Genomic DNA, 1,153,433 nt, shown 5'->3' on the forward strand with positions numbered 1-1,153,433 from the left:
AGCTGATCTTTTACGGACACAAGAATCCGAGAGGAACTGGAACCGGCTAGAGCGTTTTTTCCAAGGCCTCGGAAGGAATCCAGATGAGGAAGCGCGCAGCTTTGGACAAGCCCCTTCAAACAGGTGGGCAAGTTGGTGATGCTTGTTCTTTATTTAACGTTAAAAAACGTAGGGAACTAGCAGTTCTTGAGTCAGTCACAGGTGATAAGGTCTGTTGTCATTGTAAATTTGCGAGTTCACAGGGACAGGTATCCCCTAAAGCAGATACGGTTGCAGCTAAGGTACATGTTTCAATTTCGCAAGAAGAAAAGGATACCAAAGACAAAGGTACAGGTTTAAAGAGGTTGCCTTATATGGGGTTGTCCATGCCCCTGGGGTCACATTTAACTAAACATACTAAAGAAAAGATTTGGAGCGGGGAGTTTGTAGACGTTTTTAAACTACTACATCGGGAGCTTTAATCTAAAGAGGGTTCGAAGGAGGAGGCATGGGAGCTAGCGAGAAGACCCAGGGTTCCCACTAATATTGATTCCTGGACCTCTGCCTTTTTAATTTTCGGAAGCGTTTATTGTGAAAAGTTTCCGGACCGTTCGGTCTCTCTTTTAAAATATTTGGATACTATTAGAAAGGCGCATGCAGAATTTGGGGGCTTCGCATGGTTACACTATGATGAGGAGTTTCGAGCTTGTTTAGTGTTAATTCCAGAAAAACCCTGGGGTGAGGTAGATAACGAGTTGTGGGTCCAGTGGATGTATCCCCAAAGGCCTCCTCCTGCATTACATACAGCAAGCGGTTTGGCGATTACCCCACAGCCCTTTCTTAATAGACCCACTCTGGGACGGGTAGGATCATGGGCTAAGAACACAGCTTTCACCACGGGTATTTGCTGGTATTTCAACAGGGGTTTCTGTCAAAAGTATCCATGCAAATTAGGCACGAATGTTCAAAGTGTGGCGGTAAGCATGCCATGTTGCAATGTTTTAGTGAACAAAACTCCAGCTTCTATACAGGTCAGGGCAGAGGGAGAGGCGTCCCTGTCCAGCCTCCTTTCAACAGCGGTTACGCCAATTGACATTCCCAACTTATGCAAATGGCTAAAATGTTACCCTCTCAGGCAGAAAGCTTTAAAGTTAGAGTGGGGGTTTAAGGAAGGTTTCAAACTCGGTTATCAAGGTCCTAGGCAACGTAGGTTTGCACAAAATTTAAAATCTGCAAAGCAGTTTCCTCAAGTTATTGCTATCAAATTAGACTCTGAAATTGCTGAAGGTAGGATAGCCGGCCCCTTCTTTTCCTGGCCCCTTCCCAATCTTATTATTTCTCCTTTAGGAGTGGTTCCCAAGAAAACGGAGGGAGAATTCCGTATGATTCAACATTTGTCTTGGCCTCAAGGACTGTCAGTAAATGATTTTATAGCTAAAGAGGATACTGTAGTGCAGTTTTCTTCTGTGGACGTAGCTCTGGATTTAGTTGAAAAGGTCGGCTCAGGAGCGGAGTTGGCAAAGTGTGATAATAAGTCAGCTTTCAGATTGCTTCCAGTGCATCCTCAAGATTTTGAGTTGCTAGGTATTCATTTTCAAGGTCAATTCTTTGTTGACAAAGTGTTACCTGTGGGATGTGCAGTTTCCTGCCAACTTTTTGAAGATTTCAGTTCGTTCCTACAATAGCTTTTTTCATTCAGGTCCGGCTACATGCAAGTGTCGCATTATTTGAATGATTTTATTTTTGTGGTTGAAAAGGGCTCTCGTTCATGTGGCAAGGCCCTCCAATTTTTCCAATCTGTGATGCGGAAATTTGGTGTTCCTTTGGCGGCAGAAAAAACAGAGGGACCAGAGACTTGTCTAATATTTCTAGGCATAGAAATTGATACTGAAAAGATGGAAGCTAGGTTACCACAAGACAAGAGGCAAGAAATGGTACAGTTGCTCAATTTTGCTAAGGCGGCGCAAAAACTGACTCTATTTGAGATGCAACGGTTGTTGGGTCATTTGAATTTTGCCTGCAGAGTAGTAAAAGCCGGGAGATCATTCTGTAGGAGGTTGGGTTTTGCTATGGTGGGTGTGTCATTACCTCATCATAGGGTCAGGGTATCTCTTCACATGAGAGCAGACTTTGAGGTCTGGTTGATTTTCCTGGACAGTTTTAATGGTGTTCCTATTAGGTCCATGGACGACCACTTTTTATGGTCTATACAGATATTTTCCAATGCTTCAGGATCTAACGGTTTTGGACTTTTCTGGGATGGAAAATGGTGTGCTGAACAGTGGCCTCCGCACTGGATTATTGAGAAGCGCAGTATCGCGTTTTTTGAATTTTTTCCCTTGACAGTAGCACTGTCAGTCTGGGGTAAGTTTCTAGCTCACAAATCTGTTCTCTTTCATGTCGATAACAGGACCGTGGTCGATCTGGTCAGTGGTCAGAAAGCAAGGGATAAACGCCTGCTTCAGTTATAGCAGAATTTCATGCTGAGTTGCTTAATGTTGAATATAACTTTTAGAGTGAAGCATATTCCTGGAATGGACAATACTATAGCTGATACGTTATCTCGTTCCCAGTGGCGGAGATTCCATGGTTTGGCACCCACAGCGGATGCAGAAAAGACTCCAATTCATCAGGAGCTATGGCTGCTAGCGGACTGACGATTAGGATGTTGGTGGAGCAATCTCTGGCTATCAGCACACGCTTAGCATACAGGAGGGCATGGGCGGAATTTCTACAGTCAGGTGCGGCTTGTAATAACAATGATCATACCGGCCTTTTACTACGCAATGATGACATTCTCCGTTTTGTGTTGAGCAATATTGATAAGGGCATTACAGCTGCTACCATTGCAGGAAAGCTATCAGGAATATCCTTTTACGGAAAATGTTTTTGGGGTTATGACCCGTGTTTGGGAGAGTTGGGTAGAAGGATTTTGTCAGGATGGTCCAAGGTTAAGAAACGTGGTACAGTACAGCGCAAGCCTATATCTCTAAATGTATTGGAAAGGATTATAACAACGTTGCCTACACTTTGCTTTTCCATGTTTGAAGCGGCGCTCTTTACACTTTGCATGTTAGGGCTATTTTTTGGTGCCTTTAGAGTATCTGAACTTTTGGGTAAACCTTTTATTCAGGTCTCAGATATTCAAATGTCTCTATGTCTGCAGATTCACTAAACATTTATTTAGAGTCATCCAAAACAGATCAAAGAGGAAAGGGGGCTCCTGTGGTATTGTGGAAACTTAGCGGTCCGCTATGCCCATAGTTTGCCTGGTTAAAATTTCAAGAATTTCCTCATTATCCTAACAGCAGCTGCATTTTTCAACACCTGGATGGCTCTCAGCTGACTGCTTCTCAGCTTTTGGCCGTACTGAGGAAATCTTTGTTGTCATTAGGGTTAAACCCGTGTGACTTTGGAACGCATTCATTTCGTACAGGAGCTGCTTCAGAGGCTGCCAGAAGGGGCTTCTCTTTACAACAGCTGCGTAGGCTAGGCCGTTGGTCATCTAATTGTTGTTTGAAATATGTTAGAGATTTTAATGAATGTTAAACATCCATTTCGCTGTTGCTAATATGTATCTCTTTCTAGGTCACCACTTACCTTCATCAACCTCCATGGCGAATGTGTGGATTGTAGGACACTCTTTCGTCAGATGGGCAGCCAAACAAGCAGACTGGAGCCACTATGGTGTAAATTTAGGCTTTAGTTTTGAAGATACGGACATTCTATGGTTTGGTAAGAGGGGAATGAAATGGCGTCAACTGTTGCCCAGTTTAAATGAGTTGGCTTCTTCCAAGCCGCCACCTAAGGTGTTATTAATTCATTTGGGTGAAAATGATTTAGTACAGTTGTCTGGCCTGGGACTCCTTTTGGAGGTGAAAGCTGATTTAGCTAAGATGTGCTTTCATGGCCTAATACAAAAATTGTTTTTACTGCACTGGTGCCAAGGAGGGTTAGGAGAGGCGCTGAGAAGTTTTCTGCCATCGACAGGGCTCGGCGTAAATTTAACAGAGGGACCAGAGACTTGTCTAATATTTCTAGGCATAGAAATTGATACTGAAAAGATGGAAGCTAGGTTACCACAAGACAAGAGGCAAGAAATGGTACAGTTGCTCAATTATGCTAAGGCGGCGCAAAAACGGACTCTATTTGAGATGCAACGGTTGTTGGGTCATTTGAATTTTGCCTGCAGAGTAGTAAAAGCCGGGAGATCATTCTGTAGGAGGTTGGGTTTTGCTATGGTGGGTGTGTCATTACCTCATCATAGGGTCAGGGTATCTCTTCACATGAGAGCAGACTTTGAGGTCTGGTTGATTTTCCTGGACAGTTTTAATGGTGTTCCTATTAGGTCCATGGACGACCACTTTTTATTGTCTATACAGATATTTTCCAATGCTTCAGGATCTAACGGTTTTGGACTTTTCTGGGATGGAAAATGGTGTGCTGAACAGTGGCCTCCGCACTGGATTATTGAGAAGCGCAGTATCGCGTTTTTTGATTTTTTTCCCTTGATAGTAGCACTGTCAGTCTGGGGTAAGTTTCTAGCTCACAAATCTGTTCTCTTTCATGTCGATAACAGGACCGTGGTCGATCTGGTCAGTGGTCAGAAAGCAAGGGACAAACGCCTGCTTCAGTTATTGCAGAATTTCATGCTTAGTTGCTTGTTGTTGAATATAACTTTTAGAGTGAAGCATATTCCCGGAATGGACAATACTATAGCTGATGCGTTATCTCGTTCCCAGTGGCGGAGATTCCATGGTTTGGCACCCACAGCGGATGCAGAAAAGACTCCAATTCATCAGGAGCTATGGCTGCTAGCGGACTGACGATTAGGATGTTGGTGGAGCAATCTCTGGCTATCAGCACACGCTTAGCGTACAGGAGGGCATGGGCGGAATTTCTACAGTCAGGTGCGGCTTGTAATAACAATGATCATACAGGCCTTTTACTACGCAATGATTACATTCTCCGTTTTGTGTTGAGCAACATTGATAAGGGCATTACAGCTGCTACCATTGCAGGAAAGCTATCAGGAATATCCTTTTACGGAAAATGTTTTTGGGGTTATGACCCGTGTTTGGGAGAGTTGGGTAGAAGGATTTTGTCAGGATGGTCCAAGGTTAAGAAACGTGGTACAGTACAGCGCAAGCCTATATCTCTAAATGTATTGGAAAGGATTATAACAATGTTGCCTACACTTTGCTTTTCCATGTTTGAAGCGGCGCTCTTTACACTTTGCATGTTAGGGCTATTTAGAGTATCTGAACTTTTGGGTAAACCTTTTATTCAGGTCTCAGATATTCAAATGTCTCTATGTCTGCAGATTCACTAAACATTTATTTAGAGTCATCCAAAACAGATCAAAGAGGAAAGGGGGCTACTGTGGTATTGTGGAAACTTAGCGGTCCGCTATGCCCATGGTTTGCCTGGTTAAAATTTCAAGAATTTCCTCATTATCCTAACAGCAGCTGCATTTTTCAACACCAGGATGGCTCTCAGCTGACTGCTTCTCAGCTTTTGGCCGTACTGAGGAAATCTTTGTTGTCATTAGGGTTAAACCCGTGTGACTTTGGAACGCATTCATTTCGTACAGGAGCTGCTTCAGAGGCTGCCAGAAGGGGCTTCTCTTTACAACAGCTGCGTAGGCTAGGCCGTTGGTCATCTAATTGTTGTTTGAAATATGTTAGAGATTTTAATGAATGTTAAACATCCATTTTGCTGTTGCTAATATGTATCTCTTTCTAGGTCACCACTTACCTTCATCACCCCCCATGGCGAATGTGTGGATTGTAGGACACTCTTTCGTCAGATGGGCAGCCAAACAAGCAGACAGGAGCCACTATGGTGTAAATTTAGGCTTTAGTTTTGAAGATACGGACATTCTATGGTTTGGTAAGAGGGGAATGAAATGGGGTCAACTGTTGCCCAGTTTAAATGAGTTGGCTTCTTCAAAGCTGCCACCTAAGGTGTTATTAATTCATTTGGGCGAAAATGATTTAGTACAGTTGTCTGGCCTGGGACTCCTTTTGGAGGTGAAAGCTGATTTAGCTAAGATGTGCTTTCATGGCCTAATACAAAAATTGTTTTTACTGCACTGGTGCCAAGGAGGGTTTGGAGAGGCGCTGAGAAGTTTTCTGCCATCGACAGGGCTCGGCGTAAATTTAACAGGGAACTACGCCAGTTTTGTCTCATCAATGACATTTCTTGGTTGGCACATGAGGACATCAGTAAAGATGGCTTTCATTTTTTCAGAGCGGATGGTGTACATCTAACGTTCATTGCAAATGAATTGTACATTGTAAATATTAAAGATAAGTTATCTTATATTTTGGGATTGCATCCGTGGGATTGAAGTTTGCAGTAGCGGCTTTCCTTCTTGTTTGGGAAACATATTTCATATTAAACAATTTCTGGTTATTCTTGCAATGGTGATTTCCATCATTTGGGGAATGCATTAAGCACAATATCTGATTCTCAATTCATGGGGAAAATCTCTTGGGGGATCGATATGGGGGAAATTTCATTGGGGGATCGATATGGGGTAAATTTTATTTGGGGGATCGATATGGGGAAATTTCATTGGGGGATCGGTTTGGGGATTTTTCTTGGGGGATCATTGAGGGGTGGCGGGGGCGGGGTAATTTTGCATTGAAAGTCATTGTTTGGCATTATGATTATTTTGGTATGTTGCCAAATAAAAGCGGCCTTTTAACCCCCATTGGCCTGCGATGTGATTCATTGCCCGAATGACACAGTGCTGGAGTGTGTCTGTTTTCAGACACACTCCAGCACTGCACCATTTTTGCACTTACTGATGTATCTGTAAATCCTTGAGACATGGAGCATGATAAAGTAAATACGGTGCATCCATGGTGTCATCAGGATGGCGTAATGAAAAGTGTTACATCGTTGTTTTCCCACAGCGATGCAACACTTTTCATAAATGATGCCCAAACTCTTAAGCTCTTCAGTAGTACCACCATCCCATTTGGGGCCCATTCCAGCTCTAGCTCACCATGAAAATTCACTTACTCCTCCTCTTTGCTGTTGTACGCTTGGATGCAGGTTGGTAACAAACAAAAACATTTTTTGCAGATCCACTAGCTTGTGAGTTTGTGGGCATTTCATCCAATTTGTTTGGTGAGCCCTGCTTCAATTACCAAATCATATCAGTAATCCTATGCTTGGGGATTAAGCAAGTCTGCCAAGAAGGCACCATTCGTCATCCAGAGGACTTAGGAATTACTAAGACAAAATATGAGTACTCCAGGTTCTTTGTATCAGGGATATATTTCTTTGCGATAATAAAGTAACATTTTTGTGTAGCAAAGTGGAATGTAGGTCAGTGGTGGCCCTTCCATTAGGGCAGAGGTGCGTGGCACACCTGCCACTACCCGCAAATAAAACGATAATAAAATGGGTTTCTAACCTGTTTTGTTTTCACTTTATTTTAATCCCCCTGAACCCACCCCAGGACTCTGACCAGTCTTGGCGGCGGGTCCAGGGGGATGACACTGTGGTGGGGGAGTGGTAGTGCACTCCCCTGACCCTTCACTGCACATGAGGTGTGTGGCTGTCCGTTTCAGGCCAGCCAAACATCTCATTCACAGTGAAGCTTTCTGTAGCCCCAGCTGCGTTGCTGAGGTTGGAGAAAGCAGGCACAGGCTCCCAGTGTGCCTTGGAGCGCAAAGTCATAGCGCTCTGGCCAATCCTGACGCTGCTTTCCTGCAGCATCATGATCGGCCGCAGTGCAGTCTGGGAGCCTGTCCCAGAAGCAGGAAGGGCGCGATGGAGTGGGCGGTGGAGGCGACAGTGATCAAGTAGGTTACATTTATTTATTTTATTTTTTTATTTTGACCCCAGAACTCCCCAGAACTCCCCTGACCACCACCACCCCAGCTCCCTCCTCCGGCCCACCCCGCCACTTTGGCTGAGGACAGGCCACGACTGAATAAACCTGAGCTCAAACCCCCGGTAGCTATGACACAGAGCAGACAGGCTTATCTTAGGGCAATGGGTAAACTATTTTTGCACTAAAAATCCCAAACTGAATTAGAAAAATAGAGTTAAATTGAATAAAAAAATGGCAGCAACATTTTAGACCAAATACGATGTAACAAAGTCATAACGTTGAAGAAAGTTTCAAAGTCCTGATTCAAAAAGGTACTTTGTCATTTTTTTAAACAAAAAACTGTCTCCATGCAGGACAAATCTAAATTTGCAACCAGTGCCATGGAACTGTTGGTAGGATACCCATGTCAAGCTGGTCCAGCTAAGGCTCTGGAATTTTTGAGCAGTTGCTTGAAAAAGGTTTTAAGTCCCAAAACATAAAGGAGCCTTTTAGGGGGACAAATCTGAGATTCAATGCAGCACCACAGAACTGCCAGTTGGGTTCTTTTATCAATAAGTGCACTTAGTTTTAGAGCTCCTGAGCAAAGGATTCCAAACATTTTCCTGGTGCTCAAGCAACCACAAGAGTTCACTTCTAAGCCCAACAGGACCTCTGGAGTGGCACTTAGAGACTGTCAGGAAGCCAAGCAGAGGCTAGTAGCATAGTTCAAGTCAAGTTTCAGTTGCTACTGGTCTGCTGAAAATTAAAGGGCACATGTCTTTTGCATCCCTTTGTATCCCTATGGCCACATCAGAGGCCAGCCAACTGGCCTTAGAGTACACTTTTCTGCCATTGCTAGAAGGTGGTGCACATCCAGGCCTTCACAGCACCTCCCATGTCACAGGCAGCAGAACCAGTTCTCTCCTTTTATCCAACAGGTGCAGAAAGTGTTCTGAAGATGGTGCCTTAGGGTTCCACATTTATGCCTGGCAGCAGCTAGTGGGTGGGGATGGCTCCTGTCTCTTCCCTTGCCAAATGGGTAAATATTTCCCTGGGAAACCCTACCCACTTTTACAACAGTCCCTGTTTGCCCTTGCCCTTGGGCTAACAATCCCACAGAGTACTTTAGTCCCAAAATCAGAGACGGGTTACCCTTCTCCCCTTTGTGCGAGGTCGTTTTGACCACCTAGAGTGTGGTCATTCAAAACTGGTTCTGCGGGTAGCTTTATTTCCACTGACTTTTGTGCCAGTCTGACTATATAAACAAAGACTGAGCCTCAATCTGTTACCTGACATTTACTTGTGTCATGACAGTTACCTTTGAAGTTAATTAAGTTCCTGGTCCCACCGGAATTGGTCTTTCTGCTAGTAGAAGAAAACCACCTCCTCACTCCCAAGGCATCATCCTTGCCTGAGAGCAGTATTCACACCTCATAAAGGCCAAGACCCTGACTGCCAACTGCTGGAGAGCTAATGTAAATTAGCTTCCAGGAGTGTCAGGTAGGGAAGAGATGACTTTCTAACAGTTACGTTTCCTAAATATTTATGAAAAGCCAAACTTCAACGTTAAATTGGGATTTTAATAAATATTAAAATGAGTGGTTGAATTAATTTTTTAGCTGGTCCCAAACCCGGGATTCAGAATTAATGCTTTAAACTGCACTTTAGTGTTCCTGATAAGATAGCCAAATCCTTCCACAATGAAAACAGCTTTTGGGGGCTTGTGTCCGCAGAGACATGGTATCATAAAACGTCTACATGTCCTACTTTTAAATACCATACCTCATGGGTTTCAAGGCCTACATAGAGGCCCTTTATAAGTATTTAAAAGGAAGGTTTTGTCCTGTCAAAAGGGTTATGTTTACAGGTCGGGCAGCAGCCATGTTTCTCACACAATTGGATGGCGCAATAATTGCTGCAGTCTATAAGTGACATTTAACTTTCTATGCCATTGGTTTGTTTCATGTACCCTGTAACATGGCATTATAAAAAAGGTAAATAAGACAATCAGAGTTTAGCCAATTTCTATATATTTTAGGGGTCAGAACAATGGACAAAAATTTGTACAGTTCTGGGTAGGGCTCAGATTACTATCTTAAGCAATTGCGTCCTGGCAGTTCAGAAAAAAGCACTAACTTATTGGAGTACAAGCCCTCACCCAACAAAATGTTGCATGCTTTATCATTGGACTGTGCTCTTCGTTGGTCTGACGCTATAACGCCCAATGGGTCTCTCATGGGGGCTCTTTGCCTGAGATCTTTTGTAAAATTCTGCTCTTGGAGTTGGAATTTGGGTGTGTACACACTGAAGGGGGGCCCGAGGAGATTTTTAAGACTTGCGAGGGCGAACTTCCTGATTCTAACAACAAAACACACAAGAACCCTCGGGTCTATCAAGAGATAAGGGGGGACAAAGAAGGCTGACTAGGAAGAAGGCGTCCCTTTAAAGGATGGTTTCCCTCACCCACCAGAGGTGGCATGCTTCTTCATTGGTAATCCTCCTCGCATCATGAAACCTAGTCATGATGCAGCTTAGAACTCCCTCGCTGTGAGGGAAGAGCTCAGGGATGTTTTTTGTGTAGGAGAGATTGTTAACAAAAAACCAATGTGAGCTAACAGAGTGTTGTGAAGTGTGCAGTGCTGGTAGTGAAGTGGTTTAAAACTAGCTACAGGGTTTCCCACATAACTTTTATTCTGGCTATCTTGTGCTAAGATTAAAAACAGGAGGTACAACAGAAACCATTAGATCCTATCGTACTTAACTCAGATCGACATGTTTCAGCCAATGACCTAGAGAGTGTCATTTCTTTCTTCAGGATCTTAAGTAAGCTATTGTTGTGAGAGGTAAATCTAAGAGAAAAAAGGTTTTCAAAAATTATACATCAAGGCTTTAATCCGGTATATTGGATTTGGTACAAAACCAGTGACCCAAGGAAAGCAAGATGGTGGATTCACTGGTGGTACCTGTAAGGGGACATAAATAATGTAGCAAGAACTGTATGAATTGATACCAAATTTAAACAGTAAATCCAAATTGTCAATTTGCAATTCACACAGATTATCAAGTCTTACACAAACATGTGTTTAACAAAGGAAAGGAATTCCCAAATAACACACCCAGAGGGCCCTGTCATAAAGGGTGTTGCACAGTTCTTAGGAAATAATATGACACCATGAAAGGTTGTCTTAGATAAGAAGCACTCACCTGCAGACGTCAGGCATAGTGCCCCACTGTCCTTTGCATAGGTGCTTAAGGTGCAAACGCATCTCCAACCTGTCTGAAAAAGGTTATGGCGTTAATGTCAAAATTAGATACAAATTTGTAGCAACAAGCTTAATAAAAGCAGAGACCAAGTTATCTCAAATGTATGATAAAAACATCGTAAGTAAAGATAGGCAATCCAACCTCTGTGTGCATTTTACTGCAGACAGAGAAAGTATGCCTAAGTGTGTCTAATATTAATGATGCAGAGTATAATAAAGTTTTCTTGAAAAGAGCTGTAATCCTGCCAATAGGAGTTATGAATTATTCTTAGAATTTGGAATACTCTGTGCTCTTCACCAAAGAGTGGAAGATTCAGCCTAGGTACTTGCAATGTAACCCTATAGCAGCATGATGGTATGGCTTAAACAAGTGACTACATAAGCCATGGTCTTAGTACTGAGAAAAGAGTGTTCATGATTTCCGAAGACTCACCCAAGTAGTAGGATGGAGGTGATATCCATATTGTTGTGCTAAAAGGTGCTGCCAAAAAATGGTGTGTGTCATGTGCTGTCATATTTGAGTGCCGGCACCACAACAAAGAGCATGGGACTCATTTTGAAGAAACAAAGGTTGCAGGGACGTTATAGTTAGGCTAAGATTCCACTTGCGCAAAACCATAGAAATTCAGCAGTTATAGTAACCTGAACAAACTATCATATTACTCCCCCATATTGCAATGCTTGTGACCTCACATATTACATCACTCATGTCAATGACATCACTGATGAGAACTCAAATGGCAACACCTACCTCTGACCTGATAGTAACCATATCCAAATTTGGTTGGAACCTATATGTTGCCTGTTTCGATAGGGGATGGTACTGGTTGGTGAGCAATTTTTCTATTATTTTTAATTCTTTAAATGGCCTGCAAGTGGCAATATTTGTCAAGGTCACCTGGGTTTAGAGTAGCTTTTGTGAGGAGTCATTGATCAGGGGATTTTAAATGAGATAGGAAATATGTTGTTGATGAATCCTTTCAAGTGTGTAGCCAGAGTTTCCGCATAAATCAATGCAATTTGAACTGGTTAGGGGTCACAGAATGTAACTGTTCAGCTGGAAAGGGATGTGCTGCTCTTAGCATGTGCAAAGTCAATGAATTAAAAATTCAGAGATAGCATTGTGTCTGATCTGGGGGATTGAATGATAATGGGGATAGGGAGTGATATTATAATGTATAATGCTTGTTTAAATCATTTATACTTTATGTTAAAAGAAGTGATCTACAGTCCCACATAGTTCTTATATCCTCTGTGTTGTTGCTGTGGTATCTTGATGGGTTTTACATTGACAAACCCATTTCAAGAGCTCACATTGCACTTTGGATGTCCCACATTTTTGTCCTATTAAATGTTCTTTTTTCAAAGAATATGGCCTGTGGTAGGGGATCCTTCTATGAGGGACAGGTAAGAAGATAAATAAGACTATCAGTGACAGGAATGATTCTTAGATAAGGCATCATATTTGTGGTTGTTTCAGTACTTTGGAACAGAGTTGTTAAGGGTAATAGTAGTGCCTTGATATCACAGAGATGAGAACAATACATTTATGATGTTATGACTATAGTTGATCAGTGTTTTATTAGCTTGAAACATATGAGGCCATATAGTTCTTTATGGTATTATTTATGGGGTATACTATCTCCTCACATATGTTATAAGCATAGTGCAAGCCCCTGAGGAGTTCCATAACCATAACTAAGCAATATGGCCACTGAGCATGTGCCTTTAAAGGTCACTGAACTCTGAGGTGACTTGCAATAGACTTAATAATGTAAAGTAAACAGGTATTTTTTTTAAATATAACATATGTGCCTGCCAGAAGGCCCAATGTCATGCAACTGTTGGAAATTAGGTTGACTGGGGTATGAGCCCTAGTCAAGCAGCAACCCCACTCCTAGTCAGGGTAAGAAGAAGGCAAACCCTGAATTAATCTGTTCTTACCCTCTGTTAGCTCAGCACAGAGCAGTCGGGCTTAACTTAGAGGTAATGTGTAATGTATAGGTGCAACACTTCAAACAGTAAAACAGAGAAAACACCACACAAAAAGATTCAAAACCAGGTTAGATGTATAAAACTTAATCAATAAAACATGACTAAAAATGACAAAAAACCCAATAAGTAGAGCTTGAGATATGAATTTTTAAAGAATAAACTGTAAAATAGTGCTTAGAAGCAGTAAGAGCATACTAGAGATATCTGGTTGTGCAGGACTGGGAGAAATGTAAAAAGTTCAGGCTGACTGTGATAGACCTTGGGCCAGGTACAGGGAACCAGTAAAGCCCACTGAACAAAAATACCTTGATCCTGGCTGCGTCGACAATGAGGATGTGGGGTGCAGCCGAAGCAATGCACCAGTGTCGATCTACGCAACAGGGGTGATAAATCTCCTCTGATGAGCGAAGAACTGTGGAGATTTAGTGTCGTCGGCAAGGATGCATTTGATAGAGATGCATAGACCTTGTGTAGTGGTGTTTCCAAAGACAATGTGTTGGGGCTGATCTGCACAGTAGAAGCAATGCGCTGGTTCTGATCACGCAACAGAAGCGATGTACTAGCTATGATCCTCACAAGAGGAGCGGTGCACCAGTACCGATCCATGCAACAGGGGTGATACACCGGTTGTAATCCATGCAATGGAATAAATGAGCCAGTTCAACAGAGGATGCGTGGGTTTTGATGAAGCAAGAGCTTTAGGCCTCAAGCGAGTGGGTGGATCATTTTCTTACACAGATGCGTTCTCACGTACTCATCTGTCATAAGGAAACAAATATCAGTAATTATAAATGTTCTCCCATATATTATAAAGAATTAGCAAACATTAATAAATATGAGACATTAACTGTCTTCTAGAGTGACTCAGTTGCAAGTCATAAAGGAAAAATGAGAATGAATTCTGAAAATAGGAAATGGGGCAGATAGTGAAAAATGTGGGCTTGATTCAGAAAGGTACACTTAACTGTTTGTGTAAGATTATGCTTTTTCAGTATTCACAAAAATGCATTTTAATAGTAAGTTTATGAGTGCTGACACTCAACTCTGACTGCAGTAAATTAGTAATGAAATGCAGTTTTGTGAATACAGAAAAAGCTTAAACTTACACAAACATGTAAGTTTACCTTTGTGAATCACGCCCTAAGACTCTAAAACTTACATTCAGCAGAGGCAGCCAAGAATAAATCATGACACACCAGACAAGTTGCTGAAATGACATAAACATTGCACTCAAGGAGCAATCTGACGATTCTCAGACTGACAATTCTGAAGTCTATATCACTCAGCCAAGGAACGGAATGCAGTCTGGTCCCGGTACCAAACAAAAACTGAACAAGATCCTACCATGTACATCTCTATAAACCTCTTACAGTTTGCAATGGTGCCATTTCTGCAATGTATTTAGCAGTTTGACAGGGATAAAAAAAAACTTATGAGCCAGGATTAGCAGTTTGCATGTTTTACAAACATATGGCTTAAACATAATGTTATAACTTGTAATGAATATCCATGTCATTTAATTAGAATCATGTCATTTTAATTAAAAGGGGTGTATCATTTTCATTTCATAATTAACCTCAAGACACTATTCATCCAATTTGCATTATAAATGCAAATTATTGTTTACTGAAAAATTAAACCGCACATTTTCAATTAAAAGTATTGCAATCTAAGGATACTAAAGGGCTTTAGGGAATAGGAGATGAACGCTTGTCATATTGTGCTAAATAGGTGTGGTGATGAAGGAAATTGGGTATTTACAATTCAAGAAATGTCAGGCTATGAGAAGTGCCCTGCCCTTTCTATGTGTGTTCTAGTCTCATTTATAGTGAGTTGAAATATGCATTTGTAAAACTATCACATACATAATACTACTATATGCATTTGTAAAACTATCACATACATTCTACTACCCTTGAGCAAAAGGTAGACTTTCTATGCCAGATAAATTTCCATATACTCTTTAAAAAACTTTGCATTAGATCGTAGTAACGGTGAAGTATTAATATGTTTTGTGAATATTATTTTGTATTCTACCACTCACGGTGTAAAGATGTATTGTTTCTACGCCTGCTGCATGACCATGTTTTCTAGAAAGGTACCACTTGGTGTACAGCTTTGACTTAACTACTCAGCCGTCATTACAAGTGGTCGTTGTAAACGTTTTGGTAACTCCCGCCCCCTGGTGTTACTGATAATAAGGGTATTAGTAACTCTGGAGGGCCAGTGATACCCAGGATTTACAACTGAGCCTGAGAGTCCCCTTAGAAATAAGGAATTCCTGGAAAAATTGGTAACACACAGTCAGATATCCTTGATATTTTTTTCTTCTCACTGGACTTTCACACATTTATTTTGGCTGCCTTCAGCAGATGAAATATCCTAGGAAAAATAAATAGATCTGCCAAATTCCCATGGAATTCCCAGTGCTGATGGACTGGTTGCTGTTGTTGCAGGTGAAAGGGCTGTGCCTATTAGTCTAGGCCTGTTCTAGAGTCACACTACAGTGGTTCTTTTGCACAGCATGTGATCATAAAGGAGAGAAAAGTCATTATGAAATAGTCAAATAGCTAATAACTCTCCTTGATACATAATAACTCATAGACTACTACTAAAGGTTAGTTAGTTTATTACAAAGCCAAAAATAACTAAACATAGAGATATCTCAACACAAGGGTATAGAAATACAACGGAATTAGCATGATGCCAAATCAGTGCATCCAATTTAGAAGGTGCAGCATAAGCAAGACAATTGATTCAAGAATAAGGATAAAGAAAATCAGGAAGCATGAGTCCAAATTTCCCTGCATTGAGGGTTGATGAGTAAAAAGCATTACATCTAGCCCAGCTCTAGCTCTAAGGTGACATCCCTATTTAAGCATTTTCAGTGTACAGGAAGAAAGGTGTCAGTGAGTGGAGTCTTCCTAAAAAGTCTCTCCACCATCAATGGGTCAAGTAGCATAAAGCCACTCTCCTTGGAGCTTGTTCTGAGAGGCTCTCTCTCTGAAGGCAAGAAATAAGTGGGCCTTTCCTTAATTCCAGCAACCAGTTTTCCACAGGTAGAGTTCCCATAATGCAAGGTGCTCACACCATCCACTCAGGGCACGGTCCTGAATGTATTTTTCCATGATGTCACCAGTGTACCTTCCTTCAACAATTTATCCTTGATTCCCAGGCCTTCTCCTGTGTGAATCGTAATGGCTTTCTTTTATCGACTCAAGTCACACAATTTTACCTTGTCTAGCAAGTAAAACAAAGATATTACTTTTTTTAAAGAATGCTTCTCCACCTGCAATGGTAACATGAGAAAGAACAGAATCTACTGTGCACACGAAATTCAACTATTAATCCTAAAGCAAGAGATTTCAGGGACTTGCATTTCGGGCCTATGATTTTAGCTAATATAAGAATGCATCATGTAAGCTTTAAGAATTCACATAAACATTAATGAAATTTCAACGAATGCATTTACCTACGTATGAAATGTCATTATTAATAAACACATTTAGTATATGAGTATTTGTCAGTTTCACAACACAAGTTCTCCATGTTAATGTTTCTGTTAATTATATTTATATTCCACATTAATTCTCATGCTACTTGCCAATAGCCTAACATATGTCATATATTTATGTTAATACATACCAAAACCTAACACATAATGTTTACATATTTTTGCAAGATTATGTGCGGATTCATTCTACACATGATCATAATGCACCCCTACAAATAAAATTAATTTTCTGCTTCATCACAAGCCTAATAGGAATTAAGAGGCCACTTGAAATGAGGTCCTCAGCAATCAATCCCAGCTTATTTCATAAATGTGTGAAGCAAGTAAGAAGTAAGCCCTTCTTTTCTTAGCAAGATTATATATCACAATCTGGGCCGATATTGAAATGGTGGGCAGCCAACCCCTCCGCTAGGGTGTCAGAGGCCATTACCTCCAAGACCATTGAGTTCTACCTCATGCATTATGAAGAGCCTACGATCGGCCCAGGGTGATGTCTGTGTTTTCAGGGGAACCACTGTTCTAGCAGTTCCCATGAAGACACTGCAAGTGTAAGAGTAAGAGTAAACAAACACTGTCTTTCAGAGGGCTGCACACCAAACATTGTAGTTTGTCCAAAACAAGCTCCTAAAGTGGGATTTTAATTTCAGAAAACAGAAAAATGAATGGCCCCCGCAAGGTGGCGGGTAATTTTTCTTTTTTTCTGTCTGGTACTATCAAGATTTCCTGCTAGTGACAGACAGAAAAAAATACATCATACCATCTGTTCTAGACTCATATCCTGCACCAAAGGGCCCCACTCCATCAGTCTGTGGGAGCAAGCTTTTTGTTTGCAGAGCCAGTGGGGGCAGCCCTGTGAGAAATGTGACAGTCTGTAGGATTCATTATAGAGTAGGCGGACCAAGGATTTCATGTACAGGGCAGTCCACTGCATTTGTGTTGGAATACCATTAGCCGAACATTAAATAACCAGGCTTGGTCTTTATCTTTTCTGATCTTTCTAAAAAATAAAATTTGAAATACCCAATTTAGCGTACTTATGATTATGAAATCTGTGGCCGAACAATTCATAAAGTGATATCGCGGCACATGATCATTTTGGTCTTTTATGGAGGGAGGTGTTTCAACTTCCTTTCCCTCTCTCACCTCATGTTAATCGCCCCTTGCATTTATGTGATGGAAGAAGCACTCAAATTCCCCTCACTGTTTTTCATTTACTCTCTTGTTCCCTAATTCTTTAATCTCTATAACCCCCCTGTTAGACCTGGCTTATCTTGGCTTGTTTCCCCAGTCTTTTTGTTTTCTGACCTCCAGGGTTTGACTCTGTTTTTGCTGGTTTAGTGTCTCTGCGCACTTTCTCACTGCTGTTCAGTGTTAAAGTGCAAGTGCGTCTGTTGTAAACTGTTATTATGGATCGGTGTCTCCATGATTGGCATAATTGATTTACTGGTAAGCCCCTAGTAAAGTGCACTGAGTGTGTCAGTGCCTGTAAATCAAATGCTACTAGTGGGCCTGCAGCACTGATTGTGCCACTCACATGAGTAGCCCTGAAAAGGTATCTCAGATCTGCTACTGCAGGGTCTGTGAGCAGTTAGTAACTGCCAAGTCAACCTGGCAAGTGCACCCACTTTCCAGGCCCCAATCTTCCCTTTTCTTACATATAAGTCACCCCTAAGATAGGCCCAAGGTACCCCTGTGGGCAGGGGGCTGTGTATATTAAAGGTAGGACATGTACTGATGTGTATGGCATGTCCTGGTAGTGAATTACAGTGCATTTGGTTTTTCACTATAGAAAAGCTATTAGTTTCATAGTATAGAACGGGAGTTTTACTCATAACATCTTATAAGCATAACTTTCCATTGGGGCAAGATGGGAAATGGAGTTTAGTATGCCTGGACTCAGATTGTAAAAATGCCTCTTTTAAAAACACTAGGTTTTATGTTCTGTGTTTGAAAATACCACTTTTAGAAAGTAGGTATTTTCTTGCTTAGCCACCCTGAGTGTCTCTCCTGGGTTTGTGGATTGACTGTCTGGCGTTGGAGTGACAGGGACTGGGGATGTGCATTTTCTTCAGACAGCCACTGGGGGGTCAAGGTGTGTCCTGCCTTTCCTGGATGAGTCAGGGCTGGGCTGAGTAGACCTGCGCTGTATTTAGATCAGTGGAAGGACCTTTACTGGCACCTGATTGGGCCTGGTCTGCCTTGAACAATGCTGTCTCCACCCCCTGCCAGGAAGATTGCCCAAACACGACAAAACTGGTTTGGACTAAGCACGGAAACTCTCTGTCTGAGAGAACAAAGGAATATGGAGTATAAATATTGGGGCCCAGGCACCAGAACTTTAGATCTTGCTGGAATCAAGGAACCTGCAAAGAAACAGAGCTGGAAGAGCTGCCATGAGGAGTACTGCCCCTTTGCTGTGCTGTTGCTTTGTTGGGTTGGGTTGGCCTGCAGTTGCTGCTTCTGCCTTGGGCAGTGAAAGGACTAGACCAAACTTTCTTTACTTGGGCTGAGTATCTCCAAGGACTTAAAGTAGAGCTTACCTCCTGTTATGAAATCTCAGGGACTGCAAAGACTTCACAAACCTCTGGATACTGGTTATGGAACTTGTGTTTCAGTTGCCACAGAGAAGGGGAAAGCAACCAACTCCATCCCTGGCCCATGTCCTGAAGGCACTGCAGAGGGCACTGCGTGCACGGCAGAGGGCACCGCGGCATCTCGAACCACAACCCTGGTCTCATCGACGACCAATGTCACCAAGCCGCTGCTTGCACCGTGACCTCTGGGTACCGCACTCTGCACCAACATGCTTCACTTCACCGCCCTGGTCTCACCCAAGCCATCCTTGCCTGCTGACTTCGACACCCGTGACCACATCATGACTGAGGGCACCACTCTTAAGATTCACAACTCACCTCCTCGTCCTACATCGCAGTCTGGACCGACTGACACCAGCTCCCGCTAACCGGCTCTTTCGCTTGCACCGCAATCTGCCAGTACCGAATCGGACACTGCCTCACCCTGCACTGAAAGCCTTGGTCTCACTGATGCCATCCGGACGATCGTCTCCGAGCCACTGCCTGCACCACATCAAACAAACAAAGGTACTGTACAGGAGTCTGTCAAACCTTTAGCTGACCTGTACTGACAAGGTCAGCTGGAACTCTCAGACTCTGTTGTTTTCAGCATCGCAGTCACCCCCAGACAGAGCTACCAACTCGGAAGAACTGTGTTTTTGAGATATTTCTGTGATTTAAAAGATATCTTGCAAAGTATATATTTTTAAGTACTGTATGTTGGATTCCTATTGTGTTGGTCTTGTTTTGGATATATAAAAATATTGGATAATTTTCTAAACGGGTATGGTGTCCTTTTGTAGTGTTTTCACTGTATTACTGAACAATATCTTGTCTTTCTCTTATATCTCAGAATGTAAGTACAAGGAAAAGAACGGGATGGCTTGTGGGCTTGTGGCTTGAAGAACATATCAGATACGTATAAGCAAATAAGTTATGGTTTGTAACAGACCAGGCGCTAAGCGCTTTACCACCTTAGTACACTTGATTCTTTAAATGTCTTGTCCTTTGTGTTTTGCAGGGAGATTCAGCAATAGAACCAGGAGTGGAGCTCTAGCTCTAAGGTGACATCCCTATTTAAGCATTTTCAGTGTACAGGAAGAAAGGTGTCAGTGAGTGGAGTTATCCTAAGAAGTCTCTCCACCATTGATGGGTCAAGTAGCATAAAGCCACTATCCTTAGAGCGTGTTCTGAGAAGCTGTCTCTCTGAAGGCAAGAAATAAGTGGGCCTTTCTCTAATTCCAACAACCAGTTATCCACAGGTAGAGTTCCCATAATGCCCCATGCTCACACCATCCACTCAGGGTACGGTGCTGAATGTATTTTTCCATGATGTCACCAGTGTACCTTCCTTGCAAAAATGTATCCTTGATTCTCAGACCTTCTCCTATGTGAATCGTAATGGCCTTCTTTTATTAAGTCACACAATTGTGCCTTGCCTAGCTAGTAAAACAAAGATATTACTTTTTCTAAAGAATGCTTCTCCACCTGCAATGCAAACATGAGAAAGAAAAGAATCTGCAGTGCACATGAAATTCAACTATTAATCCTAAAGCGAAAGTTTTCAGGGACTTGCATTACAGGCCTATGATTTTAGCTAACCTAAGAATGCCTCATGTAAGCTTCAAGAATTCACATAAACATTAATGATATTTCAACTAATGCATTTACCTACGTATGAAATGTCATTATTAATAAACACATTTAGTATATGAGTATTTGTCAGTTTCACAACACGAGTTCTCCATGTTAATGTTTCTGTTAGTTATATTTATATTCCACGTTAATTCTCCAAGCTACTTGCCAATGGCCTAACATATGTCATGTATTCATTCTAATATTTATCAAAAAAGATTCCTTTCTGTGTATTACTCTTTTAGTTGGTGACCATGAGGCCTACACATTTAGATCAATAACCTTTGATTTTTGACTGTGACACTGGACAAATATTATTACTCCAGACTAGAATATACTTTTTGTTACTCTCGAAATTTATTTTTCATAGTAAAACACTTATATTCAATAAAATCATATTTTAAAATTGCATTCAATATATACTCTGATTGGGTGCTCTGGTACAATCTTATATATGCTATCTAACAATTCCGTATTACGTACCTGCTTTAAGACACCATTGAACATGTGTCAACGTTACTTTTTAAAAAATTCTATGACTCCACTGACTATGATGCAAGTGGTCTAAAATCACAAAAGTTGAGAGGTGATAAAGTCGTCCTGAACACCCACAGAAGGACTTCAACCCCTACACTTAAAAAAGAAGAACAAAACTTTGGTTTTAAATTCTCGTCCGTCCTGAGGAAGGTGCTACTATTGTAACCTAAGCACCGAAACGCGTCGACAGTGGGACTTTTTAAAGCATATGAAATGTATTTGTGTAGTATTTAATTTGCAATTTTGAAAGTACATGATTTGAACTGTGTGTGACTCTGAGATAGATACCGTAATACGGAATTGTTAGATAGCATATATAAGATTGTACCAGAGCACCCAATCAGAGTATATATTGAATGCAATTTTAAAATATGATTTTATTGAATATAAGTGTTTTCCTATGAAAAATAAATTTTGAGAGTAACAAAAAGTATATTCTAGTCTGGAGTAATAATATTTGTCCAGTGTCACAGTCAAAAATCAAAGGTTATTGATCTAAATGTGTAGGCCTCATGGTCACCAACTAAAAGAGTAATACACAGAAAGGAATCTTTTTTGATAAATATCTGACACCCAGTCCTTTCTGGTCCCTGGGAAACTCTCTTTTTTTTGAGAATGTATTCATTCTAATACATTCCAAAATCTAACACTTAGGAGCAGATTCCGATTCCGGCCGCAAAACGTACCGACCGACACAGACCCGGACCGGATTCCGATCGACACGGACCAGTGCCGTACGACCCGTGCAGTACGATGCAACGCGTGTGAATTACAACCGACACGTACGGAATACAAGCCGTACGACCGAGCCGTAGGGAAAAGTGATCCGGCCAGAAAACCGACGCGAAATTCACCGACCGACACAACCCCGGAATGAACCCGACCAACCCATACCCACGATGGCCGATCCGCGCAGTACGATGCAATGCATGAAAACTCAGACCGACTCGCACGGAGACCAAGCCGCACGACCGACACGCACAGAAAACCGGGCCCACAAGCAATAGAGACCTTCGCGAACGACGCGTATGAAACACAGAAGATAGGCAGCGTGAACGAGGGGCACGAGACAACATCAGCGACCGTATCCGTCAGAAGAACGTCTCCTTCATGCCTACAAAACCCAAAGGAAAAAAGACAAAAAAAGGCCAAACAAGCAATGACAAAGCCAATAAATACCAAATAAAAAAAACATGGGACAAAGACACACCCACAACTCCAAATATATAAAGGACTCCAATCACTACCATCATCCCTTGCAGACAGGAGACACAGCCAGCAGCAAACATCATTACACAGCAACCACAGACACACTCACAACTCACCCATCACACAACTCACACACCATCAGCACCTCATCCAACATCACACACATATACAGCCAGCAAAACCAACACCAACCCACCCTCACTTTCACCCTCACACGCACATCCCTCACCACCACCACCCATCACCATGCCCCCAAAGAAGAATCCAAAGTTTACAGATAGTGAGTTAGGAGTGCTGGTAGACGAGATCATCAGAGTAGAGCCATATTTGTTTGGTACATTGGTCCAAAGGACCCCCATGTCACAGAAAACAAAGATGTGGGCGAGGATTGTGGACAAGGTGAACGCACAAGCACCAGCAAGGTGCACAAAGGACGATATCCAGAACAGGTGGTATGACGTGCGCAGGAGGGTTTGGAAACTCATTGAAAAAGATCACGCCCTGAGTCAGTGCACCGGCGGTGGCCCTCCTGCCAAACCAGTCTACTTCAGGACCTGGGAGGAGAAGGTGCGGGACATCCTACCACCAGAGAGCGTCCATGGGCTAACAGACATACCAGAGCCTGGTGAGTACACAAACAGCATACCCGAGATTGTGTGGCAAGGGGACAGTGAAACCATGCACCGCAAGCAAAGCTACACTAACCAATAGATAATCAACCCAAGATGTATGCCAGTCAGACAAACACAATACCAGCCATCTCATAGTGACTTGGAACTGTGTCATGACATGCACCAACCTACAAACAACAAATGCTCCCCCTCAAAATTGGCCAATCAAGACCTCCCTGAAACATGCCCATATCACAGGGAGTGGAAAATGACTGACAAGATGGCTGACACTGGGTCCTGCTGTGGGGAGCACAAGGCCCTGCTAGGGCATGTGCGCAAATCAGAAGCAGGACACCACTGACTGACATCCTGAAAGACAACTTGCACGCCCTACAATGGAAGCATGTTTCAGAGTGGGATGTTTGGCTGGGTGGGAAGGAGAACTGACAGCTCTCACCATACTTACCAGCATTTGGAGACACACACCCACCTCAACACAAACTCCACACAACTCACCGGGTAGAATGCATTGAATCACACCTCTGTGAAACATCATCAAAAGACACCCCGTACTGGGTGCAGCTGTGTGAAGCACAGGGGCTCTCTTTGGACTTGTAGTCAAACAAACACCAGGATTTACCAGTCAGCCATCTTGCCATTGCTGTCACACCCCCTCACAGGGAAGCAGAGTCAAGAGGGAGGAAGTATGGGCATGCTGGGAAGGGGGGTGTAGCCAAGAGCATGATGAGAGTCGCAGTCACAGAGAACCTACACCCACCCACATGACCCAGCAAGATCAAACTGAACCATACTTGCCTCACAGGGAGTAGGTAGGGACTGACAAGATGTCTGACACTGGGCTCTGTTGTGGGGAGCACAATGCCCTGCTGGGAACTGGGCAACAACAAACACCAGGACTTCACAGTCAGCCATCTTGCCATTGCTGTCACACCCCCTCACAGGGAAGCAGAGTCAAGAGGGAGGAAGTATGGGTATGCTGGGAAGGGGGTGTAGCCAAGAGCATGATGGGAGTCACAGTCACAGACAATCTACACCCACCCACATGGCCCAGCAAGCATACACTGTACCATGCTTGCCTCACAGGGAGTGGGAAGGGACTGGCACGATCTCTGACACTGGGCTCTGTTGTGGGGAGCACAAGGCCCAGCTGGGAAATGGGCAACAACAAACCACAGGACTTCACAGTCAGCCATCTTGCCATTGCTGTCACACCCCCTAACAGGGAAGCAGAGTCAAGAGGGTGGAAGTATGGGAATGCTGGGAAGGGGGGTGTAGCCAAGAGCATGATGGGAGTCACAATCACAGACAATCAACACCCACCCACATAGCCCAGCAAGAATACACTGAACACTGAACCATGCTCGCCTCACAGGGAGTGGGAAGGGACTGACAAGATGTCTGACACTGGGCTCTGTTGTGGGGAGCACAAGCCCCTGCTGGGAAATGGGCAACAACAATCTCAAACTCTGTCCGTGACAACCTGGAAAAAAGCAGTGTACAGGCAGGCATCAGTTCGTACAGTAGAAAATGTAATGTTTGTGAACCATTGATGCCTGTAGAAACATAACTCACATTATGTTTCTCTTCCAAACACAGGTGGTGCTGGGGACCCAGCACCAAATGAAGAGGATTCCCAGACTCTGGTGGACACTGAGCTCTCTGGTTTGACTCTGTCTCTGTACTCTTCGGATGACAACGACCAACCTGGCCCCTTCGGTATGAGTCATCATGCAGCACCAGCAGCATCAACATCTGCACCCCCTGTACCCATGCCTCCAGCATCTGGACACCGATAGGGCACCCCCGCCAACATGGACAGACCAAGGCCACTGAACACCCACAGCACAGGGACACAGGACCCCCCAGATGCTACAGCAAACACCACCAGCAACACCACCCAAGGGGTCCCAGTGTCACCTGTGCGTCCCGCCACTGGTCCTGCCCGTGTGGATAGGGGTGCTGGGAGGGGTGGGAGGCAGAGGGCACGCCTTGCCGAGGGGTCTGGACTGCATGATGACCCCCCAACTGGCACGCATCATAGATGCGTACCAGGATAGCACCGGAGGATTTGGCCTGGTAGTGGGGATCCTCAAGGACATGCAACAGGAGCAGGCTGCCCACTCTGCCTGCATAGAGGCCAAGTGGGATGCCCTTACTGTGGTGCATCGTGACATACTCCAATGCCTCCGCCAGATCAACACAAACCTGTCCACACCTCCCTGTGTGGCCACAACATCTGTTGCAACACTATCTGCCAGCGCCACAGGGAGGGAGGAGGACTCTGGCGGAGAGTCCCCTGCACCGCAGATGCCTGCACCTGAGGATTCCCCCCCCAGGAAGAAGAGGGGTCGTCCGAAGAAGGACATGTGAGAGGCAGATGTCCCAGCACATCCCCCAGGGCCTCTAAACCTGTTCTGGACAATGTTCTTTGTGCACAACCCGTTCACCTTGTCCAATCGCACACAACTTGCCCACATGACATGGAGGGTTCATGTTGGGCCAATGTAGCAGATGACTGTGGACTTCACTCTGGACATTTCATCTACCAGCACTTCCAACTCTAATGTGAACTTTGGATTCCAAAAACAATGTACAGCACCCACCATCCTGTGCACTTTCCACACACATGTTCGAAAATAAACTCACCAGTACACCATACTTGCCGCTGTTGTGATTCCAAATTGTCATGTGTCATGGAGATGTCGATCTGCTACACAACACAGTGCATACCAAATACTGCAACAATGTGACCAACGTCAGGTGAGTCATGGTGACGTGACACATGTGAGGGAGACACACCACTATGGCAACACAACACATACTCACCATGGCCATGTTACTCATCACACACAATGATGGTGACCTGAAACACATAGGTATGCACAACCTATCCACAGTCAGTGGTAACAAGTCCACAGGTGAGGTAAGCAAATGTCAGTCAGATGTGGGAAGACAGACAACACACCTAACAAAGCATAGCACAGGTTCATTACACATCAGCAACATGTTTATTCCACAATAGTTGCAAGGCAATTGTACGTTACGGTGGATACACGGTCACAGAGTGTCTGAGAATTTTAGTCCAGGGGTGTGTGGCACATCACTTGATGTCAATTGACTACTCCCACACTGGTGTCAGATTCTGGGTTCTGGGGGCCAGTGTTGAACAAACAGCAGGCAAATTACCCTGTGAAGGACAGACACAAGACACAGTCAAAAGCACAGCAAAACAGGAGAGAAATGCAATACACATGCACCAAACATGTCGCAATAAACCTACACAAAAAACAAGTTAGCAGTACTACCCTATTGTGGAGTACACACCACCTGAATGGACACATCACTGCATGCATCCAGTCAAGTGGCACACAGACACACTCAGACAGCAACAGAGCAGCCACAACACATTCCAGGCTAACTCCATACATTGACATAACAACCCTGGAAACACACATTCAGGTGAAGAAGTTGTTGATGAGCTGTGAGGGACGCCACCCTCATCCTCATCACCACTGGCATCTTGGCTCAGGCCAGGATCCTCCACAGGTGCCTGTGGTTAGTCATCGTGATCGTCATCCTGGATGGGAGGCACCTTCTTCTGCACTGCTATGTTGTGGAGCATGCAGCATACAAGGATTATTTTGAACACCTTTGCAGGTTCATATGGGAGGGTCCCTCCGGCTTTTCAGGAGGCCGAATGTCCGCTCAATCGCCCTCCTGCTCTGACCATGTGCCTCATTGTAGCGCATCTCGGCTGGTGTCACAGGGTTCCTGAGGGGTGTCAGCAGCCACGGCATATTGGAGTATCCGGAGTCACCTACACACACAAAAATGAACAAGTAGCTGAGTTTTGTAGGAGTGCGGAATACAACATTGACAAAGACACACAATGATAAACAGTCAGTACACACCGACAAGCCAGGCATGCTGAGCTGGCATCTGTAACATCAGCGTTGCAATGCGACTACTCCTCATTATGTAGGCATCGTGCGCAAAACCAGGGAACCGTGCACACACATGTGTGATAGACATGTCTGCAAGACATACCACCAGAGCATTGATTGAGTGGAAATGTTTCCTGTTCCGGTATTCCTGGTCATGTGCCTGTGGTGGTATCAGGGCCACATGTGTCCCACCAATAGTTTCGATGACGTTCGGCATCCTCCCCAGTGTATAAAAGGCATCCTTTATTTCCGGGAGTTCAGCTGGGGCTCGGGAACTTGATGTACAGGCCTAGGAATTGCAACATCCCCTCCAAGATATCGCGTAGCACCCGACTAAACATAGTTTGCGACATCCCACCAGCAGTAGCCGCAGTGTACTGGAAGGTACCAGAAGCAAAGAAGTGCAGGGCTGCCATCACCTTCACCTCTGGGGTCAGTGCTGTAGGGTATGTCCAGCCAGGTAGCAGATGTGGCACCAACTGCTCCGCCAACTCCTCAATCAGTGGCCTGGTGAAGCGGTACCGTCGGATGCAGTCGCGTTCCTCAATGGTTGCAAGGTCTGGGAATGGTCGATGGACAGCTGGTGCCCTGCAGAACAGAGATGAACAAAGGAAGATTGTCGGTTCATCCACCCATGTGGCCATGACCAGGCTCAATATCACATGATAGATCATGACATTACACAATGTACTGAGGTGGGTGCTGTTGGGCATGGACACATTTGTCACCTACATGACCATCACCTCACATCTCAATTCCACATGTCCACATGAGTCCCATGTAGTGCAATGGCCAATCATCTGGCTGTGTCACCCGACCTATGTACTGCTGTGACGTTACAAACACACACCACAGTGACAAGTGAGGCCTGATGTCTCCCAGGCATCACAGATCTTTGCCATGCAGAAACCCAGGGTCCCTGTATTGCCACATCGACACTGGTTAGGGACATAGAGTATCACGTACACATCACAAGGCAAGCGTGAGTCCCACAGGTAGTGGCCACTGTTGTCCCTGCAGGCCCTACATGTACGTCTCTTAGACACATACACCATCAAGGTTGATGCATCTACCACATGGATGTGGAGACTGTCACCCATTGGGCACATTTGATCAGACACATCTGAGACACAACATGCACACAGACTGTGGGTGCACATCAGTATTGTGACTACAGGTCTCACTGTGACATACATACCATCACCCCCAGGACTCAGGGTGTATGTGACATGGCCCAAACATATCCAACATGAAACTGTGTCCGTGACTCATGTCCATTACTGTACATTTGCACATCACAGTGGTAATGTGCACGACACACAAAGGAATCTGCCCCCATGTACACGTGCACAGCCTGGGAGTGGCTGCACAAAAGTGCCACCAAAATAAACCAAATGTGCCCCCCCAAAACACCCAGAGAATGCAGACTTACATGCCATGGGACACTGTGTGGCCAATTCTGTAGTGTGGTAGGTGTGCACAGGTGTCCCTGGCAAGTAATTGTGTGTTGAATCCGTCGAATAGTCACACCAATGAGGTCCGACGCCGGTGACAATGCGTAAGCATTGCACGGTTCATAACCGAGCCGTGCGTACGCTTTCCCATTGACTGCAATGAGGTCCGACGCGAGTGACAATGCGTACGCATTGCACGGTTCTTGACCGAGCTGTATATGCGCTTTGCCATTGACTGCAATGAGGTCCTACGCGGGTGACAATGCGTACGCATTGCACGGTTCATGACTGAGCCGTGCGTGCGCTTTGCCATTGACTGCAATGAGGTCCGACGCGGGTGACAATGCATACGCATTGCACGGTTCATGACCGAGCCGTGCGTGCGCTTTGCCATTGACTGCAATGAGGTCTGACGCGGGTGACAATGCGTATGCATTGCACGGTTCATGACCGAGCCGTGCGTACACTTTGCCATTGACTGCAATGAGGTCCGACGCGGGTGACTATCATGCATACGCGTCGGGCAGGCATGGTCTGAGAGAGGCGTACGCCTTGGCCATTGAATCGTATGGAGATGTGTGTGTGTGTATTTTCAAAATACGCGTTGTACAGTCAGTTGACCGAGCCGGGCACACCCATTGGCTCTGGACTGCCATGGAGACGGATGTGGATTCAAAACTTGTACGAGTTGGGCGTTGGAAATTCAGTTGGATGCCTACTACAATGTTGCAATTTCAAGTGTTTCATGAAGGTGAAGATTTGAACTATGCGGAAGGCGTGTACAAGTCGTACATTTCCATGGATTGACCAGATTCATAGAATGCAACTGTGTTGGACCTATCACTTGGGACACATGGCACAGATTCTGCCTCTGCAGCTCAGATATAAGGCTGGCTGGCCCCCAGGGAGCTCACTTTCCTGCACTACATGCTCCTGGACCACATCCCTGCCACCACTGCTGCTGTCTCTGCATCCTCTGGCTCCTGCTATGGCACGTACTCTAGAGAGGGCCCCAGCCTTCACTAAGGAGGAGAACCAGGCCCTGCTGGATGGGCTCCTTCCACAGTACAGCAAGCTCTATGGGAAACCAGTGGAGCAGGTGAATGTGCAGTCCACTGCCTTCCTAATTATGCATGTTGTCTGACTAGCCGTACTACCAGTGTGTACACCAGTGGCAAGCATTCTCATTGATTACTTTCATCACCCAAAGTGTGTAGGTACATATAATGAACAGGTGTCCTGCTGCTAAAGTGCATTAGAGCAAGCTTAAACTACCCAGGCATTGTTACCATGTCAGACATGCAGGTGATTTGTCCTTCTCCATGGTTGCACTACCTGTGTAACTCATTTCCTTTTGTGATGATGACATGTATCTCCAAATGTGTGCAGCACAAATATGGGGCATGTGTGTTAATGTACTTTTAACTTTGTCATCCTCACAGGTTGAGGCCCACCAGAAGCAGGAGATATGGCTGACCATCGCCCGGGCAGTTCATTCGGTGGGGGTCTACAAGCGCCGAAGCCACAACTGCCAGAAGAGGTGGCAGGACTTTTGGGGCTGGACCCGGAGGATAGCTAGAGTCCAGCTGAAGCTGTCACCTCCATGCAGGAGGGGCGGACACCAGACCCTGACCCCCCACATGCTCCGGATCCTGGCGGTGGTCTTCCCGGACCTGGATAGGCAGCTGAAGGCCAGACAGCAACAGGAAGGTGGTAAGTCCATGCCTAATCTGTCTACTATGTCTGACATGCTAATTACGGTCTTTTGGCCTGGTCACACTTCCACATTAATGTTCAAAAATAGGGACCCCCTGCAGAGATTAATAATAATCCTAGGGCAGGGTAAATAACATTGTAAAGTAAACACCTAGGCAATCTAAACGCAACACAATCTAATATTCAATAGAAAGACATAAATGATATAGAAGGAGACACAACATACAAGATATTATAAAAAATATATATAGACTTTATTATATTTAAATATAGCAATGATAAAGGTAAATTGATAATGAAGGACTGTATGATTTGGAAATGTGATTCAAAATAGAAATTGGATGAAATAGACAAAGCATAATACAGTATGCAGCAAATCACATTTGTAGTCGATCAGATAACAAAATATAAGTACAGAAACATAAAAATAAGAGTGGCTGTCTCCTTCTATATCATTTATGTCTTTCTATTGAATATTAGATTGTGTTGCGTTTAGATTGCCTAGGTGTTTACTTTACAATGCACACTTCCACATTACGTAGGTCTTGTAGTCCAATACTCAGGTCCCTCAATTGTGTGATACACCCTCATCATCTGTTCCACAGTTGTGGCCCCTACAGTCTGTTGCTTGTGTCACTAGGGCACTGTGTCCCTGCAGTCAGCTACGCTTCAGCTACTGGACAGCATCTGTTCCCGTGACTCTGTTGTGTGTTTCATGGGCGATTCAATTGTTTGCCCAATGCCTGAGATATGACATGTGATCTGTGTGTGCCCTTGAGATGTGTTCCAGTTGCTGGTCTGATTCGCCACATGTGGCTGGGGTATTCCAAACAAACCCATGCAGCAGGGGACTCCAATTTTGGGGCCTCAGGAGTATGTATATTAAGTATGTCATACTTGCTTAGCCACCTGACTACTGTCCAGGGCCAAACACTGTTTCATGTAGACCTGGGCAGTCATGCCTCCTCAAGGGCATTTAGAAACACTCTGTAATCCCACTGCTGTGTATCAAATTACAGGTTGTGCTTAGTGACATGTGCCTTCAGGTGTCTGCCTCTTTGTCATTATGGTGTGGCTTGTTGTTACGTACAACTGGGGTGTCCATGATTCAGAGGGTCAGCAGGACATCTGAGATGTGACTGTGAGAGACAAGACCTGTGTGACATATAGGTGTGTGATCATCTGACAGCGCACAATGGTATATGCAACTATGTCCTTCAGGCAGCTGGGTTACATGCATGGCAGACTGTGATGTGTTAATGTACAGGGAGTTGTGTTTGCAGAGACTCCTATGTCTGGTTTGCATGATGTGGGGTCTTCTGGGTCCTGCATATGTTGTTTGCAGGGGATGGGCACGTGCACCGGTCATCTGCAGAGTTAACTTTACCCCTGAGCTATGATTTTGAGACAGTGCATACTGTTGTTGTCTGGATGCCCTGCCCCTGTGACAGGAGACAGTGTTGACTGACTTTCCAGGCATGCCAGGGCCATGGCATTTAACTTGCCATGAGTGATCCTGCATTGTGTTCAAGTGTGCACCATGCACCCCATTGTGGCATTGCCCATCAGGACATGAGAACATCATAGTGTGTGTTGCTGGCATGCATCACAAGCATGTGAAATGAGTCTCTGCCCATCCCTTCATCTGGACACCTGTACTGAGTCAGTAGCAAGAGATGTGCTGTGTGTATAGTGACATACTCCTACATGTTCACTTGCATGTACAACTAATGTATGGGTAGTGCATGTCGGGCCATTGGGGTATTAGCATCCAACATGCAACAGACATATGTGTGCCAAGGTTGATGTTGAGAATGACAATTGGCTTATTCTAAACAGTGTTGACACTTTGAGCTGTGTTCAGCTGATGATGCCAGGGCTTGCCCTGTGATGTGATGTACTCACTGTGGTGTGTGCAGTCAGTGCAGGTGACTGATGTTGTTCTCTTACTTCCTATTCCTATCCAGATACATCCACGGCCACAGGAGGGGACAGCTCCACAGACCAGGAGGAGCCACAGAGCCTGACAGGGACAGAAGGAGAGGAGTCGGGGGGACCCAGTGGCACTGAGGGCGAGTGGAGCCACACAGAGGAGCCGTCAGCACCATCCCCCCAGCAGAGGGCCACAGCAGCTCTGAGGATGACTCCCTTGTGGAGGCGGGTGTCAGCAGCCACCAAACCCCAGCTAGTGAGGCATCACCACCCTCCCATTGGCTCCCATCCCAGAGGTCCCTGTAGGCTCCCATGTTTGGGAGCATGTCTCCTTTGTACCAGGCACCACACCCCCTACCCCTGTGTCCCCTGCTTGCCTGAGTGAGAAGTTTGTGGACTTACTTAGACAGATCCATGTAGGGCAGACGTCGATGCTGAAGGTCCTCCATGCACACACAAGTCTGTTGACGCAACTGGTGTCGTTCATGGAGGGCATTTCCTCGGGCATGTCTGCCCTACAGAGGACCAATCAATCCATGGCCTCCTCCCTGATGGCAGCATTGTCCCTCCTCCAACAGTCCCACACCCCTCCTACCCCTGCACTACCCATGATTCCTAGCAGCCTACCTGTCCCAAGCACACACACACCTGCACATTCTCACAAAGCCACAGACATGGGCAGCACACAAACACCCAAACCAAGGGCTAGACGTGCACACAAGCAAGCACAGGGGACTGATACCACACTCACAGGGGATGGTTTGCAGGCACACACACAGTCATCCACAACCACTCCACAGTCCTCCAAAACCTCTCCCTCCCAGCCCCCTACCCTTGCCTTGCCTGCAACCCATCTCCACAGACGCTCTTCCTCTGTGACCTTGGCCTCTTCCCCACAGACCCAGTAGGTCCTGATTACAAGGGGAAGTCGCCACACACAGAGGGGAGTGCCCCTCACACCCGGACACCCTCCCCCAGGCACAGTCAGACTGAGACCCCACCCGCAAGTCCCCCCAGAGCCGGAAGAGCAAGACCCCACCGCCACCACGCAGCTCCAAGGCAAAGTCTCCATCCTACATCCCCCAGGCCACCACTCCAGAGGTTCCCCCGCCACTCCCTGCCCCAGGTTCCCCCACCCACAGATACACCATCCCCAAAATGCTGAGGCCCTCCCCCCACCACTTGCTCCTCCACACCTGGGCAGACGGTTAGTGCCACTGATGTGGGGACCGTGTCCCCCCTCTGTCCTACCGACCTCACCTGCACCCCATTCCGGTCACATGGATTTAGGCAATCTACTCCATCTGACCTGCTCACTGGAGTTGTGCCGGCACCCACCCCATCTGACTTGCGCCCCACAGTTGTGACTGCACCCACCACTTCAGTCAGCTCCACTGCAGTTGCAAGTGTCTCGCCTGCATCCACCACCTCTTCACTGCCTCCTTCTGCTGCGCCCTGATCCTGTCCCTGCGGTGCCTAGCCTGCCCCCATGTATGCCCCTCCGAGGGGATGTCCCCTGTCCTTAGCAGTGCAGGCAAGCGATGTGTGACAGTTGTCACTCTAGTTCACTCCTTGGCATTTGGAAATGGACTGGCCATTGGCCTTTTGTTTGAACGGACGTTTAACTTTTAATATGCTGAATAAAGCTTTTTTCTTTATCCATGTGAACTTGATTTAGCTGTTCTTTATGTTGATGATGTTTAACATGCCCTTGCAACTGTAATGCTTGGTTTCCAATGTTGAATACTGATGTGTTGATGTGAGGTACTCCATGTGGTCCATGCGATATGTGTCCTATTCTGGTGGGTATCCACGTCATCTTTTGCAGCTACCTGGGTGTGTCATGATCAACTATTTGTGGACATCTCTGTGAAAATTTCATTTGCATGGTCACATCTCTGGCTTGTACCCATGCACATATGATGTGCTTCCCATTGTCCAATTTGTCAATTTCACAGACTGTGTGCGCATCACCACTGGACCTACAGGTGTGGGCATCATTGGTATAGGAGCAACTGGGTCCTCTGTGCAACTTGCTGTACATATGTTTTGAGTATGTGCAGATGACTTAGCGGAGACTCCCGAACCCAGGCTGTTGTGACCAGAGCCTTCATTGTGTGGTAACTGATGGCTGACTGACCATATTTTCTGCTGACATGAGTGAGATGTGCTGTGAATACGTTTGGCACAGATGGGCTTCCACAGGAGTTGGGTCCCATCAAGTAAGTGTGTTGTCCCGTGACATAGCCTGGGCCAATGGTGTGTGTTGTATGAGCATGTGTGTGTGTCCTCATCCATTTTCACAGTGTTCCCTTGATATGTTCCTGTTGTTGATGCTTGCTGAGTGGTACTGTGTTCATCACACTACTTTGCCATGGGCTACCAGATGTGTGGGTGCATGACACACTACTGTTAATTTGTGTTTCATCATTGGGATTTGTCAGTTCTGAGTGGTGATGATGTTGGCAGACACAAATGGGACACACCCAGGGTTCCCCAAGGCACTTGTTTATTCACAATATCATGTAGTTGTCCCTAGGTGGTACCTTTCAGTGATTGAGACATGTGTATGTGTGTGTGTGACTGCTCCCACTTGTCGGGTTCAGGGCTGCAATGTTGGCAGGTGTCAACATGTGTGCCTTGTGGTTCTCCTTGGCCTCTGCATTGTCCTGTGACTGTCGCAGGTATTCTGAAGGTTACATGAGCTTTGACGTCATGGCCATGTACCGCATACTGTGCAGTATGTCTGTCATTCACCAGGGTTGTAGACTGTCCTTGTGTGATGAGTCTGTGCACCTTAGTTCCTCCCAACATTCCTGTGTTTGTAATGGGTGCATGTGCAATGTCACCTGTCCATGGGGGCTTCACAGATGCACATTGTTGCAGTTCAGGGTGTGTGGTGTTGAGGGTGGACTGATGTAAATGTTTGCATGGATGGGGCCCTAACTCCTGTTTCACAGTTTGTACGACATCTACCTTTGTCATCACAGTGGAGGTGTCATGCATGCTTGTGTCACCCCAATGTCTGGTCCCTGGGGGTAGTGCTGTTGTGTGTCAGTCTCTTGCTGTGTTAGTTTGTGTTCATTCCAGCTTGTGTCACATATGTCTGTTGTGCTCCCTCTCATCTCACAATGCCTGATTGCCCACTAAGGGTGTCCCAATGACGGTTTACTTCTGTATGGCACTGTGTCCACATCTGTGTCACTCTGGTTCAGCCCCCTCATGTGTTGTGTAGTTGCAGGGGATACTGACACACACACACACATGTTGTGTCACATGTGCAGTGTGAGGTTGCCTGTTTGTGTTTGTGCATCTGCATCAGTGCATTGGTATTGCTGGTGTGGGCCTTTGTCTGGATGCTGTTTCTGTGATTTTGCCTGCTGTCCCTGTGAGTCATATCACATCATTGTGCACATTAATCCTGGTTGTTAGGTGCCATTGCTGGCATGGAATGGGAGTTTGTGAGCTGACACCTACAGTCTCCACAGATTGTTTTGATTAGTGTGTCTATTTTTTAGATGTGTGTATGCTTTGTGATGGGCACTTCTGCTCTTGTGTCATTGTACACTGTATGCATTGTCAGCCCCCATGACTGGTGCTTGTCTGCACATGGCCGAGAGTGTGTTAGGTTTTCACAGCACTGTTAGCCTCACCACATCTCTGTGGGTATGGGACACAACCACTAGTTTGTCCCAGAAGTGTTTAATGTGTTGGGAGCAGGGATCATACATGCTGTTTGTTATTTGCAGCTTTGACCATGATGACAGTTACCTTTTGGTCACTGTGATGATGGGGGTTTAGACCCCATCACCATAATGCTCAACATCTGCTGCCGTTTGGAACCCCACACTTAACTTTTGTTCTACATAGTGAGGGGGTGTTCTTTTTACTTTGACACAGTGCTATAGTGATGCTTGCCTTGTGTAGGGCACACTCATTTGTTGGTCACACATGTGCTGATATTTACATTGTATGTTCGAAGTCATAATCACTGTTGTGGGCATTTGTCACAGACTACACACTGTTGTCATGATGTTAGTGGGAATGTATTTTGCTGATATACCTAATGTTGGAGTATGATGGATGTGTGGCGCATCACCTGTCCTATGAGTGGGGGTGGCGGGGTGATGGGCAACAGGTCCCCTATGGCTGGGGGTGGCAGGGGTGATTGGCAACATGTGCCCTATGAGTGGGGGTGGCAGGGGTGATGGGCAACAGGTCCCCTATGGGTGTGGGTGGCAGGGCGGATGGGCAACAGGTCCCCTATGGCTGGGGGTGGCAGGGGGGATGGCCAGCATATGCCCTATCAGTGGGGGTGGCAGGGGTGATGGGCAACAGGTCCCCTATGGCTGGGGGTGGCAGGGGGGATGGGCAACATGTCCTCTATGAGTGGGGGTGGCAGGGGTGATGGGCAACAGATCCCCTATGTCTGGAGGTGGCAGGGGGATGGGCAACAGAAGCCCTATGGGTGGGGGTGGCAGGGGTGATGGGCAACAGGTCCCCTATGTCTGGGGATGGCAGGTGGGATGGGCAACCTAAGCCCTATGGGTGGGGGGGCAGGGGTGATAGGCAACAGGTCCCCTATGGCTGGGGGTGGTGGGGGGATGGGCAACATAAGCCCTATGGGTGGGGGTGGCAGGGGTGATGGGCAACAGGTCCCCTATGGCTGGGGGTGGCAGGGGGGATGGGCAACATAAACCCTATGGCTGGGGGTGGCAGCGGTGATGGGCAACATATGCCCTATGAGTGGGAGTGGCTGGGGTGATGGGCAACAGGTCCCCTAATGGGTGGGGGCAGGGGGAATGGGTAACAGGTCCCCTATGGCTGGGGGTGGCAGGGGTGATGGGCAACAGATCCCCTATGTCTGGAGGTGGCAGGGAGATGGGCAACATAAGCCCTATCGGTGGGGGGGCAGGGGTGATAGGCAACAGGTCCCCTATGGCTGGGGGTGGTGGGGGGATGGGCAACATAAGCCCTATGGGTGGGGGTGGCAGGGGTGATGGGCAACAGGTCCCCTATGGCTGGGGGTGGCAGGGGGGATGGGCAACATAAACCCTATGGCTGGGGGTGGCAGCGGTGATGGGCAACATATGCCCTATGAGTGGGAGTGGCTGGGGTGATGGGCAACAGGTCCCCTAATGGGTGGGGGCAGGGGGAATGGGTAACAGGTCCCCTATGGCTGGGGGTGGCAGGGGTGATGGGCAACATATGCCCTATGAGTGGGGGTGGCAGGGGTGATGGGCAACAGGTCCCTTATGGCTGGGGGTGGCAGGGGTGATGGGCAACATATGCCCTATGAGTGGGGGTGGCAGGGGTGATGGGCAAAAGGTCCCCTATGGCTAGGGGTGGCAGGGGGGATGGGCAACAGGTTCCCTATGGCTGGGGGTGGCAGGGGTGATGGGCAACATAAGCCCTATGAGTGGGGGTGGTAGTGGTGCTGGGCAACAGGTCCCCTATGGGTGGGGGTGGCAGGGGGGATGGGCAACATAAGCCCTATGGATGGGGGTGGTAGTGGTGCTGGGCAACATGTCCCCTATGGGTGGGGGTGGCAGGGGTGATGGGCAACATAAGCCCTATGGGTGGGGGTTGTAGTGGTGCTGGCCATGCAACCCCTATGGTGGCCTGTTGTTAGTGGCCAGGATGTGGGTCCCCTGTTTGTGTGTGTACCATTTTGCAGGTATGTGTCGTTTGTTTGTGTGGTAGGTGTCTGACTTACTGTCTGCGCCGTCGGCGTTAGTTCCTGATCCGGTCACAGATGTAGAGTACTGGTATGACCTGCACGATGGGATTCATGATGTGTTTGTGTCGTACACACTGCTTGTTGCTCTGTCTCGTACCCGCTGCAAGTTGCTCCGTCTCGTAGCCGTGGATTGAGTTGTGCCGCGAATCGTAGCTGATATGCTTGTTTTCCGGATGCTGTGACGTGCCGTACGTGGCGACCCGTCTGGTGCGTAGGAAGTACGCATTGTACTTGTCAGGGTGGAAACTGCTGTGGATACTGCTTCCGGCCGACTCGGTTCGGCGTTCGGAGTTACGGCTCGGACGGAGAATGAAGCTTGAATCACAGCCTACATGTCGGTCATGTTTTTGGCAGTTATGCGCATCGTACTTCATCTACAGGACGGACCGGCTACGGGTACATGTCGGTCACACGGTAAGGCTACGGACAGCTCTCGGAGAGCTGTCCGACCCGGATCCAAATCGACCCCTTAACATTTACATATTTTTCAAGATTATGTGCGGATGCGTTCTACACATGATGATAATGCACCCCTAAAAATCAAATAAATGTTCTGCTTCACCACAAGCCTATTAGGAATTAAGAGGCCACTTGAAATGAGGTCCTCAGCAATCACTCCCAGTTTATTTAAATAATGTGTGAAGCAAGTAAGAAATAAGCCCTTCTTTTCTTAGCAAGATTAGATATCACAATCTGGGACAATATAGAAATGGTGGGCAGCCAACCCCTCCGCTAGTGTGTCAGAGGTCATTACCTCCAAGACCATTGAGTTCTACCTCATGCATTATGAAGAGCCCACATTCGGCCCAGGGGCAGTGCCTGTGTTTTGAGGGGAACCACTGTTCCAGCAGTTCCCCTGAAGACACTGCAAGTGTAGTAAACAAATACTGTCTTTCAGATAGCTGCACACCAAACATTGTAGTTTGTCCAAAACAAGCTCCTAAAGTGGAATTTTATTTTTGGAAAACAGAAAAACAAATGGCCCCGACAAGGTGTGGGGTAATTTTTCATTTCTTCGATCTGGTACTGTCAAGATTTCCTGCTAGTGACAGACAGAAAAAAAATACATCAGACAATCTGTTCTAGACTCATATCCTGCACCAAAGGGCCCCACTCAATCAACCTGTGGGAGCAAGCTTTTTGTTCGCAGAGCCAGTGTGGGCACCCCTGTGAGAAATAGGCCAGTCTGTCGATTTCATTATAGAGTGGGTGGACCAAGGTTTTCATGTACAGGGCAGTCCACCACATTTGTGACGGAAGACCATTAGCTGAACATTAAATCGCCAAGGTTGGTCTTTATGTTTTGTGATCTTTCTAAAAAAAGAAATTTGAAATACCCAATTCTAGAGTACTCATTGTGAGAAGTTGGCCTGGTATATGCTGTCTACTAGTTATAGTGGGCACCATGCACCAGTCCAAACAACCCCTTAGAGGTGATAGGTTAAAGTCAACCTTATTTGAAAGCTATCCTAGTGGTAGCTATGGAGAGCAGCCTTCAGGCTAAGTCTTGGATGAATGTAAAGCAGCTTGTTTTACCAGTGTATAATCTCTTGAATGACCAAATGAAAGGAGAACCACACCAGGTATATATTTAAAATATATGGGGCAGATTTATGTTGCACTTGCGGCACTTTTGCGCCGCCGTTGCGTCACTTTTGTGACGCAGCAGCGGCGCAAATCCTGCGCCATGGTGCGGGGCATTTACAAACGTGACGCATCTCCCAGATGCGTCATGTTGTAAAGCCCTGCGCCACATGTAGGCGTTCCAGGGCAGGTGGGGGCGTTCCGGCGCAGGAACGCCTCCTAAAAGTGGCTGAGTGAAATCTACAAGATTTCACTCAGTCACTTTTAGGCCCATGCTGCGTCAAAACCATGCGCCTGCTTGAAGCAGGCGTAAGGATTGACGCAGCATTGTACAGATAGGGCCCCCCAGATCATTGCTGGAGCTGCGTCGCGCTTGCGACGCAACTCCAGCAATGCGCCACTTTGCGGCACAGATGCGTCACGCATCTGTGCCGTTTTTGCCCCATGGTGCGCCGCATTATAAATGCGGCGCATCCATGGTGGCGTAGCTGTGGCGCATAATAACTGGCGCATCCCTGCTGATATGCAGGGATGCGCCAGTCGTCATAAATCTGCCCCTATGTATTTATTACTAAACACACCCTACTAGTCTCTTTATGAGGCTTGAGGTCAAAGCACATATGTTACACTTAATATATCACAGTAAATTAGCACAATATACAATAGGCCATAGGGGCGAACAAAACCATATATTAAGAAAGTGGTATAAGAACCACAACTTGACTAGACACAAGGCCTAGAGCCTGTAGAATTGCTGGGACCCCAAGGAACCATCCAAGGTAGTGACACAGGGGACCCACGGGGGACGTGTGCAGTATGAGAACACAGCCGCGAGCTCCGTTAGCTTCTATGGGGAAAGTTGCGGTTGGAATTTTAAATTTTAAGGACACTTAGATGTGGACTAGGAGCAAACCCTTTTGAACTCAGATGGTTCTAGGGCCAACACCCACGGGAGCACCAGAGTACTCGTGTTCCCTCACCCAGGGAAGCAGGATGCATAGGTGTCAAATGGTGTCGGATCGCCTCGTCGTTTCCAATAGCGAGATGCTGCAAAGTGCTGCATGCTGGGAAGAGGAGAAGTGTCCGAAGAGATCCAAGCCTGGATCAAAGATGGGAAGAACCTGAAAGCAGAGGGGACAGAGTCTGGGTCACTAGCCAGTGACCAGGGGCACGATAGACGAATGCCCACCGATGTCAGGAGCTTGACTCTTCAGCCACGAGGACCAGCAGGTGTCGATGATAACCAGGAGCTGGATTTGAGTTTCCTACAAAGGATGTTGAGTGCTGCAGCATCGGTGCCCAGATCGGACACAACAAGACTTGGCAACGGCAACCCACGCTGGAAGAGAAAAGATGCTCCGGTTCAGACCAGCAAGGTCCTGGGTGCTCCCCAAACAATGGAGAGTCGGGGCACATCTGGAGCATCCAGGGAAGCCCAATTAAAGTGAAAGTTTCCTTCACAGGGACCCACCAGTCAACGGACCAGGGATCGCGAAGGTACCTCGAGCAAAAATACAAAGGGCCAGCTCACGGAACACTCGTGAAGTGTAGGCCAGCAATCTTCAGTGGAAAAGGTGCTCGGGGTCTGGGCTACAAGTAATCCAATGCACAGCCTCAAAGGACGTCAAGAAGCGAATGTGCACGGTGTCCAGGCGTTCCGGTTCCACGGTACCTACGAGGGCTATGGGTCTCAGCTTTACTGGGGACTCGGGTCAGCCTCTGGGAAGTCTGGAAACCCACCTCCTGTGTTGCAAATACTTTGGAGTCTGGCGGGAACTTCAGAGATGCAAACCGGTCAGATGCGTCTTTGGTGCCTGCCTTGCAGGGGAGTAACTCCTTTACTCCAAGGGAGATTCTTCAGTCATCTAGTTGTGTAGGTCATCGAAGTTCCAGATTTCTGTATCAGAGTTTCATCCAGGTGTAGTTCGAAATCCTGTAGCCAGTGGTTCCTTTCTTATACCCAAGGAAGGGGTTGGACTAACTCAGGGGACCCACATATAGGGTTTGGAAAGAGGGGTGGCAACACCCATTTCCTTTGTCCAGTTTCACGCTAGAACAGAGGCTGGTAGCTCCTGCAACCGGTTTGAGCTGGACTATGCACAGGGACACCAAATGTGCCCCCAGTGCAGACTTCAAAGCACTCTTGGAGTGCACCCACCCAGCCCCAATCCACTAAAGCCTGTCTGGGAGGTGATAACACATCCCTGTGACAGGAAACCTTTTGTCCAGGCCTCCCCTGCCGGAGTTTCGGTCAGCAGCAGGAGGCCAGACTTGTGTCTGTGGCTGGCAGCATCCATTTTGTGATGCCAGGGCTCTGTTAGCTGGTACCGGGTATACCGGTGCTGTCATGTCTCTCCCTCTAGAAGGGTGGTATCATACTCCCACACTAGTTACTGTTGTGGGGGTATGATTCCAAGGTGTTTGACAACAAACACAACACGTTTCCGTGCAACCATCCCAAAGTTAGCATTTACCGCGAGGTTATAATGCACTTAAGAGTATGTGGTCAGGCTGCATCACAGACAACCCTGGAGAATAGATTCCGAAGGCAGCAGAGGGGCTCTGCTCATGTATGGGCACCCTTTCACCGAAAACCAAGCACCCTGCCTTCAGGATTGAGAAGGCCTGCCATAGGTGTGACTTATACGTTTATAGGTGCAGTGATAGGGTGAGATATAGTGAACCTATATGTCAGTAAGGGGTGCATGCACCACCTCACTCAGGCTGCAGTAGCAGTCCTGTGGTGTCATTTTGGAAGGCTTCCCAGGGGTGGCATAATACATGCTGCAGCCCCTGGTAGGCCTCTGGGGTACATAGTATACCATATACTAGGTACTTATAAGGGTACCCCAGAATCCAATCTGGAGTGTACCTAAAGAACTGGGAATCATTTAAAGGGAGAAAGCAGATAGGCTGGGGCCCTGAATAGAAGGATCCCAGCCAAACTAAGTCGAAAACCAGCAAAACACCAGGAAAAAAGTGGGGGCAACCATGTAGTCAGATTTCACCTTCCTACACTCATGATTATGAAATCTGTGGCCGAACAAGTCATAAAGTGATACCGTGGCACATGGTCCTTTTGGTCTTTTATGGAAAAGGCATGTCAACTTCCTTTCCCTCTCTCACCTCCTGTTAATCACCACTTGAATTTATGTGATGGAAGTAGCACTCAAATTCCCCTCTCTGCTTTTCATTCACTCTCTTGTTCCCTAATTCTTTAATCTCTATAACCCCGCTGTAAGACCTGGCATCTTTTGGCTTGTTTCCCCTGTCTTTTTGTTTTCTGACCTCCCGGTTTTGACCCTGTTTTTGCTGGTTTAGTGTCTCTGCACAATTTCTCACTTCTGTTCAGTGTTAAAGTGCAAGTGCTTCTGTTGTAAATTGTTATTATGGATTGGTGTTTCTATGATTGGTTTATTTGATTTACCGGTGAGCCCTTAGTAAAGTGCACCGAGTATGCCAGGGCCTGTAAATCATATGCTACTAGTGGGCCTGCATCACTGATTGTGCCATCCACATGAGTAGCCCTGAAAAGGTATCTCAGACCTGCCACTGCAAGGTTTGTGCACATTTGTGACTGCATGTTGACGTGGCAAGTGCAACCACTTGCCAGGCCCTAATCTTCGCTCTTCTTACATATACGTCACTCCTAAGGTAGACCCAAGGTACGCCTGTGGGCAGGTGCTGTGTATGTTAAAGGCAGGACCTGTTCTGGTGTGTATGGCATGTCCTGGTAGTGAATTACAGTGCATTTCCTTTTTCACTATGGAAAGGCGGTTGGTTCCATAGGATAGAATTGGAGTTTTACTTATAACATCTTATAAGCATAACTTCCCATTGGGACAAGATAGGGAAATGGAGTTTAGTATGCCTGGACTCAGAATGCATCTTTTAATAAAGCTGGTTTTTATATTCTGTGTGTGAAAATACCACTTTTAGAAAGTAGGAATTTTCTTGCTTAGCCATCCTGTGTGCCTCTCCTGGGTTTGTGGATTGACTGTCTGGCTTTGGAGTGAAAGGGGCTGGGGATATGCATTCTCTTCAGACAGCCGCCCTGGGGGGTCAAGGTGTGTCCTGCCTTGCCTGGATGAGTCAGGGATGGGCTGGATAGTCCTGGGCTGCATTTAGAGTAGTGGGAGGAGATTTCCTTGCACGTAAATGGGCCTGGTCTGTCTTGAACAATGCTGTCTCCACCCCCTGCAAGGAAGCTGGACCTGAGAGGACAGAACTGGTTTCGACTAAGCACAGACACTCTCTGTCTGAGAGAACAAAGGAATTTGGAGTATAAATATTGGGGCCCAGGCCCCGGGACTTTAGATCTTGCTGGAATCAAGGAACCTGCCAAGAAGAAGAGCTGGAAGAGCTGCCATGTGGAGCGCTGCCCCTTTGCTGTGTTGTTGCTTTGTTGGGTTGGGTTGGCATGCAGTTGTTGCTTCTGCCTCGGGCAGTGAAAGGACTGGACTGAACTTTCTTTACTTGGGCTTGAAGTAGAGCTTGCCTCCTGTTATGAAGTCTCAGGGACTGCAAAGACTTCACCAACCTCTGGGTACTATTTCTGGAACTTGTGTTTCAGTTGCCACAGAGTAGGGAGAAGCAACCAACTCCATCGCTCGCTCCGTGACCTGAAGGCACCGGAGAGGGAACCACACAGGGCACCGCAGCATCTCGCAACACAATGCTGGTCTCACCGATGATGACGACCAATGCCACCAAGCCGCTGCTTGCACCATAACCTCTGGGTACCACACTCTGCACCACCTCGCTTCCCTTTGCTGCCCTGGTCTCACCAAAGCCAACCCTGTTTGCTGACTTCGACACCTGTGACGCACCTCCTTGTCCTACACAGCAGTCTGGACCGACTGACACCAGCTCCCGCTAACCGTCTGTGTCACTGCCAGTACCGCCTAGGGCACCACCTCGCCTGGCACTGAAAGCCTTGGTCTCAATGACACCGAGCCGCTGCCTGCACCGCATCCAACAACAATGGTACTGCCCAGGAGTCTGTCAATGCTTTAGCTGGCCCGTACTGACACGGTCAGCTGGAACTATAAGACTCTGTTTTTTTCCGTATCGCTGTAGCACCCAGATGAAGCTACCAACTTGGAAGATCTGTATTTCTGAAACATTTCTGAGATTTAAAGGATATCTTGCAAAGTATATATTTTAAAGTACTGTATGTTGGATTCATAGTGTTTTAATCTTGTTTTGGATATATACAAATATTGGATAATTCTCTAAACAGATGTGGTGTCATTTTGTACTGTTTGCACTGTATTACTGCGGTTATGTGCAAATGCTTCTGAGATAAGCCTGACTGCTCGTACCAAGGTACCAAGGAGGTGAACATTTTAGGAGTGTAACTCCCTTATCCTGACTAGAAGGAATGGTCCCTACTTGGATAAAGGTGCAAACCATTGCCAATTAGAGACCCCCATTTCCAACACCCCCTTCCCATTCTCTTCACTAATGCCTTCTTTCCAGTACTTTACTCCCAATCTCCCATGGGTCTTTGCCTGTATGCAAATTTTCCAATTCCTTATCTCGTGTCCCTTCATGTTCCTCTTCTTGAACATGTCGGGGCATACATAATAGACAGGTTATTGTGAGATGTGTTGTGTTTTATTGTGTTGACAGACTCACTTCCTGAATAGTTTTTAGAAAAAATAGAATATTCTAACTATTCCACATAATTTAGGGAGTGTAAATATGTTTGTGTTTCATATTGGGATGCTCAGTCAAGTAAAATCTTAACATTATTTAAAACGTTTTGTGTCAAAATGGTCTTTCTAACAATTGTTTTTTGTTTTATTTAATCTAATACTTAGAATTTACCAAGTTTGATATTTATCAGCTAGACACTGCCAAATATGTCATATCATTTCAAATATGAATGTTGAAATGTATTCTGAAAATAAAATACAAATTAATTTAAAGAAATTCCTAAAAATTAATGGCATTCATTATATTGTCAAATCCAACATATTAAATGCTGTTCATCTACTTCTACATTTTATTGTGCCTTCTTCAGGAATAAGAATGATCAACATACACAGTTTGCTTGATGTGGCGTACTCTAATAATTTCTAAAAGAAACATTTGAAAGTATCATCATTGTCTAGAAAGTCAGTGTCATAGAGACTCTTACTAACTTCATAAATGTAACCTGGTTAGGTCTCAGTCAAAACTCGGGGAACCACTGCTAGTAGCCATGCACAAGCAGCTGGTAATTCCCCAGAGATAACTGAGTTAAGTGCAAGCAGCATCACGAATGTTGAATTGAAGAAAACAACAAAATAAAATTTCCAGTACAACACAGAAATATAGACAGAAATCTAATAAGCAAAAATACATCAACTCCATTAAAAGGTGAACAGGAGATATGAAATTTCATAGTTGTAAGGCAAAAATCACCTAAAAAAGGCAAACAATTGAGACATAACCAGTGCCTAGAGGAGTACTCATCACCAAACCCTAAATCAGACCCTTAATCCCTTTGAAGTTCTTTAAATACTTTAGCAGGGAAAGGTTTGAAGATGTAGACATTCAGTGTCAATTCTCACCTGTATTTCCGCAGTAGTGAAATGAATATAGTAAAGCAAGATCCCAACTTCTTTCCACCACCAATACTGCCAAACACTGTCAAAGCTAGTCGAGGTTGAACTGGGAAAAGGGAAAGGGAAGAGAAACAACTCAAGGTCCCACGGAACCAGCGCAGAAAAGTGCATGATACCCGGGGAGTCTCTATGTGTCTCCTGCATACAAAGAAGAGAATAGTGACATCAGTGGATGTGCCAAGCCTTGCTTCAAGAAATCAGCAGTGCTAACAGTGATTTATATATTTGTGTAGGTGTATAGAAATACCCGTAACAATCCCCTCTTCTGAAACTCAAGTATGTAACTGCCTACGCTGGAGTGGTATACCAATCCTAAAAATAAAAAGAGAGGAATTAGGTATGAGGAGTGCAACAGGTTATCTATCATTTATGTAGAAAGGTCAGAACATACAAATATACCTAAAAGCTTTCTGTACTCAGCATTAACATAAGGCCCAAACAGCGATTTAGCCTGTCTTTATGTATGCCCCGACCTGTTCAAGAAGGGGAATGTGAAGGGACACAAGATAAAGAATTGTAACAGACCAAACCAGACCAGACGCTAAGCGCCTTAACACCTTAGTGCACTTTATTCTTTAAATGTCTAGTCCTTTGTATTTTGCAGGGAGATTCAGTCACAGAACCAGGAGTGGAGCCGAAGTGAAGGAGATGCCAAGCAAGATCAAAGAGTGCCTCCGAACAGCAGCCCGCTGGAGACGTTGTGGCGTATGGTGACCCCGGAAGCAGAAATGTTAAGTGAGCGAGTGAGTGTGGAAGAATTGCACAAACGACAACTGGAACCCAAAGCGATCTTCCACTCAGGAAGGCAGGCTTTATGGCTTCAATGCTCCACCCCTGCGCAAGTCAATCCGTGAGCGTAGTAGGCCCCAAATACCCTTTTTAGTGTGGCAAAAAGAATCCAAGATGGACAAACCTGGTTTTTGAAAGCTTTAGCATTTTGCCCCAATTTTCACCTTCTGCTGGGATGGTTCTTTTTAATCAATCCTGCCACCCCTAGGGCCGCAAAGCAGGCATATATGCACACGATTTCTCTCCAGCCAGAGCTCCTGTAAGGTCCAGTTCTCTCTGGCCAACAGGTGTCAAGTACCTGTTAAAATTTTTGCTCGGGAGCAGAAGAGTAGCACTCAACCCTCACCACCAATAACAGTGACTGAAGTCTAGATTCAGTATCTGGAATGGACTGGAGGGAAAGGGGAAAGGAATATGAAGAGAGACTCCTCGAATCAGGTACCTCTGCTTTGCAATAAGACAAAATTGTGATCACAGCTGTTCTATGAAGCAATGTCTACAAAACATGTGGAGAGAATTAATAGGGACACTCTATTGTACTTATCTCGATTTGAGCTCTAAAACACAAATCTCAAAGGCATATACCTAACTGTCTCTCAAATCTTTACCTGAATTATTTTGAGGAAATGCCTCTCTCTGATATTGATGTATAGTGTATATTATTAAGGTTGAGGAAGAATAGGCTTTACGCTGATTAGATTGGTGAATTAAGCTGTGTACAGTTGCTATATATATATATTTTTTTTGTTGTATTACTCTTGAATATTATCTTTTCTTTGACAGAGATTTCTTAATCAAGTTGGTAAATTAAATCACAACTTGTCTGTTCTCTCGTGGATTCTTTTAAGCATTGTCTCAGAAATCAAGTTCCAACTGACTCTTCTTATGAACACTCTCTGTAATTCCAAGTAAGTATGCTTTCAATTAGTTCAACAGTACTTCAATCAACGTGCCATGTATGGACAAACACTGCCAGATCCTTTACAACATCTGCACTATTTTACTCAGCCAGCAGCCTCTGTGTGCACATGTAGCAAACCTAAGGGCATCATCACTTGTAGAAATCTTATCAGCCCATCAGCGAACACAGCTTCATCACTTGTGGAAATCTTTTCAGCACATCTGGGCATGTAGCTTCACCACTTGTGGAAATCTTTTCAGACTTGCTGATATCAGTTCATGAAGGTCATAAATGACAAGTAGGTCAAACGCCCCAGGCTGCATGCTGTCCATGTGATGAGGGAAACTGGTGGGACTGACCAGGGCGTTGCTTTTCCTTCAAGTTTCAGTTTGATTAGTTCCAGTTTCTTCAGTAGATTCCTTTGTTCCATTTTCCTCAGCAGGTTCATAAACAGTCTACCTTCCCCAACACATAGGTTCTTTCCTCAAATCTTCACCATTGTAATAACGGTAAAAGACCCAACCTCATCACCATTGTTACTATCCAAATGATGTCCAGAGGTAGCCATGAAGTAGGTTATACGTAAGAGGTTTATTATGCTTAGTTACAGGATGGTAAGTAGGATAATAAGTTAAACCCCACCAGGAGCAGCATCCTTGCTGCTCAGCCCACACACTCCAATTGTCTCTCTCTCCCTTCCACCAGGCACTCCAGCATTCCGCTACCTCATCAAGCATTCTAACATTCCACACACATCACATTCATACTGGCTGAGTAGCAGGGAATAGGTAACCAGGGGAATGGATGCATTATAGGAATTCAAGTTACTACAACCATGTTGGCTACTATCATGGTGCTAATTAAGGGAAGCCTATATCAAATTACTGTTGATACTGTTAGTAGCTAAAGTTGTCCCCCACTTCTCATGTGCCAATTGTTAAAGACTACATTTGGTCACCCAGCACTATAGGTAGGAAGTGATGGAGCAGGATTTCACAAAAACCTAACCTGCTTGGAGCAACACCCCCATAATACGTACTAACAGTAAGTAGAAATGGAAGTTAACATGCGCCTTACACACTCACGTGGGAAATATCTTTGCGCATATATGCACTAATGTGAAATAATATTTGAAAAGACTAAAACCTATAATTAGATGAGATTTGAAAGATAAGAGAAAGATGCATGTTTAGGCTGCATGTGCAATTCATAGTTGCATGTCGCATTTTGCTTCAGAATAATAAATAATTCCGCTTTTCCGCTTAAAGCTTATGCTAGGTAATGTTAACTGGGAATAGTGCACCGGAAGACGGTGAAAACTACATTGTCATATAATTAATAAATGTTTATTTGCATTTACTGTAGTATGCTGGACGCAAACTCCATCTGGGTTAAAGATGTCCCGAGTGGGATGGGGAGAGATGAGGAGTACATCAGAGCTGACAGAAGCAAGACAGACATGCTGTGCTCTGCAGAAAGAGTGCTTGAGTTGAAGGACACAAGTCCTGGAATGTTTGGCAGTGTCCCAAAGAACATGGTCGACCGTGGGATTGAATGTCTCTTCCGCCGAAGATGCTAAAATATTGAATTAACTTTATCAAAGTGTATCATTTGAATGTAATAGGACTAAAGAACCAGAAAAACTGTGGGAACGGAAATTAGAACAATGAAATGCCTAATGTTTTGGGGTGAAGTCACTGTAGGGTGATAGAACCACCTACTGAAACGGCCTATCAGCTGTTAGAATATGTGAGTTGTTGCAATTTAGGTGGGATGGATATGGAGATTTTAGGGTATAATTGGGGTGCCTTTAGGGGTGTGGTTTAGCCTTACAGGGAGGAAGAGAAGAAGGGTGGATGCATTGTGGATCGTCGGTTTGCAGAGAGGCCTAGCCGTTTCCTGTCCTTAACCTGTTCTCAGGTTCTGTTACCTTTGTTCCATGATCCTATCTCGGGGGACCCTCACCATTCCCTAGGGCAGGGGTGTGGTTTTCCTACAGACCTACTAGGTTTGTATATTCATACACGCAAATTTATTTTTCTGAAATCATAATATTGTTTCTTGTATAATATTTGCTGAAACGTATGTCTCTTAGTCTATCTCCTCCATTAAATGGTTACTGTACATGTTGATGTGAGGAAAGACTGTGCTTTAATTGCATTAAATGACAACTTCTCTTTTTTGTTGAATTCATTGTTTGTATTTGTGCCACCGTGCATATGAGCATTACAATATTATGAACAAAAATCGAGATAAACTATATTAACCTTACCGAGAGTCTGTTGTTTATTCAAATAAGCTGAATAAATAAGTTAGATGTGTCATATCATTGCCTTCAACTCTTCAACTAATTGGTCCATCGACCAAGTGGAAGGAAAGTTGATATATAGGTTAGAAATATATACTAGAGATGTTGACTATGAATCAGTAACTGACATTGAAAACTGAAATCACAAAACAAAATTGACCCCAGCTCATCAGGGATACGGGTGACTGTGCATTGGCCATTGTCTGAGATATTTGTAGGTATTGATCCCTGATCAGATATTGGTTTTGCTCTGGATCAGTAGTAAGCATATTATATATCATCCTCAAGCACACTCAACAACTAAGGTGCTTGTACCAATTCATTATCTTAAGTTGGGACCATATCAATGCGCACTGGATAAACCCTGTTACCATTACTAATTGTTCAGAGAGCCAACTGAATTACACATCCAAACCAAATGTGACACTTATCAGTAAATTGAGGCAATAAAGCAAAAGGGTGCGAGGAAGGAACAAATAAAGAGCAGTAAAATACGATCAGTTCAATCGAGCCAGTGTCAAAACACAGTTTACAAATGGCCCTTTTCGCCCTCACACAGGGCGTTAAGGATAGCCTGGGGACCGTCAGCCCAGTCTTAAGTGAGTAAAGGACCACCTGTCCTCTGAGTTGTGACTAAGCATCAGAAAGAAGGCACTTAGTGAGCTTTAGATGGGGTCCCGGAGGGATTATTATAGCCCAGTAAACTGACGCAAAATGCCTTTCAGCTGCCGTGTGGACAGGCAGCTTGAAGGTGAGAACAATCACTGCATAATTAACAAACGACCACAGGGGGCTCGTCAAGAGTTTCAACAATGCTAACCAAGGGTGCACAGAGCCTCTGTGGATGGGCTCAAGGGGGCTGGCACTGCCCCGGCTCTTCCTAGCAATCATGGGACTGCCCTTGGCCCAAGCTGCATCCGGGCATGGCCGGCGCGCCTCCCATTCCGCAGGGCTCACCAATGCACTATATTGTGCATGCTGGAGTTAGGTGTGGGTAATTATGCAGGACCACTTCCCGGGGCCCTGGTACTGCTGGGCTCTGTAGTCCCACAAACTGCTGCCAGAACCTCCCATGCCGCTGAGCTCACCGATGTGCTAGATAGAGTTTCCTAAAGCCAGGTGTGTGTGATTAAGCAGGACCACCTCCTGCGGTCCTGGCAATGATGGGCACTGTAGTGCCACAAACTGCTGCCAGAATCTCCTGTGCTGCGGGGCTCACCAACGTGCTATATAGCTCTTGCTGAAGTCAGGTGTGGGTGATTAACAGTGGTTAATTTGAGCCAGTGGTTTCTGGGGCTCAGCACCGGCACTCAATCATCAACACCCGTGCTTGAGCACCACTTAAGGACACATTCATTTTTGGTAGACACAGGGAGATTAAGTGATTAGTCTAGAATCACAGGATGTTGAGCCGATGCCGAGATTAAAGCCTGGTTCCCCAGCTCAGAATTTGGCAGCTCTGGCCATTAGGCCACATGCCCTCCCCCTTGCAGGGTTTGTTGGTTTTGTGTTAGGCAGTGCATACAGGAGAAATTAGCTGGTCAAAGCTGCCTCCTGATGAGAGCCACTGCACGTATTTATTTTTTTGTTTCAAAAGAATATTTATTGGGAATACAATAAAATGTATCATCAGATAAAAAGTGATATTACATCAAAAGGAAATATTATTTAACATACTAACATTGGCATCAAGGCAAATAAATACATAAGATAAAAAAGATCTATGGTAAAGACAACGGGAGTAATAATTGAAAATGAATAAGCATGTAAAATAAAACAAGGTTACATTTGAATAAATTAAGATTACATTTGAATACATCAAGGTGGTTGAGTAACTTCCTGAATAGATGGTATTGGAGCAAAGGAGCTTTTAGCACTATTATCTAAGAACATCGTAAAAGGGAACCATAAAAGTAATCATTTTTGCTTCAAGGACATGGGAAAAACAAAAGTTGTGTCAAGTCTATGATTATGGCAGACAGAGTACCACCAAGCCAAGTACAAAAGTTTGGAGGAATCCTTCTAATTTGTTGTTATCTGTTGAAACGCAGTGGCAATTAGCAGATCAATGATTTGCGTTTGTGATTTCGGTTTATTCCAGCAATTAGCAAGGCTACACAGAAAAAAATTAGCGAATGTCAGGGAGGCGTTAGTTTTAAAGATGGTATTGATTTGGGACCAGACTGTTTTCCAAAACTGAAAAACTTGTGGGCATGAAAAAAGTAAATGTTGAAGATCAGCTTGTGGGAGTGAACAAGACCAACAAGTGTCAGGAATGTCAAAATGCATTTTGTGTAACGAAACAGGTGTTAGTAGCAATCTATTGTAAATAAAAAAAAAGAGTTTGTGTAGTACTGGCTGCCCTGGAAGATTTCCTAATTTTTGTCCAAATCTTATTCCAAATAAACTTGGGCCATTGTATGCTTAGATCAATTTCCCAGGAAAGTTCAACCTTAGTTTTGGATTTCCGTATGAGCGGGGACAATAAACAAGAGTAAAGGATGGAGGCTTTTGATGATCTGGAAATGATATTTAGCCAGGCGTGGTCTAATGGTGTAGGGGCAAGAGGCAAGGAGTGAAAGTGTGTATAGGAATTTAGTATGGCAGAGCGTAAGGCTAGAAATTTGTGTAAGAATGATAATGGTAAGCGATATAGGGAGCATGTTTTTGAAAAAGTAAGAAAAGAATTGTTTTCAAATTACTGATGTACCCACAAGATGCCCTTATCTCTCCAGGTTTTCCAATAAACTGATTTTCCTTTGATACAAATGAGTTTATTATGTCATATGGAAGAGTTGAGAAATGTATGTAAATCATGTGGCTCAACATGAAGAAGTTTATTCAAGCAATTACATGAATAATTAATAATAGGTGTATGTAAGTTTTGCGGTTTCCTCATAAAAGGTAGATTTTCTTGAAAAGAAAACGGGGAAAGGAAGAAGCTCTCCAAATCTACCCAGAGAGGGAGATCAGGCGATGGAGTCGACAACCATTTAGATAAATGTTTCAATAAGAATGCCTTGTGGTACTTAGGAAAATCAGGAAATCGAACACCCCCTTCAGATTTTGGATATGACAATTTTAATAAGGACATTCTGGGTTTTTTATTCACCCACAAAAAAGAAATAAGAATGGAATTGATTTTATGAAACCATTTTGTGGGGATGGTCATTAGTATATTAAAAAGGAGATAAAGAATAATAGGTGTCAACATCATTTTAATGGTATCAAGGCGACCCCACCATGAGAGATATAGAGGCTGCCATTTGGTCATGAGGGAAGTACATTTATTAAAATTAAACAGAATTGATGATTTAAGGGAAGACGTAAACCATATACCAAGGTATTTTATATGAAGGGGGCTCCAAGTAAAATTAGACAAGGAAAAATCTTCTTTAAAAGTGTATTTGGAGAGGGGCAAAATTTCACATTTGTCATTATTTAGCTTGTAGCCTGAAACTAAGGAGTATGATTTAACTTCATTCAAAAAGGTTGGCATGGAAGTATGGGGTTGGGAGAGAAATAGAAGAACATCATCGGCATAAACAGCTAATTTGACCTGTAAAGATTTAGAGGAGTATCCTCTGTCGTATTTTAGACAAGAAAGTTTTATGGGCTAAATTAAAAAGGAAAGGAGATAAAGGACAACCTTGTCTCACACCCCTATGTAGAGTAAAATAAGGAGCTGTAAGACCATTGGCAAAGATGGCGGCCTTATGGTTGGAATACAGCAAAGAGATCATGGAGATTTTTTTGGGGCCAAAACCAAACCATTTTAATGTCTGAAAAATGAAAGGCTAATAGACTCTATCAATAGCTTTCTCTACATCTAAGGCTATGGCAGCGAGGGGTTCTGTAAGATTTGGCGACTTAGGGATGATATTAAAAAAAACCGAGTATTATCATTAATAAATCGACCTTTAACAAAATACGATTGTTCTTTACCTAAGAGTTGGGACAAAAAGGATTCCAATCTGAGAGCTAATGATTTCGAAACGATTTTGTAATCTATGTTGATTAGGGAGATGGGTCTATAATTTTCGCAATAATGTAGGTCCTTCCCCTCTTTGGGGATAAAACAGATTAAGGCTTCTAGAAAAGTCCCAGAGGAATCACCAGAAGAAAGAAAAGAGGAAATTAAAGAATGAAGCTTAGGGATGATTATTTGGGCAAAGTGTAAGAAGAATTCAACAGTAAAACCGTCTGGACCGGGGGCCTTCTCTTTTTTAAGGAATTTGAGAACAGTAAGTAGATCAGTCGAGGTCAAGTCCATTTCTAGGAAATCAAAATGTGGAAAAGGAGTTGGACTTTTGTGGATTGAAGAGAGATATAGGGAGATATCATCCTCAGAGGGGTAAATTTCAGGGGTATAGTGTTGCTCATAGAATTGAGCAAATTAGTGTAGAATGTCAGCGTCTTTGTACTTAGAAGTGTTTGTGTCCGATATTATGGATTCAATATGTAATTTATTTTGTTTAGTCTTCAGATAAATAGCTTACCGGATTTATTTTGTCCTCCATAGAATATAGCACTAGTTTTTAACAGAAACAAAGAGGCAGCGTCGGTTGTGTCTTTATTATATTGGATTTTGGCATTAATGAGATCTGTTAAGCATTGCTTTGATTTGGAAGTGTAATAAGTATGTTCCAATTTCTTTATCGTCGAGAGGAGTTCATTGTTTAAAGCCCGGGCTGTTTTCCGTTTATTAGAAGTGTATCGAATAATAAAGTCCCGAGCAGAAGCCTTGAAAGCGTCCCAAATTATATGAAAGGGCATAGTGTTGTCAATATTAAAGAGGAAATATTCATGAAAAAAATAAAGAAAGAAAGAATTAAAATGAGGGTCCAATAGCAAAGTATTGTTGAATCTCCATCTCCTGGGATATGGTGAAGGAGGCAGTAAGTCTAACAAGATGGAGACAGGAGCATGATCGGAGATAGGGATGGGACCTATATCAGCAGAAATTAGTGATTGAGAGATATTATGTGATGTAAAAACATAATCAATTATTGATTGGGTTTGATGAGGTGCGGAGTAAAAAGTAAATTCCTGCAAAAACGGAATACATAGTCCCAAAGTGTCAGTTAAATGTGAGTGTTTAATAACTTGTGTGAAAGTTGTGTGTGCTTTGGAAGGGACGAAGGGTACTGTGGATTTCCGATCTAAAAAAGGATCGAAAACTTGATTACAATCGCCAGCTAATATAACATTACTAGAAAAAATTTGGGAAATCAGTTGCTGTAAGTGGGACCAAATGGGGGCAACGCCAGAAGTGGGGGCGTAAACATTGAAAAGAGAGAGCAAAACACCATCAATCTCTAACCTGGTAAATAACCATCTACCTTCATCATCTCTTTCTTGTGCAACAAAGGAAGTCCACAAGGATTTGTGAATTAAAGTAATACACTATTTCATTTGCCGTCCCCAGGGGAAAAAAAGAGCTCACCAACCCAACTCTTTTTGAGCTTTAGAGATTCAGACTCCGTAAGATGAGTTTCCTGCAGCAAAACGATTTTAGCGTTCAATTTAGATAAATAAGATAAAACCCGTTGTCTTTTAATAGGGGAATTCAAACCTTTAACATTCCAAGTAATGATTTTTAAAACCATTAATCAGGGAGAGAACATGAATATTAAGATGAACCAACCATAATGCATATACCATTCACATATAAATAAGATGCCAGTAATAGCGTACACAATTTGAAACTTAATAAAATGAAGAAAGAGAAAAGAGAGAGGGGAAAAAGGGAGTGAATAAGTTGAAGAGGTCATTCAAAGAGAATATGAAGGAATAACAAAACAGTTTAGGAAAGAACTAATGGGATGAAGGAAAAGAGGGGCGAGAAAAAGAGAAAGAAGAGGGTAGAGAAAAAGAAATAGTACGCAACACAATAGAGAAGACACAAAGAACATACTTACAAATAATCCAAGACACATATAAGGTGGGGGGAAATGGAGCCACATGGAAGAGTGATGACTCCAGACTTCAAGCGGGAAGGGGCAAGAAACGACGGGCGGTACAACATATGGGGAAATACATCTAAGGAGCGGAACCTGCAATAAGAGAAAGAAGATTTATAAGCAAATGAACATAAACCAGAAAACGGGAGCATTGACTACAATCAAACAGGAACAAATAGAACCTCAACAGTAATTATGAAAAAACTCAATACAAAAATAAGTGTTCAATCAAAACAGAGCAACAACAATGTAAACATATCAACATAAACCAGAAAATGGGATCCATGACTACAATCAAACATGAACAAATAAAAACATCAACAGTAATTTATGAAAAAACTCAGCATTTAAATAGGAACGCAGTCAAAACAGAACAGCGCCAACTCTTTGTTAGTCGATGAGGAAGATGCAGATGTATCCATAGACTCCGCATGACAGAAGTTGAGAAAGCTTTTCAATTTTGCAGGATCTTCATATGTGGTGGTCTTGTTATTGAAAGTTACTTCGAAGAGGCATGGGTGAAAAAGGCCATAGCGAGCACCAATAGATCGAAGTTGAGGTCTCATCGCTAAAAAGTCTCTTCGTTGGTCAGCAGTGGGTTTTGAATAATCCTGAGAAAAAAACAAAGCATATCCTGGCCAAGAAACACGGTTAGCTGCTCTCGCTGCTGATAGAACTTTAAGTCAGTGTACTCTAGGAAATACAAGATAACACCTCTTGGTTTCTTCATATTGGCTGAAGACCATGCAGGTGCAGGACCCAAACGATGAGCTCATTGGATGTTTAGCTGGGTGTCTTGAGGCAAATTAAGTACTTTTGGTAAGAATGACTTGAAACAATTGATAGGATCAGAGCCCTCCGAATTTTCTGATAATACATAAATACAGGGATTATTCCGTCTATTTCTATCTTCCAAGTTTTCGACTTGTTTTAGAAGAGACAGCACATGAGAATGAAGGGCATCAGTCTTGCTACTGGCAGAAGTCAAGGATTCGAGGGACTGTTCTACTGTAGTGACTCTGTCCTCCAAGCTTGACCATCTTTCCATTAGACTTTGCATTTGAGAATTTGTCTCCTCAACAAATGGACGAAGAGTTCTAATTTCCTCAAGTAATAAGTCCAAAGAGACCGAAGACATTTGTTTGGGAGGAGAAGGAGGGTGCTTCTTTAGACGTTTACTTGGTGTTTTATTTGTGCCGGCGGCAGTTGTAATATTGGTGGCTTTTACGCACTTAGATGAAGTGTTCGACGAGTCCTCCATGGTATCACAATCTAAATGAGATTTAGAACGGGTTGAAAAATTGCACACCTGAGACGATGAAAGTGAAGCAACTTTCAGTATTTTGCCCATTCAGGTAAAGCAGGTTAGAGGAGCTAGGACGAATAGCCTCATATATTGTAAACACTATAAATATTTATATCATCGCCTACGGTGAAGATAGAAGATGAGATTCATAAACAATATTCAAAGCAACACACCGTAAGCGACTCCTTTTGACAACCTCATCCAAAAGTGAAGTTAAAGTAGGCCAGTAAGATAGCATATCCAGTATAATTAGCAATGACCCACAATTACAACGAATGAGATATAATCAGGATGAAAGAAGAGTAGCACGCAGGCACCTGAGGGAGTAATTGAGAGCTTTGAAATAGAGAAATATATTACAGCATTGCAGGTTATTTTTCCCCAAAAATAAGTAAATTGAAGCTTTCAGCACATTTCAGTATTTCTTGAGAGACGTATTTCCAAAAATGCCTTCATGGAATGTAGAACACAAATGGCGGCCACATCAGTGCAGAGGGTGCTTCATTCTTTTAACAAATACAAACATATGAGGAGAAAAGAACCTCAAAACATCTTTTAATTCCTTCTGCGGCAGTTCAAGGGCATATAAATCATCCCGACAACAATGCTGGTGAAAGTGCTGGAATTTTAATGAGATGCATAGGGAGAATTGTGGCGAGCGAGCAGAACGGACAAAATGGCGGCAGAGTCCGTGTGAGAAGCGCTCCGGGTGTAAAATACAAAATACCTTCTCTGGTAATCGTTTGTGGGAGTTCAAAAGGGTACTGTTCAGCTCCACAACATTTCCGATGGCAAAGCTGGAAGTTTCAAATGCTGTGCAACGGATTCGCTGCCCGTCGAGACCGAAATCCACTCCGCCTTCCCAGGAGTGTCAAGCGCCATCAGCCATCCTCCTCAGGCACTTATGTTTTTTAACAAATTACCACTGGTGATTATGCAGGACCGCCTCCTGGGGCTCTGGTAATGCTGGTCTCTTTAATCCCACAAACTGCTGCCAGAATCTCCTATTCATTTTTTTGCTTTTATTCCAGTTCCTCTATAGAGTCATGTGTGTTAGAGATAGCAGAACCCCTCTGGTCCCTGGCGGACTCTGTAGAATAATGACATAAGTGATTGGGTTTGGTTAAGAAAATTCATGGCGTAGTTCATTCAGTTAACAATTGAAGAATAAAGACATGTAATACCGAGCTCCGTGTATGGCATGATCATTTAAATGCAATAGGTCTGGGGAGGACACAACATCCCTGTTTTTTCAACCTTGACATTATACCACTGCCTGCTCTCAGTGCTCCCTCAGCAATAGTTGAGTGAATTATTTCTCTAGGCCATCTCTCCTGTTTATATACAGAATTACCAACAATATGTTCTCCACCTTCCCAGGTATTTCAGTGTGTGATATGCACAGTACTTAACTTGTAAAAGAAAGAGTGCCGGTGCACAGAGTTCTGCCCAAAAGCTCTCAACTGGTGCAATTGAATGTCCGCGCACTGAATACTAGCGTTATGTAGTTCTAAATGCACTCATGCCTCTTTAATCCACGACCAGACCGCCCCCCCTTCGTTTATGCCTCTCTTCCAGCTTCCTGCTTGTCCTTTCGTAATAGTTTTTCCGTCTTTCTCTTCCTCCGTCTTCCATTTCGTCTGTTTTTCCCTCTCTTCCTCCCCTAAATGTCTGATGCTTTAAAATATGCTCAGGTCCCCCAAAAATGAGCCACATTAAGCACGGCTTTCACTTACTTTGTGTAGGTATTATCTTTTGTTCCAAATAGTGACTCTTTTACCATGGTAAACAACAATATATATATTGGTAATATACGTAAGGAATTAAGTGGGTTAATGCCCATTAAAATGTGCATATGTATAACTCGTACACCTTGTGTGTGATCACATGCATATTTGCTGTGATTAAACTCCAGGGGGCTTATTTACAAGCCCCTTGCACCACCCGTAAGTCACTTTTCCCATGTTCAAAATGACTCAAAAGTGGAGCAATAAGCCCCCAGGTGAGGAAATACTACGTACCATTGCCTCTACATGGCTGCCATTGTGGAGTAATCTCCTTGCATGAGCTTTAGAGAGCACAAGTTGGAAACAGAAAGAGGTAATCAAGACCCACTGTCTTTATTTCATGCAATAATTCGGAGAATAATATGTATTAACTTTAGACACCTCAAAAGCAAAGAAACAGGAGCTCTCCTCTGCCTTGATCCAGCGCAGTGCAGCTCTTCATGATTACGACCACAGTCTCACCTACAGCACTAAAGAGTGTGCAATATGGGTTGATTTTGCAAAGTGAATTTCAGTTTTCAGAGCTGCAGTTCTATGCTTCTCACCGGAAATTCCTGCCTATGAACCCCATAAATTCATTGCATATATATTGGTGCAGCACCTTTCTTGCTCTCACTTACAACAGTCCTAGGTGCACTTTATAGGCTAATTGGGGTATTGTCAACTCAATTCTAAATTTGGGGAGCAGCAAATGCAAGTGTTGCACCTATGCCGCTCACTGGTTGAATCCCTCATATTGATGGGGTACAGTTTTTTACCATAGGAGAGTCCCCTCCAAGGTGACTCATGGATGAATCTTATAGACATAGGGGTAAAGTCAAATGCACTTTTTAAAAGCCGATTCTCCAATTATGGCCTAGTGAAATCCCTACTTCCTTCACTGGGCCTCCACTGACACTTCCAATTCTTCACCCGTTCCCTCATTTCTCTCTTCTGTCTCTCTTGGTTCACCTCCTCCCATCTGCCACCTTAACCTTATCTTGTTTCCTGCTTGTCTCTCAACAACCTCTGTCCCCGGAGAAATGCAACAACTATTTCTAAAAAACATTACTACTGTAGTAAGGACTCCCTTAATACGTACATACATTGTTAAGTTAGCATAACCACGTTAGAAGTTAGAAAGCCATCTTGCTGCTTTTGCACACGACACTGCGTTCACATGTTATTGCTTAAACGAACTGCTGACTCGAGTTTTGCCTCACACGAGAGCAATCTGTTGTTACCATCCCGAGCTCTGCGAAGCGACCTTGGTCTGCACACGATGTGACAAACAGTCTGAGTTGTTAGACAATGCATGTTTTCCACTCTAGGTTGATCGACCCACTATTTAGTCATAACACACGAGCAGCTGCACATACCTGAAAGTTGGTGCTTTTAATATCACAGACATCATGTTTATTATTCAGACCGAAGACGAGCCTTCCTGCGAGAGGACTCCTGATGCTCCTGTGATGTGATTTCACTAAGCTGATCTTTGAGGTATGGGGTCCCCTATTCAAGCCTAAGAGACCTTCTGTTAGTCTAATAATAATATTAGCCTCTTAGTAAAGGGAAAGTGGTAGAATCCACTGTCATTATAACATGATCACCCCTTTTATATTCTATGGAATTGTAACTATGTTAATGGTTTTGATTTTAATCATTTGTCTGCTTGTATTAGCCAAAGTACTGCATATTAGGACACGTGGTCCATAAAAATAAACTCTTTTTATTTTCACCGTGTCTCTGTTGATTCTTGTTGTGGACTGATGTGAGAATAATATACGAACAGGTATTTCCGATTCCCACCATTCCTGAGTATGTACTGAGTCGCGTGTTCTGGGTTGTCTTTTCATTGGGACCGCCGAGCTAAATCTCGGATAACGAATGGGACACTTATGCTAGCCGGATACTGGGTTCTGGGTTCTGAGGTGAGTTTCTGGTACACCACAACTCACTGAGGTCCTGGGGTTCTACGCATAGTTCTGTGTATAAGCAGAATCCCTGCAACATGGCGCCCAACGTGGGGCGCCATGTTGCTGTGTATAAGCAGGGATTCTGCTTATACACAGAACTATGCGTAGAACCCCAGGACCTCAGTGAGTTGTGGTGTACCAGAAACTCACCTCAGAACCCAGAACCCAGTATCCGGCTAGCATAAGTGTCCCATTCGTTATCCGAGATTTAGCTCGGTGGTCCCAATGAAAAGACAACCCAGAACACGCGACTCAGTACATACTCAGGAATGGTGGGAATCGGAAATACCTGTTCGTATATTATTCTCACATCAGTCCACAACAAGAATCAACAGAGACACGGTGAAAATAAAAAGAGTTTATTTTTATGGACCACGTGTCCTAATATGCAGTACTTTGGCTAATACAAGCAGACAAATGATTAAAATCAAAACCATTAACATAGTTACAATTCCATAGAATATAAAAGGGGTGATCATGTTATAATGACAGTGGATACTACCACTTTCCCTTTACTAAGAGGCTAATATTATTATTAGACTAACAGAAGGTCTCTTAGGCTTGAATAGGGGACCCCATACCTCAAAGATCAGCTTAGTGAAATCACATCACAGGAGCATCAGGAGTCCTCTCGCAGGAAGGCTCGTCTTCGGTCTGAATAATAAACATGATGTCTGTGATATTAAAAGCACCAACTTTCAGGTATGTGCAGCTGCTCGTGTGTTATGACTAAATAGTGGGTCGATCAACCTAGAGTGGAAAACATGCATTGTCTAACAACTCAGACTGTTTGTCACATCGTGTGCAGACCAAGGTCGCTTCGCAGAGCTCGGGATGGTAACAACAGATTGCTCTCGTGTGAGGCAAAACTCGAGTCAGCAGTTCGTTTAAGCAATAACATGTGAACGCAGTGTCGTGTGCAAAAGCAGCAAGATGGCTTTCTAACTTCTAACGTGGTTATGCTAACTTAACAATGTATGTACGTATTAAGGGAGTCCTTACTACACTACCTAGATAGGGGCATGTTTATGTAATTGTAATGCAGTGCAGTGCAGCAAGTCACCTTGATGTGCTGCGCTGCATTACAGGGAAAGGGCAGGAACGTGCTGTATTTTATACAATACAGATCCGTTGTGTCCTTTCCCCAGCACTTGTGCACAATGGGCTGACCAGCCCCAATCCAGGTACCCTTGCATATTGGTGCAACTGGGCCTGCGTTGCATGCAGGATTATTTTTGGTAGGAAGGGGCATATTTCTGCACAAAAACAATCCTAATAGGCATAATCATCTTTCTATGGGTGCTGCAGAATGCAACACACATCGAACAAGGAAGTAAGGAGGATAAAAAAGGGCTAAAAAAAATATTTCTCCTCGTTACTCTTCCCCTGAGAAGGCATACCTTTTTGGCGCATTGCCAGGTCTACCAGTCATGGTAAATCTGGCGTCAAAATCCATGGGAGTTGCATGGGAACACCCACGCAAGAGTAAAGCAATGCAGCGATTTGCTCTACGTTGCCTTACTTCAGATTTATGAAGCCTTGCGTTGCGTCATACATCGCATTTTGGAGGTGCATCACACATGCACCACGTTGCGGGCTGCAAGAGTGATGCAACTGCTGTCATAAATATGCCCCATAATCTTTGCATTGAATATTACCTTTAACTACCCCAAGAAATGGCTTGAGAACGCATATGTCCCAACTATTCACGAAGCAATACGTTCATCCTTCAGAAATGCCTGAGAAGCTGGAGGGGTTTCCATCATTCATAAATACAAAGCTTCAGGGCTTGATCACAAAAATATCAGAAACTTATTCTCATAGGTTTCCACCCATGCTTGGATTAAATTGGACTCTATAACTGAGTTCTGGACCAAGTAAGGAAAAGCGCGACAGGATTTTAGATTATGCATATCTATTGTCACGTGTCTGAATGTACATAGTTCACTTTTACTCACATGTAAAAGACAAGCCATAACGTGATGGCACTTAAATGTTGTCCTTCTTTTTCTCTACTCATTTTTTTCCAATGGAGAAATTCTTTCTTTTTCCCGCTATCACATTTTGGGTTGATGCGCCCTTGGAATATCTTCATCAAATGAAAGCTTGCTAGTGTATATCCGCGTTTTGAGAATCACAAGGATGAATACAACGCTAGTAAATCAAGCTACTTTCACAGATGAAATAAACGTTGGTGGACAAATGGCCTTGTGGAAAAAAAAATTTGCTTGTCATTTTCCTGGCACATAGCACATTGGGGTGAATTCTGCCTCTTAATATGCAGCTTTCCCTCCACTTCAGGTTCTTCTTCATGCCAATACACCAACCCCTGTCTAACCCTACTTTTCTTGACTCTTTCTGTGACTTTATTTCATCAGTGGTGCTTCATCGTGCCTAACTGACCACAGCGGTATAAGTTCTGTTCTGTTCGCTCTTAAATGCCTTGACCTCAATCAATGTGCCTGTGCCTAGGCACACAGTGGGGCACAGCCTAAATGCAATCTCCTCCAAGCTTAAACAAATGAAAAGAAATAGATGCATATCAGTCTTACCCATTCATATCTGCTGTCCATAACGGCTTATTTATTCCATCCTGAAATCTTCAGAAAGATTCTAGCCACCAGTAATTCCAGCCTCTTCCGTTACAGGAGCAGTCTGGTGCACTACAGGCTACAACACATCCTTACACGTCAGCAGCACAACAGCAAGCACTTGCTCCAAAAGGACTGACAGGCTCAGTCTAACTGGTGGCTCTCAGACACCCTCAACAACTCTCTATCGCTCAAACTGTCTCCACTGTCGAAGCCCTAGATCCAAACATGTCTTTGTGACCAAATCAAAGATCACACAATAGAATATCACTGGCAGAAAAGTGCTGATCTGGACCACCAAATATATTAACATTGACTATTCACTCTACACAGAAAAATGAGGCAAAAAAGCTATGAAGTATTATGCAAACCATCTGACTGTTTGCTGTTTTTTGGCGAGAAACATTTGAAGTTATATCTAAATTAAATAAACTAGAGGCAGGAACAAAATCTCATTAGATATATTGCAAACAATGCACGCTCTCCAACTACCTATATCCCAAACTGCCATTAGACTTCAGGCACTACAAGAATAACTGGCTCTCAAGGATACAGAACAATGGGTAAACAGTCTTCAGGACTATTTTCCAAAGAATAGGACGTTTTAAAAATAGGTAAATCGCCAAATAGCAATTTAATACCTCCTAATGCAGATCTAATTTATATAATGAGTTCCTTGGAGCTTTATGTTGGATATTTCCATTCCTGTAGCATATATAATCTAAAGCTAATATTTAACAGGTCCTCAACTATCTGGGGCCTCCACACAGCTAAAGGTAAGCTGAATTAATTTAGCATTTGGAGTCTTAGCCAGTATGGAATAGGAACCAGCTACACCACACCAGCACTATCCAAGAGGTCATATTTATAGTTGCCTGGTTGTGTGATAGACCAAAATTACTTATTTTTTTACAAATGTATCGAATTAACATGTAAAGTACTAACTTCGATGTCAAAATAACACGAACACAGGAAACAAAGAAATTGTAGTATGTAATCATATTTAGGCATTGTAGGCAATCACTCAAATTAATATGTTGTAATAAATTAAGTTAGCCTACCTGAGTATGTCAATTTAAATGTTGACTTTACATGTTATGGCTAACAGGCCTTTTTTATGTTGAAAGTGTTGACTTGCATAAGATGTTTTGCATTTTCTTCCCACTGCAGATGCTGTAATTGTCAATAAACTTTCTGTTAGCTATTGAATATTCATTTATGTATTAGACAACTGATAGTGAGGTTCTCACCAGAAGGAGAGGAGATGTCAGGAAAGGTGATACCTGGAAAGAACTGTCTGAACCACAAGATCTGTTCAAAGTTACAAACCAAGGACATGGCTGCATAACCTATTGTGAAGATGTGAGAATCTGGGGAGTTTACTTTCTCCCAAAGTTTGCTGAAGACTGATTGGCTTACAAGAGTGGGAAATGAGGCAATTGTTGCCATTAATGTTTTGATTGAATTATGTTAACATGTTTTCCTTAAAGTGAGCGAGACCTTGATGAGCTTACGGCAGAATTTAGGAGGTAGATCTTAGAGATGGCTGCTTTAAGCAGAGTATACTCTTCCAACCTCTTCTGGTCTTTACTGCTTGGGCATTAAGACTTCATGCCTAAGCATTCATATTCTCTCATCATTTGGGTTACGGAACTGACACATTAACCTTACTGAAGATAATTGCCCTTTATGCCCAAAACTACAATAATTTAGACTATGTATTTACCTTTATGGAACATACCATATGTATTTGTTAAGCACACATTCACCCAAGGGCCTCTTGATGCGGAGTAACAGATGTTTATGGTTATCCAACTCAATGGTACTCATTTTATCGGCCTCAAAAGAATGAAACAAGGGAAAAATTGGAAATCAACCAAGTATAAGGTTAAAGGTATTATAACTTGACCTATAGAACAAATATGCAAACCTCTATTCCAGAAATTCAGAGAGGTAAACGGTCTGACCAATCAGAAAACGGTTGCTCGAAATCAAAAATGGTAGAGGAAATAGATGTACTGTTGACGTTTCGGTCTGTGTTGGCAATGAGACCGTCAGACCATCTTCCGGACGTAAAGGGGATTGTACAGCCAAATGTATCCTTCTACAATTTCTTTGAAGGAAGTAGGCTCAATAGAGTCAAGGCGATAAGGGAAGAAAAACCATTGTCCTTTTTCTGTGTTTAAATCACAAGTTCATCACTGACTAGGATGAACAAAAACTGGTTATGTTATTAACAAATATTTAATTACGATTGTGAACAAAATCCCTTGTAGGCACTTCTCTATTAACTTTTGATTTCATTGCCCAAGCCTCCAAGGATTTATTGGGTTTGCCCACTTTTTCACTATCAAAAGAATGAAAGGCTGAGTGGGCCCCCTGGGATGTGAAACTGTGACCATGAGGTCAAACACAGGCCTCTAGAGTCCTAGCATTAGTCAACTATGCCACCAGACGCAGCAATACCCTTGCTGCTTTTTCTCTATCCTATTAGTAATTCCAACCAATGTGGCATTCTAGCTTTTCTTGAAATATCAAGTAATAGATTATATGAATTTGCACTAATGATGAACACATTTGAATACTCACTATATCATACTTCATTTTGAATTAATCTGTTAATAAACCCTTTAAACTCACAGTAGATCTCTGTGTTGACTTTAAAGAGCAAAGGGCTACTTGAGAGGCTGATAAGTGCTGCAGGCCAACTAGTAGCATTAATTTACATGCCCTGGGAAGATGTAATACTACTTAATAGCGACTTATTAATTCATTGAATGTGCTAATCAGTTGTAGGCCAATTATGCCAAGTTTAAGGAGTGAGCACACTCACAGTAGCACTTGTTAGCAGTGGTAAAGTGCACAGTCTTAAAGCCAAATAAACAAATTCAGAAAACAGGAGGGGTGGAGGAAAAGGGTTTGGGGGTGAACCTGTATAAAATGCAACGTCCAACACTCATGCTAGAACATGTGATGGCTCCACTGGCAGTAAGACCTTCTGTACCACTCTAGACTGGGCCACTATGAAGAAGATGACAACGAAGATCCATGTGACATTTTTTGTCAGAAAATGGGTAATCTACCATTTCTTCATGGCCACTACTACGACTTACCATTACTACGCATTTTTTACTTAGCGGAATCTTTTATTTTGCATGCTTTAAGTTTGCATGCTTCTACTTCGCATATACCGTTACTTAGCAAAGTCAATTACTTTGCTGACTATTCACATTGTTGTTTGGAAAAGGAGGCGCTTCCGTTTCCAAACAACGGCGTGCAGCTCTGACGACGCCTGAAACAGGAGAAGAGATGAAACACGGTGAAGCGAAGGACCACGAGGAGAGAGGGGTAAGTGGGGCAGTGTAGTTTTTTGAGGTCGGGCAGGGAGTTGAATTTTAGGTTTTAGGGTTGTGTTTATGTAGTATAGAGTAGTGTATGTGGGTTCAGGGTAGTGGTCGTGCAGGAGGTTGTCTTTTAGGTTTTGGGGTTGTGTTCATGTAGTGTAGAGTAGTGTATTTGGGTTTAGGATGGTGGTCATGCAGGGGGTTGTCTTTTAGGTTTTAGGGTTGTGTTTATGTAGTGTAGAATAGTGTATTTGGGATAAGGGTAGTGTTGTGGTGTTTGTGTAGTGTAGTGTAGTGTTTTAGGGTAGTGTAGTGGTGTTTGGGTAGTGTAGGGTAATGTCGTGTATGAGGTAAGGGTAAAAGAGTAAAAAATGTGTAGAAGTTGTATACTTAGTAATATACTGCGAAGTAAATGCATATTTAGTACTTTTAAATGCATTTGCAAACGAAAAGCATGCACAGTAAAATCTTGCGTAGTAAGGGTATTTGCGATGTAAAAACATTGTAGTAAAATCTTGCGAAGTAATGGTCTGTTAAGTAACACCATATATTCCAGAAAATGTATTCATCCATCCCACATATCCATGGAATCATATATCTGCATTAGTGAAACCTCTGATATGCTGAGGCAAGTTAATTTACAACAGATCATGCAACACATTTTATTTATATTACTGAATACATGATTTATAAATAACTTAATCCCAAAACAAGTTTATAATTTTTAATAATACAATATTTTTCATCATCTTTCTTATTTTATATGAGCGGTTCCTTTTTGGTTTCAATGTTTTCTAAACATTTTTAGAGGTAGAGGGATAAAAACCTTTAGCTCTAGCTCATATTCAACTATTTCATTGTATATTGCAGACTGCTGTCCTCAAAATGTATTAAAAGTCAGAACCAAGCACACAATCTGTGTTGTTATATTTGCTGTATAATAATCAGGCTTTTGATATTTTTCAGATTTTAATTCAAAATGTATTTTTTTTTTTATTTGAAAGGTATTTTATTGTTTTACTCTCACTGTGAAAGGTTTATAAAAAAGCATGTAGGTCCACACACTCTAAAATCCATCAAGTACTAAATGAAAATCTACAGTGGTGCTTTGTGTGAAAAGTAATAAAATTGTGCAGCACTCAATTAAGAAATAGTTGGATTTGCGAACCATTGTTAAAAAATATTGTATCTGAAAGTAGATTTTTTAAATATTTTATTATTTTGATATTACTTATTTTATTAGTAATATTTATTTCTTCTTGCATCATGTTATGTTTTTAGTTTTGTATTTTCAGTTGAGATGGCCTGTTATTAAATCTAGATTATGTTCTTCTGAGGGGAAGAGGAAAAGTGTGTGTCTTTCTTGTTCGAAGCCAATGTTTTACAATTAGGTATTCATTGTGGTTTTTTCATTGTGCAGTTTTGTCTTTGAAATATATATCAGCTCTTTCAAGGAATCTCTAAGGGTTTGCTGTTTGATATCTGTTTAATTATATTTCAACTTCGGGTTATTTCTAGTATTTGTGTTGATGAGATTTGATTCCCTCGCAGTCACTTGGTGAAATGGTGCCATAAATCCAGACAGCAGCTATCAGTCTCCAGTTTGAGGCTATTCCTTGGCTCCAACCCCATGTTTTGCCCTGTTGTGTCCTACTTTGTTGGGTGGCTTTTTATAACTGACCTCATGCTATGCCCTTGAGGTAACAGGGGTCCTTAATAGACACCCAGCTCGGAGGTTGCTCAGTCGACACATGCATCAGGTGCGTATATGTCATGCTCCAAATGTGCTAACCTGCATTACACTTATAAAATTCTAATGCTCAGGATAAATGCTTTTCAAAATGTGTACTTTCCCCAATTTTCCTTATCACCCCGTGTCAAAACTACAGCTTACTTTCCACAATTTCCATAATTCATCTTCAGATACATTCTGGATTACACCAAGTTTGCCATGTATGGTGACACCTGATTAGACAATCCTAATCATGAGGCATAATGTCTTCTTGAGGCTTTTTCCACTCTTGGGGGCATATTGACAATCTTGATAAATTTACCTCCCCATTCACAAGCTGGCGCTAACAGCCCATATCACCAGTTTACCTGCGATAGCAGCTGCAAAAAACATCTCTACAGAGAACCCCCGCAACTATCGCTAATGAGATGCAGAGTGGGTGTTCCCGTGCCAAAAGCCGCAACAACATCACACCTCAACATTCTCAATGACCAGACAGATCAGTGATAAAAACACAAAAGAGGCGATAAGCTGTGTAAGCAGCAGGAATTCTACACCTGCTTTGACCTGGTGTAAAGTCGGACGGCAGCCAGTACCACAAAAGGGAGACCAGCCCAGGGCCACATCGGAAGGGTAACAGATGCCATGGAGCCACCCATCATGTGGTCCGGACACCCAAGAGGCCAACAACACCCACCACCACCATCCCAGGACCCCCCCGGACCACCACAGATGCAGCGCAGACAAAGACAGCAGACCCCCAGGAAGCGTACCAGCCGCACAGACCCAACATCTGACAATGTCACTGCCCACCACAGGCTGAAAGGGACAACCATCCTACGCATCCTGACCATCATCGCCTAACAGGCCTACAGCACAAACACAGCGGACAACCAACATCCCACCTCACACCAAGCTGCTAGCTCGGATGCACCTGTTGGTCCCTGGCACCCCCCAACCAACAACCACCAGAGTCGAAGGAGTCTCACAGCCAGCCAGATCCAAGTCCCCCACACCTGTCCTGGACATCACCATCACCCTGGTACCCCAGTCCCCATACATCCAATACAATGCGCAGGTCACGCTGGAGACCAAGCAAGAACGAAATGCCCTAGCAGGATGCATGTACGTGTTGGGGGCAACCCACAGCACACATGTCCTACTGTGCCCCCTGGTGACACAGCACACAATCACATCAACAGAAAGCACACGTCCCACCCCAATGTGCAGGCAACAACAGAACACCCTGGAACCTCCAACAAGGTTGCCTTCAAATACACAGCCAGTGTGCATGATTCCTTCATCCTCCAACCGTTCATCATCAACCAGCGTACCCAGGATTGGCAACAAGGGAAATGCACAGCCCCTTGGCAAGTTCCAAATGAACACCCCACTCACCTCAACTCCAACACCATGTAAATCACAACTCTGGCAATGCACATGTCACAAAATCACAACCAATATGCACAACAACATGCCCACCCACCAGCCACGACAAAACAACCCACAATGGTTACCTGGCCAAGCCGTGAACATGAGCCATCAATGGCATGGCACCTCAGCCACACAACAGCCGAATGTGGAGAGAGGTGGCAACCAGACATGTGTGAAGGATGCAGTAGTACCATGATTGGGAAAGTACACAATGCCAAGAGTGGCGGAGATGTGATGGACATACCGCAGTATGCAGCAGACACTCATTTCCATGGCTACATACACCTCCGGTGTATGGAGTGTAGTGGACACAACCATGTCACCACAGCCAGTGGGGGACCTCGTGGAAATCTTGCCTGTTACACCCCCCCAAGCATGACTGGAGTGGGATGGCCCGGCTTACGCCACAACAGCATAGGGGTGTGAATAAAAAGCACGTAGCCCTGGGCGTGGACCTCTTCTGGAAATCCCAATGTCTTTGCCAGGGCGGCGCCTCTCACCCCGCCACGAGGCCGACGCCGTCCTCTTGAGCGGAGTTGCCTGCAACGCTGTGCGCCTGTCGGACCCCGGCACGCTGGACCAAGAACCCGTCAGGCCCGCCTCTGCGCATCCAGGCTTCACTGATCACCTGCCGACACCGGCGTGTATCAAGGAGGACCCACCACGTTCTGACACAAGCTCCAAGCCCGTGTTCTGCGACCATGGCAGCCTTCTCAGACCATCACGGCCTCCACGACACCGGCACGCTTTACTCCTTTTTCGTTGACGTACTCTACTGCCACCTCAGGCCTACTCTTCCGCCCAGTAGGTCCCATATGTGAAACTGTGTCCTGAGTCATGAATGGCAGTGACCCCAAATCCAGGCCAGCGGCAACAGCACAAGGCCCCACCCGATCAGTGAGGCATAGTTCCATATGGGCTACTTGTGACACGTGGTGCCACTAACCCTGTCAACCCCAGCCTGCTACACATGGTGCCACTAACTGTTCAGCGCCAGCCTGCGACACGTGGTGCCAGTAACCCTGTTCAATGCCAGCCTGTGGCACGTGGTGCCACTAACCCTGTTCAACGCCAGCAGGCTACACATGGATGAGGGACCAGGACAACCCTGCAGACAAGTAGGTCCCTAGGCCTACTAGGCGCAAATAATGAATGGCAGAGTCCACACCAGTGGTCGCACGGAGAGGAGTAAGAGGAAGATGCGGCTCAGTCCAGAGGGAAGAAGATCATCGTTACGGAAGTGATCGAACACGACCGACAACTGCCCTTGTGTCATTAACTCTGTGCCTCGCCAGCCAACGACACATGGCTGTGGGCTATTGCTGACCGCTGCCTCCGGCCTACACTGCAGTCCAGTAGGTCACAGTCTTGATTTGGCAATGCTGGAGTTCATGTCAGTGTACCGGCATCATCGCAGACAGCATCCCCACTCAGCACCTGTGCCACTAAGTCTGTTCCCCGACATTCATGGACACTCCATGGTCATACATTGGTGTCATTTGAGTCTATGGACTAGGGGCCAGTTTTCATCCTCATGTAGCTGATACCGATTTAGTGGTGGCAATGAGGCTGTCGTATTCCACTCCTCCATTTGCTGCTTCTGTATAAAATCAAACCTTTCGGCGTCTTGCCCTGGAGGACACCTTCTACTGTCCCCCGAAACACTCTGCAACGTACACCTTGGACATTGATGGGGACCCACCCATGTTGCATGGCCCATCTCACTGCACCGCAAGTCACCTTCTCATGGCTGGGTGGCTTTGCCGGCCACAGTGCATCCGGGGCAACTAACTCTGTGCTGTTCAGGTCTGGGACCCCTTCTTCTGATATATTGGATGACCTCTGTGACGGTGGTCTTGGGGTCATCAATGCCATGTGTCTGTGGCCCTCCACTGTCCGCAGCCTCTGACCTCAACTGCGGGCCACCAGGGCCCACACATAGATTCGGGTCCTGACCGGCCTGGACGTCGCATCACCGCAGGAGACACACGCCACCACCACAAGGACCACCTCCGACCGCCATCTGCCAGAGTTGAACAGGTGGTCCTGACAGACCTACGGAGTTGCTCAGACCTGTCGTGGATGCCTTCATCGGCCTGATACCCTGCTCAGCACTCCAGGTGCCAGTGACTCAGTGCACCACAAGCCATTATCCGTTAGTGATTGAGTTTTGTGCAGTGGAGATGTTGCGCAGCAATGTCACCTCATGCAGTGGGGAAGACCTGGGACGTTGATGAGGAAGTTGATTCAGGTGTAACACACCCCTCTGCATCAGGACTAACCCGAAGGGACACAATCCTAGCAATTCCTTTACATGAGCGCGCTCATCTCTAGTGCCCCTACCTCAGTGCACTGCAACTCATGGAACCTTCTGACTGAATATTGGGTGACCTCTGTCCTTACTCCGGCTCCCTCCATGTTGCTGTGCAGTTGACTCTGTTATGCGTGTGTTTGCTGTTTCTGTTGCACTAGTGTCCAATGTTCAAGTTGTTGCCAGCACCATGCATTCCATGCGGACTGGCTTACACTCACCCCACACACATCCAGCACAGGAGTCACTTTACATGTGGCCCTGCCAATAAAGGTGCCGGGCGCACGTCTCCGTAGCCAGTTCAACATAACATCTATGTGTGTCCCTGTGATCTTGTTGTATGCATGAGGGCTCTGAGCCCTAGGACATTACAGTGTACTGTGTACATCTGATGCAGACATGTCACCGCAGGCAGCGGGTTGGAGCTTGGACATGTAGATTTGTTGTCACCCACTCAATTGGTAAGGAGAGTGGCCAGAGCCATCGTATGCCGTGCCAACATGGGTGTGTGACTGCTATTTGCATGCCCCTGGGTGTGGTTCTGTACTGTGAATGCGCATCTGCATGTGTCTCTATGGAAGTGTGGGTCTCCTGTGTGGGTGGTCCCTGAGGGTGATCAACACCAACGTATGTGTTCTAGCTCGCCTTGCATGGGTTCGGCAACAACCCGCACCTGTTGGGCCACCTCCTTTTGGAGTCATGACACATGGCATTGGGGTGCCATGTGTGGGTGGGTAAAGTGTCGTGAGACAGCTGTGCTTGCGGGTGCTTCCTGCTGTGTGGACTGTTGCAGGGGCTGTGTTCTCCTCTGAGTAGCTTGTCTGCCCTGGTCCTGGGGAGAGGGTTGTGTGGGATATCCATGTGCTGTTGTAGGATGTCGGTGTCGATGGTGTGGTGGTCCTCTCTGGCATCACAGATGTGTTGTCTTCGGTGCTCTGCTGGTGGTGTTGTGTGCCCCTGTGCAATGTGAAGGGGAGATGTATGTTGACATTGTGTTGACATGTATGTTGGCGCATTGTTCTGTTTCCATTTCACAGTTTCCAACTCTGTCAGATGTAGTAGGCATGTTTCTGTGCATGTGCAGAGCCAGTTGTGTCCTCTGTTCTGCAGTGTCGGCTATGCACATTGTACCACGTTGTCGTCGATGTGGGTGTGCTATTTGTGCAATTTGTGTGTTCTGCAGTGTGCCAAGGGGATCTGGGCCATGGACCTGGGTGATTGTGGGTGTGCAGTGTGCTACACCTCGTTGTGCATGTATGCCATTGTGCCCACTCCCACCGTCCCCCCAGTCCCTGTTCATTGCACTCCCTTTTAATGTTGTGTCAGGTCCTCTCGAGCTATGCCCGTACTCGCTACTCCTTGCACCGTCTCCACACTGATGACAGTGGCCTGGTTTCCTTTAGCTCTTCCAGTGGTGCTGGACTGCCACCTCCTGTCGCTGTTGCTGCCTTCCTGTTGGCTGCGGGTTTGTACCTGGTTTAGGTAGTCACGTAATGCCGGCACCTATTGGCCTCCTGTATTGGCCTACTCGCCACTATGCCTGCAATCTAGGTGGTCTGCTTGTGGGTCAGTTGCTGGTAGTGTTCTGTCACCTCCACGATGCTGGTCTTGTTTTCCTGCGGTCTTCACCCCGTCTTCCTCTCCCTTTTCTCCTTGGCCTTCGCCGGACCTGTTGTTCCTTGCTGGTGGTCTGTGGGGGTTGTGGGGTTCAAGTTGACCTCTGCGCTGGGTCAGGGTGCATCCATGTTGCAAAGTGCTTTGGCTTGTTTCTGGTGTGTTGTTTCTGTGGTTTTTGTAGTGCATTGTTCCGCCAGATGCATGGGATTTCCAGGCCTGTGCTGGTCTTCGCTGATTTCTGTCCCGCAATTGGCCTCATCGCATGAATTTTTGAGTTCGCGTATCGCATTTTTGCGGTGTGGCATTGATTTTGACGCTGACATTTGGCACGTTATCTGGTGACTATCGCATGCTACCGCCTTGTTGTGAATTCCACGTTGTCACAGGGTTGTTTTCCCGTGATGGGCTGCGATATTGAAAGTTGCGTTACGCTACTCTTGCGGTACTTATAAAACATTCCTGTGAATATACCCCTTGGTCTTAATTAATGCATTATTCTGTAAAGAGCAAGGTTCTTGTTAGACCGAATGTTTTCCTCAATTAACTCCCTCCTCTATACCTTCTTTTTCTCTAATCGATCATTTAGGTGTTCTCCTCTCTCCCATTGGCTGTACTCAAAATCTTTTTCCTGCCCCTTTGTAACTAATGCTTACAGAACATGGGCAAACAATTATTCGCCTAAATGTATCAATATCTTGTTTCCAGCTATTCTCTACTGGCGGACATCAATGATGTTAAGAATAAAACCCCCTCCTATGATGGGAGGATAAAGCCTTCTCTCTGTGCGATCTCTTCAGCTAAACCATCCCTTCCCTGATGACGCATTCTATGTGTTGCCTTGTACATGGAGGGATTGGCTAAAGGAAAATGCCTGTGTAAAAATGAGAGAATTTGCAGAAGTAGTTTTGATAAGTCTGTTACAATCCTCTTTACTGGCAATCTTAAAACCTATGAAGTGCTCATTAAAAATACCCTTCACTAGCACAGTGCATAACTGATTGAAGCTGCTAACATCCCCCATGTGAGCTTTTCACTTTAGACAAATAGAGCCACATGTATGAAACAATTTTGCGTTCGCAAAATGTGCGAATTGCAAAATTCGTCCGTTTGCAAATGCAAAATGGCCTTACCGAATGCATGAAAAGCATTCGCAGGCCCCACAGAAATTTACAAGAACTGAGAATCCTTATTCTGTGATTACCTATTTACAAATAGCAAATTGCGGATTCGCAAATTGATAATCTCAGACATGTATGACCCATTCACAACTTGCGAATGAGTTAGCAATCGCTATTTTACACATGCAAATCACCACCAAATCCAATCAGGCAGTAACCAGGCACAAACTATTTACACAGGCCCAGAGGGCCGCAGAATTTTTCACAAAGGCAGTGCTGTAAGTCAGAGCGAGGAGGATGAGGATAAAAGCAGGAGCTCAGAGAAGGAGGAGACAAGGACAATCTTTCAGAGCACGCTTTGCATTGTTTGGGCAGACACAGGAAGCAATCTATAATAAATACAGATTAAATTCAGCTTTAATCGTAGATCTTATAGCTGAACTGCTTCTACAACAGCGTCAGAGTTGCAGGACCAACCCCATTCCCACACATGTTCATGTCCTATGTTCACTGCACCTCCTAGCTACAGGGAGCTACCAGGGTGTAATAGGTCTCCCGAAGTGCGCTGTTGCATTTTTTCAAAGCGTTCCTGGATGCTATGTTGCAGAGGATGCACCAGTACATAAGATTTCCCTAAAGACCACAAGAATTGCAGAAAACTAAATGCGATTTTTACCAGCTAGCCCATTTTCCCTAGTAATTTGGCGAAGTATACCTGCTAGGTAAATGTCTGTAACTCAGTCTGGCAGACTGGTTTAACGAGAAACATTACATTGAGTAACCTACTGCCTTTTCCCCTGTAGGTGAAAACACATATGCTGTGCGCTCCTTCACACTCACCACAACCCTAAATCCGACTACTCCAAATGAACAGCGATATAATTCTGCGCACAAATCTACACGCAACGTGATAGAGAGGACCTTTCGATTACTGAAGAGTAGGTTCTGCTGCCTACATAAATGTGGAGGAGTACTGCAGTACATGCCTGAGATAATCTGCAAAAATGTGTCAACTTGTGCCATGTTGTACAGCATTGCAACTTCCAGAGGCCTACACTTGGACCTTACAGATACAGATTTAGATGAAGACGATGAGCAATGTCAACCTCACCAAGCAGCAGACGGTTCAACAGCAGCAGAAGGCAGACAGAGACGTGCAGAAATAACAGAGATTTTGTTTTAAGGTGGGTAATGATGAGACAATACACTACATGGTTTCACTGCTAATGTGATTTATTATTCCCAGAACACAGGTATTCTACATGCACACATTCAAAGTAAAAGAATTGTAGTGAAAAAGAAATAGTACAACAAAAGAATATTGCCATAGTACTCGACTGTCAGCCCTGACAACTGAATGCTACAGGTTATGTCACCAAATGGCATTTCAGGGCTCAAGGCCACACTATTTTCTGCAGCCACGCACTCCTGTGACCTGGCCTGTGTGCTCTATGCCCTCCCTTGATGAGGCCTCTGAGGCAGAAGCATGGCTGGAACTGTGCCTTCTGCATTCAGTCACTGGTGCTATGATGCTACAAAGGCCAGAAGCCTCCTCACTAACCCCCCCCCCCACTTAGTACATCACTACCACCTACTGTAGGAGTTTGCAAGTGCTCAACAGCCTTGATGACCTGAGTCAAACCTCAGGCCACATCATTGCTATAACGGGCCATTTCTACCTGCATGGACACAGCGGGTCGACACAGGAGAGCTGTAGTGTTACTCAGGTGGTTGATGGCCTTATGTAGCCATCTAAATGGTTAAGTAATTGGTGGTGCCGTCTGCGGTGGGACACATGGTTTTCCTTAATTACAATGCTTCATGTTCCTGAAGTTGTCCGATGTTTCCCTCTGTCCTTCTTCCACTGCTATATTGAGCTTCATGATGCTGCCCTTCATCTCCACTATATTGTGGTCTAGGGAAAAAAGCTTTGCCTGCATTCAACGCATGTGTTTGCATTGCAGGCGCTGCACCTTCAACATAGCTGTCTCCAGGGGCCACTGAAGACAGGTGTGGCGTCGCCTTCTTCAGCTTGCCTATGTGCCATTTACCTGTGCCTCCTGATGGAAATGTTGTGGCTTCCATGTGGACCTGGGCTCTTCGGTTTGGTGTATACTCAGCCTGTGTTCTGGGCAGGTCAAGTTGTCTCTCCTCTACTTCCATTTCAAACTCAGGTAGTGGTGCCACTGGGGTCCTGCGTCTTGTAGGTGCAGGTGTTGGGAGAGATGGGGCCACTGTGCTGTCATTTCCTGACTGTGCCTGAGTCTCCACAGGGTCATGGGATTCGCTTTGGTCTGGCTTTTGTGCAGCTGTATCTGTGACATTAAACACAACTCGTTCAGTTCACATTCTTTTACATATATGTCACATATTGCATTATTTTGTCAATAAATGTGTTTAGCATCACACACTGTGTGTGTAAATGTCACTTGCTTGTTTATACTTAAATGCACCTATGCTGCTTGAATTTTCCTCCTTGCCTTCCCTCTTGTGGTTTCTGACTACTACTCCCATAATGCATTGGTAAGTAGCATGTAAAATGATGACTGGAGTGGTATTTTCACCTTTCTGCCTGATCTTTCTAAATGGGGATTTCATTACATTTACCATGCATATATTCATTTGCATGTATCTTACCTTGGGTGGTACTGGGCAGCACTAAGGTGTCTATATGCATCACCCCAATGACGGATTCAGACTAAAGGGTAGACACCACCAAGTCCTCTAAGGGTGTAGACGCGGATTCCGTGGATAGTCCTCCACCAGTCTTCTTCGCCTCTGCAAGCCTTGCAAAACCCTGTTCCTTCACCCTGCTCCACGGATTACACCACCCCTTATGTAGCTCCTCAATGGAACGCTGCGTGAGCCCCTCTTGCATTGATTTTTGTTTGTATATCTTGCCATATGTTTCTTTTTTCACACTCCGGGACATAGAGTGAGTTTTTTAAAAACAATTTCTCATGGCTCTTCACCACTTCCTCAATTAGGACTTCCAACTCTTTCTCACTAAATTTGAGCTTTCTCTTGCGCAGTGCTGCCTCCTTCCCACTGCCTTCAGACGCCATGCTGGTTTTAATACACAGGCTCAGCTCTCCAAACAGGCTCCCCGGTGCTGTGCTCCTGCAGTCTGCCTCTTCCTCTCACTCAGTACACAGGTATCAGCACCGCATGCCTTACTTCCTGGTTGTGAGGTCATCCTGCTGCAATGAAATGCGAAATTTGAGAATCGCAATTAAGTAATTGCAATGTTTTTGCGATTTTGGATATACATCGAATTTTGCGATTACTAAATAGCGATTCAGTAAAAATCACTATTATGTAACATCAAATTTGGTTTTTTATACATGTGGCCCATAGTTCTCAGAACCTAAAGCCTGTGCTAACATGATTGCCCCATCTGAGTTACTCTAGTTCTCTTTATATCGGGATTTCCCTGAAAAATTGATAACATTCAATTATGCATGCCAGAGACTATCTCTGGCATATTTCTGGTATATGTAGAGCTTTCTAAACTAAGGCTAGTTGTTCATCAAAGCAGACAGAAACAGAAGAACCCCTGTTAAAACATATAATTAATATTGCACAAATTCCTTTTAAAGTACCTGCCTCAGGTTTTCTGAAAATCTTAAAACATGAAACAGCCAGCTTTTTTGTCAATTCAATTTGTTTATGATACCGATCTGCAAAGAGATTCACTTTACAAAATATACAGAATACTTTGTCAATACATAACTAAATAAACATGTTTAAAAAGTGTCATTTCAAAACACATAATTTTATTCATTGCTTTAAGTAATCATTGTAGTGCTTCTTTTGACGAATAAACTTCATATTTCAGAAACAGTGCTTTTAACAGGCAAATATGATTCATATGCAGCTTTTTTGTCCGAAATAGGTAACCACCTTAGATGCAGTCCAGATCAGAAAAACACAGCAAAACTCAAAACCTAAAGGCAAAGTATATCTGTGCTTGGTGTAGCCTGGGGCGTAGGGGGGCGTTGAAGGGAGTGTTGCTAGGCAACACATTATTTGATGGAATAAATTGAACCAATTTCAAGTTTCAACTGCGTACTGTCCCTGGTAAGCAGCGTGGAGCACAGTGTGTTAATTCACAGACAGAAGATAGAATCTGCTCTATTTTCTAACAGGAAAAAAGGTGAAGCCTTTGCAACCTGAGGTTGTAAGGGTCGTACCATGGGGTAGCAATTGACAATATTGGGACGCAGCTGCGTCCCCAGGCAACCCGTAAATGACGTCCATGCAAAAGCAGAAGAAACAGTTGATGTTGGAACATTTTTTTCCCCATCCAATCAGCAAGGGAAAAATTGATAACGTCATATAATGAAAGTAGATCCTCTGTGATGCACATTTCTAGGTAGCACTGTGTACATGTAGTATATGCCATTTTGAGGGTTGTTTGTAAAATATCACCTGGTACATTCAGCATGCACGTTCATGACATCGTTCATGATGTTTCACATGGGTTGAACATATAAGGGCTTATTTATGAGCAGAGTTGCATCGCACTTACACTATGTTCACAGGTTATGGGATACTACATATATTTGTGCTTTCTGTAGGCAATATTTGTGGTAATCTCAGAGAAATCAACAGTAAAAACCGACCCACCAGACCATAAATCAAGCACATAAACAGCTTGAATGTGTGATAAAGCCTTCAATCAGAAAATTCATTCCTATGGTGCGTTTCATCATGGAAAGCAAAGCTAAAAAATGTGGGCAAATGCAAACAGGAAATCTACATGATGAATTTGTGTCTTTGGTAGTTAATTTTCATTCATTGGGTGACAATATGAATGAAATTTTGGCTTCTATACAAATGTTAAAGCCAGCTAAGAGGCATGCTTTGCTACACTTGGAGACTTGGAGGATAGCTAAGTGTTAAATTTAAATTAGAAGCTGAAGAAGGGTGTCAGTGTATGACTGACAGGGCCGGTCCTAGGACTTTTATCTCCTGGAGCTCATAGGCATGGTCTAGCACTGTGAGGCCATCGTAGGGAGGCCAATTTCCCATTTTCATTTCAAAGGACACTTTGGGCATCATTATGATGCCAGTCGGACTCTCGTCCGACCTGCACCGTAGAGGAAGTGGGACTGCCCAACAAGGAGTTGCCGGTCCCCTTGCCCTTATTAAAATGAGACTGTCTTTATGGCGGTCGCAAAGTGTACATTTTCTATTGTGGCTTGTGGAAGGGGGGCCTGCTAGGGGTCCCCAAAGTTACTTTCAGCCCGCATAAAAGGGCAGGTGGTAAGGGACATTGTAATCACTACGGCGTGCATGAGAAGGCACCACCCATATAGTAGGGATTACTGACCCTCCGACGGTCTGAAGGGTTCCTAGAGCCCGTTGGAAAGCATTAGACTATCCCTCCTCCGCTGCCTATGACCGCACGCATTGCAATGCGTCGGTCAGACCGCAGCAGCAGATGGTGGTCGGAACGCATCAAATGAGCCATCAGATGGGGTCCAACAGCCATCAGAATTATCCCCTTTGTGCCTTTTGAGACAGATCGGAAGAAGTTTCGTGGGAAGCAGAGGAACTTCAAGTCACATAGAAGATTTTTGGAACTTCATTTTAAATCTCTGCCTCTGACACAGACCATCTTAAAATAATGCAGCTGGAGATTGAGTTTTTTGATTGCGATTGCTATTCATACTATATTTGAGTTCTGATCCTGTTCCCACGTCCTGGAGTAAGCCTTAACCATTTACCCTTGCAAACTTTGAGTGACAAGTTTAGAAAATGAACTCTGGTATTCAAATGGAATGGAATACTTAAGCTTCTAAACACCAGTACTAAATATCAGTTTCTAGGAGGCCTACTGTCCAGTAAATAACCACTGCCACAGGACCTTGTTCAGTGGGAATGTTTTAGCAAGGAAACTGTTATATTTGACATCTGATCTCAGCTTTTGAGGGCAACCCCATGCCACGTAAACTTGCTTCTCCCTAATCATTCACAAATCTACTTCTTTTTTCCATGTTGCCACCAATGGAAGGGTTCCCGCCTTCTAGAGGTACACCACATCCTTCTTGGTCAATGCGAGACCCATCCAAAAAAGTATTATACCATATTGAGATAGTTCTAAATCCTCAGTTATCTTTGGTCTTTGGGGTATTGACCAAGGCAGGACAAACTCCATGCAGTTCTGGATACCCTCCCAAAATGAATGGAGAATTTGGGATTCCCACATGGTGTGCAAAAGGTCTCCGACCTGACTGTGACAATACAAGCTCAGGGATAAGGTAAACACCCCATGCGATTGAGCTTGTAGCAAGCAAGGTAGGTCCTATGTAAGTCATTTAATTGGATAGGACAAAGTCACCCAGATATCACCGAGCCCCTCGGTGAGGCACAGGCCTCCACCCAGTCATCATTGGACAGTGAACCCAGGTCGGGAAGGCCCCTGGTACATATCAGGCATGTGTCAGATCAAGAAACGGTTAACTTTGTAATACTTTTTGGTCACCCAGATCAACCTTTAGCATTTTAGCCTCTAGCAGGTGGAAGTCAGGTAGTTAATTCATACTGGTAAGATAGGGCAGGAGGGCAATGCCTCAGCTGTAAATAGTGGAAAAACTGTCTACGAAGAAGGGTATATTCATCCTGCAAGGTGTGATGGGATTGAAATGTCACCCCTTCTAATACATCCCCGATTGTGGAGATCCTGATCATGTCCCAGCCATGCAATCCCAATAGCCAAGTCACTTGTATTAACATGGTGCCCTCTGATAGGATTAGAGGTCCTCATTTACCACAAAATGATGAAGTGCAGCACTGCAAGCCATTTTGTTGTGCTGAGCTGTGGCATTTTAAAAACACAGGGATGTGTTGTACTAAGAACAATACGATGCATCTGTCTGCTTTCCCCTGTGCTGATGCACAATTGGCTGCCAAGCGCCAGTGCAGGCACCCTTGTGTCATGTTGCAGAGGTATCTGCAATGCACGGATGATTGTTTTTGTACAGAAAGGGACACCTTCTTGCACAAAAACAATCATTGATTGCATTTTTCTCTTTTAATGCATGTCACAGATTGCAGCAATAATAGAAAGAGGAAAAAAGTAGAAGAAATAAAAATATTTCTCCTCATTGTGCCACTTCTATGCCATGGGGAGGCTAGAATTCTGAAGCATTCCCAGCTTTACAAAACTTTGTAAATCTGGGAATGTGTCAGGTTCCATAGATGTTGCATGGGAACACCCACAGCAAAACCAATGGAACACCCCTTTCATCCAGAGTAATGCATGAAAGGGGCCCATATTTACAAGGCCATGAAAAGTCATACAGGGGAATTTTACAAGGCCTTGTAAATATGGACAGGAACACTGTGCCACCGGTGCGTCAAAAAAAGTGATGCCCGGTGGTACCCTGTCCAAGCAGGAATCATAAGACCAGTTAAGGTTAGTCAGATACACACCCTAAATTAACCTGTGCTCACCATCTGGTAGCTTGGCACAGAGCAGGCAGTCTTAACTTAAGAGGAAATGTGTAAAGTATTTGTGCAACACTTCAAATAGTAACACTGTGGAAATACCACCAAAAGATGCACACCAGTATAAAAAATAGATTATGCTGTTATAAATAAAACAAGACCATAACAACAAAAATCTAATAAGAAGAATTCAAGATAGGTATTTTTAACGATTAAATGCAAAAATAGAGCTAAGAAGCAGTAGGTGCCTACAGAATTAATTGGTTGCACTGGACCAGAACAAAGTCAAGAGTTCAGGCTGACCACGATGGAGCGTGGACCGAAAGCAGGTCCCACACAGACCCTGCTGAGCAAAAGTACCTTAAGCCTGGTTGCAAACAATGAGATGCAGGGTGTAGAAGAGCGATGTGTCGGTTTTGATCCCGCAATTGAGGCAATGTGTTGGTTTTCTCCACGCAACTAAGGTGATGTGCAGGTTCTGAACACAAAGCACTGGTTCTGAGAAGCATTGTTTCTAAAGCCGATGCACCTGGTTTCTCCACAGAGTGGAAGGTATGCGTCGATCATCCATCTGCAGAGGCACCAATGCAGTGTTTCTGATGTGACAGTTCCAATGGCTATATGCTGGCTCCAAGTGCGATGCACCAGTTTTGTTCCCACAACACCGGTGATGTGTTGATTCAGCTCTCGCAGCAGAGCGTGCATTGGTTCCGCTGGAGGAAGCACCTGGGTCTACTTCCAATGAACCATGCCCAGAAGCAGGTTGAAAGACTTTGATATCACTGAGTCTCCTAAAAACAGGAGGCTAGTCAGCTTGCCCTTGGAGTCACACTGGGTCAAGTGATAAAGGACCAGTCAGAGAGAGCAGTGGGCAGCATGGCAGCAAGGTAGCAGCCTAGTCTTCTAGAGCAGTAATCCAGTTGCGTGGCAAATCAAGCATTTTTGCTAAAAGATGTTCTGTTTCTTTAATATTCCCCTAGTCTTGATTTTATTTACTATTCCTGGGTCTTGCTTTCCTCAGTGGGTTCTTGGATTACCTTTTAGACTCAGCACCTTGATCCCTTCAGGTTTAGTGTGCTTACTTAATTTGATTTAATTTAAATTAATTTAATTTCACTTAGCACATCAGTTCTTCCTATTGGAAAGTTGGTTTCATGTCCAGAAGTGCACTGAGTTGGTAGGGTCAGAGGATCAGTACTTAAACCAAGGAGTGCCTTTGAAGTGGGAGTGACTTCAAAGAAGGGTCTTTGAAGTGCACAGAGGTCCTTTCATCCTACCCTGTCTCCAGGCTCACTACAGGGGGGTATGCAGCCATTTGTGTGTGGACAAGGCCCAGCATATTCAGCTGAAACCTTGAGGCTGTGCCTAGCTCTTCCCTCCCTTCCTTCCAGGAAGATGCATGCAGTCTAGAGGGAATGCACAAAGTGAACTGTCACCCAGTCCAAAAAGTGATCACAGACAGGCAGCAGACACCAAATAGCTAGAAGCAGTAAAGTTACTAACTTTCTAAAAGTAGCATTTTCAGAGTAGTCATGACAAATCCAACTTTACCATTAAAGAGGATTTATCATTACCATTCCATAGGCACTAAACAAGACAACTGTACCTTCTCTCAATTAGGAATTAAAGCTTAACATTTTTTAATAAAGAGCCCCCAATGTTAACTTAGGAGAGGGGTAAGCCTCGCAGTAGTGAAAAATACACTTGGGGGTTTTCCACTACCAGGACATGTCCTACCTCTTGATTACACAGCACTCTGCCTCAGGGGCTACCTAGGGCCTACCTTAGGGGTGACTCATATGTAATGAAAGGGGAGTGTAAGGCTTTGTAAGGGGTTGTAAATGCCAAGTCAACATAGCAGTGTAAACTACACCCAGGGTCTGCAGTGGCAGGTCTGAGACATGTTTTAGGGCTACTTGAGTGGGTGTCAAAGCAGTGCTGAAGTCCCAGTAGTGGCATTTAATTTACAGGCTCTGGGCATATGTAGTACACTGTAAACTAAACAAAAAACTCTACTAGGAACTTAAAGGTAAATTAAATGTGCCAATTTTGGATAAGGCAATCAAACCATGTTTAGGTGGGAGAGCACATGGACTTAACACTGGCTAGCAGTGATAAATTGTTCAATGTCATGAATGCCAACAAAAAGAAATCATCAAAAATATGAGGCAAGCAAGCAACAGGTTTTGGGAAGACCATCCTAGAGGATTAAGTTCTAACACCCATCCACGGGGGAGTTTGGCCCGTCAGCCTCTTGTCCCATGCTAAAGCCTTTAGCGTCCATCATCAAGTCAAGATCACAGCCTTAGTTGATGGGAGGGGAGCCAGCGGGAGGTCCCCTTCATACAGGAGATGGGATTTGGTTGTGTCTCCTAGTGTCTATTTTTCAGAAGCGTAAGCTGGGTCCTTCTGAGTATCCGACCACCATTCATTGACAATTACAAGGTGAGAGGCCCTATAATAACTTTTCACATCCACCACTTCAATACCATAGTAACAGGTGGCCCTAAAGCATTTAGTGCTATGCGGCATAGCAGGGAATGAAGGTGAGAAATAAGGGATTTAGTTAAGGCATAGGGGTAATTTTGCATTTCATATAAAGGATGGGGGAGTCTTACCATCTTAAAGATGTTGGACCGTCCCAAGAGGGACACTGGGAGGGCGGCCACATCTTCATCTTTGCTTGTAACATTTCCAACATCAGCTGCAAGCTCCTCACCCAAGCCAATGCATTGTCAGATGTCATAAACACCATTATTATTTGGAGTTTTATATCCAGCATCCCAGCGCTATCCATAGATCAACCACCGCCCAACACATGACACATTAGGCTGGGAACAGATGAGTTTTTAATAGTTTGCGAAAGCGCAGAGTGCTGATCTCTGCCCGCAGCACGAGTGGAAGCGAGTTCCAAGCGGAAGCCGTATTCACTGAGAACCTTCTCCCTCCGGTGCGGGCTCGCCTTACTCTAGAAGACTGGAGGAGGAATTTATGATCTGAACGGAGAGCCCTTGCTGCTTTATAGGGTTGGATCATGTTCCTCAGGATCGCTGGACCCTTCCCCTGCAGACTCTTCTGTGCCATGCAGAGTGCTTTAAAGGTTACTCTTTCCCGCACCGGGAGCCAGTGCAGCGCCTTCAGTGCCGGTTTGGCGGACTGCCTTCTGGGAACATTGGTCAGCAGTCTGGCCGCTGCATTTTGCACCTGCTGCAACTTCTTAAATGTGGATTCCGGCGCGCCCAAGAAGAGTGCATTGCTGTAGTCCAGCCTCGAAATGATGAGCCCCTGTATAAGCAGCTTACGGGAGGTCTCAGGGAGGAGTGACAGAATCCTGCGGGCTGACCGGAGCATACCAAAACATACACCCGCGGTCTTTTTGGCGTGTGTTCTAAACGTCAAGTCCTGCTCCAGCCACACCCCCAGGCTCTTAATCTCCTTCTTCGGGCTGGGAGGATCTCCCATGCAGTCGGGCCAGCCACTGGGGGACAGGGAGAAGGAAGATTGACCTAAGATCATAAGCTCGGTCTTTGAGCCATTCAGTTTAAGGGATGAATTACACATCCACCCAAACACTTCCTCCAGGCAGGAATGAAGCCCCGCTGGTTGCTTCTCTAACTGAGAGAGCCCCACCACCATCTGCGTATCATCCGCATAGCTGATGATGTTAAAGCCAAACGGAGACACCACATCCTCCAGGGGGGCCATATATACATTAAATAATGTAGGGCTCAACGACGAGCCCTGGGGAACCCCACACTGGAGGGCAAAGGGGGGCGACTTCTCGTTTCCTTCCCAAACTTCAAATGACCGTCCTCCTAAAAAGGAGGCAAGCCATCCCAGAGCCATCCCTGTGACACCCAGCCCTTCCAGCCGCTGGAGTAGTACCTGATGATTCACGGTATCAAAAGCCGCACTCAGGTCCAGGAGGATCACTGCCACTGACCCTCCTGCATCCAGAATGCACCTGGCTTCCTCCACCACGGCCAGAAGGGCGGTGTCTGTGCCCTGTCCAGGACGGAATCCCGTCTGGGAATCCCGTAACCGGCCATTGGCCTCCAAGAAATTCGAGAGTTGGTAGTTGACCAGTCTTTCAGCCACCTTGCTCACGCCTGGGAGCAGGGAAATCGGCCTAAAATTAGCCAGGTCAGTGGGGTCAAGGCTCGGCTTCTTCAGGAGGGCCTTCACGACCGCTCCTTTCCATCCAGGTGGCACCACCCCCTGCGATAGCGACAGGTTAATCAGCTCGGTCACTGGGGCCACGATGGTCGGCGCAACCTGTTTTAAATATCGCATCGGGACAGGGTCCTTGGGAGAGCCACTCTTCAGTTTCCCAAGCACATTCAACACTTCCTCCGCAGTCACAGGGCCAAAAAGGTCCAGCTCAGCTACTCCTACCCTTTGCTGAGCAGTTGGCTCTGCCACTGCAGTTAGCTGAGGGAGTGAGCGTAGGATGGTCTCAATTTTGGAATTGAAGTAAGTAGCCAGCTCCAGGCATTTCCCTTGGGGATTGTCGTGAATAACCGGTGGGTCGGGGGTTTTTAGCAACTCCTTCATCACTTTGAAGGACTCTCTCGAGGAACAAGTGGCTTTACAAATTCTTTCATCAAAGTATTTGATCTTAGCCTCCCTTATCGCGTTCTTGTACGATCTCATGGCTGAGCGATAATTGTTCCTACTTGTTATCCCCCAATCCTTCCTCCACCCCCGGTCTAGCCTTTTGCAGCTCTTTCTCAGTGCCCTCAGCTCAGGAGAGTACCATGGGGCCGAGCCCGCTCTCTTATCCCTGATGAGCATCTTTTTCTTTGGGAGAATAGCGTCTAGGGAGCTACTCAACCAGCTCTCCAGGCTGGCGTCCACATCCACCGGGTCAGACCCCCCTTGGGGGCATGTTGACTCCAAGTGGGCCGCCCATTTATCCATAGGGAGCCTCGACCAAGCTCTATCCGTCCTAAATGTCCTGGGTGTGGGGAGATCCCAACCCGCAGGAGCCCAGCTGACTAAGACCAAAAAATGGTCTGTCCACGGTAGGGCAAGGGGAGGTAGGGCGGTTAGTTGCTCCATATTTGAGAAAATTGGGTCAAGCAGATGACCCTTTTCATGGGTCGCACCTGAATTAATTCGTCTCATCTGCATAGCGCCCAGGTCACACTGCAGGTCAGTAGCCGGCAGGTCCATTGAATCCTCAAAATGGAGGTTCAGGTCTCCTAACACGACAAAATTCGTAGTAGAGGAAGCTAGGTAGGTAACAGATTCCATTAGTGAATCAATGAAACCGGCCACTGCCCCAGGGGGGCGATAGACAAGGAGACCTGAAATGGCGACCGTGGGGGACAGCCGGAGGGAGAATTGACAGCTTTCGCAGTCCTTAACCCCGGCCTCCTGCGCTTTACAACTGAGCGTATCCCTGTACAGAATAGCCATACCCCCTCCCCGCCCTATGGGTCTGTCGAGATGGAAAATCACAAATCCCGGCGGGAGGGCTCGGACGATATCTGGGCCGGATGTGGACGTGATCCATGTCTCCGTTAAAAATAAGACATCAAGATCATAGTCCAGAATTAATGAGTTAATTTCTGTGGAGTGACAGGGAAGTGACCTACAGTTCAACAGACCAAATTCTAACTTTTTTCTAGCCTTATGGGCCCCAAGCCCTGAGCTACACACCTTACAACTTACAAAAGGTTGCCAATCCTTCACAATGAACCCACATGTATCCGATTTAGGGGGTCGCAATGACAAGAGATCAATCGTGGCATACCTGATGAAACTACCCTGCAAAGATGTAACAACGGGCATAATGGCAGGCCCTAGGCCCGTCTGGGCCCGGACGGGCACAGACGGGCTTTCCTCTGGCGCTCCTCCGGCGCCCCGCTGCGCGCATTCGCTGTGCGCCTGCATTCTAGGAAAAATAAATAGGAAGTGGCAGGGGATACGAGCCAAGGACTAGACCGCAAAGCACCCAATCGTGGTGTCCGCGTGTCTAGCCCTCACAAGATGGCGGGCGGAAGTATTCCGGCGAGAATAGCCCAGCTAGCCTGTAAATTTGAGGGTTAGCAGGTAAGCAATCAAAAAGTATAATCACGAGTGATGGCTTAATAAATTAGCACTCTAATCACACAGATTAATTAAAATGTACACGAGCATACAAAACAATTTTAAAACTATCTAAAAAGCGGAGCTAGCCTCCAGCAGCCTAGGTAAAGTGCAGTGTGTCAATAGCAGCAGCAGTGTGTCAGTAAATAGGTCTGACACACTGACACATGAGGCGGCCACCAGTATATAACCGGTATATAAGCTGCTCACCAGAAATCTGGTGGTGGAGCACTGATCGGAAAAACAGTGGACATGGGATTTATTTAGTATAAGGCCAGGTGTTTCTCCAAATATTCACAATATTTGCAGTATCCGAGGGCTCGAAGTCTCAGGTTGCATAAAGGAGATTACTGTATTATCTGCATACCAGGCAATGTGGTTTGACAATGTCAGATTCCATTAAAATCCCAACACCTGTGCATCAATTCATAGCAACTCCTCAAATGGCTCTATTGCTCTGGACTGTTCCCATGAGACACAGGGTCAAGACTGATTTGCATATGGCTGGGTCCAAACTGGGGTGGCGTAGTGGGCAAAAGAACGATCGATTGAACCCAGATCTCTTGACTGCGGGAGAATGTCTGAATCATTCAGCATTCTGTCCATCATTTCTTGCAGTTACACTTTTCGCCCTAAGTGGGATGGGTATGTCCAGACATGGGTCCCTTGCTCACTGTGCCATTGGATTCAAGCTAGCCTGGCTGATGAAGGGTGACATACCCTGAAACCGGTCCCAGGATGCTTGTTTCTGGTCCAGGGAGAACCTGGCTTGGCAGTTCGGTCTGGACTGTTCCCATGATGCACAGGGTCAAGACTGATTTGCAAGGGGCTGGGTCCAAACTGAGGTGGCATAGTGCGCAAAAGAACGATGGATTTAACCCAGATCTCTTGACTGGGTGACAATGTCTGAATCATTCAGCATTCGGTCCATCATTTGTTGAAGTTACACTTTTCGCCCTAAGTGGGATGGATATGCCAAGACGTGGGTCCCTTGCTCACTTCACTACTGGATTCAAGCTAGCCTGGCTGATGAAGGGTGACATACCCTGAAACCGGTCCCAGGATGCCTATTTCCGGTCCGGGGAGGACCTGGCTTGGCAGTTCGGTCTGGACTGTTCCCATGAGGCACAGGGTCAAGACTGATTTGCATATGGCTGGGTCCAAACTGGGGTGGCATAGTGGGCAAAAGAACAATGGATTTAACCCAGATCTGTTGACTGGGGGAGAATGTCTGAATCATTCAGCATTCTGTCCATCATTTGTTGCAGTTAGACTATTGCTATTGCAAACAGCAAGGGCGATAAAGGGCAGCCCTGCCTGCCGTGAGTCGGAAACCGATGTGCCCACCTGAACATGTGCCATCAAGTCAGTGTTAAGAAGGCAGACATAGGCGATGAACCTGGGACCAAAGTTGAGCCACCGCAAGAGGGCAAACAAGTAGGTCCAGTAACATAATCAAATGCTTTTTGCATGTCTGTGAGAAGAATGGCCGCCAAGCAGGCGAGTTGGGCCTCCAGGGCTATAGCATAATAAACCCTGAAAATATTTTGTCTAGTGGCCTGCCTGGGCATGAAACCTTCCTGGTCTGGGTGCCCCAAAGAGGGGATGACTCCAATTAATTCATCTGCCAGTGTCTTAGCCAGGATTGTTACCTCCACATTGAGACTGAGGCGGGAGATAGGCTCATAAGAAGCGCATTGGTCTGGGGGTTTTCCAGCTTTTGGAATCAGCACAATCTCAGCCTTGCGAAAGGCCGGAAGCAACCTGCCACAGTCAACCACCTCTTCCATCACTCCCACAAAATCCTTGATCAGTTAGTGCATAAAAGATTTGTAAAACTCACTGGGAAATCCTGTATATCCTGGCATCTTACTGGTGCGGAGTTGGGCCAAGGCCATTGTCAGTTTCTCTCTGGTCAGCTCACCCTCCAGTGATCACTGCTCAACTGCCGTGAGAGCACAGAGAGGCAAATCCATTACAAACTGCAAAATTAGCGGCTCCAACTGGGTGTTGCTACACCCCTGGAGCGCTGCGTACTATTGTGCAAATAGTTTTGCTATCTCCTCCTCTCTGATTAATTTGTTCCTGAGCCCGTCACAAACCTATGATGGTGCAGGAGTTTACTCGCTTTGTCACCCCACTGGTCTACGGGTACAGGCTCGACTGCTCTGTAAGCCACATCAGTTTAGCATCAACCATCAATATGCCACAGAGCCGCTCTTGCAACATGTCTATGTTCTCCCTCTTCGTGTGGTAAGGGTTGGCCATGCACTGCCAAGAGACAGAACTGCAGCTCGAGGTTCCATACCTCCTGCTATTTCTTGCGTTTCTTGTCCTTCAAATACCTTGTGATTTCACCCCAGAGGATTGCCAGCATTGTTTCCCAGAGGATTCCAGGTGAGGACACTGTGCCTTTGTTCTCTTCAAGGTAGTGTTCCAGTGAGTCTCCAGCATGGGAAATGAGTTCAAAGTCATGAAGGGACCACGCTGATAAATTCCAGCGCAAGGGTGTCAAGCCATGGCCAGACTGCAGTGTGAACAAGGTCAGCAAATGGTTGAAGAGGCATCTAGGAAGTAGCTGCACATCTACAATGTCTTGGGAGAGCATCTTAGTTATAAAGAAGTAGTCCAGACTTGATAATGTGTTGTGCGCCCTAGAATAAAAATTATACATCTGCTCTCCCGGGTGAAACATCTGCCAGGGATCAGCAAGGGCCAGCACTGATAGAAAGGGATATAGCAGGGATCGGGTGACTCTCCCACCCCACGTCCCACGAAGATGATCAATGATCCACCACCCCAATCCAGTCACCTCTGAGTATCACTGGGCACAAATGAAGCTTCCCAAGGAGGTGTGTGATTGCCTCTAAAGAGGAAGAAGACAGTGCCGGTGGGGCATAGATATTAATAAGTGTCAGTGGTTGATCTTGTAGGTGTCCTTTAAACACCTGTGAATGGTCATATTAGGCTAAAAAGGGAGTCTTGTTACTCAAAAGTTGAGTTTCCTGAAGGAAAGAAGCATCAGTATGTAGCAGTTTTGCCGCCTGGATCACATCAGTATGCTTGATCTTATCCAGGAGGTCATTGACATTCTAGTATAGCAAGTCAATCTGTGCTGTCAAGGCTGCATTATCTATTTGGGTAATCTAAGGGGATAAGGCCACAGGGATGGAACCTGCAGCCTCCGCAGCCCAAAGCACACATCATGCCCCCATAACAGTTCACAACTTAAGCAAAAATAAAAAACAAAGCTCACCCAATGTCCCCACCCCACATGAAACGTCTTTCGTGGGGCAAGACTTCCAGCCACACCAATGGGGCACAGACAGCAGCAGGCCCCAATGAAACCCTCTCCAACATTCAACTATGTTAACCAGCTTCAACCCAGGCGCCGGCCACACAGAATCCCTGTGTCTCCAGCAACTAAGAGAGGTGTGTCACCCTACCATGAGGTCTGCCCTCTTCCCACTGAGCTATCAAGGAGAGTGTATGCCCCATTACCTGCATAAAAGAAGATGAATGTATGCAGCCCTGGGGCGACCCAAGCAGGGAATTAATTCCAATGGTCCACACAGGGCCCAGAGAAATTGTGACTTGGTTCAGCACAGGGTTGGGACAGATTCCCCTGCATATTCTTCTGGCAACTCCTCCACAGTCTCCAAGCCTCCATTCCCCAATGGATCAGCAGCAGACACTTGTCGGTCTCTCCAGGATGAGGGAGAGCGATTTCTACATGTGCCACAAGTATCAAGGTGACCCTGAGGGAATCGCCTTAGCCTCTGATCTGGGGAGGCCATGGCCCTGGGTGGTGGAGTGTGGGGATGAGAAGTGAGTCTTTCATTGGACCAGTGAAGAGCTTCCACAGGGGTATCAAAGAAACGGGTCTTATCCTGGTAGATAACCGTAAGTTTGGCTGGATAAAGCAACACGTAGTGGATCCCCGAGTCTCTCAATCTCTGTTTAGCAGCCAGATAGGTTTGTCACTGGTCCTGAACAAGCTTGGTGTAATCAAGGAAGATCTGGAATTTCTGGGACTGATACGATAACGTCTCACTAGTACAAACATGTTGTGGAATGGCAGCACGGTCCACATAATTCAGTATCTGGCCAATCATTGGATGAGAGGGGGCCCTGGGCAGAGGACTTTGAGCTAGGGCCTGATGTGCCCTCCCTATGACAAAGCAAGATGACAGAGACCACAGTGGGAGGAGGGATCTCAGCCATTGATGCAGGAATGAACCCCTCGCATCCCTAAGGAGTTCCCATGAAGCGCAGGTTGTTCCTCCTCACTTGCACTTTATGATCCTCCATTCTAGCTGCCAGCTCTTTAGGCATAGTGAGGAAGCAATTGATAAATCACTGCATATCAGTGACATTGTCCTATATGTACAAGAAGGGGACCTCGGCAGCCTTTATCCTGTCCACCACCATGCGTATATCTTGCCTGAGCAGCATAACATTTGTGCCCATCACCCCTGTTTTTCCCTCTAAAGCATCACAGGATTGGGCAATAGCCAGCAGGAGGATGTAAGTGTCAGGCCCTGGGGGGTTGGGCCCACCCCCTCCTAAGGGGTGCTGTGAGCCTTCTTGGCAGCCTGTGCAAATTTCTCCAGCGTGCCCTGTTAAGAGGGAGGTGGTTCATCTTTGGCCATGATAAGGCTATGGTGTGCAGATCAGCGAGTCATTGCAGCTTGGGCCTGACAGCCCTCCAGAGCCCACAGAGGTGGCACATGCAACCCAGCCTTTTCCAAGCTGTGCCATGCAGTAACCACTCACATAGAAGGCATCTCAGAAGGTGCTTCCATGACTGTGTTAGGGGGCATCAACTTGGCACCTGTGCCCTGGTCACTCCCTCAATGTGTGGGGTCTGCACACTGCTCTGCCCAGTCTCCGGCATGTGTTGATCTCAGATGGGGTGTGCATGGTCTCACCCTCGCCACCTCCAGCCCACTACCACAATATCATATGCTTCTCCTCAGAGGCGGCTGTTGGATAGCTGTAGGCCTCCGACCCTTGCAGCGCACCTCACCCTGCCTCAAGACTCAGGGGGTCGCCAGAATCCCCAGATCACCTGCTGGTAGCAGCAGTGAAATCCCGCTTTTACAGGATAATAGACAGAGGCCTCCAGGCCTCAAAGCAGCAAAAGGGAAAGAAGCGGGAAAAGTTAATCCGAGGGGGGCCATCAATCCCTTATCTCCAGTCCAAAAAGTCTTGGTGGAGCCCCCACGGGCCCCTCTTCTCTGCGAATGTAGTCTCAAATCAAGGCAGCCACGGCATCTGAATTCTCAGGTGAGCCACAGCTTTCTCAGCTGTCCTGTTGGCCCTTGCCATAACTCACAGCACTGCAGCAGCCCTCTCAGCACTAGAAGAGACTCACTGAAGTCGACCTATCCCTTTGAACCAGAGGAGTGCCCAAGCAGCGGGTGAGCATTCCAGATGACAGGTGTGTAGTTCTCCCGACCGCGACAGGATGCTCCTACCTGCTCATCTAGCCCAGCACTGCCCAGGCCCCACTGCCTCGCCCCTGGGTCCGCAGCAGGCCCCAGGCCCTACCGTCATGCTTGGGGCTCTTTCAGGGTATGGAGCAATAGGATAATTAAGGAATCACAGCGGAAGGGGTGGAGCCTCTTGAGCCCATGTCCCCATCTTGCAAGGTCTGACCATGCCTCATTGTATTTAATTTTTTATCATTATCTATATTTTATTATTCTTCAAAAATGGCACCTATAAACAATATGCTGAAATGAACTAAAATATAGTGGTTTGAACTCAAACAATTTATTCAGTTCAAGGCTAAAATAGCTTTAAATCTTGGTACATATAATCTTAAGAAAGTCCGCAGCATCATCCCGTATTTTATTTTATTTTTATAATAAACCCCTAGAGCTGGATACAGGAAAAATAGGGGTTTTGAATGGGGAGGTGTATTAAAACGTGGTTATTCTAAATTAATACATCAGTAATACAATTTATACTCGAGTACTAAAATGAATACTCGCTTATAATATTTATAAAATACGAACATGACAATTATATAATTTTATCAAAAAAATTCTAAAACATGCAATTTTATTACACGATATTTTAGACAATTGCCCCAAATCAAAATTAATGCTCGAGTAATAAAATTAATACTCAAGTACTTTTTTAAACCAATGAAATAACATTTTTTTAAAATATAATTTTACTAAACATTACCCAAATATATAAAACCCATATACAATAAATATAAACTTCATGTAAAAATTAAATATTTTACATAACATATTTTGAGTCGAAGGGACAGGATGCACACCTAATATTTATATTTTTCTTCATTTGGTTTATCCTATTTGCATGCAGATTGCTTTTTAAGTGCCATGCCCAGCAGGCACTGTTAACACACGTTTCATGATGGGGCGTACATCTCACCTACCCAATCGCACAGCTAAATTGCGCCATCTTGGCGATAATAATCCTCCACAGTAATCCAAGTAATCCTGGTTACCCCTTGTATGCATAACGTGCCACCTTAAACTCAAATGTTCACTTAATCTTAACCCTGTTTCATTAGATGCTTCTACAATCCTCAACTGTATCAGCTTCCCATTATTGTACAAGCCATGCATTTTCATTAGCTTTTCCTTGTTCCTCCCGTTTCTACCCTCTTTACTCGCCTGACTGACCATCAGTTTCTACTTGATTTCCATGAACTATACTCGATATTTCTTAATTCACATTTTTGTTACATATTTCTCTACTTGTGAATATACTAGTTTTTCTCCTGGCATTTAACCCTCTTTAAACCATGCATTCACGTGTCATCCTTAAAAGGTGAGGTACCTCACTTGTAACCTTCCCTGATATTATTCCATTCTCATACCCTCTTTTAATCACTATATTCTCACTGATTTACTCCCCTTTATAGCCTATCTGAATCGTACACTCACCTTTCACCCCCCAAAAAACACAACCCACTCTTCCAAAACACTTAAAAAAGCATCATCTTCAGCCAGCCATCCGTGAAAGCAGTTAACTCACCATAGTCCCTCTCACTTTTAACCCATCCCTCTAACTTCCCAATTGGCCCGCTCGATTCAATTTTCCCACCATCTCGGCACCGCTATTACTTTGCATAACATGTATCTGTGTGAAGAAACTACATCTCCCATGATACCATGCGTCGGAGTTCAATTATAAGAAATGGATCACATTCTTAATCAAAAGTACATCTCACTATGTGAAACATATAGTAATCATTAATGTATTTAAATTTGAATGTTGAATTTAAAACTCGTCCCCTTTGTTTGTTTCAACGCCTTCTTTGATAAAACACAATGTTATCCCGACCGTGTGGATTCATACATTCTCCATTGATCCTTCTATTTATTCCAATTATAACAAACAGATGCTATCCCGGTTCTGGGCACCAGTTATAAATCATCAGTCGAAGGGACAGGATGCACACCTAATATTTATATTTTTCTTCATTTGATTTATCCTATTTCTCCATAAGTGCATGCAGACTGGTTTTTAAGTGTCATGCCCAGTAGGCACTGAGTAAGTTAACACTTTTGATGATGGGGCGTACATCTCGCCCTACCCAATCGCACTGCTAAATTGCGCTATCTTGGCGATAATAATCCTCCACAGTAATCCAAGTACTCCTCATGTTTCAACCTATTTGCTCATAATAATTTATCAATTTTTCATCAACTTTTTATCCTTCACAGTAATCCAAGTAATCCTCATGTTTCAACCTATTTGCTCATAACAATTTATCAATTTTTCATCAACTGTTTATCAGAATCCACAAGTGGAGTGTAAATGCCATTTCCCAGATTTCTAATGTTCCAGCCGTGTCCATCCGGACCTCTTGAAAGAACACGAGTTGTGCAAAATTCAATTTGTTTATTCAATAAAATACCAAATGCATTTCAGGCAAAGATATCATACAAGGGGAAACTAGTTTCTTTGAAAAGGGGTTCAGGGCAGGAAAAGTGTTTGGATTACAATGCATCTCAGTAATTTTATGTATAATGTAGAAACCAGTGATGTTGAAAGATAAAGAGCAAATGGTGATTATGTGTTCTCTGATTATTTACAGTGACCCCTGAAGAAGGGCATGTTTGCCAGAAATGCATTGGGTATTTTATTGAATAAACACTGCCTTTTATGAATTTTGCACAACTCGTGTTCTTTCAAGAGGTCCGGATGGACATGGCTGGAACATTAGAAAACTGGGAAATGGCATTTACACTCCACATGTGGATTCCTGATAAACAGATGATGAAAAATTGATAAATTGTTATGAGCAAATAGGTTGAAACATGAGGATTACTTGGATTACTGTGGAGGATTATTATCGCCAAGATGGCGCAATTTAGCTGTGCGATTGGGTGGGGCGAGATGTACGCCCCATCATCAAAAGTGTTAGCAAACCATATTTTACCATTATATACATTTAACTGACAATTTCAAAATTTTCCAATATAAACACAAAACAAATAAACAAACATTAATACACTTAATTTCACAAAATAAACTGCCATTAATAATTTGTAAATTTTCACGTAAGAAAAACACAATAACACAAAACTAATACAAACACAAACAAGTAAACCACCATTTTTAAATGCACGAAAACAAAAGTCCTGCAACTCTTTCATTGAAATTACTTTGAACCGGAAATAGCCAAAACCGATGTTATAACATACCAAAATAAAAAGTTACGAACACTAACATAACAAAATAATTATTTACATTCTCACACAGCATTAAAAACACAATGGAAAAACATGCACAAAACAAATTTTCATTTCAAATAACGTTCAACACAACAAAACGTATCAAAGTGGCTATCTACCATTTAAAAAATTGTAGTTACCTGATTACCAGAGACTAAACGCGTGTTTTCTTACTCAAAACTATAAACCTCAGAGCGAGCCATCTAAAACACCAAGGGGTATATTCACAAGAACGTGTGATAACTACCGTAAGAGTGGCTTAAAGCAACTCTCAACATCGCAGCCTATCGCGGGAAAAATACGCCGTGCCAACCAAGTATTCACAGCGCGGCTGTAGCATGCGATAGTCACCAGATAACGTGTCAAATGGCCGTGCAAAAATCAACGCCACTCCGCAAAAATGCGAAACACGAAATGCCAAAAAAGCTGTGATGAGGCTAATCGCGATACAAAAAGCCGTGAAAACCAGCGGAAGGCCAGTAAATCCCACACGTCTGGCGGAAAAATGCACTACCAAAACAACAAAAACAACACACCAGAAAGAATCCAAAGTGCGTAGCAACATGGATACACCCTGACCCAGCTCAGAGGCCAACGTGAACCCCACAAGCCCCACAGACCACCAGCAAGGAACAACGGGGTCAGGGAAGGCCAAGGAGAAGAGGGAGAGGAAGACTGAGTGCAGACCGCAGAAAAACAAGACCAGCGTCACGGAGGTGGCAGAACACTACCAGCAACTGACTCACAATCATACTATCTGGAATGCAGACGGAGTGTCGAGGAGGCCAAGAGGAGCTGGCATGACGTGGAAACCTAAACCATGCACAAAAACCGCTGCCAACTGGAAGGCAGCAACGGCAACAGGAGGTGTGAGTCCTGCGCCACAGGAGGAGCTGGAGGAAATGGAGGCCAGTCATCAGAGTGGAGACGGTGCAAGGAGTTGGGAGTCCCGACACAGCTCGATAGGACCTGACACAACAATAACAGGCTGAGGATCCAAAAGGGACTGGGGGGACGGGGGGAGATGGGCACAATGGCACACATGCGCAACGATGTGTAGCACACTGCACAACCACAAATACCCAGGGACATGTCCCCCATCCCCGTGACACACTGAAGCACACACACATAGCAATCACAGCACATCCCATGACAATGTGGCACAAAGTGCAACATCGACACTGCGGAACAGGGGACACAACTGGGTCCGCCCATGCGCAGAAACAGGCTAATCACATTGGACAGAGCAGGGAACTGTGAGATGCATATGTACGGGTACAACCTCACATCAGTCATCCAGTCCAAATGTCCACTGTCCCAACTCAAATTGCCAGCACCACCCAAACAGTCATGATGTACATTGTCACACAGTCTGCATGTCCACAAGAACAATGCACCAACATAAATGTCAACACAGTGCATCTCCCCTTCACATTGCAGAGGGACAAACAACACCTCCAGCAGGTCACACCAGACAACCCATCAATGTTGTAGGAGACAACCACCACACCTTCAACACTGACACCCTACAACAGCCCATGGACATCCCACGCAACCCACCACCAGGGCAGAAAACCCACTTAGAGGAGAACCCAGCCCCTGCAACAGACCACACAGCATGAAGCACCCGCAAGCACGGCTGGCACACAACACTTCACCGACCCACACATGGCACACCAATGCCAGGTGTCAGAACGCCAAAAGGAGGTGGCCCAAAAGGTACGGGTGTGGTACGAACCCATGGAAGGTGTAACAGAACACATACATCGGTGTCCTTTACCCTTCACAGACCATCTACACCCCACATAGGAGACTCACACTGCCATAGAGACACATGTAGATGCACATTCCAAGTACAGAACCATGCCCAGGGGCATGCACATATCAGTCACACACCCATGCTGGCTCTGCATACAACGGCACAGTCCACTTCCCTTACGAATTGAGTGGGTGACGACAAAGCTACATGTCCAAGCTCTAACCCGCTGCCTGCGGTGACATGTCTGCGTCCACTGTACACAGCACAATATAATGTCGTAGGGCCCTGGGCCCTCATGCATACAACAAGACCACTGTGACACACACAGATATTATGTCAAACTGGCTATGGGCACGTGCACCCAGCCCCTTTATTGGCAGGGCCACATGTACAGTGATGCCTGTGCTGGATGTGTGTGGGCTGGGTGCAAGCCAGCACTCAGGGAGTTGTTGATGCTGGCAACAAATACAAGAGTTAACACAATGAATATGGAAACAGACAACACCATCAATACAGGGACAACTGCGGAGCATCATAGAGGTAGCCTGAGCAAGTCCAGAGGGCACACTATGAGCAAACAGACGTGTCCGTGAGTTGCAGTGTGCTGAGTCTGGGGCACCAGAGCTGAGCGCGCTCATGTGAAGAGAATGTCTAGGATTCTTTCCCTTTGGGACCTACATGATGCAGCTGCAGTGGGGGTTGTCGCACCTGCATCATCTTCCTCACCGTCCTCCTAGGTCTCCCAGACCGCCTGAGGTGACATTGCTGCATGAACCCACCACAGTACATAACCAAGACAGTAATGGACGATGATTCGTGGTGCACTGAGTCAGTGGTATCTGGAGTGCTGAGCAGAGGATCAGGCAGAAGATGGTATCCACGACATGTGGAGGCAACTCCATCAGTCTGCCAGTATGACCATTTCGACACAGGCATTTTGCGGTTGGAGTCGGTCCTGGCGGTGGTGGCATGTGCCTCCTGAGGTGATGCAATGTCCAGGCCGGTCAGGACTGGATTTGACATGTGAGCCCTGGTGGGCCGCATTTGAGGCCGGAGGCAGCGGACAGCGCAGGGCTACAGACACATGGCATTGATGACCCCAAGGCTATTGCTTCAGAGGCCATCCAATATCTCAGAAGAAGGGGTCCCGGACATGACCAGCACAGAGTTAGTGACCCCGGATGCACTGCGGCCGGCACAGGCACCCAGCCACGGGACAGTGACTTGCGGTGCAGTCGGATGGGCCATGTGACCTGAGCGGGTCCTCATCAATGTACGAGGTGTGTGTTGCGGAGGATTGCGGGGGACAGTGGAAGGTGTCCTCCAGGGCATGATGCAGAGGGTGGAAGCTGTCCGGAAGCAGCAAATGGAGGGGTGGAATGCCTTGGCCTCGTTTTCGCCACAAAGTCAGTATCACCGCCGTGATGGGGATGACAACCCCAAGTCCATGGACTAAGTCGCCACCAAAGTCTAACCAGAAAGTGTCCATGGGTCTCGGGGAATAGACATAGTGGCACATGGGCTGAAAGGGGATGCAGTCTGCGTTGAGGCCTGTACAATGACATCAAGTCAGCCATAAATGAATCAAGGCTGAATTCAAAATTGTGTGTGACCTATTCGACCGCAGTGTAGGCCGGGGGCAACAGTCAGCAAGGGCCCAAAGCCACGTGTCGTTGAGATGCTATGCACATGGTTGCTGCCACCTGACCGAAGGAAGTACAGTGAAGTAGAATCTTCCTTATTGTGCATACACGGACAATGTATGATCAAGACTCAGTTCCAAATGTGTTACCTACTTGACCGTGGTGTAGGCCGGAGGCGGCAGTAGAGTACGTAAACGAGAAAGGACTAAAGCGGGCCTGTGTCGTGGAGGCCGTGATGGTCTGAGCAGGCTGCCAAGGTCGCGGGCCTCAGGCTTGGAGCTTGCGCAGGCACGTGGTGGTCCCTCCTTGACACACGCTGGTGTCGGAAGGTGATCAGTGTGGCCTGGCTGTGTAGGGATGGGCCTGACGTGTTCGGGGTCCAGCGGGCAGGGGTACGGCAGGCGCACAGGATCCCAGGCAACTCTGCTCATGAGGAGGGCATCGGACTCGTGGAGTGGTGAGAGGCGCTGCCCTGGCAGAGACATTGGGCTTTCCGGAAGAGGACCTCCCCAGGGCTACGTGCTTTTTATTTACACCCCTACGCTGGTGTGGCGTACGCCGGGCCATCCCACTCCTCTCATGCTTACGGGGGGACATAACAGGCAACATTTCCGCGAACTCCCCCACTGGCTGGCGTGACATGGTTGTGTCCACTATCCACAACACTCCATACACCAGAGGTGTATGTTGCCATGGATGTGGGTGTGTTCTGCATACTGCAGTCTGTCCAGCACATCTCTGCCACTCTTGGCATTGTGTACTTTCCCAATCATGGTTCTCCTGCATCCTTCACACATGCCTGGTTGCCAACTGTCCCCACATTCGGCTAGTGTGTGGCTGAGGTGCCATGCCTTGATGGCTCATGTTCACGGCTTGCCCAGGTTACCATTGTGAGTTGTTCTGTCATGTCTGGTTGGTGGGCATGTTGTTTTGTATGTTGGTTGTGATTTTGGGATGTGTGCATTGTCAGAGTTGTGAGTTGCATGGTTTTGGAGTTGAGGTGAGTGGGGTGTACATTTGGATCTTGCCAAGGGGAAGTGCATTTCCCTTGGTACCATCCTGGGAACGTTGTTTGCTGATGGACTGTTGGAGGATGAAAGAATCATGCACACTGGCTGGGTATTTGGAGGTGACATTGGCGGAGGTTCCATGGTGTTCGGATGTTGCCTGCACATTGATGTGAGACGTGTGCTTTATGTTGCGGTGATTGTGTGCTGTGTCACCAGGGGGCACAGGTATGATGTGTGCTGTGGATTGCCCCCAACACGTGCGTGCATCCAGCTACGGTGTATGGTCCTTGCTTGGTCTCCAGCGGATCCAGCACATTGTGTTGGATGTGTAGGGACTGGGGTACCTGGCTGATGGTGATGTCCAGGACAGGTGTGAGGGACTTGGATGTGGCTGGCTGTGAGACTTCTCTGACTCTGGCAGGTGTTGGTTGGGGGTACCAGGGGCCAACAGGTGCAGCACTGCCAGCAGCTTTGTGTGGGGTGGGATGATGGTTGTCCGCTGTGTTGGTGCCGTCGGCCTGTTGGGCGATGATGGTCAGGATGCATACGATGGTTGTCCTTTATGAGCCTGTAGTGGGCAATGACTTTGTCAGGTGTTGGGTCTGTGAGGCTGGTGCGTTTCTTGGGGGTCCGCTGTCTTTGTCTGCGCTGCCTCTGTGGTGGTCCGGGGATGGGTTACGGGTGGGGTTTGGGGTCCTGGGGTGGTTGCGGTGGGTGTTGTGGCACTCTTCGGTGTCCGGCCACAACACCGCACCGGCCAGTGACTCCATGACATCTGTTGCCCTTCCGATGTGGCTTAGGACTGGGCTACCTTTTGTGGTGCAGGTTGTTGTCCGACTTTGCACCAGGTCTGAGCAGGTGTTAGTTTCTGGGTGCTAACGTGCCTTATCGCCTGTTTTGTTTTCTTATCGCCGATCTGGCTGGTGTTGAAAATTTTGAGGTGTGTTGTTGTCCCGGCTTTTCGCACGGGAACGCCTACTCTGCATCTCATTAGCGATAGTAGCGGGGGTCATCTGTGGCAATGTTTTTTGCGGCTGCTATCACGGGTATACTGGTGCTGTGGGCTGTTAACACCAGCTAGTGATTGGGACGATACGTTTATCGCAACTTTGGCTACGATAAAGTGCCATTAACTCGGAGATAGATCCTTGTGAATATGCCCCCAAGTAAGTACAAACTGTAGAAAGTTTTAACTATTTAACAATTTTTCGATACGCAAATATACTAAAATAAAGCATATTACCTTTTTTATAGTTTGTTTGAAAACTTTTCAAACTTCTACAAAACATTGCAAAATTCTCTATTTTGGACAATATATATAAAGTAAGTGAATAAAACTATATACATATTTGTTTACCGCTTTAAAAAAAATGTATAGTGGTGGCTTTATAAAACATATTCCAGATAGAAAGGATACTTCCTCAAGGAAAATAATAAATAGAATTAAGTTTAAAAATTGTATTCCAAATACAAATACTGATTACCTTACAAAAATGTTAAAAAGTACAACTTTAGATTACTATTCCAACTCCAAAAGGTGCTTGCCTCAGGGAAGGTGCAGGATAGTGGTATATTAAAATTACTATTCCTACTCCAAAGGGTGCTTGCCTCAGGGAAAATTCTGGATAGTCGTGGGGTTAAAATTACTATTCCAACCCCAAAAGATACTTGCCTCAGGGAAGGTGCAGGATAGTGGTATGTTAAAATTACTATTCCTACACCAAAGTGTGCTTGCCTCAGTTAAATGATGGATAGTGATAGTATACAATTTACTATTCCAACTCCAAGGTGTGCTTACCTCAGAGAAAGTGTAGGATAGTCTTTTAGTTACAATTACTATTCCTAATCCAAAGGGTGCTTACCTAAAAAAAATGCTGGATAGTGGTGGGATTAAAATTACTATTCCAACTTCAAAAGGTGCTTAGGTCAGATAAAGTACAGCATAGTGGTATGTTAAAATTACTATTCCTACTCCAAAGGGTGCTTGTCACAGAGAAAATGCTGGATAGAGCTGGTGTTCAAATTACTATTCCAACTCCAAAGGGTGCTTGCCTCAGGGACGGTGCAGGATAGTGGTATTTTAAAATTACTAATCCTGCACCAAAGGGTGATTGCCTCAGGGAAAGTGCTGGATAGTGATAGTATTAAAATTACTATTCAAACTCTAAAAGGTGCTTACCTCAGAGAATGTGCAAGATAGTCTTTTAGTTACAATTACTATTCCTAATCCAGTTGCTTGCCTCAGGAAAAATGCTGGACAGTGGTGGGATTAAAATTACTATTCCAAATCCAAAAGGTGCTTGCCTCAGGTAAAGTGCAGGATAGTGGTATGTTAAAATTACTATTCCTACTCCAAAGGGTGCTTGTCTCAGATAAAATGATAGATAGTGATAGTATTTAATTTACTTTTCAATCTCCAAAAACTGCTTACATCAGACAAGGTGCAGGATAGTCTTGCTGTTAAAATTACTATTCCTACTCTAAAGTGTACTTGCCTCAGGGAAAATGATCTATAGTGGTGGGGTTAAAATTACTATTCCAACTCCAAAAGGTGCTTACCTCAATGAAGCTGCAGGATAGTGATGTATTAAAACTACTATTCCTATACCAAAGGGTGATTGCCTCAGAAAAAATGCTGGATAGTGATAATATTAAAGTTACTATTCCAACTCCGAAAAGTGCTTGCCTCAGGGAAGATGCAGGATAGTAGTGTGTTAACATTACTATTCCTACTCCAAAGAATGCTTACCTCAGAGAAAGTGCATGATAGTGGTGGGGTTAAAATTACTGTCCCAACAACAAAGGATGCTTGCCTCATGGAAAATGCAGGATAGTGGTGGGGTTAAAATTACTTATCCAACTCAAAAAGATGCTTACCTCAGAGAAGGTGCAACAGAGTGATGGAATAAAAATTACTATTCCTACTCCAAAAGAAAAGATGCATACTTCAAAAATAAATGCTGGATAGTGAATTTGTTCAAATTGCTATTCCTACCCCAAGGGATGCACGCCTCAAAAATAGTACTAAATAGTAGTACAAATAAAACTATTATTCCTACTACAAAGTATGCTGTATATTGATAAAAACAAAATTACTAATCCTACTGAAACATTAACTTATCTCAGTAAAACATGCATTCTATTTTTAACTACCTGATAAATGTTATCACAAACTAAATATATTTATTCCCCTTTTTTATATATCAACAGATTACTACTACATCCAATGACAAAATACGAACAATATTTGGACTGAAAATATATATATATCCACAAAACGTTGTGAAAAGCATATTGCAAGGTAATTCCCTAAAATATATACAACAACAAACTAGTAAACAAATGATATGGTATGCAAATACAAATGAAACAAATTAAAAAACATCATCATTACAAGTTATAAACAATGTTCAAATAAGTTTTCTTTCAGCTTTCAAGACTTTCAACGAACATAAAAAAGAAAAACATAACAGGGTAATTTTCACATCAATAAATTATTGCAATAAAGGTTTTACATCTATTATTATAAATAAATGCAATTGTTTTATCCAAAAGAAAATAACATTTAGCAGGTAAATACATTTTTTAAACTTAACTAAGAAATATAGGCAAATAAGCACAAATGTATCTCTTCGAAGACAAATAAAAAAGTTTTGTACAATTATAAAATATTGACCTGTTGTTCCTTACCCAAAAATATACTATTCTATTTCAAATAAATAATTAAAAATATTTTCAATATCCTAACAAAAACTTTCTTTCAACTTTTTCACACCACAATACAACTCAAACTCATATACCAAAGAAAAGAACAACCTAAATAATTTTGTAAAGGTAAGATTTCAAAAACAAAAGCCAAACCAAAAACTTAACTATGTTTTTCTCCCTAGAAAACGTTTTAAAAAGTTATATATATGTAATAAAACACATTAAACATTTTTCATTTCAGAGCCACCGAATAAATAAATCAATTTTCCAAAGAAAAATAATCAAGCAACATCTAACTCAAAGGTAAGAAAAATTCAATAAAACATAATAACTTTTTCTTTTCCCAATAAAGCATGATGGTGTTTGTAAAAAGCCAACAAACATAGAAATACAAAACACTAAAAACATTAAACAGAAGTTGAAAACGCATAAATTGTAAACTGTTAAATTGATTACATAAAATATACTATTATTTTCCCCCTAAACAAGTATAGAGTACAATTTGTTTGAAAAATAACATTCTTTTTAATCTTTTTTCTCTTTTTAGAACAGAAAATGTCTACCCCATCCAAAGAAGCCAAATACATTATTTCAAAACAAGGGAACAGACTACTGAACCTTAGTGGGTATGTTTATTGTAAAGAGAGACTATCTGAGCCCAGGTGTCATTGGAGGTGTGTGCAATACGACTCAACCCATTGCACAGGCAGAGCGGTTACTCTTGGTGACACAATTTTAAGAAGCACAGATAATAGCCACTCTGCCTCTGCAATAGAGATTTAAGTTCGAGAACGAATGAATGAAATTAAATATATTGCATCCACCTCCAATGAACCCTGTGGTGCAGTTTTAAGGGAGGTATCTCAACACATTCCCCCACATGTTGCAAGTAGTATGCCCACCATACCTAATTTGCGAATAATTATTCAACGTCAAAAACAGACAAGTAACCCACAAAGAGTAACACCCCAAACCTACTCTGATATAATAATTCCACCTGAACTCTCTGTTACTGTTTCTAATGAAGGTCTATAATGGTGGTATGCAGTTCCTAAGTGTAAAAACTACAGGTTGTGTGTGATCATTGGCTCCACAAGGTGATGTAGAGTCAAACAGAGGTAGAGAAGAGTCTTCTCCTTGTCGGAAAAAGACCCTCACACACCCAGCCAGCTAGGTGTCTTGCTTCATCATCGGGTCTGCTCCTTATCGGGTCGGCGCTGCAATACCCGATCGGCACCCGAAGCGGGGCCTCCCTGGCAGAGATCTTTTTTCCTTTTGCCGGTGGGTGAAGTGTGTGTGAGGGCCCTATGTGAGTGTAGGTGATAGTAGTGTGTAAGATGGTGGGTTAAAATAGAGGAGGCGGTCCACCCAAAACAATTTTTAATGAGACGTGGCCCCTACCCTAATTAAAAGAGAAACGGCGTGTGTTTTCACTCTAAGGATGTGAAATTAAAGCGCCTGTCAAAAAAGGTCAACATGTTTCTTGCCCCTTATTACAATGAATGGCAATTCGTCAGGACCAGTAGGGTCATCCTACACTTATTGGTGATGGTCAATCAGTGGTGTGGAGTGAGAATTTGACCACCATTACAGCACCCAAATAAGTGGTACCTGTTAATCTAAAAACACAACCTGTAATTAAAACAAATGAACAACATTAATGATAAAAGTCACGAAGTTCAAACAATGAGGTAAAGGTATATACCACAAAGTGTTCATGGTGCAGTAACGGCATGCTACACATAAGTGAATGGTGGCATGCGTGGAGTGGGTACAAAATAATGACTCACAGTAGCAGCAATATTGCAAAGAACACTGCGTAGCAAACGGGAGAGCTCCAAGACATAACTCACCCCATTAGGGTCAAGAAAGTGCCGCATCAGTCCCGGCTTGTGTCTACACTCAAATGTAGTGTTCTAGATAATGAAACACAAGGTGAATAAGAATAAAAATTAATGGTAAAAATGTACACCATGAGACACGTGACCCAAAAATCAGGGTCAGAAGGATCGGTGTCCAAGCTAATTAGAGAGACTGCTGATCATCAAGACCTGTGCCCTGCTCTCCAGAACATACAGGCCAGTGCCCCGCTCGAAATCAAAACCATAATCTGGTATGAGGCTGAGGGAAGCAGTGCACCATGATGGACCCAAGAAGGAGAGCGGGATCGCCACCCCAACACTCAAATGGTGAATGTAGGGTTGTGTCCCGCACCCCCGTTGAGCCTTAAAGTCAGAGACACCAGGCTACCCCACAATCCCCATAGACACAGACCCCGTAATGAGGGGGCATAACCGCGGGTCAGTCACCAGCGGTTACGGATACCAAATCCACCATCACGAGTGGTCAAAAGTCCCGTGTAGAAAAAACCGCCACGCTTACGGGGCTATCCGTCACCACACGGGAAGGAGGTGGAGAAGAGCGAGGCCTCACCCGTAAGTCCGGGTGAGCGGTGGCCAAACAAGGTACTCAGATGAGGTTACTTACAGTTCCTCTGGAACGGGTTGATGGAGGTCCTACCCTAACACAGCCAGTCTGGGCAGTGGCGTACCTAATGGAGCAGCCAACTAAAAACCGGTGTACAGTACTGTGTGGGCGGAGCTTCCCTTGCGTCCAAGGGACGTTGCGTGTGGGAAACTAGACTACCCAAATAATAAATGGGCACCATGATGGAAAGTAAAAATACATCGTAACTGACCGGCTCGGCTCATTCCGGTAAGGGGATGTCTCCAAGTTGATTGGTTTGTTGGTCAAAGAGTAAAAATAGGAAGTCCAACTCGCTTGGTGTAGTAATAACAGCACTATGACGCATGTGTCATAGTGAGAGGTTTGATGTGTAGTGGAATTACTGTAATGGGTGTCAAGCCAAGGTTATCTAACACTGTGACGCTAAGAGAACAAACCAAATTGTTTGATGGGGATGGTAGAGCAGGCATATTAATTCTGCAATTATTAGCATGGCTAATTATTATGATGAAGTGTAAACTGGTCGGCCGAGGTAAAGGAAAAGGAAAACCCTGGTATTAAAGGTAGGGTCTAAAAGGGCCTCGTCCCACGAAAGAGATCATGTAAGTAGGCTCCAAGGGTTATTCTCATTGAGCCCTGAGCTATCAGTAGCCAGTCGGAGGACCCACCGTTGTTCAATGCGAAAGAGCGCATTCTTTGACATACCAGGGTGTGCCTCCAGAACGCTCCATTGAAATGAGTCACATGGATGTTGTGCTTCCTTAAAATGGGTGGTCATTTTAGTATTGGTCTGTTGACACCTGAAATAGCTTCTGTGTTCCGTTATCCGGATTTTAACTGGTCTAGTAGTCATACCGATGTATTGTAGGTTGCACCGGCACTTCAACATGTAAAAGCAGTTAGAAGTATTGCAATTAATATGTGTGGTCATTTTCCAAATAACTCCATTATGAAATCTTAGTTCTTTGGTAACTTGTGTGAGGGGACAAACGGAGCAAGAGCCGCATGGGTAATGCCCCATAACTGGGGGGAGATCCCATAGTGTTTTTTGTACACAGTTCTGTTGTTTTTTGGGTCTCGTATGGATAAGCATATCCTTGAGATTGTGAGTTTGTTTGAAAGCAAACCTGGGTATAGGAAAGGTGAGTGTTCCTGTATTGAGGATATCCCAATGTTTGCGGATTATTTTCCTCATCCTATTGGAGTCAGATGTGTAATTGGTAACACAGGTGATGGTCTTGTGAGGTTCCCTGACCCTGTCAATCAAGAGGTTCTCACGGTTATTGTTCATAGCTCTCTTACATGCTGTGTCAACAACCTGTTTGGGGTACTCCCTCCGGAGTAGGTCTTTTTTCAGTGTGCGTGACTCTCTTTTATAATCAGTTAAAGTACTATAGTTCCTCCTGATACGTAGGAACTGTCCAAAGGGTAAGTTTTGTCTCAAGGCCCTTTGATGGTGACTGCTGAATAGTAGGAGACTGTTCCTATCAGTTGGTTTGCGATAGAGGGAGGTGGAGATATTATCTCCCTCTTTCCTGATCAGTAAGCCGAGGAAAGGAATCTCAGTGGCTGAGATGGTGCTAGTGATCTTAAGGTAAGGTAATGAACCTTTCCTTTTGCATGACAACCAAAACCCTCAAAGGAGAATACTAATCTTTAGCACACCCCATAATCTAGAAAGGTTAGAAAACAGTGCTTTTGGATGATGGATGGAAGGTTTAAAAGCACACCCCATCTATTCAGCCAAATATACACTATTCACGCACGCATTAACAATACATTAGTTACCTTAGTTTACAGTTTACTCCCTGATAAACAATTCTCAAAATACACTGAATTATTGTCAGTAATACAATCTAAAACATCCAACAAAAGTCAGAGAAAAGTAATAATTGACTTTGAATTAACTATGATTAATACAATAACCAAAACATGCCCAGATACCGAAATTCAAGGATGTTTCTTTCACTTTTCTCGGGCATATTGGCGAAAACTTCAAAAAACAACCTTAATTGAGGATTATATATATCAGATACCAAACTACAGTTTGATCTAAAAAAAACGAACTGCCCTTTGCTTTGTTCCTCCTGACAGTGTAGACGAGTACTACACTTCAATTACAGAATCAGCATATTTTACAACAAATGAAGAAAAATTGGCACCTATACTAAATTATTTTGAAGACACATGGATTGGCCATCTAAGCAAGTCGGGTCACAGGAGGAGACCACGTTTCCATATGGAGAAGTGCAACTGTTACTCGACCTGCTTAGAGGGAGGAGCAAAAACAAACAATGTCATAGAGGGATGGCACAACTCCTTCAACAAATCAATTGGCAAACCTCATCCTAATTTCTATAATTTCTTGGAAATTGTGAAGAAGGAGCAAAGTTTCCAAGAAATGAGAATGTCGCAATCATTAACAGGTAGTTTGAACCCACATATTTCTACCAAAACTAAGGAAATGTCTGAAAGACTACTGGGCGTAATTCAACAGTTTACGTTGACAGTGGCTTCAGACTACCTTGATAATCTTGCCATCATCCTGCATTTCTAACACACACAATTTTTTTAATTGTCTGTTTTGCCCTAAAACAACTACTACTAATTCAATTGATTTTTTCAAAGCATTTTTAAATTAATAATAAAAGTCGGGTCTCCTTACCTTTAGATGTTTCCCTTCTTCAACTCTTGGAGGCCGATTCCGATGGCCGGTCGGACAGCTGTCCGTAGCCTTTCCCTGCGACTGACACGTACCCGGAGCCGGTCCGTCCTGTAGAGTAAGTACGATGTGCATAACTGCCAAAAACACGACCGACACGTAGGCTGTGAATCAAGCCCCATTCTCCGTATGAGCCGTAACTTCTAAAGAGGAACCGATTTGCCCGAAAGCAGTATTCATAGCAGTTTCCGACATGACAAGTACGATGAGTACTTCCTACGCGCCGGAAGGGTCGTCACGTACGGCACGTCACAACATCCGGAAAACAAGCATATCAGCTACGATTCGCACCACAACTCAATACACGGCTATGAGATGGACCAGCTGGCAGCGGGTACGAGACGGAGCAACAAGCAGCGTGTACGACACAAACACATCATGAATCCCATCGCGCAGGTCATACCAGTACTCTACATCTATGACCGGATCAAGGACCGATGCCGATGGCGCAGACAGTAAGTCAGACACCTACAACACAGACAAACGACACGTACACGCAAAATGGCACACACACACAGGGGATCCGCATCCTGGCCACTAACAACAGCCCACCATAGGGGTTGCATGGCCAGCACCACATAGGGGGCCTGTTGCCCATCACCCCTGCCACCCCCACTCACAGGGCTCATGTTGCCCATCACCCCTGCCACCCCCACTCACAGGGGACCTGTTGCCCATCACCACTGCCACCCCCACTCACAGGGGACCTGTTGCCTATCACCCCTGCCACCCCCAGTCATAGGGCTTATGTTGCCCATCACCCCTGCCACCCCCAGCCATAGGGACTTTGTTGCCCATCACCGCTGCCACCCCCAATCACAGGGGACCTGTTGCCCATCACCCCTGCCACCCTGACTCACAGGGGACATGTTGCCCATCACCCCTGCCACCCCCACTCATAGGGAATATGTTGCCCAGCACCACTGACACCCCCACTCACAGGGGACCTGTTGCCCATCACCCCTGCCACCCCCAGCCATAGGGCTTATGTTGCCCATCAGCCCTGCCACCCCCACTCACAGGGGACCTGTTGCCCATCACCCCTGCCACCCCCACTCATAGGGAATATGTTGCCCAGCACCACTGCCACCCCCACTCACAGGTGACCTGTTGCCCATCACCCCTGCCACCCCCAGCCATAGGACTTATGTTGCCCATCACCCCTGCCACCCCCAGCCATAGGGCTTATGTTGCCCATCACCCCTGCCACCACCAGCCATAGGGACTTTGTTGCCCATCACCCCTACCACCCCACTCACAGGGGACCTGTTGCCCATCACCCCTGCCACCCCCACTCACAGGGGACCCGTTGCCCATCACCCCTGCCACCCCCACTCATAGGGAATATGTTGCCCAGCACCACTGCCACCCCCACTCACAGGGGACCTATTGCCCATCACCCCTGCCACCCCCAGCCATAGGGCGTATGTTGCCCATCACCCCTGCCACCCCCACTCACAGGGGACCTATTGCCCATCACCCCTGCCACCCCCAGCCATAGGGCGTATGTTGCCCATCACCCCTGCCACCCCCACTCATAGGGAATATGTTGCCCAGCACCACTGCCACCCCCACTCACAGGGGACCTGTTGCCCATCACCCCTGCCACCCCCAGCCATAGGGCTTATGTTGCCCATCACCCCTGCCATCCCCACTCACAGGGCTTATGTTGCCCATCAACCCTGCCACCCTCAGCCATAGGGACTGTGTTGCCCATCACCCCTGCCACCCCCACTCACAGGGGACCTGTTGCCCATCACCCCTGCCACCCCCACTCATAGGGAATATGTTGCCCAGCACCACTGCCACCCCCACTCACAGGGGACCTATTGCCCATCACCGCTGCCACCCCCACTCACAGGGCTTATGTTGCCCATCACCCCTGCCACCCCCACTCATAGGGAATATGTTGCCCAGCACCACTGCCTCCCCCACTCACAGGGGACCTGTTGCCCATCACCCCTGCCACCCCCAGCCATAGGGCTTATGTTGCCCATCACCCCTGCCACCCCCACTCACAGGGCTTATGTTGCCCATCACCCCTGCCAACCCCAGCCATAGGGACTTTGTTGCCCATCACCCCTGCCACCCCCACTCACAGGGGACCTGTTGCCCATCACCCCTGCCACCCCCACTCACAGGGGACCTGTTGCCCATCACCCCTGCCACCCCCACTCATAGGGAATATGTTGCCCAGCACCCCTGCCAACCCCACTCACAGGGGACCTGTTGCCCATCACCCCTGCCACCCCCAGCCATAGGGCTTATGTTGCCCAGCACTACTGCCACCTACACCCATAGTGCTTATGTTGCCCATCACCCCTGCCACCCCCAGCCATAGGATGGGTGATGCGCAACACATCCAGCATACGCAACCATCAGGTATGTCTGCAAAATACATCCCCCATGACATCATGACAACAGTGTGTAGTCTGTGACAAATGCCCACAGCAGTGATTATGGCTACGAGCATACAATGTAAGTAAAAGCACATGTGTGACCAACACATGGGTGTGACATACACAAGGCAAGCATCACCATAGCACTGTGGCAATGTAAAAAGAACACCCCCTCAATGTGTAGAACAGAAGTTAAGTGGGGGCTTCCAAAATGCAGCAGATGTGGAGCATTGTGGTGATGGGGACTAAACCCCTTCTCATCACAGTGACCAAAAGGTAAGTGTCATCATGGTCAAAGCTGCAAATAACAAACAGCATGTATGATCGCTGCTCCCAACACATCAACCACTTCTGGGACAAACTAGTAGGTGTGTCCCATACACACAGAGATGTGGTGAGGCTAACAGTGCTGTGAAAACATAACACTCTCGGCAATGTGCAAACAAGCACCACACATGGGGGCTGACAATGCACATAGCGTACAATGACACAACAGCAGAAGTGAGCATCACCAAGCATGCACACATCTCGAAAATAGACACACCAATCAAAACAACATGTGTAGACTGTAGGTGTCAGCTCATAAACTCACATTCCATGCCAGCAATGGCACCCAACAACCAGGATGAATGTGCACAATGATGTGAAATGACTCACAGGGACAGCATGCAAAATCACAGAAACAGCATCCAGACCAAGGCCCACAACAGCAATATCAATGCACTGGTGCAGATGCAGAAACAGGCAAACTCACACTGCACATCGGACACAACATGTGTGTGTGTGTGTCACAGTATCCCCAGGCAACTACACAACACATGAGGGGGGCTGAACCACAGTGACACAGATGTGGACACAGTGCCATACAAAAGTAAACCATCATTGGGACACCCTCAGTGGGCAATCAGGCATTGGGAGATAAAAGGAAACACAACAGGCACATGTGCCACAAGCTGGAATGAACACCAACTAACACAGCAAGAGACTGACACACAACACCACTACCCCCAGGGACCAGACAGTGGGGTGACACAAGCATGCATGACACCTCCACTGTGATGACAAAGGCAGATGTCGTACAAACTGGGAAACCCAGACATGCGTCCTGTGCCACAAATGTATATCACACATACACAAACACAAATCACTCAGCATGGCCCCTCATCCATGGACAAACAGGAGCTAGGGGACCATCCATGCAAACATTCACATCAGTCCACCATCAACACCACACACCTGAAGTGCAACAATGTGAATCTGTGAAGTACACATGGACAGGTGACATTGCACATGCACCCATGCCAAACACAGGAATGTTCAGGAACTAAGGTGCACACACACATCACACAAGGACTGTTTACAACCCTGGGGAATGACAGACACACTGCACAGTATGCGGTACATGACCATTACCTCAAAGGTCATGTAACCTTCAGAATCCCTGCCACAGTCCCAGGACTATGCAGATGCCAAGGAGAAACACAAGGCACCCATGCTGACACCTGCCAGCATCGCAGCCGTGAACCTGACAAGTGGGAGCAGTCACACACACATACAAATGTCTCAATCACTAAAAAATACCACCTAGGGACAACTACATTATATTGCAAACAAACAAGTGCCTTGAGGAACCCTGACTGTGTCCCATATGTGTCTGACAACATCATCACCACTCAGAACTGACAAATCCCAATGATGATACACCAATTAACAGTAGTGTGTCATGCACCCACACATCTGGTATCCCATTGGAAAAGTAGTGGGATGAACACAGTACCACTCAGCAAGCATCAACAACAGGAACATAACAAGGGAACACTGTCTGTGTATGAACAGGAATGTGGACACACACACATGCACATATAACACACACCATGGGCCCAGGCCATGTCACTGGACAACACACCAACTTCAGGGGACACAACACCTGTGGGAGCCCAGCTGTGCTAAACATATTCACCGCAAGTCCCACTCATGTCTGCAGAACACTTGGTCAGTCAGCCATGAGTTACCACACAATGAAGGCTCTGGTCACAGATGTGACCACGCCAATGAAATGCTCACAGAGAGATGCACACAAATAGTTGATCCAGACACACCCAGGTAGCTGCAAAGGATGACATGGAGACCCACCAGAATAGGATACATATCTCATGGACCACAGGGAGTACCTCACATCAATACATCAGTATGCAACATTGCAACCCAAGCATTACAGGTGCAAGGGCATATAAAACAACATCACATGATGTACAGCTAAATCAAGTTCACAGGGACAAAGAAAAAAGCTTTATTCAACATATGAAAAGTGAAACATCTGTTCCAACAAAAGGCCAATGGCCAGTCCATGTCCAAATGGCAAGGATTGAACTAGAGTGACAAATTCAGTATATGAAATGCTAAACGTCTGTGCAACCAAAAGGCCAATGGCCAGTCCATGTCAAAATGCCAAGGACTGAACTAGAGTGACAACTGTCACACCTTGCTTGCCTGCACTGCTAAGGACCGGGGTCATCCCCTCGGAGGGGCATACATGAGGGCAGACCAGGCACAGCAGGGACAGGATCAGGGCGCAGCAGAAGGAGGCAGTGAAGAGGTGGGGGATGCAGGCGAGACACTTGCAACTGCAGTGGAGCTGACTGAAGTGGTGGGTGCTGTCACAACTGTGGGGCACAAGTCAGATGGGGTGGGTGCCGGCACAACTCCAGTGGGCAGGTCAGATGGAGTGGATTGGCTCACCACTGCAGTGCCCAAGTCAGACGGGGTGGTCGTGGACTCCAAAGCAGTGCCTACATCCATGGGAGCGGAATGGGGGACAGGAGAGGTCGGCAGGACAGGGGGGGGGACACAGTGCCCACATCAGTGGCACCAACTGTCTGACCAGGTGTGGAGGAGCAAGTGTTAGTGGGGTATGGCCTTAGTATTTTGGGGATGGTGTATCTGTGTGTGGGGGAACCCGGGGCAGGAAGTGGCAGGGGAACCTCTGGAGTGGTGGCCTGGGGGATGGAGGATGGAGACTTTGACTTGGAGCTGCGTGGTGGCGGGGGGCTTGCTCTTCTTGCGCCGGGGGACTTGTAGGTGGGCGTCTCGGTCTGACTGCACCTGGGGGAGGGTGGACGGGTGTGAGGGGCACTCCCTTCTGTGTGTGGGGACTTCCTCTTCCCCTTGTAATCAGGATCTGCTGGGTCATTGGGGAAGAGGCCAAGGTCACAGAGGAAGAGCTTCTGGGGGAATGGGGTCGCAGGTGAGGCAAGGGAATGGGGCTGGGAGGGAGAGGTCTCAGAGGACTGTGGAGTGGTTGTGGATGACTGCGTGTGTGTCAGCAAACCAGCCCCTGTGAGTGTGGAATCAGTCCCCTGCGCTTGCTTGTGTGCAGATCTAGCCCTTGGTTTGGGGATTTCTGTGCTTGGGACAGGTAGGGTGAAAGGAATCATGGGTGGTGCAGGGGTAGGAGGGGTGCAGGACTGTTGGAGGAGGGACACTGCTGCCGTCAGGGAGGAGGCCACGGACGGATTGGTCCTCTGTAGGGCAGACATGCCCAAGGAAATGCCCTCCATGAATGACACCAGTTGTGTCAACAGAAATGTGTGTGCATGGAGGACCTTCAGCATCGACGTCTGCCCTACATGGATCTGTCTAAGTAAGTCCACAGACTCCTCACTCAGGGCAGCAGAGGACACAGGGGCAGGGGGTGCGGTGCCTGGCACAAAGGAGACATGCTCACAAACACGGGAGCCCACAGGCACCTCTGGGATGGGGACCGATGGGAGGGGGGTGGTGGTGGTGGTGGCGGTGGCGGAGACAGCCTCACTAGCTGGTGTTTAGTGGCTGCTGACACCCGCCTCCACAGTGGAGTCATCCTCAGAGCTGCTGTGGCCTTCGGCTGGGGGGGATGGTGCTGACGACTCCTCTGTGTGGCTCAACTCGCCCTCTGTGCCACTGGGTCCACCTGACTCCTCTCCTTCTGTCCCTGTAAGGCTCTGTGGCTCCTCCTGTTCCGTGGAGCTGTCCCCTTCTGTGGCCGTGGATGTATCTGGATAGGAATAGGAAGTAACAGAACTACATCAGTCACCTGCACCGACTGCACACACCGCAGTGAGTACATCACATCACAGGGCAAGCCCTGGTATCATCAGCTGAACACAGCTCAAAGTGCCAACACTGTTTAGGATGAGACAAATGTCATTCTCAACATCAACCATGGCACACATATCCCTCCTTGACTTTCACACATATGTCCGTTGCATGTTGGATGCTAACACACCAATGTGCCAACATGCACCACCCACACATTAGTTGTACATGAAGTGAACATGTAGCAGTATGTCACTAGACACACAGCACATCTCTTGCGACTGACTCAGTACAGGTGTCCGGATGAAGGGATGGGCAGAGACACATTTCACATGCTTGGGATACATGCCAGCAACACACACTATGATGTACTCATGTCCTGATGGGCAAGGCCACAATGGGGTACTTGCTGCACACTTGAACACAACGCAGGCTCACTCATAGCAAGCTCAATGCCATGGCACTGCGATGCCCTGAAAGTCAGTCAACACTGTCTCCTGTCACAGGGGCAGGGCATCCAGACAACAACAATATGCACTGACTCACAATCCTAGCTCAGGGGTAAATCTGACTCTGCAGATGACCGACGCACTTGTCCATCCCATGCAAACAACATATCCAGGACCCAGAAGACCCCACATCATGCAAATCATTCATATGAGTCTCAGCAAACACAAATCCATGTACATTAACACATCACAGTCTGCCATGCATATATAACCCAGCTGCATGAGGGACACAGTTGCAAACACCATTGTGCGCTGTCAGATGATCACACACCTATATGTCACACAGGTCTTGTCTCCCACAGTCACATTGCAGATGTAATGCTGACCCTCTGAATCATGGACACCCCAGTTGTACGTAGCAACAAGTCACACCCTAATGACACAGAGGCAGACACCTGAGGGCACATGTCACTAAGCACAACCTGCAATTTCATACACAGGAGTGGGATAACAGAGTGTTTCTGAATGCCCCTGAGGGGGCATGACTGGGCAGGACTAAGTGAAACAGAGTTTTGTCCCGGACAGTAGTCAGGTGGCTAAGCAAGTGTGACATACTTGATATACATACTCCTGATGCCCAAATATTGGAGTCCCCTGCTGCATGGTTTTGTTTTGAATAACCCAGAAACATGTTGTGTGAGTCAGACCAGCAATTGGTACACATCTCAAGGTCACACACAGTTCACATGTCAGATCTCAGGCATTGTGTAAACAATTGAACCACCCATGAAAAGCACAACAGAGTCACGGGAACTGATGCTGACTGGTACCTGAAGCATAGCTGACTGCTTGTAGACCCCCAGAGAACGAACAGCCCGGGCGATGGTCAGCCAGATCTCCTGCTTCTGGTGGGCATCAACCTGTGAGGATGACAAAGTGAAAAGTACATTAACACACATGCCCCAGATTTGTGCAGCACACTATTGGATATACATATCATCATCACAAAGGGAAATAAATTACACAGGTAGTGCAACCATGGGGAATGAAAACTCACATGCATGTCTGACATGTTAATACTGCCTGGATAGTTTAAGCTTGCAATAATGCACTTTAGCAGCAGGAAAACTATTTATTACATGTACCTACACACTTTGGTGGATGAAAGTAGTCAGTGAGAATGCTTGCCACTGGTGTACACACTGCTAGTACTGCTAGTCAGACAACATGCATAATTAGGAAGGCAGTGGACAGCACACTCACCTGCTCCCCTGGTGTCCCATAGAGCTTTCTGTACTCTGGAAGGAGCCCGTCCAGCAGGGCCTGGTTCTCCTCCTCAGTGAAGGATGGGGCCCTCTCCAGTGTACATGCCATAGCAGGAGCCAGAGGATGCATAGACAGCAGCAGTGGTAGCAGGGATGTGGTCCAGTAGCATGTAGTGCAGGCAAGTGAGCTCCCTGGGGGCCATCCAGCCTCATATCTGTGCTGCAGAGGCAGACTCTGTGCCATGTGTCCCAAGTGATAGGTCCAACACGGTTGCATCCTATGAATCTGGCCAATCCATTCAAAAGTACGACTCGTACACGCCTTCCGCATCGTTCAAATCTTCACCTTCATGGAACACTTGAAATTGCAACATTGTTGTAGGCATCCAACTGAATTTCCAGTGCACAACTCGTCCAAGTTTTGAATCTGCATCCATCTCCATGACAGTCCTGAGCCAATGGGTGCACCCGGCTCGTTCAACTGACTGTACAATGCGTATTTTGAATATACACATGCACCCGTCTCCATACGATTCAATGGCCAATCTGCCTGTCTCGGACCATGCCTATCCGACGCATATGCATGATAGTAACCCGCGTCGGACCTCATTGGGTTCAATGACAAGGCGTACGCACGGCTCGGTCATGAACCGTGCCATGCGTATGCATTGTCACCCGCGTCAGACCTCATTGTATGCAATGACAAGGCGTACACACGGCTCGGTCATGACTTGTGCAATGCGTACACATTGTCATCCGCGTCGGACCTCATTGGATTTAATGACAAGGCGTACGCACGGCTCGGTCATGACCTGTGCAATGCGTAAGCATTGTCACCCGCGTCGGACCTCATTGTATGCAATGACAAGGTGTACGCACGGCTCGGTCATGACCCGTGCAATGCCTACGCATTGTCACCCGCGTCGGACCTCATTGGATTCAATAACAAGGCGTACGCACGGCTCGGTCATGACCCGTGCAATGCGTACGCATTGTCACCCGCATCGGACCTCATTAGTGTGACTATTAGATTGATGTAACACACATATACTGGCCATGGACACCTGCACACACCTGCCACACTATAGCATTGGCCACACAGTGTCACATGGCATGTGAGGCTGCATTCCCTGGGTGTTTGAGGGGACCACAGCTGTTTTTTTGTCTGGCACTTTGTGCAGCCACTCCCAGGCTGTGCACGTGTACATGGGAGCAGAGTCCTTTGTGTGTTGTGCACATTAGCACTGTGATGTGAAATTTGACAGTAATGGGCATGAGTGAAGGCCACCGTGTCAGATTGGATATGTTTAAGACATGTCACATACACCCTGAGTCCTGGGGGTGATGTCATTTACGTCACAGTGATACATGTAGCCCCAATACTGATGTGCACCCACAGTCTGTGTGCATGTTGTGTCTCAGATGTGTCTGATCACATGTTACCAATGGGTGACAGTCTCCACATCCATGTGGTATATGCATCAACCTTCATGGGGTGTGTGTCTAAGAGACATACATGTAGGGCCGGCAGGAACAACAGTTGCCACTACTTGTGGGACTTACGCTTGCCTTGTGGTGTGTACGTGCTACGCCATGTCCATTGCTGTGTTGATGTGGCAATACAGGGAGCCTGGGTTTCTGCATTGGCAAAGATATGTGATGCCTGGGGGACATGAGTCCTCATTTGTCACATGGGTGGGTATTTTGAACGTTGCAGCAGCACATAGGTTGGGTGACACAGCCAGATGATTAGCCCATTGCACTACATGGCACTCATGTGGACATGTGGAATTGAGATGTGAGGTGGTGGTCTTGTAGGTGACATATGTGTCCATGCCCAACAGCACACACCTCAGTACATTGTGTAATGTCATGAACTAGCATGTGATAGTGATCTTGGTCATGGCTACATGGGTGGATGTACTGACAATCTTCCTTTGTGCATCTCTGTACTGCAGGGCACCAGCTGTCCATCGGCCGTTCCCAGACCTTGCAACCATGCAGGAACGCGACAGCATCAGACGGTACCGCTTCACCAGGCCACTGATTGAGGAGTTGGCGGAGCAGTTGGTGCCACATCTGCTACCTGGCCGGACATACCCTACAGCACTGACCCCAGTGGTGAAGGTGATGGCAGCCTTGCACTTCTTTGCTACCGGTACCTTCCAGTACACTGTGGCTACTGTTGGTGGTATGTCGCAAACAATGTTTATTCGGGTGCTACGCGATGTCCTGGAGGGGATATTGCAATTCCTCGACCTGTATATCAAGTTCCCGAGCCAAGATGAACTCCCTGAAATTAAGGATGCCTTTTATACACTGGGGAGGATGCCAAACGTCATTGGATCCATTGACGGGACACATGTTGCCCTGATACCACCAAAGGCACATGAGCAGGCATACCGGAACAGGAAGCACTACCATTCGATCAATGCTCTGGTGGTCTGTCTTGGTGATATGTTGATCACACATGTGTGTGCACGGTTCCCTGGTTCAGCGCACGATGCCTACATTATGAGGAGTAGTCACATTACAACGCTGATGTCACAGATACCAGCTCAGCGTGCCTGGTGTGTACTGACTGTTTCTCATTGTGTGTTTGTCAGTGTTGTATTCCGCACTCCTACAAAACTCAGCTACTTGTTCATTTTTGTGTGTGTAGGTGACTCTGGATACCCCAACATGCCGTGGTTGCTGACACCCCTCAGGAACCCTGTGACACCAGCCGAGCTGCGCTACAATGAGGCACATGGTCGGAGCAGGAGGGTGATTGAGCAGACATTCGGCCTCCTGAAAAGCCGCTTTCGCTGCCTGGACAAGACCGGAGGGGCCCTCCCATATGAGCCTGCAAAGGTGTGCAAAATAATACTGGTCTGCTGCATGCTACACAACATGGCGGTGCGGAAGGAGGTGCCTCTCATCCAGTATGATGATGAAGACAACCAACGTCCGGCACCTGTGGAGGATCCTGGCCTGGGCAAAGATGCCAGTGATGATGAAGATGATGGTGACGTCCGCTCCCAGCTCATCAACAACTTCTACACCTGAATGTGAGTTTCCAGGGTTGTTATGTCAATGTATGGAGGTAGCCTGGAATGTGTTTAGTCAGCTCTGTTGCTGTGATGTGTCCATTCAGGTGGTGTGTACTCCACAATAGGGTAGTCCTGCTAGTGATTGTGTAGGTGTTTTGCAATATGTTTTGTGCATGTGTATTGCATTTCGCTCCTGTTCGTCTGTGCATTTGACCGTATCTTGTCTGTCCTTCCCAGGGTCCTTTGCCTGTTGTGTGGTCAACACTGACCCCCAGCACCGACAAGTCAACACCAGTGTGGAAGTTGACAATTCCCATCAACTGATGTACCACTCATCCCTGGACTTCCATTCTCCAACACATTGTGAGCGTGTGTCCACTGTGACGTAAAATTACCGTGCAACTAGTGTGGAATAAACGTGTTGCTGATGTGTAATGAACCTGTGCTATGCTTTGTTATGTGCGTTGTCTGTCTTCCCACATCTGACTGACATCTGCTTACCTCACCTGTGGACTTGTTGACACTGACTGTGCTTGGTGTTGTGTCTGTGCATGCCAATGTGTTTCAGGTAAACATCATTGTGTGGGATGAGTAACATGGCCATGGTGAGTATGTTTTGTGTTGCCATAGTGGTGTGTCTCCCTCACATGTGTCACATCCTAATTACTCACCTTACGTTGGTCACATTGTTGCAGTATTTGGCATGCACTGTGTTGTGTAGCAGATCGACTTCGCCCTGAACATGACAAGTTGGAATCACAACAGAGGCAAGTATGGTGTACTGGTGAGTTTATTTACAAACATGTGTGAGTGAAGTGCACAGGATGGTGGGTGCTGTACAGTGGTTTTGGAATCCAAAGTTCACATTGGAGTTCGAAGTGCTGGTAAATGAAATGTCCAGAGTAAAGTCCACAGTCATCTGCTACATTGGCCCAACATGAACCCTCCATGTAATGTGGGCGAGTTGTGTGCGATTGGACAAGGTGAACTGGTTTCGTACAAAGAACATTGTTCAGAACAGGTTTGGAGGCCCTGGGGGATGTGCTGGGACATCTGCCTCTCACATGTCCTTCTTCAGACGACCCCTCTTCTTCCGGGGGGGGTCCTCATGTGCAGGCCTCTGCCGTGCAGGGGACTCTCTGCCAGAGTCCTCCTCCCTCCCTGTGGTGCTGGCAGATGGAGTTGCAACAGATTTTGTGGGCACACAGGGGGGTGTGGACAGGTTGGTGTTGATCTGGCGGAGGCATTGTAGTATGTCCCGATGCACCGCAGTAAGTGCATCCCACTTTGCCTCCATGCGGGCATGGTGGGTGACCTGCTCCTGTTGCATGTCCTTGAGGATCCCCACTACCTGGCCAAATCCTCCGGTGCTGTCCTGGTATGCATCTAAGATGAGTGCCAGTTGGGGGTCATCATGCAGTCCAGACCCCTCTGCGAAGCGTGCCCTGTGCCTCCCACCCCTCCGAGCACCCCTATCCACACGGGCAGGACCAGCGGCGGTACGCACAGGTGACACTGGGACCCCTTGGGTGGTGTTGCTGGTGGTGTTGGCTGTAGCTTCCGGGGGTCCTGTGTCCCTTTGCTGTGGGTGTTGATTGTCCTTGGTCTGTCCGTGTTGGCGGGGGTGCCCTGTCGGTGTCCAGATGCTGGAGGCGTGGGTACAGGGGGGGCAGATGTTGCTGCTGGCCCGGCGGTGGTGATCCACCTGCCATGGTAATAGGCCCCTAAGTTGTAATTAATTAGACAAAAATTTATAGAAAACATTTTTTTTAATTCTATTTTAAAGGTTTTTAATACTCAGGTATTAATTTTGTTATTACATAGTTAATATTTATAATAATAATAATTATTATTATTTTATGGAATAGGTATATGTTTTGTAAATTAAAACCCAGGTATTAACATTAATTGTAAGCTGTTATTTATTAGGTAAACATTCAAAGAAAATATTATTTCGATTTTTAAAATAAAATGTAATACTCCGGTATTAATATTTATGTTACAACTTTTAATTATTACATGAAAAGTTTATATTTATGATTTCATATTTAATATAATTATTTCATATTTCATATTATTATTTTATATTTAATATGTAATGGAAATTGTTTGTTATTGTGTCATTTAATTTTTAAGTAAATATTTAATTTCTGCTAATGTATGAGGAAATGATGTTATTTTAAAATGTTATACTCAGGTAATATAATTAATATTTAAATATCAAATGTATTATAAACCTAAATAATTAGTAATGAAAAAATAAGTATTTTCATGTTTAAATATTATGATGGTTAAGAATTTAATGAGGGACAGTTATAAATATAATCTAATGTAAAGTAGACATAAATTAATAATTATTAATGTTTAAAAAATATAAAATATATACATTTAAATGTGTAAATTGCCCCCCCAAAAATTTGGATTTATATATTTTTGGGGACATAAATAAACATGTATGAGCAAATACAAGACGTGATGTATTGATAAAAAATTTGTATTAATACATTTACATATTTTAAATTATTGAAAAAAATTAGAAAAAAATTCCAAAAAATAGAGTAGACATATACATATTTTATAAAAATATATTTGTATTTTATTATGTACAGTAACATTTTATAACACATTTTTGTAAACTTTTCTCATGCTTTTCCATTGTAATCAATAAGAGAAAATTTCCTTTTTCTATCTTTACAAAAAGAAATGATGTCGACGCGTTAACGTAATTTTTTCTTCATTACAGAGATCATCGCTGGAGAGAACAGAAGCAAGGGAGAGCTGCGGTAAGGTAAAACAAATTTACATTATTAAAATACATAGTGTAGTGATAATGTTTATGTAAGGAGAGACGAGGAAGGCAGAAAGATGTAGTAAATGTGTTTTAGGTACTTTTGATGTGTGTTTACCAACTAATTTCTGCCATTACATGTTGCAGTAGTGGGCCCACGTCGGGTCTCTTTCATTCCCAAACTATTTTTGTTTCATAAAGTGCTTAGTGATATATATATTAAACACTTTATGAAACAAAAGTGGTTTGAAAGGTGTACTTTTTTAGTTTAGTGACATGCTTTTAAAAAAAATATATACTTTTATCGTCACACACCTCATTGAAATATCAGCAAAAGATCCCCGTACTGGCTGCTGCTGTGTGAAGCACAGGGGCTCACTTGGGACTTGTAGCCAAACAAACACCAGGATTTCACAGTCAGCCATCTTGCCATTGATGTCACACATCCTCACAGGGAAGCAGAGTGAAGAGGGAGGAAGCATGGGCATGCTGGGAAAGGGGTGTAGCCCAGAGTAAGATGGGACTTGCAGTCATAGACAACCTACACCCACCCACATGGCCCAGTAAGATCAAACTGAACCATACTCGCCCCACAGGGAGTGGGTAGGGACTGACACGATGTCTGACACTGGGCTGTGTTGTGGGGAGCACAAGACCATGCTGGGAAATGGCCAACAACAAGATCAAACTCTGTCCGTGACAAGCTGGGAAAAAGCAGTGTACAGGCAGGCATCTGTTTAAAAAGTAGAAAAAGTCATGTTTGTGAACCAACGATGCATGTAGAAACATAAATCACATTGTGTGTCTCTTCGAAACACAGGTGGTGCCTGGCACCCAGCACCAAATGATGAGGATACCCAGTCCCAGACTCTGGTGGACACTGAGCTCTCTGGTCTGACTCTCTCACTGTCCTCTTCGGATGAAGACGACCAACTTGGCCCCTCCAGTGTGAGCCATCATGCAGCACCAGCAGCATCAACATCTGCCCCCCCTGTACCCACACCTCCAGCATCTGGACACCATCAGGGCACCCCGCCAACACGGACAGACCAAGGCCAATCAACAACCACAGCACAGGGACACATGACCCCCCGGAAGCTACAGCCAACACCACCAGCAACACCACCCAAGGGGTCCCAGGGTCTCCTGTGCGTCCCGCCGTTGGTCCTGCCGGTTTGGAGAGGGGTGCTGGGAGGGGCGGGAGTCACAGGGCTTGCCCTGCAGAGGTGACCCCCACGGATCTTAGATGCGTACTAGGATAGCACCGGAGGATTTGACCAGGTAGTGGGGATCCTCAAGGACATGCAACACGAGCAGGTCGCCCATCATGCCCGCATGGAGGCCAAGTGGGATGACATTACTGCGGTGCATCGTGACATACTACAATGCCTCCACCATATCAACACCAACCTGTCCACACCCCCCTGTGTGCCCACAACATCTGTCGCAACACCATCTGCCAGCACCACAGGGAGGGAGGAGGACTCTGGCGGAGAGTCCCCTGCACCGCAGAGGCCTGCACATGAGGATCCCCCCTGGAAGAAGAGGGTTCATCCGAAGAAGGACATGTGAGAGGCAGATGTCCCAGCACATCCCCCAGGGCCTCTAAACCTGTGCTGGATAATGTTCTTTGTGCGCAAAACGATCACCTTGTCCAATCGCACACAAGTCGTTCACATGACATGGAGGATTCATGTTGGGCCAATGTATCAGATGACTGTGAACTTTACTCTGGACATTACATCTACCAGCACTTCCAACTCCAATGTTAAATTTGGATTCCCAAACCACTGTACAGCACCCACCATCCTGTGCACTTCCCTCACACATGTTTGTAAATAAACTCACCAGTACACCATACTTGCCTCTGTTGTGATTCCAACTTGTCATGTTCAGGGAGATGTTGATCTGCTACACAACACAGTGCATGCCAAATACTGCAACAATGTGACCAACGTAAGGTGAGTCATGGGGATGTGACACATGTGAGGGAGATACACCACTATGGCAACACAAAACATGCTCACCATGGCCATGTTACTCATCACACACAATGATGTTGACCTGGAACGCATTGGCATGCACAGACACAACACCATCCCCTGTCAGTGGTAACAAGTCCACAGGTGAGGTAAGCAGATGTCACTCAGATGTGGGAAGACAGACAACGCACAAAACAAAGCGTATCACTGGTTCATTACACATCAGCAACACGTTTATTCCACACCAGTTGCACGATAATACTACGTAACAGTGGACACACGCTCTCAAAGTGTTGGAGAATGGAAGTCCAGGGATGTGTGGTATATCAGTTGATGGGAATTGTCAACTTCCACACTGGTGTTGGCTTCTGGGTGTTGGGGGTCAGTGTTGACCACACAACAGGCAAAGTACCCTGGGAAGGACAGACAAAATAGAGTCAAAAAGCACAGAAGAACAGGAGAGAAATGCAATACACATGCACAAAACATGTTGCAAGACACCTACACAAACACTAGTCAGCAGTACTACCCTATAGTGGAGTACACACCACCTGAATCGACACATCACAGCACGCATCCAGTCAAGTGGCACACAGACATACTCAGACAGCAACAGAGCTGGCACAGCACATTCCAGGCTACCTCCATACATTCACATAACAACCATGGAAACTCACATTCAGTTGAAGAAGTTGTTGATGAGCTGTGAGCGGACGTCACCATCATCTTCATCATGACTGGCATCTTGGGCCAGGCCGGGATCCTCCACAGGTGCCGAACGTTGGTCATCGTCATCATCATCCTGGATGAGAGGCACCTCTTCGCATGGCCATGTTTTGTAGCATGCAGCAGACAAGCATTATTTTGCACACCTTTGCAGGTGTTGTTCAGGCAGCGAAAGCGGCTTTTCAGGAGGCCAAATGTCCGCTCAATCACCCTCCTACTCTGACCATGTGCCTCATTGTAGCGCAGCTTGGCTGGTGTCACAAGGTTCCTGAGGGGTGTCAGCAACCACGGCATGTTGGGGTATCCGGAGTCACCTACACACACAAAAATGAACAAGTAGCTGAGTTTTGTAGGAGTGTGGAATACAACATTGACAAACACACACAATGAGTAACAGTCAGTACACACCGACAAGCCAGGTATGCTGAGATGGCATCTGTGACATCAGCGTTGCAATGCGACTACTCCTCATAATGTAGGCATCCTGCGCAGAACCAGGGAACCGTGCACACACATGTGTGATTGACAGGTCAGCAAGACAGACTACCAAAGCATTGATCGAATGGTAGTGCTTCCTGTTACAGTATGCCTGCTCATGTGCCTGTGGTGGTATCAGGGCAACATGTGTCCCATCAATAGATCCAATGACGTTCGGCATCCTCCCCAGTGTATAAAAGGCATCCTTTATTTCAGGAAGTTCAGCTGGGCTTGGGAACTTGATATACAGGTCGAGGAATTGCAACATCCCCTCCAAGACATCGCGTAGCACCCGACTAAACATCGTTTGCGACATCCTACCAGCAGTAGCCACAGAGTACTGGAAGGTACCAGTAGCAAAGAAGTGCAGGGCTGCCATCACCTTCACCTCTGGGGTCAGTGCTGTAGGCTATGTCCGGCCAGGTAGCAGATGTGGCACCAACTGATCCGCCAACTCCGCAATCAGTGGCCTGGTGAAGCGCTACCGCCTGATGCAGTCGTGTTCCTGCATGGTTGCAAGGTCTTGGAACGGCCGATGGACAGCTGGTGCCCTGCAGTACAGAGATGCACAAAGGCAGATTGTCAGTTCATCCACCCATGTGGCCATGACCATGATCAATATCACATGCTATTTCATGACATTACACAATGTACTGAGGTGTGTGCTGTTGGTCATGGACATGTATGTCACCCACAAGACCACCACCTCACATCTCAATTCCACATGTCCACATGATTCCCATGTAGTGTAATGGCCAATCACCTGGCTGTGTCACCCAACCTATGTGCTGCTGCAACATTCCAGACACACACCACAGTGACAATTGAGACCTCAGGTCTCCCAGGCATCACAGATCTTTGCCATGCAGAAACATAGTCTCCCTGTATTGCCACATCAACACAGCAATGGACATGGCGTAGCACGTACACACCACAAGGCAAGCGTAAGTCCCACAGGTAGTGGCCACTGTTGTTCCTGCCGGCCCTACATGTACGTCTCTTAGACACACACCCCATCAAGGTTGATGCATATACCACATGGATGTGGAGACTGTCACCCATTGGGAACATTTAATCAGAAACATCTGAGACACAACATGCACACAGACTGTGGGTGCACATCGGTATTGTGGCTACAGGTATCACTGTGACGTACATGCCATCACGCCCAGGACTCAGGGTGTATGTGACCTGTCCTAAACATATCCAACCTGACACTGTGTCCATGACTCATGCCCATTACTGTCCAATTGCACATCACAGTGGTAATGTGCACAACACACAGAAGATTCTGCCCCCATGTACACGTGCACAGCCTGGGAGTGGCTGCCCAAAGTGCCAGCCAAAAAAACAGATGTGCCCCCCCAACACCCAGGGAATGCAGCATTACATACCATGGGACACTGTGTGGCCAATGCTGTAGTGTGGTAGGTGAGCACAGGAGTCCCTGGCCAGTATATGTGTGTTGCATCCGCATAATAGTCACACTAATGAGGTCCGATGCAGGTGACAATGTGTACGCATTGCACGTGTCATGTTCGAGCCGTGCGTACGCTTTATCATTGAATGCAATGAGGTCCGACGTGGGTGACAATGCGTATGCATTGAACGGGTCATGTCCAAGCTGTGCGTACGCTTTGTCATTGAACGCAATGAGGTCCGACGCAGCTGACAATGCGTACGTATTGCATGGGTCATGTCCGTGCTGTGCGTACCCTTTGTCAATGAATGCAATGAGGTCCGACGCGGGTGACAATGCGTACGCATTGCACGGGTCATGTCCGAGCTGTAAGTACACTTTGTCATTGAATGCAATGAGGTCCGATGCGGGTGACTATCATGCATACTCGTCGGACAGGCATGGTCCGAGACAGGTGTACGCCTTGGCCATTGAATTGTATGGAGACGGGTGCATGTGTATATTCAAAATACGCGTTGTACAGTCAGTTGAACGAGCCGGGCGCACCCATTGGCTCCGGACTGTCATGGAGACAGATACGGATTCAAAACGTGTACGAGTTGTGCACTGGAAATTCAGTTGGATGCCTACAACAATGTTGCAATTTCAAGTGTTCCATGAAGGTTAAGATTTGAACGATGCGGAAGGCGTGTACGAGTCGCACTTTTAAATGGATTGGCCAGATTCATAGAATGCAACCGTGTTGGACCTATCACTTGGGACACATGGCACAGATTCTGCCTCTCCAGCACAGATATAAGGTTGGCTGGCCCCCAGGAAGCTCACTTGCCTGCACTACATGCTACTGGACCACATCCCTGCTACCACTGCTGCTGTCTCTGCATCCTCTGACTCCTGCTATGGCACGTACTCTGGAGAGGGCCCCAGCCTTCACTGAGGAGGAGAACCAGGCCCTGCTGGACGGGCTCCTTCCAGAGTAAAACAAGCTCTATGGGAAACCAGGGGAGCACGTGAGTTTGCAGTCCACTGCCTTCCTAATTATGCATGTTGTCTGACTAGCAGTACTAGCAGTGTGTACACCAGTGGCAAGCATTCTCACTGACTACTTTCATCCCCCAAAGTGTATAGGTACACGTAATGAATAGTTTTCCTGCTGCTAAAGTACATTATTGCAAGCTTAAACTATCCAGGCATTGTTAACATGTCAGACATGCAGGTGATTTTTCCTTCCCCATGGTTGCACTACCTGTGTAATTCATTTCCCTTTGTGATGATGACATGTATATCCAAATGTGTGCTGCACAAATCTGGGGCATGTGTGTTAATGTACTTTTCACTTTGTCATCCTAACAGGTTAATGCCCAGCAGAAGCAGGAGATCTGTTGACCATCGCCCGGGCTGTTCGTTCTGTGGGGTCTACAATCGCCGCATCCGCAACTGCCAAAAGAGGTGGCAGGACATTCAGGGCTGGACCCGGAGGATAGCTAGAGTCCAGCTGAAGCTGTCACCTCCACGCAGGAGGGGCGGACACCGGACCCTGACTCCCCACATGCTCCGTATCCTGGCGGTGGTCTTCCTAGACCGGGATAGGCAGCTGAAGGCCAGACAGCAGCAGGAAGGGGGTAAGTCCATGCCTGATCTGTGTACTGTGTCTGACATGCTAATAGCAGTCTTTTGGCCTGGTCACACTTCCACATTACTTAGGTCTTGTAGTCCAATACTCGGGTCCCTCAATTGTGTGATGCACCCTCCTCATCTGTTCCACAAGTGTGGCCCCTCCAGTCTGTTGCTTGTGTCACTAGGGCACTGTGTCCCTGCAGTCAGCTATGCTTCAGCTACCAGTCAGCAACTATTCCTGTGACTCTGTTGTGTGTTTCATGGGTGGGTCAATTGTTTACACAATGCCTGAGATCTGACATGTGATCTGTGTGTGCCCTTGAGATGGGTACAAATAGCTGGTCTGACTCACAACATGTGGCTGGGGTATTCCAAACAAACCCATGCAGCAGGGGACTCCAATTTTTGGGCCTCAGGAGTATGTATATCAAGTATGTCACACTTGCTTAGCCACCTGACTACTGTCCAGGGTCAAACACTGTTTCACGTAGACCTGGGCAGTCATGCCTTCTCAAGGGCATTTAGAAACCCTCTGTAATCCCACTCATGTGTATGTTATGTTATGTTATGTTATCCGGATTTATAAAGCGCACAGCTGTCCCAGCAAAGGGGCGTCCCGGCGCTATAAACGACAATATACCGGACACAAGTAATACCAAAGACAAAAACACAGCAGCGCTAAGAATCCAGAGGAAAAAGGAAGGTTTTAACAGCCTTCCTAAAGGCAAAAAGTTCATTAATTGCGTGGACATGGACAGGAAGAGAGTTCCAGAGCCCGGCAGCAAGTACTCTAAAGGAGCGGCCGCCGGACCTAGCTCTCTTAAAGCGCGGGACTGTGACCAAGTGAAGACCCGAGGATCTTAGAGAGCGCGAGGGAACATAAGGCAGAATAAAATGTTCCAGAATCTGAGGAGAAGAGTGCTTCAGAATTTTAAACACAAGGCACAGAGATTTAAACTTAATCCTCAGCAACAGGGAGCCAATGAAGTTTGACAATGGTATTTTTGGCCGAGCAAAATCGCAGTAAGCCCACCAGAGCCCTGGCGGCAGCATTTTGAACGCGTTGAAGTCTAGAAAGTTCGGCCAAATTAGCCCCCAACAAAAGAGAACTCGCATAGTCCAACCTAGACAAAATCGTAGCTTGAACAATAAGCTGTCTGGTTGGAGCATCAAAGAATTTAAAGATAGGTCTGAGCCTACGTAGAATCCCAAAACACGTGGCAGCGGTTTTCTTAGTATGACAGGCAAAACTGAGCTTGTAGTCCAACCAGACCCCAAGGTTCTTAACCTCGGTGACAGGAAGAGGAGTTGAACCAAGCTCGGGTGGCCACCAATGATCACCCCAGAGATGACTCTGCTTGTCGACAATGAGCATTTCGTTTTTTTTAGCGTTCAATTGCAGGCAATTATCTGTCATCAAACGGGCCACTGAGCTCAGTCCCTCGCGGAACTTAGCAGCCTCGAGGTCAGACGCCCCACTTAATGCAACCGCCAGCTGCGTGTCGTCAGCATAGGACACCATAGTCAGGTTCCAACGCTTGGCGACAGCAGCCAGCGGCTGCACATAGAGATTGAAAAGTGTGGGGCTCAGAGCTGACCCTTGCGGCACACCCTGAGTGATAGGATAGGGTTTAGACTGAAAAGGAGGAGTCACAACCCTAAACGTACGACCAGATAAAAACGATCGAAACCACTCAAGTGCCACGTTATCGACACCAGCCTCACCCAGACGCTGTATTAGAATGGCGTGGGAGACGGTGTCGAAGGCGGCACTGAGATCGAGAAGCACCAGTGCCGCCGTTTGACCCGAGTCGACCAGAGTACGCAGGTGCTCAACCATAAAGAGCAACGCAGTCTCAGTACTATGGCCGGGTCGAAAGCCATTCTGCGAGGGATCCAAAATGTGAGCGCAATGAAGATGATTAGATAAAATGGCATTAACATGGACCTCAGTCAGTTTTGCGAACCATGGGAGCAGGGATATAGGGCGGTAGTTCTCCAGCTTTAATGGATCCAAGGCAGGTTTTTTTTAAATATGCCTCACCTGAGCTTGTTTCCAGCTAGCAGGGACAGAACCAGACGTCAAAGATAAATTGACAAGATCACGCAGGGGAGGAAAACAAAGTAACGCTGAATCTCTAAATTGGGCAGGCCGAAGAGGATCACTAGGAGAGCCAGATTTGACTTTCGCCACAATTTTATTAAACTCCTCCATCGAAAGCTCTGGGAAAGAGCACAAAGACATAGTAGTCATTGGGCAAGGTTCCAACTTTCCCACAGAGACGGATGGAACAGAAAAGGAACGATAGATGGCCTCAACCTTTTCCACAAAAAAGGTAGCCAAGTCCTCACAGTGCGAGGCAGAACAGATCTCAGCGACTGGAGCTCTACTGGCTGTAAGATCCTTAAGCACCTTAAATACTAATTTAGTAGGATTGGTGCTGGTGTTGAATTCGCGAGAATAATAGGCAGCCCGAGCTTTATTAACCGCTCTATGATATTTCTTCGTCCTGGCACGGTAGATCGCTTTCATGCCTGGCAAATAAGACTTACGCCAGGCTCTTTCAGCTTGTTTGCATGCTTTCCTAAGGATCCGAAGCGAATCGTCATAGATCCTGATTACAAGGGGAAGAGGAAGTCCCCACACACAGAGGGGAGTGCCCCTCACACCCGGACACCCTCCCCCAGGCACAGTCAGAGAGAGACCCCCACCCGCAAGTCCCCCCGGCACCTGAAGAGCAAGACTCCCGGACCCCAACCACGCAGCTCCAAGGCAAAGTCTCCATCCTCCATCCCCCAGGCCACCACTGCAGAGGTTCCCCCGCCACTAGGATCAGCACGACGGCGTTTACTCTCCGCGATTGGGATCAGGCAGTCCAAGGCTCCAGTCAGCCAATTGCAAAACAGGTCATATCCTGACTCAACATCCAAGAAAGGGCAAAGAGGATATTGACCAAGAAGCCGATGAAAATCAGCTAATTTCAGCTTTCTCCATGGACGCCTAAGAGGCATAGATGAAATTACTCTGTGAGGAAGGTCCTTAATTACAAGGTGCAGCTCTATAAGATGGTGATCAGTCCAGGCCATAGACCTGGGAAGCAGCACTTTAGCCACAGATAGATTGGTAAAAATAGGGTCCAGAATATGTCCACCAACATGAGTACAATGGTTGACCAGCTGAAATAGCTGGAGAGCTTCCAGATCTGCAAGAGCACTACTAACAGCAGGGGAAAGGGGAGTATCAAAATGAAGATTTAAATCGCCAATGATACTAAAGTTAGCAGTCCTTAAAGCTAAAGTACTGACAGCTTCAGGAAGGGCTGACCTGAAAGCGGCGTCCGGGCCCGGAGGCCGATAGATAAGTAGGCCAGAGAAAGTAAAATGGGGATTAACCCAGATGCGAAAGTAAGCACTTTCGCAGCCGGCTATATCCATAGCTTTCCATACGCATGAGTAGCAGGATTTGATAACGGCCACAATGCCGCCTCCTCTCGAGTTACGATTATGAGTAAAAATCATGTAATGAAATTGTAGGTTGTGCTTAGTGACATGTGCCCTCAGGTGTCTGCCTCTGTGTCATTAGGGTGTGGCTTGTTGTTACGTACAACTGGGGTGTCCATGATTCAGAGGGTCAGCATGACATCTGCGATGTGACTGTGAGAGACAAGACCTGTGTGACATATAGGTGTGTGATCATCTGACAGCGCACAATGGTGTATGCAACTGTGTCCTTCATGCAGCTGGGTTACATGCATGGCAAACTGTGATGTGTTAATGTACAGGGATTTGTGTTTGCAGACACTCATATGTATGATTTGCATAATGTGGGGTCTTCTGAGTCCAGGATATGTTGCTTGCATGGGATGGGCAAGTGCGCCGGTCATCTGCAGAGTTAGCTTTACCCCTGAGCTAGGATTGTGAGTCAGTGCATATTGTTGTTGTCTGGATGCCCTGCCCCTGTGACAGGAGACAGTGTTGACTGACTTTCAGGGCATCCCAGTGCCATGGCATTTAACTTGCTATGAGTGATCCTGCATTGTGTTCAAGTGTGCACCATGCACCCCATTGTGGCATTGCCCATCAGGACATGAGTACATCATAGTGTGTGTTGCTGGCATGCATCCCAAGCATGTGAAATGAGTCTCTGCCCATCCCTTCATCCGGACACCTGTACTGAGTCAGTAGCAAGTGATGTGCTGGGTGTATAGTGACATACTCCTACATGTTCACTTGCATGTACAACTAATGTGTGGGTGGTGCATGTTGGCACATTGGGGTGTTAGCATCCAACATGTCAGTGACATATGTGTGAAAGTCAAGGAGGGATATGCGTGCCATGGTTGATGTTGCGAATGACAATTGTCTTATCCTCAACAGTGTTGGCACTTTGAGCTGTGTTCAGCTGATGATGCCAGGACTTGCCCTGTGATGTGATGTACTCACTGTGGTGTGTGCAGTCAGTGCAGGTGACTGATGTTGTTCTTTTACTTCCTATTCCTATCCAGATACATCCACGGCCAGAAGAGGGGACAGCTCCACGGACCAGGAGGAGCCACAGAGCCTTACAGGGACAGAAGGAGAGGAGTCGGGTGGACCCAGTGGCATGGAGGGCGAGTGGAGCCACACAGAGGAGTCTATCACCCCCACCATCCCCAGCTGAGGGCCACGGCAGCTCTGAGGATGGCTCCCTTGTGGAGGAGGGTGTCAGCAGCCACCAAACCCCAGCTAGTGAGGCTGTCCCCGCCACCGCCACCACCACCACCACCCCCCTCCCATCGGCTCCCATCCCAGAGGTCCCTGTGGGCTCCCATGTTCGTGAGCATGTCTCCTTTGTACCAGGCACCGCACCCCCTGCCCCTGTGTCCCCTGCTGCCCTGAGTGAGGAGTCTGTGGACTTTCTTCGACAGATCCATGTAGGGCAGACATCGATGCTGAAGGTCCTCCATGCACACACAGGTCTGTTGACACAACTGGTGTCATTCATGGAGGGCATTTCCTTGGGCATGTCTGCCCTACAGAGGACCAATCAGTCCGTGGCCTCCTCCCTGACGGCAGCAGTGTCCCTCCTCCAACAGTCCCACACCCCTCCTACCCCTGCACCACCCACGATTACTAGAACCCTACCTGTCCCAAGCACAGAAGTCCCCAAACCGAGGTCTAGACGTGCACACAAGCAAGCGCAGGGGACTGATTCCACACTCACAGGGGCTGGTTTGCAGACACACACACAGTCATCCACAACCACTCCGCAGTCCTCCGAGACCTCTCCCTCCCAGCCCCCTTCCCTTGCCTCACCTGCAACCCCGTCCCCCCAGAAGCTCTTCCTCTGTGACCTTGGCCTCTTCCTAACCGACCCTGCAGATCCTGATTACAAGGGGAAGAAGAAGTCCCCACACACAGAGGGGAGTGCCCCTCACACCCGGACACCCTCCCCCAGGCACAGTCAGAGAGAGACCCCCACCTGCAAGTCCCCCCGGCACCTGAAGAGCAAGACTCCCCCGCCACCACGCAGCTCCAAGGCAAAGTCTCCATCCTCCATCCCCCAGGCCACCACTGCAGAGTTTCCCCCGCCACTCCCTGCCCCGGGTTCCCCCACCCACAGATACACCATCCCCAAAATGCTAAGGCCATCCCCCCTAGCACTTGCTCCTCCACACCTGGTCAGACAGTTAGTGCCACTGATGTGGGGACCCCTGCACTGCCGAACTCACCTGTCCCCCATTCCGCTCCCATGGATGTAGGCACTGCTTTGGAGTCCACGACTACCCCGTCTGACTTGGGCACTGAAGTGGTGAGCCAGTCCACTCCATCTGACCTGCCCACTGGAGTTGTGCCGTCACCCACCCCATCTGACTTGTGCCCCACAGTTGTGACAGCACCCACCACTTCAGTCAGCTCCACTGCAGTTGCAAGTGTCTCGCCTGCATCCCCCACCTCTTCACTGCCTCCTTCTGCTGTGCCCTGATCCTGTCCCTGCAGTGCCTGGCCTGCCCCCATGTATGCCCCTCCGAGGGGATGACCCGGTCCTTAGAAGTGCAGGCAAGCAAGGTGTGACAGTTGTCACTCTAATTCACTCCTTGGCATTTGGACATGGACTGGTCATTGGCCTTTTGTTTGCACAGACGTTTAACTTTTAAAATGCTGAATAAAGCTTTTTTCTTTCTCCCTGTGAACTAGATTTAGCTGTACATTATGTTGATGGGGTTTAACATGCCCTTGCACCTGTGATGCTTTGTTTACAATGTTGAATACTGATGTGTTGCTGTGAGGTACTCCCTGTGTTCCATGAGATATGTAGCCTATTCTGGTGGGTATCCATGTCATTCTTTGCAGCTACCTGGGTGTGTCAGGATCAACTATTTGTGGACATCTCTCTGTGAGCATTTCCTTTGCATGGTCACATCTCTGGCTTGCACCCATGCACATTTGATGTGCTTCCCATTGTCCAATGTGTCACTTCCACATACTTTGTGCTCATCAACACTGGACCTACAGGTGTGGGCATCATTGTAATAGGAGCAACTGGGTCTTCTGTGCTACTTGCTAGACATATGTTTTGGGTATGTGCAGATGACCTAGGGGAGACTCAGGTACCCAAGCTGTTATGACCAGAGCCTTCATTGTGTGGTAACTGATGTCTGACTGACCAATTGTTCTGCAGACATGAGTGTGACTTGCGGTGAATATGTTTGGCACAGCTTGGCTTCCACAGGAGTTGGGTACCCTCAAGTAAGTGTTTTGTCCAGTGACATGGCCTGGGCCCATGGTGTGTGTTGTATGAGCATGTGTGTGTGTCCACATCCCTGTTCATACACAGACAGTGTTCCCTTGATATGTTCCTGTTGTTGATGCTTGCTGAGTGGTACTGGGTTCATCCCACTACTTTTCCAATGGGCTACCATATGTGTGGGTGCATGACACACTACTGTTAATTGGTGTATCATCATTGGGATTTGTCAGTTCTGAGTGGTGATGATGTTGTCAGACACAGATGGGACACAGTCAGGGTTCCTCAATGCACCTGTTTATTTCCTAAATCATGTAGTTGTCCCTAGGTGGTAGTTTTCAGTGATTGAGACATTTGTATGTGTGTGTGACTGCTCCCACTTGTCGGGTTCATGGCTGCGATGCTGGCAGGTGTCAGCATTGGTGCCTTGTGGGTCTCCTTGGCTTCTGCATTGTCCTGGGACTATGGCAGGGATTCTGGAGGTTACGTCAGCTTTGAGGTCATGGCCATGTACCGCATACTGTGCAGTATGTCTGTCATTCTCCAGGGTTGTAAACTGTCCTTGTGTGATGTGTCTGTGCACCTTAGTTCCTCCCAACATTCCTGTGTTTGTCATGGGTGCATGTGCAATGTCACCTGTCTATGTGGGCTTCACAGATACACATTGTTGCAGTTCAGGGTTTGTGGTGTTGAGGGTAGACTGATGTGAATGTTTGCATGGATGATCCCCTGGCTCCCGTTTGTCCATGGATGAGGGGCCATGCTGAGTGATTTGTGTTTGTGTATGTGTGATGTACGTTTGTGGAACAGGACACATGTATGGGTTTCCCAGTTTGTACGACATCTGCCTTTGTCATCACAGTGGAGGTGTCATGCATGCTTGTGTCCCCCGAATGTTTGGTCCCTGGGGGTAGTGCTGTTGTGTGTCAGTCTCTTGCTGTGTTAGTTGGTGTTCATTCCAGCTTGTGTCACATGTGTCTGTTGTGCTCCCTCTCATCTCCCAATGCCTGATTGCCCACTGAGGGTGTCCCAATGATGGTTTACTTTTGTATGGCACTGTGTCCACATCTGTGTCACTGTGGTTCTGCCCCCCTCATGTGTTGTGTAGTTGCCTGTGGATACTGTGACACACACACACACATGCTGTGTCAGATGTGCAGTGTGAGTTTGCTTGTTTGTGTTTGTGCATCTGCACCAGTGCATTGGTATTGCTGTTGTGGGCCTTTGTCTGGATGCTGTTTCTGTGATTTTGCCTGCTGTCCCTGTGAGTCATATCACATCATTGTGCACATTCATCCTGGTTGTTAGGTGCCATTGCTGGCATGGAATGTGAGTTTCTGAGCTGACACCTAGAGTCTACACATGTTTTTTTGATTGGTGTGTCTATTTTTCGAGATGTGTGCATGCTTGTTGATGGTCACTTCTGCTCTTGTGTCATTGTACACTGTCAGCCCCCATGTGTGTTGCTTGTCTGAACATGGACTGGAGTGTGTTATGTTTTCACAGCACTGTTAGCCTCACCATATCTCTGTGTATACAGGACACAACCACTAGTTTGTCCCAGAAGTGTTTAATGTGTTGGGAGCAGGGATCATACATGCTGTTTGTTATTTGCAGCTTTGACCATGATGACACTTACCTTTTGGTCATTGTGATGAGGGGGGGTTAGTCCCCATCACCACAATGCTCAACATCTGCTGCATTTTGGAAGCCCACACTTAACTTCTGTTCTACACAGTGAGGGGGGTTCTTTTTACATTGCCACAGTGCTATGGTGATGCTTGCCTTGTGTATGTCACACTCATGTGTTGGTCAACCATGTGCTGTTACTCACATTGTATGTGCATGGCCATAATCACTGTTGTGGGCATTTGCCACAGACTACACCCTGTTGACATGATGTTAGGGGGGATGTATTTTGCGGACATACCTGATGTTGGAGTATGCTGGATGTGTTGCGCATCACCCATCCTATGGGTGGGGGTGGCAGGGGTGATGGGCAACAGGTCCCCTATGGGTGGGGTGGCAATAGTGATGGGCAACTGGTCCCCTATGGGTAGGGGTGGCAGTAGTGATGGGCAACATAGTCCCTATGGCTGGGGGTGGCAGTAGTGATGGGCAACAGGTTCCCTGTGAGTGGGGGTGGCAGGGGTGATGGGCAACATAGGCCCTATGGGTGGGGTGGCAAGGGTGATGGGCAACAGGTCCCCTGTGAGTGGGGGTGGCAGTTGTGCTGGGCAACATAAGCCCTATGGCTGGGAGTGGCAGTAGTGTTGGGCAACATAAGCCCTATGGCTGGGGGTGGCAGGGGTGATGGGCAACAGGTCCCCTATGGGTGGGGGTGGCAGTAGTGATGGGCAACTGGTCCCCTATGGGTGGGGGTGGCAGTAGTGATGGGCAACATAGTCCCTATGGCTAGGGGTGGCTGTAGTGATGGGAAACAGGTCCCCTGTCAGTGGGGGTGGCAGGGGTGATGGGCAACATAGGCCCTATGGGTAGGAGTGGCAGGGGTGATGGGCAACAGGTCCCCTGTGAGTGGGGGTGGCAGTAGTGCTGGGCAACATAAGCCCTATGGCTGGGGGTGGCAGTAGTGCTGGGCAACATAAGCCCTATGGCTGGGGGTGGCATGGGTGATGGGCAACAGGTCCCCTATGGGTGGGGGTGGCAGTAGTGATGGGCAACAGGTCCCCTGTGAGTGGGGGCGGCAGGGGTGATGAGCAATATAAGCCCTATGGCTGGGGTGGCAGTAGTGTTGGGCAACATAAGCCCTATGGCTGGGGGTGGCAGTGGTGCTGGGCAACATAAGCCCTATGGCTGGGGGTGGGCAGGGGTGATGGGCAACAGGTCCCCTATGGGTGGGGGTGGCAGTAATGATGGGCAACTGGTCCCCTATGGGTGGGGTGGCAGTAGTGATGGGCAACATAGTCCGTATGGCTGGGAGTGGCAGTAGTGATGGGCAACAGGTCCCCTGTGAGTGCGGGTGGCAGGGGTGATATGCAACAGGTCCCCTGTGAGTGGGGGTGGCAGGGGTGATGGGCAACAGGTCCCCTGTGAGTGGGGGTGGAAGTAGTGATGGGCAACATAAGCCCTATGGACGGGGGTGGCAGGGGTGATGGGCAACATAAGCCCTATGGCTGGGGGTGGCAGTAGTGATGGGCAACATAGGCCCTATGGCGGGGGGTGGCAGTGGTGATGGGCAACATAAGCCCTATGGGTGGGGGTGGCAGTAGTGATGGGCAACAGGTCCCCTATGGGTGGGGGTGTTAGTGGTGCTGGCCATGCAACCCCTATGGTGGGCTGTTGTTAGTGGCCAGGATGTGATCCCCTGTGTGTGTGTGCCATTTTGCGGGTATGTGTTGTTTCTTTATGTGGTAGGTGTCTGACTTACTGCCGTCGACGTCGGTTCTTAAGCCGGTCATAGATGTAGAGTACTGGTATGACCTGCGTGATGGGATTCATGATGTTTTCGTGTCGTACACGCTGCTTGTTGCTCCGTCTCATACCCACTGCAAGCTGGTCCGTCTCGTAGCCATGTATTGATTTGTGGCGTGAATCGTAGCTTACATGCTTGTTTTCCGGATGCTGTGGCGTCCCGTACGTGGCGACCCGTCCGGCGAGTAGGAAGTACGCATCGTATTTGTCATACCGGAAACTGCTATGGATACTGCTTCCGGGCAACTCGATTCAGCGTTCGGAGTTACGGCTCGGACGGAGAATGGAGCTTTAATCACAGCCTACGTGTCGGTCGTGTTTTTGGCAGTTATGTGCATCATACTTACTCTACAGGACAGACCGGTTCCGGGTACGTGTCAGTCGCACGGTACGGCTACGGACAGCTGTCCGACTGGCTATCGGAATCTGCCCCAATATGGTGGCGGTGTCTGCAAGACACCGCCATTCATATTATGATGTGAATGGAAATTGTCCTTTCAATGGCGGCGATACCGTCATGAAAAGGCATGCGGTCCTCGATGTTGGGGGCCCGTTGGGGGTGCACATGGGGGTACCTATGGTACCCCCCTCATTGCAATGCACTACGTGGCAGGCACCACGTGGTGTCTGCCATGTTGTGCATGGCAATGCTGTGCACAATCCTTTTACATTGTGGGCGGGGCTGCAGCCAGCAGATCCACCCGTAATGTAAAAGGCCCAGGATGCGCCCGCCAGTGTGGGGAGCGCATCATAATTTGCATTGCGGCAACATACGCGGTCGGTCCCGTGCTCTGTTGCGGTGGCGGGCTGACTTTGTCTATCCACCAACGTAATCGACCTCTTAGTTTTAATATAAATACCTGAGTATTATTTTACCCAAAAATATACCTATTCCATAAAATAATTAGTATTATTATTATCATAAATATTAACTATTTAATAACATTATTGATACCTAAGTGTTAATACAAATATTTTTATTTCGTAATTAATATTTGTTAGATTATTAAACATACATTATCAAAAATGAAAACAAACACTTACCATACAATACTTACCAATGCGTTGTAAAAGCATGCGTTGCACTTGTATATGCGTTGTAATGGCATGCATTGTAAAATCATGCAATGCAAGTGTATCTGCGTTGTAATGGTTGCGTGGTAAAGGCATTCCGTTGCAATGTCTGAGTTGTAAAAGATGTCTCCTGTTGGTGAGTGTCAATAACCGTAGAGTAGATTCAGGCTGTCTGAAGAAGGTGTATCTAGAGTAGATCAACCTTGAACCAATAGCTATGATTGATCGTGTCTAATCCTCATGTATAAATACAAAAGGTTTCTCCTACTGCTGACCAACCAAACCATGTTGCCTCCAATTAGAAAACTGTTATCTGATCAAGTAAATACTAACTGGAGTTATTCTTGGGAAATTCAATCTAAGTGTCAAAAAGTCTACCTTTGAAGGAGCAAAACCCCTTTTCTTACTTTTGAACCAGGAATGCTGGGAATTTAGCATTGGGGCGCGATTTGCTCTGCAGAAATGTCAACAGTAAGGATTTCCACATTGATGCATCTAGCACTTAGAGCACAAGTACATGGACTCAGCGGTGGGTTCAATTAAAGGATGATGAACATCCACCATGAACTTATAAGTGTGTGTGTGTGTGTGCACATGTAGACATGCATGTGTTTGTGTTTATATGCATAACATGTGTTTGTGTACAATTTGCAGGTCATTGCCCATCATACAATTTCTCATACATTTATGCCTTTCAAGTGCAGGAACAAAGTATTTGATACAACAGCTTTTACACATAATGTCTACTTTTAAGCCGATGTTCCTAGGTGCATTTCATGACAATGATTTCATGCACTCCTTTTTTATGGCCTTATTAGTACTGAAACATGGATTGACCCTAGTCTAAGCATGGAACTTTAGCCTCCTGATTGCTTTTGTTATGTGAAGCACAGTAATAATTATTTTGTAGTGGACCCCCCAGGTTACACGACACCATTGCTACTGCACCTTCTGCACCATTGATAGCTATGTCCCAGCAACATGGCATCTTTCATACTCTGTTCCAAACAAGTGGCTGTTTAGGTAGACCCATAGTCAGAGTTCAATATGCTTAGATATAATGAATACAATAGAAGGGAGTGTGAAGAAGTAAAACAGATTATAGAATTGAAAGAAACATAGATGTAAACCTTTCACAGCTCACAGACAGACACATTAGAGTTTGCATAGGCTTAAAACTGCAATTTTTTAATCCTTAGAAAACATTTGATTTGAACCATTCACTGTATACCGAGAAATACTCCAGAGCTTGTAGCACTTTCACAACTTGGAAGCTCTTGAATTACTATTTGAACCAAGAAATACATATTTAGTGGAATCATAGTTTTGAAACAGTCTGGTGGTCAATCTCTCCTGAGTTTAAAGTGAGTTTGCTTATGTCTCAGGGTTGGGTTTAATTTGTTCCAGGCTTCAAGTCCCTAGAATTATAGGATGCGCTCTGAAAATCCCTTTTTAATCAAATTTACCTGAGTAATCCTGTTGCTTAGACCTGATCCCAGGTTGTAGATTGGCTTGTAATGGTGTATTTGATTTTCGCAGCAAGACCTGTAGGCAGTTTGGGTTAAGTAAAGCAACTTAAAAGTAGCATGTTGTTACACAGATTGTCAGTGTAAGTCCTGAGAATGTGATATTCCAATCTCCTCATACTGAGGACCAGATTGGCAATGGATTTTGTAGAATATGAAATACCTTAAGTACATTCTTGAAGGCATGGTAGAACCAAGGCATGGATTATGTCCACTGTATTACAAAAGTTAAACATTGATAAGATTTTACACAACATCACAGCACTGACTAGAGAAGGGATATACACATTTTACATGAAATGTATATTTCCTTTGGATCCTGGATACTGGACTTGGTAGGACACCCTACTGTGGAGATCAGAAGTGAAGTATATTATTTGTTTCTGTTTTCAACTTCTAGAAGCATGGGCTATTGCTTTTCATCTCTTCCAGTATGTGGAGGGGTATCTGTGTTGTCTGAACAACTTGATTTTAATTCAACCTATATAAACAGTGATTTGTAGAAGTTATGGAATATGTGCAAGTGAAGACTGACTGCTACAGAGAGATGGTAAGACACAGACACCAGGTTCAACATGATTTGAAGTTTTACTTTCAGGCTTAGTCTCTGGAATGAAAGTCAAATATCCAAGGCAGCTGGATGGATGAGGCCTCAGTGAAGCCCTTGACTTTAGGTGGGAAAGCTCCAGGGAAAATATGAATTTCACTCCCAAAGTAACTCCCTTACGCCCGTATACTATTCATGCCTTTGACTGATGAAGAGTTCTACCTTCGGACTCAGTCATCTTTGTGGAGCTTGGATCCTTCCAGTGCAGCAGCACTGCATGCTATAGTAATAAGAGCCCTTGATACTAGAAGAAACAGGAGCTTTTGAATAGGTCCAGCACACATACTCCCTAATAGCAGAAGTTTAAATATGAGGGTGTGCAGTTCCTAAGAGAGGTGGTGGTGGTCAGGTCTATGGAATAACGTCCTAATGGAGGATATGCCCTCACACACCCCAAAAGGTGTCATGCTTCATCATTTGGGCGTGCTCCTCGTCGGGCTGCTGATGCAATGCCTGACGGGCACCGTCAAAGGGGCTCTTTGCCGGAGTTAATTTCAATAAAGCTGATAGGTGAGTGAGGGTTTGTGGGCCGTGGTGATTAGTGTAGTGAAATGGTAAAAGTGACTCAAAATAGGTTTAGGAAAGTATTGTTTACTAAACATTATTAATGTGGCTTGCTAACCTAAGTAAAAACAGTGTAGCTCAATTCGGAAATAATGGTCCTATAGAGCATCCATGCTATTAAACTTGGTCAACATGTTTCTTGCATCATTCAGCCCCTAAGGGGTCTATTGGCAATTAGTCAGGACCAAGCAGAGAAAACTTTCTAATTGTCTTACACTACTGCAAGGCTGGTGCATTCAATTTTACAGACGGATCAAGTTATAAGCTGTGCTATGTCGTACAAGGTTATGTTTTATCTTGTATCATTGAGAGACCCCACATTGAGTAGGTCTACAGCTGACAGGAATTGTTTCAGAGCAAGTCACTCACTCATTAGGAGGATATTCCATAGACCTGACCAACACCACCTCTCATAGTAATAAGGGCTCCAGGAGCTCAGAAACCTTCTCCATGAGCGTACTGTGGAATTGGAGTTGCTGTTGCAGGGAAGAACATAGCAGGGCTACAGAGATCTTTGGCCCAGAAGAAATGCACCTTTGTTGGATCAGCTTGACACTTTGGCCTCCGTTCCTTGTTGGTTCTCAGGAGAAAAGTTAGGAAAACATTCCAAATAACAGTTTTTAGCATTTCCTAGGAGGAGTAAACTTTTACACCTGCCAAATGCCAGGACCTTGGGGACAGCACTTGGGGGAAAAGACTCACTCCAGCAGAGGCCAGAAGCAAGGTACAGGATGGATCCAGTTGGAATTGGAGGGATGGGAATGTATGACAAATGGCCTCTAGAAGCTTGTTGTGTCTCTGCAGCTCTGTCAAGAGGTCAGCCTTATGACCCTTGGAGATCACTTCCATGTCCTAGGTACAAGAGAGAGTATGTATAGTGTTCATGAGTCTTCTTGGGTCACAGTCAGCAGGTCCAGTTCTCTTCTGTTCTTCCACAGATCTGGCAATATTTCTGTGGAAAGTACTGGGGCCAGCCTGTGGGAGAGGGTAGCATTGCCACTCCCCAACCAATGAGGTACAAGTTCCCTGGGGTGACTCTACCCAGTTTTACAGTGCTTCCTGTGTGCCCTACTGCAAACAATCCAACAGTGTCACTCGCTGCTCAAACCCATATCTCCGAACCGTCCTTCCCTATTCATAGCTCTTGCGCCCACTCCAGTGGTATGGCCAGGGAAATGAGCGTTTCCTCCCCTAGATAACTCTCAACCAGTTCTGGGGGCTGCTCCCCTTCCACTGGGCCTGGTCCCTGACTGGCTAGGGGGACAAAGGAATGGGGCAGGCCTGGATGTTAACTACATCTGCCTGTAACAGGACAGGCGTCTTTGAAGTCAGTTATGCTCCTTGGAATGACTCAGATGGTCAGCCTGACAGATGAACAGAACATCTATCCCCCACCAAAGGCCTTTGTCTAATCTCTGGGACCAAGACCACACCTCATCAAAGGTGTGACTCAGCTCCTGGAGGATGGCTGTAAGTTAAAGCAAAGGAGCTTCTAAAGACTTTAGGCAGGTAACTGGCACCTTTCTAAAAGTATATTATTACAAATCCAACTTCACCAATTGGGCTTGTAATAAATCATTAGATGATTTTTAGAATAAACTTTGTAGTGTTTCTTAAGCAGAAATTACATGATCTAATTGTATTTATGATATCCCAGTGCTGTTTTATGGAACATTCAACCCCGCTACAGAGAAAATAGTTTTGAGGACTTTTTCACTATAAGGACATATTTAACATTAAACTTTTACATGTTCAGCTTTTTAAGTACCTTTCACCCTGCCCGAGGCATTCAGTCTATGTTTGCATTGTCACTGCAGTGCGTGGCACAATAAGTGCCCACAGGTGAGATTTAACTTACACACTCTGGGTACAGTTTGGGCAGCACTTACCAGGGTCTTATAGGTAAGTTAAATATGACAATTAGAGGTATGCTATTTACATCATGTTAAAAGGGGGATCACGGAACTTTGCCACTGGTCGGCAGGATAATAATAAAAATCAGGGGGCACACCACACAAAAGATGGTCAAATTCAACAGTCAATAAGTATTTGCATGTTGAATTTAAATTTGGAAGAGAAGAATGCAGGTTGATTATCTGCCAATTTTCAACAGAGGACGACCAATTTTTTTAACCAGATCTGGTATTCATATTGTTTCAAAATTTCCCAAAGATTCACCAATTTTGTTGTCAGCCTCCTAACATCATAAGTTGAATTTCACTTTACTGAAGCAGTACCACTTTTTGATATCTTATTTTAATGGCTCTGCACAATGGTTCATATTTCCTAGCCTAAAATTGTAAGAAAGTGAGTTATTAGTTGTGCAGGATGTGAGCTCTCCTTAAGTAATATGTGTACAATCGTCTCCTTACTGGAACCAAGTACCCCATTGTAGTGCTTAACTCTCTGAGGGTAGCAAAGCAGAGCAGTTTAATGCATAATCAGTGGAGGTGTTGTGTGCTAATAATCTTCATCAACAGGCACGCAATAATAACACTCAATGATTGTTTAGTCAGTGATTTTTCTTTGAAAAAGAGAAAGTGCATTTATTACATACACAATACTAAACAATATGCATTAATTTACAAATGTAGATATCAGGCAGACGAAATACCATTGGTGACATTTTCAAACCATATTTGATCCCTAGTGGGTCATAACCCCTATAATCAAAATACCCCCCACCTAGACCAGATATAATAGTGTATGGGACTGTCATTTTAAATAAAGCAAGACTATTGCCTTTGTCGCGGGGTCACCATAGCAAATATATAAGGCAAACCTATTGACTTTGTCAAGGGGTCAGCACATTAGAATACATGGCTAGCCTATTGGCTCGGTCAAGGAATCACCAGTTGTAGAAGGGAGGCCTATTGAATTAGTCAAACAGGCACTCCGATATTAAAGGCAATAATCACATATTAAAGACAGTCAGTAAAATAAATGCATAGCAAAGTTCATCAAAATTCATTTGCATCAATATACCTTGAATAAAGCACTGAAATCAAAATGATCATATATCAAAATCTTTCTTTACAGTCATCAGACGAGATAATGCAGGCAAAGGACAAAAACACTAGGGGTCCTTGGACTCCTAAGCTGTAGAGTAAAACCTCCAGCTCTGGGAATGTTTGAAATAAAGATGAATAGCCTCTCTATGTGATGTGTTGGACCTATGTGGGAAGGGTATGCCCAGACGTGGGTCCCGTGCTCACTACGCCACTGAAGTCAAGCTATCCTGGCTGAAATGGGGTGAAACTCCGAAACCGGTCCTAGGATGCTTGATTCCCGTCCAGGAAAGACATGGCTTGGCAGTTCGAGCTGGCCTGTTCCCATGAGGCACAGGGTCAAGACTGATTTGCATATGGCCATGTCTGAACTGGGGTGGCATGGTGAGCAAAATAACGATGGATTATACCCAGATCTGTGACTGGGGGTGAATGTTCTGCCAATGTGCAACATTCCGTCCATCATCTTGTGTGTTTTGCTGTTTGCCCTATATGGGAAGGGTATGCCCAGACGTGGGTCCCGTGCTCACTACGCCACTGGAGTCAAGCTATCCTGGTTGAAGAGGGGTGAAACTCTGAAATCGGTCCTAGGATGCTTGATTCCGGTCCAGGAAAGACATGACTTGGCAGTTCGGGCTGGACTGTTCCCATGAGGCACAGGGTCAAAACTGATTTGCATATGGCCATGTCTGAACTGGGGTGGCGTGGTGAGCAAAATAACAATGGATTAAACCCAGATCTGTGACTGGGGGTGAATGTTCTGCCAATGTGCAAGATTCCGTCCATCATGTACCCAGCCCCACGTACATTTCAAATGACTTTATCCACAGCTCACACAAACTAACCTGACACAAGGCCTGCCCTGCCTTTTCTCACCCCCAGACAGTTTGGAGCCTTGACAAGCAGATGGAGAAAATCTTTTCAGAAACAGATGTGTGGGTAGGAGAGAGAATACCACCAACAGAGGCAGGCACCCGGTATAAATATTGGACCTTTAGAGCCACTCATCAGAAGACTCCTGGACCTGTTGATGTTCCAGAAGAAGAACTGCTCTGCTGTCAGACGACTGCTCTATTGGTTGAAGGGCTGCCTTGCTGTCTGAGAAAGAAGGACTGGACCTGATTGCCTTCATTCCAGGTTAACCAGAGTGACTCCAAGAGTTGATTGGCTGACCTCATGTGTGAGCTGCAGGGACAGAACGAGCTTCAGAGGCCTTCAGAGGCCTTCCTGTAATTTTCCAGATGACATGCTGTATCTGGACCTGCAGAGACCTGCATGAGCCCTGCTGACATCTGCTGGAGTGTACTCCTGAAATAAAAGTGAACATTCAGAGGTTTGGGCTCCTCCTAATCGCAAACGGGCCTGTTTGTGTGGAAACTCTCCTGCCTGGGAAGACCACCAATGCGATGGTCTGAGGAACTTCGATTTTCGATTGTGATTGTATCGACCCGCCATTTTGTGCTCCGCCGCCATCTTGTATTGCCCTCACTCAGGCAGCACGACGATCAAAGTCTTTTTCTGCTTTTTCTGCAGCTACGTGTCAAAATAAGTCTTCTGCCTCTATTTGCAAAGCTGGTGTTAGGATTGGCCGAGTACACTAATCCCTGTCTGGTTTTTCTAATCCTCGTCTCAACTATCTGTTGGTTCACACTATCCTCCTCTGACTTTATCTTATCATCTGGCCTTCGCTGTCCTCTGCTAGCATTCTCTCGTTTCACAACTGTCCTCCAACACACACAAACGTGTCTCGCCACCTGCAAGTTAGTTGTGGATCTGTTAATGAATTAGTTTGAGGGAGGGGTGACAAACACAGTTGGAGGAGAGGTTTCTTCGAGTCATCTGATACTTTGTTTTCAAACCTTTCCTATTGGTGCTGTCCTGTTTTCCAACTTTTCTTATTGGCTCTTTTCTATATGTTCTGGGTGTGTATTTAGTTAATGTATATTTTGCATATGTGGTATATAAGATTGTGCGCCACAGAGTAAAGTGGCAGTCTCCTGAGAACCTACCTCGTGTACTTCTGGGACAACTGTACTAGCTGCAGCTAATAAATCTGATCTTTTACACCGACAGAGTGTCCCCGTGTCTCTGTGTAGCTAAGCAGGAGAACCCAGGAGATAAAGGCGTAACCTGCGCCGCCAGGCCCAAAAGGTTCTGGTTCTTCAGGTCCAGTGACTGGCAACAGGAGACCTGCACTTTGCTCCACAGCAACAACAGCCCGCAACTGCTGCCAACGCACATCTACATCAATGACCATTCGATACGCTCACCCTGTTCATCCACCCTCCTCTAGTAATAACAAAAATTCTTACATCATGCATCCTAAAATATGGGTGACATGGGTTAAATTCCTGAAGATATGATGGGGGCTCATTGTAACTCCTGCAGCCCCCACAATGCTCCAGAGGTATGAGGGTGGTGCCCTTGATCCTACATGGGCACCACAAGAAAAACAGTAGGTAAATAAGCCTTTTGAGGGCATTATGGAGCACTCCAGTTGGAGAAGTGAATATTTTAGCAGCGGGCTCTCCTGCTGTGTTGTTTCGTACAGCATGTTTCCTTTTTGCTTTCTCTTTTATCCTGGATGCCCACTGGGAAGTGCATCCAGGTGCTGGTGTAGACACTGGAGGAAGCACTGGAAGCCTACCCCCGGATGCCTGGCTACCTCGTGCAGCTCGATGCAGTGCAAAGGAGCCAGTAATTCTGCTGTTGCTCCCTCCGTGTGTGAGCACTTTTCTTCCTCTGTTCCCCAATTGAGGAACAGTTCTCCACTTGCTCTCCTGTTCATATCAGCCGCTTCCAGGTGGAGTGAGCGCGATGTTCTCGAATTAGGGTCCTGATACCCATTATTATTAAGCTTGTCCAAGAGATGAGTTCCCTTAGCCTATGAAGATGTTCTCAAACCTGGTTTCAGTGGTGCGGGCACTCCTTGATTCCTCAGTATATTCTTTGTCTAACCATCTACTATGTTCAAACTGTTTTGCTTGCTACACAGTATTAGGAAATAATGTAATGTTACTCATAATATGCATACATTTCCACAGATTTGCATCATTGAGTTTGTCCCAATTGAAGATAGTCACACATAAGACTCCGTTGTGGCAGTAAGTACGCAGTTGAGCACATGATAACCAGTGATGGTTGAGTAATGATAGAATGAGTCACAGTGGTGTTTTTGTTAATTTGAGAATCCCCGTAAACCACGTATTTGGTGTGTAATAGCTTGCTTGGACATTTGTAAATAGCATGGGGTGTCGAGTTCGCCCTCAATAAGCAATGAACCACAAGGTTAAGATGGTGGAGTGATGTTGCAAGGGACCCACGGGGTTGTAGGAAGGCGATGGTAGGGGTTGAAAGTTTATATAATCATAATGATGATGTTGGTTGTAATTTCATTATTTCAGAGGCCCCAGAAGAAAGGACTATTTTGTCCCAAAATGCAGAGGGCAATGCAAGGACAAGGGGAAGTTATACCTAAGAAGATTTTGTCCACCATCAATATAATTTTGTTTTGTTACAAAAAACTGTTTTTGACTTTATGTTCAAATGAATGATGTGTGTTTTCCCTATAAACAGGTATTTGATGCAACAACAACGAATACAATTTGTTTCATGATCCTCTGGTTGTAATGTGTGTAATATTATGTAAAGTTCAAGGAAAAGCTATTTAGATACACACTGCTGTGCACACAGTTATTCAGGTACACGTTGACATGAACACTAATTCTATTAAGGTGTTCACCATGTGCCAACCTCAATTTGGCCATTATTTAAATTTGCAGCGCAGCCCCACCCACCCTGTTCTTTTCACATAGGTGAAATGTCAAAATATGTAAACAGTAATATCTTGGGGCCTGTTAGGCTGATTTCCACAATATTTGGCTTATTTTACACATAATAGTGAACTATAGCCACCAGGAGCAGTTCCAACAGGCCTTCAAAGGGTGCACTTGAAGAGGAGCTGGCTTTACTGACTCCCTGCACCAGTCTTCTCCTCTCCTTGTGCTCCTCTCCTACTGGTGGGGCATCCTGAGCTGCATCTCTGTTGCCAGACAGCAGCACACCCTTGAGACCACAATGCCTAGTCCCAAAGACTCATTGCTGTCTAGCAGGCCACTTGGGGCAGAGTACTCCAGAGTTCCCCCCTTCTGGTCTTCAGGGGGCATGATTCCACCTCCAGCACTTGAGAGTCCTTTCCAGTCTTAGGAGTCAGCTGGAGACCAACACCTTGGATTATATATTGGCAGTAAGCACACCCTGTTGTAACAGCGTTGGAGTATCCTTACTGCAATATAATGGTTCACCCCTAAACTAATATGTGGGTGGATCATAACTTTGCAATGGCAGAGACTACTGCATCTTTACTGTGGCTAGATTGCTCTGACGGTCCACTCCTTACACAATTTTAATGGGCAGACATAAAGCTGTTTTTTTAACTGCCCATCTTTACTAAGAAAACTCTGGGGGTAATATGCAGTAAAATCTAAAGCTGACCCCCTCTCCATGGGAGATGACTCCCACGTCAAGGGAGGCCTTACTTTTTTTTATTTTAAAAAACAAAAACCCATTTAGGGTTTTGTTTTAGAAGATTAAAAGCGTTTAAAAAATGCACCATTCGGCTCCGTCATGTTTGACAGAGCTGTATGGCAAAGTTGCAATATGTTTGCAACTACCACCCTGATGGCAGTTCCTGTGAATGGTAGACATGTCCTTCGGACACTTTTAAATTTGGTAGGCAGGTAATGCATCAGGTAATTTACTCCATCACCCTGATGGAGTACAAGCTTTCCTTTAAATATAAACTTAGCCACTAAATCCTTAGCAGGGCATCAAGTGGCTTATCCTTTCAGCTGTCCATTAATCTGGTGTTGTTGCTGTCCACATCCAGAGTCTTGCCCTCTGTCTCTCCCTTGTACATGGGTTCATAAGTGTGGGTGGAAAGTTATTGATGCCAGGCATCCCTGGTAAATCTTAGGATGCCACATCATTTCTTCACCCCATCCCAACCATCCTACACAGCATTCTGGGGAAATCTAATATGGTAGAACCAATCCTCCCTTGTGGAGCTCCTATGCTCACCCAGGGGGGTGGCTAAAATAATAAGTAAGCCCTCCCTTTTAGTCATTCCAACCCGATTCTGGAATAACTCTCCCTCCCACTAGTTTTGGCGCCAACTGGGCAAGTGCGACAAAGCAGGGAGACAATCCTGGTGCCAGGTTCATCTGTAAGAGACAGGGAAGGCTCCTCTCAAGTGTAACTAATCCTTGGACACAGCCCTGAGGCCATCCTGTAACGAGAAGGCCAGCATCTGCCCAAGCCCTTTGTCCTCTGTCTGGGAACAATGCACATCTCACCACAGGGGAGCCAGCCAGCTGCTAGCTGAAAGTTGAATGCTTACAAGCTGTCAGCAGAAAATATTTACATTTTTAAAGGTCCTTTTGCTAACTGGGCAGAGTAAATTGTATTTCGCCATTAACTTGGATTTTGAATAATTATTAAAAAAAGTCCTTGAATTATTTCTCTTGCTGCTACTAATCTGGCTTTAGTATTTAGTAAACTAAAAAATGTAGGCTAGTGTTTCCCTATGCAAGCAGCCAGCCTTGCTTCAGTGAAAAGAACTTGTGGAGATAATTCAACATTAAGGACAGGTTCAACATTCATTTCTGCATGTACTACTTTTAAATATCCTGCACTCTGCCTTTTTGTGGAATAAGGCCTACTTAGAGGTGACATTAATGTTTAAAAGAAAGGCTGAGGCCTGGTAGAAGGGGTTATTTTGACAGGTCGAAATTACCATTCACAAATGTCACAGGCATGTTACATGTGTGCATTTACCAGGCTGCTCACATCAGTAGTCTCTCGCGTCTGCTGCGTGGTAAATGTGCACATGATTCCATGTGAAACCAGTCAAGTGCCCCTTACACTAGCTGTCCTAGGGTAAGGACTTATTCTAAAAGGAAGAAACCGACGGTAATCATGCTCTGTCCAATTACAAGGAAATTACCATTGAGTGAGACTCACCCAAGATAAAGACCCAAAAACCAGGTGATCAAAAGCAAAACATCCTGGCAAACTAAATAGACTGAACCCATTTGCAACATAAATATATGCCAAAAAAGTTTTCCTTTGTTTCTTTTCAGGTTTTCCAGTACCATGTATTTGTTGCTTATGTTCAGGTTTTATTTTCCATTCCTTCAGTGGGGCCACTGCATCCAATGTTCTTGCCAGCTTAAAGTAAACATTATTTTGGTTCTTTGTTATAAAAGTCATATCAGAAATGATGGTGAGTACCTAACTAGATAAGCAGTTAAGTGATCTTTGAATACCACATCAAATAGCTGGTAGTAATTCTGTTCAGTTTAACATCCCAAGTGTGGGTGTTGGCAGGTGTTAAAGACAGGGTCTATCACAAATGGAGATGATGCACATGTGCTTTGACTTCAAACCAATGTGGAGATTTGCATTACCACTGCAGCCTTATATTTGTGTGGCTTGTGTAATATTTGCACTAAGCCTCATGTGAGAAAGTTGGCTATAAGGGCTAGTGTCAGTTTGGATCATGATATTGTTTCTTATGGTATCTTTAGAAATTCATGCAGACATTTTTAATTAGAGCCTGCAGGGCGGAATATCATTAGCACAGTTTTGAAGGTGTTACTTTCCACTTTACATCAAGGTTTAGAGTGACATAATTGAAAACTTCAGTATTACTCTTGATGTCTCCTTCGTGTACCTCGAAAAATCTTGGTGAATAAAATCAAACTTACCCATTTTAAAATGTGAACATCTCCAAATAAGTTGTCTATAGATGCACCAACCTAAAAAAACATTTGTTAAGGGTAGCTGTTGTGTCTGTGTTTGAACAAGAAGAAAATGGACCTAGGGAAGTAGACCTTGTTGGACAGTCTTTCCTCCTCTAGGGCGATGGACTTTGCTGCCCTGAATGAGGTGCCCTCATAACATTTTGAAATGTCTGTCTGTCCAGCAGAAATGCAAAATGGACAGGAGCTGCCTTCAAGGTGGTTCCTGGCAATACATTGTATCTTTGCCAGACGGCTTCATCAGACATGATGGAGGGGAAACAGACTTAACCAAGAATCATGAACCACGCGGGGCTGAACCACGCAGGTGGTACCACTCACGTCTAAACCACGAATATGCCTTAGCCACGCATATGCGTGGTTAAGGCAAATGAGCAGTCCAGTTGCTGCTGCTGCTGGGCGCGAGAGCAGGAAGAGGAAGGATGAACTCCGTCGCCATTGCGACGGAGTTCCCTGCGCCCAGTTTTTAAATCGGGCACCTCGTCATTAAATAGGTATGTTTTTATACGCTTCCTGAAGCCTAACACTGATGATTTACATTTACATTTTTTTTTTTTTATATAGCGCAAACTTGACCTGGAATCGGGTATCAGAGCACTTTACATAGCACCAGTTGCGTTACATGAGGACACATTCATTTTTGTTAGGCACGGAGAGATTACGTGATTTTCCCAGAATCACAGGATGTTCAGCGTCATTGCCGAGAATCGAACCCGGTTCCCCAGATTCGAGGTCGACTGCCCTAGCTGTTAGGCAAACTCCTCTCCCCTTGACATAATCTTATGGAGACTTCCAAACGGGTTTAGTACCCCAATCCTTCTGAACTCCATCCAATGCATTCGAGTCCTATGGGTTTTCTAAAGCATTTGACTACTCGATCTTAAATGTCACTCTGGAACATAACTGACAAGTCAATCCTGAAGTTAAAAACGGCTACATAAGAAGCAAAGTTTACACTCAAATGAGAATGGCGGCCAGTGGAATTGACAAATATGACAGGAAGGTTAAGAATGAGGAGGAAGAGAAAACGAACACATGCGCTAGTGTTGTTCATGGTCTGAAGTAAAGTTGTAAAAAAATTAACCAAGTCCACATATACAGATGAAGAATAATCTGAAACGATATAAGAAGAGCATTTTCATAAGTAATTTTAGAGATCAGAAAGAAATAATCTGCTTAATTTTACTGATGTGAAAGAGGTGATATCAAAAAGATTTATAACAGCAGCAATACGAAGTGCAACCTGAAGGGCAGAACAGAATATCAAGCGTGCTAAATTATGGAAGAATAAAAAAGAGAGATGGGAGAAAAAAATGGTGCGTTGAACAGGATGAAACAGAAAAATTATACAGTGGGAATCTCTGATAAGAATAGCTTATTCTAAATTTACAGAAATCTGTTCCTCTAAATCGTAACCTATATCACCAGTGAAAACACAAGCAATAAATTCGACCTGCCAAAAATAGCCCCTTTGTGTCCAATTTTCTCCTCTTCCTAAAAAGTATGCTATACCCCTCATAGAGTCCCAGCTACAGGTTAAAATTAAACCAGTTGCCCTAAAAATTAGATGAAAGTTGTTCAACATGTTCAATCTGTATTGTGCAGAGTATGCTTGATCACCTAAATGTATAACAAGCAGGTCTAAGGTCTACTTGACATTTTTTACCAAGACCACAGTCAATATTGTTCCATTACAACAAGTAGTAAAACTGAGCTGTTTTTGACCTTTTCTAAATCAAAATAGTTTTCAAGATAGAAAACTTTATTATTTTCAGTCAGAGCTGAGACATATCCTACATGTGTCGGTGTGGTACGGCCTTGACAACTATTGTGCACTTTTCTAGGGTAGTTATGGAACGACGAATAGCATACATTACATTAAAAGCAAGAATTACCAGCCCCAAATTGAGTGACCAAACACTGGAGGTTGTTCCCCCATGCAGGTGTATTGTATTAATTCAAATAGAAATTCATTGCTACTGTACAAACACGGTGTGAATGATGGTGTCCCAGCGGTTTACAATAAACAAAACCTAATATTCAGTTTATAGAAGTGGATTATACAGTCTACAGCGGTGGAGAGATACAGTATATACATTAACTGATATGATCAGGTGTTAAATTCAAGGCTTCAGCAGAGGCAGATATCAGACCCCAGGGGCATCATTTAGCATTTTCTCCATGTAGCAAACAGAGGCGTTGTAGATTATCGAAGGGGTCCAGTGCAGTTTTTCAAGATAAGTGTGAGACAAATGGAAAGGGTGATCAATAGCAGGTGTAGGAGAGAAAACAGAGGGCCACCATTCATGAGGCTGATGGAGACTAGATGTAGGATGCGCCATACGCGAATCTAGATTTTCTTTGAACGAAGGGAACAATGGGACTAGTCCGATCTAATCTACATTCTGGATAAAAAATCTGAAAAAGGGTAAATTGAATTGTATGGGTTCACACATCCGGTCAGTATTAGACCATGCCAGTTGGAGCTGCAGCTATTTCTCAATGCTTTACTGAATTTTGGGGTTTTTACTGAAGAATACTGAGTATATTCATTTTTATGGCTTTTAAAATTATAAAGGCTGACCTAAAAATATGCTCTTTAACTTCACGTCATTTGAGTTGTGCTAGTGTAGAAGATAGAAATTATTATTTTGCTGTAATAGATATCAATCTGGCTTTTGCATAAAGTACCACCTTTATGAGAGTTGTGAGAGAGACAGGTGTAATTTTGCACCAATATTTTTGCATTGCATAGATTGCACTGACAACAGGCACATTGTGCACTTACCTGTGCATTACCAGTCGAGGGCAAAAGTGAAAATTACTATCACGTGACACTTGGAAAATACCACAGCAGCACCAGTCGGTCAAATCAACGCTCATTTAAAAAGTGTGCCCAAAACTACACCAGTGTCGGTGGCATCTAGATAATGTAGACCTTGGTGCACATTTTCAGAACTTGCTGGTACTCCAAAACAATTGAGAATCGTCAAAGGTAGAAAAAAAAGGAAAATATGGTGTGAGGTGGTGCAGCTGCACTCACAGGGCAAAGAGCAGCAATAGAGGCAGGTAAGATATTCAGAACTAAGGGGCATATTATCAAGGACGGCATTAAAATTATCGCCGGTTTAGCGGCAGAAAACTGCCGCTAAAGCAACGATAATGGGCTCGATAATATGCCCTGGAGAATTCCAATAGAAGCCCATGTTCTGGTGTCAACATGATTTTTAACAGTGTCCTTGATAATATGCCCCTAAGAAAGCTGAAATTGAACAGAACAAGAAGGTTCCGAATGCATTAGCATGAAGGAATTAAGGGGCATATCATCAAGGGCCGGCAATAATTATCGCTAAGCGCACTTAGCGCTAGGATAATTATCGCAGGCTAACGTGGATTTTTATCGCTGAGATAGCGTGTTATTAGCAACGCTTATCTCAAAAGCGATAATAATCCTAGAGCCAACTGCCAAACATGAGATTATCTAACGAAGTTTGGCGTTAGGGCAAGGCAAATTTAGCCATGATATCTACCTTCCATAGGATATCATGGCTAAGTCAGTCCTGAAGCAGGCATAAGGAAAGTAGCGGTAACAGGGGTTATCGCCACTTTTCTTGCCTCTATGCTTCATAGCGTGGGGCTTGATGATAGGAGAAATGTCGCTTAGCGACATTTCTCCAGTCACGTCAGGGCAGGAACACCCACTTTGCATCTCATTAGAAATGCAAAGCTGGATATTCAGGATTCAGGCGCTAATGCAAGGTTTCACACAATAGCGTGACCTTGCTGATTAGGTGATAAAATTATCGCCGCTTTTCGCCGGAAAACACGGACGCAAAAGTGGCGATAATTTTTTATCGCCTCGTTGCTGATATGCCCTGTATTTATGTATAGGAATACTGGAGACGGAGATAAGAGTAAGCATGCACTATAGAGAAACAAAATGGATGCTTGGCATTCTCTTTAGGGTTCACAGGTGTCCTTCCTGAAGTGGACATCGAAACATAAACAAAACATTTGGTCGAATAATACAAAAATTGAATTCAGAAATTCATGTTTAGTAAGACTTGAGAATGCTAGAAATCTGTATGTTACACAAAGCGCTCTGCAATTTTTGATGCTTTTGACAGTGTCAAGCCTTTCCGTGATTTAAGAGATTTCACACAGTTTTATGTCTAGTATCCTGTGTGCAACATGTCTTTTTTTGTCCTGAAAAAAAGATAAGGTGCACAAGTAAAAGCAGACTATACACACAAGGGGGCAGATTTATGTTCCCTGGCGCATCCCTGCAAATCAGCATGGATGCGCCAGGGAAGATGCGTCACGCAAGTTTGCCCTTGCGCCACCGCCGATGCGCCGCATTTACAATGCGGTGCATTGTGGCGCAAGGACAAGCAGATGAGTGACGTATCTGCCGGCGTAAGGTTGGCGCAGTGCTGAAGTTGCGTCGCAAGCGCAACGCAACTCCAGCACTGTTCCAACCTACCCTATCCCTAACATGGTGCGTCAAGCCTTACGCCTGCTTCAAGCAGGCGCAGGGTTTTGACGCATCAGCGTTGGGAAAGTGACTCAGTGAAATCTTATAGATTTCACTGAGTCACTTTTCAGGGGCGTTCCTGCGACGGAACGCCCCCCCCGGTGTCGCAACGCCCACATGAATCCTGACGCAGGTTTCACGTGGCGCAAGGGCTTTACACCGTGACGCATCTCCATAGATGCGTCACGATGTAAATCGGGCGCAACGTGGCACAGGGTTTACACAGCCGCTGCGTCACAAAAGTGACGCAACGGCGGCGTAAAAGGGGCGCAAGTCCCACATAAATCTGCCCCAAGGAGTAAAACAAAATTGGGAGATTGATAAATATTGTCGACATTAAAGCCAATATGTAAGCAAGTCTCACTCCTGATATTCATGACTCTGTCATACCTAAGCCATAGGAAAAAAATGCTCGCCAAAAATACTTGGCAAATCAAGCTTGAATTCAGGTAGTATGCAGTTGCGATAGGTATAAGATACAACTACTTCTAGAAAAATCTCTGTGAATCGGACCCAAGGTGCTGCTACTTCTTCAAACTGCAGTCTTTCATTACATCAATCAAAATGCACCACAATACCAGGTGCTCTTGCATCAAAATACATGCAAATCCTGTCAACCACAGACAGCAATTTATTTATGCGCTTCAGGGGATTCTGCGGGAAAAGGAGTTAAGAGATTAGGCACCCAGCCAAATCTGAACACATGTGGCATGCTGATATGCTCAGTAACATAATTATATGAGCACCTGAATAAAGTTTGTCAAACACAATTTATATCTTTTGCTACTTATTTGTAATTTTCTTTACATGATATGTAAGGCAAATTTTAGGAAGTGGCCCCTTCTCATAGCTACTGAGGTTCACACCTTGGGCCGCTCACAAATCATTTTTGGCAGGTGAGATGTCATGTCCATAGTGGTAAGTTAAGGCAGGGTTTCCTCCAAACATGTTTAACCTCTACTTTATGATAACCGGATTCTGGAGGTGGTACAGTATGGCAATAACATGTGTGCACATTTATTTTGAGGCATTTTGTTCAGGCAGTGATGTGTGCTGTTGTTTTGAATACTGCTATGGTTTGTGCAGCATCATTGTAAAGTAACTTTCCTGTGTTGAACTGCAGCTGTTGTTTTGTGTTCTGTTGTGACTGTTTTGTTGTGATGTGACCTGTTATGTTTAACTTGTATTGTTATGTTACTTTGCGTATGTTATTGTGTTATGTTACGTTGTTTACTTAAGTATGTCAATAAACCATGTTACTTTTTTAGCAAAAGCAACACATGCTTTTAGGGTTCCTTCGACAAATAGCCCTTTACAGATGTCTTAGGAGTAAAATACCTACTGCAGCTCATCAACTAATTAAGACACTAGTCAGTCCAAAAGAATGGCAGAAACTGTATTAACATAGGACTCCGAGTGCTCATTTTAATTATATGTATATTAAGCTTTCGCTCCACTTTTCTTGTGTGGGAACATTTTGAAAGGAAACAAAATGAACAGCGACCACTTTTTCAGTCGATTTAATCAATACATTTTTTGGGGATATTTTTTCTTTAACTCATGGTGTATTTACACGGCTTAATTTCAACAAATAACACGAATTAATAACTGTACATATATAGACAAACTTATTTACATACTACATACATTACAAAACATTCGTATCTACATTCACTCCCATACCAAACTGGACAGTCCAGAAACAAACATACACTCTACTAACAGATTCAATGATTTCTTCAAAAGACATAAATTTGAATCAGGCCACAGAACAATATTAAACTCCGTGAAAAATATAATGTTTTTTAGGTGATTTTCGGAGTCCTTTAGGCCAAAGGTCTAGGGTCGACGCGTTTCATGCCCCTTGTATAACCGGGGCTCTCATCAGGACCTGGGAGCTGAAAACAGAACACAAGGGGGGGGTCTTACTAGGCTGTCTCCTCCTTTATAATTGCAAAAGCGTAATTCATATTAAAAAAATACCTGTAGTTGGTGCTCAATGGGTCATCCACAAGACCTCTTGATGTCTATGATCTAAACAACGATATAAACCAAAATCCAATTTCAACTACACCATAATTAAATCTTAAAAATGGAAGACACCCATTCATACTGGTGACATTCTTCTTGTATGCTTAAGTGCAGAAATGGCGGGGTGGAATGAATCTGAAAAGTGAATGGAAGAGTATAAGCCACGGAGTTTCTGATTTCTTCGCGATGCAAAGAAAATTACATTGTTTTTGTCTGAGCACTCGCCGATTAATTAGTCGAATAGAAATAAAGAGTATTTAGCTGAATTCAGGAGGAGGCGCGCATTGTCGAGTTGGATTAAGCCAGCGCGCGTGCTGATCAGTTTAAATTCCATTACTTATGAGTACCTTGGGCGGGTGTAAGCTTGCCTACCTTTGATCGTGTTGTTTTTCTCTTCTTATATTGCAACTTCAAGGTATCAGCTGATCCGACGTGAATAAATCACTGTGGGGTGAAAGGAGAAACGTCAAAAGCGTTTTCTCACCGCGAAGGCGGATGTATTTTGGTTTTGGGCTGCGTGTCTTCTTCGTACCTGTGTTTGCTGGTTTCCTCTCATCAAACTCGGAGAGAGTGGACTTCCGCGTTGTTCTCTCACTTCACGTGAGATTATAGCCATCTCAGGAACCCGTCATGCCTTCTGGGTAGTGTAGTTCCTAGCGTTTTTTTTAATGGAAAAAACCAAAGTAGGTGTATGGATACCGAGTCCTTTTCTCGTGATTCAAAGGTCTCAAGATGTACTTTTCTGCGACTTAAAAAGTGCACCCCTGTTCAACATTCTTTAAATTTGTCGCGGATGGTGGATTACAATATCAATTCATAGTGTATCATTGTTTTGAATTTGGAAACTTTATTGTTCGGCTTTAATTTGGCCAGTCTATCTGCCATGGTACAATTAGGATACTGCACAGAGGGGGAGCGGTTCGGTGTTGCGCTGTGTCATTCAATTTGGATTCAGCCTGTGTCTCCACTGAGCTTCAGTTGGAATTGCGTACAGGAGATTTGAATTCAGCCTGTTAGCGCACAGGAGAGAATCTAATTATAATGTGTATCTAATGCTAGGAGAGATTGGCGGTGTAAAGGCAGCAGAGTGTCTTATCCAAGGTTATAAATCTCTGATAATTCATTCAAGCCATCCATAGCTGTGTTGAATTTTACTATAAGCATGGCTTCGCGCCTTGAGAGTTGTCGTTCCAAATCACCTCCTCTTGAGTCAGATTCAATTTTGGAGATAACCGTCCATTTTAAATCTGTTGTTTGGTGGTTGTGTGTTTTCCAATGTTGGACTAATGGAGCGTTTTGTACATTTTTATTGATCCGTGATTTATGTTGGGAGATTCGGACTCTGATTTCCTGGCTGGTTTTACCTATGTACATCTGTCCACAAGGACAACGGATTGCATAAATCACATTTTTGCTTTTGCAGTTTGTGAAGCACTCATGTTTCCAATAGATTGAATTGTGTACAAACAGAGCCCCTTCTTCAGTAGACGGACAGCAGGCACATGTGCCACATTTATGGTGGCCAGTGGTTGGTGGCAGGCCAACGTAATCTCTTAGTGATTTTTTGATTGTTGATGGCATGGAGGCACGCACTATTTGATTAGCAATACTGCGATCTTTCTTAAAGGCAAAAAGTGGATTGTCGCTTAAAGTGGGATCTAAGTTCTTAACTAAATGCCAATTCTGGCAAATAATCTTCTTTAATGAATTGGAGTTTGGACAAAATGTTGAGACACACACGATCTTCTTCAGAGGGGATTTGACTTTTTGTACTAGGAGTTCTTCACGTGGTGTCCACCACGCTCTTTTCATAGCTTTTTTTAGTAATTTTTTCGGATAACCTCTCTTTTTTAAGTTTTCCAGCAGATTTGTTGCATGTAGAAAATATTCGTCCTTATAAAAGCAATTTCTTCTGATCCTCAGAAATTGCCCGAAGGGCAAGTTCTCTCTTAGATTTCTGGGATGACTGCTTATGAAGTGTAATGCTTTATTGCGATCTGTTGGTTTTTTAAATAGTGTGGTCACTAGTCCATTGTTTGCTGGATATACCTCCACATCCAAAAAAGGTATCTTGGTCATTGAGTGGTTCAAACTGAATTTGATATCTTCCGTTCGGTTGTTAAGCCAGTCATGGAACAGGTCTAGATTATGTTCAGTATCGGTCCAAATCATAAAAACATCGTCTATGTAGCGGACCCATTTCCCAATGTGTTGGGAGAATGGGTTGGCATTGTAGACAAATTTTTCTTCATATTTTGCCATGAAGAGGACTGCCAGTTCAGGAGCGAATGGACAACCCATTGCTACTCCTCTTGTTTGGTAATAAAAGTCTCCTTTGAAATTAAAATAGTTCTTCTTCAGGGCGAAACTGGCTAGGTCCATAATGAATTCCGTAGGAACCCTCATTGGTCTTGGTCTACTCTCCAAATACAAGTTTATCACTGACAGTCCTTCATCCTGTGGTATTTGAGTGTACAACGAGACAACGTCCAAGGTGACTAGATGATGTCTGTTTTGCTCAAAAACTGATTGTTCCAAATGATTGATGAAGTCGGTCGTGTCACGTATGAATGAGGGTACTTCTTGAATAAATGGTTTTAGAAAGAAATCTACAAATTTTGATATTGGTTCCAAAAGGGATTCGCAACCGGAGACTATCGGTCTTCCAGGTGGTGTTGAAGCATTTTTGTGTACTTTTGGCAGTACATAGAATAGGGGAATCCTTGGATTTTTATTCTGAAGGAACTCAAATTCTTTTTTGTTTAGAAATCCTTGTTGTAAGCCGCTTTCGAGTATGGGAAAAAGTAAATTTTGAAGCTCTATTGTTGGGTCATTCCTAATTTTCCTGTAGCAATTATTGTCTTGTAGTTGCCTCAACACCTCCTCTGTGTAATCTAAGGTGTCCCAAACAACAATTGAGCCACCTTTATCAGCCTGCTTTATTATAATGGATGAGTCTTTTTGTAGATTTAGAAGTGCTTGTGTCTGGGATTTGGAAGTATTGAATTTCACCCATCTTTTTTTCTTTTCCATTTCAGTAATTGCTGATAGGATTGTTTTTTCAAAAGTGACCACTTCTTTTGGGATTTTGCTTGTGGGGGGACAAAAAGACGATTTTCTCTTTAGGCCGGTGTTTTCTGTCAGTTCCATACATGGGTTCTGGGCAAAAAAGGTTTTTAACCGTATTTTCCGACAAAATTCTATAGCTTCCATTTTTAGTCGTACGAAGTTTGTATTTTTGGCGGGGACAAATGATAACCCTTTTTCCAAAATGCTCTGTTCGTCTTGAGTCAAAGTCTTTTTAGAAAGATTGTACACTAATGATGGCTCTAGTTTTTGTAGTTTTGTCGTCGAGTGGACATTTCCCATGGTTGGGAATTGAATCTGACTCTTCCTCGCGGTTTCTGCTGGCCCCTGCCTAAAAAAGGCGTCTGTTGTTGTTGTTGTTGCTGTTGGAAGTTACCTCGTCTGCTATTATTCCTATATTCTTCGCTTGTCTCTCCTTCACTGCCACTTGAGGAGGATGAAGTATTGGAAAAGGTGATGAAATTTTTAGATGACCTGCCTTGATATTCTGAGAGATTCAACAACAGACGCCTTTTTTAGGCAGGGGCCAGCAGAAACCGCGAGGAAGAGTCAGATTCAATTCCCAACCATGGGAAATGTCCACTCGACGACAAAACTACAAAAACTAGAGCCATCATTAGTGTACAATCTTTCTAAAAAGACTTTGACTCAAGACGAACAGAGCATTTTGGAAAAAGGGTTATCATTTGTCCCCGCCAAAAATACAAACTTCGTACGACTAAAAATGGAAGCTATAGAATTTTGTCGGAAAATAAGGTTAAAAACCTTTTTTGCCCAGAACCCATGTATGGAACTGACAGAAAACACCGGCCTAAAGAGAAAATCGTCTTTTTGTCCCCCCACAAGCAAAATCCCAAAAGAAGTGGTCACTTTTGAAAAAACAATCCTATCAGCAATTACTGAAATGGAAAAGAAAAAAAGATGGGTGAAATTCAATACTTCCAAATCCCAGACACAAGCACTTCTAAATCTACAAAAAGACTCATCCATTATAATAAAGCAGGCTGATAAAGGTGGCTCAATTGTTGTTTGGGACACCTTAGATTACACAGAGGAGGTGTTGAGGCAACTACAAGACAATAATTGCTACAGGAAAATTAGGAATGACCCAACAATAGAGCTTCAAAATTTACTTTTTCCAATACTCGAAAGCGGCTTACAACAAGGATTTCTAAACAAAAAAGAATTTGAGTTCCTTCAGAATAAAAATCCAAGGATTCCCCTATTCTATGTACTGCCAAAAGTACACAAAAATGCTTCAACACCACCTGGAAGACCGATAGTCTCCGGTTGCGAATCCCTTTTGGAACCAATATCAAAATTTGTAGATTTCTTTCTAAAACCATTTATTCAAGAAGTACCCTCATTCATACGTGACACGACCGACTTCATCAATCATTTGGAACAATCAGTTTTTGAGCAAAACAGACATCATCTAGTCACCTTGGACGTTGTCTCGTTGTACACTCAAATACCACAGGATGAAGGACTGTCAGTGATAAACTTGTATTTGGAGAGTAGACCAAGACCAATGAGGGTTCCTACGGAATTCATTATGGACCTAGCCAGTTTCGCCCTGAAGAAGAACTATTTTAATTTCAAAGGAGACTTTTATTACCAAACAAGAGGAGTAGCAATGGGTTGTCCATTCGCTCCTGAACTGGCAGTCCTCTTCATGGCAAAATATGAAGAAAAATTTGTCTACAATGACAACCCATTCTCCCAACACATTGGGAAATGGGTCCGCTACATAGACGATGTTTTTATGATTTGGACCGATACTGAACATAATCTAGACCTGTTCCATGACTGGCTTAACAACCGAACGGAAGATATCAAATTCAGTTTGAACCACTCAATGACCAAGATACCTTTTTTGGATGTGGAGGTATATCCAGCAAACAATGGACTAGTGACCACACTATTTAAAAAACCAACAGATCGCAATAAAGCATTACACTTCACAAGCAGTCATCCCAGAAATCTAAGAGAGAACTTGCCCTTCGGGCAATTTCTGAGGATCAGAAGAAATTGCTTTTATAAGGACGAATATTTTCTACATGCAACAAATCTGCTGGAAAACTTAAAAAAGAGAGGTTATCCGAAAAAATTACTAAAAAAAGCTATGAAAAGAGCGTGGTGGACACCACGTGAAGAACTCCTAGTACAAAAAGTCAAATCCCCTCTGAAGAAGATCGTGTGTGTCTCAACATTTTGTCCAAACTCCAATTCATTAAAGAAGATTATTTGCCAGAATTGGCATTTAGTTAAGAACTTAGATCCCACTTTAAGCGACAATCCACTTTTTGCCTTTAAGAAAGATCGCAGTATTGCTAATCAAATAGTGCGTGCCTCCATGCCATCAACAATCAAAAAATCACTAAGAGATTACGTTGGCCTGCCACCAATCACTGGCCACCATAAATGTGGCACATGTGCCTGCTGTCCGTCTACTGAAGAAGGGGCTCTGTTTGTACACAATTCAATCTATTGGAAACATGAGTGCTTCACAAACTGCAAAAGCAAAAATGTGATTTATGCAATCCGTTGTCCTTGTGGACAGATGTACATAGGTAAAACCAGCCAGGAAATCAGAGTCCGAATCTCCCAACATAAATCACGGATCAATAAAAATGTACAAAACGCTCCATTAGTCCAACATTGGAAAACACACAACCACCAAACAACAGATTTAAAATGGACGGTTATCTCCAAAATTGAATCTGACTCAAGAGGAGGTGATTTGGAACGACAACTCTCAAGGCGCGAAGCCATGCTTATAGTAAAATTCAACACAGCTATGGATGGCTTGAATGAATTATCAGAGATTTATAACCTTGGATAAGACACTCTGCTGCCTTTACACCGCCAATCTCTCCTAGCATTAGATACACATTATAATTAGATTCTCTCCTGTGCGCTAACAGGCTGAATTCAAATCTCCTGTACGCAATTCCAACTGAAGCTCAGTGGAGACACAGGCTGAATCCAAATTGAATGACACAGCGCAACACCGAACCGCTCCCCCTCTGTGCAGTATCCTAATTGTACCATGGCAGATAGACTGGCCAAATTAAAGCCGAACAATAAAGTTTCCAAATTCAAAACAATGATACACTATGAATTGATATTTAAATCCACCATCCGCGATAAATTTAAAGAATGTTGAACAGGGGTGCACTTTTTAAGTCGCAGAAAAGTACATCTTGAGACCTTTGAATCACGAGAAAAGGACTCGGTATCCATACACCTACTTTGGTTTTTTCCGTTAAAAAAAACGCTAGGAACTACACTACCCAGAAGGCATGAAGGGTTCCTGAGATGGCTATAATCTCACGTGAAGTGAGAGAACAACGCGGAAGTCCACTCTCTCCGAGTTTGATGAGAGGAAACCAGCAAACACAGGTACGAAGAAGACACGCAGCCCAAAACCAAAATACATCCGCCTTCGCGGTGAGAAAACGCTTTTGACGTTTCTCCTTTCACCCCACAGTGATTTATTCACGTCGGATCAGCTGATACCTTGAAGTTGCAATATAAGAAGAGAAAAACAACACGATCAAAGGTAGGCAAGCTTACACCCGCCCAAGGTACTCATAAGTAATGGAATTTAAACTGATCAGCACGCGCGCTGGCTCAATCCAACTCGACAATGCGCGCCTCCTCCTGAATTCAGCTAAATACTCTTTATTTCTATTCGACTAATTAATCGGCGAGTGCTCAGACAAAAACAATGTAATTTTCTTTGCATCGCGAAGAAATCAGAAACTCCGTGGCTTATACTCTTCCATTCACTTTTCAGATTCATTCCACCCCGCCATTTCTGCACGTAAGCATACAAGAAGAATGTCACCAGTATGAATGGGTGTCTTCCATTTTTAAGATTTAATTATGGTGTAGTTGAAATTGGATTTTGGTTTATATCGTTGTTTAGATCATAGACATCAAGAGGTCTTGTGGATGACCCATTGAGCACCAACTACAGGTATTTTTTTAATATGAATTACGCTTTTGCAATTATAAAGGAGGAGACAGCCTAGTAAGACCCCCCCCTTGTGTTCTGTTTTCAGCTCCCAGGTCCTGATAAGAGCCCCGGTTATACAAGGGGCTTGAAACGCGTCGACCCTAGACCTTTGGCCTAAAGGACTCCGAAAATCACCTAAAAAACATTATATTTTTCACGGAGTTTAATATTGTTCTGTGGCCTGATTCAAATTTATGTCTTTTGAAGAAATCATTGAATCTGTTAGTAGAGTGTATGTTTGTTTCTGGACTGTCCAGTTTGGTATGGGAGTGAATGTAGATACGAATGTTTTGTAATGTATGTAGTATGTAAATAAGTTTGTCTATATATGTACAGTTATTAATTCGTGTTATTTGTTGAAATTAAGCCGTGTAAATACACCATGAGTTAAAGAAAAAATATCCCCAAAAAATGTATTGATTAAATCGACTGAAAAAGTGGTCGCTGTTCATTTTGTTTCCTTTCAAAATGTTCCCACACAAGAAAAGTGGAGCGAAAGCTTAATATCAGTACTGGTATTCTTGTTGTTACTTATGATATGAGGCGTGGCCTTACTGATCAAAGCCTAAACCCTGTTTATGCTCAATCATTTTAATTATATGGCATCAGCTGATAAAGAATAGTTTTTTGTAAATTTCAAGTAGATGGCAAAAAGATGTACCCCTGGTAGCCCACCCTTAAAAACGGAACATATATTGATTCATTTTGCACATTTTACTACTATTATTAAGCCCTTGATTACTTAGGAATAGGCCAACTATGAAGACAGATGTAGGAGACTCTGCGACCTGACATTCTTTTTGCCTTCATTCCTCTGGTTCTGTTGAGTTTGTGTTCATTGGCTTTAGGATTCTCTGCACTTTACCACTTCTAACCAGTGCTAAAGTGCATTTACTCTCTCCTTCAAATGACACATTCCTAATTCACAAATTTAATTTGCTTCTACGTCCCTAGTAAATGGTATTACATCTACACAGGGCTTGTAAATTAAATGCTGCTAGTGGACCTGCAGCATTCATTGGGTCATCCACTAAAGTAGCCTCAGGAATGACACTGTAACCTTTAGTGTACTTTTTTAAATTGCCATTTTGACCTGTCTAAATACACTTTTTTGCCAGGCCTAGTCCTTCCTTTCTTAATACAAATGCATTACCTCTAAGGTAGGCCCTAATGACTCATAGGACAGGGTGCATTGCATTAAATAAGCAGGACATGTGTGCTTAAGTTTTACATGTCCTAGCAGCGAAAACCTCCTAAAGTGTCTTTTTACTGTTGTGAGGACTATCTCTGAGTTACCTTATTGCATTTAATAAGTGTTAATTTTGGATTGGGAGATCATAGAAATATACCGTTTACACTCAAATGAATTGTAATTGAAAATCCTTTTTAATGGTAAGGTCAGAATTAACTCACATTTCTTAAAAGAATGCCACTTTTAGAAATTTGTAATTTTCTTGTCCCAACCATTTGTGTCTCCTGCCAGTGTCCTAGGTCACATGACAGTGAATGGCTCTACTCATGAGGTTATTGTATTGCTTACAGACAGTGACAAAAAGGGTGCTTATGTGTGGACAGGATGGGCAATCCTGGCAGGATGACTGGGAAGAGCTGTACCCATCCCCACTTACACTTCAAAGGGCTTTGCCTCCTGCACACACAAAGCAAACTGACACCAAGCTTGCTCTGCCTTTTGTCACCTCCCTTCAGTTTGGAGCCTTGAGAGGGGAAGGAGAAGAACTTTTCAGAACCAGATGTGAGTAGGACGAGGAATCCCCCCACATTAAAGGCTAGCACCAGATATACAAATTGGACCTCCAGAGGCACTCTTTAGAATGCTCCTGGACCTGTGGAAGTTACAGAAGAAGGACTGCCCTGTTGCCAGTAGATTGCCCTGCTGCTTGAAGAACTGTCTGCCTCGCTGTCTGATGGGTGAGACTGGACCTGCTTGCCTTCATTCCGGGCTAAGCAGAATGACTCCAGGGTCCGTTTGCCGACCTCCTGTGTGAGCTACTGGAACAAAACAAGCTTCCGTGGCCTCCCTTTAAATGCCCAGCTAACTTGCTGCAACTGCCCCTACCTGGACCTGCCTGTGCCCAGCTGGAGTGTGTTCCTGATCCCCAGGATGTGCCTTCTCAGGTCCTGTACCCTTGTCTGTCATCAGAGTGTAATCTTTCTCAAGACCATTAAAGTGAAGTTCTGCTGAGGTGTGCTCTTCGTGATGACAGCGACAGCCAATGATGATCGGCATCATAAGATCGGCACAGCAATGACAGCCTGCAATGGCCACCAATGCAAATCTACAGCAATGACCATCACAAGGCTTGATCAGCTCTTTGTGCTGCGGCACAGATTATTCATGATGCCTCACCATCTCTACGCACTACAGTGATGACTGTCCATGGAGTCACCTCCTCTAATGCAAATGCAACTCTTTGCATCAGACTTAGAAGGTAACTTTTCAGCAGGACTAACCTGGCTTGAACTTCATGGTGATTGGCCTGAACTTGTGACTTTCCTGCAGTCTAGCTTGACCAGATGACAGTGAGTGGCACTTTGTTCATTGAGGCATTATTTTCACTTGAAAGCTTTATAATTGAATATTTCCAGTTCTAGTGATTGGATTTTAACCATTCTGTTGTGATTTTATTAAGTGATATTTAATCTATTTCTCTAAATCGGTTTGGAAATGTTCTTGTGTTGTGTTTTCACTGCATTGCTCTGCTTTAAAAATACTTTAGACATTGCCTCTGGTTTAAGCCTCACTGCTTTGTGCCATGCAATCAGAGGGTTAAGCTCAGTTACATTTAATTACTTTTGTAGTTAACTCTGACATGGATTGTGGTTGTTGCCTGAGCAGGGTTTCCACCCCCTTCAACCAATAACCCGATATCCTACAGAGATGCATTGGAGAAAGTTTCTTAAAACTTGTAAAGTTTACACTGTCTAGGTTCTTGTTTATATTGTATTTCCCAGGTCACTGCTTTGACATGCATTTCAAATGCTCACCGGTCATGTTGGATTAAAACTAAATGTGTGTTTTGAACACGGGGCATGGTCAGCCCAGGCAAGATGGCAGACGTATCCTAAAACTGCTCCAGTCAGATGACCCACGATCCGACATAGAACTCAGCCATTCTTGCCATAATAGCCTCGGCCGAGGAGTATCCAGTGGGGAGAGACGAGCCACATCTGTAAAGACGCTTCTCAAGTGGCTACGAGACTCTTGGGGTGGCGAGGAGGCCGATGTTGACTCATGGCCATGCAGCTAAATGAAGCGGAGGAGGGCAAGGAGGACTGCTGCATTTGCTGCGGTCGCTGCATCCCATGTCGCCAGCGCTCAGTGATTGGGTGACAGCAGAGTGGAGAAATTCCCCATCGGCGACCTGTCCCGGCTGCTGGAACTTACCACTGAGTCTCGTGTTATTGAGAGGATAGCGACAGCATCTCACACACTTTGCCTCTGTGTAGGCCCCTTTTTGACCTTGTGGCATCGGGTTGTGAGAACCCTTGTCTCGAGGGTCGGGCACAGAAAGGGAAGCTCAGGAGGACTTTACTTTTGCAGTGTCGGCTGCACTGTTTTGAGGATGTACCCTTGCCGCCAGATAATAGCAGCATACTGCTCACTGTTGAGGCCGGAGGCCAGCCAACAGATATAAACGGTAAGCCCTGATAAGAGATGCAATTCATGGTGGCCACAATGCACATAATTGACTGCGGGCCCCCCTAAGTGACATTGATTTGTAGGGTCATTCTTATCCCCACTCCCCCTCCATATCACTGGCTGGTGGAAGGCCGGATTGGCGGCCTACCTTGGCCAGGCTGGGGAGTGTGGTGGCCAGGGGTGACCGTCTTACAGCTAAAAATGACTGGGGTGGCCCCCCCAGAGAGAACTCACCACAGTTGGACTGCTCGTGCCCCTCTCATTTTGATGTGACAGGGCTGGAGTGGCTTGGGGTTGTGCTTAAAGAAGCAGAATGTGAACCTCATGAACATGTGGGTTGACTCTCTCAGGGACCGTGAGGCTGGGGTTGCTGCATTGGTGCCGGAGCATTAATTTCAGAGATCCGGAGTTGGGACCATGGATTCCACCCTTTAGACACTGCTTTCATTGCCTGTGTGGTCCTAAACCAAAGATTTCTGACAGTTACCCCATCGGAGCCCTAGACTGCACGTGCTGCTCTGACTTGGGAGCCCTTTGGTGGGAATCAAGGAACGGTGAGCCATGAGAAGCTGATGATTGTGCTCGGCTGTGGTCTTACCTCCACTTTTTATTGAGCCTGCACCGCTGTGGTTTTGCTGTAACCGTTACAGGGAAATAGAGTGTGCGGCCTCGACATGGGGCACCAGGGGCGACTAGTAGCTGGAGCGCAAGGAGCCCAAGACCATCCATCCAGCTGACCTGACAACATCACAGTGGAGCAAATGTCAGTGTTGGCGGATGCCAAACTGGACCAAATCCTTGCCACCATTGTGGAGACAAGATCTGAGGGCAGAGTGGGTGGTGTGGCAATGGAGCTAAGAGGGCTGCAGGATGACAAGAGGAAGCTCATTATCTGAGTAACGCAGGCTGAGAGCATACTCAAAACACTCAGACCCATGGTGACCGATCTAGAGGTACAGGTCAAGAGCCTCACGGCAAAGGTCCATGAGCTTGAGAACAGAGCGGAAGACTCTTAATGACAAATGTGCCAAAATAATCTGTGAATCATTGGATTTCCTGAGGGTTTGGGGAGCCCAGACACGGTGGCGTTCTTTGAAGCCTGGTTGGGGTGCACTGTGGCACCTGAAAAACCGTCACTGCATTATCTGGCAGAATGAGCCCCCCGTGTGCCGGGGAGGCAGCCACCGCCATTAGCACCCGCTAGGCCAACTGTGACCAGACTGATGAACTTTAGGGATAAGGTGGCCATCCTCTGTACAGTTCACATCACTTGGCCCACTGTGCAAGAGAATGCACATGTTTTTGAATTTCTGGACGACATCTTAACTTACAACAGGGTAGAGCCTAATTTCTGGGAGTGAAGAAGCACCTGCAATTGTCAGGCTTGACCTACTTGCTAATATTCCTGGCTAAATTGAAGGTTGTTGTAAGCAGATCAAGCAATTTCTTCACCAAGCTGGCAGATGCTTGGGACTGGGTGGAGCACCAGCGGTACAAATCTCTACCACTGAGCACACTGACCATGCGAATGTCATCAGACGCAACACAACAGGGTCATGGACCCCAAGGATGTGGAAATGATGGAGCAGGAGTCAGTGGCACCCCCATCCCAGCCCAGGGCCATGAGGAGCAAGTTTTGGCATTATCAATGGCTACTAACTTATGGACTGAGAGACAATCCCTGTCAGCTCAGACTCTTGATGACATGCTCTCCAAAGTGGGATCTAGTACCTCAGTTATCAAGCCAGGGGTCACACTGCAGACTGCAGAAAATATAGTTTGAGATTGCTGGAGGTAGGAAGAGGGGGGCTATGTTCGAGGGTCACCTGCTGGATTGATGAGGTGAGAACACAGGTGCCTTCTTGCATCCCTGATGTTGGAAGCTGTACTTGGCGGCTCATCCCTCTTTGTGCCAGGTTGATGCCTGGGCAGACGTGGCACTACACAGAGTCTGGTTATGCTCTTCCAGGCGATTTTTGGTCCTAATTGATTACGAAGCATTGGATCACTAGGATCATTTCTCACCCCTCCTCTTTTTCTTATCTGTTTCTATATTACAGCCTGATTTTCTCAGATGTTGAGTTTGTTTGCCATTGTAGACTGGCCACCCTGGATGCTTTTCTTGTGGGAAGTGCTGGGTACCAACATATGACTCGGTGCTTCCCACCAACTGGACTGGTGCTTGATTGGGCAGTTGGAGGTTGATCAACCACCCTGGGATGGAGGTTGGGACTTCTGTTTTTTCTATTTATACAGCCATGCTATTTGACTACAGCCTACCCGGCTTGCTGCCTACCCTCTGTGTTGGTGTCCTGGAGAGGAGTGTGTTTGCAGCTCTCAGCCATCTTCCTGATAGCGAGTACATCATAGTTAGGTTGGGCTTCCTAAAATGGACCATCCAGTACAGAGGAAGAGCGTGTAAAAGACAGCCAGTTCAGCAATACATTAGGAGATGGGATGCCCAGGTTGCATTTCTTTAGGAAACCCACATATCTAAATAGGAAGATAAACACTTACTGAAGTATTGGCATGGTCTATGTTACAGCACAACATATGCTGGCTTTGCCAAAGGGGCCCTTATATGTGTTAGGCTTTCAGTACCCTTTTACTGTGTATCCACTGAGTTAGTCCCCTAGGGAAGTTATGTCCTAGTGTAGGGTCACCTGGAGGGCTGACCCCTCCTGCTTAGGAGTATATATGCCCCTAAGGTGGTACAACAGTCCTAACTGGTTCACCTCTCTGCTCTCCTGATACTCTGGGCACATATCCCTTGGATTATCCAGGGAGACGTTAATTGCATATTACACTTGCAGTTGGACAGATCGTACCCTCCTCTGCCAACCTCTCATGTGATGCCTGCAGCTGCCTGCCTGTGTCAGTGGCTCACACATTGCTCCCAGTTGGATAGTCGGTGAGCTTTGAATCCAAAAGCCAGGGACTACCCTTATTATTCACCCCTACTTGATTTACATGTCCGTTTAGATCGCATCCTCTTCCATCACACCACACAACTGCAAGCGGTGAGTGGTGAATATCCAGGGAAGACACCGTCAGATCTTAATCGCTCCAGTACACTTAATGTGGGGGGTGACATATCCACCAGTCTTTACTTGGCACCTGCAACCTACCATGTTAGAGTACCAGGTGTTTGAGGATTCAATGAGCACAGCACTTTGTAACTACCTGGCAGAAAATTGGGACACTGCCACTTCACAACTAGTGGAGTCAGAGGTAATGAAGGTGGTTCTCAGGGCCATTGCATACAGGTGGTAGTGGGTGTAAGGTCTGTCATACACTGAAATATCATTCGGGTGTAGGCTACTTCAGGTGACCTGAAGGCAGCCGCTTGGGATGCTATAGATGGGAATCTGCTGTGAGCAACAGCACAGGACTGGCACACTCAGCTGCTTGAGCAGCTGTGATGTTTGGACTGTAGAGCATATCAGGTCAAAATGAACAACAAGGGTGACAAATCAGGCCCGTAGCATGACTTCTGTAATGCGCTGTGCCAACTGCCCCCATCACCAATGATCCAAGTGACCCCAACCCACCTAGTCACCACTCAGGAGGACATCCATGGGGCATTCACTGCTCATTATAGTGTCCTCTATGAACCCCCTCCATGGATTGTCGGCCCAAGATCCTGGACTTCCTCAGTGAGGTTACCTTACCTGACATTGAGCTACCGGACGGGGAAGAATTAAATACTTCCAAAACAGGAGATTTGTGAGCCTATTCAGGGTGCAGCCACCTGTAAGACCCAGGGTTTGGACAGACTGCTCATTAAATTTTACAAAGTATGGCAAGACCTCCTGGTCCTCAAGCTAATAGAATTGTAGAAGCCTCCTTGAAGGAGGGTAGGTTTCCATCAATGCTTCAGTAGGTGCTGTTGCTCTCCCTTCTGAACCCTGGTAGAGACCCACTGGAGCTGTTGTCGTACAGCCCCTTGTCCATGCTTGGGATGGATTATAAAATTCTAAGTAAAATCATGGCAGCACAGCTACTGAACACCTCCCCTGCTTGTTCCACCCAGATCAAAACGGCTTTATCCCAGGCAGATCTACCACCTTTGACATACAGAGGCTCCATGGACTTCTGAAGGTAACTCCCACACATAGGCCATATGTGGCCTGTATAGATTTGGACTTAGAAAAAGCATTCAACGCTGTCGACTGCGACTGGACATTCTTGATGCTAGCTTCCATGGGCATAGATGGTAGGCTGCAGCCACTCATCAGACTCTTTGAATCAACCCCCACAGCCCAGATGAAGATAGGGCATTGTGTCTCAGCCCCTTTCTTTGTGAGCCTGGGCATGACCCAGGGGTGACTTCTCTCCACACTTACCTTCACTCTGGCGATAAAGCCACTGTCACAGAGGCTTAGGCAGTGAGGCCAGCTGTGGGGCATACCATTGAAGGGAGTGACACAAGTTGTCTTTCTCTACTCAGATAACCACCTGATTGTCTGCAATATTCGAGAGGGCATAACGGGTATAATGAGTGCATTATAAGAATTCTGAGATGTCAAGGGGTTGGGGTGAATTGCCTAAAAACCTGTCTATTTCCAGTACACTCGGACTGACCGCTGCAGTGATCTGTAGTGGAAATTATCCTACTCAGCTGGTAGCCGCACACCTTCAATAAATTAGGGATTAACATATATCATAACCCTGAGATCTCATTGACGGTAACCTGATGAGAGCCATTCCTCCCTCCATCCCCAGTTGTTGGCCTCGTGCACCCTTCTGCTCACAGTGCAAGGCAGGGTGTCACTGTCGAAGATAGTGATACTCTCCCGTCTGTTATATTATTTGCAAAACCATCCAGTGAGCATACCTCAGTGCACATTCCGCACCTTGCATGCCATGTAGGGGCGGTTCCTCTGGAACAAGGGCAGGCACCGTATGACTCTGTACAAGATGCCACTGCCAGTGGAGCAATAGGGCCTTGGAGCCCCCAACCTCGAACACTACTATCTGGTGGCACAATTGCAGTGGCCTGCTCGCTGGCTGGCAGGGTGGTTGGTAGAGAAACCGGGTGCACCTGCAGGGGAGCAAAGGCAGTGTATAGTGTGAGTGGCATTTCTGCTGTGGGGGAGATACCTCGGGGGGCAGCAGCCTCCTATGAGTGGCATATAACAACCTGCTTTGAGGCCTGCGCATCATGCAGTCTATTCCCCTGTACATGCCTGAGATTCAGCTGGACTTCTGCTGACAATTTAGAAAACTGGTTGGGAGGGACGGCTTGGGGACGTGGGAGGCAGCTGGCTTTGGTACACTGAGCGCCTTATTCTGGGATGGAGTGCTCATTCTCTTTGAGCAACTGCAAACTGATAATGACCTTTGGGCAGGCCACTTCTTGGCTCATGGCCGATTAGTGGCCAAACTCACATGGCTGTGGTGAATCCCTGTCACTAAACCTGAGCAGCACCCTCTAGTACATACATTGCATACCATAATTGACAGCCACTGCTTGATCAAGTGGCTCACTCGTGCAGTATTGTACACTTCAAGTGACCCCTTGCCGCTACTTTGTAGGACCTGAGAGAGAAACACAGGCCACAACTTGGTGCAGAAAGAGTACTATAGGATGCCTCTTCAGCCGTGCAAAGTTACATAGAGTTTATCTTACCCCATCAATACTTCACAGAATATTTGGATCTCCCTCAAGCTGTCCGCAATGTCAAGCTCCAGATGCTGACATGGCACACATGTTTTGCCTTTGTCCCGTGGATGCGGACTTGTGGCATGAGGTAAAAAACACATTAACTGGTGTAACGGAGAAAGTTAACCTTTACACCATAGTGAGTGGTCTCTTGGGATTGTTTAGGTGTAGGAAAGTGTAAAACACTGCAAATCACTTTTTGGATTTATTAATGATAATGGTGCAAAGGTTAATCACCATAATTAGAATGCTGCCGAGCTACCTGCCCTGGAACACTTATGTGGGGTAGGTGGGATTGTGACTGTAAGATATGTGGTGATTGCATAAGAAACCAATTGCAGCTGATTGGGAGGGCTTGTTGGATGAGATACAGATGCCCTGGATGTGAGAGAAGCATCCAGCTGGCTATTTACAGGGTAACACCCTCTGGGACATTACCTATCCTCCACACCTTTCTGCGATTGTTGGGCCAGTGGTGGGAGACAATATGTTAGTGGGTTATGGGGGTGAGATCGCACTCCTTCTGCATACAGATCCCTGAGTGATATGGTGGATGTCTGAAGGTGGTGGTTGTTGAAGTGGGTACGGGTACAGATGTAGTTGTCAAGGTTTAATGGGCCTAATTTACAAGAACGAGCCGCAGCGCGGCACCACAAGCCCTTTGGCTGTGCCACGCTGCGGCACTTTCAAAGCACAGGGATGCATCTTATCTACAAGGATATGATGGATACATTTGCTCTCCCTAGCGCTGGCATACAATTAGCTGGCATGCGCCAATGCAAGCACAAGGACACCTGCATCACGGGGATGATTGTTTAATGTGCGGGAAGGTCTCCCTTCCTGCACATAAACAATCTAAAATGGTGTTTTTCAACTTCTACGTGTGCTGTATTAGTACACATAGAACTGTAAACGTGATTAAAAAAAAAAATTGTTTATGTACAGGAAGGAACACCTTCCTGCACATAAACAATCATTTGAGGTGATTTCCTCGTTCTATGTGTGTAGCAGAATGTATTAATTTCAAGGTGCCTTGTAACATTCGGACGCATTTGCAGGTTTACGATTTCTCATAAATCTGGAAATGGGTCAGGTTCTATGGGTGTTATGTGGGAACACCCACAGCAACATCAATGGAATGCCCCTTTCAAGCAAAATGCTGTATGTAAAGGGGTAGTATTTACAAGAACAAGAAAAGCCACGCAGGGTGACTTTTTATGTCCTTGTAAAAATAGGGCAGCAAAAATCGCCACTGGTGCATCACCAAAAGTGACACACAGACGGCGCAAGGGGCTTGTAAATAAGCCCCATTGTTTCTATGTTCAGTTTATTTGATCATCCCTTAATGAACCATTGACTCCTGCTAATCCTGATGCCACCTGACAAATGCATAGCGCTTATAGTGGGATCATGTTATAGTGATATGTAAAAAATGTATGCATAAAATTACACTGTGCTGTAACAAATTTTAATAAAGATGGTCCAAAAGCAAAAATGTTTATTTCGGACACCTAAAATGTTCACCCTATGACAATGCAGATAACCATCTCTTCTCTGCAAGTATACCGGCCTTTTGTTGGGCTAATTCTCTCACTGATTATCATCCCTTATGAGGTCAAAGAAGCCAAGTCACTGGGCATCCTCCTTGACATGTAATATCTACTTTACTGTCACTGCAACAACAGAGCCAGAAAAGTAGACTCAGGCGGAGTTCGAGGAGTGCGCTATGCAGAACTCTGCAAAGTCACAAAAAAGCTCCACAGCGCTCTGCAGAGTTCCGCTTGCGGGCGGAGTTTGCTGGCAAGCCTGTTCGTGTTGCAATGGGAACGACCCCATGCTGTTCTCATATGTGTCCTCGTGTTCTAAATCAATGCGAACTGCACCACTCGATTCACATGGGCTGGGCCATCTTGTTTTTCTGCTGGGCCTAAATATTAATCCCTCTATAATCTCTTTAGTCCTCTCCCTTTAAAATGTATCAACACCTCATTTTATTTCTTACATTAGTGTGTGTCTTTGTGTTTGTGTAGTTTATGTTTTTGGGAAATGTATTGGTGTTTTTCATTAATTTTTCCAGTTACATCCTTATTCCTTCTTTTCTTTCCCTTCTTTTTCCTTCTTATGTAACTCACTCAGTGCAATGGCAGAGGTACGCCTTTTTTGCAGGCGGCACCGATCTTTAATGAGGAGGAAATGGCAGTACTCATTTTTTGTGCAGTGCCACCTCCTCTCCATGTTGGTAGCACGTGGCAAGCCTGGCAGCACATTCTCCCTGCAGGAGCGTTGGTTGCACTGGGGGAGGGTGCACCAGTGCGTGCGGTGCACTAGCCATGTTCGGCGCACTGTCCAGCAGCTGATTCACCACTGGGCGGATATCTTGGACCACAAACATGACCTGCTCGACTTGCTAAGCGTCGAGATTCCGGGGTCTTGTTTAGTATTTATCCTTTGTTGTGCTTGTGTTCTACAATGCTAACCTTTTTTTCCAAAAAGCATGCTGCTCACACTCAGAGGTAAGTTAAGTTTAGTTTACGTTGGATTATTATTATGTGATCCAGTTTTTAGTTTCTGCTCGGCAGATGTTCAGAAGGGTTACCTAATCATACTCCTCATTGGCGATTTCTGTTGGCTGATTAATTATGAAGCCATTGCAGACTGTCCTCCTGTCACCATAGTAAATCAGTGATAGCAGTGAGTTAGTGTTCTCTCTGTGACTTTATTTATGTAGCTCGCACAGTCCCAAGCTAACAGTGATGTCTTGTATTCATCCATGCATTGCAAAAAAATACAACTGAGTTGGTCCACCAAGGGGGTTTTTGTTAAGGAAATTTGGAATAGGGATTTGTAAAATTAGAATGGGCAACTCAACAATAGTTGATAGACTCAAAACCAGTACTATAGGTTACCTGTTAAAGAGAAGTACAATTATGTGACTGTTTTTGACTGTCATAATAATTTTGTGGAGATTAAGTGAATCACTCATCTTTTTTATCTTCTTCATTTCTCACATCACCACCCAAGGACAAGAAAAGGAATGCTGTTGAGGGTCTGGGAGAAGCTGGTCAGGAGGCGCCGACCAACAGCGCTGCTGGGCAGGGCTCTGCTAGCCCAAGTAAGTCCTATTATTTATTATTATTTTCCTAATGTTGGGTTTAATTATGATTGTTGTGGGTTTAGGGTAGAATCTTGAGGTTTTGGAATGTTGATTCTGGGTTCCAGGATAGGAGTTGTTCCCTGGAGGCTGGTTTTGCTGGTATGAAATAAAGTTTCTCTGACACCTTTACCTGCCATCGTCCTTCTACGTGGCGGCAAGGACGCAATACGAAACCACTCGTGCCAAGCACAATGGATACATTTTTGGTGTCATTCCTTTTTTACCTGCATTATCTTTTTTTCTTATATTATATTGTTTTATTTTTTGGTAGCTGACATTTTCCAGTCTCTAGTCTCTAGTTCACTTATTTTCTGCTTTGTTGGTAATCTTTCCCTCTCCCTTATATATCTTGTGTTATTGTAAGAGTAAGACTGGATATTGAATGGATGGATAATGGATTGTACATTTTTGGTGAAAGACTGGATGAGAGAATTTAAGAAAAGCTTAATCACAGCGCCTGTGGGTGAGTTAGAATGAAAGGATGAATTAATATTTGGATTGTTTAGATGAATTAGCAAGGCAGCTTTTCTCATGAGGAGCATGCTCCTCACCTACTTTGCTTACTTTGTTTTAAATAGGGTTATCAAAGCTATAGTTCAAAGTGTGGGGTGTTTTTTAATTTTTGTTCTACTCCCTTGACTCAATGTATTTGTTAAGTGAGCTAGATCTATCCCAGCCATCATTCATCACCCCCTCCCTACCCCAGGCATTTTGCCACCTATGACCGAAGTGCAGTATAGTTCAATTCAATTTGGGACTGCAATGTTGGCTGTGCAATATTCGTCCGCTTCAGTTAATGCAGAATTTACAATGTTTTCAATGCACTGCAAACCAAACACACAAGGTGTGTTGTTTCCCTTCGCCCTCTCAGTCACCTCATAGTACTTCACTCCATTATTTTTTCCTAAGGTCATCCATTCCAGCCTACCAAAAAATTGAAAAATCGATTTTTGGCATGTGCCCCATTTGATTTTATAACCATGTGATGTGATTCCAGAATATATTTCATGGTTTTCCCATAACAGATTTAATTTACACCTGTTCAGATTTCTCCATTTTTACTTCTGTTGAATAACACAGTGACTGAATAAGCCAACGATGATCAATCGTGATCAGTGTAGTGACCCCTCTATTCTATATCAAAAAAGCTCTAACCTACCTGTCTAATCTCTCTACCCTACCCTGCAGTAGAGTAAGTCAAGTTCCCTTTCCCTAATTTGCTGCAAATAAATAATATGTGGCAGTGGGTGAGGCCAGTGAATAAGGTGGGAGTAAGTGCCTGATTTGATGTCAAGTTTGGAGTATGGGATACACTGTGACAAATACGCCTAATACAATCTATATAGCCCATTCTTTTCCCTGAAATGCAGTCAATCATTTTCCCCAATGTCTACTTATGACAGGCACTATAATATCCACATTGTATATGTCAAGTGTGTGAAGTAGTATCTTATTTAGTATTCATCTGCCTCTTTGGATTTAGGGTAGAAAGAGAAATGCATTTGGAGAAGAGCAGGGCCATTGGAATTAAAAATAGATAGTTGTCAACTACAGCAGCCCCAGCTGCAGACAGTATCAAAATACCCGATGTGCTGGCTAGCAAATCAGCACGGTTCCATTATTTTAGCATTACTTCCAACCTGTATTCCATTGTGCATAATACCGTACTCATTAATGAGAGGTAATTTATTTTTCCACTGAAAGTATCTGTTTATAGTTACTTGAAAAGCCTTTAGAAAAGAACAAAATCAAATCACTGTTTTTCGAATTCAGTGTTATTCTGCCTCAATACTTTTCTGCCACACAGTCAGTACTCTTTATGCAAAGCATGTATGGATAAAACATAAATTGGCCTTGTGAGTTTCCTAATCATATCACATCAAATTCAAATGGCCCAAGGGGACCAGCAACTTGCTGCTATATTGCCACCCAGTAATTTAAAACAATTGTTTGCACTGAGCATTGTTTACAATTTGTCTTTTTTATTTTGGTTTTTCTCAATATAGCTGCTCCTGCTGGTCCACCTGCGCGATCGGACAGGCAGGAGAAGGTAGCCCGTCTGTGACGGCAGATACTGGAGTGTATCCAACAAGAAAACTGGTTGTCCTGGGAGAGGAGGAGGAAATTAATGCCTCTCTGCCAGACCCCAGTGCAGCCGGTCGCCCTAAGCCTCCAGCCTCCCGGCCATCCCATTGCCAGCACCGGTGCCAGCTTATATAATCAATTGCTGCCATCCCCTCACACACTGACAACACCAGGCCATTACTGCACCACATCAGCTGAACACCATCGAGACCTGGCTCACCTTGATGGTGCAGAGCCTGGATCAGCTTCAGACCGACACCCACAATGCCAATTTCTAGCCTTTTTAAAAAAAAATTGCTTTGGTTGGAGGGACTTGTTTGCTGTGGCTGGGTGAAGAGGGTGGGAAGGGAGTTGGCCCAGTTTTCACTTTCTTTGGCCATTTTGAATTTTTGGACATTGGGGCTTCGGTCAGTTTGTTTAGGGAGAGGGGTGGGCACGTTGTGTGGGTGGAGAGGGTGGGTTTCTTTGTAAAGAAAAAGAAAGGGGAAACTATTTAATATTATTGAAATATATGCCTGAAGTAGTTTTTAAATGTTTACTTTGAACTGCTGCCTTCAGCTTTTACGTGGCCTGTTTATGTGCTTGTTAGAAAGAGTGCAGCGTTTAGTTATATAGTTATACCACTCTAACTATCTTGACCATTAGGGGGCATGGTGCCATGACCTATACTGTCTACAACATCTAGATAAACGATAGTAGCAGTTAGTTACTTACTTACTAAGTTAGGTAGTTCACTTCAGTCCATATTTGACTTACCTGAGTTCTGATGAAGCAATAACAGGGAAGGCATCACAACTTCTCAAGCGAGGTCCCACTTCCAGTTCCACCCTGGTGAACGCCAACTGTAGGATTAATCTGAATAATTGATTAACGATCGTAGGCAACTAAATGGAGATAAAAGACTGAGTTAGTGGGTGATATCAAAGCTTTACAAAGAATTGACACCAGAATACTACATGATGACTAGGGGTGGGCGGAATTTGCGTAATCGCGTTACGCAAATCTCCGCGAAATGGTAAAAAATCTCCGCGAACACGCAGAAATTCCGCGAACACGCGGAATTGCTTGTTCGCGATACTTTTTTCCTGTTCGCGATCGCTGTTTGCGTGCTCGGGGTGAAATATCTCGCGAACACGCATATTGAGAACGCGAACAAGCAAAACATTTCGCGAAGTCGCGGAACGCAGATTTTTGGGCAATTTCGCGTTCTCCGCGGAACGCGAAATTACCCAAATTCCGCAAATTCCGCGAACGGAACGGAATTTACCGCCCAGGCCTAATGATGACACAGCAAGAATTCCTGATAGTGACAAAATACACAAAATAGCAATAGAAGTATTTTTTGTCCAATAGGGAGCTAGGAGTAACTTATTCAATCCTTGAGTCCATGTTTTATGACTCAAGGATTGAATAAGTTACTCCTAGCTCCCTATTGGACAAAAAATACTTCTATTGCTATTATGTGGGCAAGCTTAGGTAAGGTGTTTATGGTTATGCAACACAAGCCCTCAATAATGATGCTGATGACTGATATTCTTCATTCTATATCTAAAAAATGTATCACTTTTCATGGGCGGGTGAGTAAATGGAGCATGTATGGGGCTATTGCTTAGAAGATTCTGCAGTAAGTTGGTGTTGCTTTCACCACATCTGCCCCACCAAGTGTGTGATCCATTGATAGTGTAAATTACAACACACCTCTATAAATCACATAGTCTGGGGGAGGAGGGTTAGGGGTTTTGTTGTATGGATGGGAACTAGGATTCGGGTAAAGGTTTGACAAAGACAAACACTACACAAGGACAACATTCATCTGGGCAAGGAGTAGCACATCATTCTTAATCAATCTGTTATGGAAGGATACGAAGGAATGAATATGACAGAGTAAAGTTGAATGTAAATGCAAACACTCTTACGGCCCCCGAGACCCAAGTTATCAGATAAGTTATCTAGATGTTCTCTCTTCTAGTTTGGAAGTGAACCCACCCTCCCAGTTTTCCAAATATGTCCTTCACTCTTGGGTGCGTGTCTGGACTTGTCTGGTAGGTAAGCAGGTGTGTTCAGCTCATCTTTTGCCTTTCTTTCATGCAGGAGACTAAAAGACCTGCAGATAATAAAACAGAAACTGTATGTTAGAGTCAAAGAGAAAGACAGAAGGAAGGTAAGCTTAATGTGAAGTGTATCAAGAAGACTCAGAGGCAGAGCAAAAAAACAAGACAGGGACTCAGTATTTCACTTTTGCCACAAGTTCAACACACACACACAAAAAGCAGCATTTCACAAATAAACACACCTCTCTTCATTCAACAAAGCTGAGTACTAGGCCTCGGACTCTTGGTTTACCTTTGAACTGACGTTGATAACTTATTGCTTGTTGATGGGGTAGTCTCACAGCTTCCATCCTGAGTTCTTTCATCCTTCTCCTGACATTTCGCCTTACCGGAGCTTCTTCCCCCCCTCCCCCAGCGCCTTTAGACCCTCACTGGTGAGTAACATGCTTAGAATTTCCCTGATTGATTGATTGAACTCTGTGTAACTCCATCACAGACCAGTCATCATGACAACCCGGGCAGGATAGACATGTGTGATGCATTACTGTTGAAAAACAAGTAGAGATACAGAGTTGCAGTATTTTGCATAGTTTTTTGTTTGTTTACTAAATTGACTGTTCTGGCCTCTGAAGAATCTGAAACAGAGAGAGGACCCTGCAAATAAATCTGGCTATGTGTGAAAGGGCCAATAACCTCCAGGGAAAAAAGTAATCATTTATCACTCAGGCCCCAAACATTGCACATCAACCATCTCAAGAAAGTGCCCACATTACAGTTCAACACACCCTCCTTCACTGTCAGCCACCACATGAATCATCAATCATCACTCACAATCAATCTATAATCAGATCACTCATTGGTGCAACAGTTACTTGTTGCAATTCAAGCATAGTGGTAGGTAGGAACACTATCTTCCCTTTGATGCAAGGAACAGATTGAAATTTGTCAGTCTTGTAAATCAAACAATTGTCTGGGGCAACCATCCTACATTATGAAAAGAAAACAAAAGGATCATGAGAGTGTACCATACAGGGTAACTCATTTTCACTAAGTAAGTTTGTAAAGGTCAATCACCTCCATGGAAAGTTCCCGCATTACAGTTCAACACACAACGTCCCTCACTATCAGTCACCACATGATGAATCATCTATCATCATCACTCACACAATCATTCACTCACCATTGCAGCAGTTGTAGTTATCTCTTCAAATCCAAGCATGGGTAGTTTAGGATAGGGGTGGGCGGAATTAGCAAAATTCACTTTCGCAAATTATCGCGAAAATGTTAAAAATCTCCGCAAACACGCGGAAATATCGCGAAGATGCAGAAGTTTTCTTCCCGCCCGTTTGCGGTATTTTCTGCGTGGTCGCGGCTCGCCACCTTACCTATGCGGTTGCTCACGGACGCGGGCATCTTATTTTCACTTGTCTCGCGGTGCATGATCGTGAGAAGAAGGACGTGATCGCGCGACGAATAACGTTACTGCGGGCGCGAACTGTCACAAGACAGCGCAAATGGCTACCAACAATCCAACATCTCGTGGAGAATGCGACCGGATCGGGAAAACTTGTCGGCGAACGCGGGGATTCAGGTAAGGCGATCGCGCGCACGCGAGAATGTATTATTTTACAGCGCGAGCAAGCAAACATTTTTCGGTAAAATGCCGATTGCGGAAATTTTGACATTTTCGCGCTCTCCGCGGAACGCGAAAATGTCAAATTATCGCAATTTCCGCGAGCGTAACGGAATTTTAGCCCAGGCCTAGTTTGGGAATTACGTATTCATCTTTGATGCAGGCAACACATTGGAATTTGGTATTGGCAGGCACTCTTGTAAATCCGCAATCTTCTGGGGCAGACCTGCTAGTGATGCAAAACGGAATAGGCATGCAAGGGGGCAGGTATTGTCCCCAATGTCATGAAGGAATTGTGGAGTCTTCTTCAATGCACACTGGTCCAACTGCAATCCAGCAATTTATGTGACTAAAAAATGGTGGTGCAGCATACATCTCGCACAAAAAGTACAATGTTCCACTAGCTACTTTTTTTGCGAAGATAGAAGTTCAAAGCAAAATAATTAAAAAGTTCTATAGGGGCATTGGTTGGCATAATGCGTCCAGGATGAAGAGTTTGTCCTCAAACTCAGATGGTTCACCCAGAAGTTGATCAGATAACACTTAATTCTGACCAATCAGCCTCCTCCTCCTGTGCTGTTTCAGGAAAGGTGTAATTGTGAGTTATAAAATGTTGGTTCATTTTGATCATAGTCAATCTCTCCACTTTCTGAGGTGAGAGACTGGTCCTTCTCACTGTAACAACCACACTAGCTGCATTGAACAAATGCTCAGTAGACAACGTGGCTACAGGACAAGCCAGATACTTTATTTCCAGCCTGCTGAGCTCAGGCCATTGGGACATCTTCCCATTCCAATATTTCATGTGTATATTTAGTGTATAATGTCCAAGCTTCCTGCTGAATCATTTCTATAGCAACCAAATAACACAGCTCCCAATTTCTTGCAGGAGCTGCTATGCTGGAATCAGTGTCCCAATGAAACAGAGACAAAAAGGAATTAGCAATATGTGCTAAAGTGAAAATTACTCAGGCACCATGAACTTCCTAAATGTAAAACCTAAGGACTCCTATCATAGGAGAAAGACTTACCGTCAAACTACAAATGTCGCTTAGTGAGCCTGTAAAAACAGCGAGTGTGCCAACAGTTCCGCCTGCTTTGCATTGCAGCATAGAACGCAACCTGTTTCAGAAATGTAAGCCTGCTTTAGCAAGTCTTACTATATAAGAAAATTGACTTCTGGGATGCGGAGATGCTGCTCTCTTGTGAGAACTGTGATCAAGAAGACTTGGACTCGGAGTAAAGAAGATTACAGGTAAGTAACTGAGCTATTATTAACTCTGAGGTGTATATCTATATCCAGGTGTAAAATTCGGAACTCACGTGATTCTTAAAGAATGTTCTTGGAATAGTCAGTCTGGGTGCAGCTCTGACAAATATATATGCATGCAGCAGAGGTGAGTTCTGTGCATAATCAATGCAGATTTTTAGTTCCACGGCTGACACTTCATGACTGATGTGTTCATTTGTGGAAAAATTCCCTTTTTCCCAACCTGGCTGCCCGAAACCGAAAACAACCCTTCCCAGGTGCTATCTTGGCAAATTCTGATAACACATTTAATGAATTATTGCAGTCAAATAAAACATACACATGCATTTTATTATTTATGTGATTTATTATTTTTGTTTGGCGTTGCTCAATAACCAGATTCTCCAAATGTCTAAAATGCCCAATTCAGTCTCATGCGAATAGCATTTACAAATGTTTCTTATGTACGTATGTATTTATTACATTCACATTTATTTCTATTTATTTAATATGTTTTTCTCTAATTATATATAAATGTACCTTTCTCTCCAACCAAGTGTTTAATTTTAGCAAGGAGCTGGTTCCTGCATGATGATAATCATACAGATGGCTATGCAACATTGTGTCTGGAATAAAATATATTATTATTATTTACTCCTATAGAAGGCTCATAGTTAACACAAAATTATAAAATACATGAATACGAACTTAGTTAGGTGTGATATTTTTCAAACTGTATATTTACAAAAGTTTTCAATTAAGCAAGGCTAACAAATAATCACTTATTTAGGGAATCTGTGACTTGGAAACACTATATCCTAATTATTCAGCCTAGAATCTTCCTCGAAGAAGGGTTGCGCCATGACTCCTTTGCATGGTGAGAATTAGAAAGGGGTGCATAGTTATTATTCATGAAGTGACTAGCTTTGACCTCTGCCTTGAAACCTGAAACCCAGTGGGTGGTAATTTAATCTGCTCTGAATAACCTTTACTCTGATGCAGCATGAAATCTAAACAGAGAGGAAGAGAGGTCGTGACCAAAGGTAAAGACCTGCCCAACCAAATCTTACAGCATATTGACCTGTGAGTGTATAACAAATGATGATATAGAGGCAATTAGGAACATGCTACGATTGGTGCCATTATCAAGAGTTAAGGTCACCAGTAGTATGAGGCTCTTTCCCATGTACAGTCCAAGCAGTGCCCACTTGTTAGACATGCCAGCCTTAAGGTGGTCTTCCTCCAAACCTTTTGCCTTCACCCCTCATATTCTTGCTAACCTAATTTGTATTTTGTTGACCTTAGGACTCTGTGCACTTTAGTACTGCTAACCAGTGCTAAAGTGCTTGTGTTCTGTCCTCTACATATAGTAGGATTGACTTATGCCCAATTTGCATATTTAATTCACTTGCAAGTCCCTAGTAAAGTGGTACCACAGGTACCCAGGCCCTGTAAATTAAATGTTACTGGTGGGCCTGCTGCACATATTGTGTCACCAGCTGAAGCAGCCCTGCAAACATGTCTTGTGCCAGCCATTGAAACTTGTGTTTGCAGTTTTAAATCTCAACCTGGCAAAACAACCTTCCTTTTTAATGCATATAGGTCAAACATAAGGTAGGCCTTGAACAGCACAGAGTGCAAGGTGCAGTGTATTTAAAAAGTGGAGCACGTACTCTTCAGTTTTATATGTCCTAGTAGTGACAAACTGCTACATTTGTTACATTTAATAAGTGATAACATTCAATTGGGAGCAGGTAGACACATCGAGTTTGGTGTCTAAAGAATTTGTAATTGAAAGACCTTTTTAATTGTAAAGTTAGATTTGTAGTCACAATTCTGAAAATGCCACTTTTAGAAACTTGGTTTATAATTGTCCAAGTCAATTGGTGTCTGCTGTCAAATGACTAGGGGTAGTTGGCAATTGGTCTTTGTGTATTGCTCCCAGACAGTGAGACACAGAGAAGGTAGTTGTTGAAAGGATGAGCCACACTGAGTTAGTGAGGGGGAGGAGCTGTCACCTACCATATGTGCACATCACAAAGTCCTCGCATGGGCACTCTCACAAAGGGTTCATCACTTATTGTGACCTCAGACCATTTGGGTTAGGGCTGGGAGGCAGGATCTTCTAAGCACTTCTTCTGGGTGGAAACTGATCAAAGCTTCTCCTTTTACAAAGTGGACGCCAGATATACATTTTGGACCACAGACCTCAACTCTTCAGTATGAATCTGGACCTGTGGAAACTTCAGAAGTACTGCTGTGCTGCGCTGCATCAAGAAATACTGCATGTACACAGAAAACCCGCTCCACTGCGAGGTCCGAGAATGCGACGATTAACTCGTCCCGGAATTGCAGAAGAGTGAATTATCATCGGGTTTCTACCGTTAACCCTCGTATTAACCCTGTAAAATACGTGTTGGGAACTGACCAATAGTTCCGCAATTCTGCTGTTCCTGTGTCTATTCTCCCCCTTCGTTATCTGGCATTTTTCCACACCTCCAGGATACACCGAAGAAATAGATGCCCTGTGCTGAACTGTCCCCAGAAACGCTGTCCTAAAGAGACCCTGTATCTAGAGAGGGTCGAAACGTCGTCGACACTAACAAAAGAGAGAGCCTGAATGATTCATTATCCATTATATATAGCTCTTCCATTTGATGTTTACCAATAACCTGTTTCCCTGTTTTTTCACATGTTTTCACTTAGTACTCACCAAGATAGGTTAAGGTCACTTCACTGGGGCTCACAATTCACTCCTAATGTGCAACTAATACAAACCTTCTAATTCATCCATGTATAAGTGGTAAAAATTGTGATTGCAGAATAAAATCCACTTACTTCGGCTGAAGTAAGCACTATCTTGACTAATTGTTGTGTTGGGCTTTTTAAAGAATTCTCATAAAGTATTATGTATAGATACTCTCAGGTATTTTTACCATAACCTAATTCAGAAGGTTGTAATTGGATATTTATGATTAAGATTAAATCTAGGCAAGTTACTTTAGCTTGCACATATTATATTGCTTTGATAAATGAGTTCCTTGTGAACATTGTGTTTTTTGCATAAGTGCAAACCCAGCTCACAAGGACGTATGGGTCGCTCTTGTTTTTTTGAAGTATCAAGTAATACACCATCTCTGCTGCCCTGCTGTGCTGACCTGTTGCCCTCCTGCCTGAGTGAAGGACTGGACTTGAATCATGAACCCAGGCCCACCAGAGTAATACCATGGGCTACTTGGCTGGCCTCCTGATCAAAAGCCTTGGGGACAGAACAACCTTCCTCCGTCTTCTACCCAGAATCTGTACTCTGCCACATGTGAGTCCTACCATCCCAAGTGGTGCCACTCCAGTCATGGACCCTTGGAAGTGGGCCCAGCAGGACTGACGCATCGGAGCAGCAATGCAATGCATCGCCAGCCAGAAACTCTGCATTGGAGCCACTGAGCAATACATCACCTCGCCAAATTTCACGTTGGGACCGCTGCGTGGTTTGACTCTGGTGCAGGACTTCATATCACCACTTGCAGCCTTCCAGGATCCGCTACTATGAGAGGAATCCTGGATACAGACGATCGCATCTCGAGCCCCTCGTAGATGGCATCCTCAACGACGACACTGCACTCTTCATCACAAACCCCGCAGCTTTTTTGGAACCAGTTGGTACACAATGTATCTCATTACAAGACTTTGCATTACATGTGCCTCATCAACAGCATCCTTGACAACAATGCAGCACCTTGCATCTCAGCTTTGCAGCTCATAGGAATCACCACTGCGCGAAGCACCGCCGAAGCAGGACCCTGCATCACGCCTCAACCAGTGTTTAAGGTACTCTTGTTCAGTGGCCTAACTGGGTTCCTGTAGCTCGTGCTCCTTTGGGTCAGTCTGAACATTTGACTTTCTCATGTTCCAGCGTAAGCAGATCTCCACAGTTAGCGCTTTGTGCTTTCTGGCACTTTTTTTACTTACATTTTTACAAATGCAGAGATCTTGTTCAACTAATTGGATTTTTGCCACTGTGGTCTTAAATTATTTATTACATTTTACTCTATTCTTCGAAATTGGTGTGGAATTATTTTGTGATGTGTTTTCATTTATTACTGTTTGAAGTGTTGCATAAACACTTTACACTTTGCCTCTAAGTTAAGCATGACTGCTTTTGTGCCAAGCTACCAGAGGGTTAATACAGCTTAATTTAGGGTTTAGTTGTGACTTTACAGTGACAAGAATTGTGGTTGCTGCTTGAGTAGGGTTTCACCCATCTCAAACAGTGACCCAATTTCTTAGACCATTGAACCTTGAAATTGTAACGGGGCTCTGGAACCAATTAGTTCAGGGTTACATTTTGCTGTATCATAAATCAACTGGCATGACGTTTCTTGCCTTATGTTTAAGATTGAAAGGCTGCAACCTCAATGCTTGTGCAATTCATGGGAGAAATCTGGGTAAGAGGGTACTAGTTCAATCAGAATTTTCAGTGCCCCAAAGGTAACAACTGTGGTCGTTCTCTTCTCTTGTCTTGGGGCCCCTGTACTGTGGACACAAAACTGGGAACCATGTACTCATTTTAGCAATTAAAACTCTTAAGGTAACAAGGCAGATTAGTCTGAGGCATTTTCAAAAGTACTACACAAAAAACAAAATACTAAACTAAATACTATACATAAAATTATAACTGTACTTTGAGTCAGGTGACAATAGTAAATGGACTCTTTCTAAATCCAGACTGGACCCTCTGTGCCGGAGGAACCTTTAATGGTCTGTGCCCCATTAGAAACTAATTGCTAAAATTACAATACCCCCATATGTATCTCAAGCAAACATACAATATGTTTTTAAAAAGTCAGGCTTAATGGGTTTGTCAAGGGTGTCACCATACAGTAACCAGCAAGATATAAGCACTTTAATAATAATAAATTATTACAGCTTTTACTCACTTGAAACAGTAAACAGCATAAAATGTATGAAAATGTCAATAAGGGTCCCAATTCTACTTTCAAACAGGTCACATATCACTGCCTTGCAATACCTTGTGCCAGGTAGGCATTACATGGGTGGTGCATGAGTGTTCCTGTGCATCCAACCATGTATTTTGATGTAATTCATATTTACAAAGAGATATAGACATAGGTTTGCATTAAAATGGTATGTCTGCCTCAGGTGAGCATTATGAGGAGAGATTTATGTCTCCTTGTTATGATCTCTGTCCATGTGTGCTGCATTCTGCAACACATATACAAATGGGAAGAATCCCCTTCCTGCACAAAGCCTATCCTGACCACAAGGCAGAGGACCTTGTACTATGGCACAATCGTGCCTGCATTAGCAACAGCTAGCACAAAGTGCACCAGCCAATGCATGGAGAGAGAACTGTGCTATTTATTTGTACATATAGTGCAGTTCTGCTTTCTCCAGTTCACGCATTTCAGCACTACCCAGTGCAGTGCAACAGCTTTTCTTGCTGTGCTTTGTTGCGTGAACTCCTAGCAAATATGCCCCTTAGTCTGGGAGGGCCCGATTCACAGAATTAATTTAAGACAAAATCCTAAACTTACTACTTTTGGTATTCACAGAATGCACTTACTACTTTTGGTATTCACAGAATGGATTTACGACTACTAACTTTACGTCCGCACTCGGGCCGGAGATTCCGGCCCAGAGGCAGAGCTTCCGGCCCGGAGGCGGAGCTTCTGGCCTGGAGGTGGGGATTCCAGCCAGTGGCGGAGATTTAGCCATGGCCGAAATCTCCACCTCTGGGCCAGAAGCTCCGCCTCTGGGCCGGAAGCTGTGCCTCCGGGCTGGAAGCTCTGCCTCCGGGACAGAATTTCCGGCCCCAATGCGGACGTAAAGTTAGTAGTCGTAACTCCATTCTGTGAATACCAAAAGTAGTAAGTGCATTCTGTGAATACCAAAAGTAGTAAGTGCATTCTGTGAATCCCAAAAGTAGTAAGTTTAGGATTTTGTCTCAAGTTAATTCTGTTTATCGGGCCCGGAGTGTTTGAAATATTTGAAAACTTTTGAGGTCACTCTTTCTCACTCCCAAGAGATTTAGGGATATAAAATGTGTCATTTGCTTCTGTGTGCTTTTTTGTGAGGAGTTTCACACATTCCTGGCAGTCACCAATACCTCCGTGAACACTTCAGGTCTTATCTCTTTACTTCTGTGGCGCCATTAAGCATAATATGCAATTTTTCTGTTTACAGTGGTTGACTTATGGAGCACTCCTTTCTTCCCACAAGGCCAAATGTTATTTGTTTTTATCAAATTTAAACATTCTGCCTTGGTGAAAGAGGACAAATGGGGGTACTCTCTGCAAGTGCACCTGCTTTTCTGTGGGACACACATAAACCAACAAGCTTGCTCCATGCCTGCTTTAGCACTTCTTCCCCTGGTTCCAAGTAAGGGAACTGGTGTCTCCACTGCTCCTGTCTGCTTGCTTTCTCTTCATTTCCTCCAAACAGGGGCACAGCAAGCAGAGGCACAGGCAGCGGGTGATGAGAGCACATCAATGCTATGGAGACCCTGCAATCCCCTACCTCCTCGCATTGACACCAGAGCCAGGTCAGAGGGCAACCTTAGAAAATGTAATACCTGGGCAAAAAGCAAACCTCTCGCAATACCCCAACATCCAAGAAAGCCTTTCTTTGCTGAAAGTGTGACATGTCCAATAAGCTTTTGATCCCCTGGGAGAGCCCCTCCTGCTTGCGGGCTCCCACGGGGTACTTTCAGATCCTGATCAGTATCAACAATATGGAGCAGTGCCACCAATCCAGTCTAAGACATACAAATCCAGAGTCCTTCAACTCCAAACAAGGGCTCATGGTCACACTGATCCATCCCTATTTCTCTATAGCTCCTCCTGTGCAGGATGTGAGAAACTGGATTATTATTTGGGGGTGTTATAGCATGTTTGGGGCGGATTGCATGTTAGTTTTCTAGTTTATATAAACAAACAAAATACAGTAAATGAAACAGATTTTTTTTTAAAGTGTATGTAGATACAGTGGACACACCAGGAAAAATAGACTTTAAAGCTTCCATGAAGAAACCACTCTTGTCTTGATTACCTCAAGGGATAATCATAAACCTTGTCAAGGTGAACCCTTAAATTGAGTTATATAACCTGAGGACAATCACCTTATATCTATGGGCCAGAGCAGACAGGCTTAACTTCAGTCAATTTGTAAAATATTTATGAAGTACCAAAACGGCAATAAAATAATATTGTCAAGCAATAATAGATTTAAGTGAAAAAAGTGGCAAAAAGAGCAAAGTGCCTACCATAGTAAAGAATTGAAGTAGACCTAGTCATGATTTGAGGTCCACTGTAATGGAACCCTGGTAGGATACACTAAGTTCCCGATTACGAGTTTGAATGTTCGGCGGTGGGACCGCCCAGCCAGCACACCTCCAAATGTGTGTGAGAACCACCCATCATGTTCTGACTTTTTGAGCCCGATTCCGAGTTTGACGGTGCAGCAGTGGGACCGCCCGCTGCCGCATCCCCAAACCCGCGTGAGAACCACCCTACATATTATGACTTTTTTTTCATTGACAGGAGAATATTTGGCATTCCCCCAGCAGTGCATATAAAATAGGCACTGCAATGGGAACTCAAAGGAAGTTCCAGCATGGCATGGACTGTGGAGTCCATGCCATGCTGGAATGGGGGGTGAATACACCCCTGTGTGCATCCACATGAAGTGCGGCCTGAGGAGGCCCTGTAGGGCCCCCTTTCTTTCTTCTCTGCCACTGTTTTCATGGAGGTCTTTCCTCAGTGGCGGTGAGGAAAAGTTGAAATATGCTTGGCGGGACCACCGGGGTCCCACCAAGCAGACTGATGCTTATTGACTGGTGCACAACCACCAGGGAACGGTGGTTCCTTGACAGAGCAGGCGGTCCCAGGGTGGCACAACCGGCAAGGTTGTAATGTGCCGGTCGGAAGACTGCCACCGCTGCCCCACCACAAGAAATTAGGCCCTCAGAGGATTAGCCGCTATGAAAGTCAAAAAGTTAAAAAAAATGTCAAGTCAAGGTACCTTGTCATTTAAAGAAAAAAGAAATCTGTGTCCCCTCAGGACGCATTTGTAATTATAGTCACTGCTGGGAAACTGCCAGTCAGATACCGGCCGCAGGGTGGTTCTGCTACGGCTCTGAGGCTTTTGCACTTTTGAGGTTTTTGCTTTAAAAAGTTTCTAAGTGCCACAACTGAGACTGACTTTGTTGTTTTTTCAGTGATGCTGGAGCATTTCAGGGGCGGCAAATCTGGAGCTCTGGAGCAAATATTTACTGTAGTTTCCAAACTCTCCTCTACTGTCCAAGTAACCATAGGAGTACACTTCTAATCTTCCCAGGACTTAAATGGGAGGACCCAGAGACTCTCAGGGTGCTCAGGTGATAGATATAGACCACCTGCAAAGTCCAGTCTGATTTCCAGTTGACAGTGATCAACTGGGAATTGTAAAAAAAAAGTATCTTGCCACTCTTATTGTTTCTGCAGCCACAAGTAGGCCAGCCAATTGGCCATTGATTGAAGTCCACTTCTTTGTCCTGGGTAGAAGAAGGAGCAGGTTCAGTCCTTCAGAGCTCATCACGAGTCAGTTCTCTTGAATTCTTCTGCAGGTACAGAAAGTGTTCTGTCCAGGTACCTTTGAGTGCCACATTCATGCCTGGCTCATTTTGGGTGAGGGTGAATCCTGGGCACTACCTAGTCAATTGGATTTACTATGCAACTATGCAAGCGCCTGAGTGAAGCTGGAGAAAGGTCTTCGCTATTATTGAGAAAACTAAATATAGAGAAGCCATTAAAGCCTACAAGCCAGAAATTAGAACTGCCCAATCTGAGTACTATGAAAAGAAGATTATCTCAGACCTCCAACTCCCCCCGTGAAATTTTTAAAATTGCGAAATCCCTCCTTAAGCCTCCTGAGCCTCCCTTGCCTTCAGATGACACCTTAGGACGCTCTAATAAGTTGGTACACTTCTTTTGTAAGAAAATTGAAGATATCTACTCTACCTTTCCCCACTATCAGTTTCTGTAAATAAACCCCCTTGCAGACGCTCAATCCTGATTGCTGGATCCTCCCATTGAGTCAATTTCCCTCACGGATATGAAATCTTTAAAAATGTACTTCGACCGCCTGAAATCCAGCTCCCCAAGTGATGTTGTACCCCCATCATTCTCAATCAGGTCTTCGATTCTGTCGCTCCAGTTATTCTGGACCTCACCAACATTTCATGATCCTCTGGGATCGTTCCCTCCTCATGGAAACAGGCCATGGTCAGAGCTCTTCTGAAGAAACCTACCCTTGACTCTGAAGAATTTGCTAACTACCGGCGGATCTCGCTCCTGCCAGGAATTGCTAAAATAAGTGAAAAGTATGTCAATTCCATTCTCTCTGCATTTTTGGAGGAGAATGAACGCCTTCACCCCTCTCAAACGGGTTTTAGACCCCAACAAGGCACGGAGACGGCCTTATTAGCGGTGGTTGAAGAATCCAGAAAAATTCTGGATGTTGGCGGGTACGCTGCTATTGTATTGCTCGACCTCAGCGCGGCCTTCGACATGGTCAATCACCAATTACTGATTGCAAGACTCAGAGAGATTGGAGTTACAGGAATCTTACTCAAATGGCTTGAGTCTTTCCTGGTAGATAGGTCATTCTTGGTCTTTGAGGACAATTTCATCTCCAAAAGGATGCCTTTGCGATGTGGGATGCCTCAGGGCTCCTCCCTGAGCCCCACGCTTTTAAATGTTTATTTGCGCCCTCTGGCCGAGGTGGTCAAGCCCTTTGGGGTTAGGATCATCTCGTACGCTGATGACACTTAGCTGATTGTGTCCCTGAATCATTTGGACAATACTAAGATCAATCTGGCCAACTGCTTGGAAAGGATCTACGCGTGGCTGGATGGCTCTTTCCTAAAGCTGAATGCAGCCAAAACCGAGCTGCTGTTTTTGGGTAAGACTACTAACCTTGATACCAGCGTACTTTGGCCTAAATGTCTAGGTGTTATGCTCCCCCCCAAAGATTAAATAAAAAGTTTTAGGGTGTGGCTGGACCACAACCTGAAGTTTAAGGAGCAGGCGCGTATGGTGGCAGGTACCTGTTATGGTATCCTGAAAATGATTAGGAAAATTCTACCCTTTCTGCCCTTTAATGCTAGGAAACTATTGGTGCAAGCCTTGATTCTCTCGCGGCTTGACTACGCCAATGTGCTTTACCTAAGTTCTTCTTACTCTACCATTAAAAAATTGCAAGCGGTCCAAAATTGTGCTGCGCGACTCCTCATGCAGGCTCATAATCGGGAATCTGCAAAACCTCATATCATCTCTTTGGACTGGCTGCCGGTGGCCGAAAGAATCCCGTTCAAGGCTCTGTACATTGCCCATAAGTCACTCTCAGCTAGGGCCCCACCGATTCTTCAATCTATCATTTCCCCATACCTCCCAAAACGATCACTGCATTCCGAGAAGAAATATCTAGCAGCCGTTTCCAGAGTAAACCGAGTTCGGAGCGGTGGACGTCTGTTTTCCTTCATTGCGGCGAAATGCTGGAATCAGTTACCAGACCATATTCGGCTTGAGGCCAATTATCTTTCCTTCCACAAGCTCCTGAAGACTCTGCTGTTCCCTTGAATCCTTTGCTACATATCAGTTGATGGCTCTGTCTCTAGCGCTGGGAGGCCTTGGGTAGCCATGCGCCTTATAAGTGTATATTCATTCATTTATTTAACTTGCCAGTGGAAACCCTACCAACATTTGCAGCAGTTCCAAATGCCATATGTCAGGGCATTTTCAAGATGCCAAAAAAACCTTTAGGATACTGAGCATGGGCTCTAATGGTTGTGGTGCATAGAGGAGTACACTATGTTATTCACTAGTGTCCTACCACATCTAACACTAAAATATAGTTTGAGGCAGGCATTGTACTGGGAGTTTGTTAAAGTGCTTAGAAAAACTTGTATGCCTAGGCCATGACCTTTTTAGTGATGGTTAAACAAATGATACTTTAAATCAAATTAAAGTTCTAAAAATTGTTAGAAATGTATAGAAGAAGGAAGAATATTATAGTATAGGCACTAGAAGAAGAAAAGATTGATGTTGAACGATTCCATATTATTGGACGTTGAGGTAAAGGGTTGTGGAATATTCCCGAATCCATCATAGGGAAGAGACATAGAAATCCATTTCTCATCATGAAAACAACATTGAATGTATATTTTGAGAGAAGTGAAAAAAGCTAAACAAATAAAAAAAATGATTTTTTTGATATTACAGTTTTCTTCTGTGGATTCTTCAGACATTTTAGAAAAGCGTTTTGCTGATCTCTAACAAACTTTTCACCAGATGTGATTTCATATTGTACACATTGTCCACATTGTCGATCTTAAAACACAATTTTGTAGACATGCAAGATTTTCTACCATTCAATCCTAGATATTCCGTTCCAGATTTCGGAACATGTTAATCACAGAAATTTTGTTAGAAGCATTCCTGAGTCTAGATAGAGATATTTCCATATGAATAAAATTGGAAAGTGTAAATGTCGATTGACTTATGAGTACTTTTGAAACTCTGTTAAACACTGCCAATGGTCATTCCACTTCATACATGAAAAAAATATATAATTATTGAAATGATTGACTTTGTTGTTACACCTCTCCAAAAAGCAGATTTGGCCCATGTCGTGTAGGTGAATGGGTTGGTTGGTGTTCTTCTGTGCTTGGATGAGAGCTTAATTATTATGATTTAACTTGAAATAACAGTTTATTAAAAATGTTTAAAGTTTCAATAAAGGTCTAGGTGTTGTTGCAGCTGCTATTCTTACTTATGAAAACAATTTATATGCACAGATATGTTCTAAGCTGCTACTAGTTGAGCTTATGGGGAATTACATTCTTTTTGCTGAGATCTGCCAGACCACCTTATTGTTTTCAGAACTGAATTTGAAAATGATTTGCAAGTGTGTTAAAAGTCGACATTCCTTAATGATATGCAGTATAATGTGCATTTCAGGAACATTATAAGGGACATATTACCTTGTATTATGTTCTAAGGGGTTTGAAACACTACTTCATTTGGAGAACCTGTGGATATTTAGTTCACACCACTGATCATCATGTCCCTCGTTAAAGAGTTGAGCCGAGGTCCTTGGGACACAAGAGGACCTCATCGATCCACCAGCAGTGGGGCAAGTGGCACGTTTGCAGGGTGGTGTAAAAAGGGGCGTGACCTCGGACCACCTCTCTGCAATCCAGCTGTGTGGTGCTTACTGGAGGTACCTGGTGGGCTAGTTGGACCACAGGGACCCTCAGTATTCAAGGGGACTTAATTCCCCAGGGGGTGCGTTTGCAGAGTGGTGCAGGGAGGGGGCAGGGCCTCCGACGAGATTTTGGCTTTTTAAAAAATATATTTTTAGAAGGGGGCTGTGTGGCCCCCCTTCTTTTAGTATTGTTGGGGCTCAGGGGACGCCATCCCCCAAGGCCTGACCCTTTTTTTAAAAGAAAACGGGAAGAAGGCCGTGCAGCCCCCCCTCCCAAGGCCAATTTTGGCACCGGGGACCCTATCCCCTGGAGCATGGGCTCTTTTTTAAAATATATTTATAGGGAAGGGGGGCCATGTAGCCCCCATTCCCTGGGCCACTTTTGGCCCCGGGGACCCCATCCCCCTGGGCATGGCCTCTTTTATAAAAATATATTTATAGTGCCCCCCTTCCCAGGGTCACTATTGGCCCCGGGAACCCCATCCCCCGGGGCTTGGCCATTACATATATATATATTCACAGAAAAAACCATAGGTTTCAGGCACGTTATAGTTAGGAATTAGCATTTAAAAAAACTCAGAAATTCACAGAAAAAACCATAGGTTTCAGGGGTGTTATAGTTAGCTGGACTTTTCACTTGTACAAAACCATTGAAATTCCCCCGTTATAGTTAGTTCAGCTAACTATAACTCGCGCGCCCGCAATGCACTGCTGATGACGTCACATATTATATCACTCATGACATGGTCAGTGACATCACTCATGACATCACTGATGACATCTCGAATGCACCGCGCGCCCACTTTACGCAGTTAGTGCCGTGCACGCACGGTGGGCACGCGGTGCGCTACGCGCACCGCGTGCCCACGTTACGCTAGATGGGCCATGTACACACGATGCACTTCGCGGCGTGCGCGCCCATTCGTGGCGTGCGCGCCCACTTAACGCAGTTCGTTCCGTGCGTGCACGGTGCGCTTCGCGCACCGTGCGCGCACAGTGAGCCCACTTTACGCAGTTAGTGCCGTGCACGCACGGTGGGCATGCGGTGCGCTATGCGCACCGCGTGCCCACGTTACGCTAGATGGGCCATGTACGCACGATGCGCTTCGCGCACCGTGCGCACATGGAGGACATATGATGCGCTTCGTTGTGAAAGGTAATATTTTAATTTTTCACTGAGGTGATATGCCATGAACAAATGGTGCCCTTCGGGCACCATTTGCACATGGGGTGGGGAGAGTAGGGATAATTTTTTAAAAAAAAAATTTTTTTTAGCGTACGCGTACGGTAAGCGTAATCGGCGAAATTATCGAAAAAATTAAAATTCCGTTTTTGGCCTTGGGGGATCTTTGGGGACTCCCCCAACATGGCTAGGTGCTTAGGAGCTGTCTAAACAGCCCCTTTACATGTTTTGGTCCTTTGTTTTTTAATCGCCACTCAGAGTGCGAGAGAGAAAATGGCGGCCGCCGCTTCCTGGTTTCAACCGATTCGAATGTTTACTAAGATCTAACAGCCAATCAGAATCGCGCTCGCGCACGTCACCGTACGCGTACGGTAAGCGCACGGTAAGCGCACCGTAAGCTGGCTCAGATATATATATTGATTTAAAGGCTATTTTCTCAGAATCTACTGAACAGATTTACACCAAACCTACAAAAGGCACTTCCTTGACCTGTAGACTACCTCTCTGCCAAATTTCAAGGAACTCTGTTCAGCCGTTCGGGCTGTAGCTGTGTCTAAAGGTCCTATGGAAAAATGCATGGGAAAAACGCGTTTTGGGACCCCCCTTTTATCTCAGCCCCCGCTTGACAAATCCCCCCGAGACTTTCAGGGTAGGAGCGGAGCGCAGCGCCCCACCTATTTTGAAAATTTTGCGAGGATTCGTCGACCGGCGCCAAAGTTATTCAAAATAGAATGTTGCGGTTTTCCTATGGAAACAGGGTCCTAACTATAACTACCTACTGGCGACCGCCAGTAGGTAATATATATATATATATATATATATATATATATATATATATATATATATATATATGTAGATATATATATTATCTACTGGCGGTCGCCAGTAGATAGTTATAGTTAGGACCGAGTTCCCATAGGAAATCTGAAAATTCTATTTTGAATAACTTTGGCGCCGGTTAACGAATCTTCGTGACATTTTCAAAACTAATGGGGCGCTCCGCTCAGCTCCTACCCTGAAAGTCTCGGGGTGATTCGTCAAGCAGGGGCTGAGAAAAAAGGGGAGTCCCAAAACACGTTTTCCCCATGCATTTTCCCATAGGACCTTTAGTCGAAGGTACAGCCCGAACGGCTGAACAGAATTACTTGAACTTTGGCAAAGAGGTAGTCCTCAGGTCAGGGATGTGCCTTTTGCATATATGGTGTCAATCTGTTCAGTAGTTTCTGAGAAAATTGCAGTTAAAAGTACCTAAATATCTATAGGCGCGCACCGTGCGCGCACCGTGCGCGCACGGTGCCGTGCGCGAGCGTAATTCTGATTGGTGGTTAGATGTCAGTCAACATTCGAATCGGTCGAAATCAGGAAGTGTCGGATGCCATTTTGTGTGTGGCAGTGAAAAACAAAGGTGGAGAACGTGAAAAGGGGGCAGGGTAGAGAGTTCCTGGCCCCCTAGCCTTTGTCAGGGGGTCCCTGAAGGACCCCGAAGGGTGAAAAAAACATTTTATTTTTTTTTCAAAAAATCGCGGGGGCGCGCACAGCGTGCACGGCGGCAAAAAATTCATTAAAAAAATAGAATTAAAAATCAAGTTTAAGTGTTTAGATGTTTGTTGGCTCTAAAAAGAGCCGTTGTGTTCATTGAGTGTTTTTTGGTACCTATAAGTAAGTACCGATGCAGAGTCTTTAGTTCAAGAGGAAGACTCTGTTCCCTTCATCTGTGAAATGTACACCGTGTCCTCTATAAATGCCTTGCCGCTCCCCTCACTATTTCTTCTTATTTCCTGGGAAAAGGAGCTGAACAGGTATCAATTTTACTTGAAAATGGCAGAACAGCAGTCTACTTCAGGGAGTGAGGAGGAGATCTGGATGCACTCAGAAGCATTGGTTCATAGTAGTTTCTGTTCCAGAATATTCAAACACCACACCCACTCCCCTCACTATTTCTTCTTATTTCCTGGGACAAGGAGCTGAACAGCTATCAATTTTACTTGAAAATGGCAGAACAGCAGTCTACTTCAGGGAGTGAGGAGGAGACCTGGATGCACTCAGAAGGTGTCTTTCAGTAGAATGGCAATATGAAAAGAAAGATAGTTGTAAAATGGAGGCTTACATACTTTTTTTTTAATAAAAAGAACTCATTGGCTGTTTCAGACCATTCAACACTAAAAACTAGGCTGTATGTTTACATTTTTAAAAGCATGTTTTGTATTGGTTCAGAAAAATGTGTTCCCACAGAACATTACTTTGGATTTGCTGTTAGGTTTGAAAAGTCAAGCAATCTTGCTCTTTGGATTAGAAACATTGTGTGCTGAACTTCTGACCTCTCTGCTCACACCTGTGTTCCATGATCTGTTGCTATGCTAGCAGGCAGAAGTCATGTTGGGGGTAGGAATCATTTGGAAAGGGTTGAAATTTGCAAGCAATAGAAATGTGTGTTTCCAATTAAAAGAAAGGTGGAGAACGTGAAAAGGGGGCAGGGTAGAGAGTTCCTGACCCTCTAGCCTTTGTCAGGGGGTCTCTGAAGGATCCCGAAGGGTGAAAAAAACCTTTAATTTTTTTTCAAAAATTCGCGGGGTGCACGCGGCAAAAAATTCGTAAAAAAAATAGAATTACAAATCAAGTGTTAGAGTTTAGGTGTTGGTTGGCTCTAAAAAGAGCCGTTGTGTTCATTGAGTGTTTTTTGGTACCTACAAGTAAGTACCGATGCACAGTCTAAATTTCAGGAATCATTTGGAAAGGGTTGAAATTTGCAACCAATAGAAATGTGTGTTTCCATTTGAAAAAATGTGGGAAGCGATGTGATTTGAAGTTAACATGTATATGGGTGAAAAAAGAGAGGGAAAGTTTGCCATTTACTGGTTCTGGTGAGAGGTGTACAGCTCAGAGATTCTGGCTCTGATAATCTGCTGTGTGAGTGCCACATTTCTTTCTCAACTAACTACTTTTAAAGGTGAGTTATGAATTTGAGAGGGGATGCATGTGGTGCATTTTGATATAAATAATAGAAATGTGTTTCTTCTTTTAAAGTTGTGTTTTGGAAGATATTTAACTGCCTTGAACTTGAAAGATATTATGGAGTATGTCTTCACCATAAGTTAAGGTGTACTGGTATCACTCAGGAATACTGTTTTGTACTGTGATGGTTAGCATTCAGCACAAATCACTATCTCACAAATGAGAGGCAAATGCTAACACATTTGAAATCAAAATGTTAGATTTTCCTTCCACTCCTGCAATGGGTGAGGTAGTTCCTACATGTTCAAAACTCCAATTAACCCTTACCACACATGTACTCTTACATACATCTCTGCAGTCTTCATGCAGTTGTGCAAGCGTCCATGCAGATCTCTCTTGCACCTGACAATACACAGTCTCCAGAAGCACACTCTTAGCACACAGGCAGCTGATTTTCCTGCACTCCCATGCTTACTATTCAGCACTGAATGGTATTTCAGATAGCAGTGTGTAATGCTAACACATTCAACGTCACCAAGGCTCATTTCCTTTGCTCTAGTCTAATCACTCACCCAGGTTCCACATGCTCATGGTCTCAAGTAGCTGTTAGGACATGTGCTCTTTTCTGCCTCTCTAAACTATAAGGAAAATGTGTCAGGCTGTTACAGTAATTATCACTTGCCCTACCACAGTAGTAAATGTGCTTTGAAATTGCCAATCAAATATCGTTTTCTGCCTAGAATCACACCATGAGTCTGTCTGCCCACAGGAATTGTTGTCAGAGATTTAATTTGTGTTGCTCTTGTTCTGTAAGACTTGCACTCGCAGGAAAGGGGCAACTTGTTTTCTTGAACTGTGATGGTTAGCATTCAGCACAAATCACTATCTCAGAAATGAGAGGCAAATGCTAACACATTTGAAATCAACATGTTAGATTTTCCTTCCACTCCTGCAATGGGTGAGGTAGTTCCTACATGTTCAAAACTCCAATTAACCCTTACCACACATGTACTCTTACATACATCTCTGCAGTCTTCATGCAGTTGTGCAAGCGTCCATGCAGATCTCTCTTGCACCTGACAATACACAGTCTCCAGAAGCACACTCTTAGCACACAGGCAGCTGATTTTCCTGCACTCCCATGCTTACTATTCAGCACTGTGTGGTATTTCAGATAGCAGTGTGTAACGCTAACACATTCAACGTCACCAAGGCTCATTTCCTTTGCTCTAGTCTAATCACTCATCCAGGTTCCACATGCTCATGGTGTCAAGTAGCTGTTAGGACATGTGCTCTTTTCTGCCTCTCTAAACTATAAGGAAAATGTGTCAGGCTGTACCAGTAATTATGCAAAATCAACAATTGATGGACAGAATGCAGAACAATGTCATACATTCACCCCAGTACAGAGATCTGGGCCTAAATCCATCATTTTTTTGCTCACCATGCCATTCCAGTTTAAACCCAGCCATATGCAAATCAGTCTTGACCCTGTGCCCCATGGGAACAGTCCAGCCCGAACTGCCAAGCCAGGTCCTCCCTGGACTGGAAACTAATCACTCACCCAGGTTCCACATGCGCATGGTCTCAAGTAGCTGTTAGGACATGTGCTCTTTTCTGCCTCTCTAAACTATAAGGAAAATGTGTCAGGCTGTTACAGTAATTATCACTTGCTCTACCACAGTAGTAAATGTGCTTTGAAATTGCCAATCAAATATCGTTTTCTGCCTAGAATCACACCATGAGTCTGTGTGCACACAGGAATTGTTGTCAGAGATTTAATTTGTGTTGCTCTTGTTGTGTAAGACTTGCACTCGCAGGAAAGGGGCAGCTTGTTTTCTTAAGCTGTGATGGTTTGCATTCAGCACAAATCACTATCTCACAGATATGACAGCTCAAATGATAGGATTTGAAAAGCTCAAAAAAATATAGTAATATATTTAAATTACATAAAGGTATTCTTTTTTTAGTTTCTTTTAGGTATTGGTGAACAACACTGAAATAAATTAAACATGCCTATAAAATCAAGAAAGAGAAAAGAACAGCAAAAACATCTATATTTGAAGACAACTGGACAACACAAATTAGTTGAAGAACCTCATGTTGGAAAAAAGAAAAAAGTCTTCTGGTAAGCAGACTAAATTTTTTAAAAAAAATATCCTCAAACATAGAAAAAATGTAAAAAATATATCCACTGCATATAGTGTTTCAAGAAGAAAACAACAAGACAATAGAAAGAAAATAGTAAATGCTAATGTACCATCAGAAGCAAGAAAGAATGACTTAAAAAGAAAAACGGAATTTCAAAACATTCGTAGAAACATGTTTCAGAGAAGAGTGATGTTCAATTTGCTAAAGGATGTGAAAAAATATAGGAAGAAAGCAAAATTTTATAAGAAAAAGAAACATATTGAATCAATTGTTGCAAAGGCTTTGGAATTAAAAAGAAAACTATTCATTTTAATTTTGAACAGGATCCGTACATTAGATAAAATAGTCAATGTAATGAAGTCAAAAAGCAAAAGGAAAAGAGTAATGAAAAAAAATAACTTTTGTAAAGTGTTCTTAGTAGAATGGAAGCATAGTTCAAGTACTGAACCATTTTTTAATAAAGAGAGTTATCTTCAAAGTAATAGTTTGCTGCATGCAGTTGACACCAGTGGTCGAGCTTATGAAGTTAAAGATGGTTGTGTAATGGAAAAGGAGAAAAGGGTTCCAAGAAATGAGGAAGAAGTGTTAGCTGATGAGGTTATGGGGAAACGTCCTAAAGCCCCAGTGTACACTTGGAATTGTAGTAGTATTTGTACTGTATGACATGAATCTATTGATAAATTACGTGACTTTCTAAGAGAATATAGTAAAAAAAGTGTTAAACAGAAGATTAAGGTGCTTAAAAGACTAGATCCATGCAGAGTGAGAAAGAATACTGGTTTGCAAGGACATTCTCTGGCTTGTCTTTCTAGGAAAGTTTGTCAAAGTGTTTTTCACTATTTTAGCATGCTGGCAGTGCATCATACTGAAATGAGAAAGTTTGTGAGAAGATTGTATTTTGCTAACAGTCCAGCACTAAAGTTAAATGAGTTGAATAGTGCTCTGTTCCGTGGATCTGTATCAGATGTAGAGAAGGTTACTGATGATATTCAGTTTTGTTACTTTGGTCCAGAGCAAGAAAGTGCAGGAATTGACACAGTTATTGAGGAAAATGTGGAAGAGAATGTAGAACCCACTGTTAGTAAAAGTTTTGAAGATCAAATGACAAAATTTACTATCATCTCTAATGAAAGACCAAATATTACTTGTATTTGTTGCCGGAGAAGACATTATAAAACTCAAACAAGGAATGTTGATCTCTATAAAAAAAGTGAAAAAGAAAATAATTATGAGTGGAAGGATTTTGCTACATATTTATTTCTGGAAAATTGTTTTGATTTGGGTGAAGATCAGCGTACTTGTAAATACTGTTATAACAATTTAGAAGAAAATAAAATGCCAGCTAGAGCTGTACATAATAATTTAGAATTGGTTGATATTCCTGCAGAACTTAGTGATTTAAATACGTATGAGTCTATACTCATTCAATGTGTCCATCCGTTTCAGACTATAGTTCGTATGGAGCCCAAAACAGGTAAATTACCTCCTTCAGATTTACAAAGAGGTTTAAAAGGAAGAGTTGTCTATTTGCCATTAGATTTGAAAAAAATATTGAAACAATTGATGCAGATAGTTTGGAAACTGAACCATTAGTTATTCTGGTTAATGGTGTAACTACAAAGAATAAGAAAATTTGGCAGGAGCTAGTAGATTTACGAAAAGTACAAAGAGCAAATTTATATTTGAAAAGAAATAATAAGTACTATGAATCAATTTATATGGATGAAGATGAAGAAGTTTTACTACCAGACACAGGAATACCAACTGGGCAAATTGAAAAAGTGGATAAGTCAAAAGAAGAAGAAATTTATGAACATTTCAGCATACATCCTCTTCATTCTAAAGAAATTATGGGAAACACTATTGATCTGTTTCAGATGAAAAAAGCCAAAGGAACTCCCGTGAGTGTATGGGAGGAGAGCTTGGAAGCTCGTTGTTTTCCCCAGCTTTTTCCTACAGGAAAAGGTGGATTATATGATGAAAGTCCAGTACAGATTCCTGCTTCTGAGTATCGGACTACAAGATTATATGCAGAAGATCCAAGATTTCGTCAAAGTATTCCTTATTTGTTCCATCTTTTATTTGAAAGTGACTTGTCTGCACTATCTTATGCAGTAAATCATATTTTAAAAACTGGAGTACATCTACATAATGTGTCTGCAAAGGATTTTATGAACAAAGTGCACCAGCGAGATGATCATTTGGAATCTCAATTGATTAATCTGATGGCTTGTCAGCGTGGAACTAATGAATATTGGTACCGACGCCATGGTGAATTGAAATGTATGTTACGGAATTTAGGAACTCCTACATGGTTCCTTACCCTAAGCTGTGCTGAGTACGCTTGGGATGATTTACTGGATTTTCTTCGAGAGGCAAATTCAAATATTGAAAACATCCAATACAAGACAGCAGGAGAATTGTGCTCATTGGATCCGGTTAATGTTAGCAGATATTTCAATCATAGATTTGAGGCTATGATGTCCTATATCTGCAATAAAAAAATCCACCTCTTGAAGAAGTTGTGGATTTCTTTTGGAGAAAAGAGTACCAAGCAAGAGGTGCTCCTCATATTCATATGCTATTGTGGATCAAGAATGCCCCAAAATTTGGAACAGATTCTGATGATGCAGTTTTATCTTTCATTGAAGAATATGCAACATGTGCTATACCTAAAAGCACAGAAGAAAAAAACTTAAAAGAGCAAGTTTTACGTTTCCAAAGTCATCGGTGTGGAAAATACTGTCGACGAAAGTACAAGAGTAAAGATAAATTCTAAACAAAATGTCGATTTGGATTTCCACGACCTGTTCTTTCAAAAGGAAGAGTAAACAGTTTTATGTCAGCTGTGCGACATACAATTACAAGAAAATCTCCGAAAAATACCTACAACCTAAGAAGAAAAGAAGAATCAAAATATATAAATGACTACAACCCAGTCATTTTATCCATGCGGAATGCTAACATGGATATTCAGTATGTAGCTGACAATTCTATTGCTGTTGCTCGGTATGTCACATCTTACATCACTAAATCTGAGAAAACGGAATTGAAAGAAATGTGGGAAGAGATTTCTCACGTGAAGACTGTCAGTAAAAAGCTATACAGTTTCAGTTTAAAGATGTTATCGCATCGAGAAATTGGGTCATATGAATGGTCAGATAGTTTATCATCTGCAAGTCTGTACTCCAAATCCAGAAGAATAATTTGGGTAAGTTTGCAGGAATGCGAAATCGGGTACTTAAATCTAGTCGAGAAATTGAATGTTTAGCAGAGAACGAACCAGAAAGTACAGACATTTTGAAAACAAACATGTTGGACACATATTACCCAAACAGAAGTCCTCATCTTGAGAACATGTGTCTCTATGAAGTGCTGCAGAACTACATTTATAAACGGAATTCCACAGAAGACATCAACAATGGAAAATATAAAGTCATTGGTGAGGAAGGATGTTTGGTGAAACAAACAAAAGGAAGTTTGATTAATCACAGGAAGCTGAGTTGCGACACTACTGACAAAAAGTAATTTTACTACTTAGCACTTTTACAGCTGTTTAAACCATGGCGTTCAGAGGATGAATTACTTGGAGATTTTCAGAGCCATGAAGATTCCTTTAATGCATGCAAAGATAACATAGAATGCAGTACTTTCTCAAATTATGTACAAATGTTAAATGAAGAAATTGAACAAGAAGCTACAATTGCAGCTGAAGTAGCTAGAGACAGTTCTCAAGACAGTCAAAGTTCTGGTACGCTCAGTCAGGATCCCCTAGGACAACCAATCGTAGAAAATGAAGCTGCAATAGCCATGATTGAAGTGGAAACAGCTATGAATCAAGCTCAGGAAGATTTAATAGACTTACCAAATTTGGAACAACAACTGAATGATGAACAACAACAAATTTATGAAGAAGTCACAAAACAAATTGATCATGGATTACTACATGAAAATAAAGAGTGCTTATGCACATCATTTGAACCAATCAGAATGTATGTGAGTGGACAAGCTGGAACTGGAAAAAGTTTCTTATTTAAAGTAATTAGAAGCTACCTACAGAAAAAAACTGATTCAACTTTGTCTTGTGTTGTTACTGCTCCAACTGGGTTAGCAGCATATAACATAAACGGAATTACCTTACATCGTTTGCTAATGTTACCAGTAGAGCATAAGAACAAAATAGAATACCACAAGCTCACAGGAGAAGCATGTTTTGAAGTTTCAAGAGTGTTGAAGAAAATGAAAGTTCTCATTATTGATGAGGTAAGCATGGTATCAAACTTAACGCTTGCCTTTGTGCATTTAAGAATGCAGCAAATTCTAAAGACAGACTATGACATGTTATTTGGAGGAAAACATGTTATAGTTTTTGGGGATCTACTGCAGCTCACTCCAGTTAAAGGACAACCAGTATTTAATACTCTTACACATGAAGACACGAAAAAGTCATTAGGAAGTATAGGTAATGTGAATATTTGGTCATACTTTGAGTATAAAGAACTAATTACCAATATGCGACAAGCAAATGATGATTATTATGCAAGTATTCTCAAAGATATCAGAATTGGACTACTCACAGAAAATGTCAGAAAAGCTTTACAGAGTCAATTGCTATGTAATTTGTTTCCAACAGAACAAATAGTTCCAGAGAAAATATACAAGAAAATTGCAGAAAAAAATACTGTAATCTGCTTAATGCCAACACTACATGAATGCTCTATATTCAATGAAGAACTTTTGAAATTGGAAAATGAAGAGATTATGAAAATGGAAGCCGTGGATAAAATACAGCATGAAGGAATAACTATTACATTGACAGGCAAATTGAAAACTAAATTGGATTCTCTAGAAAAAAATATGTCGAAAACAGCTAGTTTAGAAAAGAATCTTTATGTATGTATGAGCTGTCGAGTAATTTTAAGACGTAATTTGAATGTAGAAAAAGGTTTAGTGAATGGAGCTATGGGTAAAGTTGTGGGTTTTGTTAACTACCAGAAAAAAGATGGAATTGAATTTTTAAAAATAAAATTTGATCAGATTGAAGAGGTTAAAGACATTAGTCGTTGTTCAGTTCGTTTTTTGCTTGTGAAAGACTCATATGTACGTAGGATGCAGTTTCCGTTTTCTCTAGCATATGCTGTAACTATTCACAAATCTCAAGGATTAACTGTAGACAGTGCTTTTGTAAACATTGGATCTAGTGTGTTTAAAGAAGGTATGGCATATGTTGCTTTGTCACGAGTGAAAAAATTATCTGGTTTATTCATGATAGACTTTGATGACTCAAAAGTTAGTGCTGATGCAAATTGTGTAAAGGAGTATAATAGAATAAGACGAAGCTATGCTCCTCATTTAGGTAAGTATCCTGTGTTTGAAAAACGTGTTGTTTGTCGGAAAAGGAGAATTGAGAATATCTGTAATGAGGATGTACAGAAGAGAAAACAAAAAGAGAGTGATGTGATTGCAAGCAAAAAGAAAAAGGACAATGTTGAAGAGGTTGTTGGTTGTCATTTTGAAAATAGCTCTGGTGTCAACTGCTACGCTAATGTAGTGCTGAATGTTGTATTTTATCTTGAAAGTTTGCAAGAGCAGATAATACTAAATCATTAAAAAAAATGTTGTTCTCTGCTGAGTTTCCTTTAGGAGAAGCTGAGTAATGATAAAACTAAAATAGAAAGTGCTTCTGATGTTAGAAATCTTTTAGATGTATGTTCTGGATGTAACAGTTTACTGAAAATGTCCAGCAAGATGCACAGGAATTTTTAATGTATATGCTTATGGTACTGGAAGATGAATGGGTAGAAATAGAAAATATGTTTGGTCTCTCTTATAAATGGGAAAATTGTTGTGAAAACTGTATGAACACATGCAGCACTAATGTTGATTCTGAAAGGTTCATACATTTAACATTACCAGAGAATAAATCAGTGACTTTTAGTAAATTAGTTAAAGATGCAAATAACAACATGGAATGTTCTCAATGTAAATCAGAAATGTTATCAACGTTATTTTTAAAGAAATATGGACAGTATATAATTTTAATGATGCAACGTTGTAGAGCTGATGGAACAAAATTGGACACTTTAATCAAGAAGTTTATAGGAAATCAAATATCAATATCAGGAAAGACTTTTGTTGCAGTTGCAATAATTTTCCATGATGGACCTTCTATAACTTCTGGTCATTACACAGTTTATCTAAAATGTGAAAAAGGCTGGACACTGTATAATGATTCTCAATTGATTTTCAAGCAAAGTTTGCCTGCAGAATTACCAATTTCCTACTTAATTTTTCTAAAACCAAAATTTTAGATACAAATTGCAGCATCTGAAGAAACCATTATTTCGATTTTATAGGATTACCATTGGATATTTCACCTAAAAAGGGTTTAAAAATTACCATTTGGCCTCATGGAAAGGTAAATATTTTTATTGTGGACTTCTTTGACAGATATTATTTTGGTGTATGTGCTTAAGCAACAAGATTTACAGACGTTATTTATTGCAAATAGTTATTGTTCTTAGAAGATATTTTTAATATATATGTTACATTTCTATCAAGGTATGTTTTACTGAGGATAGATTCAGGGCTTTTTTAAACAATCTTTCAGATTGTTTATTTTTTTGCCCGCTGTTAAGTAATGAATGCAATTGATATCCCTATTTTCAGTGAAATTCAATATATTCTGAAAATAGCAAAAAAAGGGCAAAAAATTACTTTGTTAAATATGAAAATATGTATACTGTATTCTAAAATGTATTGTTAAATATTACTACTTTTTTTCTTTTTTTTCAGATCGAGAAAGAAAATTTAGGAAATTGAATCCTTTTTTCTTGCAATTAAAAAAAAACCATTTATTTCTAATTAAGTTATTTTGTCGGTCAGGTAAGTTTAAACTATCTGTATTTCTCACCCCTTCACTTTCATGCTCCCTTTTGTTCACTTCTCCTCACTCTGCTTTTCTCATTCCCCTTATCTCTCTTTTCTTCCTTTACTGCTCTTTCGTAACTCCCTCACTCCTTCTCTACTACTCCCCTAGGTTTACTGCCTCCATCACTATTTTTTCAACCATGTTTCTCTCCCTGTCTCCATATGTCTCAGTCATTCTAACTGCCTTACTGCTTCTCAGTTCCTTGCTCTCTGTCTCTGTTTCTGTCTCTCTCCCTTTGTCTGTCTTACCCTTAATTTCCTTAACATCTCTGGGGCAGATTTACAAACCCCCTGCGCCACCACTACGTCACTTTTCATGACGTACTGGTGGCGCAGGGGGCTCCTCCATATTTACAAGGAGAGGAAAAGCCACCCTGCGTGACTTTTCCTCTCCTCGTAAATACAGCCACTTCACACGCAGCACTGTGCGTTGAAGGGGCATTAAATGGGTGTTGTTGTGGTTGTTCCCACGCAACACCCATAGAACTAGACACATCTCCAGATTTACGAGAAATCGTAACTCTGGAGATGCGTGTGAATGCTACGCCACCCTAGAGGTGGCGTAGCGAGGCACAACGAGGAGAAATGTTTTCATTTCTCCTAGTTTTTTCCTCTTTCAGTGCGTGCTGCATGCTACAGCACGCATTGAAAGAGGAAAAAGCCTCTTGTGATTGTTTTTGTGCAGGAAGGTGTCCCTTCCTGCTGAAGAACAATCTCCCCACCACGCAGGCATCCTTGCAGCATGGTGCAAAGGAGCCTGCGCCGGCGCATGGCTGCAGTTTGTGCACCAGCGCAGGAGAAGCATAGAGATGCGACATATTCTTGTAAATATGTTGCATCTCTGTGCTTCGAAACTAACGCAGCACGGCGCAGCAAAATTACTTGCTGCACCGTGCTACGTTAGTTTGTTATAAATCTGCCCCTCTGTTTCTACCACTCCTCCTCTCTCCATCACTCATTTTCCATCTATGTTAATTTTTTAACCTTCTCCGTTATTCTCCTTCCCTCACCTTCCCTAACTGTCACTATCCTTTACTCATAGTCACTCCTATTCTCCTACTTCACTTCCTCCTGTCTGTATTACACCCCTTCACCTTTTCGCATTCTTTCCTTCACTCTCCCTCACTCTGCTTTGCTTATTGAAATCCTGACTCCCTTTCTCTCACTCCAGTTTCCTAAATCCCTCCATCCCCTCACTCCCCATCTCTCACTTTCTCTTACCCCCTTTTTTAATCCTCATACCTGTTATCTCACCATCACTCCACTTCTCTTACTTTCAATCCCTTTACCCTGCTGTACTTCATCCGCTTCGACTGTTACTCACTTTTCCTATCTCCGTCCCTTACTCCCCTTTTCTCACTCCCCCCTCCCTCTCTCTCCATTACTCACTGCCATTCCCTTACTCATTCACTCTTCTTACCTGCATCCTCTACCCTTAGTCCTTTTGTTGCAGTCAGTCTTTCACTTCCCTTTCATGACTGATTATACTTTCCTTTTCTCACTCATTCTGTCAGTCCTTTTCTCCTCTTCACTTAGTCATTTCAATCATTTCAATCATTCATGTATACACTACACATTCATTCAATAAAATTACAACACAGTATATTAGGAATATAGCTCTTCTTGGAGAAGTGACGTGAGTTCTAAAAAGAACTGTTTTTTTTGTCTTTTTTGTTTTGTATTTTTTTTTTTAGTTTTTTAAGAATTTTGTATTTTTGGGGGATTTTTTAAAGCAGCAAAAAAAACAGGGAATGAAAAACTGTTCAACAGGAACAAAACAAAAATGGGAAAAATTATAAGGTGGAGCATGTGTGCTGCGGTATTTTGTTCTCTATTAGGTTGATGCTGCTCTCACCATAACAGAGAACAACATTGCACACATTGCACCGTATATGAACCTTCTGGAACAGAGGGTGGATAGCCAGAGGTCTGGAAACAGGTGAATCTGTGGCCGCAGATGATGTGCTCGGCTGAGCTCCTGGAGGGTTGTCTCTCATGGCACTTGTAGATTCACGGGCATAAGCCACAGGATGCACTTTTTGGAAATGCCTCATCATAGAATAAATACTAAAGGAGTATTTTTTGGGGGGGATCTCCTCTAGAAAGGACAACTCCACAAACAGTGCAAGTGACTTTTGGGGCATTCACCTTCTTCTGCCCCTCTGGAAAAGTAAAGAACTTCCATATAAATGAGTCCTTTAGTTTCCTCTGGGTTGGTGGCACAAAGGTCTCCTCTTCACTCTCTGTAGAAGTTTGCTGTTCTGCCATTCTCACGTAGTGGAAAAGCTATCCAGCTCCTTCTCCCAGGAAATATGAAGAAATAATGAGGGGAGTGGGTGTGGTGTTTGAAGATTCTGGAACTGAAACTACTATGAACCAATGAAAAGTGTTGTTTCGTAATCACATGACTTGCCGTGCGCGCACCGTGCGCGCACCGTGCGTGCACGGAGCACGCATGCATGCACACACGGAGCACGCACGGAGCACGCACGCATGCGCGCATGGAGCATGCACGCATGTGCACATGGGGCACGCACGGAGCACGCACGCAGGTGCACACGGAGACGGTGCGCGCACGGTGCGCGCACGGTGCACGCACCATGAAAAACCCTAAAAAAAAATAAAAACTGTTTATAAGTTTATGGAAGATATTAACTATGCTGTTCAACTTTATCCAAATTAAAAATAAAAGAGCTGAGCCATTCTATATTACAGGATCCAGTCAATCTATAACTATATATATAGGTAGTTTATTGTAAAATAAATATTTAAAAAGTATAATAATACATACATAAATTAGCATTTAAAAAAACTTGCAAATTCAGTAAAAAAACCATAGGTTTCACACACGTAATAGTTAGGAATTAGCATTTTAAAAACCTTTGAAATTCACTGAAAAAAACATAGGTTTCACACACGTTATAGTTAGGAATTAGCATTTAAAAAACCTTGAAAATTCACTGAAAAAACCATAGGTTTCACACATGTTATAGTTAGCTGGACATTTCACTCGTACAAAACCATTGAAATTTCCCCGTTATAGTTAGTTCAGCTAACTATAACTCGCGCGCCCGCAATCCACTGCTGATGACGTCACATATTACATCACTCATGACATGGTCAGTGACATCACTCATGACATCACTCTCCCCGAACCCCCCCGAGCACGAGCTGAATGCTAATTGGCTGCCAACACTGTGAATCAGGAAGTGTTGGCAGCCATCTTGTGCCTCGGTAGAGCCGAGGCACAAGAAAGCACAAAAACAAAGACGCAAAACGTGAGAAATCGCGGGATGCGCATAGGGTCCCTGCATCCCGCTAATGAAAAAAAATGTTTTTATTTAGCCCCCGGGGGGCCAAGTCCCGTGGGCAATGTGTTTATCATGAAGGGGGGCCCAGAGGGGCCCCCCAGCCCCGGGGACCACCACCCCCCGGGGCTTAACTGAATGTATGCGAGGGGGGGACTCAAGCCCCCCCCCACATGCCCCGGGGACCACCACCTCCCCAGGGCACTAAATATTTAAATAGGGGGTCCGTTGGGGAACCCAAGCCCCGGGGACCACCACCCCTGGGCTTAAAATTAAGTGGGAGGGGGGCCGCGCGGCCTCCCTCCTGGAGCCTTGTCGTGGCCCTGGGGACCACCACCCCCCCAGGGCCGGCTCCTGCAGTGTCCCAGGGTGCCCACCCCCGGGACACTGCTGTTTGCTATGGCAGGGTGGGAGCCTCGCAGCTCCCATCCTGCCATTGCAAACTGCTTTGGTATTTGGAAGAGAGAGCAGGGAACCTGCTCTCTCTTCCAAATACCAAAGACGATTGCTTTTCCACAGAGGGAGCAGCATGTTAGCTGCTCCCCATGTGGAAAAGCAATGCCGGCTCCCGCAGGAAGCGGGGAGCCGGCGGGACTGTGGGGTAATTGGGGACCCCCCACAGCCCCCAACAGATGCCAGGCCCCAGGGGATGGGGTCCCCGGGGCCAGTAGTGGCCCGGGAGGGGGGCCACACGGCCCCCCTCCCCAAAATAAATAAAAAATATTTTTTTTTAAAACGGCCCCGGGGGATGTGGTCCCCGGGGCCAAAATGGGCCACAGGAGGGGGGCTACACAGCCCCCCTCCATAAAAAAAATATAAATAAAAAGGGCCATGCCCCGGGGGATGGTGTCCCCGGGGCAAATTATGGCCTCGGGAGGGGGGCCACGCGGCCCCCTTCCCGATTTTGTTTTTTTTAAATAAAAAAAACAAATTGGGGGCAGGCCCTGGGGGATGGGGTCCCCAGGGCCAAAAAATAGGAAAAAGAAGGGGGGCTACACAGCCCCCCTTCTTAAAAAGGAGAAAAAAAAAACGGGATCGGGAGGACGCCACGTCCCCTCCTTTCATCACTGCGGGGGCGCGTTTGCAGAGGGGGAACGAATTCCCCTTCAATACTGGGGGTCCCTGGGGGCCAACTAGCCCACCACGAACCTCCAGTATGCACCAGGGGGCTGCATTGCAGAGAGGTGTAATGAGGCCACGCCCCTTTTTACATCTCTGCAACGCGGCTCCCTGGCGCTTACTGGAGGTATCTGGTGGGCTAGTTGGCCGCCAGGGGACCTCAGGATTCAAGGGGACTTAATCTCGCAACTTAAAACGCGCCACGGGGCGTGTTTGCACAGTGGTGAAGGTAGGGGGCGGGGCCTGAGGTGATACTGTGCAAACACACCCTGTGGCACGTTGTAAGTTAGCCGATTCATTCCTCTTCAATCCAGAGGTCCCCTAGGGGACAATTAGCCCATCAGGTACCTCCACTAAGCGCCACGGAGCTGCGTTGCAGAATGTTGTAAAAAGGGGTGTGGCCTCTGAACACCTCTCTGCAACACAGCTCCCTGGCACATACTGGAGGTACTTGGTGGGCTAGTTGGCCGGCCAGGGGACCTCAGGATTCAAGGGGACTTAATCCCCCAACTTAAAACACCCCACGGGGCGCGTTTGCACAGTGATGAAGGTAGGGGGCGGGGTCTGAGGTAAGATCTGTGCAAACATGCACTGTGGCACGTTTTAAGTTGGGGAATTAATTCCTCTTCAATCCTGAGGGTCCCTGGGAACCAACTAGCCCACCAGGTACCTCCAGTAAGCGCCACGGAGCTGTGTTGCAGAGTGTTGTAAAAAGTTGCGTGGCCTCTGAATACCTCTCTGCAATGCAGCTCCCTGGCGCATTCTGGAGGTACCTGGTGGGCTAGTTGGCCCCCAGGGGACCACAGGATTGAAGAGGAATTAATTCCCCAACTTAAAACGCGCCACAGGGCGTGTTTGCACAGGTCACCTCAGGCCCCTCCCCCTTCCTTCACCATTGTACAAATATTCCTCTAAAATCAGCCGAACTACGAATTCCGATTTACTCACCTGTCATCAAGAGAGAACCCAGTGCTGCATCTTTTAGCCCAGCACTGACCCTGAAAAGTAATTCTAAGCGTACTTACAAGTAACTTGTATTTCCTTCCGTAGGAATCCATTGTGTGGTTTTCACCAGAAAATGTTCAGTGTCCATTTTTTAAACGTACAAATATTCCTCTAAAATCAGCCAAACTACGAATTCCAATTTACTCACCTGTTATCAGGAGAGAACCCAGGGCTGCATCTTTTAACCCGGCACTGACCCTGAAAAGTAATTTTAAGCGTATTTTCCAGTAACTTGTATTTCCTTCCATAGGAATCCATTGTGTGGTTTTCAGCAGAAATTTTTCTGTGTCCATTTATGAAACCTACAAATATTCCTCTAAAATCAGCCGAACTACGAATTCCGATTTACTCACCTGTTATAAGGAGAGAACCCAGGGCTGCATCTTTTAGCCCAGCACTGACCCTGAAAAGTAATTTTAAGCATATTTTCCAGTAACTTGTATTTCCTTCCATAGGAATCCATTGTGTGGTTTTCAGCAGAAAATTTTCTAAGTGTCCATTTATGAAACGTACAAATATTTGTATAAAATCAGCCGAACTACGAATTCCGATTTACTCACCTGTAATCAGGAGAGAACCCAGTGCTGCATCTTTTAGCCCAGCACTGACCCTGAAAAGTAATTTTAAGCGTACTTACCAGTAACTTGTATTTCCTTCAATAGGAATCCATTGTGTGGTTTTCACCAAAAAAGTTTCTAAGTGTCTATTTTCACAAACTAAAAATATTCCTAAAAAATCGTCTGTATGACTTAAACACATTCTTTCAACTGTTTACAGGAGGTTGGCCAGTGCTGGATCCAGGATCCACCACTGAGTAAGAAAAAGTGACGATAACACTACTTACCTGCTAAGTGAATTTTCTGCCATAGGATAACATTGGTGATTCTATGGGAAAAAGTTTCTAAGTGTCAACTTTTAAAATACAATAATATTCCTTAAAATCTACTACTGTAACCAAAGCGCTTTTACTCAACTGTTTACAGGAGATGTCCAAGGACTGAATCTAGGGTCCAGTCCTGTGGTTAGAAAAGTAATCCATGAAGTAACTAATTGCATTTAAGTAGAAATTCACATTGAGCTCAATGTTGCTTTGTGTTTGAAATTGTGTTGCTCATTGCAACAACTGTAACTACTGTACTTAATGGTATGTTGCCTATTTGCCAAGTATTTAAACTAAAGTAATTCATTCTGAGAAAGTATATTTTGTATTGTAATGTATAATGTAATTATAATGTAATTAAAAAAATATATCTAAAAAAAGTTTTAAAAATGTAGTAAATCAGTATCAAAAAAATCAGTATAACAATTAATACATTCAAAATTGTCATTTACAAAACCTTTGAAATTCACTGAAAAAACCATAGGTTTCAGGCCTGATGTAGTTAGGAATTAGCATTTAAAAAACCTTTGAAATTCACTGAAAAAACCATAGGTTTCAATGCACTGCTGAGGACGTCACATATTCCATCACTCATGACATGGTCAGTGACATCACTGATGACATCACTGATGACATCTAAAATGACATCACTGATGACATCACTGATGACGTCATCCATGTGATAAATTAGTGCACCTTCTCACACCCTTTGATATTCTCAATCAAAATTTCAGACGTCCATTCTCAAAACCATAGATACTCCAATACAAATAACTACATACCCACTCATTGACTCTTAGATCTACACACACATCCACTCACTCACCTGTACAGTCACTCATACTTACAGTCACTCAGTACAGGACTATTATATGCATTTATACACCTACATAGACACTCACACACCACCAATCATCCATAGAGGTACTCTCACACTTAGTCAGTCATGCAAATAATTAATCACACTCCCATTTACTCACCTATGCAGTTATACACACACAAGTTCACTTACTCATAAAAATAGTACCACATTCTTACGCTCTTATACAATCACTGATACAAGCACACACTCATCCATACAGCCACTCTCACAATCACACACTCTCACATATACCCACTTATATACTCTTACACACATATATACTGCCTTTCACATATGTAGTTACTCACACATGTACCACTGAGATATACATTCAATCACTAACACACCCATACATACACTCACCCAACCATACAGTCCATCACAGATGCACTCTTAAAACCATGCACCCATAGAGTCACCCACTCACGCATGTATGCACAGTCACACACACCCCACCCACACAAACACTCAAGCACCCAAACAGATACTCAGACAACCAATCAATAACCCATAGAGACACTCATATAGCTATTCACAAAACCATGCAGCTGCTTATACACCAACAGACAGACAGATACAGACATTCACACAGTTTAGTCACTAGTCTGCAGTAAGATACGTTTAATGACTCACTTATAGAGTCAGTCACGCACCTACTAAATCATCCATTCACACACTTATACACCCACTCATTCTTCCATATGTTCTTCCCTATATATATATATTAAACATATTTAAAATTTATGGAAACACAAACTCACTGGATGACGTCATCAGTGACGTCATCAGTGATGTCACTGACCATGTCATGAGTGATGTAATATGTGACGTCATCAGCAGTGCATTGCGGGGGCGCGAGTTATAGTTAGCTGAACTAACTATAACAGGGGAATTTCAAGGGTTTTGTATGAGGGAAATGTCCAGCTAACTATAACGCCCCTGAAACCAATGGTTTTTTCAGTGAATATATATATATATATATATATATATATATATATATATATATATATATATATATATATCCAGGCTGATTTCAGCCCCGGGGACCCCATCCCCCAGGGCCCTGTCATTTATTATTTTTAAAATAAAGGGAGGGGGCAGCGTGGCCCCCCACCTGGGCTACTTCTGGCCTGGGGACCCCATCCCCCTGGGCTGGCCCCCAGTGTTGGGGACCGTGGGGGAAGCCCCAATACCTCCATGGTCCCAGCCGGCTCCCCACCTCCTGCAGGAGCCGGCATTGCTTTTGGACAAGGGGAGCTGGTGACATGCAGCTCCCCTTGCCCAAAAGCAATTCTGCTTTGCTTCCTTTCCTGCTCTCACTTCAACAAAGCATAGCAGTGTTTGCTATGGCAGGGGTGGAGCAGTGCTGAATGGAATTACACCGTGTCCTATAGAAATTAACATGGGGAAAACGCATTTTGGGACCCCCCTTTTTTCTCGGCCCTGCTTGACGAACCACCCTGAAACTTTTAGGACATGAGCTGAACTGAGTGAACCTTTAGTTTTGAAAATTTCGCAAAGATTCGTCAAATGGCGCCAAAGATATTGGCAAAAGAAAAAATGCTTCTTGAATAGAAACAAGGTCCTAACTATAACTACCTACTAGCGACTGCCAGTAGGTAATATATATGTATATATATATATATTATAGGCATTTGATAAAGGTAATCTACCGAAACGCGTCATGCCTCTGCCACATTAAAGATCCTTCCTGGTATCCCCGCTGTGTCCCCTTGATTGCTTCATCAGAAGAGATCGTTTTTTTCATATATATATATATATATATATATTCCAAACGCTGTGTGATGAACAGGACGCCCTTCCTTTCGGGCCGGGGCCTGTTTGGGAGCATATGCACGAGTCTTAATCATATGCAAATAAGGGGATGGTCATTGATTTTTATTTAACCTTAAAATACATCAACACTGAGAAGGGACACATGATTCTGTGAGCTGAATGCTTAAAACGGTACTTGTGGTGAAAATGTCATAGTCTCAATGGATAATTTATACAGATCTAAAATGAAACCAGTGAGTATTACCAACGTTTGATGCACTCAGTATGTTGAAAATTAAAACAGCGATATGATTAAGCATTCACTAAAGACATGAATTCCCCTTCCTTGGACCAAGTTTCTCTCCTTATGTTGACTAATGTCTGGACTCCATTTTGTCCACGTGCTCAGCATGAGAAGAGTCCTATCTTCGTGTCAGTTGCTCTTGTAATCTGCCTAGTAACAGTCTATAAATAGCTCCTTTGTCCGTCTGGCGCATGCCCAGACTTGACCACATCTGTTATCAGTTAGTCCTTGCTTGACCATGTTTCCGCGGGCTTAGGAGTGTGCTAACTCCGCCCACATATTGATTCTGTATCGAAAATGACCATAAAAGGTAATGAATGCTGCTTCATATTGTATCCACCCACTAATGAGCCCCTCTGTTGTGTATAAAAGGGGACTGTGTACGCAAGTTCTGTGTGCTACTCTATGCAATACTGAAGAGTGTTGTATGGGTTGTAGGACCACCCTTAAGGGTTAATAAACTCTGTCTTTGTATTTTGCAGTTTCCGTGCCAACTTCCTTCTAGCTTTTGTTACAGAAGAGCGAACCCTTGTATTCTGCGGGCCTAGCTGGGGCCTGTATTCATCAATTGGCGCCCGTCACGTGGGGCTCATCGGCGACTCGGATGCTCGAAGGATTGGTCGTGACGAAGGTGAGGAATTTTGCCGGGGATGGGATCACTGCCAGTGGCGTTTTAGTCCTGGCATCCCGAGGTTTTCTTCCTTCCCTTCCGAACTGACCTTCTGGGTGGCGCCGGTCTTCGACTGAGACCTCTTCTGTCAGTTTGCCGTGACAGCCGTTTGGGCGAATTTTGGAACTTGGCAGTTGGAATCTGGACACTCTTGATTGGTAAGAACCGTTGTACGGTACTTGCTCCGAGTTTTAGCCTGGGTTGGCTATTTGAGTTTGATTTCTGATGACCGGTCATATCTTGTATTGCTTACTGTGAGAATATATGCGTTGCAACACATATAGGCAGGTAATGTGGAGATATTTCTCCGGAGTTGTGTAAATTTGAACGGCGCAAAGTTTAAGTGCCATTTTTTTTATAATACTGCATATTTTGCATTATTTTTGAGCATGCCTGCTTTTAGCGCACTCCGTAAGTGGTGCTGCTGCTTTGGAAACCGGTTGAACCTCGAGGAATCTGCTCCAGCCCCCCCAGAGGGGACTCCTAATAGGGATATGTATGTGAAGCATGGTCTTTCTTCTATAATGTACAGCACAGTATGGAGGAAATACACTAAAAAGGATCCTGAGTTGCGCTGGCCTATGTATGGATCGTTTGATATGCGTAAGATTGAGTATGTGGAACAGTGTATGTGTAAACGGCGTGCTCGACAAGACATGTTTGAATGTGTACGGTTATGGGTGAAGGAAGTGCGTGAGCGAGAGAAACGTGAGAAAGCCCTGTTTGATAAAGAGCAACGGAAAAATGATCATGTGCGAGCACAGGAAGCGAAGCGTCGGGAGGAAAGAGAACTGGCGGAGAGACAAGAGAAAGAGCGTAGGTTGCAAGTCTCGGGCCAATATGCTGTCCGCCAGCCACTTTATCCTGTCCTTACTAATCTTGAAGATGATTTTTATTTATTAGATCGTTCTCCGCCCCCTTATGTTGGCGCGTCTGCCCCGAGATCACAGGAGTCTGGATTGGTTTCGGATAAGGTAGACACGCGGTCTATGTTATCAGTTGAGCGTATGGGTGAGCTTCGGAAAATTTCTTTTCGTGCACTTAAGGGCAAATTATCCCTTGCTGAATTGTTGGACTCTTTGGAAAAGTGGCGGGATAGAGAGAAGTTGTATTTTCTTGAAACCTTTTCTGATGAAGTGATTACTGCCTTTCGGAAATATTCAGACGTTTTTGAGCCTGATGATGTAGTATTAGATGCTAAAGCATTACGTAACGGTGTTTTTTCTCCCTCTAAGGCACCTGATGCGGTCCGGCGACTGTTTGCATTGCGGGACGCGGCGAGTGATCTTAAAGAGAGAGCGCGCCTAAAGGCAGGGGAGGAGGAGCAGTCGGATCCACGTATCGGCGATGACCAATCATCTACCTCCCACTCAGATAAGACCGAACTAGTGCATGCTAAACCGATGCGAGAGGCGGTACCTTTGTATGTTCCTCCTAAAGGAGCGGGAACTAGTTCGGATATTACTTCCGCCGATGCTAAGGGATATTTTGTGTATAATTGGGTCTATACTCCCTGGCATAGGGCTGATGTTATGGCATTAAAGAATGCATTGCCTGACCCCCGCAAGAATCCAGCGGCCTTTTATGAAGAGGTCGAAGGGGCCTTGAATTCTTGTACTGTGACTTTAGCATATATAGATTTGTTCTTTGGGCTCATATTACCACCGGATATGTGGAGATCTGTTCGGAAGGTGGATGATGTTCCCGCTTTTAAGGCTAGGTAGTCCGAGATTGAGGATGAGGATAGGGAGAGAAAACCCGCGCAAAAACCACCGCGGATTATTTTAGATCTTCCTGCTGCTATCTTGACCAAGTTGAAAACGATTATTCCCCCTAAAAAGATTGATTGGAATATGTTAGCATCGTGTAAACAGAAGGTTGATGAATCAGTCTCAGATTTCTTTACACGCTTTGAGGAGACATTTCATGATTTCAGTGGTCAGTCACTTACGGATGATACGGGTCGACATCTTTTTGTGGATAAATATATGGCGAATTTATTACCGGGAATAGCAGCTCGTTTAAAAGCGAGTGAAAGTTCTTGGTCCACCTCGTCTCCGGCATCCCTCCTGACTATGGCTCAGTATTATGAGCGTCAGGAACATGAAGCGAAGGGGAATGAGGAGAAGAAATCAAAAGATTTGAAAACTAAGGTGATGTTGGCACAAGTATATGGTCCGCCTCGTCGGGGTGTAGAACGAGGTAGAGGAGGATTCTATGGTCCCCCTTCGGGTCGGTCAGATGTAAATAGAAATCAATGTGCGTATTGCAAGCAGTCGGGTCATTGGGCCAGAGATTGTCCGGTGTTGTATGCATCTCGTCAGGGAAGTGGTCAGGGACCACCGAGAGGTAGAGGGGGCTTTTCGAATTATAGAGGGAACTCTAATGATCGTACTCGATTTGAGTCTAGCGTACAGCAACGGGATAGGCCTAATGTGTTTGATAGGCAACACCAGTATCAAATGTCTGGGAACGACCGTTCTGGGTATCATGACTCACAGCATGCATAGGATTGCATCGGATGGGGGTTAGAATCAGTTGAAGTGCCGGTTGATCAGAAGGGTCCTTATGTTTCAGCAAATGTTTTGGGTTCTACTGATCGGTTCCTAGTTGATACATGAGCTACCCGCAGTGCGCTGTCCAAGCAATTGGTTCCGAGGGCTCCCCCATCTGGCTTAATGGTTACATCGGTAGGGTTTGATGGTACACTCTCTCGAAGCCCTCTTTCCCGACCCCTTGCATTCCATGTTGACCACTTTTCTGCGCCCTGTCCGTTTCTGCTTGCCCCGAACACGCCTTTCAACATTATGGGTCTTGATATGCTCAAGCATTTCAGAGCTACGATCCGCTGTTCCCCCGCTGGAGTACGTGTGATATTAAACGATAATCACCCGATGACAGAGCAGATGTGTGTGGTTGCGGAGGATACTGCATTAGCTTCCCTCCCTCGTTCTTTGTGGGCCACTTCGGATACTGATGTGGGACAGATGGTGATTCCGCCTGTCCACATTAGTGTCCAGGAAGGTGCGGTGTTACCACGCCTCCCTCAGTATCGTATTTCCCAGGAGGGGGAGGAGGCACTCATACAGATTGTGCAGGATTTGATTAAGGTGGGGTAGTGGAAGAAGTTCCCTATAATGTTTGCAACAGTCCTATCTTGCCCATTTTGAAGAAGGATACAGATACCAGGGTTTATCGGTTTATTATTGATTTAAGGGAAGTGAATAAGATATTGATACCTCAGTATCCAGTGGTTTCTGATATCACGACGTTACTCACTTTGGTCCCGCCAACGGCGACCACGTTTTCAGTTATTGATTTGAAAAATGCCTTCTTTTCGATTCCTATTCACCCTGATAGCCGATACCTTTTCGGTTTTACTCTGAATAACAGGTCTTATAGATTTTGTAGGGTTCCCCAGGGCTATACAGAAAGCCCTAGCATTTACAGTCAAGCATTGAAACGACAATTGGATTCCTTTGTTCTGCCCGAGGGTGTCGCCCTTATACAATATGTCGATGACATCTTGTTGGCGGCCGACACTCCAGAGCTGTGTGAGAAGAGTACGTTATCCTTGCTTTCCTTTTTGGCATCTCACAATCACAAAGTGTCGAAGAAGAAATTGCAATTCTGTAGACCAAAGGTGACTTATTTGGGTCACCTTTTGTCTAAGGAGGGGCGTGCACTCACACCAGATCGTATTCAAGCAATTTTGGACACGCCAGTGCCTTTCACACAGAAGGACGTGCGTGCATTTTTGGGTCTTGCTTCTTTTTGTAGGCAATGGATATTGGGGTTTTCACACATAGCTAAGCCATTGTTAGCACTTTTGACAAAAGACACACCAATTCCTCTTCCCTGGTCAAATGAGTGTGAAATTGCCTTCCAGCAATTGCGACAGGCCCTTTGTTCAGCACCAGTGTTAGGTACCCCTGATTATACGAAGCCCTTTTCACTGTATGTGCATGAGAAAGATGGATGTGCATTATCAGTTTTAGTGCAGATGCACGGCGACAAGCAGCGCCCTTGTGCATATTTTTCGGCTGTACTTGATCCTGTTGCCCGAGCATTGCCTGGTTGTTTTCGCTCGGTTGCGGCGACAGCTGTGTCAATACGCCAAAGCGAGGGAATTGTGTTATCTCATAAGCTGTTGGTATTAGTCCCCCATGCTGTTGATGCCCTGCTTAATCAGACAAAGACGCAACATTTGACCAGTGCCCGTTTAACGGGATATGAGTTAACGCTTTTGGCTCCTCATATTACGTTAAAGAGGTGTGCAACGTTAAATCCAGCCACATTGTTGCCGTTCCCGGAAACTCAGTCTGAAGCACGAAAAGCACATGATTGTATTCTTGTGACTGAGGAACAGACAAAGGGTCGTATTGATCTCCAGGATACGCCCTTTACAGATGTAGATGGAGAACTGTGGGTGGACGGATCATGCCTGAGGCTACCAGATGGTACGACTTCAGCAGCGTATGCAATTACCACAGTACAAACAATAGTGGAGACTGCACGCATACCGCAGAAATCAGCTCAAGCAGCGGAACTGATAGCATTAACACGAGCATGTGAGCTCAGTGCAGGATTGTGTGTGAATGTTTATACAGATAGCCGCTATGCCTTCGGAGTAGCGCACAATTTCGGCCTACTCTGGAAGGAGAGAGGCTTTCTAACGTCACATGGAGCACAGATAATGTACAGGGAGTTAGTTCACAACCTTTTGACTGCATTAACATACCCAAAGAAGATTGCTATAATTAAATGTAGTGCCCATAAGAAAGTGGTTGATAAAGTTGGAGAAGGGAATGCTTTAGCAGACCGGGTGGCACGAGAGACTGCAATGCAGCCTGGTGCTACTGCAATGTATGTTGTGAAGTCACAGGCAGAAAGATGGCACGATGCTAGGAGAGAAGTGCTGGAAATACAGAGGACCGCTTCCGATAAGGAACGGGAGCAATGGTCCAATGATGGAGAATTGGATGATGAAGGGTGTTGGAGAAGTAAGCAGATGGATAAGTGGAAGTTACCCACTGCCTTCGTGCAACCTATGGTTCAGATGGCACATGGACTAGCGCATGTTGGAGCTTCCGCAATTGTTAAATTACTCACACAAGTTTGGGAGCATCCGGAGATCGCTAGTACGGCAAAGAGGGTAGTGCAGACCTGCATGATTTGCCTGAGGTATAACCCGGGAAAGGGTACACGAACTCCAGCAGGAGGATTTGCGACACCTACCGCACCCTTTGAGGTTTTGCAGATGGATTACATTCAGCTCGAGCGCTGTAACAATCTGAAGTATGTTCTAGTAGTGGTTTGTGCCTTCAGCAAATGGGTTGAGGCATACCCTAAGAAAGATAATACTGCAATGACTACAGCCAAGATGCTATTGAAGGAGTTTTTCCCTCGATATGGTGTTTGCAGATTGTTGTGGAGTGATAACGGACCTCATTTTATAGCAGACGTTATCAAGTATGTCCTGAAAGGCCTGGGAATTACCCAAAAATTTCATGCAGTGTTTCACCCTCAGTCTGCGGGATTGGTCGAGAAATATAATGGTACTCTGAAGCTTAAGATCGCGAAGATTCAAGCTTCGACTTCTTTGACTTGGCCAGACGCTTTACCGCTGGCATTATTGTCAATTAGATCAATACCGCATTCTCGGACCGGTCTCACACCTTACGAGATCGTGTTTGGACGCCCAATGAATATTTGGGGTCCACCAAAACCGAGGTCAGTTTATGATGTACCTTGTGTAATGATGAATGATTATCTGGCACAGTTAACGGATAATTTGGTTTCTATTCATCAACAGGTTCGAGAAGCGCTCCCTGATCGGTCCACAGGTGAAGGTCATAATCTCCGACCTGGAGATCAGGTGATGCTGAAAGTCTTCGAAAGGACGAACAGTCTGGAGCCGAGATGGGTTGGTCCTGAGCAAGTCTTGCTCGCGACGAGGACAGCTGTGCGGGTTTCTAATCGGAATAACTGGATCCACTCCTTGCACTGTCGTAAAGTGCCACCTGGATTGGTGGAGCCTGCTGTGGCGACTGACCATCGAGAAATCCTGACTGCAGAGAAAGGCCGTGCTGTGGAACCGAACGACCCTGAGGAGCTCTTCCCGGACCAAGCGATTCCTGGAGGAAGAAGATATCATCTCCGACCGAGGAAGTGATTTTTTTGCATCCAAAGACGTTGTCAGAACGGCCCTTGGGTTAGTGAAACGGAGAGCCAATGAGGCAAGGGGGGGGGATCAGCCCTGCATTAGTGTAGTGACACCCGTCTTGGCCCGCTGGTGAAGAAATCAACGGCTGCCTAAGGGGAAGAGTTCTGACAACCTTTTTAGTTTCAGGAAGATATTGACTTTTTGCTACAAGATGGAGAAGAAGAAGATTCTTTGTGCGACAAGTTTTATTATCATTGTGGCTATTGTTGGTATAACCACATGGTTTGTTGAGGATGTGACTCCTGCCCATAAGTTGTTTGTTTTGACCACTCCAGTGCCTGAGGAGCACTATTTCTATACCCTTCCGTATCAAGAATTGAAGCATCGTCAGTCTTATTTGAATAACACTTTCATCCAGATGTTGCATCATACCCATGTTGCTACAAATGCTACGAACTGTTGGATATGTGGTATGATGCCAGCTCATCAGAAGAAAGGAGGAACGCCATTCATACCTCTTCCCTTTTCTCATAATGGCTCTTGTAGAGCATGGTATACTTTGCTTTTTGCCACACGGAAACCTACCGTGGGACGACTACTTTTCAGACTCAATAAGGAATGTCATCAAGATAAAGATGGTTATCCACAAGCGAATGGGACAATATGGGAATGGGAAGAATATCGCCCAGACAATGAATCGATCCCCTACATTTTCACGAACACCAGAGACACTACAAGGAATGAACACTTTGTGATTCAAGTGGCACAAGCTCAAGCGGACCTGTGTGTCCAGAGTGTGGGTTATATTCCTGTTGGTGTTAGTGATTGCATTATTGTATTGAACATAGACAGGTTGAATAATAGTACTTTCTTAGCCTCCTATAACACATACTTCGTATGTGGGAATAAGGGTTATTATTGTTTGCCCGCTGGCTGGTCCGGAGTATGTTATGTAGCATTCTTATTACCTCCTGTATTCTTGGCACCTGCATCTTATCACAAAGATTTGAAGTTGTTGAATAATGTGACTGTAAATAGGTATAAACGTACTCTATCTATTGATGATGTTGACCAAACTGATACTAGCTTGCAGCAGTATATTGATTTTAACTTAGGATTGTTTTTCTTTGTTGGAGCTGCCCTAAATAGTAGGAAAGTTCGAAGATTAACAAGAGTTGTAGAGGCTGTGACAAATCAAGCTGCTGCTGCTCTTGGGAATCTTACGGAAGAATTACAAATTACTAGAATTGTTGCATTACAGAATCGTATAGTATTAGATGTTATGTTAGCTGACCGAGGTGGAGCATGTAAAATTATCGGAAGTAGTTGTTGTGTGTTTATTCCTGACCATACGCCATCAGTTTATAATGCTATCAACAAATTGCATAAAATTGCAGCAGAAATCCATACAGAAAATGGTACTTGGACCTTTTCTGGATGGTTTTGGGCATTGATCACTACATGGGGATGGAAGGTTTTAACTGGTCTCTGCATTATTGTAGCAATTCTGTTTTCTTGTTGCATTTGTGTCCAGTGTGGCCCTTTACTCTGTTCTCTATGTGTTTCATTTTGTATTCCTGATAAGAAAGCTATTGCCAATGTCACCTATCAGAAACATTTAACTAAAGAGGTAGAAGAGATGCTGAAAATTGACATATATGATGATTATCCTAATAAGCCGGATGTCTTCAGTAAATGCTGAAAGGGTCGTCTGTTGAAAATTAAAACAGCGATATGATTAAGCATTCACTAAAGACATGAATTCCCCTTCCTTGGACCAAGTTTCTCTCCTTATGTTGACTAATGTCTGGACTCCATTTTGTCCACGTGCTCAGCACGAGAAGAGTCCTATCTTCGTGTCAGTTGCTCTTGTAATCTGCCTAGTAACAGTCTATAAATAGCTCCTTTGTCCGTCTGGCGCATGCCCAGACTTGACCACATCTGTTATCAGTTAGTCCTTGCTTGACCATGTTTCCGCGGGCTTAGGAGTGTGCTAACTCCGCCCACATATTGATTCTGTATCGAAAATGACCATAAAAGGTAATGAATGCTGCTTCATATTGTATCCACCCACTAATGAGCCCCTCTGTTGTGTATAAAAGGGGACTGTGTACGCAAGTTCTGTGTGCTACTCTATGCAATACTGAAGAGTGTTGTATGGGTTGTAGGACCACCCTTAAGGGTTAATAAACTCTGTCTTTGTATTTTGCAGTTTCCGTGCCAACTTCCTTCTAGCTTTTGTTACAGAAGAGCGAACCCTTGTATTCTGCGGGCCTAGCTGGGGCCTGTATTCATCACAGTATTCAATTAATTTTTATCTATATTTTGCATCCTCAATTTTGAGTCAGTGATGAAAGTTTGTCATTTAACAGACCACATTAACCATAATGCTTTGTTCTTGCAGATTACAAATAATATCCTTTCACATCAATAGTTGTTTTATATTCAATGCTTCGGAATGTCACAAATAACATTCTACTTCCATACTGCCTTTAAAGGAGCAAAGTCCATGTCTGGCTGGGTAGTGTATGTTATTGCAACAAACTCCAGAGTCATGCCACTCCCTTCATCCTCTTCCAACCTCACTGCCTAATTCTTCTATTATGTTGGTAGAGTGGGAAAGGTTGGAAGTGGGAAGAGTGGAGGAGCTGAGCTCCCCAATTCTCTTACCACCTCCCTCAGAAAAAAAGTTTATTGAGTTGGTGGGCATCACCAACAGTGGGTTAAGCTAGAGGCCAGGCTGGCATGTTCAGCAGGAAAGGAAATAATTTCAAAAAAGTTGTATATAATACCATCAAAAGCCTCAGAAATATACTAAACAGTAAGAGTTAGGATTGGGTGTAACACCTTAACATATGTTTAAAAATCTAAAAAATTTGTGCAAAAACACAGTTAAGATGAAGCTATGGTTACAAAATAAACCTAAAAATGCAGCAAAGCTATATATATATATATATATATTACCTACTGGCGGTCGCCAGTAGGTAGTTATAGTTAGGACCCTGTTTCCATAGGAAATCCGCAACATTCTATTTTGAATAACTTTGGCGCCGGTCGACGAATCCTCGCGAATTTTTCAAAATAGGTGGGGCGCTACGCTCCGCTCCTACCCTGAAAGTCTCGGGGGGATTTGTCAAGCGGGGGCTGAGATAAAAGGGGGGTCCCAAAACGCGTTTTTCCCATGCATTTTTCCATAGGACCTTTAGACACAGCTACAGCCCGAACGGCTGAACAGAATTACTTGAAATTTGGCAGAGAGCTAGTCCTCAGGTCAAGGAAGTGCCTTTTGTAGGTTTGGTGTAAATCTGTTCAGTAGATTCTGAGAAAATAGCCTTTAAATCAATATATATATCTGAGCCAGCTTACGGTGCGCTTACGGTGCGCTTACCGTACGCGTACGGTGGCGTGCGCGAGCGCGATTCTGATTGGCTCTTAGATCTTAGTAAACATTCGAATCGGTCGAAACCAGGAAGCGGCGGCCGCCATTTTCTCTCTCGCTCTCTGAGTTGGGCAGCAAAAACGAAGCCAAAAAATGGCTAAAGAGGCAGTTTCGTCACATCCTAACCACCCAGCATTGATATAGGGGTCCCCAAACAACCCTCAAGCCCAAAAAAAAAAATTTTTTTTTTCCGGAAATTCGCCGATTACGCTTACCGTACGCGTACGGTAAAAATTATAAAAAAAAAAAATTATCCACATTCTCCCCACCCCGTGTGCAAATGGTGCCCGAAAGGCACCATTTGTGCATGGCATATTACACATATCAAATTAACAAAGAATACATTTCAAAAAGGTGCGCATAATATGTCCCCCATGTGCGCACGGTGCCACCCCGTGTGCAAATGGTGCCCGAAGGGCACCATTTGTGCATGGCATATAACAACAATAAAATTAACAAAGAATACATTTCAAAAAGATGCGCATAATATGTCCCCCATGTGCGCACGGTGCGCGAAGCTCATCGTGCGTACATGGCCCATCCCGCATAATGTGGGCACGCGGTGCGCGCAGCGCACCGCGTGACCACCGTGTGTGCATGGCGAAGCGCACCGCGTGCTTACTGTGCGCGCACGGTGCGCGAAACGCACCGTGCATGCACGGAACGAACTGCGTTAACTGGGCGCGCAACGCCACGAATGGCGTAAAGTAACTTAGCATTTAAAAAACCGTACAAATTCACTGAAAAAACCATAGGTTTCACACACGTTATAGTTAGGAATTAGCATTTAAAAAACCTTGCAAATTCACTGAAAAAACCATAGGTTTCACACATGTTATAGTTAGCTGGACATTTTACTGATAAAAAAACAATGAAATTCCCCCGTTATAGTTAGTGCAGGCAACTATAACTCACGCGACCGCAATCTTCTGCTGATTACATATGTGTCTTTATGAAAAAAAAATATTTGTAATATATGTATAGCTAAAAATTAATGGAAGAAGACATGGGCAAATAAGTGTCTAAATACAGTATTAGCATCAGCAGAGGATTGCGGTCGCGTGAGTTATAGTTGCCTGCACTAACTATAACGGGGGAATTTCATTGGTTTTTTATCAGTAAAATGTCCAGCTAACTATAACATGTGTGAAACCTATGGTTTTTTCAGTGAATATATATATACACACCAGCTGTTGCTCCACAGAGAACATGTCACATTAGTGTAATGAAGTGAATGTACTTTAATGTGGTTTGCGGATCCTACACATTTTGACACCCTTAGTTAGTCTTTCTCACAGTGGTTGCCTTGTTTGACAAACATGAATATATACACATATAGTGCCTAGTGAAAATATATTTCAATAATCTCTAATATACCAAGTCAAAGCAGAATTTATTGAGTTAGATGGAGTCTGTGCCTTAATCTCTGAGAAATGCCGAAATTACTTTTTTGTCCTGTTTCCAGGATTTCCCAAATTTTAGACAAAATTGGTTAGACCATTGCCGCTTTTAGTCTCAGAAAATTATGTGGTATAGTCTGAAATTATGTCATAAAATCATGTGAAATAAAGTCTGAAAGTGTTCTACTGCAAATTTCCAACTGCGTTCTAATGAACAACTAAATAACCAGCATTCTGTAGGTGTACTGCAGCAAGCCTAATGCTACCCTGATGTAATTAAAGCTGTAAAACCTAAAGCATTTCCTTTCAAAATGAGGGCGTTCTTTTTGTCAAAGAAAGTATGATTGGTGCCTGGTAAAGCAAAAATGAGGACACATATCCTGTACATTCTCAAGTATCTTCCTAATTAATAATTAACATTATTTTGCTGAAGTTTTAAAATTAAAAATAAAGTTCCCACATAAAAAATGACTATGCATAATTATTAAAAGTGATGTATAATAATAAATGTATATGTAATTCTTTTTTTATTAATATTGAATGTTCCATTATTTTTTACATTTAAAACGATTGTTTACATATTTTCTAATTAGGTAATACATTTGTAATATTTGTCTTAAAATTCACTTAAATCAATTTATATTTGTAACTATTCTAAATTATTTAGTTTGATTTAACATTATTTCCTCTGGCATTTTAATTTAAGTCTCTATCTCCAATATTTTCTATGAGAGAGTGTTGCATTACCCGTGCCTACCCATGTTTCGTTCTGAGCTGGAGTAATTTACAACTGTTTTGGGCCCCTTTTTGCCTCTATTAACTTTAGAAGTGCAGTTTATGAATAGCAATGGCCTTACTCTTTTAATGGCTTCAGTTTAGTAGTAAATATTCTCGATTTCCAGCTACTCCCCTCTGTCTCTCCAACTGTTACTACTAAAAAGTATACTTATGTGTGTGGAGACTCTGCAGTCCGGTGGAGATCTCTGAACAGACAAAGATAGGAGAGGCTCAGCACAAACTTTATTGAATAATATTTTTCAGCACATTTGTAGTCCTACTTAATACTACTAAACTCACTACAAAATGCAGTTTGTGGATAGGTTGACAAGTACGCATTAGCTAAAAAATACAGAGCCATAGCTCCATTCATTTAACCAAACTGGTACTCTTTGCACTTGCCCTGAGCAAACTGGACTATTGCAACACCATACTGGTTTGCCTTCATAAATAATTGTTCCGTCCAGTGGACATAATTGCAAATTTTGCAACAAGGACTCTCTAAAACCTTCCTATCAGCACTTCTACATCCTACTAATACCGTAAAATTGGCTGCACACAGGGCAACGTCCAAATTGTGAATTCTTGTCTTTAAATCTATCAACGATCTGTTCCCTAACTATCCATCTGAAATGCTGACACAATAATCTCCATCCTGCAAACTTTCCCTACCTTTGGACGCGACTGAACGAGTAACTACGCTGTCTACCCTCTCTTCCGGCTTTAAAAACAGCACTAAAGTCTCATTTAGATTCCTAACTACCTATTCTTGTTCTGCTCTACCCTTATACCAAACTCCAATGTTAATGTGCATCTAGGTATATACAGGAAGCACTAGTGTAAGCGCTTGCCTGGTCAGTTTGGATACTACATACACATTTTGACTCCTCTAGTGACTTTTTCTCACAGTAGTCGCCATCTTGTTTTAACAGACGTGTTCATATACGCGTATAGGGCGCATATTAACAAGGGCTTTATATCCACTTTTTTGGCTTAAAAAGCCAAAAAAGAGGAGATAAATCTATTGCCCTATTTACAAGAGGGTGATAACATGCATAATCGCATGTTAGCACCCTTTTTCCCGATGGCTCCCTTTGCATCTCTCATGAGATGCAAAGTGGGCGTCACTGGGCGTACCCCAATGGACTACCTTGAAAAATATCGCTGATGTTCACATCGCGATATTTACAAGGCAGCCCACAGGATTTCAGCAGACGTTAGATTTTGGCGAAAACTGCGGTTTTCGCAAAAATCTAACGTATGCTAAAATCCTGACTTAGCTATCCCTAACATAGGGGGTGGATTATGTTGATGCGACCACAGGGTCGTATCAGCAAGGTCATCGCCGTTTTGCAGGGAACATCGCTGGAAAACCAGCGATGTTCCCTGCACAACGGTGATTTCCCCGCTATCGCAGGAATTTTTAGCACCTTGGAGATACGCGGTGCTAATAACGCAATATCTTCGTGATAAAAACCTGCGTTAAAAAAATGAGCGCTAAGGGCACTTTGCAGTAGTTATCGCAAAGCGTTGCTAATATGCTCCATAGTGCCTAGTGAAATTATATTTCATTAATATACCTAGTCATAGCAGATAATTTTGTGTTAGATGGAGCCATTGCCTTAATCTCAGGAGATGCCAAAAATACTTTTTTGTCCTGCTTCCAGGATTTCCCAATCTTTAGACAAAATTGGTTAGACCACTGCCGCTTGTAGTCTGAGAAAAGAATGTGGTGTAGTCTCAAACAACCGTCACCTTGCAGCGTATCGAGCTGTTACCAGCCAAACAACACAGTAGTTATTTTGTCATATTCATCACTTCGTATTGAAATGCTACTTTACCCTGTTCAAATAACAACATATGAAAAGGTTACATTTAAAAAAAAAATGTTTTACAATTACTAAAAATATATAAAATCAGTTATTGCCGCTAACGTAAACAAGCTTTATTGAGAAGAAATATTAGGAGAGTATATTGAATTAAAGACATTTTGTAATCACAAAAAATGTAACAGCAAGTGAGCTTATTACTCGCCACAAGAAACACATCTGCTCTTCTTCAGAATGTATGAATACATGAATAACAGAATAATGTAGTAATTAATATTCCTGACAGAGTTCATGACAGGGCAGCCTTTGACTCCTCTGTCAGCCAAAACTGCTTCACATTATATTGTACCAATAAGAGAAAAATGCTATGTTAACACCCGCATTAATTTGCTGTCAGAATTCAAAGCTGGAACCGTAGCCTTTGACCCCGAAGTATTTAAGGTGAATGTATGGTTAGTTAAAATGCAGGAACGCCCGGCGTATTATCTTTATTATCAGATGTGTAATTATAAATGTTCGGCACGTCTCGCGAGATTATCTAGAGGGCGCGTAACGTCTACAGGCTCTTGAAGGCAGTCTACTTCGAAATGATGGAGTAAGTTCGGTAGCAACGATGTGTAAGTAAGCACTTTAAGTCACACAGGATCACCTTGACAGGGTCTCATTTGTGCTTTTTGATAGTAAAATTAGCACTACTTAAAAGATAAAAACACTGCAATTATATTTGACACCACAAGAAAAATCCACGTAGATGCTAATGCTGCATTTTGGGTTGTCAAAAAGGGTCCTTCGCTGACGGTAAAAAAAATATAATCACTACTGTTCTTAATTGTATGTGCTGAACAGGGGCTGTAATATGAATCCATCACAAACCCATTTCCACAGGCTCAAAATGATGTGTGCCAATTTCTTCATGTAATTAAAACAGATGTAATAATTTGTTGATTCTGAGAATTAAGGCAGGCAGTAAAGACAGCACACTTCAGAAAAATGCAGTGATGGTTACAGCTCCGTTTTCTAGTTTAGTCTAGTCTGGAGTTTTTATATAGCGCGTGGCTACCCGGGGGGCCTCCCAACGCTGCAATATGCATTGCAGGTCATCAGAAGCTGTAGGGAGAATTAGTAACTGAACAGCCAGGGCTTGTCTGTAGACATCACAATTTCAGAAAATGTGGCCCATGCCTCTTTATGCACATGTGCAGTGGTAGCTCAGTACCTTGAGATGTGCTTGGATATGGGGATACCAGGTTTTTGCACTGAAAAAACCCTGGCAGATTAATCATAGTACAAAGTATGCTTTGAAAAAAAAAACTACTTCCTGGTGCTGTAAAATAGTACATTGGTTATTTCAATGTAGTTCACAAAATGTGGCGTATATGGCAAGACACGGTTCCCATCTCTGCTGAGCCACAGAACTCAAATAGCATCTGTCTGATGAGTCTCAAAAAGTCTGAAACTGGTCTGGGGTTTCTTGTGTTACCTTCTAGAGGTATCCAACCTGGCAAATCAGACACGTTGCTTAATTTGAGCTGGTGGTTTCCAGTGCTGGACACCGTCACTAAATTGTCAACACCAGAGCTTGTGGCAGTCTGCCACAAGGTGGCACTTTCTTAGATGACCACAACAACAGTCAATTATTAATGCATTAAACATTAAAAATGACTATTAACTGCCCCCCAAACCATTCTTATAACTCTTTGGGGGGCTGGAATAGTCCGAATTGTCACACTTGTAGGATTGTGAAGGTTAGAAGTTGTGTTGTTACTACTAGTGGCAGCATGGCAGCACCAATATGTGGTGCAAGCTGCAGTGACCTCCTGACAAGCGCCCTGGCACTGTTTTTTTTACAAATTTAGCACTGATTAGAATGGACTGTTCCTATAGAAGCAGGACCAATATTCATTTGCACATGACTGGTCCCTGTCTAGGGTGGTAAAGTGGATGAATTATGATTAGCTGAAACGTTGCCTTGGACAATGTCTTGAGGTCCGACCTTTGCAAGCATTCCAGGCATCAACTTTGTCATTTGGTGTTCTGCCCTAATTGCGATGATCATATCCAGATGTGGGTCCCATCCTCGATGAGCCTCAGGATTCAGTGTGCACATCAGTGAAGGATAAACGGCCTATACCAAGCAATGCCTATACCACACAGCCTTTACCATGCAGGTAAGTACCACACAGGTGTTTGCACCTTGTCCATGGATGCCATTAGCATGCTGGTAAGGTTTTTGTTTATAAATTAGTGATTGGTGGGGTGGTACACCCCCAAAAACTAGAAATGAAGTTATTTAAAAATTTGAAACTATACACACTTACCTCACATATACCTAAAATGGGGGATAAAGGCATGGTAAAGGCTTGTGTGGTAAAGGCATGCTTGATAAAGGCATCTGCATGGTAAAGAGAGCATGGAAATGGTGTGCATCATGACTGCATGCGTTGTAACATCATATATTCTCAGTGAAGAGGGGCGACAAGGGTGAACCCAGCCTGGTGTTGCTTGTGGCACTGGCTAGAGTGCACCTGGCTTGGCAGTTAAGACTAGACTGCATCCAGCACTGGTCTCCATATCACCAGCTAGACCTGACCCTAGCCTGCTTTGGATTTGCACCCCTATACTCACCACTCCTCCAAATGCTTCATCTTTGAACTCCAGCCCTCTTGCTACCCAAAATACAGAACTTAAAAGAGTAACCTGCTCAAAGCCATCTGCCAAATTAATGAAGACTTACGAGATCTCATTCTCTATGCAACACAGGAGAAGCATGTGCAGTGCGATGAACAATCTATTTTACCTCCACCACTTGAAGGGGATGGGGGATTCCCTCCTCGCAGCTCTGAGGAAATGGGCGAACACCTTGGGGTGTTATCTGGAGAAATTCAGGCACATCTTAAAAGCAGAACTTGCTCCCTTACTTGCCCGCCTTGACCTGGAGGAACAAAACTGGAGGTTTTGCAAAAAGATTTGTTGCTACCAACTACTACGGTTTCATAAACAAGATGTGCTCACTGTCAAGCTGAATGACAGCTCTTCCCCTAGGGCAATTCTACATGCCAGCCCTCCTCACCAAAAGACCTATGGACTTGTCTGTGACTACTAATAAAACTTTTGATCCAATTTATAATTCTGGCCAGCAGCTCTTCAATATCCTCACCCAGAACTCTTTTGAAGTGCTCTCTCCCTTGGATGATCAAGATTGACAGGGATTGAACTCTGCAACCATCGCCACAGGAAAATCATTGAAGGTTGTATTGTAGAGCAGCAGGTCAATCCATGCAGGTCACTGGGCATCTGCCCCCACCAGGGACCTTTCTAGTGTGCATGGTTCTGCCCAAAAGGAACTGATCTCATTGGCGAACAAGTGTTTCAGCTCGCCAGAATCAGATCCAGGTTGTCATCTTGGGGGGAGGCAAAAACAGGACAATACTTTTGGTTGTTTTAACATTTTATCATGCGACATTTCTGGACTAAAGCCAAAAGTAGTGACCCATGACAGGCTAGAGTACATTGCCCAATTTGATCTATTCATGTTTCAGAAAACGTGGTTAACCCAGCCAATATACATATCTGGTTACATCCCTTTTTATGTCAATGCAATCCCGTCCACAAGTGACAGGCCTTCTGGGGGTCTATTAGCATGGGTTAAATTCAGTCTAAATCTTTGCATAGAACAACTGAGTATTGGCTCACATAATTTACCAAGGATAAAAGTCAAACTCCCGGAAGGAATTAGCCTATATTCTGTTAATGGTTATCTTAGGCCTACACCCAGGAATTTGGACTCCCATACCTTATCTACTCTGAGGCATTTAATTAGCTCAATCAAGTCCAAATACATGATACTTATTGTGTGAGACACAAACTTTTGAGCCAATTTATGGACTAGACTAGGTCACTGAAGAGGAAGATGAGAGTTGGGGTATAACCTCCCTTAGCTCTAATGCAGATGTCCCGTGTACAACAGCAGCATCTCAGCTTGCCTATTGTGATATCTCAAATGGACTATGGGCATGCAATGGTAGGCCCATATCTCACAAAACAGTCTGCCAACATTTAGGAGATGGCCTACCAGATTTAAAATAGACTATACATTGATTTCTGTTTCTATGTAGGACAAACTGGCTGGTAGAATTCACTCTGGATGACAGGGACGACAGCGATGTAAATGTAATGTAATGTAAATGTAATTTATAGAGCGCAACTCATACCATCACTACCCCTTACACCTAACGCTTCAGGGAAGTCAATCAATGGTTGCTGCACTCCCACAATTCAAGCCAAGTGGCCTACCCGGCAATAACTGTAAGTCTATTATATGACCATCGATCCTAGGGAATATTGAGACTTTACTAGAGATATATAAAATATTTCCTGTGGCTTTATCGCCTCATTCTTATCTTTCTCCTTCTCAGATTCCAATTGTTGATATCCAGAGTAAAGTGGCTGACTCACTAAAAATGATCTTGTCAAAGCCCCCCAGGAGGAACACCCCTTTAAATAAAAACTATGGCTCAGGCTTCAATGCCTAATGAACTAGGGATTGTAGTAAGGCCAAGAAAGCTATTCTGAATGCACTCAAATCCAAAGTCCCAGCTGCGGTCCGAAAAGCTAAAATCCAGTCTAAGAAAACACTAATGCAAGCGCAAAGGAAAATGGATGACTTCAATCAGAGTGACCTAGTAGTGGCAGCCAGGTCTGTCGAAAATAGACTATTTTGGAAAATCAAATCCCACTGGAGTGCACTCTCAGAACCACAGATCGACTGTTACTTATATCACGCAGTCTGGGAGGACCCCTTGTTCCTAGATCATGCCCCTGGAGGTTTACAATTTACCCTTGTGGAGACCAAGGCCGCTATAGTTGCAGTAAAACTAGGAAAGGCACCCGTGCTTGACAAAATACGGCGGAATCGCTGTCTCACGATCTATCAGTGTGGGTCCCCTATGTCAACTGTCTCTGTAATTCTATATTCTCAGGCGCTCCGATCCCAGACAGCTGGGTAGGCGAGGAGATAATCTTCATATATAAAAATGGGGTTTGCACAAACCCAACCAATTACAGACCAATAAGCCTCCTAGACATTGTGCAGAAGGTTTTTCCAAGACAAATACTTAATAAACTTTGTGACTGGATTAATGACACAGAGATCCTGACCCTCTACCAGGCAGGATTTAGAGCAAAAGTCAGCACTTTGGACCAAGCCCTAAGGCGTTCATTAATCATCTGGAAATACAATAAACTTTGAAATAGCTACCTATACATAGCCTTTGTCGATTGTAGGGCGCTTTGGACCAGGTCCCCAGGGGGTTGTTATGGACCTCTCTTAAGAGTCTGGAGTTTCCTGATGCTCTGCTCACTCAGTTGATACAACTACTTCAGGACACTTATACTCAAGTTTGCCTGGGTCCACAGGGGCAACTCAACAACAGCATCCTGATCTGCAGAGGGGCGAGGCAGGGGTGCATCTTTGAAGTTTCATTTGGTACCCTGGAAGCAGGGTCCTTTACATATCTGTGGCTTGCAGGAAGGCCAACAGTGTCTACTGATTAATGCCAATGTGCCCCTTAATCCTCTAAGGAAAATATTAGACAAGTGTTGTTCTTCTGTCATGCTTATGCAAACCCAAGAGCCAAGTGGATCCAACCATTATGCATCCGGATTAGTGTCAGATGCTTTGGGGCTAGTGAGAAAGCAGAAGGATCTAAAGTTCTAGTCCTAAAGAAGAAAGGAATGAAGGGAAAAAAAGAAAAAGTAACATTTCAGTCTGGCTGTGCTCTACTGTTTAATGTTCCAGATTTAAACAGCATTCTCTTAGCAACTCAACATTCCTAATATTGTTCCTAATTTTTGTCGAATAACCACAAATGTTAATGTCATCAGTGTTATAGCATGCAGATTGTTGCCAAATATCCACAAATGATAATAACATTGGCGCCATATTGTGCAGATTTTGTAATTGCTCTTAAATTTTACACATTTTGTAAGCTCTTTTATCGTCTATTTAACAGTGATTTTATGGACTGCACTAGAACACGATCAAGGATAGTCATGCTTTATAAAAGAAAAAGAGGGAAAAAAGACCACATTTTTTATTTATTTATTTGGTCTTTGTATCTACCCCTCGTTTTATTTTCCTCAAGTCTTCTTAATGATCCTACCCTAATTGTGGATGCATTTTAGCTCATCTAATTTTGACTCCAATGCTGCTACATAATCATACATTTTTGGAGCTTTTAGTGCCATATCAGGCTTGCTACCAGTTTTCCTAAACATATTCTATATCATGGATTGCAGTAGTACCATTTCTTTTACACTATGGACCAAAAAATTGCAAAATCCCAGGTTCTTATGACATATTGCTTAACTTTGACGAATATGTAATGTATTTTAATGTTATTTTTGTAAATGTTTGAAGGTTTTTATAAATTCACTATATTGTATTATGTATTGCCTGTTTTAGGTAATGAAACCTCCGAAATATATATTTCTGACAAACTAGACTATTCCTAATAGAGGAGGACCGATATGTTTGGTTGCTTAAGTCCCTGAACCAAATTCTAGGCCCAGGGCCAACAACAATGGAGAGAGCCTTTAACAACCGGTGTGGCTGGAGGCACAAGCGTTATAAGACTACGAGAACATTGCACCACAGAGAATAGGATGTTCTAAATTAAAAAGGAGAAACTGCAAAACAAGCATTGAAATGTTAGAGCAGAAGGCTTATACCAGTCATTATTAACCCTGTGTCATTTCTTTGTCTTAATTGGAGCTCCCACTATTCCAATGTACTAAAAGGTATTAATATATTCTGCCCATAAGGACCTGGTAACCTAAGTTAGAAAACAAAGGAGGTGATTTAGGGTTTGGCAAAAGTGACAGAGTGCCTTCTCTGTCAAAACTTTTGTTCTCTTACCTCATCCAAAGTGAGAATATTTTTAAATGTTACTCTAAGCATAGTATTTTGAACTGAGATGGTACTCTTCCAGTACAAAACCTATGCTCATCATCATGTAACACATCACAGCAACTGTGACTGCTGCACTGTATTGCATGTTTTAAGGAACAGCGGTCCCTAACAGAAAAACATGTGTGGATATTTCTATATATAGAAATGCAATTATATATATGTTTGTCTGTCCAACTGGACATAATCATTTAATGCAAAGAGTTAAAGGAAACATACAAATGGGAACATATATAACATTAAAATGAGAAGAACTGAGGCATTACAAAAGGCGTGGCCAGAAAACAATTAGGCCAGCAAAGAATAGATTGGAGCACCCTAGAACATACTAATAAGAAGTTTAGGGTTATGTCAGAGTGCAAGAAGCCAACGACGTTTAGATCCCTTTAACGTAATGCTGAGTTAATCTCTCTTTTCTTTTCTCTTCTTTCAGAACCTCGTCTGACATGCATTTGTCTCAGGCACTATTTGTCTTGTCCTGAAGATGATCCTAGCATCACGTTAAAAGGATCAAAACGTCGTCGACTTCTTGCACTCTGACATAACCCTATACTTCTTATAAGTATGTACTAGGATGCTCCAATGTATTCTTTGCTAGCCTGATGGTAGTATTTTTTCTGGGCACACCTTTTCTCAGTTCCCAGGCATACCTGCAGACAAGAGGAACCCCATATCCGGAGGCTCCGATTTGACTAATGATTATCTGTGAAATCAGCAATTAGAATTGAATTTAGTCCTTCCATCTGCATCACAACAAATCTAACTCGGAAAAAATAGAAAGTGACATCTAGTCATCTACAGACATCACTGAACTTCCTTGCCTGTCCAGGCGACGCATTATTTTCAACTACTGTCCATCAGACAACAGTATATCATTATTGAAATCACAAGAGGACATTGTTTTGTACATTCCACTGTGTATTATCAGCGTTCCATCGTCATGTGCATTTGAGATCATTTTTGAAATATCGCATGTCCTTCATTGATTTTTCATCATTATAGGTCTCCTATCCATATTAAAAATTCATCAATTGTCTTTACTGTGGCCCTCTTCCTGAAAAAGGCACCTTGGCTGTGCCGACACGCACGTAGAATTCCACCAGTCATTTGAATCTGTGCCACTCTATTCTCAATTGACAATTTTATTTATATATTGTGTTGACTTGCCAATCCATGACAATGTGTTACCATTTCAACAATGTTTTTAATTCATTTTTAGTATGGTTGTGAGTTCGTTTGATGGATATGAAAGTGAATGAATGATTTTCCAATCCTTTCCATTGTGTAAAACATTTAATAAATGCTAATTTTTGTATTTTTGATAAATTTATCGTTGTCTTTTGGTTGTTTCTGATAACTATTATATATGTAGGAGCATCAATTATGGTCTACATTTTGGTTTCCTTAAATCTGTACGTTTATTGACTTTTTCCCTACTTTAAGGAACCTTATTCGAAACTGTAGGGGGGTTTTTCTTTGCACGCTTTTGTAATGCCTGAGGTCTTCTCGTTTTAATGTTATATATGTTCCCACTTGTATGTTTCTTTTTACTCTTTGAATTAAATTATGATGTCCAGTTGGGCAGCCAAATATAGAAACCACTGCATTTCTATATTTATATACACCTCTGCAAAAAAAATTCTGTTAGGGACCACTGTTCCCTAAAACGTTCTGTACCCAAGCTCCCTGTACACCAGTTGGGTTCCCATGTCTTTGTAGCACTGTATTGCATGGCTTCTTTGTAAATCTGCTACTTTGAGTCTGTGGTCTATTACGCAATACACACTAACCTGATTAGTATCCAAATGATACCTGATCAGTAAGGGGAGAGATAATTATTTTGGCATATAGGATACTGTCTCCCTATTCACATCAAATCACACCAACATATATCATTTAAACAAGAGTCTTCACTAACTGTGGACATTCATGTCAATGGTTACAGTTTGACCCACTTGAAAAATCAGAAGGGTTTGTTTAAAGATCCTCACCCACTCTCTTAGTGGTACGCTTCGTCATCGGATCTCATCCTTGTTCCTAAAAACCAGGATGGGCTTGACCATATTCCAGGGAGCACCTTAAGATTTTGTTACCTGCTGGGGTCATATATAAAAATACCTTGGGCCACCCAGGTATCCATTTGTAATATATAGTGTATAATTAAAAGAAAGGTCTGGGTGTACATGGAATACAATAACCCTACACCATAACTTCTTATTGACAGGTTTTAGCCTTAGTTGAAGAGTCCAAGGCATTTTTTAGGACAGTAATACTAAGCGCCCCGCGATTTACATGAATGTCATCAGTCTTTTTTTTCCATTTTCTTTTTCTAGCAAGAGCAAGTTCAAGATCGTGGATTTGTCCACCATTCTGTCGCCTGTGTGGGGGGAAACTGATACACATGATCTAGCTATACGAAGCCTGGCAGACACTATGAGTATGGTCAAAAGCTTTCCCGTCCCCACATTAGGCTCCATTCTGTATCCTAGGATAACTTCCTTGGAAGTTAGTTGTAGCTCGTATCCTACTCCGACTGATATTATCCTTCCTACTTCTTCACAAAATTACATTAAAACAGGGCAAAAATACAGGATTTGTAAGGTATCTGATGATTGTAACCTACATTTAGGGCATCTAGTTTTGTCCCCATTCATATTTCCCATCCGCCTCAGTAATTTATCAGGTGTATAGTATAACATACACTTTTAAGTTGTTGTAGTTTAAGCTTCACAGAGTGGACAACCCCCTCAACTGTTTCGACTGCCTTAAATTTTTCAGATGGTAACACTTCCTGAAAGAGTACTCTACTCCATTTAGCAGGTAAGTGCATACTGTTGCCCTGTCTATGCTCACACAACCCCTGATATACAGTACTAATCAATGATTTCAGTTCTGCCTTTAAAACATTATGCAGAGCAATAGGCATTTTCAACTCCATTAATGCCTTTCCATCATTAAAAAAACGTATCCCTTAGCTGCAGGTATCTCAAAAAGAGATGCAGAGGAAGATTATAAACATTTAGGGACATATTTACAAGGCGGCGATGAAAAATTATCGCTGCTTTTGCGGCTGTTTTTTCGGGCGAAAAGCGGCGATAATTTTATCGCCTAATTAGCAAGGTCACACTAACGCGTGAAACCTTGCTTTAGCGCACCTATTCTTAACGCCCAGCTTTGCATCTCTAATGAGATGCAAACTGGGCGTTCCTGACCTGACATGACAGGAGAAATGTCGCTAAGCAACATTTCTCCTATCATCAAGCCCCACGCTATGAAGCATAGCGGCAGGAAATGTAGCGATAACCCCTGTTATCGCTACTTTCCTTACGCCTGCTTCAGGACTGACTTCCTATGGAAGGTGGATATCATGGCTAAGTTTGTGAGTCCCTATCAACAAGCTAACGCCACATTTCGTGAGATTATCGCTGGGTTTCAAGCGATAATCTCATGTTAGGCAGTTAGCGCTAGGATTTTTATTGCTTTTGAGATAAGCGTTGTTAATAGCACGCTATCTCAGCGATAAAAATCCACGTTAGCTGGCGATAATTATCCGAGGGCTAAGTGCGCTTAGCGATAATTATCGCCGGTTGTTGTTGATATGCCCCTTAGTAATTAAATGAAGGTGCATAGCCTGCTTCTATCAAACAGCTGCCCCACCCTCGATATGCCATGTCTCTGCCAAACTTTAAAGGCCGACTCATGAAACACCCCCGGAAATGCAGGATTGCCCCAGAGCGGCGTATCCCTGTGAATTGATTTTTAGAGTTTTCTGCAAAAATCTCTTGCCAAATGATAGCAATATCCTTTAGTCTTAAGCCTGATTCATTTGTAATAGTTACGATCAGTTACTCTGTATAAAAAGATACTTCTCTCATCACGCAATGCCAAATAATAAATAGATTAATCTAAATCTGATTCTACTGTGGCCAGCATGGTGTGCAGCTGACCTGCAAAGGCTGCCTAAAAGTATAACTTAAAATCCAGGAACTGCAAACCCCTGTGTCGAAATGGTAATTTCAATAAGCTTAATGAAAGTCTTGCCCATCTATTCCTCCATCTCGAGCCCTCTCTAGTTTCTTTAAAAACACATTTGGGACTCTCAGTGGAATTGCCCAAAAAAGATACGTAAACTTTGGAAGGACATTCATTTTTATTATGTTGCACCAACGTATAATACTCATTGGTAGTTTACCCCAAGATTGTAATTTTGTAATCAACATATTTTAGCAACGATTCATAATTTAATTTAAAAATCCTCTCTATCCTAGCACTTAATTTGAGACCTACATAAGTTGCATGCTTACAACACCTGGTATTGGTACTTCTAAGTCAAAATTCAGCATCAGCTAAGTTTTGGCTATATTCAGTTTATAACTGGATACTGCCCCAAATTTAGCAGGTCCTCTCCTATCGCCTGTATAGCTTTTCCAGGATCGTCTGAATATATTGCTGCATCACCCACATAGGCACTGATCTTTAATTCATCATAACCAGATACCATTGGGCTAATCCCATCATTTCTAATTAAAGCCTGAAGGTAGGGTTCTACATATAGTACACATGATGAATCTCCAGCTGTTTCATAAAAGGTGTTGGAGAATACATGTCTGCATATACCAAATTGGACAGGGGAGATTCATACATAACGTGTACCCATTTACAAAATCGAGAACCAAATCCAAAGTCCTCCATAGTCTTCTATAAGAATACCCATATGACCCAATCAAAAGCCTTTTTTGCATCCACTAGATTAGTTGCAGCCCCCCCCACTCCTAGCTGCTAAGTCAAATGCCACCATTGCTGCATTTATATGACTAGTTGTGTCCTTACCTGGTATAAAACCATGTTTTTGCTTAGATACTATATCTGGTATGATCAGGGCAAGCCGCATAGCCAAAACCTTAGCAAAGATCTTTGCATCAGCATTAATCAGAGAGAGAATGGCCTATATGACTCCAACACATCTGGCAGTTCGTCTTTTATTTTACAAATGTTGTTATCCTACTCATTCTCCAGGTGTAGTTTGCCAACTTTGTCCATTTTTTTAATTACCTTAAGTAGCGGTGTGATAGAGGGATTGAGTTATTTCCTGCAGCCTTCATTGAAGACAGTGTACTAATAAGCAACTGTAGCTCCTCAGCCAATATATCTCTACCCAGAAACTCTGCCTGTGATTCTTCTATCATTAGAAGCTTGCCCACATTAAATACACCACTATTTCCACCATGCCAGGCCTTGAAGATTGACAATATAGTTTTTGATAGAATATTGAGCATTGTTTAATATTAACTTAGGATAGAGTATGAATTATGCTGTCAATGCCTTTAATGCTCTGCATCCAACTTCTAGCCTTCTTGTCAGAAATATGATGGGCCAGTACACGGCCCACCTGGTCACCATATTCATACTGAAGGTCCTTATTTTTGGCATAGGTAGTTGCAGTTTTATTCCTAAAATAATGACTAAGTTTAGATCGCTTATTAATAATCTGCATGTGTAAAGACCGCTCACCCACGTGCCCCGTCTTAATAACTGTGGCATGGGATATTTCTAGCTGTAGGATCTCCTGGGTCAACACATGAGTACTGGTTCGAATATCCCTGTTCTGTGAGTATATAAATTGTGTAGTAATACCCCTAATATAAGCCTTGAGTGTATCCAAAACTACCAGAGGCAATGCTGTCTCAAGATTTATGTCCAAAACATCACTTAGGGAGCCCCTCACCATCTTACAGTACTCTAAGTTACTAAGTAGATATCTTGGGAATATAAACTGGTGATGGCAGCAACCTCCCCCTTCTAGATTGGAAGCTAAAATAATAGGATTATGAGCCAATGACATATTTGGACAAATCCCCATCTCCATATCCCCCAGAAACTCTCATCTACCATATATCATATCAATCCGGGAATAGTGCTTGTGGAGGAATGAATGATGTGTATAACCTGGAATTGCCTTTATTTCGTTATCTTCACATGCGTTGAAACATCTTCAGCAGAACTTGCAGCCAACGTGTGTTTCATCACACAGTAAATCAACCTTTGACTTCATCAGGGCATAAAATATCTTGTAGTTATCAACGTAGTTGTAATGTAAGCCATACATACCTGGGAGTACTCTCCTTTGTTTGCGGTTTCACTATAGGTGACCATGAACTTAAATTGGAAGTTTATTTAAAGGGGATAAGTTGACAACTACAAGATATTTTTGGCCCTTTGGATGTCACAGGTTGATTTACTGCGTGATGAAACACGTGTTGGCTACATGTTCTGCTGAAGATGTTTCAATGCATTTGAAGATAAAGAAATAAAGTGAAAAGAAAAAATACCATCTTTGGTTGACTTTTGATTTTGGACACTGATAGTGCTCAGGAGACTCTTTGACAGGCTTCTTGAGCCTACTCTATTGGATGGATGTGTAAGTCCATACACCAGCAAGAAGTGGAGATTTGCTATCCCATTTAAAGCACTTTATATTTATTCTTTTTAGATGAATCCCAGGTTTTTGTCAGGCAGAACCAGTGGCATACCATATAGTGATATATACCCGCATTGACTGGTCCCACGAGTGGAAAATCACTACTCCTTAACTTTTGTACAAGAGTCCAGATAAAGATAAAAGAGTAAAGGTGGGAGATATAGTTTTTTCCTGAGGAAGATGGTTGAGAAACTAATGAATCCACCGAAACACGTCAATGCTATGAGAATCTATACACAAGATCACCTAAACATTTGATTGAACTAAGGATTAGGAATAGAAGAACCTCATTTTGTATAAGAATTTGGTGCAATCAATTATTATATATGTGATTGGTGTTCTTTTAATGACAAAATCAATTGTCTAATATATTCTCCTGATACGTTTTAATGCTGTATTGATGAATGTTTTCAATGTTTTTGTCCTTCTGACTGGTTTTTATGTATTTAAGAAATGATTACTCTAATGTTTCTTGGATGTTAAATATGCTTGTGACAGTATAACATTGCATATATTTTGTTTTAATCATGTAATACAAATCTTTTTATAGAAATAAATAGCAGTTTATATACACACTGTAGGTTTTTATTTTTGGTGATATTGATTGGTCCTTGGGATGGATGTTTAAAAGTTGGTCTGTGAGTTTACCCACGGGTAAATAATTTCTTTCACTTACTGTCGGGTTGGTGCTCTGCCCCGTTGGGATTAGAGGGCCCCTCTCTACTTGTTTGAGTCTATCTTTATAGGCCAAGTGCATCTCTAACAGTGCTATACCATGTGGGTTATACAGCTTGAGCTCCTCTCTTATCAAATTGTCCTTTGATGGAGAGATAAACCGGACACGTTCCAACACATAAGTCTTAGCCTAGTCATTGTATATTAATCCTATTCTCTTATCAGCCCAACCTGCCCTGAGATCCACCTGTTCTGTGTACTCCATTCCTTGTATTAGTTTTCCTTGACTAAACTGACTATTTTTCAGCCATCTCCCAAACCTCTAACCACACCAAAAGCAAATATTTTTTTTAAAAGCATCCTTTACATGTTCCTCCCCACCCCAGCCCAGCCCAGCCTCTGTTGTCCACACGACCCACCCTTGTGTCTGGCTTGGAGACGCTCCCCCATCTTGGGCTGTGGATGGATGTCAGAGCCCTTGGAGTGGCCAACCACCTCACCACCCCAAGCTTTTGCCTTATAATTCATAAATCTTTATAGAAAGATAACGGAAGAAAAGAAGATGCAAAAAGACGAAAACATGCTCTAACCCAACCAATTGCAACTCAACAATTTTAGCATCCCATTGTTGCTGTGTTTATCCCAAGGAGTTTTAATACTCAGATGTCCCTTTAATATTACGAAGAGACATTTGGTGTTGTCTTCTGTGGTGCACATCAATATCTGTTGCTTATGCATGACTTTCAAGCCTTGCTGGTTCCTGAAAGAAAGACAAGAGCCGCAACTGCTTTGAGGGGATCGATTATTTGATCCAGGTTCCATCGCTTGTCCATTGTGGATTTACTGAGGACCGAGCCAACAAATATTGATATACCATCAACTGCCATAGGTAACTCCGGCCGGCCTTCAAGGATATTGCTTGCCTAAGTAGAAAATTGCCTACGTAAATCAGCATTGGGTGTGGATAGGCAGAGCAAGAATTAGAGGGAGCCCTATTGCTATCCCGGGCTTGGGTAGTCTATGAGTGTCTTTCATAGTTGCAGCAGCACATTCTGCCTGGGGCCACCCCCTTCCTTCCCTTCCAGGATGTCAAACATGCAAGTTATTCCTTCTTTGATGGTTTTTTAGCTCTTCTACCTTTAGGTGTAACATGGTCAACCGCCAATCATGCTGCATAGTGCATTTAGCTGATCCAATTTCTTCCAAATTAGCCACTCGCTGTTGTAATTCCCTCATTTCTTTTGATAAAGCTGTCACCTTTCTGGTGACCTCTGCTATTGATTGCTAAATTGCCATATTGTAAGCCCCTACTTGTTTGTAGTGCAGCTGTACCTCTGTTCACTGAGTATGTAAAACCTGTAGAATCGCCTTAAGAGACGGCTTCTGAGTTTCATCCATTTCATCGCCCTCTGTAGCATCTTCTAGTTTCCTTATGGGGGAGTTGGGAAAAGGCTGCAACCAGAATCAGAATGTATGCCGGGGGGGCGGTGATGTCTAATGCAAACCTATCTAATATGTACTTTGAGGTTTCATTAATTAAGCTGGCATTTGGGCCCCCATGTTAGCTGTAAATAAGCGTGTCACAAGTGCTTTGACCTCTCCCTTAGACATCAGCCAGTTTCATGATGGGCTGCCTTAATAGCCACTACTGAAAGTGGGGTTCTTCATTTGTGCCATTTTGTTCCTGCCGACCTACTGCCCTTTCGTAACTTCACTCTATTTTTTAGCATCACCTCTGCTAGGGAGTGTCAGCCGCCTAACTGATGGCTCCTCATCCGCCTCCTCATCCTGACTTGTCTCAGCCCCAAGTTCCCTCTCCTCTTCTGTTATGGAGTGATCTGCCCTAATTGATGATGCTGAAGATGCAGCAGAAGGTAGAGGGGTGTCGCTCATTATATTGTTTATAGCTGTGAGCAGCAGGGCAGATGTATTGTTCGATGTTGCCATTGTTACTTCCCCTGACCCACAACCTCCCCCCAGCAGTACAGACACATTTCTAGAGGTACTCACATCCTCCTGCTGCCTGATTTCTTCCCTTCTGTCAGCTGGTACATTAAGCTCTGTGGTTGCACTGAGCTTTAATTCAGAATTATCTTAAGTCTTCTTCTCCTCGCCCAGCAATATCAAGCTGCTACAATGTTGTACCTCCATGATTCCTGTAGCCTTTGGCACACAAGCTGCTACTGTGTTGCTCTCCTCTTGCTACTACTCCCGCTGCTTCAAACTAGCCGCTGCTGATGGTGTAGAATTACTCAAGAGGGAGCCACAATCATGTATAGCCTCCTTACTAAACGCTTGCAGGAGGCTGGCTGCTGTGCTACCTCCCAACAGCTTCAATATCTACAGCCTGACTTGGGAAGCGGTGTCCGAGGCTCTTCCCTGTATTTTACCAGCATCTTCCAGCTGGCTGGTTTTAGCCCACCGTTCAGGGAGTCCCACTGGCTCCACACCCTCCACACGTGCTGGTGCAAGACAGCGCCATAAAACGCCAGGCACAAGTCTAAAGCCGGTAAGTGCCAAACGGCCTTATGTTAGTATCAACGGTAGCCCCAAGCACAAGTGTTTTGAGAGTTACACAAGTTGAGTTTGTTCTCTTACCTTAGAGAATTGCATTATGAGACATAAGAGAAGAGTGGTACATGGATCCTGTGCCAGTTATAAAGTAATTGGCTCATAGCAAATAGTCGGAGGTAACAAAAGGGAGACACAAGATCCAAGAAAGGCTATGCAAACTGATACTGGAGAGTCTAGTGTCATCCCCTCAATTTGTAGTCGAAATCAAGGTTATACAAACGTCATCGAGAATAACATGTCTTATGCCAACAACTATTTATTACCCCGATCTCTACTTGTCTGGTCCTCAGAAAGGGTGTATTTAGGCCCAGTAGTCTACACTGCCTGGTGTCATGCCACATGTCATTGCAGAGTTGGGTCACTGTGTGAAGCGTGATGCCCAGTTTCTCATCTATGAATCGTTTTATAGAAACCACATGGCAGCGTGATCATGCCCTAATGCCATGCTGGGCTACTACAACACTGAGGAAGTTGCAAAACCATTACATAATACTTTCATCACTGAAAAGGTTCCTAGTGTAACTTCTGTGCACCTCATTATCAAATAAAAAATACATTTTCAAGAGCCTCCTGGTGAAATAATAAATTACATTTATGTTCAAAAGCAACTTACTAAAAGTATTCATACAGAAGAGTTCCACAGCATGGGATAGCCGTTTTGTCTTCCTCTAGAGTTTTTCATTTCTAAAGTAATTAAAAGATACACTTTTAACAATAATTGACTATTTTCACATTGTAATTCACAATCACTGATTTCAGCATATGCACATTGAATATATTTCCTCTTCTGTAGGTGAAGTTGTTAATAATTTTTGTTCTGTATCCAGAAAAATACAAAATACATTATACAAACAGGCATACAAAATTAGCTACTTCCACATTCAGTATATTTCTCAGAATTGCTAACATAGGAAAAACTGTAATTATTATCAAAGGTTTTTACACTGTCATACAAATGTCTAAAACATTTATTAGCTGCTTAGTAAAACGTCACAAATCTTATAATCAAATCAAGTTTTATATATGTTTTCTTTTGTTCTAGGTTTGTGCTATTTCCATTTGTGGACTGTTTCACCATGTGTGAGTACCTATACATATTCACCACTCCTAACAGTTCAAAGAAATGTTTGCTCTCATGGAGCTATGGGCAAAACCCCTTATGATTGTAAAATTCCTATAAAAGCTGCACGTTAGTATGTCAACTGTAAAGAGCAGATATCACTTCATGGTAGGCATCATTTTCTCTGCAACATTACTCAACTACTACTTAGTGAAAGGAGAGGACATATAGATACTGCCCTAAACTACTAGTAAACAGTAACTCACCTCTATGTCAATAATATTTACAAGCCTATAATGCTCGTCACCCTTCTCGGGCTAAATGACGATGTACGTTCAAGACATTAGCTAAATCTATATCTCCAAAGCTAGCTGTAATACATTAGATGTGGTTTTTTTCTAGAACTTTGGTTCCAGAAATAATAAATAGGAAATAAATGTTCTTGGCAACCACTCTTTGAAAGTTAGACAAGTGTCTTTAAATTCAGACCACCATGACCAATTTTGGAAACGGGCTGTCTTTTATAAAAATATGATGTTGACAGTATTTTAAGGTTTTCTATAGGCTGATATCTTGCCATATTTAGGTTTGGTATGTCAATGTTTACTCTATTGCCATCTGGACTATATCTATGTATCATTGGGGTGACACATTTTCTAACAAGCAGACTTGCCAGTATATCTGTCTTCAGTTTGTACATGTGTTAACTGCAGAGAACAGTTCAAGGCACTCTGCATCACACATTGGGCAAAATGCAAAGAGCGGCCCCAGGTCCTGTAGCAGCTGATCAGCCTCCACTTGGTCAATAGAGCTCTGAGATTCAATAACTGGGGCCTTAACACTGTTTCCAGGGTAAGAAGAGCTAGTAGTGGAGGCAGCTCCTTCTCTCTTCTTTGCCCATCAATTATTTGAGATTGGAAGAGCATTTCCTGAGCTTTAGAAAACAATAAAAAACAACTATTTTCCCTTAGGTACAAAGCTCGTCCAAACCATGCTGGGAAGTCCTGGTAGAGCAGTCATGCACTTTATAAATCTACTAAATGAGACTAATTTGCAATTTGATATGCTTAAATACACAAATCACTCTGAGTCAATGTCATTTCTGGAAGAACGGGTGACAATTCACAGATTCATGTTCCCAGGCATAGCTAATTCCAAAGAATTCATAAATTGGATTAAAATAATTTTCTAGGAATACTAGAATGGCCATGAGAAATTTCTGGGCATATCATTGAGAGTTTAAAGTAAACTATTATCTTACCTTACACAAGTCAACCATATTTTAAAACCCCATCACTGAGTGAAAAACACATTTATTTCATTGCAGTGCCCTTATTAGAGTTGATAGCGCCCTTTATAGAGCCTTATCAGTGTTCTCCTGGATTTTGTGAAGAAGTGGAGTTAAAACTGAAAAATAGAATTTACTATTACATCACAGTAGTAGTGTACTCCAGATTCATTAGAAAATTAAGATCCTACCAATGATTTACTTCAATCAACTTTACTTTTTGTGCTGATGCTGCCATACCTCTTTCCCTTTGTAGGAATTGCATTTAAGCCAAATGAGCAGCATACAATCACTTCATTCCATTGTCTTCTCTAATACATGCAAGGTCTGCATGTACTTTGCTCTAATCAAAATCAAGAAAGTACATTCCAGAAAGTAGACTGACTTGGACTGTGCAACATAAGGCTTTTCTTCTTTAAAATGCTTTTTGGCTACATCTATCACTGCTTCATCCAGCTAACCCTTGTGATCTATGTACATACTCTCCCTTTTTCAATTTGGATTCCAACCAAAACTCGGAACCAACAAACAATGTCTGAATCTGGCTCTGACAATCTCTAAACACACTAAAGCAAAGCATTTCCCCTTCTATTTAGTTATCATGGACCTATTCACTGCCTTTGACTCAGTGAACAGAACCAAACTCTGGTTAATGTTGCTAGACCAAGGCGTGGACCCCCCTTTGATGAATTTCCTGTGCTGCCTGCACTCAGACCTTTCAGCTTTGTTTGTTTTGATTGCCATGGGGAGCTTTCTTCTAAATTCCCCCCTGAAGAGTGGAGTAAGGCAGGGTTGTATATTGGGACCTTTATTATTTATTTTATATATCAATGGATTAACAGCCCATTTATCTACTTCCCACACAGATATAACCAGAATTGCAGGCTCCCCAGTCCCCGCTTTACTGTATGCTGATGACGCGGTAATATTAGCCCTCACTCCAAAAGCACTGAGACATCAGGTGAACTGTTTATTCCTTTATGCACAACTGAATCTAAATACTAATTTTTCGAAGTCGCATGTCATGTCCTGTGGCCCGGGCAAAATAAGGCAAAATAAAACTAATATTAAAGGGCATGTTTTGAAGACTGTAGCGGACTCATGTTAGCTCAGGCCTGTGTTAAATTAAATAGAACCGCGGGTACAGTCTGCAACCTCATTAGACCGCAATTAGGGGAACTGTGTTTCCACCACTGAAAGATTACAATTGGCAGTGCATCAGTGTAACCATGTTTGGCACTGGAGTATGGGGTTTCAGTAAATGGTGTTCTTTTCTGGCAGAGAAAAAACGCTTTTTGTGACAGTTGCTAAGTACACTGCCTTCCACTCTCAGTCTCCTTACCCCCTTTGAGTTAAATCAGGGTTTTATTGAGGATAAGATTCAGCTGGTGCCACTTTTATTATGTGTTAGTATTTGGTTGAACCCAGCTGCTAAAGTCTGTAAGTACATTATATCTGACTGCCTGATGCTGGATAACGCTCGCTCCATACCATGGATGAGTTATATATGGCATACTCTTGGTTTCCTTGGTGTATCCTGGTGGTTTACCGAACCCAGTCGTATGCCCCAAAAATGCCAAGATGGAAGTGAAAACATTATATAAGGACCACTGTGTAAATATCAGGCTGAAACAAGAGTTATCCAAACCCTTGGTGCTCCATTACTATAGTCTTTTATACACTGCTGATCCCCCTTTATATCTATTGCTCGAGCTGCCAAGATTAGAGCCGTCACTTATTTTCCGCCTCAACTTTTTAGACCCAGAGGGGAGCATAGTCTCCTCCTGCCCCTGTGATAATCATTCTGGACAATCACTATTACACTTTATGTTCCTCTGTAAATTGTACAGCCTAGCACAAAAGCACTTTCTGAGGCCCTTGTTACGGATGCTAGGCCTCCGCCGCTGTAGACCAGCTCTCCTCCACTTACAATCTCTGTGTTCACCCAAAACTGTTTTCATCGTCTGTGCCTTTTTGAAAGCAACACTTAGGGTTAGACACACCATGATGGGCTAGTCTGTCAGAATTTTATGTGCAGTGTGTCTTAGTATATAGAGTTGGCAGAGATGTTGGGTTTACTCCTGGGGGATAGTAGGAGCGCATGGTGTACCCTACTTGAGGTTTTTGTCCCCTCTCTATGTCCTCCTCATGCTCTTTTAACTGCATCTACTGACTATAATACTGTAATGAAGCACTGAAATCTGACTTCAACTTGCACTTTTCTGCTCATTTCAAGAATGGTGTTTTAACGTATTATTTGGTGTGTTGTTGAACCTTAGAAGTCCTTTATGTATTCATATTTGTACTGTTTTTAATGTACAATCATTTTTTTATTTTTATTTGTGATTATAGCTATGTGCAATATTTCCATTTACTTTTATGGCCTATTGTTTTGAGACCTGATAAAGTTATATTGATTGATTGATTTATTAGGTGTCGAAGTGAATGTATTGGTGAGTGACTGGTTGTGTGATTGTCTGTATCAGTCTGTCAGTTGGTGTCTCAGTGGCTGTATGGGTGTGTGAGTGGGTATGTGACTGGCTGTATGGGTGAGTGATTGGTTGCTTGAGTACTGGTTGGGTTGTCTGTCTGTGTGAGTGGGTGAGGGGGTATGTGACAGCCTGTAAGGATGAGTGAATAGGTGTATCAGTGACTATTTGTGTTAGTGAGTGCATGTGTGAGGGGCTGTATGGGTGAGTCAGTGTGTGTATGACTGGTTGAGTGAGTTTATATGCCAGTGGTATATGGGTAAGTAACAGGGTATGTGAAAGATAGTATAGGTGAGTGATGGAGTACATAAGTGACTATTTGAGTGAGTGAGTGAATGTCAGGGTAGCTGTATTTGTGTCAGTAACTGTATAGGTAAGTGATTACATTTTAATATCTGTATGAGTAGGTGAGTGTGTGTGTGTATCTGTATGGGTGAGTAAGTGGCTGTGTGATTGACTATGGGTGAGCGACTAGGTGTGTGAGTAGCTCTGTGCGTGAATGGCTCAGTGTGTGAGTGGCTGTGTGGGTGTATGAGAGGATATGTCAGTCGCTGTATTAGTGAGTGAGTAGATGTATGAGTGGCTGTATGGGTGAGTGAGTGAATGTGTGTATAGATCTATGTATCAGTGAATGGGTGTAGGTGTGTAAGTACTGGCAAGGGTCCATAAATAGTTGTATGGGAGTGGGAGTGCATGTACGAAAGGTTCTATGGGGTATCTGTGGGTGCATCAGTGATTATGTGGATCGTGTCTTCAGTGGTGTCATTTGAGATATCATCAGTGATGTCATGAGTGATGTCACTGACCATGTCATGAGTGATGTAATATATTAGGTCATAAGCAGTACATTGTGGGGGCACAAGTTATAGTTAGCCCAGCTAACTATAACTGCTGAATTTCACAGGTTTTGTATGAGTGAAACCTGAGCCTAACTATAATGTCCCTGTATCCTTTCTTTTTTACAGTGAATTTTTAAGTTTTCCTTTATTCCATTTCCTAACTATAATGACCCTCTAACCTTTGTTTTTTAAAGTGAATTTCCAAGGCTTTTCAAATTCTGTTTCCTAACTATAGCACCCTGTAACCTTTGGTCTTTTAGTGAATTCCTTTTTTGTTTTAACTATTAGTCACATTTGCAGTCACGTTTTTCTGGCCCCCAAAAACCCGCAACATCCAAGAGGACTACATCCCCCAATCAGCAATACAACAGGATGTGCATTTGCTGAATGGTGGAGAAAGGGGTATGGCCTCTCAGCAAGCGCCCTCTGTGGAACTTACTGCAGGTAACAGGAAGGCTAGTTGGCCCATAATGACACTTTGGGGTGATGGGACCTTATTCCCCTACAAGCAGTGTGCCAGGAGGCATGTTTGCAGAGTGATGGAGAAAGGGGGTGTTGTCGCTGAAGACCTATCTCAGCAATCCCAGTGTGTGTGACATACTGGAGGTAACAAGAGGGCTTGCGTGTTTGCAGAGTGGTGAAGAAAGGGGGCATCGCCACCGAAGATCTCTCAGCAACCCTGCTATGTGGGACTTACTGGAGTTAACCCCTTCGCTGCTAGGCCTTTCCCCCATGTGCTAAGCCTTTTTTGGCTATTTGGGGTAGTGCCCCTGTAACTTTTTGACCACATAAGGTATCCACGCCAAATTTGTGTCCTTTTCTTCCAACATCATGAGGATGTTTTTTAAAAAAAAAAATGGGAAAAAAGGTCTGCAAATGAAAGCGTCTGGGTTATTCCCTGCAAATGTTACCAAAAAAGGGGTTGAGGGGCTGAAATCACCATTTTCCCAGCTTTTAGGGAATGACAGACTTTTGTCAGAAAACCAACACTTTTCACACAGTTTTGGCATTTTTCTGGGACATAGCCTATTTTTGCTATTTTTTGTGCTTTCAACCTCCTTCCAGTTAATGGTAGAAATGGGTGTAAAAGTAATAATGGATCCTGGAAAGCTATACATTTTAGGAAAGAAGACAAAATTCTGAATTCAGCAAAGGGTCACTTGTGTAGATCCATCAAGGTTTCTTTAGAGAAACTAACAGTTAAATATAGGACAAATTTAAAATTAGTTAAAAAAACAGCCTTTTGTGTCAACGTTTTCACCTTTAGCTTCTTCTAATTATGGCAGCTCTTTAAAAGCAATATACCGTTACATCCGCTGGACCTTCCTAGTTGTGGGGATATATATGGACTTGTAGGTTCACCAAGAACCCGACGTACCCAGATTCAAAAACTGAGCAGCAATTTGCAATGGTTTTTTATTATGTTCTGGGTATATAGCAATTCTTGTGGGAAAATGTATACATGGAAATATCGGTATGAAAGACACCTATGTATTTCTGAAATGGGAACAAATTATAGAGTTTAGAAACAGTACATATTTGCACATGTTCGAAGTTGGGAATACTCATACTAGCATGAGAATTATCGGTCATTTTTCAAAATGACTTCTTTTTTACACAATGTCTTTCATTTGGAAGGCAGAAATGCATCAAAAATCAATAGGTAATAACAATTGCTTTACAAATCTGAAATACCCCAAGTCTCCCGATAAAAATGGTACCTCACTTGTGTGGGTAGGCATAGTGCCCACAATAGGAAATGGCTCAAAACCCAACGTGAACACACCATATTTTCACAATGAAAATGTACCCTTTTTTGGCGAAGTGTCTGGCTGTAGTTTTTGAACACTAGCTCTGCCGGCACCTAGGGAAACCTAGCAAACCTATACATTTTTGAAAACTAGACACCCAGGGGAATTCAGGATGGGGACATTTGACTGCCTCCCACCATGTTCTGTTACCCAAAATCCCTTGCAAACCTAAATAATTGTCAAAAAAAAATTTTCCCCACAATTCTGTGGTGGAAAGTTCTGGAATCTGCGTGGATCCACAATTTTCCACCCACCCCGTGTTCCCCAAAGTCTTCTGAGAAAATGGTACCTCACTTGTGTGGGTCGGCCTAGTGCCCACGACAGGAAATGGCGCAAAACGCAACGTAGTCACACCTCAATTTCGCAGTGAAAAATGACCCTTTTTTGGCAAAGTGCCTAGTTGTAGTTTTTTAACCCTAGCTCTGCCGTAATCTAGGGAAACCTAGTAATCCTATACATTTTTTAAAACTAGACACCCAGGGGAATCCAGGATGGTGTGACTTGACTGCCCTTCACCAGGGTCTGTTACCTAGAATCCCTTGCAAACCTAAAAAATTGTCCAAATAAACACATTTCCCCCACATTTCTGTGGTGGAAAGTTCTGGAATCTGTGTGGATCCATAAATTTCCACCCACCCCGCATTCACCAAAGTCTTGTGAGAAAAATGGTACCTCATTTGTGTGGGTCGGCCTAGTGCCCATGACAGGAAATGGCACAAAACGCAACGTAGTCACACCTCAATTTTGCAGTGAAAAATGACCTTTTTTTGGCAAAGTGCCTAGCTGTAGTTTTTGAACCCTAGCTCTGCCGGCACCTAGGGAAACTTAGCAAACCTATACATTTTTTAAAACTAGACACCCAGGGAAATCCAGGATGGGGTAACTTGACTGCCTCCCACCAGGTCCTGTTACCCAGAATGCCTTGCAAACCTAAAAAAGTGTCCAAAAAAACAAATTTTCCCCACATTTCTGTGGTGGAAAGCTCTGGAATCTGCATGGATCCACAAATTTCCACCCACCCCACGTTTCCCAAAGTCTTATGAGAAAAATGGTACCTCACTTGTGTGGGTCGGCCTAGTGCCCGTGACAGGAAATGGCACAAAACGCAACGTAGTCACACCTCAATTTTGCAGTGAAAAATGACCCTTTTTTTGGCAAAGTGCCTAGCTGTAGTTTTTTAACCCTAGGTCTGCCGGCACCTAGGGAAACCTAGAAAACCTATACATTTTTTAAAACTAGACACGCAGGGGAATCCAGGATGGGGTGACTTGACTGCCTCCCACCAGGTTCTGTTACCCAGAATCCCTTGCAAACCTAAAAATATTATCAAGAGAACAACATTTTCCCCACATTGCTGTGGTGAAAAGTTGTGGAATCTGCGTGGATCCACAAATTTCCACCCACCCGCGTTCCCCAAAGTCTTACAAGAAAAATGGTGCCTCACTTGTGTGGGTCATCCTAGTGCCCACGACAGGAAACGGTGCAAAACGCAACGTGGCCACACCTCAATTTCGCAGTGAAAAATGACCCTTTTTTGTCAAAGTGCCTGGCTGTCGTTTTTTAACCATAGGTCTGCCGGCACCTAGGAAAACATAGCAAACCTATACATTTTTTAAAACTAGACACCCAGGGGAATCCAGGATGGGGTGACTGAGCAGCTTCCCACCAGCTTCTGTTACCCAGAATCCCTTGCAAACCTAAAAAATTGACAAAAAAAACACATTTTCCCCACATTTTTGTGGTGGAAAGGTTTGATATCTGCGTGGGTCCACAAATTTCCACCCGCCCCGCGTTCCCCAAAGTCTTACGGGAAAAATGGTACTTCACTTGTGTGGGTTGGCCTAGTGCCCGCGACAGGAAACGGCGCAAAAAGCAACTTGGTCACACCTCAATTTTGCAGTGAAAAATTACCCTTTTTTGGCAAAGTGCCTAGCTGTAGTTTTTTAACCCTAGCTCTGCCGGCACCTAGGGAAACCTAGAAAACCTATAAATGTTTTAAAACTAGACACCCAGGGGAATCCAGGATGGGGTGACTTGACTGCCTCCCACCAGGTTCTGTTACCTAGAATCCCTTGCAAACCTAAAAAATTGTCAAAAAAACACATTTTCCAAACATATCTGTGGCGGAAAGTTCTGGAATCTGCGTGGATCCACAAATTCCCACACACCCCGCGGTCTTCAAAGTCTTACGAGAAAAATGGTACCTCACTTGTGTGGGTCGGCCTAGTGCCCGTGACAGGAAATGGCACAAAACGCAACGTAGTCACACCTCAATTTTGCAGTGAAAAATGACCCTTTTTTTGGCAAAGTGCCTAGCTGTAGTTTTTTAACCCTAGCTCTGCCGGCACCTAGGGAAACGTAGCAAACCTATACATTTTTTAAAACTAGACACCCAGGGGAATCCAGGATGGGGTAACTTGACTGCCTCCCACCAGGTCCTGTTACCCAGAATGCCTTGCAAACCTAAAAAAGTGTCCAAAAAAACAAATTTTCCCCACATTTCTGTGGTGGAAAGCTCTGAAATCTGCATGGATCCACAAATTTCCACCCACCCCACGTTTCCCAAAGTCTTATGAGAAAAATGGTACCTCACTTGTGTGGGTCGGCCTAGTGCCCGTGACAGGAAATGGCACAAAACGCAACGTAGTCACACCTCAATTTTGCACTGAAAAATGACCCTTTTTTTGACAAAGTGCCTAGCTGTAGTTTTTTAACCCTAGCTCTGCCGGCACCTGGGGAAACCTAGCAAACCTATACATTTTTTAAAACTAGACACCCAGGGGAATCCAGGATGGGGTAACTTGACTGCCTCCCATCAGGTCCTGTTACCCAGAATACCTTGCAAACCTAAAAAAGTGTCCAAAAAAACAAATTTTCCCCACATTTCTGTGGTGGAAAGCTCTGGAATCTGCATGGATCCACAAATTTCCACCCACCCCACATTTCCCAAAGTCTTATGAGAAAAATGGTACCTCACTTGTGTGGGTCGGCCTAGTGCCCGTGACAGGAAATGGCACAAAACGCAACGTAGTCACACCTCAATTTTGCAGTGAAAAATGACCCTTTTTTTGGCAAAGTGCCTAGCTGTAGTTTTTTAACCCTAGCTCTGCCGGCACCTAGGGAAACCTAGCAAACCTATACATTTTTTAAAACTAGACACCCAGGGGAATCCAGGATGGGGTAACTTGACTGCCTCCCACCAGGTTCTGTTACCCAGAATCCCTTGCAAACCTAAAAATATTATCAAGAGAACAACATTTTCCCCACATTGCTGTGGTGAAAAGTTGTGGAATCTGCGTGGATCCACAAATTTCCACCCACCCGCGTTCCCTAAAGTCTTACAAGAAAAATGGTGCCTCACTTGTGTGGGTCAGCCTAGTGCCCGCGACAGGAAATGGCGCAAAACGCAACGTGGCCACACCTCAATTTCGCAGTGAAAAATGACCCTTTTTTGTCAAAGTGCCTAGCTGTCGTTTTTGAACCATAGGTCTGCCGGCACCTAGGAAAACATAGCAAACCTATACATTTTTTAAAACTAGACACCCAGGGGAATCCAGGATGGGGTGACTTATCAGCTTCCCACCAGCTTCTGTTACCCAGAATCCCTTGCAAACCTAAAAAATTGTCAAAAAAACACATTTTCCAAACATATCTGTGGCGGAAAGTTCTGGAATCTGCGTGGATCCACAAATTCCCACACACCCCGCGGTCTTCAAAGTCTTACAAGAAAAATGGTGCCTCACTTGTGTGGGTCAGCCTAGTGCCCGCGACAGGAAATGGCGCAAAACGCAACGTGGCCACACCTCAATTTCGCAGTGAAAAATGACCCTTTTTTGTCAAAGTGCCTAGCTGTCGTTTTTGAACCATAGGTCTGCCGGCACCTAGGAAAACATAGCAAACCTATACATTTTTTAAAACTAGACACCCAGGGGAATCCAGGATGGGGTGACTTATCAGCTTCCCACCAGCTTCTGTTACCCAGAATCCCTTGCAAACCTAAATAATTGTCAAAAGAACACATTTTCCCCACATTTTTGTGGTGGAAAGTTCTGATATCTGCGTGGGTCCACAAATTTCCACCCGCCCCGTGTTCCCCAAAGTCTTACGGGAAAAATGGTACTTCACTTGTGTGGGTTGGCCTAGTGCCCGCGGCAGGAAATGGCACAAAAAGCAACTTGGTCACACCTCAATTTCGCAGTGAAAAATGACCCTTTTTTTGGCAAAGTGCCTAGCTGTAGTTTTTTAACCCTAGCTCTGCCGGCACCTAGGGAAACCTAGAAAACCTATAAATGTTTTAAAACTAGACACCCAGGGGAATCCAGGATGAGGTGACTTGACTGCCTCCCACCAGGTTCTGTTACCTAGAATCCCTTGCAAACCTAAAAAATTGTCAAAAAAACCACATTTTCCAAACATATCTGTGGCGGAAAGTTCTTGAATCTGTGTGGATCCACAAATTTCCACCCACTCCGCGGTCTTCAAAGTCTTACGAGAAAAATGGTACCTCACTTGTGTGGGTCGGCCTAGTGCCCGTGACAGGAAATGGCACAAAACGCAATATAGTCACACCTCAATTTTGCAGTGAAAAATGACCCTTTTTTTGGCAAAGTGCCTAGCTGTAGTTTTTTAACCCTAACTCTGCCGGCACCTAGGGAAACTTAGCAAACCTATCCATTTTTTAAAACTAGACACCCAGGGGAATCCAGGATGGGGTAACTTGACTGCCTCCCATCAGGTCCTGTTACCCAGAATACCTTGCAAACCTAAAAAAGTGTCCAAAAAAACAAATTTTCCCCACATTTCTGTGGTGGAAAGCTCTGGAATCTGCATGGATCCACAAATTTCCACCCACCCCACATTTCCCAAAGTCTTATGAGAAAAATGGTACCTCACTTGTGTGGGTCGGCCTAGTGCCCATGACAGGAAATGGCACAAAACGCAACGTAGTCACACCTCAATTTTGCAGTGAAAAATGACCCTTTTTTTGGCAAAGTGCCTAGCTGTAGTTTTTTAACCCTAGCTCTGCCGGCACCTAGGGAAACCTAGCAAACCTATACATTTTTTAAAACTAGACACCCAGGGGAATCTAGGATGGGGTAACTTGACTGCTCCCACCAGGTTCTGTTACCCAGAATCCCTTGCAAACCTAAAAATATTATCAAGAGAACAACATTTTCCCCACATTGCTGTGGTGAAAAGTTGTGGAATCTGTGTGGATCCACAAATTTCCACCCACCCGCGTTCCCTAAAGTCTTACAAGAAAAATGGTGCCTCACTTGTGTGGGTCAGCCTAGTGCCCGCAACAGGAAATGGCGCAAAACGCAACGTGGCCACACCTCAATTTCGCAGTGAAAAATGACCCTTTTTTGTCAAAGTGCCTAGCTGTCGTTTTTGAACTATAGGTCTGCCGGCACCTAGGAAAACATAGCAAACCTATACATTTTTTAAAACTAGACACCCAGGGGAATCCAGGATGGGGTAACTTGACTGCCTCCCATCAGGTCCTGTTACCCAGAATACCTTGCAAACCTAAAAAAGTGTCCAAAAAAACAAATTTTCCCCACATTTCTGTGGTGGAAAGCTCTGGAATCTGCATGGATCCACAAATTTCCACCCACCCCACATTTCCCAAAGTCTTATGAGAAAAATGGTACCTCACTTGTGTGGGTCGGCCTAGTGCCCGTGACAGGAAATGGCACAAAACGCAACGTAGTCACACCTCAATTTTGCAGTGAAAAATGACCCTTTTTTTGGCAAAGTGCCTAGCTGTAGTTTTTTAACCCTAGCTCTGCCGGCACCTAGGGAAACCTAGCAAACCTATACATTTTTTAAAACTAGACACCCAGGGGAATCCAGGATGGGGTAACTTGACTGCCTCCCACCAGGTTCTGTTACCCAGAATCCCTTGCAAACCTAAAAATATTATCAAGAGAACAACATTTTCCCCACATTGCTGTGGTGAAAAGTTGTGGGATCTGCGTGGATCCACAAATTTCCACCCACCCGCGTTCCCTAAAGTCTTACAAGAAAAATGGTGCCTCACTTGTGTGGGTCAGCCTAGTGCCCGCGACAGGAAATGGCGCAAAACGCAACGTGGCCACACCTCAATTTCGCAGTGAAAAATGACCCTTTTTTGTCAAAGTGCCTAGCTGTCGTTTTTGAACCATAGGTCTGCCGGCACCTAGGAAAACATAGCAAACCTATACATTTTTTAAAACTAGACACCCAGGGAAATCCAGGATGGGGTGACTTATCAGCTTCCCACCAGCTTCTGTTACCCAGAATCCCTTGCAAACCTAAAAAATTGTCAAAAGAACACATTTTCCCCACATTTTTGTGGTGGAAAGTTCTGATATCTGCGTGGGTCCACAAATTTCCACCCGCCCCGTGTTCCCCAAAGTCTTACGGGAAAAATGGTACTTCACTTGTGTGGGTTGGCCTAGTGCCCGCGGCAGGAAACGGCGCAAAAAGCAACTTGGTCACACCTCAATTTCGCAGTGAAAAATGACCCTTTTTTTGGCAAAGTGCCTAGCTGTAGTTTTTTAACCCTAGCTCTGCCGGCACCTAGGGAAACCTAGAAAACCTATAAATGTTTTAAAACTAGACACCCAGGGGAATCCAGGATGAGGTGACTTGACTGCCTCCCACCAGGTTCTGTTACCTAGAATCCCTTGCAAACCTAAAAAATTGTCAAAAAAAACACATTTTCCAAACATATCTGTGGCGGAAAGTTCTTGAATCTGTGTGGATCCACAAATTTCCACCCACTCCGCGGTCTTCAAAGTCTTACGAGAAAAATGGTACCTCACTTGTGTGGGTCGGCCTAGTGCCCGTGACAGGAAATGGCACAAAACGCAACATAGTCACACCTCAATTTTGCAGTGAAAAATGACCCTTTTTTTGGCAAAGTGCCTAGCTGTAGTTTTTTAACCCTAACTCTGCCGGCACCTAGGGAAACTTAGCAAACCTATCCATTTTTTAAAACTAGACACCCAGGGGAATCCAGGATGGGGTAACTTGACTGCCTCCCATCAGGTCCTGTTACCCAGAATACCTTGCAAACCTAAAAAAGTGTCCAAAAAAACAAATTTTCCCCACATTTCTGTGGTGGAAAGCTCTGGAATCTGCATGGATCCACAAATTTCCACCCACCCCACATTTCCCAAAGTCTTATGAGAAAAATGGTACCTCACTTGTGTGGGTCGGCCTAGTGCCCATGACAGGAAATGGCACAAAACGCAACGTAGTCACACCTCAATTTTGCAGTGAAAAATGACCCTTTTTTTGGCAAAGTGCCTAGCTGTAGTTTTTTAACCCTAGCTCTGCCGGCACCTAGGGAAACCTAGCAAACCTATACATTTTTTAAAACTAGACACCCAGGGGAATCTAGGATGGGGTAACTTGACTGCTCCCACCAGGTTCTGTTACCCAGAATCCCTTGCAAACCTAAAAATATTATCAAGAGAACAACATTTTCCCCACATTGCTGTGGTGAAAAGTTGTGGAATCTGTGTGGATCCACAAATTTCCACCCACCCGCGTTCCCTAAAGTCTTACAAGAAAAATGGTGCCTCACTTGTGTGGGTCAGCCTAGTGCCCGCGACAGGAAATGGCGCAAAACGCAACGTGGCCACACCTCAATTTCGCAGTGAAAAATGACCCTTTTTTGTCAAAGTGCCTAGCTGTCGTTTTTGAACCATAGGTCTGCCGGCACCTAGGAAAACATAGCAAACCTATACATTTTTTAAAACTAGACACCCAGGGGAATCCAGGATGGGGTAACTTGACTGCCTCCCATCAGGTCCTGTTACCCAGAATACCTTGCAAACCTAAAAAAGTGTCCAAAAAAACAAATTTTCCCCACATTTCTGTGGTGGAAAGCTCTGGAATCTGCATGGATCCACAAATTTCCACCCACCCCACATTTCCCAAAGTCTTATGAGAAAAATGGTACCTCACTTGTGTGGGTCGGCCTAGTGCCCGTGACAGGAAATGGCACAAAACGCAACGTAGTCACACCTCAATTTTGCAGTGAAAAATGACCCTTTTTTTGGCAAAGTGCCTAGCTGTAGTTTTTTAACCCTAGCTCTGCCGGCACCTAGGGAAACCTAGCAAACCTATACATTTTTTAAAACTAGACACCCAGGGGAATCCAGGATGGGGTAACTTGACTGCCTCCCACCAGGTTCTGTTACCCAGAATCCCTTGCAAACCTAAAAATATTATCAAGAGAACAACATTTTCCCCACATTGCTGTGGTGAAAAGTTGTGGAATCTGCGTGGATCCACAAATTTCCACCCACCCGCGTTCCCTAAAGTCTTACAAGAAAAATGGTGCCTCACTTGTGTGGGTCAGCCTAGTGCCCGCGACAGGAAATGGCGCAAAACGCAACGTGGCCACACCTCAATTTCGCAGTGAAAAATGACCCTTTTTAGTCAAAGTGCCTAGCTGTCGTTTTTGAACCATAGGTCTGCCGGCACCTAGGAAAACATAGCAAACCTATACATTTTTTAAAACTAGACACCCAGGGGAATCCAGGATGGGGTGACTTATCAGCTTCCCACCAGCTTCTGTTACCCAGAATCCCTTGCAAACCTAAAAAATTGTCAAAAGAACACATTTTCCCCACATTTTTGTGGTGGAAAGTTCTGATATCTGCGTGGGTCCACAAATTTCCACCCGCCCCGTGTTCCCCAAAGTCTTACGGGAAAAATGGTACTTCACTTGTGTGGGTTGGCCTAGTGCCCGCGGCAGGAAACGGCGCAAAAAGCAACTTGGTCACACCTCAATTTCGCAGTGAAAAATGACCCTTTTTTTGGCAAAGTGCCTAGCTGTAGTTTTTTAACCCTAGCTCTGCCGGCACCTAGGGAAACCTAGAAAACCTATAAATGTTTTAAAACTAGACACCCAGGGGAATCCAGGATGAGGTGACTTGACTGCCTCCCACCAGGTTCTGTTACCTAGAATCCCTTGCAAACCTAAAAAATTGTCAAAAAAAACACATTTTCCAAACATATCTGTGGCGGAAAGTTCTTGAATCTGTGTGGATCCACAAATTTCCACCCACTCCGCGGTCTTCAAAGTCTTACGAGAAAAATGGTACCTCACTTGTGTGGGTCGGCCTAGTGCCCGTGACAGGAAATGGCACAAAACGCAACATAGTCACACCTCAATTTTGCAGTGAAAAATGACCCTTTTTTTGGCAAAGTGCCTAGCTGTAGTTTTTTAACCCTAACTCTGCCGGCACCTAGGGAAACTTAGCAAACCTATCCCTTTTTTAAAACTAGACACCCAGGGGAATCCAGGATGGGGTAACTTGACTGCCTCCCATCAGGTCCTGTTACCCAGAATACCTTGCAAACCTAAAAAAGTGTCCAAAAAAACTAACTTTCCCCACATTTCTGTGGTGGAAAGCTCTGGAATCTGCATGGATCCACAAATTTCCACCCACCCCACATTTCCCAAAGTCTTATGAGAAAAATGGTACCTCACTTGTGTGGGTCGGCCTAGTGCCCGTGACAGGAAATGGCACAAAACGCAACGTAGTCACACCTCAATTTTGCAGTGAAAAATGACCCTTTTTTTGGCAAAGTGCCTAGCTGTAGTTTTTTAACCCTAGCTCTGCCGGCACCTAGGGAAACCTAGCAAACCTATACATTTTTTTAAACTAGACACCCAGGGGAATCTAGGATGGGGTAACTTGACTGCTCCCACCAGGTTCTGTTACCCAGAATCCCTTGCAAACCTAAAAATATTATCAAGAGAACAACATTTTCCCCACATTGCTGTGGTGAAAAGTTGTGGAATCTGTGTGGATCCACAAATTTCCACCCACCCGCGTTCCCTAAAGTCTTACAAGAAAAATGGTGCCTCACTTGTGTGGGTCAGCCTAGTGCCCGCGACAGGAAATGGCGCAAAACGCAACGTGGCCACACCTCAATTTCGCAGTGAAAAATGACCCTTTTTTGTCAAAGTGCCCAGCTGTCGTTTTTGAACCATAGGTCTGCCGGCACCTAGGAAAACATAGCAAACCTATACATTTTTTAAAACTAGACACCCAGGGGAATCCAGGATGGGGTGACTTAGCAGCTTCCCACCAGCTTCTGTTACCCAGAAACCCTTGCAAACCTAAAAAATTGTCAAAAAAAACACATTTTCCCCACATTTTTGTGGTGGAAAGTTCTGATATCTGCGTGGGTCCACAAATTTCCACCCGCCCCGCGTTCCCCAAAGTCTTACGGGAAAAATGGTACTTCACTTGTGTGGGTTGGCCTAGTGCCCGCAACAGGAAATGGCTCAAAAAGCAACTTGGTCACACCTCAATTTCGCAGTGAAAAATTACCCTTTTTTGGCAAAGTGCCTAGCTGTAGTTTTTTAACCCTAGCTCTGCCGGCACCTAGGGAAACCTAGAAAACCTATCAAATGTTTTAAAACTAGACACCAACGGGAATCCAGGATGGGGTGACTTGACTGCCTCCCACCAGGTTCTGTTACCTAGAATCCCTTGCAAATCTAAAAAATTGTCAAAAAAACACATTTTCCAAACATATCTGTGGCGGAAAGTTCTGGAATCTGCGTGGATCCACAAATTCCCACCCACCCCGCGGTCTTCAAAGTCTTACGAGAAAAATGGCACCTCACTTGTGTGGGTTGGCCTAGTGCCCGCGACAGGAAACGGCGCAAAACGCAACGTGGTCACACCTCAATTTCGCAGTGAAAAATGACCTTTTTTTGTCAAAGTGCCTAGCTGTAGTTTGTGAACCCTAGCTCTGCCGTCACCTAGGGAAACCTACCAAACCCACACATTTCTGAAAACTAGACACCTGGGGGCTTCCAGGGAGCTATGGCTTGCGTGGATCCCCCTGAAAATTGATCTACAAAGTGATCAAGAATAGGCTGAATCTTAAAAAGACGGTCACAGTCAGGGTGAGCTCGTGGCAACGCCACAGTATTATCAACAAAAGGCAGCATCCGAACGAAAAGTAAATACCGATCACGGGTCATAATCGCAGGAAATATGGCTGTTGCCATCAAGGGAATGCTAGACCAATATGAAGCCATGGACGGCTTCCTTATCAAGCCCATCAAAAAAGTCAAACCCAAAAACTTCTTCATCTCATCCAGATTTGTGGGAGTCTACCGGGTAGCTCTAGACTGGGGCTTAAGTGTGGCACTGTGGTCCCTCAAAAACTGTTCAGAATACAAATTAGTCTGCTCAACAATCTCAGCCAAAAAGACATCGTCCATAAATAACTGAAAGAACTGTATAGGCAAAAAAAGTTTGCAATCCACTCTGCATCCACACTAAAGGCAGGCAACACCGGCTGCACCATGTTTGGATCAACCCAGAGTCCCGCACTTCCAGTAGGAAGCCTTGCAGACTCAGGCTGCAATACCGATGTCTCTTGCTGCACCATCAGCACATCAGTGTCCCCCTCTAAAACAGGCACTTCATCCGCACTGGGGGTAGCTTCATCCGCACTGAGAGTATCTTCATCATCCGATGATTCATGTGGGGAGAAAACTCACTGCCTGAATCTTCCCCTCCCTCCTCTCCCTCAGACGCACTGTCAGTCTCATAATCCTGCTCAGAGGAAGATTCAAGCAGCATACCAACAAAATGCTGGGCAGTCATTCTACGGCTAGCCATAATCCTTACTAATAAAGGTAACTTGTCAAACAAGTCAACACCAAACACTTTGAAAAATAAGTAATAAACAAAATGCCTCTTTATCAGAAAGACCTATATACTCCAAAATTATACCAGTCACTTGCCAGAAGCAGCTAGACTCACCACCACCTACTCTGCACAGACACAGTAAGGATCAACAATATTCCACTAAAAAGGAAAAAGAAAAGAAAATTACACATAAGACAATGCAAAACACATCACAAAGAATTACATGCTCAAAACACTAAGAAAATATGCTGCCATTACGAAACCACTTACAAAACAATTCATTCATGCATAACAATAATACTCATTTGCAGTAAATACAACAAAAAATGTTTTTCTTACTAATAAAAGTCAACTACGCAAAACTGCAGAACAAACACTGCCGAAACTGCAAACAGGAATCAAAAGCTTTACACTAGAAAAAAAAGGGAAAAAAACATTACAATCACATATGCAAATAATGCACTAGTCCACAAATTAACCACCAGCCAAGCAAAGCGGGTAGGTGGGCCTAAAAGCATAAGGGCGATCTGCCCCCACTGGGAGCAGAAACAGCCCAAAAATTCACCCTCAAAGGGGGAGCGACCCTTGCCCAAGGGGTCACTCCCCAACACCAACATGTAAAAAGCCCTGGTGTCTACTGGCTTCTGCCCCCCTAGGGGACAGATGTGCCTGAAAACATATGGCCGATTGTCCCTCAAAGGGGCAGAAACAATCACAATAAATATCCCATAAAGGGGAGCGACCCTTGCCCAAGGGGCCGCTCCCAACAACAAAAAAACAATCCCTGGTGGCCAAGTGGGCATACAATAAAATGAATTGTTAATCTGCCCTTCCAAGGGGTCAGAAACAGCCCAAATAAAGGCTCCCCAGAGGGGAGCGACCCTTGCCGAAGGGGCCTCTCCCCAAAAACATATTGCTCCCCCAAGGGGAGCAACCCTTGCCTAAGGGGCCGTTCCCCAAGAACACTAAATCAATCTCTGGTGTCAATTGGCTTCTGCCTCCCTTGGGGACAGATGGGCCTAGACACACAAGGGTGATCTGCCCCCAAGGGGGGGACAGAAACGGCCAAAATAAATGATCCCTAAAGGGGAGCGACCCTTGCCTAAGGGAACGCTTCCCAAAAACATAATTTAATTAAAATAAATTCCCTGGTGGCCTAGTGGGCACAGGGGGCAGAACCACCTAAACAAATTGCTCCCCCAAAGGGAGTGACCCTTGCTCAAAGGGCCACTACCCAACAAAAAAGGGCATTTACAACAAAAAAAAACATCCTGGTGGCCTAGTGGGCACACACCTACTTATTTTTTTTAAATCAGATCTGCCCCCCAAAGGGGGGCAGACCCAATTAAACAAATTGCTCCCCCAATGGGAGCGACCCTTGCCCAAGGGGCCGCTCCCCAACACACAAAGGGCATTTACAAAAAAAAAACACATCTCTGGTGGCCCAGTGAGCGTCACATATATATATTTTTTTAATGATCCAATCTGCCCCCCACAAGTGGGGCAGAACCAACTACACATTTCTCCGACATGAGGAGCGACCCTTGCCCAATGGGCCGCTCCCCAAAACAGATAGGGCATTAAAAAAAAAATTAGAAAACATACTGGCCCAGTGGGGCCCCACACACCATTTTTAAAAAAAATAACATGGATCTGCCCCCACCAAGGGGGGCACACCCAACTGTACAACTTTCCCTCCAAGGGTAGCGACCCTTGCCCAAGGGGCCGCTCCCCGACACAAATTGGTCCATCAAAAAAAAAAACAAGTATTCCTGCTGCACGATCGTGCTGGAAGCAATTGGCTTCCAGCGTGTTGGGAAACTAAGGGAAACCTCCAATGACATCAGTGCACCTCGCGCGCTGACGTCATTGATGACGTGGAGGGGGGCAGGGGGAGGCAGGGGAAGGGCTTCCCCTGCCTCCCCCGGTAAAGCCAACAAAATCGGTTTCCCACAGGTGAGTGCCAGCGCTTCCCCTGTGGGTGGGTGTCACACGCCAACTGTGTGCCATGACGGCTCCCAGCCATCGTGAGCACCAAAGGGGTTAACAGGAGGGCTTGGTGGCTCTCTGGAGCCTAACCGGAAGTGCGCCAGGAGTGCATTTGCAGAGTGGTGGAGAATTGGGTATGGCCTCTGTAGTCTTCCAGGCCATTATGTCCTGTAGGACTTACTGCAGGTAACAGAAGGGCTAGAAGGCACTCAAGGGTCCTCTACAGACAAGGGGACTACATCCCCAAATCAGTTGTGCACCAGGAGGTGCATTTGCAGAGTGGTGCAGAAAGGAGGCAGGTCCTCTGGTGACTTGCTGGTCCCTTTATTTCTTTTATTTTTTTATTTTTATAAAAGGAGAGGGGCTGCATGACCTCTCTTCCCTGGGTACATTTTGGCCCCAGGGACCCCATCCCCGGTGCCCAGCCTTTTTCAAATAAAAAAGAAATACAAGGGTGCCATCGCACCCGAACTACAATGCACCATCAACACCACCTTCAAAACAGGTACCTTCCCATATGACTGGAAGCGCACAGAAGTCAGACCCCTGCTCAAGAAGCCCAGAGCTGACCCCACAAACTTCAAGAACTATCTGCCCATCTCGCTCCTCCCCTTCGCAGCCTAAGTTGCAGAGAAAACAGTCAACAGGAAACTGATATGATTCATTGAAGAGAACGCAGTCCTCGACCCGTCCTAATCTGGATTCCGAAGCAACCACAGCACAGAGACTGCCCTACTCGCTGCTACAGATGACATCCGTACCCTCCTGGACCAAGACCACTCCGCAACCCTCATCCTACTTGACTTATCAGTGGCCTTCGACACCATCTCCTACTGCACACTAGTCGCCAGACTACACAACGCAGGCATACAAGGAACAGCCCTGGACTGGATCCTATCATTCATCACCGGAAGAAGCCAAAGCATCAGACTCCCACCCTTCCTCTCCTACCCCACGAAAATCACCTGTGGAGTCCCACAGTGTTCATCACTGAGCCCCACCCTCTTCAACATCTACATGGCCATCCTTGCAGCCATCGTCCGACAACACGGCCTCAACATCATATCCTACGCCGACAATACCCAGCTCATCCTCTCCCTCACCAAAGACCCCACCACTGCCAAACCCAACTTCCAGAAAGAAATGCAAGACATCGCAGTCTGGATGACCAACAGTTGCCTGAAGCTCAACACTGAGAAGACAGAAGTCCTTGTCCTCAGTACCACCCCTTCTACATGGACAGCACATGGTGGCTGACCACCCTCAGAAACCCACCTACCAACTCAGACCACGCCAAGAACCTCGGCATCGTACTCGACTCATCACTCACCATGAACCGACAGGTAAACGCCATCGCCTCCAGCTGCTTCAACACCCTCCGCATCCTCCGCAAGACCTTCAAGTGGATCCCCCTGAGTCAAGAAAGACAGTCACCCAAGCACTCATCACCAGCGGACTGGACTATAGAAATGCACTCTACATCGGCATCAACAAGTCCCTACTTCTCAAACTCCAGACAATACAGAACACCGTGTCAGACTCGTCCTCGGCATCCCCTGACACGAACACATCAGCCAACACCTACGAAGTCTCCACTGGCTCCCTGTGGAGAGAAGAGTCGCTTTCAAAATCCTTACTCACACCTACAAATGCCTACACAAAAACGGACCCAAATACCTCAATGACAGAATCAACTTCCACGTACCCAAAAGAAAACTCCGATCTTCCAACCTCATACTGGCCAAAACCCCACGCATCCACAGAGCCAGAGCAGGTGGAAGATCCTTCTAAGACATTGCAGCTAAGATCTGGATCGAGCTACTGGCAGAGATTAGACACGCCCCCTCCCTGCCCACCTTCAGGAAGACCCTCAAGACCTGGCTCTTCGGCTAAACAGATCTGCGGACCCCCCCTCAGCACCTTGAGACCCTCACAGGTGATTAGCGTGCTTACAATTCCCTGATTGATTGATTGATTGATTGAGGGTAGGGTAACTGCACGACCCATCTCCTTGGCATTGCTTTTCGACAGAGGGAGCTGCTGAACATGGAGCTCCCGCTATCCAAAAGCAAGGCTGCTCCGCTTTCAGCAAGCAAGAGCAGGGCTGCTTTTGAGAGAGGTGGTCAGAGGCCACACCCCTTTTTACACCACTCTGCAATGCAGCTCTGTGGCACTTACTGGAGGTACCTGGTGGACTAGTTGGCCCCCAGGGACCCTCAGTATTCAAGGGGACTTAATCACTCAACTTTAAATGTGCCATGGGGCACGTTTGCACAGTGGTGAAGGCAGGGGCAGGGCCTGATGTGACAAGTGTGCAAACACGCTCCGTGGCACGTTTTAAGTTGAGGGATTAAGTCCCCTTGAATCCTGAGGGTCCCTGGGGGCCAACTAGCCCACCAGGTACCTCCAGTAAGTGCCACCGAGCTGCATTTAAAATACCTTTGAAATTCACTAAAAAGAACCATAGGTTTCAGGGAAGTTATAGTTAGAAATGAGCATTTTAAAAACCTTTCAAATTTACTGAAAAAACAATAGGTTTCAGGGACGTTATAGTTAGCTGGACATTTCACTTGTACAAAACCAGAGAAATTCTGCCGCTATAGTTAGTTCAGCTAACTATAACTCGCACCCCCGCAATGCACTGCTGATGACATCACATATTACATCATTCATGACATGGTCAGTGACATCACTGATGTCATCACTGATGACACCCTCCACGTGGAAATCTGATTCACCTCCTCACACCCTAATATAAACTTTGATACACCCATTCTAAAATACAGACTACCATTTTCGAAACCATAGACACACCAATACTAGTTACTACATATGCACTCATTGATTCCTAGGTCTACACACACATCCACTCATTTACCCATACAGTCACTCATACATGCAGTCACTTTTCAATACAACACTATCATATGCACTCATACACATATACAGACACTCACACACTGCCACTCATCCAGAGTTACTCACACACCTAGTCAGTCATGCAAAGAATCAATCACACTTCCATTTACTTACCTTTACAGTTATACACACACCACCTCACTTATTCATAGAGATACTAATGCATACTGACTCTCTTATACAATCACTTATACAAGTACACACTCATCCATACAGCCACTCTCACAATCACTCACTTTCACATATAGTTAGTTATATACATCATCACTCACATTTACGGCCTTTTTCCATATGTAGTTACTCGCACATGTACCACTGAGACATTCATTTACTCAACAACACACCCATACACATACTCCCACCCATACATCTGTTTCCACATGCACGCTTGAACCCATACACCCAGTGAATCAACCACTCACACATCTATGCAAAGAGTCACACACCTCCCACCCAACCACACACACACTCAGGCACCCATACAAATACTCAGGCAACCAATCAATACCCATATAGACACTCATGTAGCTACTCACCAACCCATGCAGCAGCTTACACAACGACAGACAGACTGATAGAGATATTCACACAGTTTAGTCACTGACCTATGCATTCAGTAAGACACATTTAGTCACTCACTAATACAGTCAGTCACGCACCTACTAAATCCTCCATCCAGACAATTATACACCCACTCATTCTTCAATACACCTTGGCATATATTTTTAAAACATATTTAAACTTTATAGAAACACACAGTCACTCGATGATGTCATCAGTGATGTCATCAGTGATGTCATTTGAGATGTCATCAGTGATGTCACTGACCATGTCATGAATGATGTAATATGTGACGTCATCAGCAGTGCATTGCAGGGGCGCGAGTTATAGTTAGCTGAAGTAACTATGACGGCGGAATTTCTCTGGTTCTGTACTAGGGAAATGTCCAACTAACTATAATGTCCCTGAAACCTATGGTTTTTTCATTCATATATATATATATATATATATATATATGTATATATATATATATATATATATATATATATATATATATATATATATATATATATATGTATTCCCTACTGGCGGTCGCCAGTAGGTAGTTATAGTTACTTCCTATTTTCCATAGGAAAAGCATTTTTGGATTTGCTAATAACTTTGGCGTCGATTGATGAATCTTCACGAAATTGCCCCCCTGAAAAAGTCTATCCATGTCAACTCCTATCCTGAAAGTTTGGGGGTGATTCATCAAGCAGGGCTGAGAAAAAAGGGGGTCCCAAAAAGCGTTTTCTCCATGTTAATTTCTATAGGAAATTTTGCGACGATCTACTGCCTGAACTGCTGAATAGAATTATCCCAAATTTGGCAGAAAGGTAGAGCTTGGTTCAGAAAGCCACCTTTTGTTTTAAATGGTGTAAATCCTTTCAGTAGTTTTAGAGAAATTCACAAAATAAGAGTCAAAAAATCAATTTCCCATAGGAAACTTTGTGCAAGGCTACAGCTGAAACTATTGAACGGAATTACCCCAAATTTGGCAGAGAGGTAGAGCTTGGTTCAGATAGTGACCTTATTTTTAAATGGTATAAATCCATTCAGTAGTTGCTGAGAAATTAGAAAAATAAAAGTTTCGATATCTGGGCGGAGCCTAAGTCCCGTGCACGAGCTTCACTGTGAGTGGCTGCCAACACTCCAAACCAGGAAGTGTTGGCAGCCATCTTGTGGCTCGGTAGACGCGACTCGAAAACAGAGAAACAAAAGTATAAAACAAGAAAAAATGGCAGGGTAGAAACACCCTGACCCCCTAGGCCTGCTCAGGGGGTCCAAGAAGGACCGCAGGGCCCAATAAAGCATTAAAAAAAAAATTGCCGCAATTCGTGCAGGGGGGTGATGGGTACCCGCGTTTTATTTTAATGAGGCCCCCAGGTGGGCTAGGTCCCGGGGGCATTTCTTAAAACATAATAGCGGGTGCTCCCTGGGGCTGCGGGGACCCACTGGGATCCCCGCAGCCCTGGGGCTTCACTCAAGTTGGGAGGGGGGTTGCGCGGCCCCTCTTCTGGAGCCCTCCATGTGTTTATAACTTTGGAGTTGTTTGAGGAATCTTTACGAAATTTTCCAAAAAGTTTCTCTTTTTCAATCAGCTCCTATCTTGAAACTTTGGGGGTGATTGGTCAAGGGGGGCTGAGAAAAAAAGGGAGTCCCAAATGTGTTTTCTCAATGCATTTTCCATAGGAAACTTTAGAGAAGGCTACAGGTCAAACTGCTGAATGGAATTACGTCAAATTTGGCAGGGAGAAATGTTGTGGTTCAGAAAGCGTGCTTTTGTTGAAATGGTGTACATCCATTCAGTAGTTTTTGAGAAATATCACATTTTACAGATATCGATATTTGAGAATTCTGACATCTGAGTGGCTGAGGGGTTACGAGCACAAGCTGTGAACAGTTGAAAATAGGAAGTGTTGGCAGGCATTTTGTGACTTAGTCCGTCAGCTCGCATCTCTCCGCGTAGAAGCCATCGGGTGTGTAGTTTTACCTCTGCGAGGCAACACTGGCATCTGTGTCTGTGTGAGATACCCAATTCACGCTGCCTCTACCAACATCACCAGGTTGCGGCTATGCTTTTAGAAGCCAGTCAGTTGGCTCAGAGCTCTGTCAGTCAGTCTGTCGGCACAACCCTCTACACTACCCAAACACCACTGCACTACCTAACTAAACACTAAACCACTACTGTTAGCACGAACTCCTACACTACAGAAACACCACTGTACTACCTTAACCCCTTCCATGCTGCGCAGATTCCGCCGCTGTGCTGACGGAATCTTGCACGGGCGTGGTCATGACGGAACGGTTCCGTCATGAGCACAGCTCAACCGTGGCTCATGACGGAACCGTTCCGTCATGAGCACCGAAGGGGTTAAACCCTAAAATACTAACCCCAGCACAACCCCCTACACTTCACAAACACCACTGCACTACCCTAAAACCCTAAAACACTACCCCCAGCACAACCCCCTACACTACCCAAACACCACTGCACTACCCTAAAACCTAAAACATTACCCCCAACATGACTTCCTACACTACCGAAACACCACTGCACTACCCTAAACCCTAAAACACTACCCCCAGCACGACTCCCTACACTACACAATCACCACTGCACTACCCTAAACCCTAAATCTACCCCCAGCATGACTCCCTACACTACCCAAACATTACTACACTATCGTAAACCCTAAATCTACCCCATCACTACCCTAAACTGTAAAACGCTACCCCCAGCACGACCCCCTACACTACCCAAATACCACTGTATTACCCTAGACCCTAAAACACTATCGCCAGCACGACTCCCTACACTACCCAAACACCACAGCACTACCCTAAATCCTAAAACACTACCAAAGCACGACTCCCTACTCTACCCAAACACCACTACATTACCCTAAGCCCTAAAAACAACCCCCTACACTACACAAACACCACTGCACTACCCTAAACCCTACATCTACACCAGCATGACTTCCTACACTACCCAAGCATCACTACACTATTGTAAACCCTAAATCTACCCCAGCACTGCCCTAAACTGTAAAACGCTACCCCCAGCATGACCCCCTACACTACGCAAATACCACTGTACTACCCTAAACCATAAACATAAAATGCTACCAGTCCGTTGGCTCACAGCTCTGTGTTTGCGAGCTGATGGCCCGTAGCTCTCTCTGTGTGAGCCGAGCCCAGGGACTGCAGCTCTCCCTCTGCGAGGCTGCTCAATGGCCCGCAGGTCTCCGTGTGCTAGCCGGATTGCAGCTGTCACTCTGCGAACCGATATTGGGAATATAAGGCAGCTCTAAAAAGAGCCTTTGTGTTTATTAGTTGGAGTTACATATAGGTGCGGAAGCACAGTTTCAGGTTATTCAGAAAAACTTGATTTCCCTGATCTGTGAAGTGTACTCCATCACTTCTGTAGATATCAGCCATATCAAAACGTATGTTATTGTTGTAGATTGACCCCATTCTATGGTCTTTGAGGTATGCAGACACAGCTTTGTTGACATTTTTCCTAGACTTTTCAATTTGGTTTGACCATTTCCACTTCTGTCTTTGGCATATATTGGAATATACAAAGACAGTTTGAGGCAAAAGCAACATCACTTGTCTAAAGGTGTCCTTCATTAGGATTTCCAAACCTACCCCAGTCAATGTGCCTAGGTCATTACCACCACAGTGCACAATCATGAGGTCAGGGTGTTGGAGATGCAAACAGGGTTTAACCCCTTCCATGCGGGGCGGATTCCCCCGCTGTGCTGAGCGCTGCTTGCGCGGGCGTGGTCATGACGGAACGGTTCCGTCATGAGCACAGCTCAACCGACGCTCATGACGGAACCGTTCCGTCATGAGCGTCGAAGGGGTTAACCGAAGAGAGCACTTGGTGCCACTTCAATCCTCTCTGTCCAAACCATTTAATGTCCACATTTTGTAAACCTAGGTCTAAGTCAATATGTCTCTGTTCTGCATAACTCTTGCACCAGAAAACATAGCTGTGTCCTACGATCCACACTAGCATTTTGAAGGTTTAGCTGGAAGATATGGATAGATGTTTGTAGCTCATGCAGTCTGTTCGTAGAATAAGAGATATGTTTAAAGATGGGGAACAACATTTTTTCTCATATAAAACGATAACTGATTGGGAGATGAAAAGCATTGTTTACTTAAAAGTCGGGTTCATATTAGTTTGTCGAAAAGCATCTTTGTCATTTGTTAATAATAAGCAGTTTGAACGTGGAGTACATATGATAGGATAACATTTTCTCAGTTCAACCACACCTGCTACTTGAATTCGGAAGGCACTGTTCAAACTTAAAACAATGGTGAACTTTTAACCTGCATGTGTCGTAGAATGTTCTAGAAAGTGTGTTGCTAGAATACGTTGAACTTCTCACCTGTATGTGTTCTTAAATTGTTTTTAAACTGTTTAAATGGAAAGTTCAAAAATAACCAATAGAGAGAAGTTTTGCAATTTGAAAAAATCAAGGAACTATTCTGATTTGTTCTTTACATGTGTTTATGTGTGGAGCAATTGTGCCATTACTGGTTCCATTCTTGATGAGAGCGGTGCATTGCATGTACTGTGTGACAAAGAAAGAATTGTGACATTTGGAATCTGTATACCAACTACGAACGTACGTTAAATTATGCTTAGTGTGTACATAGTGGGGAAGGGGTAAGAGTAGAAAATTCATGTGTTATTAACTTAATAGAGATGGAACAAAAAACAGAAATGTTATGTGGACAATTTGTGGTATTTTTTATAGTGAGAGGTAGATTTCAATATCAGTGAAGACTGGTGTGTTACTGGGAGGCTTTGGATTTTGGTGCTGTTATCAAATGGAATTTGTTGGAGAGCGTTTCTTCAGAAGACATTTTTTTGTAAATATGTGAGAGATAAAAAATAAATGAAAATGTTCCGTGTATATTTTCTGTACGATTTTGTTCACAGTGGTAAAGTAAATGTGATTATTAGTGAAGGTAATTGTCAGAGTGTGTTTGTCTGCTGAATATCCCCAGGCCTTTAAGCGATCCGGATCTTGTTGATACTGAGCTCCGCCACCCGTTTAAGGCATTTGCCAAATTTTTCATTCCACTTAAAGCTGTTAATATATGTATAGTAAAGGGATGATACATAAAAAGTTTGGGAATTACACCATTATTTACTCTGTACAGCTCTCACCACCATTTTGTGCCCCCAGCGGTACTGTTTATAAAAATAATCTAATACAGCTCTTTGTATTATAAAAATAGCACTTCTAAGTTTATTGCCATATTGGTAGGGTATGTACTATATAGAGAATGGTGCAATCAGTTTCATTTGTATAAAACTGCACTGTGTTATGTTGGAAATATTACATATTCATTGGTTGTGATGTTATATTTTACATTGTGAGGTATATAAGTGAAGACAGGTGTTATACTGCGAACCTGTTGAAAACGTGCACAGATTACATGGAGAGTAAACGTACATGTTGCTTTCTGTATGTATGCATAGTTAGAATCATTTGATGATGTTTTAAGATATAATCTAAATAGTGTTTGTGCTTTACAATTGGGTATACTGCACTGTGTTAGTAGTTAGAGACTAAATGCTGCTAAAGGGATTATTTATTGCTCGTTCTTATGAAATAAAGGTGGAGAGGGGCGTTTCTTTACAAGAGATATTTTATCAATGTGTGAGAGATAAAAAAGAAAAAAAAAATTTTTTTAGTAAATTTTCTGTAGGATTTTTTCACACTAGTAAAGTAACTGTTATTATAAGTCAGGAAAATTGTTAGGTTGTGTCTCTGTGCTGAATATATGCAGGCCTTTAAGTGGACCGGATTTTACCGGTGCTGAACACTGCTACCGGTTTTACACAACCGTCATTTTTTTATCCCATTGAAACCTTTGAATATACGTATATTAAAGGAAAGGTGTAATTAAAGTTTAGAAATTACACCACCGTTTACTCTCCTCATCTCATATTCTTTATTTTGTGCACCCTATAGTAGTGTTTATTAAAATTAAGTTATAGAGCTTCATCTAGTATAAAAATAGCACTTATACTTTTTTTGGCATGTTCGTGGGATCTGTAGTGTATAGAGAAGGTGGTTCTCAGTTTCAATGGTAGGAAGCGGATGTGCCATATGTTTGAAAGATTACGTGGTTTTAGGAATTAGCTCTCGCCCTGCGAGTTTTCGAGCCGCAGTTGTACCTCTGAAAGCCAACACTAGAAATATACCGCAGCTCTTTCTCTGCGAGATACCCCATTCACGCTCCTTCTCCCTACATAACCGTCCTGCAGCTATCCCTTTGCAAATCGACAGCCCGCAGCTCTCCCTATATTACTCTTCCCGCAGCTCTTCCTCTGTGAGCCGGGCCGCAGCTCTCCCTCTATGAGCCAGTGTTCTGCTTGGGTTTTCGGATCAGATAGAACCCGCTCATCAGAGCCTCACTAACCCAGCCAGAACGTTACCCCCTCCCCCTCCCTAGGGCCTATTTACAATAGGTAACCACATATATCCACCACCTAAGGACAGGGAATTCCTACTATACATACCAAGACCTCTTATAATCGGCGGCCTCGCGATCCCATACGGATCCAGACCTCTCTACCCAGACGGCAGTCTCAGCACAAGTGGCGGCCTCGCGATCCCATACGAATCCAGACCTCTCTACCCAGACGGCAGTCTCAGCACAAGTGGCGGCCTCACGATCCCATACGAATCCAGACCTCTCTACCCAGACGGCAGTCTCAGCACAAGTGGCGGCCTCGCGATCCCATACGAATCCAGACCTCTCTACCCAGACGGCAGTCTCAGCACAAGTGGCGGCCTCGCGATCCCATACGAATCCAGACCTCTCTACCCAGACGGCAGTCTCAGCACAAGTGGCGGCCTCGCGATCCCATACGAATCCAGACCTCTCTACCCAGACGGCAGTCTCAGCACAAGTGGCGGCCTCGCGATCCCATACGAATCCAGACCTCTCTACCCAGACGGCAGTCTCAGCACAAGTGGCGGCCTCGCGATCCCATACGAATCCAGACCTCTCTACCCAGACGGCAGTTCATACGACAGTTCATCCCATGATCACCATAACATACAAAAAGGGAATCAGTCTCACTATTCATCAGATCACACAAGGACTGCCAGTTCGAGCATAGCCTGTTCTCCGGTTCGAGGGGCTCCTCTCTCCCTTATTCAGTTATCACTTACCTGATCAGGGTTAACATCTGTTCATGTAGCCGCAGCTGACTAGAAGAATAGGCTACCCTCTCATACAAGAACACGCAGCACATGTTGGTTCACTACAAACTGGGTACTTTATTACTCATTACATACGCAATCACATAACATTACAATATAACACATAACCTACAAAGAAAAGTGAAAGATTAAGTTGTGCACTCTAATAAGAAAGGGTCGACATCACCTTAGTAGTGTGTAGCCTGCACTCAGTGGTCATCTAGGTTCCCTTCTCGTCTGTGCCTCGGCTCGCCTGGAAGTCACACCTCCGCAGTCACGGATACACGTCTGCACCACTATGCGCTGTTCCCTTCACCCTTCTCCGAGTCATTGGGACCTCTTCCTTATCGGCTACTCTCTCCTCTCTGTCTATTCTGCTAGGAGAGTATCTGTCTCTCGGTTTTTCTCCGCCTCCAAGATGGCGTCTGTCTTCCCTGGAATAAGTAGTAGCTTTACTGCTAACGGCTAGATGCCGCCTACGGACTGAACATGTAACTGCCTCAGACTTTCACTAATATAGAGGTGCGTTTCCTCATGGAAAATTCCGGCCCGTAACCTGCCGGCCACCAAATTCTTGTACCTCCCCGTACCAAGGACACGTTCCCAGCCGGCCGGCCTGATGTAGTGTCTTCGGCATGAAGAAAAATACAATCCTTCGATAAGGGCCGGCCTGAACCGGTTCTCTCCAAGCGAATAACACCTCATAACTAAAACATTACATTTGACCTAGAAGCATCCCAAGCTGCCGGAGCAGAAAGAAAGATGGAGTCTCTCCCGTTTGAGGCCTACTAGGCCTGAATTCAGCACGGCTCCATGAAATACCCTCACTACAGGACAGGTTATCCCTAATACTAACGAATCTATCCCCTAGGCTATGTGTGCAAGCCCTGATCTATGGGGAAGAGCACAGGATCATGTCGAAGTGCCTAGTAAATAGGCTCCATTCACTACTCTAACCCTTAGACTTGAATGGTAAGAGACTGAAGTCACATTCAATCACCTTTCCTCACAAGAAGGCCGGGAAAATCGAGCAGAACATTTCACCCTTGACTTCAGTCTATTATACATTCATTAAACAGAACTAATATCTGTGGAAGAATAATATGAAACAAAACTAACTGATCTATGTCTAGTACCAGGTGTGCAGAATTGAAGTAGTGAAGGAATACACTGAATAAAGCAACAGATAGAAATCAAAATGCCGATAGTAACCAGAATACCTCCTAATATCTGACGTAACATATGCAAATCAGGTAACCAATTAAAGAGCCAGTCAAACCAGCCCTGGTCAATGTGTTTTCTAACTGCTTCTGTCAAGTCATGTACTTTATCAATGTGAGCTTGAATGGATTTTGTATGATCAGACAAGTTAAAACAAGAAAGACCCTCAAAATCAGAACAATCGTGTCCATGTTTAAGCAAAAGATAATCAATGGCCGCTCGATTTTGCAAGATAGCTCTACGTTCACCCTGGGCGTCTAATAGCATGTCAGACAGGACTGTAGAAGTATGATTAATGGATTTTACCATCCAGCAGGCCATTTTCCCAATAGATTTGGCATTATAAACTGCCAAAGCAGGAACACCAACAAATTGAAATAGCCAGGCTAAGGTATTCAGACTTGGAATATAAATGCAAAGATGAGTCACAATCCTCCTGTAACCTCACTGTATCTCGAATCACACGAGAGTTGGCATTCGGATGTGATGAAAACATTAACAAGCTCAGTCTAGTAATGGCACAAGGGCCTCCAGAAATATTTGCGGGGATATATGGCCAGGAAGTATTACCACATGAGAAAAGCCATCCGGCAGGTAGTAACATCGTGCGATAATGACTGGGGGTAACTACCAAACTCTTGCAAGTCATGTTATTCTGAACAGAAGTACATGTTTTCGGTGTCCTTTGAAGGCACAAAGTTCGTTCATGAGCGGTGAATGAAGTGGCACCTTTCAATCTTAAACGCATACATTCAGAAATTGCACTAGGATCACAAGTAAGGAAAAAACACAAATCACCCTGTGTGATATTATAGGTAACTATTTGGGACTGGATGGGGGGTATCGGGTCTGACAATACAGTACACAAGGGGCAATACTCATGGGTAGCAAAATCGCCCAGAAGAACATTGGGGCGAGCATTCGATATATTGAAAATATGAGTCAAAGTCTCCAATGAAGCAGGGACAGCAACTAAACAAGTCGCTAGAATGTCAGTCACCGATCTCATCGGTGTCAAGCAGAAATGAGGGGCTTTAGTCACTCGTTTGGCTAACGTAGTCCAAAAGTTCGACGACGAATCCCACGCAGCGAAGGAACGCGACACTCGGGTTCTCAACTCAGCCCGGGTTGATGGGATCCCTCCTCTCTCGTCGTACCAGCCCAAAAGGAGTCCAACGCCGACACATCCTGCAGCAACAGTCCAAAGAATGATCTGAAAGAGAATCAAATACAGGCATTATTCATTCTCGTAAGTAACATTTGTCAGCCGGGACTGCTTCCCAGCTATCTTTCCCTGGTCTCATAACTAAAATGGTGTTGTCTTGACCGGTTGCAATGACCTCTGCTTGTTCAGGGGGATTCTTAGGCGACTGCACCCAAACTCTGGCCCCAGGATTATCTGTGGAGCCAAAACCTTTCTGGCCTCGTACAGTTAGCAACGTTGGGGCAGTGCCTTTTGTGATCTCACCACTGAAAACAGGCATTATTAGCAATTGAGCCACTCGGTCAGTTTGATGTATCAGTAAGTCAACCTCACTGCTATTCAGCAGGAGCACCTTAATCTCTCCCTGATAATCACTGTCAATGATTCCTCCAAGCACCTGAACGCCTTGTACAGCCAGCCCCGATCTAGGGGCGATTAATCCGAAATTCCCAGTTGGTATATGAACACCAACACCAGTTTCAATGATGACTTGATTCTTACTTTTTATAACGGTGTCATCCATGGCATGCAAGTCTAAACCTGCCGACCCTGGGGTCGCTCTACATGGAGCCAAAGCTCCGGGAGTAATTTCCCAGTACATCACAGTCTCTCTGATTTCATTGGGCTTAGCATCAACATTCGGAGGAAACAAACGCATAAGTGGGGATTCAGCATTTAGAAAAGGACGGTTATTCAAAATCAATAGCGCTTGAGGCAAAAAGTCTCGCCAATTCTTATACTTGTCATCTGTTAATTTACGTAACTGATCTTTCAGCAGGCCATTCAACCTCTCCACAAGACCCGAGGCCTGTGGATAATATGGTATATGAAATTCCCATTCAATATTGTTTTCCACACAGAATTCCTGTACCAATCTTCCACGAAAATGGGATGCATTATCAGATTGAATTTGGAATGGCACACCATAATACATCATAATCAATTCCAATGTTTTAATAGTATTCAATTGGGTAGCTTGCTTACAGGGAAGGGCCACCAGCAGGCCACTGTATGTATCAACAATAGTGCAAACATATTGACAATTCCTACTCATAGGAAGTGGACCGATGTAATCAATCTGCCAAATTTGAGCGGGCAATTTCCCGCGATGTAAATGACCTTTAACAATTTGGGGCACTTTGCGCTGCCTGATATGCTGACAAATGGGACAATGTAGAATAACATTTTTGATTAAATCTAGGGGAATATAAATTCCTTGATCAGCAGCCCACCTGCTAGTGGCTTTCTCTCCAAAGTGTCCTGCTTTCTGGTGGGCCCATTTCGCCAATCCCGCAATATCAGAATCTTGCCTGTCCACCACTGCCTCAGCAATTTTAGATTTCTCATCTGCAATGTTATGAAAGAATTTGTCAAGAGAGTCTATCGGGGTATGAGCATCCACATGGAAGACTGTAACAGTACTCTGTGGGAGCATTTCCCAAATCTCCTGCCATAATTCTTTTCCCCACAGTTCTTTTGAATGCAATTTCCAACTATGGGAATGCCAAGTCGGTAACCAAACTGCCAGTCCATTGGCAGTAGACCAAGAATCGGTGAAAATATGACATGTGCCAGGTAACTCCTGTTTCAGAACTTGATAAACAGCATAGAGTTCAGCAAATTGACTGCTCTTACCCTCACCAGTTGTACTCAGCAATTTTTGTGTGATCGGATTATAGGACACCGCCTTCCAATGCCGTTTCGTCCCTATGAACCTTGCTGAACCATCCGTAAACCAGACATGGTTTCTGTCCTCCGCGGACAAATCATCAAAAGGTCTACCCCACTTAACAGGAGACTCCTGTACTAAAGGTACGGAACATTCACTCTCAGTCTCAGTCGATGGCGCCCGCGCCACCTGCTCATGCAAAGATGCAACTCCTTTTTGTCCCACACGTGCCCTGTCTTGCATATACCATTTCCATTTAATCACACTCGCCTCTTGAGCGTGTCCAATTCGGTGAGTTTTCGGCGAACTCATAACCCACTGCATGATAGGAATTTCAGGTCGCAAAACTATATCATGTCCCAAAGTCAATTGCTCGGTATCCACCAGAGCCCAATAACATGCAAGTAACTGTTTCTCAAAAGGTGTATAACGCTCACCAGCATCAGGTAACTTTTTGGTCCAGAAACCTAACGGTACTCTACTCTTGCCTTGTTTCTGCCACAAACTCCAATTCGCATAAAGGCCCTGTACAGACACATTCAAATCCACATCACCATCACATACAGGCCATAAATCCAGAGCATGCTGAATTGCTTCTTTTGCCAGACTGAACGCATCTTGCTGTGGTTTATCCCATTCAAATGCATTCTTTTTACGAGTGACATGGTACAAAGGGGCCAATATTTGACTCAAATGAGGAATATGCTGGCGCCAAAAACCAAACAAACCAATGAAGCTTTGGGCTTCTTTCCTATTCCTCGGAACTGCAAAATCAAGAATTTTCTGTTTAACCTGAGGGATCACTTCTCGGTGCCCCTCATGCCAATTAAAACCCAAAAATTTCACAGCCTGGGACGGACCTTGTAATTTATCCGGGTTGATTTCCCAACCTTTCTCACGTAGGCACTCAATGACTCTGTCCAATTGGGTCTGAACTTCCTCTTGTGTTTCGCCTTGGATCAAAATATCATCAATATAGTGACATATCTGAATTTGCGGATGAACCGGTACCTCAGCCAAATGCTCTGCCACCAGCCGGTGACATATCGTAGGACTATGCACATAGCCCTGGGGAAGACTTCTAAACGTCATCTGACGCCCGTTCCACGTAAAACTGAATTGTTCCTGACACTCAGGGGCAATCGGAATCGAAAAGAAAGCATTAGCAATATCAATGGACGCATACCATGTACCTGGATGTTTTTGGATTCTTTCAATTAGGGTAATAACATCCGGTACTGCAACAGTCAAAGAGGGTGTGTGTCTATTCAATTCTCGATAATCAACAGTCATGCGCCAAGAATTATCACTCTTACGTACAGGCCAAACAGGATTATTCCAAGCAGAAGTAACTGGGGTTATAACTCCTGCATCCACCAACTCCTGAATAGTGGTACTAATCTCTTCATGACCACCTGGAATACGATACTGCTTCTGACAAACCACACACCTGAACTGCAACAATGTGTATCTGTGAAGCCCACATGGACAGGTGACATTTCACATGCCCACATGACAAACACAGGAATGTTGGCAGGAACTAAGGTGAACACACACATCACACAAGGACTGTTTAAAACCCTGGGGAATGACAGACACACTGCACAGTATGCGGTACATGGCCATGACCTCAAAGCTCATGTGACCTTCACAATCCCTGCCACTGTCCCAGGACTATGCAGATGCCAAGGAGGAACACAAGGCACCCATGCTGACACCTGCCAGCATCGCTGCCATGAACCCGACAAGTGGGAGCAGTCACACACACATACAAATGTCTCAATCACTGAAAACTACCACCTAGGGACAACTACATGATATTGCGAACACACAAGTGCTTTGAGAAACCCTCACTGTGTCCCATCTGTGTCTGACAACATCATCAACACTCAGAACTGACAAATCACAATGATGATACACCAATTAACAGTAGTGAGTCATGCACCCACACATCTGGTAGCCAATTGCAAAAGTATCAACAACATGAACATATCAAGGGAACACTGTCTGTGTATGAACAGGGATGTGGACACACACACATGCACATACAACACACACCATGGGCCCAGGCCATGTCACTGGACAACACACTAACTTGAGGGGACACAACTCCTGTGGGAGCCCAGCTGTGCCAAACATATTCACCGCAAGTCCCACTCATGTCTGCAGAACACTTGGTCAGTCAGCCATCAGTTACCGCACAATGAAGGCTCTGGTCACAACAGCCTGGGTACGTGAGTCTCCCTTAAGTCATCTGCACATACTCAATACATATGTACAGCAAGTTGCACAGAGGACCCAGTTGCTCCTATACCAATGATGCCCACACCTGTAAGGCCAGTAGTGATGAGCACAAAGTATGTGGAAGTGACAATTTGGACAATGGAAGGCACATCATATGTGCAGGGGTGCAAGCCACAGATGTGACCATGGCAATTAAATGCTCACAGAGAGATGTACACAAATGGTTGATCCAGACACACCCAAGTAGCTGCAAAGGATGACATGGATACCCACCAGAATAGGATACATATCTCATGGACCACAGGGAGTACCTCACATCAACACATCAGTATGCAACATTGTAAACCAAGCATTACAGGTGCAAGGGCATCTAAAACAACCTCAACATGATGTACATCTAAATCAAGTTCACAGGGACAAAGTTAAAAGCTTTATTCAGCATATGAAAAGTGAAACGTCTGTTCCAACAAAAGGCCAATGGCCAGTCCATGTCCAAAGGGCAAGGAGTGAACTAGAGTCACAAATTCAGTATATGAAATTCGAAACGTCTGTGCAACCAAAAGGCCAATGGCCAGCCCATGTCAAATTGCCAAGGAGTGAACTAGAGTGACAACTGTCACACCTTGCTTGCCTGCACTGCTACGGACCGGGGTCATCCCCTCGGAGGGGCATACATGGGGGTAGGCCAGGCACCGCAGGGACAGGATCAGGGCGCAGCAGAAGGAGGCAGTGAAGAGGTGGGGGATGCAGGCGAGACACTTGCAACTGCAGTAGAGATGACTGAAGTGGTGGGTGCTGTCACAACTGTGGGGCACAAGTCAGATGGGGTGGGTGCCGGCACAACTCCAGTGGGCAGGTCAGATGGAGTGGATTGGCTCACCACTGCAGTGCCCAAGTCAGACGGGGTGGGTGTGGACTCCAAAGCAGTGTGTGCATCAATGGGAGCGGAATGGGGGACAGGTGAGGTCTGCAGGGCAGGGGGTGGTGACACAGTCCCCACATCAGTGGCAGCAACTGTCTGACCAGGTGTGGAGGAGCAAGTGCTAGGGGGGGGATGGCCTTTGCATTTTGGGGATTGTGTATCTGTGTGTGGAGGAACCCAGGGCAGGGAGTGGCAGGGGAACCTCTGGATTGGTAGCCTGGGGGATGGAGGACGGAGACTTTGCCCTGGAGCTGCATGCTGGCGGGGGGGTTTTGCTCTTCTTGTGCCGGGGGGACTTGCGGGTGGGCGTCTCGGTCTGGGTGCGCCTGGGGGAGGGGGTCCGGGTGTGAGGGGTACTCCCTTCTGTGGGACTTCCTCTTCCCCTTGTAATCAGGATCGGCTGGGTCGGTGGGGAAGAGGCCATGGTCACAGAGGAAGAGCTTCTGGGGGCATGGGGTTGCAGGTGAGGCACGGGAAGGGGGCTGGGAGGGAGAGGTCTCAGAGGACTGTGGACTGGTTGTGGATGACTGTGTGTGTGTCAGCAAACCAGCCCCTGTGAGTGTGGAATCAGTCCCCTGCGCTTGCTTGTGTGCATGTCTAGCCCTTGGTTTGGGGGTTTCTGTGCTTTGGACAGGTAGTGTGCTAGGAATTGTGGGTGCTGCAGGGGTAGGAGGGGAGTGGGACTGTTGGAGGAGGGACACTGCTGCCGTCAGGGAGGAGGCCACGGACTGGTTGGTCCTCTGTAGGGCAGACATGACTGAGGAAATGCCCTCCATGAATGACACCAGTTGTGTCAACAGACCTGTGTGTGCATGGAGGACCTTCAGCATCGACATCTGCCCCACATGCATCTGTCTAAGTAAGTCCACCGACTCCTCACTCAGGGCAGCAGGGGACACAGGGGCAGGGGGTGAGGTGCCTGGCACAAAGATGACAAGCTCACGAACACGGGAGCCCACAGGGACCTCTGGGATGGGAGCCGATGGGAGGGGGGTGGTGGTGGTGGTGGTGGCGGTGGCGGAGACAGCCTCACTAGCTGGGGTTTGGTGGCTGCTGACACCCGCCTCCACAAGGGAGTCATCCTCAGAGCTGCTGTGGCCTTCAGCTGGGGGGGTGGTGCTGACGACTCCTCTGTGTGGCTGAAATCGCCCTCCGTGCCACTGGGTCCACCTGACTCCTCTCCTTCTGTCCCTGTAAGGCTCTGTGGCTCCTCCTGTTCCATGGAGCTGTCCCCTCCTGTGGCCGTGGATGTATCTGGATAGGAATAGGCATAACAGAACAACATCAGTCACCTGCACCGACTGCACACACCACAGTAAGTACATCACATCACAGGGCAAGCCCTGGCATCATCAGCTGAACACAGCTCAAAGTGCCAACACTGTTTAGAATAAGACAATTGTCATTTCCAACATCAACCATGGCACACATATCCCTTCTTGACTTGCACACTTATGTCTGTTGCATGTTGGATACTAATACCCCAATGTGCCAACATGCACCACCCACACATTAGTTGTACATGCAAGTGAACATGTAGGAGTATGTCACTAGACCCACAGCACATCTCTTGCGACTGACTCAGCACAGGTGTCCGGATGAAGGGACAGGCAGACTCATTTCACATGCTTGGGAGGCATGCCAGCAACACACACTATGATGTACTCATGTCCTGATGGGCAAGGCCACAATGGGGTGCATGGTGCACACTTGAACACAACGCAGGCTCACTCATAGCAAGTTCAATGCCATGGCACTGGGATGCCCTGTAAGTCAGTCAACACTGTCTCCTGTCACAGGGGCAGGGCATCCAGACAACAACAATATGCACTGACTCACAATCCTAGCTCAGGGGAAAATCTGACTCTGCAGATGATCGGCGCACTTGCCCATCCCATGCAAACAACATATCCAGGACCCAGAAGACCCCACATCATGAAAATCAGACATATGAGTCTCAGCAAACACGAATCCATGTACATTAACACATCACAGTCTGCCATGCATATAACCCAGCTGCATGAGGGACAGAGTTGCATACACCATTGTGCGCTGTCAGATGCTCACACACCTATATGTCACACAGGTCTTGTCTCCCACAGTCACATTGCAGATGTCATGCTGACCCTCGGAATCATGGACACCCCAGTTGTACGTAGCAACAAGCCACACCCTAATGACACAGAGGCACACACCTGAGGGCACATGTCACGAAGCACAACCTGCAATTTCACACACAGGAGTGGGATTACAGAGTGTTTCTGAATGCCCTTGAGGGGGTAGGACTGGGCAGGACTAAGTGAAACAGTGTTTTGCCCCAGACAGTAGTCAGGTGGCTAAGCAATTGTGGCATACTTGCCATACCTACTCCTGATGCCCAAAAATTGGAGTACCCTGCTGCATGGTTTTGTATTGAATACCCCAGAAACATGTTGCGAGTCAGACCAGCAATTGGTACACATCTCAAGGGCACACACAGTTCACATGTCAGATCTCAGGCATTGTTTAAACAATTGACCCACCCATGACACACACAACAGAGTCACGGGAACTGATGCTGACTGGTACCTGATACATAGCTGACTGCAGGGACACAGTGCCCTAGTGACACAATCCAAAGACTGTAGGGGCCACACCTGTGGAACAGATGAGGAGGGTGCATCACACAGATGAGGGACCTGATTTAGGAACTACAAGACCTACGTAATGTGGAAGTGTGACCCGGACAAAAGACTGCTATTTGCATGTCAGACATAGTACTCAGATCAGGCATGGACTTACCCCCTTCCTGCTGCTGTCTGGCCTTCAGCTGCCTATCCAGGTCTGGGAAGACCACCGCCAGTATCCGGAGCATGTGGGGTGTCAGGGTCCGGTGTCCGCCCCTCCTGCGTGGAGGTGACAGCTTCAGCTGGACTCTAGCTATCCTCCGGGTACAGCCCCGAAGGTCCTGCCACCTCTTCTGGCAATTGTGAATCCGGCGCTTGTAGATGCCCACAGAACGAACAGCCCGGGCGATGGTCAGCCAGATCTCCTGCTTCTGGTGGGCATCAACCTGTGAGGAGGACAACGTGAAAAGTACATTAACACACATGACCCAGATTTGTGCAGCACACAATTAGATATACATGTCATCATCACAAAGGGAAAATAATTACACAAGTAGTGCAACACTGGGGAATGAAAATTCACATTCATGTCTGACATGTTAACAATGCATGGAAAGTTTAAGCTGGCAAAAAAGCACTTTAGTAGCAGGAAAATTATTCAGTACATGTCCCTACACACTTTGGGGGATGAAAGTGGTCAGTGATAATGCTTGCCACTGCAGTACACACTGCTAGTACTGCTAGTCAGACAACATGCTTAATTAGGAAGGCAGTGGACAGCACACTCCCCTACTCCCCTGGTGTCCCATAGAGCTTTCTGTACTCTGGAAGGAGCCCGTCTAGTAGGGCCTGGTTCTCCTCTTCAGTGAAGGCTGGGGTCCTCTCCAGTGTATGTGCCATAGCAGGAGCCAGAGGGTGCATAGACAGCAGCAGTGGTAGCAGGGATGTGGTCCAGTAGCATGTAGTGCAGGCAAGTGAGCTCCCTGGGGTCCAGCCAGCCTTATATCTGTGCTGCAGAGGCAGACTCTGTGCATGTGTCCAAAGTGATAGGTCCAACATGGTTGCATTCTATGAATCTGGCCAATCCATTTAAAAGTACGACTCGTACACGCCTTCTGCATCGTTGAAATCTTCTCCTTCATGGAACCCTTGAAATTGCAACATTGTTGTAGGCATCCAACTGAATTTCCAGTGCACAACTCGTACAAGTTTTGAATCCGCATCCGTCTCCATGACAGTCCTGAGCCAATGGGTGCGCCCGGCTCGTTCAACTGATTGTGCAACACGTATTTTGAATGTACACATGTACCCGTCTCCATACTGTGGTAAATATTTCGTTACCGGTACTATTTTTTATGCGGTAAAGTCTATTAAGAACAACTCAGTAAAATGAGAGGCAGAATCCGTGGTATTAGAGGTTTTAAAAAGGCTTTATTCCTATACAAAGGAATACAATTCGAATTGTAGGCATTCTATTCCATCACCACGAAAGTTCAGGAAGGAAGGGCATACATTATTGACAGATAAGCAGTTTTATAGAAAATACATTACAGTGAAACAGATGCAAGAGGCGTAACAGCTGATAAAAGGTGCATACGTAGCTAATAGAGGGCGTAAATTAAGAAACGTCATTATACATGATGTCACAAGTGGGTGGATCCATAAGAGAATCCTGCAATGTCAGCAGAAATATTTGGCAGAGATGCGCGCGCAGCCGCATGACGTGTGATTGACGTACAACTAGAGGGTGAAGGGGACTTGACATTTAGCTCTACATGTGGAGACAGAAGTCTGAGGTTATGTCAACCTAATTCCAGATCATATCTAATATCCTATGTTTAAAGAACTGTGTTATCCAAAAAGAGAGAGGTCTCTTAGGATAGAATCTTATTCTATACTGACTATACTGACTGTTAGTGCGTGTACAAGCGTCTAAGTGTCTACACTAGATGCGAGGGGGTAGGAATATTCCATGGTAACAGGGCTATGAATTACTTGCATGAGGACAGCGAGGCCTGGCCCTTTGCACGGTAGCTGGAGGAATGTTTACCTAAACTGCTAGACAGGAATGCATCGGATGAGGGGCGGAGGAGATAATCTTGAAGGTGAAATACAGTTTTTGGCAGGCGACGGGCTGGATCAGGCACCGTTAGCCGCGCAGGGAGTAAGACAAAGTTCATGGACACAGATACAGGCTCAGACTGGAGCTTTCAGAGGCAGAAGGCAGAAAAGGCTTGATGACAGAATTTGGGCCTACTCGCCTGAATCTGTAAAAATGTGGAAAGTGAACCACATAAAGTCGGTGGCCTTTCATACTTAGGAATGGAATATCTGACCCATTCATGGTGGATCTGAAAGAGGACATGTTGACGGTGGACGCACATATATTTGCGTCTTCAGAACTGGTACAGGAGGGAACATACATGTACTTATAGCATGTACATGGAGCCGTTGGGGTCTACGATAGGGGACATAACTGATCACAAAATTCATATTTCCTCATTCCCTCCTTGTCCCCTTCGGACCCTTAGGAGATATCAATCTTCATCAATCCATCGATCTGTTCATATAGCATCATTTGTTCTTCTTTCTTCTTCCGGGATCTCGAACGAAAACTTGGATGTGGGATACACGAGGTGGCACACAGACCACAAATCGCTGGCCCACATTGTAGACATAAGCAGCAACTGAATAGTATGAGAAAGCCAATACCTAGGAAGGATAGGATTCTCCATCCCCAGGCTGACAACACGCTCCAAAACCAACCGGACCAAGTCCAGGTGCCTGGATTCTGGTGTATCTGGCTTACAATCTTATGAAGGCGAGTTATAGCTTTATATACAGATGGCGAATTTTCTGGGATGAATACGCAGCAACTTGATCCGATGACCCTACAAGCTCCGCCCCTATCGGCCAGGATGACGTCAAGGACAAGACGATTTTGAAGCACAACAATCCGCATAGCAGACTGCTCTTCTGTTCAATTGCCTAAGGCGGAAATAGTTTCGTTCACTACTGCTTCAAGGGTTCTGGTTAATCTACGTATCAGCTTACTATTAGTGACTGTACCTATATAGGGAAAGAAACCTTTATTGAAATCTGTGTATTTTTCCCATGCTGTTTCAGTGTAATCGACAATTGGGAGATCTCTCTGCTGTCTATTGTGTACTAAATGAGTATTTCTATGATAATCAGGAGGGGCTAGGAAAACAGGTGGTAGAAGGAATGCTATGTAACAGGTACCATCCCAATCTAGAGGTAGACGTATATATGCGGTCTGGCCACATATAAAGTAGGAATGACGAGAAGCTCTAAATGTAGACTTGCCTTGATCACTGAATTTTATTACAGTGGTGCATTTACTATGGCCCATGTGTATGGAGCCATTCTTTCTTACACATAATTCCCCTTTTACTGGGAATACTGACATGGCGGGCAAGATTGGTGTAGCCTCTGATTCAACGTTCAGGATCATGAGGTTAAGTGTAAAATTACCTAATCCATATACTTCATTTTCTAGATCAGTTCCTGTTCTTTTGGGAAGTCCCTCCTTGTTAGGGTAGCAGACTTTAAGCAAAACTAAGTTCAGGTTTCCCCATACCCAGTTGTCTTGATAAACTGCGGAATTCGAATCTAGGGAATTAATCAAACTAAACCATGCTCCACAGGAGCCATTGTGTGTGAACGGATAGGGAAAGAGGGGCAAAACTCCCTTATAGTTCTGATAGGGAGGGAGTCGGCCACATATCCAACAATTCGTGGCATTGCTGGTTTGATGGGAATGATGTAACATACTAATGAATGTGTTGTTGCGCAGCGCAAATCTATAAGACAATTCATGTGGAGGTAATTCACTAAAAGAATGTTCTGCAGTTATATTGTAAGCGCGCTTAGGAATAGGGTAATACATGTGCAATAGGATGCTGACAATGATGATCAGAAGACTTAGAAAAAACAAAATTAATAATGTTACTGTGCAGTGACTACGAAATGATTTACAATACGCATGCTTCTTGAGCAGCATCTGATGATTTCTTTCTCTATTCCGGTCTAGAGGATACATGTCAGAGACAAATTCAACCGATTCACCTTGGAGAGGACTTAAACAATCAAATTGTCTGACTTACTAGACCTCAATTTTAGTTTATAAAGTTCTGGTTTTGTTAATTCAGCCAAGGGAAGCTTTGAGTCTGTCTGTGAGGGAATACAGGGTTGAGTATCTACACTGGATGGTAGTCCATAAAATTTCTTGATATGACTCGAGTGCAACCACCCTTTCCTTCCCTCGATCTTCACAGCTGTCTTTGTGGTGAGTAGAACCAACTTCGGTGACTTCCACCTAGGATCCAGTTGGGTCTTCCGGTCAAAATTCCTGACCAGCACCAGGTCCCCAGGAACCACGTCATGGGGCTTCACCTCAGTATTGTCGGGGAAAAGCTGCGGATACCTGTGAACGACAAGATTGTAGTGCAGACATCAAGGAAGCCAGGTAATCTGTCAGCATATTACAGTCAACATCAGTGATTTTACGAGGTATAGGCGTCCCCCACATATTTGGTGGTCTACCGAAGACCACCTCGTACGGGGATAGCCCTGTTCGAGAATGTGCTACCATTCTCATGTAAAAGAGCGCAACTGGTAATGCTACTATCCAATCAACTCCTTTTTCTCTACATATTTTGGACAATCTAATTTTCAGAGTTTGATTATGACGTTCCACGAGACCTGCCGCCTCGGGATGTCGGACACAGTGGAATTTCCATTGGTAGCCTAATAGAAGGGAAACGTGTTTCATTAGTTCGGATGAGAACGGCTGGCCGTTATCTGAGTAGACAACACGTGGTAAACCGTACCGTGGGAAGAATTCTCGAACTAACTGTTTGGCAGTAGTCGGGGCAGTGTAATCTGAAACCGGGTATGCTTCTGTCCAACGGGACAGAGCACAGACAACTACGAGAACATATTTGAATCCTCGACATCGTTCCATCTGGATATAATCCATCTGGAGGACTTCAAAAGCATGATCGGGAGTTTGAAATCCACCCTGTTCTACGGGAATACTTTTACCTGGGTTAAACTGACAACATATCATACAGGTACGAACTTTTTGTTTAGCTGCGGCTCGCAAGTGTTTGTTGAACCAGATGTGTTGAATGCTGTCTAGCATAGCTTTTTCTCCTAGGTGCGCTGGACTATGTATAGTGTTAATGACGACTTGGACCATTGAGTCGGGAAGAAACCATATAGATTTTTCCTTCGTCATCCATCCTTGATCCGTTTGGATCCCTCCTAATTCAGTCCATTTCTTTATTTCTTCTGGTGTAGCATGTGTCTGTATGTCAATTACATCAAGGGCGGGATCCTTAACTGTCATGCAATGTGTTGGTGTCGGAACTATTGTCTTTGTCGTGTCAGTTGTATGAGTCTGATTCTGAGCAGTCTGTTTAGCTGTTCTGTCAGCTAGGTCATTACCCTGAGAAATGATATCGGTAACTTTTGTGTGGGCTTTGCATTTCATAATCGATATTGCAGTAGGTAGATGAATCGCGTCTAATAGGGCTTGAATGAGGGGTCCGTGTTGGATGTGGGCACCGTGAGAAGTTAAATAACCTCTCTCTCGCCACAGTACGCCGAAGTCATGGACGACTCCGAATGCATAACGTGAATCTGTGTATATGTTGACTTTTTTATTTGTGGCTTGAATACAGGCTTGTGTCAGAGCGGTGAGCTCTGCTGCTTGAGCTGACAAAGTGTTAATACAATTTGTTTCAATGACTTCAGTGTCTGTTGTGACTGCGTAAGCGGCCACTAACTCTCCTGTACTTGTTCTCATACATGACCCATCTACATATAATGTCAAGTCTGGATCTGACAAAGGAATATCTGTCAAGTCTTGTCTGGGTTTCGTCGTGATAGTAATGACTTCGACACAATCATGTGCCAATGGATCTGTTCCGCCTACTGGTAACAGTGTGGCAGGATTTAACGTATTACAACGTCTGATTTCTATGTGTGGCTGAAACAATGTCAATTCGTAACCGGTGAGTCTCGCTATAGTCAAGTGTTGTGTCTGTGTGCGGTTCAAAAGAACCTCTTCTGCGTGTGGTACTTGTACTGTCAATTGGTGTCCTAACACTATGGCATCGCTTTGTCTGATTGCTAAAGCTGTTGCTGCCACTGATTTCAGGCACGCTGGGAGAGCCTGAGCTACTGGATCTAATGTACTAGAGAAATAAGCACATGGTTTGTGTGATCCTGCTTGTTCCTGAGTGAGTACTGACAAGGCAGTACCTTCGCGTTCTGTAACAAAGAGTGTAAACTGTTTACTGTAACATGGTGTTGCTAGGACAGGTGCTTGGCATAAAGCTTTCTTTAAGCTTTCAAAGGCATGTGTATGTTCTGGAGTCCAAGGGAGGACAGTCGATGTGGCTGCCTCCTGTGTTGTCAACTGGATGAGTGGTTTTGCTAGAAATGCATATTGAGGGATCCACTGCCTACAGTATTAAGTGAGGCCTATAAAAGCCCGCACCTCCTTTTGTGTCTTGGGTGGTGGCATGTTAGCAATTAACTGGATGCGGTCAGGTGTAAGCTGCCTTCCCTCCTTGGACAGCGAGTGCCCAAGGTAAACAACTCGCTGGACACAGAATTGCAGCTTAGAAGGGGACACCTTGTGCCCCTTGTCAGCCAGAAATTTCATAACCGTCAGTGACGCTATCTCACATTCATGTTCGCTTCGAGCGGTGATCAGCAGATCATCGACATATTGAAGCAAGGCAGTGTTAACTGGCATGTGGATACTGTCAAGTTCTCGTTTCAGTGCTTGGCTATAGATGCTGGGGCTCTCTGTAAATCCTTGAGGTGCGCGTGTGAATTTAAAACTTCGTCCATTTAAACTAAAACCGAACAAATATTGACTTTCCGGATCGATTGGGACACTAAAGAAAGCATTCTTGAGACCAATTACAGTGAAAAACGTTGCTTCTGAGTCAATAGCTGTGAGTAATGAAGAGATATCTGGGACCACAGGGTATTGTGGTACAATACATTTATTTAATTCGCGCAGATCAATAACTAATCGATATACTGGTGGTGCTTTTGGATCCGTTCTTTTAAGAATCGGAATTATCGGGGAATTACATACATTGGAGTCGGTTTCGACGACCACTCCTTGTGCAATGAGCTCGTCAATGATTTGCAGTAAAGCCACTACAGCATCTGGTGGTAACTTGTATTGTCGTATTCGTGGTAGTACTATTCCTGTTTTCAGTGTAACTCGATATGGTGTAATGTTCATGCAACCAACATCAGTGGGGCCTTGTGCCCATAAATGTGTAGGTAAATTCTGCAGTCGGTGATCCATGTCTCTGGACACGTAGTGACCTTTAAAGTCACGTAAAAATAGTCGTACTCCTTCCGGAGAACAACATATTATGGCTCCTAGAGCTTTCAATGTTTTTATGCCTAACAAGTTTTCTGGACATGATTTAGTAAGCAATAAATCTGTAGTACGTGTCAATGGACCGACTGTAAGTGGAAGAGGTTGTGTTACGTCATTTATTATAGGTTTTCCTGAGAATCCAAGGGAAATATTCTGTGAGCCTGAGAGGGGTGCCCCTGGAACTTCACTGCGTCTTATAGTTGTTCTGCTTGCCCCTGTATCAAGTAAAAACTTTCTGTCTTCCCCTAATAGTTCACTATGTACATAAGGTCCCTCTTGGTCTACAGGAACCTCAATAAGGGGTAAGCCAACTTCCCTCTCTAGGCTATCTCATGAGTATCGTTGATAATCGGGATAATCTGTTTGAGCATACTGATACATCTGTTGTGTTGTTGCTTGAGTTGCAGCAATAGGCTGCGCTTGTGGTGGTGCTACGATCTGTTGTGGAGCTGCCTGTTGCGGAGCTAGTTGTTGCGGAGCTAACCTAGGTTGTGCATGCTGAGGGATTTGTTGTTGATTCTGATCCTGTCTAGGTGGACGTGGTCTCTCATGTGTTCTACCTGTGGCTATATTATGTTTCAGGACTGGACAATCGTGTATATAATGACCTGGTTGTTTACAATAGTTGCATGTCCCTTTCGCAGGACCTGCGGAATCACCCTTTTGATGACTATCGGCTGGAACTGATTGTGCAACAAGCATTTTCATTTTTGTATCTTTCATACGTCTTTGTTCGTGTTCTTGTTCTTCTCTAATTCTATTGTGGTGGTATTGTAACATCTGTAGCATCTGTGATGGGGTATTACCTTGCCAGGTACTTTCGAATTTCAATACTCTATTCTTGACTTGCAGCAGAGAATTTTCAACTAATTTTGTCACAAACAGATGTGGATATGACTCACTACTTGCTTTTATGCCACTATTTATACTAAAACATTTTTCAAATCGGGAATAGAAATCACTAGTGTCTTCATCTGGTTTTTGTTTACAGGCTGAGATTGCACCCCAGTCTTCCTTTTTCGTAGTTAATAAACGTGGCAGTACCTGTATTAGTAATCCTGCTAGTGCTGTAGTCTTTCCCCCAAGCCCTGCTCCTGCAGCTCGGGCCTTTTCTTCGTTTTCTAATGCTGTCCAATCTATCTTTTGGTCTCCCACCTCCCATTCCTTTTCTTTAAGTTTCTCATAAACACCGGCCGGTAATAGGACTTTTAATATTTTCATAATATCGGGGTAGGTATACTCTCCCATGAGTAACATGTCTTTTATCTCACGGTGGAAACCTGCTGGATCCTTGTCATGACTGGGTACTACTTTCTTCATTTCTAATAATTCCAATTTAGTTATAGGCGTGTACACAAACACGCGTGTAAAATTATCTCCGGCACCTCTAATTGGGTGCACTTCGCGTAACGGGTTCTGTCTATCTATGTGATACATTTTTCTTCCCATGATGGGAACTGGAACGTGTTCTGGGCATACGAAATTTAAATACTGGTTTCGGGATTCTAGAATTTCCTTAATCAAATCAGTACCTGACCCTCTCCATATATTCGTGAGTAGTTCTGTCAATATGTCAGGTAAGGGTCCTGGATCGGAGTGTTGGCTTTTATATAATATAAGGAGGTGATGAATCATGTATATACTAGCTAAACACTGTTCATATGGGTCTAGATTCAGAAACGTGTGTGCAAGTACATCATCATTGTATTCGCCGGGACTGTCAGCCCATTGTACTGCTGACCTGGCTAATTCTTGTTCGTCCATGGAATCGAGCACGTGGTACCCCCTTCGATCTCGGAGTAATTTATCAGCGGCTTGGAATAAGTGTTCAGGGGATTTTGTATTTAGCATAGGGTTTGGAAGATGTCTATTATATTCTGGACGTATTGGACGTATTGGGTCGTTAAAACCTCTGGTATTATTATGGGGTCTTCCTCTACCTACATAAGCTATTGTATCTAATTGCTCTGATTCTCGCTCCTCCTCCTCTCTATTTAGGTCAGTGGCGTCTACCTCTAATCTTTCTTCGTGTATTCGTTCTACTTCTTTGCGGATCTTTCGGTACATAGCTACTATACATAACTGTTTATCATGTCTCCCTTCTGATATATTCTGGCCCCAAGTGACAAGTTTTTGCATTTCTTCCGGATTTACCCCAGGTCGGTCTTGATTTCTGATTACACAGTTTATGAGGAAACGTAACAGTTGTCCCTGTACCTCCGCTTTCTGGTACTCCATGGCTCTGCTAATACTTTCAGGACCTCGCCCTGACTGGACAAAGTGATATATATTTTCTCTTCTTCTACTCTCATGATGCAATCTGCATCCCAGGTCCCCGCTGCGGGCCATCTCTGACTCTCTGGTAACTCTTTGGTGTAGTCCACCCATAAATCAAGAAATAATACGGCATCTAGGCCATGTTTATGATACATGAAGTACCCTGGAGTGTCCCTAGGTGGGATGGGAACAGCTTCTTCGAGTACTCCTTTTCTAGTTTTGATCTGTCTTAGTTTCGAGAAGAGCGGCATTTTTAGACCTTCTTACTAGAACACACTTTATATAAGAAAACACAATAATGAACAGTCATTCACACCACAATATATAGAACGTATTTAAAACATTTAACACTTAACAGTTTTACGAACAATGATAACTAATAGAAAACTAGTTACTGACATTATACTGACACTAGATAATACTTCTTTATACTTATTTATATGCAAAACATACTATATATACTGCTAAACAGTACAGATACACTGCTGAAACAGTGCAGACCGGATTTGTGTACCCAAACCCGTCTTGACCGGCACAGACTATGTGCACGTTAAATGCCTCCCCGGTAATGGTACTCACCGGGTAGCTCGGAACGGAAGGCCTCGGAACGGAACTGAAACTGGACCGGACTGGACTCGACTCGACTGGACTCGGAACTTCGGAACCTGGCGGGTCTCTGTATACCTCGGATCTTGCTCTCTCAGCTAGGCTCTGGTCGGGATACTTCGCACTTCTCACCGCCTCGTCTGGGTGTTGATCGCAGCCTCAGTCGTCCCCGCTTGGCCGGAGGGAGATACAGGAAATCCTGCAGGTACGCGTTTTTGTCCGTTCAGCTGTGGCAGGAGACCGGGCCTGCAACGCACCGCCGGCGCGTGAGATGAGAAAGTGTCCCTGTTCGGGCACCAATTTATGTGGTAAATATTTCGTTACCGGTACTATTTTTTATGCGGTAAAGTCTATTAAGAACAACTCAGTAAAATGAGAGGCAGAATCCGTGGTATTAGAGGTTTTAAAAATGCTTTATTCCTATACAAAGGAATACAATTCGAATTGTAGGCATTCTATTCCATCACCACGAAAGTTCAGGAAGGAAGGGCATACATTATTGACAGATAAGCAGTTTTATAGAAAATACATTACAGTGAAACAGATGCAAGAGGCGTAACAGCTGATAAAAGGTGCATACGTAGCTAATAGAGGGCGTAAATTAAGAAACGTCATTATACATGATGTCACAAGTGGGTGGATCCATAAGAGAATCCTGCAATGTCAGCAGAAATATTTGGCAGAGATGCGCGCGCAGCCGCATGACGTGTGATTGACGTACAACTAGAGGGTGAAGGGGACTTGACATTTAGCTCTACATGTGGAGACAGAAGTCTGAGGTTATGTCAACCTAATTCCAGATCATATCTAATATCCTATGTTTAAAGAACTGTGTTATCCAAAAAGAGAGAGGTCTCTTAGGATAGAATCTTATTCTATACTGACTATACTGACTGTTAGTGCGTGTACAAGCGTCTAAGTGTCTACACTAGATGCGAGGGGGTAGGAATATTCCATGGTAACAGGGCTATGAATTACTTGCATGAGGACAGCGAGGCCTGGCCCTTTGCACGGTAGCTGGAGGAATGTTTACCTAAACTGCTAGACAGGAATGCATCGGATGAGGGGCGGAGGAGATAATCTTGAAGGTGAAATACAGTTTTTGGCAGGCGACGGGCTGGATCAGGCACCGTTAGCCGCGCAGGGAGTAAGACAAAGTTCATGGACACAGATACAGGCTCAGACTGGAGCTTTCAGAGGCAGAAGGCAGAAAAGGCTTGATGACAGAATTCGGGCCTACTCGCCTGAATCTGTAAAAATGTGGAAAGTGAACCACATAAAGTCGGTGGCCTTTCATACTTAGGAATGGAATATCTGACCCATTCATGGTGGATCTGAAAGAGGACATGTTGACGGTGGACGCACATATATTTGCGTCTTCAGAACTGGTACAGGAGGGAACATACATGTACTTATAGCATGTACATGGAGCCGTTGGGGTCTACGATAGGGGACATAACTGATCACAAAATTCATATTTCCTCAATACGATTCAATTGCCAAGGCGTACGCACGGTTCGGACATGACCCGTGCAATGCGTACGCATTGTAACCTGCGTCGGACCTCATTGCATCAATGACCGGCCGGCATGGACAATAGTGGCCACTACGTGTGGGACTTACGCTTACCTTGTGGTGTGTACGTGCTACGCCATGTCCATTGCTGTGTTGATGTGGCCTGGGTTTCTGCATGGCAAAGATCTGTGATGCCTGGGAGACATGAGTCCTCATTAGTGACTGGGGTGTGTTTTTTGAATGTTGCAGCAGCACATAGGTTGGGTGACACAGCCAGATGATTAGCCCATTGCACTACATGGGACTCATGTGGACATGTGGAATTGAGATGTGAGGTGCTGGTCTTGTAGGTGACATATGTGTCCATGACCAACAGCACACACCTCAGTTCATTGTATAATGTCATGAACCAGCATGTGAGAGTAATCGTGGTCATGGCCACATGGGGGGATGTACTGACAATCTTCCTTTGTGCATCTCTGTACTGAAGGGCACCAGCTGTGCATCGTCCGTTCCCAGACCTGTCAACCATGCAGGAACGCAACAGCATCAGACGGTACCGCTTCACCAGGCCGCTGATTGAGGAGTTGGCGGAGCAGTTGGTGCCACATCTGCTACCTGGCCGGACATACATTACAGCACTGACCCCAGAGGTGAAGGTGATGGCAGCCCTGCACTTCTTTGCTACTGGTACCTTCCAGTACACTGTGGCTACTGCTGGTGGAATGTCGCAAACTATGTTTAGTCGGGTGCTACGCGATGTCTTGGAGGGGATGTTGCAATTCCTCGACCTGTATATCAAGTTCCCGTGCCAAGATGAACTCCCTGAAATTAAGGATGCCTTTTATACACTGGTGAGGATGCCAAACATCATTGGATCCATTGACGGGACACATATTGCCCTGATACCACCACAGGCACATGAGCCGGCATACCGTAACAGGAAGCACTACCATTCAGTCAATGCTCTGGTGGTCTGTCTTGCTGACATGTTGATCACACATGTGTGTGCACGGTTCCCTGGTTCGGCGCACGATGCCTACATAATGAGGAGTAGTCACATTGCAACGCTGATGTCACAGATGCCAGCTCAGCGTGCCTGGCTTGTCGGTGTGTACTGACTGTTTCTCATTGTGTGTGTTTGTCATTGTTGTATTCCACACTCCTACCAAACTCATCTACTTGTTCATTTTTGTGTATGTAGGTGACTCTGGATACCCCAACATGCTGACACCCCTCAGGAACCCTGTGACACCAGCCGAGCTGCGCTACAATGAGGCACATGGTCGGAGCAGGAGGGTGATTGAGCAGACATTCGGCCTCCTGAAAAGCCGCTTTTGCTGCCTGGACAAGACCAGACGGGCCCTCCCATACGAGCCTGCAAAGGTGTGCAAAATAATACTGGTCTGCTGCATGCTACACAACATGGCGGTGCAGAAGGAGGTGCCTCTCATCCTGGATGAGGATGACGACGACCAACGTCCGGCACCTGTGGAGGATCCCGGCCTGGGCCAGGATGCCGCTCTCAGCTCATCAACAACTTCTTCACCTGAAAGTGAGTTTCCAGGGTTGTTATGTGAATGTATGGAGGTAGCCAGGAATGTGTTGAGCCAGCTCTGTTGCTGTCTGAGTGTGTCTGTGTGCCACTTGACTGGATGCGTGCTGTGATGTGTCCATTCAGGTGGTGTTTACTCCACAATAGGGTAGTACTGCTAACTTGTGTTTGTGTAGGTGTTTTGCAACATGTTTTGTGCATGTGTATTGCATTTCTCTCCTGTTCGTCTGTGCTTTTGACTGTATCTTGTCTGTCCTTTCCAAGGTCCTTTGCCTATTGTGTGGTCAACACTGACCCCCAACACCCAGAAGCCAAAACCAGCGTGGAAGTTGAGAATTCCCATCAACTGATGTACCACACATCCCTGGTATTCCATTCTCCAAAACATTGTGAGCGTGTGTGTATGTAGAATTACTGTGCAGCTATTGTGGAATAAACGTGTTGCTGGTGTGTAATGAACCTGTGCTACACTTTGTGATGTGCGTTCTCTGTCTTCCCACATCTGAGTGATATCTGCTTACCTCACCTGTGGACTTGTTACCACTGACTGTGCTTGGTGTTGTGTCTGTGTATGCCAATGTGTTTCAGGTCAACCTCATTGTGTGTGATGAGTCACATGGCCATGGTTAGTATGTTTTGTGTTGCCATAGTGGTGTGTCTCCCTCACATGTTTCACATCCCCATGATTGACCTTACATTGGTCACATTGTTGCAGTATTTGGCATGCACTGTGTTGTGTAGCAGATCAACTTCGCCCTGAACATGGCAAGTTTGAATCATAACAGAGGCAAGTATGGTGTACTGGTGAGTTTATTTACAAACATGTGTGAGTGAGGTGCACAGGATGTTGGGTGCTGTACAGTGGTTTGGGAATCCAAAGTTCACATTTGAGTTGGATGTGCTGGTAGATGAAATGTCCAGAGTAAAGTCCACAGTCATCTGATACATTGGCCCAACATGAACCCTCTATGTCATGTGGGCGAGTTGTGTGCGATTGGACAAGGTGAATGGGTTGCGCACAAAGAACATTGTCCAGAACAGGTTTAGAGGCCCTGGGGGATGTGCTGGGACATCTGCCTCTGACATGTCCTTCTTCGGTAGACCCCTCTTCTTCCGGGGGGGATCCTCATGTGCAGGCAACTGCGGTGCAGGGGACTCTCCGCCAGAGTCCTCCTTTTCCATTCCTGTGGCGCTGGCAGATGGTGTTGCGACAGATGTTGTGGGCACACAAGGGGGTGGGGACAGGTTGATGATGATCTGGCGGAGGCATTGTAGTATGTCCCGATGCACCGCAGTAAGGGCATCCCACTTTGCCTCCATGTGGGCATGGTGGGCGACCTGCTCCTGTTTTATGTCCTTGAGGATCCCCACTACCTGGCCAAATCCTCCGGTGCTATCCTGGTACGCATCTATGATGCGTGCCAGTTGGGGGTCATCATGCAGTCCAGACCCCCCTGCAAGGCGGGCCCTGTGCCTCCCACCCCTCCCAGCACCCCTCTCCACACGGGCAGGACCAGCGGTGGTACGCACAGGTGACCCTGGGACCCCTTGGGTGGTGTTGCTGGTGGTGTTGGCTGTAGCTTCCGGGGGGTCCTGTATCCCTGTGCTGTGGGTGTTGATTGTCCTTGGTCTGTCCGTGTTGGCGGGGCTGCCCTGTCGGTGTCCAGATGGTAGAGGAGTGGGTACGGGGGGGCAGATGTTGCTGCTGCTGGTGCTGCATGATGGCTCACACCGGAGGGGACAGGTTGGTCTTCGTCATCCGAAGAGGACAGTGAGAGAGTCAGACCAGAGAGCTCAGTGTCCAACAGAGTCTGGGACTGGGTATCCTCATCATTTGTCAGTGGCTGCCCAGTACGACCTGTGTTTGGAAGAGACACACAATGTGATTTATGTTCCTACATGCATTGTTGGTTCACAAACATGACATTTTCTACTTTTATAACAGACGCCTGCCTGTACACTGCTTTTTCCCAGATTGTCACAGACAGAGTTTAATCTTGTTGTTGGCCATTTGCCAGCATGGCCTTGTGCTCCCCACAACAGAGCCCAGTGTCAGACATCTTGTCGGTCCCTTCCTCTTGACTCTGCTTCCCTGTGAGGGGGTATGACAGCAATGGCAAGATGGCTGGCTGTGGAATCCTGGTGTTTGTTTGGCTAGCAGTCCCAGCATGGCCTTGTGCACCCCACAACAGAGCCCAGTGTCAGACATCTTGTCAGTCCCTTCCCACTCCCTGTGAGGCCAGTATGGTTCAGGTTGATCTTGCTGGGCCATGAGGGTGGGTGTAGGTTGTCTGTGACTGCGAGTCCCATCATACTCTTGGCTACACCCCCTTACCAGCATGCCCATGCTTCCTTCCTCTTGACTCTGCTTCCCTGTGAGGGGGTGTGACAGCAATGGCAAGATGGCTGACTGTGGAATCCTGGTGTTTGTTTGGCTAGCAGTCCCAGCATGGCCTTGTGCTCTCCACAACAGAGCCCAGTGTCAAACATCTTGTCGGTCCCTTCCCACTCCCTGTGAGGTGAGTATGGTTCAGGTTGATCTTGCTGGGCCATGTGGGTGGGTGTAGGTTGTCTGTGACTGCGAGTCTTATCATACTCTTGGCTACACCCCCCATCCCAGCATGCCCATGCTTCCTCCCTCTTGACTCTGCTTCCCTGTGAGGGGGTGTGACAGCAATGGCAAGATGGCTGACAGTGAAATCCTGGTGTTTGTTTGGCTACAAGTCCCAAGTGAGACCCTGTGCTTCACACAGCAGCAGCCAGTACGGGGGATCTTTTGCTGATATTTCAATGAGGTGTGTGTCAAAGCATTGTACCCGGTGAGTTGTGTGGAGTTTGTGTTGGGGGGTGTCTCCCCATGCTGATTAGTATGGTCAGGGCTGTCAGTGCTCCTTCCCATCATGACACATGCTTCCATTGTAGGGCGTGCAAGTTGTCTTTCAGGATGTCAGTCAGTGGTGTCCTGCTTCTGATTTGCGCACATGCCCTTGCAGGGCCTTGTGCTCCCCACAGCAGGACCCAGTGTCAGCCATCTTGTCAGTCATTTTCCACTCCCTGTGATGTGGGCATGTTTCAGAGAGGTCTTGATGGGCCAATCAGGAGGGGAAGTATTATCTGTGACTACAGGCCCCATCATGCTTTTTGGCTACACTCACTTCACCTGCATCCCCACTATTTCATCCTGACAGTCAGCTGCACTGTGAGGTGGTGTGTTTGTGCTGGCAAACTGTTTTGCTGGATGTATTTGGCTTAGTGCCAGTGGCTTGCTCTATTTGTTTGTAGGTTGGTGCATGTCATGACACAGTCCCCAGTCGCTATGAGATGGCAGGTATTGTGTTTGTATGACTGGCATACACATCTTGGGTTGATTATCTATTGGTTAGTGTAGGTTTGCTTGGGGTGCATGGTATCACTGTCCCCTTGCCACACAATCTTGGGTGTGTTGTTTGTGTACTCACCAGTCTCTGAGATGTCTGTTAGGCCATGGATGCTCTCTGGCGGTAGGATGTCCTGCACCTTCTCCTCCCAGGTCCTGAAGTAGACTGGTTTGGCAGGAGGGCCACCGCCGGTGCGCTGACTCAAGGCGTGATCTTTCTCGATGAGTTTCTTGACCCTCCTGCGCATGTCATACCACCTGTTCTGGATATCGTCCTTTGTGCGCAATGTTGGTGCTTGTGCGTTCACCTTGTCCACAATCCTCGCCCACATCTTGGTTTTCTGTGAGATGGGGGTCCTTTGAACCAATGTACCAAACAAATGTGGCTCTACTCTGATGATCTTGTCTACCAGCACTTCTAACTCACTATCTGTGAACTTTGGATTCTTCTTCGGAGGCATGGTGATGGGTGGTGGTGGTGAGGGATGTGTGTGTGAGGGTGCAAGTGATGTTGGTTTGGTGTTGGTTTTGCTGTATGTATGTGTGTGTGCTTTTGAATGAGATGCTGATGGTGTGTGTGTTGTGTGATGGGTGAGTTGTGAGTGTGTCTGTGGTTGCTGTGTACTGGTGTTTGCTGCTGGCTGTGTCTCCTGTTTGCAAGGGATGATGGTAGTGATTGTAGTCCTTTACATAGTTGTAGTTGTGGGTGTGTCTTTGTCCAAATAATTTGTGTTGGTTATTTATTGGCTTATACCAATCAAGGGGAGGGAAATAGAAGAAGCTGTGATCCATTCGGCTTCCAGCTAGTTAGTAATAATCAAAGGGAATGGATCACTTGTAGCTGGCACCAGGGTTCGGATAGTTGTTTCCGATATTTGGTAAAAAACCCTCAATCACGTAAGGCAGTTCGTGGGAGGTATATCTTGATTCTCCGCCTTGATATTTAAATACGTGACAGCATCATCATAGGGTTTTTCCCATGCTTCCTCCAACCCGGAGGGAACCACTGGATGTTCCAGTAGTGATCAGGGAAAAAAAGGGGAATTACAAAAAAAGGTGAGAAGTGCTCAAGTGTTGTGATTAGTTAAAAAATTCCTCTAGCTACCTATATTCAATTTTATTCCATTAGGTGCAGGGGAAAAAAGGATAAAAAACAGCTAGTTGCAGAATGGACATGTAATGAATCCGCTGCAGTTTTAGTCTGAGTGGTCGGTCGACATGTTTCAGCCCCTAGTGTGCCCAGAAGGGTCGGGGGGCTTTCTTCAGGACCTCAGGTGAAAGTAAAGTGGGATTTGGATAGTATCCAATGTCAGGTGGAAGTTCCAATATGAATCACATGAACTTCTTTAAGGTTAGTACCTATGTATGGGGGGGAAGGGGGACGGGGGAGGAGGAAAGGTAGACAGAAGCGTCCTTAGTTATTACAAGGAGGACGAGGTTGTCAATTGGTCTAGCTGAAATCGCAATACATAAGCAAATATAAATGGCAAATCTTTAGATACATACTGGTGTACATCTTGAAGAGCAAGTGGAGATTCGAACCGTCTATATTGTAAAAAGGTGAGTTACAAAACAGGTAAGTTAGGTGTGGTTAAAATTAGCACAGATAGTAATGGGAACGTGGGTGTACACTTGTTAAAGCCAGAATGGCGGCGAGTAATGGTGTTGTTAGTTCTAGCATTAGATGCACCTGGGTAATGGTCATGTTAGACCCAGGTCATTATCGAGCATAGGTTAGTGCAAATGTGGTGAAATAACTATAGGTATTGAGGTAAATGGAGAGACCCGCCTCTGTTGAGGAGAGCTCTTGGTAAATGTTACGTGATGCAAGGCAAAAAGATATAAGTTAGTCAAAGTCTTTTTTGAGCCTTGGTTAGTGCAAACAATATAAATTAAAAATTAAAATCAGGTAACGAAGCACAGAGAGACCTGCCTCTACTGAAAGGAGTTGTTACCCATATGCTACGATATGCAACGTAAGCAAAATAAATACCTCGGGGGTTCCAATTCAGAACTCCATAGGGCGAAGCAGGCAGCGGTATTACTGTTAGAAGGAAACAGGAAAACAAGTACAGACAATGTAGAAATCGTCAAGATACTGAATAACACTACGTGTCTTCTGGTGAGGCTAAGGGACGTTCCCCATACCGCGGCTCTGGTGCAGTCACGACTTGTGCTGACACTGATTTCCTGTTTATGTGGAGCGCCCGGGAGGCGGGATTAAGTACTGGGTTAAGCGCCACAGAAGAGAGACTGTTCGTGTTGTGATGGTATCAAGAAACTTTATTGAGATAATGGTTGTCGTTTGTAGACGCGAGTATTAAGATTAGAGATAATAAAACTTGAAGCGAGAGTCAATGCCAAAATTTTAAAAGCCAAAATTTGAGTTTTCTGTTGATATACGGGCAGTTGTCATAAAAAGTTTGTCTGAATAAGGCAGTGTTGGTATTATATATGAGAGATAGAGTGCTCATGTATATTTTATACTGACGTCTTTGTGCCTCAAAATACATATAGCCCATGGTTGGCATGTTCAGAGGGGAATATGTTCGTCCATGTTCTGACCTCCTGGTTCTTTAAGATATCCTGCTCAAATACGAAAGGGGGGTGTTCGTGTGTATTCACGGTCATGTTGTTCAGACATCTATTTACACTTATACACTCAGCCAAGGGATGTCGTCGTTCAATCCTTGTAAGTTGGTCTTCAGACGATGGACCCATCTTTGTTCCTTCTCAAAAAGCAATTTTTCTGCATTGAATGTTTTGGAAGTAAGGGTTTCAAGTATTATCCATCTGAGATCATTCACTGTGTGTGGATGGTCAAAATAATGACTGCTCATTTTCGTTGTTCCTCGTCTACACTTAACATTATTTCTATGCTCGCAAATTCTCTGTTTGACTTTGCGGCAGGTAATCCCGATATATCTGAGGTTGCACGGGCAGGTAATCATGTAGATGGCATGGGTCGTGTTGCAGTTTGTATGTTGTCTCATTGACCAGGTCATTTGTGGTGACAGTTCTATGGTTTTGACAGCTTCTGTTAGATGGCATACGGAACAATTTCCACATGGGAAGTGGCCAGTCACTGGAGGTAGGGTCCACAGGGTATTTTGGGTCAGACTCGGCCTAAGATCTGGTGGACGTGTATGCACCAAAATGTCTTTGTAATTCCTTGTTCGTCTGTTAGCGAACATAGGTTTGGGTCAATTCAGGGTACCTGAAGTGAGAATGTGCCTCCGGGTTGGAGGAAGCATAGGAAAAACCCTATGATGATGCTGTCACGTATTTAAATATCAAGGCGGAGAATCAAGATATACCGCCCACGAACTGCCTTACGTGATTGAGGGTTTTTTACCAAATATCGGAAACAACTATCAGAACCCTGGTGCCAGCTACAAGTGATCCATTCCCTTTGATTATTACTATTTATTGGCTTAGTCATTGCTTGTTTGGACATTTTTTTGTGTTTTTTCCTTTGTGTTTTGTAGGCATGAAGGAGACGTTCATGTGACGGAAACAGACGCTGCTGTTGACTTGTGCGGGCTTCTCCGCCTCGTTCACGCTGCCTGTCTTCTGTGTTTGGTAGGCGTCGTTCGCGGCGGTCTCTATTGCTTGTGTGCCGGGTTGTCTGTGCATGTCGGTCGTGCGGCTTGGTCTCCATGCGAGTCGGTCTGGTTTTACACGCATTGCATCTTACTGCGCTAATCGTACATCGCGGGTACGGTTCGGTCGGGTTGATTCCGGGTTCGTGTCGGTCGGTGAAAATCGTGTCGGTTTTGCGGCCGGATCACTATTTTCCCTCCGGCTCTGTCGTACGGCTTGTATTCCGTACGTGTCGGTTGCAATTCACTCGCGTTGCATCGTTCTGCACGGGTCGTACGGCGCTGGTCCGTGTCGGTCGGTATTCGGTCCGGGTCCGTGTCGGTCGGTTCGTTTTGCGGCCGGAATCGGAATCAGCCCCTTAGTATTGGTACACTTCTCTAAATATCCAGTTAGTACTTATGCAGTGTAGGAATCCTCCTGTCAGTCCTATGCACTTCTCCAATCACCCATCCAGCACTATCTACTTATCACTCCACTAATACCTAAGCACTTATAGATGCACTCAGGCACTCTCCTTGTAGTATTGTAATCTTTTAGTCACTAGCCATGTATTCATGGAATGATACAGGTTGTAACATGCAGTTCTACAATTAGATGTGTACTACTAATGCTGTGCTCTAGTATCTTTCACACTACTCATACACTACTACAATTATGCAGGTAGCACTGTTCCATTGCTGAAATTATTGATCTAGTTTCTTTGTATGTATTTTTATAGATATACATGTGAATATTTATATATAATTATTTTAATTATATTAAATTGTTTTCAAAACTTTTCCTATTTTACAGATAGTTTGCATAATTATTAAGAAAGAGCACACATGACAAGAAAAGAGCAAAGAAAAAGCATGGATCTTTAAAGAAAAAGTGTTCTGGTAAGAGAAGTAAGGATTTTTTTTAAAAAACTTGCAAAAACAGTTTCCAATTTTAAAAATAAAGAACAGACAAACACAACAAGGACAGTGAAACAAAAGGAAAAGAAAAATGTACAAAAAAGTGGAAAATTGGATTATCAGAAAAATAATTATGTTGGAAGCAGGAAGAAACAATTTTCAGAAATTCGAAAAAGAATCTATAAAAGTAGAGTACTCATAAATTTACTTAAAAAATGTAAAATATATAAAAGGAGATCAGCATTTTACAGACAAAAAAAGGAGATTCTAAGAGTAATTGCAAATGCATTTGAATTGAAAAGAAAATTGTTTATCTTAATTTCAAAAAGATTGAAGACTTTAAATACAATAATGCAGCGTATGAAGGACAAATGTAAAAAAAAGATTTGTAAATAGAACTCATTTTTGTAAAATATTTTCCGGGTAATGGAAGCATACTTCTAGTACAGAACCTTTTTTTAATGAAGAAAGGTATTTTCAGCAAAATAGATTACTGCATGCAGTTGATACCTGTGGTCGTTGTTATGAAGTGAAAAATGGTTGTCCAATTGAAAAAGAAAAGATAGTTCCTAGAAATGTTGAAGAAGTAATAGCTGAGGAAGTTCAAGGGAAACATACACAGGCTCCCGTGTTTACATGGGAGTGCAGTAGTATTTGTAGTATACGTCAACAATCTATTGATATTTTACAAAATTTCTTAAGAGAATATGGAAGAAAAACTGTGAAACAGAAGATTAAGATATTATAAGGACTGCATCCATGCAAAGTGGGAAAAAAAACAGGGTTGCAAGGTCATTCTCTGGCTTGTCTTTCGAGGAAAGTGTGTTAAAGTCGTTTTCACCATAAGAATGTTAGCAGTACATCATTCCGAAATGCAGAAGTTAGTTAGAAGATTATACTACGTGAAAAGTTCTGCATTATGTCTAAATGAAATTAATACAGCTCTTTTGCATGGTTCAGTGTTGGATGTAAAAAAAAAATTGTGATGATATAGAGTTACGTTTCTTTGCTGGTCAAGAGGAGTTTAGAGAAAGTGAGAGTTTGATAACTGTAGGTGTTGAAGAAGAGATGAAAGATACTACTGATGTGAAGTTTGAAAAAGAAATAACAAAGTTTAAAGTAGTTTCTGGTGAAAATCCCAACTATGTTTGTATTTGTTGCCGACGTACTCACTATAAAATTCAAACTAGGAATGTGGACCTTAGAGTTGCCTCACGCTACGTTTTAAAAAAACGAACCCATTGCTCTGTTTTAGTGAACCATTTTATCTTAGAATTGCATACTCGCAAATTTGACTAAGGGAAACTGTTTTCCTGTTTTGCACAGGGGTTACCAGACTTTGACTCACGAGTAGTCCCTCTTTAGTGTTGGGGGCTTTGAGGTTGGCGGTCTAGTCGCCAGGCTCAGGCGGCCACTCAATCGAGCCTGATGCAAGCACGCAGCGCGCACGCCGATGGTGCGCTGGAGGTGCGCCAGAGGCAAGCCCGTCTGCGCCCGTCAGTGCCAGTCAAATGCCAGGAGCCAGGGATGCTGCTGGTCGTGCCCCATGGAGACTACCCTTAACTGCTGCTTTTATTCGTTCATTAAGGAAAGCTAGCCTTGGGTGCTCTGCTCAGGGGTTAGCTATTTGCGAAGGTCCATTTAGCTGTCGGAACTGTAAGTTTTCTTCTCTATATGGTCAGCATAGAGATGAGTTGATGGGTCCTGGTAAGTCTGTTCAGACTGGGGAGGAAAAGAATTTGGTGATTCTTTCCCTCAATTGCCGCTCTATGGTTAGGCATTTTGAGGATATTTATGTCATCTTGGAAGATCATCAGCCAGATGTCTGCTTTCTCACTGAGGCATGGCTCACGACCGATTCAATGACAATAGCACTGCTAGCACTTCCAGATGGCTATAAAATCTTGACCATGAATAGAGATCCAAGAGGGGGTGGGCTAGCAGTGATTTTTAGAGCAAACTATATTTGCAAAATTGAACAACAGGAACTAGAGGGAAGTGAATGCACCAGTTTCAATGTTTTAATCTCTCAGAAATTTACATTTTCTGGCTTATTAATATATAGGCCGCCTGGTACGTCAAAAGCTTTTAAATTAGCTTGTGTGGAATTGGTGAGTAGGCTCGCTATAGGTTGGGCCAACTTCACTTTGGTGGGAGACCTAAACCTCCATCTTGAGAATCTGGAAGAGCCAGATATAGTCAACTTTCTGGCAGACTTAGGGGCGTGTCAACTTGCGCAATTGGTGCAAGGACCCACTCATGTGGCGGGTCATCTTTTGGACCCAGTTTTTTCAAATTTAAATACACTGGTGGTGCTTGCCCCTGATGAACTATTGTGGACAGATCATTATTTGATCAAGATGAACCTGCGGATTGAACAGCCTAGTGTTAGAGGCTCTCATCAATATTTATTTAAACGTGCCTGGCATAAGCTCAACTGGGAGGATCTCACTAATGAGCTTCAGGTATCGGTCCCTATGTTAGACAAAGACCCTACGGAGGGTTATGATGAGTTTGTATCATGGATTAGCCTACCTTTAGATCACCTAGTTCCTCAAAAATGGACACCTGTTCACAAAGCTAAGGGTAGCCGCTGGTATAATGCAGAGATGGCTTCCCTTAGGAAACATTGCAAAAGGTTGGAGCATATCTGGAGGCGAGACTACGATTTACTGGCCAAAAACCAATATAGGTCAGCTATAAAGGAGTACCAGAGAAGGATCCAGGTAGTTTGTGCCTCCTTTTATGCAGAACAATTGAAAAACACCGAAAATAAGGCAAAGTGTATCTTTTCATTGGTCGCCTCATTGACGGAGGCCACTAGTGAGTCAGCTATTCAGTCCAATAAACAATGCGATGATTTGGCTGAACACTTCATCGCTAAGGTGGATAAGATATACAAAGCCTTTCCGGTGTTAGTATATTCATCAGAGCAGGTACGATCGTCCACTATTCCACAGATTACTAACTCAGAAGTGGAAGCTCTTTGCATAAAAATAAAATCTGGGTCTCCGTTGGATCCCCTGAAGCCAGCTCATTTTCTTAAATTGCTGCCGGTCCTTTTACAGGCATTGGGGCAAGTACTGAACGCGTCTCTTGCCTCATGTTCTGTCCCCAACTCCTGGAAACAGGCTAAGGTTCTACCACTGCTAAAGAAACCTAATTTAGACCCTGCAAGTGTTGAGAATTATAGACCTATTTCAAGACTCCCTTGGGCAGCAAAAATTTTGGAGGCACATGTCAAAGCCACTCTTTCCGAATTCCTTTCTATCAATAATATCCTTGGCTCCTCGCAAAATGGATTTCGCCCTGGTCATAGTACGGAGTCCGCACTGTTGGCGGTGACTGAACATCTATGGGCCGCCCTCGATGGCGGCACTACATCTGCACTTTTATTACTTGATTTGAGTGCAGCTTTCGAATTCTATTCTTTTGCGACGGCTGGAGGAAGTGGGGATCCGGGGCTTGGCGATGAGTTGGCTGACCTCTTTCTTGGAGGAGCGGACATTTCAAGTGGATGAGCCCCCATTCTCCTCTAATACCTTCAAGGTCAGTCAAGGTGTGCAGCAGGGCTCTTCTCTGAGTCCCCTGCTTTTTAATATTTACATTTTGCCGCTGGATTTGCTAGCAAGGAGCAGAGATTTGACCTTGGTTTCGTATGCAGATGATACGCAGCTGGTGGTAGCTCTTTCCAGCACTAATAGCTGTGACACTGCCCCAGCTGCAGCGGATTTTCAAAACAGCTTGGCTTCTGTGGTGGACTGGTTGTCCACAAATTGTCTGCAGTTAAACGCATCCAAAACCGAGGTCCTGATAGTAGGTAACGATAAGGGCTCCTGGAGTGATCGTTGGTGGCCTACTAATCTTGGCGCCGCACCTACCCCTAGGACTGTGGTGAAGAATTTAGGGGTTTGGATGGACGAGGCTCTCAATTTTCAACTTCAAACAAAGAAAGTGGCAGGAACCTGCTTTGGGCTATTGCGGAAGCTTAAGCCCACTTTCAGATTTTTTGATGCTCCTACGCGTCAAATCATTGTCCAGGCGACAAATTTGTCTCGCCTGGACTATGGCTCGGTTCTGTATTTGGGAGCCAATAAGTCAGAGATCAATCGGCTCCAGAGGGTTCAGAACCTGGCGGCTAAAATACTTTTAAGACAGCAGATATCAAGTACAGCCAGGACTGCTCTATGGCGTCTACACTGCCTACCCATGCAGAGGCGCATTGAGTTCAAGGCCCTCTGTATGGTTTTTAAAGCATGGAGGCTGACTTCACCAGAGATTCTGAAAGATCTAGTCACGCCCTATTAGCCTATGCGCCAACTTCGTTCCTCTGGCCAAAATTTGTTGTTGGTTCCCCGGATAAAGAAAATCATGGCGGGAGTTAGAGCTTTTAGATTGAAGGCTGCCAGACTTTGGAATTCTCTGCCATCTCATATTCGAAGTATCAGCAGCTACCTACACTTTAGGAAGGCAATCAAGACATACCTTTTCCCTAGGGATTAGGCCGTAAGCTGTTCCACCTGGTAGCGGTTCCTTTAACTCTTTAGGTAAGCGCCGGGAGACCCCCGTGCTGGGGTAGCTGTAGCGCTATATAAATTGTTTAACATAACATAACATAACATAACATAGATGTGTTTTTAAAAAGTGAAAAGGAAAACAATGATAAATGGAGAGAATTTGCTGCTTATCTGTTTTTGGAAGGTCGTTTTGATTTAAGTACTGTACAATGTATTTGTAAATATTGTTACAATAAATTAGAAGAGAACAAAATGCCAGCTAAGGCTGTCCATAATGACTTAGAATTAGTAGCTAGAACTCCTGAACTTAAAGATTTAAATACATGTGAGGCCATCCTTATACAATCTGTGCACCCTTTTCAGGCTTTAATTCGTATGGAGCCTAAAACAGGTAAGCTGCCTCCAACAGATCTACAAAGAGGTTTAAAAGGAAGAGTTATGGATTTACCTTTAGATTTTAAGAAAAATGTTGAAACTGTTGGTGTAGAAAGAGAGTATACTAAACCTGTAGTCATTCTTGTTAATGGTGTACCCACAAAGAGTCGGAAAATATGGCAAGAGTTAGTAGATGTCACGAAAGTCCAAAAGGCTACATCATATCTGGTGCAAAACAATATTTACTATAAACGTGTAAATGGAGAAGAAGAAATGACTTTAGAAGATGAAACAAATATTTCAAGTGCACATATAGAAAAAGTGGAGAAATCCAGAAAAGAAGAAATTTATGAACATTATACTATACACCCTCTACATTCAAAAGAACGGATAAGAGATACTATTGAATTGTTCCAAATGAAAAAAGCAAAAGGAACTCCCGTGAGTGTGGGAAAAAACTTTGAAAGCTCGTTGTTTTCCACAGCTGTTCCTTACTGGAAAAGGTGGATGATATGATGAACGACCAGTTCAGATTCCAGCTTCAGAATATCGTACTTTACGACTGTACTCAGAAGAACCAAGATTTCATCAGTGTATTCCATATTTGTTTCATCTTTTATTTGAGAGTGATCTCTCTGCACTTTCATATGCAGTCAACCGTATATTAAAAACTGGATCGCATCTTTCACATGTTTCTGCAAAGGAATTTATGGACAAAGTTGAAGAAAGAGACATACATTTAGAATCACAGTTAAATAATTTGATGGCATGTCAATATATTGGTATCAACATCATGGGGAACTAAAATGTATGTTAAGAAACTCAGGAACCCCTACGTGGTTTGTTACACTTATCTGTGCTGAGTACACATGGGATGTTTTACTTGATTTTCTACGAGAAGCAAATTCAAATATAGAAAATACTGAATTGAAGACACCTGGAGAACTGTGTTCCCTAGATCCTGTAAATGTCTGCAGATATTTTAATCATAGATTTGAAGCTATGATGTCTTTCATTTGTAAAAAAAAAAATCCACCTATTGGCGCAGTTATTGATTTTTTGGGGAGAAAATAATAACAAGCTAGAGGTGCTCCTCATATACATATGCTTTAATGGATCAAAAATGCACCCAAATTTGGAACTGATTTGGATGAGACTGTTTTATCTTTTATTGAAGAGTATCTTACCTGTGCAATTCCGAAAACAGAAGGAGAAAACATCTCAAGACAGCAAGTTTAACGGTTTCAGAGTCATCGATGTAGAAAATAATGCCGACGGAAATATAAGTCAAAGGATACATTTTACACAAAATGTCAATTTGGCATTCCACGTCCAGTAATTTCCAAAGAAAGAGTGAACAGTTTTATGTCAGCAGTGAGGAATACTATCACTGGAAAATCACCCAAAAATACTTATAATATAAAAAGAACAGAAGAATCGAAGTACATTAATGATTACAATCCAGTGATTTTAAAGATGTGGAATGCAAATATGGACATTCAATATTGTGCAGATAACTCAATTGCTGTTGCTCGCTATGTCACGTCATATATTACCAAGTCTGGGAAGACAGAATTGAAAGTAATGTGGGAGGAAATTTCACAGTAGAAGACACTTAGAAAAAATATTGTACAGCTTCAGCTTGAAGATGATTTCACATCGAGAAATTGGATCCTACGAATGTTTGGATCGATTGACATCTGCAAGTTTATATTCAAAGTCAAGAGGAATCATCTGGATAAGTCTAGCACACAAGGTTACCAGCCTTTATTGAAGAGGTACGGGCAGGTACAGCAGCTGGTAAAATGAAGCACACACCTCTCGTTGGGAGCCTTTGAGAAAGAAGAAATTCGAAACGCGTCAGGCAACACGAGAGGCTGCTTCATTTTACCAGCTGCTGTACCTGCCCGTACCTGTTTAATAAAGGCTGGTAACCTTGTGTGCTTCTCGTGTGCTTCTCGAGTGAGTTACCAGTGTTTTGCCAAATGTAAGCGGTTGCTCAGCCACTGAGGATGCACCACCCCACAATGCTCAGGGGGCCGCGTGGTAAGGATTCACCTACCTCATATGCGGGGAAACACAGCAGGATTGAGGACTCGAACAACGGCAGGGGCCCAATCTAGGGCCCTATCAGGCAGTAATTTGTGCGCAATATTAAAAGGACAAGAGACACTCTAACTCCCATAATGCCACAAGATGACGAGTAGCTCCAATGTAGGGCGGAACTATATAAATGTGTTGGGAGGAGGAGACCGAGCACACACCTCTCGTTGGGAGCCTTTGAGAAAGAAGAAATTCGAAACGCGTCAGGCAGCACGAGAGGCTGCTTCATTTTACCACCTGCTGTACCTGTCCGTACCTCTTCAATAAAGGCTGGTAACCTTGTGTGCTTCTCGTGTGCTTCTCGAGAGAGTTACCAGTGTTTTGCCAAATGTAAGCGGTTGCTCAGCCGCTGAGGATGCACCACCCCACAATGCTCAGGGGGCCGCGTGGTAAGGATTCACCTACCTCATATGCGGGGAAACACAGCAGGATTGAGGACTCGAACAGCGGCAGGGGCCCAATCTAGGGCTCTATCAGGCAGTAATTTGTGTGCAATATTAAAAGGACAAGAGACACTCTAACTCCCATAATGCCACAAGATGACGAGTAGCTCCAATGTAGGGCGGGACTATATAAATGCGTTGGGAGGAGGAGACCGAGCAGACACCTCTCGTTGGGAGCCTTTGAGAAAGAAGAAATTCGAAACGCGTCAGGCAGCACGAGAGGCTGCTTCATTTTACCAGCTGCTGTACCTGCCCGTACCTCTTCAATAAAGGCTGGTAACCTTGTGTGCTTCTTGTGTGCTTCTCGAGTGAGTTACCAGTGTTTTGCCAAATGTAAGCGGTTGCTCAGCCGCTGAGGATGCACCACCCCACAATGCTCAGGGGGCCGCGTGGTAAGGATTCACCTACCTCATATGCGGGGAAACACAGCAGGATTGAGGACTCGAACAGCGGCAGGGGCCCAATCTAGGGCTCTATCAGGCAGTAATTTGTGCGCAATATTAAAAGGACAAGAGACACTCTAACTCCCATAATGCCACAAGATGACGAGTAGCTCCAATGTAGGGCGGGACTATATAAATGCGTTGGGAGGAGGAGACCGAGCACACACCTCTCATTGGGAGCCTTTGAGAAAGAAGAAATTTGAAACGCGTCAGGCAGCACAAGAGGCTGCTTCATTTTACCAGCTGCTGTACCTGCCCGTACCTCTTCAATAAAGGTTGGTAACCTTGTGTGCTTCTCGTGTGCTTCTCGAGTGAGTTACCAGTGTTTTGACAAATGTAAGCGGTTGCTCAGCCGCTGAGGATGCACCACCCCACAATGCTCAGGGGGCCGCGTGGTAAGGATTCACCTACCTCATATGCGGGGAAACACAGCAGGATTGAGGACTCGAACAGCGGCAGGGACCCAATCTAGGGCTCTATCAGGCGGTAATTTGTGCGCAATATTAAAAGGACAATAGACACTCTAACTCCCATAATGCCACAAGATGACGAGTAGCTCCAATGTAGGGAGGGACTATATAAATGCGTTGGGAGGAGAAGACCGAGCACACACCTCTCGTTGGGAGCCTTTGAGAAAGAAGAAATTCAAAACGCGTCAGGCAGCACGAGAGGCTGCTTCATTTTACCAGCTGCTGTACCTGCCCGCACCTCTTCAATAAAGGCTGGTAACCTTGTGTGCTTCTCGTGTGCTTCTCGAGTGAGTTACCAGTGTTTTGCCAAATGTAAGCGGTTGCTCAGCCGCTGAGGATGCACCACCCCACAATGCTCAGGGGGCCGCGTGGTAAGGATTCACCTACCTCATATGCGGGGAAACACAGCAGGATTGAGGACTCGAACAGCGGCAGGGGCCCAATCTAGGGCTCTATCAGGCAGTAATTTGTGCGCAATATTAAAAGGACAAGAGACCCTCTAACTCCCATAATGCCACAAGATGACGTGTAGCTCCAATGTAGGGCGGGACAATATAAATGCGTTGGGAGGAGGAGACCGAGCACACACCTCTTGTTGGGAGCCTTTGAGAAAGAAGAAATTCGAAACGCGTCAGGCAGCACGAGAGGCTGCTTCATTTTACCAGCTGCTGTACCTGCCCGTACCTCTTCAATAAAGGCTGGTAACCTTGTGTGCTTCTCAAGTGAGTTACCAGTGTTTTGCCATATATATATATATATATATATACATACATACATACATACATACATGCATACATACATACATACATACATTCATACATACATACATTCATTCAATTCTTTATTTCGGTTATAATAACCATAAAAGAGTACCGTACAATATAAAAACAATCATTATGACAAAATGCAGCATTTCTAATGGGTACAAATAATCCATACATAAATAAAATATACAATATAAAAAGTTTTAAATATTAATTTGTACACAATATTGGTTTATCAACCATTTAAAATAAGAGTAAAAAATTTAAGAACCAGGGATAATGATAGTACCATTACATTTTTTGACCATTCCTTTTCCTAATTATCGCAACATTAAATAAAAAACGACTCAGGCTGAATACTATGCTCTGTGATGTGTCGCCCTTAAATATTCTTTCCCCATCCTGGACACGCCGAAGACCCAAGTTTAAGCAGATAGGTTTGATCCATTTTATCCTTGCCCGCATATATGCAGGGCATATAAATAGGACATGGGTCTCATCCTCCTTTGCGTCCATATCGCACAATTTGCACAGGTCAAACTTATTATTATTATTGGTGGGCGCCCACTTCGATGTTCTAAAATTAAGTTGCAAAATGCCATAGCGATACTTTAAATACAGTGATTTAGCCAAGGGGGGTTCAATTTCATCCATAAAATATTCGAATTTACTTCCACATTTAAAATTTAAAAATGTAAGGGTCAATGATCCAAGTTTGGGGTTATGTAATACAGAATTATAAATATAGTCCCAATATGTGTCCTTCAGCAATTTTTTGGAAGAATTGGTAAGAGAATCAGGATCTGTCCAAAAGTTGCGTAAGCCCAACTTTGTGAACCAGTTTTCAATATATGCTAACCAAACCAGCCGAGTAGCATTCTTTATTTGAATTATTTCCTTCAATGCATCTCTGTAGTCTGCAAGCTCATCGGTTGACCACAGGCGCACCCAGTACAGTAATGGGCGTAAATGGGCTTGATCGTCCAAACGACGTATATTCAAATCCCAAAATAACGGGACAAGAGGGGTGCAGCCCGGGATCACTAAAAGTTGCCTAAAAAAACTGTTTTCTTGGGATGAGAAAGAATCTCGTGATACATAGCCCCATAGTTCTGCCCCGTATAGGGTAGCTGATTGGACTTTATATTTAAAAAGTTCAATAGCAGGTGATATTGCTTTAGTAGGGCTACTTTTAAACTTCCTGATTATAGGGGCTTGGTTTTGTATTAATGTTAACCTCGATTTTTCTATTTGCGGTTTCCAGTTCATTTTAGTATCGAGGGTAATACCCAGATATTTAAAATTATTCACCTGTTCAATCTTTTCCTTATTTACATCGAAGACTTTATTAAACCCTCTATGGGGTTAATCGTCATAACTTTAGTTTTGGAAGCATTAATTTCAAGGTTTTTATCCAGACAGTAGGCCCGAAATTTGTTCAGGAGATTTTGTAGTCCATTAGGCGTCTGGGAGATTAAAATCGTATCATCCGCAAATAATAAGGCCGGAACGGCTTGACCACACAACTTGGGAGAGTCATGCTCGCAGCCCAAGAGGGTGTCAGGGATGTCATTTACATAAAGAGAGAAAAGGGTTGGTGCCAAAACGCAACCTTGTCGGACACCTCTCTTTATATTTATTCTCTCCGATAGCTCTCCGTTAGGGCCCCACCTCACTCTTGCATAATTACCCTCGTGTAGCCTAATCAATTGTTGACAGATGTCCCCAGGGGCGCCCATATCCCTCAGGCTTTTCCATAACTGCCCCCTGGGAACCAAATCGAAGGCCGCTTTAAGGTCCACAAAGGCTACGTATAGATGGGATTTCCTTATATTAATATATTTCCATATTAAACATGAAAATCTAAAAACCTGGTCTACTGTACTAATTCTGGCTCTAAAACCTGCCTGGTATTTGGTAAAAATAGATTGACCCTCAATCCACATATTCAATTTATTGAGAAGTTGGCGCGCATAAATTTTTTGCAAGACATCTATCAAACTGATAGGTCTATAGTTTGATGGGTTGGATCTATCCCCCTTCTTAAAAATGGTCACAATTTCTGCACCCTGCCAGGTTTCTGGAATTGGGGCACCTCTTGCAATATCATTGCTAAGTAAATTAATATAGGGGGCCCACAAGTTGTTCTCGTGTTTCCAGAGGTCCCCAGGAATTTTGTCTGGTCCTGGGGCTTTACCTTGTTTAACTGAATTAATGGCTAGTATGGTGTCTGCCAGGCTAAATGTTAACGTTGTATCACAAGTGTTTTGCCCTAGGTATTCATTTGTTTTTCCTTCCTCCTCCCCTTCGCATGAGTACAATGTGGAGAAGTGTTTGACCCAGACTTTTTCTTCTAGAAACCTATCTCTGGATTGCACACCTTCTTTGGTGCCCTTTGCTATAAGGTTCCAGAACAACGTTTGGTCTTTTAATTTACAAGCTTGGAGTAGATCTGCCCAAACTTGTTCGTCCCATAATCTTTTTGCTAATAAAATAGTATTTTTATAAAATGTTCTCTTTTCTCTCAGGATATTTATTTGCTTCCCTTTTATAGCCTTTATTAGTTCTAATTTAGCCTGCCGGCAGGCTTTGTTATACCAAGGTCCCTCCTTAGGCCGGTTAGTCCGACAGGGTTGACCTTTGTTGACCTCTTTTGAAAGGATTTTTCTAAGTTGCTGCATCAAATTCCTATGTACTAATGTTACCGAGTGTTCCTCAGTATTGATGTTGACTAAGGGCGACATAAGTTTTACATAAAGTACATAGATTTCTCTAATTGTACCAACATTACCCATTACAGCAGGCCATTTTAGAGACCTGCAATTGTTGGACTCTAAGGGGTCATGAATGGAATTGTAATCACTAGGTATCAATACCTTAGGGAACATGAACAATGAGCCAGTGATAGTCAAAGAAAGAGGGAAGTGGTCACTTTCAATACGGTTATCCACATTCAGATCTATGAGCATTGGCCATAAATTCAAGGAGACCAATATGTAATCGAGATGGCTAGAAGAACAACCTCTTTCAAAGGTCGGTTTGCTTGGGCAATCAGAAGGGAGTCGACCATTACAAGAGCGTAGGCCATGTTCCATAATCAATCTTAGCATCTGCAATGAACCATTTGTGCAAGGTATTATATGATTTGCGTCAATGCTAGGGATGTTATAGGCCTTGTCTTCTTCTCCATGGATATCATCTAACCCCGTGATGGGTTCAAAACTCCTATTAAGATCTCCTCCTATAATCAACATAGTTTTATAATCTAAACTACGAATGAAACCATCTAGTTGGACTATTGTGTCTGATTCTTTGTTTGACGGATGGGGTCTGTTTTAAATATTGATAATACAGATTGCCCGTCCTTTAGTGTCATTAAATTTTATAGTCAAAATATCAGGGCTATTAGAATCCACTTGTGTAAAGTCAATGCCCAGTGTAATTCTTGCCCAAATTATCAGACGACCAGATGGTCTACCTTTGTTTAAATGTGATGCTGCTATATGAAAAGACCTATAGCCTACTTTAAAAAAGTTTTCTACTCCCCATGTTTCTTGGAACAAAATGAGATCCGCATTGCTGATGTAATTATGCCATGCAGGATCAGACATGTTTTTCTTTATACCAGCAATATTCCAAGAAATTAGTTTGACCACAACTTCCTTGGTACTATCAAGTTGGCTCAAGTTGTCAGGCCCCCACGGCATAGCTTCGTATGCCGTGTTTGCCCGGCGTTTATATGTACGGATAGCCTTCTCACTATAAAAATAATTAAGATTTTTAATTCTAATGGGGCCCTTGTCGTTATAATATTCGTCATTACAAACTAGTGCCACTACATTCCTATCCCTGAAATTAACTATAATCGTGTCTCCTTGTATGTCTTTTACCTTCCTACCTATCCAGCCAACCCTTCTGACAAACAATATCTCTCCATTTAAATATCTAGGGATCGGCCTGTTCGTGTTCAACCAGAATAGTACTTTATTCTTTAACTCTTGGTATGATTCTGATTTCCCATTCTTCAATTTAGGGACGCCAGTAAGTGCAATTGCATAGGGTAGTGAATCTGGTGGTAGGTCAATTGTTACCAAAGGAGTTTTTATGCTTCCTTCATGCTTATGTGTTATTTTTTCTGTGCTTTGTGGTATGACAGCTCTTTCCTTCATAAACTTCCCTGCACTAGATGTTGGACTTTTAGCACGTTTTTCTAACTTTTGTTTATTACAATTCAGACCTTTACAATTTAGTACCTTTGTTGGTTGTACTATCGATACCGCACTTACAGCACTTCCAGCCCTTATGGTGTTTGCAGAATCAGCATTAGATGTTGATAACTTCTCTGGTCTCCCTCTAACTTCTACCTTTATCAGGTTTTTTAGGGAAATAAAATTATCCAGAGATAACTGTTCCAATTTCTCCAACTTTTCATCTACCAATTTAATCCTTTCAAGGACTGGCAAAATCATTGACCTAACAATGTGCTCTATATGTGCCAGTGACCCATAGACACCCTCAGTAGAAGCAGGAGTTATGGTTCCAGTAGGGCTGCCTGTAGTGATTTGAGTAGATCGCCCTTGATTATCATTAGGCCTTACAGGTATCCTTTTTGTGGGAGGTCTTTGCTTAGGGATTTCCAAATCTTGGGTTTTAAGTAATTTTGGTTCCCTCCCTTTTTGTACCGCTTCTATTATTTTCCTCTTCGAAGCCCCACCAGTTCTTACTCCATTAGCAATACGTCTATTGATCGTTTTAGGCAGTGGGGTTTTGGTCATTAAGGGTGACTCTTTATATGGCCTCATGTCATTGTGATTTGGGTGACTGATGTTCCCATTTACTAGCAAGGGTGGGGACCTATCTAAAACAGTAAGGCTCCCACTCTTGTTCAATGACGCCCAGGGGGAGAGGGCCAGGTCCTCCGTGGCCGCTGGTTCAGTTGCTATACCATGTGTCTCTACAAATGTATCCTGGTGCTGTGCAATTGATATATGTGGCGCACTAGTTACACTTGTTGCAGAAAGAGACATTACGGGAGAAGGATTTTTTAAGAATGGGATATTGTGGCTTCCCTCAACTCCTGGAAGCCCTACATAAGAGTCCAGAAATGTGGATCCAGGTGAAACTATTGACTGTTCATTAGAGGTAGGATTTAGCGAAGCAAGGCGCATGTTGGGGGGGAGTGATAAACGTCTCTCTGTGCTCTCTATAGCAGTTACAACAACACCTATAGTTTTCTGCAACATCCTATCGATCGCAGTCAGACTCGGCAAGGGGACCTTAGTATTTTTGGTCTGCAGATCCATAGATCGTTTCTTCGTGATGATTTTTTTCCCCATAATTCAAGTGCCGGGTCGGCCTCCTAGACGGAACAACAGTAATACCTTGTCGATAGGATACAGGGTGAGCAAGGGAGCGCCTCGATAGACCTTAGGGAGTGGGCCCCAGCCCAGCCTCCTCCGGCCCCGGACGGCCACAGATGGTCCCGCCCTTGTCCCGGGCTTCTCCCGGCGCTACCCGCGCGCGATCCCGCGACGCGGGAGCAGCGCCGTGATTTTAAGCGCCTCCTGGCGCGCAGCGCTCGGTCACGTGATTCGTGACCGCTAGGGCACCTGGGTCTTGTGGTCTTGTGGTCCGGTCTCCCCACTGCGGCCGCGCGAGATGGAGATGAGGCGGCGGGAGACCGGAACGGCTTCAGGCAACAGGGAAGCAGTGGCAGACAGCGGGATCCACGGATTTTCCTCAGGGCCAAATATTTCAGCTTGCCAAGTAGGTGGAGACAGAAACAGGGAACCCATACATACATACATACATATATTTACCTACTGGCAGTTGCCAGTAGGTAGTTATAGTTAGGACCTATTTTCCATAGGAAATCCGCAACATTCTATTTGGAATAACGTTGGTGCTGATTGACGAATCTTCGCGACATTTTCCAAACTTTTGGCCAGCTCCGGTCCGCTCCTATCCTGAACATTTCACGGTGATTCGTCAAGCGGGGGCCGAGTAAAAAGGGGGGTCCCAAAACACGTTTTCCCCATGCATTTTCCCATAGGGCCTGTTGACGCAGCTACAGCCCGATCTGCTGAACGGAATTACACCAAATTTGGCAAAGAGGTAGCCCTCAGTTCAGACTCGTGCCTTTTGCTTAAATGGTGTAAATCCGATCAGTAGTTCCTGAGAAAATTAGAGTTAAAAAGCTAGATATATCTGGGTGGAGCCTAACCACACATCTCATCGTGAGATCTGATTGGCTGTCAGTACTTCATCCAATAAGTATTGGCAGCCATCTTGGGACCAATATACATGATAGCACCTCATTAAAAAGCATTGCAGTTAATAGAAGGTTTTAAGACTTTAGTTACATTATAAATCATTTGTTGATGGTACCATACTCATTTTAGGAATTTTGGTGCGTTCTAAGGTGATTTTACCATGTGAAAAAGCCTTCTGCTGTGATATCTTGAATCATGTTTGAGAGAAAACTATTTTCTCATGCTTTTCCCACAGAGGTTTGGAAGGTAATCTATAAGCTAAACTGAGAGCATATTTTCTGTAAATTCACATTATCTTTCTCAGTCATATGAGAATGAAGTCTGACATTCTCAGTAAAACATGTACATCCAACAAGGGCAGAGACTGTCAGTTGATTCCTTTGTGTTCTACTGCAGCTTCCCAGAGTGTTCTAAAGAACAACTAGAGCACTAACAGTCCTTCTTATGACAAACGTATTGCACACCTGAAGCCATCTTGATTGGAATAAAGTGGTAACTCTTAAAACATTTAATTTAAAAAGGAACAAAATGAGGGGGGTCATTTTGCCATAGAAAGTATGATTAGTGCTGCAGAAAGAAAAATTAGGGCACATTTTGAGTGACTTCCTAAATCCTCTTCTATTTCATAAAAAAATTCTGACATGCAGACTGAAACATGCCCTTTGAATACCAGCAGCAGACTTCCCTGGTGAGCAGTAGCTTTACTACAGTGATCTAATGAGCAAATAGAGTGCTAACATTCAGAATTTATGGCAAATGTGTGACACATCTAAATGCCTTCTTGATGGAATCAAAGTAAAAAACTGAAAGTATTTCCTACTGAGGAGACTGCAGTAAATTAGGAAATTAGGAAACTTCATAACAAATAAATCTCCCAAGATGGCGACCAGACACAAAAGAGCCCAAATGTAGCCCAAATATCACCCAGATGTAGCCCAATTATAGCCCAATGACAGAATGTCCCAGAGTGTTCTTAAGGACAACTAGAGCGCTTACTGTCTTACTTATGACAAAAGTATGACACACCTGAAGCCATCTTGATTGGAATAAACTGGTAACACTTAAAACATTTAATTTACAAAGGAACACAATAAGGGGGTTCATTTTGCCATAGAAATTATGATTAGTGCTGAAGAAAGAAAAATTAGGGCACATTTTGAGTGACTTCTCAAATCCTCTTCTATTTCATTAAAAAATTCTGATATGCAGACGGAAACATGCACTTTTAATACCAGCAGCAGACTTCCGTGGTGAGCAGTAGCTTTATTACAGTGATCTAATGAGCAACTAGAGTGCTAACATTCAGAATTTATGGCAAGTGTCAGACATATCTGAATACCTTCTTGATGGAATCAAAGTAAAAAACTGAAAGCATTTCCTACTGAGGGGACTGCAGTAAATGAGGAAATTAGGAAACTTCATAACAATCTCCCAAGATGGCCACCAGAGACAAAAGAGCCCAAATGCAGCACAAATTTCACCCAGATGTAGCCCACATGTAGCCCAATGACAAAAGTGTGCATAACACTTATTTTTTGTATATATGCAGTTTTATATAGTGCAGACTTGTCAGATATTGGAGTGCCTTACATGAGTATTGGTTACATCACACAAGATCAAATTCATTTTGGTTGTAGACATGGGGAGATTAAATGATTTGACCAGAATCACAGAATGTTGAGCTGAAGCAGAAACTCCAACCTGGTTCCCCAGTTGCAAAGTCTGCAGCTCTGGAAGTAACACCACATCCTCTCCCCTAGGTGCAACATTTAATCAAGTAGTCAACTGGATAAAAAAACATAAAGATTACAAATAATTTAAAAGTTCTTTGTCGCTATTTGAAAACTCAGAAAATATGTCCTCATTTTAGATTTTTAGAGCACTAACCATAATTTTGATGCAAATAAGACCCTCTCATATATGTAATTTCTAAAGAAAATGCTCTAGGTATTACAGTTTTGATTACACCAAGATGACGTCAGGCGTTCCACACTTTTGTAATAAATATAGAATGTTAGCAATCTAGTTGTTCATTGGGATACTGTTGAGAATGGACTCTGAAAATTGAAGGCAGGTAGGAGAGTGCAGAGGCACAATTTGACCACACTGGGAAGGGCAGTGGCAGCACAACAGACTATGAAGGGCAGTGGAAAGGGGGGCAGGGGCAACAAACCAACAATACAGGACTGGCAAGAGAGGCTGTGGCCATATAATAGACCATTGTGGGCAGAAGGAAGAGGCAGTGGTAGTACAACCATACATGCCAACAGACCCGTTTCAGCCAGGAAACGTCCAATGTTTTTAAGCTCAAATGTGCTTTATTTGATCTGTCTCCTGTCTACAATCTCCTCTTTTTCAATGTAACTCAAAGGGGAAAACCAATACTCCATTTTTTTTTCAAAATCTCCCTCTTACCAAGTTCAAAATGTTCGCAAGTATGGTACATTGGATCATGGTAGGCAGGAGGAATTGGGGTAGGGACATGGACTCAGATAACAGAGGACAGGAGGGACATGGAGAGGTGCACCAAACTGACCCTACAGGGCAGGCATCAGGGTTTGCAGCAGCACAATACACCACACAGGGCATGCGGGACGGGAGTGCAGCACAACAATCCATAGAAAGCAATAGGGAGGGGACAGGACCATGCACATGGAGAAACAGAGAACAGAGGGGAAAGAGGCAATGGTAGCTAGCTGACCATAATGGACAGACAGGAGAGAAAGCTGCAGTATAACAGGCCATAAAGGGCAGGAGGGATGGATCAGGGCCATTACAATGGAACAGACAAGCCAGGAGGGAGGGAGTAGGGGTCTGCACATGGAAACAGATGGCTGGGGGCAAGGGGGCAGGGCAGGAGCAGCAAGATAACCACGGAGGTCAGGCAGGATGGGCACTAGAAACAAGACACACCATGGAGAGCAACAATGAGACTATGATGGCATACACACAGACCATGGATGGAAGGTGGGAGGGGGTCAGGGGCAGCTAGCTGACCACACAGGGAAGGTGGGAGGGGCCATGGCAGCACAGAAGACCATGCATGGCAAGCGGAAGGGTTAGTGGCAGCACAATGGCTATGATGGGCAAGAAGGAGGGTACAGGGGCATGCACAAAGGACCATGGAGGATAGAAGGGAGGGACAGGACCTGGGCACAGATAAGAGAGTTCAGGGGAAGGGGCCTCACAACAGACCACGCAGGGCAGGCAGGAGGATCAGTTGCAGCACAACAGACCAGGGAGGGCAGAAGGGTGTGGCAGTAAAATGGACCATGGAGGACAGCGGGAAGGGGAAAGGGGCATGGCACGTGGACAGGCAGGGTGGAGGTGGCAGGGACAGGTTACAGTCATCTGACAATGATAGGCAGGTGGGAGGGGAGTGGCAGCTCAACAGAATACTCAGATTAGATAGGAGTAGCAGGTCCATGGAGCATGGTGGGCAAAAAGGATGGAGCAGGGGCATGCACAAAGACATTGGAGGGCAGGGGGAAGGAGAATAGGGGCAGCAAGCTAAGCACAGAGGCTAAGCAGGAGGTCAATGATAGGCCATAGAATTGGGCAATGGAGGGCAGGAGGAGTGGACTGGTACATCATGCTAAATGGAGGACAGTGGCAGCACATCAGACCATGCATGGCAGGAGGGAGGAGGCTAGTCCATGGATTCAGACAACAGAGGATAGGGAGGAGGTGGATGGGGCAGCAAGCTAACTGTTCAAAGAAGGTGGGTATTAGGAACTTTATTGTTTTTAAAATGTGTGTCTGTGCGAACTACTTAAAATATGAACAAGTATGCAGCAGAATCTCACTTTTATTCAGGAAGAAAAGGACTTTTGTGACTGTGACTCCGGCTCACTTGGCAGAAACACACCCTGACCCTCCACCCCCATCGCAAAATGTAATGCCCGTGAAAAGGGTAGGTGGACGCAGTGTTATATAGAACATAGTCCTGAGAGCACGATTGAAAATGAAAACTAGATATAGTATATGGTATAAACTATGCACCAAAAAGGGTGATATAAGATGAACCGGGCGTGAAATATAATATGCAATACATTGTGCGCAATGACAGATTCATTGGAGAGCGCGAGATAGCGCAGGCACTAGCGCGTGCTATGCGATATGACACTCTCTAGCCCATGTGCACTGTAACACCACCCCGTGAATATGTCATGCCACACTTGTCTTCACACGGGTTATATTGCCCCATTTAACGTGCCTTCCTCGATGCCTATGTTATAACGCACAGTGCTATGCCATACATATTACAATCTGGGATCCATATCTTTGTCACAGTGCATATGCAACGTTACACTCCCCAGCACATATTTTATATTACAACTTTAGAGACTAGTTAGGTTACACAACACTGCCCTGTGCATATTACACTCCATGGCGCATATCGCATAGCACGCGCCAGTGCCTGTGCTATCTCGCGCTCTCCAATGAATCTGTCATTGCGCACAATGTGTTGCATATTATATTTCACGCCCGGTTCATCCTACATCACACTTTTTGGTGCATAGTTTATACCATACACTATATCTAGTTTTCATTTTCAATCGTGCTCTCAGGACTATGTTCTATATAACACTGTGTTCACCTACCCTTTTCACGGGCATTACATTTTGCGATAGGGGGTGGAGGGTCAGGGGGTGTTTCTGCCAAGTGAGCCCAGAGTCACAGTCACAAACGTCCTCTTCTTCCTGAATAAAAGTGAGATTATGCTGCGTACTTGTTCATATTTTAAGTAGTTCAAACAGACACACGTTTTAAAAACAATAAAGTTCCTCATACCCGCCTTCTCTGAACAGTTAGCTTGCTGCCCCATCCCCCTCCTCCCTATCCTCTGTTGTGTGAATCCATGGACTAGCCTCCTCCCTCCTGCCATGCATGGTTGATGTGCTGCCACTGCCCTCAATTTAGTATGATGTACCAGTCCACTCCTCCTGCCCTCCATTGCCCAATTCTATGCCCCATCATTGACCTCCTGCTTAAACTCTGTGCTTAGCTTGCTGCCCCTATTCTCCTTCCCCCTGCCCACTGATGTCTTTGTGCATGCCCCTGCTCCATCCGTTTTGCCCACCATGTTCCATGGACCTGCCACTCCTATCTACTCTGAGTGTTCTGTTGAGCTGCCACTCCCATCCCACCTCCCTAGTATTGTCAGATGACTGTAACCTGTCCCTGTCACCTCCACCCTGCCTGTCCACATGCCATGCCCCTATCCTCTTCCTCCTGTCCTACATGGTCCATTGTACTGCCACACCCTTCTGCCCTCCCTGGTCTGTTGTGCTGCAACTGCTCCTCCTGCCTGCCCCGTGCGGTCTGTTGTGAGGCTCCTTCTCCTGAACTTTCTTGTCTGTGCACAGGTTCTGACCCTCCCTTCTATACTCCATCGTCCTTTGTGCATGCCCCTGCACTGTCCTTCTTGCCCATCATAGCCATTGTGCTGCCACTAACCCTCCCACTTGCCATGCATGGTCTTCTGTGCTGCCATGGCCCCTCCCACCTTCCCTGTGTGGTCAGTTAGCTGCCCCTGACCCCCTCCCACCTTCCCTCCATGGTCTGTGTGTATGCCATCACAGTCTCACTGTTGCTCTTCATGGTGTGTCTTGCTTCTAGTGCCCATCCTGCCTGACCTCCATGGCTATCTTGCTGCTCCTGCCCTCCCCCCTTGCCCCCAGCCCTCTGTTTACATGTGCAGACCCCTACTCCCTCCCTCCTGGCTTGTTTGTTCCATTGTAATGCCCCTGATCCGTCCCTCCTGCCCTTTATGGTCTGTTATGCTGCAGCTTTCTCTCCATTCTGTCCATTATGGTCAGCTAGCTACCATTGCCTCTTGCCCCTCTGTTCTCTGTTGTCCATGTGCATGGTCCTGTCCCCTCCCTCTTGCTTTCTATGGATTGTTGTGCTGCACTCCCGTCCCGCATGCCCTGTGTGGTGTATTGTGCTGCTGCAAACCCTGATGCCTGCCCTGCAGGGTCAGTTTGGTGCACCTCTCCATGTCCCTCCTGTCCTCTGTTATCCAAGTCCATGTCCTTACCCCATTTCCTTCCATGATCCAATGTACCATACTTGCGAACATTTTGAACTTGGTAAGAGGGAGATTTTGAAAAAAAATGGGGTATTGATTTTCCCCTTTGAGTTACATTGAAAAAGAGGAGATTGTAGACAGGAGCTTAAAAACATTGGACGTTTCTCTCTGAATCGGGTCTTCTGCCCACAATGGTCTATTACATTGCCACAGCCTCTCTTGCAAGTCCTGTATTGTTGGTTTGTTGCCCCTGCCCCCCTTTCCACTGCCCTCCATAGTCTGTTGTGCTGCCACGGCCCTTCCTGCCTGCTCAGTGTGGTTAAATTGTTGCCTTTGCACCCTCCTACCTGCCTTCAATTTTCAGAGTCCGTGCCCCTGGCCTCTGCCTCTCAACAGTATCCTAATGAACAACTAGATTGCTAACATTCTATATTTATTACAAAAGTGTGGAACGCCTGACGTCATCTTGATGTAATCAAAACTGTAATACCTAGAGCATTTCCTTTAGAAATTACATATATGAGAGGGTCTTATTGGCATCAAAATTATGGTTAGTGCTCTAAAAGACTAAAATAAGGACATATTTTCTGAGTTTTCAAATAGCGACAAAGCACTTTTAAAATATTTGTTATCTTTATGTTTTTTTAACCAGTTGACCACTTGATTAAATGTTGCACTTAGGAGAGAGGATGTGGTGTTACTTCCAGAACTGCAGACTTTGCAACTGGGGAACCAGGTTGGAGTTTCTGCTTCAGCTCGACATTCTGTGATTCTGGTCAAATCACTTAGTCTCCCCATGTCTACAACCAAAATGAATTTGTTCTTGTGTGATGTAACCAATGCTCATGTAAAGCACTCCAATACCTGGCAAGTCTGCACTATATAACACTGCAAAAACACAAAATATGTTTTGCACACTTTTGTCATTGGGCTATATTTGGGCTACATTTGGGCTCTTTTGTCTCCGGTGGCCATCTTGGGAGATTTATTTGTTATGAAGTTTCCTAATTTCCTCATGTACTGCAGTCTCCTCAGTAGGAAATGCTTTCATTTTTTTACTTTGATTCCATCATGAAGGTATTCAGATATGTCACACATTTGCCATAAATTCTGAATGTTAGCACTCTAGTTGCTCATTAGATCACTGTAGTAAAACTACTGTTCACCATGGAAGTCTGCTCCTGGTATTAAAAGTGCATGTTTCAGTCTGCATGTCAGAATTTTTTAATAAAATAGAAGAGGATTTGAGAAGTCACTCAAAATGTGCCCTCATTTTCTTTCTTCAGCATTAATCATAATTTCTATGGCTAAATTAACCCCCTCATTGTGTTCCTTTTTAAATTAAATGTTTTACGTGTTACCAGTTTATTCCAATCAAGATGGCTTCAGGTGTGCCATACTTTTGTCATAATGAAGACAGTAAGCGCTCTAGTTATTTTTAAGAACACTCTGGGACATTCTGTCATTGGGCTATACTTGGGCTACATCTGGGTGATATTTGGGCTACATTTGGGCTCTTTTGTCTCTGGTGGCCATCTTTGGAGACTTATTTGTTATGAAGTTTCCTAATTTCCTCCTTTACTGCAGTCTCCTCAGTAGGAAATACTTTCAGTTTTTTACTTTGATTCCATCAAGAAGGCATTCAGATGTGTCACACATTTGCCATAAATTCAGAATGTTAGCACTCTTTTTGCTCATTAGATCACTGTAGTAAAGCTACTGCTCACCAGGGAAAACTGCTGCTGGTATTGAAAGTGCATGTTTCAGTCTGCATGTCAGAATTTTTTAATGAAATAGAAGAGGATTTGAGAAGTCATTCAAAATGTGCCCTAATTTTTCTTTCTGCAGCACTAATCATACTTTTTATGGAAAAATGAACCCCCTCATTTTGTTCCTTTTTAAATTAAATGTTTTAAGAGTTACCACTTTAATCCAAGCAAGATGGCTTCAGGTGTGCCATACGTTTATCATAAGTAGGACTGTTAGCGCTCTAGTTGTTCTTTGGAACACTCTGGGAAGCTGCAGTAGAACACAAAGGAATCAACTGACAGTCTCTGCCCTTGTTGGATGTACATGTTTTACTGAGAATGTCAGACTTCATTCTCACATGACTGAGAAAGATAATGTGAATTTACAGAAAATAAGGTCTCAGTTTAGCTTATAGATCACCTTCAAAACCTCTGTGGGAAAAGCATGAGAAAATATTTTTCTCTCAATCATGATATCCCAGCAGAAGGCTTTTTCACATGGTGAAATCACCTTAGAACATACCACAATTCCTAAAATGAGTATGGTACCATCAACAAATGATTTATAATGTAACTAAAGTCTTAAAACCTTCTATTAACTGCAATGCTTTTTAATGAGGTGCTATCATGTATATTGGTCCCAAGATGGCTGCCAACACTTCTTGGATGAAGTGCTGACAGCCAATCAGATCTCAGGATGAGATGTGTGGTTAGGCTCCGCCCACATATATATATGATTTTACTTTTGATTTTCTCAGGAACTACTGAACAGATTGACACCAGACCTGCAAAAGGCACTTCCCTGACCTGAGGACTACCACTCTGCCAAATTTCAAGTAATTCTGTTCAGCCATTCGGGCTGTACCTTGGACTAAAGGTCCCTATGGAAAATTGCATGGGGAAAACACGTTTTGGGACCCCCCTTTTTTCTCAGCCCCCGCTTGACGAATCCCCCCGAGACTTTCAGGGTTGGAGCGGAGCGGAGCGCCTCACCTATTTTGAAAATTTCGCGAGGATTCGTCAACCGGCGCCAAAGTTATTCCAATTAGAATGTTGCGGATTTCCTATGGAAACACGGTCCTAACTATAACTATCTACTGGCGACCGCCAGTAGATTATATATATCTATATATTTGTCACAAATGCTGAATAAAGAAACCTTTCTACTCACCCTTGCAGTGGCCTCTACTCTCCTTTTGGAGCAGCTTGTTGGAATTGTTACGCGCATGCCAGAGGCGCGGTACGGAGGCTCCCGCATTTGATGTTGGCCTTGGTTTCCTGGCGTCTGCTGCGGCGGACATTCTTTGTGATTCCAGGGTACTGGTTCAACCAAGGCCCGCCGCTGAGGTCCGGAGGAGATGGAGCGGTGCTGGAGTCATTGACTCCACCTTGGGCGAGATGGATTTCCAGGCTTGCCCCCGCTGGATGGTAATCTGGGGCTCGGTGGCTGATGCGGTTTAGGGATTTGGAAGGTGACTGCAGTTCAAGCGAGACACAGGAGATGTTGCAGACGACATCGTGGAGGCAAAACAATCCGCATAAACATCGATCCTCTCCCATAGCATCCACCAGGACTAACATTGCATTCTGGGACTTGCAGTGCATCAGCACCAGTTGTCCTACAGAAGAGGTGATTGGAAAATCAGCGTGTGGGTGGAGCGGGCCAGAACCAACAGTTCTGTGGTATGAACCTTTTTAAACACGATGACGCCCACATCCCCTGAAAGACTCTTGGCGCTGAGGAAGGCATACTACATGCCGAAATGCATTCGCCATATTTTGTCACAAATGCTGAATAAAGAAACCTTTCTACTCACCCTTGCAGTGGCCTCTACTCTCCTTTTGGAGCAGCTTGTTGGAATTGTTACGCGCATGCCATAGGCGCGGTACGGAGGCTCCCGCATTTGATGTTGGCCTTGGTTTGCTGGCGTCTGCTGCGGCGGACATTCTTTGTGATTCCAGGGTACTGGTTCAACCAAGGCCCGCCGCTGAGGTCCGGAGGAGATGGAGCGGTGCTGGAGTCATTGACTCCACCTTGGGCGAGATGGATTTCCAGGCTTGCCCCCGCTGGATGGTAATCTGGGGCTCGGTGGCTGATGCGGTTTAGGGATTTGGAAGGTGACTGCAGTTCAAGCGAGACACAGGAGATGTTGCAGACGACATCGTGGAGGCAAAACAATCCGCATAAACATCGATCCTCTCCCATAGCATCCACCAGGACTAACATTGCATTCTGGGACTTGCAGTGCATCAGCACCAGTTGTCCTACAGAAGAGGTGATTGGAAAATCAGCGTGTGGGTGGAGCGGGCCAGAACCAACAGTTCTGTGGTATGAACCTTTTTAAACACGATGACGCCCACATCCCCTGAAAGACTCTTGGCGCTGAGGAAGGCATACTACATGCCGAAATGCATTCGCCATATTTTGTCACAAATGCTGAATAAAGAAACCTTTCTACTCACCCTTGCAGTGGCCTCTACTCTCCTTTTGGAGCAGCTTGTTGGAATTGTTACGCGCATGCCATAGGCGCGGTACGGAGGCTCCCGCATTTGATGTTGGCCTTGGTTTGCTGGCGTCTGCTGCGGCGGACATTCTTTGTGATTCCAGGGTACTGGTTCAACCAAGGCCCGCCGCTGAGGTCCGGAGGAGATGGAGCGGTGCTGGAGTCATTGACTCCACCTTGGGCGAGATGGATTTCCAGGCTTGCCCCCGCTGGATGGTAATCTGGGGCTCGGTGGCTGATGCGGTTTAGGGATTTGGAAGGTGACTGCAGTTCAAGCGAGACACAGGAGATGTTGCAGACGACATCGTGGAGGCAAAACAATCCGCATAAACATCGATCCTCTCCCATAGCATCCACCAGGACTAACATTGCATTCTGGGACTTGCAGTGCATCAGCACCAGTTGTCCTACAGAAGAGGTGATTGGACAATCAGCGTGTGGGTGGAGCGGGCCAGAACCAACAGTTCTGTGGTATGAACCTTTTTAAACACGATGACGCCCACATCCCCTGAAAGACTCTTGGCGCTGAGGAAGGCATACTACATGCCGAAATGCATTCGCCATATTTTGTCACAAATGCTGAATAAAGAAACCTTTCTACTCACCCTTGCAGTGGCCTCTACTCTCCTTTTGGAGCAGCTTGTTGGAATATATATATATATATATATATATATATATATATATATATATATATATATATATATATATATATATATATATATATATTACCTACTGGTGGTCGCCAGTGGGTAGTTATAGTTAGAACCTAGTTTTCATAGGAAAAGCATTTTTTGATTTGCTAATAACTTTGGCGTCTGATGAATGTTCGCGAAATTCTCCAAAAAAAGGTCTATCCAGGTCAGCTCCTATCCTGAAAGTTTGGGGGTGATTCGTCAAGTGGGGCTGAGAAAAAAGGAGGGTCCCAAAAAGTGTTTTCCCCATGTTAATTTCCATAGGAAATTTTATTAGAGGCTACAGCCCGAACTGCTGATCGGAATTAATACAAATTTAGCAAAAAAGTTAGAGCTTGGTTCAGAAAGCGACCTTTTTTTTAAATGGTGTAAATCCGTTCAGTGGTTGCTGAGAAATTCCAAAAATCAAAAAATCAATTTCTCATAGGAAACTTTAGCCACGGCTACAGCCCGAACTGCTGAACGGAATTACACAAAATTTGGTAAAAAAGTAGTGCTTGATTCAGAAAGCGACTTTTTTTTAAATGGTGTAAATCTGTTCAGCAGTTGCTGACAAATTCAAAAAATAAAAGTTGCGATATCTGGGGCAGTGGTGGGTTTGTATACCCTCCAGACCACGCGCTTCACTATAATCGGCTGCCACGACCACCGAGGTTCTCTGTGATTGGCTGCCAACACTCCAAACCAGGAAGTGTTCACAGCCATCTTGTGACTCGGTAGAACCGAGTCACAAGAAAACAGTTGAAAAAAGATTAAAAAAAGAAGAAAAGGGGGCAGGGTAGAAGTACCATCACACCCTAGGCCTGCTCAGACAATCCCAAAAGGATCCCCAGGCAAATTTTTATTTTATTTTTTAAACGTCGGAATGTGCGCTGGGTGCGCGAATCCAGATTAAATTTGTTTTTTAAAAATATGACAGGGGGTCCCCCACTTCATTTAAATGAGCCCCCGGGTGGGCCGGAATCCAGGGGCAATCTTATAATTATATTGCGGGATTGCTTTTGGACAAGAGGAGCTGTATATTAGCAGCTCCTCTTGCCCAAAAGCATTGCTGGCTCCCGCAGGAGGCGGGGACTGGCTGGTACCGTGGGGGCATTGGGGCTCCCCCCACGGTCCCCAACGAAGAGGTCAGGCCCCTTGGGATGGGGTCCCCGGGGCCAGAAGAGGACAAGGGAACGGGGACCACGTGGCCTAATGATTCATAAATACATTCCAGAATAGGGCAAGCCCCGGGGGATGGGGTCCTCCAGGCGAATATAAATTAATAGAAGTGGACTTTTTTTTCTTAAGTTTGGAGTGGCGATCATAATGTGGCTTTCAGCGTGACCCTCTAGTGTGAACGCGCTGGGTGCGTAACTCTCAGCGCAGCACCCGAGTAATTCACAGGTCTTTAAAAGACCATTTACCTGTAAATGAGGCTTTGTGGTGATTTCACCTTTTCTTAGAGCCCCTCCATCTCCACTCTGCCTATGACTGGAAGAATTAGCCCCCCCCGCCCCCCCCCGAAATTTTTATCAGCCTTCCCCGAAATTTGGCTCTAGTTGTGCCCCTGACTGGCATACGCTGGCTCTGCCCACTCCGCTTACGCTCACAGAATTCCGTAGATTCTATCTGCCTTATGTCAATGTTCCAGCTGTGGGGCTGGGAATATCTTGCAGACAGGATTCTGGGCTTTTCCCGAGGCTTGGTTTGCAATCCTGACACTCCGCCGGGGTTGCCACTGGTTGGCAGCCAATTAGAGCCAAGCTTGTGCTGGGGGTTAGGCTCTGCCAACATATGTACTTATCCAATCACTCCGCCAATCCCCAAACACTTATAAATCATGTACTCATAGAATGACCCAGACAAAGTTACATAACCGAGGTCTTCCCCACTGCCAGAGGTAACATGGTTGCGTGCGCAGTCAACAGCACAATGTAATGTGGTAGGGAACAGAGCCATCATGCATACATAATGAACACACAGACACAGTTAGACAGATAGTGGAACCGGCTAACGGCACGTGCGCTTGGCCCCTTTTTATTACCAGGGTCACATGTCCAGTGACATCTGTGCTGGATGCATGTGGTATGAGTGTAAGCCAGCCCTCAGGGAATGGTTGGTGCTGGCAACAACTACAACAGTGATAATCGGATCACGCAGAGATTCAATCATAAAGGGCCCATCACCTGTGGTGAACTAAGGTGGGGGTACCAGATCTCAAATCACACAGAAAAGATTGTATCGTAAAGGGTCCATGACCTGTGGTGCACTGAGGTAGGGGCACCAGAGATGAGGGTACTGATGTGAAGAAATTGTTAATGTCCATTTGGGATATTCCTGCTGCATGAGGTAACATTGTTGCGTCTGGTGTCTACAGCATGATAGTCAAACATAAAGGGTCCAGGAGTTGTGATGCACAGAGTTAGTAGCACCTGAAGAGCTCAGCATGTGTGCAGCCAGCGATGATGGCGTGTCCTTGCAGGACAGGATTGGATTGGATATGTGTGAGACCTGCTGACCGCAGTGTATGCCAGAGGCAGCGGTCAGCAGGGGCCTACAACCAAGTGGTGTTGACTTGTGGTGCACTGAGTTAGTGGCAACAGTGGCGGTCAGTGTGTGCGCAGCCAGCGATGATATGTAGTTCGGGCGGGCCACACTGGGAGCAATGTCTTTTGCCCTATGAATTCTGCATCAATAAGGCCACGTGGCAGTGACTTGTGGTGCTTTGAGTTAGTGGCATCAGAAGCATTCAGCTTGTGCGCAGCCAGTGCTGAGGTGTGGTGTGGGAAGGCCGCATTGGGAGTAATGTCTGTTGCCTACTGGACTGCGTCATCTGCAATCGCGACTTGATCTGAATTGTGAGTCCTGCTGCTGCAGTGTAGGTGTAAGGCAGTACTCAGCACAGACATCGAGGAATGCTTTTTGTCACTTTCTCTTGACAAAATCCGAGGACATAGAGTACAATTCTCTCTATAATTAATAAATCAAGACTCAATTCAAATTGTGAGCTCTGCTGACCGCAGTGTAGGCGTATGGAAAAAAAGATTAAATATGTATGGAATACATTGTCGAAATGTGCAGGTTTCAGGGACGTTATAGTTAGTTGCCTACTGGACTCTGAAATTAATAAATCAAGACTGAATTTGAATTGTGAGCCCTGCTGACCGTAGTGTAGTCCAGAGGCAGTGGTCAGCAAGGGCCCACAGGCACGTGGCATAGAGTTGAGCTGTACAGTTAGTGGCACAAGAAGCACTCAGCTTGTGCACGGCCAGCAATGATGCGTGGTCCGGCCGGGCCGCACTGGGAGAAAAGTCTGTTACCTACTGGACTCTGTAATTAATGAATCAAGACTCTATTTTAATTGTGAGCCCTGCTGTTCATGGCTGTCAGCAAAGGCCCACAGCCATGTGACGTTTACTTGAGCTACACAGATTGGAAGCATTTGGTCTTCTTAACCAATTATACTCTCTTACACAATTTGCATTGGCACTAATCTTGAATTGTGAGCCCTGCTGAGCGCAGTGTAGACCAGAGGCAGTGGTCAGCAAGGGCCCACAGCCACGTGGCATTGACTTGAGCTACACAGAGTTAGTGGTAACTGAAGCACTCAGCGTGTGCGTAGCCAGCGATGATGCGTGGTTGGGCGGGCCGCACTGGATGCAATGTTCGTTGCCTACTGGACTGCGTCATCTGCAATCGCAACTCTATCTGAATTGTCAGCACTGCTAACCGCAGTGTAGGCTGGAGCCAACAGCCACGTGGCATTCACTTGAGCTGCACTGAGTTAGTGGCAACTGAAGTATTCAGAGTGTGCGCAGCCTGCGATGATGTATGGTCCGGGCGGGCAGCACTGGTAGCAATGTCTTTTGCCTAATGAATTCTGCCTTAATAGGGCTACGTGTTAAAGATGTATGGTGCACTGAGTTAGTGGCACCTGAAGCATACAGCTTGTGCGCAGCCTGTGATGATGCGTGGTCCCGGTGGGCCGCACTGGTAGCCATGTCTTTTGCCTAATGAATTCTGCCTTAATAAGGCTACGTGGCGATGACTTGTGGTGCACTGAGGTATTGGCACCTGCAGCACTCAGTGTGTGCGCAGCCAGCGATGATGCGTGGTCCGGGCGGGCCGCACTGGTAGCAATGTCTTTTATCTAATGAATTCTGCCTTAATAAGCCTACGTGGCGATGACTTGTGGCGCACTGAGTTAGTGGCACCTGGAGCACTCAGCGTGTGTGCAGCCTGCGATGATGCATGGTCTGGGCGGGCCGCACTCACAGCAATGTCTTTTGACTACTGGAGTGCGTAATCTGCAATCACGACTTGATCTGAATTGTAAACCCCTGCTGTCCGCAGTGTGCATCGAAGGCAGTAGTCTGTACAGACATAACTCTGCGGTGCTGTGCCGCTGGGTTCGCAGGGGGCCTGTGTTGTGGAGGCCGGCGGTCACGGCAGCGGCCTCATGGCAGGGTGAGGGCCGCCGCTCTGGCAGACACATTGGCCTCCCCAGAAGAGAACCACGCACAGAGCCCCGGCCTATTTATTCATACTCCTACGCTGGAGTGGCGTGCGTTGGACCAGCCCACTCCACTTCCGGTTCCACTTACAGGGGGGGACAGCTACATGACCGAGATCTTCCCCACTGCCTGAGGTAACATGGTTGCGTCCACTGTCCACAACAGTACAAGCACCAGGAGTATATGTGCACATGGAGAGGTCTGTGCTCTGCATAGTGAGATCTGCCCAGCACCTTACTGCTACACTTGGAATTGTTTGCATTGTTATTGATGGGTGACTTGCCTCCTTCACACAAACTTGGTTCCCACGTCTCCCAACATTCAGCTATTGTGTGGCTGAGGGGCCATGACATTTTAGGAAGTCCCGCTGTTCTGTGCTGCCTCGGTGGTTTTAGGGGGGGGTGGTCCGAGGGGGTGATCCTGGGCGTGGTGGCAGTGGGTGTTGTGGTCTTCTTGGGTGTCGGAGCTGCATTGTCAGTAGCTCTATGACATGTGTTGGTCTTCAGATGTGGTTGTGGGCTGGGCTCCCTTTCATACTGTAGGTAGTCATCTTGATTTACACCAGTAAAAGGCAGGTGTTAAATTCTTATAGCTAACGCGGCAGATTTCGTTGCTTGTTGAAAATATCGCAAAGTGGTGTTTTCTTGGGTTTTTTTGCAAGGGAATGCCTATTCTGCGTATCATTAGCGTTAGTTGTCACTCTCATTGGTGGTGATGTTTTTTTGAGGAAGCTATCATTGGAAATCTGCCGATATCTGGCAGTTTTCACCAGGTTGAGATTGGGATGATAATTATTTTGCTGCGGTAAAGTGCCGATAACTGAAAATACACCCCATCGTTTTTTTTTATTTTTTCATCCGGGTTTGTGTACCCAGCCGCTTTAAAAAAAAAAAAACAATAGGATTAATTTTTGGGCCCTGGGGCTTTTTGTGGGATCCCCTGAGCAGGACTAGTGGGTCAGGGTGTTTGTACCCTGTCCACTTTCCTTGTTTTTTATCTTTTTGATTCGCATGTAGCTACAACAAAGTCCTATTAAACACCAGAGCTTATTTTAGAGTCACCCTATAACCCTACAGTTGGGACTTATCGCCGAGTTATCAGTAGTTTAGCACAGCAAAAATGGTGAAAGAATAATCGCCCCATTCTCAAGTTGGTACACACTACCACATTGCCCACAGGCTGACGGTACCAACACAGCGGACAATCAACATTGTTACGCAGAGAAAGCTGCTGGATGTGCTGCACCTGTTGGCCTCTGGTATCTTCCAACTAACAACTGCGAGAGTCGGAGGAGTTTCACAGCCAACCCTATTAAACTTCCTCACACGTCTTGGATGCATGTTTACAAAAGCAACTTAGGGCCCCTGCATCTGCACCACCCGCTCGTCCAAATTCGTAGTATTCCTGCACAACCAACCCCAACCCCAGCCGTTGCTTGAAGCCTCTGTGCTCCAGATCCAAGATTGCAGTCACTGAAATGGGGGTGCGCCAGGTCATGAAGTCTAGTAGTCAACAGTAGTGGAAAAACAGTACTTTATTAGAAAAACAAAAATTAACAACACAAAAAAATCAAATGAGTGACATTGCCAACGGGGAACATCAACTTGTGGGTCGAAATAACTGTATATCATCTTGGAAATCCCAAAAGTCCGTATTCAGAAATCTGTTGGATAAATGAAGATAATGGTCAAGTGTTAGTATGGTCCCAAACGTAATATGGTACAATGTATTGCACTTGGACAAACCGGAATGCTTACAGGTATGATCAGTCCTGCACAAAAAAACCTTAACAGAAGCTTGTGTGGTGGTAACCGCTGTAGGAAAAAAAGGAATGTTACAACCACACGACCTTCTGTTATTGTCTCATTATGCAAGATTTATCACACCTGTAAGCATCAGGGTTCGTTTCAGCTTGATACACATGCAAGTTCACTTCACCTAAACTTCGCAGAAACAACTGGAGACCAAGCAAGGGAACCACGCCATAGCAGCCTTCCTGCACTTGTTGGGGGCAACTGACTGCACACATGTACTATTTGTGCCCCCTGCCGACACTGCACTTAATCACCGCAATAGAAACCACATGCATTCCAACAATGTGCAGGCAAAACTGGACAACCGGGGCCTGTACACTAATGTTGTTGCAAACTTCTCAGGCAGTGTGCATGATTCTTACATCTTTCGCAAGCATCCTAACCCTGGTCCCCAGACCAGTCCACCGCCAAGCGATGACTGCCTGACCCTCCGCACCTAGACCTCAATGCTCACCTGCCTCCACCGGCGCGTCTCCAAGAGGGCCCAACACGTGCTGGAGCAACCTCCTCAGTCGTCGCTGGATTCACAGGCCCCCAGCGCATCCTGCTGCACCGCGCCAAGGAGTCATGTCTGTAAAGTCAGCTGCCTTTGGTGTACACGCGGTCCAGCCGAGCTCACAATTCAAATCGGGTCTTGATTGCCAGGATAGCGTATCAAGGCCATGCCGCATCGCAGACTGCACACCCGCTCAGCTCTGGTGGCACTAACTCAGTGCAGCTCAAGTCATCGCCACGTGACGGGAGGCCCGTGCTGGCCAAAATGCCTCTGCTGCCACCAACTCTGTGCACTTCAAGTTATCGTCACATGGCAGGAGGCCAGTGTCCGGCAAAGTGCTTTGGCTGCCACCATCTCTGCGCATCTCAACTCATCGCGACGTTGCAGGAGGCCCGTGTCGATCAAAGTGCCTCGGCTGCCACCAATATAATAAGCACACAGATACACCCAGATAGAGAGTGGAAATGGCATCGAGCACGTGCGCCCGGACCTTTTTATTGGGAGGGTCACGTGTCTTGTGACGCCTGTGCTGCATGGGTGTTGTGTAGGTGTAAAGCAGCCATGAGGCAGTGGCAGTGGCATGCTGACAACTAGACCTGTGATCAGCAGCTCACTACAGGGAAGACCTGGGACATGTAGCGTTGCAATTCCCTCTCTGTAAGCGTAAGCGGAGTAGTCTGGCTGAAATGCGCATCCTTCACGACTTTACCAATATGGCCGTTTGAATCCACACACCCAGCGAGATAGGTACATGATAGGTGCGGGACTCCACTTGGTTTTTTCAGTGAATATATATATATATATATATATATATATATATATATATATATTCACTGAAAAACCCATAGGTTTCAGGGGTATTATAGTTAGCTGGACTTTTCACTTGTACAAAACCATTGAAATTCCCCTGTTATAGTTAGTTCAGCTAACTATAACTCGCGCGCCCGCAATGCACTGCTGATGACGTCACATATTACATCACTCATGACATGGTCAGTGACATCACTCATGACATCACTGATGACATCTCAAATGACATCACTGATGACATCACTGATGACATCATCCAGTGAATGTGTGTTTTTCTGAACATTAAATATGTTTTATATATGTATATCTCAAGGTCGATGGAAGAATACATGGGTATATAAGTGTCTAAATGGATGATTTGTTTTTGAAAAATTGATTGTGTAACTGACTGATTAAGTGTATCATAGTGAATACATGGCTTAGTGAGTAATGTTTAAATATGTAAATATCTATATCAGTCTCTCACTTTGTGTATAAGTGGCTGCATGGGTTGGTGAGTAGCTACATGGGTGTCTATATAGGTTATTAGTTGGTTTTTTGAGTATCAGTCTGAGTGTCTGCATGGTTCGGTGGGGGGTATTACGTAGTGCATAGGTGCATGAATGAGTGACTCACTGTTTGTATGTGTTGAACACAGCATGTGTGCAGGACTGTATGGGTGGATGAGTGTGTGTATGGGTGTGTTAGTGAGTGAATGACTGTCTCAATAGTGTCTTTATGAGTAACTACATATGTTTTAAACTAGTATATGTGACTATTGGTGTATATATGTGAGTATATGTGAGAGTGAGAGATTGAAAGAGTTCCTGTATGAATAAGTATGTGTTTCTATAAGTGATTGTTTAAAAGACTAAGTATGTGTAAGTTTCCGTAGAAGTAAGTGTGGTGGTGTGTGTATAACTGTATATGCAAGTAAATGTATGTTTGATTCTTTATTAGCATGAGTGACTATGTGTGTGAGTAACTCTATGGATGAGTGGCATTGTGTAACAGGATGTATAGGTGTATGAGTACATATGATGAGTGAGTACATGTATGAGTGACTGTATAGGACTGTTGGTGAATGAGTGGATGTGCATGTGGATCTTAGAATTACTGAAGAGGTTGTTGTAACTGGTATTGGTATGTCCATTGTTTTGAAAATTTTAGTCTCTATTTTTGAATGTGTGTATCAAAGGTTATATTAGGGTGAGAGGAGGTCTGCCACTCTATCACAAGGATGATGTCATCAGTGATGTCATCAGTGATGTCATTTGAGATGTCATCAGTGATGTCATGAGTGATGTCACTGACCATGTCATGAGTGATGTAATATGTGACGTCATCAGCAGTGCATTGCGGGCGCGCGAGTTATAGTTAGCTGAACTAACTATAACGGGGGAATTTCAATGGTTTTGTACAAGTGAAAAGTCCAGCTAACTATAATACCCCTGAAACCTATGGTTTTTTCAGTGAATTTCTGAGGTTTTTTAAATGCTAATTCCTAACTATAACGTGCCTGAAACCTATGGTTTTTTCTGTGAATTTCAAAGGTTTTTTAAATGCTAATTTCTAACTATGCCTACAGAGATAGGACATGTGAAGAAAGAAGAAAAAATGCACAGAAAGAAACAAAAGAAGTGCAGAAAGAAGCAACAGAAGTCCTCAAATACGAAGATAAGTGCAGGAAGAAGGATAACGTGCAGAAAGAACAAAAAGAAGAGCAGAAAGAAGCCTTGTTGCAAAATCATCCTGTACCCTCAACTTTTTCAGACGGATACTGGTGGTAACTGAGTCTGACTAACCAGTCCTAGAGCCAGTGCTATGTCAAAAGACACTTAGAATACAGTGAAAACACCTACATACACTAGGGAACATTATGCGTTGGGGTCCCCCTGTGATTAGCATGACCTCCTCTGTAAGCCCCTAGTGTATAATAGGGCATGGGGATTAAAACTACCTCTTAAAACAGGCCACAGGGCGTTTTTGCATACGTTAACTCAGGCCCCGTCCCCTCCCTTCACCACTGTGTAAACACGCCCTGTGTCCATTTTTAGTTGGTAGATTAAGTTCATTTGAATGCTGAGGGTCCCTAGGGTCCAACTAGCCCACTAGGTACCTCCAGTAAGTGCCACAGAGCTGCGTTGCAGAGAGGTGTAAAAAGTGGCACGGCCTGGACCACCTCTCTGCAATGCAGCTCAGTGGCGCTTACTGGAAGCACTTGGTGGGCTAGTTAGCCCCCAGGGGCCCTCAGTATTGAAGGGAAATTATATCCCCAATTTAAAACGTGCCATAGTGCGTGTTTGCACACGTCACCTCAGGCCCCGTCCCCTCCCTTCACCACTGTGTAAACGCGCCCTGTGGCTGTTCTAAGTTGAGAGATTAAGTCCCCCTGAATCCTAAGGGTCCCTAGGGTCAAACTAGACCACTAGGTACCTCCAGTAAGCACCACAGAGCTGCGTTGCAGAGAGGTGTAAAAAGGGGCTTGGCCTCAGAACACCTGGCTGCAGCGCAGCTCCCTGGCGCATACTGGAGATGCCTGTTGGGGGCGCATTTGCAGAGTGCTGCACGGAGGGGGCATGGCCTCCGGCACGATGCCAGTCTTTTATTTATTTTAGTTTTTTAAGAAGGGGGGCTGTTTGGTTCCCCTTCTTATTCTAATTTATTGGCCCTGATGACCCCATCCCCCAGGGCCAGTCTCCTAATTATATTTTTTGGACCCCAATCCCCAGGGCCGGCCACTGTTTTTTATTATTTTTAAAAAATATATATTTATAGACACACCTAGGACATGCTGGACAAACCGTACGTACCTATCACCATGACGATTTGCGTGATATTCATTAAAAGGCGACTATGCATGCAATGAATCCACGTGGAATGTATTTACACCACTAGTGAAGCTCTGACATGTCTGATGCCCTACCGTGCCTAATCCTGGTAGACACCCTTGTCGTTTATTTATACAAACATGGGTAGCTATTGACGGGCACATTTAATACACATGCACACCAAGCCATTCAAAGGGGATTCGACAAAAATTCGACCAAAACTATGCAAGAAACCCCCCTCACGGTTAATAAAACACACATCCACTGCCGGATGTGTAATACTTTTTATTTTACTCTCTGGAAAGGGGACGAACATCACTTGAGAGTCACAGCGTGCTCCTGACAGAGCCCAATGCTGTGTTACACCCACCATTGCCTGCCGAGTGCCACACACCTCTGTGTTGTATTCCACTAGCTAGTGCATATGCTATGACACTCTCTAGCCCATGTGCACTGTAACACCACCCCGTGAATATGTCATGCCACACTTGTCTTCGCACGGGTTATATTGCCCCATCTAACGTGCCTTTCTCGATGCCTATGTTATAACGCACAGTGCTATGCCATACATATTACAATCTGGGATCCATATCTTTGTCACAGTGCATATGCAACGTTACACTCCCCAGCACATATTTTATATTACAACTTTAGAGACTAGTTAGGTTACACAACACTGCCCTGTGCATATTACACTCCAAGGCGCATATCGCATAGCACGCGCTAGTGCCTGTGCTTTCTCGCGCTCTCCAATGAATCTGTCATTGCACACAATGTATTGCATATTATATTTCACGCCCGGTTCATCTTATATCACACTTTTTGGTGCATAGTTTATACCATACACTATATCTAGTTTTCATTTTCAATCGTGCTCTCAGGACTATGTTCTATATAACACTGTGTTCACCTACCCTTTTCACGGGCATTACATTTTGCGATAGGGGGTGGAGGGTCAGGGGGTGTTTCTGCCAAGTGAGCCCGGAGTCACAGTCACAAACGTCCTCTTCTTCCTGAATAAAAGTGAGATTATGCTGCATACTTGTTCATATTTTAAGTAGTTCGCACAGACACAATGTTTTAAAAACAATAAAGTTCCTAATACCCACCTTCTCTGAACAGTTAGCTTGCTGCCCCATCCCCTTCCTCCCTATCCTCTGTTGTGTTAATCCATGGACTAGCCTCCTCCCTCCTGCCATGCATGGTCTGATGTGCTGCCACTGCCCTCAATTTAGTATGATGTACCAGTCCACTCCTCCTGCCCTCCATTGCCCAATTCTATGCCCCATCATTGACCTCCTGCTTAAACTCTGTGCTTAGCTTGCTGCCCCTATTCTCCTTCCCCCTGCCCTCTGATGTCTTTGTGCATGCCCCTGCTCCATCCTTTTTGCCCACCATGTCCCATGGACCTGCCACTCCTATCTACTCTGAGTGTTCTGTTGAGCTGCCACTCCCCTCCCACCTGCCTAGCATTGTCAGATGACTGTAACCTGTCCCTGCCACCTCCACCCTGCCTGTCCACATGCCATGCCCCTATCCTCTTCCTCCTGTCCTACATGGTCCATTGTACTGCCACACCCTTCTGCCCTCCCTGGTCTGTTGTGCTGCAACTGCTCCTCCTGCCTGCCCCGTGTGGTCTGTTGTGAGGTCCCTTCCCCTGAACTTTCTTGTCTGTGCACAGGTCCTGACCCTCCCTTCTATCCTCCATCGTCCTTTGTGCATGCCCCTCCACCCTCCTTCTTGCCCATCATAGCCATTGTGCTGCCACTAACCCTCCCACTTGCCATGCATGGTCTTCTGTGCTGCCATGGCCCCTCCCACCTTCCCTGTGTGGTCAGTTAGCTGCCCCTGACCCCATCCCACCTTCCCTCCATGGTCTGTGTGTATGCCATCACAGTCTCACTGTTGCTCTTCATGGTGTGTCTTGCTTCTAGTGCCCATCCTGCCTGACCTCCATGGCTATCTTGCTGCTCCTGCCCTGCCCCCTTGCCCCCAGCCCTACTCCCTCCCTCCTGGCTTGTCTGTTCCATTGTAATGCCCCTGATCCGTCCCTCCTGCCCTTTATGGTCTGTTATGCTGCAGCTTTCTCTCCTGTCTGTCCATTATGGTCAGCTAGCTACCATTGCCTCTTGCCCCTCTGTTCTCTGTTGTCCATGTGCATGGTCCTGTCCCCTCCCTCTTGCTTTCTATGGATTGTTGTGCTGCACTCCCATCCTGCATGCCCTGTGTGGTGTATTGTGCTGCTGCAAACCCTGATGCCTGCCCTGCAGGGTCAGTTTGGTGCACCTCTCCATGTCCCTCCTGTCCTCTGTTATCCAAGTCCATGTCCCTATCCCATTTCCTTCCATGATCCAATGTACCATACTTGCGAACATTTTGAACTTGGTAAGAGGGAGATTTTGAAAAAAAACTGGGGTATTGATTTTCCCCTTTGAGTTACATTGAAAAAGAGGATATTGTAGACAGGAGACAGATCAAATAAAGCCCATTTGAGCTTAAAAACATTGGACGTTTCCTGGCTGAATCGGGTCTGTTGGCATGTATGGTTGTACTACCATTGCCTCTTCCTTCTGCCCACAATGGTCTATTACATTGCCACAGCCTTGAAGGAGGGTAGATTTTGTATCACAGGGGGTCCCTGGCCCTTTCTGTCCACACCTGAAGTATGAGACCCTTGTCCTTGCCCTGCCAGCTGCATTTGTAGGCCGTATTAAATTGACCAGCGGGTCCTGTGTTGCTATATAATTATCCTGAGACATCCTTACCACTCAGCCAGCATAAAACCCCTGTGTAGGCCCTTCTGTTCAATATGTAGGCCTCTTTGTTAAATTGACCATAGCTCTGCAATTTTAGTGTATAGCAGTCTGAAGGCAGGTCTGCGAGGCCTTCTGATCCAAACTAGTAGCCCCCACCCTACCCGAGTGCTCCGTGCTCGGTATCAAAGTTCAACATCCCCCTGAAGCTGTCGACATACAGTAGGCTGCATCCTGGACTGGTACTTGCTTCCTGGGCAGGTTTCCCGCTTTTAAGGAAGTGGCAACCGCAGAGCGTCAAGTTAGGAGAACTGAGGAGATTTTATACATGAATATATTGAATTCCCGTACAATACCCATTATTTTCTGCTTGCTCTATGGAACTTACGATAAGCGATTGGCCTGAGAGACTGACCTTTTCACCCAGTCCATTGTCAGCATTAAGTGGGTAAATGACGAAATGTCTGGTAAAATCTGCAGACGAAGCTTTTGGGTAGCATACGTAGGTAGATATAGCGTGCAAAGGAGCCCACAAAATGATATAAAAAGGGAGCACCCACAGATATCGACGGACTACCTCGCCGTCTGTATGTAGGTTAACAGGCAGTGCAGGTTTTCCCCAAGAGCTGGGAGCTCTTGTCTTCCTTTGCTTAAAATGTCTTGCTCTGCTTTGCTTGAAGTATCTTATTCTATTTTACCTATATGAAATGTCATGTTATGTTTAACCATTGTTCTCTTTACTTTTGCATTTAAAAGATTTTGTATTGTAATTGCAGGAATGCTTGCTCTAAGAGTAAACGTGAGTGTTCCTAGGTAACATTTTCCTTGGTGTAACTTGTTTCTCATGATGCATTTATAGATGTGTTTTCTCTCTCTCTCTGTCAGTACATTAATTGAGATACAGAGAATATTATGACAGCTGTATGATTATCTGGATTCTGTATTTTGTACTTTATGTCTCTATTCTGCGGTTTCTTTGAAGTTGCATCTTCTCATTAAACTGCCATTGTATTCTGCCTCCAATTCCATGTCTCATATGTCTGTTTAATTCATTTTTGGAGCAAGCGTTCCTAGGCACCCCGGCTCAAATTAAGGTGCCCTTTTTGTCCCTGACTCACTCTCCTGCTCAGTTCTGTGGTGGCTCCCGGGGATCTGGGGACCGCCCCTAGCTTCCTTGACCCGTAATAGATCTTCCCTCCAACAGCCTCTCTTGCAAGTCCTGTATTGTTGGTTTGTTGCCCCTGCCCCCCTTTCCACTGCCCTCCATAGTCTGTTGTGCTTCCACGGCCCTTCCTGCCTGCTCACTGTGGTTAAATTGTTGCCTTTGCACCCTCCTACCTGCCTTCAATTTTCAGAGTCCGTGCACCTGGCCTCTGCCTCTCAACAGTATCCTAATGAACAACTAGATTGCTAACATTCTATATTTATTACAAAAGTGTGGAACGCCTGACATCATCTTGATGTATTCAAAACTGTAATACCTAGAGCATTTCCTTTAGAAATTACATATATGAGAGGGTCTTATTGGCATCAAAATTATGGTTAGTGCTCTAAAAGACTAAAATAAGGACATATTTTCTGAGTTTTCAAATAGCGACAAAGCACTTTTAAATTATTTGTTATCTTTATGTTTTTTTATCCAGTTGACCACTTGATTAAATGTTGCACTTAGGGGAGAGGATGTGGTGTTACTTCCAGAACTGCAGACTTTGCAACTGGGGAACCAGGTTGAAGTTTCTGCTTCAGCTCGACATTCTGTGATTCTGGTCAAATCACTTAGTCTCCCCATGTCTACAACCAAAATGAATTTGTTCTTGTGTGATGTAACCAATGCACATGTAAAGCACTCCAATACCTGACAAGTCTGCACTATATAACACTGCAAAAACACAAAATAATAAGTATTTTGCACACTTCTGTCATTGGGCTATATTTGGGCTACATCTGGGTGATTTTGGGCTACATTTGGGCTCTTTTGTCTCCGGGGGCCATCTTGGGAGATTTATTTGTTATGAAGTTTCCTAATTTCCTCATGTACTGCAGTCTCCTCAGTAGGAAATGCTTTCAGTTTTTTACTTTGATTCCATCATGAAGGTATTCAGATATGTCACACATTTGCCATAAATTCTGAATGTTAGCACTCTAGTTGCTCATTAGATCACTGTAGTAAAACTACTGCACCATGGAAGTCTGCTCCTGGTATTAAAAGTGCATGTTTCAGTCTGCATGTCAGAATTTTTTAATGAAATAGAAGAGGATTTGAGAAGTCACTCAAAATGTGCCCTCATTTTCTTTCTTCAGCATTAATCATAATTTCTATGGCAAAATGAACCTCCTCATTGTGTTCCTTTTTAAATTAAATGTTTTAAGTGTTACCAGTTTATTCCAATCAAGATGGCTTCAGGTGTGCCATACTTTTGTCATAATGAAGACAGTAAGCGCTCTAGTTGTTTTTAAGAACATTCTGGGACATTCTGTCATTGGGCTATACTTGGGCTACATCTGGGTGATATTTGGGCTACATTTGGGCTCTTTTGTCTCTGGTGGCCATCTTGGGAGACTTATTTGTTATGAAGTTTCCTAATTTCCTCTTTTACTGCAGTCTCCTCAGTAGGAAATACTTTCAGTTTTTTACTTTGATTCCATCAAGAAGGCATTCAGATGTGTCACACATTTGCCATAAATTCAGAATGTTAGCACTCTTTTTGCTCATTAGATCACTGTAGTAAAGCTACTGCTCACCAGGGAAAACTGCTGCTGGTATTGAAAGTGCATGTTTCAGTCTGCATGTCAGAATTTTTTAATGAAATAGAAGAGGATTTGAGAAGTCACTCAAAATGTGCCCTAAGTTTTCTTTCTGCAGCACTAATCATACTTTTTATGGAAAAATTAACCCCCTCATTTTGTTCCTTTTTAAATTAAATGTTTTAAGAGTTACCACTTTAATCCAAGCAAGATGGCTTCAGGTGTGCCATACGTTTATCATAAGTAGGACTGTTAGCGCTCTAGTAGTTCTTTGGAACACTCTGGGAAGCTGCAGTAGAACACAAAGGAATCAACTGACAGTCTCTGCCCTTGTTGGATGTACATGTTTTACTGAGAATGTCAGACTTCATTCTCACATGACTGAGAAAGATAATGTGAATTTATAGAAAATAAGCTCTCAGTTTAGCCTATAGATCACCTTCCAAACCTCTGTGGTAAAAGCATGAGAAAATATTTTTCTCTCAATCATGATATCCCAGCAGAAGGCTTTTTCACATGGTGAAATCACCTTAGAACATACCACAATTCCTAAAATGAGTATGGTACCATCAACAAATGATTTATAATGTAACTAAAGTCTTAAAACATTCTATTAACTGCAATGCTTTTTAATGAGGTGCTATCATGTATATTGGTCCCAAGATGGCTGCCAACACTTCTTGGATGAAGTGCTGACAGCCAATCAGATCTCAGGATGAGATGTGTGGTTAGGCTCCGCCCACATATATATATGCTTTTAAATGCTATTTTCTCAGGAAATACTGAACTGATTTACACCAGACCTGCAAAAGGCACTTCCTTGACCTTATGGCTACCTCTCTGCCAAATTTCAAGTAATTCTGTTCAGCCGTTCGGGCTGTAGCTGTGTCTAAAGGTCCTATGGAAAAATGCATGGGGAAAACGCGTTTTGGGACCCCCCTTTTTTCTCGGCCCCTGCTTGACGACTCTCCCCGAGACTTTCAGGGTAGGAGCGGAGCGTAGCGCCTCACCTATTTTGAAAATTTCGCGAGGATTCGTCGACCGGCGCCAAAGTTATTCCAAATAGAATGTTGCGGATTTCCTATGGAAACAGGGTCCTAACTATAACTACCTACTGGCGACCGCCAGTAGGTAATATATATATATATATATATATATATATATATATGCCACAAATTTTCACAAAGGAGAGTCGACGCCGTGTCGTTCAGTTAATCCACTTTAATGTCAGCTGATAGTGTCAGACGCGTTTCGCCTGCCCAGCAGGTTATATATATATATATAACCTACTGGCGGTCGCCAGTAGGTAGTTATAGTTAGAACCTAGTTTCCATAGGAAAAGCATTTTTTGATTTGCTAATAACTTTGGTGTCGTGTGACGAATCTTTCTGAAATTCTCCCAAAATAAAGTCTATCCAGGTCAACTCCTATCCTGGGGGTGATTCGTCAAGCGGGGGCTGAGAAAAAAGGAGGGGCCCAAAATTAGTTTTCCCCATGCTAATTTCTATAGGAAATTCTGCGACGAGCTACAGCCCGAACTGCTGAACGGAATTACCCCAGATTTGGCAGAAAGGTAGAGCTTGGTTCAGAAAGCGACCTTATTTTATATGGTGTAAATCCGTTCTGTAGTTTTTGAGAAATTCAAAAAATAAGAGTCAAAAAATAATTTTCCCATAGGAAACTTTGTGCAAGGCTACAGCTGAAACTGCTGAATGGAATTTCCCCAAATTTGGCAGAAAGGTAGTGCTTGGATCAGAAAGCGATCTGTTTTAAAAATGGTGTAAATCCGTACAGTAATTGCTGAGAAATTAGAAAAATAAAAGTTTCGATATCTGGGCAGAGCCTAAGTCGCGTGCGCGATCTTCACTGTGATTGGCTGCTAGTAGTCCAAACCAGGAAGTGTTGGCAGCCATCTTGTGGCTCGGTAGAAGCAAGTCACCCGAAAATGGAGAAACAAAGTTATAAAACAAGAGAAGGGTGCAGGGTAGAAAAACCCTGACCCCCTAGGCCTGCTCAGGGGGTCACAGAAGGACCCCGAGGGCCAAAAAAATCATATTTTTTTTAAATAAAAAATCGGCGCAAATCGCGCTGGGGTCGCGGGCTCCCACATTTTATTTTAATGAGGCCCTTGGGTTGGCTAGGTTCCGGGGGCATTTCTTAAATAATAACAGGGGCTCGCAGGGATTGCGGGGGCCCGCTGGGGTCCACGCAGCCCCAGGGCTTCACTTATGTTGTGAAGGGGGTTGCGCGGCCCCCCTCCTGTAGCCCTCTATGTGCTTATAACTTTGGCATCATTTGATGAATCTTTATGAAATTATCCAAAAAGTTTCTCTTTTTTAGAATAGCTCCTATATTGAAAGTTTGGGGGTGAATGGTGCAGGAGGGGCTGAGAAAAAAGGGGGTCCCAAAACGTGTTTTCGCCATGCAATTGCCATACGAAAATTTACAGAAGACTACAGGTGAAACTGCTCAACGGAATTACGCCAAATTTGGCAGGGAGAAAGGTGATGATCCAGAAAGCACGTTTTTGTTTAAATGGTGTAAATCCGTTCAGTAGTTTTTGAGAAATATCAAATTTTACGATATCGATATTTGAGAATTCTGACATCTGATTGGCTGAGGGGTTACGAGCATGAGCTTGAGGCTCATTGGCTGTGAACGGTTGAAACCAGGAAGTGTTGGCAGCCATTATGTGATTTACTCAGTCAGCTTGCATCTCTCCGTGTAGAAGCCATCGGGTTCGTAGTTTTACCTCTGCGAGGCAACACTGGCATCTGTGTCTGTGTGAGATATGCCTTTCACGCTGCCTCTCCTCCTATCACAAGGTCGCGGCTATGCCTTTAGAAGCCCGTCCGTCGGCTGGGAGCTCTGTGAGTTAGTCTACACTACCCAAAGACTACCCAAACACCACTGCACTGTTGTAAGCTCTAAAACACTACCCCAGCACGATCTCCTACACTACCTAAACACCACTGCACTACCCTAAACCCTAAATCTAAACCCAGCATGACCCCCTACCCAAACACCACTGCACTACCCTAACTCCTAAAATACTACCCCAGCACAACCCCCCTATACTACCCAAACACCACTGCAGTGTCGTAAACTCTAAAACGCTACCCCCAGCACGATCTCCTACACTACCCAAACACCACTGCATTGTCGTAAACCCTAAAACACTACCCCTAGCAGGACCCCCAACACTATGCAAAAACCACTGCAGTGCCCTAAACCCTAAAACACTATCCCCAGCATGACCCGTACAGTACCAAACCACCACTGCACTACCCTAAACCTTAAAACACCATCCCCAGCACGACCCCATACACTACACAAACAACACTGCACTACCCTAAACCCTTTAACCCTACTACCAGCATGACCCCTACACTACCAAAACACCACTGCAGTACCGTAAACACTAAAACACTACTGTGAGGACGACCCCATACACTACATAAACACCACTGTACTACCCTAAATCCCAAAACACTACTCCCAGCATGACCCCTTACACTACCCAAACACCACTGCATTGTCGTAAACTCTAAAACACTACCTCCAGCATGATTCTTACACTACCCAAACACCACTGCACTACCTTAAACCCTAAAACGCTACCCCAGAACGAACCCCCAAACACTATACAAACACCACTGCACTACTTAAGTCCTAAAACAGTACTCCCTCTATGACTTCCTACACTACACAGACACCACTGTGCTACCCTAAATCCTAAAACACTACTCTCAGCACGACCCCCTACACTACACTAACACCACTGCATTGCTATAAACCCTAAAACACTACTCCCAGCATGACCCCCTACACTACCCAAACACTACTGCATTGTCGCAAACTCTAAAACACTACCCCAGAAGGACACCTACACTACAAAAACACCACTGCACTACCTTAAACCCTAAAACACTACCCCCACCACGACCCCTTACAGTACCCAAACACCACTGTACTACCCTAAACCCTAAATCACTACCCCAGCATGACCCCCTGCACTACACAAACACCACTGTGCTACTCTAAATCCCAAAACACTACTCTCAGCATGACCTCCTACACTACACAAACACCACTGCACTATTCTACACCCTAAAACACTATTCCCAGCACGAACCTCCAAACACTACACAAACACACTGAACTACTCTAAATTCCAAAACAGTACCCGCAGCACAACCCCTTACAGTACACAAACACCACTGTACTACCGTAAAGCATAAACAGTACCAGTCCGTCGGCTTGCAGGCCTGCGTCTGCGAGCCATCGTGTCCCTAGCTGTACATGTGCGAGCCAGTCCGTTAGGTGATAGGTGTGTCTCTGCTAGCAGGGCCGTTGGTGTCCCTTTGCGTGTTAGACCCGAGCTCTCCCTCTGCGAGCCAGAACGTTGGTGTGTGCTTGCGAGCCGATGGCCCGTAGCTCTCCCTGTGCGAGCCATGCCCACGGGCTGCATCTCTCCGTCTGCGAGCCTGCCTGACGGTCAGCAGGTCTCCCTGTGCTATCCAGATCGCAGCTGTCACTCTGCGAACCGATACTGGGAATATAAGGCGGCTCTAAAAAGAGCCCTTGTGTTTATTAGCTGGAGCTACATATAAGTGCAGATGCACAGCTTCAGGTTATTCAGAAAAACTCGATTTCCCTGATCTGTGAAGTGTACTCCATCACTTCTGTAGATATCAGCTATATGAAAACGTATGTTGTTGTTGTAGATGGATCCCATTCTATGGTCTCCGAGGTATGCAGAGACAGTTTTGTTGAGATTCTTCCTAGATTTTTCAATCTGAGGGCAAAATTGGTTTGACCAATTCCACTTCTGTCTTTGGCATATATTGGAATATACAAAGACAGATTGAGGCAAAGTAACATCAATTGTCTAAAGGTGTCCTTTATTAGCATTTCCAAATCTACCCCAGTCAATGTGCCTGGGTCGTTACCACCACAGTGCACAATCATGAGGTCAGGGTGTTGGAGATCCAAACAGGTTTTAACCAAAGGGAGCAATTGGTGCCACTTCAATCCTCTCTGGCCAAACCATTTAATGTCCACATTTTGTAAACCTAGGTCTATGTCAATACGTCTCTGTTCTGCAAACCTCTTGCACCAGAAAACATAGCTATGTCCTACGATCCACACTAGCTTTTTGAAGGTATAGCTGGAATATATGGATAGATGTCTGTAGCTCATGCCATCCGTTCATAGAATAAGAGACATGTTTAAAAATGCGGAGCTAGTTTTTAGTCTCATACAAAAGGATAACTGATTGGGTGATGAAAAGCATTGTTTACTAAAAAGTAGGGTGCATGTTAGTTTGTTGAAAAGCATCTTTGTCATTGGTTAATAAAAAGCAGTTCCAATGTGGAGTACATATGATAGGATAAAATTTGCTCAGTTCAACCACATCTGCTACTTGCATTTGGAAGGCACTGTTCGAACTTAAAACAATGGTGAACTTTTAATCTGCAGGTGCGTTAAATGTTCGAGAAAATGTTTTAAAAAAATATTGGTAGTTTGAAAAAATGAGGAACTTTTTAACCTGCACGTGCCGTAGAATGTTCTAGAAAGTGTTGATAGAATACGTTGAACTTCTCACCTGTATGTGTCCTTAGATTTTTTTAAAAATGATTATATGGGAAGTTCAAAAATAACCAATAGAGAGAAGTTTTGCAATTTGAAAAAAATCAAGGAACTATTCTGATTTGTTATTTACATGTATTTATTTGAGGAGCAACAGGGAAATTGTGCCATTACTGGTTCCATTCTTGACGAGAGCGGTGCATTATATGTACTGTGTGACAAAGAAAGAAGTGCATACGTTTGTGACATTTGGAATCTGCATACCAACTACGAACGTAAGTTAGAAATTAAGAAGGTGTGCTATGTGTTGTGGAGTAGTGGTTAATATTTGAGGTGTTATTTTTAACTTTGAAAGTATTTTTTATTTCTAAGTAACAGTGTTAGTGAAGTGTGGTGTTTCACATTAGTTCTAAAAGATGTATAAAGTGTGACTAATTGTTAAAGAATTACTTTATATATGTTTAGAAGTTTTTCAGATAAAAAATTTAACTTATCTACTGTAAAAGACTGTATGGTTTTAAAAATGTTATGTAGCGTTTATTTGGATTTGTATATGTATTGCGATGAGATAAACAGAATGTCACACGTTTCCAAATTATTCTTAGTCTGAAAATAGTGGGAAAGGGGTTATAGTAGAAAATGTATATGTTATTAACTTAACAGAGATGGAACAAAAACCAGAAATGTTATGTGGACAATTTGTGGTCTCATTTTTTACATAAAGAGGTAGATTTCAATATCAGTTAAGACTGGTGTGTTACTGGGAGGCTCTGGATGTTGGTGTTGTTATGAAATGCAAGTTCTTGAGGAGCGTTTCTTCAGAAGACATTTTTTATAAATAAGTGAGAGATAAAAAATAAATGAAAATGTTTTATGTATATTTTCCGCATGATTTTGTTGACAATGATAAAGTAAATGTGATTATTAGTGAAGGTAATTGTCTGGGTGTGTTTGTCTGCTGAATATACGTAGGCCTTTAAGTGGTCCAGGTCTTGTCATTACTGAGCGCCATCATCCGTTTGACACAGTTGCCAAATATATAATCCCAGTAAAGATGTTAATATAAGTATAGTAAAGGGATGATACATAAAATTTTGGGAATTACACCTTTATTTACTCTGTCTAGCTCTCACCACCATTTTGTGCCTCCAGCGGTACTGTTTATAAAAAATTCTAATACAGTTCTTTGTATTATAAAAATAGCACTTCTAAATGTATTGCTATATTGGTAGGGTTTGTACTATATCGACAATGATGCAATCAGTTTCATTTTGGTTGTGATGTTATATTTTACACTGTGAGGTACATTTGAATATAAGTGAAGACAGGTGTTATACTGCAAACCCGTTGAAAAAGTGCACAGATTACATGGAGAGTGAATGGACAAAGTAAACGTACATGTTGTTTTCTGTATGTATGCATGATCAGAATCATTTGATGATGCTTTAAGATATAAACTAAATAGTGTTTGTGCTTTACAACAGGGTATACTGCACCATTTTAGTAGTTAGTGACTAGATACTGCTATGAAATAAAGGTGGAGAGGGGCGTTTCTTTACAAGAGATATTATCAATGTGTGAGAGATAAAAAAGAACAAAAGGGTTTTGGTACATTTTCTGTAAGATTTGTTCACAGTAGGAAAGTAACTGTTATTATAAGTGATGTGATGGAAATTGTTGGGTTTTGTCTCTGTGCTGAACATACGCAGGTGTTTAAAGTGGGCCAGGTCCTACCAGTGATGAATACTTCTACCGCTTTCAGACAATCGTCATTTTTTTATCCCACTTAAAGCCCTGAATATATGTATATTAAAGGAATAGTACAATTAAAGTTTAGGAATTACACCTCTGTTTACTCTTCTCATCTCACATTCTCCATGTTGTGCACTCAACAGTAGTGTTTATAAAAATTAGGTTATAGAGCTTTATATAGTATAAAAATAGAACTTATACTTTTATTGGGGTGTTGGTGGGATCTGTAGTGTACAGAGAAGGTCGTAATGAGTTTGAATGGTACAAAAGGAACGTGACACATGTTTAAAACATTACATGGTTTTCGGAATAAGCTGTCCCTCTGTGAGTCCTTGGGCCCACAGTTGTACCTCTGCAAGCGAACACTTGAAATATACCGCAGCTCTCTCTCTATGAGATAGCTACTTCACGTTCCCTCTCCCCACATCACCGTCCTGCACCTATCCCTTTCAAAGTGGACGGCCCGCACCTCTCCCTATACTAGTCGGCCCCGGCTGTTCCTGTGTAAGGCAGCCCGCAGCTGTCTGTCTACATACCAGCCAGTCGGCTCGCAGGTTTTCCTGTACGAGCAAGTCCTATCACACCAGATCATGGGCTTCTATTGGAATTCACAAGGACATATTATCAAGCCCATTATCTCCGCTTTAGCAGCAGTTTCCTGCCGCTAAAGCGGCGATAATTTTAACGCCGTTCTTGATAATATGCCCCGTATGCCTTTGCAAGCTGACGTCCCACACCTTTCCCTATAGTAGTCGGCTCGCAGGTCTTCCTCTACGAGCCAGCCCGCCGGCTTGTAGTTGTTCATCTGCGAGCCAAGTCACTGTTGTATCTCTGCAAGCGAACACTAGAAATATACCGCAGCTCTCTCTTTATGAGATACCCACTTCACATTCACTCTCCCCACATCACCGTGCAGCAGCTATTCCTTTAGAAGTGGACGAGCATCACCTCTCATTATAATAGTCGGCTCGCAGCTCTCCCTTTTAGAGCTGACGGGTCGTAACTCTCCCTGTAGGAGCCAGCCAATCGACTCAGAGGTCTTTCTCTACGAGCGAGCCCACCGGTCCGCAGCTCTCCCTCTGCAAATGACCGGTCGGCTCTCTGCTTTTTTCCTGTGAGCCGTCGGGCCCGCAGTTGCACCTCTGCAAGCTAATACTGGAAATATACCACAGCTCTCTCTGCAAGATACCCCCTTCACGCTCCCTCTCCCGACATCACTGTCCCGCACCTATGCCTTTGGAAGCCGATGGCCAGCAGCCTTACTTATAATAGTCGGCCCGCAACTGTTTGTGTGTGAGTAGGCCGGCAGCTCTCCTTCTATGAGCCAGGCAGACGGCTCGCAGGTCTCTCTCTATGAGCCAGCCCACCGCCCCGCAACTGTTCATCTGTGAACCAGCCCACTGCTCTCTCTGTACGAGCCAGCGAGTTGGCTCTCAGTTTTTCCTGTACGAGCCAGCCCGCCGGACCGCAAATGTTCCTCTGTGATCCGGCTTGTAGCTCTCTCTGTACGAGCCAGCTAGTCAACTTGCACATGTTCCTCTAGGAGCCAGCCCGCTGGCTTGTATCTCTCTCTCTGGGAACCACTGGTGGGCTCTCAACTCTTTCTCTGCCAGATAATCCGCAGTGATACTTCTGGAAGGCAATACTGGAGGATCCGGGCGACCAGAGGCAAGATGGTGACCAACTGACATCATCGAGAAGGAGATCCGCTGTGTCTCTCCTAATGAAGCAGTTCGAAATTTTGTAGATCACGCTTCGCATCGCAATATGTGTCAGGAAAGAAAATAACGTATTGGCCCCTAACGGTAAAAGGAAAATCTGGAAGGCAAAGATGTTACCGGAGCCTGAGATCGGGCAAAACCTACCTGTGTTGTTCGTTTTTGCTATCGCGGCGGCAGCAAGGAAGCTCGGAGTTCATGGATTAACGCTGGGCTACGTGATTTTCTTCCGGCACAGCTGGATGGTGGAAGGCGGGCAGTTAAATGAACAGAATGCAATGTGTGGAGGAGACTGCATTACACTTTCTGGAATAAAGGCGGCTACGGGCAAAGGAATAAAAGCTGTGTGGAGCTACATTGTTTCATCAAGTATACCAAAAATATCTTTCGGCAATCTGCGCAAGCTAGGATGACTGGTAAGGGGGCACGAGGTGGCAAGGGAAAAGCTGGACAGCCAAAGGAGGGGGTGAAAAGGGCGATGCACGGAGTAAAGGCATGCAGGAAAAGGACTCAGCTTCTAGCTCTTCGGGGTGGAGAAGCAACCTGCTTTTACTTAAAGAAGCTGACGGCTCACAAGCCCTAATCTCAAGTAGCTTTGCAGTAGCAAGTGAAGGTGTGCTAAACGATTCAGGCGGCGCTCTTGGTGATCGACATATGAGAGAGGTGATGGCCTCAAAATCTCTTGCACCTGATGTTCCATATAAAACCCTTGCTACCACCATAGCGGCAGATGACAACCTCAATACTAATGTCTTTATGACTGACAATCATATTTGCCCCCTTACTTTGTCAAATAATTGTAATAGCTTGATTACCACTACCGGTGTTATTATCGGTGCCAAAGATAGTGATGCTACTCCTATATCTGCAACACTCAATACCTGTGCACTTATAGATCCAATTAAAAAAACACCAGATAATCAGGATAAATTCTACTCGCTGACGGACGATTCTGAAATATCCGACATCAGCATTTCACTGTCAAGTGGAGAAGAAGGCAAGAAGTGGTATAGCAGCCCTAACACTGATGTCCAGAGAACTAAAATAGTCGCTAAAAAACTATTTAAAAAGAGAGGTAAAAATCAGGTACAAAGATATGACGACTTCTCGGAGAATGAGAGTGTGCGAGATTTGAAATGGGATTATAACAATACGCCTCTTACATTAGCCGCAAAATCCTCCACAATTACTGGGCCCACTTCAACCCACAACAACCTAACTACCTGTGGCAGTGGCAGCAGCAAAACGGGGGATCACGGAGATCACGGGGCTCCCAGTAATGAACCCGCTTTGGCAGTTATTTTGCAGTCGATCAAAGGTTTTCAGGATGAAGTCAAGGTTGATAATCGAAGATCCCGCATGGCTGCCAAAAAACTTCAAGGGGCAGTGAGAAAGGTTGGTAAAACCTGTTCCGATATAGCGGATCGGATGACTATGGTGGAGGGAAGAACTGAACAGCTTGAAAAAGATGTGGCGACACTACAGACACAGCATAATGAACAACATGGGGTAGTAAAGGATCTGATGTGGAAGATGGAGCAACAGGAAAACCGGCAGAGACGTAACAACCTCCGCTTTTTAGGAATTCCGGAGGGAATTGAAAAGGATGTCCCTAGAAAATTCGTGATCAACCTCCTAAAAGGGGCACTCCCAGAAATACAGTCATGGGACTTGGAGCGGAAAATACGAAGAGCCCATAGATTTCCCCTGTCTCTCGGTAAACATACATCAACGGCACAACACCCACGTGCTATACTTGTATTCTTTGGAAACTTTCTGCTCCGCCAAACCCTTTTTGATCTGGCTAGACCAACCAAGAGACAAGCTTTCGAGGGAGGAACTTTTTTCACCAGGCCCGATTTCGCTCATGCCACAGTGGAGCGCAGGTGGAGACTCCGGCAACTCTTTGATCCATTTCAGAAATTGGGGGCAGAGGTGTATTTCCAGAATCCTGCTAGACTGAAGATAATTTTCAAGGGGGCCACCCGTAGCTTCATCTCTGAAATTCAGGCGCAAAAATATCTTGAGGAACTTTCAGAACATAAATAATATAAAGTAAACATGTAAAGCTTATCAGGGGTCGCTCTGCTAAAAATGTCAAGTCTGTACCTGGTAGATGAAGATATTCAGGATGATATAGTTAGGAACGCGGTTAAGGACACCAGTTGGGCTTAACAAGTGGCTGGGGGGTGTTCTCTGTAGGGTTTTTGGTAAACGCTGCGCTGCTTGGGCTTGGGGAGTTGACCTGGGTCTTCCGTCTGGGCTGCTCTGGCACTATATATTTTTTTCCTTTTTCTTTTTCTAAATTTTTTATATTAAGTCTTTGCTTTTTGGTTGTTTGGGTTACTAGGGCTCACTGTTATTTTGGGCTGGGCTAGCTCCTTTTTTTTTTTGTTGTTTTTTTTGTTGTTGTAAAAGTGTGATCATAGTTGAAGGTGGGAGAGACCCAGCGGGCGTGCGGGACTCTGTTTGTCGGATGTCACATCCCTGGCTTGGCCAGGTAACCTCCAGAAATGGTGGGGGGAGGGTGGGGGGGAGACAGGCATGGCCAGACAGGGTTTCAATAATAAAAATAAAAGTAAAACAAAAAGAGAGGGGCAAAAGGGGGGGAAAAAATTGTGCATATGTATGTGTATGGTGCACATTAGTATTTTAGGATGGGTCTGTTAAGAATATTATCTATGAATATCTGTGGCCTAAATGATATTAAGAAAAGACAGGCAGTTACGGATGGACTGCAAGCTTGGGGCACCAATATTGTTTGTCTACAAGAGACACATATCGAGGGGTCACAAATTCATATTTTAAAAACGCTGGTGTATCGGTTGATATGTGCTACTTCACTAGGAGCTAGGGTCAGGGGGTGGCTATCCTAGCTAAGGGAAATGGGCTCAATTTTAGTCATTCCAAGGTAGATAAATCCGGTTGTTGGGCAATCATAGAATGTCAGTATGGGAGTGGACAAAGGATGACCCTATGTGCTATATACGGCAGCAATGGCGATTAAGCAGCCGTGTTTGATGAGATCTCTAATGAATTGATGCATTGGCCACTACCTCTATTGATTTGTGGGGATCTTAACATCAATCTCCCATGTAATTGGTCCCTAAATGAGGAATGGCACTACACTGGCCGTAAGCCCAAAGTGTTTAAAGCACTGAGGCAAATGTGTTGTATTCATGGTCTAGTGGGTGGTTGGCAGACTTTAAAACCGGATGATTGTGGGTTTACATATTTTTCTAACCCGCATCTCACTCATGCAAAACTGGATTATTTTTTAATTTCCAACATAATTAAATCAAAGTGCCGATTAATGAAATTACCCCGGATCTTTTCGGATCATAATCCTCTTATCTGTGCTTGAGAAGTAGATAACCGAAACCGTATACCCAATTCATGGACTTTCGAGAAAGCGCTTCTATTAGATGAGAATTACTGCACCCACATGAGGGAATGGATCGCTAAATTTTTATCCGACAATCTGGGAAGCGCTTCGATTGAAGTAGTATGTGTCACCCTAAAATCAGGGATACGTGGGGAGACTTTGCAATTTTCCCTAAAAACTAATAAAAAAGCTAGGGCAAAGATGCAGGGGCTACAAGACAACTTGAGAATCAAGGGGGAGGGATTAATAAGTGCTACAATGGGCGACAGTCTAGCTACAAAGGAGATGGTTGAAAAAGCGCAGAATCAAGTGTTGATTGCTAAAGCCCAGATCTTGAATGTCTTTACGGTTAAAGCAATCAATAAAGCGCTGGCCCAGAAGGAGAGAGTATATGAACTAAACAAACAAATTAGACACCAGTTAGCAGTTTGTATGAGACAACAAGCTACTTCAAATATAATCCGCGAAATCCAGGGCCCCTTGGGGAACCGTGTAGTGGACCCTATTCTCATGAAAGACGCCTTCTGGCGGTTCTACCAAGATCTATATTCTGAAACTGGGGCGGGTGATCAGGTTAGTGTAGAGGACTATCTAGATAGGTCTTGTCTTGGAAAATTCGAAGATGAGGATATAAATAGTATAGAGGAAATTCCTATGCTGGATGAAATTATAGGTGTAGTTAAAAATCTACCCCCAGGGAAAGCTACAGGGTTAGACGGTATTCCATCAGAATGTTATGCCCTTTTTATAGACGAAATTAAAGGAATTTTAGTAAACCTCATAATGCATATTTTTACGGGAGGTCACCCCCCAGATTCCTGGTCAAGGGCGAAAATAATTATCTTTTCTAAACCCCCCCTTCCTGAGCAACTTGGGTTATATCGTCCCATCACACTTATTAACGCGGACTCCAAGGTCTACTCGAAAGTCCTGGCTAATAAACTTGCTCCCTTAATTCACAGGGTGGTTTCTCCGAGCCAACATGGCTTCATCCCGGGTAGATCAACTACCAATCATATACACCGAGTAATCACCCTGTTTGATGGTATGGAGTTGTCAGGGGACCCTATGGCGCTGGTTCTGCTTGATGCAGAAAAAGCTTTCAATAGGGCCTCCTGGCACTTCCTATGGGCTGCGATGTCTAGAATAGGGATCCAGGCAGGGTTTATCCAGGCAATTCAAAAACTATATGTGAAGCCAAGGGCCATAGTGATGGTAAATGGTAGCCCAACAGAAGAGCTGATAATATCGCGAGGAACACAGCAGGGCTGTCCTTGCTCACCGCTGCTCTTCGCGATTTATATAGATCCATTTATCAGGCGCTTAGAAGAGGACAGAGCAATTAAACCTATAGTTTCTCAAGGCTACCCTACCAAAACATCGGCCTATGCCGACGATATTGCGATTGTGACCGCTGACCCAAATGCGGCCATGATCGCAATAGAGAAAGAAGCGAAGCAATTTGGGATAGTGGCCGGGTATGCACTGAACCAAGGGAAAACTCAGATTGTTCTCAACAAAAAGTGTGTAATGAGGGATGCCCGGGTGGTGGAACATGCCATTTTTTTAGGTGTCTGTATTTCATCTGATTTGGATAAATTAGTAAATTTGAATGTAAAACCAATAACAGCCGTAATTCAGCAAGATCTTAAACGTCTAGACAATTTACACCTCTCTATCATAGGCAGAGTAAATGTGATTAAAATGGTGTTCTTCCCCAAAATCCTGTATTTGTTTAGAGCAATATGCTTAGAATTTTCTGTACCATGGCTTAAGTCAATGGAACGGATATTTTCTAGTTTTATCTGGGCGTACTCACAGCCGCGTTGGACTTATAAGCTACTTACCATCCAGAAAGATCAGGGTGGCATAGCTCTCACAAATCTCTCGGCGTACTATTGGGCAACGGTACTTTTGTACAGTAAGGAACTTCTACAGAATAACTGGGAAGGTATAGCGGGGGAGGCCAATACACCAACTACATTTCAACTATTGTTAGGTAGGGATAGTGGAGGGTATTGGTGGAGACACTTGCATGATAGTCATTACAAAAAGGTAAAATTTAAAACAGTACTTAGTGGATACAGGGTTTGGAAAATTGTTAGGAAAATGTTGGGGATAGGGAGATTATCTTTCTATATCCCCATTAAGAACAACCCAAATCTGCCTGAAATTTTTAACGATAACTACATTCATAGATGGTACGAGGCAGGAATTAATCAGATAGGCCACCTTATTTCTTCTAACGGGATTCAATCCTTTGAAGAACTTAAGAATAGTTTTGATTTGCAGTGGCGGGACTTTTTTAAGTACCTTCAAGTGAGAGATTTTTTGCGACGAAAGTTAGGAGGGAGGGGGGGATTGTTAAAGTTAATCTAATAGATACACTATTATCAGACACAAAAAACTCAATTGGGAATATCTACTCGCATATTAATGCTATGTTTCCCGATGATATGGAGAAAGTTTCTCAGAAATGGCTGGAGAAAGCAGAGATTTCTAACGATGAGTTCAACTACGCCTATGGAATGTCACAAACTATATTAATGTCAACCAAACTTCAAGCACAGTTTTTTAAAACTTGTTTTTTTTTATACTACACTCTGGATAGAATAGCCAAGTGGGGTAGCGGGGTATGCACGTGCTGCCCTAGGTGTCATTTGTATAAGGCTGATTGCATACATATTTTCTTCACTTGCGAAGGCTTAAAACTGACTAAATTAGCAATTGGGGAATTTTTATCTACTATGTTACAAACTAACACTGTACTATCTAGCGGGGTTATCCTAATAGGGGCTATAGACCCCGGAAATTCTAGTGTAGGACTCAAACTTATTTTTATTGCAATGGCCGTCTTTAGGTTATGCATTGTCTCTGCTTGGAAAGATTTTGCCGCCCCCACCTTCCAACAATGGCTATTCAGATTCCTCGCTTTAGCTAATACCGAAATTGCTGTTTATAAACGCAAGGGCAGAAGGAGACGTAAAAGGGGCTTAAAAATATGGGCCCCATTTATAGAGTGGCGCCAAACTGTAGGCCAGGAATGAACTTTAAAGTGTAAATTATAACTGTTTTTTCCTCTTTTCATGCTCTGATTGTGTTGAAAAATGTTGTTTTTTTTGTTGTTGTTTTGTTTATCTGTTCTATAACCGTATGTATACCTGTCTGTCTGAGTGGGATGGGGGTTGGGGGTAACGTGTCTTTGTCAAAAAATGTGGTTTGAATAAAGATATTTAAAAAAATAAAAAGGAAATCAATACTGGAAATATAGCGCATTTGTGTCTCTACAAGATAACCGCTTTACGCTCACTCTCTCCACATCACTGTGCCACACCTATCCCCTTGGAAGCCGACGGCTAAAACTTTTCCCTATAGTAGTCGGTTTGCAGCTATTCCTGTGCTAGCTGGTCCGTTCAGACCATTGTCCTTCTGCGAGTGGACGGGTCTCTGCTGATGCTCTGCTGATGCTCTATGAGCCAGTTCCTCTGAGCTCTCCTTGTACGACCCAGTTAGCCGACTTGCAGGTCTACCTCTATGAGCTAGCGTGCCAGCTCGCAGCTCTCCCTCTACAAACCATCGTTCAGCTCGCAGCCCGTTTGGTGCGTAAAAGTACCTGTGCATGCTAACACTGGAAATATACTTCACTTGTTTTTGCGAAATATAGCGTTCATGCTCTCTCTTTCGACATCACAGGTCGCAGCTATCCGTTTGCAAGGGGACGGCCCGTAGTTTTCACTATAGTATTTGGACTGTAGCTGTTCCTGTTCTAGCCAGGTCGCAGCTCTTCCTTTGCATGGTATGCAGTTTAGCAATCGTACTGTCAGCGCCATGCACTTTGTCCAATAATCCATCAAGCAGTATCTACTTATTCTATCTCTACGACAATATCTAAGCACTTATAAATTCAATATGAGCTCTGTTTGCAGCACTGTAATCATTTTAGTTAATAGTAATGTACTTATAAAATGGCGTAGCTACTAACACTAGTATAGCTACAAAGTTCTGTGCAGTATGTATGCAGACCTCTAACCAGGTACAAAGTATGGAATGTTATAGTTTCTAATCATGTTGTTACACAATCAGATGTATACTACTAATGCTGTGGTCTAGTATCTTTCACACTACTCATAGAGTACCAGAATTATGCAGGTAGTACTGGTCCATTGCAGAAATCATTGATGTACTTTCTTTGTATATATTTTTATAATTATATATGTGAATATTTTTAGAATTATACATTTGAATATGCATATATAATTATTTTCTTTATATTAAGGTGTTTTTAAAACTCTTATTTCTTACAGATATTTTGCATCATTATTAAGAAAGAGATACAATGACGAGAAAACAACAAAGAAAAAGAAAAGAGAGAAAGGAAGTTTATTTGAAAAAAAAGGAAAAGAGATATTAGATGCAGTACAACATGGATGGTGAAAGAAAAAGTGTTCTGGTAAGAAAAGTAAAGTTTTTTCTAAAAAACTTGCAAAAACTGTTATTAATATTAAAAATATAGAAGAGACAGACAGAACAAGAACAGTGAAACAAAAGCAAAACAAAAATGTTCAAAAAAGTGGAAAATTGGATTATCGGAAAAAGAATTATGTTGGAATAGGTAACAAACAATTTTCAGAAATTCAAAAACGAATATATAAAAGTAAAGTACTCCAGAATTTATTAAGAAAATGTAAAATATATAAAAGGAGACAAGCATTTTACAGGCAAATAAAGGAGATTCTAAGTATTATTGAAACAACTTTTGAATTAAAAAAGAAGATTGTTTATCTTAATTTTAAAAAGATTGAAGACTTTAAATACAATAATGGAGCGTATGAAGGACAAATGTAAGAGAAAAAGAATTGCAAATAGAACACATTTTTGTAAAATATTTTCTGGGGAATGGAAGCATACTTCTAGTACAGGACCTTTTTTAATGAAGAAAGTTATTTTCAACAAAATAGTTTAGTGCATGCAGTTGATACCTGTGGTCGTTCTTATGAGGTGTGAGATGGTTGTCCAATTCAGAAAGAAAAGCTAGTTCCTAGAAATGTTGAAGAATGAATAGCTGAGGAAGTTCAAGGGAGACACACCCAGGCTCCAGTATTTACATGAGATTGTATTAGTATTTGTAATTTACGTCAAAAATCTATTGATATTTTACTAAATTTCTTCTGAGAATATGAAAGAAAAACTGTGAAACAGAAGATTAAGATATTACAAGGACTGGAAAATACAGGGTTGCAAGGCCATTCTCTGGCTTGTCTTTCTAGGAAAGTGTGTCAAAGTTATTTTCATCATTTGAGAATGTTAGCAGACATCATTCAGAAATGCGGAAGTTAGTTATAAGATTATACTATGTGAAAAGTCCTGCATTATGTCTAAATTAACTTAATACAGCTCTTTTGCATGGTTCAGTTTTGGATGTACAAAAAGTATGTGATGATATAGAGTTACGTTTCTTTGCCGCTCAAGAGGAGAATGGAGAATGTGAAACTTTGATAAGTGTAGGTGTTGAAGAAGAGGTGGAAGATACTACTGATGTCACGTTTAAAAAAGGAATAACAAAGTTTAAAATAGTTTCTGGTGAAAATCCCAACTATGTTTGTATTTGTTGCCGACGTACTCATTATAAAATTCATACTAGGAATGTAGATGTGTTTTTAAAAAGTGAAGAGGAAAACAATGATATATGGAGAGAATTTGCTGCTTATCTGTATGTGGAAGGTCGTTTTGAGTTAAGTACTGTACAATGCATTTGCAAATATTGTTATAATAAGTTAGAAGAAAACAAAATGCCAGCTAGAGCTTTCCATAATGACTTAGAATTAGTACCTATACCTCCAGAACTTTAAGATTAAAATACATATGAGGCTATCCTTATACAATCTGTGCACCCTTTTCAGGCTATAATTCGTATAAAGCATAAAATAGGTAATCTGCCTCCAACAGATCTACAAAGAGGTTTAAAAGGAAGAGTTGTGTATTTGCTTTTAGATTTTAAGAAAAATGTTGAAACTGTTGGTGTGGAAAGAGAGGATACTAAACCTGTAGTCATTCTTGTTAATGGTGTATCCACAAAGAGTTGGAAAATATGGCAAGAGTTAGTAGATGTCACGAAAGTCCAAAAGGCTACCTTATATCTGGTGCAAAACAATATTTACTATAAAAATGTAAATGTCGAAGAAGGAGAAATGACTTTAGAAGATGAAACACACATTTCAAGTGGACAAATAGAAAAAGTGGAGAACTCAAGAAAAGAAGAAATGTATGAACATTATACTATACACCCTCTACATTCAAAAGAACTGATAGGAGAGACTATTGAATTGTTCCAGATGAAAAAAGCAAAAAGAACTCCCTTGAGTGTGTGGGAAAAAAGATTAGAAGCTTGTTGTTTTCCACAGCTCTTCCCTACTTGAAAAGGTGGACGATATGATGAACGACCAGTTCAGATTCCAGCTACAGAATATCGTACTTTACGATTATACCCAGAAGATCCAAGATTTCATCAGTGTTTTCTATATTTGTTTAATCTTTTATTTGAGACTGATCTGTCCGCACTTTCATATGCAATCAGCCATATAGTAAAAACGGGAACGCATCTTTAACATATTTCTGCAAAGCAATTTATGGACAAAGTTGAAGAAAGAGATGAACATTTAGAATCACAGTAAATTAATTTGATGGCATGTCAATGTGGCACTAATGAATATTGGTATCGACGTCTTGGGGAACTAAAATGTATGTTAAGAAACTTAGGAACCCCTATGTGTTTTGTTACACTTAGCTGTGCTGAGTACGAATGGGATGATTTACTGGATTTTCTGCGAGAAGCAAATTCAAATATAGAAGATATTGAATTGAAGACACGTAGAGAACTGTGTTCCCTAGATCCTGTAAATGTTTTCAGATATTTTAATAATAGGTTTGAAGCTATGATGTCTTTTATCTGTAATAAAAAAATCCACCTATTGGCGAAGGTATTGATTTTTTTGGGACAAAAGAATACTATATACATATGCTTTTATGGCTCAAGGATGCACCTAAATTTTGAACTGATTCGGATGAGACTGTTTTTTCTTTTGTTAAAGACTATGCTACCTGTGCGATTCCAAAAACAGGAGGAGAAAATATGTTAAGACAGCAAGTTTTACGGTTTCAGAGTCATCGATGTGGAAAGTATTGCCGACGGAAATATAAGTCAAAGGATACATTTTACACAAAATGTCGTTTTGGCTTTCCACGTCCAGTAATTTCCAAAGGAAGAGTGAACAGTTTTATGTAAGCAGTGAGGCATACCATCACTCAAAAATCACCCAAAAATACTCATAATTTAAAAATAACAGAAGAATCGAAGTACATTAATGATTAAAATCCAGTGATTTTAAAGATGTGGAATGCAAATATGGACATACAATATGTTACAGATAACTCAATTGCTGTGGCTCGCCATGTCACATCATATATTACCAAGTATGAGAAGACAGAATTGAAAGAAACGTGGGAGGAAATTTCGCAGGAGAAGAAACTTAGCGAAAAATTGTACAGCTTCAGCTTGAAGATGCTTTCACATCGAGAAATGGGATCTTACGAATGTTCTGATCGATTGACATCTGCAAGTTTATATTCAAAGTCAAGAGGGATCATCTGGATAAGTCTTGGTCTTGCTGCAGCACGAAATTGAGTTTTGAAATCTATACAAGAAATTGAATACTTGGCACAGAATGAACCGGAAAGTACAGATATTCTGAAAACCAATATGTTGTACACGTACTATCCAAATAGAAGTCCATACCTGGAAAACATATGTCTATATGAAATACAGCAACATTATAGTTTTAAAAAAAATGTCACAGAAAATATAAATGAAGGAACATACGCTGTAATTGGATCTGAAGGATTTTTGGTAAAGCATGAAAAAGGAAATCTGATTAATCACAGGAAATTAAGTTGTGATACTCCAGAAAAAAGAGAATTTTTCTATTTAGCTCTTCTGCAACTCTTCAAACCTTGGCGGACTGAAATGGAAATACTTGGACATTGTGACTGCATGAGGATTCTTTCAATGCATGTAAAGATAGCATTGAATGTACAATTTTTCCAAATTATCTCCAAATGTTAAACGAAGAGATTGATCAAGAAAGAACTATTGCAGCTGAAATAGCTAGAGATGGTTCTGAAGATAGTCAGAGTTCTGCTCCACAAAGTCAAGATCCACTAGGAGAAGCCATACTTGAAAATGAAGCAGCAATAGCAATGAGTGAAGTGGAAATGGTGATGCAGCAAGCACAACAGGACAATATTGATTTGGAAAATTTAGAGGAACATCTGTATACTGAACAGAAAGAAATATATCACCAAGTTACACAACAGATACAACATGGATTACTGCATGAAAAGAATGATTGCCAATGTACATCATTTAGACCTATTCTTATGTATATCAGTGGACAAGCTGGTACGGGGAAAAGTTTCTTGATTACATGTTTGTCAAGTTATCTACAGAAAACAACAGATTCACATTTGTCTTGTGTTGTAACTGCTCCAACTGGGTTAGCAGCACACAACATTAAAGGGATTACATTACATCATCTACTTATGTTACCAGCAGAACATGAAAATAAATTGGAATACCACAAGCTATCTGGAGAAGCTTGTTTTGAAGTTTCAAGAGTACGAAAGAAAATGAAACTTCTGGTAATGGATGAAGTAAGCATGGTCTCAAACTTAATGCTTGCGTTTGTCCGTTTGAGGATGCAGCAGATTTTAAAAACAAATTACGATGTTTTATTTGGAGGAAAACATGTAATTGTATTTGGTGATCTACTACAACTCACACCTGTGAAAGGACAACCGGTTTTTAAGACCCTTCTTCATGAAGATACTAAAAAATCATTGGAAAGTATTGGAAATGTAAACATTTGGACTTCTTTTGAATATAAGGAACTTACTAAGATCTTGCGACAAGCAAATGACGAAGATTATGGAAACATTCTTCAAGATATTACAATTGGTGTCTTAACAAAGGATGGAAAAAATGCTTTAGAAAGTCGGCTACAAAATACTTGTTTCCAACAGAAAATATTGCGGCTGAAACAATCTACCGAAGAATTGCAGAAAAGGAATCTATAATTTGCCTTATGACTACACTGAAAGAATGCTCTACATTCAATGAAGAACTGTTTAAACTGGAGAATGAATCGATAATGAAAAATGGTGGCTATTCATAACATAGAACATGAAGGAGTAACTCTTCTTTTGTCAGAGAAATTGCAGTTAAAATTAGACTCTTTGGAAAAATCCATAATTAAGACTGCTGGTTTGGAAAAGACCTTATATGTCTCTGTAAACTGCCGGGTAATATTATGACGTAATTTAGATGTTGAAAAAGGTTTAGTAAATGGAGCAATGGGGAAAGTGGTTGACTTTGTTAGTTATGCAAATAGAGATGGGATGAATTTTTGAAGATTACATTTTATCAGATTGAAGAGGTGAAACAAATTGGACGCTGTTGTGTTCGTTTCTTGTTTGTAAAAAATGTGATGGTTCATAGAAAACAGTTTCCTGTTTTTTAGCATATACAGTGACTTTTCATAAATCTCAAGGTTTAAGTGTAGATAATGCTTTAGTAAATATTGGAATTTCTGTGTTTAAAGAGGGTATGGCGTATGTTGCATTGTATCAAGTAAGAACGTTATCCGGCTCGTATTTGATTGATTTTGATGAGCAAAAGGTTAGTGCAGATGTAAATTGTGTAAAAGAGCACAATAGCTTAAGAAGACTCTATGCTCTTAATTTATGTGAATATCCTATTTATGAAAAACGTTTAATACGTCCAAAATGAAAATATGATTAAATTATACTGAGGTTGCAAAGAAAAAAAGAATTGAAAAGAATGAAGAGTCTGGAAAGAAAATAGAAGGGAACACGGTTGATAATATTGAAGGATATCAGTTAGAAAATAGTTCAGGTATCAACTGTTATGCTAATGTAATTGTGAACGTTGTCTTTGTTTTAGAAAATCTACAGCATGCAATTATTGAAAATCGAGAAAAAAGATTTTGTTCTTTGTTACATTATATTTTTGAGAAGTTGAAAACTGATAAAACGAAAATACATACTGCTTCGGATGTGCGGAATCTTTTGGATATATGTTCTGGTTCTTCACAATTTACACAGAATGTACAGCAAGATGCCTTGGAATTTCTTATGTTTATGCTTGCAGTATTAGAAGATGAAGGTATACAAATTGAAAATCTGTTTGGACTACGTTACAGATGGGTTCATAGATGTGACAGTTGTTCATTTTCATCGACCACTAAAATAGACACTGAACGATTCATATATTTGACAATCCCAGATTTGAAAACAGTGTCTTTCAACGAACTAGTAAAATCAGCTAATCAACATATGGAATGTACTCAGTGCAAATTGGAAATGTTGTCAAAATTATTTATAGAAACATGTGGACAATATATTATTTTAATGCTGCAACGTTGAAGAGCAGATGGAACAAAATTGGAAACCAGAATTAAAAATGTTGTTGCAGGTCAAGTGTCAATTTTAGGAAGAACTTTTAAAACAGTGGCTATTGTTTTCCACTATGGACCTACTTCAACATCTGGACACTATACTGTCTATTTAAAATGCAATAAAGGATGGACACTATGTAATGATGCGTATTTAGAGTATACATTTCGGTTGCCTAATGAATTACCAAATTCATACTTAATATTATTGATGCCAAAATTCTAAGAAGATATCAACATGAATTACTTAGTATATTTTGGATATTTCCACTACAAATGATTTTAGAAACATCATTCACCCTATCGGAGACATGTGAATAAGATTTTAGAAGTGTATGTTGGATATCCTCATTGCAAATGTTTTCAGAAACATCATTCGGCCAATTGGGAAGGTGTGTATATGAATTCAAAAGTTTATTTCGGACATACTCAATGGAAATATTTTTAGAAACATAATTCGGCCAATAGGGAAGATGTTTGTAATTACGTTTCAATTATTAATTCTGTTCTTTCATATTGCGTTTCAAAAATTGTGTTTGAAAGAAGGTGGTGATATATTTGTATTATATACTATGTAACTAAGGATGTTTATTTGTGAAAATGTAAATACCAAGTTGCATTGGTTGTAGACATTTTGAAGAGAAGTATGTTTTTTTTAACAATCTTATTGATTGTATTTTTTTGCCCGCTGGCATCTGATGATTAACATTGAAATCACTGTTTATGGTGAAATTAAATACAATCTGAAGATAGCAAAAAATGGCAAATTGAATATGTGATGTAATTGTATAATTATGTTGTGTTGCAAAAACTCTAACATTATATGTAATAACATAATTGTTTTCTTCTTTTTTACAGACCTTACTACTAAAGTTTAAAATTCTTTAAATTTGCATTAAAAAAAGAAGTGAAATTATATTATTATTAATTTCATATCTACTTGGAAACAGGTAAGATTAATCCACCCAGGTACTACCCTTTCAGTGTATCAAAGACTCTGTGACTCATCATGCCCATCTCCAGTCACCCAGCCAGTACTATACATTAATGCAATTTTTCCACTAATACCCAAGTACTTATAAATTCAGCATACACTCTCCTTGCAGTACTGTAATCATCCAGTCACTGCTGATGTACTCATACAATCGTCCAAGCACTAACACAAGCAGTGCTACAATTCTCTGTGCACTATCCATACAGACCTCTAAGCAGGCACATACTACTCATTCACTCATCTAAATACCCTGGTAGTACCCATGCAATCTAGCAATCACCCTGTCACTCCCCATGCACTTCTCCAATCACCCATCTAGTGCGGTGTATTTATCTAATCACTTCGCTAATACCAAAGCACTTATAAATACACCATGCACTCTCTTTACAGCACTATAATCATCCAGTTACTAGTCATGTACTTATGGAGTGGCCTAAGTACTAACACAAGTACCCGCTAGTATTATTAATAGTAGGTTTTAGGGAAGATATAGTTGGAAAGTAGCATTTAAAAAACCTTTGAAATTCACTGAAAGAACCATAGGTTTCAGGGACATTATAGTTAGAAATTACCATTTAAAAAACCTTTGAAATTCACTGAAAAAAACATAGGTTTCAGGCACGTAATAGTTAGAAATTAGCATTTAAAAAACCTTTAAAATTCACTGAAAAAAACCACAGTTTTCAGGGATGTTATAGTTAGAAATTAGCATTTAAAAAACCTCACATATTACATCATTCATGACATGGTCAGTGACATCACTGATGACATCACTGATGACATCTCAAATGACATCACTGATGACATTACTGATGACATTATCCAGTGACTGAGTATTTCTAAAGGATTTAAATATGTTTTATACATACATGACAAGGTATATTGAAGAATGAGTGGGTATATGAGTGCCTGAATGAATGACGTAATAGTTGCATGACTGACTGTGTAAGTGAGTGATTTAATGTGTCTTACTAATACATGGGTAACTGACTAATCTGTATGAATGTCTGCATCAGGCTGTCAGTTGGTGTGTAAGTGGTTGCTTGGGTTGGTGATTAGCTATATGAGTATCTATATATGGCTATTTGATTTGTTGTCTGAGTACTTAAATGGGTGTCTCAGAGTCTGTGTGGGTGGGTGGTGTGTGTGTGACTCCCTGTATGGATGTGTGAGTAGGTGATTCACTGGGTGTATGGGTTCAAGAGTGTATCTGTGAGGGGCTATATGGGTGGGTGAGTGTGTGTATAGCTGTGTGAGTGATTGTGAGAGTAGCTGTATGGATGGGTGTGTGCTTGTGTCAGTGATTGCAGAAGAGAGTAAGTATGTGTTAGTATCTGTATGAATAAGTGAGGTGGTGTGTGTATAACTATGCAGGGGAGTAAATGGGAGCGTGATTGATTCTTTGCATTTCTGACTAGCTTTGTGAATAACTCTATGGGTGAGTGGTGGTGTGTGATTGTCTGTATATGTTTATAAGTACATATGATAGTTGCTGTATTGGGCAAGGGTTGCTTCCTAAGGGGGACATTTTATTTTAGACTTTTCTGCCCCCCCCCCTGGGGACAGATCGGATGATTTTTGGCCATTTCTGGACGGGGGGGGGGCGGAAAAGCCGACTAGAGCCAGGGAATTGGGTTCTTTTCAAATTGGAAGTGACCCCTTGGGCAAAGGTCACTTCCAGGGGCCCAATTTATTTGAAAAGTATATTCTGCCATCAGTTTTTTTATTTGGCCCTTCTGCCCCCAGGGGGTGGGGGGGCAGAAAACCTCACTAGACACCAGGGAATTTATTTATTTTTAAATGGAAGCGGCTCCTTGGGCAAGGGTCGCTTCCAGGGGCCAAGTTTATTTGAAAAGTATATTCTGCCCGCCCGGGGACCGATCGCCTGATTATTTTTGGCGTTTCTGGCCTCGGGGGGAGGGCAGAAAAGCCCACTAGAGCTAGGGAATTTGTTTTTATTAAATTGGAAGCGACCCCTTCGGCAAGGGTCGCTTCCAGGGGCCATATTGTTTTTTTAAAAGTATATTCTGCCCTCCGGGGGCAGATCGGTTTGTTTATTTGGCCTGCCTGCAGAAAACCCCACTAGACACCAGGGAGTGTTTTACATTTTAAATGGAAGCGAGCCCTTGGCCAAGGGTCACTTCCCTATGGGCCTAAATATTTTTAAAGACTACTAGAGCCAGGGATTTAAAAATAAATAAATTGAGTGCTTCCAGGGGACATATATTTTTTTATGTGTATTCTGCCCCCCCCGGGGGCAGATCTGCCTATTTATTTGGCCTTTCTGCCCCCATTTGGGTAGTGACATAGCGTGTTATAATTTTCGTTGTTTTATTTCTTTTGAATTGCAATTGTAATGCTTTATTTCTATCTTTTTGTTCTAGGTCAAAGCTTTTGCTCTTTAGACTGTTCCAGGTTGTGGTTTCGTTACTGGTGGTTCTGCTGTTTGTGTAGTTGCATGTGTTTGGTAAGAAACTTTTTTTTGGACAATGTAAATGTGTTTCATTTCTCTGCATGAATGTGTTTTTTTTTCAAATGGTGTAATAATTGCAGTATGTTTGGCTTCTGTTTTTTGAGTGTCAAAAACTTTTTGCTTTTGTGCTCGATGTCTATTTTGTTGTTTTGTAACTAATTGGTTTTGTTTTTTTCTTTCTAGTGGGATATCGTTTTTGCTGTCTCTCTGCAAAGTAGGTGCTGGTGAGTGTACCGGTCTCTTGCAAGTGAATCCTATAGTTTTTGAGTATATAGATTTCAAAGCCTTATATAGGAATATGGTCCGTCATAAGTCTCTTTCTTTGGTGAATGGTGCTTCACTAACAGGTCTCTTCATGGACTATAAAATCGAATACAGGCTAGAGGCCTACTGGGATACCATTACAAGCCCTGGTGATAGGAAGCTCTACCACCAATTTAGAGTGGGCACTCTTCCCCTAAAATCTTTTACGAAAAGGTGGGGGATTGAGAATGAGACAAAATGTCATATTTGCCCATGTGAGGAAGAGACCTTACCGCATGTCCTGTTTGTGTGCCCTGCATACAAGTGCCCTCGTCGTAAATGGCTTAAGCCGGTTTGTGTCAAAATGGGAACAAGATCTTGTCAAACGGCTCTGCGTATCTTAAAAACTGATACCATTGAAGTCATAGTTATTGCTATGGCCAAATTTTGGAGTTGGGCGTGGGCACTTAGAAGGAATAGTTTGCATGGTACTATGTAACTTGATTTTATTGAGTATTATCGTGTTTCTTTTTTGTTTTTTAGTTTCTTTTTTCTAATCTAACCTGTTTATAAGAATGAAGCGTCAAACCAAATCTTGTGTAACAAGCAAAAAGCTATTCTTTTTATTTTAATTAAATTGTACTGTTAATATGTCTTTTATGATTGCTTATGATCGAATAAAGACAAATTGAATTGAATTGAGTACAGCCTGAGCCAGAGAGTATGGCCCGGGTGCAGAGAGTACAGCCTGGGTGTGGAGATTCCAGCCCGACTGCGAATGTAAAGATACGACTCGTAAATGACCTCTGTGAATACCAAAAGGACTATAGTTAGACTTCTGTCTCAGATTGCCTTTGTGAATCGAACCCTAATCCTTTTAAGTACTCCATTAAGGGTTGGAAGGGTCTATTGAAGATGTTTTTGTTATCTGGGTTGACTATCCTACCAGATTGAAAACTGTAATGCAAATCTTAATCAAGACACGAAAACATTTACAATTTTCATGCCTTTACGATAGTCACAATACTGTCCTTTTGGACCTCTTAGTCGAACATAATGAGGGCAAATCGAACAGAAAACCAATAGAAAGAAATACCCTTCTTGCATATCATAGTTTTCATTCAATAGCCCTGAGGGATGGCCTACCATATGGACAATTCCTCAGATTGTGGCACAATTGTTTCCACTAATTCGATTGATGTCTTCAGGGGCACCCATGTGCTGAAGAATAAGTTGCTCGAGACAACGTACTCCCGGAAGATAGTGAGTACAGCCCAGAAGAGAACTTAGTATAGCCATAGAAGGAAGGAACTTCAAACAAAAGTAAAAGATCCTGCAGCCGCCTCGGACCTCAGTGCTTCTCCATCCAGTGGCAGCATCACTACTACTCTCTTCTTGTACTCTAGCCATGGGCTGCTGACTCCCTCCTGCTCCATGCAGATGTCTTTGCTCCTCCACCCCTTCCAGGCCATCTTCAGGGTGTCAAAGAAAAAGGATCTCCGTTGAGGTAGCACTTTCAACCTGGATGGGTAGAGTAACTTCTACTGAAGATTCATAGCCCGAAGTTTCTGTGTGACTTCATTTTAGGATATCTGCTGCTGAAGGACCTTGGCCATATAGTCTGGAAAAATGAGTATTTTCGCTTTTTCACAGCATAGATTAGCCATCTGCTAAACCCTCCAAAGGATGGCGTCCCTGTTCCCGTAATTCAACAGTCTTACAATCATGAGGCACTGACTGGCCCCAGTAGGAGCCATAAGACTCACAACACGATGTGTCCTTTTGAGTACAAAACACATTGAGAGGTCCGTCCCTATGAACCACGATCTGAACCAAATAAAGAGAAAAGGTTTAGGCTTTTGTCCCTCAATCCCTTCTGAAAGGCCAGTAGCTTTAAGTTATTCATATGGACCTCCCTTCCACATCCTCCCCCTTTTTTAAGTTGGGCTAGGGGGGCCCGCAACTTCTTGACTTTCTTTGTGAGGGATTGTACAATGTCTTGTAATGTGGAGAAGTGAATTTCTGCCTCTTTAGTATGGTCGGACACATTTTTTAAGTCTTGTCTAAGAAAAATCACATCCTCATCAACTTCCCCTAGCCTCTCATCAAGGACTCAATGGGTATCCCATGTAGCTTGCAGGATGCATGATCCATCATGTCTTGTGGAGTCCCAAGGGGGGTTCAGATTTGGCATAAATAGGCTTTGTGAACTAGTCAATCTTACTCTGCTGCGCTACGCTGTATAAATAAGACTAACCTATCTTCAGAGCAGCACCTCTTGTCCAACACAATAGGCCAGTTCCCGAACTCCCACTGAGACCAGGTGGGTAGGGGGCCTTGAACACACAACTGGTTGCTATCCACAAGGTTGACCAAACTCCATGGTCACTCTACTCTTAAAAAATATTTTTTGCAGCATTCAAAAGGTGAAGGGGTCCCTTTGGGCATCCCATTTGCAAATGCCTTACCACTACATTTCAGTGGTCGGTAAAACGTTAATGCATCTCACTGTGACTCGTATTAGGAATGTCCCATCAGAATACGGAATTGGTATGCAGTTGGAAACCCAGATTGCGATTTCATAACGTGTTACTGAATCACAATTTGGCTTTATTACACACCAAAATGCCTTTTTGCAGCTGCAGAGTATTGCTCCATCTGCTTACTCCATCAGACCTCAAGGTCTGACAATTGCACCACTCAGCCGTTGGGATCTACAGACCCATATTGTTAAGTTACACCAGACATGCATGTCTCCGCAGGCATGCTGGTTCCACTGACAGTTGCACATGGGATCACCCCGAGGAGAGGGTGGAAGGTACCAGAAGAGAAGTCTTCAGGCCCTCACCACCAAACCCCAATGGAGAGTTTCACTCACCGTAGCCCAGTCCACAGTTCCATTGTGGTCATTCACAGCCTCCCACCCAGCTCAACAGCTCTCATCTGTAAGCCGAGTGCAGGATGGGATCTTCCACCACCTCTTGGATGACACCACCTCGTTGGACCAGTTTGTCTGCTACACCACTCCACACCACTGCATCTACTCCACAGTTCTGGGTTTAGGCCACACACTTGGTCATGGCCGATGCATTTTTGCATGATGGGAGATCCATGAAGGGAGGGACCTGATACAGATTTTGCTGCTTAGCGTAGCTTCAAGGGTAGGAAGACAAAGGATTTAAGATAGTTCAGTGGGGCTGGCACAGAGCTATTTCAGTTTGCGGCTGTCATCTTGGCCAGCCATCCACGCACCCCTCTATTATACTTTTTAAACTTTATTTAATGTTATGTAGTCAAATACACTTATTACAACTATCTCAACAATGGCACAATCAACTGTAACAACTAGTTACATCAACCATGTCGATCCTTACATGATAGAAATATTTATTGATAGAAAAACATGCATAACGATGTGTACAGATACCAGAACTTGAAAAAGACATGAACAACATAGCACAACAGGTTTCCCACTCCTGCAGCAGAAACACCAACCCAAATAAAAAACTATCAGATAGTTAAATTCTCCCTTTCAGGATTGAACAGCTGATCACACAGTTGTACCTTTCTTCCATTTCAAAAAGTATGTCTGAAGGTGATCCCAATAATCGCTTGGGTGAGAGATGCCTGGTAGCAGTTTGATAAACAAATCAAGAGCATCAATCAATAACCTAAGCGTCTGATTTAGGGCTTGATAGACAGAGTAGAGTCTGTCAGGATATGGAGGACATGGCCTCCGCCACCTGAGCGGTACTCCAGACACCAAATTTAGAGGTGACTGTTGGTCTAGTGGTCATCTCTGTACATTGAAAGGAACTGCTTTCATGCTGGTTGCAACAATGTACTGAACGTTTGGTGGATGGCCACCATCAGTTTTGACAGCAGTCGAATAAACTCTTTACATTTTCTTTATTTTTCAGAAACAAACTGCCAAACCGGTGAACAATGCCCCCCACACTCTTGTGAGTTCTCTGCAGAGTATGGGTTTCTTTATTGTTTTTTGCTGTCCCTCACCACCAGGATGTTCCTGGCAGTGACTAGCAGGGAAAAAGACGTTAAACCATCCTCCCTAAATAGTGGAGGCAGTGTAATGTCCTTACTGAGACGTCCACTAGCGCGTCTGGCTGTCGTGGAATCATTTTATTTATGGAGACAATGGAGATTCCATAACAGAACACATAAGGTTCATTCATATCTAAATAAGGCAGATGGGCCAAGCTTTTTGCTGGCAGGGAACTCTGTTGTGTTTGAGACAGAATGTTCTGTCTGCCAAACTCTAAATCAGGCCCTAGGTCTTTCATACAGTAGTCTTTTCTAGGGCAAAGGCCTCTCCCCAGCAAATTGCCAGCTTTAGTGCCATAGCTACATATTTCCTTACCACCGAAAAATATTTTACAAGTAGCCAGTAAGGGCCAGTAATGGTGAGGGGCATAGCATGCTAGAGATAATTGTGCTAAACTCGAAGAAAACCTCTTGCCAATAGTTAAAGACAGTTCATTGCTGGATGTATGAAGTACATGTCTGGGCGTGGCAACCCATACAATTAGCTTCATTATCTGAGCCCACCCCCCTTGTGCTCCTTAGTGGTATAATATGCGATGTGTGTGAATTTACATTGAACCAATCTGTGCCTCACCAGTCTGTGCACAAGAAAACGTTCACTGTTCATTAGTTAGGAGAGCCTTGAGGTCCACATTCAAGCGCTGGCTCATCCATAAGACCTTCTCACTGACTATAATAGCATATTTGTGAGAAATCCAATGACCTTATATCTGGGTAAATATTAACCTGCGTCAACGTCATCTGAAAACGTGGCTTCCTCAAGAAGCAAATTAGGGGCATATCAACAAGCAGGAGATAAAAAATTATCGCCGCTTTTGCGGCCGTTTTCAGCCGAAAAGCGGCGATAATTTTATCGCCTAATCAGCAAGGACACGCTAACGCGTGAAACCTTGCTTTCGCGTCAGAATTCCTAACGCCCAGCTTTGCATCTCTAATGAGATGCAAAGTGGGCATTCCTGACCTGGCATGACAGGAGAAATGTCGCTAAGCAACATTTCTCCTATCAGCAAGCCTAACGCTATGAAGCATAGCGTCAGGAAAAGTAGCGATAACCCCTGTTATCGCTACTTTCCTTACGCCTGCTTCAGGACTGACTTAGCCATGATATCCTATGGAAGGTGGATATCATGGCTAAGTTTGTGAGTCCCTATCAACTAGCTAACGTGAGATTATCACTTGGTTTCCAGCGATAATCTCACGTTAGCCAGTTCGCACTAGGATTTTTATCGCTGATGAGATAAGCGTTGTTAATAGCACGCTATCTCAGCGATAAAAATCTGCGCTAGCCGGCGATAATTATCCGAGCGCTAAGTGCGCTCAGCGATAATTATCGCCGGTTGTTGTTGATATGCCCCTTAATTCGCTACTCATGGCTCGATGGGGAAGGAAAAACCGAAAAATTATCTATATATTAACATAATTAAGTATAAGGACTCAAATCTAAAATGTCTATTTCAGTATTTTGAAATTATTTTATAACAGTGGAACACTTCTGGTATTTTTGGCATGAAAAATGAACAGGTGCATTTTCATATGCTAGGGACAATTCAATGGAGTATGTCTAGTTCATGCAAACAACTAGAAATCCATGATTTGGGTATATTTCTATAACCTTACTCTTTTAGTAGTCTATGAATCTCTGAAATAGCATATACCAAGAATGTATTTTTCCGGCCGTCTTACTCATGCTGCATGTGTATCATCAGTAGTGTGTGCCTGTGGAAAACGTAATGGAAGGTGCTGTAAAATAGAAATATTGTTGCCTCTCCTGGCCTCAGGTAACCCAGAATCCCCTCTTGCTTCTTTTCAGCCTATTTCTCGTTTCTGACATTCATACCAATGTGAACCTTTGCCTGACTATACCTTGTTCTACATGTTCTGGTGTCTGTGCAAATGTCAAAACATGCTCAGGAGAGTAAAAGATACCATCTCTTCAATATTTCATTTTTATAGGAAACTAAAGTCAGAGAGTTTATTCAATCTTCCGTTCACCTGGCTCTTGCTTCTTCAATGACTGGTGCTTCCACAGTGACGTCATGTCTTGTGCTCAGAACCAAACTACACAAAGACCATTGACCTTAAACAACCCTGATAGCGAAAAAGTTAGCACGAATAGCATCGCGCTATTATAATATATTAATACATAATACAAACATAGAATCTGTTTCATTGTTGGATGAGGAATGAGGAACTTGTATCTGCTGTGTTTGATCTATATTTAGAAATTATATTCGGAAATGTTAAAAAATGTTGTTGCATCAACATAACTTTCTGTCAGGCACTGAATTTCCAGGTTTGGGTTAACTTAATGTATTTTTTTGTGCTACCAAATGTTACTGACGCTACACTAGACGTTCCTCCACCCATCTTTCAATACTTGGAAAAGGACACAGGCACTTTAAAAAAAGCCACTTCATTAATACCACCTCTTTAAAACTGCTGAAACTGTTGAGTAGTGGGTGCAGAGCTTTTCCATTTTATTTTAATAAACAGCCACAGGGAGAACAATGGCAATATCCAAAGACTCTAGAACAGGTCAATCCTAAAGGCAACCCTGCACACTGACCAGCTCACCTCCAATCAGGACTTCTCTGCCAAAGATGTGGTTTATTCAAAGTACACATACACACTGCTATTGAAGATAATAAGCTGATACAATAAGCTTTCAAAGTATAGGGTTAGAATATGATATTCATGTGCAAACCATGGAGTTCTATAGTCTGTACATAAATATGAACAGATTTTTTTTTGTTATAGTTCAATAAAAACGGACCAAATGGTATCAAGGCACAGAAAGTGGAAAACACATCAGCTTTCCAAAGGTCAGGCTCCTTCAGCTTATGTACTAAAACAAGGTTAATTTTTGGAGGAATTTTTATGATCCTGGAAAGATTTACTGACAGACAAAATGGTGAAGTTATTTAAGATGCAAACTAGAAGATGGGTGCTTTTTTATATATTTACCCATAGCAATAACAACAGCGGTACCGTTGACATCTTGCTACTGGTCACTCAGAACAGATACCCTGCGGGATGCGACTTATGCAACGCTCCCTTACTTTTGACCGAAGATCTCAGTGCCAGAAATATGCAATTCAGCCAAGCCCTATTTATGAGAGCTGCCATTTCCTCTTTCGGTATATACAGAAGGCAGGTTCCGCAGCAGCAGATGTATGTGCTAAAGCAAGACACTATTACAAGTATGTAGGGAAAAAATGCAGCTTTTTGACTTTAAGTAGCATGATTTTTTTTTGCCGGTGTGAGCCGACAGCAGAAGAGCAGGGAGCATGAATAACAGCCAATTTCCTATTACTTACCGGTAATCTTCATTACTTCTGGTCCCGTTGTCCTCGTCCCATTCCTAACAAAGTGGAGATCACTATCTCCGCGACAGAAAAAAAGAACACGAGCATGCTGGGATACCTAACCCACTCCCTCCTGCTGGGAGTACATAAGCGGTACCAGCCCAGCATGCAGCCTGAAAATACCAAGCCAACAACCGGAAGGCCGGCCGCCAGGGAGGGAGGGAAGTAAGGAATGGTACGAGGACAACGGGACCAGGAGTAATGAAGATTACCGGTAAGTAACAGAACATTACTCCCAGGTCCCTCTAGTCCTTGTCCCATTCCTAACAAAGTGGAGAATACCAAAGCAGAGAACCCGGCCTTCCGGAACCCCACTAAAGCCAGGGGCACCAGACCGAGAAAAACGGCACCTAACCGAAGCAGAAGGGAGCCCACAAGAAAACGCAGGCAGGAGCACACAACCGGCCACGCCCCCAACCAAGCTGACCAAAGCCAGAGAAACAATGAACGCGACCAACCACAGGACCAACCCCAACACACCAGGGGAAGCCACCAGCAGAGCTGCAAAGACCGAAGAGGGAGGAACCAGACAAGAAAATAGGCACCGACCCAGAGCAACAACCAGGAAGAAAGGGGCCATGGAACCCAGGCAAGGCCCCCCCCCCACCGACCAACAGCCGACAACCGCTGCAACAATGAACCAGAGGCACAGAAAACCCACAGAAGGACCAGGCCAAAAGGCAGGAAAGACAAGCCGCCAACCCCAGCAGAGACACCGGACGGCCGTCACACCGGGAGAAGAAAACCCGGGCACAGGAACCAGTCAGAGGCCAGGACCAAGGCAACCAAAAGCAGGAGACACAGGGACACGAACCCAGGAACCCACCAAAGCAAGGCCAGGGAGAGCAACAAGCGCCACCCAAAGCAGACTCCACACACGGCCAGGGCACAGCCAAAGAGAGAACAACCAAGGGCCGAACACGGAACCGGGGATACAAACCCCAGAACCGGGAAGGAGGAACCGCCACCAACCAAGAGCCGACCCACAGGCCGGGAGGACACCAAGGAACTACCCAAGGTGAACCCCAAGAAGGGCAAAACAGGAAGGACCAACAAGGAGGCCAACAGCCCAACAACGCAGGCTGCCCAGAAAGACCCAAGAAGCCAACCAGACAACCGACAGGCCAGCCAGCCCGGAGGACCCCAACACGGTGCCAGCAGAACCCGAAAGGATTGGCAAAGGGTCAACCGACCCAACCCCAAAAACCCCCAACCAAGAAGGGGCCCCGAAAACGGCACCAAAGCAAGCCAAGCCACCAAGAGAGGAGAAGCAGCAGGCGAACAGAGAGGGGAACCGGCAAGCCACAACCGTCAACCAACACAAAGGACCCAGCACACCAGCCAGGCGCAAAGGAGCTGCACAGGAAAGGACACAGGACCAACCCAGCACTCAGACCAACAGGGCCAGAACCACCGGCCACCAAGAGGCCGAAAAAGAGGCCCAAAACCACCAGAGAACGAGCGGCCAGGGAAGGACCCAAGCCGGGACTCAGGCAGGGACCCCGCAAAGGGAGGCCAAAAACAGGGACTGCAAGGGATCAAACGCCACAGAGGCAGAGCTGAGGCTCCAGCAGCACCCCAGAACACCCCAGGCACCCCCAAACCAAAGGAGAGGAGCCTGGAGAAACCAAAGGTGCACAACCCCCCGGGGGGAGCGGGAACTGACCCAAAAAGGGAAGAACAAACCCCGTAGAGTCAGCAAGATCAATGGCCAGAGACACCACAGGCCGAAAGCAGTCCGCACAGGAGCGGGAAACACACAAGCCCAAGGACAGGCCCACAAGGGGAAAGCGATTTGGGAAAAAGGGGGTGGTGATGGACAGAGTTTCTGAATGATGCAGAATACTCTTACCAAGTCAAGAGATCATGGTTTTAATCCATCACTGTTTTTTAGCTCACTGCACCATCCCAGCTCAGAACCTGGCTACATGCAAATTAGTCTGTACCTGTCCCAGTGCATGATGGGAACAGGGCAAACCAAACTACCAAGCCAATTCTTATACTGGGAAGGAAACTAGCTTCCGGGGACCGGTTTCTGGCATCACAGCCTTCGTCGGCCCGGCTTGCCTGAATCCTGATGGTGCAATGAGCAAGGGACTCACGTCTGAGCATACCCTCCCACACTGAGTGTGGATAAAATCAATTTGGGAAAAAAGGGGTGGTGATGGACAGAGTTTCTGAATGATGCAGAATACTCTTACCAAGTCAAGAGATCATGGTTTTAATCCATCACCATTTTTTAGCTCACTGCACCATCCCAGCTCAGAACCTGGCTACATGCAAATTAGTCTGTACCTGTCCAGTGCATGATGGGAACAGGGCAAACCAAACTACCAAGCCAATTCTTATACTGGGAAGGAAACAAGCTTCCGGGGACCGGTTTCTGGCATCACAGCCTTCGTCGGCCCGGCTTGCCTGAATCCTGATGGTGCAATGAGCAAGGGACTCACGTCTGAGCATACCCTCCCACACTGAGTGTGGATAAAATCGATTTGGGAAAAAGGGGGTGGTGATGGACAGAGTTTCTGAATGATGCAGAATACTCTTACCAAGTCAAGAGATCATGGTTTTAATCCATCACCGTTTTTTAGCTCACTGCACCATCCCAGCTAAGAACCTGGCTACATGCAAATTAGTCTGTACCTGTCCCAGTGCATGATGGGAACAGGGCAAACCAAACTACCAAGCCAATTCTTATACTGGGAAGGAAACAAGCTTTGGGGGACCGGTTTCTGGCAAGGGGAAAACCACAGCACCAGGGCTCAGGCAAAGCCAACCGCCAGCACAAGGCCGAAAAAAGGGGAGCGGGGATGCAGCAACGCGGCCCACACACCAGGGGAGGCCGACACCAGACCACAACTGGTAGCCCCACCAACAAATCCACCGGCCAAAACCAAGAGAAGGTAGGGCGAGGAGGACACTGGGAACCGCACCCACAAAGCAGGAAAGAAGGGCACAGGGCAGCCCGAACCCACAGACAGGGAGGGGCACAGAAGCAGCGCTCCCAAGAAACCAAGGAGCCACCCAGGCAGAAGCCAAGGAAGACCCACAACACCCAGCCACCACAGGCGGCAAAGGGAGCGGCAGCGAGAGGCAAAGGACCCCAAGCACACCAAGCCACAAACAAGAGACACAAGAGGGGAAAAGGAAACCACAACAGGAGTCAAACCCCCACCAGCCAACCAAGTGCAACACAACACAGCACCATGCAAGAGGCAAGAGGCAAGCAGCAACATAAGCCAGAAAGCCCACCAGGGGCCCCACCAGGACAGCCCCCGAGCCAACAGCCAACCAAGGCCATGGCCTACCAGGACAGAGGGAAGGGCAAAACAGCCCCCCCTCCCGGAACCCAAGAAACAGGGAGTCCGGAAAGCACCAAGGACCCTGACGCAGGACGCAAGAAGCGACCCAGCCAAACCCAAGCAGGGGCCAAGCGCAAGAGCAGATGAGCCGCAGCCGCAGACGGGGGGATATCGGGGGGCCTCAGGCCCACCTCCCCGACCGACAACCCGCCGGGGAAGGAGCCCACCAGCCCGGGCAGGAGGGCATGCCAGAGGGGAGGAGAGGAGCGAACGCAAGGGCACTGGCAAGCCCAGCCATAACACCCAGGCACGACCAGGCGCCAGCAGGGAGGAAAGGCCACAGGCCAGGAAACCCCACACAGCGAAGCCCAGAGCATCGGCCAGGCACAGGGGGGCAGAAAGAAATAAGGCACCCAGAGCATGAGCCACGCCAACACCCCCGGAAGGATGCAAGAAGCGCCCAGCACCAGGAGCCGCAGGGAGGCACCCAGACAGGCAAGCACCAGGCCCAAATCCACAAGAACAGGCAGGAACTAACAGGGCGGACAGGCAGTAGGCAGAAGAAGCCAGGCAACAGGCAACCAAGGCGGACACCCAACCAGGCACCAACCAGGCCCGACCAGGGGGAACAGAAGCACGCAGGGCAGGAAGCCATAGGCCAGAGGAATGAACCAGGCTGAACCCCACCCAAAAACAAAAAGCCCACGAGAGCAGACGCGTGCACAGGGGAACGGGCGGACGTCCACAGCACCCGCCAGCCCCGGTACACCCCCAGCAGTGGAAAACAGGGAGCCAAGGTTGCAGGTCAGCACAGCAGAAGAGCACAGCACAGGGAAGAAAGAAACCCGCAACGCGACACCCACCAGGGGGACAGGCCAACACCACCAAACAGAGACCGTCCCCAACCCCCCGCCCAGACGCCATCCAGCAACAAGCACCGAGCAAGCGGAAAACCAGGAGGCCCGGAAAACCCACAACCTGAGGAGGAAGCCTTCCACCCCCTGCAACACCGGGAAACAAGGCAGAGACACAGCGCAGAAAGCCACGCAAAGCCCCAACCCAGCACACAGGAACAGGGAGCGCCACAAGCCAGCACGGAAAATCCCCAACAGGAATCAACCAGCAGACGGAGAGACCAGAGGACGCCGGGTCCCAGAGCACCAGAAAGCGCCAGCAGCAATCAAGGCGAGAATACCACCGAAGCGGCTGAGCAGGTCCCCCATCCAAGACTGCCGAAGCAGCCCACCGCGCACAGCCAGACCCAGCCAGGCAAAGCACAGACCGCAAAGCCAGAGGAACATGCAAGTGCGAGGAAATGGGGAAGAAAAGCGGAACCGCTATGCGGTACTCACCGCAGGGACGGGAAGAGCACACCAAAAGCACCCTGCCCCCAAGAGCCAGCCCAGGCACCCTCCAGGACACCAGCACCGGGTAGGGAAGAGGATTGCAGTAACCAGCCTGACACCGACCCCCAACAAGGCCCGCCCCTGCACTGACATCACGAACAGCAGGGGCGTCAGGGAGGAAAGAAGGCCAGCAGCACACCAACAAGCCAGGCAGGGAGACCAGGAGCACCGCCCAGCGCAGCCCCTGGACCCCCAAAACAGCCTCATCAGCTCGCCTCCCAGTCCGGCCAAGGCTTAGGAAGACGCACGCTGTAACCCGGAAGAAATCTGGAGAGCCGGCGCCCCAGCCGCAAAGGGCCGGGCGCCTATCAACGCAACTCCCAGCAAGCCCGGCAGGCCAGGAGATGCGGAACAGGACGTCGAGGACAGCCCAGCAGCCCGACGAGACATCCATGGAAGAAATACACAGGTAAGTCAGCAAACACGTCCCATTCTGTCGGAAGACAGAAAAAAAGAACAGGCTGCATGCTGGGCTGGTACCGCTTATGTACTCCCTGCGGGAGGGAGTGGGTTAGGTATCCCAGCATGCTCCTGTTCTTTTTTTCTGTCGTGGAGATAGTGATCTCCACTTTGTTAGGAATGGGACGAGGACTAGAGGGACCTGGGGGTAATGCCCGATTTACGTTTTTCTTAAGGTAGCCATGTTAGCTCTTGTATTAGTGAAAATATGTAATATTTCACTCCATGATTGAGGGCGACTCGGAAAGCGCTCGATTTTTAATGTTTTGTTTCAGTGTCATCATTATGTGGTGAGCTTTTGGTTCTCACCATTCAGTTTTAACTAATTTCTTTTCATTCCATTCGCACTTTGAATTGATGACAGTGCCAAAATAATTCATTTGCATATCTGAAATCTTAAACTTCAAACAGAGGTAGCGCACTTTGTTGTGGCGAATGTAAGAAAGGAGGCAGAAAATAAATTATATAAAAAAACAGCCAGCGAAAAATCCCTGGAGGTGGAAAATGAGCGTTAGGGATTTTCCCTGCAGGGGTCGCTATTATAGAAGGATGAGGAGAGGCCCGTGAGGAGGAGAGCCCCACCAAACGCATGCATCAGGGTATGTTCAGCCCCTGCTACACTGCGCTAGATTCTGTGGTACATTTTGTCCGGCTACCAGGCTAAAGTAACTGTGCAACGTAACTGGTGTTCATGTAAAGTGCTCCAATATCTTCGGGTCAAGTTCGCGCTATATAAATCTGCAAAAAACACAAAAAAACAAACAGGTGAGGCCACCCCGGGGAAAAGGGGTTTGTGTACAATCCTGGGTAATTTATACTCTCCCATTTAGTTTTATCCCTAGGCTCGGGGTTGAAAGGGCCGTTTCAATTCTTTCTGGAGCTTTTCTAAAGACACTCTCTGGCATGTCTTTTGAGCAGCATGAAAGAGTGAAGGGGAGAAAATCATCAATGCTCAATTACCACTTCTTGATACATAATAACCAAAGGACAGTTGAGGAAGGTGAGTTTCATTTATTTACAAAGCCAAAAATAACTGAACATAGACACATCTCAACACAAGGGTATGGAAATACAAAGGAAAAAGCATGAAGCCAAATCTAGGCCCCCATTTCAGATGGTGCAACATGAACAGGACTACTATTTCAAGAAGAAGGCTACAGATAATTAGGAAACAAGATTTCCAATTTCCCTACATCAAGGGTTGGTGAATGAAGAGCATTTATTTCTATCCCTTCTCTACCAATAAGATGACATTTCTATGTTAATGAGAAAGCATTTTGAATCAGGAGAAATGTGTCAGTTGTGGAGTCTTCCTAAGAAGTCTCTCCACCATTGAGATAGGTCAAGTAGTATAAAGCCACCATCACAAGAGAAGGAGTTCATTCTTAGATGCTCCCTCTCCAAAGGGACTGAAGTTGTGAGCTACTATCCCTAATTTCAGCAACCAGTTATACACAGGTAGAGTTCTCATGATGCACTTCTCGCACTTATTCCACAATGGACACAGTCATGAGTGTACTTTTACAGTGTTCTCCATGTACACCATTTGCAAAAATTCGTCCTTAATTCCAATGCCTTCTCCTATGTGAAACCAACTTCTTTCCTTTAAGCCTCCAATGCATACGATTGTACCTTCTTCTCTCCTTGCCTAGCTTCTAAAACAAAGACATTATGGTGCACATGCACCAACATTCTGAAAAGTGATTCCTTAATAGCTAATAAGGAATCGTATTCCGGAATGCATAAACAGGTTCGGTATATCTTATCGTTTCCTTAAAAAATCGCTAATATTTACCGAAAACTCAATAGCGATTCCTTAAAATAAAGATTAGCAATTACCGAAATCAGTATTACCAAATTCGGTATTAGCGAGTTCGGAATTAGCGAATTCGCAAAAAACGGGTCGCACAAGAAGCGGGCTGATGACATCACAACCAGGAAGTCAACCAGCCCATCCTTCATTCACTGCCCTGAGGAGCTCACAGGAGGAGGCAGAGCATACAGGCTGAGGCAAGAGACTTCACCCTCTGAACCCATCCACCCTACCTTCATCCAGGATGGACAAGGATGCACCTGCCACTTCAGACACGCCCAAGAAGAGGAAGAGAAAGTTCTCTGAGAGGGAACTTGAGCACTTGATCGAGGGGGTGAGCAGCAAGCATGACAAGTTGTTTGGGAAGCTGTCACTCAAGGTGCCCGAAGCTGAGAAGCGGAAGATTTGGCTTCGCATCAGGGAGAGGGTGAATGCTGTAGGAGTGATGCACCGCAGCATCGAAGACCTAAAGAAGTGGTGGTATGACCTCAGGAAGAGGGCAAAGGAACGCATTGCCGAAAGGGTCAAGGAGGCATCTGGCACAGGAGGGGGGCCATCCACAGCACCTGCCAAAACTGCCCTGGAGGAGCTTGTTGAGGGGACCATTGAGCCAGAGGCAGTCGTCGGAGTAACCCAGATGGACACCTCCGGCGCAGCTACCACAGACCAAGGTAAGATGCATGGCTGCGCCCATATGCTGTGTATTGTATACCCATCCCCATCCCCCCAGGTCAATCACAGTGTGCAGGGAGAAGTGCATAACACATATGCCCTCACATTAGTATTGCATCATGGGAGTCTAGTCATGTCAGCCAAGTGTGCATGTATAGTCACCAATGCACAATAAATTAGATCAGCAGTACAGGGCCAACAGAGTGTCAAATCATGTAATTCATTGTAGGAAATAAATGCAGAATGACAAACAGATGTAGTCACAAAATAAACTAACAATGCACTGTTTCACACACAGATGCATCTCCTGGGGATTCTGATGACAGTGAGCGCCTCATCTCCGAGACACCGGCAGATACCGATGGCGACACTCCGCAGGAAGGTCAATCCCCACCACCACCAGCGGCAATAGCACCACCACCACCAGCGACAATACCACCACCACCAGCGACAATACCACCGAGACGCAGGGCACATGTCCCCTCCCTGCAGGTGATGGATGCAGACCCGAGTCCAGCACCCACAAGTGGCCACAGTCAGACACGTGTCACACCGCCAGCCCCACCACCAGCACGTGGCAGAGTCACACAGCGGCGCAGGTCCATGCACAGTACTGCCGAGGGAGGCGACCAGCCAAGGAACATCTATGGTGGTGTCGAGGCCCAGATACTGCATGTTCAGCGCCTGCAGGGTAGACACATGGGGACAATGAACCTCAATATTTCAAAACTCGCCAAACACATGTGCACTCTAACAGACACTGTGCGGCACATGACCACAGTTGTGGCAGAGGGCAATAGGGACATAAGTCAGAACCTCCAGGAGCTCACCCGTGCCATCCGAGCAGGACAACACAGCGAGCGCAGGAGGCATAGGCAGAACTTGCTCCGTACCACTGCATCGACCAGGGCCATCACAGAGCTCTGCAATAGCACTGCAGTTTTGTCCCGCCGCTCCGTGTCACTGCAGGTGGACCTCGGCCATTACTGTGGGGATGTGGCGAAGGACTCAGGCCAGGTGACCACTGCAGTGGAACACTTGCAGTCAGGGACATTCAGTGGCGGCAACTTGGGAGGGGAGGAGGGCAGTGAGGCCGCATCCAGTGTGAACAGCATGTCGGTGCTGGAGACCTGCACCAGGAGGCACAGATCGCGCTGCTCCACAGCCACAGAGACACAGCGTGGTGAGGTGGAGGAGACACGCGATAGGAGGCTGGGGGTTCGTGGGAAGCGCCACTAGACATTCAGTCCAGCATCCCTGACCATGGTGGGGTAACCATGGGCCACTTTAATTTTGCCTTAGCACTCCTGTGATGCCAACGGTCATGTTTTTTGCCACAATGTGTGGGGGAACTTTAATTTGCATAGTAATGTTACATTACTTACATAAGTGCTCATGTGAAGTAAACAGTAGCACTCCTAAATATATCGTCATGGCTCATTCTTACCTGGCTCTGAAATGATGTTGTGTGATGTATGTCCGCCTCCTTTGACCTTCAGCTGTGTTTGGAACGTGTGACTGTCGGTGTTGTGCGGGTGGTTGATCATCCCGATAGTTGTCATTTCTGTCCACCTCTATGGGTATCCTCCTTCTGGTTGCAATGTTGTGCAGCATGGCACATACTGCTACAATCCTGCAGCAGGTGTCTGGTTTATATTGCAAAGCACCACCAGTCTTATGTAAGATCCGGAAGCGACTCTTCAGGATCCCGAATGTCCTCTCAATCACATTTCGTGTGCTAATATGGGCCGCGTTGTAGCGTTGCTCCTGTGGTGTAGCTGGGTTGATGTAGGGGGTGAGGATATATTCCCGCAGGGCGTATGCATTGTCACCTACAGGGGGGAAGCAAAGGCTTAGCGGCATTAATGATGATACATGTGTGATACAGATGTTATGAATAGGTATGAGTATGTACCAAGCAGGAGTCCCTCTCCGAATTCTCCATTGAGCAGACGCCTGTGGATGCCACTGTGTCTGAATATATAGGAGTCGTGTGTGCTCCCTGGAAATTGTGCCACTATGTCCGTGATGATGTGCTTGGCATCGCACACGACCTGCACGTTGATGGAGTGATACGACTTCCTGTTACAGAAGATGTACTCATTGAGGGGGGACAGATGGGGACATGCATGCAGTCAATGCATCCTATGACATGGGGGAATTGGGCCACCTGGTAGAATTCCTGTTTGGTGTGGTCCATCTGCTGTGGGGTTGCGGGGAAGCTGATGTGGGTATGTATCATTGTCAGCATGGCATCAATGAATTTACAGAAGAAGCGGAAAGTGCGCTTTGTGATACGCCTCCCGCTACCGCTATGACCCCCTGTAAACTTCCAGACGCCAGTAGGTGCAGGCTGCATAGGACCTGGACATGCACAGGAATGGCATTGGTCCTACGTGTCTGGTGCTGCAGTAGTGGTTGCAGGTCAGCAATTAGGCACATTATCATTGCACGATTGAGACGGTACTTGTTATATACTTCATCCTCATTTTGGCCCAGCAATGTAATGCGAACTCTGAATACTCTCTCCTGGATCCTCCTCCTGCGCTTTGCTGCTGCATTTATTCTCATCCTCCTTGCAAGCACGTAGAGGGCTGCCATTTTGTCAAAGGAAACGGGGTCTCCAGGCCCAATTTGTATGGCTTTCTGATTGATTACATCTTCGGTACACTTGTGCTTTTTTTTTTCTTTTTTTTTTTTTCTGCAACTTTACCTCCTGGTTCTGATTCACCTTAATCTGCTCATGCTAAATACCGATTTTGGAGATTTTCGGTATTTGCGAGTTTTGATGCAATCTTTTGCGATTCTTTATTTGCTAATCGCTAATGCCAGGCGCTATTTGTATTTTCGGTATTGCCGATTGTTTATTTTGCGATTCTTTATTTTCACGGGGTTTTTTTAGCGATTCTTTATTTTAACGGGGAATATTTTAGCGATTCTTTATTTTTTCGCTATTGGTGTTGATGCATTGGAATTCGTTGTTTGCCACTCGCTAACGGGAGTTTTTAGCGATTCGGTATTTTTGCGAGGAGATTTTTGCTTGATGCATGTGCCAGTATATTGCCTAAAATATGCTTTTCCACCTGCAATGCAGAGCATGAGAAAGAACAGCTTCCTCAGTGCACATGAAATTCAGAACGCTAAAGCGAGAGTTTATCAGGGGTTTGTATTTCAGGCCTACAGCTTTGGCCAACATAAGAATATACCACCTAAACATTATGAGTTACATAACTATATTAAATTTCGACTAACACATTTACTAAGTTATGGAAAGTATTATTATTAAACACATTTAGTACATGAGTAGTGTCAAACTTAACAACACAGTTTCCTCATGTTACCGTTTTCTGCTAGTTTCACACATTAACTCTTCATGCTACTTGTCAATAAACTAAAATATGTCACGTAGATATGTTAACATGGTCCACAATTCTAACACTCACATTTACAGACAGGATTAAATGCAGGTGCGCTCTACATATTATTATATTCCACCCTACAAATGTATAAAATGCAGTACAAAACTTTAACTCCATCAAGGTGATTGTTTGTTTCCACCACTGAAACCAGACCCCACGGCTCCCCCCAGTGAGAAGTAGCTGGCTTGGCTTTAATCAGTGGTGCAAATCCTGGGTGGGTCCACTATCATTATAGGGGTGCTCTAACACTCAGGAAAAATACATTTGGGCCCAGTGGGTCTCAGTGGGATCCCCCAGAGGCCTAGGGGGTGAGGATATTTCTACCCTTCCCCTTTTCTTTTTTGTGGGATTCAGTTCAACCGCGTCCCTAGATGGCTGCCAACACTACCTGGTTGAAGTATTGGCAGGCAATTATATTTTTGTAGGGTTTTAGTAGGCTGGTGGGCTTCAAGATAACTATATTTTTTTAACTTAAATATATTTGAAACTAATAAAAGGACTTAGGCCAAATTACAAAAAACACGCTATCTGGACCAACATCTAGCTTTCTGACACATTTGGTGCAATGCTGTTCAGCAGTTCAGGCTGTAGTTGTGTTCAAAAAATGCAAAAATTCCCATAGACATAACATGGAGAAAACACTGGGACCCCCTTTTTTGTCGGACCCTGCTTGACGGATCCCCCTGAAACTTTTATCACAACAGCTGTACCAAAAAAGGGGAAGCGTTGTAAACATTTTGTGAATATTCATCAACCGGCGTCAAAGATTTGGGCAAAAAACAAACACTTTTCTTTAGAAACTTTGTTCCTAACTATACCTATCTGCTGGCGATCTCTGTCGCCTTTCCCAATATGGCAGCCACTGTGCAGGAAACAGAAATCCGCTGATACATTTTCAACACTCCCTTTGTTCACAAAAGGAAAATGCTGAGGGTCACAGCTGGAGAATTCAGTGATATACAGTCAGTTTATTGAGCAAAACAGACCAAATATGTTTCAGATCGACCCTCAAGATTTGCTCACAGTTGGGTGTTTTTCCTTTACAAACAGTTTTGTAGGAAAAAGTACCCAAGTGCTTGCTGGAGTAAAAAAATGACATGTAAGAAATACTATGTGTATATCATTGAAATCGTTGGTATGAAATTTTATTCCATTAACATTGACATTTCTTTTATGCTTTTAACTCATTCCACTTAAAATCAGGGCAGAATATTTGTCGAATACAAATAATTTCAAATATACATCGAATACATTCTTTGAGCTTGATCATTTCTCCAGGAGTGGCTGCTGCTAAACTGACTTGGGGGGCAGTGCAGGAAAATAATAATAAAAAACACAGTTTACACACTTAGCTTTCACTGCTGGCCTCTGCAATCTTCTGCTCCCTCGCCATGCCAGGCCTCGCTGCTCCTGGCACTACAATCCCCAGGAACTCAGGCTCCCAGACTCCCAGTGCAATCCCAGTGCTTCTCTCATGCAGTTACTCCCAGCATACGAGACGTGCTGAGATTAGCTGTAGCAGGCCAGTTGCATGCTACAGCAGAGACTGTGCCCCTGTGCCCCTGAGCACTGCTGATATCTCCGAGGAACAGCCTAGAGCTATCAAAGCGTGCATGTCGGTTTGCCCAGCCGTGGCCTGCTGGCAAAACAGACATGCATACTTTCAGAGCCTACCACCACTCCACCCCGAAGCTGAGATTGAGATAAGGCCCCGCCCTGCTCCAGACTCGAGGACTGGAAGTTGAAAATAGAATGACAATAAAATAGTTTTATTGTCATTGTATATTTCTTCTGTCTGCAGCATTTCACCAGTCAGACAATGCTCCTCTGCCATAGCGGAGGAGCCACCCTGCATTTCTCATTGATATAAAGTCAGAAGTTAATATTTTTTTCACTCCTTATAAGTCAATGCAGTAAATTCAAAGATGAAAATGTATATATAAACAATATATACGTAAACTGTAATATGAAAAAAAGAGAAGGAGCCTCTCATATTCATATAATTACGTTCTTATATCTCTGGAAAATTAGTCCACTGATTGTAGACCTGGTGGACTGGATATCTCATAAAAGAAAATTACCAATGAGATAAAAATAAAAATAAATCATTAGGCATTGCAATACATTGCTACTACAACAATAAAGGTAGTTGGATCATTCATGATCTCCTATTCATGTACTAAATCAAAATGAAAAGAATTTCATGTCTGTTTAATTACTTTTATTGCCAAACATATTCTCCTATGGGAGGAACAATCCTCTGATTGAAGACCTCGTAGGCAATGTTACTTCTCCAATAAAAGAAAAAACATTTAAGTATATAATTTGAACAACAAATTTCTACTCTGCTGTATCTATATTCCTGAATACATTGAGATGAAGCTCTTGTGAATACATAAGATGATCGACCATGTGTAAAAGTGTAGAAGTGAAGAAATTAAGTGAAAGAAATTGTATGTGAAATTTTAAAGCTGGAGCTTAAACAGCCTAAAAAATACACAAAACTAAAAAACTGATAAAGAGGAGGGTAATAGTTTTAGGGATAATATTTCTAAATGCACTGTCAGTTCCTCACTGCTATTAAGTCCACCCAGTGCAACTGTTTCTAGACTGATGATATAGTGTGAATCTGGTTTTTGTAATTCCAGACACTAATCTCCCTCATGTTGATGTCTCTTAACTGTGTCTAAACCAAAAATGTTCATTTGGGTCAAACCCCCCTTATGTTTCTCTTGCTACTGGGTATTTGGGGTCATTGGTGGTAATGGCCATTGTATGTCACAAGGTATGTTTTTTCACTTGGAATATAGTACTTCCAATGTATCTTGTTGGACATGAACACTCAATACAATAGACAACAATGTCAGTTTTGCATGAGATGTGTTTTCTGATTTTGAAAGGTTTGTCAAGTAAAAGGACAGAAAATGTGGTTCTGATGGAGCTATGTTGCCAGGCATTGCACTGGGTATGGGGAAAAATTATTTGGGTTCTCCTCCCAACCAAGTCTGTTGTGTATGTGTTTGTAGATGGATCTTGACTAGCATATCTTTGATATTTCTACTTCTTTGATATTTAATGTGGGGTTTCACCCCTAAGTAGGTTTCAATGGTGCATTCATTTTTCAAGGTTGACCAGTTCTTAGTGAGTATGTCTACCATCTTTCTTGACTCATCATAAAATGTGGTGATGACCCTAACTTTGTTGTTGATCACTTTTTTCTTATTTTTGGTCTGTAATCCCCCTAACAACACCCTATTTCGATAGAGAACGTTTTTCCCGTCCACTGTGTCAATTCTGTTAATTGCTACTTGGAGCACTTTTACAGGGTAACCCCTCAATCTAAATCTTTTGTTCATCTGCTCCTGTGCCTCCCTAAATTTGTCTACAGAGTCTAATTATTTAACCAAATGGGATATTCCACTTCATATGTCATGGGTGACTGCTTAGGGCATGTAAAGTAGTGTTCCCTGCTGTTGTTATTCTAAATAACAATGTAATTAATTTAGATCCTATTACTTCAACATGAATATCAAGGAAATATGTTTCCTTGTCACCAGGTGTCATAGTAAATTTCAGATTTACATCATTCTTATTTAAGTTTTAGCAAAAATTAGTTGCCTCCTACTTCCTTTCAACCCATATCAGAAAAACATTCTCAATATAACAAAGCAAGAACACCACCTTATCAAGATGTTCCTCCATCACGGGGTCCATGGACACCTCTTCCTCCCACCAACCCATGACCAAATCGTTGTAGCTGGGGGTGAAACCACTGCACATACCTGTCATCTCTATCTGTTTGCGTAAGGTGTTATTGAACCAAATTATGTTGTACTTGAGGCAAAATGCAATCATTTCAAGAATCATTTTGTATGTTTGAACGCTGTCAGAGGTCTAGCCCTGAAAACATTTTCCACTGCTGCCAGTCCATTATCATGTGTTATACTTGCATGCAGGGATTATACATTTAATGTCAATAAAGTGTAGGTTGGTTCCCATGGGATATGATTGATTCTTCTTGAGAAATCTGTGCTGTCTCAAATATGGAATGGTTGTGTTTGCACAAAGGGGAAAAGTGAATGATCAATGTACACTGAAGTTCCTTCAAGAAGAACTCCCCTCGGCTGATACAGTTGATCTCCCTGATGGATTGTGCTTGTCCTTATGCATCTTAGGCAATAGATAGAGCATTGGTATGAACATGAGAGGTTACCCCTCTTTTTACACAGTATTGCTTACAAATAAATTGTTTATATATTCATTTTCATCTATGAATTTACTGCATTGACGTATGAGGAGGAAAAAAAACATTCACCTCTGCCTTTATATACGTGAGAAATGATCAAGCTGACAGAATGGATTGGATATTTATTGGAAATTGTTTGTGTTCTGCAGATTTTTTCTCCTGATTTTAAGTGGAATGAGTTAAAAGCATAATAATGTAATGAAATGTCAACCCAATAATGAGAACAAAAATTATTTCAATGATATACACATAGTATTTCTTTCATGTCTATTTAAAACTTGCAAGCAAATGTGCACAGTTTCCTGTAAAAACTGTTTGTAATGAGACCATGCCCAACCGTGAGAAAGGCTTGAGCCGAAACACATTTGGTCCACTTTGCTAAATAAACTGACTGTGTATCGCCAAACTCTCAAGTTGTGTCCATCACGTTCTCTTTTTGTAATGAGAAGGAGTATTGGAGATATTATAGATACCGTGTTTCCATAGGAAAAGTGTTATTGACTTACCTATATCTTTAGCGCTGTTTGACTAATCTTCACAGAATCTTCTTCAAAAAAGGTGTCATAGTGAGTCTTACTGTGCATGGAAGTTTTGGGGTCATCCATCAAATGGGGGCCGAGAAAAAAGGGGAGTCAAAAAAATGGTGTTTCCTATGGTAATTCCCATAGGTGCTTTGAACACAACTACAGCCAGAATCGCTGGACGGAATTACACCAAATTTGGCAGGAAGGTTTATTTTGGTTTGCCAATCACACATTCAACTATCCAGTGTTAATCCGTTAAGTAGTTGTAAGAAATTCATGGAGATCCAAATTTGTAGATCTGCGTTTGCTGCTAATTCAAAACAATGTTGCTCTTTATCATGAATATGTGCACCAAGAGGAATGCTGCGATTGGCTGGCTGCAACTTGAGCAGAGAGTTACGACACACATTTTACCTCATCAGAACAGAACAGTCCCCAAGGGCTGAAACCAAATGGTAGAAAGTGACATAAAAGGGTCAGGTTGAATAGCTCCTGATCCCATGAGAGGGATATAGGGTTTTTTGAGGAACCCCTTCTTTGTATATGTCGAAATACTCACAATATTCACAAATTTGTCATGACCATCAGCGTGGCCCCACGTGTAATGTTGTGATGAATTTGCGAATATATTTCACGACTAATTCATGAATATCACTGAAACAAATACATATGTTTAGACAGCAACTCTCAGTCTCAATTAGATACTCACACACCCACTTACAGACCCACCCTGAGACTCATTCACCTACTCACTCACACACTCAGAAACTCATGCACCCACTAAACAGACTTTTTTGAGTCAGGTACCCACTCACAGACTCACTCAGAGACTCACGCATGTACTCCCAAATGAACTCATATTCTCATGCCCCCACTCACAGACCCACTCAGACACTCACTCACCTACTTACAAACATACTCAGAGACTCACAAACCCCTCACAGACCTATTCAGACAGTCATACACCCACTCACTGAGTCAAATGTTCATGCACCCACTTACAAACCCAGTCAGACTCATGTACCTACTCTCTCACTCTTTCAGAGGACCATGCACTCACTCACAGAGTCACTCAGACACTAATACCCACCCACATACTCACCCATTCAGAGACTTATGCATCCATTCACAGGCCAATTCGGAGACTCATGCACCTACTTACAGACCCATTCAGATACTCATGCACCCACTCAAATAACCACTCAGCACTGACACACACCTTCTCAGAGACTCATGCACCCGCTCACAGACCCTCTCAGATACTCATGCACCCACTAACAGACATTTACACACCCAGTAATAGACCACTCATACACCAAGTAACAGTTCCACACAGGTGTTCACACATCTACTGTAAAATAATACAGGTTACAGTGAGGAAAACATTTTTTAGAAAACCCTAGAAATTCACTGAGAAGACCAAAGGTTACAGGGATGTTATAGTAGATTTTTTGTTTTTAAATCATGCTTACTATGACTTACATCCCCCAAATGTACTGCTTATGACCTCCCATACTGTATCACCTATTACATGGTCAGTGAAATCACTCACGACATCACCGGTGTCATCTCAAATGACATCACTGATTATATCACTGATGACCTCATCCACAGAACTAACACACCCACTCATATCCCTCTGCAACCTCCCATACGTCCATTTACATACCCACACAACCGCTCACATACCCTTGCACAGACCCATACAAGTCCTGACACAACCACTAACCTATTCATAGAGCCACTCACAGACTCACTCATTCACACATATACCCACTCACACACCCACTTACTCATCCATGCAGCTACTCAGACACCCACTAATTTACTTATACGCCCACTCTCAAACCCACTTACTCACTCAGACAGCCTCTCAATACAGCCACTCACCTGTACACCAATCCGACCATTCATACACACACCCACACAACCAGTTACATATCCATTCAGACATCCATACTTAACCAATCACCCACTCAAACAACCTCTCACTCACCTATACAGCCACTTACATACCCAGTCACTCACACATAGAGCCATTCAAACACCCACTCACTCACCATTAGAGACACACACACACCCACACATTCAGCCGTACAGCCACCCACACACTCACATGTGTACTCACTCACACATACAGCCGCTCACATAGACACTCACCATGTCATGAGTGATGTAATATGTGAGGCTATAAGCAGTGCATTGTGGGGGTTTTAGTTATACTTAGCTCGGGTGACTATTACAGTTATACCACGCAATCCCCAACCACATGTGGCTGAACAATGCAGTCTTAACAATGACCGCATCTTAACCATGCATACCTTTAACACACATGCCTTTACAACAAATTTAGTTGTAATGGTATGTTTGGTAAAGGCATACGCAGGGTTAAGATTCTGCCCTAGTCTGAATCCATGCTCTAAAACCCAGCCACCTATCCTGACTTATGACCCTAGCCCTAAAAACACCCCAGCACCCGCCTCAAATCCTAAAAGTAGACTCCAGCCCTAAATATGAAGCCCACCTCAGCCCCTAAAACACCCCAGCCACTCCACACCCTGAACCCTAAAACCCAGTATCCATATTTGAATATGACAAGACCCCCCACCCCTAATCCCTAAATCCTTCAAACCTGAACTTGACCCTGACCTCCCCTCCACCCTGAGCCCTAAAACCTTTACCTTATAACTAAAAAACACCCAGCCCCCCACCCTAAGCCCTAAAACCACCCCTAGCTAAGACCCTCAACCCTAAGCCCATAGTCCTTCACCCCAGAACTCGACCCTGACCCACCCTCTCTTCCCTGAGCCCTAAAACCTTCACCCTATAACTAAAAATACCCCTGCCCTGTGCTAAACCCTAAAACTGGCCAGATCGTGACCCCCCAACCCTAAGCCCTTAGTCCTTCATCCCAAAACTCAACCCTGACCCCCCTCTGCCCTGAGCCCTAAAACCTTTTCCCATAACTAAAAAAGCCCCCACCCGAAGACCAAAAACAACCCCAACCATAAAAAGTACCCTATCCCCGTCCCAACTAATCAGCCCCCATCCTGAGCCCTAAAAACAGCCTCCTGCAAAAAAAAATGTAAAAAAATTGTACTTACAATCTAGGCAGGAATTCACTTCAAAACCTCCGCCCAGATCACTGCCCAAGTCTAGAGCACTTACTACCTATCTAAACCTTGCATATGCGTGGTAAAGGTGTATGCATGATTTAGACGTCAGTGGTTATGTCACGCTTTGTTCAGACTGTGTGGTTTAGGCTGTTTCCCAACTATTACTCCTGAATTTCTATGGTCATGTGCGACTAAATTCAGAACCTAACTATACCAACCCCTGTGGGTTCCCACACTTCATTACTTATTGTCTACTGAGTGGGCCAGGTCCCAGGAATAGGACATGTTACAACCCAAATACTTACAACACATGCCGCTACAACACGGTTTTTACATCGCAACCTCCAGTACAACTCATAATGTTACAATGCATGCCATCACAATGCATTTTTAGAAACTACATTTACAAAGCATTACATTACAATGCATACCATTACAACGCATACCATTGCAACGCATATTACTCTTAGGGCAACAGTAGGGTAAGTGTTGGATAAAGCAGGGGTAAAAATTACTATTCCCACTCCAGTGAGTGCAACAGTAGGGTAAGTGTTGGATAGAGTAGGGTTACAAATTACTATTCCCCATAACTTACCTTATAATACGTTGTAATGGCATGCGTTGTAGTAACATGTGTTGTAATGGTATGCGTTATTGTGACATGCGTTGTAATGACTGCGTTGTAAAGGTAGTGCGTTGTAATGACTGCACTGTAATGGTTGTTTCCAAGTCCCAGGGGCATTCTTTCAATAAGGAAGGGGGGTGCACAGCCCCCCACTTCTGGGGTCTAATATTGCCCTGTGGACCTCCCCAGAGCTTCTTTAACAATGAATGCAGGGAAGGACCCTATGACTCCCCCGCTGCCTTGGGGACCACCACCTCCCCAGGACTTATTTACTTTTTATGTGGGTGCCCTCTCTGACACCCCAGCCATGGGGGCCACCACCTTTGTGGGGATTTACCTTTAATGAATGGAGGATGCGCTGACCCCCCTGGTACCGGGACTGCCACCTCCAAAGAGCTTTTGACAAATTGAATGCGGGGGGGTGCGCAAATACTACATCACTCATGACATGGTCAGTGATATCACTGATGACATCTAAAATGACATCACTAATGACATTACTGATACCATCATCCACAGAACCATTTACACACCCACTCACAACCCATACAACTGCTCTTATGCCCACTTAGATACACACACAACCCACCCACATACCCATTCACAGATCCCTACCAGTACTCACATACCCACTCATTACTCCATAGAGCCACTCACACATCCATTTGCTCATTTGTACAGTCACTCACAGAACCATTAAATCACAAATACAGCTACTGATACAACCAGTCACTCACCTGTATAGCCGCTCACACACACAGTCGCACAGCTACTCACATACCCACTTATTTACCTATACAGTCACTCACACACCCACACTTCCTCTCAACACAGCTACTCACTCACCGTACGAGCACTCACACACTCACTCACCCTCACTCACACATCCACATAATCACTTACATACCCATTCACACATCCGTACAAGCACTGATACATCCACTCACTCACCAATACAGACATTCACACAGACACTTACTCTCTAATACAGCCACTCACATAGCAACCCACTTAAACAAACACCCACTCCAACAGCCACCCACTCACTCGTCCATACAGTGGCTACACACCCAATTACCCACCTATAGAGCCACTCACACTGCCACTCACTCCATTAACACACCCACTCACTCATCAATACAGCCACTCACACACCATCTCTTTCCCCCACACAGCTACTCACACACCCACCTATACACTTATATGCACAAGGCTAAATACAGTCACACTTTTCTTTTGGATAAAAAATAGTCCTCACACTCTAGCAGGAGTAAGCCACCTTGCTTTATTCATTGCTGCTTCCCACTCACAGAGAAGCATTTTGACACTTTGGTGCCTTTCTCAATCTGTAACCGCATGCTGGTTGTTAAATTAAGGCAAATTGGCTCTCCATTAACATGAAGAAGTACTCTCTGATTGTTTAAAGCAGACTGGCCCATCCTAATAAACTTCATGCATACCTATTGTAGGAGAGTAGGATCTGCTTCACATGTTTACCCCCACTTTTTGCTGGTGTTTCACTGTTTTTCGACTTTAGTCTGACTGGGACCCTGCTATTCAGGGCCCCAGCCTAGCTGCTTCCTCTCTAAATTGATTGCATGTACTTTAGGTACACTCCAGATTGGATTATGGGGTACCCTCATGAGTCCCTAGTATATGGTATACTATGTACCCAGGGCATACGTACCCCAGAGGCCTACCAGGGGCTGAAGCATGTATTGTGCCACCCCTGGAAAGCCATGCAAAATGACACCACAGGTCTGCTACTGCAGCCTGGGTAAGGTGGTACATGCACCCCTTACTGAGGTATCGGTTCACTATACCTCACCTATCACTGCACATAGTAACCTATCAGTCACCCCTATGGCAGGCCTTATCAATCCTGAAGGCAGGGTGCTTGGTTATATGTGAGAGGGTGCCCAGGCATGAGCTGAGCCCCTCTGCAGCCTTCAGAATCTCTTCTCCGGGGTTATCGGTGGTGCAGCCTGACCATATACTCTTAAGTGCATTATATCTTAAACAGTTTATGCTAACTTTGGACTGACTGCACGGAAACATGTCATGTTTGGTGTCAAACACCTTGGAATCATACCCCCACGTCAGTACTTGTTGTGAGGATATGATCCCACCCTTCTAGAGGGAGAGACATGGCAGTACTGGTATATCCGGTAGAAATCTAATAGAGCCCTGGCATCACAAAATAGATGCTGTAGCCACAGACACGGGTTTGGTCTCCTGCTGCTGACCGAAACTCCAACAGGGGAGGCCTGGACAATAGGTTTCCTGTCACAGGGAGGTGTATCCACCTCCCAGACAGGCTTATGTGTATTGGGGCTGGGTGGGAGCACTCTCCGAGTGCTTTGAAGTCCTGCACTGGGGGCACATTTGGTGTCCCTGTGCATAGTCCAGTTCAAACCAGTTCAGGGGCTTCCAGCCCCTGCTCTGGTGTGAAACTGGACAAAGGAAATGAGTATAGCCACCCCTCTTTCCAAACCCTCCCATGGGTGGGTCCCCAGAGCTAGTCCAACCCCTTCCTTAGGTATAAGTAAGGAACCTCTGTAACTTTAGATATCCCTGGATGAAACTCTGAAGCTGAATCCTGGAACTTTGATGCTCTACTAAAGACTAGAGGACTGAAGAAATCTCCCTTGGGGTCAAGAAGTGACACCCCTGCTTGGCATGCACCAATGAAGCATTTTGCTGGTCTGCATCTCCGAAGCTCCCGCCGGACTCCAAAGTATTTGCAGCCCAGGAAGAGGATTTCCAGACATCTCAGAGGCCGACCCGAGTCCCCAGCGAAAGCTGAGACCCGCAGCCTTCGTGAGTAGCGTGGAACGAAACTCGTGGTCACCATGCACTTTTGCAAGTGCATTGACTTCTCGACATCTCCTGAAGTCGTGCTTGGGCTCCCTTGTAGCCCCCACCTCGAGCACAGATTCCACCGAAGGTTGTCAGTCTAGTTACCCGAGTGACCCGTGGGCCACCATTTTGTGTTTTGTCTCGAGGTCCCTTCCCAATCCCTGGTCTGTCGACTGGTGGGTCCCTGAGGGGGTAACTTTGATTTTCCTTGGGCTTCCCTGATTGCTCCACATGTGCCCTGACTCCCTCTCAAGTGGTGAGTCCCACAGACCTTGCTGGTCTGCACCAAAGCATCTTTCTCCTTTCTGCATGGGTTGCTGTTGCCAAGACTTGTTGTGTCCAATTTGGGCACCGACGCTGCAGCACTCAACATCGTTTGTGGGGCAGCTTGAATCTAGCTCCTAGTTGTCCTCGACACCTCCTGGTCCTTGTGGCTGAAGAGTCAAACTTCACATTCTTCACCCGAAATCACCCGACATCGGTGGGCATCGGCCTATCGTCTTCCTAGTTACTGGCAGGTGACCCAGACTATGTCCCCTCTGCTTTCAGGTTCTTCTCGACTTTGATCCGGGCTTGGATCTCTTCGGACACTTCGCATCTTCCCGGCAGCAGCACTTCTTTGCCAGCTCCAATGAAATCGACGACGCAACCCAACACCATTTGACACCTATGCACCCGGCTTCCATGGGTGAGGTAACACGAGTACTCTGGGGTTCCCATGGGTGTTGGCCCTAGAACTTCCTAAGTCCCAAAGGGTTTGGTAATGACTCGTTTCTAAGTGACCCTAATCTTTAAAAATCTAACAGCGACTTTCCCCATAGAAGCTAACGGGAGCTCGCGGCTATGTTCTGACATTGCACACCGCCCCCATGGGACCTCTGTGTCACTACCTTGGGTGGTTCCTTGGGGTCCCAGCAATTCTACAGGCTCTAGGCCTTCTGTCTAGTTAAGTTGTGGTTCTTATACCACTATTTTAGTATATGGTTTGGATCGCCTCTAGGGCCTGACGTGTATTTGTGTTTATTACTGTGATATTTGAAGTGTAACTTATGTGTTTTGACCTCTAGTCTCATAAAGATACTAGGAGGGTGTGTTTAGAAATACATTTATTTTATATATATACCTGGTGTGGTTGTCTTTCATTTAGGCACTCAAGAGATTATAGACTGGTAAAACAACCTGCTTTACATTCCTTCAAGACTTAGCCTGAAGGCTGCTCTCCATAGCTACCACTAGGATAGCTTTCAATAAAGGTTGTCTTTAATCTATAACCAATAAGGGGTTGTTTGGACTGGTACAGGGTGCCCACTATAACTAGTGGACAGCATATACCAGGCCAACTTCTAACATTGGGGTGCAGTGTGTGGGATTCCAGCTTGCTATTGTTTTACCAGATAATCTCAATTGAGTGACTAACTGAAAACCACTAAAGGTACCCTAGGTACATATAATACAAGCTTTCGAATACAGTACGTTCTACTGAACTTGTGTGTGTTCAGGGCTTAGCACACCCTTTCTATAACTCAAGAGAGTTTAGTAGGCCACACTAGAGTAGGTAGTGCAATACACCACACCTCACTAGTAATGTCTTCAAGGCCAGGAACCAGTGGGTCCCTGCCAGAAGCCAATGGGCTTCTAGTTTCCAAGAATGATAAACTCCCATTCATGAAACTGAGAGCATTATGCACAGCTAGGAAACTGAGGACAGGCAAAAGTCCAACCACCCAGCATCTCATGGAGGTTCTCAGGCTGGATGATCTCAGAAGACCTATAGGATCTGAAGGGGCAGGCAGAGTGGGTGGGACAGCACATGAGGAAGGGCCTAGGGGTGAAATTCCCCATGACCTGACCTCTAATGCTGACCAGGAAGATGACAATGATCTTTACCTGGAAAATCCAGCTCCCCTGGAAGATGAGGGGGAGGGCCACAATGGCCTCCCCTTTGTCCCTCCAGGAAGTGTTAGTGGTTTGCCTAGAAGGTATAGATCTCCATCAGTGGAGTCTAACCATTCTGGTTCATCTATAGGGACCTCTATCTCTTCTCATAGAAGGGAACCTCTCAGGAGAGCAGGGAGAGACTGCTTAAGTATGAGAAAGCTCAGCTTGAAATCAGAAAGAAGCAGGTAGTCCTAGATAAGGAGGTTCTAGAGCTCTACAGAGCTAGAAAAAAGTTGGGACTATAGTCCCATGGTGGCAGCAACATCCCTAGAGAGAGGGAGAGGTCTTATGACCATAGTAACCTGAATAAGATTGTCACTCCCTGCCAGAGTGGGGATGGCATCCACAAATGGATAACTGCACTGGAAAGGGCCTGTAAAGTTCACAGGGTCCTCTAGGAGCAGTGGGCAGCAATATAATGGCTCTCCTTTGCAGACGAGGGTAGAGATTTATTTATTTATTTATTTGGGAGCTTATAAAGCGCACTAATACCCGAGGGTGTCCTGGCGCTGAAATGCTGATTACCCTGAAGACCGAGGAACTATTCCTTAAATAGCCAGGTCTTCAGCCCCTTCCTAAAAGGCAAAAGTTCATCCTCCCTCCTAAGGTGTTGTGGGAGACAATTCCAAATGGTGGCGGCGCCAAAGGAGAACATCTTTCCACCCCAGCTCGCCTTTTTTATTCTGGGAACCACAACCAGGTTGTTTTCAGCGGAGCGAAGTGCCCTCCCTGGTACATACCGCTTAAAGCGATCTCTCATAAACTCTGGGCCAGAGCCTTTCAGAGCCTTAAAAACCGTACATACGGCCTTAAATTGAGAGCGTCTGTGAATCGGGAGCCAATGTAATTTCCTCATTCCATCCCTAATTGAGACAAACTTAGGGGCACCGGTCAACAGTCTCGCAGCCACGTTTTGAACCACCTGTAGTCTGTACAGATGTTTTTTCCTCAGATTGAGGTATAAACTATTACAATAGTCAAGGCGTGACAAGACTAAAGCAGAGACAGCTAGCCGGAAACCATCCTTGGGAAGGAAGGATTTTATCTTTCTAAGAATTCTGATAATATGAAAGCAAGAGGAAACCACTGCGCTGACCTGACCACCAAAGTCCAATTTCTGATCCATCAAGACGCCTAGGTTCCTAGCTTTTGAGGTAGGTACTGGTGGCTTCCCTAGGGCCTCAGGCCACATAGCTGGCGACCAGGTATTAGGATTATTTCCGAATACCATGACCTCTGTTTTGCCGGCGTTCAGTTTAAGGCAATTCGCGGCCATCAAACCAGCGATATCTTTAAGACAGTCATGACACCTTGTTGTCATATCCACTTTAGATTCTCTATGGATTGATAACACGATTTGCGTGTCATCAGCGTATGAAGTAAGTTGGAGGCCATAGGATCTAATCAAATCTCCCAGGGGGCTAACGTAAACGTTAAAGAGCGTAGGGCTGAGGGAAGACCCTTGCGGGACCCCACACGGGAGGACAAACGGCTTAGATACCTCCGCCCCCAGCTCCACGGTTTGGGTCCTATCGGTCAAAAAAGACTTCAGGAGACTCAAGGCCGTACCTACCACTCCTGTCTTAGCCAACCGGTCCATCATAACACCATGATGGACCGTGTCAAATGCAGCGGACAGGTCGAGCAGAATCAGGACTGCCTCTCCCCCCTGATCCACCGCCTCTCTCACTGGAGATCAGCTCCTCACTGTTAGAGAGGAGGAGGCAGATGAGTGTACAGTCTGAAGAGTGCCTTAATTGAAGGGTTTGGCCTAACCACTGAGCAATACAGGTTAAAGTTCAGGGATACCCAAAAGGCACAGAATCAAGACTGGGCAGACTTTGTAGATTGTGCTACTAAGGCTCTGGAGGGTTGGTTACTTTGCAGCAAAGTACATGACTTCCAAGGATTGTACAATTTGATTATGAGGGAGCAGATCCTTAATAACTGTCAAAATCAGCTCTTGCACCAGTACCCGGTGGACTCAGATCTGACCTCTCCCCAAAAATTGGGAAAGAAGGCAGACAAGTGGGTCAGAAGCAGGGTGAGGCAGAAGGTACAGAACCAAGGTGGTGAACCCAAGAAGCAAGATCGTAAAAACTTTGACAAGGGTGGGGAGAAGGGTAAAGACCAAAAGTCTTCACAATGCCCCCAAAAATCTTCTTCAGGTGGGGATTCACAGTCTAACAAGGGAAAAGGCCAAAAGAAACCATGGTGCAAAATCTGTAAGCAGACAACTCACTGGACCAGTGACTGCACCAAGTCCAAATAATCTACTCCAACCACCACTGCCCCTAAGGCAACTGTTCCCCTTATTACAGTTAATATTGGTGGTGGTAATGTTCAGAGGGTGTAGTAGGGTTGACCCTGGGTTCTGAGATGGACTCTGGCCTAGTCAGAGTTCCAACTCAGGCTGTTCTAGTCTGTGATGGAGGCATGGATATGTCCTCCTTTGTGAGTCCCAGTAACTTGGTCAAACACAGACAACGGCCTTTAATAAATGGAAAAGAGGCCTTAGCATTCAGGGACACAGGAGCAAGTGTCACAATGGTGACAAAAGATCTTGTGGATCCTGGGCAGATTATACTTGGTGAAATGTACCAAGTGACCAATGCTAGCAATGTCAGAACAGACCATTCTCTGGCAGTTGTTAACTTCTCCTCGGGAGGGGTAACTGGCCTTAAGAAGGTTGTGGTAAGTGAAGACCTACCAGTACAGTTCTTGCTTGGCAATGATCTAGAAACTTCAGCTTGGGCTGAAGTGGGGCTCAGGACACATGCAGAAATGTTAGGGATCCATGCTCATGTATTTGCTGTGACTAGGTCACAGGCCAAAATGTCTAACACTGAACAGGCCCTGGATTCTGGAATAATGGACCAGGTGCCTCTCAAGAGGAGGAGCAGTAGGGTTAAGGCAGTGCCTTCCCACCTGACTCAGAATGCAGATCAGTCTTCTCAGGGAGATGATCTTGAGCCTGAAGAAGGAACTGTCCCAGAGGAGCTTGAACCTGACCAGGTTGAGTTGTTGGGGACAGGGGGCCCTTCCAGGTCAGATCTGAGCCAGGAGCAGAAAACCTGCCCCTCTCTTGAACCCCTCAGAAACCAAGCTGCCGGGAATGCTAGTGGCACCCATAAAATGAATTGGGATGATGGACTCCTTTTTTCAGAGGGTAGAGACCCCTAGCTTGGTGCATCCAGGAGGTTGGTTATACCTCTGAAGTTTAGGGGTTTCCTATTGACATTAGCCTATGATATTCCCCAAGCAGGACACCTGGGCCAGAACAAGACTTGGGACAGAATTGTCCCTCACTTTCAATGGCCCTACATGTCTGAAGACACTAAGGAGTTTTGTCTCTCCTGTCTGACCTGCCAAGCCAGTGGCAAGGCAGGTGGAACCACAAAGGCCCCCCTGGTATCACTACCTGTGGTGGGGGTTCCCTTTGAGAAGGTTGGGATTTACATTTTTGGTCCCATGGATCCTCAAACTGCATCAGGGCACAGATTTATCCTGGTGGTGGTGGACCATGCCACTAGGTACCCAGAGGCAATCCCACTTAGGACCACTACAGCACCTGTGGTGGCAAAAGCTCTCTTGGGTGTATTCTCAAGAGTAGACTTCCCTAAGGCGGTAGTATCTGACAAAGATGCAAACTTTATGTCAAGTTACTTAACTGCTATGTGGAAGGAGTGTGGAGTGAATTACACATTCACCACACCCTATCACCCACAATGCAATGGTTTAGTTGAAAGATTCAACACAATCTTAAAGGGCATTATCAAAGGTCTCCCAGAAAATCTTGGGCGCAGATGGGACATCCTTTTGCCCTGCCTTTTGTTTTCCTACAGGGAGGTGCCACAAAAGGGGGTTGGTTACAGCCCTTTTGAACTTTTGTTTGGCCATCCTGTTAGGGGTCCTTTGTGTCTGGTGAAGGAGGGATGGGAGTTACCTCTCAAAACCCCTAAACAGGACATAATGGACTATGTACTTGGACTCCGCTCCAGGATGGTTGAGTATATGAAAAAGGCAACCAAAAACCTTGAGGATAGCCAGGAATTACAAAAGGCCTGGCATGACCAAAAGGCTGTACTGACTGTTTACCAGCGAGGACAGAAAGTGTGGGTGTTGGAGCCTGTGGCCCCAGCAGCCCTCCAGGACAAATGGAGTGGCCCCCATACAATTGTTGAATAGAAAGGGGAGGTCACCTACTTGGTAGACCTTGGAACCCCTAGGAGTCCCCACAGGGTACTTCATGTCAACAGACCTAAACCATATGTTGGCAGGGCAGACATGGGCTTGTTCATGGCTACTGATGATGGACAGGAGAAAGAGAGTGACCCACTCTCCGACCTGCTTTCTGAGAACCATGATGATGGGTCAGTTGATGGTGTAGCCTTGGCAGGCAGCCTCCATGTCCAGCAACAAACTGACTGCAGAAAACTTCTCAGTCAGTACAGACATATGTTTTCCCTGACTCCAAGTCAGACTACCTGGTGCACTCATGAAGTGGACACTGGGGACAGTCTGCCTATGAAGAATAAGCACTACAGGCAACCTGACCATGTCAGGGACTGTATAAGGACAGAAGTCCAAAAGATGTTGGATTTGGGAGTTATTGAACCCTCAGATAGCCCTTGGGCTAGTCCAGTAGTCCTGGTACCTAAACCTCACACCAAAGATGGCAACAGAGAGATGAGGTTTGTGTGGATTACAGGGGTCTCGATGCAGTCACTAGGACTGATGCCCATCCCATCCCCAGGGCAGATGAGCTAATTGATACTTTGGTCTCAGCCAAGTTTCTAAGCACCTTTGACCTGACAGCTGGCTATGGCAGATCAGACTAGCAGATGATGCAAAGCCAAAGACAGCATTTTCTACCCCTAGTGGGCACTTTCAATTTGTGGTAATGCCCTTCGGTTTGAAGAATGCCCCTGCCACTTTCGAAAGGTTGGTGAATCAAGTCCTTACAGGCCTGGAAGACTATAGTGCAGCATATCTAGATGATATTGCTGTCTTTAGCTCCACCTGGGAGGATCAACTGGTCCACCTAAGGAATGTTTTTGAGGCCCTGAAAAAAGCAGGCCTAACTATCAAGGCTACTAAGTGCCAGATAGGGCAGAGTCATTTTTTTTTATTTTTTTGGATTTTTTTGTCCTCATCTCACCAACGACGTTGGCAGATTTAATAAGCCGACTTTTTGTTTGTTACTGGGCGCCCTTCGGCTAACTGCGTATGTCTAGGCCCGCAAGGCCTTCCTCATGTGTTTGAGGTCTGGTGTAATCATAGGACCGGGAAGAAGGCCCACCATTTAACAATTTATCAATCGCAGGCGCCGTCCCCAACTTAACAATGGAAGCCAGATATTATGTGGATTTTCCTCTCTGCCATCTTGCTCTAAATGTGCCATGCTCAAGGCAGCTTTAAGCCAGCCTTCTCTGCCCAGAGGGGTTGGAGCTTTCCACCTTATGCAGATCTCCCTCCTTGCCAACAGTACAAGATATAACAGCAAGCCCATTTGGATCTGTGAGAGCACCCCGCTGGTGGAATCGTTTTTACCAAAAATCACCAGATGAAGATCTATCTCTATGTCAGTTTCAAAAATAGATGTTAAAGAATCTGCCACATTTTTCCAAAACAAACTTAACCCCGGACATTAAAAAAAAATGTGACTATCGTCAGCATTGGCAAGTTTACATCTAGGACAGTTTGGAGCCGGGACCGGGGCGAATTTGGCGATCTTGGCCGGAGTATAGTAAAGCCTGTTAAGTACAAAAAATGAGTTCTTCTTTAGACTGGCGCGCTTTATATATTTATAAAGTAGCTTAAGTGACGGTTCAAAAAATTCTTCTATACCATAGGCAAGTGATGTTTGATTCCAAACCGATGTTTGAGGGGGGATCTCGATTTCCTCTGCTTCAAGAAACCTTATGTACCAAAGAGATATTTCTTTCTTTTTAGGGAGGGGGTCTTGTAATATCTGCTCAAGTTCCCAACTCCCTGTAATTTCATCCGCTTCTGCTTCGTACCATGATCTTAATTGGAGGAGCTTGAACCTGGAAAATGTGGGACCAATCTTAGCTTGTAAGATCTCCCATGGAAGGATCCCATCTGAATCCACCGGATTCGACCACTTCACAAAACCAGCACTTTTAATCGGGGTAGCCAAGCTATCACACATACAAGGAGGGGTCCCTGGAGAATTCCAAATAGGGGCAAAGTCAGAAAAATAACCTATATCCCAAATACGTCTGACTTTATACCAGATAGTCAAGGCAGTCTTAAGAACCTTAAGGCGAACCTGTTTAAAAAACCTTGGGGCCCCAAATTTATATAGAAACCCTCCTTGTCCACTACCTCCCTCAACCAACGCCATTTCCCTCAATAATCTGCCCCACATGGTTTCCTCTGGGGTAGTCAACAGCATCCTAATGCCCTTAAATTGGAAAGCCATCAAATACCAGTTGACGTCCGGGAGGGCCAACCCACCTTTTAGGAGCTTCCTTCTTAGTTTTTTCCATGACATCCTCGAACTATTTTGTCCCCATATAAAACTACCAATATTCCCTTGAATCTTACTTATGTTCTTATGGGGGAAAGTTAAAGGAATTGCATTGAAAATGTACGTCAGCTTTGGTAAGACAGACATTTTCACGAGATTTACCCTCCCATAGATAGTCAAAGGGAGGTTTTTCCATTTGGCGAAAAGATAATCAATTTCTTTTTCAATTTTCCCCAGATTTAACAAGGGAATTTTGTTCAAGCCCTTAACAATTTTAACCCCTAGGTATCTGAATTCTTTACTGGTGGGACCGCCTCTATACACGGTGTTCCAGCACAGCACTTCAGTTTTGGCCGAATTGGCAAGGTACCCTGAGATCAAACCAAATTCCTTCAGCCTGTTTTTGAGTCGTGGAATGGAGAGCTCTGGATCACTGGTGTATACTATCAAATCGTCAGCGTACAGTGCTAGTTTACACTCATAATTTCATGATTTAAACGGGCTGATAGTGTTATCCAATCTTATAGTTTGCGCTAAGGGCTCGATGTAAATATTAAATAAAAGGAGATAGGGGACACCCCTGTTTTGTCCCTCTCTGGATGTCAAAACTTGGGGTCAGGAAACCATTCAGGAAGATCTTCGCAAATGCGCCTAGATAGCAGTTCTTTAAAGTCTGCACAAAAATAGGACCCATACCCATGACCTCCAGTACCCCCCAGAGGTACCTCCAACACACCCGGTCGAAGGCCTTAGCAGCATCTAAGGCCCCTACTGCCAAGGGGTCCGTCCTTATCTCCGCCAGGTCGATGTTGCCTATCAATAATTGGGTTTGTTCCTGGATTGCTCTCCACACCATGAAACCTTTCTGGTCAATATTGATCAAGTTTGGTGCCAGTTTCGCCAATCTCCCTGCTAGAATGCCCATAAAGATCTTATAATTGGCATTCAGCAGGGAGATCAGACGGTAGGAGTCAGCCATCAGGGGATCCTTTCCTGGCTTCAGTATTAAAACTATCGTGGTCTCCTTCCAGGATCCGGGTATCACCCCATTGGAGCAATAAAGTGAATTAAATAATGTATGGAGTACAGGTAGAAGTTCATCAAGTAGCAGCTTATATACTTCATTGGGGAGGGCATTTTTATTTTTTGATCTCTTTATTTGAACCCTGATCTCTTCCATGGTTATGGGTGCATCAAGAACATCTCTGGAGACTTCGGTAAGAACAGGTAGAGACTTATCCCTTAGTCAGGAGAATATCTGATCCTGGGAGGAGCCTAGGTCCTCCCTATACATATCTGAAAAAAGAGATAAGAGACATTTTTGCATCTCTTCAGGCTTACTAGATTTGTTCCCACTACCATCAATGATGAGTTCATTGATATTATTTTTTGTCCGATCTATCCTCGCATTCCAGGCCAATAAGGCCTCTGCTCTTTCCCCATACTCAAAGATTTTCATATTTCTAGCTTGCCATTGGGCCTTACATTTCAGATCTAGGAAACACCTAAGGTCCTGCCTAGCCTCCTCCAGATTCCATCCTATCGTCTTTCATTTTCCTATATCCTCCAAGTTTGTATTTCCCCTTTCCAATTCCAGAGCAGATATCCTACTCTCGAGGGCCTGTAATTCCAAAATCTTTATTCGGTTCTTGGAGGTTATTAGGGCATGTAGCATGCCTCTCAAACTAGCCTTATAGGCGTCCCAGACGTGGTCTATTGAAGTGGATCCTAGGTTGATAGTAAAAAATTCAAAAGAGGACTCATTGATGGACTGGACAATTCCTGGGTCTGATAACATTATTCTGTTCAGCGTCCTTCTTGATTGTGGGCAATTACCTCCCGTAGAATATAAAAACAAGAGGGGAGTGTGATCAGATAAATGACTGGGCAAAATCGATATGTTAATAAAGTTATCCAGATTTTCTCTATTAACCAACACATAATCTATTCTGGAGGAATGGTGGTCATTTTTTACAATGGAAGGTGAAACCTTGGGCAACACCCATCTTAGACCTCCAGAGATCTGCTAGATATATATTAGATGGTAAATAGACATAATATCGAAAAAATAATATCGAACAACAAGAATATCGAAGTGAAAATATCGAGATAACATTAATATCGAAGTGTAGAATATCGAGGTAAGTAATATCGTTTTGTTTGTGTTTAGTAAAATATCGAAGTATGAAATATCGATGTAGTAATATCGTTTGAAGATAATATCGATTGAATAGTTTTGTTAGAAATATCGAAATATAATATATATATTGTTTAAAATGTGTATTTAGTGTATATTGAATAAGTAAATTGTTTAATTATATGTATAAATACTTAATTAATGTTTAAAATATAATTAATAGTGTTAAGTAATTTATTGTATGATATGTTTTAGGAGCGGGATGTTGGGTTATTAGGGGATAAGGGTGGGGAGTGTTTTAAAAATATTAGTGTAAAATCAGATAATAATTTAAAAATAATAAAGAATAAATCATTATGAATAGTAAATTGTAATGAAATTTCTAAATTAAATATTTATAATTTAGAAAATAAAAAAGAAATTATATATATTTTTTTGGAGCGGGATGTTTGGTTATTAGGGGATAAGGGTGGGGAGTGTTTTAAAAATATTAGTGTAAAATTAGATAATAATTTAAAAATATTAAATAATAAATAATTATGAATAGTAAATTGTAATGAAATTTCTAAATTAAATATTTATAATTTAGAAAATAAAAAAGAAATTATATATATTTTTTAGGAGCGGGATGTTGGGTTATTAGGGGAGAAGGGTGGGGAGTGTTTTAAAAATGTTATTGTAAAATCAGATAATAATGTAAAAATATTTAATATTCAAGATTTCGAAATTTCAAAATTTCAAAAAAAATTTGAAATTATATAATTAGAAATTATAATGAAATTTTAATTTTGTTTTATGAGTGGGATGTAGTGTTATTAGTGTATAAGGGCGGGGAGTGTATTAAAAAGAATACTGTAAAATTGGATAATCAGTTATAAATATTAATACTAAAGAATTATAAATGTTAAAATTTGAATGTAATTTTGACAATGTTTAAAACAAAATTTCAAAATAATTACGAAATTAATTTTTTGTTTAATGGTTGGGAATTTGGGTTATTAGGGTGTAAGGGTGTGGATAGTATTTTAATAATTATTTCAAAATTATAGATTAATAAATAAATTTTAATTGGGAATAATTTAAATTTGTGAACATTTTATGTCAAAATCTAATTATATAATTTACATTGGAAATTATAATTTCAATATTTATGTTGTATTTATGGGTGGGATGTGGGTATATTAGGGGAGAAGGGTGGGTATTAATTTTTAAAAATAATAGTGTAAACATAGATCATAAAACAAATCAATTTATTAGTAAATATTGTGAAATCTCAAATTTTAAAAAAAAAATATAATTAAATAATTGTATATTTGCAATTTATATGGAAAACATATTGTACATAATTTTTTTGGAATTAGGGTTAATATGGGATAGGGGTGGGTATTGTAACTATAGTATTGTTAAATTTAATAGTTTTTAAATGATATCTCATAGTTAATAAATGTAGATTATTAATATTTTAAGTGATGTTATAACCAGCACCTTGTCTCAGTTTGATCTTTCTGGAGTGGGAATATTAAATTAAATTGGGTTAGTGTCCAGCACCTTCCCTGAGTTTATGTTAACTGGAGTGGGAATAGTAAATTAGATAGGGTTACTGTCCAGCACCTTCTCTGAATTTATGTTAACTGGAGTGGGAATAGTAAATTAGTTAGGGTTAGTGTCCAGCACCTTTCCTGACTTTATGTTAACTGGAGTGGGAATAGTAAATTATATAGGGTTACTGTCCAGCACCTTTCTTGAGTTTATGTTAACTGGAGTTGGAATAGTAAATTATATAGGGTTACTGTCCAGCACCTTTCCTGACTTAATGTTAACTGGAGTGGGAATATTAAATTATATAGGGTTACTATATAGCACCTTCCTTGATTTTATGTTAACTGGAGTGGGAATAGTAAATTATATAGCTTTACTGTCCAGCACCTTCCTTGACTTTATGTTAACTGGAGTGGGAATAGTAAATTAGATAGGGTTACTGGCCAGCACCTTCCCTGAGTTTATGTTAACTGGAGTGGGAATAGTAAATTAGATAGGGTTACTGTCCAGCACCTTCTCTGAATTTATGTTAACTGGAGTGGGAATAGTAAATTATTTAGGGTTAGTGTCCAGCACCTTTCCTGACTTTATGTTAACTGGAGTGGGAATAGTAAATTATATAGGGTTACTGTCCAGCACCTTTCTTGAGTTTATGTTAACTGGAGTTGGAATAGTAAATTATATAGGGTTACTGTCCAGCACCTTTCCTGACTTAATGTTAACTGGAGTGGGAATATTAAATTATATAGGGTTACTATATAGCACCTTCCTTGATTTTATGTTAACTGGAGTGGGAATAGTAAATTATATAGCTTTACTGTCCAGCACCTTCCTTGACTTTATGTTAACTGGAGTGGGAATAGTAAATTAGATAGGGTTACTGGCCAGCACCTTTCCTGAGTTTATGTTAACTGGAGTGGGAATAGTAAATTAGATAGGGTTAGTGTCCAGCATCTTCTCTGACTTTATGTTAATTGGAGTGGGAATAGTAAATTATATAGGGTTACTGTCCACCACCTTCTCAGAATTTATGTTAACTGGAGTGGGAATAGTAAATTATATAGGGTTACTGTCCAGCATTTTCCCTGAATTTATGTTAAGTAGAGTGGGAATAGTAAATTATATAGGGTTACTGTCCAGCACCTTCCTTGACTTTATGTTAACTGGAGTGGGAATAGTAAATTATATAGGGTTACTGTCCAGCACCTTTCTTGACTTTATGTTAACTGGAGTGGGAATAGTAAATGATATAGGGTTACTGTCCAGCACCTTTCATGACTTTATGTTAACTGGAGTGGGAATAGTAAATTATATAGGGTTAGTGTCCAGCAGTTTTCCTAACTTTAATGTAGGTGAAATGGGAATAGTAATTTGTATAGGGTTAGTGTGCTGAATGTATATGTATTGTGTTATTGAAGTATGTTTTTGGATTTAAGGTTGGAAAAAAATGTGATTATTTACATTTTTAAACAATTAAATTAGCTACTTTATATATGTAAGAGTTATAAATTATGAAATCCAATGACACATTTTATATTTTTATATAAGCTTTATTTTTGTTGAACAAAGTAGACAGATTATTTCTTTTTTATTTACAGAATGGAGTATACATTAGTAGACATACAGCAAATATGCATTCATTTGTGTCTTTTTGCAATGTTTTAAGGAAAATAAAATGTATTGATATTATCACATTTTATAACAGAAGTATTGATAATTACAAAAATACATACATAACATTTATTACTTTTTAACATTGTTTGCAAATAAACATATTCTTACAGTATTCATATAATAATGTTTTTGTTGCCTATATACATAAAAAAAATCAGTGCATATTTAATTTCTGAAGAATATTGTTTCTTTTTTATTTTGTTGTTGTACATAATTAGTACATGACAAAAAGTATATTTTTATGCTATGTATTTTTAATGATGATTAATAATATTATTGTAGGAAATGTTAATATTATTAATTTTTATCTTTGATAATTATATGAAAACAATTGTTTTTCAACATGTACATTTTGAAAATAAATTTTAAATAATATAAACATTTTATTATAGTTTGTACAGTTGTGAAAAAAAATTACTGTATTATAATCATAATAATAATGTATTTATAATTATTATGAATATAATTTTTAAAGGTATTGTTCATTATAAAATAATTTTCAAAAAATTTGGATACATTTATGTTATATTTATATATGATTATAATGTTTTAATTTATTTACACTGATTTAAGTGGGGATTTTCATTTAAATGGGATTATTTTGTAACCGCTTCATGTTATTTTGGGTCATTTTGGACTGAGGAAGCTCGCGGTTGGAAGCTGCGTCGCGTTGAGCAAGGTAAGGGGTGTTTTAAGTATTAAGTGTTATTAAATACTTATGTTTAGGGTAGTTAGGATGTTTATAGTGTATTGATAGATAATTTAAAATGTTTTGGGTGTTTTTGACGTGTTAGTAATGATTTAGTTACGTCTGGTTGTTTACTGGTTGTGACGTAGTTTTCGAAGTAAATATTGTGATTAAATATGTGTTGTTTTGAAATGATGTAATTGTATTTATTAAATGTATTTGGGTGTGATTGTGTGGGTGGGTATGTTTTGTTCTGTTTTTCAGGTAAATGTTGATCGATGTTTTTTCGAAGACCAAGACGCGTTTTTTTTTTTTAAAGTGTGTGTTACTTGATTTAAGTAATATTGTTAACACACTTTTTAACTTTTTACGGGATTTCATGGAGCGTTTCTTTTGATTTTTCACTTCTTTTCGGGTTTTTGAGGGTTTGGATATTATGATGGAAAGAGAGACGTTATTTGTTTGTTTTTTTTACAGTGTGTTTTAGTTAATGAAACTAATAAAGTTATCACACTGTTTTTTTCACCGGGATTTCCAGGAGCGTTTGTTACTATTTTGACCTATTTTTCGGGTTTTTGAGGGTTTCACGTTTTGGGATTTGTCGAGGATGGATTTACATTGGATGTGTAGATTTTTTCTTTTTTGGTGGCGCAAATTTTTAATTATTACTATGGATCCACATAGAAATGGAAGGAGTCTTACTTGGTGGAATTCATCTTGTATGGCTACATCAATGGTAAGTTATATTTTGTTATAATTTGGGTGGGAAATGTTATTATAGTTTATTGTTATATATATTATATTTACAGAAATAATATTTAATTGTACATATATATTTCCTATATGAAAATGAAATGTATCTGACAATTATATATTATTTTGGAAAATATAGTATTAATATATGATTGCAATTGTTTATTGTATTGACCAATTTCATTTATTAGCTGTGTGTATGTTAATTATAAAATGCTTTTGGCTATTAGTGATAGGTAGTCTAGGCCACTTGTTGATGGGTATAGGTTTACTTGACTTTGCAGTAGATCAAACATTTGTTTGGTTTGTTTAGTTAATTTAGGACCTATTTGAGTAACAGATTGTTGCATACGTAATTCTTGGTAGCTTTGTTCTTTTTGTAGAGATTCCAGGAGTTTTTGTAGGGTAGGTTTCCCTCTGCTTGTAGTTGCTTGGAAGGCATTATGCCATCCTTCAACACTATTGTTTGTTTTGGATTGTTTATTTAAGGTACTCAGGTATACATTCCACCAAGGAATGTGGAACTTTGGTTGTCTTCTATGTCCTGATCGATGTAATCTTCCCACCCAGGTGTCCTCAAAGTAGTCTAGGAGTTGGCTTAATTTGTCTTCGTTCTTTTTGTAATAGGGACTTTCAATTAGAATATTATAGTGTTCTGCTACATCTGTTACAGGTACGTATGCTAGTGCTATTAGTTTTTTAACCTGGTAGGCAAAAGTACTATCTGTAGCATATTGTACACTTAGGGTGGACTTTTGCAGATGTCTCCATAGACTCTGGTTAAAATGATAATAGCAACCTTGGATTGCTGTGTGTGGATAATTTTTCAGTATTGAATTGATCATGGCTAATTCGAAATCAATAATTATTTTTTGTGGGAAATAATTATTGGTTTCTTCTTTAATTTTGGTTAATATTTCTATGTATGTTGTTTGCTGTTTATTTGGTAAGAGGGCATAGATGAATGGAATGTTAGAATGTTGGTACAATCCATGCACTGTGTACAGCTGGTAAAATGGTTTTGGACAAACTTTAAAAGTTCCATCCATCATCCAAGTGTCACATTGTTGTAATTTCACTAAATTGTTTGCAGTAGCAAACATAATTATTCTTTTCTCAGGAGATTTGTTGTCAAAAAAAATAAATGGTTCATTACTGTGAGTTATGCTTAATTCTGGGGGAATGATTACTGTTTCAAATGTTTTAGGGGTAGGTAAAGTTTTGGTAGTTAGTTTTTTTTGTCTAGCTATAGTTCTTTTTAAACTATCAATTGGGGGTAATTGTGCTGATGCATGGTGTGGTATTTTTATTAATTGTTCTTTGAGTATTTGGGTGGTGGGTTTATCAGTGCTAGTACTTGCTTCTTTAATGTTTTCAAGAGCATTTCTAACTTCTATCTCTGTAATATTGGGGGGGTGATTATGTTCTTTTACAGAAAGAACAGTGGTTTCTTTTGTAATAGCTCTACCATAGCATTTGTTTGAGTAGTATTTGCTACATTTCCAAAACATTTTCAGACCACTTTGTTTTTCTTGTGTATATACATAACCCATATAACATAACAACATTTTATTTTTTTGAGACGTTATAAATTCAGCACCTTCAGTCATGTTGTTCTGTATTATGCTAAGGGAGATGAAAAAATATGTTGTAAATATAAACAATGTTATAGATATTTTAAATATATTTACTTTTTAGTGAATATACTTACATAGTATAATTTGATGTGTTGAAAGATGTTAATTAGCTGACTTCAAGCTTTCAGTTTAATCTTGGAGATAGATTTTCTGTTGATAATAGAAAGAAATGTGTTAATAGTTGGATACATTTTTTTGAATGTGCTACTGTTTTAAGGGGAAGGTAACATTCTGGCTGCGTATTTTAGGCTGTTTAATGATTGAGGTTTATATACTTACTTATTTCTTTGGTGCAGTAGGTGATTGCGTAGAAGGTAGTTTTGGATGGTTCAGTGGTTTTCTGTAGAGGAGACAAATAAGGAAAAAATATTTTTTAGAATTATTTTTTTAATTAATAGTTGTAGGTGGGTAGGAAAAAGTAAAACAATACTTACATTGATTAATATTAGAGTTGTGGGGATGTCCAAAATATTTCTGTCTTTTTAGAAGGTATCTAGAGAGGCGAAATAAATGTAATTAAATGAAGTGTAGTACATTCATTTATAGAAATAGTTTCAGCTGTAGCATTCTAGATTAGTTGCTTTATAAATAGAGTTTAACTTACTTTCTGTAGTTGTTAAGTTTTCTTTAGGATTGTAATTCTTCTTTCAGGAAACAGTTGAGTAGAGTTTCGTCTTATTTCTTCTTTTTAGTTTGTAGTGTGAAAGAGATGTTGAAATGTAGTGTTTTTATAGTGTGCAATTAATTAGTTGCTTCATTTCATTGGTTTAATTTGAAATGTGAGCATGTCATTGGTCCACCTTAATTGTTTTTTTCTTTTCCGGCTGTTTGTTTCCTTGTAAGGGAAACGCTAATTTGCAACTTATTAGTAGTAAGTCATTGTTTATTTGTAGTATTAAATGCTTTAAAGATATTTTTAAAAGCAACATTCCCAGAGCTGCAAACATGGGAATGGGATCGGGAGATCCAACGGGCACATCGCTTCCCTCTAAACCTCCCAAAACGCCAACAAACATCAGATCAATACCCTCGTGCCATGCTAGTCTACTTTGGTAACTTTTTACTACGCCAATCAATTTTTGATCTTGCAAGACCAAATAACAAGAGGGAATACAATGGTTACTCTTTCTTTAGCCGACCTGACTTTGCCCACGCAACAGTGGAACGAAGGTGGCGGATGCGTCAGCTTTTTTCACCATTTCAACAAATAGGTGCGACGGTGTACCTGCAAAACCCAGCACGACTAAAGATTATTATCAATGGCACCACACGCTCATTTAGCTCGGAAATTCAGGCTCAATCATATTTAAAAGAACTAAAAGATATCCACACGTGTAACCATAAAGACCCAAACAAAGGATGATGATCAGTGACTGAAAAGTACAGAGCTATAAGTAACAATCTTAGAATGGACCTTGTAGATTGTATATAGCGACATTCTATCAACATGTAATCATGTAATCATATATATGTAAAGCTGACACTTAAACTTGTAGATATAGCTCAAAAGAATTAGAGGGCTGAGAAAACGATCTATAAAATACATATTTGTACAGATTTAGTTGGGTAGAAGGGGAGCAAGGGGGGGAATGAGGCGCGGGCACGCATTTGCACAGACGTCATCATACTGGTTCCTTCGGAACCAGATTGCCACCGTGGGTGGTGGGGGAGAGGTGGGTGGGGGTGGGGTTCCGGGGGGAGGAGAGCAATCTCAGACAAAATGGGAAGTTAACCTTAAAAAGGGAAGTAATACAAAAGCCTAAAGAGGAACTATACACTCCTATACATCCGCATCAGAATACACAACTAAATACCGTACCAGACAAAATTATTAAAAAGGGAAAAGAGAAAATTATGTATATATGGCTAGGCTAAAAATTCTTTCTATGAATATATGCGGTCTTAACGACCAAAGTAAAAGACAGAAGGTGGCGATAGGATTACAAGCAACCGGGGCCAATATTATTTGTCTTCAAGAAACACATATTGAAGGCTCACAACAACACCTCCTAAATACACTGGGATATAAATTAATTACAGCCTCAATGCAAGGATCAAAAACACGAGGAGTGGCAATTCTATATAAAGGGGATGAGATACAGTTCTCTAAATCAATAGCTGATAATCAAGGATGCTGGGCAATTACAGAATGTACACAGGAGAATGGTAATAAAATAACTCTATGTACTATTTACGGTAACACCAGTGACGATCCAAGTGTCTTGGAAACCGTTTCTAACGAATTGGTACAATGGCAATTGCCAATAATTATTTGTGGCGATTTTAATCTGAACCTTCCATGCAACTGGTCAATGGACCCCAGATATACCTATAAGGGTAGGAAACCAAAAGTATATAAGGCCTTTAAAGAGATGTGTCAAACACACGGTCTAATAGACTGTTGGCAAATTAAACATCCAGATGATCCTGGCTTTACTTTTTTTTCTAATCCCCATCTAAAACACTCCAGATTAGATTATATGCTGATGTCCGGTTCCTTGATAGATAATTGCTTAATAGACAAATTACCAAGAGTCCTGTCAGACCATAACCCCCTAATTCTTAATTTAGAGAAAGGAAAAATGGGTAGGGAGATACAAAAATGGACATTCGAAAGAGCACTGTTGGTGAATAAAGAGTTTTGTCAACATATGAACAGATGGATACCCGAATTTCTGGAGGACAACCTTGGTAGCACCACGATTGAGGTGGTGTGGGATGCCATGAAGGCTGGAATTAGGGGGGAAACCAGTCGGTTTTCATTTAATACCAACAAGAGGGCAAAAAAACATATGGAGAAGCTCCATAATATCCTAGTAAACGCCGAGAAACATTTAACAATGGCAGCACAAATAGGAGAAGATATTGAAAACCAAATAAGACAAGTGGCAATAGCTAAAAATGCTATCATAGATATTTATACCGAGAAAGCAATAACCAAAGCAACGTTAAATAAAGAAGTAGTATATGAACTAAGTGAACAAGTAGGGCATCAACTAGCGGTACAAGCCAGACAAAAAAATTCTGCAAATCTAATAAAAGAAATAAATGATCCAAGTGAAGGACTCACAACGAATATAAACAAAATAAAAAATGCATTTCAAACATACTATCAAGAATTATATAAAGAAGAGGGTAAACTACAAGATAAGATCGATGAATACCTAGATCAACTCCCCATTGCCAGGATAGAACAAGAAGATTTAGATAGTCTTAATTATCTACCAACCTGGGATGAAATTCTTCTAACTATGAATAATTTGACTAATGGAAAGGCAGCTGGAATTGATGGAATCCCTACAGAATTTTATGTCACCTTTAGTGCACCCCTAAAGAGAATCTTAACTGATCTATTTATCCATGTCTTTCAAGGTGAACGGCCCCCTGAGTCATGGTCTAACGCAAAAATTGTTGTCTTTTTGAAAAAAAATAAAGAGGCCCAAGAGCTCGGATCATATCGCCCTATCACCCTGATTAATGGCGATTCTAAAATATACTCAAAATTACTAGCTAGTCGCCTAGCTCCGATTATCAGTAAGATTGTGTCCCCCCATCAGCATGGGTTTATTCCCGGAAGATCCACCGTGGATCACATACAAAGAGTAATTACTTTCTTTGACATGGCTGAGGTATCAGGAGACCCTATGGCGCTTATACTGCTGGACGCTGAGAAGGCGTTTGATAGGGTCTCCTGGACCTACCTCTGGTCAGTCTTGTCAAGAGCCGGACTCGGGGCAACATTTATCAAGGCTATTCAAATGATGTATATTAAACCTCAGGGGGTAGTCATGGTAAATGGATCCGCCTCTGAAAAATTTAGTATAACTAGAGGGACAAGACAGGGGTGCCCATGCTCCCCTTTACTATTTGCACTATTTATCGATCCGTTTATTAACAGACTCGAAAATAATATTTTAATCAACCCAATCAAGATAAGAAATATAGAAACTAAAACGCTTGCTTATGCAGACGATATAGCGGTGGTAACAACAAATCCTACAGCTTCTATTCAGGCCATAGAAAGGGAGGCTGAAATGTTTGGCAAGATCTCGGGATACAAACTGAACCAAAACAAAACACAGATAGTACTTAATGATAAACTTAAAATAAACGACAACCGTGTAGTGGATAGTGCCATATATCTAGGGGTTAGTATTACAGCGAAATTAGACAACCTCATTCAAATTAATCTTGACCCATTAATACAACGAACAGATAAAGATTTAAGAAGATTAAATAATCTTCATCTATCCATTATAGGTAGGTGCAACATGATTAAAATGATTTATCTACCTAAATTTCTATATTTATTCAGAACCATCTGTCTTGACTTTCAACCACAATGGTTTAAACGCATTGATAGTACGTTCTCGCTATTTATCTGGGGATACAAGAGATCACGTAGAACATCTAAATTTTTAACACTACCTAAAGATAGGGGGGGACTTTCTCTGCCTAATATTAAACTATACTATTGGGCAGCTATAATGACATATTCTAGAGAGCTATTATCTATCACCCAAGGAAATGGACCAACTACCGGAATCCCAACATCGCAAGAATTAATACTAGGGGATAGAACTAGGGGGTACTTCTGGCGACACTTATACGACAGCTACTATAAAAAAAGTTCGATTTAAAACTCTTCGAGGAATACTCAAAGCATGGAGTAATATTCGTAAAATATTGGGGATCGGAAGGTTTTCATATTATACATTACTATCAGATAACAACAACCTACCTGAACTATTCAAAGATATATATATGAAAAAGTGGATAGAAGCAGGGATTACACACCTGGGCTGTTTCTCTACATCGACAGGTATAAAATCCTTTGAAGAAATTAGAAAAAAATATATGATCAGTTATAGAGATTTTTTCAAATATCTTCAAATCAGGGATTTTATATTAAAGAAAGGTGGTGGCAGATCGAAATTTCAAAAAGTTCAATGCATAGATTTTGTGAATCAAGGAAAGTGGACTAAAATAGGAGAAATATATAATCACCTCCTGGGCCTGTGCCCGGATGATTTGGATAAATATTATATAAAATGGCAGGAAATCTTAGATATGTCGGCCACCACAGTGATTAAATCATTCGAATTTTCACAAACATTATTAATGTCCACTAGACTACAAGCTCAATATTACAAAACATTTTTTTTGTTATATTATACACCCAGTAGAATATCAAAATGGGGGACCGGAAAGGGGACAAGATGCCCTAGGTGCAATCTCTATAAAGCAGATATTGTACATATATTCGCTACATGCCACACCCTACAGGGCCTGATCAAAGATATCTCTGATTTTTTATCGGAAATTCTTGATATCAAAATTGAAATCTCTGTGGGGGAAATTTTGCTGGGTATCGATGATAATAATCGACCGAGTGAAATAAAAGGATTAATATTTGTCTCAATGTCAACTCTAAGATTATGTATAGCCTCGGGATGGTTAGATCCAACACCGCCAGTATTTCAACAATGGCGCTATCGCATGCTAGCGACACATAGCCTGGAATTAGCTATATATAGGAGAAAAGGGAAAAATAAGAGGGCAAAAGGATTAGAGATATGGGATCCTCTAACACAATGGCTAAAATCTTAAAGATACTGAATTAAGTACTTAATATATGTTTGTATGTATATTCCTTTTTTTCTGTATGTAAATATTATTATAAAGAATTATTTTGCCTGAGAAGGGGTTGGGGGGTGGGTTGGGGTTGTGTCTGTTATAAAATAATAAAGAATTTAAAAAAAAAAAAAAAAGATATTTTTAAATGTGGTTTAATGCATGTATAATAATTATAAAATTATTTATGTAGTGAAATGTATTCATATTGTTTATGGAATGTTTATTTTTAAATGTATGTGTTTGAACGAAAATTTTAATGTTATTTACGTGTTTTATTATGTATTACAATGTTAATGTATGTGTTGTGCTTAAAGTATATTTTCTTCATAGTTTTTTACATAGTCGATATTGTGAAATATTCTATATTTTGGTTGTCTATATTTCTGGTTTCGATAATTTTGTCATTTACATAGTCATTTAAGAGTAGACGATAATTTTGTTAACGATATTTTTAAATTCGATATAATGATATACGATATTTTGTTAAGACGATATTGTGTACTCGATATTTTTGTATTTTCTTTAATAAGTATGGTGAGTCGATAATATTGTAGTCGATAATTTTGCAACGATATTTTAAGTAGTCGATATTTTGGTAATCGATATTATGTCAGTGATCCATATTAGATATTATATTTTTCCTAACCCTGCTTGATCTCGGTGTCCCTGTTACGTGGCTCAAATTGGATCTATCTTTAACTGGGTCAAGCCGAATGTTAAAATCACCTCCTATTACCAAGGGAGGGTTTGCCATAATCAGACTTTCTTGTAATTTAACTAAAAAGACAGGATCATCCGTATTTGGACCATAGAAAGATGAACAGGTCATTTCCATCCCCTCAAAATCCAGGAGGGTTACGATCCATATACCTGTTTGGTCAGTCTGAACTGACTTAATCCTACAAGGAACCCCTTTCTTAACTACAATTGCTATCCCTAGGCTGCTTATTGATTGCTGAGAAAAACAAAAACACTATATCCAGGGAATTTTGGAAAAAATTATATGTGAATCAGTTGGATTTCTGTGGGTTTCCTGCAACAGACAGACCTGTGCTGGTGAGAGCTCTAAGTACTTTAGGATCAACCTTTGCCTACGCAGGCATCTCAAACCGTTCAAGTTCCAAGAAATAAAATGGATTTTACGACCCCCTTTCATGTTACCTGTCGATGGCTTGGGCATCTTTTACAGGAATTTGGTAGCACTCCTTATTAAACAAGTGTGATGAGGAATATTTTTTAGTTATTTTTTTCCCTCTCTGCTCCCCACCCTGTGCTCCTCCCCCTTCCCTCTCCCCTCTGTGCCTCCCATAGTCCCTACCCCCCCCCCAGAGCCCCGAGGAACCCTCCCTTCCAATAGGCTTCGCCTATTCGGACACTACTTCCTCTGGCTATATTCAATTACTTTAAACCTGATACATATTAGGGACCGGAAACCAAGCTCTCAGAGAGAAACCTCTATATTCTTCCTTTACTCCCCTCCCTGTTTTTCATGGTGAATCTTTGCAATAAGAGTGTCGACTTCTTCTGTTGAATGAATCATATGCATGTGGTTATTCCACATCACACGCAATGTAGCTGGGAACCTCAGTTGTGCTTTAGCCCCAAGACTATTTAACTCTACTAATCTTTTCCCCAGCTCCCACTGTCTTGTGGCCGTTATATGCGAGATGTCAGATCTGATGGAAAAAGAGAAGGGGGATCGATCTGAGAATGGGGAAGAAATTACCCCTTTCTTTAGAGCAGTAGTCAAGATCAGCTCTTTAGCGGAATATGAAAGCAATTTTACCAGTATCTTACGAGGTTTCTGCCTTCCCAGGTTTCTTTTGAAGGGGTCCCTGTGAACTCTTTGGATTTCATAATTAAGATCAATATTTGGGTGGTTCTTAAGGACTGTGCCAATCAATAAAGTGATCAGGAACCCCCTTACTTCCTCTCCCTCCATAGCTTTCGGAAAATTTAAGAACTTCAAAATATTTTTCCTTGAATGATTCTTCAATCGTTCAAAGTCATCCTTCAATTCCTTATTTTGAGAAGATAGTTTTTCCAAATGGGAGGTAATAATTTCAATCGATTCTTTCAATTTCGTGATTTCTTCTTCAATTGCCTCGGTCCTCGCAGTGACTTCCTCTAACTTTTTAGCAAGAACCTCGCATGATGTCCGAATTGCAGCCTGATTCGCTTCCGAGACAGAAAACCTATTAGCCAATTCTGCTTGGTTCGTTTCAGAAACTGTGAATCTGCATGCCATCTCGTCCTTCATGGCCAGGAGGAAGTCTGCAAGGGAGGGTGTATTTGATGCCGATGAACTCGGGTCGTCGATGCCGATGAACTCGAGTCGTCGGGAGGATGGAGAGCCAGATTTTTATTTGTATAATTCTGACTGACCGAACCCCCCGAACCTCCATCTGCACCAGAGCCTGCTCCACATCCTGCTCTGACCCTTCCTTCTGCAAAAGATCTTGCTCAGCACGACACTTTCCCTGCCCTTGGCCCTGATCTTGATCATGGTCTTGTGTTTGATCTTCCTGCTCCCCAACACTGAGTATCTGTTGGTGAGACTAATCGCTGGATGGGCCTCCAGTTCTGTGCTGTTGACTTCAACAGATAATAAAGGCTGGGATGCTTCAGCATGATTTAACTGTGTGGGCTCACTGCCCTTGTCCGCCGTCGTCCCATTTGGCCCTACGGGAGCAGGAGTAAGAATAAGAGCCAAGGATAGCATGGAGACCGATGTATGGATTGGAGTAGTCCCAGAAGCGGACTTAAGCGTGCTTTTATTCGCTAGTATGGGCGATGGCTCGGGCAGTGGGGTTGTTGATGAAAGTGACATGACCTGGTAGAAGGTTTTCAAAGATGGAGTGATTTTTGATTTTATTACAGATATTTTTTTGTCAGGGGACTTCACCTTGCCTTTTTGAGTTTTAGCTTTTACTGGAGTTACAGACCCAGCAGTCCCCGCTCCCTGTTTGCGTTGACCTGATATAGCTCTAACTTCTGGGGGGGGGAGACCCGCTGGGGTAGAACAGAGTGAGTTATGACTGTATTGGCTGTCAAATGGGTTGCCCTTGCCCGCAGTGTGTATCTGCTCAACTTAGGGGGGATATACCCTCTTGAGTCTTAGCGCTGCTATCCATACAATTAGTAAACCACCCGGTCCCCACCTCTGAACTGCCGCCCCTACTAGCGCTAAGGCACTGGGTCCTCTCTTTGCCTGTCCAGGTTCCTCGCACCAATTTGCCAGCTGATTGGTCCCTTAATGAGTGTCTTAAATCCTTGGAGACCTCAGTTGAAGCATCCCAGCAAGACTGGACCCCCCTACCTGATCAGAGCCCGGGCAGCCACCCACCAAGTGGCACGCTCTTCCTTTGGAGCAATGCAGTAGCAGGGAATGGAGTTTGCTGCGCCTCCGCTCAAACGCAGCAACCTCCCACCTCCAGCGCAGCTTCCCTACGGCTACTCCGCCCATGCCGCCCGGGAAGCCTAGAGCGTCAACCACAGTCGGGTCAACTCGCAACAGCCCAGGCAGACTCCCTTGCATAACCAGGGAAAAGAAAGAAGCCGGCACAAAGAATACAACCAAGGAGGGAGTGCAAATGATTAATCGCAAAAGAAATGCAGGAATCAGAGGTCAGAAACAGGTAATTTGGCACTTATCTGAGCCTTGGTTTCCAGCCACCATAAGAACCCCAAGGGAGCGAGCCCGCGGCCATTAAGCTGCGGCCGCCATGTTCCTGAGTCAGGTTGTGTACCTGGGCCACCTTGTAGGTGGAGGCCAGGTTCCACCATTGCAGAGCAAAATCCAGAGCATAATGGACTGGGTTGATCCCACTACCCAGACTCAGGTGAGAGCCTTCTTAGGCCTGACTGGGTATTACAGAAGATGTGTCAAGGGCTATGGATCCATAGTGACACCCCTGAATGACTTAACCTCTAAGAAAATGCCCAAAAGGTTCAATGGTCAGTTAGCTGTCAAAAGGCATTTGATGACCTGAAGCAGGCCATGTGCACTGCTCCCATTCTGCAAAGTCCTGACTACTCCAAAAAGTTCTTTGTCCAAACAGATGCATCTGAGTTGGGGGTAGGGGCTGTACTGTCACAGTTGAATGATGAAGGTCAGGATCAACCAGTAGCTTTCATAAGCAGAAGGTAGACCCCCAGAGAGAAACGTTGGTCAGCCATTGAGAGGGAGGCCTTTGCTGTGGTTTGGGCTCTGAAGAAGTTGAGGCCATACTTGTTTGGTACTCACTTAATTGTTCAGACAGACCAGAAGCCCCCCTTATGGCTAAAACAGATGAAGGGTGAAAACCACAGACTTCTCAGGTGGTCCATTTCCCTACAGGGGACGGACTATACAGTGGAACATAGACCTGGGAGTAACCATGCCAATGCAGATGGACTCTCCAGATATTTCCACTTAGAACATGAAGACTCAACTGGTCAAGGTTAGTTTAATGTCTGTGCGTTTGGGGGGTTGTGTAGGAGAGTATGATCTGCTTCACATGTTTACCCCCACTTTTTGCTGGTGTTTCACTGTTTTTCGACTTTAGTCTGGCTGGGATCCTGCTATTCAGGACCCCAGCCTAGCTGCTTTCTCTCTAAATTGATTGCATGTACTTTAGGTACACTCCAGATTGGATTCCCTCGTATATGGTATACTATGTACCCAGGGCATAGGTACCCCAGAGGCCTACCAGGGGCTGAAGCATGTATTGTGCCACCCCTGGAAGCCATGCAAAATGACACCACAGGTCTGATACTGCAGCCTGGTAAGGTGGTGCATGCACCCCTTACTGAGGTATAGGTTCACTATACCTCACCTATCACTGCACATAGTAATCAGTCACCCCTATGGCAGGCCTTATCAATCCTGAAGGCAGGGTGCTTGGTTATATGTGAGAGGGTGCCCAGGCATGAGCTGAGCCTCTCTGCAACCTTCTCTGTGGTTGTCAGTGGTGCAGCCTGACCATATACTCTTAAGTGCATTATGCCTTAAACGGTTAATGCTAACTTTGGACTGACTGCACGGAAACATGTCGTGTTTGGTGTCAAACACCTTGGAATCATACCCTCACATCAGTTCTTGATGTGAGGATATGATCCCACCCTTCTAGAGGGAGAGACATGGCAGTACTGGTATACCCGGTAGAAATCTAATAGAGCCCTGGCATCACAAAAATGGATGCTGCAGCCACAGACACGGGTCTGGCCTCCTGCTGCTGACCGAAACTCCGGCAGGGGAAGCCTGGACAATAGGTTTACTGTCACATGGAGGTGTAACCAACTCCCAGACAGGCTTATGTGTATTGGGGCTGGGTGGAAGCACTCTCTGAGTGCTTTGAAGTCCTGCACTGGGGGCACATTTGGTGTCCCTGTGCATAGTCCAGCTCAAACCGGTTCAGGGGCTTCCAGACCGTGCTCTGGCACGAAACTGGACAAAGGAAATGGGTGAAGCCACCCCTCTTTCCAAACCCTCCCATAGGTGGGTCCCCAAAGTATGTCCAACCCCCTACCTAAGTATAAGTATGGGACCCCTGTACTTAGGACTTGCACTGGACAAAACTCTGAAGCTGAATACTGGCACTTCAATGCTCTACTAAAGACTAGAGAACTGAAGAAATCTCCCTTGGGGTCAAGGAGTGACTCCCCTGCTTGGCAGGCCCCAACAGAGCATTTTGCCAGTCTGCATCTCCGAGGCTCCTGCCGGACTCCGAAGTATTTGCAGCCAAGGAAGAGTATTTCCAGACATCTCAGAGGTCGACCCGAGTTCCCAGCAAAGCTGAGACCCGCAGCCCTTGTGAGTAGCGTGGAACTGGAACTCCTGGTCACCATGCACATTTGCAAGTGCATTGACTTCTTGACGTCTCCTGAAGTCGTGCTTGGTCTCCCTTGTAGCCCTCACCTCGAGCACAGAATCCACCGAAGATTGACAGCCTAGTCACCCTGAGTGACCCGTGAGCTGCCATTTTGTGTTTCGTCTTGAGGTCCCTTCGCGATCCCTGGTCCATCAACTGGTGGGTCCCTGAGGGTGTAACTGTGATTTTCCTTGGGCTTCCCTGGTTGCTCCAGATGTGCCCAGACTCCCTTACAAGTGGTGAGTCCCATAGACCTTGCTGGTCTGCACCGAAGCATCTTTCTCCATTCTGCATGGGTTGCTGTTGCCAAGGCTTGTTGTGTCCAATCCAGGCACTGACACTGCAGCACTCAACATCCTTTGTGGGACAGCTTGAATCCAGATCCTGATTGTCCTCTACACCTCCTGGTCCTCCTGGCTGAAGAGTCAAGCTTCACTTTCTTCACCTGAGATCACCCGACATTGGTGGGAATCCGCCTATCGCTTTGCTGGTCACTGGCAAGTGACCCAGACTCTGTCCCCTCTGCTTTCAGGTTCTTCTTGACTTCAATCCGTGCTGGGATCTCTTCGGACACTTTGCATCTTCCCGGCAGCAGCACTTCTTTGCCAGATCCCATTGAAATCGACGAAGCGACACGACACCATTTGTCACCTATGCACCCGGCTTCCCTGGTTGAGGTAACATGAGTACTCCGGTGCTCCCGTGGGTGTTGGCCCTAGAACTTCCTAAGACCCAAAGGGCCCGATTCACAGAACTAACTTAAGACAAAATCCTAAACTTACTACCATTTTGGTATTCACAGAAGGCACTTACTCATTTCGGTATTCACAGAAGGCACTTACTCATTTCGGTATTCACAGAAGTTAGGAGTCCTAACTTTAGGACTCCTAAATGCCTTCTGTGAATACCGAAAGTCTTAAAATTAGGATTTTTCTCAGTTTAGTAGTAGTATAGTTAGGACTCCTAAGTTTAGGACTCCAAAATGCCTTCTGTGAATACCGAAAGTCTTAAAATTAGGATTTTTCGCAATTTAGTAGTAGTAAAGTTAGGACTCCTAACTTTAGGACTCCTAAATGCCTTCTGTGAATACCGAAAGCCTTAAAATTTGGATTTTTCTCAGTTTAGTAGTAGTATAGTTAGGACTCCTAAATTTAGGACTCCTAAATGCCTTCTGTGAATACCGAAAGTCTTAAAATTAGGATTTTTCTCAATTTAGTAGTAGTAAAGTTAGGACTCCTAACTTTAGGACTCCTAAATGCCTTCTGTGAATACCGAAAGCCTTAAAATTAGGATTTTTCTCAGTTTAGTAGTAGTAAAGTTAGGAGTCCTAACTTTAGGACTCCTAAACTGAGAAAAATCCTAATTTTAAGACTTTCGGTATTCACAGAAGGCATTTAGGAGTCCTAAACTTAGGACTCCTAACTTCTGTGAATACCAAAATGAGTAAGTACCTTCTGTGAATACGAAAATGGTAGTAAGTTTAGGATTTTGTCTTAAGTTAGTTCTGTGAATCGGGCCCAAAGGGTTTGGTCCTGACTCATTTCTAAGTGTCCCTAATCTTTAATAATCTAACCGCGACTTTCCCCATAGAAGCGGGAGCTCGCAGCTGTGTTCTCACACTGCACACGGACCCCGTGGGTCCCCTGTGTCACTACCTTGGGTGGTTCCTTGGGGTCCCAGCGATTCTACAGGTTCTAGTCCTTGTGTCTAGATAAGTCGTGGTTCTTATACCACTATTTTAGTATATGGTTTTGCTCGCACCAGGGCCTGACGTGTATTTGTGCTTATTACTGTGATATTTGAAGTGTAACTTATGTGTTTTGACCTCTAGTCTCATAAAGAGACTAGGAGGGTGTTAGAACTGGGGTTGCCAATTCCGACACGGTAGCTTGGCGTGAGGTAGGAAGGCACCCGAAGGCAATGTGTAAAGCACTGGTGCAGCACTCACTCACACGGATTCAGCCATGCGCACACAATGATGGACGCCACCACAGAGGTTTTGTGAAACACAAGATCCTTTATCTATTGTAAATTTCAGGATATCAATTCATTTCAGGGTGAAAGCAATTAATTTCAAGGCAACGACCATAATCAGTACATTCAATTACTTTCAGCAATGCAGGGTAGAAGAACAATTAATTCATGACATTAATCAATCAGGGTGTTTCAGGACAACCGTTAACTCATTGGTATAATCACAGAACAACCGTCCTTGTTGTCAACTATCGAAATCAGTGCATCAGGTACTTCATACCGTGGAACAAAGTAGTGCATGCCCATACAACAATTAATTCCTTCCCGGGGCAAACAGTGCGTTGTTACACAACCATTACTTCGATCCTGGAAGGCAAGCAGAGCATTTCTCTAGTACCAATCACTTCCTTCCTACCGCTAGACTACCAGGGCTCAGTCCCACAGTGAGTTCCTCTTTTATCGGGTCTTCAGGCCCCGGGCAACAAGCAGTTAATTTTGGGGTTCTGGGGGCCCAGGGCCAATCTCTAGACGGAGGGGCGGTAGCGGGGCTACCTCGCTGAATGGGGGGGACTCCTGGGCAGCCTGCGCTATTTCCCGCCAACCCTCCGACCTCCTTCTCAGGGGAATTACCTTATGCCGGAGCCTCCGCTCGCTGCAGGAAGTTCTGGGTCAGGCCGGAGCCCACGCAGGCAAAGCGGGTTCCCCACGGCCCACACTCACGGTGGGGGCGAGGCAGGGTGTGTCCGAGCCGATCCCGGCTCCCCAGCGTCTTCCTCGTTTTGTACCAAGCCGAGCACCGGCCTGGTGGGGCGCGCCCGCAGCGGCCAATCCCAGCGCAGCTTGCTGGGTGCACGTCAGCCTCGTTCAATGGCTGCTCAACGGTGGCGGCGGCGTGGCAGGTGATGCGGCCGGCGCCCCCGTCACATGACACAACACACGCTGGCTTCACTGGCCCTGCGCGGGCCTTCCCAATGCCGCAGCGGCCCTCTCCAGGCTACGGGGGCCGTGGCGGGGATGTCGGCATTCGGCGATCCTTCAGGCAGCAGGCGACGGGCCACAGCGGTGATTTTCGGCCCTACAGCGCACTCGTCGGTGCCACCTGCAGCACCCCCATCTTCCCAGCACCCGGGCCGCGGCGGTGATCCTCGGCAGGCAAGCACTCCTGGGCCTCAGCGGGGGGGTCGCAGGTACCGGGTTGCAGCGGCGATTTGGGGGGCATGCAGCGCTCGGCAGGCTTAGCGCTGGGGAGACACAACCTGAATGGGCACAGCGGTAGCTCAGTGAAATCCTGGGCTGCGGCGGTGATGGTTTGCAGCGCTTGGGGCCTTAGCACTTGGGAGACACGGCAGGGAAGAAGAGAAGCACGGCCGCAGCTCAGTGATGCTAGGGCCAGTAGCGCTCAGAAGCTCCACAGCGCTTAGGAACAGTCTGGGCAGATTAATCTTCTGTGGAGCACAGTCCCAGCTGGGCAGGGCTAGGTGGGCACAGCGCTTTACCTGTGGCTCCTGTAGGGCTCATAACAGATAGCCCACATCTCCAGGGTGGCACTTCTCTTAGGAGGGAATGGAAGATGATGGCAGGCCTCCCTGGCAGGCTTAGAAGAGTGAGAAGGGGATTAAGTTGGCAGGCATCAGAGGCAGGGTGGGTCCCCGCAGCACACTGGAGATGGTCCCCTGGGTTACCCCCTCACCAGGCAAGATCAGCAGGCAGGCAGAGTCCCTCATCTAACTTGGGTACAGCAGGGCCTAGACTCCGTCAGTCCCAGTAGTGTAGGTTTCTCCCCTAGGCCCAACCGCCTACGCTCCGGCAGAGGTTCCCCCAGGTCCAGTGGTGCCCCAACTGACTAGTCAGGTTTCCCTCCTTTCCTCCTATACCCCCAGGTCAGGTGACCCTCCTGCAAAGGCGGCAAAGCAAAATCCCTCCCAGGGATGGAAGGTTCCAGGAGCTTCCACATAATAGTCTATGGGACAAAAAGGCGGGATGGAAAAAGATACTGTATCCAAATGTCCCAGACTTCTCCTGACTACTAGTATGTATATGCAATGGCCACTCCGCAGTAGCAGGGGCCTGTGGCAGCCATGTTGTTAGGAGAGAGCACCTGCACCTCAGCACTGTTTAGTAGTGTTAAGGCACCCAGAGACCTAGGGCCAACAAAAAGATTGCGGCAAAAATGAGGCAACAAGGGCAAAAAAAACGGGGCAGTCCAACCTAGGGCTGACAGGTCTAATAGAGGGTGTTTAGAAATAAATACATATGTTTTATATATATACCTGGTGTGGTTGCCTTTCATTTAGGCACTCAAGAGATTATAGAATGGTAAAATAAGCTGCTTTACATTCCTTCAAGACTTAGCCTGAAGGCTGCTCTCCATAGCTACCACTAGGATAGCTTTCAATAAAGGTTGTCTTTAACATATAACCAATAAGGGATTGTTTGGACTGGTACAGGGTGCCCACTATAACTCTATAACTAGTGGACAGCATATACCAGGCCAACTGCTCACACCAATGTTTTTAATATTCATGCAAAACATTCATAGCTGTAATGTTCTTAAACATTGCAGCATTACATTTTCTTAGTACACCTTCAGATAGTCCTCCATTTAAAACCTATGGCTCTTCCTCCTCTCCACTGCTACATGATACTCTCTCAGTGCCCTGCTCCACAATCCTTTTAATTTTACTTGGAAGAGATGGGCCTCTCTCAGGAATACCTTCCTCTCAGCTCCGAGTACATTCTTCTCGAAGCGACGGCTGGAAGCTCGTGCTACTGCTTTGCGCCCTACATCACCTGTGCTATGGCGCAGACCGGTGAACCACAACGGAGTGTGTGATGTGTATATATATATATATATATATTACCAAATGGCGGTCGCCAGTCGGTAGTTATGGTTAGGACCTTGTTTCTATTCAAAAAGCGTTTTTTCTTTAGCTAATATCTTTGGCGTCGTTTGACGAATCTTCGCAAAATTTTAAAAACTAATGGGGCGCTCCAGTCAGCTCCTGTCTTGAAGGTTTTGGGGTGCTTCGTCAAGTGGGGCCATGTTAATTTCTATAGGAACTTTAGACAAAGCTACAGCCCAAACTGCTGAACGGAATTACACCAAATCTAGCAAAAAGGGATGTCTTGGTTCAGAAAGAGTCCTTTTTTTTAAATGGTGTAATCCATTGCCCCTGAGAAATTTGAAGAAAGAAAACTTTGGATATCTGAGCACCGAGGAGGGTTTGCGAACCCTCTCGGGCACGAGCTTCACTCTGATCGGCTGCCAATACTCCAAACCAGGAAGTGTAGGCAGCCATTTTGTGTGTATAACTGAGTCTCAAGAAAACAGTGAAATGAAGGTTAAAAACAAGAAAAGGGGGCAAGGTACAAACACCCTGACCCCCTAGATCTGGAACCCCAAACCCAAAAAAGATTTTGTTTTTTAGAAAATGGCCGAATACTCGCTGGATTCGCGAATTCGGACCTAAAAAAAAAAATGAAGCGTGGGCTCCCACACTTCGTTTTCTATAAGCCCCCAGGTGGGCCAGGTCCCGGGGGCAATCAGTAATTAATTTGCGGGTACCCGCAGGGGCCCCTGCCTCCCCGGGGACTTCCACCTCCCCGGAGCTTCATTAGTGAATGCTTGGGGGCTCCCAACCCCCCCACACTGCCCCGGGGACCCCCACCTCCCGGAGCATTTTTAAATATGAGGTGGGGGCCTCGCTGGCCCCCCCAAGCCCTAGGGACCACCACCTCCCTGGGGCTTCAATGTAAATTAGGGGGGGCTCACAGGCCCCCCCAAGCCCCGGGGACCACCACCTCCCCGGGGCTATGCAAATTGAGAGAGGGTGGCCACGCGGCCTCCCTCCAGGAGCCCTTGATGTCATCAGTGATGTCACTGACCATGTCGTGAATGGTGTAATATGTGACGTCATCAGCAGTGCATTGCAGGGGAGCGAGTTATAGTTAGCTGAAATAACTATAACAGCGGGATTTCTCTTTGTATGAGTGAAATGTCCGACTAACTATAACGTCCCTGAAAACCTATGGTATATATATATATATAGATATATAGATATAGATATATATAGATATATATATTCTTAATTTCACTCCATTTTGCACACTCGTTCTTTTGGAAAAACGGGCACGGACCACAGCGTTGTGCAGGAAAATTATTGTTTATTGCTCCAGGACCTCTACAGCCATGGCGCGTTTTAGCCCACCACGGGCCTTGATCACATGTATATATATAACCCGTGATCAAGGAGACACCATTCTCAACAATGCTTTGGGAAGTTTTGTTTGTGTCATACTGTTGGATAATCAAGCTCTAACTCTGAGAAATACTGGGTTAAAAAATTGACTTGACGCACTACTAGTGCATAAAAACAGGTGTTCTGATCTGAGGCAGAGGAACCACTCAGGTGCACGCTATCTCTGGATTTGAGACTTTGGCTGCTTCCTCTGTACCACATCACTACTGAATGAAAGGCAAGATTGAGTGGCTTTGAATGGCAGCATGTCCTTGTACACAGAAGTACTATCTGATATAAATATTGTCTCATAAATATCGATTACAAAAATATTGTTGTTTTTGGGTGTAGAATTTCTGTTTACAGTTCTAATAGGACAATATTTTTATAATTAGCATTTAAGGTAACATATTTATGTTATACAATATTCTGAAAAATATTTAGCGCTACAGCCTCTTTTGAAGGGTGATACCTTTGAAATTATTGGTGATTGCTATTCTTCAGAGGATGAGCAAGCTTTTCAGATAGGAGGGTCCCAAGGAAGTCTTTGGGAGAGTCTTTATTTGTTTGGAGAGAGAATATAAATTCAGGGACGGTGACTCCCTTCGAATGTGGGATAGTTCAGAGGTATGAGTAAATAAAGAGAGTCCATCTACTACCAATATGTAACTGACATTGCGGGGGGCTTCATTTTGACACTGTGAGAAAGTAGATTATTATTTGGGTTGGATGGTGGAGCACCACAAATAGTAACGTCTTTCTTCTGGTTAGGTCCAGTAAAGATTTCTGTAATTTAAACCTAAGTTGAGCCACTGGTAAGTATATCGCAGAGAAAACAGACCTAACTTCAGATCATGTTTAAAACATTTAGAAAAACCAATATAGTTAAAAAGCCATAAACACAGCCCAATAAAAATCTCTCTCCAATTTATAGAAACACTGTAATGAACAAAATGAACCAGAACAACAAAAATCCAATAAAGGGAACCGGAAATATGGATTTTTACAGATTTATGTAAAAAGCCCCAGAAAGCACAATTCACAAACCACAGGCAAATGGTCTCTCTAGACTGGAGTAAGGGTAAGGTTTGAGGCTCACCATGATGGAGTGCAGGTCATATATAAAGACCAGGTTTGTCCCGGTCAGAATATTACCTTCACAATTAGAAAAGTATCAAGACAGTGGAATCCTCTGAGTGGCAAGGCTACAGGCTGGATCTGAAAACTAACTTGACAGTGACAGGTTGATGAAGAATTAGGACTCAGTGAAGGCGTCAACAAAAGCAAGAAAAGATCTGAGCAGGAAAAAGGTTCACACCCAAAACGTTGTGGACATCAACTGAATGTTGTTTCGCCTTGGTCCTGGTGCAGAGTTCTACCTATGGAATTAAACTCTTTTCTGGAAGTCAAGGGAGAAGACGACAGGCTGTAGCAAAAGAGGTTCCATGTAGTTAAATGCCAGTTGGTGATAGGGCCACTGAATCTGTTTTGCCACTGTTACGAAGAATGTAGAGGGAGGAATGGTGAAGTCAGGCCGACCGACGATGCACCCTTGGACTGATCAGCTTGGCAAGTCCCGGTCTTCCTTTGGTTCTACAAGCAAAAATTATTGAACATGCTTCTAACTCCCATGTTTTAGGGTTAGACAGGAGGGGAACATGTTGACGCTAGCCAAGTTTTCTAGGACCTCAGAACCATCACCTGGGGTTCAGAATTCACCACAACAGAAGCCATCAGCAGGGCCCAGAGCAGATCCAGTTGAAACTGGTCAGATAGGCTCTCTCAGGAAAGTGGGATTCTTGCAGCATTGATGTCCCTTTAGCTTAAGAAGAGGTCAGCAACCTGACCCTTGACATCCACTATTTTGTCCAGGGTTCAAGTGAAAACAAGTCCAGACCTTACGGTTCTCCTCATAGGTTGCACAGCCGGTGCAGTCCTTCTTCTGTCTTCCTTAGGCCCAGTATTGATCTGAAGAGAGTGTCCAGGTGTGTCACATTTATGCATGGAACTACTTTGTGGGTGGAGTAACTCTTGGCCCTCCCTTACCAGTTTTGAAAAGGTGTACAGGGTACCCTACCTATTCTGGCCGCAGTTCCGATGTATCCTACTGCCAATAATCCCACAGTGCCCCATTCTACTTAGAACTACAATGACAGAACCTTTCTTCTCTTGTGCAGAGCTCCTGTACCCACCCTAGACGCCAGGGAAATGAGCAACCCCTCCTGTTTGATCACTAAAAACCAGTTCTGGGGGAAGCTCTTCTCCCGCTGAGATTGGTGCCTGGCTTTCAAAAGGACAAAAGAGGGGGCTACATGTGCCGGCAACAGGGAAGGCATCATTGAATATAATTAAGTTCCAGGGCACTGGCCAGATGGTCATCCTGACAGAGGTACATAAGTTAACACCTTCCAACACCCAAGGCCTTTGTTTTAGCTCGGGGAGCAAGTTCACACCTTATCAAAAAGCTATTCAGCTCCTGGGCGACAGTTGGAAGTTCATGCAAATTGGCTTCCAATAGGCTTCAGGCAGGCAAAAAGTAAATGTAAAAAAAATGCTTTTTGTGAAATATTTAGTATGAACTGACTTTGCCAAAGAATTTAGATTGCAATAAATATTTTAAACAGTCTAAAAATGTACCTTTTACTTAGTTCGTACCTGGAGATAACATTATTTAATCTTAATATTAACTCCAAGTGCTTTCATATGGAACAGCTAACTCTGCTACAGTGAAAATAGCTTTTGGTACCTTGTCACTGTAAGGACATGTTTTACATTAACTTTTTACAGGTCCATTTCAATACCATGGGGCTTATTTACAAGTCCCTTGCGCCAACCTCACTTTTTATGATGCTCCTGCTGCAGAGAGTGTAGACCCATATCTACGAGGCCATGCAGACCCATTTTGAGTGGCTCTTCATGGCCTCATAGATATGGTGTAAGGCAACACAGCACAAGTTGCTGCGTTGCTTACACTGCATCAGGGGGCGTACCTTGGGCAGTGCTATGGTTTTTCCCACGCAACACCCATGGGTTTTGACACATTCTCAGATTTACAAGGATCTGTAAATCTGGGAATGCGTCAAAACTGTACGCCTCCCCAGAGGAGGTGTAATGAGGAGAAATATCTTTAGTCCTCTTCGTTTTTCCACTTTCTATGTGTCCTATCCTGTACAGAACCTATCCTGCCAACAACACAGACACTCTTGTGCCGTGGTGCAAGGGTGCCAGCATTGGCGCTGGGCACCAAGTTGTGCTCAGGCAGAAAGGACAGGAATGCATCATATCTTGTAAATATGGTGCATTTCTGCCTTTTTGATAAAGGCTTGTGTAGCTGCCCTATGCCAATTCATTGTAAATAAGGGTCCAAGTATCCTGGTTGGTTGTTCATTAAGGCTTGCTTAGTTGTGACATATTAATATTTAAAAGGAAGGTTTAGGCCAATCAAAAGGAGCTATTTTGACAGATCTATTTTGTAGTTTAACCTTGCACAGACTAGAAATTGGTGGCAGGCCTCCGGTCATGTCTGCACTGTTGCTGTAGTGGTGGCACAATATGTGCTGCAGTCCACTTGTGCCGTTTAACTTATAGGCACTTTGTGCCATATACTAGGGACTACTATGTAAATCAAATGTGACCATTAGGATTACAGCCAGTTTCAACATATTTCAGGGGCCAGAGCACATGCAATGGTTTCTAGTTAGCAGAGTCCCAGTGCACAGAGTCAAAAACATGGCAGCATCAATCTATAAAACATGGGGGTGAGCCTAAAGAAAGAGGCATCTCCCCACAGGCACAGGAATCACAGATCTCCAATGGAGATTACATGAGGTTAATATTATGTAACTGAGCCAACACCCAAGAATGACCACTTTCAATAGGTAAAACTACAGGTAGCAGCCTGACAGTGTTTGAAATGGGCTTGCATTTGAAAAGCTGAACTTTAAAACTAAAAGTCAGAAAAGGATTGTTGTTAGAGTGCAAACCATGTTTTCATGTTGCCATTTAATACCATGGAGTCACACAATACTACTGAAAGGAAGCAATCATGTAGACATACTGTTAAATATTGCAGAATCTCAATCTAACTTGTAATCATCTCCTACAATAAAATGATGCATTTTGCATTGCATTCCTGCAATTTGCTTCTGTTTGGCAGCAGATTGGAAGTAACTCAATTTGATCTCTAAGCACATCTCTAGTTTAATTAGCGATGTGCTGGCATATGATACTATGTTTGCATTGTAATGCCTGCTATAATTCATGTATCTTTTTTTTAAAGATGTGAATTTTGTGTTGCCTGCACCGGAAGAATACAAATTGCTTTCTTCCCTCTTTCCTTCTTTGCATTCCAAGTGCGCGTCTGTGCTCCATATGGAGATTATATGAGTTTGCCCTTGAAAAAAGCCTTTTCTCAATTCCCAGGCACATTATACAAAAATAGTTCAACATTATACAGAATTCATCCATCAAGATTTTATTTAATTCGAAGATATATCAGGAAATGTTTCGATATGTTCTGGCGATATCTGGAATAATATTTTCCAATGTAAAGCTGGATTCCCACTTTTTGAGTCCTATATTAGTCTATCGGAATACATCAGCCAAATATTAATGCTATTAAAATACATCTGCGGGTGCTATTACCTGTTCAAAACACCCTGGTATAGAACTAGGCCTTTTAGATTCAACACAGCTCTTGGTCTCCGGGGTAATCAGTTCTTCTGCTCCGCATTCTTGAAGTGTTAGTCATTTGCCAGCCTCTGCACCTGTGAATGCATTTCTGCATACTGGTGGCACGCAAAGTCCCTTGTCTATTTTAAATAACATTAGAGCTCAGAAATTATTTAGGAGCCTGTTGTTCAAGGCACCTCATTCATACTTGTGTTGCTTAGAATTGAGAACTATTCTTTGTTTACCACCACATTGCTTCCTGTTGGAAGTAGTGTCCCTTATCTCTGGGGATAAACATACCACTACAGTTTAATATTATAGGTATGTCCCCAATCGTCCTGATCCAATTAACTTAGCAGAGTTTAAAAGAAAAAACCTCAGCTTCTTGCCGTTTTTTAGGTCTCGCTTGACCCAGCGCTTGTGCTGGTCTGGCGAGACTTTAAGTAAGGGCTTCAAAAAATGCTACCGCCGGCTACAGCTTGCAGTGCATGTGCGCGGGCGCCAGCTTATGAGCAGAGGTGCAATATGGCATTCCTCATGCTCATTAAGCGCATCGCTCGCCGTGCGCATGATCGCGATCACTTTCACTTGCGCTTGATCGTGATCACCTTCACTTTGGCGGCCGCGCAACGGCCACGCGCACATCACTTTTACTTGCGCTTGATCGCGATCACTTTCGCGGCTGCGCGCCGGCTGCGCGACGGCCTCTCGCGCTCCACTCATTTTTTCTGAAGATTTCTGAAGGTTCATAGGGTCATGATAGTACCTCTGACTATCTTTGCATGGGCAATGATGGACCAATTTTACAGGAAGAGTGAAAGTGACATCGCACTCTTTTTAACCCACTGATGACATCACGTAATTCCCCTCTTGACTGACTGAGGCACACCTGTCCTCAGTAGCTTCCTGCTTGTTGCTTAGGTGCTAGCGAACCGGACAGGCTTGGAAACTACAGACTACAGACTCAGCTCTCACAGCCACATTTACTTTCTGGTCTAAGACCATCAATGGGAAGGGCAGTGCCAGGGGTACCAAAGGGCAATCCAGGGGCACCTGCATGCGTGGTTGCCTCACAAGACAATGGGTTGCGCCCAACTACTCATTACCAATTCACTGCAGCTTTGTGTTCCAGCTTCAGCCAAAACCTTTGATTTAATTAGCGGACATTAATGCTGCAGCCCTAACTTGGTTAGTCTTCAAGTCGTGCCCTAATACTTCTAATCAGGATTCACCGAGTGGCGGCCCAGGTCACCCAATCCAATATGGCGTGATTTATTCCGCTTACCATTCTTATGTAATTCAATTTGAGAGCGCGTGTGCCCAAATTAATCATGCGTTATGACCTGTAATGTAAAGCGTGACCGATAAAACCCCGGTCTGACCTCTGCAGCCCACCGCTACAGCTTTTTGTCAGCAGCAGTTGTGAAAGTGGACAGAGATCAGGTGCGGAGTGGTGAGCACGCTACATCCGCAGCTGCGAAACCAGGGCGCACATGAGTTCGAATCGTGGCATCCCAAATCGATGATATTTTTTTAAATACTATCTCATGTCCTGTGTCTAATGACCTGGCCTGAAGCAGGGAGTGCCTAGAAGGAAAATATCAGAATTATGGACTCTACAGTGCTTTGGATGCATACTGATTTGGGAGTCAATAATGACCCTGTAAACATTTCTACGTACCTGCACTAAACACCTCTATGGATTCTCTGGCCAGCGTGGCATCCTCATTTTAGGTACTGCCTGCTGATCTCCGCCAGGCCAGCGCATTTCAGTCAGATTCAAAAAGCCCCTTCGGTCAATAATAAAGTCCACTGCTCTCACAGTACTTAATGACCAACAATGGGGATACCTATTCATGTGACATAATTTGCTAGGTCTTGCACTTAACAGGTTCCATCACGATATATAAATATTGTTTCAGTTACATTTATGACATCACACTACATAATCCACTGAAGTGGCAGGATTAACTTGGCACAATGACATCACGACAGAAAAACCTAGTAGTCTGTTTCAGCAGTCTTCACGTAGACCTCGTATAGTGCGTGGAGCCGTGGCCCAATACGATTGCAGCTTTTAAAAGATGCGGTGACATTACAATTCACAGCAAGTGCATTGGCCAGGATACCACAATACTTTAATTACGCGGGGGGCTGCTTCTCATGATCTGATTAACCCTCATACCCCTGCTTATTCCATCGCTGGTATGTACAGCACGCCTGTGCCACAATACAAAGAGGCAAATAGTGTGTTTGATATCACAGTGCACAAATCTCTGGACCACATTTAAAAATGTACAAGTGACCTAAGGATGCTAAAAAGAGAATATTCTGCTATGCCCCGATTTGTACTTTTTGTTATTTGTTTTGCATTTGTTTATAGCGCAGGCTTGACCCGAAGATATTGCAGCGGTTTACATGAGCACAAGTTGCATTACACAAGTCTTTTCTTGTTTTTGTTTTTTGTAAGGTACAGATGTGCCCAGAATCACAGGTTGTTGAGCCGACGCTGAGACTCGGACCTGGGGGCATATCAACAACAACCGGCGATAATTATCGCTGAGCGCACTTAGCGCTCGGATAATTATCGCCGGCAAGCGCCGATTTTTAAGCAACGCTTATCTCATCAGCGATAAAAATCCTAGCGCTAACTGGCTAACGTGTGATTATCGCTGGAAACCCAGCGATAATCTCACGTTAGCTAGTTGATAGGGACTCACAAACTTAGCCATGATATCCACCTTCCATAGGATATCATGGCTAAGTCAGTCCTGAAGCAGGTGTTAGGAAAGTAGCGATAACAGGTGTTATCGCTACTTTTCCTGACGCTATGCTTCATAGCGTGGGGCTTGATGATAGGAGAAATGTCGCTTAGCGACATTTCTCCTATCATGTCAGGTCAGGAACGCCCACTTTGCATCTCATTAGAGATGCAAAGCTGGGCGTTAGACATCCCCACGCTAAAGTAAGGTTTCACGCGTTAGCGTGGGCTTGCTAATATAGCGATAAAATTATCTCCGCTTTTCGGCCGAAAACGGCCGCTAAAGCGGCGATAATTTTTTATCGCCTCGTTGTAAATATGCCCCCTGGTTTCCCAGTTCCAAGTCGGCAGCTCAGGCCTCCCTTTGTTGCTTGTTTCTTTTCCCATCATAGCCTTGTGGGTAGTCAGTCACGTGTGTGGGTGGCTTGGCCATCTGCTGTATATTGTGATTGGTTGGGATTTGGAGGTGGTTAGAGAGGGAGAAATGACTGTTTTTGTTAGTTCTGGAAGGCTCGTTGCCTGGGTGTCTCATTGCGTGTCCGACAGATGCAAAATTCTCTGGGGCAGATTTATGTTTCCTGGCACATCCCTGCAAATCAGCAGGGATGCACCAGGAAAGATGCGTCACGCAAGTTTACCCTTGCGCCACCACAGATGCGCCACATTTACAATGCAGCGCATCGTGGCGCAAGGATAAACAGATGCGTGACACATCTGATGGCATAAGGGTGGCGCATTGCTGGAGTCGTGTCGCAAGCACGACGCAACTCCAGCAATGCTCAAGGGCTGCCCATACCTAACATGCTGCGTCGTGCCTTACGCCTGCTTCAAGCAGGCGCAGGGTTTTGACACAGAAGCGTCGGAAAAGTGACTCAGTGAAATCTTGTAGATTTCACTGCGTCACTTTTCCAAGGATTTTTCTGACGGAACGCCCACCCTGCATACATTAAACCTGATGCAGGTTTAATGTAGTGCAGGGCTTTACAACGTGACGCATCTCCCTAGATGCGTCACGTTGTAAATAAGGCGCAACATGGCGCATGGTTTACGCCGCCGCTGCGTCACAGAAGTGACGCAACGGCGGCGTAAATGTCTCGCAAGGGGCTTGTAAATCTGCCCCTCTGTGTATTAACTGTCTTTGTGTGCATGTTGGTCCCTTTTGTTCCTGCCACGTCACGCTGTCGCAGTGGGCCTGTGCCTATCAGTGCCTATCAGTGTATCCCCGTTCCAACGTGTACTTTAGCATCGCTCTGTCCCAGTGTGTGTTAGTGTCTTCATTTCTCCCTGTCCTAGTGTCGATGTATCCCTCGTCTTTGTCTGTCGGAGTGTTTGGTTCCCTAGTCCAGCTCTAATTTCCTAGTTTCAGTGTTCATATCCGATGTTTGCACTGCCTGTCTCCCTGTCCCAGTGCAGGAGTCCAGTATATCAAAGAGAGAAAGGGGCAGATTTATATCAGACTTGCGCCACTTTTACGCAGCCGTTTCGTCACTTTTGTGCTTTGTCACTTCAGCACTGCGCCAACCTTACGCCGGCAGATGCGTCACGCATCTGCTTGTCCTTGCGCCATGATGTACCGCATTGTAAATGCAGCGCATCTGCAGTGGCGCAAGGGCAAACTTGCGTGACGCATCTTCCCTGGCGCATCCATGCTGATTTGCAGGGATGCGCCAGGGAACATAAATCTGCCCCAAAGTATTGTATTGGTTGAACAGTTGTGGTGCGCTCAAGACTGATGCAATATGAAATAGGTGTGTATTGATTTATCGTCTGTGGGTCTCTATGTCTTTGAAAGTTGTGAGGCAGTCAAGTGTAAATGTACATTTATCGGTTTAATTACTGTTTAAATATGCTAGTTTCTGTTTCTTTTCCCAATCCTCATAATTATTATGGAGAGACGCAAATGCAATTAGAACAACAAAAGAGAAAATACAGGCGAAAGTGTAAAACAAATTGAATACCAGAACACCAGGAGCCCTAATTGTGGTAAATGCAGGTATAGACCAGCAGGCTTGCTTTCTGGCAAATGTTTTCCACCTGTATTTTGATATTGCTCTATTTGGGTTCCTTGGTGGTACGGATGTTTTTTAGTGACACGATTCATCAAGGTTGAAATTGTATGACTCTGGGAAATGCCCACTGAGAAAGCAAATGTTTGTAACCACTTTTGCGAGTGTTTAAATAACGGGCAATGTGGTATAAGCGGGACTGCAGTAAATTATTTTGGAAGAAGTCTTAAAAATTCAAGCCTTTCTTGTCAGTCAGTCAATATTTTTGGAAGTCTACATATGTCTATGCTTATGGTTCTGGGTGCAAATGATAGCCAGTTTTGAGAAAAAGCCTAGAAGTCTACAATAAATGAAATTCCTGGTGCAGTCAATTGGATTTATGTTTTTAATTCAGAGAGATAAGCATAAGTCAGAGAAGCCATAGAGATTTGTAGATGTTCTAATGTGGTGAGTGACAGAATATATCACTAGCTAAAGTTCTTGAAGTTGTAAGTCTAACACAGCGCAATACATGGAAGTCCATGGCGGCCATTTCATATCTCTGTTGGGTTCTTGCCTTTTCCTGAACTTTCGAACATCCAGAAATGACTTAACTGAAGGAATGAATATAAAGGATAGCTTTAGTAGTCCATTTATCAATTTAATATACACATTCAGTAAATTCCATAGAGCCTTACAGTGGTCTCAATGATCACATTTAAAGATCCATCCAGCATATTGAAGCCAATCCAAATGTTAGATATGGGAATGGCGATCTGTACAGTCAGTGCTCCTTTTTCAGCTTAATAGTGAGTTCCACTAGGGCTGTCTGCTGGCTTCCTATTTGGCTAATACGTTCATGAAATACTTGCAAAAGTTTGTAAATTGGATGGTCTTACACAGTGCTTGAAATGGAAAAATAGAAGTGCAGGCACTCTGTACCAGAGTACCTGCTTGTCTTTGAGAAGTGCCGCTACTCGCCAATTAAAAGCATTACGTTTCTCTTGAAAAGTGCAGGTACTCTCCCAATCAAAATTAAAAAGTGTTGGTACTCCGTACCAGACAGTACTGGCCCATTTAAAGCACTGGTCTCACAATAATATTAGACGACCAGAAAAAAACATTGCATGACAGATTTTCTACAGTATTACATGTTTCAAATTTTACATTTAAATAGGGAAAATGTATAAAAAAGTTTCAATTTTTAGATGAATTTTTGTATAAATGAAAACAAAGAAGAGTTCAAAAAGTAATAATTAATTATTATAAAAAGATAGTTGAAAAATGTTAAATCTTTCTTTCTGAAAAAACATAAGAATAAATCAACATGAATTGATGTTCTTGCATATTATGTCTGTGATGTTTAAGGGTCTAGGGATGGCCCAATAGAGCTTTCATTAGCCATATTTGACTTGGTGGTCGAGTGGGAGGTGCCTTCGGGCTAGTATATATATGTGACATCAGGGGTACTTCTTGAACTATTTAATCTACAAATGAGTCAGATTCTTAAAAGTACTCCCTGAAAATGTTGTGCATCCACTCAAATCATAAGAGGAAAAGAAAAGTTGCTGAATCTGCACATTTAGCTTAGTGAATTGTATTATTAAAACTGAAGTACATGATAGCCTAGAAAAAACACGATGAAGCCCAGAATTGATCTTTCCCTGCAAGTGCTGATTTAAGAGATTGGTGGATGATTTTCATCAGAGATATGGATTAGAAGTTGTTAATACGTTCATTAGCCATATTGATATCTGCGCATTTACCTCACAATGGAAATTAGTCAAGCTCGCCATTGATACTCGATTGACTTGTTTGATAAGGCCACAGAGCTGATTGTTTTAAAGCATGGCTGACGTGGTGCTGACTCCTAATTTAAAAGACTCTAATATGGTGCTAAAATAGAATGACATTAATGTACTTACAATACATTTGATTGATGTGTGCAATACATTTTGGTTGCATTTTGATCTAGAAATTGCCTGAGGTGAAATCAAATTGAATTGTTTTTAGGTCTATCAATATTACGTTGTAATGTATACTTATGTGGAATGTTGAAAATGTCCACTTGTGAACATTTTGTATTTGTTTTAGAAATTGGAATCTGAAACTGTACATAAAATGCCCATAGTTTAATTTGAATTTGTAAGTGGAATGGCTATAAACCTTATAGAAAAAGCATTTGCAATGCAATAGGTCTCGCATTACTGAATGTTTGAGCTATTGGTGTTGCATTATTATTAGCAACGTCAATAGCTCAAACTTTAATAATGCGAGACCTATTGTATTGCAAATGCTTGTTGTTTCTTATGCAGATTGCAGCACTTTGCTATTACAAACCACATACCTACATCTCCAGAGACACAATCTTTTGTGATACAATCATTCAAAATAATACTTTAAAGATATTTTTCTTATTTTCATATTTATTAATTTATTTATTTATTTAATCTTGATTTTAGTGTGTCACTAAACCGTACAAAGTGCAGTGTTTTAAATTGGTAAAGTAGAATAGGAACAGTTAAAAAAAATGTTATGCGACCAGAAGCAATCGATTTCCTGACCCAAAGTCGATGTATCTTTTTTGCTGCAATTTTCGTCCTGGAGTCAGTGTGAGCAGGGTCTGCTTTAGAGCTGGTGGCGGATAGTGAGACAATACTTTTCGGTGTAGGGTGTCAGACAGTAGTGGCTCGCCAAGAGTGTGCTGTGGGGCAGTGAGGCGGGGCGGGGGAGGGGAGGGGCAGGGTGGGGGTTAGTAAACTCCGGCGTACGGAGGTAAGTAAATAAATGAATATATAAATCAATTTACATTGCGTGTGCTGAATCGCCGAGTTGGCGACGATGTGGCACAAGAAAATGACGGTGCAAGCGCTGATTTATGTACTCCCAGGTACTTTGTTGAGTGCATGCTTATCAAGTTTCGTCAGTTCTGCTGACATGGGACTGAATTCTATTAATTACAACTTGAAAGCACATTTTGAAATAGTTAGTCAGTTCCAAACATTGTGTCATGAACTTGGCAAACTTAAGACAATAAAGGTACAGCTTCACATGAATGAAGATATTTGCCCCGTTGCATAGAGACATCATTGAACTAATTTTCACTTACAGGAAGCCATTGATAAAGAACTAGAAACAGTTTAAAGCATGATATCATCAAGTTCTCTACTGGTCTGACACAATGGATTTAACCAAAGGACAGTGGAGGTGCAGTGTTCATTTGTGTTAATATGTGATAGGCCAACAAAGCAATTGAAAGAGAGAGACGTCCAGGTCCACACTTTGCGGACATGATAACATAGGTGAATGATGTCAAATCTTCTTCCGCCTTGATCTGAACAAAGGTTACCAGCAACTTGAACTGGAAGAAAACTGTAGGTACATTACTACTTTTTCAAAGAATATTGGTCTGTACAGATGTCATTTGCTGAGTAATTCAGCCTGTCACAAATTCCTTTAATTACTGTGATGATATACTGGTGTTTGGGGCTACACAAATGGAACATGGCAAAGCACTCACCTAAGTATGTCAGCCACTTGCTAATGCAGGTCTCACACTAAATGCTGAGAAGTGTGAATTTCACAAAATCAGACTCGGGCATATTTTCTCTGAAAAGGGAATGACTCCTGACCCCAAGAATGTACAAGCATTTTCATCTACTTGCCCTCCAGAATATGTGACCATGCTGCAATCCTTCTTGAGCATGGTCAGCTACTGCTCAAGGTATATTAGTGACTTTGTCAATGTGAGTGCCCCTCTAACAGAACTAACAAGGCAAGATCCTCTGTTTGAATGGTCATCTGAATTTGACTGAAGTTTCAAGAAAATAAAACATGCAATTGAAATTGCAGCTGAAATGACTTACTTTGATCCGAAGTTGCTTACAGAAATTGTGGTGAATGCAAGCCTGGTGGGTTTGGGAGCAATCCTTGGCCAACATAATTGACAATACGATGCTCAGAGACACATCGTGGCCAATACAAGCCAGAGTCTATCTCAGACTGAAAGTGCTTATTCTCCACTAGAGAAAGAAACCTTAGCTGTAGTATGGGCGTGTGAACCCTTCCATGTATTTATGTACGAAAAGCATTTCACCCATGTCACAGATCATCAAGCTCTACTCACCGTTCTTGGAATTCCGAAAGCCAACATACCCCCTCGCATCGAGAGGTGGGGATTGCATCTGCAGGAGTATGAATACACTAATGTGCAGAAACAGGGAAAATATCAAAACTCTATGGACTACTTTTCCCAAGTGCTGCTACAACTTCATGGTGCAATGTCCAAAGAAGCTGAAGCCTGCATCAATTTCATAGTAAAATTAATTGTCCCTGAAGCTCTTTCAATTTTACAAATTCTGACAGTTACTAATACTGACAAAGACATGCTTAAGCTCGGGGAAATCATTACAACAAAATCATGGAGAAAGCATACTTGACCTCTTATAGATGATGTAATATACCAGAATTTCAAACATTTTCCTGAAGATCTTTCTGTTACACATAATGGTGTTATACTTCAAGGGGCAAGAATAGTTATCCCTGAAAGCCTGAGGCAGCAAGTTTTTGAACTGGTACACGAAGGGCATTGTGGCATTAAGCCCTCAGGGATCCACTGAGGTTCCTGCATCTTGAAGAATGAGTTGAAAGGGAGCTTAAAGCTTGTAATTTATTCAACAGCCTGTCTTCCATGATGACAGAGCATCCATTGAACATGGCTGATCTAACCAAGCAGGCTTAGGAGAGGATTGCTATTGATTTCTTTGGACCTTTCAACAAAATACATCAACTCATGGTAGTGGTCGATGAGTACCCATGAGTACTTGGTAAGCAAAAGTGGACACACAAGATAAACACTCAATTTGATGCTGAACTGCCAAGACCTGTGGTGAGCAAAGGACCTGTAGTAACTGTCCAATGACCCGGAAAATCCATAACCAGGGACTCGTCACACTTTAAGCCTTTGCCTCAATATTCGTCAGCTGCAGAACTCGCAAGTGAGACAAGTCCATCTGCGTGCCCAAAGCAAGCATGCGACTCTTCTCCAGAGATGCCTGATGAAGGAGCCACTCCTCATATAACTAGAACTGGATGGTTGGTGTGAGCACCTCAACGACTAATTGAGGAGTTGTAATGTGTATATACTTTTGTTGATTTAACAAAGGGGGAGATGTTGTGTCCTGTGTTTATGTGCACGAAGACTCTAGTGGCCCTCAGCAGACTCCTTACAAGTATTACGTAATGTGATGTGTGTGACTGGGTGTGGTTAATAAAGTTTGTGGTGTAATACATTCAGATAACGGTTGCATGCTTATGAATAAAACCATGCAAAGCAAGGCTCCTTGTGTGACATGGTCTGTTATATCCTCCCGGAGTTGGGGAAGACGCTACAGTGTATTTTCCCAAATGAAAAAAAGCAGATTGCTGCTAGCCCAGTGTTTGTTTATACCTTGGTACAGTCATAAAGTGATGCCAGTCTTGTGTGTGAATCCCCTTGTCCCAGCACACTGGTTTATCTCTTGCACAAATATGCCACTCCCTCTCCAGATGTCTGTGAATAAGTGGTTTATTATTTGGGGTAGATTGAGGTCCACCACAAGTAAAATTGTCACTATCTAGTTAGGTCCAGTCAAAAGTTATGTTAATTTAAACCTGAGCTCAATGCCTGATAACAATGGCACCGAGCAGATAGGCTTAACGTAGGGAAAATGTGTAAAGCATTAACATATGCCAAAACAGTTAAAAAGTCAAAAAACACAACACAATAAAAATCCCACCCCGAGTTGAAAAAGAGTATAATTTAGTGAAAAAATGGACACCAAAAAGACAATAAATCCATAAAGAAGAACCAGACATATGGATTTTATAAGATTTACAACTGTGCCAAAACCACAAGGTGCCAATGATATTGTATGGTCATATTAGACCGGAACCTAGGTGTGGTGTGAAGTCAAACACAATGGAGCATAAGTTAACTATCCTAAGCAGATTCAACATGTTTGGAGGTTTTACTGGGGCTTTTCTGGAAGTCAAAATCCTTCAGCGGGACAAGACGCCAGGCTGTTCCAAGGATGTCCTTATGAAATCAAATAGGTGTTAGACAAGATCCTGCTGAAACTATTGGTTTTGGAAGAAAAAACTCTGAGCAGGAGACATTTAAAATATATACCCAGGGAATTCCTCCCACTGGTCTGATACTTGTATGCCATCTTCTGATCCAGACCTTTACCTTTGCACTTATTCTCTTTTCGTGAGCTTGGAATTATCCAGCGAAGAAAGGCTGTAGCTGTATATGATGATGAGTTCCACAAGGCTGAATAAATTCTCGCAGAGGACCAGCTGAACCAGATTTTCTGCTGCAAAGAAGCTCTGAGCAGGGAAAACCTGTTTCTTCAGCCCAACAAGGTCCCATCTTGGACAGATCAGCTGAGGGGGCTCTTGGAGTTTAAAACATTTCCATGTCCTAGCTTCTCAGAGGTCAAGGAAGTCCTGTTAGACACAGCAAATTATCCCAGGACATCAGGAAATACACTTGGGGATCAAGACTCACTCTACTAGAGGCCACCAGCAGGGGCCAGGCCAGGTCTAGTTAGTACTGGTCCGCTGGGTACTTCAGGAAAAATGCCTCTTGCAGCTTGTTGTGTCACAAAAGATTACCCGGCGATCAGTCAACTAACCCTTGGTGTCCACTTCTTTGTCCTGGGTACAAGTGGGAGAGAAATACAGCCTTCAAGTATTTTCACAGGTCTCAAAAAGCAGGTGCAGTCCCTCTTCTATTCTTTCACATGTCCAGAGTGTTCTGAATAGGGTGCCCAGGGATGGCACATTTATGGCCGGCTCTGGCTTTTGGGTGGAGGTGGCTCCTAGACCCTCCCTGACCAACTGGATAAACATTCCCATAGGTAACCCTGGTCACTTTTGCAAACGTTTCTGTTATCCCTACATCAAATAATCCCACAGTGCCCCACACTATCAAAATTCAACATGGAAAAACCCTTCTCCCCTTGGCAGAACCTGTATGCTGAACTAGATGTATGACCAGGGTAATGAGCGGTGCCCTCCTCCCTGGTAACTTCAAAGCTATTCTGGGAGCAGCTTTCCCCTTCTGGGTTTGCTGCCTGTCTGAGAGGGAGAACAAATGCTGGGAACTTTACAGGTATTACCTAACATTTGCTTGTGACAGGAATGGCACAATTGAATTAAATTAAGTTCCTGGTGCCATCATAGCTGGTCTTCGTGTCAGGAAAATACTGTCCCTGCACCCAAGCCTTTGGCTCTGCTCTCTGAGCACCACCTAATCAAGGGCCTATAACTGGCTAGGATACAGGTGGAAGGCTGCTGGTTCGAATTGTACTCCAGGAGCTTTAGGAAAAGAAGAGAACTTTCTAAAAGTTACTTTTTCTCAATAGTTATTACAAATCTAACTTCACCATCCATTCAGTTGTGCATTTAATAAATATTGAAAATAGTTGTGTAGTTATTTGTCCAGCTGTTCCATAACCATAGATAGCAGCATTAATATTTAATATTGTTTCTCGGTGTTCGCTTATGTACTAGCCAGTATTGTGGCAGGGAAAATAGCGTTTGAGTGAATCACTGTAAGGAAATGCTAACTGTACGTTTCTAGATGTCCCACTTTTAAATACTGCAAACCCTACCTTGTGGATTACTAGGCAATGAGAAGTGATTTAGTTATATTTAAAAGGAAGATTCCCACCTGTCAAAAAGGGTTATTTTGACAGGTCGGGTTGCACGTTTTGAAGTGCAGCAGCGAGTCCACAGTCATCAACCTGTTGTCATGTTTCCCTCATGAAACTAATGGATACCACAGTAGGTCTGTATGCCATAAATCACGTTTAAATTTTAATGGATTGGGTGTATTATGAGCATCATATAATATGGTTTTAAAGGTAAATATGTGAATTAGTAGTTAGCTAATTGCAGCATTTTCCATGGGTCAGAGCACATCAGCAGCATCAGTCGACAAAAAAAGGGGTGACCACACAAAATGAGGTACTTTTTCGGACATCCCACTATATGAAAGCTAAGGAGCAACTTAGCCATTTTTTTGACAGTCATCATCTAAGTCAGAAATCTCCAATGTCGGTCCTGGAGGGCTGGATCCATACCAGATTTTTAAGATAACTACATTTCTCTAAATGTGGATATGCTAAAAATCGGGCATGGATCTGGCCCTCCAGGCCCAACATTGGAGAACCCTCATCTAAGCGAAAGAACCTGGAAAGACCGTTTGCAGAGGTGTGGTCCATTCCAGGTCTGTGCTTCACTGTAAAGTACATGCGTTGTATGGAAATGGACCACCTCAATAGTTTTGTGGTTTCTCTCTTATCTACATGAGCGACCTGAGAGGTTTGTGGTTGGTTTCAACTCTGAAGTGAGACCCAAACAGGAAAGGGCTCATCTTCTTTAGTGACCAAACCACAGCAAAATAACTTTGATGCTGCTCTCAAAGAAGTATTTGCCTGCTGATAAAGGTGATGAGTTGATCCAGGCTTTCATCATTTAACTGTGACATTGCTATCCCAGTATCATGTTGTGAAGCCCCATTCAGGTGTATGTTTGATTTACGACCCAAATTAAGTGTCTGCCCCCACTGTATTGTCCATTTAAGTTTATTATATGCCTCACTTGAGAGATTCTCTTCAGGAGTGTTAAAGCATTTCCCTTCATCGTATCTGTGTATTTAGCCCAGGTGCGTGCCTCCCCTTGTCCATCTTCCTTGTTTCTTCCTCCATTTCCCAGTGTTTCCAGTGTTCCTCTGTGGTCCTAACAGTACAGGCGGGACACACCATAGAAAAGATGTTAAAGTAACCTTGAGACTGAAACTTACATTCTGAGCCTAGGAGCCCAAGACTAATGCCCTGCTGCCCAATACTGACCCATTGCAATACAACCTAATTTTAGCTATTCTAAGTATGCAACTCCTATAACCTGAGGAGGACAATAAATACAGCTTTAGATGGTAAAATGCAGGTTGAGTGGGATTGCACTATAAATTCCACATACATTTTCTGTAACTCACCTGACCATGATCACCCATTGAAAATGGTTTAGCCTAGAAGAAGCTACCCTTCGATACCCTGGCCTTGAGGTGCCCCCTGTGGTCAACTTACTGCTGGAGAAAGAGGTGCACTAATATACCAAACATCCACACATTTATCGAGTTCTGGGATGCAAGATAAAAATACACAGTATAAAAGAGTCATTTTTACATATATACTGGGGTTTAAGTAAAATGTCAGTTTTGTACTATTTGTTGGTACTCTGTCTCTGACTTGATATTACTAAGATGTGATTTGGAGTCAGTGAACCCAGGCTGAAAATAAATTCAATCTAGGCATGCACTTATGTAAAATTTGTCCCACTCACCTAAGATTGCCAGAGTCATGTGGAAGCAGCATCATGCAGGTGGGAGCGCACAGGAAGCGGATACCATTTCTCACCTGATAGATCTGTGTGGTTGACTGACAGGCAAAAAAGAGTCGACATTCAAATCAACAATTTAAAGTTTGTGTAACCCATTTTGCCACACAATAAGGACTAGGAATTGGTAACTAAATTTAAGTGGGTTTATTACAAGTTAATAATCATTCCAGTAAATGCAAAAGTCAAGAACATGTTGTAAAAGTAAAGAATCATAACAAGCAAATTAAAGCGTCAAAAAATGTCTGTCTCAATAGTATACAGCAGACAATAATGACAGTCAGAATAATACAGATGCCAAGAATTTAGAATTGTTGTTTCTTTAGTCTAATGTCATCTAATCACGTTCTAAGTCTGGATTGACGATGATTCAGAATAAAAGGTCTCAAAGGATTTGGGAATAGAGGAAGGAAAGTGTCAGCATAATGAAGATTCCAGTAAAAGTATTCTAAAAAGGGAAATAGGTGTTTAGCATAAAGCTACACACTCATAAGTACAGAGGAAAACATAGAGGTCTGCACCTCTCAAAGTCTAAAAAAAACCTGTCTTGCAGTCTAACACTGAGAACACTTATTAAAACTACAAATTTCCAGGAGTATCCATATCTCTTTATATTTCACCCAAAAAACAATTTCTTCGCTTTCTTACAGCGCAAAGGAAGGATACATTTTATGTAAAAATAAAGGCCTAGTCATGCTAACTTTAGCTAAGCATTTTTAATGTGCACTTCGAATGCATGATTATGTGTGAAGTATAACTTCCAAATAACTGTAAAATGAAAATGCTTTCATGATTACACATGCAATGTGTTTCAAATAAATGCAATACGAATTGAGATATAAGTATACGTATAAAAATAGAACTACATGTTTTCATGATTAAATTAAACAATAATGTGCAAATATTGAAGAGTCTCTAGTTTTTCTACAGTGAATACACTTCAGAATTACATTTGAATGCTTCACTCAACATTAATAGCGATAGGCACACAGAGTACATGGTTGATTGTATGTAGAAACAATGTTTCTGTGATGTATAAGAGTGGAGCAGAAATCACGCAGGTCCAATCCCTCCTCTTATGGTGAATCTAGCAATCACAATCAGGAGTTTATCCTTATCAGAAGATGGACCAGTCAAAATCTCATGGGTTTCATAAACATCCATCTGGACTTCTTCAGACTTTTAATGTCATCATAGTATCCACACTGACTCTCCTCTAATTCTACACCCCCTCTCTTTCTTTTCACCCCCTTCCTTACTTGTACACTCTTGTACCTCTTAAAGATCACAACCAGAAACATTGCACAAATAACAATTATCACAATGGGCTTCAAAATGGAACTCAAAATTCCACTTCCCAGGTTTTCACTCCATTGGCCTAAAGCAGCAAATCCATTTCCAGTGCTTCCCTGGCACCTGTCACTTCTAACACCTTCAAATATTCCTTCGGACCAGTAATGTTCTCGATATATGATTTCAACTCTTTGCTCTTGTCAGGGATGTGGGTACAGCATTGCTGGACCTTTAGCCATCTTTCACAAGGAGAATATCTAATGCATGACTATTTTGCAAAACTATGGATCTCATAGAAACCATTTCAGTATCTACAACCAATAAAGCTCCAGCTGTACTGGTGAGCAGTGCATCAACTATGGTAGACAACTTTCTAATCTTCATGTCATTTAAAACCACACCTACAGATGGAATAATTGCAATAAAGGTGTCTCCTACTACCTCTCCAGTGCCTCGTTTAGGTCTGGAATTCGCGTTGTATACAGGATCATTAAAATGATCAGCATGTAATATTTCTGGGAAAACTACACCTAAATAACATACACCATACAATCCTTTCGACAACTTGAAATATGCATGTTCTCCACATATAGTAAACAACAGGAATAACTAGATCTTTTCCTGCCAAAAATAATTCCCAATTTCCTCTAGCCTCAAATGTGTGATCACATTCACTCTTTCCCATTAATATAGATTCAACTGTAGATTTCTCTAAAAATATGCATAATCTCCCTGTATGTTTCCAATGTAAAGTCAATGCTGCTTGATTTCCTGCCACTTGATTCTCATTTCTTCTTTAGCCCATGTATGTTGATTAGGGGTGGGCGGAATTTGCGGAATTAACTTCCGCAAATTATCGCGAGAATGCAGAAAATCTCCGCAAACACGCCGGAAATATCGCGAAGACGCGGAAGTTTTTTTGCCTCCTGTTCGCGGTATTTTTTGCGTGTTCGCGGGTCGCCAACTTACCCATGCGGTTGCTCACGGGCGCGGCCATCTTGTTTTCACTTGTCCCGCCCTCTGGCGATGTTTACTTCCTGTTCCGGGTCGCGCAATGCATGTTCGCGGTCGATATTTCCTGTTCGCGACCGCTTTTACTTGATCGCGTTGCTTTTTGCTTGCTCAGGGAGAAAATATCGCGCGAACTTGCGCACGTGGTCGCAATGGGCGCGGCCATCTTGTTTTCCACTCTATTGCATGGTTCTGGGGCCTGATTTTCAATCCTCCCTAAATCTTTACAATCCTTTGTTTATAGCCACTTTTTTTGGATCTTTATTACTTATTATTTCTCTAACTATTTTCCTGCCTCTATATTTTTGGTTTTTGTCTACTTTTTTTTTTTTTTTTAGCTACTTTTTCTCCTTGTATTTCCTTTATTCATTTTACCTTTTCTTTCCCGCCCCGTCCCCAGAACCATGTCCAAGGGCAGGGCTGTTCGCCGGCGCAGCCAGAGCCGCGACCGCCTTCCTTGAGGAAGGCGGCGCCCACAAGGGGTGCATGCACGGCGCCTTATTTGGGGAGGCGGAGTTGGCTGCACTAATTTTCTTTGTGCAGCGCCACCTCCCCTCAACCCTGGCAGCAGGTGGCAGGCCTGGGTCCGGGTACGGCCTCCGGGAGCGTCGGCAGCGGTGGGGGAAGGTGCGCCGGGCAGTGTCGCGCATCTCTGGGGTCCGGCACACCCAGGCACAGCTGATGCACCGGTGGTCCGACATCCTGGACCGTGAGCAGGACCTGCTGGACCTGCTAGGAGTGGAGGTCCCGGGGCTTGGTGAGTACCTATTTAATTATTACAACTTTGTGTCTGTTCTTCTGCTCTATGTTATATATTGCGAATATCTTTTTTTCCTTCCAACCAGCTAGAATGTTGCTGCTTACAATACATTCCAGGTTAATAACGTTTAAAAGTCTTCTGTGATTATGACACAGGTGCTCTTCTGCGCTACTACTAATCTTACTTGTTTGCAGCTTTGCGTTTGCGCTTGCTTAGCGTGATTCTTTACGAGTTTATTTTAGAGAAATTAAGTTACGTAATGCTACAGTGACTCACGTCCACTCCTTACTTTGTCCTGTCACTAATAGATAGGGGCGGATTGATACACAGGTTTAGGTACTTTGTATGAGCTTCTAATTGGTTAGTGATATGCGTGATGCCCCCCCTCACTCAGTTACGTGACGTGCTGCTAGTACGGCAGTCTTTAGAACCTTTTCTAGTTTGTTCAATGAGTGGAGGTAGGCTTTGCAGTTACTTAGCAGTAGCAGATCAGCATCAATCAAACCAAAATTTGGTGTATACAAAAAATGTAGTCATGTTCATGTGTCCTCCATGATTGGATCATACACATTGTTGAGGAATACAGTGGAAATGCATACTTAATGTACAATTGGCATGCCTGGAATAGGTGGGCTAGGTTGGGTGGTACGTTGTACTAATACTTAGGCTTACTTGTAACTTAGTTTTCTGGAATCAGAATGGAAGAATGGATTACTGTTGATAAATAGTAACTTAAGTAGTCGAACTGCGAATCCCACGATATTACATGTTGACCAGATGAGATCGGTCAATGTAGTTATTGCAATTGTTGTTTACATAAGTGTTTTTTGACCGTTGTTGAAAAATATTGTATTTGTTTGACACCATCCATCAATGTTTGTCTCTTTCTTAATTCTTATATCTCTCCTGTCCATCAGCACCCAGGGGCAGACCGACAGGGACTGGACAGTCGGCGGGACAGGAACACCACCAGGAGGACACCGCTGAGGGCTCCTCTCCTGGCCCCAGTAAGTCTTCTTGTTTTTAATAATATTTCTTATTCCATAACTTTTACTGCCCCATTTCTCCCGAACTATAGTGTGTTTTCAAATGCTATTTTTTTACCACCAATTATCCTTCGATCTGTACGGTTTCAAAAAGCTTATCCTTGCCTCCGCTATGATGACTGAGTACTACTACATACTATCAGTCTGTCTGTACTGTAGTAGCTAGTCTTGCCCAGTTGGCCAGTGCCACTCTTTGTGAAAGGTTGTAATATAAAACTCATATTCACCAGTAGCTCGTACAATCCGTTGGGTCGTTGTCTTGTACTACTTTTTACTCTTATTGATGTTGAGGCTTTGAAAATTCACAGCAACAACAGCCCTACCAGATTTCTTAATATTTTGATATGATACCCTATAGGACATACCACTGTTGTAGGGATCTTGCACATACATTTGCACCAGAAAATAGGATGTTGGTGATGGTAGGTTGGACCTTCCTTGCACACCTCAATCAGAAATTCCGCACCCACCACAATTCCACTGCTTGACTATAGTACTGTCTTGTCATACCTATTAGGTCTCGGAACCCTCCCCCCCAAGATAACCAACAAGTAGACAACCCAGAACATAACACACCCAACCTCTGTCGTGGAAGCAATTCACATGCACACCCTTACTTTAATTTGCTCACTCGTGTAAGTTAGTCCACTCCACACCAAATACCACGAAGTCTATGTAAGTTTAAAATGTTTATTTCAATTTGAGAAGGTCTGTACACTGTTTTCTTAGCAGCACCAACCGGCAAATCAATAACATTAAAACAATATACATTGTTACACTTATACAGTTGGGAATTAAATCATGATAACTGAACAGTGGTGGAAGGCAGCACCACCATCCCATAGCAATTTAGTTTATATACATTTATAAATGAAGATGTGAGTGAAGGGACCCCTCACCTCAGAAGAACCTAGTACTGGTAGTTGGTGCATCGTTCAGAAGCTCTGGTTCGTAGAAGGGAATCTTGCGTCTGTAATGCGAAAAAAGAAATGGTGTGCGTTAGTATATTGCAACTTGCAAGCATTTCTCAGCTGTGCCAAAAAGTGTAGCATCTATGGATAAGCAATATGGACTAACAGTAACAGTAGTACACCAGTTCTTCCTAAAAAAGTGGCTTGTTAATGTTTGTTGACCGCTTGTACGCAGCGCGTAGACTAGACAGTAGCAGTGTGAGGCAGGTCATGTGGGCTCAAAGGTGTCTTAAGAAGCTGCAAGGTAAAGGTAACGTCACATGTGCATGGCTAGGGCTAATCAAGCAAATGCTACAATGATCATATAACTTAGTGTCTACTCTACTACTACCTGATTTGTACTAGTAATGTATGTTAGTATTAACTCATTTTTCAACCTTGCTACTGATCAATAGGGGGGAGGTGTATATGTCGCCTAATAAATGTGTAATGTTTTCTAGGCGCACTACCGACCACCATTGCTGGGGCCAGCGAAGGCGACGCCGAGGGCGAGGATGCGGCAGTTGCAGATAGCAACGGAGGGGGAGTGGCAGCACCAGTGGCAGGCGGTGGTAAGTTAGATTCATAATCTTTAACTATTGTTGAACTTGACAGCACACTCACTGCAAAGGTGTACTGTATGTATATGTATACTGTACAGTTGTGAATTAGGGCCCCATTAGGATGGTGGGCGTCTTGCCCCCGCCGGGCCGGCTGGAATTCACTGCCGTCACCGCAGGGGCAAACCTCCCGCCATCCCTGTAGAAAATATTCAGACATGTCCAGGCGGAAAAGGGTTCAATATGGCGGTGGTGTCTCTCTCACCACACCGGCAGCCATATAATCTGCATTTTGGAATGCCTTTGCGTGGCGGCATTGCCGTCCGCCACGGAAAGGCATGCACACATTGCAGAGTATGCTTGGGGGCCCCCATGGAGGGTACCTACCGATGCTATGGTACCCCCCCGACTTTCAAAGCAAAACGTGACAGGCTCCGTGCGAGGCCCGTCATGTTGTGCTTGGAAAAGCAGCACAACATTTTAGCATTGCTTTCAGCAAAGCCAACCAGAATTTAAATTTAAAAAAACAGGGTGCGCCCGCCACTGTGCCGGGCGCATCATCCTAATTAATTGTCCCCACGGGACCCCCACCCTTTTTAGCAGTCAGATGGCGGGCGGACAAAGTCCGCCCGCTATCCGATGTCGTAAGTAAGTATGAGTTCTTGGGGACGTTTGAAGAGTGAACTAGAAGACTAGAATTCCCTTTAATTGGTATAGGACTAGGAGCCGGAGTATTGAGTAACCAATGTCCTCATCTATCTGATTTCAACTCCGCTTTGAACGTTTTATGGAGAAGAGCACCTGGTGCACTGTTCAACTAAAAAGTGTAAGACAGGTGGAAGGAAGAAGGACGGGCGACATTTAAAATGTTATGTACTACTGTGCTTTATTTTATAGTGCTACTCTACCATGCCACTATGTGTATAAATAATTACCTTGTCCTACTGTTTTATTAAGACTATATTTTACAATTGTCTTGTTTTTTTCTTTTTGATACACAGCAACTCCGAAACTCAGCCGCAAGGAGTTGGCCGCCAAGGCACGGCGCCGGAAGCTGGAGGCAATCCAGCAGGAATACCGGCGGCTGGTGGTCCTAGCCGAGGAGGAGGAGGAGGCTGCTGCAGCTATTGAAGCCTCCTCCAGTGCCCCGGGCCCCAGCCACCGCCCTCCAGCGGTACGGCGCCACCGCCGGACGGCTGCCCGCCGCCACCGTGTCATCTCCGGTGCCCCCCCCCACTGTGGCTGCAACTGCCGCGGCCTTAGACGCCGCGTCGCCCATTTAGAGGACCAGATGCGTGTCCTCCTCCAGTCCCGCCCCACCAGTTAGTCCCTGTCACTGCCCCTTTTTTAATTCCTGTTCGTTCTTCACTCGTTTGGGCGTTCTCTACTTCTATGGACAGTCGTTGGGGTTAGGGAGGTGGGTGGGTCAGCTTTTGTGGGTTTAGTTTATTTGTTAGGGTCAATTAAATATATTTTTCTATGTTACATGCAATGTTGTTAATGTTTTGTAGGTGGGGTAACTGTTTTACATCACACTGTTTCCTTGCTGGTGCATGGCCGCCCATAGCGTGTGTTTGATTTCAATAATTTGCTGACTGTATAAGACACAAACAGATAGATGCGACACACCTCACTCATTGACTGGTCCTACTATGCATTCTTTGGAGTGGTGTTTGAAACTGAAATCATTGACAACATGTCCATTATTAATTCTGCCTCCCCCAAACTTCTCTCTTACCGGTGCTTGATGTTTATGTCCAACTGTGGCACAGCACTGGCTGCATGGTGAAGATGGTTTCCTTTTTCATACATGCCATGATTGGGGTGGTGGTGGTAGTATAGTAGTAGTATACACTGGCAGGGTGGCAGCATTTCCAAAAAAAGAAAAGGAGATAGTCAATCGCCTTTGAGAGACTGTTAGAGGAGTAGTTGAATGAAGTACATCACAGAATTTACCGAGCAACAATTATATGCTCAAATATTTGACAAAAAAACTGAATGCTGGTTATTATGAGGATAGCCTACTAGACAGAGTTACAAACTATAGTTTTGTCGACTTGACTATGCCTACAGTCTAACAGTTAGTGCTGTATATGAGGAATGACAACAAACAAATCCAATCAATGCCGGCAATTCATGCTGAGGTATATGTTCCTTAGTTAAATAAAATAACCTCTGAAATATCCTACTCATGGGTGGGCAAGCAGAAGAAGATCATCGCTCTGCATTGAAATTGAAGTAGTGTTGCTTTCACCACATCCGCCCCAGCAAGTGTGTGATTAAGTATTGGTGTACATTTAATTTAGTTACACCTCGACAATAAGTCACACAGCCCGGGGGAAGAGGGTTAGGGTCCGTTGATTGGATGGGAAGGGGGATTTTGGGAAAGGTTTGACATAGAAAAACAGTATGCATACATAGACAAACAAACGACAATCATTGAAGACTACCATACCATATCCATTCCATATGTTAAGGTAGAAAAAGGAAATGCATGCATGATGATGAGACCCGGATTACATACACTTCTATTTCTTGTTCTGTTCCGGCCTTAATACTTTAACAGGTAGCAAATAGAAATTTTTAATATTGGTAGTGAAGAATCGTAAACACAGAGCAAACGTAATGATGATTGATAATAACAACTCCAAGAACACACTGTTGTAAAGAATGTATACAAGATATTAATCAAATTATTTAAAAGAAGTGAAAAGTGGATACTGTTACTGTCTTATCCTGGTCAAAAATGTGGACTGGTTTTTTGCATCTCGGCATTCCTCTTGCTCCTCTCGTCCATCAATCTTGGGTGTGTCGCCTCACCACTCGCCCACTGCCCGGCTGGAATAAAAAGGTGATTGATTGGCAAGGTAATTAATATGCATTGTAATGTTTTACAAAGTTTTGGACAAGGCCCGGCCTGTAATTTTAGATTGAAAACCAAAGGGGATATTCAGAAAGAAAGTGAAAACAAATGCACAAGTGATGGTGTAGTGCAACAAGAACACTTTCCGAGGTGGCATGTATGCATATGCATCATCTCTACTGTAGTCTGTTTCCAGCATAGACCTTCAACAGTAACAGGAGAGATCAGGCCCACAGTGCTTACCATTAGCACATCCTACGTTAACACTTTAGAGTCCTTTTTTTTTCTCTCAAAGAGTTAGACAAACGCAAAGCACATTATCCATTCCAGACATAGCATTTTACAGTTAAAGTTAGTAAAATCAATGCACTGCAGTCATCCCACCGCTACACTCTATTCAACTTCTACACAGACATTTGGGTGTGCTGTGGTTGTTGTTGACGTGTTTACCTTTAGGCTTTTCCGTTTTATGCCACTCATGAAACATCCTCCTGACTTCATCATCAGCTCTGATACTTCTACTGACTGAAGATCGGCCTGCAGTACAAGTGTAATTTTTATAACACAACAAGAGTAGAAATATAAATCTTACTGACTTGAGTCATTCTTTGTGTACAGAAAGATAGATTACCACTAGTACACTTTGACATCACTTTGTGCACAACAAACAACGCAAACACAAAGACCAATAGCTCAGAGTCAGGTGTCCAATGCATGCCATTAATTGTCATCATTCATTACCTGTTCCTTCTCATCTTAAGTTAACGGGCCGTCTCTTTCGCCATCATCATGATGGACGGTGCTGTTAAGTCACAGTCATTTGCATTGCGCAGATTGAGTGAGTCCCCTTCCTGTATTGAATTAAAAGCAATGTATCACCAAGATGCAGGAGAAGTACACATTTCTTGTTTGCCAGAAGGGGAAAATTAGTAATTACTAGTGTGTTCTGTAGAAAGTTGATTAGTGGCAGTGCACAATTACATCAATTCATGCGCAACACACACCACAAAATCTACATCATTCAGTCTGCCATTCTGCGGCCAATGCATGGCATCAATCATTACCTGTTGCATCTCATCTCGTTAACGCTGCAGGCCGTCTCTTTCGCCATCATCATGATGGACGGTGCTGTTAAGTCACAGTCATTTGCATTGCGCAGATTGAGTGAGTCCCCTTCCTGTATTGAATTAAAAGCAATGTATCACCAAGATGCAGGAGAAGTACACATTTCTTGTTTGCCAGAAGGGGAAAATTAGTAATTACTAGTGTGTTCTGTAGAAAGTTGATTAGTGGCAGTGCACAATTACATCAATTCATGCGCAACACACACCACAACATCGACATCATTCAGTCTGCCATTCTGCGGCCAATGCATGGCATCAATCATTACCTGTTGCATCTCATCTCGTTAACGCTGCAGGCCGTCTCTTTCGCCATCATCATGATGGACGGTGCTGTTAAGTCACAGTCATTTGCATTGCGCAGATTGAGTGAGTCCCCTTCCTGTATTGAATTAAAAGCAATGTATCACCAAGATGCAGGAGAAGTACACATTTCTTGTTTCCCAGAAGGGGAAAATTAGTAATTACTAGTGTGTTCTGTAGAAAGTTGATTAGTGGCAGTGCACACTTACATCAATTCATGCGCAACACACACCACAAAATCTACATCATTCAGTCTGCCATTCTGCGGCCAATGCATGGAATCAATCATTACCTGTTGCATCTTATTTTCAGTTAATGGCCAGTCTCTCTCGGCTCTGAAGGAGGATAGCTATAATAGTCATCTGATTCATGGTCCACTTGTTTTGGAAGGACGAGGAAAGTTTGAATTTGTTGTTACCATCATCCAATCATCATTCATGAGGGAAATGGAATTGAGCAGGAGATGCAGTATGATCGAGCGGAGGAGCTGGATTCTGAGGACTGTAGTGTCAAATGGCAGACACCTGAAACTTGTATCTTAAATTAGAAGAGTAGAAGACGGTGATAATGCATTTGTTGCGATTCACAAGTTTATAACCGGAACAACAGACACATAAACAAAGGGGGAAAAAAGGGAGGAAGACAGTAAGTGCGAGCCTAATTGTCAGGGAAGTATAGCTCGTCCTCAAACTCTGGGGGATCTTCCAGTAGTAGGTAATCATCTGACACAATACTTCCGTCACCTGAGCCGCTGTCCTCATCTTCCTCTGTTGATTCATGCATTGTGTAATTCGGTGGTATGAAGTACTGATTCATTTTGATCATTGTTAACCTCTCCACGTTTTTGGGAGATAGACTGGTCCTTCTCAAGGTTACAATGGAACCTGCAGCACTGAAAACACGTTCGGAAGAGACACTTGCGACAGGGCAAGCCAGATAGCTTATCGCCAGCCTGCTGAGCTGTGGCCATTCAGACCTTTTCCTATACCAATACTGCACTGGGTTTTGATCAACGTACACCTCTGTTGGGTCGTCCAGATAGGCCTGGACCATCCGCTCAATGTTCAGGGTTGCTGCTGGTAAGCTTTTGTGCTGTTTTTTCTGTGCATCAGCACTGTGCTTAAGGCCCATCTTTACATACCAATCTGATAATGATTGTACTCGGCCGAATGATCCAGTTATTGTTTTTGTAGTCGATGGTGATGGTGAGTGTTGCGATTGTGAGCCAACCGCACTGCCCTCAGCCGACGAAGTTGCACTTGATTCTGCATGGCCTGCTTCAGTATCAGTACTTGTTGTGGGTTGATGTGGCGGGCTTTTAATTAGCAGCCCTTCGTTTTCAAACTTGATGGCTGCTTCAGCTATACAACTTTTGTAGCGGGCAACATCATTGTCGGAAAAAGAAAGGAATAGTCCTAATTTTGCACGTGGATCCAGAATTGTGGCACAAATGTAATGTTCTTGTGACAAAATTTTATTTTGTATCCTTACATTTTCTGATAAGCGCCTGGATAAGCTCTCCACCAAGTCATGGGCTTGCCTTCTGTCCTCTACACCTTTGTAGGATTCAGACACATTATTCAGCTCATGCTCTAGCATTTGCAACAATGGGATAGCTTGGCCCATTGTACAGTCCTCCTTGCTGACTTCACGTGTGAAGACCTCAAAAGGAGACAGCATCTCAGTCAGGCATTGAATTAGGGTCCATTGCTCCCTCTGAAGGGTCATGCCTTTAACACTAGCATCACTGCTTCTGTACCAGACATATTCATTGAGTGACCTCTGCTGTTCGTACAGACGATCAAGCATGTAATACGTTGAGTTCTAACGTGTTGCCACCTCCTGGATGAGTGCCTTGACTGGCATCCTACGCTCACGTTGGAGGATCCTCAGCTGCTTCCGAGCTTTAAAAGAATGGCTGAAATGAGTGCATATTCTTCGGCAGATGGACAGTAAATTGCTTACTATGGGTTCTTTTTTCAGAAAGTCTTGCACTATAATGTTTATGCAGTGTGCCAAACACGGAACCCTGAAATAGGAACCAAGTTCCATGGCCTTAAGTACATTACTGCCATTGTCTGTGGCAACAAAACCAATACCAAGCCCTCTGGGCCGCAGCCATTCCAAAACCTTGGTGCGAAACTCTTCTAAAATGTTTTCAGCCGTATGAGATTTCTCCATGGCGAACATGGCTACAGTTGCATGTTTCCGAGTACCTTCAAAAATCGCAGCTGTGTCAACAACACCTCGTGCAGATAGTTGATCTCTAACCCCCACAAAAGAGATCCAGTGTTCAGTGATGCACATGTAATCTGTGGCTTGGCAACTGGTCCACATGTCTGTTGTCAGGTGGATATTGTGCACAGCACTCTGCTGCAAACCGTGACCAACCAATTCCAGCACATCATGATGTAGTGCCGGAACAGCAATTCTTGCGAAATAGGACCGGCTGGGAACTTTCCATTTCGGGCAGATGGCAGACACAAATTCAAGGAAACCCACCCCTTCCACAAATGAAAAAGGAAGAAAGTCCAGCGCTAACATTTTAGCCAGCTTTGCATTGTACAATCGTGCCGTTGGGTGGTTGCGTTGGAACTGCCCCTCCAACCTAAACATGCTGTCAATGGTAGGCTGGCTTACTTTCCTTAGTGGTGCCATTAACCCACTAAGGCTCAACGACACAGATTGTCTCATTGAGGTACTCGCCGGTCGCCTTGGTGTCTCACCCACACTCTGAGTATGGCTCTTACTGCGGTGCCACTCTGATGTTACTGAGGAGGATGTGGGCGTTACCACTGCAGTGACTGCACTACTGGAGACAGGGCTAGAAATGCCTCCCTGTTCTTCACCTGCCACCACAATAATATCGCTCCCTGATTCCTGACCAACTTCAAAGGGTTTAGTTTTCCTACTTTCTTTTAACTTACGTAGGTGATCCTCCCACACGATAGTGTGGTGTATTCTGAGATGACTTGCTTGTCCTCCGGTACCATAGTTTGTACCAAGCTTACCACGCCGAACACCTTGCCGACAAATTGCGCATATAGCAACGTTCTCCTCCTTGGCGCTAACAGAAAAGAAGTCCCAAACTGGGGAGGAGAACTTTCTGGCACTGCTGGATGTGCCACTTTCAACACCAGATGAACTTGAGGGGGTGCTTGAAAATATGTGACCCTGTCCACCTACACTGTGACTTTTACTACCACTTCCTACTGAGATGGTTGAGCTGGATGTAGGTCCCTGCCGGGCCTTGGAAAATATGGCAGCTGGAGGTAGTGGTGGTGTAACCTGTGTTGGTGAGATCCGTGCTACATCCCGCTCAGTAGCAGCCTTTCTGGATAGGGTGAGAATGTCGGTCTCCAATCCCTTTGGGGCGGGAGTAATGTGCGTGATGACTGGCTCGTCTTCATCAACATCATCACCCCCCTCTTCTACATCTACCTCCATAACTCTAAGTTTTTCTGGGACCTTCCTTTTCAGAAGCAATGTCTTGTGGCGTACTTCACTCTCAGACCGAGCTGGTGGGACCCAAGTGTCATCACGATCATCAGAAGCGGGGCTTGAAGAAGAAGATGATGGACTAAGCCTCCTTTTCCTTGCTGGTGGTCTGGAAGACAATTGATCTTCTGAAACAGTGGTTTGACTTCGCTCCACTTTGTCTGCAGGAAGCTCGATTTCCTGAAATGCCCCTACGTCAGGAGCAACAACTACTATGGTTGGCTGTTGCGGCTGCTGATGCTGTTCTTGTTGCGGCGGCTGCTGCTGCTGCTGCTGTTCTTGTTGCGGTGGCTGCTGCTGTTCTTGTTGCGGCGGCTGCTGCTGTTCTTGTTGCGGCGGCTGCTGCTGCTGTTCTTGTTGTGGCGGCTGCTGCTGCTGTTCTTGTTGCGGTGGCTGCTGCTGTTCTTGTTGCGGCGGCTGCTGCTGTTCTTGTTGCGGCGGCTGCTGCTGCTGTTCTTGTTGCGGCGGCTGCTGCTGCTGTTCTTGTTGCGGCGGCTGCTGCTGCTGTTCTTGTTGCGGCGGCTGCTGCTGCTGTTCTTGTTGCTGCAGCTGTTCTTGTTGCGGCTGCACACTGATCTGCTGAGTTTGCGCCTGCGTTGAACTTGATTGTGTACTACTTTGCGGTAATGACATTTCTTCAACATCGCTGCCCGTTAGTAGACTGGCTACCTCTGCGACAGTAAAGCCCTTGGGCCTAGGTTGGTGGGGTTGCTGGACCGCTGTGCTGCTCCCAGCTTGGTTCCCGGACAACGCTTTGGTGCCAAAAAAAACCTTGGCCGGCACACCACCAGTCGTGGTTAATGGCACTTCCTTTTTCTGTTCCTTCTTCTCACCAGCAACTTTCTTGGTACTGGACCTGGTACCTTTCTTTGGGGCCATCTTATTCCGACGTCAGGCAGGAGGCAGATGCACAACAAGTTCTGGTCACACGTGGGCGTGATGCGCAGCAGGACTTCTGTCTGGCTGGCAGTACAACGGGTAGCCAGGTGATGCCGATGACACCTCCTACTCTGTCTTTTGTGCACCTAAAAGCAAAGAAGACAGGAGAAGAACATCAGTGAAATGTTGCATTTGTTTTTGTGGTTCAGTTACTTAGTACTGTACTAGTGCAAACAAAAGATAGTCTAGCCATTTATGATTTTTTTTTAACTAGAGCTATGTTATACTACTAGTACTGTGTACAGCCACACACTACACTCTCAGGAAGGTGATGTCTAAAAATTCAACAGATCACATAGAAAACACTTGATCAATAAAGCTGTGGCTACCTGCTCTGATCCTAGTGGATGAAAAAGCAGGCCTGTTGGCAGACAAGGCCAGGTAAGCTTGCAGGCCTAGGCCTCAAAATGGCCACCAGCCACATGGCCAGGCCCAACAACATCAGCAAGGCCACCCCAAAAAACACACTTCCCCAACTCAATCCAATGCCATCCATGCCCTAAATGATGTCTAAATTCAACAGAGCACACAGAAAACAGTAGATTACTAAAGCTGTGGCTACCTGCTCTGGTAGCAGTGGATGAAAGCAGGCCTGTTGGCAGACAAGGCCAGGCAAGCTTGCAGGCCTAGGCCTCAAAATGGCCACCAGCCACATGGCCAGGCCCAACAACATCAGCAAGGCCACCCCAAAAAACACACTTTCCCAACTCAATCCAATGCCATCCATGCCCTAAATGATGTCTAAATTCAACAGAGCACACAGAAAACAGTAGATTACTAAAGCTGTGGCTACCTGCTCTGGTAGCAGTGGATGAAAGCAGGCCTGTTGGCAGACAAGGCCAGGCAAGCTTGCAGGCCTAGGCCTCAAAATGGCCACCAGCCACATGGCCAGGCCCAACAACATCAGCAAGGCCACCCCAAAAAACACACTTCCCCAACTCAATCCAATGCCATCCATGCCCTAAATGATGTCTAAATTCAACAGAGCACACAGAAAACAGTAGATTACTAAAGCTGTGGCTACCTGCTCTGGTAGCAGTGGATGAAAGCAGGCCTGTTGGCAGACAAGGCCAGGCAAGCTTGCAGGCCTAGGCCTCAAAATGGCCACCAGCCACATGGCCAGGCCCAACAACATCAGCAAGGCCACCCCAAAAAACACACTTCCCCAACTCAATCCAATGCCATCCATGCCCTAAATGATGTCTAAATTCAACAGAGCAAACAGAAAACAGTAGGTTACTAAAGCTGTGGCTACCTGCTCTGGTAGCAGTGGATGAAAGCAGGCCTGTTGGCAGACAAGGCCAGGCAAGCTTGCAGGCCAAGGCCTCAAAATGGCCACCAGCCACATGGCCAGGCCCAACAACATCAGCAAGGCCACCCCAAAAAAACACACTTCCCCAACTCAATCCAATGCCATCCATGCCCTAAATGATGTCTAAATTCAACAGAGCACACAGAAAACAGTAGATTACTAAAGCTGTGGCTACCTGCTCTGGTAGCAGTGGATGAAAGCAGGCCTGTTGGCAGACAAGGCCAGGCAAGCTTGCAGGCCTAGGCCTCAAAATGGCCACCAGCCACATGGCCAGGCCCAACAACATCAGCAAGGCCACCCCAAAAAACACACTTCCCCAACTCAATCCAATGCCATCCATGCCCTAAATGATGTCTAAATTCAACAGAGCAAACAGAAAACAGTAGATTACTAAAGCTGTGGCTACCTGCTCTGGTAGCAGTGGATGAAAGCAGGCCTGTTGGCAGACAAGGCCAGGCAAGCTTGCAGGCCTAGGCCTCAAAATGGCCACCAGCCACATGGCCAGGCCCAACAACATCAGCAAGGCCACCCCAAAAAACACACTTCCCCAACTCAATCCAATGCCATCCATGCCCTAAATGATGTCTAAATTCAACAGAGCAAACAGAAAACAGTAGATTACTAAAGCTGTGGCTACCTGCTCTGGTAGCAGTGGATGAAAGCAGGCCTGTTGGCAGACAAGGCCAGGCAAGCTTGCAGGCCTAGGCCTCAAAATGGCCACCAGCCACATGGCCAGGCCCAACAACATCAGCAAGGCCACCCCAAAAAACACACTTCCCCAACTCAATCCAATGCCATCCATGCCCTAAATGATGTCTAAATTCAACAGAGCAAACAGAAAACAGTAGATTACTAAAGCTGTGGCTACCTGCTCTGGTAGCAGTGGATGAAAGCAGGCCTGTTGGCAGACAAGGCCAGGCAAGCTTGCAGGCCTAGGCCTCAAAATGGCCACCAGCCACATGGCCAGGCCCAACAACATCAGCAAGGCCACCCCAAAAAACACACTTCCCCAACTCAATCCAATGCCATCCATGCCCTAAATGATGTCTAAATTCAACAGAGCACACAGAAAACAGTAGATTACTAAAGCTGTGGCTACCTGCTCTGGTAGCAGTGGATGAAAGCAGGCCTGTTGGCAGACAAGGCCAGGCAAGCTTGCAGGCCTAGGCCTCAAAATGGCCACCAGCCACATGGCCAGGCCCAACAACATCAGCAAGGCCACCCCAAAAAACACACTTCCCCAACTCAATCCAATGCCATCCATGCCCTAAATGTGCTTGAAAATGAAATATATTCAAAAAACAAAAGGAACAGTTGCTTCATCATGCACACACACACCCATGAGGCCATGCCCATGGCTAGCTCGGGCCTACTACTACAACCCACAAAATTAAAAAAAAAAAAAAAAAAAAAAAAAGGAATGATGATAATTAATTATCAAAAATAAATTGTAGTTACACAACAACTGCAATGCCCACAATCAAACACAACAACCACTTACTTGTAAAATATCCTATTCCAAAAATCCTGAAATCCAATTGCAATGATGCAGCAGACAAAAAGAGTGATCTTTCCAGCTCCAAATCCAAAGGCAGAATGAGCAGGAGATGGACAAAGCACTGGGAGGAGCCTGCTGGACAGGAACAGGAAGTTGGAGATTCTGTGTCACTTCCTCCCTCTCTCCACCTTGTAAAAAAATGACTCCTTGCACAAAAAAGGAAAGCCAAATGTGAATGTAAGGAGTTCTTTTCATCCAAAATCAGTATTTGCAGATGGTTTCATGCTGCTAGAGCCGATATTCCTCTCCAAATTGTAAATTTTACGTTGTTGAGTTCTCGAGCTTCACATTACTTCCGCCGGCGTGTCGAAAACGATATGATCGCGTTCTCTTCTTTGTCCCTGTCGCGTTGGATATGACGTGTTCGCGGTCACTTTCTCCTGTTCGCGTTCGATTTCACGTGCCCGCGTCCTCATCCTCACGCTCGCGATGTAGAATGACATGTTCGAGATCTCAATCTTCTCATACTCGCGCGGTGCATGATCGCGGGAAGAAAGACGTGATCGCGCGACAAATGACGTGATCGCGTGAAAAATGACTTTAATGCGGCCGCGAACTCTCGCGAGACAGAGCAAAATGGCTACCAAAATCCAACATCTCGTGGAGAACGCGACCGGGTCAAGAAAACTTGTCGGAGAACGCAGGGATTCAGGTAAGGCGATCGCGTGCGCGCGAGAATGTATTGTTTTACAGCGCGAGCAAGAAAAAAATTATCGCTAAGCTGCGGAATGCGGAAATTTTGACATTTTCGCGCTTTCCGCGGAACGCGAAAATGCCAAAATATCGCAATTTCCGCGAACGGAACGGAATTTTGGCCCAGGCCTAATGTTGATTCCTAAAGTCCTTCTCTGCTTTTGACTTATATTCCATATCTTTTCTCCTGTCTTCAACACCAGTGAAAATACAAGTGACATCTTTTTGGTGAGCATAGGCAGTGTCTAATGTCATGGTGTGTTTAAAAAACCTTCCATTTAATCCTATTTGGTTAGGATCAAGGCAATAATTCAAATGCTCTAGTATGAGAATTCTGAAAAAACTAAATCATAATTTGAAAAAATACTCGAAATGACCCCATCCACAGAAAAGGCTCATCAAAAGGCTACACGTAACACCACAAGTCAAAGGGATATGATGGTACATGATATCCTTTACAGCATTGGTATTCAGAAACTTTCTGTCGGGGGCCAAAATTACAGTGTGGTTTGTGGCTGAGGGCCGCACCGGTAGGGGTGGGATCAGTGGGGGGCGGGGTCAGTGGGGGGACGGGGCTAGATTTATAAAAATCAAACACCATTCAAAACATTAGACAATGCGACAATGCTGTATTTCAAAACCAGATGTAACTACAAAGAGCACATTTTGATAATACATTTTTATTAGTCTCTCTCTTTCTGTCAGGCTCTCTCCGAGCCAGTTTCTTTCAGTCAGTCTCTCTCAGTCAATCAGCCAGTCTCTCTCTCAGTCAGTTAGTCAGTCAGTCTCTCTCTCAGTCAGTCTCTCAGTCAGTCAGTCAGTCTCTCTCTCAATCAGTCAGTCTCTGTCTGTCAGTTAGTCTTTCTCAGTCAGTCAGTCTCTCTCTCAGTCAGTCAGTCTCTCTCTGTCAGTCAGTCTTTCTCAGTCAGTCAGTCTCTCTCTGTCAGTCAGTCTCTCTCTCTCAGTCTCTCTCTCTCAGCCAGTCTCTCTCTCTCAGTCAGTCTCTCTGTCAGTCAGTCTCTCTCTCAGTCAGTCAGTCTCTGTCAGTCAGTCAGTCTCTCTCTGTCAGTCAGTCAGTCTCTTTCTGTCAGTCAGTCTCTCTTAGTCAGTCAGTCTCTCACAGACAGTCAGTGTCTCTCTCTCAGTCAGTCTCTCTCAGTTAGTCAGTCTCTCTCAGTCAGTGTCTCTCTCTCAGTCAGTCAGTCTCTCTCTCTCTCTCTCAGTCAGTCTCTCTCTCTGTCAGTCTCTTTCTGTCAATCAGTCTCTCTCAGTCAGTCAGTGTCTCACAGTCAGTCAGTCAGTCTCTCTCTCAGGCTGTCAGCCTCTCTCTCAGTCAGTCAGTCTCTCTCTCAGTCAGTCTCTCTCTCTCTGTCAGTCTCTCTCTCTCTGTCATTCTCTCTGTCTGTCTGTATCTCTCTTTCAGTCTCTCTATAATTCTTTCTCTCTCTCTGTCAGTAAGTCTCTCTCTCTGTCAGTCAGTCTCTTTCTCCCTTAGTCAGTCAGTTAGTCTCTCTCTCTCTCAGTCAGTCTCTCTCTCTCTCTGTCATTCTCTCTCTCTCTCAGTCAGCCAGTCTCGCTCTCTCAGTCAGTCAGTCTCTCGCTCTCTCAGTCAGTCTCTCTCTCCGTCAGCCAGTCTCTCTCTCTCTCTGTCAGTCAGTCTTTTGCTCCCTGAGTCAGTCTCTCTCTCTCTCTCTCTCTCTCTCTCTCTCTCTCTCTCTCTCTCTGTCTCTCTCTGTCAGTCAGTCTCTATCTCAGTCGATCAGTCAGTCTCTCTCTCTCTCCACTCTCTCTCTCTCTTTCTCTCTCTCTCTCTCTCTCACTCTCTCTCTCTCTCTCTCTCTCGCTATCTCTCTCTCTCCAGGGGGCCATGAGTACATTACCTGCATGGTCTGTGGGCCGCCAATGAAAGCCTGCCGGGCCGCTGGTTGGTCGCGGGCTGTATGAGTACCACAGCTCTACAGCATATTCTGGTAATTGCGTGCAGACGTAGCAATCCCTTGCATCCATAGCGTCAATAAATTCATAATGCAATTTTAATAAAGCACTTGAGGAAAAATATCCTCTTGATGAATCTACGCTCAATTCTTTAACATTCAATGAATGCAAACTACCATTAATAGGAAGTGGGGATTAAGGAGTAATTGTAGGCTTAGTCTTCACTAAACTAGAAGATGTGGGTGAACACAATCCCACAAGCAAGACAATTAGTATTCTGACTACAGCTGCTAACACACCTGATGATCTGTACCTATGCCTACTATGGTTGTTAGTTTCCACACCTTCTCTGAAATCAGACTGTTGAGCAGAAAATAGCAGCAGCAGAGTCTTCTCTGCTAGTTTCCACTTGTGTGACTAACAAAACAAATTTCAAATGATATGCAATGAAATTATGTACAAAATCTTCATGAGTCTTCCCTAACCCAACTCCGTGTTCTTCTAAATGACAACCTTACACTCCTTCAGCAGCCTCAGGCCTAGGTAATCTTCGTAATTTGTATTGCAAAGTCTATTAAAGGGTCTCTATTCAAAAGTGCATTTCAAAGTTCAGTCTATAAATAAAGCTGATGATGATTCATGCCAATCTGCTCCATGGCAAAGTAAAATCAAAACACAGTTCAGCCACAAGTATATATTCATGGAGGTTCAGCTGGAATTGCACTTTGATTCTGCAAGCCCCAAAGCTCTCTTTTCCATTCATTTGTGGAGAAGTATGTCCATTCAGGGGATGAGTCCCTTCAACAGGTCACTCTATCTCTTTTCGATCTCCTGAGTGCAAGTCCTTCATCTTCACTGTCACTCAGGTCAGAATCCTCAGTATCCTTTGGAATTGTGTGTGGCACATGGTTCTCCGCTATCTTGATCTTTCTCTCTCTTACCTTCTTGACCAACATTCTTCAGCTCCCGCTCACACTACCACAGCACTAGGCCATACATCAGGGTCTGAAACTGACTCATTCACCACCATAAGACAAGATTCTCTTGTCTCAACTTTAGCTGTTTACTCATCCAAACCCACCTCAGGCTCAGGCTGAACATGCTCTGTTGTTGACTCTTCTTGATCCCTGACAGTTTACTAATCTGCTCCTGCTGTCTCTGTGCCATAGCTGGCACTTCTGGGAGAGGTGCTGTAATATCATCAAGAGGACACTCAACACTACGAGTGTGGGCAATGTGATTCCATCAGTCATTGTAACTAGCTCACTTGGCCAGGCCCATGCCAACTGAGCAAATTTTTACCAAATGTTTCTGCATTAAGACCCAGTCACTGGGACAGAGGTCGTGGCATTGCTTCTGAGGAGGCAGGTGGCAGCTCCAACCTGGTGAGACACAGAACACACCACATCAGCCAGCCCTTTGTAGCAATCAAGAATCCTGTTGTCTGTAATGTTCACAAGTGCATTTACAGGTACAGCTGGCAATTGCATTGCTCTCCCATGATTATTTCATGAGGGGACAATCTTATCCTTCCATTGGGAACACTGTGAAGCATGTCAACACAAGGGACAAAGCATCAGGCCATTTCAAAGACGTCAAAGCACACACTTTGGGTAGACTGCTTTTCAGTGTGTCATTCACATGTCCCATGATTCATGAAGACTCAGGCCGATAACTGCAATGCAGTCTTTGCTCCACTGGTAATGCTGCATGCAAAATCTTTAGGACCTCATTATTGAAATGAGTTACTCAGTCTGACTCAAGTGAAGTCAGTAAGCCAAACCTTGGTATGAGCTCTCTCATCATCAATTTAGCTACAGTAAGACTATCATTTCTTCTGGTTGGGTAGGCTCCAACCCAAATTGAGAAGATGCACACAACCACTAGAATTTATCACAGCCCATTTCACCAAGCATTTAGAAAAAGTCCAACTGCATTTTGTAAACTGGACTACCTGATCTTCCTATGTGGCTCAAAGGCACTATGGTTCTTTTATCTAATTTCATCTATAAACACAAAACGCATCTGTGACACAACCCTTCAGCATCAATCTGAATCTAGGATTAAACCATGTCTGTTAAAACTGTCTGACCATAGCATCCCTTCCAATATGAGCCAGACGATGGTGATGTCTTGCAATGGGGGGCAGCAGACTATCAGGCAACACAGGTCTTCCATCTCCTAATACCAAAATCGCATCATTTCTTTTGACACATCCTGCTCTGACTAAAATCTGCTGTTCTGCCTCTGACACGTTTTCCTGTAACCTCTTAACCTCCTACCATGAGTCAGCTGTAGGTAAAAAAAGGTTGTTATTCTTCTCATCTTTCGTGTTATTTGAATATTTGCAATTAAATGTACAAGCTCTGTTAGAAGGGCGCCCTCCGGGAGCCTGATGGTGTCGGACTGACCACCCCGAGGGCCACCGTTCCGTAGGCGAGTAGCCGAGCGCTGCTGAGAAGCCTCCTGGGCGAGGTCCTTCTCCTATGATCGTATCAGCCAAGCAACCCCACCACCACAAAGGGACACAGCCAGGATATTTATTCTTATAAGATTTTATCGGTTATCAGGGCAGGTTTCTGTGGCAATATTTACAGGGGGATCGAGGGATCCATGAGAGTCTCAAAGTCTGGTTGGGATGGGGTAGCGGGACAGTCTCAGTCTTAGCCTGGTACTGGACACCCTGCGCCTAGCTCTCAATCCTCGAGCCGGGGGGGAGCCGGGACGTCGTCCGCACGGTTCGGGGGATTGCTGCGGTGAGGTCGAGCCGCGACGAGGTCAGCAGGGCTCCGATGGTTTTACTTCTGCGAGGTCGAGCCGCGACGAGGTCAGCAGGGCTCCGATGGTTTACTTCTGTGAGGTCGAGCCGCAACGAGGTCAGCAGGGCTCCGATGTTCCGTGAGGGTCTTCTTCTCAGCAAAGGGGGGAGCCGCGACGCAGTCAGCAGGGCTCAGAGGTCCAAGTTCCAAGTAATGAGTCTTTCTCCGTAGGGTCAGCCGCGATCCGATCAGCAGGGCTCTTGACTCCAGGATACAACTGCTGTCCTGGTTTGAGGCTGCCCCAGATATAGGTCTGGAACCCTTTGATGTCCGGACCCTTGCGCCTGGGGGGTGGAGGGGCCAGGATGGGAGAGGCCAGACACCCAGCGGGAGAGGCTCCAGCGCCCGGGAAGGCCAGAGGGCGATCGAAACCAGGCGTTGGGGGTCGGTTGGGGGTCCCATCGAAACTCCCCTCCTCCGGGATCGGTGGAGTGGCCACTTGGTGCCCCCTGGCCGGATCTTGGTGCCTCGATGTCGGGGCTTCGCTGGGGCCGAGGCCGGGGTGAGCCGTGTCATGTAGGCTGGTGCGGGTAGCAAAGTACAATCCGGAGGGACCCCGAAGGGTGGGGGCTGCCCCCGTCGGGTCGGGTAGTGGGGTTCGGGACCACGCCACGAGGCCGGGTCCAACAAGCTCCATGAGCACAGTACTGTGTGATTTTGTCAGCATATCTGTTACCGCCCGTTACATAATCATCTCCACATTTCACCATAGCTATCTGACTAGGCACCTTTAATGTTTCAAGCACTCTCATGACATTCTCATTGTAATGAATAGGGGAACCTGAGACCTCCATGAATCCCCTTTGTGACCATAACTGTCTAAAGTCATGAACATTACTAAAGCGATACTGATTATCACAGTGAAAATTGACACTTTCAGCTGTGCAGAAACAGCATGCCCTAGCAAAACTGATCAATTCAGCCACTGGTGCTTGAAGTCAGGAGGCTCTGATTACACCTTAGACTGTGAAAACTGCGTGTCGGGCCCTCAAGTTTCCTTCCTTGTCTCTTAGCAGGACCCATCAACAACAGCACAAAATCTAACTCCGCCAATGGCTCATCTTGAATATCTGGCCTTGACATGGTACACAGCTCAGTATCATTCAGACAGTCATGTTCTACTTCCGCATCTTCACCCTCAGTTTCAGGAAAGGGTAACAGTGTGGCAGGATTCAGGATAGCACACCTGCCAGTAAAATCTGCTCATATCAGGTCAGGTGGCTGTTTGTCAATTGCTAGGTACAGATAAGAGTGAACAATATCTCAACAGAGTGGGGAACGAACCCAGTAAGTGGTTGACCCATCACAATACTCTCACCCCTTTCTATGCTGCCACCTACCGCTGCCACAGCTTTAAGGCATCCAGGCAGTGCTTCAGCTACAGGATCAAGGGTAGCAGAAAAAATAGCCACTGGCCTTCAGAGGTTTACATGAAGCTATGTAAGCATTGAGAGAGTTCATCTCTCTCTCTCACTGCATAAGAGCGCACATGCTTTGCTATAATCAGGCATTCCCAGTGCCGGGGCATGACAGAGACTTTCTCTCAGCTCTAGGAAGGCAATCAAACAGCTGTTATACCAAGTTACTGGAACAGACACATCCTGGTGTGTCAGCCTCTGTAAAGGCTTGACCACTAGGGAAAGGTTGGGAATTGCTGGAAAGTAATAAGTAGGGACCTCCTACTAGTAATGAGGCCGCAAACATAATAAGTTTCAGTGAAGGTCTCAATACATCATTCTGTTGCTCAACCGTTGGTAGTAGGCAACGAGCAGGCTGGCTTAATTTAGGAGACAGATGTGTAAAGAGTGTAAAAACTCTGCTACATTAAATGAGTCACAATACACGATAAAATCCAAAACCAATTTATAAAAATAGGTTATATTTTTAGGAACAAATAGACACCAAAATGAGAAAAATGACAACAATCCAATGTAGGGAACCAGCGATATGAAGTTGTAAGATTAATAGTAAAATAAGCGCTTAGAAGCTAATAGCGTTCATAGGGTTAAAAAAGGTTGTGCTGGACTGGGACAAAGTGCAGAGTTCAGGCCACCTGTGATGTAACACTTTTACACATACTTCCAGAAGTGTTTCTTGATGCAGGAAAGTGGTCCACAGCACCAGCCAAGGTTTCAGAAGCTCTAAATTTCCTCTTGGGGTCTGGGACTACAACTCCCACAATGCACCTGATCAACCTATGGTGCTTTTTATAAGTTCCTTCCTGAAGTTCCTCTTCTGGGTTCAAAGTGTCACAAAACACAAATCAAAGGGTCTAGAAACTCTGAGATAGTACTGGGGATGTTGCCGCTACATTTCCCACAATGCACCTGGCCAAATCTTTAAAAGTCCACTAGACGCACGCCAGATAGGTTCTTCTTTGTGAAGATGATGCAGGTGGGGCTGTTTTAACCTGTTGCTGTCAGAGAGTCCACTCTTTTCACTTTTGAAGCAAGGAAAAGTCCTTAGGGCTGTATTTCCATGTGCGCAGCAGGTGCAATCATCCAGAGTGCAGTCGTTTGTGTGCAGATCAGGATTCCAGCATGGCAGTCTTTCTTCTCCTTGCTGTTTCAGGCAGCAGATCTGAGTTGCTTGGCAACTCTCCCATATGTATTCAGTGTTCCTGGGTGGCAAGCAGAAGGGCACCCCTGACAGCCCCTCACCACTGAGATGCAGGGTGCCACCCTCAGGTATGACCACTTCCTTCAAAGTGTGGCATATTCCTATTCCCAAAAGGTACTTTTCTCCTAAATCCAAAATGAAGAAGCCTTCTCCTGGAGGGTTAGATCTGGCTAAGCCAACCCACCGCTATGGTTAAGATCCTCTAACACTCCCCTTCCAGCACCTTCACTAATCTACATACAGAGGTTCCTGTGTGGCTGGCAGGATGTGGGGGATGTGCCTGTGCTATCCTAAAGTACCATTCTCCCTTTGAAGGCTAGTTCGGCTAGCCCATCCCATCCCGCCTTATGCTTCTGCAGCTGCAGTTCCCCACCCACGGGAAATCATTTGTCTCTCTAGCAGGCCACTTCACTGCTCATTAAGACAGCTTGGCTCAGCCTGACAGAGGCTGGCAAATCAGGATAGGGCAGTGGAAGACTGGATTTTGGCTTACAGAAAAAAAGTTCTATAACTTCTTTTCTGTAATAATTATTATAAATCTAACAGTGGCAAGTTGTTGGATTTATCATAACAACCATTTTGAGTCTTTGCATGTTATTTCTAGCTCGCGTCTGTCAATACTTATAGTTAAATAAAATATTCCCATTTTAGCCTAAAGAACTAGTTTTCACAATGGAGAAATACAAAATTGGCAGTTCTTTCCTCACCAGGGCTTATAAAGTATATGTTATAGTGTTCGTGCTTATAGTTACAAGGCACCCTGCCCCTGGGGCACCTAGGGGAGACATTAGGGGTGACTTATATGTAATAATAAGGTAATTTGAGACTTTAGAAGTACCTTTAAGTGTAAAGTTGAGTTTGCATATAAGTTTAATGTACGGGTAGCCTGAAAAGCAGTGCTGCCTTTAAAATGACAACAGACAACACAGTAGTGCTCACCTACGTGCATTAGGTCTACTGGGCCTCTAAACCTACATGCCCTATTATATACTAGGGACTTACAGCGAGGCTGTTTGTACCAATTGTAATTAAACCTAATTACCATATACCTTATAATCAGAGCACTGGTCCTGGGCCTGGTAAGCAGAGCCCAGGGCAATGTCAGAGTCAGTTACCACCAGTATCAAGCAAAAAATGGGGAAGATCAGGGCAAAAAGGCTGGCTTTCTCACAAGAATCCACTGATGACAGCAGCACACTTTTCCCAAAAACATCGTGACTACCTTCTGAGTATTTGGCAGGTTCATTTTCAAAATCTCCAAGATTAATTTTTTGTGACACCTTCCTCGTTCCCTTCTCAATGTGATGTCTAAGAAACCGAAATTCTTTTGAAAATATTGCAACTTACTCATGGACACTTAATGTCCATTCTCAGTCAAGTGGTTCAACATGGCAATAGTGTCTTATTTACAATCTTCCTGTGTTGTCGACCCAACCAGTAGGTCATTGCTGTATTGCACTAAAACTCAATTACAGGGTATGATTAAGGACTCACATTTTTGGGGGAGGATCTGGTTAAAGATGGACAGGCTCTCCGTGCACCCTTGTGGGGGGATGCAGAGCCATGCTAAAACATAGTTCTGGAATCCAAATGCAAAGAGGAACTGGATGTCCTATTGAAAGGGAATGGAGAAAAAGGCCTGCCACAAATCAATAACAGTGAACCACTCAGACGCACATGGAATTTGAAATAAAATCACAGATGGGTTTGTTACCATGAGACAACAAGGATAATAGGGATGCCAAGAATTTTGAATTGGTGTTCCTTTAAGTAACTCCGCTCCTCCTTCCTAAATATGAATAAGGTCTAAAGCAAACACAAAGAGATGATGGATGGACGCTGAAACTTTTCAGACACTCGCCCCCAGTCACAGATCTGGGTTGAATCCATCATCGTTCTTTAGCTCATTTCTCCACCCCAGTTCAGACTCAGCTATATGCAAATCAGTCTTTACCCTGTGCCTCATGGGAACAGTCCAGCCTGAGCTGCCAAGCCAGGCCTCCAGTGGACCAGAAACAAGTATCCTGGGACCGGTTTTGGGGTAACACTACTCATCAGCCAGACTAGCTTGAATCCAGTGGCAAAGTGAGCAAAGGACCCACGTCTGGGCATACCCTCCCAACTTAGGGTGAACAAAGCAAACACAAGGAGATGATGGACGGAGTGCTGAAACTTTTCAGACACTTGCCCCCAGTCACAGATCTGGGTTGAATCTAAGGTCATCTAATGAGACTCTAAGTCTAGAATTAGGATGGTTAAGAATAAAGGGTTTCAAAGGATTAGGGAATAGAGGAAGGACTAGTGAAGACTCCAGTAGAGGTATTCTAAAAAGAAAAATCGTTTTTTAGCATATAGCTACACACTAGCAAGGACAGAAGGAAGCAGAGTGGTCTGTAACTCTCAAAGTCCGAAGAAATCTGTCTTACAGTCCAACAGTGTGAACAATAATTAAAACCAAAAAGTTCCAGGAGTATCCATATCTCTTTACATGTCCCAACTCAATTTCTTCTCTTTGTCGCAGTGTGCATCTGCAACATCTGATGATGTTCTCGTCACACAGAGGTTGAACGACCAAGTTAACCTTGGGCACCCTCATCCTCAGCTTCTTCTGCTCATTAAAACATCCAGTGCTAAGATTTCTCTTCTCGGGTCTCACTATCTCTAATACACAGTACTCCTTTCTCTAGCTATGAAATCACAGAAATGCACCTGCAAAGGAAAGAACATACAGATCAAGAGAAAAATAAATTTTAGCTAACTTTAGTTAAGCATTTTCAATGTTCACTTCAAATACATGATGATATGTGCACCTATAACTTCAATATAACTGCCAAATGAATAACCCTCATTTAACTTGCTGCCTGGGAGTTGTGTTGCTGTGCTGGGGAGGGAGACTACACTCCCCAGCATTCTTGGCCCACGATGAGACATGGCCACCAGTCCCCAGGGCACCTTAAGTTCATCAGTTGCCAAAACAACAGATGATGGACAGAATGCAGAACAATGTCATACATTCACCCCAGTACAGAGATCTGGGCCTAAATCCATCGTTGCCCAGACGTGGATCCTGAGCACTCCTTGCCACTGGAATCAAGCTATCCTGGCTGAAGAGGGGTGAAACCCCAAAACAGGTCCTAGGATGCTTGTTTCCAGTTCCAGGAAGGACCTGGCTTGGCAGTTCGGGCTGGACTGGTCCCATGATGCACAGGGTGAAGACTGATTTGCATATGGCTGGGTTCAAACTGGAATGGCATGGTGAGAAAAAAACCGATGGATTTAGGCCCAGATCTCTGTTCTAGGGTAAATGTATGACATTGTTCTGCATTCTGTCCATCAACTGTTATTTTTGCATTTGTCACCCCGAGTGGGACGGGTATGCCCAGATGTGGGTCCTGTGCTCTCCTTGCCACTGGAATTAAGCTATCCTGGTTGAAGAGGGGTGAAACCTTGAAACCTGTCCTAGGATGCTTGTTTCCAGTCCAGGGAGGACCTGGCTCGGCAGTACGGGCTGGACTGTTCCCATGAGGCACAGGGTCAAGACTGATTTGCATATGGCTGGGTTCAAACTGGAATGGCATGGTGAGCAGAAAAACGATGGATTTAGGCCCAGATCTCCGTGCTGGGGTGAATCTATGACATTGTTCTGCATTCTGTCCATCAACTGCTGTTTTTGCTTAAGTTCATCAGTGGCATCTGTGCCCAGGGCGTTGCCCGAGCGAAGAGCATGCCAAGACCAGGCCTGTCTGTGCCCATCAAAGCCCAGAAGAGGCTAGGCTACCTCTCTGACATTTGTGACACAAGGTATTTGGTCTAATCTTACACCTCTTCTGGGACAAAAGTGGGATGGGACATTGGGACTCATTAAATAGACCACAAAGTTAAAAGTTGTACTTTTATCTTATCTCATGTGTGCAAACAGTTTGGGTGGAGTTGATGTAATTGCCCTGTTATAACTTTTCCCTTTTCACTGTTACAAGGGGAGAGGTAGACCTGAATATAAAAGCATTAGAAGAGCCTGTTTATTCTTTTTTATCTCTCTTTGCGGTCGAACTGTCTATCTCCTTGTCCTATGGTCTTCTATTTACAAGTATGGGGAAAAGGAGGCAGGTGGGTACCCGATGTGGGCAAGGCCCAAAGAATACTGAGATTGATTGGATGCTAGAAAAGGCTATAGGTGTGGTAAACGCAGAAATAAATTGAATTGAGGGAAGACTTTCTCTTTGCCTAGGTGTGGCCCCCCTGGATATTAGCCTGGAAAAATGTAATCAAACTGCTCCAGACCTGGGAATGCCAGAAGGACTGGTTAGCAACCAGAATCAATGGAAGTAGTGACCCCTGGGAAGTGTGACATAGAAGTTAGCCCCCCGTCTAAAAAAGCTAGAAGGCCTGATAAAACTGAAGTAAAGGCTAATTTCACCAAACCACAAAAAGGTATGCAACAGACCTGCTATGTGGGGGGAGTAGGAGGTCAGGAATCTTGCACTGTAGCATTGGGTACACCTAATACTAATAGTGAAGACTTGGACTCTTGCCCCATTAGATTTGTTTATGAGTCTATGGTTGAAGAAGTGTAAAGAGCTTTTCAGTGATTTAATTAAACGAGAAATGGCACCTCTCAAGTTGAGATTTGATGCTGTGTCTCAGGCAGCACAAAGCACACTCACACAGCGTCGCTGAGACTCACTTGTGCTCCGGGTGTGCACAGTCACAGGGCAATCCTCACGAAGGTCCCAGGCTGCACAAAGCACACGCACACAGCGTCGCTGAGACTAACTTGAGCTCCGGGTGTGCACGGTCACAGGGCAATCCTCACGAAGGTCTCAGGCTGCACAAAGCACACGCACACAGCATCGCTGAGACTCACTTGGATTCCGGGTTCACATGATCACAGGACAATCCTCACGAAGGTCTCAGGCTGCATAAAGCACACGCACACAGCGTTGCTAAGACACACCTGGAAACTTTTGTGTTCCTGAGTTTCCACAACAGGGAGCCAGCTCTCCTCGGGCACTTGGGGATAAGTTACTTCAGGACACAGCACACAGCAAAGTCCTTTCAAGCAGGGAGACACATAGGGGAACACAGCACACAGTAAAGTCACTTTATCCACTCCTTGGTTAAATCAGCAAACTGCAGACCAGCCCCAGAACACACAGCAAGGGTCAGTCCTTTCCTTCAGTCTCTTCAGCTGTTTCTTCCTTGGCAGAGGTGCCTCTTGACCACAAAGTAGTTTCAATCCTTCACAGTCTTGAACAGTTCCATTCCATTCCAATGTTCAGGGGTTTCAGCTCTCCTAGTTATACCCCTAAATGTCTTAGAAGTCTTTGTGTTCAGGGGTGCACTGACACCTGTCCAAACCAGTTCTGAGTGTCTCCCTGCCAGTGACAACCTCTTTCTTTGATAGTGGGGGTCTGGATCCTTAATCACTCAGCTGGAGATGGAGCCATTGTTTTATGGCAGCAACCCAGGCCTCTTCACCTCCAGGGGCAACTCCTCCACCCTACACTCCAGATGCAGGTCAACCTGTTGCTGTCTCACCTCCTTCCCTGGGTAAAGACATTCCCCAGAACCTAGCACGTTCAGATCAAGACAGTCAATCCACAACCAGGCACAGACACACAGAAATTTTAGAACACAAAAACCCAGCCACTTCTAAAAGAGTGGTTTCTAAACACACAATGCAAAAACCACCTTCACAAAAAGATGTGTTATTAAATTGTGAGTTCAGGCACACTAAACTTCACCTCTCCATCTTAAGCCTATGGGGAGATAGGCTGGAAACATATTACACAGCCTCCACTTTCTGTCCTATCGGCAAGATGGCATTTCAGCAGTGAAACACGAAATGGAGAGTATTTCACTATCAGGACATGGTACATACCTGAGTACATGTCCTACCTTTCACATACACTACACCCTGTCCAGGGGGGTACCTTGGACCTACCATAGAGGTGTCTTATGTGCATACAAAGGGAAGGGTAAGGCCTGGTAAGTGAGTGCACTTGTCATGACAACATGGCAGTTTAACAAACTGTGTGCAGGCATTGCATTGGCTGGCCTGTTCTCTCTTTAGGGCTACTGGTGTGTGTGGCACAATTAGTGCTGCAGGCCCACTAGTAGCATTTGTATTACCAGCCCTGCACACATAGTGCACATTACTAGGGACATTACTGGTAAGGCAAACATACCAATCATAGACAACCAATTACCATTACACTTTACTCAGGGAGCGGTAGCACTTTTACACTGATCAGCAGTGACAAAGTGCCCAAAGCATCTAAGTTGGCAACACCATGTCAGAAAAAAGGTCTAGGGTGAAGGCAAAAAGTTTAGGGAACTTTAACCAAAAAGGGCCAAGTCCAACAGTTACTTTCTCAAACCCCGAAGCAAAGAGTTTAGTTGGCAGTAGAGGAGGATGTGAGAGGCAGGAAGATCATTCCAGAAGGTCATTGCTGTAACGCAAAGATCTGTTTCTGTGTCACGGACGTTCTTTTGCTGTGGTGTGAAGTGCAAAACTTTTGTTGCCGGTTATAGCTGACGGTCGCTGTAGTGTTAAGAGTGAGGTCCACCAGAGCTTCCCACTGGCAGTCATTGCAGGCAACTGGGGCTCCGCATGTACGGGCCAGTGAGGAGCCCAAAACTTTGGAATTTCACCTTCTTTTCATGGAAGTGTACTTTGATGCCAGCCAGTGGCCCGGGAAATGGAGAGACTCCTCTTGGGGAATAAGGTCTGACTCTAGCACAGACCAACAGGGTTCAAGCAAGTCCACTTGTGGGTCAGGCATGTTCAGTGCAGTGGATCAGATGACTTCAGCAAGAACAGAGCACCTAGATACCCTCATAAGTGACCAGCCGCACTCAATAAATCCAATTTGATTGATTGATTGATGGGCAGTTGCAGGGAAGCTTCTGGGGCTTGTTGTGTCCCAGGCCCAATCGTCCTTCTTTCAGAGAGCAGGGCAGGTCTTAAGCAGCTGATTATACGTCTGAGGAACAAGGCAGGCCTCAAGCAGGAGTCTTTCTTTTGCGGTGTCCTCACCTCTAGGAGTGGCTCAGGAGGTCCAATATGTATGTCTTGCGCAAGTCTTTGAAGTTGAGGGACATCCTAGAACCCCCCATATCTGGTTATGGAAAGTTCTTCCCTTCCCCTGCCATGACTAAAAAAAACACAGGGTTATAAAAGACTAGAGTCAGGTTCCTTGGTGCGTGCTGGAGGCTAGTCCCCCTTGAAATGTAAGTGGATCAGGGAACAGATCTGCTCTCATCCATACTGACTGGATAACCCATCCTGCCAATATCTAGTCCCCTTTTATCTCTTTGTCTAGGAGGAATACACAAAGCCCAACAGGGGAGCCATTCACAGTCATGTGACCCAGGACACTTGTAGTGGGAACCAAATGATTAGGGCAAAAGATTCCAACTTCCTAAAAGGGCCATTTTCAGATTTGTGAGTTAAAACCTGACTTTACCATTACAAATTATTTTACGTTACAATTTATCTGAGTCCAAACTTGACACCCCATCTGCTCTCAATCAAAAATTACCACTTATTAAATGTAACAAGGCAATCCATTGTTAACCTCTGGCAGAGATAGGCCTTGTAATAATGAAAAAGCTAATTTAGGAATTCTTCACTACCAGGACATGTAACCCTTAAGGCCCTTAGGGGCAGATTTACAAGAAAGTGACTCATCTGTAAAGATGCGTCACTTTCCCTGTGCCACCCTCAGAAACGCATGCGCCACTATGGATGCACCGTATTTACAATACGGCGCACCATGGTGCAAGGATTGACAGATGCGTCAGAAACACTGACGCATCTGTTGACGCAAAAGTCACACATTGCTGGAGTCATGTCGCAAGCACGACACAATTCCAACAATGCAGGGGGAGGCCTAACCTCATTGTGCTGCGTCACTCCTTACACCAGTTTCAAGCAGGCGTAAGAATTTGACATAGTGGCGTCCTATAAGTGGCGCAGTGAAATCTTGTAGATTTCACTGCGTCACTTCTACAAGGCTTTTTTGCATTGGAACGCCCACCCTGCATACATTATACCTGACGCAGGTTTAATGTGATGCAGGGCTTTACAATGTGTCGCATCTCCCTAGATGCGTCATGTTGTAAATGGGGCACATTTTTACCCTGCTGCTGCGTCACAAAAAGTGACACAACGGCAGCGCAAAAATGACGCAAGGGGCTTGTAAATCTGCCCCTTGGTATTTAGTGATTCTTGAAAACAGTGGTTCTCAGAGCCGTCAGTAAGTACATAATTTCAGCATGAACAACCTAATCACCACAGGCACTTAATGCAATTTACTTTAAACGCAACACATAATTACCATAATTTTGATTTTATACGAAAGTTATAATCAGGACTTGGATTTATAACATACATACAATAAACAAATCCTGTTTTCTTGTGATATGTGACCCCCGCGCATTGCGCAAACAATCCAGATCCCAAACGTACGCCAAAAAGTGAGAATAAAATGTAGTATTTTTTGGGTATGTTTCAAACAACAATCTGTTTTCTAAGTATTCATTTATGTCATGTAGTTTGTTTTGTTGCTGTCAACAACATTTCAACCCACGGTTGGATGTATGGGGCTCATCAGGAAAGAAGGATTGCTAGGGTACCTGAATAGTTATGAGTGTGTCATACAATCATAAGAAAAAATGTCATAATGTGATTTACTATCTTCATGTGTTGCGAATACCTCTCTTGAACTCAAGTGCAACAATGGTCGAGGTCACAGTGATTCAACAGTTATAAGTGCCCACCATCTAAAAAAATAATTCATACTCACACAGAGGTATCTGTGTACCTAAAATATGAAAGGCAACCAATAGTGTTGACCTTATATAGGAGGGACATGCGAACAAGAGAACTAAGCATCCGCCTGGCGATACGGGGTTCGGGTAAAAGGCCTGTGGATATGTGACTTCCCAAGGCAGCGGGGCCTGCTGGGGCTGGCCTTGAGTTCAGTAAATAAAGTCCAGATCGGCTATTAGTTTCAATGTTGCGTGGCAGCACAGCAGTATTGCCTATCTCTGTCTGTGTTCCTCAGTACCATCTTTGTGCTCTATGCAACAAGCCTCTTGTGAGACCTGGTGCGAAAACGAGGCTCGGGATTCAATGTGCGTTCCAAGTATCAGTACCTTGCCAATATCATGGATGCGCAATGTTTACTCCTGGGGACTGGAGCACCGACTGTATTGTAGGGGGTGTGTATAGATGTGTGTCATTTGGCAAGAGACATGTGCAAACCAGAGAGTATTATTGCACAATCAAGTATCTTACAAAGAAGAATATATACTTAACATAACTTGAATCAACATAGGTAGCATTGCCTGTACTCTATTACACGGCAGTATATGGTTCAATGTCTTTGCACAATCCCTATGGAAAATAAACACAAAGGGGCAGATCTATATTGGAGATGCGCCACTTTTACGCCGCCGTTGCGTCACTTTTGTGACGCAGCGGCGGTGTAAACCCTGCGCCACGTTGCGCCATATTTACATCGTGACGCATCTATGGAGATGCGTCACGATGTAAAGCCCTGCGCCACGTAAAACCTGCGTCAGGTTTCACGTGGGCGTGTCGACAGAGGGGGTGGCGTTCCGTCGCAGGAACGCCCCTGAATAGTGACTCAGTCAAATCTATAAGATTTGACTGAGTCACTTTCCCAACGCTGATGCGCCAAAACCCTGCGCCTGCTTGAAGCAGGCGTAAGGCTTGACGCACCATGTTAGGGATAGGGTAGGTTGGAACAGTGCTGGAGTTGCGTCGCGCTTGCGACGCAACTTCAGCACTGCGCCAACCTTACGCCATTGGATGCGTCACGCATCTGTTTATTCCTGCGCCATGATGCGCCGCATTATAAATGCGGCGCATCATGTGTGGCGCAAGGGTAAACTTGCGTGACGCATCATTCCTGGCGCATCCTTGCTGATTTGCAGGGATGCGCCAGGAAACATAAATCTGCCCCATAGAATACATAGTGCTGGAATCAATCAGCAACCTGATATAATCCACTTCATAATTATAAGTGTCACATCTTTGCATAAAAATGGCATTGTGTGGCAATATCTCGTCCATAGATTTCACACAATTATGTTATCCTTATAATTATATACGGTCCACAGCACTGAGTGGGATAAGGCTCACAGCTGTTTATTGGTACTGTACCCAGAAGCAACAGTTCAGATGCTACACAAAGTCCTAGTCCAAAATGAATGTTTGTTGTTGCATAATGATTGCAACACAAAGTAAAAAAAAAAGTAAAAGTGTTTATTACTGCATGCTGATTCCAGAAGTTACAGTTTTTAGTGAGACCACATAGCCATTCCCTTCCTCAGCGGTATTCAAGACATAATCCATAGAGTTGAGTAATCCATTTACATTCCAGATGCTGTAGAATATGTGAGAGGCTCCAACCTCATTCTGGCAGATGGGCTAACTCAGTGACCTGGCACTTCATGACTTCAGCAGTATGACCTTTCTCTTGATAATTTTGCACCAGGGGAGCATTATACATTCCACAACTTATTCTGCTGCGGTGTTGGCCGATACTTGTTTTTATTATGGTGTGTATTGTGTGGCCAATATTGCACGGGCACCAAATGCAATACATCACGTTACTTGTGTTACAAGTCGAAACATGCCTCAGGTCCACGTCAATGTCTTTGTGTACAAAAGGTTTTGTGTTATTGGTGTTTTTGCAATTGATACCATTCACACATTGATAGTGACAAATCACAGCTTTTAAGCCACAGGCATTCTCTAGATTCTGATTCTACTTTTTGTAATTTCCATCTCATCTGACAATGTGACCGATAATGTTTTTCTCCTTTAAAAGTAAACTGCAGCAACTCCATTGGTATACCCACAACTTGTAGAATGTACAGTGCGTCTGTACTCCAACTTTTTAAATGCAATGTACCCTTCCCTTTCAACATTTAAGATTTATATTAAGGGGGATGATTATGTATTAAAAAGCAAGTTTTATGCCTGGCAAAAGGTTTTCTTTCCATTGTTGAAATGGCAATTTCAAACTGCACTGCAGGCTACAATAGCAGGCCTGTTTTTACTGTATAATGTTAGTGGATGGCACAATGAGTGCTGAAGGTCCACTTGTAGCACATGTAGTACTATTATACAGTACTACATGTAGTATGGTCAAATAGGGACATAGAAGTACATTAAATGTGCTAATCAGGTGTAGGACAATTTTACAATGTTTTCTGGGGAGAGCACAAGTACTTTAGCACTAGTTAGTAGTAATAAAGGGGCAGATTTATGAGCCCCTTGCGCCACTTTTGCGTCACTTTTAACATGGGAAAAGTGACGCAAAAGTGGCGCAAGGGGCTCATAAATCTGCCCCAAAGTGTGCAGCGTCGTAAAGCCAAAAAAAACAAGTCAGCAAACAGGAGGATTGAAGGTAAACAGTTTGGGGGGGAATACCACATCAAGGATGTCAAGTCTAACAGGTAGATGTTTTGACATACTTTTGCCGATGGGCTTGTGGGACTGGCCTTCTGAGAAGTGTTCCAAAGGCAGAGCCTACTGAGGCCCCCCAGAGAATCCTGGAGCTTCACCCACCTCTAAATGGGGTGTTTTAGCCAAATGTTTTGCTCCACATCCGCCAAAAGCTAAGCAACACCCTACGTTTGTCATTCAATAGAAAAACAGTGAACTGGACAGGAGCAGTATGGAATAACATTTTAAATACAGACTATGGGGCAGATTTATGTTCCCTGGCGCATCCCTGCAAATCAGCAGGGATGTGCCAGGGAAGATGCGTCACGCAAGTTTGCCCTTGCGCCACCGCAGATGCACCGCATTTACAATGCGGTGCATCGTGGCGCAAGGACAAGCAGATGCGTGACGCATCTGCTGGCGTAAGGTTGGCGCAGTGCTGAAGTTGTGTCGCAAGTGCGACGCAACTCCAGCACAGTTCCAACCTACCCTATCACTAACATGGTTTGTCACGCCTTACGCCTGCTTGAAGCAGGCGTAAGGATTTGACGCACCAGCGTCAGAAAAGTGACTGCGTGAAATCTTGTAGATTTCACTGCGTCACTTTTCCATGGCTTTTTCTGACGTAACGCCCACCCTGCATACATTAAACCTGACGCAGGTTTAATGTGGCGCAGGGCTTTACAACGTGACGCATCTCCCTAGATGCGTCACTTTGTAAATCTGGCGCAGGATGGCGCTTGCTTTGCGCCGCCGCTGCATCACAAAAGTGACGCAACGGCGGCGCAAAAGTGGCGCACGGGGCTTGTAAATCTGCCCCTATGTTTTTAAACAAAACATTCCACATGTCACAAACTACCATAGAACCCAAGGAAGACGAATACCACAGTACAGAGAAGAAAAACAAATGATAATGGCAACATTTGTGCAATTGCTCGAATATCATCAGCAAAATGCACTGCATAGCATCAGATATTATTATAAGTCTGGGCTCTTGTAAGACAAGCTATATAGTTTCCTTAGCTGTCAAAAACTGTCAATATTCCCATTAAATCTCATTGTCAGATAGATCCCGTAGTTACCCCCGTGGATCGACACTGGAGATACGGTTTATCATCTGAAGTGTTTTTATCTTTCAGCAATGGAATATGTAGCCTGGGAAACGTCTCCTTATCTTTTGTGAATAATACTTTTTAAATCTGTTAAGCTGGGCCCTCTCACTCTGGGAAAAGTCCTCTGAATCACCATGGAAATTGTATTAGAAATGTTTTTTTTTATTGTGTCTCTATGAAGTTTCCAAGGGGTGGGATTTTATCCCTGGTTCACTTTAGCTGCCTCTGAAAAATTGGCCTGGTAGCGAGATAAGTGTGTGACCTTCAATTGTTGGAAAACAGATTATCTACTAAAAGCTGTTATTGCTGGTACTTTCCAAATATCATCTTGTTATCTTCCCTAAAATAAAGACATGATAAATGTGTATACTTTGCAGTTTGCAGTGGAAGAGCATTCTGCCTCGAGCGCCTCCTCTCCCTGCATTAGACCTTGGGGAGGCTGACTGCAAGCTGTCATTCTGTTCTGCTGTAAAGTAACCAGTGGAAAAAATCTGTTCTGACGCAAATTTACTTAGTAGCATTAAGTTCAAATGCCAACTACAAGCAGCGAAGCTCAATTAAAGCAGCGGTGTTTAATATTCTGAAAGTCAAACGCGGTTAGACGTTCCTGGTTTTTACAAGATGTCTGCCTCGTCTGAAATAATGCATGCTGAATGCTCGCCGGCTTTTTAGTTAATCAACACAGTTTATTTGAATGCACTTTAATGTTCTAGGTCAAACTTTTGGAACAGTGAGATATTTGGTTTTTGGAAAGGGCTCGAGGTCAGTTTATATAAAAGAAATGATTTTGAATAGATGAACATTCTTTTCAAGTCCTTGCTTGCATTTTGGTAAGAGGACCATTTAAGGCAATAGTCTGAGGTGACCTCGTGTTATGTTAAGTAGAGAAAATGCGTTTTGCAGTATCTTTAAATAATTCAAATTTTTATGAAAAGAGCTAATTTGTGCAGACAGAATTTTATAAGTGCTGGAACAGATTTCAGAGTGCAGGTGCTGGGATCAGTGTTACCTCACTAAAGTCACGTGATTTGTGCTACAATCAAAGCGCTACATGAAGTGTAGCAAACAGGGCTGGACTGGGAACCAAAACTGGCCCTGGCAAAGTGTGCGACTGGCCCCCCAGGGTGTTGGGGGTGCAGCCAAACTGTTTGCCAGGGGCGGTTTCCGCAGATTTTGTTACCGTGGCCGATATTGCAGCTATGCTGCAAAAATGGCCCCAAGGGCCCAAAACCGTCCCCCACCCTGGCGGCCCACCGAGGAAACGCCTGGTGCCCGCTATGGCGAGTCTGGCGAGTCCTGGTAGCAAATGAGCCATGCCCATTCGGCAGGAAACTGGCAGGGTTGTTGTATGCGCCTAGTGGGGCATTTTACAGCACATTCTCCCAAATACAGGAGGAATGAATGGAGTGGGGGGGTGGAGGGTACTGCCATTAGCAGGTTTTCATTGAAATCTCCTCTTAAAATAAATGGCCATAGAATATGTTGCAGATAGACAGTTTTACTGCTAAACCAATATGATGCACAAACAACGTAAGGAAATTTGCCATCTGCACACATTTTCACATTAATCACACAAGTAAAGGGTTCTGGTTTGTTCTGATCCTGATAAAATCTTTGTTTCCATCACATTTCAGAATTGGTAAAAAACAGTTCTCATTTGCACCTTTATTTTTTTCCAGTATTAGACTGAACATATCTCCTCTTGTCATTTGCTATTTACTTGCTGCTGGTATATTTTTTAACTTCATTTACAAGTATACCAATTTTATTGTCAATCAATCAATCAATCAATCAATCAGGGTTTTGTAGAGTGCACTACTCACCCGTTAGGGTCTCAAGGCACTGTGGGGTAGATGTGAGCAGCTTCTTTAGGGTCATTCGAAGAGCCAGGTCTTGAGGTCATTCCTGAATTGGTGCAGTGAATGAATGAATGAATGAATGAATGAATGAATGAATGAATGAATACATTTATTGCTGGTTACTTAAAACCATAGCATAAAACCTTAACATAGAACAGAAAATAACAGCATTTAAAAACAGACAATAGTTAAAAGTCCATGGACGTCAAGCAGACTTGCAATTAACTGGGGCTCCAAGAGGGGGAGCCGTCAGCAGTGATCGAGTCTGTTTGATGAATTTGCCAAACGAGGCAATATGTTTTACTGTGTTCAATGTGTACAATTGATGAATCGCCTCCTTGGCTGTACGGGTGCCCAGTTGTAATAAAATTGGCCGTGGATAAAGACTGCGAGCTGTACGCAAAGCCGGGCAACAAAATAGGAGATGGGCCAAAGACTCGTGTTTGTAATCGCAGAGCCGGCAGCCCTTGCTTGCCGATGTTCTCAGTTTGGTGTTATATATTTCTTGAAGTGGCAAAGGGTGTAATCTGGATGCCAAGATCCTGAGTAAGGCTGCTCTGCCCACGGCCTGCGTGAGATGATGTTTAGAATTGAACCCTTTTTGTGGCAGGGTTTGGCTTTCATGCAGGCCTTTTTTGTCCAACAGTTCCAGGTCTGGGGCGCGAGAGTGGATGCAAACTTGTTTTTTGAGTGTGCATTTGATGGCGGAGTACTTAATGATCTTGGGGTTCCAGTTCTCCAGGGCTAATTTGAGCTCGTCTGCTCCGGCTGCGAGGGCGGTTGACCATGGATTCCCAGGTTCGCAAAAAATATATTTTAAAACCGCCTTCATAGATTTCTCTTGGGCCGCTGTGGTAAGAAAGTAATATTTGGTTCAAGGAGAATTCTAGGCACACTAATGTATTACGGGTACACGCAGGTAGATGAAACAGCCTTTTGTGGGCACTGCAATGTATTTTTTCTAGTTCATTCGTTAATTTTCCGGGGTATGCTAGTTGGGCGTAAGTGAGGGCGGGCATTAGTTTTGCACGTAAGACTCTTCGGATGGCCGTCGTGGTTGGACTGTGCAAAGTGGCTTGTAATTTGCAAAGAGCATATGTAATGCATTTCCCTTTCGTTTGGATTTTGTGCAGTTGAGCACACGGACGCCCTGATTCAGTGAGCCAGACGCCCAAATAGTTGTATTTTTGTGCACTTTCCAGTGTCAGCTGGCCAAGGCTCCATCTTGCTACTTTCTTGTAGCAAGATGGCCAAAGATAACAACTTTTGATTTAGATTGATTGGCCATCAGCTTGTGGGCCACGTCGGCCAAGGCCGTCAGAGCTTTTTGTAGACCTATTTTGGTGTGGTCTAAAAGTACCAGGTCGTCGGCATATTGAATAAGCTGTATCTTGGTGTCCCCTATCCTCGGCGTAGCCAGTGCTGCTCCTGTCAAGGCTTGGCCCATATCAGCGGTGTACAAATTGAACAGGAGCGGTGCTAGAACGCACCCTTGCTTTAAACCCCGATCTGTTTTTATTTTCTCTGTTGCTGAGGTATTGGAGAGTTTGATTCTGACCCAAGTTTTATTGTATAATGATTGTATTGCTTTCAACAACGCGGGGTTGATGTTCCAAAGAGCCAGCTTCTTCCAAAGGATTGTTCGGTCTACACTATCGAACGCTGCTGAATAGTCAATGAAGCATTCGAAAAGAGGGAGACCTTTGCGGATAACTGCTTGATGGACCAGATAGGAAAGGGCTATTATATTATCAATCGTCGATGCCCCAGATCTGAACCCTGTTTGAAAGAATGGTAAAAGACCTTCGGAACTTGCCCAGTGGGTTAACTCTGCCAAGATAGAGCTGGCATAGGCCTTGCCCTCGATGTCCAGGAGGGCAATCATGCGATAGTTGTTCGGATTGGATTTTGGACCTTTCTTATGAATCGGATGGAGAAGCGACCCTCTCCAGGAGTCTGGCACGTCCCCCAGGAGCCGGCATTCTGCGTAGAGAAGCGACCGAGTATCGGACCAGAATTCTATGTTTGCCCTGAACAGAGAGCCGGGCAGGCCGTTAGGACCCGGGGCTCCGTTGTGTCTGATTTTTTTTAGAATTCTGGTGACTAAAACTGTCTCAAGGTCAACATTAAGTTTGGCAGCAGAGTCTAATTTGCCAATCCCTGCGTGGTCATTGTTTGGGTGGAGACTATGTTGGTCATCTTGATATAGTGTCTCTACGTGGCTGACCCAGGAACGTGCATCAAGTGAGTTTTCTCTGTGGTTGTGGCCTTGAGCGAGGGTGTTTAAATAGCTCCAGAACTCTTGGATTTTACAAGGTCTTAGCAGTTCAAAAATCCGCAGCCATTGAGCATCTGAGTGATCGCGCTTTGCAGCCCACACCGTTTTTGAGTGGTTTTTTGCGGCTGTTTTTAGTCGCATTTTGTCTTGAACTGAGCCGGTTATTCTGTGTGTTCTGCGAAGGGCGTTTAGTGTTCGGGCGCTTTCTTTAATTGCCATATTGGTACCTAGTTTGTAGGGTACATACATTCGAGCACACCCTGCTGAGTTGTCACGGAGTACTAGGGCTAAGTCCGGAGCTAATCTGTCCCATTCTTTTATAACACCCCCAGGGTTGGGACTTGATGGCCAACCTTCCCATGCTTGTTTCCAGACCTCGAACTTGGTGGCCGGCACAGGCCCCCATTTAATTCGTCTCGGAAGGTTGTACAGTTCTTCGCCAGTAGAGGTCCCGAGGCAGTTCATCCTAGGGCGGATTTCCGTTGTGAGGTTCAAGGTAATTGTTAGGGCAGCATGATCGCTTTCATTGCGTGGGTGAACCATATAATTTGACAATAGAGGTTGAAGATTTTCACTTAAAATAATGTAGTCAATCGTTGTTTGATTGTTGAAAGTAGGGACTACGGCGGCCATTGGGTGTGTTTTTAAGTAGACCATATGAGCAGTAGCCAAGTTATATGATTTAATTAAAGCATTGAAAGCATTTGTTGCCCCAGGGAGATGGCTTTGAGTAGCCCCTATGTTGTGAATGTTAAAGTCCCCAAGGATGATGGAGTCCAGAAGGGGGTAATGCAAATGTAAAGCTTCCAGCTGGCTTATCAGCAGAGACCTGGAGTCCATGGCCCCTTGCCCATGGGGGTTATGGTAAACACTAATTAAGAGGATGGAAAGTGGACCTTTGGTCGAGTGAAGCCCTTTCAAGGTGCCCGCCAGGAATAAACGGGAGGTAAAAGATGTTTCGGTGAATTCAATACCCAGCGAATGCTTGATGTAGATCGTTATCCCTTCTGAGGGTCTTCCGAATATGTTCACTTTTATGGCTGGTTTACTGAATTCGGCGTACCCCCGAGTAAGTTTCTTGGGTGCAGATTATATCGGCGCCTTCAGGAAAGTCCACTGCCGCTTGATTTTGGACTAGTTTGGTTATCCCTGCGACATTCCAGGACATGATGTTTAAACTGCTGATGGTCGGTGGTCGTATAGGATGCTTTTTGGGAGGGCGACTATTAGGTGCTGGGGTTTAAAGCGAACGGCAACCAAGACCAATCTTTGCTGATGTTTCCCATTACACAGCAGAAACGTTTGCCCTGTCCAAATTGGTGCAGTGTCGGGCTTTGAAAACATTTAACATACTGCACCCTTTCCACTTCACACTCTCAGTAATCCCAGTAGGATTGTCACTTGGGTGCAAAATTCGCTCAAGAGAAAAGTAAAAACAAGTCTCAGTGTTACAAAATACCCAATAGACAGCAGTTTGTCAGACTGCATTGTCTCTCATCTGACCTCTGCCTTTGTATTCATATGGTAAATTTGGATTTTAGGTAACTATTCTAAAAATACTACTTTAAGAAAGTTGGCCGTTTCTTATCCTAGCTATTTGGTGACTGCAGTCTGTGTCCTGTGCCACATGACTGTGATTAGAGTGGCAGTTGGCCTTTGCATGTTTCTCTCAGACAGTGAGACAAAAGGGGGCCTCGGTGTTGGCAGGATAGGCCATTCTGCTCGAATAGGAGAGGTGGAGGTGTTCCCTGCCCAGCTTACATTTCAAAGACTGCTTCCAGCACACTCACAAAGAACTTGACACAATCCTTTGATCAATCTAGACCTTTTGGAGCCTGGGCAAGGAAGTAGGGGATATTTCCAGGTCCAGATGTAGGAAGGCCTAGAAGCTTCTCACACTTCAAAGACTGGAGTCAGGTATAAACACACCAACTCTTCAGTTCAGTTCCAGACCTGGGGAGAATACTCAGAAGGACTGCCTTGTATTCCAGGAGGACTGCCCTGCTGCTTGAAGCCTGCTTTGTATCTCAGAGGACTACCCAACTGCTTGAAGCCTGCACTGGTGCTTGAACCCAGGACTACCAGAGTGCCTCCAAGGGCTAGTTGACTGGGCCCCTGTTCACCGCTACAGGGACACAACAAGCTCCAACCACCTTGAACCCTGCACCTAGACCCTGCCAGAAAGGTTCTCTGACCTCTAAAGTGATGCCAACCAGGAGTGGTTGGCATCACTTTGAAGTGATTCTAAAGTTTATTTACCAGCCTAACCCTAAAAGGGACATCAAACTTTTTCCACCAAATAATGGTCTGAGAATGGACTGAAGGCAGAGACCTAACTGATCTCTGATTCACCTGAGGGATATTGCTTATTGGCTTGACTTCGCAGTACCTCCAGGTATGTTCTTCTCCGCAGCAGTTAATTTTCAGTGTCTCCTCTCAGAAAGGGTATCTGGCCTTGTGAAGCCCTTAATGGCTACAGCCTGCTCGAAATATTTGACTTCCCAAAAAGTTAAAAAAAAAAAAAATCCAAACGTAGTAATCTTCACTACAACTTTGTCCAGGGACTCCTGGATGACTATGCATCATCCTCCTCGGATACCTCCGGCTGCCTTTCCCCACTGAACTTTACCTTCTCAGAAACTTTCTCTTCAAATTTCTTCCAGGTTTGAAGGTAAGACAAGACCGGGCCCAATCCACTCTGTGTAGCCGAACCATGCCTTATCGCAGTGGGCCAAAACTTTTGATTGTGCACTTGTATTGCATGACCAGATACTCGCAGTTGGTGCTTTGTTCTTTTTCACATACACATTTTTTAATTCCTAGTTCCCGTTCTACTGATTAGATTTTTGTCATTTTGGTGCCAAATATGTCATAAATCATAAGGATTTTTCTAGTGGTGTGTTTTCACTTTATTACTGTTTAAGTGCTGCATAAATACTTTATACATTGCCTCGAACTGGAGCTAGACTGCTTTTGTGACAAACTACCATGGTGCAAAGCTACCTTTGGTAGCCTGGCACAGGTTAATTTAGCACCAGGTTAATTTAGTGACTTTTTGTGGTTCACTCTGATAAGGATTGTGGCTTTTGCTTGAAAACGGTTAACAGCCTCTGTAACAAATACCCCAATTTCTTACAAACACCCTTATACCTCTTTTGGACTGTGCTATGTTATATAACTTTCTAAATAAAGGAAGTACTTTCTAAAGCAGGGAGTGGTGTTCATAGTAGTTGCTCATATAGGCCCCTTTCCATACTCAGTGTTGACTACAGGATAATAGGGGTAATTTTAGTGCACACATTAGCATGTAATTAATAAGAAAGCACATGGAAATCTGATAGGCTTAATCTCAGAAGAGATTGATGATCTATTCTAATGTAAAACTTTCCTCAGACTGTGGCCAGACTTCTGCAGTTACACCTCTGAAAAATTTGGCTGAAGCTTTGGAAGGATTTAGAGCATGGAATTTATTTTTATAGGAATGTCAATTGTCACACCATAAACTGAGCAAGATCAATAGGAAATAGTGAAAGGTAAATGTCAGGCTTGTCAATCTTTCTCATTGATAACTGCTTGACAATGAAGCCCTAGATCTTTTTTATTAATAAATATATTTACAGGGAGAGAAATGTAAACAGAGGACCAACTTTTTGTAGTGTCCATGGATGCGGATAACCTCCTTTTGATTCACTTTGAGCCTATGGGGTATTTCCTGATAAGCAGAAGAAGGAGGAGAACTTCTATAAAATCTCAGGAAAAAACATCATCTCCCAAGGAAGGTACAGAGGCAGGCAGACAAGTCATGAGGGATGGGTTTATTCATATTGACTCACAGAGCCCACTTCAGTACACAGTTATCCAAAACACAGAGGCTCACACAGTGTTCAATGGGAATATTCTTAGACTACTTGGGACTACGAAGAGATTAACAGAATTCTTGTTATTGAGGGGTAGAATCACACTATTTATTTAGTTTAGCTACAAGGCATTATTTTGATCTATGCACTAAAGGATGTGTGTAACGTTGCCTAGGACATTTCTGAGATGCTTAACACCATTCTCATTGAATATGGGGCATATGTACAAGCCCCTATCGCCACAGGACCGTCACTTTTAGTGACGATAGGGGCCATGCCTTATGTACAAGGCATTGTAAAGCCACTTAACGTGCCTTAACGCTGCCTTGTACATAAGGCACCCTTTCATGCTATGTTTAGCATGAAAGGGGCATGCAGTGGGTGTTGTGGTGGGCGTTCCACCGCAACACACATTGTCTTTGATGCTGTCACCTATGTACAAGGTTGGCGCATATAGGAGGCAGCCCCAAAATTAAGACCAGGAAAACCCTGGTCTTAAGTTGGTGAAACGAGGAGAAACGCATTACTTCTCCTCGTTTTTGCTTTTTCCATGTGTGCTGCCTTGTGCCGCACACATGGAAAAAGCAAAATGCCATGGTTTGTTTATGTGTAGGAAGGTATCCCTTCATGTACATAAAAAAACCTTTTTTTTAATGCCATTTTGTTGCTTTCATGTGTGCTGCATGAAGCAGCACACATGAAAGTTACAAAATGGCACTTTAGGATTGTTTATGTGCTGGAAGGGACACCTTCCTACATATAACCAATTCTCCCCTGCACACAGACACCCTTGCACAATGGTGCAAGTGTGCCTGCATTGGCGCTAAGTTGTTAAACTTAGCGCCATCTCAGGAGGAAAAGTAAGGCTGCACCACATTCTTGTAAATATGGTGCAGCCTTGCGTTTCCGAAGTGGCGGAGCGTGTCGTTAAGTCCAGGAGGTTAACGACACGCTCCACCACTTCTATTGTACACACCCCCCTAAGTTTGTAGAACTTGGCTGGTAAGGATTGAAATAAGATAGATGCTGGTACCTGATTGTGAAGCTTACTCTGCTCCCTCATAACTAGAATATTTAGATATTTAACTTGCAAAGGACGTGACAAGATGGCAATTTGAATGGATTACTGTCCAAAAATTCTACTGTGTCAATTGTAAGCATCCTTTTGCTGACATATTGTTGTAAAACAAAGCTAATTTTGAATTCTGAGGGCCTCATTTATGAGACTCCTTGAGCCTCCGGGACCTCGCTTTTTGTGACGTTCCGTGGCGCACAAGCCTGCGTGCTATTTATCAGGCAGCACTAAGCCACTTTTTTGGGCTGAATACTGCCTGATAAATATCAGTCCCTTTAACACAGTGTTCTGCATTAAAGGGGCTTGCAATGGGTGTTGCTGGGGGCGTTCCCAGCAACACCCATGGCCTTTTGACACTGCCCCAGATTTACGAGAAATCGTAAATCTGAGGCAGTGCCAAAAGCTTATGCCTCCCCGGGGGAGGAGTAAGGGAGGCCCAACGAGGAGAAATATCTTTATTTCTCCTCGTTTTTCCTTTTTCTATGTGTGCTGCATTTTGCAGCCCACTAGAAAGAGGAAAAGCCTCTTATGATTATTTTTGTTCAGAAAGGTTTCCATTCCAGTACAAAAATAATCATCCCCGCAACTCAGGCACCCTTGCACCACGGTGCAACAGTGCCTGCTTTGGCTATATCTTATAGATACGGCGCATTCCTGCCTTTTTCTTTTGCCATAGGGCAGCGCAGCAGGAAGGCCTGCTGCGCTGCCCTACAGCAAAACCTCATAAATGAGGCCCTTAGTGTCTGCTAATGCCCAGGATCTTTAGACTTCATCGCGCAGTGCATAACAGACTATAAGAGCTTTCACAGTAGGACGTGTGTACAGTCAGGGAATATGTGCAGGAATTATGTAATTTGTAAGTGTAGGCAGAGTGTTCAGAAGCCATTTATTAGTTTACTCGGATACACCGCTGCAGTGGGGAGTGTTTAGAGTAAAAAAGAATGTACATTTTGATCTACAGTAAAAAAGACCATGGCAAGTGAGAAGATCGAGATTAAATTATGTAATATGTATTTAAAACAGGTAAATCATATGCGGTGTTAGTGCATTCATGTCGGCAATTTTAAGGATAATCTTCCTTTATTCAAACATGTTATAATTAGAGCTTTTCCCGAGATGAGGTTTACGTTTTTCAGGCCTTAAACATGGTATTATTCTTTCTGGTTTTTATTATGAACTTTGTATTTGCATTTTTAAATGAGTGTTGATTGGGGCTCACCCTGAACGAAAACCTCAGTGGCAGGTGCATGGGAGTACACATTTTGCATGCAGATTCACATATCAGCTGTAGAATGTAAGAATATTTTGTCCTTGTTATAAGTCGACTCGTCTGCATTGTTAACTCAATATAATATCACTTTTATAAGGAAAAATGTTAATTGGGTTAAAACAGTGAATTGATTGTTTACTTTGTATGAGGTGAAATATAATAATTATTTCTGAATGGTTTGCTTTATTGGAAATATATTTTATTACTGATAACAGTTTTGGGCGTATCCGTGATATACTTTTTCTTTCTGCAGGATTGCAATATATTTTTACCTGCTTCGTGATTTATGGAATCAGCATTTTTTTCTGATCTAATAATTCTCCTTTACAAGCCAACCATTTTATCGCCATATTTTCTTTACTTCTATTATTCTGTTGTTTTTTGCTACTATAGTAAAATACCGACCGTCACACTTACATAAATCATTTCAGTGTAACCAATTAGAGCTGCATTTTATAAAAGAATTGGAAATGCACACAAGTATAATTTAAAATAGGAGAGGTTGGGAAGCATATACATGGAATTGCACAGCGGCGTTGCCTCCACTAAAGCTAATGAACTGCCAGTGTCAGGGAAAAAGTGGGGGAAATATCGGAGTCCTTTTAGCAGATTTGGGGGCATATTATCAAGCACGGCGTTAAAATTATCGCCGCTTTAGAGGCAGAAAACTGCCGCTAAAACGGTGATAATGGGCTTGATAATATACCCGTGAGAATTCCAATAGAAGCCCAGGTTCACACCAGAACATGGGCTTCTATTGGAATTCTCAAGGGCATATTATCAAGCCCCTTATCGCCGCTTTAGCAGCAGTTTTCTGCCGCTAAAGCGGCGATAATTTTAATGCCGTTTCTTGATAATATGCCCCTTTGAATGGCAGAGTCCCTGGGTAGCAACCAAATAATACTGCACAAGACTAGATTATGCTAGTCCATTTGGAATCAGTACCTTTGTGCATATATGGTTGTCAAGCCTCGCTACAACACAATTCTGGAGGGAGGAGATGAAAGATGTGACACTCTTTACAGGTTCGTCAACAACCATCAAAACCTGGGATAGCACCTGGACTGAGTGAATAGACTGACCATCTTTGGAACTGTCATTTGTGGAGAGAGAAGTTCATACCCTTTGGAGTAATGCCAATGGTGATATACCCAAACAAGCTGTAGGAGATACTTGCCTAAATGTGTTGTATTATTTATCGAACCCAACTCCCCTGTGAATAATCACTAAATGAACGCCTGCAAGAAATGCAAACGCTCCTTAATCTAGTTCATGATTTCACTGAACATTTTCACAAATCGTCATCAACCCAGAAGAGTTCGTATGAGGCAGAGATCACACAGAGTTGTTTCTAATATATGCAAGGTTTGCAGCTTGCTTGCAAGAAAACAATATGTAGAGGTGAGTGTCATTTTTCAATAATCTCACGATTTAAATATTTGTGTATCCACAACTTTTTAATAGGTAGCACAAATCCACCTCAGCGGTTCGTGTTTGCCTCAGCAACTGATCTTGCTGAATGTTAGCCTGCTTTCTTTATCCTCCTCGCACATTGCAACCCTTGCTCCCATAGTAAAATTATAATCAATGCCTAACAATGGTGCATCATTCAATAATAATCTACAACAATATACGTATATCTTATGTAACACATCCTTCTCCCTAAATAAACAACAAAACAAATGGTGACAGGATAATAACTAAAATAAAGAATACTACCAAACAAAATTGAAAAGATTCACTTCAGGACATAGTCATGAAATCTAGCTGGTACTCTGCATGTCCTGTTACTGTTTTCTCTTCTCCGTTACAATCCACTACCACCACTGAATGAACTTGGAGGATCAACTCAATCCTTCTCAAGTCCATCTGTGATAGATTCCAAATTTCCATTTCCTTCTCTTCTACCCCCATTCTCAGACACAATCAAAACACATTGCTTCTATCATCACGCATTATCAACTCAGAATCCCCTCCCTTGAACAGAGAGTCACAATTGAAGTGCCATGCAATCCTCCCATCTACATGCGCAGCTCTCTTAAATAATTCAGTCACACGCACAGGATCTGACCAACATGCTAGTCCCTTGCCCATGGCTTTGTTTCTTTTGAGACAGACAAGATCACCAACACTGACACACTGCTTACTGAGAACCTTATTTTTATTCATATTTTCTTTCATCTTATGCTTGTAATTTTTAACAAGTTTCCTGATTTCACGGAAATCCATCTCAAAGTCACTCCCTTTCTTATTCCTTAACCACTGTGGAACAAGATTGGCAATCGGTGTGTGTCTCCTTAATAATTTAAAAGGACTTGCTAACGTGACAGAATTAGGAATAGTCCTATATGCCAAAAACATCAACTGCAATGCTTTTACTCCAATCCAATCCCCCTACCAGCCAATTGAAAGGCATCTTTCACCACTCTGTTAAATCTTTCAACCTGACCATTGGATTCTGGATGGAAAACTGATATCCTTCTGCGATTAATACCACATTTTTCCGAATAAATCTGAGAATACTGCTCATAAATTGTGGTCCATTGTCAGAAACAACTCCCAATGAAATTCCCTCCCTACAAAACACCTCATCCACACGCTCAGAAGATATTTCCATCACAGTTTTAACTTCTGGCCATGCAGAAAAAAATCCACAATGGCTATGCCAAATGCCCCTTGCCTAGGTAAAACTGCAAATGAGCCAATTATATTCACCCACAACTTCGCCCATGGTCCTTCCAGCAATTCAATGGGATGGGAGTCTGTAATCAATGCTCTAGCAGATTTGTCACTAGATGGACACTTATTTCATAACCTACGTTGATGGTTTACCATGACATTTATGCCTGGCCACCCAAAACTATTTCTGACATGCCTTCTTGTACTATAGAGTCCCAGATGCCCTTCATGAGCATTATCCATAATTTTCTTCCTTACTCCAAATGGTGGAACAAATTTATCTCCTCTCACTACTATACCATTCTCAATAGTAAGTTCCTTGCGTACCTTGAACAAACTCATCAACTCTCCAGGAACATGTCGTTCTTCCAGCCAACCATTTTCAATAAACTTAATCACATAGTTGAAATCAGTGTCCAATGTCATCTCCTCTCTACATATGAATTCCTGATCCGTGGGATGATCCACACCAATCAAACTGATATCAGCCAATGTGAACGCTACTTCACATTTATCCAATTCTACTTCAATGGAATTCTCCTCGGGCAAAGGCAACCTTGACATACAATCTGCATGGATGTTATTCGTTCTTGGCACATATTCAATCATGGACTGAAACGCAAGTCTAAGCAACCTAGCTATCATAGTACCTCCACCACTTGGCGGGACATATAAATTAAAGGCTTATGATTGGTTTTCATGACAGTTCTGATATCTCACAGAAAAGTCCTGAAATATTCCAACACCCAAACGCATGTCACTGTGTGCCCGGGTTAGGCCCAAGTAACAGAGCTACGCATTTTGCTAACATTGTCCTAATTTTTCACAATACCATTTGTTGCGTGACCTTTTGCACATATTTGCGTGCATGACAATTTTGGATTAGTTTGTCTGAAACTACTTTATTTACACAGCTAGCTTTTCATAACAGTATCATGATGCCTCAAACACCATGTAAAAGGCCTCTTGACGCACTATGTACAAATGTCGTTCTATCTTCATTCACAGAGCGACATCCATAACATCGCTAATCTGTACATACTTCACAATAATGCTTTCTATTATAGATAATGAGCATCTGAAAGGATTAATGGAGGAGGCACTTCAGCTGACACGGGGGTCCCTGCATGCTAAGACTTCATCACAAAGTGGTCTGACATCTCCGTGAGGGGCGTCCAATTCGTGTCCAAGACGGGTTTCTACATTCTCTCCCGCCAGGCAATGGGGTTGGATCGTCCCTTGAAGGGATTCTTGGCTTCTCACCCACACACACTCTAGGTACATGCAGAGTAGGGTTTGCATAGTAGGAGTATGCCTGATTACTGCCTTGTTTATATGCCTGCATATATACACTGTCTTAGCACCATCTTAGAACTAATGTTTACTCTTTTGGTGCTTGTAATCACTTTCATCTGCTTCTGTCTACTGTTTATTGCAGCATATGTATTCTATACAAGGACAACGTTGCTTCAATAAATATATTGAAAACGTCCCACTGTGTATTCTCTGTATATGTCTGTGAGCAAAAGTAAGCACGAGTGACTGAGCTAAAGGTACTGATCTGTTTCCACATTCCCTGCGGGGTTAATGTTACCATGTTCAGGTGTTGCCAGAAACTATTTGCTCCCTGGTAAGGTTAGAGGGGTTTATGTTAGCACTGTGAGCTAGCTGGTCTCCAGGCCAACATATCCTGCGGGTGTGCCCGGAGTCAGTCTAGGCACCTCAACCAAAGCTTATGTTGTCCAACAAATGCGCAGGTCCTACAAATTAGTGGGAACTACACGACAATGCAAGCAACTCCTCTTTTTATCACTGAATAGTGTTTTCTGCCTCTGAAAGTGCTCTCAATGCAAAGGAATCAATCCATTCTTGTCCTGCATAAGGACGTCCAAACCCAAATTATCTGCCTCCACAACCACGACACACTCTACAAGCAACAAATGGTTTCATACAAGGTGCTTCAACAATCAATTACTTCAATACATTGAAAGTTAAAGTCATCCACACATTCAAATCAAACTTAGCATTCTTCTTTAGCAAACAACTAAATGGTTCCACCTTGGTTCCAGTGTTCTAAATACATTTTGCATAGAATTCAGTCAGACCAAGAAAGGCAATTAATTGCAAATTGGAATAGGAGCCTTCAGAAAGCTCTCCACATGGCAGTGTTTTGGTTTGAAACCAGATACACTAAGTAAGTACCCAAGATATTCCACTTCATATTTTCTAAACTTGCATTTGTTTATTTTTAAGGTAAACTTTTTGTTCGACAATTCTTTAGGACATTGCCCAAATTCCTATCATATTCTTCCACATCCTGTCCAAAAGCTAAAATGTCATCTTGGAAAGCCACTATCCCTGTTAATCCTGCAAGGTTTCTTTCATTAACCGAGGCAGCACTGGCTAATCCAAATGGTGTTCTGCAATATCTAAACACGCCCTCCGGAGTGATTAAAGATGCAAAAATGTTGACTCACTCTCAAGCCTATCTTGTTGCAAGCACTTGCCAGGTCTAATGTTGAAAAAGCTTTTGCACCTGCCAAAGGGGTAACCATCTCATGTAAATTAAGACAAGGATGAGAAGCAATCCATATATCACTATTAAGGCCACGCAAAACAACTCAGAGCCTTATTTCTCCTGATGCCTTGACTGAAAAACCACTGGCGATACCCAAGGAGAATATTCTACTGATTCAATTATGCCTTCCTTATATACATCAGTCAACATGACCCTCTGAGTCTCTCTGTAAGATACAGGACCGTTCCTGACGCTATGTCGTACAGGTACAGCATCTTCATGCAAAACTATATGGTGCTTGAAACCGCAACATTCACCCAATTTACATCTGAAAACATCAGTATTTTTTAATATTTCACCAAAAAATCATTCAATTGAGGTGAATCTTTAGTATTGCTAGACATTTCCACATTGGCAATTATGTAAACTGGGGGGTATGACCTAGGATCCAACCTAATACCCATTTCTTCCTGATGAGGCCACCATAACAACGATTCCCCACTCCTTGCCACATATGCCTTTACATGTGTGTTGCTTCCCAGTAAAGCTGAGTCAACCTAGAAATAAACATGTAAATTGATTTTATGCCCTGTATATCCACCAGGAGATATATCAGGTGGAAGTAAAGTTTTGTCAGGCTACCTTAATTTAACAATGTTTGGGCCAAAGATGGTGTACCACACACATAACTCTACAAGAATGTTAACCCCTTTCCCATCAATTCGGATCTTACATGAGAGATTTATCAACTCACATTTAAAATAGTATTTGGGTTTTGATCGCTATTGTCAAAATTGATCAACGTCTCCTCACTGTCATTCACAGAATTCACTTTCTTTTTGTTAGACTTACACACTTTATTAAAATGCCCTTTCTTGCTGCACTTAGAACATACTTTATCAGTTGCAGGACAATTTTTATAATTACCAAAATAAGACCAACTGCGACATATATAGCACAAAACATGCACTTTCTTGGATTCATTCATCTGTAACACAGGTCTTTTAAACTTGTCACCAGCATTTTTCTTCACAAAATGAGTATGATTGTCTAAACTGCCTCTAATTTCGTGGGCAAATTGTTCAGAATGTTCAATGGCTTTAGCAACTTCACTACCAGCAGGGAGAGGAGTTGGCCTAACGGCTAGGGCAGTTCACCTCAAATCTGGGGAACCGGGTTTGAGTCTCGGCAGTAACGCTGAACATCCTGTGATTCTGGGCAAATCACGTAGGGCCATATTATCAAGAATGGCGATAACATTATCGTCTCTTTAGCGGCAGGAAACTGCAGCTAAAGCGGCGATGAGGGGCTTGATAATATGCCCTTGTGAATTCCAATAGAAGCCCAGGTTTGATGTCCTTGACACCAGAACCTGGGCTTCTATTGGAATTCACAAGGGCATATTATCAAGCCTCTAATCGCCCCTTTAGCTGCAGTTTCCTGCCGCTAAAGTGGCGATAATGTTATCACCATTCTTGATAATATGGCCCGTAATCTCCCTGTGCCTACCAAAAATGAATGTGTCCTCATGTAACGTAACTGGTACTATGTAAAGCGCTCTGTTACCTGATACAAGTCATGTTTGTGCGATATAAAACTTCGTAAAATTTTTTAAAAAGTGACTTTTCAGTTCTTATCCATAGCCTCTCTTTAATTTTCTTGTTATTTGTTTTTATTAAAATCTGACCTCATAATACCTGCTCATAATTCATATGCTCAAAATCACAGGTTAATGCTAATGTTCAGATACATATTCCTCAATGGACTCATCCACACCTTGTTTCCTTGAATAAAATGCAAACCTTTCTATTACTACATTTTTTTCCATACATTATACAAATTCGTTTAAAGGCACACTTAAAAACATCAAAGTTACCCTGTTTGTCTAATACAGATAAGTCCTGATATTCATTTAAATCAAACCCACCTAAGCTGTGTTTAAGTAAAGCTAGTTTTCTCTCTGGTCCACAATCATTCCTTTCCAATAACTCAACATAGGCCAGAAATACCACCTCCTATATCTCCAATTCTTAGGAGGTTCCCGAGGCACTGGAAGGGAGGAAGTGGTGGCACAATGCCAGAGATTGTCACGATTAAATTATCCAAAATTTCAAAGTGCAGAGTTAATAATACAGATAACAAACTTTTTTTTAACAAGTCAAAATAATGAATGTAGTCTCCATAGTCTAATATGCCCGTGTAGATACTGCCCTCCCAACAATGAGATTGACTGCAGTATACACCCCTGTGTAATACAACAATCCACATGCAAAGCTAGATAAGCCAAAGACCCTGGTATGAGATAGATACCGATCGGATGACTAACATGCGTTGTATCATGAATATTTACACTACTTCCCATGTCAACATCAACATCCAGGATAAAGTACATTGCATTTGGGAAGAGTGGGGCTCACACCGCGGCACCCAATGACTCTCCATCTGATCCAAACCTCTCAGCAGCAGAAGTAACCACAAGTAAGCAGACGATGGCATGTGCAGGTGCACAAGGACAGCACATACAACAATGTAATGCACATGCTCAGACTTAGTGCACTGAAGACACAGTAAAGATTCTCACAGAAGCAGTGCTCTTGAGCTCTCTTCAATCTTCCAATTCCAAACAGTTTGATCTTACCAGGAGCGGAAGACTCACAGTGCTCACAGTAATTGTCCATCTGGTTTCCACCACTTCAGTAACAGGAGAATCCCAAACAAATGGAACGGATGCATTTGCTGAAACTCGCCAAACAGGGTTCTTCCTACTCCCGCTCTTTGCCAGTGTAAAGGTGGGTGTCATTCTTCAATAATCTCACAAGATAAATATTAATGTATCCACAATGTTTTAATAGTCAGCATGAATTCACATCATTGGTTCAGTCCGTCTCAGCAACTGATCATGCCAAACTTTAGCCGCCTCTCTTTATGCTCGTGGTACATTCCAACCCTTGTTCCCATGGTTCAAATATAAACAATGCCTACAAATAGTGCATCATTCAATAATAACATACAACAACATACGTACAACTTGTGTAGCACAATGCAGACACATTGGTGATTGCCACCTCTGAAAGTATTTTGTTTCATTTTCAAAAATACCATACAAAGACGGCCACAATGGATGAGCACACATCTGCAGTGGCCACCTTTGAACCTGATTTATTAAAATAAAACAAACCCAATTGAGATGCCCACTTAGAATGCTTGAACATGTGTATGCATTCATGCCCATTTAAGATGGTTTCTGACAATAGGTGGGAACTGAGGGAAGAGGACATAGAGTGGGAGACTTGAGAGAAGAGGTGGATGGGAAATGAGGAGTATGGAGAGACAGGAGCCATAAATAGTTCCTCCTATGACCTGGAAAGCAAGGTCTGACATCAGCAATGGAAAGATACATTTCATCCATTCTTAGCACTGTGAGATCATAATGCTCCTGGGCATTACAAACACAAGCCTAATGAGGAAAATTTCTAAATCAGGAGTAGGGGTGGGCGGAATTTGCATAGTCCCGCTACGCAAAGCTCTGCAAAACGGTAAAAAATCTCTGCGAGCACGCAGAGTTTCACGAACACGCGGAATTGCTTGTTCCGCCGGTTCGCAATGCTTTTTTCCTGTTCGCGAATACTGTTTGTGTGCTTGGGGGGGGAAATATCTCCCGAACACGCATTTTGAAAGCGCGAACAAGCAAAAAATTCCGTGAAGTCGCTGATCGCAGAATTTTGGGCAAATCCGCGTTCTCTGTGGAACGCAAAATTACCCAAATTCCACGATCGGAACGGAATTTACCACCCAGGCCGAATCAGGAGTAAGGAGCTGATCAAAAGCACATTCTCAGTCTATGTAATGTAATGGAAACAATATGTTTGGCCAACAGGCCGAGACCTAAATGAAGCAATTGCTTAAGCTATGTTTATGCAGTCTAAATAATGTGATGTGCTTCCCACATGCTGTCTCAATTTGGATCTTGATTTACCTCTAGAGCACACATTACATGTGCTGTAGCAATTGCAATGCACACCCTGTGTCCTGTGTCGCTGTAAAAGCAGGATGAAATGAAATGAAATGAAATGAATGAAATGAAATGAAAAGGAGTTTTATAAAGCGCGACTGATGCCCAGGGGCATCCAAGCGCTACAAGAAGAAGATAGTACCTCATAATGCAAAGACACCGGGGGTGATTAGTCAGTGAAAGAGAAATGTTTTGAGCTTTTTTCGAAAGGAAAGCAGGTTCGGGTCGCGTCTGAGTTGTAGAGGGAGGGAATTCCAAAGCTTGGCCGCGTTGTAAGAAAATGATCTGCCTCCTGCTCTTGATTTCCTAATCCTGGGGGCTACAGCCAGGAAAGCATTTGCAGATCGGAGTTGTTTACTTGGTTGATACGGGGCTAGAAGACAGAGGTTAATCCTTGGACCCGTGTTCCAAAATGCCTGATGCGAAATGCAAAGGGCTTGAAATTTGATTCTGTCCCTCACAGGGAGCCAGTGAAGTTTCTTTAGTCCTGGCTCCACTGATGTTTTACGAGGGAGTTGTAGCAGGAGGCGGGCAGCGCAATTCTGCTAAATGATCGTGGAAATGCAAGTAATCCTCAACAAAATGGCATCAGAAATCAGAGTGTCCACACAGATTTCCACAGGCCATTCTCAAATTCCTGGCGATATATGAAGAAAAAATTCCTATAGGTTTGACATACAGGTTTTGTCATGGTTAGCGCTCTTGATAATTTCATGTGCAAATTACAATATCTTACATAATATCAATTTAGGCAGAAATTCCTGTTCCAGCTCACATCAGTGTTATATGTGAACTTCTAACATCGCCTCAAGGCCACAATTCATTTCATCGATCTCTACGGATGAATGTTTCCAGGATAATATGTAGACCATGTTTATCATGCTCTGCAAACAGATGCAAAAGATCTCCAGCAGTTGTGTTTTTTAGGGAAAGAGGTGTCATCGTACAAGACAAATATAAATGCATTCCTGAAAGTATTAGTACAACCACACGCAGTCATGCTTGTTAGAAAATACAGAATATTTTTTGCTTTTGAAGAGTAAATAGTCATTGCAATTAAGTGTACATGTGTGTGCATGTGCATATGTATGTGTTTTTAAATGCTTGCCTTCAAGCTATTCTAAGAACAGATCTGTGAGGAAGCATGTTTCTCATTTACTGATTGAAAAAAGAGAAAAATCAGATGTTTTGTCACTAGGGCTACCGAGTTCTATGACATACATTTTTTGACTCAATAGAAATTCAGAGATTGATTTTTGCAACAGTCCCATAAAAAAGATAAGCATTTTTGCATGAAAACAAATGACTTGTTTTGTATAATAATAAACATCTATGAGCAATGACTTATGACGATAGCTATAGCTACTCTAACAGTACATAGTGGAAAACAAGGAGCATATTATTAACAAAATCTTTTTCACTGTAAATATGTGGGCCCATATGTGCAAAATTTCCATTTTGCGATTCCAAAATAACGAATTTGTAGAAATCGATGTTTGGGAATCGAAAAACGTAATGAATGTAATTTGCAATTTTCCAACAGTGAATCCTACAGAGTCACAATCGCTTTTAGGGAATCTCAAATTCGGAAATTGCTAAATTACAATTTCCTAATAAGAAATCTCACAATATATATACTTATGGGACCATTGTGAATGGCCAACAACATGTAAGTTGTTCCATAACATCAAAATCATTCATTTAAGCCTTACCGCCCACCCCAGTGTAGAATCTATTTCCCTCAAGCGCCATTCTATGCATAACAAAGTGCACTCGTTTTAATTGAAAGACTGGGCAACTTTTAAAAAGTGTGGAATTTGGCTCAAGGATTATGGAACACTAAATTGTTGGTTTGAGTGAAAACAAGTAACATCATGTGCACACCATATATTCCTGTAACTCAGTGATGTGATTTGAGATGTCATCAGTGATGCCATCAGTGATGTCATGAGTGATGTCACTGACCATGTCATGAGTGATGTAATATGTGAGGTCATAAGCAGTGCATTCCGGGGGCGTAAGTTATAGTTATCTCAGCTAACTATAATTGTGGAATTATTCAGTTTTTTTAGGAGTGAAATGTCAATCTAACTATAACGTCCCTGAAACCTTTGTTTTTTCAGTGAATTTCTAAGGTTTTTTATTTCGATGTCCTAACTATAACATCTCTGTAACCTTTAGTTTTTTCAGTGAATTTCTACGTGTTTTTAACTGGTAGTCTAGCTTCTAGAGTGGTGGAGAAATTGTGTGTGGCCTCCAGAGACCTCACAGCAATCTCGCTGTGTGGTGCTTACTGGAGGTAATAGGAGTGCTTGTTCTCCCCCACGGACTCTCAGCACCTAAGAAGACTTCATCACCCAACCAGTAGAGCACCATGAGCGCATTTGCAGATGGATGGAGATAGCAGCATTGCCTTGGAAGATCTCTCAGCAATCCCACACTTTGGGATTTACTGGAGGCAGCATGAGCATTTTCTGGCCCCCAAGGACCATCAGGAGGCAAGGGAAGTTCATCCTCCAACACGTAATGTGCCAGGAAGCACATTTGCAGAGTGGTGGAGAAAGTGGGCATGACCTTTGAAGGTCTTGTTGGCCCTCAAGGATCCGCTGGAGCCAAGGGGACTTCTTTCCCCAACCAGCAGTGCACCAGGAGGTGCGTTTGCAGTGTGGTGGAGAACAGGGGCGTGGCCTCCAAGACCTCTCTGCAATCCGGCTGTCTGGGACTTACTGGAGGTAAACGAAGGGGTTCCTGGCCCCCAAGGGCCCTCAGCATACAAGAGGACTTCATCCTCCAACCAGCACTGCTCCAGGGGGTGCGTTTGTAGAGTACTGAAGAAATGTGCAAGCCACCAGTGAATTTACAGTCTCGTTAAAAAACAAAAATATGGGAAGGAGGCTGCGTTGCTCTCCTTCCCTGAGCCAATTTCAGTCCTAGGGACCCCATCACCCTGGGCCTGGCATTTTTTAATAGGGAGGGGGCCATATGACCCCCCTCCCAGGGCTGATTTTGGCGTCAGTGACCCTATCCCCCGGGGCCTGGCCACAATACAGGGTGGCCTGATCCCATCAAGGGTACCCAGTTTCTCAGGTTAGGAACTGCGGGTGGAGCCTGAAGGCCCCCGCAGTCCCTACTAGCTCCTGGCATCCTGCGGAAGCGGGAATTTATTTTGGACAGAGGGGTCTGCTAAACATGCAGCTCCCTCTTTCCAAGAGCAATTCTGCTCCACTTTGTGCAAGCGAGAGCATTTTTCATGCTCTTGCTTGTAAGAAGAGGAGCAGAGTTTGCTATGGCTTGGTGGGAGCGGTGTTCCTGCCAAGTCATAGCAAACTACAATGTCCTGGGGTTGGGCATCCCCAGGAAAGTACAGCAGTTGACCCAGGGGCTGCGTGGCCCCCCTGCATTTTTGTCATTTGCCCCAGGGAGGTGGTGGGCCCTGGAGCTTGGCTGGGGGCGCAAGGCCCCTGCATTCAAATTTGTAAAAGCCCCAAGGAGGTGGCAGTCCCTGAGGGTGCAGGGGGTCCATGTGGACCCCCTGCTTTTTCCAAAAATAAATCCCTGGGGTTGTGGCAGCTGCCGGGGCTGCAGAGGGGTCTGTGTGGCTCCCACAGTTGTTTAAGAAAAGCCCAGGCAGGTGGTGGCCCGTAAGGCTGGGGTGGTCCAAGAGGCTCCCCCTAATTATAATTAAATAAGCCACGGGGAGGTGGTGGCTCCCGGGGCAGCAAGGGAGGCTGCACTGGCCTCCCCGCTTTCATTTTTAAAGCAGCTCCTGGTTGGTGGTGAGCCTGGCCCACCCAGGGGCCATAAAATGAACAAAGCGCTGGAGCTCGTAGTTCCTTTTCTAAATTTTCAGCCAGATCCATGGATCTTGCCAAAAATTTAAAAAAATGCTTTTTGGGGCCCTTCGGGGTCCCTGTGGGATCCCCCAAGAGGCCTAGGAGGTCCGAGTGTTTCTTCCCTGCCTCGTTTTCTTTTGTTTTTTTAAATTTTTTATGGGACTTGGCTTCAAGCAGAGTCCCAAGATGGCTGCCAACACTTTCTGGTTGAAGTGGTGGTAGGCAATCAAATTTCAATAGGATTTCAGTAGGATATTGGGCTACCAGATATCTATACTTTTTAAACTTAAATATCTAAAACATTATGGAACATATTTACATCAAATCACAAAAAACATGCTTTCTGGACCAACATCTAGCTTTTTCCAAATTTGGTGCAATTCCATTCAGCGGTTTGGGTTGTAGTTGAGTTCAAAACATGAAAAATCCCCATTGACATAAAATAGGGAAAATGCATTTTGAGACTCCCCTTTTTTCTCGGCCCCCATTTGGCTGATCACCCTGAAACATTTAAAACAAGAGCTGAACTAAAAAGGGGAAGTTTTGTGAAAATTTCATGAAGATTTGTCAAGTGGCACCACTTTATTGGCAAATCAAAAAATGCTTTGCCTAAAGAAACTTTGGTTGTAACCATAACTACCTACTGGCTATCGCCATTAGGTAATATATAGAATTCCTGAGAGCTGGTCGGAGGCCCCATCCCTTTCCTCCACCACTGTGCAAATGCGACTACTAGTTGAAAATCATGAACTTTGCTTAAAAATCTAAAGGTTACAGGGACATTAACGTTAGGAAATAGAATTTAAAAAACCTTAGCAATTAACTGAAAAAAAGAATGGTTACAGGGGCATTATAGTTAAGCTGACAATTCACTCTTAAAAAACAGAGAAATTCAGCAGTTAAAGTTAACTGAGCTAACTATAAATTACACCCCCGCAATGCACTGCTTATGACTTCACATATTACATGACTGATGGCATGGTCAGTGACATCACTGATGACATCTCAAATAACATTACTGATGACATCATCCAAAATAAACACTCATACATCTACTCACACCTCATACAACCGCTCATGTTCCCACTCATACACCCACTCAACCACTCATATACCCATTCACAGACCCATACCACTACTCACACCCCTACTCAATCCCCCATAGTGTTACTCACATACCAACTCACTTGTACAGCCACTGACTGAACCATTCACACAGCCATACATCTATTCATACAACCAGACACTCACCCATACAACCACTCACACAGCCACACACTCAGCCATGGAGCTACTCACACACGCACTTATTTACCTACACAGTCACTCACACATCCACTCACTCACCCATACAGCCTCTCAGCACAGCCACTCCCTCACCCATACAATCACTCACACACTCACTCACACACCCACACAATCACGTAAATACCCATTCACACATCTACACAAGCACTCACAAATCTGCTCACTCGCCCATTCAGCCCTTCACACAGACACTTGCTTTCCAATACAGCCCTTCACACACCAACTCACTTAACAAAACATCCACCCAAATAGCCACTTACACACCCAGTCACTCACTCATACAGCTATCTACACACCCAATCACTCACCCATTAAGACACTATACAGCCAGTTACCCACCCATAGAGCAACTTACACTGCCACTCACTCACCCATACAACCACTGACACACCCACTCATTCACACAGTGTCTCACTCACCCACATAGCTACTCACACACCCAGTTATACACCCATATAGCCATTCACACACCCATACACAACAGAACACATACAGTCACATGGCCACTCACATAATATATGTAAGAAATAGTATTGTCAGTAGTAGTGCAGCTAGTATACTAATTCAACTTTTGTAGTAGGTTAGTATATACATATTGTTTACACCCATAACGTCATAAAAACACGTACACTCGAGCGATGTCATGAATGATGTCATTTGAGATGTCATCGTAGATATCACTGACCATGTCATGAGTGATGTAATATTTGAAGTCATAAGCTGTGCATTGCAGGGGCATATGTTATAGATAGCTCAGGTAACTATAACTGCTGAGGTTCGATACTTTTGTATGAGTGACATTTCTATGTTTAAATTCTATTTCAAACTATAACATCCCAGTAACCTTTTTTTTAGTGAATTTCTAAGGTTTGTTTAAATTATATTTCCTAACTATAATGTCTGTTTAACCTTTTTAGTGAACCTCTACAGTTTTTTAATGGTATTTCCTAACTATAACGTCCCAGCAACCTTTGGTTTTTTAAGTGAATTTCAAAGATATTTTTAACTTTGATTTCCTAACTGTAACCTGTAACCTTTGAGAGTGAGTGTGTGAGTGAGTGCATGAGTGTCTGTTAGACCCGGCCCTCGTAACATAGCCAGACCTGACCCCTGCACCTCACACCAGCCCCCGAGCCCACGGCCTAGCCGATCCTTCCCACCAGAACACACACACCCGACCCGGACTTCCCCGTCCGTGGCCTTCCTCCTTTCAGCCACACCGGGCCCGCGTGCCCACTTCATGCACCAAGATGGCCGCCCGGCCCCAGCGCGACCCTGGCCTAGAGGCGCCACTCCGGCTGGAGGACATCGCGCTCCCCTTGGGATGAGAAAGGGAGGAGCAGTTTCCATCACACCTCTGCGCTTCCCCGGGAAGGTGGGTTTCGATCGACTCTCCGGCCTCCCCGAGGGCTGGCTCCACGCCTGCTGGGTGTCTGGGACTCCTCCCGACCCGGCCCTGAAGGGATCAAAGGACAATGGCAGGAAACACCAACAAGCGACCCCCAGGTGACAAGACCCCTGCCTGCACAGACTCCGGACATCAAAGAGGAGTCGCCCTATAACAAGGGGTGCTCTGGGACTGTCCGGCAGATTCGCCTTGGAACACCTGAGCCCTGCTGAGTGACTCGCGGCTCCCTGAAGATCGTAAGACCTCCGAACTTGTGCTTGAGCCCTGCTGAGTGACTCGCGGCTCCCTGAAGATCGTAAGACCTCCGAACTTGTGCTTGAGCCCTGCTGAGTGACTCGCGGCTCCCTGAAGATCGTAAGACCTCCGAACTTGTACGTGAGCCCTGCTGAGTGACTCGCGGCTCCCACAGACTCTCTTGGTCCCGCCGGACCCCACGACGACAAGCGTATCCCCCAGCTCGAGGATTGTGAGCTGTGCGCCGGGTACGCTCCTGCATCTGATCCATATCCCCAAAGACTGTCCCGCTACCTCCTACCCCCCTCCAAGACTTTGTGAGCCCGCGCTCCACTTGTATATATTTGCCCTGCTGATCATAAAGATCCTACAACTCCGATCTGATAAAGATTTTGGCTTAAGAACTCTCGGTGTTGTGTCTCTTTGTCGTGTGGTGCCGAGTGTACGATCCTAGATACGAGATTTCTCCCCTGAGGAGTCTCCCACCAGTGCCCGGCTACGATACCTCGTGGGTGGGTCTCAGGAAAGTCAGGGCCCCCTCCGGGCCCCTCTGAGGTCGCCTTCTAACATTGGTGGCAAGCGACGGGATTCGGGCCCATAATCTAGAGATCGTACCGTGAACGGCTGACGCACTACCAACAAAGATGGCAGAAGGAAACGCCGTGGTTCTCACAGAAAACGACACCAGTACCGTGTTCCAGGTGGAACAGCTGGAAGAGTACACACACAAAGAACTGAAGCAATTCTGTAAGGAACTCAAAATCGCTACCACTGGTCTCAACACCAAAGAAGATATGCAAAAGGCACTGAAAGCTTGGGTGGATTCTGGAGCCTCCCGCCCAGAAGGAGCGGGGGAGCCCCACGACGAAGCTGGACCCTCCCGAGGAGAACGCAGCAGCAACCAGGTGCGAAGCTTCGTACCAGACGGGGGCCTATCCCCGGAGGAACTCGCAGACAGAGAAAGAAGTCGCCATCACGAACTCGAATTAGCCAAACTCAAAATTGAGGGCGAGTTGAAATTAGCCGAGAAAAATCTAGCGGTGGAACAGCTGCGAGTGCAGGGAGAACTAGAAGAGAAGAAACTCCAACGGGAACACGAAGGAAGGAGACTTCAACTGGAACATGAACGCAGCTTGAAGGAAATGGAGCTAAAAGCAAAAAGCGAAGAAGCGCGGCCCCCGGGGAACCGAGAGTCGGCCTCCCCGGCGGAGCAGAAGGTCCACATCCCCAAAGATGTGGTCAAAGAATATTACAAAAACGATGACATTCAACAGTGGTTCCGGGCCTACGAGGTCGCCATGACCTCCCATCGGGTCCCGCAGAAGGATTGGGGGTCCGGGTTGTGGGGACGATTCCTGAACGAAGGGAGAGACACCCTGCTCGACCTACCAACCTCCATGCAGACCTCCTATGACCACATGAAAGCGGCCCTCCTCACAAGGTACGGTCTCACCCCGGAGATGTACCGCCAGCGGTTCCGGGACTGCAGGAAGATCCCGGGTACCACCTGGGTGGAGTATGTGAATTTCTTCAGCCGCGCCTTCGATGGGTGGATCAGGGGCAGCAAGGTAACCACCCTGGAAGAACTAACAGACCTTATGTTGTGGGAACACCTGGCTGCGAACTGCTTTGTGGAACTGTGCCAGCATCTGCTCGACAGCAAGCTCACGGATCCGAGAAAGCTGGCCGTCGAGGCGGATCGCTGGACCAACACCCGGGTCTCCCGGGGCCCTGTAGGAGAGTACCCCCGAGCCAGTCAGGGACCACCCCGCCAGAGAGGGGGGGGGGAAACCAGGGAGGGCAGAGAGAGTCCCAGTCTAGTCCCCCGAAGTCCCTACCTCCGCCTTTCCCGGCACCACCCCAGCTGTATCCGCCCCCCCCTGAGACGGGGGCACCGGGTGACCATCACTTGTTTCCGTTGTCAGAAGCCTGGGCATTACGCCAACGACCCTGAATGCCCCATGGCCCCACACACCACCCAGGCAGCACCCCCCGCTAGACCGATAGCCAATGTAGCACTGGGGGAGGAGGTTGAGGAGACCGAAGAGTGGGAACCCGCAGCCATGGCCCTAGTATCCTTAGGAGATAGAGAAATGGTCCCTGGAAGCCTCCTGCCCTCCAACACGAAGAAATATGGGCAGCTCGTAACGATCAATGGCCACCAAGTAGAAGCCCTCCGTGACACCGGGGCCAGCATCACCGGTGTCCTCAGTCATTTAGTCCACGAAGACCAGGTCCTCCCCAACGTCTTTTGCCCGGTCATTTCCGCCGACAACACGGAAAGCCTATGTAAGGTAGCCCTGGTGCCTTTTGAGTGGGGAGGGGTGGTCGGTAAACTGAGAGTCGCAGTGAGAACCTCCCAGCCAGTCGACTGTCTCCTGGGGAACGACCTGGAAAGTTCCCCCTGGAAACAAGTCGAGCGCAAGACCCACCTAGGGATGATGGGCCTCCCTGAGGGGTGTGCGCCACCACTCGATCCATGGCGGCCCGACTGACCCCCCTGAGGGAAGTCGACGACGCCCCGACCACTGAAGATAGGATGGTCCCCGCCGAGGGTCCCCACATCCCCCCACCAGAAGGGTCGATCGCCAGTGACGAACCCCCGCCTTCCGACTCCACCCAGGTCACCGAGTTAGGCGATCTGCCCGAATTGGCCCAGTGACGCCACGAGGGGGGCCCCTCCCGAGAGGAGTTCTGCCGAGAGCAGGCTCCCTGTCCTTCCCTGGTCGGGCCCCGGCAACAGGCAGAGGCCCAGGCCGCAGGCGACCAGACTGGGACGCACCGGGTGTATTGGGAGAATGGCCTTTTGTACAGCGAGCAGAAGTCGGTGGAGCTAGGGTCCGGCCGGGTGCTGGTGGTACCCCTACGCTCCCGAGCCCTCCTCCTGGGCTTGGCCCACGACGTTCCCCTTGCAGGCCACTTGGGCCAGGACAAAACCTACAGTCGCCTCGTGACCCACTTCTACTGGCCCAGAATGAAAGCAGATGTAGAAGCCCACTGCAAGTCCTGTCCCACGTGCCAGGCCAGTGGGAAGAGCGGAGGAAAGCGCAAGGCTCCCCTCCAACCCTTCCCTGTCGTCAGTACCCCTTTTGAGCGAGTCGGGATCGACATCGTGGGGCCGCTGGACCCCCCAACTTCCCAAGGGCACCGTTTTATCCTCGTCCTGGTGGATCATGCCACCCGATACCCTGAAGCCATCCCCCTGCGCACCGTCACAGCCCCCGTGGTGGGCCGGGCGTTGATGGGAATCTTCTCCCGCATGGGTTTTCCCCGCGAGGTCGTGAGCGATCGCGGTACCAACTTTATCTCCCGTTACACGAAGTCCTTATGGCAACAATGCGGGGTGTCCTATAAATTCACCACCCCGTACCACCCCCAAGGAAACGGCCTGGTAGAGCGGTTTAACCGGACTCTGAAGGGGATGATCGCGGGCTTGGAAGAGCCCCTCCGGCGTAAGTGGGACGTCCTGCTCCCCTGCCTCCTATTCGCCTACCGAGAAGTTCCCCAGAAATCATTGGGGTTCAGCCCCTTTGAGTTACTCTACGGACACCCCGTCAGGGGGCCCCTCAGCCTGGTCAAGGAAGGGTGGGAGGCGGCGCCCCGAGGCCCCCCCGAGATGTGTTCCGTTACGTCCTGACCCTCCGAAACCAGACTAAGAGGTTCCGAGAGATGGCCGAGGCCAACCTGGAGGCGAGCCAGGAGGAGATGAAGCGCTGGTACGACCAGAACGCCACTCTGGTCGAGTTTCAGCCGGACCAGCAGGTATGGGTCATGGCCCCGTGAAACCCTGCGCCCTCCAGGATAAATGGACCGGGCCCTTCAAAGTGGTTGAGCGGAAGAGCCAGGTCACGTACTTGGTGGACGTCCAGTCACCCTGGGACCCCCTCCGGGTCCTCCACGTGAACCGCCTCAAGCCCCACTTTGTGCGGACGGAGCTGAGCCTCCTACTGGCCACTGATGACGGGTCCGAGGAGGAGTCGGATCCTCTCCCTGATCTCCTGTGCACCGAAGAGAAGGACGGCTCCGTAGAGGGAGTGAACCTCTCCCCATCCCTCACTCCCCAGCAACGTGAGGATTGCTGCCAGCTCCTAGGGCAGTTTTCTGACCTTTTCTCCCTGGTCCCCAAAGTCACCGACTGGTGTGTCCATGACGTGGATACCGGGGACAGCCCACCAGTGAGACACCGAGCCTACCGAGTCCCTGATCGGGTCCGGTCCTGTATTCAAGCCGAGGTCTCGAAAATGTTGACCCTAGGAGTGATCGAACCCTCAGACAGCCCCTGGGCCAGCCCCGTGGTCCTGGTCCCAAAAGCAGCTGCCCCCGGTGTCGCCCCAGAACTCCGCTTCTGCGTGGACTACCGGGGACTCAATGAAGTCACCCGAGCCGATGCCCACCCCATTCCCCGAGCCGACGAGCTCATTGACCGGCTCGGGGCTGCTCGGTTCCTCAGCACCTTCGATCTCACCTGCGGCTACTGGCAAATTGCGCTCACAGAAGGAGCCAAGGAGCGGTCCGCCTTCTCCACCCCGGATGGGCATTATCGCTTTCGCGTGATGCCCTTCGGGATGAAAAATGCCCCGGCCACCTTCCAGCGACTGGTAAATAGAGTCCTGGCCGGGCTGGAAAAATTCAGTGCTGCATATCTCGAAGATATCGCAGTTTTTAGCTCTGAGTGGAGTGAGCACCTCCAGCACCTCCGGAGGGTGCTGACCGCCCTGCACCAGGCAGGCCTCACCGTGAAAGCCAGCAAGTGCCAGATTGGGCAAGGTTCGGTAACCTACCTGGGGCACCAGGTCGGAAGCGGGCAGGTCGCCCCTCTACAGCCCAAAATCGACGCCATCCTAGCCTGGGAACCCCCCACTACCCAAACGGAGGTCCGAGCCTTTCTGGGCCTCACCGGCTACTACCGGAGATTCATCCGGAATTACGGCAGTCTGGTCGGTCCCCTCACGGGACTCACGCCCAAGAAACAGCCCAAGAAAGTGCAGTGGTCCCCTGCCTGCCAAGAGGCGTTCGATGCCCTGAAAGCGGCCATGTGCACTGCCCCCGTCCTCCAGGCCCCCGACTACTCCAAGGAGTTTGTGGTACAAACTGATGCCTCCGAGCATGGCATCGGGGCAGTCCTCTCCCAGGTGAATGACCAAGGCCTAGACCAGACCGTAGCCTTCCTCAGCCGAAGGCTGTTGCCCAGGGAACAGAGATGGAGCACCATCGAGCGCGAGGCGTTCGCCGTAGTCTGGGCCCTCAAGAAGTTACGCCCTTACCTGTTCGGCACCCATTTCAAGGTCCAAACCGACCATCGCCCCTTGTGATGGCTCATGCAGATGCGAGGAGAAAACCCCAAGCTACTGCGGTGGTCATTCTCCCTCCAGGGGATGGATTTCACCGTGGAACATCGCCCTGGTGCGGACCACGCCAACGCCGATGGCCTCTCCCGGTTCTTCCGCCTCAGCGAAGAGAACCCCCAAGAGGATGGGTAGTTCTCTCCGGCTTTCAGCTGGGGGGGACGCGTGTTAGACCCGGCCCTCGTAACATAGCCAGACCTGACCCCTGCACCTCACACCAGCCCCCGAGCCCACGGCCTAGCCGATCCTTCCCACCAGAACACACACACCCGACCCGGACTTCCCCGTCCGTGGCCTTCCTCCTTTCGGCCACACCGGGCCCGCATGCCCACTTCATGCACCAAGATGGCCGCCCGGCCCCAGCGCGACCCTGGCCTAGAGGCGCCACTCCGGCTGGAGGACATCGCGCTCCCCTTGGGATGAGAAAGGGAGGAGCAGTTTCCATCACACCTCTGCGCTTCCCCGGGAAGGTGGGTTTCGATCGACCCGCCGGCCTCCCCGAGGGCTGGCTCCACACCTGCTGGGTGTCTGGGACTCCTCCCGACCCGGCCCTGAAGGGATCAAAGGACAATGGCAGGAAACACCAACAAGCGACCCCCAGGTGACAAGACCCCTGCCTGCACAGACTCCGGACATCAAAGAGGAGTCGCCCTATAACAAGGGGTGCTCTGGGACTGTCCGACAGATTCGCCTTGGAACACCTGAGCACTGCTGAGTGACTCGCGGCTCCCTGAAGATCGTAAGACCTCTGAACTTGTGCTTGAGCCCTGCTGAGTAACTTGCGGCTCCCTGAAGATCGTAAGACCTCCGAACTTGTGCTTGAGCCCTGCTGAGTGACTCGCGGCTCCCTGAAGATCGTAAGACCTCCGAACTTGTACCTGAGCCCTGCTGAGTGACTCGCGGCTCCCACAGACTCTCTTGGTCCCGCCGGACCCCACGACGACAAGCGTATCCCCCAGCTCGAGGATTGTGAGCTGTGCGCCGGGTACGCTCCTGCATCTGATCCATATCCCCAAAGACTGTCCCGCTACCTCCTACCCCCCTCCAAGACTTTGTGAGCCCGCGCTCCACTTGTATATATTTGCCTTGCTGATCATAAAGATCCTACAACTCCGATCTGATAAAGATTTTGGCTTAAGAACTCTCGGTGTGGTGTCTCTTTGTCGTGTGGTGCCGAGTGTACGATCCTAGATACGAGATTTCTCCCCTGAGGAGTCTCCCGCCAGTGCCCGGCTACGATACCTCGAGGGTGGGTCTCAGGACAGTCAGGGCCCCCTCCGGGCCCCTCTGAGGTCGCCTTCTAACAGTGTCTCAGTAGGTCTGTGGGTCAGTATGAGAGTGTATGTGTGGGTCTGTCAGTGGGTGTGTGAGTGGGCCTGGGAGTGGCGCCAAACGTGTTTCACTTGGTGTGTGCATGAGTATCTGAGTGGGTCTATGAATGGGTGCGTGAGTGTCTGAGTATATATATGAGTGGGTTCATGAGTGTCTGAGTGGGTCTGTGAGTGGGTGCATGAGTCTTTCAATGGGTATTTGAGAGGGTACATGAGTGTCTGAATGGGTCTTTGAGTGGCTGTGAGAGTATCTGAGTGGTTCTGTGAGTGGGTACAGTAGTGCCTGCTTGAGTATGTGAGTGGGTGTGAGAATGTCTGAGTGCATCTGTTCCTAGGTGAATAGGTGTCTGAGTGGGTCTATGAGTGTATGGGAGAGTGTTTGAGTAGCTCTCTGAGTGGGTGTGTGAGTGGTTCTGTGAGTGGGTGTGTAAGTGTTTTTGTGAGTGGGTGTGTGAGGGTCTGGTTAGGTCTGTGAGTGGATGTATCAGTGTCTCAGTGGGTCTGTCAGTAGGTGTGTGAGTGGCTGTATAGGTATCTGTGGGTGTGTCAGTAGCTGTGTGAGTGACTTAGCCACAAAGAAACTGCACCAATGACTTAATCAAACAAGACTTTACAGTTTTGAACAAAATACCTACCAAAGTGGAGTATTTTCTGGTGGTTTATTACTAAGTGCTACCTCCTTGGGTAAATGTCCAGTATGTGTTCTACACTACAGCTGTGTAAATGAGCGCGAGGAAATGTCACCGGTGATGTAAATGTAAATGTGTTTGTACTTGTATAGCGCACTGCCACCCCCAACGGGGGCATCCTGGCGCTTTTACTCATACCGCTGTGGAACCCTTCCTGGCTTTCCATGTGAGGTGTCCACTCCTGGGCACCCTCATGGTGAGGCCAGACATCCCAGCGCTGTTGGGGCCGTTGTGGAGATTAAGCAAGCTATTGCCCAGAGTTGCAGCCTGGGACCCATGATTAGAATAGGCACTGAGGCGAGAATATCCGGTCCGCGGAATTTATAGCCCGAGACCCTGCCGTGACGGGAATCGAACCCCGGTCCCGGACCAGTGCTCTGCATCGAGGTCTGCCACTCTAACCATTGAGCCACACTTCTCCACATGTGTGTTTTGGCAATGTGATTGTTCCTGGTGTGTCTTCATCTGTCATAATAGAAATCCTGTTATAGGGAAGACAATGAGACTACAAAGAGGTAAATCTCCACCAAACAAGGTAAAACAAGGGCTTCTTTGTTTGGAGTAGATGTCCTCATATTCCTCTGCATCAACAATGCCTCACCAAAATAGGTCGAAAATGCACTGGAGGGGTACTTGTTAAGCTTGCCCATCATCCTGGCAAAAGGAAGGAAGACATTTGCGTACCACAAAGGGGTGCAGAGCCAAATGGCAAAGCTTCCAAGAGATTTGTACATTTGAATACTTGTAGCACTTTAAAGGGAGAAACATGGACTCAGCTCTCACCAGGTAAGGACAAGAAAGAACCCACTTGTCATGGCCACTAAAGATTGCCCTCCAAAAGTTCAAGGATGCATTCACCTCCATGAAGCATTTCAGATCATCTTTCAATATGGAATTGCAGAGAAAGCACACCTGCTTTGCCTTCACCGACCCTGGAATTAGAATATTTTGTACTTTACAGAAGTGGAACTTCAGCAGGGCACTTGCTATATTTATATTTGTAAGCACTTCCTGCTGAGGTTTAATTTCTGTGAAAAGAGCATCAGGGTCAGAATGGCCCCTGGGGACCAAATTGCGGGGCCTGATCATGACTTAATGAGGGAGGGGGGCTGTGCAGCCCCCTCTGAAGAATGATTACAGCTCTGTTGACCCCATCACCCAAGGCACGGCCAAAATTTTATTGGGGGAGGGAGACTGGCTACATCTCACTGGGTGCCCGGGACCCACTTAGGGCATCCAGTTTGCGTGCTGGGGACTGTGGAGGAGCCTCAATGCCCCTGTGGTCACAGCCGGCTCCTTGACTCCTGCAGGAGTCAGCATTGCTGTCGCACAAAGGGAGCTGCTGCAATTCCAGCTCCCTGCAAGCAAGAGCACTAGTTTCATATATTTCCCTGCTCGCAACCCTGTAGCCAGGGAAAGAGATGAAAACTCATTTTCCAGCAAGTGAGAGCTCACTTTTGTTGACCCCTCCCTTTTTCTCAGCCACCTCTTGATGTATTGCCACAAAACTTTACATGCACAACAAGATTTACCGGGGTATTTTTCTAAAAAATGCACCAAAGATTCGTCAACTTGTGCCAAAGATGTAGGGAAGTCAAAAAAACTATTTTCCTATGGAAACATGGTCCTAACTATAACAACCTATTGGCGACTGCCAGTAGGTAATGTATATATACACATATATATGTATATATTTCACACTTACCTGCAAAGTACTTATCCTTATCCTCCTTGTCAGGAAGACCAAAGCCACCATTTGGAATGAGCCTGTTGCATTTTAGGTTCCTGGTTACCATAAGATCCAAGTCGATGGTAATAGTATTTCCTAATTGCACTTTTTTCGACCAGTCGCAATTAGGAAATGCTATGTACATGCGATTAGGAAATCGCAAATCGTAAATACTATTTGGGATTTTCTATTTTGCAGATCACAAAATGCGATTTCTACTCTGTAGAAATCCCATTTTGCAACACTGCATGGGCCTTTGTACATTTGGAAAGGCAGTGTTGCATTTCTTAGCAGTCTGAATTCGCGATTCAGTCCATTAAGAAATGCAAAATCCTTTTGTACATATAGGTCTTGATTTCTTAAAACCAAAAATTAGTTACATTGAATTTTTTAAGTTTGCTGTGTATGGCTAGCTGCTAGGATGGAGAAGTCTCTTGCATGACGACAGACCTATACCTAACCCCAGAGTGCACCAGCTGCATGTGCATCTAGAACCCTGGTTACAAAATTGATCATGCAACATCCACTGATCATGTGTCTGTGCCATGAACTAGGCCTAACTTGATGGACTTCAGTCCATCATAGACTAGAAGGGGTACCAAAAGCACCTCCCAAAGAAGAGGTTGGGCTATTGCGCTCACCCAGAGTTGCGGAATACAAGTTTAGTGGCGTCAGCATACCCATATGGCGAACAGTAGAATGGCAAGGCTGTATCCTGCATTATAGGAGTGGAGCCTAGTGGTCCTCTCTGTTATAAGTCTGCAGCAGTATTTGCAACTTGCTTACTGTACATTAGTGGAATGTAAAGCTGTGAAGTGCACATGTGTGTGATAAAGACTTCATGTATGTGTGCCTTTTAGAATACATAACATGGAGGCCTGTTACCATTTTGGGAAGCCCAGGGCATGCAAACCTTACGATGGAGGTGTAAACTGCAGACCCAGATGGGGAATTTGGATTGCTGACATTCTTGGGGCTTGGGGGAGAGCTACACTGGGAGGGCTGCAGAGCAACCCCTGTGTACAAAAAAGGCATATTGGTTTCAGGAAGGGTGACGAGCATGTGGGACAGTGTTTGTGGTAGATGGTGTGACTGACCAGGTATACACTACAGGCACACAGAATCCTAAGAGATGGTAAGCTTAATCCTTTAAAACTTTGGGAGGCATATGTAGCTGGAGGTGGACACCCAGGCGTAAACCTTTGCTGTATCTGTGACCTGGGTTCTGGGTCCATCACCTCTGATGAAACCCATCCTGGGGCCAACAGTCCCCTGGGCAAAAAATAGAGCCAAGAAATAGAAACTTCAAAGAGCATGAAAACCACAACAAGAAATTAAAAGAGCCAGGTACCAAAGCACATTTGTGTCTGGAGAGAATGTACACAGGTGGAAGCTGAAACCTCACTTCTTGTTCAGAGCTATGAAAAGATCACCACGACTTGAACTACTGCAACCAGGATCCTGATCTGCTGATCTCCCTGCTGGTCAGGGTGTCCCTGCACAGGATGCCAAGAACACTTGCCCCGAGCCTGGAGAACCAGCCTGGCTGCCTGGCACGACCAGTGAGGCCTTGAGGAGGAGGAGAGACAGGAGAAAGCAACTCCTAGTGAGGATCCATAGACGAGGATCATGGGACTGCCGCAATACACAGAGAGCCCTTTGATTGTGCGTTGTGGAGCATCACCCATTAGCATCGATTGGGGCTGCTGGTCAAGTGCTGTCAGAGGCGTCACCCAAGGAACCTAGTCAACCCATGGGAACATCCCTCCCCCCAGTTTTCAAGTTGAGGTGGCAGCTTGAATGCAGGGCTGCTGTGTGCATTCTCAAGTGTGCACCACCAAAACCAAAGAGCCTGGGGGCTGCTTAACTGATGTTGAATGTCAGATGTGCCCACCAAGGAGGATTCTGTATGATCCAGAGGCTTCTCTGAATACCAGACTGGGGACTTCTGCAAAAGAGGTCCTTCACCACCAGAGAGGGTTCTCATGTTACCGAAGGAACTGTGCCCAATGCCAACCCAAAGCACCTATTTCCCAGGGCTGGAATCACCAGAGCACACACTGGAGCATAGAAGGCGACTGTTACCTTGTTGGTACCACCTGGGTAAGTGATGTCGAGTAGGGGCTCATTAAGACTTGGGGATTAAGGCGCAATGTTCCAGGTTTGAGAACTGGTAAGAAACTTGTAGGCACTTATTATTAACTCCATGAACAGAAGACTAGAGCAATTGGGGCTGCACCTGTAGGCGAGTTGCCTCATATAGGACCTGGCACTTTTGAACAAGGGAGCAGGCCTATAACTCACCCCAAGCTATAGACATGGCTCTAAAAGGGACTGTGTTGATTATTTCACTGTGATAGATTTGAACCGCTGTGTGCAATAAATACATGCCTTTCCGTAAAACTTAGTATTGGGCTGGACCTGATTTATTGGGGTGCGCTTGGGTTGCATTTAGTTGTGTGTTTACGCTTGAACTGGAACTTTACCTCCCATTGGAAAGCCTTGGACTGCTCGGCTCATGCTACCATTGAAGTCAAGAGCCTAAGGGGTGGTACTTGGCCCAGTTGTGCAGATCTCATAGTAGTTTGGGCCCCAGGACAGCAGAAGTAACCCCTCCCTGCCCTTTGACAATCTGAAAGAGGTTCTGACTCTTGCATAGTGTCTTCTATACATATTTCTAAGGGGCTTTACTTGTGCCTCTAGCAGTCATTAGCTTCTTTGGCACAGGAACATTCACTAATTGGCTTGAGAACTATCAGTCACATCTTTAATCAGCATACAAGGCTACTTTAGTCTCATTTTCTTTCTATAGGCTGTTTGAGTGTAACCTTCCACCTCCATTAAGTTGCATGAAGTACTATTTTGCATGTGCAATTTACACTCCATCAGCACATATTTTTGCTTCTCATCCATGCTTTGGTTACACAAAACAATTTTTTCAAATTGTTTTAATCTGGAAGCATTTTTTACTAATTTTCTCAGCATTTGAGTGCAGGCGTCAAATGATATTTGTTTTATTTCAATTAATTTTAGGGACTAAAAACAGGGCATGGAACAAAAATAATCTCCGTTATTACTACAATTTAAAATATTTGATTCACTACTTTTGTATCAAGAGACAGCTGGCAACAATATGCAACCTCCTGGATGGTGCCAAAAGCTATTTATGTATCACATTAAGAAGACTTGACCCAAACCGAATCTCCGATCATATAAATACAATAAAACACACAAGGTTATAACTCGTACTGTTACATGGATGTTTACTGAGAAAGCTGTAAATGCATGTTCATTTCTGCTGATTCTTGGTTGGCACCGATCTAAAAATGAAAACAGTCAACTAATTTTCCAGACTCACTCTAAAGGCCTGAATAAAAATCAAGCGTTCATTGTTTTAATTTTGCATGTTATCTCATTTAGGAGTTGTGCCATCTTGCTAAATTAAAATGACCTACTTAGTAGGCACACTTACCAGAGTTTCATCCTTGTGTGTGCATTAATTAAAATTGCAGATGATACAATTTTTCGGTTCAAATATTTTTCTGTACATTGCATGACATATAACACACATATGCGGTACTGCAACAACTAATCCATAAATGTGACATGCTGACCTTTTCTACAGTACGCCTCAAATGCTTTATACATTGATTGTACTATTGTTCAAAAGGACCAGTTAAGACTTGGCATTTAAGTGTTTAAAAGTATGCTTGTTTCAATTGAATGCACTTTCTGGGTTTGACTTTTGAATAGAGATTAATCACAGAATAGAAAGGTCATTAAATCCAATGATGAAAGTTTGACCAATGGCAAAGCTTATAATTCTGATTGTTTCAAAACCAAATAAGGAAATTGCATGAACAATGGAGTGTTGAGCACGTACTGTATTATTAACCTCCACCTTTCAGTTAATACTGAAAAAATATAAAAATTTGAAATGCTAATGAGAGCAAAGTACAGTGTTATCTTTTTTAGGCAGACTGTGGAGATCAATGTGCCAAGCGTACAATCCGCATTTCACTTCACTTATGTTTTATGTGTGCCAAAACTCATCATAAAACACCCAAGATTTCTGACGTACTAGCTACAAAACGCATTCAGAAGTATATTAAAAGTGTCTACGCTTGTAAACAGGTTTCATCTGTTTATACTTTTTTCATTGTTCGGAGCTTGATGGTTTAGACACATTACAATTGGCTATTTTTTCATATTGCTTGAAAGGAGCATTCCTATTAACACATGGTGTAAAGCAAAACTGATCATAGCTCCTGAAATCAGTCAGAGCTGTAGCCAAAGAGGAGGGGGTGGGGCGCATTTGAGGGCCGGGCCAGCCCATAATAATCTTCACCCCCCCCCCCCCCCAATTAACTGAGGAAGCTGTCACAATATAGAGGCACAGCCGTAGCCAGGGTTGGGGCGATAGTGTCCCATAATGATCTGTGGCCCCCTCACCTGGCTGAGGCAGCTGACACGGTACAGAGGGGCGAGAATTCGGAAGGTGAATGGGAAATAAAAATGCCTTTAAACTTTGTTTTTATTTTGTCACATCTGCTGTGTGTTTAAAGACCGAGGTTATTTGCCTTTGGAGAAATTGCTGCTTATTCTTTTAACATAGAGATGGCAGAGGCGCACCCGCTGATGCTGACTTCATGGACCACAATGCTTTGGGGTAACACGCTGGTAGGACGAGCAGTGTGCGACCAATTGGATTTATGTTTATATTCAGGCTCCCTTGAGCCGGTGGGGCTGACGAGCTCATGGTTACGCACCTGCGTGCCACGAGCGGTACCGGACCTGAGAACAATTTTGGCAGCCTACGCAGCAACCCTACACAAATGCCTATTCCCTACTGATGAGAGGTAATGACCTCGAAACACATGTCCAGGGATGGCCAACGTGACTTTGATTCTTGCTTAATACCCTGGCAGAGGCGCACCCGCTGATGCTGACTTCATGGACCACAATGCTTTGGAGTAACACGCTGGTAGGACGAGCAGTGTGCGACCAATTGGATTTATGTTTATATTCAGGCTCCCTTGAGCCGGTGGGGCTGACGAGCTCATGGTTACGCACCTGCGTGCCACGAGTGGTACCGGACCTGAGAACAATTTTGGCAGCCTACTCAGCAACCCTACACACATGCCTATTCCCTGCTGACGAGAGGTAATGACCTCGAAACACATGTCCAGGGATGGCCAACGCGACTTTGATTCTTGCTTAATACCCTGGCAGAGGCGCACCCGCTGATGCTGACTTCATGGACCACAATGCTTTGGGGTAACACGCTGGTAGGACGAGCAGTGTGCGACCAATTGGATTTGTCATGTTTTAAGTTGTAGAGGTCTACCAGACCATCCATTTTTTTAAATGATTTGGGTGTCTTCTACAAAGTTGTGACAAATGGGATTGAAGGATTGCAAGGGGATTAGGTAGATGTTGAACAATTAAGTGGATATGATGGACCCCGTGGGACGCTACAGTGTTGTTTGTGATGTGCTGATATAAAAGATGGTACCAGCACTAGTTCACTGTCACAGCTGAGAGGCCAAGAATTCAAGCTGCATCAGCTGAACTTTCTTCTCTTCTTCACATATGGTAAGGCAATCAAGAATTTACTGTGAGAAGATATTGCACAACTATACAGGAAAATGAGTTATGTTGTTCTTAAGCCAGCAACTTTCATGACATTTCCTATTCCTTATACTTAAGTGTTATCACTGTCTAAACCTACCAATAATTTGAAAGCAATGTCCAATATGACATAGTGCGTTGATTTGCCTATTGTGCTGGGGCAGAGTTATCACAGGTCAGGTACGAATTACATTTGACTGACATTGTTCTAACTGACCTGCCCCCTCGTAAAATATAGCCTGGTGAGATGAGATAATGTATCTGTTCTACAGATTGCTTTTTTTTTTTTGCAGGAGCCTGATAGTTTGCTAGGTTAATATGCCTGCTGCTGAAGGCTGCAGACACCCTAACTAGCATGAATCGGAAATGACCCAATAAAGCTTGCCAAGTCACAAATGGCTGCTATTATAGTAGCTTTAAAAATGGCTTAATATCTAGATAACCCTGCCAGGGTCAACATGCTGAAGAATCATCTTCTTAACCCAAAAGATTGTGGAAGCCATAATCAGGGCACCTGAGACTGTTTTCAGAACTTTCTGGGCCAGGCAGGTTTCTCTGGATGCTGACTGAGCCGTGACCTAAATACTGCAGCTACTCACATCACCTGAATTAGTGAATTCACAAGACAAAATCATGATCTTTCCTTCTGTCTTAGGGGCATTAGGAAGACTTTTCTTTCACAGGTGATAGCTCAGTCACACCAGTAGGGTACTATTATTATCGGAAGAAGTCTAAGAACTATGTGTGGTGTGACATTTGTCAGTCAACGCAGATTCCATTTGGGCGGTCAGTTTTCACTTTTGTTTAGGTCGCGGGATCGCGCGCGGGTCGCGCCGGGCGAAGCCCGGGCAAAGGGCGGGCCGTCTGTGGCCGTCAGGGGCCAGAGGAGGCCGGGCCGGGCCACCCCTCTTGCGCCTCCCGTTTATTATGTGCTCCTAGGAACTACACACAGTCATGTGTATCGAACCTTGACGACTGTGGTCGTAGCAGGCAAGAGTACATCACCCATCCACGCCAGCGACGCTACTGACGTCCACGAAGGCCCATTATTGTAAAGCACGCTCTCTACCATCCCGTTTGGGTCCGGTCATATCTTCCCTCCACAAAGCGAAGCGAGGTGAGTGTATACTTTAACTATGGGGAAACGTTCTGCCATTCCATCTGCCCAGGGCCCTAGAAGTCCTAGAAGTTCTCCTATCATCTCGTCGTCTCTTGAAAGCATGCTTGAAAATGCCTTTATGTTGGTTACATCTGAAATCGAAGACACGGGACGGAGATTATCCATGGGTCAAATTGCATTGTAGCCATCTATGCCCTGTGGTTTGGACAGCGATGAGCCTACAACCCTTGTGCCGTTAACACCAAATATAACAGTCATCAACCCCACCCAACACGAGAGTTTATCCGGGGTTTCAGGGGTCAACAAGAACGCCATCGTCTCTGTTGAAATAGCTGATTCCCAGCAGGAAACTGAAGTCATCCCCTATACTGTTAGCCCGGCCCCAAATCCAGAGACCACCGGGGGGAAAAGGAAGAGAGGCAATACTAAAATGCCCATCGGCAAGAGGAAACAACCCCCTCGTAATAACAAAACTCAATCAACCCCTCAGAGTATGTGGTCACGAGGGAAAACCACAGCAAAAGGGGGGACGGTCAGCGCAAGTATACAACCTCACTGCCCAACCAATAGTACTGTTGATTTGACCATTACCGCAGCAGAAATTAATTCCTCGAGTACACAAACTGAGCCAACATTCGCAAATAGCATGCTGGGAAGGTCTAATGAGAACTTAATTGACACTATTGTGGATTCCACTTATAAGCAATTGAAAAGTCTAATGGACAAACAGTTTAATCATATTTTTAAACGTTTGGATAGATTGGAAAGCCTAGTAAAGAAAGAAGACACCAAAAGGAAAGGGACCTTTATTATTGATCAAATTAGGGGCGAACGGTTATTAAAAGACATGGAGGCAATTAACAAGGGCACCACAGGGGGAAGTGGCAAATGTACATTACCTAGCGTAGATAACACATGTGTGAAGTGCGATGGCAACAAGGAGAGTTTGCCTCGCAACCCTACGTTGAGCAATTTGATTAGTACATTGCCCTCGTTAAAAGTATCTGTGGCTAATAAACCTCCTTGTCACACCCCACTCCAAACAGTAGTTCCTCCCATCCCCCTTGAGACAGCACCCACAAAACCATTGTCACCAATGTCACACATCAATTATGAGCCTATCCCCGTCACCCGGGCCAAAAAACATGCCGCAGCGGTACTCAACCTGCCGCCAGAAGCATGTCCTTATGTTTTGGTTTTAGCCGGAGTACCACCCCTGCATGAAAACCAAAGCAAATCTTGGGACCAACTCAAGAACAAATGCATTGATTGGCTATCCAAGTATAAGGGGACGGGTATGGAGATCGCTAACAAAATTCTGATGGTGCGCCGGGTGGGATGGGTTGGACCCTCGATCAAAAATATTATGGGCGACTGTATAGTCGTGAATTTTAGGCATCCTTCCCTGGTAAAAAGTATATTAAATTGTAACATCAACCACTTTAGTATTGCAACGGCCATAACTTCCTTACCATTGGGCTTCTTCTATAGACCACCCCAAAGAATCCACCATTCAGCCACCTCGATATATCCTGTATACAATCGGTTCGCTGCCTTGACCGATTTAGAGGGACAGGATTGACTGCCGAGCAAATTTTCAAATATTGTAGCACAGCCCCGGGATGTACTAATAGCCAATCAGGTCACGATTAAATCCAGCTCCATCGTGGATCCTCGAATGGTCTGCCCAGCAGAGTGTTTTCCCTCTTGTACTGCCATTAGTGAACCCAAGTCCTCCGATCAACACCTAAAAATACTAAGCTGGAATATCGCTGGCCTAAAATCAAAATTGAATATAGTAGAGTGGACCAACATGGTCAGCAGCTTTGATGTTCTGATGTTCCAGGAGACATGGTGTACCAGCAGTTTGTTTCTTGAGGGTTTTGTTTGTTACAATAGCACCGCCTCTAGTCCTGAAGTCGGTCGACCCAGTGGGGGCCTATCCACATGGATAAAGATCACTGCAGGAAGTAGCATCAAACCCCTGGAAACAAATGACAGTCTTTTTCGGCCACAATATATTCGAATGGGATTACGATATGTTTCATAAATTTTTATAATAATGATTTTAGATCACTGCCAAATAGGAATTTTATTATCTTATTGATTTTATTGATAACATGTTAGAAGGAAATAGGGTTGCCAAATTGGATGGAATTTGTTTGGGGGGCGACTTTAATGCACACTTGCATAAAAGAATGTATAACACCACAGTCATATCTGTCCCGGTTATTCCTTGTAAAAGAGGGGAAGAATTGCTTAATCATTTATCCTCTAGGGACCTAATCAATATTATGGAAAAAACTGGTGGTTCACCTGATAAAGATCAATTGCCCACTTTTAGAGGCCGTGGCTGTTCATCGACAATTGATTATGTTTTCATATCATCAGCCCTTGAGAATTGTCTAGTTAAGGCTGAAGTCTTATCTACTAGCTACAGCGACCATAACCCAATCCTGACAACCATTAGATTTGTGAACAAATTTACCAAACGAAAAGAAATAGGGGCAAAGGATTTGGTCGCATCCACCAACAAACTCAAAGTAATCTGGAAGGGCATAGATAACAAGGCCCTACTTGCACGAATTATAAAATCTTATCATTCATTTGTGGAAACGTGCTTGTCCAGTGAACGCTATGACACAGAGATCATTCAGGCTTTTATTGGGTTATGCATTGGTATTAAACAGGAAATTTCTAAACCTGTCAGGCAACAAAGCAAGAATAATAGATGGTTTAACGGGACTTGTTCACGGGCAAACCGGGACCTTCGAAAGGCATTGGCTGAAAAACCCAGGGACATGATTTTGGTCACGGCCTTGAGAGGACGTTATAAAAAAGCAAACCAAACTGCGTACAGATGAGATCTTGAAGGAGAGGTGGGACTCGCTTGCACGCACTGCCGCACTTAAAGATGTAACTGGGTTCTGGGGCGAGGTAAAAGCTATGAGGTCCATGGGATCCAATTTAACTCCCATCAATTGTAATATACCTAGCAAAATATGGGAGGAGCATTTTGCAAGAATATATACAGCCCCAGAAACAACTATTGATCTTTCTTGCCCAGTTAATAAGGTTGCTATATCTATATCTGAAGTAGAAGATGCCATAAACCAAAGCGTAGGGAACATAGCCCCAGGCCCCGACGGCCTATCAATTGATCTTATTAAATCTGAACCTGACTTTTGGTCCCCTCTACTTTACAATGTTTTTAACAACCTGTCCAATACTACAATCCCGGAAACCTGGTCAACTAGCATCATCGTACCCATCTTTAAGAAGGACGATAGATCAAATCCCAGCTGCTACCGTCCTGTATCTCTAATAGACAACACATTGAAGATTTTGGGCAGAGTGATCTTTAACAGAATCAGGCATTGGGCAAAGGAAAATAAAATTCTACAACGCTGTCAGTTGGGATGTAGAAGCAATGTGGGAACCATTGAACAGTGTTTGAATTTAAACCTTATACTAGGCAAGTACACCATTGCTAAAAAAGTGCCTTTGTACCTGGGTTTTATGGATTTATCGTCAGCGTTCGATTTAGTGAATCGATCAAGACTATGGGAGATTCTTTTAAATTACGGATTAGACAAGACAATTGTTTATTTTCTGGCTCATTTGCATAGAGACCTAAAAGCCCGTGTAAGGATAAACAACGAAGGAGAGGTCTCCGGGGATATTTTAATTGGTAGGGGGGGGTCAGACAAGGTTGTGTCTTGGCCCCCCTACTTTTTATTCTTTATATAAATGAATTAAACAAATCCCTGTCTAAACTCACATGCGATGTGCCGAAAATTAACGGTAAATTACTCCCCGTACTCTTATACGCTGACGATGCGGTCTTGATGGGCCGCACACCTAAAGCACTTCGCACTTTAATTATGGGCTTCGTCTCCTTTATGGCTGATTTGGATTTGTGTACCAACTTTAAAAAATCATATATCATGTCTTGTGGGCCTAAAAAACATCGCATTGATCACATAGCATCAGGAGATAACGTTTTAAAAAGCACTGGCACTTTCCCGTACTTGGGTTTGACTTTTTCAGACTCTGGATCATGGTCAGCACACGTAGCCCATGGAAGAAATAAACTTGCCAAGGCAGTCAATTCAATTATTAGCCTACGACAGCCAAAGAGGGCTGAGGTTGTGATACCCCTATTACAGATCTATAAATCGCAATGCTTACCTACTGCAACATATGGTGCCGAGGTGTGGGGGTACACAAATTGCAGTGGTATCCAAATAGAAGAAAATAGATTCTGTAGAAAGGTTTTAGGGGCACAAATCTCTTCACCCACTTACATATGCCATAAGGAATTAAATCTGTATTATGTCGAGGACTTTATTAAATCTCGGCCAGCTTTGTTCTGGCTAAAGATATGGCAAAACCCGGCCGCAATTTTAACTCAGGAAATAATCAACGACTGCCTTAAATGCGACAGGGGTAGCTCCATACCTTGGCTCAATGCTGTAAAGAAAAGCTTAGCTAGTGTGGAATTGGAACACATCTTTTTCCAACCCCTAAATATAGAGGGCATGAATATTAAAACCATGAGAGAGGCATTTTATGATTCATTCCGAAGGGAAAGAGAATATTCAGAGCTTCATAAACCATCAACAATCAGATATAGTTCTATTTTGTCTTGCCCTGGTTATAAAAAAGACATGTTACAGGAATACCTTAAAAGGAATATTGGAAGATGGAACAGGAGCCTGCTCTTCCGCCTTAGGGACGGGAGTATAAAATATTCACTCTGCTTCCCACTTGGTTTTTAACACAAACTTAGAGCATTTGCTCTGCCCATGCGGAAATGGCCAAAAACAAACAATTCTACATTTCCTGTTCTTTTGCAACTTTTACACTAGATATACCAAACAGTATTTGATTCCTTATTTTAAGTCACATGCTATCATTAATCATAAATTGGCATACAATGAAATATTGCGGCTAGGAAACGATGCCATGATCCTTAGAGTAAGTTCATTTCTGCAATCTGCGGTTCGCTCACGAAAAACCCTGGATACCGTATAGACTGCATTTTATCTGATGTTCCTGCTTACTTAATTTAACGTTCACAGATTGCCTATTTGCACATTGACACAGTCAGGCTTGTTGTCTGTATAGTGTATATACTGAAATTGTTAGCACTTTACTGTTATTTTGCACAACTTCCTTTCTGACATCGACAAGGTCGATTGGATAAATTCAATCCGTTTTAATCTAGTGGCGATGATTTGCACTAAAAAGGCATTTCAATTCAAAGTTTTTGGATTATCTAATTGCACATAATGAAATAGTCGGCTTGATGTTTACATGTTATGTTCATTGAATTTATTTGCACTTTATCGCCATTTTTGCACATTTTGCCCATGTCATCAGCAATATTGTTACGAAATCGACTTTGTTTTTATATTCGTCTTATGTTCGCATATTTATATCTTATTGGTGGTGATGTTGTACTTTTATGGATATTCTTATCCAAATAAAGACCATTTGACTGACTTTGACTTTTGTTTAGCTTTGTGATGTCAGTGTGTGTAAAGTGCTGTGTTATACCGCAAGACAAAAACTCCCCCTGACATGGCACCTTTGATTTTGGAAAATAAATGTTTTTGCCTGAAACATTTGATTTTCTAGTTCAGTGGATAGCCATCAAGGGGACGTCCTCTCTCCTACAACAGTTAAAACCCACTAATTCCATGCAGCCTGATATCCTGTCCAACAAGAATTGACAACAAGCTGCAGAGATATAATAACCACATTACACTAACTTCATTGTTCCATGATTGGAGGGGACTTCTCAAGTTCCAGGAGGCCACCAGGATGGTAGGCTTCTGGGACTGGGGAACAGCAAAAAGCACAGTGGCAATAGAAAGGTGGGAGAGGCTGCCATTGGCCATGTACAGCCAAGAGAAAGTTTAAATTGCCATAGATAGTCTATGGAAAAGAAGGCTAGAGAGAGAAAAAAATCTATTGAGAAGTACAAAGAAAATAGAAGAAAATATACAGAGAAGAGGTTCTAAAAAAGGATAGAAGATTAAGAGAAAGAAAGGAGAGTAAATATAAAAAGCAAGAGAGAGAAAGCAGTAGAGACTGGAATGGGGAGATATATATAGCAGCAAACAGAAAGGGATAGTGAGGAAAAAAATGGAGAAAGGCAGCACGGCAGACATTAGGAAAATAGGAGGGAATACATAAAGTAATATTATATTCCATATAGCTACCCCAATATAGGTCAGGGTAACATCCCAACCTTTCACGTATTTCGGTCACTACAATACATACAAAACGGGCTGCTAGGACTGACCCTTTACTTAGGTACAGTAGAGCTTACAGAATGTGGGTTTTTCCCTGAACAATAGCCTCATAGATTATGCATGAGAATCATTGGATTCTTGGAAACTCAGCAGGGCAACCATCTTCTGCATAATAACTATCTACAAGGTTCATTCCTGAACTCATCCTTAGTCGGACAGTGGCACAGCAAGGTAGAACCCCTGGGGGTACCTTCGGGGACATACACATCAAATCTTGCTGATATAGTGATAAGCGATCACGACTTCCATGCTGACACACTGATGCGAGACGCTGAGGTTCCTGCATGCAGACAGTGGTCTGAACATCCCTTGTGGGGTGTTCAACTCGAGGCCAAGATGGGGTTTCACAGTCTCTCACTTCAGGTAAGAGGGTTGAGCCTGATTCACAGAACTAACTTAAGACAAAATCCTAAACTTACTACCATTTTGGTATTCACAGAAGGCACTTACTCATTTTGGTATTCACAGAAGGCACTTACTCATTTCGGTATTCACAGAAGTTAGGAGTCCTAACTGTAGGACTCCTAAATGCCTTCTGTGAATACCGAAAGCCTTAAAGTTAGGATTTTTCAAAGTTTAGGAGTAGTAAAGTTAGAACTCTTAACTTTAGGACTCCTAAATGCCTTCTGTGAATACCAAAAGTCTTAAAGTTAGGATTTTTCTAAGTTTAGGAGTAGTAAAGTTAGGACTCCTAACTTAAGGACTCCTAAATGCCTTCTGTGAATACCGAAAGTCTTAAAGTTAGGATTTTTCTCAGTTTAGGAGTAGTAAAGTTAGGAGTCCTAACTTTACTACTCCTAAACTGAGAAAAATCCTAACTTTAAGACTTTCGGTGTTCACAGAAGGCATTTAGGAGTTCTAAAGTTAGGACTCCTAACTTCTGTGAATACTGAAATGGGTAAGTGCCTTCTGTGAATACCAAAATGAGTAAGTGCCTTCTGTGAATAGCTAAATGGTAGTAAGTTTAGGATTTTGTCTTAAGTTAGTTCTGTGAATCGGGCCCATTGACTTTATCCTATAGGAATTCTTGACTTAACACCTACATACATGCTAGGTACACTTAGGTACATCAAGTTATGGTAGCATCGTAGGAGTACAGATTTTATTGATATGTATTTTATATACTTGCCTGTATTTATGATTATAGCAAGATGGTAGAAATCTACCATCATTTTACTTTCTTAATGCTTCTAATCATTATATCTGTTACTGTCTAATGGTTGTTTCAGCACACCTATTTTACACTCGAATAACAACCATTCACTAAATACTTAATGAAAAACGTCCCTACCATTTATTCTGTGTAACTCTCTGTGACTAAGTGAGCTCAAGTGACAGAGCGAAAAGTAGTACACTGTTTCCAGGGTCCTGAAGGATCAGGGTTGGCATGTTCGATAGTTGCCAATAACTATTCTCTCCTTGGTAAGAGGAGTTTCTAGTTGCACTGTGAGCTAGCTGGTATAACAGGCCAACATATCCGGTGGGGGTGTCTGGAATCAGTCCGGACACCAAGCCTGCAGTGTATGTTGTCCGAACCCGCAGATCCTGTATAGGTTTTATAGGAACTACACAACAGTAAGATAGAGCCTAAAGGAGCAAAATGAAAATTAGAAACACATGTAGACAAGGTTATTGGAGATTTTAAGTGGAATTTATATTTTTGAGCAAATACACCTCAAAGCACAATTTTGCATTTTATTTTCTAAAAGGAATCTTAGTGTAAGATTCAAGAATCTCCCTGCATAGTGTTTTTTAAAATGCTAATACGGTTTAACCATTGTTACTTGATCCACAATACTTTTTGCAAATTGCTTAAGAATGACACCTATTGTTATTTGTTACCATATGCTCTTAGTATGGAGTGCTGATGCCTTCTTTTTAATGCATATATGTCTACATTTGGTCGAAGAGTTGCTGGAAAGTACAACCTACTTGTGGAGAAGTTCAAGTTCAATTAAGGAGGAAATTTGGGTTTTTAGTGTGCAATTATATCTGGCAGTTTCCTATTAACTGTTTCATAATATGAAGCTTGATTTTTGTCTGCACCTAAAGTAATCTCAAACAATCCATCTGTTTGTAAATATTTTGCATATCTGGTACACATGAGAGACTTCCACGCTTTCTGCATTCACCACTCAGAAAAGTGCATGCTCGTCAAAGCAATGTTACCACATAGAATGTGCCACCTTTAGGTTTCTATGCAAGGAGGCTACTGCATGTGAAAGAGTAGAGAATGTCCATAATTCTAGAAGTGGAGCACTCTGTAGCATCCAAATGGGAGGTACCATGCAAGCAGCATCAAACCGAGATGTTAACGCAGAGAAGGATCCTAGATGCAAACCGTGAAACCACTACTCAGAGCATTGGAGGCAGAGCTGCTGCCTGCCCAACTAAAGCTACTCTAACTGGAAATGGAACCAGTGTCCTCGGCCAGATCACAGAACTTAAATGGACCCATTCCAGACTCAAACAATCGTCTATACTTTACCATGTCCCACCTGTCTTACTGGTCGATGTCTAACACATGTCTCCTTTTGTACAACTCAAAAACAACAAAGTCTGTGTAAGTTAAACAGGGCCTCTTTGGATCAAAAGAGCATGGGTCTACAGACTCAAAACAATCATGTAGGTTGTTGAGAGGGAGATGAACCTACAAAGCTTGTATAGGTTTTGTGTAAAGCCCTCACTCGCCAACCTGGTTGGAGACATGCTTCATCATCGGGCTCCACTGGGTATGGCCGAATGCCATCCCAGTGTGCTACAACGCCAGGTTACTGCGGAGCGGGGTTCGTGTGAGGTGACAGTGAATTTAAAAACTTCCAATTGAGTCAAAAAGTAAATTTATTAGTATTGCTAATTGGAAATATTAAAAAAGAGAGAGTGAGGGTCAAAAAATAGAAGACTGGATTCACTCTGTGGTGGTCAACATGTTTCTGCCTAATGTATATTTAACAGGCTTTCGTCAGGACCAGAGTGGGAGTGCAGAGTCCCGGCGGTATGAGCGCGCTAAGGTTCACCCTACCGTGGACTACTGTGTGAAAAATATATACAGTGAAAAAATCCGCCAGGAATTATAGTGGAGGAGAGGAACGAGTTTATTCTAGAGGTTAACAGACACACAAACAAAAAAACAAAACATGAAAGAATTGTAAATGTTGGTGGTCAACTCGTAATCAGATGCTGTAGATTCAGCCAAACGACAAGCTTGGTGCTCAAATGAAGGAGTGCCAGTAACATATACCTCAGGTGCAAAAATTGTGAAAACGGTGCACCTAAAAGTACTCGGATACAGGTGTCAGGTAAGCAGGTTGGAGCTTATCCTGAATAACGTGTCTAATAACCTATATCAGGACACACGTGAAAGTTGTACTATATGTCAAACACTAGAATCGCATATGGGCGGGGGCGCGACAAAGCGTGCCCCTGTGTAAGTCATAGACATTGACTTATACTGCCAGAAGAATAAAACACCCAATCTTACTCAGAGGCATATCCATTTGAAGCCTCAGGGATCCCGGGAGGGGGGTGGGAGCAATATGGCACACCCTACAGGAAGAAAAGAGGGGGGGAAATGGAGATAAAGACCAAGAGCGTAATATCTCTTCAAGCGCTTACCGTGCGAAACGGGAGGAAAAACACCTTTCGCACAACCTACCTGTAACTATGAGTGGTGTTTTCCAAGTTTGAAGTTTGCTTCAAGTCCATTCAGGTTTGACTGGTGTATTTTGTGAAATGTAATTGAATCCATCTTTTTAGCACAACTTTATTGTAAATAAAATTAATAATAGGACCTTTATGCCTTCCCCTGTAAACTTACATTTAAATTATATTTAGTTTTCATCATTGTTGCAGCTTTAAATGTTTAAATCCCAATGTTTACCAATCATTTTCCAAAATGTTCTTGATGGATATGCTGCATCTTTCTGTAAAGTTATGTTTATTAGTGGTGAGTTAAATAAAAACTTCCCTTTCGAAGTTAGTCAGAATTAGGAAACTCCACACTTCATGACTCCAAATTTATGTGAGGTAAGGTTTCTCTTTTCGGTTCTTCCAGGTGTGATGTTTTCCTGATACAGAATGTCCTGGGTGGGACATCCTCCAGCAAAAAAATAAAAATGAGTGTGGAGGTTGGACATCCAACACCTGACTTAGGAGGGAAAGGAGGGAGGTGTCTGAGCTGAAACCAGCTTATTTTTCTAAAAAGAGAACTTGATAGGTTTTGGATTACACTAAGCTTGAACAGTTTAGAAAATACACAAAGTTGGGAAACAGCCTACTTTACAACTTGATACCCTTCTCATTTAAATCCCATCTAATCAATTGGATTTAAAGAAGGTTTAAAAATGTTAATTAAGTATGCTGTAAAATGTAGCTTAAGAAATCCACGTATTCTCCTCACATAGAATCACCCAAACCAGAATATTTATAGCACGAAATATAAAAGGCAGAATATTGAATCCAAAACATCAACGGTAAGTGTAGATTTTCTATACCTTAATCCACATGTATTTACCTATGCAATATATATATATCCTCAAGGTACGTAGATTTGGAGTTAAGAATAGCACATCTATACTGCCATTTATATGAACTCAACTTCCAATATTCTGTATTCAATATTCGTGTACCATTAAATCTTGGCAGTCTTTATTTGGGATGGAATGCATAAAGAACAGCTTTAATGTTTGATCATAGATGAGGGTCATGCCCCCCTAAAAATATACTTCTAGTTATAGGCCTGTAGATAGATAGATAGATAGATAGATAGATAGATAGATAGATAGATAGATAGATAGATAGATAGATAGATAGATAGATAGATAGATAGATAGATAGATAGACAGACAGACAGACAGACAGACAGACAGACAGACAGACAGACAGACAGACAGACAGACAGACAGACAGACAGACAGACAGACAGACAGACAGACAGACAGACAGACAGACAGACAGACAGACAGACAGACAGGCAGGCAGGCAGACAGACAGACAGACAGACAGAGACAGAGACAGAGACAGACAGACAGACAGACAGACAGACAGACAGACAGACAGACAGACAGACAGACAGACAGATAGATAGATAGATAGATAGATAGATAGATAGATAGATAGATAGATAGATAGATAGATAGATAGATAGATAGACAGATAGACAGATAGACAGACAGATGCTACACAGGTATGTTCATGGATGGATGTAGTGATTGATCGATCGATACATTGATAGATGGATCTACAGATGCATAAATCAGTCAAGAGGGGGGTGGTGTATACCGGATCCATGTGGTGCTGCCTTAGGAAAAAGACAGGCCCATCAGTTATTTCATCAATTGCAAATTCATTTAATTAAACCATCAATTGCAGCTATAAATACTTATATCTTAGAATGAACAAAGATAGTTTCATTTTTTCACAGCTAGAATTCCTGAATGCAAGACTGGTGGTTAGTTCAACAGCCCTCATTTGAACTTCAGACTAAGAAAGAAGAAAATCAATTTGTCTAAACTGGCAGGAAGAACAATTATTTTTGGTGCATTGTGTGCTGTGAAATTTGTAACCAACCACAGGGCTGGAGAGTAAAGAAATCCTACATTTGAGAGTCAATCACTCATCATTACCACTGCTAGATTTAAATTACCCTTATGCCACCCTGCAAATGCACAACAGACTCTGACAACCTCTAATTTCATTGCGCAGAAAAGAGCCACTGTGTCAGATGGAGAGCAGCTATCTTAAAAATGGTCACAGATAACGTGTTGTAGTACAATATAATTTTAAGTGGAAAAACGTTAAATGCTACACCGCTATGCATTTGCATTCTTCATGTTTTTCTCATTACGTCTCCTGTGCTGGACAACATTACTTTGGATTATGTCCCATTTTTTACATATTGATATTTTGCCAATCGTGCACACACATTACTGCATTAGAGTGGTCAAACTGTCTGGTGATCCTGGTACTTGGCATTGTAATTTCTCAACTGCATATAAACAATATTGAAAAATATGTCAGCACATCTAATACGAAGTAATATTGCCGAAATCTACCAGATAGTTCAAAACACACCTGAAAAGATGCAGAATTTACCAAGGGAGGGTATCCTTTTGTTGGTTAGTCTCCTGAATTGTATTTTTACCAAAATCTACTGAAAATTAGTCATAAGGATTTTTTTCTTAATTTTATTTCTTTGGTCCTGCTTGTTGGTCAGAACTAAGGGCCGTGGAATGTATAATCCATTGTGATGGTGGAGTAGTATACATACTGCCAATATGAAGGTCCAACCGCTTGATTTAAATGCAGGTGGACCTTCTGTTTGGCCATGATGGAGATGGAGACTATTCTATCTCCGCCATGACCAAACTTCTCAGACTACCCTGGGGAGCAAGGGCCATGAGGAGGAATGACTAGAGGTACACCTTCCTAATTTAGATGGGGGGACATGTCATAATTTTTTACTGTTCCTTATAGCCACATAAAACAGGGCAGTAAGAAACAGTAAAACAATTATAATGCTCCTCCCACCACAGGAGAAGCCTCCCATGGTGTGGGAAGCAGTACTTTTTCAGGAATTTCCTTATGAAAAGAAAAAAAATAATACTGTTTGCTACAGGGCTGCATCATTACGACGGGGCACTGTAGCAAACAGTAAAATGCATAGCCTGAATCTGCTATGGTGGCGGCTTCTGCCAGTGCCTTTATAAATGACCGCCTACTTGGCAGTCATTTATAAATTCGGTGGGCAGCCTCTCCACCATGGGGATGGAATAATTTACTTTGCCCTTTGCTATCCTTAAAGATATTTTTTGAATGAAAGAAGTGACAATCGTGTGACACATGATCATCAAGATTAAATAAAAAGGGATTCTATTGAACTTCCACATTTTTAGGGACTTTAAGCACTTATATATGAAACTCTGGCCCACATTATCTAAATTTTTGCTGGAGCGCTCTGGAGATGCATGAGTTATCGTCAAATTACTTGCCTTATTAATGGCTTAGATGTGCAGCGTTAAATTGTGTTGTGCCTTGGAACTGCCTGAGCCAACTTTAGTAAATGTGGGCCTCTCTCTGCAGCCACGCTCTGCATCTCCATGAGTCCTTGTAGTGATCAAGTCCACTCAGTTCAGAAGAAGAGCCGGGACACCACTTGGCTGCGGCATCTGTGTGCTTTACAAATATAAATAACATAACATAACATGATTTAAGGAGGTTTATTAGAAGTTGGTACAAGATCACAGGAAGATTAGAACAAGACCAGATCAAGATCAGTTCAGGACCCGATCAAGACCCCACCAGGAGCAGCCAGCAGGCAGCTCAGCCCAGTCAACTGTTACTTCTCTGACAGATCCCCACCATTCTGAAAGCATCATCACATTAACATTCCACGTGTGGTATAATAGCATTGCATTAACATTAGCAGGATATGACAGTCCTTTTGCAGACTTGCCGCAACTGGAGATCTGGAACACCGCTTTGTTTTGCTTTATTGTGTAATTGCTTTCTCGGAGACGTTAATTAGACACCTATAGACCCTATAACAATAATGTTGGCCATGTGTAAGGGTCACATGACAAAATACATGTCTCTTATGGCATCTTCGTCAGAGTTTATATTAGGAAACTTTCACTTGTATTAAATGACATTAATTGCAGTGATACAATCTAGAGCACTAAATGGAAACACTCTCAAAGGTTAAAGAAACACGCTTATTAAAAACTATATGGAAGTTTTTATTACGTGTTTAGTCAGTGTTTGCTGTTTAATTTATATACCCACTATGTTGATGCCCTCTGCTTTTGCCTGTATTCTGATGGTCAAACTGGACCCCTGTCTAGGCTCTCTCTAGACCCTTCTTGTGTATTTGCTGGCGAGGTACCTATATCAAAGAAATACATGGCACACACCTCTTTGTAGATTTGGTACCGCAGAATCTTTCCTCGTTCACTCAGCACTATGCAGCACTTTATATCCAGTGCGCAACTGCATAAACTTTATTAAATCTAAACCTCAGTTTTTGAAATTCTAGATTTTTACACGTAAATCTAAGCCTCGGGTTTTGAACTTTTAGATTATGGCACATCCTTATTCAAAGTTCATTTGATGGAGGAGCGCTGACAACAGAAGAAGTTTTCAAAGCCCAAATTAAGGAGATGCCTTTTTATAATTTGTCTATCTTCACTGGATATTATTACATGATGAATTACTAAAAATAACTTTACAGTGGTGTTGGACTTGGCCCTTTTTGGCAGGTTCACTCCTAAACTTTTTGCCTTGTCTGTAACCTGGTGTTGGTGGTTTTAGGCCTCTGGGCACTTTAGCACTGTGGTCCAGTGTAAAGTGTGTGTGCTCTCTGTGTACGTGTGGTGAGCTTGGCCTGCCCTCCCATAGGAATGCATTGGGGACAAGTGTGTCTGTGGTAATTCCTGGTATGAGAGGAGCAGCAGGGGCGAGTTTAGTACGTATGAACTTGTGAGAATAAATGCTGCGCAATGGTGTGCGCAGATTTATGATGACTGGTGGAGAAATGCCACTTTTAGAAGTTGGCATTTCTGTGTGCTATATGTCTGCCTGCCTGATGTGAATTGCATGTCTGTTTTGTGAGTGACAGGGGCTGAGAGGTGTGTGTGGCTCCAGGAGGGGCAGGGTGAGTCAGCGCTACGCTGAATGGGACATCTGTTCTAAGAGTAGTTGGAGGGGTAATCCCCTGACTCGGAATAGGATGGTGCCTGCCCTAGTGAATGCTGGCTCTGCCCCCCCGTGGTGTGTCTGATGATGAACCCCCACCTGACAAAGGGGAAGAGGAGCCTGCAAATCAAAGTGCTCCAAATCCCCCCTGAACCAGTTGCATCTGGTTCCCCCATGCCCTACACTCAGACAAAGAGAAATGTGGTATAAGTAGAGGGGCGTGACCCCATGAAAATGTTCAGTTCTTGTTCTGAAGTGCTGTTCCTGGGCTACGGGGGCATGCTGTTGCTGGAGGCCGAGGATGAACCGCCATAGGGTCTTGCCGCCCTGCTGGAGGGCGCTGTGTGCTGGCCTCCCTGGGCCCAGCGGTTCCCCCAGGATCCCTAAGGACTTTTCTAGTTTGGGACAACTAGCGCCTGGTGAGCGTTTGGCTTTTACCTCGTAGAAGCGCTGTCTCTGCTCTCCCCGAGGACGAGGGGCATGTGGGCCCTGCAGCGCTGAGCTGCACGTCATGGCGGGGGATTCCCCGGCATAGGGATTACCCTGGTTACAGAGAGGAGCGGGAACACACCCCGCATTGGTGCCGCATCTTTGCTCTTTGTTTCATTGCGGGTGCCCACCCTGCTCTCCGGTACCTACGAAGGCAGGTGCCCACCCCGCATTTGACCGCTTTCTGCAGGAGCCTACCCCACTTCTTGTTTTAATTAAGAGCGGGTGCCCACCCCTCATCACCACCATGGCCCGGGAAGAAAACGGAAGCCACCGCCGAGGACACCGGAACCGAAAGACAGGCGCCCGTGCCTGCCTGTGGGCGGGGCCTGGTGAGGAAGCCAGTCGGTGCCTGGCGCGCTCCATTTCCGCTTCCCCCGCCTTGGGGGAAGCCGTGCCGAGCCTTGCGGGCTGTCCAGGGAAGTCCTGGCCCGGGTGAAGAGGAGAGGCCAGCGAGAGAAAGCCTGTTGACCGGCAGGGCTCCCTTGAGCAGAGGGAAGCCCTGCGTGGTTGTTGGACCGGCAGAGAAGAGGAGAGGCCAGCGAGAGAAAGCCTGTGGTCTGGTGGGGCTCCTGTGTGCAGAGGGAAGCCCCGCGTGGTTGTTGGACCAGCACAGGAGAGGAGACCAGAGCACAGCAGAGAGTCCCGGTAAGCAGGGGCTCTCTTATGTACATGGGGGCCCTTGTCCATGCCCCTAGCCCCACGAGAGGAGTCCCGGGGTCTGAGCGGTCCAGCCAGAGAGCAGGCCTCTCCAACGATGGGGGCCATTGGTTTTTCAGAGCCCCAGCCCGTCAGGGCCCCTTTGCTTATTTCCCGCCGTGCCGCACCAGCGCGGGCGGCTGCCACGTTGGCCATGTTTGTTTTTAGAAAGTCCCAGTGGGGACCCTAAGGGGTAGAGTGCCCATACTTGTGTTCCCAGCTGCGCCGCACCAGCGCGGGCAGTTGCAACGTGGCGCATAATTATCCAGAGGGCTGGTGAGTACCCCTGTCTTCAGTGCTTCACAGCTGTTCAGCAATTAGTGGGCAACTGAAACGTTTAGGATCATTCTTTGGGGGGCAGTTGTAGGAGACAGGAGTGAGATATACTCCTTTGCCGCAGCGCAATTGCGCAAATGTGGATTCTGTTGCTTTGGCAGCTGCCCCGACATTTTGGGACAGAGGGAATTTGAGCCCCAGCGACATGCCAGTTGGCTTGGTGGTCCTTTTGTGCACCGTGAGTTATTGCACACTGTGTTTATGATGGTAATGCCTAATGTGATTATTGCATAATGTCTTTAAGCTTGTGAAGGTTATTACCACATGTGATGTATGCACCTGGTCAGTGGGTTGTGGTGCACTGCGTTCTAGTGCAAAATGTGTTTATGCTGATGCCTAATGTCATGCTATGATGTTTTGGGGTAGTACCTATTTGCGTAATTTGCTTATTCTTAGGAGGGTGTCTAATGCTAATAGGATAATGCTTAGGTCATTATGGTACCAGTAGTTACTGGTTGTATTTTTTTGGGCATTTTAATTACCTGTTCTGATGGTTCTGACAGTGGCCCAATTGGCCCTGTCAGGTGTAAATAGTCCCCTGTGAATATTGCCTAGTGCGAGTTGGCACAATGTATATTATGTGATCACTATTCTAATGTGTTATGAGAATACAGAGGCTATTTTTGATATAACCTTGTGTGGAGTTCCTTCTGTAGTGTGCCTGGTATGTTGTTGCTGTGTGCGTGTTGCGCAAACACTTTAGACATTGCTCTGGGATAAGCCTGACTGCTCGTGCCAAGCTACCAAGGGGCTGAGCAGGGGTTATCTTCAGCGTGTAACTCCCTCGCCCTGACTAGAGTGGTGGTCTCTGCCTGGCTTTGGCGCAAGCCTTGGCCAACCAGAGATCCCATTTCTAAAAAGTGGCAAGAATTTCTACTACATTGAGGTTACTCCTTTCAACAGCCTAAAGGATCAGTCCAAGCACTATATTGATTTAACCTCTTACATTCATTCGGTGTGATTATCAAAATAACTTTTTATAAATGAGTGGGCCGAGGTACACCTTTGCAAGGTCAAAAGTACCTGAGACTGTTTCCCTTAATTAACTTGCTTCTGATTTCACAATTTCTGACTGATCTTCTCAGTATTTGTGTGTCACAAGTTAGCTACAACGCGCCCCACAGCAACACTGATGTGGCTCCTTTGCAGTGTATTCAACTCCGTTGGAGTATACGGCCCACAAAGAATGGATGTACCCTATAAACAAAAGCCTACTAGCCCTCCCACCAGCCTATTATACAACTGCCAGATTACAGTATGAGAGTGTTTTTGGCAAGAACTCTTACCGGCCCTTCCTCAGTGAGTGTCACTGGCTGAGACTTTCTGTGTGTATTTTTCCTTTCATCTGTGTGTTTTTCTACCTGGTAAATCTGCAAAATCTGACATGAGTGGGTGCATCATGCCCTCTTGAGTATGAGGTGTAAATATTTATAAGATTGCAAGTACTCGAGATGAGCTGCTCTTTCATGGAGCTGCCATTGTGTATTTAGCCTTAAGACAATGGGATGTCTTAGCGGAGGAAATCCTGGTCTCTGTCCCCACCTCCTTTGTTTTCTGCATTCATCACTGCTGCTGTCCTTCTCTCTTCACTGCTTTTGCAAGCTAGTTTGGCTCAGGTTCTTCAAGATCTGAGTTGGGTTCACAAAGGCCGGCACGGATCAAGGGTGGTGGCCTCATGTCGGCCAAAAGTTCATGCACACTTTACATGTTCTCTACCCAGGCTGCATTAAAGGCTGGGTGGAGAACATGCCCCGGCTCCGATTTCCTGGCTGACTGAACAAACTACAGCACTCAGCCCAATCTCAATGCTGCATTGCAGTGTTGAGAATGGCTTATGGGAGCCTGCATGTGCCTCCTGTTCTTGCGGTGTGGAAGGACGAGGAGGAGAGACGGAGAAGAGACGCGGCAGTAAGGTAAGTTTATTTTCCTATTTTAGATCCCCTTACCCGCTCCCCACCACATGACCCCAATCCGTGCAGGCCACCACGGGGCAGGGTGGGAGGTAAGGGGCTGTAAAGTAAGTAACAAAATAACCCTACTGCTCCATCTCTCCTCCGTCTCTCCTCCTCGTCCCTCTGCGTATGCCTGTAATGAAGAAACAAGTTACCATTATTCTGTTTCATTTTTTAAAAATACTACAATTGAGGGGGCAGAGATTAATACCTTTGGGGCTGATAGTAATAGCTTCATTCATTGTAGCCTGGTAAAGCAAGGACGTCTGTTGCACTCAAGGGGGGCATGTAGTAAAGTCTTGTAGGACTCCACCATTGTTAAAGAATCTTCAACGACTTGTGACTGACTCAAGGGGTTCATCTAGTAATGGCATGTTTTGGACCACGAGCATTGGCAGCACCAACACATCTGGTTCTAATGTGCCAATGCACGCAAACACTGTTATGCACAATGTGCACACATGTGCATATAGAACCATTCACAAATGCAGTTTGCATTTATTACCACAAAAAGATGTATTGGAATAGTCAATGCTTGTTGCATCTTGGAAGCTTTGTGCCCACCACAGATTTAAGATGCGCTAATGCATGAAAACATATATATAGATGGTGTGATAACAAGTGCAAATACAACCATACAGAAATGTTGCTTGCTTTTTTTTTTTTTAGAAAAAATAGACCTATTGGATTTGCCAATGCTTGTTACGTCTTGAAAGCTCTGTGACCTTACACAGAGTAAAGATGAAGTCTATAATGAGCCTTACTCTTTCTATCTTAAAATCATGGCATAGGATTTAGGAATGTGGAAAAAGCCTGCTGTTGCTACTATCCTTACCCAAAGGTGTTAGACCGCAACTAGTCTGGTAAGATGGCCAAGTTTGAGAACAACAGGACATAGCTGTTTTAATCCGGCCATAGGGATTTGGTGCATCTGACAGGAGTTTGCACCAAGAGTAGAGTCCGCTACTGCTGGCTAACACAATAACACCACTTCAGAGCCTTGTGAGAAAGGCAACCTTGCAATGATTGTGTTTCAGGTGAGAGGGTGGTAGAGGAAGAAGGGAGAAATGGCAGTAGGGAAGTAGAGATAACGCATTCGTAAATAACATTAGTTAAAAATCAGCACCAGAAAAATTGGGCGTTCTTGTTAATCTGGATACAAGCAGCTATTTCCTCACTCAGATGTACAGGAAGTGAGTTCCAAAGGATAACTTCACCACCAACACATTGCTCGGACCAATGGGAAGGAATACATGGACCATACTATATTGTATTTCTAGCTGAATGGCTAAACATATATGGGAATCAAACACATTAAAATAGATGGGACGAATGCTTACAAATAATCTAGCCGCTGACAATAGCTGGGGGCAGAATTCCAGCCCATTATTCTTTTCCCACTATGCCCCCTCAGGTCAAACCCATTCATTTACAAACCAGAAATCAAAATGGAAGATTTGGGCTTTGTCAAGGATCCAAAAGGCAAAGTGGACCTGCAAAAAGCTGTTGTCTTACAACCCATTTCAGCACCTCTGTGTATGTACAAGGTCAAAGGAATTTCCTTGAATAAGAAACGACATTCAGGACACTTCCACAGGATGGCTGTAGGAAAGTGCCCCATTTTCACATGGTTGCCCGCACTTCTCGCCTCGTACATGATGTGATTTTGACTGAAAGTGCACTGGGTACCTGCTAACCAGATCCGAAGTGCCAGACCTCTTTCCCAAAACTGTGCAATTGTACCCCCAATTGCCAAACCATTTAGTACCCTCTCTAAGTCCCTAGTAAATAGTACCCTGATACCTAGGGCCTGAGGTACTAAAAAGCATCATAAAGGGCTGCAGCTCAAATTGTGCCCTTTAAGGGACCACTCACTAAGCAAATGCATGACTGCCATTGCAGGCTGCGTGTGTTGGTGCAGATAAAAGTGAAAACACAACATGTCACACATCCTTGTATGCCATGTCCCCTACCACTGCATATGATATTGTAAGTAAGTCCTACAGCAGGCTTGACAGCCATAAGGCAAGGTGCTTAATATTATATGTGAGGACACACCTGCATGAGCAGATATGCCCCTGTGCGGTCAGTACTATTGCTGCCAGTGCAAGTCACCAGGGAAGCCATCTTAAACCATGTACTGGACATGGTGAAAATGAATTCCCCAGATACATGATGGCTTAGCTGAAAATGGGGATGTTTGATACCCAAATCTCGTGTTGATAAAGCCACACTGATGCCAGTGTTAAATGTATCAAAACATGCACTCAGAGGGCACCTTAGAAGTGCCCCCTGAAAAGTTACCAGCCTCTGGTGTGCTTGCTGACTCGATTCTGCCAGCTTGCCACTGGAAACAGGTTTCTGATCTCCTAGGGTGAGAGTATTTTGCTCTCAGGCGGTCAGGAACATAAGCTGTCTGCGAAAACGGTGTAACACTCCCTCCCACAAGATGACCTGCTGATTAGCCTCCTTGGGCTGGCAAGCTTTAAAGGAGTCTCTGCCGTTGGAATTCGAATCCTGCTCCCCTTACAGGGGAGGAATGTCCAAATGAAAATACAGGCATTTAGCTGACCAGATAAAACAAATAAATGGTCTACATATCTGTCCATATAATGTTAAATATTTTAAAAGGTCTTTACATTACGGGGCCACTACCCATTTGCAAAGAGTGAATATATAAAACTGTGAATTGCAATTACTTTGAAAGACTCTCTTGTGGGTGACACCCTACCCTCATTCTACCTTGTTGTGCCATAATACCAAAAATCAGTGCTCTGTCATCCGGGTTTCCTACTGGCATATTGTTGAAACCCTCAATACAATTGTAAAAAATAAATGTCTTGCCGCATTTTAGAAATAGGGGTCTAAGTGAGGACCCTTCCTTCTAGTCAGGGTAAGGGGATTACACACCAAAAATAACCAGTCCTCACCTCCTGGGTAGCTTGGCACAAGCAGTCAAGTTTATCTCAGAGCCAATGTGTAAAACCTTTGTACATAAAACCCAGTAACACAGTGAAAACAATACAAATGACACCACCCAAGTTTAGAAAAATAACCAATCTTTATCTAAATAAAACAAGAAGGGAACAACAAAAATCCAACATACATAAGCAAAGATATCACTTTTAAAAGGTTAAAGATAGTTTTCTTTAGTGATAGAAAACTTTAGATGTGTCACTTTTAGCACAAAGTACCTGGGATGCGTCAAAATCAAATATGAAAACAAGCTCAGGGGAGGTGAGGTGCTGGAAAAGCAAAGTGATGATTTAGTTCTTTTCTCTCTGGGAAATTGATGCAGTGGTTCTGTACTCGCAGCGAAGCTGATGTGCTGGTTCCTTGCTCCAGGGGAGGTGATGTGTCAGTTCCTTACTTTAAGAGGAGGGGATGCGTCGGTTTCCTACTGAGAGTGGAGGTTACTGCGAGGGAAATTGATGTGTTGTTTCTCTGAACATCCGGCCTCAGTTTCTTACAGAAGCCCAGCATTGAAGCAGACTTGGCGCACACGTGCATTGCATGGGAAATTTGGGCGCACTGGGGTTGATGCAGCTGCAATGAAACAGGCGCTGTTTCATGCTCCTAGCCGCCAGCAGGTGATGCATCAAATCTTCAGCCACACAGCAGGGCCTGTGTCAGAGTCGTAGCGGCAGTCTCGGACATTGGAGACATTGTGCTTGGGCTGCATTGATCTTGCAGACACACGATAGGCGTTGCGTTGATTCTTCAGCCGTACCACGTTGGTGCGTTGGTTTTTTCAACTGCACTGCAATCTTGCAGCACGAAAAACAGGCACTGAAGATCGGTGCATTAATTTTCTTTCTTTCTTGCAGCAGAAGGCACCACCAATAGCCAGAACTGGAATTGGCAGGTCAGAACTCTCAGCAAAGGATTCAGGGACTGCAGGTGAAGTCTTCGATGGCCCTGTGAATTCTTAACAGGAGGCAAGCACACACAAGCCATTGGAGAATCTTGGTAAACAGGATGTGGAAATCAGAGTCCAGTCCTTTCACTCTCCACAAAAGAAGCAGCAAGTAGCAGGCCTGCACAACACAGAAACAAGCAGAGTGGCAGTTCCCCTCCTACAGCTCCTACAGCGCTTCTTCTTGGCAGAATCTCCTCTTAGTCCAGAAGTGTTCTAAAGATGTGGGGTCACAGGTCCAATACTTAGATACCTTTCTACCTTTGAAGTAGGCATACTTCAAAGGATAGTCTTTGTAGTGCACAGATCCTGTCTTGCCCTGGCCAGCTCCAGACACACTACAGGGGGGTGGAGACAGCTTTGTGTAAATCTAGGCACAGACCTATTCAGGTGTCAGTGACAACTCCTCCCACCACTCTAGCTCAGGAAGCTCCATCAGCCTGATGAAGGGGAAATCAGGATATGCAGGGCACACCTCAGCTCCATTTGTGTGAATGTCTTGAGTGAATGCACAAACAGCCCAACTGCCAGTCTAAACCAGACTTGGATTCTACAGGCAGGCAGGTGCACAGGATGGCAAAGCAAGAAAATGCCCACCTTCTAAAAGAGACATTTTCAAAACACAATTTTAAAAAACGTCACTAAAATATGTGTTATTAAATCGTGACTTCAGAGACCCCAGACTCCAAATCTCTATCTGCTCCCAATGGGATATTACACTTAAAAGATATTTCGAGGCAATCCCCTTGTTACCCCATGGGAGAGAGCGTCCTTCCAATAGTGAAAAAAGAAATTAGCAGTATTTCACTATTTGAAAATGTAAAACACACCAGCACATGTCCTACCTTTTAAATAAACTGCACCCTGGGGCTGCCTTAGGCCTACCTAAGGGGTGCTTTACATGTAGAAAAAGGGAAGGCCTGGCAGGTCGACATGGCAATTTAAACCTGCACTCAGAGACACTGCAGAGGCAGGTCTGAGACATATGACTGTCTCCCGTGCACACATACACTATTAAAGCATGATAGATAAATGTCAGTTAGAAACACCATTAAATATTATTATTTGATGATGTCTTGAGTTCTTTAATATAAGTTGTACAGCGCAAGCAGCCGACACGTGTTTAGCACGCAGGCCTGAGACATGTTTGCAGGGCTATTTATGTCAATAACAGAATCAGGGCTGCAGGCCCACTGGTAGCATTTGAATTACAGGCCCTAGGCACACACAGTGCACTTTACTAGGGACTTACCAGTAAATGAAATACGCCAATTATGGATAACCAATCATTACCACAATTTACAGAAGGAGCACTTGCACTTTAGCACTGATCAGCAGTGGTAAAGTGCTCAGAGTTTAAAAACCAGCAAAAACGAAGTCCAGCATACAGACGAAAATTCAGGAGGCAAAAGCAAAAAGACCGGGAAAACCACGCCAAGGATGCTAGGTCTAACACAGCAATTTCTGAAGCCAGCAATATTCCAAGAAAGTGCGATCAAATGATCATTGGAAACACATGGACCTGAGTGATTCAAGCCAATTAGGGGCAAATTCACAAGCCCCTATTGCCACCACAACATTACTTTTCACAATTTTGTAGTGGCGATAGGGGTTTCACCTTATTTACAATGCAGCGTTAAACCACTTAACGTGGCTTAATGCTGCCTTGTAAATAAGGCACCCTTTCACGCTATACTTAGCATGAAAGGGGAGGGCAAAGGGTGTTGCGGTGGACGTTCCACCCCAACACACATTGATTTTGACACTTCCTTATATTTACAAGGGTGGCGCAAATATGGGGCAACACCAAAATTACAACCAGGGAAAACCTGGTCTTACCCTAGCACAACAGGGAGAAATGTTTTTTGTTTTTGCTGTTTCTATGTGTGCTGTGTTGTGCCGCACACATAGGAACAGCAAACGGCCAATGATTGTGTATGTGCAGGAAGGTGTTTGAGAAGTGGTGGAGCCATGCGTTAAGCCAAGGAGGCTAACGCCGCGCTCCGCCACGTCTATTGTAAATATGCCCCTTAGTGTCAAGACAAGAACACCACAAACCTGTTCCTAAGAGATCAACCTTAGGTGAATTTGTCATTTTCTCCCCAACTGCTATCTTACTTCACATGACTGAATCTTCAAGGGCCATTCAATGAGCTGGATTCAGTATCTAATTGAGGGATCACCCCATAAGCAAACATCTCTCCTTGGAAAGAATTACAGATGGCCAGGGGCTTTGGCTACTGTTGCCACTGTGCTATTTAGAAAAGTCCCGCCCTTTGGTGAACTTTATATTAGAGACATTGATTGGACTAAGAAGAGTTGGGTAGCAAAGCCCCAACACTTGGCAATCCTTAACTCTTCAAGACTACCTTTTGGTGTCTCTATCTCATGGATCAATTTCTAAATAGCACGTCACTAAGGCATTTGTATTATTGCTGTGCATAATACCTGAAATAAATTCCACTGACTTAAAGGCTGTTCATGGATAAGGCATGACCAGCTACCGAGTATCATCATCAAGGGGTCTGGTGTTCTTTCCCTACTTGTTATATTGACATTAAATGGCATTTTAAATGATACATAGCTGTCCTTGAGAGCATGTGTAAAATCAAATACAGTAGACTCTACAGTAAGAAAGAGAACACTTAGGGGGCTTATTTGCAAGCCGCTTGCGCCGCCAGTGCGTCACTTTTAATAAGGATAAAGCGAAGTACTGGCGGCGCATGGGACTTGTAAGTGAGCCCCTTAGAGTTGAACTCATTCTGCTGTCTCAGTAAGTCTTCACCCAGAATCACATTCTAAAAACCAAATTGTAAGGTCCCTGATCATCATAGGTTGCCAGTGTAATAGGGGTTCTCACATTAATTGAATTATAATTGCTAAATATTGGAGAGCTAACTAATACAGCGCTTATTCTAGTGCTTTTGTTCAGCCGGATGACACTGCAAATAAAAAAAATGTTGGCTGTTTATTCCTGCAGTGCGGGGGTGGGGGGAAAACCCTTCAAGAAACCCCCAAACCTTTGGGAGGCACATTCAGTCCAAGACCAATGTATGTCTAGAAGATATGGAAGTCTTAAGGGACCCTCATAGCATTCTGCAGAAGGCACCATACTTTGTGTTATGCCACTGTTTCCCAGCAAAACCAAAGGAAATGATGGACGGAGTGTTGAACATTGCAAGCACTCACCCCCAGTCAACTGATCTGGGGTTAATCCATCACTGTTCTTTAGCCCACTCTGCCACCCCAGTTCAGACATGGCCATATGCAAATCAGTCTGACCCTGTGCCTCATGGGAACAGTCCAGCCCGAACTGCCAAGCCATGTCTTCCCTGGACCGGAAACAAGCTTCCTAGGACCGGTTTCTGGCATTTCAGCCATCTTCAGCCAGGCTTGCTTGAATCCAGTGGCAAAGTGAGCAAGGGACTCACGTCTGAGCATACCCTACCAACTTATGGCGAACAAAGCAAAACCAAAGGAAATGATGGACGGAGTGTTGAACATTGCAAGCACTCACCCCCAGTCAACTGATCTGGGTTTAATCCATCACTGTTCTTTAGCCCACTCTGCCACCCCAGTTCAGACATGACCATATGCAAATCAGTCTGACCCTGTGCCTCATGGGAACACTCCAGCCCGAACTGCCAAGCCATGTCTTCCCTGGACCGGTTTCTGGCATTTCAGCCGTCTTCAGCCAGGCTTGCTTGAATCCAGTGGCAAAGTGAGCAAGGGACTCACGTCTGAGCATACGCTGCCAACTTATGGCGAACAAAGCAAAACCAAAGGAAATGATGGACGGAGTGTTGAACATTGCAAGCACTCACCCCCAGTCAACTGATCTGGGTTTAATCCATCACTGTTCCTAAGCCCACTCTGCCACCCCAGTTCAGACATGGCCATATGCAAATCAGTCTGACCCTGTGCCTCATGGGAACAGTCCAGCCCGAACTGCCAAGCCATGTCTTCCCTGGACCGGAAACAAGCTTCCTAGGACCGGTTTCTGGCATTTCAGCCGTCTTCAGCCAGGCTTGCTTGAATCCAGTGGCAAAGTGAGCAAGGGACTCACGTCTGAGCATACCCTGCCAACTGAAATGCCAGAAACCGGTCCTAGGAAGCTTGTTTCCGGTCCAGGGAAGGCATGGCTTGGCAGTTCGGGCTGGACTGTTCCCATGAGGCACAGGGTCAGACTGATTTGCATATGGCCATGTCTGAACTGGGGTGGCAGAGTGGGCTAAAGAACGGTGATGGATCAAACCCAGATCTGTTGACTGGGTGTGAGTGTTTGATTGGTTCTGATGCTCCGTCCATCAACACCCCCTTTTGTACCGCACTGTTTCCCAGCAACCGAAATAGCCGCCCTCTAGGCCCAAACCACCCCATGTACATAGCTCTGCTTAAAGCTGCGATACTCAACATTTAATTTTCTAGGACAGTGGACAGTAACGAGTTCTTTGAATTCTTTATCTTAGGATCACTGATTCCCCCTCTACAATGATTCCTTTTTTATTCAGAATTATGTATTATTACAGATTTTTAAATACTAAGGGGCAGATTTACAAGCCTCCTGCGTAACTTTTGAGCTGCAGTTGCGCTACTTTTTTGACGCAACAGCGGCACAAACAATGCGGCCTATTTACAACGTGACGCATCTAGGGAGATGCATCACGTTGAAAAGCCCTGCGTCACATTATACCTTCGTCAGGTATAATGTATGCAGGGTGGGCGTTCCCATGCAGGAAGGCCTCGTAAAAGTGACTCAGTGAAATCTACAAGATTTCACTGCGCCACTTTTAGGACACCACTGCGTCAAAATCTTAAGCCTGCTTCAAGCAGGCGTAAGTAGTGACGCAGTGTAGTGGGAATAGGCCTCAACACGCATTGCTGGAGTTACGTCATGCTTGCGCCACGACTCCAGCAATGCATGACTTTTCCGCCAACAGATGCGTCAGAATTTCTGACGCATCTGTCAATCTTTGTGCCATATTGCGCCGGGATTGTAAATACGGCGCATCTATGGTGGCGCAAGGGTTTCTAAGGGTGGCGCAGGGAAAGTGACGCATCTGTACAGATGCGTCACTTTCTTGTAAATCTGCACCCAGATATTTAAAAATGAATAGTCTTTACATGACTCATTATTGTGTGGGTACTATGGGCCAACTTCAGAACCTCTGCTGTGCCTTGCCAACACTCTTTTAGACAAATTAGGACTGATTTATGAGGAAAAGTTGTAAGTGCACATCCGTATTTGTACTCCTATCCTCAGATGTAGATTTACGGCTTTGGGCTAGTCACAAAAAAAGCATGTAGTATGTTTGAAAAGCTGCAAGAGTCACCGAACTCCCAGTATACTCCTTGAAAAGTCTTGTGACTTTGTGTGCGTATATTTCCATGAATTGGAGTTGCATGCATAGAACAATGTACGTTATAAAAAGGCAGCATAGATGTGCAGTTACACACTTTTTTTCTCTAAAGTGAAACACCTTTCCTAGGCTCCTAAGAAGTTTTTTGTTGTTCCATTCCAATTCCCACCCTGGAAAGTGATTCACTCTAGCCCTTGTCTGGTGTAAGTACCCTACAGTTTCCTGGGTTTGAAAGGCCCAGAGGGAATTTCTCCATATTCACAAAGTGAGCTGCTTTAACCAACTTTCGAGGCAAACAATGACTTGATTTACACATTCCCCACCCTGTGCATGTATTTATTTCTCTTGAGTTAGATTACACAAACGTAGAACAATATTAAACGGATCCACACCTGCAGTGTCACTTTTTTTAAACACCTTGCCATTCATGATGGTAACGTTTTACGACAGAGGACGGAGTTGTGGATCAGAACAATTTTCTTGAACTTTCTGGGTGAAGTATGCCTGCCTCAGTCTGCAGGCATTAATACATGTTATCAACAAAAGGGTAGCATGGTAAAGCTATTTAAATGAGGGAAACTTATGCCTATGTACATTTCTAAATCGTCAATAATTTATGCACCTGTAATTTATGGACCAATGAACATATGTAAAAGTACTACGTTCATGTGTCTAAAGTGTTCGTGTGTCTGAAGTGTGCACAGACTGCATGCATCATGCACTCAAAGATCCTACAAAGATGGATAAAGGAGGGTGTACTATTAAATCTGAAATGCATTTACTACACACCTACTGCTAAATGAACAAGGTGCATTTCAGTGAACCAATCCGTGGAAGGTCTACGAGATATGAAGGAGCCATATAAAACAGAAAATATTACTTTGGAGGAAAGGAATTTGTAAAATAAATAATTTTCTCTAAAATTGCTGTATGCAAATGAACACACCACATATAACCATGTTTAATTAAATGGGCGTCTTGCGACTGGTTCTATGAATACCATGCAATTAGGCTGCAAATGGATATGCATAATTAACAGATCATAAGGGGATAGAGAGCACAGGAACGAGCTTCGATTGCAGGAAAGAATAGCAGGACTCAATGATATCAACAAACAATGACTGAAGCAATTGGTTTATCTAGGCTCAGGAACTTGATTGCGAGTGTAAATTTAAATTTAAATTGCGGCAACTGTGCAAACATAGGTTTGCGTAGGGGTTGTAATTATAATTGGTGCTATAAAATTCTCATATAAAATTCTCAGTCTCTAGATTTTTTCCTCTGTAATTTTTGGCAGGTCAAATCCATTGAAATATAATTAGGGAAAAGGCCGAAGTTGACACATGCAGCTTTTACAGCAGAAAATACAAAATTCTGCAAGCTATGTCACATTTAGGATCATACTCGTGATTGTTGGCATTTATTACAACTTTTGCACACAGAAGTATTTCACTGGGTGCAATAAAATACCATCCAAACCTGCCGGGCGCTCATAATTGTGTACTAGAAGGAGACAGAGCTTTGGTCGAAATCACCTTGCATTTATGGTATCACCAGGTCGAAATTCATAATATCTTTTTGGCATGAGGCAGGTGCATGCTATGACTTTTTATCCCACTACATCCTCTGTCAAATGACTGTTCCAGCGCAATTATCCCAATTAAAAGTATATAGGTTTATTATAAGGTCTGACGAACAGTCCACACCATGAGGACAGCCACACTAACTAGAAAGAAATATGTGCAGAAGTCTCAGTTGCAAAACACACATAAAGATATTAGGGATGTTGTCCCCTGCCCATCTGAAGCTTCCACTCACAAACGAATGACCTAAACCAGTGGTGGTACATCTTCCTGTTAGTTAGTGGTTTCCAATTATATGGCCCATCTTCGCCCCTACCTCCCTTGGGATGTCCCCCCTTGCAAAAGCCCCTCTGTGGGATATAGAGCGGGCTCTCACATACATGGTCAGGGGCCCTGTGGCCGCAATTCTTGGAGGACACATTGTTTTGTTTGTCGAGTTTTATGTAAAGTGTTGAAACTCTGCCCTCTATGTTTCTTTCTCCTTGTCCGCCACCTCTCTGGTTTTGTATATGATTGTAATATGTTATATGTACCAGCTTACGATACTGAGCCCTGGTGATATTTTCCACTGAATACATTTTGTATTATTATATTCTTCAATTAGGGTCTTTTAATCCATTTTCTTCTATTTTTTGGTTTTTCAATGTGTGCATTGTTATACTTGTAAATTTTAGTTCATTAATTGTTCTTACTGACTGTGAAATTGTATACTCTGAACCCTTGTTTGGAATAATCAGGGGCTTGGTGCAGGCCACTCCAGGACCACTGAATGATGAGATGTTTCAAGTGTGATGAATGTAACCAACATTGGCTCCTCCAACCACATATTGACCTGAGACCAAGGGTAGACAGGAACAATATGTTGCACGCAGTGCTCTATTCAGAAGAAAAAGTATTAATGGGAGCTCTTGTATTTATGTTTGTTTTCATTTAATCATGTATTGTACTAGCAAAGTGTGTTACCATTCTTGTTTACTGATGCTGCCTTCATCCTTCCATTAAGCAGAGTAGGTATTATTATCCTTATATGGTTCTGCTCATACCTGGCTACTCTTCCATCTGGAATTTCTGTAAAACATGCATTTCACTAGTATTCTACAGCATGACCATAATTCACAACTTGGCCTCCCCATGAAGGCATTTAAACTTTCACCGCCTTCTCTTCCCTAACCTGTCCAATATTTTACCATGATTTCATTATTTCTTTCTTTGAGAGGGTGAGGAGTGGAATACAGAGATACATGGGGTTGCCCTTGGAAGATTAGGAAGGCACTTAGACTCCATTTCATGACAGAAGGCCTATCAGAAGAGAGATCATATTTGAAATATGTTGTACCTCCTGCTCAGCCAGTGTGAGTGTGTTGTGGAATGTGGGGGGGATGAAGCTGCGGAATGTTGGTTGAGTGAAGCTGGCAGTTGGAGAATGGGCTGAGCAGCAGGAAGGCTGCTCCTGGTGGGGCTCTCTGTACATTATATCTGGAACCATCTACTTGAATAAATACTACTTGAAGTTTACCTGGAACTGGATCTTCATTTCATTACAACATTTTGGTGATGAGGATGGGATACGAACCCACGTGTGCAAAGCACAATGGATTAGCATAGCAGGCTCTTTGCTGTAGATCCTCTCTGGCCAACCACTATTTTTGTGGTTGTGGGTTGACATTGGTTTGTCACCCTTGTGGGCGTTGTGTTGGAGTTTGACTCACTCATGTCTACCACCTTTGTGTGGTTGGTAGGTGAATTTCTCTTCACCTTTAGCTTTGGCGTTTATGCGGAGCATTTTCTGTGTGCCCTCCCTTTCCTTCCTCCCTTATAGCTCGGGGGTTTGTACTAGTTTGAGAATTTGTTTGCTGTGGTGTGTTTTCTTCTGCACCATTGAGGTTTTTTCCCCTTTGTGTTCACGTTACTTTTTCGGCCTGGCCAGCTGGTATGTTTGTGGCACAAGTGGTTGGTTGGTTGTGCGTCGTGGAGTAGTTTGCAGGTTTGTTTGGTTTGTGTGGTAAGGTGTGAGTTTTGTGCGTTTTGTGTGGAAAGGGAGTGGATGTGAGTAGGTGTTGTCTTTCTGCTTAAAGGTTGTCTTTCGGCCTAAAGATTGATTTTCCCTATCCAGTTTATTTTCATAATTGTGAGTACATGGGTGGGCATTGTCGTTTTTCATTATTGCATTGCATTGTGTTGACATTCATGCAATTTGCCACTTTCTCTTGTGCTTTTCTGCATTTTGATGTTAACTTGCAAACCCATTGAACTGTGTTTACCTTACTTTTTATCCTATCTGTTTGCCCATAACCATCTTCAGGTCATTGCAATGGATCTTTTTAGATTTCTGTGCATGTTATTTTTACCAATGTGTGTTTTTTCCTTGGACCAATGCATTGTGTTTTTGTTCACTATGAAGAAGGGAGAAGTGTTGTACCTGCTGCTCAGCCAGTGTGAGTGTGGTGTGGAATGTTGGTGTGGATGAAGCTGCGGAATGTTGGTTAAGTGATGTTGGCAGTTGGAGAATGGGCTGAGCAGCAGGAAGGCTGCTCCTTGTGGGGCTCTCTGTACCTTTTATCTGGAACCATCTACTTGTATAAATACTACCTTAAGTTTACCTGGAACTGGATCTTCATTTCATTGCAACAGAATATAGATGCAAAAGTCTGTGTAGGTTGTCAGAGACACCACTTTGAATGTTGGACTGGTTCTAGGGTTAGGCTCCAGGTGGACTTTAAGAAAAGGAAAATATTTGCTAATGACTGGAGGTAAAATACATTATAAACAGGTCAGTATAGGCATTTCGAGACAGCCTGCAATTTTCCATAGCAATTTCCTTTCCCAACGCAACAAGGGCAGAGAGTCCAAGATCAAAAAGCAGGAGGGAGCAGCCAGGAATGGTGCAAGTTCTTTGCAACACTTTGAAACCGTAGAAGTACCTGACTAATCCAAAATATAGATGCTGAATGCCTCTCTTGTGCATACTATTGTACTGTAGATTCTGCTAATCCTGTCAATTCCTTTATTCTCTCCTGTACTTTGTATCTCTGTGCTTCACTGAACTAAAGTAAATTCCTGAATAATAGAGCATGAAGTGCAGTGTTAAACTGGCAAAAAGCTATTGTTAGTATGCTCACCTATATTCATTGTAATCGCTGTTATTATTATTAGTAGTAGTAGCTGTATCATTATTATTATTATTGTTATTATTGCTATTATTGTTGCTGTTGTTATTGTTGATGTTCTTTAGCTATTCTACTTCTTCTTCTTCTTCTTCTCCTTATTATTATTAATATTATTATTAATATTATTATTATTATTATTATTCACATTACAGAACCATTAGATCTGATGAAGTGTGAGTCTGGATACTCAAGTGGGTAGGATAAGACCCATGACATCGTCCATAAATGCAGTGCTCACCTAATCCCCTCAATATGGGTCCCAATCATGTGTACCCCAGCATTGCGCCTTGCAGTCACATATTGTAAGCCTCCAAATAAAATACAATTGGCAAATCTATCCCAGTGTCTATGGCCCTTAACAATTCAAGGTGCACAATTCAGTCTGGGGCCGTTACAACATAAAATAAAGGCTCTGATAATGAATCTAATGAATGGGCTGAATTGGGTTTAGGTAATTACAGCATCCAGTAAATACATAAACTGTGGGGTGTAATATTTACTAGATGATGTAAGCACCTCATACTCCAAATTAGAGGCACAGAAATGAGTCAAAACATAAGAACATGGCATTTACCCTGCCATATTCTATGTGTTTTCTCTCATTTGCAGTCATCTTTCCCTCTTAAATGTCAGTGATGTGAACTCCCAAAATGCCTCATGGAAAAATACTAGTGGGCTTGAAATTTTCACATGATTTATATACGCTATTCTAGGGTAACTATTCCAGTTGGTAATTACTCTATTATTCATAACTCCAATGAATATGCAAACTCCTGCTTCCATAGTAACTAAAGTGCAGATCTGAACTCATAATAAAGTCCAAAGACTGTTGCTAAAATTATTTTACTTGGGGGTACTGCACAAGGTAGAGTAGCGCTTGACACACATCGTGATCAGGACTCATTGCCCATTCTTGTAGTGGCAATAGTGATTGAATCACTCCAGGGCCTGTCCTCACCAGGACATCACAATATACATTTCCTTGTGACCTACAATGTCATTTATACATTAGGACATCCCCAGGGCTGTACAGCCATGTAGCTCTTCAGCAACGTAGCTTTTCCCAAAAAGCAGCCTGCCAAATACAGAATTATTCTTCACCTATCTAAACCTGAAGGAAATTCAGTGAGTAGCTATCACCCACCTCAACCTGCATATCAGTGAGAGCCCGATCCGCCATGCATATTGAAGCACTGCTCCTGCCGGGGGAGGAACACTGGTGACCACAAGAGTGGTTAGATAAACAACAGACTGGGGCCTGCCCCTCCTCATACAGGAATTGACTCTCTTCCACCAAGTTCTGCTGGCACAACTGAATATTAGTGCCTCAACTACAGTGACTTCCCTTTACAGTTGCACTCAGTGAGCTACTGGCCCCGATCAGAGAAAGGATCCTATAGGCACCTGGGGCGGAAGGGATGGGGACTATGGCCGGACTGCCTGTCCCTGGTGGGGCAGGGTGTCCTTGATCCTCGTGGGCCAGAGACCTGCTGACAACTGGACCGGTGGTCTGCCATCCCAGAACAGACTACCTTGCCTCTGGGGGTGGAGGACGCCAAACCTACCGGAAGCCGACAGTGGGTAAACTCTCGTGCAATGCATTGGGGACCTCCTACCCTAATCCTCAACACGTTGGCAGCCCTCATGCCGGTCTACCGCGGTTTTTGACAGACACTGCTCCTGACGCATAGTAGTGCGAACCATGCAACCCTCCCTGCCTGCAGCGGTAATGGGCAAATACACTAGGAAAAAAGACCAAGACTCAGGAGATGCACTGGGACATGCAAACGATGCAGAATCGCCGGCCCAGACACTGGGGACAGCTGAGAGACTCACACTGCAGGACGTTATACCAGCCATCACTTCCTCTTGCACAGTGCTAGAAGCTAAAATCTATATCTCACAATCTGACTTGGGCTTATTATGAGATGACCATAGGCACCTTGCGGAGAAGGTTACCGCAACGGAGCGAACTATGGGGGATGTGCCGATCGTGCTTGCCTCATCCTCTGAAAGGATGACTGGCATGGAAACTAAAATCCGCACACTCGAACTGTGAGCAGAGGATGCCAAAAACAGCTCCTGCTGCAATAACATTAGGATTTTGGGTCTGCCAGAGATAATCAAAGGCACCAGTATGGTGGACTACCTAGTGAAGTGGCTGAAGGAGGAGGTCGCGATGGAGGAACTGTCTGCCTTCTTTGTGCTCAAGAGTGCCCATCGAGTACCAACTAAGCTGCCATTACTAGGACACCCCCGCTGACCAGTGGTGGGCCACCTATTTTATTATAAAGATCGGCACTATATGCTGGCACAGGCCTGACGCAGGGGAAAACTGCGAATAGAAAATGCAATCATATTGATTTTCCTGGACTTGTCAAGGAAGGTACAAAATTGAAGGGCATCCTTTCAAGATGCGAAAAAGTGGGCCCGACAGCTCACCTACGCAATGCTATTCCCAGTACGGCTGAGAGTGGCAACACCTCCAGGAACCAAATTCTTTCACTTCCCACAGGAGATCTGGGATTGGTTAGATCAGCAGTCGGGGCCCGCTCAGAACCCATGGGAGAGGGGAAATAGCAGATCTTGCTCCAGAAGAAATAACTCACAGCATAGCTCTGCTGCTCCTTCGTAGGCTGAAGCACTGTTGGAATGATAACAGGCAATGGAAGTGGTGGCACTACTGAGCGGAGAGGGGCATGGATACCTCACACCTGACGGAGAGAGTGTTGCAAGGGACTCAGACTCAAACTGAAGCTCAGTGGTGTAAATGTACAGGACCTAGGGAAACTCACATCCATTAATTTTTAACATGTTATAATTCATACACATATAGAGAGGCAACACAAATGTGAAACCAAATACAAAGGTTTTTATTCAAATATGGTAATAAATTCCATGCAATACAAAAATGCTACATGCTGAATCACACACATACTCCAATCATGCCTACAGTCACATTCAATTCAAACACATGCTAAAGCAATGTACACAGACAAGAACAAAACAGAAAAACATTTATAAAGGAAAAGCACAAGTGTGCACTTATATCATGTGATACGATAATATTATTTAGTTTAACAATTGTTGTATTTGATCAAAGTGCAGTCAGTGGCTATACAATGAACATTATTTTATCATAGCAGCCTCGAGTGTCCTGATGCCCAAAATTACTCAAAGATCAGCAGATGGTATCATATAATGCCCAGCACACAATTATATGATAGCGTAGCAGAGAAAGCACTGTAGGCGCACTGAGGAATGTGGTTATGAATCTTCCCAAGGCTGGAGATTATACTCATACTATCTGAGCTGGATGAAGTAACTTGCCAGAGAGGAACTCAAGACCAGCCCCTACCAGACACCTGAGGGAAGTCATCCATGTTTTGCTGTTCGGATTCTTTGTTTGGATGGAGTGCAATTACCTGGTTGTCCTGGGGATTGGGAGTTGGGGTAATTGTTACTGGATTGATTTTGGGGTTCTTTGAGTAGTACTATGATGCTTAAAATGTGTGCACTCTACAAAGAGACGGAAGGGGCGAGGGGAACGAGGAATGTGAGCACAAGATTTAGCACACTGACCTGTCTTATCGATGGCAGCCCCTTTAGCATATAAATGCTTCTCCTGGAACATTCGCAGCATGCACACAATGTCCAAGTGCTACAAAGTGCTTTATTACCTGAACAGGAGAGGCATCCAAATTGCACTACTGCAAGAAATGCCCCTAACCGATCAGGAGGGAAGAGAACTTGAGCACCATTGGATAGGCCAAGTATATTACACCACATACTCAGCTTATGAGAGAGGGGTCCTGATTTGGATTAGAGCATGGGTCGCGTCCAATGCCTTGGCACCCTGATAGACCCAGTGGGCAGATCCGTGGGGATGGTTGGGGGGTCGGGACCTCACTATCGTGAATATTTATGCCCCAAATGTAGATCATAGCACCTTCTTAGAATGTTTGATGAGACCCCTAGTGCTGCATTTAACTGGATCAACCATCCTGGGGGGAAATTTTAACTGTGCGATGAACACGCAACTTGATAGATCCCCCCCCCCCCCCACTGCGGGACTCCCAGTCTAACTGCACAACCAGAGTGTTCGCACAATGGCAGTAACACTGGGGACTCATTGATTTCTGGAGACAGATGCACCGACACAAACAGGATTATTCCTTCTTCTCTGGCCTGCATGAAGTGCACGCCGGACTCGATACATTTCTGTGTACCCCGGATGCTCACAGATCAGTATGTCACGTAAAATATCTAGCCTGCACAATTGCTGACCATAGCCCAGTGCTATTCCATATTCAGTGGTCCTCTGTTTGACCCTCCATCCCCACTTGGCGACAAAATCCTGAATTGCTTGAAGACCAGGTATTCCATGAAACAATCAGAGCTTAACTGACTCAATACTTTGAGGATAATAAAGACACTGCATCCTCACTCCAGGTGGAGTGGGACGCCTTTAATAGTCCTACGCAGTTACTGCATTGCTGAATCCAAGGGCATCTGCCACACCGTACAGGAGGAGTTTAGGACAGCGGAGGAACACCTGTGAGATCTGGAAAGGCACAAGCTGGTACACCCGGAGCTGCATCCAGATCTTTTGGAAGCAAAGGAAGCCTTGGCCACCCAGACGGACCGGCTCAGGTGCTTTGACTTTAAACAATATATGGATAGAGCACATGATGAGTGGGACAAATTGGGGACCCTTTTGACCTGGCTAGCCAATCTGACTAAACAGGGATCTTCCATAATGGCACCGGGGAGAGAAGGAGAGGGCGCAATATACTGCCAGGAGGAGTTTAAAACACACTTTGCCCATTACTACTCGACCCTCTACAAAAGTGCAACACCACACAGCCTCACAGAGACACAGGCCTACCTGGGTAACTTAAATCTGCTGTGCCTTGAGTAGATGAAGGTGGAGGAGCTAGGCTGGGAAATAACACCTCAGGAGATAAGTAGCGCCATGAAAACCATGGCACGGAATAAGACTCCTGGAACAGATGGATTCCCAGCAAAGTTTTATGCCACTTACTTCAAGGAGTAAGCCCCTAAGCTGGTGGCTCTTCATGCAGCAGCCATGGAAACAGGGTGTCTATCAACTGCCACCTGTGAAGTGCTTATAATACCCATCCTGAAGACCGGGAAGCCGGAAACAGACCAAACAGCATATAGGCCGCTATCAATGTTAAATACAGATCAAAGAATACTTAGTCGGATACTGGCAGTTTGGTTACTACCATACATGACTAAATTAATACACCCTGCAAGGCAGGCTTCATACCGAGGCGTAATACAAACAGCAATATCAGGAGGCTCCTGAGCCTACTGAAAACTGGTGTGCAGCACCCGCCAAACACTGTAGTATTTTCTGTCAACATAGAAAAGGCGTTCGACATTCTGGAATGGCATTACCTTTATGAGGTAATGCTACACATGGGCCTGGGCCGGAGCTTACTCACTTGGATGAAACTGCTTTACACTGACCCAACTGCTAGGGTACGTACGGTAAAGGTCATATCTGGGAGGCACTCTGTGGGACGTGGCATGAGGCAGGGATGTCCCTTGCCCTCTTTACTTTTTGCGCTAGCCATGGAACCTCTTCGTGGCTACGCACATGTGGGACAAGCGTACCAGGGACTTGCAACTCAGAGACATCCACAATGCATAGCGCTATATGCAGATGATCTTCCTTCCGGGATACGAAAGAGGATTTGAAGGGGACTAGATCCATGATGAACCACTTCTGACTTTCATCTGAACTAAAAGTGAATTGGCATAAATCCAGGCTCTTTCCAATGGCACCACGCGGCATCCCAGTGGAGGGACTGGAGGAATTGCAGTGGGAGCTTTAATGTCTGGTGAACCTGGGAGTCAAAACCTACCATGATCACCAGCTAGAAGGCAACATAGCACAAGCCATCCAATCTCTTTGGTCCCAAATGGACTTCTGGTAGACTCTGCCATTACCCATTACAGGCCAAATAACTCTTTTAAAAAATGTGCCTTATATATTTTTTCAATCTGCTCCCGGTCTGGAACCGCAGGCAACATTCAAAGACCTCGACTCTTTAGCAGTCGCCTTTACATGGGGAACGGGCCACAGACGTGTAGCCTTGGCAGCAATGCAGCGCTCAAATACTGCTGGGGGATTGGCAGTACTTAACTTTGAGACGTATTATATTGAAGAGCAATTACAATGTCTGCTGCAAAGGAGGGCGAGCAGGAGGGACCCTGCCCCTGCATTTCTAGGTCCTGAAGAGACCCCCCCCCCCCTGGTAATTTGGTAGAAGCGCTGTCAACAATACCTAAAGTGAAGCATTTACCATCTGTATTATCATATTAGAAGGCTGTGTTCATTGGGTACTAATTTGATGGTCGACTTTGTCATTATGGAAACCATCTCACGCACTGTTTTGTAGATTCCATGTTCACTTGGGGACACCATGCACTTGTTTTTTAATATAACTGTGATGATTTATGTATATAAACGTTTACAAAAATCCCGTTGTATATGGGCTTACATCTCTTGTGGAAATCCGCCTTACCCCTGTTTATTGCCATTGTCCGTATCAATATTGCCTATTGCCTACATTTGTCCACAGAAACCGCTGTTTCTGGTTGTAGATTATGTACCCTGGTTCCACGTGAGTAGGGTGTCCCTTGTTCCCTTTAAATGGCTAAATGGCTTGAGGCACCACGCTGCTTCATTTTCTTTTAGATGAGGCCATAAATGCACCATTATTTGCCACTTTGAATAATGTGAAATTTTGAATGAGTTGTGTCCACTGAGATTGGCTTGAGTTGCAAATGAATTGCAGAAAACATGTTCTACTCAACCAGTTGCATGGTTTGTAGTTAGACCTGGCATCTTTGGCGTGGTTTCCCCTGACTATTTGCCTCTACCTCCTGTATTTTTGACCCTGTGCTGGATTTCGTTTTTGCTGGTTTAGATGCTTTGGGCACTTTGCCACTGCTGATCGGTGTCAAAGTGCAAGTGCTCCATCGGTAAATTGTTATATTGATTGGTTATCCATGATTGGTATATTTGTTTCACCTGTTAGCCCCTAGTAAAGTGCATTGAGTGTGCCAGGGCTGGTGATTCAAATGCTACTAGTGGGCCCGAAGCACTGATTGTGCCACCCACAGAAGTAGCCCAAAAATGGTGTCACAGGCCTGCCACCGCAGTGCCTGGGTGCAGTTGCTAACTGCCATGCTGACCTGACCAGTGTCCACACTGGCCAGGCCTAACCGTTACATTTCTGTACACATTGGACACCCCTATGGAAGGCCCTAGGTACCCCCCTGGGCAGGGTGCAGTGTATGTGAAAGGTAGAGCATGTACTGGTGTAGGTGACATGCTCTGGTAGTAAGTTACAGCCATTTTCGTTTTTCACTATTGAAAGGCTATCTTGCCCATAGGCTATAATGGGAAATGCTGAGTATAATGTTTACCTGCATATCTTCCCATAGGAGCAAGATAGAAAAATAAAGTTTAGCATGCCTGAACTCAGAATGATAAAATATATCTTTTAGTGAAGTTGGTTTTATCATTCTGTGTTTGAAAATACCACTTTTAGAAAGTAGGTATTTTCTTGTCTAACCATTCAAACTTGCCTCTGCTAGGTTGTGTATTTCTTGTCTGGAGTTTGAGTGACAGGGGCTGGGGAATTCCACGGGGCAGGGGAATTCCCGGAGACAGGGTGAGTCAGCACAGGGCTGAATAGAGAGATCTCCATGTAGATGGGTGGGAGGAGTTGCACCTGGGACCTGAATAGGATAGTGCCTGCCCCCCACAGTGCTGGCTACACTCCCTGTGGTGCTTCTGATGTCTCTGCCCTGCACTGTGAAAGGAGAGAAGGAATTATGTCAACAAAGTGCTCCAGGGCTGTGCTTTCCCTCCACAATGCTGGCTCCACCTCCTGTGGGGCGTCTGATGTTTCTGCCCTGCACTGTGAAAGGAAAGAAGGAGTCATGTAAACAGAGTGATCCAGAACTGGTTTGGACTGGGCAAAGGCCCCTCTGCCCTCAGAGGACAAAGGATTTGGGGGTATAAATATTGGGACCCTGATCCCAAGAAATTAGATCATCCTGGAATCAAGAAGGAACCTCTACCAAGGAGAAAGCTGGAAGACTGAAGAAGAAGGACTGACCTTCTGTAAGGCTGACCTGCAGTTGCTTTGCTGCCAAGGAGAGGGGAAGGACTTTGCTGTGTGCTGTGTCCCCTTGCTTGAAGGAATCTCCAAGAGCCTGAGTAGCGCTGGCCTCCTGTTAAGAAGTCCCAGGAACAAAAGGACTTAACCCCCAGCTTCCCCCTGAACTCTGCTGTGTGAGTTCTGCCCTTCCTAGAGTGCTTGATCCAATTGTGGGCCTCTGGAAGTTGTGCCTGCTCCTGGGAAGCTGACCAAGAGAAAAGAAGTGAGAGATCTACAACTTTTTCACGCACCGCCGGCTTAGCGAGAACATTTCCGTCGTCGCGAAGATCGACGCAGCGCCTGTCGCCACTGCAACGTCAACTCCGCGTTCATCTTCGGAGCGCATCGCCCCCGGAGCGTGAAGATACCCGTCGCTGCGAGTATCGTCGCAGAGCCTGCCGCCGCTGAGTGAGATCGTCACACCGCTCGTTAGCGGGCCGCATTCCGTCGTTGCGAACATCGTCGCAGAGCCATCGAAGATCGTCGCACCGCTCGTTAGCGGGCCGTATTTCATCGCTGCGAACATCGTCGCAGAAACATCGAAGATCGTTGCATCGTGCCTTTGCGAGTAAATTTCTACCGGAGAAGCTACGCCTTGGAATCCATACAAGTATCGCCGCACTCCCCATACAGACCGGATTCGTCACACACGCCCGCTGTGTGCAGCGGGGTTGTCGCATCACCTCCCCAGGGTCTCAGGACTGGCGCTGTTGCTTGTTTTTCAACGCCTGAGCGCCGCTAGGAACTTTTATTGCATCACCAGGTACTGTTGGCTAAAATCAACGCTAATGTGGATTATTTTGTCGCTAAGCTAAGAACTCTTTTGAAACCATATTCTTGAACTGTGTATGTTGGATTTTTCTGTTTGGTCTTGTGTAGTTTATATAACAATGACTTTATTTATCTACACTAGTGTGGAGTCCATTTGTGGTGTTTTCACTGTGTTACTGTGAGTGTTGGTACAGATACTTTACACATTGCCTTTGATAAGCCTGTCTGCTCGTGCTAAGCTACCAAGGGGGTGAGCAGGGGTTATCTAAAGAGTGTATCCCCCTTACCCGGACTAGAAGCAAGGGTCCCTATTTGGACAGTGGTACCTACCTCTGCCAACTAGAGACCCCCAGATCTAACTGGTATTTTGCCTGATTTTTGAACGGGAAGTATGCCCTCGCATTCAGTTTTGATGGGAAATGGTGCTACGGTCGTTTAACATAATATGCATTCTTTGCATTATTGTTGCAAAATGATGCCTATTTTTTTTTAGACCGCCCAGTTTGCACACTCTTAATTCTGATATTATGCTCTCAGCATCCATAGAATGTTACTGTTTGTACCGAGGCTGTCTTATAGGGTAACAAGTATGTGGCTATTGAGGCATGGGCACGTCTACTGTCCCGTCACAACAGTGACTGTTACAGCATTCAACCAAGCAAGGACATTTTTTGCTGTTACATTTTGTTTGCACTAATCCATTATAGTTTAGTTTATTTGGAGTTCGTAGTGCTTGTTGGCCTTTTATGGGCTGTGTTGGAAAACCGATTCGACGATTTCGGTAGTGGTAGTTTTCTTTAAATACTCCAATTTTTGTTTGTTTTTTTGTTTGTGATGATGCCAGAAAAGTTGATGCTGTTACTTTGTCACAGATAAAGGAATTTAAATAGTACAACTCATGCCAGTGTGGTGAGCAAGAAACGTAAACATTATTCACGTTAATAATTCCCTAAGATAACAAAAATCCACTAAAAAAATTGCTATATATTGTGTATGTCTCTAGCAATCATTTAAGAAATCAAGGCCCGCATGTACTATGCATCAGGTCAAAAAAGCAATCATTTTTAAGTTAGCACTGCAGTGCGACTCGATCCATTTTTTTTTTATCTTGCTGCCACGGATGTACTAATCCATCACAGTGCAAAACGTCCATATAGGGCTGACTTGTGGAAATCCTGCCTCATGTATGTTAATTAAAACGGATTCCTTCTGCGAATCCCACCGAATGGCTGGGAAGGCCCGAACCGCGCCTGCCCGCACTGATATATTGGAAGCTGTCCATCAGTGACAGCTTCTACTTTATGAATGGAGACCATGCCCTTTCGTCATGTCATTATCCCATCAATGATTGGCGATCACATTAGCAAACCAATGGAAAAGGGAACGCCCTCTTTTTCTTAAGAATTGCAAGAAGCAATATGAATTTCTAAATCCGTTTGATGCTCTTAATGTCACTTTAGTACATTTCAGTTTTGTTTTTTGCACTTGCAAAACCTGTGATTTATTGCACCACAAGCTTTGAGAGTGTGTAACTATTTTGTACATCATCAATTAAAACATGGTGGCAGAATTCATATGGAACATTGGAAACCATGGAAGTTTTTTGACACAACACACTCTGTGATGAAAATATGGCCTAGATAAACAATGTATTTATGAGTGGAATTGGAAAGTGGTATGAATAGAAACCCATCACTGCAATTATATAACACGTTCTACATAGAGACTTAATTTATAATGTAAAATAAAGTTAATTCCCCCGATGAGACTGCTTCGAATTTAAATGATCAGAAATATGAAATATTGCAGGCTTGATATGTGTGTGAACACCAGGTAATCTTTGCTGTAATGGAAAGATCAGTGGGGCAATTAAATCAATCACCCAAGGTCGTTTCAGAAAAACGCCTCCTTTCAAACATTTTGATGGGATAAATCACCAAGAGATCAAATGGATAGTTTCAAAGCATATTAGGATCAATCAGAAGGAGATATTTGGACAAAATGTCACTGAAGCAAGAACTCTATTATTTTTGTGAAAAGTAATTTACAAAGGACCGAACACAATATGGAAGGCACAATGAATTCTGAGGTTAGTCGTGTCTTTAGATAAAAAGCCCTTGGAGAGAGATATGGCACGTTTGCATAGATATAGGCACCAAAGTAGTTCTTTCAGTTACCTGACCATATCCCCAGAGACCGAAATGCTTAAATTCAAATGAAAATGTATATTAGGACTGGGACTTGTCTTCATAGGAGATTGAACGTGGTGCTCAACTGTTTTGTCTTAGAAATGAAAGTTACTCCAGTAGAAAATTATCTGTCAGAATGTGGTTCGTGAGTTATGCAGGCACTTGTTTCAGTTATCCTATGTCTGAGAGTTAGAATGAATACCCATACAGTTTATTTGATTATATCAATTTTTATATATACTTATAACAGGACACTTTCCACCTTTTTTGGATTGCTCTGAGACATTCTCAACATACAAAAATACAGCACATGATAGCAAGATTCAGCGCGTACAGTTGCTTAGCAAACTGAGCAAGCATAATGTATCTGTATACATAATTACAGTATGGGTTGAGGGGTGGTAACCCACCTCAAATAATTATTGTCAGGGTAAACCATTAAAGTTACTAAATAAATCTGTGTTTAATCTTCTGGGGCCGTATTACACAAGTGCCCTAGGGGCACAATGGGCGTGCTTTGAGCGCCCCCGAGGTACTTTGGTATTTCAGAAAAAGTCGCTAATGCTTGTGCGAGCCCTTCTGTAACACAGATAGCGCTGGAGCACATTCAGCACCAGAACTATCATTAAAGGGCATTCCCTCATTTGCATAAGGGCTGGGACCCATGCAAAAGAGGGAATCTCTTTGCCTTTGCGCCCATGCCGTATTACTGATTTGGGTGCAGAGGCAAACATGCCTTTAGAAGGCACATTGAGAGTGCGTTTTCTAAAAGGTGGCACTCTTTCTGTGCGCCTTCTAAATGCAGCCCTCTAAAGGGATTAAAAGGGGTCCCATTAACTCCTTCATCCCGTTGCAGGAGGGTGCAGTCACACACGGCGCCCACCTGCAAGTGGATTTCTAATCCCTTTTCAAAGTTCAAGTGGGTTGCAGCCTGCACAGAGAAACACAGAGCGGCTTTAAAACTGCTGCTCCATACTTCTCTTGAATGCTCTGCCTTTGAGGCAGCACGAGCTCGCAGCAGCACCTAGGACAGCGCATTCTTCCGGATAGGTTGCACTCTCCATGTTTGCACTCAACGCACCTGCTATAATGTGCGCCGTGGCACAAACATAGAGAGTATGCCCTATCTGTAATATGGGCCCTGGTACCTAGGCACAAAAGCATTCAGGATAAATTTAGAAGCTATGTGTTAAGTATTTCTGCATCCTCAACCAGTAATAAAGAAAAACAAAACATACGGAAACTTCCAAACAATTTAGAAAAATAGAGTTCATTTTATTAAATGACATGCCATCAAAATTAAAATAAGTAGAACCATAGTTATGAACTTTTAAAATTTAAAGTGCAAAATAGAATTAAAAAGCTTTAAGGCGACAACCCCAGTCATCTGGTTGGGCTGGAATGAGACAAAATCAAAGGTTAAGCCCGGCTGCAATGGAGCATTAGTCAGACACAGAGACCAGGTTCGTCCCGGTGAAAAGTTTTATCTTAGTCTCTGGGATAGAAGTCAGAAATCCTCAGGGGAACAGGACAGTAGGTTGTCAATGAAGAGTTATCAGATAGCCACTAGACGAAGTCTCAGTTGAGCCATTGGCTTTTGGAGGGAAAGCTCAGAAGGAGAAGGTCCCTCGATGGCCAGATACTTTTCTTGCCTTCTCCCTCTCCCAGTGAAGATTTCTACCTTTGGACTTAGTAACCTTTTCGTGCTCCATTCTTCCAGCAATGCCGTTGGATCAGATATGCTGCTGCAGAGAACAATCTGACTTTTTGGCCTGAGGAAATGCACCTTCATTGTTTGTAATGTCACCCCCACTTTTTGCTCCAAATGCTGATGGCTATGGTTCTGATAGTGCACTGGAGTCTGCTGCCTAGACCCCAGTGCATATGCTCTCTCCTAAAACTGTTACGTTCAACCTGATAATCTCAATTTGGCAAAAGCTTTGCCCCCTTATAATTCCATAGTATATTTCACCAGGGGTATTCAGGGCATAGGTGGTAACGGTGTCCTCAGGGCTGCATCACGGTTTTGTGCCACCCTAGATGACCCATGCAAACAACTGACAGAAAGCCTGACAGTGCAGACTGCAGGAGAAGTGCAAACTGCTTGAACTCGGTCATGCTCTCACCATGAGTGGCACAGTTACCTACACTGCCTTTAATGTATGCAAGGCACCCCTAAGATAGGCCTCCTCAGCCCAGGAGGCAGGGTGCATTATATTAAGGGTGTGGACATATAAGTGCAAGCATATATGTCCCTATAGGGGTGTTCCCCATTGGAAACTACAATACGTGTTAGTGGTCCATAGGAAAACACGGGCTGTCAGACAGGCACTCCCAAGATTGGCAGCTCCACTAAGGTACCACTAAAATAAGTCTTGTTGGTATCAAACAATGTGCTTTCTCACCACTGACATGATTCTCATGCCCTGGGTGACGTGACATGCACCCAGAGGGCCCCTTAGACGTTGTCACCTGGTCTCCCCCAGCTTTACTGAGCTCTGGCTGACAAGCCTGTGCTTTTCTGTGCCTGCTGCCGCCAAGACAGGATTCTGACCTCATGCCAAGTAGTCTGATCACTCCCAGTAGTAAGAAACAAAGGATTGGCAGGAAGGAAGTTCCACCTCCCTTCTGCCTTGCTGGCTAGTGAATTGGCACATCAGAGCGGTGAGCTTCAAAGGCTGCACCACCTCAAATATATATCTGGGCTGTCCCACTAAGGAGGGAGCAGCCCTCCCCTTGCCCCAGGGGACCCAGTGAAGTTCCAGAAGCTTTTTTCTGTGCATTCAGCTGTCAAGGCTTGTTGGTTACCAATCCGGAAACCGGCCCCCACAGTCGACGCTGCAACTACAGAGAACACCGAGCAACAATCATCCAACGTCAGTAGCTGTGTACTTGTTGTGTTTCTGCATTTTGTTTCCTGCAGCACCATGTGAGTGGTAAAATCAACACCACCTGTGGCTCCAGTTCAGCACCAAGGACAGCCATAACAACTCTGCACCTAGACTCTACGGGCTAGGCAAAATTGAACTGACTGTTTTGGCCTGGTCCTCTGGCCCACATGACCTTAACCTTATAAGGGTTCCAAGAGGCTCGACCTGCAAGTAACTGATTGCCACCAGTGGATTTTGCCATTGACTTCAATGTTATTTTGTGAATGTATTTTACTGCACTAATTTAATATTGCTTCAAAAATCTATGACTCCAGTTATATGACTGCTAATCCGTTCATTTTGGTGTCTAAGCTATTATACCAATACACTCTGTTTTTATAAATTGGTCTCAGATTTCTCTCGAGTCGTGTCAATATCTTGTTGTCCATGTTGGTACTCTAAAATGTTTAACACATGTTCCTCTTGCCACTCCACCAGGACCGTCAGCTTTTGAGGAAAATAAGATTGAGAGTCTATAATCAGAACTGATTAATTATGCCCTGATTGAAAACATTACATAAAAGGAGTACCACGACATTTGTCCACGAGAGCCTAAAATGGCATTCAAAGTCCTACCAGTTTAAAGCCCCGCCGTGATGAAGACCTTGATTTGGAAGAGTACATTCGGTCCTATCTACTGAAGGTCGAAATGTGTTGGCTCTTTAAAAGAGAGGTTCAGAGCGACCAAATCCAAAGACACTGCCCTATATCAGGCACATTTGAGCTGAATAGACGATGCTCTTCAGCAGAGTGCGCAAATAAGTCCCTGACCTCTATAGGACCTTCATAAGGATTTAATTGAGGGCTGAAGAAATCAAAAGTCCCAATTATATTATAATTTAGTAGGACTCACTTTAGCTGATAATGAGAAATATGTAAAGCTTGTTTCTAATCAAAAACGTGATTGTTTGTATGTATTTTTGTCTTTTTTGTACAAAGGTCTTATTAATGTTTGGGATGTAAATAGACTGTACGTGTTATACATTCTTGTTTAATATTTTCTTTTTTAAAGTAATTTTTTTTCTGAACAGAAGTGGTCATATGTCATAAAATGCTATGTGATGGCAATCTCTTGTTTGGTTAAATTGAAAAACATTGAATGAAACCATAAATAAATGGGAGCCCAGGGTTAATTGAGGTAACCACTGAGGCAGAATAGAAAACCGATTGATGGTGTCAGAGGAATCTTGTGTGTATATTTATGTTCATTATAGTAACAGCATCACTTCCTTGTTTAGTTAGAGGAACATTTCTGGCACTGAGATGTCACCACATATCGGAATTCCATCCTAGCTGATTCCTGTTGACCTCATATAAGGGATGAGGTCCAGCTCTCCACCATGATAGGCTTCCTAATGACACGTATCCACAGGTAACTGGGGAGTTAGAACACCATGCAGGGATTTCATAGTTTTATACACCTTAGGCACACTAGGATGGGTAGAGATAAGCAGGGGTACAATATATTATAGTACGTATATGCACACATATATTCTCTCTACCTACAAAATGGTTGAACTGTTTATCTTTTTCAACATTCTCGTTTTGCTAATAACATAGGGCCTGATTACGATGGCGGATGGAAAAAAAACGCCTGCAGGTTTAGCAGCAATTCCGGTAGACATATTACGATGCAATGCATGTAAGATCCAACGGCGGCGACTGTATTTCAGAAAACACCGTCTGCCACGGTCGGAAATGCAGAAAATCCATCCGTGGCGCTTGTAAAAGCTGTGTAATGCACTAAAAAGTCTGATTCAGCAACGGTATGACCTCACGGCAAATTAGGATGAGATGGCGGAGCTGACATAACGAGCATTGCGTGCTGCGATCGCGCTACGGCAAGATGAATGGCGGTCGAATGCAATGTCATAACCAGGCCTTCAAGTGGGCTGGTTCTCTCCGGTGCCCTCAATTACATCTGACACTCCCCAATGATACACCTCCAAGTTTTTAAAAAACACTGAAAGCCCTGGTCATCATGTAAAAATACAGCTGACGGTCATTCCACATGTGGACACACCCACATAGCAGAGTATAAAACCAACCCCATCCCTGACCATTATCCTACGCAAAACTACAGCATTGAAGGACTAGACACCACAGCTGTTCGGAGAGGCAACTTAGCACACAGCACACCATCAAACCCACATACATCAACACACAGCAAGACTTTTAACCCACACAACTGACACACCTTACACACCTTCACCAGCACCTTCCACCCTGCACTTGTCTCATATTTGCACAGCATACACCATGTCACAGAATAAAATGCCTAAATTTACAGACAATTAGTTGTCGGTAATGGTAGATGAGATAATTAGAGTAGAAACACATTTGTTTGGCGCATGGTCCAACATACCCCACTTTTTAGAAAAAAATCAAATGTGGGAAAGGATTGTCAACAAAGTGAATGCAGTAAGGACCACCCTACGCACACTGGTTGACATTAGGAAGAGGTGGCCTGACCTCAAGACCAGGGTGAAAAGCCATGCCCAGAGGAACCATGAGGTGGCTCAGAGAACTGGTGGTGGCCATTCCATTCCACCACTAACATTCACTGAATGGGAGGAGAAGGTGCTTGCCATCCTGTATCCAGCGAGTCCCACAGGAATAGCTAGGGGAGTGGAGACTGGTAAGTACAATCAAATTCATCCCATCACACAGCCATGTACTGTCGTGCACAACCATTGTGACACAATTTCTATACAAATATTAACTTATATACAATGCAGTCTTTCAAAAACATGTCTCTCGTGGCTAGCATTTCATTCCCCTGCTCACCTTACAGGTAGGTATCCAGCTCACTAGGGCGGGGGTTGTTGAGACATGAGAACAACACTACAACTCCCACAAGGGACAGCATGGAGCTCCCTCCCCACCCCACAGCTGTGTGGCAGCCATCTCCCTCCACAGTGCCTCCTTACAGGTAGGTAGCCAGCTAATGCACCCTGTCCTCACTCCCAAACAGCATGGAGCCCCCTCCTCAACCCACAGCCATTTGCCAGCCATCTTCTTCCGTAGTGCCTTTTTACTGGTAGGTAGCCAGCTCACTAGGGAGGGGGTTATTGAGACATGAGAACAACACTACAACTCTCACAAGGCCCTCTGGCCTCCTTCTCACACTGCATGGAGCCCCCTCCCCACCAGACCCTTCTGCCAGCCATTTCCCTCCTCTGCTTTACCTTACAGGTAAGGAGCCAACTCACACACCCTGTTCTCACTCCCAATCAGCATGGAGCCCCCTCCCCACCCCACAGACGTCTGCCAGCCGTCTCCCTCCACAGTGCCTACTTACAGGTAGGTAGCCAGGTCATGCACCCTGTCCTTGCTCCCAAACAGCATGGATCCCCCTACCCACCCCAAACCCTTCTGCCAGCCATCTCCCTCCTCTGGTTCACCATACAGGTAAGAAGCCTGTGCACTAGGGAGGGGGTTGTTGAGACATGAGAACAACACTACAACTCCTACAAGGCCCTCTGGCCTCATTATCAAACTGCATGGAGCAATATGAGCACCACATCCCTCACTTCATAGCCAACTCTGTAATGCTCCATATGTCGCATCCAGTGAGCACACAGCTAAGCTCACGTATATGTCACATAAATCACACTTTGAATTACAAAGTCCCATCTCAATAAATGCATAGCACAATCACGCTATGAACTAAATGCAATGTGCAAGTCCCAATTTTTAACAGCATGATGGCTCATATGAACAAAACACATGTATGGATACTCAGTCAAATGACACAACCCACATGATGTCAATGCAAAATGAACAACAGAAATTAGGACGTTTCTGCATAGCTGAAACATATTGTTATAAAAGTCTACAATATCCCTGCCTAAACTAAAGTGGATGAGCACCAAGTTGGTAGATGATGACATGTCCTTTAAAAAAACACAATCTGTACATGTCAAGTGCTAGGTATTGCCATGTCTCCTCGCTACTAAGTAATGTATGTACCTCTACTTCATGTCAAACTGCAGATAAACTGTTACGAATCCCAAGTATTTTCAATGTGAAAAGTTTGGTCTTCCACACTAAAACATCAAAAACAGGGTCCCCAAAGTTGAGGCGTGTACTTAACATGCTGACAATGTTACCTCTGTTCAACAGGTTAATCGCAATCAAAAACTGGCGAGACCACCAACAACCAGCATAGCCAGTCTTCTCCCTCGAACATGAACTCTCAGATGCAGAGTCTCTCCATTTCTCAGATGATGATCATCAACCTGGCCCTTTAGGGCTTCAGGACATACTCAATCTCAAGTCCTCATTGGCGCCACCACCACAACTCTCAAGACAGCAGCAACAACTATAACACTGACACCTGCAACAACTACCTGTGTATCAAGCACCTCCAACATCACCATCGCTGCCCGCAACACTGTCCCTGTTTCAGTGGTTACCAACACCCATGCCGAGGATGCTGGGGACAGGGTGCGGGTGCGTGGACAGCCAACGTCAATGGTCTGTGTGTGCAGAGCAGATGGGCGGGCAACTGGGGGACAATCACAGGAGGACACTGGGAGTGAAGCCATGGTCACCGTCGCAAGAGGCCTTGGGGCGTACCAACAGACCCAGGGACAGATGGGGCAGGTTGTAGAGGAACTGTGTGAGCTCCGCCTGCTGCAGAGGTCCATGGACACCCGAATGAGACAACTTGTAGATCTAATTGGCCAGCTTGGGGTGTACTGAGGGACATATATGCTGCTCAAAATACAGCTCTCCCCCACTCCAGTGGCCAGCCTGCTGATACTCCCACCACTTCAGCAACAGCTATAGTGAGGGGTGAGCTGCAAGCCAATGATTCCTCAGACACCTCTGAGCCTGCAGTAGAGTCCCCCTGCCAAACGCAAGTGGGGACATCTGAGAAACACGACGAGAGGATCACATGGCAAAGCACCAAGCCAAGCCAGGATGCTGAGCCAGCCATAATGTCACCAGTGTTGCACTGATCATTGACTTTGTTGACTATCCGAGACAACATTGCCATGTTGATGGCAGGATTCTGTTGGACTTTGGTATTCCACTATTTTGGTAACTACTCTATTTGTCTCTGTTACCATCACTGACAACTGAAACACTTTGTATGCACAACTAACATTTCACTCACGTTAAAATAAACACAATATGGCAGAAAATAAACACGATCATCACCCCTATGCTTTTTTGTGACTTCCATGTTTATCACAGTAAGTACAATGTAAACTCAGATTCCAATGTACCACAAGCTTTGACTGTGACAAACGATTGATAATGGAGGGGAACCTAGAAGGACACAAGATAACATTGAGTTGTCATATGATGGCATAACAGCAACAACACACCACTAGTCAAAACTGTACAAGATTCATTCCAGATAACACTGACTGACACCATCAACATAGACATGAGATAATTGAAAAAACAAACACAGCAATGCACAAAGTACCCCACATCAGTGTGCCAACAACAGCCAGCATCACAACATATCATCAATGCTTCAAACCTAACAGGAAAGCAAACAGACACAGTCATAGTTGCCCAATGTTAACTTACACTCAAGGAAAGTAGTTAGTGATGAGCTGTTAATGCAGGTCAAGACCTTTCTCCCCACCACTATCATCACCACTGGGCATGCTGATCCTCATCGTCCTGAATCAGGGGAATATCTTTGCGCAAGGCCAGGTTGTGGAGCATGCAGCAGGCAACTATGATCTGGCACACCTTTGGGGGAGAGTAGAGTAGTGCACCACCACTCTTGTCCAGAAACCGAAATCTAGCCTTCAGAAGTCCAAAAGCTCCCTCCACTACGTGACGTGTCCTCCCATGGGCATCATTGAAGCGGACTTCCCCTGGTGTCCTTGGATTCATCTGTGCGGTCAGCAACCAAGCAGTGTTAGGATACACTGAGCCACCTAGTTATGAGAAACACAGACCAACAATGTATTAGAACTAGCTGATGAGACCAGCATGTCATACATACACCAAACTTATTGACACAGCTCACTCACCAACAAGCCAGGCCCTCCCTGGATGAAGATTTGCCCTCAGTTGTGGGATGATGCTGTTCTTCAGTATGTAGGAGTCATGTGCAGACCCTATACATTTTGCACACACTTGGGATATAATCAGATTGGCTTGGCATACCACCTGCACATTAATTGAATGGTAATGCTTCCTGTTACAGTAGATGTGCTTCTGTGCCTGTGGTAGAACAAGGTCAAAGTGTGTGCCGTCAATGGCTCCAACATTAGTGATGTGACCAAGGTAATCAAATTTCCCCTTCACATTTGCCGATTCATGTCTCTTTGGAAAGTGAATGTAGCTGTCCTTGTAGGTTAACAATGCAGACAGGACGTCACGCAACACCATGCTGAACATATGTTGAGATAACCCACCTGCGATGGCCACCGTGTACTGAAACGACCCAGTGGCAAAGTAATGCAGGGTGCCCATCACCTTTACTGTTGGTGTCAAAGATGTTGGATAGGTTCTGTGAGACCTCAAACGGGGCTCCAACTGAGCACAAAGCTCTTGAAGGGTAAAGAGATGAAGACGGAATTTCCTAACGATGTTGGTATCCTCCATTTTAACAGGACTGGGATAGGTCACTACACAGGTGGTCTTCTCCTACGTATTCTGGCTGGGGACATAGGTAAAAATGAGTCAAAGATGAGATGTGGGTAACAGCTTACATAATGACTCACACAACCACAACATTGACAGGACTGTTGAACCAGTTTAATGCACAAGTGACATGCATAGACACCTTGATCCCCTGTAGTCATTCAGGTAGCCAAGGTGTACATAATAACTACTGTCAAATCAAAATCAGACTATGTGTATGGCATACGGTACGATGCTCCATCATGTGTACCCAGCCCTGTGTGTTGATGACACAGCACATGTGGCTAACAGCATCAATGCTGCATTGTATGTAGCTGCTGTCAACATCATTACAAAATGAGGCCAGTGAGTGTAAGCCGGACAAAAATCCATTAAAATACAGCACTGTGTTCAGAAAGATATGCACATTATGTGGTCATTATGTCATGAGTGTGGTAGGAGTTTGCATTACACAAATTGCCATGTTCCCAACAATGAAATACAAATCCTCATGAAATGTGTATACATGCCCACATGGATTAAAATGACATGTGGGTACAGACAGACCAAAGCATTTCTTCACATGTGTACTTCGATAACATGTGTGGTAAGACTTAAGTTCAATGTCACACTCTCCAATCCCTTTACAAGGTCCAGACAATTTTGCATAAATGTGTTGGAATTAGCGATGCAAGTCACAAAACAACAATGCAAATGCACAATGTGTTTACAGGCGCGGTAGCTGTCAGCCACTGCGGTCACAGGCCTTGCCCCCAATTGATTGATGCAAGATAGTGGTGGAGGCATCCTGACCCCCACGGTGTGACACCGCATATGCGAATGACCTAGCAGCCAATGGGTACCGCCATCGCAGTAGTTCTTTTCAATTTTTAAATGGCACAGTAGGCGGGCTCTGCCACTGCAAGGGCCAGCATTGGCCCCAATTGAATGATGCAAGATAGCGATGAAGACATCCTGACCCCCGTGGTGTGACACCGCATGTGCGAATGACCTAGCAGCCAATGTGATCCGCCATCGTGGTGGAGCTTTTTATTTTTGAACACCGAGGTAGGCGTGGTCCGCCACCGCGGTCCCAGCCATTGGACACAATTGGAAAATGGGACAGATGCTGACCAATTGTATTAGCTAAATAACACTGAAACCACCCTAGGGTCTATATATGTGCGTGAAAAGGCCATACTTGTCACTTGCCTACAGACACTGCTGCCTGCCATTCCTCCAGACCAGCTGCTGCTGTACATCATCTCTGGAACAAGAAAATGACTCATACTGAGAACATCAGGACCCATTTCTTCACCACAGAGGAGCTGGAGGTCCTGGTGGACGAGGTCCTTGGCCAGTACAGGCAACTATATGGTGCTCCAGAGGTACTGGTAAGTGAATTTGTAACTTAAGTTGAGTGCTCATAATACTCAAACTATGTAACTGTACACTAGAATATGCCTCAGAGTGCAAGACAATGTTCAAGCATTCAGATTTTGACATCTGTATGGGCCATACCTGACGTACAAGTTGTTGCACTTGGGAATGTGGGGAGGATGGCACCATAGACATTGGTGCAGCTCCAAGCTCCATTAAAGCCAAACATCACACATGTTGTTCTCAGAATGGGTCATGTAAATGTGTGAGACTCTGCCTAGCAAAATGAATTCACGTTAATGGTGTGTAGAGATTGATCCCTGGCTGCATGCAATGCTACTTTGTACATAACGTTGTACACTCTCATGCCTTGGATCATTGACGACTTGGCAGGAGATTGAAATGGTGTTGAAATGTGACATCACGCAAGCACCTTGCATCACATTGCCCTAGTCATGCCAAGGTGCATTGTCTTTCTGACAACATTACTACATGGAGCTTAGTAGCACTTTATTTCAAAATAATATGTGTCCATGTAACATATGCAGAAGTGTAAGTCTTAGAGACATCAACTGGCAGTGAACAGCAGTGAACAGCAGTGAGCATCATGTTAGGGTGCATTGAGATATTTGTTGTGTGCTCTTCCGTGTTCAACATTAGTTGTGCTGCAGTACCAGCATAGTTGGATGGAAGGCTGTAAAGTCACTTAACAATAGTTATGGTATAGTTTGTATCTGTGGAGTTCTGTGAACTCACACTTCAAGTGCAAGAAAACACAACATATTTGTATGTGTAGCTCTCTTACCTGAAGGCATGTATGTGTGCCTACAGACGATAGGTTGTGATATTGAAATGTAGACACATGCACAGCAATTTGGCTGTGTCAATGCAACATGGAGCATGACTTTCCAATAAGCATGCGTCCATGCATCAGGTGATCATGCAAAAGATTGCGCTTATGCAGACAGTGCATGTAGAAGTTAAATGCGAGATTTTACTCCAAGGATTTCAGTTTGTATTGCATATTATGTTTGTGAGCAGGCCACTTTTGCTGCACCTATGTCTCTGTCTCTTACAGCATCTACAGAGGGCAGGTAAGGAGAGGGGCCCGACACCATTGGGGAAGCTACTGGCATTACTGGTCTCCGGGAGTACCAGCTCCTCAGAGGGGGACAGGGGTGCCCTGGAGAAGTCTGGGCCAGAAACAGCTACATCCACATCTTCGTCCTCCAGCGGTGACTCCTTGGTGTTGGCGGGCAAAGGAAGTTCAACATCTGCTTCTTTGTCCACCGCATCCCCTCCTGTGTCCACCCTCTCTGATGCGCCCCAAACTGGTTTCCGAGCCCGCTGCCCTAAGAAGAGCAGAGTCTCCTACCCTCCAGGCACCGCTGCCCCTGCCCCTGTCACCCCTGCTGCCCTCAGTGTAGAGGCCATAGACATCTTGCCGCAACTGTCTGTGGGTCAGGCTGCACTCCTGAATGCCCTCCAGGATCATGGCAACAAGTTGTCACAGGCTGTTGTGTTCCTGGAGGGCATTCATTCAGACGTTGGTGGCCTGCACAGAACTGTCCAGTCTTTGTTCTCCACACTGACGGCAGTGATTCTGCAGTCCCAAGCTCCCAGTCCAGCCCCTGTCCCTTCCACAACCACCCTCCCAGTGCAACCACCTGAGTAGAGCACACACACACACCAGAGCACTCAGGCACCCAGTCATCCACACGCAGTACGCAACAACAGTACTCAAAGCAACACAGACACCATACAACATCCCCAAAGCACACAAAAAGCACGCATGACAGCACAAAAACAAGCCCATCACAGGACACTCAGGAACATAGAGGCATAAAACATGCATCCACATTGCATACCTCACATTTCTCACCCTCCAAGAGTGCTCCCATCCCCTCAACTGATCCCACATCCGCCAAAACACTTGCCCTGTCTGCTGTGGACCTGGTGCCTGCCACAACTGATACCCTGACTTCAGAGGGCTAGTTTGCCAAAAGCTTCCACTACCACCCACCCCCCAGTAAAGCATGGACAGAAAACCAAAGAGGTAAAAGTACATCCACAACAGGGGAGGCAGGGGAAAAGTTGGGTACCACCAGATCAGGGAAATGTTCACGCAAAGACCCACCTCATCCACTTTCTGGGACAAAGGAGACTGTTGTGGCCACCTCACTTCTACCTTGGTCCAAGACACTTAGTGGATATCGGATCCCTAAACAAGTGAGACCCAGCCCTCCACATGCAATATCAGCCACTGAGCCTCACCCCAGCATTTCTCCACCTCCCCGTGCCATGACTCCGCAAGGTCCAGCCAGCCCTCAGGCTCACACATCCAGTGATCCCTCTACCTCTGCCAGTTCTCCCCCTCCCATGTCCAGTCCTCTGACAACCCCTGAACAGTCATCCCCTTCCCAGTTCCAGTTCTCCCCAATTATGAAACAGACTTTCCCTTCCCACCCCATTCCTCCCTGAGCGGTGCCTGAACTACCTATTTGATGCCCCTATCTTGGAGAGATTTACATGGCAGTGTACTCTGTTTCAAGTTGGTTGTGCAAGTTTTCATACACACATGTGCAGACTCTATTTTTGACTGGCCGCTGCCCTTCATGTTTTGCACTTTTAATGCAGATACAGAGTTTATGTAATCAAAATTAAATTGAGGTTCTGAGCTTTGTCGCTGGCTTAGCTAATGATGCAGTACAATGTATGTGTATATGTTCATCTATTCCATGCTCTGAATGCAACATTCACATTGGCATGTACATGATTTGCTATTGCAGGTCTACCCAGACGTTACGGCAACTAATGTGCTTATTGCGTCAGAGGATTATTGGGACCATGATGCATGTCTGTAATGCTCTACTCTTGGCCTCTTCATTAATTTGCTTGGGCTCTACTTTTGTACACATTTCATATTTGTATGCTCTAGATCAACAACAGCTATTTATATTGACATGATGACTTGAGGGGTGGACAGTGTACATCATATCTGGGTGATATATCTTGATGTGTACCCGCCAGTTTAGGTATGTATTCATCTTGGATAGGTATGGCTTCTTAGTCACATGGGTACATTTACATGTGTGCACTTGAGTACTCATACAGTGTGATTGTTTTGTCATTAGCTGATATCTTAATGTGTATGTGCCCTTGAGCATGAAGGTATGATCCAGTTGATGAGTGCCTGTTTGTTTACATGATCAGACAACTGCTGTATGTTATGTGCGCATGTTGAAGTTGTTGCTGGAGCAATGTGCAGTGTGTCAGTGTGACCTCGCACTCATAGTGTACACCTACTTCTTGTCCACATCATTTGTGAGTATGCAGAGTATGTCACTGCAATGTCTGTATTGTGAGTTTTGGGATCAGGCATAGCTCTTGCTTACCTTTGTTCTCACTTTGCTGACTGACCCTGGAAAACAAACATTATATGTGACTTTTGACATACATTGATGTCACTTTAAAACGTTATCTACTCCACTATGTGTTATTCAAATACATACCAGTCTCAAGTAGACCATATGAGGTCTACCCAATGTGAAATACTCCACTATGTCTTTTTGCTCTGTAACCTCCTCACATGTACAATACTCCTGTATACACCACTTCACTGAAAGAGCTTCCAGTCCATTACATGCCAGTGTTTGACCCTCCCCACTACTCCATAGTGTGAAACTATGCTGTGGGTAAAGGATTTGTGTCCCTAGCCATTGTGCCCCTTAGCACTGTTTCACAATGTGATATGTGCTCTTTGAGTCTACTTGATTGCAGTCATGGTTGCTCATGTACAGTACAGATGATTTTCCATCATAGTCCTCTAGTCTTGTTCCATGCATATGTGTTTGTCTGAGTTGTGTAGTAGTAGGTGATAGCAAAAGTGCGTAGGTGTCTGCTGAGGCACTGCCAACCATCCTGTGTGTGTAGTGATCTGTGTGCTGCGATGATTTGTGATCAAGTTCATGGTGGTGAAATCAGATATGTCTGATACTGGTTTTAGTGTTGTTCACACACTGCTTAGTTTAATGTGCATGCACTTCTGTCAGTGGATGATGCTTTGGCCTTGCCAGGTGTGAGTCCTCCTGATGTTCAGCTGGAATTGCTGTGGGATGTGTTTGGAGGTGCATGTGTTATGAATTTGTTGGTGAGGGATGCAGTCTTTGGTCTGTATTATCTTTTTCTACTGACAAGTCCATGTGTGTGTTTGGTTGCTTTTTTCATGACATTGTGTGTAAGGAATGTGTGCATTTGAATGCATTCAGATAGGTGTTGATTTTGTACCATGCATTTCTTGTGTGCATGTCACATACGGAAATGTGGAGTCTTGTTTTATTTGCTTGTTTTGTGTGCACAATAGTGCTATGGCCCCGTATCTTTGAGCAGTCTCTTTTCAGGATTGTGGGTGGGAATCATTGTGCGGCACACTGACACCATGTTCACTTTGTCACCAGTGGAGTGTCTATGGCTGTCTTGGCAGATTTGTCTGGATACTCAAACATTGGGGTTATATGTGTCATTTGTTTATGGTGCTTTGGATTTGGTTTGGATTATGCAGTCTGTGCAGTTGTCCAGAGGAGAAATTATATCTGTTCCAGGGAGGACTGGGAGCAGATTAGCTAGCCACTCTTTTGCTGCACATGGCCATGATAGTTGGACTTCTTTTGTTGTGGTCTGTGATACATATATTTAGAAATTGCGTGAGTTCAGCATTCGATCAGACATCCTTGAGCTGAACTCAGATTTTGAGATACACACCAGGGTGTAGCATTGTGTAGCAGGGAACTCATATGAGTTTTTTTTCAACTTTATCAGAGATTGTCCCAGGTGTGGAGCAGGGAAGGTGGGAGATGGGTGGCTGAGGGGTATGTGTGAAGGTCATTGTTAACCCCTTGAGTGCCCCGCCCTTTCCCCTTCCTGTGCCGGGCATTGTATTAGCGGGCAGGGGGTCCATGACGAGATAGTCTCGTCATGGGCACAGCGCAACCGCGCTCCATGACGAGACTATCTCGTCATGGGCACAGAAGGGGTTAAGTTTGACAGTCAGGGAATGTCACCGTGAGCCATGTGTGTTGTGCTGGTGACATACACAAGACATATTAGTTAGGACAACTGTGGTGCTGGTCACTGTATGGCTAATGACAGGTCATCTCATTCTGGTCCAATGTATTACTTGCATTGTTGGATCACAGTGATACTGCACTGATGATCACTTTCATACAATTAGAATCTATGTGCCACACATGTATTAATGGATGTCCTAAGTGTAGTGTACATGTGGTACCTCTTAAATTCCATAAACATATGGTACCAGTCATTTCCCCATGCATTTCATGAACATTTTCCCTCCACTTTTGAATAGTTTACTTGTTCTTATACTGTGCTGGTGACTTATAGTTTATGTAGGAGGCAGAATAAGAGTTTGTGAGCTATATCAAGGACTTAACATGCAGACTGACCAGTTTCAATGTTGGTAATCTGCACAATGACTCTTCATTTATTAAATTACTCACATTTATTCACATGATTGGAATGCAGGTGTGAGGAAGAGAAGGGTTGGCATGAGTCTTAGGTCAGATTATAGTGCTATCTTGATAAACTCTTCCTGACACGTTCGCATTCATTCAATCTTTTATAATTGGTGCTACCTTTTGAGAGGTGGAGTGATGGTGTGGAGGTGTTCAGTGAAGTGGCAGGGTAGTCAGTGTTGTTGATATACAGAACCTACTCACATGGGTCATTTAGTCCATCAGTCCACAAATGAGACAAAAGCACACTGATGCTTACTTTAAGCTTGCTGTTTGAGTCAGAAAATGTATACAGTGTTGCATGGTTAGGGCTGTCTTTATGTGGTATGGTCTGCCATTGTATGTGATGAGCCTGGCAATGTCTGCTTAGGGTGTGTGCTGAACTGTTATTATGTGGCAGTGGTGGCTATCTTGATGTCAACTACCTTTGCTCTGTGAATCATCCAACACCTTTTTGTACTACTGTGAACTCCTCATACACATCCTGTTTGCTCTTGCTTACTCTATTCCACCTTGGATGTGGACTAACCCTGATTTGACAGCAATGATGACTATTGTCACTTTGAAGTGACTCTTGGCTCAAACGCCACTCCTGTTGCTATACAATTTCTTATGATCCTACAGAGATGTCACTATATACACTGTGCCTGCACATGACTCCTTAAAGCAGCTATGTTGTGCTAACTGGATGCTCTTTTTGATTATTTGTGGAGTGGAGGATGGTATGAGGATTTTTCTAGCCTGGGACCATGTGCTGGACTTCTACAACCATATTTCCAAGTTTTACTGCTGCTTCACAGCATTGCTAATTGCCAACAATCATGCCCATGTGCAGCTGCTGTGAAGTTACCACCATGACCGGGCTAGATTTCATCATTTCTATGGAGATGGGTGCCCCCGATGCTGAGGTGCCAATGTACCTTGGTGAACTACATGGGTACTTTGACTGTGGTATATGTTCCTGTGTCCATCAGGGTGTCCGATGTTTACATCTAAATTATACCTCCGTGATTGCTATGTGTTGTTGTTGTCAAGGGGTTGCATGCTGCAAGATGTTTTGGACTTACCTCTGCTGTTGACCGCAACGGCCTCTTATCTGCTACTAGTGGATCAGGTAGAGCAGCTGCAGGGCTTGTAGAGCAGGATCCATGACGTGCAGGAACATGGAGACGTGTCTCTGACTCGAGTTTCTCTCACCGCGGAGGTGCCTACGACCGTCATCATAATCAGCCCCATAATTCTGTTGTTTCCTTCTATTGATTTTTGCAGTGCACCTATTTTACTCAAGAATCACAATGCTTCAATAAAAATTGAAACTGCATGTTGTGAATATCTTTGGGTATGCATGAGTAACCAAACGAAAAGATTCTACATCTGATTTCCTTGTGGAGTCAGGGTTTCATGTTCTGAAGTTGCACATTCCATGTATTACCTTGTCAGGTTTGGGGGACAGATGGGTCACTGTGAGATAGCAGGACTAAGGCCAACATATCCTGACTGTGTGTGTTGAATCGGTCTGAACATTTTTGACGTTTTTTGTTGTCCAACAAACGCACAGTTTTTACTGAAAAAGATAAGTCGTACGACACCAGAAGATCAGCAGACTGATCCTTTGAGTCACTTCTCTGGTTTGGGGCCGGGGATTATCTTTTACCCGAACTAAGAGCCACAGGCACAGTTCAAACTTCACTAGCCCAAAGTGCAGCAGGTGCAGTCCAGCAGATGGTGCAGCCTCTCTTTGTGCAGTTCCAAGGGCAGCATGGCTGTCTTTCTTTGGTCCTCTTCCAAATCCAGCATGATATGAGGTTCAGTGTGCCAGGGGGGCATATTTATCCCAGTAAGTCTTACATATATTGTTAAGGGAAGTAGTGTCTTTGCCTTTAAATTGAACGGCAAAGTCGAACTGTGACAACTGTCCTTCCAGTGTGCAGTGCCAGGCTGGGAGCTATCTTGCAATTTGTCACACACAGGGTGGCACAAACAGTTCTGCCTGCAGCCTTGTGTGGACACTCTGCCTTACATGTCCTCGTACTCTGGGTATGGTATATCCAGGGCTTATAAGTAAGTCAATACTTGCCAGTTGGGGATAGCCAATTCAACAGACACTTTGTCAGGGATTAGAACACTGTCACTAAGGTCTGGTTAGCAGGCCTCACTGCACTCTAAAAGTCAAAGAACCAGTAGCCAATAGTCCAAATGGGGTCAAAAAGTGAGGGGAAACCTGCCAAAAGCCTGTTTCCTTATAGGAAGACAAAGGGAGGCAGGCCTAGGTATGAGCTACACCTGACAGTGACAACGTAGGCACATTTTTAAGCTCAGAAAGGGGCTGGGCACACCTTTAAATCCATCCTGCTCATGGAGCAAAAACACCTCTCTACACCCAAATTGTTTGTGCGCTGTCTAGGAGCCCTCCTCATATCACTACTGGGGAGCCATTCATCAGTCAGGTGACACTGGACCCAGGCAGAAAGGCACGTTTAGCTTAGGCAGGAAAATGACAACTCTCTGAAAGTATCATTTTCAAAACAGTAAAAACCACCAATAAGTTGGATTAAATAAGTCCTTGAATCAATTTCTATCTGCTCTCAAACCGACATTAAGCATTACATGTTGATATAATGTAACCCAGTGTTCCCTATAGGAGACCCTGCCGTGCTACAGTGAAAAACGTCTGTTGGGACATGCCAGGACATGTAAAACTTTAAATATTCATGTCCACATTTTTGAATACCAGGCACTCAGATGTATGGCTATTTAGGTCCTACTTTAGGGTGACTGATAAGTATTAAAAAGGAAAGTTTAGGCCTTGCAAAGGTTGACCTCGTCAGATCGAATGGTAGTTTAAAAATATCCATACAGGCTGCAGTGGCAGCCTGAGAAAATGTTCTACAGTCCTACTTTAGTCTGTGGCAAAATTAGTTACATTTAATGAACTGGCCCTGAGTACATGTTGTACCATAAATTCAATCAATCAATCAATCAATCAATCAGTTACATTTATAAAGTGCGCTACTCACCCGTAAGGGTCTCAAGGCGCTGGGGGGGAGGGGGGGGTCAGTGCTCGTAGAGCCAGGTCTTGAGCTGCCTTCTGAAGGAGAGGTGGTCCTGTATGGCGCGAAGGTGGCTGGGAAGGGAGTTCCAGGTCTTCGCTGCCAGAAAAGAGAAAGATCTTCCTCCGGCGGTGGCTTTGCGGATGCGGGGTACGGCAGCCAGGGCTTGTCCGGTCGAGCGTTGGGTGCGCGGAGGAGTGTAGAAGGAGACGCGGTGGTTGATGAGTTTTGGTCCGAGGTTGTGCAGGGCTTTGTGTGCGTGGGTGAGGAGTCTGAAGGTGATCCTCTTGTTGACTGGGAGCCAGTGAAGTTTCTTCAGGTGTCCGGAGATGTGGTGGTGGCGGGGTATGTTCAGGATGAGTCGTGCGGCAGCGTTATGCATTTGTTGCAGTTTCCTCTGCAGCTTGATGGTGATGCCGGCGTACAGAGTGTTCCCATAGTCCAAGCGACTGGTGACGAGGGCGTGGGTGACGGTCTTCCTGGTGTCGGTGGGGATCGAGCGGAAGATCTTGCGGAGCATGCGGAGGGTGTTGAAGCATGCCGAGGTCACCGAGTTGACCTGTCTGGTCATGGAGAGGGATGAGTCCAGGATGAAGCCGAGGTTGCGTGCGTGGTCGGTGGGTTGGGGAGTGCTGCCCAGGGCGGGAGGCCACCAGGAGTCGTCCCAGGCGGAGGGTGTAGGGCCGAGTATGAGGACCTCCGTCTTCTCTGTGTTCAGTTTAAGCCAGCTGTCTGTCATCCAGTTCGCTACTTCCTTCATGCCTTCGTGTAGTCTGGTTCTAGCTGAGGTGGGGTTGTTGGTGAGGGATAAGATGAGCTGGGTGTCGTCGGCGTAGGATATGAGGTCGAGTCCGTGTTTTCGTGCGATGTTCGCCAGGGGGGTCATGTAGATGTTGAAGAGGGTGGGGCTGAGGGAGGATCCTTGGGGGACGCCGCAGATGATCTCTGTGGCTGTGGATCTGAAGGGGGGGAGGCGGACTCTCTGGGTTCTTCCGGAGAGGAAGGAGATGATCCATTCCTGGGCCTTGCCTCTGATGCCGGCGTTGCTGAGGTGACGTATCAGGGTATGGTGGCATACCGTGTTGAAGGCTGCAGAGAGGTCCAGGAGTATGAGGGCCACGGTTTCTCCATTGTCGGTCAGGGATCTGATGTTGTCCGTGGCTGCGATGAGGGCGGTCTCGGTGCTGTGGTTAGCTCTGAAGCCGAACTGTGAGGGGTCGAGTGAGTAGTTGATTTCCAGGGCGGTGGTGAGTTGAGCGTTGACGATTTTCTCAATCACTTTGGCGAGGAACGGTAGGAGCGAGATGGGCCGGAAGTTTTTGAGTTCGGTGGGGTCTGCTGTTGGTTTCTTTAGGAGGGCGTTGAGTTCGGCGTGTTTCCATTTCTCCGGGAAGGTGGCGGCGGTGAAAGACGCGTTGATGATGTCTCGGAGGTGGGGTGCGATGATGTTGTCGGCTTTGTTGAAGATGTGGTGCGGGCAGGGGTCGGATGGTGATCCTGAGTGGATGGAGTTCATGATGCGGGTGGTTTCCTCGGTGGTGGTTGGGTTCCAGGTGAGGATGGTGGTGTTGTCGGTGGCGGGTTCCAGTGGTGGGTTCGTGTTGGTTGTGGTGAAGCTGTTGTAGATGTCGGTGATCTTGTGGTGGAAGAAGGCTGCGAGGGAGTCGCAGAGGTCCTCTGAGGGAGGGATGGAGTTGTTTTCTGCGTCGGGGTTGGAGAGTTCTTTGACGATGCCAAATAGTTCCTTGCTGTTGTGGGCGTTGTTGTCTAGTCTGTTCTGGAAGGCTGATTTTCGTGCGGCGCGGAGGCGTTGGTGGTGTTGGCGGGTGGCGTTCTTGAGAGCAGACATGTTCTCCTCGGTCTGGTTGAGGCGCCAAGTCTTTTCGAGGGTGCGGCATTCTTTTTTGGAGTCCTTGACTTACAAGTAAATTGAATGTGCCGTTTGTGTTCATGCCAAATGTATCATGCTTAGAAGGGAGAGAATAAGCATTTAACTATGGGCTAGCAGGAGAAAAGTGCGCAGAGTCCTATGGATAACAAAAACTGTGTTAGCTACAGAAAGCAAACAATCTGAAGGCATACCACACATTCGATGATCACAATCAGAACCTGGAACAGATCTGGAATCAGGGGCCATTGGTTACTAGTAGATAAATGTGATGGAAAAAGAACCCAGAAAAATAGGAAATCAGTGAATCTGTTTCCCCACTTACTGCAGCATCTAAATGCCCCAGTCAGTTTGATCCATGCCCTGGCTTTTAATCAACTCACTTCTCAACAAGGCACAGACGGATTTCACATCACAGTGTAATTTGGAAGTTACAGATGGGGTTAAATAAACTCTTGGAGAAACATGAATGCATATGAACAGGGGAGGCTGCATTAAAGACAGCTAGCATGGTATGTTTTCAATGCTGCATGCAAGGAATGTAACTGTTGATGATGAGAAATTACCATTGTTCATGGTTGTGCGAGTGACACACCTACATATCCATAGTGCAGTAAATCAAGCTCCCCGTTATTACTGCGCGATCAGCAGGTTCTTCCTGTGAAGATCCAATATCCTGCACATGATTCTTGACCCATAAGTAAACCTTTTGATTTTTTGTAAACAGAGTAATCGAATGGCACTGAATGAAACAAAAGTTGTACGAGCCCAGGGGCATATTAACAACGGCCAGCGATAATTATCGCTGGCCGTGCTTAGCGAAAATTATATTATCGCAGGCTATCTCTGGTATTTATCGCCCTGGTAGCGTGTTATTAACAACACGTTACTCCAGGGCGATAAAAATTCCAGAGATAGCGAGGTTATCGCCCTTTTGCAGTGAACATCGCTGGTTTTCCAGTGATGTTCCCTGCAAAAGGGCGATAACCTGCTGACACGACCCACAGGGTCGTATCAGCATAATCCACCCCCTATGTTAGGGATGGCTAAATCAGGATTTTGACAAAGATAATGGTAGGACTCGCACAGCTTGAAAGTAATTGATGTAGATCGGAAAGTTTATGTTATGTTATGTTATGTTATGTTATTTTATATTTATAAAGCGCACAAATGCCACAGCCAAGCGGCGTCCCGGCGCTATAAAAGGACGAGCAACATAACACCAGATATATAGTACCAGCCACGACCACTAAACCAAAGGAAACAAAAAAGTTTTCACAGCTTTTCTGAAAGGCAGCAAGTCAGAAATAGAATGGATGCTAACAGGCAGTGTGTTCCAGAGGCTCGCTGCCAAAACCCTAAATGAACGGCCGCCCATTCTGGCTTTTTTAAAACGGGGAACCTTAACCAGGAATTGACCCGTTGAACGTAGTGTTCTAGCAGGGGTGTAGTAGGAGATGGTCTGAGCTAAAATAGGAGGAGAGGCAAACTTCAGAATTTTAAAAACCAGGCACAATACTTTGAACTTTATCCTCTGCCTAACGGGCAACCAATGAAGATCAGAAATGGGACGCCTGACTGAGCAAAACTTAGGCAAACCAATCAACATTCGAGCGGCCGCATTTTGCACACGCTGAAGGCGTGTGAGCTCTGCTTGGTTGGTGCCCAATAAAAGTGCGCTGGCATAATCTAATCTAGAGAGAATCATGGCCTGAACTATAAGTTGCCTAGTAGAGGCGTCGAAAAATTTAAAAATAGGCCTAAGGCTCTGAAGAACACCAAAACAGGTACCCGCCACTTTTTTTGTGTGAGGGGTAAAGGATAAGTTGGCGTCAAGCAAAACCCCAAGATTCTTCACCTGGGTTACCGGAATAGGAGTTTGGCCAAGTTCTGACGGCCACCAATCGTCTCCCCAAAGGTGAGCTTCTTTGCCCAACACCAAAACTTCAGTTTTAGTGGCATTAAGTTGGAGACGGTTATCGGTCATCCAGCTTGCCACCTCCCTAAGGGCTCGCTGAAAATTGGAGGCATTCAACGCAGTATTCCCATTTAGTGCGACCGCTAATTGAGTGTCATCGGCGTATGACACCATGGTTAGGCCCCATTTATTGGCAACCCCCATCAGCGGTCTCACATACAAGTTAAACAGGGTCGGACTGAGTGCCGAACCCTGCGGAACTCCTTGGGAAATAAGGCGAGGAGAAGATTCATAGGGGGATGTACACACTTTAAAGGTACGCTCAGCCAAAAATGAACGAAACCAATCTAAAGCAGTACCCTCCACTCCGGCTTCTCTTCATTTCTGGAGCAGAATCGGGTGGGAAACAGTGTCGAAAGCGGCACTAAGATCCAAAAGGATCAGTGCCGCCGTCTGTCCAGAGTCTAACAGTCTTCGTAGATGCTCAACCATAGCCACCAAAGCTGTCTCAGTGCTATGGCCTGCTCTGAAGCCATTCTGGGAGGGATGAAGGATACCTGTGTTTAAAAGATGACCAGATAGAATATTATTAACATGAGCCTCAGCAATCTTAGAGACCCATGGAAGCAAAGAGATGGGCCGGTAATGTTCTGGTTTTGTTGGGTCTAAAGTAGACTTTTTCAATATCGGCATAACCATGGCTTGCTTCCATTTTATAGGTACCTTCCCAGAAATAAGAGATAACCTGATGAGATTGTGAAGAAACGGAAGACAGATCTCAGCGGATTCCCTAAATTGTGCAGGTCTCAGAGGGTCCATCGGAGAACCCGATTTGACCTTCACCACTAGGGAATCAAATTCTTCCTGAGATGGCACAGGAAGCACTAACAATGTACTAGAGACAATATACATAGATTCTACATTGTTAATGGATGTGGTAGAGGAGGGAAAGGATCTGTAAATCGCATCCACTTTTTCCACAAAAAAAGACGCTAGTTCTTCACAATGAGCCTGAGAGCCATTCCCCAATACAACGGTTTTCCTATTGGTTAAATCTTTGAGAACCTTAAAGATTAATTTGGTTGGGGTAGCACAGTTCTTGAATTCTGAGGAGTAGAAAGAGGCCCGTGCTTTGCAAATAGCTCGATGATATAACTTAATGCTGACCTGATAACCCTGTTTAAGGATAGGGTCATATGCCTTGCGCCAGGCTCTTTCTGCCCTTTTACAGGCGACCTTGAGGAGCCTAAGAGATTCATCGTACCATGGGCTAGAGTGGCCAGGCCTGGTCTTACTCCAGCCTGCTGGTATTAAGATGTCTAAGGCCTGGGTCAACCATTTGCAAAAGTAATCATACCCGGAGGTAACATCAGTAGGATGTTCTGGTGGATGTTGTAGTAAAAGCTGATGAAAATCCTCCAGATTCAAATTCCTCCAAGGTCGTTTAAAAACGACAGGTGTGGTACTTCTGAAAGGAGGAACGGTCGAAATAATCCGGATATCAATCAAATAGTGATCTGTCCAGATTATCGGCTTAGGTAGCAGTGCTTTTGCATTATCCAGATTCGTCAAGAAGGGGTCCAAGGTATGACCCCCTACATGAGTTTGACCGCAAATTAGCTGGTGTAGTCGTAATGCCTCAAGATCTGTGAGAAAACTGCACACCGCAGAGGATTGAGGAGCATCCATATGGAGATTCAGATCACCTATTATGCTAAAATTTGCTGATCTAAGGGCTAAAGAGGAAACCACCTCTGGAAGAGCTGTCCGAAAGGCGTCATCAGGACCAGGGGGTCCGTAAATAACCAGACCAGAAAAGGTGAATTGAGAGGTCATCGAGATAGCGAAGTGAGCACTTTCACAACCCGCTATACTTACAGCAATCCACACACAGGGATAACATGTCCTTACCACGACCCTCCCTCCACCTCTCGAATTACGGTGTAAAGTATACATAGTATAGTCCGTAGGCAAGGCAAGATTTATCGCCGCCATAGCATTGTCATGTAACCAAGTTTCCGTTAAAAAAAATATATCCGGTCTTTCATCAGTAAGTAAAGTAAAAACATCTAGATAGTGACAGACTAACGACCTCACATTTAGGTGAAATATTTTAAAAGTAGTTTGCCTGTGAGAGACAGGAGGACGATTTACAGTGTTAATAACACTTGATGGGGGCTGTAAAGCCCTAATAGGCATGGACAATGGGAGCTCAAACCTGCACCCAGCGCACTGCACAGGGCCGGAAAGAGGGTCAAGAGCTCCATGCACACATCCACTCACCCTGTTCCTGAAACTGCATAGATAACTCGCCGCAAGCATGATCAACCTCCTACGTGGCCAGCCCTAGCCCTGCCGAAGCGCGGACGAGCGCAGACGGGCAGGACTCTGGCGCGACTCCGGGCGACTATGGGCTGTCGCCTGCTACTAAGGTGGCGCTGTCTGTTCCGTTACAGCGCTAAGTACTACAACGACTATTACAATGCGTCCCCAACTTGGGGGCGGACTCCTTAGTGCACAGCGTAAATGAGACTCAGTGGTCTAGTTCAATGTTCAAAGTTTCACTCGTGTAATCCATCAAGATCCAAATTATATTTATTCAACATATTATCATCGAGGTTTATTCAATTTGCAAAAAGATTCTCCATATCTTCAAATATTCCAAAGTATTAAATCGATGATGCCGTCCACATTATATATCCCCAATGCATTTTGGGCTATTACTGCAGCCCTTCCTCAGGGGGTAGCTCTACAAATTAAAGAAAAAATGCAATGCTGTCAATGCTATACTACTGTGTATTGCGATTGTGCGCTGTTAACTTACAAAGTGAACAAAGTATCTCCATGTCAGTCGCCCAGGTGACAAACACTATCGCAGTCCAGAGGTCTTAATAAAAATAAATCAAACGTGGTGGTGAAATTGTGCAAGTTAGAAATGCAGCTAAACTGCGGGTCGCATAGTCCATTAAATTGCGAGTGAATGCGACATGTAATTCGGCCACTGTCATTTACATGTTGAAGTGCCCTTGCGGCAAATATTACATTGGACATACCGAGCGAAAAATTTGTGTGCGGATTCTAGAGCACAAAAGTAACATACGGACAAGAAATTCCAAATCCACTGTTGCAGCGCACTTTCTTGAATCTGGCCATACAGTCGCCCAACTAAGATTTTTGATACTTGAACAGGTTGCACCCACCAGGAATAATAAGAATACTTTATTGAAACGGGAGAACTTCTTGATCCGATATATGGCGACCATTCAGCCGCACGGACTCAATGATCGCATGGAATTCCTATGTTATTTATAACGCACTGTGTATCTAAAATATGGTGGTATTTGATATGTCTACATGTTGCATAGCCATATTTCATTAATTATTGTGAGCAATTGCTATTTTTTCCATGCAGCAGTCTGTGTACCATTCTTCTACTTTTATTCACTTTAATTAGTTTGTTATTAATGCCTTCACCTCAGACTTGAGTTTACGGCTCTCGTATTGTAGTTTACATCACATGGCGCGACTTTTACCTACCCAAGATGGCCGCTTCCATCTTGGACACTTTAGTCCTTTGTCTGTTTCAACACACACGTTTACTAATCACACTAAACTACTCCGGGCATAACTACGTGAACAGACCGGAGCTCGCTTAACCGGAGCTCGTCCACCTGACCCTCTAACCAGCGGAATTGTGCATACCGTGAGTAGCTCTTTTTGAGCACTTTGTTTAATACATTATGTTGGAGACACCACTGAATCACAGCGGTATTGACACGTGCTTACTTTAACAGATTGTCATTGATGTTGATTTACAGCTCGCCATATTGAGTGAGTGAAACTTCAGTTTTTATTAGCGTTAATAGCATGGGGAACGGTATTAATTATGACTTACTGATCGCATGAGTGTTTAGATACCGCCCACCGAGGTGACGCTTATATCGGTTGATTAAACCCCTGCATTAATAGCGCGACCCGCAGTTTAGCTGCATTTCTAACTTGCACAATTTCACCACCACGTTTGATTTATTTTTATTAAGACCTATGGCCTGTGATAGTGTTTGTCACCTGGGCGACTGACATGGAGATACTTTGTTCACTTTGTAAGTTAACAGCGCACAATCGCAATACACAGTAGTATAGCATTGACAGCATTGCATTTTTTCTCTAATTTGTAGAGCTATCCCCTGAGGAAGGGCTGCAGTAATAGCCCGAAATGCATTGGGGATATATAATGTGGACGGCATCATCAATTTAATACTTTGGAATATTTGAAGATATGGAGAATCTTTTTGCAAATTGAATAAACCTCGATGATAATATGTTGAATAAACTTTAATTTGGATCTTGATGGATTACACAAGTGAAACTTTGAACATTGAACTAGACCACTGAGTCTCATTTACGCTGTGCACTAAGGAGTCCGCCCCCAAGTTGGGGATGCATTGTAATAGTCGTTGTAAATCAGGATTTTAGCAGACGTTAGGTTTTGGCGAAAACGGCAGTTTTCGCCAAAATCTAATGTGTGCTAAAATCATGTGGGCTGCCTTGTAAATATCCCGATGTAAACATCAGCGATATTTGCAAGGTAGTCCATCTTGCGTACGCCCAGTAACGCCCACTTTGCATCTCATTAGAGATGCAAAGGGAGGCTTTGGGAAAATGGGTGCTAACATGCGATTATGCATGTTAGCACCCTCTTGTCAATAGGGCGCTGGTTTTACCTCCACTTTTTTGGCTTTGTAAGCCAAAAAAGCGGAGCTAAAGCCCTTGTAAATATGCCCCCCAGTTGGAAGTCCAAAACCACTGTGAGGAGGCAGTGGCCAGTTGGTTTGTCCCGGAGAACAAGCTCGTCTTTTTTTTTTTGCACCAGCGCGCTGCATCCCTATCACCTCCTCGGGGGTGGGGTGAGGGATACACGTGGCATTATCGGTCCTCCCTTGTGTGCCCCCCAGGCCTGCAATGCGATAGGGAGGGGTGAGGCCTCCGGGCCGATCTGGCCTCTAGAAAGTTGCTTCCTTCTCTCTTTGCACTAACCAGAGACAATGCCGGAGAGCTCAGGAGACAGGCGCAGCTGTATCCCCTGCCTGACCTCAAAAGGAGAGTGGGCAGAGAAACGTCCATGCGGTCCTTGGTAAAGAATGCATGGGTGCCCAGCAGGACGTGCTGGGGCACCTGCTTTTGAAAAAGCCACCAGTGGGTGTTTTTTTAAATATTGAAGGACTGAAAAGGCAAAAGTAAAAGTTCTACAGACCGTAGCCTTATCCAAGGAATTGCCACAAGTCACAATTGTGCCTCAGAGCGCTCTTTGCTGCCAACTTGGGTATTCATCTTTGTGCCCAAGAAAGCAGAGACACCACCTCTGGAGTCTGACTCTTATGAGTGGCATCTAGGCGAGAAGCGGTGGGCACCCTTGTTCGCCCCTGGTCAGTGACTCTGGGAGAAGTTCTATTTGTTTTAAACTAAAAACGAGAGCTTTCGGTCTAAAAGTTCTGTAGTGACTGAACCTTTATTTTTTATTTTTTCTGTGATTGCTAAGCAATCTGTTTAAAAATATAAGTATACCTCTACCTAAGAGGTTTCTTGTTTTGCAGTGATTGCTTCTATAATAATGATGATAGTAAAGACACATTTTGCTGCTATCTTAAAACGTTTTATGATGCTGAAATGTGTTATTACTGCATTCTGCCAGCTGACTGTCTTTTTGATTAATTCATTGCACGTTTCTCTAAGGCAGATATGTTGGTATTGTGTCTACAGTGGTTATGACTTGATGTTATGAAAACCACTAAAGGTGCCTCAGCTGAAGAGAGTGAGTCTAGGCTGCATTTAGAAGTTTATTAGTTGACTGTAACCTTTACTGTTCTATTCCCTCTGTTTTATTTCAGGGCCCCTTAGAGTGTGACCCGATGGACATTTCCACCTGGTAGCCAATATATATTTGTATTATTGGGCAAGTCAAGTAGTCTTTATTCGAATGCATAAAAACACATTCATAAAAACATTACAAACATTGAAGCAGCATTATAAAATACATATCCGAGAGTATACATAACCTACTATAGTCAGTTAAAAATACACAAATGATGTTAAAAACCCTAAAATACCATTTATATTGCCCTATAATACTTATGTACAAATCCTAATCCGTTATGTGTAAAGCTTTATTGGTTAACCTGCCTAGCAACATTTTATAAAGTGCCTATATGCTAATATATATTAATAAAACATGTAAAATTATGACTATAGAAATGTTATATTGCACACCCTAGATGCTGCCAAATATTCATATAAAACATTTAGAATTTGGCACAGCTCGATTTAATCATATTGTTAAAACCATATTCTTTCTGACATAAAAACGGCCCATAAAAATGACACCATTCTACAGCATATTTCTAAAGAAGGTAGGGGCATATCAACAACAACCGGCGGTAATTATCGCTGAGCGCACTTAGCGCTCGGATAATTATCGCCGGCTAGCACCGATTTTTATCGCTGAGATAGCGTGCTATTAGCAACGCTTATCTCATCGGCGATAAAAATCCTAGCGCTAACTGGCTAAAGTGAGATTATCGCTGGAAACCCAGCGATAATCTCACGTTAGCTAGTTGATAAGGACTCACAAACTTAGCCATGATATCCACCTTCCATAGGATATCATGGCTAAGTCAGTCCTGAAGCAGGTGTTAGGAAAGTAGCGATAACAGGTGTTATCGCTACTTTTCCTGACGCTATGCTTCATAGCGTGGGGCTTGATGATAGGAGAAATGTCGCTTAGCGACATTTCTCCTGTCAGGTCAGGTCAGGAACGTCCACTTTGCATCTCATTAGAGATGCAAAGCTGGGCGTTAGAAATCCCCACGCTAAAGCAAGGTTTGACGCGTTAGCGTGACCTTGCTAATATAGCGATAAATTTATCACCGCTTTTCGGCCGCAAACGGCCGCTAAAGCGGCGATAATTTTTTATCGCCTCGTTGTAAATATGCCCCGTAGAGTTTGCAGGAATAAGTATGCGGGCCGGCATTGGGTAAAGCCATGTTATTTTATCTTTTCCGTGGTCTAGTGTAACACTTGCAAAAAAGGACCACATGCAATGTGTCCTGTGACAGCCGGTTATCACAAAGGCAGTGAGTCAAATTTACAGCCCAATCATTCATCTTTGGTAAACTGACTAATCGATGGAAAATGTCCAGTCTCAGACGGGTTAAAACAAATCTATGTCTACCATACAAGACAGATTTGAGATATGGTTGCATATTAAAAGTAGTTATAATTAAATGGTTCCTTAGTACACTCGGTTTTGGTGATTCAAGTGTCCAACTTAGGGTCTCTAAGTGGCTCAGGCCTTTCTCTCTCAGGCTTTTTTTTACTAATGGTGCGTAGGGTTTCAGGTCTCTCATAGTATTCACAGCATTGAACGTCCGCTAACCATAAAATTCTTGGATGCTGATTCAATTTCAGGCAGTCCCCAATGACTGCTTGGTTCATTACTGTATACTCCAAGGTCCAGATTTTGTGCCAGAGGAGTATTGGATGCAACGTTATCACATCTGTAACATGTTTTGCCCCCAGTTCCGCATGGATGACATAGGCAGAAGTGCTTTTAGGAATGGTGAGCAAATATCTAGGAAATTTGTTTTCCTCCGTTTGTAAGTCAATAAAACGTTTGTACCCCCACAGGCCTGCCACAAATGTCGCTATACTCAGGCACTAGGTTTTGTATATTTTCATCATTACCTCTGAAGGGTTAGTACCCAAATGTTTTGCAAAGCATCTGAGTGCCATACAGGCTTTAATAAAAAAGTAGTTTCCTATTGGTGATAGCTTTATTCCATAGGCAATCTTGTTCGAATAAATCTCCCAGGTAAGAGAATGTCCTAGTAAAACCAATTGTAGTGTCTTCAATTCTAATCTCTCTACACTTTTTTCTTGCCCTTCCGCATTTCATGATAAATGCCTTCCCTGTATTAAATAGGAAACCAAGTTTTCATGTAATGTGCAAAATTAGACAACAAGGACTGCAGAGCTAAGGGGATGCGATCCATAAGAACGGCATCGTCAGCGTATAAGAGGGACAGGAATGGGCGCATTCCTATTGGTGGTAAGTCTTTAGTTGACATTGCAAGTACCTCCCCTACGTTGTTAATGTTTAGAGAAAACAAGAAGGGGGCCAGAATGCATCCCTGCCTCACCCCTCTGTTGACGCTGAATGCTTTAGTGCATTTTCCCCGAATACCGTATCTAACCCTGGCCCTGCAGACCGAGTATAGGTCCCTCAATAAGCTAATGATTGATGCCACCACTCCCAGATCTGTTAGGTTTTGCCACAACCTTGACTGTAAATTGCCTTTCTTAGCATGAACCTACTTTTCGATTAACATATTTAAGTTAAGGCTCTGCTCAATCATGCCTATCCCCGGGTGGAAGCCATATTGCAGATCTGACAGGATATTTTGTGAGTCTGCCCAATCCTACAGCCTTTTTAGGATAACACTCCCTGCTATCTTAACGAGAGAGTCAAGGAGTGAAATAGGTCTATGGCAGGTGGGATTGAGCCAGTCTCCTTTTTTGAAAATTAGGAACGATGATAGACTCTCCCCATGTGGGCAGCTTCCCTTCTAAACAACAAGCCCTCAATTCCAGGGTTAAAATGGGCCCCCATAAATCAAAATTTCCCTTATACAAGTCAACCGATATTGCATCCGGTCCTGGAGCCTTGCAACCCTTACTCTCTGAAATGGCGTTTTTAACTTCTTCCAATGTGAAGGGAGTAATAGGAGAAGTTTGAAGTGGGGTGACATTTTCAACATAATTATAAACAGGCTCTCTTGCTGGTGGTGTGTCCTGGAGTGCATAAATCGTAGAAAAATGGCTAATCCATTCACCCTCCAATATGGCAAACTCCACTCTTCGTGCTTCGGGGTTTGCAATAGGTGTAGAGTTAAGAACCCTCCAGAAAGCTCTTGTATCATTACTGGTGTTTGCTTCCTGTAACTGTTCCAATGTCTTCTCTCTTAGACTTAGTTTCCGAATTTTACTGCCTGCTTGTATTCAGATCTACGTTTATGTACTTTTATAGGGTTTCTAGGCATTTTCTGTAGCTCCTCTTTTAATTTGTTTAGAGTTTTAGAGCATGCTGAGTCAAACCATCCGTGTTCCTTAGGTTTAGCCTTATCACCTGCAACAAAGAGGCCCTCCTTAATGCCTTCTGTTATCGATAGGTAAGCTGTAATAATTTTGATGTTTGAGCTTGAGTCATCTAAGCAGCTCTCAAATTCACTCCTCTTGTTGTTGACCAACTTGGAGAGAAGGCTATCCTGATTAATGGGAGTCCTGCGCAGGGAATAGCCATTGGTCCTTGCAAGCTCATCCTCACTTGTCTGTTTGTTTATACCACTACGTCTCTGCTTAAAAAATAGTGCCATATTGATGTGTATACTCAATAGGAAATGCTCACTATGTGGCATTGAGTGTGTGGTAAAGTTAAAAAGGTTGCTTAAACACCTATAGGAGATTACGATGTGATCGATAATACTCTGATTGTTCTACCATAAAAAGTTGTTTTGCGAGCCATGAACGAGGAGGCAAATTCATTATCAAAAACCAAATCAAATTTGGACATTCTTTCATTAAGCACCCGTGGCTATAATGGGTCTGATTGTCACCTTCTTGATTTACCAGACCACAGAGTTTATCCATCTGTGTATAGCATTGTTGCATATTCAAGTGCCCCCCCCCAATAAGTGATAGTTTGAGTATTGCTGCCTGTTATAATGTGTCCCATTTCCATACTCAAACAGTTCAAGGTATCTATAATTTCCCTTTTTGTGACATTATTATAAAAAATTGATTAAAGCCAGTCTTGTTGCCCTTTGCGACTCACATGATAGTAATTGATAAAATGGATTATGGGTAACCATTTTTACAGCTGGATTTATCATGTCTGCTATAGATGGTCCAGCTTCCTTAATTGCCAAATTAAGGATTTTGCCCTTGAGACCTTGTCCATCGAGTGACGTCTTACTGATCTCTCTATGTTACCCTAGAAAAATGGTCATCAAGTCGGTCTAAACTATCTAAGGATGATAAGCAGTGGAAGCGATTGGAGGTTTGAACAGAATAATTATAATCCATCCTTGATCTCTGCACAGGTATTGGCATAGGTCTTGTATCAATGATATAGGATTTTGGCTGGTAAAATATCCTAGCAGGGCGGTTGCAATCATATCTGAGTGTATGTTAGTGGTTCTAGTTCAATTCAGGATGGTTTCAACTAACAGCGGTGTCTGAAAGGTTAAAGCAATGCAATCACCAGGAAATGGTTTTCCCCACACCCTACCCATTTAACCTTCAAACCATTTTGAATTCACTGAATAAGTGGTTGGTTAACCCTGTTCTGGCGCCCAGCCAGTTCAATGATTTATTTCTTAATGAAACACAATTTTCTCTGCTACCTTTAGGAAGTGGATAGACGTTCATTAATACTGACACGTACGGTGTAGCTGCGGGCTGTAGATCATTTGTGCATATTGCTTGTCCGAGTCGACACCGACTCGGCAACCCGGACCGACCAGAGGACTGAAGATCCTGTGCTCCTAATTACGGAACGTTGGGCCCACCCTGGCCTGGGGACACTTCAGCAGGTTTCCAGTGTTGCTACCTGGAACCACAACACTCACCTTTGTGTTCTTCTACCTATTCTATTATAGACCTCCCAGATATCAGGCCTTCCCTAGCCTCAGCAGTCACCACACTGCACTCACTTGAAGCGTACTGTACGCTCTCTGTGTTCAGCTACATGTTAGCAGTTACCTTCCGGATCTAAGACCTAACTGGTTACAAGCCTTCCTTGGCCTCAGTATACTCCACACTGCACACGCCTTCAGCGTGTAGAATGCTACTTTGTCAAGCTACCATATGTAGCTCCCACTTTATTAAAAATAGCCCTGATGAAGTTCTCTTCGTGAGAATGAAACGCGTTGCCTGAATAGAGAACTACAACTCTTTGAGAGCAAACCAATTGAAAATAAGTATTCTCTTTATACCACTAACTTTCATTCTTTGGACTGTATTACTTGGCGCATGCCCAACCCCTGCCCCACCTAGGATCTGCTCCACAGAGGCACCACTTGACAGCTGGTGCCAGGGCTCGCTGCGCAAGGACTTTTGATTTGTTGGAAACTAGCGTGAAGTGCAGAACCACGAGCCCACCGTTAATGAATTTCTAATTGACATGCCTGTAGTTGTCTGGTATTGTGATAGGCTCCTACATATAACTTGTTTTTACATAGTGCTTTATATAACACCTCTGCCAATTCTGAATGCTGTAAATATCAGATGTTACGCTATTTGCCTATTTCTAGGAGGATGGAAGACTGTGTACACCTTTGGTGCGTGTGATCTGCCAGGTACCACTTTGTTTTAGGAGAGAACGTTGGGCTCATTAAGCTGACCCTCCAGCTATATTGTTGGGTTGTTTCAGCTTGTCTTTCAGTGGCATCTTATTCCTAACTGGGCCTTGAGTTCTTCAGACACTTCCTTAGCATTTCCTTTGTTAGTTGGGTCCTCTAGTTTCTTTGCATATTTGGCCCCAGCTGTGCATTCTATCACCGGAATGATTATAAGCATGGTTTAGATTTGGCTGTACTTCCACTTTCCAGTTTTGCTTCCTGTCATTGTCTAGGGGATATGATTTCTTCTAGGTGCAGAGGATATTTTGCACCTTTTTTCAACTTTCTCATTCACATTTTTGTTGTGCGTGGTTCTTCATAGGTTGTGAAATGTATTGCTGTGCATGCAAAGATTTGTGTAGCAGATTTCACATCATGAAACATTAGAAAATCGTGTAGTCTCTTCTGGTGCATAAATTTAGTTACTTCCTCATATGATGTGCTCTCCCTAATTAGGGTCTGCAGATGCCATTTACATTTGATGAGTGTTTTATCCATCACACTATTGTTCATTGTCATCCGAATTGCATTTGTTTTCCAGCATGTGGTTGTGGGCTTTGTGGTCTAAATGGCCAGCTTCTTGTATTGTGATGGTGAACTGCAGCATAATTCATGTCCTGCTCTGTCAGCTTCAAGAAGTCATCATGCATTTTGGAACAGGTAACAATTCCATCTTACAATCAGTATACAGGGGATTATCTGCAAGATTGGGGGCCATATGTACAAGGACTGACGAAAACTATCACTAACATTAGTTAGATGCGGTTTTCTTACCGCTGTGTACCGCTGAAAACTATTGTTGTGTTAGCGACGTATGTACAAGCATCACTACATGGAGATAGCTTCAGGGATCGGTGGCGAAAACTGCCGCTAGCATTAGCATGATTGTACAAATACCATGGGGTAACCCTGTGTCCCTCAGAACCTGGGTAATTGTCAGTAAAGATACAGCGGTTCTGTTGGGTAAAAAAATAATGTCTTCACAAAGATACGAATAATCAAGTGGTATCATTCAACTATGATACTAATGGAACACAAAATAAACAAGAATGCACTTCAAAGAATATCAATTTTACTTCTTACTGGATAAGGCAATTAGAATATACATTTGGAAGGCTGTCAAGAAACAACTGTAGAGCGAACGGTGACATAGATCATAATGAGGTGAGGTGCTCAGTGAATTTAGTGACGTGACCATATTATATACAGGTGTAAAGAATAAAATATATACAAATAGAAGGAATGGTCAGAACAACATTAATCAATGTCTCAGGTAATTGGCAAAAGTGCTCATTATTTACAACCAGGAGACTTATTGTAGCTGAGCCAACCTTTTACGCCGACGTTTCGACCTTGACAACAACTTGATTGATAGATGTCAAAGCGGGTCTTCTTCAAGGCTAAGATGTAGACAGCCTAAAAATGAGAGATGTTTTATCAGGGTATGTGTTCGAAAATCCAAATTGAATGTTTACAATTAGCAACAGAGTTAAAGGCAAATTACTCACCCAAACGGGGGATGAACTCCATCAAAGCAACCTCTTCAGGTCAAGATTAATGATGGCCTAGAGGGAATATTGTGCAGGAAATAATTCAACTGGTTAGGAGAATGAATCATCTGTGTAAGGCAAACCACCAGTGGACTGATCGGTGACTGCTGTACCCTGGCTTGTGAAATCCCACCTGGCTGAGGCTCCTGCTGGCTGAATCACAGATTTGGAGAGTGCAGCGGATTGCACCACTGTGTCAATGTCCAGGTAAGGAGAAGGTGGGACTCGTAGCGGAGGAGGCCCGGGGGTCGAGTCGCCCAGGCCTAGCACCTGTAGATGACACAGCCCCAGTGGCGGGTCATCAACAATCTGATGTAATCGTGCTATGTGTCCATCGCAGGTGGGAGGGTGGGTAGGGCTGCTCCAATCACAGAGCAGGGCAGGGGAAGAGTGGCATGCCCACTCAAGAGCGCAGTGACTGTTTGGTCCGCCCTCTCAGACCACCGAAAGCAGTCATGCGCACTGTCCTGTTCGCAATGCAGGCTGCATTACAGCCTGCATGAAGAACATGCCCACCCCTCCAGCCCCTGGCTGAACGCCTCATCCCGCCACCAATGAGCAATGCCAATGTCGCATTGCAGCATTGTGATTGGCTTAAGGGAGGGAACCTGGCTGCCTACTTCCTATTCCTGGAAGCAGACTAAGGAGAGCAGGTGCAACGATGACAGGGAAATTAGCCTCGAGGTAAGATTTCTCTCATTCACATATTTGCAATACCCGCTCACACACACACCCCTGTGTCCATGCTCCATCCAGTGTCCTTTACGGCATTTCCCACCCCCCAGCTGTTCAGTCCCCTCCCGCAGCACTTCTCAATGGCAGCCACTGTGCGGCCATGCGTAGCGGGTGTACCGCTGGTGTGTTTAAGTTATATATGAAGTTACGACGCATACCAGTACATTGCACTCCATTAAAATGCATACTAATACTAGGCATATTGCAATAGTAGGGAAGGTGTTGGTTAGATGTAAATATTACTGTCCACACTCAATGAGTGCAACCCTAAAACTAACCTTTACACCGCAAAGCAAACCCTGAACCCTAAAATTCATCTCTGAGCCCCCAAAATACACCCTAATAATCATATTTGACGCAAATGCACACCCCAATTTTCATAATTGACCCAAATGCACACCCCAATTTATATATTTTAACCCATAATGCACCCCAAATTTCATCTCCGACACCCGAAACCCATACCCACCCTAAAACTTAAAAACACCCCATTACTGACCTCACAATGTGTTGTAAGGGAATGCGATGTAAAAGCACCTGCGTTGTTGGAGTTGCGTTGTAAAGGCATTACGATGTAATGCCTGCATTGTAATTGACGTCTCTCGTGCCAAAGGCAAGCCATAGGCAAGCCTGTCTGCTTCCATCTGCCCCTGTACCGTGCTGAGCACCAAGAACCTTTCCTCTCGGACACTCCACCACTACGGCGCAAGCACCCTCCTTGTCATCAACCCTGGATGCAACATCGTCTGCCAGCACCAACATCTGCTCCGGACCGGACATCGCCATCACTGATGGCTACTAAATCACCCACAAGGACCACCCCTGACCATCCAGGAGGAGGAATTGCCATCACCTACAGAAGCACACTCCGAATGACTCTACGGTGACCATGGAACACCTCAACTTCCATATCCGGACCAACCCCATCCTCTGCGGCACCCTCATCTGCAGGCCCCCCAGGCCATGGACACCCATTCTCTGATACCATTGTAAACCTCATTGCACACCAGGCTCTCCCATCCACTGACGAGATCCTACTCGGCGAACTCAAGTTCACCTGGACAACCCCAGTGACCAGAACACCAGCCCATCCCGGGGAACTTCTTAACATCAGACTTAAGCAGCTAGTCACCGCAGCAAGCCACTTAGCAGGACACACAGTCGAGCACGTCTCCTTCCCCAGTGGGAACTTCAACTACAGCCACACCACTAGACTCTCCTGAACCAACCATCATTGTATACATCACGTCTTCACCATGCCCACCATACACCACCGCCATCATCGCACCCCCTCGCAGCTGGATCAAGACCACTGAAGAATGTTTCTTCAACTCCCTCAGCATCACCACTCTGCTAACGCTTACAGGCGAAGACACCACAGCGTGAAACCACCACCGATGGATCTCCAACTGCGCCAACACCCTGGCACCCCTCAAGAATGGACCAGGCAAAACTAGCACCACGTTGCGCCGTATTTGCAAAATGACACATGTAGGCATATGCGTGACCTTGTGAAGCCCTGTACCACATCATACCTGCATCCGGTATGATGTACCCAGTCTGTGTGTTCCTACGCGACAAGGCCTCATAGGAGTGGCACAGTGAAATTCCTCAGATTTCACTGCGACATTTGTAGGACAGCACTACGTCAGTGCCTTATGCCTGCCTGAGGGCAGGCGTAAGGGTGACGCAGTGCCACAGATATAGGCAGGCCCCATGCATTGCCAGAGTTGCATCATGCTTGTGACACGACAGCAGCAATGCGTGACTTTAGAGCAGATATGTCAGGATTCCAGACGTATCTGTCATTACTTGCGCCATAGAGCGCTGTCCACTGAATACAGCACATCTGTGGTGTTGCAAGAAGGGCATAGTGAAAAGTGTGCAACGCTGTCTTGTTGCAGCGCTGCAACACTGATCATGACTGAGGACCAGGAATGCGCTCTATCTTATTGATGGTGTGCATTCCTGCCCTGTAGTTTTGTTGCAGGGCAGCGCAGCAACATTGCTTGCTGCGCTGTCCAGCAACAAAACCTGCTGAAAAGAGGCCCCAAGTGTTATCTTTATTTTTAAGACCAGCTATTTTCTGGTCTTAAATAACTGACTCTAACTGCAGTTAGCCGCAGTATTTTTTTGGGTCCTCCAAACTTTAGGAATCCCCTTGTAAATATCACGAAGTGGAGTTAGCGGTCGTTTTGCACGGGAACGCCTCCCTTGCATGTCATTATCGCTAACAGAAGTGGCGATCTTTTGAATGGACGTTTTCACCAGAAAACTGCCGCCAACAGAGGTTGGAGACAGCTTGTACATATGGCGATGTAAATATCGCTGCAAAACAGTCTGAAAAGTGCCGCTAAGGTAGCGTTAACCCCTTGTACATATGCCCCTGGGTGTCTTATTTTGTGATTGCATTGACCGTGGGCCTAAAATGTGTTAAGACTCTCCACTTTTTGGTCATAAGGTGTGGCCTCAATTGACTCTACTCTAATTTACTTAATTTAGGATAATCGTATACTGCCTAACATGCATACTAAAAATGTCTGCTTGTCTACTTGGCCCCAGTGTAATGCTGCACACAGTAAAGCCTTCTTTGTGCTGATATTGTAAAGCTTTCGTGAGTCTACAGCAATGATTTTTTTGTAGTGGGTGCTGTTGTTACCATCATTGTCAACAGCTTAAGTGGGCTTTGTATAACCCATTTGTTGTTACTGACGTGCATTTATTGGGATGTGCACGAGGTGTGTCTCTCCTTTCTGGCATGAGAATGGATTGGTTTCTGGGATTGCCAGTTTGTTGAGTATAATATGCCGCGCCTGTTCTGCTATTTGGTATTGTTTTTCGTGCGACAATTCTGAGCAACAAACTTCACACTTCAGGTGGCAGTGAACACAAAATGGAACGATTTGTCCCAAAGCAGGAGTTTATTCATGACAATCCAGAAATCAATTACCCCAATGCGCAGAAAGTGTTATCCCTGTGTGTGGGGGGAGGATTGAGTGATATCTCTGCCACGGCCACGGTGGTCCTGTGAGTGGAAATGTAGTTATGGCCATCTCACAAAAAACAGGCCAGAGCAACTGTGGCTATCAATTGATGGCAGGAGGCAGGTCAGTTCAGAGGTTTCTGACAGAGCAGCCATTTGAAGCTCGGCTGTCGGAAACGCGGCACTTTCTTGAATTTAAATCGAATGGGTTTTCCACTAATTTATAAGTGACCCTATAAGCATACAGGTTATTTTGGTGGGAAAAAAACTCAATACCCTTCGCAAATATCTTATTTATGTATTAATTTTTTGAGTTTTTTATAGCGCAAACTTGACCCGAAGGTATCAGGGCGCTTTACATTAGAACCAGTTACGTTACAGACGGACACATTCATTTTGTTCTAGTGTGTTTACACACAATAATTGTGCACGGATTGTAGTGGGAAAACCTACCAAGTTGTTCTGCTCGATAGATAGGTTTATTGTGTTGAAATGTATACGAAAGATGTGTTACAGTTAGCGCTCTAGCGTTTCAGCTAGAGCGCTGCAGGACACGCGTAGGTTGCGCTCACGTCCCCAACGTGAGCGCGTGTATAAATAATAAACGGGCGGGCGAGCCAGGCAGTTCGCGCCCAACCGAGTGACAGTGTGAAGTGTGGTCATTGCGCTGCGCGCACGCTAGCCCCCCCTTAACTCCCCAGACCACGAGGGTGCTGACCCAGGGCCCTACCCCTCCTAGACATAGGTCAGGGAGTGAAACATCCCACTGGCGACGAGGGGTGACTACTGAACCCCAGGAACTCCTGCTACCGGCTGCACAGCCAAGGAGGCCTCGCCTGACGGCGCAGCGTGCTACACCTGCCCACGTGCGGCGACCGACCAACCAAGTGAGCGCACGACGACCCCTGCTCACACGTCGGTGGTCTCGACACCACGATGGGTGATGATGAGACGCCCGGCCCTGCGGGGGCGCTGCCCCATCACCCCGCTTCAGGAGTGCTGCCTCCTTTTAGCGAAGCCGCAGACCCCACGACTGCCGCTCCGCGGTGGCAGACATGGCTGGGGAGGCTGGAAAACTACTTCGTTGGGTCCAGAGAGACGGATGGAGCAGTGAAACGCTCTCTACTACTTCACTATGCGGGAGAAGAGATTTACCTTCTGTTCAAGCACCTGGTCGACACGGGTCCCCCGACGGACTATGCAGCGGCGGTTGCGGCCTTGAACGCACATTTTGACCCCCAAGTCAACCCTGATTACGAGTTCTTCAAACTTCGCCAAGCGAAACAGCGCGAAGGAGAGTCGGTTGACGCGTTCCACGCGAGGCTGAGGGTTCTCGCGGACACGCACCTGGTCGGAGACCGGGCTAAAGAGGAAATCAGGGCACAGCTGATCTTGGGGATCAGGAGTAAAACGCTACGAGGCATGATACTTCGCAAGCCTAACATCGCGATGAACGACATCCTCGTCCTGGCCAGGACTTGCGACCTGTCAGCGGCACGTGCAGAGGAAATGGATTTGGCCCTTGTGAAAGGAGCTGCCAGTACCGTGGAGGTGAAAGTGGAGAAAGCGGATGCAGTCCGGAGAAAAGAACGGCCGCCAAAGCCCCGCGACCGGCGGGCCCCCGATCAAGCCAAGCAATGTGGGTACTGCGGATACGACGAACACCCCCTCAAAGCATGCCCGGCTCGAGGGAAAACATGCACCAACTGTGGCATCGACAACCATTTCGCGTCAGTCTGTCGCAGGAAGACGCAACGGAGCAGCCACAAGCGAGACAAGCCGATGAGGAAGCTGGTACGGCAACTGTCGCACACATCCTTATCGTCGCAGCCACGGCCCAGGAGAGAACAAGCCAGGGAGTACCAAGACTCAGACACTGAGTCCGACGATGAGGAAGAAACGTACCTTGTGCCGTTTACCAGAGCCCTCAAAAGCACCCGGCGACCTTAGCCACGCTGCGACATATTGATAGCTGGATCGGAAGTGAACGCTGTGATAGACACCGGTGCGTCGGTGACAGTGATGGGTGTGCAACAGTACAACCGCCTCAGACCAAGGCCGAAGCTCCGACCGCCGAAGGCCAAGATCTTCGCTTATGGGAGTGACACGCCGCTTCCGCTGAAGGGCAAGATGACGGTAGCAGTACAGTCAGAGAAGGCGGAAATCGTCATCGACGTTCACGTCATCAACCAGGAAGTAGACACAATTCTCAGCGGCCACGCAGCAGAGGATCTAGGACTGATCACATTCCTCAGAGTGGTCCAAGACCGGCAAGTTGACAACCTGCTGGAAGCATTTCAAGGCCTGTTCTCAGGACTAGGGAAGATCAAAAGGCCGCCCGTACGACTTCACATAGACCCCGCTGTGCAACCGACAGCCCTCCGGCACAGGCGCATCCCGTTTCACTTACGCCCGTTAGTAGAGGAGGAGCTCCGACGACTGGAGGAACAGGGCGTCATAGAGAAGGTCACGGGACCCACACCATGGGTGTCACCGATGGTGATAGCCGAGAAGCCACGACAACCTGGGAAGATCCGGCTATGCATCGACATGTGCCTCCCAAACAAGGCCATCACAAGGGAGAGGCACATCACACCGACCATGGACGACATTGTCTCCGATCTGAACGGCGCCCGATGGTTCTCGAAACTGGACTTAAATGTGGGGTACCACCAACTCACCCTAGCCAAGGAGAGCCGGTACATTACCACCTTCAGCACGCACTTGGGGTTACGGCAGTACAGGCGCCTGAATTTCGGGATCTCATCGGCTGCCGAAATCTTTCAGAACACGATTAGAGACATCCTGGTCGGACTGCCTGGCGTCCTGAACGTGAGTGATGATATCCTCATCTACTCCAGGACAGTAGAGGAGCACTACCGACACATACGGGCCACACTCGCACGCCTCCAAGAGCACGGAGTCACCCTACACCGGGAGAAGTGCCAACTGTTCCAACAAAAGATTGGGTTCTTTGGCTACATCTTTACCAAGGAAGGCATCCAAGTAGACCCTCGAAAGTCGCAAGCTATCAAAACGGCCGCGGCCCCCGCGTCAGTGGCGTAAGTGCGCAGCTTTCTAGGGATGGCCACATACTGCGGAAGGTTCGTCCCAAATATGGCCACCCTGGCTGAGCCCCTGAGACGCCTCACCAAGACCGACGTGGCGTGGCAGTGGACTGACGCCGAAGATCAGGCTTTTGAGGCGATCAAGGAAGCGCTTCTAGACCAAACAACACTGGTCTATTTTGACCCAACCAAGAAGACCGAGATCCTGGTGGATGCCAGCCCCGTAGGGCTAGGGGCAGTCCTAACGCAGGAACAGGAACCGGGGCAATGGGCAACTCTGGCGTACGCTAGCAAGGCCCTCACCGGCACGGAGAAGCGATACTCCCAAATCGAGCGGGAAGCACTGGCAATCCGGTGGGGCTGCCGTCATTTCCATCTGTATGTATGTGGACACCCATTCACAGTTGTGACTGACCATCAGTCGCTGGTGCCGCTATTCCGGGGAGCAGCACCACACCCGCCCCCACGCATAGAGCGGTGGGCCATCGGTCTGCAACAGTATCACCTAAGTGTAGTATACCGGCCAGGGGCCAAAAACCCGGCAGATTTCCTGTCCCGCCACCCAGAACACGGCAGTGAACCCGAGCACAAAGACGCTGAGGACGAAGCTGAGGAGCACCTTGACATGGTGGCGGCACTGACGTGTTCCCAGGCTATAACGCTGGAGGAGCTCCGAGAAGTAGCCGACCAAGACCCCGTGATGGGCAAGGTCAAGAACACCATCCTCGAGGGAACCTGGCAGTCGTTTCTGCAAACGGCGAACTCGTGGGCCAGTGGAGACCGAGAGGATCTTCAACACATGTTGAGGGTACGCCACGAGCTGAGCGTGACCAGAGGGGGACTCCTTCTAAGAGGTTCCCGAATCGTCGTCCCAGGGGCACTCCGGACAAGAGCGACACAGTTAGCCCACAAGGGACACCAAGGTACAGAGAAGATGAAAGCCTGGATGAGAGAGAAGGTTTGGTTCCCGGGTATGGACGACTATGTCACCGACACCGTCCGCAGCTGCCAGTCATGCCAGCTAACAGGGGAGGTCCAACCACCGGCACCCATCATAACTGAAGAGCATGGGCATACCCCCTGGGAAAAGATCAGTGTGGACTTTGGGAGCCTGCCCGACGGGCGAGTCACCCTAGTCATCGTTGACAGTTACTCGAAATACCCCATTGCAGAGGCCCTACCGTCCACCGCCTTCGTACATGTGAAGCCCGCCCTGGAGAAGATCTTTGGGATGTTCGGATACCCCGAGGAACTGCGGAGTGACAACGGACCCCCATTCCAAGGGCACGAGTTCGAAGAACTCCTGAAGTCACACGGCATCAGACACAGGCGCATCACCCCGCAATGGCCCCAAGCCAACGGGGAGGTGGAGCGGTTCATGCGCACCATCAATAAGATACTGCGCATCGCCGTGTCCGAACAACTAGACCCGGAGCAAGAGCTGCAGCGATTCCTAGGGGAATACCGCAGCACTCCCCACTGCTCCACCCGACAAGCCCCCTGGGCACTGATGTTCCAAGGAGCTCGCAGGGATGGGCTGCCAGTAGCCCCAGGCTGGGTAGCGCTGCCCTTCAGTGAGGAAGAAGCTTTCCGAAGGCGCCAAAGGCGAAACGACAGAGTCAGTGAGGCCCTGAGGGCTGTGACCCGAGAAGTTCAAGCCGGAGACACGGTGGTCTTAAAAGAGCACCGGCCAGGAGGAAAGTTTAAGACTCGATATGAAAGAGGGTACTGGAGAGTGGCCGACCGGCGAGGGACCATGGTGACAGCACGTCGAGGGAGAGACCTGGTCACCCGGAACATATCGTGGTTCAAGGTGGTGAGGAGACCCGCGGACGACCCAGAGACGGCAGATCTCGAAGTAGACCACGACTCGGGGTCGCCCCGGGGGACACATCCCGCTCCGACCCACGGAGCAACACAGACTCTGAGCCAGGCGGCGCCGACGGCCCAGGTGGTGGGCCAAGGCAAGAAGTGCCACCTGACACCTCGGCCCCGGGTGCACGAAGGGCCGCCAGGTATGAGCTGAGGGAGAACCCCAGGCCCAGCAGTCGGCTGAGAGACTTTGCGTGCCAAATAAGTGATGCAGCGAAGTAACAAGTGAACTGTTGTCAAGGACTGAGTTGAGAAGGGATGTTACAGTTAGCGCTCTAGCGTTTCAGCAAAAGCGCTGCAGGACACGCGTAGGTTGCGCTCACGTCCCCGACGTGAGCGTGTCTATAAAAAATAAACGGGCGGGCGAGCCAGGCAGTTCGCGCCCAACCGAGTGACAGTGTGTAGTGTGGTCATTGCGCTGCGCGCACGCTAGGCCTCCCCTTGACTCCCCAGACCACGAGGGTGCTGACCCAGGGCCCTACCCCTCCTAGACAGAGGTCAGGGAGTGAAACATCACAAGATGTAAAGCGATATTTATAGAGTCTGTACAAACTATGGGGCATATTATCAAGCCAGGCGATAAAATTGTCGCCGCTTTAGCGGCAGAAAACTACCGCTAAAACGGAGATAATGGGCTTGATAATATGCTCTATGGAATTCCAATTAAAGCCCATGTTAGATGTGAAGGACATCTAACCTGAGCTTCAATTGGAATTCCATAGAGCATATTTTCAAGCCCGTTATCGCCGTTTCAGCTGCAGTTTTCTGCTGCTAAAGCGGTGATAATTTTATCGCCTTGCTTGATAATATGCCCCTATGGGTCATATCTACAACGCGGCAATAGAAAATTATCGCCGCTTTTGCGGCCGTTTCTGCCGAAAAGCAGCGATAATTTTATCGCCTAATTAGCAAGGCCACGCTAACGCGTGAAACCTTGCATTAGCGCATGAATTCCTAACGCCCACTTTGCATCTCTAATGAGATGCAAAGTGGGCGTTCCTGACCTGACATGACAGGAGAAATGTCGCTAAGCGACATTTCTCCTACCATCAAGCCCCACGCTATGAAGCATAGTGGCAAGAAAAGTAGCGATAACCCCTGTTATCGCTACTTCCTTACGCCTGCTTCAGGACTGACTTAGCCATGATATCCTATGGAAGGTGGATATCATGGCTAAGTTTGTGAGGCCCTATCAACAAGCTAACGCCATATTTTGTGAGATTATCGCTGGATTTCCAGCGATAATCTCACGTTAGGCAGTTAGCGCTAGGATTTTTATCGCTTTTGAGATAAGCGTTGCTAATAGCACGCTATCTCAGCGACGAAAATCCACGTTAGCCGGCGATAATTATCCTAGCGCTAAGTGCGCTTAGTGATAATTATCGCCGGTTGTTGCTGATATGCCCCTATGAGGCATATTAACAAGCAGCAGCGATAATTATCGCCGGCCACTCGTAGCGAGAAAAATGTTATTGCTGGCTATCGCAGGAAATTATCGCCATGCTAGCGTTGTAATAACAACGCATAGCGCAATGGCGATAATTTCCCAGCGATAGCGATGTTTTCCATGGAACATCGCTGGTTTTTCAGCGATGTTCCATGGAAAACGGCGATGACCTTGCTGATACGACTCTGTGGTCGTATCAGCATAATCCACCCCCAATGGTAAGTATAGCTAAGTCTGCATTTTAGCAGACGTTAGTTTTTGGAGAAAAAAGCTGTTTTCTCCAAAAACTAACGCCTGCTAAAATGCGTGGTCAGCCTTGTAAATATCAGTACATCAGCGATATTTACAAGGTTGTACTGCCCAGTGACGCCCACTTTGCATGCAAAGGGGGGCGTTGGGTAGAAGGGTGCTAACATGCGCTAATGCATGTTATCACCCTCTTGTAAATAGGGCGATATTTTTATCTCCGCTCATTTGGCTTTAAAAGCCAAAAAAGCGGAGGTATGGCCCTTGTAACTATGCCCCTATTTACCCACAATCATTGCGTGTATGCTCCGCTTATGTCATATGGGATGCTGTTTCTGTGCAGTAACTAACAACGGGGCATATTACCAAAGACCGCGTTAAAAATTATCGCCGGTTTAGCGGCAGAAAACTGCTGCTAAAGCGGCGATAATGGGCTTGATAATATGCCCTTGAGAATTCCCATAGAAGCCCATGTTCTGGTGTCAACATGGGCTTCTATTGGTCTCAAGGGCATATTATCAAGCCCATTATCGCCGCTTTAGCAGCAGTTTTCTGCCGCTAAACCGGAGATAATTTTAACGCCGTCCTTGATAATATGCCCCAACATTTCTTACAACTTTTTGAACATATTGCAGTTGGGATTCCAATTAATGTCTCCATAAAACAGGAAATAAGACACTTCTCAAATATCATGTGCACATATTATATCCCTAAATAAGGATGCGTACTGTTTACCACTTGCAGCACCTTCTACGTGCTCGAAGTCGTTCGGTCAGCGTAAATTCCAAAGTACATTTACTCTGGCAATTTTATTGGCATGTGACTTAGCAAATAGGTTTGAAGCAAAGCGAAAACGGGGATCTTTCCATTCTCATTATGCTCGAACCATCCAACATGTTCACAATTCATCATGTGGTGTTGTTTACTGTCCCGTGACAGGCAACTGGTGTGGGCAGGTTCAATTTAGTTAGATGTGTTCATTAGTAGAAGAGAGCTGCTTATGCATACTAAGTGCCGTTTGCCTTATCCCGGTCTCATGTCTGAACGCGTTTACTTCTTTATCCATTGTTTATTCCCTAGTCGTTTGAACTTTTCAAATTAATTTGTGAAATTAACATTATGGCAGTAAAAAGTCATCCAAAAGGGGAGCGATTTCTCTGTAAATCTCATGTTGTCTAGTACTAGTTTCTGTAGAGTGCACGCTGGGGTGGTGGAAACCCCCGACTTTTTTTCAGTTTTATATAGAACGAACTCGACCCGAGGGTATTGGAGCGCTTTACATGAGCACCATTTAAGTTACACAAGGACACATTCATTGGGGCATAGTAACAAGCCAGGCGATAAAATTATCGCCGCTTTAGCGGCATAAAACTGCCGCTAAAACGGCGATAATGAGCTTGATAATATGCTCTATGGAATTCCAGTTGAAGCCCATGTTAGACGTCCTTCACATTTAACACGGGCTTCAATTGGATTGAATTGAGAGGAAAGAGTATTACCATTCAAAATTACATGCATTTTGGCTTCACAATATAATACAATAAGGATTTGTAGAGCTCATAGCTTCCTAAAATAGAGGTGTCCCGGCGCTATGCAGAGATTGTAGGAGAGGCTATAGACAACCATCTAAACCCCACCCCTGACTAAAGAGCCAGGGGGCATATCATCAAGGGCCATTTCGCTGCTTTCCTGGCTTTTATAGCCAGAAAAGCGGCGATATTCACAGCGCACTATCAGCAAGCTCGCGCTAAGCCTTGTTAGCGCTAGTTTCCATGAGTTTGCTCCCGGTTTCTTATCGCCCTGCATGTCATCGCTAATGACATGCAAAGTAGGCGTTCCGGAGCTAAACTACATGGAAATAGTCGCTAACAAGGCTTCGCTTGATTAACAAGCCTGCAGCAGACCCGCTTAGCGATCAGATTAATCGCGCTAAGCCCCCTTATCGCAGGATCTTAACACCTGCTTAAAAGTCGACTACGCTATCTACTTAGTGGGAGGTGGATTGTATGGTTAAGGTCACTGGGGCGTATCAGCAAGGATCTCCTTATCTCCTGCATTTTATCTCTTCTTTTCAGGCGATACTGGTGCTTTTCGCCGCTATTGCTGGGTTTCATATCGCCTCGGAGATAAGCCTTGATAATTATGCGCTATCTCGGCGTTGAAACCCAGCGATAGCCGGCGATGTGTGAAATAGCGCTAAGCGCGCTTTGCGATGTTCATCGCAACTTGTTGTTAATATGCCCCCAGGTTTTTAAGGTCTTCCTGAAATCATGTTCCAACTTTATCTGCCGCAAATGAGATGGTAATGAGTTCCAGAGTCTGGAGGTCCTAACCGTGAAAGATCTCCCCCCCTAGTGGAGACTACGCAAAGCACGGAACACTGAGCAAACACTGATAGTTCGATCTCAATGTCCATTCCTGTCGATACGGACTGAGCCTGAGGTTAAGGTAACCTGGGCCCAAGTTTCGAATGGCTCTGAAGGCAAGGTCAGAGCCTTGAATTCTATCTTCTTCGCTACTGTGAGCCAGTGTAGCTGCCTCAAGTGGGGAGAGATATGATGGTGAAAATGTACCCGGCAAATTAGTCTTGCTGCTGCATTCTGCAACATATTTAGTCTCTAAATCAAGTAGGCAGGCAGTCCCAAATATAGACTTTTGGCGTAGTCTAAGCGCAAAGTCAACATTGCATGGACTAAGGGCCCGATTCACAGAACTAACTTAAGACAAAATCCAAAACTTACTACCATTTACTCATTTTGATATTCACAGAAGGCACTTACTCATTTTGGTATTCACAGAAGGCACTTACTCATTGATGAGTAAGTGCCTTGTGTGAATACCAAAATGGGTAAGTGCACTTAATCATTTTGGTATTCACAGAAGGCACTAACTCATCAATCAGTAAGTGCCTTCTGTGAATAGCAAAATGAGTAAGTCCCTTCTGTGAATACCAAAATGATTAAATGCCTTCTGTGAATACCAAAATGGTAGTAAGTTTAGGATTTTGTCTTAAGTTAGTTCTGTGAATCGGGCCCTAAGCTAGTAAGTAAGCAATTTTATTGTTTAGTTCGTTAAAGCCTTAACAATTTTACATAAACCAACATCCTTCCCTCAGCAATTTAAAATAATGTCAGAGTTTAATTCAATTTTGAAATCAATGTATAGCGCATGTCTAGCTTATGTTAAACTTTGCTCTTGTTTCCTTGTTTTATTAGCTGAGCATGCTAAAATACAAGTAAAGCACATTTGTAGTAATACTGAGCATTTCCGGTGTCAATCTCATTATTTACTATCTGCCCAGCTGTGAGTTACGTCTGTAGGTCTCTAAATCCCTTTACTAACAAAATTGTCCTGGCAATACCGCTAAAGGGAGCCCAGTGTATTAATTCAGGCTATCAGTGATAACTGATTGTGCAGTCTCCTTCTCCTTGCAGTAGCGATTTTGGACAAGGGGGTGGGAATGGCATTTCTCCCCCATTGAGGTGGACTTAGTGATGGTCCCCCCAGTTTCTTTGCCAACGACCTGTGGGCAAATGCTAAGGCACCTGCTCGCTGTGTCATGTAGTTTTATGCTCACAATGGGATAGCTTGTTATCTATGTAATATCCCAAATACTTATAGCTGGATACGTTCTCCAATAGTTTGCCTTCTAGCCAGATGTTATGTTGTGGAGCTAACAGGTTGGTAATAAGCATGGTTTTTGGTTTTGATATTTTGATTTCCAACTTGTTAGCGAACAAAAACCCGGAGAGTTTGATTAATACTCTGGTTAGACCTTAGTTAGGCTAAAAAGGATGATGTCATCTGCATAGGCACGGTGGGAAAGTTGTAGCTGACCTAAGTGAGGCGAGTGAGAATTAATTCTATCTAGCTTTTCTAACAGGTCTGATATGAATAAGCTAAACCAGTGCAGGGCCCACACACCCCTGTTTGAGGACCATGGTTGTATACACTTTCCTTGAGATTCTAGTGCTGTCTCCAAGTTTTATTCTGACCCAAGTATTTGTATAAAATAGCAGTAGACCCCTTAGAATTCTCTCAGGTATGTTTCAGGCTTTTAATTTAGTCCACAATAGTTTCCTGTCTACACTATCAAAGGCAGCTTTTAAGTCTATAAAGCAAAGATGCAGATCCTGTTTCTTGTTCTTGCACTTTTCCGCTATCAGAGAGATTGACAGAATGTTTGAAATAGTTCCAATCTACTTTCTGAAGCCTGTTAGGTTTTTTGGGACCAAGTTGAGTTCCCCTGACCAGTTGACCAGATCTTCAAGGATTATTGAGGTAAAATATTTAGCTTTGACATCCAGTCTTGTGATTAGTCTGTACTTTGAAGGGTACGTTCTTTCTCCTCCTTTATATAGAGGTGTAATAATTGATCCTTGTCAACTGTTGGGAAATTGATTTTTGCTCTCAACTTCCGCATACAGCTTCCCTAGGTGAATGCTCCAATATTCAGAGTTGTGTTTATAGGTGGCGTACGGAATGCCATTTTGGCCAGGAGCCCCGTCACACTATACCTTCATTTATTATATTTGTTATGCCCTCTATTGTATAATGGGAGTAGTTTTTTATTAGGAACCCTTGTTGCCATGTTGACTGAGTAGTGCCCTTTATTAGTAATTAACAGTTGCCTGTTTCCAGTAATTGTGGCATATTTGCTATAGGTTGATTCAACTGAAGGCTAGATGGCTTCGGTTTGAATTTCTGCATAAAAAAGTTGGCCCATTCCTGCTCATGCACATTTGACGTTAAAACGTTTCTCTGCTTGGTCAGTTGATTTGGTGTCTGCTAGAATTTATTCAAGTTGGGATGCCTTACACTATAGATTAAGTTGGACCAAAAGTTCTCCGTTTTCACTTTTTTGAATTCCCATACCTTTATTTTATATTGTTTACTAAGTTGTCGAAATACTTCCCATGTAATGCCTTCGTTAATTTTTTATTTCAGCTTCCTATGTGTTCTTTTGTAAAAGCGGGCCAGTGACGGCATTAAAGGGAGCGTAATAATTGCAAAGTCAGGTATTGTTTGCGCCCCTGGGTCGTAGTGTGTTATTTTTGGTGGGTTGTCTTCTTCTATTCTTCCATTAAGCACTCGCATGCCTTGATATTCCGGGTCTGTTGGGAATTGCTGACCAATTCGGTCTATGCGAGTCGTTCTGGTTTGAAATTGCTGCCTTACACACCAGTACGTGTTGTCTGCTGTCAGGACTTCATCTTCGTCTGGCGTGAAAATCAGGTTTGAATTGAAATCTCCTGTAACTATTAAATTCCAGGCAGCCTCGGCGCAACGTAGATCTGAAATAGTTTTGCTTAAAAAAACATTTTTCTCCTTTTTAGTTCGGAGCGTCGGTTGCGTATAATAATTGATCATTATTGTTGTGCTTTTATTTTCTGAACATTGAACAGTGAATTTAACTAATTGTATACTGGGATCCGGAAATTTCAACTGTTCTGTTATAATTTTTAGAGCTATAGATACGTAGACCGTCAACCCATCTATTGCACAAAAATATTGTTAACATTTTTCTGCTGCTGCATTCGACACCGTGAACCACACGGTGTTGGTGCAAAGGCTGAAGGCGGTGGGGATTTGGGAGGCGGCACTGTCCCTCCTCTCCTCTTTTCTAGTAGATATGGAGAAAACTCTATACTGGGAGAGTCTGCAGTCAGAAACATTCCATCTGCCATGTGGAGTCCCACAGGGTTCGGCACTGTCACCAACGCTCTTTAATATCTATGTGACCCCTCTTGCCAGTCTCATTAGACAACATGGGTTCTCGTTTGTGTCGTACGCTGACGATACCCAAATTATCATCTCGGTATCAAAACAGTCGGAGCCGGTAACAGCTAGATTCCATGAGTGTCTGATGCACATCATGAGATGGATGTGCAATACTTTTCTTAAGATCAATACAGATAAGACTGAAGTCATGGAGTTTGGTGGCGGGCCGTCCTTGTGGGATCACACTTGGTGGCTGGTAGAGGCGAGCATTTGCCCAATACCTTCTACGAAAGTTAAGAACCTGGGGTTCATTTTTGACAATCAACTGGGTTTTTTGCGCAGATCAATCATGTTACCTCCACTTGCTTCTACATTCTTAAGCTATTGCAGAAGGTGTTCCCTTTTATTCCTCAGGAGCTTCGAAAAACTGTTGTTGTGGCCTTAGTCTTATCCTGATTAGACTATTGTAATGCTCTTTTCATGGGTATTGACAAGGCACAGAAGGCCAAACTGCAGTCGATACAAAATCCGGCTGCACGAATTCTCTTGAGTATCCCAAAAGGTCACCCCTCTTCGGCGGCTAATAAGTTGCTACATTGGCTGCCAATAGAGCAACACATCGACTTTAAGGTCTTATGCCTAGTGCCTGTCACATTGTGCAGCTCGGTTGTGGAACCAATTGCCCATTATGCTCAGACTTTAACCAAGTATGACAGTTTTCAGGAAGCAAATAAAAACATGGCTATTTCTGGGGTTTTAATCTGATTAGTTTTAATACTCTTAGATCTCTTTCTCACTCTTAGCGCCAAGACGCCTCGGCATTTGAGCGCTCTATAAACTGATATCTTATCCTATATTATCCTATTGTGTAATGAATGAATCCTTCTATTGGAAGGTCTTCCTGTGATCGCATCTCTTGCAGAGCTATAGCATCACAACTAGCCCACTCCTGGAGAGAAAGGCGCTGCTCAAGTATTTGATTTGCTCCAGCTATGTTCCATGATAGCATGTGTATGATGTCACTTTCGGGGGTACTGGCCGTTTCTTTCTTTTGTCAATCACTCCTCCTGTTATTAAGAATGCTGGGAAGCCAGTTCCATTGGTTTGGACTTTAGCCGATTTAATCTTGCGGATCTTTTGGATGGTCTATCTGAGGTCTTGTCTAAGACACTCCTACCTTTAGCGTTTTCTAAAATCAATTGACCTGTTTGGGTACCGCTGTTTGATTACATTTTTCTTTGACCTGAAGCTTTTGGATTTCCTACCGAGGAAATGGATAACAGGTTGTAGTAGGTGCTGATATTTGTATACCCCAGGCTGCAAATCTATCAGAGCTATTTATTATTCGGTAAACTAGTTCTGCCGTCTGCCATGTAGTTAGTGTTTGTTCTTTAGTAGTTCTGTGGCCCCCTTTAAAAAAAAGAACAGCTAAAAGTTCTCCAGATTATATATGCTTTAATTCCGGTATTTCGGCCATGAGTTTCAGAATATTGCTTCTGTTCAAGATGGCGTGACTACATTGTGTTTCGCAATTGGGTGTCCATATTATCTGTGGAGTAGCCTGATTACATCGAGTTATTGCCCTTGCTGTATCCTTATCATTGCAGTTTTTTGAAAATGGTTAGACCTGATTTGGAATACGAAACCTTAAATGCACTTGAGGGGAGCGGCAATGCTCTTTTGCATAATAACATTGTATTTGAGTTGGGAGTACTTCTGGGTGGTGTTGATCTTTAACTTCACTAAGTTGCTGTAGAGGGGAGGATATTACATATATGCTGTCCTTGTGTATATTTACTTTCATATATGCCTTTATGAAGCTGTTCGTATCCCAGCTTAGTGCTGGTTCCAGTGTCTGATTTTGGGCGTTAGGCAAACTTTGTGGCTTCGATGGAATTTGTAATGTTAAAGGTTTTACATTTTTCCTGTGTTGATTCTCCCTTTGCCTAATTCCTTCTTGACTTCTTGTGTCTGCGGTCTCATTGGGGGGCTGTCTTGTGTATTTAGGTCTCCTTGTGGCGAACCACGTCATCAAAGACTATGGAGACCCTGGTGTTTTTTTCCTGATCTCCGGTATTTTTTTACAATGTTAGGTCGACTACTGTATTGGAAGAGGTACAGTCGTCTCGGGTCGTTCCCTTGAGGGCTTTTTCTATTGGGATTGTGTCCTTGGTATGTTTTCTGGAAGCAGGAGGTTTATCTATGTTCGCGCCACCTGTCCCATTGTGTAAAGTAGTAATGCTACGTATGGGGCTATCTGTTGTAATTAAGGTGGGATATTCTTCTAGGGAAGATCCTGCCTGTGGTTGAGAAAAAATATATGTACTCAGATGCCTCACTGAGGCTCATGCTCAGTCATTTCGTTTCTCACTTTTCTTTCCCTCTTTTTTTGTCTTCTAGATTGTAACAGCTTCTTTTCTGGTTGCCCCGATGTAACATTCTGTATTGCCACTTGCTCGATGCTTGTGCATTCTACCATTTCAGAGAGAAACTGACTTTTTTTTTTGGGTTCCAAGATGGAGTCTACAGCTACCTGTGGATGAATCTGGCTTGTAATTGCATCTGGTTGTTTTGTGTGTACACTCTCTGAATGAGTAGTAGGGGTGACCAGGCGTTTATTCAGACTAAGGATTTGTTCTAGTAATGTTGGTAAGAAACTCAGTTTATCTAATATTGGCCAATATGCACAGGCCGATTCCTGCAGAGAATAGTCTGATTGCACTCTTTTAATTAGATTAGTTAGGTTATCTAGTTTTGTGTTTATTCCTGCTGTAAATGATGCAATAACGTTCATTAGATCTATTTGTATATCTAATTTATCCGACTGCATTATCAAGGTAGCTGTTGATGTTTTCAGTGCTTGCAATAGCGGGGTAATGAAGTCTGTTTGGACGTTAATATTGCTATTTTTGTTGGTTGTCCCTTTTTCGGGTGTGCAATTAGACCTCTCATTTCGTTTGGAATTATGTAGTGGATTGAATCCAAAATCTGTTTCATTGTCTTGTCTGCTGATGTACTTTACGTTGGATAGCTGTTTGTTAGTTGACCCTTTCTTGGGTGTGCAACTAGATCTCTTGTTTTGTTTGGAATTAGGTAGTGGATTGAGTACAAAATCAGTTTTTTTGTCTTGTCTACTGATGTAGTTTGCATTGGATAGCTGATTCACCACTTTTCTTCTCTTCCTTGGGCCTCTATCTATACCGCCTGTATGTCTACTGCAGATTTACTAGCCTGCGACTCATTCCAACTTTGAAAAGGTAGGCATGAGTTTAGCCATGAGAGCGTTAGGTCTTCACTATTTGATTGAGAATTTTGTGGGCTGACTGCTTGACCTTGCCCAAAGGCCTGAGAGTAGATGCTCATTGAGATATCATGGTCTTGAGTCTCTTATTTTGTTTCTAGACTATCTGGCGTACTTTCCCTATTGGTTTTGCTAAGAGGAAGTTGCAGCTCTTGATCTCCAATTTTGTTGTTTGTGTCTTCCTGTTCAGTATGAACTAACGTTGTTGTTGCAATGGCGTTTTGCAGTGAGGTCCCTCTGGCTGGGGTACTCCTGCCTTAATCCACAGGTTGTTCACTCCATGTGCACGGGCTTTGGTTCTCAGAAGTGTGTAGGTTTAGTATGCCTGAAATAGTTTTAGGGGCTTGCTCTTCCACCCTTATGCCTGTCAGATGTAGGATTTTTAGGGGGGGCACAGGGGTCTTCAGACCCGATGTTGCCCCTGGGGTAGCGCAAAAGGATAACCCGAGGTCCTGTAGAAAACAAAATCTTGAATTTTGAGTTGATTTGCGTTTGCCAATGACTTGTCGAACGTGGAAGCTATTGGCAAAATTCCTGGGCTCCTTAATGTGAAAATTGCGCTGTTTGGTCCCGATTCACAGAACTAATCTGAGACAAAATCCTAAACTTACTACTTTTGGCATTCACAGAAGGCATTTAGTAGTAGTATAGTTAGGATTTTGTCTTAAGTTTGACTTAAATTTGACTAAAGACAGACAAGACAGACTTAAGACAAAATCCTAACTTTACTACTACTAAATGCCTTCTGTGAATACCAAACGTAGTAAGTTTAGGATTTCGCCTCAGATTACTTCTGTGAATCGGGCCCTTTGTGTTTGCTATTTTTAAAAAAGTTTGCTTTTTGGGGAGTCTTTTTTGGGCAGTGACTTTATCTCCAGGCGTCTTCCTGACCCTGCCCGTTCACATGACTAATTAATTTAGTATGTTGTCACCTTTACAGATTCAAACGGCCGCAGGTGCGCCTGTCACCTCCTCTATCTAGTTTGAACAGTCACAACAGTCACAGCAGACACTGCTGGTCGTTTGACTAAGACCGAGTGATGGCTTCGTTGATCTTTTTCCCCGTTTACAGGTGGCACTTTATCCTTGACCAGCAGGGCTCTTTGAAGGATCTTTAAATGATCTTGAGTCGCTCGAAGCTATCGTCCTCGCAGGGTGCTTGGGTGCTAGAGTTCAGGGGGAGGAAGGTCGGGAAAAGTGAGACAACCCGCTGAGCCTGCCACTCCTGCCACCTACCGCCCAGCCATGCAGGCTGCGTGCCGGCCTAGCATACGTAAAAGCAGGGCCATGGCTCTGGCCTGTTAACCCCTCACCCCAACTCACCAGGATCTTGTCCTCTGCCTCCAGTTCACCAAGTCACCATCCATCGCTCGGGGTTTGGTGTTTAGAGCTCACTTGCCACACGTTCCTTGCTGGTGCAGCTATTGAGGCCAGTTGGTGAGGCTAGTAGGTGGTAGTCAGGCGGTGGGGGTGGGTGTGGGCGTGGTGAGGAAAAAATTCACAGCTCTGTGGCTGATTCAGACGAACCCTGCTCAACCCGGTGTCCGGAGTCCATCTCAACAGCTCAGCAGCTCGGCGTTCTGATCCCTGAATCCTGTTGTTTGCAGCAGGGGGCCTGGCAAAGAGATGAAGTCAAGGGAAACAAAGCTCAGAGGACCTCAGGTATCAGGCATCAACCCCAGCTCGGCAGGCTGGCACTGTCGCAATCATCTACACTGCATCACCTCTACCGGCTCTACTCGCCACTCTGGACCCACACTCGGTGGGCTAGTGCGTTGGCAGCGTGCGGTAGCTGATCAGGCCTGGACCAGGGTTGCGTGGTCGTGGAAAACTGCGCTGCCTCTCCAGATCTCCGGTACCAGTTCACTGCTGCTTGCTCCTGGCCTTCTCCGCCTTTCCCGTCATTTCTGTCTTTTTTGGGAATGGTCGCCGCTGCAGCTGCTTTGCTTCCTTGCTGCCTGCTCTGCTGCAGTCACTCCCAGGCTCGCTCAGACGATTCTCGATGAAATAGTCCTGTGGCTGCCCCCAGCAGCAAGTCGACTACATTTTTTAAGATTCTCAGATTTCCAAAGCAAGCTGAGGAGATCTGACGAACTTGGGCCGAGAAAGACAAATCTGTTTCCCATTTGATGCCTAGATTCCTTACTGTCTTTGATGGGACCTGGTTGAGCCCAGTTCTACCGACCACCAAAGATCCACAAGGTGTAGAGACGCCTGACTAAAGAACAGAACTTGCGTCTTATCTGCATTTAGTTTATGACAAATGTTCATCCATTTAGAGATTTCCTTCAGGCACTCCTTGAATCTGAGAAAGGCAGCCTTGTAATGTTTTTTAAATGAAAACACCAGCTGGGTATCATCGGCATAGGAGACTACTTTCACCCCTAGGGATGCGATAAGAGGTGCGAGAGGCCCCGTCTAGATGTTGAAAAGCAGTGGACTCAAAGTGGAGCCCTGAGGCACTCCATATCATAGGGGTTTAGCTGCAGATCGAAAAGGTTGCAAAATTCAGGAGAGTGCCACCACACAGATACCCAGGTGATTTAATCTATTCAGAGGAATTGAGTGTGCTACTGTGTCGCATGCTGCTGATAGGTCTAATAAAACAAGCATAGCAGAAGCACCATGATCCAACTTGCCTTTATGATCGAGAGCTCTGGCCAGTTGAAATGGCAGTTGTTGCCTTATTGTATGCTGTGCCCTTTTGCTACTTATTATCTAAACCCATGTTAGACTTACAGTTCTCCCACCATGTTGTGTGTGTTTTTTTTAACTCCTATCTAAAATTCAGTGCAGTGTCCAGAACCTCATTTCAGGATAATTTATTAAAAACTATGCAGAGTGTGGATGATGACAATGTTTATTAGCACATTATGGTTAGTACCACATCTTTATAGTTATATGGCGGATACAAATATAACTTAACTATGCTAGTACAGGATGTTTTTTCTATAAGTTCTCCACATAGTGGAACTGTCTGTCGATTCAAGGAATGTTTTCAAGAATCATAAACAGTGGAAATACCAGACTATATACAGTTTGTGTTATTCCCCTCACCTCCAAAATTCTTTTGCACTACATGTATGAAATATAATGTAATTTGTATCATACATTGACATTCAGCATCATCTACAGTACAAGTGCAATTCATTTCAAAGCGCAGCTCCTGCTTGGATAGGAGCAGGTTCTTGTCCAATTTGACAATAGCAGCAAATAGAGAAAACAGGCTTAAAATTGCCTAGATTGTCTAAATTGCTAAAAGTCACCATCATCATGTGATCGAAATTGCACAGCTCTAGTACATTTAACTTTGTATGTTGATAGGTTTTCCTATTCCATTAATATCAGGCTGTCACTTTTCAAGCTTCTTGGATGAGACGGACAACAAGTGCTGCATATCATTTATGACACACGCAGAAGTATAATTAATTTGTCTATCTTGTAAATTTGCATTTGCTCTGTTTAATCAAGATTCAATTATAGCCCAGAGTGCAATTCAAGCTTATTCATCTAAAAATGTGTTAGATATATATGAGTTTGATCCAAACTGCTTTTAGTCGACTATAAGCAGCCACTAGTTAATATGTCCTTAAAACTGGGGACTTCATAAAAATAAACTGTTGGTATTCTCACATGTACGCCGATCCTGATGGTGACAGTGTCACTCAGAATTTCTCAAGAAAGGCATTCTCTTTCTGGAAGTGTGTCCCATGCGAGTACACCCTACATAACGTGATTATTTTCTTCAAACATAGCTAAAATGTTACGCAGGCTTTATTTTCGTTTTTTTCCACATATACTTTGTAAATTGGAACCTTCATGTTCTAATTATAAGAATCTTATATTCATACAAAAATATACACAGAGGTACCAAAAAATGTAAAGATACTTTGAGTAGTTTAAAAAAATGTGCCAATGGGTACGTACATTGAAAATGGTAAACGTGGTTGCAATTTGCGCACAAACTGTTTGCTAATCAAGTTGTATTTTGCGAACAGACTTATGTACTAATAGGTCAGTCCCCTAAATATCAAATCACAATGGGTCCCAATTCGACCTACCTCATGCATTTTAATGAGTTAGGCCACTATGATTTACGGTCATCACAGCGATAGTGGCCTGCTGGGTTCAGCAGACCACCATGCCTGCGATTACTTTTCAAATAAAGCAATATTTTTTTTTAAGAAATTCCATTTTCCTGAAATGAAAAAGAGATGTGTTTACAAAAAAAATAGAAACATTTGTAAAACCATTTTTCAAGAGATGACTGTGGTTGGAGGACCACTGCCTATGGTTTAAAAATATTTTTTAGACCATTTACAAAGGGGAAGGGTTCCTTCCAGATTGTGAACAGGTAACCAACCTCTTTTCAGGTTTCTTTAAAATAGTAATGTTTGGTGAAAGCACATCAGTCCAAAATGTTCATAAATAGCATAGGGAATCACTATTTGAAAGAGACACCCTAAGCACGCTCCTTACAAATATTATGTTAATTTATTTCTTGTTATGTTATGTTATGTTAATTTATTTCTTTTATAGCGCTCGGCTACTCCGAGGAGCATCCCGGCGCTTTGATGAAGAATATCGGCAGGCAAAACAAGACATAACAACTAAAAAAGCAGACAGAAGAGAAGGATCAAGTTTATTTAGTAAAAAGTTTATTTAGTAAAAAGCCACGTTTTAAGCTCTTTTCTAAAAGCAAGGAGACTGGGAGCCTGTCTGAGAGAAAGTGGTAGTTCATTCCACTCCTTCGGGGCTGGGTAGCGGAAAGATCGACCTCCCATCCTTGCACGCCTGATAACCGGGACTGTCATTTTGGATAGACAAGATGATCTCAAAGACCTGCTGGGTACATATCGGGAGAGACGTTTCCTTATGTACTTAGGGCCAGATCCTTGTAAAGCTTTGAAGGCAAAAGTCAGGCACTTAAAAAGAATTCTTTTAGCGATCGGTAGCCAGTGTAAAGAATTCAGTAAAGCCGTGGCACCTGCTCTTCTCGGGAGCCCGTAAATAGCACGGGCTGCCAAGTTCTGGACCACTTGCAAACGGGTCAAAAGATATTTTGGTAGACCCAAGAAAAGGGCGTTTGCGTAGTCCAGTCGAGATCCGATCAAGGCCTGAACAATAATCTTCCTATGCTGGAAAGACACTAGAGGAAGAAACTTCCTCAGCATCCGTAAAATGCCAAAGCATTTACCTGAGAGGCACGAAACATGTGGCCCAAAGGACAATTCACTGTCCACAATCACTCCCAAATTTTTAGCCTTGAGAGACACGTTGTCAGGTGGAAACAGATCTTGTGGCCACCAAGCTTTCCAGTCTGGTTCACAGGTGCAACCAAAAAAGAGCAGCTCCGACTTATCGGAATTGCACTTTAATCCATTACACCTGAACCACTCAAAAACCGCACCAAGGCAATCCCTGATCTGTACGCCGTCGAATGACCCGCCCCTATCACAAGTGAACAGGAGCTGGGTGTCATCGGCGTAAGATACGATCTGGGCGCCAAAAGACTCCGCGACTACCGCCAGAGGGGCCATAAAGATGTTAAATAGCATGGGGCTAAGAATGGGACCCTGCGGTACCCCTACCTCTAGTGGAGCCATATCAGTGGAGAAAGGGGGCGCCCAGATTGTTTGCCGGCGGCCGGCCAGAAAAGATTTAAGCCAATTCCACACCGTTCCCCGAATGCCGCTCTCCCAGAGTCTTACAAGGAGGCGATCATGAGGGACGGTGTCGAAGGCCGCCGACAGATCTAACATTACCAACATGGCCCTTCCTCCAGAGTCGAGTACTTCCCTGATGGCATCCGTGACCTCGAGAAGAGCCGACTCCGTGCTGAAATTTGCACGGAACCCAGATTGCGTATCATGCAACTGGTCGTTTCCTTCGATGAAATTGGAAATCGTCCGATGTACAAATTTCTCGGCCACTTTCGCCAGGGCAGGGAGAAGGGAAATAGGCCTATAGTTGGCATGGATGAGGGGGTCCAAGGTAGGCTTCTTGATCAATGGCAGGATCAGAGCATGTTTCCATGCCTGCGGGACCACTCCCGTTGACAGCGAAGAATTCAGAAGGGGGTTCAGCAAGGCATTTAAAGCGGGTGCCACCTTCCCCAGATGTTTAGCCGGGCACGGATCAAGTGGAGAACCTGATTTCAAGCTTGACAAAAGCTCGAGAGAAGTGTCAAGGCACAGATGTGGAAATTGTAAAAGAGAAGGGCCTAGACCCTCCCTAAATGAAGGGGGGGATGAGGGACCCACGACCGACTGAGAGCTAGGGTGGAAAAGAGAGGCTTGAATGGTTGTGATTTTACTGGTGAAGAAAGTTGCAAGCTGTTTTATCCATACTTCTGAATGAGTATGAGATGGTGTACAGATAGCTGGAGAGGTGAAATCCAGAACAACTTAAAAAATTTCTTTACAGCCATTTTCAGCCTCATCAATTCGACGCTCAAAATAGGCCTTTTTTTTCATTCCAGATTGACTGGTGGTAGGCTTTAGTTATTGCTCGAAATTTCAATTTCTCAGTCATATCATAGGTCCGTCTCCAAACTCTCTCAGCCCTTTTACAACCCTGCCGCTGCTCCCTTAGCTGGGGAGTGAACCATGGGGCCGACGCTCTACGTTCGCCTGATTTAAGATTTTTTTTGGGGATTGAGGTCTGAAATCTGGCTGTCAGCCAATTCTGAAAGAGACTAAGATTCTCTTCCAAATTGCCCAAAAGAGGACATGGAAAGGTGGTAAGGGCCTTAGATAACATATCCACCGAAAGCAGATGGAAAGGGCGCGAAGTTCGCGTGGTCTCTATTGATTCTCTCACCTGAGTAAGAGCAGTGGCAGGCACAAAAAAGGAGATCAAAAAATGATCAGACCATAATACTGGTTGTATAGACGTTATCGTAATAGATTTTGTTGAAAAAATCTGGTCAAGAGTATGGCCTTTGTTGTGCGTCGGTTTCTGCAGAAACGGAGACAATCCTAATGGAACTGTGATGTCACTGAGTTTCATTGCATCGAGGTCCGCTGTATTGTCCATGTGAACATTGAGATCCCCAAGAAGAATACAATGCTCAGATCTGAGACAAGGGACTGAGAGAGCTACTTGTAGTTCATCAAAGAACGGCCCTGCAAGTCCCGGGGCTCTATACAGGAGAATCCCGGTACAAGCCTGGAGGGGGGAGAGCTGAAGGGTGAAACCCAAGGCTTCACATCTCTGAATATTCTCTACCGGGAAGGTTGAGCAGGGAATGTTTTTATTTACCACAAGAGCTACACCTCCCCCTCTGCCTGATATTCTATCCCTCCTAAAGATGTTGTATTCCGGAGGGATGGCGTTGGCTAAATCAGGTGCAGAGCAGTCACTCAGCCAGGTCTCAGTAAGAAATAGGCATGATATATTGGAATTCTGTAATAAATTCCAGATATCAAGGGAGTGACAGGTCAAGGATCTAGTATTAAGAAGAAGACATTGATAAGGGGCCGGAATATTGTCCAGCGCAGTTCCGATAGACGTTGGAAGACGCCAACCGCAAGTTGGACAACCTTTTCTTAAGGCCCGGCTGCCAGGAAAGAAAGAATGACATTGGCCACTAGGGGGGCGTAAGGCAAGTAAGTCTGCCGAAATATAGCAAAACATATCTGTGAGATAACTCAGAAGTACTACAAGCAAATACAAAAATAGGCACTCCACCGTCCAGCTCCGGCCGCAGCCGAGACGCTGACGGGCGCAGACGGGCAGGACTCTGGCAAGACTCCGGCAAAGCGGAGGCCGACCCGCTGCGCAATCCCGCTGCGCTCGGAGGACTGGTTTAAATGTCCCTCCAGGTGGGGAGCAAAACGACCCTCCGGTACACCTAAGATGGCGCTGGAAGAGCGTCAAAGCCCTTCTCAAGATGGCGCCCGCTAGGAAGTAAAAAGAAACCCTCAACAACCCCGAAACCGGGCCCGCACAAGCGGCGGTGTTCTTACCAATTACAGTGCAAGTAAGGGGTGAGCCCCAGGAGTACTGCCTATTAAAATCAGGGGAAAAATAAAATAAACGAACAAAAGTACAAAACGGGCTTTTAAAAAACAGAACGCGCTCACCACGCTGCGCAAGAGCTGTTATTAGCTGCCAATACCTGGCCAATTGTTTCTATCAATGTGTTCAGTGCCCAAGGACCGCCTTAAATAGTCCCTCCAGGTGGGGAGCAAAACGACCCTCCGGTACACCCAAGATGGCGCTGGAAGAGCGTCAAAGCCCTTCTCAAGATGGCGCCCGCTAGGAAGTAAAAAGAAACCCTCCACAACCCCGAAACCGGGCCCGCACAAGCGGCGGTGTTCTTACCAATTACAGTGCAAGTAAGGGGTGAGCCCCAGGAGTACTGCCTATTAAAATCAGGGGGAAAATAAAATAAACGAACAAAAGTACAAAACGGGCTTTTAAAAAACAGAACGCGCTCACCACGCTGTGTAAGAGCTGTTACTAGCTGCCAATACCTGGCCAATCGTTTCTATATTGATTGCTTATGCTTTCGTCTACCCATTAGATGATTTAGGGCTTGATTTACAAAGCATTTTTGCAATTGTAAGGGGCCTCATCTGCAGAATCCTGCTATTTTGGACCACAAAAATCATTTCCATTTCAGTATGTATGTTACAGAATGCAAAACAACACAAATAACTCTACCCCTATGATTGAAAAGTACTACGTATCATATTTTTTACCCACAAAGGGTATGGCACTCAAGAAAAGGAAAAAGGGTATTGTGACGGAATGACAAAAGAAAAATGAAAAGACAAAACAAGTGCACCACAATATGAAGATGATCACAATGAGTAGAAAAAAGTTTTCTTTTTATTTAGAAACATATTATCATGAGCATTGGATTGCTTACTTATGTATTTTTTATATCAAAATCAATAGTACATAAAACATACTAAAAATTATTCACAACACAAAGATATAATACAAAAATAAGCCACAAAAGACAGGTTCCCAGGCAGGGGGAAAAAACAAAAGATGTTAAAGAGGGGGAACGATTTTCAATCAAAAGACAAACACTCAAATTCAAACAGCTCACATTCAAACACCATTCCAAAAAATCTTTCAACATAGGCCAAACAGCCTTTTAAGGGCCAATTCCCAGAGAGGTGATCACAAGGAGATCTAGCAATGGAACCAAATGGTAACAATGAGCTAGAAATCAAGCTGTATGGAGAGTCTATGGGCGGGAATTGTAGGCCCAAAGAAAAACGCCGACGCGCGTTTCGGTGAAACACACTCCAAACCAGGAGTGCCACCTTCCTCAGGGCGTAGCAGACAAACCCCCACACGCAGGCTGGGACCTGTGTATGTAAAGACTGATAATCGAAGAAGAAAGATGCAGATCTATGCGAAATGCAGAAACCCTTTGGTGTCGCTCTCTAAATTGAAGAGCCGTCGACCGTGTATCAGCGAGACCATTCAAGTATTTAGGGAAAAACACCGATCTGCCAGAAGAATTCTTGTGATAGTTTCATACACTCTAGGATCGGGGAGGTCTCCACAGAGGATAACGATGGAGTCTAGATTCAAAAAGGGGCCTTTTCTAGATGAAGTAGAGGCTATTAAATGCGTAAACGGGTGAATCGAGATTTCTTAAGAAAGGAACAATCCAACATTGAAGTTGCTGAAAGAGATGCAGCGTACTCGATAACGGCGGTCCGGTCGGCAATAGCTCTTCGCGGGAATAGCAATTAAGTATTTTTAGAAATGGGGGTCTCTAGTTGGTAAGGGTTTGTACCTTTGTCCAAGTAGGGACTCTTTACGTCTAGTCAGGATAAGAGAGTTAAACTCCTAAAATAACCCCTGCTTGGTAGCTTGGCACAAGCAGTCAGGCTTATCTTAGAGGCAGGGTGTAAAGCATTTGCACATAACCAACAGTAATACAATGGAGACACTACAAAAGGACACCACAACAGTTTTAGAAAAATATCCAATATTTTATATACTTAAAACAAGACCAAGACAATAAAAATCCACAATACAGCACTTGATAGCTCCATCTGGGGTTATCATGGCATCGTGAAAAATGAATCCAAATAGTTCTAGCTGACTGCAGCGTTGGCAGCCAGCTACGGTGTCGGGAAGACCCGCTAAACAGTACCTTTAGAAATGCAGGGTGTCGGCGACCTATCGATGAGCCCCGAAAGGCTGGCGTCTGTAGGCGTCGGTGAAGGAGGTCAGTGAAGGAGTCATAGGGCCCTTGAAGTCATATAAATTGCAGATCAAACTCCTAGCGGTTGAAGGTGGGAGCGTCAGCAGGCGTCGGGGCTACGGTGCAAAGTGGAATGGAGCGGAGTGCGGTGCCCTCAGGTTGCGGTGCAGGGAGAGGCTCGGTGACGGTTGTCCAGCAGCATCGATGAGACCAGGGCTGTGGTGCAAAGTTTTGCGGTTCTCGTAATGGTGGTGGCAGGTCACGGTGAAAGCAGCGGCATCGTTGTTGCTGAAGAGCTGTTGTCAGCTGATGTACTGGAGTCAATGGCACTTGCATCGGTAGGCCAAGTCTGCGGTGCGGGATGAGGACAGTGCGTCATGTAACTTACGAGCGGTACCCTTGAACCACGGTGGAAGCAGCGGCGTTGATGTCAGCTTGGAGCGGTGGCGTCGGGGATACCAGGGCTGCAACGTGAAGCGAGGCTGTGCGGAGTGCTGTGCCCACAGATCACAGTGCAAGCAGCGGCTCAGTGGCTGTGTCAGGTGGTGTTGTCGGTGAGACGAGAGTTTTGGCCCGGAGTTGCGGCGGTGCCCTCTGCGTTCCCCTCAGGACACGGAGTCGGCAGCGGTGTTGCCTGTGGTGTCGGATTGCTTTCCTTCTGTTGCAGCACAAAGCACACAGTCCCCAGTGCTGATGGCAGAAGAACTTGAAGTCTTTGCTGTTCCTGAGACTTCTTGAACAGGGGGTAAGCTCTACCTCAATCCCTTGGAGAGACTCCCAAAAAAGAATTTGCAGAAAGATCAGTCCATTCCTTTCACAGACAGAAGCAGCCACTGCAGGACAACACAGCAAAGCACACAGCAAAGTGGTAGTCTCTCCTCACAGCTTCTCCAGCTTTTCTTCTTGGCAGTCTTCTCGATTCCATAAGAGTTCTAAAGTTCTGGGCTCTGGGCCCCAATATTTATACTCCAAATTCCTTTGTCCTCTCAGGCAGAGAGTGCCCGTGCTTAGTCCAAACCAGTTTGGTCCTCTCTGGCCCAGCTTCCTAGCAGGAGGCAGAGACATCATTGTCCAAGGCAGGCAGGGCCTATTCAGGTGCAAGGGAATCTCCTCCCACCACTCTAAATGCAGACCAGGCCAATTCAGGGGCTAGTTAAAACTCTTCCCACTACTCTGAATGTAGCCCAGGTCTATTCAGCCCAGCCCTGACTCATCCAGACTCTCAGGTGCCATGGCACATCCTCAGCCCCTGTGACTCCAAAGCCAGACAGTCAATACTCATGCTAGCAGAGGCGCACAGAATGTCAAAGCAAGAAAATACCTACTTTCTAAAAGTGGTATTTTCAAACACAGAGGGGCCGATTCCGATCAGGGTCGGAAGGGCACCGAACGCCATCCGGCTGGAAAAACTACGAGCCGTACGCATGTTTTCCGGCCGACTCGTACAGCTGTACGAGCGAGCAAGTACAATGCGAGCTACATGAAATTCACCGACCGAGTCGTTTCCGGGTCCGGACCGCTCCGTATGTCTCGGTCGTAAGCTAACCGTGGCGTGCAATGGATGCGATTCACGACCGAGCCAGTACGATGCACGCGTCGGACAGCCTATGTGAGCCGGAGTGTCCGGCTCGCAAATTGTCCGGGTGGTTGCCTTTGGGGGTCCGCGTCGGACCCCCTGTCACCAGCAGCCCTACGACTCGGACACAGGGGGAGACCCATGGGTCTCCCCAACACAGGCATGTACGGTGCGGATGGCACCAGCGCATAACCACTGTAGGGGGCACTCTTGTCCGCGATGTACCCATTCAGTCAATGGGAGCCCATGTACGCGTCGTACGACCGGCTCCCATTGACTTCTATGGGAGTCCGGCAGCATACGGCCGCATCGTACTCGGTCGGTCGGACTGCAGGAGTCCGGCTCGGTCGGGAAACACTCCATATCCGGTGCGGTCGGAGTGCTTTCCGACCCGGATCGGACCGGCCCCAGAATGTAAAAATCACCTTTACTAAAAGGTGCATCTTTAGATTCTGAGTTTAGGCATACTAAACTTTAGTTTCCTATCTGGTCAAAATGGGAAGTTATATTTATAGGATGTTATAAATTAACTCTCATGGGCCAGATTGCCTTTCAATAGTGAACAACAAAATTGGCAGTATTTCACTATCAGGACATGTCACACACATCAGGGCATGTCCTACCTTTCATATACACTGTACCCTGCCCACAGGGGTACCTTGGGCCTACCTTAGGGTGACTCACATGTGAGAAAAGGGAAGGTTTAGGGCATGGCAAGTCACTTGCCAAGTCAACATGGCAGTACTAGACTGCACACAGACACTGCAGTGTCAGGTCTGAGTCACCTTTAAAGGGCTGCTTATGTGGGTGGCACAACACGTGCTGCAAGCCTACTAGCAGCATTTGATTAAACGCCCCTGGGGATGCAGAGTTAGAATATCGATGTCAAAATATCGACTTGCACAAATATTGAGGTAAAAATATTGTGGGTCGGAAATATCGTCAGACAAAACATAGTGGTCAAGAATATCGATTTTAGGTAAGTAATATTGATGTAAAAAATATCGAAGGGTTTAATATCGTTTGTAAAAATATAGTTGTTAAAAATATCAATTTTTTATTACTGTTATGTATTTTAGTATATATTTAATATGTGTGTGATGTTTGTTTTTTGTAAAAGAATTGTTTGTATTTTTATTATGTGTGTTAACACGTTAGTAGTTAATTCTTTTTTTTTTATTGAATTGTGCGTTTTTAGTTCTGTAGCGGGTTGTGGGTTTATAGGGGAATCGGGTGGGAAGTAATTTATTTATATAAAATGTATAGATTATTTATACTAGTTATTAATTTGTTTTTATTTGAAATTTGCGTTTTTAGTTCTGTCATGGGTTGTAGGTTTATAGGGGAATACAATGGGAAGTAATTTAATTGGACAACATTTATTGATCATTTACAGTAGGTATTATTATTTTTTTATTTAAAATGTGCATTTTTAATTCTGTAGCAGGTTGTGTGTTTATCGGGAAATGAGGTGGAAAGTAATTTAATTATATAAAATGTATTAAATAAATTGTATTTATTAATATTTGTTTAATTGTGATTTTATAGTGTTAAATGTGTAAAATATTTATAATTGTTTAATAATTAGATGTGAATTAATTTAAATTAATTAATTATTAATTAATTATGGTAATTGTTTAATTAATTTTAGGTGTGTGTTGTGGATATTATAGTGTTAAAGAATGTGCACTCAATGAATGTTTATTATCTTTTTTAATAATAATATATTTTAAATTCATTATTAATTATGTTAGTTATGAAAATAATTTTCAATAAAAACGATATCTTTTTTTATTGGTGTGGTGTTATAGGGTAGGAAATAAAATAAACACATTTATGTTTTAAATAATTTGTTTGTGAATACTTGCTCATTTTAAATGAATATTTTTTATAAATGTATTTATTAATTTTTTACATCATATTTGTACCTTTTTGTTATATGTAATTAACATTATAATATGTGTTGTTTTTATATGTTTAATATATTTAATTGTATATTGTTTAAATGTTAATAGTAATTTTTGTTTCTCTGCTATCCAATAGTTTCCCTACTGTTGCACTCACTGGAGTGGGAATAGTAATTTTTACCCCTCCGCTATCCAATACTTTCCCTACTGTTGCACTCACAGGAGTGGGAATAGCAATTTTAACCCTACCTCTATCCAGCACTTTCCCTACTGTTGCACTCACTGGAGTGGTAATTGTAATTTTTACCCTTTCGCTATCCAGCATTTTCCCTACTGTTACACACATTGGAGTTGGAATAGTACATTTTACACCTCTGCTATCGAGCACTTTCACTACTGTTGCACTCACTGGAGTGGGAATAGTAATTTTTACTCCTCCGCTATCTAAAATGTTCCCTACTGTTGCACTCTTTAGAGTGGGAATAGTAATTTTTACCCCTCCTCTATCCAATACTTTCCCTACTGTTGCACTAACTGGAGTGGGAATAATAAATTTTACCCCTCCACTATCCAACACTTTCCCTACTGTTGCACTCTTTAGAGTGGGAATAGCACTTTTTACCCCTCTGCTATCCTTTCCCTACTGATGTACTCATTGCAGTTGGAATTGTAAATTTAATTATTTCGCTATCCGACATTTTCCCTACTGGTGTATTTATCGTATTGCGAAATGTACGTTTTAATAATTTAAAGTTTTATTTAATTGCAGATTGTTTTTTTAATTTTAAATTATTGATATATGTATATATTTTATTTGTATATAATTTAAAAGTTTAAAAAGTAAATAAAGATAACATTTTATAGCTTTTTTAAAGTAAATATATGTATATGTATACATTATTATGTCTGCATGTTTATATTTTTTTAAATTAAGTTTCATTTTTATATTTACTTAAAATGTATATTAATTTTAATAAATTTGGTTAAAGATAATATTTTATATATATTTAATATAAAATATTTTATTTTATTTATATTTTTAAATCAATATTTGTTATATCTATATTTTTAAATTTGATATTTTTGGATTCAATTTTTTTTTACTCATCTGGTTAAGTATAGGGAGTCGATATTTTTACTATCTATTTATTTTTTTTAAATATATTTACCATCAATGTTTTTACCATCGATATTCTATCAGTGAACTGGCCCTGGGAACACACAGTGCACTTTACTAGGGACTGACTAGTAAATCAAAACACCAATCATGGAATCACCAATCTATAACACAATTTCACAGAGAGCATATGCACTTTAGCACTGAATAGGAGTGGTAAAGTGCCCAGAGTCCTAAAACCAACAACAGCCGCTCAAGAACAAATTAGGAGAAAGAAACAAAAAGTTTGGGGCTAACCCTGCAAAGAGTGCCATCTCCAACAAGTATGTATCGTAATTTAGTATGTATGTTACCGAATCACAATATGAAATTGCGAATACACACCTATTTGTTATTTGGAAGGGCGTGTTTAGGGCATCCCCACCAAATACAGAATCAGAATGGGATGTATGAATGTTTGTGACCGAAATGAGGTTGCAAAACATTCACACTTTGCCACCAACTCAACATTGGTGGTAACCCATTTGCAAGTGAGATTGGGTCCCCTTGAGACCCCTTTCACTTTCAGAATGTTTAAAAATATATTTGTGAAGAGCAGGCAGGGGTCACCTTTCATTTTTCATTTTAAATGCATGCTGTTTTCCTTAATGGAAAATGGGCTGCATTTAAAAACAATATTGCTTTATTTAAAAGTACTCACAGGCATGGTGGTCTGCTGACCCCAACAGGCCACTATCCCTGTGATGACAGAAAATCCTGGTGGGACTCCATTTGAAACCTACCCTATTAAATTCACGAGGTAGGTTTGTTTCTGACCTACACATTAACACATTAACAACAAAAAAAACACCTTCTTCTGCACCGCCCTGGACAACGCAAAAAACAGACCCAAAGAACTATTCAACATCATCAGACAACAAACATCCAAGCCCTCCCCTACCCCTGGTCAGGCCTCCAAAGACCCTATGCGACAACTTTGCCAACTTCTTCAAAGACAAAATCACCAAGATTGAGCTCTCATTAGACATTAGCCCCAACCCCTCATGCACAAACCCACCCCCAGAAACCTGAAGCCAACACACGCAAGCACCCCATGAAAGCCTGGAAATCCTTCAACCCCATACGTGAAACCGAGATTCCCAAACTGATCGCCACCTCCAAACCCGCATCTCATGCACTAGATCCTTTACCCACCCAATTGACAAAAAACTCTCCATAGCTCCATTCTGGTGCAAGATCATAAACAGCTCCTTGAGAACCGGCATCATACCTGACTGCCTCAAAGTCGGCCAAGTCACACCACTCCTGAAAAAAACAGACCTTGACACCAACGATCTGAGCAACTTTAGACCCATTTCCAATCTCCCCCCCTTTCCAAAATCCTTGAAAAGTGCATTCTTTTACAGCTAACTCAGCACATGGACAGCATCAACCTTCTAGATACCCACCAATCGGGATTCAGAAAAGGCTGTAGCACAGAGACCGCGATCCTTGACATCATGGACGACATTCACAAATCTCTAGATACTGACAAATGCTGCCTACTCATCCTCATGGATTTATTGGCAGCCTTTAACACGGTGGATCACAGTCTACTCATCAAGGGTCTTCAAGACAGGGTAGTTGCTGACGAGGTGGTCATACAATGGTTCTCCTCCTTCTTACATAACCATTCACAAAGGATAAAAATCAAAACCTTCACGTTCGACTCACACCCCGTCAACAGAGGTGTCCCCCAAGGATCAGTGCTCTCCCCTCAACTGGTCAACATTTATATGGAATCCCTCAACTCCCTACTCAAAAAAGCCAACATCACCTTCCACCTATATGCAGACGACACCCAGATCTATCAGGAAACCTCCTCCTTTGAAGATATTCAGAGACTAAATAACACTCTCAAAGAAGTCCAACATTGGCTAGCCATAAACCACCTCAAACTCAACCAAGACAAAACCGAAATCCTCCTCATCTCCAACAAAGAAGAAAACCCCTAAATCATGGAATGGCTTAAAGCAATCGATGCTCTCAATGGTAATCTCACTCTGGCCAACTCCATAAACTCATTAGGAATCACCCTAGACCCCACACTTGACATGGTCAGACACATCAAGAACTCCGCAAAGAGTGCCTTCCTCATTCTGAAGCTTCTCAACAAAATAAAACCCTTCATCCCGCCCAAAGATCTCCAGCAAGCCACCCAATCTCTGGTGATATCTAGACTCGACTATGGAAAAGCTATCATCACCGGTACAGCGAAATCCCATCTAACCCCCCTCAAAACAACTCTAAATACAGCAGCCAGAATGGTCACTGGAGTCAGGAAATTTGAGGACATTGCACCCGCACTCAAAGAACTAAAATGGCTCCCAGTAGAGATGCGTGCCAGCTTCAGAACTGCCTGCGTCACGCACAAAGCCCTCCACACAGGGAAACCTGAATACCTGGCCTCCAAAAAAAAAAAATACGGCTAGACAAGGAACCTTAGTAGCTTCAACTCCCTACTGCTCAACCCTATGAAAACACGCAAACAAAAATCCGCTGCACGATCCTTCGCTGGAAACACACCCAAAGTCTGAAACTCCATCCCAGCAAACATTAGGACTATCCCGTACTTTGTAATTTAATAAAACTCTTAAAAGACTTCTTTCTCAACCATGCCTTCCCAAACAGTTAACCATCGCTGAAGGGCACATGCCTGCTTTCCGCAGCACTATGACACTTTGTCACTGAAATCTACCACCTCCAAGCGCCCCCATGCCTCTCCCCGCTCCACCCTCTCTGAAAATGGTCCCACCCAAGACAACGTGCACTCTGCGAGGCTCTCAGGACTGCCATGCCTTAATGTTGCACCACACGCCGGGACTTCCGAACCAACATGAATACCTTTGCCTTATTTTGGCATTCCTGCATTACAACTGTTGTAAAGCGCTCCGATACCCTCGGGTCTGGCCAGCGCTATATAAAACCACTTAATAAATAAATAAATCAATAAATAAATACTACAAATCACTATTTAATGAGTAGGGGCTAGCTACCCCCTTTGTACATAAGTAATAGAGCTTTCAAAATTGTGATTTGCAAAAAATCGCTATTTGGTAATCGCTGTTACGGCTGCTGGTACAGCTAACCCTTAGTAACATGAAAGCGAACTACTGACTGCCTTTAGTGCATTTTAAAACCACATTTTCTTGTCATGATCCCTGCCTTTTACTGAATCAAAGGGTGTGTGACAAGAAAATGAATTACTAATCTGTCCCAATATTCCATATCAGTTATGAAATAAAGGAAGGTGTGTATGACCTTTAAAATTATATAAACCTCTATACATACTTTGAGTCCATACGATAGTGACTTGAAGGTGAAAATCCCCAAAATAAAATAGGAGCAAAAGATGGTCTTGCTACATGAATAGCAGAAAAGATTCATACATAAATGAAGCTTGGTTATGATTGTCCAATACTCTTAGTTTTCAGGATAGCAGAGAAGATCAACCGAGCTATACCTGAAATGAAACAGCTTTCAAGACACTGTCTGAATTTCATCTTACAGCCTTTAAATGTGCCTCTCAAATCGGAGAACAGAATGTCTTCCAATTAGAGTGCCAGCATTGTCATTTCTAAGGACATTCGTTCCATGTAGTAAAATAATTAAAAAGGCTGTACATGTGTTATCTTGAAACGAAAAGGGAAGTTTCGCCAGAAAATGCAGTAAGGATGTCGAAAGGAATTTTGTCAGTGATCAAAAGCATTAAGGAAAGGAAGCATTTTGAGGACAAAATCTTTATTTGCTCAGAGTGCTTTTAATATATTCGCCTCATTACAAAATAGCGATGCATTTTAAAACGATGTACAAAATGAATGAAATATGCAGTTTTAAAAGTAAAAAATATACCCATCATTAATTCAGTATATGTTTAGTACAGAATGTGTTTTATGTCATGTTTTATCTACATGTTCGGCTGTTGTGCTGAATGTTGTACTTTGATATGTGCATGTGTATTTCTTCGTCTGTTGGTTGTGTGTGTTCAGTGTATTTCTTAACATTTTGGGCCATATGTAGAAAACCTTATTTGCGGCCGTAAATGACCCAATTCACAGAATCTGGCCGCTGCAAAAACAAAAAAGTCTTTATTTAAATGGACAAAAGCCAAATTGTGATTCAGTAATATGTTACTCAATTGCAGTTTCGGTTTGCTACAGTATTTGGAAGGGACGTGTTAAGGGTATCCCTCCCTAATTACATTCCACAGTAGTATGCATGATTGCTTTGTGATTAAATTAGGGTAGCAAAACATTCATATTTTACCAACAATTCAGAGGAGGTAGTAACCATTCTCAAATGGGAAGGGGCCTCATGGGACCCCTTCACCTTTCTGAATATTGATGCAAATATTTTTAAGAGCAGGCATTGGACCCGGACCACTGCCCAATCCTAAAAATGAATCTTAAATGTTTCATTTAATTTTTTTAAAACATATGCTGTTTTCCTTTAAGTTAAATGGGCTGCATTTCAGGAACAAGCATTTGCAATGCAATAGGTCTCGCATTTACGGGAGTTTGAGCTATTGGCATTGTAATTGACAATGCGTTTTATTTATGTTTTACAAACAAAAACATAAATAAGAGGCATTGTCATTTACAGTGCCAATAGCTCAAACTTGCGTAATTGCGAGACCTACTGCATTGCAAATGCTTGTTGTTTTTCTAACTTTCAGCCATGCTGCACAGCAGCTAATCAGGTGTACAAAACTGATAAAGTAAATGTACATAGCCTATAGCTCTCCCACAGGTGAGACCTATTGGCACTGCCAATGCTTATTTTTCCTGGGTGGGTTTTTGCAGGTACTGGTGCTTTAAGTGGGAAGCTTGGGCCACTGCGAGTCATGTGCTCCCAGGTTAAACCGTGTCCAGTGCTCCCTTTCACTCACTTACATTAATAAAAAATAAAAAGCAACGCTTGGTAGCAATCTTGCGTGAGGATCAATGTTCCTGGGACTCGTTTTAGTTCTTTCACTGTCTCATAAAGTCACAACTGAAGCATTTGCAATATTTTATATAAGGAAGCCAAAGTGGTTGTTTATTTAGCATGTGCATCTAAGAACGATTGACAAAGTTAATAGTCCTAGTTTATTGTAGGTGTAATGTTAGTAGTTGTATTATATATCTGGCTGCCTAGCAGAAATAGCAAAATACCAGTAGTATCGCACACTATGCGAAGCACAGATTTTTAGTTTACTTGTTTTAATCACGCGTTTGAAGCCACGCCCTTAATTACATTGGCCACGCCCCTTAGAGCTCCCAGTTTTTAAATCCCACTTAAAGTCCTGGGCGCCAGTCAACTGTCCCTCAATGTCTGCAGTAGTAGTTTTTTTATTTTTTTATTTGTAAGCTCAGAATGTTATTTATTGAATTGCCTTAAACAAATGCAAATAGCGTTTTATTTAATTAAACTATGGAGCTATGAAAAAAACAACTTTGAGCTGCCAGGTAGTATGTTATCATTTTCTTGTTGAAACTGAATGGGAGACTTTATATTTTTTTAAGTAGTTCCTTAATTCCATTGCCTGAGCGTGGAGACCGGAGGCTCCCGGCTGAGGGTTGGTGTGAGGTGCTGCAACTGAACGCCGCTTGGTGGGGGGAAGGCAGGGAGGAGAAGCGGGCCAAGAAGTTTATGTGGTCGGGGACAGGCGGCTGGAGGGTGCGGGGTAGGCTGCGTTCATTATGGTTGGGGGTGCGTTGCTGTCGAGGCTCGGGGGTGAGCTGCGTTGGGTCCGGTGGGGAGTGAGTACTCACGGGTGTGGTGGATGGCATGGGGAGGAGGAGCGCAAGTGCTGGGGCGGTCCTCGTAGGGGGATTGCGGAGTGGAGAAGGAGGGATGAGGGCGTGCTGTTGGCCGGGGAGGAGTGAGTATTTGCAGGGAACAGTGGAGGTAGCTGGTTGGAAGGATGGGCGGTGCTTCGGTTCCGCGTTGTGGAGGCGGCGTGCACTGCCTGGTTGAGACCCAAGGAACTACAACGTTTTGATCTTTTTTCAGCAATTCATTGCACAGAATTACGCAACCAGTCATTGTTAACCAGCTCCTTCCTTCACAACCTCGCTAAGCTGCCTGAGCACAAAAGCAGAGTGGGGTCGGTGGGAGGGCTGTGGAAGGTGGGGTATCCCAATACGTTTGTCAGGGAAGTGAAACCAGATGATTTCAATCAAGAGGAAAACAAGACAAGCCCGGCAGAGCATGGCGCGCGCGCTTGGGGGCGGGGGAGCGGACCCTTTGAAGTGCTCCCAAAAAGCGGATTGCATGGCGGCGCGATGCGCGTGATTGTGCGCGTGCTAGCCATGCAATCCGTTTTTTGGGAGCACTTTTCAAACCCGTATACTATAGTCTCGCTTTTTGATCGCTTACGCGATAGCAAGGCGAGACCTAAAAAATAGTTTGATTTATTCAGAAGCAACCACAGACATGGTGGTCCGCTGTTCCCAGCAGGCCAACACCTCTATGATGACTGCAATTACCCACATGTCCCTCCTGTCCTCGTCCCATTCATTACAAGTGTGATATGACTATGGAGCAGACAGAAAAAAAGAGCAAAGGCATTCTGGAACCCAAACTCCACCCAAACCCACTGGAACTACTAAAGGCGTACTCACCCAGCATTATCTGTTCTTTTTTCTGTCTGCTGACAGAATGTTAGGGATGAGGAATGGGAGAGCTTCTGTGGGGCTTGGGCACTCCATTGGTTGTGGTGTGTTGCCAGCTGCCTCTTCAACTAGACAGAGGTGGCAGCCGGTAGGATTAATTTCTCCCTGCCTGAAGGGCTTGTGGGTAGATGTGTGGGATTCAGAGGCTGGTAACCGAGTGGATGTAGGAACGCCTGGCTTCCATTTTTCATGTTGCACTAGCTCCTCCATGAGGGGAGTGCTCTTGCTTGGTCCTGCCCTTGAGTCTCTCCATCGGACACGGGAGACGATGCTGGACGTGGCTGCTTTCGGAGAATCGCGTTAGGGGAGGCGGGTTGGCTCTGCCCAGGTGTGAGGTGATGGGACTCATGGTGGAAGCTAGGGCGGTTCTGTCTAGCAGCTTCAGTTCCTGTGTATGGGGCGACCTCTCTTTGGCTTGTAAGTGTGACATAGCAGTGTTTTCTCCATGTTTCTGATTCCTGTCCAGCATTCCAGCAGATTAGGGGTGTCAGCCGGTGGGGTGCTGTGTCTTCCTGTTGCCCGCAGGTCTGGGGTGGGAGAATGTGGACTGCGGCCTCTACATGCAATATTTCTGGCACCTGCCTGCGGCCTGGTTCTCTGCCTCACCTTGCCCCCTACTCCTGGGCTGCTGGAGACGGCTAATGGAGGGAGGCATGGATTTGGAACTGGTGGCGGTGCAGCCCATCAAAAGCAGCTTGCAGCAGGGGGCCCTTCCTGCACTATTTTCCTTCACTCCAGAGGGCTTGGGTTACCTGGTGGTCTCTTCGGGGATACGGTTCTGGGCTGTGCCTCTGTTGGCTCCTTAAATAGAGAGAGCCCGCACACCCCCTTGAATGCGGGCTCTGTTTCGGCTCCAAGGAGTTCAGCTGCTGAAAGCTAATCAGGGCATGCATGCACTCTTTTGGTTGGGCAGCCAATTTGTGTTGTGTGTGCATTGTTCTGCACTCTTTACAGGGTCAGGAGTGTTGGTTTTGTTTGGCTCAGGGTTCCCGATGCACAAAGAACAATTGATGGACAGAATGCAGAACAATGTCATACATTCACCTCAGTACAGAGATCTGGCCCAAACTCCATTGTGTTTTTTGCTCACCATGCCATTCCAGTTTGGACCCAGCCATATGCAAATCAGTCTTGACCCTGTGCCCAACAGGAACAGTCCAGCCCGAACTGCCAGGCCAGGTCCTCCCTGGACTGGAAACAAGCATCCTAGGACCGGTTTCAGGCTTTCAGCCCTCATCAGGCAGGATAGCTTAACCCCAGTGGCATGGAGAGCACCGGACCCACGTCTGGGCATACCCGTCCCATTCGGGGTGATAAATGCAAAAAGAACAATTGATGGACAGAATGCAGAACAATGTCATACATTCACCCCAGTACAGAGATCTGGGCCTAAATCCATCGTTTTTTTGCTCACCATGCCATTCCAGTTTGGACCCAGCCATATGTTTATGTTTATGAGATTTATAAAGCGTACAAATACCCATGGGTGTCTCGGCGCTAAGGACGGCAGCATGAAACCTATACCAAGGAGACTTATTGTGTGAACAGCCATGTTTTCGTCATTCTCCTGAATGTTAATAGTGATTGGGATGATCTTATCTGTAATGGGAGCGAGTTCCAAAGTTTAGCAGTTGCAACAATGAAACGTTTATCGCCCCAGGAGACAGTTTTAGTGCGAACAGGGATGCCGTAGATGAGCGAAGAGCCCGTGATGGTTTTTTTGCTCACCATGCCATTCCAGTTTGGACCCAGCCATATGTTTATGTTTATGAGATTTATAAAGCGCACAAATACCCATGGGTGTCTCGGCGCTAAGGACGGCAGCATGAAACCTATACCAAGGAGACTTATTGTGTGAACAGCCATGTTTTCGTCATTCTCCTGAATGTTAATAGTGATTGGGATGATCTTATCTGTAATGGGAGCGAGTTCCAAAGTTTAGCAGTTGCAACAATGAAACGTTTATCGCCCCAGGAGACAGTTTTAGTGCGAGGCACTGCGAACAGGGATGCCGTAGATGAGCGAAGAGCCCGTGATGGAGTATAGACTGCTACATCTTTAATCAGAAATTGAGGCCCTGTGTTGTGTGATGTCTTGTATGCGATGCACAAGGCCTTAATCATTATACGACTCTTCACAGGGAGCCAGTGAAATTTCCGAATAACATGAGATATAGGCTTATATTTGGGGGTTCCTGAAAGCATCCTGGCAGCTGCATTCTGAATAGTTTGCATCTTACGAATAACCTTATTTTGGGCATTCAGGAGAAGCCCATTGCAATAATCAATGGTAGACATGATTAGAATGCTGACAAGAGTTTTTCCTGCTGCCAAGGGAAGAAATGGTAGTATTTTTTTTATCAGACGCAATTTGTAAAATGCTGCTGAAACTACTGAGTTGGCATGAGGGAGAAAAGTTAGTTTGTCATCAAATATGACGCCTAGATTCCTAACCTTGGTGACTGGGGGCGGTGGAGGACCCAGTGCCAGCGGCCACCAGGTTGAAGACCAGGCTGGGGATAGTTTACCGAAGATCAAGATCATGACTTCTGTTTTATCAGAGTTTAATTTAAGGCAATTGCTGGTCATCCAATCACTAATGGCCAGCATGCCTCCTTGAAATTTTTCGGCTACTTCCTCTCCATCATGGTGTATTGTCAACACCAACTGAGTGTCGTCGGCGTATGAAGTAAGGCCCAACCCATGTCTCTTGATAACTCTAGCCAAGTCCGCCACGTAGATATTCAAAAGTGTCGGGCTTAGGGATGAGCCCTGCGGGACACCACATGGGAGGCTCAATTGGGTGGGCAGAAAGGTACCAAAATTTAGCGACTGAGTACGGTTGGTAAGGAAGGAAGCCAGCAGGTCTCGGGCCTTTTCCTGGATACCTAGTTCTGTGACCCGGTTGATCAAGATGGTATGATCGACCATGTCAAAGGCCGCTGAGAGATCCAACAGCACAAGAACTGCCGTGCCTCCCTGGTCCAGAATAACTCTGATGTCTTCAGTCGCCTTGATGAGTGCGGTCTCTGTTCCGTGGCCTTTACGGAAACCAAATTGAGTGGCATCTAACAACTGGTGTTCTTCAATATATTTGGACAGTTGGATATTCATTACCTTTTCAAAGATCTTTGCCGGAAAAGGCAAGCTGGCCATTGGCCTGTAGTTTTTAGTTTCAATGGGATCAAGGTTTGCTTTTTTTAAGAGTGGTTTTATGATCGTTTTCTTCCAGATCGTGGGGTAGATATCTGAGGCGAACATGGAGTTACAAATAGTAGACAAGACTGGTGCCACTTGATCTAATACTGGTATAAGTATGGACGGGCGACAAGGATCATTAGCGGAACCTGATTTGACGGTTAATATTATACTGATAATCTGATCGGGGTGGTATTTTCAAATTCCACTAAGGAAGATTCGGAGAAGTCCCTTATTATTGGTTGAGCCTTAGTGGTGGTTACCATATGCAAATCAGTCTTGACCCTATGCCCAATGGGTACAGTCCAGCTCGAACTGCCAGGCCAGGTCCTCCCTGGACTGGAGTCAAGCATCCTAGGACCAGTTTCGGGCTTTCAGCCCTCATCAGCCAGGATATATTGACTCCAGTGGCATGGAGAGCACGGGACCCATGTCTGGGCATGGCCGTCCCACTCGGGGTGACAAATGCAAAAAGAACAATTGATGGACATAATGGAGGGTTTCCGAGTCATGTTTCCTGAGGTTGAGTCTGGCCCTGGATTTTGCTATGCTTCATGGTTGGCTCCTTTTCCTCTTCTTGGCAGTGGATGTACCAGGTATGGATTGGGTCCTGGCTCCCAGGTCACTCTTCTGTTGTATGTGGTCCCTGTGGCCTTGTTTGTCACAGGTTTACGGAGTATGCTTCTCGAGGGCCTGGAGTGTTTCTCGGGTTAACTTTTTGGTTCCCTGTGTCCCTGGTTTGGGGGCCTGTGGGGTGACGGTTGGTAAGCCTGCATGATCCCTCTTCTGCTGTGTTTCTGTGGGATTTGGTACCAGCCAGTTGGTGGAGGTTTCTTCCACGTCGGTCCTTTAGGTTTGGCCTGGGTTGTCCGCGTTGCTTTTCATTTCTGCTGTGATTGACTGGTCAGTAAGATTGCATGTGGTCATTGTTGCTCCTGTGCAGCTTTCCTGCCTTCCAGTCTTGGTTGTACTTTGTTTATCACAGGTGGCTGGTCATGCGTACGGTCTCTTTTGGCTGGTCTCTGGTTGGGCCTGTTAGGTTGTGAGGTGATTCTGCTGGCCCATTTGTGGGGTTGGATTGTTGGCTGCCCCATGTGACTGGTGTTCTTTTTGGCGCCCCTGTCCTTGGCTTCGGGGCAATGTGTACTTTGTTGTAGCTGCTTTGAGGGTTCTTTGGTTCTGGATTCACCCATTTGCGACATTGCTTCTTTGACAGTACTTTTTGACCCTGTTTTGCTGGTTGCATTTGGGGTGAGGCCTTTGCGTTGCCCTGTGCCCTCCTGGCCATGGGGTCGCTTGGGTTGGGTGTTTTTATCCATCAGGGTGGGGCTGATTGGCCTCATCTCCCATGGCCCTTATTCTGGCCAGTAGCTGGGGAGTCAGGTGTGTCCTATGGATGGTCACTGTGGGTGTTCTGTGTGTGAGGACATCTCCATCAGCCCCTTGGTTACTCTTTCTCTAGTGTGTCTTTCTTTGTTTGTTCGACTCCCAGAGTAACCATTGAGAGTGTCGTCCTTGGTGCATGCTATTTCTGGGCAGGGTCTCCCTGGGGTTCCTGTGCTCTGGTTTTGTACCAGTGACTTCCTTGGATTTGGGGTTTGGCCTCGCTCCACCCTTGGTCTTCTTTGGTTTTTATGGCTGGTTCGGGTTTTGTATGGTTCCAGCACTGGTGGGGTGTCCAGCACTTGGAGTTCCATTTTGACTGGTCTCAGTTTGGGATTCATGGTCTGCCTCTGTCTTCGGATGGCTGTTGTGATTTGCTGGGTTGCTGGTCATTGCCTGTCCTGGTGTTTTTTCTGCCCATGGGTGTAGGAAGGTGGAATCTGACTGCATGGTTACTCCCACTTTTTTCCTGGTGTTTTGCTGGTTTTCAACTTAGTCTGGTAATCAGGACCCCAGTCTATCTGCTTTCTTCATAAATTGGTTGAACATGTACTTTAGGTACACTCCAGATTGGATTCTAGGGTACCCTTATCAGCCCCTAGTATATGGTATAATATGTACCCAGAGCATAGGCACCACAAAGGCCTCCCAGGGGCTGCAGCATGTATTATGCCACCCCTGAGAGACCATTCAAAATGACACCACAGGTCTGCTACAGCATCCTGTGTAAGGTGGTGCTTGCACCCCTTACTTAGATATAGGTTCACTATATCTATCCTATATCACTGCACATATACCCCTATGGCAGGCCTTATCAATCCTGAAGGCAGGGTGCTGGGTTTTATGTGAGAGGGTACACCTGCATGAGCAGAGCCCCACTGCAACCTTCGGAACCTAATTTCCAGGGTTGTTTGTGATGCAGCCAACCATATATACTTAAGTGCATTATAACCTTGCGGTAAATGCTAACTTTAAAACGGCTGCATGGAAACATGTCGTGTTTGGTGTCAAACACCTTGGAATCATGCCTCCCCACCAGTAACTGGCGGGGGAGGCATGATTCTACCCTCCTAGAGGGGCAAATGTGAAATAACGGAATATCTGGTACCAGCTTTCTCGACCTGGGCATCACAAAATGGATGCTGTCAGCCACGGACATGAGTCTACCCTCCTGCTGCTGAGCCAAGCTTGAGCAGGGGAAGGCTTGACAATAGACTTCCTGTCACATGAAGGTGTGACCACCTCCCAGACAGGCTTTAGTGTATTGGGGCTGGATGGGTGCACTCTGAGAGTGCTTCGATTTCTGCACTGGGGGCACATTTGGTGTCCCTGTGCATAGTCCAGCTCAAACCGGGTGCAGGAGCCATTTGCTCCTGTTCTGGTGCGAAACTGTAGCCAGGCCTCTGTCCTGACCCTCCCATAGGTGGGCCCCCAGAGTTTGTCCCACCCCTTCCTTGGTTATAAAGTAGGAACCCCTGACTACAGGACTTTGGATTTTACCTGGACTAAACTCTGCTACAGAAACCAAGTACTTTGACGATCTCCACGACGCTGGATAACTGAAGAATCTCCCTTGGAGTAAAAGAGTTACTCCCCTGCAAGGCAGGCACCTAAAATGCTTCTGACCGGTTTGCATCTCCCAAGCTCCTGAGGACTCCGAAGATTTTTGTAACACAGAAGGTGGGTTCCTGAGGTCTCTGAGGTTAATCTGTGCTCTCAGCAATTCTGAGGTCCGTATCCCTCGTGGGGACCGTGCAACCTGAACCCCTGTGCACCGCGCACATTTGCAGCAGCATATGCTTTTTGGCAATCCCTGAGGCTGTGCTTTGGGCTACTTGTAGTCCTGTACCTGAGCAGTAATTCCACCAAAGATTTCCGGCCTACACTCCACGAGTGTTCCATGGGCTGGTATTTTGTGATTCAGCTCAAGGTCCCATCGCGATCCCTGGTCTGTCGACCTGTGGGTCCCTGTGAAGGTAACTTTGACTTTCCGTGGGCTTTCCTGGTTGCTTCAGATGTGCCCTGACTCTCCATAGCTTAAAGAGTCCCCAGGACCTTGTTGGTCCTCACCCAAGCATCTTTCCTCTGCCCATGTGGGTTACAGTTGCCAAGGCTTGTTGGTGTTCAATCCGGACACTGAACCCCCAGCACTCGACATCCTTTGTGGGACAGCTCACCTCTGGACTTTGGTTGTCGTCGATGTCTCCTGGTCCCCGTGGCTGCAGTGTCAAGCTTCACCTCTTCTCACCTGAAACACCTGACATCGGTGGGCATTCGTCTATCGTGCCCCTGGTCACTGTGAAGTGACCGAGACTCTCTTCCCTCTGCTTTCAGGTTCTTCTCATCTCCGATCCAGGCTTGGATCACACCAGACACTTTTCATCTCCACAGCAGCAGCACTTTTCCGCATCACGCCATTGAAAGCTACGAAGGTTTCTGACATCACTTGACCCCTATGCACCCGGCTCCTCTGGGATTGGTAACACGGGTATCTCAGTACTCTCAAGCGTGCTGGCCTTCGACCCTTCTATGATTAACTGGGTTTGCTTAAAGTCCTCTCCGAAGTGTCCTTAATCTTTAAAATTCCAACCACGACTTTCTCATAGAGTTGTACGGAGCTCGTGCCTGTGTTCACACACTGCACCCGTCCTCCGTGGGTCCACTGTGTCACTACCTTGGGTGGTTCCATGGGGTCCCAGTGATTCTACATGCTCTAGGCACTGTGTCTAGTCAAGTCGTGGTTGTTATACCATTTTCTTAGTATATGGTTTGGTCTCCACTGGAGCCCACTGTGTATTGTGCTATTTACTGTCATTCTAGTGATTTAATATTGTGTGCTTTGTTCTCTAATCTCATAAAGAGGTTAGTAGAGAGTGTTTAGTAATATATACATATATTTTATATATTCCTTGTGTGGTTCTCCTTTCAGTTGGTCATTCAGGAGGTTATAAACTGGTAAAGAAGCTGCTTTACATTCCTTCAAGACTTAGCATGAGGGCTGCACTCCATAGCTACCACTAGGATAGCTTTTAATAAACGTTGTCTTTAACCTAATCATCAATATGGGTTGTTTGGACTGGTACAAGGTGCCCACTTTAACTAGTGGACAGCATATACCAGGCCAACTTCTCACAGTGGGGATGTCAGCGTCTGGCCTTCTGGTCCCGGTTGTTGGTCCTCAGGCTGCTATGGTCCTTGCCCTAGGCAAGTGTCGTTCCCTTCTGGTGCTGCTGTGCGGAGTCTAATGGGCCCTGGGGTGGCAGTTATATTTCAGGGTCTGGTTTCACCTGCTGTTCTGTAGGTTCCTCTGTTTTTGAGTTCTTTAGTCTCAGGATCTAAATCAACTGGTCCTGGCGGCTTAGGCACTCTGCACACTTTGGGGCTGGGGAACGGAGAAGGGTTTTCTTCCAAGGCATGTTTGGCATCTGTTGGGTCCTTACACAACCTGTTCCAACTGTGGGTCTTTTCTGTGGAGGTGAGCCAGCTGTTGTCTCTGGGGCTGTGCCCATCCACTCTGTAGGGTGGTGGATGATTTTTGTTGGTGCTTCCTCCTTCCCTGTTTTTGCTTCTCTCACCAGTGGTCTTTCTTCAGGTGTGTGGGATTTGGGGGTCCTTTCCTGACCCTGTTTGCTTCCCATCAAGGTGTGCTGGTTAACTGCTTTTTTCGCCCACATCTCAAATGCAGGAGCATGGGGCTCAGCTTTGTTGTCCATTCCTTAGCCCGTCCTCCTGTTGTATTTCCCTTCTCTTGTTGCTTCGGTTCTTGGCTCGCCTGCTATGGGACTAAATGTTGGTTATAGTGGTGGTCCCGTTTTTGGTCCTGTCACTCTTGGTTTCCCTGTGTGGAGATGTGACATTTTGGGTTCCCAGGGTCCTCAGCTTCCCCACTCTTATGTGGTCCACCCGTTTGTATTTCTACCAAGGTTTTGTCTCTCGGTTGAGGTGTGGACATGTGAGGGTTGCTGGGCTCTGGGCTTCCTCTGGCTCCTGGAGATGGCCCTCCATTGGTCTCAGTGGCCTTTCTCTCTGAGTGTCCTTGGGTGGCTTTGGGGTGATTTCAGAGATTCCTCAGGGTTTCTCCTGGGGTGCTCCATTACGGTTGTTTCCAGTTTCTGTTGGACGGTTTGATGTTCTGTGAGTAGTGCCTTCTTTATGGTCTCTGTGGGCTTCAGTCTATGCTTTTTTGGTCCTCTGGGAGTACCCGGATGTTGGTGTCAACAGGTTGGCTATACTCTGGGTGGCTTCTTCCTGGCTTCTTGGTGTGGCCTCTGTTTCCTTTTTGGGACTTGCCTCTGTTGTTAGGGGTTCTGAGTTGAGCCTCATTTACCCTGTGGGGTTGTTGGACAGTTCTTTTGTCTGTTTCCAGCCTGTGTATTGGCTAGGTGCCCTGGGACTTCTGATGGCTGGGAAGCCCTTTTCTGCTGCTGGCGTTGGTGTCTGCTCTTCATTTGTGCCTGTTGTGGAATAGTTGGTTCCTGTTTTCAGGGTGTGCTTCTGGCTTCTCTGTGGTGGTTGCAGGGGCAACTGTCTTGTTCTGTGGTCCTTGTTGGACGTGCTGCTGGCCTTACTGGTTTGTGAGGTTGGTGCCGCATTCCTTCAGGGAGTTGGCTCTTTGTTTGTTCCTTGTGAAGCATCTTCTAGGGGGCGGGATGAAGGCTTCCTCTTTGCTCATTCTTCGTGGGTTCACACAGTTGTTTGGTGCTGCCTTCTTTCTGGCTAGGTCTCCTCTTCCGGCAGGGGTGCCAGGTGGTGGCCGCTTCTTGGCCTGCTTCAGCATCTTGTCCATTTCAGGCATTTGCCCAGTGCTTTTTAGGCCTCCTCTTCTTCCCTTCTTAGACTTTATCATCTCTTGTTTGTGTTGGGGAATGGTGGCCTTTTTGGGTTCACAGGTGTTGAGGGCTGTGAGCTCCTGCCCAGTGTTGTGGCCTGTCTTGATGCAAGATGTTTGGGTGCAGTTGTTTGGTGGTGTGTCCTTGGTGTGTCTTTCTCAATGAATGTCCGGTTTCTGGCTTGGATATTCCCACTTGTAATGAATGGGACGAGGAAAGGAGAGGCCTGGGGGTAATGCCCCATTAATTACCACTAATCTTCATTACTCAATGTCCTGTGTCGTCCCATTTATTACTCCCTTCCACCCCGGACTGTTGGCTGGCCTTCATTTTTGGGGCTTGGTAGTTCAGACGGAATTCTGAGTGAGCATGCCTTTAGTACTTCTGGTGGGAGGGGTATGGGTTCCAGTATTCCTTTGTTATTTTGTTCCTGTCTACAAGATAGTCATATCTCACTTGTAATAATTCATTTGTATTGTATTCATTTATACTCGTCTCTTTTACATGATTTATTAAAATATCAAATGTTGTATATTTATTGTTATTGTTATACTGTCTGTGATTCGTTATTTATTTACAATCTCTTGCTTATTTATTTTTATTGCTATGATGTATTCTCATTATAAAATTCAATAAAAAATTTCAACACAGTAATAAGGACAATGGGACTAGGAGTTAAAAACGATTACCGGTAAGTAATAGGGCATTCCTAATGAGTCACAAATTGCGACCTATCTCATTAATATTCATGAGTTAGATCAATTTGCGACCCCATTTAATATCACTAAATCGAAACTCCATGTGTTTCACACATTAGGAATAGCAATTTCCTAAATGCAACTCGCAGAAAATCACAATTAGGTAATCGCTATTCCTAAAATTTGCATCATATGACCTTTCAGGTTTCAAGTTTTGCATTGCTTGTTGTTGTTTACTTTTTATAATAGTTTTGTGCAAATAGTTTTTATTGTGTTTTTTTTCTCCATATTTTATGTGTAAGGCTTTAATAAAATTAACTAATTATATCTTGGGACCTGATTTAAAGCTCAGAGGACTGGTTAGTCTGTCACAATGGTGACAGATATCTTGTTTGCTGAATTATAAATCCCAGTATAACCTTTGAGATTTATATTTCTTTAGACGGAATATCTGTCACTGTTGTGATGGAGTAACTCGTCCACCGAGATGAAAAGCAGGCCCTTAGGGATTATTTTGCTTAAGTGGTTAATTGAATGTAAGTTGAAGTACATCAGAAATTTAACATTTAAGTTTATCCACCTTTTGTTCAAGGTTTAAATTAACCTTAATTGTGCCCTTTTCCCTCTTGAAAAAAATATAGATTTTTAAATAATTTTCATATGTGTTTGTTTATAAGTGATAGCAACTAATTAAGTGATGTAACACACACGACAAATTTAGGAATTGCAAAGAATAGATTATTTGCACTTGCTTATAAATGGACATGAATGAATATGTGAAATAATGTCATATACATGTGCATTTGACCTTGTTGAACAGTGTGATGCCTTTGGTGAAGGGTGAGTGAAAATAGGTTTCAGAGGTGTTTGGACAGAATATCGAGAAAAAATATATATTGTGACACAAAAGAATTGTGTCAAGAATATTGTTGACAGGAATATTGAAGATAAATATATTGTTTTTAGTGTTGTTTTAATATCGTTGTAAAAGTTTTGATGCAGGAAATATCGTATATAATATCATTTGTAAGTGATAATTAGTATGTAATTTAAGGTTCTGAGTTTTATATTTGTGTTTTAGTAAGGTGTTTTTTAAGTTATAAAAAATTTGAAATGCGTATATTTAATTGCTTTACGAATATAAATATGTGTTTATTAATTCTTTTAGTAGCAAGATATCGAGGTTTTAGGGGATAAGGGCGGGGTAATGCCTAAAAAATGTATACTTGCAATTAAACATTATGTGCCTGATCAGGATTGTGGTGGTCCGACTGCCGTACTGATGATGGGGCAGTTGGGAAAACGCCACCAAGTCAGCTGCATCCCGTGCACCACATTATGAGTAGACTATCTGGCCGGCGGTTTGCCCGCGGCAGTCTTGAGGCAGCGGCATGCTTTGGCTTACATAGAGAGCCTTAAGGCAATGCCACCACACATCAGCCTCTGAACTGTTGTGTGTGCACTGTTGCCAGGCACCATGTTGTTCATGGTAGAGAGCGCAGGCATGAGAGTCACAACATATCCCCCAGCCACAATGGCTAATGAGCAAAAGGAACCAGGGTCCCCTTTCATGCCTTTCCACCATGAAATGTTTGACAGAAATGCAACTCATAATTGGTATGGCAGTGCCGGAAGCATCACTGCCTCCTATCCCTCATGCCACCCCACTGCTGTTGCCGTTAGAACCAGGATCCTGGTGATAACGGCCGCCTTGTGGTGGTCCGACCAACATGCTTGTAATTGGGCGGCTGGATCACCTACTCGGTGGCAGTGTGCCCATCACCAACGCCACGGCGGTGCCTGGACCGCCACAATCATAATCAAGCCGTAAGTTATAATTTTGAAAATATGCAAATTATTAATATTGATGTTTTACATTTATGTTGAAATATAAATATTTTGAACATATTTTAATGTGCATATATATATATACATAATCATTGAGAAAACCAAAGGTTATAGGAATGTTATAGTTAGGCTAACATTTCACTCATACAAAACCATAGAAATTCAGCAGTTATAGTTAGCTGAACTAACTTTACCTTATGCCCCCGCAATGCCATGGTCAGTGATATCACTGATGACATCTCAAAAGACATCACTCATTACATCATCCAGTGATTGGGAGTGTTTCCTAAACTTAGTCAGTGTTAAAAGTATATACTGAGGTAAGTGGCTGTGAGAGTGCCTGTAGGCTTAAGTGAGTTGGTCTGTAAGTAGTGTAAAGAAGGGTGGTTGAGTATGTGAGAGACTGTATATATGAGTGAGTGGGTGTGAAAGTTTTTCTATGGGTGGGTATATAAGAAATTGAGTAGCTGTGTGCATATGTGTATAGGTGAGTGTGCAGCTATGTCAGTGGCTATAAATGGTGAATGAGAGGTTGCAAGAGTGGCTTAATGGGTGTATGACAAGGTACATGAGCCGCAGTGTGGGCGCATGAATTGGTGTGTAAATGAGTCTATGGGTGAATGGGTGGGTGTGTTAGTGGCTGTATGGGTGAGTGAATGGGTGTGTGAGTGGCTGAATGGGTGAGTAAGTGAGTGTGAGAGAAGTTGTATGGTAGAGTATGTGCTTATCCCAGTCACGGTATATGTGAATCAGTACATGTTTTGGTATATGTATGAGTAAATGAGTGGGTGTGTGATTAACTGTATGGGTGAGTGATTGGCTGTGTAAGAGACTGTATGGGTGAGTGAGTAGGTATGTAAGTAGCTTTTTGAGTGACTGATTCAGTGTGTGAGTAGCTGTATGGGTGTATGAGTGGGTATGTAAATGTCTGTGTGACTGGATGTGTGAGTGGTTATATTGGTCAGTGAGTGGATGCATGAGTGGCTGTATAAGTGAGTTAGTGGTTGTGTTAGTGGCTGTATGGGTGAGTTAATCTGTGAATGACTCAATGGATTAGTGAGTATGTTTGCGAGTATTTCTATGGGTGTGTCAATGATTATGTCAGTGGTTGTGTGGGAATATGTGTATATGATGATGTATGAGGGTGTAGGTGGGTATGTGAGTGGTTCTGTGGATGCTGTCATCAGTGATATCATTTGAAATGTCATCATTGATGTCATCATTGATGTCATTTGAGATGTCATCAGTGATGTCATGAGTGATGTAATATGTGAGGTCAGGTCATAAGCAGTGCATTGAGGGGGCGTAAGTTATATTTACCTCAGCTAACTATAACTGCTGAATTTCTGTTATTTTTGTACAATTGAAATGTTAGCCTAACTATAATGTTCGTGTAACCTTTGATATTTTTCAGTGAATTTCTAAGTTTTTTTAATACTATTTCCTAACAATAACATCCCTGTAACTTATGTTTTTTTCAGTGAATTTCCAAAGTTTTTTCAAAGCAAATTGCTTACTATAACCTCCCTGTTACCTTTTGCTTTTTAGTGAATCTCTAAGATTAATTACAATTCTGATTTCCAACTATAAAATCCCTATAACCTTTTAATTATTCAGTGATTTTTTAAGGTTTTTAAATTGAGATTCATAACTATATCATCCCCCTATCTTACATTTTTTCTAAGAATTTGATAACTTTATTCTGATATTGCATATTATATATTACAGGTGTATAACAAACCAATTATTTTTGTTTTTCACTGTGATGCTCCTTTTAATTTGTGTTAGTGTATTTAGAACTGAATTTTATTTTTAAAATTGTTTTTCTTATCATTATGTTGTTGAAATTACAGGAGTAACGCCATAAAGAAAGTAATTTTTTATTTATATGAGGAAAACCCGTATATACACACTGGAGATACAATATTAAAAAACTGTTTAATAACATGATGTTTAATAATCTCTATCCCAATTTCTTTCCAAAGAACAACCTTTTTATGATGACGTCGGTACTCACAAACACCGCAAGGTTGTTTAAAAATAAAAAAAATATATTTACAGATAATGTAGAGAATGTTTATGAATAGGGATTTACTACTATCAGCATTTTTTACCTTCCCCCTTTGTACTTATTTCTTAAGAGCATACATCAAGATAATGAACACTTGAAACATGTAAATTGAGTGTATTTCTACTTGATTAGTGATAAGAATAAGCACATATGCATTACACCTTAAAAAATAATGTGTCAAGTCAAATCTAACGCAATACAAGAATTGCACTAGACAAGGGGAAATGTCTGTGTCAGTGCCAGCAAAAGTCGCATTGATGTCAGTTTTTGCAAAGCCACGTGGTTTTTACAAAGTGTAAAACACATTTATACAGATAGTGTAGAAAACGTTCAGATTATGGGTTTACTTTTATCATTTGTCCACTTCTGTTTTTGTATTTATTTGTTAAGAAAACCACTTTTGAAATGTATTTCCCATTATCGCGGTGCAGCTGGACGTTGCGATGACGTTGGTACTCATAAAGAGTATGTGCTTTTTTAATAGCCTAAAACACATATTTACACATATTGAATGGTATAATAAAGAATTGGTACTTGTTAAAAGAATGTTAAAACTTATATTTTTGTACTTGTTGAATTGAAAACTACTTTTTATTAGCATATCCAGTAACCACAATGACGTTGACCATTGCCATGGTCACGTGACCGGGACAGAAAGTGATCTCATTGGATAACATAAATATCAATTATTCTAATATAAAGACCTCACCCACACCTATTTTTCCTGAAGCTTCCTTTCTTTCTGCTAAAATTCTGTGGAGGTGGCTGTGGTTTAATAACTACAGAGTTAGCATTTTGCAATTTATCCTTCTTTATGATGTCAACAGCAGAAGCAGAAGAAGAATAGGTATCACATGAGGTGGATCAGGACGTACAGAGATAGCATACAAAGATTCTGAAGAAGAAGGATCTCCTCAAAAAAAGTCCAGTATTGCTTGGGAGTTCTTCATGATACCGCCCAGAGAGTCCAAAACAGTTACAAAACCTTTGAAGTGCTCTCTTTGTGATAAAATTGTGTCTAGAGGCTCCAATAAAAAGTAAAGTTGTGGTGCAACATCAATGTTATATCATTAAAAAACATTTCATGGAAGGTGCCTGAAAGACAGCAAGGGCAAAGAGAAGCTGGAGCAACATCTACTTCATTGGCTGCTGCTCAGACGTGAGTCCCTTGCTCACTTTGCCACTGGATTCAAGCAAGCCTGGCTGAAGACGGCTGAAATGCCAGAAACCGGTTCTAGGAAGCTTGTTTCCGGTCCAGGGAAGGCATGGCTTGGCAGTTCGGGCTGGACTGTTCCCATGAGGCACAGGGTCAAACTGATGTGCATATGGCCATGTCTGAACTGGGGTGGCAGAGTGGGCTAAAGAACGGTGATGGATCAAACCCAGATCTGTTGACTGGGTGTGAGTGTTTGATTGGTTCTTGTTAGACCTGGCATCATTGGCATGAGTCTCTCCTCCATTTTTTTTCTGTTTGCCTCCTCTGTTTACGATGTTTTTGCTGGTTTATTGCTTTGGGCACTGTGCCACTGCTGATCAGTGCCACAGTGCAAGTGCTCCCTATGTTAAATTGTTACATTGATTGGTGTTACCATGATTGGTTTGGTTGACTTACTGTTCAGTCCCTAGTCTAGTGCACTGCGTGTGCCAAGGGCATGTAAGTTAACTGCTGCTGGTGGGCTTGCAGCACTGGTTGTGCCACCCACAGAAGCAGCTTGTAAAATGTGTCTCAGGCCTGCCACCGCAGAGCCTGCGTGCAGTCCCTGACTGCTATGTCGACTTGGCAAGGAAACCTACTTGCCAGTCTCCAAACCTTCACTTTGCCAAATCTCAGACACCTCTATGGTAGGCCCTAGGGCAGGGTGCATTGTTGGTAAAAGGTAGGTCATGCCCTGATGTGTGTGGCATGACCTAATAGTGAATTACAGCCATTTTCGTTTTTCACTATTGAAGGGCTACCTGCCTCCCATAGACCAGAATGGGCAGACGGATTATTAACTCCATTATAATCTATCTGACTCAGGGAGCATGGTAGCAGGTCGAGTTTAGTATCCCTGAACTCAGAATTTAATAACACACCCTTTAGGATGGATGGTTTTTAAATTCTATGTTTGAAAATAGCCCTTTTAGAAAGTGGCTATTTTCTTGTCCAACTATCCACCGGTCTCTGCTGGTTTGGTGTGTGTGTCAGGGGCTGGGTGGCTCCAGAGGTCTGAATGAGTCAGTGTGGGGTGAATGAGGCATTTACACACAGAGTGAGGGAAGAGTAGCCTGCCCTGCCTGACACAATGCTGGCTCCACCTCCTGCTGGGCGACTGATAGCCCTGCTCCTGTCAGTGACAATACTGGCTCCGCCTCCTGCTGGGCGGCTGAGGACCCTGCCCTGCTCAGTGAATAGGCCAGGTGCCTCTGCCTGGCAACACCCACAACAAACCTGAGATGGGGGGAATTTCCCTGCTTGGACAAAGGGAACAAAGGAGAAATGGGGTATAAGAGAAGGACCCCTGAACCAAGAACTCAGATCACTTCTGACAAGGAAACCTGTACCAAGGACAAGAAGCTGCTGATCTAAGTACTTGCCTCCCCTTTCTGCCAGAGTGCTGTTTTGCTGTGGAGGAACCTGAAAGCTGCTTCTTTATTTTTGCCAAGGAACAAGGAGAGAGGAACTTGGTGTGTACTCTCTGAACACTTGCTAGGAAATCTCCAAGGACTGGAAGAGTGCCAGTCTCCTGTTGAAGTCACAGGGCCAAAGGACTTCACCATCTACTGAATTGCTGAATTGCTGGAAAGTGTTGTTTCCAGTACACAAGGGAAAATCTGCAGTCTCGACGCCGCCGACGCCGCCGCCGCCGCCGACGCCGCCGAATCCAGCTCGACATCGTGAGTAATGGCTCCAGTGTCCCGAGCCTTCGACGCCGGCCGCCGGGCCCGATCGACGCCAGCAGCAACGCCAGTGAGCAGTGGGTATCGGCCCTGGCTCCAAGTGACCCCGTCTCGACGCCGGTATCGACGCCAGTGAGGAGTGAGTATCGGCTCCACCTCCAAGCGACCCCGTCCCGACACCGCTGCTAATCGCATCGACTCGACGCCCTTCTCGACGCCGTGAGCGCTGCTCCGGCCCGACATCCCTCGACGCCGCTGCAGATCGACCCGACTCCGAGGCACGATCGACGCCGACCTCGACGCCGACATCTCGACGCCGTGGATCATCATTTTTCTTCATTTCTCAAGGTACTGTACTTGTGGGGTCTGTTGCAACTCCAGGCTCGACGTAGCGCTCCTCGCAGTCGCTGCCGAACCTTGGGAATCCTGTAGACTCGACGTTGTGTGACTCCTGTGGGGGTACATTGTTGCCAAAGAACTGTGTTTTAGAAGAACACTTAATTTTGTTGCTAAAGAACTATTTGCCAAGAAGAAACCTTACTTGAACTATCATGTTTCCTTCCAAAGAGTATTTATTAAGACTGTGGTATATTTTTGTCATTATTTGGTCTTGTGCTAAGCCTTATATAAAAATACTATTTTTATAATAACTTCTGTGTCGTGTCCATTTGTAGTGTATTCACTTTATTACTAGGGGTGGGCGGAATTTGCGGAATTAACCTTCGCAAATTATCGCGAGAATGTTTAAAATTATCGCAAACAAGCAGAAATATCGCAAAGATGCGGAAGTTTTTTTCCGGCATGTTCGCGAGATTTTCTGCATGGTTGCGGGTCGCCAACTTACCCATGTGGTTGCTTGCGGGCGCGGCCATCTTGTTTTGAGTTGTTCTCGCGGTGCATGATCGCGAGAAGAAAGACGTGATCGCGCGACGCATGACGTCACTGCGGGCGCGAACTGTCGCGAGACAGCGCAAATGGCTAAAAACAATACAACATCTCATGGAGAACGCGACCGGATCAAGAAAACTTGTCGGCGAACGCAGGGATTCAGGTAAGGCGATCGCGCGCGCGCGAGAATGTATCATTTTACAGCGCGAGCAAGAAACAAATTATCGCCAAGCTGCGGAAACCGGAATTTTTGACATTTTCGCGCTCTCCGCGGAACGCAAAAATGTCAAATTATCGCAATTTCCGCGAACGGAACGAAATTTTTGCCCAGGCCTATTTATTACTGTATGTGGTCATAAATGCTTAACACACTGCCTCTGAGATAAGCCTGTCTGCTCTGCCAAGCTACCAAGGGGGTAGCAGGGGTGATTTGAGTGTGTAATCCCCTTTCCCTGACTAGAGTTGGTTGGTCCCTATTTGTCAGAAGTGTATACCTCTGCCAACTAGAGACCGCCGGTTCTAACATTGGTGGTCAGCGGTGAGGATTGAACTTTGCATTTATGACTAATGTGCAGTGATTAGTGTACGCTAAATAGTGAAAGCAGACCATAACGCAGCCACAATCTGTTTTTGGTAGGATATTCTATTTTTTGTTCACCGCTTTCCTGGAGCTTATTCTTTAAACACTGCCAGTTTTGACCATGGAGGATGCCGGAGCTGCTGCACCTGCTGAGAGTGTTGTGGGGGAATTTGATAAAAAATTGATCAATAAGTACAAGAAAAAGGAGCTAGAGCAATTTTGCAAGCAGTTTAAAGTTCCTACCACAGGTCTCAGAGTGAGAGACTACTTCCTCAAAGCACTGAAAGCCTGGCTAGAGGCCAGAAATCCCTCTGATCCGGTGGTGGTACCGGAGGAGGAAGAGGAAGAGGAAGAGGATATGAATGGGCACGTGTCATCTCCCGGCAGCAGTATTTCCTCTAAGAGCCCTTCTCCTGAAGAGTTGGAAGACAGGGAGAGGGAGAGGGGACACCAGTTAGAAATGGCAAAACTTAAATTAGGAGGGCAGTTGGAATTAGAGAATGCGAGAAGCAAGAGAGAAGCTGAAATGGAGAGCAAAAGATTAGATTTTGAGAGAGAGAAGTTAGCATTTGAACGTGAGAAGATGTTGAGGGAGATGGAACTTAAAGAAAAAAGTTTAGACTTGAATCCCTCTGGTGGCAGCGCTCTATCTGTGCCTGCAGAAAGTAGGTTTTATTTTCCTAAAGATGTGATCAAAGATTACAGTAAGAATGAAGATATTAGCCAATGTTTTAAAGCGTATGAGTTAGCATTGTTGGCCCACCGGGTCCCTGAGAAAGATTGGGGAACGGGGTTGTGGAGCCGCTTTACAAATGAAGGGAGAGATACCTTGTTGAGCATGCCTGAAGAGGAAAGGGCGTCTTATACTCATATGAAAAATGCTTTAATGCTGAGATATGGCTTAACTCCAGAAAAGTACCGACAAACCTTTAGAGAATGTAAGAAGTTGCCTGGTACTACGTGGGTTGAATATGTGTCTTTTTTTTGCAGAGCCATGGATGGTTGGATAAAGGGTAGCAAGGTTGATAGTTATGATGCTCTTTATGATTTGTTTGCTTGGGAGCACTTGTCTAATAACTGTTTTCCAGAGCTACGCCAGCACCTTGTTGATAGCAAGATATCTAACCCTAGAAAACTTGCTGAGGAGGCGGACCGCTGGGTCAGTACCAGGGTCCACAAGGGTCCAGTGGGAGACTCAGCCAAAGGTGGGCAGGGTCCCCAGCAGAAGAGTTGGGGGGACAGGGTTAAACAGAGGGAGTTTCAGAAAGGGCCCCAAAGTAATCCCCAAGGGAACCAAGGGAAGGGTTCCCAGCCTCCCCCTGTAAAGAAGCCAGAGGCCCCGACAGGTAAACCTGTTCCAAGGGGCCCCATGACCTGCTACGCTTGTAAGCAGGTGGGACACCGTTATTATGATCCCCAGGGTCCCATGAAGGATTCCAATGCACCACCACGTGCACCCCCTCGTCAGGTGACAAATGTAGCCCTGGGAGGGAATGAGATGGGTGCCCCCGGTGGGTGGGGTCCCGCAGAAATGTCCCTGGTCTCTTTAGGAGACGTGGAAATGGTCCCTCCAACCCCTCTGCCTAATAACACTAAAAATATAGGCAGTAGGTGACCATTAATGGCCATAGGGTGGAAGCTCTCAGAGACACCGGAGCAAGCGTGACAGCTGTCAAGTGTCACTTGGTGTCCAGAGAGCAGGTGGTCCCTCATGCATTCTACCCCGTTGTAGCTGCTGACAACTCATAGAGTCAGTGTGAGGTAGCTCAAGTTCCTTTTGAGTGGGGGGGGGGTCTCAGGTACTCTTCAGGTTGCTGTGAGGCCCGCCATGCCTGTTGATTGTCTCTTGGGCAATGATTTGGAGGACTCCCCTTGGGCTAAGGTGGAGAGAAAATCGCATCTGGAAATGTTGGGTCTGCCTGAGTGGGTGTGTGCGACCACCCGGTCCATGTCAGTTAGTAAGGGTGTTGAGGGGGCCCTGGAGACTGAAAGTATGGCCCAGGTCCCAACCGTGAAGAGAAGAGGCAGGGGGCGCGGGAAACCGTCCCCCATCGTTCCCGCGGTCCAGGAGGGAGCAGACCCTGAGGGGGATGCCCTGGAACTGACAGGAGAACAAGTGGCCGAACTGGGAGACCTGCCCGAGCTGACCCATTGGCAGCAGGATGGTGGTCCCTCCAGGGAGGAATTTTGTGCTGAGCAGAAAGTGTGCCCTTCTCTTGTGGGTATGAGGCAGCAGGCCTCAGCCCAAACGACAGGTGATCAGTCAGGATCACATTGGGTCTACTGGGAGAACGACCTCCTGTATAGCGAGCCTAAGGCTGCTGAGCCTGGGTCAGCCCGTGTGCTGGTGGTACCCCAGCGCTTCAGAGCCTTCCTACTGGGGTTGGCTCATGACGTTCCGTTAGCTGGACATCTGGGGCAGGACAAGACCTATGACAGGCTTGTCACCCATTTTTATTGGCCCCAGATGAGAAGGGATTCAGATATCCATTGTAGGACCTGTCAAACTTGCCAGGCAAGTGGGAAAAGCGGGCGGAAGCAGAAGGCTCCCCTTCTTTTCCCGTCGTCTGTACCCCCTTTGAGCGAGTGGGGATTGACATTGTGGGGCCACTGGACCCCAAGACAGCCATGGGCAACAGGTTTATCCTGGTCTTGGTGGACCATGCCACCCGGTACCCGGAAGCCATCCCTCTCCGAACAGTGACGGCCCCCGTGGTGGGACGGGCACTGATGGGTGTTTTCTCCCGCATGGGGTTCCCCAGAGAGGTGGTGTCAGACCGGGGCACCAACTTCATTTCGAATTATATGAAGTCTCTGTGGAAGGAGTGTGGGGTAACCTACAAGTTTACCACTCCTTACCACCCTCAAGGTAACGGGCTGGTTGAGAGATTCAACCGGACCCTAAAAGGCATGATCATGGGTCTTGAAGAACCAATGAGGCGCAAATGGGACGTCCTCTTGCCATGCCTGCTGTTTGCTTACCGTGAGGTGCCAAAGCAGTCTCTAGGGTTCAGCCCATTTGAGCTTTTGTATGGTCACCCGGTAAGAGGACCTTTGAGTCTGGTTAAAGAAGGCTGGGAGCAATCTCCCAGGAAACCTCCCCAGGATGTATATAGTTACATGCTGGCCTTTAGGAACCAGACTCAGCGCTTCAGAGATCTTGCTCAGGCAAATCTGGAGGCCAGCCAGGAAGAGATGAAGCGGTGGTACGATCAGAATGCCACTCTGGTTGAGCTTCAACCTGGTCAGAAAGTTTGGGTCATGGCCCCTGTGGAACCTTGTGCGCTCAAGGACAGGTGGACTGGACCATTTGAGGTTGTGGAGAAAAAGAGCGATGTCACCTACTTGATGGACTTGAAGTCTCCCAGGAACCCCTTAAGGGTCCTGCATGTCAACCGGTTAAAGCCCCACTTAGAAAGGTCCGAAGTGGGCATGCTCCTAGCCACAGATGCTGGAATGGAGGAGGAGACTGAGCCTCTTCCTGACCTCCTGTGTGCAAAAGAGCAAGATGGGTCAGTGGATGGTGTTGTCCTTTCTGTCACACTGACCCCTGAGCAGCAGCAAGATTGTCGCCATCTGTTGGTACAATTCCCTGATCTGTTCTCCTTAATCCCTGATGTCACTCAGTGGTGTGTCCATGATGTGGACACTGGGGACAGCACTCCTGTGAGGCACAAGGCCTACAGGGTGACTGAAAAGGTCAGAGCATATATCAAGGAGGAGGTCTCCAAGATGTTTGCCTTAGGGGTGGTTGAGTCCTCTAGCAGTCCTTGGGCCAGCCCAGTGGTCTTGGTCCCAAAGGCTGCAGCGCCTGGTGCTTCACCAGAACTTCGGTTCTGTGTGGATTACCGAGGACTCAATTCAGTCACCAAGACTGACGCGCACCCCATCCCCAGAGCTGATGAGCTCATCGATCGGTTGGGGGCTGCCCGGTACCTTAGTACGTTTGATCTAACGTCTGGGTACTGGCAGATCGCCTTGACTGATGGGGCAAAAGAGAGGTCTGCATTCTCCACACCAGATGGGCACTACCAGTTCCGGGTGATGCCCTTTGGGATGAAGAATGCCCCTGCCACATTCCAGAGGTTGGTTAACCAGGTATTGGCCGGGCTGGAAGATTTCAGCGCCGCCTACCTGGACGACATAGCAGTGTTCAGCGCCAGCTGGGAGGAACACTTGCGCCACCTCCAGGAAGTGTTGTTGGCCCTGCGCAGAGCAGGCCTCACAATCAAGGCCAGTAAGTGCCAGATTGGGCAGGGTTCAGTGGTGTACTTGGGGCACCAAGTAGGGAGCGGCAAGGTGGCCCCCCTGCAACCCAAGATAGATACCATCCTGGCTTGGGAACCGCCCAAAACCCAGACTCAGGTGAGAGCCTTCTTGGGTCTCACGGGTTACTACAGGAGGTTTGTCAAGGGGTATGGCAACATTGTGCACCCCTTGACCTCGCTGACTTCCCGGACGCAGCCGAGACTTGTGATCTGGACTGACGCCTGTCAGAAAGCCTTTGACACCCTGAAAACTGCAATGTGTACAGCACCGGTCCTCCAGGCACCCGACTTTTCAAAAGAGTTCATTGTCCAGACAGACGCTTCAGAGCATAGTTTGGGGGCTGTTCTAGCACAGATGAATGAGGAGGGCCGAGACTTACCTGTAGCCTTCATCAGCCGGAGGTTACTTCCCAGGGAACAAAGGTGGAGTGCGATAGAGCGTGAGGCATTTGCTGTGGTCTGGGCGCTGAAGAAGCTAAGACCCTACCTGTTTGGGACTCACTTCCGGGTTCAGACAGACCACAGGCCCCTCAGATGGTTAATGCAGATGAGGGGTGAGAACCCAAAGCTGTTGAGGTGGTCCATTTCCCTACAGGGGATGGACTTTACGGTGGAACACCGCCCTGGTACAGATCACGCCAATGCTGATGGTCTGTCCAGATTTTTCCGCCTTAGTGATGAGGACTCCCTGGGTGAAGGGTAGTTCTCCCCACATTTCAGCTGGAGGGGACACGTGTTAGACCTGGCATCATTGGCATGAGTCTCTCCTCCATTTTTTTTCTGTTTGCCTCCTCTGTTTACGATGTTTTTGCTGGTTTATTGCTTTGGGCACTGTGCCACTGCTGATCAGTGCCACAGTGCAAGTGCTCCCTATGTTAAATTTTTACATTGATTGGTGTTACCATGATTGGTTTGGTTGACTTACTGTTCAGTCCCTAGTCTAGTGCACTGCGTGTGCCAAGGGCATGTAAGTTTACTGCTGCTGGTGGGCTTGCAGCACTGGTTGTGCCACCCACAGAAGCAGCTTGTAAAATGTGTCTCAGGCCTGCCACCGCAGAGCCTGCGTGCAGTCCCTGACTGCTATGTCAACTTGGCAAGGAAACCTACTTGCCAGTCTCCAAACCTTCACTTTGCCACATCTCAGACACCTCTATGGTAGGCCCTAGGGCAGGGTGCATTGTTGGTAAAAGGTAGGTCATGCCCTGATGTGTGTGGCATGACCTAATAGTGAATTACAGCCATTTTCGTTTTTCACTATTGAAGGGCTACCTGCCTCCCATAGGCCAGAATGGGCAGACGGATTATTAACCCCTTCGGAGCCCGCCCCTTTCCCCGCCCTGTGCCGGCCGTTACATTAGCGGGCGGGGTTTGTGACGAGCTGGACTCGTCATGGGCACAGCGCCACCGCGGCCCATGACGAGTCCAGCTCGTCACGGGCACCGAAGAGGTTAACTCCATTATAATCTATCTGACTCAGGGAGCATGGTAGCAGGTCGAGTTTAGTATCCCTGAACTCAGAATTTAATAACACACCCTTTAGGATGGATGGTTTTTAAATTCTATGTTTGAAAATAGCCCTTTTAGAAAGTGGCTATTTTCTTGTCCAACTATCCACCGGTCTCTGCTGGTTTGGTGTGTGTGTCAGGGGCTGGGTGGCTCCAGAGGTCTGAATGAGTCAGTGTGGGGTGAATGAGGCATTTACACACAGAGTGAGGGAAGAGTAGCCTGCCCTGCCTGACACAATGCTGGCTCCCCCTCCTGCTGGGCGACTGATAGCCCTGCTCCTGCCAGTGACAATACTGGCTCCGCCTCCTGCTGGGAGGCTGAGGACCCTGCCCTGCTCAGTGAATAGGCCAGGTGCCTCTGCCTGGCAACACCCACAACAAACCTGAGATGGGGGGAATTTCCCTGCTTGGACAAAGGGAACAAAGGAGAAATGGGGTATAAGAGAAGGACCCCTGAACCAAGAACTCAGATCACTTCTGACAAGGAAACCTGTACCAAGGACAAGAAGCTGCTGATCTAAGTACTTGCCTCCCCTTTCTGCCAGAGTGCTGTTTTGCTGTGGAGGAACCTGAAAGCTGCTTCTTTATTTTTGCCAAGGAACAAGGAGAGAGGAACTTGGTGTGTACTCTCTGAACACTTGCTAGGAAATCTCCAAGGACTGGAAGAGTGCCAGTCTCCTGTTGAAGTCACAGGGCCAAAGGACTTCACCATCTACTGAATTGCTGAATTGCTGGAAAGTGTTGTTTCCAGTACACAAGGGAAAATCTGCAGTCTCGCCGCCGCCGCCGATGCCGCCGAATCCAGCTCGACATCGTGAGTAACGGCTCCAGTGTCCCGAGCCTTCGACGCCGGCCGCCGGGCCCGATCGACGCCAGCAGCAACGCCAGTGAGCAGTGGGTATCGGCCCCGGCTCCAAGTGACCCCGTCTCGACGTCGGTATCGACGCCAGTGAGGAGTGAGTATCGGCTCCACCTCCAAGTGACCCCGTCCCGACGCCGCTGCTGATCGCATCGACTCGACGCCCTTCTCGACGCCGTGAGCGCTGCTCCGGCCCGACATCCCTCGACGCCGCTGCAGATCGACCCGACTCCGAGGCACGATCGACGCCGACCTCGACGCCGACATCTCGACGCCGTGGATCATCGTTTTTCTTCATTTCTCAAGGTACTGTACTTGTGGGGTCTGTTGCAACTCCAGGCTCGACGTAGCGCTCCTCGCGGTCGACGCCGAACCTTGGGAATCCTGTAGACTCGACGTCGTGTGACTCCTGTGGGGGTACATTGTTGCCAAAGAACTGTGTTTCAGAAGAACACTTAATTTTGTTGCTAAAGAACTATTTGCCAAGAAGAAACCTTACTTGAACTATCATTTTTCCTTCCAAAGAGTATTTATTAAGACTGTGGTATATTTTTGTCGTTATTTGGTCTTGTGCTAAGCCTTATATAAAAATACTATTTTTATAATAACTTCTGTGTCGTGTCCATTTGTAGCGTATTCACTTTATTACTGTATGTGGTCATAAATGCTTAACACACTGCCTCTGAGATAAGCCTGTCTGCTCTGCCAAGCTACCAAGGGGGTAGCAGGGGTTATCTGAGTGTGTAATCCCCTTTCCCTGACTAGAGTTGGTTGGTCCCTATTTGTCAGAAGTGTATACCTCTGCCAACTAGAGACCGCCTGTTCTAACAGTTCTGATGCTCCGTCCATCACCACCCCCTTTTGTACCTCTTTGTTCGCCATAAGTTGGCAGGGTTTGCTCAGACGTGAGTCCCTTGCTCACTTTGCTACTGGATTCAAGCAAGCCTGGCTGAAGATGGCTGAAATGCCAGAAAGCGGTCCTAGGAAGCTTGCTTCCGGTCCAGGGAAGGCATGGCTTGGCAGTTCGGGCTGGACTGCTCCCATGAGGCACAGGGTCAGACTGATTTGCATATGGCCATGTCTGAACTGGGGTGGCAGAGTGGGCTAAAGAACGGTGATGGATCAAACCCAGATCTGTTGACTGGGTGTGAGTGTTTGATTGGTTCTGCTGCTCCGTCCATCACCATCCCCTTTTGTACCGCTTTGTTCGCCATAAGTTGGCAGGGTTTGCTCAGACGTGAGTCCCTTGCTCACTTTGCCACTGGATTCAAGCAAGCCAGGCTGAAGACGGCTGAAATGCCAGAAACCGGTCCTAGGAAGCTTGTTTCCGGTCCAGGGAAGGCATGGCTTGGCAGTTCGGGCTGGACTGTTCCCATGAGGCACAGGGTCAGACTGATTTGCATATGGCCATGTCTGAACTGGGGTGGCAGAGTGGGCTAAAGAACGTGATGGATCAAACCCAGATCTGTTGACTGGGTGTGAGTGTTTGATTGGTTCTGATGCTCCTTCCATCACCACCCCCTTTTGTACCGCTTTGTTCGCCATAAGTTGGCGGGGTATGCTCAGACGTGAGTCCCTTGCTCACTTTGCCACTGGATTCAAGCAAGCCTGGCTGAAGACGGCTGAAATGCCAGAAACCGGTCCTAGGAAGCTTGTTTCCGCTCCAGGGAAGCCATGGCTTGGCAGTTCGGGCTGGACTGTTCCTATGAGGCACAGGGTCAGACTGATTTGCATATGGCCATGTCTGAACTGGGGTGGCAGAGTGGGCTAAAGAACAGTGATGGATCAAACCCAGATCTGTTGACTGGGTGTGAGTGTTTGATTGGTTCTGATGCTCCGTCCATCACCCCCCCTTTTGTACCACTTTGTTCGCCATAAGTTGGCAGGGTATGCTCAGACGTGAGTCCCTTGCTCACTTTGTCACTGGATTCAAGCAAGCCTGGCTGAAGACGACTGAAATGCCAGAAACCAGTCCTAGGAAGCTTGTTTTCTGTCCAGGGAAGGCATGGCTTGGCAGTTCAGGCTGGACTGTTCCCATGAGGCACAGGGTCAGACTGATTTGCATATGGCCATGTCTGAACTGGGGTGGCAGAGTGGGCTAAAGAACGTGATGGATCAAACCCAGATCTGTTGACTGGGTGTGAGTGTTTGATTGGTTCTGATGCTCCTTCCATCACCACCCCCTTTTGTACCGCTTTGTTCGCCATAAGTTGGCGGGGTATGCTCAGACGTGAGTCCCTTGCTCACTTTGCCACTGGATTCAAGCAAGCCTGGCTGAAGACGGCTGAAATGCCAGAAACCGGTCCTAGGAAGCTTGTTTCCGCTCCAGGGAAGCCATGGCTTGGCAGTTCGGGCTGGACTGTTCCTATGAGGCACAGGGTCAGACTGATTTGCATATGGCCATGTCTGAACTGGGGTGGCAGAGTGGGCTAAAGAACAGTGATGGATCAAACCCAGATCTGTTGACTGGGTGTGAGTGTTTGATTGGTTCTGATGCTCCGTCCATCACCACCCCCTTTTGTACCACTTTGTTCGCCATAAGTTGGCAGGGTATGCTCAGACGTGAGTCCCTTGCTCACTTTGCCACTGGATTCAAGCAAGCCTGGCTGAAGACGACTGAAATGCCAGAAACCAGTCCTAGGAAGCTTGTTTTCTGTCCAGGGAAGGCATGGCTTGGCAGTTCAGGCTGGACTGTTCCCATGAGGCACAGGGTCAGACTGATTTGCATATGGCCATGTCTGAACTGGGGTGGCAGAGTGGGCTAAAGAATGGTGATGGATCAAACCCAGATCTGTTGACTGGGTGTGAGTGTTTGATTGGTTCTGATGCTCCGTTCATCACCACCCCCTTTTTTACTGCTGCATCTGTACCTGGTCAGAAGATTCCTCCAGAGGTGGAGAGGCATTTTGAAGATCTTGCCATAGAGTTTAGTCTAATGGCCATGTATTGAATGGATTGTGGTACAATAGTAATGGCTGGAGAGCATTTTATCACAGCCATGCGTGATGCAGCAAACCACCTCAATTGTCAAAATGTATTTTCAAAGCATAGTTTTTGCAGCTAGTGCATGATGCTTGTTGGTATTTTTCTACTCCTTGTTGTGTCACTTGAACCAAAAAACAACATTTTGAAAATGACAAAAAAGCACATAAAAAGGTTTTTCTTAGAACTATAAGTTACAAAAGATAACCAATGCTGTATGAGTGAATCATTACATGTTTTGAATATGGAATAGATGGATAAGTGTTGTATCGGTGATTGAATGAGTCGCTGAGTGGTGTATGGATGATTGAATGAGTGCATAAGTAGTGTGTGGATGATTCAATTACTGCATGAATGGTGTATGAATACTTGAGTGAGTACATAAGTTGTGTATGGATGATTGATTGAGTGCATGAGTGGTGCATGGATGTTAGAATGAGTGCATGAGTAGTGCATGGATCTTAGTATGAGTACATTAGTGTTGCTTGGATGACTGCATGAGTGCATGAGTAGTGCATGGATAGTTACATAAGTGGTGTATGGATGATTCAACGACTGCATGAATGTTGTTTGAATAATTGAATGAGTGCATAACTGGTGTATGGATGATTGATTGAGTGCATGAGTGGTACATGGATGTCAGAATGAGTGTATGAGTGGTGCATGGATATTTAAATGAGTGCATAAATGTTACATGGATGTTAGTATGAGTGCATGAGTGGTGCATGGATGATGGAATGACTGCATGTGTGTGTCATGGATGTTAGAATGAGTGTATGAGAGGTGCATGGATGATTTGATGAGTGCATGAGTGGTGTATGGAAGATTGAATGACTGCATGAGTGGTGTATGAATATTTGTGTATAAATGTTAAATGAATATTAGAGTGAGTGTATGAGTAGTGCATGGATGTTTAAATGAGTGCATGAGTGGTGCATGGACAGCAGTATGAGTGCTTGAGTGGTGCATGGATGATTCCATGAGTGCATGAGTGATGCATGGATTTTAGAATGAGTGCATGAGTGCTGCATGGATGATTGAATGGGTGATTCATGGATGTTAGAATATGTGTATGAGAGGTCCATGAATGATTGAGTGATTGCATGAGTAGTGAATGGATGATGAAATGAGTGCAAGAGTGGTACATGGATGTTAGAATGAGTACATGAGTATTATAAAATGTAAATTGATACTTGTATAGCGCACTACTCACCCGCAAGGGTCTCAAGGCGCTTGTACAAATACTGCTGTGGAACCCATCCTGGCTTTCCCTGTGAGGCGTCCACTCCTGGGGACCCCCAAGGTGGAGGCCAGGCATCCTTAGCGTTGTGGGGGCCATTGTGGAGATTAAGCAAGCTATTGCCCAGAGTTGCAGAGTGGGACTCCATGATTGGAATAGGCACCGAGGCGAGAATTATCAGGTCCATAGAAGTTTTGAGCCCAAGACCCACCGAGGCGGGGAATTGAACCCTGGTCCCGGGCTAGACCTCTGCATCAGGGCCAGCCGCTCTAATCATTGAGCCACACTTCTCCATATTATATGGATGATTAAATGAGTGCATGAGTCATGTAGGGATGATTGAGAGAGTGCATGAATAGATAAATAAACTAGTGCGTAAGTAATGCAAGAATGGTTCAATGAGTGCACCAGTAGTGTATGAATCATTGAACAAGTGAATGAATGGTGCATCAATGATTAAATGAGTCCATAAGTAATGCAAGGATGAGTGAACGAGTACATCATTTGTGTATAGCTCATTGAATGAGTACATGCTTGGTCCATGGATGTTAGACGGAGTGCTTGAGTGGTTTACGGATGATTGAATGAGTGCCTGTGTGGTGTATGGATGATTGAATGACTACATAAATTGTGCATGGATTTAGAATAAGTGCATGAGAGGTTACATGAATCATTTATTGAGTGCATGAGTGATGCATGAATGTTAGTATGAGTACATGAGTGCTATCTAAATGTTAGAATGCGGGTATGAGTGGTGCATGGATGTTAGAATGACTGCATGATTGGTATATGGATCATTGAATGAGTGTATTAGTGGTGTATGGATGACTGCATGCGTGGTGCATGAATGAGTGAATGAGTGCATGAGTGCTGCATGGATGTTAGAATGAGTGTATGAGAGATGCATGGTTGATTGGATGAGTACATGATTGGTGTATGGATAGTTGCATGAGTGGTGAATCAATGTTAGAATGAGTGCATGAGTAGTAAAAGGATGTTAGAATGAGAGCATGAGTGGTACATGGATTTTAGAAGGAGTGCATGAGTGTTGTATGGATGTTAGAATGAGTGCATGAGTGCTGCATGGATGATTGAATGAGTGGTACATGGATGTTAGAATAAGTGTATAAGAGGTCTATGAATGATTGAATGAGTGCATGAGTAGCGAATGGATGATGATATGAGTGCATGAGTGCTGCATGGATGTTAGAATGAGTGAGAGAAGCATGAATGATTGGATGAGTACATGATTGATATATGGATGCTTGCATGAGTGGATAATTGATTTTAGAATGAGTGTATGAGTGGTAAAAGGATGTTAGAATGAGTGCATGAGTGGTACATGGATTTTTTAGAAGGAATGCATGAGCGTGGTATGGATGTTAGAATGAATGCATGAGTGCTGCGTGGATGATTCAGTGAGTGGTACATGGATGTTAGAATAAGGGTATGAGAGGTCCATGAATGATTGAATGAGTGCATGAGTAGTGAATGGATGATGAAATTAGTACAAGAGTGATACATGGATGTTAGAATGAGTACATGAGTGTTATATGGATGATTAAATGAGTGCACAAGTCATGTATGGATGATTGAGAGGGTGCATGAATAGATAATTAAACTGGTGCATAAGTAATGCATGAATGGTTCAATGAGTGCATCAATAGTGTTTGGACCATTGAATGAGTGCATGAATGCTACATCAATGAATAAATGAGTCCATTAGTAATGCATGGATGATTGATTGAGTGCATCAGTGGTGTATGGATCGTTGAATGAGTGCATGCATGGTGCATGGATGTTAGAAGAAGTGCTTGAGTGGCTTACGGATGATTGAATGAGTGCCTGAGTGGTGTATGGATGATTGAATGACTGCATGAATGGTGCATGGATGTTAGAATGAGTGCATTAGAGGTTACATGGATCATTTATTGAGTGCATGTGTGATGCATGGATGTTAGCATGAGTACATGAGTGGTGTATGAATGTTAGAATGAGGGTATGAGCAGTGTATGGATGTTAGAATGACTGTATGAGTGGTGCATGGATATAGTGCATAAGTAATGAATGAATGGTTTAATGAGTGCATCAATAGTGTTTGGATCATTGAATGAGTGCATGCATGGTGCATTGATTATTAAATGAGTCCATAAGTAATGCATGGATTATTGAATGAGTGCCTCAGTGGTGTATGGATCATTGAATGCATGCATGTGTGGTGAATGGTTGTTAGAAGGAGTGCTTGAGTGGTTTACATATGATTGAATGAGTGCCTGAGTGGTGTATAGATGATTGAATGACTGCATGAATGGTGCATGGATGTTAACATTAGTGCATGAGAGGTTGCATGGATCATTTATTAAGTGCATGAGCATGGATGTTAGTATGAGTACATGAGTGTTGCATGAATATTAGAATGAGGGTATGAGTGATGCATGGATGTTAGGCTGACTGCATGAGTGGTACATGGATGATTGAATGAGTACATGAGTACTGCATTAACATTAGAAAAAGTGTATGAGAGGTCCATGGATGATTGGACGAGTGCAAGAGTGGTGTATGGATGATTGACTGAGTGCATGAGTGGTGTATGATGATTACATGAGTGCATGAGTGGTGCATGGATGATTAAATGAGTAAATGAGTGCTGCATGGATGTTAGAATGAGTGTATGAGAGCTGCATGGATGTTAGAATGAGTGTATGAGAGATGCATGGATGATTGGATGAGTGGTGTATGGATGATTGTCTGAGTACATGAGTGGTGTATGGATGGTTTCATGAGGGGTGAATGGATGTTAGAATGAGTGCATGAGTGGTAAAAGGATGTTAAAATGAGTGAATGAGTGGTGCATGGATTTTAAAAGGAGTGCATGAGTGTTATATGGATATTGGAATGAGTGCATGAGTGGTGCATGGATGATTGCATGAGTGCATGAGTGGTGCATGGATGTTAGAATTAGTGCATGAATGCTGCATTGCTAATTGAATAGGTGCATGAGTGGTGTGTGGGTAAATAAATGAGTACATGATTGGTGCATGGATGATGAAATGAGTGCATGAGTGACGCATGGATGTTATAATGAGTCATGGGGGCACATGGGTGATTAAATGAGTGCTTGAGTGGTACATGGATGATTGAATACATGGATGATTGAATGAGTTCATGAGTGGTGCTTGGATGGTTGAATGAGTGTGTGATACCTGCATAGATGATTAAATGAGTGCATGAGTGGTGCATGGATCCTTGAATGAGAGAATTAGTGATGCATGGATCATTGAATTAGTGTATGAACATTTCATTAACATGGTACTGACTAAATGTGGAGCAAATACACTCGTAAACCGATTGTACTCACTTACACAATTTGCATCAGCACTAATTTGTTTCTCAACAAAGTAAATCAAAAACAAACCGGATAATGTTCTAAATTGCGATAATGCTACATATGACATTCCTTCTTTAAATACAGTACCTCCAATATTTACAAAAGCTACATCTAAACTTACTCCCTATGATTTTTGAATAGTCACAGCATATGCTAGTGACACTGGAAACTGTTTTTGCTGTACATATAAGTCTTTCACTAACAAAAAAACCTACAACGCATTGACCACTCTGCTTGATACTGTCAACCTCATCAAATTTTATCATCAAGTGTTCAACATCATCTCTGTTTGGATAATTAACACAATTTATAACTTTACCTATTGCGCCATTTACTAACCCTTTTGCAACATTTAGATTCCAACATGAATCATACAACAGTTTTCACAAAATGTAACCGCTTCTCTTATCCTGCAGTTTTTGATCCAGACTTTTCCAAAGAATCCAATTTTGCTTGTAGTTTATTCGTCTCTATTACTGTTACTCCCTGATGTTCCATTTTATCAATAATGTAATTTGTGAAATATCGTCTTTTTCCAGTAGAGCAATTGTTCATTGAAGTTGGAGCACTCTTGTACAGTTGTCATTAAACAAACTATAGACTTGTTTTCTTAATTAAATTATACATTACTTGACCTGGCGTAATATTCAATGGAAATAATTTGTTGATAAGATGAGTTTCCAAAGCATGTTTCCTTGTTTTGTCAGAACTCATATTCTAATGTCCTTTAGTATGTCTTGATGTTCCACATGTGTTTCTTGTCACATATTTAATACTAATTCTTTTAGTTCAAAGTATTGCCAATCAGTTCCAATGCTTCCTTGAGAATTTCTTTTTTCATTATATCTGTCTTCAAAACTGATTGTCCTCACACAGGTGTTAGTTGTAGAAGGTCAACAAATACTATTAAATGTTTTCCACCAAACAGTAGGTCATAGTTTGTTTTCAATATCTGCTGCATTAACCCCTTCGATGCTCATGACGGAGCGGTTCCGTCATGAGCATCGGTTGGGCTGTGCTTATGACGGAACCGCTCCGTCATGAGCACAGCCCCTGGGGGAAGCGCTGGCGCTCCCCCCCTGGGGGCTCAATTTTGTAACCGATTGGGGGTTGGCAGCGGAAGAGGACCCCCGAGCCCCCCCACTCGTCCCCATGACGTCAGCGCTCATTTCTTCCAGCGCGTCCAACGAACGAGGTAGGTGTTTGCCTCCGGTGTGGCGGGGGGGGGGAATTGGGATGCCTTGAGGCATCAGGGGAGAGGAAAGAGTATTTCCTCACCCCTGATGTCTCAATGCTGGGCATTCCTGCTTCACGATCGCGCACAGCGTCGCGATTGTGGAGCAGGGATGCCCCACTAGACACCAGGGATGTGTTGTGCAGTGTTAGGAAGCGACCCCTTGGGCAAGGGTCGCTTCCTGGGGGCTAATATTATTGTTAAGACTTTTCTGCCCCCCCTGGGGGCAGATCGGTGGCATAAGTAGCCGTTTCTGCTTCCAGGGGGGGCAGAAAAGCCCACTAGACACCAGGGATGTCTTTTCTAGTTTTAGGAAGCGACCCCTTGGGCAAGGGTCGCTTCCTGGGGGCTAAAAATATAATTAAGACTTTTCTGCCCCCCTGGGGGCAGATCGGTTGATTATGTAACCGTTTCTGCTCCCAGGGGGGGCAGAAAAGCCCACTAGACACCAGGGATGTTATTTTTTGAGTAAAGGAAGCGACCCCTTGGGCAAGGGTCGCTTCCTGGGGGCCCAATTATTTATCAAGACTTTTCTGCCCCCCCTGGGGGCAGATCGGTCTTGTGTGTAGCCGTTTCTGGTCCCAGGTGGTGCAGAAAAGCCCACTAGACACCAGGGAATTAGTTTAAATAAACATGGAAGCGACCCCTTGGGCAAGGGTCGCTTCCAGCGGGCAATTTTTTATAATATGTATTATAATATGTATTTAGCCTGTTTTATTTTTTCCTGCTGTTTTCTGCCCCGCCTGGCACACAACCCGATTGACCATTTGGGTAGTAACATAGCATATTATAATGTTTATTGTTATATTTTTGTGAATTGCAATTGTAATGTTTTTTTTTTTACTTTTTTGTTCTAGGTGAAGGCTTTTGCTCTTCCCAGTTTGCGGTTTCGTTACTGGTGGTTCTGCTGTTTGTATAGTTTGGTAAGAGACTTTTTTTTTTACAATGTAAATGTGTTTGATTTCTCTGCATGAATTTTTTTTTGCAAATGGTGTAATAATAGCAGTGTGTTTGCATTGGTGCTCGATGTGTATTTTGTTGTCTTGTGAGTAATTTGTTTTTTTTTCTTCTTTCTAGTTGGATATCGTTGGTTTTTGCTGTGTCACTGCAGAGTAGGTTCTGGTGAGTGTAGCTGTCTCTTGTAATTGAATTGTATAGTTTTTGAGTACATTGATCTTCGTGATAAAGGTACACACTTCTTTACTTACTTGGTTTGCACATTGTTGGTATTTGTTGACTTGTTTGTGCAGTCTTCTATCTTAGTAAGTATAATGGCTAGCCGCAGGATTACTGCTCAGCAGGTTGTAGGTTTGCTTTTTGAGTCTTCCTCTGATCATGGTTCAGAGACTGACTCTGCATCTGAGGCAGAGGAGGCAGGGGACGATTCTGGCAGTGAGTTTTCTCTCCATATGGAGTCATCGGATGATGAAGATACTCTTAGTGCGGATGAAGTGCCTGTGTTAGAGGAGGAGACTGATGTGCCGATAGTGCGGCAAGAGGCATTTGGGCTGCAGCCTGGGGCTGCAAAGCTTCCCGTTGGTGTAGTGCGGCAAGAGGCTTCTGGGCTGCAGCCTGCGGCTGCAAGGCTTCCCGTTGGTGTAGTGCGGCAAGAGGCATCTGGGCTGCAGGCTGGGGCTGCAAGGCTTCCCTTTGAAAGTGATGACCTCTGGGTTGCCCATGGCATGGTGCAGCCGGCATTGCCAGACTTTACTGGTGTTCCAGGGTGTAGAGTAAATACTGAAAACTTTTTGCGATACATTTTTTCAGTTGTTTATGGACGATGTCTTTTTGGCAGAGATTGTTGAGCAGACTAATTTGTATGCCGAACAGTTTTTGAGGGACAACAGTGCCAGTCTTAAGCCACACTCTAGAGCTACCCGGTGGACTCCCACAAATCTTGAAGAGATGAAGACGTTCTTGGGTTTAACTTTTTTGATGGGCTAGCTAAGGAAGCCATTAATGACTTCATATTGGTCTACTAGTCACTTGATGGCAACTGCTATTTTTCCGGCAGTCATGAGTCATGACAGGTATTTGCTTCTGCTTCGGATGATGCATTTTGTTGATAATGGTTTAGCGTTGCCACGAGATCACCCTGAGTGTGACCGTCTTTTTAAGATTAGGCCTGTCCTTGATCACTTTGTTGATCGATTTTCTGAGATCTATGCTCCTGGGAAAGAAATTGCAGTGGATGAGTCTTTGGTGTTGTTCAAGGGCCGCTTGGTTTTTAGGCAATACATTCCTAGTAAGAGGGCACGCTATGGAATAAAGCTGTATATGCGGTGTGACAGTAGCACTGGATATGTCTCTAATTTCAGGGTGTACACCGGTAAGGAATCCAGGATTAACCCTCCTGGTTGTCCCTCCACTTTTGGAGTGACTGAGAAAATTGTTTGGGAACTTGGTAGAGGATTTTTTAACAAAGGCCACCATTTATATGTAGATAACTTCTACACTGGTGTGTGGTTGTTCAGGGAATTGGCCAAAGTGGACACTGTTGCTTGTGGCACAATCCGCTCTAACCGTAAAGGTTTCCCAAAAGAACTTGTTTGTCAAAAGCTTGTGCGGGGACAGTGCAGTGCGTTGCGTTGCGAGGAGCTTCTTGCTGTGAAGTTTTCAGACAGGAGAGATGTCTACATGCTGACTACCATCCATGATGAAAGCACTGCACCTGTGACTGTTTGGGGTCAGGTCGCTGAAGCAATATTGTTCCAAAATTCTCACGCTGTAGAAACAAACCAATAATTATGTCTAAACAATCTGGTTTTGCAAGGGGGGTCACTTGGGTTTTTGGCCCAGTGCTCGGCGGCCATCTAGGGAAACCTACCAAACCCATACATTTCTGAAAACTAGACACCCGGCGGCTTCCAGGGAGGTATGGCTTGCATGGATCCCCCAACGTTTCCTTACCCAGAATCCCCTGCAAACCTCAATTTTAGCTGAAAAAATCAGTTTATTCACACATTTTGGTGTGGGAAAGTTGTGGCATCACCGGGCTCACACACATTTTCCACCACCCAGCGTTCCCCCAGGTCTCCCGGTAAAAATGGTGCCTCACTTGTGTGGGAGGCCCAAGTACCCGCGGCAGGCAAGGGCCCAAAACGTAGTGAGGCGACATCAAAATGGCCTATCGCAAAACCACCTGGTTTTGCAAGGGGGGTCACTTGGGTTTTTGGCCCGGTGCTCGGCGGCCATCTAGGGAAACCTACCAAACCCATACATTTCAGAAAACTAGACACCCGGCGGCTTCCAGGGAGGTATGGCTTGCATGGATCCCCCAACGTCTCCTTACCCAGAATCCCCTGCAAACCTCAATTTTAGCTGAAAAAATCACTTTTTTCACACATTTTGGTGTGGGAAAGTTGTGGCATCACCGGGCTCACACAAATTTACCACCACCCAGCGTTTCCCCAGGTCTCCCGGTAAAAATGGAGCCTCACATTTGTGGGAGGTCCAAGTACCCGCGGCAGGCAAGGGCCCAAAACGTAGTGAGGCGACATCAAAATGGCCTATCGCAAAACCACCTGGTTTTGCAAGGGGGGTCACTTGGGTTTTTGGCCCGGTGCTCAGCGGCCATCTAGGGAAACCTACCAAACCCATACATTTCTGAAAACTAGACACCCGGCGGCTTCCAAGGAGGTATGGCTTGCGTGGATCCCCCAAAGTTTCCTTACCCAGAATCCCCTGCAAACCTCAATTTTAGCTGAAAAAAATCACTTTTTTCACACATTTTGGTGTGGGAAAGTTGTGGCATCACCGGGCTCACACAAATTTACCACCACCCAGCGTTCCCCCAGGTCTCCCGGTAAAAATGGTGCCTCACTTGTGTGGGAGGGCCAAGTACCCGCGGCAGGCAAGTGCCCAAAACGTAGTGAGGCGACATCAAAATGGCCTATCGCAAAACCACCTGGTTTTGCACGGGGGGTCACTTGGGTTTTTGGCCCGGTGCTCGGCGGCCATCTAGGGAAACCTACCAAACCCATACATTTCTGACAACTAGACTCCCGGCGGCTTCCAGGGAGGTATGGCTTGCGTGGATCCCCCAACGTTTCCTTACCCAGAATCCCTTGCAAACCTCAATTTTAGCTGAAAAAATCACTTTTTCACACATTTTGGTGTGGGAAAGTTGTGGCATCACCGGGCTCACACAAATTGACCACCACCCAGTGTTTCCCCACGTCTCCCGGTAAAAATGGTGCCTCACTTGTGTGGGAGGGCCAAGTACCCGCGGCAGGCAAGGGCCCAAAACGTAGTGAGGCGACATCAAAATGGCCTATCGAAAAACCACCTGGTTTTGCAAGGGGGGTCACTTGGGTTTTTGGCCATGTGCTCGGCGGCCATCTAGGGAAAACCTACCAAACCCATACATTTCTGAAAACTAGACACCCGGCGGCTTCCAGGGAGGTATGGCTTGCGTGGATCCCCCAACATTTCCTTACCCAGAATCCCCTGCAAACCTCAATTTTAGCTGAAAAAATCACTTTTTTCACACATTTTGGTGTGGGAAAGTTGTGTCATCACCAGGCTCACACAAATTTTCCACCACCCAGCGTTCCCCCAGGTCTCCCGGTAAAAATGGTGCCTCACTTATGTGGGAGGCCCAAGTACCCGCGGCAGGCAAGGGCTCAAAACGTTGTGAGGCGAAATCAACATTGCCTATCCAAAAAATGTTTGGGCCCTTGCCTGCCGCGGGCACTTGGGCCTCCCACATAAGTGAGGCACCATTTTTACCGGGAGACCGGGGGGAACGCTGGGTGGTGGAAAATTTGTGTGAGCCCGGTGATGCCACAACTTTCCCACACCAAAATGTGTGAAAAAAGTGATTTTTTCAGCAAAAATTGAGGTTTGCAGGGGATTCTGGGTAAGGAAACGTTGGGGGATCCACGCAAGCCATACCTCCCTGGAAGCCGCCGGGTGTCTAGTTTTCAGAAATGTATGGGTTTGGTAGGTTTCCCTAGATGGCCGCCGATCACTGGGCTAGAAACCCAAGTGACCCCCCTTGCAAAACCAGGTGGTTTTGCGATAGGCCATTTTGATGTCGCCTCACTACGTTTTGGGCCCTTGCCTGCCGCGGGTACTTGGGCCCTCCCACACAAGTGAGGCACCATTTTTACCGGGAGACCTGGGGGAACGCTGGGTGGTGGTAAATTTGTGTGAGCCCGGTGATGCCACAACTTTCCCACACCAAAATGTGTGAAAAAAGTGATTTTTTCGACTAAAATTGAGGTTTGCAGGGGATTCTGGGTAATGAAACGTTGGGGGATCCAAGCAAGCCATACCTCCCTTGAAGCCGCCGGGTGTCTAGTTTTTAGAAATGTATGGGTTTGGTAGGTTTCCCTAGATGGCCGCCGAGCACCGGGCCAAAAACCCAAGTGACCCCCCTTGCAAAACCAGGTGGTTTTTCGATAGGCCATTTTGATGTCGCCTCACTACGTTTTGGGCCCTTGCCTGCCGCGGGTACTTGGGCCTCCCACACAAGTGAGGCACCATTTTTACTGGGAGACCTGGGGGAACGCTGGGTGGTGGAAAATTTGTGTGAGCCCGGTGATGCCACAACTTCCCCACACCAAAATGTGTGAAAAAAGTGATTTTTTCAGCTAAAATTGAGGTTTGCAGGGGATTCTGGGTAAGGAAACATTGGGGGATCCATGCAAGACATATCTCCCTGTAAGCTGCCAGGTGTCTAGTTTTCAGAAATGTATGGGTTTGGAAGGTTTCCCTAGATGGCCGCCGAGCACCGGGACAAAAACCCAAGTGACCCCCCTTGCAAAAACAGGTGATTTTGCGATAGGCCATTTTGATGTCGCCTCACTACGTTTTGGGCCCTTGCCTGCCACGGGTACTTGGGCCTCCCACACAAGTGAGGCACCATTTTTACCGGGAGACCTGGGGGAACGCTGGGTGGTGGTAAATTTGTGTGAGCCCGGTGATGCCACAACTTTCCCACACCAAAATGTGTGAAAAAAGTGATTTTTCAAGCTAAAATTGAGGTTTGCAGGGGATTCTGGGTAAGGAAACGTTGGGGGATCCACGCAAGCCATACCTCCCTGGGAGCCCCCGGGTGTCTAGTTTTCAGAAATGTATGGGTTTGGTAGGTTTCCCTATGTGCCGGCAGAGTTAGGGTTCAAAAACTACATCTATGCACTTTGCCAAAAAAGGGTCATTTTTCACTGGAAAATTGAGGTGTGACCACGTTGCGTTTTGCGCCGTTTTCTGTCGCGGGCACTAGGCCAACCCGCACAAGTGAGGTACCATTTTTCTCGTAGGACTTTGGGGAACGCGGAGTGGGTGGAAATTTGTGGATCCACACAGATTCCAGAACTTTCCATCACAAAAATGTGTTTTTTTGTCCATTTTTTACGTATGTAAGGGATTCTGGGTAACAGACCCTGGTGGGAGGCACTCAAGTCACCCCATCCTGGATTCCCCTGGGTGTCTAGTTTTCAAAAATATATAGGTTTGCTAGGTTTCCCTAGGTGCCATCACAGCTAGGGTTAAAAACTACAGCTAGTCACTTTGCCAAAAAAGGGTCATTTTTCACTGCAAAATTGAGGTGTGACCATGTTGCGTTTTGCGCTGTTTCCTGTCACGGGCACTAGGCTGACCCGCACAAGTGAGGTACCATTTTTCTCTTAGGACTTTGGGGAACACGGGGTGGGTGGAAATTTGTGGATCCACGCAGATTCCAGATCTTTCCATCACAGAAATGTGGGGAAAAACTGTTTTTTTTGTCAATTTTTTAGGTTTGCAAGGGATTCTGGGTAACAGACCCTGGTGGGAGGCACTCAAGTCACCCCATCCTGGATTCCCCTTGACGTCTAGTTTTAAAAAATATATAGGTTTGCTAGGTTTCCCTAGGTGCCGGCAGAGCTAGGGTTCAAAAACTACAGCTAGTCACTTTGCCAAAAAAGGGTCATTTTTCACTGCAAAATTGAGGTGTGACCACGTTGCGTTTTGTGCCGTTTCCTGTCACGGGCACTAGGCCGACCCGCACAAGTGAGGTACCATTTTTATCGTAGGACTTTGGGGAACACGGGGTGGGTGGAAATTTGTGGATCTACGCAGATTCCAGAACTTTCCATCACAGAAATTTGGGGAAAAAGTGTTTTTTTTGTCAATTGTTTAGGTTTGCAAGGGATTCTGGGTAACATACCCTGGTGGGAGGAACTCAAGTCACCCCATCCTGGATTCCCCTGGGTGTCTAGTTTTAAAAAATATATAGGTTTTCTAGGTTTACCTAGGTGCCGGCAGAGCTAGGGTTCAAAATCTACAGCTAGTCACTTTGCCAAAAAAGGGTCAATTTTCACTACGAAATTGAGGTGTGACCACATTGCATTTTGTGCAATTTCCTGTCGCGGGCAGTAGGCCAACCTGCACAAGTGAGGTACCACTTTTCTCGTAAGACTTTGGGCAACACGGGGTGGGTGGAAATTTATGGATCCACGCAGATTCCAGAACTTTCCACCACAGAAATGTGGGGGAAAAGTGTTTTTTTTGTCAATTATTAGGTTTGCAAGGGATTCTGGTTAACAGATCATGGTGGGAGGCAGTCAAGTCACCCCATCCTGGATTCCCCTCGGTGTCTACTTTTCAAAAATGTATAGGTTTGCTAGGTTTCCCTAGGTGCCGGCAGAGCTAGGGTTCAAAAACTACAGCTAGACTCTTCGCAAAAAATGTGTAAATTTTCATTGTGAAAATGTGGTGTGTTCACGTTAGGTTTTGAGCCACTTCCTGTCGTGGGCACTATGCCTACCCACACAAGCGAGGTACCATTTTTATTGGGAGACTTAGAGTAGTTCAGATTTGTAAAGCAACTGTTATTACCTATTGATTTTTGATGCATTGCTCCATTCCAAATGAAAGACATTGTGTAAAAAAAAGTCATTTTGAAAAATGACCAATAATTCTCATGCTAGTATGAGTATTCCCAATTTCGAAAATGTTCAAATATGCACTGTTTCTAAACTCTGTAATTTGTTCCCATTTCAGAAATACATAGGTGTCTTTTACACCGATTTTTCCATGTTTACATTTTCCCACAATAATTGCTATATACCTGGAACATAATAAAAACCATTACAAAATGCTGCTCAGTTTTTTACTCTGGGTTCGTTGGGCTCTTGGTGAACCTACAAGTCCTGTATATCCCCACAACCAGGAAGGTCCAGCGGATGTAACGGTACATTGCTTTCAAAGAGATGTCATAATTAGAAGAAGTTACAGGTGAAAACGTTGACACAAAAGGCTGCTTTTTTCAACTAATTTTCAATTTTTCCTATATTTAACTGTTAGTTTCTATTAAGAAAACTTGATGGATCTACACAAATGACCCCTTGCTGAATTCAGAATTTTGTCTACTTTTCAAAAATGTATAGCTTTCCAGGATCCATTATTGCTTTTGTACCCATTTCTACCATTAACTGGAAGGAGGTTGAAAGCACAAAAAATAGCAAAAATAGGGTATGTCCCAGAAAAATGCCAAAACTGTGTAAACAATGTTGGAATTCTGACAAAAATCTGTCATTCCCTAAAAGCTGGAGAAATTGTGATTTCAGCCCCAGAAACCCTTTTTTGATACCATTTGCAGAGAAAAACCCAGATACTTTCATTTGCAGCCAGTTTTTCCCATTTTTCACAAAACAACAAAATGTTGCTGTATTTTGACTAATTTCTGGGAACCCTCTAGGAGAATCCACAAACCCTGGGTACCTTTAGAATCCCCATGATGTTGGAAGAAAAGGACGCAAATTTGGCGTGGATACCTAATGTGGTCAAAAAGTTACAGGGGCCTAAGCGCGCACTACCCCAAATAGCCCAAAAAAGGCTTAGCACAGGAGGGGAAAAGGCCTAGCAGCGAAGGGGTTAATGTATGACGGCAAGCATTAGGGTTGAGACCATGCTGACTTCATCAATAATCAGAAGTGTCAGTTTTTTCAATACTCTTGCTACCTCTTGACAAGCATCACCTGATTATGTTTAGTAATCCAATTAGTTGTCATGTTCCACAGGTAGCAATATTAGTCAATAAAGAAGAATTCCTTTAATGTCATATGCAATTAATCCTGTTGGTGCAGTTACTACACATGACAAATTGATTATGTAGTCTTTTGGTTTGCCAAGAGAATCTTGACTTGCTAGTGCTGAACCGTGACTGCTGTGAGAGCTCTCCCTGGCTATCTCACCAACAATTGTTTCCTCCTCTTCAATCTCATCCTTCAACATTTGAAGGTAATTTGGAAATACTGAGAACTCAATGGTGTCTTTCACAGCATTGAAAGAGTCTTCATAACAGTCACAGTGTCCAAGTAATTATTATTCTGTATGCCATGGCTTGAACAAATTCAAAAGTGGAAAGCAAAAACTAATATCTTTTGTCTGGTGTTTTGAAACTCAGCTTTCCGTGGTTGATGAGATTTTCTTTCTTATGTCTCACTAAACAACCAGCACATCCAAGCACTGCATATCTTCCTTGTTGTATGTGTTCAGTAACATTACCTCTGTATGTATAATGCTGAAGTATTTCATATATACTCAAGCTTTCAAGATGTGTACTTCTCCTTGGGTAGTATGCATCCAACATGTTAGTTTTCAGAATATCTGTACTCCCACGTTCAAATTCAGCAAGATATTGTATTTCTGGGAAAGACTTATTTCTCTGTGGGAAAGCATTTTCAAACTAAATTTGTACAATTTGTTTGTGAGACTCAATTCAGCTGAAATCTCCTTCCACATCTTTTTCATCTCTGTCTTTGTTATGTATGAATTAACATAGCGAGCAACGGCATTAGAGCTGTCTGCAACAAACTGTAGATCCATATTTGCGTTCCACATCTTCAGAATGACAGGGTTGTAGTCATTAATGTACTTGGAGGCCTCTGTTTTTTTCAGGTTTTATGTATTTTTATGTGATTTCCGTGTGAGGGTATGGCTGACTGCAGACAAAAAGCTATTTACTCTTCCTTCAGAGATGACAGATCGTGGGAATCCAATACAATATCTTGTGTAAAGTTTTCCTTTGCATCTGTATTTTCGAAGACAGTATTTTCCGCACCTATGATTTTGGAATCATTGAATTTGTTGTTTTAAGATCTGTCACCACTGTCCTTTGGGATTGGACAAGTCACATACTGCTCTATAAAAGACAACAATGATTGATCAGTATCTGTTCCAAACTTTGGAGCATATTTTACCCATAGCAGCAAGTGAATATGTAGAGCACCTCTAGCTTGGTGCTCTTTGCACCAAAAGAAATAAACCACTTCACCAAGCGGAGGATTAGTTTTGTTGCAGATAAAAGCCATCATGGCTAGAAATCTGTAGTTAAATATCTGAAAACATTTGCAGGGTCTAATGAGCAGAGCTATCCTGGTGTATTCAGACTGATGTTTTTTATATTTAATTTGCCTCTCACAGGAATTCCCGCAGGTCATCCCATGCATACTCAGCTCAACTGAGTGTTATAAACCAAGTAGATGCTCCTAGTCCTAAGTTTCTCAACATGCATTTCAGTTCACCAATTGACAACGATACAAATACTCATTGGGCTAACGTTGACATGCCATCAGATTAATCAAGTTTTACTCAGGATTTTGATCTTTTCCTTGAACTTTTTCAACAAATTCCCTTGCTGATATATTTTGCAGATTCATACCTGTTTTCAAGATGTGATCTACGACATAAGACAACGCAGACAAGTCACTTTCAAGTAGTAGGTGAAACATGTAAGGGATACACTGGAGAAATCTAGGGTCCTCTGAGTAAAACCTAGTTGATCTGTACTCGGCTGCTGGTATTAGTAGAAGCCGGTCATAATACCTACCACCTAGTCCAGTAGGAAAGAAATGTGGGAAACAGTGAGCTTCTAACTAGGGGTGGGTGGAATTTGCGTAATCGCGGTACGCAAATCTCTGCGAAACGGTAAAAAATCTCCGCGAACATGCGGAAATTCCGCGAACACGCGGAATTGCTTGTTCGCGATGCTTTTTTCCTGTTCACAGTTGCTGTTTGCGTGCTCGGGGAGAAATATCTCGTGAACACGCATTTTGAGAACGCGAACAAGAAAAAATTTCGCGAAGTCGCGGAAAGCAGAATTTTGGGCAATTTCGCGTTCTCCGCGGAACGCGAAATTACCGAAATTCCGCAAATTCCGCGAGCGGAACGGAATCTGCTGCCCAGGCCTACTTCTAACCTTTTTTCCAAGTCATATAAGAGAGCCTGTTTCACTTCTTTCAATTGATACAGCTCAATAGCATCACCATTAATTCCTTTAGAATGCAGGGGATGGATGCCACCATGTTCATAAATTGCTTCTGAGCTGGATCAATCCACTTTTTCTATCGGACCTGTCAATGGTGATATGTCATCCTCCTTGTGTGATATCTTGAAGAATATCGACACGATTATCTACACTTCTATAGTAAGTGTTAGTTTTGTACCAGATATAAAGTTGCTTTTTTAACTATAATAACATCTACTAATTCTTCACATATCTTTTTATTCTTGGTAGGGACACCATTTACTAGAATTATAAATCCATCTTCCAAATCTCTCTACACCCCTATAGTTTCACTATCTTGCTTAAAATCTAATGGCAAATACAAAACTCTACCTTTGAGATCTTTCTGGAACTCAGTTGTGGTAATTTCCCTATCTTTGGCTCCACATGAACTATAGCTTGAAATGGAGGACGCCCGAACCGAGGGCAAAGGAATTATCGGAACTATGGGAGAGAAGATCAGGCGAGGAACCATCCACCTCCAAATTATCAGGCGCAGGATTACCTAAAAACCAGGAATCAAAGATATTGGAGGTAGCAGATATTCCTATTGTCAACCTCTCAAATAGGATATTAACTAAAGAAGAAGAGGATGTTCTAAAAAAAGGGTTTAGTTTTGCCCCCTCGGCCCCTCCTAATAAATTTGAGTTGGAAAAGGATTTGAGAAGTTTTTTTAGAAAAATCAGATTAAACAACTTTTTTAAAGATAAGAATTATGAACCAGGCCACAATGTCACAGGTTTCAAAATGAAATCCACTTTCACTCCCAATCTTAGTCAACTTGATAAAAATATTGAGCTTTTTGAAAAAATAACAGAAATAGAAATAAGGAATAGTCTAGGCATGACATGCAATCAAACAAATAACCTTCTACCCAACCAGAGGAAAGCGCTTAAAACATTACAAGACTGCAACCAAACTACCATCAAACCCGCAGACAAGGGCGGAGGAGTTGTAGTCTTGGATACATTAGACTACGAGAATAGAATGAGATCACTGTTAAACGTAGCGGATCACTATGTACGTGCTCCCTTTTCTATGATTGAGGTTCTAAAAAAAGAAGTCTTAGAACATCTTAATAAAGGTAGAGAAGATCAAGTGATTTGTGAGGATGAATACAAGTTCCTTTCTAACAACAACCCAATTATTCCCGCAATCTATGGTCTACCAAAAATACACAAAGACATCGTGAATCCACCTATGAGACCAATTGTGAGCAGCTTGGGTTCACTACTGGAACCACTAAGCAAATATGCAGATTTCTTTCTAAGACCGATTGTTCAAAAACAGGAATCATACCTGAAAGATACAGCCCACACAATTTCGATTTTTGAAGGGATTAGCTTCAATAGGGTGACTCAGTTCTTGGTCACCCTTGATATTGAAGCACTCTATACAAATATCCCTCAGGATGACACAATACGAGTTATGGCGTCTATTTTAGAGGAGGAAAATTTGAATGACAGGCAATGCCAATTTATCTTAAACTGCATCAAGCTAGTTTTGAAGAATAACATTTTCTTATTCAAAGAAGAGTTGTATAAACAAATCAAAGGGACAAGCATGGGGGCCACATGTGCCCCCAGCTTGGCTTGCCTTTATGTAAGTCACTTTGAACGGAAACATATTTACAACGACATGGCACCTTTTTTTGAAAATATCTCTCATTGGCATCGTTTTATAGACGATATAATTTTCATCTGGAATGGTGCGGAAAGTGAGCTGATGCAATTTTTAGAATGGCTTAACATAGGAGATGAGAATTTGAAGTTTACAGCCAATTTTAGCAACAAAAGCATTGACTTTTTAGATATTAAAATAAAAGACACACAAGGACATCTTGAGGTGGAATTATTTACTAAGCCAACAGATAAAAACACCTTGTTAAAATATGACAGCAACCATCCCAAGTCACAACGAGACAACATCCCCTTCGGCGAATTTTTAAGATTACGCCGTAATTGCACAAATCTTACTGATTTCTATCACCACGCGGAAATTATGACTAATAAACTAAAAGAAAGAGGATACCCCAAAAAACTAATCAAGCATTCCCTCAAACGTGCAAGATTCTATGATAGGGACAGCCTTTTAAATAAGGACAAAGAGAAGAAAAACAGTAATTTAGACAAAATTGTCTTTGTAAGCCAATATTCTGGACTAAGTAACAAAATAAAGAACATAGTAAATAGAAATTGGAAGATCCTCAATGATGGCTTACAGACACCAATACCTAAACCCCTATTCTCTTTCAGAAGAAACAAAACTATAAGAAATGCATTGGTAAAAACGTACAAAACAACTCAAAACAACAGTCAAAACAACCTGTACAACCAGAAAGCTATAGGGAATTATGCCTGTGGCACATGTTCCATTTGCCCGAATTGCCTTAAAGAAAAGATTTTGAATTTTAATGGTAAAATTATAACTTCAAAAACATTGAATAACTGCCGGAGTAAGAACCTAGTATACCTCATTGTCTGTCCATGCGGCTTAGGCTATGTGGGCGAGACCAGTAGGGAGCTACGCATCAGGTTACTCGAACACAGATCGGCGTTAAAAAATAAAAAGGAAAATGCACCCCTTACAGAGCATTATGCTAGAGCCAACCACCAGTATAACCAGTTCCAGTGGTTTGTATTGGAAAAAATAACTGTCAGTCGGAGAGGAGGCAATCTTGATGCAATTAGAAAAATGCGTGAACAATGGTACATGTGTTACTTAGATACGATAAACACAGGTATGAATACCAGGGAGGACTGGATGAAATTGATAGCAAATCAATGAAATATAATGCAATAAGTATATGACAACCTGATATTGCTGATATAGCTAATGTCTGGTTAAAGCGCAACTGATTAGAATTAGGATAATGCAGATGACTGAATCAATAGTTGTGTATATATGCACATGTACATGTATATGCCGATTTTAGATGTACATGTGTAGATATATATGCAATAACAACTATAAAAAAACACCTGGGAAAAGATCGCCCTACGGTCAGGGCAAACTGCAATTTATGCATTCTTGATTTTGAATAACAACAATAAAAAGAAAGCGAGGTTGTAAAAATATATTCTTTATTAAACTCAGTTCACGTGAACATGGTGGATCGAGGCCACAGGTTTCCCCGAGTCTCGCTAATTCCGACCTTAAAGCTAGTGTTAGAGAGTCCGATTGATAAAGTTTTGGAGACTTGGCAAAAAAAGAAAAAAAGAAAAAAGAAAAAAAAGGAGGAAAAAGAGTAAAAGTATATCCGGGTCGCCGTGGACATCACGAATACGATGTACCAACATGGCAGCTCAAAGCAATAGGTTGAAACGCACCGCACTTCCGGAACTAGCACTTCCGGATTGCCAGAGGTAGAGTACACAGATCCGTTAAGGTGGATGCCGCCGCCACTCCCACAGTCTGACGCGGGAAATTTGGAAGCACACCTGATACTGATTTATGTTCCCCACAATGGGCCAATCAGAGCCGGCCTTCTAGGGTTTTTAAATCGGCAAGACACGGGTTTGTTAGACGCTGGCAGTCAGGAAGACGAGAGGACCCCAATTTGCAGTCATCTAAGATCTTTGAGACGGTGAGGTCATTGAGTTAGAGACAATTTGACTATCGGGCTAAAATTTACGCCCTACAAAATAGATTATAGTATTTTCTCTCTACTGGGTATTATAGCGTAATGTTAAAAACTATCGAGCTATAAACTATGTCCTACTTAACAGTATTTCTACTTGATTATGGTACTATAGCGTAACGTTAAAAAAACTTTCATTTTTAGGTCAATTTGAGTTTAAACAGAGAGACAAACACAACAACCAGGAAGCGATATATGCTTACCTGATCCGGAATTAAAGAAACAACAACAAAAAAGTGGCTTCCCCGTAAAACACGGTAGGCATTTAAACTCTAATGCTCTATAACAAAAATTAAAAACGAAAATATTATGTTTAGACATAATCAAATGGTTAACGTTTCAGGCAAGAATCACCGAAGAGAAAGAAAGGAGAAGGGTCAAAGATCATTCTGCACGTATTTTGACGGCAATACCGCTTGACAAGGTGATGAGATTCAGTATGCTGTGAATCCGTCGTGATATAAAAAACGTTAAAAATAAGAAATATGATTTGGTGCTTAAATTTAAAAATAAAAATAAAAAATTTTGTTGGCTTATTCCAGTAGAGATGTACTAGTGACAAAAAGGCTGAGGATTATCCTATATATAATATATGGTGATACGCAAAGCAGATTAAGAAACCAAGGATGTCAGGTGCATGTAAGATAGGACTATTAAAATCTGGCCAACTTCAAGGCTTAGTAACATATTGTCTTTTCAGATGTTGTTGATACAATTACAAGAATAAGTAGATAATCCCCGAATCTGAAGAATCCAAGACATGCTATAAGGTAATCCCTAAATCCTACCAAACGTAAGACTCACAAACCCCTGAGCCCTATATGTTTGAATGGCCCATTTGATAGGATAACATATAAACAATTTGAATTTGTGTGCATATGTTTTCCACATGATAATATATACGACACAGTTTATTTTGAAAAATCAATTTAAACGTGGAAAGAAATTAAAAAATGCCCAAATAATATGCTATATGCTATTTACAAGACTTTTTTAACATTTTACAATGTAGATGCTTTTTTAAGTGATTATTCTTTGCCACAAACGTAATTTTGCACTATTGATACATTTGTTAACAGGAGCTTATCGCAACGGCAACCATTCAGTGCCTACAATAATTTGAGAGGATGAGACAGTTCTTGTCTTGAAAAAGATGGACAATTAGATTAAAACCATCGAAACGCGTCGACGCAATACTACAACACAATCTGTGGGAACAGCTTTTCTGATAAAACACTATATCTACATATTGTGTATAGGAAAAGCTCTGTTGAGATTTATGAGCAGATGTGTCAATCAATGACAAATTGTACTGTCTTTTTTGTCTCTCCACTTCTAGTTTATGAGTTTGTTAATCGTTGAGCACAATCATTGTGCACTGTCGTGTCTGTAAAAATTATATTCAAGTAAGAGATATCTATTGTGCCTTTTGATTTAGCAGAACTTATTTGTTTACTGGCAATAGAAATTTTTTTTTCACTGAATCAAAATTTGTTTTTGTATTATGTGTTTTTTAACTGTCTTTTAATAAAATATGATGTCTTTTTAAATTACATAGTGGTATGTTTTTATACTAATCAGATATATCCTAACACATGGGCCTATGTTTTGTACTTCTGTTGAAAATAACCCAGTCTACTTCAATACCATTTTTTCACCACGGGAAATCTCTTCCTACCTTGAAATGGATGTATACATTGGATTAGTATGGATTCATAAACATTCAAATCTTTGAGTACTTCTGCAATAGGTACTTTTTCTAACTTGTTCTGTACTGCTTTATCAGGCATTTTGTTTTCCTCCAACTTGCTATAGCAGTGCTTACATATAACTTGTTGAGTCGACAAGTCAACCCATTCCTCTACAAATAAGTAAACTGAAAATTCTTGTCACTTATTATTATTCTCTTTTTCACCTTTAATGTACAAGTCAACATTTCGCGCTTGATTTTTGTAGTGAGTGCATCGACAACATATGCAAACAAAGTTCAGTTTCTGGACAGATTACGATATCAGTTGTAAAGCCTCCAACCTTAGGTCGGAGGCTTTACCACCGACATCGTTTCAATTCAGACCGGCTGATTACGTTACAGCTGGTCAGAATTGAAACTGGCTGGTCATTATGGCTGGCTTCCGATAGGCTCAAGGAGCCCGTCAGCTTGTCGATACTGGGCCGTAATCCATATGGACGGCGGTTTACGCCATCCAGATTACGATGCATGGCTTCCATCAGGGTTTGCATGCAGGCCTTCCTGACATGGTAACCATGTGAAAAAGCGTTGTGGGACCCCTAGCAGGGCCCCCTTTCACTTGCGGCCTCCGATTGGGTGCCTGCCACGGATTGCAGGGATTAACACAATCTCCCATTTCTCTATCGGCATTTGTTTTCCAGCCGGTTTCTAGCCGTGACACAAGCTCCCATAGAGAAATGGGCGAATACGACTGACCATGCGCGGTTGCTTTATAATTAGGCAGTCGGGATCGCCGACTAGAGGTCGGTCTGTCCCATTCTGCCACAGTGTCAGTCAGAGGAAACTCTGACCGACATCATAATAGGCCCCACTATGTTAAACTTTGTAATCACTTATTCAAAGCTACCCACTACAATACCTATCTCCTGTTCTGCATCACCCGCTCTTACAAACTCTTCATTTTCCCTGTAATCCTGTTCAGGACCAAAGAAGCAAAACTGCACATCATCACAAATATTTTCTACCTCTGCCACAGTACCATGCAAAACATTTCTATTCATTTCTCCCAAACATATGGGAGGAGTTTTTACATGGTAAAGCCTCCTAACTGAAGTTTCCATTAAGTGGTGTACTGCTATCTTTCTGAAATGTTGAAGACTGCTTTGACACACTTTCTTTGGGAGATAAGCTAGTGAATGTCCTTGTAAATTAGTATGGTGTTTTACTTTGCATGGATCTAATCCTTGCAAAGTACCTATTTTCTGTTTAAAAAATCTGCAAGGAAACATATGCAGGAGATTTCTCAATATATCATTTGATTGCCGTTAAATACTGTAAGCACTACTACAGCTCCATTTGTATACAGGGGCCTGTCTACACCTTCCCTGTACCTCTTCAGAAATCACTTCCTCTATATGTCTAGCTACCATCACTTCTTTTGGAACAGAAGTACCATTCTTCACACCATATCACCGCTCACATTCATCAACTGCATGGACTAATCTGCTGTCTTGAATGTAGCTTTCTCCATTAAAGAAAGGCTCAGTTCTCAAAGTATGTAGCCATGCACCACAAAAACTTTGCAAATGTTACTTTTATTAACAACTTTTTGCTTTTGGCTCTGTCTTCTCATAGACAACACTTTCTTGTCAAATGTCTTCATTCTTTCAAAAATCAAGATAAATAGCTTCCTCTTCAGAGCAAATACCTTATCAACTATACATACAACACATTCCTTTTGTCTGATTGCTTGTGTTTGCCTTTTATACTTCTTCGTAGATGCTAATAAGTTGTGAATTGCTCTAGTATGGAACATTCTAAATCAGATTTCCTTGAATTGCCTCTGCCTTCTGGCTAAAGTCTCTAATTTTTTCGACAATTTCTTACTCTTTATGAGAGACTTTTTATCCTTCATTAGTCGGTGTTAAACTTTGTTTTTGTTTACTTGTTTTTCCAGTACTAGCAGTTGTACACCTACAATTTTAAGAAATGTCTTTGTCCTCTTACCAGTATCTCTTTTCTCTTATAACACCTTTTTCGCATTTTGCCCCTTTTGTTTCTCAGTTCTGCAGTGGCAGTGTGTTTCCTGCTGTTTTTTATTCTCTGAGTTTTTGATGGCAATGTAACTCTCTGTAGTTAACTAGATATTGAAGTCTGAAAACAAAAAAACAGAAGTACGTACATTCATCAGTTAATTACTTAGTATCAGATTACATTTTTTAGATATTTACCTAGCAACATAAACAGTTGTATGAATGAGTGAATGTTTAAGTGCTTTTGTCACTATGTAAGTCAGTTTATTACTGATTCAGTTCATTTCATAAAACTTTATCCAGCTGAAACAAAAACAGCCATAAAAGTACATGGAAAAAAAACGACACACATATATATAGTACAAACAGTAAAATATCCCCCTGCCACATATTTTAAAAAACTCAAATTTATACAGTACGCAAAGACACAGTAGTTTATACAATCCCTGCCCTATTATAGCATTATAACCTATAGAAGGTACAGTCTAGGTCACCTAGAAATTCATACATGCATTCAATAATCTAATATTCAATGCAGCCATCATTAGTTTAGGTAAATCCAGTAAGGGCAAAATAAAACTACAAAACAGTAGAAAAGCGTTTGTAGAACTCTACTTCCTTGACTATTGCTATATGTTTTCCCTATTTTGTAGTCATTCAATATAGAAAGGGCAGCATTATAACACACAAAGGGCCACTTTGTGTTTTCAGGTATTTCATAGCAGCTTTATGAGATCTGATGGTCTGGGCAACAAACATGGGTTTGAAATAAAAAGATCTAAAATTCTGATACAATTTACAGAACAATAAAAAGTGCAGTGTGCTTTGTTTACTGCTGCACAGGGGCAGAGGATCGTATCAGGAGGGCAAGTCTTCATATTAGGGAAGGCAATTAGATGATGGACAATGCCACATCTCAATCTTACCAGCACAACATGGTGCTGCATATTTGTTACATAAAATAAATAATGATTTCCCCCCTCCTCCTGGTCCAAGGACTTATAATAGAAAACTACTTATGATTTTATTTCATCATTTAACCCAAGTTTATCCAGTCTATATTTTAAGAAAGTATCTTTGATCCTATTCTTGGTTAGTGGTGTAATCTGGGTACCATCTGACCAGATTGAAAGATTAAACAGCCTATCAAGAAGATAATTAATATAGGAAAGCCAAGGAATACTTAAAACCTTATCCAAAGCTAGACAATCCAGGATAATAGTTCAGGTAAATCTGGTTTCTTCCTTTGCCCATAGTGGAACCCATAGTAACAAAGGCCTCACTGAAAGGTAATCATCTAAAAATTGCAGGCCAACCTCTTTATGTACAATAATATTTGAGGCAGGGGGTGGCAAGCATAAAAGTGTTTTAAACATTTATTTTACTCTATTTGCTGGGCAGATCCATTAACATAGCCCAAAAGGCATACCCCATAAGTGGCAGTGGTTGCTCCCTTATCTTTATATGTAGCAACCATTTCCTTATTGGGTCGACTGCCCAGTTTAGAGGAAATCTTGAAAATCCCCTGGGAGACCCTACTCATTTTAGCTCTGGTGTTCAATATGTGCTGTGTCCATGAGCCATTACCTGCAAATAGGATCCTCAGATAACAGAAGGAGTTTACCCAGACTATTGGGGTATTATCAATAATGAATGTTTTGCATGGCTTTCACATTGGGCCACAGACCATGGTGAATTTTTGGATTTATTATTGACCATTTTCTTGAAAGCCATGAATTCTCCAAAGGCATTCATCAGTCTCTGTAGGCCCACTGGTTTTCTTGCTAAAAGTATTGTGTCGTCAGCATATAGCAGCACTGAAATTGAGCGCCCTGTAGCCTTATGGGCATCGGACTGTAGGGATTGTAGGATGCTGACCACCCCATTAGTGAAAAGTAAAAAAAAATAACGTGCCCAGCACACAGCCCTGGCAAGTTCCACCCCCCACTTTGAACTTTGAAGTCCATTCCCCTTGAGGGCCAAAACAAACTTGGCTAGACAGGTTCTCATATAGGTGTGAAAGGAACCCAACACTAGGTCTAGGTGCAGCTAAAGAGATCAATGATGCCCAGAGTAGATTATGATCGACCAAATCCAAAGCACTGCTCAGGTCAGCAAAACAAAGCCACATTAGCCCTTGTATATTCACCTATTAGATGATCGAGATTAACACATTGTTCGATAGTTCCCAACTTCTTCCTAAAAGCAAACTGCACCGGGGTCAGGATAGATTGCTCATATGCCCATTTCTCCAACATTGACAATAGGACTCTACTCATTACTGTCATTGAGGAGTCCAAAAGTGAAATGGGACGATAGTTTTTGGGATCTGCACTATCCTCCTTTTTTTATATAGGTACAATAGTGTATGTTCCCCAGGAGGGTGAGATCATATCTGTTGAGGCTACATTAAATACCCTGGTCAAATTATGCCCCCAAAGGTCAAGGCAGATTTAAATGCATCTACTGGTACTCCATCTGGCCCAGGGGCCCTTCCCCCAGGGCTGGCCTGGATGGCCAGCACAACTTCTTAATTAGTAATTTCCATCTTTATGGGACCCCAGTCACATATCAACCCCCACACGTGTCCTTTGGCAACCTTGTTATTCTGTCTAAAAATTTCAGAAAAGTGTGACACCCAGAGGGGACAAATTAGCTGAGCTCCGGGATATCATCATTTAAAAAATTCACACTATCCTAGAACAACGTAGTGTTCTTATCCTCCGCTGCAAGGAACCTATCATGTCCTACTTGTCGAAGCCAGGATGATTCGACAACATTCCCAGTTGCTGTGTGTCAAGCAAAGGAATGACTTGTGTAATTCTAGCTTTCCACCCCAATGCAGTTGTCACAGCGTGCCATATGGTAATTGTGGTAGAAGTCGGGTGTATTTGGGTGTCTGGTTCCTTCCTCCATAGATCTCTCTGGGATAATTGCCTGGGAGCATGTTAATATCTATCCATCTTATAAGCGGGATCTGTCCCCGGTCGATGCACCCAGTGATTAATGACAACCAGCTGGGAGGCCCAATAATAGCTTTTGATTGCGGGTAGGGTGATACCCCTGTCGTACCAGCTTTTCATTAGTTTAGTCAATGCTATTCGGGGGTCCCATTATTCCAAAGCAAGGAGCGTACCACTGCTTCAATGGTAATGAAATGGTGCGCTGGGACCAAATATGGTGTGTTCTGCAGGGCATAGATAAAACGGGGGAGCGCCATCATTTTATAAAGGGCGGCTCAGTCCAGGAGGGTCAGGGGCAGGGTTCTCCAATGCTGGACGGACGTCGGCCTGAAAGTGGCACAGTGGAGGAGCCAAATTATGGTCATAGAAAACTACAGGGTTGGTTGTGGCATAGATTCCCAAATATAAAAATCCATCCGTAAATATTTTAGCCTTGCAATCCCTAGGCAGGGTTAGGCGGGCCCTGCTCAGAACATAGACAAGAGACTTATCCCAGTTAATGGTATAACCAGAGTACTTCCAAAAAAGAGCAAATATTTGTAGGACATGGTGAAAGGAAAAATACGGTCTGGCCAAGTAGAGCAGAATATCGTCGTCGTACAGGGAGATTTTATCCATCCAATCCGCTGACCAATTAAAGCCCCTAATAAGGGTGCCTCCCTGATCCATATTGCCAGGGGCTTTAGGGCCAAAGCAAAGAGCAAGGGGGAAAGTGGACATCCCTGCCTCGTTCCCTTCTGTAGTATGAATGTTGTCGAAGGACCCCCGTTGACTGTAATGCGGGATAATGGCTCCGAATAAAGAAGGCGCACCCAGGATAAAAAGCTCTTCCCGAACCCATATCTTTCAAGTGTGGCAAATAAAAAGGGCCACTCAATCATATCAAATGCCATCTTAGCATCCAGAGACATAATCACTGCATCATCCCGAATTGTAGCCGCTCTGCCCAGAACCCTGTGGAGACGTAGAAGGTTCAGAGTGGTGTTTCTGGCCGGCGTAAAACCGGACTGGTCTGGGTGGATCAGTTTATGCAGATGCGGTGAGAGGCAGCGTGCCAAGATTTTAGCTAGAATATTAACTTCTGAGTCTAGGAGGGAGATAGGCCTGTACAAGTCACAGTGCTCGGGGGGTTTACCCTTCTTGTGAATAATGACTAGGTTGGCCAGTCTCTGTGTTGCGAGCAGAACCCCCTTGTGCACACTTTCCTCGTACATTCGTATGAGGTATGGGGCAATTGTGGTGGCGTTTGTTTTATAGAGTACAATAGGGAGGCCACTGGGGCCCATGGCTTTTCCGGACTGAAGTGCACCGATTGCCTTGGAAACATCTTGAGGATCGAGTACAGGGAGTCCCGGGGTGTCTAGTAGTTCTTATGCTGCTGCGTAGGTGGAAGCCTGAGTGGAGGTATAGACCTGTTTGAAGTGATCAGCAAGCGCCTCTGCAATCCAGGCACTATCATGTATTCTCTTACCATCCTGGCCTACAATCTCAGCCACCCATCTACTGGCTAAGTCCCTTTTGTCTAGCCAGGCTAATAATTTTTTCTGCTTGTCGCCAATATCATATATGTGATGTTGGGTGGCCCGGTGTTGGGCCCTCGTTGCTTCTTCAGCGGTATTTCTGTACTCCTTTTGTTTCATGAGCAGTTTGAGTTTGGTGTCTGGGGTATCTCACCCTCTAACGTCTGTAAGTGCTTCCTCTTTTCTGTCCTATGACCCATTATTGCTTCCACCCCGCTATATCTCGCCACAGTCTTGTATGCCTCCCACAGTATGACGTCTGAATCCACCGACCCCTCTTTTTCAAGAAAGTATTGGATGACCGTTTTGGTAAGTTTATCTCTAATTACCAGCACCTTAAGGTATCAAGGGTTGAGAACCATTCTGTGACTTGTGGGGGAAGGGGCACTGCCATAGAATGCTATCAACAGGGAGTGATCAGAAATGCCCCTGAGAAGAAAAGAGACCTCACCGAACCTGGGGAGCTGAGTGGCTTTGCAGAAGATATAGTCAATTCAAAACATACTACCATGGACTTCAGAGAGGAAAGTGTACTGTCTAGTCACAGGGTGACTCACCCTCCAGGCATCTATCAGACCCATTGCCCCGATTAAGTCCATTAGCATCTTCCCTGTCGCTTCGCCCCGTCGAGGTGGCTGCCTATTTAGGTCCCCATCAAGGGCTGCGTTACAATCCTCACACAGGAGTAAGTCACCCGCAGGCAGATTCAATATGTGGGAGCCTAGCGCAGCCAGTATTGTGGAGTGCAGTCTGGGGGGCACATAAAGTGAGGTTACATTAAGGGATTTACCCCCCCCCACAGGCCCAACACCGTGATGAACCTACCCAGTGAGCGACCGTAAGGACCTGGAAAGGGAAGGAGGTGTGAATGAGGATGCCCACCCCTCGAGACCCCCTTGCATAACCCGAATGGGCCAGTAGTTTATATCCCCATCTATTGAGTGCACAGTAAGAAGACCCCTGGATGTGAGTCACCTGCAGAAGCACAACCTCGGAGGCCTGTTCCTTCAGATATTACAAAACTATTCCACGTTTAATTCGGTCCCCCAGCCCAATTATATTCCACGAGAGTACTTTAAGCGGCCCAAAAGTGGAGCCGAATCACATTTATCGCTCATTTAGGTGTTGGGAATGGAGCCATCTGCAACATAAGCCAACAAGGGCGGAAAGACACGGACATATCCTCCTGCACCCTCCTGGCGTCCACATTTTACATATTTTGAATATTGTGAATGATGATCTATATTCTGACTAGGTGTCAATCTTCAATGCAATAGGAAGAAGGCTGTTTTCAAAGCTGCACCATAACTTAAATTTCACAGCAAACCTATCCCATAGAAAACACCCCAAAACCTCGCCCCTCCCTGCCTCCCTGCAACGTGGACTTACAACTGCCAAGCCCCCAATTTTGCAGAGTGCCTCTAGACCCTTAAGTAATAACATTTGTGAAGGGAAATGCTTCACAGCCAAACAACCCCGACCAGAAGATCAAGTTCCCCCTTATTCTTAACCATGTAAGAGCCCATAATACAACATTTAGCAAGCTTTCGGTCTGTGACTATTATTGAACTGAGGAAACACTGTTAAAGCATCTTACCCCCACTGAGAGCACATAAAACAGGGCAATATGTCTTAGTGATGTCCGGCCAAAACCTACTGACTGTACATACTTGACGGTACACCCACGTGTCCACTGTCCAACATGGCACAGGTACCCTGCTCTCACCAGGACAGACCAACAGTTTTCGCACCTATGACCATCACTGGCATCTCAAAGTTCGGGGTGGGCTACCCAGCCGACAGTGTAACATATCCATTGCATTAGATCAAACACCATCCTCTCATTCGAAGCCTTCTTGGCGATGTTCGTGACTTTGGAGGCGCCTCGAAGAATTATTTTTGTGAGCAGCGGGAGTTCTCCATCCCTCTAATCATTCCCAGATTTCCTCCGGGGTCTGAAAAATCCAGGATTTCCCTTCCGCCAGCACGTGCATCTTGGCTGGAAAAAGCACTGCGTACTACAAGTTTTTGTCCCTGAGTGCATGTTTCACTTCCAGAAAGTACCTGCGCATCTTTTGCACCTTCAGTGTGAAGTCTGGGAAGAACGTGATTGTCGAGTTTTCAAACTTGAGTGGGGAAGCGGTGCGTGCCATTTGGAAGATAATGTCTCTGTCCCGGTAATTTAACATTCTTGCCAAGATGGGACGCGGAGGAGTGCCTGGTTTAGGTGGTCCGCCAGACGCTCTATGAGTGCTTTCAACTGGGAAATACTGTGACAGGGACCGGGGCTGTAGGTGTTTTTGAGTTAAATCTTCGACTAAGAGGTCTGCAGTTTGTCCCAAGGCTCTCTCAGGAACCCCAAGCATGCACACATTATTTCTGTGGGTGCGCCCTTCATAGTCCTCAGGTTTCGCCTCCAGGTCCGAGGTTTGTACCAGAAGCCTCATGATGGTAGTTTCAGCGTTTTTGTAGATTTTTGGAGCGTTGACACTGATTCTTAAGTCACCTTGACCCTCTCCCCAGATTACATAGGTCTGCATGCATGAGGGTTACTTCAGTCGTTACTCTATCAATTTCCTGCTCCAGCACCACACAGACTCCTTGGATAGCTTCCATTACATCCGCCAGGGTTGGGGCCCCTTCCTCTGACTGCAGCTTTGCGCCATGTGGTGCGGCTCTCAGCTCCTCGCCATCCGTCCTGTACTGCGCAAATTTGTCAAGCTTCATCTGGTGGGTCTGCTTGGGCCCCCTGGCATTGGACATCTCAGCGGGGTCGTCCCTTCACAGTTGCCCCAACAGTGCTCAGGGTGCCAGGGCCACCAATGTGCAAATCCGGTGCAGCTGCTGGGTCAAAACGAGTGGTGGCATGCTCTGATGGCCGGTCACACCGCCGGACAGTTTCAAAAGATGGTGGCCCACTCTAAAGGCCAGAGCCTGCCACACTGTTTTAAATTACGCAGGCCCCAGGCGTCGCAGCGTGCACCTCCAGCATCAGGCCACAGTCAGAAGTGGCAAACAGTATCAGGACCTCCAGCACCCGAGGTTGTGCAGCCAAAATTCAAAATTAGTAACCCTTCAATTAGGGTTATGTAGGTCTTAGCGCCAGAGCAAAGTCCCGCTCTCTCTGCGGGCACCCCTGGATCGTACCCTCAGCGCCAGTGTGCATTGAAGAAGTAGGGGGAGGAGACAATGCTTTCCACCACAGGCCCCGGGCAGTTCGTACAGTGTGGGTGGCAAATGTGGTGTGCAGCAAGCAAATAGTAAGGGGGGAGGGAGCACCTCACTCCCCCCATACTGCAGTGGTAGATCTGTGCCGTAAGGGCACTGGGTTCCTCTTGCCTCGGGACATCCAGCCGCAAACCTCTAGGCCGCGCTGTCTCACCAGCCAAAGTCAGAGTCAGCCCGGGGCCGCCGAAGGACCCCCACGACGGTTGCTGAAGAGAGCAGGCAGCCGCGTCTGTGAGTCGGATGGGTGGAACGGCTAAGAGGGGTCACGGACTCGCTCTGATGAGCTCACCCCTTTGAGCAGAGGCCATCGGAGGCCCTGCTCTCCGCTGTCGTCACAGGGATTTCCTTGGCACTCAACGCGCTGCAGCATCCGCGGTGGTGACTCCATCCAGGAACGTTGGTGCTCCGCCAAACTTGGATTGAGTCACCTGTAAAGGTAGGGAGCACGAGACTGCTGGCTTTTCTGGGCTTATGCGGATATTTGTGTAGAAAATGGGGAATGTAGACCGCCGTCGGACGGCCCTCCAGTCCTTTGCGGCCATCTTGGGTGTTGCCTGGCCACACCCCCCATAGTTGTGAATTTTGGGCTCTAATTCATCCAGCATCTTGGGAAACCTAACAAGCCTTTACATTGTTTAAAACTAGACACCCCAGGGAATCCAGGATGAGCTTAATTGCGTGGCTCTCTCCACATTTATTTTACCCAGAATCCCCTGCAAACCTCACAATTTGTCTAAAAAAACGAATTCCTCACAATTCTGGGATGGACAGTTAAGGCTCCTGTGGTGAGCCACAAATGTCCCCCCACACAGCATTTCCCCAAGTCTCCCAACAAAAATGGTTCCTTACTTGTGTGGGTATCCCATTACAGGAAATAGCCCAAAATGCAACATGGACACATTGGATTTTTCACATGAAAACTGACCCATTTTTTTGCAATGTGCCTAACTATGGATTTAGGACCCTAGATCAGTCAGCATCTAGGTAGACCTATCAAAAAAACTAGAAACATAGGGAAATCCAGGATGGGCTTACTTGTGTGGCTCTCTCCATGTTTTTGTTCCTCGAATCCCATGCAAACCTCAAAAACTGCTTAAAAACACATATTCCTCACAGTTTTGTGATGCAAAGTTCTGGAATCTGCAGGGTGCCACAAAATGCCACCCAGCCAGCATTTCCCCAAATCTCCCAATAAAAATTGTACCTCATGTGTGTGGGTAGGCCTAGTGCCAGTGAAAAGAAATGGCCTAAAACACAATGTGGACACATCACATTTTTCCACTCAAAACTGACCCTTTTTTGCTTTTTGCCCAGCTGTGGAATTTGGGCCCTAGCTCAGCCTGCATCTAGGAAAACCTGGTAAACCTATACATTTTTAGAAACTAAACACCTATGGATATCCCGGATGGGCTGACTTGCATGGCTCTCTCCATGTTGTTTTACCCAGAATCTCTTGCAAATCTCTAATGTTGACAAAAAAACAAATATGCCTCACATTTCTGTGATGGAACGTTCTGGAATCAGTGAGGAGCCACAAACTTCCACCCACCCAGTATTCCCCTAAGTCTCCAAAAAAGAATTGTACATAACTAATGTAGGTAGGCCTAGTGTCCTCAACAAGAAACAAATGGCCCACACCACTACAAGTACATATCACATTTTTCCACTGTAAACTGACCCCTTTTTTGCAATGTGTCTAGCTGTGAATTTTTGGGATCAGCTCATCCGGCATCTACGTAAACCTAGCAAGCCAGGACATTATTCAAAACTAGACACGCCGGGGAATCCAGGATGGGATGAATTGCATGGCTCTCTAACATTTATTTTACCCAGAATCCCCTGCAAACCTCAAGATTTGTCTAAAAAAACAAATGTTCCTCATATTTCTGGGATTGGCAGTTCTGGCTAATGTGGTGAGCCACAAACATCCACACATCCAGCATTTCCCCAAGTCTTGCAATAAAAATGGTACCTTACTTGTGTGAGTAGGCCTAGTTCCCATAACAGAAAATGGCCCAAAATGCAACAGGGACACATCAGATTTTTCCACTGAAAACTGACCTTTTTTTTTTGCAATGTACCTAGCTATGGATTTTGGGCCCTAGATCAGCTGGCATCTAGGGAAATAAACATGTACATTTTTTAAAACTAGACCAATAGGGAAACCCAGGATGGGCTTACTTGTGTGGCTCACTCCACGTTTTTGTTCCCTGAATCCTTTGCAAATCTCAAAAACTGTCTAAAACACATTTTCTTCACAGTTCTGTGATAGAACGTTCTCGAATCTGCAGGGCGCCCCAAAATATCTCCCAGTTAACATTTCCCCAACTCTCCCAGTGAAAATGGTACCTCACTTGTGTAAGTAGCCATAGTGCCCTTGACAAGAAACGGCCCAAAACACAACGTGGACACATCACGTCCTTTCCACGTTTCTTTGTGCCCAGCTGTGGATTGTGGGCTCTAGCTCACCCAGCATCTAGGGGAACCTGGCAAACCTGTGCATTTTTAAAAACTAGACGCCTATGGGTATTCTGGGTGGGCAGACTTGCATGGCTCTCATCATGTTTTTTCCCCCAGAATCCCTTACAAACCTCAAACTTTGACTGAAAAACACATTTTCCTCACATTTCTGTGATTGAGAGTACTGGAATCTGCGGGGAGCCACAAACCTCCACCCACCCAGTATTCCGCTAAGTCACCTAAGAAAAATGGTACCTCACTTGTGTAGGAAGGCATAGTGCCCGTGACAGGAAATGGCCCAAAACATAACGTGGACTCAAGTCATCACATTTTTCAACTGAAACTGACCCTTTTCTTGCCATGTGTCTAGCTGTGGATTTTGGACCCTAGCTCATCTGGGATCTTGGGAAACATGTTTTTTTTTTTAGATTAGGCACCTAGGGGTTTCCAGGGTTGGCTAACTTGCGTCACCACATTTTGTTACCCAAAATCCCTTGCAAACCTCAAACGTTGACTAAAGAAACACATTTTCCACACATTTCTGTAATGGACGTTTCTGGAAACTGTGGGGATCCACAAACTTCCATCCTGCGGGCGTTACCCCAAACCTCCAAAGAGTTCCCTGTCATGAAAACTTGGCCCAAACACACAAGTGAGGTGGCATTTTTTGGGGAGACTTAGGGGAATGCTGGGTTTCAGGAAATGTGTGCTGACACAGTGATCCCACAGCTTTCACACACAGAAATGTGAGGAAAATTTGATTTTTGTAGCTAAATTTGAGGTTTCCAGGGGATTCTGGGTAAGAAAACGTTGACGGATCTATGCAAGCCAGACCTCCCTAGAATTCCCTGGGTGTCTAGTTTTCAGGAGGCCTGCGTGGCGCTCGCAGAGTTTCGCTCGATGGAAGTCTGTAGAGTTACCGAGTTCCAGGAGGAAGCGGAGTATTTGTGAAAATGTTTGTGCCAAAATCCCTAATATAGCAAGTGCTCACCTGGTCATGGGCATTTTCAGGGGCAGAACAATAGTTATCTCTGTGTAGTCTGTTCTGCATGGGGGTTCTGGGCACTACTGTTTGGCCCTCACCTTGGCTTACAGAAAGCTTAAGAGGGTTCCTGTGCAGCATGGTATCTGTGACAAGATTGTCATGGCATACATGAGTGTGTTCTTGTTTTGCTTTGTGTGGTGTATAAACAGTGGTTCTGCCACCTTAAAACTTACCTTTTATGTCCCCCTAAACGTGGGACTCACAACAAATGATTCACCAGCACAACACTAAAACAAAATACCAATCAATTAGAAAAAATATATGAATTTGAAATAATTATGTGATTTAGAGACAATAACAAGACAACATATTCAACATACACAACAAATACAAATGAATATATACAATAGTGACATACAAAGGTGATAGACTGTGAGTGTACACATCACGATACTACAAAATGTATGCAAAAACATGAAACATTAATTTATCTTTATGATTTCGTTATATTCCTAGCAACAAAAAACCATTGCAAGACCTCCTATATTGTATGGGTCTTGTTGGGCCACAATGCTAGATCAGAAACATCGACGTTTTGACCCCTAGTTACGTGTCAATAAGATCACTGTGGGGAATTCTTCAGGACAAAGAAACAGTTGTGTATGTCCTTCAGAAGTGACTCAAGAAGCGCAATGTAATGAACGCTTTACTCAGTCAAGGAGCCTATCCAGGCTTGAAACGAATGCAAATGTACTAGAGGTATCGTGCTCCTGTAGTGCCACCAGTCTCATAGATTCATGAAATTATGCAATATTCAAGAATTATCAGTGGCACACCGGCTCCCCATAAATCTCTGGCATACCACGTTCAGAGAGTGGTAGAGGCTTAATCTGCCTCCAATTAATAAACCTCTCTTTAGAAAGACCTTCTAACTCGTAAACAAGGTTTAGTGTACTTATTTCACTTATTACTTTCTACATTAGTTAAAAGACAAACGTACAAGACATTAACTCATGTCATAAGAGCAAGACATACATTCTACTTTAACATTTCATTAAATCATAAATACCCAACAAATTAACATTTAACAAATACAACTGATTAAACTTGAATGACCAGTCCTTAGATTAAAAAGGAAACAATAGCGATGCAGACTTTTCACAATTTCTAATTGTTTACGAGTTAGAAGGGCTTTCAAAAGAGATGTGTACAAATAATACGTCCACACGTTTTGTGTTCTCCTACATATATTAGTGGCCTGGTTTGAATGTAAAGATAGGCCCAACCCCTCATTGTTGTACAATTATTAAACCTTCACGTGCAAAGGGTTTGGGGACAAATTTCTCACCCGTTTACATTACTCATATGTAGGCCCGGGTGTAAAACTCTGCTCCACTCCACGGGGTTCCTTACCCCTTCGCCGTGCAGCAAATTCTGCTGCGGTGCGACGGGGGGCGGGGCTGGGCATGGCGCTCAGGTACCCAGGACGGCTCCCGGCCGTCATTAATCACGGTGTGCGTGTGCTCATGACGGCCGGGAGCCATCTGAACTCCGCCCACTAATTATTTCGCCCGCACAGGCGGGGAATTTGCTGCACGTGGGTAGAGCGGCAACGGTCAGATGGCTCCCGGACGTCATGAGCACAAGACTACCGTGACTCATGACAGCCGGGAGCCGTCCTGAGCACCCATGTGGTTAATTCGGCCTTTTGGGTGTGAAGCAGAGATTTTTTCCATTTGCATGCTTGAGTTTTGTTTGGACACTCACTTGCCAGCGCCAAAATACTTCCCAGACACTTGCTAGCATGCGCAAGACTTCTTGCACCGCTACTGAGCTCCCACAAGACTGCACTTGCACTTCGAGCCGCCACTGCAGCAATCTAGTGCCAGTCGCAATCCCAAACGGAACGCTCAAGCAGCTTTTGTGCTCAAGATGCAGCTGAGAGGCTTTTGAAATTAGATTTTCTTCTCCAACGTTAGAGTTGTTTCTTTTGAGTGAGAAGTCTTTTTTGTAACTTTTTTTTACAATAGGAAGGAAGTGCCCCAGAGACTCCAGCTTCCTGTTCCGGTCCTGCAGGCTACTCACAGTGCTTTATCCTTCTCTTGGTGACTTTTCATAGGGATTTGAACCATGAAGGATCACTTTACTTGACTACTGCATATATATCATTGGATTTAAGGACTTTGTATCTGAGATTTCACAAGTAAATTGGAAAACTGGTGTATAATGTTTATTTGCCTGGGGGCATGCACCAGGATTTATTTGTATATGTATTTCATTTTTTACATGTATTGCAATGGGTGGCCTGCATTTTTAGTAGGGGCCTAGTTATTGTTTTGCATCAAATGTTTCTTCTTTTCTAAAGGAAAATATTGTACAGTTCAGTGCATTTTCTCCATGTTTTTAATAAGTTTGCAATACTCATTTATTTCACTATGCAGCCTAGTCTACCAATGGGCATTCCAGTCAGTAGGCACAGTACTAGTCATGTGTGCATGAAACAACTGTTTCTGTGATGTCTGTTGAATTGAAACATCATTTAGGCCATGGATGGCATTGGATAAATTACAAAATGTGTTTTTTGGGGGGTATTTTACTTATTTTTTCTTCTCCAAACAGTGTATAGGTGAGGCAATTATATTTGATGCATTTGGAGGATGTGTATAGTTATAACATTTCTCAGCCCAGTTAATTTATATTTTTGGTTTTGCTGAATTAAGGCTCTTTTTCTGTGTTAACAATCCATGCCTCCTTTATCTGGCCACTGTGTGAGTGTGTTTTCCATAGGTCATCATTTTTCCTGGTTCCCCATGCCATGTAGCCAGAGACTTTTTTGTATAGTCAGTGCCCATAGGTCTGCATGTGCTTAGTTTGTGGCTTTGCCTCCTTGCTTGCAGTTTGATCATATGGTCGGTGGCCATTTTGCGTAGGCTTCAAGTGTTCTTTGTCATTAGTCCTGCATGTCTTCTTTGCTCCCCATGCCTTCGTACTTGCTTGTTTTTGTGACTATGTGGCTGGCGGCCATTTTGTGTAGGAAGCCAGTTTGCTTTTGCCATATGCCTGCATGTCTTATTTGTTCCCCGTGCTTACTTGCTTGCTTGTTGTTATGACCATGTGACTGATGGCCTTTTTGTGTAGCCAGCCAGTGTACTTTTACCAGAGGACTGAATGTGTTTTTCTTTGTGGCCATGCCTCCTTGCTTGTTGTTTAACCATATGGTTGTTGGCCATTTTATGTAGGCAGCCACTATGCTTTTGCCATAGGCCTGCATGTCTTCTTTGTTCCACTTGCCTTTTTGCTTGCTTGTTGTTGTGACCATGTGGCTAGCAGCAATTGTGTGCAGGCAGCCAGTGTGCCTTGGCCATAGGCCTGCATGTCTTCTTTGTTGTGGCCATGCCTCCTTGCTTGCTGTTTGACCATGTGGTCAGTAGCTATTTTGTAGGCAGCCAGTTTGCTTTTCTCCTAGGCCTGCATGTTTTCTTTTTTCTCCATGCCTTCTTGCTCAGTGTTGTTGTTGACCCTTTGGCTGACAGCCATTTTGTATAGTCAGCCAGTCTGTTTTTGCCAAAGGCCTGCATGTCTTCTTTGTAGTGGCCATGCCTCCTTGTTGGTTGTTGTTATTTACCATGTGGCTGGCGGTCATTTTGAGTAGGCAGCCAGTGTGCTTTTGCCTTAGGCCTGCATGTCTTCTGTGTTACCCACGCCTTCTTACTCAAAGTTGTTGTTGACCATGTGGCACTGGCTTGCAGCCATTTGTGAGTACAATAAGTGTGCCCCTTTGCTATAAGATTGCTTGAATGGTTGAGATAATAGTCTAATAAATTATATGCTTGAGGATAATTTGACTTATTTATAATCAAATATCTATATTTTATGTATTATTTTTATTTAATTTTTTTAATTAAAACATTTTTTAATTTTCCTTTTTTCATTTTTTTTATTTTTTCTGTTTTATTTTTCTCTCCACATTTTCCTAACATCCGGCATCAACCCCATGTCTGCTATAGTTGCAAAACAGCATTCATTGTTTAAGGATCATTCCATTGTCATCTGCACCTCTCTGAGTGCCAAATCCCAACTTGATGCACATAAACCAAACAGTTACATCTGTACATTGCTGTTGTTGCTCTTTCTTATCCTTCATGAGTGTACACCATGAAAGTTTATGTTGCTGTGATTTTACGAATGGATAGTTACATTGTATTGATAACTATTTATAATACCTTAAGTCGCCACACTAAATGATATTGTTTGTTTGTACTACTATTTGAACTGTCACAATGCCACGTTTCACTGATGTTCTCCTTGCTTGTTTGCTTTTAGGTGCAAAAGCGAAGAGACATCACCCACAGTACAGCCAGAGAAAAGGTCTGTGACGTGTGACTGACTATGCAACAGGCTTATTTGTTTAGCTTGTGAAGCTAAGTGCCACTGCCAACTGACAGCTTCAAGATGGCCCTAAAGGAAAGTGCTGCCAAGAAAGTGGCTAGTGGGGATGAGAAGAAGCAGAGCTGAATCACTGGTGTGTTGACCAGAACCTTTTTTGGCAAACCTGTGCCTGCCACACCAGCCTCCAGCGAATATCCTAAGACCAGCTCTCCTGCATCAACAGCACTCTCCCAACCTAATCCCAGGACAATAATGTTGAGACCTATGAGTAGTGACGAATTGGATTTTTCCCTTTCGCAAAGTAGTACACAATCGTTTCAGGAAACAGAGCAAAGTGGATAGCAGCTGCAGCCAGCAATAGTACATTTGCCTGATGTTGGAACAGAATAGGAGATTGAGCTTCTTTTCGAGCAAAAACCTCATTTTTTAGAATTATTGGCTCCCAGATCTCCAGCAAAGAAAAGGAAGGGTTCTATCCACCACTTTCTCCAAGCTCCACTTCTGATGATGATGATAGGGGCATGGAGTGGAACCCGGCAGAGTCCATGAGACAACAGGAGAGGTGAGCGCAAAGTAAAGTTCCTGAAATACTTAGATTTATGAAAGAGGACAATGAGGAGGATGACCATGATGAGGCTGTCATGGTGGAAGGTGACAAAGAGGAGTCTGACATTGCTATTCAAACAGTTGTACTGCCACCAGCTCCCATATTTGCAAAGCCCCAGCTGAGACCTGCACCAACTCCCACCTCAGGAGAAGCAGGTAGGCAATCGATAACATGCCCACCTACCTCCAGTTGTTCCTCAGGCATTGGCAGTGGCACATAAAAAAAAGTACTCCTCTCCAGTTTGGGCCTTTTACATTTAGAAAAGAGGAGGCACACATTGCAATATGCACCATTTGCCACACAAATGTTTATCAAGGTAAGCCTGGTACCCAGGCCAAAGGACCCATATGAAAAAACACCACACAATCAAGTGAGAGGAGCACCCTAAAAAAATTCTGAAAGTGGTTGTGATTGTGAGGAGAGCCTGGGAATATCAGCTACAAGTCCAATCATGGTGGAAGGTGATGATGAGGAAGTAGAAGGTGACATCTTCACACAAAGCAGCCCTGACCCCAGCAGTGAACTAGCAGATTGCCCCACTTCTGCAACTTCGCAATGGCATAAGATTCAGAGTGAGTAGGAGACACCACTGCATACATTTACTGCCCCACCGCAATGCAGATTGAGTATACCACCACCATCTACTTCTCGAAAGACGCCTGTGTCAGTGACCCCAGAAAAGAAGAAAATTCAGGATTCTATTATGGGAATGTTTAGGCAGGAGGGGCAAGGAGTGGGTTGAGGGTTGATAGGGGAGTAGGGTAAGAAGTAATTTAGTTTTAATGTAATTTTTATTATTTTCTATATCATATTTATTAACAGTTATTTTATAGTGTTCATTGTGTGAATTAATTTAGATTTGATGGTTATTAATTTTATTGTTATTGGTATTAGTTAATTCTTTGTTAATTAATCATGGTAATTTATTAAAATGTTACACTATTGTAGGTGACGTTTATAGGGGAAAATGGTGGGAGGTGAATTAATTTTGAAAACATAATAACTTGTTAATTAATGTTAATTATATTGCAGGAGTGGGTATACTAAATTATTCCCCTACGCTATCTTCTGCAACTTCGCAATGGCATAAGATTCAGAGTGAGTAGGAGACACCACGGCATACAGTTACTGCCCCACCGCAATGCAGATTGAGTATACCACCACCATCTACTTCTCGAAACACGCCTGTGTCAGTGACCCCAGAAAAGAAGAAATTTCAGGATTCTATTATGGGAATGTTTAGGCAGGAGGGGCCCTACGAGCGCAACCACCCAACTGCACATTTGTACAATGGGAAGCTGGCAAAAATGATAGCGCTGAATCTCCTCCTTTTTTCTTTTGCAGAAGGAGTGTGAATCTTACAATTTGTGGTAGCCATCTGCCGGAAATGGAAGGTACCAAATCAGACCTATTTTGCCAGAGTTTCTATTCCAGTGCTGCATCATGATGTGCTGTAGTTGGTTGGACAAGCTTTGCAGCAAAGTCTTGTTCACACCATCCACTTGATGACAGATGGTGAACAGTCAAAATATTGAATTTTAAATATCGATTTGGCAAAATATCGAGTTTTAATTATCGAGGGGACATAATATCAATTTTAAAAAATATAGTGGTGCAGAATATCGAAATGCAGGTATGAAATATCGTTTTTCATAATATCGAAGTTAGAAATATCGACAGTTATATAGTTGTTAAAAATATTGATTTTTTTAGTGTTTTAAGTGTTAGTATATGTGTTAAAAGTATGTATTATTTTTGTAATGTTTGTTTGAATTTTTTTAAAGTAATGAATTTTATGTTAATTAATTTTTGTGTAATTTAATTCCGTAGCGGGTTGTGGGTTTATAGGGGAATAGAGTGGGAAGTAATTTAATTATAATTTTTTCTAAAGAATTATTTAGAATTAATTCATTATATGTTAATTACTTTTTGCATAATTTAATTCTGTACCGGGTTGTGGGTTTGTAGGGGAACAGGTTGGGAAGTAATTTAATTGTGATTAATTAATTATTGTATTCATTAATATTTTACTGTTTAATCATTTATATTGTTAATTAAGTTAATTAATGTACTAATAATTAATTATAACTTGATTAATAACAATTAATACTTAATAGGTAGCAATGTTAATTGTGCTATTTTTTTATTATTAATGAGTAATTAGTTAGATATGAATTATTAATAATTAATTTGCAAATATGTTAATTGTGTACTTTTTTTTAGGAGTGGGTTGAGGGTTGATAGGGGAGTAGGGTAAGAGGTAATTTAGTTTTAATGTAATTTTTATTATTTTCTATATCATATTTATTAAAAGTTATTTTATAGTGTTCATTGTGTGAATTAATTTAGATTTGATGGTTAATAATTTTATTGTTATTGGTATTAGTTAATTCTTTGTTAATTAATCATGGTAATTTATTAAAATGTTACAATATTGTAGGTGACGTTTATAGGGGAAAATGGTGGGAGGTGAATTAATTTTGAAATCATAATAACTTGTTAATTAATGTTAATTATATTGCAGGAGTGGGTATACTAAATTATTCCCCTACGCTATCCCACACTTTCACTACTGTTACACTTGGTGGAGTGGGAATATTAAATTATTCCCACCCGCTATCCAACACTTTCCCTACTGTGGCATTCGCTGGAGTGGGAATAGTAATTTTTTCCCACCCGCTATCCAACTCTTTCACTACTGTTGCACTCAGAGTGGGAATAGTCATTTTTACCCTCCCGCTATCCAACACTTTCCCTACTGTTGCACTCACTGGAGTGGGAATATAAATTTTTACCCACCCGCCATCCACCACTTTCCCTACTGGTGCACTCACTGTAGTGGGAATAGTAACTTTTACCCACCCGCTATCCAACACTTTCCCTACTGTTGCACTCCCTGGAGTGGGAATAGTAATTTTTACCCTCCCGCTATCCAACACCTTCCCTACTGTTGCACTCACTGGAGAGGGAATAGTAATTTCTACCCACCCGCTATCCAACACTTTCCCTACTGTTGCACTCACTGGAGTAGAAATAGTAATTTTTACCCACCCGCTATCCAACACTTTCCCTACTGTTGCACTCAGAGTAGGAATAGTAATTTTTACCCTCCCGCTATCCAACACTTTCCCTACTGTTGCACTCATTGGAGTGGGAATATTAATTTTTTCCCACCCGCTATCCAACACTTTCCCTACTGGTGCACTGACTGTAGTGGGAATAGTAACTTTTACCCACCTGCTATCCAACACTTTCCCTACTGTTGCACTCACTGGAGTGGGAATAGTAATTTTTACCCACATGCTATCCAACACTTTCCCTACTGTTACACTTGGTGGAGTGGGAATAGTTCATTATTCCCATGAGCTATCCAACACTTTCCCTACTGTTGCACTCACTGGAGTGGGAATAGTAATTTTTACCCTCCCGCTATCCAACCCTTTCCCTACTGTTGCAGTCACTGAAGTGGGAACAGTAATTTTTACCCTCCCGCTATCCAACACTTTCCCTACTTTTGCACTCGCTGGAGTGGGAATAGTAATATTTACCCACCCGCTATCCAACACTTTCCCTACTGTTACACTTGGTGGAGTGGGAATAGAACATTATTCCCATGAGCTATCCAACACTTTCCCTACTGTTGCACTCACTGGAGTGGGAATAGCAATTTTTACCCACCCGCTATCCAACACTTTCCCTACTGTTGCAGTCACTGAAGTGGGAAGAGTAATTTTTACCCTCCCGCTATCCAACACTTTCCCTACTGTTGCACTCGCTGGAGTGGGAATAGTAATTTTTACCTACCCGCTATCCAGCACTTTCTCTACTGTTACACTTGGTGGAGTGGGAATAGAACATTATTCCCATGAGCTATCCAACACTTTCCCTACTGTTGCACTCACTGGAGTGGGAATAGCAATTTTTACCCACCCGCTATCCAACACTTTCCCTACTGTTGCAGTCACTGAAGTGGGAAGAGTAATTTTTACCCTCCCGCTATCCAACACTTTCCCTACTGTTGCACTCGCTGGAGTGGGAATAGTAATTTTTACCTACCCGCTATCCAGCACTTTCTCTACTGTTCAATTCGCTGGAGTGGAAATAGTAATTTTTTATCCACCCGCTATCCAACACTTTCCCTACTGGTGCACTCACTGTAATGGGAATAGTAACTTTTACCCACCCGCTATCCAACACTTTCCCTATTGTTGCACTCACTGGAGTGGGAATAGTAATTTTTACCCTCACGCTATACAACACTTTCCTTACTGTTACACTTGGTGGAGTGGGAATAGTACATTATTCCGATGAGCTATCCAACACTTTCCCTACTGTTGTACTCACTGGAGTGGGAATAGCAATTTTTACCCACCCGCTATCCAACACTTTCCCTACTGTTGCACTCACTGGAGTGGGAATATTAATTTTTACCCACCCGCCATCCAACACTTTCCATACTGGTGCACTCACTGTAGTGGGAATAATAACTTTTACCCACCCGCTATCCAACACTTTCCCTACTGTTGCACTCACTGGAGTGGGAATAGTAATTTTTACCCTCCCGCTATCCAACACTTTCCCTACTGTTGCACTCACTGGAGAGGGAATAGTAATTTCTACCCACCCGCTATCCAACACTTTCCCTACTGTTGCACTCAGAGTAGGAATAGTAATTTTTACCCTCCCGCTATCCAACACTTTCCCTACTGTTGCACTCACTGGAGTGGGAATATTAATTTTTACCCACCCCCTATCCAACACTTCCCCTACTGGTGCACTCACTGTAGTGGGAATAGTAACTTTTACCCACCTGCTATCCAACACTTTCCCTACTGTTGCACTCCCTGGAGTGGGAATAGTAATTTTTACCCACATGCTATCCAACACTTTCCCTACTGTTACACTTGGTGGAGTGGGAATAGTACATTATTCCCATGAGCTATCCAACACTTTCCCTACTGTTGCACTCACTGGAGTGGGAATAGTAATTTTTACCCTCACGCTATCCAACCCTTTCCCTACTGTTGCAGTCACTGAAGTGGGAACAGTAATTTTTACCCTCCCGCTATCCAACACTTTCCCTACTGTTGCACTCGCTGGAGTGGGAATAGTAATTTTTACCCACCCGCTATCCAACACTTTCCCTACTGTTACACTTGGTGGAGTGGGAATAGAACATTATTCCCATGAACTATCCAACACTTTCCCTACTGTTGCACTCACTGGGGTGGGAATAGCAATATTTACCCACCCGCTATCCAACACTTTTCCTACTGTTGCAGTCACTGAAGTGGGAAGAGTAATTTTTACCCTCCCGCTATCCAACACTTTCCCTACTGTTGCACTCGCTGGAGTGGGAATAGTAATTTTTACCTACCTGCTATCCAGCACTTTCTCTACTGTTCAATTCGCTGGAGTGGAAATAGTAATTTTTATCCACCCGCTATCCAACACTTTCCCTACTGGTGCACTCACTGTAATGGGAATAGTAACTTTTACCCACCCGCTATCCAACACTTTCCCTATTGTTGCACTCACTGCAGTGAGAATAGTAATTTTTACCCTCACGCTATCCAACACTTTCCTTACTGTTACACTTGGTGGAGTGGGAATAGTACATTATTCCGATGAGCTATCCAACACTTTCCCTACTGTTGTACTCACTGGAGTGGGAATAGCAATTTTTACCCACCCGCTATCCAACACTTTTCCTACTGTTGCACTCGCTGGAGTGGGAATAGTAATTTTTACCCACCCGCTATCCAGCACTTTCTCTACTGTTCAACTCGCTGGAGTGGGAATAGTAATTTGTATCCACCCGCTATCCAACACTTTCCCTAGTGTACCACTCACTGGAGTGAGAATAGTAATTGTGTCCCCTACGCTATGCAACGTTTTTAGTATTGTAATATTTAATGTAGTGTAAAATATTATTTAAAAAAAAAAATATTTAGTTTAATGTTCTAATTTATTATATATAATTTATTTTTATATTTTTATTATAGGTTTATATATATATATACATGTGAACAAGGGCTCTTGAGCCCGAAACGCGTCATGTTATGCTGAGAGAAATGGTCGAATAAACACCTTGCCTGAAGAGTCTTGTGGTCCGTCTCTCCTTCTTCGCCGTTTGGAGGTTATGGGAGTTCCAACATATCACATATATATATATGGCGGTCGCCAGTAGATAGTTATAGTTAGGACCGTGTTTCCATAGGAAATCCGCAACATTCTATTTGGAATAACTTTGGCGCCGGTTGACGAATCCTTGCAAAATTTTCAAAATAGGTGGGGCGCTCCGCTCCGCTCCTACCCTGAAAGTCTCGGGGGGATTCGTCAAGCGGGGGCTGAGAAAAAATATATATATATATATAATTATATTTTAAATTATGTTTTTAACATTTTGGTGCCGATTCCGATCCGGTAAAAAAAAAATCCGTACGACTCGTATCCGTATATTCTTACGTACGAATCGTACAAGTTCCGTCCCACCGGTGAAGTACGATTCGTACGTAAAAAAAATACATACGAATCGCTTCGGGAAAAGGTCTACGAGACGTACCCGGACAGTTTTACATACAAATCGTAAAACTGAAGTCCGAGCGCACAAGTACGATCCGTACTACCCTTCCGAATATACAAGCGTATGTAAAACATCCCGTACGGAGCGGACTCTGTACCACTCGTATCCCGGGTAAACTTGTAACCGGGATACGAGTCGCACAGCCACCCCCTTCCCCCCGCGTATGTCCGCATGTCCCCCCATATGTCAGCACCGTACCCCCTGTATGTCAGCACCGTACCGCCTCCCATGTCCACACTGTACCCCAGCCCCGTACTTGGACGCACCGTACCCCAGCACCGTACTTGGACGCACCGTACCCCAGCCCCGTACTTGTACGCACCGTACCCCAGCACAGTACCCCAGCCCCGTACTTGGATGCACTGTGCCCCAGTACCATACCCCAGCCCCGTACTTGGACACACCGTACCCCAGCCCCGTACTTGTACGCACCGTACACCAGCACCGTACCCCAGCCCCATACTTGTATGCACCGTACCCCAGCACCGTACCCCAGCACCGTACCCCAGCCCCGTACTTGGACACACCAAACCCCAGCCCCGTACTTGTACGCACCGTACCCCAGCCCCGTACTTGGACGCACTGTACCCCAGCACCATCCCCCAGGCCCATACTTGGATGCACCGTACCCCAGCCCCATACTTGTATGCACCATACCCCTGCACCGTACCCCAGCCCCGTACTTGTACGCACCGTACCCCAGCACCATACCCCAACCCCGTACTTGTACGCACCGTACCCCAGCACCGTACCCCAGCCCCGTACTTGGAAGCACCGTACCCCAGCCCCGTACTTGTACACACCGTACCCCAGCACCGTACCCCAGCCCCATACTTGTACGCAACGTACCCCAGCCCCGTACTTGTACGCACCGTACCCCAGCACCATACCCCAGCCCCGTACTTGGATGCACTGTACCCCAGCACTGTCCCCCAGGTCCATACTTGGACGCACCGTACCCCAGCCCCGTACTTGTATGCACCATACCCCAGCACCGTACCCCAGCCCCGTATCCCAGCCCAGTACTTGTACGCACCATACCCCAGCACCGTACCCCAGCCCCGTACTTGGACGCACCGTACCCCAGCCCCGTACTTGGATGCACCGTACCCCAGCACCGTCCCCAGCATCGCGTATGTACCGACCTTACAACAACATTGCGTATGCGAGTACGGTACAACAACATCGCGTATGGACGTACCTTACATACGCGAAAATGACTCATACTGAACCAGGACACTGTAAAACAGCACAAGGAGGGTCAATTCGACTCGCACACCACCACAAAACACGTCTACAGTACAAAAAACATCAAAATTACTGACCTGGCACATCCAAACAGCTAAACAGAGGCCCAAACTCACAACCACCTCTTATAACACACCCACCAAAATTTCAAACTCAGGCCCACCCACAAATGGACCAATAAAAAGGGCCCACACTCACAAACCCTGAGCCTTTGCAACAGACTCACAGCAGCTACAGAGCACACCCCAACAACTGCACCCATACACCTTAACATATACACCTTCACACACACTCCTTCACACATACCCCCTCTTCACATTCCCACACACACCTTCACATTCACACCCACACACCCACAACCATCCACACCCTCACCCCACACCATGCCCACAGACAAGAATCCAAAGTTCACAAGAGAGGAGCTGGACATCCTTGTCAATGAGGTCATCAGAGTCGAGCCACAGCTCTTTGGAACATTGGTCAGACAGAGCAGCATAGCCGAAAAATCACGCCTGTGGCAGAGGATCATCGATAGGGTGAATCCTGTTGCGCTCATCAGAAGGACCAGGAATGAATGCCAAGCCAGGTGGTACGATCTGCGGAGGGCAGTCAAGCGTAAAATGAACGAGGACTACGCCCAGAGCAACATCACTGGAGGTGGGCTGCCCCACAGACCGGTACATTACCATCTCTGAGATGAGAAGGTGATGGCCCTGCTTCCGCCGGTGGGAGTACACGGAGTCGAAGAAGTTGCAGATCCTGGTAAGTACACAAACAACTTACGTAACATGGGGGTAATGGCATCCACACCCCAACTACACCAAATGCACACAACTACCCCCAACCCCTCACCGGACACCACCACACTCAAAAACAACACTCATGCCACTAACATGTGTATGCCCCATCCACAAAGCAAGGCCATGCCATGTCCCAGGCTACACGAAGCACAAACCCAAGACTGGATGTCCGGGATGCTGGGAGGGTGGGTCTCACAAAACACATTGTTCAACTCTGAATCAGACACCATTGCCTTCAGCCCATATGGCCCAGGGACATACCCATGCACCATGCTCAATGCACAGGGACTGGCAAAGTACTGACAAGGTAGCTAACACTTGGCCCTGCTGTAGGCAGCACAAGGTCCTTCTGTGACCACTGTAAACTCAAACACCAACACCACAAGCTCAGATATCTAGGACAGGATCTCACACTCACTGTCATGGCAGCATGCACCATGAGGGGACAGATACATCACCTGGGAGACCAACTGCCAAATCACACTACACCCACCAGAAGGCCCTGTCACACACACCCCTTACACAAGCACACACCCCCGGGGCAGGCAATGGATTTACCCACTCTCACAATGGACATGTGACACAACAAGATCAATCCATAGCCAAAGAAGCATCCAAGCCAAAAATCTACATGTCAAACACTCAGGAGAACATATCAATCTGTCCCCCGCAACATACCCATCCACAAGTGAACAGTGAGGGGAATGCTAGGCACATACAACTACCTGGAGGAACTGTGCCAACTTGAATATGTATGAAACATAGATGTCGCATGAAACATCATTAACATTGTCTCTCTCTCACACACAGGGCAACATCATGGATCTCCCCCCAACAATGGGGGGGAAGAATCGCAGTCGCAGGCTCGGGAGGAACCTGATCCCACTGGCAGCGACGCCTCTCAACACTCCGCGGATGACCCCAACCCACCTGGACCCTCTGGTGTGCAAGCCCCTGCAGCACTTGCTTCAGGTACATCTGTGCCAACCACCACCCCCATTCCTGCCACATCCCAGGAGACACCCAGGAGCCCTGCCCGCACTGAACAACTGAGCCAGTCTGACCTGGAGGGACAAGGTTCGCTGGGCACCCAGGAGGAGGCAGACAACCCCGCAACTGCCATCCCTCAGGGGTCCTGGAGACCTGATGTGCCCACAACGGCAGGCCAGGCTCGTGTGGGCAGGGGTGGTGGGAGTGGAGGCAGGCGGAGGCGAGAACCTGACCAGCCAGCTGAAGGGACCGGTATGTCACACATACGCAACATCATGGACGCATACCGGCGTGACACCTTGGCCATCAGCCAGGTAGTGGAGACCCTCACAGAGATTAAGAACCAGCAGGCCGAGCAACACGCCAGTCATCAACAACACCAAGGACGGATGGAGGCAAGACTGGCTGAGCTCCTGGCCGTGCAAACGGACATAAGCCGTTCACTCTGTCGGATCGCCAACAACATGGGCAACCCTCCCTATGCCACCAGGCGAAGACCACCACCAGCCACAGGGAGGGAGGAGGAGGAGGATTCGTCTGACGGAGCGTCCCAAACATCGTCAAGGCCTGCATCTGAGCGTCCCGCGAGGAAGGTGGGTCGTCCACGGAAAAGACCGTGAGAGGCAGCGGACCATCCACATCTCCCAAGTCAACTGGCCTGGCACCTGGCCTTCATGCGCAACAGCAGCACCTCATTCACTGACATTCTCTGCCACATGGACTTGCTGGTCACAGTCTGACCAATGATGACAAACACTGTGGTTTGGACTCTGATGACTTCAAATGCCAAGGATCCCATCTCCCCCTGTGAACTTTGAATTCTAGGCACACTGTATATCACCTATTTTCGCCCACAATACACGCCCCCCACCGAGAATAAAACTAAATTTCTTTAATTAGATGTTGCAGTCATTTTGCATTAGTCCACAACATATGTGTGGGGAAATGTCAAACTATGCCTGAGTGTTGAACTAACTCCAGCCATCTATACCCTGGGATCTGAGTCCGGTACAGGACCCACATGGGTCACAATGTATCATCCAATACAGACATGGAGCACAATACTCACCCGTGATGGCCTCAAGCTGCTGAGGGGAGGCTTGCAATACTGTGCGGACAGACCAATTTGGAAGATTATCATTAAGGTGTAGAGGTCATGGCTCATGTGGAGGTTCCCGGGGAGGGAGTCCCAGGTATGTTTAGCCAGGTGGGAGAACTGTGTCTGCATGCTGGAGTTCGGTGGATGTGAAGAATGTTGGCCAGGGCAAGGTTTGATGCACGGAGATGGCCCAACGGGGTCTTGGATGGCAGAGGCCCAAGGTTGGTTTGGGTTCTGGGGTTGTGGACTGCCTCCTGAGTGTGGGTGAGGAGTGTGAAGGTCATCCTGCAGCAGACAGTGATCCATTGCAGCTATCTCAGGTGGACGGTAATGTGTCTGGGGTGCGGGATGTTGAAGCTGAGGTGTGCAGATGCACCCTGGATGTGGTCAAGTTTTCCAGGAGTTTGGCTGTACTTGCACCGTAGAGGGCGTGGCTGTAGTTGACACGGCTGGTGTCGTGGACCTGGGGGACGGTCTGTCTTGCCTTGGAGTGGATCTATCTGTGGGTCATGTGCATCATGAGGAGGGTGTTCCAGCATGTGGTACAGATGCTGGTGAGTTGCATGGCAATTGTGAGCGACGAGTCCATGATGCACACCATCTTGTGTGCGTGGACACTGGGTGCTGGTGCAGTGCCATGGCGGGTGGGACACAAGGAGTTGACCCAGCAGTAAGGGGACAATCCTCAGATGATTACCTCAGTCCTGTACAAGTCCAGCCTCAGGTGGCTGATGTTCAGCCATTCATCAACGGACCTCATGCCTTCTTGAAGGTTGGAACTGGCAATGGCTGTGTCTTTGGTGAGGGTGAGCAGCAGCTGGCTGTCAATGGCATACGAGATGATGATGAGGTTGTGTGCGCATGTGATGGTGGAGAGGGGGGTCATGGACACATTGAAGATTGACACGCTGAGAGATGAGCCCTGGGCCATGTGCCAGATGACACCACTGTACTACATGCTGAAGGCTTGAGTCCCACTCCCATGGCCTTGCTGGTGAGCTACTTGGTGATTTCATCCTGGTCCAGCCCCTGGATAACAGTGTTGGAGATGTGTGAGCTGACAGTGTGTGAGCACATCGTGCATAATGCTGTGGAGAGGACAAGGGGGGTGGCCTCACCATTGTTGAGCAGGGCAAAGTTGTCAGTGTTGGTGGCAATGATGATGGATGCAGTGGGGTGATTACTGTGGAAGATGGTCATGTGCAGGTTGCCTGGAGCTCTTTGCGTGAGGAAGTTTGTCAGTTGCTCGTTGACTGTCTTCCTGATGACATTTGCTGGCTAGGGAAGCACGTTGAGGTTCCTTGAGAGCCAGCGTTCCTGCCGTCCATTGTCTAAGAAGTGCCTGGGTCATTGCATGCCTCTATCTACCATGGAATGTGGCTAACTCCAATGATACATACATGACGTGCTGGACGGGGGCCACAAGGATGGGGAATGATGTGGTTTAGATGTTGTGTGGGAAGGGTCCTGATGGATGCTAATGTGGATGGACCAATGATGGATGCTGGTGTGGTTCTCATCCAGCCAGAAGTTCCTGGCCCACAGCCACATGTATCCTGTGGATGTGAGGGTGTGTGTGACGATGGACGTGTTGATGGCTTTGCGGAATTGTGGATGTAGGCCTGGAGATCTGTAGATGAGTGTTACTCTGAGGGTTTGCAGGGGGTTTGTGCCAAACCGGATTTGTGACCCTGAGTGCGTACTTGGGAATAGATATCAATTCATCCTCCGGGATTGTTAGTGCCGTCCCTGCGGGTGCTCTTGTATCCGTCTCAGATGGCAATGAAGAAGTAGTGTGCTGAGGATGCTTTCATCCAGGTCACTGTCATGAAGGTGATGTGTGGGCCTGTTGTGTTGAGGAGGTAACAGAGTCAAATGGTGTGCTGGTGGACGGAGGCAGTGTGGAGTAGGAGGGACATGACCTGGTTGGTGTGACAGGGCCTGGAAGGCGGGGCAGCGCTGTGTAGGCAGTTGGAGTTGCACACTCAGCATGCGAAGGTATGGTGTGTGCGCTTAGGGTATGCCTGAGAGCAGGCGGTTGATTTTCGCTTGGACATTGCTTGGAGGGTGGCTGCAACATGAGACTGTTGTGTGATGTGGGTCATGCAAGGACATGAGGTTCGTGCAATGTGCACGTTGCATGCGCTGACGGTCCTGCCTTTGGCACCGCGTGGCCGCAACAGTGGCACAGACAAGCTGATGACAGCCTAATGAATGGGTGGAGGGAGGAAGGGAGGAGCATCTTGGAGGTGTGTGGGTTGCAGAATCTGGGAACTTGGTGGGTCCTTGCAGCAGGGCCCGCAGCAGCAGGCGGCATGTACTGGAAACTAGGCCGAAAGCAGCACACAAAGACAAGGATGTCAGAAAGGACAACTGCAACAGGCGTATGTAAAGGAAGGAGGGTCAGGTTACTCATGGCTCACCCAGAGAAAATGGATGAACAATCACCAAAGATGACTGACACAGGATCAGGAAACAGAAGGCCGAGCTGCGCACAGGAGACGCACCCTCAGCAGGCATTGACGGCCCGTTGGTGGGAGCAACCTGCCCAAATACATACACAACCATGGACTTCATGCACAATAGAGATCATTAGCCATGATGAACTGCATGCATGTTGCCAAACTACACATACACTCATATGCACAATCTCTGACAACTATGCCAGAGATGAAGCATGCAAAGTGGCAAGAGACCTGCATTGACAGAGATGAGGCACTTCGGAGGGTGAGGAACACCTTTATTACTCAAGCTCACACTAAGGGAAATGCATCAATATGAACAGACTCACAGGTCATTTGACTGAACATGTGGGACCTACGATGGACACCCCCTTCACAACACGGATGTTGTAAATCCAAATGAACTGGCACACAAGTTAAGGGTATGAGCCAAACACCTCCTGCTGCACACGGAGAGGCTGCAATTCGCCATTGAGCCTGTCATGGGGATGTCCCACACTATGTACACCAGTAGCATCCCGTATGTTTCAGAGGGAAGTTTTACACACATTGATGCCTTCATCAGAATCCAAAAACCATTATAGATGACTGTCACGAAGGGTGACTGTCAATTCATGGGAGTCATGCTACATGTTATGTGCCCCATGGTGAGTCGACATGTATGCATGGTAACACAACATGCACAGAAGCAGTCCCCACACATTCCAAACACGTACCACCCCCAAAATGCCTTGCAGCAATCCTTACCCAAAATGACATTTCCCCATGTCCGTGCATGGAACGCTGATTCAGCACACGTTGCAATACTCATGAGGAATAGCAGGAGGACAACGAAGACACAAGCAGACAACATGCGCAAGAACCTGGGAATGACAGACACACAAGAAGTCAGCTAAATGATTTTTCTCTGCATACATGGTAATATACTAAACATGAACAATGTTGTCCCCAGGCTAATTTAAAAGAATGTGTCTCAGCTAAAACGTGTGGAATGACATCATCACTCGAGTGACACATCAGAACACACATCTAAGTCATTTAGCATACAGTCAGCTGGACACACACATTGCAACACATGTCACCCATGGCTACAAGCATGCACACTCAGACCCAGGGACTCACCATTATGAGAAGAAGTTGCGTATGGGCTGACTCTGGATATCCTCCTCCTCCTCCTCCTCACTTGCCTCGTGACCAAGCCCTTCATCCTCCACGGGTGGATGTTCCTGCTCATCCTGCTCCAGGATGAGTGGCACTGCCTTCTCCACTGCCATGTTGTGCAGCATGCAGCACACGAGGAAGATTTTGCAGACCTTCGCTGGTGCATATGGGAGGGACCCGCCTGTCTTGTGAAGGCACCGGAATCTGCTCTTCAGGAGGCCAAACGTCCTCTCAATCACTCGCCTGGTCTGCCCGTGTGCATTGTTGTACCGGTGATCTTCAGCTGATCTTGGGTTGCGGAGAGGCGTCATCAGCCATGGCATGTTGGGATAGCCAGAGTCCCCTACATGGAAACATCATGTAAATAAGTGGGTCAGGAGATGCTGTAAGAGCCAAAGATACCGCAACACACAGGACAAACAGAGTATACCCACCAACAAGACATGCTCATTCGTTGTGCAGCCGAAGCATAATTTGTGGCACCCTGCTACCCCTCATGTTGTAAGCATTGTGTGCTGACCCTGGAAAACGTGCACAGACATGGGAAATCAGCATGTTAGCAAGACACACCACAAGGGCATTTATAGAGTGGTAATGTTTACAGTTGCGATAGGCTACCTCCTGTGCCTGTGGTGGTACCAAAGCCACATGTGTCCCATCAATGGACCCAATGACATGGGACATCCCTCCCAGGGCATAGAAATCACCCTTGACACCTGTCAACTCCTCAGGAGTTGGAAAATGGATGAATTCATCAAGGTGCTCCAACATGGCTGACAAAACATCACGCAGGACACGGCTGAACATTGTCTGTGACATGCGACCAACATCAGCTATGGTGAATTGAAACATACCTGTGGCAAAAAAATGTAGGGCTGCCATCACCTTCATCTTGGGGGTCAGCGCAGGAGGATACCTGTGTCGCGGTTGGAGGTGTGGTGCCACCTTGGCGGTCAAGTCCTCAATCAACTGTTGAGTGAATCTGTAACGTCGGATGCAGGCACATTCCCTCATGGCACCCAAGTCTGGCATTGGTCGGGGGACAGGCGGTGCCCTGCAGAAAATTGTGATGAATGACGAAGATTGAGAGCATGACAACATCAATGTCAATGAACAGAGCACATGCTCAACTGCTACTACACATCTGCTAAATACAGAGTCTGGTGTGTGCAATACATCCAGGACACGTATGCTAGCTTGGTGATACTCCTACGAAAAGCCAGATACACCCGTTGATTGGCAAGTGTACATGACATGCCCTGAAATGAGCTGGGGGCCAGTCTGAGTGAACAGCCAGAGACATCACAGGAGTGACATACATCCACATAGCTGCATTTAAAGGATGTCATCTCATACAGACAGCTGACGGAAAGCTAGACGCACAGGTCACATGGAATGTCAAATTTACAGATCCAACACATTGCGATGAAGGGGTACACGTGAAAACAGAAAACACAGACATTGAAACAACGCAGATATGTCCTAATGTGAAAATATCATGTCTGATGCATACAGACCCTGCTTACGTGGGAATCCACATGTGGCATGGTGTGCGTAGATGTGTGCCATGCCCATCTCCACACAGGCACATGTTGCATGTAGCAACAGCAGATGTAGTTGACGGAACACTAACAGCAAGCTCATGGGAACACATGACACACACATGACATAGTCACATCGGGGCACGCTGATTGTGAAATGTCAGTTGTTAGTGTCCCTGTCCCTGGCATCAGGAGACAGTTGCGGGTGGTGGTGACTGTGCCATACCAGTGATGCTGTGCTTGACACGTTTGTACTACAGGCACATATGTGCAAAGTGTGAAGGGGAAGTGTGCCACATAGTGCCCCATCACACATGACATGTGTACACAGGTCATCACACATCAATTGTGCAACTACATGAGGAGACATGTGCATATCACTGCCTGACACACCTAGGCCCTGCACATGGAAGTCTGCAATGACAATGACTTGATGTACAGCCTTGTGCGAGTCGGAGACCTCCATTCCTTTCGTGTGCACCTCCTATCACCAGTGTAAGCGTGTGAAACGCACCGTGCACATGCTCTCAGAGCATGTCTACGGTCCGTATCACTATTGTGGTGGTGCCGTAGGTGTACACGTGTTACGGACCGTACACACATCGTGTGGACGGTCCGTATCACTATGGTAGTGGTGCCGTAGGAGTACGCATGGTACGTGCCATACACACGCTCTCAGAGCGTGTGTACGGTCCGTATCACTATAGTAGTGGTGCTGTAGGAGTACGCGTGGTATGGGCCGTACACACTCACGTACTCCTACGGCAACACTACTATAGTGATACGGACCGTACACAGGCTCTCAGAGCGTGTGTACGGTCTGTATCACTATTGTAGTGGTGCTGTACGTGTACGAGTACGTGTGAAACTCACCGTACATGGATTCAAAAATTACATAGGGGACAAGTATTAGGCCCAAAATGCATGCTGGTTGTCATGGATACAGAGATTTCAGTTGCAATGTGGCCATCATGTGGGCTTGAAAAGTCAGTTGGGCCAAAAATTACAATGTTGCAAAGTGGTGTTTGCCTTGCTATGATGCTCAAAATTTGAACCATACAAATTTGTGTCATTGGTGTATGTTTCAAGGGATTGGAGGAAATGTAGGATGCAAATGAGTCTGACCAATCACTCTGTACACCTGTATATGAAAGCCCCCAGCAAGACAGATATAAGTCAGCCAGAACCCATGAGAGGGCACTTGCCTGCACAACTTTCCTGTCGACCACACTGCTGCTGTCTGTGCTTCCTCTAGCACCATGTCGCGGACTGCAGAGAGGGCCCAGCCATTCACACTTGAGGAAAATGAGGCCTTGCTGAATGTCCCCCTCCCACAGTACCCCAGCCTGTATGGGAGACCAGGGGAGCAGGTGAGTGCTGACCCCACTACCTTTGACTGTGCACCTTTTTTGTGACTGTCTCTTCTGGCATTGTGTCCAGGTGTGACAGACATGCAATGTGGTTTAGAGTGGGTCCCGGGGGGGAAAGGCTTATGTCTGTCATGCAGAGCATGAAGTTGTTCCTGTGTACACTCCTCACTTGCATTTTGCTTACTGTGACATTCACTGCATAGTGCATGACACATTCAGCCTGGCAAATCCTTGGTGGCAGTTTTTGGCTATTGTCCTGAGGTGATTCAGTTGTCCCCCCGGTGTGACAGGTGACTGTACCCACAGATGTGTATGAGTTGAGTGGAGCTGTGGTAAGATTGTCCAAGTGATGTGTACGCCCTCCTGGACATTGATGTGTGTGAAGGTTCCTTGTCATGTGGGTGAGTGTCTATGTAAAGTGTTGCACCACAGCTGCATGGAGGAGGCAACAGCTCTACCCATCTGATGTGAGAAGTAAGCCGTGCTGTGTGTCTGACTTGCTGAGCTAGCCCAACACCTGTGACACCCCACAGGCAAGTGGCACATGTGCAGAGTGAGGTATGTATCCGCTGTTGCCAATGGCAGGTGATTGATCGTTGCCTGTGTGTTTCTGTGTACTCTGCTGAGGTTGCATAAGTGGGCTGGGGCATGTAACTGCTTTGAGGTGCTGTCCATCAGCCTGGTGTTGCATGTGATGCACAGTGTGTGCCATGATCAGGGAGTGTGTCGCACCCCTCCTGCCACCTGTGTAGTTTCAATGCCATGTAGTGCATTGGGGCTTCCACAGAGGCCAATGTCTATATGACTAAGATGCTATTCCTTGGCAGCATCCTATGGCCTGTTCAACATATCATCGAAGTTCAAATGTGTGTCTCTGTGACATGGAGCAGGTGTAGTGATGTTGTCTCACTTTGACATCCTCATAGGTAACTGCCTACGAGAAGGGGGGGATCTGAAAGCAGATCGTCAGGGCCGTGAGAGTGGCGGGGGGTCGCAGTCGGCGCCTAGCCCAAGTCAGAAAACGATAGCAGGACATCCGCTGCTGGACCAGGCGGATCGCCCGGGTCCAGCTGGGGCTCTCACCTCCACGCCCCCATGGCGGGCGCCGACGCCTGACCACCGACATGATGCGTGTCCTGGCGGTGGTCTTCCCTGACCTGTATAGGCGGTTACAGGAGGGACAGCAGCAAGGAGGGGGTAGGTACCTGTCTGTTTGTTGTTTTGTGTGTCCCCAGCTTTTGGAAGTGCTCTGTAGCCTGGGTACACTGCCAGGGTTTATATGTGCAGTGCATATTCTGTCCCCCAAAGTCAACTGGTGCTCTTATTCGTCCCTTCCCCTGCTTGACATGCGTCCCCTGGTCTGTGTGTAATCACAATTGCACATGGTCATCTAGCCTGCCAGTTGATCCAAGTGCACATTGCTTTCTCTATCATGTGGGAGGGTGGTCTGTGACATGTGTTGTTACCTTGCCTCTGCCCTGTCCTGTTCACTCTGTTGGGGGTCCATATTTGTTGGCACTGATGATGAGTCTCAACATGGGAGTGTGAGGTTTCAAATGAACACACTTGCAGCATGCATGACCAATTTTGTGGTCTCAGACATGATATGCATGAGTGGGAGATATGCATAGTGCCTGGACGGTTGCTCATGTTGCAGTCAGATCATTCCAGGAACAAGGAGCAGTGTGCCCACTACAGTCCCCTGGGACACCCTTGCCTCGTAATCATGTGTGTCATCCAACACTGTGTCCATTCTCAGTGTGTTCAGCATATGTTTGCCTCTGTCGCATTGTTCCCTGGCCTCATTTGTTTTTATCCAAAGTGTGCTACATGTGTCGACTGGACAGGGAGACCCCATTTGGCTTGTGCATACTCACACTGGGCAGTGCCTGTGTGTCTATTCACAACTATCTGTCGATGGTTGTTTGTCACAAATATGTGTTGGCAGCCTCACGAGGTGATGTGGAGTACATTTGGGAATTCTTGCTGCACATTTTTGTTAAGCCTGATTAAGAGGTGTCACTTCTTGATCTGTCTCAATCACATTGTCTCAGGTATGGGGGATTTGTGCGGGCGAGGCCTACATGGCCAGACCTTATGTCTCCTTGCCAGGTCTGACCTGTGTGTGATAATTGGCTGTACAGAGACTCAACGTGCAGTGACCCAGTGATGTTGTGCAGGGTTTAATGTTTGTGCTTTGAAGCATATGTCAATTGTTTAAATACATGATTCCTGCTCATTCATTTTTTGCACCAGTGTGTGGTCAAGATGCTACGTAGTTTGGTCTTTGTGTGCTGACATCTGTGTGGACATTCTGGCTTGCCATGGGGGTGTCTCCTCAGTGCAGGTATGCCTTTTTACAACACAATAGCAGGCCCATTAGCTCATGCATTGTCCTGGGTTTGGACATGTATGCCACTCCACATCACAGGCAGTGGGTCAGATGTGTTGGCAAATGTGTCATCAGGTAACGGATGGCCATGTGACAACTGACATAATTCAAGTTGTTAGTCACATGGTATTGTACCTTGGCACTCACAACACTTGTCAACAGGTCTTCATGTTTTCTATGCTTTAGTTTGATGTTTTGTTGTTAAGAACAATAATGTGCCTGCATGATAGAGGTCTCCCAAGGAAGTGCACAACAAAGCACCTTTACACTTTCAGGAAACCCGCTGGCACAATTTTAAAGAAGGCACTGTTCTAATGAGACTGTTTTTCAGATTATACATATACATGTTCCCCCAGTGTTGTGGAAATTGGGTAAGTCCTTGGTTGTTGCTGATACCAACTTACGAGTGTCAAGTCATCAAGCCCTCCGTGGGTCCATGTATATGTACTTTCTGCAACAACATTTCTTTCTGACAGTGGCTTCTTTAAAGAAGGCTGCCAGCTTCTTCAATGACTGAGTAAATGCAGTTGTGTGTGCACCTCCTTGGGAGGCATCTGTTATGAATGCACATGTGTGTTCTGTTCACAAAATGGCACATTCCCACATTCTGACCATGTCAATTGTGTCAAGTATTTTGATTCCCAAGGGACCTACTTTTTTCCTTTTGTGTTCCAAAGTACTTACAGGTCTCTGAGTGTGGGGACACCTTTGGTATTGAGGTGTGTTACTTTGCCTTGGGTGCACCACTATTGTTTCTTTCAGGGTAAACAAGAGGTGGCATGACTTCATTGTATTGCTGTGCTCACCTGTTCCCAGACACTAGCTCCTCAGTGTTTTCTCATTCAAGTTTTGGGCTGGTGTGTCCTATTGTTCCTTGTGTCCAAGTGGCATGGTGGGTCTACCAACTGGGGAGTACAGGGCTTACATATGTGCGGAGTGATCTAGCTGTTACTCATGATGCATTGCCTGATATGCACTGTGACCTATTGTTTTTGTACTAATTTGTCAGATGTATACAGGTGACTGATGTTTTTCTGTATCTTTACCTTGCCCACAGCATCATCATTGGAAACCGAGGGAGACACCTGCACAGACCTGGATGAGGGACCCAGCACCAGTGCCACCAGTGCTGGCGAGTCTGCGGGAGCCAGTGGCACGGAGGGCGAGGGGAGTCAGTCAGAGGACCTCTCTGGTGGCAATTCCAACTACGACGCAGACGGGTCCGAGGCTGACCTCATCGAGGGGGCGGAGGCTGCTACAACACCTGGCAGCAGCCCAACATCTGTCACCACCTCCTCCATTCCCATCACCGCCCTCCCAGTTGCTCCGGTCCCTTCTGTCCATGCAGGGCACCACCATGTCTTCTTCGGGACAGGCACCGCACCCCCTGCCCCTGTCACCCCTGCTGCCCTCAGTGCAGAGTCTGTGGACATACTGCGGCAGTTGCAGGTTGGGCAGGCATCGGTGCTGACTGTCCTCCATGGCCACACCACACTGCTGACACAGATGATGTCGTTCATGGAGGGCATGTCAACATCGATGTCTGAACAAAACAGGTTTCTGCGGTCTATGGACTCTTCACTGATGGCAGCAGTGAGTCTCCTGCAGCGCTTCGTCCCCCCATACCCCAGCCCCATCCACACTTCCCTCTCCCATAACTGTCCCATGCACACCCAGACATTCCCAAGCACGCACCCCACCAGACACAGGCAGCACACCACCAAGTAAGGGCAAGCGCACACCTCCTGTCACGCACACTCAGGGGGATGTAGGCACACCCCTGGGTCTGGGGCAAAAAGACATACACGCGGCCACAGTCTGAGTCCGCAGGCCTCACAACCCAGTCCCTCCAAAAGCACTCCCCTTGGCTCCCCTGCCAAACTGCCACCCAAAGAGGTTGACATGGGTGAGGTGCCCATCACTCCACTATGACACCACCCCGCAAGCGGGTGAGGAAGTCCCCGGGCAGGGTAGTCAAGTCCCACCCCCTGTCCACCCCCTCCCCCAAGAGCGCTGCCCCCATCCCTCGGCCACCCCTCCTCTGTTGGCCCTGGTGTTTCTTCCGGTGCAGGGCTTACCCTGGACGCCCTGGCAGCAGTGTGCAGCAACGTGCTCACATCCACCTTTGGCGCTGCCCCACCCCCTGTGGTGGAGACATCCACCCTTGCACCCACCACACCTGCCCTTCCCCCTCCTGTCCCTGCGGTGCCTGGTCCTTCCCCACATGATGCCCCCCCCCGGTCAACGAACCAGAGGGTTCCAATGTGCAGGCAAGCTAGGGGAGACGCGTGCCCATGTGTCCCCCCAAGGACTTCTATTATGGACTGGCCATTGGCCTTTGTATATAGTGTCATTCCATTATTTGTTTTTTATGCTGAATAAAGCATTTTATTTTTACTTTGCACACTATTGCATTTCAGGTATTGATGTTGGTGCTGAGGCTCCTGGAGTTGGTGTTGTGGTAATGTGTTATGGTTCTGAGAAATGTTCTACTCTGATGGTCATGAGGTGGACCATGGTATCTGCGTGCCATCACAAGGTCTCTGCAAAGAATCATTGTTAGTGTGTGTTATTTTGGTTTTGAGACATTGTCCCAAGGAGTGTTCCTTCCTCTGTGGCACCTGACATATTCCCTGCAAAGAGTTGCACAATTGTTGTGCTGACCTGTGTCTACATTTCCTTGGTTGGTGACAGAGCCCTTCAACTATGGCCATGCCTGCTCAGCAATGTCTCCGGCTGCATCATCTGCGCCATCCTTGCTAGTCACTGTACTTGTGTATTGAGTATGTCGAAATGCCTTCATGGAGAAATTCTCCCTTTTCAGCACTATGCATGTGTGTACTCCCGGCCTAGCACACATATGGTACTTTTTCTGCATAGTATTTGGGCACCTGACTCATAATTGTGGGCATTGTATCTGTGGGAATTCCACTCTAGTCCTTCCATGAGAGATAACATCTTGGTGGCTGGCCCAGCACCTGAACATTCCTATCAGTCCTGGGATGTGTGTGACAGTGTGTGTTCCCTTTGGCTCACTTAGTTTAGTAGGCAGTGACATGACTATACAGTCTTGTGGCATGATGTCAGTGTGTGTATTGTGCTGCATCCGCCGGTATGCATGTGTTATTTGTCCTCACACCCACATGTGGTGTGTCCTGCAGTGGGGGAGTGACATCCATCCTCCTGGGAGTGGGGCACTGCTGTCAGTGATGTGTTGTTATGGCGCTATCATTATTGTCCAAAGTTAGGGATGCGTATATACACCCATGGGGTTGTGGTCATGTGATAATGATGTACACCCCCCATGTCTCTGTCCACTGCTGGAAGTCCTCTGCACCCACCCCTCACATGTCTGTCCACTGCTGGGAGTGATATCCACCCACCCCTCATATTGCAGGCCACTGCTGGGAGTCCTGTGCACCCACCCCTCACATGTTTGTCCACTGCTGGGAGTGATGTGCGCCCACCCCTCATATTGCAGGCCACTGCTGGAAGTCCTCTGCACCCACCCCTCACATGTCTGTCCACTGCTGGGAGTAATATGCACCCACCCCTCATATTGCAGGCCACTGCTGGGAGTCCTCTGCACCCACCCCTCACATGTCTGTCCACTGCTGGGAGTGATATGCACCCACCCCTCATATTGCAGGCCACTGCTGGGAGTCCTCTGCACCCACCCCTCACATGTCTGTCCACTGCTGGGAATCCTATGCACCCACCCCTCACATGTCTGTCCACTGCTGGGAGTGATATGCACCCACCCCTCATATTGCAGGCCACTGCTGGGAGTCCTCTGCACCCACCCCTCACATGTCTGTCCACTGCTGGGAGTGATATGCATCCACCCCCATGTCTTTGTCCACTGCTGGGAGTCCTATGCACCCACCCCATGTCTCTGTCCACTGCTGGGAGTCCTGTGGACCCACCCCTCACATGTCTGTCCACTGCTGGGAGTGATATGTGCCCACCCCCATGTCTCTGTCCAAGGCTGGGAGTCCTCTGCACCCACACCTCCCATGTCTGTCCACTGCTGGGAGTGATATGCACCCACCCCTCATATTGCAGGCCACTGCTGGGAGTCCTCTGCACCCACCCCTCACATGTCTGTCCACTGCTGGGAATCCTATGCACCCACCCCTCACATGTCTGTCCACTGCTGGGAGTGATATTCACCCACCCCTCATATTGCAGGCCACTGCTGGGAGTCCTCTGCACCCACCCCTCGCATGTCTGTCCACTGCTGGGAATCCTCTGCAGCCACCCACCCACCCACCCACCCCCTTGGTGCAGTACACTGCTGTCCTGGGCCTACACACACACCAATATAGAGGTAATATGCTGCACCAGGCCATAGGCCAACATTCGTGGCGTGTGTACGCCTTGTATCCCAAATGTACTGGTGCCGTAGGGGGACCGGTGATAGGAGCCATACCCCCGCATTCATGGGGTGTGTACGGTCCATACCACGCGTACCCCTACGGCCCAAATACAATGGTGATACGGGCCGTACCCACGCTATGTATCTGTGGGTGCGGTCCGTATCACTATAGTAGTGGTGCCGTAGGAGTACACATGGTACGGCCCATACACACGCCATGAGAGCGTGTGTATGGTCCATTCCACGTGTACCCCTACGGCACCACTTCAATGGTGATACGGACCGTACACATGCTCTGAGGGTGTATGTACGGGCCGTACCACGCGTACCCCTACGGCACCACTACTATAGTGATAAGGACCGTACATACACTCTGAGGGCGTGTGTACGGTCAATACCAAGTGTACCCCTATGGCACCACTACAATGGTGTTACGGACCGTACACACGCTCTGAGGGCGTGTGTATGGTCCGTGCCAAGCGTACCACTACAGCACCACTACAATGGTGTTACGGACCGTACACACGCTCTGAGGGCATGTGTACGGTCCGTACCACGCGTACCCCTACAGCACCACTACAATGGTGTTACGGACCGTACACATGCTCTGAGGGCATGTGTACGGTCCGTACCACGCGTACCCCTACGTCACCACTACAATGGTGATACGGACCGTACACACGCTCTGAGGGCGTGTGTACTGTCTGTACCACGAGTATCCCTATGTCACCACTACAATGGTGATACGGACCGTACACATGCTCTTAGGGCGTTTGTACGGTCCGTATCACGCGTACCCCTACGGCACCACTACAATGGTGTTACGGACCGTACACACGCTCTGAGGGCGTGTGTACGGTCCGTACCACGCGTACCCCTACAGGCACCACTACAATGGTGATACGGACCGTACACACGCTCTGAGGGCGTGTTTACGGTCCGTACCACGCGTACCCCTACGGCACCACTACAATGGTGTTACGGATCGTACACACGCTCTGAGGGCGTGTGTACAGTCCGTACCACGCGTACTCCCACGGCACCACTAATATAGTGCTACGGACCATACCCACGCTTTGTATGTGTGTGTACCGTGCATATCACTATTGTAGTGTCGCCATAGGGGTAGGCGTACACATCTTTTTTAGCCGTACGGTATTTTGTACGATTCGTACGGAAATGGTATTTCTGTACAAATCGTACTTGCTGGATTGTACGGTGGATTTCCCGGGTACGAATCGTATGGAGAATACGCTCCGTACGACGAATCGTACCTGGGTTTTACAGGATCGGAATCGGCACCTAAATAATGAAAAATATTAATTATGTTTTAATATTATTAGGTTAACTTAATATATATATAAAAATGCATCTTTATGTTTTCTTTTACATTACATTTATTCTTTATCAATTTTAACATTTTTAAATTATTTGTAAGTATGTTTTATTTAATTATATTTATTATTTAATTAATTTGGTATTACTTTATGACATTTAAAACAGTCGATATTTTAGCTAACTATATTATTATTATTAACAACAATATTTAGGATTCAATATTTTTATACTTACCTGTTTGTAGAAAGGAAGTTGATATTCTGGCACTCAATATTTTTACCTCGATATTGTGGCACCTCGATATTCTTCTCCTCGATATTCTGTCAGTGATCCATGACAGACATGTGGATCAGTTGTCTGGCCGCACGCTGAATCTCTAAAATTTTGAAGAGCATTTGGTGGCATGCAACAGTTGCCATGGAAAAATCACTTATAGCTTTAAACATCCTGGAGGAATTTAACAGCAAGGTGTATTAATGGCTGTGATCCATAGGTCTCAGAATTGGATTTGTTGCCACAGACAATGGCAGTAACATTGTGAAGTCCAAGTCAGACGGAGGCTAATTCAGTGTCCTGTTTTTTGCCCAATGCATCAACCTGGTAGTGCAAAACTTCCTCAATAAATAAGACATAGGCAGAAACATACTGACCACCTGCAGAAGAATCTGCACTCATTTCGACCATTCATTTAAAGCCCAGGAGTGGTTGTGGATTATTCAGCAGTTAAAGCCCTGATACAGGAGGTGCCAACACATTGGAGCTCAACCTCCCACATGTTGGAAAGTCTATGTAAGCAGTACAAACAGATCAACAACTCTGTCATTAAAAGAGGAGGGGATGCAGTTGGGAAAGCTATGACCATGGATGTGAACAAGTTGGGCCTCATGAAATGCCTGATACAGATGATACTCCGTTTAAGTTTTTCACATGGGAAGTTAGCAGGGAGGACAGTACTATGGGCCAAGCTATCCTGTTGTTGCATCTCCTATAGGACAAGGTAAAGAAGGCGTTTGAAAGGTTTGACCCACTGGCATGAATGAAAACACAGAAGCACATGCCTTTTGTTCAGACCTTCATCCTTCACTTGGCTTGTAATACAAAGCTGCAACATGACATCATCATGTCCAAAGAGTACATCTGTGCCACACTACTTGGTCCACGGTACAAAAAAATTCTGCACACTTTCATTCCATTTTCTGAAAGGGTTGGAGGAGGTTGGAGGAGGATTGTAGGTCAAGCCAGAGACTTGGAAGAAGAACGGCTGGAACTTTGAGTCTCACCCCGCAGTACTGGGGTGCCGCCTTCAACTTCCAAAGAGGGCAGTCTTGTTTCACGACAACCAGCAACACAATCAACCAGAACACTGGCAAAAACAGCAACAGAAAGACCATACCCAACCTCTGCATTGTATTGGTTTCAATTGGCAGGGCCCAGGTTTAGTGCAGAGGCGATGGCAAAAAAGATTAAGCAAGTGGCAGCACCAATGACCATTCACAGGATGGTCCAGGAGTATCTGGTTGATCCAAAAGAGGTCTATGTTGATCATAGTCCATTGATGTCTTTGTATGGGAAGATGTTTGCTTTGTTCGTCCTAATTTGGTAGGTTATGCCCAGACATGGGTCCCTTGCTCACTTTGCCACTGGATTCAAGCTAGCCTGGCTGATGATGAGGGGTGTTACCCCAAAACTGGTCCCAGGATGCTTGTTTCTGGTCCACAGAACACCTGGCCTGGCAGTTCGGGCTGGACTGTTCTCGTGAGGTACAGGTTCAAGACTGATTTGCACATGGCTGGGTTTGAACTGGGGTGGTGCAGTGAGCTAAAGAATCATGAGGGTCTCAACCCAGATCTGTGACTGGGGGCAAGTGTCTGAAAAGTTTCAGCTCTCCGTCCATCATCCCCTTGTGTTTGCTTTGTTCGCCCTAAGTTGGCAGGGTATGCTTAGATGTGGGTCCCTTGCTCCCTTTGCCACTGGATTCAAGCTAACATGGCTGATGATGAGGGGTGTTACTCCGAGACCGGTCCCAGGATGCTTGTTTCCGGTCCAGGGAAGACCTGGGCTGGCCGTTCGGGCTGCACTGTTCCCATGAGGCACAGGGTCACGACTGATTTGCACATGGCTGGGTCTGAACTGGGGTGGCGAAGTGAGCTAAAGAACGATGATGGATTCAACTCAGATCTGTGACTGGGGGAGATTGTCTGAAAAGTTTCAGTCCTCCATCCATCATCTTCTTGTGTTTGCTTGGTTCACCCTAAGTTGGTGGGTCCCTTGCTCACTTTTCCACTGGATTCAAGCTAGCCTGACTGATGAATGGTGTTACCCAAAAACCGGTGCCAGGATGCTTGTTTCAAGGCCAGGAAAGACCAAGACTGGCATTTCAGGTTGGACTGTTACCATGAGGCATAGGGCCAAGACTGATTTGCACATCACTGGCTCTGAATTGGGATTGCGAAGTGAGCTAAATAACGATGATGGATTCAACCCAGATCTATGACTGGTGGCAAGTGTTTGAAAAGTTTCCGCGCTTCATCCATCTTCTCCTTGTGTTTGCAATATGCGCCAAAACCAGAGCTCAGCAGGCTGACAATAAAGTATCTGGCTTGTACGGTCACCAGTTTGTCTGATGAACATGTGTTCAGTGCAGCTGGTGCAGTTGTTGCAGTGACAAGGACCAGTCTTTTCCCTCAAAATGTGGAGAGATTGCCTATGTTCAAAATGAAGCAACATTTTATACCACACAATTACACCATTCCTGAAACAACTCAGGAGGAGGAGGAGGAGGATGATGATTCACTGGAAATGGAATCAATTGTGTTAGCTGATCAACTTCTAGGTAAACCACCTGAGTTTTAGGATGAACTCTACTTCCAGGACTAAGTATGTCAATGCCCCATAGAACTTTTTAATTATTTGTTGTTGAATTATCTTCGCAAAAAAAGTAGCTAGTGGAACGTTATTATGTTTGTGTCAGATTTATGCGGCCCACCATTTTTTGTCACATATATTGCTGGATTACAGCTGGACCGTTGTGCATTGAAGAAGTATCCACAATTCCTTGAGGACATTGGAAATAATGCCTGCCCCCATATGCCTATTGCCTATCCCTTTTTGCATCACTTAACACTAAAAGGTCGACCACAGAAGATCATTGATTTATAGGAGTGCCTCCCAATATCAAATTCCAATGTGTTGCCTGCATCAAAGATGAATACCTAAGCTATCTGTGCTTTGAGTGGAAGAGGTAAAACTACAGCTATTTCCCTGGAGGTGATTGGCCTTTATATACTTACTTAGAGGAAATTAATTAACTGGTATGATTCACTCCTATGATCCTTCTTTTTTTTATTTATCTGGGATGGCTGCCCCAGACAATCATTTGATTTATAAGACTGCCAAATTCCAATCTGCTGCATTTCTCAAAGGGAAGATAGTGTACCTACCACCGTGCTTGGATTGGAACAGGTAACCATTGCACCATTAAAAGTGATCAGATTATCGAATGACTGTGAGTGATGATTGATGTGGTGGCAGACAGTGAGGGAGGGTGTGTTGAGCTGTAATACGGGAAATTTCTTTCGAGATTATTGATTTGCAATGTAAGGGGCCTGAGTGATGGGCAAATCGTTTTTTTCCTGGAGATAATTGCAGGGTCCTCTCCTTTTTTATGGTTTTTCAGAGACCAGAACAGTCACTTTAGTTAAGAAACAAAAATCTAAGCAAAATACTGCAATTCTGTTTCCCTACTTTTTCTTCAACAGCAGTGCACTACATGTCTATCTTCCTCGGGTCATGATGATGACTGGCCTGCTACATAGGAGGATGGGAGAACTCAGGGCGGGAGCTGAGGGACTACCTCATCAACAGCTAAAAGCAAGAAGTCATCAACTCCATTTCAAAGGTAAACCAAATGTCTGAGGCCTAGTGCTCAGCTGTGGGTAATAGAGAGAGGGGTGTTTATTTGTGAAATGCTGCTCTGTATGTGTGTGTGTGTTAGACGTGTGGCAAATGTTGTTTTTTTGCTCTGTTTTACAATCCACAGGCCTTCTAGTCTCCTGCATTAACAAAAGACAAACGCTAAGCTCAGCAATCCTGCTTACCTACCAAACCAGCCCAGCCAGGCACCCAAGAGTGCACATTCCAGAGAAGAATGCAGATGCACCACCTAATTTTGCAATACTATATAATTTTTCTTTTAACAATGATATTTGGAGAAGTGGGTGGGAAGGTTCACTCCCCAACCTAGAAGACAGAACATTTAGATAGTTGATAACTTAGGTCTCAGGGGCAGAAGGACTGTTTGCAATGCATTTATCTGTACTCTGTCATACTCATTGCTTTGTTACCTTCCACAGCAGATTGATGACAATTGATGTGCTGCTCATTGCCCAGATGAATGTTGTCCTTGTGTAATGTTTGTCTTTGTCAAACCTTTCTCCAAATCCCGTTTTCCATTTATTCATCAAACCCCTACCCCATTTCCCCGGGCCATGTGATTTATTAAGATGTGGCCTAATTTACTTCATCAATGGATCACACATTTGTCGGGGCGGATGAGGTGAAACAAACACTAACTTATTTCATGATCTTCTAAGCAATAGCCCACAATTGTCCCATTTACCCACCCACACACAAAAAGTTATCCATATTTTAGATATAGAATGAAGAACATCAGTCGTCAGCATCATCATTCAGACCTTGTGTTGTATAACCATAAACGCCTAACCTAAGCTTGTCCACTCCATACTTTGAGTCAATTTTCTATGAGTCGAGGATTTCGTAACTAAGTTACTACTACTAGCTCCCCATTAGCAAAATTATTTTTGGTGGTTTTTCAATGCTATCAGGAATTCTTGTCATAAATGCACAGTACTCTAGTGACAATGCTTTGTAAAGTTTTGATACATAACCCACTAACTCAGTCTTTTTATTTCCATTAAGTTGCCTATAATGGATAATCATTTTGTTGATTATTCCTACAGTTGGAGCTCGCCTGGGTGGAACTGAAAGTGGGACCTCGCTAGTGAAGTTGTGAAACCTTACCTATTATTGCTTCATCTATTTTCAGGTAAGACTAGTACTGAACAGTTAACTTAGTATGTAAGTAACTAACAGCTACTATCATTTATCTAGGTTGTGTTTGACCATGTAGGCCATGACAGCATCCCCCTAATGGTCAAGATAGTTAGAGAGGTATAACTCTATAACTATCTAAACGGTTCACACTCATTTACATGCACATAAACAGGCTGCATAAATCTGAAGGCAGCAGTACAAAGTAAAAGTAACTTTTTTTCACAAAGATATCCACCCTCTCCACCCACACAACATGCACACCCCTCTCCTCAAACAAACTGAACTAACCCAAGCCCCAATGTCCCAAATGTCCAAAGAAAGTCAATCTCAGTTTGCTCCCAACTCGTTCCCACCCTCTCCACTCAGCCACATCAGCAAGTCCTTCCCACTAAAACAAAATAATTTAAAGAAGAGGGCATTATGGATGGCAGTCTAGAGCTGGTCCAGGCTCTGCTCTATTGTCGTGAGCCGGCCATTGATGGTGTCCAGCCGCTGCAGGATTCGATGCAGCAATGGCCTGTTGTCAGTGTGGGAGAGAGTGGCAGCAGTTGGCTGGATCCGGTGCCAGAGATGGGATTGCCGGGAGGTTAGAGGCTGAGGGGGATCGGCTACACTGGGGCCCGGCAGAGATGCATTTCCTCCACTGCCTCTTCCAGGACCACAAGGTGCTGATATTCTAGCTGGATATGCTCCAGCTTCTGCCACTGCTGATGGGCCTATATCTCCTGCCTCTTGGGTCCTGCGGCTAGACTAGCAGGAGTAGCAATTTTGAGAAAAACAAGAAAAAAGACACATTGTAAATAATGCTCTGTGCAAAAAAGTGTTTTAAATTAGTGAGTAGCACAGTAACAGTTCATTGCTGCTCCACTAAGGCCCTTGGAATGTGATTATGATTAGGAGAGTCACAAGGCCAATTTTGTTTTGCTCACACATGCCTTTCATAAAAAGCACTGACTGTGTGGTAGAAAGTATTAAGGCAAAATAACACTGAATTAAGCAAACAGTGATTTGAGATTTTTTTTCTTCTAAAGGATTTTCAAGTATCTATAAACACGCACTTTGCGTGGAAAAATAAATGATTTCTCATTAATGAGTGCGGCATTAATCACTAAGAAGTACAAGTTGTGTGTTGAGCTAAAATAATGGAGCCATGCTCATTGCTAGCCAGCGGGTCATGTATTTTTGTACTGTCTGCAGCTGGGCAGCTGTGAGAAGTTGGCCTGGTATATGATGTTCACTAGTTACAGTGACCACCTTGTACCATGCCAAGCAACCCTTATGGTGTGGTTGTAAGTCAACCTTTTCGGACCAGCTGGCCTAGTGGTAGCGTAGGCTAAGCAGTCTTTGAGGCTAAACTCGTGAAACGTGTTAAGCAGGCTGTTTTACCAAATGTAACCCCCTTTTATACCAATGAAAGGACACCACACAGATATATATTGAAAATATATATGTATTTATTTCTCAAAGTAACCCCTAGACTCTTTATGAGCACAGGAGCACAAATCGTTAAACAAGAATACGTTAGAATACACAGAAGTTGCAATTTATATGGATAGGCCCTGGTGGCCGCTCAAACCATATACTAAAATAGTGGTATAAGTACCACGAACAGAAAAGGGAAAAGGCCTAGGGCCTCTAGAATCGCTGGGCCTACAAGGAGCTAACTTTAGTTAGTGACCAGGAGGTCCACGGGTGGCGTGTGCAGAGCAAATAGTCACACGCGAGCTCCCATAGGTTTTCAATGGGTGCGTAAAAGTTACAAAGTTACTGCAAAAAGGATCTTCCGGATAAACTATGAACTCAAGATTGGAAACACAGACACTAGAGATGTTACTCTACACTTGGGCACCGGAGTGCCAGCTTTACCTCACCCACAGGAAGCGGGTGCATAGGTCTCGAAGTGCGTCGGGTTTCTTCTATCTGTTCAATGGAGCCTGAAGACAAAGATGCTGCAGGCGGTCGGTCTGGAAGAGATGCGGTGGATCCAAGGGTGGATCGGCGTTGTTGAAGACCTGTAAGCAGAGGGGACAGTGTTCACAGTCACTAGCCAGTGACCAGCGTAAAACCAGGTGGGTACCAGGCGATGTCGGGTGCAAACAGGAAGAAAGGTGTAGCTTGTCTCTGCAGCCACGTGGTCCCTGAAGGTCGACGACATCCAGGAGTTGGTTCACGAGCTGTCCCACGCAGGCTCTCGCTGTCGGCGACTTGATCGAAGCAAACAAGCCTTGGCAAAAGCAATTGTTGTGGAAAACGAAATAAGCTGATAGTTCTGACCAGCAAGGTCAGAGGGGCTGCTCCTTTGGAGGGGAGCAAGGACCAGTCTGGAGCAACCAGACCAGTGGTGTATTTCTTGAGGTTCATCGCCAAGATGGCCACTAGCCAACGGGCCAGCAACCGGTTAGGCGCGTCGAGTGGCAAAATGCAGAAGGGCCCCACGCAGATCGTGGAGATGCTGGAGGGCTCACCTTTGGTGCAGATGCTGCTCGGGTGTTGGGCTTCTCAGATTCCAAAGCACAACTTGGAGGGAGCCTCGGTTGTTGCACTTGCAGCTTGTCGTGGTCATTTCAAGATGGCTGGCTCCACGTGTCTCGTTGCCTCCACGGGTTCCTTCTTTGCAGGGACTGTGGATCGGGCGGTGAGAGGTCTGGAGGTCCAGGTCATGTCAGTCTCTGGGCTCGGGCTCCGGCGGGAGGCGGCGGCAAAGCAGACATTGATTCGCTGTATGGTGCTTGCGTTAGCAAGGTGGTCACTCCCTGACCACAGGGGAGATTGGCTTCAGTCCTCTGTGCGGCAGAGCGTCGAAGTTCCCGTCTTCTTCTTAGTTTCAAGTTGATTCCAGGATGTCTAAAGTCTTAGGACACAGCTCCTACCTTTATTCGGATTCTAGGGGCCGGACTACCTGCTAGGTCCCTCCCTATGGGTGGGACCAGGAAGGGGGGTGGTTACACCCCCAATCCTTTGTCCAGCTCGCCCCAGGTCCAGGGCTGGTGTGCCCCAGGACCGGTTTGAACTGGCATATGCACCGAGGCTCCTTGTGAGCCTCAGGCATGTCTCATTCTATTCAAGCCCTACCTGACCAATACACAAAATCCTGTCTGGGGTGGTGCATGCACCTCCCCTGGCAGGAAACCCTTTGTCCACACCTCCCAAGCTGGAAGGACTCCCAGCAGCAGGAGGGCAGACTTGTGTCTGTGGTGGCAGCATCCATTTTGTGGAGCTGAGGCTATGTCTGATTTTACCCGGGTTTCAGGTACTGTACATGTCGTGTCCCTCTAGAAGGGTGGAATGCTAACCCCGTCGCCAGAATTGGCGAGGGGTTAGTATTCCAATTCGTATGACACCTTACTCGACATGTTTTGATAAAGCCAAACCAAAGTTAGCATTTAACCGCAAGGTTCATAATGCACTTAAGAGTATATGGTATGACGATATCTGGAAACAGTAGAAGGAAGTGGTTCCGACCACTGCAGACAGGCTCAGCTCATGCCAGAGCACCATATCACATGGAACCAAGCACTCTGCCTTCAGGATTGTTAAGGCCTGCCATAGGAGTGACTTATAGGTTAACATGTGTCCCATTTAAGGTTAGGTATAGGTATACTACACCTAAGTAAGAGGTGGTTACACCAACTTACCCCAGCTGAGTGATCAGCCAGTTGTGTCAAATTTGTTAGGCCAAGCCTGGGGTGGCATAATACATGCTTCAGCCCCTGGCAGGCCTTAGATACACCAATGCCCTGGGTACCTAGTGTACACTGGTACAGGGGCTCACAGGGTGATCCACTTCCAATTGGTTATGCACCTATGGTGCATAGTGTAAATTTAGTAGAGAGAACAGCAGGCTGGGGGTCTGATTGGCAGGCCCACAGCCTCAATATGTCAAAAACCAGTGAAGCAAAAAGCAAAAATGTGGGGTGACCATAGGATAGCAGACCCTACTCTCCTACAGCAGCTGTAGTTGACAATTATCTATTTTGAATTGCAATGGTTCTGCTCTTCTACAAATGCATTTCTCTTTCTACCCTGACTCCAAAGAAGGAGATGAATAATAAATAGGATACTACATCACCTACCTCATGTATGAAATGCAGATATTCATATAATACTGTCTGCCGTCAGTAGGCGTTGGGGAAAATGATGGACTGCACTACAGGGAAAGGAACGGGTTATGCAGATTGTATTTGGCACATTCGTCACTGTGTAACTCATATGCCAAACTTGACACCAAATCATGCACTTACTCCCAGTTTACTCTGTGGCCTTGCCCACCACCACATATTATTTCTGATCCATTTATGCTCTGGGCAGTAAGCAAGGAAATGAAATTTGAATTACTCTACTGCAGGGTAGGTTAGAGGGATATGACAGGTAGGGTAAAACTTTTTGATATAGACTACAGGGGCCCCCACACTGATCATCGATTCAGCATCCTTGGCTTATTTAGTCACTGTACAAGTCAAAAGGGAATAATCTGGACAGGTGTAAAATCAATCTGTTAAGAAGAAACTATGAAATATTTATATTTTGGAATCACTTCACTTCATATGGTTATGAAATGAAATGTGACACATGCCCACGATGGATTTTCCAATTTGGTAGACTAGCATGGAAGAGCTTGAGAAAAAATTAAGGAGTGAAGTACTAAGAGATGACAGAGTGAGAGAAGGGAAAGAACACACCTTGTGTGTCTGCTTTGCAATGCATTGAATGAACAAAATCTTTATTGTCTGCTTAATAAAAATGATTATAATCAAAAGAAATTATAAAACTGTGTGCATATTAATTCATAAATGAATGAGTAAAAAAAGGAAATGTAAATGGTGAGCCAGTGAAAAATTTCATAGGATTGGGAATAATTATACTAAGAATATTATGATGATTCAAGGATAAAATGCCATACTGGAACATTGATATCCCACAAATACATCATTAAAGTAGCATTTTGTTCCACTAATTACATATCGTAATGGGGCATTCTTAAAAATTACATCTCATGATCAGATAGAACTAAAACAATGTCATTCTATAAGCAAATATACATTCAATAAGGTGCTTCCATGCGTACAGATCATTAAGGCTCTCCAGATCAGTTAATGAAATTTACCATTCCAGATCAATAAAGGGCCTCCGTGCATCATTCTTCAAGCTGAACAGCATTTGTTAAAATCACATTTCATAAGTCATATAAAAATATTAACAATGTAGTTAAAAAATGACAGGGTACAAAAAGTGCTTCCATGGAAAGAAGGAATCAATAAAAGATCAATAAAGTGCCCCTAGATCAATAAAGTCCCTCTGTACTTACATCTCAATGAGGTAATATATTTTTAAAATCACATTTCATGAGTCAAATAGCAAAATAATATACCGTGTAAATCAATAGGCATGTGATAGTTCAATAAAGTTTTTTGGTGCATACGAGTCATTACAGCATTCAACATCAATTTAGTGGGAATTCTAAGCCCAGATTGATCAAATGTCACCGTACTTACATTTCAAAACTCCATTCCGACTTGGTTTCTAGCATTGTCGATCAATAAACAGATAAGTAATCATACATGCAAATCAATACTACTTTCCATATCTTTCTATCGGAATTTTATTGAGAATTTAACATTTTATCTGCTATGAGAATAAGCCTAACGAATTAACTTGTTAGGTGGATTGATTTCCCAGAGAAGCAGAGTATAATAGCTTGATGACTCATTCTAACCCTATGTTAATTAAAAACAGATTACAGCAATACTTGCCGCTTCTGTTATAGTCAGGGGAAAATACATACAATATGTAATAGAGTTTAATTGGGGGAAACCCCGTTACGTTATACGTTGGCCAATTTTGTATCCATCTTGAAGTTCCATCCTTTGTTGGGTATCGGCTAAATCTTAGCCTAAAAATTGCATCTCTTCTGAATGGTTGTAAGTTAGAGAATAAGTATGGTTGGGGCTCTGTTTTATTAAACAAATTAATGCCCGACCAGGCATGCTTTTTTATTGCAATGGCCTCCTTATCTGATAGTAAGGATAAGAAATGTGTCAATCAATTTAATAAATGCTTGAAATCAGTGTTATTTCTATTCAAATGATCAAAAGGCTGAGGTTAAATGTATGTAAGCTCTCAGTTAGGTAAGATGTCCAAACACTTGCATAATCATATTTTATTAGTACTTGCCAACACAAATTTGCAAGAGTGCCGGGATCAGATACAAGTAAAGAATATAAGCATTTTAAAAATGCTGATTGTCTCACTACAGTTTGGCTGGTCACACCAAACTCCACTCGGACATTAGCATGTCCAGTGTTTTTTGGAATCTTAAAAATAGACTTAAAAATTTAAATTTGTGAATTGTCAAGGCTTTTGGAATCTTTACCTCGGAAAATTCCTGACCCATAGGCTGGAGAAGGAATCAACTATGGCTTTATTGCTTTAATTAAGTGCTCATGACTAGGACATAACTAGAACATAAAAGCTTACCTCACATTGTTCTAAAAGCAAGTGAAAGTGCAGTAGCTTTAGCCTTTAGATTAGTACAATGATGTTTAAGAGACACTCTATCATCAAATGTGATTTCTAGATACTTACAAAATTTTATAGATTCAATTGTTGACCCATTAGTTTTACATACTCCCATACCAGGTTTAAATAATCCTACCATCATCATTTTTGGTATTCTATATTAATTTGTAGACTATTAGCTGAACTATAATTATTAAATGAATCTATCAATCGTTGTATAAATTTTAAATTATGAAATGATAAGTTTGGGGAATGAGCATTAACGTACGGTAGATGGAGAGGTAAATAAGCCATAAAGATATAAAAATGACATAGTGCTAGTACGCAGTCTTGTTTCAATCAGCTATAGGTTTCAAAATGGCGAGTAGTACAGAAGCCACATTCCAATTTCAGCTTGACTTATGTATTTGAATATAACAGTATGACCATATCTAATAATTTTTGAGGCACACTCCATGCTACTAACTTTGCCCTGAGTAAATTACAGGGAACCGAGTCAAAAACAGCTTTCAAATCTACAAACAAAGTATAACTTTCTCTATTTGGTATATTGCCCTCTACCCAGCAGTGTTAGGGACAGTAAATTTGTGATTGTTGACTGCCCTCTTCGGAATCTGGTTTGAAAAATTGGTATTATTTTCTTTGTGGTGGCCCACTCTTACAGGTCCTTAAGTAGACATGTAGCAAACATTTTCATCTCCACATCTGTTAGGGCTATTAGCTGTAAATTAGCCTGGTTATCCGGTGGACCGCTCTTATAAATAGGCCGTATAATACTCCCTTGCCAGGACTCTAGAACCAATTTTGATGTTACCACATCTTTAAGCAGTGGAGTTAGAATTCTTGGCCACATATCTATTTTGGCTTCAAAAGTGGCATTGGGAATAATGTTGGGGCCAGGTGCACCATTTTATCTAATCCCTACTAAAGTAATGTTTATAATTCCTTCTTGTATAGACTAAATTAGTAATAGATATTCTTCATGGGGATTTTCATTTCCCTTGTACCCACAGCTTGTGTTAGCTGGGGAGGCTGACATATTCTATTGTATAGTATTTCCTATCTAAGGGGCTTATTAGGATGGTGGGCGGACCTGAGTCCGCCCTCCTTCCCTCGCGGTGTTGGCACTGGCCCCCAGACATTCGGCAGTCCCGCACCGTGAATTGGGCTGCGACCGCCACCATGGCGGTCGCATTCCCCATTTTAACATTACGGTGGGTGCTGCTTACAGCAGCACCCGCCGCGATGTTAAAATCGCATGCCTGGCATGTCATTGCACCACATGGCAGGCACCACACAGTGTGGTACCCCCCCAAGTGAACCCATCCCGGGGGCTCGCAACGGGCCCCCAAAGCAAATCCCTGCCAGCCCTTTGAAAATCGACATCCTAATATGGCTGGCGGTGCCACCATATTGGAGCCCCTGCTCCGCCCGGCAGGCAATCGTAACCATTGCCCGCCGGCAAAAAAAGCGATGGACGGACTTTCCATCCGCCACGAAACCCACCGCCATCGTAATATGGCGGTGGGTAATTCTTCTTACAATGGCGTAATGATCGCCACCGCCGGCCCGGCAGTGGCGAATATTACACCATCGTAATGAGCCCCTTAGTGACTGGAGAAGCCTGATACAATTTGGAGATGAAGGAATCCCAGCCAGGTTCAGAAATGTTGGCACTATTTGATCTCCTGCTGCCATGTTCTATGTAATTAATTGTTCACTAGTAGGCTTTAAAATTATTGGTTTTACATGCATAGTGCAGCTTTACCCATATTACATCATGATGGGCCCTTTTTGCCTTCCAAGTCTCATTTCTATATATTCTTCTCAGACCTTTCAAGGAGCACAATTTAGAACATTTGAAAGCACACTTTGGTTGTTTATAAATAACTCTTGCTTCTTTATTAAGAGACTTCTTTTGAAGAAATACCCTGTGCGACTACCACCTGTTGTTTGTTGGCCTAATGGGGTTGGCCTTGGCTGTTGTTTTAACCGAAAAGTGGTCTATTAATGAAGAACATAAACATGGCCAAATTCTACCATGGATTTTTCTCATCAAAACTCACAAAGGGCTTATTCTATTTTGAGTTCTGCAAAAGCCAGAATCTCCAGTGAGTGCCATATCAGCCTTCTCAAATTATAAACAATTGGCATATAATTGAGATTTCTTGACTTTGGCAGATGGTCACCTTTTAGAGCCAACATTATAATGTGAGAGTTGTGATCACTTTCCACTCAGGGAGCAACTTGGTACCCAACATTTCCAGATGCTAAGTCCCTTGGGATGATGGTTTAATCAGTTATAGAATGTTGCCCTGAGTTTTCAAATGATGGAACACCTACTGTGTTATGTTGGAGACCTTCCTGTAACAACATTAGATCATATTTTTTGGGTTGGGAACAGCACGACTGGATTATATGTATGCTTGATTTATCTGAAGAGTTCCTGGAGACCAGATGCTAATTAAAATCGTCTGAACTAATCAGACTAATAGCAGGGGATTGATGTGTCAGAGTTTTAATTATTCCCCATAGGATGTTAAGCTGGGTTATTTTGATCGATCTTTTTGTACTCAAATGAGTCAAATATACTTAAAAAAAGAATCAAGGTTTGTAGGTGCATTTTAATGCATAGTAGCCATGTTCATTGAAAATCAATTTCATGAGGCTTGCTATCTAGTTCCAATGAGACATAAATTCAAAGCTCATCTTTCGCTCAGCCATGTGTAGATGAGCGGGTTGCGAAGTTAGAGTACTCTTGGTAACCAGTGATGGCCTCATTACACGTTCTCCAGGTTTCTTGAAACATTAAAATCTAACAATTCTGTAAAAAGATTATGGTATCTCGGTCTTCCAACAGTCTGGAAAGGCCATGGACATTCCAGGAGCAAATATTGATGGATTTTTCTGAACTAACCAAACAATTCAACCATCAGTCATTCCCTCGAAATCTTCCTTCAGTAAGAATTTTCGGTAGCTAAACCCAATCCTTCTTTAGATTTGGAGTTTTCTATATTTCTTCACAAATACGTTGTCCTGAGTTACAATTTGTAATTTTAATACCAGTGGAAAATGAGAGATTGAATAGTAGGCCAATTGCTCTATTTAGAACGTTAGCGTAACCTCCACGTTTTCCAATGGTCATAAGATTTGTCAGAACGCTTCTTTTCACAGCTGGCATTTATAAGGATGCATAGTTTTTGCAATTACATTGCCTGTTCTCAATCCCACATTTTTTAGAGAGTGTTAGAACCGGCGGTCTCTAGTTGGCAGAGGTATACACTTCTGACAAATAGGGACCTACCAACTCTAGTCAGGGCAAGGGGATTACACACTCAGATAACCCCTGCTACCCCCTTGGTAGCTTGGCAGAGCAGACAGGCTTATCCCAGAGGCAGTGTGTTAAGCATTTATGACCACATACAGTAATAAAGTGAATACACTACAGATGGACACGACACAGAAGTTATTATAAAAATAGGATTTTTATATAAGGCTTAGCACAAGACCAAATAACGACAAAAATATACCACCGTCTTAATAAATACTCTTTGGAAGGAAAAATAATAGTTCAAGTAAGGTTTCTTCTTGGCAAATAGTTCTTTAGCAACAAAATTAAGTATTCTTCTGAAACACAGTTCTTTGGCAACCATGTAACCCCCACAGGAGTCACATGACGTCGAGTCTACTATATTCCCAAGGTTCGGCGTCGACCGCGAGGAGCACTACGTCGAGCCTGGAGTTGCTACAGACCCCACAAACACAGTACCTTTGGGAATGAAGAAAACGATGATCCACGGAGTCGAGATGTCGGCGTCGAGGTCGGCGTCGATCGTGCCTAGGATTCGGGTCGATCCCCAGCGGCGTCGAGGGCCGGAGCAGCGCTCACGGCGTCGAGACCGGCGTCGATCGTACCTCGGGGTCGGGTCAATCCGCAGCGGCGTCGAGGGATGTTGGGCCAGAGCAGCGCTCACGGCGTCGAGAAGGGCGTCGAGTCGATGTGATCAGCAGCGGGGTTGGGACGGGGTCGCTTGGAGGTGGAGCGATACTCACTCCTCACTGGCGTCGATACCGGCGTCGAGACGGGGTCACTTGGAGCCGGGGCCAGTACCCACTGCTCACTGGCGTTGCTGCTGGCGTCGATCGGGCCCGGCAGCCGGCGTCGAAGGCTCGGGACACTGGAGCCGTTACTCATGATGTCGAGCTGGATTCGGCGTCGGCGGCGGCGGCGTCGGCGGCGTCGAGACTGCAGATTTTCCCTTGTGTACTGGAAACAACACTTTCCAGCAATTCCGCAATTCAGTAGATGGTGAAGTCCTTTGGCCCTGTGACTTCAACAGGAGACTGGCACTCTTCCAGCCCTTGGAGATTTTCTAGCAAGCTTTTAGAGAGTACACACCAAGTTCCTCTCTCCTTGTTCCTTGGCAAAAATAAAGAAGCAGCTTTCAGGTTCCTCTACAGCAAAACAGCACTCTGGCAGAAAGTGGAGGCAAGTCCTTAGATCAGCAGGCATCTTGTCCTTGGTACAGGTTTCCTTGTCAGAAGTGATCTGAGTTCTTGGTTCAGGGGTCCTTCTCTTATACCCCTTTTCTCCTTTGTTCCCTTTGTCCAAGCAGGGAAATTACCCCATCTCAGGTTCGTTGTGGGTGTTGCCAGGCAGAGGCACCTGGCCTATTCACTGAGCAGGGCAGAGTCCTCAGCCGCCCAGCAGGAGGCGGAGCCAGTATTGTCACTGGCAGGAGCAGGGCTATCAGTCGCCCAGCAGGAGGTGGAGCCAGCATTGTGTCAGGCAGGGCAGGCTACTCTTCCCTCACTCTATGTGTAAATGCCTCATTCACCCCACACTGACTCATTCAGACCTCTGGAGCCACCCAGCCCCTGACACACACACCAAACCAGCAGAGACCGGTGGATAGTTGGACAAGAAAATAGCCACTTTCTAAAAGGGCTATTTTCAAACACAGAATTTAAAAACCATCCATCCTAAAGGGTGTGTTATTAAATTCTGAGTTCAGGGATACTAAACTCAACCTGCTACCATGCTCCCTGAGTCAGTTAGATTATAATGGAGTTAATAATCAGTCTGCCCAGTCTGGCCTTTTGGAGGCAGGTAGCCCTTCAATAGTGAAAAACGAAAATGGCTGTAATTCACTATTAGGTCATGCCACACACATCAGGGCATGACCTACCTTTTACCAACAATGCACCCTGCCCTAGGGCCTACCATAGAGGTGTCTGAAATGTGGCAAAGTGAAGGTTTAGAGACTGGCAAGTAGGTTTCCTTGCCAAGTCGACATGGCAGTCAGGGACTGCACGCAGGCGCTGCAGTGGCAGGCCTGAGACACATTTTACAAGCTGCTTCTGTGGGTGGCACAACCAGTGCTGCAAGCCCACCAGCAGCAGTCAACTTACATGCCCTTGGCACACGCAGTGCACTAGACTAGGGTCTGAACAGTAAGTCAACCAAGCCAATCATGGTAACACCAATAAATGTAACAATTTAACATAGGGAGCACTTGCACTGTGGCACTGATCAGCAGTGGCACAGTGCCCAAAGCAATAATCCAGCAAAAACATCGTAAACAGAGGAGGCAAACAGAAAAAAATGGAGGAGAGACTCATGCCAATGATGCCAGGTCTAACACGTGTCCCCTCCAGCTGAAATGTGGGGAGAACTACCCTTCATCCAGGGAGTTCTCATCACTAAGGCGGAAAAATCTGGACAGACCATCAGCATTGGCGTGATCTGTACCAGGGCGGTGTTCCACCGTAAAGTCCATCCCCTGTAGGGAAATGGACCACCTCAACAGCTTTGGGTTCTCACCCCTCATCTGCATTAACCATCTGAGCGCCAGGATGCCCCCGTTGGGGGTGGCAGTGCGCTATACAAGTACAAACACATTTACATTTACATTTACATTTGTGGTCTGTCTGAACCCGGAAGTGAGTCCCAAACAGGTAGGGTCTTAGCTTCTTCAGCGCCCAGACCACAGCAAATGCCTCACGCTCTATCGCACTCCACCTTTGTTCCCTGGGAAGTAACCTCCGGCTGATGAAGGCTACAGGTAAGTCTCGGCCCTCCTCATTCATCTGTGCTAGAACAGCCCCCACACCATGCTCTGAACCGTCTGTCTGGACAATGAACTCTTTTGAAAAGTCGGGTGCCTGGAGGACCGGTGCTGTACACATTGCAGCTTTCAGGGTGTCAAAGGCGTTCTGACAGGCGTCAGTCCAGATCACAAGTCTCGGCTGCTTCCTGGAAGTCAGCGAGGTCAAGGGGTGCACAATGTTGCCATACCCCTTGACTAACCTCCTGTAGTAACCCGTGAGACCCAAGAAGGCTCTCACCTGAGTCTGAGTTTTGGGCGGTTCCCAAGCCAGGATGGTATCTATCTTGGGTTGCAGGGGGGCCACCTTGCCGCTCCCTACTTGGTGCCCCAAGTACACCACTGAACCCTGCCCAATCTGGCACTTACTGGCCTTGATTGTGAGGCCTGCTCTGCGCAGGGCCAACAACACTTCCTGGAGGTGGCGCAAGTGTTCCTCCCAGCTGGCGCTGAACACTGCTATATCGTCCAGGTAGGCGGCGCTGAAATCTTCCAGCCCGGCCAATACCTGGTTAACCAACCTCTGGAATGTGGCAGGGGCATTCTTCATCCCAAAGGGCATCACACAGAACTGGTAGTGCCCATCTGGTGTGGAGAATGCAGACCTCTCTTTTGCCCCATCAGTCAAGGCGATCTGCCAGTACCCAGACGTTAGATCAAACGTACTAAGGTACCGGGCAGCCCCCAACCGATCGATGAGCTCATCAGCTCTGGGGATGGGGTGCGCGTCAGTCTTGGTGACCGAATTGAGTCCTCGGTAATCCACACAGAACCGAAGTTCTGGTGAAGCACCAGGCGCTGCAGCCTTTGGGACCAAGACCACTGGGCTGGCCCAAGGACTGCTAGAGGACTCAACCACCCCTAAGGCAAACATCTTGGAGACCTCCTCCTTGATATATGCTCTGACCTTTTCAGTCACCCTGTAGGCCTTGTGCCTCACAGGGGTGCTGTCCCCAGTGTCCACATCATTGACACACCACTGAGTGACACCAGGGATTAAGGAGAACAGATCAGGGAATTGTACCAACAGATGGCGACAATCTTGCTGCTGCTCAGGGGTCAGTGTGTCAGAGAGGACAACACCATCCACTGACCCATCTTGCTCTTTTGCACACAGGAGGTCAGGAAGAGGCTCACTCTCCTCCTCCATCCCAGCATCTGTGGCAAGGAGCATGCCCACTTCGGACCTTTCTAAGTGGGGCTTTAACCGGTTGACATGCAGGACCCTTAAGGGGTTCCTGGGAGACTTCAAGTCCACCAAGTAGGTGACATCGCTCTTTTTCTCCACAACCTCAAATGGTCCAGTCCACCTGTCCTTGAGCGCACAAGGTTCCACAGGGGCCATGACCCAAACTTTCTGACCAGGTTGAAGCTCAACCAGAGTGGCATTCTGATCGTACCACCGCTTCATCTCTTCCTGGCTGGCCTCCAGATTTGCCTGAGCAAGATCTCTGAAGCGCCGAGTCTGGTTCCTAAAGGCCAGCATGTAACTATATACATCCTGGGGAGGTTTCCTGGGAGATTGCTCCCAGCCTTCTTTAACCAGACTCAAAGGTCCTCTTACCGGGTGACCATACAAAAGCTCAAATGGGCTGAACCCTAGAGACTTCTGTGGCACCTCACGGTAAGCAAACAGCAGGCATGGCAAGAGGACGTCCCGTTTACGCCTCATTGGTTCTTCAAGACCCATGATCATGCCTTTTAGGGTCCGGTTGAATCTCTCAACCAGCCCATTACCTTGAGGGTGGTAAGGAGTGGTAAACTTGTAGGTTACCCCACACTCCTTCCACAGAGACTTCATATAATTCGAAATGAAGTTGGTGCCCTGGTCTGACACCACCTCTCTGGGGAACCCCATGCGGGAGAAAAGAAACACCCTTCAGTGCCCGTCCCACCACGGGGGCCGTCACTGTGCGGAGAGGGATGGCTTCCGGGTACCGGGTGTCATGGTCCACCAAGACCAGGATAAACCTGTTGCCCATGGCTGTCTTGGGGTCCAGTGGCCCCACAATGTCAATTTCCCACTCGCTCAAAGGGGGTACTGACGACGGGAAAAGGTTGGAGGGGAGCCTTCTGCTTCCGCCCACTTTTCCCACTTGCCTGGCAAGTTTGACAGGTCCTACAATGGATATCTGAATCCCTTCTCATCTGGGGCCAATAAAAATGGGTGATAAGCCTGCCATAGGTCTTGTCCTGCTCCAGATGTCCAGCTAACGGAACGTCATGAGCCAACCCCAGTAGGAAGGCTCTGAAGCGCTGGGGTACCACCAGCACACGAGCTGACCCAGGCTCAGCAGCCTTAGGCTCGCTATACAGGAGGTTGTTCTCCCAGTAGATCCAATGTGATCCTGACTGATCACCTGTCGTTTGGGCTGAGGCCTGCTGCCTCATACCCACAAGAGAAGGGCACACTTTCTGCTCAGCACAAAATTCCTCCCTGGAGGGACCACCATCCTGCTGCCAATGGGTCAGCTCGGGCAGGTCTCCCAGTTCGGCCACTTGTTCTCCTGTCGGTTCCAGGGCATCCCCCTCAGGGTCTGCTCCCTCCTTGACTGCGGGAACGATGGGGGACGGTTTCCCTCGCCCCCTGCCTCTTCTCTTCATGGTTGGGACCTGGGCCATACTTTCAGGCTCCAGGGCCCCATCAACACCCTTACTAACTGACATATACCGGGTGGTCGCACACACCCACTCAGGCAGACCCAACATTTCCAGATGCGATTTTCTCTCCACCTTAGCCCAAGGGGAGTCCTCCAAATCATTGCCCAGGAGACAATCAACAGGCATGGCGGGCCTCACAGCAACCTGAAGAGTCCCTGAGACCCCCCCACTCAAAAGGAACTTGAGCTACCTCACACTGCCTCTGTTGTCAGCAGCTACAACGGGGTAGAATGCATGAGGGACCACCTGCTCTCTGGACACCAAGTGACACTTGACAGCTGTCACACTTGCTCTGGATTTTCTCTGAGAGCTTCCACCCTATGGCCATTAATGGTCACCCACTGCCTATATTTTTTAGTGTTATTAGGCAGAGGGGTTGGAGGGACCATTTCCACATCTCCTAAAGAGACCAGGAACCTTTCTGCGGGACCCCACCCACCGGGGGCACCCATCTCATTCCCTCCCAGGGCTACATTCGTCACCTGACGAGGGGGTGCACGTGGTGGTGCATTGGAATCCTTCAGGGGACACTGGGGATCATAATAACAGTGTCCAACCTGCTTACAAGCGTAGCAGGTCATGGGGCCCCTTGGAACAGGTTTACCTGTCGGGGCCTCTGGCTTCTTTACAGGGGGAGGCTTGGAACCCTTCCCTTGGTTCCCTTGGGGATTACTTTGGGGCCCTTTCTGAAACTCCCTCTGTCCCCCCACTCTTCTGCTGGGGACCCTGACCACCTTTGGCTGAGTCTCCCACTGGACCCTTGTGGACCCTGGTACTGACCCAGCGGTCCGCCTCCTCAGCAAGTTTTCTGGGATTAGATATCTTGCTATCAATAAGGTGCTGGCGTAGCTCTGGAAAACAGTTATTAGACAAGTGCTCCCAAGCAAACAAATCATAAAGAGCATCATAACTATCAACCTTGCTACCCGTTATCCAACCATCCATGGCTCTGCAAAAAAAAGACACATATTCAACCCACGTAGTACCAGGCAACTTCTTACATTCTCTAAAGGTTTGTCGGTACTTTTCTGGAGTTAAGCCATATCTCAGCATTAAAGCATTTTTCATATGAGTATAAGACGCCCTTTCCTCTTCAGGCATGCTCAACAAGGTATCTCTCCCTTCATTTGTAAAGCGGCTCCACAACCCCTTTCCCCAATCTTTCTCAGGGACCCGGTGGGCCAACAATGCTAACTCATACGCTTTAAACCATTGGCTAATATCTTCATTCTTACTGTAATCTTTGATCACATCTTTAGAAAAATAAAACCTACTTTCTGCAGGCATAGATGGAGCGCTGCCACCAGAGGGATTCAACTCTAAACTCTTTTCTTTAAGTTCCATCTCCCTCAACATCTTCTCACGTTCAAATGCTAACTTCTCTCTCTCAAAATCTAATCTTTTGCTCTCCATTTCAGCTTCTCTCAGGCTCTTGGCTTTTTCTAATTCCAACTGCCCTCCTAATTTAAGTTTTGCCATTTCTAACTTGTACCCCCTCTCCCTCTCCCTGTCTTCTAATTCTTCAGGGGAAAGGCTCCTAGAGGACGCACTACTGCCTGGAGATGACACTGGCCCACCTGTGGGCTCTTACTCTTCCTCTTCTTCTTCCTCTTCCGGTACCACCACCGGATCAGAGGGATTTCTGGCCTCTAACCAGGCCTTCAGCGCTTTGAGGAAGCCGTCTTTCTTTGTGACACCTGTGGTAGGAACTTTAAACTGCTTGCAAAATCCTTTTAGATCTTTTAGCGTGTAGGAATCTATCTTCTCCTTATCAAATTCCCCCACCACAATCTCCACAGGTGTAGCAGCTTCGGCATTCTCCATGGTCAAAACTGGCAGTGTTTAAAAAATATTTTCCAGGAAAGCGGAGAACAAAAAAAAATTGAATATCCTACCAAACAGACTGTGGCTGTGTTATGGTCTGCTTTCACTATGTAGCGTACACTAATCACTGTACATGAGTCATAAATGCAAAGTTCAATCCTAACCGCTGACCACCAATGTCAGAACCGGCGGTCTCTAGTTGGCAGAGATATACACTTCTGACAAATAGGGACCTACCAACTCTAGTCAGGGCAAGGGGATTACACACTCAGATAACCCCTGCTACCCCCTTGGTAGCTTGGCAGGGCAGACAGGCTTATCCCAGAGCAGTGTGTTAAGCATTTATGACCACATACAGTAATAAAGTGAATACACTACAGATGGACACGACACAGAAGTTATTATAAAAATAGGATTTTTATATAAGGCTTAGCACAAGACCAAATAACGACAAAAATATACCACCGTCTTAATAAATACTCTTTGGAAGGAAAAAAAATAGTTCAAGTAAGGTTTCTTCTTGGCAAATAGTTATTTAGCAACAAAATTAAGTATTCTTCTGAAACACAGTTCTTTGGCAACCATGGAACCCCCACAGGAGGCACATGACGTCGAGTCTACTATATTCCCAAGGTTCGGCGTCGACCGCGAGGAGCGCTACGTCGAGCCTGGAGTTGCAACAGACCCCACAAACACAGTACCTTTGGGAATGAAGAAAACGATGATCCACGGCGTCGAGATGTCGGCGTCGAGGTCGGCGTCGATCGTGCCTCAGATTCGGGTCGATCCCCCAGCAGCGTCGAGGGCCGGAGCAGCGCTCACGGCGTCGAGACCGGCGTCAATCGTACCTCGGGGTCGGGTCAATCCGCAGCGGCGTCGAGGGATGTCGGGCCGGAGCAGCGCTCACGGCGTCGAGAAGTGCGTTGAGTCGATGCGATCAGCAGCGGTGTCGGGACGGGGTCGCTTGGAGGTGGAGCCGATACTCACTCCTCACTGGCGTCAATACCGGCGTCGAGACGGGGTCACTTGGAGCCGGGGCCGATACCCACTGCTCACTGGCGTTGCTGCTGGCGTCGATCGGGCCCGGCGGCCGGCATCGAAGGCTCGGGACACTGGAGCCGTTACTCACGATGTCGAGCTGGATTCGGTGGCGTCGGCGGCATCGAGACTGCAGATTTTCCCTTGTGTACTGGAAACAACACTTTCCAGCAATTCCGCAATTCAGTAGATGGTGAAGTCCTTTGGCCCTGTGACTTCAACAGGAGACTGGCACTCTTCCAGCCCTTGGAGATTTTCTAGCAAGCTTTTAGAGAGTACACACCAAGTTCCTCTCTCCTTGTTCCTTGGCAAAAATAAAGAAGCAGCTCTCAGGTTCCTCTACAGCAAAACAGCACTCTGGCAGAAAGGGGAGGCAAGTCCTTAGATCAGCAGGCTTCTTGTCCTTGGTACAGGTTTCCTTGTCAGAAGTGATCTGAGTTCTTGGTTCAGGGGTCCTTCTCTTATACCCCTTTTCTCCTTTGTTCCCTTTGTCCAAGCAGGGAAATTCCCCCCATCTCAGGTTCATTGTGGGTGTTGCCAGGCAGAGGCACCTGGCCTATTCACTGAGCAGGGCAGAGTCCTCAGCCGCCCAGCAGGAGGTGGAGCAGGGCTATCAATCGCCCAGCAGGAGGTGGAGCCAGCATTGTGTCAGGCAGGGCAGGCTACTCTTCCCTCACTCTATGTGTAAATGCCTCATTCACCCCACACTGACTCATTCAGACCTCTGGAGCCACCCAGCCCCTGACACACACACCAAACCAGCAGAGACCGGTGGATAGTTGGACAAGAAAATAGCCACTTTCTAAAAGGGCTATTTTCAAACACAGAATTTAAAAACCATCCATTCTAAAGGGTGTGTTATTACATTCTGAGTTCAGGGATACTAAACTCGACCTGCTACCATGCTCCCTGAGTCAGTTAGATTATAATGGAGTTAATAATCAGTCTGCCCAGTCTGGCCTATTGGAGGCAGGTAGCCCTTCAATAGTGAAAAACGAAAATGGCTGTAATTCACCATTAGGTCATGCCACACACATCAGGGCATGACCTACCTTTTACCAACATTGCACCCTGCCCTAGGGCCTACCATAGAGGTGTCTGAAATGTGGCAAAGTGAAGGTTTAGAGACTGGCAAGTAGGTTCCCTTGCCAAGTCGACATGGCAGTCAGGGACTGCACGCAGGCGCTGCAGTGGCAGGCCTGAGACACATTTTACAAGCTACTTCTGTGGGTGGCACAACCAGTGCTGCAAGCCCACCAGCAGCAGTCAACTTACATGCCCTTGGCACACGCAGTGCACTAGACTAGGGTCTGAACAGTAAGTCAACCAAGCCAATCATGGTAACACCAATCAATGTAACAATTTAACATAGGGAGCACTTGCACTGTGGCACTGATCAGCAGTGGCACAGTGCCCAAAGCAATAATCCAGCAAAACATCGTAAACAGAGGAGGCAAACAGAAAAAAATGGAGGAGAGACTCATGCCAATGATGCCAGGTCTAACAGAGAGCAACCCATTTTCCAGGATTTTATTGACAGTCTCCTCACTATGCCAAATAGTAAAGGTTTTTGAGGTGAAATTGAGAGCCTAAAGCATCTGTTGTAATATAACAAAGCACTGGAATTGAAGCTAATAATTTTAATATATTGCTGCGATTTATTATATCATGTGGCCCCTTGAAGCGTACAGTGGGATAAATAGAAGTTTTGCAGGAGAAGAGGGACATGTATCCAAAATTTTGGTCATAATATTCATACTAAGAAGATTAGGAAATGGTATAGTACTTTGTGTAACCAAACACCTGGAAGATCTCCTGCTAAAGTAGGTAGATTAAGACTAGAGTGCAATTGTTTTCTAGGGTTTCTTTTTGTAATTGCTGTAAACTTTTAGTGAACGGGTAGATATAAGGCAATGTTGGGTTTGGTAATTTATATGGCTGAGGAATTGATGTAGTAGTTTGCCTTACTTTTTCACCACCTAACACAGATGACTGACTATCTCTGCTAACTTGAGGTTTCCCTTGGTTATTATTTAGTCCAAAAGGATGGCTAATTGAAACTCCATCACAATGATCTTTGGTTGACTGGTCGGACACGTATTCTGAAGCAATTGACATGTCTTGACTACTCAGTGCTGCAATCAGCCCTTTCTCCACTACTTTTGCTTGTTGCATAGATGTTACGGTTGGTTTGAAGAATGGATAGTTTTCCTTCGGTCTATCAGTCATACCTGTCTTTTCCTTCCTCTTTTGATTAGCCCAATTAATTTCAAAATAGAAGATAAATTTGTTTTGTTTATTACTTGCTTATCTTCACCATATTGGGCTGATAATGTTGGTGTGGCTTCATTCACTTTTATACGCACCAGAGAGTTCTGTATGCTGCTTGGAATTCTTTGTCTTACTGTGGGATCTTATCGCTTACAGCGTGTGTGATAGATTCTGTTACTATTTGCTGCTAATCTTTATGATATTGGGACACATTATGATTTGCTCCCTCATTTCCTATACCAGTCATATCATATTCTTCACTCCTGACTTGTCTGAGTGTTTGGACTGTTAGTTCTTTGACGTCAAGACAGTGACAATGTCTATGGACTGTTATGGCTGCTAACTCCTTATTTTGCTGCACAGACATGACTCTAACTCCATCTACTAGAGACCCAACTATTCTTGGTAGATTTGGGGTTTTACCTATGACATGGGCTCAGGTGCAGGAAATCATTGGGCTATCTCTATCTGATTTTGACTTTGTGACTAAGTTTGTCAAATTAAGTAGCTTAGAATCTATCCCAGTTACATATAGAACAAGGGTGTTGAGGAACTCCACCTGTATATTCAGTTTATCTGAATGATAACTGAGGGCAGTAGTTATGTATCAGTGGTGTTAAGCAAGCTGCCCGATATTCCTGTTTGAGCCTGTGTTGAATCTACTGGGGAGCTTGCTCGTGTAGAAAGGTTTTCATCATATTTAGCTAGAAGGGAGACATCAGCCGACTTAGTGAGTTATTAATAAAGTCTGCATTCTCTATCTCAGTTTGACCTTATGCAGTGGATACACACTCAATGGCTATTATCTCAGAATAGATTCTTCCTATTACTGGTATTGGGCTGAAAGGATCTATTTCAATTCTACCTTTTGATTCATAAGGGCTTCAGATGTCTTGAGCTTTCTTTTCTTGCCATTTTTTGGTCCGTATTGCCAGTGATACAATTTGATTTGGGTGACTGCTTAGGGGATGACAGAAATACTTCATCACTTATATTTGAATTGATGCACGATTATAAGTTGATCACTGTGTTGTTCAGATTTATACTAAAGTCCAGATCTAATATGTCTGGAATTATGTCAGTGTTGGAATCTGCCAATGGCCCTTTCAGAAGCCCATCCACATTAGATACAGCGCTTGGTTGACTTGCCATTGTTGGGTGGCAAGAGGAATGCACTTGTGCTTTTACAACCACTGATCGGGGGCCCACCTCTTGAGAAGGGGTAACACTGTTGTCTTCAGGTAATTTTCGAGAACTTGGGCAATCTATTAAGGATTTAGCTTCAATATTTTTCCCTAGAGATATTATGCGATTGGTTGATGTTGCATCAGTCTTTATATAGTTTGCGTCTGTCATTGCAGTTGTTATAGCTGTTTTTGATTGCATACCAAGATCTTTTTTAGCATTCTTAGTTTTTAAAGAGTATTTAATGTAATCTGCGTTGGTTGGCTGTGAAGCAGTACCACTATGTTGTTTTAGAGAATACCCCTCAAAAGCAATAGGGGAGGAAGCCAAAGCTGTTTTTATGATATTAACCCCTTCTGCCAGTGGTATGCCTGAGTCGATGCTTCATGCCTCTAATGCTGTTTTCTCCAATCTCTCTTAACCTTGTTTTATCTGCTGTTGTATAGTTCCACACAAGTGATCGGACCTCATCATTGTCTTTCATATTCACTGTGCCCCTTTACCTTACCTTTGCCTTGCCTCTTATGCCACTGGAGCTATTTTCCAACTTAACAGCATTTAACTGTTGGTGAATACCTGCTCAAGGATGCCTTCATGGAGACACTGAAATCCTGGCACCATTGCACTACGTATTTCGCTTCTCCCTGATTCAAAATTGTTTGTTTTCATTTTTCTGCTCACTTTTAGGTTGATACTTGGCAACTGTGGTGCCCCCATCCTCCCGATCGCTGGCCACCAATAGGTGAGTATAGGTCCTGGTATGTCAATGCGGTATGGGGAGGCACATGCACACCAAAGTACCCATAGTTGAATCTCTTTTTTATCATTTACATCCCTTATGGCACTTAAGTTTGTATCTGTATTTGTAGTTGTGTTGCCCTGCTTTTACTCTTTTTAAAAAACAATCTTCTTCTCCACCTTTCTAACAGTAGTAGGAGGAATAGGTGGCAGGGGTTAGAGGGTCTAAGATTATAATATACTTCTGACTAAGCAAGTCGCACCTGCTCGAAATCCGCAGTTTTTGAGGGGGGTGCAGTGGGCACTTACACTTGCCAGAAAATCTGCTGGTCAAGCTAGCTAAGCTGCTCACCCTGCTTACCTTCCTAATAAATCAAATCAGTCCACCGCTGGGCCGCAGTCTCTTCCCCTAGGATGCTCTGGGGGAGCTCAAGGGGGAGTATAAAAGTGCCTCATGCCTCGATATCGGTGTATACTGCGTAGAGCCCAGGACGCGCTTTAAACATGGGATGCATAGCCCCTCTCCTCACTGAGCACTGTGTCTTGCAGTCAAATCCTGGGGCCAGGCCATCGACTTCCGAGTTGTCCTAACACTCATGGCCGCAACATTGGCCGCACTGTGGGTGCGGCATAGAAGCACAGCCCTCTCACCTCTCTCTCACGGATCTCTGGCACGGTCGCTGGGCACCACAGATTTCTCCCATTCCATGTTGGAGCCACGTTAGAGCCCGCGAGCCCCCGCAAGATGCACCTGGTACTCTCTTCGCCAAGCTGCCTCCGCGGGGGGCATGGGTCCTTGCAACAACACATCAAGCAACGGAGCAGATTCCACACCTCATGCGCCACTGCCCACCACGCCAACAGAACTAAACAGGAAGCAGGAAACAGGAAAACAGCTTTGTAAATGTCACAGGGCATTGAAAACTTTGTAAATGCAGCATTTACTGAAGCAGATGCATGCTGCACAGCCAACACTGCAGTCATCAATTGACCCATACTTCACTTCGGTCATAGGTGGCAAAAAAATGCAAAAGGCTGGGAGGGGTGGTGAAAAATGAAGGCTGGGATACATCTGGCTGACTCAACAAATACAGCGAGTTAAAGGAGTAGAACAAAAAATAAAAAATACCCCCCACTTTGAACCATAGCTTTGATAACCCTAGATAAACAAAGTAGGCAAAGTAGGTGGGCAGCATGCTCCTCGTGAGAAGTGCTGCCTTGCTTATTTGTTCAAACAATCCAAAAATGCATTCATCCTTTCATTCTAATTCACCCATAGCCACCATGATTAAGCTTTACTTTCTTTCATCAGTCTATCACCAAAATTTCCAATTCATTTTTCATCCATACAAATATCCACCCTTTCTTCTAACTATCCTTTTGCCCATCCATTCAACAAAGCAGAAGAGAAGTTAACTAGAGACTAGGGTAGAGACTGGAAAAAGTCAGTTACCAAAAAAGAAAACCACATAATATAAGGAAATAAAAGATAATGCTGGGATAACTGGAATGAAACTAAAAATGAATCCATTATGCTGTTCACAAATGGGTTTGTAGCCCTTCCTCCTCGCTATGTGGAAGCAAAATGGCAGGTAAGGGTGTCAGAGAATTTTTATTTCTCACCAGCAAACACCAGCCTCCGGCAGCAACTCCTATCCTGGAATCCAGCATATTACAATACCCCAAGATTTCTACCCTAAGTCCACAACAATCTTAAAACCGAACATTAGGGAAGTAAGAATAAATAATAGGACTTACTGGGATCAGCAGAGCTCTCGGCAGCAGCACTGGTGGTTGGCGCCTCTTGACCAGCTTCTCCCGGACCGTTGACAATTTCCCTCTTCTTTCCCTTGAGTGCTGATGTAAGAAATAAAGAAGATAAAAAAAATAGATTAATGATTCAGTTAATCTACACAATACGTTTATGACAAGCAAATGTAGTCACATTGTACGTCTCAAAGACAGATCGCCTATAGTACTAGTTTTGAGTCTATCAACTATCGTTGAGTTGCCCATACTAATCCTAAAATCCCTATTCCAAATTTCCTTAACAAAAACTGCATTTGGAACTAATACATTGCACTGAATGATCTTCGATTCTATTCCCATTTCACAATCTCCTTCATAGACCAACTCAGTCTCCCTTTTTTACAATGTTTATATGCCTCCTACACATCGTTGTGAAATACCTTTGAAATGTATGAGATACATAAACAAACTAAGTCACAAGAGGAATGCACTACTCACTGATATCACTGATACACAATAGTTACAGGAGAACAGTCTGCAATGGCTTCCCAATTAATCAGTAAAGTGAGCACCCATGATGAGTACAATTAGGTAGCACTGAGCACCTGCCTAGCAGAAACTAGAAACTGGATCACATAATACCATTCCAATGTACACTTACTTCTAAGTGTGAGCAGCATGCTATTTGGAAAAAAAGTTAACATTGTAGAAGACAAACACAACAAATGAATTAATAATACTTACCGAGCCCTGGAATCTTTACACCTAGCAGGTCAAGCAGGTCCTGTTTCTGGTCAAGGATATGGGCCCAGTGGTGTGTCACCTGCTGGGTGGTGCACCAAACCTGGCTGGTGCACTGAACCACTAGTGCACGTCCCCCAGTGTTGCTGACTCTACCGCAGGGAGTATCCACTACCTGTCCTGCCACTTGCTACCACCATGGAGGGGAGGTAGCACTGCACAACCAAACAGTTCTGCCACCTCCTCTTCACCAAAGATCACCTGGGGCCATGGCACTGGGTGGGTTCAAAAAAGAAAGGAAAAGGAAGTAAAAAGAAAGGAGGAAGAAAGGGGAAAGAAACAAAAAGTCATGAAAAACATGAACAAAATTCCTACAACATAAAATACACAAACACAAAGACACACACTAGTATAACAAATAAAAATGAGGGGTAATTAGTTTTAAAGGGAGAGGATTACACAGATGAAGAGAGTTTACATTTTAGGCTTAGCACCATAACAAGGAACAGAAAAATACGATGGCCGCGCCTATGCAGACTGCATGGTGCTGTTCGCATGTGATTTGGAACACAAGAACACAAATGAGAATTGTATGGTGTCATTCGTGTGTGATTATGAACACAAGAATGCACTCTACGTTCCCATTGCAATGCAAGCGGGGGCACAGGCAAACTCCACTGGCCACCGGAACTGTAGTGCGGAGCAACGTCACTACTCACACACCATCATCCAAAAACCAGCTCCCACACACCTCCAGTTAAGCACAAGTCCATGCACATTGCCAGACAAGCACCAGTCCATACACACTATCAGCCAAATGCCAGTCCATGGATACTGCCTGCCAAACACCTGTCCACACACACCACCAGCCAAGCGTCAGTCCAAGCACACTGCCAGGCAAGCACCAGTCCACGTACACATTTATCTTTTTTTTAACAAAACAGAAAGCACAAACCAATTGGAAGGAGATACATAACTATAACTACAAACACAACAGCTTTGATGAAATACATCACACAAATGCCAACCATGAAATCAGAACAAAAAAATATAAAATGATACAGACCACTCAGTTTACTTTTACTCTCACGGTTGCACCTAAAAACTCTGTTGCATGTGATACAAGTTAGAACTTGTGTACACACAGAGCCCAGGATTAGAAGGACATTCAGGGCAGTACATAAGACTCTTCTTTCATATACCTCTGAGGGAATAGACTCTACATTTATCACCGGGAAAGTCTTTTCTGGCCATGGGAAGAGTGTGATCAGGAAAGTGCCAATCTTCCAATCTATCCACATCCTCAACTGCTGCAACTCAACGAACTATTGCCCGTTCCACTACAACAAGGCTGCCTGTCACAGACTGCTGAAACTGAACAAATGCCATCTTCAACTCTGGAAAACAATCCTTGAATACAAAAAAGCATTACAGTTTACTAAATGGAATGCATGGATAGCCAACTTATTATACCAAATGTAAGCCTTAAGAACAGCAGTGTAAGGTTCCTACCTCTGATCTACTCTATGTACACTTCCCATGGGCTTATTTTAGTCTAAAATGCACACAGGCTTGCAAAGCAACCTGACCCCAAACCTCAAGGGTGAAGTACTTTCATCATGGATGGTAGTCAGCATGTACACATCTCTCCTGTCAGAACATTTCACAGCCAGAAGTTCATCACTACACAAGGCCCTGCACTGCTCCTTCCCAAGTATTTACAAACAAGTTAATTTGGATAACCTTTACGGTTAGAGCAGATTGTGCCACAAGCAATGGTGTCCACTTTGAACAATTCCCTTAACAATTGCACACCAGTGTGGAAGTTATCTATGTATAAATGGTGACCTTTGTTAAAAAGTCCTCTACCAAGCTGCCACATAATTTTCTCCTTAACTCCAAAAGTGGAAGGACAACCAGAGGGTTCAATACTGAAATCCCTACTGGTGTACACCTTGAAATTATAGACATAGCCAGTACTACTCTCAGTTGGTATGTACGTAACATGCCCTCTTGCTAGGAATGTACTGCCTACACACCAAACGGCCCTTGAACACTTAAACCCAAGAACTTCTTCAACTTATCTAGATTTGTGGGAGTCCACACACATGGCCAGGAGAGCACAAGTCCACACACACTGCCAGCCAAGCACCAGTCCACACACACACTGCCAGCCAAGCACCAGTCCACGCAGACCGCCGGCTAGGCACCACTTCACTCACACCGTCGGTCTAGCGTTCATCCCATGCACAACACCAGCCAAGCACCAGTCCATGCACACTGCCAACCAAGTGCTAGTCCAAGCTCACCCCAAGTCAATTGCCAGTTCACACATACAACCAGCCAAGCACCAGTCCAAATACACTGCCAGCCAAGTGCTAGTCCACACACAGCAAGTAGACTCAGACCGTCAGCCAAACTTAAGTTCACACACACACACACACACACACACACACACATGCACACGCACAAACTTTCCCTCATATCTAGTGTTTTTTTAGATAGGCCTAAAAATATGGCCAATCGGCCCCCAAGGGGGGCAGGAATGGACAAAATACATGCCACAAAAAAGAGGAGTGACCTTGCCAAAGGGGGCCGCTCCCCAACATTTAAATAAGTAAAATCCCTGGTTTCTAGGGGTTTCTGACCTCCTTTGGGGCAGATAGGACTAAAAATATGGCCGATCTGCCCCTGGCCAAAACATTTCCCCAGTGAAAAGGGGATCGACCCTTGCCCAAGGGGCTGCTGCCCAACACGTAAAGGTAAGAATCCCTGGTGTCCAGTGGCTTTCTGCCTACGTGGGACAGATGGGCCTAAAAATAGGGTTGCTCTGCCACCAGGGGTGGTTGCAGGTGGCAGCAGAATTACTTCAGCTCCAATCACCCATGGGGGCCTATACTTGGGCAGCACATAGGAGGAGCACCAGCCGTTCCCCCGTTGCGGAGTGATAGGATGGAATGGCTCCATCCTCAGCACATGAGCACCATGGCTGGGGATAAAATCGTCCCATCAATAGCACCCAAGAGGTTAATATAGTGAAATATGAAGAGTGAAAAATAAGTATCAAGATAACCGATGTATTTCTGAAATGTGCACAGGATATCACATTTAGGAGATGTGGTTATTTGTACATCTCTGAATTTGGGAATACCTGTAGGAGAAATGATTTATGATGGAAACCCAGGATTGGGTGACTTGCATGGATTCTATGAGGTTATTTTTACCCACAATTCCATACAAACATCAAACCTTGACAAGAAATCCACATTTTGTTTACATATCTGTGATGGAAAGTTCTGGAATCCCGGGGGAGACACACACTTCCTCCCAGCCTGCATTCCACAAAGTCTTCTGATAAAAATGGTACCTCACTTGTGTTGATAGGCCTAGTACCTATGACAGGAAATGGCGCAAAACACAACATGGATACATAACATTTTTCCACTCAAAATGGACTGATTCTTTGCAAATTGGGCAGCTGTGGATTTTGGGCTCTACCTTAGTCAGCACCTTGAGAAACCTAGTAACCCTGCACATTTTTAAAACTAGACACTTAGGGGAACCCAGGAAGGGTGACTTGCTTGAATCCCATGAGGTTTTTTATCCACAATGCCCTGCAAACCTCAAACTTTACCTGAAATCACACATTTTGCTTACAATTCTGTAATGGAAACTTCCGGAACCCACAGGAATCCATAACATTCCTACAACCCAGCATTACCCCACTTGTGGAGATTAAAAATGATGCCCCACTTCTGTGGCTGGACCTAGTGCCTGCGACAGGAACGGATCAAACCAAGGTTGATGGGATCCCTTGCGTTCGGACTCCCATTGACCTCGGTTTGATCCTTTCTTGTCGCTGGCACTAAGCCCATCCACCCAAGTGGTGCAGTGTTTTAATAGGAACAAGTGAGTCAATGCTAGGTTGTAGGAATTTTGTGGATTCTTGTGGATTCCCGGAACTTTTCATCACAGAGATGTAAGCAAAATACATGATTTCAGGCAAGGTTTGAAGTTTGCAGGGCATTGTGGGTAAGAACACCTCATGGGAGTCACGCAAGGTGTACCACCCTGGAATCCCCTGTTTGTCTACTTTTCAAAAATGTCTGTTGATGGTAGGTTTCCATGGGTGGGGGCTGTGCATGGCCCCATATCCCACATCTGCCTCTGTTGCTGACCTCTCCATGCAGGACTTCAGTGCCTTTTTGTATCAAGGTCTCTTGGCCAACCCATATAAGTGAGCTACCATTTTTATCAGGAGTCTGGGGGAATGTTGTGTGGTAGGAAATGTGTGGATTCCTGCAGATTTCAGAAGCTTTCCCAACAGAAATTTAAAGTAAATGTGTGTTTTAAGTCAATGTTTGAGGTTTGCAGGGCATTGTGGGTAAAACAAAATGGTGTGGGATGCATGTGGAGCACACCACCCTGGACTTCCCCAGATGTTTAGTTTTCAGAACTGTCTGGGTCTGGTAGGTTGTTCCAGGTGGCAGTCTACCCAAGCTCAAAAAGTGCAGTTGTACACCATTGCAAGTGGGATAATACCGGGAGTTAGCCAAACTCTACTCGCCCTTATGTAAAAACAAGACCCAATAGAATCAAATATCCTCTTGCTTGAGATTGGAATGGGGTGCTTTAGTCTGCAGGCAAGCAGAAAGTCTTTTGAGGTTTTGGGAGTGAGTGTGGGACCCGATATTAGGATGGTAAAGACCAACCCCATGAATGTATTAAAAAGATATTTTGCTCCCATACAGTGGCCATTCTGCCCCCCAGAGAAAATTAGGGGGGCAGAAATATTGTTGCCTCTTATCGTTGTGGTTGGGGCATGGCCATGCGACATATAAGCAGCCCCACCCACGTGATAGGAGTGATGCAACTCCTAAACGCGTCGGGACCTAGTGTTGCAATAAAAAAGTTTTGGAATTGAGGCCACGACTCAGGTGTTTTTTCTTGCCAAGAGAACTATCCTCACTGGATTTATTGTGGATATATATAGGGGTGGGCGTAATTTGCGTAGTCGCGCTACGGAAATCTCCATGAAACGGTAAAAAATCTCCGTGAGCACGCGAAAGTTCTGCGAACATGCAAAATTGCTTCTTCCGCCCGTTCGCGATGCTTTTTGCTTTTTGCTCAGGGAGCAATATCTCGCGAACACTCATTTTTAAAGCGTGAACAAGCAAAAAATTCCGCCAAACCGCGGATCTCGGAATTTTTGGCAATTCCGCGTTCTCCGCGGAACGCGAAATTACCCAAATTCCACGAACGGAACTTACCACCCAGGCCTAATATATAAATATATAAATATTACCTACTGGCGGTCACCAGTAGGTAGATATAGTTAGGACCTATTTTCCATAGGAAATCCGCAACATTCTATTTGGAATAACGTTGGAGCCAATTGACGAATCTTCGCGAAATCTTCCAAACTTTTGGCCAGCTCCGGTCCGCTCCTATCCTGAAAGTTTCGTGGTGATTTGTCAAGCGGGGGCCGAGGAAAAAAGGGGGTCCCAAAACACGTTTTCCCCATGCAATTTCCCATAGGACCTGTTGACGCAGCTACAGCCCGAACTGCTGAATGGAATGACACCAAATTTGGCAAAAAGGTAGTCCTCAGTTCAGTAGTTGCTGAGAAAATCAAAAGTAAAATCATAGATATATCTATGGCCTCGGAGGATCCGCGCACCCTCCCCGCACCCAGCGCGCACCCTGCTATGCACGAGCTGTATTCTAATTGGCTGTCAACACTCCAGATCAGGATGTGTTGGCAGCCATCTTGTGCCTCGGTAGAACCGAGGCACAAGAAACCTATAAAACAAACGCGAAAAACGTGACAAGGGGGCAGGGTAGAAACACCCTGACCCCCTAGTTCTGCTCAGGGGGTCCCACAAGGACCCCCAGGGCCCAAAAAAGCATTTTTTTTTTTTAAATCTGCGAGATTCGCACACCCAGCACTAATTTCGGTACTCCCGCGCTTCTTTGGTAATTGGGGGGGCCAGACCCCGGGGGCAGATTTAAAAAAACTGCCACCCCCCGGGGCTCAAAGATACTATATGCGGGGGGGCTCACGGCCCCCCCGCAGCCCCGGGGACCACCACCCCCCGGGGCTTAAAATTATTTGGGATGGGGGGCTCTCAGGCCCCCCCAGCCCCGGGGACCCCGGGGGTGACGGTCCCTACGCAGCCCCCCTCCTGGAGCCTTGAATAGGCCCTGGGGACCGCCACCCCCCAGGGCCGGCTCCTGCAGTGTCCCGGGGTGCCCACACCCAGTACACTGTAGTTTGCAATGACAGGGCGGGAGCCGCGAGGCTCCCACCCTGTCATTGCAAACTGCTTTGCTTCATTGAAGCGAGAGCAGGGAAACCTGCTCTCGCTTCAATGAAGCAAAGCTGATTGCTTTTCTACATGGGGAGCAGCATGTTAGCTGCTCCCCATGTGGAAAAGCAATGCTGGCTCCCGCAGAACGCGGGAAGCCGGCTGGTACCGTGGGGGGATTGGGGACCCCCCACGGCCCCAACAGAGGCCAGGCCGCGGGGGATGGGGTCCACGGATCCATAAGGGCCACGCGGCCCCCCTCCCCAATTAAAAATAAAAAAAATTAAAAAAACAATGGCCGGCCCCAGCGGATGGGGTCCCCGGGGCCTTAAAGTGGCCAGAGGAGGGGGGCTACGCAGCCCCCCTGCATAAAAAAATAAAATGAAAAAAAAGGGCCATGCCCTGGGGGATGGGGTCCCCGGGGCAATTTATGGCCTCGGGAGGGGGGCCGCGCGGCCCCCTTCCCAATTTTTTTTTTATAAACAAAAATTGGGGGCAGGCCCTGGGGTATGGGGTCCCCAGGGCCAAAAAATGAAGAAAAAAAAAGTCCGGGATTGGGCCGGTGGCCACGCCCCCTCCTTACACCACTCTGCAAACGCGCCCCCTGGTGTATTTGCAAAGGGGGAACTAATTCCCCTTGAATACTGGGGGTCCCTGGGGGCCAACTAGCCCACCAGGAACGTCCAGTATGCGCCAGGGGGTTGCGTTGCAGAGAGGTGTTATGAGACCACACCCCTTTTACACCTCTCTGCAACGCAGCTCGTTTGCACAGTGGTGAAGGTAGGGGGCGGGGCCTGAGGTGATACTGTGCAAACACGCCCTGTGGATGATGTCATCAGTGATGTCATCAGTGATGTCATTTGAGACCATGTCATGAATGAAGTAATATGTGACATCATCAGCAGTGGATTGCGGGCGTGCGAGATGTAGTTAGTACAACTAATTATATCGGAGGAATTTCAATGGTTTTGTTCGAGTGAAATGTCCAGCTAACTATAACACTATAACACCCCTAAAAACCTATTGTTTTTTCAGTTAATTTCTAAGGTTTTTTAAATGCTAATTCCTAACTATATCAGGCCTGAAACCTATGGTTTTTTCAGTGAATATATATATCATTGTTTTTTAAATGCCCCGTTATCTAGTGGGCTTTCTTTCTCCGCAGATTGGGTGCAATTACACCATCTGCCTCCACGGGGGCAGAAAGACTGTTTCCACTTTTATTAGAGGTTGGGTTTGACCATGCCCATTCTGTGCAGCTCCCACCGCTCTATCAATAAAAAAGAAATCCCTGGTGCCTAGTGGGCTCTCTACCCCCCTGATGGGTCAGATCTTGGGCAATTTCCCCCATCTGCCCCTCGGGGGCAGAAAGACTGTTCCTCTTTTTTAGGTTTAGGGACATGGCCAAGCCCATTCTGAGCAGCCCCCGCCCGCTATTTATATTTAAGAAATAAAGCCCTGGTGCAAAGTGTAGTTTTTGCCCCCATGAGGGGCATATTGGCAGCAATTGCCCCATCTGCCCATTAAGGGGGCAGAAAGACTGTTTACCCTTTGATTAGGGGTGCGGGCATGGCCATGCACATTCTGGGCAACACCCACAACACTATTTTTATTTAAAAAATAAATCCTTGGTACCTCGTGGGCTTACTGCCCCCCCCCAGGAGAAGGTCAAGGTCAATTGCCCCATCTGCCCCCAGGGGGGACTAAAAGACTGTTCCTCTTCTATTAGGGGTAGGGGCATGACCATGCCTCTATTTATATTTAAAAAATAAAACATTGGTGCGAAGTTGAGTTTCTACCCCCTGAGGGGACAGATCAGGGGCAATTTCCCTAAATTCCCCCGTGGGGGCAGAAAGACTGTTTACCCTTTATTAGGGATTGGGCCATGGCCATGCTCATTCTGGCAGCTCCACCACCCCTCTATTTTTCTTTTGTCATGCCCCTTTGGGGCATGACATTTGGGGCTATTGCCCAATCTGCCCAGTTGGGGGGGAGAAATACTGCATTATTGAATAATATCCAGGGGGAGAACAAGCCCTTGCCCAAGGGGCCGCTCACCCATCCCTGGTGGCTAATGGGTGGATCCCTGCTTGGTGATTACTATCATGTGATGGTCCCCAAGCAGTGATCCACTGGGCGAGGTACCTTTGAAAAGGTCACAAAAATGACACCTCTCCTATTAGAATCAATGCTCGGATTGAGATGAGCTCACAGACGAACCCACAGCCGCCAAGAGCAACTTCCATGATGGGATGAAGGCAGTCGCCACCTGGATGAAGGACAGCTGCCTCAAACTTACCTCAGACAAGTACAAAGTACTCATCTTGGGCTCCTCCCCCTCTACCTGGGAGGACTCGTGGCAGCCTGCAGCTCTCGGAATCCCCCCACACCGATGGACCATGCACGAAACCTCAGCATCATCCTGGACTCCTTGCTCCCAATGAACCGCCAAATCAACACCATGTCATGGCTGGTCGATAAAAACCCCCTTTCAGCACACAGTTGTTTGCCAAGTGCAGGAAGTTGCTGGTTTACCCCAGGAATCGGCTTCCCTGATTCACTTCTAGGTAGGGGTTTCCAGGGTTGCGTAGTTACTCTAATGGGGGCTGTGGCGACCTTTCCAAGTCAGGGTTAGGTGTTCTAGTGTTTGGGGCTAATTGCAGGAGCAGGGTGTTCGCGCGTGCGTGTTCATAGCGCTGCGCACTTCAACCGTCGTTTCACAGTGAACTGAGCATTTCTATTCCGATTGTTTGTCTTTGTGAAATATTCCAGTCAGGAGAGTTTTCAGCTCTTTCGCATCTCCGCCTGACATCTCGAGGCAGTCTTTGGCATCTTGCTGGACGTTCTTGTTTTCACCGGCTGGTGAAAAGTTCCTCTTGTCCAGCATTACTTGGCATTCGTGAGTAAAGGGTGTGAGAGTATCCCCTCTCACTTGAAGTAAGTCCGTGGCTTTCGGAATCATCTAAATAACAATACTGAGCTTGCTGAGGTCGAACTTTAAACCATCCGCTTTTCTGGCGCTCAGTGGCTTTAGCTAGGATATTCAGCTGTAGGAAATTTTCCTTTGTCTGTGCGCAGCCAATTCAGAACATTATTTCAAGGCTGCAAGCTTCTTTCAACAGAACAATTAGTTTTCCTTATTATTTCTACAGCGCTTGTCTTCCTGTGAATTCAGTAGGGCTGGTATTGAGTATTACGCTTTCTGAGCATCTGAGTTATTTCCAAGTGCTAAATCCTAGTTTTAGACTTCCTAGACTATTACATATACAAGGATTCTTTCTTTAGCATTTTCTGCAATGAAAGACTGAAATTCAATTTGTGAATTATCATTTAAGAACTACAGAATCATCTTTCTCTTCTATAGCACATTTTTTATGTAGCAATATATATATATATATATATGTATATATTATACTTATCAACATATTGCTTCCATTTACATCTACAAAGAGAAAGGCAAACAAGATTGGATTAATTTCAATACAGCTTCAATTATTTACTACTGTTAATTATCAATAAATATATATTCAAGAGAGCGGCTAATCACTGCAGAGACAAAGATATGAGATGTGATTGGGTATGCTATTTTTTAAGTGAGACAGTTAGGTATCAAAAAGGTTTATAAGTGTATTAATGCTTTCATTTGTGTTTTCAGGTGCTAGAAGTCCTGAGAGGAAGTGGGACAGCAGTGCAGTCTCTCTTTGTCACATCCCCGTTTCCCACTCTCTACTGACAGTGGATTTCAGTCCACTAGCAGTGGAGTTTGGGGATTGGAGGAATAGTCATCTGCTCCTGTGGAAGTCCAAGTTGACCAGGTGTGTGGTACTTGACAGATTGAAGTGCCATAATCCAACTTCCATCTGGGCAGGATAGCCTAAGGGTTAGATGTTAAGGCCCTAGCTGCAGTCTAGGAGGGGATACAAAAACAACTCAGTGAAACCATGGAAGGTAATAAGAATCTTCGAGAGGAGGTTAGAAAATCCAGTCAAGAAGCCAGTTTCCTTAGACATCAATTTGATGATTTCGTTGCAGGGGTAAACCCAATGTCCAAAGAGCATAAACCTCAATCTTTTTCCCCCTCCCCCTCCCCCTCAGCAGCAGAGTTGACCACACAAGTCATACACCCAATCTCCCCAACTATCCCTTTAGCCACCCCTGAGAGGTTTAATGGTGACCCACATAAGGCCCAAGTGTTCCTCACCCAATGTTCCTTACACTTTCTATGTAGACCAATTATCTTCAAGGAGGACCAGTCTAAGGTGTCCTTTTTATTGTCTTACCTGAGTGGGGATGCAGCGGCGTGGTCCATGCCATTGGTAAATTGTAACATCCCTATACTTTACAATTTCGAAGATTTCAAGGCAGAATTTCTGCGGATTTTTGATCGAAGAACCATCTCACAGACCACTGACAATGAGCTCTTAGACTTAAAACAAGGTAATAGAGAATTGGTGGCTCACCTTGCACAATTTAATAAACTGATTGTGGAGACCCAATGGCCCGAAGCTAAGAGAGCAGCTGTATTCTATAGGGGTCTTAGGGATGAACTTAAGGATGGATTAGCTCAGATTCCCAAGAGACCTACAGAAGTATCTGAGTTAATTGATTTAGTACTTCAAATTGATCAGCGGCTAAATGAAAGAAAGAGTGAACGTCGAATAGAGGTTAGACCTTTTCCACCTTGTTTTGAAAGAGTAAAACCTGAACCGGCTAAGCCTAGTGAGACAGCAGCAGGAGAAGAGCCCATGCAAATTAGTTCAGGTCAGGGACCTCTAACTAAGGAAGAGAGAGAAAAGCGTAGAAGTGGCAAGTTGTGCATGTATTGCGGTGGTTCTGGGCACTTTGTCAAAGAGTGCCCGAAGAAGCCTAAGATCAGTGCATGGGTAAAAGACAGGCCCCACCAGTAAGAGGAGTTGCTCTGGTGGGAGCTTTGGATAAGACAACTCCAGACTCTCAGTTCATAGCTAACACTTTGCAATCTACGGCCCCTCATTTAATCTTTTCCAGTATTATTAAATTCGGAACCGCCGAAGTGGTTGAAATCTCTGTAATGATAGATTCCGGGGCAACTGGAAATTTTTGTGACATTAAGTTAGTACTGTCTTTGGGCATCCTATTTGTAAAGAAAGACAAACCTGAACCGGTGCGAGCAGTTGACGGAACTGATTTGTCTTCGGGACCCATCCTTTATTACACGGAAGAGTTAACTCTGATTGGCCCAGGTCTTTATCAAAGTTATTTGAAATTCAGTCTCATTGATGCCCCTCAGTTTCAGTTGCTTCTGGGACTTCCGTGGCTGACCGAACATAATCCAATAATAGATTGGGCGAAAAGAACAGTAGAAATGAATTCCAACTGTTACATGGAGCATTGTTTTCATTCTAAGAAGACTGATCAGCAACCTTCACAACCATCTCTCTTGGCGGAGACTTCGCTACTGATATGTGCTTTGGAAGCTCCACAGATTCCTTTGGAATATCAAGATTTGAGAGCAATGTTCGATGAACAAGAGGACCCGAAGTTACCTCCTCATCGGGAATATGATTGTAAGATCGAGCTTGAACCAGCAGCTTCTTTACCTTGCAGCCGAATCTATGCACTTTCCTCCCCTCTTTTCTTCATTCCAAAGAAAGATAGAAAGCTTAGGGCTCGCATAGACTATCGTGCCTTGAAAACAGTGACCAAGAAAAATTGTTATCCTTTGCCGTTGATTTTGGAGCTTTTGGACCAAGTGAAAGGAGTCCAAGTGTATACAAAATTGGATATAAGGGGGGCTTATCATTTGGTTAAGATGGAAGAAGGTGATGAATGGAAGACGGCATTTCGTACTCAATTTTGCCTATTCGAGTATCAGATCATGCCCTTCGGCCTGTGTAATGCACCTGCTGCCTTCCAGCACTTTGTCAATGATGTGTTATGAGAATTTTTAGATCGCTTTGCTGTGGTCTACATTGACGATATTCCCATCTTCTCGGCCAACCAGGAAGATCATGTCCAACATGTACGATCCATCTTACAGAAATTGTTTGACCACCAGCTTTAAGTGAAATTGGAAAAGTGTGTTTTTCACACTACTCGCGTAGAGTTTTTGGGCTTTGATTTATCCCCTGAAGGAGTCTCTATGGATGAGTCTAAGGTGAAGGATATCAAGGAGTTGCCGCCTCCCCGCAACGTGAAAGAGATCCAAAGCTTCATTGGGTTCGTCAATTTTAATAGGCGATTTATCATCAACTTTTCAGACAAGGTCGCTCCCATTACTCGTCTCCTTAAGCAGAAAGAGATGTTTTTGTGGAGTCCAGAGACTGAGAAGGCCTTTCAATATTTAAAAGAAGTTTTTACCACAGCACCCATCTTGCAGCATCCAAACCCAGATGAACCATTCTTTGTGGAAGCTGATGCTTCAAATCTAGCTATTGGAGGAATTTTGTCTCAAAGTCACAAGACTACTGGGCAATTTCATCCGGTTGCTTATCGGTCTCGGAAGCTTTCTGCTGCTGAAATCAATTACGCCATAGCAGACAAGGAATTGCTTGCAGTGAAGGATGCCTTTCAGGAATGGAGGCATTATTTATTAGGGGCTAAGCATGAGGTCACTGTTTTTACTGACCACAGGAATCTACAATTTTTTAAGTCTGCTCGCACCCTCACCCCCGACAATTGAAGTGGTCCCAAATTTTGGCTGATTACAATTTTGTTTTGACTTACAAACCTGGATCTGCTAATGGAAAGGCTGACGCCTTGTCTCGCTTGGATGTCAGAGACCATGAATAAGCTAAAAAAGAAGAGGAAAAAATCATTAATACCATTTTGTATTCGGAATTTGAGGACAAGATCAAAAAGGCCCTCTCCGAAGATGAAATGTTGGCCTGGATAAAAGAGGATTCCAGACGAGAGATTAAGAATGGCAAACTCTACTATCAAGGAAACCATTTTTGCCTGTAGAGGATCTACGCAAAGAAATAGTGGAACACTATGATGATGATCTATTGGCTGGTCATAATGGCGCGAAGAAGACCTTAGAACTGATCAAACGAGAATTATGGTGGTCTGAATTAGATGCTCAGGTGAGACAATATGTGGCATCCTGTAAACAGTGTGTTAAGGGGAAGGACAATAGACAGGTCCCACAAGGTTTACTTATGCCCTTTACTGTTTCTATGGATTTCATTGTAGACATTCCCACCAGTCAGGGATATTCCACCATCTGGGTTTTGGTAGATCATTTTTCTAAAATGAGTCGTTTTGTTCCTTTAAAATTAATACCCAATTCTGCTCAACTGGCCAAGTTATTCACTCAACACATAGTTAAGTCTCATGGCATTCCCAAAGTAGTTATCTCAGATTGGGGTCCCAATTCATTTCACGCTTTTGGTGGGCCTTTTTGGGCAGATTTGGAGTGGTCTCTCGATTGTCTTCCAGTTTCCATCCAGAAACTGATGGACAGACTGAAAGGGTCAATCAGGAGTTGGAACAATATCTGCATCTTTATTTGATAGATCAAGAAGGAGATTGCCCAGATTTGATTTTGGCTGCTGAATTTGCATATAATAACGCAGTTAATTCGTCTACAGGTTATTACCCTTTCTTTCTGAATTCAGGCAGGCACCCAAACACTTTAGTGGGTAAAACGGTGAGTGAGGTACCAGCAGTTGAGGAAGTGGTGGGTGAATTACAGAAGGCTTTTCTAATGGCAACACAACGTTTAATGAAAGCTAAAGAGTTATACAAAAGACAGGCAGACAAGAAAAGAAGAGGGAATTCAATTTTTGAACTTGGAGATAAGGTTTGGGTTTCGACTAGGAACATGAAATTAAAAGGGAATCGGAAAATCCAACCTAGGTTTGTGGGACCCTATTTAGTTAACAAGATGGTGAATCCAGTCAGTGTTAAAATTAGGTTTCCCCTTAGAATTAGGAAACATCCAGTGTTCCATGTCTCGCTAGTCAAAAGAAATCCTCCAAACTTGCGAAAAGTTCAACCACCAGCACCAATTCAGTGTCAGTCAGGAGATGATTTTGAGGTCAAACGCATTGTTGATTCTAAGATTAAGAGAGGGAAGATTTTCTATTTGATTGACTGGAAAGGTTTCGGTTCAGAAGACAGATCTTGGGAACCCGGAGCTAATGTCCATGCCCCTGTATTGGTTTGAGAATTCCATAGGACCCATCCTTACAAACCCAAGGAAGTTGGAGGAGGGGTTTTAGTGGGGGGTACTGTCATGGCTGGTCGATTAAAACCCCCTTTCAGCACACAGTTGTTTGCCAAGTTTCAGAAGTTGCTGGTTTACCCCTGGAATCGGCTTCACTGATTCACTTCTAGGTAACGATTTCCAGGGTAACATAGTTACTCTAATGGGGGCTCCAGTGAGCGTTCCAAGTCAGGGTTAGGTGTTCTAGTGTTTGGGGCTAATTGCAGGAGCCAGGTGTTCGCGCACAGGTGTTCATTGCGCTTGTCAATTCAACCGTCGTTTCAAAGCGAATGGAGTGTTTCTATTCCGCTTGTTTGTCTTTGTGATATATTCCAGTCAGGGGAGTTTTCAGCTCTTTCGCATCTCCGCCTGACATCTCGAGGCAGTCTTTGGCATCATGCTGGAAGTTCCTGTGTTCACCGGTTGGCGAACAGTTCTTCTTGTCCAGCATTACTTGGCGTTCGTGAGTAAAGGGTGTGAGAGTATCCCCTCTGACTTGAAGTAAGTCCGTGGCTTTGGAATCATCAAAATAACAATACTGAGTTTGCTGAGGTCGAACTTTAAAGCATCCGCTTTTCTGGCACTCAGTGGCTTTAGCTAGATTATTCAGCTGTTGGAAATTTTCCTTCATCTGCACGCAGTCAATTCAGACCATTATTTCAAGGCTGCAAACTTCTTTCATAAGACTGAAAAATGAGAGGGGGGGACACGGAGCTTATTAGAGAGAGATCCTGAACCAATGCTCCAAAAGGTAGTACATAAACAATGTAGGTGGTATCAGTTCCTAAAAACGCAAGGGAAAGGTATACAACAGCCAAGTCGGCTGTGAGCGATGTAAAGTGTCTCCAGGTAGACTTGAGTGTGCAGAGAGGAGAGAGAGAGTACTCCTATATGTAACTTGTGGTGCCCTCACACACCCGTGCGAGTGTATAGCATCATCATTGGGCAAGTGCTCCTCGTGGGGGTGGCGCTGCTGTCCCTCACGGGCCCTTTTAAGGGGCTCTCTGGCGGAGATCTTCTAGGAGTTGCCGCATTTGTGCATGAGGGTTTGTGGGTCGGGAAGTGGTAGTGAGTGAAAGGTAAAATGACCCAGGGGACCTGAACAGTTTATTGGAAGGTCCCCTGAATCAGAATAAAAATGTCACGGGGATGGAGACGCAAAATAATGCTAAAATGAGAGGCGAAACTAAGCAAATAAGATCCCGCTGCTCTCAACCCGTGTAGTGAGTCTCTAAAGTGTTAAGTGTAAGACGGGGTCGACATGTTTCGCGCTATATATTGGTCCCTAGTGGATCCTAGAGCGCTTCATCAGGACCAGTGAGAGAGAGTAGATGTGGGAATGGGGGAAAAGACGCCCTATATTCCCATGTGTCCTTCTTATAGGTTGAAATACACAGATACTGTCGTAGGGACACGTGGTTATGCGTGTGCCCTGTTCTCAGCCTGGAGGAGACAAAAAGGAGGGGGGGGAAACAAACATCGTCACACATCCGTAGAGTAGTATTAACCCACAAATGTGCTTGATGTACGTGTACGAGTGCACCGGTGCAGGGCCCACAATGAGAGCATGCACATACGTGATTAGTAAGGTGCTAATTCCGCATGCTCTTAAAAAACATGCTGGACACAATCTCGTATAGAGAATGTCGGATGGGATCAGTGTCATTCTTAGTGCCGACATTGTGATAAAGGTAGGACTAGTCTGGGATGCGTTACCGGTCAGAAACAGAGTGAACTATACTTAATCAGTGACCGTAGTGATCATGACGTAGGCAAATATGGGTGCGTTATGATGATAAACGCATCTCGTTAGATTCGCTAACCTCCCAAGATCACCCTTGTGTCTATACCATAATCGAGTGGTCGAAAGATATCTAAGCGCTAGACAAAACTAACGTGCTTCCCGATGTAATGGAGGGGGCGTGTAGTAAGCGAGGCGAAGTGTCCAAACAAGGCATATTGGTGCTTCGTAAAGTTATGAACACGTGCATAGTGTTACCCTCCACAAACATACAACATAGGCATAAATGAGGCAATTCTATAAATTCGTACCCTCCCTAAATAAAGGCTGGACCTCCTCAGGAGTAACGTAGGCAGGTCGAGGCAGCTAAACGAAAAAAATAGGAAGAAGCCAGAGAGGGGTTACCGGTGACCGCTTCTACGAGAGTGTTACCTTGGTGCTTCTTGTGGTCAGCAGCAGCGGGAAAGAAAATTTACTTACTTATCGCTCTTCCTTCGTGTACGGGAAAACCTACCCGTTCTCCACGGATGCTGGTTACATTAACAAAGAAGGTCTTCCATTAGATATAGGGCTGTTAATTGGTTGGATGGCAGTGCAAGTATATGCGTCATCCAGTAGCGCCGGGGGAATGGTAGTCGATACAGTGATACAGACTCGGCGGCCATCTTGGAAAGGTGTAATAAGAAATGGTAGTCAATGAAGATGCTCATATCAGGCATCGTTGTTCATACATACGAATGTGTGTGCATATGCAAGTGTCTGCGTATCCTAAGGCACCCGGGGAATGCTAGTCGGTACAATGATACACACCCGGCAGCCACATATTGAATGGTGTCAGGAAAAAAAGATGCTTATATAAGGCATCGTGGTTCATTCGTGAACAAGATATTTCATAATATAGGTAATGAGGGAAGAATTTCCGTAATGTAGGAAGTTGCTACAGCTGGGAGTACTACATTCCCAAAAAGGATCTCACAGTAGACATCTGAGATTTGCGGGGCGAATTATCAAGCGTGCACCTAACAGAATGGTATGTATTGCTAGGTGAGCTGATGACATTACTGTAAGAGTAAACAAGTCGCCAGCACCCGGGTCGTGGTAAATATAGAGGGCTGTTATGGTGATGTATAGTGATCATATCGGTGTCAGTCCACCCTCGCCTCGATTAGTTGTTGGAAGTGACTTCTTTCAACAGAACAATTAGTTTTCCTTATTATTACTACAGCGCTTGTCTTCCTGTGAATTCAACAAGGCTGGTATTGAGTATTACGCTTTCTGAGCATCTGAGTTATTTTCAAGCGCTAAATCCTTGTTATAGACTTCCTAGAATATTACAAATAAAAGGATTCTTTGTTTTGTACTATCTGTATGAAAGACTGAAATTCAATTTGTGAATTATCATTTAAGAACTGCAGAATCATCTTTCTCTTCTATGGTACATTTTGTATGTAGCAATATATATATATATATATATATATATATATATATATATATATATATATATATATATATATATATATATATATATATATATATATATATATATATATATATATATTACCTACTGGCGGTCGCCAGTAGGTAGTTATAGTTAGGACCACGTTTCCATAGGAAAACCTCAACATTCTATTTTGAATAACTTTGGTGCCGGTCGACGAATCCTCGCGAATTTCTCAAAATAGGTGGGGCGCTACGCTCCGCTCCTACCCTGAAAGTCTCGGGGGGATCTGTCAAGCGGGGGCTGAGATAAAAGGGGGGTCCCAAAACGCGTTTTTCCCATGCATTTTTCCATAGGACCTTTAGAACGAGCTACAGCCCGAACGGCTGAACAGAATTACTCAAAATTTGGCAGAGAGGTAGTCCCTAGGTCAAGGAAGTGCCTTTTGTAGGTTTGGTGTAAATCTGTTCAGTAGATTCTGAGAAAATAGCCTTTGAATCAATATATATATCTGTAAGCGCGCAGAGTGCGCGCTGGGTGCGCGCACCTTGCCGTGCGCGAGCGCAATTCTGATTGGTTGTTAGATCTTAGTAAACATTCGAATCGGTGGAAGTCAGGAAGCGGCGGACGCCATTTTGGCTATCGCATAAAGAGGAGGTGATAATCAAAGGGGGAGCAGTTGAAAAGGGGGCAGAGTGGGTAGAAATAGACCCAGTAGGCATTGTAAGGGGGTCAAAGTAGGACCTTGTAGGGCAAAAAAAAAGAATAATATTTTGTAAAAAAATATCGCCGAGTGCGCGCACCCTGCGCGCACCCGGAAAAAAAATAAAAATAAAAGAAATTTTAAAAAAATTGCATTTAAGTGTTTAGATATAAGGTGGCTCTAAAAAGAGCCCTTGTGTTTATTGTTTGTTTTTCGGTACCTACAAGTAAGTACCGACGCAGAGTCTGAGGTTCAAGAGGAAGACTCTGTTCCCTTCATCATTGAAGTGCACACCATCTCCTCTATAAATGTCTTGCATGTCGTAACGCAAGTTGTTGTGGTAAATGGAACCCATACCATAGTCTCTGAGGAAAGCAGAAATAGATTTGTTGACGTGCTTCCTTGCTTTGTCAATCTGCGGACAAAATTGGTTGGACCAGTTCCACTTTTGCCTTTGGCATATGTTAGAATATACAAAGGCAGTTTGTGGAAAAAGCGACATCAATTGCACAAAGGTGTCCTTAATAAGCATTTCCAAACCTACCCCAGTTAAAGTGCCTAGATCATTACCACCACAGTGCACAATAATAAGGTTAGGCTGTGGGAGATGTTGAAAGGTTTTCACCAAAGGCATTAATTGGTGCCACTTTAACCCTCTCTGACCAATCCACTTGATGTCTACATTTGGCAAAGCAAGGTCTCTCACCATACCTCTTTTCTCTGCAAATTTTTCACTCCAGAAGACATAGCTGTGTCCTACAATCCACACTGTGAACATCTTCAAAGGAGATCTGGATGCACTCAGGAGGTGTAATTCAGTAGAATGGTAAAAAGAAATGAAAGACAGTTTGGAAATGGAGGCATACATATTTTTTATAAAAAAAAAAAGAACTGATTGGCTGTTTCATACCATTCTACACTAAAAACTAGGCTGTATGTGTAAAATAATAGAAGCATGTTTTGTATTGGTTCAGAAAAATGTGTTAACAAAGAACAGTACTATGGATTTGCTGTAAGGTTTGAAAAGTCAAGCACTCTTGCTCTGTGGAATTGAAACATTGTGTGGCGAACTTCTGACCTAACTCCACACAGCAGTGTTCCATGAGCTGTTGCTATGGTAGCAGGCAGAAGTCAAGTTGGGGGAAGGGAACTAGGCAGAAGTGAAGTAGGGGGAAGGGTACTTTTGGAAAAGGGTTGGTTTTCAAGCAATAGAAATGTGTGATTACATTTGAAAAAAAGGGGGAAGCAGTGAGATTTGAAATTAACATATATATGTGTGGAAAAATAGAGGGAAAGATTGCCACTATCTGGTTCTGCTGAGTGGAGAGAGGTGTAGAGAACAGAGGTCCTGGCTCTGATAATGTGCTGTGGGGTTTTGAGGTTTCAGTCTGTAATGCAAATACATTCAGCATCACTAAGGCTGGTTGCCCTTGCTGGAGTGTAGGCAGTAACCCAGCATACACATGGTTTGTGGTCTGAAAAATCAGTCTGGACATGTGCATTTAAAAAAATCTGAAAAGTGGATTCATAATGTGTCAGTCTGTAAAAGTGATTTTCACTTGCCAACAAAAAAGAGCAGTAAGTGTGCATTCAAATTGGCAAAGATTTTTCGTTTTGTGACTAATGTGAAAACATGACTCTGTGTGCAAATAGGAATTACAGGAAGAGATTTGTTGCGTTTTGCTCTGGTGATTTCACAGTTGCATTAGTAGGAAAAAGGGGGAGTCTCTCAAAAAAAAAAAAAAAAAAAAGAAAAAAAAAAAACCTTGGGTGCGCGCAGGGTGCGCGCACCTCAAAAAAAAATTTTAAAAAAATTTTCAAAAAAAAAATTTGTTTGGTTAAGTTTATAAGTGGCTCTTAAAAGAGCCCTTGAGTTAATGGAGGGAAACAGGAAGAGAAAAACGCAAAAAAAGAAAAAACATCTATGGCCTAGTGCATGAATGCGCATCAAATTTTCTCTGAAGGAGATCAAGACTGGTCTCCCCCACAGAAATAAGAGAACCGCAATCAGTGCACCGTGTAGACAACCACGCCAAACAAGGTGGACCAACAAGAGGTAAAGAAACAGGTGAAGGCACCATCGCAGCTGAAGTGCTCCCCTGAGCTGCCGAAGATGTGCTCGGCTGAGCTGCTGCTGATGTCATCGGCTGAGCAGGTGGAGGGTTTTCTCCAGAAGCTCGACGATAAGATGCTGGGTGCATTTTGTAAACATGTCTCAACATAGTGTGAATGCTAAAAGAATATTTCTTGTTAGGATTCCCACGAGATAAGACTTTTTTACAAAGTACACATGTAACTTTTGGTGCATTTACCTTTTTCTCATTCTCAGGAAAAGTAAAAAACTGCCATACAAAGCTGTCCTTCTGCTTCCTGTTCCTCTGCCTCTCAAGAGTGTCCTGCTCACTGTCTGAAGTAGGTTGCTGTTCAGCCATTGTCTCTCAACAACAGAATAGCTCCTTCTCCAAAGGAATCAGAACTAATAATGAGGGGAGTAGGTGTGGTTTGGGAAGAATCTGGAACAGAAAGTACTTCAAACCAATCATAAGTGATGATTCTTGATCACATGACTTGCCATGAGGGGATTGGGTGTGGTATTGAAACAATTAGAAACTGAAAGTAATGATAACCAATAAGAAATGTTGTTTTATTATGTATAAACCCGAGGTGCGCGCACTGCGCAAGCTCCGTGCGCGCACCCCGTGATGACGTATGCACGAACGCGTAAACGCGCAGGTGCATACGTCATATACGCGCACCTAGCGCGCATACGTTTAACACGCGTATACGCGACCGTTATTGCGTGTAATTTTAGCGTATGCGGAAGTAAACCGCGTCGAGGGCGTAGGACGCATGCGTACGTACGTACGCATACGTACTGGGTGCGCGCTCCCAGCGCGCACCAATAAGTATATTTGCGTACGTAAATAACGTACGCCGGAATTCATAAAAAACGTACGAAATAGTACTAGGTGCGCGCTCAGAGCGCGCACCCCAAGAATTTATAAATAAAAAAAAAAAAAAAAAAAAAGAGGACATTAAATAATTAAAAAAATTATTTAAAAAAAAAACAAAATAAATTATTTAAAAAAATAATAAAAAAAAAATACAGATAATATATAAATGAATATAAAGTAATTTTATTTAAATAAAAAAAAATATCTTTAATTAAAAATACATAACTTAGCATATAAAAAACCATACAAATTCTCAGAAAAAAACATAGGTTTCAAAAACGAAATATTTAGGGATTAGCATTTAAAAAACCATGCAAATTCACTGAAAAAACCATAGGTTTCACACACATTATAGTTAGGAATTAGCATTTAAAAAACCTTGCAAATTCACTGAAAAAACCATGGGTTTCACACAGGTTATAGTTAGGAATTAGCATTTAAAAAACCTTAGAAATTCAGTGTTATAGTTAGCTGGACATTTTACTCGTAAAAAACCAATGAAATTGCCCCGTTATAGTTAGTTCAGCTAACTATAACTCGCACGCGCCCGCAATGCACTGCTGATGACGTCACATATTACATCACTCATGACATGGTCAGTGACATCACTCATGACATCACTGATGACATCTCAAATGACATCACTGATGACATCATCCTTGTGATAGAGTGGCAGACCTCCTCTCACCCTAATATAACCTTTGATACACACATTCAATAATAGAGACTAAAATTTTTAAAAGAATGGACATACCAATACCAGTTACAACAACCTCTTCAGTAATTCTAAGATTCACATACACATTCACTCATTCACCAACAGTCCTATACAGTCACTCATACATGTACTCACTCATCATATGTACTCATACACCTATACATCCAGTTACACAATGCCACTCATCCATAGAGTTACTCACACACATAGTCACTCATACTAATAAAGAATCAAACATACTTTTACTTGCATATACAGTTATACACACACCACCACACTTACTTCTACGGAAACTTACACATACTTAGTCTTTTAAACAATCACTTATAGAAACACATACTTATTCATACAGGAACTCTTTCAATCTCTCACTCTCACATATACTCACTTATATACACCAATAGTCACATATACTAGTTTAAAACATATGTAGTTACTCATAAAGACACTATTGAGACAGTCATTCACTCACTAACACACCCATACACACACTCATCCACCCATACAGTCCTGCACACATGCTGTCTTCAACACATACAAACAGTGAGTGACTCATTCATGCACCTATGCACTACATAATACCCCCCACCGAACCATGCAGACACTCAGACTGACACTCAAAAAACCAACTAATAACCTATATAGACACCCATGTAGCTACTCACCAACCCATGCAGCCACTTATACACAAAGTGAGAGACTGATACAGATATTTACATATTTAAACATTACTCACTAAGCCATGTATTCACTATGATACACTTAATCAGTCAGTTACACAATCAATTTTTCAAAAACAAATCATCCATTTAGACACTTATATACCCATTTATTCTTCCATCGACCTTGAGATATACATATATAAAACATATTTAATTTTCAGAAAAACACACATTCACTGGATGATGTCATCAGTGATGTCATCAGTGATGTCATTTGAGATGTCATCAGTGATGTCATGAGTGATGTCACTGACCATGTCATGAGTGATGTAATATGTGACGTCATCAGCAGTGCATTGCGGGCGCGTGCGAGTTATAGTTAGCTGAACTAACTATAACGGGGCAATTTCATTGGTTTTTTACGAGTAAAATGTCCAGCTAACTATAACATGTGTGAAACCTATGGTTTTTTCACTGAATTTCTAAGGTTTTTTAAATGCTAATTCCTAACTATAACCTGGTTTTTTCAGTGAATATATATATATATATATATATATATATATATATATATATATATATATATATAAACTTGCCAACATATTGCTTCCATTTACATCTGCAAAGAGAAAGGAAAACAAGAGTGGATTAATTTCAATACAGCTTCAATTATTTACTACTGGTAATTATCAATAAATATATATTCAAGAGAGTGGCTAATCACTGCAGAGACAAAGGTATGGGATGCAATTCGGTATGCTATTTTTTAAATGAGACTGTTAGGTATCAAAAAGGTTTAGAAGTATATTAATGCTTTCATTTGTGTTTTCAGCTGCCGGGCTATAGCTAGAATTCCTGAGAGGAAGAGGCACAGCTGTGGAGTCTCTCTTTGTCCCATCCCCCTTTCCCCTCTCTACTGACAATGGATTTCAGTCCGCTTGCAGTGAAGTTTGGGGATTGGAGGAATAGTCATCTGCTCTTGTGGAAGTCCAAGTTGACCAGGTGTGTGGTACTCGACACAACGACTTGTCCTCCGGCTTTCACAAGCTCAACCTCCTTCATTAGATCTTAAAGTGGATCCCCACCAGGAAAACGGTCACTCATGTGCTTGTCAGCAGCAGACTCGAGTATGGCAACGCACCCTATGCTGGCACCACTCGGAAACTACCCAAAAAAACTGCAATCTGTCTAGAATGCCTCATCCAGACTCATCCTGAACATTGCACGCCGTGAATCACATCACTGACCACCTGAAAGACCCTCATTGACTACCTGTCAACAAGGCTATCACCTTCTGGCTTCTCACGTACACCTACAAAGCACTCCACAAAGCCGGACCTGCATACATCAACCTCAACCTCTCCTTCTACACTCCCACCATACATCTCCACTCCACCCAACTGGCCCAGGCCATCGTCTATGGCTCAGCAAGATCAAGGCTGGAGGAAGATCCTTCTCCTACCTCGCTGCGAAGACCTGGAACTCCGCCGCTGCACCTCAGGCAATCACCATCGCTGCAATTCAGGAAGGACCTCAAGTCCTGGCTCTTCAACTGAACCACAGACCCAGTCCACCCATCCACACCCAGTGCCTTGAGACCCTCATGGGTGAGTAGTTGTGCTTTATAATATCCTGATTGATTGGTTGATTGATTCAGTGAAAGTAAAACAAGTCTATTAGCTTGTTTTACCTTCACTTTTTCTGCAATGATATCGGTGCACCCTGCACTGATCGTTATTGCAGTGAACAAAAGGGTCAGAGTGCTCAGGAAGCTCACCCTCTGATGCTGAGCAACACAGGGGCTTTCAAGTACCTTCCCCGGTTCAGCCAATGGCCAACACACACACTGGGGAGGAAGTGCGGTGTCGACTATTGGCTGACTCCCACACCAAAGGGGTTAAGATTATTACGTTTAATATCAATTACGTTTTAGTGTGAATATACGTTTTACTAACTTGGTTAAGTAGTTGTTGAAATGTATCTATTTTTTTCTGTTATGGTTTTGTTAAAAAATCTAGCAGAGTCTCCTCATCTTGCAGCGTTTTCATTTTTGAAGTAGTTAGTTGTTTATATTAGCATGTCTTTTATATTGTGGATTTCATTGTTTGTTTGATTTTATTGGTTAAAGTTGTTTATAGTTTTATTTTTTTTTGGTGGTTACATTTTAGTTTACATTTTTTGTGTTTGTTTGCTCCTTCTATGGTAAACATTAATTGAGGTATTTTTTTTGTATAATATATTGTCTGATACCCTTGAATGTAAGCTGATATATGCAAATATTTAGCGATGTTCATGTATATTTTTTGGGAGCTGGATTGTTATAATTTTTGTTAGATATTTTGGGGGGTGAAAAGTAAATATAATATATGTTTGTTTTATTTAATTATGTGTATAAAAAGTTGTTATGTTAAAAGTGTTTTTTTTATATATTTATTAGTAATTATTTATCTGATAGATAGATATTAGATAGATAGATAGATAGATAGATAGATAGATAGATAGATAGATAGATAGATAGATAGATAGATAGATAGATAGATAGATAGATAGATAGATAGATAGATAGATAGATAGATGCTTTATTTCTGCAGTAAAACACAGCCATTAAAGCACAGTACAGATATTAAAAACATAATTAAAACATTTCCAGGCCTCAGATATACACAAGATAACAAACTCAGCAAACAATGATTTACATAATAAGGCAATCAAAATAAAAACATTCAAAAGCACTAACATACCAGAGAAGCCATGCTTAAGAAATCATTTTCAAACAAACGGGACCCCAGGTGGGCCCATCAGGCGGGTGCCCTAATAGCAGCATTTAGACAAAAAAGAGCATACAGCTTCACATTTGTTTTCTCTTGGCAATAGCATACTTTAAAAATGAGCAAATGCTACTACAAAGTGTAGGGAAAATTTGAAATTGCAGATAAAACAGAGCATGAGAACATCTTCTAAAACTACAAGCTCTAATTAATGGGCTTGAAACCTTTTGGAATGAACCATTTAGGGCCAGATGTACGACCATGACAAATTGTGACTCCCAAATTGTGCTGGATTGTGAGTCGCAAAATGCCATATACAACAGTGTCTGAGACACTGTTTGCGATTCCCGATGGGGTTGCAAATTGCATGCCTCATGAATATTCATGAGGCACTCACAATTTCCGATCCTATTGGGAATGGCTGGCCCTCCCAGGGAAGGTGACCTTTATGTCTGGAACTGCTTTTAAATAAAACAGTTTAAAAAACAAAATGCAGCCTGTTGTCCTTAAAGGAAAACGGGATGCATTTAAAAAAAGAAAATTAAACGTTTTTGTTTCATTTTTTAAGGGCAGGTAGTGGTCCCTGGGACCACTGCCTGCCCTTAAAAAATATTTCCCCCTGCATTTGCAAAGGTGAAGGGGTCCCCTGGGGACCCCGTCCCATTTGCAAGTGCATTACCACCCTCTTGAAGAGGGCGGTAAATTGCAAGTGTTTTGCAGCCGCAATTGCGGAGGTGAAGTGGAGCAGGCTCTGGGGTGAAGACTTATCAAAGGGGAAAATTAGAACATTCGTGGGATCAAATTGTCCTAGGTTAAAGAGTAAATGCCACCTCACAATGCCAATCCTAAATCTGGTTACCAAGACACTGTCCCAGGTGGTATCCACCCATGACAGATTAACAAAATACCTGAAAGAGATTTTGGCTAATTCCTCTTCCTCTCTATACCACCTTTTCCTGGTTCGAAATGCTTTCCTGACCCAAGTTAGGTCAACCTTAATATACTGGAGGGGAGGAAAAGAGTTCAGGTCCCTCCAGATCAGACGTTTCATGCTTGATGTATTGCAACCAGGGAATGGCCAAGCCTCTATCACATACAAGGTAATCCAGGATCCCCTTCCTATTCAGACCCGTGTGAGGATTTGTCCAGATAGCACATCATAGCACCAGGGGGGCCAGTTTAATAAAGTCTTGAACGAACCCAACACCAAGCTACTGATGTTCCATATAGGTGACACAAGCCAGGGGTTCACCCAGGAGATGATGCGGCACCCTCTTCTCTTCGGTCTGGAGTGCAGAAGTGTTGGAATAACCCCAAATGCCAGCCCCATATGCAAGAATGTGGAGGCATTTTCTCCTAAATACCTCCAACAGGGGGGCCATAGACTTTCGGCCAATATGTGAGTCTAAGCTGTAGATGTAACCGGTGGAACTAGCAAACCTCTGGGAGGCTCTATACGTACAAGGCCCCCAATTTCCCTCGGTATCAAGAAGCACACCCAGGTAAAAAAAATCCTGGGTGAAGGCTACATGATGGCCTTGGGGATATATACTCCTTTGTTTCATGGAGTTGGGCCAACAAAGCATGGTGTAAGTTTTTGAATGGTTTGTGGTTAAACACAGGGACCCCATGAAGCTGACAAACTTCTGAAAAGAGTGTTTAAGCTATAGTGTGTTCTCCCCATCAAACAGGCATCATCCATGTGAAGTAACGCAGGGACTTTTTTCTTGCCACCATCAGCACATCCACAGCACAAGTGGACAAGTGGACAATGCCACCTCAAGACCATTATTATACAACAGGAAAAGGATTAGAGCCAGTACACAACCCTTTGTACAAGCTTCCCAAACGGGAAGCTAGAGGTGTGCTCGCCAGCAGGACCATACCTGACAGATGCTAACAAATCATATTATAGTGCTAACAGAAATTGAACAAGTCCTAGATCCACCCTCAAATCACTCAACAAAGCCCACAGCTCAGATCTGGCCACACTGTCAAAGGTGCTAGACAGGTCCACGAAGGCTAGACAGATATTATGCTTACTTTGCGATGGTGTACTTACTAATAAGCAAGTGTAAGTTAAGACATTGCTACACCTTGCCCAGCTCTTCCCATAAACCAAATTGTACCTCAGATACTTCTGACCTGATTACGATCTTGGCAGATGGGACACTCCTTCACAAAAGTGGCAGATATCTCGTCCATGGTATTACAAGTCTATTATATCCTATGGAACTTGTAATACAGTGGACGGGATATCAGTCACGTTTGTGACAGAGTATCTCATCCAACAAGAGCGTGATCAGGTCCTTAGTTATTTTGGCAATATGATTGTCATCGATATTGGTTATTTTGCTTTTTTTCTCATGTTATATTTCTATCTAGAAGTAAAGATATTTTTACATCTAATAATTTGTAACTATTTTTAATAACAATATTTTTATTCTCGTAATTTGTGCTTTAACTAGTTCAGCATGGGAAGATGATATTTTTGTGCTTGATATTTAATTTCTGATACTTTTGTGTTTTAATATTGTTTGCATCAATATTGTGTCACTGATCCGGTTTGGCAATATCCCAAAAATGCATATTTAGTGTGTGAAGTATAGTGGCACATGTATTAGATTACAAGACCCAGGGCCATATTTATGTACCGCTTGCAACACTTTAGCACCACACAACAGGGTGCATGTGTGATGCAACCCTAAATTGTGATTTATTATGTCATGCAAGGTCACTTTGTGTGGCTCTGAGTGGCTTGATAAATCTGGAGCAATGCAACGCAGAGCAAATCTCTACACTATGTTATTCTGCCCCAGAGAGGCATTTCATGAGCGTTGTGTGGGTGTTCCCAAGGAACACCCATGTATTTAGATGCATTCTTAGATTTGCCATTATGGCAGACCTGACAATGCGCTAAAATGCTATGCCTGTCCAGGGTAGGCATAACAATGAGAAATATGTTTATTTCTCCTCCTAAACTTCCTCTTTCTATGTGTGCTGCATTCTGCAGCATACAGAGAAGGAGAAAAATGCCTCAGGGATTGCCTTTGTGCAGGAAGGTGTTCCTTCCTGACGTGTAGTTCCTAGGACCCCTCAGGACCTGAGCGTTTTGGATGACCTAAACTGAGGGCTTGGTGTGCAGACACACTCTGGACACCCCCACAGGAAGAAACAGCCGTTAGAGCGGCTAGCTCTTCAGTGCCACTATCACCCCTCTGTACTCTTACAGTGTGGTAGGTAGTTTCTGGCAACTACTCAACATGACAACCGTGATTCCTCAGGTATCGTGGAAACAATACGGTATCTTTCATTCAGTCACTCATTCTTACTTTTCTCAGAATACATAGAATGAAGATTGGAATGGTTTCAATAATTATTTCTTAGTCAAGCGTCAGTCTAGTATGAAACATGTTAGCTGCAACTATCAAAAGACAGCAGCAGACAAATGTAATCGCTAGTACCAATATCGTAAAAAGTAGATTAATTTCTACTGTAGTGCCAATAAGATGAATAAAAGCATATTGCATAAAACAATAGCATTGGCATAATCCTACGATGCATAGCATACCTAACCGTGCCTAGCCTAGAGGTGTAGGTGAAGCATGTATGTGTAAGTGCTATGATATGTCCTAATGGAACCTAATGGAGCTAAGAATCCCCTAGGGAAGTGCTAACCCCGCACCTGATGGTTCTGAATAAAGAACCCCTTCTCTGCATCGAGGATGGCACCCCGCAAGGAATGTCAGATCTCTGCTTGGTGAAGGATCAGCTGGCAGAGCCTTGTCTCAGCTTGGAAGAAATTCCTCCTCTGTTCTTTTAAGGGGGAGTGAGAGTCTTTTATACTAAAGTGGTCACTCAGGGGTTTTTCTAGAATCGATATGTTTTGAAAACATTTGCTAATCCCCTGCTAATCATTTTTTTAAAAATCATGATCATATACAGCTGGCTGTTGGCCATGAATGAAAAAAGTGGTGACACTTGTACAGAATAAATCGACTGTGCCTGGGGACATGTTTTGTGTACGTCCGGTACAGGGATTAAGATATGGGTCCAAGAGCCTGATGTCGGAAAGACAGAAGTAAGCTACTGGGTAAAAGGTCGCCTGTGTAAGACCGTTCTGTCGTGTGGATGTGACGCAATGTATGTAATCGTGTAGATCCTAGGACCCCCCAGGACCTGTTCCTTTTTTATTGATCTAAACTGAGGGCTTGGTGTGCAGACAGTCTCTGGACGCCAAATATATGACGTTACAATGCAAACAATTACAATGCATGCTTTTACAACGTGTTTTTTACATCACCACTACCATTACATTGCATGATTTTACAACACATTCCATTACAACGCATTTTTAAAAATTACCATTACAACGCATCCCATTACAATGCATACCATTACAATGCATACCATTACAACGCATACCATTACAACGCATAATACTTTTAGGGCAACAGTAGGGTAAGTGTTGGATAGTGTAGGGGTAAAAATTACCATTCCCACATAGTGAGTATAGCAGTAGGGTAAGTGTTGGATAGTGTAGGGGGTAAACAATAATATTTCCACTCTAGTGAATGCAAAAGTAGGGAAAGTGTTGGATAGTGTAGGGGTAAAAATTACTATTCCCATCCACCCCAAAACCCATACCGACTCTAAAACAAAAAAATCACTATTACTTATCTTATAACACATTGTAATGGCATGTGTTGTAATGGAATGCATTGTAATGGCATGCGTTGTAGTAACATGCGTTGTAATGGCATGGGTTGTAATAGCATGCAGTGTAAAGGCAGTTGCGTTGTAACAGCTGCATTGTAAAAGCAGTGTGATGTAATGGCTGTGTTGTAATGGATGTTTCCCCTGGGCACCCCCACAGGATGAGTCAGCCGTTACACCTGATAGCTCTTCAGTGCCACTTTCACCCCTCTGTACTCTTACAGTGTGGTAGGTAGTTTCTGGCAACCACTCAACATGACAACCCTTATTCCTCAGGTTTCACATAAACAATACAGTATCTTTTGCTCAGTCACGCATGCTTACTTTTCTCCGAATACATAGAATGACGATTGAAATGGTTTCAATAATTATTTATTGGTCAAGCGTCAGTCTAGTATGAAACATGTTAGCTGCGACAATCAAAAGCCAGGAGCAGACAAATGTAATCGCTAGTGCCAATATCGTAAAAAGTAGATACATTTCTACCATATTGCTAAAAATTATGAATAAAAGCACATTACATAAAACAATAACATTGGTGTACTCCTACAATGCGTAGCCTACCTAACCGTGCCTATTATTGTGGTGTAGGTGACGCATGTATGTGTAAGTGCTATGATATATCCTAATGGAACCTAATGGAGCCAAGTATTCCCTAGGGAAGTGCTAACCCCTCACCTCATTGTTCTGAATGAAGGACCCCATCTCTGCGTCGACGATGGCACCCCGCAAAGGATGTCAGATCTCTGCTTTTCGAAGGATCAGCTGGCAGAGCCTCGTCTCAGCTTGGAAGGAATTTGCACTTTCAGTCATTTTAAATGGTGAAAGATTTAAGTATTTAGGAGTTAAGGTTTAGCATGATAGGGAACTTTTACTCCTTACAAGCTTGTCTAAAACCTTCAGCCAATACACAGTGTGTGCCTGCTCAGCTGAGGTGGATTAACCCTCCCACTTCAGACGTCTCGGAAAAATTTGAGTAGGATTGTCTAAGAAAGCATGACTGAACTACTCAGATTTTACTGTTAATATAAGAACCAAACCAACATTGGCGGCGAAATTCTGAAGGAAGGACACAAAAATAATCCTGCTTGCAATGAAGGCCACCTTGGACCATGGAGCAAGGGAGACTACATTGATGCTAGACAGCACATTGTGTGCCAGCACTGGGAAAATACTGGAATGTGCTGTATTGTGATAAATATGGCACAGTACTTCTCTTCCCTGTATAGCAGCACAGCATGGTGACTTACTGTGCTGTGTTACTTTTTGATAAATATGGACGCTAATTCATAAACAATTTTTACTAACTATACATCTTAGTTCCATTTTGCATATGGAAATTTCCACATGCAAATGCATGTTTACAAAAATCCTTCAGGTACTGTTGATTTCTGCTTTCACAAATGTAGTCTTTGGTTAAGGTTTCTGAGCATACTTGCATGGTTCCATTTTGCATGTAACAAGAAAATATGAAAGTGATTGGACATTCATTAACAATTTGAAGGTAATTTTCCACCCTGGAAATGCTTGCAAATGCCCTTCATTAAAGGGCAGGAAGGGACGACTTCATATTTTAATATGATACAGGGATAGGAGGTTGAAGAAAATTGCTTCCCTGAGTAGATAGAAAAAGAAATAGTTACATGTATCCAGTAGACATCCTGTAACTGTGAATATTACTCATGTTAACATTAGAACAAATTGACATATTTTACAATCACAGGAGGATAACTAATGGTGTATGATGTATGATACACATTGCAGTATCTTAAATGCTGTAATTGGAAATTTGCTGCACAGCCGTGGAAAGTGCGTTTCGATCGTTTCTGTTGTCCCCCCTAGCTAGTGTTTTTTTGTGTTTTTCCCGACTGAGCCTGACAATAATGTGACAGCCAGTTGTCAAAGGGGCTGAAACGCCAAAGAAAAAAGGAAGCAGGGAACTCTGCAAAGTGTAGGTGAAGAATAGCTCATGTATATGGAGCACCATACATCATCACTGACACTCAGAGATATATTTATTTTTTTAACCTTAATTACTCAGAAACTACTAAATCGAATTACACCAAGTCAGAAAAAGCACGCTTTCTGGACCAAGATCTTGCTTTTTGTCAAATATTTTGTAATTTCGTTTAGATGTTTTGGCTCTAGCTGTGTCTGATTATCCTTTAGACAAATGAATCTGGAAAACGTGTTTGGGACTCCCCCTTTTTCTTGGCCCGCCACATGGCAACACTTTCCATGAAGAGAGGCTGAGAAGAAAGAACATTTTTCATTAAAAGTTTGTGAAGATTCATCAAATGGTACCAAAGTTATAAGGAAACCAATAAATGCTTTTCCTAATGTTGTCCTAACTATATCAACTCAGTTTATATATACATATAGACAAGTGGCGGCCCCTCAGGACACCGTGAACCCAGCGAATCCGAATTAAGTTCAGAAATAGAATCTGATCCTGAAGCAAGCGGCAGTAGGGATCAGTTACGTAATGCACCAACACCGATTCAAGAACTCGTTTTTTTACGAGTGGAGCGTTTGATGAGTCTACACCCAAGACCTCCACGACAGGAGTACGCATCAAACAAAGCTCAAAGCCAGGGAACAGAAGGAGGAAAAACCGTCGATGGGGCAAACAAAACACAAAAACCAACGTACAGACGGAACAAAAGGAGATGAATAATATAACAGGAACAGAGAACACAGTAGTCAATCTTACGACCATGGCTTTGACACAAGAGGAAGAACAAATCCTTGCTCTAGGACTATCATATTGCAAGGAAACTAACTTTGATTATACACAGACTAGAATAGACCTGTATCACTTCATCCGTAAATTAAAATTACGCAAAAAATGTTTTAACACCAAAGAAAGGATTGATGCCAGGGATCATGGTGGCACTATGCCCCCAGAACCGGATACCTTAAGCGTAGCGGATATGACTTTCCTAAGAAACATGACGGAGCTGGAAAATGATGATATAACCGATGTAATAACTAGCGGTCAAGCAGCAATTAGATCGGATCTAAACATACATGCAGCTGTGGTTACACCATTTAGACCAAAATCTATTTTCAACCCTTTAATGCCTAGGGACAATATTGACATTTTTGCAGATAAATTAAATCAAGGACCTCAAACAATTGGCAATTGAAAGCAGCAATATTTTTAACAAAACCAGGCACAATGAACTGACAAAATATTCCAGCGTCATGCAAAGGATAAAAGAACACCCTAACATTGTTGTACGATGGTCAGATAAAGGGGGTAATGTTGCACTTTGGCCTCTTGAAATGTACAACAAAGAGGCAATGACGCAACTATCAGATAAGGATTGTTACACACGGATCAGTACCACCAATATCATCAGCATTAAAGAGAAATATCATGGTTGTTTGTACGAATGGAGAAGGAATGGGTTGATAACAAGTAATGAATTGGATTTCATGAAAAATTACTACCCTGTGATACCACAACTTTATTTGCTCCCGAAAATCCATAAAAATGCAGAATGTCCTCCGGGTAGGCCAATCATATCCGCCATTGGGAGCCTATTTGAAAATACGAGCAAATTTATTGACTTTTTTCTTCAACCATTCGTTCATGCTTTGCCAGCATATATTAAAGACACTGGGGATTTCATAACTAAAATCTTTGATTGTAACTGGCATGAAGACTATGCATTTGTCACATTGGATGTACAAAGTTTGTACACGAGCATCAGACATCATGATGGCCTGTATGCAGCAAAATACTATCTGAGTACAAGGGATATAAGCTTTTATCAACATACACTTATGTTATTACATATGATGGAATGGTGCCTGGAGAATAATATCTTTATGTTTGATAGATCTCTTTACAAACAGACACAGGGTACAGCCATGGGTACTTGCTTCGCCCCCAGCTATGCGAATTTGCATATGGGCTGGTGGGAGGAGCAAGTACTCATGAGGACATTTAACACCCAGATGACTGAAAATGTAGTCTTATACCAACGCTACACAGATGATATTTTCATTTTATGGAAGGGCACTGAACAAAGTGTCAATGATTTTGTTGATGAAATCAACAAAAATGATTTAAATCTCAAATTCACATGTACCATGAATAGGAAATCCATTGTATATCTTGACTTAGAATTGTATACTATCAATAACAAAGTACATTCACGCACATTCAGGAAATCAACATCAGGGAACGCCATTCTACATGCCTAAAGTTTTCATCCGGTAAAACTTATTGAAAGTATCCCCTATGCCGAGTGTTTGCGTATGAAACGGAATTGCAGTACTGCAGAGAGCTTTAAAGACTCCACAGACAACTTTTTTAAGAGACTTAGCAACAGAGGCTATAAGTCGAAAACCTTAGAAATAGCAAAACAGAAGTGCTCAGCTATTACTAGAGAAGATCTTATATTTAAAAACAAGGAAAGCAGAATAATCCCAGGGGAGTCAGTGAAACAGACACCAAGACTAATTACAGGATATAACATATACCATCACTATTTACAGAAAATCCTGTATAGACATTGGCCAATAGTGCGCTGTGATCCTACCATAGGCCCATATTGCACTAAGCTTCCCCAGTTAACCTTCAGGAGAGCCAAATCGATGAAACAAGAACTTGTGTCCAACGCTCCTGCGAAGGACAAAGATATTAGTTGGCTCAAATCCCAAAAAGGCTTTTTTAAATGCACAAAGTGCAAAGCCTGCAAATATGGAATTAACACCAGATCAGTTTCCACTCCTCTAAGAAAAACTCCACTTGAGATCAGGGAGAATTACACTTGCAAAATAGATTTTGCGGTATATGTGTTACGTTGTACCTGTGAAAAAATGTACGTGGGAAGTACCATTCATCCCGTACATATTAGGATACTACAACACCTAAGGGCCATCAGTAATAATGACCCTACATATCCTGTGGCCCGCCATATTAATAAGGTACATGGCGGCAAAGTGGAGGATCTTTCTTACTTTGTTATTGACAGCATAAAGAAGAACATCAGAGAAGACTAGAGTCGATATATATAATCCAGTTGGATTGTAAAATTCTGAATGGTATGAATGCTGACGAAGCTATGAATGTGCACCTTTAATCATTTAGCACTAGTAAAAATATGATGTAGGAGTCTGCCCGTTCTAGATTTTTAAACCAACCCCATGAGATCTGACTCGCTCTTCCTTTTCTTTTTTGTTTTCACATTATGTTTCATTTATCACATTCCTATTATTTTTATCTTGTTTTAATTTTTAACCATTTAGATTTCCTTATGTAGTAATAACTATTCAGGTTTGCCACCATTACCAATTCAACAAAATCGAGTAGAGGTATGATCCGATGCCAGAAACATCATTGCCCACTTGGGCTTTATGTTTATTTGTCTATATGTTTATATGTTTATATATTGTTTAAACATTGTTTACATACTGTTTATATATTGCATTGCAATTCACAGTGACTATAATGCCCAGAAAACAATTTGAGCACATGCGGTTCCGTCTGTGGCAGGACGACGGCTACATATTTCTTAATGAATAACTGAAAATGAACAAAACTTCGGGATCGAATTAAAGGTTCTTGAAATTCGATTACTTTATTAAACGACTAGACGCTCTGAACAGAATCTCTTTTAAACAAGTATTCCCTGGGCATTATCGTTTGTGAATACAACTGTGGTCCTGATGAAGATGGCACCTATGCCATCGAAACGCGTCGACCATTGAGCTGATACCACTACTCTGCGTTTGCTGTTGACTTGTTAGTCACAGGAGGCTTGGTGTATCTAGTACCTCCAGAGTTCAATTAACGATAATAACAAGTTAAACCTATGCCTTTTTTGATATTTTTTATGAGATCTATATGTTTGAGTGTGGAATGATGTGGAATGTTTGTAGGTGTGACTGTGGGATGAGATAGATCGTGTGTGATCTATATTAGGCTGTTCCAGGGATTACTGTCAATTATTAATTAATTTAATGTACATTCACTGTAATGCATTGAATCAGTGAAATTTAAGATTGTGAAATTGATTTTCGTGGAAAGTAAAAGAAGTATATTGGTTGTTTTGGATAAGAAAAACATAAAATGATAAATGATAAAAAATAAAAAAATAAATTAGAAAAATATTTCTTTGTGACTGGTATGACTATTGTGCAGGCCCTTCTGTTTCCCTTTCACAATTGAACTGTTTTTCAATAATAGAGGTCGTGAGGGAGCTTTTTTGTTATGACCGTCTGTGGCAAGTAACATCATTATTACATTTTGTTACCGATGTTAGATATGGGCTTATAACAATAGACTGATACCCTCGCTATACATTTATAGAAATACAGCAATTATTTTGAATGCGTAAATAGAATGTTGAAAATATTGCACAATCCATACTAGGTTAATTGTGGTAAAGGTGGCTAATACATTGCTCATTAAGGCAATACGAGTCAGAACAAATATTTTTCTGTTAGCATTTTTTCTATGTTTATCACTGATTTAGTGGTTGCTAAGCGACCTTCTGGTTTGTGTCACATGTACTGAAATGCTTAAATTAACTTACCTGAGAAGGCCAGTCATAGTGAGCAAGACGGACTTGTCCGCCGAAACGCGTCTGGACCACATTGTTGGAATAAAGATTTTTCTTTGAATAGCATCCCACGGAGTAAGTGCCTGTTTCTACACGCGAGAAACTCGGATTGGAAGCAATATATATATATATATATATATATATATATATATATATATATATATATTCACTGAAAAAAACATAGGTTTCAGGTGCGTTATAGTTAGTTGGACATTTCTCTCATACAAAACCATTGATATTCCCCTGTTATAGTTAGTTCAGCTAACTATAACTCGCGCGCCCGCAATGAACTGCTGATGACGTCACATATTACATCACTCATGACATGGTCAGTGACATCACTCATGACATCACTGATGACATCTCAAATGACATCACTGATGACATCTTCCTTGTGATAGAGTGGCAGACCTCCTCTCACCATAATAGAACCTTTGATACACACACTCAAAAATAGACACTAACATTTTCAAATGAATGGACATAGCAATACCATTTACAACACACCAATTCAGTATTCTACACACATATCCACTCATTCACCAACAGTCCTATACAGTCACTCATACATGTACTCACTCATCATATGTACTTATACACCTATACATCCTGTTACACAGTGACACTCATCCATAGAGTTACTCACACATATAGTCACACATGCAAACATAGTCTCCCACACCCAATTTTAGGTAGGTGGTGGTCGCCGGGTCTGAGGGGGCCTGAGAGCCCCCCCAATATTAATAAGCCCCAGGGGTGGTGGTCCCCGGGGCTGTGGGGGCCTAAGAACCCACCGTACATAATTTAAAAAAGCCCTGGGGGGATGGCGGTCCCCGGGGCTGGGGGGCCCCTCTGGGCCCCCTTTACATAATTCACCATTGCCCCAGGATTTGCCCCCCCCGGGGGCTAAAAGCCAAACAAGCGCGGGAGGGCGCGCTTAATTGTTTTTTTATCGGCAGGATGCGCGCATCCAGCGCGCATCCTCCCGTTTAAAAAAATACAAAACATTTTTTTGGGCCTTGGGGGTCCTGTTTCTACCCTGCCCCCTTTTCACGTTTTGCAAGGTTTTTGGGGGCGTTCTTGTGCCTCGGTTCTACCGAGGCACAAGATGGCTGACAGCACTTCCTGATTTGGAGTGTTGACAGCCAATTAGAAAGCAGCTCAGGCATGGCAGGGTGCGCGCTGGGTGCGCATACGGTATGCGGATCCTCCGAGGCCATAGATATATATGTACTTTTAAATGTCATTTTCTCAGGAACTACTAAACAGATTTACACCATTTAAGCAAAAGGCACGAGTCTGAACTGAGGACTACCTCTTTGCCAAATTTGTAATTCCGTTCAGCAGTTCGGGCTGTAGCTGCGGCTAAAGGTCCTATGGAAAATTGCATTCGGAAAACACGCTTTGGGACCCCCATTTTTCTCAGCCCCCGCTACACGACTCATCCCGAGACTTTCAGGATAGGAGCGGACTGGAGCTGGGCAAAAGTTTTGAAAATTTTGCGAAGCTTCGTCAACGGACGCCAAAGTTATTCCAAATAGAATGTTGCGGATTTCCTATGGAAAATAGGTCCTAACTATAACTACCCACTGGCGACTGCCAGTAGGATATATATATATATATATATATATATATATATATATATATATATATAGATAGATAGATAGATAGATAGATAGATAGATAGATAGATAGATAGATAGATAGATAGATAGATAGATAGATAGATAGATAGATAGATAGATAGATAGATATGTATAGATATATATATTACCTACTGGCGGTCGCCAGTAGGTAGTTATAGTTAGGACCACGTTTCCATAGGAAATCCGCAACATTCTATTTTGAATAACTTTGGCGCCGGTCGACGAATCCTCGCAAATTTTTCAAAATAGGTGGGGCGCTACGCTCCGCTCCTACCCTGAAAGTCTCGGGGGGATTCGTCAAGCGGGGGCTGAGATAAAAGGGGGGTCCCAAAACGCGTTTTTCCCATGCATTTTTCCATAGGACCTTTAGACAGGGCTACAGCCCGAACGGCTGAACAGAATTACTAGAAATTTGGCAGAGAGGTAGTCCTCAGGTCAAGGAAGTGCCTTTTGTAGGTTTGGTGTAAATCTGTTCAGTAGATTCTGAGAAAATAGCCTTTAAATCAATATATATATCTGAGCCAGCTTACGGTGCGCTTACGGTACGCTTACCGTACGCGTACGGTGGCGTGCGCGAGCGCAATTATGATTGGCTCTTAGATCTTAGTAAACATTCGAATCGGCCGAAACCAGGAAGCGGCGGCCGCCATTTTCTCTCTCGCACTGAGAGTGATGATTAACAAACAAAGCACAAAAACATGTAAAGGGGCTGTTTTGACAGCTCCCACACACATAGCCATGTAGAGGGAGTCCCCAAAGATCCCCCAAGGCCAAAAACAGAATTTTTATTTTTTCGCTAATTTCGCCGATTACGCTTACCGTACGCGTACGGTAAAAAAATATAAAAAAAAAAAAATTATCCACAATAACCCCACCCCATGTGCAATTGGTGACCGAAGGTCACCAATTGTGCATGGCTTATAACAGCTGTGAAAAACGAAAATAATAAAAAAAAAAATATTAAAAAAAAAAATTATCCACACTCTCTCCACCCCGTGTGCAAATGGTGCCCGAAGGGCACCATTTGTGCATGGCTTATAACTACTGCGAAAAATTAAAATATTACCTTTCAAAATGAAGTGCATCATATGTCCTCCATGTGCGCACGGTGCGCGAAGCGCATCGTGCGTACATGGCCCATCTAGCGTAACGTGGGCACGCGGTGCACGTAGCGCACCGCGTGCCCACCGTGCGTGCACGGCACTAACTGCGTAAAGTGGGCGCGCGGTGTGCGAAGCGCACCGCGTGCTCACTGTGCGCGCGCGGTGCGCGAAGCGCACCGTTCGCGCACGGAACGTACTGCGTTAAGTGGGCGCGCACGCCACGAATGGCGTAAAGTAACTTAGCATTTAAAAAACCGTACAAATTCACTGAAAAAACCATAGGTTTCACACACGTTATAGTTAGGAATTAGCATTTAAAAAACCTTGCAAATTCACTGAAAAAACCATAGGTTTCACACATGTTATAGTGAGCGGAAATTTTACTGATAAAAAACCAATGAAATTCCCCCGTTATAGTTAGTGCAGGCAACTATAACTCACGCGACCGCAATCTTCTGCTGATGACATATGTGTCTTTATGAAAAAAAAATATTTGTAATATATGTATAGCTAAAAATGTATGGAAGAAGACATGGGTAAATAAGTGTCTAAATACAGTATTAGCATCAGCAGAGGATTGCGGTCGCGTGAGTTATAGTTGCCTGCACTAACTATAACGGGGGAATTTCATTGGTTTTTTATCAGTAAAATTTCCGCTAACTATAACATGTGTGAAACCTATGGTTTTTTCAGTGAATATATATATAGTTATAGCGCACCCTCCCCGAACCGAGCGCGCACCTTCCCGAGCGCGCGCTGAATGCTAATTGGCTGTCGAGTGTCTCTCTACATTCGAAACCAGGAACTGTTGGTGGCCATTTTCTGCCTCGGTAGAAGCGAGGCTGAAGATGCAAGGGGAATAAGTGTGTAAAACATATAAAGGGGGCAGAGTGGAAATACTCTGACCCTCTCGAGGTGCTTAGGGGGTCCCAGAAGGACCCCCTGGGGCCCCCTTTTTTTAAGAAAAAACACGGGGAAATGAGCGCACGGTGCGTGCATCCTATCGCGTTGGATGCACGGATTCTCTCGCGGTGGGTGCGCGGATCCATGGCAACGTTTTTTGAAAAACGACAAGAAATCATTGGTTGTATGACAACTTTCTACACTGAAAGGTAGGGTGTATATTTCTGTTTTTTAAAGGTATGATTGTTATTGGTTAACAAAAACAGATTGTAAGGAACATTATATATGATAAGCTGATATGTTGAAAAGTCAAGCACACTTCCTGTCTTGTGGAGGAACATTGTGTGCTGAACTTGTGACCTGTGAGCTCAGTGCAGTGTTCCATGACCTGTTTCTATGGTAACAGGCAGAAGGCAGATTGGGGGAAGGGTTGAAATGTATTTCAGTTGGAAAGGGTTGAAATGTTTAACCAATAGAAATGTGTGTTTGCTTTTGAGTTTATGTGCGAAGGATTGTGATTTGATGTTTACATGTATATGTGTGGAAAATGAAAGGGAAACTTTTTCATTCTTTGCTTTTGCTGAGAGGTGCACATTGTGCAGAGATTCTGTAAAAGAAAATATGGTGAGTGATTGATATACTTCTTAATCTACAAAAGAACTTGAAAGATGAGTTATTTAATTGTGAGGGGATGTATGTAGACTATTTTGATTTTAATCAGACTAATGTATTTTTCCTGCTAAAGTGTAGGGAGTACTTTTTTTCTCTACAATGTGCGTGCATGTAGAAACCATTCTGTGATAAGCATTTGTGTTTTTCATGTGTTTGTAAACAGATAACTGTGCAGTTTTTATATTTTCGTAGAATTAGAAACCAGTCATTGTTTATGAATTTGTGAAATGAGTTATGTTATGTTTCTATACTAAAATGTAGTTCTACTTCTAGATGAAGAAATATGTTTTGGTATAGTGCAAGGGATAGTGTTGTTTGTCTAGAATCAATCAGTGAGTCTGTGTGCATTTGGGAACCACTGTGAGAGAAGCATTTGGTAACATCGTGTATTTGCTGACAGATAACTGTTTTAACTTGTCATGTTGTGAAGTTTTAGTAGCATTAGAAGACAGTTATGGCTTATGAGGGGGCATGGTCCGCTCGTGGAAGAGCCAGCAATAAAGGATTTCCGTTGCTATTTGGCAGCATTCCATTCGAGAAAGGGAGAAGAGAAGGTTAATTCCTTCTCGGACGGCACCGCATGACAAGCAGCAATTTCAAGAAAACGGAGGAATCCGCACTATGCAGAGACAATTTGAGAACCCGCACCATGCAGATAAAAAGTGAAAAGCAATTCATTGGGACATTGTAAATAAACGCGAACATCGCAAAATTGTAAATATGCCATGTCTTGATGCGAAAGAAAAGAACATTGCATTCTGGGGTTTGCAGTTGGAATACAAGCCAAGTGACCACTGGGATTACAACTCTAATGACCCTCACCTGTGACCAAGGCCTAACGGCTGAAACGCGTAAGGATTTATGGGTGTTCTTACCTCCGCTTTCAAAGACGAATAAAAGTCAAGCCTGTCACTCAGTCGGTGTTGAGCTCTTTTCGTGTGTGGTGGGAGTACCGTTGTTACCAGGATCTCCATTCCTGGCTCCAGAGCTCGCCCTGCAGGACCGGGGGCCCCCGGTAAAATGGAGGTGCTCTTTTGATGTTAAATGAGGGGGCATGGTCCGCTCGTGGAAGCGCCAGCAATAAAGGATTTCCGTTGCTATTTGGCAGCATTCCATTCGAGAAAGGGAGAAGAGAAGGTTAATTCCTTCCCGGACGGCACCGCATGACAAGCAGCAATTTCAAGAAAGCGGAGGAATCCGCACTATGCAGAGACAATTTGAGAACCCGCACCATGCAGATAAAAAGTGAAAAGCAATTCATTGGGACATTGTAAATAAACGCGAACATCGCAAAATTGTAAATATGCCATGTCTTGATGCGAAAGAAAAGAACATTGCATTCTGGGGTTTGCAGTTGGAATACAAGCCAAGTGACCACTGGGATTACAACTCTAATGACACTCACCTGTGACCAAGGCCTAACGGTTGAAACGCGTAAGGATTTATGGGTGTTCTTACCTCCGCTTTCAAAGACGAATAAAAGTCAAGCCTGTCACTCAGTCGGTGTTGAGCTCTTTTCGTGTGTGGTGGGAGTACCGTTGTTACCAGGATCTCCATTCCTGGCTCCAGAGCTCGCCCTGCAGGATCGGGGGCCCCCGGTAAAATGGAGGTGCTCTTTTGATGTTAAATGAGGGGGCATGGTCCGCTCGTGGAAGCGCCAGCAATAAAGGATTTCCGTTGCTATTTGGCAGCATTCCATTCGAGAAAGGGAGAAGAGAAGGTTAATTCCTTCTCGGACGGCACCGCATGACAAGCAGCAATTTCAAGAAAGCGGAGGAATCCGCACTATGCAGAGACAATTTGAGAACCCGCACCATGCAGATAAAAAGTGAAAAGCAATTCATTGGGACATTGTAAATAAACGCGAACATCGCAAAATTGTAAATATGCCATGTCTTGATGCGAAAGAAAAGAACATTGCATTCTGGGGTTTGCAATTGGAATACAAGCCAAGTGACCACTGGGATTACAACTCTAATGACACTCACCTGTGACCAAGGCCTAACGGCTGAAACGCGTAAGGATTTATGGGTGTTCTTACCTCCGCTTTCAAAGACGAATAAAAGTCAAGCCTGTCACTCAGTCAGTGTTGAGCTCTTTTCGTGTGTGGTGGGAGTACCGTTGTTACCAGGATCTCCATTCCTGGCTCCAGAGCTCGCCCTGCAGGACCGGGGGCCCCCGGTAAAATGGAGGTGCTCTTTTGATGTTAAATGAGGGGGCATGGTCCGCTCGTGGAAGCGCCAGCAATAAAGGATTTCCGTTGCTATTTGGCAGCATTCCATTCGAGAAAGGGAGAAGAGAAGGTTAATTCCTTCTCGGACGGCACCGCATGACAAGCAGCAATTTCAAGAAAGCGGAGGAATCCGCACTATGCAGAGACAATTTGAGAACCCGCACCATGCAGATAAAAAGTGAAAAGCAATTCATTGGGACATTGTAAATAAACGCGAACATCGCAAAATTGTAAAAATGCCATGTCTTGATGCGAAAGAAAAGAACATTGCATTCTGGGGTTTGCAGTTGGAATACAAGCCAAGTGACCACTGGGATTACAACTCTAATGACACTCACCTGTGACCAAGGCCTAACGGCTGAAACGCGTAAGGATTTATGGGTGTTCTTACCTCCGCTTTCAAAGACGAATAAAAGTCAAGCCTGTCACTCAATCGGTGTTGAGCTCTTTTTGTGTGTGGTGGGAGTACCGTTGTTACCAGGATCTCCATTCCTGGCTCCAGAGCTCGCCCTGCAGGACCGGGGGCCCCCGGGAAAATGGAGGTGCTCATTTGATGTTAAATGAGGGGGCATGGTCCGCTCGTGGAAGCGCCAGCAATAAAGGATTTCTGTTGCTATTTGGCAGCATTCCATTCGAAAAAGGGAGAAGAGAAGGTTAATTCCTTCTCGGACGGCACCGCATGACAAGCAGCAATTTCAAGAAAGCGGAGGAATCCGCACTATGCAGAGACAATTTGAGAACCCGCACCATGCAGATAAAAAGTGAAAAGCAATTCATTGGGACATTGTAAATAAACGCGAACATCGCAAAATTGTAAATATGCCATGTCTTGATGCGAAAGAAAAGAACATTGCATTCTGGGGTTTGCAGTTGGAATACAAGCCAAGTGACCACTGGGATTACAACTCTAATGACACTCACCTGTGACCAAGGCCTAACGGCTGAAACGCGTAAGGATTTATGGGTGTTCTTACCTCCGCTTTCAAAGACGAATAAAAGTCAAGCCTGTCACTCAGTCGGTGTTGAGCTCTTTTCGTGTGTGGTGGGAGTACCGTTGTTACCAGGATCTCCATTCCTGGCTCCAGAGCTCGCCCTGCAGGACCGGGGGCCCCCGGTAAAATGGAGGTGCTCTTTTGATATATATATATATATATATAGATAGATAGATAGATATATATATATAGAGATATATATATATATATAGTTATAGTTAGGACCGAGTTCCCATAGGAAATCTGAAAATTCTATTTTGAATAACTTTGGCACCGGTTGACGAACCCTCGCGAAATTTTCAAAACTAATGGGGCGCTCCGCTCAGCTCCTACCCTGAAAGTCTCGGGGTGATTCGTCAAGCGAGGGCTGAGAAAAAATGGGGTCCCAAAACGCATTTTCCCATAGGACATTTAGTCGAAAATACAGCCCGAACGGCTGAACAGAATTACTTGAAATTTGGCAAAGAGGTAGTCTTCAGGTCAGGCATGTTCCTTTTGCATATATGGTGTCAATCTGTTCAGTAGTTCCTGAGAAAATTGCAGTTAAAAGTACATAAATATCTATATGCGTGCACCGTGCGCGCACCGTGCCGTGCGCGAGCGTAATTCTGATTGGTGTTTAGATGTCAGTCAACATTCGAATCGGTCAAAATCAGGAAGTGTCGCACGCCATTTTGTGTGTGGCAGTGAAAAAGAAAGGTGGAGAATGTGAAAAGGGGGCAGGGTAGAGAGTTCCTGACCCCCTAGCCTTTGTCAGGGGTTCCCTGAAGGATCCCGAAGGGTAAAAAAACGTTTTATTTTTTTACAAAAAATCGCGGGGTGCGCGCACCGTGCGCGCACCGTGCGCGCACCGTGAAAAAAACTTTAAATAAAAAAAAACATTTTAAACTGTTTATAAGTTTATAGAAGATATTAACTATGCTGTTCAACTTTATCCAAATAAAAAAAAAAAAGAGCTGAGCCATTCCATATTACAGGATACAGTCAATCTATAACTATATACATAGGTAGTTTATTGTAAAATAAATATATAAAAAATATAATAATACATACATAAATTAGCATTTAAAAAACCTTACAAATTCACTTAAAAAACCATAGGTTTCACACATGTTATAGTTAGGAATTAGCATTTAAAAAACCTTGCAAATTCACTTAAAAAACCATAGGTTTCACACATGTTATATTTAGCTGGACAATTCACTCGTAAAAAAACATTGAAATTCCGCCGTTATAGTTAGTTCAGATAACTGTAACTCGCGCGACCGCCACTCTATCACAAGGATGATGTCATCAGTGATGTCATCAGTGATGTCATTTAAGATGTCATCAGTGATGTCATGAGTGATGTCACTGACCATGTCATGAGTGATGTAATATGTGATGTCATCAGCAGTGGATTGCGGTCGCGCAAGTTATAGTTTTCTGAACTAACTATAACGGGGGCATTTCAATGTTTTTTTATGAGTGAATTGTCCAGCTAACTATAACATGTGTGAAACCTATGGTTTTTTAAGTGAATATATATATATATATAAAATCTACTGGTGGTCGCCAGTAGATAGTTATAGTTAGGACCTATTTTCTATAGGAAATCCGCAACATTCTATTTGCAATAACGTTAGCACCGGTTGACGAATCCTCGCGAAATTTTACAAACTTTTGGCCAGCTCCACTCTGCTCCTACCCTGAAAGTTTTGCGGTGATCCGTCAAGCGGGGGCCGAGAAAAAAGGGGGGTCCCAAAACCTGTTTTCCCCTTGCAATTTCCCATAGGATCTCGTTGTTGCAGCTACAGCCCGAACCGCTGAACGGAATGACACCAAATTTGGCAAAGAGGTAGTCCTCAGTTCGGACTCGTGCCTTTTGCATATATGGTGTGAATCTGTTCAGTAGTTCCTGAGAAAATTAGGGTAAAAAAGTTAGTGATATCTATGGCCGCGGAGGATCCACGGACCGTACCCGCACCGTAAGCGCACCCTCCCCGAACCGAGCGCGCACCTTCCCGAGCGCGCGCTGAATGCTAATTGGCTGTCGAGTGTCTCTCTACATTCGAAACCAGGAACTGTTGGCGGCCATTTTCTGCCTCGGTAGAAGCGAGGCTGAAGATGCAAGGGGAATAAGTGTGTAAAACATATAAAGGGGGCAGAGTGGAAATACTCTGACCCTCTAGAGGTGCTTAGGGGGTCCCAGAAGGACCCCCTGGGGCCCCCTTTTTTAAAGAAAAAACACAGGGAAATGAGCGCACGGTGCGTGCATCCTATCGCGTTGGATGCACGGATTCTCTCGCGGTGGGTGCGCGGATCCATGGCAACGTTTTTTGAAAAACGACAAGAAATCATTGGTTGTATGACAACTTTCTACACTGAAAGGTAGGGTGTATATTTCTGTTTTTTAAAGGTATGATTGTTATTGGTTAACAAAAACAGATTGTAAGGAACATTATATATGATAAGCTGATATGTTGAAAAGTCAAGCACACTTCCTGTCTTGTGTAGGAACATTGTGTGCTGAACTTGTGTCCTGTGAGCTCAGTGCAGTGTTCCATGACCTGTTTCTATGGTAACAGGCAGAAGGCAGATTGGGGGAAGGGTTGAAATGTATTTCAGTTGAAAAGGGTTGAAATGTTTAACCAATAAAAATGTGTGTTTGCTTTTGAGTTTATGTGCGAAGGATTGTGATTTGATGTTTACATGTATATGTGTGGAAAATGAAAGGGAAACTTTTTCATTATTTGCTTTTGCTGAGAGGTGCACATTGTGCAGAGGTTCTGTAAAAGAAAATATGGTGAGTGATTGATATACTTCTTAATCTACAAAAGAAATTGAAAGATGAGTTATTTAATTGTGAGGGGATGTATGTAGACTATTTTGATTTTAATCAGACTAATGTAGTTTTCCTGCTAAAGTGTAGGGAGTACTTTTTTTCTCTACAATGTGCGTGCATGTAGAAACCATTCTGTGATAAGCATTTGTGTTTTTCATGTGTTTGTAAACAGATAACTGTGCAGTTTTTATATTTTGGTAGAATTAGAAACCAGTCATTGTTTATGAATTTGTGAAATGAGTTATGTTATGTTTCTATACTAAAATGTAGTACTACTTCTAGATGAAGAAATATGTTTTGGTATAGTGCAAGGGATAGTGTTGTTTGTCTAGAATCACACAGTGAGTCTGTGTGCATTTGGGAACCACTGTGAGAGAAGCATTTGGTAACATCGTGTATTTGCTGACAGATAACTGTTTTAACTTGTCATGTTGTGAAGTTTTAGTAGCATTAGAAGACAGTTATGGCTTATGATTTGATTAAATGAGTTAGGCTTTGACAGAAAAGTGCAGCCCTGAAATATGTAGATTGTGTGCAGTTCCCTTACCAGTTGCACTGTAGTGAATGAGTTTTGGTAAACTCCTAGGGATAGTGGTGCATGTCTAGAATCACAGTGTGAGTTAGTGTGTATTTGGGATCAGTGTGAGAGAATCATTTGGTGATATCATGTATTTGCTTAAAGATAACTTTTTTAAAACCTGTCATGTTGTGAAGTTTTAGTAGCATTAGAATCCAGTCTTTGCTTATGCGTTGATTAAATGAGTCATGCTTTGACACTGATGTGCTGTACTTAAATATGTAGATTGTGTTCAGTACCATTAACTCTTCCAGACTAGTGAATGAGTTTTGGTAAACTCCTAGGATAGTGTTGATTGTCTAAAATCACACTGTGAGTCTGTGTGCATTTGGGTAAGGATTGTGAGAGAAGCATTTGGTAACATCGTGTATTTGCTGACAGATAACTGTTTTAAAACCAGTCAGGTTGTCAAGTTTTAGTAGCATTAGAAGACAGTTATGGCTTTTGCTTTCATTAAATGAGTCAGGCCTTGACAGTAAATTGCAGTCGTGAAATATGTAGATTGTGTGCAGTTCCCTTACCACTTGCACTGTAGTGAATGAGTTTTGGTAAACTCATAGGGATAGTGGTGCTTGTCTAGAATCACACTGTGAGTTAGTGTGTATTTGGGATCACTGTGAGAGAAGCATTTGGTAACATCATGTATTTGCTGACAGATAACTGTTTTAAAATCTGTCATGTTGTGAAGTTTTAGTAGCATTAGAATCCAGTCTTTGCTTATATGTTGATTAAATGAGTCATGCTTTGACACTGGTGTGCTGTACCTAAATATGTAGATTGTGTGCAGTCCCCTTACCCCTTCCACAGTAGTGAATGAGTTTTGGGAAAGTCCTAGGATAGTGTTGATTGTCTAAAATCACACTGTGAGTCTGTGTGCATTTGGGTAAGGATTGAGAGAGAAGCATTTGGTAACATCGTGTATTTACTGACAGATAACTGTTTTAGAACCTGTCATACTGTCACGTTTTAGTAGCATTAGAAGCCAGTCTTTGCTTATGCGTTGATTAAATTAGTCAGGCATTGACATTAAAGTGTAGTCGTGAAATATGTAGATTGTGTGCAGTTCCTTTACCACTTCCACTGTAGTGAATGAGATTTGGTAAACTCCTAGGGATAGTGTTGTTTGTCTAGAATCACACTGTGAGTCTGTGTGCATTTGGAAACCACTGTGAGAGAAGTGTTTGTTAACAGCGTGTGTTTACTGACAGATAAGTGTTGTAAAACATGTCATGTTGTCAAGTTTTAGTAGCATTAGAAGACAGTTATGGCTTATGCTTTCATTATATGAGTCAGGCATTGACAGTAAATTGCAGTTGTGAAATATGTAGATTGTGTGCAGTTCCCTTACCACTTGCACTGTAGTGAATGAGTTTTGGTAAACTCATAGGGATAGTGGTGCTTGTCTAGAATCACACTGTGAGTTAGTGTGTATTTGGGATCACTGTGAGAGAAGCATTTGGTAACATCATGTATTTGCTGACAGAAAACTGTTTTAAAACCTGTCATGTAGTGAAGTTTTAGTAGGATTAGAATCCAGTCTTTGCTTATGTGTTGATTAAATGAGTCATGCTTTGGAACTGATGTGGTGTACTTAAATATGTAGATTGTGTGCAGTACCATTACCTCTTCCAGAGTAGTGAATGAGTTTTGGTAAACTCCTAGGATAGTGTTGCTTGTCTAAAATCACACTGTGAGTCTGTGTGCATTTGGGTAAGGATTGTGAGAGAAGCATTTGGTAACATCGTGTATTTGCTGACATATACCTGTTTTAAAATCGGTCATGTTGTGAAGTTTTAGTAGCATTAGAATCCAGTCTTTGCTTATGCTTTGATTATATGAGTCAGTCTTTGACATAAAAGTGCAGTCCTGAAATATGAAGATTGTGTGCAGTTCGCTTACCACTTCCACAGTAGTGAATGATTTTTGGTAAACTCCTAGGTATAGTGGTTGTTGTCTAGAATCACACTGTGAGTCTGTGTGCATTTGAGAACCACTGTGAGAGAAGCATTTGGTAACATCATGTATTTGCTGACAGATAACTAATTTAAAACCTCTCATGTTGTCAAGTTTTAGTAGCATTAGAAGCTAGTCTTTGCTTATGATTGATAATATGAGTCAGGGTTTGACACTAAGGTGCAGTACCATGTACTATTCTGTTCACTGTGGCAGAACTGAAAATTTAAAAGTTTTACCTAAGCACTGTCCAAGAAGTAGTCTGATTTTTTAGTCAGTTTCTAAGTACCAAATAGACTGCTTCAAATGTCTATGCAGCATGCATGTAGTGTTCTAACATACTACACATTTGTCTTTTACACCTTCAATTCCCTAGTCAGTATCCATACGCTTCCAGGAAACATCCTGTCACTTCCTTTGCAGTCCTCTAGAGACCCATTCAACAGCATGTACTAATCTATTCACTGTGTCAAAACCCAAACACTTATAAATTCACCAATACACTCTCTTTCCAGTACTCTAATGATTCAGTCACTGCCTAAGTATTCATGCACTGAGCCAGGTCTTAGCTCATGGACTTCTTCAAACCCCTATCCACTATGCATGCAGTCCTCTAAGCACCTACACACTTGTCTTTCACACCTTCAACTCCCCAGTCAGTATCCGTTCACTTCCAGCAAACACCCTGTCACTCCATTTGCACTCCTCTAGTGACCCATTCAGCATCATGTACTAATCCATTCACTGCGCCAAACCCTAATAAATTCACCCAGGCACTCTCCTTGCAGTACTCTAATCATTCAGTCAGTACCCAAGTACTCATCCAGTGACCCAGGTCTTAGTATATGGACTGCTTCAAACCCTTATCCACTATGCATGCAGTCCTCTAACCACCTACACAATTGTCTTTCTCACCTTCAATTCCCTAGTCAGTATCCATACACTTCCAGGAAATACCCTGTCACTCCCTTTGCAGTCCTCTAGTGACCCATTCAGCACCATGTACTAATCCATTCACTGTGCTAAAATCCAAACACTTATAAATTCACCAAGATACTATCTTTGCAGTACTCTAATCATTCAGTCAGTGCCTAAGTAGTCATACACTGAGCCAGGCCTTAGTACATGGACTGCTTCAAACCCCTATGCACTATGAATGCAGTCTTCGCTCCACCTAGACACTTGTCTTTCACACTTTCAATTTCCTAGTCAGTATCCATACAGTCCAGCACTTGTGACTGCCTTTGCACTCCTCTAGTGACCCATTCAGTACCAAGTACTAATCCATTCCCTGTGCGAAAAGCCTAGCACTTATAAATTAACCTAGGCACTCTCCTTGCTGTACTCTAATCATTCAGTCAGTACCCAAGTAGTCATGCAGTGAGCCAGGCCTTAGCACATGGACTGCTTTAAATGCCTATGCAGTATGGATGCAGTCCTCTAATCACCTACACAGTTGTCTTTCACACCTTCAACTCCCCAGTCAGTATCCGTTCACTTCCAGCAAACACCCTGTCACTCCATTTGCACTCCTCTAGTGACCCATTCAGCATCATGTACTAATCCATTCACTGCGCCAAACCCTAATAAATTCACCCAGGCACTCTCCTTGCAGTACTCTAATCATTCAGTCAGTACCCAAGTACTCATCCAGTGACCCAGGTCTTAGTATATGGACTGCTTCAAACCCATATCCACTATGCATGCAGTCCTCTAACCACCTACACAATTGCCTTTCTCACCTTCAATTCCCTAGTCAGTATCCATACACTTCCAGGAAATACCCTGTCACTCCCTTTGCAGTCCTCTAGTGACCCATTCAGCACCATGTACTAATCCATTCACTGTGCTAAAATCCAAACACTTATAAATTCACCAAGATACTATCTTTGCAGTACTCTAATCATTCAGTCAGTGCCTAAGTATTCATACACTGAGCCAGGCCTTAGCACATGGACTGCTTCAAACCCCTATGCACTATGCATGCAGTCTTTGCCCCACCTAGACACTTGTCTTTCACACTTTCAATTTCCTAGTCAGTATCCATACAGTCCAGCACTTGTGACTGCCTTTGCACTCCTCTAGTGACCCATTTAGTACCAAGTACTAATCCATTCCCTGTGCGAAAAGCCTAGCACTTATAAATTCACCTAGGCACTCTCCTTGCTGTACTCTAATCATTCAGTCAGTACCCAAGTAGTCATGCAGTGAGCCAGGCGTTAGTACATGGACTGCTTTAAATGCCTATGCAGTATGGATGCAGTCCTCTAATCACCGACACAGTTGTGTTTCACACCTTCTATTCCCTAGTTAGTATTCATACTCTTCTAGCAAACACCCTATCACTCACCCAGTGTGTCTCCTTGTAGTACTGTAATCATTTAGTCAGTTAGCATGTAGTCTTTCAGTGAGGTAGGCTTTAGGGCATGAACTGCTTCAAAGTAGTATGCACTATGCATGTAGTGTTTTAACGATCGTCACACTTGTGGTTCAGGGCTATAGTTTCTTAGTCAGTTTTTATATAAAATGTGTTTGTACAGTAATGGAATAGTATAAATTTGAAAGTTATTAATATACATGTATTTGTGATTCTTTTTTACAGATACAGAACAGGAGTGTTTCTCATCTGTTTGCACTCTTCCCGTGCAAGATTGTTTGGATGAACGGTCCTTAGGTGTTTCATCATACTTGCTGTGCCGCACGAGTATTTTTTGTTAGGATCCCCTCGTAACAGAACTCTTTGGCAAATATTGCGAATGAAGAAGGTGGCATTGGTCTTTGTTTGCCCCTTGGAAAAAGTTAAACATTTCTTCACCACTGAAGAAAAACGTTGTGGGCGTGGTGCCTTCTGCAAAAAAAATTCCTCAGATTCTGTAAATATTTTAAAGCGGCAACATTTACGGTTTTTGTAAGTTAAACTTATAAAATGTTGTTATCTGTATGCATTTTATATATCTGTGATTTGTTTCTTGTGGTATTTTGTTGAGAATACCATGTTGTTTTTTTTTTAACAATCTTTCTGATTTTCCAGGTCTGTCGTCGACATCCGTGGTTCCCACAGGAGTGTTCCGCCTTGTTGTTTTGTATCATTGTTGTTACATTTTGTTCATTAGTTTATTGTTTATATTTATGTTAATAAAAAAATACAGTTTGAAAATAGTTTATCATTTATATATTCATTATTGTAAAAAATAAAGTTTGAAAAAAAAAATAATAATGTTTTTGGTTGTTCTCTTAACTGCTGTGTGACTCTTTCTTGTTCTTATTACTGTTATTTGATGGAGTCCACCATGGTGTTAAATTTTGGGGCACTTATCGCTGGAATACTGGTGATATCTGCAGTTTGCACCAACTTCTGAGTAGTGTGTTAGATTTATCTCAACTTTACTTCCGATAAAGTGCTGATAATGAAATGGAGAGTAGCCGTTCCCGTGCAAAAAGACACGAGGTGCACCTTTGCGATTTATTCTAAATACTAAAATCCTCTATTGTATTGGCTGCACTTACAGTGTGTGGAGAAGTGTGGCTCAATGGTTAGAGCGGCAGACCCTGATACAGAGTTCTGGTCCGGGACCAGAGTTCAATCCCCTGCCTCAGCGGGTCTTGGATTCAATTTCCTCGGACCTGATAATTCTCGCCTCGGTGCCTATTCTAATCATGGGTCCCACGCTGCAACTCTGGGCAATAGCTTGCTTAATCTCCACAACGGCCCCAGCAGCGCTGGGATGCCTGGCTTCACCATGGGGGTACCGAGGAGTGGACATTTCACAGGGAAAGGCCAGGAAGGGTTCCACAACGGTATGAGTAAAAGCGCCAGGATACCCCCGTTGGGGGTGGCAGTGCGCTTTACATTTACACACAAAATCTATTAAGAAAGTATTTATATTGATTGGGAATAGTGCGTCAGGTGCTGGATCTTGATGAGATACACTGCTCAGTTCGTATATTGTTGTGCACACGAAAAAAATCACATCACAACTTTCACACCAATTGCAATGAGAAACAAATTCCAGCGATAAGACACGTTAGCACCGGGGATTTTACACCGGCTTTCTGCTGGTGTTAAGCAGGACAACTACCTGCACCATGAAAGGGAACACAGCCAAGAGCCACACCAGAACACCCACAGGTGCCTTAGAGTCAATGAGCATGATACAGGGATACCCATGAGGGCCAGAAGACTCATCTCAACAACTCCAGGACCGCCAATGCCCCCCAAACCCACAACTTAGTAAGTGTGTCCCTGTGGTCATTGTCTTAGCATGATAGGCACGAGCCCTGCAACATCACAGTGTGCTGTCACCTCAGCATTGGCAGTGAGCCTGGATGTGTAGCTACGTACGCATCCTCCTGCATGCACAACTGGCGTGTGCTGGTCTGTCGTTCACAGGTCAGTGCAGGGGTGTGCCTATCCGGCAAGGGGAACGGGGTGTCTCGGACATGACCGTGTACAGGAAGTGCGGTAACTGGGTCTCTGTGTTCTGGTGTGGCCTGTTACAAGAGCCGCAGCAGTCGATGTTGTAAAGTGGCATGCACCACCTCCAAACGGCACTGTGATGTTGTAGTTGGAATGTAGCAGGACATGCGCAAATAGGCATTACAATGGCGTGCCGTACGAGTCCACGAGATACAACAGCTCACCGTACAAAAGTGTGGGGGCTCGTGGGAGGGAGGAGCAGCCGTTTGGCAACATAACACACAGTGAACTCGACCATGTGCCACATGCTGGGCATCTCATCCATGATGACCACGGTCGCAGACATCCCACAACACCAACGACTGGCCTTTGTACACATCCTGTATGAATGCAGCGTGGTTTTCACTTCTATGCTCGTTCAGTGGTGTGATGTTGGCAGGTTGTGTGACTTGTGCTCCTTGTTGGTGTGTTTCATTTTGGCCATTGTTAGTCTATATGTGTGTTGTACTTAATTGTGCATGTGTGCCATTCTGCCCATCTCCCGCCCTCCCCCCACTCCCTGCTTCTTCCTCTTCCTAGTGCTGTTGTGTCTATAATGTTGTTGCTGCACACATAAATACATGTAAAGAATAAATTAGAATAGTTCCTTGATTCTTTCAGGTTTCAAAACTTCTCTATTGGTTTCTTTTTAATTTTCCATATGAACCGTTTTTTTTTAATATTCAACAACACAAAGAAGTCAGATGTGCAACGTATTCTATCAACACAATTTCTAGAACATTCTACAATACGTGCAGATTAAAAGTTCATACATTTTTTAAAACTTTACGATATTTTTTTGTAACATTTTCTTGAACATTTAACGACACGTGCAGGTTAAAAGTTGACGATTGTTTTAAGTTCGAACAGTGCCTTCCAAATGCAAGTAGCAGGTGTGGTTGAGCTGAGCAAATTTTATCCTATGATATGTACTCCACATTGAAACTGCTTTTTCTTAACCAATCACAAAGATGCTTTTCCACAAAACTAATGTGCACCCTACTTTTAAAAAAGAATGCTTTTCATGATATCTTCAGAGATAAGTTATAGATAGGAATTAGCATTTAAAAAACCTTTGAAATTCACTGACAAAATATAGGTTTCATGCACGTTATAGTTAGGAATTGGCATTCAAAAAACCTTTGAAATTCACTGAAAAAACCAAAGGTTTCAGGGGCGTTATAGTTAGGAATTGGCATTTAAAAAACCTTAGAAATTCACCGAAAAAAACATAGGTTTCAGGGGTGTTATAGTTAGCTGGACATTTCCCTCATACAAAACCCTAGAAATTCCCCCGTTATAGTTAGTTCAGCTAACTATAACTCGTGCCCCCACAATGCACTGCTGGTGATGTCACATATTACATCACTCATGACATGGTCAGTGACATCACTGATGACATCACTGATGACATCTCAAATGACATCACTGATGACATCACTGAAGACATCATCCATTGAGTATGTGTTTCTGAACAGTTTTAATATGTTTAATATATGTAGGGAAAGGCCTGTTGAAAAATAAGTGGGTGTACAAGTGTGTGAATGGATGATTTTCTAGGTGCGTAACTGAGTCTATAAGTGGGTCATTAAATGTATCTTACTGCAGACTAGTGACTAAACTGTGTGAATGTCTGTATGTGTCTGTGTGTTGGTGTATAAGCGGCTGCATGGTTTTGTGAATAGCTATATGAGTGTCTCTATGGGTTATTGATTGGTTGTCTGAGTATCTGTATGGGTGCCTGAGTGCTTGTGTGGGTAGGGTGTGTGTGACTCTGTGACTAGATATGTGAGTGGGTGATTCAGTGGGTGCATGTTTTTAAGAGTGCATCTGTGATGGACTGTATGGTTGGGTGAGTGTATGTATGCATGTGTTAGGGATTGAATGTATATCTCAGTGGTACATGTGTGACTAACTACATATGTGAAAGGCAGTATATGTTGGTTTTGTTGGTGCGGAGGAGCGAGATATATATATATATATATATATTCACTGAAAAAAACAAAGGTTACAGAGATGTTATAGTTAGGCTCGCATTAGGCTCACATTTCACTCGCACAAAAAACTGTGAAATTCGGCAGTTATAGTTACCTGAGCTAACTATAACGTACGCCCCCGCAATACACTGCTTAGGACCTCACATATTAAATCACTAATGACATGGTCAGTGACATCACTAAGGTTTGTCGTGATTTTCTTCAGTTGAGAACCAAGTGGGACAGATAATCGAAGAAGATTAATTTTGGTGAGATCTGGAAGTAGTAATGCTGAGGTTCTGCTTCTTTGGTCAGGTTCTCTTTAAATTTCTTCTAACATAATTCTTCCGAATTGCTATGTAGTGCTTATATTATTTTCAGACCATCATGTTAGATATGGCAGCAACCATAATCTATCTACACTGGCTCATAATTCAGAAGTGAGGAAGAATTTACTGCATTACTGGATACGTCCGGAGTACCTTCTCATACCTAAACCTTGAAGTTAGGAGATATGTATGGGAAGCAAATGACGGAGAAGGAGGTGTTTTTAAAAATGCCCTATTTATTGATTGGTCATAAATAAGAGTACAGCAGTAACTGCACGAAATGTATAACTCCTCATGGCCCACAACTATTTCCATGGCAAAGATGGGTAAGGTCATAAACAGACAACCAACCCTGACATGCGGTAATTGAGGTTCCAAACCTGGAAAGCATGCTGTGACATGCATTTTGCAATTCTGGGCAAATAACAGTATCTCCCAGTGCCTCTAGTGGTACATACATGTACAGACAGATTCATAATGATTTGGTTTCACTTACTTTTGTATGAATGAATGAATGAGTATTTTATTGCTGGTTACTTAAAACCATAACATAAAACCTTAGCATATAACAAAGTTGTAAAAAAGATAACAGCATTTAAAAGAAGGCAATAATTAAAATCCGTGGACGTCAAGCAGACTTGCAATTTACTGGGTCTCTAAGTGGTGGAGCCGTCAGCACTAATCGAGTCTGTTTGATGAATTTGCCAAACGAAGCCATATGTTTTACTGTATTCAATGTGTACAATTGAGAGATCGCCTCCTTGGCTGTACGGGTGCCCAGTTGTAATAGAATTGGCCGTAGATAGAGACTGCGGGCTGTGCGCAAGGCCGGGCAACAAAATAAAAGATGGGCCAAAGACTCGTGTTTGTAATTGCAGAGCCGGCAGCCCTTGATCGCCGTTGTTCTCCGTTTGGTATTGTATATTTCTTGAAGTGGCAGAGGATGTAATCTGGATGCCAAGATCCTAAGTAAGGCTGCTCTGCCCACGGCCTGCGTGAGATGGTGTTTGGAGTTGAACCCTTTTTGTGGCAGGGTTTGACTTTCATGGAGGCCTTTTTTGTCCAACAGTTCCAGGTCTAGAGCGCGAGAGAGGATGCAAACTTGTTTTTTAAGTGTGCATTTGATGGCGGAGTATATAATGATCTTAGGGTTCCAATTCTCCAAGGCTAATTCGAGCTGGACTGCTCCGGCTGCGAGGGCAGTTGACCATGGGTTCCCAGGTTCGCAGAAGATATGTTTTAAAACTGCCTTCATAGATTTCTCTTGGGCCGCAATAGTAAGAAAGTAGTATTTACACAGAGAGGCCGTCTCTTCCAGCATTTGATGGTTCAAAGAGAATTCTAGGCGCACCAATGTGTTTCGGGTGCATGCAGGTAGGTGAAACAACCTTTTGTGGGCACTGCAATGAATTTTTTCTAGTTCTTTCGTTAGTTTTCCAGGGAATGCTAATTGAGCGTAAGTGAGAGCGGGCATTCATTTTGCGCGTAGGACTCTTTGGATGGCCGTCGTGGTTGGGCTGTGCAAAGTAGCTTGTAATTTGCAGAGAGCGTAAGTAATGCATTTCCCTTTCATTTGAATTTTGTGCAGTTGAGCACACGGACACCCGGATTCGGTGAGCCAAACGCCCAGGTAGTTGTATTTTTGTGCGCTTTCCAGAGTCAGCTGGCCAAGGCTCCATCTTGCTAATTTCTTTTTCGGGTGATGGCCGAAGATGACAACTTTAGATTTGGATTGGTTGGCCACCAGTTTGTGGGCCGCGTTGTAGATTGCCAAGGCCGACAGAGCTTTTTGTAGACCTATTTTGGTGTGGTCTAAAAGTACCAGGTCGTCGGCATATTGGATGAGCTGTATCTTGGTGTCCCCAATCCTCGGCGTGGCCAGTGCTGCTCCTGTCAAGGCTTGGCCCATGTCGGCGGTATACAAATTAAACAAGAGCGGAGCTAAGACGCACCCTTGCTTTAAACCCCGGTCTGTTTTTATTTTCTCTGTTGCTGAGGTATTGGAGAGTTTAATTCTGACCCACGTTTTATGGTATAATGATTGTATAGCTTTTAACAGCGCAGGGTTAATGTTCCAAAGTGCCAGCTTCTTCCAAAGGATTGTTCGGTCTACACCATCGAACGCTGCTGAGTAATCAATAAAGCATGCGAAGAGAGGGAGGCCTTTGCGAATAACTGCTTGATGGGCCAGGTAAGAAAGGGCTATTATGTTATCAATCGTTGATGCCCCAGATCTAAACCCTGTTTGAAAGAATGGTAAAAGACCTTCGGAACTTGCCCAGTGGGTTAACTCTACCAAGATGGAACTGGCATAGGCCTTGCCCTCGATGTCCAGAAGAGCGATCATGCGATAATTGTTCGGGTTGGATTTTGGGCCTTTCTTATGGATTGTGTGAAGGAGCGACCCTCTCCAGGAGTCTGGCACATCCCCTAGAAGCCGGCATTCTGCATAGAGAAGCATCAGAGTCGCGGACCAGAATTCTATGTGTGCCCTAAACAGAGAGCCGGGCAAGCCGTTGGGACCCGGGGCTCCGTTGTGTCTGTTTTTTTTTTAAAATTCTGGTGACTAAAGCTGTCTCAAGGTCAACTTTAAATTTGGCGGAAGAGTCTGGTTCGCCAGTCCCAGCATGGTCGTTATTTGAGTGGAGACTATGTTGGTCGTCTTGATATAATGTCTGTACGTGACTGATCCAAGAATGTGCATCAAGAGAATTTTCTCTGTGATTATGACCTTGAGCAAGGGTGTTTTAAATAGCTCCAGAACTCTTGGGTTTTACAAGGACTTAACAGATCAAAAATCTGCAGCCATTGAGCATCTAAGTGGTCGCGCTTAGCAGCCCACACCGTTTGAGTGATTTTTTGCGGCTGTTTTTAATCGCCTTTTGTCTTGATCAGAGCCGGTTTTTCTGTGTGTTCTACGTAAGGCGTTTAGTTTTCGGGCGCTTTCTTTAATTATCGTGTTGGTTCCTGGTTTGTGGGGTACATACATTCGGGCACAACCTCCTGAGTTGTCACGGAGCACAAGGGTTAGATCTGGAGCTAATCCGTCCCATTCTTTTATAACACCCCCCGGGTTGGGACTTATTGGCCAGCCTTCCCATGCTTGTTTCCAGACCTCGAACTTGGTGGCCGGCACAGGCCCCCATTTAATTCGTCTCGGAAGGTTGTACAGTTCTTCGCCAGTGGAAGTCCCGAGGCAGATCATCTTAGGGCAGGATTCCATTGTGAGGTTCAAGGTAATTGTTAGGGCAGCGTGTTCGCTTTCATTGCGTGGGTGAACTATGTAGTTTGACAGTAGAGGTTGCAAATTTTCGCTTAAAATGATATAGTTCTCCCTTCCATTTTTTGGGATAATGTCGCTAAGAGTTGGTCAAGAAAGGGTCTTTCTAGAATTGGAGACTTATATAATGAAAATGGAATATTTGCTACATTTACAGCATTATCAGCTAAATATCAATTGCCTCAATATTCTTTTTTTAAATATCTCCAAGTTAGAAATTTCTTGCTCAAAAAAACAAATGATGCCCTTATCTAATAAATTAGTGGAGGAGATTCGATCTAATTCAAGGATTGGTTCACTTTATTTGATATTGTTGGAGTATAGAGAGGATGATATGGAAAAAATACAACATTTACTGGCAAGGGCAGCTAGGAATACCGGAACTGGATGTTCAGGACACTTTACTCATCACTAAAGAGATATGTTTAGCTGCAAATTTGAAAGCTCAAGTGTACAAAACAGTTTTTTGCTTATATTATACTCCCAAACGGATGGCAAAGTGGGGTAGTAAATATGATGGGAAATGCTTTAGGTGCGGGGATTTGGATGCTGATATGTTACATATATTTTTTCAATGTAATAAATTGACGTTTTTTTTTACTGCTATTGAGGAATTTATGACAGCAGTATTACAACATCCGTTTAGGATATCATCAGCATTGATGTTAATGGGAGTTGAACCAAAGTTAACTATTCTAAAGGAACATAAGAATTTTATTTTTCTAGCTATGACTGTGGCACGTTTATGCATTGCAACAGATTGGTTATCCTCCGATGCTCCGAAATTTGAATTTTGGAGAAACAAACTATATAGTATTTATGAGTTAGAATGGAGTTTATATGCATTGAAGGGAGTTAGGAAAAAAATGTATTGGATTATTAACTTGGGGTGTTTTGTCAGATTATCTTACGACATGAAGTATTTCATGGTATTTAGTCATTTTCTTAATTTTTTTTTTGTGTTTCAAAATCTAAAATTGTCAGTGGCTGATTATAAGGTCTATGTATAACTTGTAACGATGCTGTATAATTTGTATTGTTTGTGTTTTATAATCTAAAATCTTCAGAGCCTGTTCATAAGGTTTATATATAATATGTAATGATGCTATATAATTTGTATTGTCACCGAAATTATTGTGGGAATCAATAAAAAAAAAAAATAAAAAAAAAAATGATATAGTCAATCGTTGTTTGATTGTTGAAAGTGGGGGCTATGGCGGCCATTGGATGAGTTTTTGAATAGACCACATGAGCAGTGGCCAAGTTATATGATTTAATTAAAGCATTGAAGACATTTGTTGCCCCGGAGGGATGGCTTTGGATGGCCCCTATGTTGTGAGTGTTAAAGTCCCCAAGGATGATGGAGTTCAGTAGGGGGTATTGCAGAAGTAAGGCTTCTAGCTGGCTTGTCAGCTGTGACCTGGAGTCCGTGGCCCCCTGCCCATGGGGGTTATAATATACGCTGATTAAGAGTATGGGAAGTGGGCCATTGGACGAGTGAAGCCCTTTCAGGATGCCCGCCAGGAACAAATGTGAGGTAAAAGGTGTTTCAGTGAATTCGATTCGCAACGAGTGCTTGATGTAAATCGTTATCCCTCCTGAGGGTCTTCCGAATATGTTGGCTTTTATAGCTGGTTTGCAAAATTCGGCGTACCCCCTTAAGGATATGGGTTTGACTGCCCAGGTTTCTTGGGTGCAGATTATGTTGGCGCCTTCTAGAAAGTCCACTGCCGCTTGATTTTGAGATAATTTGCTTATCCCTGCAACGTTCCAGGACATGATGTTTAAACTACTAATGGTCGGTGGTCGTGAAGAGTGTTTTTTGGGGGGGCCACTATTAGGTGCTGGGGTTTAAAACGTGCGGCAACCAAGACCAGTCTTTGTTGATATTTCCCGTTACGCAGCAGAAACGTTTGCCCTGACCCAAGTTAGTTGTTATTTTAATTGGGGTTTCGTTGGCTGGGCTGGAGGTCGTCCCCCCTTTGGATCCAAGTAGGACAGAGACTACATACGGTGTTGGTTCCCGCGCAGCACTCGTGCCCTCCTGCCGCCCTGTGTTCCCCTCTGAAGAAGCCAGACGGGTCTCCAAACCGCAGGTTTTCAGTATCAGTGGATATTTTTCTAAGGGTTGAATCTTTATTTTTATGCCCCAGCTGTCCAGTAGCATATGGTGATTTTTCATAATCTCTGCCGGAATTGGACTTATAAAGGTTAGCTCAGTGGTTTCGTTGGTCTCATAAGGGCCTCGGGGTAGAAAAGAGACGCTCTCAATGTCTGTTGTTTTTATCATTTCCAGGCCGGGGATATTTGCACAGGGTTTCAGAAGGTTGCTGCGATTGAGGGTGTCCCATTTACCTTGAGAAACATACTCTGGATATAGCAACATTTTCCGTTCCTGTTGTTTTGTGTGGGACTAGGTCTGAGTCCCAGTTACCGGGATTGTGACAGTGGCCAGTGTAGAAGGGATAGTTAGGCTGGCTGCCGTGCCCTCAGTGGCTCGTCTCCGGGGGGGCGTGACTGTTGTTGTCCCAGCGGAGAGCCCTGGCATTGACCTAGGTGGCACTGAGCTTGTATCCGAGAAGGTGTCCAGGTCGGTTTTGATTAGCGACTCTTGTGATTGTCTGTTCTTACTTTTGATTAAATAATTTCTGAGCGAAGGATTTTTCAGCTCTGCTAAACGATCTCTAGGGGAGCCCTGTGTTGCTTCATTCACCTGGGTAATATGTAACACAGTCGAAGTCTGATGGGCACCCAGACCCGAAGGGGCTGCCCAGCGGGGGGCAGAAGAGGCAGCTGGGCCCAGAATGGGGTCGAAAGTAGTTGTGCCAGGAGCATCGTGACATGCTGAGTTTGTTGTTATTATATTGATTGCGGATTGCGACGTGGCCCCCTGGGACTCGTTGGAATGTTCGAGCGGCTCTGAGCAGACGGGCAGTAGCCATTGTCGAATTGAACCATTCGAGACAGACTTGTGTTTGCAATGCTTGTTGAGATTTTTTAATCTTTTTTTATTTTTTCGGGAGAGATGTCGAGTAACTGAGCTTGCTGGTTTTTCAATATTGTATTCATCGTTGTTTTTCTCTCGGGGGAGATTTGGAAGGCAGGTGATCTCATCAGATTTGGCGCTGGGCTCCAAGCCGAGTCTGTTGTCTACTTCAGCTGGATTATCTGGATCAGGTTTGCCTGAGTAAGCGTCTGTGATGTTAAATAGCCCGTCTGTTTTTTGGTGGGCAGGTTCATTGTTCCGTATTCTTCGGGCTTCGTCTTTGAGATTGACGATTAGCGTGCTTATTATGTCTGGGAGTTTTTCTAGCTTGAGCAGTATGGGGCTGCAGCCACAGCTCACTGGTTTGATCGAGTAGGAGGTGTTTGTCTGTGCTCTGTGTATTAAGGAGTTCAAATTGTCCAGTTTAGTGTCTATCCCAGAGATCAGGCCAGCCACTGCCTGTAGTATGGTTATTTGAATGTCGAGTTTGTCGGCGTGCATTATGGCTGCATTTGCCATGGAAAGTAGCGCCTCATTAATTAATGTTAGGTGATTAGCAATTATAGGTGACTGCTCATCCTTGCATTTATCTCTGCTCCCTAGACTTAGAATCGTTAGCTTGGACCGGGCTGCCAGACGCTGAAAAGATGGTAGCCTGGAGATGTGTAAAAGCAGAAGTGGAACTGGTTGTGGCTCTCATGGCAGCGTTGATCTCGTTTCCCCCGTCTGTAGACTGGCTCGGAGTTAAGTCAGCCAGCTGGTGTGTGAGAGAGCAGCTTGGGCTGATATCGTTGCCTGTTTGGAAACTAATTTTGGTGGGCTCCGTTAAGGTTAGCCCTTGTAGAATGGTTATTTTGGGGGACAGTGGGGTGTTCGGCCGACTGGATGGGGCTGAGCACAGAGATGTTTCTAAAACTGAGGCTTTGACGGTGTTGCTAGGTGCTTCCAACAGAGTCGTGTCCGCTCTGGAGTAGTTGGCTGAGTGCGCTGCTGGGGGCGTGAGGTAAAAGAAGTCTCTTATGTCTCTGTATCCTGTGGACTCAGAAGTGGTCTTTTGGGGCTCGGGACTAAGCCCACTGACCAAGTGGTTGTCTGGGGTGAGGGCCTTTTGTTGGCCTGGTTTTGTCGGTGTCCCCAAACCAAATGTGAAGGCACCGTCTTGAAAAGCTTCCCCGTGGCCTGAACCTCGGTCAGAGTTCATTCTGCTGGATGGGTAAAGCAACTTTCTTTTTTGCCTCCTTGCTGATTTATGAGGGCGAGAGTTCTCAGTGCGCTGGACCAGGGTCGAATTTCTAGTCCTCATGTTAAATATTGTATGTTAGATGTTCAATGGCCGGGGGGGAGTGTAGTGAAGTCTATAGCTCCCAAAGCTTCCTATTCGCTTCCTTCCAGTGCAGGGCGGAAATATGCAAGGCGCAAGAGAGCCTGTGTTTTTAAACGCTATGGGTGGGCTGGATATATTTTGCCAGCGGGGCCTCCCTGACACCGGCCCCCCCTTCTTGCTATGCTGTTGCTGACACGGGGGGAGGGGGGCTGGGCTGAGGAGCCCAGTAATTTGCCTATACATTCTCCCTGCTACCACTTGCCTGTTTGCTTGCTCTTTCTCTGCCGTTTTCTGCTCTTATTGCTCTTCTTGCTTCCCTTGCGCCTCTTGCGTCTGCACTGAACTGGTGGTTCTTGAGGCCCCTTCTCCTTTTGTTCCTGGGGCTGGCAAGGGAGTCCAGGCAATAGGTTATGCAGTGAGTGATACAGCGAGCCTGCAAGCTGCCTCCTTAGTCCTTCGAGACTCCTTGGGCTGGCGGTCCATTGATGCTTTACTTCTCGCCGCCTTTCAGCTGATTTACCTCGCACTCGCACTCCGGGGCCCCACAAAACCTGCTAGGTTCAGGATGCAGAATAGGTGCAGGCAGGTGGGCGGATAGGTGCGGGCAGGCTGGCTTGTAAGCTGTGCCCGCTTAGGCCTCCCGGTGATAGCTTCCTGGAGCTGCGGCAAACCAAAGCGGCAAGACAAAACCAGGACTGGAACCGGCACCCTATCTCCACTGTCTCCTCTATCCCCTCTGTCTCATTCACATTGCCGCAGCGTGGGCTCCGAGGCTGAAGCTGGACATGGGGCTTGCGGGGTCCAGAAGGCCCGGGGGGGGGGAGCCAGGGGTCCGGAGGTGTCTAAAAGCACGGAACACACTGCTGCTGCTACTGCTGTTCGGGGCTCACTGCTGCTCACTCTCGTGCTGCGGCTCTCTGCTGCTCATCACCCTCCCCTGAACTTACTCTTGTAGTTTGTCCAAATTTCAGGAGTGAACTCACTTGTGAAATTCGTGACTAAACCAGGACTACTGTCAGAGTAAGTCACATTTACTCATAAATCATATGTTGTGAAGCGGACTGTGCAATTTAAAGAGAAATATGTGTGCTATGTAATGAAAACTATCTGTGATTTAATGTTATTATAGATTTTGGAAATATTTTTGCTGCTTAAAATTTAATTTATCAGCTTGTCAGTATGGACAGTGTTTCTGGTACATATGCCTAGCTTACAAGTAAATACATACATAAAGGCAATTTTAGGTGTGCCTTCTTGCAGCATTCAGAGACAGGCACGTAGTTAAGTAGACATTGCAGGGTGAACAAAATAGTCAGTCATAGTCACTTCAGAGCATGTCTTTTTCCTTCTAGAAAGCTCCAGCACAGAAGCCTGAAATATTCCCTATCAGGACAAACCAGCTCATCTGCAACAAATAATGTTTTTAATACATTGTCCAATCTATAATCAATGTTTAAGGAAATCAGAAGAGAATTTTCATGCATTCCTTGAAATTGTAGATGTAGAATGAGAAATTAATCTCCGCCTCAACTCTGTGCCAATGGACTGACCCACAACAAAAAGTAGGGGGTCTTCCCAGTCCATATCTCCTTTGAAAACTTCCAGAATAGGACTCTGTAATTTTATATTTCCCCTTTGACTTTAACTAAAGAGTACATTTCAACGATTTATCTGTATTCATTTTTAAGATTTGAGATACCGCTTATTCCATTTATTAATGTGGTGATATGTTGCCTATTACATTTTAAAATTCAGTGTCAACCTCTCTTTGTGATGCCAAGGTGTTCAGGAGTTGAATTTGCAGGGGCCATGTTTACCACTTATTTCATTGATTAGAGTGACCTCCTCTGGCAGGATGACTAATTGTCTGCATGCAATGTACGGCATCTGAATTGGACTTTGTATGCCTATCCTCATCTGCTATAAACAACCAAGCACTGGTTGCAAGTTATGCACCTTTTCCAAAGTCTCTAATGACCTCCTCCAAATGAAAGAGTTTAAGAGAAAAATAACACAGACGAAATGAAGGGACACTGCTGTAGGTATAATCCGTCACCCACCAGTGTGAGTCTTCGGTTGCCTTGCATGCACGAGCTTAGCTTGGTCAGTAGGATGGGGGGGTGAACGTCACATTTTCTGACAATCAGGCGGGCATATAATGTTTAAACATATATATGCATGAGATGAGACTAAGAGGCAGTGGAAAGGGAGAGAATGTGAATTGGTAGGAGTACTAAGAAAAAACCCACAATATTTTGCACAATAACCAATATTTTTGAGGACTTTTAAAACAGAGAGGGATGGAGTGTGAGTTTTTGTCTGTGTGTATGTAAAAGGTCCTGTTGAAATCTAACAGACATCTCACAATACCCGACTGAAAGCACCTGCACCAAACTATCAGAAAATACAATCAGAAAATACAATTAATAGGGGGGTGTAATAGCTCAACCCCCCCAAATATATGCCCTTGTTTCCATGACTCAATTTGGAAAAGTAATACATTGTGCAATTAGCGCACCAATTTGTTCTCCCCTTCTCATTGGGTAGTTGCTATTTATCACTGCATGAATGTTTTTCAGCTGGTATAACTGAAAGAACAAGTAACAGATATGCATAGGGGATTGATGACTTGTCTGTTTCCTTCAACCTTGCAATCTTATATATCATACATAAACATCCAACAGATGACATTGGATAGAACATATCAAATACATCAAGAAACCTCACAGATGCTACACCACCAACACAACCAGGCCTCGATAACACCCTAGTCCCAAACAAATGATACATTGTTGTCCTAAGCAATGGACAAGTATTAGTTAAAAGCTCTCAGACACCTAAAATCAGACACCTACAACTCATTTGTCAGGCCACCACTACCCAGGCAGAGAAGGACCAGAAACAAACCATAGAGCAGTTTATCATTCATACCCCATTCTGTTATGTAAGTCCAGAATCGTGCCCTGAGTCAATCTCACACAACAATCACTTCAAGGCCACACTATTTGCCGGCTGTATAATATATACAAATGGCAATAACCCAACATACCATATCTAACCTAACAGTGTTAATAGGATTTCTGCTCCACCAGAACCCATGCTTATTCTCTTTAAAGTCACGATTATCATACATAAGGCCATCTACCGAGGTTCACCATACTTCATGGAAAACAAATTGAAATGGTGCAAACCATCTAAATCATTGCAATTGGAGCATTAGTTTCTTCTAAGAAATTCTAAGTCCCACTCCCTTCTCTATGAGGACAGAATCTTCTCTGTCACTTCTGCTAGGACCTGTAACTCCTTTCTGCTTTGTCTCCAACCTTTTCAGTGCCACTTCAGAAAACAACTGAAACATATGTATTTACCTATACAACCTGAGTCCATCAAATAAAAGCAGTTAACAGACTCCTTAGCACCAAGAAGTGACTACAGATGTGGTTGCGATAGAAGCCCTTGAGAATCAGGAACTGGTAACTGAGCTAGGTCAAGCTGAAAGAAATGACAGGAAAAGCCTCTGAGAAGCATCACACTTTTGAATAGCCTGAGGAGGAATATCGCTCTCATGCTTGAACTTACAATACCTAATTACAAAAGCAAAATCTTCTGCCTTACAGGAATCTGCAGCAAAAAGGCAGCTCTTAGATGTCTCAGAGGAGGAAGACGATTCAGTAACAAAGAAAAAAATAAAAATGTTTCCAAGGGGCGCTGTCCAGAGATAACGTTTTTCACATTAGAAATGAATTGGGGTTTGAAAGGTAACCCAATAATCTGAAGAGGACATTTTTGCATAATACTGCAAGCAGGACAAGGGTTATCTCCTCTTTTGTGAACTCATTAAAGCATTTTGGCAAAAGAAAGAAAGTATATAGATAAACCATCCTTTCCAAGATTCTTGGATAAAAGATATTCATTACAGGATCTTGATTGAAAATTCCAACAACTGCCATGGTTACTAAAATGTTGTCAATTATTGGCACTTCAACGTCTTTGGCTTCCTAAGAACCTTAAAGTCTGAACCTTCTTATATAAATGTGAAAAAACCCATGGAATGGGTATATTCAGCAGCAACGTTTATACCTTGGACACGTTCATATGCTGTGTATGCTCTCAAATCCTGCTAAATGACTTGAAAACACTTTTTGAATGTTTACAGGAAGGTTCTTACCCAACAGCCATTCTGGGAAATTTGCAACTCTCTGCAAAATGTTTATCAAACACTATGTTTGACTAATTATTCAATTATTGACTACATGTTCATTAGTTCTGAATTTGCAACATGGTTCCTTAAAGGAGAGATTATACCCTCAGACTGGGGGGATCACAATGCACTGGGTGCCTCAGTTTCATTGCTGATTAATAGATACCAGTGTAATGTTAATTCAGCTTCTATCACCCAGCATTCTACTGATAGCTTAAGATTAGTCTGGCGGCTTTGTAACCCACTCAAATCATTGTCGAAGCTGCTCAAATCTCATTTGCGTTTATTTTTAAATTGTTTGTCTGATGGCGACTATGGGATGAAGATGTAGCACTTTAATAGTTTGGTATATACCATCAGGAAGTCTCTGTTAAAGCCAATCACTTTACGTGATGAGATCTTGCAGTGGTATAGAGTATAAAGGTGCCATTTTAAACAGGAAGAAGGAACTGTATAAAAGGGATTGGAAATTATTGGAATGAGCAGCATCCTGGAACAAAAGCAATAATTTTTGGGCTCTTGTAAAACATAAAAGAACTAGGACTTCTCCTCCTAATCCCCTGAAGCTTCATAGTACTTTAGGGGCTAACTGGGCATCGCATTCTATCTCTATTTATTATATCGAGGAAGATCCAACTTTGTCTGCCCTATTAATTTTAAGACTACAGAATTCACAGCCCCTTTTTATAGCTAGGCAGGAAATGGATTTGGCCATATAGCATAGTACAGGTGCGAAGCCTCCAAGGCTAAATGGTGTTCCGATCGACTTGTTGAAATGCTTGCTCGACCTATGGAGCCCCTTGATCTTTAATGTTTTCAATCAGTGTCTAGCTTCCGATATCCCACAATCTTGGGCTTTATCGATGACTGTGCCCATCTTCAAAAAGGGTGAATGCATGTCCAGTAAGTGTTACTACCCTATAGCTCTTATCAACAGTACAGTTAAATTAATAAGTAGAGTGATATATGACCGCCTAGTTAAGTGGGTAGGTGAAAATGGTATCCTTTCACCTTTCCAATTTGGATTTAGGTCCAATTTAGGAGCTAACGAGCAGTGTATCAATCTAAATTTGAGAATAAGTAAGCATATCCATGCAAGACGTTCTCCCATCTATCTTGCCTTTATGGAGCTATCCACTGCATTCAATTCTGTGAACAGGACCAAATTGTGGCTATTGTTGCTGGACTTAGGAATGGATCGATCTATAGTGAAGTTTTTTTATTCCATGTACGCAGATCTTTCTGCTAGAGTGCTGATAAATGTTTCCGGTGAACTATCACTGCATTTCAATTGAGGAGGGGAGTATGGCAGGGTTGTATATTGGAACCCCTTCTGTTTAATCTGTATATTAATAGGTTATCCGACCAACTCGTTTTAGCTGAAGTGGACACCACTAAAATGGCAGGCACTTCGGTGCCCGCCTTATTATACGCTGACGACGCAGCCCTTATAGCTCTTCCCCCCAATGCTTTGAGGGGGCTAGTGGATCTCTTTGTTATTTTTATGTAGAATCTAGATTTAACACCTAATTACCCCAAGTCACACATTATGCCTTGTGGACCTAGCAAAAAAAGGTTTAACAGGATTATAATTAAGGGTCAAGCACTGACTAGGGTTGACATTTTTTGTTATTTTGGTTTGAATTTTAGCTCTGCAGGATCCTGGCACTTGCAGGCTAATAATTCTACTCTCAAACTTTGTAGAAAAATGTGTAATCTTATCAGACCTTATATTGGAGGGGCAGTTCAACCAGCTCTAAATATGTTTCATGCTCAGTGTGTGAGTACTGCCACTTATGGAGCAGGATTAATGGGTGTCACAAAAAGCAGTTCACTTCAGACCGAAGAAAATTGTTTCCTCCGTAGACTGCTGTACTTACCGCCGTCTACATTGAGTTTTATTGTTCACTCTGAGTTAAGGCAGGGATTTATACTAGATAGGGTCCATTTGGCCCCTCTTTCGTTGTGGATCAGCATTTGTTTAAACCCAGCTGCTATGCTCTGTAGAGATATCATTTGTGATTGTCTTAACCAGGACAGGGCTCTTTTAATCCCTTGGTTGCAGCATTATATTCCTGATACTTTTGTTATGCTGGGTCTGTCCTCTTTGTTTATGAAGCCCTCGAGTATTGCTAAAACTGATAAGAAAAGGGTAAAAGTAATATTCATGGAGAATTGTGAAAATCTAAGATTGACAAATGAACTATCCAAAAGCATGGTTTTGACCTATTGTCGATCTTTGGCATCAGGACAACCTACTCTGTTTTTATCTCTTGACCTTACTCAATGGGAGCGCTCACTTCTTTTTCACTCTAGGGCTGGTACCATATACTTGTCCCTCTACTTTAAAAATATGTTGGATACAGATGGGAATGTTATTGTGTCCTACCCTTGCGATAATCAGTCCTAGAAAACACTGTTGGACTTTGTGTTCTTTTGTAGTCTACATAGTCTACGACAAAATAACTTTTTTAAACCGCTGCTATGAAAAATAGGATTGTATCAATGTGGAGTAGCTTTGCTTTACTTACAGTTTTTAAGTTCACCTGAAATCTATTTTCAGGTCTGTGCATTTTTTAAATGGGCCATCCAGTCAAGAAAAGGAATTAGAGATTTGAATGTAAAATTAATTTTGAATGATATGTTTATTTATTTTAATTGGTATCAGATGATGAGCTTGCATTTTAGTGTCATTAAGTTTGTATACATATGTACTTTTTTACTACACTGGTTTTGAGAGTTTTTATTTATTTTGTTATCATTTGAGATGCACTAATTAATTATGTCATTCATGGTATTGTCACTGTCATATAGTATTTAAAAAATATATTGCAATCTGAGTGTATTTTTCTTTTATGAATTATATAGATCAAATAATGATTGTTGCTGTTGTTGACTCTTTGTGGTCTTCTGCAACTACAACAGCAACAAACCTGTCTGCAAGAAGAATTCTAAGGTTAAGACCATGGAATCTGAATGTATTTATTTATAAAATTGTATATATTGCAAACATGACCTGTGAGGGTATCAGAGCGCTTTACAAGTGACCAAAGTAAGAGACAAACAGTAGACAGGAGAACAGTCTCATATATGAGAGAGGCACAATCAGAGAAAATCAACAAATGTAGGAACGTAACCTCCATAGGAAATCAGGAAGATTGAAATCATGATCAACAAATGAGTAAAAGTCAAGGATAAGATCAAAAGACAAAAGGTGTGATCTAGAGAAAAACTTTGTCCAGCAGAAGTGTTTTCACTTTTTTTTAAGGAGGCGGTAGACAGAATCAGACAGATTTCCAGAGGGAGAGAGTTCCAAATTTCAGGGCGATACCTGAGAATGATCTTTTGCAAGATTTCTTTTTGTTGAAAATCTGTGGTTTCAGCAGCAGAATGCTGGTACTTCACGAGGATCTGGATCCGCCAGATAGTTGTATTTTGTGTGCCAAATTCCAAGGGGCATTGAAATGGAATGCTTTATGAGTCATGCATGCAATTTTTAGTTGTATACTTGCATTATAAGAGAGCCAGTTCAAGGATTTTAGGTCTGGGGAGATGTGTTTGTTTATTTTTTATTTCCGGTGATGAGTCTGGCCGCAGCATTAAGAAAGGCCCTTGGATGGGCCAGCTTGGATCAAGGCAGGTCACAGAGTGTAGCACTTCTGTAATCCCACCAGAGAATGACTAGAGTTTGAGCTGCAGATTTAAGGTTGTCTTGGGGGAGGAGGTGTTTTAATTTCCTTAAAATACTAATTTGATAATTTGCTCCTTTGATGGCAGTACTGATGTGATCCTGCATGTTCAGGTATTTATCGAGTGTAATTCCCAAAGATCTTACAGACTCTATGATGTGATGTGAGCAGTTGAAGGCAGTTAGATGTATCATTCAAAGGTCGATCTTGAAATTGTGGTTGGGTGGGGTAGTGAGGAGGAATTCTGTTTGACAGTGTTTAGTTAAAGGGGGTTGCAAATTAGCCACTTCTGAGTATTTTGTAGAGCTTTTTTGAGGAATAGCTGTTTTCTTGGGAGGAGATTTTCGGGTACAGTTGGATGTCATTTGCGTACATATGATAATGAATGTTCTAGGATTTGAAGGAGATTGCTAGAGGTTCCATGAATAAGTTAAAGAGAATGGGTGAGGGGGCAAACCCCAGTGGGACCGCAGTGGACTTGGACAGGGATTGTTTAACCTTGACATTTTGGGTTCTCTTGTGGAGGAAGGAGGTAAACCAATGTAGGGAAGACCCTGATAACCCCATCCTCTGTTCAAGTAACTTTAGAAGACCGTTGTGTTTAACAGTATTGAACGCAGATGATAAGTCAAGGAGGAGAAGAAGGCACGATTCATTTTAATCCAACATTTTTAATACATCATCCATTATGTGTATGAACACTGATTTTGTGTTGTGACCTTGACGGAAGCCAGATTGGCATTGGTCAAGGAGTTGGAATTGTTCTATGTGGTTGCAGAGTTGGATCTAGACAAATTTTTTTTTAAGATGCTCCGTCAGTGGGAATGTTGGAGGTTGAGCAGTCTGCAGTTGTTTTTTCTAGTTAGGGCTAACCTGTCCTACTTTTAGGCAGCCAGGCATAGTGCCTTGGTGGAGCAAGGCATTTGCGATCTTGGTTCATAAAGGAAGAATAAAGGATTTGATTTCCTTAAAGATATTCAGAGGTAAAGGGTTGATGAAGGGATTTGAGGGTTTTAATGCTACTTCCAGTCCCGATCACAGTGGTCGCCAGGGCAGAGCAGGAAGATTTGGCGATGTCTGTGTGAATTACACAGTTAGGGGCTCATGCAGACTGCAGCTTACTCCAAGGGCAGATGGAGGGCAACTCTGAGCTGGCAGTGGTTTGGAATAATGTATAATCCGCTGCAGCTGTAGGCAACAATGCCATCAACCACTGAGTGTCTACTGCACTCATCAGCCCCCTACCAGGGCACTGCGATTTTTCTCTCAGCGTAGGTGCCCAGTGGACCCGTGGAGGGAGAGGAGCCGCAAAGGAGAAGGAAATCCCAAGCAGGTGACAGCCCATCTGAGTCGGTCAGCAAGGCCTGAATTTCAGGAGGGGGTACTCACCGAGCTTCAAGTGTGCCCTCCATGCATCCTCCATCGAGCTGCAGTCAAGCCAGCACTCAATCATCTCAGTTAGTTGAGATGGCAGGCCAAGGAGCTCGCTGGGCAACGGGTAGGGGCAACCTGACTCGGGCAGCGTAGTAGCACCTCTATCGTTCGAGGATTATCAGGGGCCCAGGTTAGCGCCCGGTGATGTCAGCAGGGCGATGATATGGAACTCTTCCGATATCCATGAGGAGAGTGAACATTGCAGACATCTGTGTAGAGGCAGGAGCAAGACAGTTGCAACGCGAGGGCAGAGCAAAAACAGGAACCTGCACATGAGTAGCGAACAGTTTCAATCGGCAGGCATTCGTCAAATATTTCAAATGTAGTCCTTATTTCAATGATGTATGGTGAAGTGGTGGATGGCAGAGTTAAAGCAGGCATATGCACAGATAGGTATCCCAAACTTGGGAGCTGCCATCATGAGCTCCTACTCGGTGGCCATCTTGCATCTTGTGGCACCGAAGACCCTTATATATTGGTTTCCTATTTCAGGACAAAGAGTATTTAGCCTGGAACTTAGATTACAGCAGAGGAGAAAAGGTTGCTACAACTTTTCAAGCCCTCATGAGAAAATCTTTTATACAAGAGAAATTGTCACAGGGATTACAAGAAACAGACAAGTCTTTTTACGGCCGAACCCATGGTCGAGGGTCTAGCTTTCTGGAAAATCCCAGACTTAACTCTCCAGCAGTAACAACCAAAAGCATGATGGTAGAGTACCAGAGGGTGAAGACAGACTGGCCAAGTTAATGAATGAATGAAAACACTCCTAAATGATCCATGGGATCCCTCAATTGTGAGAGATGGTTGTTTTCTATAACTAAAAGTGCAATCCCTAGAGTCTGTATTCTGGGTCACTCCCCTCACTAGGTCAATGGTAAAGAAAGATGCTCTGCTGAAATAGATTGCAGATTCTCTACTCTCAGAGAGGCAGAGGGACTGATTCAAACTTTTTTTCTGGTGTTAATCTTATATGGAAAATTCTGCCCAGTCCTAGATCGGAAATCTGGAAACCAATATGTCAAAATCTAAGGGGAATATTCTCAAGAACATGTCAAACCATTGCAAAAGTAACATAACGCAACCTACAACATTGCAGTCTATCGTGGGAATTTTATGCTGTGTTAACCAGGTATTCACAACACGGTGGTACCATGCGATAGTCACTGGATAACGCGTCAACTGACTGCGATAAAATCAATGCCACGCCGCAAAAATGTGAAACGCGAACACAATAAATCCTGCGATGAGGCCAATCGTGGTACAAAAAGCACCGAAAACCAGCGACCGGCTTGCAAATCCAACGCGTCTGGTGGCAAAATGTAACATAAAAGTAGAGTAAACAAACGGTGAGATGACAACCTGCGAGCACAACCCCACAGCTGTGACACAGAACAAATGACCATTGTCCAAATGTGATAGGCATTTCCCCATAAACAGCCACAATGCACATAGACATGCATCCAGTATGTAACCTGTGCCAATGTGCAAACAAACATGGTACACACTGTGAAACCGCATCTCCCCCTCACATTGCAGAGGGACAAACAACACCCCCTGCACACCGTCGTGCCATGTCCATGATCAAACAAGAATGAAAGTACAGACTAATGAAGGGGCAGTGACTCCCGCTTACGCACATGTTGCCATGTCGTGGGACTTGAGTCACAAGGTGCATCCCTGCATCATGGCAGCACATATCAGAGCTCAAAAGAATCCCTGTTGTCATCTGTAGGCCACAAATGACAGCCAAAATGGAATGATTTGGGACACTTGTGAAATGCTGAAGAGTGGGATACCGTAACAACTGTGACACACAGAACTGGCAGTTAGAATACGTGACACCACCCACCATCCATCAACAAATCCCTCAATTGATAGCACAACATGTGCACCCACACTTTTCTGAGTGAAGTGCCCGTACAGATGAGTGACATGCACGCAGGGAATGTGTATCGGAATGCTTTTATTAGCACATGCAGTGCCTATGGCAGTCAACGTACTGTGCAATAACTGTGAAGGACCCACACAATGTGACGTCAACTGGAGAAGAAACTGTCAATGATGTAGTCCCTATGGGCTATCCCTGCTGCGGCTGCAGTGGGGTGTGGTCCATCTGCCTCATCTTCATCATCATTTTCCGGTGCATCTGCCACTCGTATCCATGGGGCTTTGCTGCGTACACATGTGTTGTTCAACACACAACATGCAACTATCATCTTGCACACGAGGTCTGTGCTGTACAGGAGCTTACCACCTGTGACATCCAAGCACAAGAAACGTGACTTCAACACGTCAAATGTGCGTTCCACGATGCCCCTGGTGCGTTTGTGGGCCAAATTGTACGGCCTCTGGGCCTGTGTGATCGGGGCTCGGAGGGGTGTCATCATCCAATTGCAGAGTGCATATCCTTGGTCACTTGTGACAGTGCAGAGAGACATGAGTCACGATTACGTACTGCATGATGTATTGGCAGGCTCATTGGTTCGTTGCTTTGTGATATTTGTGACTCAGTGTTTCCTGTATGATATGTACTGTGTGTTGCAAATGAGCTGCATCACTGTGTACTACGTAGCCTCACTGCTGCACCTCCCCCCGAGCACATTCACTACTGTGCGCAGCGTGATTACATCTCATGCACCCCTACGGCACACCATTGACATGCCTGTCTGCGCATGTCTACAAGTCAGAGTACAACACGGTGATGATGCTGCGCAGAATGTGGCTGGCCACGTGTGTGTAGGCCCATTGCAAGGACAGTGCTGACACAGATGTCGAGCACCTGCCTGGCTGAACTCGACATGCCGTTGAGGGTTCATCTTTGGCTCATGCTCTGCTAATAGCGACACACACAACAGTTGGCATGTGTGATCCGTGACCCTGTGCGGGCATGCCCTCTTCCATGTATCCCCTCGGCCAACCACACACACCGGGGACATGCCACATAGGAACATTGTCGATTGGGTGACAGAGACAGAGACACATGCATCAGCCACATCCTTGGCAAGGCCCACACTGAACCACACCCAGATCCATGTGTGGAGGACCCCCACGCCTACGCAGCACTGTCATAAGCCTGTCCACTCCGCTTACACTCACATGAAGATACGACACGGCTACATGTGCCAGGTCTAAACCACTGCCTGAAGTGACATGGTTGCGCATGCTGTACTCAGCACAATGTACTGTGGAATGGCCCCGGTCCCACATGCATATAAAATAACCACACGGACACACTGAGTGAGTTTCTGGGACTGGCTACGGGCATGTGTGCCCGGCCCCTTTTATTGCCAGGGTCACATCTCCAGTGACGCCTGTGCTGGATGGGTGTTGGGCAGTGTAAGCCACCACTCAGGGGTCGGTTGGTGCTAGCAAAAACCGCAATAGTGAGCAGACAATCAGCAGTACAAGGTTTGGACATCATGGGTCCCTGACTTGATCATTCAAAAAAAGGAGAGGGGGACCAGGAGCTGGTTGTGGTCCAATGTCCGTGCTCCACCAATGGCAGTTAAATCAATGAGGACATTGTTCCATGTTGGCGGTGAAACAAAAATCGCGATCACCTGCTCAACACAGGAAAAAAGAGAAGAGAGAGAGTAGAGGGGGGAGGGAGGTAGAGGGGAGGTGAAAAGAGGCAAAGAGAAATTTCCCCAGTCTCAAGGATCTAGTCCCGAAGGGGAGGACTCAGTGTAGCCTCTTGTTAGCCCTCACACACCCCGAAGGATGTCTTGCTTCATCATTGGGCTTGTTGTTGCTCCTCGTCGGGCCGGCGCTGCAATGCCCGACGGTCCCCCGAAGGGTCTCTTTGTCGGAGGTCTTTTAAAGAGAAAAAGGCGTAAGGTGAGTGGGGGTATGTGGGCTAAAAAAATGTTGTATCCGAGAGGTAAGTGGTTGCGTGCGTGCGTGGTAAGTGAATAAAAATGCCTAGGGGTGTCCAAAAAGTATAGTTTTAATGTTGTAGGTCCCCTGGCAAGAATAAAAAGACCAAAAGGTCACGGGGTCACTAATAAGCGCGAGGTGCTAGTGTGACTTATACAAAGGTCGACATGTTTCACGCCTAGTATGCCCAGGAGGGTCAGTGGCGTTTCATCAGGACCAAACTAGAGTGTGAGGTTGTGCACGGTGAAGACGAGGGTTCCAGTGATTGAAAGGGTAACCTGCGTCTGGGAAAGGTAACAAGTGGTACGGGGCTGCGGGGTACAGTGACCTAGTCAGCAGAAACAGAAAAAGCATACCAAGCTAGTGTAACCTGTAAGGGGAAATAAACAGGGAGGGGGGGGGAAAGGAAGAAGGAAGAAGGATGGGGGGGGGCGCGACAAACACACATGGATGGTTAAGACAGAACTGGTACAAAACTAAATAACAGTTTATCGAGAGGACACAGCAAAAGGACAGTCTGTGCCCCCGATTGCCATCCACATCGTAGTTGTGCAGTCACACCAATAAAAGTGTCCAAAGGAACAAACACAGATGCTAAGACAGTCGTACAGCATCGGTGTCAAAAACACACTTCTAACCGGTTGGTAGGGTGATGCCCATGGGTTGGGGGGCCGTGTAAGGAATGAACAAGGCACGTAAAGTATGCATCGAAATGGATGCCAAACAGAGAAAATCACATTGTGAAGGGGCAAGATCGAAGCCAGGCCAAAGAGCTCATTGTGAGACAGCTGGGAGACAAATAATGTTAAAAATATGGATGATACCACAGAGGTCAACTAACATATGGAGTCCACAGAAAACGGAAACGGTCCCGCTGTGCTCATGAGTGACGAGTATTGATCAGAAGCATACGTGAACGATCAGTCCGTATCCAAGTGGTGAACATAAAGTAAGCATTCAAAAATACAGACAACCCAACCGGACTTTAAAAGCGTATACCAAGGTCCTTACCCTCGTGTGTGTAACCGGGGGCTTCCTAGGTATTGCCGTGGCTGCCAACGCCCTATTTGCTAAAGAAACCAAGCAGAGTATAGGTAGATTAAAACTGGGGTCCCTAAGCAGGGAGTGGGGCATCAAGGATCGTGCGGCGTCTCCCATGCGGAACCTGCGAGAGTATGTACTTACGGTTGCTTCGGGGGCCGGCTCAGTCAGCACCTACCCACTGCCAGCGGCTGCCTGGATATGGTGCCGGTAGCATTCAGAGTTCCTTTTAAACCGGTGAAGAGGGCGTGGACCACTTCCTGGTCAGAAGGGAAAAACCCAGGAGGGTGCGCGCGTTGGTTCTCGCGCATGCGTTGGTGAATGTGTCCAGTAGGCGCGCATGCTCAGGCGGCTGAACAAACAGGCGAGGTGCGCATGTGTTCTTAGTAAACCACAGTGCCCTACTCAGAGGTGGATTGCACTCGTGCGATAGATGGGGCTAGCGCATGCTAAGGCAAAAAGAGTAAACAAACGGGGTGCGCATGCATTCTGAGTAAACAATAGTGCCTTACTCAGAGGTGGACTATGCTGGTGAGTCCTGAAAGCGCCCAGGTTATGGCAAAGGGATCCAGAGTGGCGTGCCCAATACAGCTGGACCGGACGTGTCTGAGTATATAGTGCACACTAAAATGTGAAGGCCCATATATATGCTGGTGTTAGAGTCGGGGATCTCTGGTTGGCGCAAGGTTGCCCTTGTGTCAAGCAGGAACCCTCTCCTCCACGTCAGGGCGCAGGATAACCCCTCGCGAATGACCCTTGCTCACCCTCTAGGTGCGTGGCGTGAGCAGCCAAGGCGATTCCTCAGGCGTTGTTGGTTAAGCACTTACAACTGTACACACAGTAAATACATTAATCCCCCCAGAAACGGACACCAGACTTGGATATATATAAAAATACGATTCTTTATGTAAAAATAAGGTATATATATCTCAACAGACTTATCACAAGACCAATAACGTTTTCGCTAGGCCACCAGTTTATACAGCAGGCAAATGTTCTTGGTTCGTAGTTTCAAATGGATAGTTCGTAGGTTCTTTACTTGTAGTTCCAGTACTCACAGAGATCGGTTCCTGCGAACGGGGAAATAAGGCGTTGCGGGCCCCGAGCCCGATACTGGAACTTCTTTCGTGATGTGGAGAGTCGGCACAGGTCGGTGCGACTCTCAGCTTGGGAAGTGTTCTTGGGTCCTCAATCAGCAGGTGTGGGCAAGTAGGCAGGCGCGGCCCGCGACCCTTTAGCACGGCGGTGCAGGAGGGTCTCCACAGCGGGGGCGGCGCGGCCTGAGATGTCCGGGGATAGCGAAGCGGGGTCACAGGGCACAGTCAGTGCAGCTGGTTGACCCGGCGTAGATCACAGTCGTCGGACGGCTTCCGGCAGGAGGGGTGATAGCGCGTTCAGCGCACTCCAATGGCAGGCGGTGACAGGGATGCAGGCGGCCTGGCCCGGGAACAGAGAGCGGCTCGGGACGGAGCGGGGCTCTCACGGGTTGGAGGCAGGCGAGCTTCTGAGTGTCACGGCCCTAGGAGGGGCGATGAGGGGCGCAGTCTCTTTTCCAGCGGGATGCACACACGGCTCGAATTGGAGGACGAGCAAAAGCACAGAGAACCCACTGTTCCTGGGGTTCAGTTCAGGGGGCAAGCTCAGATCAAGCCCTTGGAGAATGTTCAAGCACAAAGTAGCAAAGTCTTTTCAGTAAGTCTCTTCCTCTCCTCTCTCAGCAAGGCAAGCAGCAGGCCAGCTCCTCCGGCGTCTTCTTCTCCTTCTAGTCGGGCAGAGGTTCTTTGTGGTAAACAGGATTCTGATTTCTTAGGAGCCAGGCTCCTACTTTTATACCATGATTCTTTTGTTCTTTAGCGCCAGGGGGCCTAGGCCTGGCTCAGTCCAGTTCTGGAGCACTTTGTTATGGTGACTCTGCTCTTTCCTTTCAGCAGCAGGGCAGAGACATCAGCCGCCCCACAGGGGGTGGCGCCGGCTTGGTGGTGGCAGAGCACAGGTCTATTCAAGAGTCAAGGTGTACTCCTCCCACCCATCCAGGTGTAATCTCTCTACCCACCACCTGGCAGCCAACCTGTCTCTGGGGATTCCCCAACCCTGCTCCTTACTGTTGCTGGGCAGAACACACACACATACAGCAGAGGCGGACTGAGATGGTCAGGTCAGTAAATACTAACTTTCTAAAAGTAGTATTTACAAACCCAGGATACTAAAATAAACTTGACTACAAGAAGTATTTTATCATCCTGAGTTCAGGCATACTAAACTTGACACTTCTACCATGCTCTCTGAGTCCACTGGGGTCACAGCGTTGGCGTGATCCCGGCAGCCCATTCTGGCCTATGGAGAGCAGGTAGCCTTCAATAGTGAAGAACGGAAAGGGCTGTAATTCACTACTAAGACATGCCACACACACAGGGCATGTCCTACCTTATGCCTACAATGCACCCTGCCCTTGGGCCTACCAGAGGGGTGGCTAATATGTAGGTAAGGGAAGGTTTAGGGACTGGCAAGTGGGGGCACTTGCGCAGTCAGCGCGACGGTCCCGGACCGCGCACAGGGTCTGCGGTGGCAGGCCCTAGACACACTTTACAAGGCCGCTTCCGTGGGTGGCGCAACCAGCGCTGCAAGCCCACCAGCAGCATTGGCATTCACAAGCCCTGGCACCCCTGGTGCACTTTACTGGGGACTGACAGTGAATCCAATAAACCAATCAGGAACATCAATTAATGTATACATTTTACCATAGGGAGAGCATATGCACCTTAGCACTGATCAGCAGTGGTAAGGTGCCCAGAGTCATAAAACAGCCAACAACAGGTCAGAAAAAATACTGGAGGAAGGCAAAAAGTTTAGGGATGACCCTGCAAAAAGGGCCAAGTCCAACACAACCCCCTTCCAGCCAAAACGCAGGGTAGACCAATCACTACCGTGATGGTCTTTCCTGCTTGGGGCGATAGAACAAGGACCTGGCCCGCAACAGCAGGGGCAGACTCCATTTCTACGCCAATCTGAACCTATCGGACTCCCTCTGTCCATACTCTCAGGGCCCACCAACCCAATCCATGGGGAACCCTTCTCCTCACCTGTGGACACCACCTGTGCAGCACCTAACCTTAACTGGCCCACAGGTGTGTCCCAACAGACAGACAGCAAAATGCTACAGTGGCCACTGACAGTAGTCAGGGATGAGACCCAGGCCGTATGCCTCTCAGGGCTCTCAATCCTCTGTGGCGCCAGGGAGCGGGGGGCAGTAGCCCCAGGTGCTTGGCACCCTTTGTCCATTCTCCCCCTTGTCAGGTCAGGTATGACATCCTGGCACTGACCCACCAGCCCCAGGGCTGTACCCGGCGGCTGGACCCAAGACTGGGGTGGCCTCTCCCACACCCGGTCCTTCTCCTTGGGGCTCTGTACCCTCCCACCTGGAGTGGTACCCCCTTCCAGAATTGCCAGGGCACCTGGGGCAGGTGTCCTGCGCAATTTGCCCACCAGTTCAGGTGTTCTATCCGGCAACTGGGCGTCCAGGTCAGGGGGGACACCCTGAACCTGGCCCTCCAACCTAGGGTCTAAACCCTTCAGTTGAGCCGGGGTCAGAGGCGAGGACTCCCTCCCTCTGCACCCCCTTCCAGAGTACTGCCCATTCCCAACTGGCGTGGTACCCCCAGAAGCAACATGGGTCAGGACACTGATTACAGTAGTCCCACCCTCCAGGTCAGACAACACCTGAACCTGGCTTCCCAACCCTGGGACCAGCCCATGCGGTTGAACGCTCGCCTAGCGCACCAGGACTTCCCGGGGAGCACGCATGCCCCCCCTGAGGGTGACACATAACTCATGTGTCGTGTGACAGTCTGCCTGGCGCTGATCTCCCGACCCCTGTCCATCTGACAGTGCCTGAAGATCCCCCAGGACAGAAGTGGTGTCACCATGGTCACTCACGGGGGACGCGGCCCTTCTGGCTGGCCCCTGACCCACTGGTTCTTCCACTGGGGACTCTTTCCCCCTCTCATCCCTCAATCTGGACCTCTGCACCCTCCCAACTGGAGCGGTACTGCCAGACACCAGAACTGATGGAGGCCTGCTTACAGACACTCCCAGCTCACTAGACACTAGGGGATCCCCCTCAACGGGCGGCCCATCAGGACAGCCTAGGTTCCCCGCCTGGTGTTCCCTTAAAGAAACGTCCAGGCTCTGAGACTGGGTTTCGGGCACCTGGGGGCACGCAGCCCCACACTCACTCCTTCTCCACTGAGACAGGACGTGAGCCCCTACACCCCTCCCACTACCATGGGACCTAGCTGGGCTACTCTGCACCACTTCCACCACTCTGGGTTGGAAGATACCTGAGCCACTCCCCACAGGGTCACTCCCCAATACCTCTCCAGACCCTCTGGAATCCACCAAAAGGTCTGCCTCCAATGTGGGCTCTCTGCGGTCAGAGAACTCACCCTCACACAGGTGTTGGCATAGCTCTGGAAAACAGGGACTTACAATATGCTCTCCCACAATTGGATCACACAGCCCCCTAGCAGGGTTAACCAAACTATCCTTCACCTTACCATCCAGTGCCTCACACACGTACTCCACACCACTCTCCTGAGACTGGCAAGACCGTATCTGACTGTCTCTGTCCCACAACCCACACTCTTCTGGGCGGTCTTCACATTCACCCACCAGGACTTCAATTTTGGGGGAACCCCTCTCCCTGTACCTCTCAGCTAGAGTCAGTAGAGTGTCCCTCCCTCCACTAGGACTATGAACCCCTGCGCCAGTTACCCTATTCCCTTCAGGGATACTGCGCACTACTGGAGCTACCTCATGCCCTTGAACCTCCTGGTGTATGTTAACCCCCTCCGTCAAGTCAGGCGCCACATCTCTGGGTGTGCGTACTACTCTCTCAGCACTGTAAAACTCAATATTGCTGCCACCAGAGGGAGAACGGTCTAAACTCTTGATCTTGCGATCCAACTCCCTCATTTTTAGATCATGATCCATTTGGCGTTGTTGTGCCTCCAAGGCCAACTTCTGCTTCTCCATTTCCATTTGTCCTGCCAACTTTGCCATCTCCATTGCATGCGCCCTGTCTGCTGCCCTGTCTGCCAGCTCCTCTGGGGACAGGACTCTGCTGGGCTCCACAATGTTGTCGGGTGGGACGATGTCCCCCGCATTCCGTGGGTCTCGTGACTCCTTCCAGGCTCTCAACGCCTTGGTGTACTGGGTCTTCCTCTTGCATCCAGCATGGGGGACTCTGAATTGTACACTGTAGCCTTTCAATTGCTCCATCGTGTAGCCTTCCAGTCTCTCCCAATCCACCTCATCGATTCCAGAAATCACAGAGAGTGCTCTCCCAGCGGAGTGTGGGCCAGGCATGGTTGCAGTAATGGCAGATGTCTCAACAAAGTTCAGAAAATGAAAACCTGTGGCTGCGTTACTTGGTCTGCTCTCACTATCTGGTGATTAACAATTCACTGTATGCAAATTACAAGTGCAAATCCGAAATCCCAACCGCTGCCAACAATGTTAGAGTCGGGGATCTCTGGTTGGCGCAAGGTTGCCCTTGTGTCAAGCAGGAACCCTCTCCTCCACGTCAGGGCGCAGGATAACCCCTCGCGAATGACCCTTGCTCACCCTCTAGGTGCGTGGCGTGAGCAGCCAAGGCGATTCCTCAGGCGTTGTTGGTTAAGCACTTACAACTGTACACACAGTAAATACATTAATCCCCCCAGAAACGGACACCAGACTTGGATATATATAAAAATACGATTCTTTATGTAAAAATAAGGTATATATATCTCAACAGACTTATCACAAGACCAATAACGTTTTCGCTAGGCCACCAGTTTATACAGCAGGCAAATGTTCTTGGTTCGTAGTTTCAAATGGATAGTTCGTAGGTTCTTTACTTGTAGTTCCAGTACTCACAGAGATCGGTTCCTGCGAACGGGGAAATAAGGCGTTGCGGGCCCCGAGCCCGATACTGGAACTTCTTTCGTGATGTGGAGAGTCGGCACAGGTCGGTGCGACTCTCAGCTTGGGAAGTGTTCTTGGGTCCTCAATCAGCAGGTGTGGGCAAGTAGGCAGGCGCGGCCCGCGACCCTTTAGCACGGCGGTGCAGGAGGGTCTCCACAGCGGGGGCGGCGCGGCCTGAGATGTCCGGGGATAGCGAAGCGGGGTCACAGGGCACAGTCAGTGCAGCTGGTTGACCCGGCGTAGATCACAGTCGTCGGACGGCTTCCGGCAGGAGGGGTGATAGCGCGTTCAGCGCACTCCAATGGCAGGCGGTGACAGGGATGCAGGCGGCCTGGCCCGGGAACAGAGAGCGGCTCGGGACGGAGCGGGGCTCTCACGGGTTGGAGGCAGGCGAGCTTCTGAGTGTCACGGCCCTAGGAGGGGCGATGAGGGGCGCAGTCTCTTTTCCAGCGGGATGCACACACGGCTCGAATTGGAGGACGAGCAAAAGCACAGAGAACCCACTGTTCCTGGGGTTCAGTTCAGGGGGCAAGCTCAGATCAAGCCCTTGGAGAATGTTCAAGCACAAAGTAGCAAAGTCTTTTCAGTAAGTCTCTTCCTCTCCTCTCTCAGCAAGGCAAGCAGCAGGCCAGCTCCTCCGGCGTCTTCTTCTCCTTCTAGTCGGGCAGAGGTTCTTTGTGGTAAACAGGATTCTGATTTCTTAGGAGCCAGGCTCCTACTTTTATACCATGATTCTTTTGTTCTTTAGCGCCAGGGGGCCTAGGCCTGGCTCAGTCCAGTTCTGGAGCACTTTGTTATGGTGACTCTGCTCTTTCCTTTCAGCAGCAGGGCAGAGACATCAGCCGCCCCACAGGGGGTGGCGCCGGCTTTGTGGTGGCAGAGCACAGGTCTATTCAAGAGTCAAGGTGTACTCCTCCCACCCATCCAGGTGTAATCTCTCTACCCACCACCTGGCAGCCAACCTGTCTCTGGGGATTCCCCAACCCTGCTCCTTACTGTTGCTGGGCAGAACACACACACATACAGCAGAGGCGGACTGAGATGGTCAGGTCAGTAAATACTAACTTTCTAAAAGTAGTATTTACAAACCCAGGATACTAAAATAAACTTGACTACAAGAAGTATTTTATCATCCTGAGTTCAGGCATACTAAACTTGACACTTCTACCATGCTCTCTGAGTCCACTGGGGTCACAGCGTTGGCGTGATCCCGGCAGCCCATTCTGGCCTATGGAGAGCAGGTAGCCTTCAATAGTGAAGAACGGAAAGGGCTGTAATTCACTACTAAGACATGCCACACACACAGGGCATGTCCTACCTTATGCCTACAATGCACCCTGCCCTTGGGCCTACCAGAGGGGTGGCTAATATGTAGGTAAGGGAAGGTTTAGGGACTGGCAAGTGGGGGCACTTGCGCAGTCAGCGCGACGGTCCCGGACCGCGCACAGGGTCTGCGGTGGCAGGCCCTAGACACACTTTACAAGGCCGCTTCCGTGGGTGGCGCAACCAGCGCTGCAAGCCCACCAGCAGCATTGGCATTCACAAGCCCTGGCACCCCTGGTGCACTTTACTGGGGACTGACAGTGAATCCAATAAACCAATCAGGAACATCAATTAATGTATACATTTTACCATAGGGAGAGCATATGCACCTTAGCACTGATCAGCAGTGGTAAGGTGCCCAGAGTCATAAAACAGCCAACAACAGGTCAGAAAAAAATACTGGAGGAAGGCAAAAAGTTTAGGGATGACCCTGCAAAAAGGGCCAAGTCCAACAGCTGGTCTATGTAAAAGAGGGGGGACAAAATATATATATATAAGAGGGGAGAGCCAGAGATACTCAACCCCTAGGGATGCCCCTTAGTCAAGAGCCAGAGAGCCCATGTAAAGATGCAGATGTTGAGATATGTGCCCAACGGAGGGAAGGTATGTGTAAGGTGCTGGTTAAAGTTCTGCCCACGGTATCTCATCACTCAGTCCTTTTGTATCAGTGTGGAGACGGAACACCCAACGTTGTTCTTGGCGTAAGAGAGCTTGGGCATTCCAGAAAGCTCTGGATTCTAATATAGTCCATGTAAGTTGTTCACAGTTATGCCCAAGTTCAAGAAAATGGTTAGTGAGCTTAGTGGCTGTTCGTCCCCGTCGGATGGTGCTCTTGTGCTCACTTATACGTACTTTGATGGGACGTGAGGTCATGCCGACATACCTAAGACCACATGGGCATGTGATAAGGTAGACGCAGTTCTTGGTGTTACAGTTGGTGTGTCCTCGTTGTTCCCATATGAAGTTTTCCAAGGTAAGTTGTTTGCTGTGAGTAGTGGTAGAGCAGGCGTGGCAGTTCCCACACGGGTAGTGGCCTGTCTCAGGGGCTAGGTTCCACAGTGTGGTGTTAGGTGGGTCCCGTCTACTTTGTAGTGGTCGCGTGTTGACCAGTCTGTCACGAAGGTTGGATGTTCTTTTGAATGCGAATCGTGGTCATTCTAGTTCCAGTGTGTCGGCATTCAGAATCTTCCAATTCCGTTTTATGATTTGTTTGATTATATTGGACTGGGGTGTAAAAGTGGTGACACATGTGATGGACTCACTGGGTGCCTTGATTCTCGTTTCCAAAAGTGTCTCCCTATGGTTGTTGCGGGCTCTTTTTCTTGCGTGTCTGACTACCCTCTTGGGGTAGTGTCTGTCCCAAAGATTTTTCTCAAGGTGATTTGCTTCGGTCTCATAATCCTGACTAGTCGTACAGTTGCGTCGTATGCGCAGGAATTGGCCGTACGGAAGATTCTCCCGAAGGGCCTTAGGGTGGTGACTATTAAAGTCGAGGAGACTATTACAGTCCGTTGGTTTCTTGTGTAGTGTAGTCCTCAGGGCGCCATCCTCTAGGATGATCTTAAGATCCAGAAAAGGGATAGAGGTGTCACTCATAGTCCCTGTAAATCGAAGGTGTGGGTTCAAACCGTTAGCCCATGCCAGGAAGGTCTCACAGGATGATCTAGTTCCCTTCCAGAAGATCAGGATGTCATCAATGTACCGCTTCCATGTGATGATGTTGTCCTTGTATGGGTTTGTGTCGGAGAACACATGGCTGTTCTCAAAGGAAGCCATGTATAGACCAGCCAGACTCGGCGCGAAGGTACTCCCCATACTGGTACCTTGTACTTGATGGAAGATTGAGGTTTTGTACATAAAGAAGTTTTCTTTCAGGGCTAGTGTAATTAGATCCATGATAAAGGCCACTGGTGTGTTAGTTGGAAGTTCCGTCCTCTGGAGTAGATCGTTGACAACCTCGATGGTAGCGTCTTGAGGGATGTTAGTGTACAACGCCTCTACGTCCATAGTTAGAAGGAGGTCAATGGGTTCCGTATTCTCTTGGTTGATGATTTCTATGAGGTTGAGGACATCTTGTGTGTCCTTGAGATATGCAGTGGTGTTCTGGACCAGTGGACGGAGGAAGTAGTCGCTGAATTGGCTCAGTGGTTCCAGGAGGGAGTTGATGCCCGAGACAATGGGTCTTCCTGGAGGCGGGATGACCCCCTTGTGTATTTTGGGGAGGATATAGAAGTATGGTGTTATAGGGTCATTATTGATCAAAAAAGCCGCTTCCTGTGGGGAAATCCATCCCCTCCGAGTTTGCCTCATTGACCAATATCTTGATCTTTTTAGACAAATCATCTGTTGGATCTTTATTCAGTTTGCGATAATATTTGGTGTTCCTGAGTTGTTTCTCACATTCAGCTTCGTAGTCAGAGATGTCCAGAAGGACAGTGGCACCCCCTTTGTCTGCAGGCTTTATGATGATCGTCTCATCTCTTCTGAGTGACTCCAAAGCCTGGCGCATCTTATTTGGAAGGTTATTATACGGTGACCCTTTGGTTAGTCGAGTAGTCTCCTTGAGTACGGCCTTCTCGAAAGTGAGGACCTCAGGTGGGACCATGGCGGTGGTGGGTGTAAACTTGGATGGGGGTCTAAGTCCAGAGTCATCTCTGTCTTGGGGTGGTTTACCCTGAAATAACGCCTGTAGTCGAATTTTCCTGAATAGTTGGTGTAGTTCCTGATTCATCCTGAAGTCATCCTCCTTGGGGGTGGGAACAAAGCCGAGGCCTAGCTCAAGGGTCGTGGTTTTGTCTTCATTCAGCTGTTTCTTGGAAAGGTTGACGATCAAGGTCTTTGATTTGTCATGCTCCTGGTCTGTCTCTGCTGTTGTTGTTGTTGGAGTTGTCCGGCGTCTTGCCATTGAACCTGCTTCTGACCTCTTCTTCTCCCTCTGCCTCGCCCCCTGCCTCTGTACTGAAAAGGAGGTGGTGGGTTTGGGAAAAATGGTTGAGGGTAGCCAGGCTGTACATAGCCTGGTTGTGGTCCGTTGAATGCAGGGTACCACATTGGGCCTTGTGGTGGATAAGATGGATGGTGAAAGCCATAAGGGTTCGGTGGCATATGTTGGGGTGGGGGGAGAAGTCCCGGTTGTTTCATAGCCCTGCCCCAGCTCCTATCACTTGAGTTGCTGTAGGACGAGTGTCCCGAGTGATTGGATGATGTTGAGCCATCTTCCGAGAGGGCATCGTTGTCTGTGGTTAGGTAGTCATCTTTGATGTAAGGGTAAACTTTTTCCCTATCAAATTTTTGGACATCTTTCTGGAGTTTTGTGATCTTTTGTTGTAACAGGTAGTCACGGTGTTCATTCATCTCGCTGTTGATCTCTGCGAGACGTGTTTTGAAAGACGATATGTTGATTCCTGTTTTCAACCCATCTTCAGAGATTTTGATCTTAATGATCAGGGCTTCTGATAGGCGTTTGGCTGTGCTAATAATCAGTACTAGCCAGTCACGAGTACACTTCCAAGCAATTTGGCTCCATTCCCTTTTGAATACCGGATCGTCTAAAAAGATGCGGGGGGCTGTCCGCACAATAAGGCCATTGGGGGCCGCATTAGCCCTGAGATATTCGGTCATTATCTGGCCGTGGAGTGTGACCTTGACCAGTGTTTTCTTAAGGGTGGTTAACGAATTCCAGTCTCCTTGGGAGCTGGAACAAGCCATGTTTCCGTCCGTGTCCAGTATAGACGGTGTTCTAAGGATCTCAGAGACCATGTCTTCGCCGAACGCGAGACCCAAGGTGTCCCCCATGGTGGGTGTCGACATGTTCACAGAGGTGTGGTGTCGGGCCTAAAAAGAAGGGTGAGAGGAGGAGACAGGAGATAGAGGGGTCCCTCGGCTGCACCGCCGTACTAATGCTAATTCAAAAAAAGGAGAGGGGGACCAGGAGCTGGTTGTGGTCCAATGTCCGTGCTCCACCAATGGCAGTTAAATCAATGAGGACATTGTTCCATGTTGGCGGTGAAACAAAAATCGCGATCACCTGCTCAACACAGGAAAAAAGAGAAGAGAGAGAGTAGAGGGGGGAGGGAGGTAGAGGGGAGGTGAAAAGAGGCAAAGAGAAATTTCCCCAGTCTCAAGGATCTAGTCCCGAAGGGGAGGACTCAGTGTAGCCTCTTGTTAGCCCTCACACACCCCGAAGGATGTCTTGCTTCATCATTGGGCTTGGTACCACTTGTTACCTTTCCCAGACGCAGGTTACCCTTTCAATCACTGGAACCCTCGTCTTCACCGTGCACAACCTCACACTCTAGTTTGGTCCTGATGAAACGTCACTGACCCTCCTGGGCATACTAGGCGTGAAACATGTCGACCTTTGTATAAGTCACAACAGCACCTCGCGCTTATTAGTGACCCCGTGACCTTTTGGTCTTTTTATTCTTGCCAGGGGCCCTACAACATTAAAACTATACTTTTTGGACACCCCTAGGCATTTTTATTCACTTACCACACACGCACGCAACCACTTACCTCTCAGATCCACATTTTTTTAGCCCACATACCCCCACTCACCTTACGGCTTTTTCTCTTTAAAAGACCTCCGACAAAGAGACCCTTCGGGGGACCGTCGGGCATTGCAGCGCCGGCCCGACGAGGAGCAACAACAAGCCCAATGATGAAGCAAGACATCCTTCGGGGTGTGTGAGGGCTAACAAGTGGCTACACTGAGTCCTCCCCTTCGGGACTAGATCCTTGAGACTGGGGAAATTTCTCTTTGCCTCTTTTCACCTCCCCTCTACCTCCCTCCCCCCTCTACTCTCTCTCTTCTCTTTTTTCCTGTGTTGAGCAGGTGATCGCGATTTTTGTTTCACCGCCAACATGGAACAATGTCCTCATTGATTTAACTCACTGACTTGATCAGCACAGAGTTTGTGGCCCAGTATGCACAGCGGCCGGCACAGGCACACCGCCATGGGACGGTGACTTGCGGTGCACAGAGGTAGGGCAATGCGAGCTGAGCGTGTACTCGTCGATGTCCAAGGGGAATGTTGCGGAGGGTTGCGAGGGACAGTGGAAGGTGTCCCTACAGGGCATGATGCAGAGGGCAGAGGCAAGCAGGAACAGGCAAATTGCGGAGTTGAATGCTACAGACTCCACTTTTCCACCTTGTCAGTATCAGCTACATGTAGAGGAAGACAACCTCAATCCCATGGGCCCAGACGCAATAGACGTACAGACAGAGCTGGAAGGGGATGAGGTATGCGATGAGGCCTGTACAATGACATGGACTCTGCCATGTAGAGGGCATGACTCATTTCCAAATATGTGACCTACTAGTCCTCTGTGTATGCCGGTGGAGTACGTCAATGAGAAAGGAGTACTGCGGGCCTGTGTCGCGGAGGCCGTGATGGTCTGAGGAGGCTGCCAAGGTCGCGGGCCTCGGGCTTGGAGCTTGCACCTGCACGTGGTTGGCCCTCTTCGACACACGACGGTGTCGGCAGCTGGGCATTGAGGGCTGGGTGCGCTGGGGTGGGTAAGACTGGTTCGGGAACCAGCTGCCTGGGGTATATCAGGTGCACAGGAGCGCAGGCAACACCGCTCACGGTGACGGCGTGGGCCTCGTGGCGGGGCAAGAGGTGCCACCCTGGCAGAGATGTTGGGCATTCCGGAAGAGGACCACGCCTAGAACTACGTGCTTTTTATTCACACCCCTACGCAGGCTGGCCTGGGGTACGCCGGGCTCGCCCTCTCCCCTCACGCTTACAGGGGGCATAACATGGTTGCGTCCACTGTTCACTACACTCAATACACCAGCGGCGTATGTCGACATGGATATGTGTGTTGTCTGCATACTGCAGTCTGGCCATCACATCCATGCCACACTTGGCTTTGTGTACACGCTTTTAATGGGACACTTGCCTCCGCCGTGCATGCCTGGTTCCCACCTCTCCCCACAATCTGCTGTCGTGTGGCTGAATTGCCATGCCATGGATGGCTTGTGTACATGGCTAGCCCAGGTTCCCAGTGTAATTTGTGCTGTTGTGTCTGGTAGGTACCTTCCCACTGTCGGGAACACAATTTAAGCAACAGTAAATTGCTTTCCTCCAATTTAAATCAAATATAATCCACAAAGTAATCCAGTTCAATAAGAATGAATCTTCATTGTTCTCATGAAGTATTTATTCTTCTGATAATTTCCTTATTCGTAGAAAGTGAAGATATATCGGTTCCATAACCATTAAATCATGTTATGTTCACAACCCAATGCATTTTGGGTCGATATCACGACCCTTCATCAGGGGTCCTGATACAAGTCCTGATAAACATCGGTTCTTTTCTCAATAGAACATGACCTCGAGGATACTTGGGTTGGGAAGTTCCCTAGGCGACAGCCCCTTCTGGGTTCACACCAACCACTGGGAGCTTATTGCCAAGGATGCAATCTAGGGGGAGGTCAGGACTGACTACCAATGCATCTCGAGAGAAGGGGATGCAGTATGCGATGAGGCCTGTACAATGACATGGACTGGGAGTTAAATAGGTCACCAGGGCCTGAGGCACTGATTGTGCCACCCTGAATAGTCCGCTTGAGCCCCCGAGGCAGGGTGCATTATATTAAAGGTGTGGACATAAAACTGCAAGCTTATATGTCCCTATAGTAGCCTCCTAACACTAAGGGGCTACGATAAGTGTTAAGGGGGCCATAGGATAATATAAGCTTGTGCCCAGGTACCTCAAGGTTGCCAGCTCCATTATGGACCCACTGTGAAGGATCATGTTTGGTATCAAACAACTTGACTTATCAAACATGACATGATTCTAATGTTGGTTTTGATGTGTATACACCCAGGTGGCTACTTTAAAAATTGCTCACAGTCAAATGCCTCCTTTGATAGCAGCCTGGATGCATATCAGAGCTGGTGTTAGCTTTGAAGCTCACTGCCTGGATGTGCTACTTTACTAGCCATCTGTCAGGGAGGGAGGTGTCACATCTTTCCCAGGCAGGTATTTGTTTCTGACTCCTGGGAGTGTTCACACCTCCTGGCAGGGGGTCATATTCCTGACTCGGCAGCAGCATCTGCAGACTTTCAGCAAGGACAAAGTAAAGACTGTGAGCATGACTCTTTTAATATAATGCACCCTGCCTCCTGGGCTCAGGCGGACTATTCACGGTGGCACAATCAGTGTTTCAGGCCCTGGTGACCTATTTAACTCCCATTCCCAGGTTACCAGAGGTACCACTTACAAGGGACTTATAAGGGAATTATAGTCCTTTCCAATTGGGGTTGTCAATTCACATACATTATATATAGGGAGAGAGCACTGTCACTAGGGCCTAGTTAGCAGGCTCCAGTGCTCTTTCAGAGTCAAAAAACAGCAGCTAGTAGTCCAAATGGGGGCAAAAAGTGGGGACACACCTGTCAAAACCATGTTTTCTTACACAGACCAATCTGGAAGGGGGGAGTTGCAACTTTATAGGACGCAGGAAGATCACGGTTGGAAGATCTAGGCCTAGTTGACACCTGGAAGGCTAGACACCCTTTGGGGAGTGTTTTTTCGCATTGCAGAGACACATAAAACATATGCAAGGCTGAACTACATTATTCTAAATTCAGCTTTGGAAGAAATCGAGTTATTAGTTGAAGGGGGCTAAAAACGTGTAAAGTATTCATGCAATACTAAAACAGTAGTAAAGTTGTAATGCAAAACAATAAAGATCCCAAACCAAACTAGAAAATAGGATACAACGTAATAAACAAAATGACAAAAATCCAATCCAATACAAGGAAATGGAGACAGGATTTTTAAAAGGTTTATGAAGAATAGCTTGCAGAAGCACAAAGGGCCAATGATAGTCAATGGTTGCGATAGACCAGCACCTAGGTAAAATTTGACACTGAGCATGGATCGACTAAACTAAACAGGTTTGTCCTGGTCAAAGATTCCTGGAGCCATCTAACATCACTCTGTTAATTCTGCTGTGTTGAGCTTTAGCAATCTGCTCACGGTGTCTGCTCAAAGCATCTTAAAATTTTCAGAAACATTTTCATATTTTAATAATTGATGCCAAAAGTAGGGTAGAGCTAGGGAAAATGGTGCAATTTTGAATCTGCACTGATTAATTAGCGAAGCAGTCGCACATTGTTCATTACGAGACGCAGTTTCAGGACACGCTATAGTTGTCTAGGGTGGTCTTACACACATGAAGGCCACGGCCCGGATGCACCCCCAGAACTGACATTGCACTGCTAACGTTGCTGCAGTGGGCTTTAGCAATCTGCTCACAGCTTATGGGATTTTTTGTAAACATTTTAAAAATTGTATAATTGATGCCAATATGAAGGGGCAAACTGGGGAAAACAGTGTCATTTTGAATTGGCACTGATTGATTGGCTAAGCACCCGCACTTTATTAGTCATATTTGCACATTCTGAGCCGCCATTTCAAGATGTGCTCTAGTTGTCTGGGGCGATCCTATATAAATGATGCCGGCAGTGCAGAGCTACACGGCACCGGGAGGGACAAATTGTCAGCAACAACTCACCTTGATGCAAGTGTGACTATAGGGAGTTGTCATCACTCCCCCGCCAGTTCAAGTTTTGAATTACAAAGAACTCGGTTCCTCATGGAAATCATCCCAACACAATTGTAGGGACTATTCTTTTGGGAAGGGTTTCTACCCTCTGCTTCAGGACTGAGGAGGTAGGGTCAGTACCTTTGGGATCTTCTTTCCTTGTAAAGTCCTGATGAAAGCCGGGGTAATAATTGATTTAATTCTTTTCGGCTGAAACATGTCGACGTTTATCTGCAGAATGGTGGGGTAGGCGACTCATTATAGTCTACCATACCACCATCCATAGGTCTAGCATTTGACCCTTTTTTTTAGTCTGGGCAGGGAGTCCACGATTAAAGTAGGTTTAAGGACATCCTGTGTCCAGTTTTATATCACAGCTTCTGCACCTTCTTTCATGATAGATCCCACCTCTTGTACATTTTATGTGTTGTATTGTCTTCCCCCTCCCTATTGCTCCACCTCCAGCGTTGGCAAGCACGGAGGTGTGTTAGCAACCCTATGAGGAAGCATGACACAGCTTTCTGTGTGTGAGGGCACTTTTATACATCTGGGTATCTTCCCCAACACCTATTAGATCATAGCAATCTGGTTTTATGAGTCCCACTTCCTTGTGTGAGACTAAGTTGTTATTGGTGGTCGAAGTGGGACGTACATTCCCCTTACCCCTTTCTTCTTTGTGTGGTGAGTGCAGATGCATCCCCAGAATTGACAAAGCCCCGCTACCGCAGCTGCAGTAGGCTTTAGCAATCTGCTCATATCGTCTTGACATCTCTAGAAATATTTTTTAATTTGAATAATTGATGTCAATAAGAAGGGGAGAACTGGTGAAAACTGTGTAAATTTGAATCTGTACATATTGATTGGCAAAGCACTCGCACTTTGTTTATCGTACTTGCACATTACGAGCCTCTATTTCAGGATGTGCTTTAGTTGTCCAGGGGCGGTTCTCCATAAATAAAGGCTGCAGTGTGGATGCACCGCTTGCGTGCTACAGGAGCGCCAAATGCAAACACGTCAGGCCCAGTCCAGGACCAGTGGCCACGCATTATGCTCCTCGCAACCAAAATAAGGAAACCTATACATCCAGCCAATTGTGAGTGTTACAGTGTTATCCCAATGACTCCTCGCTGCACTCCATCGACCTCAATCGATCGCCATTGTCCTGCACTTTCTGTGCATTGCACCCCCAGCTGGGACTGAGTCAGCCTAAACTTGATCCCAATAAAATTAATGGGGTGACCCAGTATCCAGCAGAAACTGAGAAATCTAGTTGTATGTAGCAGCAATCGGTTCTGTGGGGGAAGCACTATTTATTTTCGAAAACATTATTTAGTCCCATATGTTACTAGGGATTGACAAATAAATTGTGTATTAGTTGGAAAACAATTATATATGACACCAAAGAAGAATTTTATTGATTTTCCAATGTACCACAAGGGCAGAGCCAAGTGAGCATAATACAATCGGAATGCAAAATAAAGAGTCCTCGGGTACTGTATAGCTCCCACCCCAACAGTCTGCAAAACATCAAACCATGAAGAAGACCCACCCACCCACGCCCCTTGAGCGCTCCATACAGACTTTAATATCGTTGTATACACAAACAAGAGGAATTCGTGATCACGTCTTCTTGGCACCAATACACTACACAGGTAAATCATTCACCACGAGTCGTTCAATAGGGTCCCCAGTAAGTGTCTGAGACATTAAGGACAAATCTATACCCCTATACTTGGCCCACTTAGACCAAATCTTCCCATGCTTCTTGGGGCACCCCCATGCCTGGAACACAGCGACCTCCGTTGACATTCACCTATCCAGGGCCTTTTTCCAAGTGGCTATACTGGGCGGGGACGTGTCCTTCCAGTGCTGTGCTATGTCCCGCTTAGCCAGAGTGAGTCCCAGAAACAGCAGATGTCTTTTATACCTGTTCCCCCCGATGTCTTCTGTGCTGTGTAGGAGCGCCAACCTAGGATCTGTTGGGACATCCCACGCTAGTACCCGCCCCATGCAAGACAACACACTAGACCAGAAGTTCTGCAGTGCCCCGCAGCTCCATACCGTGTGCAGGAACGACCCCTCATCTAAGCTGTACATGAGACAGATTGGAGACCGAATTGACCCCATTTTCCAAAGGCGGAGACGCGGGTAATAGACCCTGTGAGGGTATTTAAATTGGATCTGGTAGAAACTGCCGCATACCGAGGGCTAGCCAGCGCCTCGGCCCAATCGTCGTCCGTCAGAGCCTTTCAAGTCAGCCTCCCAAGCCATCCGGGTCCGGTGAATAGTGGTCTTAGAGTGTGTAGTGAGGGTTTGGTAAATTTCTCAGATTTTGTGGGCCCCTAAGTCTCCCATCAGTAAGCGACCTTCTAGCGGGTCGTAGCGACTCTGGTCGCCGAATCAGGAGGGTCAGTGCGTGACGAAGCTGCAGATAGCGATGAAACTGTGATTTATGGAGGTCATAATCCACCTGTAGCCTCTGAAAGGATTAGAGGGTGGTCCCCTGCATAATATCACCAAGCGTAGATATGACGATATCATCCCATCCACAAAACACCACCAGTGACGAGACGGGCCGAAGATACGTTCCCTGCCAGAGGGGAGTGGCGTGTGTCAACTTACCCCACAAGCCCGTGGACCTAACCACCTGTCTCCATGTCCGAAGAACTACCCGGCAAGCCTGTGGAAGTGTCTCCAGGGGGGAGTTACTGTATAGGAGACAGAGCATGGGGGTACCTGCCATGGCCGACCGCGCCACGGCGTAGGCTGGGTCCATCTGGTAGCCATACCACCACTCATTGATCACCAGGAGATGTGAAGTCCAATAGTATGCACGGACATCTGCTGCTGCAATTCCACCACAGTACGTGGATTGAGTGCACACCAGAGGAATCTATTGGGGAGTTTGTTAAGTTGGCGGAACCACGACGGGGGGATAGGGAATGGGTAGTTCTGGAGCCTGTATAGTAGGCTCGGCAAAGTCACCATCTTAAAAATTGCGGACCTGCCGTATAACGATAGGGACAATTGAGACCATATCATCGTCTCATCCCGGACGGCGGTAAGCAGCAGTGCTATGTTGTGCCTCCAGGCGTTGCCGTGAGACCGTGTTATGTAGACCCCTAGGTACTTCAGGCCCTCGCCAGCAATGATTAGTGATGACGCCCAGACCTGACTGCGCTGTTCGCTGTAAATAGGGAACAGTGTAGATGTGGACGGATTGGCGCAGAGGCCAGAGGTCTCCCTGAAAACTCGAAGGAATTAGAGAACACGAGGCTCGGAAGCCCAAGGGTCTAACATGGAGAATAAGACGTCGTCGGCATAAAGCACGATCCTGTCTGAGTACTCCGGCGTCCAGTCCATCCCCCGAAGGACAGAGTCCAGTCGCATCAACACAGCTAGGGGCTCGATCACCAAGGCGAATAAGAGAGGGGACAGGGGGCACCCCTGCCGCGTGCCCCTGTGAATATGGAAGGGGGCCAAGGGGCAACCACCTGCACGAACCGAGGCGATGAGATCCGTATACAGTAATTTCACATATACCAGGAACCTGGGCCCCAGGTTAACGGCTTCCAGGAGCTTAAATAGGTAGGTCCAACTCAGAGAGTTAAATGCCTTGTCGATGTCTGCCATCAAGAGCACCGCGGGGCAGCCCAAACGAGGGGCTTCTGCGACAGCATTGTGGACCTGCCTGATATTGTGCCGTGTGGAGAGCTGTGGCATAAAGCTGGACTGATCCGGATGCACCAGGTCTTGAATGCAGGTGCGGAGGTGATCGGCTAAGACCTTCCCAGGTAGTTTGGCCTCACAATTCAGCAAGGAGATAGGACAGTACGAGCCCGGATCCTCCAAAGAGCGACCAGGTTAAAGAAAAAACACCATTTTGGCGTGTTGACAGTCCGGAGGCAAAACACGCTGCTCCAAGGCTTCATTTAATGCCACAAGCATGTGAGGCCCCAGGGTCGCCACATCTGGGCACAAAAACTCACAGGGAAACCCGTTCGGGCCCGGAGCATGGCCAGGGTGTATATTGGACAATGTCGCCTGCAGCTCGTCCAGGGTGATCGGCCTATCCAGTTTGTTTCGTACATCATCGGACAAGCGGCAGGGAGGGATATCGGGAACAAATGCGTCAATGAGGGACTCGGCTATTACCTCGTGCTCCGCATATAGGGCGACATAGAAGCTGGCAAGCACCTGGAGCACCGTCTCGGGGGAGTGCACATAGTGCCGTCTGGGGACCGCAGGAGGGGAACCTGTATCTAGGACGTCAGAACCTGACATAACCTATTGAGCATCTGACTGGACTTGTTGCCTCACTGAAGGATCCTGTATTAGGTCACCAACCACACCCGCCAAGAGTCTGTCTAGTCCAGTGTGTGTGCCAATACATTCAGATTGGATCTGGGGGTGGGTGTATCAGGCGGCTGAGCCCACCATCTGTCAAGGCGAGCCATGGTGTCATGCCAATTTCCACCCAGAATCTTCAAGCCACCGGGAAGGTCCCCCCCAAAGCTGTGTAAGTTTATCTATGAACGTCTGCCCTAATGGTGGAGGGACATATACATTCCCAAGTGTGATCTGTTCACCGGCTATGGTACCAGAGATAACAGTGAAGCGCCCCCCCCGGGATCTAACCAGTGTTGTGTAACCTGAAGCGGCACTCTGCAACGGATGAGTATCGCTGTGCTGCGTGCCCCCCCTCATAAAGCCAGAATGGTACACTGTAGCGAACCCGTATCAGGATAGAGAGGGGGCTTTAGTGCCCAGAAGGTGAATCATCTGCAGTAATAGGATATCAGCCAAGTAACTCTTCACTTAGTGAAGCACAGCCCCCCCGTTTGACCTTGTACAACAGTCCCTGGACATTCCATGCAAGAATATTTAGTTCCCCCAGCGGAGATCTATCTTTGACTTGAGTCATCTCTACTCTCTAGAGTATGCAGTGACCAATGGTGCATTAATGACGTGGCTTGGACATGTATGTGTGGTGCAAAAAACTGAAAACAAACAACCCGAAACCCAACATGACCCTCCCCACCCCCGCACCTCCATACTTCCAAAAACAAGGAGTATCTGTCATGGTGGAATCCTGTCCTAGGCCTCCAACATGATGACCTAGGCAAGTCCCCCAATGGATCCGCCCACCCAACATCACCCAACATTACCTCAACCGTCCAGGGCGGTCAGCGACTGGCACCTCTCACAGCAAGTGAAGAAGACCCTAGCGCACCAGGATCTTACGCGATCCAGTTTGAAACTACAGCTGCAATAGAGTGTTCTGCAGAAAAGGAAAGACAGAATATGCCCCCATCCAGGGTGGTCTCAGTCTGCACTCCCCGTGGCACCTTGTCATGGTGTCTCTGTCCTGCCAACCACCTCGATGGGATCCCTGCGAAGAGTCCGAGTCCAGAGTGCGGCTTAAGAGTACGTTTCTCATCAGTCCAAGCGAAAATCTCCTTGGGGGAGTCAAAGAAGAGAGTCCTGGAATTATATATCGCCTTCATCCTGGTGGGAAACAGCAGTGCGTAGGATAAACTCAGCTCCCGAAGACGTCGCTTGGCCACCACGAATGACTGGCACTGCTGCTGCACCAGCATGGTGTAGTCTGGGAAGACCATGATGGGATGGGATTCAAAATAAATGTTTTCCTTGTGGAGCCGGGCATAGTGGAGGATCGCATCCCGATCAGCGTAGTTGAGGAACCGGGCGATCACAGGCCACGGGCGCTCCCCAGGAGGTGGCTTCTTAGTCAAGGCGCAGTGGGCCCTCCACCACGAAACAAGGAGACATGGCATCGGGAGGCAGCAATGCCTTGAGCCAGCCAGAGAGGAATTCGTCCATGGAGGTACTCTCACAGCCCTCTGTAAAGCCCACTAGGCAGATGTTGTTGCGCCGGGCCCTCCGTTCTGCATTCTCGACCCGCGATACCAGCTCCTTCAAGACCGTGGTAAGTTTGTCCACCTTCTTCTGGAGGGCGGATACTTTGTCCTCCACCGTGGAGACCCTGGTCTCCGCCTCGGTGATCCGGTCCACCGCTTTCCGAAGGTCCTGACAGAGGAACGACACCTCAGAACCAACAGCCCCGATCTGGGCCTCGAGTGCAGTCCTTGATTGATTGAACGCCGCAAGCAGTGTCGGAGGACAGGCCCTCAGCGTCCTCCTTCCCCGTTGGAGCGGTGGTATATTGATCTATGGTAGGCTGTTTAGGGGCTGCCACACTGTGTTTATTCCCGCCCATCGTGGAACGGAAAATCCAACCGGGGGGCCTGCCCCAGGCACGTAGCCCCCGCCAGTGAGCGCAGAAGAGCGAACCTCTTCCCAATGAGGACAAAGTTCAGCAGATAATGGGAAGCCACGCAGCACCAGGACTGGCTCCGGAGGGCACCCTCCGCCCTTGGATAGACCGAGTCCAGTCCGGGCTGTGACCAGGCCGTGCACCAATTTACCACAATGCCCCACTCTGGACACCACCGTCCACTGGCTACAGGGACCACCAGAAAAGGCGCCGGATGTATTTCTCAGGGGCGCCAGACATCTCAAGAAGGGACGGCCTACAAAGTACCAGCAGCTGCCACAGAAGGATTACACAGCTGGATAAGTGGGCGACCACACCCCACAGAGCGCAGACCCTGGCAACCCCACAATTATCCCCAAATGCACCAGCCCGGCCCCTCCAGCGTACCTGCCGTGTTCACGAGGTGCGGACAGCCACAAAGTCCAGGGCCCCCACAAGTCCGTGGGGTCTTCTCGTCGCACACCACCCGAAGCCTGGCACGGGGGCCTACTATGGAGGCACTAGGCAGAAGAATCAAACTCCGGCGGAATGTGCGGGCCAGAAAAGCCGCCAGTCACAGCCACCACCTTCACTGTCTTAATCACCATGGATAATTGGCGAGGTCCCACTGGCAGTCCGTCGCTCGCTCACCGTTGCCGCAGCGCGGCCACCCAGCATGTCCTCCACTCGGCATCGTCCACGGCGATGCTGATGACAGAGGGAAGGCGGCCCAACCCCCACAGCGCAGCGGGTCAAGCCAATGCGGGCGTTCTCACAGCCCGGGGCCTCACCAGGAGCTGTGCCGGCTCCAGGGGTCTCTGCACTCCGCTAGTTTCCACTCAGGGGGCAGGGGATGGGCCCACAGCAAGGGCGCCACGGTCAGGGCGGCCAGCAAGAACACACGGCGGCAGATCCCCAAGCCCCTGATCTCTCACCAGCTGCAATCCGTAGCTCAACGGGGAGGTGGCAGCCGCTGCAACAAGGTCCGCACACTCAGCACAAAGTGATAGACGGCCACAGCCCGGCCCAAGCAGCATGGCCCTGCGTGGTCTCCGCCTCAGCTGCCGCCACGTCGACACCGGATCTGGGCCACCCGGTACGCCACCGGCACCAGACTTTGCCTTGGGGGTCTCGGTGTACCCCGCTAGTAGAGGTCCGCAGCTGCAGTGTCTGGGGTCAGGATAGCTGCAGGATTAGGGCTCAGAGAATGCGCAGGCTAGCAAAGCTCTAGAGAGACGAGTCCGCCATGCTCGGCTTCGAAGACACGCGCCCCAAAGAAGAAATTTTAACACAGTATATTATCAATCATATATCGTGAAGAGATGCAGATAATAAAATATCACAGTAGCACACAGGACTGTTAAGTAACATATTTAAAATAACAAAAGATGAAATACACAAATAACAAATATCAAGACTTACCATAATAAATACAAATTACATTACACAGGCTGTCTAGAAGGAATTCTCAAAGCCCAATCATATGCCCAGCGATAGGCTGCAGACACCAAATGGCCAAGAAAAGGAAATGCCAACATTCTAAAAGTGGCCCCAAAGGCAAGTGGCTTACGCGCCCATCAGTCACACTGCGTGATGTGGGAATTTATCCCCACAGTAAACTAATCCACTTGTCACCTTCCAAAATTGATAAAAAATTATAAACCAATGATGTTGTCACAACCTTAATTCAAAATTCATCCAAAAGATCTCAAACACTATGAAGACAGTTTGAATCACCATAGTTTTTAATTTTATTTTCAGATGCCTTCTGTGTGCCCATCCGGGCTTCAACAGCGACACGTAGCGGAAAATAATTCATACAGAGTGGCCTCATGTGCTTTCACCGAAAGCATTTCGGGACAAGGGGCCCTTTGTCAGGGGTAACTGAAATAATAAGAAGACATCTAAGACCTACTGTTAAATGCAAGTTATCTGCAACCAATACATATTTATAATACTGATATCTCCTGTGCTCCACCCCTAAGCAATCTCACCTCACAACCTTGTGAAACCATGGTTGTGTGAATGTGCGTCCCACCCTGAAATAAATACTCCAAGAACAGAAGCGTTGAAAAAACTATACTGCCAAACTGGTAAACAAACTAATATAAAAAACACCCTTCCATGTAATACAAAACAGAACCTTATGTGAATGCGATCCTAGAAACCCCTGTCTGAATCCCTAAACTTCCCTTCGCTCAGCCTAATTCCTACTCTTTACCAACACTTTTCATGTAACATAGTGACAGTCAGTGCAAATTACCTTGAAAGCCCCGGCCGGCAGCCTAATCTCCTTCTCCATACTCTTTCCGACTGCCGTGAGTTTGCGTTACCTCATCTTTCTGCGCAACTACTGAGCTCTCCCACGTGAAACCCATCTATTTATCCCAAAACGAGGAGGTGTAACCCTGACCCCATGACCCGTCTCAATTAGAACTGAGGACCTTAAAGCAATACATCAGGCAGATTCTCGGCATACAAGTGCAGCCCCAACTCAAAAAAACGAAAAGGAAAAAAAAAAGAAAATCGAATCCATCCTACCCATGTATCCCCTCCCTGATGCAATTTCACCCGCACATCAAAACATAACCAATATATTGCTACAACAGGAATACTTCAAAAGCAAACCAATTTGTTTCCACAAACTAAATAAAATCACAACAATTCGAACTTCATGTGAATCAAAAAATTGCAAAGATAAACAGAATTTAAATGTCTCTCACAACCAGCAATCGTGTTCCTTTCAGTAATGTTTGTATGTGACCACATGAACTCTTCTCCGAAAGTTCGATAGCTGGCTTCGAAGAGATAGTTGACCTTTACGTTCTCCATTCATCATTATAATACACAGGGTGCAAACTTGGTCAGGACAGAACGTGGCATTTACAGAATTGTGATTTCTAATCTGACTTCACAGAAGTTACCATTTTAAATAAGGATTCTAGAGATACCACACTTGCTTTAGTTATCTATTCCCATTTGGAAATTACACAAATAAAATGTAATAAGGCAACTCAAATGTTATCCTATGGGTCAAATGGGCCTCACAGTAGTGAAATGCAATTTGGAGAATACATGTCAAACGTTTTAGAGACACTGCACCTTGACCAAGGGGCTGCCTAGGGCCTACCTTAGGTGTTACTTATATGTATTAAAAAGGAAGGTTTGGTTTGGCAAAAGGCTGATTTAGCCAAGTTGACATGGCAGGGTAAAACTGCACAAACAGACTCTGCAATGACAAGCCTGAAACATGTTTGAATACTTCTTAAGTAGGTAGCACAATCCGTGCTGCATGCCCACTTGGTACATTTATTTTACAGGTCCTGGGTACATGCAGTGCAGTTTACTCGGAAGTTATAAGTAAATTAAATATGCCAACTGGTTAGCTCTGGTTAGCAATGTTAAAGCATTATGAGGCCAGCAAAACCAAGTCCGCTAAAACAGGAGGCCTGAAGACAAAATGTTAGGGGGAAACCATGCAATATTTGGCAGTTTCTCTTCCCTAAAAACTAGAAAGAATCTGACTTCACCATTGAATTGTATTTCCCATAACTATTAAAAATAGATTTTTAATTATATTTCTAGCATGGCCCATTCCCTAGATACAGTATTAGCATTTAATAGTGCATCCCAGTGACTTCTGATACAGTGAAAATAGCTTTCAGGGGCTAGTTACAGTAAAACCATGTGGAACATTATACTTTTCCATATCCCGCTTTCAACCCCTTCACTGCTAGGCCTTTTACTTCCTGTGCTAAGCCATTATTTGGCTATTTGAGGTAGTTTGCACTTATGTCCCTTAGCTTTTAGTCCACATAAGGTATCTACACCAAATATGCGTCCTTTTCTTACAGCATCCTGAGGATTCTAAAGGTGCCCAGGGTTTGTGGATTCCCCTGGAAGGACCAAGAAATTCATCAAAATAAAGCAAACTTTAGTTGTGTTTTTTAAATGATTTTTTTCCCCGAAAATGATATCAACAAAGGGTTTGTGGTGCTGTAATTACCTTCTTCCCAGCTTTTAGGAACAGGCAGACTTTTGTCAGAAAACCAACATTTTCTACACAATTTTTGCATTTTACTGGGACATAACCTATTTTTCCTATTTTTGTTCTTTCAACCTCCTTCCAATTAGTGGTAGAAATGGATGTAAAAGCAATAATGAATCAAGTAAAGCTATACATTTCTGAATAGTAGATAACATTCTGAATTCAGCAAGGGGTCAGTTCTGTAGATCCGTCAAGGTTTTCCTATAGAAGCTAACAGTTGAAATAAATAAATATTGAAATTGAGTCGAAAAAGACAGCCATTTGTGCCAACATTTTCACCTGTAACTTCTGCTAAGTATATCAGATTTTTAAAAGCAATAGACTGTTATGTCCACAGGATGATTTTGGTTGCAGGGATATATAGGACTTGTAGTTTCACCAAGAACCCGAGGTAGCTATAGCCAATAACTAAGCTGCGCCTTGCAATGATTGTGTGCCGGGTATTTAGCAATTCATTTGGTAAAATGTAAAGAATGAAAAATAGGTATCAAGGAAACCTATGTATTTATGAAATGGGAACAAAATATAGCGTTTAGAAGCAGTAGTTATTTGCATATCACCTTGTCTTAGATTTGTCAATTTGTAATGACACTATTCTGTGGTTCCCTAAATCTCCCAATAAAAATGGTACCTCACTTCTGCGGGTAGGCCCAGTGCCTCCAACAGGAAATGGCCCAAAATGCAATGTGGACACATCACATCTTTCCAGTGAAAACTGACCCTTTTTCCCCTTTTTTCACAGCGTGCCTAGCAGTGCATTTTGGACCCTAGCACAGCCAGCACCTAGGGAAACCTAGCAAGCCTAAACATTTTTGAAAACTAGACACCCAGGGGAATCCAGAATGGAGTGACTTGTGTGGCTCTCACCAGGTTCTGTTTCCCAATCCCTTTCAAACCTCAAACTTTGTAAAAATGAAACACATTTTCCTCACTTTTCTGCGATGGAAAGTTCTGGAATCTGTGGGGCACCAACACTTCCATCCACCCAGCATTCCCCCAAGTCTCTTGATAATAATGCTACCTCACTTGTGTGGGTAGGCCTAGTGCCCGCAACAGGAAACAGTCCAAAACACAACCTGTACAAATCACATGTTTTCACAGAAAACTGACACTTTTTTGCAATGTGCCTAGCTGTGGATTTGGGACCATAGCTCAGCCGGCACCTAAGAAAGCCTAGCAAAGCTGTACATTTTTAAAAACTAGACCCCAAGGGGAATCCAGAATGGCGTGAATCGTGTGGCTGTCACCAGGTTCTGTTTCCCAGACTCCCTCAAACTTTATTTAAGAAAAACACATTTTACTCATAATTCTGTGATGGAAAGTTCTGGAATCTGCAGGGAGCGACAAACTTCCACACACCCAGCATTACCTCAAATCTCTTGATAAAAATGGAACCTCACTTGTGTGGGCAGGCCTTGTGACCACAACAAGAAATGTCCCAAAATGCATTATGAACGCCTCAACTTTTTCCAATGAAAACTGACCCTTTTTTTGCAATATACCTAGCTTTGGATTTTGGACACTAGCTTGTCCGCCATTCAAGGACACCTAGCAAACCTGTACTTTTTTTAAACTAGATACCCAAGGAAATGCAGGATGGGGTGACTTGTGTGGCTCTCACAGAATCCCTTGCAAACTTCAAACTGTGTAAAGAAAAACAAATGTTCCTTATATTTCTGTGAAGGAATATTCTGGAATCTGTAGAGAGCCACAAAGTTCCATGCACCCAGCAATACCCCAAGTATCTTGATAATAATTGTGCCTAACTTGTGTGGTTGGCCGTTTGACCACAACAGGAAATGGCCAAAACACAAAGTGGACACATCACATTATTCCAAATGATAACTTACCATTTTTTTGCAATGTGCCTAGCTGTAGATTTTGGACCCTAGCCGGCACCTTGGGAAACCTAGCACCCCTGTACATTTCTGAAAACTAGATACCAAAAGGAATCCCGGATGGGGTGACTTGTGTGACTCTCACCAGGTTCTGTTACCCAGAATCCATTTCAAACCTCAAATTTTCTATTTCTGTAATTGAAAGTTCTGGAATCTGTGGAGGGCCAAAATGTTCCATGCACCCTGCATTTCCCTAACACTCCCAATAATAATGATACCTCACTTGTATGGGTAGGCCTTTAGCCCAGAACAGGAAATGGCCCAAAACACAACTTGGACGCTTCAAATTATTCCAGTGAAAACTGACTATTTTTCCGCTAGGTGCCTAGTTGTGGTTTTTGGACCTTAGCTCAGCTGGCACCTTGTAAAAACTAGAAAACCTGTACACCTCTAAACTACTAGACACACAGGGGAATTCAGGGTGGGGTAATATGTATGGCCCTCAACAGGGTCTGTTACCCTGAATCCCAAGCAAACCTCAAACTTTGCAACAAAAAAAATCAAATTTTCCTCATATTTCTCTGATGGAAAATTCTGGAATCTTCGGGGAGCCACAAACTTCCACACACCCAGCATTCCCCCATGTCTCCCAATAAAAATGGTACCTCACTTGTGTGGGTAGGCCTTTTGCCCAAGGCAGGAAACGGCCCAAAACACAACGTGAAAGCATCAGATATTACCAGTGAAAACTGACACCTTTTTCGCAATGTGCCTAGCTGTGGACTTTGGACCCTAGCTCAGCTGGCACCCAGGGAAACCTAGCAAATCTGTACATTTTTGAGAACTAGACGCCCAGAATGGGGTGACTTGTGTGGCTCTCTCCAGGTTCTGAAACCAAGAATACTTTGCAAACTCAAACTTTGTAAAAATAAAACAAATTTTCCTCTCATTTCTGTGAGGGAAGGTTTTGGAATCTGTGGGGAGACACAAACTTCCACCCACCCAGCATTCACCCAAATCTCTTGTTAAAAATGGTGCTTCACTGGTGTGGCTAGGCCTTGTGCATGTGGCAGGAAACACCCCAAAAGTACTGTGGAGACTTCAAATTTATCATCACAAAAAAAATTGGTTTTGCGAGGGACCTCTGAGGGACATTTCTGAAAACTGGACATGGTTTGGAGTCCAGGAAGGTGTGGCTTGCATGAATCTCCCAACATTTTCCTACCCAGAATCCCCGGCAAACCTCAAATTTAGCTAAGTAAATTCACATTTTCCTCACATTTCAGTATGGGAAAATTGTGGGCTCACTGGGCTGACACAAATTTCCTACCACCCAGCATTCCCTCTGGTCTCCCGATAGTAATGGTACCTCATTTGTGTGGGTGGGCCAAGAACCCGTGATAGGGAAGGGCCCGAAACATATTGAGGAGACATCAAAATTATCTGTCAGAAAACGATTTGGTTTTGCAATACTCTCCACCCCTCTCACTGGGTCACAGTCTCATCGCGGGCTCCGAGCGGGGCACAGCTGCTGGGCGCAATCGGGCCTCACCACGTCGCCCTCCTGGCAGCCTGCTCACCTTCTCGCTTGCGGCCTTCAGGCTGGGTGCCAAAGTGGCGTGGAGCCCCTCCCCTGGCCTCGAGGCAGAGCGCCGGTCTCCGCCGGCACCTCTCACTTTCTTTGCCGCAAAAGCACATCCACTGCTTGGCCTCGAGGCTCCGACCCTCAGTCTGCTCTCGGTGTCTCCAGCGGCGTCAGACCCGGCACCTTCTCAAAAACAAAGGCCGCTCAGTCTCCCTACGTCGGCACAATCTATCGTTTCCAGACACGGATAACAAGAGCTGTTCAGGTAGGGGTAGCCAGGGGTTCCTTTCTTCCTTGGATTTATTGCAGATTTAGGCAGGATATTGGAGCAGAGGGGCTCAGTGTTAGGAGTTCCTCTAGCCTGTGTCCGCTATGTTCCATATTTCAATGGAAGACACAATGACAACAAAAAAGTGAGTGCATTGTGTGCACCTCCCCCCTGGGGGTTGGCAAATCGGGAGCTATTGCCCCGATATGCCCCCAAAGGGGGGCAGAAAGACTGTGGCCATTTTTTAGTGGGTGGTGAGCATTGGAATGACCATTCTGGGCAGTCCCCACCCCTACAGTAAAAACAAAATTTGTCTTTGGTGCCTAGTAGGCTTTCTGCCCCCAGGGGGGTAGATGTGGGGCTATTGCCTCACCTACCCACTAGAGAAGGCACAAAGACTTCGGTCCCCATTTATGTTGGATGGGGGAATGGCCAAGCCCATTGTGGTCAGCCCCTACCCCTCTTTTATTAAAAATAAATCCCTATTGTATAATAGGCTTTCTGCCCCCCAGGGCATATCGGGGGTTATAACCCCCACTTGCCCCTCATGGGGGCAAAAACACTGTCCCATTTGTTTTCCAGAGGGTGGAGGCATTGGCATGTTCGTTTTTGGCATCCTCCAGCCTGTGGAAATATGGATTTTTATGATCAGTTATGTCCCCTATCTTGGACCCCAACGGTTTCATGTATAAATCACAAGTACATATATGTTTCCTCCAGTTCCAGTTATGAAGACGCAAACACATGTGCGTTCACCGCCAACATGTCCTCTTTCAGATCCGCCATGAATGGGCCGGATATTCCATTCCTAAGTACGAAAGGCCACCGGCTTTATATGGTTCACTTATCCCATTTTACAGTTCAGGCGAGTAGGCCCTGATTCTGCCATCAAGCCTTTTCCTGCCTTCTGCCTCTGAAAGCTCCAGTCTGAGCCTGCATCTGTGACCATGAACTTTGTCTCATTCCCTGCGCGGCTCACGGTGCCTGACATCAGCTTGCTGCCTGCCAAAAAAACTGTATTTCACCTTCGAAATTATCTGCTCCGCTCCCTGCCCAATGCATTCCTGTCTAGTAGTTTAAGTAAACATTCTTCCAGCTACCGAGCAAAGGCCCGGCTTCTCTGTCTTTATGCAAGTAATTCATAGCCCTATTATCATGGAAGACTTCTGCCCTCGCATCTAGTGTAGACACTTAGACGCTTGTACACGCACTAACAGTCAGTATAGTCAGTATAGAATAAGATTCTACTCTAAGAGACCTCTCTTTTGGATAACATAGTTCTTTAAACATAGGATGTTAGATATGATTTGGGATTAGGTTGACTTGACCCTCCAGACATCTGTCGCCACATGTAGAGTTAAATGTCAAATCCCCTTCACCCCCTAGTCGCACGTCAATCATACGTCATGCTGCTGCGCGCGCATTTCTGCCAAGTATTTCTGCTGACATTGCAAAATTCTTTCATGGAACCACCCTATTATGACATCACACCTGATGACGTTCTTTAATTACACCCAGTTACGCCCACTTTTGCTACGCATGTATGTTCTATCTCTGCTATCAATTGTTACGCCTCCTGCATTTGCTTCACTGTAATGCCTATTGTATAAAAGTGATTACTTATCAATAACGTATGTACTTCACTTCCTGAGCCTCCATGGTGATGGAACCTGGAGTCCACGATTTCGAAATCGTCCATTGGAATAAAGCCCATTCCTAACCTCTAATATCACGGATTTTGCCTCTTATTTTACTGAGCTATTTTTATTATTTTTCTGTATCAAATTAAGTCCCGGTAATTAAATTATTTACCACATGAATGGCGCCCGAACAGGGACACTTTCTCATCTCACGCGCCGGCGGTGCGTTGCAGGCCCGGTCTCCTGCCACAGCTGGACGGACAACAACGCGTACCAGCAGGATTTCCTGTATCTCCCTCCGGTCAAGCGGGGGCGACTGAGGCTGCGATCAACACCCAGACGAGGCGGTGAGAAGTGCGAAGTATCCCGACCAGAGCCTAGCTGAGAGAGCAAGATCCGAGGTATACAGAGGCCCACCAAGTTCCGAAGTTCCGAGGTTTCCGATGTTCCGAAGTTTCCGAAGTTTTCGAGTCGAGTCCAGTCCAGTTCAGTTCAGTTCCGTTCCGAGGCCTTCCGTTCCGAGCTACCCGGTGAGTACCATTACTGGGGAGGCGTTCTGGCGTGCACATAAGTTGTGCCGGTCCAGACGGGTTTGGGTACACAAATCCGGTCTGCACTGTTTTAGCAGTGTATCTGTACTGTTTAGCAGTATATCTAGTATATCAAGTATATAAATTCAGAATAATTCAGTTAATGCCGAGGATTATGTTTTGTGATTAAGTTTTCTTAGATCGTCATCATCATTGTTGCTCATTTAAAACGTTAAATGTTAAATGTGTTAATACGTCCTGCATATTGTGGTATGAATGACTGTTCATTATTGTGTTCATTGTATTAAGTTTGTTCAAGACTAAGTATCAGATCAGTTCTCAATATGCCGCTCTTTTCGAAACTAAGACAGATCACAACTAGAAAAGGGGTACTCGAAGAAGCTGTTCCCATTCCTCCTAGGGACACTCCAGGGTACTTCATGTATCATAAACATGGCCTAGACGCCATATTATTTCTTGATTTATGGGTAGACTACACTAAGGAATTACCAGAAAGCCAGAGGTGGCCCGCAGCTGGGACCTGGGATGCAGATTGCATCGTGAAAGTAGAGGAAGAATTATGGAAAAGGAAAGCCAGACCGTCACAGAAAGACGCCATTGAATTATGGCGTAAAGAATCGTATAGACGTACAGAAAAAGCACGTAGACAGGAAGAGAGGAGTAAGGAAAATTCAAATAAAGTCCGAGAAAATCTATTAATTCAAGAAGGTACACGAGTGAAATCAGAACAAGTAGACAGACAAAGAAATGCCCTTATGAATGGTATGTATCCCCTTCTGGCCGAGGGATTACCTAAGGCTACTCCGGAGATACCAAAAGACTTGCCACCCCCATTGTTCCCAATAAAAATGCATCCTAAGGGGCATCCTAGAACAGCAGAAGATGCTTTTCTTTCCTCATATTTAGATGACGCAGCTCCCGAGTATGCTAACCCCGCCCCACATAGACCGTCTGCCGGGGAGGTTCAACGCCAAGATCCTGTATCTGTATCCTTACAGCATCAAATCCTGACACAAGTTCCGGCAAGCACATCTGTTTCCACATCTGTTCCTACAGCTGCTTCTACAGCTGTGTCCACACCTATAGTTGCTGTATCACGTTCAGCGAATCCTTTCACGTCCGATACCCCAGACGGGGCTACCGGAGGTGCTACCAACATTTTTTCTACGCCACCCAGAATAAATAAACTTACTTTTCAAGAATCAGCACATCCACGTACCCCCAAACTCATAAATTCCCGCACGCTTAAGGAACTTCTTGTAGATTGTAGATATGACCCTGTGCCCGGAAAAGAGGACGAAATGATCCTGGCATCATTACGTATCAGACGAGCTGCGGTGTATTTAGGAAAGCTACCAGGAATGACTATGCATTTAGACAATATATATCATTATGTCCAAACAGGGCGAGATTCTGAATGTATTAACAGAGCTATGGAATACCAGAAAGTGGAGATACAGGGGGAACTGTTACGTTTCCTCATAAATTGTGTAATCAGAAATCAAGACCGACCGGGGGTAGATCCGGAAATAATGCAAACCCTTACCAGATGGAGCCAGAATATATCAGAAGGGAGACATGATAGGCAAAAATGTATAATAGCCATGTGCCGAAAGATCCGTAAAGAAATAGAACGCCTACACGAAGAGAGATTAGCGGTAGACGAGTTTGAACAAAATGAGGAGGAGGAAGGATCAGGACTGCCCACAGGACAGTCAGAAACCATAGCCTATGTAGGTAGAGGAAGATCTTGTAATAGTACTAGATGTTTCACTGACCCGATACGTCCGGTATGTCCAGAAAATAACAGGAATTTCCAAACACCTATAATAAATATAAGGTCCCCCGAGCATCCGTTCCAAGCCGCTGACAAATTACTCCGAGAACGAAGGGGTTATCATTTACTCGATTCTATGGATGAACAAGAATTAGCCAGGTCAGCCGTTCATTGGGTTGACAGTCCCGGAAAATATGGTGATGATACAGTAGCACACACATTTTTGAACCTCACCCCAGATGAACAGCGTTTAGCTGGGATTTATATGATTCAACAACTTCTTATACTTTATAAAAGCCAACATTCCGATCCTGGTCCTTTACCTGATATATTGACTGAATTACTCACGAATAGATGGAGAGGTTCAGGTACTAAGTTAATTAGAGAAATACTAGAATCAAGAAAGCAGTACATTCTTTTTGTATGCCCAGAACATGTCTCACTGCCCATCAAGGAAAGAACGACGTATTACATGGACAGACAGAATCCCTTACGAGAAGTACACCCAATAAAGGGCGAGGACAATCAGTTTAAACGTGTATATGTATATACGCCCATATCAAAAATAGAATTGTTAGAAATGAAGAAAGTGGTACCCAGTCATGACAAAGACCCAGCGGGTTTCCACCGAGAAATTAAAGACATGTTACTCATGGGAGAGTATACCTATCCCGACATTATGACAATATTAAAGGTATTAATGCCTGCTGGCATTTATGAAAAACTCAAGGAAAAAGAGTGGGAGGTGGGAGACCAAAAGATAGAATGGACAGCCTTAGAAGCAGAAGAAAAGGCCCGAACTGCAGGAGCAGGGCTTGGGGATAAAACTAAAGCACTACCAGGTTTACTAGTACAGGTACTGCCACGTTTATTAACCACGAAAAAGGAAGACTGGGGTGCAATCTCAGCCTGTAAACAAAAGCAAGATGAAGACACTAGTGATTTCTATGCCCGATTCGAAAAATGTTTTGGTATAAATAGTGGTATAAAAGCAAGTAGCGAGTCATACCCACATCTGTTTGTGACAAAATTAGTTGAAAATTCCTTGCCCCAGGTGAAGAATAGAGTATTAAAATTCTAGAGTACCTGGCAAGGTAATACCCCATCACAAATGTTACAAATGTTACAGTACCATTACAATAGAATTAGAGAGGAACAAGAACATGAGCAGAGACGCATGAAAGACACAAAAATGAAAATGCTAGTCTCCCAGACAGTTCCAGCTGAAGGTCATAAAAAGGGTACGACACAGTCCGGTGATTCAGCAGGACCTGTAAAAGGGACATGCAACTATTGTAAACAACCAGGTCATTACATACACGATTGCCCAGTCTTGAAGCGTAATATCGCCACAGGTAAAACACAAGAAAGACCACGGCCACCTAGACAGGATCAGAATGAACAAGGAGCACCGCAGCATGCCCAGTCCATGCCAGCTCCACAACAGTCTATACAGTTTGTGCCAGCTGCACCAGCGCTGCCTGTTGCTGCCACACAAACAACGACATGACAGCTGTACCAGACCGCACAGTATGACTATCCTGATTATCAACGATACGCATGAACCAGCCTAGAGAGGGAAGTTGACTTACCCCTTATCGAGGTCCCTGTAGACCAAGAAGGACCTTATGTACATAGTGAATTATTAGGCCAAGATAGAAAATTTTTACTTGATACAGGGGCAAGTCGAACAACTATAAAACGTAGTGAAGTTCCAGGGGCACCCCTCTCAGGCTCACAGAATATTTCCCTTGGTTTTTCAGGAAAACCTATTGTTAATGAAGTATCACAGCCTCTTCCACTTACGATAGGACCTTTGACCCGAACTACAGATTTATTGCTTACTAAATCATGCCCAGAAAACTTGTTAGGTATAAAAACTTTGAAAGCTCTAGGAGCTATAATATGTTGTTCTCCGGAAGGAGTAAGATTGTTTTTACGAGATTTCAAAGGGCACTATGTGTCCCGAGACATGGATTCCCGACTGCAGACTTTACCCACACATTTATGGGCACAAGGCCCTACAGATGTTGGTTGCATGAACATTACACCATATCGAGTCACACTAAAGGCAGGAGTGGTACTACCACGAATGCGACAATACAAGTTACCCCCAGATGCTGTAGTGGCTTTACTGCAAATCATTGACGAGCTTATTGGCCAAGGAGTGGTTGCGGAGACCGACTCCAATGTATGTAATTCACCGATAATTCCGATTCTTAAACGAACTGATCCAAAGGCTCCACCAGTATATCGATTGGTTATTGATCTGCGCGAATTAAATAAATGTATTGTACCACAATACCCCGTAGTTCCAGACATCTCTTCATTACTGACAGCTATTGATTCCGAAGCAACATTCTTTACTGTAATTGATCTCAAGAATGCCTTTTTCAGCGTCCCAATAGATCCGGAAAGCCAATACTTGTTCGGATTTAGTTTAAATGGACGAAGCTTTAAATTCACACGCGCACCTCAAGGATTTACAGAAAGCCCCAGCATCTATAGCCAAGCACTGAAACGAGAACTTGACAGTATACACATGCCAGTCAACACTGCCCTGCTTCAATATGTCGATGATCTGCTGATCACCGCTTGAAACGAACCTGAATGTGAGAAAGCATCACTGACGGTATTACAATTTTTGGCCGAAAAGGGGCACAAGGTGTCCCCTTCTAAGCTGCAATTCTGTGTCCAGCGAGTTGTTTACCTTGGTCACTCGCTGTCCAAGGAGGGAAGGCAGCTTACACCAGATCGCATCCAGCTAATTGCAAATATGCCAATACCCAAGACACAAAAGGAGGTGCGGGCTTTCATAGGCCTCACTTCATATTGTAGGCAGTGGATCCCTCAGTATGCATTTCTAGCAAAACCACTCATTCAATTGACAACACAGGAGGTAGCCACATCGACTGTTCTCCCTTGGACTCAGGAACATACACACGCTTTTGAAAGTTTAAAGAAAGCTTTATGTCAAGCACCTGTCCTAGCAACACCATGTTACAGCAAACAATTTACGCTCTTTGTTACAGAACGCGAAGGTACTGCTTTGTCAGTACTCACACAGGAACAAGCAGGATCACACAAACCGTGTGCTTATTTTTCTAGTACATTAGATCCCGTAGCTCAGGCTCTGCCTGCGTGCCTGAAATCAGTGGCAGCAACAGCTTTAGCAATTAGACAAAGCGATGCCATAGTGTTAGGACATCCATTGACAGTACAAGTACCACATGCAGTAGAGGTTCTCTTGAACCGCACACAAACACAACACTTGACTATAGCACAACTCACTGGATACGAATTAACATTGTTTCAGCCACATATAGAAATCAGACGTTGTAGTACATTGAATCCTGCCACACTGTTACCTGTAAATGGAACAGACCCACTTGCACATGATTGTATTGAAGTTATCACTACCACGACGAAACCCAGGCAAGATTTGACAGACGTTCCATTGTCAGACCCAGACCTGACGTTGTATGTAGATGGTTCATGTATGAGAACAGGTACAGGAGAGTTAGTGGCCGCTTATGCAGTCACAACAGACGCTGAAATCATTGAAACAAATTGTATAAATACCTTGTCCGCTCAAGCAGCAGAGCTCATCGCTCTGACACAAGCCTGTATTCAAGCCACAAATAAAAAAGTCAACATATACACTGATTCACGTTATGCATTCGGAGTTGTACATGACTTCGGCGTGCTGTGGCGAGAGAGAGGTTATTTAACTTCTCACGGTGCCCACATTCAGCACGGACCCCTCATTCATGCCTTATTAGATGCAATACATCTACCCACTGCAATATCAATTATGAAATGTAAAGCTCATACGAAAGTTACTGATATCATTTCTCAAGGCAATGATCTAGCTGACAGAACAGCTAAACAGACTGCTCAAACTCAAACTCCGACATGACAAAGACAATAGTCCCGACACCAACACATTGCATGATGGTTAAGGATCCCGCTCTTGACGTAATTGACATACAGACACATGCTACTCCAGATGAAATAAAGAAATGGACTGAATTAGGAGGGATCCAAACGGATCAAGGATGGATGACGAAGGAAAAATCTGTGTGGTTCCTTCCTGATTCAATGGTCCAAGTCGTTATTAACACTGTACATAGTCCAGCACATCTAGGAGAAAAAGCTATGCTAGACAGCATCCAACACATTTGGTTCAACAAACATTTACGAGCAGCAGCTAAACAAAAAGTCCGTACCTGTATGATCTGTTGTCAGTTTAACCCAGGAAAAAGCATTCCCGTAGAACAGGGTGGATTTCAGCCTCCTGATCACCCTTTTGAAGTCCTCCAGATGGATTATATCCAGATGGAACGATGTCGAGGATTCAAATATGTTCTCGTAGTTGTCTGTGCTCTTTCCCGTTGGACAGAGGCATACCCGGTTTCAGATTACACTGCCCCGACTACTGCCAAACAGTTAGTTCGAGAATTCTTCCCACGGTACGGTTTACCACGTGTTGTCTACTCAGATAACGGCCAGACGTTTTCCTCCGAACTAATGAAACACGTTTCACTCTTGTTAGGCTATCAGTGGAGATTCCACTGTGTCCGACACCCCGAGGCAGCAGGTCTCGTGGAACGACATAATCAAACTCTGAAAATTAGATTGTCTAAAATATGTAGAGAGAAAGGTGTCGACTGGGTAGTAGCCTTACCCGTTGCACTCTTTTACATGAGAATGGTAGCGCACTCTCGAACAGGGCTATCTCCTTATGAAGTGGTCTTTGGTAGACCACCAAATATGTGGGGGACGCCTATACCACGCAAAATAACTGATATTGACTGTAATATGCTGACAGATTACTTGGCTTCCTTGATGTCTGCACTACAATCTTGTCGTTCACAGGTAGCTGCAGCTTTTCCCGACAACACTGAGGTGAAACCCCATGACGTAATTCCAGGAGATTTAGTCTTAGTGAGGAACTTTGATCGGAAGTCTCAGCTGGATCCTAGGTGGAGGTCGCCTCAGCTGGTATTACTAACGACGAGGACAGCCGTAAAGATCGAAGGTCGAAAAGGCTGGATACATTCAAGTCATATCAAGAAATTTCATGGACTACCATCAGATGTAAACGACACACCTTGCGTGTCTTCCCCGAGTGACTCTAAACTTCCTTTGGTTGAATTAAATAGTCGTGAACTATATAAACTAAAACTCAGGTCTAACCAGTCAGGCAATTTGATTGTTTAAGTCCTCTCCAAGGTGAAGCGGTCGAATTTGTCTCTGACATGTATCCCTTAGACCTGTACAGAGAAAGAAACAAAAGGATAAAGCTGAAACGACATGCGTACTGTAAATCACTGCGTAGTCATTGCACAGTGACGTTATTAATTCTGTTTTTCCTAAGTCTTTTAATAATTACTGCAAGTATATTGTTGCACATATGTTATCCTATTTTTAGGCATGTTTATAATGTTACTGCTGAACATTCTTTTAGTGAATTACCTCCGCATGAATTGTCATATAGATTTGCGCTGCGCAATAACACTTTTATTAGTATGTTACATCATTCCCATCAGGTTAGCAATGCTACAAATTGTTGGATATGTGGCCGACTCCCTCCCTATCAGAATTATAAAGGAATTCTACCTCTCTTTCCATACCCGTTCACACACAACGGCTCCTGTGGAGCATGGTTTAGTTTAATTAATTCCCAAGATTCGAACTCCGCAGTTTATCAAGACAACGGGGTATGGGGAAATCTGAACTTAGTTTTACTTAAAGTCTGCCACCCCAACAAGGAGGGACTTCCCAAAAGAACAGGAACTGATCTAGAAAATGAAGTATATGGATTAGGTAATTTTACGCTTAATCTCTTGATCTTGAATGTCGAATCCGAAGCTACTCCAATTTTGCCCGCCATGCCAGTATTTCCAGTAAAAGGTGAATTATGTGTAAGAAAGAATGGTTCCATACATATGGGCCATAGTAGATGCACCACTGTAATAGAATTTAGTGATCAAGGCAAGTCGACATCTAGAGCTTCCCGCCATTCCTATTTTATATGTGGTCAGACGGCATATATACGTCTGCCTCTAGATTGGGATGGTACCTGCTACATCGGATTCCTTTTGCCACCTGTTTTTCTAGCTCCTCCTGATTATCACAGAAATACTCATTTAGTACACAATAGAGAAAGGAGAGATCTCCCAATAGTCGATTACACTGAAACAGCATGGGAAAAATACACAGATTTCAATAAAGGTCTCTTTCCCTATATAGGTACCGTTACTAATAGTAAGCTGATACGTAGATTAACTAGAACCCTTGAAGCAGTAGTGAACGAAACTATTTCCGCCTTAGGCAATTTAACAGAAGAGCAGTCTGCTATGCGGATTGTTGTGCTTCAAAATCGTCTTGTCCTTGACGTCATCCTGGCCGATAGGGGCGGAGCTTGTAGGGTCATCGGATCAAGTTGTTGCATTTTCATACCAGAAAACGCGCCATCTGTATATAAAGCCATAACTCGCCTTCATAAGATTGTAAGCCAGATACACCAGAGTCCAGGCACCTGGACTTGGTCCGGTTGGTTTTGGAGTGTATTATCTACCTTTGGATGGAAGGTCCTATCCTTCCTAGGTATTGGCTTTCTCATACTATTCAGTTGCTGTCTATGTCTACAATGTGGACCAGCGATCTGTGGTCTGTGTGCCACATCGTGTATTCCACCACCAAGATTTCATTCATCCCAGAAGAAAAAAGAAGAACAAATGATGCTATATGAACAGATCAATGGATTGATGAAGATTGATATCTCTTGACGGGCAAGTAGGGGACAAGGAGGGAATGTGGAAATATGGATTTTTATGATCAGTTATGTCCCCTATCTTGGACCCCAACGGTTTCATGTATAAATCACAAGTACATATATGTTTCCTCCAGTTCCAGTTATGAAAACGCAAACACATGTGCGTCCACCGCCAACATGTCCTCTTTCAGATCCGCCATGAATGGGCCGGATATTCCATTCCTAAGTACGAAAGGCCACCGGCTTTATATGGTTCACTTATCCCATTTTACAGTTCAGGCGAGTAGGCCCTGATTCTGCCATCAAGCCTTTTCCTGCCTTCTGCCTCTGAAAGCTCCAGTCTGAGCCTGCATCTGTGACCATGAACTTTGTCTCATTCCCTGCGCGGCTCACGGTGCCTGACATCAGCTTGCTGCCTGCCAAAAAAACTGTATTTCACCTTCGAAATTATCTGCTCCGCTCCCTGCCCAATGCATTCCTGTCTAGTAGTTTAAGTAAACATTCTTCCAGCTACCGAGCAAAGGCCCGGCTTCTCTGTCTTTATGCAAGTAATTCATAGCCCTATTATCATGGAAGACTTCTGCCCTCGCATCTAGTGTAGACACTTAGACGCTTGTACACGCACTAACAGTCAGTATATTCAGTATAGAATAAGATTCTACTCTAAGAGACCTCTCTTTTGGATAACATAGTTCTTTAAACATAGGATGTTAGATATGATTTGGGATTAGGTTGACTTGACCCTCCAGACATCTGTCGCCACATGTAGAGTTAAATGTCAAATCCCCTTCACCCCCTAGTCGCACGTCAATCATACGTCATGCTGCTGCGCGCGCATTTCTGCCAAGTATTTCTGCTGACATTGCAAAATTCTTTCATGGAACCACCCTATTATGACATCACACCTGATGACGTTCTTTAATTACACCCAGTTACGCCCACTTTTGCTACGCATGTATGTTCTATCTCTGCTATCAATTGTTACGCCTCCTGCATTTGCTTCACTGTAATGCCTATTGTATAAAAGTGATTACTTATCAATAACGTATGTACTTCACTTCCTGAGCCTCCATGGTGATGGAACCTGGAGTCCACGATTTCGAAATCGTCCATTGAAATAAAGCCCATTCCTAACCTCTAATATCACGGATTTTGCCTCTTATTTTACTGAGCTATTTTTATTATTTTTCTGTATCAAATTAAGTCCCGGTAATTAAATTATTTACCACAAGCCCTACATATTCAAACAAAATAATCCCTGGTGCTTATTGGGCTTTCTGCCCCCTGAGGCATATCGGGGGCTAGTGCCTCCATCTGTCCCCCAGCGGGGGCAAAAAGACTGTTTAGAATTTAACTTAGCAGAGGCAAGGTATTGCACATTGTGGGCAGACCCCATCCCTCTTTTATAAAAGAAAACCCTGATGTCTAGTGGGTTTTCAGTCCCCCCCGGCAAATTGGGGGTAATAAACCCCATATTCCTCCCAGGGGGGTCAGAAAGACTGTTCAGGTTGTTTGGGTTTGGGGCATTGGCATGCCCATTTTGGGTAGCCTCGACCCCTAAATTTACATTTAAAAAAATCCCTGATGTCTAGTGTGCTCTCTGTTCCCTTGGGTGGCGGCAGAAAGACCGTATGCAATTATATTTGGGTGGGGGCATTGTCTTGCCCAATGTGGGTAACCCCCACCTCTCTTTTATCAAAAATAAATAAAAATAATCCTTGTGTCTAGTGGGCTTTCTGCCCCTATAGGGGGTAATATCCTCCATCTGCCCCCAACATGGCTTATTACAGCTGTGGTCTGTGTACACTCCTTCAAGATGTTTGTAATGAAAACAATGCTGGCATTTCATTTCTTTTTTGAGTGTTTCTTCTTTTTTAAGTAGGATGCACTTGTCTATTTGTTGAACTTCCACAGCAGCTTTCACAACATGCTGCTTCTTTTTGACCCCATGAGGATTTGACCCAAATTATCCAATTAAGGTCACTGAGCCAGCTATAAATACCAGGCCTCTTCAAACCACTTCTGGCATTCGGTTGGGGAGAGGCACGGAAGAAGGCTGCTGTGGACAGTTTCAAGCAAAGTAAGTGCTTCTGTTAGGACCCTTAGAACCTACAGCATGAGGGCATAGTTTCCTTTTGCAGAAAGCAAGTGTTACTTAACTAGCATCCACTGTCTTCTTTTTCCCTTTCCCAACTTGATTTCCAGGCTTTTCTATTGTCCTTAAATATCCCTCCACAGCCATGAAGCATTTGGATTGCCTCCTTGTGGTAAAATAACCTTCATTTTTGCTGCCTATATTAATCAATGTTTTCAATTTTGTATCCCCCCCCATCAAGCATAACTTCCCTCTCTATGGATGCACACTGATATATTTTACTTTTCTTTGTAAGCGTTTTGATAGACTACCTTGCCCCACAGTTTTTCTCGTAAGGCAGCATCCTTCATTATCACCTACCATTCGAAATTCCCCTTATTTACCACTGTCTACCTTAGAATACACTTTTCTGGTAATTTTGCGACTCTTCACTCCATAGTATTCAATGTAGGGGAGTGCCCTTGATTTTTTGGTTTGCCCTACACATTTTCTTGCTCTCTCTTACATTATTTTTATGCTGTAACCAGCTATAACTCTGTCTATGATTTACGATATTGGGAGACCTATTGAGATAAGTATCATGTGCTAATTTTCTCTTCTTTGCCCCCAGGTTTAGGCCTAATAACTGAGTCTATTACTTCTTTCCGTCTTGAGCAAAGTGTGCTCACAGACGAAGAGAGGTGAGTGAATCTACCTCCCCCTTTTTTCCTTTAGGCACTCTCTAAGAAACTAGGGCCCAATATTGTTTGTCCAAATGAAGGCCAGAGACCCATTAGGGCTGTTTTAGGCCTCAACATATTGACCCGATCACCAGGTGTTGAGGATCAGTGACTTGCCCACTCAACACCTCCTTGTTTCTAGACGTATCCCAATCTTTCGTTGCTCCCTGAATAAATATATACCTACAAGATAGGAGATCATTTTAACTCACTTCTGATATCCAGAAAGTCTTCCTCCTGGTTGAGGTTATGCTGTAACTTGGAGAACTGGACACTCGAGTGACAGACCAAACCACACTAAGTGGTGATTACATACACTGCAGACTGTGATTGTGTGGTTAAGGGGATCCAAAGAAATTATCCTTGAGACTCTGGCACTGATACCATTGTGGTTCATTCTCCCCCCATTTTATTCATTGATAACCAGCTTAGGATTTATCATCTGGGTTTATTTTGACCGATTAAATTGGCAGTTCAAAAACTGCTCTGCCATGCTACAATGGTTCACTCTTTACCATACACTAGGGGCTTATATGTAAGTTGAATGTGACAAGAGTTTAAAGAGGTAGCGTAAGCACTTTACTACTGGTTAGCAGGTGTAAAGTGTACAGAGTTCTATCACCAACAAAAACAGTCAAGTCAAAAATCCAGAGGAATACAATGCCATTGCCATTTCAAATCTATTTCATAATTTCAAATTCAAATTCTGGATGCAGTAGATGTCACCCAAAGAACCATCACACTACCCCTTCTTTTATTTCCTGACCTGCACAGGAATCAGACCTCGTGGAAGATTGTGCTACCATCAATATCCCCCATTAAAAGATTCAGTGATAGCCAATAATATCAAGAATAATATCATTGGATATGGACAAGGATAGAGGCAAAATTACTGCAGCCACTCTATCTGACACTTTAAAGTTGGTACTTCGAGGGAACCTTTTTACTGAAGCAACACACCTTAGATGGATAGTAGAGTCTTTACTTGCACAGCCGACAGTCGACCTTAAAAAACTAGAGCAATCCCATAAATATACCCACTCACTGAATGTTTGTAGGAAATTCTCATGGTCATAGACCAGATTAAAACATTAGATAGGCCATGGCAGAATACCTGCTGGCTAAATTTTATAATCAATACTACTTTTTGGGTGACAAATCTGCCAGGCAAATTGCTTGCAAACTTATTGAGGGCAGGGTAGGGTAAGAACACAATCATGTAGGTTAAATTACTGTAGCCAGATGTACAAAGCATTTTTCCGATCGCAAATGGCCCAATTTACAGAGCAGAAAAATACTTTTTCAAATGTACAAAATGCAACATGCAATTTGGGAAATTCTGTAGGGTGCCCCTTCCAAATATTGAATTGGTATGGTATGTTTTACTGTTTTATGACCGAATTTTGTTTGTAAAAGAGTAATACTTTACTACCAGTTTATAACTGATGGTAACCATTTGCATATGTATTTAAATTTGAGAATGTAAATAAACATATTTTTTAAGAGGAGCCAGTGGTCCCCTGGACCAATTTCTACTCTTGAAGATTTCATTTTTTCTTTTAACATTGCTTTATTAAAAAGCAATCACAGACATGGTTGTCTGCTGACATCAGCAGGCCACCATCCCTGTGATGGCTGTGAGTCGCAAACTGTGAAATTCCTCATTAATAGTCATAAGGTAGGTAGGTTTGCAACCCACTAAAGAATCCCTTAATGAAACTCAATTTTTTTTATACATTAGGAATACCTATTTCCCAATCGCAATTTTGATGGAATTGCAATTAGGAATTAGGTATTCCGAATGTTTGTACAGCCGGCCATTGATGGGCAATTGCGAATGTAAGATATGGAAATGGCTGAGTGCTTCTTCAAGTTCTATGCACAGCTTTTGCAAGGGAATCTACAGACCCTCAGGTTAGGAACTTATATGTAGCAGGAGCTGCTCTACCAAAATTTGGTTAAGAAGACAAAGAGAAATTCAAGAAACATGTAACAAAATACGAGATCCTTATGGCAAAATACAAATTATGCTCTCAAAGAGGCCTAGGACTTGACAGATTTGCAGCCACTTTTTATAAATTCTTTGGCCGTGCAAGCCTCCATTTTCTATTCACGGTATATTTGAAGAATATATGGGGGAAGAGTGAACCCAACCATGACAGAATCTACAACCTCCTTCACCCTTAAGCCAGGCAAAAAGCCTGATGACTGTGGCTCCCATAGGCCATTCTCCCTCCTTAATGTGAATGCAAAAATTTGCACCAAAGCCACAACTGTACAACTGCACTGATGGAGGAGTTGGTGCATTCTAATCAGTTGAGCTTCATTCGTGAACATTAGATGTACAACACTAAAACTGGCCATCATCTACTAGAAATAGGTACCACGGGAACCAAGCAATTTATCCCAGTCTTAATGGAGACTGAAAAAGCATTGGAAAGGGAGGACTCTGATTTTATGTCTGACACACTACAGGCAATGGAGATGCAGACAACTTTTGAAACTGGTCTAGCACAAGCCCAGAGCTCAGATCAAAATCTATGGGCTGCACTCTCAATGGCTAGATATAGGTAGAGGTACTAAACAGGGGTGCCCCCTTTCATCCCTCCTTTTTTGTCCTTTGAACCTTTTGCCAAATGTATCAGAGCTAACCCTCAAATAAAAGAATCAAATGTGGTCATCATGGCAGAACTTTAAGCATATCACAGGGTCTCAGGGCTTAAAATGAATGTCACCAAATCAAATATCTTTAATATCTCAGATCCAAAAACACAAGTGGAGAAGCTACAGCATCTAATCCAGCTGCGGTAGGTAGGGTCAGCCTTAGCGTCCACCTTGATTAAAATGAAAGAAGGGAATCTTTAAATACTAAAGAGAGGGTGAAGATTGATCTTAGCAGCTGGATACACAAGACATTATCCCTCCTAGGCAGAATAGCAACCTATAAAATGTCTATTCTACCAAAGATCCTCTATGTATTACAATCTCTTGTCCTGCATAACCCAAAAGACTACATTTGTGACCTTCAACAACCATGCTGCTCATAAATTTGGCAAGGTAAACCAAAGAGGTTGGCAAGGTGCCAGTGGATGCTGCTGGCGTGGCTAAGAGAGCTGGGATACCTTAACCTGTTCAATTATTACACAACAGCTCACAAGCGGTTCTTAAAACATTTGATCAGAACGGAAACTGAAAAAGGTTGGTGTATGATTGATCATACCCTGGCTGCAAGGCCACTCTGAGAGGACCCCTGGCAGCTCAAGGCACAGTGAACCTGCACAGTTTATAAATCTCCACTTAAGAGGGACATCTTAGAGGTTTGGGACAAGCTAGATGTCAAGAGAGGGATGACTTCCAGCCATCTCATGTTATGCCACTTTGGGGAAACACTGAATTAACACCCGGCCTACTAAGGGCTACATATCAACAACAGCAGGATAATGGGTGCAAGACTCTCAGCCACATGTTTGATCCTAATGCTGGTAAACCATTTGAACAACTGAATTAAGGGTTTGCTCTTTCTGAATTGGAACATTTCCAATATTTCGAATTGAACCATTGGCTCTTCAACCGTAGTATTAAACCAGGGACTACCAGAACCCTAAATTCCTTTGAGAAATACCTATTGACCTACACTGGCGCTAAGCATGCTACTTCTGGAATTTTTAATAAGTTGAATCTTATATGACAGGGTGAGAAATTTATAATACAGGAATCCTGGGGGAAAGAGCTGCAAATTACATTACGTGAGAAACAATGGGGGGACATTTTAGGCCAGATGTACGACCCTTTTTGGCGTTTTCAAACAGGAAAACGGGCCGTGTGCGATGGCAAAAAAAGGGTCCTGGCATGTACAAACACTATTTTGCAAGTCGGTGACTTGCAAAATAGGGTTTGTGACTCACGCTATTAGGATTGGGCGTCCCTGCCTAATAGCCAATCACAATGTAATGTACCATTGTTTTGCGACCGCATTTGTAGGTGGGGCCGCAAGCAGGTGGTAAACCACTTGCAAACGGTAGTGTGTGTGCAAATATTTTTTAAGAGCATGCAGTGGTCCCAGGGACCACTGCCTGCTCTTAAAAAATTAAACAGAAAAGTTTCATTTTTCTTTTTAAATGCATCCTGTTAGATTTGGGGGTCTCTAGTTGCCAGAGATAGGTACCTTTGACCATAAAGGGATCCTTGCGTCTAGTCAGGGTAAGGGGCTACACTCCTAAAATAACCCCTGCTCACCCCCTTGGTAGCTTGGCACGAGCAGGCAGGCTTGTCTCAGAGTCAGTGAGTAAAGCATTTGTGAACACATTCAGTAATACAGTGACAAAACTAAAGATGGACAACACACAGGTTGTATTATAAAAATAAGTAATTTTACATAGACTTATCACAAACCAAACAACAAAAATCCACAATACTATACTCAAAAATAGACTTTAAAATATTAGGATATAGCTTAGTTCTCTTAAGATTGTAAATGCAACACTTTACTCTCAAAGTACCTTGGATGCGTAACGCAAAGCAAACAAAAGGGTCGCAGGGAAGGCAATACGTTGGTTCCTTACACTCAGGGGAGTGGAAGCGTTGGTTCCTTACTGCTGCGCAGGAGAGTTAATGCTCGCTTCCTTACTGTGTGGGGAGGTGGTGCATCGGTTTCTTACTGCTCTCCGGTACTATGCGACAAGATGGCGCCTCGATACGATACTTCTCTCCGGTGTCATGCGACCAAATGGCGTCTTGGTTATGATGCAACAACGTTGATGCGAAGCGTGCATGCCCGACGGCCATGCGGCGACTCAATGATCTCTTCAGTCGTGACAGGCCCTGCGACACGCTTCTCCGGTGAGGTGACGTGCTTCGGTGATGTGATGGCGATAGGGGGGAGCTGGTTGGTGAAGTGTTTTATCCCTGAGACTTCAGGCAGGAGGCAAGCTCAAGTTCAAACCCAAGGAGATTTTTCTTCAAGTTGATGAAAAGAACACTCAGTCCTCTTCTCCTTTCTTTGGCAATGAAGCAAACACTGCAGGCCACCCCCCAAACACACAGCACAGGGGTAGTCTCTGCCTTCAGCTTTCTGGTTCTTCTCCTCAGCAAAGGTTCGTCTTGATTCCCAGAAGTGATGAAAGTCCTGGGGTCTGGGTCCCCCTTTTTATACACCAAAATCCTTTCTCTCTGAAGGCAGAGAGTGTCTGTACCTAGTCCAAACCAATTCTGGGTGCATTTTGCCAGTGTACACCTTCTTCCTTTGTCAGTGTGGGCCAGAGTCTTCAGACACATCACAGGAGGTGGAGCCAGCGTTGTGGAAGGCAGGCACAGCCCTATTCAGGCCCAGGTGCTACTCCTCCCACCACTCCTCATGCAGATAGGTCTATTCAGCCTTGTGCTGACTCACCCTGTCTCCTGGAGCTCCCCAGCCCCTGTCACTCAGAAACCAGACATGGAATACACAACCTAGCAGAGGCAGGCTTGGATGGTTAGGCAAGAAAATACCTACTTTCAAAAAGGGGTATTTTCAAACACGGAATGTTAAACCAACTTCACTAAAAGATGTATTTTATAATTCTGAGTTCAGACATACTAAACTCGAATCTCTACCATGTTCCTTGGGTCAGTTAGGCTTATAAGATGTTATAATCAATCTGCCCATTCTGGCCTATGGGAGCAGGTAGCCTTGCAATGGTGAAACACAAAAATGGCTGTAATTCACTATTAGGCCATGCCACACACATCAGGGCATGCCCTACGTTTTACCTACAATGCACCCTGCCCTTTGGCCTACCTTAGGGGTGGCTGATATGTAGAAATGGGAAGGTTTAGGGACTGGCAAGTGGGTGCACTTGCCAAGTCAACATGGCGGTACCAGACTGCACACAGGCTCTGCAATAGCAGGCCTAAGACACACTTTACAAGCTGCTCCCGTGGGTGGCACAATCAGTGCTGTAAGCCCACCAGCAGCATTTGATTTACAAGCCCTGGGCACACGCAGTGCACTGTACTAGGGTCTGACAAGTAAACCAAATACGCCAATCATGGAGTCACTAATCCATACATCAATTTAACATAGAGAGCACTTGCACTGTGGCAATGAATAGCAGTGGCACAGTGCCCAAAGCATCTAAAACCAGCAGAAACATCAGAGGCAACAGCAAAAAATGGAAGGGAGACCCACGCCAATGGTGCCAGGTCTAAAACATCCTATTTTCCTTTAAGGAAAACAAGCTGCATTAAAAAAAAAAAAAACGTTTTATTAAAAAAGTAGTCACAGACATGGTGGTCTGCTGACCCCAGCAAGCCACCATCCCTGTGAGTGTTGGTCATTCCTAATGTGGTCGCAAATAGCACCTGCCTCATGAATATTAATGAGGCAGGGAATTTGCGACCCCATTAGGAATGGCAAACAGTGTCTGAGACACTGCTGAAAATTGCATTTTGCAAGTCGCAAAGTGACCCAATTTGCGAGTCGCAAAATGTAAGGGTCGACATCTGGCCCTTTGCTCTGCACAAATAATTTTGCATCTGACACCGGGAGTAGAGAGACAATGCCTAAAATACCATATCAATCGCTTTAAACCCCACCAAAGCTGGCACAAGTGGGACACAGGGGATCCAAGACCTTGAGTGGGATGTGGGCGGATGGAACTCTAAAGCACACCCACTGGTCTTACCTACCATTGAAATATGTTTTTCCAAATTATGTGCTGACAACCTCAGAAGCAATTATAGGTTCAAAACTGGCTAAGTGACCTATAGTGATACTGCTGGAACAATCAGCCATTGACAATTATCCACTGTATGGTAATGAAGGCCAGCTTATTTCCGACCTGTTTTTATCCGCTAAATAAACACTAAATAAACAATCCTTTCATTTTGGGGTCAGCGGATGGCCCCTGTGGAGCACAGATGGATTAAAAAACGGAGGTGGATTTAAGGAATGGAAAAACTATTGCAAGCAGCCAGAGGTGAAGAAAAAGACTGCGGCTTGACTTCTTTAGCAAAGACTATTAGGAAATTTCATTGCCCCAAGAGACCAAGGGCCAAATATAACAGATTGTCACACAGCGCTGCAACCACAAATGCTGTGCTGCACTCCAAGAGAAGGAGAGAGCAGGAGAGTGCCATATTTACAGAACTATGGCATTCTCCTCCCCTCTCCATAACGCCGGTGCAGAAATTTCCAGCCGTGCGTCACGGACACACATTTGCACCACAGTGCAAGGGTGTCTCCATGAGTCTAGCATAGGTTTTGTACTGGAAGGGTTTTTAATAACTTTAAACATTTGAGGTGAAGGTGGGGAGGGTCAGCCGATTTTTAGACTTAGGTGTTAACTTTGATTCTTAAGGGACATGGGGTCCGTGTATTTCCAACTGTTGTCTTACATTTACTCAATCTATTGGTCAATTGAAAAATGTAATATTGGATGCAAGCCTGTTAAGTACATTCTGGAGAAGTATTAATGCAGATGCCTTCCCAGTGCAACCTTTCATGCTGGATTTTGGGTATATTGTCAGGCTTAGTTTATCCAGGTGAAGAGAATCTTTTTTGTAGGAGGTTGTTGGGAGCTGCTTATCAGCAGGAGGAGTTGGGTCAGGGCTTTGTGGCTGATTTAATTGCTTTTGGCCCCCAAACTGCTTTGGCTATCAACATGGGTGCACTACATGCTCTCCTTAACCAAAAGATTGTACCATTATACCTCCCATGTGACCAGGGACAGCCTATACCATGGTTTAAGCAGATTATGTACGCCTCTATTTTTCTGGCGAGATCTGACCTGTCTACCAACCCCTGTCTACCAACCCCTCCACTATCAAGAAGTGTGAGATTCTATTTGTTAGAAAAACAGATCATGGGGCATATTTACGAGCCCCTAGGGTGGCCAGAGCATCACTTTTTGTAACACTCCAGCAGCGCAAATTGCAAATTTAAATTGCAAATTCATATCAATGAGGCCACGCAAAGCCACTATGCATGACTTTGAATGGTCTCATAGATATGGAGTAAGGCAGGGCAGCACAAAACGCTGTGTTGCATTACTCTGCACTCAGGTGGCATTCTATGGGCGTTGCAGTGGGTTTTCCCATGCAACACCCATGGATTTTGATGCTGCCCCAGATTTACAAGAGCAAGTAAACCTGGGGAAGCTCGAATCCTTATGCCTCCCTATCTTTATTTCTCCTCAATTTTATCTCTTTCTAAGTGTGCTGCGTGCTGCCTCTTAGGATTGTTTCTATAAGGTGCTCCTTCCTGCACAAAAACAATCCTGCCGACAACACAGGTTCCCTTGTACCATGGTGCAAGGGTGTCTGCATTGGCGCTATGCTGTTGAAACAGCACCAACGCAGGGCAGGAATACAACGTATTCCAAAAATACTGTGCATTCCTGTCCTTTCACTTTGGCATAGGGCTGTGCGGCCCTATGTCAAATCCACATAAATGATTACACCGATTTCATCAAGCAGAGAAGATGAACAACTTTCAAAACGCTCTATCAGGGATTATGACATAATTCAGACCGCTGTGGACATTGAACCCTATTTGATCTGGGTGAATAATTTTTGGGAGAAATCCCTTTTGATGGGGTGTTAATGGGGGTTAGTCCACTGCCTTCTCAACCTCCCTCTATGGCAATATAATAGAACCACTATCATTCCATGCGATAAGGTGACCCCTGTATCTCTTTTGCATTTTGTATGTTTTTTGAAAAATGTAATAATTCATTTAGGTATCTCTTAGTGCCGTTACTTAAGATTTACAACTGTACTAAACGTAAGTCTGCACTTTACATTTTACGCACTTTAAATCATCCATGTAAATGTGAATTGATACTTGTATAGCGCACTACTCACCCACAAGGGTCTCAAGGCGCTTGTACGAACACCGCTGTGGAACCCATCCTGGCTTTACCTGTGAGGTGTCCACTCCTGGGCACCCCCAAGGTGGAGGCCAGGCATCCTTAGCGTTGTGGGGGCCATTGTAGAGATTAAGCAAGCTATTGCCCAGAGTTGCACTCCATGATTGGAATGGCACCGAGGCGAGAATTATCAGGTCCGTGGAATTTTGAGCCCAAGACCCGCCGAGGTGGGGAATTGAACCCTGGTCCCGGGCTAGACCTCTGCATCAGGGTCTGCCGCTCCAATCATTGAGCCACACTTCTCCACTCCCATGAGTCTGCCATTCCGTGGGGAGTTTTTTCTTAAATATGCGTTGACTCACTGGGTATCCTTGATGTTTTAATCTACCTAGATTTTCACAAATTTAACAGTGCTTTATTAATCTCGTATTTTATTGTATTTTAGGGTTCTTTTATGATTATTTGTCAAATAATCGAATCAAGATATTCATTGATTGGCTAAGTAATACTGTCTTAGGCAGGGCAGGGGCCCTCAATATGTTAGGAATGTGATGGAGAGTACTAGGGATCAGAGTAATAAAGTTTAATGGTAAGTAATTATATTTATAACATTAATATAATGTAACATAACATGACCAGAAATAAAACTCCTCATGGATTTCCCAAGTTCCCCATCTCCCTCCTTTACATTTATAAACACCAACTATGTTTTATGCACAATAATAGTTGAAAAAAGTTATACTTACTCTATAAATAATATACGTAAGCCGAATATACATGTAGAGGACGAGGGGAAATCTAAATAGCTTGAAAAAGTATTGTTCTTCCCCATGCAGAACTAAACTTTTAAATAATTGCTAAGATAAACGTGAAACAAATGAATAAACGGGTGAAAAAGGAGCAGGGGCAGTCACGATAATAAATGATCCTTTAAGAGGTTCCAAGCTCACTTTGCGAGGACGTGCTTGAATCTATATGTTGGCATAAGATAAAATAGGCAAGGCATTAATCACCAATGTTTATCTGGCTGAGGCAGAGCGTGCGACAATCCTTAAAGGACAAATTGGAAAAAAAAAGTTTGCCAGGTCAGATTATTTATTTTTGCTGGAAAGCCAGCAAAAGAAGCATTTTTTTACAATTCTGTTCATGAAAAGAGTTGGCGAGATATCAATCCTTCCAGAAAAAAATTAAAACGTCTTTAGATGTCAAATACTTTCTGCGGCATCATCACAAAATTCCTTTTCATAAGCACATTCTGCAGAAACCACTCAATTTAGTTGAGAAAGAGAAGCCGCGCGCCCCCGTCATGTCGTCAGATCAGTGCTTTGTCTTACAGGGTGCGAGAATCTCGCAGGATGTAATTAAGGATTCTGTCTGCGCCTCGCAGAGCACCAGATTGCTGGACCGGGTCTCACGCTTTGTGCGTTTGCCACAAGCTGTCTCTCTCTGCCTTTAACAACTTCAGCGTTTGAAGCGTTCATGTTAAAGTTCCAGCTCTAAAGATAATGGATTAGGCCAAGTTTGGGGCCTGTTTTAAAGGTTTAGTTAAGAATTTCGCAAATGTAATCAGGATGAAATTTTGAAGAGACGAATAATACACTACTTCGAGTCCTTAACATTAGCCCTCAGAGATTCTAAACATTTTAGCAGTTGTGACCTTTCCGACTCGGTGTTTGTGACCATTAAAATTCTTTCTATTATTTACTAATCCCATTTTAGTACTTAGGAAGGTTTTTCGGAGTCCTACACTGGGATTCCAAATGCATACCATTCAGTGTTGCGCTGCAGGGCATCCCTTACACAAAATGAATCAGAATTTAATGTATCAATGATTTCGCAATGGAATTCCTTTCACAAAACTGTGATATTTTACTGACATCTCAAAGGAGGTAATAAACCATTGGCAAAAGGGAAGGGGTGTCCTTAGGACCCCTTCCCATTTGTGGATGCAAAAAATGTTAGTTGAAGAGGAAGCATTGGTGCATAGACCTCCGCCTCCATTTAAACCAATAAAAAAACTTTTGTTTGTAAACACAGCCCTGTTTCCATTAAGAAAAATAGGCAACATTAAAAAAGTGTGCTTTATTAAGAAGCAATCCCAGAACATCACCATCCTTATGATGGCCCCAATCACCGTGCATTAGAATTGGGAAGTCAGTGGCGTAGCATGGGGGGGGGCGGTCTGACCCGGGCAGCACAAACTTTGGCGCGTCAGCCTACCACCCCTCTTACCTGCCGTTCTCGGTATGACATCGCCCCCCGCTCAGTGATTCGGCCACAGGCGATCAAAGTGCTTGCTATGCCTCTGTATGAACCACCTCAATAATATGCATAAGGTGGGTCAGATTCTAACCCAATATGAGTCAGACCGATGTACGAAGCCATTTAGTGGATGCAAAGCTGTTCATTTTAGATGTCCTTCATATCTAACATGGGCTTCAATTGGAATTCCATAGAGCATATTATCAAGCCCATTATCGCCGCTTTAGCGGCAGTTTTCTGCCACTAAAGCGGCGATAATTTTATCGCCTGGCTTGATAATATGCCCCTTAGTGACTTTTACAAATGGATTAAACTGATGTTGCAATTCAGTAACTCATTACTGAATCATCAAGCATTTACAATGTAATAGGTCTCGCATTTACGCAAGTTTGAGCTATTGGCATTGTAAATGACAATGCCTTTTATTTATGAATGCAATCTACTCCAGCGGTGAGGGTTTAATGCCACGGTGCACTAGTTGCTCTTCAAATAGTACAAAGACTGCACTATGGTGCTCACTCTTCGTGGTTCACTGCAAATGACCACATTTTTACAAAATATTCTTATGAGAGGGGGAGCACTGTTAGACCTGGCATTATTGGCGTGAGTCTCCCTTACATTTTGTCGGATTGCCTCTGTTTTTGATATATTTTTGCTGGTTATATGCTTTGGGCACTGTGTCACTGCTATTCAGTGCCACAGTGCAGTGCTACCTATGTTAAATTGATGTATTGATTTGCGACTCCATGATTGGGTTATTTGATTTATTTGTCAGATCCTAGTACAGTGCACCATGTGTGCCCAGGGCTTGTAAATCAAATGCTGCTGGTGGGCTTGCAGCACTGGTTGTGCCACCCACAGAAGCAGCTTGTATAGTGTGTCTCAGGTCTGCCATTGCAGAACCTATGTGCACTCTGGTACTGCCATGTTGACTGACCAAGTGCACCCACTTGCCAGTCCCTAAACCTTCCCTTTTCTTCATATCAGACACCCCTATGGCAGGACAGGGCAGGGTGCATTGTAAGTATAAGGTAGGACATGCCCTGGTGTGTGTAGCATGTCCTAATAGTGAATTACATCCATTTTCGTTTTTCACTATTGCAAGGCTACCTGTTCTCCATAGGCCAGAATGGGCAGTTAGATTATTACATTTTACAATCCTAACTGACTCAGGGAACATGGTGAAATTCAAATTTAGTATGCCTGAACTCAGAATGATAAAATACATCTTTTAGTAAAGTTGGTTTTCATTCTGTGTTTGAAAATACCACTTTTAGAAAGTAGGTATTTTCTTGTCTAACTATCCAAAGCCTGCCTCTGCTAGGTTGTGTGTTCCTTGTCTGGAGTTTGAGTGACAGGGCTGGGGAATTCCAGGAGACTGAATGAGTCAGCCCAGTGGTGAATAGGTAGATCTGCATCTAGATGGGAGGGAGGAGTTGCACCTGGGACCTGAATTGGGCTGGGCCTTCCCTCCACAATGCTGGCCCCACCTCCTGGGTTGCGGCTGATGTCTCTGCCCTGCACTGTGAAAGAAGAGAAGGAATCATGTCAACAAAGTGCTCCAGGGCTGTGCTTTCCCTCCACAATGCTGGCTCCACCTCATGTGGGGCGTCACAATAGACAGGACACAATAGGCCAATTTGTAATGGGTAAAGTGGAGTGGTAACTTGTATACTTTATTTTCATTTGTTGATATATGTTGTGTTTGTTTTATTCCTGCCCTGATGATGTCCGTTTAGGACGATACGCGTCGGCTGATATATAAAAAAATTGGATTGTGAAATTGATTTGAAAATTTGGTTGTTTGAAATCTACTGGGTTATACTCCTCATGAACTTTTGTTGGAAATCCAAATATAGAAGAAACTTGAAGTTCATTGTTTACTCTAAGAACTGATTTGCTTTGAAGAATTACCTAATCGAACATTGGCACTCCTCCTCTCATAAGAGCCTTTTTTTGGTTTTGGTTTTAAAAACATAAATAAAATGCATTGTCATTTACAATGCCAATAGCTTAAACTCTGCAAATGCTAGACCGAAGTCAGGCGAAGCACTAAAACCCCGGAGCTGGCCTGGCTGCCGCTGCTTTGCCACTGCCGCTGTACCAGGGCACCATCCCTGCCTCGCGACTCCTTTTCCCAGCCCTCTCTGCTACTGCTAATGCCTGCTTCTGCCTAAGAGGCTGGCATATTATGTTTTCCTCCTTCCAAGCTCACGAGACAAGTGCCTTTGGCAGCAATCTTCACTTCCTCCATGAAGTAACCTTTGTCAGAGTTCTGGTTAGCTGTGATGTTGCCTGCGTCATCAGGATCATCCTCAGTGGAGTTCCCAGAACTTGACAAGGGTTGTAATGTGCAGCTTGCTGGTGTCCCGACGCACACTCAGACAGCTCAGTGGGTTGACAGCCGGCTGCACAGATGTGTGTGAAAGCTGAGGGGCCCGCTATGCATTCATCCTTTGGGCTGACTGGATAAAGCACACGCCTGTCAGTCAAAAGGCAGTGCAGTTTAGTTTTTGGTGTCCACCACATTTGTTATTTGTAGTTTGATGTTTTGTTGTAATCAAAGGGGCTCGTCTTATTTGACCTTTTAGTATCTGACCAGAAAGTGAGCTGTTCCCTACAGTGACACTATAAAGCATGCGTAGACTGATCCTTTTTAAGGACACTGCAGCCTACTCGCTATCCTAATTCTAAAGCTGAGGTTGGCTTGTGCTGTCACAATCAGTCTGTCCTCGGAAAGCGCAGCTCTGCAGATATAACCCCTTCCAGTCCCACAAGGGGAAGTGCTTTGATTGTTCTTAAGGGTCCTAAATCAGATTTTAAAACTCTAGCTTTGGTGTTGCAGGGTCGTCAAGGTGATGATACACTTTCTGTGCCAGAAATACTGTGCAGGTACCTGATCAAAGCCCACAGACAAAACCGGTTTCACCCAAAGCAAAGAGTCAGCAGCATCACTCCCAGCAACATCGTAAAGAAAATCACGCGGTTATTTTACGATGCTGCTGGGAGCGATGCCGCCGACACTTTGGTTTGGGTAAAATAATGGATGAGAGAAAGGCATGCGGCATGTGGCTGCCATCATTTTATGTTTAAAAAAAAAACGAGTTGGGCACTACAAAATGCGCACACGCCATGATTTAATATAAAATAAAAAATATTTTCAATGCACTAGGTCTCGCATTTTAATACAAGACCTATGGAATTGGAAAGAAGTGGCCGCATTTGTCCCGGCTGCTTGAAAAGAGAAAGCAGAGCACGGCGCGATGAATGTAAGCAAAGCACATCGTGCCTGCAGTTAGAGAAACTCAATAAAGAAAATAGTGCTTACCGTGTAACAACCGAAGTCAAAAGGGCCAGTCGCCATGGTAGGGTACAAATGAAGACAAGGCAGTACTAAGGAGGGACTAACAATCCTATTTCCAAACCAGAAGCCAGCATTTACGAAGGACAATGACACAAGCCAATGACAAATATTTTGGCGGAGAGTGGGCGCGGCCTCTATTCCATACTCCACTACAACAAGTCTCGCAGAGCAGTGCATGCACGCTGACTCTAGGCTCGACCTTAAAATGGGTTTATAAGTGCATTACAAGACACAATTTGGAATGTGGGTGCTGTGGGTGTGCCTTCGAATTTTGATTAGTCATTTTATGTATCAATGGTTTCTGACTGCAATTTTGATCATAAACTATTGCTACGTTTCTTACTCCTCAAAGGAGCTGGTAAATCATTTGTAAGGGGGGAGGTACCTCTTCCACTTTGTGAATGAAAATAAAGTGAGGATGGGAGTGAGCATAGGTCCAGGGAATCACTTACAACTCTGAGACAAACTTTTTTTTTCAAATGATGCTTTTTATTTTCAGCTCTTTTCTTTAAAGAAAAGGGGCTCCATTTAAAAAAGTTATTTATTTAAATACGATGACAAATATGGACGTCTGCTAATCTTGACAGGCCGCTATCCCTCTAATGGTATCAGATTGGAGGAAGCGCACATCTCACATCAATGTGCAGGCAACATCAGAACACCGTGGAACCTCCAACAATGTCGCCTCCAACAACACAGCCAGTGTGCATGATTCCTTCACCCTCCAACACTCCATTATCAACCAGCCTACCCAGGATGGCAACAATGGAAAGGCACAGCCCCATGGCAAGTTTCAAATGGACACCCTACTCACTTCAACTCCACAACCATGCAACACACAAATCTGGCAATGCATACGTCCCAAAATCACTAGCACCAGACACGACAGAACAACTGACAATGGTTACCTGGCCAAGCCGTGAACATGAGCCATCAACGGCATGGCACCTCAGCCACACAACATCCGAATGTGGGGAGAGGTGGCAACCAGGCATGTGTGAAGGATGCAGGAGAACCATGATTGGGAAAGTACACAATGCCAAGAGTGGCATAGATGTGCTGGACAGACCACAGTATGCAGAACACACCCATATCCATGGCGACACACACATCTGGTGTATGGAGTCTAGTGGACAGTGGATGCAACCATTTCACCGCAGCCAGTTGGGGACCTTGCGGAAATGTTGCCTGCCACCCCCCCCCCAAGCGTGACAGGAGTGGGATGGTCCGGCGTACGCCACGCCAGTGTAGGGGTGTGAATAAAAAGCACGTAGCCCTGGGCACAACATCCCTGCCAGGGCGGCACCTTTCACCACGCCACGAGGCCGACGCCATCCTCGTGAGCAGAGTTGCCTGCGATGATGTGCACCTGCCGGACCCCGAACCCGTCAGGCCCGCCCCTGCACAGCCAGGCCACACTGATCACCTGCCGACACCGGCATGTGTCAAGGAGGGCCACCTCATTCCGAATCAAGCTCCAAGCCTGAGGGCTGCAACCTTGGCAGCCTCCTTAGTCCATCACGGCCTCCAAGACACGGGCCTGCTTTATTCCTTTTTCGTTGACGTACTCTACTGCCGCCTCAGGCCTACTCCTTGGCCCAGTAGGTCCCATGTGTGAAACTGTGTCCTGAGACAGGAATGGAAGTGACCTCAAATCCGGGCCACCGGCAACAGCACCAGACTCCCTTCGATCAGTGAGGCATAGTTCCATATGGGCTTCTGGCAACACGTGGTGCTACTAACCCTGTTCAACACCAGCTTGCGTCACGTGGTGCCACTAACCCTGTTCAATGCCAGACTGCGACACGTGGTGCCACTAACCCTGTCCAATGCCAGCCGGGGACACCTGGTGCCACTCACCCTGTTCAACACCAGCCGGCGATACGTGAATTAGGGACCAGGACTACCCTGTGGGCCAGTAGATCCCACATCCAGTACAGAGGCGCAAATCACGAATGGCAGAGTCCACACCAGTGGTCGCATGGAGTAAGAGGAAGATGCCGCTCAGTCTGTATGAAACCCGTGTCACATACACGGAGGTGTCCGAACACGTGGTGCCACTGAACCTGAACTACTCAGGCCGGTGGGGCCATCCAACCTATGCCGGTGACACTAGGTGAATGGGCCGTGCTGACCGCTGCCTCAGGCCTACACCACAGTCAGGTAGGTCACACATTTGAAACTGAGTCTTGATTACACCATGGCAGTGAACACCATTTAAGGCATAGGACAAGTCACTATACTTACTTTGATGTGGTGCCAACAAGTCTGTGCATGCATCACAACCACACGTGTCTGTGGCCCTATGCGGACTACTACCTTCGGCCTACACTGCACACGAGTGTGTCACAGATTTGGAACTGAACATTGGTTATTCTAAAGGCAGAATACATGTCATCGCACGCACAGAGAGGCATAAGAGGATGAAGCTTTGCAGTCCAGAGGGAACAAGATCATCGTTATGGAGGTGATCGAACACTACTGACAACTGCCCTAGTGTCACTAACTCTGTGCCTTGCCAGCCAACGACACATGGCTGTGGGCCACTGCTGACCGCTGCCTCCGGCCTACACTGTGGTCCGGTAGGTCACAGTATCTTCATTTTGCAATGGCTGAGTTCATATCAGCGTACCGGCATCATCGCAGACAGCATCCCCTCTCAGCCCCGGTGCCACTAAGTCTGTTCTCCAACAATCATGGACACTCTCTGGTCGAACTTTGGTGGCGTCTGAGTCTATGGACTAGGGGGCAGTCTTCATCCTAATGTAGCTGATACCTAATTGGTGGTGGCAACAAGGCTGTTGCATTCCACTCCATTTGCTGTTTCCTGATAAAATCAAACCTTTTGGCGTCATGCCCATGGAGGACACCTTCCACTGTCCCCCGATGCCCTCCGCAACATACACCTCAGACATTGATGGTGACCCGCTCAGGTCGCATGGCCCATCTGACTGCACCACAAGTCACCGTCCCGTGGCTGGGTGCCTGTGCCGGCCGTTGTGCCTCCAGGGCCACTAACTCTGTGCTAGTCAGGTCCGGGATCCCTTTTTCTGAGATATTGGATGGCCCCTGAAGCGTTGGCCTTGGGGTCATCAACGCCATTTCTCTGTGGCCCTGCGCTGTACGCAGCCTCAGGGCCCAAGAGTGTCCCAGAAGGGTTCACACACCAAATCGAGTCCTGACTGTCCCGGACGTGGCATCGCTACAGGAGGCACACGCCACCACCGCAAGGACCACCTCCAACAGCCATCTGACACAGTCAACACGGTGTTCCTGACAGACTTATGGAGTTGCTCAGACCTGTCGTGGATGCCATCTTCGGCCTGATACCCTGCTCAGCAGTCCAGGTGCCAGTGACTCAGTGCACCGCAAGCCATTGTCCGTTACTGATTGAGTTTTGAGCTGTGGAGAGGTTGCGCAGTTATGTCACCTCAAACAGTGTGGGGGCCCTGGGACGTTGATGGGGAAGATGATGCAGGTATGACACACCCCACTGCATCTGCATCTGGTGTCTGCCGGAGGGACACAATCTGAGACTTTTTCTTCACATGGGCACACTCATCTCTAGTGTCCCATCCCCAGTGCACTGCAACTCACGGACCGTTCTGTTTGCATGTTGGATGTCCTCTGGACTTTCTCTTGCTCCCTCCATGTTGCTCAGCAGTTGACTCTTTTATGCATGTTTTTTCTGTTTCCGTTGCACTGGTGTCTAATGTTCAAGTGGTTGCCAGCACCAGACATTCCATGCGGAATGGCTTACACTCACCCCACACACATCCAGCACAAGCATCACTGTACATGTGACCCTGCCAATAAAGGGGCCGGGCGCACGTGCCCGTAGCCAGTTCAACATGATATCTGCGTGTGTCCCTGTGGCCTTGTTGTATGCATGAGGTCCATGGGCCCTATGCCGTTATATTGTGCTGTGTACAACGGATGCAGACTTGTCACCACAGGCAGCAGGTTGGAGCTTGGACAAGTAACTTTGTCGTTACCCACTCAGTTTGTAGGGGGAGTGGCCAGGGCCATCGTACGCAGAGCCAACATGGGTGTGTGACTGCAATTTGAGCGCCCCTGCCCGTGGTTCTGTACTGTGATTATGCAACTGCATGTGTCTCTATGGCAGTGTGGGTCTCCTTAGTGGGGTGTTGGAGGACGTATGTGTCCTGGTTCGCATTCCATGGGTGCGGCCCCAACCACACCTGTTTGGCGTGCTGGAACATGGCATTGGGGTGCGATTTGTGGGTGGGTGACGCATCGTGAGCCAGCTGTGCTTGCAGGTGCTTCATGCTGTGTGGTCTGTTGCAGGCTGGGTGTTCTCCTCTGAGTAGCTTGGCTGTCCGGGTCCTGGTGGGGGTTGCGTGGGATATCCATGTGCTGTTGTAGGGCGTCAGTGTTGACGGTGTGGTGGTCCTCTCCGGCATTACTGATGTGTTGTATTCTGTGTTCTGCTGAAGGTGTTGTGTGCCCCTCTGCGATGTGAAGGGGAGGTGCGTATTGACTTTGCATTGACATATATGTTGGTGCATTGTGCAGGTTTGCACGAAGACTGTATTGCAAGGTACATTGTAACTGTTTGGATGTGCAGGATTCTTCTGCGGGACAGTGTACATTTGGTCTACATGACGGATGTGATGTCGTGTGAGTACATTTCCATTTCACAGTTTCTGACTCCGTCAGATGTAGTAGGCATGTTTCTGTGCATGTGCGGAGCCAGTTGGGTCCTCTGTTCTGCAGTGTCGGCTATGCGCGTTGTTCCTCGTTGTAGTCAATGTGGGTGTGCTGTTTGTGCTATGTGTGTGTGCTGCAGTGTGTCAAGGGGATCGGGGCCATGGACCTGGGTGATTGTGGGTGTGCAGTGTGCTACACCTCATTGTGCACTTAAGCCATTGTGCCCACTCCCCACGTCCCCTCAGTCCCTGTTCACTGCACTCCCTGTTGATGTTGTGTCAGGTCCTCTCGAGCTGTGTCCGTACTCCCTACTCCTTGCACCGTCTCCACACTGATGACTGTGGCCTGGGTTTCCTTCAGCTCCTCTGCTGGTGCTGGACTGCCACCTCCTGTCGCCGTTGCTGCCTTCCCGTTGGCAGCGGGTTTGTGCCTGGCTTAGGTAGTCACGTCATGCCGGAGCCTATTGGCCTCCTGGATTGGCCTCCTGGGCACTCTGACTGCAATCCAGGTGGTCTGCTAGTCGGTCAGTTGCTGGTAGTGTTCTGTCACCTCCGTGACGCTGGTCTTGTTTTCCTGCGGTCTGCACCTCGTCTTCCTCTCCCTCTTCTCCTTGGCCTTCCCTGACCCCGTTGTTCCTTGCTGGTAGTCTGTGGGTATTGGGGGTTCGGGTTGGCCCCTGCGCTGTGTCAGGGAGCATGCATGTTGCTTTTTGGTGTATTCTTTCTGTGGTTTTTATGGTGCATCGTTTCACCAGACGCGTGAGATTTGCAGGCCTGTGGCTGGTTTTCACTACTTTTTGTACAGCGGTTGGCATCATCACATGTGTTTTTGCGTTCCACGTATCACATTTCTGCGGCATGGCATTGATTTTGACGCGGACATTTAGCACGTTATCTGGTGACTATCGCATGGTACCGTCTTGTTGTGAATCCCACGTTGTCACAGGGTTATTTTCACGTGATAGGCTGCGATATTTAAAGTTGCATTACATTACACTTGCGATAGTTATCACATGTTCTTGTGAATATACCCCTAGGATGTCTACAAATGTTACTTCTACCCAGTAGTGAAGAGGAAACAAAGTAGTAGTCCAACCTAACGTGTTTCTGGTGAGGAGCCTGAGTAAAAGTAAATCTGTGCTCCTCTGGTCTTTTGACCGTCCAAGCATCCACCAACCTGTGTACCTAACATAGATTGCATAGTGCTTTAAGTACCCTTGGCTTTCGCCCTCTATAACTTTGTCCTTGTCCCCATTTGGCTTCAAGGTTTATATTAAAATCATCCACATTGCTGCCATAAATTGAACATAGAGTGAAATTTGGAAGGTCTGGCGTTTTCCTATTTACAATAACCCACCGGCCTAACACATCTGATCTGACTTTGTTGAATTAAATTGATTTCTTTCTAGATAGTATTGCAACCCCCCCTTGTATGAGTTTCCTATGTCGTTGCCCCTATCATTGTACACCCAAAATGTTTCAACACATCCTTTTGTGTCCCATCAAGATGTGACTCTTGCAAGCAAACAATGTCAGCCTGCAGGAATTGCAACCCATGCGCCACTACTTGCCTTTTTTTAACATCGTTTATCCCACAATTGTTTAGTGTAGCTATACTTAGTCTCCCCATTTTCTAGGTTTTATTTGTTTTACCCTGATGTTTAATGTTTTTTTCCCCCTTTCTCTTCTCTCTTCCTTCCTCCCCCTCCTTTCCATCCCTTTCCTCTTTATACTCCTTTCCCTTTCCCTCCTTCTCTCTTGATTACAGAGATGAAGAACCTAGCTGCTACCTTTTTCAGTACTTTTACCCTTCCCAACACGTTCCCCAGTTCACCTATTCCACCTGTTCCACCTTTAGTGTGAGTCGCCCCCCCTTTTCTCCCACCCACCCCTCCCCCCACCCTCCCCTTGAAAAAAGGCAATCTGGCAAGCCTGATTGATGTACGGCAGACCCAGTGCCCCCCACCTCCCTCCAAAAAATTCTTAAATTATTCCCGACTGCACTGTTTTTGAGTGTCCCCAGTCCTATTTCATAGTCTTAATGCTATATCCAATTTCTCCTCTTCCTTTCCCGTCCTTGATTGCATGTGATGTCTTTTCCATGTACTTTTTCCGCCTCCTTAATTCTTCTAGGTACTCCTGCGCATGCACTTCCGAGGTGAAACTTTCGAGTCCTGCCCCCTAGATTTATCTTAAGTCTGGCTGGATTTTGCAGGAAGACCTCAGCTTCAAGATTTTGAAAAGGGGTAAAAAGCTGCTTTAAGCGCCACTGTCTTTCAACTGTTGCGTGTGCGAAATCTGGAAGCACAAAAAATGAGACCTCGTTGCAGACTTCCGGAGCATTCGGGCGGGCCTTGTCAAATATCATTTGACGCAGCAAAAAGTTGCCAATGAAAACCAACATTGATCTCGGTTTCTCTCCGGCTTCCTGAGTTTATTTCCTTCTGAATAGAGGAAAGCGATGGGCCCACTGTATTTCCATGTCCCAATCCCAATTTGTTTGGTCAGGAAATGTGTCTTTTAAAAGTTTAGCCATATAGTTTCTCGGATCGGTTCCTTCCATACCTTCCGGTATTCCTAAGAAGTGCAGGTTATTTCTCCTTTTCATAATCTTCCAATTTGGTCATGGCATCCATCAAAGCCGCACCTTGCTCCATGCCTTGTATCTTTATTATCTCTACATCAGCTTCCAGGCCCTCTGTCCTTGTCTCGACCATAGTCAGGCAGTCTGCAATCTCCCCACAGGTTTTGTTTAGTTTGCGAATCCCTGTTTGTACCTTTTTGGAAGTCACCCAGGCTCTGCGTCCTTCATTTCTGTTCTCTTCCTGCATTTGCTTGATTGATGTTAGAATGTTCAGCAGAGTAGCTTCTTCAGTTCCCGTTGTCTCGTCCCCTTTCTTGCATTGGGGCCATATCTGCACATCGTAGTAGTCGCACTTTAGTTGTGTTTGCGTGTTCTTTTTGTGACTCCCTTTCCTGGTTTTCTTTTTATTCCTTGATGCTTTTTTCCTTAGTGTTGATTTGGTTGAGGAGCTAGAGCTGTCCTCTGAGATGACCTCATCCTCGTGTTCTGAAGCCTCAGACTCTTCCGTCAGTGAGTAGAATTTCTCTCCACCCTGATTTTCTGGAGTGCAGGTGCCTACCTGCGCACGCAATTGTCTTGAGGTTCCTTCAGAGAGGGGCATTGCCCGTGTTTTCTCCCTCACAGACTCCTCTCTGTGGTCAGCCTCCTTAGTGACTTTGGGTATTGGCTGTGGAATTTCCTTTTCAGTCGGTGCAGGATTTTTTTGGGAGGGGGCAGATTCCCAACGGGGCCTGTCGGAGGGGTCCTAATCTTTGTTTTCCCCCCGACATCATCCTCCTCCTGTAGGGTTTCCTATATCAGTATCTTGTCCCCCCTAGGGTTTCAGCCTTCTCCAATGTAGTTCCAGAAACTGACATACTAGCAAACATAGAAGCAACAGTTAGCTGGGCAGCCACCCCTCTATATAGCTTCCTGGCCTGGTCACCATTCGTTTTTCCAGGCAGAGGTCTTGTTTTATCTTACCGGTTCCTCCGTGCTGTTTTGCCTCCTCCACTGCTGCCTGAACCACTCCATTGCTGTCCTGAGTGGGTGCTCTGCTTCTCCCAATGGCGGCCGATCCTCGTCCTCGCGCTGTTCTGACTCCCCACATCGCCATCCCATGGATCGCAACATTCTTGCTTCTCCGTCTGGCCTTTCTGTTGTGCCTGTAAAACAAAATAGTTAGTGAGGCCGCAGTCAGCCTAGCAGAGAGCTCCAGCGCCTCCAGCCAGCAGCAGCTACGTGCAGCGATGCTCGCCGTGTCACAAGCCAGACCTCCCGTAATGTGCAGTCGCTCCCTGAAGCATCGATCCATCGAGGGAGATGGAGGCGTGACACTGCAGTTAGCCTCCCGTCATCATTGCCTCACAACGATTCTATACTCAAGCATGAAAAGAAGGAAGGTAAGGGACCTGTGGATTATCAGTCTTCTGAAACTAGCCCAGGCTGAGGAATAGCTAGTTGATGCCCTAAGACTAAAGTAAGGGATGGAAAAAGCACAGGAGTATGTGGACCTGGCAAAAGCGGAAATCCATGGGGAACTATCAAGGAAAGCCATAGACAAAGCACAAGCTCATCGGGAAGAGGTGTATGAATGGGGAGAGAAGGTGGGCTACTTACTAGTGGTCAGAACGAGGGTAGCGCTGACACACAGCAAAATTCTATCCATAAATGATCCTGTGCAAGGACTAGTAACAGAGGCTAGTGACATACGAGCAGCCTTTTTTAGGTTTTACCAGGCATTATATTTGGAAGAGGCAGAGAGAGGGAGAGGAGGCTCTGGAGGCTCCAATAATATGGGACGAAATAGAAGAGGCAATGTCAAACCTTCCTAGAGGGAAAGCAGCACGGCCCGACCTAATCCCCATGGAATTTTACAGAGTTTTTAAACGAAAACTTAAAGAAATTCTGGTATCCGTGTTTTTACAGACAGCAGAAGGGGTAGCACCTCCAAAAACCTGGGCCCAGGCAAAAATTATAATCTTCCCCAAAAAAAGATAAACCTGTTGAGGAGATGGGCTCTTACCGACCTATATAGTTGATTAATGGAGACGTAAAAATGTATTCTACCATACTAGCAACGCGGCATTCGCATGACATCAGTAAGATGGTATATGAGGGACAACACGATTTCATACCCGGAAAGGGAACTATAGAGCATATCCAAAAAGTTATTACCCTTTTCGATTTAAATCAAGTGACAGGAGACCCAATTGCGGCCATTTTTTTATATTACGAAAAGGTCTTAGATCGGGTATCCTGGCCTTTTTTAGGGGCAACAATGCAAAAGAAGGGGATTGGGAATAAGATTTTAAGAGCAGTACAAGTCCTGTATTCAGACCCGGAAGCAAGTGTACTTATAAACGGTGAAATGACTCAACCTCTGAAAATCACAAGGGGAACAAGGCAGAGGTGCCCTTGCTCACCCCTCTTGTTTGCCTTGTACATAGGTCCCATCCTTAAACATCTTGAAATAGCACAGAACATTCTCCCGATAGTCTGACACAACCACAAGAGCAAGTTTTGGCCTACGCAGATGACATGGTCATAGTAACACCTCAACCGGAACAATCTATGAGGGCAATAGAAGAGGAGGCAAGAAAATTCGGCATACTTTCAGGCTATACCCTGAATCGGGAGAAAACCCAAATAGTTGTCAATGAATGTATTACTTATAATGATAGCCGGGTAGTAAAGAAGGCAAACTATCTGGAAGTTAAGATAAAATTGGATTTGGACCAAGTGGTGAAGGATAATTTGGAGAGCTGTGCTGTGGAAACAAATAAAGCACTGAAAAAATAGACCATTTGCACTTAACCCTTATCTGTAGATCCAATATATTTAAAATGATTTACTTTCCTAAACTGTTATATTATTTCAGAGCAATTCTATTAGCTTTTACAAATTTATTTGTCCTTTTTCTCGGCCAAGAAGAGATTTCAAACTGTTATCATTACCCAGGGAGCGGGGGGGAGGGCTTAGCTCTAACTAATCTAAAGCTAAATTGGTGGGCAACCTCACTCACACATATTACCACACTTTTTAGCATTAACCACAGTACAATGAAAGCTAAATTCCCCACCACTTGGGAACTTGTGATTGACGATGATGCCTGGGGCTGCCTTTAGCATCAATTAGGCTATGGATACTACAAAAGAGTCTGATTTAAGACTTTATTAATGGCCTATAGAATTTGGGGTGCAATACGGCGCATACATAGTTTAGGGAATTTAAATTACCACACTCCACTATGGCAGAATAGGAATCTACCAGTCATTTTCAATGATAGACCCTTTTAATCCTGGTTTGAGGCTGGAATCAAACAGATTGGTAGCTTTTATTCCTATGAGGGAATTAGATCTTATTCGGAATTTACTTTAATTATGGCCTTACACACAAGGATTTCTTTAAGCACCTGCAAATTAGGGACTTTCTACCAAAAATATAGGAAAAAATGGATCAGTCAGGGAGAAAGGAACTAATGGATAGAATCACCCTGTCTATTCACCCCAGAATAGGGACAGTCTATAAAATATTGAACGAGGGACCCAAAGATGATATGGAAAAATGTTCCAATAGATGGCAAGAAAGCTTGGAGATCACAAGGACTACCTTTCAAAAGATGTTTCTAAGCACCCAAGCAATCTCAATACCTGCCAATCAGCAAGTCCAGTTTTACAAAACCTGTTTTGGATGGTACTATACCCCGAACAGAATAGCGAAGTGGAGTGATGGAAAGGGAACCTATTGCCCGCTCTGCCCCTTGCACAAGGCGGACATAATTCTTATGTTTGCAACTTGTAACAAACTAGAACCCCCTGATCAGGGATATAAAGGAGTTTCTAAAGGAGAAATTACACCTGCAGGTTGAGCTGAACGTGCCGACAATCATGCTAGGAATATCGACCTTAACAGAAAAAAAAGGAGGGGTGTTGATAATTATAGCAATGGCAATTTACAGGCTGTGCAGTGCTTCGGCCTGGTTAGATCTGATTCCACCGTCATTTCCACAATGGGTGGCGCGGCTGCTGGCCATATTTAATTGAGAAAAGGCTATCTACAAGCATAGGGGCCTTAATTCAAAAAGAAGGGGGTTCAAGATATGGAAGCCTGTAGCAGATTGGGTGGAATAACTGTTATAGATCCGTATCCTTCCTTTTTATCTTTTTTTTCTTTTTTCTTTTTTTTCTCTTTTTACTTTTCCTTTTTTTTATTGAAGTTTGAAATGTTGAAGAATTAATGTATAGTTTAATACACATTGGCACATGACACTTGGCACAATAAACCTGTTAATATTACAATGAAAGATTGATTGAAATTATGGAAGCATTACAAGATTGGAATAATATATGGATAAAAAGAGGGTGGGGAGCAAGAGAAAAAAGAGGGGGGATGAGAAATACTTGAATTTATTGTCTCTCTATGTAATAAAAAATATATTTAAAAAATCTAAATAATATTGTTCTTATTTGTATAATTTGTATATTTTCTTACTGGCACCATTTAGTCCCTGGGACTCGTATGATACCTGTACTTGTTCAGGGCCACTGTTCTATCTTCCTAGTTCTCAAATGCTGCTGCTGCCAAACCCTTTAGCTCTAAACCCAATATTTCTTTTTCAAGGTGTGTTCTCTAACCTGTTTGTTAGGGACCAGAATTTTCTGAGGTAGTTTTTGAGGGCCTCCTATATATGGGTACATTGCCTCTCTTTTTATACCATCTTGGCCTGTCATTTCCTTGTTTGTGCTCCTTGGTTAGCTCTATAGATAGTTTCTGATTCTGGAGACTTTGAAAATATTTTGTATTGCCAAAGTGCTTTTTTAAATTGCCCATATGGGTGGTGTAGACCGCAAAACATGCCTTGTTGTCAGGTGTCTAACCAGATGAGTACACTGGGAAAGGGAATGATAGATCCAAAGACTGACTCAAAGAGTTGTTGCGTAAATTATAGTAATTCTTACATGTAATGCCACTTTTATTAGTCACTCAGGGGCATATGTATGAAAGGAAAAATTAGTCGCAAACGCTGCGAATTGCAAAAAACAGCGTTTGCAACTGATTTTTTGCTATTTCATATGTATGACACACTTCTAAATTGAAAAATAAGAAATCGCTAAATTACCGATTTCTTAGGCTGCGAAACAAGAAAACAGCGAATTTCCTAGCAAATACTTAATTTGCGATTCCTTAGCGTTGCGAATATCGCTAACAAGAAATCGGTAGCTAAGAAATCGCAAACACATGTATGAAATTGTCGCAAATTGCGATTTCACAAAATTCACAATTTAAGAAATCGCTATTAACACCAATTGCTTGCAGGTGGTAAACTGGTGCAAGGTTCAAAAACCAGCCCACAATGCAACAAACACACCCACAGTGGCTGCAATGTACGTGATAGCCAGGAGGCTGCGTATTCGGGCCCTTGCTCACAGGAGAATGAGACAGGAACGTATCTTCAGGCTGCGCATCACCCTGTTCCAGAACACTGAAGAGGAGATCTATGACAAGTACAGACTGCACCCACAGACCATAATGGACCTGATTGAGGAGCTGAAACCCCACTTGGAGCACCCTACTCGCAGGACACAAACAATTCCCACACATGTGCAGGTCCTGTGCTCCCTACACCTCCTGGCGTCAGGGAGTTTTCAACGGGTCATAGCGGAGGTTGGTGGGGTGTCACAGAGTGCACTTTCGCGCTTCTTCCATGCCTTCCTAGATGCAATGCTACTGAGGCTCTCACATCACATTTACTTCCCCACCACCCAACAGGCATTACAGCAAACGATACTGGACTTCTACCAGATTGCACGTTTCCCCCACGTCATTGGCTGCATTGACGGGACCCATGTGGCCATCACACCCCCAGCAGAAACTGAATATGTCTACAGGAATCGGAAATGCTACCATTCCCTCAACATACAGATTGTGTGCAACGCTAAGTATCACATAACAGACATCGTAGCCAAATACCCCGGCAGTACACATGACTCCTTCATCTTCCGACACAGTGGAATACACAGACGTCTGAGTGCTGGAGAGTTTGGGGAGGGGTACCTGCTCGGTAAATACATTGCACACATCAATACATCCACTACATCACTTGAGGGGGGGGGACATTGACTCACCTATTGTGTTTTTTTCCATGCAGGTGACAGTGCCTATGCAGTGCGCAACTTCATCCTGACCCCATACCTGGATCCTGCAAATGCAAGTGAGAGGAGCTACAACAGGGCACACAGATCTACACGCTGTGTCATTGAGCGAACCTTCGGAATCCTGAAGAGCCGCTTCAGGTGCCTGCATAAACGTGGAGGCGCACTGCAATACAGCCCTGAGACCTGCTGTAAAATCGTGGCAAGCTGTGCAATGCTACATAACATGGCAATGAGGAAAGGCACCACAATTGATGTGACCGATACAGACACATCGGATGACGAGCGCCCTGCTCCCCCTGCCAGACCAGCACCAGGAGTTGGGGCAGCTGCTGGACTGGCAGGGGGAGCAGGGCGCTCGTCATCCGATGTGTCTGTATCGGTCACATCAATTGTGGTGCCTTTCCTCATTGCCAGGACTGGAGTGAGTATTGAGGAAATGAGACTACAAAGCCTGATGATGAGTCAAGTGTTTAATCACACTTCACATGAAAGAAATTGTAATTGTCCCCAGCACATGTTGTACACACAGTGCAGAGAAGGCACAAGTAATAGGGCAAACAGCCTTTTGCGGGTCAATGCACCCGTGTTGCAGTCAGTGTCCCCGCAGATGATCACCTCCGTCGGTGCCGTCCAGGGTGAGTGCCCCCCATGGTGCGCCCTTGGCCTGCTACCTGTCTGCCACTGCGGCGTCTTTCACCTGGCAAGGTTGGAGTGATGCTGCTGCGACTCGATGTGTCCTCACTCTCAGCAGAGGCCATTAGTGCGCTGCCACCAGCATTGGCTGTCTGCAGCTGTTCCACAGCAGTGGTCACCGGTGCCAGCCCTCGTGCTATGTCCTGGAAGCAATGTGCCATGTCCACCTGCATGGTTACGCTTCTGCGTTTGAGTGCGCTGGTGGTGGTGCAGAGGCGGTTGACTGCCTTTGTATAATTGTGTAGCCGTGCATTGGCACGTCGTCCAGCCCTGTCATTGGCAGCTTGGGTGTCCCTCAAAGTGGCACAGAGCTCTTGTATTGCCGCTACCATGTTGCGATTGTCCTGATGTATGCGGCCTAGCTGGCGATTTATTGACCGCATTGCCTTGCTTTGCAGGCGCTGTTCCTGCAGCATGCACTGTTCCAAGCCGGAGAACACGGTGCCTTCTCCTTCTGTTGCAGTGCTGCTCCTGGGCCTTGACCTGGATATGGCCTGTTCCCTTTGCCTTGGTGTTGGTGCGTCGTGACGGGGCATGTCTGTCACACCCTGACTCCCCTCTCTCCTGTCGGTGTCATCGCCTGTTGCTGGGACTTCGTCCTCAAATGGAGGCAGTGGGGGCACATGTGCGCGCTTCCTGCGCTGAATTGGCTGCTGCTCTGTCTCATCGCTGGAGTCCGCAGGGTCTGCAGGCTCCTCTCCCTCTGCGCTGTCTTCTTGTGGCATGCCGTGTGCTGTGGATGTAAAGGGGACTACATGAGTTTGTGTTACTGTCTGCATGTGGCACTCAATAAAGTTACAATTCTTTGACGGCTAACCTCTGACACATTTCCATTCAATGATCCCCAAAACACATATGTTGCATTTAATTGTGATGGTGTCATGGACACACAGTCAGACACAGTCCTACGAGTCCCATGATGCATTGCTGGGTGTGCTGTAAGACCTGGGCTGGATTGGCATGTTGGGAGTTTACTATGCGCATTTGGGGGAGTGTGCAAGGGATGGGGAGGAGTGCAGGGTGATTTGGCATGCATCTTACCTTGTCTGCTGGATGAGGGGTCGGAGCTGTCTATTGCCGCCAAACCACCAACGCTCTCAGGCAGGAGGGTAGACTCCACGAGCTCCTCATGGGGGGTTGGCTGCTCTGCAGTGGATGGTCCTCCTCCAGTCTGATTGGCATCCTTGAGTCTGGCTGCCACCCTCTCCTTGGACCTCTGGCGCATATCATACCACCGCTTGCGCAGCTCCTCGATGGTGCGTGTGGTGACTCCAACAGCATTCACCTTGCTCTGTATTTCCAGCCAGATTTTCCTCTTCCTGGCCTCTGGGACTTTGAGTGCCTTCTTCCCAAAGAGGAGCTCATGGCTGCAGACCATCTCCTCAATGAGGACCTCCTGCTCCTTTTCTGAAAACTTGTGTTTTCTCTTTCTTTTTTCTGCATCTTTGCCCTGCTGGTTTTGTTTGGGATCCATTGCTGGTTGCTGTCTCCAGGAAAGCCTCCTCACACTCCACAAGCAGCCTCTGGGTGTGGCTCAGGTGAGCAGGTGCAGGCAATCACTACAGTTTCCTGTTTGTGATGTCATCAGCCTGCACCAGGCTTGCAGATTCCCGTTTTTGCGATTTCTTATTTAGCGAATTTCGCTATTAAGAAATCGCAATACGGGATTCTGCGAATTATTTGCGATTTTTAAGTAATCGCAAATGATTAGCGATTTATTTTATACATCCCGTTTAGCGAATCTGAATTTGCGAATCACAAAATCTCGCAAATTAGGATTCGCTAAAGGTGAGTTTGATACATATGCCCCTTATTTACAACACTTTCTTATAAAATTATTTGATTTCATTATCAGAAAACTTATTTATTTAATTTTAATTTATAAATGTGTGTATTAAAGAAAGTGCAATCTCAGGATGACAAAAGAGCTAAAGCAGAAGCAAACTGTATCAGATCTTCTGGTCCCTACTGAGGAAAAGGGATCATCTCTTTGTTAGACAGAAATGCACATGTTCTTGCTAAAAAATGACTTTCTGTCTCCTGTTCAGGTCCTGGATTACAAATCAGAACATGTTCCTTGTTTGTGACACAGTGTGTTCTTACCTAGGTGCTCGTAGTGCAAGCGCAACTGTTCAACTGATTATAGCAAATGTGGCGTGCCTAATGCCAGTGCATTACTGAAAGGCGGGAAAGTCTGACTTTCATTGCCAGCAACAGACATCCTCTTCTTTCCACAGGAGACGGGATCTCCCTGCAGACAATATCACACAGCTCCTGCCTGGAGGAGGATGAATGGGAGGTCCCATAGACACCCCATCCTTGGGGTGCACTGAACTTGGGTCCCTCACATATGCAACACAATCACTGCTCATCCCAACAGCTTTCTCACCTTTGTGCCTGCATCTAATCAAGCACGTGTGCCAAGGCAAATGGTTCACTCGTTTGCATGGGACAATGACCCATGTAAATTTGGGGATGTCCAATTTTGGCTGCGCAGGCACACACCTGCACTGATGTGATCTGAGTTACAGTAGAGGCAATAGAAGCATCGTATGCCTCTTCTTTAATGCCAAAGTACTCAAGGGGTGCAAGAACCAAGCACAAACACCTGTTGCATCATAAGAGCATGTTCAATAAAATGATCATTTGTGTGCAACCAGGGGATCACTCTTGTTTCTCAAGATCTTCAAATAACTCTGAGATCAATCATTTATTTGGCAAAGCAAGACAGGGTGTGAGACACCATATGGCATGTGTATTCACGTTCAGCCAACATTTTCAGAACAAATCCCTCTTTTACATTGCAGAATCCTCATATCTCCATGATGACTTCACTTCATAATTTTGCTGCAGCATTTGAGTTTTCATTACCGCTATTATTTTACTGTGAACTGGCATGTTGTCACGTTTGTTTTATGGGTTCTTTTGTTCATGCTTTTCTGCTTCTCTTGTATGAACTTGTTGATGACACGACTGTTTACTTTGAAGTGACATTTAGGGGTCCATTAGGATGGAGAGCGGATGTCCTCCGCTGGGCGTGCGGTAGCAACCGCGGACCGGCGGCAGACATCCGCCCACCATCGAAGACCTGGACACCGCTGGTCCGATTAGCATTGCGGTTGTGACCGCAGCGGTGTGATTTTCCGCCCGCCACTTTTCAGCCAGTTGCAGTCCGCCCGCTTGCCTGGCATGTGGAGCTGGACCGCTACAATTGTGGCGGATCAGGGCCGAGCACTGCCGGTACGATTATGATGCCGGCGGTAGCCAGCTTTCCGCGGCGGTGGAACCGCCACGGAAAGGCATGCGGAGAAGGGTGGCATCATATCTCCCACACCGGTTACCAGTGTGGGGGTATAATTCCAACATATTTGACACCAAACACGATAGGGTTAGTTTTAGCCGTTTTAGAGTTGGTCATCACGCGGTCACATAATGCCACTCTATATGTCGTAAATGGCTGCCTCACTGACCACCCAGGAGAATGGACTCCGTAGGCAGCAGGGGTGTTCAGATCATGCAGTGGCACCCTCTCACTCAGAACCAATCACCCTGCCCTCAGGATTGTAAAGGCCTGCCAGAGGGGTAACTTATAGGTTTTAAGTGCAGTGATCCTTAGATATAGTAAACCTATATCTTATGTAAGGTACATGCCCCAACTTACACAGGCTCCAATGGCAGGACTGTGGTTCCATTTTGCATGGCCTCTCATGGGTGGCATAACACATGCTTCAGCCCATGGGAGGCATCTGGGGTAGCTATGCCCTGGGTACATGGGTACCATATGCTAGGGACTGATAAGGGTACCCCAGTATCCAATCTGGAGTGTACCTAAATACGTATCATAACAGTTTAGGGGGAAAGCAGATAGACTGGGGTCCTGATTAGCAGGATCCCGATCAGACTAGTCAAAAATAGTATCACATTAAGCAAAAAGTAGGGGTAACCATAAGAAGCAGATCCTACTTTCCTATGCAGCCCAATTGTGATAGGGACATTTATATTTTTGGGTGAAAGTGAGGTATGATTAGTGTGGCGGACCTTTTATACAGAGGAAAGCTGCACTGAACAGAGTGATTCTGAGTAGAACATGGTTTCATTTGAATGTGTGTATGTGATACTTTTGAATGGTTGATCTCTGTTGATTCTTCAGTAAAGTAGGCAATTGTTATTTGTTTCCATTGCAATGTATTTAGTTGCAAGCGTATTGCTGAAAAGAGTGCTTTTGTGAAAATGTAAAAGAGGGTGAACTGCTGCGAGGAGAGAGATTGTCATCACAGCATGCTGCGCTGGGATAGGTTGGTTGATGAGAAGCCATGCTGGCATTGCCTGCCCATGTCATGAGGAGCCGCACTGTTATTGGTTGATGATGTGGAATGATATTTTAAGTAAAATTTAGATTTTTGTTCTGAAACTGACACATTTTTATTAAAAATGAAATGTTTTAAAGTTGGACAAGATTTGTTTACAGGAGATGTTCAGATACCTCTTGGGGGGGAGGAAGCCCCACTAGAAGACACTGCAGGCCATTATATTTTAATGAATGTAGGGTTACACACATTTATTTGGCTTGAACAATGACACAAAATCACTGAGAAAGAAGTTGCACTGACAATTCCACATTATGGTACACTTAATCTGATAGTTATTAAAAACTCTAGGGAGCATGCGGTTCACGCCAGAGAAAAAGAGAGATATCAGGGAATAAGGCAGTGCAGATGCGGGGTGGGGTATAAAACAAAAAAGGTGGACAACTGACATGATAGAAAGAGCAAAATTATACCCATTGTTGCAAAGCGGAGAAGTGGAAAGAGGGACGAGAAGAGGAAGACGGATAAAACAAGAGAATCCGGAGAGAAAGAAGAAAACAATGATAGTGATCCTAGGGACAGTCTTTTAGACGTATTAATGTCTGAGCGACCAAATTCATTTAATGAGATTCAAATAGAGGGAGGTGGGAACTATGCTGCAGGTGGGAATATTGGATAGACTACTGCAGCAGTAAATATGAGCCCTATTACAATAGGGATTTCTCCTGTGGATAAAGATCAGAGTGTGATGGGGACAATGATATTGAATCAAAATTTGATAGGAGGAGATCCGGAGACATGTGTTCTGGGACCTCTACTGTTTCTACATTCCCAGATGCACTTACAGTTTCTATTACGATATGACCAGTGTCTTCTTTATATAGACCTGGTTCTGTGGAAAGTGGGATTCTAAACCAAGCTTCCCATTCTCAACAACAAGCACCAGAAATTACACCAATGAGTTGGGGGTAGGAAAATGTGTTCCTTTTAGCCCGATTAACACAAGTTGTCCTTGTGGTGCAAGTGCATATCCATCTGTGAATCAGACTGGATTTGGACCTTTAAGGTCGTTTCCTGGGTTACCAGATCTGGATTCTCTTAGTTGGGAACTGCCTTTAAATATGCATAGTAGCACACCAAAAGTAAAGGTAGAATTTAAAGCCTCTGAGGTACAGCTTGGTCCTAATGTCCAGGAGTTGGAAGACCTTTTGAAAGTTCTTAATGCTAAATCAACTAACTACACTACTCACAGCTCTGGATGTTGTGCACATGAGGCAGGCAGTAGGAGGGCATGGCCCAGACCTCAGATCAGAGGCGCGGAGGAGTGGTGTCCCAAGTGGAGTGAGGGCAGGCCAGCCGCAGCATTTGCCCAGGCAGTGAGCATTAACTCCAGAAGCAGGTAAACTTCTTGGTGGAGCTCCGGTTTGCTACTCGGCGGCTCCCTCCTAACCCGCACCCGCTCACCGCCATCCACTGTCCGTCCTTACCTCTCTCCCATCGAAGTGCAGTATTGTGCAGGGTGCTGGAGAGTGGGGAGGAGCTGTTTCAACCAACCCAGGAAACCAGCAAGCCAGCAAGACAGCTGGAATCAGGAGGAACCAGGAGGGCGCAGCTGTCCTAGGGTGCAAGGGTAGACACTTGGTGGCAACACCCTCGGCTGTGGTGCAGTAGAAGCAGGTGGTAGGCGGTAGGCGGGTGCACTGCAACAGTGCCTCTCCACAACTGGCGTTTAGCTCCTGCATAAGCATCAAGACAAGTTTAGTAGCATAACAACTGGGGCTGTTGAAGCAGCTGTTGAAACAGCCAACTAAAGCAGTCAACTATAGCAGGCAGCTATAGGCAGCAAGCACGCTGAAAAAGGAGTGTATGGGGGGGAATATCAGGAACTGAAGAAGCCCCGAGAAGCATTCAGAAGCATCATGTCCTATCAACCTCTTAAGCTTTGAGCCCCCACAAGCCCCCACTAAGCACCGCTAAGCATAAACTACGCAGCTTAAATTGATATCTAGTAACTAGCAATTGGTATTTGAATTCTTCTGATCTATACCTGGCAAGTTGGTGACTGGACACCTAGGCAGAAAAGCTAAGAGAAGGCTCCAATAGTATTGGAAACGGAGTAGAAGTAGAAACAGAGGAGGCAGCGACAAGGCGGGGGTGGGGGGCCAAGTGACGCCTGGGTGATTCACAAGGAGGTACATTTGCCTGCCAAGCCAAGCTACCAGGTCACTCATCGGTGCTGAAGGCTCTTATAAGGCACTCTCCTAGATCACGGAAAGAACAAAATAAATCAGTCTTTAGTTTCCTGTACCAACTGGAAACTCTCACACAGGATATTTGAGTCTCGCAAATTTGTGGCAGAGACAAGAAGAAAAAAAGAAAAAGAAAATTAAGACACATAGGACAAGCCACTGTATTACTAATGGCAAAAGAACTGGTAGCAAGTGAGCAGGAGTCACAAGTGATGAATAGAGCAATACAACGCAAAAATGAGAACCATGGCTCACTTGAGAAGGACCCACATATGGGACATGAGTGGAATCCAGGTGAGACAGGAGCTAAGGGCTCACTGGCCGAAGCAAGTGGAATGCAGCCAACAAAAAAATTCCCTATATAAGTACCTAACAAGGACAAGAGCCGGCAGGGGTGAATTCATAGGAGCAACCAAGCTGCAGCCAGTCCCAGATGGCCCGGTACAGATGAAGCAAAAGAGCCTTCACTCTCCACACGAGACAGTGTTGGTAGCTCCAACTTAGACATGTCAACCATAGCAGAGATGGCAGAGCTGGCAGATACTGCATTAGAAAAAGTAAAAATACAATGATCATCCACACCGAAAGCACACTAGTGGCAGAAATTGAGGTCATAGAGATCTCTTCTACGATGAATATGGAAAATATAAGCACAAGCTCAAAGGTGTCACTGGATATTCAGGGGACTGACCTAAATCACTCCATTTGTGGGCCTACTGTTCAGAGCAATGGCCCCCATGGGCCAGTACGGGAATACCATGCACTAGACTGCTGAATATAGTTGAAGCAATGGTCCATCAGCCAAGCAAATACCAACAGAATACCCTTTACAATTCAGTAACCATGTGGCCTAACCAGGACTGTGCAACCCCCATGGTAAAACCCAGGACGGTCTATGGACAATAATTCATCACACCATGCCTTACTGACACAGAACGAGCAGACACCCTCATTCAGACAGAAGCTAGGGCTGCTTTAGGATCTTTGCATATAGAGGATCGCTCCGCGAGCCTCACTGTAATTAATAGGGAGAGTCCGGACACCATCATAAAGTCCATAAACTCTTCCCTACTAGTGGCGTTCAAAGCTCTCTCTTGGCAACCACATAAATTAGAAATCCAAGTGGAGCTAACACTTCCTTGCCAAGCGTGCCAAGCGTGCTGATGATTAACAAAAAATGCATATGCTAACCAAAAAAGTAGACCACTTGGTAAACAATCATAGGGATGAGTAGACACCAGGAAGCTGCGTAAGAGAGGCTATAATTTAGAAATTAACCTCGCTACCGGATCTTTTGACCATGCTACTAAATCACTATGCATCTAACAAAAGGTAAAATACACTGTATAGGCGTGCGTCTTAAATGGATAAATGCAGAGCTTCTGATCATGAAGTGCACATGAACCTTGGCACTGAGGAGTCCACACATAGTGGAACACAATGCAACACCAACAAGAGGTCACAAAAAGAGAATAATATGACCTCATCTAATGAGGAAATTGAGGTAATGGAGCGAGATCAACAAGATGAATGCCTCACAACAACTACTCTGAAGATCAGATAGAATACGTGCCAATGAGCGCCAGACAGACAAGTGGGACGATAGAAGATGACATCTAAAGAAAAAGTTTTCAAAAAGAATAAAATAAAGTACAGACCGAGTCACAATGTGCAAAAAAAAAAATCACTGTAAATAACAACATATATGGTTTCAGGAAAGGAGTGCAACAACACAAAAGAAATATGTGCAGAGGAGTTGGAGACTTATCCTATCTTTCAACTCAAAACAGCTACTTTTTCACTAACTCAGTAGTGACTACACCTGCAAAGGCAAGCACTGAATCAAACCTGCCCCCGGAGACACACAGGAAAAAGGAAAGCTACATGCAGACAATGGCAACGAATGAAGGCACCAAAACCTACTCACGTGCCTTGAATGGAATTACCAATGGAAGAAGTGTTGAGCAAACAAGCTCCCAAACTGAATGCTCAAGGGCACCCCAGGAAATGGACTCAGCTACAGCTGTTGACCTGCACAAAGCCAGGCCAGGGACTCACCATCCTGTGTGGCTGTGTGTTAGAAATGGGATTCTCTAGTTGGCACAGGTATGCACTTGCGACAAGCAGGGACTCTCAATTCTAAGTCAGAGTAAGGGGATCACCCTTTCAAATAACCCCTGCTCACCCTTTAGGTAGTGTGGCGCAAGCAGTCAAGACTATTCTCAGGGCGTCATAGGTTAAGCATTTGTGAACACATACAGTAATGTAATGACCCACCACAAATGGACACCAGACAAGGTTATATCAAAAATAGGTTTCTTTATATAAGGCTTAGCACAAGAACAGCATAACGATTAAAATGACCACAGTATTATTTTAAAGCTCAATGTTCTTGTAAAAAGGCTTAAAATACAAAAATAGGCTTCTTTTAGTCAATTCTGCTTCTTTTCAGGCTTTGTAAGGTTCGTACCTGGGTGTGCGACTCGTCCGCATTAAAAACAAGGAAAGTACGAGTCAAACAATCGGTGCGGACTCCGGGGTCCGTAACATGCACGCTGCGGTGCGAACAGAACAAAGTACCTTAAGTTTGTGGGGTCCACGATGGACAGTGTGGGACAAGTTGATGGGTCCGGGTCGTAGTTCAGCAGCGTATTCAGATGCTGGTCGGGTCGCGGCGTCGGTACGCGGCGTTGGTACGGGACCTTCAGGGATACTTGTGGATGGCCCGGATCAGCTTGCAGAGTCCGTGGCGTTCGGCGTTCGAGCCGTACCTTCGGTGCGGATAGGCGGTGACACTTCTCTGCACCGTACAGCGTACGGGGAGGATCAGCGTACTGCGGCTTCTCGGCTCTGAGCACGGCACGGTGCAGTACGTTAGCAGCGTACGGACCGTACCTGCGGGACGATGGAGCTTGGGTCCGGCGTACAGGGTTCGGCAGCCAGTGTTGTATGTCTCGAATCGGCGGGGAAGGTTAGGTGCAATGCGGCCGGGAGGGATACGGCGCGTACTAACGCTTTTGGATCAGCGTAGACGCACGGTGCCGGGCGGCAAAGACACGGCTTCGCGGCGGATGGGGTACGAGGCGTACTGAGGCCAAATCCAGCGAGAAACAAGCACAAATCATCCAGGCAACTCAATTTTGGAAGGCAGATGAGTCCAATGGTCCTGGGACTCAGTTCAGGGGGCAAGCTCTTCTTCCAAGCCCTTGGAGATAGTTGAAAAACAAAGTGCAAAGTCTCTTTCAGTCTTTTCCTCTCCTTTCTCAGCAAGGCACCAACTGCAGGCCAATCCCCCAGGTCACGGAAAGTTACTCCTCCTTCAGCTTCTTCCAGGTCCTTCTAGTCAGGCAGAGTTCCTTCGTGGTTCAATCAGGATCTGATTTCTTAGGAGCAGGGCTCCTACATTTATACCAAGTTTCTTTTGTCTTTACAGGCCAGGGGGGCCTTTGCATAATCCCAGTCCAGTCCTTTTCAGAGAGGAGCATTTTGTTGTTGGGACTCTGGCTTCTTCTTTCAGCAGGCAGGACAGAGACATCAGACGCTCCCCAGGGGGTGGAGCCAGCATTGTGGTGGCAGAGCACTGCCCTATTCTGAGTCAAGGTGCACTCCTCCCACCCATCCTGGTGTAATCTTTCTATTCACCACCTGGCAGCCCCAGCCTGTCTCCTGGAACTTCCCAGCCCTGTCACTCAAGCTACACACAAAGAAGACAGCCCCGCCCCTCCAGAGGCGGACTGAGATGGTTAGGCACGCAAAGGCTAACTTACTAAAGTAGCATTTGCAAACCCAGGATATTAAAATAACCTTTGCTGAAAGATGTATTTTATTATTCTGAGTTCAGGCATACTAAACATGAATTTCTACCATGCTTCCTGAGCCTGCTAGGATTATAGAGTATTATAATCTAGCAGCCCATTCTGGCCTATGGAGAGCAGGTAGCCTTACAATAGTGAAAAACGAAAATGGCTGTAATTCACTATTAGGACATGCCACACACTTCAGGGCATGTCCTTCCTTATCCTTACAATGCACCCTGCCCTAGGGCCTACCATAGGGGTGACTAATATGAAGGTAAGGGAAGGTTTAGGGACTGGCAAGTGGGGACACTTGCCCAGTCAGCATGACAGTACCAGACTCCATGCAGGTTCTGCAATGGCAGACCTTAGACACATTTTACCAGGCTGCTTCTGTGGGTGGCACAACCAGTGCTGCAAGCCCACTAGCAGCATTTGGATATAAAAGCCCTTGGCACCCCTGGTGCACTCTACTAGGGTCTGATAGTAAACCAAATAAGCCAAACATGGAAGTCAATTCACATAATACATTTTCCCATAGGGAGCACTTGCACTGTGGCACTGGATGGCAGGGGCATAGTGCCGTGAGCAGCTAACACCAGCACAAAAATACATTGAGGCACAGACAAAAATGGAAGGGTGACCCACGCCAATGGTGCCAGGTCTAACACGTGTCCCCTCCAGCTGAAATGTGGGGAGAACTACCCTACCCCAGGGAGTTCTCATCACTAAGGCGGAAAAATCTGGAAAGACCATCAGCGTTGGCGTGGTCTGTACCGGGGCGATGTTCCACCGTGAAATCCATCCCCTGTAGGGAAATGGACCACCTCAACAACTTAGGATACTCACCCCTCATCTGCATCAACCATCTGAGGGGCCTGTGGTCTGTTTGAACCTGGAAGTGAGACCCAAACAAGTGGGGTCTTAGCTTCTTCAATGCCCAGACCACAGCAAATGCTTCTCGCTCAATCGCACTCCACTTTTGTTTCCGGGGAAGTAACCTCCTACTAATAAAGGCTACGGGTTGGTCAAAGCCCTCCTCAGTGATCTGTGAGAGAACAGCCCCTACACCATGCTCTGATGCATCTGTCTGCACAAGGAACTCTTTGGAGAAGTCAGGAGCCAAGAGCACGGGCGCCGTGCACATGGCAGTTTTCAGGGTGTCAAAGGCCTTCTGACAGGTGTCAGTCCATATCACTTTTCTGGGCTGCTTCTTCGAAGTCAGCTCTGTCAAGGGGGCAACGATGCTGCCATACCCCTTGACAAACCTCCTGTAGTACCCTGTGAGTCCTAAAAAGGCCCTCACCTCCGTCTGGGTCTTTGGGGGCTCCCTAGCCAGGATGGTTTCAATCTTGGGTTGTAGGGGCGCCACCTGGCCGCTCCCTACTTGGTGTCCCAAGTACACCACGGAACCCTGCCCGATCTGACACTTGCTTGCCTTGATTGTGAGGCCTGCCTTGCGCAGTGCCATCAACACTTCCCAGAGATGTCGCAGGTGTTCTTCCCATGTGCCACTGAACACTGCGATGTCATCCAGGTATGCTGCGCTGAACTCAGACAGCCCAGCCAACACCTGGTTGACCAACCTCTGGAAGGTGGCAGGGGCATTCTTCATCCCAAATGGCATAACCCGGAACTGGAAATGCCCATCTGGTGTGGAGAATGCGGACCTCTCTTTGGCCCCATCAGTCAAGGCGATCTGCCAGTACCCAGACGTTAAATCAAACGTGCTGAGGTACTGTGCAGCCCCTAACCGATCGATGAGCTCATCAGCTCTGGGGATGGGGTGCGCGTCAGTCTTCGTGACTGAATTGAGTCCTCTGTAGTCCACACAGAACCGGAGTTCGGGTGTGGCACCCGGCGAGGCAGCCTTTGGGACCAAGACCACTGGGCTGGCCCAAGGACTGCTGGAGGACTCAACCATCCCTAGAGCAAGCATCTTTGAGACCTCCTCTTTGATGCAGGCTCTGACCCTGTCAGTTACCCTGTAAGCCTTGTGCTTCACAGGTAAGCTGTCTCCTGTATCCACATCATGGACGCACCAATCTGTGATACCAGGAACCAGGGAGAACAGGTCAGGAAACTGCCCCAGCAGCTGGCGGCAGTCATCCTGTTGCTCAGGGGTCAGGGTGAGTGAGAGGTTAACTCCATCCACTGACCCGTCTCGCTCTGAGGCTACCAGGAGGTCAGGAAGAGGCTCAGACTCCTCCTCCGTCCCATCATCTGTGGCAGAGAGCATGCCCACTTCGGACCTCTCCAAGTGGGGTTTCAGTCGATTGACATGGAGGACCCTCAAGGGGTTCCTTGGAGACTGCAAGTCCACCAAGTAGGTGACAGAACTCTTGCGCTCCACAATCTCAAAGGGTCCTGTCCACTTGTCCTGGAGTGCACAAGGCTCCACAGGGGCCAGGACCCATACCTTCTGACCAGGTTGAAGCTCAACCAGAGTGGCATTCTGATCGTACCACTGCTTCATTTCCTCCTGGCTGGCTTCAAGATTTGCCTCAGCAAGTTTTCTGAAATGCCTAGTCTGGTTCCGAAAGGCCAGCATGTAACTATATACATTCTGGGGAGGTTTCCTGGGAGATTGTTCCCAGCCTTCCTTGACCAGACTAAGAGGTCCTCGTACTGGGTGGCCATACAGAAGCTCAAAGGGACTGAACCCCAGAGACTTCTGTCGCACCTCACGGTACGCGAAGAGAAGGCATGGTAAGAGGACATCCCACTTACGCCTCATGGGCTCCTCAAGGCCCATAATCATGCCCTTTAGGGTTCGGTTGAATCTCTCAACCAACCCGTTTCCTTGGGGATGGTAAGGGGTGGTGAACTTGTTTGTCACACCACACTCTTGCCAAAGGGATTTCATATATTTCGATATGAAATTGGTCCCCCTGTAAGACACCACCTCTAGAGGGAATCCTACTCGTGAGAAAATTCCCATCAGTGCCCGTCCCACCACAGGGGCCGTCACTGTCCTCAGAGGGATGGCTTCAGGGTACCAGGTGGCATGGTCCACCAAGACCAGGATAAACATGTTGCCCATGGCTGTCTTGGGGTCCAGTGGCCCCACAATGTCAATCCCCACTCGCTGGAATGGGGTACTGACCACAGGGAAAGGTTGGAGTGGAGCTCTCAGCTTCCTTCCACTCTTACCACTTGCCTGGCAAGTCTGGCATGTCCTGCAATGAGTGTCAGAACTCCTGCGCATTTGAGGCCAATAAAAGTGGGTGACAAGCCTTTCGAAGGTCTTGTCCTGCCCCAAATGCCCTGCTAACGGAACGTCGTGAGCCAGCCCCAGTAGGAAGGCTCTGAACTTCTGGGGTACCACCAGCGCACGGGCTGACCCAGGTTCAGCAACCTTAGGCTCGGAGTACAGGAGGTCGTTCTACCAGTAGATTAAGTGAGTACTGGCCTGATCACCATTGGCCTGGGCTGCAGCCTGCTGCCGCATACCCACTAGAGAGGGGCACTCCTTCTGCTCCCTGCAGAATTCCTCCCTGGTGGGGCCTCCTTCTTGCTGCCAATGGGTCAGCTCAGGCAGGTCCCCCAGTTCGGCTATCTGTTCCCCGGTAGGCTCCAGGGCATCCCCCTCAAGGTCTGCTTCCTCCTGGGCCGTGGGAACTTCAGGAGCCGGATTCCCGTGCCTCCTGCGCCCTCTCCCTAAGGCCGGTTCCTGGGCCTCTCCTTCAGGTTCCAGGGTCCCTTCAACACCCCTACTGGCTGCCATTGACCGGGTGGTCACGCACGCCCAATCAGGTAAACCCACCATCCGCAGGTGAGTTGTCTTCTCCACCTTTTCCCAAGGGGAGCTCTCCAAATCGTTACCTAGGAGACAATCAACAGGCATGGCCTCTCTCACAGCCACTTGCAGAGTACCAGAGACCCCCCCCCCACTCAAAGGGAACCTGAGCCATTGGATACTGACTCTGTGTTGTCGGCGTTGACAACACGGCAGAATGCGTGTGGGACAACCTTCTCTTGAGACACCAGGTGTTGCTTGACAGCAGTCACACTGGCTCCTGTATCTCTAAGGGCCCCCACCCTTTGGCCATTTATGGTCACCCACTGCCCATACTTTTGAGTATTGGGGGGCAGTTGGGCCTCAGCGACCATCTCACTGTCTCCTAATGAGACTAGGGTCATCTGTACGGGAACCCCCTCCCTTTGGACATCTACCTCCCTCCCAAAGGCTACACTAGCCACCTGCTTGGAGGGTGGAGCACCAGAGGGTGCTGGTTTACCATACATGGGGCACTTGGGATCCATAGAATAGTGCCCCAGGTTGTTACACTTGTAACATCTGGGGGGCCCTCTTTGAACAGGGTTACCTGTCGGGGCCCCGGTCTGCTTCGGGGGTGGGGGTGGCTGAGAACCTTTCCCTTGGTTCCCCTGGGAATTACTTTGGGGCCCTCTGTAGAACTCCCTCTGTTTACCCTTGTCCCCCCCACTCTTCTGCTGGGGACCCTGACCACCTTTAGCGGGGCCTCCCACGGGACCCTTGTGGACCCTGGTGCTGATCCAGCGGTCTGCCTCCTCAGCAAGCTTCCTAGGGTTAGTCAGCTTGCTATCGATCAGGTGCAGGCGTAGCTCAGGAAAACAATTATCAGACTAGTGCTCCCATGCAATTAAATCAAAAAGCCCTTGGTAATCATTCACTTTGCTACCCTTCACCCAACCATCTAGCGCTCTGGAAAAAAAAGTCACATATTCTACATAAGTGGTACCAGGTTTCTTGGTGCAATCTTTAAACCTCTGCCTGTACAATTCAGGAGTTAACCCATACCTTGTCATCAGAGCTTCCTTCATGTGTGAATAGGATGTGGTGACATCAGAGGGGAGATCCAGCAGTGTGCCCGCCCCTCACTCAGGAACCTTCCCCACAACCCCGCTCCCCAATCTCTCTCAGGGACCCGGTGGGCGGACATGGCTACTTCATAGGCCCTGAACCACTGCCCAATATCATCCTGCTTGTAATACTCTTTCACTACATCTTTAGGAATGTGCACCCTTGACTCTGTCAAATTGCTGCCACCAGAGGGAGAGCGGTCTAAACTCTTGGCCTTGAGATCCAACTCCCTCATTTTTACCTCATGCTCCATGGCCAGCCTTTGTCTTTCCATTTCCATTTGCAGTTTTGCCATCTCCACTTCATGTGCTCTTGCAGCACTCCTGTCGGCCATCTACTCTGGCGACAGGCCTCTGCCAGGCTCAGAAACACCTTCTGGGGGTATCACCTCCAGCGCATTCTCTGGGAACTTTGATTCGTACCAGGCCCTCAGCGCCTTTGTGTACTGTTCCTTGTTTCTCAATCCAGTTTGGTTGATTCTGTACTTGGAGAGGTATCCTTTCAAGACTTCACTTGTGCACTTCATCAGTGCCCCCTCCTCCCAATCTATGTCATCAACTCCAGAGAATATAGAGGACGCCCTGCCTCCATTGACTGAGTTAGGCATGGTTTCTTAAAGTGGAGATTCTTCAGCAAAAACAAAAATCAATACTGTGTGGCTGCGTTATTGGTCTGAACTCACTACGTGGCGCTCACTCACTCACTGTACATGAATCACAAATGCAAATTCAAATCCTCACCGCTGACCACCAATGTTAGAAATGGGATTCTCTAGTTGGCACAGGTATGCACTTGCGACAAGCAGGGACTCTCAATTCTAAGTCAGAGTAAGGGGATCACCCTTTCAAATAACCCCTGCTCACCCTTTAGGTAGTGTGGCGCAAGCAGTCAAGACTATTCTCAGGGCGTCATAGGTTAAGCATTTGTGAACACATACAGTAATGTAATGACCCACCACAAATGGACACCAGTCAAGGTTATATCAAAAATAGGTTTCTTTATATAAGGCTTAGCACAAGACCAGCATAACGATTAAAATGACCACAGTATTATTTTAAAGTTCAATGTTCTTGTAAAAAGGCTTAAAATGCAAAAAGAGGCTTCTTTTAGTCAATTCTGCTTCTTTTCAGGTTTTGTACGGTTCGTACCTGGGTGTGCGACTCGTCCGCATTAAAAACAAGGAAAGTACGAGTCAAACAATCGGTGCGGACTCCGGGGTCCGTAACATGCACGCTGCGGTGCGAACAGAACAAATTACCTTAAGTTCGTGGGGTCCGCGACGGACAGTGCGGGACAAGTTGATGGGTCCGGGTCGTAGTTCGGCAGCGTATTCAGATGCTGGTCGGGTCGCGGCGTCGGTACGCGGCGTTGGTACGGGACCTTCAGGGATACGTGCGGATGGCCCGGATCAGCTTGCAGAGTCCGTGGCGTTCGGCGTTCGAGCCGTACATTCGGTGCGGATAGGTGGCGACACTTCTCGGCGCCGTACAGCGTATGGGGAGGATCAGCGTACTGCGGCTTCTCGGCTTTGAGCACGGCACGGTGCAGTATGTTAGCAGCTTACGGACCGTACCTGCGGGACGATGGAGCTTGGGTCCGGCGTACAGGGTTCAGCAGCCAGTGTTGTACGTCTCGAATCGGCGGGGGAGGTTAGGTGCAATGCGGCCAGGAAGGATACGGCGCGTACTAACGCTTTTGGATCAGCGTAGATGCACGGTGCCGGGCGGCAAAGACACGGCTTCGCGGCGGTTGGGGTACGAGGCGTACTGGGGCCAAATCCAGCGGGAAACAAGCACAAATCGTCCAGGCAACTCAATTTTGGAAGGCAGATGAGTCCAATGGTCCTGGAACTCAGTTCAGAGGGCAAGCTCTTCTTCCAAGCCCTTGGAGATAGTTGAAAAACAAAGTGCAAAGTCTCTTTCAGTCTTTTCCTCTCCTTTCTCAGCAAGGCACCAACTGCAGGCCAATCCCCCAGGTCAGGGAAAGTTACTCCTCCTTCAGCTTCTTCCAGGTCCTTCTAGTCAGGCAGAGTTCCTTCGTGGTTCAATCAGGATCTGATTTCTTAGGACAGGGCTCCTACATTTATACCAAGTTTCTTTTGTCTTTACAGGCCAGGGGGGCCTTTGCATAATCCCAGTCCAGTTCTTTTCAGTGAGGAGCACTTTGTTGTTGGGACTCTGGCTTCTTCTTTCAGCAGGCAGGGCAGAGACATCAGACGCTCCCTGAGGGGGTGGAGCCAGCATTGTGGTGGCAGAGCACTGCCCTATTCAGAGTTAAGGTGCACTCCTCCCACCCATCCTGGTGTAATCTTTCTATTCACCACCTGGCAGCCCCAGCCTGTCTCCTGGAACTTCCCAGCCCTGTCACTCAAGCTACACACAAAGAAGACAGCCCCTCCCCTCCAGAGGCGGACTGAGATGGTTAGGCATGCAAAGGCTAACTTTCTAAAAGTAGCATTTGCAAACCCAGGATATTAAAATAACCTTTGCTGAAAGATGTATTTTATTATTCTGAGTTCAGGCATACTAAACATGAATTGCTACCATGCTTCCTGAGCCTGCTAGGATTATAGAGTGTTATAATCTAGCAGCCCCTTCTGACCTATGGAGAGCAGGTAGCCTTACAATAGTGAACAACGAAAATGGCTGTAATTCACTATTAGGACATGCCACACACTTCAGGGCATGTCCTACCTTATCCTTACAATGCACCCTGCCCTAGGGCCTACCATAGGGGTGACTAATATGAAGGTAAGGGAAGGTTTAGGGACCGGCAAGTGGGGACACTTGCCCAGTCAGCATGACAGTACCAGACTGCATGCAGGTTCTGCAATGGCAGACCTTAGACACATTTTACCAGGCTGCTTCTGTGGGTGGCACATCCAGTGCTGCAACCCCACTAGCAGCATTTGGATATACAAGCCCTTGGCACCCCTGGTGCACTCTACTAGGGACTGATAGTAAACCAAATAAGCCAAACATGGAAGTCAATTCACATAATACATTTTCCCATAGGGAGCACTTGCACTGTGGCACTGGATGGCAGTGGCACAGTGCCCTGAGCAGCTAACACCAGCACAAAAATACATTGAGGCACAGACAAAAATGGAAGGGTGACCCACGCCAATGGTGCCAGGTCTAACACTGTGGAATATCCCGACTAGTGAAGTGGAGACGTACCAGTGTTCCAACATTGCATCACTTGCACCGCAAGCAGGGAATTGCTATAATCATAGCACAACTGTCATAGATTTAGCACCACTGGCTCACATTGACATGCAGTGGGCCAGCCTAACCAATCCAGCTGAAATCACCCAGCACAAGCAGAGCCAGAGACGACTTTCCAGCATACTCACAACAACGTGAGAGCAAATTGCCACTTGACTAACCAAAATGAATATGTAAAAAACGAGGATCATCTACTGGCATCCTTTGCCCACTGCCATGATTTTTACTCCAGAATTCAATATGAGAGAACTCAGGGTCACTGTAAACAGGTCAAATTTCATACATCTTTTACACAACATACCGTCTCTCTCTTATCTAACAGCAATGCATTTAATTTAACATCAGTGAAAATAAAAAATTCACTTGAATAAGTAGAAAAGAATCCACATTAACAGGGTGGTCCAGCAGTACTGATGTGCAAAACATCATCACAGAAAGAAAACTTTTCAAAGAATGGGGCATACTTCTCAATAAACCACTAAGAGAAACATATCCAGATGTACCGGCCCAAAGACAATATCCTCCAGCGCAAGATAAAGTAGCAAGTAGTATCCTGAGAGGAATAAAGCAAACAAACACCTTGCCAAGGTAGAAAAAGATCATAGTAGAACTGTCCATGGGCACAGGTGACAGACAAAAAGCTATGGCACCTATTGTACACACATGAGCGGTAAAGTCCGGGGGTGCGTGGCTAGCCATCTAAGATGGCGGTTGTGGCCCGATAGAGCTCCGGACCCTCCCTGGGGGGGGGGGAGAATTACCCTGTACACGCCGCTCACCCGGCTGAGACCTGAAGGGGAATGCGGATGAAGCAGTGCTAAGGCCGCCGCAGTAGCGGAGTGACTTGACCAGCGCCTACAACTGCTCTGTGCCGCCGAGACAGATTGGGGCCTGCCCGACGCTCCTCGCTGCCTGAGGCGAGGACCTGGCGTTGGGCGGAGACTCATGTGTGGCAGAGACTCATGTGTGGTGGACCTGCCTGCGTGGGCTGCAACCAGGTGCGCCCCCCACGGACCGGTGGACATCGACTCCTCCCTGGGGTCTCTGCTCCGGACTTATCCCCGGGGTCGTAGAGATCCGACCAGGGGCCTCGAAGGTGCCGTCTGGAGGAACGTGCTGTCCGGTGGTGAGGCAGCCTGGTGATTTGCGGTGCGTGAGCGGAGGAGGGGCACCGCAGGAGTACACTGAGGACTGACGTGGTGAGTTGGGAGACCGCGCGGTCCTACACTGCTGTATGTGGCCCGCCCCGGTTCCTGTTCTCCAGCGCGGACACCGGGGCAGCGGGTGCGGTGATCCTGGAAACATTACAGGCCTTGGTGTAGGACGGAGGTTGCGGCGGTGTAAGGCCCGCATGTGGTGAGACTGTTTGGCTGTTCTGGAACGTGAGACACGTCTGGGTCTATCTGCGGCCTGAACTTTGTACCTCGGACACTCGGCGGCCCGCCCGTGCACCGGGGACTATGCCTGCGAGCTTGGGAGCACACAACAGTACCTGCTGAGCCTGAGAACAGGGCAGTGCCGGGAGTACGTGGAGTACCTAGGTGGGACGGCTCCTGCGGGGCAGCGGAGGGGAGTGGTGGCGATTCATAGCCTCCCCACACAGCGCCCTACAATTTCCCCTGATGCCTGACGCACGGGGGCAGTGGGGGACCACCCCTCTGGACAGACCACCGGTGGGACTGTACTGACGGATGCGGCACGAACGCCCTGTGTGACAACTTGATTGCACCACAACCCACTAACACCGGACCCACCAGCTTTGATTGAACCCACGCAAAAGGGCACAGGCTTGCCTACCCCTGGCCCCCATTATCGAGACCTGTCCAGGGTGCACTGCGTAACAATAAGACTGCGCCACACCACCAATGTAAGCACTACCGACACCCCTTTGAACTGACCACAGAAGTCGCCTCACGGGGGTACTGGGGGCAACGCTGCGCCATGGGTAGACTCCAGGTGAAGAAACAGGAAGGGCAACAAGGGTCTGACCCTTCTCACACCATGACGGACCACGCTAGTAGGCCCTCCTCTCCCGGGGCTACTTCGACCGGACATGCGGAAGGGACACCGGACAAACAGGACCTCATCCTCAAGGAGATTCGAGACTACAGATCGGCGATGGAACTACAAATGGGTGCGCTCACCATGAGACTAACGTTGCTGAAAGCGTACCACAACAAGCTGGCGAACACGCTTAAGGACCACGGTCAATCCATAGCTGAACTCACTCCCAGAGTGGCGGAACACTCCTCCACCTTGCAACAGCTCCAGCAACAGGTTACTATGCTCATGGATCGGGTGGAGGATGCAGATGGAAGAAACCGGCGCAATAATATTTGCATTATCGGTCTGCCGGAATGCCGTGAAGGGAATAGGGCGGCGGACTTCATGGAGAAATGGTTCTGGGAAAAATCAGGTGACATCTGAGGGGCTCTCCCCATACTTCTGCATGGAACGGGCACACAGCATCCCGACGGAACAGCCTAAACCCGGTGCGCCACCCCGCCCTCTGAACATGAAAATCCTTAACTATAGAGACCGGGACGCTTTGCTACAGAAAGCTAGAGAAAAGGCACTCATCCTGTACGAGAACTACCGCATATCCTTATATCCCCACTACACAGTGCTAGTACAGAGGTCGTCATACCAAGCGGTGAAGAAAAAACTACAGAACGCCCAAGTCAAATATGCGCTTCTATATCCTGCCTGGCTGAAGGTTATACACGATAAGAAGACTCACTTTTTCGAAAGCCCAGCCGATGTTGAGGAATGGATGGAGGTGATGTGCATTGGCTCCAGCCAAATTAGTCTTCTGGATGTTTCCACGCAGGGTTCGGACGGACTCCCGAGGCGGACCTCTCGCCGGACGCTGAACTCCAACCGGGCGGGGGAGGTGCTGGCCTATCGCGAGAGCAGCAGAGACGGGACCAGGAAGGAGCTCTTGCGGTGGCTGGTGCCTTCCATGAAGACCTGAACAAAATCTCTACTAACTCGGAGGACAGTACTCTCCATTCGGATTCCGAACACAGTTCAATCCTATTCCCCACCATTACACCCAGGGCAGCCGAAGACTTGATTGACAGCTGAACATGGAGGTCGAGCCATAGACGCTTGGGACTACTGTTGTGATACTTACTCATGTAGCTGACATACAATCAGCATCGGAGAGCCTACTGTATCCTTTATTTTGTATTGCTTATTGTGTACACTGGTAAACTCCTCTGTGCAGCTTAGCGTCGTATAGGACAATAGCTGCATGTCTTATTCCTACACTTGCCATACTCCGAAATGTCAAAGATATGCGCTACTTGTTGCGGGGTTCCTTGGCACTCATGGTTATATATGCGTATGCTCATAATGTCGTTCCCACCATATCTATATAGTTTCCCCCCGGGGTGGGGTACCGTTGAGCCACCGGGTTGCAGACCCTTCCAGGACTATGATCAGGTATAAGGTTGGCTACCTCCCTATTAGCGTATGCTCCGTTATTTGTTCTGTGCTTCTTGTACGCCACTGTTGGGCCCAGCGCAGTTTAGGCGCTGTGCCGTGTTTTGTTACTGTTATGGGGAAAAGGGGCTCCTGGTCAGATATGCTCTGCTGCTTCACACTGATGGGAACACCACAATGCACATTGGAATATGACAGGGAACACTAACATAATAGGATCATACAACCTACTCACATGGAACGTAAGGGGACTGGGAGCAATTCAGAAACGGCACCGAATTCATGCATTTCTCCTTAGACGTAAAACACAGGTGGCGTCCCTCCAGGAATCCCACCTAACCGATTCCGAAACACAAAAGATGCGGAAGAAATGGAGGGGACATATTTACTCCACCAATTATTCTGCCTTCGCTAGGGGGGCGACTATCTGGGTGCATCATGGAGTCCCATTTGTTGAACTAGAGCATCGGGCAGATGACCAGGGTCGATATGTACTAGTAAAGGGCACTCTTGATGGTTCCCTGGTGGTCCTCGGGAGCGTTTATGCTCCCAACTTTGACCAAGATCGCTTCTTGAGTAGGCTGAGTGCGGTTTTGGCGGACTGGGACGGGATCCCCTGGGTGCTGGGAGGGGATTGGAATGCAGTGCTGGACACTGGACTAGATAGATCACACCCACCCCTTCAGGGTGCAACCGCTGGCAAGCTGGCGGAGCAATTCGCTACATGGGCAAGTGAGTGGACACTCTCTTTGCCTTTACCCAAATCACAAGGAATACTCTTTTTACTCTCCGGTACACAGCCTTCATACCAGAATAGACAGGTTCCTTTGCTCGAGATACATCATCACGAAAGTCCATGAATCTATGTACCTGGCCAAAACCTTTTCCGATCATAGGCCTCTAGAGCTTACACTTCGCTGGGGTATGGTGCCCACCCCAGTATCCACCTGGAAATTGCACCCACACCTACTTGAGGATGCCCCCTTCCGCACAACCCTGTCCAATACTACTACCAACTACTTAGCAGAAAACTGGAACACAGCATCCTCTAACTTGATTGAATGGGACGCTCTGAAAGTGGTGGTTAGGGGGGCGACGATCGGACAGCTAGTAGGGGCCAGACAGGAGAAGCACCAGAGATTAAAGGACATTGAGGACAGGTTACAAGTACTGGAGAGGGAGGCAGCATTAGACCCTGACAAACGGGAGGTGCTGCAATCGGCCCACATAGACCATGCGGAGACACTGGAGACACTGCGGACGATAGACTGCAGGGCGTTCCTTCAACGAAAACACACTGAGGCGGATAGATCCGGTACACTGCTTGCCCGCATAGTCAGATATAGACCTGACCCGCCAGTCATATCTAGCATTCGCACCCTGGCGGGACATCTAGTCCACACACAAGCAGAAATAAATACAGCCTTTCACGACCACCTTGAAGCACTCTATGCACCCCCCGCTCCAGTAGAAAGCTCCTTGATTGCCGAGTTTTTCCAGGATCTCCCTTTCCCGGTACTATCGGAGGCTGTTCAGAAAGATATTGACAGCCCCATAACTCAACAAGAGATACGCGCGGCGATTAAGGGTCTAAACCGTAATAAGACACCCGGGATGGACGGGCTCCCCATAGAATTTTATCTTACCTACTCAGAGTCTTTAGTACCTACACTGGAGGCTGTCTTCCAGGCGGCTTTTGAGATTGGCCGTCTGCCTGCTTCCACCATGCAAGCACTGGTTACGTCCATACCCAAGCCGGGGAGGGACGGGTTAGAGATATCTAATTACAAACCCCTCTCTATGCTATCCACTGAATATAAAATCCTAAGTAAGGCTCTTGCCAACCGCATACAACCACACCTTACTACACTTATTCACAGCGATCAATGCGGATTCCTCCCAAACAGTAGCACCTCTCTGAACACCCGACGATTGCACTCTGTAATACTGGCCACCCCATGAGCTTACCAACATGTGGGATGCATAGCACTAGATCTCAGACAGGCATTTGATTCCTTATCCTGGGATTTCATGTTTGCGACATTGATACGGTTTGGATTCCCAGATAAATACCTTCAATGGGTCCGCTTACTATACACGCTTACTATACACATCTCCTACGGCCAGGACTCGCACGGGCCGCTACATCTCCGACCAATACAATGTCCACAGAGGCACGAGACAGAGGTGCCCCCTGTCCCCCCTGTTGTTTGTACTTGCACTAAAGCCCCTGGCCCTTCGGGAATCAGCGGACCGACTGGGCATCCATATCGACGGGGTACATCATCTAATATCTATCTACACAGATGATATACTTCTATACTTACGGGACCTGACTGCTGACAATGCCCCCCTCCCTGCCATATTTGCCACTTTCGAACGATTGTCGGGTCTGGCCATAAACCCTGAAAAGTCGAGAGACACTACATCTAACCCACCTGCTGTTTGGCACTTACTCCTTACCAGTGACCCCCACCACTTTCAAATACCTAGGCATATACGTCTACAGAGCACAGGAGGATCAAATAGAGGGCAATATTCTACGGGCAATAACAAGGCTCTGTGCTAGCGTCGGGTTCTGGACTCCCCTCATTGCTGCCCCCGTTGTAAAGGAGACGAGGCGGACTTTATTCATATGATGTGGTCTTGCCTTCGACTATGGGAATACTGGGGAGGAGTTCACCATGCCCTAAATGTAGTGACACAACTCCCGGTCCCGGACGATGCCCTACACTGCCTTGCAGGCCTTCGTAGACGCTCAGGGGTACAAAAGGTGCGGTTGAGGTTCTTAGACCTAGCACTCATCTTAGCAATTAGGGTTCTCACGATGAGGTGGAAATCCCCCAGATGTCCTGCGGTCACTACTTGGCAGACTGACATGCTTCAAGGGGGAAGGGTGGAGGGTGCAGCTCTTCGAAGGGAGGAAGAGAGGGAGCTGAGGAAGCAACCTGTGGCACTGGATTGGGAGGCCATGATGATTGAATTGGAAGCACTTGATTTGTCCTCCACACAAGATGCTGTGACCCAGTAACACACGCGAGCGCTCAGAGATCTTATGGCAGTAGGCTCTGTAGACCCAAGACATTGTGACTTCACCCTAGAATCTGTAATCTCTAGAAATGTGTTCATGTATAGAACTCCTGCGACCACCGTGGAAGCTGAAGCAAGACAGACCAGGAGGGGGCAGGGTGGGTTAGGGTGGGGAGGGAGAAGGGGGTCTGTATAAGTTCTCGCTAGTTGAATGTAAATATGCACAAACATGAAGTGGCGCTAAGGCTGTAACGTGTCCATTGTTCGATTGGTAGCGTTGTCATTACAAGATGGAATCCTGATTATCCTTTTATACCACACAGAATGCTGGGAACAGACTTGTTATGTAATTTGACTGAGGAGATAGTTGTAAATAGAAAAAGTCTGTACCTAACGAATTACTCTGCTACTGTACATGTCATATTGCGGTCAACAATAAAGTGTGTTAAAAAAAAAAATGAGCGGTAACGTCCGATTGGGCATGGCTTCTGACAGCCCTCATAACAGATGATAGGAAAAATACAATGCCCTCAAGTACCACTATGAAAATAATAAGATGGAACACAGAAGGTTTAACTTCCTTAATGGAAAATACAAGTGCTCTGAGTTCTTATATACCAGGGACCTGCTATGTCTAAAAGAAAGGTGGTCGACCAAGCCCATCTCCGGTTCATGTTTCCAAACTATTCACTCTGCCGCCCACACAAGAAACCTCTCTGGTAGACCCATAGGCCATATTTAAATATGTGTGAAGCTAGACTTACAGGCAAAAGTTAAAGTAACATCATTAAAGCCTGTCTCAGTGAATTTGATTTGGTCTCTTCTGACCAAAAAGGCACAAAGGGAGGCAAACCTATGCCCACCTATAAAAACATTTCAGCTTTTGGCTACATTTTCATGAGTACATTTTGTTAAACAGATGTTTTCAACTATCAGGTTCAAACAAGAGCAGAGAGTGACCCCCACCCAATATCAATAGAGGTGAGCATGAATGTGAAAACACAAAGGATCCATAAGCCAGCTGGTCATCCACTTTCTAACAATGTCAGGACACTAATGAAGAGAGTCAAATGGGGTCCAGCCTGCTTGGGCATTTTAAATCAGCCTACCTCCTCCTGACCACGAAGACAAATCACACCAAGCCAAAACTCATTGGGAGCAAATGTACATGAAGCACTAACAACAGAAAAGCCGAGCAATAGGCATTCTATGCCTACAAGTAGGAGGTTCCTCCATCTTCCGCAAGAGAACAGAGAGTTTGCGGAGAGCAAACGAACATGCCATAATGGGGAACAACCATGTAGAAGGGTGAAGAACATGCACGTAGAATGCAAGTTAAAAGAGGCCAGAAGATTTCACAAAATAAGCTGAAACCTTAAACAAAAACAAATAGACGATGAATGGAAACCCATATGCGCCTTTCTGCCACCAACTAAGCCCAGACGTTGTTCCGGGTATGTGAACTGTCTGGTGAATTGAACTGTGAGTATGAGAATGCAGTTTCAGTGGAGGAATGGGAGGCCCACGTACAAAAACTATATGTGAATCCTGACAAAACAAGAAAACCAGCGAACAACTCCTGACTTGTGCTCTAGAAGGCCTGAAGAATGCCTCTTGCCAGTTTCTGAAAAGGAGATGTTATGCATCCTGAAGAAAATTTGTAAAGATTGGGCAATTGATCTAAATGGCCTCCTGGTGAGCATCTTCAGGGAAGAGCGGGTTTTTGGGCGACCTATATGTTCAGCCTGTTCAACGAATGCATTGTAATGGCATCCAGTCTGGACTCATGGAAAGGCTCCATCCTGCACTCAATTTACATAAAGGGGTACCACACTGGACCCAAAAATGACAGGCTAAGAACCCTATTGGATATTGAAGGCTTTGCCGAGGTGCTTTTACACACACAGGAAAATTGGATTAAAGAAATTACCATCATACCAAACTATCAGATGGGCTTTTAGCCAAACTCTTGTACGATCCATAACGTGATCATTCTCTCCTATTGAGCACAAAGGCCATGGAAGCGTCCACCCCTCCACTGTATGTCTGCTTTATAGATTATAGTGCAGCCTTTGATGTAATTAACAGAGATATCCTCTGGAAAAAAAGGCAGAGTGGGGCATTTCCAGACAACATCTGCAGGCTACTACTTCATTCCACTCTGACACCTGAGTTTGAATCAAAATCACACAGATCCATGCAACAGGAAAAATCTACATCAACAGAGGACTTAAGCAGGGCTGAGTCATTGTACCAACTTTGTTTAATTTATATACCACTGACATTGATGGGGAATTGTTGAAAGGGAACTTATTGCCTGTTGTGATACTGGACCAAACCAGTGTTGGGATTAAGAGGGCTCTGCACATACTCAATTTGTTTAACTTAAAGAACGTTCTGCACGCAAATGCTGCCAAAACAAAACTTTCGATGTGGCCCAAAAATATAGAAAGCATCTGTCTGCCGGAGAAACTCAAACCCTCGTGGCAGGCTGCAGCAGTGACAGAAAAAGCATTTAAGGTCACTTATGGTTTATCCAAATTAGATCACAACTTACAAAGGCACTCAGCTGAGGCCATCCGAAGAGCCATTTGGGTAAAATTGCTACATGCAATAAGCTATGGGCACCTTGCCTTCCCCGGTAGGCTCGCTGAGCCTTTAGAGCATTGTCACAGAGCAGCATACAATTCAATATTTAACATAACCTAGAGTTCGACTTAGTGAACATGAACATTGAATCGAAGAAGAATATTATTAAGTTCCATCATCAGGTGACCAGGCTAGATCTGGAGTCCTTGTGAGGTGCTCTGGACACCATATTTCTAGACAAAAAAGTATTTGGTCAAAGTTTCTCGGCAACGCTAGAGACTCATTAAACCTGCCTTCTATCGACTTAACAGACTTAACAGACTAAAGCATAACGATTGATCACTTAAAGAGAACCTTAAAAGAGCAAGGCAAGCAGGCTTAAAGAGACTGTGATATAAAACAAATCCAAAACATTCCAGGTGCAGCACGTCTCGCAACATCTCAAGAAACCAATTCTTGCCTACCATATCTAAAGGCTGCCTTGGACAGACAAGCACTAAAAACATAGGGGCAAATTTACATGCCCCTTGCGCCACTTTTGCGTCACTTTTAACATGGGCAAAGTGACGAAAAAGTGGCGCAAAGGGCTTGTAAATGTGCCCCATACTGCTGACCAGGTCTAATTCCTATATTGGAATATAGGTCCCACTGAAAGACTCCTGCACCAGGGCTTGAGCAGTGCAGGTTGTGTCAATAATAATCTGAATCGGCAGCACACATTTTATGCTGCTGCTTGGTATGGTACCTCAGAGGTAAGTTTATCTAAAGCCAATTTTTCTGAAAAATTGGATTAGAACATGCAAAGAGATTTGACACACATTTACAGAACATTAGTACCAAAGGACTTAGCTCGTATAGCCAAATTCTTCTCAGAAGGTTGAAGTCAATTACAGGATGCAAGCTGACCAAACTGGACTGTCCCATAAGAACTTGGAGCCTGAACTGGGAACCGCATTAATCAGAATATTTGAACAAAGTCTAGACAACAGGCCACTTTGTCAGCTGATCAGCTAGCATGTTCTCTCTTGATTGCACAAGCACGTGGCACTTTATTGCACTGTTCTGACATGGCGGCCTGGGTTCAACTAACAGGACACTTTTATAGAACAGCCTTCGAATCAGACATTTTGTATCCTAAATACCTTTATTTCTATGTCCAGTAATACTAGAAGTGCTTGTCACTATGTACTATCCCAGGAATACTGTAAGGCTTCCTTACTACTTGCATAAGACTGTACACTCCTTCCTTCTAGGTCCAACACAGCTGTAAGTGCACGTCACAACACCTCGAGTCCCTGGGCCAATATCAGATAACTGCGTTCCCTCGCTAGCCGACTGCCAAACAGGCGTACTCTTCATTGCACTAGCTTGGGGCACTTTATTCGCACTAGCACGGGGCACTTTACATTACTGCTAAAGCACTGTCAGGTAGGTTCTTGCCAGTAAGGAACCTTGCCACATGACTTTCTATAGAATATCCTTAGAACTTGCCCTCTAACGCCTAGCATATGTTTGAAATCCCCTTTGCGTTTAAGCTTGTTTATTACCTTTTAATAGTAGGCTTGCTGATGTTGCACATGCTTGCTTTGTGGCTTTGTGACATTGCTCAAGGGAACGTAAGCGTTTCTATAATTTTTAACTTGTGATGTAACTTTTTAAATGATTGCAAAGATTTTAGGTTATCACACAATACAGCTTTTACTCCTACTACATCGAGTGAGAGTGGGAATACAAAAGTGAGTCAGGGAACTCTTCAGTCCACTTTGAATGTAAGCTTGGTGGAAGTGGGAACATTTAAGTTAGAATAGGATGGAATGATAAGTGGTTGTCTTGCATTGGATTGGATAGAAACTTATCAGCAGAATTAACTTTTGTTCCTGAGTAAGGATGTTATTAGGAGAGCAAGACAAGCCCATGACAAATTATCTGTATTAGTTCAGAAATATGAGGTAGATTTAGAAAGGACAGAGGATTTGCAGAAGGAGCCACCAACTCGCTTTCCGTGATCAGAACATAGAACATATGAAAATACCAGGGATGAAGACACAAATTCGGGAATTAATCCACATCATCCAAATTTGGAGTAAATTAGAGAAGTGGGAAGTTAAATGTCCAAAAAGATTTACTCCCAAGAGAACGACGAGAGAGCTGCCTCCTCCCGGATGGGGGGAGGTGGGAGCTACAAACTTCCCTTTATGGAAGGTAAAGGGAAGTTTGCAGGTTTTGCATGCTGATTTTAATATCTTTTTTGATATTGTGATCCCAATTGATTTGTGGAAAGTGTGCAAAAAAAGCCATGGAGTGGCCCGAGACAGAGAGACGACAAGAAAATCTGTGAGTAATGGTCCTTCGGCTATAGTAATGAGGAAGTATGATTAACTGATGACGTGGTTGAAGTCTAAGGTGCCACCCCAAGATATTGACTGTGTCAAGAGCTATCGGGTAACCCAGGAAGCAAATGAGACAATTTATGCATAGTATGAGAGATTGTTACAGGAATTCAAACTGTATAGTGGTTTGAAAACACTGGAGCCTAAAGATATGGAACATTTTGGTGCCAATTACGATCCGGTAAAAAAAATTCCCGTACGACTCGTATCCGGTCTTTTTACCGTACGAATCGTACAAGTGCCGTACAAACTGGCAATTACGATTCGCATGGTAAAAAGCCCATACGAGGCGCATTGGGAATAATTCCCCACACGTCCTCGGTTCGGAAAAAGTGTCCGACACGTCCTCAGACGATTTACCGTACAAACGTGAAAAGCGAAGTCCGACCGGGGAATCACGATCCGTCCCGGGCGTCCGAATGTACAACCGTATGGTTAAAAGACCGTCCGCACCGAACTCCAATAGCAACCATGGAGACGTCCAAACAGGTGCCCGGTACGCGCCGTACCCCCCCCAGCCCCCGCATGTACGCGCCGTACCCCCCCCCAGCCCCGCATGTACGCGCCATTCCCCCCCCCAGCCCCCGCATGTACGCGCCGTACCCCCCCCAGCCCCCGCATGTACGCGCCGTCCCCCCCAGCCCCCGCATGTACGCGCCATACCCACCCCAGCCCCCGCATGTACGCGTCGTACCCCCCCCAGCCCCCGCATGTACGCGCCGTACCCCCCCAGCCCCCGCATGTACGCGCCGTACCCCCCCAGCCCCCGCATATACGCGCCGTACCCCCCGTGTATGTACACCCGAGTACGTGTCGAACCCCCCCGTGTATGTACACCCGAGTACGTGTCGAACCCCCCGTGTATGTACACACGAGTACGTGTCGAACCCCCCCGTGTATGTACACCCGAGTACGTGTCGAACCCCAGTGTATGTACACCCGAGTACGTGTCGAACTGTACGTGTCGAACCCCCCCTGTATGTACACCCGTGTACGTTCGAGTCGTACCCCCACCCGTGTATGTACGGTGCGCAGCGTACAGCGTATGCGGGGGCTGGGGGGGGTACGGCGCGTACATGCGGGGGCTGGGGGGGGACGGCGCGTACATGCGGGGGCTGGGGGGGTACGGCACGTACATGCGGGGGCTGGGGGGGGTATGGCGCGTACATGCGGGGGCTGGGGGGGGTACGGCGCTTACCGGGCCACCTACTCTGGTCGTTTCGCGCCGTACTTCGCATTTCCGGCACTTTTTGGGTGCCGTATAAATATTGCCGTCCGGACTGCTGTCGGTTCGAATCGTACTTCCTGGGTCGTGAAACGCTGCCTGGAAGCGTCCCGACGTCACGTCGCAGCATTCCCGGATCACATTCGTATGCATATTTTCGTCGGTCGGTGTTTTTTACGATTCGTACGGAAATGGTGTTTCCGTGAGAATCGTGATTCCATGTTTGTAATGTTTTACGACCGGGTACGAGTCGGACGGAGAATACGCTCCGACCGACGGGTCGTACCCGGTTTTTACCGGATCGTAATCGGCACCTTTGTATCCAGGTTTGTGACAGAATTGAGGCCTGATAGTATGATGATTCAATAGCATTTGATTTGTTGGCAGAATAATTCCGTTGATGAGATTTTTCAAAATACTAAATATTGCAATGATGAGATTGAAAGGAGGCAGAAAATTTGATGGTCTTACAAATGAGGGCTGCTCAAAGAAGAATTCAAAATCCACCGTTTGTAGGGAATGCCCCACCAATGCAGGAAGTTTATCAACAGGGAGCTCCAACAAAGCAGGTCGGAGGTGGATTTCAGTCACAAGGTAGAGGACAGGGTGTCCCCATTGATCCGAGTACTGGAATTGATGTAGCTATAAAGAGGAAGTCTAACCCATGCCACTAATGCAATAGGATGGGGCATTGTAAGAAAGGATGTTGTCTTAATCATGCAAATCAGTATAAAAATCCAGGGTTTGTACCACCTTAGAACAGTTCATCCATGCAGCAACAGAATGTACCCAGCCCTAGATAACAGATTTTTAAAGTGCCACAAGCCAGAGTGATGCAGGTTCCCCAAACCCCGATGCCATAGCAAGCTGCTAATGTCCCCAGATTTTCTTTGAACCAGGTCCCAAATTTGAATCAGAATACTTTCTAGAATAATAATCATTACCAACAATTTCCCATACTTGAGAGAAGTGAAAATTTCAGCAATCTGTCTTCCTGATGGTGCCTGAGGGGGAAGGAAGATTGTGTGCTTGGTGCAGTGTTGAAGGTAGACTAACGTGGCCTATATATAGATGCTGAGGTATATGACTATGGTGTATCTTTTTTGGATGATACTTGTGCTATCGGTACTACTGTGAGATCAGTGGAAGTCCCAAACCTACCCTTCTCAGAAAGAACTGTCCAAGTTCTTAGAGCTGCCAATCAACAAATGAAGAACCCCATTAATGAGAATGCCCCTGTAAAGATATAAAGTTTTGAGGATCCTCATCAATTTGTGGTTTGTGAATCGAGTCCTGTGAGTTTGTTAGGATGCAATTTGTTGTGCGAACTGAAAAGCACCATACATTATTCCCTGAAAGAAATAGAGATGTGGACATTGGCTTTTAGTTGGCAAACCAGAATTTGATTATTGGAATGCATCTAATGATGACAACAAAATACTCAAAGATTCAGTGAGGTCAGAAGTTGGGGATTTTTCAGAAAAGAACATTGGACTCATTAAAGGAGTTGAGCCTGTCCATATATAGATAGAGAGGAATGTGGAATATCCCAGAACACAGCAGTATGATTTGACCCCTGAAACGATTGCTGGAATAACTTCCGTGATCGAGACAACGATTCAACAAGGTATTCTGAAGGAGATTATGGGTAATATGCATTTAATTCACCCACTATGGGCCTGTAGAAGACTTATGGTAAGTACTGCATAGTGCAGGACCTCCGTAAGATCAATAACATTGTGATACCCTGTTGTCCTGTTGTACCAAATCCTGCTGAAATATTATTTCAAATTTAATGAGACTGAGTGGTTTGCTGTTATTGGTTTGTGCCAGGCATTCTTCTCCATACCCTTGCATGAGGATGGTCAGTTCCTCTTTGCATTCAGGCTCAGCAGCTGTGTTTTGGCCTGGTGCTGAGTCTCACTAGGTATACAAAGAGCCCCTCAATTTTTAACCAGATCCTTAAGAAGAATTAGGAGACTCTCGTCATGCCTTGTAACTATGTCTTGGTCAAATATATTGACGACCTGCTGGTTGTGTCAAATACTCATGAAGCATGCAAACATTATACTATTACATTGCTAAACCACTTGGCTGAGAATGGACATATGATGTCCCCTAATAAGTTGCAGTACTGATTGAAATAAGTCCTAGATCTTGGTTATCATACTGAGAAGATGCGAGAAGGGTGTCACAAGAGAGAAATTCAGTGATCATACAAATGAATCCACCAACAACACAAAAAGAAGTCAGGGTCTTTTTGGGAATGGTGGGCTACTGTCATCATTGGCTACCCGGCTTCCCTTTGTGGTCAAGCCTTTACAGAGGCTGACCCACAAGGATGTGTCTGATAGGGTGCCTTGGGACAATCACTATTTGGTTGACATCCTAGAGTTGAGAGAAAGCCTCTGTGGCGCCCGGCACTAGGAATGCCAGATTACAATAAAGTGTTCCCACTTTTCTGCAGTAAAAGAGGGAGCTGCACTCTTTCAGTGTTGACACAGAACCATGGAGGTACCCGAAGACCAGTTGCTTACTTCTCAACCACATTATATCCAGTGGCTGCAGTGCAACCTGGTTTCCTTAAAGCGGTGGCAGCGAGAGGTATCATCATCAAAAGGTGTGAAAGTGTATTAATGTGTTATTTCTTAACTCTATATGTTTCTCATTCTGTTGAAATTTTGTTAACTAGAACAAGGACACAGCACCTCACGAACAGTCGTCTGACCTGGAATAAACAGATCATACTGGCTGCTGTGAGTGTTTCCCTAAAGAGGTGTTCTATTTTAAATCTTGCCACTTTGCTACCCCTTCCTGACAATGACAATGATATTGGTGAAGTGGAGCATGGCTGTCTTGGTGTCACCGAACTATGCACCAAGCCAAGACCAGATATACAAGATAAACCACTACCTGAATCTGATTATGCATTGTCTGTGAATGGTCGTGTTTATGACATTACAAAAGAAATTTGAGAGCTGCTTCTGCAGTCTGTACCATTTCAGGAGTAGTGGAAGCTGCTTGACTTCAAGGAGTAGTTTCTGCAGAAGTGACTATATTTACGTCTTTGGTGTGGTGTACAATTTCAGACAGTTATGGTGCCAGAGGGGATTTATGATGTTGTCAGGATCTCCCAGAAATAAGGGTGAGAAAATGTTAGAGGCTTTGAAATTGCCTGCACAAATTTGTGGTTGTAAAATGTTCGACACATTGCAAGGGAGATGACTATGTGACAGTTGGCAACAGATATGCTGATGGAGTTGCAAGTTACTATGCATGTAATGCTTGTACATTTAATGGAGAGTACATAAATGAAGGAACAGATGAGATCAATTTCAACCTTTTGCTCATAGCAGCTGATACTTGGGAGGAAGGTAACAGGTTACAGGAAGAGGTATCAGAAGCAGAAACGCAGAGTCAGGTAAACGCAGATTGTGTTAAAAGAGAAGGAGATGAAATATGAGTTTCAGGGGAGGATAGAGCTGTGTTTTCAAATAGCTTGTTGCCATCAATGACTAGATATTACCATGGTCTGACTCATGTAGGGAGGAATGCCGTGGTCAGATTGTTTTTGCCAAACATGATTTATCCCAAGTTAATGGCGGAAGCAGTATGTCGCATATGCGTTGTGTGCTGCTAGAAATGAGGTCTCTAGTTGCAAGTGGTTTGAACCCTGTCCAAGTAGGGACCCTCACTGTAGTCAGGGTAAGGTATTCACACAGCTAAGATAACTCCTGCCTACCCCCTTATTAGCTTGGCATGAGCAGTCAGGCTTATCTCTGAGGAAATCTGTGAAGCATTTGTACCCAGACACACAGTAACACAGTGAAAACACAACAAAAGTACACCCAAGTTTAGAAAAATAGCTAATATTTATCTGAATGAAACAAGACCAAAGCGACAAAAATACACAAGGCAAAATATCACTTTTCAAAGATTAAGCAAGTTTAGTCCATAGAAACCAACATATGTATTAGTTTAAGCACAAAGTATCTTAGATGTGTCAAAAATCAAAGAAGGGCAAGGCGCTGGGGAGGTAAGGTGCTGGAAAAGCAGAGTGATGCTTCAGTTCCTTACTACACAGGGGAGGAGATGCATCGGTTTCTTACTGGCAGGGGAGGTGAAGTGTTGTTTCCTTACTGCTCGGCAGGGGATGAGCTGCGTTGGGTCCTTACCGTTTGGCAGGGGAGGTGATACAATGGTTCCTTATTGCTGGGCAGGGGAGGTGATGCATTGGCTTGCAGACACATGACTTCAGCTCCTTACTGTGGGTCGGTGTCGATGAAGAGTCCATGCTGATGGATGATGCATAAAAAATCCAGAGGCTCTGCATCGAAGCGGAAGTTGACATGTAGGTGCTGGTTTGATTTTGCAGCCGTAAGACAGGCACTGTGTTGATTCTTCAGCCGCAAGAAGTTGCCGCGTTGGGTCAGAGCTGGTGCCACAGATGTCGGTGTCATGGTGCTCAGGACTGACACTGTGGCAATTCTTCTGACGTGCTGTGATGGCAAGCTGGGGCCTGCAGTTGAAGCCATGGTTGATGCTTCTAGCAAGAACCACGCTTCGGTGCAGGTAGCAGCGATGTGCCCATCTTTTGCAGCAATACATTGATAAAACAGGTGCAGAGAGTGGATTCGTCGATTTGATCTTTAAGATCACCAGGTTACACTTCCAAGGGCCCAGGAACTTAGCTAGTGAGGACCCTCATCTAAGAGCCCAGGCACTGTTAGGTGAAGTCTTTGATGGCCCGAGACTTCTTAATAGGAGGCAAACACACAAATGCCCTTGGAAAACTGTGGAAGCAGTCCTTTCAATCCCAGGACAGAAGGGGCAAGCAGCAGGTCAGCACAAGAAAGCAACAGGCAGAGTGGCAGTCCCTCCTACAGCATCCAGCTCTTTTTCCTGACAGAATGTCTTCAGTCCAAAGGTTTTCTGATTATGGGCTGTCAGAGGATCAACATCAAAAGCACTTTCTGTCTTTGAAGTAGACCAACTTCAAAGGAAAGTCTTTGTAGTGCACAAGACCCTGCTTTTCTCTGACCTGGCTCCAGACACACTAGAGTGGGTGGAGACAGCTTTGTGTGAGGATAGGCACAGCCTTATTCAGGGGTCAGTGACAACTCCTTCCACCACCCATGCTCAGGAAGGCCCATCGGTATGGTAATGTGCCAACAGGATATGCAAGGCACACCTCAGCTCCCTGTGTGTGACTCTCTAGAGTGAATGCACAAGAGCCCAACTGCCAGCAAACTAAGACGTGTATTCTACAGGCAGCCAGAGGAACAAAATGGTTCAGCAAGAAAATGCCCACTTTCTAAAAGTGTATTGCCAAACAAGGGAACCCCAATATTTGAACCTGGGGTAGTCAATAGTATTGTAAGGTAACAATAGTTCATGTAAGGTCAAATAGGTCCTAAAGCAGCAAGAGCTGTTGAATTAAGGACATATTAATCACTAAGCCTATAACATAGGGCATATTTATTCAATGAATGCCAGGAGGAGCAACAGTAGACAATTTCTAAATGTTCGTAGGGACACAGATGGACATTGACATAGTAGATTATTTATTGATAAACAATATATAAAAGCTTTTTTTGGGAGATATAGTTCATGTTCTCACAAGAAAGTAAATAAATGCATGATGTGACGAGTGAAGGTGACTTTCAAAATATACATCGCATTGACAACATAGACAGAAACTCCTGATAGTATTTTTAACAGTAAAAGAGTTTTTGTTGTATAAAGGTCCACAGCGCTTCGATCTCATTGATTAAAGATCATCATCAGGACAAAAATTGTGAGCATGAAGAATCTAGCAAGGTACAATTGTTTTAGGAATAGTCCGTGAATGATTAATCACATTAAAATAAAGTGTATAGGAAGTGCTCCAAGTGGATATGATCAAAGACGTCATAATTAGTGAAATCAGCAATTTAGAACTTAAGTTAAGTGAAGGACTAGCGTAGGAGAAGCTGAATCAAAACAATACAAGTTCGCTGTTTGACTTTGTCTTTGAAGTAGGCAAACTCTTTGTAGTGCAAAAGACCCTGCCTTTCTTTGACCTGGCTCCAGACACATTAGAGGGGGTGGAGACAGCTTTGTGTGAGGTCAGGCACAGCCCTATTCAGGTGTCAGTGACAACTCCTCCCACCATCTAGTTCAGGAAGGCCCATAAGTGTGGTGATGGTCCATCAGGATATGCAAGGCACACCCCAGCTCCCCTAGTGTGACTCTGTAGAGTGAATGCACAAGAGCCCAACTGTCAGCAAACCCAGACGTGTATTCTACAGGCAGCCAGAGACACAGAATGGTTAAGCTAGAAAACGCCCACTTTCTAAAAGTGCCATTCTCGAACACACAATTTAAAAACCAACTTCACCAAAAGATGTGTTTTAAATTGTGACTTCAGAGACCCCAAACTCCAAAACTCTATTTGCTCCCAATGGTAAATTACACTTAAAAGATATTTCAAGGTAATCTCCATGTTACCCTATTGGAGAAAGTCCTTGGCGTAGTGAAAAACGAAATTGGCAGTATTTCACTATTAGGACATGTACAACAGACCAGTACATGGCCTACCCTCTAAATAAACTACACCTTGACCATGGGGCTGCCTTGGGTCAACCTTATAGTAAAAGGGGAGGTTTGGGCCTGGCACATGGGTGCACTTGTCAGGTCAACACAGAAGTTTAAAGCTGCACTCACAGACACTACAGTGGGAGGTCTGAGTCATGGTTGCAGGGCTACTCATCTGGGTGGCACAATCAGTGCTGGAGGTCCACTAGTAGCATTCATCAATACAATTTACACAGGGAGCACTTACACTTTACCACTGGTCAGCAGTGGTAAATAGCCCAGGTGCCTAAAACCAGCAAAAATGAAATGCAGCACATAGTCAAAAACAGAAGGTCAGAAGCAAAAAGACAGGGAAAATGACAACAAAAGATGCCAGGTCTAACAGGGACATACAGAGCAATGTTTGGAAAAGAACTGCAGTGAAATTGCGCCACACAGGGAGGTCAGGTGGTCCCTTCAACAGAATGCAACAAGACTTATTGAGATGGCAGTGTGCAACCGCTTTAGATATGATTTGGTTTTTGTGTGTATCGTTTCACAATGGGTTGAGTTATATCCCACAAGAAGGAATGATAGTCTCTCAGTAGCAAATTTATTGTTGAGGGAGTTGATGCCAAGGTTCAGCTTAGAGGCAGGAAAGAGGGAGACTGGTCCTGCAAGGAGAAAGTGATCTTCAGGTATCCCAGAAGATATAGAGGGTTCAGATCTGAGTGAAGGAGAAGGAGAAACAACACTCAGGAGGTCAAAGTAAGTGAGAGTGCCCTGCCAGGAATACTCATCCCTTGAATAGACATACTTTCTTGCAAATGACAGGGAGAAGAGTTATGGGAATTTTGGAATCACTGTGAAAGTTCATTTGAAACTAAGGGAACTTGAATTCCAGTTTGATCTTACCTGTGCACTTTCTTTGTTGACAAAACTGAGTGCCTTGAGATGTCTTATCTTGGATGTGGCTGAATTTCCCTTTTTGGATGCGAACAAGTTTCCTTTGCAAGTTGATGAAATAAAGCATTTCATACTGGGTCTGAAAGTGAGTGAACTTCAACCATGTATTACTAAACACTTTATATAGACTTTTTTGGGTAGAAAGAAGAATGCAGAGGCCCAAGGGAACAGAAGGAGCCAAAGGCTGTCTTTTAAAAGAGCACGGAGCAGAGCTGAGGAAGATTCACAAATACTCATTTATATATTTTGTTTTAGATTGTGTGGAAATTGTTTTTGCTGCTTGCACAGGTGTAAATCAACAGAGAAGTCTCTGCAGCTGGTAAGCTCACTCAAATGTTAGATTCCAACAAATCAATGGAAGACAATCCTAATACTAGTAGCCATGGATACAACATAAGAGGCACTTTAATGGCTTAAATTGTAGTATTAGTTATAGGGCGCATAGGATATATTCAGCTACAGATGGCTCAGTGGAATTTAAGTCTACTGTTGCTCCAACCACGTCACATTCTTCTTATAGTAACATGCAGTTGTGGGGGGCTAAGACATGGCACACAGATTTATCGAGAGGGGATTATATATCAAATGTTTATTTTAGATTGCTTTATGAGTACATGGATAAGAATAATGCTAGAAGTTGTTATGTTTGCACTCATCTACCTAATCTGCTTTAGAGGGAATTACCTATCATCATCTCTCTCTGACATATGGTATTTCTTGTAGTCTTCTATTACGTATATTTTATGGAGACTGCAGTTCCCAATTATATTTTTCCAAATTAAAATGTAGTTCTCCCATATGTTGCTCTTATCAAACATTTAAATAGGAATCCTTATTTTAAGTGTGCAGAGATTGCAGGAAAATATTTTGTATCTATTAAGACATTAGACACTGCATATGCACATAGACATAATTTGACTTGTTTGATGTCAGATGTGGAAAAACATGTTTGTCTCATCCGTGGGTGGGAGGTGAACACCTCTAAAACAAAGATCACAGTGTTTAACCTGCACTAGTTAAACACAGGGAACGTTCAGCTGAATGGGGAACCCCTTCAGGTCGTAGGAAAATTTGACTATCTGGGGATCAGCATTGATAAAAGTAGGGCATGTGAAGCTCAGATGTATAAGAGTGAGGTGGTTCTCCTACACTCTGCTTCTGTGATTATCAAGAAGTATAAGGTCACCATCCCTAGGTTTTCATCCCCCAGCCATAGAGGTATATAGGCAAAGGCACAGGCCGCTGTTCTATATGGTGCTGAAGTCTGGGGCCTGCCAACATCAAAGGCCTGATGTCCAAGGAAAACAACTTCTTGAGATCTCTATTTAGCCTCCACAGAGTACACCTACTTTCCACTCTTGACGTAGGATTAAAAAGGGTGGGTGACCTAGCAGTCTTAAAACCATTTCTCTAATGGGAGAGACTGTGGTCGATCCCCAACTTATCCAATATAGGCTAGCTCTGGAGGATGTCATGTGCCTTAACAATCCTCATCTTCTCGCTTGGCTAAAACATGTCAAATTCCATCTATGTGACCTGGGTTTGAGTGATATTTGGAGTAATCCATTTTCGGTGAGCGCAGACACAAATGGTAAGAGTAAAAGCACAATTCTGGCATAAGAGAATCAACAACAATGACCAAAAAGCGAGATATGGTGGGCTAGTAAAAGATTCTTTGGCCAGTAAAGTTGTCCCTGCCAAAGAAGCTAACATGTACCAGATTCTATCACCAATGACTCGTACTTTGTACATTAGGTTTAGACTAGGAACACTTCTCGTGAATAATTTCACTCATGGAAGGAATTGTTACCAAATTATTTCCCTAAACTGTGATACATGCAAACAAGCCATTGAGGATGTTGAACACATCCTCTTATTTGTACTGCCTGTGCTAAATTCAGGCAGAGATGATCAAACCACTGTACACTCATTGGGGTGTGAGGGCATACTGGGTGGCCTATCACATTCTCAGATGGACAGTAGCCAAGTAGTAGTATTTGGTGTTAGTCAAGATCATTTCAAGGCCACAGTTATGCCACTCTCAGAGATTGATTTGAGGCCCCAGTGTTCTCATTAGAACCTTCCAACTCTTAGTCCTTTAAGGGCATGTTAATTAACCCCCCCGCCCCAGACCAAGATGTGGCTTTGCTGAGCAGCTCAGCGTGTTCCTTAAATCATCCATTCTCAATTCCAATTTCTCAATTCTAGGTGACTTAAATTTTTATTTGGAAATGAATTCGATTTGGACTCCATAAGTTTAATCGATATAATGAATGGCCTCGGATTGTCTTTAAAAACCAGAGGACCTGCTCACCAAGTGGGACACATGCTAAATGGAATCTTTTCCAACAGTCCACTTATCAACATCTTACCTTCCCTTCCCCTTGTGAAATCTGGTGCCCCTCATGGCCTGTGTCCACCCAAAATAATGCATATGGTTCCAGTGCAGGTGGCACAACATCTCTCGGAGATCTTTGCTATAATGTTCAAAGAGAACATTTTCCCCCTGGACTGGAAATTCGCCTCTGTTATCACCATTTAAAAAAGGCTAACCTCAATGCCCTTGACCTGAACAACTACCACCCCATTTCCATGCTCCCTTCCATGGCCAAGTAGGTGGAGAAGGTGATAAATGAGCAGCTAGCCGCATTCATAGATAATAACCAATTGTTGGACGACACCCAGTTCAAAAATCATAGTACTGAATCTGTGCTGGTGATAGCCACAGAGCAAATCTGAGAAACCCTTGATAGAGAAGTCTATGCAGCTCTGTTCTTGCTGGATCTCTCCGCAGCTTTCGATACGGTCAACCATGATATTTTGGTTAATCGTATGCTAAGGTTGGGGATAGAGGGTGATGATCTTAATCTCCTAAAATGTTTCCTTGCGAACAGGCAAATTAGAGTAGTCCTTGGTAAGTTCATTTTAAAATCTTTCTCCTTGCCCTGTGGAGTCCCACAGAGCTCGTCGCTGAGCCCGACGCAGCCTAATTTATATGTCGCACCATTAGTAAAGCTTATTAAAACGTTTGTCTTCTCTATAGCTTCCTAAACAGATGCAAGAAAAATTGTGGTGTCACTGTCTAAAGATGAGACAAATCTGAGTGCTCCCTTTAGGACATGTATGAGCAAGGTCAGTAATTAAATGGATAATAACTGCCTTTAACTAAACTCAGAAAAAAAGCAATGTTATTTTATTTGGCAATAACCCGTCTTTTTGGGCACCAGGATGGTGGCCCTTAGAACTGGGTTCCCTTCTGAAACCAGTGACTAAAGTAAAAATCCTAGGAATTATGCTAAAGGAGGAACTGAAGCTCAAAGATCAAATTAACAAGGTAACATCTGCCTTCCTCTGTTCTATTAGGCTAGTTAAGAAAATTGAAAATGATCTACCTTTTGATCTCTTGAAGACAATAGTCATCTCTCTTGTACTTACAAGACTTGGCTACTGCAATAGCCTTTACCTTAGCTTAGCAGTAAGGTCCTTGAAAAAGCTTCAGACTCTGCAGAATGTGGCAGCTTGCTTCATTTTTAAAATCCCAAAATTTGAATCAGCAAAGGGGCCATTAAGAAAATTGACTAGATACCAGTTAAACAACGTATGCATTTTAAAGCACTCTGTATGGCCTATAAGTCACTACAAGCCCAAGGAGCATCACTTTTAAAGGATTAGCTGGGATGGTATAGCCCGAGCAGGACCCTGTCGTCTGGCTCAGCCAGGTATTTAATAGTTCCCTCTTTCAGTATAACAACTTGGGGTGCGAAAAGCTTCTTTAGGACCACTGCTCTACTCTGAAATAGCCTACCCCTGGAAATTAAATCTGGTCCATCACTATCAGTTTGCAAAAAATCTCTGAAAACGTGTCTTTTTGTACAACATTCGGAGATATGGACTCTTTATGGAGTATCACTGCCCATTACAAGGACCCTAGAATCTGCACCTTTTATGTCTTTTTAGCGCCAAGATGCCTCTGAGCTGGAGTTTGAGCTTAATCAATCCTTCATTCATTCATTCGTTCATTCATTCATTCATATCTATACACAGTTTGGCTACACAGGAAAGCAGGATTAATACGAAGACAAATGTCTATGTTTGTTGATTAAGATATTTTCTATTTCACCATTTGTTTTTGGTATTCCTTCAAATCCATTTATTTTTTATACTTGCATGCTTTTTCATTCACTGTGTGATCAACTGATCACTTACCACGTTGGCAGTAAACATAACACATATTGGATTAATAAATATTAAATTTCTATTCTTTTAGTAAGCTATTTTGAATTTGGGGGATGAGTTAGAGTGTGCCCATCGAAAATACCGAAAATATGTAGATGACAGAGCCTACTTCGGCTAAATCACTGGCATACTCCTCCGACGGCCCAATGGAGTACAGGCCTTTGGAGGGTTGCCATGTGACTGCCTTCCCAGTTTAGAGTTGGTGATCGGATGGTTTTGTTTGTTGTCCATAACCACCAGTAAATAATAATAATGACTACCACTTAATAGTAGAAGACTCCCACGGTGTGGGGGTAATTAGATTTTTATTTTTCAAAAACCAACTCTCACTTTAGGAGTTGGTCTTTTCAAATGAAATACTTTATAAAAGTTTATTGGGCAGCCATCCTGTTTTAAAACGCCATCCGTAAAAGTTTTACATCATTGACAGGAACATCACTGACAGCAGGTTCCTGTCAGTGTTAAGAGTTGCCCACAAGGCTGGTGGACAACTCTAGATTTGGCAGACTGGGGTCCCTTGGGTGGGGAAGGCAATGTCCTCTGTTATCCTGATGATGTACCCTCCATCCACCAAACTTTAAATCATCCCCTGAATTTATTTTAGACTTTTTCTATATATAGGTAAGCTAAACATCTCCCATGCATCACTTTATTTTTAAGAATGCCACTAAGAGCCTTTGTTGTTATATTATGAATTAAAACATAAGACAGTCTGTAGGGTATAGATGGCTTAAAATAATGCAATGTCCTGTTCAAACAATTACATCTTCATAAGGAAATTAATAATCAGATTCTTTAATTAAGTATTTGATGGAAATGTTGGCATACTTCAATACTGATCAAGTGAAGTCACTGTGGTACTAGTGGTGTTCACCCTCAGAAGATTTTGAAAAAAATGGGATCAAATAGTACATTTTAAATCCAAAGGCTCTGAAAGGGAGCTGATAAAATATTCAAATCCTTTCATGGTGTGTCAAGTCAATAAAACCTGATGCTCCTCAGGAGTTAACCTGACGTTTTAAAAATAATTTATAGGTGTCCAGTAAGTCACGATTTACCTTCATTTTGCCATGGCCAGCATTTTGTCATGGGTGCCACCATATGCCAAGGGCCCCCATGACAAAACTTACCTAACATATGCCAGTGAAGAGCTGTGCCAATGATTCCATCCAAATAGGATGGGTGGCCTATATTTAAAAAATGATGTCTAGCATGTCAAGGACAGCATTATGCTAATATTGTCCCCTTCTAAAATGCCACAGTTGTCCTCCCTTATGCCAAGGACTAGCTCCAATGTGCTATCACCTGCATTTCTGTCTTGGGTGTCCTATGTGTCAAGAATTTTCTCCAGTAAGTCAGCCCTAGCATTTTTCCACAAGTTTCTCATGTGTCAAGTTTTTGAGTGTCAGTACTTGATCACAGGTGCTCATTGTGCTAAGAATTGCCTCCAGTATGCCTCATGCAGTACTCTGGCATGGGTCCCCCTGGGCAACTGTCAGATTTGCAAGGACAATCTCACATTGGCATTCACACTTACTTATATGCACTCACTCACTCTTCTGTCACTTATACTCTCTCATTCTCAGTTACTTTGTTGTACTCTCACTCCCTCATTTCCAGTTATTTGCAATTACTCACTCTTACATACATACTTACTCTTACTGTCAGTAATTTATACTTTGTCACTTACACTCTCTTGTGATCGCTCTTGCTCTCACCCATTCTCACTCACAATTGCTCCACTCACTGTCACTCACTGTCACTTACACTCATTCTTACGTACACTCCCTCACTTTCTCTCAAACCCCCTGACACTCATTCACAGACACTCATTTTTACTCTCACTCACACTCACTTGCAGTCAGTTTATTCCCACTCACTCTTTTTCACCATAACTCTATCATACTCACTGTCATTCTAACTCACTTTCTTTGTCGTTCACTTACAATCATACACAAATACTCGCACACATTCATGCATGCAAATAGTCAAATGCTCACACTTACAAATGATCGTTCTATCATGCACACAGACACACATACACACTCTCCTGAATGCATACATGTAACATATATTTGAAATATATGTTTTTATTTTTCTCATCTGTCTGCAGACCCTATGGTGATATTGTTCAACCACATTCATTTCTTTGGGGGTCGAAACATCGATGCAAACTGTTTAGGCGTTCCAAGCCCAATTAGACATGTCTATGTGAGAATGAAAATGATATGTCTTTTTTGGGCCATCTCGTATATATGGATGCCCAAGCATACTTTTGTCTTCATGTTATTTGTGTCTAATGTTTTAATTGTCTATTGTGCTAATATTTGTGTAATTTATCAGGCACAGATGTATGTAACAAAACCTTTGTTCAATAATGTTTTTATGTTATGTAAGCAGTCTTGTTTTTTTATTTGCATATCATCATATACTGTATATGATTCTCTAATATACTGTTCACACTTTTCCAAGTAAACAGTGTTGTTGGTATTTGTAATTTGTTTCATCATTTATGGTCGGTATGGTACTTCTGTGTATCATTGATTGATAGTCCTAAATCGCTCTGGACAAACCGAGTAGAAAAGCAATCATTACTTTAATGGCAGAACCTCTGTCTCTATACTGTCACTATTCCCCAGGTTCTGCATGATACTGGAATACCCCATTGTTAGTTACGGTACTTTCTAATAGTGCCATTTTCAAACATATATTTCAAAATACATCTTTCAGAGAGCCCAAACTCCGCTTCTCCATCTTGTCCCAATGGGAAGTTATACTTGTAAGATGTTAGAAAGTATTTCCCATTCAATCCTATGGGACAGATAGCCTTCCAATAGTGAATAATGAAATACACTGTATTTCACTATCAGGACATGTCACACACACCAGTACATGCCCTACCTTTCACAGACACAGCACCCTGCTCATGATGGTACCTTGGGCCTACATGAGGGGTGTCTTAAATGTAAGAAAAGGGAAAGTTTGGGACCTGGCAAGTAGGTGCACTTGTCAGGTCGAAATGGCAGTCCCAACTGCACGCAGACACTTTTACAGTGCTACTCTGGTGGGTGGCATAACCAGTGCTGCACGCCAACAAGTAGCATTTGATTTACAGACCCTGACGCACCTTGTGCACTTTACTAGGGACTTACAAGTAAATTAAATAAGCCAAACATGGAAACACTAATCCATAAACGTAATTTACCACTGATCATCAGTGAGTAAGTGTGCAGAGAGACTAAACCAGCAAAAACAGAGTCAAAATGAGGAGGTCAGAAAGCAAAAAGACAGGGGAAACACGCCAAAAGATAACAGGTCTAACAGGACCTGAGCCCAGGGTTTAATGAATGTGTCCAGCTGCAAAGCACATGCTATTGAGAATAGACAATCTACCCTTGTTTCTCCCACAACCTCTCTCCCTGTCGGTATTTCACACTTCTTTCTCCCTGCTGTCTGTCTCTCTCCCTTTGTCCCCATTTATCTATCGCCTCCTGGTGAGAGAAGGGGAAAGAATAACTATCGGCATTGCAGTGAAAAGATTTGCAGTTGCAGACACTTTGGGCCTCACTTATGGGGGATTAACGTAGGTCAGAACAGCAAATCTCTTTGCTGCGCTGCCCTAAGTCAAAGTCAAAGGGCAGAAATGCACCATATTTATCCAATATTTATGTATTCCTGTACTTTCCCCCAGCTCTGGCGCCGTGTCTGCATCCTAGCTCCAACTCAGGCAGCCTTAAACCATGGTGCAAGGGTGCTTGTGTTGTTGGCAGGATTGTTTTTGTGCAGGAAAGCAACGCAGCAATTTGCACTGCCTGGCCTTACTCCATATCTATGACGCCATTCAAAGTCACTCAAAGTAGCTTTGAGTAACCTTATAGATATGATTTTGCAGTTTGTGCCACCAGAGGGTCACAAAAAGTGAAGCTCCAGTGGCTCAAGAAGCTTATAAATATGCCCCTGTATATATAATAAATTATCTGACTCTAACATTGAGCTATATAGTAAAGACATTCAAATATAAAACATGATCACTGTGTTGTGCCAGAAGATAGTCTGAAATAGATACTATTAATGAAAAATAGAGAAGAAGCAAATCTACATACAATTTAGGCTAGGGAATGAACCATTTTTTAAAAGCTGATTGTATATCATTTCTAAGTGCTGTCTAGGATCGAAGTGAGTTGCAAGTGGTTTGTTTCATCATACAACGGACAACTGGATTTCTGAGATTACGTTGCTGCTGTAAAGCCTACTTATTTATAAATTAATTTCATTTGCCATAAATTCCACCTTAATACCACATGAACGCCTAACCTAATTGAACCATGTGATACGAAGACACGTTATAAGCAAAATAAATACCCACTAGATACCAAAAATGATAGACCCACATCCTTACTTAATGTATATTGTTAAATCTATGCACAATTATTAGAAATAAGATTGAGAAAATTACAACCCTCACTAAAACATCCCTCCCAAACAGGTTTCAGGAAGACTGGCATCTAATAATATCAGGCTCTTTGCTCACATACTATAGAAGGCTCACTTGCTACAATGCCCAGCGATAGCCATGGCTTTGAGCATCGAAAAGGCCTTCAACCATTTGGCGGCTTGGGAGCCATGGTGCTCACTGCATACCACTTACCCAACTTCCAACCCCTCCCTCTGCTGCTGTAATCCCCTCTCCTTTGAGCTCCTAACAGGTGGACCAGTGACTTCCATTGCCCTATTTTCTGTCTAGGGATTAGGAATTGGGTTCTCTACTTATATGCTTCTTTTCTTACTTTTCTGTACCTAGTCTCCTTTCCTCCTTACCCTCTACGATTCTCTCTCCCGGGGGTATCCCAGGTCACAGCCTCCAAATCCCCCCACATCTTCATCTGGTATTATGTGCCACAGTCTGAATAACACCAACTACACTACAAAACACCCAAAATTCTACCAAGATATTCATAATCTATACCATTCCTAAGAACACCCTTAAGGTTCTCTCATTCTATCAATCAATCAGGGTTTTGTAGAGTACATTACTCACCTGTGAGGGTCTCAAGACACTGAAGGAGGGGGGTGTAAGCAGCTCCATTGGTGTCATTCGAAGAGCCAGATCTTGATGTCCTTTCTGAACTGGTGCAGTGTCAGGCTTCGTCAAAGGTGAAGGGGGAGCTCGTTCCAGGTCTTGGCTGCAAGTTAGGAGAAGGATCTTCCACCGGCTTTGGTCCTGTAGAAACGAGGGACCATGGCTAAGGCAAGGTCAGCAGAGCAGAGGTTTTTCTTGGGGGCATGGAAGGAGATTCAGTCGTTGAGGTATTGTGGTCCGGTGTAGCGGAGGGCTTTGTAGGTGTTTGTGAGCAGTTTAAAGGTTATTCTTCTCTCTACGGGGAGCAAGTGGAGGTCACAATATGTTGGGTGATGTGGTCATGTCGTCAGATGTCAAGGTCAAGTCCGGCTGTGCTGTTCTGGATTTTCTGGAGATTGCAGAGGAGTTTTTTGTTGATTCTGGCATAGAAAGCATTTCTGTAGTCCAGTCTAGTGGTGATGAGTGCGTGGGTGACAGTTTTTCTGGAGTCGGGGGGGGGGGGGGGGGGGGGATCCACTTGAACATCTTGCGAAGTATGCAGAGGGTGTTGAAGCCGAGGATGGGGACTTCTGTTTTCTCTACGTTGAGCTTTACGCAGCTCTTGCTCATCCAAGTTGCGACGGCTTTCATCCCTTCTTGGAAATTGCACCTGGTGGTGTTGGGTTAATTGGTGAGGGAGAGTATGAGCTGGGTATCATCGGCATAGGAGCCGATGTTGAGTCCATGGTTTCTGACGATGATTGCCTGGGGGGCCTTGTAGACATAGAAGAGTGTGGGGGCTGAGGGAGGATACTTGGGGTACTCCGCTTCTGATCTCTGTTGGTTCTGAGAGGAAGGACAGGAGTCTTATTCTCTGTGTTCTGCCTGAGTGTACACATCGTATCCAGTATAAGGCTATTTCTCAGATGCCAACGTCGTGGAGTCTGGTGGCTAGTGTGCGGTGGGAGATGGGAGATGGTTTCGAAAGCTGCTGATAGGTCCAGGAGGATGTGGACCGCTGTGTGGCCTTGGTTGAGAAGAGCACAGGTGTCATCAGAGGCAGTGAAGAGGGCGGTCTCAGTGCTGTGGTTACTGCAGAATCCGGATTGAGAGGCATCTAGGATGTTGGTGGTGTCTATGAAGTATGCTAGCTGGGTGTTGATGGCTTTTCGATGACTTTGGCGGCAAAAGGGAACAGAGAGATGGGCCTGAAGTTCTTGAGATCCGTCGGGTCTGTGGAGGGCTTCTCTAGAAAGGGGTTGACTTTGTCATATTTCCAGCCGTCGGTGAATGTGGCGGTCTCCAGGGAACAGTTGATAGTTCGGCATAGCTCGGGTACGATGGCAATGGTGGCCCTGTGCAAGATGTGCGGCTGGCAGGGGTCCGTAGGTGTTCTGGAGTGAAAGCTCTTCATTGTCTTTAAGGTGTCTTCAGTGGTGAGAGGGCTCTAGGTGAGAAGGGTCTGTGGATGGCATCGGGGGGGTGGGGGTTGAGGTGCTGTTGTGGTCTTGGTCGTTGAAGTTGTCGTAAAGCGTATTGATCTTGAGGTGAAAGAAGGAGCTGAGTTTGTTGAGGAGGTCTTGGGAGGGTGGTACATTGGTTGTTTTGCTATTGGGTTTGGTAAATTCCTGTATGATGGTGAAGAGTTCCTTGGTGTTGTAGGCATTGGAGAGGATTCTGTCTTGGATGAAGGTTTGCTTTGCTGATTTGATTAGTTGGTGGTGTGCTGTGATGGCTGCTTTGTAGGCGGAGTGTGCTTCCGGGGTTTCGCTGTTTCTCCATTTCTTCTCCAGTCATCGGCAGGAGTGTTTGGATTCTCTGAGATCTGTGGTGAACAAGTTGGCTTTCTTGTGTGTTGTCTCATGGCATTCTGGAGGGGGGGTGAGGGTGTTGGTTCAGTTGGCGATCCATTGATGGTGGTTGCTTCACACTGTGTCCATGGTAGTAGGAAAGAGTGCAGGTTAGGGTGGAGGTGAGGTGTTATTCTGAGACTTTTTTCCAGCTTCTCTCTGGGGGCAGAGCGTGCGCTTGTGTGCTGTGTGTTTCGTGAAGGAGAAATGGATGCAGTGGGGGTCTGTCCAGAGCAGTTCCATGGTGTGGCTGAAGCGAATGTTGTTTCCTCCAGCGAAGATGGGGTTCAGTGTGTGTCCTGCTGTGTGAATGGGGGTGGAGACAAGTTCCTTCAGTCCTATATTTGTGAGGTTCTCCAGGAAGGCAGTAGTGTTGGGATTACTGTGGTTGTCCAGGTGGAAGTTCACATCTCTGAGAAGTATGTAGTCCGTAGAGGTGAGTGCGTGGAGTGTGATGTGGTCTGCAATGACGTTGGTGAAGGGAGGTGCGGGGTCCAGGAGGTCTGTAGGCTGGTTTTCCACGGAGCATCGTTGGGCTGGATTTGGGAATTGATGTGTTCCATGGGGGGTGAGGTGTCATCCGAGTTGGTGGTAGTGAGTCAGAGGGAGCTCTTGTGGACGATGGTGAGGCCTTCTCCTGGGCAGTTAGGGCAGTCTTTCCTTGGGATCCCGGCGTCTGGCATGTGAGTGTTGATGAGCTCACAGATTTCTACAGCGTGTCTGTGCAGGAGGAGTACATTGAGGAGGATTCAGCTCAGTGACTTGTGTGCAGTGGCGTTCGGCATGTTGGGTGTAGCTGCCTGGATCCAGTGGTGGGTGAAGGTGCAGCAGCAGTGCCGGTGGGAGATTGGGCCTTGGGTGTTGCTCAGCATCAAAAGCTGGTAGTTGATGCTGCGTCCGGGGGTTGAGTGCATGGAGAGTGATGGGGTCATACTGTTGGGGGGTCGGGGGACCCCGGGTCCCTGGCGCTGGTCACGGTCAGGTCACGGATGGGCGCAGATGGACATCTAATAATATCAGGCTCTTCTCTCACATATTAGAGAGGGCTCCCTTGCTACAATCCCCAGCTATGGCCATGGCCTTAGACAGCGGAAAGGCCTTCTACAAAGTGTCATGGCCCTTCTTAAGATCTGTGATTTTCAAAATTAATCTAGGATTAACCTTTAAGAGGATTGTCTTTGTACTTTATGACAATCCATCAGCCAGAGTGAGAGTAAACAGCTCTCAATCTGATAATTTAAAAGTATCCCAAGACACCAGGCAATGTGGCAGTTGTCCCCACTACTTTTGCCTATCACCATCAAGCCCTTCAAATACATCATAACACCATTATCAAAGGCATTCCATTCAACTCAATCACATAAAGCGTCAGCATATGCTGATGATGTTCTCATCTTCTCCAAGGATACAGACACAGCCGTTCTAGAAATTTTAAACCTGATCAATGCCTATACCAAAGCCTTGGAATGAACATTGAATAAAGAAAACACTGAGAACTTCCCTTCATACCTACTCTGTACTCCTTCAGTTCTCAGTAATTTAAACGTAAAATGACAGAATCATCACCTCAAACACCTAGGCCTTCATGTCCACAAATCTCTGATTGACTCTCACACTCACCCTCACCACACCCTCCTTAAAAATGCAAAAGACCTTTTTGAGACATGGTCACGTAAAAATATTTCTTGGTGAAGCATATTAGACTGCACCAAAATGCAGATAGTACCCTAAGTCAACTTTCTCATCAGCATGTTCAATGCATCCCTCCATTACCATTCATAAATTGTTCAACAAGACAATCATACTAAATATTTGGTGCAGTAAAAGGTCCAGAATTTACACTAAAGTTCTTCACTGGACAAAAAGAAAAGTGGGGTAGGACTACCCAACTTCAGCAAACTTCAATTGGCATGTCTACTCAAATCATCTATTCATTGGTTTCATCTGAATCCGATTCATCTTCCTCTTCATTCCCATAGCTGCTATCTCCTGAAATACACTTCAAACCCCGACACTCCTCAAATATAATCAGAGACACAATAATGGCAGTTAAACACTTGGATAACAAATGCATAGTCAAAATAAAACACTCTTCAGAAACCTCTTTATTGCACAACTTACTAATACAAATTGACTGTAAAACTCTCCACCGGCATACTTACAAATGTGCTCTAACATTCCTGACAAAGAATTTGACAACTTTCTCAAACTCAAAGATGTGATTAATTGCAACCAAACTTTCCTGAACCTGCAAAACCCAAGCATTCTTGGAAAACTAGTCTAAATCGCATTTCAGGACCACCAAGTCTCAAAATGATATAAAATCCCTCAGGAACATACTCCCAGGACCACACAAAAATCTCAGAACAAGTGGTCTGCCTCTTGCCTCAAAGAAGGATACAATCACCTGGATAGGAAAACTGGTCCCTTATGTGGAAGCATGTACCTAAGCTCAAAATCTATCTTATCATCTCACAGTGTAAATACTGTCTGCTACATAGATCCTTCTGGACCCTGGACAAACTCTTCAAACTAGGATTAGTAAATCCAGCCCAAAGCTGTAACTGCATTTCTGCAACAGGAGACCTAGAACACATGTTCTTTTCATGCACAAAGCTCCACTCATCCTGTAAGGATATTAATAAAACCATCAACAACATTTTCCAATGCAATGTGACCCTAAACCCTGCCCTTACATGCTTTGGCCCTGGTTTATTCCCAATCCTCCTTCACTAAACTGAACAAAACTCCTAGTATCTGACCTGTTACTCACATTAGGGTTCAAAACAATCCTCTGCAACTGGAAAGTCTTTACATCAAGTTCCCACCACACTTAGTGGGCCTGCGTATGCTTCTTCAGAAGCTCAGACAACATTATTCTCGAACAAAATTATAACCACACCATACCTAGACAACTCTGGCTACCCCAGGTGCTTATTAACATAACAAAGCATCTCCTGGCCCAGGTTCTGAGCTGAACACTTCTTTTCTACACCCTCCACACCTCCATGATCTTGGAATACCCCTCCCACCATCTACTTTGCCTTCTTCTAGCCCGCTTCTAGCTTATACTTTTTCCTTTGCTCCTTTCCAACTCCACACTGTGGGTATACCAGCAAAGGTACAGAAGCAGACCATTACGACTCGCTTGACCAATGAGTATCATGGATTCATTCAACAATGCCTCCTTACTGCTGTATATTTGATCAATAATTGTTTTTTTATTTGCTTCACATTTATCATGCTGAGCAACACTTTGTTTTCACTTCTTGTGCTTATCTCTTACTAAACTTCTCTAATGCTTTTTCACTGAAAGTGATCAATCACATGTAAATTAAAAACTAAAAATCCTTAGGAATTCACTGAAAAACTAGTTACAGGGATGTTATAGTTAGAAAATAGAATAAAAAACCTTAGAAATTCACTAAAGCAACAAAGATTACAGGGACATCATAGTTAGGTTCAGATTTTACACACACAAAACCATAGAAATTCAGCAGTTATATTCACAGTCATCTCATGTAACTATAACTTGTGCCCTCTCATGCACTGCTAATTACCCCACATATTACATCACTTATGGCATCTTCTAAGACATCCTTGATAACATGACTGCAAAATTTGCTGTGAAATTATTGATGAGAAACCTGCATGGCGGGGGCACGAGTTATAGTTACTTGAGATACCTAGTGAAAATGAAGTCTGACCGGTCACTTGACAGCACAACACACATCTCACAAACCAGGCTAGCATTTTAAGCCCAAAGAAATCTCACAATGCACTTTATCCCTCTGGTCTCCTTATGCCCGCTGAGATTGCACCTTGCACTTCCTTAACCGGCATGCAGTCCATTGTTACATCTAAGCTAGGTTTAGTGGGGACACCCTCTAGCTTTATGTTCTCCTCTGATTGGAATGGCCCAAGGTAGACCCTGTAGGATTCTGACATTCACAACTTGGATTGAAATCTCGTTAGGAGTTACCATCAATGCGATCAAATAGCATAGCCTATCAAGTAGTCAGGTCTTGCTGCTAGTGATGCCAGCCCTGACCACAAGGAGGTGGAGTAACCTTTACTTTTCTGGCTGGGGAAATTAAGGCCAATGGTTGAAGAAGAGCAACATCAAGCTCAGGAGGAAGTTCACCCCAGTGTTGGCAATATTCTTCTTCCTCTCCTCCTCACTGGTCAGTTTCTTGGCAGGAACACCCTTCTTTCGGGGCCATCTTCAAGTTCTTTATTAGCTCTTGCAGTTGTCACTTAGCTGCAGAAGCAGAAGAGGACTCAAATGGGCGGTGAGTCACTACCGGCATTGTTTCTGGCAAAACTGTGTGTAATGTCTCTTGCACAATAAAAGCAAACAAACAAGAACAAAGTTCAGTGAAATATGACATTTGCAGTTTGAATCTACAGACAATATAATTTAGTGAGGTCATCACAAATAATTAACAATAGTGTATCCTTCAAAATCATGCATAAAACTAATATTTCAATGAGATAAAGATTGAATAGGTTGCCTTTGAGACACCTGCGGCAGAACGGGGTTGCAGGGAAAACTTGAATAATCCATTATGTGCCTCTTAGTCACCTGTGCAGGCAGGGGAGCGGGGGGAAGTTGAAAATTCCTTAAAAAAACCTTTGCTGGTGTGTGCCTACAAGCCACCTATGGCAGGCGAGGGATTCAGGGAAAATTGAATAATCCTTAAAAGAATATTGTTGGTGTGCACCAAGCACCAATCAGACACCTATGGCAGGCAGGGTTTGCAGGGGAAAATGGTATAATCCTTAAAATATTATTGCTGGTGTGGGCCTATGAGACACCTATGGCAAGCAGGGATGCATGGTAAATAGAATAATCCATAAAAGGGAAGGCTGGTATGTGCCTATGAGACACCTATGGCAGACAGGGGTGCAGGGGAACATGGAACAATCCTTAAAAACATTGTTGCTGGTGTGTGTGTATGGCAAATGACACATCTATGGTATGCAGGGAGTGCAGGGAAAATAAAATGATTGAAAAACGTTTATGCTGGTGTCTCCCTAAGGACTCTGAAAAATCCTAAAGGAGGAAAGAGAATGCAGTGGAAAATGAAAGAAATGCATAAAAAATAATAACACTGTACTACAATCATCATCAAGCACATTAAACTCACATGAGGGAAAAAAGAAAAAAAGAACACAAAAATAAAATGTATAGGCCTCTTCTATCAATGTCCCTAGAAAATTGTTTTGAAAAGTCAAAGTGAAAGAAAAGAATTTGCACACTGACTTCACAAAATGACTGCCGTCCACATGGCCACCTAGGGCAAAGGTATGGATATCAAAGAAAACATGTAGGTTAGGGCAAAAGCAAACACACCGGCTACACAAAATGGCCGCCTAGCCACATGGCCAAAAGGGGGTTGGCATGGACAAAAGGAACACATGCAAGTCTACTGAAAAAGCAAATTCCATTGGCTAGACAAAATGCTCGCCCTGCCACATGGCCCCCAGGGTGAAGGCATAGGCAGAAAAAGAACACTACACAAAATGTCTGCTGGCCACATGGCAACCAAGGGCAAAGGCATCAACAACAAAGAACACATGCCGACCTATAGCAAAAGCACACGTACTACGCAAAATATCTGACGGCCACATGGCAACCAAGGGTGAAGACATAACATGGAAAACAAAGAACACATGCAGGCCTGTGCAAAAACACACTGACTACACAAAATGGCTGCTGGCCACATGGCCACCAAGGCTGAAGACATGTACAACAAAGAACGAATGCAGGCATGTGGCAAAATGGACAATGAATGCGCAAAATGGTTGCCGGCCACATGGCCACCAAGGGTGAGGGCATGGACAACAAAGAGCACATGCAGGTCTTTGCAAAAGCACACTGACTACACAAAAAGGCTCCTTGCCACATGGCATGGGGATCAAAGTAGGACTACAGCAAAGATAAAATGGCAGGCTAAGGCATACTCTCTCTCACACACACACACAGACACAGACACACACAAACACAACTACAAACACACACACACACACACACGCACACACACACACACACACACACTGGCTACACAAAATGGCCACAAGGCTAGAATGGAAAGGAAGCATGGTAAACAAAGACCAAAGCACCACCATTAATTCAGCAATGCCAAAATTAAATATTAAGTCAACTTTAAAAATTCCCCATCCACAAACATCCCAAGACACTTAGCAGAAAAATGTGAAATACAAAAAAAACATATTTTGCATTTAATCCATGGCCATCTATAAATCAATAGATGTGTTAAAAAACATATAGCACAGAAACTGTTTTTTTTAAATTTATCTACTCAAACAATTCAGAAACAACACAAAAGAAAATTGAGAAAGTTCTTTAAAGCCTATTTCCCCGGCCCACTCAAAAATGTAAAAATGTTTTGCCTTATAAAAAGTGAATGCAAATTAGGGCCCTCCAGAAACTTTCGGCCACCCACAATCAAGTAAATATAAAAAATAATACACACACATTAAATGCACATATTTAATTCAGAGCACACGTTTTAGAAACCTATGTCATTTCATGTATCGTATCCCAAATGTTAAGTCAAAAAGATTTCAGTGAAACATTTGGTAGGCAACATACTAAATCCCTGAATCCAGTGAAGGGTTAAGTGCTGTACCTAATTCACAAAATTTAGTTCACAGGTGTGAGCCTTATTGACTTTTGCATAATTTTTTACAGTCCTATAATTCCAGTCTAAATAAACTGTATTGTTGAAGGACAAACTACAAACACGTTTTTTTTAATGCCGGCAGAGTCGCTCTGATCCGAAGTTTTGTATACAGAGTTAAATAGATATTTTAATAAAAGTGTCAGAATTTCTTCTAGCCGGAGAAAGAGCATACAAACAGAAAGTGTTACTGCTTACGAAATCACAAGCAAAGCAAAAACAACAATAATTGGTTTAACATGTCATTTATTGTTTAGGGAAAATGGGATGTCTGTTTTTAGCCAATTAAGGAACAGGGAGAAATTTCAGCTACAGATACTGGTATTAAAAGAGTTTAAACAGCAGATTGTTTTTTTTTTATACTTTAAGCTTTTCTTTACAGTACCTAACATACAATGAGATGCATTTAGACAGATTCAGAACTAATAAATGCAGTGCATCTTGCTCAGCTGCTTTCTGTCTTGTTTTTGTATGTAAGTCCCACCTGCCACCTTTCTGCCTATTCAATAAAATAATGAGCTCCAGCCTTCGATATTATGATTTGTTGAGCTTCCTTGTACTCCCAGGGACTGCTCTTTGGGGCCACCCCGAGATCTAATTGCCTTATACAGATGAGAATAAAGAGGTGGGAAATCTTGAGAAAAATAGCTCAATCTACTTATCTTTGCCTTTGGCAAGAAATCGTGCTAAAATTGGCAAGTGTTCCTATGAACCCAGCACAGACAACTCAATGCAGGGCTCACTGCAGAAGTGGATATGCAGATTAAATCCCTGGCGTCACTTATACTTAAATTAAGTTGTGCTAATGTGTCCAAGGAAATCAACTTTTTTTCAATTTGCTGAAGTCGTCCTTGGCTCAAGAAAGTCCTATTTTACCAATGCAAAAGTAACTTTTACAGTTTAGCATTCATAGAAGAATATACCCACACAGCGGTTTCTGTATGAATAAATCAATATCTGTGGGTGGGGAGTGTTCATAGGGTGAGAGGTCACTGCAAATTTCTAAAGACTGACAAATGTACGTTTGTCTTCACAAAAAAAATTCCACCTCGTGCACCCTAGAAAATATGAGAAATTGGCTGCTGTCAAGGGCAGGAGTAAATCTATTCCGAAGTGGAAAGAGAAATCCCTAAATGTAATGAAGGTGTAGCTGTCAAGGTTTCTCCACAACATTTACCCCATGGAGGAAAAAAATGAAAAGTAAGAAGGTGTGTTTCTGCTTTTCCTTCCTTTCACACCTCAAAATATACACATGTATATTCTCACAAATCAAAAATGAATTCTCAGGGATCTATAAACTAAGATTTCACGTCGTATTTTTTTCACAAAAGTGACACAAAATCTTATTTACCTATTTACTATCCAGCACTCAACTTATTTAATGTTGGAAAATCACTTGTTATGCAGTACTTAGCGCCAAGGCGGCATACCATGAGTGGCGCATGGGCGTTTCCATGCAACCACCCACGTTTTCTGACACTAAGCTCTATTTACTGGTATACAAAATATCAAAATAAGAATATCCCCATACCAAAATATTGTGCCCAGAATATCGTGATATAGAAATATCTACAGCAAGAATTTTGCTGTCAAGAATATCAATTTTAGGGAAAGTAATATTGATTTTGAAAATATCAAAGTCATTATTATCGTTTGCAAAAATATGGTTGTTTGAAATATCATTTTTTAATTATGTATTTTAGTATATATTTTAAATGTTTTTGATGTACATTTCTGAATAATTATTGTCTTTGTTTTTAAAAATATTTGTTAAATTTGAGAATAGTTATTGAATTTAGTCTCATTCATTTTTGTGATTTTTAGTGCCGTATTGGGATATAGGGTTGGAAGTAATTTATTTATAATATATTAATGATTCGTTTTTCTTTAATATTTTTTATTTAATTGATATTTAATTTATTTTATTTAGTTATTTAATTATGTTAATTGTCCATTCAATTTTTGTATGTAAATTTTATGTGCGGGCTGTGGGGTTTATAGAGGTAAAAGATGGGAAGCCATTTATTTTCAATTAATTAATAATTATTTATTAATTAATATCAATTGATTCATAATTAATTATATTAAATGTGTAATTTAATTTATTTTTTTAGTTGCGGGTTATGGTGTGTATAGAGGTTAAGGGTCGCGATTAAATTAATTTTAATTAATCAATAATTAGTTGTTAAATACTATTAATTATTTAATTGCTAATTAAATATTTTAACTGTGTAAATATTTTTTTAAGTATCATTTTAGGTGTGTGTTGTGGGGTTGATAGAGGTATGGGGTGGGAAGGTAATTAAATTCAATGAATTAATATTTAGACCTGATTACAATGTGAGGCGGACATCGCCGCAGACCTCTGTTCGGCGGATCCAACACCGCCATTAAAATGCGATCTCACATGGTGGTGAACTACCACTAACAAGTGGGAACAAGTCAATTTTCCATGTGTTCGAAAATGAGTCATCAGTTGTGTGGTCTGCACTAGTAATGGGTCTACATTTGTCCTTCACTGAGAACCAAACACCCCATTGTAGCACTCAACTCTCATAAGATAGTGAAGAATAGCAGTCCAAGGCCTACTTAAGGTATGTGGAGTGGGCTAGTAATTGACATTCACAGATACTCAATAAATGATTGTTCAGTCTGTGCGTTTTCTTTTGAAAAAGGAAAGAGTACATTTATTACACACTGCTCAATACTATGCATCAATTTACAAATATGCACAAGCTGATGGAAAAACAGTTGGATGACATTGTGTGATCATTCTTACCCCTCCTAATGAACATTCATTTGAATTAAAAATGCAGTAATGGAATATAACTTTGAATGAATGCACACTTAATATTGGCAATAAAGCATTTTTACTTTGCAAATGAGTGGTTGTAAGTGTCATTACTTCATTAAAACATTCACAACAGAAAATATCTAGGCAGGTACAGGTGATTTGTGTCATCAAATTTACCTTTAGCATGAAATAGGCACTTTTAACATAGCCCCTGAATCACAACATCTGTGTCATTATAATCATTCACCCCTAGAGGGTGCTTTCAACACAAACACGTTTATTAGAAATAAAAATACTGCACTGTACACATAGTCCCTAAAGGACATCACTTTTGTAAATACACACATGTGCAATTACTACCTTTCACCTCTAGGGGGAGTTTCTCAACATGAAAACTCCTATTTGGCAACTTTAGACCGCAAAGGTTGGAACCATAATCTTGCCCCCCAAGGGTGGGGCCTTCCCAGCTGTAGAACAAAAAATCCATCCTGGGGAAGAATTGGAAAGTTTCAAAAACCCATCTCCCCAAAAGAAGTGCCAGAGTCCCATCCTACCCTAGGGTGGGGACTCTGGCACTTCATTTGGGGGGAGGCTGTGTTGCTTCTGCAGCTTCCCCGTACTTTAGCATTCTGTTGGTGATGACCCAGTTCTCCAGGGGTCATCAAAAACCCAAAACGAAGGATTTTCCTTGATAACATGAACACGCCCCACAGGGCATTATGGGGCGCTTTCCCGCGCTTTGCTGTGATTCTTTGAACAGCACTGAGAAGAGCGGCATCAGTTTCCTGTGTTTGCTTTTTTCTTTAGCGTGGCCTCACGCTTCTTTTGCATTGCAGTACCAGCTCCCAACTAGAAACCCTGCATACATCAGGGATGCTGAAGAGCAGTTCGGGGAACCCAACCCCCAGTTGCTCTCACTGGCTCCCCCTTGACCAGCACACTCGCAAGGTCCCATGGGAGACGGTACTTAAAGTTTGGTCTGCAGGCAGATGCCTTCCCGGGCCTAGGGATGAGCCCCTTTCTCCGCCCATGGGGGAATGCGATAGTACTCCCTGCAGCCATGGTATGCTCTGGGTCCAGGGATGGGGTCCTGGCACCTTCCTCAGATTCAAGGGAGTTCAAAGGCACTCCCTCCTACCAGTCTTCTCACCGGGGACCAGAGATGGGGTCCTTGGTCCCATTGTTTTTGCGGTGTCCGTAACAGCATCAGTTTCTTCTTCAGGGGCCAGGGGTGGGGTCTTGGGCTCCTTTTGTCTTCAGCAGGGGGTGCAAATACACCCTTTCATCTCTCCTAATTACGGTGCCTAGGGAAGAGATCCTGGGCCAATTCTCAACATCTCAGGTAAGCGCCTTGTTACTTCCCCGGTAACTTATCTCTCCTGGATGCAGCCCCTGGGCTCTGGTTCACCCCGAGGGCCTTGCAGGAAACGACGGCAGAGCCTCACACGCTTCGTTGCTGGGAAAATGGTGTCAAAGGTTACAGTACTATACCTGCCCATGACTCAGGCCCAGTTGGGCCAATTTTCTAATTTGTGGTGTTTGTTTGCTCCTGGTGGAGAGTTCTTGACACCTGCCACCTTTTTTCCGGCCTCCTGGGCTCAAAGATATCAAACTTTGTATGGGACCAAGTTTTACTGGCTGCCTGTGCCAGCCTTTCACTTTGTGGTCTCTCTGGGCAGCACTCTCTTCTTGTGAGGAAACCCAGTCTTTCCCCCAACTTGTCCTCAGAGGGTGTAAGGGGACCCTTTTCCCTGGCCCTGGGATGAGTTCCACTGTGGGCAATCAGGAGGTTCTTCCCACCAGCTTCCTGTCCCAGTGTTCAGCTGAGAGGCACAACCAACAACAGCGAACTCTCCCTTGTGCAAGACCATTGAAGTGTGCCTCTGGCCTATCCTGATGTACCACAACATTTCTCCACCCCTGTTACAACCTACCTGCACAGTCTTCTGGGATAGATCAAAATGGCGTCATCCTGGAGTCATTTATCACATGTCCTCTGGGGGTCTCAGGTCCATCCCTTACTTACATCACTGCCAGGGCCTTCCCCCAGCAAATCTTCAAAGGTGTCCTGCCTCTGGTTTGGCTCCAGAGGTCTGTACTCCTTGCTTTGTTGAGTGACCTGGTGCAGACCATCTTCCTGGCAGAGGATGACAGCTGGTTGATTGATGCAGAGCAGTCCACCTAAGTCCATCATCCTTCAAAGCTGACTTCAGTATAGTTAATTGCTTCCTTTGATAAGTAAAGCCTCTTTTCCTGCAGCTGTAAAGAAAAGCAATGAACTTAGCTCTGCAGGGTCACAAAAGGTCTAGGCTCTGATCCTGAGCTGATTCAGAGAAATATGATATGCCTGGTTGACCCATAAGCTGTACTTTGCAGAATTGCTCTTTTCACACAGCTGACACTGTACACTGGTGCGACTCTGGAGTCTGTAGACTAAAGAGAACTGGACCTGCGCCCTAAGGCATTTTTTCCCATAGGGACGACAGTGAAGACAGTAAAGCACACTGACATTCCCTACAGGTGTACCTCCCACATTATAAGGCCTATTCTAGGTCACCACCCAACTATGCATAGTCCCTTTGGTGCCAGGCTACCTGTGGGCACCCACAGTCCTCTCACTTGTGCTCACATGTTCATGTGAAACCAGCCAAGTGCCCCTTACCCTGGCTGCATTGCAGTGGTCTTATTTTGAAAGACGGACACTGGCGGCAAACACATGCAGCCAATTTTACAACAAGTTTACCGTGGGTGAGCCTAAAATTATGACACTCTTTCCCAGTTAAAGGTCAAAAACCAGGTGATCAAAAAGTGAAAAATCTGTGCGGATTAGATGGTCTGAACCACCTTCTCACACCATGTGTTTCTGCCCAATTGAAAAAGTTACATCCCACACTAGAATGCTTTCACACACACAATAAACCAGCACATTTGATACTATAGAAAAGTGTATTTTCACTTTTTCAGCAATGCATATTACCGGATGCCCAGTTAACCCACATCAAACATGTGTTAAGAAGTGTATCTAGATATTAAAATACTTAGAAATTAAGAAAATTAGCTATAATCATGAGATTATACTGCAACAAAGATAATTCATGTTCAGGGGCACTGTTATAATATTGAGAATAGAAAAAGGTTCTGCTCTCACTTCCCTGCTTTGCTTTAGGACACCTTAATACCCTGGTGATTGCCCAACCACAGCAGCTGAAGACGTTTATTTTGAAAGCAAAGATACAATTGAAAGAATGGAAACTGGGGCATAGGCAACCATGTTTTCAAAGCCTTATGACGCTTGACACATTCCTCGCATATGAGCAGAAAATGTACAAAAATGGATTTCTAAACATATAGAGGCCCATTAGTATAGCGGGCGGATCGCCACCGCCCGTATGGCGGTGGCGATCCGCCCGCTAAAAACCTCCGCACACATTCCATATCCCCCCCACCACATTGCCGTGGCGGGGGGGACACCGGCGGACGGGAAGACCATCCGCCGGTTTTCCGCCGGTAGGCAATCCGCCCGATTGCCTATTGGGCGGAAAAGCAGTTTATATGGTGGCGGTGTCTGGTAGACACCGCCATCCAAATTACTATGAAGCCGGGGACCTGCCTTTCCGTGGTCCGGTGAAAGGCAGGCGGTGTTTGACATTGGGGGCCCGTAGCCGGTCCCCAGGGATTCTAGGGGGTGCACATAATGTACAACGTGGCAGGCACCGCGCGGTGCCTGTCTCGTGCATTGAAAGGCACAGGCTGCCTTTGTGGCATTGCGGCAGGCGGTGCTCTCTGCACTGCCCGCCACAATTTTGCAGATGCGCCATGCGCCCGCCAGTGTGGCGGGCACATGCTAATCGGGAGTGCGGGACCGCCACAAACTCAGCGGGCGGTCCCGTTTCCAGAGGGTATGGCGGGCGGACAAAGTCTGCCCGCCATACTAATGGTGCCCATAAAGTATTCTGCTATCATATTTGATAAGAAATCAATACTAATATGCATTCAATGTTAAATGATACTGATGATTCCATCTTATTTGTTCCATATCATTACTTTGTCATGTTCTAATCATTAAAAATACATTCTTCACTTACGTTCATGATTGTGTGGTACTCATCTTTCTGTAAATGTCTCAGATGGGGAAAGAAAAATAAGATATGCATTGGCAAAAACCTGTATTTCAGTTTTATAAATGAATACATCTGGATGTTTCCATCCATGCAGTCACACATTCATCTGTTAATGTACTTAGTCATTCGCCATTCATGCATTCACTCACTCATTTTTTCACTCATGAATCTCTTCACCCAGTCATAACTCATCCTTTCATTGACCTACTTGTCCATCTAATTTACGATACACACAAACTCATCATTAACTGAAGAAGCACTGTCAGTGATCATCAGGACCTTTTGGATTACCAGGTAGTTATTGAGGGCTGCCTGTAGAGTCAGACTGATACTTTGCAAATGTGTGAGTGCTGTCAGTAATGTGTGGCTACTAGTGTCGGAGGGGTAAGAGAGTGCGTATGATAAAGTGAAACTGCTAGTCTGATGGTGTGAGACTACTCTCAGTACAGAAAGACTGCTATTAGGTCAGAGGTCTAAGAATCTTCTGATAGTGTGTAATCAGCTGTCTGTGAGGAGTATGAAAGTTCGTCCGGTAGTGTATGGCTGCTAGCCTTTAGGAGATGTGGAAGTACTGTTTGTATTTAGATTATTTTATTTTCTACCACAGGGCTTTCACAGTTTCCTGCTTATTTTCATTCAGGCCATTGTAGGGAAGTCATCCTGTTTGCCCTGATCATCCCCATTATTTAACTGATACTGGTGGTTACTGACTCTGAAAGTGCCCTATGCTCTGCTAACTAGGCCCAGGGCCAGTGGTCTGTCCTTAAAAGGTATATGGTAATTGGTATTATTCTAATTGGCAAAGAGAACATACCTGTATGCTCCTAGTATATGGTAGGACATGTAGGTTTAGAAGCCCAGTGGACCTAATCCACGTAAGTGTGCACTGCTGTGGTGTCTGTTGTTATTATAAAGCCAGACCTGCCTTACAGGCTGGTTTTAAACTTAAATGATGTCCAGATTTTACTATGGAATTACATGTGTTTCCAAAGTCCAAAACTGAATTTCTATTACTTATTAGTCACCCCTAAGGTCTGCCCGAGGTGCCTCCATGGTACAGGGGCATTTTAAGGATTTTGGGGGCCCTGGGACAAACTATTTTCAAGGCCCTTGTTAGGAACATCTTTAAATTTACAATCCATTTTCAGCTCTTTCATGCCCTGTTTAGCCAGGTCTCTTATCCAAATTCTTAATGTCTTCACATCTAATATTTAAGGAATAGTGACATGTGTTTTCAGTGTTGGGACACAGCAGCAGCTTAACAACATTACTGCAAATAATCTCTGTGACTCCCTCCCACTTTGCGTGTGTTAGGTCCTGTTTTGAACTAAAAGAAACTTTTTTTTTATGGATGTTGCATAAAACATAAACACACCATTTCTCTGCAAGATGTTTGTAATAGACTCTCACACTTAACACACATTAAAAATAAACTAAAGGAAAAGGATGTTGAAAACAATATGTTTAAGAAGTATTTAAGGCCATCAGTGCAAGACTCTCTGAAGAACAAAGCTGGCTCTATCAGGGCACCCCTCAAAGGCTGGGGCCCTGGCCAGATGCCACTTTGCCCATGCCTTTAAAAGCCTCTACAAGGGTAGGATGCATTGCTAGATAAAGCAGGGACAATATAAAGTATGTTTTGTATGCCCTGGTAGGGAAAAACTGCCAGAGTAATATTTTCCCATGGTAGTGCTGCTAGCCCCATAGCCTAACATAGGAAGGCTTTATTAAACTTTAATAACGTCTAACGTTTGATTGGAGTTAGCTAGCAGCATCAAAATAATAGTTACAATAAATCCAACAACTTGCCAAGGTCGGATTTATTATAACTATTACAAAATAGTTTTGAAAATGACTATCCTGAAGGTATCTAAAACAGCCCTGTAGCAGCCTCATCTGATTTGCCAGCCTTTGACAACCTGGGCCAAGCTGCTCCTGGAGTAGGTGCATAGAGGTCTGGGGCGAAAACAATACAGCCATTTTGTGGGAGGAGATTTGCTTCCTTGAGAAGCCAGGGAGAGGAAGGGGGCTGGGAAGATAAGCTAGACTCCAGGAAGGCAGGAGAACAACAAATGTCAATTTGTTTCATATTTTTTCATTTTATAGAGTTTTATATAGCGTGAACTTGACCTGAAGGTATCAGGTATCAGATCGCTTTACATAGCACCAGCTGCGTTACATGAGGCTCGTTAATTTTTATGTTTTTGTTAGGCACGGGGCAATTAAGTGATTTGTCCAGAATCACAGGACGTTCAGCGTCGTTGCCAAGACTCGAACCCAGTTCCCCAGATTCAAGGTCGACCGCCCTAGCTGTTAGGCCAACTCCTCTCCCTCACATGACACAGGCCAGCACAATTTTCTTGACCCCCAGCTAGATGGGAGCCCCTTAATTAGATTAGGAGAGGGGCTGGAAGTGGAGTGTAATTAATTTTTAGCCACACCAGTGGGTTGGGTTAGCCAGACACACACTCCAAGGATCAAATTTCTCAATTTTCTGTTTTTGGGGAACAGTGCATTTTGGGTCAGAAATATGCCACACTTCATAGGAAGTGGTCGTAGCAGAAAGATGCAACTTTACCCCTATTGGTTGGGGTGTACCTCCTCTTGCCAGCCCAGAATGGAGGGAAACTATGGCAGAGCTACAGGAGCTACTCAGATCACTGACCTGGAACATCAGGAGAAGAAGGACTGTCCCATGGAAGGCATGCACTTAGAAGCACTTCTTCTGCTGCACACTCACAGCTCCACAAAGAAAGAATGTGCCTTATTCAAGGAAAAGGAATGGACTTCCGATCAAGAACAGGTGAAAAAGTGCTAAAAGAATTCACCTGCAGCAGACAAAGAGAGCTGACGAGCTACAACTGGACTTTCCTGGTCTGCCCAGGTCCATTTTTGGTGAATGAGTCACAAACCCCAAGAGGCAATCCAGAGCTTTTGAACCCTTGGCTGGTGCTGCTGGATACGTGTCACCCCAAAGGAAACAACCAAGAAGGAGTTCTGAATGTTTGGGAACTTTTTACAATTTTTTTAATAAAAAGCTCCAGAAGACCGGCTCAACATATAGAGTCAAGCCACCATAATTGACTCGAAAATTGGCTTAACCACGCTAATTTGCCCACCTGAAAGATCCAGAGCTCCTCATCATCAACTTCAAGGACAAAGATCTCCAGAGACAGAGGCATTGCACAGCATCAGGCCTCCATCGTCGAATCAAACTTCCGATCCGAGAAGCCCAAGGACCTGCCCACAAGCCCATCGACAAGAGAAGTCCTCCAAGTCTGAAGGCAAATTTTTGACTGGGACCTAGCACTCATCCTATCCAACCTGTACTGCATCAGGGTTAGCCTAAATCTTTGACTTTTTCCCGGTCCAGCATTACCAGATAGCGTGAGGGGTGATTTAAGCTTTTGGCACTAGAATGCACATTGTTTTTATTTAAACTTTAAAAATTCTATCTCTAGTTTACTACATTGTATCTTTGTTGTTTTTGTGTCATTTCAAAGGTAAAAATATTCACTAGTTTTATACATTGGTGTTGGGTCTTTGTTGTATTGTGTATTTTACTGATTTAATGTTTTGGTGATATTAAATGCTTTACATTTACTTGTCTCCTAAGTTAAGCCTGCCTACTCGTTGCTGAGCTACTGAGGGTTGAGCAAGGATTCATTTACTGAGACATGACTGGACATTATTAGTGATTATGGTATTATCATTAATTGAAGGTGCATACACTCACCTATTAATAAACCACCTTCCTATGTCTGGCGTGCAGTGGAGGGATCCAGAACTTGTGTTTAATAACACCATTTAGTATTTGAGTGAGATCATTAAAAGTCTTCAGATTGAAAGAAAAGCCCAGGACAGAGGTGGCTGGAGAGTCCTAGCTGATTGCCTATACCCCAGGAGTGGTAGTAGGCGCAAGTAAGTAAGGCAATGGTGGGCAATAGATAGTATGCCCAACACTGTGGCCTGGTTATTTGTTTCTTAACTTCAACATGCACTGGCTACTAGTCCACACTATAGGCTGCAATGCTGTTATATTTGAATAAGGCAGCCATCATTGGAGTAGGTAATCCTTATCACATGATGACCAGTCCTGTTCATTGCTCTTCTCTTACTGTATATATGCAGTGGCCAGCATTGTAGCTGTTCGAGCATGTAATAGCAAGGTAAGGGGTACTGAAGAATATGAAATGCAGAAAGGCTGGGGATTTTGAGAACTGCTTTGTGAGGGCCAAAGGCAATAAAGGGTTGCTGTGCTACAATTGTTGCAATTTTAGCCTTTAACCTCAGGTACACAGAGACCTTAGTAGTGAATCAAACTAAAGTACCAAATAACAATACACTCTGTTATCACATGAACATCTGTTTAGTGAGGTTTAGGAGTTCAAATCTTTCCTCAAGTAGTTGATTGCAGTTAGAAACTTAAAACTCCAAACACTACACAAAAACATAATAAATCAAATTCCAGCCAATGTTTTTACTTTTAAAAATGGACTTTAATTCACACACTGCTAAACATAAATTACAAGAATGCTAAATTCAAACCAGACATCTCTTGACCCTTCTGAGTTAGATATTTGTGTAAAACTGTTTCTGTGCCCAACAATGTAAAGCCCCTTCTTGTGGTGTTTACATGAAGTTTGCAATATACAATCCCTTCCTATTGAATGTGTCAGAGAGGTTACTATGTCAACTCCTCCTAATTCATTTGTTGGAGAGTTCATAAGGTAAAATCCCTTCCCAGTGTATTTCTCATAGGCTTACTCTAATGAAATCCCCTTGACACAGAGTCTATGTTAACTACAGCAGTTATGTACAATAGAGCTACTATATTCGTAGGCTAACACTAATGTTGCCCATTCAGATGCCTGGAAATAAGGTGATCCAATTGGTAGAGCCAACGCTTTGGTGTCACAATGTTAATGCAATCAATCTCAGCACCAAGTACTACCCTTTGTCACTTGTCTATCAGGATAGGCAGCCATAGACGTACACAGCTGACTCAGGAGGTGGTGAGGGTTAGAAGCTCAGAAATCTGCAAAACAAACAATAACAATGTATAAGTCAATATCCAGGCAGTTCTTTATTTTCAGAAACAAAAGGTAATTAATTTCCACACAACTAAGTATGCTAAATATAAAATTACAAATGTGCTCAATTTAAACTGGACCACTCTCACTTCTCATAAGCTAGAAATCCAAGTAAGAAGATCTCTTATTGTTAACAGTAGAACATCTTTTCTTTGGTGTTGCTCTCAGAGTTTAGTATTTAAAGCCTTTCTTATTGATGTGAATTTCACAATAGACAACCACATATAGCGGTCTATTAGGAAGGCGGGCGGACGTAGCGGTGTAGGGACCGGCCGCCAGTGGTGTGGCGGTCCTGCACCGACAATTAGGATGCCACCATGGCGGTGGCATCCTCTATTTCCAGCATTGTGGTGGGCGGTGCTCACAGCACTGCCCGCCACAATACTGGGAATGCACGTTGTGCATTGTCATGCACAAGGTCACAGGTACCCCGTGGTGCCTGCCACCTTGTCCGTAACAATGTAGGGGTGTGCACCCCCCAATACCCTGGGGGCCCGCAACGGGCCCCCGAAAGCTAAATCCGCATGCCTTTCCGTGGCAAAAGGCTGCTTCCCGCTCCCATGCTAATATGGATGGCGGTGTCTAGCAGACACCGCCACCATATCCAGACCGTTTTCCACCCGGTGGACTAGTCGACTGGCAGAAAATCGGCGAGCGGTCTTTACATCTACAGGGGTCCACCCGCCATACTAATATGGTGAGGGGACATGGGTGGCGGGAGGTGTATGATGTAGGGCGGATCGCCGCCGCCATGCGGGCTGTGGCGATCCACCCTGCATCATAATAGACCCCTTAGAGTGTTTGTTAGAGAGTTCACTATGTAAAATTCTTTACTATTGTACTTGTCACTGAGGTATAGTATGCAAAGCCTCTTCATACTGAATTTGAAAAGTGGCCTGCCTTGAGAATGTCTATATCTGTAATGAACAATGGAACGAATTCATTTGCCGCAAACGATTCTTCAGGACTTCAAGCCAACCGCATGCAGATGAAGTTCAGCACAGGGCCGGAGCAAAAGCCCCTCTCTCTATACTGCTTTTTAATTATTTTTTATGATTTCTGACAGACAACTAAAGATCTCTCTCATTAACTGACCCTTAAAAAGGAAGACATGAATTTCGCTGTAGGGATGTTTCTGCCAGGCTAATGCTTCACCTGCAGGGGAAGGATGCAGCCGCTCTCATCACTTAAACAGTTTGCTTTCCCATTATCTGGCCTCGCATATTTAAGGCTCAGGTACCAAGTGAAGCCTTATCGTTTTCCCAAATCCCCAGATGGAACTGAAAGCGAGAGCACATGAGGAAAAAGTGCATCAGTGCGCTAATGCAGCATACCTTAATGTGCATGGGCTCGGCGGTGGATTGCTTTTATAATTCAAATCGTTGCTTTAAGTTCATTAGTGAAATAAGTAATGAGGTGATCACTTCAGATCTGCGATTAAAAAAAGATGGAGCGCCGAAAATTGCATTAATATTGCATAACTGTATCCCTCTAAAAATAAAAACAGGCGAAAGGGAGTTTGTTATAGTCAGAATATATCTCCCAATACCTTTAAAGGTTTAGTACATTGCTCAGACTAGATTCAAAGGTGCAGTATTCTGTAAACAGATGTGTGCATAGACTCATTTACGCCTTAAATTGTACTTTATTTTATATGCAACAGCAGAGCTCAGCAGATGCTTGTGCTTTTTACCTGCCCTAACTCTCAGAACCACTTAAAGTGTTGACGGCTGTACTAAAAGGCCATTTTGGTCTGCAATGTTTATTTGCTCCGCCTGGAAAATCTAAAATTATGCTTGTTATTTCTATCGCTTTTAGTGAAATTGCGAAAATCATGACTTGCTAAATGGCAGTCTATGAAAATGTAATTATTATATTTTTTATCTGGAAAGCTTTTCTCGTTGCCTTTGCTGAAAATACTTCAATGCTTTGATGTTAAATATTATTGAAACTAAAAGGCATATTTCAAATGTTTTCAGTGGCAAATGTAAGATATGGTACCATTTATTGCAGTGAACAAGGTTATTCCTGTTTCATTATGGTAGCTGGAACTATTTCCAACATATGCACTGGAGAACTAATTTAGTCAATGAAACAAACAGACACAACAGTTCTGTGAAGGTGTCATTTGTGGCGTGAAGCTTCAATACCTAAACACGCAAAGTATCCGAACATGTGAGACCCAATATAAGACCATGTGAACAGAATGCTAGTTGAGGGCCTGAGAAGGACCACAAGAGAATTCTAGGGTTGGCCTGGAACTATATTACAGATGAGGACACAAGGGACCACGTACACCATATTTAGGAGGGTCCACCAGTCCATACTGGGGCTGTGTGCACCGGGCTGGCTTTAGGGCTGTGCAACTGGAGCAGCCGCACTGGGCGCTGACCTGTGGAGGGAGTTCTAACCTCAGGAGGAGGGGGTCTGTGTTTAGCAATAAAATATGATTGGAGAGATGGAGGGCACTTTTGCCTGGAGAATCTGAGAAGCGGTCTTAGGTTGCGGGGGCACCAAAAATGACTGTCGCACAGGGCACCACCAGCGCTAAGCCGGCCCTGTGTGTGCACCCAGTAGAAACTAAAAAAGAGGCGGTCTGCCTGCCAAACTGATTTGCTCTCTCCTTAGAGTTCACCATTTGCACGGTGACCATTAATGCAATGCATGTGCCTATCAACTATTTCATGCTCTGAGAGGCCTGGGAGTCTGGAATTTGTGTATTTTCTTTGTTTCTGCTATGCCGCTTCCAGCATATTCTCTTTAAAACTGAACGCGAACTGTACAAGTGAAGAAAGACATTATGAAAATGATTGGCCATCCAGACGTGCATTTTCTGCATTGGTGTTTATCTATGGCTTTTTAAAGAAGGGAAATGTTCTAAAAAAGATATCACACAGACATTTTGTCAAACTTTGTGGCATGGTGAATACCACTGGGGAGGATCCGGCTAACTTGGCAGTGCCCCACATGTACTATAGCTTTTGGTAAATTAGTGTGAACAATTTTATTGGAAATCCATTATTTAGTCCACTGTACTCAACATTTTCTAGAGCCTTGCTGGAGGAATTTATGCACATTCACTTTGGTCACTGTACTACTACGCAGTTAAGGGTCTGATTTAACGTTTGGCAGAGGGTTACTTTGTCACAAACATGATGGATATCCCACCCTCTTTATTAGAAGTGCATTGAATCCTATGGCGCATGTACTAGGGTGGACAGGATATCCATCACAATTGTGACAGAGTAACCCTCCACCAAACTCTAAATCATGCCCTTAACTGTATAATACAGGGTGACCAAAGTGAACGTGCCATACATACATCACAAGCCACCAATGGCATAGAACACTCACAGTAGATTGTTACGAAACAATCTCAGATTCAGAAATATACCTGGAAAACTAAAGGCCATCAAGATACACAAACGTTTATAAATAAGTTATACAAAAAGATGTGCTGAGTTATGACACCAGTTTTCATCTCAGGAATGAAATCCAGAGGGGCAGATTTACAAGCCCCTTGCGAGACATTTACGCCGCTGTTGCGTCACTTCTATTGCGCAGCGGCGGTGTAAACCATGCACCATGTTGCGCCTTATTTACAACGTGATGCATCTAGGGAGATGAGTCACGTTGTAAAGCCCTGCGCTACATTAAACCTGCGTCAGGTTTAATGTATGCAGGGTGGGCGTTCCGTCGGAAAAAGCCTCGGAAAAGTGACGCAGTGAAATCTACAAGATTTCACTGAGTCACTTTTCCGACGCTGCTGCGTCAAAACCCTGCGCCTGCTTGAAGCAGGCGTAAGGCATGACGCAGCATGTTCGGTATGGGCAGCCCCTGAGCATTGCTGGAGTTGCGTTGTGCTTGCGACACGACTCCAGCAATGCGCCGCACTTATGCCATCAGATGCGTCACGCATCTGTTTATCCTTGCGCCATGATGCGCTGCATTGTAAATGAGGCGCATCTGTGGTGGCGCAAGGGTAAACTTGCGTGACGCATCGTTCCTGGTGCATCCCTGCTAATTTGCAGGGATGCGCCAGGAAACATAAATCTGCCCCAGAGTGTTTTAAGATCCCCATAAAAATGAATTTTTCCGAGTAAAAGCGTAACAAATTCCTAGTGAAATATTCAGGGTTTACGTTAAACAAAAAAGTATTCTCTGCTGCACACTATCTCATTTGATTTTTCTACAGAACTAGAGATTATTTTAGTAGCGTTAGAGAGGATTGGCAGTTTGAAGAAGGGACGTTTATGGATGTCATCAGTTATGGTGCACATGAGTCTCTAGGGGTTTCCCAAAAGCTACATCAAAAAACTATTGACACTGGCAAAAGGCTAATACATAAAGATACTAGTGAATGCAAACAAGATTAAGATTTATCAATGTTATGATCATGCACTGAGAACAAGGAATATGGAGGATTATGATAGAAAGTCAATAAAACCTTGAATGATACTTGGATATATCTGAATTTGTGATTGTGTTTATCTTGACGAATTAATACAGTGGTAAGATTCTGCACATATAATTTGAAATGGTGTACAGCTATACATCAGCTATAGAATTAAATGAGAAGACGATGGGCTCAGAGACGTTTTAAGGCATGGGCAAACGGGGCTCTGGCCCAGGGCCCCCACCTTCCTAGGGGCCCCATCATTAAGCATCCAGGACAGTCCCAGACAGTGGCATAACGCAAAAATTATAGGGCCACCTACACAATATGAAAAGGGGGCTCCCAGGTCTCCAATATCTCGTAAATATTCAGAGGCTTTGCACTGAATGGGGGCCCCCTGAAGGACTGGGGTCCCCTTAAAGGTTTTTGAGCCAACAAAGATGGTTGTTTATAATCAGACTGGATAATAAATTCAGAATTGTTCTGAGCAGGGGGGCCCCAAATTATGTTTGGCCCAGGGCCCCCAAAATCCTTAAGATGTCCCTGGATGGGCTACACCAGAGTCTGAAATCAAACTATGCCCCTGAATATTAATTGGCACTGAGATAAATCTAGAGTTTGGAACTGTAGCATTCTTAACCTTTTGACTTGTGTGGACACCCATGTAATTATTACTGGAACCCGAAAACCCCCACTGAATCATTATTGGAATCCAGGGACCCCTACTGAGTCATTAATGGAAACTGGGAACCCCTAGCTGAGCATTTCCGATTATTTAAACTGTAAAACAATACTCGTAAAATACACAAACAGGCATTCATCAAATAAATACACAAATTATGAAATATTTTATTTAACTCATAAACAGATATAAAAAAGAATTACATTTTGATTTTAATGGTAAGGTTGGAGGTGTTCCTAATTCAATTGAGGACACTCATTGTCCATACTATATTCTTTTTGGTGCAATTGCACTTTTCTCATGAATCAATCTGAGGTTTTAAATTCCTAGACATTTACAAAAAAAAAAGTTTCAATTGTACATTTGCTTTTTTGTTTATATACACATTATTATTCTGTCAATATTATTTAATTTTCTTTGCAGTCGCGGACCCTTTGTGTAGTCCTCATCAACTCTTAGGGGTCCCTATACCACAGGTTAAGAACCTTGTCTACAGGAAATCCACACATCTAAAGATTACAGAAAGGAGATGAGCAACAGAGAATGGATACTGACATGGTGGTTTCACTTTATATTACAACGAAAAAAGGAATTTCAGTGTTCTTGAAAAAATATCAGTGCCATGACTCAAAGCTGTCTAAAGTGATCTACCAAGAAGGGTGAATTTACTCAGTGAAATCAATCGGAAGCTTTATCACCATCAAACATATATCCAAAGTGCAGAAGGTTGTGTTCTTTGAAATACAGTTTAAGGAGCTGCATAGCCTACTCCTTCTAACAATCTGAAGGACAATTGCAGTGTATGTTAGAACCAAGCATAGATATATATTCACACACATGCTGTATATAGGTCCGAGAAATGATTCAAACAATACCATTAGTATTACAGAATAGACCTCTTCCTTACTTCCACCTTTCTTGCGAATGTTAATAACGTATACACCTTCTTATAGGTTTTCAGATCATGCCCCAAACGACTCATATTTAGGTTGAACAATAGCGATGTTTCAAAGAGAATCCCTTCATATAGGCATTTACTTATTGGTAAATAATGTAATAGTGTGATAGTTAAGGTATTGAAAGAACCCTTCCATTTTAATTATCGATGGAATCAGAGAACTGCAGAACTGGCGAGACCCTATACTCACTGTTCTATAATGTGTTACTTATTTCTACTCCCCAGACCTGTGCTAACTAGGTTGTTGCTTACGTGGATTAACCCCTTGAGTGCCCCACCCTTTCCACGCCCTGTGCCGGGCGTTTCATTAACGGGCGGGGCTCATGACGAGATAGTCTCGTCATGGGCACAGCGCAACCGCGGCCCATGACGAGACCATCTCGTCATGGGCACTCAAGGGGTTAAGAAGCAGTAGTGTGTGGTAAGCGCTTACCAGCCCAGTACTTTCGTCTAACAATGGGGAACCAAACAGTTAAACACAGGGGACCATAAAAGAGTAATAATAAACAGATAAACACATGTAATCAGTCAGGAAATGGGGAAAATATTTGGAAACACCTCTGAGAAGGTTTTGGCAACCAGCTTCTGAAATATGTTGCAGCTATGGTACTTCAGAGCACTGAGACCTGCTTAATATAATACATATGCTCACTTTTTGAATATGCTTTTGTAAGTATATAAGAGCTACCTTGGTGCATTTATGTGCACCTACATTTTCAGTATAGTGCCGTTAACTTTTTTCCTCATTCATCATCACACAGAACTCCAATTTAAAAGATTGCCCATTTTAATGATCTGTTTTTATCTGCTTTGGGATTTGTTTTGTGGAACACATTAGCAAAAGAAACCTTCCTATCCAGATAGCATGTGTATTGTGATTCTGTAGTGATTAGTCTACAAAACACTTTTTGTAAAAGTTTTTCTTGAATTTTTTTCATATATAAGAATAAGATGCATAAATATTATTACTTGCTATGTCATTTTTTGAACAAATGTACATAGTGAATGTGTGTCAAAGGTATCTAGTCCATGTCAGTGTACATATGTGCTTTTTACACCTTTGACTATTTCTTAACGTTTTAATGAATTACCATCAAGGCCGGACTGGCCGTAGCGGACAGCGGGTGTTTTTACCGGTAGGCTGGAAGGGCGTGGGCTGTTTTGGAGCGGTGGGGGCCGTTTATGTTACTGTTGGCCAATTTCGCAGCAGTGCCGCAATATCGGCCCCAGTAACAAAAGCAGCACTGCTGAGTGAGTGCCGGTTTAGTGAAGCAGCAGTGCTTCACGCTAGGATCCCCCTCCCACGGGGGCCGGTGCGATACAATTGCCAGGGCTGTTTGGTGTTCTCAGTCCGGCCCTGATTACCATACCAAAAAAAAATAAAGAATTGCCTGTTTACTACTTGTTTTCTGGTGACTTTGAGACAAATTCAAGCAAATTGTACCTGTACTAGACAATAATGCAACTATGCTGGTCAGTTTTGCACTGACATCTGTCCTGACATACCAGTGCAAAATGTTTTTTATTTTTTTAACTGCTCATATTTGACTAAGAGATCTAGCAGAAGGTCTGAAGAAACCGGGCGACAGGCCCCTTCCAAGATCTGTGCAATCGGGAGCCAACCTTTTCCCACTCTCAGTTGATGAGAGGTCTAATGGCAATCCACCACAAATCTCATCAACTTGTTGAGCATTGTCTTAATCCTTGGACTAGGCAGAAATAAATAAGCCAACTTCGGGAGGACATAATTTCACAACCCCTTAAAAAAGAGAAAAAGAAAGTGCTAGGAGTGGTGATATCAGGGATCAAGTGACATAAAGGGGGGCCACATTTTTTTCTTCTTGTACGAGCCCATCTGGCAGTCTAATCTAGCTATATGTCTTGAAAAGCTTAGCCAGCTCGCCCTAGTAAGGGGGAGTTCAGAGACCCACTTCAGGCAAATTTCCTGCGTGCAGTGGCTATTAAAATAAAAAGCTGAGACGTAGTATTTTTCCCCAAGACTGTTTTGTCTACCTCCCATATTCCAAATATCACCAAAGAAAGGCTTACCTCAATATCACAAAGCGATACCAAAGGGGATGATGGACGGAGCGTTGGAGCAAATCAAACAATCACCCCCAGTCAACTGATCTTGGTTTAATCCATCATCATTCTTTAGCTCACTCCCCCACCCCAGTTTAGACATGGCCATATGCAAATCAGTCTGACCCTGTGCCTCATGGGAACAGTCCAGCCCGAACTGCCAAGCCATGTCTTCCCTGGACCGGAAACAAGCATCCTGGGACCGGTTTCGGGTTCATAACCCTCATCAGCCAGGCTATCTTGAATCCAGTGGCAAAGTGAGCAAAGGACCCACGTCTGGGCATACCCTGCCAACTTAGGGCGAACAAAGCGATACCAAAGGGGATGATGGATGGAGCGTTGGAGCAAATCCAACACTCACCCCCAGTCAACTGATCTGGGTTTAATCCATCATCATTCTTTAGCTCACTCCACCACACCAGTTCAGACATGGCCATATGCAAATTACCTCAATATCACGACCCAAGATTTTTTTTACCCACATCTCGCCAGAAGGGCTGGAAAGCTGGACACAGCCAAAACAGATGCACATCATCCTCATTTTACAGTTTACATTTCGGGCATCATCTTCTTGTACTTCCTCCCATCTTAGCAAGTTTCTTGAGAGACCAATAGGCCCTGTATATGGTAAACAAATGATTCCTCCTGAGTGGTGCCGAGGTAACTGAAGCCAATAGTATAGCAGCAGATGCTTGCCATAGGTTTTGGGTGTCGCAGCTCGGCATGTCCAGCTTCCAGATTTCTTCGGCCAGGGACCTACCGCTATCATCCCCTTACACTAATGCCCAGTACCACTTTGAATTGAATTTGAGTTTTATTGTACAGTTAATTAAACCCTTTACAATTATGTATTTCATTTTTGACATTTCGTAACACAATAAAATTTGAGTAAAATATGACCCAAGGACTGATTTATACAAAAGGTATCAAAGTGCAATGATGTGCAGAGAAAAGTGCAATGTGCAAGACCACCATTTGACCTATGCAGGGATTGAGATATGTTTCATGTGTGTTCCACGGCATTCAATGTCGGCAAGCAATTAATTCCCTGTAGATGTGATCTAAACATAACGTCAAGGAGTGGCCAACTTTGTATATCATGTTCTTAACAGAAAGCAAGAATGCCCAAGTATGAAGAAAGACTGCAAAGTGCAAAGGCAGCAATTGTTACTTTTACAGGATTCTAATAAAAATCATAAGTGTTTTGCTTATCTTACAGCAGAAAGGGGTACTAGAAACAGAGTGTCTGTTTGCAGAGATTCTACTATGTGGCAAAACAATACATTCATTAAAAATCATCGGATACTAGGGGGAGCTAGGTGCTAAGCAACTATTTGCAGGAATCTTACTGAAGAGTAAAACAGTGCATACATTAACGTGCATCGTAAGATGCGTAGGCCACATTGATCAAATGCTTAGTAGCAGGTTTAAGTGGAGAAGCAGAAGGCTAAAAAGTAATGCTTCAGGGGGAAAAGGTGCAAAGTGCTAGGGCCGCAGGTATTACATCCACAAGATTCTAATGAAGAGCGTAGGTATTCAGCCTAGGTCGCAGCAGAGTACTAAGTGCAAAATGGCTGTTTGAGACTTCATTCCAGCAGGTTTGTATCTACACTAAATCCTTCTTGACTTCCGACTCCACCCCGAGGTTTAGTTGGGATCGTGACCAGCTGGCATACTGGTACTATTTGAATCTGGAAATGTTGTAGTCTGTGCTCTGACTAAGAGCATCCCATGTTAATAGCATGCCTTCCTCCTCGAGTTGACCCCATTTTAGTATTCCAGCATTTACCAGTGGGGAGGCTAGGCTGTCCTTCAAGCATAGAGGGGTCCCTGGGGAGTTCCAGATTGGCACCATGCAGCTATAGTATGGAATCTCTAGATTTTTTTTAACCTGAATTCAAAATCTGAATGTTGCAATTAGGGTCTTAAATAAATTTTCTTGAAAAATTTAGTGTGGCCAAATTTGAATAAAAAGCCTTTGCCTTCTTCTCCCAAGTTACCTATTAGAGCCCTATATCTCAGCGTCCTTGGGGGGCTAACAGCAATCTCCTAGTATTTTTTAGAAAAAAGGCCCAGTAATACAATTGAAAATCCGGGAGTGCTATTCCCCCTCCAGCTTTTTCTTCCTAAGTTTTTTCCAGGAAATTCTCACACTCTTATTCCTCACACTCTTATTCCTCCATATAAAACTACTAAGTTGCCCCTGAAGTTTTTTTAAACCAAGCAGGCTTAAAAAACAAAGGGAGAGTGTTGAAAATATAAGTAAACTTAAAGAGAATTGTCATTTTAACTAGGTTGGTCCTTCCTAGAATAGAAAGAAGAAGGGGAGCCCAGCTTTGCAAAAGTTTTTTAGTTTCTTTCATAAATGGAGCAAAGTTGATAATCTGCCATTTTGTCCAAGTCTTTTGTTACTCTTACTCCTAGGTATCTGAACTCTGTCTTATCCGAGTGTTTAAGGTGGATGGGGATGAGGTTGTTCCATGACATAGTTTCAGTCTTATCTTCGTTGACTAGATTGTCTGGGATTCACCCAAAGTTGCCCGCTAATTCCAAGACTATTGGTAAGGATGTCTCCAAATTAGCGTATATACTACCAAATCATCTGCATATAGGGTCTCTTTCCTATACCAGTCTCAATGCTTGAAAGGGGGGATTCTTTGGTCTACTCTTATTCTCCTTGCAAAAGGCTCCAAATAGAGATTAAAAACAGCGCTGAAAATGGACAGCCTTGATGGTTTACCCTCTTTATCCGAAGGCAAGTGGTTAGAGAACCGTTGATCAGTATCTTTGCTGTGGGGTAGCATATATGCCTTGGATAGCATGGAAGAAATTACCACCAAGACCATTTTCTTCAGCCACTTCGTACATAATTATTTTTTTATGCATCAGCCCGTGAAAAGGTTGTTTCAGCACTGGTTGGAGTAAATATTGTGCCAATCAAATAACATCTGCTACTGAACTGTAAAATGTTACCTCATGTTTACAAACAATCGATCGTGAGATGAGGCAACATTTTCCCAACCCAGCCTGACATAGACAACAATCACAATGGTTGGGTTTCTCCCATTTCCTAGGTAATAGAAATCAGGTGGCATTGACTAAGTACTTCCCCCACATCAGTATCATCCATACGAAATATAGGGATTGTCACTGACTTCAGCTGGCAATGGCCCCACAGTTAAATCGAGTGGCATTCGTTCATCCTAGTACAATGTAGGGAATGTTTTACTTTGTGTCTTTCACATGAAGTACAGGCCACAAGCTAACTAGACAATAGTGTTTACCATGGTTTACTAGTTTATAGCCTATTTTTTTTATATATTTCAGAATGCAACATTCAAGATAATTCATTGACTTAAGATCATTACTCTTTGCATAGTTTATCCAGCCACCAATGAATTGGGGCTCCCTATATTGGTCAATCCTTTCACTGTTACAACCCACCGGGCACGTCTTTCCTTGTTGCAATGCTTACTACGAATTGCCAGGTTTAAAAAGACCAGCTGGGGCAACCATGCCCTCTTGTTGAAAGCTTCCAAACTCTGAAGATACCATTCTCAGACTTCCCAACAATTTACCACCATTTCGAAGAACCTTAAATCTCATTAATGCTTCAACTGGAGCAACTCATCTTAACTTCTCAATATGTGTGGTCACTTTTGTATCAGAAGTCTTATTGTTGATGATAGACATTTTCTATTCACATTTAGGAACTGATTACACGTGGACCTTTATTCCCATTTGAAATAAGCCACACCAGAAGTCAGTCAGTCAGTTATAGTTTCCAATAAGTCTGTTACCATGAAGTGCAGCAGTTTGGATCTACAAATTGCTTGTGCATATTGCTATTTTGTGCATTCTCACTGCTGTGAAATCATGCCAAAATTGCATGCAATTCCCTATTTTCCAGGATTGCAATTTGAAAATGGGCGCATGCACTGATTTCCCAAGTGATTTGCACAGGAACACTTATCAGGGTCTTAGTAGCATACTATAATAAAACTGTGTGGGGTTGATGCAATTTACCAAATAAGGTATATGCACATTTGGCATCAGCCTTGTCATGGCCATTTCAACCCGCTAAAGGACACCCATGGTGTTTAGAGTTAAGAATTGCTTCAACATGGATATCCTCCATTGGTTGAAGGTGGTGTCCACCAGCGCTCTGTGATCCAAAGCAAGAGAGAGAAAACACAAGAGGGAGAATGAAGGAGAATGAGAAAGAAGGAAATATAATGACTACGAGACAAAGCAGGGTTGAAAAAGAACCTGAAAGTGGGAGATAAAGAGGCAGGGAGTTTCTGGTGGTGCATTAGAGAGGCATGAGGTGGAATCAAGACTATGTAGCCCAAGTATTTGGCACCACAACCTTTGAAAGCACTGGCCGCAGTCATGAGAGCAAAATCTTGGGTCCAGCCCTGCCACTTATTATTTTACAGATTAAGCACTGATATGTTCACAACAACTTTTATACCAGGTTTTATTGAAAGTTTTATCATCACTACATACCACATTAACATTTGTATTGTCAAGTGCCAGGTGGTAGCTCTTACAGTTCAAACACCTTCAATGTAAAATCTATCACAAAATCTTCAACTTTCGTCTACTCCCACCCTCCATCTACATGAAGCATTCATGCAAGGTAAGAAGAACAAGAAAAGGCTGTTCATGATTCTGGTTGTCTGGTTGTCTCTCAATATGGTGTAATCTAGCCCTCAGTGTGATAGGGTACCTCATAATGTTGAGGGTTGCGTATATAAGTGATGCAGGGCAGGTAGCATGTGGACTGTCCTTATATCCTTAGTGCATTCAGGGGCTTGGGGCAGGTGAACCCACTGGTGATGGCTCTTGTGATTGTGTGTCAGGTTCCTTGAGGGAGTCTGCCAGTGCTTCCCAGGCCCTTGCTACCTCTCTCCCTCCCACTATATCTTCAGGGTATCCAGCGACTGGAGTGTGTCTCCCCTATGACCCTAAATAAGCATGGAGCTGCTTTAATGGTGCCCGCCAACATTGCCTAACACTGGCAGGGTTTCTGGGGTTGTGGTTTCGTGGTGCCAGTTTTCCAGTGGTTACGGAATGTCATTGAAGGGGCCTTGTGGGAGGTTGAATTCTGATCAGAAGTCTACAAAGGGAAGGAGCTCAACAGTGTGGAACAAGTCCCCCACATTCTTCGCCGCTGCTTTGACCATTCGGCTATGTACTCCCGCTATGCGGTAGGATTTTCAGCATCATTATAGACAAATCAGCGGAGTATGGATTTGCACACATGTTTTTTGTAAACAGCGGACCCAACAGCAACACATGACTTAAATTCCTGAGTGTCTTCTTCTGAGAGTTGTCGTGTGCTCAGCAATACTCCCAACAAGCTAGAGAACTGTGGAACAAACAACCTGAACACACGGTCGAGGGATTGTCTGCCCACCAGCCATTGTGTGTACCGCTGGCGTTGAGCCAACAGATAGTAGGATTCAAACTCTGGCACTGCCAGTCCCCTGGCTACCATTCCAGCTACTGACAACTGGAGCATCTTCTGGAATTCTGTGCTCAAACGTAATGATCTAATGGCAAGTACCACATTCCCGTCTAGCAGGTTCTGCATGTCATGGAAAAAGTTAACCCCCAGATATGTTAGGCAGAGAGATTCCCATCTCAGGTTTTCCAGTCTCTCAAGTGAATGGAGATTTGCTCTCAAAGGAAATAATTGGGATTTCTTCCAATTTACCTGCAGGCCCGATCAGGAACCAAATTCCTCTAGCATGATTCTAGGTCTCTCTAGATCTGCAGTCCCATACCTGAGAAACAGGCAAGATCGTCTGCATATAACGCTAAGTGATGTTGACAGTCACCAATCTGGACTCCCTGTTATCTGCTCCCAACTCTCACAAGGTTGCCCAATGACTCCATCTCCAGGGTCAACAGCAGAGGCAACAATGAGCATCCCTGCTATGTTCCCTGTCCCACACCATAGATCCTTGAAACGGTTTTCCCAGTGCCTCCATGAGATCTGTATATAGAAGCTGTGTCCCCACCAAAAAGCTCTGCCCCAGCTGCTTCCAATCTATTACCCCATAGAGACAGCCCCCCTCTAAGCTATCAAAGGCCTTTTCTATGTCGACAGCAAACACCACACACCCCCATGGTCATCGGGTTCGACTTCCAGCACTGTCAAGAGACATCAAATACTAAGCGCAGAGTTCTGGCCGAGTATAACCCCTGCTTGATTAAGGTGTACTAGGTTAGGCATAAAAAGGAGAAGTCTGTAGGTCCTGCAGTCGTGTGCTGGTTTACCTGGCTTTAATCGGGGCACCACTAGCACCTCTCAGATATGGTCTAGCAAATGGCCCGCCTCTCTAGCCATGTTGTAGAGGTCAACTAGTCCAGGGGCTAGTTAGCTGACATAGGCCGCAAAGAACTCCACTGGGAGTCCATCCGATCCCAGAGTCTTATCCTGTGCCAGTCCTTTTATCACAGTTCTTACCTCTTGAATAGGGATTTCACTTCCCAGTTCCACGGCCTCTTCTTGCATGAGGGTTGTGAGTTGTAGTGGGGCAAGAAAGTTGTGTAATACTACCTCATCGTGTCATGTGGTGCTCGTGAAAAGCCCGGTGTGGTACTGTAAGAAGAGGCCATTAATCTCATCTTGCCAATAAAAAAGGGAACCTCCATCTGTAGTGAGTTCCACTATGACTGAACCAGGCGACAAGGAATACAGTTCTGTCACATTCTGCATGAGCTCGTATCATGTATTGCTTATAGTAAAGGCAGCGGAGTTTCTCTACTAGGCCCATCACCTTCTTTTTTGCATCAAGCAGTGTCTGCTTCAAGTCTGGGCTCTTTTTTTGCGCTTCTCCACCTCCCTTAACACTTGATCAGCCCCCAGAACCTCTCTAATTAATGAACCACCAATCCCCACTGATTCTGCAATGCACCATCCCCTAATCACCATCTTGAAAGTTTCTCACTTCACCAGGTGGAAAAGGCTGTGCCATTGTTATTGTCAAAATATCATCTAATGTGGTCTTTCTTCAACTCCCGTTACAGTGGATCCTCCAATGTTTCTGGCTGGAGTCACCATCTAAGAATGCATGGTCTGGGGTGCTCCCATTTCAATTGTAACAGTACCGGATTATGATCAGATATTTTGCGGGCCAAATATTCAACCTCGTGGACTAGGTTGTAAACATCTGGGGTACAGAGAAATGTGTCCAGTCGTATGTGAAGCTCATGTAAGACTGAGAAGAAGGAGCAGTCATGCATCTGTGGGTGTAGTCAGCAGCATATGTCTATGAGCCCCATTGGGTTTGCAAGTCCTCAAAGCTCCAGCTGTCCTATATTCTAGTGAGTCTCCAGCAGGGCTGTGAGCGGTCGGCTTGGGGGTCCACCACAAGATTAAAGTTCCCTCCTATGAGAGTAGACTGGATCAGGTAGGTGGCAGGGGGCCTGAGAAATGTGCCAGGAGAGCTCCCTGATCTACGTTTGGGCATATAGGTCAACTAGTGCTATGTCTCGTCCTTCAAGGTGGCCCATCACTACCCCATATTTGCCCTTTGGCCCTCATTATGTCCCTTGTAATTTGGGAAGGGACCCCAGGACTAATCCAGGCCAGTATGCCCCTGGTGTAAGCCGAATACATGGTATAATAGGCCTGACCTCTCCATCTTTTGTGCAATGCAGTTTGTCGAGCTGCTGTCATGATCTAGCCCTCCAGGGGCATTCTCTCCGGGTATGCTGGCTTGGTCTATCCAATTCCACACTTCTTCTGGGGTCTGGTAAAACTGCATCCCCTCCTGCTTTGCTACTCTCAGTCTGGCTGGGAACAGCATTGCATAGGGTAGACCCAGTAGTCGGAGCTTTTTCTTAGCTCCAGGTAGGTTTGAATCACGCTGTTTTTTACAGTAAGGTTTTCCTTTGTCATAGCCTGGCTCAGTACGTGTCCCTGGTGCTTAAAGTATAATAGCCTGGCTGCAGAGGGTCCCCAGGGAGTGGAGGCCACGTTAGAACTCTCTGTGCTCTTTCTAGAGCAAAGAACTGGGAAAGGCCCTCAGTTGTGGCTTCCCCAAGGAGCCATTTTTCTAAGTAGTACAACCTGTTATTTCCTTCACTGCACTCCAGTAGGCCAACCACTCTTATGTTGTTGCATCGTGATCTATTTTCTGCATCCTCTGCACGCATTTGCAATGTACAAACCTTTACTTCCTTAGCTTAGAGTTGCTCAGTCATTGATGACAGTGCAGGAGACACTTCCATCTGGTCATTCTCAGACAAGGTAACTCATTCTGCCAAGCGGCAATGATAGTCTTGCATGATTTATATGTCGGCCACAACTTGTCTATTTTAGCCTCAAGTACCTCTCTAGAGGCAGTGATTGCTTGTAGAATGTCTTGGATAGCAGGGCCCTCGGGGGAACAGAGTTTTGAGGTCTGGCTTCCATCGTCTCACAGGGGATCGGTCGACTCCCTTGAGTGTGTTTCACACCTCGTGATCAGTTCTCCTGGTGACCTTTCCCATGTGTATGAAAGATTAACCAGGATAACTAGTGCATCCTCTAGTCTCTATCACAGATGTGTGGTAGTCGTCAGCCTGTTAGATTTAGGTGTATGGGCCTCAGGTCCCTTCTGCGGGAGGGTATCTGTTACTTCGATTTCAGGCTACTTGTTTCACAAGTTTAGTGATACCTATGCCATACCTTTTTTCAGGTCAAAAGTGACCGGACACCTAAGCTTGATTCCTTATCAGAGGGGTTTTGGGCGTCATCAGGTTAAATGATACTGCTACCCATTACTAGTGCAGTGTCTTCAAGTAAAAGCAGATAATAAACTACTATCTGGGCTCCTCTGCCGGAGTTGCAGTAGTCCGTTGATGTGCAGCTGGGATGAATTTATTGTCCAGGCATCCATTCTCCCTTGGGTAATGGCCAGGTTTCCTTGGATGTGGAGGGCATGGATTTGTACACACTATGGCAATCGCATAGTCTTGTCTCTGTCCCCCTCTACACTGGGGAGCACTGAGTTTCAATCCCCTGGAGTCCTCCAAGGCTCCTCTCCCTACTCGTCTTCAGGCTCCAGGTAAGATGGGTCCATATCGGACCTCAGAGCACCCAATTAGCTGTCTCTGATTTTTCTGCCATCCATTGTTCGTTATTAACCCCGCTGGGCAAATTGGGCTATTATGACAGATGGCCAATGTATTTAAGGCTATGCTAGAGGTGGGCAGTCTTGTAGTTGGCTGGCGTCCTGCTTCTGACTCCAGCCCGTGGCGCCCCTACTGTTGCTCAGGCCCCTTGGCATGCTGCGCTGTTACGCTTCACTTACAAGTTGCAGCACTAGCTGATCATTTCATTTTTCATGTTGAGGCACTGCATCTTCTTTCATTCCTGGTCTCATCATGCTTTGGCTTCTGGGAGGCATCATATGTACGCACTGTGCAAAACTGCCTCTCTCGATTGGGTGATTGCAGTGACTCCTGGGGCCCATTCAGGCACATGTCATGGGGCTCTATCTGTAGCCCGAGCGCCTGCATGGTCATCAGAAAATTTCAGTAACTGCTCTACTCCGTTCTATGTTCTTCGGCAAGCCTCTGTGAGATGGTGTGGGCACTCTGCTCCTCAGGCTGTTTGCACAGGGGGCGATTTCTAGAAGTCATGTCCTACTCATACAGATCTCAGCTCGTGGGATCTTCTCCGCTAATTAGTTTACCAGCCGGGTCATGTCTTAATGTTGTATTCTTGCAGTGCCATTCTGCCACTCTAGTCGTCTGTGGCCTACTCTCCCATCGTACCTGCCATCTTGAGGCTTCACTTGTGTTGCCCCGCTCCAGCGGACTACAGCGGCTTTTCTCACTTCAGTTTTGGGTGTCAACTGTTATCTGGGGTATCCTGAGATTCCAAAACTGCAGCTCATTATTTCAATGCCCCCTGAGCCTGGATATTTTATCAGGATGGTGCCAGGTGGGGCTTCTCCAGCAGAAGCACCGTTCTGTGCTTCCTACATTATCATTGTCTAGCCACCCCTCCCACAACAACTTGTAATTATAAGATATTATATTAGGTATCCAAAGCCAAAGAAACTCCCAAAGCAAGGGTGAGTCCAAACATCATTAATATACAAGGTCACACAGTGCTGTTGTTCGTGGGCTACACTCATATGTGTTATTTCTGACAATTGGTATATATACTATTCACTAGCAATATTTTGACAGGCATACCTACCCTACTTGCTTTATGTACCTGGTAGTACTGGAAAACAAACAAAAACATGCACTGTTTCAAATAAATCACAGTTTTTCAGGTCACATTTTAGGAGGAGATTGGCTATTGCCCTAAACTTCGCAAAATGAAACCTTTGCTAGAACTTATTTCCTCAACTTTTCTATTCATCATTCTTCTTCACCAGCTAACTGTATGTCACAAAGAGATTGCTTCAGAGCACACCAAGCAAACTGCAAGAAGACTTGCTATTGGGCAAAGGAAAATGTTACAGTTCAGACATTTATTAACTTTCAAGCATCCTTTAAGGCAATATCAGCTTCCACTAAGTGCTGCCTATGAGACGGAAGGCTGAAAATGGACAGGTTGGAAGCAGACCATTTCGATAATGCGAGCTGTAGCTAACTAGCCACAGACGAGGCCGAAAATACTAAATCATTGGGGAAATGATTTTGGTTTAGGAGGGTCATTTTTAGTTGTGAATGTTACTTGCAGTCCTAGGGCAAACATAACAAAGGTGAGCAATACATACATTAAATTGGCTAATTGTACAATTGCAAGCTATTAAGGATTTTTCAATGTGCTAGAGCAAAGCTCAAAAGTTTCTATTTTTTTGGTATATCCAAGTTGCAGGTTTGTTGTGAGGGGGTGGAGGGTTGGAAACTGTTGGTAATTCACAGTATTCTGTATCTTTTCTGCTTTTTTGGCAAGGGAAAGAGGGTACAACAAAAATACATTTGTATTTTTATATGTGCTGAGGCAAGACGTTTTATATATACTTACTCCATTCCACTCCGGCACAAAAAAGATGTAAGGTATGGCTTTCTTTATTGTATAAGGTCTTACACGACCCCATGGCTAGAGAGACGCGTTTCGGCTTCGAAAAAGCCTTTTTCAATCTAATTGGTGCCCTGCACCTGTGAGTAAATATATCCATTCCCCCCTTAAGGCAATAATCGCCACCAAGGAAATACTATTGCAATTTGAACATATACAAATGCAAAACATTCTACAAATGTGTAAACGCACTCCTGACATCATATCGGAGAATGCAGCTGGTAAAATTACAAAATAACATGATATTCATGAAACGCATAGTGAAGTAAATTATAAAACACATTGCAGCATAATGTATCACCTGACTTTGTTACATTTGAATAAGCATAATACGTATATGAACATATACCCGGGATAATTAAATCACCAGCCTATCGGGGGAAAAAGAATTCTAGCATTCAAACAGTGGCACCAATCCCTCTGAAAATTAAAACCCTTGATATAAAAAAACAATAGAATGCGAATGCATAAAGTTGTGCTGCGACTATCCCAAGAACAATAAAACAGAGGCATCATTACGCTCGTCGTGCTGCTTTTATTAGACATAGGGCCAACGGCATTTAGCAAGTAACTTGAGCTGCGGAAATGATGTTGCTGTGTGCCCAATTAAGATCGCTACAATAAATCTGTTCAAGCACAAGCGGCAGTGAGCTTGAAGTAATTGCAGTTGCACCGCGGAGCCAAAAAACACAAAGTGTGTAACTTTTCAACAAAATGTCCGCCTCCAGGTGAACGCTCACATACATATATATACACACACATACATACATATATCTATATATTTTTTTTAGGGGCAGAGCCAAGATGGTGGCAGAGGTTGTTTCCAATGCTTTCTCTACGCAGGCCAGGATCTTAGCTGAAGGTCCATGGGCCCAATGACATTGGAGTAATCGAGTGGCCCTCTCCGGTGCTGAGGAGATGAATCACACCTGTGTGTTAAACTGCAAAGCTTGGCTAATTGCAGAGAGGAGCACTGGGATGATGGGCCATCTGCCTCGGCTTCAGGATAGTGGCCAGGATTTGTGAGTGCTCTGTTCTGACCTTGGCAGGTTCCAGAAGACTACGAGTGAACTGCTGAGTGTCAGGACTGCAGTCTCATCTAGAGAGCCAGTGACACTGAAAGATGCAACATCCTGAAAAAAGTCAAGGACATAAACCACTGCCAAGCCTCCTGTAGCAACAACGCAAGATACTTTGTGCCACCCCTTCGACATAAGGATTCTTCCCATGGAGAGAGCCTTGAAAGGTTGATGTGTGAGTGAAAGCTTTTTTGGGGCTACTGCAGAGCACTGTGGAAATGAAATCTGGTCTGGGCAGCAACAGGTCTAGGTTGGATCAGGAAGTAAATAATGGCCTCCCCACCTCCTAGGAATCCATTATAAGTGGTTGATGTCAGATTGAAAAGACTGGAATAAGTGGACGGCCACCAGGAACCCTGCCTGGTCATCTCACTTATGAAGTAGTGGTCCCCAAGCAGTCCTGAATGATGTGGATCCCGAAGAATGAAGCACATGTGAACAATTGTTCAGGGAGACACCTGTAAGCGGATTGACTAGCCAGTAAAGGTTTGTGGGGGCATTCTGCAGGTCTGGTGATGAGATATGGGAGCATGTGGATGGGTGAGATGTGCCCAGTTGCCTGCTTCTGCTGGACCGTGCTGAGGGGGACTCCCCTCACCACTGCTGATGAGATTTCTCTCTGTGGGGGACACAGCATGTCTACAGGTGAGACTAGCAGCCTCTGTCCCCATGTCCTGGGATCCCATGCCTATGCCTCGGTATATTGATCTTACTTCAACATATGAATGTGGGGCCCCTGGTAAGACAATATTCACAGTGACACCAATCCCACCTGACGCCCTCATTATGTTTAGTCCCAGGGATGAGGCATACTCAAGCCAATTAGTGGTCTAAGACACAGTCCCTCAGGTTCCCTCTGGCCCTAACATAAAGCGTCTCTCTCTTTGTGGTTGCTAGTATGGAGCCAGGGGCAGACATCACTGTCAGGAGTGACCTGGCGAAACATGAGAGAACCCCTTATTAGTTCGAGCCACTAAATAGACCTCAGAGCTATTTTTTCAATGAAGAAATGGGAGGGCTCCAGTATAAATCGTCATGTTGACCAGAGCTGGAGTTCAACGAACAAACCATCAACAGCAAACCCATACAGGAGCTCCTCGGGGATACGAACAGACATAAAGATCCTTTCTCCAGATCCTTCATGGAAGATCTTTGTAGGAGCATCTGGGAAGATATTGCCCATCTCAGAGCGGATGTTGCAATGGACTTACTTAATACCAAGCAGGATGTCACAGCCCTGGGCCACAGAGGAAATCCTGGAGGGTTCCAAAGATGATAGGGAAACTGAACTGGAAGCCATGGGCCAACAAATAATCAGACTATGCGAATAGAATGCCAATTTACAAACCCACATGGAAGATTTAGAGAACAAGTATAGATGTCAGAATATTTCAATGGGGGTCCTACGACAGGCTGAAGCTGACAACATAGATCTACATATTAAGTAGATATTTTTGCATATCCTGCCAGATTTGTCTGGTCAGAAATCAATCTGGACAGCATGCATAGAACTAGAGGTGCAAGGCAGCTGAATGGCCTGATCCCTCTTCAGATATCCTCACATAATTATACACAGAAAGTGACATTGTTTTACAGTAACACGGGAGAAAGGCCTGATCACTTTTGAAGAACATACTATTCATCTTTACCAGGACTTGTCAGCCATCACTCTTCAAAAATGGCTCTCAATTCAACAGATCACATCAAACGTACGATCCAAAGGTGTAACATACAGATGGAGCCAACCCTTTTGACTGATCTTCTAATTGGAGGGCCCCTAATCCTCAGATATGCTTCTGTTTGGAAGCCCCAGAAATTCTTGGGCGTGAACTGGATGGAGCAGAAGTACGCCCCTTTCAGAAGGACTTAAAATATAGGAGCCCATGAAGAACTCACCACTCTGGATGGCATATAGTGCACTGTAAGCACAAAAGATCTAAAGCTCCAGCCAATGTGATTAACTCAGAGAGGAAAGCAGTCCTATTCTAACTGTGTGAGTCTAGATCCCCGACTTCCAACTAAGGCCCTTGACTGACATTCTGCTGCCCACGTCTTATATGGACTGGATTAAGTGATGAAGCTGATGACTCCAGGTAATAGATCTGAGACCACCCTGGGCCAGTACACAGCACAGATAAACTCCAGGCCTGAATGTAAGGGGGAAGCAAACCCTAGCAGAGCTGAGAAGAAAATGGTTCCCTTTTACAGATGATTATTGACTTGTCTGAGCCCCAATCCCAGTAGAGGGGGTAAGTTGCTTTGCAATGTTTGTTTATTTTGTATTTGTTTTTGTTGAATATATTTATTTAGGGATACACAATGGAATTACACTCCAAAACACAGAGCTGCATTTAGACATGTTCCGTTCGGAACACATGCTTCAGATGTCTCAAATCTCCAGTCCTTATCTGCCCCAGACAACACCCTGCTACATGACAGAGCTATCATGGCACATTCACTTAAAATATTGAGCCTTATTATGAGAGATCTTAAAGCCCCAATGCAGAGGCAAGCTGAATTGTAACTTTTAAGAGAGATAAAAGCCCAAATTTGCCTTAAAAAACCTATTAAGGAGTAACAGTCCAAGACTTTGATCTAGACAGTTCTCACATCAATATTACTCATCTGAACAATCCAAGAAAGAGGGCTTGGCCATCCCCCTCTCAGCTTCATTCGTAGGGTCAGTTAAAGAAACCATGCTGGACCTGGTCAGGAGGGCATTTGCGCTCAGGATACAAATGGGAGACTGCCTCTTTACTGTAGTTTTCTTATATGGATCCTTTCCTCAAAACCACAATCCCAACAATATTATAGACACCAGTCAGAGTCATAATAATAAGGGAAGACTTCAATATAGCTATGAACAATGCAGTCAACAGACCCTTACTTATAACTGGACACTCAGGGAAATTATCCAAGGAAACCAGAGCATGGCTAGGGGACTTTGACCTCCAGGATATCTGGTAGATGAGTATGCCACTGCGCAAGACTATATGTTTTTCACAGCTGTCATCATACACATGCAAAGATCGGTTATCTACTGGCCTCCTCACAATTAGTGCAATGAGTATTAGAGGCAGACAACGCTCCAAAATATATCTGGTTTGAACCTTCATTCTCCAGAGGACTGGAGAAGGAAATGGCAACTTAGAGACAACGTACTGCGGTCCAACCTTAATGTTAAGTAACCACTGAGGTCCTGATTGTATTTTACCTACAATGACTAAAGAGAGAGGTTGATTCATATTTTGTGGGATTCTCTAAAGGCCAATATATTGGGCCACTTTATTGCTTTGACCGCCCAAATGAACAGAGCTAGAAGAGAGAAAAGGGCTGAACTAAAGGTAAGGGTCATGGAATTGGAGGAAATACACAAAGGAAAAGGGGTAATACTTACTCTGTGTCAATTGGAGAAACTGCACATACAGTTAAAGTTAATTGACACTGACAGGGCAAAAGACTCACTTATTCTAGTGGAACAATCGTATCAAATGTGTAATAGTGGGGGCAATAAAGCCGGGACGTTTCTGGATTCAAAACTGACAGCAATGTTCCAGCAGAGACAGATCCCCTCTATGAAGTCTGAGACAGTGATCCTGCTCAGTGTCAGAAGTACACTATACATCACAGAACAAGTTAAGGACAACACTATGTGGAATACACCAAAGATATCTTATTCAAACTTATACTGCAGCCTCAGAGACACAGATTGCGATTCCCAATGGGGTTGCCAAATGCGAGACTCATGAATCTTAATGAGCCACTAGCAATTTGCGACCCCATTAACTCTTGAAGGGCGGTAAATTGCAAGTGTTGTGCAACTGCCATTGTGGTCGCAAAACATTCATACATGGCTTGTGAGTCGCTATTAGGAAGGGAACGCCACTTCCTAATAGCGAGTCGCAAAACACTATTTTGCAAGTCGCAATTTTTTGCGACTCACAAATTAGTGTTAGTAAATTGGCCATGTAGGTTTTTGCATGCGCAAATGGGTCGCAAACTCGTTTGTGCTTGAAAATACTAGTTGTACATCTGGCCACTAGTCCCTTTTATGCCCGGATGTATCGAATATGACCAAACCTGGTTCATGCTGAGCAGAAACATGGCTGACAATGTTAAGCACACTTTATAGATAAAGAATGCTGTTCATTTGTGCGCACACAGTTCCAAGCTGTTGATGGCAAAAAGGCCTCAAACAGGGTTCACTAGTCATTCCTGTGAAAGATTCTTTAAGGATTTGGGTTCGGACTCAAAATTAGGGCATGGAAGTCTAGCACATAAACAGACCCGGTGGCCAAGATCCAGGTTAATTGGAAGGCCTCTGATGCATTCCAAATGTGCAGAGGGACCAGACAGAGTAATCAAGTGAATAGGGTTTTACAAAGAGGAACACTTTTATGCCTGTACACTGGTGATGCACTAATAATGCTAACAAATTGGGTCTGCTCACTCCCAACCCTCCTAGAGGGATTGTCCAAAATTGGCCATGTGGCTGGTTTCAGGATTAATCTCCAGAAGTCACAACTCCTGAATTTATCCCGTCTGCAAAATCTAGTTGAGAGTACACAGGCACAACACCCAGTAGGTTGGAGTGAGAAATATATCACACATCTAGGGATCATTATCTACCCCTCCTTGGAAGATTTAACCTGTAGAAGATATCTAGACAGCTGGCCAACTTCAGCTAGAGGTTAAACTTCAGAGGATGCTCACACACAAAAGATGGACAGACATTATAGTGAGAATATGATTAAGTGCTGTTAACACATCACTGAGACAGACGCGTACAAAGAGTACACATTACTGATACTACACTCCCAGTAGAGTACATAGCTGTGCCCACTATAAAAGACTGGCCTTTGCTTTAGCAACTGTAGCAATTCAGATGCATTACTCCACTTACTCTGGTATTGTCATAAACTCCAGAGATACAAGAAAGAAGTCATACATGAGATTGATTTAATGTATGGGGTTCAAAGGCTGATATTCCCAGCATATATCATACTGGGGATGGTGGGTAGACACTCCTATCCACTGTGGTCACACAGAGGCTGCCAAGTACCCTTTTCCTAGGAACAACCAAACAACCTCTCTTAAGCTTATGGGGTAAAGCGGATACACCTACCTATAAAACCCAACTGTACCAGCTATAGGACATGCTGGGTATGAAAAAGATCTCCTTGAGCTTGGTAGATAGAGGGGAGAAATTCACATCACTTTGGAAGGCCTGCTTAACTACGCTTTAGATTTAATTCAATGAGGTCACTCATTCCAAATAACTACGAGTATTGAACATCTTCATAGTGACACATAAGAGCCCCAACATTCATGATTCAGAATAGCCCATAAATCACCCCAGATATGTGTCATGGCTGGCATTGTCTGATCCTGGGGTCTGAACTAGACGCAGAGGTCCCCCAGGGACAAGATTGTCATGGGGAAACCTGGACCCCTGTGTTTAATAAGCCTATTTTGCACTGCGATACCTCTCCCTTGGTTTTAACCTAATGACTCACTAAATTGACACAGTAGACCAAGTAAGGATTTTTAAATGTATCCTAATCTTTGTATAATTTATTTTAACTACATGTGTTATGTACATGCAACAGTTTTAATTAATCATGCATAGTAAAATTACCTTACCTTACCTAGGGGGTTGAGGGAGTTTCTTTATAGTTCTTGTTATGTTTAGTTTCACCTCCTACATTCCACTAAAGCTGAGCATTTTCAGAGCAATCCGGCTTGCCTTATCACGATTTACACATGCTCATTGACTCCCTGACTTGGGAAGTAAATGTGTGTGTTTGTGTTAAAATTAATAAACACAGTTACTCCTAAATAAGGATTTTAACACATAAATCCAAGTCTTTAAAACATATATATTTAAGAAGTAGTTAAAAATGGTTTGCGCATGTTTTGATATCAATATATGAAAATACTGTACAAATGTACTTTGTCTCGGAGTTAGCTCCATTTCCAAAAGTCTGAGGGGCATATTAACAAGGAACAGGGAAAATTAATGCTAAGGGCGATTAGCGTTAACTTTTTTAACGCCCGCTATCACCTAGACGATAAAAAATCCAGCGATAGCAGCATTTTGGGAGGTTATCGCTGGTAATGCAGCGATAAAACTACAAGGATAGGGATATTCTTGTTGATAGCCCATGGTGGATTTAGTCATGTAATCCACCTCCCATTGGATTACATGGCTAAATCTGAAAATTAGCAGCGTTAACCGTGGTTAGCGCTGCTTTTTTTTGTCTCTAACAGGGTTAGCGTGAGGCTTGATAATAGGAGAAATGTCGCTTAGCGACATTTCTCCTAATATTTTGCTCTGGAACGCCCACTTTGCATCTCATTAGAGATGCAAAGGGAAGTGTAGTGAAAAAGGGTGCTAACATGCGATTTTGCATGTTAGCACCCTGTTGTTCATAGGGCGACATTTTTATCTCCGCTTCTTTGGCTTTTAAAGCCAAAAAAGCGGAGATAAAGCCCTTGTTAATATGCCCCTAAAGTGGGTAACATTTTTGGCCATTTTTTTGTTTGACCTTAAACATTCATTATAAACTTTTTCGGCCTAGTATTTTCTTAAGCGACTTTTAACAAATCAGGTAGTTAATCCTGGTCAAGGCTTAACACATAAATCCTAGTCCTCAAACAAATGTTTATTTAGGAAACAGAGGAAAATGGTTTGCACTCGTTTTGATATCAACATATGAATATATTGCACAAATGTAATTTTTCTCAGAGTTAGCTCCATTTTCAACGTCTAAAGTGGAGAACTGTTTTCCCTATTTTTAGATTTGACCGTAAACATTCATTATAAACCATTTTGGCCTAGTTTGTTCTTAAATGACCACTGGTAAATCATGCAGTTAATCCAGGTCAAAGTTAGGGGAAATTAAATACCAGTGCTCTACATGGGAAACGGACAAAACATTTTGCAACATTGCATGTCAAAAAAGAAATTCCTATCCATTTCTCTACTTACATTTTACATCTGAACTTGCAAATGTTGATACATTTATTTGAATAAAAATGATTAATCATAAAAGCTAGAGATCTTTGCTGAGCCAGGCATGTTGAACTAAAGAGGCACATCATGCCATATGTATATCTTGGCAGACATACAGATGGTAATGTAAATAAAAGTATGCAGAGCTTGATTTCTAACTAACATTCCTCTCATCTACACAGACTGAGAAGAACTGACTCAGACCACATGTAACCCTTGACAGGCTAAACATGGGAAGGTTGCAACATCATTGTGCTCAAGTTCCTTGTTGTAAGGCCTACCTGGGCAACCTGATCGTAACCCTCCAGTGCTACAGGGTTGCAAAGAGCCTAAAAACTCAGGATTTTTCGCTTCTTCACAGAGGAGTGCACTCTGATGCCAGCCAGAGGTCCAGGACTTTTGGAGGCACCACTTGGGGATCAGGGGCTCACTCTAGAACAGTAAGGCAGTACTCAGACAGGCTACATTGCAGATCTAGGCGGGTCACGTTGCAGCAGGTCAGATGGGCAGTTGCAGGGAGGCCTAAGGAGCTTGTTTTGACCCTGTAGCTCAGACCAGGAGGTCAGACATTTGAACCTTGGAGTCAGTGAGGTTAGCCTGTGATGAAGGGAGCAGTCCATACTTCCATCTCAGAGAGCAGGGCAGGCCTCAAGCAGGAGAGAAAACCTATGTTTAATAAGGTAGACCCCAAGCATCTGTGCAGGCCTCTGGTAGCAGCAAAGCAGTCCTCTGGCGAACAAGGCAGTGTCCACATGTTGAAGAGTGTACTGAAGAGGTGGTTCGGAGGTCCATTATGGTGCTATCCTTTGAAATGGAGGTTGACAACTTAGTTATGCCCACACTGGTGAAGAACCAGAACCTGATGGGCCTGGCGGCGCAGGGTACGCCTTAATCTCCTGGGTTCACCTGCTTTATCTAACAGAGACACAGGACACTCTGTTGGGTGTAGAAGATCAGGTTTATTAGCTGCAGCTAAGTACAGTTGTCCCAGAAGTACACTCGGGATGTTCTTAGGAGACTGCTACTTCACTCCGTGGCGCACAATCTTTTGTAGTACATGGATGACATACAGATTAACCAAGAACACTCCCAATACATACATAAAGAGCCAATAAGAAAAGTTCGAAAAGAAGGCATCACCAATGGAAAGAGCTTGGGAAATAAGATATCGAGTAACCCGAAGAAGCCTCTCCTCCAACTGTGTTTGTCATCCCTCCCCACAGGTTAATTCATTAACGTGTCTGCAACTGACTTGCAGATGGCAAGATACATTTGTGTCCTTTGGAGGACAGTTGTGAAACGAGAGAATACGAGCAGAGAACAGCAAAGGCCAGAAGATAAGATAAAGTCAGGAGAGAATAGTGTGAACCAACAGATAGTTGAGACAGGGATTAGTCTAACCAGACAGGGATTAGTGGACTCGGCCAGTCCCTGACACCAATTCGTAACCAGAGGCAGAAGGCTATTTTGACACGATGCCGCAGGAAAAGCAGAAAAGACCTCGTTCGCCATGCTGCCTGAGTGAGGGCAACACAAAATGGCGGCGGAACACAAAATGGCAGTTCAATACGATCGAGATCGAAAATCGAATTTCCTCAGACCCTCCTTTTGCCAGAACTCAGGCAAAATACACAGACTCACGTTAATCTGAGTCGATGTCGAAGGCCATGAGGTCATCAAGCTGTTGCTGTAACATCATTTTAATGTTCTCTGTTCTCTGTAACTTAGATTTTGGGATGCACACAGTAGCACAAAGGCCACAGATGGCGGGGCCACAGTGCATACAGAGACAACAGGAGAAAATGATGGCCAAAACTATTTCAAGGAATATTAATACCTTCCATCCCCATTTTGACAGTAGTCCCCAAAACCATCCCAATAACGACCAATCTCCTTCATCCTGATGAATCGACTCAGAGATTACATCTAATTTAGAGATGGCTTGGTCTACCGTCGGAGCATCGTTAGGTATATAAATACAGCAACTAGATCCGATCAATTTACAGACTCCACCACGGTCCGCAAGAACAACATCTAAGGCAACTCGGTTCTGTAATGTCATAAGACGATCCGCCTGTAATTCTGCTGTGATATTACTTAAGGCTCCTACAGTGATGTCTATAGTAGTCTCTACAACACAAACCAGTTGTCTCATATTTCTGCTGTTGGCCATTGGACCCCAAAAAGGAAGAAATCCTTTGAGGAAAGCTCCTCCCTCTTGTCCTGCTGTGTCTTTGGAACTAATAATTCCTCTGGCATATCTGTTTCTATGATGATTTGAAGAGGCAGCGTATGTAGGGGGAAGAAGGAAAGCTATATAGCATGTTCCGGAGAAACCAGTTGGCAACCACGTATAGGCTCTATCGTGGCAGATAAAATACGTGCCCTAAGATGGTACTAGCGGCGGCGAATTCTGAGATGAGTGGATGTATGTGTGGGAACAAAAGCTTTTTCTTTGTTCGGTGTCAGCAGTCTAGCCATTTATTTGCAAACAGAAATTGCCTTGATGAGGAACAGTCCATATTGGCGGAGATTTTCCCTGTTTAACCTTATCATTAAGGCTAGTGATGTAATGAGTGACGTTCCAATTAGTATATGCTTTTCTCTCATCAACAGAAATTTTACTATTCTCCATGATTTTAGCCATAGCTACCATTCCCTTTATCAACGAATTATGACTAAAATCTGGTCTACTAATATATGAACTGACAGGTCATTTAAATCGGCTTTGATATGCGTTAGAGAATATAACAAAATAAGCCCAAGCGGAACCTTCATAAGAGAACGGAAGGACTAAATATGGCATCCCTTTATCTGTGGTATGAGGTATAAGTCCACACACCCAACAGTCAGTTGTATTTATTACTAATTGGTGCTGGTGCAATAACTGGACAAATGGATTATTGTAGTATTCGGTTCTTCTTATGAATTCATGCTGAGGAAGTGTATGAAATAGATGTGGAGAGACAGTAGAATAAGAAGGCAAAGAGATAGAAGTAGGGACAACTTTTTGCTGCATAGCATGAATAATCCAACCTATACACGCCAATAAAATACACAATAATATAAAAACACATAACGTTACACCACAACGACTGTACATTAGTTTACAATACTTTTCTCTCATTTTGTTCTTTTTCTCTCTTATCTTCTAAGTGGATGCTCACGGCAATCTTCCTCAATCACTTGGTTATGATTGTCTGCCGTCCTATGACACTGCACGTCCTGCAGGCCTATTGCCACTACTCAGGTCACAACCAAGACTCCTACCATGACCCTGCAACCAGGATAGAAACTGCATGGAAGAGAGAATCTCAAATTTTCTTAATTAGTCTTGGTCTGAGATTATAACGGAATTTATCAGGTACAGTCTGGTCTCGAAACAATTTTTGTGGATTTGTAGTATTTAATCGAAGATGTGGTGGTACAGCTTCTTGAAGAATATCGTCGTCTTCCTTTTCCGACAGTGTTCCATTCAGGCGTGCATCACTAAAAGGTATGAATCGGGGAACCTTTTCGCTTTCAGAGTCACTTATACCCTTACGGACCCACTGATCAAAGGGCAAAGGCAAAGGCACCTTCTTGCAGTGCACGCCGTGTACCCAGTTTTGCTTTCCTTCAACTTTTATTGTTGTTCACGTCATCAAGAGGACCTGTCGAGGCTCCCTCCAATGAGGCTCCAAATTCCTTGTCCTCTGGAAATTCTTCACGCACACCCAGTCACCTGGTTGAATGGAATGACCTGGGTCTGTGGAGGCCTTGGGAAAAGCGTTCTGAACCTGTTGGTGGAGAACACGCAATTTAGTTGTAAGGTCGTGTAAATAGTCAATCAGCATTAGATACTGTATGTCAGAGTACTTTCTAGGGCGAGGGACTCCCCATACATTAGCTGGGCGCCCGAAAACAACTTCGTATGGGCTGAGTCCCAAACGAGAATGCACAGCTGTTCTAGTGGACAGAAGAGCCAAAGGTAAAGCATCGGGCCAGGCAAGACCTGTACTGGCTTGTATCTTTGCAAGTTTAAGTTTGAGAGTGCCATTATAACATTCTACCAAACCCGCTGACTGTGGATGGTTTGCCGCATGGAACTTCTGCTTTATACCAAGACCTGCACAAAAGTTTTGCATGACTTGGCCCACAAATTCACTCCCATTGTCACTCCAGACAATGCGCGGCAAACCAAACCTAGGAAAGAACTCCTTCAGAAGAACCTTGGCAGTGGACAAAGCAGTGTTGTCTTTCAGAGGGTAAGCCTCTATCCATCTGGAAAAGGCACATACCACTACTAGAACATATTAGAGATTGTTGCATCGCTCCATTTGAATATAGTCGATTTGCAACACCTCAAAAGGATATGTTGGGGGATGTTGGAAACGGCCCTTTTTGCAGGGTTATCCCCAAACATTTTGCTTCTTCCTCCTTTATTTTTTCTGACCTGTGGTTGTTGGCAATAGGACTCTGAGCACTTTACCACTGCTGATCAGTGCTAAAGTGCATATGCTCTCTGTAATAAATTGTTATATTAATTGGTTATCCATGATTGGTATAATTGTTTCACCTGTTAGCCCCTAGTAAAGTGCACTGCGTGTGCCAGGGCTGGTGATTCAAATGCTACTAGTGGGCTGCAGCACTGATTGTGCCACCCACAGGAGTAGCGCTAAAATAATGTCTTAGGCCTGCTTGCAGTGCCTATGTGCAGTCCAGGACAGCCATGTCGACCTGGCCAGTGCACCCACTGACCAGGCCTTATCCTTCCCTTTCTGTACATGTCAGGCATCCCTATGGTGGCCCTAGGTACCCCCCTGGGCTGGGTGCAGTGTACCTGAAAGGTAGGGCATGTACTGAGGTGTGTAACATGCCCTGGTAGTGAATTACAGCCATTTTCGTTTTTCACTGCTGAGAGGCTATCTTGCCCATAGAATAGAATGGGGAAGGCTGTTTACATGCCTATCTTCCCATAAGGGCAAGATAGAAAATCCAAGTTTGGTATCTCTGTGTTCAGAATTTAATTATACATCTTTTTAGCAAGATGGTTTTTAAATTCACTGTGTGAGAATAGCACTTTTTAGAAAGTAGCTATTCTCCTGTTTAACCTTCCTGTGTGCCTGTGTGCTGGTTGGCTGAAGGGTGTCATGTGATGGGCTAGGTGGCTCCAGGAGCCTGGATGAGTCAGCAGCAGGGTGAATAGGGAGATCTGCTTTAGATGGGTGGGAGGAGTAGTCCCTGGGTTTGAATAGGGCTGCCCATGCCAACACAAAGCTGGCTCCACCCCCTGCTGGCCAGGCTGAGGACTCTGCCTCTGCTGGCACAAAGAAGGCTCCACCTCCTGCTGAGCGTCTAACGACCCTGCCCCTCACTCTGAAAGGAACCAGGTGCTCCAGAGCAGAGCACACCCAGGAACCGGTTTGAGCAGGGGAATCCCCCCACTGGAACAAAGAGAGACAAAGGCTTGCAGGGGTATAAGAAGAGGACCCCAGACACCTAAACTTTAGATCACTTTGGAACTAAGAAGAAACCTCTGCCAAGGAGAAAGCTGAAAAGGACTGAAGAGGAGAAGACTGCCTGCTTGCTGTTTTGCTTTGCTGCCAAGGAGAGGGGAAGGACTTTGCTGTGTCCCCTTCTTTTGATTCTGATCTCCAAGGGCCTGAGAAGAGCTGGCTCCCTGTTAAGAAGTCCCAGGAACAAAAGGACTTCACCACCAGCTCCCCTGGAACTCTGCTGAGAGAGTTCTGACCTGCCTTGGAGTGCTTGCCCAGTCTTGGGGCCTCAGGAGGTCGTTTTGCTGTGTTTTGGGAGCTGGGAAGCAGAAGCGTGAAAAAGAGCAACTGGTACCCATCGCATCATCCGATTGCGTGTCGCAAGAACGAGAGTGCGTGGAAAATTTCATCGCGGCAACATCGCAACACGCAGGGTCCCCGCATCGCCGAGTGCATCGAGCATCGTCCCGAAGCGTGAAGATTCCTGACATTGCGAGGGTCGTCGCAGAACCAGCTTGCGAGCCGCACCACTGCCGGTGCGTGGAAGTCTCCAGTCATCAGGTGCGTCGACGCAGAGTCCCGTTCCATGGCGCATCGAGAGTTGCGGCACCGGAAGACAACGCTGCGCCGCGCATCGTGACACATCGAAGCGTGTCACATCGAACCTGTGCGTGAAGCTTCCCCCTAAGAAACCTACGCAACGAAGGCCAAAGTCATCGCATCCTCCCCTTACAGATCGGAGCCGGCGCATCCACCTCTGCTGCGTGAAGCAGGGCTGCTGCAAAGCCTCCCCAGGATCTCAGGAGTATCGCATCGCCTTTGCAAGCTTCCTTGTTATAGCTTTTGGGAACCTTATCGCAACTACAGGTACTGTTGGGCACGAAAGTGTCGCATTTTGTGCATTTAGAGTCGCATTGTGCAAGACACTGACTTTTACATCCTGGAGTACTTTCTGCAAGCTCTTGAACTATCTTTAAAGTAATCTTTTTGAATTATATGTTGGTTTGTCTGTAGTATTTGGTCTTGTGAAGTTTTTAGTAAAGATGCCTTATTTTTCTAAAACTGGTGTGGAGTAAATATGTGGTGTTTTCACTGTGTTACTGTGAGTGTTGGTACAAATACTTTACACATTGCCTTTGATAGCCTAGACTGCTCAGGCCAAGCTACCTAGAGGGTGAGCAGGGGTTATCTTAACAGTGTATCCCCCTTTCCCTGACTAGAAGCAAGGGTCCCTACTTGGACAGTGGTACCTACCCTGCCAACTAGAGACCCCCAGATCTAACAGGGGAGCAAAATGACCTGCCGGAGTTGGGGTTCCTTTTCCCGGATTGTACATCAAGCAAATGATACAATGCTTCACCACTTTATCTGCACATTTTGGAATCCCTTCATTCAGCCACACTGGAGCCAGAAGTTTACATATTCCTTTCGCACTGATGTGGGCTGGTCCATGTGCCATAGTAACTACAGGCAGTACATAGGCGTCTGGTAACAGCCAACGTTGGTGCTCTGACAATTCTATCCAACATCCTGTCTCATCTAACATTCCTGTACTTTCTCTCCACTTTCTCAACTCTTTCTCTGTAGCATCTCCCTGAATCGATTTCACACTTTCTATTGTGTCCTCACACATCCCTCTTTCCCTGACCCAATTCGCAGGGCCCGCAACATACATGCGACTTGTAGCATCTCTGGATGTCCTTTTTGCTACCTCGTCCGCAAGAGCATTTCCGCAACCAACATCATCAGTAATCTTCTTATGCGCACTACATTTCACAATTGCTATCTGGGTAGGCAAGGCAAGTGACTCAAGAAGATCAGTTACCAATTGACCATGCTGTATTTTAGTACCGTGGGAGGTAAGGAATCCTCTTTCCTTCCACAAACGTCCGAAGCTATGCGTCACACCGTACGCATACTGGCTGTCGGTATACACATTCACTCTCTTTCCTTTAGATAACACACACGCTCTGGTCAAAGCTATCAGTTTGGCCGCCTGAGCTGAATTATGTCTGATGCGTGCTGTCTCCACAATGGTATGCAAGGTAGTAACAGCATAAGCTGAAGTTGTCTCACCATTTGGGAGTTTGAAACAAGACCCATCCACCCATAGAATCCCATCTGGATCCACTAGCGGCGTATCTTTCAAATCAATTCTACCTTTTGTCTCCTCCTCAGTACGGAGAAAACCATCATGTTGTTCTTGAATTCCTTTCCCTTCCGGAAGATGTAACAAAGTGGCTGGATTTAAAGTGTTACATCGTTTGATGTGCACATGACTAGCCAAGAGCGTCAGCTCATATCCAGACAAGCGAGCACTCGTAAGATGCTGCGTTTTCGTCCTATTTAGAAAGGTATCCACTGCATGTGGTACCATAACAATGAGAGTATTATCTAGCACCACTCCAGCAGACTGACGAATAGAAATCGCTGCTGCTGCTGTAGCTTTAAGACAAATAGGCAATGCCTTGGCTACTGGGTCTAACGTAGCTGAAAAATAGGCACATGGCCGCTGCTTGTCTCCAAATCGTTGTGTTAAGACTGACAACGCACAACCCTCTCTTTCATGGTCATAGAGCGTGAAGGGCTTACTGTAATCCGGAGTACCCAACACAGGAGCAGAACACAGAGCAGCACATAAATCAGAAAAACTCTTCTGACATTCGTCAGTCCAAGGAAGGGGTTGGGGTGTGTCTTTCAAAGTGAGTGCCAACAAAGCTTTGGCCAACAAAGAAAAATTTGGGATCCATTGCCTACAATAAGAGGTAATGCCCAGAAAGGCACGCACCTCTCTTTGTGTGGATGGCACAGACATTTGCGCAATTGCTTGAATTCGTTTTGGGGTTAATCGCCTTCCCTCCTTTGATAAGAGATGACCCAAATAGGTAACCTCTCGACGAACATATTGTAGTTTAGAAGGCGAAACCTTGTTATTAAGATCAGACAAGTGACGTAACAGTGCAACTGTCACATTACTGCAGACACCCTCTGAGTCAGCAGCAATTAACAAATCATCCATATATTGAATAAGAGTAGCACCTGGGGGCAAAGGGAAAGCATCAAGCTGACATTTCAGAGCTTGACTATAAATGGAGGGGCTTTCACAATAGCCTTGGGTTGCGCGCTTGAACCGGAATCTTCGGCCTCCTAGAGAGAAACCAAAAATATCCCTACTCTCTTCGGCAATGGGAATGCTGAAGAAAGCATTTTTCAGATCAATAACAGAAAACCAAGCCGCTGAGGCAGGTATCATAGTTAACAGGGCAGTAATATCTGGGACAACAGGAAACTGTGGTACAACAATTTTGTTAACCTCCCGAAGATCAATCACAAAACGATAAACAGGAGGCTGAGAAGGGTCAGTGCGTTTAAGAACAGGAAGAATAGGACTATTACATAAATTTAATCTCGTTTCCTCAATCACACCCTTCTGAACCAAATCAGAAATGATATCCAAAAGCGCTCTTTCACCTTCATTGGAAAATCTGTATTGAGGAATGTGTGGCAATTGAACATTGGGCTTAAGAGTAACAACATAAGGTGGGATCTCAAGACAACCAACATCATTTGGACCCGTAGCCCAAAGCGTTGCAGGAAGAGAGAGCAATTCAGGTGGGAATTGATCTTTAGACAAATACATTGGAGAAGTCAATTTCTGCCCCAAAGTAAGATGTACACGAGAAGGAGAACAATATATCGTTGCATGCAATCTTTTCAATAGATCCAAACCCAACAGATTCTCGCAGCAACCAGTTGTTAAAAGAAGAGGAGCTTCCAAGTCATAAGGGCCAATTGAAATAGGCAGAGGGCTAGAGACCGGATTACGAACTGGGGCGCCAGAAAATCCTACTGATACATTCGTTGAGCCTGACAAAGGTGCCCCAGGGAGTTTAGAGTGAATGATAGAACTTCTCATCGCACCAGTATCTAAAAGAAATGGCTCTGAAGCACCCATTGTAGTGACATTAACATAAGGTCCACTCTGATCTACTGGAATCGATACAACTCCCTCACTTTGTCTATGGCTGTCCTAGTTAGCATGAAGGCTTTCATTTTCACCTTCAACATGATAGTCATTGTAATACTGTGTAGACTGAGTATTTTGTTGATCAAAGTAGTTCATAGAATTTGGAGGGGGAAGGGAACGCTGTTCTTGGGTCAACACACCTCGACCTCTACCCCTGGGTACTAACTGATAAATACCTCGACCTCGTGGAGCAGATAGTCCTTCACTACGCTGTAATAAAACCGGGCAACTAGTCTTAAAATGACCCTCCTCTCTACAATAGGCACATTGGTTAGGACCAGGAAAGGTCGCGGAATAAAAGGCTCAGGCTTTTGATAAACCCTCTGAAACTGTGGAGGCTGTTGAAACTGGCGCTGAGCAAGACGAGGAGGATAAGCCTGTTGCAGAAGAACCTTTGTTTTTAATTCTTTAGTCTTTTTCTCTTGCTTATCTTTCTCCTCTTTATCCCTGTTCTCATAATATTGAGCAGTAGCCAATATCTGAGCAGAGGAAGAAACAGCCCATGAACTTTCAGAGTCTTTCAACTTATGCGACAGCTCGGGAAGCAAATTAAATATGAATTTATCTACAAATAATCGCTGTCCACCCTCTGTAGTCATATCCTGACCACTGTGATCAATAAATGTCTCCTCAAAACGAGTGAAGAAATCAGAGACACTCTCATCTTGCTTCTGTTTACATGCAGCTAGTTTATCCCAATTAACTCGCAAGGCGGGCATCATCGTTTTCATTAAAGTAATAATCCTACCAGGTAGTTCTGAAATCAAAGCATCAGGCTTAGCACCACCTACTTGGGCTCTATCTGCGGCAATTATAGCATTCCAATCTCCACCTAATGCTTGGGCGTGATTCTCTCTCCGAATTCGAGCCCATAATGCTTGTAGGACTACATTCCCCATCAACATATCAATATCGGCTAAATTCATAATGCAGGCATCAACAGTCTGGGACAACTCTTTATAATAACCAGCAGGGCTTTTACGGGGATCCGGTAGAGACTGTTTAAGAGCCAAAACTTCAGATCTTTTCCAGGGGACATGTACCCATATACGCTAGAAATGCGTGGGAACAGCTAGATTAGCACCTGCTGCTGCAACCGCTTCTCTCCATACTGGAGGAACCTCTCTCATTGGATAGTGTTTGGATGTCAGCTTAACAGCAGGATTGGAGTCAAGGAAAGTTTGCAAGGGAAATAGGGATCTAAAAGTGACAAGTGTCTTTACGGCGTCCTCAACCTTAGGACCCACAATGAGTCCCTTATCGAAATTAGCCTGAACATCCAACAGACCCTGAGGAACTGAACCCAAATCCATATCCTCCCATCCTTTAACAAGAGTGTCACACATAACATTAAAAACATATCTCTGCGTGGGCGCTTCCCACTGATGAAAGGTGGCCAAAATATCATTCACACTATACTGGGGACCCTTCTCGATCCATTTGCGAGCGAGAGAGTCCAATACCACTTGTTCATCTGAACCTGGAAGTTGACTACGAGACTGTCTTCGAGAGAAAGCCGGAGACATATTAAGAGTCTCAAAGAAAGGAGACAGAAACCCAGAGACAGTATCTGTGATCCGTTTACGGACAATAGGAGAATTGGACATAAGGACAGGGGACAAGGTATTGGGCGAACTAATAGGAGAAGAACTGGCAGTTATAAGAGGAGCCGAAGGCAAAGGAGATTGTGGTTCAAGAGATGGAGGTAAAGCAACCGGTGGCAAACGAAGTGGGGGTGGCAATGCTTGAAGGGGCAAATGCGGAAGAACCGGAGCAGGCAGAGGCGCAACTAATGGCTGAACTGGTTGTAATAATGGGGGTGCATTAGCACCTTGTGCATAGGGAGGAGGCAATCTCAATAGGTGAGACATCAAAGGGTCTTCCTCCAGTTCCCTACTTTTATCAGGAGGGGAAGTAGGCAACATCGGATAGCATTTATCTATCGCCATACGATGCTGTCTCTCTGAAATTTCCATTTCATGATCAATCTCATTATTTTTAAACTGCTGGGCAGCCTGTATAATCGTCATACTTTGTGCTTTCTTATCTCGTTTTGCCTGTTTAATTTCTCTCTGTTTGGCTTCCTTACGCCAGAGGCGGAAAGAGTCAAACATTGCCGGCCGGGCTTTTCTTTTAAACAAAATTGCTTCCAAATTATCTAATATGTCAGGCTCAAAGCTACCATTCTGTGGCCACTGTAAAACACCATCGTTCTTTGTGTATCGGATCCATGCCTCATTAAAGGCAATGGGGCCAACACCATGTTTAGAATAAAGCTCATAAGTGGGAGTTCCAACCGAAGGAATTGGACAAGAGTCCTCCATCCGGGAGTCCCTATCACAACCAAAACAACAAAACTTCCTAAACTTACTCAGACCAGGCATCGTTATTTCACTGGACTGTTCACAAACATCAAGGGGTTAAATCAATTAACACAGCACAAATGTACTCAACCCTCGGCTTCGGCTTTTGCAATAGCCGAATCAAAGACCCAAAGACCAAACAAAATGGTGGGAGCTACCCACCACCAATACTTAACTAAGTGTCTTCTTACGCCAACAGAGACCCGTCTAACGTCTCGCATTACCATACATCACCAAAATGGGCCAAAGCAGGGCGGCAGTCAGGGCAGCAGTCATCAGCAGCCGTCAGGAAGGAGAAACTGCACTGAAAAAGACCTTCGGACCACTTCGACATACAGGGGTCGCTTGACGTGGTTCGCGATTCCTCCAGAATATTCTTGCAGGGCTCCTCACGACCTTCAGGCAGAACCACTACCTCTGAAGCCGTCCCACGTTGGGCGCCAGTTGAAGAACCAGAACCTTATGGGCCTGGCGGCACAGGGTACGCCTTAATCTCCTGGGTTCACCTGCTTTATCTAACAGAGACACAGGACACTCTGTTGGGTGTAGAAGATCAGGTTTATTAGCTGCAGCTAAGTACAGTTGTCCCAGAAGTACACTCGTGATGTTCTTAGGAGACTGCCACTTCACTCCGTGGCGCACAATCTTTTGTAGTACATGGATGGCATACAGATTAACCAAGAACACTCCCAATACATACATAAAGAGCCAATAAGAAAAGTTCGAAAACAAGGCATCACCAATGGAAAGAGCTTGGGAAATAAGATATCGAGTAACCCGAAGAAGCCTCTCCTCCAACTGTGTTTGTCATCCCTCCCCACAGGTTAATTCATTAACGTGTCTGCAACTGACTTGCAGATGGCAAGATACATTTGTGTCCTTTGGAGGACAGTTGTGAAACGAGAGAATACGAGCAGAGAACAGCAAAGGCCAGAAGATAAGATAAAGTCAGGAGAGAATAGTGTGAACCAACAGATAGTTGAGACAGGGATTAGTCTAACCAGACAGGGATTAGTGGACTCGGCCAGTCCCTGACACCAGTTCGTAAACAGAGGCAGAAGGCTATTTTGACACGATGCCGCAGGAAAAGCAGAAAAGACCTCGTTCGCCGTGCTGCCTGAGTGAGGGCAACACAAAATGGCGGCGGAACACAAGATGGCAGCTCAATACGATCGAGATCGAAAATCGAATTTCCTCACTGGTTCTGAAAATATCTCACCTTTACCTACCAAGGCTCCAAGACATTTGGGGTGACAAAAAGCTACTGTCCGGTTCCTTTGTGTGTGTGTGCTGGAGGCAGCCCCTTGAATTACAAGTGAGACAGTGAACAGCTCCACCGCTATCAATCCAAGCCCATCCTGCCTACATCATGTCCCCATTGTCTCTCTGTCGGGAGGGTATACACAAAGCCCAACACAGACATAGATCCAGGATATTGACAGCAGGCACCAAACGGTTAGGACAAGAATATGCACATTTTCCCTATCTGTTGCAAATTAAATATTAGCACCTGTTAAATGTAATAAGGTAGACCAATGTTGTCCACTGGAAGAGATAGGCCTGACAGTAATGAAATAAGAATCTAGGAATTTTTCACTTCAATTACATGTAACTTAAAAACACAGTCCCACTTTTTAAATACAATACATCCTGCCCTATGCCTTGTTTAAGGCCCACTCTAAGTGTGACCTATATGTTTTAAAAAGGACGACTTAGACCTGGAAAAAGGATTATTTTGACAGGTAGAGTTAGCAATTTAAAACTGCACTATAGCTTGCAATGGCAGGCCTTAGTCATGTTTAAAAGTGCTACTTAAGTGGGTGGCACAATGCGTGCTGCAGGCCTCCTAGTAGCATTTAATTCACAGTCTGTGGTATATTTATTATCATATACTTGGGACCTATAAGTAAATTACATATATTTCAATAAGGTGTGAGCTAGTTGTACCATCTTTAGGGAAAGAGCACAAACACTTTGGAAGTGGGTAGCAGTGGTAAAGGACACAATGCTAACAAAAATGAAATTCAGAAAACAGAAGGGGTGAAAGCAAAATGTTTGGGGCAGACCACACCAAGGATGACAGGTCTAAAAGCATACATTCAATTTAAGGAGGAACATAGCAGGGTACGTATTGTCTTCCCATTGGATGTGTGCCCAGTAAACCTATACAAGACTGTGTTAAACATAGCAGTCTATTTAAGTTTAAGGCTGTTTAAGGCACTCTCACTTACACTAACACTTACACTAACACTTACACCAACGGACTCTTTCTTGCATGCCCTCTCTCAATGCTCATTATCTCTAATCCTTCCAGGACTCTGTGTAGTTTACAGGACTATTAGTGGATTAAAAAAGTGCAAATGTGCTATACTGAATTACTTTTTTAAACACTTCTTGACACAGTTAGGGGGCCATTCACCAACTCCTTATTAAATATTATGACATTGTATGATTGATGAAACCTGCCAACATATAGAACCTTGCAGAATGGTTAACACTTTGAAGGATCTAGGTTGATTTGTAGCCCTATATTATAAAACACCTAAAACGCCATGTATTCAGCATGCTTACCACTGCTCTTCTGCACTCTTTGACTGCATGAAAGCGGTGCTGCTGGTAATGAGTGGAGGGTTAGAGTTGCAGAGTATTCCAATGTCAGGCATCACACTTTAAATCAGTCCTGACTTTATAATCAACATTGGATCTTATTCTAGAACTTGAAATTGTAATAGTTAGCATTGTAAGTATGGGCAGTAAAACCTCCAGCAGTACTGTGGAGTGATGGACAAATAATTCAGCTCCACCCGCAGAGTTTGAGGAGTTTTTTGAACTCCGTATTCCACTTGCAACATGGAGTTCCAGCAAAACTCTACCAACTGCCGCGTGGAAGAGTTTTTTGCCACATGTAACTCACTAATAGTAAGTTGACGATTGAGAATTTGTGTCCTCTAGTGCGATTTGAGATTTCTCCATGTAGGCAGTCCCAGCAGGTCCTGACTGCTGGCATCGAGAAATCTGCCGCGTGAGTAGAAAATCTACTCAAGCAGCAGAATGAAGCAGCGCACTCTGGCATGCTGTGTGGTGCTGTTTGCACTGTTTTCAAGTGTGGAACAAGCCTCTGGTGTGAAAAATCAGCACAAGCAGCTTGACGTGCCCAATTCCTCCCTCTCGTGGAACTCTGCAGATTTATGCGGACTTATTGTGCAACTCCACAGAATTTTATGGAGTAAAGTTCTGCCCATCCGTAGTTCTGTGCTGTTGGCTAAAAAAACTGGATGAATAATAGGACACCTTCCAGCATATGAGTTTTGTTGTTATGCTGCTTTGGTATGTGGAAAGGTATATGCCCTGCTTTTATCACTATCCTATGGATATGGTGGCAACACACGCTTTTCACACGTACCTGTCACTACATCTTGCATTGAATGTTTACAGCCTAGTGTGATTGACAGTTGACCTTCTAGCAATGCTGACTTGTGAGAAAAGGGTTATTTTCAGTGAAAAGGTTTTTATTAACCCTGGGCGTAGTGGGTGTAGTGGGACTACGTGGAGCATCGCGTAGTGTGGCCAAATCTACACACACTTGCGCACTCCACGTAGCCCCACTACGCGCCGCCCGCCTCCCACCCGCCCTCATTTTAAACTAAGTAAGTAAAATGCCTTACCTGCGGCGTCCCGGGGCTCCCTCTTCCTGGTTGACGGCAACTTCTTCTCACAAATGCGCATGCGTGGACGCCCGTGCATGCGCATTTCTTGCGAGAAATTCTTGGTAACTGTACTTTTTCGTAACTTAGCTATATGCCCTTTTCTCTTTATCTTCTACTTTTCCTTAGACATTTGTTCATGGAATAAGTCCATGTTGTATTTGATTGAGGATAATTGAGTTTTCTCCCCACTAAATGATGGTGATTGCACTGTGTATTTGAGATGGTTCACATGCGCTTGAAAATTTAGATAAAGATTTAAAAATGTCCCTGAGTCTGTGGTTATTTACTCTATAAATGAATAGTTAGAATTTTGTTAATTGTTACCATCAACTAGGTCACCTAATGGTCCATCGAACAGTGGAAAAAACTTTTTGATCAGTAAAGGGTTAGTTAGAGATGAACAAAGGTACCAAATAACTAATCCTATTGGTGTGAAAAATTATAAAACTTTGACCAGCGGTTTACTCAATTGTCTGTGTTTATGGGCCCGGGTGAGTATATGGTAGTAGAGTATCTGTTGTTGGTATGCCGCTGGATCAAATGGACACATTGGTAATGACAAAAGTATGTAGCCAATACAACTCCTTTGAGACACATGCTTAAATGTGTGGACACCACAGCCCTGAGGTTAAAATTGAGTTTTAAGCTCATCAATTGATCAGCTGGGATAACATCTCATGGTGGGGCCCAAATCTAACTGATGAACAACCCAAGCTGCATCTTCTTCTTCTGTCAGTTAGAGGGGCCCAGGGCCATAGGTTTTGAAAGTGGCATTAAAATCGCCAGCTGCAATTACCCTGCCTTTACATGGGAGGATGACTAAAGCATTTTCTAAGAGAAGCAAAGTATTAACATAATTAGACCTCCTGCATGCTGGACCCTGCAACCTGAAGATGCTGGACAAAAAGAGGTGGTGAACCCCGACCTATGTGCGGGCTCCGCAATCCAAGATGCTTGAAACATAGTTGTCAAATGTGTCAATGAAAGTCCCCAGTCTGGGTCTTCCAGCTTAGACGTGAGACTGGTAATGTTCTATGAAAGTAAATTCCAGATTCTTTCCTGTGACTGTGTGTTGAAAGCTGGCAATGACTGATCCGGTAGAATGGGCAGGGCTGTATTGGCTGAGGTTGACCTCAATGACTCTGGTTCCTCAACGACTTGTTTGTCCTGATGAATATCCACGTAAGGGAAATTTCCAAACATGAATGAATTCTGGAAGTTATCAAGGGACGGCATAAGGCGATGAAGTGTAATGTGATTGGGGCAGCCTGTGCTGGGCACGATGATTGAAACAGTCTCAGGGGGCCCTGTTACAAATGTAAGAACACATTGGGATTAGCACCACCAAGTGCCGGGTTCTGGGTCCATCAATCTTGGGCATCCAGAGATGAAGAAATTTTAGGAGGATTTTTTGCAGAATGGTTGGTTGTTGCAATACTAAAGTGGACGTGCCTAGCATCAGGTCTAGTGCTACGCAAACAAATGATGGACGGAATGCTGAATAATTCATGCATTCACCCACACTCAAGAGAATTGGGTCAAATCCATTGTTCTTTTGCTCACCATCCCACCCCAGTTTAGACCTAGCCATATGCAAATCAGTCTCAACCCTGCTCCTCATGGAAAAAGTCCAGCTTGAACTGCCAAGCTAGGTCCTCTCTGGACTGAAAACAAGCATCCTGGGACCAGTTTTGGGGCATTACCCCTCATCAGCCAGGCTAGCTTGAATCCAGTGGCACAGTGAGCAAGAGACACACATCTGGGCATACCCATTTCACTTAGAGCTATGCAACTGCTAGACAAATTACTTGTAGGGGACAAAGGAGAAAGAGGCCTATAAAAATACCCAATAGGAAGGCTTTACATGACCTAATGAAGATACCAACTGGCTTAGCCATCTGAGGAGAAGTTCCACGATTAGGTGGGTGGTCTTGAAGTTCACCAGTACACAATCACTCCTGCAGTATTTTGGGTAGATACCCAACCACGGCGAACGTCTAACTGAGACAATCTGTTGGGTCAAGTCATGGGGCCACCATGCATTTATATGCAACCAGTGTGCTGTTTTATTCCTCAGGGTCGGAAAACATTCCCTTGTTTGGTCCACAATACAGGGACATCACAAAGCACAGTCAGGCAAGGTGTACACTCAGAGGGAAGTTGTGGATAGGATGTTGAAGGTCTACAATGTTGGATAATTGGGCTGAGTTTTCTGATTTTACCAGGATGATGGGCCATGTTGTTAACTCTCCCTTGTCCCCCTAAACTGCCTGGTACTCTCTGGATGCTACTTGCCTTCAATTTGGAAGGCAAGTGGGTTGGATCAGGTGGATTATTACCACTCATTACTAACTGGGGGCGAATATGTTGATGATGGGCCCTAAAATAGCTGGCAGGCCATTGCTCTTATTGGAGGCAGACAGAGCCCTCAAAGACTCCAATTTCTTTCCCAACAAGTTGAGGTGGGTCAACAAAGGGGCAATCTCAGCTTTCAAAATAGCCCTAAACCTCTCCAACAGGAGCTCCAGGAACCTGTCCAGGAGAGGGAGCGAGATGGATAGATAGAGAGTGAGAGAGAGAGAGAGAGAGAGAGAGAGAGAGAGAAAGAGAGAGAGAGAGAGAGAAAGAGACAGACAGAGAGAGAGAGAGAGAAAGAGAGGGAGAGAGAAAGAGAGAGAGAGAGAGAAGCAGTACCCGTATTTGGGAAGAATTTTCTTGAGCAAGTGCTCTAGCAGTGACCACATTTACCAGTGCAGCAGTAAAGCAATATCCCAGGCATCTGCACTTGATAGGCTCTACAAATACTCTGGGCAAAGGCACTTTGCACATGTTTTGTCTGTTTATAAAATTTAAATTTCCCCTTCGTTGAGCTATGCATGCGAATCGGTGGATGCACATCAATGAGATTCATTTGAGAAGTTAGAGGTGCGCAGTTGGCGCCAAATCTGATATTTGAATTTTACAGCCAGCATAGCGGACCTTCGGCTGGAATTTGGGCTTCTCTCAACTCATGTGTTCGCCATGGCAGCATGTTTAAGGTGGGGAAATGCTTTATTGGAAAATGTTGCAAACTCAATTCAGGTTACGTTAAGGTATGACATTTTTGTCAGCTTAAAGGGGAAAACCGTTGTTTCACGATATTACGAGAAAGCTTTAGATTTATTTGAAATTGGTCGTAACGGTACATGTCCTCACTCAAAATCTGTATTGAAATTAAAAATACAATATATGAAGTTAGTCGCACGAGAGATATATTGCTGTGTTCAGGGCAATCTAGAAATGATATAATAGTGGGGAGTTGCATGTATAAAAAAAAATCAACCATATGTTTTATGGAATCTCCCCCATGGAGTACGTAGAACCATCTTGCTGTTAAGAATGAATCTTTTCCCATTACGAATTATAAAAGGGGCCTGGGAGGGATCACCTAGAGAGAATAGACTTTGTGATCGATGCCGAAGTTGGGTACAAGATCTAAATCATGTTCTATTTGTTTGCCCTCCACTACAACAATTACGTTGTTGTCTATTAAGACGTGCATTTTGAAAGTATAACAATATCGTCGCAGAGGAGGCCCGTATTTGTCTTTTAGCCTCCTGTCTGAATTTGTATGCTTTACAGCTTTTAGCTTCTTTACACAATTTATAAACATTTTAAAAATTTTTTTACAATTGAGTGTTCTGCTCCGTAAAATTAAAAAATATACATGTTCACATATATGGGTAGCATATTTTTACACATTATAAAGCGGAGCGTAGGCCCAGTTTTTTTATTAAGTAACACTTGTCCGCCCTCCACTATATGTTTAGTCCTGATAGGTTATATTTGTAGGGTAGTATACACCTTTGGATTATAAATGGACATAAAGGAAGATGTTGGAACATTATTTGGGATATGATACAACGTAGTTTCTTACCATTTTAAAAGTCATTGAGTAAAGTTTTTATTTATATGTACTTGCACTTTATACATTAGGTGACGTGATTAAATGGACTTATTTTTGCTTTTTTCAAATAATGTCTTTTAATTCTAATCATATAATGTAATCATAATTGCTGTGTTCTCGCATGTATCTTATTCTGGTATTAAGATCAGGATGTTTTGATATATTGAAATTTTCTTTTATTTGGATATCTTTTATGTGAAACTCATTGTACTTCCAAATCATAAATAAATTAATTGATTGATTGATTCTGTGAGAGAGAGAGAGGGAGCGAGAAAGAAGCCCTGGGCCTCCGTAGATGCACAAAGAGGTGCGGATAATGTGGGATCTCCACACTGGGGATATTCACTTGCTGAGCACTCAGGTTGGGATTGAGTGGTGTTATCAGAGGTTTGCTCACATGATGGTTCACTCAAGAGGGCAAAACAATTGCTACAATGAAAACTATCTTCAGATGAAACTGAAGTTGGGGAGACAGAGAGGCATGGTGAAGATGCATCTGCTTAGTGGCTACAAATATATTTCTGGCTCTGTTTGCTAGATCTCTTGAACACACCAGGGATTCTTCTCTCTTTGTTTGGAGATTAATGGAGTTGGGGCTAGAGTTGCCTGAGGAGGGAGCTAAAATCTGCTCACAATCAGTCAGTAAAATGTCTATTCTATCTATGACGCAGTTATCTCCAGCAGATTTTTGTTTTTTATTTACTTTCTTTACTTTTTGTGCGCTCAAGTAAAGAAAGTAAATGAAAAAAAAAAATCTGCTGTGGATAACTGCGTCATAGATTAATCTGTGCTCAAAAGGTTAACTTCAAGGGGAAGTCACCTTTGAAGAGCAAGTCGCACATGAAAAGGGCATCTCTTTTGTTTTAGCAGACAACCTGCAGCTTGGGTAGAGAGGGCAAAGCCGTTGCCAAACTATGTTTTCAGGCGGTGTGTTGTCCCAGGTAGCCATACCTCTGGGTTGGGCTAGGGAGCTCTAAATACTGAAAGGGAGGGGCAGAATAGTGTATTCTGGGCTAACTTAGATGCCAGACTTCACGCAAACTTGTCACCTGGTAGCCCTTTGGGTAGCTAGTGGCCACATTGCGCTAGGCTTGTAGTAGGCATACAAGTGACAACCCTTGCACCCAGACCCAGATCATTTCTGAACTGGAGAGATGACCAAAGAAGGACTGCTCTGCTGTTCCCTGGACCCAGGAAAGACAGTTTTCACCTGCTACACCTTGGACTAGCAAAGAAAGGCCTGATCCAGTGGTGCCTCGCTGGTGAAAAACTTGCACATGAGCCTCAGACAGAGAAGGTGACTCCCTAGAGCAGCCGTAGAGACTCAAAGCTGAGAAGTCTGCACCCATGAGAGTCCAGCTGCAAGAAATCTGGCTGCTAATGGACACTGAGGTTCAGCTTGGGAGACAAAGGGGTCTATTAGGATGAGTGGCAGATCGCCACTGCCCATCTGTCAGTGGCGATCTGCCTGCCATTTTCCATAGCCCACCTACCATTTCCCTTCCGCCAAATTACAATGGCGGTGGGGACCCCTCTGGACGGAAAGACCGTCTGCCGGTTTTCTGCCGGGCAGACAGGTGACCGGGCAGAAAAGGGCTTCAATATGGTGGTGGTGTCTGCAAGACACCGCCATCCATATTAGGATGGGCGTCGGTGCAGGGCTTTCCATGGTGGAGACCCCGCCATGGAAAGCCAAGTGGAGTTTGCTTTCGGGGGCCCGTTGAGGGCCCCCAGGGGTTGAGGTGGTTGGGGGTGCATTTGGGGGGTAAGTTGTGCATGAAAATGCACGACATGCATATATTGCATTGTCGCGGGTGCTGCTTACAGCACCGCCCGCCTCAATGCAATATATGTGGAATGCCACCACCACCTTGGTGATGGCATTCTAATTTCCATGGCAGGACTGCCGCACCTATGGCGGTCGGTCCCATTTCCCGTATGGTGGCGGGCGGACAAAATCCGCCTACCATCGTAATAGGCCCCTAAGTCCTGACCCTCAAAAGTTGCACCTGAGTCTGCTGGAACAGTGAGAGCCGTCATACTGCAGTTTGGTTGCCCAGCCAAAAAGTTACTGCAAGTTTAAGGTAGCCACTGGTTTTGATGTAAGCAGAGACCAGAAGACCAGTAGCAACAGGTTTTGTGCTGGACTTCACCTTTGTTTCATGGGGTATCGACCAATGCAGCCAAAGTCGCACCCCACTCTTCCAAGCTTGAGGACCAAGGGATGGCCACAAGAAGAACCCTGACACCGGCTCAGCACCTTCAGGACCCTTGAGCATCTTCATCATCTTGCACCGCTTGCATCAGGACTACTCCATTGCCTTCTATGAGGGTTTGGCCATATAACTCAGAACTGGACTGGAGACAGCTTAAACTGACAGGTAACTGTATCCCTAGATCCGACTGATCCCTGTGACTTGTTCCCTATTGTAATTGGCAATCCCAAGAGTGCCCATATAGCTGCTTTCAACTTGCGAGTAGCTGTAGATTACAAAAATGAATTGTTTCTATTGACAGGCAGAGGTTTATTGTGTCTTTGAAAATGTATATCTCTGAAACCCTGTGATGGATTTTTGCTGCTAAGGTGTCTATTTAAAGATAGAAATGTAATCTATTTTTATAAATTGGTGTTGGTTTTATATTCATTTTGGATTTATATTACATTGCATTTTATTCTCATTCAAATGTGTTGGTACGTGTTAATGCGTTGTTACTTTGATAAAGCCTGGATGTTTTGAGCCACAGTTACTCAGGACTGAGCTATGGTTTTACAAATAAACCTGACTGGACATGGTGTGATGTTGTGTCACTATTACATGATGAGGTCAAACAAACACACCATATAATAATACACATTTTCTCACAGCTAACATCAACACCATTGCTCACAAGGCACTCGGCCATCTTGTATGGCACAGGCCCGTGGGACATGGGGTACTTCTCTAAGTTCTTCACAGGGGTGACGTAGTTGCTGGGCACCCAACCCAGTCTGTCCTTATATGCATAGTGATTCTCTTAGTAGGTACAGATGGCATCATCGTGATAGTTGGCTAGTCCTAGGTAAAATTGTCTAATATTGTTGCACTTCAGAAATGCAATTCCCACAGGAATTATATGATGTACCTGTTTCACTCATGTCTAGTCCTCTAAGTAAAAATCACCAAAGGTTATCTCCTCGGATACAAAATAATCGAATTTCCATGTATTTGTTTCATATTTCAATGTATTGCCCATACAGTTTCTAAAGTCAAAGTTTTCATTGTAGATTAAAAGAATACATGTTTGCCTAATTTTCTGCAGGTCCACACTTGCCAAGTAACTAACGGTTTAAAGAATAAAGCCATTGGAGAGCATTGCACGTGCAGTGTGCATGCAATATTAAAGAACTCAGAAATGCAACAAAACGATAGCTATTGAACGTCATTTTAAGGGAAGAGTGTTTTTTTTTTTCTCTAAGGAACTTATATTTGGCTTTCTCAGAAATGTATTGATTTATTGCACGTGAGAAAGTTCTGGGAAAGTTATGCTTCCTGTGGAGGAGCATTATTTCACCCCGGTGTGCTAGCACCTTGAGAGCCTTTGCAGATGTAAGGCCAAAACCTAGAGATTAGTTCCCGTTTTCTGGTAAAGCCGCAGGAGAACAGATCATTATGAACATAATGATCTCCACAAGGACACAGCATTAAGAGCTCTTCGACGGAAGCCCCCACGTGACCGACCCACAGGCAAGGTGAGCACAGATGCTAGTTAAGCCCGCAGAAGACGCGACTAAAATGAAATGTAGGTGTCTGATCAATAATTTTGAAAATGTTGTCAAGTTCCAAGGGCATGGAGCTAATTAAAGGCAACATAGGAAACGAGCGGAGAAAATAAGTTTTATTGGAAAGATGTTTACTTTCATAGCCATAGATTTCTGCACTCTGGAAGTCTCTAGATGCAGAAGTCACATGGAGATAACACGACTACGATTTGTACCTGTGTAATATATTCGGGGCAGTCACTGGTTCCAGTTCCTCCCCAAGCAGTGGTGAGGCTTGCATTAGAGTTTGTGAATGACCAGGGATTTTAAGCAGACTATTCAAAGGACGGAATTACAAAAGAACACTCATTTCCCTTATCTCTTAGGCAATCTAAATGTAAAAAAAAGCTGGGCAAGTCCTTGTCACACAAAGAGTGCATTAATGGTAGTTTTGATACAAATGAAACAGGGCTGAATTATTTCTGTTTCCATTAGAGCTTATGGACTGAGGGCCATTTTTATGACCCGTTTTGCGTCGCTCTTGCACCACGCAACATGGCGCAAGATCAACGGGAACCATAAGTCATATTTTTGAAGCCATGCAAATCCACTTTGCCTGGCTTTGAGTGGCTCCAGAAATCTAGAGTAAGGCAACGCAGCGCAAATCACTGCGTTGCCTTACTCTGGCCTGGGTAGGCATTCCATGGGTGTTGCATGGATATTCCCACACAAATCCCATGGTTTTTGACCATGCCCGGCTGGCACAGGTAAGAGCGGTAGGCGGTGGGGTGGGGCGGAGCGGGGATGAAGTCGACACACCACGGGATAGGTAAAATAAAACCGGCATGTGCTAGTTAAGCAGTTTTATTAATTTTTTTATTTTATTTTACCCATCCCATCATCTGTCGAATTCCCACGCCCTGCCACACCGATCTTACCTGTGCTGGCTGTGCCTGGTTTTGACACATTCCCAGATTTACAAGACTTTGTAAACCTACAAATGCAACAAAAACATATACCTCCCTAGTAGGCGAATGAGGAGAATTATCTTTCTTTATTATTACTGAGTTGGCATTGGACAGCCAAAAGTGTGCCAGAGCTAGGAAAGGACTGGAATACACTGTATACCAGTAAATTCTGGGCATTCCTTCCCTTTCTCTTTCTCACAGCGCAGAGCAGTAAGGTGGCTTGCTGCATTGCACTGCATGAAAGAATGATAAATATGTCCCTAAATCTGGCATGCTTCTGCTGCACTGGCCCTCAAACAAGACTGCTTTGCATAACACACAGCTTTGCCACAAGGTGCAGAGGTTAGTGTGGGTTTAAGTAGGATTTGTAGTGGAAGCAAACCTTCCAATAAGAATTCCTATGCCTAAACAAGTTCAGAATAAGCCAGCACAAGCATAGCAACACAAATGCAATAGGCCATTTGTTTTTGACAAATTTCTATTCATTTACACCTTTGTGAAGAAGAAATTACTTATTGATGTAAAGCCTTGTTAGACCATCTTACTAGATAGGGCTTTGCATCAGTAATTGAAATGATAACAATCTCTATATATGCGAAAAGAAATGTAGTGGCATATTTCCAAGGGGATATCGCCACCAGAACGTCACTTCTAGTGGCAAGATGCCCTTGTCCATATTTACAAAGCGACGTTAAGCCACCTTTTGTGGCTTAATACTGCCTTGTAAATAATACCCCCTTTACATGCATCACTTAGCGTGAAATTGGTATGCAATGGGTGTTGCTATGGGTAAGCAGACAGAATATCGAGTTGGAAATGTCGATCTACACAAATATCGAGTTGGAAATATCGTGACACAAAAATATCGACAGCAAGAATATCATAGTCAAGAATATCGAATGTAAGGTAAGAAATACAATTTTGAAAAATATCGAAGTCAATAATATCGTTTGCAAACATATAGTCATTTAAAATATCTATTTTTTAATTAGTGTCATGTATTTTAAGTTTATATTTTAAATGTATGTGATGTATGTTTTTTGTATAAGTTCTGTTTATGTATTTTAATATATCTGTTAAATATTTAGTAGTTATCAATTTTATGTTAATAACATTTTGCATTGTTTAGTTCTGTAGCGGGTTCTGGGTTTATAGGGGAATAGGGTGGGAAGTAATTTGATTATAATAAATGAATGAATATTGTTTACTTACTAATATGTATTTAATTGAGATTTTATAGTGTTAATTGTGGGAAGTCATTTATTTGTTATTCATTATTAATTGGCTGTTAATTAATTAATTGGTAAATAATTATGGTAATTGTGTAATTTTGTTTAGGTACAGGCTGTGGGGTTTATAGGGGTAAAGAGTGGGTTGTATTGTTTGATTAATTAATAATTAGTTATTAATTAAAATGTATTCATTTATTGAAAATTAATTATGGAAATTGTGTAATTAGTTTTAGGTGTGGGTTGTTGGGTTTATAGGGGTAAAGGGTGAAAAGTAATTTATGTTTAATTATTTAATAATTAGTTGATCATCAATTGATTGTAAATTACTTATGGAAACTGTGTAATTACTTGTAGGTGCTGGTTTTGGGGTTTATAGGGGTAAAGGGTGGAAAGTAATTTATTTTAATTAACTAACAATTAGTTATTAATTAATATTACATGATTAATTTAATATTAAATATAGAAATTGTATAATAAAGTGTGGGTTGAGGGGTTTACTGGGGAAAAGGGTGGGAAGTAATTTATGTTTAATCAATTAACAATTAGTTGATCATTATTGCTTATATTTTGTTGTGTGTGGGTTTAACTTTTAAGGGGTTAAGGGAGGGGAATAAAGTCATGTTACTTACTTTTTAATTAGTTGTTAAATACTAATAGTTTTTTAGTGAAATAACTTTTAATTTAGTAATTCTTTTTTTTACAGTTTAATTTTAGCTGTGCGTTGTGGGCATTATAGGGGTAAAACGTGGGAGGCTAATTTATTTTTATGAGTTTTAATTTGTTTTTTTAATTAATAATATTTCTTTAGTAGGTAATTAATTATGTTAATTATGTAAGTGATTTTTTTCAAAATGTAGATGTTATTTGGGAATTGTGTGGTGTTATAGGGTAGAAAATGAAAAAAGTAAATTTTTGAAATAATTAAGGTTTTTGATTCTAAATAATTTGTATTTGAAAATATTTATTAGTTTGAAAATCATTTTTCATTTAATTTAATATAATATTTGTAGGTATTTGTCATATGTACTTAACATTATATTATCTATATATTTTAATTTTAAATATATTTATATTTACCCTTTTAACATATTTATAAGTATATATTTTTTTGTTTTTGAAATATTTTTGTTTTTAATATTTTGTTTGTGTTTAATTTTGAACTGATTGTAGTGAGAATATTAATTGTTACCCCTCTGCAATACAACACTTTACCTAGTGAAGCACTCATTGGTGAGGGAATAGTACATTTTACCACTCCACTATCCAACACTTTCCCTACTGTTACAATTATTGGAGTGCACTAATATTTTTCACCCCTCCGCAATCCAACAATTTCCCTACTGTTGCACTGACTGGAGTGGGAATATTAATATTTACCCCTCCGCTATTTTGCCCCTCTGCTATTAGAGTGGGAACAGTTATTTGTACCTCTCCGCTATCCAACACTTGTCCTACTGTTGCACTCAATGGATTGGGAATAGTTTTTACCTCTACGCTATCCAACACTTTCCCTACTGTTGCACTTACTGGAGTGGGAGTAATAACGTTATCCCTTTGCTATCCAACACTTCCCTACTATTGCACTCACTGGAGAAGGAATAGTAATTTTTCACCGCTCCGCTATCCAATACTTTCCCTATGTTACACTCAAAGGAGTGGAAATAGTTTTTACCTCTACGCTATCCAACACTTTCCCTACTGTTGCACTTACTGGAGTGGGAGTAATAATTTTATCCCTTTGCTATCCAACACTTCCCTACTATTGCACTCATTGGTGAGGGAATAGTAATTTTTACCACTCCACTATCCAACAATTTCCTTACTGTTACAATTATTGGAGTGGGACTAGTAAATTTCACCCCTCCGCAATCCAACAATTTACCTACTGTTGCACTGACTGGAGTGGGAATATTAATATTTACCCCTCTGCTATGCAACACTTTCCCTACTCTTACACTCACTGGAGTGGGAATAGTAATTTTTACCCCTCCACTATCCAACACTTTCCCTACTGTTGCACTCACTGGAGTGGGAATAGTAATTGTTACCCCTTAGCTATCCAACACTTTCTCTACTGCTACACTGACTGGAGAGGGAAATTTAGGTTTAAAGATTTTTAAATAGTTTAATGTTTTAATTTATAATAAAATGTTTTTAATTAGATTGTATGTTATTTGTATATATATATTATCTACTGGCGATCGCCAGTAGATAGTTATAGTTAGGACCGTGTTTCCATCGGAAGTCTCAAAATTCTATTTTGAATAACTTTGGCGCCGGTTGACGAATCCTCGCGAAATTTTCAAAACTAATGGGGCTCTCCGCTCAGCTCCTACCCTGAAAGTCTCGGGGGGATTCATCAAGCGGGGGCTGAGAAAAAAGGGGGGTCCCAAAACGCGTTTTCCCCATGCATTTTCCCATAGGACCTTTAGTCGAAGGTACAGCCCGAACGGCTGAACAGAATTACTTGAAATTTGGCAAAGAGGTAGTCCTCAGGTCAGGGATGTGCCTTTTGCATATATGGAGTCAATCTGTTCAGTAGTTCCTGAGAAAATTGCAGTTAAAAGTACATAAATATCTATAGCCGCGCACCGCACGCGCACGGTGCGCGCACCCTAAGGTGCGCGAGCGTTATTCTGATTGGTGGATTCATGACAGTCAACATTCGAATCGGTCGAAATCAGGAAGTGTCGGCCGCCATTTTGTGTGTTGTGTGTGTGACAGGGAAAAAGAAAGGTGGAGAACGTGAAAAGGGGGCAGGGTAGAGAGTTCCTAGCCCCCTAGCCTTTGAAGGGTGAAAAAAACATTTTTATTTTTTTTCAAAAAATCGCGGGGTGCGCACACGGTGCGCGCACCCCCAGCCGCCATTTTGAGTTTTAGAGGTAGAACAGAGCTAAAAACACAAGTGGAGAACGTGAAAAGTGGGCAGGATAGAGAGTCCCTGACCCCCTAGGCCTTCTCAGGGGGACCATGAAAGACCACTTAGGTCTCAAAAATTTTTTTTAAAAATTTAAATATCGTGGGGTGTGCGTACCGTGCGCGTACGGTGCGCGCACGGTGGCAAAAAAAACATAAAAAAAATAGATTAATAAAATCAAGTTTAAGTGTTTAGATGTTGGTTGGCTCTAAAAAGAGCCGTTGTGTTCATTGAGTGTTTTTTTGTACCTACAAGTAAGTACCAATGCAGAGTCTAAAGTTCAAGAGGAAGACTCTGTTGCCTTCATCTGAGAAATGAACACCGTCTCCTCTATAAATGCCTTGCATGTTGTAACGCAAGTTGTTGTGGTATATAGAACCCATACCATAGTCTCTGAGGAAAGCAGAAACAGACTTCTTGACGTGCTTTCTTGCTTTGTCAATCTGCGGACAATATTGGTTGGACCAGTTCCACTTTTGCCTTTGGCATGTATTAGAATATACAAAGGTAGTTTGTGGAAAAAGTGACATCAATTGCACACAGGTGTCCTTAACAAGCATTTCCAGACCTACCCCAGTTAAAGTGCCTAGGTCATTTCCACCACAGTGCCCAATTATATGGTTAGGCTGTTGGAGATGTAGAAAAGATTTCACCAAAGGCATTAATTGGTGCCACTTTAACCCTCTCTGACCAATCCATTTAATGTCTACATTTGGCAAAGCAAGGTCTTTGAAAATACCTCTTTTTTCTGCATACTTTTCACTCCACAAGACATAGCTATGACCTACAATCCACACTGTGAACATCTTTCAAGGAGATCTGGATGCATTCAGAAGGTGTCTTTCAGTAGAATGGCAATATGAAAAGAAAGATAGTTGTAAAATGGAGGCTTACATACTTTTTTAAATAAAAAGAGCTCATTGGCTGTTTCAGACCATTCTACACTAAAAACTAGGCTGTATGTTTAAATTTTTAAAAGCATGTTTTGTATTGGTTCAGAAAAATGTGTTCCCACGGAAGATTACTTTGGATATGCTGTTAGGTTTGAAAAGTCAAGCACTCTTGCTCTTTGGATTAGAAACATTGTGTGCTGAACTTCTGACCTCTCAGCTCACACCAGTGTTCCATGACCTGTTGCTATGGTAGGAGGCAGAAGTCATGTTGGGGGTAGGGATCATTTGGAAAGGGTTGAAATTTGCAACCAATAGAAATGTGTGTTTCCATTTGAAAAAATGTGGGAAGCACTGTGATTTGAAGTTAACATGTATATGTGTGAAAAAGAGAGGGAAACATTGCCATTTACTGGTTCTGCTGAGAGGTGTACAGTTCAGAGATTCTGGCTCTGATAATCTGCTGTGTGAGTGCCACATTTCTTTCTCAACTAACTACTTTTAAAGGTGAGTTATGAATTTGAGAGGGGATGTATGTGGTGCATTTTGATATAAAAAATGTAAATGAGATTCTTGTTTTAAAGTTGTGTTTTGCATTTTATGTTTTGGAAGATATTTAACTGCCTTGAACTTGTCAGATATTATGGAGTATATCTTCACCATAAGTAAAGGTGTACTGGTATCACCCAGGAATATTTTTTTCTTCCTAGAATCACACCATGAGTCTGTGTGCACAAAGGAATTGTTGTCAGAGATTTAATTCGTGTTGGTCTGGTTCTGTAAGACTTGCATTCGCAGGAAAGGGGCAGCTTGTTTTCTTGAACTGTGATGGCTAGCATTCAGCACAAATCAATATCTCACAAATGAGAGGCAAATGCTAACACATTTGCAAACAACAGGGTAGATTTTCCTTCCACTCTTGCAATGGGTGAGGTAGTTCCTATGTGTTACAAACTGCAATTAAAACTTATCACACATGTACTCTTACATACATCTCTGCAGTCTTCATGTAGTTGTGCAAGCGTCCATGCAGATCTCTCTTGCACCTGATAATACACAGTCTCCAGAAGCACGCTCTTAGCACACAGGCAGCTGCTTCTCCTGCACTCCCATGCTAAGTATTCAGCACTGTGTGGTATTTCAGATAGTAGTGTGTAACGCTACCACATTCAACATCACCAAGGCTCATTTCCTTTGCTCTAGTCTAATGACTCACCCAGGTTCCACATGCTCATGCTCTCAAGTAGCTGTTAGGATATGTGCTCTTTTCTGCCTCTCTAAACTATAAGGAAAATGTGTCAGGCTGTTACAGTAATTATCACTTGCAAAACCACAGCGGTAAATGTGCTTTGAAATTGCCAATCAAAAATCGTTTTCTGCCTAGAATCACACCATGAGTCTGTGTGCACACAGGAATTGTCAGAGATTTAATTTGTGTTGGTCTGGTTCTGTAAGACTTGCATTCGCAGGAAAGGGACAGCTTGTTTTCTTGAACTGTGATGGCTAGCATTCAGCACAAATCAATATCTCACAAATGAGAGGCAAATGCTAACACATTTGAAAACAACAGGGTAGATTTTCCTTCCACTTCTGCCATGGGTGAGGTAGATCCTATATGTTCAAAACTCCAATTAACCCTTAGCACACATGTACTCTTACATACATCTGTGCAGTCTTCATGCAGTTGTGCAAGCGTCCATGCAGATCTCTCTTGCACCTGACAATACACATTTTCCAGAAGCACGCTCTTATCACACAGGCAGTAGCTTCTCCTGCACTCCCATGCTAAGTATTCAGCACTTTGTGGTATTTTAGATAGTAGTGTGTAACGCTACCACATTCAACATCACCAAGGCTCATTTCCTTTGCTCTAGTCTAATCACTCACCCAGGTACCACATGCTCATGCACTCAAGTAGCTGTTAGGACATGTGCTCTTTTCTGCCTCTCTAAACTATAAGGAAAATGGGTCAGGCTGTTATAGTAATTATCACTTGCAAAACCACAGTAGTAAATGTGCTTTGAAATTGCAAATTAATAAATCGTTTTCTGCCTAGAATCACACCATGAGTCTGTGTGCACACAGGAATTGTTGTCACAGATTTAATTCATGTTGGTCAGGTTCTGTTAGACTTGCATTCGCAGGAAAGGGGCAGCTTGTTTTCTTGAACTGTGATGGCTAGCATTCAGCACAAATCAATATCTCACAAAAGAGAGGCAAATGATAACACATTTGAAAACAACAGGGTAGATTTTCCTTACAATCCTGCAATGGGTGAGGTAGTTCCTACATGTTCAAAACTCCAATTAACCCTTACCCCAGATGTACTCTTACAAACATCTCTGCAGTCTTCATGCAGTTCTGCAAGCGTCCATGCAGATCTCTCTTGCACCTGACAATACACAGTCTCCAGAAGCACGCTCTCAGCACACAGGCAGCTGCTTCTCCTGTACTCCCATGCTAAGTATTCAGCACTGTGTGGTATTTTAGATAGTAGTGTGTAACGCTACCACATTCAACATCACCAAGGGTCATTTCCTTTGCTCTAGTCTAATCACTCACCCAGGTTCCACATGCTCATGCTCTCAAGTAGCTGTTAGGACATGTGCTCTTTTCTGCCTCTATAAACTATAAGGAACATGTGTCAGGCTGTTACAATAATTATCACTTGCAAAACCACAGTAGTAAATGTGCTTTGAAATTGCCAATCAAATATTGTTTTCTGCCTAGAATCACACCATGAGTCTGTGTGCACACAGGAATTGTTGTCAGAGATTTAATTTGTGTAGCTTTTATTGTGTAAGACTTGCAGTCGTAGGAAAGGGATAGCTCATATGATATGTTTTGAAAAGCTCATAAAAAATATAGTAATATATATAATTTACATAAAGTTATTTTTTTTTAATTTCTTTCAGGTATTGCTGAACAAGACTGAAATAAATTAAAGATGCCTATAAAATCAAGAAAGAGAAAAGAACAGCAACAACATCTATATTTGAAGACAACTGGACAACAAAAATTAGTTGAAGAACCTCATGTTGGAAAAAAGAAAAAGCCTTCTGGTAAGCAGACTAAGGATTTTTTTAAAAATATCCTCAAGCAAAGAAAAAATGTAGAAAATATATCAACTGGAAATAGTGTTTCAAGTAAAAAACAACAAGACAATCAACAGAATATGCTAAATGCTAATGTACAAACGGAAGTAAGAAAGAATGACTTAAAAAGAAAAATAGATTTTAAAAACATTCGTAGAAAAATGTTTCAGAGAAGAGTGATGTTCAATTTGCTAAAGGATGTGAAAAAATATAGGAAGAAAGCCAAATTTTATAAGAAAAATAAACATATTGAATCAATTGTTGCAAAGGCTTTGGAATTAAAAAGGAAACTATTCATTTTAATTTTGAACAGGATCCGTACATTAGATAAATTAGTGAATGTAATGAAGTCAAAAAGCAAAAGAAAAAGAGAAGTGAAAAAAAAAACTTTTGTAAAGTGTTCTTAGGAGAATGGAAGCATAGTTCAAGTACTGAACCATTTTTAATGAAGAGAGTTATCTTCAAAGTAATAGTTTGCTGCGTGCAGTTGACAAGAGTGGTCGAGCATATGAAGTTAAGGATGGTTGTGTAATGGAAAATGAGAAAATGGTTCCAAGAAATGAGGAAGAAGTGTTAGCTGATGAGATTATGGGGAGACGTCCTAAAGCCCCAGTGTACACTTGGAATTGTAGTAGTTTTTGTACTGTACGACAGGAATCTATTGATAAATTTTGTGACTTTCTAAGAGAATATAGTAAAAAAAAGTGTTAAACAGAAGATTAAGGTGCTTCAAAGACTAGATCCACGCAGAGTGAGAGAGAATACTGGTTTGCAAGGACATTCTCTGACTTGTCTTTCTAGGAAAGGTTGTCAAAGTTTTTTTCACCATTTTAGGATGCTGGCAGTTCATCATACTGAAATGAGTAAGTTTGTGAGAAGATTGTATTTTGCTAAAAGTCCAGCACTAAAGTTACATGAGTTGAATAGTGCTCTGCTCCGTGGATCTGTAACAGATGTGAAGAAGGTTTGTGAGGATATTGAGTTTGGTTACTTTGGTCCAGAGCAAAAAAGTGCAGGAAATGACACAGTTATTGAAGAAAATGTGGAAGAGAATGTAGAACCCACTGTTAGTAAAACATTTGAAGATCAAATGACAAAATTTACTATCATCTCTAATGAAAGACAAAATATTACTTGTATTTGTTGCTGGAGAAGCCATTATAAAAATCAAACAAGGAATGTTGATCTCTGTAAAAAAGTGAAAAAGAAAATAATTCTAAGTGGAAGGATTTTGCTACATATTTATTTCTGGAAAATTGTTTAGATTTGGGTGAAGATCAGCGTATTTGTAAATACTGTTATAACAAGTTAGAATAAAATAAAATGCCTGCTAGAGCTGTTCATAATAATTTAGAATTGGTTGATATTCCTGCAGAACTTAGTGATTTAAATACGTATGAGTCTATACTCATTCAATGTGTCCATCCGTTTCAGACTATAGTTCGTATGGAGCCCAAAACAGGCAAATTACCTCCTACAGATTTACAAAGAGGTTTAAAAGGAAGAGTTGTCTATTTGCCAAAAATATTGAAACAATTGATGCAGATAGTTTGGAAACTGAACCATTAGTTATTCTGGTCAATGGTGTACCTACAAAGAATAAGAAAATTTGGCAGGAGCTGGTGGATGAACGAAAAGTACAAAGAGCAAATTTATATTTGAAAAGAAATAATAAATGGTATGAATCAATTTATATGGATGAAGATGAAGAAGATTTACTAGCAGACACAGGAATACCAACTGGGCAAATTGAAAAAGTGGATAAGTCAAAAGAAGAAGAAATTTATGAACATTTCAGCATACATCCTCTTCATTCTAAAGAAGTCATGGGAAACACTATTGATCTCTTTCAGATGAAAAAAGCAAAAGGAACTCCTGTGAGTGCATGGGAGGAGAGCTTGGAAGCTCGTTGTTTTCCCCAGCTGTTTCCTACAGGAAAAGGTGGACGATATGATGAACGTCCAGTACAGATTCCTGCTTCTGAGTATCGGACTACAAGATTATATGCAGAAGATCCAAGATTTCGTCAAAGTATTCCTTATTTGTTCCATCTTTTATTTGAAAGTGACTTATCAGCACTATCTTATGCAGTAAATCACATTTTGAAAACTGGAGTACATCTACATAATGTGTCTGCAAAGGATTTTCTGAACAAAGTGCAACAACGAGATGATCATTTGGAATCTCAATTGATTAATCTAATGGCTTGTCAGCGTGGGACTAATGAATATTGGTACCGACGCCATGGAGAATTGAAATGTATGTTACGGAATTTAGGGACTCCTACATGGTTCCTTACCCTAAGCTGTGCAGAGTACGCTTGGGATGATTTACTGGATTTTCTTCGAGAGACAAATTCAAATATTGAAAACATCCAATACACGACAGCAGGAGAATTGTGCTCATTGGATCCGGTTAATGTTTGCAGATATTTCAATCATAGATTTGAGGCTATGATGTCCTTCATCTGCAATAAAAAAAATCCACCTCTTGGAGAAGTTGTGGATTTCTTTTGGAGAAAAGAGTACCAAGCAAGAGGTGCTCCTCATATTCATATGCTGTTGTGGATCAAGGATGCCCCAAAATTTGGAACAGATTCTGATGATGCAGTTTTATCTTTCATTGAAGGATATGCAACATGTGCTATACCTAAAAGCACAGAAGAAAAAAATTTAAAAGAGCAAGTTTTACATTTCCAAAGTCATTGGTGTGGAAAATACTGTTGACGAAAGTACAAGAGTAAAGATAAATTCTACACAAAATGTCGATTTGGATTTCCACGACCTGTTCTTTCAAAAGGAAGAGTAAACAGTTTTATGTCAGCTGTGCGACATACTATTACAAGAAAATCGCCTAAGAATACCTACAACCTAAGAAGAAAAGAAGAGTCAAAATATATAAATGACTACAACCCAGTCATTTTATCGATGTGGAATACTAACATGGATATTCAGTATGTAGCTGACAATTCTATTGCTGTTGCTCGGTATGTCACATCTTACATCACTAAATCTGAGAATACGGAATTGAAAGAATTGTGGGAAGAGATTTCTCACGAGAAGACTGTCAGTAAAAAGCTATACAGTTTCAGATTAAAGATGTTATCGCATCGAGAAATTGGGTCATACGAATGCTCAGATAGGTTATCATCTGCAAGTCTGTACTCCAAATCCAGAAGAATAATTTGGGTAAGTTTAGGCCTTGCAGGAATGCGAAATCGGGTACTGAAATCTATTCGAGAAATTGAATATTTAGCAGAGTACGAACCTGAAAGTACAGACATTTTAAGAACAAACATGTTGGACACATATTACCCAAAGAGAAGTCATCATCTTGAGAACATGTGTCTCTATGAAGTGCTGCAGAACTACATTTATAAATGGAACGCCACAGAAGACATCAACAATGGAAAATATAAAGTCATTGGTGAGGAAGGATGTTTGGTAAAACAAACAAAAGGAAGTTTGATTAATCACAGAAAGCTGAGTTGCGACACTACTGACAAGAAGGAATTTTACCACTTAGCACTTTTACAGTTGTTTAAACCATGGCGCTCAGAGGATGAATTACTTGGACATTTTCAAAGCTATGAAGATTCCTTTAATGCATGCAAAGATACCATAGAATGCAGTACTTTCACAACTTATGTACAAATGTTAAATGAAGAAATTGAACAAGAAGCAACAATTGCAGCTGAAGTAGCTAGAGACAGTTCTCAAGACAGTCAAAGTTCTGGGACACTCAGTCAAGATCCCCTAGGACAACCAATCGTAGAAAATGAAGCTGCAATAGCCATGACTGAAGTGAAAACAGCTATGAATCAAGCTCAGGAAGATTTATTAAACTCACCAAATTTGGAACAGCAACTGAATGATGAACAACAACAAATTAATGAGGAAGTCACAAAACAAATTGATCATTGATTACTACATGACAATAAAGAGTGCTCATGCACATCATTTGAACCAATCAGAATGTATGTGAGTGGACAAGCTGGAACTGGAAAAAGTTTCTTGATTAAAGAAATTAGAAGCTACCTACAGAAAAAAACTGATTCGACTTTGTCTTGTGTTGTTACTGCTCCAACTGGGTTAGCAGCATATAACATAAAAGGAATTACCCTCCATCGTTTGCTAATATTACCAGTAGAGCATGAGAACAAAATACAATACCACAAGCTAACAGGAGAAGCATGTTTTGAAGTTTCAAGAGTATTGAAAAAAATGAAAGTTCTCATTATTGATGAGGTAAGCATGGTATCAAACTTAATGCTTGCCTTTGTGCATTTAAGAATGCAGCAAATTCTAAAGACAAACTATGACATGCTATTTGGAGGAAAACATGTTATAGTTTTTGGGATCTACTGCAGCTCACACCAGTTAAAGGACAACCAGTATTTCATACTCTTACACACGAAGACACGAAAAAGTCATTAGGAAGTATAGGTAATGTGAATATTTGGACATACTTTGAGTACAAAGAACTCATTACCAATATGCGGCAAGCAAATGATGATGATTATGCAAGTATTCTCAAAGATATCAGAATTGAACTACTCACAGAACATGGAAGAAGAGCTTTACAGAGTCGATTGCTATGTAATTTGTTTCCAACAGAACACATAGTTCCAGAGAAAATATACATGAAAATTGCAGGAAAAAATACTGTAATCTGCTTAATGCCAACACTACATGAATGCTCTATATTCAATCAAGAACTTTTGAAATTGGAAAATGAAGAGATTGTAAAACTGGAAGCTGTGGATAAAATACAACATGAAGGAATAACTATTATATTGACAAGCAAATTGACAACTAAATTGGATTCTCTAGAGAAAAACATATCGAAAACAGCTGGTTTAGAAAAGAATCTTTATGTATGCATGAACTGTCGAGTAATTTTAAGACGTAATTTGGATGTAGAAAAAGGTTTAGTGAATGGAGCTATGGGTAAAGTTGTGGGTTTTGTTAATTACCAGAAAAAAGATGGAATTGAATTTTTAAAAATAAAATTTGATCAGATTGAAGAGGTGAAAGACATTAGTCGTTGTTCAGTTCGTTTCTTGCTTGTGAAAGACTTATATGTACGTAGGAAGCAGTTTCCGTTTTCTCTAGCATATGCTGTAACTATTCACAAATATCAAGGATTAACTGTAGATAGTGCTTTTGTAAACATTGGATCTAGTGTGTTTAAAGAAGGTATGGCATATGTTGCTTTGTCACACGTGAAAAAAATATCTGGTTTACTCATGATAGACTTTGATGAGACAAACGTTAGTGCTGATGCAAACTGTGTAAAGGAATATAATAGATTAAGAAGAAGCTATGCTCCTCATTTAGGTCAGTATCCTGTGTTTGAAAAACGTGTTGTTTGTCGGAAAAGGAGAATTGAGAATATCTGTAATGAGGATGTACAGAAGAGAAAACAAAAGGAGAGTGATGTGATTCCAAGCAAAAAGAAAAAGGACAATGTTGAAGAGGTTGTTGGTTGTCATTTTGAAAATAGCTCTGGTGTCAACTGCTACGCTAATGTAGTGCTGAATGTTGTATTTTATCTTGAAAGTTTTCAAGAGCAGATAATACTAAATCATGAAAAAATATTCTGTTCTCTGCTGAGTTTCCTTTATGAGAAGCTGAGTAATGATAAAACTAAAATAGAAAGTGCTTCTGATGTTAGAAATCGTTTAGATGTATGTTCAGGATGTACACAGTTTACTCAAAATGTCCAGCAAAATGCACAGGAATTCTTAATGTATATGCTTATGACACTGGAAGATGAAGGGGTAGAAATAGAAAATATGTTTGGTCTCTCTTATAAATGGGAACATAGTTGGGAAAACTGTTTGAACACATGCAGCTCTAATGTTGATTCTGAAAGGTTCATATATTTAACATTACCAGAGAGTAAATCAGTGACTTTTAGTAAATTAGTTAAAGATGCAAATCACAACATGGAATGTTCTCAATGTAAATCAGAAATGTTATCAACGTTATTTTTAAAGAAATATGGACAGTCGGTAATTTTAATGATGCAACGTTGTAGAGCTGATGGAACAAAATTGGACACTTTAATAAAGAAGTTTACAGGAAATCAATTATCAATATCAGGAAAAACTTTTGTTGCAGTTGCAATAATTTTCCATGATGGACTTTCTATAACTTCTGGTCATTACACAGTTTATCTAAAATGTGAAAAAGGCTGGACACTGTGTAATGATTCTCAATTGATTTTCAAGCAACGTTTGCCTGCAGAATTACCAAATTCCTACTTAATTTTTCTAAAACCAAAATTTTAGATACAAATTGCAGCATCTGAAGAAACCAATATTTCGATTTTATAGGATTAACATTGGATATTTCACCAAAAAAGAATTTAAAAATTACCATTTGGCCTCATGGAAAGGTACAAATTTCTATTGTGGACTTCTTTGACAGATATTATTTTGGTGTATGAGCTTAAGCAACAAGATTTACAGACGTTATTTATTGGAAATAGTTATTGTTCTTAGATGATATTTTTAATATATATGTTACATTTCTATCAAGGTATGTTTTACTGAGGAGAGATTCAGGGCTTTTTTTAAACAATCTTTCAGATTGTTAATTTTTTTGCCCACTGTTAAGTGATGAATGCAATTGATTTCACAATTTGCAGTGAAATTCACTATATTCTGAAAACAGAAAAAAAGGGCAAAAAATTACTTTGTTAAATATGAAAATATGTGTACTGTATTCTAAAATGTATTGTTAAATATTACTACTTTTTTTCTTTTTTTTCAGATCGAGAAAGAAAATTTAGGAAATGTAATCCTTTTTTCTAGCAATTAAAAAAAACATTTATTTATAATTAAGTTATTTTGTTGGTCAGGTAAGTTTGAAATATCTGTATTTCTCACCCCTTCACTTTCATGCGCCCTTTTCTTCACTTCTCCTCACTCTGCTTTTCTCATTCCCCTTCTCTCTGTCTTCTTCCTTTACTGCTCTTTCGTAACTCCCTCACTCCTTCTATACTACTCCCCTAGGTTTACTGCCTCCATCACTAATTTTTCAACCATGTATCTCTCCCTGTCTCCATGTGTCTCAGTCATTCTAACTGCCTTACTCCTTCTCAGTTCCTTGCTCTCTGTCTCTGTTTCTGTCTCTCTCCCTTTGTCTGTCTTACCCTTAATTTGCTTAACATCTCTGGGGAAGATTAACAAGGCCTCTGCGCCACCACTACTTCACTTTTCATAACGTACTGGTGGCGCAGGGAGCTCCTTCATATTTACAAGGAGAGGAAAAGCCACCCTGCGTGACTTTTCCTCTCCACATAAATACAGCCACTTCACATGCAGCACTGTGCATTGAAGGGGCGTTCCATGGGTGTTGTTGTGGGTGTTCCCACGCAACACACAAAGAACTAGACACATCTCCAGGTTTACGAGAAATCGTAACTCTGGAGATGCGTGTGAATGCTACGCCACCCTAGAGGTGGTGTTGCGAGGCACAACGAGGAGAAATGTTTTTATTTCTCCTCGTTTTTTCCTCTTTTAGTGCGTCCTCCATTCTACAGCACGCATTGAAAGAGGAAAAAGCCTCTTGTGATTGTTTTTGTGCAGGAAGGTGTCCCTTCCTGCACAAGAACAATCTCCCCACCACGCAGGCATCCTTGTACCATGGTGCAAGGGAGCCTGCGCCGGCCCATGGCTGCAGTTTGTACGCCTGCGCAGGGGAAGCATAGAGATGCGACAAAAAAATCATATAAAAAATAGAATTAAAAATAAAGTTTAAGTGTTTGGATGTTGGTTGGCTCTAAAAAGAGCCATTGTATTAAATGAGTGTTTTTTGGTACCTATAAGTAAGTATCGATGCAGAGTCTAAAGATCAAGAGGAAGACTCTGTTCCCTTCATCTGTGAAATGTACACCGTCTACTCTATAAATGCCTTGCCACTCCCCTCACTATTTCTTATTACCTGGGACAAGGAACTGAGCAGCAATCAATTTTAATTGAAAATGGTAGAACAGCAGTGTTTTTCAGGGAGTGAGGAGGAGACCTGGATGCACTCTGAAAGTGTCTTTCAGTAGAATGACAAAATGAAAAGAAAGGTAGTTGCAAAATGGAGGCTTATATACATTTTTTTTAATAAAAAGAACTCATTGGCTGTTTCAGACCATTCAACACTAAAAACGAGGCTGTATGTTTACATTTTTAAAAGCATGTTTTGTATTGGTTCAGAAAAATGTGTACCCACAGAACATTACTTTGGATTTGCTGTTAGGTTTGAAAAGTCAAGCACTCGTGCTCTTTGGATTAGAAACATTATGTGCTGAACTTCTGACGTCTCTGCACACACAAGTGTTATATGATCTAATGCTATGCTAGCAGGCAGAAGTCATGTTGGGGGTAGAAATCATTTGGAAAGGGTTAAAATATGCAAAAAAAAGAAATGTATGTTTCCATTTAATAAAAAGGTGGAAAAGGTGAAAAGGGGGCAGGGTACAGAGTTCCTGACCCCCTACCTTTTGACAGGAGGTCCCTGAAGGACCATGAAGGGTGAAAAAAACATTTTATGTTTTATCAAAAAATCAAGGGGTGCGCGTACCGTGCGTCACGGTGCGCGCACGGTGGGAAAAAAAAATATTTTTTTTTTTAAAAAAGTGTTAGGTGGCCCTAAAAAGAGCCGTTGTGTTAATTGAGGGACAGAGGAAGAAAAGAATGGCAAAAATTATAGGGTGCCGCACGTGGCTGCTGTATCTTGATCTCTATTAGGGGAATGCTGGTCTCCCCCAAAGCAAGAAGAGCATTACACGTATTGCACCGTTTATGCACCCTCTTAAACAGAGGGTGTATATCCAGAGGAGCAGAAGAAAGTGAAGCTGCCGCCGCAGATAAAGTGCTCGGCTGAGCTGCCGATGATGTACTCGGCTGAGCTGCTGCGGATGTGCTCGGCTGAGCTGCTGGAGCATAAGCCACAGGATGTACATCCCTAACGTGCCTGATCATAGTGAAATACTAAAAGAGTATTTCTTTTTAGGATCTCTTCTTGATAAGACACGATCACAAAGAGTGCAGGTGACTTTGGGAGCATTCACTTTCTTCTGCCCTGTGGAAATGTAAAATATTGCCATATGAAAGAGTCTTTCTGTTTCCTCTGTCTCTGTGGCACAAGGGTCTCCTGCTCACTCCCAGAAGATGATTGCTGCTCTGCCATTCTGAAGTACTGAAATACTAGAAAAGCTGCTCAGCTCCTTCTCCCAGGGAATCAGAAGTAATAATGAGGGGAGTGGGTGTGGTGTTGGAAGTTTCTGGAAGTGAAACTACTATAAACCAATGAAAAGTGTTGTTTCTTGATCACATGACTTACCGTGCGCGCACCATACGCTTACGGTGCGCGCACGGTACAAGCACGCATGCGCGTACGTAAGACACGCGCATGCGCGTATGGAGCATGCGCGTAAGACGCACGCGCATGCGCGTACGGAGCATGCGCGCATGCGCGTACGGAGCACGCGTGTACGCATAACGCACGAAGTACGCAGGCGCACGTAAATCACGTACGCATGCGCACATGGAGCACGTACGCATGCAAGCCACGTGCGCGCACGGTCAAAAACTCTTAAAAAAAAAAATGTTTAGAGGTTTATAGAAGATATTAACTATGCTGTTTAACTATATCTAAAATTAAAAAAAAAAAGCTGAGCTATTCCATATTGCAGGATACAGTAAATCTATAATAATACACATAGGTAGCATATTGTAAAATAAATAAATAAAAAATATAATAATACATTCATAAATTAGCATTTAAAAAACCTTGCAAATTCACTTAAAAAACCATAGGTTTCACACACGTTATAGTTAGGAATTAGCATTTAAAAAACCTTGAAAATTCACTGAAAAAAACATAGGTTTCACACATGTTATAGTTAGCTGGACATTTCACATATATATATATATATATATATATATATTATCTACTGGCGGTCGCCAGTAGATAGTTATAGTTAGGACCGTGTTTCCATAGGAAATCTCAAAATTCTATTTTGAATAACTTTGGCGCCGGTTGACGAATCCTCGCGAAATTTTCAAAACTAATGGGGCGCTCCGTTCAGCTCCTACCCTGAAAGTCTCGGGGTGATTCGTCAAGCGGGGGCCGAGAAAAAAGGGGGGTCCCAAAACGCGTTTTCCCCATGCATTTTTCCGTAGGACCTTTAGACACAGCTACAGCCCGAACGGCTGAACAGAATTACTTGAAATTTGGCAGAGAGGTAGCCATAAGGTCAAGGAAGTGCCTTTTGTAGGTCTGGTGTAAATTTGTTCATTAGTTCCTGAGAAAAAAGCATTTAAAGCAATATATATATCTGTAAGCGCGCTCCGTACGCTTACGGTAAGCTTACCGTACGCGTACGGTGCCGTGCGCGAGTTCAAATCTGATTGGTTGTCACATGACTGTAAACATTCGAATCGGACAAAATCAGGAAGTGTCGGCCGCCATTTTGTGTGTTTCACACAGAAAAAAAAGGGGAGATAACGTGAAAAGGGGGCAAGGAAGAGAGTTATAGACCCCCTAACATTTGAAAGGGGGTCAAAGAAGGACACAAAAGTACGAAAAATACATTTATTAATTTTAAAAAAAAATCGCCGAGTGCGCGTACGGTAAGCTTACCGTACGCGCACGGCAAAAAAAAAAAATAAGAAATAACAATCACATTTATTAAATAAATTGATGGACCCGCAAGGGAGAAAAAAAAATTGTTACTGTGTAAAAAAAGGCGAGGCGCGCACGGTATAGACTGCGCAATGTGGGTGCTCGGTGCACGAAGCGCATCGTGCGCGCAGGGTGTGCGCACGGTGAAAAACCAGAAAAAAAAATTAAAAATAAATACATAACTTAGCATTTAAAAAACCGTACAAATTCACTGAAAAAACCATAGGTTTCACACACGTTATAGTTAGGAATTAGCATTTAAAAAACCTTGCAAATTCACTTAAAAAACCATAGGTTTCACACATGATATAGTTAGCTGTACATTTCACTCGTAAAAAACCAATGAAATTCCACGTTATAGTTAGATCAGGTAACTATAACTTGCGCGACCGCAATCCACAATGTGTCATTTCAGATGTCATCATTGATGTGAAGAGTGATGTCACTGACCATGTCATGAGTGATGTAATATGTGACGTCATCAGCAGTTTATTGTGGGCGCGCAAGTTATAGTTACCTGATCTAACTATAACGTGGAATTTCATTGGTTTTTTACGAGTGAAATGTACAGCTAACTATAACATGTGTGAAACCTATGGTTTTTTAAGTGAATTTGCAAGGTTTTTTAAATGCTAATTCCTAACTATAACGTGTGTGAAACCTATGGTTTTTTCAGTGAATATATATATATGTACATATATATATTCACTGAAAAAACCATAGGTTTCAGCGGCGTTATAGTTAGCTGGACTTTTCATTCGTACAAAACCATTGAAATTCCCCCGTTAGAGTTAGTTCAGCTAACTATAACTCGCGCGCCCGCAATGCACAGGTTTTTCAAATGCTAATTCCTAACTATAACGTGCCTGAAACCCATGGTTTTTTCAGTGAATATATATATATATATATACGCTCTCAGAAAGACATGGCAGTACACCAAATGTAGAAGTCCAAGTTTAATTCACACAACGCGTTTCGGCAGAATCCTTGATCACGTGTAAATGTGCACAGTTCAACAGTCACTGATAAAGTTTTCGCCATGACCACACAGTCAACAAAATAGATATAGGACTAAAAACAAAGTTACACAAAATCCTGGGCGGCCATCTTAGAGTGGTAAACCTCATAAAGAATAAACATTCTGTGCGTGATACAAGAGTAAAGTACTATACATCACAAAGTTCATCTCAGACCACAGTTCAGGATGTACGCTAATGGCACACATATGCCATGTTAGAAAGTCACAATGGGTATAACGTGACTATCACAAAACAACAGAGTTGCTATGCTGAGCCCTGCTGACCTAGTGCGCTATATATTAAGTTATAAATGCATAAAATACGCACTCGTATCGCTCGAGATAGATACAGTTGCCTGTATCTTAGTAGCGGTGGGTAAATGCCCAACTGGACCCATAGTGGGTACGGAGCGCGAAGTGGAACTCCTGGCATGTGTGCGCATGATTGGAGCGCGTTATTGGCACAGTGCAGGTAAAGGTTAAAAGTAATGTGCCCTATATGTGAAGGCATTGAAATTGTAATGCAAGGGTACAAAGAGGTAACGCTGGCCAAGTGCCCATACCCACTTACTCCACTAAGTAATGGAGCTATCAGCGCGTAAGTGCATGTCTTACACAGTGCGGTTCAAAGGTCTACGGTGAAGTACCCTGAAGGTAAATAATAACACGTTAATAGTGCAAGGGCTCAATGAGGCAAAGATGGGAAAGTGCCCCTGATCACCAAATGCCATCAGTCGAGGCCAGGACAGAGAAAAAACACAACGTGGCTAGTACACCTCACAATGAACTGCTGGTGAGTGGATACTGTGATAATACCATAATGCCATATCCCGGGGGCAACCACTGTAACATTTATTGGGGGGCCAAGGGGAGCCCCCCAGCCCCGGGGACCGCTACCGCTACCCCCTGGGGTTAGAAAATAAATGGGTGGGGGGCTGAATGCCCCCCCAAGCCCCGGGGACCACCACACCCCCGGGGCTTTATTTATTGAGGGAGGGGGGCTGCGTTGCCCCCCTCCTTGAACCCTCGAGGGCCCTGGGGACCGCCACCCCCCCAGGGCCGGCTCCTGCAGTGTCCTGGGGTGCCCACCCCCAGGACACTGTTGTTTGCTATGAGAGGGCGGGAGTCTCCCGCCCTCCCATAGCAAACTTCGTTTGGATTTTGAAAGAGAGAGCAGGGAAACCTGCTCTCTCTTTTAAAATCCAAACCATATTGCTTTTCCACACGGGGAGCTGCATGTCAGCAGCTCCCCATGTGGAAAAGCAATGCCAGCTCCCGAAGGAAGCGGGGAACCGGCTGGTACCGTGGGGACGTTGGGGCTCACCCCACGGTCCCTAACGTTTTTTATAAGCCCTGGGGGTTGAGGTCCCCGGGGATAATAAAAATTAGTGATAGGGGCTATTTTTTTTTACGGTAAAATTAGGAGTTGCGCATCCAACGCGGCTCTCAGCGCGCCCCCCTGGTGTGCACGTGTTGGGTGCACGACTCCTATCGCTTTGGGTGCACGATTTCTCTCACGTAGGGTGCGCGATTCCTAACGCGTTGGGTGCACGACTCCAAAAATTAATTGAAAAAAAATAATAAAAAAAGATTACAATATAGTTTTTAAAAAAATTAAAAAACAAAACAAAAAATAGAGTTAAAAAATGTTTACAAATAATTTTTTTTAAAAATCATTAAAAGCGTAACAGTTAAAAAAAAATAATATGTAAAAAAAGAACTTTAAAAAATGAAGAAAAACAGTATAAAAACATAAATAAAGCAATTGATACACTGAAAAATAAAGATTTAGAAATCGTCTGAAATTCAGTAAAAAACCATAGGTTAGAGACAAGTTATAGATAGGAATTAGTATTTAAAAAACCTTTGAAATTCACTTAAAAAACCATAGGTTTCAGGTATGTTAAAGTTAGGAATTAGCATTTAAAAAACCTTTGAAATTCACTGAAAAAACCATAGGTTTCAGGTACGTTATAGTTAGGAATTAGCATTTAAAAAACCTTAGAAATTCACTGAAATAAACAGAGGTTTCAGTGGCGTTATAGTTAGCAGGACATTTCCCTCGTACAGAACCAATGAAATTCCCCCGTTATAGTTAGTTCAGGCACTCAAGGGTTTGTTGAAAATTGCATTATTTCCTTTATTTAGCAGACGCATTTCAGCAACTAGATTTGTCTTCCTCAGTGCTTGTCCAAAAGTGACGTGAATTATTTAAATTCAGGGAAAACAGTAATTTGACTGATTCCTGCAGCCTCTTCTTGGTGGACTATCCAGTGGCAGGCGAGGGGATGTAACAAACAGCATGGAGCCTGAGTGGGGCATTACGAACTATTGCACGTGAATCATAACGGCATGCTGTGAGTATGGAGCATATCCCGCACTTACCTTTGGAGAGGTGGAGTCATTGGAGCCGATATATTGAATAGCGCAGTGTAATAATGGCAGCCGTTGCTTGAGAGAATATCTTGAGTCCTCTTTCTGTGTTAAGCACGACAATCAACTAATGAGGACAATGTGCTTAATATTTAAATGAAGTTTGAATGCTGGACATTTGAATCATGCATTACAAGCACTGAGGAAGACGAATCTAGTTGCTGAAACGCGCCTACAATTTCTGACTGCCTTTTCGTGCCGCAAGGACCGGCACGAAAAGGCAGTGAAAAACTGCCATCGTACTCCCTCGGTCACAAAGAGGTGGCCGGGGGAGTACTGAGGGATTTCCGGACAGCGGACGGGCTCTCCGAGCCTGTCGTCCGCATTTCAGAAATCCGTGTCAGATTCCTTTCCGACCGAGCCCATCAGAATGGCTCGGTCGGAAAGGAATCCAGACGACATGTTCCGTTTCGGTCGGAAGGGCTCCGACCATCGGTCAGAGCCCTTCCGACCGGAATCGGCCCCATAGTATTAGACTCATTCTTCATTTTATGTGATGACCGAACATGGTTTCTGCACGTGAGTCATTTTAACGGTGACCAGCCAGAGTTGCCGCCAACCAAGACCAATCCTCTTGCTGGTGCCACAGTGTTGGTGGAGATAATGTGCAAATTCTTCCACCTTTAGCATTGGTACAAATAGTCAAGCTCTGTTTAAGAGTGGACACTGCTTGGTGGTAAGTGGCAATTGCATTTTTTAAACGTGTAGTTGGGTGCAGTCTTTCTTGCCGCTTATTACAATTTATATTACTTCTTAAATTAGAAAGGTCCTGTTCTGGGGACCTTTCCAATTCTTGCTGCAAAAAGGCCAGGGGATATTGGATCTTTGGGGGCAATGTGGTCAGAATTCCCAATTCCTCTAAGAGAGTACGATTTTCATAAACTGTATTGACAGCTGACAGGGTAGTCAGTGTCACGGCAGTTGCTTCTTTATGAGGAAATAGGGTGAAGGAACAAACCGGATGCTCTCAATATCAGTTGAAGTTATATGTTGAAATTTCACGTGGGAACAAAGGGGCATATCAACAAGGGCTGGCGATATAATTATCGCCGCTTTAGCACCCGTTCTTGGGCGAAAAGCGGCGACAATTATAACACATTTTGTTCATGCCTCGCTTTGCATCTCTAATGAGATGCAAAGTAGGTGTTCCTTGCAAAAACTAATGGGAAATGGTTGCTAACTGTCCTTCTCCATATTTACAATACGACCCAGGACACCCATAGCTATATTAAAAACAGCGCTAACCGCTGTTATCCCCGGTTTTGTACGTATGTTTTTTTTATGACTACCCTATCTTTGACATGGAAGGTGGATTCAGTGGCTGAATCCACATCTCCCTATCATCAAGAATCTCCCTAACGCCGCGGGAATGTCACTGGATTTCCAGCGATATTCCCGCATACCTCCGCTTTTGATGGATTATTTATCGCTCTGGAGAAACGCATTGTTGATAATGCGTTATCCAGGCGATAAAGCCCAGCGATAGGTGCCGATAAATAAATGCGCTTTGTGCTATTTATCGCCGTCTGTTGCTGATATGCCCCCTAGGTTTTTAACTATATTACTCCTGTTCAAAACATCGTTTGGGCCTTGAGACTTATACTCTGGATGCTGAATTATTGTTTAAGTAGCTGGTAATAATTGTGAATTGTTTTGGATTAGATTCATTTGACATTGATTTCTCTGCACTTATTTGCTGTATGGATAAAAATTCACCATTTTGTTGCTGATTTGTTGGTTGACATAAGCCCTCAAGTTGCTGATAGATACCATTTAAAGAATACCTAGATTCATTCTCTGAATGACCCATTCTGTTTGGTCTTTGACTTAGTTTGTTTCTCTGAAAAGGAGTAGCCTGAGACTTTTTTGATGATTGGTCATTGGTAAGCTCAAAATACTGGCCCAAAGGGTCTAGTCAAGGAACAAAGGTTTGAGTAATTAATACTGTGGTGTCCGATTCATGTTTCTTTACAGACACGTAAGGAATGGTCTTGCTTGGGTGTGTAAGGGCATTATCACTATTCGTGCTCATCAAGATCTCTGGGGTATCCAGTGTGTTTTTGCTTTCCTTTTTTAATGGAGGGCAAAAGCTCTTTATTTTGGCTGCATAAGCTGCTGCCTTCTGTATTTTATCTATTTTTCTATTTCGCTTTCTCTTGGTTATTTTATCGATTGTAGAGCCCAGGGCACTACTAGTTATTTTTTCCTCCTTCAACAATAAATTTGGTTCCTAGAGTTACTTGCCGACTTATGTTCGAAATATTTTGGAGTTCCAGCTTCTGATCATTCATTGATTGCAGTTTCTGATCATTAATTAGGGAGTCGAGGCACGAACGTGCCGGATGGACTTCTGCTTTGAACTCTATTGTATTCTTAATCAGCTGCTTTATTTGAGAAGATGGTGTAGATACCAGCTTAGAATTTTGCGATGTTGTAGGGAATAGGCTTTTGAGGTCGTAGGTAGTTTGGGGATCAGTTGAGCAGTTTTATACTTGTTGATCAGTTTAACTTCTTGTAATATACAAATTATTATTACAAGTGGAGTAAGTGATTTATCTAACAAAATCGAGCATACACAGTCTTGAGCGTCTTGTTTTTTGACTTGTGTTGTTGTATGACTGCCAGAAATACCCGGATTTTGAGGATTTGTAGCGGTATTTAGTCACTTATATCACAAATCAATAGATGATATATACTGGGCTAAAGCTTCTAAGCAAAGATATTTTATATCAAATGTATTAGACTGATATTACAGCGCCCTAACTGTAGAGTCTAGGGTATTTATCAGTTGTTGCCAAGTTCTTAAATCGGGAGCTGGAATCGTGCTATCTGTTTATGTTGGTGATGCCATTCGGAAGCCGCTGATGAATGATAGTTCATGTGAAAGGGAAGTATGAGAGGCTGGGACAGGATAATTTTCGGCAATAAGTATTGGATCAGTATCAGATGGTATTTGATTTGCTAATTGATCTGTTGTTTGGTTTGAGCAAATTCTTCCTGTCAGACAAGGAGGCTCAGTTGTTGGAATAAGATATTTTTAGCCTGAGTTATTGCAAAAAGAGACTTTGTGTCTTCATTTGATTTCATGAATGGTTTGCCCAAATATGCAGGTTGGTGAACTGTTTTTACTGGCGTCTGAAAAATTGGGAATTGGGAAGAAAAAATTAGCCTGAAGCCATTTTTATTGACTTTGGAGTAATTCGTTGCAAAGGTTGTGATTCTCTCACGTGTGATGTTGACATGTTTCCTGGGTATTCTGCGATGTTATTTGTGATATTTTTGTAACTTGATTAACAGATATTCCTGAATGTCGAGTTGGGGAGTCAGTGGCTTTTGGAGAGAGGGAAGCACCTCTCTGATCTCCTCCACTGATCGATAGAGAATTGTGCTTTCATCCTTCATAAAAGTACATTTTGATATTTTGCTTTTCTGTAGCTTGGGCCACGAATCAGAGGTATTAGACATGTGTCCTGTGAGTGGTGACACCAGCTGATTTGTTTTTGGTGATAAAAGAGCAATAGTTACACAAGGTTTATTTTCGGTTTTGATGAATTTGAGGCACAATTCGAATTGCAGAGGGTCTTTTTTTTGCATTGTACGAGGTGAGGAGTCCCTCTTGTTCTGCCCAACCTCATTTTTCCTGCGCAAAACTCACACCAATGGATTAGCGTTGGCTAGACTTATAGACGTAGGTAGAAGAAGTGGATGGAAGAATGAAGGAATTTACCAGAGTAAGAAGCTAGCTAAGATGTCAAATTGCTGATAGTTGCTAGATGAAAGCATCAAAAACAGCCACAAATTTAATCTTGCCTTAGCACGGCCTCAGGAGCACTCCATTTCATTACCTCACTCACTGGTAACAACAAAGCTCCAGCAAACGAGGTGAACAGGAGGACGGGGAGCAAGGGAAACATAGGGGAGTTTGATTTTCTTAAACTCTTTCTTGGCCTCCCTTACTTTTCCCACGGTGGTTGGCTCCTGTAGGTTCCTGAATTAAGGCCTGTTAGCTCCTACAGGTAGCCTGACTGACTGGTGGAAAGCATGGCTGCAGCATGTTATAAGTTGTAGATCATTTTACCCAGCCTGCAAGGTTTGTGAACAAGTAGGGAGCAGGACGCCACTAGTGGCTGTACCCGAACCTGGTCAGACTGCCTCTGCAGAGCACCCTGCTGCACAACTACAGGTGCCCGCTCTTGTCCTCTCTGCTGCTCTTGCTCCCACACCTACTCCCGTACTCACACCGCTAACAATGATGGTGCTATTTTGCAGTTTTTGCATTTATTTTCGGTGTTGCGGGAGGGCGGGATTGTAATAATCCTGTTTGGCCCAGTTGGACCAGGTCCCAGTTGGGTTGGAGGGGTTTGATATAGAGAATGATTAGGGAGATGGAGGACGAGGGAAACAAGCAGACCAACCGGGCAGCCCCGGCTCGGCTCGCTCACGCAGGCTCTTCTCCACACATCACACCACGTCACCTCACTACAAAACCTGGCAAAAATCCTGGGATTTTCAAAGAGATACCCAGGCCGTCAGCAGAAGTAGTTCAGGAGATGGAGGCATGGAACTACAGCTCCAAAAAGCAGTGTTGAATTCCAGGGAGAGGCTCCCAGGTGAGTGGGGACCCCTAGGATTTACCCACAAGCCGCACCCAGCACTAGCCGGGCCGGCTCCAGGGGCCTTTCCCAGGGGTTCGCTGTTTTGCAGCTGCTGATTACAGCAGCCACACTTGCCTCTAGAATAACCCCGTCCACACTGCTTCTCCAATGCCCCCATGAGAACTAATGAAGAAAAAAAAGGAGACCACCACAGCTGCTTACCGCTATTTTCCTGGTCGACCTTGAAGCTACTTACAGAGCACTGTGGATGTTGCAGATCTTGCTCATCCTTAGGGCAAGTACACGGCATGTACAGGTAACAGCGGTAACAGCGGTAATAGTGGATACAGCGAGAGGTAAACGTCCACGCTCGCACTCTCACTGTCTTGCAGTCTCACTGTTTTCAGCCAAGGGTGACGGGGGCCAAGTTCACATACCCCTGCAGCTCTGCTCCCATGCTACCACTACCAGGCTCCTACTCCCTGTGTGCTCTCTGTGCATCAGGCATCACGGGTGGTTTACGTGGGTACAAGTAGATAATACTAATGCTCTCTTTTGTGGTAGTGTGGGCAAGCATTTAGGCTTATCAGAGGGCAGTGCTAACCATTTGTTGTACTCATGGAGGTCATAAATAAAACACAAACTCAAGAATAAATAAGAGACCAATTTGCAAAGTTTCTCTATATGTGTTTTAGGCACCAATATCAGTATGATAAGGCTAGTATTTACCCTGATGGCCAATGTAGAATACACAGCAGCAACCTGTGTCACCATCAAACTTCTTGCTTACCTTGGTCAGAGACACTGGATGCCGGGACAAATTGAAATGTCCATCACAGAGGGGCAGGTATGCCAAAGATGCACCTTGATTTGTCCATCAACAAACAGTTGTCGTGCCAAGATAGTGTCTTCCACACAATCAATGCCACCAAACAGGAGATGAAAAATCACTGAAGGGGGGTCGTTTCTGACATTGCTTACAGGTGCTGTCCAGTGCCCTCATGTTGGACTGAAGACTGAAGGGGTTGGTTGCTGAACTGGCTACCAACAAAACCTTGGTTGGGTCAAATGAAGTTGAAAGGGACCTCACAGATTGGAGGTCATTGGGAGTGGTGTAGGGGCTCAGAACATTGGAGAGAGTCAGCTACCACTCTTGGAGTGCTTTTGCCACTTTGCTGTGGGTCACCACCCTGATGGGCCCGGCGACAAGTACTTTTTGCTGTATCAGAATTGGTCTGCGACGTGCAGGGGACTGGTTACACCAATCCAATGGAGTTCCTGGTTCTTTGGCAAAGGCAGACAGGCCTCCTGGGTTTCTGGAGTACAGTTGCAGGACAAGTCAGCTTTGGTGCAGGAGTCAAAGACAACAGACAGGCAGGCAGGGTTAGCACCAGGTCAATCACACGTCCCCGTCTCCTTGCTCTTTTGTGTCCTTCTTCTTCTTCTTAGGTCAGCAGGATCTGACGTTGAGGACCCAAGGGTGCTATGTAAATACTATATTTAGGGGTTTTAAAGGGTGTACCAGGTAGTAGTCAATTGACAACCTACCTTTAGGCTGACTACACCCTCCTATGACCACACCAGTTAGGAAGTGGGCATAACTCTGACTCTGCTTGGCTAATTCTCTCTAACTCAAGATGGGGGAATTGGAAAAGTTGGGTCACATCACTTGCTCCACATTAGCGGGGGTTAGGACCGCCAGTCCTCCTGCCAAAAGTAGAGACACCTTAGTTTCATTTCAGAGGTGGCATCACCTTTGAAGCTTCCCACCTTAGAATGCCATTGTGGCCTGGAGGAGGTGTAAAGCACCCCAACCCAGAGCAGGCATTGTTCTCCACCTCTGAGAGTGAAGGCTCTCATCCCACGAGGTCAGAAACATTTCTGGTGGTAGCAGACTGTCTAAGACTAGTCAGAGACCAGACCAATAGTAGGATTTCAGGGGACACCTCTAAGGTGCCCTCGTATGCATTTATTAATAAATACAACACTGTCATCAGTGTGAGTTTATTAAGATGAGATGTTTGGTACCAAACATCTCTGTGTACATTGAAGCCATTATGGTGCTGGAGAACTCGCAGCGACGGGAACCTAGCCCTTGTATTCTATATGGATTCCCCACGTAGTTACAATATCCAAGAATGGACTAAGCTCGGGCAGATGACTACACATGTGATATAGTGCACCCTGCCTTAGGTTTTGAAGGCGTGCAGTAGGGATGACTTATCTATATCTCACACAGTGTCTGTGGGCATAGCATACAGGGATGTGTGCCATGTCGACTCTTCACTTTTTTCTGCACCAAGACACGCAGCTTGCAATGGAAGTTTGCATGGTCTTGGTGAGGGATCCCTAGGGTGGCAACATTTGTGCTACAGCCCTAGAGGACTCTCTTCAGTCCCAATGCCCTAGGTACCAGTGGTACCACTAACTACGGTCCTACAAGAGTGTTGAAGTTGTGCACATTGTGATAAAGTTTTGAGAACGAGCTCTGTCACTGGGAACCTGGTTAGCAGGAACCCAGAGCGCTTTGAGTCGAAATCCCATCATGTTGAATGCAAAAAGTGACGGCTAAGCATGTCAAATGACAGAATAGGCACTTTCCTTTACTGAGTAAGTGAATGAGTGGGATGTGGGTGAGTGAAAGAGTGCATTGTTATTTTGGCATAGATTGGCCTCCACTTTTGATTTGGCACACTATCTAGCAGCTTTTTGCGAGGTTTGGTTTGCCAATCCATGCTATCGGCGATCCACCTTCATACACAAGAAGCCAAGTAAAACATTTGTATTAGGCTTGGGTCAAAGAGACTAACCTTCAAAAAATGCAACATGGCTCCCTAACAGATGTTTTTACTGATCTCAAATCAAATTGTTATTTAGAAAGCTACGTCAACATCATTAAGGTGCCAGCCAATAGGATACTGTATACACAGTTTAGACATGGCAGTTTATTAATTAATGCTTTTACTATTTCCTGGCAGAACAACAAATTTCAACCCAAGGGCTGTCCTATTTGCCCATGTCCACATGAAACTATCGGGCATGTACTTTTTGACGGTAAAGCATACTCCAAACCAAGAAGCAAATAGTTAGCTCCTGTGTGCAGATAATTAGAGACCCAAAGCACTAAAGATGCCCTACGGATACTAAAAGTAGGACTGCGAAATTCCTGTGACATTCTTGGGTGATTAGAAGGAGGGCACAGCTACCAGGCCCGATTGGTCCGAACAGTTAAAATAGATTGTGTTGACCAATCAAGACTGTACTGACTAGCTATTGCTGCTATTTTATACTTCTAAATAATTGTTTCTATGGTTGTATTTTATGTATTTTATTATCTCTCGTGATTAGTGCCCTTTTTGCTTAATGTGCGGGCTCATAATATGGAAACTGTTTTGCACAAATCTTGATGATACAGTTGCACTTTATTTTCATTTTCATAATTCATAATCATGCTAGAGAGACCAAAGTAATGAATTGTGTGGAATTGTTTTTCTTATATGATGTTAATGTCATTTTATTGTTCCAACTTGAGCGCTTTTATTCCTCATTTGTACAATTGCTTTTAGAAATGCTCTTTTAACTTAAAATGACATCCTCATGATTTGAATGGCTGCTTCTATGATGGTTTGCAAAACAGAAAAAAGGATTTGTTTGTATTTGAGTGCATGAGTGGTGTATGGGTGATTGACTGAGTGAATGAGAGGTGTATGGATGACTGAATGAGTGCATCAGTGCACTCAAGGGTGTCTGACTGATTGCATCAGGCTGTGTATGGGTGGCTGAGTTAGTGTCTCAGTGCATGTGTGAGTGAGAGTGTGAGTGCCTGTGTGGATCTATGAGTGGGTGTGAGAGTGTTTGAATGGGTATGTGAATGGGTGCATTAGTGTCTGAGTGGGTCAATAAATAGGTGCATGAATGTCTGAGTGGGTCTGTAAGTGGGTGCATGAGTCTCTGAGTGATCATGTGAGTGGGTGCATGAATCTCTGAATGGGTCTGTAACTGGGTCTGAGTAGGTATGTGAGTTTGTGCATGCATCTCTAAGTGTAACTGGATGCATGAGTATCTGAATGGGTGTGAGAGTGGGTGAGTGGGTGCATCCCTCTCTGAATGGGTCTCTGAGTGGTTGCATAACTCTCTGAGTGGTTCTGTGAGTGGGTGCATGAGTTTCTGAGTGGGTGCATGAGTCTCTGAGTTGATCTCTGAGTGGGCACACGAGTCTCTAAATTGGTCAGTAACTGGGTGCATGAGACTCTGAGTGGGTCTATGAGTGTGTGTGTGAGTCTGTCAATAGGTACATGAGTCTCTGAGTGGGTTTGTGAGAGGCTGCTTGAGTCTCTAAGTAGGTCTGTGAGTGGGTGTGGGAGTCTGTGAGTGGGTCTTTGAGTGGGTGCATGAGTTTCAGTGGGTTTGTGAATGGGTGTGTGAGTGTCTGAGTGGCTCTGTGAGTGGGTGAATGAATCACTTAGTGAGTCTGTGAGTGGTTGCATAAGCCTTTGAGTGGGTAAGTGAGTGTGTGTGTGAATGTCTGAGTAGATCGGAGTAGGTACACAAGCTTCTGAGAGGGTGCATAGGTGTCTGAGTGGGTCTGTAAGTGGGTGCATGCACATTTGACTGGGTGAGTGAGTGGGTGAGCGAGTAGGTGCTTAAATGTTTGAGAGGGTCTATGAATGGATGCATGAGTCCCTGAGTAGGTCTGTGAATTGGTGCATGAGTGTCTGAGTGGGTGCATTGCATTAGCCTCGGAGTGGGTAAAAGAGTAGGTACATAGTTCTCTGAGTGGGTCTATAAGTGGGTGCATGAGCATTTGGCTGGGTGAGTGGTTGGGTGCATGATTTCTTGAGTGGATCTGTGAGTGGGTGTGTGAGTCTCTGAGTGGGTGCATAATTATTTGAGTGATTCTGTGAGTGGGTGTGTGAGAGTTGAATAGGTCTGGGAGAGGGTACATGAGTCTCTAAGTGTGTCTGTGAGTTGGTGCATGAGTATATCAGTAGCTCTGTCACTGGGAATGTCCGTCTCTAAGTGGGTTTGTGAGTGCGTTCAATTGTTTCTCAGTGTGCCTGTGAGTAGGTTCATCAGTGTCTGAGTTGGTGTGTGAGTCAGTGTCTCAGTCTCTGACAGGGTTTGTGAGTGGCTTTCGGAGTAAGTGTATGAGTTTGAGTGAATCTGTGAGTAGATCCAGAAGTCTCTGATTAGGTTTGTGAGTATGAGTATGTATCTCTGAGTGAGTCTCTGTGAGTGGGGGCGTGAAAGTAAAAGTGGGTCTGTGGGTGGGTGTATTGTCGTACTTTAGAATTTGGGACCGCGTAGGAGGCAAGGCCCTACCTCTGTCTATTCCGGTAACAGTGAACCGCGAATGGTTAATGCGGTATGTACAAGTGCTTTGTGTAACGTTTTAGTTATGAATGCACTGTGTATACGTTATTTCACATCACTACGTGGGTTCCATTTTGTATCGGTGGCCATCTTATGGTTGCCCTCACATAGGCTATATAGCATGAAGTGAATACGGGCCTTTTAGAGCACATGTGCCTTTCCGTGACTTTTCTGTGACCTGGGCAGCTTGGCTCCGCTGCCCCGGGTCAAACTGGTCTCACGAGTTCCCCGTCCTCTGGCCACCTGTGATTAGCATCAGGGCTTGACACACCATAAAATCCTTTCATCCTACACGAGCCTCTAGCTAATCTCTTTCACATCTGACTGTTCCTGCTTTATGGCTTGTTTCCCAAAACAGGAGATGCTCATGTTTATTGGGGCCTATCGATATCTGATGTGGGATCTGAGCTTTGCTGTTTAAATAATTGCGGGCTGGCTTAACTGGAATGTGGGATGGTCATCATGATTCTGCTTTTTCGTTTGTAATGTATACTTTATATGACCATGCCATAAAACTAAGGAATGTATGCCTGAGGCAGGAAATTCTGTATTTAAGAAGAAGCTCGTTTCTGTGATTTTCAGCAGTCTCCTGAGAACATACATGCTGTTGTACTTCTAGGACGCCTGTAATTGGTCTGCAGCCAATAAACTGATCTTTGACTTCACCCAGAAGACTCTGTGTTTCTGTAGGTCTGAAACAGGAAGAACCCAGAAGTCATAGGGTGTGTCCCCTGCACCGCTGGGCTTAAAATCCCCAGTACTTCAGTTGGCGCCCAACTCGGCGCGATTTCAGCGGTACTGGTCCAAGCCAGAGGTTCGTGAGGAGCTTCGTGTGGAAATTCTGGAGGAAGGCCGCCACTTCATTGACCCCTGCTTGTCGACGTGGTCCGAAAGTCTTTTCTACGAGGTTCTCCGCGTCCCGATGGCTACGAAGGACTGCTGCCCTGATTAATCGCCCTGTTTTGGACCCTTGACGATTTTGGTAGAGCGAAACAATCGAGAGAGTCTTCTGGTGACGCCATCGATCATCAATATTCAGTTAAGTATAAGTGGAGCGTCTCCTAGTTTGAATTTGGTATCCTTCGGGATCATTTTGATTTGGTGCTTGCAAGTCCCAAAGCCAGAGGACTCGTGTATTCACGAGACTATCGTATTCGATAATCCTTTGACGTTTGAAACTAGACTAGTGAGCAAAGATGCCTGGTTCTTGTGTATTTGGTAATTGGTTTTGTTTGAGTTGTAGAAGGGATTTCCAGTTAGAGGATTCATGTCCGGTTCCTCCAATTGGAACTCCAACTTATGAGCTTTATGTAAAACATGGCGTAGGCCCCATTGCATATAATGAAGTATGGATCCGATACACCAGAAAGGACGGTGTTTTAAAATGGCCCCAGAATGGTAGTTTTGATACAGATATCTTAGATAATTTGGAAGTAAAATTGTTTAAAAAGAAAGCCCGGCCGGCGATGTTTGATTCTTTCCGCCTATGGCGAAAGGAAGCCAAACAGAAGGAAATTAAGCTAGCGAAAAGAGATAAGAGAGAGAGAGGTATGTCAGTGATGCAAGCAGCTGTGCAATTTAAAGACAATGAGGAGGAACAAAGGAATGAGCAATTACATAGACAGCGCAAACTAGGGATTGATAAATGTTACCCTGTTTTGTCACCCCTTGTGCAAGATGAGACAGAAGAGAAAGAGAAAGATTCCCTAATGTCCCATTTGCTAAGTTCGCCACCCCCGTATGCGCAAAATGCCACCGCACCTCCACAGCTTGTAAATGCGCAGCCTCCAGTAAATATGCCGCAAGTCTTCCCGCAGCCGCCAGCTCCTCCTCAGCTGGCTCCTATCCCTGCAGTGCAGCCCTCTCAAGGGCCGCCAGTTTTGCTACCTGTTGCCCCTGCGCTTCCTGCGACTTTGCCTAGCACGCCAGTGGTTTCCCCTGGCGCTCCTTCTTGCACTACCCCGGTACCTGTATCTGAATCCGTTTTTCTTCCTTCTGTCTATCCCCCTGTTTTCGCCTCAACTTCTCCTTCAGCACGACAACGACTAGCTAATGTAGTTACTAGTCTAATGTCGCCTTTCTTTGGGTCATCTAGTGCGACTCCTGGCTTACAGCGTAAGCAATTGCGCAGTCAGCTGCCTGATCCTGAAGAGAAAAAGACATTAGATCATATGGCGCGTAGGTGGATTATTTTTTCATCACTCTATGATGTGGAATCAGTTGTTGACGTTTTTCATCAACGGGATGCCCCGAAACAGAGGTATGTGTTCGAAAAAATGTGTGAAATCCTTTGTGAGGAATTGGATGATCATGGTAGAGATCCAAGCCCGCAGGAGTTATGTCGAGTGAGATTCGATTTTGGAAAAGGTATGATGTGGGCCCCGATGTCAATAGAGCAGTTGCGATCTTATTAGCCTTGAGGAATGATGATTGTCAACAGTCGTTGTTTGAACCAGATTTCCCTGTGGGGAGAAAGGGAAAAGCGCGACAATACCCCATGAGAGAAGTCCCTCCGGTATGGAAGGAAGCCGTTGCGGCTGATGCCGCTCATGGTATTGCTGCTGCTCCAGCACATTTTCAACGTGTTTGGGTACATGTCCCATGGAAGCGATCTGAGGTGTTAGCACTTAAACAGACATTACCTGATCCCCGTAAAAACCCTGCAGGATATTATAAGGAGTTATCCCAAACTGCAGAATCGTGCGTCATGAATCTGGCTGACATAGATATGTTATTTGGGAATGTGGTTCCACAGCATTTATGGGGATCCATTCGTAATGTAGATCACGCTGCAGAATTGGGTGATACATGGGCTAATATCGTTGCTGCAGACGCTAGACAAGTTGGTGGTGCAAAACCTGAGCCCCTCATAGCAGCGCTCCCTGGTAGAATTATTACCTACATGAAAACTATAATGCCTGCGATGCGCGTAAATTGGGATAAACTATCCGCATGTAAGCAGAAGAAAGATGAGACGGTGTCTGATTTCTTTACCAGGTTTGAAGAAACATTTATCGACCACAGTGGTCAAGACATGAGCACTGAAGGTGGCCAACGGTTATTTGTTGATAAATTTGTGCAGAATCTACTACCCGAGTTGTGTAAGAAACTAAAAGAATCAGAAAGTTCTTGGGCTGTTTCCTCTTCAGCGCAAATACTGGCTACTGCACAGTATTATGAGAATAGGGACAAAGACGAAAAAGATAGAACAGATAAGAAAGCGAAGGAACTAAAGACGAAGGTCCTTTTACAGCAGGCTTATCCACCACGTGGAGGACAGAGTAATTATAGGCAAACACAAGGTATCTATCAGCAACCCCAACAGTTTCAGAATAGTGAGCAAATGAATGGGTATTATCAACCACGAATCCCTGTAGGTCCCAACCAATGTTCATATTGCAAAGAGGAAGGTCATTTTAAATATAGTTGCCCTAGATTGAGGCAGCGTAACAGTAATGCGTATGGCGCAAGAGGTAGAGGTGGTCAGCAAGCTCCTAGAGGCAGAGGGCGTGGAAATCTTCCCCAGAACGCGCGTCCTCTTCCGCCTCAAAATACCATAAATAGCTTCGATCAGCAAGCCAATGCGACTGGCAATACAGCTCAGTACTACAATAATGATTATTATGCAGAAGACGACAATGTAGAAGATGATGATTACTAGGACTGCCGTAGACAGAGAGAGGGAGTTGTTTCAGTGCCAGTGGATCAGAGCGGACCCTATGTTAAAGTAACTACAGCAAATGTAACTGAGCCCTTTCTGCTGGATACTGGTGCTGCAAAGAGTTCAATCATGCATTCAAAACTCCCTGGCGCGCCTTTGTCTGGCGAAATGAATGTCTCAGTAGGTTTTTCTGGCGCCCCAGTTAGGAACCCGATTTCTAGTCCTATGTCACTTTCTGTTGGACCTTGTGAGTTAAAAGCACCCCTCATTCTTCTAACAACAGGTTGTGGTGAAAATTTACTAGGATTAGATTTGCTAAAAAGATTGCATGCAACACTATATTGTTCTCCCTCAGGAGTACAACTTACATTAGGTAACAAAGTGATTTCCCCAATGTATTTGTCTAAAAATGCAATGCCACCTGAATTGTCATCCCTTACGGATGCCCTCTGGGCCACTGGTCCCAATGATGTGGGTCTCCTGGAAATACCGCCATACGTGGTCACTTTAAAAGCCAATGTCAGATTGCCACGTATTCCCCAGTACAAGATCTCCAATGAAGGTCAGAAAGCATTGTTAGCAATTGTCAGTGATTTGATTAAAAAGGGTGTAATTGAAGAGACAAGTGGCAACGTTTGCAATAGTCCTGTTTTACCTGTCTTGAAATGAACGGACCCTTCACGGTCACCTGTTTACAGATTTGTGATTGATCTTAGAGAGGTTAATAAGATTGTTGTACCACAGTTTCCAGTTGTCCCTGATATAACTGCCTTGTTAACAATGATTCCAGCATCCGCTGCATGGTTCTCAGTGATCGATCCAAAGAATGCTTTCTTTAGCATCCCAATTGCAGAGGAGAGCAGAGACATTTTTGGCTTCAGTTTAGGAGGTCGAAGTTTCCGCTTTAAACGCGCTCCCCAGGGCTACTGTGAGAGTCCATCAATATATAGTCAGGCTTTAAAAGCGCAGCTTGATGCACTGGTTTTACCCAGTGGCGCTATCCTTATTCAGTATGTTGACGATTTGCTAATCGCCGCGGATACTGAAAAGATTTGCAAAGAAGCTACCTTGTCATTGTTGCGTCATTTGTCTGCCTTGCATCACAAAGTGTCTCTCTCAAAGCTGCAATATTGTCGACAAGAAGTGACCTACTTAGGTCATCTCTAATCGAAGGAGGGAAGGAAACTGACCCCAGAAAGAATTCAAGCCATTGCACAGTTGAGTGTGCCAAGAACACAGAGAGAAGTGCGTGCTTTCTTGGGCATTACTTCATACTGTAGGCATTGGATTCCTAATTTTTCCTTGTTGGCAAAACCTTTGTTAGCATTAACATGCAAAGACACACCGAATCCTATTCCATGGTCTGAGGAGTGTCAGAGAAGTTTTTTGGAATTGCGTAATGCATTGTGTTCAGCTCCTGTGTTGGGTACCCCTGACTACAGTAAGCCTTTTACATTGTAGATGGTTGTGCATTGTCAGTGTTAACACAGCCTTTTGGCGATAGACCGCGTCCATGCGCGTATTTTTCGTCAACCTTGGACCCGGTAGCGAGGGCATTGCCAAGTTGTCTGAGAGCCACAGCAGCTGCAGCTATGTCTATTCGACAGTCTGCTGGACTAGTAATGGATAATACATTGATTGTTATGGTTCCACATGCTGTGGACACATTGTTAAACAGGACCAAGACACAGCACTTAACTAGTGCACGATTATCTGGTTATGAGCTGACACTGTTAGCAAATCACATACACATAAAGAGATGCAACACGTTGAATCCAGCTACACTATTACCAATCCCAGCAGACCTGGACGAGATTGAGCAACATGATTGTCTGTTCAGAACAGAAGAAGAGACAAAAGGGAGAGTAGATCTCAAAGATACTCCACTGACTGAGTGTGATGGTACTTTATGGGTGGATGGTTCGTGCTTCAAACTTCCGAATGGTGATACGACTGCTGCATATGCTAACATGACTTTGCATACGATTGTGGAAACTGCACGTGTGCCACAAAATTCGGCTCAAGCAGCAGAATTGATTGCCCTTATGAGAGCATGCATGTTGTCTGAAGGAATGAAAGTGAATATATATACAGATAGCCAGTACGCCTTTGGCGTGGCTCATAGTTTTGGGCGACTGTGGAAGGAACGTGGGTTCCTGACTTCGCATGGAGCTAAGATTCAGAATGGCAAGTTGGTGAATGATCTCCTTGAGTCGCTGACCTTACCGTTGCAAGTTGCAATTATGAAATGCAGTGCACACAGGAAAATCACTGATGATGTTGGTCGTGGTAATGCGTTTGCTGATGAAGTCGCGAAAGAAACAGCAAAAGATGTGAAGACTCGAATGTATGTTGCAGGCCCTGCCAGATGGGTTGGTGATGTTGGAATGTGTGAAAACACAATAGAGAGTGTGAAGTCCCTTCAAGCTGAAGCCACAGAGAAAGAGTTGAGCAAGTGGAGAGAAAGTATGGGTAAGTTGGATGAGAATGGTTGTTGGATTGATTTGTCAGAACATAGGCGATGGTTGTTACCTGATGCATATGTGCTTCCAGTGGTTACTATGGCACATGGAATGGCACATATCAGTACGAAAGGAATCTGTAAGTTGTTGGCTCCAGTATGGCAGAATGCTGGAATTCCTAAGTGTGCAGAGAATGTGGTCAAGAATTGTATGGTATGCTTGAAGTACAACCCTGGTAGGGGAACCCCAACTCCAGCACCTCCATCATATCCATTTGAAGTTTTGCAATTGGATTTTATCCACATGGAAAGGTGCAACAACCTGAAATATGTATTGGTGGTTGTTTGCGCTTTCTCAAAATGGATAGAGGCCTATCCTCTAAAGGATAACACTGCTCTATCCACAGCCAAAGCCCTTATGAAGGAATTTTTCCCTAGGTTTGGAATTCCAAGAATGGTGTGGAGTGATAATGGGAGTGAGTTTGTGGGCCAAGTGATGAAGAATGTGTGTGAGGGACTAGGTATAAGGCAGAAGTTTCACGCTACAAATCACCCCCAATCAGCTGGATTGGTGGAACGCTATAATGGCGCACTAAAACTCAAACTGGCCAAAATCCAAGCGAGCTCAGGTCTTAAATGGCCTGACGCTCTGCCTCTAGCACTCCTGTCCACCAGAATGACCGTACACTCACGAGTGGGACTTAGTCCCTACGAGGTCGTTTTTGGCCGCCCGGCCAATGTATGGGGTGTGCCAAGACCGATGAAATTCAGTGAAATCGAGCATCCAGTACTGTTTGATTACTTGCACGAATTGACAGCTAAACTGCGTGTTTTACACCAACAGGTGCATGATACTCTCCCCCCGGCTTCTGAAGCTCCTGGACACCCTATCGAACCAGGCACGTGGGTCCTTGTAAAAAACTTCCAGCGGAAAACCAATGATGAGCCCCGCTGGATTGGCCCTCACCTCGTACTACTGTCTACAAGATCAGCTGTTCGAGTGAAGGGGAAGAAAAACTGGATCCACGGCGCCCACATCAAAAGGATCCCTTTGCCTCTGCCGTACGACCAGTGGGTCCAGGAAGGTATCGCAGACTCTGAAACAGACACTGTACCTCATTTTGTGCCGTTCAGTGATGCACGCATAAAAGGCACAACTTCAGCGCAGGAAAGTGACGATATTTTGCAGGAAGCTGTGCCACCGTCAATTCGATTGGACACTACAGAGCCTGAACTCTTGTTTCAAGATCAGACAGTACCTGGCCGTCTCCGCTATAATTTGAGACCAAGGCCCATGGAAAATAAATATTCTTTTTCTTTTACCTTTCTATTTTTTGATAAGCCAAGCTCTCCCATCTGAAGGACTTGCTTGATTTTTTGTTTTTCGAACCACCATCCGGGTTCAGCCGCAGGGTCGCGGTGCCAAGACTTTGGGGTACAGGCCGAAGACGTTAGGTTGACGGTTCTGGTTGGGCTAGGGCGTTCCCTGGACTGACAGGCGTACTCCTTAGCAGAAGAAACTCACCCGCCGCGAGCGGCACAATTAGAGGATGGAGTTTTGTAAGATGGAGAGACTCACTGAGGAAATGAACTTTAACCCCTTGTGTGCCCCGCCCTTTCCCCGCCCTGTGCCGGGCGTTGAATTAGCGGGCGGGGTTCATGACGAGATAGTCTCGTCATGGGCACAGTGCAACCGCGGCCCATGACGAGACCATCTCGTCATGGGCACTCAAGGGGTTAAAGCAAGAATGTGTAAAATAATGAAAAGCAAACGTTTTGTGTTTTTATGCCTGTTTGTATTATGTAGTATGGTAGTGTTTACTGTGGGATTTGTATTCTTCTCCTCTCAAGAGCCCATTGCACCCACTGTACAGCCTGTACCTCCTCCCACTATCTCCTCACACTCTTTTCACCCTTTGCCTGAACATGAACAAGCCAGACGGTCCGAATTTGTAAACAACTCGTTTATTCAGCTCCTGCACCAGCACCAACTCGTCATGAATACAACCAATTGTTGGGTGTGTGGTTTAATGCCACATACCATTAATAAGGGTATTCCTTATCTAGTGCTGCCGTATAGTTACAATGGATCGTCATGGGCATTCCAGACCATGTTTCTCTATGCACTAGATGTCTACTCCCCGCGACAACCGCGTTCCATCAGACCTAGCACCAATAATTAAGCTCTAATGAAAGGAGTTGCCGATATGAGCAGAGATATCGATGCATACACATCCATTCCCAAAGAAGAGTTGAGAGCTTATGTAGGGTGGAATGCGACAGGGTATAGTATTAGTCTAGGTGAAAGACAGCGGAAAATCTCATCCCCAATCTGGGTCGTACCCCACATAGGTCGGTTCTGTTTGCAAGGTAATGGTCAGAATCCTAGAGCTCAACTGGGAAGAAGTGACTGTACTGAAACGTACACTTTTCCGTCACAGTTTTCCCCTGTGTTTTTGGCTGCCAAGGGTACATATTTTATCTGCAATGATCGAGCATATACATGGTTGCCCCCTGACTTCTCGGGCACATGTTATATTGCAAATCTGCTACCGCCAACATTTACTGCCGCCTCTGACTATCACAAGACCAGAGTTGTGAGAGGCGTGATTAGTAAGGAGGATACTGCCGGTCAGGAAGCTGGAGATTTCTTTTTGGGTTTCCTGCCATTTTGGGGACCTATGGTTAATAGTAGGAACCTGAGACAGCTGACTCGTGTGGTTGAATCCACAGTTAATGTTACGGCTGGTGCCCTTGGTAATTTGACAGCTGAGCTCCAAGCGGATCGCCTCATGACTTTGCAGAACCGCATGGTTCTAGACGTCATACTTGCAGACCGTGGTGGGGTATGTAAGGTTATCCAATCCAGTTGTTGCATTTTCATACCAGACAACGCTCCAACAGTTTATCAAGCCATCTCCAAACTGCATAAAATATCTGAGTCCATACACGTGGATAAAGGAGATTGGTCACTGGTGGGGTGGTTCTGGGAACTGATATCTGCCTGGGGTTGGAAAGTTCTGATGGTCATTGGAATGATCTTAGCCATCCTTTTCCTGTTCTGTCTGTGCATACAGTGTGCTCCTGCGATATGTGGACTCTGTGCTACATTATGTGTAAGGAAACCTGTATCAAGGGACGAGCTAAGTAATAGGATGATGCTACAGCAACATCGCCATGACTTCGTGAATATTGACCTAGACTCGGATTGAAATGAGTATAGTTATTGCCTATGTAAGGGCAAAAGGAGGGTCTGTCGTACTTTAGAATTTGGGACCGCGTAGGAGGCAAGGCCCTACCTCTGTCTATCCCGGTAACAGTGAACCGCGAATGGTTAATGCGGTATGTACAAGTGCTTTTTGTAACGTTTTAGTTATGAATGCACTGTGTATACGTTATTTCACATCACTACGTGGGTTCCATTTTGTATCGGTGGCCATCTTATGGTTGCCCTCACATAGGCTATATAGCATGAAGTGAATACGGGCCTTTTAGAGCACATGTGCCTTTCCATGACTTTTCTGTGACCTGGGCAGCTTGGCTCCGCTGCCCCGGGTCAAACTGGTCTCACGAGTTCCCCGTCCTCTGGCCACCTGTGATTAGCATCAGGGCTTGACACACCATAAAATCCTTTCATCCTACACGAGCCTCTAGCTAATCTCTTTCACATCTGACTGTTCCTGCTTTATGGCTTGTTTCCCAAAATAGGAGATGCTCATGTTTATTGGGGCCTATCGATATCTGATGTGGGATCTGAGCTTTGCTGTTTAAATAATTGCGGGCTGGCTTAACTAGAATGTGGGATGGTCATCATGATTCTGCTTTTTCGTTTGTAATGTATACTTTATATGACCATGCCATAAAACTAAGGAATGTATGCCTGAGGCAGGAAATTCTGTATTTAAGAAGAAGCTCGTTTCTGTGATTTTCAGCAGTCTCCTGAGAACATACACGCTGTTGTACTTCTAGGACGCCTGTAATTGGTCTGCAGCCAATAAACTGATCTTTGACTTCACCCAGAAGACTCTGTGTTTCTGTAGGTCTGAAACAGGAAGAACCCAGAAGTCATAGGGTGTGTCCCCTGCACCGCTGGGCTTAAAATACCCAGTACTTCAGTATGAGTCACTGAGTGAGTCTTTGAGTGGGTGTATATGTTAATGAGTGGATCTGTGAGTGAGTGTGTGAGTGTATCACTGGTTCTGTGAGTAGGTGTGTCAGTGTATGAGTTGGTATTTCAGTGGGCGTATTCATCTCTGAGTAGGTGTGTGACTGTACGTGAGTCTTTGAATGAGCCTGTGGGGTGGTATGCCAGTGTCACAGTGACTCTGTGAGTGGGTGTCTGAGTCTCTGACAGGATCTGTGAGTAGATGCATGAGTCTCTTAGAAGGTCTCTCAGTGGGTGTATGAGTGTCTGAGTAAGTCTGTGGGTGAATATGAATGGATCTGTGAGTGGGTGTATGTGTCTCTGACAGGGTCTGTCCATCTCTGAGTGGGTGGCTGGCTGGGTGTGTGACTGCCTAAGTGAAACTGTGAGTGAGTATATAACATAGTTATATTATTTTGCTTTTTTCAGTGAATTTGTTGTGCCGTTGCACTGGGGGGCATGCTAATGGTCGCAGCAATTTCAAGAATACTTTAAGTGGAAAAAAAACATCTTTTACTCATAAGATGTTCCCTGACCACCCCTATATTCCTCTCATGTGGTCAAGGCACACGCAACCTGACTTCTTACATCACTCTCTACCATTTGTTTTGCATCCTGGGGACAGCTCCGATTACATAAAATGGTGGCTGCAGCTCCCTTGCGGCGAGCCAATCATGGCATTCCTATTGGTGCACGCATTCATGATTAATCGTGACATTGTTACGAATAAACCTCGATTTGGATTTCCATAAATTTCTCTCCAACTACTGAACGGATTTACACCAAATACTAAAAAGTGTAATTTGTGACCAAATTCTACCTTCCTGACAAATTTGGTGTAATTCTGTCTGGCAGTTCGGGCTGCCATCTTGTCTAAAGCTCTTATGGGAATTAACATGTGAAACACATTTTTTGACCCCCCCTTTTTCTAAGCTCCCCTTTACGGATCACCCTAAAACTTGCAGTGCACAATAAGAATCACTGGTACAATTTAGTGGAGATTCGTCGAGCAACGCCAAAGATATATAGGCAAGTCAAAAAAACATTTTCCTAACTCAAACTACCTGATAATGACCGAGGTAGTTATAGTTAGGACCAAAGTTTCCAAAGGAAAAGTGTTGGTTTTTTTCTATTAACTTTGGAGCCCCTTGACAAATCCTCACACAATTTTCACAAAACCTCCCCTTTTGGGTTCAGATACTGTGTTGGAAGTTTAAGGGTCATCCATCAAGCAGGGCTGTAAAAAAAGGTGGGGTCCCAAAACATGTTTTCCACATGATATATCTATAGGGATTTTTCATTTTGTGAACACGACTACAGCCTGATCTGCTGCACTGAATTACACCAAATTTGGCGGAAAACTGGATGTTGGACCAGAAAATGTGCTTATTGTAATTGGTGTAAATCCATTGAGCAGTTTCTGAAATATTCAAGTTTAAAAAATATAGAATCTGGGAGCCCAGCAGACTACTGAAGCCCTACTGAAATTTGATTGGCTGCCACTTCAACCAGGAAGTGATGGCAGCCTTCTTGGGGCCAATATTTATGATAGCACCCTATTGAAATGCATTGTAGTGAATATCAGGTTTTTGCGGATCACAAAAAGGAGAAAGTATAAAGAGTGAGAACAGATTTTAGTTACAATATCGATCATTTGTTGATGGAACCATACTAATTTTAGGACTTGTGGTGTGTTCAAAAGTGATTTCACCCTGTGGAAAAGCCTTGTGCTATGATTTCAAGGATCACTTTTGAGAGAAAACTCTTTTCTCATGATTTCCCCATAGAGGTCATGGAGTGGCTCCAGAAGCTAAATGAGAGCATATTTTCTGTAAATTCACCCTGCCTCTTTCAGCCATATGAAAATGAAGTCTGAATGTTGATTCCCTTTGCTCTACAGCAGCCGTCCAGAGTGTTCTATAGAACAACTAGAGCACTAACGGTGTTACTTATGACAAAAGTATGGCACACCAGAAACCACGTTGATTGAATGAAACTGGTAAAACTTAAAACATTTACTTTAGAAAGGAATAAAATGAAGGGGTTCAGTTTGTCATTTAAATTATAGTACTGTAGGAAGAAAAATTAGGATGCATTTTCAGTAGCTTCTCAAATATCTTCCTCTTCTATTTCATTAAAACATTCTGACATGCAGAATGAAACATGCCGAGTGAAACATGCACTTTCAAAATATGCACATATGCAGACTGAAACCTGCACTACAACACCAGCAGCAGACTGCCAGTTAACTCCCTGGTGATCAGCAGTTTTGCCGCTGTGTTCTAATGAGCAACTATAGTGCCAACATTCTGAATTTATCCCAAAGTTGTGGTACATATGAATGTTATCTTGATCAAATCAAAGTAGAAAACTGAAAGCATTTTCTTCTGAGGATACTACAGTATATGATGAAATTAAAGAGCTTCATAACAAATAAGGGGCCGATTCGGATCCTGGAGAAACCGGGTACGAACCGTCGGACGGAGCATTTTCTCCGTCTGACTCGTACCCGGTGAAAAAACATTACAAAAATGCAAGTACGATTCGCATGGAAACACCATTTCCGTACGAATCGTACCAAACACTGACCGACGAAAATATACTTACAAATGTGATCCGGGAATGCACCGACGTGACGTCGGGACTCCTTCAGGCCGCGTGTCACGAACCAGGAAGTACGATCCGCACCGACGTCACCCCGCACGGATTATATTTTCCGGCTGGCAAAAACTGCCGGGAAATCAGGACGACGCGCACAAGAAGCACCTGTACGCGAGGGACAGCTATGGACCCGAACCTACGTGTCATCCCGGCCCTCATAGCAGTCCACCTGCTCTACAGGTACCGACGCAGATGCCGCAGAAGGTCAGAACCACACCCAGGGGCAAAGGGGGGGGCAGGGGCAGGAAACCAAACCCCCACCCATGTCACAAGTCATACATGCCCTGCACATACCTGACCTCCATGGCCTGGTCACCTCGAGGGGGTGGGGGCGTGTCCAGCAGTGCAAGCGTCCGCCACAACGGAAGTGGGTGATGACGCGAACCGCCAACACAACAAATCCGGTACGTACCGTACACATGCCTTAAGAGTGTGGGTACGGGCCGTACCACACACACACCTACGTCACCCCAACAATGGCGGTACGACCCGTACCCACGTTCGAAAGGCCTGGGTACGGGCCGTACCAGCATTGTTGGGGTGACGTAGGGGTACGCGTGGTCCGACCCGTACCCACGCCCAGAAGGCCCGGGTATGGTGCGCACCCCTACAGCACCCCATTGGGGGTCCGCACCGTACCCATGCTTCAAGAGCGTGGGTACGGTGTGGACCCCCAATGTTGGGGTGTCGTAGGGGTCCGCACCGTACCCATGCTTGAAGAGCATGGGTACGGTGCGGACCCCCAATGTTGGGGTGCCGTAGGGGTCCGCGCCATACCCAGGCCTTCAGAGCGTGGGCACGGGTCGGACCACGCATACCCCTACATCACTCCAACAATGCTGGTACGGCCCGTACCCAGGCCTTCCGAACGTGGGTACGGGTCGTACAGCCATTGTTGGGGTGACATAGGTGTGTGCGTGGTACGGCCCGTACCCACGCTCTGAACTGCTGGGTATGGCGCGGACCCCTGCGGCACGCCAACATTGGGGGTCCGCACCGTACCCATGTTCCAAAGGCATGGGTACGGCCCGTACCCAGGCCTGCAGAGCATGGGTACGGGTATGTACGAAGCGTACTCCCACACGTGTATGAATGGAGCGTACTGCCACCCCACCAGTGTATGTCCGGAGCGTACCCCCACCTGTGTATGTATGGAGCGTACCCCCACCCATGTATGCATGGACCGTACATGGCCAGACATAGGAGGGGTGGGTGTCTATCACTCCCAGCAGTGCCCAGACACAGGAGGGGTGGGTGAGAGTCCTCCCAACAGTGCCCAGACATAGGAGGGGTGGGTGCCTATCACTCCCAGCAGTGCCCAGACATAGGAGGGGTGGGTGCAGAGTCCTCCCAGCAGTGCCCAGACATAGGAGGGGTGGGTGCAGAGTCCCCCCAGCAGTGCCCAGACATAGGAGGGGTGGGTGTCTATCACTCCCAGCAGTGCCCAGACACAGGAGGGGTGGGTGAGAGTCCTCCCAGCAGTGCCCAGACATAGGAGGGGTGGGTGCAGAGTCCCCCCAGCAGTACCCAGACATAGGAGGGGTGGGTGGAGAGTCCCCCCAGCAGTGCCCAGACATAGGAGGGGTGGGTGTCTATCACTCCCAGCAGTGCCCAGACATAGGAGGGGTGGGTGCCTATCACTCCCAGCAGTGCCCAGACACAGGAGGGGTGGGTGCAGAGTCCCCCCAGCAGTGCCCAAACATAGGAGGGGTGGGTGCCTATCACTCCCAGCAGTGCCCAGACACAGGAGGGGTGGGTGCAGAGTCCCCCCCAGCAGTGCCCAGACATAGGAGGGGTGGGTGCAGAGTCCACCCAGCAGTGCCCAGACATAGGAGGGGTGGGTGCAGAGTCCCCCCAGAAGTGCCCAGACATAGGAGGGGTGGGTGCCTATCACTCCCAGCAGTGCCCAGACACAGGAGGTGTGGGTGCAGAGTCCTCCCAGCTGTGCCCATGGAAAGAAAGGGGTGGAGTACCCACAGATACAATGCCCACAATTGTCAGTCAGGTGCTCAAAGACCCAGCAGAACACGAAACACATGTGTGTGAGGCTGGGAGTACACACATGCATAGTGCGGAAAAGGTAACATGTACACATGAAGTCATGTCAATATACTCCAGTCACAAGTACAGTGACCCCCAAGGAAGCCACAAATGATGCAGGTGGAGACCTTGCCCAGCATGCATGGCCAAACTTGAAGGGGTCCGTCACACACCCAGCAAATGTAGACACAGCACTGCACAAATGTCTTCACAACACCCTGCAGGGAAGATGTTAGGGTCCATAGAGGAAGGTACACGCCTTGGGACAATGTCACCATGCAGTAACAGCTTACATGAGCAAAGTTTGATAGCAAATACTGTGTGATGGCACACAGATAACAGGGTCCACCCCACAACCAGCATACTACAACATATCCCAGACACCTAACACATTATCGCCACCCTAAATCATGGAGCAGCACCACCAACAGCAATGCCAGAAAAGCATTCGTGTGCCAAGGAAAATAAAATAGCTTTATTCAGCAATGTTCTAAAATGTATTGTATGAAAAGTTCCATATGCACAAGGCCCATAGGGCAGTCCATAGCTCCAATCCAGGTGGGGGACACATTGGGATGCGTTTCCCCTAGCTTGCCTGCACAATTCAGACTACCTTTTCATCCAAAGGGGGGGGCATCATGTGGGGGGGGAAGGACCAGGCACCGCTGGGACAGGAGGGGCAAGGGTAGGTGTTGTGGGTGCAGGGACGGACGACTCCAACACAGGGGGTGGGGCAGCGCCAAAGGTGGATTCGAGCACGGCGCTGCACACTACTGCCACGTCGCCCAGCGTCTCCCCTGCACCCGAAGGAACCACAGGCCCCAAGGAGGGGGGGGTTGGAGGGATGGTTCGCAGCGCTACTGGTGGAGGGTGTGGACAGGGGGGGGACTCAACTCCCCTGCCGGTGTCCTGCCTCCACCGCTTGCGGGGTGGTGCCACACTTGGGCTGATGGACACACTGGGCAGGACTGACCCTGTGTCCGACTCTTGGCCAGGAGAGCTGAGGGGAGTGGATTTGGAGGGTGGTGGTCGTGAGGAATGTGGACTCCCACTCTGGCTGCGTGTCTTCCGTTTCCCCCCCAACCCAGTGGGTGTGCCTACTTCACCCTGTGTGTGCGTGCCAGGAGGTGTGCGCTTTGCCTTCCCTGGTGGTGTGGTGCCTGTGTCTGGTGGGGTGCGTGCATGGGGACGTCTGGGTGTGCTTTGGACAGGCATGGGAGTGGGAAGTGTGGATGGTTCAGGGGTAGGGGGGGGACGTAGCGCTGCAGGAGACCCACTGCTGCAGTCAGTGTCGAGTCTATGGACCTCAGCAAGTTGCGTTGGTCAGACTGCGCAGCTGAAATGCCCTCCATGTATGCCTCCATCTGGTTGAGCACTCGGCTGTGGCCATGGAGGACATTAAGCATCGCAGTCTGACCAACCTGCAACTGCCGCAGGATGTCCACAGACTCGGCATTGGTGGCAGCAGTGGAGACAGGGGCAGGGGGTGCGGTGCCTGGCAAGAAGGAGACACGTGGTGACCTAGCACGGCGGAAAGGGAAATGAGCAAGTGGGAGGCCGGTGATGGGAATCGAGGGGGTGGGTAGAGATGGAGTGCTGCTGTCAGCTGTGGGAGCAGCCTCCACCCCCTCTGGGAGATCAGCCTCGGACCCGTCAGCGTCATAGTCGGTGGTGTTACTGGACAGGTCCTCCGCCTCACTCCTGTCGGCCTCCGTGCCACTCGATGTGCCAGCCAACTCAGCACTGCTGGCACTGGTGCTCGCTCCCTCCTCACGGTCCGTGCCAGTGTCTCCCTCGTAGTCCCCCGACGATGCTGTAGGCAAGGTGAAGAGACAGGAGAAATCAGACACCTGTATACATATGTCACATGAGTCAACTCTACATAGGTCACAGTGCATAGCCTGAAATGCAACAAGAGTAACATCTACAATACAAGGTACATATGTCGTCCCTGCAACACACAGTTTGTTGACCCACCATGCCACTGTAAAAATATGGAGAGCATGACACAATAGCAAATAACTTGATATCAAATTGTACAGAGGAGCCAGGCTCTGGGGACAATCTAGCACAGCATCTGCGACACACAGCGTAGCCAAGAAAGGGATGAGCAGGAACCATGTCTATCAACTCTTGGGACATGCTGCAAAGGTAATACTGAAAACCATGGCCAACATGACTGGGTCACTGCACCTTGAGTGTTTGTCCACACAAACATCACACACTGGCCAGACCGAGCAAGGAGACTTCAGGTTTGGGCATGTAGGCCTTGCCCGTACCAACCCCCTTCCTACCTGAGACAATGTGATTGAGACAGAGGAAGTACTTACACCTCTTGGTCTGGGATGAAAACACATGGCCTGCAATAAATCCTGATTGTACACAAACTACCCCTGGTGCGCCTGTCCACATATATCACTGACAAACAACCATCATCAGATAGTTGTACCAAGACACACAGGCACTGGCCCCTGAGAGTATGCACCAGCTAAATTAGGTCACCCTGTACAGTGGACACAGGTAGCACAGTATACGTGAATACTAATGAGGCCAGGGTACTATGCCACAGGGCCCAAACTATGCTGAAGACACAGAGAATGTCCACATTGTCTGATGACACACATGATACCTAGGAAAAGGTGCATCAGGGGACTGTAGTGGCCACACTACTCCATGGCCCTGGATGGATATGACTGGAACACAAGCCAACATCCCTGCACAATGCATATCTCACACTCAAGCACATCATGTCAGAGGGCACAACATTCGACATGCAGGCAGTAAGGCAGTACACATGAAACACACACTCCCATGTCGGGACTCAGCATCAGTGCCAACTAACATGGACCCCACAATGACAGAACTGGCCAGGGCACAGGCAACGTCCAAAAACCTGTTACACACCACCCCCACACATGATGCTGCAAGCATTGGGCACTTGGATTAACTGCCAGCCTAGATGACCTTGTGCAAGAGTGACTACACACAGACCAGGGAACACATGGCAAGGAGGGGAGGGGAGGAAGAACAGCACCGCTTTTCTTTGGGGAACAGGATATGCACTGCACATTTAAACCCTGGCAGTGTATCCATGCAACTGTGCACTTCCAAAAGCTGGTCAAACACAACAAACACACATGTACCTACCCCCTTCCTGCTGCTGCTTCTCTAGTAAGCGCCTGTCCAAGTCGGGGAAGACCACCGCCAGCACACGCTTCTGGATGTGGTTCAGACGCCGGTGCCCACGGTTTTTGTGGCTCTCAGGTGAGTCCCCCAGCAGGACCCGTGCTATCCTCCGCGTCCAGCACCGGATATCCTGCCAGCGTTTCCTCACCTGGGCTAGGCGCCGCTTCCGACCCTCCGTCCTCCTCACGGCACTGACGGCTTGCTTCCAGATCTCCCCCTTGGCACAGACGCCTACCTGTGAGGATGCAAAAGTGACAATACATCAATCCACCTTATCAATGATACAGAGACACACATATTACAAATTATGCATGTTTGAACTGGCCATAGTATGCAGCCAACTCATTGCACCTTTGTCATAGTGACATCATCGTCCTGGGAATGGGCAAATGCAGTAGGTGCCATTAAAAGTACACAGGTGGCATGAGGGGTGCAACACAATCAATGATGCAGGCTCACACTGTGCATCCCAAGCTACACCAGGAATCTGAACAGTACCCCTAAGCAGTCACATGCCCCAGCCCACTTACACTACCTCAGCAGAGTACACAGACACACACAGGCACTGAACAATCACCTGGCATTGGCAACTGCCGCTACAAACCTCACTCTGCACATGTGCCACTAGACTGGGGGTGTCACAGATGTGGGGCTGTCTCAGCACGGCAGACATCCAGCACAGCTCCCTGCTCACATCAGATGGGCAGAGTATATCCATCCCACATGCAGCTGGGGTGCAACACTCCACATATGCACACACCCACATGACAGGGGACTCACACACACACACCAATGTCCAGGGGACGATCACATCATTTGGACACTCTCACCACAGGTACACTGAACAGACACACATCTGTGGGTACTGGCACCTGTCACCCTGGGGGAGCACAGACTCACATCAGGACTGTAGAAACAACATTTCCAGGAGGATTAGGCAGTCCGAAAGCGGCATGCACCATGCAGTGATCGTCACAGTAAGCACTATGCAAGTGCGTTGTGCACACAGGAACTAAAGCATGCTCTGCATGGGAGACATGAGCCCTTCCCCCCCCTGGGAACCACTATGAAGAACCCTGCATGTCTGTTACACCTGGACACAATGCCAGAAGTCACAGTCACAAAAGGGGCACAGTTAAAGCTAGTGGAGTCTGCACTCACCTGCTCCACCTGTGGGAGGATCACATCCACCAACGCCATATTCTCCTCCATGGTGAATGGCTGGGCCCTCTCCACAGACCTGGACATGGTGCCAGAGGAATCACAAGCAGCAGCAGTGTTGTGGAATGAAAGGATGTGCAGGCAAGTGCTCTCTCAAGGGACCTGGCTGCCTTATATCTTCCTTGCTGGCCTGTTTCATTTACAGGAGTACAGAGTGATTGGCTCAGTCACATTTGCTCCAATAACTTTAAAACTACCCCAGTGACAGGCTTTGCATGGTTTTAAAATTGAGCATGATGTAATGTCAACAACCACATTGCAACAAAGTATATTGTCTACAACCGACTTCTGCTGGCCACATGATGCAAAATTCAAACATGAAACTCGGTCTCCATGACAACCAGCATGCATTTAGGCCCCTATACTTGTCCCTCATGTGTCCCCTATGTCAATCATATGTTACAACACAGGTACGGTGCGTTGCACAGCCCTAGGGCACCCCAAATGCATTGCAACGGACCCTACACGCGTGTGTACGGTCCCTATCACTATGGGGGTGCTCGCGTACGTGTACGCCATAGTAGTTCGGACCCTACACGCGTGTGTACGGTCCCTATCACTATGGCGTACCGTACGCGAGCACCCCCATAGTGATAGGGACCGTACACACGCTTGTATGGTCCGTATCACTATGGCGTACGCATACGCCAGCACCACCATAGTGATAGGGACCGTACACACGCGTGTACGGTCCGTATCACTATGGCGTACGCATACACCAGCACTCCCATAGTGATAGGGACCCTACACACGCCCTCAGAGCGTATGTACGGTGCGTTTCACACCTGACAGTGGTGACAGGCGGCACACAGGAAGGAATTGAGCTGTCATACATGGCCAAGGCTGGACATCAAGACATTGTCTGTGCAGTACTACATGTGTCAGGCACAGGTGGGTCAGGCTGTGATGTGGCACCATACTCCTGAGGTGTGAAGCTAATTAAAGTATGATGAGCTGTGTACACATGTCATGTGTGATGGTGCCCTATGTGCCACACATCCCCTTCACTCCTTTGACATGTGTGCATGTAGTACAGACTTGGTGGGCCATGCGTCACTGGCATGGCACAGTCACCGACACCCGCAAATGTCCCCTGATGCCAGGTACATGGAATGTTACCCCTGACAAGTCAATGCCCGCATTGTACGCTGTAGCTATGTCATGTGTGTGTCATGTGTTCCCATACGTTTGCTGTAGGTGTTTAGTCAAATGTATCTGCAGTTACAGCAACCAACATGTGTCTGTGTGCAGATGGCAGTCCTGTATTTAACGTCATCTTCCTGTCTTACTGCTTCTCCTGACCCACTCTTGTCCATGATGTTTCCATGTAGGGGACGCTGGCTATCCCAACATGCCATGGCTGATCACGCCTCTCCGCAACCCCAGCACGGCTGCCGATCACCGCTACAACAACGCCCATGAGCGGACCAGGCGAGTGATAGAGAGGACGTTTGGCCTCCTGAAGAGCCGATTCTGTTGCCTCCACAAGACCGGTGGCGCACTCCCATATGCACCGTTGAAGGTCTGCAAGATATTCCTTGTGTGCTGCATGCTGCACAACATGGCAGTGGAGAAAGCTGTGCCACTCATCCTGGATCCAGATGAGCAGGACCATCCACCCGTGGAGGATGAAGGGCTTGGTCACGAGGCAAGTGATGTGGAGGAGGAGGAGGCGGTAGAGGACATCCGGAGTCGGCTCATACGCAACTTCTTTGCTTAGTGGTGAGTTCTGGTGTCTGAGTGTGCACGCATTGGGCTGTGTGTGGCAAGTGTTGCAATGTGTGTGTCCATCTGCATGTCTGCCAAGTGAGTCAGAGGTGTGTTTGGATGTGTCACTCGAGTGATGGTGCAATAGAAGAATGTTTTTCCAGAGTCATCATTGTCACCTAGCATGTTGACAACCTTATACGTGTCGAGTACATGCACATGCATGCGGATGTGCTTCTTTTGGCTGACTTCTGGTGTGTCTCTCATCCACAGGCACTTGCGCATGCTGTCTGCTCGTGGAATTGTTGTGCTCCTGCTATTCCTCATGAACACAGCAACATGTGCTGAATCAGCGTTACATGCACGGACAAGTTCGAAAATCTCATTCGGGTAAGGGATGCAGCACAGCTTTTTGGGAGTGGTATTTGTTTTGAATGTGTGTGCGCTGCTCCTGTTCATGTTTGGATACTTTACATACATGTTGAATCACCATGGGGCACATGACACGGAGCTGAATTCACCTGAATTGATGGTCAGACTTGGTGACAGTCATCTGTAATGGGATTGTGGATTGTGATGGAGCCATCAATGTGTGTAACACTGCCCTCGGAAACATACGGGTTGCACTGAGTTGACATGGTGTGTGAATTCCCCATTAGGGGCTCAATGGTGTATAGCAGCCTCTCCGTGAGCAGCAGGGGGTGTTTAGCTGGAACCCGTCACTTGTGTGCCAGTGCTATGGATTTCCAGCATCTGTGGTGCAAAGGGGGGTGCCAGTGTTGGTCCCACGTGTTCATCCACATGACCTGTGTATGTGTTGACAGAGTTGCATTAGTATTCCGACACACATGACTAATAAAGGTGTCCCTCTGCCTCAAAGGTGCCTCATCTCTGTCAATGGTGGTCTGTTGCCACTGTGCATGCGGCATGTCTGGCATTGTTCTCAGAGATGGTGCATATGAGTCTATGTGTAGAGTAGCAAGATGCAAGCTGTTTTGTAAGGGATGAGATTCTGTATTGTGCATGATGTCCATGGCTGTGTAGGTATTGTGGCATGTCAGTCTCCACGACGGCCACTGTGCTGCATGTGAATCCATTGTGTGTGTGTGCGATGTTGAACCAGACATTCCTTCCTTGACATACACCTTTTGCATAGTTCCTTCCTGAGATCCTTGTCTTTGTGTGCTACTTGTGGCATTGTTTTCTTGACATTGCGCATGCTGCTGCAGGCCCTGCAGCAAGGGCACCCAGTGTCCACGCAAACGAGCTGGTGTCCATCATAGATTGCTTGCTGACATGTGCTATGCTGATCAGCAGCATCTGTGCCTCATGCGGCAGCATACTCTGCATTATGCACAAGATCCCCAGTTCCATCAACCTCAAGGCAAGAGGGAGACCATCCCCCAGGTCAATTATGACATCCGTGTCTAATCCTACCCTGCACTCTACGGACATGTGCGTCAGAAATCCCATGATACTTGTCCACATCCAGGGTGCATCTGCACAGCTATGCTACTACATCCGGCGAACAGGCCACATCAACGTCCAACAGAGATGGGGGGAGTGGATCACTGCCAGCTGCAGGATGACCTTCTCAATCCACGCACACACTCAGGATGCAGCCCACAACCACAACAGAACCTTGTGGCACTGTGATCCAACACCCAATTGTGCCATCTCCATGCATCCAACCTTGGAAGGCCCACCATTCTCCACATCCACCTGACTCAAGCATGCAGGACATGGTTCTGCCACGTGTATACACATACCTGGGACTCCCACCCCAGGACACTCCACATGATCCCTGACCTCTGCGCATGACTGTTGCTCTTCTAAATAGGTCTGTAGGCACAGTTGTGCGGGCACCCCCTCAGCTGGTTGGGCCCATCACGGGTGAGTATGGTGCTCCATGTCTGTCTTGGATGATACATTGTGACCCATGTGTGTCCTGTGCCAGACTCAGACCCCAGGGTATGGATGTTTGGAGTTACTACTGGAATCAGGCACGGTTTGACTTTACAACACACACATGTAGTGGAATAATGCTAAATGACGGCATCATCTGGTGATTGTGAAGATTTTTATTTGTGGTGGGGCACGTGTTTTGGGGGATGACAAGAGGTGCTTGGCGGGAGTGTAGAATCCAAAGTTCACAGGGGGAGTTGGTATCCTGCCATTGAAAGTCATCATAGTCTGTGCCACAGTCTTTGTCAACATTGGTCAGACAGTGACCAGCAAGGCCATGTGGCAGAGAATGTCAGTTGCTGCTGTGCTGCTGTTGGGCCAGAGGGCCAGGTGCCAGGCCAGGTGACCTGGGAGATGGTGATGTTCCGCTGACTCTCACGGTCTTTTGCGTGGACGACCCACCTTCCTGCGGGGACCCTCAGAAGCAGGCCTTGACGATGCTAGGGACGCTCCGTCAGATGAATCCTCCTCCTCCTCCCTCCCTGTTTCTGGTGCTGGTCCACGCCTGGTGGCACAGGGAGGGTTTGCCAGACTTTGGGCGATCTGACGGAGTGATTGGCTCACGCCCCTGTGCACCGCCAGGAGCTCAGCCAGTCTTGCCTCCATCCGTCCATGGTGTTGTAGATGACTGGCATGATGCTCGACCTGCAGGGTCTTCATCTCATTGAGGGTCTCCACTACCTGGTCGATGCCTCTGGAGTCACGCCGGTATGCGTCCAGGATGTTGCAGACGTGTGACATTACCGGTTCCTGAGCCAACTGGTTAGGTTCGCGCCTCCGCCGTCCTCCACTCCCACCACCCCTGCCCACTTGCGCCTGGCCTGCTGTTGTGGGCACATCGGGTCTCCGGCACCCCTGAGGGATGGCATTTGCGGTGTCGCCTGCCTCCTCCTCGGTGCCCGGAGAACCTTGTCCCTCCTGGACAGACTGGCTGTGTTGTTGTGTGCGGGCAGGGCTCCTGGGTGTCTCCTGGGATGTGGCAGGAATGGGGGTGGTGGTTGGCACAGTTGTACCTGACGCAGGTGCTGCAGGTGGTTGGACACCAGAGGGGCCAGGTTGGTCTGGGTCATCCACGGAGTGGTGAGAGTCGTCGCTGCCGGTGGGGTCCTCTTCACGCAGAGCCTGGTCCTGTGAGTCTCCCCCCCCAGTGTTGGGGGGAGATCGATGACGTTGACCTGTGTGTGAGAGAGACAGTGTTAATAGTGTTACATGCAACATCCATGTTCATTCATTTTTGATTGGGCACAGTTCCTCTGGGTGGTTGGATTTGGCGAGCATTCCTCTCACAGTGCACTTGTGCATGGGTTTGTCCCTTGGCCACAGCTTTCAACACTTTACCTATGTGTGACACAATCTTACTTGATGCATCTTTTGTGAACGCAGTCAGCAGTGTAGTGAGCTGGCGTAGCAAGCCATGCAGAGCCGCCTTACGTGTTGCACTGTACATGACCAAATGGTGTTTTTTCCATGCTATTTGAGTATGCAGGTAGGTAACTTAACAATTTGTGACAGGGTTCTGACAAACACAGTTGGTGGGTATACTTGGTGTAAGGTTGTGTTTGTGCCTGCAGCACGGATGTACTCGTGCACAGATTGACACATGGCCCAGTGTTTATCAAAGGTTGAAGGGGGGTTCACGCAGTGCCAAACCTTGTCTACATGCACACAGTCCACCTGCTGACGAGCGGACATGGCCACACCACCCAAGGGTGATTTGGTCTCCCTCTGTCTCCCTTTCTCCCTCCCTCTGTCAGCCTCCTCCCACTGTCCGTCTCCCTCTGTCTCCCTTTCTCCCTCCCTCTGTCAGCCTCCTCCCTCTGTCCATCTCCCTTTCTCCCTCCCTCTGTCAGCCTCCTCCCTCTGTCCGTCTCCCTTTCTCCCTCCCTCTGTCAGCCTCCTCCCTCTGTCTCCGTTTCTCCCTCCCTCTGTCAGCCTCCTCCCTCAGTCTCCCTTTCTCCCTCCCTCTGTCAGCCTCCTCCCTCTGTCTGTCTCCCTTTCTCCCTCCCTCTGTCAGCCTCCTCCCTCTGTCCGTCTCCCTTTCTCCCTCCCTCTGTCAGCCTCCTCCCTCTGTCCGTCTCCCTCTGTCTCCCTTTCTCCCTCCCTCTGTCAGCCTCCTCCCTCTGTCCGTCTCCCTTTCTCCCTCCCTCTATCAGCCTCCTCCCTCTGTCCGTCTCCCTTTCTCCCTCCCTCTGTCAGCCTCCTCCCTCTGTTTCTCTTTCTCCCTCCCTCTGTCAGCCTCCTCCCTCTGTCTCCCTTTCTCCCTCCCTCTGTCAGCCTCCTCCCTCTGTCCGTCTCCCTTTCTCCCTCCCTCTGTCAGCCTCCTCCCTCTGTCCGTCTCCCCTTCTCCCTCCCTCTGTCAGCCTCCTCCCTCCCTGTCTCCCTGTGTCCACCTCTGTCTCTGTCCCTCTCTCTGCCCCTCTCCCTCCCTCTGTGTGTCACCCTCTGTCACCTCAACCCAGCTTCCTGGGCACGCACAGTTTGCAGGTCTTTCAAAGGCCATTGGCTTGTTCATGTGGGTTTGTTTCTTCTTTGCGGGCACCCATTGGGCGGAGTGTCTGAGTCTGCGCTGCTGCTGTGGCGGTGTGTGCTGACACTCTTTCAGTGTGATGCGTCTTCATCAGCTGCTGTTATGTGCAAATTGTGCCTTCATACCCATGCCGTCCTGCAACACGGCCACCATTAGCAGGCAAAACAGTACTGTGTGGGGACACACTGTTTGTATGTCTGTGCCCTAGGCCATATGGGCTGAGGGCATTGTTGTGTGCTTCAGAGTTGCTCTATGTTAGTTTTGAGGCCCACCCTCCCGGCATCGGGGACATCCTGTCTTGTGTTGGTGTTTTGTGTGGCCTGTGACTTGGCATGGCCTTGCTTGGGGCATGGGGCATGGAGGCGCTAGTGGCATGTGTGTGTTTTTGGAGTGTGGTTGTGTACGGTGCGGGCTTTGGGGGTGTAGCGTGCATGATTGGTATTTGGGTTGTATATGGCGTTCCCCCCATGTGAGGTGAGTTGTTTGTGTACTCACCAGGCTCTCAGACTCCTTCTAGTCCGTCTACTCCCACCGGCGGCAGCGTGGCCATCACCTTCTCCTCCCAGGGATGGTAGTGTACAGGTCTGCGGGACGGACCTCCTCCAGTGATGTTGGCCTGGTTGTGGTCGTCCGTCATTTTAAGGCGGACCATCCTCCGCAGATCGTACCACCTGGCTTGGCACTCATGCCTGGTCCTTCTGGTGGACCCAACAGCATTCACGGAATTGACTATCCTCTCCTACATGGCAGATTTTTTGGATATGCTGGTCCGTCCGACCAATGTTCCAAAGAGCTGTGGCTCGACTCTGATGATTTCGTCGACAAGGACCTCCAGCTCCTCCTTTGTGAACTTTGGATTCTTGTTAGTGGGCATGGTGTGGGGTGTGGGTGTGGATGGTTGTGGGGGTGTGGGTGTGGATGGTTGAGGGTGTGTGAGTGTGGTTGTGCAGGTGTGTGTGTGTGAATGTGATGAGGGTGTGTTTGTGATGGTGGTTGTGTGAAGGAGTGCAAGTGTAAGGTGTATTGATGTATGTAGTATGGTGCAGTGCGTTGTCTCTGTGGACTGGCAGTAGGGGATCTGTTGCAAAGGATCATGGTTTGTGTGTGCTGGGCCTTTTTATTGGTCCATTTGTGGGTGTGGCTGTGTTTGAACTTTGGGTGGGTGTGTTATAAGGAGTGGTAGTGGTTTGGGCCTCTGTTTAGCTGTTTGTCAGTTGCAGGTCAGTGTATAGGATGTATTTGGCCTTGTTGGATATGTTTTGTGGTGTTGTGTGCCTCGAATTGACTCTCCATGTGTTTTTTTGATTTGTCCTGGTTCAGTAGGAGTGTTTTTTGCGTCTGTACGGTGCGTACATGGGTCATGTTGTTGTACAGTGCTGTCCTTTGCTATGGCTTAGTATGACTCGTACATGCGCGATGTTGGGTGAGGGTGCTGGTGTGTGGGCCTGGGGTAGGGTGCGTACGAACACGGGCAGGGTGTTGGTCCGCACCGTCCATCGGTGGTGGTGTTTTGCACCGTACATACAGGGGGGGCTGGGTGTAGGGTCCGTACATACACGGGTGGGGGTACGGTCCGTACATACACTGGTGGGGTGGGGGTATGGTCCGTACATACACGGGTAGGGGTACGGTCCGTATATACACTAGTGAGGTGGGGGTACGGTCCGTACATACACGGGTGGGGGTACAGTCTGTACATACACGGGTGGGGAGTTGGTACGCTCCATGCATACACGGGTGGGGGTATGGTCTGTACATACACGGGTGGGGGTAGGGTCCGTACATACACTGGTGGGGTGGGGGTACGGTCCGTACATACACGGGTGGGGGTACGGTCTGTACATACACGGGTGGGGGTACAGTCCGTACATACACTGGTGGGGTGGGGGTATGCTCCATGCATACACGGGTGGGGGTACGGTCCGTACATACACGGGTGGGGTGGGGGTACGGTCCGTACTTACACGGGTGGGGGTACGGTCCATACATACACGGGTGGGGTGTGGGTACGGCCCGTACATATACGGGTGGGGGTACAGTCCGTACATACACTGGTGGGGTGTGGGTACGGTCCGTACATACACGGGTGGGGGTAGGGTCTGTACATACACTGGTGGGGTGGGGGTAGGGTCCGTACATACATGGGTGGGGTGGGGGTACGGTCCGTACATACACGGGTGGGGGTACGGTCCGTACATACACGGGTGGGGTGTGGGTACGGTCCGTACATACACGGGTGGGGAGTTGGTACGGTCCGTACATACATGGGTGGGGGTACGCTCCATGCATACACTGGTGGGGGTTCGGCACGTACATCCGCGGGCGGGGTGTTTTGCGCGTACATGCGGGGTCTGTGGTGGGGGTACAGTCCGTACATACACGGGTGGGGAGTTGGTACGCTCCATGCATACACGGGTGGGGGTATGGTCTGTACATACACGGGTGGGGGTAGGGTCTGTACATACACGGGTGGGGGTACAGTCCGTACATACACTGGTGGGGTGGGGGTATGGTCCATGCATACACGGGTGGGGGTACGGTCCGTACATACACGGGTGGGGTGGGGGTACGGTCCGTACATACACGGGTGGGGGTACGGTCTGTACATACACGGGTGGGGAGTTGGTACGCTCCATGCATACACGGGTGGGGGTACGGTCCGTACATACACGGGTGGGGGTACGGTCTGTACATACACGGGTGGGGGTACAGTCCGTACATACACTGGTGGGGTGGGGGTATGCTCCATGCATACACGGGTGGGGGTACGGTCCGTACATACACGGGTGGGGTGGGGGTATGGTCCGTACTTACACTGGTGGGGGTACGGTCCATACATACACGGGTGGGGTGTGGGTACGGCCCGTACATATACGGGTGGGGGTACAGTCCGTACATACACTGGTGGGGTGTGGGTACGGTCCGTACATACACGGGTGGGGGTAGGGTCTGTACATACACTGGTGGGGTGGGGGTAGGGTCCGTACATATATGGGTGGGGTGGGGGTACGGTCCGTACATACACGGGTGGGGGTACGGTCCGTACATACACGGGTGGGGTGTGGGTACGGTCCGTACATACACGGGTGGGGAGTTGGTACGGTCCGTACATACATGGGTGGGGGTACGCTCCATGCATACACTGGTGGGGGTTCGGCACGTACATCCGCGGGCGGGGTGTTTTGCGCGTACATGCGGGGTCTGTGGTGGGGTGTTCGGCGCGTATGCGGGCACGTGTCGCCATGGTTGCTATGGGAGTTCGGTCCGTACGGTGTTTTTTCCATACAGTTGTGAAAGCGAAAGGACGGGAGTGATCGTACTTGCCCGGTCGGACTTCATTTTTCCGATTCGTACGGTAAATCGTCCGGGGATGTGTCGGACACAATTTCCGACCCGAGGACGTGTGGGGAAATTTTCCCGATGTGATTCGTATGGAGTTTTTCCCATGCAAATCGTACTTGGCAGTTTGTACGCTACTTGTACGATTCGTACGGAAAAAAGTCCAGATTCAATTCGGATGGGTGAAATTTTTCCTGGATCGGAATCGGCACCTAAGTCTCCCAAGATGGCCACCAAAGGAAAAAGAGCACAAATAAAGCACAAATATCACTCTAATGTAGCCCAAGTGCAGCCCAATGACAGAAGTGTGCAAAGCACTTGATAATTGTTTTTTCAGTTTTATTTAGAGCAGACTTGGCCCAAAGGTATGGGAGTGCTTTACACCAGCATCAGTTACATTACACAGGGACACATTAATTTTGGTTTCAGGCATGGGGAGATTAAGGGCTTGTTTACACTACTGGTGCTTAATTGTTACCTCCTGCCCCATATTTACAAGGACATGTAAAGCCACCTTGCGTGGCTTCTCTTGTTCTTATAAATATGACCCCTTATCACGCAACAATTTGCGTGAAAGGCCATTAGATGGGTGTTGCTGTGGGTGTTCTCACGCAACACCCATGAATTCTGCCGCAATTCCAGATTTACTAAAATTCGCAAACCTGGAAATGTGTCAGAATGCTACACCACCCCAGGGGTGCAGTAGTGAAGCGCAATGAGGAGAAATGTTTAAATGTCTCCTCTTTTTTCCTCTTTCTAGGTGTGCCGCATGCTGCAGCACACATTGGAAGAGGAAATCATTCTGTGCTTATTTTTGTTGTCATTGTTTTTGTGCAGGAAGGTACCCCTTCCTGCACAGAAACAATCTCCCTGCAACACAGCCACCCTCCCACCATAGCGCAATGGTGCCTGCATGGCGCATTGCAGCCAATTGTTTGCCAGTACAAGGGAGCGCACAGGGATGCGTCATATTGTTGTAAATATGACGGACCTTCTTTACAAGAAAGTGTCGCAGCACGGCACCACAAGCCCTTTGGCTTTCCCACGCTGCAACACTATCACATCCCTGTGCATTGCCCTGTGCTGGTGCATAATCAACTGACATGTGCCACGCAGGCACCCTTCCGCCATTGTGCACTCCAGGAATAGTTTCCAAAATTACTTAATGGCAGCTGTGTATTTTAACCTTATGGTCTTACTTATGGCCTGTTTTTTAAGTGCACCGTCACCCTTGAAAAGAGTTTGACAAACAATGGACATAGAAGTGATACACATATGTGGGTGCTTTAGAGAAATTCAAATGAAATTTGAATAAACAAATGTTTATGGGAGACTTGTGTCCGGGAGCATTGCCACATCCCCACAGTGTCTGAATGATGCAAATTACAATACATTTTGTTGTTTCATTCTGAACATAAAGACCTAAAAGAAGTCTCGGTCAAGAGGATACAGTTACATTGTAATTTAGCTGATGACCAAGTGGCCTCTTAGCTACAGATGAAAGCAGCAATCTATATGGAAATAGGTTCAAAACATAGAATTCTGGCTAAGGGCCTTATTCAAATTATCATGTCAATTGTTATCTTGTAGAAATAAATCAAATGAAAATAAATAACAAAGCATCCTAGATTTTGTCAGCAAAGACATGTTAAGGAGAGCTCTGCATCATGGTATGATGGATAGTTGTAAATTAAACAACTCCCAAAGTTAGCTGCCAACGATAGTCATACATATACTTCCAAGCACCAAATGGAGCAATGTGTAAGCACTTCAGCCTTTCAGAACAAACTCATCTAAAACACCCAATGTGTCAAAATCATTAATGTGCAACAAAAACTATTAGTATCTTTTGAAGGCATTTCATCATCTCGTTCATAGATGGTATTCAAAAAGCCTATATGTGAAAACCAATCAGAAGATGCAGCAAAGCAAACAAACAAAACTTCAAGACAAAAGTTCAGAAAATGTACAGAATTTCATGAAACTCCTACATGCCGAAACTGCATGGTGGAGTCCCCATAGACTCTTTTGAATATCATTTGTTTGAGATGAGAACATAACATTGTCAATAAGGTGTGATAGGGGAAGAGATGATGAAATGAGCCCAAAAGGAAAAGGAAAAATGAGAAAAAAGAGAAAGTGTTAAGCATTTGTGCCACATACAATAACACAATGAATACACAGCATAAAGAGATTCCTCAAAGGGTTCTAAAAACTGATTGCTATATTATGATCAAAAAGACATGAATCAAATAAGTGCTTTGCAAGTATTGCAAATTTAGAGGAGATATCATAATGATTGCATCAGAAAAGCATACGGCATAGAAGCACCCGCGTTCCAATCGATACTTTGTGGTAACTCTGTGAAATCTCACTTAAGTACTTTGGGGCAGATTTACAATGCCCTTGCGCCACTTTTGCGCCGCTGTTGCGTCACTTTTGTGACGCAGAGGCGGCGTAAACCATGCGCCATGTTGCGCCCCATCTACAACGTGACGCATCTAGGGAGATGCGTCACTTTGTAAAGCCCTGAGCCACATGAAACCTGCATCAGGTTTCATGTGGGCGTTCCTGCGCAGGGGGGCGTTCCTACACGGGAACGCCTCGGAAAAGTGACGCAGTGAAATCTACAAGATTTCACGCAGTCACTTTTCCGACGCTGGTGCATCAAATCCTTATGCCTGCTTCAAGCAGGCGTAAGGCGTGACGCACCTTGTTAGGGATAGGGCAGGTTGGAACAGTGCTGGAGTTGCGTTGCGCTTGCGACCCAACTTCAGCACTGCACCAACCTTATGCTGGCAGATGTGTCACGCATCTGCTGATCCTTGAGCCACGATGCACCGCATTGTAAAGGCGGCGCATCTGCGGTGGCGCAAGGGCAAACTTGCATTACACATCTTCCCTGGCGCATCCCTGCTGATTTGCAGGGATGCCCCAGGGAACGTAAATCTGCCCCTTTGTTTGTTATTACGCATAATACAAAACAGAAACATCGCAATAGGTAAAATGTATTTGGTTCTCTTAAATAGTTCCAGTCTCTGAGGCGGTCCCACACCTCCCTCTGGGTCCTCCACCGAGGTCATACCCCAGAATGCACAAAAATAAAAATGCACCCAATTTAGTGGCAAGCCTGGAGTCCTTCAGGTCTACTCAGGTTGCAACGTATGTATCAGCAAATGGAGCCATCCGCAAAGGAGCTTGTGGCAGCTACAGCCAGGGTCGAAATGACCCAGGGCTTCCAACCCCCAGAACAAGGGTTTGGCGTGCTTCCCCCGGGACCAAGGAAACTACAGACAGCTCATCCACATGCTAGTGAGCAGGAAGGCAAACATGACCTTGGCGATCCATGGTCGGGATATCGAAACTTGCAGCTGGAGTAAAGGACAGCCTCAGTGGTCCTCAAGACAGGCTTGGCAGCCCGTGGTTCCCAAGGGAGGGAAGATACTGTAGGTGCAGCTTCAGCTCCGCCCTCCAGAGTGGCTTCAGTCGACACACTATGGAGGTCCTCCTTACATGGGCAGATGGTTGCCACATCACCCCAGCCAAACTCTCGTTGTTGTGGCAACAGGCAGGTCAGTGCTGGCAAGCTTCCTTTGGGTGCTACGTTACCCGTTTGAGAAACTTGAGTCGCTCTGACCAGACAAAAGTACCAGCATTTCCGCAATCCTCCTGGCACACACACCATCAGACCAACTTGGTCACACGCTGGGTTCTCAAGGAGCCTATGGATCAGCCAAGCACCTATGGGGCCAAGCTCCTCTGCAAGACTCACCACCTGCAGAGTCTCACAGCAGTTGCAGGCAAGGGGGATCTTTGATGGACCTCAGATCCCAAAAAACAGGGGGCAAGCCAACAAGCCCTTGGAGAACACTTGTGGGGGCACAAAGAAGGTATCAGGCCAACACAGCAAAGCTGCTAGCAAAGTGGAAGTCCCTCCTGGCAGCACAACAGTCCTCCTGGTAATGTGCAGATGTTGATCCAGCAGCATCTGGTTACAAATCCCATGCCCCAGTACTTATACCCAAAAATGCCTTTGGTGTAGGGTGTGCGTATTCAAAGGAGCCCTCTGAAGTACCCAAATAGCCCTTTCAGCCCAGCCTTGACTCCAGACTATCAGTAGAAGGTGAATCAGCCCTTTGTGTGAGGGCAGAACACATTTCTTTCAGATGTCAGTGTTAGTCACCCTTTCCTCTCCCTGCCCAGAAAGACTATCAGTATGCACATGAATGCAGATGTATCCCCTGACACACTCAGCACTTCCTATGTTGTGGCTCTCTGGAGGGAATGCACAAAGTGTAGCTGTCACCCAGCCCAGACAAGCATTGGAGACAGGCTGCCGGGCACAAAGAGTTAAAAACAAAAAGAAATGCCCATATTTCAAAAATAATAATGTGAAATCCAACTTTACAAGTAATGAGCATTTATCATCACCCTTCTAAACCTACCAAACATGGCAAAGCTACTCCCTTTTTATCAGGAATTGCCACTTAGATGTATATAAGGGAATTCCGAATGCTAGACTATGAGAAGAATAGGCCTCACAACAGAGAAAAAATAAATAAGCTGTTTTTCACTACCAGGATATGCAAAACATATAAGTACATGACCTACCTTTTACATACACAGATCCCTGCCCATTGGACTACCTAGTGCCTACCTTTGGAGTGACCTATGTATAATAAAAAGGGAGTTTAATGCTAGGCAAGTAGTAAACTGCACACATAGGCCCTGCAGTGGCAGGCCTAAGACAGGTTTGAAGGGCTACTTTCTGTTGGTGGCACAATCAGTGCTGCAGGCCCACTAGTAGCATTTAGTTTACAAGCCCTGGGTATATGGTATACCACTTTACAAAGGGCTTACAAGTAAATTAAATATGCCAAACAGGTGTAAACCAATCATACCATATTTAGGGGAGAAAACACAATCACTTTAGCACTGTTTAGCAGGGGCAAAGTGTCTAGAGCCCTAAAGCCAACAAAAAGAAGTTTAGAAAAAAGGGAGAAGGATGGCAAAATGTTTGGGGATAGCCCTGCAGAAAGGGCCTGGTCCAACATAAATATGGATGTATGATGATACAACGCGTACCATCACAACGCGGTATGTTACATCGCGGTCTTGACAACGCAAGTCATTACATCGACTTGCGTTGGAGGGCGCTGGATTTAGGAATAGTGTGAATTACTATTCCAACTCCAGTCTACGTACAGTAGGGAAGGTGTTGGAATAGTAATTCACACTATTCCTTAGTCTAGAGCGCCCTCCAGTGCAAGTCGGTGTAACGACTTGCGTTGTCAAAACCACGATGTAACCACACCGCGTTGTAATGGTTGCGTGGTAAAGGATGTTTCCCCATAAATATAATGTGATATGTTGTGATTGCTTCTCTCTTGTTGTCTCTTTCCCAAATTAGGGAGCAACTAATTGTGGGGTTTTATTATTGCTTTTAACTTGCTGATTTTCAGGCATGGTATCTTACAATTCAAGATATCATATTAATATGTGTTGCATTTTCTTTTCATGATAGCCCTTCAGCAAATATGGAGTTTGTACATTCCATGCCCTTTCTTTATAAACTTATGGGCACATTTAATAGACTCTGAAGCATTGCAATACAACAGGGGAAGTTGCTGCACTGTGTTTTGTCAAAGGGAGAGAGCAGAAATGTGCCATATCTACTAAGAAAGTGCACAGTCCTTCTCTCTTGTTTTGCTGACAGACTTCTGTCTGACTAGTGCCAACTCAAGCACCCTTGCGTCATGATCCAACAGTGTCTGCGTTGTGATAAGAATAGTTCATGGCTTGGTAAATCCCGACATAGATTTTTTACATAGGTACGTGCCACAAAAGTGGCACAACCAGACTTAAAACCCGACTTTAAATCTCAGTAAATCTGGGTCTTCATTTTGCTCTTTATTTATTTTCTCAATATATCAATTGTTCGAGTCCTTAAAGTCTCTAATTATAAATAAAGACTGGTAAGACCGTATTGGAGTCAGATGCTCCAATGGTATTGTTGCTTTCTGAAACTTGGTAAATCATCTTCCCTTAAATTCAAATTCAATTCAAGTTAGATTGCCACATTCCAGCTGAAACATGTGGGGGCTGATTCACAGAACGAATCTGAGATAAAATCCTAAACTTACTACTTTTGGTATTCACAAAAGGCATTTAGTAGTAGTAAAGTTAGGAATCCTAACTTTACTACTACTAAATGCCTTTTGTGAATACCCAAAGTCATGAAGTTAGGATTTTGTCTCAGTTTAGTAGTAGTAAAGTTAGGAGTCCTAACTTTACTACTACTAAATGCCTTCTGTGAATACCAGTTATATTATAACAAATGCAACATTAAAATTAAAACAAGATTCAAAGTGTATATTCACAATGACATAAAGAAATCAGACCAGGCTATATAATCAAGAAATATTTTGAGCATAATTTCCAGAGTTCAATAGTCATGCCTATGAGAAAAGTAGGGACAATAATCAGATGTAAGATACACTCTGTCAAAACATTACAATAATCATAAAATCATTATAAGGTGATTAGTGCAACAGCCTGGGAGTGGCACAGTACACAATAGCCACTTATACTAGGCCATTACAGTTTCCCTCTGTTGTGACGTTCATTATCAAAATACTGTGTGGGCCATTACAGGGCAATCTAATTTGCAATTTTAGACTTTATATACCGAGCCTAGTTTAAGAGACTCAATAAAGAAAAAACAATTGGTTCATTTGTGTCATATTTAAATTAAAACAGGGGCATATGTACAAGCCCCTATATGATAGGGGCTGCAACTTAAGTACAAGGCAGCGTTAAGCCACTTAACGCTGCCTTGTACATAAGGCACCCTTTCATGCTATGGTTAGCGTGAAAGGGGCGTGCAGTGAGTGTTGTGGTGGGCGTTCCACCGCAACACCGATTGAATTTGACGCTGCCCCCTATGTACAAGCGTGGTGTACATAGGAGGCAGCGCCAAAATTAAGAACAGAAAACCCTGTATTATTTCTCTTCATTTTTGCTTTTTACGTGTGTGCCTCATGAAGCAGCACACATGAAAGTGACAGAATTGCGTTTTAGGATTGTTTATGTAGAGGAACAAACACCTTCCTACATATAAACAGTACTCCCCTGCACGCAGACACCCTTGCACTCTGGTGCAAGGGTGCCTGCATTGGAGCTAAGTTGTAGCGCCATTGCAGGGGAACCACAAAGCTGCACCACATTCTTGTAAATATGGTGCAGTCTTGCATTTCAGAAGTGGTGGAGCATGTTGTTAAGCCAAGGAGGCTAACGACACGTCCGTCACTTCCTTGTACATATCCCCCCACAGGGCCTCCAAACATTGCCCTACACCAAAAGATTGGCAACGTGGAATAATCCACTTAGAGTGCGGGCTTGTTATACCTGGGGAAGAAGAATAGAAGATGCTTTTCTGTTTCCGAAGACCTTGGCAGAAGGGGCATTCCCCCGCTGCACCATCACTCCTATTTCATTTAGCTGTGATTACTTTTAAGGGTAGCGTACCAATTCTAAAGTGAATATAAAAGGTTTTGGCCGTGAAGGTAATCCTATCAATGAATATTTCAAATTTAGGAAAACATTTGTGGGAGACAAACATGCCCTTGGGTTGTGGCTCACGACACACTTTGGAAATAATTTAATCCCAGTGCAAGTCCTTAATACGATTAAAGATGTTTCATCTCAATTTAGAGGTCTCTTTCTAAACATCCTCTATTTTTAAGTTTCCAAAGAGCTCTTTTACTGCCTTTAGTTAAGGCATGGAACAATTTGTATCCAATGCAATTAGCTCTTCCAATCTGATTCTATTGGGGCCCAATTTCGATGTTGTCTAAATTCTCACCCAATAGTTAAGGATTAATAGACAAGCAAAGTTTTCTATTGTTTTGATATTCAAATCCACCTTAATTGTAGCAAGGGCATGCTATTCGGAAGATTAAAAAAGATCTCAAAAATGTCTTTTTCGTACAGCTTATCTGAGTAACATCTCTTTAGTTCAATATTCCTGCCCCATACAGGGCACCACTCAGGAACACTGCTCTATAGACGTTGAGGACTGGGGAAACAGTCCTACTTGAAGTTTGCTTATACTTTTTCAGGATGGCTGCTGATCTATGCTGCAGAGTGGTTTTACATTTATCAAGCTGGGCCTTCCAAGATGAATTATCAGAGAGCCTGACTCCCAAGTAGTTAAAGCGCTTGACCTCCTCAATTGGTGACCCATCCACCTCCATTTTATTTTTGAATGAGCGATGGGGGTTTAGAGAAATAAAATTGGATTTTTCAGCATTTATTTCAAGTCCCCTGCCCTTACAGAACATTACACATTTGTCTAGTAGTTCCTGTAATCCCATTGGAGTGCGTGCCAATAACAGAGTATCGTCAGCAAACGTTTGCTGACTTTGGAGCATCATGCTGGCGTTTTTTTTGCCACCCCACCGCAACGTTAATGTACATACAAAACATTGTGGGCATTTTATGGGGATTCTAGTAGTAAACGTCTCTTGTCTATTCCAACTTGCTACTGAATAGGCGTCTGTGTGCAATTTGATCAAAATGTGCAAAAGTTCTTCTGGTATAGCGTACTTCCCGAGTACCTCCCACAGACATTCCCAATTAACTAAATCAAACAAGGCCCTCAAGTTCATGAAGGCCATGTATCAGTGGTCTTTCCTTAGGGTAAATACTTCCAACAGATAACTGTGAACCAGAATATCACGTCAATGGTGCTTATTTTCTCCCGAACACCAGCGTGACAGTCCAACAGGATCTGATGGTCTTTCAAATAGCCCTGAAGCCAGAAAATACCTTACCTGCAAAATGTTTTTTGTGTGTTATCCATGAGACCGATAGACCTTTCCGGAATATGTTTTGCTCCTTTCTTATGAATTTATTTAATTCATTTCTTTCTTAATTTGTTGAGATTTATAGCACTAGCTGGACCAAAGGGTATCAGAGCGCTTTACAGGTTATGGGAATATTTTAAAATGTTGACAAGAGGTACATCAGGGTATTCATAATGTTATAAGACAGTACAGAGATAAGTGGTTATAAAGTTACAAAGTATAAACACAGGGCACATAGAGGAGAGCTGTATCAGGGACAAAAAGGCGATTCAGAAAGTCATAAGACCATCAAGGTGGCATTAATCAACGAAGTAAATCTAGAACTGTTAGTGCGCATGTTGAGGTAGTTGCGGAGGAGTAGATATTTAAGATACCGCTTGAAAGAGGGATATAAGGAGTTGCAGCACCGGTCTTTGGGCAGTGAGTTCCAGATCTTCAAAGCATTAACTGAGAAGGAGCGAGCCTGGGATGTTTCTTTTTGAAGGTGGGAGGAATGAGATGAAGAGCGTTGGAGCTACTTAGTGCTGGGGCTCTCCCAACAATTGAAATTCTGTTTTCTAAGTATTCAGGGGTTTTTGTATAAAGCACTTTGTGAGTGATGTAGGCTGTCTTAAATAAGCATCTTCATTCGATGGGAAGCCATTTAAGACTATTGAGGGCAGGAGAAATGTGATCACATTTTAGTACCTGTGAGAAGTCGGGCAGCCGCGTAGAGAGCAGCTATAAGGGGCGACAGGTGACATTTAGCAGTTCCTGCAAGGAGGGAATTTCCATAGTCAAGTTGTGAGTTGACAAGCGATTGCACAACCATCTTAATATGTCGCAGAGTTGTTGATGTGCTCGTCCATGGACATGTTTTTGTCCAGGGTGATGCCCAGAGACTTAATGGAGTTAGAAAGAGAGAGAGAGCACTTACGAGCATCAAAATTCTTGATCCAATCTAGGATAGGTAAAGGATTGTTTTTGGGGTTTAGTTTAACATAGTTGGTTTTGACATGATTGTATATTAAAAAGTGTGGTGTTCAGTTGTCGTAGTTCACAGGGTGATTTGATTTTGCAATAGAGTTGTATGTTGCTAGTATATAGGTGGTGTTTGACCCCTGCTTGGTTAAAAATGGGGGAGAGGGGGTTCCATGAAGAGATCAAAATGAGCTGGGGAGAGTATAGACCCTTGAGGTACACCTTGCTTCACAGGAGTCGGGTTGGAGAGACAGCTATGGATTCTTATTTGTTGACAGTGATGTTGCAAATAGGATGCAAACCATTTCAGAACTGTGCCATTAGCACCCATGCAGTATCTGAGAGTTTCAAGTAGAGCTGGGTGATTTACTGTATTGAATGATGCTGAAAAGTGTAGTAGGATTACAAGGCAGGCATCACTTTCATCTAGGTTTCAGTAAATGTCATCCGAAATATTGAGCCTAGAGGATTCAATGCTTCAACCTTTCCTGAAACCTGATTGGAGAGAGTCATGGAGGTTGAATTCCTTTATGTGTTGGTTTAGTTGAAGGAGGAGACATTCCCCCAGCATTTTGGCTAGGAAGGGAAGGCTTGTCATAGGTTTGAGGTTGTTGAAGTCATTGGGGTCCACTCCTTTTTTTTCAGAATGGGAGTGACTTGACCTGTTTGGAGGGAATCAGGAACACAGTCTGAAGAGCGTGACACCGTAATGATTTTGGTTTAGAAAGGGGTGATGACATGGTTGAGGTTTTGTACTAGTGTGAAGGGCAGTGGGTCAAAAGTATGGGCTGTGGGCTTCAGGCTTGCTATTTTTTTGAAGACTGTGTTGTCAGTCATAGGTTTTAAGTCAGACCACTTAGTTTAGTTTTTTCAGCTGAGGGTGATCCTGATGAAATACGGGTTTGGTTGGGATGTGCTGGCCATTGGTTGAGCCCTGGGAGCGGGTTTCAGTGGCGACCGAAGGGTCAATAATGCAGGTGGTCAGGGATGACAGACTAGTATCATGAATTAGAGTTTGTTGGATTTTTATAACTTTGTCACTGAGGTAGTTAGCAATTTCTTCACAGTGTTCAATGGTGACTTCTATATCTGGTTGGGAAGTAGTGGTCATTTGATGTTTGATTACTTTGAAGAGCTCCACGGGTCTGTTCTTTGCAAGATCCAGTTGATTGCAAAAGAAGATGGGTTTTTCTCCTAAGAAGCGTTCCTTGTAGACAAGCCATGCAGATCTTAAGAGCTAAAGGAGAGCCAGTGAGAGGTTTTGTCTCCAGCACCTTTCCATTAGTCTTAGTTGTCTACTGGCGTTGTTTAACCAGGATCTTGATTTATTTTTTACAGATGACTTAAATTTAAGCGGTGCGACTTGGTCGAGCACAGCGGTCATGGCTGAGATATAGTGGGAGGCAAGGTCATCAACAGTGTGAAGGACAGGTTGCGAGTGTAGCTGGGTGCAGACCATCAGTTCCCTTTTCTGTTAGGGTGATGTGTTTGATGTTCGTTCTCCAGAGTGAGGATTTCATAGCTGGAGCTAGATGGAGTCTGGGAGGGGCGTTGAGATTGAACAGTATGAGATGGTGGTCGGGACCAGTCAACAGGCTTGATACATCGGAGGGCAATATGTTATTTTCTGGAGATTATAGCATCAAGAGTAAAGCCTTTCGATGTTATATGGTCCCCAGCTAGGAGATCCCTTACCCTGTATAAACCACCCTTGCCCCACCTTGCCAGGCATGTGTCTTGTAGTGCCCTTGGCAGTTGGTCGTTCCCGATTATGGGAGAATAACGATTGAATCTTCCTACCCCAAGTTTCTTCCTAATGCCTGCCCAGTTGCAAAAGGCAGCAATTAATACCTTGAAACGCGTTTTCTTAAAATAGCTTGCTTCATAGAATTTCAACAGACAGCCATTAGCCCGGGAGCCTATTAATAACTCATAAATTGTCGGTACTTGACCAAGATCCTCCCTATCCTGTTCCCTAACGCCAAAGAGAGGGCAATAATATTGAAGTGAAGCCGCTAAATAATATATCTTAAAATGTGGAAGCCCCCATCCTCGTCTATCCTTTGGAAGGGAAAGGAATATATGCGCTCTCCTGGTCCTCTGGTAATACCAAATAAACCTTGCTACCTCCTTCTCTATTTGTTTAAACCAAAAATTATACATTTCCAAAGGAATCGCACGAAAAATATACAAAGGTTTTGGCAGGATCATCATTTTAATGAGGTTGCATATCCCTACTATTGACAATTTCAGATTATCCCATCGCTGGAGATCGTTCTTGATTTCCCCCAGTATAGGAGTGATGTTTAAATCCACTATATCATCCGTCTTAAATGTAATGATAATACCAAGATAAACCGCTTTTTCTACGGTTCTATTATCCATACCTGTAACAAATCTGTTTGTCACAATCTGCGTTTTAGCTTTATTCAATAAAAAACCTAATTGAGTCCCTAAGTTTTCTGCAATACTTTCAACCGCAGACATTGGGTCAGATGAAATAATAGCCACATCATCGGCGTAGGCCAATAGCTTGGTGTCTCCGCCTAGTAAACTGAATAATTTCTGTGGAGGCCCCCAGTCGCCTAAGAAGGGGGTCTAGGTACAGAGCAAACAGTAGGGGAGAGGCAGGGCAGCCATCATTTGAAGTAGTTAGGGAAAGGATTGGTGCTGGCCCCAGGGATTTTTTGAAATTCTTACAGCTGAGAGATTTTTTGCTTTAAAAGGCCGCTGGTGCGGCAGGGTTTGGACAAATTCTCTAATGGAATTGCTAACCAGTAATACGGGATCCTCAATTACACAAATATATAGATCCTTGCAGGAAGGAGTGCCAGATGATTTAGAGAAACAGGCTGAAATGGCAGGATAGATTGGGAGTTGAGGATTCCTGCTTTATGAGATCATTAGAGTTGTGGAACACAGGACTGTGCTCTGCCAATCTGCTGACTCAACATTTTAAGATTATATTCGATCTGTATATTACACCTGCGAAAATAGTTAAATAGGGTAGTACAGAGGAGACTTCTTGTTTCAGATGTGCAACTTTCGGTGTGGATTTAGTGCATATTTTTGCCACTTGTCCTTGTATAGAATCTGTTGGTCGTGAAATTTCAAGCTTCTTAAAACAAATCCTTAATAAAGAGATTCCTTTGACACCTCAGTTGATGCTATTAGGGGTAAATGATACAGTTGGAAAAGAAGGGATAGAACTCAACTTCATAGCAATGGCAGTCCTCAGGCTCTGTGTTGCCTCAGCCTGGCTTCATTCACAACCCCCAACCTTCCAGCAGTGGAAGAGACGATTCTTACATATAAATAACTTAGAATAGGCACTATTTGAAAGGAGAAGCAGGAAAGGCAGAATCAAAGGGAATAAGATCTGGAGCCCCCTCTCTTCCTGGATCGCATCTTTTGTATGAACTGAAATCTCTTCCTCAAGTCCATTCTGAGGAAAACTTTGGGGCAGATTTATGTTGCACTTGCGGCACTTTTGCGCCGCCGTTGCGTCACTTTTGTGACGCAGCAGCGGCGCAAATCCTGCGCCATGGTGCGGGGCATTTACAAACGTGACGCATCTCCCAGATGCGTCACGTTGTAAAGCCCTGCGCCACATGTAGGCGTTCCAGGGCAGGTGGGGGCGTTCCGGCGCAGGAACGCCTCCTAAAAGTGGCTGAGTGAAATCTACAAGATTTCACTCAGTCACTTTTAGGCCCATGCTGCGTCAAAACCCTGCGCCTGCTTGAAGCAGGCGTAAGGATTGACGCAGCATTGTACAGATAGGGCCCCCCAGATCATTGCTGGAGCTGCGTCGCGCTTGCGACGCAACTCCAGCAATGCGCCACTTTTCGGCACAGATGCGTCACGCATCTGTGCCGTTTTTGCCCCATGGTGCGCCGCATTATAAATGCGGCGCATCCATGGTGGCGTAGCTGTGGCGCATAATAACTGGCGCATCCGTGCTGATATGCAGGGATGCGCCAGTCGTCATAAATCTGCCCCATGGTTGCCATATTATGATGTATTGGTTATTGTGCGTAATGTATTATTTGATTGTTCCTTTTTTATCAAATGAAATTCTGTCTTTATGGTTGGATTGATTGTATATGTAATAAATGCTGCAAATACACAGCTTTTAGCACAAAATGAAAAAAGAAAAAAAAGAGTAGAGCCTTTCTTATGGGTTAGGTCATTGCATAGTGTTTGAGGTCATTGATATCAAGAAGGTTAGTTAAGTTACAGACTGTGGCATCAGCATTGTCATTCCAGTGCAGGTTGAAGTCACCAAGAAAAATGTCATTAGAGTCTGTAATGAAGTCAACTAAATCTTCAATGAAGATTGTGTGAACACCATTGGGGTGGTAGATGGTATGGAGATTGATGGGAGTGGTGGCTTCGGTTGTGAGTACGACCCCAAAGTATTCAAAGGTCAGACAGTTCATGGGTTGAAGTGCGATGAGGTAGATTTCTTCTTTGTAGATGATCGCTAGCCCGCCCCCGTTTGCCCTGGTATTTCTCATCTGAGGATAGAATAGCCAGGGGGAATGAGCAGGTTTAGCAGTGGGGTGGAGTGTTTGTTGAACCAGTTTTCATCAGAAATGCAATGTCAATATTGTCCTCAAGTATCGTTTTGGCTAGTTCGGTGGCATGTCTCACTAGTAATCTGCAGTTAAGGAGCATGCAGTATAGTGAGCCAGGACTAATGTTCATAGAGTGTATAGTCTGGATGGTGGTGTATTGAGCGGGAGGTCTGGGTGATGTGATGGCTCGGGCGAATCAGTTTGTGCCCAAGATTACTGGGATTTTAGTGAGAGATTTAAGGTCTTTCTGCAAGTGAGGCATTCATGCTGTAGGATTTGCTGAGTGAGACTGCTCCCAAGGGGTAAAGGGTTGAGGGCTTGGAGGGGCTGTGGGATCTTTATCTCAAGGGTTATATTGGCTAGGTGAGAGTGTCGGCTGCTGCTTGGAAATCTGTTTTGGGGAGAGCAGTTCTCTATTCTCAGGGCAGAGTAGGTGGTGATTTAGCCAGGCTCACAAAACCAGATTACACATGAGAGAGGTCTTTAGCTAGAGATTGAATTTTTTGTTCTATTTGGCTTAGGCGCTGGTTGAGTATATCAAGGAGGCTATCTGTTTTGGGGAAACCAGCATCAAAACAGCTTTGGCCGGTGGTTCTGCTGGCCCTAGTACGTTTTGTTGCTATTATTACTTTCCTAACTTTCACCCCTCCCTATTATTAGAACAAGTTTGCCTTGTTTATTTTTTTATTGTCTCCTTTTTTCAACTTCTCTATCTAATGTTTGTTAAATTCTTATTTTCCTTGCATTATCATTTTTTTCTCTAGTTCACGTTTCTGTAGCTGACTTCCTCCTGTCATTACAAAACGTTTTTGGTTGGCTTGTCTACATGGCTTTTCTAACATTGTCAACCAACAAACCACCCAAAGAGATTGTTTCAATAGAAGATACTGGTGACCGAATTGTAGTGAGGTATTGCGTTGTACTTTGTTCAAAAATAATAATTTCTTAGGAGGCAAAGCTGTCATCTAAAATGCACAGACCACCAGCGAAGAGGCGGTTGAAGTGGGACTCTCAGTAGTGGCAGGGACATTTAGTGGTAAGCCGCATTGCTTGTTTATTGACAAATTAAGTATACTGTATTTATTAAGCTGGCAGATATCCCACTCATCATCATTTATCACCTCCCTGCACATGGCATTTCACCACCGGTGACCTAACTGCATAATTATTCAGTTTCGCTCTGTAGTTTTGGCTGTGCAATGCGCATCTGCTTCAGTTAATGTGACATTACGAAGTTTTCAATGTATTACAAACCAAAATCAAGGTGTGTTTCCAAGTGCTAACTCAGTCACCTCCTACTAGTACTTCACTCCATTATTCTTTCCTACATTCTGTCCCAGCCTACCCAAAAAATTTGAAAAATCCATTCTTGACAAGTGCCACTATTTTTGGGCAAAGTGATTAATGGCCATATATATCATGGCTTCCATAATGGAGTTACGCTTGTTCAAATCTTTCTCTTTTGTCATTCATCAACTACAGTGACTGGCTAAGCCAAAGCTTAGCACCTGATGATCAGTTATGGACATGATTTTTAAAAGGAAATTTGTGAAGAAGAAAGGAATTTATGGACATAAAACTTAGGCCATTGGAATTAGAGTAAGATTATTGAATTGTCCATTACAGCTGCCCCAGCTGCCTTAGCTGCAGACTGTAGAGAGTCGCAAAGTACACAATGCTAGAATGCCTCCATTAATATTACACAGCAATAATACTGATAATTGTGCTGCATTATGCCTTAATCATTAATGAGAGGTAAATTATTTTTATTTTTACACACAAAGGTGCCGATTCCGATACATTAAAAATATTCCCCGCACGAATCGTATACGGATTTTTTTACGTATGAATCGTACAAGTCCCGTACAAACTGGTAAGTACGATTCGTATGTTAAAAAATCTATACGAATCGCATTGGGAAAATTCCCCGACACGTCCTCGGGTCGGAAAAAGTGTCTGACACGTCCCCGGACAGTTTTACGTACGAATCGGGAAAGTCCGAGCACGCAAGTACGATCCGTCCCGTCTGTCCGAATGGACAACCGTATGGAAAAAACACTGTACGGAGCGAACTCCCATAGCAACCATTGAGGCATCCAAACATATGCCCGCATACGCGCCGAACACCCCCCAGCCCACCCCCCAAGTACGCGCAGTACCCCCAGCCCCTCCCCATGTACGCGCCGTACCCCCACCCCACCCCCGTAGGCATGGAGCGTACCCCCACCCCCCGTATGTATGGTGCGTACCCCCACCCCCCGTAGGTACGGAGCGTACCCCCACCCCGTGTAGGTACGGAGCGTACCCCCACCCCCCATAGGTACGGAGCATACCCCCACCCCCCGTATGTACGGTGCGTACCCCCACCCCCCGTATGTACGGTGCGTACCCCCACCCCCGTATGTACGGTGCGTACCCCCACTCCCCGTATGTACGGTGCGTACCCCCACCCCACCCCGTAGGTACGGAGCATACCCCCACCCCGTAGGTACGGAGCGTACCCCCACCCCCCGTATGTACGGTGCATACCCCCAGCGCGTAGCGCTGGGGGTACGCCCCATACATACGGGGGTGGGGGTACGCACCGTACATACGGGGGGTGGGTGTACACACCGTACATATGGGGGGTGGGGGTACGCACCCTACATATGGGGGTGGGGGTACGGCACGGACATGGGGGGGTGCTGGGGTACGGCGCAGACATGGGGGGGCTGGGGGTACGGTGCGGACGTGTAGGGATGGGGGTACGGTGCGTACCGGGCCCCCTTTTCGCCATGCATCGTGGCGTACTTAGCTTTTCTGGCACTTTTCGGGTCCCGTAAAAATATTGCCGTGCAAAGTGCTGTGGGTACGAATCGTACTTGCTGGTCCGTAAAACGCTGCCTGACTCCGTGCGAATGTCGCGTACGCGGTGTCCCGGATCGGAATTGTGGGTATATTTTAGCCGGTCGGTGTTTTTTACGATTCGTACGGAAATGGTGTTTCTGTACGAATCGTACTTGCGGGTTTGTAAGGTGGTTTTCCCGGGTACGAGTCGGACAGAGAAAACGCTCCGTCCGATGATTCGTACCCGGTTTTTCCAGGATCGGAATCGGCCCCCAAGTGTCTGTTTAGGTTTTTGTACTAGGAAATAGTTTCAAAGAAAAAAAATCACTTAGTTTTAATCTGGCGGTATTCTGGCTTACGTCCTTGCAGCCAGTCAGTGCTTTTATGCGAATCATGTGTGGGAAAACTTGGCCTACTGAATAATCATGTCGTCAAGGGACCAGCATTCTACTGCTGTTGTGCCACTATATAAACAAGTGTTTGCACTGAGCATAATTAACCATTTGTATGTTTTCTTTCTTGATATAGCTACACCTGCTGGTCCACCTTCTCAGCAGGAAATAGCAGCCCAGGGAAAATATAGCTGACTGGTTATTCTGGAGGAGGAGGAGTAGGAGGAGGTATCTGCCATTGCCCTGGGCCCGGGTGCATCAAACCAGTCACCAGTACCTCCATCCTGCTCACAGCAGCAGCAGCGCCACCGGCAGCTGGGATCCTGATCAACTACTGCTGCCTCCTCATCCTAAGCAGACTGCTTCCAACACCGCGTCCTACGTGAGCTGGCGCTGCTATGCCGAGAGGGGCTATGCAAACCAATGATGGACGGAATGCTTAATAAATCATGCATTCACCACTGGATTCAAGCTAGCCTGGCTGATGAAGGGTGTTACCCAGAAACCGGTCCCAGGATGCTTGTTCCCAGTTCAGGGAAGGCCTGGCTTGGCAGTTTGGGCTGGACTGTTCCCATGAGGCACAGGGTCAAGACTGATTTGCATATAGCTGGGTCGGAACTGAGGTGGCGTAGTGAGCTAAAGAATGGTGATGGATTCAACCCAGATATGTGACTGGGGTGAGTGTCGGAAAAGTTTCATCACTCCGTCCATCATCTCCTTGTGGTTGCTTTGTTCGCCCTAAGTTGGCAGTGTGTGCCCAGACTTGGGTCCTTGCTCACTTTGCCACTGGATTCAAGCTAGCCTGGCTGATGAAGGGTGTTACTCAGAAACTAGTCCCAGGATCCTGGTTTCCGGTTCGGGGAAGACCTGGCTTGGCAGTTTGGACTGGACTGTTCCCATGAGGCACAGGGTCAACACTGATTTGCATATAGCTGGGTCTGAACTGAGGTGGCGAGGTGATCTAAAGAATGATGATGGATTCAACCCAGATCTGAGACTGGGGGTGAGTGACTGAAAAGTTTCAGCACTCCGTCCATCATCTCCTTGTGTTTGCTATGCCGAGAGGTGGTACACCTTCATGCCCAGATTGATGATGCGTCCTAATGCCTTTTTTATTATTATTTACTTTGGTGGAAGGGACGTTTGTTGTGGGTGGATATGGTGGAAATTGGGGAGGGAAGTTGGGCATTGGACTTTAGTTTCTTCTTTTGGACATTGGTTGGGGTGGTTTGTTTGGGGAGAGGAGTAGACATGTTGTGGGTGGAGAGGATGGAATTTTATTCTTAAAAAGAAAGGAACATTGTTTATGCCTGAAATATTTTTTCTGTTTAACTTTATACTGCTGCCTTTTAGTGCAACGTGGTGTTTTCACTAGGAGGTATGCCTATGCCTATATTGCCTACAACAACCTATTCTAAACATATTAATCTTCAATAGAATTTATAGACTAACTTACCTAGTTCACTTCACTCCACAGTTCTCTTACCTGAATAGATGAAGTGATGGCAGCTCCCTCTCTCAATCTTCTAAAACCTTACTGCAGGTTTCCCAAGCTGCCTTCCTAATGGTGGTGGTAGTAATACCTGTCTATTTCGGTAACAGGGATGACTTCACAAGCAAAATCCCACTCCCACCTAGGTAAACTCCAACCATAGAATTAATTAGAAGGATTATCTATCACAGGGAACTAGATTGAAAGAAAACACAGTTTTATTGATATCATAACTTATCAAAGCCTGAGACCAGACTACCACCACACAAAGACCTGATATTATAACAAAAACTAGCAGTAGAAATTTCTTCTGAGCAATTGGAAGCTGGTATTTAATTTTTTTAAATAATTGAAACTAAATTTCAGAAATCCTTGAGTCAGGAGATGTGGACTCAGTACAAGGTTAAGCGTTTACGCAACACAAGGTCTGAATGATGATGTTGATGAAGGATGTTAGATATGTCAATTATGGATCCCTTTTATGTGTGGGTAGATAAGTGGGGCTTGTGTGACCTATTGCTCAGGTAATAGAAGATCCAGCAGAGAGTTTGTGTCACTTCCACCAGACCCACCTCATCAACTGTATGATCCAATTATGGTGTAAATGTATATGTCACACCTACATATATATAACACAGCTTGGGGGGGTTGATGAATGAATGGGAATGGGTCATTGGGGAAAGGTGTGACAAAGACAAACACTAGACAACAACAATACTCACCAAGTTGATGAGCAGCATGTCATCATAATCAAATCGGCTGTGGTAGGAAATTAAGGAATGACAGTTAGATTAAAGTCAATAACATCCTTCATCTGGCCTTTGAGGTAGTCCTGTTTCTGAGTAACAAATCAATCTGACTCTATCCTTACCCAATTGAGAATGAGTGAGATAGACCTGCAGTGCACTGCTGTTGATGAACAAGAAGAGAAAAATAATTTGAGTATTTTGTGTGTGTTAACTAAACTGACAGGTCTGGTCATGAACAGCCAAAAAACAAAGTTCAGCCAGGAGTGAACCCTGCAAGCAAATCTTGTTAAGTGTGAAAGGTCCAATCACATTCAGGAAAAATCACCGATCAGGCCTCAGACATAGTAAATCATCGAAATCAAGTTACAAATTAGTTGAATATCCTCCCTCACTGTCTGCCACCACATGAATCATCAACCATCACTCACATTTGCTGAATAATATATCATTCATTGGTGCAATACTTACCTTTTCCAATCCAAGCACGGTGGTACACAATTATAACTCCTCATCTGATGGAAGCAACACATTGGCAGTCTTGTCAATCAAATGATCTGCACTGGGGAAGCCCTGCTATGGAACGAAAAAAAGGATAGGTATGGGACGGAGGTAATGCATTGTCTCCAATGTCCTTGCAGGTAATGGGTGAGGTTTCTTTACTGCACACTGGTCCAACTACAATCTGCCCATACATGTGCCTAAAATGGCGGGGCTGTATAAGTCAGACATAAACAAAATGTATAAAGTTCCTCTAGCTAAATCCATTTATTTTTTGTGAAAGCAGTTCAACGATAATTAAAAACTTCTATGGTGGCTTACTCTGTTAGGAGAGTAGTGATTGTCCTCAAACTCACAAGGTTTGCTCAGAGGTTGGTCAACTAATGCTCTTGAGTCTGACCATTTGTCCTCATCCTCTTCCTCCTGTCTTAAGCCACAAGAATACCTGAAAACGGGACTCACACAGAAGACAAAAGATACATTTCTGAAACTGCTCTACGGCATCCTACCAATACTACCTCACTTGGCACCTTGGAAAAGGAGAGCAGACGGACATCTCTGCCGTATTTGCAGAACAGGGAAAGAGGACTTAATACACATAATTTGTATCTGCCCAAACTTGATGGATATAAGGCGCGCCTTACTCCGAGTAATATGGAACCAAAAGGGCATAAGAAGCTGCAGGCAGTCTGTGAAGCTGTGCTTTAAACCAGAAGAGATCCAACTAAACTGCAGACTAACAAAGTACTTCGACATAGTGGCCAGAAGACTTACAGCACCTCAATCAAATAAAGAGATGGTCTATCAAGAAACTTGCCTAGCTATAATTGCGCACCGGCAAACTGAAGCACAAGCACTTTATCAACCTAGAAAAGGACTATACAGATAACGCAAATGAGACTGATACGACCTTTATTGAGAGTCAAATATTTTCTTCCTTTTTATTCAAAAAACATATGTACAATATAAGGTCAAAAATGTTTTTAATGACGAAAGTTTTAACATTGTGAGTTTTAATTAACTGTACAATAAAGGTATTCTATTCTATTCTATTCCTCCTCCTGTGGTTTTTAAGGAACAGGGCCATTGTGTAGTAAGAATGTTGGTTCATTTTGGTCATGGGCAATCTTTCCAAGTTTTGAGGTGAGAGACTAGTCCTTCCCACTGTGACAACTATACCAGCTGCACTTAACACAGCAGATTTACTTGCTACCGGACAAGCCAGTTACTTTCTTGACAGCCTGCTCAGCTCTGGCCATTGGCTCATCTTCCCATACCAATAGACCAATGGGTTGTGATCTACATAAACCTCTTTTTGGATCATACCGCTAGTCCTGGAACATCCTCTGAATGATCATTAGTGCTGCCACTTGCTCAACCTCCTTTGCCTTAGCCTCTGCATTTGCCTTGAACCCTGCCACTTGAAACCAAGCCATTGCAGAGGTTGGGTTGAATACTAAGGTCCCTATTTTTGTTGTTTCCAGTATTCTAGTTGTTGGTGTTGCCTGCTGTGAGACAAGAACACTGCCCTCTCTGGAAGTTGCAGACTGCACTCCAGAACTCCTGCCAGGGGCTCTAATTTCCAGCCATTCTTCTTCCAGGTCTTATTTGCTCAGCAATCCTTGCCTTGTATAGTGAACCATCCATTTCCAAAAAGGAATGAAAGTGTCCAGTATTTTTTTTATACTGTGGATCAAGTATTGTGGCAGAGATGTACTCTTTGGGTGACATGATGTCTCTTTGCAGCCTTTGATTAACAGCAAAGCAAAGGATTAAGCTTGCAAGCAAGACATGCGCTTCTCCATTGTCCTTCACACTGCAAACATTTGCGACGCCTGTTTTAACTGGTCCTATAGCAGATGCAACAATAGGATAGCTTGGCTCATGGTACTGTCCCCTTGTTGACTTCCCACGTGAAAACCTCAAAAGGAAGTAGCATATGTGTCAGGCATTTGACTAAGCCCCATTTGTTCACCTTCATGGCATTGCTTTTCTAAGTTGCATCCCCTCTTCTTTGAGAGACATAGTCAGTGATCGGTTTGTATTGCTCAAACAGATGTTGCAGCATGTAATAGGTCGAGTTCCAATGTTTTGGCACCTACTATATAAGGGCTTTAATTGGTACTCTATTAGCACACTGAATGATCCTCAACTGCTTCTGGGCTTTAAAAGCATGGCTGAAATGAATGCAGATTCTTCTGCAGGTGGTCAGTATTATGATGACTATGTCTTCTTTTTTTAGGAAGTCCTGTACAATTAGGTTGATGCAGTGCACCTAACACAGGGCCCTGAAATAGCCACCATCTGTCATGGCTTTAACTTTATAACTGCCATTGTCCGTGGCAACAAACCCGATTCTGAGACCTCTGGATCGAAATCATTCAAACACATTGCTGTTGAAGTCTTCCAAGAAGTCTGCAACTGTATGGGATTTCTCCATGGTAAACATGGCTACTTTTTGGTGCCGCCAAACACCATTTAAATGTTTCCGCAGCACTGAGCAATGTAGATAGCTGTTGACTAACCCCTACAAAAGAGATCAAGTGTGCAGTGATACACATGTATTCAGTTGCTTGGCAACTGGTCCACATTCTCTCATCAGGTGTATAGTGTAAACAGCACTCTGCTGCAAAGCTTATCCAACCAATTGTAGCACATTGTGATGGAGTGCTGGAACACCACGTCTGGCAAAATAGTTTCAGCTGGGAATTTTTCTATTTCAGGCAGATGGCCACCAAAAATTCTAAAAATCCCACTCCTTCCACAAAAACGTAAGGAGGTCCAGCGCTCTAACATTTTTGCCAACTACCTGTTGTAGGAATGTGCCATTAGGTGGTTGTGTTAATAGGGCCCCTTCAGCGTAAACATGCCCACAATACTAGCCTGGATTTCTTTCTTTTCTGATGCCACAGACACTGGGGATTTACAGAGAGAACCAGAAAGTGGTAGACTCAATATGCATTTTGTGGCAGTCACTGTATGCTGTGGTGACTCCATTTGACTCTTGTGCCATTTTGAGGTTGCTGAGGCAGGTGATACTGGGCTGGTACACTGCTGGGGACAGTGCTGATTTGCATAAAGCTGTCACCCTCTTCTTCCTCATCACCTCCCACCATGATCGGAGCTGATTCCCTTCTCTCATCACCACCACCACTTGTAGCAATTTCTTTAAGATGCACCTCCCACCGAACTGAGTGATTTTTTGGATGGGTCGTTTGGCCTCCAATACCATAGTGTGAACAAGGCTAACCTCAATAAACCCTCATGTGGCAAATAGAGCATATTGCAATGTTGATAATTGTAAGGAAGTCCCATACAGGGGAGAAAAGCTTTTTTAGTAGGCCACTGGTGCCACTGCCACTGCCAAAAGAACTGGAGGTAAGTGGGTGTGTTGATGATTGACTCTCTGCAGTGCATACTTTGACTGAGGTAGTGGTGGAGGCAGATCTCAGCTGGGGCATTGCAAATATGAAAGCTGGAAATCGTTTGGAGCAGGTTGAATAGGAGGGGTAATTTTTGAGTCCTCTGAGCCAGCTTCCATGATAATGACTGCTTGTGCTCCTTATCCCTTTCCATAATTGTAAGGCTTTCAGGAACTTTACTTTTCCTTTGTCTCGTGTGGTGGATCTGAGACTCAGCCGGGGTCCAATCCATGTCCAGATCATCAGAAGGGGGCTAGGAGAAGATGGTGGAGTCCCATTCCATGTTCTTGCTGGAGAACGGGAAGCCAATGGTTCAAGACGAGGTAGATCTTGCTCAGGAGGAAGCTCAACCTCCTAGTTTGCGCCTACAGCAGGAAGATCTACTATTGCTCGCTACAGCTCCTGTAGTCCACTGTGCTCAGCTTCCTGCGACGATTGGGTACAATGCATAGTCACTTCTCCTCGCCAGAATTGCAGTGACTGTCTCACTAAGAGGCATGGACTCTTAGGGTAGGATGGTGCAGTTGACATTAGAGTGCTGGTCCTACCTTGCTACATGGAGGTTGGTGCAACAGGCATACTTCTCCTAAAAAAGATTTGCAGCATCATGCCACTGGTAGAAATCTGTGTCTTCTTCTCCTCCCACTGGCCAATTTCTTGGCAGCATCTTTGTTTGGGGCCATCCTCAAGCTCTATCAGTTGGCAGTGACAATTAGCTGCACAGCTGAAAGGGACTGGAGGACTTACCTGTTGTGGTCACGTCACTTTGTGCCAGCCTTCAGTACTATAGGTGATGACTCCTGTGCACCTAAAAGCACACAAGCAAGACAACCATGTAGTGAAACGTGGCATGTTTGCTGTTTGAATTATTCATAGCACAGACAATATCATTTAGTGTGGTTACTTTCTATCCAAAATAATTAGCAACACTATTGTATCCATTCACAATTCACCCACCATCACCATAACATAGTATTTCATTTTTAATCAGGATAACAACATACAGATGTAACTGTTTGCTTTATGTGCATTTAAGGGGAGATACCTGTGACAGTCAGGGAGGTACTGGGGAAAATAGAATAATCCTTAAAAAATAAATGCTGATGTGCCCCGATATCAGGCAGGGGTCTAGAGGAAAATGGAATAATCCTTAAAAAATGTATGTTGGTGTTCAGCTGTGTGCCTATGGCAGGCAAGTGGTCGAGATGAAAGCCAGCGGGTGGATAGAAGAAAATTTAAAAAAAAAAACGAATAATAAAAAAATTAAATACATTAAATAGAAAACATTAATTGTTGGGGTACTACGAGAAAACCATTGGAAGGCAAGGATGTGCAATGGAAAAATGAAAGAATTATGCATATAAATAATATTAAACACTGTTCATATATAAATATTCTACAATGATCCTCAGGCCTATTTAACTGATAAGAGGAAAAAGTAAAAAATGAACAGAAACAAAAAGGCATTGTCTTTTCCTATCAATCTCCCTAGAAAAAAAGGGTTTACACAGTAGCTGGCTGCACAAAATGGCTGCCGGCCACATGTTGAAAAAGCAACAACAAGCAAGGAGGAATGAACAACAAAGGACACTGGCCGGCTACAAACATTGGCCACCGGCCACATCGTCAAACAACAGCAACAAGCACTGAAGCATGGACAACAAGAACACATGGAGGCCTGTTGCAAATGCACACAGGCTAGCTACACAAAAATGGCCACCGGCCACATGGTCACACAACAACAACATGCAAGAGACATGGCCACAACAAAGAACACATACAGTCCTATGGCAAAAGCACAATGGTTGGCGACACAAAATGGCCATCGGCCACATGGTCAAACAACAGCACGCACGGAAGCATTGACAACAAAGAACACATGCAGGCCTATAGCAAAAGCACACTGACTGGCTAAACAAAATGGCCACCGGCCACATGGTCAAACAATAACAACAAGATAGAAGGCATGGCCACAACAATGAACACATGCAGGGATATGGCAGAAGCACACTGGTTGGCGAGACAAAATGACTACTGGCCACATGGTGAAACAGCAAGCAAAGACGCATGGTCACAACAAAGAACACATGTAGGACTATGGCAAAAGCACACTGGCTGGCTACACAAAATGGTTGCCGGCCACATCGTCAAACAACACGCAGAGAGGTATGGACAACAAAGAACACATGGACACTGTAAATTGCCCCCAGCTATATGGTATTGAGAACGAGGATACAAAAACACACACACACATTGGCCAGACAAAGGAGGTGTGGTAACACTGCCAAGAATTCAGCAATGTCAAAAATGAAAATTGAGTGAGCTATAAAGATTTTGAAACAACACACATCCTCCCAAGGCATCAAATATTAACCCACCAAACACACTTTTGGCAGAAAAAAAGTGTGAAATTCAGAAAACAAAACACATCCAATGCCATCACTGGCGTAAATGATGTTTTAATATAACATATACCACAGAAACAGTTGTTTCATGTACTCATGGCTAGTACTGGCTGGATGGTCCATGGGCAGACTAGGTAACATAGTAAAATAAATGAATAGTGGCAAGTTAACAAAGATGGAGAAAATCTACTAAACTGTGCAAACTTTTTCCCTTACAAAAGATAAAAATTTAAATGCAAAAAATAACTAGGCCCCTACTGAAATTACAGGACACCAACCACAATCAAAGTTAAAAATCTAATAAAAGTACAAATAAATACTGGAGCATGCCCTCTATCAAACAAACAAAATCCATATATAACATTTCTTTAACTTACTTGTGACATCACAAAAACAAAGTCCTAAAAATCCAGTGGTATATATGCAGCAGACAAAGAGAGTGATCCTTCCACCTCATAATCCAAATGAGATGTGACCAGGAGATGAATAAAGCAATGGGAGGAGCCTGCTGGATAGGAAGCAGAAGTTGGAGTCCCTAGGGAACTTTCTTCTTGTTGAAAAAAGTACAATAAAAAAATGCTTCTTGCACTAAAAAACAACCTGAGCGGTCCGTTGGAGGAGACTATTACTCATAAATAGTGCTGGAAGGATCCATTGCACTGGAAGCCACTTGAGCGGCTGACAAATCTTGCTCGCTAGCAGCTAGCAAATCTCATCGCACTTGCCAGCATGCACCAAAACAAGTCTGGCATATGCTAACAGAAATATAATTCCACCATATGCCAGATGATGTCATTTAGCTGGAAATCCGCGTTACATGCATAGCGTGGAGTTCCCGAATTCCATCAAAATTCATGAGCGGAATTATATCTCCGCCTAAACCTACTCAAAATCAGTTTATAGGCCTTACTAGCATGAGTTATTCCAGATTTATGTCCCTTTTTATCTGCCTTATTAAGACACATTTCATCTCACTGCATTCTTTTGTAAACCATGGGCAAAGTGTGTTCCTGTCCTGCAGCGTCTTGGTATAGTTCCTGAAAATAGGTTTTAAAATTTAAAAGAAATTTAGATGTGTTGGAACAAATGTAGGCACACCAGGATTAGCTTGTTCATGTAACTGATAGAAAATGAACAAAGTCTTGGAATATCTTGCCCAGAGGTTGATAGTTGTTAATCATATTTGCCCAATTTATATTTCCAAAGTTATTTTTAGCAGTCAGTGATGCTGAGCAGATGTTATTGACATGATTCTGGGGCTTACAGACTACGTCAACAGAAAGTACACGGGCATAATATTACCCCCATATTGCCCAAGTATTTACTTTATCTTAAATCAATTCACCAAAATGCCTAGTGGTAGCATAAGTGACATCATAAGCCCTTTGACCCTCCGGATGAAACCAAAAGAAATGACATCATATGACCTTTCACCCTGGTGACATCACAGAAATTGAGGTCACACGATCTTTGAACCTGATCGCATCACTGGAGTTTGGCCAAAATCTACAATATATGATAATGACCGAGCTGCTGTCAACCATGTGCACCTCATTTTTTTAACATGCAGCTAGTCCCATCTCAGCTTTTTGTTCATGTAGTGTAGTGCCCTTTCATATGTGGGCATAACCCTATTTCCACCAATCCTTCTCTCACCCGTATGATCAGATTACTCTCGCACTTACATGCCCACCCCTCACCTCTTTATAGCTAGACTCTGTTCACCTTGAACTCACTGGCACCTCTTATAACTCTACATGTAACCCACACATGTGTTCCAAACATGGTTACACCACTATTCACACAATCAGGCACACAATAATGGCACACATGTAACACACCAAGGTGGATTCATAACACAGGCACAGCCGCGCACACATTTGTAAACCACACAGTCAGATGTGTGGAATTTAAACAGACAACTAGACACACCTATTGAAAACTCACAGCAGAGTACACTTTCCAAACAAGCACACATTGTTTACACACTCAGAACAGCCAACCATATATGTATAGTACAAAATAGGTACAACAGGCACAGATCTAATAGGCACACATTCTTAACATACA

This window comes from Triturus cristatus, chromosome 8 (assembly GCF_964204655.1).
Source record: "Triturus cristatus chromosome 8, aTriCri1.1, whole genome shotgun sequence".
Lineage (NCBI taxonomy): Eukaryota > Metazoa > Chordata > Amphibia > Caudata > Salamandridae > Triturus > Triturus cristatus.